Raw genomic sequence first — 1,153,433 nt, forward strand, 5'->3', positions numbered from 1 at the left:
AGGAAGAAATAGATCTCTATAGATTGTGAGCAAATGAAAATAGACAAAAGGGAATTACAATCTAGGAAGAATAAGTCCCATTTGAGCAGTGAAAGAAAATCTTCCTTCTTCAAAAGGTTTCCTTTCCTGAGGACAATCCCAAATGAAGACATATCACATAGTTTTCCTAACAGGCTGCAACTTTATTAATGATAAGAAAGCAAAACAAACCTAACATTTCCTACTCATTAATCTTTGCCGTTCTAAATAGGACCTTAAGTGCATCCTTACATTTGGATGACCACCTTAATGCCAATTGACTGTGCTTAATGCCAATTGCCAGTACTTGGTACTTAATGCCATGTACCTGGCTCATCCTTGCAGGGAAATTCTAGTGTTACTAGACGGTTGGGTTTTATCCATGGCCACCTAAGTTCAATATTTCTGCTGCCTGGTTTTAGAAGTTAAATACCTACCACCCAGTTATGTGTCCCCATAGAGAGTATATCTGCTTAACTTTATAATGAGGCCTACTTTTAGCTAGGAAACTGTTTTAATAACCCATGATCTTGTTTACAGAGAAAGAACACAGAGCCTGTCAGTGTATATACAGTAGCCAGTGCAGAAATGAAAGCAACAGTGAAAAAATTTAGACATCAAAATTGGGTGATGATTGAGAATCAACAGGGTCAGGAATCAAGCCAGTAAATACTCAAAAGCTTCCATGCGCTATTGCAGCTGTAGTTGGGTGATTTTCATGTCTACTTCGCTGGATCAATTGGCTGCAGTTATAGTGCCAGAAGGCCCCAACTATTGGCTGCATTCCAGAAGGGGGTGAGCTAAGGACCCAGTTCAGAGGTTTATTTAATCACGTAAACCCTGACAAATCTCTCCTGGATGTAGGGCCAGGACAAATTCTAAAAGATTGCTCTCCCTGTAGCGGGACCAGAAGAGGCAGGGGTAGCAAAGTTGTTTTGACATCAGCAGACCATTGGTTTGGGGAGGGGATTCAGTAACTGCTCATGGTCATTAATGAACCCCTGGCACTTCTTGGAGGCATTATGTTATCCCAGTTGTCCTGTCAAAATCCCTATTTCCTTTTTCCTGCCTAAACTTCCTTCTCAGTTTCAACTGCATACAGCAGTCTTCACTTTCCAGCATTGTTTTATGTTGTACGAAAGGGCTTTGCACTTGACTTCGGTGGGAACAAGCTCAGGCCATTTCAGGACTCATGTCCATTTCAGAGTTAATTCACGTTCTAGTTCAACTATTGCCCCCAAATTCAAATCCCAGCCAGACGCAAAATCCTTTAACTCAAGTGTGGTGGTGCTCTTAACTTAGGCAGGCTGGCTTGTCAGTATGTCGTATCAGCTGATTAGCTATATGCAGGTGGATGCACAGGCTCAGCTTCTGAAGCCCATCCCCCACCTCTCTATGCTTCAAATTCCAAGCGGGATATCTGCAGCAAAGTGCATGGAATATTTCCTCCAATGGCTGTAGCATATTTTCTAATGCCAATCATTCCGTTAGCTCAGGTGCAAGAGGGCAGCAGTGTAGCTATTGATGATCCTCGTGATAGAAAAAGTTGTACCTGCTCATGTAATTTAATGCAGATTTATAAGGAGGCAGCATTAAAGTAATATGTGTGGCCTGAATGTAGGCATTCTCTAATTTATGAAAATGCAAATTACAGTAAGATGGTATCAGGCTACAATCAACCTTACTGATTCAAGATTAAGTTAATATTCTTGTTGGAATATTAGTTGGAGTGAAATTGTTTTCATTACAAGAACAGTTCATATTTTACTACACCACAAATATGCTCTCTGATATTTTGTATGGCTAAAGTCTTGATTATCAATGAAAGTAGGTATGGAGAGAGGCTCAGTGACAGGAATTTAAAAAATTTGTCCCAATCTGCAAAGGTGATCTGGGAGGGATGGGTGTTTTCTTTTCTTTTTTTGTTGGTTTTTTGTTTGTTTGTTTGTTTTGGTTTGGGATGACCTAAATTGCTTTTGAACACAATAATTACTATGAATATTTACCCAATATTTAGAGGGTCTATTGTTTATCCATTGATCAAATATTATAATTGTGATCATCATAATAATAATACTACTAATAAATAATAATAATAGAAGAAGAACCTAGACCACACCACGTTATAGGCTTATGCAGAACTTTAGGATCACCCACTTGGTCTTTTATAATTCTCTCTGACTAGCACATCCTGCCATGTTGTTTAATGTTATGTCCAAGACACTAGTAAGGATGCACTGAAACAAAAAGAATAAGGATTTTCATTTTTACTAAGACAAGTCTAACTAGCCAAACAATTTCATATTTGTTCCATTTCTCCAAACCTTTTATTATTTTATTTCACATCAGAGGATATTTTGTCTTAAAATATTTTATGTTTCTCCACAATATGTATCCCTAAATATTTCAAAGATTCCATTATCCTTTTAAATATGTATCACAGACAACGCCTTGTTTTGATCTTCTTGGGAATATTAATTTCTAAAATTTCAAATGTATCAGTTTATTTTGAAGCCTGATACCTGCCCAAATTCCGTAGTCAATCATTCTATAATTTTTAACAAGGCTTCTGGATCCTGCTAGTAAAACAAGACATTATCAGCAGACAATGCTATTTCATGTTCTTATCCTGAAGGCATATTGGTGCCCTTTACCAAGGTTCTGTTTCTTACACTTATTGCATATGGTTCTATTGCCAAAGCAAACAATGGGGGCTTATAATGATCAGCCCTGTCTTGTAGCCCTGGATAAATTAAAATGTGGCAGTTGATGACCATTAACCAAAGCAGATGTGCAAGAACAAGAATAGAAGGCATATATGCCCCTATAAAACAGATTTCCAAAACTATACATTACCAAAAATCTCTGTGTGTTACTTCAAGTACAGCTGGTCAAAGGCTTTCATGGTATCCAGAGAAAGCAGTGCACAAGAATTGTTAGAATTAACAGTAAAGATCCAATTCATAGTTTTTCTAATACTATAAGAAAGCTGACTGCCATCAATGAAGCCAGAACAGTCAGAGTAAACCTATTTGAGCAAAATGACACAGTCTGTTTGCTAGCACCTTGGCATAAATTTTAGCAATCCATGTTAATTGAAGAAACAGGTCTTTATGAGACACAATTTCTAGGGTTTTTTTTTTTCTTTCTGGAGGCATGACTACAATTTTTGCCTCTTCGCATGACTTGGAATCTCATTCCCCTGCAAGACGCTGTTAACAATTCAGTTAAAAAAGGGACCAGCACTTACTTTGGCGTTCTGCAATACTCCCCAGAAAACCCAGAGGGACCTTAAGCGTTATTGGATTTTAAATTTTTAATTACAGTTTCAACTTCATCTGAAGCAATTTTCCTATCAAGAGCTGCCACATCATCCTCTGAGAGCTGAAATGGCTGCACACATCTCAAATATCTATTATTAAGTTCAGGATTCAGATTTTACAAAGGATGGAAAACATTAGCAAACATTTCAAAGATGTGTTCGATGCCCATACTAAACTTCCCTTCCTATTTCTTAGGGGGTTGGCTGATTTTATCCTGCTTCCTTTTAAATATTTTGATTAAAAGCCCTTCAGCTTTACTGACCTTTTCATAATATTTTTGTTTAATTTTGGTTGGTCTTACCTGTGTGTGACATTTTTATCTTTCTTCTCATTTCATTTATTTTCTTCAACACCCTTTGAATTCTGTAACTGTATGTCTACGTTCCAGAAGTAGAGCTAACCAAGTGCTCTCATCTTTGGTGTGATACTTTATTTATAAGGATCCTCCTTACTACTGCTTTTCCAGCATCTCAGAGAACATTTTAACAAAGGAGGGCTTTAAACTAGGTTCGACGGGGGCAGGTGAGCAAAGCCCAGAGGTAAGTGCTGCATGTGCGGGACTGGGAGATGGGTTGGAAATGGGGGGGACTACGGCCTATAATGGCAAGGAGAAAGGAGGGTCAGGGCACAACAGGGAGGCAAGATCAAATCAGTATCTTAGATGCCTATATACAAATGCGAGAAGGATGGGTAATAAGCAGGAAGAACTGGAATTGCTAACCAATAAATACAACTATGATATCCTTGGTATTACAGAAACCTGGTGGGATGGGACGCGTGATTGGAATGTTGGTATGGAAGGGTACGGCTTGCTCAGGAAGGACAGACAGGGAAAAAAGGGAGGAGGGGTTGCCTTGTATATTAAAAATGTACACACTTGGACTGAAGTGGAGATGAACGTAGGAGATAGCTGTGTAGAGAGTCTCTGGGTTAAGCTAAAAGGGGTAAAAAACGAGGGTGATATCATGCTAGGAGTCTACTACAGGCCACCTAGCCAGGTGGAAGAGGTGGATGAGGCCTTTTTTAAACAATTAACAAAACTATCCAAAGCCCAAGATTTGGTGGTGATGGGGGACTTCAACTATCCAGACATATGTTGGGAAACTAACACAGCGAGGCACAGGCTATCCAATAAGTTTCTGGACTGCATTGGAGACAACTTTCTGTTTCAGAAGGTTGAAAAAGCTACCAGAGGAGAAGCTGTTCTGGATTTGGTTTTAACAAATAGGGAGGAACTAGTTGAGAACTTGAAAGTGGAAGACAGTATAGGGGACAGTGATCACGAAATAATAGGGTTCATGATCTTAAGGAAAGGTAGAAGGGAGACCAGCACAATTGAGGTAATGGATTTCAGGAAGGCAGATTTTGATAAGCTCAGAGAACTTGTAGGTAAGGTCCCATGGGAAGCAAGACTGAAGGGAAAAACAACTGAGGAGAGTTGGAAGTATTTCAAAGGGACGTTGTTAAGGGCCCAAAAGCAAACAATACCGCTGTGTAGGAAAGACAGAAAATATGGCAAAAGACCAGATTGGCTTAACAAGGAGATCTTGCATGATCTCAAAATAAAAAAGGAGTCGTATAAAAAATGGAAACTAGGACAACTAACAAAGGATGAATATAGGCAAGCAACATGGGAATGCAGGGGCAAGATTAGAAAGGCAAAGGCACAAAATGAGATCAAACTAGCTACAGGCATAAAGGGAAACAAGAAGACCCTTTATAAATACATTAAAAGGAAGAGGAAGGCCAAGGACAGGATAGGCCCACTGCTTAGTGAGGAGGGAGAAGCAGTAACAAGGGAACTTGGAAATGGCGGAGATGCTCAATGACTTCTTTGTTTCGGTCTTCACCGAGAAGTCTGGAGGTGTGCCTAACGTAGTGAATACAAGCAGAGAGAGGGTAAGTTTAGAAGATAGGATACACAAAGAACAAGTTAAAAATCACTTAGGAAAGTTAGATGTCAGCAAGTCACCAGGTCCTGATGAAATGCATCCCAGGATACTCAAGGAGCTGATAGAGGAGGTATCTGAGCCTTTAGCTATGATCTTTGAAAAATCATGGCAGACAGGGGAGATTCCAGAAGACTGGAAAAGGGCAAATATTGTGCCCATCTATAAAAAGGGGAATAAGAACAACCCAGGAAACTACAGATCAGTCAGTTTAACGTCTGTCCCAGGGAAGATAATAGAGCAGGTAATTAAGGAAATCATATGCAAACACTTGGAAGGTAATAAAGTGATAGGGAATAGCCAGCATGGGTTTGTGAAGAACAAGTCATGCCAAACTAATCTGATAGCTTTCTTTGATAAGATAACGAGCCTTGTGGATAAGGTAGAAGCTGTGGATGTCATATACCTAGACTTTAGTAAGGCATTTGATACGGTCTCGCATGATATTCTTATTGATAAACTAAGCAAATATAACTTAGATAGGGCCACGATAAGGTGGATGCATAATTGGCTGGATAACCGTAGTCAGAGAGTTGTTGTTAACGGTTCTAAATCCTGCTGGAAAGGGATAACAAGTGGAGTTCCTCAAGGGTCTGTTTTGGGACCTGTACTGTTCAATATCTTCATCAATGATGTAGATATTGGGATAGAGAGTACGCTTATTAAGTTTGCAGATGATACCAAACTGGGTGGGGTTGCGACTTCTTTGGAGGATAGGGATAATTCAAAATGACCTTAGCAAGTTAGAGAAATGGTCAGAGGTAAACAGGATGAGGTTTAATAAAGAGAAATGCAAAGTGCTCCACTTAGGAAGGAACAATCAGTTCCATACATACAAGATGGAAAGCGACTGTCTAGGAAGGAGCATGGCGGAAAGGGATCTAGGGGTCATAGTGGACCACAAATTGAATATGAGTCAACAGTGTGATGCTGTTGCAAAAAAAGCAAATATGATTCTAGGTTGTATCAACAGGTGTGTTGTAAGCAAAACTCGTGAAGTCATTCTGCCGCTCTACTCTGCACTAGTTAGGCCTCAGCTGGAGTACTGTGTCCAGTTCTGGGCGCCACATTTCAAGAAAGATGTGGAGAAATTGGAAAGGGTGCAGAGAAGAGCGACAAGAATGATTAAAGGTTTAGACAACATGACCTATGAAGCCAGGCTTCATGAACTGGGCTTGTTTAGTTTGGAAAAAAGAAGATTAAGGGGGGACATGATAGCGGTTTTCAAATATCTAAAAGGGTGTCACAAGGAGGAAGGAGAAAAATTGTTCCTCTTGGTTTCTGAGGACAGGACAAGGAGTAATGGGCTTAAAGTGCAGCAGGGGAGGTTTAGATTGGACATTAGGAAAAAATTCCTAACTGTCAGGGTGGTCAAATATTGGAATAAATTGCCAAGGGAGGTGGTGGAATCTCCCTCTCTGGAGATATTTAAGAACAGGTTAGATAGACATCTGTCAGTGATGGTGTAGACGGAGCTTGGTCCTGCCTTGAGGGCGGGGGGCTGGACTCGATGACCTCTTGAGGTCCCTTCCAGTCCTATTATTCTATGATTCTATGAACCCCTTTCTTGTCATTTTCTTTTATGTATGTCTGAAAAATTCCATCAAGATCTTGGATTCCAAGGCAGGGTCTCTGACAGTACCCAGTTTACAATATGAACTGAAAGCTATCTGTGTCCTCCCAATTCTCCAACCAGGTGTGTCTTATCTTGTTTCACTGGGAAGACACCCACTCCTGGTCTACTCACACACAACCTCCAGCAGGCAAATCACTCCCAGCTATACTGTATGGCTATGTCTAGACTGGCATGATTTTCCGCAAATGCTTTTAACAGAAAAGTTTTCCGTTAAAAGCATTTGCGGAAAAGAGCGTCTAGATTGGCATGGATGCTTTTCCGCAAAAGCACTTTTTGTGGAAAAGCGTCAGTGCCAATCTAGACGCGCTTTTGTGAAAAAAAGCCCCGATCGCCATTTTCACCATTGGGGCTTTTTTGCGCAAAACAAATCTGAGCTGTCTACACTGGCCCACTTGCGCAAATGATTTGCACAAGAGGGCTTTTGCCCGAACAGGAGCAGCATAGTATTTCCACAAGAAGCACTGATTTCTTACAGTAGGAAGTCAGTGTTCTTGCGGAAATTCAAGCGGCCAGTGTAGACAGCTGGCAAGTTTTTCCGCAAAAGCAGATGATTTTGTGGAAAAACTTGCCAGTCTAGACGCAGCCTATGGCTATGTCTACACTGCAAGGTTTTTGCGCAAAAACCTGTGGAGCGTCCACACCTCAGATGAGGTTTTGCACAAGTAAATCAGCAGTTAAACTGCAGAACAGAGGGCTTTGGCTGGTGTAGGCAAACCTCCTTTTATGAGGCATAACTGCTTTTTGTGCTACAGCTATTGTGCAAGAAGGCATGTGTGGACGCTCCAAAGGGGTGTTTACTCAAGAATTGGCCTCCAGGGGGGGAAAAAATGGTGGCTACTGGGCCACTCCAGCCAACTCAGTCAGAACTCTATTGTTCCTGTCTGCTGGCAGCCTTTAAAGCCACAGGCACCCTGCACAAGCCTTGTGGCTGCAAGTTTGCAGGAAGAAGGAGTCTTCAACATGCCACTCTGCTGCAGCTACAAATGGCCTCCTGTCAAGCTCCCCGAGACCCTCCTGGCCCTTCCAGGGACCAACCACAGGGGTCACTCTGAGGTCACCCTGCCCACACCATGGAGCAAGTGAACTAAGTGAAGGAGCTCTGTCGGGGTACGTTAAGGCCAGGGAGTGGAGGGGGTGCTCAGGGACAGGACCCCAAGCCTGCCCTCACTACCAAGAGCTCGCCCACATGCTTGGGCGGGGGAGAACCCTCTTTCCCCTCCATCATGGTGGACTCCAGGCTGGAGCAGCCCATCCTCCAGCACCCAGAGCCTGTCCCTAAGCCAGAGGAGATGGTGGGGCAGGTCCAGCCATCAACGGAGGAGGAGGAGGACGATGACCAGGACAGTGTCCCAGGAGCCAGTCCCTGCCAGCCTGGATGCCTCCCAGGCCTCCAAGGAGGCTTGGGAGGGATCCTCAGGTACGTTGGCCCACGCAAACATACACAGGGTGGGGGAGGTGGGCACACAGAGGGTGGGGGGCATACTGTCATGTGGGCTGCTAGGCCAGCACATGCTGCTGCAGTCTGGGTTCATGCTACCACATGCAGTGGGAGGGTGCGGCATGCGGCCACAGCAGCCAGCCCTCTACATGCCTGGGAGCCCGCTGCCAGCCTGATGCCTGGCCACTCGAGTCTTGCCCCCAGGGAGGAGGGGGGAGCACAGTCAGCTGCAAACAGGCTAGCCGCAAGGGTGCAAGCACAGCCCCCCCACACACACCCTGGAGTACAGCTCACAGCACACAGGCCTGCCTGCATGTGAGAGGCAGCAGCCGCTCCCACTTGATAGCCCAGCGAACCGCAGGTGTGTGTGCAGACCTCATGGAGGGCCAGGCTGCTCATGGCTCCTCTGCCACCCATGAGGTGATCCACTGTGGCCGTACACTTCCCTTGCCTGCCTGGCCGTGGTGTGTGTATGTGGCGGGAGGGGGACCGGCAGCACAGTCCTCTGGCCACCTCAGGACCCGTGACACAGGGTGTGCAGTGAAGGCCACATAAGGCCTTGCACCTGGGACATCCCCCTCCTGCGGGCCGCAGACTGCTGCGGTCGCCACTCACACAGGAGGGCACAGCCTCAGGGAATGTGTGTGCAGGATGTACTGAGCGCCCCTCTTTCTTGTGTCTTCTCCACAGCTGGACCAGCCGGGACGGAGGGCCCAGCCACATCACCACCGCAGCCACCAGCCAGAGGCTGACTGAGCCACAGACAAGCCAGGCCTGGGGAGGAGCTGATGCGCCAGCACATCCGGGTGATGTGCAACATACACGCCACCCTGTCGCACCGGCTGAATACTGACCTGGAGTGGCAGCAGCAGGCATGGAGTGACCTCATGGCATGCTGCGACACCCTGGTCAACATCCTGTCCCGCCCGGGGGAACAGGCACCTGCTGCTGCTGCTCCCGCCTTCCACCCTCCTGCCCCCTCCTATACCCATGACCCACCCTGCCATGCCTCTCTCCCCTCCCCATGTCATGCCTCTGCTCCCTGCCTTCCCTGTGGCCATACCTCCTTCCCTAGTCATGCCTTCGGCCCCTCTTGTGACTCCTCCTGCCCCCTCTGGTCCCACTCTACCTGCCCCTCCTGCCCTCCACATTGGGGCCCCTAGAGCTGCCCAACCCCAACGATGTGCCTGCACCCAAGGGGGCTCAGCTATCCGCCCCAGTACTCCTCCCAGTCCTCATCCCCCCTCCCAGTGATGATCCTCCCTCCCATTTCACACAGCCCTCCTCCTCCTGACCAACCTCATTTCTTAATAAAAAAAAAAAAAGACTAATTTTGATTGAAAACCAAGCGGCTGTCTGGGGGCGTAGGTCCCTTTAAGCGCGTGTTTCTGGAGGGCTCTGGCAACAGTACTCAAGAGCAACTGGTGACCTCTAGCCCGGCTAGAACTCGTTCCAGGTGGCTTTTATATGCAGGAGAGCATCCCATGGTAGGGATGCTCTCTTGTGCAAAAGCACCTTGCAAAATCAGGTGCTTTGATGTGTGGACATGCTCTTGCACAAGAAGCTTTTGCATAATTATTCTTGTGCAAAAGGCTTCTTGTGCAAGAAGTCTGTAGTGTAGACGTAGCCTATGAGTGCTATGGCCAGCTATTTGTGAATTACATTACAGGGCAACACCAGCAAAGTCCCAGTCCCCGACTTTCCCCCAGAAATGTGTATTTTGTACTGTCCAGCACCCTCCTGGACAATACAAGCTTATGATGACTCTTGCATCTAGGGTACATCTAGACTACCGCATTTTGTCGACAGAAGTTTTGTCGACAGATACTGTCGACAAAACTTCCGTCGACAAAGAGCGTCCAGACACATTGAGTTCTGTCGACAAAGCAAGCTGCTTTGTCGACAGAACTCCGTAGTCTGGACGCAGTGTTACAGGCAATAACACCTTCTGTCGACAGAGTTCTGTCGACAGAAGGTGTTATGCCTCGTAAAATGAGGTATACCAGCGTCGACAAAACTGCTGAGTTCTGTCGACATTATGTCGACAGAACTCAGCGGTAGTGTGGATGCTGGTATAGTTTTGTCGACAAAAGTCCACTTTTGTCGACAAAACTAGGTAGTCTAGCCACACCCTAAAAGTATTTGCAAAAAATCTTGCCAATGTAGACGTAACCTAGTTTAGGTAAAACAATGAAACAAATGTATTGACTATAGATAGATAGATTTTTAGTGACTAAAAGTAATGAGGCAAATAAGTTAGAATTAGTTACAAGGAAATAAAAGGTAAAACGCTACTAACACCTAATTTAACAAGCTAAGTAAATACAAAACAGAAGTTTCTCTCACTTCATATTCCAACAGCCCTACTGGCAGAACCTCTATCAACCAGGACTTGCACCCCTGTCCAATGCTGCTTCCTTTTTTCTTCAGGTGTTGATGAAGCCACGGTGGAAAGCAGGAGAGAGATTATTTGGGATCTCTGCCCCTTCCTCCTATAGACATTTCTGTTGCATAAGAATCACCTCCAGCTGATGTTCAGGAGATAGAAAGTCTGTGAGACCAGGAACCTAAAGCAGTGTCCTTGTCAAAATGTAAATCTTTTGCTCACACCCTCTCTCTTGTTGAGGAGTAGCCACCCAATCAGGTAGTGGTCCATTTGAGCCCACTGACACCAGTCTAAGGTATAGGGTAGCCTTTTATCTTTGGGAACTTGTTAATCACTGCCCTCCAGAAAATGTTGGACTGTATCTTGATATTATCATGCAACAGAATTTGCTATCTTTACAAACAATGTTGCCACATGTATTTTACCAGGACAATAATGATCAGCAAATCATGAGTTTTCATGTGATACCTTAAACAAAGTGGCTACGTCTAGACTGGCAGGATTTTCCGCAAATGCTTTTAACAGAAAAGTTTTTCCGTTAAAAGCATTTGCAGAAAAGAGCGTCTAGATTGGCACAGACGCTTTTCCGCAAAAGCACTTTTTGCGGAAAAGCGTCCGTGCCAATCTAGACGCGGTTTTGCACAAGAAAGCCCCGATCGCCATTTCCGCGATCGGGGTTTTTTTGCGCAAAACAATACCGCATTGTCTACACTGGCCCTCTTGCGCAAAAGCATTTGCACAATAGGGCTTTTGCCTGAACTGGCGCAGCACAGCATTTCCGCAAGAACACTGACAATCTTACATGAGATCGTCAGTGTTCTTATGGAAATTCAAGTGGCCAGTGTAGACAGCTGGCAAGTTTTTCTGCAAAAACACCTGCGTTTGCGGAAAAACTTGCCAGTCTAGACGCAGCCAGTATGTTTTGTATAACATTTAACATAACCTTAGAAAAGGGGTGGGCAAAGGGGTGCAGACTGCCACAGGACGATACAAAAAAACCCCTCTCCTCAACTACCACAACCTTTATTTTTTTCCCTTAGTGCCAGTCTTTTAATCTAATATAGATGGGGCATGATCAAACCAGGTTATAAAGTCCCAGATTAGCCAAATTAGCCACAGGCCTAGAAATAAAAATTATATCGATTCTAGAATAGGACCATGAGTAACAGAATAATATGCAACTCCCACCCAGGCATCCACCATATCCTAATTTCCTATGTGATAGAATAAAATTTTTACTTTTGCCTCCTGAAAACTCTCAATATACATTTGCTCAATCCCAGGTAGGATTGAACCACCCCACTAAAATTTGCCCCCTAGAATAATACATCCTTCCCCAAAATCACCTAATTAAAAATAAGGTGTTTGCCCTTGATCAGGAGCATGCATATTGGTTAAGGTGACTAGCTTATCTGTCAAGATCCCCCAAACATACCGTCTGCATTGATAAGTTGTGCTGAAATAATAAGAGAAGTGTTTAGAGAAGAGTATTGCCACTCATCTTCTATTGGATTGCCTTAGAGAGACATATGGTGGCTGCGTCCAAGAAGTATTCAGGTATTTATCATAATTTTTCTTCCAGTAAATATATTACACTAAAAAAATCCTTTCTTAGTGAGCATAAAACCCGTTTTCCTTTTGTTAGGATGTGCTTCTCTTTAACATTATCAGGCATGACATTAATAATCTCGCCCATAAGTACCAAGTCTGCTTTTGCCATGTATATTACCCTTTATTTAAAGCATTGAGACCACCCAGCCAGATGTCAAGTCTCCATTATATTTGTTCCTCTTTTTCAAATAAGACATTTTTTATATAGTTCCCACCATATGAACAGTAATTTTAAAACTCTCACATATATTGTTTTTTCCATTCCTTAACACCTATATTATTGTACCTTGATCCTGAGTCCAATTTACTATAATATTTCTAATTTTGAGCCCCAACGTTTTTAAATTAATATCTTTTCCATTAAACGTATAACAATATTTAACATCTGTTTCTGTTCTCTTATTCCCTGTTTGCCTGCCTCCTTATGCATTCCATCATCGTCATATGGTAGCTTCTAGTTGTAGGAACTCAGGCTCTCCGTGGGCACATTATTTCCCTGATGAAGGGGTCTTTTCTTTTCTTTTCTTTTCTTTTCTTTTCTTTTCTTTTCTTTTCTTTTAAGCAAGTCTTATCAAATCTTCATATAATCTTAGTCATTAAGACATTAATATACCACCCTTTGGTTTACTACTTAAAATTTTCCACATTGCTGCAGTCCCTAGGTAACCATCTTCAAGGACTGGTGCAAGGTCTTTGCCTTCTTAGCCATTTTGTCCTTTCCTTCTTTTTTTTCTGAATTGTTTCATATGGTACTTTCTTGAAACAGATTTGCTGCCTCTCGCTGAAACATTTGGCCCAGCATTATTTTAATTACTTATCTGTTAAACCATTGCAGAAATACAAGACACAACCAAAGGGGTTTGTTTGGCATGGATGGTGAATAAAAGGTACCATCTGCAGCTCTACTGCTGTGCTCTTTTCCCTGTGGTAAGACTATTGTGATTGCATGATTCCATTAATAGTCACTCTCCTCTTTGCTGCTGCTTGCCTATCAGTGTCCACTCCTCTATTGCAAACACTTAGGCAAAGCAAGATTGAGGATCAAGAAGATGACTATGGCTTCATCTTCCTGGATTCCATTTTTCACTGTTACTGTTAAAATGTTTCAGGGGGTAGTCGAGTTAGTCTGTACAGGATAAACTTAAAAAACAACAAATAGTCTGGTAGCACTTTAAAGACTAACAAAATGTTAAAATGGTTATTGCTTTTGATCAAAACTGCTCCCATCTTCCCTCTAGCGTTACATAAGTAAAGAATAATGCAAGCCTCTTGGCGCATACAGTCATCATAAGACCTTTCATAAAGATGGAGTGTCCAACACCTTATATGGCAGGAAGGTATTTTTAGCTGCAAACTTTGTTCCAGTAGGACACAAATGCAAGTTGGGATGGAGTGAGGAATTGTACCTAGGAAACCTGTCTCCATTATAAGTGTGTCTTTAATGTAAAACTGGAACAGCCAATTTTAATTTCAGTGAAGTGATTTTACTGTTCTATCTTTGTAAGTGAAACCAACTTAATAGCTTTCTGTTGTGATGAGACTAAGTAGTTCCATTTGGAGCATTTATTGTCCCACACTGGCAAACGAAGAGCTTTCAACGCCCCATTGCTTTCTCCCTGACTCCTTTCTATTCTACAGAGAATAATGTGTCTCTCTGTTTTTATACTGATTTTATGCAAGGGAGGAGGGAGTTCAATTAATAAAAAGAATGAGGGCCAAGTTTCCAAACAAGTAAGGACCCATGATCAATAATTCAAAATGCACATACATAAAACACCCCTACCTTTGTATGCTAAGTGCAGTTAATCATTTGCTTACTTAGTCTTTTGTGCATGCAGTCATCCAACTTGACTATTCAGCCACTCATTGTGCATGCAACTTTAAATGAACAGCTATATTTATTTTATACATTGGCCTCTGTTGTCCTTTTAACAAACAAACAAACAAACAAAACAAAACAAATCAACCTAAATGACCCTGGATATCACCAAGTAGATGTCAGCCTCACCCAAATGACATTTTGGTTAAAAAAATAGTATTTTTTCCTAAAAATACATACGAAATTTCACTATGCTGCAGTGCAACTTTAGCAACATTTTCCCCAGATGTAATATTAATGATGACGTTCTGCGATATTTTTCAACCATTTGTGAAAACATTGTGCTCTATACCATGACCTTTTTACAGTAACTAACACATCAAAAATGTTTAAAACTATCGACATCAAAAAGCACAAAAAGGTGGCTGACGTACAGCCCAGACTGTACAAGACACAGATGAGAATGGGGTAGGATAGTTAACTGCAGCTCTTATCTTAGAGCAAAAGTGAATTTAGAATCCCTAGCTAATACATAGTGGAGGCAACACAGATTAGTAAAATTATACCATGAACTCTTAAGTGGCTGCCTTGTAAATCTCTAGAGTCAGAGCTGACCTGAGGCTGGATACTGTCAGTGCTGCAGCACTGGTTGAATGAGCTCCAATTTGACCCTCAAGTGACAACTCCACAGGGAGTACCACTGAGAAATGCATGAAGACAGCCATTTTAATGTCATTCTCTTGGACACAGGCAGACCTAATGTGTCGGTGTCACAAGAAATAAGAGCTGCATGGGCTTTCTTAAAAGGCTTTGTTTGTTCAAGATAAAAACCAAAGACCTGTTTAGATACACTTTGTGAAACAAGGAACAATGAGAGCTGCACGAAGATTGATGGATGAGGCTCCACTACTTGGGTGTATTTGCCTGGACCTGGCATATCTGTTGCAATATCACTTGCACACATAGTTCATATGTAATGTCATTTAAGCCAACGTACTCCCACCTCCACCTTTACATCAGAGTTCCCCTGATCTTTATACTAGACACCTGTTTTGCGGCAGCCCATTTCCTCTCTAAATCTGGTGCTGCAAACACTTCTACCATTGTATTATTCATCCACAGCCTCCTTTGAGACTGACTGGATTGTTAATATCTTTCCTGTTTCATGTGTCGTCTTCTTGATCAAACAGGGGAAGATGTCCTGAAGTTTCTACCATACTCAGATCTCCAACAGGCTAGCAATGCACCAAAGAGGTGGCTCTACAGTTTTGTTTGGTTATTCCTGTTGTTGAGTAGACCTGTTAAATAGGAGTTGCTGATTATTTCAGCCAAAATCACAGCCAGTGGTGAGCTAACTGTAATGTAACCAATTAAGGAGTCTGCTACCCTTACTTATGTTGAGTAGCACATCAGTGGAACTATGTGGCAGGTAAAGAACTGTTCAACAGACTTCATATAGTTAGCAGAATCTATCCTTCAGTACAGACCATGGAAGATTTAAATGCTAGGTAACATATTTTAAAAGTATAATGTCAAGTTCACAGAATACGGTATTCACTCTCTCTTTGAAAGCTGTTTCTTTTGTAGACCTGAAGATGTGAGTTCCCTTGTTATGCTTTTCCTCTTCACTGCATGGGGGAATTATTTCACATTTAAAATGGCCATGACTTCTTTTCTGGCCCAGATATAAACAATTCTGGGCATAAGTGCTATCTCCACAGATTTATTTGTGAGTGTAACAAAAGATGACAGTTGCACTATTTTTTAAAATACTTTTTTTTTTTACTTTAAACTATCAGGCCAGAGGAATTCTCACTTCCATGGCTGCAGAGAAGAAAGCTGTAGCCCCAAAATAAATCAATGATTTTTCAGTCATTGTTAAGTGCTATGCTGTGAAATATCTATCACAGGATGTAGGTGGAGGTGTTAGTCCTTTGTGACAATTTTACAATATGACTTAATATTTGGAAAATGTCTGTAAAATTTACAGGGAATGATACATTCACTAGGCATTTTAACAGATCTGAAGAATTCAATAGGGAATCATTTCTCTACTTCAGAGTTCAATAGCATGGTTTAAAACACTCCTAAAAAGGATATTGTGCTCTGTTAAAGTCTATAGGTATGCAAAGAAATTACATGTTGCCCTACTATTTTCATCTTTAATAAATTCTAGAGTAGTTTTCCATAAAGGTCTGCCTGCTCCCCTGCTCTCTACCAACTATTCCATCTACCCAGAGGCAGAAGAAATGGAGGGTGCCGAACAACCCTCAGCACGTCCCTTCCAGCACCTTCCCCCCTAGCAGCCAATCAGTGACTCCCCATCCCTGCACCTCCTGCCCACTGCAATCAGCTGGTCTGCAGCATGCAGGAGGCCCTCAAGGAAGGAGGTGGAATGTGGCTGGGGAGAGGGCAACAGGGAGGGAGTGTGAGTTGGACGAAGCAGGGTTTTGGGGGATGGGGTGAAATGAGGGCAGGGCCGGGCCTGGGACAGACCCCCACGCCACACTGAAAAGTTGGTGCCGGTGCATCTACCCCATAACTTATTATAGAACCCATATCCTAAGCCACTTCAAACAGCTTTCACATACACAAATAAGCAGGGCTCGACAATTAGTGTAATCTACTCGCCTGTGGTGAGTAGATTACAAGCTGGCACAGCCACGCAGCACGATTAGCGCATGTGCAGCGCGGTCTACACATGTGCAGCGTGCCGAACTGCGTGGCTGGCAAGCCCTGCAAATAAGCAAAGGTTTCCAAGAGAAAATTCCTCCTCCTGCCTCCAAATCATAGAAATGTAGGTCTGGGAGGTACCTCCAGAGGTCATCTAGTCCCCTTAGCCTTCCTGATTTTGTCTCTGCATGCTTGTACTATTCTTTTGAGGAAGGTCTCCCAAAGGGAACATGTGTCAAGAGCCCAACATGGTCCAAGTTTTGTTCTGGACTAGTAAGAGACTTCCTAAAGATTAAAGTATCTTGACTGTAAAGTCTGATACCATTATGGCCATCCAAGCATAGAAAGAGAGTTTATAAATGGGATATTCTCAGTGGAAAGCATTTACTTCTAGCCTTAGATGGCTATGAGATAAGATTTTTAGCATCTTGGAATGCAGAGTATTGAACATATATTCTAGATCACAGTGGTTAGAGATTTTTAATGTCTCCTTCTGGATCAGGAACAGGTGGACTCCTGGTAACTAAGGGTGTGTCTAAACTACATGGCTCCGTCAATGGAGCCATGTAGATTAGGCTGATCGGCAAAGGGAAATGAAGCTGTGATTTAAATAATCGCGGCTTCATTTAAATTTAAATGGCTGCCATGCTGAGCCGACAAACAGCTGATCAGCTGTTTGTCGGCTCAGCGCGCTAGTCTGGACACTTACGCGCCGACCTGAAAGCCCTTTATCGACCTCCCCGTTATGCCTTGTAGGATGAGGTTTAACGGGGAGGTCGATAAAGGGTTTTTATGTCGACAGGGGAGCATCCAGACTGCCCCGATCTGCTGACAAACAGCTGATCGGCAGAGCGGGGCAGCCATTTAAATTTAAATGAAGCCGTGATTATTTAAATCGTGGCTTCATTTCCCTTTGCCAAACAAACAAATCTACATGGCTCCGTCGACGGAGCCATGTAGTCTAGACGTACCCTAAGGCACCAGGGTTTTCAGCCAAAGGATATAAGAAATAATCCCATTTTAAAAATAAAAACTCCCTAAAATATTCCTTAATGCTGATTTATAATACAAGTGATGTGTGTGGGGTACATTGGGGCTACTATAAATGTTTTATTAGTATACACTTGGAATAGGAGAATCATCACAAGGAGCAACACTAGAAGTGAATTATGAAGAACATCCCAAATGATGGGATACTATTGGCTCACTATTGATTCAGAGAAGAGTGCCACCTACTAGTATCACTTCCTTTAGTCCCTAGGCATACTTTGGAAGACCCAGCCTGATACTAACTGGGGACACTGACAGGTTCATGATGCAAGGCAGAATGGATGTATACCTCACTAATTTATTATTGATTCTGAGTTAGTGCTGAAATAGTTTTGGTCCAAGAGTCCATTTCTAACTGCTTTTTTTCTTGCAAGGCTATTTTCTCATTTGAACACCCCCAATATATTCCTGTGTATTTTCTCTACTGATCCAAAGAAGGAAGTTTCTTTAGCCATATGTGTGAGTTGCACTAGAGTATGTTTTGACCAGAGCCTATGTGACTATGAGATATGGCAACATAATGCACCCGAGGTGAGACTCTGTAGTGCCCCGCAAAGAGACACAGTGTGCAACTCACAACCCAGGGAGAAGGGGGCAGAGGGTGGACTGGCCCAGCAGAATACCAGGAATTTCAGGGAGAAGGGCCAAAGGGATGGCTGGTGGCTGCTGGAGGAGGAGGGGGATTGTGACGGGGCACCGTAGGCCTGCACTTTAAATTCCCGGCACCAGCCATGTACGGGGCATGGTGGAGCCAAGGGAGTACATGCGTGGCCGTGCAACAGCTGAGAGGTGAGATGCCTGGGCGTGGTGTGATGTCACAGCCCAGGACTTTAAAACCGCCCAGCCCAGAGTTGCACCACACGACCCAGCTCCAGGCCCAGCAAGTGGTCAGGAGCCCCAGAAGCAGCTGGGGTCAGGGCTGCAGGGACTTCTGGGGCCCGATCGCAGACTCCAGTGCCACAAGCTGGAAGGCAGAAGTTTGGGGAGGGGGAAAAATAGGAGGAAGGGGTGGGAGAGGAAGGGGTTTGTGCTGAGGGGAGGGGAGGCAAGTCAGGGGAAGGCACCAAGGGACAGGGTGGAGGAGAGACAAATGTCAGGGGGGCCAAGTGGAGACAATGAGGAAAAGGGCAGGAGGGGAGGTGTCAGTGGGAGGAGGGACAGAGTTATGCTGGGAGAGGAGAGGATAAGAGCATTGGGAGCTAGAGGGGAGAGGGGGAGATGCTGAGCAAAGGCTTGAAAGACGGGGTGGGCATGAGGAAGGTGGAGATGGAGCAAGTCATGTGTGAGGGCACAGGGGCACGAGGGGAACGGGGGCAGAGGGTGGTGAGGTGGTGGGCATCAGGGAAAAAGAGGGCAGGGACAGTGAGGGAAGGGGGGCACCAGGAGGGTGCAGGGGTAAGGGAAGGTGCCAGGGGATTCTGGAGGTGAAGCAGAAGGGCAGGGCAGGTATGCAGAGGGAGGTGTTAGGACAGGGGATGAGGAGGGGTAGCTCACATGATCGAGTGGGGCTACTGGAGGAGTGGGCACAGGGGAGAGAGAAGGGCTGGTGGAGGGGGCAGGTTGCAGAAGGGCTGAGAGCAGTGAGAAGGGCAGGAGTCAGGACAGCAGAGGAGGGTGAGGGGTTGGGGGGCAGCAGGCACCAGGGGAGCTGATGGAGCAAGGAGAGGAGACATGGCAGCGGAGGAAAAAGGTAAAGGTTTATAAGATATTTATTAATAACTTGGGTGCCACAGTGGCACATCCAAACAAGCCACATGAACTCAGTACTGGTGCACAACACAAAATTCATTCTGCTTATGGGAGGAAATTCTTAGAGGGAACACTTCCCCCAGCCTCTCTGCCCCTGAGTTAATGTCACACACACATTGGGTTAATGCAATTGCAGGATAGTTGTATGAGGGAGGTTTGGTGGGGGCCAAACTAATCCCTATTGGTAGGACGATGGTGGGAAAAGTCCTTAAAGGGGTCACATGACACCTTTTACTTCTGGTCATGTGTCCATCTTTCCCTGAGGCCTGGCTAATGGGAGTCGGGGGGTGTGGCTAACAGGGGTCAAGGGTGTGGCTAATTGGGGGGGGGGGTCAAAGAATAATTTTTTTTTAAATTCTTTGATGTGAAAAAGTGGGCCTTTCTCAACCCATTTCCTGAGCCTATTTTGATTGCCAGTCCGCTGCTGGAAGGAGGCTTTTAAGACGACGTTGTGCCCTTCTGATCCTGGGCTGCTCCGGGAGCTGGAGAGGCCACTGGTACAACTTAAACATCGTTGTGGGACTAAGTTATTGAAGCCTGCCAGGGTAATCCTGTGGCTGCAGAGAAATCTGGAATCTCTGCATTGCTGTGTGATTCTGCAGTCCCGCCCCTGAAACACCCTTTCAGCCCCTCCTCCAGCATGACTGCTACACTGGGACTTGCAAGGGACTTACTGGATGAATAGTTTTTTGCTGTCTTGCATAATGCCTGTGTCAAGAATTGTCCACTTGGCTGGACATGGAGTTTTTAATGGTGTTCTAGCCTCCTTACACAATATATATTGTTAATGTACATTCATAACTGCGGTGCTCTAACTGTAGCTTCTTCTCACATGCTCATTGCCACTTGCCAAATATCCCCAATTCGCAGAAAATAATTGAAGAAAATTCAGAACTGATTGCATGTCCAGTATCAATAAATACATTACTTGAGCAACATATCGATACGGGAACTTAGAAGTCAGTTCAGATCCGTACTCCCCTTCTTGAGGAATTACTGTTTTTCTAAAAGCAGTGAAGAGAAAGGCAAATATTTGAGGTTTCCCCAAGCATGAAGCAAGGACCAGAATTTCATTAGTTAAAAGACTGAGAAACAGCTTTGCTGTAACAGGCATCTGTTCTGGCTTGGTAATAGTCTACATGGCTTGGTGGTGATCTAAGCACAAGGGTAATGAAAGATAGGTTGAAACATGGCATGTAAGCGTGGCACTATTGTGTCCTGAAGGTGTAGGGAATATGACTAAACAGTTCTTGTAACTCACAAATGCATTGGATCTAAGAGTGAGAGTTCAGAAAAGTCACCTTGAAAGACAACACAATCAAAACAGTTGTGCAAAGATGCAAAATGTACATTCCCTTACCTGTAGGTGACTTTGTTTACTTGCTGACCTTAAAGTTTACATTCCAAAATGAAGACTTGTAGTATAGAAGGGTATGTCTACACTAGCTCGTTAGTTAGAGCTAGGTAGGGTAATGAGGGCAAGTGGAGGTGCAAATGAAGCCTGGGATTTAAATATCCCAGGCTTCATTTGCCTGTTCCCGGACGCCGCCATTTTTAAATCCCCCCTTAAAGATCCTAATTTGAACTACCGTTACTCCTCATGGAATGAATGAATAAGTATGACTCCAGAAGAGTAGCTCTAGTCAATGGGAAAGCAGTCTTTGCTGACCTAACCATGTGGGAGATACGTGTAGCTGAAGTTGTGTGGGTTAGATCGAAGGAGGGTGTATTGTAAACTAGGCTTTAGAAGTTACAAATAAATTCACAGATATCAGGATTGGTTCCCACATGATTTGTCAACAGAAAATCCCTACATTTACTCAATGCTTTATTCACAATGAATACATAATGCATTGCTAATGTTAATCCCATCCTGAGGGATCTTCCTCAACAGCTTAGCTATACAGGGAAATGACAAGAACGATATTCCAAAGACAGAGGTGCTGTTATGTTTTCTTCTGAGGCAAAGAGCTTCACTTGCAAGGCAAAAAAAGACCTCCTCTAACCAATGAAGCTATTTGTTTTGTGAGCTATATTGCTGTCCAGCTAGACCAGGGCTACTCAACACGCGGCCCATGGGCCACATGTGGCCTGCAGCCTGGTTATTTGAGGCCTATGGTGCACTTTGGGTTTATACAGGGCTCAACACTTGGCTTGCGGGTGGGAGCCAAAAAAAAAAAGTAGTCAATATAATGATCTTCTGTTAAGATGCGTTTTAGTAGTTAAATTCCTGCACTGTCATTGCTCATTAAAAGTGCTGTCATATGGGTGGAAATTGAGTAAATACTACATTTTATGAATATCCGTAGAACTGACGTAAACGGGGACCTGTGTGTTGTGTAGTCTTGTCTTAATCTTTATGTTCATACCCGTCAGTGTGAAAAAAGCTATTTGCATATATATGCAACCACGCTTAAGTTGCGGCCCTCGGCACGTGCTCTATCATTGTGGCCGCCGGGGCTTCCAAAGTTGAGTAGCCCTGAGCTAGATGGACCTCTTGGTTACTTCATAAGAAATGGCTGCGATATGAAGATTGATTTCACCATTGAAAATAATGGGTTTTAGGCCAGCATCATAAATCAGCCTTTTATACACGACAGAAAATCACAGATTCTTGCTAATGAAATCATACATGTTGGGGAGGGGAGAGCATTTTTAGTAGGAGGATTGCAGCAAGCACCATATTTGCTAGCTATGAGTTATCAAACTTCTATGACTGAAGTGATTCAGTCAAGCATTGGAACCTTGACTAAGGAACCAAGGGTATGTCTACACTACCCCGCTAGTTCGAACTAGCGGGGTAATGTATGCATACCGAACTTGCTAATGAAGCCCGGGATTTGAATTTCCCGGGCTTCATTAGCATAAAGCCGGCGCCGCCATTTTTAAAAGCCGGCTAGTGCGAACCCCGTGCCGCGCGGCTACACGCGGCACAGGCTAGATAGTTCGAACTACGTAGCCATTCCGAACTATCTGTACTCCTCGTTCCACTCGTTCCACTAGATAGTTCGAACTACGTAGCCCGGCTACACGCAGCACGGGCTAGATAGTTCGAACTACGTAGCCATTCCGAACTATCTGTACTCCTCGTTCCACTCGTTCCACTAGATAGTTCGAACTACGTAGCCATTCCGAACTATCTGTACTCCTCGTTCCACTCGTTCCACTAGATAGTTCGAACTACGTAGCCATTCCGAACTATCTGTACTCCTAGTTCCACGAGGAGTACAGATAGTTTGGAATGGCTACGTAGTTCGAACTATCTAGCCCGTGCCGCGTGTAGCCGCGCGGCACGGGGTTCGCACTAGCCGGCTTTTAAAAATGGCGGCGCCGGCTTTATGCTAATGAAGCCCGGGAAATTCAAATCCCGGGCTTCATTAGCAAGTTCGGTATGCATACATTACCCCGCTAGTTCGAACTAGCGGGGTAGTGTAGACATACCCCAAGATACTAACTGGAGAGGCTAGCACAGAAAGTGTGACTGACCCATTTCAAAGTGAGTGAAAATTTTTTAGAAATATTTAGGCACCTAACTCCCATCAATTTCAACTGAGGGAGCCTACATGCCTTTGAAAAACTGGGCCTTAATTACTTAGCATAATCCTTTCTCTTTTTTTGCCCAGAACAAGCAGGCAGGAAAGCGAAATCATTGATGGGGTCTGCGGGTGAAAATATTTCAACAGAGGATGTTATAAATACTATAGCCAAAGCATTAGTGAGATCAGATTACATTTCTGTTGCAAATGCTCCCAAGTGCATGAACGAGGCATGAAATCAAATACTTTAGCTTAATAGTCTTCATTTTCATTGAAGGAAGAACTATATCCCTCCATTGTCATAGTTTCTTCGGGCTATTTTAAAGCTGAGAAGTTGGTTTCATAGTACTCAGAGGTAGGAATTCATTGCAAATTACTCCACACAAGCCATTTCTATCATGCATGGAAAAGATGCTTTTCAAAGTGTGTGTAGACCTCTGCTGTTTGCCAAGGTTGAACAAAGTCATTGTGCTGTGGCAGCAAAATAGTTTTATATATTTCCTATTCACAAATAAAAAATAGAAAAAATAAAGCTACATTATTACCTTGCTTTTCCTTCCTTTGACTTTAGCAAAAATGTATAAATCTCATTTTCAATGCACACAAAATCTGCTTTATTTGCCATTTTTGTGACCATAATTAGTTTTGCTGCGGTACCATAATTATTTTATGTACACAAAGGAAGAAGTGGGTTTTGCCCACAAAACCTCATGATACTGCATATCTATTTTTGTTAGTCTGTAAGGGTATGTCTACACAGCAGCATGTCTACACATCTACACTACAAGCCTTTATTTTGAAATAATGTCAAGCTGGAGGACTTCTTACTCCAACTCAGGGAAAACCTCATTTCATAAGGAGTAAGGGAAGTCGAAAAAAGAGTGTTCTTCCTTCGACTTCTTGCTGTGCACACAGTGCAAAAAGCTGAGTTAAGACATTTTGACTTACGCTATGCAATTGATGTAGCTGAAATTGCATATCTTAATTTGACTTTAGCCCTGCTGTGAAGATGTACCCCATGGTGCTATAGGACTACTCATTGTTTTTAAAGTTACTGACTAACATGGCTGTCCCTCTGAGGGTAGGTCTAGACTGCGGCGTTTTTGGAGAAAAAGCTATGCACAATGTGCGTTGCATTTTGCTTAGCTTTTACCACTTTTTTTTCCAGGAGAGGCTTTTCTGCCAAAACCGCCAAAACCCTGTAGTCTAGATGTAGCCCGAGACAAAGGAATTGGTTAGTAGTCTAATATGTGCTTTTGACAGGGAAAAGGCAGAATTAAACAGGATTATTATATTACGTATCTGAAAACTTACAGATGCTGTTTGCTACCTGGCACAGGAGGACATGTTTTTTAAAATGAAATTGAACTCTTCAGAGGAGACTTCCATTAGGGCGGGCAGTGTTTCTCAAAGTGGTTCACGAAACCACTTTGAGAAACCTGTTAACTGGCCGCTCTGGTTTGTTTATTTACTGTTGCTGCAGCCACAGAGCCTTGCGGATTCCATTGGCTCCATTTTGCTGTTTGCAGCCAAGGGGAGCTGTCAGAAGCAGCGTGGACTGGGCCGCTGCTTACCGCAGCTCCCCTGGGCTTCAAATGGCAAAACGAAGCCAATAGGAGCCGCAAGGCTCTGTGACCGCAGCACCAGTAAATAAACCAACCAGCACAGCCAATTAACAGGTTTCTCAAAGTGGTTTTATGGACCAATTTGAGAAACGCTGCATTAGGGAAATGCTGAAGATCCACCACATTAGTGATGTGGATGCGCCTATTGCTGGTACTGGATACCATTCCATGAAAATGCACCTATTTGATGAAAGTAATAGCATACTTCCCCGGGGCCATCTAAGTGCTGCTTATCTGGATTCATGCTCTAGATCACAGGGCCCTGAGTGGGGTAAGTCAGAAACAGTTGACCGCTGTCTTTGACAAGTGAATTCAAAGCACAGCTGACATTGGCTTTTTATTCAAAATGTAATTTTCTTGCATTATAATATTTTGCCCCTCTGTTTTGCATCTCTCTTTTTTCCTGTTTTTGCCTCTTTACCTCATCTTCCTCCTCACCTAATCTTAAAATGAAAACATATGAGTGCTGCCCAGCCCCTGTCCATTTACTCAGCTGCACCTACTTATTCAATTTAAATTGGAAGGAGAGTTTACTAACTTTTAAAAATAAATCCAGGATCAGGCAGAGTATTGTATAAACAAAAGTCTAATTTCATTTCTGCTTGGCTTTAAAGAATCTTTTTTTTTTGGGGGGGGGGGAGGGGGAATGGGGTGGAGGATGGAGGGAGAGTTACAAATGACCTTTCTGTTAGAAAAACCAGAACATGGCTGTTCTTTCCTTGAAATCTTCCCCTTGGAAGGCCAGGATAAAATTAACAGGCCCTGAAACAAAACTGAGAGTTTAAATTAATGGCTTCTGGCAAACTGTCAGCTGATATTAACTCTATCATTCAACACTATGTCAGTTTAAGAAGCTCCAGGATAGGGCATTTGAATGTTAGTCTCTTGATTAACAGATTAAATGAATTCTGCTTTATCTTTCAGTGCAGTGGTGTAAACCAGGAAACTTGACTGGCTAAGCCTCAATGACTTTTTGGTAACTACTGCTGGCTTTACCTTGGATTGTGAGTGCCAGAAAGACAAACACAGTAAGGCAGATAGTCACTAGAAAATAGTAGCTAAACATATTGTATTCCAACTGGCTTGTTTAGATTCCATTTATGATAATATTATAATAGGCTCATGTCACAGAATCTTGATTTGGCTTTCAATACAATCTACATTTTAGATGCAGTTATTATTATTTATATCATGGAAGCATCTAGAGGTCCAACTGAGATCAGGACCCCCCTTGTGCGAGCTACTGTACAAACATACAAACAGGGCCTTTTCCCCAAGAGTTTACAATCTAAATAAACAAGATAGGGGAAACAGCCATGAATAGAGAACATGAAACCTAGAATTTGGATGTGAGACTAGATCTGGGGTTTTAGTTCAGGTGTCTAATTCCTTGTACATCAGCACAAACATCATATTGGTACACTTTGATGTATATTGGAGGAGCAAACTATAAACCTTTCATGACTGAAATAACCAATTTTTAAAAATGTTTTCAGGGGACAGAAATTTAAATTATTCCCATGTCCAGAAATCCATGTTAGAAAACATATTTTAAAATCATTTGCTTTCATTTTCCTTTCCTTCTGCAGACTGAGATATCCTCCCAGATCACTTCATTTCTGTCTTTGGGTAATTTATCATGAACTTGCACAATGATTGTGGATCTTTCTCTAGAGGGGGAAACAAACATTTGCTCTCTGTGATTTATTTGATAGTTTCAAATGTACCACAGGCAACTTACCTTTCCCCTTCATCTTTTCTTTCTGGCTTGACCAGTTGCATGAGGCAATAGATGTATGCTTGCAGGTGTTAAATGTCAATTTGTTTTCTGCAAGTCTCGTGAGTGGGATCTTCCTTTTTGTCAGATACAATGTCAGTCTTTTGAGCTCTAGTTTCTACTGCAGAGCTCCTCTTTCAGTCACTCTTAAAGTATTTTTCTTTTCCTCCCAAGCAGACTAATTTGTGTTGGTGAGACAATGACAGTTCATTATCCCTTATCAAAAAAGTTATTCCTTTATTCCTCTTAAGACGTGTTCTAAATGGGAAGCAGATCACTTTGAAGAAAGTGCCATCTTACCTCACTGCTTAGATCTTGTGTCCGGCAATCATTAGAAAGTCATTTTCATGCATTCCCTAGGAAATGTTACTCTTTTGACCATTCTTTAAACCTGTAAAACACTGAATACTTTTAAGCCCCTTTTTGTTGAGTCAAAAGCATTGCGACTCACCTTACATTTAAGAATGTCAAGGCACTTTACAGATTTGAATGAGAATGGAAGAGAAGTTACCATATTCATCTGGAAGATGGGGCAGAGACAAAACCAAGCGTTTAAGGGAATTGCCAAAGGTCACAGCAAGTCAGTGGCAGTATAGCCAGAAAAAAAGAGAAAAATAGTGAATTGGATTATTCAAGGTACAAGAGTCGTATAAGAACAGATATTGTGCAATACCATAAGGCTTGATCCACATAGGGCCAGGTTCACAAAAGAATTTAGACACCTAGGGTATGTCTAGACTGCATCCCTCTGTCAAAGGAGGGATGCAGATTAGGCAAGTCAACATTGCAAATGAGGCAGGGATTTAAATATCCCATGCCTAATTTGCATTAAAATGGCCACCGCATTTTGCCGACTCAGCACTTTGTCGGCAAAAAGCGGCAGTCTAGAGGGGGATCTGTTGAGAGAGAACGCCTTTTTCAACAGATCCCGTATGCCGCCTACAAGAAGGTTTACAGGATCTGTCAAAAAAGACTTTCTTTCTCAACAGATCCCCCTCTAGACTGCCACTTTTTGCCGACAAAGAGCTGAGTCGGCAAAACGTGGTGGCCATTTTAATGCAAATTAGGCACGGGATATATAAATCTCTGCCTCATTTGCAATGTCGACTTGCCTAATCTGCATCCCTCTGCTGACAGAGGGATGCAGTCTAGACATACCTCTAGAGCCCACAAGTAGGCACATAAGTCTCAGGTCTCAGTGTCACTGTGATTCTCAAAACTTCTGCTCAGCTGCAACCTAACCGAGGAGATACCTGAGCACAACAAGCACCTACATTTCTGCTCTAAAAGCTTCCTAAGCACCGAAGTTTCTGCTGTTGGGCATGTCTCCTGCACCTCACGCATTCATCCAAACCTGTCTTATGGGCAAGCCTCAGCATGATCCTCAAAGGCAGGGCAACATCAGTCTTATCTGCAGAGAGGTGTGAAATCCTGATCCAAATCCCTTCTCATCAGGCAGGAGAAGGAAGGGAATCAAGGTTTTTTCCATACTCTGGCTGAGAAACCTTCCCACTGGGGTAAAGGGAAATGGCCTTCTCTGTCATTTTGTGAGCAGTTACAAACTGGGCTTATGTACCTAAGTTGCCTGACTTCAGGAGCTGGGTTCTCATCTCGGGCTTGGTAGCAGACATAGACACCTCCCTGCAGCCTGGGCTTAGGTGCTGAGATCCCTCAGGGTGTTGGGGCTTAGACCACACCCCTCTGATTAGTATTGCCCATTGCCTAGCTTAGATGGCTCCCCACCTAGCATGCTGGCTTTAGTAGAGCCTAGATTCCTATTTCTCCTCAGGTGCCTATTTGTCCTCATGAACTGTAAACGGAGCCTAGACACCTAAATCAGGCTTTGTGGACTACAGTAATTTTCTAGCTCTGCACTAAAACACCTAAATCCCTTTGTGGATCATATGGCTTAGTGAAGTGCTTTGAGATCTTTAGATTGAAGGCAACACTGAAGTGCAGTGTGATAGTTGCAAACTACTCAATACAGAGACCACCTCGGAATACTGCTGAGGAAAAGCTTAATTACTTATCAAAGGCAGTCTGAAAAATGCTAAGAGACATCACTGTAATTTGAAGGGCAGTCCATGGCAATAATGCAGTCCTATGGCTGCTGCCAGGCCCCTAATTCTGAATGTGCAAGCTCTTGTCTTTTGTGGAAACCAAACTGGGGTGCCTGTTATGGGTCCTAACCTTCCCTTAGCACAATAGCATGGCCCATGATACTCAAAATAGGTCAGTATTGTCTAGCAGCATTACCAACACGTCTATGGCTTACTGTGTTCTTAGAAGACATTGAGGGGTAAATTAGAACTAACTAACAGCACAGAACACCGAGAGCCAGGACTGGTGGCTGTAAACAAACTTCATGGGACAGCAAGAAACTTGGCCACACTCATGATAAGTGGAGCTCCTGCTGACTAAAATCATGCCAGACCGGGGATGTTGCCAAACCAGAGAGGTTCAACCTGTATCTCCTTCCGTTTTTCTTGATTTGTAGTTCTTGACAGGACTGTCCATTATGGATGCAATCAGCTCCAAGTTCACAGTTTGTGGTGCTTGGCGCTGACGGTGAGACGATACAGGTTAACATGCCATGTGTAGGTGGATGCCTTCCAGCTTTTCATCTCCGTTGCATCACAGGGAAATAGCACCCTCTCCAGCTCTCTCAGTTCTTAGTTGAAATCAGCACCAGGATGAAAGGCAGCTGGCTAAAGCTAACTCCCGATACATTCAGCTGATGCTGGTAGCGTGAGGGAAGCGCCTCCTCTGTAAAATCCCTTCTGTTGAAAGCCTCTACCCAAATAATCACAGTGTTAAGTAATGTCTATAGCCATCTGCGACCGGGCAGAAGATTGAGACTGTTCTATCAGACCCTGACCTGACCACAGTGTGATCCATACATTTATGACCTTCAGGCTGGTAACTATTCACTGTGCCTAGGAATGAAGGGAAAAAAAAACTCCACTTGACATAAAAATGAAGCAGCCTGTCTGCTTAGCAAACTACACTGCTGTCACCACAGCACTCTGGTGCTTTGTTCGCTGCACTGGCTCAGCTCAAGTGTCTGGCCTACACTCAAAGTCCTCCATTGGAATGATACTGGGTACTAGCTACCTGAGAGTTTGCCTCTCCCATAGCATTCTGGGGAGGCCCGTGTGTGAGCAGAGCTCTCTTTTTCTCTCACAGAGGCTAGACTTGGACTTCAGAAGACAATACTGCCTGATGCAGAGCCGAGCATGGACCGCACCATTCAGTACTAAATGCAAAATTCATTCCTTTGACCCTGCTCCTACTCTCCCATGTTAGGGAATTCCTGGCTCCTAAGGTTGTGCTTACTTTGCTGTAGGAGGAGGATCTGCTGACACTCGTTGAAAATTGGGGTGTTTCCCTATGAGGCAGTAGTTGCTTGCCCTTCCACCGTGTTTTGCCTCGGTTTCCCAGGAGGAGGGATTCTTGGTTGCTGTGGGTCATGCATTTGGGCCGATGGCCCTTTCCTTTTACCTGAGCTGAGCTCAGCACATTCTGCTTCTTGACATTATCCCCTGCTTCAGCCCTAAAACACTGAAGCTCTTGTGCCCCTATTAGGGTCGCCTGTAAAATAATGTTGCTTTTTCATGTAATCCACACCTTACATATAAGTGCACATTATGTTTTCTAGTATGCCAAGACCCACCATCTACTTCCAGCCTGAATAGTTTTTATTTAAAGCCCTGGCCCAGCACACACCTTTGTCCACGCACAAAAGAGTTTGCATGAGGGAAGAAGCATTATCAGCACTTTTGCAAAGGGACTTACTCAGAGAAGAGCTCACCCATGTAGTATGTGGCACTACATATTTCTGCCCCCCATGGTAGTGCTGGAAAAGCCTGAAAACACTAGCACTGTTGTTCCACCCTTGCTCTCGGGCCACCCTGCACAGTTGTATAATGCCCAAGCAGTCAGCCCTCCATATAATTGATCTTCTTCTACTGAGTGTGTATTTTATTTTGAAAAGCAGCTTATGTGATCCTTATGCACATGAGACTTGTTTTACAAGGTGCAATGCTTATAGATTTAAGGATTTTCTTGTTTATAAAAATGAATCAAAGCCATTTATTTGATAAAATCCATGGCATTTTATATAGTGACAAACACTATACTAGTTTATTGGGTTCACATTTAAGAAAGGGTTTGGTAACATATTTTTTCTCATTATGAATTTGCTAATCCAACAACTCCCTTGCTTCGGGTTCCCAATCAGAGAACAGTATGCATAATACAGAGGAACTTGAGGGTGTGATGTGTGGGAACACCTTACTGCAGCTGAAATGTTGTCATTTGCAATGGTCCAGTTCCCTAGTGTAGACAAGTCTAGTGTGGGCCTGTCTCAACTACAAGTTGCACTTCCTTGGTCTGGCACACTTGGGACCTGAGCGGTCCCAAACAAGGGAGTTTGCCAGACTAGTGGAGGTCAGGCTTGGGGCTCTCCTGGGACTTGCCTCTTGACTGCCAGCCAGCCAGTGTCCTTAGCCCTCCTCCAGCCAGCGGAGCACCACATTCCCAGTTGCCAGCCTGCTTCTGCTGCCATTCTGCTGGCCAGGCTCACTGTCCTCAGGCCGCTGGCCCTACTGGCTACCAGACTGCCTGAGCTCCCAGGTAGTGGCAACCTCTTTGGCTGGGGCTCTCTGGTTCAGCAACATCCGTGGTCCTGCTGGACCATGGCTGTTGCTGGATCAGAGAGTCCCACACCACAGGGATTCAACCTGTAGTAGTTAAATCATTCTCAGCAATGGATCAAGGGGGCCTGCTGCTGACAATCATTGTCAGAAATGTGTCTGCTCTCTCATGTCCCTGGCCATTATCAGCAACAGTATATCTAACATGGAGAGTATGAAAAGGCTTAAAAAGTTGGAGAGGTCAACAAATCTGCCAGTATGTGTACCAAAAAAAAAAAAAAAAAAAAGACGACATCCGCAAATCTGCACATGTACGTGCAAGTTTCAGATTTCAGTTATCTCCTCTTTAGATATGTAAACCCCAGATGTTTAATATAGAGAGCAGTTTTATCCTTTCATTGCTAGCCCTATTCCTCCCATACCATCAAATATGGTTTATTTTGGCTGGATCTTACCCTGTAGGACTGAACATTGTGGACTCCTAATAATTTGAGGAAAGATAGAAGGGGCATGTGTTCTGTTTGGGGGTTTTGTTTTTTGTTTTAAATGCTCTACGATAACATTGATAAGGCTACTTTCATCTTTAAGCGGTTGGACTGGATGAAAGAAATTCTGACAGGGTGTATGTCTGAAAAACTAGCATCAGATCATAAATCTGAATAATCTGCATCCTCTCCTACTGGTTTTATGATCACTTAAATTATATAGCCTCAAGTATTTTCCAAGTATTCCACTCTTCTAACCAGGTCTTTGGTGATGGAAAAATGTCCTGTTTTCATGACAAGGAGAGTCCAGGCAGCAGTCAATGGATTTTGCTTTCCTAGGCTTATATCAGTAAAGATGGTTTTCACACACTTTCTTCTAGGCCAATCCTTCTTCAGACTTACAGTAATGGATGCTTAGGATAAAATTCTCTGCTCCACAGAGACCTATCTTGCCTCTAATAAAGCAGGGAAGTATTACTTCAGCTCTCAAATACTGAAGTGGTACATAGACCTTTGGCAGTAGAGTTAATGGAGGATGACACTTTGGTTTGAAACATTTTTGAGGTTTCAGGATCAGTCTTTGTTCCCCATTGGCATGATGATAAAAATTTTCCAAATATTTTTGTGACAATTCCATCGTATCATTGTCCATTTTCAGATCAAAACCTCTGTGAATGCACATCTGGGCTCTGGCTTGGAATATGTAATGTCCAGATTTAAAGCTCTCATCTGCCTGAATCAGAGCAGGGTTTTTCTTCCCATCTTGCTCTGAATTAGGTAGAGTAGTAGTGTGAACTGAAGTTGCCTGTATCCCAAGCCAGGGCACGATCTAGCAGAAATTCCTTCTGTTGATGAAAATGTCACTAACATAGATATGAATAGATGAAACAGCATATTTCAGCAAAGAAATTTAAATTTACTAAAAGTGTTCTGATTAGCTTTATTTGGCAGATCCTCATCATAGGATGATCTCATCCACAGAGAGTAGTAGATTGTGCTTCCCCTCCCATAAATGATTGAGAAAATAATCGACTGGCATGTTCTGGGCACCACATTTACACTAATCTGAGGCAGAATAATTTCAAATTCAGTATTCCTTTTCCTTTAACTCCAAAATCAAGAACAGCTTTGTGAATTCCTCTCATTCAAGCCCAAACTTTTTTTTTTTTTTTTTTTTTTTTTTGGTGTCAGATATTCTCTTTGGTCAGGCTCTTTGTAGAGATTTTTTTATTATACTGTATATCACGGGATAAAATTGCCAAGTCAATCTGTCAGAATTTTATAATAACTAGTCTCGCTTTCTTCTCATCCAATTCCTTTGTGGCCATCAATGGAGTTCTGAAGCCGGAGGGAACTAAAAAGCCACTGCTTTCAGTGTACGCGCATGAGTGGGGATATATTGATAGTTTGTTGTGCTAGGAAGGAGAGCTTATGAGTGCCTCTGGCAACTGGCGGGGTGTCCTGAACTTATATAAATTTAAAGATAGCAATAGCAGACAAAGGATTTTGTTTAGCTAAGCCCTGTGGTAAGAGTAGAAAAAATAAACTGTGCTACTAATGTACAACCACAAAAGGAACCTTCATTCCTAAACAAACAAATGCTACAAAGCCACCAGCCCAAGCTATTTAATAAAATGCCAGTAGCAAAATTAGAGCTAACAGTACGAATTGTGATGCACTCTTCTTGGTCAACTTTCATACTAAGCACAACCATAAAGTGAGAGGATTAGGCTGTAAGCAATAAAAGACAGATCTTGTATTTTGATAATGCTTCCTGCTTTTACTCCTGTTAGTCCTGCAGCTAAGAGGGAGACAGCTGATGTCCGGCACAATAACTCATGTACATTAATTTTACAAAAAATAGATTGCATTTTAAAATAATATAAATATATGTTGAAGACATGAAAGTAGATTTCAATAGAAATAGTGTGGATTAAGAAATAGTGTGTCAGAGGAAAGACTCTGACCTAAGAAATTTAGCATCAGTCCTAACCAAAGGTAAAACCCCTAATAACTCTGTGGATACCTCACTAAATATTGGGTTGAATTCAGATAGTTTTGTAACTGTAACTCCCTACAGTCCAGTTTCTTTGCCCCCTCCCCCAACACTACAGTCTGATTGATGCAACAAATTAAATTAATATATTAAAAGATTTCTGTAAGAAAAATAATTGTTATAAAAGCACATTATATTTTGGAATGCTTTGGATTTCTCCAGCATGGGACCCACTTTATCTCTAAGGCTGAAATCTTGGAATGAGCTCTGCGTGGAAGGATTTGTAACAAAGATAGGTTATAAAACACACATTCTGTTGTATACCCTATTAATCAGTTATCTCTATTAGATGTCTTGCTGTTCTTTGGATTTATTTTCCCTCAGTAAATTATAGCCTGGAGAATTATTATAAAACTATGAGTTAGCCAAAACAGCTTTTAAAGTAGGAAAAAATTACAGGAAGCAAAATAAATAGAATTAGATTATAGTGTTCACACTGTCAAAAATGGAATTCAGCCTAGCATGTTATAATTTTGAAGACATACAGCAGTTCAATTAATTCAAGTTCTTACCACCATCTTGTTTTAAGGGCAAATTTTATCCTACTTCTATGCTGGTCTTTGTAGGTGATTTTTTTATATTAGTAAGGAATTATATTCCGTAAACGATGTTCACTAGTTATTTCTCATCAATGTTATGTGCCAATGGAATTATGGGAGTGCTCATAGTGGCTCAACCAAATTCTACAGCTTTGTTTAGGCAAGTTACTTAGTTTGACAATGGAGATTGCCTGTCTCCTAGAACTGGAAGGGACCTGAAAGATCACCAAGTCCAGTCCACTGCCTTCACTGCAGGACCAAGTACCATCCCTGACAAATTTTTGCCCCAAATGGCCTCCGCAAGGATTGAACTCACAACCCTGGTTTAACAAGCCAATGCACAAACCACTGAGCTATCCTTCAGTTAAGCTTTGCCACTTATACACACACAAGCCAAATCATAACAGTTAATTATTTTGAAGCTAGTCTAATTTCTCTGAAGTGTCAACCAGTACCATGAGCTCCTATCCCACTTAAATCACACATTCAAATAGTGGTAAAAATCTTTAGTTTATGGGTCAGTTCAAAGCTCGTTTGGTCATAAAAATGGCTGTGTTGGGTCAGCCCAATGGTTCATCTAGCCCAGTATCCTGCGTTCTGACTATGGCCAATGCTTCAGAGGGAATGAACAGAACAGGCAATCATCCCCTGTCATCCATCACCTCATCCATGTCAATCTTCTGGCAGTCCATGGCTAGGGACAACCAGAACCTGGGGTTGCATCCCTGACCACATTGGCTAATTGCCATTGACGGTCCTCCATATGTCTAAGGGTATGTCTACACAGCCTGTAAGAGTGAGCCACCCAGTCTCCTTGATAGACTAGGTGTAGCAAGGCTTGCACTAATGTGCTAAAAATGTCTGGCTAGACAATACTTTAAAGCTGTGGCTTGGGCGTCCAAGTTGCAGCTTCAAAGTGCTGGCTACATGGCTATTTTTAAAAAGCTAACTAGTAATTATACCTTATGAATCTGTACCAAATATTGTAGCTTGATCACCTGTATCTGTAACCCAAATGTATAGCCATAAAGTATATAAAACAGATGAAAAAAGTAAAAAGAGGACATTCCCCCCACACTCTTGCTGAATTGCAGTCTTGCCATTGTGCTGTTGGCTCTAGGTGTGAAGCACTGAAGCAGATGTTTGATATATTTGAAAGGTTTAGGCCTAAATTATGCCCAAGAGCCAGCCTATGTGTGGCTGTGGGTATTAATAAGCTCTACATTTGCTGTGTAATCACTACAGTCCATTTGCAGGAGCAGGGCTTTATTTAACTATGCCCTGCAGACTGGTGTGTTTGAATTTTGTAGAACGTTCTGTAAGTTGATGGGGTGCGGTCAGGAGAGTCTCTGTTTTACATGTAGCAACTGTTAATTCCATGCTGCAAGAGCCACATTATCAGGTCATTTCATAGTGCCCTCTGTTGTGTCATTATTTAACAAAGAATACATTATTTCAGGGCATAGAGGGATTTTATTTATAATCATTTACATGTGTTAGCATTTGATGCCAGGATCATGTTAAATTTGAACATTCCCAGAGCATGTGCAAAAGATCTCCTGTCTGCATGCATCATCCTTGGCACTTCAGAGACTCATTAGGCTGGAAAGTAGCCATTCTTTTTGGGGCAATGTGCATTCTATGCAGAATATTGTTGAATAGTTATCTGCTTGACATTCATAAGATTGCTTGTTTCATTTTCAGTGTTCTCCCCCTTGTTGCCTGCTTTCCAATCAGCCCAAATGTATGTTGCCTTTATTGTATGGTTTCTCTAACTTGTAAAATCACAACATTTTTTAAAGTACTATGTGTAGTCAGAGGTGCTTGAAAGTCCAGAGTCAGTATATCCCTTCGAGCCCTAATTAGCAAACTAAGCATGTCCATTCATAAAGCGAAAGCACATATTTTATGATTGAAGTACAGCGCATTGTCAAGGTTATTTGGGCTTGCGTGCCTGTTCTCTAGCTATTGTTTAAACATGTTATCTGCAATAAAGCCTGTAAGAACAATCATCAAATATTATTAAAGATGGATTTGGCTGTCATTTAAATCTTGGTTTAAACTTGGCTTACAATGGGACGTAGTAACTGGGACGTCATTCCATGAAGCACTTATAAAGGGAGCACATTTGGCCACAAAGTAGGAACACGGAAGTGTCCTCTTTATGATTCAGAGTGGAAGAGCATTTGTCTAGTTTCCCTTTAATTTGCAATTAGGAAGCTATCGTACTTTATTGCTTGCCCTTCAATCATGACTGTAAGTGGCTTCCAATCTATAATTTGGGTTTAATGTTCTCTGTTAGAGTTAAGATAGTGAGCACTTTTTAATTCTGAAATTTTCTACATTTCAGGGCATTCTTTCAAATTTCCACAATCTCCCAAGGCAACATGGGCTACATTCACAAAGGGTGTTGTAGTGATCAACGGGGAGCCATATAAACCATTTTGAAGTGCTGAGGAGTGGCTGAGGGGGCTAGCCCTCACCCCTCAAAGGCAGATAGGTACCTAAGCCCAGGTAAGAGGGAAGAGCCTATAATTGCTTTGGATTCACACCCAGGAACCAGGGTGGTCTCCCAGACTTAGGTGCTGTAGCCAGAGCAGCCTTCTGGAACAAAGAATGGAAGAAAGAGAGCTGTCACAAAAAAAACACCTTTAGTCAATTAAAATTACATTAAAACATAGTGAAATTAAAGTAGATATACAAAAAGATATGAATAAAATGAAAAAAAAAAGCCTCTAAACGAATACAGATTTCTAGGGCATCAGCTTCACCAGGTACACTCAAAATACTGTGAAAATACCAAGTCAACCAAAAAGTGTCCAGGTAACATGTCACTTTATAAAAGGTGTGATCGATCTTCAGCTGGACCACAATCTGTGCATGGAATCACACCACTCTATCCTGGCCACTCTGTTCTGGTCAGGCCTTAAGATGGGTACTTTTGCCTGACCCAGCATAAATGTGGCCAGGCAGGAAAGATGTTGAATGTGAACGAGGAATACTTCTCTAAGAACAAACAGGGGAAAACGAGTCCCAAGCTGAAGGTGTGGGGGGGAGGGGTAATAAAAAAGGACTCAAATGGGACCAATATAGAGAAAAAAGGAAACACTTTGTCTGAAGCTGAGCAGAAGGGGCTCTGTGCAGACATTTCAGAGCTGCCCACAACATTTGGTTGCGACAGTGCTATGCATTATCTTCCACTGAAAATCATGGGAGCATTTAGGAGAAGGTTTGTATCACATTCAGCGGCGGATATAGGGCAGGGTTGGTGGGACAGCTGCCCCAGGCCACATGCTTCAATAGCCCCGCACACACGCTACTACCTGTCGGCTGTGGCCGTGGCGCATGTGCGAAATTGTGCTGCCCCGGACCCCGCACTTCAATAGGCCCCACACCCTGGGCCCTGCAAAACTCTCATCTGCCCCTGATCACATTGGTCAAACTGGAGACATGCCCGCACCCAAGAACAGGAGCATCCTCTGGGCTGTGTCAGGGAGATCTGTGAGGGAGGCATAATGCTGCCATTTGACACACCTGCCACAGAGCTGCTTCTTCATTATGATGGCAAAAGGAAATCCTTCCAGGACAACAATCTGTCTGGCTGCACAAGGATCTTGTGGGAGATGAGAAGGGAAGTGAACACAGGGTCCCCCCTGGAAGAAAAATCTGGGCAGAGACTTTTTGGGATGAGGAGCTCACTGAGGGAACGTCGCCTGTAATTCTGACAGGACATTGCACAAAAAGTGCATCCATCAGACTCAGGTTTGAACAGAAAGAGCTGCCGCTGACATCCAGCTTGACCATCTAGGAACAATCAAGTGGGCCACCTTGGACAACCCAGTCAGCATAAAGGCAGGAAACAGGCTCCTGGAGAGGAGAGCTTCAGCTGGAAAATGGGTTCAAAACCAATGGCTCTTCCAAGAGTCGTGAATTGGAAAATGCCTCTTCTGGCATTTTAATGCTTGGCAGCAATCACCAGGCTTTACAATGACCATTACAGAAATGGAGGTGAATGTGGACTCTGCCACCAGCCAGGTGCCAACAAAAATAGGTGGGAGTCAAAGCTCATCTCCCCGTCCCCTTGCATAATTGAGAAAGAAAAAGCAAGGGACTTCCAGGCCCGCAAGGAGTCAGTACAGCAATTGCTGATCAGATTGGAGGCAAAATGCTGCCACCTGGCTGACTAAATCAATGCTCCCCTGATCCCCTTCACCTAATGGCAGGACCACCAAAGAAGGACACAACCAGTGATAACTGTTAATGTGCCTCTGAGCCCAGGCCAAAAAGCCTGTGGGAGGATCAGATACAGTAGCTGGTGCCACAACATTGGGGCTGTCAGATTGAGGATAGTCCAAGGCACCAGAGCCACTTCTGCAGGTGGCTTGTACCTCCTCTTCTGCCCCTTCGCAGTTCCTTAGCATATTTTGATCAACTCTGAAAAAAGCTTGCAGCACCTTAATCCCAGAGGTGTCCCACTGCAATTTTGGGGGCAACAAAGGGAGATTGCTACACTGTCAGCAGCCCAGGAAGTTCAAATTGCTCTTTGCCTAGTTAATGTGGGCAGCTCTTGCCCATGTATACACTTGTAAACATGTCTGCATGTCACTGTATGATTTGGTAAAAACTGGCCTATCATCAACATAGCCCAACAGATGTACCAGGGGAGAATTCAGCACCCCAACACAGAAAGGCCAATCAGACGGCCTTTGGGGAGGTGAAGGAATGGCTTTAAACTAAGAGCATACAGCATCCCAGACAGAGGACACCTCGATGATGCCTCTGAGAACTGAGAAGAAGCAGCTAAGCCCCCTCCTTTAAACGTAGGGACGCTAAGGATACGTCTACACTGTGGAGCTATTTAGGGACACTGGAAGTATCCTGAAATAGCTATTCTGCATCTATTGAAGCAGCCCGTTATTTCGAAATAGATTTTAAAATAACATGAAGCTTATTCCGAAGTCCTGGTAACCCTCATTCCAAGAGGGTTAAGGGGAATTTCGGAATAGTGAGTTATTTTGAAATTTGGTGCTGTAGTGACAGTACCAAATTGCAAAATAAGCTATTTCGAAATGCACTTGAAATAAGCTAAGTAATTTGCATCGCACAAATTGCATAGCTTATTTCAAGCGAAGAGTGCTGTGCAGAAGCACCCTAAAAGTGTTAAAGAAATATATGAAGACAACACTGGCCCAATCCTGAAAGCTTCCAACATTTGTAAAGCTATCAATGAAAGCTATCCACTGAGCTAGGGAGAGGAGGAAAGGTGCCCCTCTTAGCAGGGGAGGGGGGGAGAACTGAGATGGAGTACTCCCTCTGTACTTCCAACAGTATCGTGCAGGTCATCTGCATTCCTAATACTTTCAGATGCATTTCTTTTTTCTCAAAGTACATCTCTTGTGTGTTTCTAACCATGCTGATAACACCAGCAGTCGTTGCTCAGAACAATCTTTTGTGGAGTGGGCTTTTCTGTAAACCAGGCACAGGCTATAAAGCTTGATGGCTGTAGTTTGGGGAGGGACTTAGCAAAGTAGAATTTGGTCAGCTGTCAATGATCTTTTCCTTCTAGTTTTGGACAATGTTTTGTCTTCCCGTATATTCAGTTCCTTTTTTTCATGGCACTATTTTAGTAGCAGCTTTTGAGATAAGCAGGGTTTTAGTAGTAATAGAGGCACAATGGTATATTTCCCTACCTCACACAAGAACTGTGAGGCTTAAAATTCACTTGTGGAGAACTCAATGATCCTTACATGGAAAGTGCGCACATGTAACAGTAACCACTGGAGCGGATGAGTACTGACCTCTGTCATGTGACAGGGAACTTAAAGTACATAATTCTGATGAGGCCAGGTGACGGGGCAGGAAATGAAGTTGTCTGTTACCAGGGCTGTCTGTTCCTGTTTTTCCTATCACTGTATGATTTGAAAGTAAATTATTATAATGAAAATCTACTTTACTTCTTAATTTATTTCCATGCTGTCCTTACTCAAAAGACATTCTGCATTTCAATGTACCCCACTCTAATATGTATTTTTGCTTACCATTATGCAATTCCTTTTCACTTTTATATTGTTTGTTTTAAAACACCTGAAATCCCAAATCATTAGCATAACATGTCAATATGAAATCTGAACTGGAACACAACAGCTGTAAATAGTGACATCCTTGACTTATGTGCCAAGACCCATGTATTCAAGGCTTTCTGTTTCCCTGTAAGAGTTTATGCTGTGTAGCACAATGAAAGGTGGGGAAGGACAGTGGCTTTCTCCCTTTCCAGACAGCTGTACCCCTTTTCAGGAGTCAGATTTATCTTGGGAAGCCCTAAGTTTTACCTCAATTAAAAACTACTTGCTTAAAAAAATCAAACATAGAGGTACAAAAGTCTCACCAGCACACTATTATTGAAAAATCACTGCCTTTCTTGTTTTTTATCAATTATAAAATACATTAATTGGAATCTTCAGAAGGGTAGCCGAGTTAGTCTGTGACAGGAAAAACTTAAAAAACAACAAATAGTCCGGTAGCACTTTAAAGACTAACAAAACATGTAGATGGTATCATGAGCTTTCATGGGCACAACCCACTTCTTCAGATGACCGGAGTGTTGGATGTCCAGATCCAAGAATAAATAAGGGAAAGAAGGGGGAGAGAAAGAAAAAAAAATTGAAGGGGAGGAAGAAAAAAAGACAGTGAGCAGATAAGCTTCAGAGGGATAGCTGAGTGAATCTGTAACAGGAAAAACTTAAAAAACAACAATTAGTCTAGTAGCATCTCAAAGACTAAATAAGCGGCGAGGAGTCCTGTGGCATCTTATAGACTAACCGAAGTGTTGGAGCATAAGCTTTCGTGGGCAAAGACCCACTTCGTCAGATGCATGTAGTGGAAATTTCCAAGGCAGGTATAAATATTCAGGCCAGAATCAGGCTAGAGATGACGAGATGGATTTAATCAGGGAGGATGAGGCCCACTTCTAGTAGCTGATCTAGAGGTGTGAATACCAAGAGAGGAGAAGCTGCTTTTGTAGTTAACTAGCCATTCACAGTCTTTGTTTAATCCTGAGTTGATTGTGTCAAACTTGAAGATGAACCGTAGCTCAGCAGTTTCTCTTTGAAGTCTGGTCCTGAAGTTTTTTTGCTGCAGGATGGCTACCTTTAGATCTGCAATTGTGTGTCCAGGGAGATTGAAGACTATGCTAAAGACTAAATAGTTACAAGAGGCTGATAAGAACCATTAGTTAACACTTGGAAAGGAAGATGACCAACACCAGATTCTACACAGACATTGAGAACCATTAGCATCTTCATGGTTTGGTTGGTTGATAATGTGCGAGCCATCCCATATCCCATTTCAAACCATTAGCCTAAGAATTAAACTTGTGAATGAAGTTAAGCTCCAATCCTTCTCTGTGTATTGGCTTGTGGAATTGGTCTGAAACAAAACAGCAACTTGGAGCTCCATTAATGAGTGTCCAGGTTTTTGTGTGTTGCCTTTTCGGATATCTGATTTGTGTCTATTCATTCTTTCCTGTAGAGACTGCCCAGTTTGGCCGATACACATTGCAGTGGGGCATTGCTGGCATTTGAGGGCATGGATCACATTAGTAGATGTGCAGTTAAATGAACCTCTGATTTGTTGGCTGATGTGATTGGGTCCAGTGATGAAAACGCTTGTGTAGATGTGCAGGCAGACTTAGCACCAGGGCTGATTGCAGGGGTGGGTCCTTGATGCTTATGATGTAGCTGTGTTGCATGGTTACCGGAAAGAATTTGTTTCAGATTAAGCAGGTTATCTGTAAGTGAGAATTGGCCTTTCCCCCAAGGCCTCTGAGAGTGAGGGGTCATTTTCCAGGATAGGTTGTAGATTGCGTATAATGTGTTGGAGGGGTTTGAGTTATGAACTGTATGTAATGACGAGTGGAATTCTGTTATTTTCTCTTTTGGGTCTGTCTTGAAATAGTTCATGTCTGGGTACTTTTTTGGCTCTGTCGATCTGTTTTTTTCACTTCTTCAGGTGGGTATTTCAGTTTTAGGACTGCTATATATAGATCCTGTAGGTTTTTGTCTCTGTCTGTGGGATTGGAGTAAATCCGGTTGTATTTTAGGGCTTGGCTGTATACAATGGATTGAGAAATGTGTCTGGGATGGAAGATAGAGGCATGGAGGTAAGTGTAGAGGTCGGTAGATTTCCGGTATAGGGTGGTGGAAGTTTGTCCATCATTTAATTGTAGTGTAGTGTCAAAGAAGTGGATTTCTCATGTGGACTGATCCAGGCTGAGGTTGATAGTGGGATGGAAGTTGTTGAAATCCCTCTGAAATTCTTCAAGGGTCTCTTTCCAGGGGTCCATATGATGAGGATGTTATCGATGTAGCGTAAGTAGAGTAAAGGTGCTTGGGGGCTAGAATTGAGAAAACGTTGTTCAAGGTCAGCCATAAAGACATTGGCATATCGTGGTGTCATGAGGGTGCACATGACTGTGCCGCTGACTTGAAGATACAAATTGTCTCCGAATTGGCAGTAGTTGTGGGTGAGGACAAAGTCGCAGAGCTCTGTTACTAGGGCTATGTCTAGACTGCAAGCCTCTTTTGAAAGAGGCTCTTTCGAAAGATACTTTCGAAAGAGCCTCTTTCGAAAGAGAGCGTCTAGACTGCACGCGGAACTTTCGAAAGAGCAAGCCGCTTTTTCGAAAGAAAGCACCCAGTGAGTCTGGATGCTCTCTTTTGAAGAAGCCCTATTTACATTCAAGAACGCCTTCTTTCTAAAGAAGCACTTTCGAAAGAAGGCATTCTTCCTCGTGAAATGAGGTTTACCGCCGTCGAAAGAAAAGCCGCATTCTTTCGATTTAATTTCGAAAGAACGTGGCTGCAGTCTAGATGCAGGTGAAGTTTTTTCGGAAAAAGGCTACTTTTCCCGAAAAAACCCCTGAGTCTGGACACAGCCTAGGTGTGCAGTGCTGTCATCAGGGATGGTGTGCCTGGAATCTGCCTTCATGTGGAATGTTGATGTACATGAAGTCTCCTCCGGCCCTGAAAGGAGCTCAGCACTTAAAGTCAACTGCCAGTTGCTGGTGGTTGACTGTAAGCGCGGTGCTCCCTTGCAGAGCGGGGGCAGGGAGCAAGAGACTTCACGTGCTCCCCCTTCCCAGGCCCTGACTGACCTGGGGGCACCAGCGTGGAGCACACAAAGTCTCCTCCCACTGCCAGGGGCACGGGCACCTAGAGGGAAACACCAGCTATTGAGAACAGCTGTCAGTTCTCTCTTGGGGGGTGAGGGGGAGGGAAGCAAAGACTTTGTGCACTCCCTCAGCCCCAAACCAATCAGGGTCTGTGTGGGGGGAAGCACAGAAGTGTCCTGGCCTTGCCCCTTCCGCCTGAGGCCCCCACCCCTTCCAGGGCAGCCCAGGACATTTAAAAAATTTCTGAAGTGGCCCCCAGTCAAAAATTATTGCCCACCCCTGCTCTAGAATATCTCACTGAAGACTGAATGAAAAAATCTTGATTACAATGTTCCTTTTAAAAATACATTTGATTTCAGCCTAAAATGTATTGATGATTGTGAAATTCTTTTCTAGGACTATTTTAGTGCACATTTACTGGGTATCTTTCAGAGCAAAGATTACAATGTAGTTTACAGTCTATTCCTTAGTTTTCACAGGCTTTCATTTTTTGAATAATGCATGATTTTAGCTGAAGTTGGATTTTTATGAAAAGTTGAGAATGCCTTTCAGCCATGTGGAGGATGGCAAAGTGCATGTGGGGTCTGCAGGGGGATGAATCATTGAAAAGGACATTTAAAACACTTTTAAAATGGCCACAGCAAAAACAGAAGTTTCAAACTTGATTCAGACACATTCCCCAAGAAGGCCCAGGGTCCATTTCTACAAGGTCCTTTCACAGTTGTACAATTAGGCTAAGGAGATGTCCCACAGAAGTTGGTGGGACTTTACCCACTTAAGTACCTTGCTGATCTAGGTCCTCATGGCCTTTGGTAAATCAAAACAAATTCTTTCAGTGCAGCCTATCAGCCATACCATGGAATTGTGACATGACTGGTGGGGTGTAGCACTGAATGATCAACTACTGCAATTTCCTCTGTGTGGATGGGCTCCTCCACTGGGCAGAACCTCACTGTCACCAATGGGGCTCAGGATCTGTGTGCACAAGATTAGGACCACGATATGAAAGGATTTGGAGCTGCTCTATTTTGTTTCTGAGCATAGGGACCGGAAGACATTGCTCTACCAACATTCACTGCAAAGAAATGAAAAACTGAAATAAAATGAAGGAAATTGGTAAGAAATGCAGCTGGAGTGGTAGATTATATTATCAAGATACATAAGTTAATAAATAAGAATGAGGAATCCGGTGGCACCTTAAACAGTAACAAATTTATCTGGGCATAAACTTCCATGGACTGTAACCCACTGGGAAGATATAGTGGAAACTTCAGTTTGGGAGGAATATATACATACATACAAAGTTGAGAGTGTTACATTTCCATATGGACTAATGCTAATGAGGCCAATTCAATCATAAATGTGTGTGTTTTAGTGTAGCTAGCTAGCTAGTTTTCAATGTGTATTAATAACTGAATAATACTATCAGCAACTGTGCTACAATTAATGGATTGAAAAATCGTGGGTGTAAACCACATAGCAAGGTTGTTAATTAAAACTTGTGTGCATGAATCTCCTTTATGTTATTTATATGTATTAGGGTCTCTTGATGTGATCAAAAGTCAGCCCTTATCTTCATGTGTCTGTTCCAGATGCTATTATCCTTGGCTGTCCTAGGCTTGCTTCAAACACCCTGCTTTCTTGTCAGCAGTGCTGTAGTATATTATAACATGCATTCTCCATAACAACTGTTCACAGGCAGTGTTTTTGGCTTTACAGTCTGTGACAATCCCTGACAGCATAATGATTATTTGTCTAAAGTGTTTTCAATAAATTGGGTCTAACTAGTCTTTCCAAGGGTTAAAAAACGAGGTGTCTTCACTTTTTTCTTCCCTTACTGGCTTAAAGGAAAAGGTGTGCTTCTGTTACTGCCCCAGAAATGGTTGGATTTTGGACAAAGATCCTAATACTGATAGTTACTGAACGACTCACTAGCTACCATGGAATCTCTATAGATAATAATTCCATGTTCTAATAATAAGAATATAGGAGTATAGATATACCGCCGACTTCCTGACCAGGATGGTGATAGTGATTGTGAAACGCTCAGGGAGATTAGAGAGGCTATAAAAATTAAAAAAAAAAAAAAAAAACCTTAAAAAATAATGCGGAGTGTGACACAAAAGTCATATGTGGATCCAGCAGCTTAGCAGGCCTGGGATGGAAGTTTCCATCCTTGCTGTACCCAGCTTAGCATATACTGGGACCCTGCAAGCCCAAATAGCAGTTGGGCTTTATCAGCTTTAACCTATGCCTTGAGCTGGAAAACTACTAAGAGGTAAACAAGTTTGATCTCGGTATCAGCTCATAAGAGTGATAAGAAAGGCATTGAGCCAGGTACGTGCACACCCGGAAAATAACTGTAGTATATAACTAGTGTAGGGAGTCTCATGCACACTGAGTCTTACCAGGGACTTAGACCTCAAAGGGTGCCCTGGATCCCCCCCACGAGCTGGAGCCACATACACTATGGCCTGGTGTGAGGTGACTGGAACGGGACTCCCCACAGACTGAAGGGGCGTAAGCATTTCCAAGTGCCTGTTGCTCATTTTTATGCATTGCACTGCTGTGCTTATTGATGTATTATTTCACAGTAGCTGTGTAACATCTGGCAGTATTAAGCCTGTAATAGTAGTCACGCAGTGAGATTAATAAAAGCAACTATTCCTAATCGACTCTGTCTTGAAGCAAATCCACTACCCTGTTGGGCCCTGGCCCTGTGAGTTGACAGGGGGTTCGACAAGAGGAGAGGCAATTCTTGATTTAGTCCCAAGCAGCACACAGGACCTGGTTCAAGAGGTGACTATAGATGGACCAACTGGTAATAGTAGTATAATTCAATGCAACACCCCTATGGTGGCAATTACACTACAGCAGCACAACACTGTAGCATTTAATTTCAGAAAGGGGAAGTATATAAAAATGAGATGATTCATTAAACAGAAATTAAAAAGTACAATGTCAAATGTGAAATCTCTGCAAGCTGCATGGAACCATATTAATAACACAATCATAGAGGCTCAACTTAAATGTATATCCCAAATCTAAAAAACTCAACACAATACCATGATCAGGAAACAAAAAACAATTATAAAAAATGCCACCGTGGCCAAACAACAAAGTAAAAGAATCAGTGAAAGACAAAAAGGCCTCCTTTAAAAGTGGAAATTAAATCCTAGCGAGGAAAATAGAAAGAAACAAACTCTGGCAAATGAAATGTAAAAATATACTTAGTAAGGCCAAAAAAGAATGTGAAGAACAGCTAGTCAACAACTCAAGGTAATAGCAAAAAAATATTCCTGCTTACATCAGAAGCAGGAAAAGTGTTAACAACCAGTGGAGCCACTGGACAATTGAGATGCTAAAAGAGCACTCAGTATGAAAAGGCCATTGGGAAGACACTAAATGAATTCTTCACATCAGTCTTCACAGCTGAGGATGTGAGGGAGATTTCTAAGCCTAAGCCATTTTTAGGTCACATATTTGGGGAACTTTGTAAATGACAAATTTGAGGAATTGTGGTGTCATTAGAGAATGTGTTGGAATAAACTGATAAACTAAACTGTAATATGCCATCAAATCCAAATGATATTTACCCAAGAGTACTGAAGGAACTCAAATGCGAAATTGGAGATCTACTAAATGTAGTCTGTAACCTAACCTTTGAATCAGTTTCTGTACCAAATGACTGGAGAATGTGACACCAAATTTTAAACAGAGCTCTAGAGCAACTAGACATAAATAAGCTTGACTTAAATATGAGACAAATTGGTTGAAACTATAGTGAAGAACAAAATTGTCAGACATATAGATGAACATAATTTGTTAGAGAAGAGTAAACATTGTATTTGTAAAAGGAAATCATGCCTCACCAATCTACAAGAATTCTTTTGGTGGGTCAGCAAGCATATGGACAAGGGGGATCCATTAGATATAATGTATGTAGATTTTCCAAAATCCTTTAATAAGGTCTCTCACCAAATGCTTTGAAGCAAACTAAGCTGTCACAGAATAAGAGGGAAGGTCTTATAGCCTGGTAACTGGTGAAACAAAGGGTAAGAATGAATTCACAGTTTCAGAATGGAGAGAGGTAAATAGCAGAAAAAGGGGTAAACAGCGAGGTGAAAAAATTTGCAGAGAATACAAAACTATGTAAGACAGTAAAGTTCAATGCAGACTGCAAGAACTGCAAAAGGACCTCACAAAACTGGGCGACTGGGCAACAAAATGGCAGATGAAATTTAGTGTTGATAAATGCAAAGTAATGGTATTATGTTTTCCAATGTGCAACTGTACATATAAAATGGGGACCTTGGGGGAGGGGCTAAATTAGCTGTTACCACTTAAAAAGGAGATCTTGGCATCATGGTGGATAGTTCTCTGAAAAAAAGCCTCAATTTTTGTGCAATGTGCATCCAAGAAAGTGAACAGAATGGTGGGACACATTAAGAAAGGGATAGCAAATGAGACAGTAAATATCATATTGCCTCCATAAAAATGCACGGTAGGCCCACATCTTGAATACTGTATGCAGATGTCGTTGTCCCATTTCAAAAAATATCTTGGAATTGGAAAAGGTTCATAGAATCATAGAATACTAGGACTGGAAGGGACCTCGAGAGGTCATCGAGTCCAGCCCCCTGCCCTCATGGCAGGACCAAATACTGTCTAGACCATCCCTGATAGACATTTATCTAACCTACTCCTAAATATCTCCAGAGATGGGGTTTCCACAACCTCCCTGGGCAATTTATTCCAGTGTTTAACTACCCTGACAGTTAGGAACCTTTTCCTAATGTCCAACCTAAACCTCCCTTGCTGCAGTTTAAGCCCATTGCTTCTTGTTCTATCCTCAGAAGCCAAGATGAACAAGTTTTCTCTCTCCTCCTTATGACACCCTTTTAGATACCTGAAAACTGCTATCATGTCCCCCCTCAATCTTCTCTTTTCCAAACTAAACAAACCCAATTCTTTCAGCCTTTCTTCATAGGTCATGTTCTCTAGACCTTTAATCATTCTTGTTGCTCTTTTCTGGACCCTCTCCAATTTCTCCACATCCTTCTTGAAATGCTGTGCCCAGAACTGAACACAATACTCCAACTGAGGCCTAACCAGTGCAGAGTAGAGCGGAAGAATGACTTATTGTGTCTTGCTCACAACACACCTGCTAATGCATCCTAGAATCCTGTTTGCTTTTTTTTTGCAACAGCATCACACTGTTGACTCATATTCAGATTGTGGTCCACTATAACCGCTAGATACCTTTCTGCCATACTCCTTCCTACTTGTTCAGAAAGGGCAAGAAAATTATTAGGGGTATGGAAGTCCCCCCTGCACAGTGAAAATGCTAATAGCTGAGCTAAGTGGTGGCTTCTCAGAGTGGCAGTGAGTGGCAAGCAGTGGTGATTACAACAGCAGCGATAGTAACAGTAAAAGAGTTGCAGAGGCAGTGGCAGCATTGCTTGATGTGTCCTTCCCCCTTTCATAGCTGAGAGGTGATCCCACATGAACTCTCTTCTGAATTCTGGGTCCTTGCCAACCAAGAACCACCACCTCACTGGGGTGCAGAGGGAAAAGGAAGTGGGGTGTTAAAGGGACATTCTGACAATGCAGTGTAAAAGTCTAATGTGAGTCAGCAGAGAATGCTGCCCAATGTACTTGTGGAGTGAATATTTGCTTATGGTTACATGCTTTCAAATCATGATTGTGGTTATTCCCCAAATTAAGGATGGGCTCCCTTTCCTTTTAATAGAAGTTTTCCTTTGTTATACACTGACTCAGTGCTCATGAGTGGGACATTTTGCCTCTTAGAGGCACCCAGGAGTGGTGTTTAGTTTTCCCAGATTAGTGGGTGAGGTTCAAGCTGTTTTTGTTTTGTATCGTTAAGAGGAACCCCTAAATAAGGAACCGGGCCCTTATTGTTGCCAGCACCACGTTCCAGAAGGGTTACATGTTATAAAATGTGGGTATGTATTAAAAAAAGCAAAGCAACAGGAAGAGGGCAAGTCATCAATGACAAAAGAAGGCTTTTTAAGAAATGGAAAAAATAGAGAGAGGTTAAAAACCAAAGCAACACAATACATTGAATCAGAAATAATGTAATCTTGTAAATTTTCTTAGCATTACCCTTTTCCCACCTGTTTGTGAAACTCCTTTGTCTCTGGCCCCATTTGGATGGTCTTTCAGGATCCATACTTCCCTTCTAAATTAGTAGCATTTCTAGGCACTGCTGTAACAGTAATAGTTATTGTTGGATGGTCTTTTGTTTGATCAGTTTCCTCCCAATGACACATTCTGACTCTGACCATGAAAATGTTTTTATTATTTTAAATAGATCTCTCCTAATCCAACACTGACAGTCTTCATGTAGCAACATTAATAAGAAATCATTAAGTCAGAATGTCGAGTAGCTGTAAAGCTGAAGTATTTTCTAAGGACTCCTCTCAGTAAACAAAATATAAAAATGCAGATGACTTCTTTTATTTGATGGCAGGGACTGTGATTTTGAGCATTCTTTTGTGTTCATGTAACTACATGTTGAACCTCTCTAGTCCAACACTCTCTGGTCCCTCATGATTTTAGGTAACTGGATATCCACTTATCATGGGTGTAGCGAAGTTTTTCAGAGTCCCATAAAGTTTGTTGACAGCCACCAGTCCTGGCTTTCAGTCCTGTGCTGTTATTTAGTTCTAATTTACCCCTAAATGTCTTCTAAGAGCCCAGTAAGAGGTGAAAGTGTCGGTAATGCTGCTAGATAATACTGATCTCCCGTGGATTGGCAAATTCTATGGTTTGGTACTGGTGAGATCCTGAGGGTGGCCAGACTGGAGAGGTTAAACCTGTAGAAGGTTACCACAATTAAAAAAAAACCAGCCTTAGAAAGATCAAGCAACTTTTTAAAGCAGCGATATAGGACAACTTCCACAAACATACACTTTGTTTTATTAAGGTTTTTCACATGACTTTAGTTTACATAGATAATTCATTGAAAGATTTTGATGAAGGGAGATAGAGATATTGATGTACACTGAAATTATTGACCGTTACAGTTGTCTACTGCTTTTATGCAGCCAGTTATTGAGAGAGACCAACATGGCCTTGACTAGACCTAGACATCTGAGTAGAGGCCCATCGAACTGCATGGTAATTGCTCACAATAATCCAAATGACAGGAGATTTTTAATCAGACGTTTACTTTCTTCAAACACTTCTATTTTTCCCTTTTGCTGTTCAGAAAGATTTTAATATTTTCTCTTTATGCATTGGTAATCTAAAGGATTACAAATCAAACTGTGTATCTATAATTCTGACAAACACGTCAGAGAATGAGACCACAACCTCTAAGAGAACCACTTTTATACACATTGGTTATATTATAGAACATTTCTTAAAACTATTATTTATTCCCATGAATATGTGGATATTTTTGGTGAAAATTCAATTAAATAAAAAAACAAACAATCACTGAATTCTTTGCATATTTTATTTTTCTTTTTTGGATTTCCAACTCACACACATCTGGCATATTTTACATCTTTGCAATAAAACATGGTTACAATAGCTTAAGGAATTTATATATCCAAAATATTTCACCATGATCTCAAGATGAAATGAACTTGTCTTCCAGATGTTCAGTATTCTCCCAATTCTAAGCTACAAACTCAAGATATTGCTTACAGACTGGTGATGAATAACTTAATCATTACGTTGATTCCCCATGATTCCAGAATCTTATAAATACAAACAACAATGAAGAAGGAATTCAGTGCTAAAACTTACTAATACAAGGTGGAGAACAAATAAGTAATCACATCAATAAATAATGATATGTTTCTGGTGCAAAGTGCCAATACAAAGAATCCATTATCATTTTAAATAAATGACTGCAAGTGAGTGTAAATTCTGAGAAAATTACATTCCTGTTACATGCCTCATAGCCCTACCGACACAATATGTACATCTATGACAATACAGTCACCAAATATACAAAGAAGAAACATGAAGTAAAGTGTATATACCCCTGGGTGTATAATTTGATCAGTACAATGTGTGAAAAATTATTCTGATAGTCATCATTACAGTATTGTAAAATGTGAAGTGCCTTAGGCTGAGAATGTGACTTCCTGTGAGATTTTCAGAAGAAGCTAAAAGAATATAAAATAATAACTTATCTTTGCACTAAAGCTAAGGTTGTTAAACAAATCAAGCTATGCAGAGGAAAAATAAGAGAAAAATGTAACTGAGGCTCCTCTGTTACCTCAGTGGACCATATGCCAAATGTGGTGAATCCAGAAGTATAGCACTTTTGCTGTGTTGGGAGTCATTAAGCACTATAGGGCATTACAAGACTCTTGAGGATATAATGAAAATCAGAACCTTTCCACTACCCTCTCTTTCTGACTTGTCCATAAGTTTAAAAGTAAAGAATTTAACTTTAATTGTATAAGTATGGCAAATGATGGCTTCTTATCCAAATGCTTCATGAACTCCACTTGGAAGAGAATGAGTTTAGATTTAAAAAGTGAAAAACGTATTTTGGTGAAAATGTCAAAATTACCTATTGCACCCAAATTCAATCCTTTAACACAAGCTGTACCCTTAGACAGATCTCCAGTTTAATTGTGTGAATACCCCTGTTCCATCAAGACATCAGGTTTAAAGTACATGCAAGTTGTAACTCCACAATAAAATTAAGAAACATTTTTGTTCTTTATACAAGGTTTTACTTTTACAAAAGTATCCCTTCAAAGTTAAGATGTGCATCTGATGTACAAAGTATCAAACATATTTTTTCTCAGCTTGAAAAGAGACTGGAAATGGGATGCATGTTAGTTTCACAGACTAAACATCGTAACAACTGGACACAAGGTTCCTCAGAGTTTTCAAAAGTCTCTTGTGGCGCATCCTACTATCTTTTCTCAATAAACAAAGATATATGAAATAATTACCAAAACATCTCCTAATTCATATAATTTACATGATACGAGCTTGCTTCTCAGCAGCTGGTGTTCAGTTGTGAAAAAAACACACAAAATAAAATGGTTGCTGACTACAATGTACAGCTATTGCTGGGTGTAATGGAATGTACAACGGAGGTCAATGCAGACATGTTTTTCCACCAGATATTATGCCTTTCATTGTAGCACTTGTGCTCTCAGCTTTATCTTGGCTTTCAGTTCTTCATTCAGCTTCAGTATCTGTTCTGATGCTCATAATGCCACCGATTAAAATCTATATTAAAAGCTACAATGCTACCAGAAGCCATGCCAGTAATCAGAGTTCTGAAAAAGGTAAAAAGATGGACTGTAGGTGCTGGATTTGTTACATTTTTTTACCATTAGTCATCCTTTAACTTTCTAAAACTTCAGCTTATGCTTAATATTAAAGATAGTAACAGCACAGGGGTTTCTCTTTGAGAGTCATATATAAACATTGCACTAATTAGGTGTATTTAAACAATTTCATACTGAATATGCTCCTAGTTTCTTTCTTTAGAAGAAATAATGACAATGAATTTCTAGTTTCAATTGTGAGCCTGAGTTCTTCTTACATGCATCCTACAATTGGATCTTGGATGTTAACCAAATGATACTAAACACTACAAAATGCATTCTCTCAGTTCCCACTTAACTGAGAATAATCATGTAATGAAAGTAAGCATGAGCTTATGTTCATTGCTGAAATGGGGTATCAGAACCCAGTATTAGAACCAGAAGTTAGAGAAATTAATCTAGTAAACAAATCTATATTTGTTAATTGTAAAAGAGAGGTTTAGAACACTTTACAGTACTGCAATATAAAATGGCAGAATTCTAAGAGTAAATAAGTCTCATTCTGTAAGTTTGTTTGGATTTGACTAAATCTGAGGCTATGCCTACACAGGACACCTCACAATGCTGTGCTGTTGTAAGGTCTGCTTTGTGGCTGCACTTTATCATCGGGAGAGTAGCTTCAGGAGAGGGAGCACACCAGTACTTTTTGTTGCTAGAACTTTTGTCATTTGGGGGTTAGATTCACACTCCTGAGCAACAAAAGTTTTAGTGATGAAAGTACCTGTGTTGACATATCCTGAGACAGAAATCTTATTTCAGAACACCAAACGATATACAAACAAACTGAGTAGGCATTTGATGTATGGTTATTTTTGGTGCTGTATCAAACAGTGGTACACAGTTTACAAACTCTAAAAACAATAAGAAAAATATGCTGAAATGGTTTTAAAATGGGACTTTTCGTGTTTCATAAGTGTGAGTTTTGCTGACAAACACCATACTGACAAATGATGAAAACACTAAGCTCACTCACATGCCATCATAAATACATCATTAGGGCTTTACATTTTAATCACACTAAAATAGGAGATTCAGAGACCGGGCTCACATATTCTTGGACTGGCCCTGATCCTCACTCAGGCCCTGATCCTGTAAACACGCATGCATAGGCAATCAATCCAGATCCTTGACTTCCATAAATCAGTGCATTTCAGATGAAGTCAGAGTAACTGTCCTTATTTACAATAAGGGAGGAACAGGTGCATGAGACTGCATGTCTGCTTAAAGTTAATGCACATGTATAAGCACCTACAGGATCAGAGCCTAAAATGCCTAGTCAGCTAGATCAATAAGAAATAACTGAGAGCATATTTGTATCATTTATTTTAAATTAAATATATATCACTGCTTCAACACTCTAACAGCAAGGGAACAGTATTAATAGTTCTCTTTAACATTTACTGGGATCATTTTAATGCTCATGCTGCAACTTACCTCTGATCATGAGACAGGTCCATTGCTCTAATGCCAGCATCACAACCAGGGTAAATATAGAGCTGTTTAAAATCACAAGCCTGCCACACTTCCACAACTCCATTGTCCCCCCCAGTCACCAGATTCTGCCCGTCACTGCTCAGGAGGATGGCCTTCAAAAGGGACAAACAAAAGCAGTAGCCTCAGTTAGTACTGGGGAAAGCTAACAGAGTTCCACAAATAGCTTTCCCCTGTGGACTGATCTTTCATGTTGCTTCCTACAGTTAAAAGTGAAGATAAATACTTAAAAATAAAGAGTTTAAGGGCCCCAAATCTTCAACAAATTACGTGTGTGCTTTAAAATGATACATAAATAAATTTCACCTGTGACTTGCAAAGCTTTTACGTGCCAAAACGTGAGTTCAGCATGAAAAACTTGTGTCTGCCCTATAGTCTCTGAAGCCATCACCAACACCTAAGGCAGAGGAGAAAACTCCTTACACTGCTTCTAGTGCTAGGGGGAGAACAGGGCCTGAAGTCATACCTTGGCCAATCAGTGAAGGAGGAATTAGTTTCAAACAATTTCATTTTAAAGACATACTCCCCACTGAAATTTAAGTCTAAACTTAAATTCTAGGAATCCTCTGGTATCACAAGCTATTTGTCCTTATCTATTTTGTCCAGAAGGGGCAGGGCCTCAGGCAGAAGGGACAGGGCAGGGGGCAGCCAACCCACAGTACCGCCCAAAGCAGTAGTGGTGGCAACAAAGGGGAACCCTGAGCCCTTTTGAATTGTTGGGCCTCAGGGCAACCGCCTCCTTTGATCTCCCCCACCCCATGGTGGGCCAGGTTCACATCTAATTTGAGGTGGACATAAGAGGATTTCTATTTGAACATGACATCTTCTGAGAACAGCAATTTTGCATGTTATTTTCTCTGAATAACGTTACAAATACATTCCATTTGTTTTAAAAGGGAGTGCAGTGTCAAAGGGTTGTTTGCATTTTGATTTACCCTGGTTGAGTCATTGATCTCCATTTGAGCTAAGAGTTTGCCATTAATGCTGAAATTGCTGAATCGTCCTCGCTCATAGTAGATGATGCAGTGGCCTTCACTAGATACTGAAATTAAGCGTGGGTACAAGCAGTTTTCAGTCCCTTCCAGTGCTCTCAGCAAATCTCCAGTAATTGTGTGTACCAGACAAGGACCTTCTGTACATTGAAAACAATAAAATATAGTATACAGATGTTCATGTTGCAAACTATATATAGTATGCATACATGCAGTATATGTTACAGCACTACTATACAAACACTGGAAGACATAGTCCCTTACCTAAAGAGCTTACAGTCTGAAACTACTGCGACAACAACAAAGCAGATGGCAAATGAAGGAAAAGGGTACAGCATAAAAGCAGAATATTTTTTATTTACTCTGACCATTAATTGCTTTCATTTGTGAGTATTTTTTATCCCCTTTCTAAAAATTAATCTTTGCAAAGTCATCCCATCCTCTTCCCCCCAACTGTTCAGGAGTCTGTCAAGCTGCATCTCCCCCCCTTGTTAATGTGAATTCATCCCACTCCTCCGCCCCCCATCAGACAGCCAAACAGATGGGGCCCCTATCAGTATAAGGTACAGAAAGCTCTCTGGGGACAAGGGAGCCATGTCACCACATGTTTCTCTTGCAGTCACTGCCAGTTCCTGCAGGTCTTCTCCCCCCATGGATGTATAACATACTCAGTTTTTAATACTGAATGAGTGTTATAACACATGAAATTAAAAAGTCAACATTTGTGGCAAAAGTATAAAAGGAACAACATACTTTTCAAGTGCTGGGCTCATCAATAACCATTTAAGTAATTTTTTACCACGTCTGAGTGGTGGAAATTTCTTTGGGAATCTAGAAAAAGGTTCTGTGCTAAGAGCAATAGTCCTGTCTGTCACAAGTGTAACAAGCAGCACAATCTTTCTCTTATAGAGCGTGGGCCCAGATCCAGCAACTGGATTCAGGCACCTGCTTAGAGCCCCTAACTTCAGCCAACTTCAACACATGGGCCCACAGGTCTGCCCAGTTAGATGCTGTTGCAGAATCTGGGATACAGTTTATAAATTATTTGGGAAAAGGACTATGTTTTCCATATAGAGTCTAATAAAATTAAAGTTGAATCATTTCTAAGGCCATTGGACATTGCCTCCATAGAAAAAAATAATCATTTAAAACTGCCATTTGTCAACTTTGAAAACAGTAAATGAAATGCAGGAAAATTGTGAGACACAGATAGACCCAGTTTTAGAACAATTAAAAACTAATTAACTCAAAAGAGAAGTAGACTGACAAACTAGCTGTATTCTCAGCCCACATGAACCATCACGGACTGGAGAAGATAAATAAAGGAAATCATCTTATTTTGGATGCTGGCCTAAAAACATGCAGACACACCACTCATGTTTATGTTTGAACAAGAACATAAGTAGGCTTAGGGAAATATTCTCAATTTAATGCATAGAAACTCTGCCTCCTTGCCTAGTCATGTCCTCGTGCATTATTATCTGGAGTTGTATGTCTGTTACCACAGTGAAATGAAGTACTAGAAAAAGCATAATGTGTAAGGGAATGACAGGAAAGGTGCAGTCAGGGACATGTGAGGTTTCCCAAGAGAGCTGAGTCCATGCAGTGTTGTGGTAAAAACAGAAGTAGAGAAATTGAAAAGGAGGGAAACTGCAGGGGAAGCTTGAGAAGAGGAATCAGTGAGAAAACACAGACCAGAGAACTTGAATCTATGTACCATAGGGGCTGGCATAACTAAGGAAAAAGCATTGGCAGGACAGCTTAGGAGAGCAGAATTTGATGGTGCGTTTCTGGGACTAACAGTGTAGGTCCCAATTCCTTTTAATGAATCAGGGATGTACTCTTTATTTGATATGCAAGTCTTGAGTTATCTAGCACAATGCCTCTAAAAAGATCTGCATTACTAACACCTTACATTTCAACTAGCATCTAATGAAGCTGAGGATAGTCCACCCCAGTGGTCCCCAACCTTTTGGGGCTGCCAGGCACCCGGGGCCAGGGCCGCTCACATGGTGCACATCTGAGGCAGGGCTGCTCACGTGGCACATGTTTGGGGGCAGGGCTGCTCACACACCATGCATCTGGAGGCGGGGCTGAGCATGCGCCGCGTGCCCGGGGCAGGGCCACCCATGCACTGTGCGCTGGGGGCGGGGCTGGCCCAGATCATTCGGCGGGTGCACATAAATGCCCAGGCGGGCGCCATGGCTCCCGCAGGCACTGCATTGGGGACCATTGGTCTACCCTAACCATTATAATGGAAAATAGTTTGCAACAATACAATTCAAAAGGATACAGTCCTATTGCAATAAAATATTATGAAACTGGCTTATGGGCTAAGAATTAATATCAGAAGCCTTCTTATATGCCATTATTGGAATTAATGACCCAATAGTATTTCCTGTATTTAGGGTTTCAAAGTCAGCTATGAAAATAAACGGTGAGCTCAAAGTTGTCATAAAATTCATCAGTCCAACAAGCTTGACTGTGAATGTATGGGGCACAAAGATTAATCAACCTGGCCTTTTTATCCTCAGAAGCAACAACCCTTCAAAGGAATTAGCGGAAAGATAAATTCCTATGAGGAGACACAGACGAAATAGACATCATCTTGAGGAGATGAGGAAGAGGTTTGGATTTGGGGGAGAAGGTATATGAATAATCCAGGAGAAGGAGCTGGGATAGAAAAAAATGGGGCATGGGGACCCGTGAAGAGTGAATAGAATCATGTGGAGAGAAGAAGAAGAGAAGAAGGGAAGTAAGGGAGAAGACATAAAGTAACAGAGGTGAGTAGGAAAGGGTTATTTTGAGTACTTTTATTAATAATTGATGGGTACTCTAAATTCTACAGAGAAATAATTGGAGAAATAGGGAAACAAATAATAATTCAACGTAAGGCTCAACACTTTCTAATGGAAGATGGCATATCTATGTCCAGGCTTCTGCTTCTTTGGAGAACTGCTCACTAAAAACCCAACATTGTACATGTTTGTATCTATTCATGGGTCCAAGCACAATCCAACAATCTCTTGCCCAGGAGAATGGGGATAACCTAAATATGCCTAATTTTTATTTGAAATATCTCAGCTAACTTGGTGGCAGGGGCTTTCCTAGCTGGCTCTTCCCACTTTCCTATATTTCTACCTGCTGGTTTGTATCAGGCTACGAGTGTGTACAGTGTTATTATCTGAGTTTCCACCAAAGTCTGTGCACTGGAATAGATAGAAGGTAATGTTTTCTGATATACCAAGTGTGTTTGTGTCTGACAGTCATATGTATCAATAGAAAATGTAATGTTCAGCGTTAGCAGCTGCTGAAACTATTAAAGTATGTTTTGGTAGAGGAGACTTAGGATAATTAAATTAAACTTGGCTCAAAGGAACACTGACAAACAGTCACTGAAGGAGACTTTGAATTTTTGAAACTTCAAATGTAAAATGACTTCTGACCTTTAGCACCGCTGATAACAAGTCCCAGCTCTGCACAGACAGATACACAGACAACTTCATGGTCATGACCCGTTAGAACAGCCCTAGGAGCAGGATAATCACCTGTAAAAAAAAGCAATAGTAAGGAATTACAAATCAAACATTTTGCAGCAATAAAGGAGGAGGTTTGCTGCAATTTGTTTTAAATCATTAAGCATCAGAGGAAGGTGCAATCTGCTTAAATGTCTCATTCTTAGATTTTCTGTGCAGAACTGTATTTGAACCTCATCAGGGTTCTCATAAAGCAACACATCAATGCTCACTTGTTTACATAAATATACCTCTATTATTTAGTAACCATGGGAGATGTGCTGTGTATGTCTCATGGGATGACAGTAGGATACTGAAAATCTGTGGTGTGCATTCTAACTACACTGAAAAGAGAAATGCATTCCAGAGAACACATGGAATATGGCATTATTAAAGGTAATAGTAACACAATGATATGCAATGTAACATAACACATACTTCTAGGAAAAAGAAATAAGAAAAAATTATGGTGGATTTCTGAATTCCTTTGTGGAATCTATGTGTTTCTGAATGCATATTATATTGAGATTTAAAATACAGGAAACCAAACAGCAGGATATGAATTTATTTACAGGCATATGCATGTGTTTCTGTGTACGTGTATGACACAGGTACTCCACACGCTGACAGTTGGCTATACAACATATTTAAAAAGAGAGGTTTTGCAATCAGCCTGCTACAAGGTCATCAACACTGATGCTCCCCTTTAGGGTTAGGGTGACCATCTCCAGCATTTCACAAACCAAGGCTATTGGACTTCCTAATTGACATCACTTCACATAATCATTCTCTAACTCAGGGCAGTTTGTTATACTTGTGATCACTTCCTACCCAACATAAGCGGCCACTCAGTAAAAGTAATGTTGGGCAAGAGAGTGATGTGCTACATAAATAATCAAGGAAGAGGAAGATAGTAGTCTCTCTCTGCAGAGTTAATAAGGCAGTGGAACTGGTGTATGTCTCAGCGTATAAACGCCCAAATATTCTACCTGATGGGCCAGCAAAATGACTTGGCAGACTCTCCAGGCAAACACTTTTGCCATGACCATGAGTGGGAACTCAGCAATTTAGTTTTGGTACATCCCAGAATTAGCTCTCTTTATAATGCCATCCAACACATAGGGCCAGAGCTTCATCTTGAGGGAGGATTACAGTCTCAATCTGATGGGGGACAGCCTCCTCATTCCTTGATATCACACCCTGTAGTATGCTTACTTTCTTCATGGCTTTGAGCAAAGTAAAACAAGAGGAGCATTAACTACTCTACTAGCACAATCAAGGTTGAAGAAAGCGTGGTTCCTGTGTCTGTTTTGCCTCTTCACTTTCCTCTGACAGCAGATGTCCTGACACAGGAATCAAGCACTATACCCCACCCCAGCCTCTCATCACAGCACCTCAAGGTCTGTTAAGACTGCAGTCCCGAGCAATAGAAAAACCCACCATGAGGAAAAACTACCGGTAAAAGTGGAGGTGTTTCCAAACCCGATGTGCTAATTAAGCTATATCTCCTACCCAACTTTCTCCTCAGGAACATATTTCATTACCAACTGAAGTCAAAGGTTTTTGTACATCCTATCACTGACAGGTTCGGTTAGATTTTGTATAACCTTTTTCCCCCACCTCTTTTATGCTGGGACCTTAGCCTAGTCCTCAGTGCCTTAAGAAAATCTCTGTCTAACCTCCTGGGGAACAGTTCCTTCTATCATTTATCCTTCAAGATCTCATTACTCATGAGCACATAGAGCTAGATAAATTCCTGGAGAACAGATCAATCAACAATGTTTAACCAAGGTGGGCAGAGAAGATGTCTTTAGCCTCTGTTTGCCAGAGTCTGGGAATAGATGACAGAGGATGGATCACTTGATGATTACCTGTTCTGTTCATTCCCTCTGGGGCATCTGGCATTAGCCACTGTCGGAAGATGGGATTACAGCTAAATGGACCTTTGGTCTGATCCAGTATAGTTGTTCTTACGTTTTTACCCTCTGGGCCAAAATTATGGTTGAGAGAGCTTGGGGCATTCATAACTGACCCTCTTTGCAAACATTTCTATTGTAATAAAGCAACTCTTTAACCTCTATTCATTTCCTGCTAAAGGTCTCATCAGAATTTCACATCTGTCAGTACATTCAGTTGGCAGTGTTTTACTCCAAGCGTTACTCTTCAAGAAAGAAGGCTAGTCTACATATTCTGAGATGTGTGAAGGGCTCTTACTTTGATAGAATTAAATACTTCAGGGCCTGCCCAGACCTTTTTTGTCTCTTTCATAAAAAGAATGTTAGAACAGCCCATTTTTTACTCACAGACTATCAAAATGACCTCAGGGTGTATCTTAGATTGTTATGAAACTTCTGGAATGCATCCCCCCCTAGAGTGATTGCTCATTCCACAAGGTCTCAATCTATCTCCAGAGCCCTACTTCAGAATATAACTATCATGGATATTTGTACAGTCACTGTGCAGTTATCTGTTCTCATGTTTTCTCAGCACAACACTACAGTACTTGCTTGTGAGGGTCTTTCTAGCAGTTGAGAGACTTGAGAGCACTCGAAGATATAGTAACATGCCTAAAAAGAGTAAATGGATATGAGATCAAGAGTAATCCTTCATCTTCACAAATGTACAAGCTGTCATGTGGTTAGCAGTTGATGACAAGCTCGTACTGCAGACTGTAGGCTCTGCTGTATTGTGGAAATGAGGCTGTACATTGGAATGAACCTGTCCATTCGTAGGTATGCTCTGGTGGTTAAGAAGTCTAGGGTGGCTCCAGTGAAGTCTATGTGTTGTACAAGTATCGAGGAGATAATTTGGGGAATTGATATATGTACAATTCATGAATTCTTGAGATTATGAACTGTGACCCAGATTCTCAGGGTATTTAGGTTCCTAACCTCTACTGATTTCAATGGTTTCTAACTTCTATTGATTAATTTACATGACAATTAGAAGCATAAATATCTTTGACTTCTATATATATGTATCTGTGTCAGACTGCAAATGTTATTTTGAACTTGGGCTTTGTCTGTCTTCTGTCTTTGTACCTCCAAGTTGGACTGGACTTCTAGGGAGTGGTGACACAGGGTTAACCATAAAAAGTCACGTTAGTCTTCAATGGAAAAATTCAAAAAACAACGAAAGGTCTTGCAGCACCTTAGAGACTAACAAAAAAAGTAGAGGCTGTCATGAGCTCTCGTGGGCACAACCCACTTCTTCATATGAATGGAGCAAGGGGTGATGGAAAAGTGGGTTATGCCCACAAGAGCTCATGACACCATCTACATTTTTTGTTAGTCTCTAAAATGCTGCAGGATCTTCCGTTGTTTTTTGAGTTTTGTCATATAAAAAGTATTTAAATCTTGATAATCTTCTATTCCAGTGCAAGGACACACATACAAAGCCTTGCCAGGAAAATTGGTCCACCAGATAGACAGTAACTGAGCAACATATGAGCCGGTGGGCAGCTCTGATTGCCTTAAAAGATTGATTATTGCCCTGACAGTGGGCATTGGAACTGTATGCAAGGACGACTTTCTATGATTCTTTGATTCTTGCAAGCTGAGAGAAAGAGAGAGACAAAAGAACAAGCAAGTGTGTACATGTGCACAACCCAACCAATGATTCAGAAGAGAAATCAAGTGAAGGACAAGGGATCCAGGACACTCTACAGGACTCTGACCAAATCCCAAAGACCACCCAATAGTGGTGAGGAAATGAAAGGAGGCAAGGGTCCATAGTGTATTTATTTCTGGATCTGTACATCTCTTGTGCTCTTTAAAGAAAATAATAATTGTTTTAGAATCCTTTTAGCAAAGATGTTTATTATGTGCTTCAACCATCATGTGTCCACGGAGAAATCAAATGCTCACAACGATGGAACTCTAAGGAAAGGTGTGCTTAAGCCACTGGAGAGACTGAGAGATCAGCACTTGTCCCGAGTGCCCTGCAAGATCCCACACCTGTGAGGGTATAACAGACACAGTCTATGCCCATGAAGTGTGCCAAAAAGCTAAGACACAGTGACTTGAGCCTACCAAGATTAAGGAAAGTTTAAAAGCATGTGGGAACAGCATGTGGAAACCCTCTCCTTCCTCCCCAGCAACCTGATGAGTTCTCAACAAGGGATGCTTTCCCAGGGCTGTGTGTGATGGGGATTATCTAGACCCAAGTGTTTATATGGTTGAAAAATGACTGATTCATTATTGCCAACTCTAGTGATATTATCATTCATGCCTTTAGTGATGAGGGGGTGGTTTTTTTACTTCTCTCATGAAAATATGATGAAAAGAATGAATTTTCCATTATTCAAGAAGGCCATTATCTCCTATTACTGGCAATAGGGCTAAAGTCAGCAAGATGGCCACCATTTCCTCATAGTGCATGTGGGAGTCAAGCTGCTTTTCTTAAAGTTGGCTATCATGTCCTACTATTTTTAGTGAGATTGAAGACATGCCCACATGGCTTCATGATAGGACATGGACTATGAGGCACTGCAGAGACTCTATGAAAGGTGGATGGGGAGAGTGAAGGACAGCATGGCCCAGCGGGAGCAGGGGACAGATTCAGGAGATGCAAAAGGGACGCTGAGGATGGGGGTGAGGAGAGGAAGGAAAGAGGCTGAGGATGTGGGAGTCAGGAGGGAGACTGAGGAGGTGGGGTAGGAAATGGATGGGACAGGATGGTAGCTCCCCAATCCTGGCTGTAGTGGTGGGTTAAAGGAGTTCCCTCTGGGTAGCAATGGTACAGTGTTGCCAACTTTAGAACAGACTGCAAGTCACAGGATTTTACACCTAAGAGAGGAACTCTTGCAATAAAACAAGAAGCAGCTCTGAACCCACAATTTCTCCTCTACCTGGTAGAAATGAAGCTCCAAGGGGGCCATAAAGCAGGAGGAGGGGGGGGGGGAATGAGGGAGGTAGTGCTACTGGGTCGGGGGAAAGGGAGAAGCCCTGGAAGATGGGGCTCAAGACAGGAGATGGGAGAAGTCAAGACAGTAACAGGAAATGGATGGCAATTCCCCTGTCTTAGGGGTAAGGAGAAGATAAGTGGACACTCCATATTGAAGAACCAGGGAGAGGTATGCAGTTTGCCTGAATTAAAGGTTCAAACTGAAATTATTACACATACATAGCCAGAATAATAGAGGAAAGTTAAAAAGCCAAAAGACAGACTGAATCAGGGCTTGATACTGTTTTTAAAATGTTTTATGATCTCATGCTTTCTTGGGGGGTCTAATGATTTTTGTTCTCTTGAGGTTGGCAATACTGCTGATTGCATGAAGTATTAAAGGTAAGAGGAATGACACTATGATTAGACTGTCATCAAACTAATAAATGATTAAGTTAAATTATCTCATGTGCTTTTAAATTCTAAAAGGAAAGCAGAACATGATTTGTAACAAGATTTTTTTCCCCTCACAGTTTGGCAAAGAAATCAGCATATCATCTGTAACATGTTAGTCTGCAATAGCAAAACATAACACATTGAAGCTGCAAATATTTAACTTTAAATCAGCAAAACAGAGTTAATGTAGAAAAACATTTTTATAATTTAACTGGATGTGAACTATGAACCTTTTGATTTGCAAGAGATAAAGCCTATACAGACTGGAAGTGACCCTTAATGTAAATTTAAAAAAATCCTATTTTTTAATATTCTTTTGTAAGTCTGTAAAATATGGCCACAGAATTAGATTATTTGGACAGATAAATGGTTAAAGAAATCACAGTATTTCCCCTAAGGCCTGAAAGAAAGAAAATAAAATTGTAGTCAGTGATATTTTCTACTGGGAAAACTGCAGCATGGAGAAGAGAACCTCAGCCACATAACATTTCATTGGAAAGAACAGATGTCATGAACCTCAGCAATCATTCAAAATATAGCAAAATATTCTGTCACTGTCACATCACCACTGATAGATGCAGCTAGAGGTTAAAGGCTATGACACAGAGGGAGTTGTTGCAGGTGAAACTATCCCACTATGAATTGAAACACCATCACTATCAGCTTATAGTAATTTTCCCAACGTGGCATCTCTGCAAAAGAACCATTATGGGGTAACAAAAGATAAAATGCACATACAACTGAGTTCTCTCTTCAGGAAAATGAGTTCTTCTGCAAGGTTTAAAATAAAAGTTATTTTCTGTTTTTTATGACAAAAATGCAATGCATAATCTATCTCAAAAACTCTTCTGTGGAAGATGCCATGCTCTTAGAGTAAAAAAGAAATATGAATAATGTCATCATTTCTTCTGACACACTGGGTTTTCTCCCCAGTATAATGCCACTTACAGGAAGTAATATATATCTATTATTGCTACAGGGAAATGTCTCCTAGCCTTCTTTTGGAAGAAAGGCCAAATTAAGACAAAAAAATCAAATTCTGTTTCTGTTTAATCACTGAGTTTGATGGGATGAAGAACAGGCCTATAACTGAGCTATATATGTTAAGTTCAATAAATATGTGCATGATATAGAAACATCTTATTGCTGATTCCTTTGTAAAAACAAACCACACAAAGTAAATGCAACAAAGCCCTGTTTTTTATATTGAAAAAAATAATTTCTAATTTTTAGAGTCAAAAAATATGCACACAATTTGATAAAATTACCAGGCTACATCTGAAAATGATTCAGCTATCTAATTAGGGAAAGTTGCCGAATTATAAAGAGTTGATGTTTTACCAAGGCAGATTTTTGATAGTATTAAGTTCAAGATAAGCTTCACTACATATCATCCCTGGCAGAACTGTTCCATTATTTGTTAAGAAACATGAACACTGCAGAGCTTTATATATCCACAAAAATTACCATAGGAAGTAGGCTGTGAATACTGCATAAGTGGAAAAAAGCTAAAAAGAGGTATGTAAGTGTGCTCTAATACAAGAGCACAAGTCTGGGAGTCAGGACATCTGGCTGCTTACCCTGGCTGTGCCACTAACTTTATAGGTGAATTTGGGCAAATCACTTAACTTCATTTTGTTTTATTGGCCATCTTTAATGATATCTTGCTTAGAGAGTTATTGATGCAGATATTATATAAGTGTTAAGTACTTTTTATTGCATTACTTCTGATGTATGAGATAGAATGCTGAAATTAGTGTCTTATTTCAAAATGAGAACACCTAATGGGCTCACTTACCAAAATATACAGCACAATAGTGGATGCATAATTTGGTCACCACTCAAAAGATGAGAATAGTTAAGATGAGCAAATAGCTTCATGCCAACTTTCATTGGATTGAACGAGTGGAACAATGAAGGGGACTTATTTACAATATGGCTCTGAAGCCTAGTGCTATTTTAGCTACATTTTCTATGAACAGAAGCAAGAAGGCCAGTTCAAAAATTGGGATTTAAATTGCACTAACATGTAATAGTTCATGCAAAGTAAATATTTACAAATGCAAACATAATACATATGCAAACATATCTCTGAAGTCATCTATTTTTGTCCACATGGTGCAAGATGTTCTGGGGTATATTTTTAAAATTCAGCCTTTTCGAGGTTTTACATTGCAAACATAGGGTATTAAAAGAATCAAAATATAAAGGAAAGTGTTGGTGGCTCTTCTGAATCTAAAACAATTCTGCTTTCAGATATAAGTTCACAGAACCTTTTAAATCTGGAATGTTCACCTAAAAAGTTTAAATTTTCATTTGTGCATTAAATCAAATCAATTTGCTGCACAAATGGAAAATTAAAAATTCTGCAGTGTGTGACTGTGGTCACCCAGATCAGATCGTTGAACAGATAACAACTCAGTGCTCAATTCACAAATACAAATGAAGCATCACAGTGGCACACATTCCACTACTCCTGACACAATTATCTGGCTTAATGTGAAAATTAATCTAAATGTGAAACTAATGTTGCCTCTTTAGATCTACATCAGCCATATGAAGAAGTAGTTCAAAGTGTGTCAGAAAATCAAAGATTACAGTTTGAGGAATTCTTTATAGAGCTAAATAAAAATGCAGGATACTTTGACTGGGTTCCTTTATTGAAGTTCTCAGCATCACTTTCAAGCATATGTATAGATACAATATATACTTAGCACTTCTAAGAATTATACATTGTAAGAGGTGCACAAATTGAGCTCTGGGCTGATAGACACCATGTATTTATAATGGTCAGTGCAACCACAGTTAGAAAAGCAGTGTTAACTCACACTTCTTGTAGCTATCCTGTTGGAAGCTATGGTATGTAATGAGAAATGTCAAGTCCCAAGATCAATGAAATTTCAGGCTCTAGGGACAAAACAGGAATAGCATTGATCCTTTTAAAGAACACCAGTCAGAGGCCGAATGTAATATATTGCTCAGAGAGGCTCAAGAGGATAAGCAGCCAAGTCCAACATACCTACCTGACAAAAAATTCAATCAGCTTTTAGCACTAGCTGCCTGCTCTGCTCTCCTTTCATGCAGGAGGCTGGTTCCAATTAAAGTGTGCAAATTAATTTTTATCACTTCCAAATTAGTGTCTGAATTTGTGTCTGTTTCAGATGAAATAATCTGTTCCTCACTTTTCTGCAATTCTATCTACTAAGGTATCTATTCATAAACAAGAGATATTTTTCTATTTTCAAAATCACCTGTTTGAATGAGACATTCAGTAAAGCCATCATAAAATATACAATTAAAACAGCTATAACAATACATATTAAACTTTAGTGAATATCATTCAGTCTTTGGTATGCCTTTGATGAGGACTAATACAGTTATTGTGTCAGAAGAGCTCCTTATACAAATGAGCAACAAGCAAAAGAAAGTGCCCAAAAATCATGAAAGAGAAAAAAAGAACAAAGCGGTAACTGGATTTAATGATATTCTACAGTAACTCTGCAGTTATGGGAGACTAAACACAAGAGATTCATATTTGTCCTTTATATTTTTAAAACACGAATATCTCTGCTGTATTATGAATTGCATTTGTAAGAAAATCTTTACCATTTAATTACTGTACCTTCACAACTGAAAACTTAACTATTTTTTATTATAAATAGATTTGTCAACCTTAATACCAAATATTTCAAAAGCAATTAAGTGTCTGACTCACATCTGTGCCTTTGAAAATCTCCCCATAAACTATTTGACAAATATAGGGCCTGATCTCACAAATACTTACCACTCAGTTCAGTAATAGGAAATTTTAATGAGGTCATTGTAATAAAGATTCCCTTCCCTCTTTCCAAGTGAGCAAGTTCTTAACCACTGAGCTGGAGCAGCATGTTTCAAGACTCTTACCTAAACCAATTATTTCCCATTCCTCTGATTTAAACCAGAGCTGATCTACTAGTTCCCACACAGACAATCATGAACTGAGGTCATCTACTAAGCACAATATCTATAAGGATTGTTTAGTAAAGAGTTCTGCTGGAGTTTGATGGGTTTGAACATTGACATATGCAATGTTTAGTCAGGATTCCAACAAACACATTAGATTTTCATGAACTGTAGCTAAACCAGTAAGGAGTTTATCCTGACACATTGTTTCTCAAAATATTTTTGGAAATAATCTATTAATTGCCAGAGTGATGTTTTCTTTAAGTCAAAACCTGGTTTATATTTTATATATTAACACACATACCATGTTTTAAAATATATAATTAAAAATATTTAATGACGTTATGGTGCTTTAGAAAAACTATTTTCTGAAACAACTAACGTTCCTTTTGGTAATTGGATGCACTGAAGCTGAAATTGATAATTAACTGTCTTTCAGTTTAAAAGATCATTATAAAGTCAAGCACTTAGCCCACATAATTACTATAACCTGACATTTTTCTTTGAATTCTTCACCTCCACACAGTCTGTGATATAAAATATCTTATCTGTGTCTCCAGATGACAGCTTTTAAGAAACTAATCCTTTTCTGAAAGTATTATCTGCATCTTTCTAGGGAGCCATTCTAAAGATATTAACTAATTGGATATAACCTACACTGAACATCTTAATTTCATCTTTCCTACAAGACAAGTCCTAATCTACTAGCAATAAATGTATAAGAAATGTAGATGCAACGAAGAAATATTTTCTAATAGAACTATTTCATTAACTTAAGGCTTAAATCTTCAATAATAAAAATATTTGCAAGGATTGTAAAATGTGTATTATAGTGTGAATCAGTCACTTATTGGACAATTTGAAGTCATGGCTATAAATGATAAAATCTTTCTTGCTGAATATATGTTTGCACATGAAAGCACCCGGCATTCGCATCCTATGCACTATTGGTACAAATTACACCCTGAGAGGTACCATTTGAAAGCTAATACCTTGCTGGCCAATAATATCATGGTGAAACCCATGGAAGCCCTGCCTAGGCAAACATTAAACAGGTCTATCCTAGACAAAGCAATGTGTGTTTACCTCAATTTATTTAGAAGTAGTAAACAGGGACCTTGAGACAGTGAGAGGGGAAATTGGAAGCAGATAAAGCAAATGTGCATTTCAGCTGCAGGATTTGATATGTGAAATACATATTTTAGGTGTTGGGACATGTGAAAAGACTACCTGCTTGTCTGTCAGGGAAAAAACAGCCAGATAATCATCTTGGTCAGCAAGCTGTTCTGATAAACATTTTGGTCAGCAGTTCAATCAGGTAAACAACTGAGTTAACAAACTAATATTAGTGTTAGGCAGAAAAAGTGTTGATGCAGTATATAATCAATAACTTTGGAATGTATGTTAGGCACGCACCTGAATGTGGGAGCATGCTGCATTTAACCCTATGTTGTGCATTTAACCCTACAGGTGGACCAATCATTAACTGAAGCAGCAAACAAACAATATTTACTACTTCAGTTCAAGAGTCTGTCTTTGAACCTATATATTCTGGGTAGAGAGGAAAAGAGCTGGTCAATATCAACAGGCACAAGGGAAAACAAAAAGCCTGGAGACAACTTCACCACCAGACTCCATTCCAATCTGATGATATTGTGAACAAAAACTATTCTCATCTCAACCATACTTGCAGCTCTTTCCATCACTGCACAATAAGTCAACATTCTGTGTTTCAGGGTGACACAGAGTGACCATCCTCAAATGTTATTATATAAATTATGCCATAGGCTTCTTTTGTGAAATTCTGTAGAACTCTCACAAAGCTATTCTACAATTTTTCAAATTTCACCCTGGAGTCTGTTAGTTTTTAGCTGACAGAACTGTAAACATTTTTGCTCCAATATTGAAAAACAATAGCAAACATTTTGACTCAGCAAATGATTACTGAGCATTTATTCCTGTCTGATTTACTCTTTTACCAAGCTGTTGTGGTGTACTGTTAGAAAGCTGCCCTTTTTTACCACAGAGGAATGACATCATAATAATAAATTTAGCATTCCCTCACAAATGACATGGAACCCTTTATTATCATTTTATTTTCCCCCTGTTTTTATTCAAACACACCAGTCCTATATCAATATTTTACTCCTCTTTAAGACTGTTCCTCAGAGTTATGAATTTGACTCTAGGATATGTATGACACCTTTGTTTGTGAAGGTTAACATCTGCAGTACTGATTTAAAAGGAAAAAAGTGGGAGGGGAGAGAAAGACATTACAAAATAAATGTTAATTATTAAAATGGAATGGAAATACTTATGGGGAAGGAGAAAGCAAAACACGGAGATACATGTCCTGACTCCAGAGGACTTTTTTTATTACAGCATGTTGCAACAGGACGATACAGGTGAAAAGGATAATTATGAATTTAAGAAAAGGATACAGGTGAAAAGGATAATTATGAATTTAAGGCTCTCAGGTTACAACTGGGCCCCCCAAAATGATTTATCAAAAACATTTTACCAGAAAACTATTTAAAGATCTATATTCACTTTTTTCTGAACTAATTTCCCATCATTATTATACTGTACCTGCAATTCACAAGAATAACATATACATTTTATAATGGTTTGATGTTAATGGAGTAGATTTAAAAATCAAAATATGGATTATAAAATTATGCACTTAGCATGTATTTATCACAATATATACTTACTGCTATTTGGATTATCCCCTATAATGTGGTGTCGGCCACTCCAATACCAAAGAAGCAATGTAGCATCACGAGATCCAGAGACAATATAGCAGTCACCACCAATATAGGATTCTGATCTGGCAAGGCAAGTAACAACATCCCAGTGGCCAAAAACAATCTGAGTTAATTTTCCTGCATTAAAAGAAATTACAAATTTGGTTTCCATGTGCATTGGTTTTCTTTTTTATACAAGTGACAACAAGCAAATTTAACAGTGAAACCAAATATATTTAATTTGGTCATATTTTTGGTCCTTTTGGACATTTGTTGCCAGCATTAATGTAAGCATCCCAAAGCCTGCACTAACTTGATGTAGGATGGATAGCCCTATACAGCCCTGTATATTCCAGGATCAGGAAAGTACAAAGGTGAGGTTTAAACTGGATCTGTGCTCTGTGGAGATCAGCCACAACCCTATCCCCTGACCCTAAATGTTAAACAGTTATTGTTCCATGAGTTTTAACTTACTGCTGTTAAAAATGATTTTACACAATCTTGTAACAGATTAATCATTTGATTATATAAAATCAAAGGAACTGCTCCATAACAATATTACTTTATTATACTGAAAGAACCTATATTTGTCCAACATTAATATCATCTGCAGGTCTACAACCTTAGTCATCTTTTTTTTTCTAATACTCTAATCAGCTTTTAAGTAGGGTTGCCAGATAGTTTAACCAAAAATACCAAACACCCCCACCCCCAAAAAAAGAAGCGGGAGAGAGGGGGAAGACCAAAGTTGTTGAGCAAAATATATATATATATATAAACAGCATTAAAACAGCATGGGCCCTTTCAGAGTGTCTGCAGAGTCAGAATAGGGATAGGAACAGGGGAGAAGTTGAGCACTAAGACCCAGGGAAGGCATTGCTTCCCCTTGGTCTTTAGGCTTTTTTCTGGTGACCATTTTGTTTTCATGATCGAGCCAAAATGCAGCTTCCCTGCAGAACCAGGTAAGCAGGGAGTCCAGGGGCAGAGAGTTAGGGGTGTAGGAGGCTGGGGGAGGGAGGCTGGGGGCTGGGCCCAGTTGCCGAGTGTGTCGTAGGGTTGCCAGATGTCTGGTATTTTCGCCTCCTGTCCGGGAAAAAAAATCAGAAAATACTGGACATTTTAGGTGTCCGGTATTTTCTGAAATTTTTTTACTGGACCACGGGTGAAAATACCGGACTGTCCAGGTAAATACGGGGCACCTGGCAATCCTACTTTTAAGTTAAAAGGGCTCCAAATATCATACAGTGGAAATTTGATCAGAATATATATAAAACAAAAACAGAGCAATGGAAAATTCTAACAACTATGGGCAGTATAAATTTGCTTTCACATTAGGTCAACCAAACAAAAAAACACTCACTATTATTAATGGTGAACAACTGAATGTGAAGTACACATAAAAAAATCAACCCACCCAATTAAAAATATTATAATTTAATAGCTTTGGTTCACCTATTTACACAAGCAATCAATTCATTGATATCACAATGGTTTGTGTAGCTTTCATGAGCAAAACAGTACACTTTTTGGTATTTAATTTTCATCCATCATCTTCAAAATACCATCCATAAGCTGTTACAAGCAGATATTTATAAAGAAGAATTTTTTAATTTTTTTGGGTGGTAAGCACAATACATTAAATACTGTTAGTGTGACTAACAGTCTTTTAGTGAACTAAGAGCCCATAAGAAACAGGATATTGTGTTTATGATCACCTGTTTCTGTAGAATAAACCCGAAAGCTCTTGTCCCAGAAGCCACAGATAAGAATGTAGCGGTTATCTGCTGTGACCACGAAACAATGTGCATTGATCTGGATGCTCTGATCCACAAGGTCTGTGATCTGCCGTTTGTTCACACCAGAGTTATTGGCTGTAAAGAAATGCAAAACACATTTACAAATAAGCCACTCCAATACCTACCTGTCATGCACTTAAGGGAGAAAATGAATACATTTAACTTTCAATGAACTGTGAATTTGCTGTTCAGTAAGCATTTTGAATATAAACATTTAGAGCTGTCTATACTAGATGTCAGAAACATAAAATTATTGTGAGTCTTCAGTTTCCCTTGGAATAAGACAAAAGATTTTACATGCTGTGACAATTGTTGATAAAACTGCCTAACATATTGTATGATATGTGCTAATATTTTAAGTACTTTGCAGAAGTATTCTCTGATAAAACAACTACACATTGAAATATGGGAAAATGAATAAGGTCCATTTATAATTTAAATCCAAACATAAATAAACTTTATGGAGGCAACTTTTGGTGTTGTATCCTCTGCGGTGAAGCTCTCAGCTTGAGTTGTGTGGCCTTGATGTAATCCACACCTCTGGAGGCGTAATCGGATCATAGAGTTGACAGACCCAACCACATGCAGCTATTTATATCCCATGTGCATTCTTAAAATATGTCTGTTTATCAGGTATGGAGCCAAAGCACTGAAGGTGATGTCAGGAGAGGCAATAACAGCAGGAAAACCCGCCAGGTGGAAAAAGTCTGAATGGGCTATGGAGCCCAGATCCAACACTTCTAGTTGACAGCTCTGAAATGGAGCTGTTAGTCAGGAAGGATTGGAAGTAAGGGGGTAATATGCCCAGAACTTTGCCCAGAGTAAGAGATATGTTTCTCTTAACAATGGAGGAACTATGCAGATATTTCTCAATAACCCGAAAATTCCTGTTATCGCTAACTGGGGTTATTGTGTTTAAATCTTTCACTATTAGATGAGATAAAGGACCTTTAAAAACAATCTGTTTCAACCTTGGTTATAAAAATGAATATACAGAATGAGAAGGGAAGGACAAATCTCCTGACTTACTACTTGTATAGCAAGACTTCCAACATTGGATACATATAAGGAAAATGGAGCCTTTTACTGAGACACTTCATGTTACCATCTTGCTTTCACGTATGCTTCCAAAAAGTGCAGCAAGAAACATCCCGACTCAATTTCTATCTAAAAATCTCGCAGCAAATATTTACAGTTAAAGTAAAACAATAACAATTAAAAATATAGGCTCCCACAATCCACTCTGTGTTGAACCTCTCTACTCCAGCAGCCTCAGGACATGACCTGTGCCTAATAAGAGAATTTGCCAAACCATGGGAGGTCAATATTGTCTAGCAGCATTGCAACACTTCCACTGTCTGCTGGGCTTTTAGAAGACATTTAGGGGTAAATTAGAGCTAAATAAAGCACAGAACACTGAGATCCAGGACTGGTGAATGTAAACAAATTTTATGGGACTGGGAGAAACATAATAAGCAGACACACCTGGCTAACTAAAATCATACGAACCAGAGATGTTGCCAGACCAGAGTGCTGTATTAGAGAGGTTCAACCTGTACCAGAGTCATAAACTCACAGAATAAACATGTTTCTCAAAACATTTTCTAATTCTCAAAATATTTCATATAGCTCTTTTAAGTCTGTGTAATGTTGCACCTATTAAAAAACCAAATTCCCATACATTTTAACTCCTCGATAATAATTATTCTTATTAACTACCCATTTCAATTGTGACTCAAATATGAACAGTCTATGAAATAATTGCAAACATTTTCAATTAGGTACCAATCATTTATAAACAAAAACATTACAATATTTAAACTTAACCAGAATGGTTGTAGGGTGTATCCCACTTCTACAATGCTCAAGACCCAGGATCTGTAGTCATATGGGGCCAAACACTGAGGAAGTGGGAAAGGTGGTTTTCAAACAAAGGAAAAACAGACTGTTGGAGGACTGATTTACTGTTTCCATCTGTATGCCCAGATTTAAAGGCCACTCCCTTGAAAAATTCCTCATGAGCCGTATAGTGTCTAGGGTGAGGCAATATGCCTCCTTCTTAGACTGCCTTGTTAAGGAAGAAGGATAATGACTGCCTCTTGATGCTCTTCCTTCCTTTCTTGATATAGCATGCTATTATGCCTGCTCCTGAACTCTGCTAGCAGGCTCAGTACTGGAGTCGGGCATGGTTGCCCACCTGGTGGGAAGGTCCAGGACTCTTTTTCAAAGCCATTGAATAGGAACACCTGGAAACTGGGGAGGAGGGGGACACTATAAATTCCAAAAGGGTCACAGGACCAGTGTAAGACCTCAATAATTTCCTAGCCCACCACTTGACGCTACTCCTGTAAGTGGATCCATAGAAAGGTGGGAATGAGAGCAGCTTCAAGGACAGTAAGAGTAAGACTGAATCTTCTCCTCTGAAGAGGACGACTTTTGGTGACCATTGGGGTGAATCTGCTATGCAGCTGGCAACTGGTGCCTACGTGGAGAAGTCTGTATTGTGACCAGCGTCACAGGTTTCCCCTTTGATAGTACCACTGGATGAGCTGTCATGGATACATGAAATCTGTCTAGTACTGAGACCTGTAATGATCCAGCCAGTTCCCCTATGCCCACTGACGTCAAAAGCAACGTGTCTTTCACTGCCAGCAACACCAATACCAACAGCAAGAGGAAATTCTTGTCAGCAGCAAATACTTTGAGCGTGGTCAGTACTGAGATTGTGTTGGTACAATGCATTGCCACAAACATGGAAGCATCTTCTGGCTCTGGACTCAACAGTACCAACACAGATGCTGGAGTCAATGGTGCCACTGAGGCAGAGGAGTGCTGGAGACCAATCTCTTTTGAAAATTTGCTTTTTATGACTCTTCCCAGGCACTGGGGATGGTTATTACTACTGGGACTCTGACACAATAGAAAAAGCACTTCTAATGGATATTGGGGAACTTGGTGCCAACTCTGACCAGCCTGGGGTCTCAGTTCCAACCTCATGAGCAGAAATTTTACTCTGGTTTTCCCATCTTTTTTCATGTGAGACTTTAGTCCTTGCAAATTTGGTAAGAGTCCCCAGTATGAGCCTCCACAATGCACTCATGGTAACTCAGGGTCATAGCTTTATTAAAGGAAAGACAGGGCTTGCCATTGAACCAGGCATCCCTTGACACCAGGGATGGACAGAAAAGAAGATAAACACAGAAAATCTAACTAAATAAACACTAGCAATTTTACTATTACAGGTTGGACCTCCCTGTCCCAGCATCCTCGAGATCTTACTAGTCCCGGATAAGGGATTTTGCCAGACCAGGGGAGATCATTTTTGGATCCTTGCCACCAGTACCGCTGGCTGGCTGCTGACCTCACTGCCATGCACCTGGCAGACCTGCCAACAGCCTTCTGCGGACAGCCCACTGCCCTGCTGGCCCTGTAGGAAGCCTTGCCCCTGGGTTCCCACGGGGACTCTCTGATCCTGCAACATCCATGCCAGATCATGGATGTTGTGAACCAGAGAATTAAGGATGATAAATATTGACTGATTAATCAAATAGTCGATAGGGCGCCTCTGCCTTTGAAGTGTAGCAACAGCCCCAGGGAGTGATCCCAGGCTCTGCGCAACGCTGTCGCTTTGAAATGCTGTGTGCAGCTGGATGCTGGGCTCCCCGCAGCATTTCAAAGCAGCAGCGCCACACAGAGCCCAGAGTCATCAGGGGATTCCCCAGCTGATCTCAGGCTCCACCTAGTGCTGCCACTTTCAAATGCTGTGAGGAGCCTGACATTGGGCTCCCCGCGGTGTTTCAAAGCGGTAGCGCCGCACGGAGCCCGGAGTCAGCGGGGGAGTCCTCAGCTGATCTCAGGCTCCACATGGTGCTGCCGCTTTGAAACACTGCATGCAGCCTGGGGACATCCCAGCTGGCCCCAGGCTTCACGCAGCATTTCAAAGCGGCAGCGTTGCGTGGAGGCCGGGGTCTGGCCCCAGGCTTCAAGTAATGCTGCTGCTTTGAAGTACCCCCTTCACTTCCCTCCCCACTTGCTGCCTCTTTCTGATAGAGGGAGCAAGGGCAGAGGGTAAGCGACTAGCCTATCGACTATCCGATAAGCATTTGGTTATCGGACAGTCAACTCATTGTTCACATCCCTACAGAGAATCCTGATTAAGAGAGTTTCAACCTGCATTACCTACAATGTATAAGGAACAAAGTCCATTGAGACAACTTATGAATGCAAGATGAACTGTTCCAGAGACTGTCATAGGTGGTAAGGGTATGTCTACACTACAAAGTTAATTCGAACTAACGGATGTTAGTTCGAATTAACTTTGATAGGCGCTACACTAGCGCTCCGCTAGTTTGAACTTAATTCAAACTAGCAGAGCGCTTAGTTCGAACTAGGTAAACCTTATTTTACGAGGACTAACGCCTAGTTCGAACTTACTAGTTCGAATTAAGGGCTGTATAGCCCCTTAATTCGAACTAGTGGGAGGCTAGCCCTCCCCAGCTTTCCCTGGTGGCCACTGTGGGCACCACCAGGGAAACTCTATTTCCAGGGGCTGGCTGGCTACAGTGCCCGTGCCAGGTGCAAGCCTGCCAGCACCCAGCCAGCAGACCCTGCACCTGGCACGGCTCGAGCCAGCCACCCGATGCCCCCCAGCTCTCCCCCTCTTCCCGGGACCAGGCTGGCGACTCCCGGGAGCTTGCCCAGGACCGCAAGAAGCGGGCACCCGCCTGGTCTAGTGCGGACATCGTGGACCTCATCCATGACCTCCGCACTAGGCACAGGAAAGTGGCCGTCTAGGGCAGGAGAGCTGCCAGCCTGGCCACCCAGGAGCAGGTGTGCATGAAAATCAAGGTGGTCCACTGAGAACCCCGACCCTGAGCCCTGAGCTTACAATGGCCGTACTGGGTCAGACCAAAGGTCCATCTAGCCCAGTAGCCTGTCTGTTGACAGCGGCCAACACTAGGGACCCTGGAGGGGATGGACTGAAGACAGTGACCAAGCAATTTGTCTCGTGCCATCCCTCTCCAGCCTTCCACAAACTTTGGGCAGGGACACCACTCCTACCCCCTGGCTAATAGCACTCCATGGACCCAACCTCCATGACTTGATCTCACTTCTCTTTAAACTCTGTTCTAGTTCTAGCCTTCACAGGCTCCTGCAGCAAGGAGTTCCACAGGTTGACTCTTTGCTTTCTGAAGAACAACTTTCTGTTACTAGTTTGAAGCCTGCTACCCATTCCTTTCCTTTGGTGTCCTCTAGTCCTTCTATTATGGGAACTAATGAAGAACTTTTCTTGATGAACCCTCTCCACCCCACTCATGCTTTTATAGACCTCTATCCTATCCCCCCTCAGTCTCCTCTTTTCTAAACTGAAAAGTCCCAGTCTCTTTAGCCTCTCTTCATATGGGACCTGTTCCAAACCCCTGATCATTTTAGTTGCCCTCCCCTCTCCCACCCTCTCTCTTCCCCTCTCCCACCTCCTTTTCCCAGTCTCCCCCCGTTTTGTTCAATAAAGAGAGATTCTATTTTTGAACACAATTGTCCTTTATTTTGTACATCAGGAAGGGGGGCTAGGGAGGGGTAAGTGGAAGGAGGTGAGGGAGGAATGGGGTACGAGTCCCTGATGGGGAGGACTGGGCTGGCTCTGCGGGCTTCTGGGGGTGGAAGCTCTCCTGCAGCCCCCCAATTGCCCCCTCTCCCCAGATGGCAGCCTGCGGCAAGTGCCGCCGGGCTGATGGCCGAGTGCTGTGATGTGCCCAGTGTGGGTACTCCGGGCAATCCAAGCCATGACTGCTTTGCAAGCTGGGCACCCCTGAGAACTGTCTGTCCGGGGTGGGGGTTGGGTCCCTTTTAGCACAGCCCTCGGCTAGCCTGAGACAGCAGCTCCACGCTCTAAGTCCTCATCTGTTGCCCTGCCAGCACTGCTTCCGGCCACCTTTAACCCCGGTTCAGGGTCCACTTAATGTGGACATGCTAGTTTGAATTAGCAAAACGCTAATTCGAACTAGTTTTTTAGTCTGGATCCGTTAGTTCGAATTAGCTTAGTTCGAATTAACTAATTCGAACTAAGTTAGTTTGAATTAGCGCTGTAGTGTAGACATACCCTCAGAAGGAACTGACGGGACACAGGGTTGGCTGGATACTTTAGCAGTGCGCAGCATCAGAGTGTGCTCAATCTGCCCCAATGGGTACTACTGAGGGAAAAATTTCCAGTGACTATGCATGGGATGTCAGTTCTACCAACAGTAGAATGCACATGTGCAAGCCCTCAAAAATAATGAATATTTACTAAACATTGTTTTCAACTATATAATCACAATTTGATCCTTAACATACCAATTAATGGATCCATTTCTATGGGAAGATGATGGGCTTGATCCAAAGAATATCCTGGGGCTCCCCTGAGGCCTAGAGATGAAAGAAGGAATAAAAGAAATATGGAATTTGCTTTATGCAATGTTTACATTGTTTTTCCAGTGTTAGCATTGTAAAATGATTATACCCTATAAAATTCATAATATCTTACCATTTCTTGTTATATCAATTTTTAAGATTTCCTTTTTCATGTGAGAAAAGTTTTTTACTCAAATAAATAAAATTAAATTAAAATATGTATGTTTACTTTGAGCCAAATTAAGCTGTTGCTGATTTTAGTAAATCAACTCCTCATTTACAATGGTATTACAGACCATTAAGTTATATACAATTACTGGGACAGAGTCTCAGAGCTACTACAATGGTAAAAAAGGGGAGGGAAACTGCCTTAAACAGTCAATTGGGGATTCCTTTTCTGGAAAGAAATTGATGAGTGGTGTAAAATTGAGACCACAGCTCTAACCGAACCACTGCTATTATAATAGAAATGTAGCCGTGTAAGTCTGGTGTAGCTGAAGCAAAATGCAGGACTTGCTATTATAAGTGATATTTCAGGGGCCTTACTAAGGAACAATGCACATAGGAATCCTAGTCACACAAGCGTTATAATAGAGGCATTACTGTTGGTGCAATGCAGATCTATATTTTAAAAGTCAATATTTGCTAAGAGTCACCGTACAATGTATTGTACCAGAGATTCCGCCTATGTTTAGAAATATGTATCATGAATATCACTATGTGGTTAACTGTTGGTAGTTGTTGGCTTTTACAATGATGATCTTTACATATGTGTGATGAAGATAACATTTACACATTTATCAGAATGGAATGTTCAATAGTGAGTGATGGAGCTAATAATATGATACAGCCCATCTCCCATCACACATAAATAGTTTATGTTATTGTTCTATTCTGACAGAGTACAACTATCTTAAATCACCGTAAAAAAGGACAAGTGCATACATTCCATCAATTTGGAGAATAACATTCTAAACACACTTCGGGTGGAAATATTCTGCTCATTGAAACTGAATCATTATTTTTTTTGAAAAGAAAACTATACTTCAAAAGAAAATAATATCAAATTTGCTTTGTGCTGCAAACAGAAATTATGTAAAGCAAGAAGCACTTACTGCTTATAATCTGTGATGTTTTAATCAGAATTGATTTCAGAGTGTTCTCTGGTTGTGGCCAGTTTACTGAAAATACATTCAAATCCTCTAACAAGTACAACTCTGGACCCAGTGAATCAGTCATGTAGCAAGATCTCAAACTTGGTATGCATAACTGATTGGGAGAGGGGAGTTAGAGATTTAAATGGGGCTTAGGACATTGCAGGACAATCTTTTCCATGCTGGACTACAAGACTGTTTTTCTGGAAAGTGACATATATCTTTCCTTTTTTTCCAGGTCTCCATAAGAGGAAATGAAGACTACTGCAAAATATGAATATACACACATGTATGACCAAGGTGTATTTAATTCTGTTTTTAGGATGCGGATTTGAGTTACCTCTTAATGCCCCTTCCATTCCTATGTTTTTATTATTCTATGTATGACTCAGAAAGTTAGAATATTATGTTCCAAGCTCCTGAGAGTTTTAGTGTGGGTATCTGTAGATACATTATCCTTGTGAAGTGTATCTGCATTGAGGATTTTACATCTTGAGTTAGGTTCAGCAATAATGTACCAGTCATAACATTGCTGTGCAGTCTCTTAATATACAAGTAGACTACGTCTAGACTGCATCCCTCTGCCGACAGAGGGATGCCAATCAAGCACTTTGGAAATGCAAATGAGCGTGGGATTTAAATATCCAGGGCTTCATTTGCATACTGATGCTCGGGCGCTGTGCCAATCATGCGCCATTTCGAAAGTGAAAGTAAAGTGTAGCCACGGCTCTGCCAACAGCGGGGAGCTTTTTCGGCAGATCCTGTACTCCAAAATGTTGTGACATGTAAATCCAGGAGTGTGATATGTCAATGCCAAACAAATCATCAGCCTTTCTTGTACAGAAGTTTGTTGTACCAGGCTGCAAACATTAATGAGCACGGCTTTTAGGCACTATTTATCACTGGAAGTAGTCCTTGCAAAAGGGGCAGAATGGAAAGGCAAAATTGGGAGAGCAAGGCACTTGTGAGGGAGGTAGCACATGTTGGGTGTAGGATAGTTGGTAGAGGAAAAACAAATGATCATTTCTACAGGTCAAAAGGAGAACCCAATCTTGTGTGATGTCACCAGACATTTGAAATGTATTCTCACCATAACTTTTATATTAAGAATCTTTCACTGACAATATTTAGATTTAGTAATAATATAGTCAGTTTTTACTAATTAAATACATGTCTAGAATAGCATGTCATAAAAATAAAGAGGGTAATCAATTAACCTTGTAAAATTGATTTTACAAATTAGTAATTTAACAGCTCACCTTAGAAAGTCAGAGACCTAGTGTGCAAGTTCTGTGTATTTTTTTGATAGTAATGGAGTATCCCTGTGCACAGTTTCATGTTTATGAACCTACCCAAAATGCTAGATTATTGGATTATTATTGTTGGAATAATTAATTAAAAACAAGCACCGCAATTAAATAATGCCACAGTTTTAACAGACTAGACATCTTTAAAAGTTTTTATAATTTAAATCTAAGTAGGCAAGAGAGACCCTTTAAGATTGTAAACCAAACCAACAAAAATTAGAAGTGCAACATTAAGACTGATATTCCTGCCCTAAATTATGCTGTTCTGAAGTAACAGAAAATGGCACAAACAGTGTAAAAGCCAAGAAAAGTGTAGGAATTATTTTGAATTTCTTAACAATTTTGCTTATTTATCCAAAAATATTGTGGTTCCTGGGTTGCACAAACAATGCATGATTTAGTTGACATGATTTATGAACCTAATCCTGCATATTAGCAAACAGCTTCATGTTTTACATGGGTATATGTGAACAAAATAGTTACATGGACATCAAGGAAGAATCAAGGCCTATAAGGCTTTTCTTACATAAAGCATGGTTGCTAGGGAACACCTAAGATTTCCCTAGATGGCATACCTACTGTGTTGTGCCATCTATTGACCAGCTATTATTTACCTTTATCTCATTAAAGAGGTGGGAACATGTGCATTTCAGTATTCCCACTATTGTACTAAGGGGAGGGTGCAGTTTGCCCACTAAAGGACCCTTTTAAGAAATTGAGGAGACCATAACACATTCAAGGAGGTTCCTCAAATGGCCTGCTGAAGGGCAAGGATGATTAGCCAATGTCCCCAGAAGACTTGAAAAGCTTACAGAGGACTAACAGAACAATGTTAGTAAAATTAGTATTAAAGTACTGTAGGAGACTAACTTGTTTATGGTTTTTTACATTGGGTTCCTCAACTGCCAGTGTCACAAATAACCATAAACAAAAGAGTCTTTTAGCTACATGGCTGCCTCCTCTAGCAGGATCAGGTTCTAATCCTAATGCTAATTATGAACACAAGTCATATTTCAAATACATTGTCATTCCATGTTGATACCAGTGATTATTTCTTACCTTCAAATGTTCAGGCAATAGGAATTAGCAAAATTAAGATAATTCTCTTTTTTTAACTGTGAATAAAGTTTCGGTATCTCTGAATATGGAGGTACCTGACATAATATTCAAAAGATAATGGTAAGTCAGGTACCTCAAAAGACACTCTCTCTAATAGTGAACAGTGATACACATATACTAGCTAGTCTAGTGCTGAAAACTGGGGCATATTATACACGTGGTGTCAAGAATAGTAGTACCATACCAAACATATTATACTAAAGACTGATACTGATGTAGCAACATATCAATTGGTTGCAAATCTGATCTGAATTTAGGGAGCTTGCTTCTTGGAGTAACAAAAGACAGGACTATGCAGCACTTTAAAGACTAACAAGATGGTTTATTAGGTGATGAGCTTTCGTGGGCCAGACTCACTTCCTAAGATCAAATTGTGGAAGAAAATTGGCATGACCATATATACCAAAGGGATAAAATAAAAAAAAATACTGCTTCTTGGAGTGATATTACGGAAAATGGACACTATGAGTACTCAATATATACATTGATAAATGGGTAAAAATGTGTTGCCAATCTGTAGACAAGCACGATCAACCCAGCTACTCTACTTGAAACTTAAAAGATGCACTGCTTACATAATGTTTAAATAAGAGATCTGTGAACACATACCTACTGTGTTGTGCCATCTATTGACTGCAAAAAGTCTGCTGCAAGTCACAGTTACCACTGCAGGAATAGTAAGGTGGGGAAGCGTGTTGGCTGCCACATGTGTGACAGGAGAATTTGATGGAAATTTCAGCACCATTATAACATCCTGCTGCATCTGATCTTTAAACATGAGTGGACTCTGTGGAAGGAAACACTGTTGAGTAGAAAGGAGAAGAGAGCAGAAGAAAACAGAAGGGATAACACAATTAGTGAGGAGGTCTGAGGGAAAACAAGGTTAAAGTGAGTAGGCAAACATGCACATACAGGGAAAACAATGCTATCTGCACTAGCAATATAGGAGGGCAAACTATTACTGGATCATTACACGAGGACAAATAGAGAAGAGGTATGGTTAAGGTCCATTAGGTTATTACAGGGTATAAAAGATAAATCAGCATTCATTCAACAAAAATCAAAATATTAAATTATCAGAATAGTTAATATTAATACACTGTAGATAGGAATCAAATAGAAGATTAACCCATTATTACCTCATAAACATGAAATTGTATAAAGTCCAGTAGCTGAAACAAGAATTTTTAGAAGGAGGAACTCAGAAATCCCACAGATGACTGTTTTTCTAATGTACTTTAGACTAAAGTAAATCCTTTAGAGTATACTATATGAATTGACTTTACTTTTTATTTCTTACAAATCATATTAAAACTATATGAATTATTATAAAATCAAGGTGATTATTCTGTAAGTAAAATATAATTTTAACTCATGGCTAGTAACAGTTTTATTATCAATTAAAGTTTGTGAATCCCAATTTGCATGTATTGCATGTCTTCATAAACTTAACTGTTATATCAACTAAGATGAATTCTAGGAAGTTTAAGTAATCTTTTGCTCTGAATCTACAGATTTAAACTGCTGTCTAAATATATTACATACATTTTTAAGATATTGACTATCTAGATATGTGAATTTGCAGGTGATGTTTAATTTTTAAAAGAACAAAATTAAAACTTTAGGAAAATTGTCATTTGCACAATGTGATTTTCCTCATGGGTAATGGATATTATGAAAGCTAGTGAACATTATGATTTATTTACTAAAGTTCATAGAAAGTTTCTTGTCTTCAGAGGATACTAACTGGGACAGATACCACTACTTTTCACTTTTGCTACATAATATAGTACTTTGTAATGAGCATATAAAAGAGTGCATTGGTAATTAATGCTGAAGTTCAAATTGAAATTACAAGGACATATTGTATTCTTTCACAGGAATGGACAAAAGGGTTCCAAGCATGATTTGAATTACATTTTTTCATTCCTGACAAGCAGCCAATGTTCATAAATCACTCTGGAATGTTTCCCCCTTTTTTCTAAACAAAATGTTTAATATGAGAGAAGCATATACTCATTTTTATTTCATGCAGTTATACTCATCAAATACATATTTATAAGATATCCTTTTTTAATCCAAGATTGGACAACAGAAATAAATGGCTGTAGAAAGTGAGAGCTATTCCAACTTCCAACTTGCTGTTTAAGAGCCTGCATGCAATTTCTGCACAGACTAAAAGCTATGGTACTGTAGGCCACTCAGGGCAGGAAAAGAAAGTGTTACTTAAATAGGTATTTTATGACCTAGAAAGGATCCTCAGGTTGAAAGGAAATAAATTCCCAACCAGCAGTTATATCTCACCAGGTGCATGGCAGAGCTCCGAGGAGGATGTGGCTCAATAAGCAACTGAGATGGCGTCTGTCCAAAGTTCTGTATCTGTGCCTCCATGGCCTGCAGGGAAAGGAGAGTGATTGTCATAATCAATATGCATCAAAGAGATAGGTCAACACACTATTTGACAATGCAAGCAAATCCTAAGTCAGCCATGAAAAAAGTCCAGAAAATTCACCGGGTGCTCTTCTCTCAGGCTGCAGACTCATCCAAGTGTTAGTATTTTGTAGACAAGCTTTGCTTCTCCTTTCAAGCATGCTTCAGTTAACCAAATAACCATTCTTATTTCCAGTAGCTGGGGTTACATGTGAAAATGTTAACCTGTGAGGACATGCAGTTAAGGTCTTGAGAGATTTCTTTGAAAGAAATATACCACATATACCTTAATAAAGTCCTTTGTAAGAAGGAAAGTATGAGGATCTCTAATAAAATACGCCTCTGGGATCTTAAAGGAGGGGGGAAGCAAATTGAGAAATAAAATTCATGGATAATGTTTAGAAATCATAATTTCAATAACACAGCCATTAAAAATAAAAATACTGGAAATATACTATTATACAATACACTGTAGCTACAAGAATTACAAATAAAATCTTTAGGTAATGATCTAATTTTCTAGGTAGTATTCATTTACCAAAATAACACAATATTTATTTTTTGGGTGTGTTTATTTTGGATCCATTTTCATAACACCCTAATACTGACTATTGTAAAAACTATGAAATATATAATTAGTAATTTCAATTTTAAATTAACTCCACTGACAGTGGAATCTGGCCCACAGACTGAAACATTTCAAGCACCTACACAACCACTTAGAAAGAGAAATGTTTTTACACTACACTTTAAAAACAGCTGGCAATTTTTTTATTGATACCTCCACTAATGATACCATTTAAGAACTTTATGCATCTTTCAGATACACAGGCTTCATAGCAGTGGATTTCAGAAAATCAAGAACTACACTTTAAGGTAAGCAACTGATTTAAAAAAACAAAAACTAAGTACTATATAGATATACCGTATATACTCGAGTATAAGCCGACCCGAATATAAGCCGAGGCACCTAATTTTACCACAAAGAACTGGGAAAAAATATTGACTCGAGTATAAGCCTAGGGTAGGAAATGAGGCAGCTACTGGTAAATGTAAAAAATGAAGATAGATACCAATAAAATTACATGAATATTTATTTCAAAGAAAAACAATAACCTAGCTCTGTAAGTGGAAAAGGGGGTCAACAAAAACAATATGGTATCAAAAATACCGTAACTCCCGCTCAAAGTCCTCCCGCCAATCCAATGAGCCCCTGAAGGGCCGCCTGCAAGAAAGCGCCCAGCGCCAGCACCAGTCACACACGGGAACAGACGCTCGGACACTCGGCCCAACCAGCTCAGCCCCCGCCCGGACCTTTCCCAGGCCAGAGCCCCTCTCGGCTGCTCCCCGAGCCTCCCTGCCGGCGGCCCCGGGGCGAGGCCGCTGGCTCCGAGCAGCACCTGCGGGCGCACCCGCAACCCAAGCGGCCGGCAGAGGCTCCAAGCGCCCCGCGCAGCGACGGCCCCCGACACACGGAGCCCAGCCTGCTCCTGGCAGCGCCCCCCGCCCCGAGCGCCTCGGTTACCGGGGCCAGAGCTCCGGGCTCACGCGGCTAGACCCAGCCGGCGGCAGAGTCCGCCCGCGAGCAGGAGGCTGACTCGAGTATAAGCCGAGGGGGGCATTTTTCAGCACAAAAAATGTGCTGAAAAACTCGGCTTATACTCGAGTATATACGGTATATTAGAAAGGACTCTATCCTAAAAAAATTCTCTTGTTTGCATCAATAAGTTTCTCAACTTAGCATGCAAGGAAAACAATGCATGAAAAAGCCTCCTAAAATATAAAAACCATAAATATTAAATTGAAAGGATTCAAACAAACATTTTAAAAGGCAGTAGAACCTATTCAGTCTGCACTCTGATAAAATGTATGTATTATAATCCGCACAAAACAAATGTTGGTCTCTTCCAATATCTGAAGAAAGAAACTGTAATAGGTGCCACAGGGACATCTCCTAAAACCTTGGTAATATTTACAAAATATATTGCAATATAGTTGCTAATATTCAATGAATTATCATAAATAAATTACTGACAAAATAAGAATCTAAGACAAAGTCTAACTGAAATTGATAACTTTCCACTGACTTCAATGGGCTTTGAATCAGGCCTGAGTGAATAAAGTCCATTTTGTGATGTGTTATTCCTGTTTTTATAGTAATTGCTGATTTACTAATTCACAGAATGCACTAGTTTGCTCTTGGGGGCTTATCCTGCAAGTTGATGAGTATCACCTAGAAATTAGGGTACGTCTACACTACAACGTTAATTCGAACTAACTTAGTTCGAATTAGTTAATTCGAACTAAACTAATTCGAACTAACGGATCCAGACTAAAAAACTAGTTCGAATTAGCGTTTTGCTAATTCGAACTAGCATGTCCACATTAAGTGGACCCTGAACCGTGCTTAAGGATGGCCGGAAGCAGTGCCAGCAGGGCATCAGAGGAGGACTTAGAGCGTGGAGCTGCTGTCTCAGGCTAGCCGAGGGCTGTGCTTAAAGGGACCCGACCCCCACCCCGGACAGACAGTTCTCAGGGGTGCCCCACTTGCAAAGCAGTCATGGCTTGGAGTGCCCGGAGTGCCCACACTCAGCACATCACAGCACTCGGACATCAGCCCGGCTGCACTTGCCACAGGCTGCCATCTGGGAAGAGGGGGCAATCGGGGGGTTGCAGGAGAGCTTCCACCCCGAGGAGCCTGCAGAGCCAGCCCAGTCCTCCCCATTGGGGGCTCGTACCCCATTCCACCCTCACCTCCTTCCACTTACCCTTCCCTAGCCCCCCTTCCTGACGTACAAAATAAAGGACAATAGAAACTCTCTTTACTGAACAAAACTGGGGGAAACTGGGAAAAGGAGGTGGGAGAGGGGAAGAGAGAGGCTGGGAGAGGGGAGGGGGAAAACTGGGAGGAAGGAGCTGGAAGGGGGAAGCAAGGGAAAGGAGGGGGTGGGGAAACTCAAGGATCAGGGGTGGGGGTCTCGCCGGGCCAACCGCCTCCCAGCACGGCGAGGGAGGGGGCCTCGGCATCCCCGGGGGGATGGGGTGGAGGGTGTGGAGGTTGAGGTGGGGGGTGTGGACATTGAGGAAGAGGGTGTGGGGGTTGAGGAGTAAGAGGTGGGAGGGGGGGCAGGAGTGGGAAGAGGGACAGCAGTTGGGGGGGGCAGCAGGCGCAGGACCAGCACGGGGCACCATGCTCTGCAGCAGGAGCTGCAGGTTTGTGCTTAGCCCTCGGACCTGAGCCAGCAGCTCGTGGCGGAGCTGCAGGTCTTCCCACATCCAGGCCTGCAGTGTGCGGTGCACGGCTCGCAGGGCCACCAGGTGCTGGTCCCAATACTCCTGCTCCGTGTTGGTAGTCCGGAGCAGGCCACGGGTGCGGGAGCATGTCCCGGGCGGGGTGGTGCGCCCTGCACGAGCAGCTGGTGCAGCTGTAGAGAGAGAAGAGAAGTGGTCAGTTCTCCCTGGGGATGCAGAGGATGATGCCCAGCCCCCTCCCCCACCCCGCAACGTGAGGGTGACCATGTCCTGCACTGTCAGAGCCGCTGTGCTTGTACAGAGGCCATGGTCATGATGTCTGGCTCTCCCCGGGACTGGGAGCTGCCCCAAGACCACACCCATGTCCCTGTGCCATGTATAGTGTGGCCGGGGGGGAGGGGGACATCTCCCCGCCTCCGTGTAGAGGGGACATGTGAAGGGAAAGCATCCTGCTGGGTCCCGCCCCGGGGTCGGGAGCATGTCAGGTCTCTTTGCACAAGCATGTGCCTATTGGGCCATGGCCCCTGGGTGTCACGCAGCTGGAGCCACCTGCCCAAGGGTGGCATGGCACGTGCTCGCATGTGCACAGGTGTCTGCGTGATCCGTGGAAGGCATGGCCCACGTGTGTGGTCTCTGGTCTCCCTCCTGCCTCTCCCCCCGAACTACTTAATTCGAACTACTTACCCGGTACGGTCTCCCTGGACGCTGGGACATCCTGCGGTGGCCCCTCTGGTGTGCCCGGGTCAGGGCCCTTTGGTCCCGGCTCACTTCCTCCTGGGCTGGTGCGGACCGCCCTGCCCCCCAAGAGTTAGTGGAGGGCAGGGAAGTAGGGACAGGTGTCATCCCCTGCAGCAGCGCCGCCCCTGGTGGCCCTGGCGTACCCCTGCCGCAGCTGCTTAACTTTAATGCGCACCTGCTCCCGGGAGTGCCTGTGTCCTTTGCGGGCCATGGCAGTTGCTATGCGGCCGTAGACAGCCGCGTTCCTCCTCCTAGTGTGGAGATCTTGGAGATTGGGAGCCTGCCCCCAAATCTCAATGAGGTCCATGACCTCCGCACTAGTCCAGGGGGCCGCGCGCCATCTACGGCCCCTGGCTGGCCCCTGGGTGCTGGGGGACTGGGCAGGGGACGGCTCGCTGCCACTGGCTGCCTGGCTCATGGTGGGGCCACTCGGTCAGGGGCAGACACTGCTGGCAGGGCTGTCTGTCTCCAGTGCCATCTGGCCAGAGTCTACCCCTTTAAGGGCCTGGGGCTGGGGGAGAGGAGAAGAGTTTTCCTGGTTGTGCCCAGAGAGGCCACCAGGGGAAACCTGGGAAGGGCTAGCCTCCCACTAGTTCGTATTAAGGGTCTACACAGCCCTTAATTCGAACTAGTAAGTTCGAACTAGGCTTAATCCTCGTGGAATGAGGATTACCTAGTTTGAACTAAGCGCTCCGTTAGTTCGAATTAAATTCGAACTAACGGAGCGCTAGTGTAGCGCCTATGAAAGTTAGTTCGAACTAACGTCCGTTAGTTCGAACTAACTTTGTAGTGTAGACATAACCTTAGAGAGCACACTATTGACTTCATTCCCTAAGAGATGCTCTGCTTCTTGCAGGATCCAACATTAATACAAATTGCTAAGTTTTCATTGTAGTAGTATTTTAAATAACAAGAATAATGATTATATAAAACATACACAGACATACACAGAAATTTGATTTAAGTTAACATATAGTATTTTATATTATGCACTTTACTCTGTACTATATTACTATATCACTTTTTATTTTTTGCTTTAATTTGTGTGAATTTGGTGTTCATAACTTCAAACAAGGACCAAAAGCAACACTTAATACAGGCAGCTGTGTGAAATACAGTCTTCCATGCAGCTCTGGTAATAACTAGTTGAAGAAATAGCTCCCACTTGTCAGTGGTTCAGACAATTATCAAAGTTAGTACTACAATGCTTTTTAAGAATCATATTTTCAAGTACAAATGTGAGTTGTTATATTTGATATAAAAGTTGGTAAAGGAATGTGATCAATAATATCATAAAACACACATTTCTTTACCAACTTCTATTACATTTTGTAAAGCGATGCCCACTTTTCATTCATTCATTTGGTCTCATGTTGTCCAGTCTCTGGAACATTCTGACTTCAGCTATAAAGCCATATTTGCCTCACAGTTCAAGAAGATTCATGATTGCAAAAGATGGAAACAAAATACCACAGAAAAGCAGGATGACTTGTTCAGATGACAAGAGACGGACACTTAAAACTTTCCTGTCAAGAGTAACCATATTTTACAACTAAAAATGTCCTAATAAATGCTCACTTCCATTACTTTATGTGACTCCTGATCTTGAAAACAGTGAAGTTAATGGTAATCCTGGCAGTGATTTGAATATCAAAATAAAGACCTTACTCTGTAAGAGGCAGTCTTGTGTATTGTTGCCACTTCTATTCTTAAAGATATTCAGTTCAAAACCTAAACCAACCCTAAACCCACCTGAAAATACAAGTCTTATCCTTTTTTCTTGGGAAAAGGTATATTTTTATAAAAGTCAACAATTGGAATTTTTTTAGAAAAGGAAACCATACAAATAGTTTTTCTTAAAATGCACATGACATTACCAATGTTACTGCACAAGGGGCGCAATAATTAAGAAGAATTTTCACGTCTATAGTTCTTGCTCTTCTATACTGCTGAAAATACTTTAGAAAGGTAGTTGGTGTCATCTCCATTTTATATGAGAGATGAAAACTGAGGCACAGAGAAATTAAATGACTTGCCCAAGGGCACACAGCATGTCTGCAGCAAATCTGGGAATAGACCACATTTCTCCTGATTCCTAACCCTGGGTTCAATTTATTAGATCACAGTATACATAAATCCAAAGCAGTTTCACCTAGAACACCTCTAGTAATTCAATCATCAGGAAGGTATTGGAAACAGCTATTATAAATAATTTTTGTATAACTGGGGGTGCACTTACAGTATTTCAAATTAATCACACCTCTTGCTTTGTATAATGTTCCTTAAAATTCTATTCCAGTTCATCATTTTCCTTTCTCCTATCCACCAAGTCCTCACCAGCAACATGCAAAGCATTACCACCACTCACTGAAACACACAATCATTCTAGTTAATTTATTATTTTTATAGAACTACATTTACTTTTATTCCACCTTCAAAATGTCTTCAGTTTTGAAAGAGCATAAGCTCTAAAAGCACTAGCTTACCAAATTTACTCTTTGAATCAGCAGAACGGCAATTATGTTAGTGTTAGCTTACTTAATAAGGCATTGCAGGAAAGCAATTTGAGGAACTGAATTGAGACTCCCTGCTGTTTTACCACATAAAACAAGATTTGTACTCAAACACTTCAGGGAGCATTTGGTGGTGTATGGCCAAGCTTTTATATCACAGAAAGATAAAACACAGTCTTAAGGGAAAGAATTAGGGGATACCTGTCCCAAAGCTGTCACTTGCATTTCACTGGTCCAACTGAAAAAACAAAATCAATCTGCTAAATTGCTGCCACTTTGCAAGTTGAAAGAATATCCAACTCACACATCCTCATTTATGTAACCAGGAAAAATATAACTTTGAAATGTTCAAAATAAAAATACTGCTTCTCATGGAGTAGTTAATGAATAAATATGCTCTAGTTAGCCATGGATACACATCAATGTAGACACATCTTAGTTATAATTAGGGATGTAAGAGACTAGTCGACTGTCTGATAAGCATAAGCTTATCAGATAGTTGACTAGTGATGTGACTAGTCACTTCCCCCACTTGCTGCTTCTATCAGAGAGAGGCAGCGGGGGCGGGGGGAGGGGATAGGAGCTGGTGGGAGCCAGCTTAAAAGACCAGCACCATCTCTGTGGGGGGTAGGAGAAGTAAAGGCACAGTGGGAAACAGCACGAGCGGGGACTGAAGCAGTCACCACTTGCATTCTGCTGTGATTCTGCTTTTGAAATGTACAAGAGCCCTACTGGGGCTCTTGTACATTTCAAAAGCGGGAGGCCCTGCGCTCTCTGCCCGGCTTCCTTTTGAAATGTACAAGAGCCCTTTACATTTTGATACATTTGCTTTTGTACATTTCAAAGGCTCAGGCATCACAAGGAGCGTGGGGACAATCTCCCATTGGGCCCGCACTCCCTGTGAGGCTTCTGCTTTTGAAGGATAGCAAGAGCCCGGCAAGTCTCTTGCTACAGTTCAAAGGCAGCGGTGCCCTTATCAACTAATCAAATAGTTGATGGAAATCTTTAAAAATTATGTATTTTGCTTATGAGCAATAGATGCTTTATTTTCATATTTTTTTATTTACAGACAAACTGGACATACACCAAGGAACTGGAAAACTGAATGTACTCTGCACCTTTCAGGATCAGGTCTTATTGTTACCTTTCCAAAGAATGAACTTGTAACTATGTTTGTCTCTCTCTTAGGGAACATCAATTTTTACCAGATCTTCTGGAGGTTGATCTTCTGGTGTTTGATTTAGCAGGTCTAGTATAGACCTATAAATCAAATGCTGAGTGCAGCCCCTAACGGTAGCTGATATGCTTCCATTTGCGAGGAATAAGGGAAGCCAATGGGAATATTTGCTTCTGTCAGCCTCCCGAAGGAGTGGAAAGAAATGGCTACATTTTTTATTTATAAACAATAAAACAATGACTTTATTGGGAACAGAGCTACTTCATTTTCTTCCAATTTATTAATTATTCTAATATCTGAAAAGGCTACTATCATGTTCAGTTAAGCTTTTTAGGATATATTGTTTCATTACATTTCATGTAATTTTCCTGCACTTCTTTGTTAATTCCCACGATACTGGTGAGTCCACCACAATTTTGTCCTACACAATCCATCTGCTCCTGTTGCAAAATGCCTTCAGTTATGCCAAAATCCAATACCATGGTTTGCATGGATGGAGAGCCCAATTTGGTGAGCTGAGGGACAATTATTAAATATTATCGTTACTATTTTAATTGGTATCGCCACCTATTGCATAGAGAAAGAAAAGGAATTAGGGGATACCTGTCCTGCAGGTAACTTAAAAAGGCTACTTGTCCTTAGGCATTATGTGTTGGTTAATGCTATATGTTAATAAGTTGGCATCTTCTTCAATGATCGGACCTTCAGTTATAACATTTGAGCAAACTACTAATAATGCAGTAAAATCAATCTCTATTTCTTGTCATACATGTTTATTTTTGTATTCAGTGAATAGTGGCACAGTATTTCTTAATGTGTTCTCTTATACAGCCAACATGATTAACAGCCCCTAAGCACTCTGTTCTTCAGAGCAAACTTGATTGACAGCCCATTGGTGGATAGCATACAGAGCCTGAAAATGTTATTGTTTTGTACTAATGGTGTGAGATATTGCTTTTTTATTTGCGTCTACAGCTGTTAAATGGCATCAGTATCTTCAGGACGTTTGATAAATTAGGTTAAGAATATTGATTTCTGTTTTATTATTGCACATTTGGGAGGAAGACGACTTGTATTTTACAAACAAGCAGTGACTCAGCTAGTCTGGACTCATCAGTGCATTTGGTAATTTGATCAAGTGACTGAAACATGGGCACAGAGATGGATTTAAGTGACAGGCAGCAACATTAATAATTTCACAGAAGGGAGGTACATTATCTGATCCTCCACTCCCCTTCAAATCAGGTATTTATTTGGATATAGTGTGAAGTTAAAGGGTCTCAAAACAAATAACTGATACATTTGGAATTAAGCCTTTTCAGCCTAACCTTTAGGGCTCAGCCCAACACTGAATCCTCCTGCTATTCCTTTGTGAGTGGAAAATAGGGTACAAAGAGGGACCTGAGTTTGTGAAGATTAAAATCTCTCCTTCTGCTTAAAGGCAAATGGTCAACCAACCAATGCTTTTTGCCTCTGTCTTCACAGACAAGGTCAGCTCCCAGAATACTGCACTAGGCAACAAAGTATGGGAAAGAGGTGGGCAGCCCTTGATGGAGAAAGAACAGGTTAGGAAATATTTAGAAAAGTTGGATATATACAAATTCATGGGGCGAGATCTACTGCATCCGAGTGTGCTGAGGGAGTTAGCTGATGTAACTGAAGACATGCATGCCATTATCTTTGAAAACTCATGGTGACTGGGGAAGGTCCTGCATGACTGGAAAAAGGCAAATGTAGTACCCATTTTTAAAAAAGGGAAGAAGGACAATCCAGGCAACTACAGACTGGTCAGCTTCACTTCAGTCCCTAGAAAAAACATGGAGGGGATCCTCAAGGAATCCATTTTGGAGCACTTAGAAGAGAGGGAAATGATCAGGAACAGTTAACACGGATTCACTATGGGCAAGTCATGACTGATCAACCTGATTGCCTTCTATGGCACTGAACCGGCTCTGTGGATATGGGCAAGGTGGAAGACACGATATAGCTTGGCTTTATCAAAACTTTTGATATGGTCTCCCACAGGATTCTTGCCAGCAAATTTAAAAAGTATGGATTAGATAAATGGACTGTAAAGTGAATAGAAAGCTGGCTCAATTGTCAGGTTCAATGGATAGTGATCAATGGCTCGATGTCTGGTTGGCGGTCAGTGTCAAGTGGAGTGCCTCAGGGGTCGGTTCTGGGACTGGTTTTGTTCACCATCTTTATTAATGACCTGGATGAGGGGATGGATTGCACCCTCAGCAAGTCCGCAGATGATACTAAGCTAGGGGGAGTGGTAGATACAATGGAATTTAGGGTTAGGGTCCAGAGTAACCTAGACAAATTGGAGGATTGGGCCAAAAACATTTGATGAGGTTCAATAAGAAAGAACAAGTGCAGTGTTCTGCATTTGGGACAGAAAAATCCCAAACATTGTTATAGGCTGGGAACTGATGGCTGAGCAGTAGTTAGGCAGAAAAAGACCTGTTGATTACAGTGGATGAGAAGCTGGATATGCATCTCACTTACAGCCAAGAAGGCTAACAGCATGTTAGAGTGCATTAGGAGGAGCATTGCCAGCAAATCTAGATAAGTGATTATTTCCCTTTATTGGCGCTGGTGAGGCCACATCTGGAGTAGTATGTCCAATTCTCAGCCCCCCATTACAAAAGGGGGTGAACGTATTGGAGAAGGTCCAACAGATGACAACAAAAATTATTAGGGGGCTGGAGCACATGACTTATGAGGAAAAGCTGAGGGATTTGGGCTTATTTAGTCTTCAGAAGATAAGAGTGAGGGGGGATTTGATAGCAGGCTTTAATTACCTGAACGGGGTTTCCAAAGAGGATGTAGAGAGGCTGTTCTCAGTGGTGACAGATGACAAAATAAGGAGTAATGATCTTAAGTTACAGTGGGAGAGGTCTTGGTTGGATATTAGGAGAAACTATTTTATTAGGAGGGTGGTAAAGCACAGGATTGGGCTATGTAGGGAGGTCGTGCAATCTCCATCCCCAGAGGTTTTAAAACCCATCTTGATAGAGCCCTGGTTGGGATGATTTAGTAGGGATTGGTCCTGCTTTGGATAGGCGGTAGGACTCAATGACCTCCTCCAACTCCTCCAAACCTATGATTCTATGATCTTGAAGCTCTGTAAGGTGACCTTTACCATCTTTATCTGCACTGGGTATTCACATACGCAGTGGGTGGTTAAGATTATAGAGGGCTCAAACCGCCCATCTCAGAAACACAAAGCTGCTAAAGTGTTCTGGAGTGCCACACCTGCCTGCACCTGTAATCCAGGATGGCACTGTACACTGCCACTTCATAAAGTGTCCACTCAATACAACACACACTTGGACAGCCAACTCCAGAAATGCTTCTCCCTCCCTTCATGCTAATTTGCCAACAAGGTAAAAAGAAAGACTACAAGACACAGTGTAACTCTTCCTCCTCCTCCATGTGATGAGGCCAATAGGAGTGTGCTTAGCTCTGAGGTGAAAGTCACTAGCTGCCCCAATAGGATAGCCCTCTTCTTCCTGATTGCTCTACATAGAAGGAGGGCAATTTCATAAGACAGGGACTCATTTTGGAGGTGATAGTTTCATGCAGGTTCTCTTCTTCCCGACTACTCCAGGAGGGGCTCTCCTTTAGAAGTGGCATGTTCATACTCCAATAATAATCATGCCCCATGCTCTCCTCATTCCTCCCACCCCATCATCCCCCTACTTCCTCAATGCCTCACTATCCTGTCATGTCCTCTGCTCCAGAAGTGTTTCTGCTTCACCAACCATGTTCCCATCAGCCTTCTGCTCCCCCAACCTTTCTCAAGAAATGGGATTGGGTGGGATAGGGCATTAGACAAGGAGGGTGCTGCCTGCATGCCCATAGATGTCTCAAGTGATGCTGTGATGGGTTTTTTCAAATCTGCCTTTGGTCAGGGGCATCCTACCCATAACCACACAATACCAGCAAAAGTAATGCCTGCAAAAGGCTTCAATTAGACTTTGAAACTTTTCTCCCTCTGTTCTAATTAAAAATGTTTGTCAATGGCTGTGAAGTTTACCGGTACTTACTTACAGATGTATTAACTTTTTTTAAAAAAAAAATTAAAAGCTTAAATGGGAGCTTTAAAATTATTTTTCAAAAATTAAAAATAATATATGAAGAATTTCTACAGGACAAATTGGAGAGGCAGTAACATTCTTTTTTCAATTAAAGCAAATGTCTCTATTCCTTTGCCTCTTCTTTGATCTTATCTTTGTCAGCTTTGTTTCATTCTCCTTTTCCTCTTCCACTATATTTCCAATTGAATTTCCTCCATGCCATTACAATGTCCTATTTCTCTTCAAACCTTCCTATCCTATCCTGCCCATGCCCCACTTTTGAAAATGGCCATGAATCTGAGTTAATAAGCATTAATTAATATTTCCAAAAAGAGCACAAGAAAGGACAGGTGATATATGAAAAAAGACACAGGAGGCAGGTCAGTATTGCTACCATTAGCTGTTTAACATCTTTGACTAGCTTTACATTCCATGCAATCTGTTGTGGTAACAATAATGCAATCTGAGGCTCCTGATAATGATATATGAACAATGATTGCTGAGCATACCTATTAACAGCACCTGCATCATCTTTGTATGCGTTCTACTCCATTTAAATCAGTAAAGGAACAAGGATGTATCAGATTTTGCAGGCAGACTACAACAATGATCTTTTAAGGAACCAATCTGACCACAATGAACATTTTCCCCTGACAACGAATTCAGTTTTTTAGTGCAATCTTATGAATAAACCGCTAATTTAGGTTTACACACAAATAGTCATTAGCCTGAAAGCTAAGGACAAGCTAAAAAAAAGAAAAAAACAATTCTAAACATGCAATGGATCATGATGGTAGCCAATCTAATTACAACGGTAAACTCATCACACAGACTGACACAGTGACAGAGTTACTGCCAATACATTTGGATTCACACTATGGTCATTACTGGCTTGGCAATGGAACACAGAAGAATAGACATTACTGATGGAAAAGTTTTACATCATCCAGTCTATTTCCCTGCCAATGCAAGATTGTTCCTTATATTTTCTAGTGGCAGTTAATTCTAGTTGTAAAAGGCCTATATAATGGGGATTCCATAATTTTCTTTGGAAACTGTTTTACAGCCTAATTACATCTGTCAGGAAGTTTTTCCTGAAGTTCAGCCAACATTTTTCTTTTTTGAATTTCCTCCCATGACTGCTAATATAGATACAATCTGCTGGTGCCACACTCATTCCTCCACCTTGCTGGTTTATCGCCACCTTCAGATATTTTTAGATTTTTACTGTGTCCGTCTTTGCTCAGTCATCACTTGTCAAGCACTTTAAATCTTGCCCATAAATCTTTCCTGTCCTCTCATCATTGATGTCCATCAATGAATTCCCTCCAATCTTGATAATGAGATTACATTAAGAACTGAATAAAATATTATAGATGTCATTGCACCACAGCAGGAGTAAGATGGTCTAGAAAGGAATAGGGACTTATTCACCTTTATTAGCTAGGGCAGTTCGAGAGCGCACCAATACAGCAGCTCTCTTCAGAGGGCCTTGTTGATGGAGTATTCCTGGAGTCCCAGCAGAAAGTATAATAAAGTTGCAGTTGTGAATAAACTATAGGAAGTGATTTTTGTGCTAGTGCCTTTACTGTCTTTCTACAGGACGTGTTAAATAGGAGTAATATTTTACATAGTTTAATTTTATTTCAGGTGATCATTAGTCAATTACATCTTTGAATTAGTGGTATATTAAACAAATGAAGATATAATATTAAACCTAGAGAATGCTTCCTTATTGGATAAGTGATTAATCGAAAATCTAAACTAATGTGTACATATACTTCAGAAAGTTGCAATGTATGAGACATACAGGTTGAACTTCTCTATACTGGCACTCTGATCTGGCAACATCCATGGTTCAGCACAGAGATGACCAAGCCATCGGATCTAGCCTGCAGCTGCGTTGCCAAAGCCCTTAGGCAGAGAACAGATCACACTTTAAAAAGTTAGCCGTTCTCCATTCCAGATAGCTGGGAAGGGAGGAGGGAGACTTCTCATGCTGTCCCCTCTTCCACAGCAAAATATATCAGCTACCATTGGCCAATCTCTCAGTTTTTGGCCAATAGGAACTGAGAATTTTTGCTGGGAGAAGGGGCAATGTAGGAAGCCTTCTTCCGTCCTCCTCAGCCGCCTCCCCATCCCTCTCATGCCCTGAGTGGAGCAACATGAGGCAGCCTGAAGCAGACAGTCTGCTTCAGGTTTCTACTGGTAACCACTTCCCAAGCAGAGCCTGCCTCTAGCATCCCAGCTCCTCCCTTCCCCAACCCTCTGCCCCCCTCTACATACCCAAACCCTATGCCCCCTCCTGCACCCATACCTCCTACCATATCCGGCACCCAATCCCCTCCTACCCTAGGTCACATCCCAAAATCCTGCATCCCAGTCCCCTGCCCTAGGTTACAACTGCTTCCTTTACCCAAACTCCCTTCCAGACCCCATTCTCCCTCCTGAACTTCAATCCCCCTACCCCAAGCTCCCTTCTGCACCCAACCTCCATCTCAGACCCCAACATTCCTCCATTAATATCCTGGAAGAGTGTGGCCCTCAACCACTGTCCAAAATCTTGGAGCGGTCCCTGTCAAAAATTATTGCCCACCCCTGGTCCAGCATGATTTTAGGTAATTGGATATCCACTTATCATGGGTGTAGCTAATTTTCCCACAGTCCCATAAAATTTGCTTATAGTCACCAGCCCTGGCTCTCACTGTTCTGTGCTATTAGTTAGCTCTAATTCACCCCTAAATGTCTTCTAAGAGCCTAGTAAACAGTGGAAGTGTTTGTAATGTTGCTAAACAATACTGACCTTCCACAGTCTGGCAAATTCTCTGGTACGGCACCGGTCAGGTCCCGAGGGTGCCAGAAAAGAGAGGTTCAACCTGAACATACATTTTATTCTAATTGCTCAACAATTAAGAACATACTCTATGGGAAAAGACAAACAAGAAGTAAGAAAATAGAGAAGCAGATAACAGAGCAGACATTTTGAGAGTTTGCAGTAATACAAAAGAAATGGTACTTAATCATGAAGGAATGTATTTTAACTGTGATTTTTTTTCTTCTGGTTTATTATTGAAATAAAACATGATCACCATAAGGCATTATTTTTTAATGACTGGAATACAGAAACAGACAGGGTTAGCAAATCAAAGTATATAATAGCGATATTTTATTATTTCTTTGGTTTATAAAAATAAAACTGTATAAAAAATTAAAATGTGAATTCATGTTCAATTGCTTCTAGTTGTTGAAAAAACAGTAATAAAACTCATGACTGAAAACTTTTTCTTGCTAATGAAATCCAGTAAATCAAGATAAAAATGTGGCTCTTCTACTCTACAGTTTTGCTAATCTTTCCTCTGGATTTTGGTGACAGTAAACTAAAATGAATATATTCTATAGTTAACTTTTGGCATATCAATACTTGCTGTAGACATACTGTATAAACTGAAGGGAAGGAGAATATTAGGGCATTCTTGTGGGTTCAATGCTCTCACCAGTGTTTTCCTCCCACAAGTCACATCAATCTTTCCTAACACATACCCTAAATCTTAACTTCACAATGAAACAGTAGAATCTGATATTCTCTGAGCAGTTGTGTCAGAGAAAAACACCAAAAATCTGGTAGTGCTGGTAAGGCATGAGTCAGTCCTCAGCTTTCGACTCATGTGTCTTAGAAAATAGGCAAATCTTCAAAACAAAAAGCCAAAAAGGGACTAATTGGGAGCCTTACAAAGGAACAAATATTGAAAGGTCAGACTGAAATATATGATCTGAGAGACTATAATTGTAACTCTTCTGTATATTTGTTATAGTTTAGGGTTTCATTTTTAAAGTAGGCTATATGATTGCTTTAAAATTAAATGCACACAATAATTTTCAGAGAGTTTAAAGAAATAACTACATTTGAATTATTTCCAGCAAAACAGTCTTTAAAAATCCACTCTCTGTTTTTGGCATAAATTGTAAATTATAATGTAGATACACATTATCAATATGTTAAAAATGCTAAAAAGTACAGTTTTACAGCTCCGTATCTGAAATTGCTATACACTTAGACTGAGTAATATCTACATCAGCAAACTGATATATGTAAAATGTGTTGAATAATAGTTAATTTATGTTGTGGTAATGACTGTGTAATGTATCTGAAATCTGTGCTAATCAAGAAATCTAGCTATTTCCTTTACAATCATCAGCAAGTAATTTTCACCCTTCCCACCTTGAGTAAAATATGACTTGAAGTATATGGCAAAGTATTTGCTGTAATTTCTCAAATCAATAATTAGTACCTTTCAATAGCATGCAATAAAAAAAAGCTGAAAATGAAGATTTTTTTTATGAAAGATCTATATTGTTCATATTTTTGTAATAAAAGACAGACAGCAGCAGTGAAATTATCTGTTTCACTTCCAGAGAAGTATAAAAAATGCCAAATTAATGATGCTCTTAGAAGTGGTCATTTGTTACATGACTATTCATTTCAAATAATGAATAATTTCATTACAAATTAAGCCCCTTTTTTGCTTAGTGAATCATTCAAGAACTCTTCCTGTTTTTTGTCTCTGTTAATTCATCTGTAAATAATTGGGTGAATGACTGTTGGCTTAGGACATTTCTGTGTTATATGTGCTGTATGTTTGGTCCCTACATCAGAGGGCATTGCTCACTTTTCTCCTCTGTGTTGATGACAAACTTTTAATACTGGGGAATAATGAGTGGCAAATAAACACCATACTTTATGTCTGACTTTTTTGGAAAAGTCATTTGTGCTACAATTTGTGAAATCATTAGGAAACATGTTTCCATGACTGCCCTAATGAGCTGAAATTAATTGTATTGTTACTAGAATAGTATTTTGGTGTTAAGGTTATTTTGTTTTTTGAACTCTATGGATCAGAGTCTGTTCTCTGATTTACTGGAATAAATGGCTTGGGTTATACTTGATTCCCCATGAAATATAGAGACTATTCTGAGGACTCTGTTCTGAATTCAAAGTCCTCTATGAGACTGTGCCTAGCAACAAGAGCAAACGCCATGCCTTCTGAGACCAAAATATCTCTTCAATAAGGCTATGTCTATACTACAAGGTTTTTGGCCAAAACTAGCTATTCTTGCGCAAAAAACGGTGGAGCATCCATACCTCAAGCACATTATTGTGCAAGAAAATGGACAGAACAGAGAGCTTTTGCTGGTAGAGTTATTCCTCTCTCCATGAGGAATAACTCTTTTTTGCGCTACAGCTCTTGCGCAAAAAGGCAATGAATGGCAATCAGAGCTTTCTTGTGCAACATTGTCTATGCAGTGTGGATGCTCTCTTGTGAAAAAGCATATCGCTTTTGCGCATTGATATCTGGATGCGCTTTTGCGCAACAGGTTTTTGCACAAGAACTCTTCTGCAAAAGACTTCTTGTGCAAAAACACTGCAGTGTAGACAAAGCCTCAGGGAAGCTCCACCAGAATAATGTAACTGTTGATTGATAAGAGGAGAAAGCAGTTTTTTTCCCACTGGAGATGGATCTAAATGTTGGAACTCACGCCCTGAGGAGGTAAGAATGACCACAGACACATCCACTTTCATAACTAAATGCAAACTTATTTGCTCTATTTGACTTTCCTTGGATAAATACTTCATACTCACACACAAGCACACAGAAAACTCTCTGGACTACCAATGATATTTCTTTTACAATCAAGAGGTGCGTCTAGACTGGCAAGATTTTGCGCAAAAACTTGCCAGCTGTCTACACTGGCCGCTTGAATTTGCGCAAGAGCACTGACTTTGTAATGTACAAACTCAGTGCTTCTTGAGCAAATACTTTCACGCTCCCACTCAGAATACTTGCGCAAGAGGGCCAGTGTAGACAGGCACCTTAATTTTTTGCGCAAGAAAGCCCGATGGCTAAAATGGCCATCAGAGCTTTCTTGCGCAAAAGCGCGTCTATGCTGGGCATGGATGCTTTTGCGCAAAAGCATCCGTGCCAATCTAGGCGCTCTTTGCGGAAATACTTTTAACAGAAAAACTTTTCCATTAAAAGTATTTCCGCAAAATCATGCCAGTCTAGACGCAGCCTGGATGTATGGTGAAAGAAGGAAAGGTCTATTTTAGGTGCTGGGGAGTCTCAAAAATCCACAGTGATGGGGATGTGGAGCTCCTGCTAAAGTTAACAGGATCCATGTACACATTTCCCAAAACAGAGCTTAACCCTTAATGCATAAGAAAATACTTGCCATTATAATTAAGGAGTTTGCATGCAAAAGGGTTTTTGATGTACCTAATTTTCCTTCAATTAAGTTGGAAAAAAGTGGATACTGACACCACTAACAATATCTTAGTTATTTCACAACCATCCATAATCATTTCATACAAAGACTACTCCCAGAAAGGAAGCCAGGAGCATCCCTTGTATGGAGGCAATTAGGCAATGCTGAATATATAAGTGGCCAATACTGTGGGTACAATTCAAGCAGATCCAGAGGGGTGGTTTTGATATTCTGTCAGATCAAAGAAAGAGATCACAGAAGAATAGAGAAAAGAAATAAGAATAACTCAGAGCAAGAACAAGCACATGCTTGCAAGGGTTACCAGTGGGTGTCGTTATGTAAGTTTTACTGCACGATTAGAATGGAAAGTGTGTTAATTTTTCCTCATCATTTTTTTCTATCTTCAGCCAGCAGGCCTGGCTACCATTCCAACTCTTTGTTAAAGATATATCTATCTTGTAGGTTCTTGACAACCTATCATGTCAGCCCTCTGTAGTAGCAAAGAGTGTTTCAGTAAGAAAAAAAAAAAGGGAAAACTGACGTGCTCTACTCTGCTTCCTATGGGCATATTTCACTATAGCAGATCCAGAGGGATGCTTTGTTGTTCCTGTCAGATCAAAGAAAGAGATAAGAGACAAAAACACGATCTAAAAAATAAAGCCCTGAAAGTAGGGTAACTGAAATGCATTGCAAGACTACCACATCATTATGATTTTTAAAATCATTTAAATATGCTAACTATAAAGTCCACAATAAAAAAATAAATATTGTATAGACTGTATGCTCTACTAGCTGCCAGCAAACATATCCTTCTAGGGTTAGTACATGGACATGGAAACTGCCTGTCAAGCGCTAGTCATTTTAATTTTTCAATTTGCCTGTGTGGGCTGAAGGTATGCTCAGGTATTTTTACAGGTGACTGCTCAGAACAAATATCTGAACCCAATAACTTCTTCATATTCATTTGTTTTTTTTCCTGCAAACTACAATTCATCTTTTGCAGAACATGCTGTTCATTTAAAGGCTAGCAGTTGTACTGCCCTGCCTATCTACATTTATGACTATGAAAAAAATGGAAGAAAAGACAGCTAGAATGTGCATACAAACCAACAGTATAATGCTTCACTTGTTTTTTTAAACACTGCTAATGATGAACAAATTGTGTGCAATCAAAGTAGATGGAGATCTGGCAATAATTTTGAACAAAAAATAAACAATAAGCCAAAAATATTAACTTTCTATGAGTTTATGCAAAAAATGTGCTTTCAATATTACATGTGACTAGTTTAATTACATTTTAGTCATCAAAATGACTATCTCCACTTAATCATTTTCAATTTAATCCACAAGGCAGTACTGAAAAATCATTCACATGGTTATGTTCAGTGTTTTTATTTTTTTTAATGAAATGTATATTAGTGTGCTATTCATGCTTCAATCACACAATAATTTACTAAATGGAAGAATAAGGTCCCGTCTTTTCAAAAATAACTAGTGATTTTGAGTTCCCAGTGTCTGGATGCTGTACTTAAGACACATGTTTTCAAAATAGAAAATAGAACTTCTAAAAAATCATGTTCTTTCAAAGTTTCTTAAGTTGGGCACCCAAGATTACTAGCCACTTTTTAAAATATACACCAGGAGCTAAGATCCCTGTAAGCTGTATGCCTGCAGGGCCAAGCAGCTATTTTCTGAGGCCTTCTCAGAGGTTCAAGCTCCTGAGCAGGCAGTAAGCTCAGCTGACTGGAGGGTTGGGACATCTCTAAGCAGCAGTTAAACAGAGCTAACTGCATGCTTGAACTGAGCAGCTCCCCAGAGCAGGTATGCATGTGAGACAAGGAAAGAATAAGTGGCTGATGGGAGGGGGGAATTGTAATTAATTGGCAGGGGGGAGAGAGTCAAAGGGGAGGAGAGCTTGAAGAGTCCTGTGTGGGAGGGGAGAACGAGGCAGAGGCAGAAATGCAACAGTTACCGCAACCCTCCTGAACTGGGAAGGAGGGGGAGGGTAAAGGGTTGACTACATGAGATAGGTTGGGGAAAGAAAGGGTTCAGTGGGTGCTGGCATTGGGTTGAGGTGAAGGAGGATGGAGTTTGTGCTGTGTCCTTGGATGAGGTGGGGGAGGGTGTGGATAATTTGTGCTGATCCTGTCCTGACGCTCAGCTAGACTGCTGGTGCTGCTAGTCTGAGAAACAGGATTTTAACCCAGCTGGGCTCGGGGCGGAGAAGCAGATTGCACAGGGGTAAGTGGGGAAAGGAGGTGGGTGCTGGCATCTATGCCCTGAGGAGAAGGCAGGGGGAAGTTTGTTTGGGATGTGCTCCAAACTCACTTGCTGCAGTCCTCTGTCTGGGTTGGAGGGGTAAGCAGGTTGCATGGTGTGTGAGTGTACACACACAAAGTTTCAAACAAAGTTTACATAGGTGTTAATGGCTTAAGGTAAGAAAAAAAGATTCTTTTAACCGAAGTTGCTTGGAGTGTTGCAGATATCTAAAACTCTGATCTTAATGATTTTAAAAAAATCCTGTGTTCCTAATTAACACCTGGTATACTGTATTGTATTAAGGCCAGATCTTTGCTATGTAGTAGAGTTCTGGCTCTTCTGAGTCAGAAGTAGCAAGTACTAGATGTGATGCTAATTGTTTTGTAGGATGAAACCTTATCTGCAAGCTCTTTGAAACATACATTTGTCTACAAACCCTGAAGCCATTTGTTAATTTGTTCTGGAGCATCTACTCTTTGAGTCGGTGATGCACAAAAGTTTCGAACCAGGAGAACTGTTATCTGTTTTTACAGCATGGATACTAAAAATTCCTCAGAGAAACTGTATAAGCCTTTGTGAATGCCTTTTCCTCTGCTTTCCAGTGTCAGTAAATATTGTGTTAGTCATGCTCTCCTTGCAAACACTATTTCTAGTTGACTTATAGATTTGTTTAGCATCTAAAAGCTGAGCTATGTGAGGATAATTTGCATTTTGGTATGTTTATTAGCGTGAATTGTTAGAAAGGATGTTGATACATGTACACACACTACCTCAATATTGGTGTTGCACCTAAGAAAATTCAACCTGCTCAAGGATAGAAAAAGAGGGAACCCTGGCCAGGAGATTTATATTGATTAGTTAGTGGAAAGGTCATTCCTAGGAGAATATGGATGGACAAATAATACAGTAACAATTTTATCTTTAAATATCATTGTTTTATGCATTAACATTTTTAACAACAGCTCTTGGCAGTCAGCTGAACTTGTCCAGAAAAAAGGGTTTGGATTATGATGTAAACCAACAGTAAAGACTATTCCAAACGGCATCTAATGTCCAATATAACTACTGTTTACATATTAAAAAGAGATACAGACTTTGTACCAGAGATGTTCTGTCATGTTTCTCCACAGGAGAAGGCTGTCACAGTAAAGTTCATTATCAGTTACAGCTTTACATGTACAAGATGAGTTAAGCTGTCATAATTTTCTTAGCCAGAGATCCTGTGCTGTCAAAGAAGTCAATTTTTAATCTGACACAAGGAGGAAAATTATCTGTTATTCTGACCCCTAATTCCTTGACATTTTAATGCCATAATTGCCGTGGTTAGTGCTGCAACCATGATTTCACCTGTCAAGTAAGAATGAATCAATATCCTTAAGCTGTTCCTCCAATTTTAGCATTTATTTTGCAAGTTAAGGTTTTTTTTGTTAATACAATAGAGACCAGTGATATACAGGCATACCTGGAAATGAGAAATATTGAGATTACAACAACTAAAGATTTCCTCTTAATTTGGGGCCTGATAACTTTACTACACATTTCTTCTTTTTCTCAAGAGACTGGGGTTGGTATGGCCCTGGCCTCCCTGCTTGCTATGCTCGCCAACCCCCTGGTCTCTGGAGGCAGGCAGGCCTGGCTCTCCCCCTGGCTGCCAGGGGGGCCAGGGCCACACCAGCCCCAGCCTCTTGCAGCTCCCCCTACCACTGGCCACCGGGTAGAGAAGGGCTGGAGCCATGCCAGCCTTAGCCTCTTGAACCCCCTCCAGCCTCTTGCCCCGCTCCAGCCCTGCTTCCCAGGGAGCCCCAACACTCTGGGACCCAGTGGGAAAACACCACCTCTGCCTGGCCTGAACTCAGGCTGCTGTCTGCCTGGCACTCCAGTCTCGAAACACCGTCCGCCCCCTGCAAGATTACAGTGCCAGTGCCAACTTCCTGCATGGGAGGGGGAAAAGGAGGAAACCCCCCCCAGGCTCCACATTGGATTTGGCTTGCAGGGAAGTGCACACACTGTTGTGTGGAGGGGAAGAATGGGGTGGGGGGATGAGCCAGGGCCCAGAGCCCCATGGCCCACAGCACACCTCTCTCCTTCCATCCCTACCCCCCATCTCCATCCTTCATTCCTCCACCCCAACCCCTACCTTCATTCCTACACACCCACCCATCCTCCATAACCTTCCCCTCCCCACAGTGCCCATCCCCCTTCTTCCATCCCTACCTCCACCCGTCTGTCTCCATTCCTACATCCACCTATCCTCCCAAATTCTTCCCCCTGTCCACACTGCCTATCCCTATCCCCACCTCCTTCCTCCATTCCTACATCCCCCATCCTTGTCTAACTCTTCCCCCTCTGCACCCCACACTGCCCATCCCCTGTCCCCATTCTTATATCCCCTCACCTCCACAATCCCCCGTTACCATACCACCCATCCCCACATACATCCTATCCCTTTTCCTCCCTCCCTACGCACAGCCTGCTCCCTGCCATGAATGGAAACCTAACAAGCAAGAAAACAGCACCAGTGGGTGCTGACCCACCCCTTTGTGATGCCTCAAGGGATGGTGGATGGGGGAGAATTAGCCCCCCCACTCCGACTTGAGCTGTGTGGAGTCTGTTGGGGGATGTGTCATGTGGGGGAGGGGATTAACCACCAGCCCATATGGCGTGGAATCCGGGGGAGTAAAGGTCCAATGGGGATAGTGTAGTGGGGAGAAGGGGGCTAACAGAGAGAGGCGGAGGCCTCACTTTCCTCTGTTCTTCTCAAGCGGCTCTGGGTTGCTACCCAAGGAGCCCAGAATCATATGGGCAGAGACAGACAGCCCCACCCCCCGCAGCTCCACTGATCCATGGTGCCTGGGGGAGGCCGCATAGTTCGTGGTTCCACAGAGCATAGGGGAGGGTGAAGGGGGGGAACAAAAGGTGATGAATGATGCCATTTCTGTCATCCCAAAGGAATTTTTTTTTAATATACAAATACAATTTGAGAGATGACTACAACTTGCAATGTGCAGAATAAAAGAGAAGCTACTCAAATTGCTAAAAAGGCTCACTTTCAACAATTCTTAGATTTTAAATGAGGAAAACTTTCCACTGCAAATTGAACAGGGCCTAAGAAATTTGGGATCTGGATTCAAACTTTGAGGCATCCAGAAACAGAGTTTTAGTTTGGTCTAATTACCAGTTGTAATCCATTAGAGTAATTTCATATATATCACTATATATATAAAGAATAAGTTTCAGTAAATACAGCATGTATTATTATGCACCAATTAAGGGCATATCTCAAGTTCTCAAAACTTATTTCTTTAAAGAAGCTCATTTGACATACATAGTTATTATTCATTTACATTTTAAAAATCAGAGGCAGACCACTCCCATCATGATATAAGGGTGACCACCTTTTCAAAAGACAAAAGTGGGACACATTCAAGAGTCCGGTGACACCACCCCCTGCTACTCCTCTTGCTGTGTGGCCTATCTCCTGCTCCTTCTTTTCCACCCACAGTCTCTCCCCTGAGTTATGTTGGAAGCCAAAGCTGGGCTGTGGTAAGAGCCACCCAGGGAATCTGGGCTGATGTGTGAAGTCCCAGAGCCTCCACTTGCCTTGGTTGGGGTGCCAAGATGCTCAACAGTAGCTGTTGGCTCAGGTCCTAGCCCTCCCAGGGTATGCAGCCCAAGGTTTGTGAGGATCCAGGACTCCAGAGCTCTCTGGGTGTCTTTCACTACTTACATCTGGCTTCAGGTTTGGTCAGGAGTCTGGGCTTCATGGGGGAAGAGGAGGAAGTAGGGCTGGGCATCATGGCCAGGGGGGACCAAGGCCCACCTCAGTTCCTCCTACCAGAAAGCACTGAGCGGTGAAGCCAGGCCAAATGCTGTCCTGGGGTCATTTAGCCTGAGAATGGGCTGCAAACTCTGCATTTGAGGGTTGTCCTGCCCTATTCTCATTGTCACTCTACTTGATCTTTTCTAGATGTTTTTACTTAGAAGCTATATTTTTTTTCCTAAACAAAGGCAGGACCTGGGATGCAGGACAAATAATGATTTAACCCTCCATAAAAAATTTTAAATTAAATGAATGGAGATTGCCTATCTCCTAGAACTGGAAGGGACATTGAGTCCACTCCCCTGCTTTCACAGCAGGACCAGGTACCATCCCTGACAAATTTTTGCCCCAAATCCTTAAATGGCTTCTACAAGGATTGAACTCACAACCCTGCATTTAACAGGCCAATGCTCAAACCACTGAGCTATCCCTCTCCCCCTTTTTATTACTGGGAGATTTTTCTCTTATCCCACCAGTCAGCTGATTTTCTGTTCTCACCTTTTCTTTGTGACATGAGTGATAGGAAAGGCCTTCCTACACCAGGCAGTAACAAATGATCAGCCAACCTGTTTTGCTTACGTTGCTTTGTGGTCAGTGGCAGCCCCACTTGACAAAAGTTTCTCGTTGGTCTAAGGTGAAAGGCATCCACTAGGCATAGAATCATATAATCATATAATCATAGGACTGAAAGGGACCTCGAGAGGTCATCGAGTCCAGCCCCCCACCCTCAAGGCAGGACCAAGCTCCGTCTACACCATCCCTGACAGATGTCTATCTAACCTGTTCTTAAATATCTCCAGAGAGGGAGATTCCACCACCTCCCTTGGCAATTTATTCCAATATTTGACCACCCTGACAGTTAGGAATTTTTTCCTAATGTCCAATCTAAACCTCCCCTGCTGCACTTTAAGCCCATTACTCCTTGTCCTGTCCTCAGTAACCAAGAGGAACAAATTTTCTCCTTCCTCCTTGTGACACCCTTTTAGATATTTGAAAACCGCTATCATGTCCCCCCTTAATCTTCTTTTTTCCAAACTAAACAAGCCCAGTTCACGAAGCCTGGATTCATAGGTCATGTTCTCTAAACCTTTAATCATTCTTGTCGCTCTTCTCTGCACCCTTTCCAATTTCTCCACATCTTTCTTGAAATGTGGCACCCAGAACTGGACACAGTACTCCAGCTGAGGCCTAACTAGTGCAGAGTAGAGCGGCAGAATGACTTCACGAGTTTTGCTTACAACACACCTGTTGATACAACCTAGAATCATATTTGCTTTTTTTGCAACAGCATCACACTGTCGACTCATATTCAACTTGTGGTCCACTATGACCCCTAGATCCCTTTCCGCCATGCTCCTTCCTAGACAGTCGCTTCCCATCTTGTATGTATGGAACTGATTGTTCCTTCCTAAGTGGAGCACTTTGCATTTCTCTTTATTAAACCTCATCCTGTTTACCTCTGACCATTTCTCTAACTTGCTAAGGTCATTTTGAATTATGTCCCTATCCTCCAAAGAAGTTGCAACCCCACCCAGTTTGGTATCATCTGCAAACTTAATAAGTGTACTCTCTATCCCAATATCTACATCATTGATGAAGATATTGAACAGTACGGGTCCCAAAACAGACCCTTGCGGAACTCAACTTGTTATCCCTTTCCAGCAGGATTTAGCACCCTTAACAACAACTCTCTGACTACGGTTATCCAGCCAATTATGCACCCACCTTATCGTGGCCCTATCTAAGTTATATTTGCTTAGTTTATCAATAAGAATATCATGCGAGACCGTATCAAATGCCTTACTAAAGTCTAGGTATATGACATCCACCGCTTCTCCCTTATCCACAAGGCTCGTTATCCTATCAAAGAAAGCTATCAGATTAGTTTGGCATGACTTGTTCTTCACAAACCCATGCTGGCTATTCCCTATCACTTTATTACCTTCCAAGTGTTTGCATATGATTTCCTTAATTACCTGCTCCATTATCTTCCCTGGGACAGACGTTAAACTGACCGGTCTGTAGTTTCCTGGGTTGTTCTTATTCCCCTTTTTATAGATGGGCACAATATTTGCCCTTTTCCAGTCTTCTGAAATCTCCCCTGTCTGCCATGATTTTTCAAAAATCATAGCTAAAGGCTCAGATACCTTCTCTATCAGCTCCTTGAGTATCCTGGGATGCATTTCATCAGGACCTGGTGACTTGCTGACATCTAACTTTCCTAAGTGATTTTTAACTTGTTCTTTGCGTATCCTATCTTCTAAACTTACCCTCTCTCTGCTTGTATTCACTACGTTAGGCACACCTCCAGACTTCTCGGTAAAGACCGAAACAAAGAAGTCATTGAGCATCTCTGCCATTTCCAAGTTTCCTGTTACTGCTTCTCCCTCCTCACTGAGCAGTGGGCCTACCCTGTCCTTGGTCTTCCTCTTGCTTCTAATGTATTTATAAAAGGTCTTCTTGTTTCCCTTTATGCCTGTAGCTAATTTGATCTCATTTTGTGCCTTTGCCTTTCTAATCTTGCCCCTGCATTCCCGTGTTGCTTGCCTATATTCATCCTTTGTTATTTGTCCTAGTTTCCATTTTTTACATGACTCCTTTTTTATTTTGAGATCATGCAAGATCTCCTTGTTAAGCCAAGCTGGTCTTTTGCCATATTTTCTATCTTTCCTACACAGCGGAATTGTTTGCTTTTGGGCCCTTAACAACGTCCCTTTGAAATACTTCCAACTCTCCTCAGTTGTTTTTCCCTTCAGTCTTGCTTCCCATGGGACCTTACCTACAAGTTCTCTGAGCTTATCAAAATCTGCCTTCCTGAAATCCATTACCTCAAGTGTGCTGGTCTCCCTTCTACCTTTCCTTAAGATCATGAACTCTATTATTTCATGATCACTATCCCCTATACTGTCTTCCACTTTCAAGTTCTCAACTAGTTCCTCCCTATTTGTTAAAACCAAATCCAGAACAGCTTCTCCTCTGGTAGCTTTTTCAACCTTCTGAAACATGCTTTCATTTTCACTGATCACCATCTGGTGTGAGGAATTGTTTCTATGTGGTTTGATGAGGACCTGACTTTTACAATGATTAAGATTAAAGATTCATGCCCAATTCTTACCATAAGTCTAGGGGCTGGGTAAGGGACACTTATTTGAAGCCACATTTCACTGGCAAAAGACTGCTGGGTTTTTTGTGTTTTTAGACTTGTTATGGCTACCACTGAAGGAGGAAAGCACAATTATCTAGTCTGTTTCACTGATGACAGGGGACAATAGGCTAAAAGTAATGGCTATTTGCATAGCTTATGTTAAAGAATGTATACCAACATTTTATTTAAAGCAGAAAACTCAGAATTTCACTTATATAGAAAATGAAATAATGAGAATATCTCAGGAATTGTGGGATGGGAATTATTGTATATCTTGAGCTTTAACAGAAGATATTATATTGAGAAAATGTCCAATTTTTCTTTAAAAAAAATCAATGTATACAACAATTACCAAGTTAAAATATCAAGCATAGCAGCTCACAACCTGCTGCAATATAATACATATGACAAAAAGAAATTTGATATTCTAATGCTTGTGTGTGTGTTACCTTCTTGCCTATATATTGATCAATGGACTATCTACTAAATCAATTGTAAAAATAAGAAAAGAAGTACTCAAACATAAAAGCTCATTAGTTTTACAGAAAAATGCAAAACATAACTAATGTGTGCAGAGTAATAAAAACATATAATCCATGCCTGAATCACTAATAAACACTTATCCAGATATCAAATACCTTTTATTGTTCAGAAAACCTATATATAATTTACAATTATAGTTCAAATAAATCTCAAAAGACTCCAAATTTGCTTGTACAAATCCATATGATCCTATATGGGCAAAAAGTGAAGAAGGTGGTATTTTTACTTTGCAAGGAATACAGAATATGACTATTTTAAAAGAACTGAACAGGATTCAGATTTTTTTTCTATTTTAAATTGAATATTTTGCTTTCAGTATCACGAGAAAATAAACATTTTGCCTTTCATTTGCAAACTTTCTTCTTGCATGTGGAAGAAGAAGAAAATAGAACCATGCGAAGTGGTTTAGGCCAGGTCTACACTAGATCAGCTTGGCTTAAGATATGCAACTCCATCTATGAGCTCCGCGGCATCCTCACAGTGGGAGGCTGATGGGAGTAAACACTTCCGTCGGCTTGCCTTACTCCTCGTTAAAGGAGGCATAACAGATGCTGGCAGAGGTGCCCTCTGAGTTTGATTTAGACCGTCTTAACTAGACTCGTTAAATCTAATGTCAGAAGAATGTGGCAGCGGTGATCGTCCTTTTAGTGTAGACAATGTCTTGGGTGCAAAGGGAAACACAAGAAAGGAGATACATATATTGTAATGTCTAAGGGGGCATGGGTTAGATGTGCATGTAGGAGCAAAAAAATCTCCCGGATTAAACAAAAAATTCTTCACAAGTTGTGCATGTAAGGAAGCTCACAAGAGAGCTGAAGATGCTCATCATATTACAAAATATTAAGCAAAGCATGCAGGGTTCAATCCTACAAGCCACCTTGTGTGGGCAGGCCCTTGAACTCAGATACAGAGGTCTGTTCATGCAAATCAGGGCCTTAAGTATTGCATTAGTTCTATGGAGCTACTAAGTGCTGTACTCCTTTGCTTTCCTTGCATAAATACCTCATTGATACTTTCAAAATTATTGTTCTTTTGTGCATGCAGATCTGCTTTTTATTGCCTCTAATTATGCTCTGAGCCTCTGGAACCTGCAAACAATTATGTAGGTACTTAATTTTAAGCACTTGAGTAGTCCTATTGACTCTAATGGGTCTCATCACATGCTTAAAATGAGGTATTTGAATAAGTGTATGCAAGATCAGGTCCTTAAAATACACCTTCTGAAATTCTAGCTCTAAAAAAATCTAATGATCAGACGTTAGTGTCTATTCTTTTTAGCTATCTAAATGGTAAAAAAAAATTAAAATGCATTATTCCAAAAAATTAGCCTACCTGAATCCAAATGTTTCTTTGATGTCTGTTTCTGTTTCACAGTCTACTAGTTTTCTGTCTTCACCAAACTAAACACTCCTTCACACCCCCAATAAACAAACAGCCCTTCGCAACAAAACAACAAAACCACCCTCACCCGCCAGAAAAAAAAATTCCAAAGCCTGATAGTGTATCAGTTATTACTGTTTTGCATACAACAGATGGTAGATATCTGGGGGAATGGATGATTGTGTGTATAGCCATCACAGCAGCACTCATCTAACAGCTGTTATATCTTCACATTTTTCACCTATTATTTAATCATTTTACCCAATACATGAATTATATTTATAGCAATAATTCTTAATAATTTTACTAAAACCAAGCACATTGATTGGAAATAAAACATATGAGGTTATCAACATGATTCTGCTCAGATAACTAGTATAAATATATCTGAACAACACAACACCCACACAAAATACACCACAGAAAAACAACACAATAGAATATACACAGAAGATTAAACCAAAAAGCCTCTACCGGTAACAGTCGATTACTTTCATTTTTCTTTCTGTAATGTGCAATCTGAACTAATTCTATTTTGTCAGTAAAGTATAATTATATTGATGCAAATAATTTCTACTGCATTATCTTATTGGAAATATTAGGCATTTTCCTCTTATTCATGACCACACTGCAAAGTAATTTTTTTATTTCAATAATCCAGTTTTACTAAGTGGCTCTATCTGATGCTAATTGTAAAGGTGGTTCACTTTGTAGAGTATTCCTTGCACTGTAATAAATGGAGTGAATATTAATTCTACTATCTATGACAGCTTCCTAGCAAAGAAAATTCTGCCCAGCATCTATATACTGACATTTGAACATTCTTGACTTTCCTTTTTTGGAATCACTTAGGATTTCAAGTGCTGAATAAAGTCAATAAAATCAAACCAAAAGGGATTTTTTAAAACTAAAATAGAGATGTATTAATGACACGTGGGAGATGACAGCAGTTTTTAGAACAAAAAGCTAGTAAATGCTTACCTCCCTGAGGACAGGATCAGTGATACTATCCAGATTTACAGAGCCTTCATACGTTAGGTAGTGGAAAACATTGAGTGCACGCACTGCTTCTGGTCCTCGTTGCTTGTAGCCAAATATAAGGTCAATCCACTGATGAAGTTGGCATGATACAAACTCACTTTCCAGTGCCTGGAAATGAAATTCAAAGTTAGGGGGGAAATATTGTTTTTCACATTTAGACACTTAAATTCTATCTTCAATCTGCTTTTTGCCTGAAGAAATTGTACTGTATAGCAATACAGTCCTTGTTTGTACTTAAAGTATATATCAAGTTCTTCAAACAAACATCAAACCACCACGCAACTAATTATTCTGTGATTAAATTAAAATTAATCTTATTTTGTTCAGTTTTATATGAAGTTAATTTCTTTTGCAGTTACAGGGTTTGTCTAATTATGATTATTTTAATTAATTCCAAAGCTGTCCGATAACTTTCTTAGAACATCTAAAAAAATTGAGGGAAAATGGGGGAAATAAGCAAAGATATCTAGCTCTCCAGCTCATTTTCCAACCAGCTCTTATCAATTTCAAATTTAAAATGGAAAGTCAGAAATACAGTATTAGTTTTAACAGCTCTATAGACAAAATAGCAATAAAGCTTAAGCGTGGCCCCTCCATTATAGAGAAATGTCTATCTCTATTGGATATCATGGCCTGCATTGGGAGCTTTAAAAGGCTCAGAGAAGGCATAAGGTGTCCCTAACTTCATTCCACTAGCAAACCACAGGCAATTATATGGAAACATATACAGTTCTGCTCTACAAGTTCTTAGTGTGTATATACATAAGCATTCAATGTTACATAGATGGATTTGTTGTATCAGTTACTAGGGCTGGTCAAAAAAAATTTCAGCAAAATTTATTTTTGATGTAAAATTGTTTTCAACTAAACAAATGGTTTTGTAATTGAGGTTTCCTTTCTGTTGAAAATGCAGTGGGTAATTTTCGGTCAAAAACAGTTGAAAACCCCCCAAAAAATAAATTTGGATGTTCTGCTCTGGGGTCTCACTGGAATTATAATTTGATTTCCTCAATATTAATGTAACTGTTCTGAACTCTGACTTTGGAATAAAATGTTTAGTTGTCAAGGTCCAAAATAGGCATCTTGTCTTTTTTGGGAACCAAAAAGTGGGTGAATAAAAACATCTTTCTTGATATTGAGGTAGAATTCACTCTATTGCCTCTCATAGAAGGATTGAGTCTGCTCCTGGCAAAGAATGACCTCATAACAGCAATTTTGAACAGGTCCAGAAAGGAAGTTTGTGTACTGGAAGGGAGGGAAAGAAACTCTATGAAGTATCATTGATGGATAATTTAAAAGACCGAAGTGTCCCAATTGTGTGCATAACCTGCAAGGCATCCTCCAGAATAGCTGGATTGTGTAGACCTGGATTGCACCAATAATGATAGGTGGATCTTGACCGCAACATCAAAAAGCAGCCCTTATCAGGTGTCAGGGAATGACAGTGTTCATGGGATCAGAGGTAGCTGAAAACAGAGGCCTCTGAATCCTTTGTGTATTTATATTGAGGCTTGACGAAGCATTGATGGTAGAATGCTCAAGTCCCCCGGTATGGGGAGAAAAACTACATATATTAATTGTATTAAACTTTAACTATTCTAATATGCACTATAAACTATTTACAATGTTTTTTACTGAGTAGTAACAGTAAAAGAAATATGTGCATACAGGGATTCTGACTTGGGCCGTGTGGCGGTAAGAAGGAACTGAAGAGGCATCAAACTACACTGTTTCTTATGCCCGCAGTCTGGCATGTAAGGTGAACTATTGTCCATATGTGGGCCAACAGTCACTGCAAGCTAGAATTTCCAGAGTTGCACACATGGCATGTACACTCACTCATGTGTGGAATTCACATAAGGATCAGCAGTCAAAGAAAAATGTTAAGTTTGGATACAGATGCAAATTTTACATTAAAGGGAGTTCAGATCAAGCATTCTTGATCTGTGTCTTGAGTCTCGTGTCCATTTCTGGGCACCACACATTTCAAGAAAGATGTGGAAAAATTGGAGAAGGTCCAGAGAAGAGCATCAAAATTTTAAAGATCTAGAAAACATGAGCTATGAGGGAAGGCTGAAGGACTTGGGATTGTTTAGTTTAGAGAAGAGAAAACTGAGAGGGGATACAATAATGGTTTTCAGGAATCTAAAAGGGTGTCACAGGGATGGGGGAGGAGGGAATAGTACTTCTTGGCCTCTGATGATAGGACAAGAAGCAATGGGCTTAAACTGCAGCAAGGGAGTTTTAGGTTGATTGTTAGGAAAAACTTCCTATCAGGGTGGTTAAACACTGGAATAAATTGCTTAGGGAGGTTGTGGAATCTCCATCACTGGAGATATATCTAGAGCAGGTTAGACAGACATCTATCATGGATGATATAGACTGTGCTTGGTCCTGCTATGAGGGACTTGATGATCTCTCGAGGTCCCTTCCAGTTCTAGTATTCTATGATTCTGTTATTTATGTGATCTACATTCAATACTGTAGTTCTAGTAAAGTCCATTGGATTGTCCCTGCCAAGAATATTAATGGACATAGCCTTACATTGTTATCCATTAATAAAACTGCCAAAACATAGCTTAATTGCAAAAGGAAAGTTAAAGTTATACTAGAAAACTCAAAAGCCTATATAGAAACTAGTGGTTGATGCTAAAACGGGCCACAGGTGGTGAACACAGTTTCTGTCCTTTGGTTCTTGAGAACCTTTTGTGCAATAGCTTAGCCCTGGTCCAGGTCAAGCAATCCCATGCCAGAAACTGTACTTAGGTGTTGGAGATCCATTGATCTGAAGCAACTTCCTATTAGGCCTGGAGCTCAACAGAACATGGAAAACAACATTATTAGTAGTATGACAATGGTTGTGGCACTTTTATTCAAGCAAGCTCATCTGTTTCATGATTAATGTTGTACTATACATTGGAAATATACATTCTCTCTGTTTCTGCCAAACCTAGATATGGGGCTCTAACACAGTTAGAAATATAAAGAATTGTGATAAGGCTGTTGCCTACATTCAATGCTGCACTGATTTATGCTGATAATCTTTAAATTTTTATATTGAATTTGAAACAGCACTGATATTATCTAGTTATGAATATCAGCAGACAGAAATGAAGGTAGCTTGAAGATAGAATGTTTTTCACTGTATATTTTATTCCTGGTTCAGCCTTTTTGCTGAATATTTTGAACAATTTATTCATTATTCCATATACAGAATATGAATCTGAAAGATCTTCTGAAGAAGAAAATAATGTAGAGGACAAGAACATAATAGTTTTAAGTCCAGCTTTTCAAAATGCCACATTTTAGTATGGCCACATCAAACAAATTTTAATACATAGCTACAACTGAATATTTTGTCATAATTTGTCTGAATGTGTCTGGCTAGCTTTAAACATCAACATATTTACTTATCTGGAATTTAAAGTAAAGGAATTAGGCTCTTAAATTAGCACTTTCAAAAAACCTATAATCATCTTTAATTTATTGAAAATAAAATCAGCAACAACATACTAGTTGGCAGCAATCCCCTATATTTAGGTTGCTTAACATTTTCCTTTTTCTAGCTAGGCCAGAATAAGGACAGAAGCACCAGATGTGGTTTTAATTAGTCCACAACTTTATTCTTAAAAATCTGGGAGTACTCGGCAGATAAAATTATACAATGTAGGTAATTCCACATATATTTCCATATACTCAGGGGGCCAGCCCTCCCCCTTTTCAATGTTAGTCCCATCCAACCTACTCCTGGGACCCTGCTGGGCTATAAAAGAGGGGTGTTTGGATTTTTTAAGTATGTCAGAAGCAGGTTGCCTGTTATTCATTATGTGTGGGGCCACTGGATGATTGAGATGCTAAAGGAGCTCTCAAGGAACTCCTTGTGGAAAAGCTAAAAGAATTCTTTGTATCAGTTTTTACCGCAAAAGAGAAAGATTCCCACATCTAAGCTCCCCCTTTCAGGTGACAAATCTGAGGATGGGGTGTCAATAGAAGAAGTTTTGGAAGCAATGATAAATGAAATTCAGTCCTAAATTCGGGACTCTCTGGTCTGGCAACATCCGAGGGCTGGCAGGACCAAAGATCTTGCTGGACCAAAGAGCCTCAATTGCTAGGAATGTGAGCCAGTGGGGATCCCCACCATTGGGATCAGCACGCCCCATCTCTGAGGAGCCTTGGCCAGGTGGAGCAGCAGCGAGACCAGCAAGTCCCATTCCCAGGGAACCCTGGATAGGCATGGCAGCAGACAGGGAGCCCTGTCCCCAGGAAGTCCTTGTCAGGAATGGCAGCAGTGGGGCAGCCAAGGAGCCCCATCCCTGGAAAGCCCCGGCTGGGTGTGGCAGAAGCAGGGCTGCCAACAGGTAGCAAGCCCTGTCCCCCAGAGAGCCCAGAAGGCTGGCAGCAGTGTGCAGGAGCCCAAGCCCTGTAGCAGCAGAGCTGGAGCCCAGTGGCAGTGGAGTCAAAGTGGAGCCAGCTGGAGGAAGGGGCAGTGTCCCGGGATACCGGCAGCAGGGGACCTTCCTGGCCCAGCAAATTCCCTCATTCAGAATGGGTCAGGTCCCCAGGATGCTGGACCAGGGAGATCCAACCTGTAGTTGTAAGTCACTAGGGCCAGACTGTATTCACTCAAAAGTTCTGAATGAACTAAATATGTAATTGCAGAACTACTGACTGTAGTATGTAACCTATCACTTAAATCAGCTTCTGTACCAAATGATTGGAGGATAGTTAATGTGACACAGATTTTTCTAAAAAGGCCCCAGAAGTGATTACAGGCTAGTAAGCCTAACTTCAGTACCAGACATATGTGTTGAAAATATAGTAAAGAACAGAACAATCAGACATAAAGATGAATAGGATTTGCTGGAGAAGTATCAAGGGACTAAAGGCACATGATGACTCTCAAATTTACTAGACTTCCTTGAGGAGGATCAACAAGCATATGGATACAGTGTACTGTTATTTTCGCAAAGCCTTTGACAAGGTCCCCTACCAAAGGCTCTTAAGCAAAGTGGTTGTCAAGGGATAAGAACGACGGTCTTCTCTTGGATCAGTAACTGATAGAAAAATGATAGGAATAAATATACTTGAATCTCTTCTCCCAGGCATTGCCCCCCACCACTATGGGAGCACAGGGGAAAAGCCTCAAGAGAAGTATGTCACTGTACTGCCATTCCCCCAGCTGGGGGAGAAGGGAAACGTGCAGAGCTGCTTCCTCCTATCATTGCCAGGGTCCGTACTGCAGGTGTTCCCTGTATGGAGTGCAGAGGTTCAGGTGTAGTTTTCAGAATGGAGAGACATAAATAGTGATGAGTCCCAGAGACTGGTACTCAATGAGGTTCAACATATTCATAAATACTCTGAAAAAGAGGGTAAACAATGAGGTGGCAAAAATTGAAGCTATTACAAAATTACTCAAAATAGCCAAATCCAAATCAGATTAGAACGAATTACACAGGGATCTCACAAAACTTGGTGATTGGTGTAGAAAATAGCAGATGAAATGCAGTGTTGGTAAGTGCCAAGTCACACTGGAAAACATAACTCCAACTCTACCTACAAAATGATGGGCTCTAAATTAGCTGTTACCATTCAGGAAAGAGATCTTGGTGTCACTGTGGATAGTCCTCTAAATAAATCAACACAATATGCAGCAAAAATTAACAAACAAACTAAATAAAGGAATGTTAGGCACCATAAGGACAGGGATAAATAATATGGCAGAAAATATAAAGCCACTATAAATTCATGGTACACCTACACCTTGAATACTAAGTGCAATTCTGGTCACCCTACCTGAAAAAAAGCTATATTAAAATTGGAAAAGGTATACAGACTAAACATAGTAGGAACTTGTGAAAGATTTGTGAAGACTTGAATCTTTCATTATTTTGAATTAGAGACGTAAGAGTTTATAAAGGATTATAAATTGTCAACCAACTGCTCACATTGTTGTCACTGGATACATTTATATCCCTACATTACAGCACCTTATATTAATATAATTCTACAACTAATTAGAGAAGGGAAAAACACTGATTTTTTGTGGGGGTGGGGCGGGGAAGGTTTGGTGGCTAACCTGATAAATCAGAAAAATATTATGTTGATCCAAAATAGCTAATTTTTAAAAATGAAACATTGCTAGGTTTTTTCAGATTACCTCTCCTCCCCATTTTTTTTTTATTCAGATGAAACTATCTGCTGACTTGGAACCTGAGCTTTCAAACATTTTGACAACCTGAAAATGGAATTTCTGGGAAATTGATAAAAGTATATATAGTGATTAATTCAAATACAAGACATTATCAGTATGAAATATTTTAACACTTCAGTGCCCTAAGAATCAGCACTTGCATACAATAGCTCTTTTAGATATTTTTGAGATGGCATATTAAAAATTAATTTTTTAATGATTTTTGTGTAATGGGAACATAGCAATGATAAAAACTATTATAGATTTTTACTCTTAAATGACAATTAACTATTACTCAGAGTGTTCTCAGTCCATAATTCAAAAATACACAGAAGCAAACTCAGATTCCATTTGAGGGGGCCTTTCAATTAAATTTGTTTGGGGTATTACTACACCAGATGAAATCTTCATCTTCAAATCAAGGCATTCTATTTCCAAGTCACATTTTGTGTCATCATGTTCTGTTCTTTTTGGTAAAACATTTTTATTTTTTAAGGTGGCACAATCAAATGGCATACACATTGTGCTGATTCCTCCTTTTCATTATTTCTAAGATCCAAATTTTTCTCTGTGTCAAGACAGGCTCAGACCCTCTCCTCCCCTTCCCTCCCCCACCAACATTTTCTGTTTTGACTACACCGGACCACAGCTGTTCCAGGACTAGAAAGTCCTGGTAGAAGGCTGGTAGCTGGGCTCCATGTAGCTGGGCTGCCTGGAGCACTGCCTCTAGGCTGATAGATACAATCCAGTAGGTTGCCAGGTAAAATCCAGTGACCTGCTCTGTGCGGCCAGGAGCCCAGCATGCCGCAGCATTGCTGCCTGGCATGTCCAGGAGCCCGGCTCACTGCAGCAGGACTGCCCGGTGCATCCAGGAGCCCAGCACACTGCAGTGGAGCTGCCCGGTGGGGACCAGGAGCCTGGTGCACTGCAGTGGGGTGCCAGGTATGGCCAGGAGCCTGGTGCACAGGGTGCTGGGTTGCCTGGCTTAGCAGGGAAGGGCGGGCTGGCAGGACAGTCATGTTGGTGGGGGGTAGGAAGGCAGGAGGCCAGCAGCCAATCCAGGGCTGGGGTTGGGGGCCAGATATGACCTCTCGAGGTCCAGCAAAATCCCTCAACTGGGACTGGTCAGGTCCTGAGTGTGCCGGGCCAGGGAAGTCCAACCTGTACTACAGTAAACTCATATTCTATAACCTTAAAACAAAAAAAAATATTTTGAAAAGAACTATTTGTTTAAGGAAGGTGATTGTCCAATAATGAGCAGAATTGTATTTAATGTATTTGGAATATCTTGGGGTCATCACTTTCCTCAGGAGGATGTTTCCAAAATGGGTTTTTCTGTATATTAAGCTAATTAGGTTACTTTTGCTATGTTAAATATGTTCTCTCAATAGTAAGTTGTGCACGAATGTAGCAGTCAAATTTAGATTTAAATCACTCTAAATTAGAAGTGTTTATTTTCCGGTAAGTAAGAAACCTAACAATGAAAACAAATAAAATCAAACAAAAAATTGCCACTGACAATGTAAAATGAAATTTTTCATGTTCTATTTACGTAGTACAAAGTATAGTCAGCGCCTATCAATAAGTAAAAATAGGCATTGAAGTCCACTGTCTACCAAAACCTTAGTGCTCCAAGTTTTCAACTTATATATTAAATGTTTGTTAACCATGAAATAGTTCAGAAATGGAAATATTAGCCAAAAAGTGTGTATATAAATCATTCTACAAAGAGGATGAAAATTGATTATTCATAACAGGTACATAACAGTAACAAAATAGGACTTAGAAAAAACAGATACCAAGTGGTCTTTCTAAAAATGTCATTTATACTAAATGCATTGTATACAACATTATAATTTGTAATATCATACTTGCATGTTCACCTATCAAAATATCATTATAAGTGATGCAAATTACAGCAGATCTCATTTTTTAAACTATGAAATGGTTATTTTGCTTTGCTTCAATGTTTCACAGTAGAGTTCCTTGCCTCAATTTAACATGCCTGATTTACTAGCTGAATATATTCTATTTCTGGCTCTCAGAACCCTCATAAATCTGCTGGGACTGAGAGGCTGAGTAAGACTACAGATGCACATCTGTGGAAGTTTCTTTTTTTTTTTAAACTGGTAGATTATGATTGATGAACCCAGCATTAGGGTAATGTTATCAGGGACACTTACTGCTTCTGTCCTCTGTGACATCACTGAGGTCACACCATAATCATGTTAGCATTGAACACAATGCTTTATTAATGTTTCATGAGTAAGTCAGCAGTAATCAGTCTAGCTATGTATGGATAAATTAAACTGGTACAACAATCCCTGATGTATAAATTGAGTGCTTTTAGAGTGTACCATAACAGCTTTAAAAGTAACTTGACAATCACTTTTTCAAGCTTTCTAATAAGACCAATTTTAACAAGTTTAATGGCATTTGTTTCAATGGGAAGCCATTTCCACCACAGTTCATATTTGTATTAAGTATGAAAAAACTTCTCCAAACACTCCTCATTTCACAACTCTAAAAAGCCTATTAACCAATAGATTACATGGGAGCCGTAATTCTGTGTGTGATACAGAAACTCTTGATTTGTTTATTTTTATTAATTTTAATAATCTATGAATGCTTAAGCAGGTTATAGATAAATGTTCCTGTCCACATACATAGAATTATAATTTATATATAGGTATGGTGAGAAAGATGTGTATGAATATCTATAATACTGTTAACTAGAAAATACTGAATATCCACACTATGGTTTGTGGTATCACAATAAGGCTCAATCCCCTATAATGGAAAGACTCCAACTGACTTCAATGGGCTTTGGATCAGGTACATAGTGCCCTGAAATAGATTTCTGTGGCTTCCCTGTATATATGTACAGTACCTATTTTGCTAAGCCTGATGAATGAATTTCAGCTACTGGGGGCAAGTTCGCCTTATTTCAGTATCACCCTCATGCTACATTATTCATTAGACAGAATTTTGTGAGACAAGCAAAAAGGTTTGGGCTAGTGATGGGCAATTTGAATAAGAAATCTGCTGAAAGTCCAAATACATGTAGAATCAGACAATAAAGACGAGTAAGATCGTCTATTACAGCATCTTCTTCCATTCCTCTGATAAATCACAAATGTTTTCTACAGAACATTTTCTTGTATATTGTCTAATCTACTTTTAGAAGTGCCAAGTGACAGGGCATTAGAAATCTACTCCATAATCTGATAGATTTCAATATCAAGCATTTCTGATAAATCCATCTTTTTTCCCTTTTGAAAATCAACACCATTATTCCAAGTTCCCTGGGGGCAGGTTGTCTGGCCAGGGGAAAGGAGTAGGCAGGGGGTAGGTGTCTGGCCTGGGGGGAGGGGACAGGAATGGGCTGGGGATGTAGGGTCTCGGCAGAAGAGGTGAGGAGGTTGGGGGGGGAAGGATTGGGCTTGGACGGCAGAGTGGACCCAGTGTGGCTCAGGGGAGAAGGTTGGGCTCGGATGTTGGAGAGGACCTGGTGCAACCTGTGTGGAGAGAGGGATTGGGTTCGGATGGCAGAGGGGACCTGGTGAGGTCCAGAGGAGTGTGGGGTGGGCTCAGATGGTGGAGGGGACCTGGGAGGAAGGGTTGGGCTTGGATGGCGGAGGGGACCCGGCCCCAGCAGCTCCTCCCTGGCAGCGCATGAAGCCTATGTCCGGAGGGGATGGCACTGAGGCTGGCCACAGCAAGCAGCTGAGGATGGAGGTGGATGGCAGCGGTGATATGAGGACGCAGATGACGTGATGACGTCACTCTGTCCTGCAGGAAACTTTTTTTTATAGAGAGAGAGAAAGGGATGAAAAAGCACAAATACACATAGCAATACTACTAATCAAGACACTTTGTCACTTGCATAATATGACAGCCCACGAGAAGGTGACATGTCAAGGCTGAAAACAGCTAAGAATAAACAGTCTCCTCTTAAAAGCCCTATATTTTTTCTTGCAAATATGTTAATTTATTGAAAATACTTTATTTATGCAAAAAAGTATATATTATAGACTAAGGTGTTTCATAGGTACAATTCTGAACACTTGGTAATGATTTGTGATGGAAGGTTACTTTTGCAAAATCTGTTAAGCAAATACAATAGTTGGCATGGTTGTTCAGTATCCCTACACAAACAATTAATTCCTTTTGAATGGAAACCGAACAGCATCCAATCATACAAGGACCCGAGTCAAAGATGCCATTTATGGAGGGCTGGAGGGCAGTAGCCCTCTCCCAAGTTTGAACCCCCTGGATTTCATGCTTGAGATCTGCTTAAAGCTGCATATACTGGCTCCAAAGGCAGCTCTTAACTGCAACAGAGTTTGAGCTGTTTGCAACTTTGCCTTTGGGGCAGGAAGTTTGTTATAAACAGAGGGAGGCAGGGTGATTAAGAATAACAAAAGGCTGGGCATTCCAGTAACTGAAGGATCATTAGATCATCGTGAAAACATTGCATGGTATTTGAAAGATAGGGAGGGAAAAAAGTAGCAATGATTGTTGTGCTGCTGTTGTGCTCCACAGAGTTAGTAACACAGTAATAATGTACACTACATTTTTAAGGCTAACCAGTGTCCCTTAAGTGACTTGCAACAAAATGTCAGAATATGTTAATCTCAGAGGGGTAGCCATGTTAATCTGTAACTTAAAAAACAGTGAATGGTCCATTAGCCTCATTTAGCAAGGACACTCTAATTCCGTGGTCCCCAACACGGTGCCCGCGGGTGCCATGGCACCCGCGGGGGCATTTCCATGTGCTCGCCAGGTGCTCGGGGCTGGCCTGGCACCGGGCGCATGGCGGGGGGAGCATCGGCCACGGGCGCGCAGCGCATGGCGGGGGGAGCGCCGGCCCCGGGTGCGCGGCGCTGGGCGGGGGGAGCGCCGGCTCCGGGCGCGCGGCACATGGCGAGGGGAGTGCCGGCCCCGGGCGCGCGGTGCTGGCGGGGGGAGCGCGACCCTGGGCATGCAGCTATGGGGGGGGCCGCCCCCGGGCATGCGGCTATGGGGGGGGGCCGCCCCCGGGGCGCAAGTGTCCCCGCCCCCTGGCGCCCGGCGGGCGAACAGCCCCGCCCCCTGGCGCCCGGCAACCTTGAAAGGTTGGGGACCACTGCTCTAATTGACAAGATTTTTTTTCCTTCTCTTTCCCTCCCGATCCCCTCATTTTCTGCTCTTTATTTGTACCACTGGGCCCCTTGCTCCATTCATCTGAAGAAGTGGGTTGTGCCCATGAAAGTTCATGATACCACCTACATTCTTTGTTAGAATATATTAGTGTAGAGCTGTGCAGTCTAATCTCTCTCTAGAAAAAGCGTTTCCTGCCATGCAACAGAATGACATCATCAGGTTCTCTGGCCAAAGAGAGGGGATGGGTTTCGTGAGTGTAGCAAGTAGTGTGCATAGCCCTCTAGTACTGATTAAATTTTCTTTCTTTTAGATAGGAATTAGATACAGTGCTCCTGTCAGCTGACTGGTAAGTTGTCTGCCAAAAAAAGTAGAGTTTTCCAGTGTCTTAGTAGCCCTTGGATAGAGTTACTATCCAAGGGCTACTAAGGGAGGACGGATGGGGTTGGTTTCCCCTCCCCATTTGTTGCTTGGCTTGTACTGAGCATGTTCAGTAACACGATTGAAGCCTCTGTCCTCTTACTCTCTTCTTCCTCTCCTATCGCAGCATGCACAGGTTTGCCTCCCGACAAAAATCTCAAATAGCACCCCTGACATGAGTACTTCCTGCAAGATCCACCTTCAAATCCTTTTGTCATTATTTGCAGTAAACGCTAAGTATTTTGCAGGATTGGGATCTTATTTCTTCAAGATCTTTTACATTGGCCAACAGAGGCTCATCAAATTGCCTTCTCCAGAGGGAGCAAATAAACTAAATTTAAATTTTCATTATTGGTCCTTGATAAAGAAATACTGCACAGTAAACATTCCTGTTCAATAAGAGTTGAATGGAAACTCCCCATGGCCCTTTTTCTTTTTAACCTTAATTCTGCAGAAGTGAGAAGCCTTTCTCTCTATATTAGCTTGTTAAAACACTGAACTTGTTACTAAATCTTAACTAAAATTTCTCTTACCATCCTGTTGATCCGAACAAAGTCTTCAGGCTTCTTTGCCCAAGGGGGAAGCTCAACATCATTTACAACAACTTCATCCTCTCTGACTCCTAGATTATATCCGTTACTGTTGACAAACATCTCTGGTAGGTAGTAAAACTCTGGAATTAACTCCTGTCAGAAGGAAAGCATAGTGTGTTACTTGGATATGTACAAAACAGCTGCATTATAGTTTTCAGAATTTATCTCTCATACAATAACCTTACAAGAAAAATAATCATTTCCATTTGCATAAAATCTTTTTTGCATTGTTTAATTTATGTGAAAAATAAATGTTTAAGGAAGACTTTTTATAACCTTTTTCTTGTACTTAACTTTGAGCAGACATTTTGTTATATTATATTGAACAGCTTTTGTCTTTCTCAATCTTGTTTCAATAAATCATAGGACTTCGGAACAGCACTACCTTCTCACCCTTTGTTAAATTAAATATGTTTAAAAGTAATCAGAGATCTTCCATTATTGTTTAACAAAATTATTTGAAAAAGGAAAAAATCTGTGAAATCTTCATGGAAAAGGTTATATTTTAATCCTAATTTTTCTTTGCTTTTTTCATATTATGTACTGCGCGCGTGTGTGTGTGTGTGTGTGTGTGTATAATATTGCATTAGCAGACATAATATAAAATTTTATGAATAAAAAGATGGCATCACTATAGGAGGATAAACAAAAAATTTCAGGTGATAGTATTTTACTATACTCAGCAATGTTCAAATATGACAAAATATCTTTAAAATATTATTACATGCAACTTGCATTATGAAGTCTCAGTAATCAGGAAATAAATCTGAGCTGATAGTAATATTTAGGCAGTGCCCACTATGAAATTTATCACACTTCGAAGGAAGTCCTAGGCTGAAATTAGTGATTTTGATGCCAAAAAAAAAAAAAAAAAAGTCAGTGTGTAGGTGCCTATTTTTTAAACAGATGGAATTGAATTGCAGTACTAGAAAAAGCTACAGTTTTAAAGCCCATTGCTTTTTCTCTAATATGTAATTTAGTGAATTTAATCCCTATCTAGATTATTAAAAGCATTGGGATATTCATTTGTGTAACACGATCAAAACTGATGACACAGCACCTGAAACCTTAATCTCTTTATGGTCTTTTCAAAGGCTACAGGTAGAGATCATAAAAATAATCACTGCAGCCACTACAGTATCTAAATAAATCTGATCCACAACACTACAAAGAATAGAACAGTTAAAGTACAGAAGGCCATTTCAAGTTTTACCATTAAAAACAAATATATGAATATTTACATAAAATTTTTAAATATTTTTAATGGAACAATTTATTGGTTTTTTTTATGCCATTCATGCTGCATGACAAACACTGTGATTCAAATTACATTAAAAATACAACATTAATTAATATTTTGTCTATTATAAGACAGTAATTAAATGAGACATGCCTGAACATGTGTATTATATAGCTTGTAATTATATATAATAATAACATTTTAAAAATATTTCACACAGTAATGAGTAAAACAATATAACATAAAAAGGATAAAACCCCTGAATATCATATACTGTATTGGGTTAAACATAGTCTACTTGGCTGGGAATCCAAACTTGTTATATTACCATCTCTAGTTTTTTTACTAGAAGAGTTTTCTACAAATTCACTCTGATACAGCTGAAAACAAATTGTTCATCCTCCTTCTCACTCTCATTTTATGACTTCTTAGACTTTTGAAGAACCTCTTCTTGTCTATTCTCACAGGGGCAGCACTGGGCCTAATTATCTTTCCAGAGCTCAGCAAAACCACTCCTAACTGTGGACTAAGGAGTTACTGCAAAACAACACATGCTTCAGTGAAAATGATGGTCCTCCAGATGACTGCTGGCCTAAGAGTGGTGAAAGTATGTCATGTCAAAATAATTTTTATTTAAATTGAATAAAACAATGGAAAATCTGACTTCTAATTTACAAAAAATCGTTATTTAAATAACAAAATCCATGCATTGCATATTGCTGATTTTTTGACTGGCTATCAAACCTATCTAGCTGGCTGTTCTATTACCTTATGTGAGAAGACAGAGTCTCTGCAGCTTCTCAGCTCTTCAGTTGTAGGGCCTGACTATGAAACTCTTGCAGCTAATGTAACTGTACATTTTGCATTATCCAGATACATGTCCAATCTTTTATTTTTTTGAACTCTCCTCAATGATATCATGTGGCAAAGAGCTCTACAGAATTTTGTAATAAAAAATTACCAATTTAAAATGTGATCCCATTCACATTAATTCAATGTCTTCTTATTCTGGTAGTGTGAGAATGAATCAACAGGAGCACTTAATTTATCCTTTATGGCATTTCCTATTTTGTAGTAATTTAGCATTACCACTCTTATTTATTTTCTTTGGAAACTAAGCAATCCCAGTTTTTTTAATTCCTCATATGGCACTCTCTCCAGGCTGCTAATCCTTTTCTGTTGGTCTCTCCTGAACATCATGTATTCCTGATAAATCCTTTTTTAAAACAAAGTGAGCAGACTGATCACAATATTTCAGGTAAAGGAATAATATCCATTTACGTAAAAATCTGTTCTTTATTTAGCCTAACATTTTGTTTGCTTTCTTGACCACTTCATTGAAACAACCCACTCTTATCTTTCAGACATTCTGAAATCTGATATTTATTCCTACTCATGGGTTTTTGAATTCTTTGTCAGTTTCTAATTTAGGGCAGTATTTTTCTTCTCGGCATATGACTATTTACATTCCTTCAAAGCATCTTCTGAGGAACCTTATCAAAGATTCTTTAAAAGGCAAAATGAATGCTAGCTGGTATTCCTTTTTCACTATTTCTTGACATGGTTATAGAATTCTAGTAGATTATAGAGGTAAGATTTTTTCTTTACAGACGTCATGCTAGATTGTCCTCATGTTCATCTATGTTTTATAATTCCAGTTTAAAATGTTTTTCAACCAATTTTCCAAATATAAAAAGTTTCGTTGATAATTCCCAAAGTCACTCTAAACAACCACTAAACCCAAATCTTGCATGTGGTTGTCAATTTTTTTTAATGACAAATACAACATTTTTTACACTTGTGTCCAGTTCTTTGTTATTGGATAACAGATATATTCTAAAGTCTTCTATCCTTTGTAATAATTGCTTTCCATATTGTCTACCATAGCAGCTAAAGACAAAACCTAGCTTACCTTATCAAATGCTTCATTGCAAATTTTCAAATACTTTTCGTTTATTGATACGGGTAAAATTTGTAAGGACAGAACAATGTGGAACTCAGAGAAGCTTCTCAGTTCTGGCCCAATCATATGTTCCATTTTAATTCAATATTCTTCTGTTTTATATTGTATCCATTCAACATGAGGTTTTAATTGCCACACTTGTTTAAAAGCTTTAAATTGTCCTTCCCCATATGAGCTGAAAATTCTGCTTATTCAGATTATATAGAATTTCTATTTGGAGTCTTTCAAGATTAAAAAAGATCATGGTCAGAAAGCAAAATGAAATGTTACCATTCAATTAAGGTGAACACGTCACCATGAGGTAAATGCATTAATCTGCTAGGCTGGAGAGCAATTGATGAGTAACTAAACCCAAATCTTGCATGTGGTTGTACAGAGAACTATCTACATCAGTTAGTGTCAGACCAGGATATAGTCTTTTAGTTTATTACATGTGGATACATGATATTACATGTGAAGCAGTAATCAGATTATTTCAAAATGTGCACATCAAACTTTACAATCACATGGTTCAACCCTATTGAGAACTGATATATTTTGTCAAATATGTATCACCAAGAAAAAAAAGCAAAATACAACCATCTTCATCTTCACTTTAATGGGCTTAAGAAGAAATACTAAAACCTTAGCTATACCAATGTTGTTCTTGCTTCTCAGTCATTTGTATGGATGTTGTAAGTTCTCATCAAATAATGGAAAGCTACAAACCCCAATTTTTGCCTAGTGGAAAGGGAGCACTGGTGAAGAAGATCATCTTTAAGACATTTTGGAATACTAGCCAAAAGCATCTGGAAGATCAGTAATGGTATTTATACCAGTAATTGTCACCTACAGCTCTAGATACCTTACAACCTATTGTCTGTCAATGCCTTTTGTAAATAAGCTATTCAGTGCAACCTATGAAGTTTCTCACTGTTTGAAGGGGCCATGGTTTAAGAAGCTGATCTTTTCAAAAAAGCCTCCAGCACAGCATAAAAATGCTGATGAGAGCCAAATGTCAAAGTATTTTCTTCCAAAGTCACAACCACCTCAAACAGTCCATGAGGGTATGTCTACACTACCACCCTAGTTTGAACTAGGGTGGTTAATGTAGTCAATCAAAGTTGCAAATGAAGCCCGGGATTTAAATATCCCAGGCTTCATTTGCATCTTGCCGGGCGCCGCCATTTTTAAATCCCCGGTAGTTCGGACTCCGTGACCGCGGCTACACGCGGCATGGAGTAGGTAGTTCGAATTAGGCTAATTCGAACTACCGTTACACCTATACGAGGTATAACAGTAGTTCAAATTAGAAAGCCTAATTCGAACTACCTACTCCGTGACGCGTGTAGCCGCGGGCATGGAGTCCGAACTACCGGGGCTTTAAAAATGGCGGCACCCGGCAAGATGCAAATGAAGCCCGGGATATTTAGATCCCGGGCTTCATTTGCAACTTCGATTGACTACATTAACCACCCTAGTTCAAACTAGGGTGGTAGTGTAGACATACCCTCAGACTATATAGATTGGGATGAAATGGCCAACATGATCTATTATAACACAAAAAGCTCCCCTAAAACCTATGCCAGCTTGTCGCTATCAAATGGGGAAAGGGGAAGTTACTCACCTTGTGTAGTAACGATGGCTCTTTGAGATGTGCCCCATGGGTGCTCCACTCCAGGTGTCGGGTCCGTCCCGGCGCCACTGATCGGAAGATTTCATAGCCATACCGGGCCGGGCCGCGCATGCTCCCTGCGCCACTGGTCGTTCGCGCCCTTTCTAACGTGCGCGGCTCGGCCCCCCCCCCCCGCCAGTTCCTCTCACCGCTCGGTCTCTGGAAGGGAAAGAAAGAAAACTACCCGGAGCAGGGAGGAGGGCGGGACGTGGAACACCCACGGGGCACATCTCGAAGAACCATCGTTACTACACAAGGTGAGTAACTTCCCCTTCGTCTCCGAGTGGCCCCGTGGGTGCTCCACTCCAGGTGACTATATAGCAGTAGTCGGAACAAAGAGCGCTCTGGGTTAATTAGGTTTTACTGTCGAAAGGACTGCAGAAGCCACTGAATGGTCTGCCTCCCACTTCTGCACTATAGCGTAATGCTTCATAAATGTACAGCTGGAAGCCCAAGTGGCTGCCCTGCAAATATCAGCTAAAGGAACTCCTCTGGCAAAGGCGGTAGATGTCGCCACTGCTCTAGTCGAGTGCGCTCGCGGCTGAGAAGACAAGGGTCTATCCCGAATGGAATGGCATGTGGTAATGCATAAGGTGATAAGCTTGGCAATGCGCTGAGTGGCGAGTGCAGCACCCTTAGATCGGTTCACTGTCGATATCAGAAGTCTATCTGTTCGTCTCCACTGGCGGGTTCTGTCTATATAAAAGGAAAGAGCCCGCCTAACGTCCAGCGTATGTAGCAGGGCCTCCCTTGTTGAGGCGTGTGGCTTAGGGTAAAAGGAAGGAAGGATGATCGGTTCATTGATATGAAATGATGAAGATACTTTGGGTATGAACGCTGGGTGTAATCGTAACGTTACCAAGTCCTTCGAGAAAGAAGTAAAGGGGGGGTTTGCCATTATCGCCCCTAACTCGCTAACTCTACGAGCTGATGTAATTGCGAGCAAGAAGACGGTCTTCATGGTTACATCTGTAAAGGTACAGATGCTAGAGTCTCGAATGGGGGATGCATAATTGTATCGAGTACCAGGTCGAGGTTCCACGACGGAGGAGGCGGCCTTCGAGGTGGGCTCATATTGGTCAGACCTTTCAGGAATCGTTTCAACATCGGGTGAGAGAACACCGAATAACCCTGTATTGGGTAATGGAAGGCACTGATGGCTGCCAGGTGAACTCTGAGGGATGCCAGAGAAAGCTTCGCATTTCGCAGATGAAGAATGTAATCAAGAATTTGGTGTGCAGGAGAAGTCAACGGTTGAACGTTATTCTGGAGGCACCAGCAGGAGTATCTGCGCCATTTAGCCCGTTAAGTATTTCGCGTAGACGTCTTTCTACTATGTATCAATATGGACCTGACCTGACCTGACGTGAACAAAGCTTTTCATCTAGTGTAAGCCAGTCAGGAGCCACGCTGTCAAGTGCAATGCTTCTAGTTTGGGGTGAAGGAGAGACCCCCGGTCTTGAGAGAGGAGATCTCGATACAAGGGCAGAGGCCATGGTGGTCGAAGTGACATCTTGTGTAAGAACGGGTACCATGCTTGCCTCGGCCAAGCTGGTGCTATTAAAATTACTGTCGCTCTCTCCATCCTGATTTTCTCTATTATTCTGGGAATGAGGACTGTTGGTGGAAAAGCGTACAGTAGCGACTTTTTCCAATTGGTCAGGAGTGCATCGCCTAGAGATCCTTTGCCGATCCCTGCTCTGGAGCCAAAAAGGCAGCACTTTTTGTTGATGGACGTTGCAAAGAGGTCTACCAGGGGCGTTCCCCATCTACGGAAGATCCTCTGAAGTACGTCCAGCCTCACCACCCACTCGTGGTCCGTGGGGAAGCGTCTGCTGAGGGAATCGGCAATGACATTGGCTATGCCAGGTAAGTACGATGCTGTTATGATTATGTTGTTCTGTATGCACCAATTCTAGTACCGTACCGCTTCGGCGCATAGGGAGCGTGATCTTGCTCCTCCCTGCCTGTTTATATAATACATCGCCGCTACATTGTCTGTCAACACCCTGACTGTTTTGCCTCTCAGACTGGGGAGGAAGTGTTTGCATGCTAGAAAGATCGCTCGCAACTCTAGCTGGTTGATGTGAAGGCGTCTCTCGGTGTGAGACCATCGTCCCTGGATGCGCTCCCCACCCATGTGAGCACCCCATCCGATGAGTGAAGCGTCTGATGTTAATTGAACCGATGGCTGAGGTTGGTGAAACGGTACTCCCGTGAGAATATTTAATGGGTTCATCCACCACCGGAGGGACCTGTGCACATGGGATGGAGGAGTAACCAACTTGCGTATGTCGTGTCTCATGGGGACACACACCGTTGACAGCCAGTGCTGTAAATTTCTCAAATGGAGACGTGCGTGCGGGACAATAAAGGTGGCCGCCGCCATGTGGCTGAGCAATCGCAGGCAAGTATGTGCTGAGATTGTTGTGGTTTTTTGGAGAAATTTGACCAGGTCTTTTATTGCCTGGAATCTGTCCATGGGCAGATATGCTCTCGCCGTACAGGAGTCGAGAACCGCTCCTATGAACTTTATGTTTTGTGTTGGAATTAACGTGGACTTTTGTTCATTTACTATCAGCCCGAGTGAGTTGAAAGTCTCTCTGACTGTTTAAAGCATCCGAGTCAGCTCCTGTACTGTCCTTCCCTTTATGAGACAGTCGTCTAGATAAGGGAATATGATGACTCCGAGACGACGAAGGTGGGCGGCGACAACGGCAAGGGTCTTTGAAAAAACTCTTGGAGCTTAAGCCAGCCCGAACGGAAGGACGCAATATTGAAAGTGCTCGTTGTTTATAACAAATCGCAGGACGGAGCTTGGTCCTGCCTTGAGGGCGGGGGGCTGGACTCGATGACCTCTCGAGGTCCCTTCCAGTCCTATGATTCTATGAAACGTCTGTGTGCCGGATGTACAGCCACATGAAAGTAAGCATCTTGGAGGTCGAGGGCCGTGAACCAGTCGTCGGTGTCAAGAGAAGGGATTATCGTAGTCAGAGTCACCATCTTGAACCGCTGCTTTCGCAGATAACGGTTTAACTCCCTTAGATCGAGTATGGGTCTCCAACCCCCTGTTTTCTTTTGAGTCAGGAAGTACCTTGAATAAAATCCTTTTCCCCTGAAGCAGTCTGGGACCCTTTCTATCGCTCCGATTTCCAACAGGCGATAGGCCTCCTGTTTTAGGAGGGTCTCGTGAGAAGGGTCCCTGAAAAGGGACGGGGTGGGAGAGGTAGGGGGAGGAAGGGATGTGAATGGAATGGTGAGTCCAGATTTTATCACTTCCAACACCCATCTGTCTGATGATATGGCCAGCCACTGATGATAGTAGGGTCGCAACCGATGTTTGAAAATGGGAGTGGTGTCTCTGACTAATACCGGAATGTCCGGCGTGCCCTCGACCTGAAAGTCAAACTTGCTGCTTGGGTGCTACTGCGTTATTCGCCCTAGATGTCTGAGGGCGTCTGCACTGTGTCCTCTGCTTGGACCGGTTCTGATCATATGGACGGTTTTTTTGTCTGCGAAACTGGTAATCGTAATGTCTTTGGAATGGGAAATAACACTTACGACAGAAAGGCGGAACATACATCCCGAGGGTACGTAAGGTAGCCCGGGAATCTTTACCCGTGTGGAGCACCTCGTCCGTCTTCTCTGCAAACAACTTGATTCTGTCAAATGGAAGATCCTCTACCTTAGATTGCAACTCTTTCGGTACGGCAGCGGTCGCAAGCCATGAAGCTCTTCTCATGGAAACTGCTGTTGCAATTGTTCGAGCAGCTGTGTCTGCCACATCCATGGCGATTTGCAAACCTGCTCTGGCACATGCATAGCCCTCCTGCAGTATAGATCGGAGAAGTACTTTGTCAGTTTCGGAAATTCTCTGAGCAATTTCCGATAATTTCACAATGTTGTCAAAACTATGATTGGAAAGTAATGCTGAGTAATTTGCGATTCGGAGGAGAAGTGTTGAAGAGGAGTACACTTTCCTCCCGAATATGTCCAGTCTCTTTGCATCCTTGTCTGCTGCCGAGTTTCTTACTTGCGGGTTCTTTGCTCTTTCCAGAGCTGCATCCACAACCAACGAGTTTGGCTGAGGGTGAGTAAAAAGGAACTCAGCACCCTTTGAAGATATAAAGTATCTCTTCTCTGCTCGCTTGCACGATGGAGTAGTGGAAGCCGGCGTATTCCAAATTTCTGTGGCTGGCTCCAGGATCGCCTCATCCAGCGGTAGAGCCACCTTAGATTGCTGTCTAGGGTGTAAATTCTTCAGTAACTTATATTGCTTTGCTTTCACCTCCGCTAACTGAACCTCCTGTGATTGTGCTACCCTCTTAAAGAGGTCTTGAAATTCTCTGATGTCATCTGGTGGTGAGGAGCCCATTGCAAAAACTGCGTCATCGGGGGAAGATGATTGAGCATCCTGTGGGGAAGCTTGTGACGCCCGCTCATCTGTGTCCGATATCTTGCCCTCTTCAGGCTCCGACAGGACCGAAATTGAGGGGGCACTAGGAGGTGGTCTGGGTGACTGCAACAGTCGATGATCAGAGACTGCTGGTGAGTGGCGTCTGTAAGATGACTGACGGCAACAACACGAATACGAGTGGAACGGTGATCTGCCCTGCCTCCCCGTGTAATAACTCCTGTGGTAACGGTAGTCCGAATCAGGAGATGGTCTTCTGGACGCATATCTACTGCCATGTCTAGTATGGTGAGATCTTGGAGGAGAGTAACTCGGAGGGCGAGATGTGTGTCTGTAATAATGGCGAGATCTCCGTTGCGGGGAACGCGAAGACCTATGCCTTGGATAGTAAGGTTCCTTTCCCGATCCCGAATAATGGGGTGGGGAAGGGTATGTTGAAAGCACAGTAGAGGGAGACAGTGAATGATCCCTAGGGATCGACTTCCCAGATGCCTTTGTATGGGCTGATGATGAGTGCCCTTTAACACTTGAAGAGTGCCCTGCTGTGCTGCGATAAATCTCTTTGACAGATGGGGAGCCTGATTCATGGGAGGAGGGAGAGCCTGTTTGCAGTAGGGACGTAGGATGCTGAGCAGATTGCAAAGACTTTCTCGGTGCCGATGCAGATAATTCCCGTGGCACCGGGTGTGCTGCGGAACAGCCGATAGCTGCCGGCGCCGGCTGCATTGACGGTTCCGGGTCCTCGCTTTGCGGTGCCGGGCTCTCCCGGTGACGTCTGTCTGGTGCCAAAGGCGCCCTGTCTCGCGGAGCCGTAAGCGGCACCGCTTCCATGACTGCTTGGACAGCCGACTCTGGTGCTGACCCCTGCATGTCCCGCCGTTCCGGGGACGATGATTTCTCCAGCGGCGCCGTTAGCCGTGGCCGCTTGCTCCCTGAAGGGTTGGAGCCCACTCGTGCTCCCTATGGAGAGGGGAGGCTGGCGGTGGGGCAGAAGCAGTGTGTTGCTTGCCCGGTTTCGAGGATCGTGGCTGCGAAACTGACTTAGCCGCGGAGCAGCTGTTGTCCGATCCCCGGTCTCTCTGATTCACCGGAGGGAGAGGGACCGCTGGCAGGGAGTGGGTGGGGGAGGCTTTTTTCTTTTTAGCTCCGGCTGCTGCAGGGGATAATGCCCTTCTTTTCGGTGTTAGAGGGGACTCCTGCTGCAGAGGGTTTGATGGCTGAAGAGCCTTACCACAAAGCAGGAGTTTGAGGCGGAGGTCTCTGTCTCTTCTTGCCCTCGGAGTCAGTTTAGAGCAGTGGGCACATTTGCTTGTGACATGAGACTCCCCTAGGCAACGAATACATAGAGTATGCCCATCAGAAGCAGCATTGCATCTTTACATTGCCCGCACCGCTTAAAGCTGGGTGATCCAGACATGGCGGTGAAACTGACAAGGAAAGCACTCCCGCGTGTAACTGACTAAAATGATCTTCTTTAGTTTTCTTTTTTTTTAAAACTAATTAAACAAAGGCTAATAACTAACTAACTAACAGTAAAGGTCAACTATTTACACAACTAGCTTCTTTTTTTTTTTCCCAGAGAAAGGCAAGTAACCGAAGAGAAATCGCAGTTTCCGTCAGCAACCGAGGACTGTTGAGAGGAACTGGCGGGGGGGCCGAGCCGCGCACGTTAGAAAGGGCACGAACGACCAGTGGCGCAGGAAGCATGCGCAGCCCAGCCAGTTATGGCTATGAAATCTTCCGATCAGTGGCGCCGGGACGGACCCGACACCTGGAGTGGAGCACACACGGGGCCACTCGAAGAAGAATGGGAGGAAATATTCACCCAATCATGAATATTATATTAAAATTGACTTAAAATATCTCTACACTAATGGATTTAGTTTACAAATATGTTCTTTATTGTATTTTGTTCAACTGAAGTGTATTTTTACATAGACTAACACATGCAGGAGAGTTACCGGCTTCTTGATTATTGCCAAAATGTAACAAAGACTCCAAACAAATGTTTAGATGGCATATGTTGTCATGTATTACTTCTTACCAGAACTAAATATCTAGATTTCAAAGAGTTAATAAAACTAGGGATATTCCAGTGATCTAAATCTATCTCGTACACCTTGTCGTTTCAGAAACTGGCAACCTCCTGTGCTCCCTTTTCATTCACACACCTAATAAGGCAGGGTAGCTTTCTATCACTTAATAGCCAGCTACTTTTCAAACAGCTCTAGTAGCTTAGATTTTTTCAAATGAATAATGATGCAGTAAAACCATGAAGGAGTGTAAAAAATGGTAAAATGAATATTATTACAGACATTTTATGTCTGTAAATGTATTCTCTAGTTTATTTTAATAGCTATACTAAAACCTCAAGGTATATTTAATAGTATTATATGCCATGTGTCTTTGTATGAGAAAACATCCCCAAACACATTTTGTAATTTACTAGTTTGTGGCAAATCTGAGGTGCTTAGGAATTAAACTTCAAAGTATGTCTTGGGGTGATAGAAGACAACTATTAACACTATCATAATTGTATACCACATGCATCAAATGTAACATTTCAGTTTAATATACTTTTGCTAAGAGTATTCTATTTTATGGCCTACCAGTAAAATAAAATCCAACACAGACGTTTTCACTTTTCTAATATAATTCACTACAAGATTTTAAGCTGCCATTTCTTTCTCTTTCTTTCTCTCTTTTCTTTCCACCTAAACGGTTGATCCCATCATCCATTAATTCTACAACAGCCTCACACTGGGTGAATGAGTCAGTCAGGAATGCCTCCATTAACTGTGCTAATTTACACTATGTCACCTTAATGACATTTTGTCATAGCTACCTTTCCTGATATGTACATACTCTATTCCAAAGGAAATATAACAAGTTGAGACGTAGGAGGATATATTAGTGCTTGACCAGAAAGTTATTTGAATGTGAGTGTTACGAAAAACTGGAGTAGAGGAGGAGAAGAGGAAGAAAAAAAGCTGACTGGACAACTTATGGTCATTTCTGGGTGACTTGTTTGATGAAAGGTCATTCGACTAACATTCATTGTTCTTCCAGCTTGTACGGATTACCACAGGAGAAGGTCAACATTAATAAAGAGAGACACAATAAAACACACTCTTTAATCCAGGTTTTTCCCTTGTGTGTTGTTATGCTAATATAGCACATACTGTATTAATTCTGTTCTAGTCAAGTCAGGTAAATGAGTCTCATTGAAAATGAACCCAAATAGTGCAAATACATAGAGCAAAAATGTGTAAATAAATCTTTAATCCTGTATTTCACATAATTCTACAATATGATTTTTAAATAGGTTTTTAAAAGGTATTGCACCTAATTGATAAGGCAGTAATATGCACAAATTACGGTTTGCTTTTTACAAACTCATCAAACTACCACAGGCTTATTTTTATTATCTCAATGGGAAACAATTTAGCTCTTTAGGAAGCTGCCAGAAAGAAAGTGCATCATAACTGCAGATTTTAAAATAAATACACTGACAGGTAAATAAATGTCTGATGCCTATTTGCTGTGATTTAAGAACTATATTTTAAAAAAGAGATTAAAATTACTGAAGCTGAAGGTGGAAAAATAGAGCAGGCTAATCACAGAATCATAGAATATTAGAACTGGAAGGGACCTTGAGAGATCATCAAGTCCAGTGCCCTGCCCTCATGGCAGGATCAAGCACAGTCTGTATCATCCCTGAAAGATGTCTGTCTAACCTGTTCTTAAATATCTCCAGTGACATTAAAGAATAAAAATTCTGCAAGAGTACTTGACCAAAATGGGCCAAAAGTATGCACAGAGATCCAAACAGTAACTAACAGACCACAGGAAATGAGACATATCTAGAATTAAAAATGGTGCAGCTTCCTTTCCTTTCATAGTCCTCAGGAGAAATTCATCCTGATGTCACAACATTGAGAAATGCAGCTCATTAAGATCTTAAGCCATACACAATAGCAACAATTAGCTGCTAAATTCAGTTTTGATTTATGACTAAGAAACAGACTTCAGAGATGGAAAGGTCCTAGAGGGTCCACTCTCTTGCCAATTCATGATTGTTTTAGAATATATTTTCTAGTGCTTCCCCCAGTCTCTTGAGAGATAGGGCCTTGCACTTCTTCCACTGAGAGTCTGTGGCACAATAAAATAAATTTCACTGTCAGCAAGTTTTCGTATTATGTTGCCAAGTATTTCTTTTATAAATTTCATCCCATTGCTCTTTGTTATTTCTCTTTGTTGAAGAGATTTCATAATCCTTATCTTCTGCAAAGTTTCTACTCTTCAACTACAGTTTGATATCACTTATCCAAACCATATACATTTTTTAAAATTTTTCTCTATAACTTAATTTGTCTAGCTCCTTAATCATTTCACTGCTTTTCTTAGTACCCCCGTAAGTTTGTCTACATATTTAAAGAAATGAGTTGTCCAGCAATGCAAGCAGTAAACAGCTGCTTTACTTGGAATGCATAAAAAACCCTTTTCTCCAGAAACTCCAGGTCTATGTAACAGAACTGAAAGAAAAAACAACTACTTTAGATTGAACTCTGATACAGTAATTAGACTTATAACTTGGCTTCAGTGAAAGCCCTTCTACTGAACTGGACAAAGTCTTCAGATGAGGAAGGGCAATATCATATAACAAGGTATTCATACACATTGTTTTCCCTAAGAGCTCATTTAGACTATGCTAAAGTGTCGAAAGAGGATATGCAAATTCTACGGGAATTTGCATATCTTCTTCCAATCTCACTTTCAGAAGCGGAGCTTTCAAAAGTGAAAGTAGTCTGGACACTTTTTTTTGGCAACCCTCCTCCCCTTTTTTGAAAAGCCGCTTTTCCTCAAAAAATGAGGTTTACGCAGCTTTTTGAAAAAGGGGGAGGAGATGCCGAAAAAACCGCTTTCAACACTTTAGTAGTATATTGAATAGTGGTACCAAATATGATGGCAAGTTTGGCCCAAAGCATTTCTAATCTAACTGTAAAAGCATTTTATCACTACACTATCAAATTAGAGTATTGTTCATTACCAAATATGCTCCTTGCTAAAGAATCATCATATTCACAAACTACATGAAAAATACCTCATATCAATACGTACTTTTAATATAATTACTGGTCAATTCTACTTAAACTTAAGATAGGAAAAATCAGAATTCCAGATCTGAAAACCTGACTCCCAGGGCCTACTCTCTCCTCCTTCCCAAACTGTGCGAGAAATTTTATTTTGAGTCTAAATACAAACTTTGCAACTTACATGCCCACCTCTTCTTTGAAGTATATAAATAGGGTTCCCAAACTGTAGTTTGTGTGTGTAGGAAATAGTAGACATAAGTATTGATAGCATATTTTCTTAAGCATATGATAGCAGTAGTAGTTTAACCATAAAGTTACTAGAAACTACAGCAGATTCAGTAGAAAAAGAAAAAAGGGAATACTAAATATTAAATTTTCAAAGCATATTTATCTGTGCAGTATCTGTGGAGGAACCTGTGCTGAAACTGTAGATTCTTTGAAATGTGTCTCTTTATTTGAGCTCAACTTCAGGTGCAGATGCCCTTCTTGAGCCTTTGATCACAGATTTTTTGTTCAATGTGTACTGGGCCAGCACATGCATCCTATACACCAGGGATGGGCAATCATTTTTTACCGGAAGGGATGGGGCCAGGTTACTTCCCTGCTTTCCCCTCTCCCCACAGACCATGATTGGTCTGGCGGTGGAGGGAGTGAATGAAGTCTTTGCTCTGCCCCAGAGGTTCCCCCTAGGCACCCATGCCCCTGGTGGTGGGCAGAGACTTTGCATGCTCCCCTTTCTGCCCCCAGGCCAATCAGGGCTTGGGGGTGGTCGGAGCGTGCAAAATTTCCTCCCACCCGGCCAGGGGCGCATGGCACTTGTAAGCGCCGCGTGCTCCTGGCAGGGCAGGAGGAAACTTCATGCGCTTCCCCCAAAACCCTAATTGGCCTGGGGGTGGGGGAGCACGCAAAGTCTCCTCCCACCCTGCCAGGAGCATGTGGCACTTCTAAGCACTGCTCACTCCTGGCAGGAAGGGGCAGGGCAGAGGAAACTATGTGCATTTCACTCCACCCCCAAGCCCTGATTGGCCTGGAGGCAGAGGAGCACGGAAGTCTCCTCCTACCAGGAGCACATGGAGCTTCTAAGCGCAGCATATTCCTTGCACAGCGGGGGCAGGGAGGAGGAAACTTTGTGCGCTTTCCCCCACCCCCAGGCCCTGTTTGGCCTGGGAGCAGGGGAGCGGCAGGGCCTCCATGGGCTGGATCAACCCACTTGGCAGGCCAGATCCGGCCCGCAGAGGCCCTTTTTCCCTTTCCTGCTACCTTCACATGCTATACAGTGACATTATATAGGGCTGCAAAAGTGAACTGCCCTGAATGTTTTCTCTATCCAAACCTCCTACGGAGAACAGTCCAAACCAAAGGGAAAGGATGGCAGATAGAGGAGAGATACATCTTGAAGAAAAATAGTTACTACATGGGGGAAGAAGCTTTTATTCCTTGAGGGGTTTCCCTAATGAGCACTCTACTCCAGATGACTCCTAATCAATATCCTCACAGGGAGGTTGAGGAAGCTTCAGAATTCAGTACAGAACTGATAACAGGACCACATTACCTAGTGCCTCATAAGATCTAGAAACATGAATCAAGGCACAGTGCTTAGAAAAAGTATTTATTGAAGCTCATGTAGTGCCCTTACATATTATTCAAAAAATTCTAACATCTAAGATGCCATGGATGTTGCTTGCAAGCTGGTGTAGTACACTATCATCCTATTGGAGGGCTGAAAGCAACAACAGTCTAGATGACTTCCAAAATTGCTTAGTTATATCTAGACAGAAGACTGAGGAGCGTATGATTGCTAAGGTATGAAAAGAGGTCTCCTGTTGAGACTTATGTAGCTTTGGGAAAAACACTGGTGGATGAATGATTTGGCTAAGATGAAAGCCTGAGAATACCTTAGGCAAGCATTCAGGATGTGATTGTAAAGAAATGTTGTCTATGAAGAACGTCATTAAGATGATCTACCATTAACTGCACTTTCGCATCCTCCAAACTCATGACCCTTCTCACCCCTCATGCTTGCCTTGACTCCTATTTCCTAAACCCTGAGTCCTCCACACATCCCGACCCTCCGCCCTGACTCCTGCATTCCCCCAAACCCAAAACCCTGCCCTGACTGCCCTCAAACCCCCATGTACCCCAGCTGCCTGCCCTGAGTCACTTCATCCCATACTTAAATGTTTTTCAGGTACTGTCCTGTACCCCTGAGCCCCTGCTCTGACCCTTCCTCAAGGGGTGGGGGTTGTGATTGGACAGTTCCTGTAATAAATTTAGGTTATTTTCATTCATGCCGAGGATACCCTTCTGAACTATATTTTCTATACAGGACTTAACATGGATTTTTTTACTTTGAATTGAAAACCCAATTTCAGGAAAGGAGAAGGAGCCATATGAGCAGATGACCATATTCTTCATGTGATGGGCCCCTGATCAACCATTCATCAAAATATGAGAAAACAAAAATTGCCTCCTGACAAAGGAAAATAGCTACTACTGCTAGGACCTTTGACAATACCCCTGGAATTGAGGAAAAGCTGAAGCAAAGTATTCAATATTGAAAATAATCTTAACCTATAATGAATATGGAAACAGAGCCAACTTCTTGCCTCTAGTGAAGGGATTATAGGTGCCAAAGTTGCCATCCTGAACTGTTGAGACTTTATACATTTGTTTAATAGTCTTCAATTCAAAATTGGTCTTCTGTCATCTATTTTTTTTTTTTGGCAAAAAAAATACCTTGTATAGGATACCTAAAGCGCTGGGATTAGCTCTAATGGCCCTAATTGAAGGAGTCTATTTCTTGTCTCAGTAAAAGATCATGAGAAAGGTCCTCGAAGAGGAGTGGGGAGGACAGATGGAATGGAGAAAGGGACATAACGTGGATAGATTTGAACCCTTGAATGATAAAACTTTTTGATGATGAATGTGCACTTGCAGGAGGAGAATGGGCAGCTCTCTCTCTTTCCAACAAATGTCTCTTATTGAGGGATTGGGGTGGATGGGTATGTTTTTGGAAACTTGGAGAATTAAAAGAAGCAAAATATCTGGGCAGTTTGTGACCTACTAACTCTTTTATTCTTACATATGTAGATAACCAGAGATAGTAGCTTTTAATGTGCAAAACAGCTTCAGACCATCTAATGGGAGTGTTCTGAACTTCTCTCAGAAGCCCTGAAAGCTGGAGTCATGATTCACTGCATGTAACTAACACATAGAAATGGATCAGACTGCAATATATGTGGTATCTAAAGATGCCTGAAGAAATGACCTAGCTGGTAACTCAGTGATAATGGTCTGAAATTGTTCTCTCTGCTCTTGTGGAAGATGATCAGGAAAAGCAGTACATTTATAGTAGTTTATGAAATTATATTTAGCCAAGGTCACTTGATAGTTTGTGATCTACCATAATGCGTCATGGATGAGCAATCCAAAGAAGTCCAAGCACTATCAAATACTTTAGCGTTACTAAGATGATCTTATGAGAAGCATTCCTTCTACAGTGCTCTAGTGAGATGGATTCCTCCATAGCACAAAGAAAGCCAAATTGCTGGGGTCAAGACTGAATCATTTGTGCTGGCCAAACTCATTAGTTTAGGCTGACATGCTGAACTCTTGTAGGTAACCTGAATGTCATAGCAAAGCAAATGTTATTCCTTGCATTTCCTGAGACGAGAACTAATTAGAGTGCCCCAATGCATTGGTGTATGAAATTGGAAGTTCTATATACATTATGTACACTGTTTCTGCTCTTTTCAGGGATGAAAACATCCGTTTATTAATTTAAGTTACTATCAAAGCTAATCAAATATAAACTCATGCTTCAGGAAATTACTGTAAAAGATGTTTTGAAGTGTTTTTGACTTCAACATGTTTCAAATCTCTGTCACCAATCACAGACAGGAAAATGGAGACAGTGAAAATAACTTGCCCAAGATTGCACACAAAGAACAAGAAACATAACTGTGTGTAAAGTGAAATATTTGAGGACTTTATCAACTTAGGTTAGGCTTAGTTGAAAAGACAAAAGCAAAACACACTTGAAAACTGAAGAAACTACTGCACATTTTTTATACAGAAGGTGGTCATTGGCGATACCAACCCAACAGGCACTGTGTCCCTCGCTATGTACTATATGCATATGAATAGTATGTAAAACATCACCAATATGCAATGGAACATAGACAAATAAATTAAGCCTCTTACACCTCACTGTATATTTATTTTCTCCACTTAAGAGATAAATCAAATTAATAAAGAATGTTGTTGTACCCAGTTGTGCTAAACATTTGGTATACAAGATCACACTCTCATCTGAGACTCTTGTAATGTTCTCACAGAAGAGGTCCAAAATAAACAGAGAATAGCAACTCTATAGTTTTTTTCTTTGTTAGGTCAATTGAGACACTCAATGTTAATGTAATCTTGCTGTTTATACTTAATAATCTGATTGGCAGTAATGGAACAATAAAACCTCTTTAAAATTGCTTTAAAAAGAAAAGCATTTGCAATGAATATGGATACTCCAACCTTTCACTACAGCTTTATTAATTGAGAAAATGAGAATCAGGAAAAAATCTTATTGTTCAAAATATTGGAAGATATGGGCTTCTTTTTGACAAGGTTCCACACATATATACAATAAACCCTTTGTATTTAACAATAGGTAAGTAATAACAACAGTAAAATTACCCTGCTCTCCAGCTGTTTCTGTATATTGTGTAGATGTTGGTTTAATCTAATGTGTATTGTTGCATAATATCCCCAGGCACAGTCAAGTAAAAGCTAAAGCTGTACAAAAAAGCCTACATTTTAAATGGGTATTGTCATTAATGCTTTATTAATTGCCTCAGGCAATGCAACTCACAGCTAGGCAAGCTATAACAATATGACACTTTAAGGTCAAATCCAATTTCTGCTGCATTTTATGGACTGGGCCAAATATTGAGTTAACAGCAGGAAAGAACAATTTATTGGGCTTTTCTTCATCTTCTGATTAACTGATATAAATTAGATCAGATTTTTTTGCAGAAACAAAGCATGTTTTAAACCCTTAACATGCTAGAATCTGTTTTTATGTTTTCTGTTTTAGCAACAGTATTTTCTGAAAGTCATCTTCTATTTAAAGTGTGTCTGATATACTGGGTTTTTATGTCAGGGTACTAAATCCAAAAAGCCTCTGAGCCTACGTAAAATAAAATATCAGAAATGAAAATTTCATAAACTACAGCATCTTGTTATGTAACACAACACATTAAATTAATTAATATATGTTAAATTAAACCTACCTTCACATCTGAGGTGTCTCTTTGGCTATTTCTCCAAGATCTTGCCACTGAAGAGAAGGTTCGATCTGGATGGTCAAATTTTGCATCATTTGCATTAAGAAAGAATGTTGTGAAGGGCTCCTATGATCAAACAAATGAATATGCAAGTAAGAAGAATACAGCAGAACAGATCACACATCAGTTTCCTGATAAAATATGAGAAATGTTTAAGTTTAAAATGACTAGAATAAAGAACTATTTGGGATTTAATTTTACACACACGTGCATGTGCACACACCATACACACACAAACACTTTGATAATGAATTCTGTACCGTACAAAACGGACTGCTGCAAAGGAAGAATACAAAATTGCATCCTCTGTCATAAGACTAGTATTTCCATGATAATTGGTAAGCAGGCATACTCTGGCACTACTTCTATTGAAGTCATTATAAACACTCTCTTTCTTACATATAACACTATGCCTAGTCTGATCAGCACAAGACTGTGCATTCAAATTAGATCATGTGAAAGCACTTACAAAGTTTTTATTTTAATATAATGCTGCAGTCTAGTCCTGTTTTCTTCTTAGCTGATCGGATTGGGTTGAGATATGGTGACTGTTTTGACAGGTTACTAAAATGGGGGAGAGGAGGCTGACTTTATTGTTATTTTGGGGGCAGATGATAGAATGAGGTACAGATTTGATTTTGTTCTATGTAATATTGATTCTTTGTTCATGGTAATGAGTGAAATATAAAGATAAATAACTCAGAGTCTAGGAAAGACACTAAAAATCAAAATAAATAAAGGACATTTTATTTTATATTGTTCTATTCTGAATAGCTATGATATACTCTAAGGATGCATCTGTACTGCACCATAACTTAAAATAAGACACACAATTTGGGCTATGCACATTGTTTATCTTTTTTCGATATTATTTCAAAGTTGCTTATTTATAACAAATCAGGATTCTGTATCTTTAAGGGTTAATTGTATTTGTTTCAGCAAGCTATCTACGCTGTGTAACATACATCAGAACAAGACTTGTGTACAACCCAATCACTGTGTAACCTATATACACATCTCTCTAATTCCCTACTTATCGTTTGTGCCTCTGATTTGTATCATATCAACCATTAGATCAAATAGCAAGTATGTATTTAAACATTTTTACAAAAAAGTACTGTATCCCAGAAACCACTAATTCTCAAAAGATGTGACAGCAGATAAGTGATAGGGGTCACAACTGAACATGACAACCCAGTGCGATGCCACAACTAGAAAGGCAAAGATTTCCTTATTTGTTCTCAGCTTAGGAGCCTTGTCTTATTCCTCAGTGTCTGTTAAGATGAGTATGAAATTAACACATTCTATTATATAGGATATGATATTCTTGCTACTGTCTAGTACATAATTCCAAATGCTGGATCTTTTATTCTGCCTTTTTCTTTTTTTAATGCCTATGAAATTATGCACAACAAATATATATTAAAAATACATTTAAAATGCCAGTTACAAAATGAAGGCACTCTAAAACTTAGTAACAGCAAGTTTCCTCAAGCATCTTTGTCCATGCACCTTGATGCTCTCAGTAAATGTTGGATTAAAATAATTACATCCTGTTTTGTTTGCAGGACACTAATACATGTTGCACAGGAGTCCAGAAGATTCCCCACATGGTTGTTGTGGGAATCAGACAGCATGCAGCAAGTGAGGCAGAAATCCATATATTAAAGCAAGGGGAGTCAACAGGCAGACTGTGGGCCAAATACAGACTGTCAGATGGCTTTAAATGGATCCCAAAATCTTTTTATTTTAATATTTATCTAAAAAAACCTTTTCCTGCAGGATGACAGAGTGACATCATCACATCACTCTATGTCCCACCTGCCTCCTCCTACACCTCTCCCCTTTTACTAGTGCTGGGGGGGGGGGGGGGGGACTGCTGAGTCACGGCCTTGGCCCTGCTGGCAGTTGGAGGGAGAGAACTGGGGCTGCTAAGGCCTTGGCCTGGCCCCCCTCTTTCTGGCAGCTGGAGGGAGACAGCACGGGGCCTGGCAAAGCCTCAGCCCGCCCCTCACCTCCCCAGCCCCTGGTGGCTGGGGGGAGAAAGTACGGAGCCTGGTGAGGCCTTGGCCTGCTGCTCCTGCCAGCAGTGAGAGAGCACAGGACCTGGCGAGGCCTTGGCCTGGCCTCCCTACCTGTCTGGCACCCAGGGGGAGAGAGCACAGGGCCTGGCAAGGTGACCAGAAGGACAGTGCAGAGCCTGGCGAGGCCTTGGCGAGGCCCCCCTGCCGGTGGCCGGGGGAGAGCACAGGGGAAGAGAAAGCCAGTGCTGGCGCAGCTGGAGGGAGGAAGGGAGGAGAGCCATGGCTGGCATGGACTCATCCCTGCCTGGCAGCTGGGAGGGAGGGGAGAGACAGGGATGGCCTAGCCTTGGCCCTGCTAAACAGCTGGGGGTGGGGGCAGAGCCGGAGCTGGTGCAGCCTCAGTCCTCCTTGGTGGCCACAGGGATTGGGGAGAGCCAGGGCTGGCTCAGCCTTCACTTGGCTACCCTTGGCAGCCAGGGGAAAGATCCAGGACTGGCATGCATCAGTCCTTCCTGGTGGCTGGGGTGAGGGGAGGGACGGGGAGGGGAGAGCTGGGGCTGGGCCAGCCTCGGGGGAGGGGAAGGGAAGAGGGCAGGCCAGGGCTGTCATGCCTTGGCCTGCCCTCCCCAGTAGCTGGGGGGAGATCCGGGGCTGCCTATCTCAGGGGGTGGTGGTGGTGGTAGTAAGCATACTGAGCAGGTGGTGCAGCCCCATGGTTTACTTATCATGATTTTTGTGTTTTCTCTAGAGTCAGGATCTTGATTACATCTTGACCAAAAAGTCTAGACCACTGCAAAATTGACTCTATCATATTAAAGAGAGGATAAGAAATATTAATCATTGCTACACATTTGCTAAGCATTGTCATAACTCCACACTGAATTAGAATGCAGAAAGAAACATAGTTAAGTTTGGGAGGGCAACTTTAATTTTGATGTGTCCAATGCACCTTGGATTGCTTCACTTGGTGAACTTCATATATGAAATAAGTACCCAGTAGATTCACATTACATGTTTTAATTAAAGAAAATTCCTATCTCGGTTCACAATTGAAAAAGCATTCTATAATACTTAAAGTGGCAAGTTTTACAAACTATGCCACTTTCCATCCTATTGACCCTGTGAACTTTAGATCTTATTAGCTCTGCTTTCTAAAAGCCCCAGCCTATCATTTTTTTAACATTTATACTTTAATTTGATTTGAAGACCATTGAGGAATGGTTTACCGATGGATGTTGAAATCAGAAACAGTTGATGGATTAAAAAGAAAGCAGAAGCCAGAAATATGATGTAGTTACAGTAAATTATGTAAAAACATTAATCCAAAATTCCATGACAACATTATTTTAAGCATCTGAGACAAATATACAAAAGCAAGAAAATTCACAGTCAAGGATTAAACCTGTAATAGTTGAGCACTATAGGGTGCCCTATTATGTTATCCCGCTATGACCTGTTGTGCCTATTTTGGGGATTTTTAATTCTTAACTGGAATTCAGAGCTTTTCCTAGGTTTATCTCAGATACTTCATTTTATGTTAAGGTGATCTTTATTATCCGAAAATGTATGTGGTAACACAATATAATTAAATATAGTTCATATCTGTATAGAGTATGTTCATTTATATTTTGTTCTGTGCTATGTATTACTGCTATTTTATTTAAAGGTTTTCTGTCTGCAGAGCTACAAAATGTATTTCATTAAAAGCCCCTTTCAGTTGTTCATATATTCTGAATAAAATTCAGACCTTGTTTTCTGGCACTGGGATAAAAGACTTCTGAGGCATGGAGATTTCTGCCACCATGCAAACTACGCTCTTTTCCCTCCAGAAGTTCAAGGTGGAGTATTTTGAGCATGCCCATTCCCCTCCATTGGACAGATGTTGGGGTCTGGGTCATACAAGGGAAGGAAAGAGAAGGGAAAAGGTGCAATCTTGTCCCCCTGAAGTAATTGGGAGTTTTGTTGTTAACCTTAGGTGTTGACAGAATTTCACTCTGGACAAATTTAGTTTGGAAACAGGCCCAACATCATCACTAATTCCCAGCTCTCTTCCTAATGTATGTCATTGGATATCATCTGCTCCATTGCTCATTGGTGGTTTTGGGAAAAAAACTGGCCAGGCTTTGAGAGCCAATCAATGGATTACCTATGGGGGTTGAAAATAGATTTTTCCTTACTGCAGGTTGTCAGTGGCCACTGGGATTTATTGCTTTCCCAAAACAATCTAGAAAAGTGATTTTGGGTTAAGTCTGGTTGATTATAGCGATAGCTGTCAGCAACAATTATATTTTAGGCTGTTTAACATTTTCCATTAAAAAGTATTACAGAGACTTATTCATTTGAGAAATGTTAGCAACTCCATTGCTTGGAGATGGTCATTGATATTCAGTAGAGAGAACCACCTAGGGTTATTGGAGTGCCTTTTCTTTGTCCCATCAAAATCCAATCCAATTTAGCTGAGTTTTGAACTGTTACAAATCTCTATTTCCTCACTTGTGTTTCTCAGAACAATTTTGACAACCTGCCAAAATCACTGAACATTGCAATACTGCATATTGTATACCTTGGAGTTGTCTGAACAGCTGTGATATGGTGTTTTAGGGGAAAAAGAGTAAGGATGAGCTTCCTTCAATAATATCCCCACTTCCCTGGACCCAGTGCCCCATCCCATGTTGCATGTACTTGCACAATTTCCAGGGATGAAGAAACAAAGAAGAGAAAGAACTGGGGCAGGCTTTTTCATCATCCCACGGATACAGTCACTGCACCATGGTTAGTGCACCATTATGATGGAGAGAACACTGGAGAATATCTTGGCTGGAGCAGTCTGCACTGATAATAGTCCCCTGCAAAGGCAAACTGTAGGAATCTTCCGTACAATGGTTATATTGAGATAAGGAAGTAGATATCTTGTAGGTACAAGCCTGGAAATCAGTCTCTAAAGGTGGAATAATGGCTTCTAGCTTGACCATCTTGAGCATCTGCACCTTCCTGTATTTAATAATCTGAGATCCAGAATGGGCCTCCAAACTTCCTTCATCTTGGGGATTAGGAAATAATGGGAATAAGACCCTTATTCATGAGTTGAAACAGAATTGGTTCTATGGCCTAGGCATAACAAATGATCTATTTCCTGATGCAGTAGGTTCTTGTGAGAAGGATCCCTGAAGAGAGACAGGGAAGAAGCTTTGGGATGGGGAATAGACAAGGCTCTTCTGTGGCTCTCTCAATCTGAACTGGGGCTTCCTGAGCAGATATGCACAATCCTCATTCACAGTCGTAAAGATTCTATGCGCTCTTCCTACAAATATAAATGGAAACACTTTTCAGCATGGTGCACTTCCAAAGGACACGATCCAATATCAGTACCCTTGTTGCTCATCTTGTATTACCTGCTCATTCTGAAACAGCTATTGCTCTCGTTCAGCTCCATTAAAGCATACCTAGCAGCCATTATGGCCTTTCATCACAAAATTGAGGGGTGATTTGTCTTTACTCACCCCAGACTCAAGAGGTTCCTTAAAGGGCTACATCTCCTAGATATGCTGTTAGATGCAGTTTGTGTAGGTCTGGGCAGGTTTGTGTTTTCTGGCCCAGTGGGATGAGATTGCACTGGAGTGGGAGAATGATGGGAGAGCAAATTGACATCCTGAGCGGGAAGGGATACAAAGGCTGTCTCAGCCTTGAGGGGGTTATTAGTATGACTGTGGCCCCATCTGTCCTGATCTTGTGGAATAATTTGGCGCAGAGTGGTATGGGGGAAAAGCATAATAGAGGTCATGCTTCCATGGGATGAGAAAGGCGCCTCTGATGGATCCCTTCCTGATGTGAACTCTGGAGCAAAAGTGTGTGCAGTTGGTATTGTAAGGTGCAGCGAACAGATCTGTTGATGGGTGACCCCATTTGGAGAACAAAAGATGTAGTATGGAGGAATTGAGTACTCATTTGTGATGTTGAGGGTAATGTCTGCTGAGAGGTTCCATGGTTACATTGGTGACCCTAGTATGTGAACTGCAGAAAGGTGTATGTTGTGGTTGATGCAAAAATTCCACAACTTTATGGCCTTGGTGCATGGGGACTGGGACCTGGCATCCCCTTGTCTGTTGATGTAGAATACACAGGCAATGTTGTCCATAAGGATGCGTATGTGTCTGCCGGTGATGGAGGTCCAGAAATGTCTGCAGGTGTTCTGTACCATACGTAGTTCGACCAGGTTTATGTGCAAGATCATCTCTTGGATTGAACAGAGTCCTTGAGTGGTCTGGTCGCAGAAGAGGTCTCCTTTCCCTCCAACCCGTGTACGAAGTATCTGTGATAATTGTGTAGTGGGGGTGGAAGGCAACTGGATTCCCATGCAAAAATTGGACAGCTTGGTCCACCATAGAAGGGATGTCTTTACCTTGTGTGGTACTGTAAGCCGAAGTGACATGGAATGTTTTAGAGGCTTATATACTGCAGAAAACCAAATCTATATTCAGCACATGGGCAATCAGGCATGCGATACTAAAAAAGTTGTAGCCTCCATGTGCCCTAGAAGTTATAGGCTGCTTGGCTGTAGTGTTTGGAGAAAAGTACTGCATTGTGGCTAGAGACTGACTATATGTCAAGGAATCTGTCATGAGGCAGGCAGGCTCTTGCTGCCGTGGAATCTATGCAGGCTCCAATGAATTGAATGGTCTGGGAAGGGTGATATATGACTTTTCCCAATTTATGCAAAGGGCCAGCTTTTGAAAACAATGGATAGTTGTTGCTCTGACAAGGACTGCCTTGGGGTGTGATGTGGTTTGAGGAGGTAATTGTTGGGATAAGGAAATACGATTATTCGCAATGAGTGAAAGTGTGCTGTGGTGACATAGAGCACCTTGGAGAAAACCTGAGGGGCCGTAGACAGGCCAAATGGAAGGACCCGATATTGGTAGTGATGTGGGCCTACGGTGAACCTTAAGAACCTTCTGTAAGCCAGGGAATATGGAAATGTGTCATGGAGGTTGAGGGCTGAAAACCAGTCCCCTCGTTGCAGTGCCAGGATAATCATGGTTAGAGTGACCATGTAAGTGTTGCATCTTGACAAATTTGTTGAGGTTGCAGAGATCTAAGATTAGTAACCGCCCTAACTTCTTTTGAGTTAGGAAGTAACGGGAATCAAAACCTGGTCCACTGTGTTGTTCTGGGACCAGTTCTGTAACTCTGAGGTCTAGCAAATGTATCACCTCTTGATGTAAAAGATTCTCATGACAGGGGTCCATGAAGAGAGATGGGATGGGAAGGTGGGTAGGATGCTTGGAGAGGAAGGGAATGTTATATCCTGATAGGCTCATTGGTGACAGAATGGGTGGAAAGGGTTTTGGAATGTGTGCGTGGTCACTGGTGGCATTGAAACTTCTGGGAGGTCTTCGAGGCCTTCAATCAAGGCCTCAAATTTGCTTGTTGGCCGATGGCAGTTGAGGGGGCTGAACCTGATGACTGTCGGCATCTCTGGGGACAAGATCGGTTTCTATTCAGATTGAAGTGCGAATGTTGATTTAACTAAGCAGGGTACTGAGGTCATTAATAAGGTTGGCAGTGTTACTGCCTATGTCTGTCAGTGGGTGCATGAATGCCCAGGATGTGGAGGGTGGCATGTGTGTCCTTCATTGTATTAAGGACCTCATTGATTTTGCTGGCAAAGAGTTTTTGCCCGTCAAAGGACAAATCCTCAATGGTGGCTTGTATTTCACGAGGGAACATGGTGTGTGTGTGTGTGTGTGGGGGGGAACCGTGATACCCTGCGCATCACAACCGCAACGACAGTGGTTCTAGCTGCTGTGTGCGCCACATCAAGCACAGCCTGGAGGGCTGCCTGAGAAATAGTGTCCCCCTCAGTCCCAATGGCCATAAATTGGGGTCTCTTTGCCTCCAGAATGTTGTCTACAAAGTCCAACAGTTTAGAATAATTCCTAAAATCATACTTTGCCAGCATGGCTGAGTAATTTGAGATCCTAAACTGTAAAGTTGCAGGACCTGGTATGAGAGGATGTTGTACTGATGAGGTTGTGTGCAGTGTATAGGAAGTAGGAAGTTTGTAAGGGCTGGGCTGGATGCTGTGGTGTCTCCTATAGGAATCCCAAGGGCTCCAGTGAGGCCATTGAGAAGGGTGTGGCATCAGGAGAGGCATCCATTGGTGTCCATAGCACGAAGGAGCTGCATGTGAGTCATAATACAACTTGTAGGGAGCTGCATTGTGGCAAAAAGGATGCCTGTACTCCGTTGTCTTCATTGATGGGAAATTACAATGGTACCGGAGACAGTGTCTCAGGAATGGCTGGTCTTGGCGATGTATCTGTACTGAACAGAGGCGACTAAAGTGCAGATATGACTGCCAGATCCACATTGCACATATATGGGAGTGGCGCTGCCAGGATCGGTGCTTGAATCTGCAATGTCAGCTTGTGTGGTGCCAATGGCGTGGTCAGTGTGGATGATAGAGACCGTTGATATGTTGGCGGTACCAAGTATATAATTGGTGCTGCTAGTCTGGTTGGTGCTGGTGGTGCCGAAGTGTGGGCTGGTGCTGGCGGTATCGAGACAGATGCTGTTGGTGCCAAGATGGAAGATGGTGCTGTTGGTACTGAGGTCGCAGGCGACGCCATCAGTGCTGATGGTGGCAGTACCACGGTTTTCTGTATCGGTGCCGTAACTGACACCTGTGGCGTAGCCTACAGTGCTGGGCATTCATTGGTACCTCAGAGATTATCGGTATGGCACTAAGGCATCCTTTGTGTTTAGAGGTGGCAATGGCCAGCAGTACCACGATGCCTGAGGTGCCTGGGGCGTCATAGGTGCTGACATGAGACCTATGAAGAGACTGCCTGGAGGGGGACTGTTTCTTGCCACCAGTCTCCTGCTGAGGCACTGAGGAACTTCTCCACTTTGGTGCCTTCTTGCTGGGAGGGGAGCCTGGGATGATCGTGGTTGTACTCCCGGATCTGAGGCAGGATGGAGGCTCTTCTCCATTAAAATCAGCTTTAGTTGGAGAACTCTGTCTTTGCAGGTCCTAGCTGTAAGTTTGGTGCAGTGAGGGCAACTCTGAGTTAAGTGCTGTTCCCCAGGCATCTGAGGCATTGCGAGTATCTGTCAGAAATGGGCACTGCCTCTCTGTAGGAGGCACAGCATTTGAAGCCTGGCGAACCCCGCATGATATAATAAAAACGGGTTTTTTTAAAAACTATTAACAACTAATTCGCTAAATTACACTAACAATAACAAGACACTAACTATAAACTATCTAAACTATTGCAGAATCATCAAAAAAGCAGGGAACTGCAGAGCTCCATCTCAGGCCAAGGGCAGTTGAGAAGGAACTGGAGGGCGCTGGCTGCGCATGTGCGGTGCCTACTGGAAAGCATGTGCTGGTTGGTGCTGTGCATGCGCGGCCCCTTCAGAGACTGCTTCAAATCTCTGATCCAGCCGTCGGGACAGCACCAAGACCCAGCGCGGAGCATCCATGGGAACCTCTTGGAGAAAAATAATTTTAACTTTAGCTCTCAGTTTTTGAGAGAGCTCAGCTTTAGCTGGTGATAGTGGGATTGTGATCATCAAATACAGCAATATCAACACATTCTTTCCCTGAAGTTTGGGAAAACCACACCCTCAATTGGTAATGAGATGAACTCTCTGAACTAAAATATATTAGAATTTAAATTTAAGATATAGTAAAGAAATTATTTGGTAAAAATTCATTCAAGACTGGCAGGTACATTATTTTGCCCTAAGCAAAGATAGATTTTGGTATTTTTCTTACTAATGGCTCTCTGACCTCCTTTTCCAACCAACTCACTCAAACTCATGAAGTGCCCTCTCTTCATTTCCTTTTAAGAACAATATCTCAGTTTCTGATCATGTGTAAGAGGTACTCAAAGTTCTTGAACACACTTCAGAATACAAAAGATTCTTGGGCATATGAAAGGTGGGTACCCTTTGCTCATGACTAAGCAGAAACAGGGTAACACTTTTTAGAAGGGAGTTGGTGGAACAAAGAGTATTTTGGAGCTAGACTACTTGTGAATGCCCAATGTCTAGCACTATTCTAGTGATTCTTCCTCAGACATGTATCAGACTCATTAGCCTATGCTGAAGGCCACTCTTGATTATAATGATAAATGAAGAAAGAAATATTTTCAGAAAACCTTATCCTCACAAGCAAATGAAGAAAATATACAATAAAATATTTATTATTTTCTGATCACTGCATTTAATAATTATTTGCTCTCATTTTAACTCCCTATAGCACAAAAATGATGTTTTAAAAAAAAGTAGAAATATAAGGAGAAAGGTAATTTTTCAATGGTTGTATATTAAAAAAAAGTATGTTAGTATTCATCTTGAGAAAAATATAGCTTTCATTTTTCCCATTGTGGGCTGAGATTGTATGCTAAGAGTGTATATTAAAAGTTCTACAATTAATTAATAATTTAATGTTAAAATGGCACAGGAAAATGTGTGTTTGGTTTTACATAAAATAGTATATGTGCACTGGATGTTTATGACTGTGTGGATGTGTGCAGGAGTAACTGCATCAATTAAAACAGAACATAGAGCAGACATGCCAATGCAAGTTTCTCAGACAGCTTTGCCAATGCACCTCAGTCTTAACATGAAACACTGTTCTCATCTTCACACTCATTGGACAGAAGCTGTCAGACAAGCCAAGTCCTCATGTGATTGTTTGGAGATGATATAAAATTGACTACACATCTTAGGATCGTTGGTTGATCACATCCTATGTCCTGATTATGACAAAGAGATCCATGTAGCATCCAAAATTTCCGAACAAGGTGCAATTTCCCCACATGGCATCAAGTCAATTATGCTATATTATACATAGGGTAATGGAAGGGAAGGAATAATATATTTTCTGACCCCTTCAGAATTTGAATATTTTACATAATTACACGTTATACTCATAAAATTAACCAGGAAAAATTTCACTGAGAGGGGCATTTAATCTCACAGGCTAACTATGTGCTATGTCAAATAGCATTTATTTGTTCTAAATTTGCACGCTGTTAATTTCACTGAGTAATATGCTGATAATATCACTGGACTGGAGAACTAGAAAATTCTGGATTTAAAGCTGCCATATTTTATTCCTGATATACCCGTATTCAACATTTTACTTACGGAAGAGAGTTTTCTCTGGGCCAAACGACCAAAACTAGACAAGAGCTACTGAAAGCAGCATGCAATTATCTAGCAGAATTTCATGGTTCCCTTTTCTATTCACTGCCCATTCTATTTGCTTTATTCACTGCTAATGAACATTGGATACAGTGTTTCACTGAGTGATACCTATTGACTTCTATATTTTTTCCTTGGATGATCTCCATATATATGGAGGGAGAGAGAGGAAAAAAATAGAAAGTATTAAGTATTTTTGCTATAGAAAGTATTAAGTATTTTTACTAAAGTGCATTTCTTCACATTTATCTAATTTGAACTTCAGTCACTCTTATGCTGCCCAATCTCCCACAGCATTTACACCTATCTGGAATTCTTTAGACTCATACTTACAATACGAACAAGCCAGGATAGGGTAGAAGTAGATGTTGAATAATGGGTGTTATAATGATAAGGTGGCGTTTGATCATCTTCCCAAGTTTCATAGCGCTCAGCATAGAATACTGCTCTCTTTGGGTTCAAAGCACCAATGGGCTGCAAAAAAATGAAAAGATTAATAATTATAACAGATGACGGGTAATATGCTTTGGATCTCTGCGTCACTTTTATTCTGCATATATTAGCTAAGACTCACTAGATATGAAATTCAGCAGCCAACTGCAGATAACTTATTCCACATTGCGCTAATCCATTTGGATTACTGAGATGGATTTGAAATTTTATTTCAAAGACTGGATCTACTAAATCTCTCAACTTTTCTTTTCTTTTCCTTTCTTTAATTGACAAATATATGATATCCACATCTGCAAAATTTCAAAGACTTTCTTGAAGTCAAAGTTGTTTCCCAATTAATTCAGTAACATTGTTCTGGAAATACACTCCCAAACTGCATTTAAAATGCATTAAGACCAAACTAATATTTCTGTGGTTGTCATTCACCATAATGATACAGCTAATGAAAAGTGACTTTTGCTCACACAGGATACTTTGTAATGCACATTTCATGATGAAAAGATTTCACGCAGAACTGGTGGTGGTGTTTGGTGATCTTAAGCAGAAATACTTGAAAACATTCATAGCCTGCAAGACAGCATCTACAACACTGACTGAACAAAACCAGGTTTCACAGAAAGAAAGGAACAATCTTCTAACTTGAAAGAAATACCAGGAATGGAAAGTTATTCAATAATTCTCTATATAATCTGTGTCTCCCTTGCACACAGACCATAGAAGTTAAATATAAGTTCACTAGAAATTAAAGGGGCAGGTAGAAACTCTTAGTTGTATTGTATTTGCTTAGATCCGTATTACTACATTTCATATTAATACAATGTGAGTGTTAATTTCTGTCATAATCCTCTGTAAAAGGGTACTAGTTATGGCTTCCTGTCTACTATGAAGCTAACGTGGGAACATACAAAAACTGAGAGATAATACATGTAAAGTGATCTTAACTATGCATTTTCATGTAAGATGTTACTAAATTATTATTTGGTAATAACTGTAACAACAGAAGCAATAGTAATCTGCTAAAACCCAGCAAGGATGAATTTTTGTATTAAAATTGATAAAATGTGATTTCACAATCAGAGGAACACACATTACTCCATACTAGGATGAATAGTTCAAAAAAGTATTAATGTTTATTTATTAGAATTCCAAAAGACTACTTCTTATATATTATGATTATATAAATAGTTAAGGGTTGGGCATTTTTATAATAAATCCCTATTAATTAGGTATTTTAAGTTGAATGTATTTTGTAATATTTTCTCAAAATATTAGAAGTTGTTCAACAATATTTTGAACTAATCAGCACAGTTCAATATATACTACATATCCAATATAACTTCAAAAATATTTTACTTTATTATTACACTTGTATCTTTAATAGAAAATTGGTCTGTCCATTAGAAAAATTACAAGTATTTTCTACATATTTCATTCCGGAGCATATTTTTGAAGATTAGTTTAAACTCATTTTACATGAAACTAGAGGACTATCAATCCAATATGAATGCCATCATCATTATACTGTGTATATCACTAAAAGATATTACTAGAAGAGGCTTAATTAAGTATTGAATGTTTCTGGATTTCCCTGGGCTTTTGAGATGTCTGTGCATTAATAAAATTGAAGTACAGCACATTAATTTCACAATTTAAATAATGTATCTAACTTCTAAGATAGTTCATATTGTTTTATTCTGTGAATAATTATACTTTAAGTCAATGCTATACCAGAATTTTGGTTTACCCTAAACATTCTTAGTGCTTAATAACTTTGCTGTGTCATGGGTATGTGAACAGCTTTCTCATATGTGTAAAATGTCTGAGTAATCCCTAAGGATCAGCTTTATCTGATACAGATTGCACTGCAAGGCCTCACAAAACATTCTTGAAAGAGAAGCATGACCCATTCCCTAATCTCTTCCAGGCATCTTCTCAACTACTGAAAAAAGAATAAAATAAATATTTACATTTTTTATTTTACTCATGTGTCATCAGTTATTCAATCTCTTCAGTCTTTTACAGTTTAGATTTACTGGAAATGCTCATACATTGTACCAGTATATAATTTATACTTATAATTATAATTCAGTATATACTGATACAATGTATGAGCATTTCATAATAAGTGAGGATCATTTATTATGAAATGCTTATATATTGTAGCAGTAGAAATTTGTAAAAATATTTGCTGAAAAAACTTCTAGAAAGATTGACTTGTTAAATGACTATTTTCTTTTTCCTATTTATTTGACATACTATACAAATACACGTCCTCTTACAAAAGAACTTTACTAATTCACACTAATATCTGGGTTCTCTTTATGATTAACTGATATATTCTGCAAAACTTTAAATGAAAGAAAAATTAACTGACTGAGATTAGCAGCAATCTCACTGCTGTCATTTAGGGTTCACTTCCCAAGACCCAATGGCTATTTGAAAGTTTTAAAAGCTCTATTTTCAGTGACAACAGAATAGATGATTATGCTTGTTAACAAACAATGCTCACTCCTTCTGAGAAGCAAATCCAGAATGAGTTAGTGTAACATGATTTTGTATTTCCCACAATGTAAATGTCAGTGAGAGTTTAGTTCACTGTAATAGCAATGCAAAAACATTGGGAGCTGCAAATGACAAAGATGTGACCTATCAAAGTTTTATTATAAATACTTGCATGATGGCCTACTTGGGAGTGAATATGTCTCTAATGAACAGAGCAGGTTTGGAATCAAAACTCTAGAGCTGTAATCATGTATTTAAAAACTGATTTGCAGTTGCAAGGCCTTCAACAAAAGAATCACAATATTCAATTTCTCCCTCTGCAAGATGGGTGTAAACATAAGGATTTTTGTGAGGCTTAAGTGATGCTTGAAAAGTATTTTGAAATATTTTTAACTGAATAAGTTATATACTAGGAAGATGTTATTGCCTTTAATGATGATTTATAGCTATATATCAAAAATATATTTTTGATGTGAGGTTATCTATTTTTGCCACATTTAATGTAAAATATACTGATGCTTCCATTTCTCTCAGGTAGCTGACAATATAATTTCCAAGAATCATACAAAACATCGATGCAAACACCTCTGTGCTTCTGAGGTCTTCTGAGGATGAAGAAGTGAAATTTTAATTTAGCAGTCCGATATTAGATATAAGGTTATATACTATTTCTTTTATGTCATAAAGAGACAAGCTAATTTTTCTAGAAAATGCATGTTCAATTTACTTAAACTAAAAGCTGTGTTCTAAAGGCTATACTTATTCTCATTGATATTCTTTTTAGATTTAGATTTCAGTTTTCTTTCAATTAGCTTAGAATTCATCAGGGAGGGAGGATCGGAATCACACAATGTGCTTGCTGAATAAAATGGACAAAATGAGGAAAATGCCCCATCTAAATTGCCGGGTTTTTTTTTCAAAAAGCCCCGTTTCAAAAAAAGCAACAGCCGCCATTATGCAAATGAAGCACAGGATATTTAAAGCCCACGCTTCATTTGCACTTTCAATACGTCTAATTTACATCCCTCTGCCGACAAAGGAGTGTGGTTTGGAAGCAGCCGCAGGGTACCTCTAGACTACAGGCTTTTGTTGACAGAAGTTTTGTTGGCAGATACTGTTGACAAAGCTTCTGTCGACAAAGAGCATCTAGACTACAGCCACTTTGTCGACATGACAGTGTAGACGCAAAGGACAGTGTAGATGCAATAACGCCTTCTGTTGACAGAACTCTGTCAACAAAAGGCGTTATTCCTCGTAGAATGAGATTTACAGTTGTCGAAAAAACTGCTGAGTTCTGTCAATGTTATGATGACAGAATTCAGCGGCAGTGTAGATGCAAGTATAGTTTTGTCGACGAAAGTTCACTTTTGTCGATAAAACCCTGTAGTCTAGACACACCCTCAGTGTCTACCTTTGTCTCTATTCTCCATCTGTAAAATGGGGATAGTACTTTCCTACCTCAGGTGGTAGTGCAAAGTCAAGTGCATAAATACTTCGGAATTGTACCAATTTTGCAGCAATAGGGGCCAACTGATAGTTCACTTTGTATGTTTGCAATGTGTCCATAAGCTCTGGGGAATGTGGCCACATACCCCTATACACGTTGAATGAGTGTAGAATAAGCTTCTGACTCACTGGGCCACTCTGCTGACCAGTGGTGAAGGCACAGTGAGGGCATAGTCCTGCTCATACACCTCCCTGGGGGTGCTACCACTGCTGTGGACATTAGCCTAGAGATGTTCTAATGCTTGTTGAGTATAATTGGATAATTACTAGCCTAGATGATCTTTCCAAAGGGAACAATTTGGAATCATCTTGGAATTTGCTCGAGATTAAAAGATATCTGCCATTTATTTAAACAAAGTTTCTCTTGAAGAAAGAGTCTTGATTTTGCTAACACAAGTTAATATTTCCAGATGAATCTGCAGAACACTTAATAAAGCAATAAAAATATGATTTAACACCACTTCTATGCTTAGTCCCCTCCCTTCTCTGCCCCCATGTGTAAGAGATATGCAGAGCGAGATTACACCCACAGCTGTTTACGTGGAGAGGTCCTCCATTCTTGGATCTCCCCCTCCACACAAAAGAAAAACTGAATGGGCTCAAGAACTTCCTGCATATTGTTCTCATCCCAGATTTCATACAGAGTATCTGTTTCTCTGAGGTACTTATACAGCCCCCATTATCACAGCAGGTGAGTAGCTGGCAGCATTTAATGAATGTATCTGCAATACTGTCCCTGTAAGTCAGGGAAGTATTATCTCCCTTTCAAATACAGGTCACTGAGAAAAAAGGAATTAAGTGACTTTCCTAGTGAGAGGCAAAGCTTGTAAGTGAAGCCATATATCTTAAGTCCAAGTCCAGAGCCTTAGATGCAAGCCTAGACCAGCAGTCTAATATACCTGAGGCTAATTCATTGCTCTGGCACTTCATGTTAAAAATGTATCATAGAAGTTGTTACAAAACTATATCAATAAAGCCATTTGATTTAAATATACAGTTTCCTTTGTTTTATAAAAATACCATATTTATATTTCTTTAAACTTTGTATTGTTAAAACACCTCTTTCACATAGGTTCAGACGAATAATATCTAACTAGTCACTCTGCAGGAAGCATTTCTAAAAACTACCCACAAAGTAATCCACTATTTTACTACAGCTAAATGCTTCTCTTTGAAAGTTTATAAAATAACAGATGCTATATGCAACTGCTGTCTAACTGTTTTTCTTTTGAGGTACAATACTGCACAAAAAGCTGGTTGCTACAAGTACAACCTATTTTAGTCAACACAATATGTGCTGAATTTTTCCCCATGAAAAAGAAAGAATTTGATTTGATTGAACATCAGAAAATTGCTGCTATTTGCTCATTGGCATGTTACCTGGATAACTGGCTAATCTCTTTTTGGCTTCCAGTCTCTCAAACAGTGTATTGCTGATAAACTTAGTGCTTTTATCCACTGGACATGTTATGTTAGCTCATGTGGTGTTTGCCATTTTACTGGATGTATTTGTAGAAGTGCATTCCTCACTACAGTAGTGCCAACTTTGCCCTCCTATAGGTTTGTTCACTAAAATACTGCAATTAAATGGTCCTGACCAACACAATGTCTATCTTATTTATCTATCTGTAATGCTAATACATTCAACAATCTGATATTTGTTTGCAAGAAAATAATATTATGTGTAGATTTAATTTGGCTCTGTCTAAACAGTTGATTTTTTAATTGTTGTAAAACAATATTTTTAAACAGAAAATGTTAAAACTTAACTGAAGACCTGAAATGCTAAAAAATACTGTAAATTTATCCCAAAAATGTAAAAGTTTTATGTTTAGTAAATTAATGTGTACTTTTTCTTAGCATAAACAGCTAATTCAGATTCGGAAGTACTGGAGTTTTGTTCAATACATTAACTTTCCATATTAGAAAAAGAAATGTTTAATAACACCAGAATGAATGTAATTCATTTCCCTGATGGTAAAAGATTTACATTTTGTAAAGGGAAAGTTAAAAATAAACTGAAGAAATTTCTGTAGCTTAATTCTGGTTAGAGAGGCTTTTGCTAACCACATAAACTCCATTAAACATTATACAGACATTTGGCAGTATTAAGAGTGGTTTGTCTTGAAATACTCACACGTTGGTGTGTTCATTTGCATTATTACATTTAGAAGCCTTGAGGCACTATCACTTCCTTTTCTTAAAGTGGCACAATAATATGGGAAAGTGGTTATGCTTATCATCATCTGTCAATCAAATGCCTTCCGCATTAACAAAATTTAATTTTTCCACTCAATGAATGGGTGTGTGTGAAGGCTCATACACATGTCAATATTAGTAGGACTTTGCTTTACAAAGAAACTATTTGATTTAGCAGGATGCATGAGTGGAAGTAAATGAGGAAAAATTCCCATTTATACTTTAATAAGCAGGAACAATGTAGCATGTCAAACTAATGCAATCACTGTAATTTAGGAATAAACATCGTCTATAACAAATCACATTAAATTCTAAGTGCTATCCTTAAAGCATTCAGTGTACAATATGATAAACACATTTGTAATGTGAACACTCAACAACATCTGAATTTTTGTATGAAAAATATCAATAAAGCAGAGAATAAAGAGATCACTTGATGGTTCAGCAGTGAAAAGATAATCTATGTATCTATGACAGCCTCTTTCATTAACTTTTCATTCTGTCACACAATAAATATAACCTTTAACCTTTTATATGTAATGAATAAAATTTGAGCCTACAATGTCTATCCAAATGAGGGGTACATTATATCTTAAGCTACAGCACCTTGATTGGCCCCATGCCCATTTTTATAAATCTCCAATTAAATGTATAAGGAAAAAAACAAGGGCTAGAAATATTTGACAAAATACTATGAAGGAAGAATATGACTATTTTTTAACTAGTATTTAACTCTTCATGACTGGACAAACAGTTCTTTAAATGAATGAAGATGCTATAATATTAGCATTACTAAATATAGCGACCTGAGTAATGCAGAACTACTTCCAGAAGAAATTTTTGTGTACTTCTTTCTTTTTTTTCTTCTTTTATTAAGGATGAGGATTGGGGCAAGGGAGTTGAGGGCAGACCTGTGAGGAATAGAAATGCAGCAGCTGACAGAAGATTTTATTCATCAGTGGCTATGCAGGAAGTCCTTATGTGCCAGCAGCAATGCAGGAACACTTTTTGATTGTAGAGTAAAATCTGACAGAAAAGGATAGCTCCTGATGGAGAAGATTTTGTGTGTGCCCAGCTCCCCATCAATCTGATCTATGTGCACAGCACATAACCTTTCAGCTGTAATGTGAATAATGACTAAAAATCAGGAACTCTGTTTTTAAACCCTTCCCAATGAACTGACTAGACCTTCTCAGTATCCATCCAATTTTTTGGAGACAATGAAAGGAGGAATGTGAAGAAAAAATTTTAGCCACAGTTCAATTACAAAGACTTCCTATTGAAAATGTACAAAGAGTATCCAGACAAAAACTAAATAGAATATTCACATTGGCTAGTCAACAACTTTCAGCCCTGGTCTACACTAGGGAGTTATTTTGAAATAACATGCCTTATTTCGAAATAATAAGTGAAGCATCCACACTTCCAATCCCGTTATTTCAAAATAATGGAGTGGTTATTTTGGAATTTGTATTCCTGTTTTCCTCGGGGAACGATGGTTATTTCAAAATAGTTATTTTGAAATAGCATTAGTGTGGATGCTCTGCTACTGCTATTCCAAAATAACTACTCCCCAGAGTAATTCGAAGTAATTACTCCCTAGTGTTTCCTGGGGCTCTAAGCTGAGGTAGTGAGTCCACAAAAATGGAGCCTACCTCGGACTAATTTTGAGGTTTCTCTATAGTGGGGCACATGTTATTTTGATTTTGTTATTTCAGAAGTTATTATTTTGAATGTAGTTATTTCGAAATAATTTCCTAGTGTAGACATGCCCTCAGAGACAAACAAAAATCTGTGCGCCACTTTAAGATAATTTTGTAATGAAACCTCTGTAGCTGCTGCTAAGCACCACTAGATTACTGTATTAATTAAAGTTTATAATTATTTCCACTTTTCCAGAAGAACCCTGTGACGCAGCTGGCCAGCCCCACACTGAACAAGGGGACAGAGAGCCCGCCTTTTGGGTATGCCTCTCCCCCACAGCCCTGCTGGACATGCTCGCGGTGCAGCCCAGGTATAAAAGGCTACAGGTCTGCTCAGTTGGGGCTGGCCACCGGAGGGGAAGGAGCTCCCGTCCAGACACAGAAGCCACAGCTGGAACAAGAGGCACTGGACCAGTTACCCCTGCCGCTGTTGTCCCCGGGACAAGCCAGACCGCAACGCCGGCTGCGCTGTGCAGCCCCCCTAGAAGCTGTTGCTGCCCCAGCCACTGCTATCTTCAAGGCCACGCCTGCCAACATTGCTGCTGTAGCCAGACCCGCATCCACAGGTGGGACCGCTGTCGGCCAGGATGAGGGGGTAGGAAGCAACCCAGGGTGAGGACCAGGAAAGTATCTAGCAGGCTCAGCGAGTTTTGGGGAGAACTTCCCACTGAGCCAGTGGTGGGAACCACCTGCCACTGATAGGACCCTGGGTTGGGGCCCAGTGGAGAGGGAGGGCCTGGGTTCCCCTACCCCTTCCTCCCAGAGGGGATCCCATAAAGGACTAGGTTGCTGGGTCTGCATGTAAAGGACAAGGCCACTGGGCCTGCGTTTAAAGGACTGGGCAGCTGGGCCTGTGTTTAAAGGACCAGGCCTTGGAGATTGGAGGGGGCGGGGCCAGTGACCCCGCCACAAACCCCAACATAATTTGCAAATTACATATAGGGATGACTTATCCACCATTAAATGTACCCCACAATTTGATTGTAATGTAGCAGTCATTCTCCTTCAGCAACATTGCACACAATGGATTTCAAGAGAGGAACTGCTGAACACTCTTATCTTTTCCAGTTTGAACTATATGGTAATTTTAGATTAACAGGATATAATTACCCAATTCGGCAATATAGGATTCTGGGGTAAAGTATTATGAAAATTGTCTAATGCACAATTGGAATTAAAGCCAGCAAGGCATGTGAAGGGTAACAAGAAAGGTTTGTACAGGCATGTTAACAATAAGAGTGTGGCCAGGGAAGTTGTAGGACCCTTGCTGAAGGAAAGAAGCAACCTAGTGACAGATGATGTGGGAAAAAGCTGAAATACTCAATGCATTTTTGTCTGTTTTCACAGATAAAGTCAGCTCCCAGACGACTGCTCTAGGAGGCACAGTATGGGAAGCCCTCACTGCAGAAAGAACAGTTAAGAACTATTTAGAAAAGCGGGACATAACAAATCCATAGGACTGTATCTAATGCATCCGAGGGTGCTGAGGGAATTGGCTGATGTGATTGCAGAGCCAATGGCTATTATCTCTGAAAAATTGTAGAGATTGAGAGAGATGACTGGGAAATAATGGAAGGAGGACAATCCAGGGAACTAGAGACTGGTCAGCCTCACCTCAGTTCCCAAAAAAACCATGGAAAGGATCCTTAGGGAATCCATTTTGAAGCACTTGCAAGAGAGAAAAGTGATCAGGAATTGTCAACATGGATTCACCAAGAGCAAAGTCATGCCTGACTCACCTGACTGCCTTCTATGACAAGGAAACTGGCTCTGTGGATATGGGCAAGTTGGCGGACAAAATATAGCTTGACTTTAGTAAAGCTTTTGATACGGTCTCCCACAGTATTCTTGCCAGCAAGTTAAAGAAATATGAACTGGATAAATGGACTGTAAGGGGGATAGAAAGCTGGCTAAATTATTGGGTTCAATGGGTTGTGATCAATGGCTCGATGTCTGGTTGGTGATCCATATCAAGCAGAGTGCTCCAAGGGTCAGTTCTGGGGATGGATTTGTTCAACATCTTTATTAATAACCTGGATGAGGTGACTGACTGCACCTTCAGCAAGTTTTCAGATGACACTAAGCTAAGGGGAGAGGTAAATACGCTGGTGGGTAGGGATAGGGTCCAGAGTGACCTGGACAAATTAGAAGATTGGGGGAAAAAAAGGAACCTACTAAATCAGTAAGAGTATGTCTACAATACCACCCTAGTTCGAACTAGGGTGGTTAATGTAGGCAACCGAAGTTGCAAATGAAGCCCAGGATTTAAATATCCCGGGCTTCATTTGCATCTTGCCGGGCGCCGCCATTTTTAAAGCCCCGGTATTTCGGACTCTGTGCCCACGGCTACACGCGGCACGCAGTAGGTAGGAATGGATTAGGCTCGTTCCAGAGCCTAATTAGAGAGCCTAATCCAAACTACCTACTCCGTGCCGCATGTAGCTGCGGGCACGGAGTCCGAACTACCAGGGCTTTAAAAATGGCGGCGCCCGGCAAGATGCAAATGAAGCCCAGGATATTTAAATCCTGAGCTTCATTTGCAACTTTGGTTGCCTACATTAACCACCCTAGTTCGAACTAGGGTGGTACTGTAGACATACCCTAAGCTACTCCCTTTAGCACCTGTGTTCCTTGATGGAGTCCAAGTATGGCGTCAGTGAGACTGAAATTGCTTATAAAATCTCATGAAGCCACACTCTGGAGTAACCACAATACATTGTGCTATGCAAACTGCCCCATGCCACTGCAAATATTAGGAAAGCAAATCTTTGAGATTTTGAAGAGACAAAGATTCTTATTTATATATTTTATCATTATCATAAACAATACTGCGAAGTATTGCTTGAGAATTTCCTCATACTGTTACTAGCAATGTCAATAGCCTCCTATTGTGGATTTTGTTGTCACTTATGATATAGATTATAATCTCATTATATACCTGTAAAATATTACTTTCACAGAATCATAGAATCCTAGGGCTGGAAGAGACCTCAGGAGGTCGTCGAGTCCAACCCCGAACTTTGGAAAATGTTAAATAATATTGTGAAAGGGCAAAGTGCCCTGCATAACCTGAGACTAGGCCTCAACCAAAATGGGATGATATGTGTGTTTACCAGCCAGTCAGTCCTTCCAGCAGCTTTAACTATCCAAATATTATCCATATACGCCAAGTGCAAAATTAGTCTTCAAGTCTTGGCAGAGCAGGTTTTCAACATGATTACAGTACTTCTGGCTTCTATAGATACTGCAAGGAAAGCTCTTCCAGCACTTACGCTTCTAGTCCCCACCATATCAGGGAAATTCAGAGACACATAGAAATGAAATCTATGTAACTGCATGTGTCTAGCTATGTTTTGTAAAATTGCTAATAAAGTGTCTTTTGTTTACAAGTATTTGTATGAGATCTTGATATCAAGGAATATACAGAGCTACTCTCCTATAGCTAACCAATAAAGGACATAAACACTATAATAAAAATATTAAGTATAAAAGAAAAAAAGTCTTATCTAGGCGACATCCTAAACAAATAAAGTGCTCTCATGAAATATATCAGGCACCTTAAAGAAAATCCCTTTAAAACTTATTTGATATAACAAATCAAAACCAATCTTCCATATGAAAAATATAACCTCATAAGGCTTTGTAAAATAAAAATCTTTTCCTGCTAAACTTATTAATTCCATTCATTTAGTAATAAAAATTAAAAATACACTGTTTCATTAAGAAGGTTGGTTAGATTTCTGTAACATAAATGTCTGAAAAATACCTTTGAAAGATCCCTGAAGTTGCCTGGTAAGGTCAGATCCAACTCTTCTGATTCGTAGTTCGTTAATACCCACGGAAATACAGGGTATTGGTTTAGATCGTTGTACGTTCGTCCTAATGAAGAAAAACAATCTTATAAAATTTATGAAATATTGTCCATTTGTGCCACTGATAAGCAATTTATTAGCAACTTATCTTTATATTTGTTTTATCTTATGTTCTCATTTACCTGCTATTATACTAATGCATTTATCACCTGCAGACAAAAACATGCTCTGTTTCCATGTATCTGAATGAAAATTCAGAAGACAGTAGCAACATATGTTATGTGTAAGAAGAGGAGAATAATGTTTAGAGGTAGCAAAAGGACCAGAAACCATGTAATCCTATTTAATACCCTCTGTTAATGACACTAAAGAACATTCTTAAACATCTGTTATATTTTGAAGTTGGGAAAAATCATTTTTCTTTTCCTGTAAGTGTACCAGCTGTGACAACTCTGATACAGAAGGTAAGTAACAAATAAAAGAAAGGGATCCAAGTTACAAAGCTCAGAACCGGTTCTAGTCTCTTTCTAAATTTGGAAGCTTGAATCTGAGATTTGGGCCCATCTCTGCTAATACTGCATTATCCTAGAGTGAATTGCTTTCCATCTCCCATGATGATGGAGGATACCTTTCCAGAGGAAAAAGTGAAATTCCACTCAGTGGTGAGAATGGGACTCGAAGTAAGTGTGGCACACGCTGCCTACCCATCATGAAGCCCTGCTCCCCCCCCCCCTTTTTTTAAACATTGTAGCACAGAAGGAGTGGGAAATTTGCAAAAAGCCAGGAGGATCTGCTATTATGCAGACTCTCTCACCTCCCTGCTACAAAGTGTATATCTAAACCCCATAAAGATTTGTGCACCCAGCAGGCTGAAATAGCTGCTGCAAGGCAGCTCTGTACCTGTTTCTCAGGTCAGGGACAACGACACTCAACTCCTTGCCCTCAATACATTCAGCCCATCTACTCAGGCTCATGACCTGGGTCTTGTTAAAGTATGTATTACCTTCTATGCCATGGACTTAAAAACATGGAGGAACATTTTCGAGATCTATCTAGATTGCATAGACAAGACAATGCCAATATCACAAAGTGTAATTTAATCGCAAGTACTGAATGGAAGAAGGGAAGAAAGGAAAAAGAGAGGGTGTTTATGGGTGTGCAGCTATGTGTGTTCTAACCCAAGATATTGACCAAGTTCAATGTTGATAAAGGTGGGGTGGCAAATGTGGACACAGAAATGGACTTTATGTAGCAGAACAAAACTTCATTGAACATAAGGCGGGGAGGAGCCCTATCTGCCCTGTCACACGTACTCTCACATAATAAGGCACTTTAAATGGTTCCCGTGTAGGAGTCGTAGGGCTTTGTGATGGAGCATCTACCCCACACTGGTCCTTTAAGGCTAAAACCCAGCCCTGGGAAAGGGCTGAGAGCAAAGTCCACAGCTGAGGTTGATATTGTCAATTAGGGCTCAGCTGTGAGCTGTATAACTAAGGTCTCCAGAAGGGAAGAAGAGGGAGAACTCTTGCTCTAGCTGGGGAGCAGGAGAGACTTGGCTGCCAGGAAAGCTGGGGGCTTCCTGGAAAAGAGCAGTGCTGGGGAAAGGCAGACAGAGCTGGGGAGCTCTGGCTTGGCCTCACTCCAGGCTGCAGGGCCTGAGGCAAAGCCTCAGAGTGCTAGGGCTGTGGGGAGGCAGCTAATAGAGGCTAAGGCAGCAAGTCTACCCCTTTACCAATGATGAGTGGCCATTTCAGACTGCAGTTTGCCCCTGAGATAAGGGACTAGATGAAGACTGGCAGTGGGTCACTGAGGCAAGGTAGGTATAGAGGAATTGGGAGTTCCCTGGGAGGGGAGGACCCCAGAGTACAGAGACTGATAAGCAATCCCCCCCTGGGAAGAGGGCCAAGAGACACTGGCGTGGGCACTGCCAGTGGGCAGTATCCTGAAGAGGACACCGTAGTCTGCGAGCAAAACGGGTCCGGAACTAATGCGGAAGACACCAGCCAGAGGGAGGTGTCCGGTGGACAGATATGAGCTAATTCCCAGGAGGCATCATGGTGTGAACCCGCCCTGTGACAGGCTCCTATTGAATCACCCATAACTCAGAGTAGTTTCTCATCTGCCTATCCCAAGGCTCAGCTTGCTCAACTGTGTCCTCCCACCCTGATAAGTAGGACGAACTGCACTAAGTTGGGATCTAGGCTTGTGAATATCAAGGTTTTACCATGAGCACAGGGAATCATTCCTTTTAATCCTTTAAACCACATTGAAAACCAACCACAAACTGTGATGAAACATTGCTATACTGAATTACTAAATCTTTACACCTATTTAACTTAACTGTGCATTCAGGATGCTGGAGGCAAAGCAAAAAATTCCCTAGGCCTATGCCAAGTTAGCTCCTATGGGAAGAAAAACTCCTTTCTGACTCAAGCACAGGTGATTGGCATCCACAAAACACAGCTCAAAGCTAGCAATATAGGTTGGAGAAGCAGGGTTTCTGAAACAGCAAAAAGAAACTTCACATGACCAGGATTAGGGTTTAAATTACTGAAAGACGAAGGTGACAGGCCAGTCAATTCCCTTTCTCTCCCAGCTGCTCAATGAATAGCTAAAGCAGAAATGGACAGCCTAGGCTAATGAGTGGACCACAAGATTGTTGTGACCAAGATGGCCTCCTGGGATAGGGTAATTTTGCTAATTGCACTTGTATACTTACAATTTGTCAGGTGTGCCAATTGAACCATAGTAGTAGATGCAGATGGAGCATACAGTTTTTATAGTCAACATTGTGTGCAGTTAGAGTTGCCAGATGATTTAAACAAAAATACAGAACCCCTCCCCCCCCCCAAAAAAAAAACACCGGGAAAAAATTCTGTTGAAGGGGGAAAAAAAGGAGGGAGGAGGGAGGGACCAAAATTGTTGAGCAAAAAAAGAAAAAAAAAACGCAGCATGTCCCTTTTAAGAGTGAGTGCAGGGATAGGAACAGGGGAGCAGTTGCCTTGGTCGGCAGCCATTTTGTTCCAGCAGCCTGTAGCCAGACAGCAACCCCCCTATAACATCCATTTTTACTTGCCTGGAGCACACAGGGCACACAGAGCAGTAAGCCTTGAACAAAAGGCCCGGATATGCAGGCTGCTGTGACCCCAGATGGCTGTAAACAGAGATACGCCAATTGCTGATCTAGAGACTGCCGAGGAGTGCCCTTGACTGAAACCCATATTGATACGAACACACAGCCATCCGCGGGGGGAGGAATCTCTTGCCCAGTAAAAAATGTCCAGTACTCACAATTTAGTTATCTCTCTTGCAAGTATAAATTAAGTTGAAACTTGCTTGTAAGAACTGGCGTCACAAAGACGAACCAACACAATTTGGCATCTTAGATAAGAAAGAGGATACGGGCCCCTATGGGTATAAAGATGGGTCCAGCAGCACACTTACTCTGAGTGTCAATCTATCATCTATTTGCTGGTTGGGTTAGGTGTTTGACCTCCCAAGGTTCCACGGGGACGCCCACCTCGTATTCGTCTTTCCTAGGAATTGAGGGACTGGCCCTGGCTTGACACGCTGAGACCGAGAGGCACAGAAGGGGGTAAAAATTATACCTGGATGTGGTCCTTTGTCTTAAGTGTACACATAGATTTAGAGCTCTTTAAAGATTAAGCTGACACTTGGTACCATTATTTCTATTTTCTATCTTTATTTTCTTTGTAACCATTTTTAAGATTTATATTTGCTAGCAGTTAAGAAATAGAGCAATAGCCATTGTAACTATATGATTTATAAGCTTCTTTAATAAACCTGTAACTGTTTAAGCTTTAACCTGACTCCTTCAGTTGCTGTAACATAACCAAGCACAATTTAAAAGAACTTCAGCCGGTCATAAGGGACAGGTATAGGGAGAGCTTGGACATTTTGGATTGTGTCACTTCCAGAGGACAGATCCATTGGGGGCATCTCTCAGTCTTCCCTAGACTGCCCGCTGCAAAGAGATCCTGTATCCTAGAAGTTGAAATCTGAGATGTAATAAACTCTTCCTATAAACTCTGGGGCGTCTGTCAGCCTGTTGGCTGCCCGCTGCGACGGGACCCCGGTCCTAGTGGTAAAGACACGGACATTAAACTTCTCGGGGCGCCCTTCAGCCTCCCAGGCTGCCCGCTGCGATGGGGCCTTGTGTCCCAGCAGTTGAAGACTTGGGTGTAACATACACACACATACTGCCCTGACCGTTGGCTGACACAGCCTTGCGGAACCAGGTAAGCATGGGGGCTGGGGTTGGGAGCCGGAGGAGGTTGGGGGGGGGGGAGGCCAGGCACTGAGTGTTTGTAGGGTTGCCAGGTGCCCGGCATTTTCGCCTCCTGCCCGGAGAAAAAAAAAACAGAAATGCCGGACATTTTAGATGTCCGGTATTCTCTGAATTTTTTTACCGGACAGGAGGCAAAAATACCGGACTGAGTGAATATGGGACACACGACAATCCTACGTGCAGTCAGCATGCACCTGACTTCACAGGCCCTTGCTTTATGTGTGTGTCACTTTAGCAATACCAGTGTGGAAAAAAAATAACATGGCAGAAACCAGCGGAATCTGGCAACACTGTGCATGAGCAATAGTAAACAAAATATCTTGCGGGCCTGTACATTGAACCTTAATGGGCCACATGTGGCCCTCAGATTGCCATCCTCTGAGCTAGAGACTCTGGAGAAAGAGGGAATGCCCCTATATCTCCTCTGCATATATTTTCCTCTTCCCATCATCTGTGGCTGTCTCAGTCACCAGCCATAAATTTTGCCATCCATTGCGATAGGCAGGTGGTATTTGTTTTACTGTTACTTCCTAACTACACTCAAGATTAAAAGTCTCCTTAAAAAGACTGAAATTAATTCTAGCCCCAAGGTATTTCCCCCAAATGTAAGTAAACAGATCCCCATTACAATAAGTAAACAGTTCAAATGAGCAAAGCGAATTGCAGATCCAATTTATAAAAAAGAATTTGCAGTTGAAAATCAATCAACTGAAAATTCTGAAGGAACTGTCAACTAGTGGACAGTAAATAGGAAAGAACTTTATTGCAATGTCAACTAGAAGCTAGTAGTAGTAAAAAAACCCCTCAATTATATGATACATTAAAAAAACAAGTCCCTTAATCCTAAACCAGCCAGTATATTGACTTACTGAGAATCACATAATATGCAACATGATTCTTTTTTAAAAATCATGTAATAAATACATGTGTGTGTGTGTGTGTGTATTAAATTAACAGACTGAAATAACCTACTTTAACAATTCCCAGCCCTGCTGCAGATTTACAACCCTGTCGCAATAACTGCTTCCTTCCAGATTCTGGACAGATTCCTGGGGTACAAAACCTGGCAATGGGAAACACAGGCTTCCTTGTTCTGGGCAATTCCACACAAAAATCATGTCTGCGTTAGTGAAATATAAAACTTTCATTGCTCCACAAACACCCTATTTTTTCAATGAATGTTGATGAACAACAAGCACTTCTCTATTTTTACATACAGTCTCATTGATACTGGTGAAAGTAGGTATTATTAACACTTTTTGTGTTGTACTTTTAATAAGTCAGTGTTTTTTCAGAAAATATAAAATTAAATTGGCTACAAACAGAATTTGGAAGGGAAAATTGATCCAATACCAGTATACGTGTAATGTTCAAATAAAAAAAACAAGAAATAAATGCAAATATAATTCTCATGCGATCTCAACAATGACTGCAGGAGTGAATATATGCTATAAGACAAGATACCTAGAGCAGATGAACATTTATCAAAAATATTATTCAAAGAGCATACAAGAGTTTATCAACATAAAGTACAAAAGAAAAAATTGTTCAGTAGGCTAAAGTATAGGAGTGAATATTAATAGTTCTGTTTTTTATCCCTGCATTTGCCAAAGATTCGAAGCAACACCCTGGTATAGTTCCTTGACTTTACTATGCCATCATTTTCCCCATTTGTACACTGAGGATATTAATTTGCCCTCTCAAAAGGGTTTAATAAATATTTGTACAGATCTTGGAGATCCTCAAATGAGAACATAAGAACTTTCATACTGGGCCAGACCAATAGGCCAGCTAGCTCAGTATCCTTTCTTCCACAGGGGTCAATGCCAGGTGTTTCAGAGGAAATGGACTGAACAATCATTGAGAAATCTGTCCCTTGTTGTCCTCTCCCAGATATTGGCAAACAGAGGCTAGGGATGCTCAGAGCATGGAGTTGCTCCTGATGGACTTATCGGCAAGGAACTTTAGTTCTTTTTAAAAACCTGTTATAGTTTTAAATGAAAGGTGCTGTGGAATCTCAAAGAGTTTTACCATTATAAAATAAATGTGCCGATGATGTTCGCCCCTATCCGAATCTTGACTGAAACCCATGGGGCTACTTTTCATGAAAAAAGTTAGCAGTTTGAGCCTGATCTTGGGTTATCACAGAAATCTTTCTCCCTGATTTCCTCTGTACTTCAGTACTACTTTACAGGGGGTTTTTAACAAATGAAGAGAAGTAAAATAATACCATAACATAAAGCAACTCAAGGAGCAAGACAAAAATAAAGGGTAAAATATTTAAAATAAGAAAATAATTTAATTGTTGAATATATACATCACTCTTATAATTTATTCTAACATTTATTTATAAATGTTCGCTCAGAAGGGTCCAGTGGACTAAGCGAACAATTGTAAATCTGGAGACCTGAGTTGTGACATTTACTGTGTGGTTTTGGGTAGGCCACTTAACCTATTTTTGATTGTTTCTGATCTATAAAAACGGGAGGATAATATTTCTCTTCCCCTTCCCCGGTGTGTTGTATTAATTAGTTAATATTTGTAAAGTAGTTGAATATATAAAATACTATATACAGTAAACATTAATCATGGCTCGAATAAATGTTTATTAGAAAAGATTATTCACTATTTTACTTTATTCAACAATTTTGTTATCAAATATAAAATAAATTTGGTAAATGAATGTTAATGTGCATTGTGAATATAAATATACTATTCACAAGATGTTATAGGAGTAATGTGTTTATGGATATCTGGATGGACAACAGTAATTTACTGCATCCATAATTCTAAACATGCATAAATATCACTGTTTCAATGATAAGGAACAATCTTTGGATTGGTTTTGATCCTGCTCTGATTTTTACTGACTGTAAAGAGCAGACAGTATTTCATCATAATACCACTTGTTTGGTACTTGTATGCAAGAATTGCTACTGTTCCTTAGTTGAATAATTATAAAACATAAACCTGTAGTGCTGTTAGAAGACATTGTACCTTTTCAGTAGCTGAAGATTTTTCACCAGCTAAGATTATAGAGATTAATGTTAAAGGCTGAATATTAAATATTGTAAGCCTATGACACTAATCTACTAGAACAATAAAACTAAGGCACAGTAAAAGAGATCTCAGAAATACTGGCTATGTTTCTTCATTACAAAAAACTTTTTAATTAAACCATCCAATTTAATGTTTTTATATGGCACTTTAGTTTTGAAGGTAAAGTGATCTAGAGACAGCTGACAAAGAAATTATAACTGCAATTCCGTGGTGAAAATGTTAATGACAGCAAAATATTGTTTAATTAGATGATTGCAGCATCTGGATTAACACTCTTTAAGAGCGATGTTCCTGTGCTTGTCTGCTTCTTCACACTTTACAGACATTTTGTCATCTCTAGGTCATTAGGAAAGAATTTTTAATGATTTTTCTAGAAGCAAGCAGTTCGAGTTACATCTAATTAGATGACAATAATAAGCCCAACACATGCAGTAGCTAAATATATACATAATTAACCAGTGATGGCTTGTACATCACAGAATAGAAAAGTGGAAAATGCTAAACAGGAGAAAAAAAGAGGAAGGGAGTAGAAGTTGGTCTAGATTCATTACCTGAATGTATTATTCCCTCCCCCGCTGTCACACACACACACACACACACACACACACACACACACTGGAATTCATTTATAAGGAACTGGCAACACACACACACACGCACACACACGCGCGCGCACACACAGGAATTCACTTATAAGGAACTGGCAACATAATTACTCCTCATATTGTTAAAAGGGATTTTCTTTCTTTTATTTAATCTAAAGTAATTTGCATACCTTAAAAAAGCAATCAGTTAAAAGTCTGAGAATTAAATTTCAAAACTACCACTTTAAAGCCTGGCACCACAGAGAGACCTCAGCACAAATGTACAGATATCATATCCTCCCCTCTATTCTGAGTCTTGTATCTTACTGGGGGGGAGAGAGGGTTGGACGATTTTAAAGGTCCCCCCATTATACTTGATTTTTTAAAATCATCTAGGGTGTTTAATTTACACACATTCTGTTAATATACCATAAGGCCTTTTTCTGTGAGTCGGGAGAAAGAACACCAAGTCAATTAGTATAGTTACTACTCCTTCTACTGCTTCAAAACTAAGGAATTCTTCAGTAGGTGTGCGTGTGTAGAGGGGGGAGGTAGATTGTTTGGCCAGGAAGGCTTATGTCTACAAAATGAGGACAAAAACCAGGGGCAAAGCGAGAATAAAACTGAGACTGATTGATAAATAGCAGAGTGCAGTGTTTATCTTTGGGAAAAAATCCAAACTCCCACAAAAAAACAAAAACCAGAGCTGTAAGCATGATGAAATATGCTCAAGTCAGGAGAAAGGGCAGGAAAGAGGTGAAGATCTTAAAAATAGAATAAAAAGGCAGGAAAATAGGTGGCTTGGAGGTTATAAGGACAGGTTGAAACAAGACTTTGGTGATTTTAGAAAATCAACAGGGACATTTTGAATTGAATTTCCAGAGGGACAGGAAGCCCAGGAAAAGTTATGGAAATAACACGTCCTTGAATGCAAGTGTTCTGGACTGCTTAGAGAACAGTGATTTAGAAAGAGAGAACAAAATAGTTGATACAGTTATTAAAGTATGAGTAAAAACTGCAGCAGAAGCAGAGTTAAAGATGAAGTGGATAGTGTTTCAGAGAAGGTGATAGGCAGACTTTCAGGTAAGAAATAAAGTGACACAATGAAGACTTTTCAATGAAGAGTAATCAGTATATGAAGGATCAATCAGGAAATGATACAATACTTAGGAACTGAGAATGTGAAGACAGGCATATTGATATTGTTTTTCATCAGGGACAGAGTTGAGGATCAAGTTGTAGGTTTTGGTGTTTGCTTCAGTGGTTCTGTTACAGAGACAGCAACCAATTATCCAAAGCTAACAGTATTACAAGTGGGCAAAGGAGAGCTCATGTGAAAGAACAGAGTCACAGATGTCAAGAGAAAGGAAATGGGTTTATGTCAGAAATCCCATTGGTAAATGTGTCCAGCAGTTCCCAAGGCTACTGTGTTTGAATGACTGCAATGAAGGATAACATGAGAACATGTGGATGATTTTTTACTGTTTCATAAAGTGTGAGATGCCAAAATTGGCAGGAAGAAGAATAAGCTACAAAACAAAACAAAAACAAAAACAAACAAAAAAAACCAGACAAAAATAGTAACAAAAATATTTGCTAGTTGAAATCTGTGAGAAAAGGAAATATAACCAAAAGAACTGTGCACTGTTTACCAGGATACAATTTGGCAAACATCCATGCTACTTAAGTGGCTAAGTGTGACTCAGATTAAATGAACAGTCACAGAGAAAAAGAATTAACAGGGGGTATCTCGCTCAGTGGTTAAAGATGAGGCTATTAAACAGGATGGTGCCATTTAAACAAACAGCTAAATGTCTAAAACTAGCCCATCATTGTCTGCATGAACATTCTTGGTACAAAAGCATACACCTTTAAAGCAAATATTTCATACTTATTCCCACTGTGAAGCACTGTAAATCAAAAAGTAAAAGAGTGTGTAAGAAATCACACTTCCAGGAAGAAAGCAAATAAAATATGCAATGTCTCTATTTAGCAAGATATCATCTTTACCACCAGATTTTATAATTATATTAAATGTTCCAAAGTCGCCTATGAAATTGCACACGCCACATTTTGTTTCAATTGTCTCACTCACAGAGCATGTTGGCGACATTCTCCTGCCAGCATAGGATATACCTTGGCTTGAAACTTGTGCATTTGGACAGTTATCATCTCTGCTGTTTTCAATATAGGGGAAATGTTTTGTAGGCAAGGGCATTCCCATATGCTTTTAAATATATAGTTTCTTTTTGAAGTGAGCAGTTGGGTTGGACTGTCAAGGATAAATTTTATTTTCCCTTTCAAAAGAAAACTGAGACCATTCTATGAGCAACAGAAGAGAAAGCAGAGGATACAGCAGCTTTTGTAACTGAAATGTATTCTGTACACTAAGGGTGTGTCTACACAGCAGGGTTTAACTCAAAATAAGCTACACAAATTGAACTACATCAATTGTGTATCTTAGGCTATGTCTAGACTACATCCTTTCAAAAGTGCAAATGAAGTGGGGATTTAAATATCCCACACTTCATTTACATAATCGTGTCATGGCACTCTTTCCAAAAAGTGCCATTTCGAAAGTAAAATCGCGGACTAGACGCAGTTCTTTCGAAAACAACAGGTGTTTTTGAAAGATCCTGTAAACTTCATTTTTTGAGTACATGATCTTTCAAAAAAGCCTGCCATTTTTTAAAGAACTGAGTCTGGTCCGCGGTTTTACTTTCGAAATGGCGCTTTTTTGAAAAAGTGCCATGATGTGATTATGCAAATGAAGCATGGGATATTTAAATCCCCGCTTCATTTGCAATTTCGAAGTGTCTAATTTACATCCCTCTGTAGAAAGAGGGATGTAGTCTAGACACCACCTTATTTTGAAATAGCTTATTTCAAAATTGGGAGCCTCTACACAGCACTTATTTAGAAATAGAGTACTCTTCCTCCGACTTCCCTTACTCCTCATATAATGAGGGTTACAGGAGTCGGAGTAAGAAGTCCTCCAGCTTGACAGTATTTCAACATTATTTCAAAATAACTGCCGGCTGTGTAGACAAAGACTAGGTTATTTTGAAATAATGTTTTTTGTAGACATACCCTGTTTTGTTACTTTCTAAATGAACTTTCAAAATGTAAGAAAGCAAGATAAATATGATTTCACAATGATTCAGCTGCTTTTGTGTTTTTTCATATGCACTTTGCATGGAAAGCCACAACTGCTTCATAATAATATTGCACTATTTGACACCTGCTACAGAAGCAGATAAGATTTATCATGATGCAAGAATTATAGGATTGTTAAAAATGGTGATAGGCCTAAAATGTCTGAGGGCTGGAATAAGCCATTTTCAACAAAGAAAACCCTAGTGGTTTGCTCGCAGCCAAGGAGGGATCTGGCCTTTTTTTAGGTATCTTAGTATGGGGGGAGATTAGGAGACAGTATGGTAGTATCGCATTTCTAGTCCAACACAAAGGCTAACATTACCCATCTTGGAAAAGTGAAAAGTGATTAGAGAATTTGTAGATCATTAAGAAAGACTCTAGCAGTAGTTCCAAGCAATGAGACAGGTTTCAGACAAGGAGCTTCTTTAATTAATGTTCTGCATGATACAGGAAAGCTCCTCAAACATTAATTGCTTAACACTTTATTCACATCCTACTTTGGATAGCATGCACAGGAGCTAATGAAGGGAACTCACTTAACATAATATGCATTATAATCTTCTTTGAATCCTTTAATAATCAGCGCATCGTCTCCCCTCATAGAAAAGACAAATTATGTTAACATGTGTGGTGGCATGAAAGCATCATCAGTAAGAGTGAAAGAACTAAGAAAGACATTAGACTAAGACTGACCAAAACCAAAACATAGCTAATCTTCTTCTGAATAGCTAGATCTTTATCCAAGTTAGCAATATTACATGCAGATGAAACAACTCTTATCTAAATTTTGGCTTGAATGTGTCTTACAGAAAGGCTTCATTAAATCTAAATATTAATCATCAAAATGTGGGAAACATTTGGTTTAACAGGAGCACTGTGTGTATTACAATGTGAGACTCTGAGGCAGACAGAATTTGCAAGCTTTCAGAAATCAGATGAATTCACAGTTGGGTAAATACAGGTGTGTCAAGTCACTAAAAGCACCCTCAAGATACTGATCAATTCTGTAAAAAAAGGAAAGAAATAACAGAAGCACACAGACATGCAAGAATAAGAACAAACAAACCAGTATTACTTCAAACATTGCATTCAGTAGCATCTGTATATCCCAAGTGTAAATGTATGGCCGCCGCGTTACAAGAGAGTTCAACGGTGGGAAACCTGCCATAAGTCCCCACCCAAATAAATAACTAATCAAAAACCTTGTCTAGGAGACATCATTTTTTACTACAAGTTAAAAAAAATTACTGTATACCTTTTAAGTGGTCTTTGGGATATTTTAAGTGGTCTTTGAAGTTTGGAGCTCGTCTACTAAGGAATACCTCAGTGTACTGATTTTCTACATCACTTCAAACATAATCATGTCTTCCATGTCTGGATGTGTTGGAGATACCACTAGGCATAAATGAGTGGACCCTGTTGCTCTGCAAGACTATTCCAGGGGGTCTACCTCCTCCACTGATCAACTCCCCTCACCTCCCTCCCTCAACTTCTCTCCATCCTTCCCAGTGCCTCCTGTATGCTGGGGGACTGCTCCTCAGTGGCATGCAGCAGGAACTGGGAGGAAGGAGGAGGAGCGGGGACAGTACACACTGGGGGGAGAAAAGAAGCAGGAACGACAACGGGCAAGGGTGGAGCAGGGCTGGGAAGAGGTGGGGTGGAGGAGTTGGGACCGTAGAGGAAGAGGCAGCATGGGACGAGGTCTGGGGCTGAGCAGGGGAAGGGCTTGGAGGTCTCTGAAAAATTTTAAATCCAAATGGGGGTAATTGGTTGCTAAAGTTTGAGAAGCACTGATGTAATTTATCAAGAAGATGGTTTTAAAAGGAGCTTTGGATTGTGCCTACTAGCATTCAGGGGTGATTTAAAGAGTGATACTAAAACATAAGAAGGAAATTATGGAGGAAGGAAAGTTTTGTGGTTAATGTACTGGACTAGGACTCAGGAGATCTGGGTTAAATTCCCAGTTCTACAACAGACCTTCTTGTGTGACATAGAGCAAGTCGCACTGTGTCTCAATTTTCCAGCTATATCATGATAACACTTCAATAGCTCTCAGGGGCCTCTCAATCCCTTCTTCTGAAGTTATCTTACTTTCTATATATATTTAAAACATTACTGAATCATGGAAAAATGGAGGGTACGTCTGTACAACAGTGTTATTTCAAAATATCTTATTTCAAAATAGTTAATTCGAAATAAGATATTTTGAAATAACACATCTACACACAAAATGCATTTAGAAATAGCGCGTCTACACTGATTGGACGCTGAATCGCATTTAAGGCAAGCTGAAACCAGATGCAGCAGGGCATCAGGTCAGTAGTTGCTTTATGTGGCTGCTGCCTGAGGCTATCTGAGGCTCGTGCTTAAAGAGACACCCCCGCACCCCCCAGACAGCCGGTTCTCAGCTTTCCCTGCTTACTTGCCTACCTCGCTGAGGGACAGCAAAGCATTTTTTCCCCTCTGCTTGCTTTGGTTGCCCTGACTCGGGACATCACAGCACTCGGCACCATGGAGCCAGAACTGCCCCTGGGCACTCTGGTGCTCATTTTGGAGGTCTTGCTGCAAGCCTGGCAGCAATTGCTGGAGACTGCCTGGCAGTATCTGCTACAGCCCAAGCCCCAGGCCCTCTTCCGGACCTCCCTGGGGATGCCAGAGTGCCCCGCCGCATCTGGCATCTGGACACCAGCAGTGACTGGTGGGACCACATCATCCTCGAGCGCTGGGGAGACCAACAATAGACCCAGAACTTCAGGATGAAGAAGGACACCTTCCTCGACCTCTGAAAGTGGCTCGCCCCTGCTCTGCGGCGATGGGACAAGCACATGAGGCCAACCATTCCCCTCCACAAGCATGTGGCCATCACCCTCTGGAAGCTCTCCATGCCGGATACCTACCGATCCGTGGCAAACCAATTCGGCGTGGGGATATCCACCACTGGAGCAGTGCTTATGCAGGTATGGCAATCTCCGGCCACTGTGCCAGGAGGGGGGGTGCGAGGAGAGGATGGGCTGCCCTAGGGAAACTGGAGGCGTTCAAGTCCCCTCCATGGAAGGATTTGGTCTATCCCACCCGCACTATGGCGGGTGGCCAGGATTGCAGGGGGGGTTGCTCCTGGGAGTGGGGGCTCGGGGCAGTGGCGGGGGAGGAGCACTGTCAGCCATCCTGGCACCCCAATGACTCTTGATGGTTTTGTGTGTCCCTCTGCAGGTGGTCAAGGCCATCAACAGAGTACTGCTCTGCAGAGTCATCCATGTTACTGATGTGGACGCAGTGATCAAGGTGTTTGGGGCCCTGGGTTTCCCCAACTGAGGGGGGGGGGGCAATCAACGGGATGCACATCCCCATCTGTGCCCTGGAACACCAGGCCTCCCTCTACATCAACTGGAAGGGATACTTCTCAGTCATCAAGCAGGCTGTGTCTGACCACCGGGGCCATTTCATGGATATTAACGTGAGCTGGTCCGGCAAAGCACGCGACATGTGGGTTTACTTCAACTCCTCCATGTGCTAAAGGCTGCACACTGGGACTTTCTTCCCCGACCGTCACATCAGGGTCGGAGACGTGAACATGCTTGTGTGCCTGGTGTGGGATACGGCCTACCCACTACAACCCTGGCCCATGAAGCCCTACACGGAACACCTCAACCCCTCCCGGCAGGCCTTTAATGCCAAGCTCAGCAGGGCCCACATAGTGATTGGTCCCGCCTAAAGCAGGGGGTTGGACTTGATGACCTTCTGAGGTCTCTTCCAGCTCTACAGTTCTATGATTCTATGGTGGAGGGGGCATTTGGCCAGTTGAAGGGCCGTTTTAGATGCCTCCTCACCTGCCATCTATCCAAGTGGAATATTCTGCACATGGTGGCAGTGTGTTGTGTGCTGCATAATTTGTGAGAGAGGAAGGGGGAGGCTTTTCTGCCAGGTTGGATGGCAGAGGCCAACCACTTGGCTGGCCTTTACGTGCAGCCCTGCACGGCTGTCAGCTAGGAGGACCATCGGGGGGCTGTTCAGGCCTAGGAGGCCCTGCAGGAGAGCTTCCACCCAGAGGAGGAGTGAAGTCTCCCTGGCGTGGCCCACTGGGGCCTTGTGCCTTATTCCACCCTCATGTCCTTCCATTTTCCCCTCCCTAACCACCCTTCCTGATGTAAAATAAAAACACGTGTTGCCAAAAACAAACTCTCTTTATTGACCATAACTGGGGTAAGGGAGGAATGAGGATGGGAGGGGGAGGGGGAAACCTGGGAGGAGGGAGCTGGAAGGGGGAGGCAAGGAGAGGAAGGGGGAGGAGAAGCTCAGGGTTAGGGGTCTTGCTGGTCCACCTGATTCCCAGCACTGCAGGTGCAGGGTCCTTGGCATCTCCAGGGGGAGTGGGTATGGAGGGTGAGGTGAGGGGGGGAGAGAAAGAAGCAGGAGGGGGAGCAGGAGTGGGAGGAGGAGCGATAGCTGGGGTGGCTACAGAGGCTGGAGCGGCAGCAGGCAGCAATCTCTGCACCAGGGTATGCAGGTGGTCACGGATGGCACAGCCCTGATCAAGCAGCTCCCGCAAGCTCTCCCGCCGCAGCTGCAGGTCTTCATGCACCCAGTGCACCTGGCTGCGGATCTGCCTTCGCAGTAACCCCAGGTGCTGCCGCTGGTACTCCTCCTGGGTCTGGGTGAGCCTGCTGGCTTGGGTGCGGGAGGATGTCCCGGGCGGGGTGGTGCGCCCTGCACTCGCAGCTGGTGTGGCTGTGGAGAAACACGAGAAGAGGACAGTTATCCCTGGGAACAAAGCCCAGCCTCTCTCTGCAAGGCGAGGATGGCAGGTCTCTGCACCATCATGTCCTGCTATCCCTGGGAGTGAGAGCTGGGCCAGGAATGCACCCATGCCCCTGTGCTGTATATAGTATGGGTGTGTGGGGGGGAAAGGAAGATGTGCCCTGCCTCTGCATAGAGGGGGCTTCTGGAGGGAGGGCATTGTGCAGTGTCCCTCCCAGGGGTCAGGAGCATGTCATGTGCTTTCATACATACATGTGTGTGGATAACAGGCCAGGGTCCCTGTGTGGCTGCCAGCCGGAGCCACATGCCCCGGCTGGCGTGGCACATGCACAGGTTGCTGCGTGATCCATGGTCAGCAAGGCCCACATGCATGGTCCCTGGGTTCCCTCCCCCACCCCGCCCCGCATAAGGGGACAGTGATAGCACTCACATGTCGAGGCCTTCCTGGCCTCGGAAGACAGCGGTGACATGGCTGCTGTGACAGCTCAGGGGTCCTGGGTGAGTGCCATGCTCCCTCCAGGCTCCTGCGACTGCTGACTGTCGTCCTCCTCCTCCTCTGTGCCCCGGTCAGGGCCCTCTGTCCCAAAGTCGATGACCAACTGGGGGGCACGGACTGTCTGGTCCCCCAGGATGCGGTCCAGGGCGTCAAAATAGGGTAAGAGGTCTGGGTCTGTCCCTGGTTGGGAGCTGCCCCGTGGCCCTGGCATAGGCCTGCCTCAGCTTCTTTATTTTCATGCGCACCTATTCCTGGGTGTGCATGTGGCCTTTGGTGGCCAGGCTGTCAGCCATCTGCCTGTAGACAGCTGTATTCCTGCATCTAGTGCAGAGATCATTGACATTGGAGCAGGGGTTCCCAAACTTTTTGACATGGGGACCAGTAAATCAATTCACGAACTTTTGGAGGACCGGTAATGTTAATTTGCATATTCATTAATCAAATAATGAATATTAAAATAAGTTGTTTCTGGTCCTCCCAAAACTCCCAGTGCCAGCTTTAGCAAAGCTTTTGATATGGTCACCCACAATATTCTTGCCAGCAAGTTAAGGAATATGAATTGGATAAATGGACTGTAAGACAGACAGAAAGCTGGTTAGACCAGGGTTTCCCAAATTTTTTACTTTAGTTGGAACCCTTTTTTTTCCAATACTGCTTTTTGCAGCCCAAAAATATAAACACATAAAAACAAACTGAGAAAATACCAGACATATAACATGTCTGGTATTTTCTCATTAGGTAAGTTGTATTATTACTAGATGTATCAGTTTGTAGTTTCGATCTGCCTGGCTGGTAAATGTGCTCAGGCTGCATGAGTGTGTCTACCAGCCAGACAGTTCGCAATTACTCAAGGGGTGTATGTGTGGAGGGGGAACAATAGAATCCCCGGGCTGGACTAACTCATGCTTTGTGGTGGGGAGGAGGGAACTGGGGCAGCGTCCCAAGATCTACATATGGCCGGGTTAGTCCCACTCCCCGCAGGCCGATTCATTCCTCCCCCCTGCTCCCCCTGCTGCGCCTCTGGCCAGCCCCACTTCCCCCAACTCCCTCCTGGGCAGCCAGGTCCCCCCCGCTTCTCCTCCCAATCTCCCTTGGCCAGCCCCGCTGCCCGCATCCAGACCTCCTTCCGGCGGCCGCTTCTTCTCTCCCCCCATCTTCCCCGGCCAGCTCCCTGCCCCCAACCTTGCACCCCCCGGCAGCCCTGCTTCCACCGGCCCCCCAAACTCCCCAGGGGCTGCCCTGATTCCCCAGTCCAGTGCTGCTTCCAGTGGCCAGCTCTCCCCTCCTCCTCACCCCAGAATCCCTTGGCACCTGCACCTTCCCTTAGCCCTGCACCCTTCTGGTGCCTTCCCCTTCCCTTACTGCCCCTGCCCCCTTTGCCCTCTTTTTCCCTGATACCCACCCCCTCAGCACTCTCTGCCCCATCCCCTCCTGCCCCTCTGTGCCCTCACACATGACTTGCCCATCCCCACCTCTCTCATGCCCACCCCTTCTTTCAAGCTTTCTCCCACACCTCCTCCTCCAGCCCCCAATGCCCTTCCCCTCTCCTCTCCCAGCATCACCCTGTCCCCCCCTCCCACTGACACCTCCCCTCCTGTCCTTTCCCTCATTGTCTGCACTTGGCCCCCTGGCATTTGTCTCTCTCTCCTGCACCCTGTCCCTTGGTGCCTTCCCCTCCCCCCGCCCAAACCCCTTCTCCTTCCACTTCTCCCCCTCCATGCAAGCCACTGCCGCCTCCGCCCAAGTCCATTCCCTACCTTCTGCCTTCCACATTGCAGGGCTGGAGGCCGCCAGAGCCAGCGTGGACCTGCCAGGTGCTTCCGAAGATTTTAAAATCCTGGGCCATGATGTCACATCACGCCCGGGCGTCCTCCCTGCCTACATGCAATGCTGCACATGGGCAGCAGCAGGCGGTGAGGAGGAGCCGCGCACGGTGGGGATGCTCTGGGGGCGGGGTGGGAGGATGCGCGGGGTGGGGGACCGGCGCCCGGCAGAGCCAGGGGAGAGACCCAGCTCCACATATCGGTGGAGCAGGGGCCCTGGCTTTGTAACTCGCCGGCACTTCCGGGTTCAGAGGCACGGGGCCCGAATCGGCCTAAGGCTGGCCCTGCTGGCAGCCAACAGGCATGCTGAGGCCCGGTATTTTTTTCCCATGGCCCGGTACCAGGCTGCGGCCCATAGTTTGGGAAACACTGCATTGGAGGCCTCCCACCAAACCTCAATCAGGTTCATGATCTCCGCACTGGACCAGGAAGGCGCCCGCTTTTTGCAGCCCTTTTCAGGCTCCTGGGAGCTGCCAGACTGCTCCTTGGGAGCGGTGGAGGGCTGGCTGGCACTAGCTGGCTGGCTCATGCTGGCAACTGGGTCAGGGGTAGCGCCTGAAGGCTCTGGGCTGGCAGGCTTGGAGCTGGCACAGGCCCTGTGGCCAAACAGACTCTACCCCTTTAAGGGCTGAGGGGGAGGAGAGGAGTTTTCCTGGTTTGGCCCAGAGTGGCCACCAGGGCACCCTGGGAAGGGCTGGAGGCCCCCTAGTTCAAAATAAGAGTCTACACAGCGCTTATTTCGAATTAGCTATTTTGAATTTTGCATTATTCCTCGTAGAATGAGGTTTACCAAATTTGAAATAAGTGCTCCGCTATTTCAAGTTAATTTCGAAATAGCGATTTGGCTGTATAGACACTAGGAAAGTTATTTAGAAATAATGGTTGTTATTTCGAAATAACTTTGCTGTGTAGACATACCCTGAGAGAATAACTCTAAAGACTGGTAGTTAGGACACCTATGTCTGCTTGTGAATCTAGCTCTCCCCAATTTTGAACCAAAACTGGTGAATTAATGTTGGCTTTGTGAATAGTTTTGGTCTGCTTTCTTGGCATGAAAAAATTCACCCAGCTCTAGTCAGAATAAATGAAGAGATGAGTCATTAAATATGGTTTTAGATACAGGAGTTCCTTCCACTCTCTGGCCTAAGGAACATATTAGGAGGACCATTTCAACCATGAAAATGAAAGCCAAGTTAAGTGGTGTATCAACACTGGAATACAATGTCGATATGCTCAGTGGAGTTAATTTTATTCTGAATTAGAGCTCATTGGTGTGGGATACATGAGAAAGTTCTCCTAAGGTGAGATTCATTCATTTATATATTAGTTTATGTGCTATGCTGCTGGGAAAATAATAGCAACCACCACTAGATAAATGTTTTATACCTCATACTGAAAGATGCATCTTTTTACATTTCAACTCACTCTTATTATCAATACATAGAAAAAAGGAAAACAGAGGTACTATTACTAATAGCCACTATTACTATTTAATTAGTGACACCTGAAAAAAAACTCTTTATTTTACTAAGGCTTTGTCTACACCATGAATTAGTTTTGTCGACAAAACTTAGTAGTGTAGACATACTCTAATAAAGAATGGACATCTACGGAAGTTATTTCTCATTTGAAATATCTAATCTGATATTATATTTCAGTACAAAGAACTAAAAGAGAAAAGATGCTGTAATCTAATCATACCACAAACCAGGTGACATCTGTACTAGGCAGAATACTGTTGTTATTCTGCTGTCTAGTTGCTGTTGCTGAGAATGACGAAGTAGTGAAATTACATTTTCCCATTATTATTTCCAGACACTCTCTGGCAATGGTTTGTTGACTCTAATAAAGCTTCAGACAAAGCTGTCAGCAGAGGAAATGGCAGAAGCAGAGCCGGGAACAACCTTCATAACAATAAATGAATCTAAAGCCTCAGTGATAGCATGTGCATTTTCTGATAAAATTTAATGTGAGTATTTCAGAATCTATCATAAAACTGCAGCTGAATTCCAAAGGGATAAATGTATTCTACCAAGTCACGGTACTCAAGCTTTTGACAAACATAAACATATTATGAAGGATTAAAGAGTTAGAAGCCTTACCTGCTATAGTATTGAGGAACATCAAATATTCAAAGTTAGAAATCTCCCGTCGCTGCCAGCGCTGAGTCATATTGGAGGACTTATAAAGCTGTCTGGGAGTGGCCAGAGATATTCTCCTGGCAATTAAATTTAAAACATGTTTATTTTAAGAGCATTATTAAACTTTAAAATGCAGAGCAAACTTATTAGAATGATTTACATGACATTCTCTCAAAGCCTTTTTATTTTGTTTAATGAAATCAGCAAAATACTAATATTCTTTGAATAATTCTTATATAGAAATCTATCTATATATTTTATTTTATCAGTGCTATAGCATTGCTAAAAGTACTCTCCATCCTTTGTGCCGTAGTTTTCCAATTTTACAATAGGATAACACTATTTCTATTTCCATACATCACAGGGATATTTTGAGGATAAATGCATTAAGGGGAATGCAATATATTCCAGAATCACAGATGAAAGATATTTTATACATCAATGCAGTTAGTGAATCCTGTCCCTACAGCTTGCCCATCTCTGCTTTCAGCCCCACTGAGCTCCAACAACACTACAGACTTTATCTTCTATTTACTACAGTAATGGGGGCAGGGTTTGTTTGGAAAGAAAACAGGGGGCTGTGGAAGGGGGCAGGAATTATTCCCTTTAGTTACTGGAGTTAAATGAATTCAAATATAAGAGTGGTGTTTGCTTGCAAAGCCTGAGAACTGAACTTCAAAACAAGCATGTAATACTAATGCTAAAATTTTTATGCTGTGATAGCAATCATAATCCAATTCAGGATTAGGATCCTATTATACAATAAATTTTACAGAATTAGACACATTCACTGTCCCAAATAGAATTACCAAAGTAGACATTTTAGCTCCAATGCACAGCCATAATAACTCCCATACTTACGACTTCCAGACTTTATTACTGAGATTCCTATCTAATAATGAAGCTACACCTCATAAAGCTCTGTTGGTATGTCTACAGTTGGAAGTCTGGTGTGGTTCCCATCTTGAGGAGACACATGCTAGCTCTCACTGCCAAAAACTGCAGTGTAGCCATGGCAGCAAAGGCAGCAGCTTGGGCTAGCCATCCAAGTACATACCCACAGGGTCTGCACAGGTTTCTACTCCCTTCCACTGCTGTCTAAGTTACTGCACCCTCACCTCCAAGAGGAGACATACCCTAAATGGTATAAACCATAGCAGACCATGTGCTTAGCAACACTTACAGGTTGTCTAGTATAAAATCTCTGTCCTTCCCTAGGAATAACGTATTGTTCTCCATGTTCATCAACACCCACAACAGCTACATTTTAATGGAAAAGTAAAATTGTTGACTAATAAAGGGAGATTCGAGAGTGCAGGAAACAGAACTTTTGCAGCAGCTTGATCTAGTCTGTGGAACTTAATCCTACAAAAGCGAGACTGTTTACCTCACCATTTTCAAAATTAATTCAGTGCTCCTTTATTTCACTTAGTTTGTCCTGAATAAGTGCTTTACACACAGAGACACACTCTGTCTTACATACAGACACAAATAAATCCTATACATTAAGCCAGCTATGTCTCCTACAGGCTAGAAATAAAGAATGAGATTACTTCTGTTCTTAAATGCTTTGAAATGTTTGGCTATTGCAGTTCTAAGGCCCATACCAATACCTAGGCAGATGGACATATTATGTATATATATTTTACAAGTTACAATATATTTATTTATTTACAGCTCTCTAAAATGACAATACCTGCAATTTAACACAATATACCTTTTAGAGATACAGTATGATCACATTTATGATGGACCATTTTATGTTACTGACCTCAACCTTAACTATATTGGCCCCTGGCTTTATGGGTGTTTGTGTAAGTTTATACTTTGGGACTTTATTATCACAATTTGTGACATCTAGGCCTTTTTGGACACTGTTTGGTATATGTATTGTCAACTCAAACACTAATATCTCTGCCACTGTAGAGAGTCCTGCTTAGAGATTTCTCAGTCTATAGATAGCTGAAATAATAGTCCATAATGGCTTCAATGGAGCCAGTCAGGTCTAATGATGTTAATTTAGCTGCCATGTGTAGTCAGGCTTATGTGTATGTTGCCCATTTAAAGGAATAAAAGGAAAAAAATCAGTGGTGCATCAGCAAACCATCTATTCTTTGAATTTCTGTGGCTGAGGTTTCAGATCTCCCTTTCTGCCAAACAGTATTAAACTTCTGGTTTTTTTAGTGTCTACTATATGCCTTATTCTTCTCCAATCCACAAGTTTCTTAATCACATTTTATTAGTGAAAAATAACAAAATGTTGTAATAAAACTTAAAGTTACTATAAGTAAAATAAGCACTGTGCAGTTAAAATGGGGGGGGGGTCTGAAAACTTTGAGATGTGTACATTTTATTTCATTATTTACAACCTAAATTTTCAACAGCAACTACTCATCTGAGGTGACACAACTTCTGGGTGGCCACACTTAAAAGTGGATGGTTTACAAATGATAGGTGCTCTACACTTTCTAATATAGGCTCCCTTAAAAGTGTCAAGTTGAGCACACCCAAAAGCGTTAGCCATTATTGAAAATGTGAGGCACACATTTGCACACAGAGACATTGATATAATTGCATATATAGTTACAGCCTTACGAAATTTACAGTCCATTTTAGTCAATTTCATTGTCATAGGATTTTAAAAATCATAAATGCCATTATTTCAGCTATTTATATCTGAAATTTCATGGGGCTGTAATTGTAGGGAACCTGACTCCAAAAGAAGTTGGGGAGTCCCAAGGTAATTTTAGGGAGATTGTGGTACTGCCTCCCATTAATTCTGCACTGCTGCAGGTAGCAGCGCTGCCTTCAGAGCTGGGCATCTGGTGAGTGGTAGCTGCTGCGCAGGAGCCCAACTCTCAGAAGACAGAGCTGCTGCCAGCAGCATCAGAGCAGAAGTAACAGTGATATGGTATGGTATTGCCACCCTTACTACTGTACTGCTGCTGACAGGGCTGCCAATCCCTGGCTGCCCAGCTCTGAAGGTAGCACAGAAGTAAGGGAGGGGTAATACCATGACCCACCTAAAATAACCTCCCTGCAACTCCCATTTGGATCAGGACCCCCAATATGAGAAAAACTGATTTCCTTCATTGATTTCACAGGGGAAAACCAGATTTCATGATCCATGCTGCATTTTTCATGACTATGAATTGGACCATATATATAGCAGACCCAATTTACAAAGCAGAGAATCAACATTTGTATGCTTAATTTGAACATACAATTACCTTGATTGGTGGGTATAAATTAACTGTGACTTGTGAAAAATGGCGGTTCTTACACATACAAATTAGACATAAAAATGCCTGTCCGTAGTGCTGTTGACAGGGTTAGCAAGGGGGCAGCAGCCCTGGGACCTTGCAGTTTAAGTGCCTGAAGTGGCCAGCCTCTGTCACCACTACCTCAGCCCTTTAAATCGCTGATGGAGCCCCTGGGAGCATTCATGCTGTGGCTCCAGTAGCACTGAAGGCCTGGGGGAAAATAGCTCCCAGCCCCACCCCTTCTGCCTGATGCCCTGCCCTTTTGGGGGGCCTGAGCTGGCTCTCCAGAGAGCCTGGTGTAGATTCTCACCAGCCCTGCCTATGGAAGTACATGCACACTTATTTGAAAATCTTAACATCCATCTCTCTACAGTAGCTGCAAATGTTTTTTTGCCATTTTTTATCTTTGTATTTCTCTACAAAATCAAGGGACTCCAACGGGACAACAGATCTGACAAATATGCAGCACAGAACAGTCATGTTATTTTACAAGTGATTTCCATTCTGTTGTGTGTTCCCACACGCAGCCTTCTAAAACAATGTGAAGAATGTATTTAACATTTTAGTAACTTATATTAAGTTATAAATAGTTTAATAATTCATTTTAAAGTATACAGGAACCCATCTCTTGTAACTGTAAGACCCTAAGATGTTGAGAGTACTATCGGACACAAATACATAAATTCATTAATTAATCAAATAAATAAATAAAATGCTACTACTACTACAAAAGATTGGTATAATATACTAATTTATTTTAGGTTTGACCCAAATTCTCCAAAGGGAATCTCACAAATTTACAAAATGTCCGTAAATGCTACATTTGATTTAACTGAAACATGTAGGAAAGCAAATGTGCCCAGAAAGCTCTCTATTGACTATATATCTGAGGAATTTCAGCGTGCAAGTTATTTCAGCAGAGGCCAAAATAAATTATGCACAATAAATTGATTCCATACCTACTTATTTCAGGTAGCACAGGAAGAACCTACTGCTGTAGGTTTTGTTAATCCTGCAAGCTTTGATCAAACTACACCTCTTTTCAGACATGCTATCACAAACGTGGAGAAGTTTATATGGATCTGCTATACTGGCTTTTTGGAAGACAGTAAATTCCCAGCAGATCAAGACCTTAATGTGCAGAGTGCAGACAGACTATGGCTATAGTAAGATATTTGAAAATTTTAGAGAAGTATGAGATTTACTAAATATCCTTACAGAGTGTCTGCTTTTTAAATATTCCCAAGCTGGCAATATAACTGAGCCTAGATGCGAAGGCAAAAAACCCTGGTGTGAGAGTTGATGCATGAATGCAATCAGCACCACAAGATGATCTTCTCACAGAAGGTAAGAAGGCGGATAGGAGTGATGGGGAGCTTTGAAGGAGGGTATCTCAGGGGCTTATTGGAACTCTTCAGATAATGTTGGTAGTAAAAATGGAAGACTCCTCTGTGTATTTTGACAATGCTGTAAAGCTATGTGAAACCTGTTAATGCTTCAAGCTGATTTTACAATACATTTTTATATAGTATTTAGATTTGTAAACCTAAGCCTTGAGTTTGCATTTTTCAAATATATTCCCCTCTTAATCACAGAAGCAGGAGAAAAATAATTTAGTATAATCCGAATAAGATGGGGAAACTTGGAAAATGCAAAATATTTTCTATATTGATGGATGGTGAAACCAAAACCAAAAATCTTTGCAAAAATGGTACCTCAAAAACAAATACACACATAGTTATTTAACCATTGAAATTACAAACAACCTATCACTTAATTAAGTTAAAAATATTGCTGTTCAAGACACTAAAATGTTGGGAAATCTAGACCTCTGGTTGTAGTAATGCTTTAATTTTCACAAATATCAACCCTTCTGAGTTTGCAAGCATAAAAACACTATATAACATAAAATACTTTAATGACATTACCTTGCTTGTGGCAATCCATAGCTGGTCCCCACTCCAACCCGAGGTAAGCTGTATACAACTTTTTTTACTGTTGCTTGGTCCGGAAAATTAAACATAACTGAGGCTGTGGTAAAAAGAAAAAAATGTAACTTAAAAAACCATAAATAGTATAGAAATCTGTTTCACTAACAGATAATATATTTTCAAAAGGTTTCTCAGAATTTATTTGGAAAGGTAATCTAGCTACACATTTATCTTCCTGTGAAACAAGGGCCTTTAAAACTTTAATATTCTGAAGGCTGGAAAACAGTTACTTCTGAAAATATTCTGTGCTCAGAGTAAAACTAATTAACTTCTTTGGCATTAACGTGTGTCCCCATTTTGAAAGAAATATAGATTTTGTAGTCCAGGGGAAATGTGGTATGTCACACATTCAAGTCTTTTGTTAGGTTGTAGAGTCTCCCGATGTACTGTGTATAATTTAGTGCAGTGACTGGCGCATTCAGAACTTGCCAGGCCAGGGATCGACTGACTGCTTTCCCTTAACAATTGAAGAACAAAACTTACATTATTGCTCCCTCATCGGGACGAGAGAGTTGACACACCTCAACAACAATCTGTGATTGAGTCAGTTTCAAGGTAGCATTTACCACTGCTGGAAACTGGGCACATGTATGCTGTCTGTTGAAGAGGTACTCATGACATGCTTCTAACACACATTTTTATGTTTGGCAGAATTATATTTTTTTAATAATTTCAACAGATAATATTATGTTAATATTTCTTTTTTTTCAATTATCAATTTTTCACTACTTATTATTTTCACAATTATGCAAAATTAAATTAAGCATTTTTTTATTTTTATCTATTTAAATTTTCACAGCTGTGGTAAAGTATTGGGGGAGTGAGAAAATTACTTAATGACAGAAGAAACTGAAACTAAGAAAGTTAATCTTTGTAAATCATTAAAATACAAATTATCTACATCATATGTCAATATACAGAAAGTAAATATCCTTTAATCAAAGTCTAATAAATTCTCAAACTGAACTGTTCTTTCGTTGTCTATGTAAATTCTGATGATCACCTATGGAAATATTTTGTCATCAATTTGTGTGTGTATAGGGAAATTAATGTTTACCAATTATTGATAAAACACTAATCTTACCAAGCTTAGCTATGTACAGCATGAAGGAAACTCCCCCCTCAGACTAGTGGGACAGTAGTGTTTTAACACTTTCCAATAGATAATCTGGTACATGCCATTGATTATATGAAACTTTTGTGATAAAATCAGGGTATATGGTTGCTCCATGTGCATTTTGGGAATGTTTGGAGACTCACTTAAGGGAAAACATTGTTCTGGTTTTTCAAAATGGCAGAGGTCCATTGGAGGTACTGTGTCCCAAACATGAGCCCAGAAATGAAAATGAGATAGCAATAGTATGCAGTTAGTGTTAAGGTACAGATCAAGTTTACTATTGTGCACAATTCAAATCACTCCTAAATCTGAGTTTAGTTCTTCACATCAGAAATTGGTTGGTTAGGAGAGTTTGGTCCTTTTCTTTCCATTGAGCTGAATTCCATGTTGATTTCTATCAGTTTGGGCCTTGGGAGATCAATATACAGGCAGTCCCCGGGTTACATACAAGATAGGGACTGTAGGTTTGTTCTTAAGTCGAATCTGTATGTAAGTCGGAACTGGCATCAGCCGCTGCTGAAACTGATCAGTTTCAACAGCCGCTGAATCTGGACACCAGTTCCACTTACATACAGATTCAAGGTAAGAACCCCAGGTGTCCCCAAGTCAGCTGCTGCTGAAACTGATCAGCAGCTGATTCCAGGAAGCCCAGGACAGAGCAACTCTGCCTCGGGCTTCCTGTAGTCAGCCCCTGGTCAGTTTCAGCAGCGGCTGACTTTGGGACGCCTGGGGCAGAGCAGCTCGGGTGCTGCTGGCTTGGTCCAGTAGTGCGGCCGCTCCTCGGAGCTACTGGACCAACCCAGCAGCACCCCAGCTGCTCTGCCCCAGGCATCCTGATTCAGCCACTGCTGAAACTGATCAGCAGCTGAATCAGGACGCTTGGGGCAGAGCAGCTGGGGTGCTGCCGGGTTGGTCCAGTAGCGCCAAGGAGCGGTGCTGCGGGACCAACCGGCAGTGCCCCACCTGCTCTACCACAGGCCCCCAGCTTTGCTCCACGTCTCCCTGGTCTGCTGGGGGGGCACTAGCTGCGTCCTTCCCCCCCCCCCCCCAGCAGACCAGGGAGACGTGGAGCAAAGCTGCGGAGGACCCGGGCCGAACCGTGGCACTTCCAGATCAGCTGAAAGTGCTGCGGGTCCGGCCCGGGTCCTCTGCCGCTCTGCTCAGTGTCTCCCTGATCTGCAGACCAGGGAGACGCTGAACAAAGCGGCAGAGCACCCGGCTGGACCCGCGCCGCTTCCAGATCAGCTGATCTGGAAGCGGCCGCGGGTCCAGCCTCCGGTGCTCCGCCGCTTTGCTCCCGTCTCCCTCGTCTGTTGGCTCCGCCAGCAGACCAGGGAGACGGGGAGCAGCTTTTCTCGCCCCGGAGAAGGCGGGCGGCGGGACCAGGCGTCCCGCTGCTCTAGTTCTCCGGGGCAAGAAATCCCCGTTCGTAACTGCGGATCCGACATAAGTCGGATCCGCGTAACTCGGGGACTGCCTGTATGCAGTAGGGATGTCAGTAATAAACCAATCAACAGGTAGGCACCGCTCTTACTGGTTAATTGGTTAACCACTGACTTACCAGTTACCCATCGCTTATCATGTGATACTTAGCAGTTACTGGTTAACCAATGGCCTGGCTGGCCTGGAACAGCTTCCCACCCATGGGATCCTGTTTAAGCAGTTAACCAGTTAAACATAATGTTTTGACAGTTAACTGAATAAATGGGATTTTAAATCCCTGATGTGCAGCATCACAAAAATGGTATGAAAAGTGTTTTACTTCTAAATAATTTCTGAAATACAACACCATTACTTTTTTCAATAAAAGTTGTGGGTCAATCAGCAAGCTAGACACTGTGTGGAGCAAACCTAGCCAGATAATTCAAAACAAACAGTTGTTTGGAAGATGTCAGCTCTTGTATCACGTTTGAATTATTCATGAACAAGAACTACAAATTTCTTAAATTTATTCACTATTCAAGTTGTTTTCAACAAATAAGTTCTAACTCATTAGATCTTTCATTAACAGTTCACTGGTCAAAAATTGTGCTGTTATTGAATAGCTATATAAGCTATATTCAGTAAAACTCCAATAGTCCGGCATCCAATTGTACAGCACTCCCGATAGTCTGACATCAAAATGAAAAGAGCCTAGTGAGCGAGCTTCGGCAAAAAACAAGTCACAGGGCAGCAGTGGCAGCAGCTGAACCGAGTGAAAAGGGTAAAAAAGGGTTAAAAAACCTAAAACATTACTGTATACTGTATACAATATGTACAATAAAAAGGGTTAAAACACTTTATATACAGGGCTCAACAAATTATGGAAAACCCTACTGGCCAGACAAAAAAAGGGACTCGCCACTCTCCCCCCCAAAAAGTGTTTTTTAATGGCATAAATTCCTAATAAGAATAAGAACAGTAATTACTAATAAGTTATTAATAAATATCTTATAAACCTCTACCTTTTCCCTCTGCTGCCATGTCTCTTCCCCTTGCTCCATCAGCTCCCCTGGTGCCTGCTGCCCCCAACCCCTCACCCTGCTCTGCTTTCCTGACTCCTGCCCTTCTCACTGCCCTCAGCCTTCCTGAGACCTGCCCCCCTCTACCAGCCCTTCTCTCCCCGCTGTGCCCACTCCTCCAGAACCCCACTCTGATCATGTGAGCTACCCCTCCTCATCCCCTCTCCTAACACCTCCCTCTACACACTTGCCCTGCCTCTCTCCTCTGGTGATGGTCCCTCCGCTGCAGGTGTCTGCCCTTCTGCTTCACCCCCAGAATCCCCTGGCACTTGCACCCGCCTAGTGCCTCCCCCTTCCCTCACTGCCCCTGCCTCCTTTGCCCTCTTTTTCCCTGATACCCACCCCCTCACCACCCTCTGCCTCTGTTCCCCTCATGCCCCTGTGCCCTCACACATGCCTTGCTCCATCTCCTTCCTCATGCCCACCCCCTCTTTCAAGCCTTCTCCCAGCACCTCCCCCTCCAGTCCCCAGTGTCCTTATCCTCTCTTCTCCCAGCATCACCCTGTTCCCCCCTCCCACTGACACCTCCCCTCCTGCCCTTTTCCTCATTGTCTGCACTTGGACCCCTGGGATTTGTCTCTCCTGCACCTCTGTCCCTTGGTGTCTTCCCCTTTCTTCTTTGTCTTCTCCTGACCTCATCCCCTCCCCTCCCCTCAGCACAAGCCCCTTCCCCATATTTTTCCACTCCCCTCCCCTCCCCACAGCCCAGCCCAGCCCCTTCTCCTCCCTCAGGGCCAGCTCTAGGTTTTTTGCTGCCCCAAGCAAAACATTTTTTGCCCCCCCCTTTTTATTATCTTTTACATGTTTGCATTTTGCAATGGGTTTTTTTTTGTTTGTTTTTGTCCCAGCATTTTAGCCCTATAAATAGCAAATTGCATTTTCATTCGTTTTTTTCCATAAAAGGCAAAAGTGCTTCAAGTGAACTCCCCCTTTCACTCGCTGCTGGGTCACAGCAGCCTTTTCTCTGCCCTGTCCAGCCCCTCCCTATGGACAAGCACTCCTCACTCCCGACCCACAGGGGGAGCAGGGTGCAGGGACAGCACAGAGCACAGAAGGGAGATACAGGGGTGGTGCGGGGAATGGGAGGCACAGAGCCAGAGGGACGCAGGGATTGGGGGGAGCAGGGTGTGGTGGAGGCATGGGGAATGGGACGTGGGGAACAGGAGGGGCAGAGGGATCAGGGTCTAGAGGCAGTGCAGGAATCGGGGGGGGCAGGGTGCGGGGTGCAAGGGTGTCACAGCGCCAGAGAGTCACAGGGAAGAAGGAGAGCAGGAGGTCAGGGGAGCAGGGGAAGCGTGGGGAACAGGCAGCGCGAAGACAAAGGGGTGCAGGGCAGGCACAGCAAGCCGGGTGGTCGACAGAAAGCGGTCTCTCGCTGGCAAAGGGGTTGGGGCCCTGGCAGGACTGGAGCCGGAGGGGTGGGGCGGGGCCTGGCTACGCTGCACACCGCAGCCAGCTCCCGGGGACACCCGGCCAGAGCCAAGCTGCTGCGGCCCTTTAAAATCTGCGGGGCCACATCACGCCAGTGTCCTGGCATCTGCCGGCATCCCGCTCTCTGGCTCGCGCCCCGCCTTCTCGTGCCAGACCTGCACACAGGCAGCCCGGTGGCAAGAATCGCCGCACTTGCCCCTTCCTGGCGGCGCTCTGCTCCTCCGCCAGCCAGCGGATCAGATGGGGCCGCACCGCCCATAGTGCGGGTTTCGGCCAGCCTGTCACAACGGCCCACCGGGGCCCTGAATTCCAGTCCGCCCCTGCACTCGCCAGCTGGTAAAATCTACTCGCCACGGGCAAGCGTATTTGTCAAGTCCTGTATATATATAACTATCTTATAGTACCTCCTGATAGTCCAGCATATCCGATAATCCGGCACCACCTAGGTCCCAAAGGTTCCAGATTATCGGAAGTTTACTGTACTACTTTGTGAATGAAATGGGGAACTTGGACAAACAATCAACAACAACACAAATTTCAAATGATCTTTTAAGATAAAATTTGAAAATGTTATTATTGATTAATTAAGCATTCAGACAAAAAATTTTCCTCACCCCATTGCTGTTGAGTATTTACATTAGTAAAGCTGTTTTATTAGAATATTTTCAGAATATGAAAGCAAAAGCTATGAAGACATAGCAGAAGCAAATATGTTGAAAGTTTTAAACAAATAGGCATGTCTGGCAGAGTGCATGGAGTGAATAGGTGAACCGGCACTCTGATCACTTCGATGTTAATTAATTCCCCCACCAGAGGAAGGTGACTGGGGGTATGTCTACACTACCCCGCTAGTTCGAACTAGCGGGGTAATGTAGGCATACCGCACTTGCAAATGAAACCCGGGATTTGAATTTCCCGGGCTTCATTTGCATAAGCGGGGAGCCGCCATTTTTAAAACCCCGCTGGTTCGAACCCCGTGCAGCGCGGCTACACGGGGCACGAACTAGGTAGTTCGAACTAGGCTTCCTAGTTCGAACTACCGTTACTCCTCGTGAAATGAGGAGTAACGGTAGTTCGAACTAGGAAGCCTAGTTCGAACTACCTAGTTCGTGCCCCGTGTAGCCGCGCTGCACGGGGTTCGAACCAGCGGGGTTTTAAAAATGGCGGCTCCCCGCTTATGCAAATGAAGCCCGGGAAATTCAAATCCCGGGCTTCATTTGCAAGTGCGGTATGCCTACATTACCCTCCTAGTTCGAACTAGAAGGGTAGTGTAGACATACCCTGGGGTAATTATGTAATCAGACTGGCAGGCTATATGGGATAAATATTCAAGTGTGATAAAGTGGCACAGGAAGCAAGTGCCAGGGAGAGAGAGAGAGAGACAGACAGACAGAGACAGAGACAGAAAGGGGATAGAAGAAAGGAACAGGGCTAGTTAAACCCAGTCCAAAGAGCTTAGAGAAGGAAAACTTCTGTTCCTCTCAGATCCTGAGAAAGCCAAAAGCACTGTAGATATTGTACATAGATTGTTGTATATGGACTTAGCAATACTGAGTGCACACATGGGCAGCATGTGGTGATCCCCTTTGGGGATGCTATTTCTCAATGCCACCCCTTCTACCAATGCCCCAAAATGTCCCTGCACACCCATTATAGCCAGGGCCAGGAGTCCCCGCCTCCTGCCCAGATGAGTCCTGATTCACCCCTCCTGGATGAACCTTGGACCATCTAGAGCCCTGAGCCCCATTCCTCCAACAAAGTCATAGGAGTCCTGGGCCAGCTGAAGACCTAGGACTCCCTCCACAGCACGGTCAGAGAAGCCCTGAGCCCTCTACCCCTTCTCCACTGCACATGCAGCCAGGGGAACCACAGATTATTCAGAGATTCCCCCCTCCCCCCACCATGCACTGTTCCTCCCCAGAGCCTAAGCTATTTCACAGGAAAAGCTCTTGTTTCTTTTCTTTCCTAAGAAGAACCTGGGCTTTGTATATGCACCATGCAGGTTTCAGAGTGGCTGAGGCAGCGGTATATATTACTCAGCTTCCCAGACTTCTGTGGAGTCCAATGAGATTACTGATGAATCCAGGAAGCTGAGCAATACATATCACCTCCTTAGCCACTCCAGAACCTGCATGGAGCCTAATAAGCGAAAACTTTCCCTGCCAAGCCCACAGCTGGCATCTACAGCAGACTCTCAGCTATTAAACCCACCACCCATGAGCACACATTTCATGTGGACTGTGTAGTTTCTGTAGGGAAGAAGACAGGAATAGAACTGTGCTCTGTTACAGCATGGAAAATATTAGCAGCGTTTCCCAGCTTCATTGTGTTGTCTTTATTCAACAACCTTGCTGGCAGAGTGCCAAATTAAAATCCATATAAATGTCCCATTGGCAAATGCTTTCTATATTAGATGTAGTAAATACAAGTGTGAGGGATTACTGAAGGAAAATAGCACTTTTCACGACAACATACAGAGTTTTAATTTCTATCCATAAAAACTACCAGCAGATACCTTATACCAAATAAATGAACAACATACTTCTGTTTGCCATAAACACTTCCAAAGCAGTGTTCTGGAGAAGATAACGTCTTGAAAAAACAGCTCGAATCTCGCTGAACATCCATTTTCCATGAAGGCCTTCTGTGTAGGCAAGAACCTAAAATAAATAAGGAAAAACAGACACCTGTTAGAAGATGTTTTGACAGTACCGCAAGTTTTACACTTCAGCAAAGTCAGGATAAACATATCTTGTTGAACTTTATGGCACTCAAAAACATTAAGTTCAAAAGTGGACTGAAATGTTTAAAAAAGAAAATAAAGCCTGGTTGTAGTCTAAGATGTGGTTGTAAACATGGCACCTTCATAATGTGTATATATGTTTCTTGTGTGTCATATTTTATTTTACTTAGGCAAAAAACGTCCTGTATGTAAGGGGATGAATAAAGTTCACTTGCAGATAAACAAGGTGTAGTCTATTTCTCCGCATGTATAAAACAGAATTGTCTGTTAAGCTCTGAATCCACAGTTTTTATTGTTGATGATGTGTTGTATAAAGGAAAGAAATAATAAATGGATTTCAGAAAGAATAACAATTGTAAATTAACTACTGAAAGAGTCTCAGATATTAGCTGTTTCTTAGAAGAAAGCTGGAGAGGAAAAACAGTGATCCATGATGTTCTTTTATGGACTATGTGGGATTTATTTGGAGACCAGACCAACTAGTGATCTTTTAGTCTTCAGCTGATGGTATGTTTATTTTAACTCAGTTGTTGATTTGAGGGTTTTCCTGGATGGATGCCAGAGGCTCATTGGCCCTTCCAACTAGTAACTTGTTGGAGTCGGAGTCAGATTGTAAAGCCATTATATCCCATGGTAAACTTCCAATTGTTAATTATGCTCACTGTTAAAAATCTGCATTTATTTATACTTTGAACTTAAATTACTTCAACTTAGAGCTACTGGCTCTTCTAAATAGATTAAAGAGCACTCTAATGTCATATCTCCTTCCTGCATAGGTAGTTATAGACTGATCAAGTTGCCTCTTCACTGTATCTTTGACAAGCTATGCTGTGCTCTCCTATTGTCTCTCATTGAGATCAGATGCTAAAGTGGACTTGACATTATGCATGTGGAAGCTGAGGTCACCGCAAAGATTCCAGCACCACACTCATTTTCATTTACTGTACTTGCATCTACCATATTACAATGTACAATTTGCGTTAAAAATGTGAGTACTCAATCACAGAATCATAGAACCATAGAGCTGGAAGAGACCTCAGGAGGTCATCAAGTCCAGCCCCCTGCTCTAGGCAGGACCAATCCCAACTAAGACTCTGGGAAGAGATAAGGAGGTAAACTCTGAGTTTAAAAAGCTAAAAATAGTTAATGGACAATTGCTAATATAACTTAAAAAATCAGGTGTGTAAAATGTGTTCAGTTGTAATGATGGTCTTGTATATGCCACAGTTAGAGGCTTTGCCACAAAACTCATCTCTTGACACAGAATTGAGTGCCAGGACTTCAGCTTTCATTAAAAATATAAATTATATCTCTAGCCCTCAGATGTGATTTGGGGAGGCGGGAGGGAGGAAAATTTTATTCACTGGTATTACGAGTCATTTATAATTTTTTTTTCAGTTACAATGTCTGGCCACACATAAGTATTTAAAATTAACAGTGTTTAGCTGCATATTGTTTATTGACCTTACCTCTTTTTTTAAAAATTATTCAGACAACCACACATCTTGATATATGTATATTTAACCTTTCCTATTAATTTTTTTATTGGAAAACTGAATGTTCTCTTGAGGCAGAAGTGTTGAGTGTCAAGAGACAGAAAGCATGGGAAATTAGAGGAAAGCAGGATGTAATTCAATTATTGTCCTCTGTTTCCTTCCTGTATACTTTTAAACATAAGATTATTGTGTCCATATCAAAGCATCTGAATTATTTCAGTATTTTTGTCTTGTTTTCTTGTGCAAGATATATTGTTACTTTTATCCTTTTTTAATGAGTTTGTCTGGCACCAGTCTCTAAACTCCTTTATTAGCTATTTTATTAATAGTTTTCCCCCAGTAAACTATAGTAGGAGCTATTGTTGAGGAGGGTCTTTTATTTATTTATTTACTTGTTTCACACAAAAAAAGCAAGAATAAAAATAATTTCCTACTTCCTGGTTTGAATCTTTTTAATAGACCAAATCCCACTAAACAAATCATTAGCTATGTTTTAAGTCCTGGCTCTAGAATAGCAATGGGCAAAGTAGGCCACTGAATGGGCTGCATGAGTGGCCCTTCCTCATTTCAATGGACCACAAGGCTGTTGTAACTAAAACTAGTCTCTTGGGATAGGGTAGTTCTGTGCTGACACACGTAGAATTTGAGGAGTGTGCTGACTAAACTGTGGCAGTGCTTTGATTGGATGAAGAGGGAGCACATGGCTCTTACAGTCAATGCTCTGTGTAACTTCACATGCACTTGCTTTATGTACATGTCACTTTATTAATATCAGTAGGAAAAAAACGACACAGATGGCAACCAGTGGAATCTGGCAACCTAGCACGTGGGCAATCATAGAATACTAGGACTGGAAGGGACATCGAGAGGTCATCAAGTCGAGACCCCTGCCCTCATGGCAGGACCAAATACTGTCTAGACCATCCCTGATAGACATTTATCTAACCTACTCTTAAATATCTCCAGAGATGGGGATTCCACAACCTCCCTGGACAATTTATTCCAGTGTTTGACTACCCTGACAGTTAGGAACTTTTCCCTAATATCCAACCTAAATCTCCCTTGCTGCAGTTTAAGCCCATTGCGTCTTGTTCTATCCTCAGAGGCCAAGATGAACAAGTTTTCTCCCTCCTCCTTATGACACCTTTTTAGGTACCTGAAAACTGCTATCATGTCCCCTCTCAACCTTCTCTTTTCTAAACTAAACAAACCAAATACTTTCAGCCTTCCCTCATAGGTCATGTTCTCTAGACCTTTAATCATTGTTGTTGTTCTTCTCTGGACCTTCTCCCATTTCTCCAAATCTTTCTTGAAATGCGGTGCCCAGAACTCGACACAATACTCCAACTGAGGCCTAACCAGCGCAGAGTAGAGCGGAAGAATGACTTCTTGTGTCTTGCTCACAACACACCTGTTAATGCATCCCAGAATCATGTTTGCTTTTTTTGCAACAGCATCACACTGCTGACTCATATTCAGCTTGTGGTCCACTATAACCGCTAGATCCCTTTCTGCCATACTCCTTCCTAGACAGTCACTTCCCATTCTGTATGTGTGAAACTGATTGTTCCTTCCTAAGTGGAGCAGTTTGCATTTGTCTTTATTAAACTTCATCCTGTTTACCTCAGACCATTTCTCCAATTTGTCCAGATCATTTTGAATTATGACTGTATCCTCCAGAGCAGTCACAACCCCTCCCAGCTTGGTATCATCAGCAAACTTACTAAGCGTACTTTCTATGACAATATCTAAATCGTTGATGAAGAAATTGAAGAGAGCCGGTCCCAAAACAGACCCCTGCAGAACCCCACTTGTTATACCTTTCCAGCAGGATTGTGAAGCATTAATAACTACTCTCTGAGTACGGTTATCCAGCCAGTTATGCACCCACCTTATAGTAGCCCCATCAAAGTTGTATTTGCCTAGTTTATTGATAAGGATATCATGCGAGACCATATCAAACGCCTTACTAAAGTCTAGGTGTACCACATCCACCGCTTCTTCCTTATCCAGAAGACTCATTATCCTATCAAATAATGGTAAAGAAAATGTCTTGCAGACTACACACAGAACCTCACTGGGCTATATGCAGCTAGAATTTTATTTATTTATTTCAGGATGGATTTCCAAAGTATTTTTACCGTCTAGCATTCCCATATCATGGATGTTTTGCATTTCATAGAAACAACAGTGGTAATATGGTATATTTTAATTATAGACGTGGAAAAGCATAGATTTTGTGAATCAGACAGTACTGAACTTATACTTTTTGACTAGTGCTGGGTCCATGACTTGCTGTCCTCATTGTATCATTATAATCTTCTTTTTGTTATTTTGTGGATGCTCTCTATAACTTAACAGATTCAAGCAGTCTCCTAAAACACAGTAATAAAATTAGAGAGACAATGTTGGTGAGATAAAGACAAGTTACTCACTTTATGCAGTAATGCATGTTCATCGAGATGTGTCCCCCCCCGTGGGTGCTCCACTGTTGGTGTTGGGGCTCATCCTGGCACCATAAATCTGAGAATTTCAAGCAGTCAGCAGGCAGGCTGCTCATGCATGAGCAGAGAACGGCATTTGAAGAAGCGCGCACAGCCCAGTTTTCCCTCTGTTTCTTCGATGCCCTCGTGGGCTCTTATTGCCTGAAGGAGCGGAGAGGAGGGCAGGTCGTGGAGCACCCACAGGGACACACATCTCAAAGAACAATCTGCATGAAGTGAGTATCTTTTGTTTATCTCACCAAGATTGTCTCTCTAATTTTATTACTGTTACCATTTGTATAGGTAAGTTGCATGTCGTCTGCCGCCTGCTGTGCAGCAGTATATTTCTCACTTGCTGGAAACACTGCTGCTCCACTTCGAAGAACCAGATAGGTACCTTTCCATCAAGTGTAGTGTTCGCGGTTGGGGATGAAGTATTGAGCCCTTGTTCTAGAAGAAAAGTTCTAGGAGGTTCGGAAGTGGGTAGGGAGGTCGTAGAGACAGTTGATAAAGACATAGAAACCATTTCTGTCAAGGCCATTCTGGGACTATTAGAATCACTTGGGCCCGACTTCCTGTATCTTTCGGAGGACTCTGGGAATGAGGGGGATAGGAGGAAAGGTATATTGTAAATAGGTCCCCCAAGAAAAGAGCATTGCATCTCCCAGAAAGCTGTATCCTATACCCACTCTTGAACAGTACTGGGGGCATTTGGAGTTCTGTCTGGTCGCGACGAGGTCTATCTGCGGTACACCCAAATGTTAGAAGAGCTTGTGGGTGATGTGATCATGCAGCTCCCACTCATGCTCTTTGAGGAAGTTGCGGCTGAGGGTGTCTGCCATAATATTCTTGTCCCCAGGTCAGTATTCTGCTGTGATGATTATGTTATGGTGGATATACCAATTCCACAGCTTGATTGCCTCTGCACATAATGACTGGGATCTCGCACCCCCTTGGCGATTGATGTAGAACGTAGTAGTCATGTTGTCGGTGAGGATATGCACTGAATAGCCCTGGCTGTGTGGAGGAAGTGCTTGCATGTGTTATGAACTGCTCAAAGCTCAAGCAGATTTATGTGGAGTTTGAACTCATCTTTGGACCACTCCCCTTGTTCAACCTGTTGTTGGAAGTGTGCACCCCAGCCTGTCAGCAAGACATCCATAGTAATCTGTTTGGACGGCTGCTCATAATGGAAAGGCATAGGTTCTGTGCGGGGCCGGACTGAGGCAAGGGTGAGCCGGGCAGCTGCCCGGGGCGCCAACCAAAGGGGGGGGGGCACCTGATGGCAACTGTAAGGGGTGCGCAGCATCCTTTATAGCTGCCATCAGGCACCGTGCACCCGGATCCCGCAGTGCCACTCTCCCCCCATCCCCGCAGCGCCGGCCGTCAGCGCCCTTCCCCCCATGACCATGGGGCCCTGCATGGCCCGGCGTGTGTGCCACCAGCACAGGCCAGACCAGGCAGCGCATGTGCCGTGCGCCCAGGGGGGCGGGTCCCGGGCTTCACGCCAGCGACTGTGGCCGGCCTGCACATGTGTCGTGCGCCCCAGGGGTGGGTCCACGCTCCGTGGGGAGGTGGGCCCGCGCCCCATGAGCAGGCCCATCCATGCACCATGCACCCAGGGTCTGCACCCAGGCCCGGGGCGCCAAAAGGGCTCAGGCCGGCTCTCCTTCTGTGCCTGGGTCCATCACTGAAGGGAAGTAAAGACCCCTGGAGGAGGCAACACATGACTGTGGACATGGTGATTGGCTGATGTGTACACTAAAGAAATCCAGAGCTGGAAACATCAAAATCGCAGCCTGGCATGCGGAACTACATAAGTGGTGGCTGCCATGTGTCCCATAGCTTGGGGCAAGTTAGGATGGGTACAATTGGGCTGCTGGTAATGATAGTGATGAGGCTTTCTATGGTGTGGAAATCGTGATTGGGGAGATAGGCTCATGCTGTTATGGAATCTATGAGAACCTTTATGAACTCCAGCGACTGCATAGGGCATAGTGTGGATTTCTGCTTGTTGATATTGAAGAAAGGCCTTTGTAAACATGATCATGCCTCTTGTGGTGTGTTGTGAGGGGCCTTTGATAAGGCAGTTGGTCCAGAATATTGCAACGCCGTTGCATCTGAGATGTGCTGCTGCCCCCAGGAGGATCCTGGAAAAGACTCTGGGGGCAGAGGAGAGTCTGAACGGGAGGACTCTGTACTGGAATCGTAGGAAACACCTGTGTGTGGAATGTACTGTGATGTGAAAATATGCATCTTGAAAGTCAAAGATTGTGAACCAGTCCCCTCTGTCCAGTGCCGGAATTATAGTGGTGAGAGTGATCGTTTTGAATCACTGCTTGTAGAGGTACTTGTTTAATTGCCACAGGTCCAGATGGGCCTCCAATCCCCTGACCTCTTCTCGATGAGAAAGTAGTGTGGAAGCAGGCTCTTTGCTGGCCAGGCCTCTCGCGCGTATTGCCATCCAAGCAAAAGGTCAACTTCCCCTTGATGAAAAACCCTTACACTATGTAACTTAAAGGTCAGCGACGAACAGGAACCAAAACCAGACCTAAAAAGTTCATGTAAAGTTCATGATGGTGGTGCTGACTGTGCCATGCCCGATAAGGCAGAAAAGGAAAAACAGGAAACCATCTCACCCCCTTACCCCTGTCACTTAGCAGACAGGGTCTGCTAGCCTATCACAAAAAGTGCGCAAAAACTCTCTATAAAACAGCTACCCCTCCTATATCAAATTGAGGAATCCCGAATAAACATTGGATGGCAGAATACGAGCTAGGCCCAAGGACTGATCACCCGAAGGCCACCTCCCGCTCACTAAACCAGAGTTCCTGTAGAGCGTAACGTATACCAACTATGCTGTCGTTGCTGTTGTACTTTGTGTTTTTTTCTAAGTGTGAGTATTGCTATCTAAACTTAGTTAAAAGTTTTGTTAAGTAGTATTGTTAAGAGTTTTAGATAAGTAATTAGACTTATGAGTAAGATTAATGTAAACATAACTGTTGATAATCCCTGGTCCCTTATTGACAACTATTGGGACTTAGAAAAAGCTCAGGGAATTTTCATTTATTGTATTGCACTTTGCTTATTGCTCCTACTAATAGTTATTTGGCGGCCATGCATGTAAGAGACTAATAAAGAAAAACTATAATTGGAAGTATTCTAATAAAAGTTTAAAAGATATTTAGTAATAGTTTGCCTGTTTCTGCGCCTCCCTGGGACCAGCCACATTTCCGAACCTTTTATTTTTAACCACAAGTAGTTCAAATAAAAGCCTCTCCCTTCAAATTCTTTTGGGACTCATTCTACGGCTCCTATATTGAGGAGATGTTGCACCTCTTGGCGGAGCAGTGTGTCATGAGAGGAGTCCCTGAAGAGGGAGGCAGAGGGTATGAAGGTTGAGGGGATCGCTGTGAAGGGGGATAGAATGTCCACAGCTGATGATTTCTAGTACCCATGATCTGTGGTGATTGCTGTCCATTGATTGTAATAAGGATCAATTGATGGTGAAATAAGTTGGACTCGCCAGTTACTGGAGCAGAAGGGAGGTTGGGCAGACCCTTGACCAAATTCTCAAACTTGATGCCTATAGATGAGAGTTATGTAAGAGCAATTGGTAGAGGCTCTTCTACGGTGGTTTTGAGGTTGGAAGTGATTCTGTTCAAGAGGCCGGAACTGCTGTTGTCTAGTAAAGGCCATGTCCCTGTGTCTCTGGTAAGGTGTGTAGCGCTTCCTCCGGTAGGTGGAGTGTTCATCCCCAATGTGTGCAAAGTAGTGCATGAATCTTCGCTAGAGTGCAAGGCCTCATCAGTACCTGTAGCAAATAATTTGGTCTTATCAAATGACAGCTCCTCTACTTTGTCCTGGAGGTCCTTAGGGACTCCTGCTGCTTACAGCTTAGATCCACGTCTCATTACCACAGATATCGCAGTAGAACTAGCTGCAGTATCTGTGGCATCTAGGGCCATTTGTAGCTCTGTCCGGGATACAGTGTATCCCTCTTTAATGATTGCCTTAAGAATAGGTCTTTTGTCCTCTGTAATACTGTGCATAAGTTCTGTTAGTTTCGTGCAACTGTCAAAATCATGATTTGCAAGCAATGCTGTATAGTTGGCTATGCAAAGCTGCAGGGTTGAGGAAAAGTACATCTTCCTCCCAAAGACATTGAGGCATTTGTGGTCTTTGTCCTGTGTCTGAGCCTTGTGCTATGGGTTTTTGGCCCTTTGGTTTGCAGCATCAACCACCACGAGTTAGGTTGAGGGTGTAAGTATTGGAATTCCACGCCCTTTGATGGGACAAAATACTTTCTATGGGCCCTTTTTTTCGGGGGGACGATGGCTGGAGTTTGCCATTCTTCGTTGGCTGCCTCAAGAATAGCTTCATTTAGAGGCAGAGCAATCTTGGATTTTGCAGAGGGCTGCAGGTTCTTTAGGAGCTTATGGTGTTTTTCCTGCATCTTTGTTAAGACTAACTCCTGACTGATAGCTACTCTTTTAAATAGCTCCTGGAACAGCTTAAGATCATCACTAGGTGCTGGATCATTCGGGATAACCACTTAATCAGGAGCGGAGGAGGAGTTATCATTGGGTGGTATGTCTGATTGCTGGACCATTGGCTCATCTGCAATTTGTCCTTCTTCTAGGTCCATGCACTCAGATGGGAATGCAATGGGTCTGAATGTATAGAGGTCACAGATCTCTGTGCAGGTATAGGAGGGGCAATGGAGAGGTGACGTGGTGCCCCGTAGCGATAATAGGACCATCAGATATGGTGTCTGTCATAATAGTGCCATTCCAGATGCCAAGGAGGATATTGATAATGAGGTAAGCCGTATGCACCATAAGGTGCATATGCTCTCTTTGGGGAGGAATGGTGAGAGGAGAACCTACTCCTTTAAACCCCTTGGTAGGGACCGATTTGAGACAAGGCAGATGAACATGGCGAGCCCCGTATCGGTAATGGGGAGTGAGCATGGTGACATGTCAAAGGCCAAGCAGGGAGTTCAGTTCTGGGCCTTCTGTCCTGTCTCAGTGGTGCCTACTTTTGCACATTGGGGAACAGCTGTGGCATGATGCCCTGTGAGCCATTGCTTAGTCCAACAGTACATGAGATGGTGGCATGGGAGTGGTCACGACCCCGGGCGATGTGCGGTTAGCGTGAGGTACTGGAGGGCAGCTGGGATTAGCCTTGTCACTTCCCGGTGCCTCTGGTGAAGATTGCATACGGGGTTCACATTGTGCTGGGGTTACTGAGTGTGCTTGAGGCACTCCGCGGCTACGTCTACACTGCAGGCTTTCTGTGGAAGAGATCTTCCACAAAAACTTCTTGCTCCAAAGTGCATCCACACTACAAAAGCGCATGGCAAAAGCGATGCGCTTTGGCACAAGAGAGAGTCCACACTGCATGGATGCTCTTGCTCAAGAAAGCTCTGATTGCCATTAACAAAGTGGCCACCAGAACACCTGTGCTTTTTCTGATAGGCTCTTTTTGAGCAAGAAACCCCTGTTGAGCAAGAAAGAGTTATTCCTCGTAGAAAGAAGATTACCTATATTGCAAAAAGCCCTCTGTTCTGCTACTCTACTGTAAATTTTCTTGTGCAAAAACATGCTTGAAGTGTGGATGCTCCGTGGGTTTTTACACAAAACCCTGTAGTGCAGATGTAGCCCGGGTGTCCTTAATGCCATTCGTGCCTCTGTTACATCAGGACCCTTAGTAGGTGCCCTTTTTGATGCCTGGGCAGGTGATCTGAATGCCTGTTTAGAGTGCGCTCTTGAGCCTGTAATAGAGGTGGCTCGATTTTCCCATACCCAAGGTGCCCGGTTCATCCCCTTTACTGATTCCTGGGGGGAGAGAGTAGGCTGGTGAGGTCTGGTTTCTGATTATGCCTTATTGACCCCTTTATAGCTTGAGGGTCAAGGGCTTTGTTAATAGACAGCGTGCAGACTGAGAGTTCTCTTTCCTTGTGAGCCCACACTGTCAGACTGCAGCAGTGGGCATCAGAGGTTGGTATAGGCTCCCAGCAACTTCCATATTTCCCCAAGGCTGAGTATGCCACCTAAGTTGTATAAACCAAGCTGCCTGCTTGGGTTATTAGTTGGTTTATTCCTTAGGGGGGTTTTTTTGTTTTGGTTTCAGTTTGACTGGGCTGCCAGCGGCTTGTCCCTCAGAGCTTCTAGAAGCTTTTTTTGTTTGGTTGGTTTTTTGTTTGTTTGTTTAAATAAAGAGAGGAGTCTATCTAAAGTACTCAATTGTTTCTCTGACTATCTAAAGTACTCAATTGGTTGTCAATTGTTTCTCTTTGATATGCAGAGGAGGAGAGGGTTGAGCTCCCTCTGTAGCCAGGGGCCCCAAGAAGGAACTGAGGAAAAAGCAGGCTGTGCACACTACTTCAAAGGCGGGAATGCTGCTCTCCGTTCACGCATGTGCAGCCTGCCTGATGACTGCTTGAAAGTCTCTGATCTGTGGCACTGGGACAAGCCCAACACCAGCAATGGAGCAGCCACAGGGTATATCACTCAAAGAAGAATATCTTTTATTGGATCAACTCCTGCTGGTCAGAGAGACTGGCTTTAAAGCCACATAGTGCTTGTCTCTCTCACCCACAGAAGCTGGTCCAACAAAAGATTAAAGTTGCATGTTCCTTTGGTATATATGGTTGTGACTACTTTCTTCCACTATTTGATCTGAGGAAGTGGGTCTGGCCCACGAAAGTTCATCATCTAATAAACCATCTTGTTAGTCTTTAAAGTGCTACATTGTCCTGCATTTTGCTTGTTCTAGGCAGACATTTTGTTTACTGGAACTTAAAGCCTTTGTATGAAATTTTCCGATGCCGAACACTTTGTTTATTTATTTTCTGAAAATGTTTTAATAAGGTAAACAGTCAGTATACATTCATTGTTCTTTTAAAAAAAATCATAGAATCATAGATGATTAGGATTCACTCAACCTCCTGCTTGAAGCAGTATGAACTTCATCTAAATCATCCCAGCCAGAGTTCTCTCAAGCCTAGCCTTAAGAACTCATAAAGATGGAGGTCCCACCACCTCCCCAGGCATTACCCATTGAGCCCAATGATTTAGCCAGCTTTCTATCCACCTGATAGTCCATTCATCCAACCCATACTTCTTTAACTTGCTGTCAAGAATAGTGGGCAGACTAAAAAAAAGCTTTGCTAAAGTATATCACATTCACTATTTCCCCCATATCTACAGAGCCAGTTATTTCATTATAGAAAGCGATTAGGTTGGTCAGGCATGACATACACTTAGTGAATCCATGTTGACTGTTGTTGGACACTTTCCTCTATTCCAGGTGTTTCAAAATGGACTCCTTGGCCTGCTCCGTGATTTTTTCCAGGGACTGAGGTGAGGTTGATTGGTTTGTGGTTCCCCAGATTCTCTTTCTGCATTATGTAACCAAGATCAATTTGTTGTGTCCACCCTTACAGAAATCATAGACTGAAACTATAAGGTCAGAAGATTATTTAAATACTTTAAATTACAGATAATCCACCATTTACAGCAGTTTAAGTCGGTAAGTGACCCATGCTGCAGAGAGTGGCAAAACTCCTGTGGGAAGATTTGTGCTTAACCCCAAATAAGTCAATCAGTTAGACTGTGAACCTGTAGACAAGACCAACCAGTCAAACATTAGAGAAAGATTTCTCTGTAGTAACTCAGGGTATATCTGTACTGTATGCTTATTTCTAAATAAGATATTCCGGAATAGTTATTCCAAAATAGCTTATTTTGAAATAGCACGTCTACTCTGCAGGGAACCGTCAAAATTAGTCCAAGGCAGGCATCCCTAATGTAGCTGTGCTATCTTGATTTAGAGCCCTAGGATGTACTGGGGATGAATAACTTAGAATGGCCCTGGTGAGGAGCTATTTTGACATAGCAGCAGTAGAGCATCTACACATGCCTTATTTCGGAATAAGCATTATTCTTCATAGAATGATGTTTACAGATTTCGGAATAAGCCATCCATTATTTTGAAATTATTTCAAAACAACAGAATGGCTGTGTAGATGCTCGTGTTGTTATTTCAAAATAATGCTAGTTATCTCAAAATAATGGTGCAGTGTAGATGCACCCTCAGAGACCTCCACATCTAGTATCTCATTTCTCCTTTCATTTACCTCAATATTTAAGTAAGTCCTTATTTAGTCCATATTTGAAAGCACTATTTTTTATTTTAAATTTACTGAGATCTTCTCTTTTTAATCTGGTGAAGCATCTCACACATGCTTAAGCTTGGAAAGACGTTACTTTTATACCTGCATCAGATTCCACCTTTAATTTCCTACAACTGTGATAATGTAAAAGAAGAAGAAGAAAGGTTTAAAAATAAATTCAGTGTTACCTGTAGAAATTGACTAAATTTGATTTTTTAATTAATACCACATACATTCAATTTCTACTTACATTTTAAAGTTATAGGTATAGTTTTATGAGTGCTGGAATTTTGAACTATGGAAAAAATATATAATGAGACTGTGTTTGTCAGTTCTTACCCCCAATTAATTCAATGCTCTGATTTCAGCTGCCCATAGCATCCCTTGAAATTTGGTAGTGCCAGCCCCCTCCCCCCCCACTCATTTGGACATTCCAATAATTCCATTTTGATTCATAGTTTCTTGTCTATATATCACAATTTGTGAACAATTTTTAATTTGGGGGGACTTTTTAGGTTCGTGAAGGGAATAATGGAAAATGTATACAGGATCATAGGTAGGACATTAAGTATTTTAATTCTACCAATTAATGTCAATGGTAATCATGATCCCTTTTCCAGGTCATATTACATAATTTTCATTAATGGTTTAGTATTTAAATAGCTCCACCACTTTAAATGATACATTAAAAATGAAGACTGTCCACTGAAAGTTGTGGATAATAAAATTAGATATTTAGGCATTAATGTATCTTTTGCTAAGCCATAGTATCTCTGATTTAGAACAGTTTAGTCTATACCTAGATTCCTAGCCAAACACTTTATTTATTTCTAGTAATAATAGAAATTTATATCTTGTATGAAAAGCATAAGATTGTCAGCATGTAATGAAATTTAGTATTCTATTCCCAATACTCATATTAAGTGAATTTCTTCAGTGTCCCTGAACTTTTGTGCTAATGGTTCAATAATTAAGTGAAATAAGGTTGTTCAGGGATATCCTTGTCTTGTTCCCTGCGCAATGGTATCAGCTCAATCTTTGTAATACTTCCCCAAGTACATGCCATAGGATTTACAGACTACTTTAATGCACTCCTGAAATTACAAAACATTTCTCTAGAACTCTGAATAAAAATGGACATTCTACTATTAGTCACAAAATACCCTGGGAGCACCAGATTGTTTCTGATTCTATTTTACCAAATTTTCAGAATATTCAGTATTGTCTTTACCATGTTATATCTTCCCCATCTTCCTCCACTATAATCCCCGATACCTGTATCTATATAATATTCGTTTGTCAGTTGCATTCATTTACATTCAATACCACCCGTAATTATAACAACCTTAATTTATACATTTCTAACAATTTTACCCATTTTCTTTTTATATGTTATACTATATTTTCTAATATCCTTAATAATTACTAACATTAACTCCTATGCCATTATTTGTTGAGCATTCTTACATCCAATACTGTTAATATACTTAATGTAAAAATTATTCTATATGTAATAAAACAGGTCTTTGCTTACAATACATAAATCACTATTTTTTGCCATATTCAGAAATCATTCCAGTTCCCCTTTTGTTGTTTTTTAGTAAGCTCAGAGTTAGATATATTCATCTTGAATCTAATCAGTTCCCTCTACTACTAGGTCTACTACATTTGGTTCTGGTACAGAAGTAAGGAACTTTTGGGCTTCCTCTGTGTCTAGAAAATGTAGTTTTGACCCAGCTGAAATATTATTGAGATTGCTGAAAATATCAGTAAAAAATTAAGTTTTTCCCCAAGGAGCTCTTGGCAGACTTTTGTAAAGTTTTTCCCTAAGGAGCTCTTGGCAGAGCTATTTGGTTTTCAAATGATACCTAACGGCACATTTTAAGTAAAGATTATTACGAAGATATGCAGTTTTTGAATACTGGAATGCATTCTGTCACAGTGGTCCATCTTCCTCCTGTACCAAAAGATGGAAAACACAGCAAAGCTGCAGTTCTGGATCATCTCTCCCCCACTCCCTCTCTACACTTTTCCCCAACCAAGCATGCTGGTAACATGGCAGCAGGAAACAAGCTTTCCTCTTTTGCAGGAAGCTGTGAAGAGGAGTGAACTGGCACTGAGGGCTGTCTCTCTTCATCCTTCCTCCTAAATATGTAGTTAATGTGTATATCCTAGAAATTTGGGTGATGAGTAAGAGCTATGGAAGTAAAACACAAAAAAGGGAAAAAGAGAATAAAGGGAAAGGAGGCAACATGAAAGCAAAGAAACTGGAATCAGAAGAAAAGCAGTTGTGGGGATAGCTAATAAAATAGTAATACAGATTACTTCCAAATTAACTGCAGTGCTAGAAAACTGTTTCAACAAGTTCAAAGAATAGTTAAATGACAAAGTGGCCACAGTAGACAGTTAAATAAATGATCTCGTGGTAGCCACTACAGACTTGGATTACCAAATTATCAACATTGAGGAAAACATTTAAGGCTGAGTGGAGAGAACTGTGGAGTGTCAAGTTAAAATACTGAAAGAAAAAATTGATAATCTGGAAAGTAGGATTCTGGGACTGCCAGTGGAGACCAAAGGCACCATATGGTTCTTTGAAACATGGAACCTTTACACTTTGATTGAAAGGGTGCAACAGATCAATACAGCACACAACAGAAATTTAAACAGACTACATCCATTCATAGTTTTGCTACACAACTTCAAAAGACCTGGTTCTACATGCAGCTAGGAAGTTAACAGAAATAAGGATGGAGGGCAACCAATGATTCTTCTATCAAAATTACTATATAACATTATGTGTAAAGTTATGATTTCTCTTTGAATGATGATTGTTTCCCCTATTCAAACCTATGTACCCTGATTAGGGAGGACTTGTCAAGCAGGTCTTAAACAGTGTGTTAAAAAAGGGTCCTCACACAATGAAAGGGAGAAGACAGACAAGGAAAATCCAATTTCAGCAAACAGAGGTGAGATGAAACAACCTGCAGTTTTTCACCACCGGACACCATTGTCACCTTCTTTACTGTTTGAATGAACTTCAAACTAGAGCTAATCCCCAGGAAAATGCATTTCAAAGGGTTACTGAACTATAAAAGTGAGGGGACAGGAACACTCCAAATTATCTCTCCTTGTCCATCTCTCTCTCTTTCACCTAAAATGACAAAAGAAACAGACAATGGACTTTAGGAGCAGATTCTGATCTGGGAGAATATGATGTTATCTTGAACCAAGCCTACTTTGGTAAGTTTGACACTAGAAAGCATTCTACTTTTATTTCTCTAGTAATCATTTCTGACTTAAATGCCATATACTTGCATTCATTTAAATTTGTTTTAGTCTTTAATTAAAACTAATCCAGTTTCCTTAATTGTTTGGGTAACTCCATTTAGGAAATCAGACTGTTGTATATCGATTCCTTTAGAGGTTCAAGGGACCTAATATATTTAGACTGTCCAGGAAAGTATTGAACACTGCAGAACACATGTTTTGGGGGAAAATCTGGGACTGGAAGTAAGGTGAGGTCACCCTGAAAGTAGTGAGCAATGCTGCTGGCAGATAGTATGTAGCTGGTTTTTACTAACTGGTTGCGGGGGTCAGGGTTGCTGGACCAGAGCTGTGGTTTTACCCAGATACTCAGGGTGTGACACATGCTATGTGATTGTTTATGATGTGCCAAGCTGCTAACTATAGCAAAGCATTGTGAGGCACATCAGGCTGTTGGGCAGGGAGGAAACACCACTTCACTCAGGTCTGTTGATGGAGGGGGAGGGCAAAGGGAGCAATTGCCCCAGGGCCCGGTGATTCAAAGGGGCCTGGGGTTCCCAGATGCTATTGCTGCAACAGTGGTACTGGTGGCTGGTGGTTGGAGCCCTGAGCCCTTTAAATTGCCACCGGAGCGCTGCTCATCACAGCTCTAAGGGCTGAGGAGGGGGACGGCAACACCGGGATCTGGTCAGCACTGAGGGCTGGCTGTGCCCAGTCCCGCCTTTTCCTCACAAGGTCCCACCCCTTCTGGGAGCACAGAGCTTACCCATCTTGTCTGTGGGCCTCCAGAAGCCATCAGCCTCCCTCCTCTCACTGGTCTGGATGGCACCCATTCCTTTTCTTGGCTTCCCAGAAAATAAAAAGAGTTTGTCTCCAGCAACTGTGATGCTAGTAAGTTTGGGGGGAGAGAGGAGTGTGTGTGTGTATATGTAACCATGGACTTTCACTATGTGTACACATTCAGTCACTCAGCTCTCCAACAATACTGATGCCATTCCGCCACCAGGTGGGGCAACAACTCCCTCAGTCCACAATTATTGTCATCTCTGTGTTTGCCCTCTTCCGTCCTATCCTTCTGGATTCCCCTAAGCCTTAAGCTTAGGTATAGAGGTTAGGGGTGCTACTTTGATGAGAATGTTGCTGCTAATTAGGGAAAGGGAGAATAGGAGCTCACCAAGTATGCTTCCTTACTTGGCCATGACAGGCACATCACCTTCTAGCCCTCATGATTATGAAGATAACCTTGAATATATGAATGTGGTGTACACTAATACAGCAAAGTTTGCCTCATTTTAAAACAATAGCTTTGATAAGTGGGAACTACACTGTACATTTCAACTAGCTTTCATAGATTTCACAATTAAACAGTCAGTGAATTTGTCATTTTTCCAACTTGACGCACAGTTTAGTAATTTTGCTGTGGAATTTGCTATTTTTCTGTAGCCAAGTGGCTATCATTTTCTCCTACCTCTCTGCCTTGGTGAGATTTACTTGCAGTTGCTGCTTTCTCGTCTGCTTTGTCCTCAAAAGTGAGTTAATCTGACTACAGTGCCTGAAGCCAGGACCAGCATCCAAAATTCAAGACCGCCTTTTATGTGCATGCATAAGCAGAAAAGAAGGGGTGGCAACAAGAGGAAACCACTCACAATCACTCACCATCATGATCTCACTCCTATATTCTAGGTTTAATAGGAAACAATAAGTATCAATGCTTTTCAGTCTCAGACTTCTTAAAGTGATGGCAGACCTAGCAGGACCAAAATGGCCAGCTGACTCTAATCTAAAATCAGATGACCATTCAGAACCCTGGCAAATATGACCAATTCCAGGGAAGACTATAACCCAGACTGGAACCTACCTAATAAATCACTAATGATCTGGAATTGAATGCATCTGGACTTGAATAGTTACCGCCTCTCAAACTCCTGCTCCAGAAAAGTAGTTTTGTGACAATGCAATTGTCAAGCATGTTTTTTCTAAAAGATATGCTATGTCCAAGGAATTATTTTAGGGAAGTTCTCTAGCCTGTGTTACACATGAGCTATATGATCACAATGGTCTCTGTAGGCTTAAAAACTATTAATCATTCTAGAGTTATGAGCTTTTCTTGAAGATAAAGTATTTAAGGGCCAATGACATTCTCCACTTCTTGAGAGACATTAATAATGACTGTCAATAATGGCATCATATCTACACTAATGGCTTTCATATAACTATCTGAAATAATTGCATAGACTCTTTAAAATTAAAAACAAATGTAAGCAAAGTAACTGCAAATCATTTCTTCATCATCTGCCAGGACACAGAACAGGCTCAAGTCTATCGAAAAAAACACAAATACCATAACTAAACAGGTAAAATAACTATGCTAATATATGTAAACATATAGACATGCTGACTGTCTACACTGGCGGAGAGTTCTTCCACAAGAACACTGATGTTCTAATGTATGAAATCAGTGCTTCTTGCACAAGAACTACAATGCTCCCACTCAGGGATAAGCCCTCTTGTGCAACTGTTCTTGCGCAAGAGGCCAGTGTAGACAGGCAACATGAATTTCTTGCGAAAAAAAGCCCGATGGCTAAAATGGCCATCGGAGCTTTCTTGCGCAAGAGAGCATCTACACTGGCACAGATGCTTTTGCACAAAAGCACATCTCTTGTGCAAAGGCACATGCCAGTGTAGATGCTCTCTTGCGCAAATACTTTAACGCAAAAACTCTTGCGTTAAAAGTATTTGCGCAAAATCTTGCCAATGTAGACGTAGTCATAAGGAATACAAAACACATTTTTAAAAGAAAAAAATTGCTCAACAGATGAAAACATTATATGTAAAATGTACTGGAAAAGGGAAACTATGAATGCAAACAGCAAGAAACCACACATCTTAAATGAAACTAGTAAAACTACTCTTTATTATCCGGAATGTTTTTGTTGCCATTTCTGGATTTTCTAGGCTTATAAAATGTATTTGGGCCATTTTGGGATCATCCAATCTTTTTGCTTCAATTTCTCATGACAATAAATGTAACCACTTGTAAGATCTCACCCATTATATTGTTTTTATTTTCTGTATATTTTTCAGATCACAACTGTTTCATATCTAAATACATTTCTAAATTTCCATACGTTGACCTCACTTCCTTTTGCTTTTCTGAACTGCGTGGGTTTAAGACTTATTATTATCAGTAAACCTATTTTATAGCCTGACTCCAATATTCTTGGAGAACTGTGATCTCCAGGATTAGAATAGACTACTAGCTGCCATTGCAATTTCTCAGTCAACATCAATTTTTAAAACCTCTCTCAGAACTTTTTTAAACAAATATTGGCACTGTTGCTTCATTTTTCTTTTCCTCTTTGGGGTTTTCAAAAAATGCCGATATTATTGTGGTTTTGGTTCTCTATTTCCTTGCCAAATTTTCTCAGCTCTTGTTTCTCCATCCAATACTATGTTTTTAAACTTTCAAGAGGTCATCTCTCAATGTTAAAATAAGGCTCTGCTCATCCCATTCTTTTAGAAGATTATTTTATTGCCATGTTCAGAGTACTTATCCTTTTATGTCCACTAAAACAATGACCATTTATTGGATAAATTCAGTAATGACTGACTACTTTCTCTAATTCCCACATTCATTTTTCATTGAGATAAAAATGACCAATGTTATAGTAGCTCTCAGACCCAGACTTATTTCTTCCTTTTGTGAGCAAGGGTGGGGTTTTTGCTACACCTCGACTGTATGTTCTATGGAAGCTTTGGATAGGAAATGATTGGGAAGCAACAGCAAGTAGCTAAGTAGGTTGCCCTAATTTCAATTATTAAAATAAAAGGATATTTCTAGATGGGCAACAATCTTCTTGAACAATAAAATCCTGGTCAAAATAGCCCACTAAAAACAAATAGTATCACTAAAAAATGGATCTTAGTTATTCTAACATTATTTCTAATTTAGTTGCCATTGTGAAACATTGTTTTATGGTACAAAACAAGTGGATAACGATTATTGACATGGGTGTTATTGTCCTTTCAAATACTGTGGATTGTAAAGAATGAATTTTATAGTTTAATTAGTAAACATTACACATTTGTGTGCATGTGGAAATTTTCCCTTCCATGTGATCTACATACAGATCACCAGTGCAGATGATTCTTGGAATGCTGGGTATGGTATGAAATTCCTGGAAATTCTTAGTATCAACAGGGAAAGATGGAACAGTAGTAGACACCACCACCTAAGGGAAGAGAGACATGCATTGGTTTTGTCTCCTTTTCCGAATCAAATTCTAACAGTAAATCCTTCAGACAGATCTTTAGGAGGATCTGCAGTCTTAATAATTCTGGAGGAGACAATGTGATAACAGAACATGTGGAGAAGCAGAGCACAGCTGGACCCAGCTGATGGCATAAAAGGCTATAAGGGGCATGGCAATACTTGAAACACAGGGACTGAGAAAAAAGGATGTCACTGACAGACTGTAAAGCAGACAGGCTCAAGAAGGATTAGCTAAAACTGAAGCAAGTTGTATCCTCCTCCCAAAGATTTAAGAGGGTCTTGTACTGAGTTCAAGTGACAAATTAAGTTGGACTCATTCTCGTCAGAAATTTAATGTATCAGCAGCTGGTCCAAAATTTCAGTTGTGACTATATATGCAGTGAGGATGACTCAAGCAAGCAAGTGGTAAGTGCTAGCCTTGGTATCAATAAGGCTGTGGGTCTCTCAAGGAAGTCATGGATTTTTGTGACTTTCTACAACCTCTATGACTTTCGCAGCTCCAGTGGCCAGGGGACAGCCACGTCGACTGTTGCTGGAGCGGCCATGCGGCCAGCTACTGCTGGATCACCCCATGACCAACTGCACCAGCCATTGGTTGGGCGGCTCCAGGCAGCTGAGGCGAGCTGCTGAGGGCCGCATGAGCAGCAGCTAGAGCAGCTGTCCCCAGGGACCTCCTGATCTCTAAGAGTGGCTGAAGCAGCCATTGCCTGGGCAGCCTTGGACAGCTGGCCTAGTGACCCCTGAAGCAGCAGCCACGGTGCATGGCCCAGGAACCACCTGAGCAGCAGTTCTAGGGGTAGCTGGAGTAGCAGTCCAGGGATAGCAGCATGAGTCACTGCTCAGTGGCTCCCAACAGCTGGTCCAAGGGACCAGCCAAATAGCCACTGGTAGGACTGGCACTGGACTAGAGATGTTAAATATTGTTTAATTGAATAGTCATAAGAACATAAGAACGGCCTTACTGGGTCAGACCAAAGGTCCATTTAGCCCAGTATCCTGTCTGCCGACAGTGGCCAGCACCAGATGCCCCAGAGAAGGTGGACCGAAGACAATGATCAAGCGATTTGTCTCCTGCCATCCTTCTCCAGCCTCTGACAAACAGAGGCCAGGGACACCATTTCTATCACCTGGCTAATAGCCTTTTATGGACCTAACCTCCATGAAATTATCTAGCTTCTCTTTAAACTCTGTTATAGTCCTAGCCATCACAGCCTTCTCTGGCAAGGAGTTCCACAGGTTGACAACACACTGTGTGAAGAAGAACTTTCTTTTATTAGTTTTAAACCTGCTACCCATTAATTTCATTGGGCTGTGTCTACATTGGCATCCCTTTCCGGAAAAGGGATGCTAATGAGACACTTCGGGATTGCAAATTCATGGGGGATTTAAATATCCCCCGCGTCATTTGCATTTACATGGCTGCCGCTTTTTTCCGGCTCGGGGGTTTTGCTGGAGAAAAGCGCCAGTCTAGACGCGATTTTCCGGAAAATAAGCCCTTGAAAGTAGGAATAAGGGATCCTCTGGAAAAGGGCTTAGTTTCCGGAAAATCACGTCTAGACTGGCGCATTTCTCCGGCAAAAACCCCGAGCCGGAAAAAAGCGGCAGCCATATAAATGCAAATACCGCGGGGGATATTTAAATCCCCCGCGGATTTGCAATTCCGAAGTGTCTCATTAGCATCCCTTTTCCGGAAAGGGATGCCAATGTAGACACAGCCTTGGTGTCCTCTAGTTCTTCTATTATGGGAACTAATAAATAACTTTTCTTTATTTGCCCTCTCCACACCACTCATGATTTTATAGACCTCTATTATATCCCCCCTCGGTCTCCTCTTTTCTAAACTGAAAAGTTCCAGTTGCTTTAACCTCTCTTCATAAAGTCGATTAACCTCATGAATTCTTATCTGGTAGTCAACTATTCTATAGTCCCTGGGGGTGGGGGCGGCAGCAAGTGCACTCCAACCCCACTCTCAGGGAGCCTCCTGCCACCACCAGAGGCAGCAGCTTGGTCTGCCAGGTGGGAGCTGGTCCACAAGGGGGGCCAGTTTAAAAACCAGCTCTGCAGCAGCCCCCTGTCTAGGGGTGCAGTCTGAGCAGCCCCTGTTCAGCGGTGGGGTTAGACCCAGTGCGAGTTGGAACTGAGCTGGGCTGCTTGCCCTCCCACCACCTAATACACTTTAAATGCAGAGCTGAAGTGGGGGTAGGTCTTGGATCCCGGCACAAGCCAGGACTGAGCCGGGCTGCTGGCCACCCTGCTAAAAGAATTACTGTCAGGGGTTGGGGGGGAGGGGAGATGCGTGTAGTCTATAGCATTAACCTACAAGCTTTTGCTAATTGGTTAATCAAGTAGACTACCACATCCCTACACCGGACCCTCCTCTTCTCCCTCCCTGCCCCGGAGCTGTAGCACCCTAGGGAGTCCCCAGAGCAGAGGCACTCCTGAACAGCTAAGATTTAGTCTAGGGTATTTATAGTCTAGGTTATTCATGGACAAGTCACGGACTTGTGAAATTTTGTTATTGCTTGTGACCAGTCCATGACTTTCACTAAAAATACCCATGACTAAATCATAGTCTTAGGTATCAGTACTCACTGTGCAACTCAACTACACTGAATGCTTTTGCTTCAGCATCACATTTCATGAATCACATCGGGTATGTCTATACTACAACTCTAGTTCGAACTAGGGTGGTAATGTAGGCAACCGGAGTTGCAAATGAAGCCCGGGATTTGAATTTCCCGGGCTTCATTTGCATAAAGCCGGGCGCCGCCATTTTTAAATGTCCGCTAGTGTAGCATGGAGTCCGCACTAGCGGACATTTAAAAATGGCGGCGCCCGGCTTTATGCAAATGAAGCCCGGGAAATTCAAATCCCGGGCTTCATTTGCAACTCCGGTTGCCTACATTACCACCCTAGTTCGAACTAGGGTGGTAGTGTAGACATACCCATCCAAGGTTATTTTGCTCCTTCCCTCAGCTCCTTCCCAATTACAAGGATTTATTTTTCTTTTATTCCTTAGATAATACTGTGACCAAGAGGGAATTTGCAGTTCTATTTTGATGAAGGAGATGCACAGAAATGACTTACTTGCCTAGGAATTGGTACCCAGCAGATACAAAAACAAACAAAAAAAAGCAGGTTAAAAACAAACAAAAGGAAGTTTTTCCTCATGCAGCGCACAGTCAACCTGTGAAACTCCTTGCCAGAGGATGTTATGAAGACCAAGACTTAAACGGGGTTCAAAAATAACTTGATAAATTCATGGAGGGTAGGTCCATCAATATTTATTAGCCAAAATGGGTTGGAATGGTATTCCTAGCCTCTGTTTGTCGGGGGCTGGAAACGGATGACAGGAGAGGAATCACTTGATGATTACCTGTTCTGTTCACTCGCTGTGAAGCATCTGGCATTGGCCACTGTCAGAAGTCAGGCTACTGGACTAGATGGACCTTTGGTCTGACCCAGTATGGCCATTCTTATGTTCTGATGTACAAAAGAGTTAAAAAGTTGCTCTTGAGGCACGGCAGAATACGTGAGGCATAAGTGTCATGTAGCTAAAGTGGCTGGGTCACTGAAGGACTGGCTGAACTCAACCATATCAGTGAAGGATCCAGAAAGACAAGAGGAATCCTATGGACTGAACAACTGACACCTAATAACAGGAAATTTCAACAGGCCAAATTTGCAAACTCTGTAGGGATGCTGCAGGAGAACAATGAATTGAAGATGTCAGAGGACTTTGTTAAGCGGTGGCCTTTGGTTAGACACAGAAGCTGTCTCCTGGGTCTGTGAGAGAGTGATGGTGCATACTGGAATGGATCCCACTGCACTGTGACTGTGTAGAGCCCTGACACCTGATATCTCTTTTGAACTTTTGCTTCTTTCTCTCTGGTAACGTAAAGCACTGTCAATGCAGTATTCCACTGGACTAAGTCCAACGTAAGCCCAGACAGGCTCAGGTTGTAACCCATCTTTGGTGATAAATCTCTTGGACTCAAGTTTACGTCCATGTCCTAGGATGCTAACAGAGTGGAGGATCCAAGCGAAAGCCAAGGTGAGACTCAAGATTTGAGCCTGCAAAGTTTGAGCCCTATCCCTTAGCAGTATAGATACATCTCCCATGGACTTGAGTCCTGGGAGTCTGCCAGAAGTATCCCACAATGCTGTGGGCCAACTTTCTTGGGAGAGAGAGGATAAAGGATTACCGATACACTCCAGGGAAACAGAAGCACCCTCCATGGTCAGGGAGTGCAGCCAGGTTTTGATTAATGTCTGGTTCAAGGCCAGCTAAAAAATTGATTTTAGTAAGAGAACCAGCAGGAATGATCATGCACACCAGTAAACAGTGAAGAAGACAGTGTTGGAAATTTACTAGGCTGATGACTAGTGCAGGGAATGGATTAAATAATTCAAGGCTGAGTATCAGAAAACCAAGAACCAGAACCACACTTCTGGCAACTCACCAACATCATGCCCATTTTATGACACGGTGCCAGGAACTGTACCGAGAACTGAGCTAGTGCTGAACAATAGCTAGACTGGCAACCTGCTGGTCCTAACAGCCAGCATGGGAAACAATGGTAGCCAGCAGCAGACAATGAATGAGGTAAATGAAGTAACTCTGCTGATGAAAACAGCCCTAGAGGAGTCTTTGCCTCAGAAGTGTCTGTAGCACACCCTGGTGTACTACTTGAAGAAGCTTTTTGATGCATACCTGGAGGAACAGCTCACTGTGAAACAAGCAGCAGACATGGAAGAGGGAGAAGCTGCCCTGTACCTTGACAGGTTTCTGACTCCATTTCTGAGTTTAATAATAGTAACAGGAGGGATTTCCATGCTACAGTCCAATGCAAATGATCTTATAAACCTAAAACAGCAGTATGTATTTGCTAACAGATGCCAGGAAATGCAAGCAGTACAAGCAGCATGTAATAATGCACGTTTTTGCTACTAGATTCCAGTCTGTTAAAATAAAATTGGTGAATGGAATAAAATGGAGAATGGTGGACCAGAGGACATGCAATACTGTGTGGGGGGGAGAAGGGGTGTCATTGTACAGAGTTTCACAGTTCACACTTGTTTATGCACTTTGGTCTTGGTTATGTTTAAAGTTTTTGGAGTTGGTATGTTTTGGTGTGCTAATGGCAGCTAGCCTGATAGGCAATGGTTTTATATTATATTGTTGTATTATTTTTTTCCCAATAAACAAGTAAAAATAAATATTTTTATTTTATTAAGAAATATTACTGTCATCATTGTAACACATCATATAGTGTGTATTTCAGATAAAAACGGTAAATACTTGATCATGGAAAATTGGGAAGCTGTATACAAAATCCATGTCTCAATACAGCTGTATTTATCAATCAAAACATCAATTATTGATGTCAGTCAATAATGTTTCCACCACATACTACTTGTTTCATAAGCGGCCATGTCATTCATAAGTACAACGCACGACAATCAATCTCCAATTCTCTTCCTCCCCTGCAAGGAATCAATGCCCCCACCCAAACATACACATTCATAAAGCTACTATTCTCCCTCTTCCATTGGCCCATGCAAGTTCATAAGTTGGGCACACAAAGCATTCCTGATTTCTATTGCCTGGGGGTCATCCAGCTCCAGCTGTGGAAAGGTGCATTTTCCCTTCACTAACAGAGCCTTTCAAGGGGAAATGGTTCACTTTTGGCTTCACAAAGATTGCAAAGAGCACACAGTAATGCAGAGAGCATTAATGACAATGGAATCCAAAAGGGCCAATAGACATCACCAGTGGGATTTCAATCTGCCAAATTCTCATTCAACTACCATTGTATAGCTGCTGAGAGTGTAATTAATTCTTCTTTGCCAGGGCCTTTGAGGTCAGGGTACAGTTTCAGAAGCCCAGGCAAGAAGGTACATGTGATCCCTCAGAGTAACAGTAGGGACAGTAACTCAATTTACAACAAGGTTATGTGATGGGAATAGTGTCTCAGCCAGTCCTTGAATGTAGACATCTGATTGGCAGAAAACCTTGGCATCATGAACTTTTCCAGTGCACACAACCTCAATGTTCATAAATTGGCCTCTTAGCTCCGCAAGGGCTTGCCTAAGTATGGAGCAAAAACTGTGTTTTTTGTACTCATGTGCTCCTTGAGGAAGCCAAACTATCGACTCACGAGTCCCACTTATTGGCCCCAGAGCATTTTGGAAATCCTATTTGCTCAGCAATTATTTCAGGAATAATTTTATGGTCTGCCTCCTTGGGGCAAACCACATGCCTGACTGCCCCAAAAATCTCCACCACCACTTTACCCACAGTCAGCTTTCCAAAAACCAAACTGGCTGGCAATGGGCCTGTAGAAATCTGAGGTAGCCAGTTTCCAGATGGATATGATGGATATAGTAGTCTGCTTCTGGACCAGCATGGTCCCCTTCATACTGTGTCCTTACACTGCAGGATTGGAGCAAGCTGTTCGCAAAGTTCCAGAAATGTACCTTTCTTCATAGGTAGGTCTTGGACCCACCACTGGACATTGTAAGTCTGCTTGGGGCCCTGCTATAGGAGCACCAGTTCATAAAGAAGAGTATCATCTGCTATACCAAGTCTCATAAGCACCATCAGCCGTTCTGAGTCTTCAATGTCGGTCTCTTACTCCTCCTCTTCCTACGTCACCATTAGCTCTGTCAGTCAGATGCCTTTGGTGGGCCAGAGGACACAATCAATCTGTCTACCAGCATGTAACAGAAGTTCTGCTCATCTTCTGAAGGTGTGAAGGCTCAAGCAAGAGAAGTTCTTGAAATCGTGACTCCTCAACGTTGCTGGCTTCAGTTGCTGGAAGCATGCAGACCTAAATGTGTGTTGGCAGGCCAGTCAAACTTCTTGCAATGTGTAACATGGATAGTCAAGTTTTCACATTCTGCACCATGAACAAAGGGCTAACTCAAACACATTTCCGGAGGGTGCTAGAATGTTTCGGGTCTGTCTGTCTGGAGTCAAGTCTGTGTATTGCACTGTGAATACCAGAATCCTAGGTTTAGGATCAGGTAAAAAAATTCTTACCTTGGGGTTCGCAATAAATGTAGATGCTCAAATTCTGGATTTTCAAAGCCAGGGCTTGCTGACCCACATTGTACCAACCCTGGGTTTACACTGAAGTGTAGACATACCCTAATAAACCCAGTCTCTGTTTTGAAAGGCTGTCTGATATCACTGCATGTACTTGCTCAGATACATACATCTCTGAAGAGGGCAAAAAGTCTCTGGAAAGGAATCTACCTCATTTGAGCTGGTTGGGCAGAGCTCATGGTATCAAACAGAAGCATTGAAGCCCAGATGCTGTGTCTTGAAGTGTTGCAGCTGTATGGTCTACCTTTGAGTTTTCAAAATCATCTGAGAGTGAAGAAGTGAAGTAGGCATTTTTGCTTTACTACCATGAGCTGTTGAGAGGCCTGCTTGTATCCAGGGTAATTCAAGCCAAGTCTACATTAGGCCAGAAAGTTTACTCAAGATAACGCAACTCCAGATATGAGAATAGCGTCTCTGGAGTCAATGTACCTTAAGTTGAATTTCTGCGCTATCCCCATTGCAGGAGGTCAACAGGAGAAACTCTTCCATTGACTTCTCTTACTCTTTGTGACCCCATGTACCAGAGTTGACAGGGGTCAATCAGTGGTCAATTTAGTGGCTCCTTACTTGACAAGCTCCATTGAACCTTGAAAGATCAATCTCTGGAGTATCAATCTCAGGGCAAGCGTAGACCAGGCCTCAGAGCGATTTCAGGACAATTCTGAATTATACCAGCTTGTAATGTATCCCAACAAACCATTGTATTGACCACAAATCATTGGAATGAAGGGCATTCCAGCTATACCTTTTTCCTGACTCATCTTTTAGTTGCCCATTTTAAACAATTCCATAGCCTCTTTTGCACTGCTAGAGGAGTACAAAGAACATGTAGTATGGGAGGAAAGCTGGGCTATGGCTCCTACAGCAAAACTTCTGTTACTGTATATATTTAATTATTTTCATGTCTAATTAAATTGTGCATACAACGACAGAGAAATGGATATTTTGAGGGTCTGAGTACTTTTAACAAAAGTGCTAGTAAATTTCCAAACCATGAAAACCACAATTATATTTTGCATTTCATTTTCCCTGCTTTGCTTAAAAAGGAAATAAAAATATGAATATTCGTATACACATTTTAACACACACTTATCATATAAAGCACCCATCACACAGTAACTAAGCACTGCACAGTTAAATCAGTGTAAAATATTATAACCATAATATGCAAAAATCAATATAAAATCAAATGATTACATGTGGAAACACTACATGATTTTTTCAATGGTCTCAGTATGTAGTCAGACAAATAAATCACTCAAACACAGCAATATTTCTGTGTTTGTACAACAGGGTCCCAGGCATGATTAGGCACTATTGTAATATAAATAATAAATAGTATTTGTATGTACAGGTATCCAGAGATACTGTTGGTTTACTCAGATATTAATTTCGCAACAGTATGCTTAATCTAAATCACTGCAAAGGTCAGGCTCCTCCAACATTCTCTGAAGGTCCAAACCTGAACTAGACTTTACTCATCAAAACTACAAGGGTATGTCTACACTACCACCCTAGTTCGAACTAGGGTGGTTAATGTAGGCAACCGAAGTTGCAAATGAAGCCCGGGATTTGAATTTTCCGGGCTTCATTTGCATCTTGCCGGGCGCCGCCATTTTTAAATGTCCGCTAGTTCGGACTCCGTGCCCGCGGCTACACGCAGCACGGACTACGTAGTTCAGATTAGGCTTCCTATTCTGAACTACCGGTACACCTCGTTCCACAAGGAGTAACGGTAGTTCGGAATAGGCAGCCTAATCCAAACTACCTAGTCCGTGCCACATGTAGCCGCGGGCACGGAGTCCGAACTAGCGGACATTTAAAAATGGCGGCGCCCGGCAAGATGCAAATGAAGCCCGGGAAATTCAAATCCCGGGCTTCATTTGCAACTTCGGTTGCCTACATTAACCACCTTAGTTCAAACTAGGGTAGTGTAGACATACCCCAAGGGAGTGGTGGCAGACTGGTGAGAAAGGTGGAAGGAATCCTCAATCTTAAACCAGAAACTATTTCAGGGCATCCACCCAGCTAGGCCATGTTCAGCTATTCATAGGTATGGATGGAGAGTGGTACACATTACTTATTACTCTGTGAAGTACACATTTTAACTAAGTGAAAGTGTGCTATATGCAGACCTGCAAGTCACAACCTTTGACATACTCATGACCTACCCTGTGGTGAGCTGCCCAGCTCCAAATGTGCAGATTACTGCAGCACCTGCCAGGAGATAGAATTACTCTGCATGGTCTCTTCTCTGTTTATTCCCACACTTAACCCCTCCACCACAGCAGACATTCAGCTTTTTAGTACTTTTGGCTCTTGCGTGCCTGTGAGCAGATGCGCTGTTCCTCAGGGCCAGCCCACAACATTTTGGCACCTGAGGTGGGGAGCTCAAATGGTGCCCCCATGCACCCTTGCTTGGGCCAAAATTTTGAAAGGTCTCAATTCTGCCTTCTTCCTGTTCTACTCCTCTCATGGTACTGCTCGGCTACCTACCCCAATGAAGGAGAACTAACAACTTAAAATGCCGTGTTCACCAGCAGCAGACACAATTTTCTACACTCTGGGTCCTAGTGGCAACCCCTCCTCCCCCAGTCTGGCACCTGAGGCGGCCGCCTCAGTTCGCCTCATGGTAAGGCCAGCCCTGCTGTTCCCAGACTGCTCTCGCATAATCCCAACATAGTGTACAGTACAAATTTGCCCTTTCCCAGGGTTTAGTTTGATCAGAAATTAACAAAACAAAGTTCATCTTAAACCTTCTCCTGGGCTTAGCTATTCATAAGCACTCCGACCTTAGGACTGTTGAAACCCACAACCTAAATTTTGTCACTGGCTTAGATTCCCACCTTCCTTATACCCATGTGGATAACATGCCAGCTGGTTCAGTGAGTCCAAACAAAAACAAAAACAACCCAACAACAACAAACCTAACATGATATGGTAAAATATACCATATGTAGAAAGGTTCTATCTATTAAGTATCTGACTTTATGAGCTTTGCAGTCACTCTAAGAATGAAAAAAAAATTATGAAATAATTTCCATACTATAGACCCAATTCTGAAAGGTGCTGAGCATCATCAGTGTCTACTGACTTCAAAGAGAGCTGAGGGTGTTCAGCAATTTAGAGAAAGAACTCTGCATCTTGCAGGATTGAACACTGTATTACTGAACGACAAAGAAGTCTGAACACACCAAAAGCATTAAAGCATTTTGGTTATGTCAGAAATTAAAGGCAAGAGAATGTGACCTGTAGTAAAATATCTTAATGCCCTTCAAAATATGCGGGTATGCTTCTCTAAAATATTTGTGCCAACCTGCTTGAGAAAACATAGCATTTTAATTTTGTGATTGTCTTTCCTTTTTTATTACTGTAATGCTATTCTAAATTTTATTTGTATGCATGAATGTCATTATTACTAATGGAATACTTGAATATAGGTCAATTACATAAGGAAAATTTATCAATGATTTGAATCAATTATTTGAATGTTTACAATCTGTTCAAGAGCTTTTGTCTTTCCCGCCCCACACATGCACTTTTTAAACATACAATTCTAATTGCTATTGCCATTCTCATGTGACTATTCTCAACCACTATACCCTATACATAAAAGTCTTGCTGTTGCATGTGGCTCTGGGAGAAATATGTTTTTGTTCATAAAGTCTGTCTTCAAATAAATGCCTATCCACTCATGCATAAAAAGAAATCCATGATAAGTCCAAGCTAAAAATAATTACCACTTCCCCCTCAACATTTTAGCACCAGGACAGGTTACTTTCATAGCAGTCTTAAAAAGAAAATCCAACACATGCCAGCTGACAATTGCAAACTAATCCCTCGCCTGCTTTCTATTTCTTTTTATGAACTGCAAAGCAAGGTCCACAGACAGCCTCTGATGCATCTCAGGTCCAGTACATGCTTTTCAAACCTAATCAAGGGGGTATAAAAATGTATATAAAAAGATGAAAGTGCCTTTGCCGTTATACATATGGCAAAAAAAAAAAAAAAAAAACCACACAGGGAAAGGCTGAAAAAGAAGTGAGATGTTTCATAGGGGAAGGTTAAGTCTGATGCTAATGCTCATTTAAAATGGTGACAGTCTGGAGTAGTGAAGCCTTGCTGGGCTGCTTTAATTTCTCCCTGGAATAGCTCTCTCCCAACCTTCTGCAGCACATCAAAGTCTCTGGAGCTCAATTAAAATTGGATTATACTGAAATGCTCTATCTATGGGACTGTATGCTCACTAACACTTTTCTCTCAGTAATACTCCAGATGACAGTTGCCCATCCCAATTTAAACAGTTGTCATAGAGACCATGAACTAAAGCAGCAGTAACTAATGATACAAAGGAAAGGTAAGTAGTAGGATTTCTGTGAATGAAGGGCTTGATTTTCAGCAGCACTGTTTACAACATAAATGGCTAAATACATCAAATATAAAAGGCTGTAAATGCTCCAAACAGAGAAGCAAAGTAAAAGAAACAGCACAGATTTTCATTTGTTTTCCCCACAATAACTAGACAAGTGTCTAGCATGTGATCATGTTTTAACTACTTAAAATATCCTGAATTAAATGTCTCTCCCTAAGAAAAGCAGGTATGGTTGTAGGCTGACTATAAACAATGGTCTATAAATTAAAGATGTCAATAGCTACATTTTAACTACAGGTTAAAGAATAATTACCAGGTAAAGTATTTAGGTTTCTGCAGTAATAGATTATAAAATATTATTTGTTTTTTAAGAAGTACAAAGACTTCCATGACTAAGTATAAAATTGGTAAACCTTTGATACAAATATCTGAAAACTGTAAACACAGCCTGAATCCATTTAATTGTTAGTAACATACAAAATACAGCAATTACTTCAAATTACAGATCACAAAACAATGAAAACCAATTAGAAAGATAATATAGTTGAATTTTATTACCTTCTATCAAAGCCTGTCAATGCCAGCAAACTCTGGTATCTTCCAAAAAGCAAAATAATGAAGACAGTTTAAATTTCTGGCAGCACCAGAAAGCAATGTATTTAACAGAGTAGGTTGCTAGTATTTATACTATTTTCTCACGTATATGGTATATTTCTGGCACTATAAAAGCCTTAACCTTTCTTGTAATTAGTTTATTGAGAGTCCCACGGTTGGTTTTTTTTCTTCCATTGTTGTTGATCGCCATGGAAATGAACAATTATTGGTATTTTTCTGTATTGCTTTTTTTTTTCTCTTTCCTTTCAAGCCTTCAGTAAGTAAGCTTTTTGCTCTCTTGGGAAGACACTGTTAGGATTTTGAAGCAGCAACAAGGCAGAGTGCAAAGAGTGCAGGCCAAAGGGGACAAAAACAAAAAAATGTCAGAAAATATAAAACCTGTGCAGATCAAAATTTGTCAAAACAAGGCCTTAGTTTAAACCAACAAGAAGGGCCTCTTCAGCTTGGGCCTTGACAAACCGTGGCCTTTTTATTTTATTTTATTTTTATTATTATTTTTAGACCAGCTGCAGAAAACACCATCTAATGAACCTGTCTGGAGCTGCTGTCCCCATCCTGTCAGGCATGTCAGAAAATGACAAGCACTGGGGACAGGCCGCCGCCAGTCACAGACAGGCCTGCCAGCTGGAGAGTTCAGCCCCAATCTAATCACACCACCAGAAAATAACTTTCACGCTCTCAGCCTGACAAGATGGGCTCAAAAATAAAAAAAATTAGGCTAGAAATAATGTTTTTTGTTTCAGTTACATACCTTTTCCCACAAAGAAATTAAACAGAAGATACTAGAACAAGTATATATATGTTGTTATACTAGAACCAGCTAGTGTTCATACTGGTTCATATTAATGGAACTGTATGTTCATATCTTTGTTAAAAATAAAAGCACAGGTACAAAATTTAACCATAACTATCACAGAAGAAGACAAAATAAGACCATATAGACCGTACCTATACATTCAATTGCCTCACCCTCTCCCTATATGCGCATATGTGCTGTCACTGGTGAAGCTCAAGTTTTGAAAATCTGAGACTACTCATATTCTTATCATTTCACTTTCTACAAATAACATTTCTCCAGAAGAAAGGCTTGCTCACAAGAATGGGGTCTTGATGATTATATTGCCACTGCCAATTTACACTCTGGGATGCAAATGCCCACAATGCCACTGAGTCAAAACATTCTTGAAAATAATGAGCGGATGTGCTATTTAAACTCCCCAAGAGGAACTGAACATTTACACCTAATAGTAAAAATGGAAGTGGAGTCCCTATGCTGAACACTCTCAGTTCTTTCCCACTCATTCAAATACTCTGAAGAACTGAGGTATGAAGGTAGGGAATATCTCTTTAAGGCAATATACTCAAAGAAACACAGTTACAGGTAAGTAACATTTTTTCTATTTCAAAAATTGCCTCTACTGATCCCCACTTGGAAAGATTAATGAGCACTAAACCCCCAAAGAAGGAGAGCTGACAAATATTAATTTAATAAAAATTACAAACATGTTTTCCACAAACAAACCTTAGAAATAAAGAGTCTAGGGTCTTAAACTGGATGTACAGATTGACATGTAGCCATCTCTACTCAAATCTCTACTCAAGACACATTGCAGACATGACATAGAAGCTTGTCTTGGAGCTGGAGAAACTGGGGTCTCAAAGAAAGGGACTAGTTAAAAAGCAATAGATCCAAATAAAATAACAATCTATTTAGAAAATGTGAGATGGAGATAGCACCCAGTAATCATTAAACACAAAGAAAAATGTAGGGGTTTTATGAATGATCCCATCCCCCAACAGTAACTTTATGCTCATTTAACTTCTAATTCTATACATTTTAACATTTTCAATTTAGCAAGTTGGTTACATGGGTTTGAAAAGAGAACTGAGAGGAATTCACTGGTTCAAATGAAACTCAATAACTACATTAGAAAAACTGAGTGAGATGGTAGGCCCTCACTGCCTTTCATGTAGGGAGGAAAGAGAAAAATGATGCCTTTAAAACCTGTGACTCAGATTGTCTGTCAGACAAGTAATCTAAATAATTCCAGCATGACATCAATTTCCAAAAAGATGGAACACCAAAAAATCCAACTCAGACCATCCTCTATTTTTCTCATGAGAAAAACCTTAGTAAGAGATGTCATTTTGGTAAACTTGAGTGTGAGGTGGTTTGCCTTTCTTCTTCTCAGGAATATAAGATCAGAGTGCGTGTGCTTTTTAAATTGCTATGACTTTATCTGACCAGTTTTGCTATTCAGATATTTCGGGTATGCCCTCAGAACATTCAGTCCTGTTACTGATAGTCTAGATCTGTTGTCTCAGAATCATAGTAAGATTTCTATTTAGTCATGAGGCATGTTCATTCAGCAGCTTGGATTCTTGAACTTCTGAGGTATGGGTGATGACTGGTCTTCAGAGATACAGCAGATCCTTCTTCAGATATACAAACTGTCAAGAAGAAAGTCTTATACATTAGTGCAGGATATTATCAGACTTGTCTTCAAATGAAAATATTTGCCATTTCTAATTGGTTTCCTATAATTTTGAACTATCTCCTTTATTTAAGAGGGAAGTGTGCAGAATCAGGTGCTTTCAGTGCATATATGGCAGCTGATTCTATATTGATCTACCTTTCTTGAGTCATATTTTTTGTTGGAGGAGTTAAAGCATGTATCATAGAATCATAGGATTGGAAGAGACCTCAGGAGGTCATCATGACTTGCCTCTAATTTATTACTCTCTGTTCCAACTTGATAACTAAATTTAGGTTTAAGAAGATTATTAAAGCCTTTGTTTCAGTCCAGGAAACAAAACTGTTAAAGACAGCAAGCTTTAAAAGTGGTCTTTCTGCTACTTAGATAATTAAGAAAGTAAGTGAACTGCAGGCTCTGATGGTTAATCCTTGCCTTTCATTATTTTATGGATATGTCTGTCCTCAGAGTGTAGGTGATACTTACTCTTCCAATAAAACCTTTAAGAGTGATACAGGAGAACAAGCATGGAACCCTAAGGTCTGAGATTTTGCTTCCAAAGGAGACAAAACCCTGCCTGTACCAGGAAGCCACAGGCAGACAAAGTAAAAACTCAAATGGGAATGACTATCCTTAACTTAAAATATTGTAGCAGAAAGCTAAACCCATCTCCATTGAGTAAGAATGAAACTGCACGCCCCACGTTTAAGTCTGCAACTTCTGAGAATTGCTGTATCTGCAACTTCTGAGAATTGCTATATCTGTTGTATAAGCGCTATTGTATGCTGTACCAAGCCTTATTTGGTAATGAACCAAGCTTGAGAAGGAAGTTAAGAGCAAAGTTAAAATAGCCAATTATGTTTTAGCAAGCCATTTAAGACAGTTTTAAGAGTCTATATAAGAAGTTAACTAGCCAACGTCCGGGGTCGGCTTTGCTTTGAGCACTGAGCTCCTTAGACGAACTTTGTTTGCAAACAATAAAATCGAGTTGGACCCAGCCTGAAAGTGTGACTCTCTTCTGTGGGCAAATTAGACTAGCCTCCAGGGGACGAACCTTGCAATTTATGCAACAATATGAATCACTGTCTGTGAACAGTCTAGATGGAACTGTGGAATGACACTTCCTTTTGGGTGAAAGTGCCAACCACATCTGAGAACTCAGAGAAGGGACAACAGACATTTTTCAATATCTGGATGAATAAAGTCAGTTTCTGAAGATCCATATTGAGAAAAAAACTTCCTTTTGGAGATTAGGAAGTAAATAAAGCAGAAAGATAGATACTTTAAAGGAACCACTGTTCTATCACACCAAGTTGACAAGAAGAGCAGCTAAAAAGCTGTCTGCTTAATTTTCAGGAGATAAAATGATGCCATAGTAGACAGTATAATATAGAAACCAGATGACCTGCTGGCTGGTGCAGTGTAACATGCTGAGAGCTAGTAAAAATAAGTAGAGTTAAAAATTAACGTATACATGGATATTGCCCATGTCTGTGTAGAGTAATAATGTAACTTCACCTCAGTATTTAATCACTGATGAAATGCATTCAAGGCTGAGGTAGAACTCAGCAGCTGCTGGACAGTGCATTCCACCACTACACAACAGTGTGGGTCACAAAATAATGAAGACCATAATATTCTCTCGAAAAGGCAGAGTCTTAAGTAGGAAGAGTATAATTACTAAAACTGGAATTCAGTCAGAATAACAGAACTAACACCTCTGTAGTTATGAAGGGTACCATGAGAACTTTAATGTCTGTCACAGTGCTTAGAATATCAGATGGGACATAAAAAGGCAGTGGTTTGAAATAGCATTTATGACATAATATATTTTTCCAGTACACAGTATTTTTATCTAAAACTTCCATGTACTGTTTTCTCATTAGCTTCCATGCTGCTGCATTATGGTGGCATTATTTAATTCATTTCATTCATCTAGAAGAAAAGAGAGCTCTGGCCTTCTGACCCCAATTTTCACTTAAAGAAACAAATTTCTTTTTTGCAAACTAACTCAATTTTTCTCCTGTCAACCTTTAGCCTCACTTTAAAATATTAACCTTTTCTACCATGGTAAGCATTCAAGTTTCTACTATCCAAATTTAATGTTAATCACTAGTTTTTATTTTTGATAATGTTATTTTCAACTTCAGCTACCTCTTTCAAACACTCTGAAGTAATTTAAAAATACAAGTATCCTTTTGAAACTGAGGGAATATTTTGCCATTTTTGTACACACTTAATATATGTAAATCTAATTTAATGAATATTATTTCTTTTGGGCTTTATTGCCTTATTATATTTTGTACTCCAGAAAGTAAGCTAGAAGATATGCCATTGATATGAAAGAGGAAAACAGGCAAGCAGAGTCAAAGACTGAGCACATATTTCCAAACGGATTGTTCTGCAATGAAAACAACTCAAGAGTCTGGGAAAACCACATCCTCACTTTCTTGCCCTTATGCCCGCACTCATTAGCCAAAATAAGCAGGGAACTGTATATATGGGAGCAGGATCAGCTGGTGGAAGGCTGAAGAGGAAAAGCAGCCATTAAATCAGTGAACAAGATTTCTTCTCACTCTTTTCCTGGTACTGCCCTACTGATTCATTGGATGAGCATAAGCAGTGTAACTGAGAGGGGAATTCAGCCCATCTTATTGCTATGCATAAATTATTATATTTGTGCTCATTTAAGACACAGGTAACAGATATAATGGCAGTTTTCTCTAAATGTCTCATAAGTGAACATCTCCTTAATATGTCATATCAACCACTGCAAATATTAGTGCTGATTTAGGCTTGACTCTCTTGGCACTCTTAAATCCCATCGACTTTGGTGAAAGGAGAGAGTACCTGTCAGGGTCTATTCTGAATAAAACTAACAGGAACACTTTGATTTGGAGAAAATGGCAAGTGCTAGAAATATGAGAGAGGCAATTTTGTTTTGCTTTTTGACAATGCAGAGAAAACTACTGATTTACTCCAAAGGCAGCAATATGCAAATTTCTATTTATTGGCTCTAGTTTTTTACCCTTAAAAGCCAACTGTTAACATACATCTTGAAAATTATAGCCCATAATCAAAAAGGCGACCTAATAATTTATGAAATAGCTCACTGAGTCAAAATGGAGACCCACTGTTTGGACAGCTTAATCTTCTAATGTATGTGTACAAATGAAAAACACGTGTGCCACAACAATGATCTGAAATGCATTTATCAAGAAAAGGAAAAAACAGTGAGGAGCCCTGTGGCATCTTAAAGATTAACAGATTTATTTGGGCATAAGCTTTTGTGTGTAAAAACCACTTCGTCAGATGCATGGAGTGAAGAGAACTTGGGATACATATATGTACCAGCATATCAAATGAAGGGAGCTGCTTATCAAGTGAGGGACCAGTATTAAAGAGGCCAATTCAGTCAGGGTGGATATAGCTCACTCCCACCAGTTGATAGGAAAGTGTGAATATCAAGAGAAAGGAAACTGCTTTTGTAGTAAGATAACCATTCTAAGTCCTTAGTCAGTCCTAATTTCAGAGAATCATAGAATACTAGGACTGGAAGGGACTTCAAGAGGTCATCGAGTCCAGTCCCCTGCCCTCAGGGCAGGACCAAATACTGTCTAGACCATCCCTGATAGACATCTATCTAACCTACTCTTAAATATCTCCACAGATGGAGATTCCACAACCTCCCTGGGCAATTTATTCCAGTGTTTGACTACCCTGACAGTTAGGAACTTTTTCCTAATGTCCAACCTAAACCTCCCTTGCTGCAGTTTAAGTCCATTGCTTTTTGTTCTATCCTCAGAGGCCAAGATGAACAAGTTTTCTCCCTCCTCCTTTTGATACCATTTTAGGTACCTGAAAACTGCTATCATGTCCCCCGTCAATCTTATATTTTCAAAACTAAACAAACCCAATTCTTTCAGCCTTCCTTCATAGGTCATGTTCTCTAGACCTTTAATCATTCTTGTTGCTCTTCTCTGGACCCTCTCCAATTTCTCCACATCTTTCTTGAAATGCAATGCCCAGAACTGGACACAATACTCCAACTGAGGCCTAACCAGCGCAGAGTAGAGCGGAAGAATGACTTCTCCTGTCTTGTTCACAATACACCTGTTATATTTGATCATGTTACATTTGCAAATGAACTGCAGCTCTATTGATTCCCTTTGTTGTCTTGTTTTGAAGGGGCGCTTTTTTTTTGGCATAAGGATAGCTACTTTTAAATGGTACTTTTAAATGGATGGCTACTTTTAAATGTTACTGTAACAAAGCTAAAGGTAATTATATACTACAAAAGATGCTAGTGTGTGTGTATATCTATCTATCTATATCTATCTCCCATCCTCTCTGATTTTTACTCTATGGCTGCATCTAGACTGGCAAGTTTTTCCGCAAAAGCAGCTGTCTACATTGGCCGCTTGAATTTCCACAAGAACACTGACGATCTCATGTAAGATTGTCAGTGTTCTTGTGAAAATACTATGCCGCTCCCGTTCGGGCAAAAGCCCTCTTGCGCAAATGCTTTTGAGCAAGAGGGCCAGTGTAGACAACGCGGTATTGTTTTGCGCAAAAAAGGCCTGATCACAAAAAGTGCTTTTGCGGAAAAGTGTCCGTGTCAATCTAGACGCTCTTTTCCGCAAATGCCTTTAATGAAAAAACTTTTCCATTAAAAGCATTTGCGGAAAATCATGCCAGTCTAGACGTAGCCTATGCATCTGACAAAGTGGTTTTTACCCATGAAAGCTTATGTCCAAATAAAGAAATCTGTTAGTCTTTAAATTGCCACAGGACTCCTAGTTTTTGTGTGTGTTTCTTTTTTTGCACATATAGACTAACACAGCTAAACGTCTTGAGACAGGAAAAGTGGCAAACCATAATTTTAAAAAGAAATGACAAAAAAAAGTAATGCCATTACAGCTGCTTAAACAAATAGTAAAAAATGCAGGAGTGAATTTTAAAAAAGTTTAATGAAAAATGTTGTAGTTTTGTGCATGTGCTTTTAACCAGCTCAAGTAAAAAAACCTGGAAATTCTGATGAATTTTTTGTCAAATTTAGGGATATTTTTCATCACAAATTGAATCTTTGAAGGCAAAATTCATTCAAACTCAAAATAAAGGATGCTTCAGCATGGTTTATTTGCAATCTTTCTTAATGGTCTTGAGGAAGACAACATTCCCTGGATAGTTTCTCAACTTGTATGTTTCTGACACAAGATCCCACACATAGAGAGCTTTCTGCAGCAACAAAGGCAGGTAAATAAACCTACATGAATGTAAAGAATACCCTTACACTTATTATAAATGAAAACAATACTTCTCATTCTGTAAACATGATCATTGGGAATTCTTGTGGATGAGCTGTATTTTGACAGAAAGCTGAAATAACCCATATGTTGATTGGGACAGGATAGTGGTGCTCCTCTCATGGGAAAAATTATGAAGTGAAACATCTGCAATATACACACATTCTATTTTAAAAAAATAACACAAAATGTGAAAACTGAAATAAGACTAGGAGAAACCTGGCAGCAATATGATTGTGAAAAGGCTTTTGAAGTCAAATTCAATGGAAGGAGATGACAGGTATGGCAGACAATCAATATGCCCAAGGTGTGCAGCTAAAGGGTTTGTAGTCACAAAAAATGGGAACATTTCCTGTAATGAGTGACAACTGCTTGAATTAAAACAATGATACTCAGCTTATAGCTTCAGCTCCTGGGCATCACATATAGTTTTGCCCAAGTTTATGGTTTTGATCAGAATTCCTAGCCTACTTGATTTTTGTCATAAAGAACCTGATCCAAAGGCCATTTATGCCTGTGGGAGGATTTCCAATGACTTACATAAACTTTGCATTAGACCCAATGAGAAGAGCACTGATTAGAGAAATGATCCCTAACACAAATTATACAAAAGTGTAGAAAACAGCTCTAAGACCCCCTGCCTATCTTGCTAAGCAGAGACAAAGAAAATACACCAGCCATTCTGTTCAATAATCTGCTGGGATAGGAGGAGGAAAGGGACAGTTTTATAGTATTGCATGGAGACACCAAGAAATCTTACTATAATATCCTGACCAGGCCTCAGTGTTTCTTAAGTGATTTATATCAGATCAAATACCCTAGTTTACAAATAAAAAGATGTGCTTTTTCTAAAGACTTGCAAACTTTACCAGAAATCTTAGGTCTCATCTAAATTACACTAGAGTGTCGAAAGAGGATATGCAAATTCCATGAGAATTTGCATATCTTCTTCTGATCTCACTTTTGAAAGTGAAAGTAGTTTAGATGTGGCTTTTTTGGCGAGCCTCCCCTCCCCCCCATCAAAAAACTGCGTAAACCTCATTTTTTGAGGAAGAGTGGCTTTTCAACAAAGGGGGGAGGGGCTCACTGAAAAAGCCACATCTAAACTACTTTCACTTTTGAAAGTTCCACTTTCAAAAGTGAGATCGGAAGAAGATATGCAAATTCCCGTGGAATTTGCATATCCTCTTTCAACACTCTAGCATAGTTTAGATGAGCCCTAGAAGTCAACTGGATTCTTTCTTGTTTGCGCTTCACCATAAGCAACAGTGACCCAACTGATGTGCATGACGTGTATCTGTGGTTTGGTTGAAGTGAACAGAACGTACTGTAAATTTGTAGGGATGACAATTGAGGAAAATATTCGTGATGTTTTTTAGTTTGTTTGTAAGCTGAGTAAATCTCTCTGTGACTCCAGATCAAAGACTTCAGAGGGTAGCCAAGTTAGTACCCACAAAAGCTCATGATACCATCAACATGTTTTGTTAGTCTTTAAGCTACTACTAGACTATTAATTGTTTTTTAAGTTTTTCCAGGTCAAAGAGACAAACATGGAAAAGGAGGAGGAAAATCCTATCTGTAGAAGGAGGAGGAAAATCCCTTCTTCCCTACCAACTCATGGGCCTGGAGGATTTTCTTTTAAGTTAGACAGATGTGGTTCTGCTGGGTAGTGGGGGAGAGAATGAAGCAGGATTTGGAGAAACCATGCAGCAGGATCTCACTTTGTGCATGCTCTAGAGTTCACTATGCAGGGGTTCTCTGGAAGCCAATGTGCTGTAGGATTTTGAGGATGAGGTGAGCTAGATAATGGGAGGGACTAAGTGGTAAATCCATTGGCCTCTCTCTTTCCTGAAATGCTGGAGACATCTACTGGCCCCTCTCTTTCATAAGTGTTATGACTATGGAACAAGATTCCTTCCCATCCACTTCCAAGGAGATTTGCTGGGTACAACTAAATATTTAGGATGTGTGGTAGGGAAAATTTTTTGGTGATTTCTGCAGTCTAGTCTTTTTGCTAAAACTGGCAGTATTTGTTAGGTGGGGTTTGAAGTATTAATAAAAAAAGCACAGGAGACACATGAATTTGTCTTAAAAAAATCTAGCATGCAGCTCCAATTTGAATCTGTTTTTGTTATTCAGCTCCAGCGTAAAATGAATTCTTGCTAGGCTGGGAAGAGCTGTTTGTGCACTCAGGATGGACATAGTTTTCAGCCTTTCAAATGTGCAAACAGTATTACAAACTATGAGTAAGTAACTGAACATAAAGCTGAACATAATCTTAACTACTGAGCACAAAGAGACAACTTGCCTAGAGGGCCCACTTTCTAGAGGAAAGAATTTAGCAGCAAGATGTTTTGATTGATGTCTGAGCATGTGACCTTCTGGACTGCTAAGGAAACTTTAAGTGACTGAATTTGAGCCCTCTAGTCCAGTATGAAGTTATCTGGACCTTATTTGGTTCCTTGATTGAACAAAATATAGTGTGCTAAGACTACCTGTTCATAGATTCTTACTAGTTTAATTATATGGAATTTAATTATGGTTTTTGCCTAGTCTTTCCAACAGTGTTTGTCTTGTTCAAACATGTCTTCAGTGATATAATGTTAAATGAATCCAAGAGCTATTGTACTTCTCTTTTCAAATTATTTATTTATTAGTGTTTGCCCTAATTGCAGAAACTGTTTCTGAATAACAGCCTGCTGCCTCACCACACCTAAAAGCTTTTCCTAAAATCTCATTCAGTGAATGATCCTATGCTGTTGGATGCTGTGCATCACATATTTTGCCCTGATTCCTAGAATAGATGCAGTACTCTGGATTTGCCTATTGCTGCACATGAACAGAATGTTATTTGTAAAGGTGCATAACTTGATCAAATCAAAAACAGGTTTCATCAAAGAAACCCCATGAAAGGCACTTCTCATCAACATTCTATTCCACTATCAAATTTCAACTTTCCACTTTCAGCAATTCCAGCACTGAAGTTCATTGAAAAATGTTATTTTTTTTTAAAGAGGGGGGAAAATACATTTTCACGCCAGTCTCCTAATACTCCAAAATATCTGAAAAGGAAGTTATTCACCTTGTGCAGTAACGACGGTTCTTCAAGATGTGTGTCCCCGTAGGTGCTCCACTGTTGGTGTTGGGCTCGTCCCGGCACCGCAAATCAGAAATTTTTCCAAGCAGTATCTGGTCCGGCTGCACAAGCATGGCACGAAGGCACACGCTGTTTGTGCCTTTGGAGTTTGCACACGCGGGCTGACTCCACTCCATTTTCTTCCTGTACACCCAATTACATGGGATGAATCCAAAGAAGAGGGGAGGAAGGGTTGGTCATGGAGCATCCATGGGGACACACCTTGAAGAAGTGTTGTTACTGCACAAGGTGAGTAATTTCCTTTTCTTCTTTGAGTGATGTTCCTGTGGGTGCTCCACTGTTGGTGATTCTATAGCAGTACCCACAGTGCAGCAGGTGGGCTTTGGATTATGTGACATGCGTGGATGAAAGCACTGCCTCTGCTACAGCAGGACTTGTCTCCATTCGTGAGGATATCGTGTAATGTCTCATAAAGGTGCAGCTAGATGACCACGTTGCTGCTGCACAGATATCCTCAAGAGGGACTTCCTTTAGAAAGGCAGTTGAAGTAGCCACCGCCCATATAGAATGTACTTTCAGGAGTGTCGGAAGGGGTCTGTTTCACAGCAAATAGCATTGTGTGATACATGATGTAATTATTTTGGAAATACGCTGTGAAGACAATGGTGTGCCCCCAGACCTTTCCTCAAGGGAGAGAATCAGTGTTTGTGATTTGTGGATGGGCCATGTATAGTCCATAAAGAATGCCCTACAGACATCCAGAGTGTGTAACACCACCTCGTCAGGAGAAGTATGTGGCTTTGGATGAAAGGTCAGGAGGACATGGGCTCATTAATGTGAAATTCTGAGCAGGGCCAGATGAAGGGAGGGGAGCTAGCCGGGAAGCTGCCCGGGGCGCCAACCTATGGGGGGTGCCTGGGGTCAGGGGCTGCGTGGTGGTCTTAGAGCTGCTATCAGGTGCTGCTATCAGGTGCTGCGCGTGATTGCAACTGTAAGGTGCGCAGCGCACCAGGGGGCGGGGCCGTGCATGCAGCGTGTGCCCGCTGCCCAGGGCGCAGTAATGGCTTGAGCCAGCCCTTATTCTGGACATACTTTAGGTAGAAAAGAGAGGTAGGGTCAGAGGACCACTCTATCTTTATGAACCATGGTAATGATGCTGTGAGAGCAGTGATTTCACAAACCCGTCTCACCAATGTGATAGCTAATAGAAACACTGTCTTTGCTGTTAATAGGGCAGTAAGCATGTAGCCAATGGCTCAAACTGAGATCTAGTAAGTGTGTTAAGCACGAGGTCCAGATCTCACATAGGGGTTAAAGGTTTGCTCAGAGGGTTAAGGTTCTGCAGCCCTAAGGAATCTCTTTGCGATAGAGGGGTTCTCAGTATTTGCACATCCTATCGCGGGGTGGAAAGCTGCCAGTGTAGCAAGGTGAACTCAGAAAAGAGAGTAATAGACCTTGGTCTTTCAGATGCATAATATAATCCAGGATAGTATGAAGAAGAGTGGTAGTCAGTTTTACACCGATGTTGATGCACCACGCTGCAAAGCAGTTCCATTTCTGCAGGTAAGTATTGCATGTATGTGTATTGTACTGTGAATCAGGGCACTTCTCACTTGTTGCAGACATCTCTTTTCTGCCTCCAAGAGCCAGAGAGAAGTCACGCTGTCAGGTGTAGTGTTTCTGGCTGGGGGTGGAGAAGCTTGCCTGCATTCTGTGATAGGTGATCTTGCCGACTCGGAAGGGGATAAGGAGGTCAACGAGACATCTAATAAAGATAGGGAAACCATGTCTCTCTGGCCCGAGTAGGAGCTATAAGGATGAGTAGGATGCTGTCCACCTCAATCTTCCTGACCACTCTGGGTATAAGAGGAATTGGAGGGAATGTGTAACAGAGGTGAGCCTCCCATGTGAGAAGGAAAGCATCTCCCAGAGATCCCAGTCCTAGCCCCATCCTGGAACAATATTGGGAATACTTGGAGTTCTGGTATGTCCAAAGAGGTCTACTGTTGGAAATCCCCATCGATGAAACAGGGCATGCAAGACATCTGTATGAAGTTCCCATTCGTGGTCTATAGTGAAACGACAGCTTAGAGCATCCATAGTTGCGTTGTTGACTCCCAGGAGTATGATGCAGTGAGGTTGATATGGTTGCGGATGCACCAATTCCATAGGTGCACTGCCTCTGCACAGAGTGGGCACCACCTTAACGGTTGATATAGAACATGGTGACAATGTTGTCTGTGAGAATATGCACCATGGAGTTGCGAATGTGCTGGAGAAAACATTTGCAAGCATTGCTCACTGCGCAGAGTTCTAGGAGGTTGATGTGCCAGCAGGATTTGTGAGCTGACCATCTGCCCTGGGCAAAGTGATCTTGCATGTGTGCACGCCATCTGAGGGAAGCATCTGTAGTTACTTGGGTAGATGGTTGCATGGGGCAAAATGGGACACCCACAAGAAGGATTAGTTCACCATTTTAAGGAGGCACAAATGTTCATAGGGAGCATCACATGCTTGAGCAGGAAGTGCTTGGATGGGGTGTAAATTGAAGAAACGGGAGAGGTCAAGCAGGCCCTCAACCAAGACCTCAAACCTGTTGCCTGGAGGACTGCTGGTTGGGCACTCAGTTATTAGGGGAGCATTCCTTGCCCTGGAGTGAGCTTGGTCAAAGGGTCTCTGTTATTGTCTGGCATACATTAAGTCTTTGTGTCCCTGGTAGGGTGTATAGCATCTCCTGTGATACGGTGATGTGTACATTCCTAAAGTACACAGTGTAGTATGGGAGTCCTTCCTAGAGTGAAGGACTTCATCTATCCTTACGGCAAAGAGGTTCTGTTTATCAAATGACAAGTCCTCAGCTTTGGTTTGGAGGTTCTTTGGGACACCTGCCGCTTGTAGCCAAGAGATGCATCTCATAACTACTGATGTCGCTGTCACTCTTGCTGCTGCATCAACAGCATCCACTGCCATCTGCAAGGTGGTACAAGATGTTGTATACCCTTCCTGGACTATGGATTTGAGGATAGGTCTCTTATTGTCAGGGAGATGTTGGACTAGCTCAGTCAGCTTGGCATAATTATCAAAGTCATGATTGGCAAGTAATGCAGTGTAATTCACTATCTGAAGTTGTTGTGTGGATGAAGAATACATTTTCCTGCCCAACAAGTCCAGACATGTATCATGGCTTGATGCCTTGTACTGCGGGTTCTTAGACCTTTGGTTTGCAGCATTGACCACCAGAGAGTTGGGTAGTGGGCGGAGGAATAAAAAGTTCAGACCCTTTGATGGGATGAAATATTTTCTGTCTGCACACTTATTGGTGGGGGTAGATGAAGCTGGTGTTTGCCATACCACATCTGCCACCTCCCTAAAGGCTTCATCGATTGGGAGGGCAATCTTTGTTTTTGCAGATGGTTCTAAATTTTTCAAAAGCCTGTGCTGTTTTCCTTGCACTTCAAATAGGGTGACCTCTTAACTAGTGGCAACTCTCTTAAAGAACTCTTGGAATTGTTTTAAATCGTCGGTGGGTAATGTACTGTCTGGGATGACCACTTCATCTGGTGATGAATATGACTTATCGGCTGGGGAGGTTCCCAGTTGATCAGGATTGACATCATCAATGATCTGTCCTCCTTTAGTTTCCCAATCTTCTGTTAGAGGAGGGGCACTATGTGAGCAAGAGGTTGGCCGGGATCTGTGGCTAGGTATTGATGGTGGCAGCAAGTGATGTCTGGATGATACCCTGTGCTTATATGGAGACCACCGTGATCGGTAATGTGGGTGGTAGGGCCACACTGGGTACCAGGGAGCATGTGGGGGGCGGGAATACCGTGGTTGGTGACGTTCATGAGGTGTATTTGACCTAGCTAGGGAGGAGTGTTGGGAGGAGAATACACTCCTGAAGTCTTCATCGTAAACACTGAAGTGGAAGAGATCAGGTGATCTTGGAGAATGAGAGGCCCCACAAGTGGTGATGGAGATTGAGAAGGATGTCTGCAAGGAACACAGGGTCGTGCTATTGATCACGGTCTAGTCATCAGCACTGGAACACCATGACTATGTTTATAAATGGAACAGTGGCAATCAGAGAAATGCTCCAATGGTGCAGCTGAACGTGGTGCCAATGGAGGAGGCATTGGTACTGGTGGGGAAGGTACTGATTCTGGGCTGGCAGAGTGAGGTAAGGATCTGGTAAATTTTCCCTTGGCCTTTGCCGGTGCCGGTGTTTTACTCAGTACTTGTGGAGTGGCTGGTGCCTTATCCAGTTCCCGGACATCTGATATCCTTGGTGCTGGTTGCATTGGTGCCAAGGATTGTGGAGTTTGTGGTTTTGGATCCGCAACCAAGGTGGCACGGAGGTGCCCGATCCCAGAAGTGCTCGGCTTATCTCCCGTGCTAACTCTAGGAGGTAAGGAACAGGCTGGAGAGACTCTCTTCTTTGCAGGCAGCTTAGATAAAGGAAAGCCTGCACATTTCTTTTGTCAAATGGGAGTCTCTTGCTGAGTACACCCCTCCTTAGCTGTTTGAGGCTCTAGCGCCTTATCAAAAAGCAACACTCTGCCGGCAGTGCCTATGCAAATGAAGCACAGATTAGCATTTTTTGCAATGCTTCATTTGCATAATTTATTCACGCCGTTTTTGTGCAAACGGATTTTGCGAAAAACAAGGAGTGTGGACGGGGGGTTTTTTGGCACAAAAATCCTGTTTTGTGCAAGATACTTATACCCATAAACAGAACAGTAGCAATAAGATCCCATAAGGATCTTGAGCAAAACGGGGTTTGTGTGTAAACCCGCCTCGCGCACACTGCTTGATTTTGCGCAAAAACGGCTTGAATAAATTATGCTTATGAAGCATGACAAAATGCTAATCCACACTTCATTTGCATAGACACTGCTGGCAAAGCTGGCAGTGTAGACATAGCCTCTGAGTCTCAGCTCTGTGTCTTTTCGGGCTCAGGCTGTGTGCCTGCAACAATGCACACATTTCTGTGGAATGTGTGCTTCACCCAAGCAGTGAATACATGACTAATGACCACCCGAGACTGGCAGAGGGTTGCAACACTTGTCGCATTTTTCTAAAGCCAGGAGAACCAGGCATTTTGCTAGACTCTTTCCCTGGTTTCTCTTCTTCTTCTTTTCCTGTAATATTTGTGCTATTTTGTAGGCTTTTTTTTTTTTAAATCCTTGAGTTTCTCTTGAAAGGGCTGTTATCAGGCCTGGTTGTGTCTGTACTGTCTCTGATGCAGTAACTATTTACATAAGGTAGTCTGTAACGGGGCTTTAAAAAAAAACAAAACACAAGAAGCAGAAATAAGGAACAACCATAACTAGAACTTTAAACTAACTGCGAACTAAATTATTATTTACAGGTACACCAAAAAAAGGAGAGAATCTGACTCTGCTGCAACCAAGGATGGTACAAAGAAAACCGAGGAGAGTCGGGCTGCGCATGCCAACTCCAAAGGCATGAATGGCGCACAGCTTCATGTCACGCATGCGTGGCCTGACCTGATACTACTTGAAAAAAATCTCTAATCTACGGTGCTGGAACAAGCCCGACACCAACAGTGGTATAACCACAGGAACATCACTCAAAGAACTATTCTTAATCAAACTTCCCAGCCACTCCCCAAATTCACAATCTCTATGCTCCTGCCACAAAAATAGCATTCGATCAATTTAGGAAGACACCCAGTTTGTAAAATTTCAGATTGAAAGATATAAGTTTTGGAATGCTTAAAAATAGCACCATAGAATATAAACTGTTCCATAACCATAAAGTTGTCAATGCCATTCTAAAGAAAACTTTCCTAGGAAAAAAAAGTGCATTTGCATTAAGAAAAATTTAAAGTTTCATAATATACGCAAATATTTCAAATAGTAGCCTAAATATTCTGTGACAGAAATGGTTGCTACTTTGTTAGAGACATACATACTAATATTAAAAAGGATAATTGAATCTATTGGTCTAATACTTGCAACTCTTACTTAAAATTTTTTGTAGATCTCAGTGGAAATTTTAGCTAAGTAAGGACTTTGGACTAGTCTCTACAGCTGCAGAATCATTTTCTACTTCTTCATTTTACAGTGTATGTTTAAAATAACAAAATGTTTGGTACTTTTACACAATTTTGTCTTTCAGAGCACTACGATCCCTAACACTGCAGTTGGTCCCACACTACTTTTGTGTTCAAATGAAGGTCTTCTACACACAACTATTATACACCCCACTGTTAGAAGGATGCAAATGCAAACACTGTGTACAGGACAACCAACATATTTCCATAACATTAGCTAATAGAGGCTTCTGGGTTGAAAACATGAAAAATAAATTTAAAAAATAGCTCCAAAGAAGAAAGAATCTACCACTGGTTCATATTGTGTCTGCTGGAGCACTCAACGAGTAATAGCCATTGTGTGTTTATGGAAACTGGGAGGTGACTAAAAAGTGCCCTGTCAGTTTTCTGCTCATTCTTGCCAGCTGCATTAAAATGCAGCCCTGAGCAATTTTTTTTGTCTGGAATTTCAGGAGCATGGAGTACAAAAGAGCTGATGAGCAATGAATGCTTCACCCTTCCTCAATTAATCTTGTCTCCCTACCTTTGCTTTTGCTTTCCCTCTACATGAAGGTAATAATGACACCCTCATCCATTATCCTTTTATCCCTGTTATTCTCGTGAAATTGCTTAATAATATGTTACAGATTCGTCTTCACTCACATAATTCTTCCTGTCATTTGCAGTATATCATCCTGCAAACATACAGCCCACTTTCACTGGCCGTTCTTTGAAGATTATTGTCAGTGACATCTTCAGGATGCGTTTGGAATCTGGAGCATCATTTCCGTTGCGATGGGGAATTACACTGACTTATCTGTCATTGCCAAAAGCACAACAAGCAATTCAGTGTTAATGCAAAGGTAACACAGGTTTTTATCATGCCGCCAGAACAAGAGCGCTTGTAAATTTATGCTAATATGGCCCTTTTACAGTTTAATAACCTTCTTCTCTACTGGAAAAAGGCACACACGCACGTGCATGCATGCACACACACTGGTGGTTTAATAATCTGTGTCAGAGTGTAGTAGGTAATTTGTAGCTGATCCTCTTGTAATTATTTATTTTAAATCTTTTTATGAAGGCTAATCTCCTAGCACAGCAGATCCCCAGTTTTGTTAGATATAGAGAAGTAGTAAGAACCAACAGAACAGTCTCTCTTTCTAGTGGCAGAAATTAACTGTAAATTGTTCCTGGAGTATGAATTCTTTATCTCTTGATAAAATAATGACAGACCATGAAGAAAAAATAGTGACTATGGCTGCTGATTCAGTTTGCTTTCCTCATCAAAAGATCAGCAATACTACAAACGAGCAGTTTTCCCTGATCCAGGGTGGCATTCCAGTGGGACAGTGGCTATCCTGCACGCATGCCAAATCTGACAACACATGACAAGCCGGTCGGCGTGCAGTAATTTGACTAATTATACCGGATTAGAGCATATTAATGCAAGCTGTTTTCTCCAGAGTTAATGACCTGCTGACTGGGTTCTGTAAGGCCTCACTAGGTCTACAGACAGCTAAAAAACAAAACCCTGCTTTCTAAGCCCTCGTCATTTCACATCAGCAAATGAGTATATCAAACTACTGAGCAGCAAAATTCAAGCGACATTTTGTCTGCTACAGACCCATGCCGTCTTCCCTAACTTTCCACCTCAAGGGTTTCTTTGATATAAAATTAAAATCAGCTTCTTCAGTGTTGTTTTGTATTTTTGGGAGGTGGGACGGATCTGCAAAACAAAGTCCAGAAACTGAGTAAGATATGCCTTTCTAGATTTTTTTTTAAAAAGGAGCAGGAGTGGGCTCTGGATATAGAAAGATAAAAATAACTATTAGCCCATATTGCAAAGCCATGTGCTTGCCCTATGATGTCAGAGTCTACACTTTTCCTCACATACCTTGGTACCTCATAAAAATTTAACTGTAAAATATAGCACTCTCACTACAAAACATCAGGGATAGTTCTGGAGACACTTTCATTAAAAGTCACTTTTTTGCTTACACCTTTAGGAAAAAATAATTTTGGGGCTGACTTTTTAATTTACTTGGTTTTTCTGAGTACACAGCGCTTTTGTTTTATTTCTGTTAATTGCTTAGCCATTTTGAAGAATTGACTATGAATTAAATACATTTCCCTTGCTTCACTGGATCACTGAAAAGCAGCTCAGCTTCATTTTAAAATTTGAAACTTGCTATAAATTTAGATTTATTGGTGGTGAGAACTTTTGACATATCTAAAATAATATGGTTTAAATTTGTCAGTTTCTTCAAGAACCACATACTCTACATGTACACTAAGTGATTTTTCAAAAAAAACATTTAAGTGCAAAGCTCTAGGTATGTACATACAATATGGAGCATCACATACTGAAATAAATGTGTCTTTACAGTTTGCAGTTGCATGATTAGACTTAAACAAAAATTTGACTTGCTATCTTATTATGCATATATGTAAAAATCTCACAATGCACCATAAAAGGCTATTTATGTTTAAAGTTTTGACTATTTTAATTTTACATTGCATATTGAAAAGATGGATATACAATATGAGAGAGAAACTGGGCTTGCTGAGAGGATTTATGCCCATATTCCATACTAAAATAAATATATCTGTCATCATTCACTGTTTCATTTTCTTTACAGATAAATGCTATAACCTATTAAAATAGCATTGTACATTACATCATATATGCCCAATAATAAACTGAATTGCAGTTCAGGCATATTGAACATATATCCATGGCATAAATTTAACAGTATATGTATTTATACAAAATATGCCATGTACATGTGTGCAAAGAACCTTAACTACCACATTCCTGACTAACACATTCAGATTCACAACTCTCACATTGCATAATGAGTAATTAGTGTAAAGATAATTAAATGTTCAAAGGTAAGAAAATAGTAAACTAAATTTTGCTTTTATTTGCGCAGGTGTAAATTCACGGTAACCAAGTCACTAGCTACTCCAGTTTTATATTTGAATACATGAGATCAAAATTTATCTGATGATTTGAATTATTCTATTTAAAGCCTTTGAGCCAAAGTCTCTCCTGATTTAAACCTACTACAATTCCCACTAAAATTAGAAGAACTTTGCACTGCATAAGCTATAAGGGAAATTGTCCATTTGTGACTTCTACTTGGAAAAGGTATTGAATTATGCTCTGCTTTTAGTTAGAGACAGAAGAGGAGTCAAGGAACAACTGAAAAAAAATCTAAGAAAATTAGATAGATTAGGAGATTGATAGTAGGGTAGGAAACTTCTAGAGCCGCACAAATCCATGGATATCCACTTCATATCCACGGACCATTTATGAGGATAGTGGGGCAGATGCAGGCACAAACATACAAGGCTCTACTCACTAGTGATGGCCTGACCTGCAGCACAGGGGGGCACAGCACACTCAGTACCCATGGGGACGCAGAACACTCAATACTGGGTTTAGACAGCAGTCTGAGCCGTCCAGCACCCAACTGCTATGCAGCCTCCCATCCAGTGGCTTAGGCCCCTGGGCCAGCGCCAGCCTCCCCATAATGGCTCAGCCCAGCAGTTCTGGCTGTGATCCCAGACTGCTGACTCTTGTGCAGCAGTTAGCCTGTCACCAACCATGGGGATTGGAGCTGGTGGGTCCCCAGCATTCTACCCATAGTGATGCAACATGAGCTGCTGCTGCTGCCAGGTTCTGTCATGCGCAAGGCCCCAGGAGCAGCATGTGATGTGACCCCCCTCCTTCCTCCTAGCCTATCTGCTGCACCACCCCTTCTTCTTAAGACCCTGCTCCCACACTCACTTAACTGTGCTCTCATCTCCTCACCTGATACAGGATGCATATAAAGGTAAAAGCTGGCTAGCAGATTGAGGGTTAGATCCTGGAATAATCCTGGAGGCTGTAGATTGAATGCAGATTGACATTTTCACATCTGTGCAGGGTTCTAGAAATTTCACTTTTAACTTACTATAGATTGAACCTCTCTAGTTCAGCACTCTCAAGACCTGACTGGTGCCAAACCAAAGAATTTGCTGAACCATGGGAAGTCAATATTGTCTAGCAGCATTACTAACACTTCCACTGCTTGCTGGGCTCTTAGAAGACATTTGGGGTAAAGAGCTAAACAACAGCACAGAACACTGAGAGCCAGGACTGGTGGCTGTAAACAAACTTTATGGGACCACAGGAAACTTGGCCACACCCATGATAAGCAGACCTCCAACTAACTACAATCATGCCAGACCATGGATGTTGCCAGACTAGAGATGCTGGACTTGAGAAGTTCAACCTGTAGTTAATATACAGCAAGGGAGCCAAATCCTGATCTTGCCTTTCGCTACAATTATATCTATTAACATTGGTCTGTAATGACTGAAAATTATCACCATCTGATTTTTAATAGTATATTTCTAAAACAAGTTCATGATTACACTTCACTTTACAGTGGACAGATGCCCTCAACACCAAAAGTACTACCACAATTGGCACTCTTTGAACTCTTTGCAGAGAGCACAACAACTGAATAGGTATTAAGACTACCAAACTTTTACCGCACAAGGGATTCCTTCAGGTCAGTGGTAAAGCACACTGGCAGCACACTGTGGGAAAACTTGCTCTGCTGTTGTTCATGCATAAACAACAGACATTGGTCCTCAGGGCTGTCAATCCAGCACCTTTCAAGAGAACTAAATTAGCTGTATATGCAATGAATACATATTCCTTCTAGAAACACACTTCTACATATCTAGGTAATCCATTTTATAGTGAAGTAACTATGACAGAAATAAATTGTAATTACTTTTTAACATGTAATTCTGTATATTTACAAGAAGAAAAAAATACTGTAAAAGAACAACACACATGATGGCTAGAAATGAAAAAAAAATCTAAATTTCATATCTAAAAAGAATAAGTATAAACTTATAACAAAGTATCAGTATTATATACCATTAAACATGAGTAGAAAATCAGACATGGTAATACAGGATGAGTCCAATATACTGCAGGTAAGACAATCATTACTACTTTTGTGAGTTTATAAACAGCACAGACTTATGGGAAGTGACTGAAAATCATTAATAATTCATAAAGTTCTGAATCTGAAGGCACTGTTAATCCAAAATTTCAAGCTTTGTGACTAATAGAAATTTGATGACTGTACCCATGCAGCCTGATTACCATTGCTCTGTCACATTGGCCCCAAATGATCTTCCAGAAACTTGCACAGAGGCATAAATTATGTTGTCTTTCCTCCTGTGTTGTTATATAATTCTAGCAAAAGCCCAATGGCCGAGTCTAATTTACATATAAATTTCCACATGTTTTACATTACATATATTTGTATTTTCATCTTCCTTGATAAACAGAAATTACTTGCTGTTTTAGCTCACCAGCAATAAAGCAAGCAAGCAAGCAAACAAACAAACAAATGCTGGAGAGTAACACGGTTCTTTTTTTCTGCAAACCACATGTGGTCCATAGAGGACATGTTGCACAGACTAGAATGTAAAGATCTCTCTGGAAGTCAGTAATATGCACTGAGAATGTTCAGGAAATCCATTATTTCAACTGAGGATAAATTATTTTCATAAAAATACCATGATATCTTGAATTGATAAATGGCAGAAGGTTATACATTTTTTCCCTGTTAAAAAGGCTAACCTAAGTTTATTTTAGCAATTGGATTTATTGATATTTTGCCAGAAGCACAGCTAGCTCATAAGGTACTTGTCCTGAAATCTTAGATTTGGTTACCATTCTACATTTAGGAAAAGAGCCTCCATATCCAGAACATTTTGGGACATCATAAACATGGCAGAAGGTTCTTTTAATAGGCAAATATCTGGAACCAGTTAGCTCTGCATCAAGCTGACCAAAAAGAGATGCAGCAGCACAAAAGCTGCTACAGTAAAGCTGATTTTTTAAAAAAATTAACAGACATACTGAAACACTAAGATTTGTTAACTTTCTGAAACATCACATTATATGGAACCTTACTCGTTTTGGATGAACAAAGGTCATAATAATTTGAATATCCTAAGCAGGATGCTACCTACTAAATTTAAAATTTGCCACTAATTTACTTAAATATACTTCACTAGAAGCAACAATGTATACAAAAGTGTTAAGACAAGGTTAACTGGGAAAAGAAAACATGGTTCCTGTTGTAGCAATTCTAAGAGAGAATCTGTCAAAATGGACCATTAAAATGTCTGTAACAAAATAAAGTACATAAAAGTAAAGAGAGACCAAGAGGTTTTCCAGAACTTAATTTCAAAAGACATAAAAAATATAACAATCAAAACAGAAAATAGATTCCCTTTTTCAATAAGAAGTTGACAGATTGAATTTAAAATTATTTCTTGTCAGTTCAGATTAATACAGAATATATCCATACTTAACAGACAGTTGAGTATTTAAAAAAAAACTTTGTGGCTTATTTAAGGATGTTTAAGGCCCTGGAGCTAACCATGTCCAAATGTAAACAATGATCTGATTAACTGTACAAACAGCCAACATTAAAACACATTTACCATTTATGCAGAATTTAATACTGGAGCTAAATGCTCATTAAATTAAATTAATAAAACAGGTAAAGAATTTAAAAATTAGTATTCTGAATGGCATTTTCAAAAACACCAGTTCAATAGACAAGCGATCCATGTAAAGTTTTTTATCTGGCTTACGTATCACCTAATAACGTAAAATCACTAGAAAAAGTTACAGCATCTGATAGACAACAAAAAGGCTCACAGCAGAGACTCCATTAAACATTTAGCTGGTATTCTCCACACACTGATTCACTGAAAAAGGGTAAGCTATAAAAATGTGCTTCTGAGAGTTTCAAACCATATTGTACAGAAGTCACATCAAATTAATACTGAGGACCATTTAAAGCTTTTATTCTGAAAAGCTTTTGAAAAAGGATTAAACTATGAAAACTCGCATGATACTAAAGTACCTATTAATGGGTTTAGGAGGGAGGAACAATGAAAGTGTTATTTTTAGATAAATCGTTACTTTGTATGTTGCAGCACAAAGCATTTACTAGAGAGACACTGCAACAGCTCTCTAGCAATATCCCACACATCTAAATACTGGTTAGAAAGATTTTTTTGCTGTTATTAGGAACAATCTTAAATGGAGAACAGGGTCATATCTTTTTTTTTTAAAAAAAAAACCAATGACATAAAATACCCAATGGTTCATTTATTAATTTCACTAGCACTCATGCTGAAAACATGCATAAGCAAAACCAGCATAGTGTGACCTTTACACAATTACATATTTATATAGAAAATAGCACTGAATGTTTGTAGTCTTGAGTACACACATGATACTCTCAAGACTTCTAACAAACTACTCTTTTCTTAAAAAAAATTCACACTGTACAATACACTTAACATGCAGAAAACTGTTTTCAAAAATCCAAGAAGAAACAGCATGAGCAGTGAGAAGAAGGAGCGGGGTAGTTGTCATCTCATCAAAAATAATGAATGCTCAAGAGGTTTCTAACTTAATGTTTTCCCAGTGATTTGTCCAATAACAATGGGCTACGAGGAAAGAAAAAAGAGTAGGCGTAGAACACACATTTTCTTCGTGGGCTCTAGCTAGCACTTGTAACCTCGAAACAACTATGTATCAGCTGAAATCTACATAACGACAGCCCCAAAAGACAACTGGAAATGTTGTTCCTAGCCTGCTGTGCCTCCATTCAGTTAAGGGATACACCACATGGTGGATGACAGCTTTGTGTCTGCTCCCATCTTGCAACTTCCCCTCCTCTCTCCACACAAAGTCATGCACACACAAAACAGTCTTATGGCTAATGATGCAAACAAGGAGTATAAAGTCTCCTTAATTTGACCCTTGTTAAACTCCTAATTGGATTGAGGCGGGCTCTGAGTGGAAAGCAACCTAGGATTATTCAAGAAAGCTTTTACAAAATGAAGACCAAATTACAAAAGGCTTCCACTCTAGCTGCAGGACACCACAAAGAAGAGGCAATGAATTGCAGCTGTCACTTAAGTTAAAAATCTAATCAATTGCCTTTTTTAAACAGGTAACTTTTTGAACAGGTTCTTCATTGTGATACTCTTCAGAGTGTGCTTGACCCAAATTTAATAAGCTGCTATTAAAGCAGAAGAGCAGCTGTAGAGCAAATACTGTAGAGTGATACAGTGCATTCAGAGTCTTAATGATTTTAAAATGACTACAACTACTGCTTCATTCAAGAGAAACAAAGCTCAGGGCTCTTTGCTCAACAATGTCTTAACACAAACTGTCTGAACAGACAGCATTCATTTGTCCTTCATGAACCCAAAAGGTCAGCTGCATTGCTGAGAACATCTCAACAGTTTAATTGTTTCTTCTGTAGGAAGACTGTGAGGAGAAACTTGGGGATTCCTTATGTATGAAAACTAGCCTTTTTCCCCCAAGGAAATATACAGCTTAAGTACAGAGACAAGGGGTGCATGATATGCAGACAGGTGTAAAACATGAAGTAATTATAGAAGCTCAAATTAGTTCCTAGGCCTGAGGCAAAAAAAGAGAACAGTGCCTTGACAAAAGGGAATAGCAAATAAGGATAGCAAACAAAAAATGGCTTGAATGTGTAAATTAGCAAGAAAAATGAGACAGAAAAGCAGCTTTACTCTACTATTATTCACCACATGAGAACAGAGCAGCTGAACATGATCAAGAGGGCTTTAGAGGAGAGAGGCAGGCATCAACACTGAAACGAAGCCAAAGAGTGGCAGCCCCGCACTTTCTAGTCAGTCACTCATTATGTGGTGAAGTGCTCTTGAGAAGTGCCTCTTATACTTGACCTATCATATTACTTCTTCTGTAAACACATAATCCCTGCTTGTTAGGTGGTGTCAACACTAGCATTCATTCACTGTGGTAGTCCTTTTGTGTATAGACACTTTAGAAGTGCTGCCAAAACCAAAGAATTGACACCATAATAAAACAATTTGAATTTCAACCAGGTAAACAGATCCTATGCATTTCTATAAAAAAAAAAAGCAGTCTGTAGAGCAGTACATCCATTTTCCCTTATTTGAGACCAAGATGTTTTCTTTTTGCCCGGTTATTTTATCTGTGTGTCTTTTAGAAGTGATAATGAGTGCCTAGTAATTAAGATGATTTAATTAACAGATCTAAGGCCTAGGATAACGTCCAGTGCAAACTATGTAGTTTGTGTATGTAAACAAAATTAATTTAAATATTTTCAATGATGGAGAAATGTGGAACACCCAACAAAGAAATTCAATCAGTTCGTGCAGAACTTAATTTTGATAAAATGATGTTTGTGGCTGGCATGAAAATTATGAGAAAAGCAGAAAAGTAATAAAGATTTATTTTTACATTATAATTTCACCAGATAAGACATTTAAATTTAAACTCTTCTATGCAGTGAATGAATCATAAGTAGGTATGTAGGCCGTTAACAGTGCATGGTTGTGATTTTGTTTGTTACAGAACCAAATTCAGATTTAAATAGCAGTTCAGTTTCTTCTTACTTAACCAATTTAAAATGATAAATTATCAGTTCTGTGTTTCCATCACAGGATAGGATACTTTAGACTGGACAGTGTGTTATGATGAGTGAAGTGCCCAGAACACTTTTGGGTACCATGTGATTAAGTGTGTGAGCCTGTCATGGATGTCAGATTCTGAGACCTTTCAGGACCACCGAGACTTCTGCAGTACCAGTGCTCAGGCAGTCCCTGGCAACTAGATCCAAAGGATACTAGAGCAGAAGTGGTCCCAGAGAAGCCGTGAGAGTCCCTCTCAACTCAGGAGCATACGCGAGGCCAGAGGCAGCTCCCCTCCTGCCCAGAGCTGCCACAGGGCCTTGAGTAACTCCCCACTCCTTTCCTCCCCGAAAGGCCACAGGGCCCTGGGACATGCCCCTGCAGGAGCAGCAGTGGGAGCCTGGAGGCCCCCAGAGCACCTAAGATTTAGTCAGGGGTATTTATTATACAAGTCATGGACAGGTCATGGGGCTGCAAAATTTTGTTTATTGCCTATGACCTGTCCATGACTTTTACTAAAAATAAAATGAAGCTGTACATATGACTAATTCAATCATCACCACCTTTCACTCAACATATGATAAAAACAAGTAAACCCTTCCTTTGTGATAGAATTGCAATGAAAACCACTGTCACATAGAAGTATTTGGTTCTATACAGAGTATTTTACAAGAGATACCAAGAAGATTTATAAAAGGGTAATGTTTTTCTTCCAAGATAGTTCTGCCTATCCTCACCTCATCTAACATCTATTGTTACTACTTTCTACTGTCCACCTCAAAACCTAGGCCATTCTTATCTTGCAGCTACTTTTCATTTCTTCCTTGTTCTACCTATTTTCTTCGTTTCTGGAACTTCACAAAGCATCTTCACTTCCTCCTACTTTTTTGCTAGTTTTCTACTTCTGGCCTTTACTCCTTTAAAAAAAATCAGGAGGCACAAGTTTCATATATAACATAATACTAATTATATTTTCTTTAGCACTTTTCCCTTTCCCAACACCCCTTCGTTCATCTGTTGCCATGAGTTTTTGCATTAGTTTAAAATTTGACTGTAAATTCCTCAAGACTGGGATAGTGTCATTTTTATTCATTGAGACAATACAGAAAGATATCCACTCTATAAAATTAAAGAAGAACAATAATGAATAATGTGTGATTAAGAGTGGATGGCTTGCAAGCAGTATATTTAGTAACACTAACTTAATTACTTGATTCTGCCATGCAATACAGGCAAATACAACAGTTTATGGACTCAGCAATGGCTCACTCATTATTGGACATTAGAATCAATTTTAGTGAGGCAGGGAACATAGGCCAAGATTGTCAGTTTGATCCCCTACCTTTTGTGTTTCCTTTTAAGAAGTAATCTGACATTCTGCCTTCATTAAACTTGTCCCTTTCTCCCTGATCCTCATGTTAGCTCACTTTTTTCACCTCTCTCCACTTTCAAACACATTCTTTCACCCTATTCCGATAAAGTCTTCCCCTACAATTCCTGCTTTTCCATTTTTCTCTCATAACTCTTCCCTATAGCTCCTTTCCAGGTTTTATGCTTAGAGTGGAGTTTCATACATACTCTCCAACCTAAAATTGGAACAGTCATCTTTGTTCCCATCCTGCCAAATGCATTTTCCCCTTCAAACATATATATCTCATTAGGTGCTCCTATCTTTATTATACTGACAATGTTTCCATCATTTCTCACTCAGCAATTGTTATCTCATGTACCGTGTCTGATTTACCATGTAAACTTGTTGGGATATGAATCTTCTGTTTTAACAAGTTTAATAAAGTGCATTTTATACAATACCTCATAATTAACAACTGTTATTTAACTTCTACCTGCACAGTATCTAAATATGGACAGATGGGGGGGGGCGTCTTAGCTCAAAGTCTCGGAAATAATGGTCTCTGGCAAGCACCAGGCAAGCACTTGAATTTAAAATGGTTTACACAGATGCAACTTGCATGTGTGGATTTTTTGTATTGGTTTAAGACCACTTATATTGGTTTAATCTCTGCCTTTAAATTTACTGATCTAAGAGGATCCACACACAAAAGTTGCACCAGTTTAAACTAAATCTGTATAAAACCATATCTTTATGGTTATGTACACATCGGGCTTTAATACGTTATTGCAGAGTCAGTTCTAAATGGCAGTTCCAACTGCAGTATTCATTTTGAACTCACTCTTGACTCACGTTTAACTTGTGCACTATGACCCCTAAATCCCTTTCAGCAGTACTCCTTCCTGGACAGTCATTTCCATTCTGTATGTGTGAAACCGATATTTTTTCACTCCAAAAAATGAGCTTGTTATTGATCTTCCAGATCACTGAAACTGCCAGGTTCTGCATAACCAGAATAGGTGAATGACCATCAAACTATTTTTACATGTAGCTACTAGTATGTAAAAACTGTTACATGAAGGTAAGTTATACGGTAAATTATATGTACTGGCCCAAATGCAGCACAGGATAAGTGGTGCATCTCCCATGTGCATCTCCACAGGGGTCTGTTTTAGGACTGGTTCTGTTCAATATCTTCATCAATAATTTAGATGATGGCATAGAGCATACGATTATTAAGTTTGCAGATGATATGACTCTGGAAGGGCTTGCAACTGCTTTGGAGGACAGGGTCAAAATTAAAAATGATCTGGACAAACTAGAGAAATAGTCTGAGGTAAACAGGAAGAAGTTTAATAAGGACAAATGCAAGTACTCCACTTAGGAAGGAACAATCGGTTTCACACATACAGAATGGAAATGACTGTCCAGGAAGGAGTACTGCTGAAAGGGATTTAGGGGTCATAGTGCACAAGTTAAACGTGAGTCAAGAGTGTGACACTGTTGCAAAAAAAAAAAAAAGCACACAATTCTAGGATGCATTAACAGGAGTGTTGTGAGCAAGACACAAGAAGTTATTCTTCTACTCTACTCTGCGCTGATAAGGCCTCAGTTGGAGTACTGTGCTTAGTTTTGGGCACCACATTTCAAGAAAGATGTGGAGAAATTGGAGACGGTCCAACAAAAATGATTAAAGGTCTAGATAGGATGACCTATGAGAGAAGGCTGAAGGAACTGGACTTGTTTTGTTTAGAAAAGAAAAGACTGAGAGGGGACATGCTGGTGGTTTTCAAGAATCTAAAAGGGTGTTACAAGGAGGAGGGAGAAAAATTGTTCTCGTTAGCCTCTGAGGATAGAACAAGAAGCAATGGGCTTAAATTACAGAAAGGGAGATTTGGATTGGATATTAGGAAAAACTTCTGGAATAAATTGCCTAGGGGGTGGTAGACTCTCCATCTCTGGAGATATTTAAGAGCAGGTTAAACAGACACCTGTCAGGGATGACCTAGACAGTTCTTGGTCCTACCATGAGGGCAGGGGACTGGAATTGATCTCTTGAGGTCCCTTTTGATTTTGTAAACCTCTGGGTTAAATTAATCAGAGATATAAAAAAGGTTTAATAATATGTTAGGTGTATGTTCATCATAAAATAAATGTAAAGTGGTAAATTAGTGCAGGTGTACAAAACTTTTATTATTGGTACAAAATAAGAAAAACAGGGAAAGGACTCCAGAGGCAAACTCCCTCGTGTTTAAACACAAGGGAACAGCCACTGACAGAGAGAGAGAGAGAGAGAGAGAGAGAGAGAGAGAGAGAGGATGACTCTAAGTTCAGAGTTTGGAGCTTTCTCCGAGTTCTGAGAGGTGGGATCCTCCTGTTCAAATCTCTTTCCTCCAGCAGGGTAGGGAAGAGTTGAACCAGGGTCTCCCTTTCCCAGATAAAGGTTCAAACCACTATGCTAAGTGCTATAAAGTAGGAGATGGCTGCATCACCACCCATCTCTTTCTCTAGCCGTATTCTGAATGGTCCCCTATCTGGTACACAGTCTCTGAGAACCTCTCATTGATCAGAACCCATACGTAACTGAGGTGGAAACATGCTTATCTTCCCCAAGTTTGTGAATTGCTCTGGGGCTTACGTATGATTTAGGCATCCATATGCCTCTAGAATGAGGCAGCAGTGCACATGCCCAGAAGGTGAAACTTAGGGTATGTCTACACTGCTCGGCTATTTCAAAATAAGCTATTCCAGATTAGTTATTCCAAAACATCTTATTTCAAAATAGCACATCTACACTGCAGGGAAGCCTCAAAATTAGTCTGAGGCAGGCTTCCCTTATGTAGACGTGCTATCTCTATTTAGAGCCCCAGGAGGCATTGTGGGGAATAACTTAGAATGGCCCTGGTTAGGGGCTATTTCAAAATAGCAGCAGTGAAGCGTCTACACACGCCTTATTTCAAAATAACTACCGTATTTTAGCAACTATAACCCACGGGTTATATTTGTTTTTACAAACCACCCCACCCACAGCGGGGTATACTCGGGTGCAGGGTATACAACATTTTTTTACACACCAGCTTACCGCCCGGTTCCTCCGCAGCCGTAGGAAGGGGCAGGGGGAGTGCTCATCCGGCTGTGCAGGAACCGGGCGGTGAGCGCTCCCTTGTCTGGAGGCTGGCAGCTGCGCAGGAACCGGGTGGTGAGTGGCTGACTAATTTCTCCCCTCCCTCCCCCCTGCACAATAAATATACCCTCGGCACAGCCTTGTATACCCCGCAGGTTATATTTGTGCGCAGGGTATACAGGATTTTTTTAACTCAAAAAGCAAAAACAGTGGGGTATATTTGGGTGCGGGTATATTTGCTAAAAAACGAGTATTTCAGTATAAGCATTATTCCTCATAGAATGAGGTTTACGATTTTGGAATAAGCCATCCGTTATTTCAAAATTATTTTCAGATAATGGAATAACTGTGTAGACACTTGCATTCTTATTTTGAAATAACACTAGTTATCTCAAAATAACGGTGAAGTGTAGACGCATCCTTAGACACAAGTGAGTTTAGGCACTACAGTGACAGCCCTGTGGATTTCAGTCTAGCCTACAACTTGGATATAGGCACTTAAACATCTCTGTTAATCCTTTGCCTTAATCCTCATACTATTCCTAACATAGAGAAGGACCAAATTCAGCCTTGACATAAACAGGTGCAATTCCCACTAATTTTAATTGTACTGACTTCAATGAGAGTTTAATTCAATAGATTCAAATTTGGTCTGCACAAAACTTTCATTCATATAAATTGCACTGATCAATCTACATCTGAAATAAATTAATCATGCCATTTAAGATGCTACTAAATTTGGCCCTTTGACACTAGATATCACTTTTTATAATAAAATATTTGTAACTGCAGAAATAGTTTTATAGAATAGTTTAATCTCATTAAACAAATAAACAGATTATTAAACAAATAAAACCACATTACATTAATAAGGACCAGAATCTTTAGTTACAATTATTTTTAAATACACAAAGTTCTCTTTCTAACTTAGAAAATGCCCTAAGCATTTCTAATACACCCATTTTCCTAGTATACATGCCATGTTCTTTTAACACAGGAAAACAAAAATGTTAAGGAACTCTCTCTGTGGACCTTAAGAAATGTGAAAAACATTGGTTTTGTCTGTTAAATGAAATGACGTTCTTCTGAGGAATTCAGTGTCAACTATGTACTGCTATTTAATGAACCTCTTGTAATACAACCTACTTTACCTTTTAAACATTGTTCCAGGCATCAGTTTAAGAAAGTAATATGAGTCTGTTGCCCCAAAATAAAAACCTATTACACTTATTTTGCCAGTGAAGGTCAGATTTCACACCAATCATTGTACCAATGACCGAGAATGTATTCAGAATAGAGTTTTATAAATGGATGAAAACCAGTAAATGCCACCAGCCAAAATATCCCCTGCTACCGCAGGCAGCAAATAAAATTCTATTTATTGTAAAAATAATGTTAGTAGTCCTTTTAAATTATATTGGTGAGCTAATACAATAAATCAGTCAATCAGCCTTTACATTTAATTTTATACACATCTTACAACTTTGATTCCCATCTATCTAATTTACTTAAAGGTTTTATGCTACCTCTTAACCTCTTAGTATCCAAGCACCTTCCGCATATAATCAACAACAAAAGTGAAGTCTGGACTTTATGGAGTCTCTAACACTTCTCTCAGGTCAAAACTCTCTCGGGGTAGGGAAATTTCATTTGGTTTGGGAGCAAGGAATGAAATGGGATATTTATACTCTGAGCATCACCTATGGTGGAAAGGCAAGACCACAAGAAAACTGAAGATTTGTTAGAGAGCCTTGACTACTACCTGAGGGGTAGTTTAAGAAAGCTCTCGTCTATAATGCACTTGTGATCTAAAGATTTCTCTTTACCCGTGGTGAGCTAGCCTGGTTCTGTGACTATTCATGTGCTCAGAAAAATTTGGTTGAGGACCATTCTTAATATAGTTATACATGGAATACGAATATAAGTTACATTTCTTTAACAGCAGGTTTTTATTCTTGTACTAACAGTGTTTATGAAGTGCATACTGAAATTAATTTTGATTCACTTCTCCCCCCCCCACACACACCTTTTTCCTATATTCATAATTGCAGCTTTCAGGCTCATGTGACTCCTCTGCATCAGGTAAGCTTTAAGCACTGAGGTGGCAAGAGTTAATAGACTTGTCAATTATAAGACATCATACTGTAAAGATCTAGTCTGAGCCCCTATATAATACAAGCCACAGAATGTCCACGAATTAATTCCTGTTGAAACTACGATATATCTTTTAGAAAAAAAAACCACCCAATCTTTATTTAGAAATTACCAGTGATGAAAAAACCACCACAAGCCTTGGTAAAGTGTTCCAATTATTAATTATCCTCCCTGTTAACAATTTGGACCTTATTTCTACTCAGAATTTGTCTATCTTCAGTTTTTAAATATTTTCATGTGTGCCATGTTTATTTTGTATCATTACTATTTTTTTAATCAAAATATATGGTACCAACTCAACTTTTTTACAGAAACATATTACACAAACACTTATCTTTATCAACCTCAGCAAACATACTTTGATGTAAAACCACAAAAGTTAGTTTGACAGAGTCTGTTTCTAGAATTCTGCATTGACTGGCATAAATTATATTACCTTCTTTTAATTCTTTATTAATCAAGTCCCAAATCAACTGTTACATTATTTTGCCTGGGGATCAATGTCAAGCTGTCAGGCCTTAGTTATCCTCTTTATCCTTTTTAAATATTGGCATAATGTTAGTTTTCTTTCAGTGTTCTGGAACTTTCCTAGTTTTCCAAGAGTTACTGAAAATCAACACTGAAGGTCTAATGAATTCTTCAATCAGTTCTTTGAAAGTCGGATACAAATTATATAGAGCTGCTGATTTTAAAATATCTTACTTTGGTAACTGCTGTTTAATATCCTCTTGAGTTACAACGGGAACTGAAAGCATTTCATTTTCATCACTGTATGATGAGACTATATCATGTTTTCTCCCAAAATACAGAACAGAAATATTTAACACCACTCCTGCTTTTTCAGCCTTGTTGAAAATGCTACCATTTCCATGTAACAACACACCAATGGCATTGTTTTTGTTCCTAATATTGTTAACAAATTTGTATTGTCCTTAACTCTGCATACCTTTAGTTGGGGATGGCAGCAGAGTGGGACCCGAAGCTGGAAGTGGAGACAATGGGCATGGAACAGCAGAGCCACCAGCCCGAACCCTGGGTGGCAAGGACACAGGGCTGAGAACCTGGGCATTAAAGGAATTTGGCTGGGATGCCCAAAACCTGCATGCCCTGCATCCCTACAGCACCCCCTGGATCCCTATTTTCCAGACCCTTGCCTGGGTCTGCTGTTGATGCTGTGCTGCCTCTAACAGACAGATTGCTAATTTCATCTTTCCCCTTATTCCAGGTCAGACTAAAATCTAGCTTCTGTTACCAAGTGTCATTGTGTCATGCCCCTCCCCATTTCCAAAGTATGCATTTCCATACCTAATGTCTTACAAAGAGATTTATTTTCTTAATAGGGGTTAGCAAACAAACAATCTTAACTCCAGCCTCAGGGCCACCTCTTCCAGGGGACTCTGGTACTCCTGCTCCTGGCACCTTCCCAGTTTCAGTCAGCTCTCTCCCTTCCTGAAGCAACAGTTCCAGGGCTACTTCTCTGAGCTGTAGTCCCTTGCTCCAGGGACCTACCACAGGAGCTAGCTCCATTCCAGGGTGGCTTTCCCTCCCCAGGGCAGAACCTGTCTTATTCCGTACTAGCAGCCCTTTACAGGTCCCTGTGGAGCCTACCCTCTTTAACTGCATAGATTGGATTCATCTGCTCTGGCCCAGAGAACCCAGGCTTAATCTCTTTACAGGGGACAGATATCCTGTGACACACTAACAAATGTGGTTAATTGTGATCACTTGTACCCCCCAAAATGCCTCATTTTTAGTTTTGTGATCACTTCCTATTTATCCATTGAGGAAAGGTCTAATATAAAATTTGACTTTGTTACAGGAAACTCTTTTCAAGTTATAAAATTATCATCTAATAGTCAGAAATTTTCAGGAAGTTCTAATGCTAGCAGCACAAGGTCTTCAGCGTATGTCACTCATATTGAAGTTCCCCGTGATCATGTATACACAGGTGTTTCCCTATACAGTATACACAGGTGTTTCAGGAGCCAGGCACTCTGCTCCCTAGTACTGTCCATTAGAGTGACACATCCTGTGTCCTGGGAAGATGTCAGCCTGTTGTCCACCTGTTCATTTAGAATGTGTTTTCCATTCTTCTGAATACTGAATCTCTAACAATGATTGTCTGTCTTCCTTGGATAACTGGAGGTTTCTTTGTGGGCAATATTGATTTTCTTAGAGGCTGGGATGGGGAACACTCCAAACACCTTTCTGTTCCTTTAAAAAATGTGGCTCTTCGTATATGTATTCTGAAGTTCACATTGAGGCCCTGGTATTGATTGGACACTCATAGCTCTACAGAATTCCTCCTGGTCCAGTTTTTATTCATACTTATATCTTCATCTGCATTCATTCCTGTAAAATGCTCCTTTATACTCTTTTCTCTTGGTTATAAACTGCCAGGTCTCTTTCCTTTGATGGCCAGATCTTGCCTTTCTTGAATCTGAGATAGACCTGAGAAGCTTTGTTGACTGTCCTGGAACTCCTAAGGTTCTCTGGTGTTTTCAGTGTCTATACTTGCCCTTCCAAGCCAAGAACCTTTTTTAACAGAACAACCACACAGGAAATTCCTCCTTGCTTCAGTTAGGAACGAAAACATGGCACTTGGGTTGTAGGTCACAGCCACTGTTCCAACACTGGCTATCGCAGAATCAAGTGAAGTCCTGAAACTAAAAGGGAAACTTCTCACAGTCCCTCTCCAAACACTCTCTGAAATTCTCCAGTTTACTATCCCTCTTCACAGCTCCTGAATAAGCAGCTGAGCTAAGTTTATCAGTTGCTATCTTGGTTAGAACCATGTGGATCAGACCCTAAGACCTTTGATCAGCCCCACTGTTTGAAGTCTGAGTGGTTAATCTCTCCCTGATCAAGAAGGGCTAGAACTGAGCAGGGAGATTTAGAATAAAAAGTCAGATACTTGGTGACTCTGAGAACTGTAAAAAGGGCAGGCATCAAAGGACTCTGGAGAGAGTCAAAATCTTCCAAATCTGAGTACAGTTTTGAGGTAAAGAAAGGGAAAGCAAGCATTTAGTTCAACTACTGAGTACCAATGATAGAATTCCAGCAGAAGTGACTAGTGACAATAGAGTATGCAACTTATAAACTGCTTCAAGCACAGAAACAGTCCATAAAGCAACTGGTTTGTGTATTTCGATTCATGTGGTAACAACTCCTATTGCATAAACCAACAGATGACACAGATGCAGCAATAAATGGTGATTCAGGCCCTATGCCTACTGTATATTACAGTCTCGTGACTGTGGAAGTACGTTGGGGTCTCTGACAAGAGGCTTGGAACCATTTCTGCAAACTTACCTACATCTTACAGGAATAGTCCCAATGATGTCAGTGGAATTACTTGTATAGGAAATTGATGAAGGAAGATCTTAATTAGGATGGGTGTGGAACTGGATCAGTTTGGCACACCCTGGCTTCAAGAAATGGTTGGCTCCTTGGTTGCAAAGTTCCAGGGTATTTTTCTTCAAACCAATGGCTTTGTCCTCACTGACCAAGAGTCAGCTATTAAAACTTAAGACACACAGAAGAACTCATTTGACTAAAAGGGTTATAAAAGGCAATAAAACCAAACTGATGGAATTCAGAGCAACCTTGCCCTATTGAATCAGTAAAGACTACTGTACTACTGCAAAGCCCATGATAGTACTCAAGAAACACATTAAGAAAAATGTATCCCCATTAAACCAGTCTATTTGTAATTGAGATTTCATTTATTTTATACCAAGAGAAAACACACAAATTTATCCCTACTATTTACAAGTTGTACACAAGAATTTCTTCAACATTTTCAAGATGAATGGTACACATCTATTTCTTCCCAGAAGTTTACCAATATAAATTTCAGTTATTTACATACCATATCCTTAAAATGTGGCTTTCATGAATTCCTGCCAATTGTATTACAGTACACAGCTCTGGAGAATTAGTGCTGTAAAGTGACATTCCACTCCATTTTAGGAAATGGTAACAAATTTTACTTTCCTGGCTTTTTCCTTTTTTACAGACATGTCTACCCAGACTCTTCAGCCTCATAATTAGTTTATGATACACTGAAAATCAAGTTGACTTAATCTAAGAAAACTAAACTAACATGAGATGTCCCTGTACTTGTCCAAAATAGTATGCATCATATAATCGTTTTACAGAAATCTCAAGAATTAGACAGGAGCAGAATAAATCACATTGTGAACAAGCTGTGTTCCAGGCTTCATTAGTTATAATTACCCCCAAAATATGCTCAGCAGAATGCACACGTGTCATCTGGGAGTGACACACAATAGAGCGGGCAACTTATAAACTCCTCCAAGCACAGAAACAGTCCATAAAACAACTGGCTTGTGCATTTGGATTCATGTGATAACACCTCCTATTGCATAAGCCACCAGATGACACAGATGGGGCAAATCCAAACATGCAAACGTATCTTTTGTATTGGCACTGGATTTCATTTTAAATCCATTCAAGCACAAACTGAATAAAGCTGTGTCTGTCCTTTTTCTTCCCCATATTGTTCCAAAGTTACATAAAATATATGAATCATGTATGGTTACAGAATATTTCAAACATAATCATGCTTATAAGAAAAATTAAGAACTGCTAAACTTCCACATGTAGCAACAAATGCAGCCTAAAAAGGAAAATATTCTAGGATCTTTTAAACAGCATGAATATTTAATTTAAAAAATTACCAAAGCAGTAAATACTGACAATATTCATAAGCATTTATATTAACAAATCAGGCAGTATTCTTTTCTCCTGCCAGAAAAGAAATGGAAGTGAAGAAATATAGAATTGCTATAGAAGTTCACAATTAATTTCATTAGTATTATGGGGACAAATTTACAAAAAACATTGTAACAATTTCATTTTCAAATCACAGCATAATGGGCAGGGAAATTTGGTCTGGATTAATATATTTATCCATTGCCTTGTGCTCCATTCTATCTCAGAGAGCTCCCATTTCTTCTTATCATCTGGCGCACGCCTTTTCTTTCTACATACATTTTAGCCACTGTTTGTGTGAAAGCCTTCTCTACAACTTCTAACATTTACAGTATCCTTTCTCAATCTGCCCATCTCATTTACTTTTCAGGTCTATTCCCACTTCAGGCTGAACACACCTTTTCTTTCATGCTTATGTCTCCTATTATTTATGTTACTATTAAGTGCTTCAACATGACTGTTAATTTCTTAATTACATATATAGAGAGAGAGTGTCTCAATTTCAAAGTAAGGGTTTTCCTAAAATTGCTTCAATATTTTCACTATAGCAGTTTAATGCATTTTCAGAGTATTCAGGACAATTCAGAGGTAACTGAATATTCTTATGCAAATATAGTTCACAATACAACTTGATTTTGTTGCAAAAGGAATGTGCATGTTAGAGTTTTCCAATATACTTTTGTTTTAATAGAAATAAACTGGCAAAATACAAAATTTTATACATATGTGTGTGTGCACATACACATATGCACTCCTGTATACAAATACATACACACAAAACTATGCAAATATATGGATACGCATATACACACGCTCATATAAAGATGGGTGAATGTATGCGTGTGCGTGCGTGTGTGTGTGTATTACTATTGACAATAGTGTGTTATTCATTCACTGTATAGTACTGTGAACCAATTTCCTCTGTAACAAATTACAGAATTTCAAGACATTTTACAGATACTTAATTTCCATGAAGAACATTCAGGTTTACACTGGAAAATTAAGCTGTAATACTTCAATTCAACAATATACTTATACATATGCTTTACTTTAAGTATATGAGTAGTCCCACCGAATTCAAAAAGACTACTCAGGTACATAAAGTCAGGCACTTTCTTAAGTACCTTGGTGATCTGGGTCCTAAATCAGAATAATATGTTTAGAAATGGTCGCATTAGAGAAAAAAACCACTCCCATATTTTTTTAGAATATTTAAGTACAATCAAGGTTTATCTTAAATATTTGGGGCTAAATTCTGCCCTCAGTCACATCTGGGCACCAAAGGGGTTGTGCAGGTATAAAAAATGGCAGACTATTTGCTCTTTGTATCCATTTAACAGGACAACAGATGAGTCAGTTTAAGAACATAAGAACAGCCATACAGGGTCAGACCAAAGATCAATCTAGCCCAGTATCCTGTCTGCCTGACAGTGGGCAATACCAGATGCCCCAGAGGGAAGGAACACAACAGGTAAGCAAGACGTGATACCTTCCCTATCACTCACCTCCAGAGAAACAGAGGCTAGGGACACCATTCCTACCTATCCTGGCTAATAGCTATTGATGGATCTAACCTCCATGAATCTATCTAGCTCTTTTTTGAACGCTGTTAAAGTTCTAGCCTTCACCACATCCTCTGGCAAGGAGTTCCACAGGTTGACTCTGCACTGAGTGAAGAAAAACTTCCTTTTGTTTGTTTTAAACCTGCTGCCTATTGATTTCATTTGGTGACCCCTAGTTCTTATGTTATGAGAATAAGTAAATAACTTTTCCTTATTCACTTTTTCCATGGGAGTCATGATTATATAGACCTCTAGCATATCCCCCTTAGTCTCCTCTTTTCTAAGATGAAAAGTCCAAGTCTCTTTAATCTCTCTTAATACAGGACCAGTTCCAAACCCCTAATAATTTTTGTTGCCCTTTTCTGAACCTTTTCCAATGCCAATATATCTTTTTTGTGAGGAGGTGACCACATCTGTATGCAGTGTTCAAGATGTGGGCATACCATGGTTTTATATAGAGTTTAAGGACCCATTTATTCATTCTGGCAAACTGTATATAATTCTCACAAGCTGATTGACAATGGTGTCAATTTCCTATTTTTAAAGCAGCAGAAAAGCATGAACAATTTTGAATATGAGGTTCTATGGCACTACTTGAAGTTTTAATCCCCCCCCCCTTTTTGTATAAAAGGAATAGATATCGAAACTCTCCTACCTAATAATTTCATTCTGACACTTGAGTTTAAAAGGTTAAGTTACTATCTGAAGAAAGGTAATCTGGCTGCCTTCATAGCAGCCTACAAGAGCTGCAATCTGCATAGAGAGGGGCATTTGTCATCATTAGCTGAGCAGTGACAGCTGGCACCCAGGGTGTCCCAGATTCAAGAAGTGGCAAAGAAAAGGCACTCTCCTTGTTTAAGTTGCAATTAAGTATAGCATGCTTCATAAGAAGCAAGACTTTCTTTTTGTAATACAGCATGTTGTAACAACAGTGATACAGCTGCATTTTCTTCAACATAAAAACAACAGATGCCTTTAGACAATAAGATACAAGGTTTTAATATGAACAAACACGAAAATCTCTAAATATTATTTCAAAATTATGATAAACATCTTTTGAAGAAAAGCATGCTTAGAGTAACTGGTTTATAAATTCTATCTACAGGAATAATAAATTGTGACTAAAACCCAATTTTCAGAGACATGTATACAAATGTGTCTTGAAACCACTAATGGCCAGTCAATTATGTCAGACAGGTTATAAGGTATGAAACAAACAAACAAACTTGGTCTCACAGTTGGAATACAAATGAATGCAAAAGCTGAAAGCTTTTATGAATATTTAATCCAGCACCATTTTAATAGCATTATTAGAAACTAAAAACAGTGTCTTAGTGTCTATTTAACAATCTGCAACAAGATTTTTATCAAAACAGTTACATGAGATTTCGGAAATGTATGTACGTATAAGTTTGTTTTTTTATATAGCTAACAAATGTATGGATGTAAGCTCTAAAAAGAAGCCCTATTCATACAGCATAAATAATTAAGGTTATGAAAGCTTAGAGAAAAGGGTACCTAAACATTTAATGTTCCTGAACTGTTGATTTTTTTTAAAAAAGTTAAGCCATAAAAAGTAGAAGCTACACACTTAAATGTCTTAAACTTAAAAAATATCTTTACAAGAAAAAGGAAATTACAATGCTCCACAGTTTTCTAGGTCTGGCAACATAATCCATAATGCTAGTTTTTGCATTATTATGTAAACTGGGTTTTTTTTACAAATAAAACTAATTTTTGTGTTAATGTAAAATCTATGCAAATACATGCAGTCATTTATCAGAAAAGCTGACAAGCATTCCATATTGGAGAGGGAAAACGAAACAGCCTCAAGAATAGAGGCAATTAATTATTTCTGTATTTTCTCTTCCTCTGTCTTGAGGCACAAAAGTTATCCATCCAGTTAAAACAGCAAATGAAATAAAGAGGTTTTTTTTATTTAAAACACATATGGCTTTTGCCTGCAATACTGATCACCACAAGGTCTACAGATGCCCGTGGCTAAATTGTACACTGGCAGATGCACACAGGGGAGAACTGTGCTAATGCAGCGTGGTGAGCAAAACAAATGAAGTACTGAATTTTCTGGAAAAAAAATCTTTTTTCTCATTGAGATATGCAGTTTGCCTACCAAGTGCAGATTAAGTTAGCAATAAATTTAACCTGAAAAGTACTCCCTTAGTCTAGTACACCAAAATAGCTAAAGGAAACATAGCAAAACAGTGTGTGTGTGTGTGTGTGTGTGTGTGAAATGAAATTATATACACATACACACACCAGTTGTAAGGAAGGTACAGTCTCTATGTAATGGGTTTGCCAAGATAAATAGTTATACAGTTTTATTCTCACAATTAAAGACTAATAACACATAATGAACACACTCAATGAATACAATGAGACAACTGTTGTCCTACATATTTGCCGTTATTTTTACTTATTTGAGAAGCAATCTCTTGAGGTGCTGTTGAAAATTGCAAGCATTAAGGCACAATCTAGCTGATGTGATATTACTTACATACACTTCCTAGTGCCAATAAGAATTCTGTATTTATTAGCTGTTTCCTTTTACAAGTTTATTAAAAAAACATGCAGGGGTCATAGTTAGCCTTTCTATACCTGAGAAATTACTTGCATAAGTGAACAAAAGCATGAATGGTAAAACGTTTACTGGAAATTACATGGAATCATTTACTCTGCCATAACTTTTCTCCTAATAGGCCCATAAACAAGCATAACATTAGAATTACTATTGCAATTACCAAGCAAAAACTTCAGTAAAGTATTTTATTTACATTTTAATTTTGTTTAATGAGAAAAAATATGCATGGGTACCCATACCTAAGTACATAAAAGAAGTAAATTTGACCCCGAATCAGTTTTAAGACATAAGATTCAATTAACAAGTGTTTTCTTTAAATTTTTACAAATTATTTCAGATCAACTGAAAATATTCTTTCTGAAGAACATGGAAACAACATTCATATCAACAAAGGAAAAAATGCTTCACAGTGTGTCAGTATAAACAAAGAAGATAAAAAATTCCATAAAATATCCAACAAGAAAAGTAATATTCACAGCACCATTTGAACCTTAGTGAGATGGCAGTATCTTTTGTTTAGTTTATGAAGAAAACTTTGTCAGTACTCTCTCTGTCATATCAATTATGCCACAAATGCTTTTTCTTCCTTTTTGGAATATACTAATATATTATATTACTATTATACATTAAAGCTAATAGAGCCTATTTTTATAACAAAAAAGTGTAATTTCTGTGCCTGGGTAATACCACACACTTCAAGATCTATATGTTTGATTTCTGAATTAACAGCATACATATTATCTCCACATAAATTCACAACTTTGTTACTTTGGTGATTTAAAATCGTTCATACAGTGTGATGAAGTATCATGGATTGTACCTTGCCACAAAAGGCCTGATTGGGTAGATTCCACCCAATACTGTGCAGACAAATCGATATGGGTATTTCTAATACTCCAGTTAAAATTCCATTCCCAATTTTAAAAGGATGGTTGAAGTAATTTCACTGTTCCTAATAAAATTCACCTCGTCTCCAGACATAGGTGATTGGTGATAGCACATGTGAGGTGCACCACCCTCCTATGCACCCTCTGGGTGGCTCTGCCTACACCCTTCCCCCTACAGGCATCAGTCGCCTATCTCTCCAGCTAATGAATTATACCTTCCAGAGAGACTTTTATTTCACTAGTTCAGAAGTGGTCGTGACTTTGTTGTGATTTGGGGTTTCTTGTCTTCAGAATGCAGCTGTCAGGTATTTTCGAAAGAAATCTTTACCCTGATCGCTATTCAAATTACACACTGTTATACAACCAATATACTCAGCATATTTTTCAACAACAGAGTATAAATGTTTCCAATAATCACACCAACTTGTTCATATTTATATTTGTGAAGAGACACTGCTTCTTTTTAAATTATGGTTTCTGAGACCACATCCCTCAGTCCTATTAGTGATAACACATGCTTGTGCACGTATATGTCCCTTTATTGCACAGGGTTTATGACAGGCTAAAGAAGAATTTTGAGGAAGCACCTTGCTAAGACATAGACAACATGTCACTGCCTTTTTCAGGAAGATTCCTCAATGATATCATTAGAGCTTGCTTACATCAATGGGAGATTTTTTTTCCTAAGAAAGTAAAGGACGGGTCAAAACATAGCTTCTTCACAACAATGATCGCATATGAATGTAAAAACGCTTCAAGATAAATGTAAGACACACAAGTATCTTTTTAGATACAGCACATTTCATGGACATCTGTGCAGGATCAAGGCCTAACTAAATTTTAAGAAGGCCCACTGGATTTCAATGGAAATAATCACATGTTTACTAGTAAGCAAACGTGTGTGTGTGTGGAGAATCAGGATCTTCCTAAAGTTCAGTTAAAGGTATTTATCATTCATGACCAATTCACTTATCCATCTGCACTGGCATTATTCTGAGAGAAAAATTTGTGGACACTAGGCAGTAAATATTACAATTAATTACCAGTTTCTCAAGGCTATACTTAAATATGTAAAACATGTACTCTTATACCTAAGTTTAGATTGAGAACCACAGACCATAGTTGACCTATACATCACAAGGTGAAGAAGAACAAGTTGGTTCTCCAGGTAGAATGACTTGGTCTGCACATATTATTGACGGATAAAAATATCAATGAACACAGGCAATGACAAAATGTATGTGAAGAGATAAAATGACTGTTAATGCACTGTCTGATATTTAGAAATGTTGAGCACCTGCAGTTTCCATTGGCCTCTACAAGAGAGTTGCAGGTTCTTAGCACGTATGAAAATCAAATAATTCATTTTTGTTATCCAATGTAAAAATGATTTTGCAAAATACCAGTGACAAAGGTATTTATGTTCCTGTAACACTTAACCCAAATAAGCGAGCAACTAACAGATGATCAAATCACAGACTGTGAATACACAAGCAGAATAATGTCATAATTTACACAATTATACATTTTCAATGTTACTGCACTTTGATTTTGATTTATTTACATTACCTACTCTTTTGGTCCTTCAATCACACAGTAAATTTCAGAAATATAAATTATCAAGAGGAGAGGTTGTATTAAACATGCAGTCATTGGACACTGCTCATCCAACACATACAGCTTTATTCTCAAGGTCAGTGTTGAATTCTTTCAGTTGCTTAATCATATACGGCATGAAACAGTAATGAGAATTCTGCAGTGTTGGATGACCCTCTACAGATGTAGTAGATTAAAAGGCGCTAATCCCTACTGATTCCTCCCTGGGTTCAGCAGAAAAGAGCATTCTTAAAGTAGCAAACCTTTTAAAAATATCAGTGTTGGATTGCTTAAATAAAATCCTGAGTACTAAGAAATGTCTGGTTTTGATGAAGCTGATATAGTAGTGAACCAAATGAATAATGCAATGTATTTTTCCTGTATGAAAGTTTCTGCAGTTTCCAGTTAAAAATAAAACTTGCAGTGTGCAAAATGTATGTTTGCTCTTGAAATATGAAATGATAAACAAATTAACAGTTGTTTTTACATAATAGCATACAAAATAGGGAAATTTTTAACATTTTCTTCTGTAATTTGCAGGATGACAAAATCCAAAATTGGTATGATAATTTATATTAATTTTGAATATGTATTTTTAGTGAGGAAAATAACACATTAAATTGTGTTTTTAAGATTCTTTAGTGATCACAATTGTAATTAATAGCTTGTATTCAATTCTAATTATTTTTCATCTCAAATTATTATAAGACTCTGCACAAAACTGAAGACCATTTAATATAGTTGAAGAGAAAATATCTGTATTCAAACCTATATTATATAATAATTAGTTTTAATATCACTAACATGAAACTTATGGAAAATCATAACTTTTTTACTTTTTAAATTTACTTTTGTTTTATTTATTTCTGTGCTTGAAAAATAAGTTAACAGTACATAATCAAACAAAAAGCTGAGTAAACAGAGTTCCTTCAACTTCTATTACAAGAAAAGATTCTTCCTATCTGATTTTATATAAGGTGACACACCTAAAGCAAACATTCTAAAAATGTGGGTCTTTAATTTCGCTAGTGTAAAAAAATAAATTTATTGTGGCTGGCAGGATGATACTGATAAAACAGCCAGGGAATATAAAAATATTAAGAGCCAAGAAATCAGATACTTTCAATCAGCCTTCAAACCTACTCCAGCAGCATGGATAAATAATTTAATAAACTCAAATTCATAATCTTTCTCTTTCTCTAAAGCAATAAACAGATATTAAAAATAAAACTTTACATTCATGAACAGTTGTGAGTAGAATCACAACTACTATATAAAAAGAGATGCAAAGAAATATCAACATAAGCACTTAATATATGTGCTTGTATATTCTAGCTAACCAATACATTTTTTCCATATGAAAGAACACTATTGCTGAAATTTATGATCTGGCACCTGAAATTTTCAAATTAGCTTTACTGAAAAACAGAATTCCTGTATTCACACATTTTTCAACTCAGTTGAGCTTTTTTGACTAATAAGCGGATTGCTTAAAGCAATGCATTTTGAAATGTCTAAATGTAAAATGCAGATGTGCTAATTACTTAGGCCTACCTCCTCTTAGGAAAAAATAGCTAGAAAACAGTAATTTGGGAAAACTTACCTCTATTTCATAGGCCTCCAACTCCTAACATCAAAAAGATCAATCATTTTAATGAGATGATTTAATCTCACTCTTCCAGTATAAATTATTATCTATAAAAATGAAACTAAGTGACAGAAAAACCCACTCCATAGTTTTATTATTTACTAAAACCACCTCATTTTAAATATAGGATTGCAAAGTAAACAAATGGTAATAAATGTTCAGAAAATTTTCCTAATATGAAAAGATTTTACCATGCCAAAAATTAAAGGGCTCATTCCTTCATTAATGGATAAAATGTAAAACTGATGCGCTGAAATTAATGACAGACTTTAATAATAAATGAAACTTAAGTAATATGAAATTGTGTGTTTTTATATATTTGCAGTGATCACCAAAATATAACAACTAAACATAATTATCTAAATTGATCACTTGCTTTTAGGATAAACCTTTATATTATATTTTAAAATGTATCTTTACTGAATCTAATCGTAATTTTATTTTAATTACTGTACTAAACAATTAGAAAATTAGCAGATGGGCCTGAAAGTTCAAGAAATTATTTTGTTTTCCAAAATAGCAAAAATATTGCTCTATAATATAACTTTAATTAAATGGAATTAGTTGGCAAACAAACTAAATTAAAGGTAAGAACTTTGGAGCATGTGTCATCTCCCCAGAAAGCAGCAGTGACCAAGACCATCCCCTTAGTCTGAAGTGTTTAACTTTCGGTTTTAAACAATGATGACGACGTCTAGATTCCACGGACTAGATTTGTTTTTAATGGAGTGGACAGTGAAAAAACCCGAACTGAATTATTTTTACATTTCCCGTGTTTCAAATAAGTCACTCTGTGCCACGCTGCCCAGGACAAATATTTTTGGGGCAGTCACTTAGTAACAGTGGGGAACATATCTGCTTGTGTTCTTTTGCGCTAGTTATTGTTAGATCCAGATGCCCGTTGGGGGGACGAGATGGAGTATGAAACAATTCAGCAAGTTCATTTGTCTTACTAAATTCGCTGGGAGCTGACTTCACTTTGTCGGAGTAGGTCGGCCTGGCCTGTAAGTTTCCTTGCAGCTTAGCACCCGGGTATTTTCCCCCACCAGTACCAGAAACGGTTGAAAGGCGCTAAAAGGCACCACCTGCGTGCTAAAAGCCTGCCTACAGTTTCACACTTCAGACCCGCTCCCGGTCTGATTCAAGTCAGATTGGCCACTGTCCTCAACTTGGGCCTTCGGGGGAATTAGGCAGAATGGTGCATTTGGGCATCTCCCCCATCCCTAAGCGTGTCTGTGCCGGCTCCTGCAGCCCCTGGCTCGCGAGCTCTCCAGCAAACCGATGGGCCTTGGGGACTGACCTGAGCAAAGTGGGTCCTCGGTCCGTGCAGCCGGGGCCACTTGACCACCTGGGGATTTTATAGCGAATACCAGGGGTGGGGATTGCAGCATGTGCAGGGCCAACGACCCTCTCGGTAGTAGCGGCCCCGCCGAGCTAAGAGTTAGATTGGCTAATGAAAGTTGGCTCTGTCGGGACCAGTGCAGGCGGGGTCAGCGCTGCGGACAGAGGCTAATACAGAACCGGGGAAACTGAAGGGCAGGAGGAGAGCGCGAGGCTCGGAAAGCACCTCCTGCCCCCTGAACTAGACCGGGGCATGCCCAAGTAAGTGGGTAGGGCAGAGAGGCGACCGTGTGCCCGAAGACGAGAAGCGAGAACAGGGGGCGTGAGGGATGAACGGGGCACCTGATGACCCATTCCCTAGGCTGCAGCAGGCGGCAGCTCCACTCGCGGAACTAGCGGCGTCCCCGCCCCCCCCAGTCCAAAGAGCCGCGGCGTCAGGCCCCCGGGGGATTTCTTATTTTCAAAGCACAGTTGTCGAGAGAGCACCGGGGCAAAGCATTTTGCTCCCAAGCTAGATGGCTAAATCCGGCAAGAACGCCCAGCCGGCTGAGCAGAGTCCAGAGCCTGCCTCCTCACCAGCCCGGGTTTCGGCCCCTAGACGTGACACTTTGGATGAAGGGAAGAAAGTTGAGGAATATGGAAACGAGCTACTCCTTACACAAACAGCAGGAACTTGCTGCGGGCAGCCTTTCTTCGTCCTCGCTCCGTTATGACGCGATTGGGGGGGGGGGGGGGACTCTTGAAGGGTGAGCTGGTGCGGGTAGTAACTGGGCTAGGCGTCTGAAGACAATCCTAGTTTCATTTTAATCATGAATAGAAAGTTACAGACGCCCATGAAATTCTGCCTATGGATTAATAGTCATCGAAATACAGAGCCGTCTGTATTAACGCTACATCAAGACAGCAAAGCACAAAATAAACTGTACTATACCTTTGGTACAAACTTTGCCGCAGTAATACGCTTGTGACTTGAACACGTTAGTAGCACGTAAGGCATCTCTCTCTACCAGACCATAGAAGTTTCTTAGGAAATAATTTCAAGGGGCAGTACGTTTAAAAATTGGAGTCAAATTAAAATTTCTTAAAATGCGTGCTCTATAAATGCGAACTGTGTTTCTTCGTGAAGCAAAGCAGGGAAGATTCTGAGAAAGATGTTCCTTCCACTCTCTTTGCAAATAGGAGGACCGATTACTGACACTTAAGATACTGAAGGGGAAATTTGTTTAATTATATATCACACACACGAAAACCCAAACTGTCAGATTAGTTGTCTGCCAACATGTCTGCATTCGCTAATGTCCCTCCCGTGTGCACATTTATTAAAACAGCTTGCAAATAGAGTTCACAGTAAAATAAACTGTCCACATAAGGGAATTAATAGATATTTATTTTACAACGATGTTCAGAAAGGAATCTGAACATATATAGCTTTGCAATCTATTGGAGATATATACAGAATATAAAAATGAACTAAGCAGGAGCAAGTAAGATTTATACTAAGTATCTGCTACTTCTTAGACTGAATACGAAAATAAACTGTTATATGCATTTAGTAACTGGTATATCCTTCATACGTTTCATATACACACACAAATACATCAAAGAGAATGCAATATCTGCATAAACTTAAAATCGATTATACCCCGTCAGAATATCCTTAAAACCAATTTAATTAGGGGGTGTGTTGAAATATTTTGATCCTGCGAACGCTACATTGCCGAGAATCTATGGCCTTATACACTGGCCAATTCATGAGAGGAAAACTTCTGACCTGCAATTACAGACAACTATCAGGAGAAAAGAACATCATGATTTGATGCCAAGGACGAGGTAATGAATTTACGTCTCTGTTCTTTAAAGAGTAACCTCTTCCCCCTTCCCCCCGTAGCTCACTAGTTGAAGGATGTCCGTTAATACACCTGAATTCACATTTCAGCCTCAAGGAGACAAACAGGGATTCAGCGCAGAACATCGCACTTTTGCCAAGTCCTTTCAAAACATCAATACACCTCAAGTTACAGCAAAAGGCGAGAGATTCTTCTCAATTTCCAAATGCATAGGTGGCCTGGGTGGTTTTCTGCCAGCAGCCGCCTACCTTTAGTTTGTGTGTACATATATACAAGTATATATAGCCAAGAGACGGATTAATTAGCCGGGTTTGAGCTGAAGGAGGCTGCAGTGACGAGCCCAGTGGCGATTGGCCGCCCGCCTGCCTGGCCCTGCCTTTATAATTTCCACACGAGAGCATCTGGGCTCTTAGACTAACCAACAGCCAGCTTCTCCTGACACACACACACACACACACACACACACACACACACCCCGACACCCAGCACTTTTTCCACCATCTGATTAACAACCCTGCGCGCACACAGTGATTACTACAGGAAAACATAAACAAATACGGAGAGGGTTTATTGTTTTGACTACTGGAAGCCTTGCTGTGTCTCAGCTCAACTTTTGTTTTTATTGCTGCTCGGGAAGTGCCGATCTCAATGCTTTGCGCTCACTCAGTGATCATTTAAAAAAAAAGGAAAGAAAAATATCGCGCCCCACTTCGAGACTGCAGATCTAAAAAGGCAGGAAGAGAGCATCTGAGGAGCAGTAGCCACATCGTATTTTGAAAGACATTTATTACGTTTCAGAGCGCTGCAGCCTGTTTCTCCTCTGAAGTTGGCTCCAGCCTTAGCAGCCGCATTGGATCCCACAGCTTACTGCGAGACTCCGGTATATAATCCGGATCTCTGCCCCAATATGATCGCGGCCCAGGCCAAGCTGGTGTATCATCTGAATAAATATTACAACGAGAAATGCCAAGCCAGGAAAGCCGCCATCGCCAAAACTATCCGAGAAGTCTGCAAAGTGGTTTCGGACGTGCTAAAGGAAGTGGAGGTGCAGGAGCCCCGTTTCATCAGCTCTTTGAACGAGATGGACAACCGCTACGAGGGTTTGGAAGTCATTTCTCCCACAGAGTTTGAAGTGGTGCTTTATCTGAACCAAATGGGAGTTTTCAACTTCGTGGATGACGGCTCTTTGCCGGGCTGCGCCGTGTTAAAGTTAAGCGACGGGCGCAAGAGGAGCATGTCCCTTTGGGTGGAGTTCATCACGGCATCTGGTTACCTTTCCGCTCGCAAAATCCGGTCCAGATTTCAGACTCTGGTAGCCCAAGCCGTGGATAAATGCAGTTACAGAGACGTGGTAAAGATGGTGGCTGACACGAGTGAAGTGAAACTGAGAATCAGAGATAGATATGTCGTGCAAATCACCCCGGCTTTTAAATGCACAGGGATCTGGCCAAGGAGTGCTGCCCACTGGCCACTTCCCCACATCCCCTGGCCGGGACCCAACAGGGTAGCAGAAGTCAAAGCTGAAGGTTTCAACCTTTTATCTAAGGAGTGCCACTCGCTAGCAGGCAAGCAGAGTTCAGCCGAGAGTGATGCCTGGGTGCTGCAGTTCGCAGAAGCCGAGAACAGACTGCAGATGGGCGGTTGCAGAAAGAAATGCCTCTCTATCCTCAAAACCTTACGGGACCGTCATCTGGAACTGCCGGGACAACCCCTGAATAATTATCACATGAAGACTCTGGTTTCATACGAGTGTGAAAAGCATCCCCGGGAATCGGACTGGGACGAATCTTGCCTCGGCGACCGACTCAACGGGATTTTACTGCAACTCATCTCCTGTCTCCAATGCAGGAGGTGCCCACATTATTTCTTGCCTAATTTAGACCTGTTTCAAGGAAAACCTCATTCAGCCCTGGAAAACGCAGCCAAACAAACTTGGCGTCTGGCTAGGGAAATACTCACCAATCCGAAAAGTTTGGAAAAACTTTAGAGGACAGTTAAAATATGGGCCTAACTGATTAGTCTTCTGATTTTCAGATAAAGTTTAAACTTCCTGTTCAAAAAGTAAAATATTTCCACTCGAAAATGCTAATATTTTCTTTAAGAGGAATATTGCTTAGGCTTTTCTCTCTCTTACACACAAAGACACGCAGACACACAAAAGAGCAAACACTATGACATGTTTTCATCACAGTTTTGAAATTCCCTCTGAAAAAAATGTATGTTAACACCCGGAGACAAATTCGGCTGTAATTTAATATGATTGTGACAATTCTACGTAGAAACGGTACCAATGGATTATAAAAAAACCCGGTATTTTTATGTAAATTCTTCTGTGAGTAAAAGCTATTTGGATATGCCGTCTGAACAAAACCTTAATGTACATTTTAATTTGTATCAAATATTGTGATCTCACATTGTCTTTGAAATTGTGGATGTTGGTGTTTTGTGATTTGGTGAACAGAAGTTAAATTGCCATTTCGGATACTTCAGGACATTTTCTGCTAAAGAAGATACCATTTAAAAAGGTAGATTTTATCATGGTACTTTTGTTAATTGTCTTTTGAAGTGTCTGAACTTAAAAGTTTACATTTTCCGTTTCATATATATTGCTTGTTCTATTTCTAACATTCCATAAATATACTTGAAATGTTATTTAAATATATTCAAAAGAAATTTGGATTCTGCTTATATAATAACGCTTGAATATTGGAATTATATATTTGAAAAATGCACTTGAAATACACTGGATAATGACTTTTTGTGATTTAGATTATAATTTCTGTTGCTGATTTTATTTAATTACAAGCTAATAAATGAAGTAAAATAAATATTGTTAAGCGTTTCAAAACTGGATTAAGTTTTCTATTTGAAAATCACGCCAATGTTTTGCAAATCACATCCTTTTGTCGAACCCTGCTTAAATCCAGTGTGCAATGGCTAAAGGGAGCAGCCCTTTTCCTACTGATTAGTTTCGTGGGAAAAGAAAATATTGGTGTATCATATGCACCACAATTTAATGTGGTAATTAACAGAGTAACCAACACTTTCTATAGGTGTCAAAAATAAATTTACTTTTGAAAGATTCACTGTACTAGATTAATGTTTCTCCATGGTTTTTAGCTGTATTGAGGGAGAAAAATAGGACTGAAGCAAAGGAAACTGAATGAGCAATGAGTAATTCCTGACAAAAATCAATATTTTGGAGAAAGTAAGTAATAAAGAAAAAAGCAACATTTACAGGTGAAGGGGTCAAGCCAGTAGCAGCAAAATGAAGAACAATATAACTTCCGACCTACAAATCCACTATGGATGTAACAAGGTTGCAAGTTGCATATGTAGAAATCAACTCTGACGTTCCAAAGGCATCCGGGGAGAATAGCATGTGTACACTCATACAGTTGCAAGCTATTACAAACTGTCTATTCATACTCCAGCACGATTATTCAGAATGTATATTTCTTTGAAGTATTTTAAGATTTAAATGCATAACACAGATTCAAAATAGCAACGAACATAATTTAGTAAAAAACTTAATAGTCAACAAGTGCTGAACCAAGAAAATTATTGCCGGTGTGATGTCCCGTTATAAGAAGTCATAGTGGGTGGATGTTAGTGAAACTGTTATAATGGTTACTGTGTAATAATCTTTTATATTTATTCCGACGAGGACGTTCTCAATTTCAGACATTATTCCTCAACAGAAACCCCACTTTATTAAAACACACGTGCTTTCAAAAACGATAACTGCATTTTTAAAAAGTTATCTTTGAAACACATTTACAGTAAATGATTTTTTTTTTGCAAAAAAAATATAGGAATGACTTTTAGAAGCATCTCCTGTATTTTTCTCTCCTACACGAAGAAACTTGTAAAACTGTTTTGTGACTGTATAGAGAATAAAGCAATAATAATAAGCAGAAACCACATGGAAAAAAAGATGACATATATCCCTATAACAAATATCCCCACCACATGTATGCTCCATTTAAATTCATTTTTTTATTCTCAACAGTAAAACAGAAATGTATGTGAATAGCTCTTAACTTGGTTAGATCTGCTTCTCTTGCAGATGTCAAGGAGTTTTGTAATATTAATTTTTTTTTAAAAATAGAGATTTCCCAAGAATCAGCTGCTGTGTTCAGGCCCATATGATAGCCATTTTCCTTTTCAGACAGTGAACACTAAATTTCAGTATTCGAACAGACAACATTTATTAAAACGTGCAAGTATTTTCCTATTTGGAAACTCGTGTTCTTGGAATAAAGGGATTCTATAAAATCCACTTCAAGAGCAAAGCCCATCATTGTGTCTTAGAGGACCGCGGTCTGGGACCGCTGTTACCTCAAGGGATTTCAGAGCAATTGGCTTAACTCCTAAATCTGCCCGTGTTCATACAAAGGCATTCAGAGAAAGATTGTTAAAAATGTGCACGCTGTAATAGAGGATTTGCCATCATTAATACATTTCGCTTTTTAATAAAACACAGTGAAAGACCACAGGAGTAAGGCGTTTGGGGGAGGAGGGGACCTTTCGCATCGGAGGATGTTCTCCGGACAGTGTTTAACATACAAATCGCTTTCAGACCATGTCTAATGTAAACACACCCAGGCAACGAGGAAACGCACTCTACTCACTTTGGGGTCAATCTTCTTGAAGGCGGGATCATCCTCATCCACCTCAAAGTAGATTTCCGTGGTAGTGATGGAGAGAGTACCTTTGGCCACTACCACAGGGGCGATGAGCTGTGCCGGCGTGCTGAGAACCACCGGGCCTGCAAAGCAAGGGCAGAGGCGTCAGGCAGGCCGTAGTAACTTCAGCCTACCCTTCCCCATTCCTTACTGAATGCAGGCACCCAACTATCCGCCTAATAAAGTCCATTTGTAAGTTGCCTTATGTCTTTCTTGCGAGTGCTTACCACCCTGCTCCCTCATGAGTAGTCTGACAAGAGTTTCTGAGCTGTAGAGTGAGACTCCGAGATGAATCAATAACCAAAATTCACGGGGGCTAGAATGAAAAATTACTGCTCTTAGAAGCGGGTTCCTTCTCCCTTCCTGACCTTCTGATAATTAACACTACCACTGTTTAGATACAGAAGCCTGCAAGTAGCACTGACACGTTACTTATAGGTCTCAATAAACGGGGTCAGGAGGTTCATGCGAAGGGAGTCCCAAAAGCTAATAGTTTCCACAAAGTCTGGGGATTCATCTCTAGATATCTGCGCTTTCCTGGGAAAAGCAAATACAGCAGTCTGTACTTTTATAGACGCCTTTCATTAGCGTTAACTCCGAGCTACAGCTTAAATCAGAAGACATCACAAAAGAAAAAAAAAGTCACTTTAGTGAAGCCTCAAAAAGCAGCACTCAATGTGTTATGGGTTTCCAGCAAGATCATATTTATTTCAATGTCTTTTCACTAAGAACTTTAAAAATAATTGTACCATAACCTTTTGCACAAAATAGAATTCTTTGCGAGCCATATGTGTATTGAGGGATGGGGGTAGGGTCATTTGTAACTGCCAGCCTTTATGGCGCATTGTTTTAATTTTAGGAAATCATTCCTGCTTGAATACAAAGGGGCACTACAGATGACCATCCTCCCATCTGATCTTTCATCCGAATTCAATAAATCTGCCGTTAAACTGATAACTTGCTTAGAAAGATCCCTTATTCTAAACTAAAATAGATGAATTATAAAACTCTCTTGCAGACCACAGCTAACTTGCAAGGAAAATCTATATTTCTAGACACATGAAATATAAGTAATAAAGGAGTACTCGACATTTTGGAAATTCAGTGAAACCAAGCTATTTTACAGAAAGCTTTAAAAGGCTATTCACCCTAACTAATGTAAAAACGACCCTTGTTGTATTTATGTCGTTGGAATGTGCGGTCCACGAACCAGGGGCGCGTGCAGGTGACCGTCTGGCTGCTATATGCGCCTCTCCCCTTGCAATCCCCAGGCGCTGCCTAGACGCTCTAGGTGAGTGGGCTTGCGGCACACTGGCACGGCCATGGCAAGCTCTGGACTTATTCTGCACAACAGCACCAAGGCTAATAGGCACCGGTACAGCCTTCTCCTGCTCCCTCAATGCTACACACACACACACACACACACACACACACACACACACTTTACAATCAGAGCGTGTAGGCAACGCTTCACATTGCTCACTTAGTCCGACTTAATCGTCTATCAGCTCATCTGTCAGGCTGTTAATACTTTGAGAACCACCAAGTTTGAGACTCTACTGCACAACGTATTGTCATTTCCTTTGCAAAATAAATGAGCAGGCAGGCACGGATTATTGTGTGAACAAGAGGGAATCTAAAACTCAACTGTTTCACTGACAAGCTTTCAGCCGCCCAGTGTGGCAGGCGAGATAAGATTGATACAAACTCTAGTTTTCCTTCATTTTATTGTTTTCCATCTCCTAACAAACCAGTGTAGCAGCTTGACTCCTGTCAGCTGATCTGAATCACATGCCGCGGGTTTGCTTTGCTTCTGTCCCCTTTTAGCCTCCATCTTCTCTCCGTTATTCTGCTGTGCGAGCCAAGCCCAGCCGCGCCGCCCCGCGCCGCTAGGAAACCTGGCCTCTCTGCAAAGGGCAGGGTGATCGATCTGCAACGGCGCTTTAAAGGCTCATCAATCTTAATCTAGGTTGCTCAAGTAATTATGCCCGATTCTGTTGTACGATTACAAGTGGATTTGGGTTTCTATTCCCTAGGCCCCTCTTCTTTGTGTTTATAGAAGGAGGATCTATCTACGGCCAGCAGCTCCCTGCCCTGCAGAACCACTTGCCCTCTTAAGCAGACCATTCCAACCTCTCTTTTAACCTTTATCCAGCAGTGCCACCAGAGCAGCCGTCTGGCCCTCCCTACTCACTGTGCTGTACACACAGCAATGGCTTTCCGGGCTACAAGAAAACTGCGTTAAGATGATGCATACTGGAAACAACTTGATATTCTATCATTTTAAGGAGGCGTTAGAAGGCCTCACTGAATCCCAGAAGGAAGATCATCCGTTTAATCCAATTACCTCTCTTTCCCTTGTGTTATGGGAATAAAATAAAAACAAAGTTGCTGGTATTTAATGGTCAAAAGGCCAAAGCTTATAACCAGAAATCTACAAGGACAATAGGGGAACGCCATGAGTAGATTCGTACGGGTCCGTGTATGTGTAGAAACCGTCTCCCCCTCTCCGGCCCCCTCCCCCCGTTCTTCCCCTCTACAAACACAACCGTGCTATATAGCAGGAGGGGTTCACGTCCAAGACTGTGATCTAACTCAGGGTAGGATCAGTGAATTTCAGCAAAGATTGAAGTGATTTTGACCAGAAGACAGTGCAGCTGTATTCAAACGACATTCTACATTTGTAGAAACGTAGTACAAGTCAGAGCTCTGCAAATGCTTTCACAATGGCCCTCATCGTACTTTCCAAGGAAAAGGGATAATTTCTATGAACCGTATTTCCTTCCAAAGAGGGGATGAGGACTTTCTCTGAATTTCTACGGGATTTCTTATTTTGTTACAGGGGAAAACAGATTTTTTAATTCCTACAGCTGTCTCTCCTCCTCCCCGAAGAGGACGCAAAATGAAATATGCAGTCTTATTAGTATGTCATTTTTACACTAGTCCTTTGGAAATCTCCAATTACAACTTCCAATTCCATAGCATGTTTAAGGAGCACTGAGTCTTTTTGTTGTAGCCTTCAGGGAGCAAACCAGCCACTGAGAGAATACGAAATTAATCCACTACAGCTATAGAGAGAGAGGATTATGTTTTAATCCCCTTTGGGATAGTCGCTGGATTTTAAGGATCCGATATTAAAATGTTTACACAAGGCATAATCAAAATACTGCAGATTTTCCATATGGTGCCCAGTTATCTGGAAGCTCAGAGTTCTTTTCCACAGCACAGCCGACCATCTAGGGAAACAATAGCGCAACACACCTAACGCCAGAGTTTGATGGGCTCTTTCGTTTTTGGAAAAATACAGCTACAGCTGCCAATCAAACCCAGTAAACCTTGGTATTGGAGAACGGCGCTTTTGGTTTGGAAGCGAATATTCATTTCAAGCACAGTCACAGTAATAAAAAACATGCACAGGAATGAGCTCTCCCAGCACACACCAGTATGATATGTGGGGCATTAGGAATCAGTTACAAAAATGAATCTGCTCCTAATGCAGGTTAAATTGCAACTAAAAAGACAAAGCTCGCAAAGTCTGCAAAGAGAGGAAGTGTTCTCCTGCACTAATTTCACGATACAATTTGGGGTTTGTTTATGGGTTTAAGGTTACCACACCCTGTTATCTCTAGAAAAGCAGACCCCCCCCCCAACCGTTTGTCAGGAATCTGGATGCTTTAAAAGAAATTCTTTTCAAGCATAATTTAGTGAACGTTTTGAAGTGGGGGAGGGGAAAAGGGAGCAGCTGAACAGACGCAACACAAGGTACAGGTACAGTTAAGAACTCACTTTAGAGCCACAGCTTTTATAATTAGCTCACATGCAAGATTTTCCATCTTGTGTGTCACCTGTAGACTGGAAGCCAGATGTGATTTACATTTCTAAAACAACTGATGAAGGGAATATACATTTTAAAAAGTAATATTTGTTTTTTTTCAAAAGTAAATACTTGTGGGATTGGGCAGTTCCACTAAAAACACAGAAATCATTATCTGTTTTTCCTCTTTGTTAACATCTTGATATACAAGGAATTGGTTTCTTGTATTATAAGGCTAGCAAACAAGGTCAATGCAAATTAAAAGTTTTATGACCTGAAAGCTTGCAATTGACAAAAACAACATTGATAAAATTACTCCTCTGGAATATGGCCTTTTATGAAAGCTCAACAAATGTAACATTCTGAAATATTATCTTAAAGATTTCAACTCTCTCAAAAGTGCTTTTAGGTGGTTGTATTTAATGGTAAGAGCTAAATAGAAGTTGGTGTTTAAACTGCAGGTGTATTTGCTAAAATGAGTGTCCAATAATTCCTAAGTGGAAATATGTTTTAGTGCACCTGTTGAATTATGAAAAAAAATATTTGTATAGCTGGTACAGGTTTATAATATTAACCTGAGCAAGAACATTTGAGAGGTAACAACAGAAGATAAAGGAAATGTATTTTGTATATGGGTAGTATAAATGGAAAAACCTAGTTTTGTACAATTTCAAAAAGCACACCTTAGTATTCAATCTGTACCACTTTAATTTGATGACTTGTTGTCCTACAGATATGGTATATAATAAAAACAGTGTTGGTATCAACAACAGAGATGGATTTTATACATATTAATTAGATTTTGCTATTTTAAAATAAATTCAACTTTTAAAAAATAATTGTGTTCAGTTGAAAGATGGCATGAAAAACCATCTTTTATCTTAACTAGAACAGTCTATTATGCTGTTCATCATTTAATTTTTAAAAATCTAAATGTGCACTTGCTATAAACCTCAAATGTATTAATTTTTGAAATACAAATAATAATTTATGCTTTAACTCAAGTGCAAATAGAGCAAATTAACAATATCACAATTTAAAAATTCTAAAACAAGACTATCTGAAATGTTTCCATACTTTGAAACAAGTGGTTAAAAAGTTTCAATTAATATTTTAAATTTAAAAGATTATATAGATAGGTTTGATTTTTTTTATTATCACAGAATGAAGATAGAACTAGCTTTAGGCCCCAGATAAAAAGAACAAGGGAAAAGGATTTAAAGGCAAGGGAACCCAAAATAACGATAAAGATATAGATAGCTAAACTGTATCAATATAGGGAAACATATATTACTGATGTGCAGAATTCAAATAATTTAGCCCTCTTTTTTGCTAATATTTTTATAAATCAGTTAATATCCTGAAATTTCTCCCAATCAGGAGGTCGGACCCTATTTATTATATGGTCAAGAAGTGGTAGTTAACTTCCACTCAATGAGATACTATAATGCTAAGGTCATCTTATAGATAGGGCCCTACTAAATTCACATCCATGAGTAATAGGTCAAGGACTGTGAAATTTTGCCTCTCCCCATGAAATTTGGTCTTGTGTGCTTTTACCCTGTACTATCCAGATTTCACAGGGGACACCAGTGTTGTTCAAATTGTGAATCCTTACAAAAAAGGGAGTTACAAAGGATCACAAAGTTATTTTAGGGTGGTTGTAGTGTGGTGTCCTTAGTTCTGAACTGCCTTCAGAACTGTGTTCACAGAGAACAGTGGCTGTTCACAGGGCGTCAAGTTCTGAAGGCAGTGCCCCACAAGTAGAAGCACAAAAGGGAGGCAATACTGTACCATGTTATCCTTTCTTCTGGGCTGTTGCCTTCAAAGCTGGGCAGCCAGGGAATGGCAAGCTGCTGACTGAGGGCCCAATATTGCAGACATCAGCAAAGAAGGGTTAGAAATACCAGACAATCCTCACTTCTGTGCTGCTATTCGGTGGCAGCTCTGCCTTCAAAGCTGGGCTTCTGATCAGTAGAGCCCTGTGCAGATACAAAGTCTGAATCCCCATCTGCAAAAATGAACTGCAGATTTCCACTTCCACATAGTGAATGAAAGAGAGGCAACAGCCTCTGTGGGTCCCTGGGCAAGGTGTGTGGGAGCCTGGTTCCAGGCTCCCGTAAGGGGTGGGGTCTCAGGTGGAAGGGGCAGGGTGGAGGACAGCCAGTTCTCAGCACTGCCCATATGACAGCACCAGCACTCCAGCAGCAATTTCAATGGCCCAGGGTTCCAACCACTGCCACTGCTACAATTGCAGCAACGGCGGCCAGGAGCCCCGGGCCCCTTTGAATTGCTGGTTCCTGGGCCATCTGCCCTCTTTGCCTCTCCTGCTTTATCAGTGGGCCTGCATGGATGGCCTCATCAGTGGGCCTCCACAGATATAAAGCAGATATCCGCAAAATGGCAGGGTTCTTGATACAAACTTTATATCTGCATTTGCATGTGTATCCACACAAATGAGCTGTGGTTACCTGTGTTTATAAAGCAGATACCCACAGATTTGCAGGGCTCTGCAGGTCAGCAGCCACCATTCTACAGCTACCCAACTCTGAAAGCAGTGCTGCTGCATGTAGCAGCACAGAAAGAAGGGTCGCTCTTCTGAAAACCTTGCTCCTAATAAACTTGCAATCCCCTTTCCCCAATTCCTTGTTGGGTTAGAATCCTACAATTATGACACCATGAAATTTAGGTTTATGTAAGTGAAATAATAAAATTTACAATTTTCAAAATTCTATGACTGTGAAATGGAGCGACATCAATGGTGAATTTGGTAGGGCCTACTTGTAGGACAATGTAAATTCAGTATCCATTAATTAGTTTTAGTAATAGATTTCAACGTATCTTAAAAGTGACCAAATTGTTGATTGTAAAAATAACCAGATTCTAAATCTGACTACTGTGCTTTCTTATCTCTAAATCACCAGGAAACATCAACTTCATTCTCCTCCCCAGCTACAACTCACTATGTCTAATGTCTGTCCTTGCCTATTAACCCACATTTTTATATTGAGGATGAGGAACCTTATAGACTGTTTCTTTTTAATGGACATTATTAAGTTGAACAGATAGAGCCCCGATTCTTAAATTTGACCCAAGGTGTTGTGCTGTTGTTTTGCACAATTCAGATACTTAAAAAAAAATAAAGAACTGCTTTTATGATCTTTCCAAAAGCAATAATGAAAGAATTTCAACAGCTCAGCTCTCATGAGTAGCGTCATAACAATAAAAATGTATTTGCATGAAAGAGGAAATTGTAAAAAAAAAAAAAAAAAGTTTAAATATTTCAATAGTGAATGAAGTAAAAGCAAATATAAAAAAATACTTGGCATCTCCTTGAAACATAATGGGACATATTCTGACATATGGTATATATGGACGCAGCTCCCATTTCAATGAGGGCCATGTGTATATCCATAGGAAAATTTCTCTCTCAGCTCTTCTGTTCAAAATATGGTGCAAGGCATCCATAATATAAGGCTTCATCCGTCTTCCATTTAAGTCAATGGAAAAACTCCAAGATCTGATGGTACAGGATGAATTACATTGATGAATGAGTTCCTGGACAGGGGGAAAACCCATTATGAAAACATGCTGAACCATGCACCTGCTGCTAACTGTCCAGAGTTACATGATTCTGGCAAGCTTAGGCTGCAGACACAGGGATGAGCACTGATTGTCCATTACCCAAGGAAATATAAAAGACCAAGCAAAAGTTATGCAATGGACATTCTGCTGGACTTGATTTTTACTCCACCCAAGCAGCTCAAAGGTGCCTGAGAACCACTGAACATAAGCCTGCATCCTCGTGCACAAAGTGTTCTTAAAACTGTGGGCAACAGAAAGTACCAGCTGAAGGGAAAGACAGCATCCTAATATCCCTGTATAATGTCAAAGGATCTTGCACCAATTGGGGCAACTACAGGCTGATCTCATTATGAGTCCTTGGAAAGGTCTTCATTCCCCTTTTACTTGGTAGGATGCAACCAACTCTATTTGACTGTTGTGCAATCGACAATGGATGCTGACCTTTCCCTCCAGCTTCTGGATAAGTTGCACTATGAATTTAACTGCTGGTTTCATGTGGCATACATCAACAGGCTTCCGATTTGGTTGTTAGGCCAACATTTTGGGTTGCACTGAAAGGAACTGGCATTCCAAATTTTCTGCTAAATCTGGTGTATGATCTTCTGTTACCACTGCTAGAGGGTGCACTGGTTTGTAGCTTTTGAGGTGTTTCTACATTATCTCAGGTATGGCAGGGACGCGTTCTCTCCCTGGCAGTATTCTGTTGAGCTATCAATTGGATATTAGGACTTGCCACTTTTATATGTTAGAATCCAACACTGGCCAAGAAGTGTTCACCAACCAGGACTACATTGATGGCACTGCCCTGCTTGTGGAGACATAAGAGAATTTCTGCCTTGCCTTCCAACATTTCCAAGATGCCACCTGAACCACTGGAGTTAAACATCTCATGACAGAAGACCAAAGTTCAGAACCTTTGAGATGGGCCAGCAGATGGGCCAGCAGTACACTTAAGGATGAGTACCATGGAGAGCGTTGTTCAGTTAATCTATTAAGCTGCAAGCAGAGTGCAAATGGTCACAGCAAACCTGATGTTTTTCAACAAGTTTCATCACTTCCTGCATGAAGTTCATGCCTCACATATGGATGTACAAATATCTGTGTGGAGACCATGGCTGGTAGGTGAACCAGCTGCTGGGGAAGGCTAGCCTTGACCCCTCCCCTTCCACTGGAGGCCCCTCCATTTCTGCCCTCTTCCCCACTGGAGCCCAAAACACACACAGTGTGCCACTGACCCAGCTTTGGGCTACCTGAGTACCCCCAACTCCAGAGCACCAGAGGGATCCTAACTGCCCACAACCCTAGAGTGCAGGGTGGGTGGCACAACTGCAGCACCCCCACCTGATCCCTGGAGTAGGTGGCACAGTCAAAGTGCCCACAGTCTGAGCCCCAGAGTGCTGGGTGGCCGCACCCTGAGCCCTGGAGCAGTGGTCAGATGGCACATGGGCGGGGCCATACCAGGCTGTTTGTGGAGGTTCAGCCTCATCCAGCCTATGATAGGCTTAGGCCTATGGCTAAAAGAAAATTCAGGATATATCAAGTCTATGATTTGCATTGCTGTATGGGTAAGAACGTGGATCTTCTTATGGACAGACTTAGAGTGGCTAGCAATAGAGATTCCATGTATTCTGAGAGCACCAGATCCTGAGCATAATATGCTTTTGCAAAAATTTCATAATCTCACAGAGATCTGACCTTCTTTCAATCACTCATATTCAAAAGCAGCTTTGAATATCACCAGACTGGACAAATACACCTTAGCCATTCTCCAATAAATTGTGAAGGGTTAAATGCTCTGATCCCACATAGCTGTTTCCAAGATTCGTGGATTTGCATGATTGTGCCAGATCTGAGAACTTCACCGCTCAATGCCTGGTATGCCCCTTTCAATCCTGGTTACTTCGGTTGGTGAAATGGTCCAAAGTAGACTCTGTGTGTTTGATTATGATGATCAAGCCTGTAGCGTGCTCAGCCCACTGTAATCAAGCACTCCCCACCTCCTTCCCTTCATAGTGGAAACAACTAATGACCTGTCTAAAGGATCACTTAAACAATTTATGGAGCCCAGCTGAAGTATGTTTTGTCCCATTGATGCAGTTAAAGCATGGTTCCAATTTATAGGGTAGATGAGATCTCAACAATGTCCTTCAACTGAGTTGAAGCCTTGAACAATTCACATGGACTTAGAAGGTTTCAGAGACATGGTTAAGATTCCGTCTCAACTGCTGCCAGATGATTCTGTATCAGCGATTGCCAAGACTGCTTAATCAATTGCATCTGGCCAAGAGCTTGTAAATATTTAAGATTTGGAGCTCACTCTCAAGCTTCATGCATTTATTACCTCGAGATTAGACTAATACAAAGCACTCCGTATTAAACTTCTCCTTAAAACTCAGTATGTGAGGCTGGTACAAATGCTTGTTGAGTAGTATAATGCCAATATTCCATGATCTACATTGGCTGCCTGCTGGCTTCCTGATAGAACTCAGGATGTTGTTTGTGACCTATAAAACCCTAAATGGTATGGGAGGGACCTACCAATCTGAGAAACCACTTCTTTTCTCTTGTGATACTACTGCAGTTCTTTGTAAGGAACAATAAAAGATGATGCATTAAAAAGTGATAAGGAAAAACTTCACCTGATTCTGGGAAAAGGGAGCATGGTAGCAAGATGGCATCATGGCACAGAACAACCTGACTTGGATAAGAAACTAAGTCTAATAACAAATGGACACAGGGTCAAACACCTAACATACTATGTAGCAATAACTTTGATCAGTTGCACCTGCTTCTGAAAAGCTATCTGTAAGGTTCGTCTTTTCTTGAACTTTGGCAACACTAATATAGCTTGTCACAACAATAAACTCACTAAATTGAATCCATTTGTGAGAGCTTCAACTTTGGAATTCTGAAACAGCCCATTCCACTACATTCAAGCCATGTGCAAAACTCTTATTGTCTGTGGGGGGAAGATGGCAGAGGGATAGTATGCCAGGGAGGGTGCAGTAATTTGACTGTGTTCTTGCTGTTTGCACATTGGATTGTTGGGGGAAGGAATATGCTATTTAATTTGTGTATGTTATATATTATGTACACATTTGTAAAAGTTGCACAGGTGCAGCCAAGTCACTATTTCACTTTATTACTTTATTTTAAAATGAAGAAATTATAGAAGAGCACATAATTTCCACTTTAGAGACAAACTATAGGGGACTGTCCATGCAGCAGCTGAAACTGTACTGACAGCTGTTTTCGAACACAGTTGATGCTTGCGTGATTTCCTTGATCAGTGAGGACAGGGATTTTATCAGAGAATAGTGGCAAGCAGACTGCTGCTATCTCTGATTACTTTTATATAACTAGAGGATTTATCTGGCATTGCTCAAGTCCTTAATTCAATTAATTTTCGTTTTTAGAAAAATAAAATTAAAATGTACATGCTTCATTTAAATAATTGCTCTCGAGCAGGGTTGGGGACGAGCAGTTCAATATGCAGGCTACCCCAGGGAGAGGACTACCCCAACTTGCTCTCATCACAGCAACATGGGGCCAGGTAAGAAGTACCTGTCCATGGCTGCTGTAGCTCCAGTGGGTACAGCCGGAGTAGGAGTGCGTGTTCCCTGCTGGTGCAGGTCTAGGTTTATGTGTCTCCTCCACTCCTCAGGGAGAATGAGAAATGCAGCAAACTCTGCATTTTCCCTTCACTCCCTGACAAAAGGGAACAGCCAGCAGTGTTCCCTTATAAATCGGAGGGGGTATGAAGCCCCCACTTAACGGCACCTGAAGGATGGGAGGCTTGAGCAAGGGCAGTCTTGGATGGGAGGGGGGAGGGGTGAATCACCAGCCAGTTTCTTTCATCAGCTTGGTGAGTCTGTCTCTTTTCTATATAGTTTTATGAGAAACAATCCTATTCCAGGCACATATCATTTCCCTGGCACAACCAAACACATACCTTGCTTTAAGTTATGATAAGAGGAAGCTATATACTGAGTTTGGTGGTCCTAGCTTTTACTGTTTAGGAGGAGTTCTTGAATGGACAGACAGACACACAGACTCACATGTTCTCTCAAATATATAGTGGATGTTCAGAGAAAAAAATCCTGTCCATATTGGTCAGTAAAACTATACATACAAGGAACCATTGTGTAATTAAAATGGCTACTATCATAATTTCAGATTTAAGAGACAGTCCTGCAATCTAATCTGTGTAGGAAGATTTTTATACTTGCATAAAGCCCAATGAGGCTTTGTGAAGATCAGAAAGCACAAGCAAGGCTATAGTTTGGATAGGGCCTCACCCTAGACAATGCAATCATATAATGAGTGCTCTGAGACAGTGATTCTTGGGGAGCTGAGAGACTTTGCTTGCCTGCTCATTTGCAGAGACAGTATTAAAAACAACCATGCCCCCATCAGAAATAGGAGAATGGTGTCCCCTAGAATCCTGAAGACCAACAAAGACATGAAATTACAATACAAAATTAGGTTGATTTTATTTAATTCTACTTTGAGCAACCGATTTAACAAATGTTATTTTGCATGTCCCTAGTAGGTGGCTTTGGTTGACGGAACACATCCTCACTGTCAGAGGTTGCATAGACTCAAGAAGTGATGCACTGTGGGTAACTATCCCACAGTCCCTATAGATTAGAATTCTGAGTTAGGGTCCTAATGCCTCATGGGATGAAAACATTGTTATGGGTGGTTAGGAGTGCACGTTGTCAGCCTCCCATGTCAGTAGCTCAGAACCACCCTTATCACATGGTATGCTTGTTTAAGCTCCTTTATTTTCATACCGCATTGCTGTTTGTCCCTGGTGTAGCCCTTATCCACCATGCCCTGTGTAATTTTGGTATAGATATTAGCATTTCTTTTTCTAATTTGGAGCTCTGCCTTCCTTTCCTCCCCTAGCCCATCAGATCTACACTCTCCTGAATTCTCCATGCTGGAGGTGTCTGTGACTTTGGGAATACATGTCCAGCTGTGCTAGTAAGCTCTCCATACTGCTCCAACTGGAAATTAAAATTCAAAAGTTCAGCTCACCTGGCTGAACAGCATCGAAGTTCAAAGTGCTCACCAGAGTGTTCACGATGGAGAACTCCAGATCGTCACTGGAGACCAATAATTACAGTCGGCCTGAATTACAGTACAGACGTCTTAATTTATCTTAATTCAAAGAATGAATGTTGCCGTAGGCTTTATTCAGCTACTTCAGGTGGAGTACAGGGGTCGATTTTAAAAGTTCTCTCAGTTGATGGGAGGGACTGGGCAGCATAGACATGCCCATTCCAAGTTTGGCCTAATGCTGAATGTGTTGACTCAACTTATAGTGTAGACCAGCCTCAGCACTGCAACCCTGATAATAAGTCCACAGGAGTCAACTAGTCAGTTGGAAGGCAGGTACAGCAAGAAATTCTGCTGCCATGTTAGGAGTTAGGGAATCCAACTTCCCCAGACATCAGTCTACTAGGGAGCTCAGTATCCAAAATGGGTGAATAAGAACACACATTTTTATGCACTGGGTGGAGGAGAAAGGCATGGTAAGAGGAGCACTTCAAAGTTATGCTTGGGAGTTCAATCATATATAACTTTGATAGGACATTTTGAATGATGTGAAAGTAAATTGACTAAAATGCAGAAATGTCCCAAACCAGGATGTTTCTGAAATTGTTGCTTTTGATATTTTCAAGGTAGGAGATTATACAGCAGAAGTATAGTGTGTGTCTGGGTGGGGAGGGGGAAAGGGGGGGAGGGAGAGAGAGCGGAGGTTATGCCTGCATTTAAATTAAACTCATATGCAAAAGTGATTTCCTTCTTTACATGTTGATTTAAGGACCAACATTTGAATATACAGCAGCCACAGACTGAAAATCTGGCTCATTAAAAACTCCGTGTTTACAACCACAGGACTAAGATGGCTATATATCCCTACAATAAAATAAAGAGCCAGTGAAAACTCTGGAAGACTGGTATAAGGAATGAATGAAGTGATGTAACCTGGTCAGAGTGATGAAAGGGAAAATCAAAAGGTGTCCTATACAATCCTTTGAAAATGGTTAAGAGAAAGCCATATACATTGGCACAACCCACCAGAAGACCTATATAGTTGAAACCTAGGAAAGAAAATTCAATTGCACATTTTGGGCACAAGAGAGTCTACTAATACTGAATACATTTACAATGAATTTCCCTGTCCAAATTCAGTTTACAACTACAGCCAGTCCCCGACTTACGCGGATCTGACTTATGTCGGATCCGCACTTACGAAGGGGGCTTTCTCGCCCCGGAGGTCGAGGTGGCGGATTGCTGCCTGCGAGCTCCGGGGCGAGAAAGCCCCATTCGTAAGCTGCTACCGGTGCCCCTGGTCTGCTGGAGACGGTCCCCAGCAGACCACAGGCACCGGGAGCGAAGCCGCAGCAGCGGCGGGTTCCCGCGCTTCTGAGGCTTTGCCAGAGCAAAGCCTCAGAGGCGCGGCACCCTGCTGCCGCTGCGGCTCTGCTCCCTGTGTCCCTGGTCTGCGGGGGGGGGGGGGGTGCAGCTATTGTGCCCCTCCCCCCAGCAGACCAGGCTTTTGTTGTGGACCCTGGGGCAGAGCAGTTGGGGCGCTGCCGATTGGTCCTGCAGCGCCGCTCTGGGCACTACTGGACCAACCCGGCAGCACCCCAGCTGCTCTGCCCCAGGTCCTGATTCAGCAGCTGCTGGTCAGTTTCAGCAGTGGCTGAATCAGGACGCCTGGGGCAGAGCAGCTGGGGTGCTGCTGGGTTGGTCCAGTAGCGCCAAGGAGCGAGGAGCGGTGCTACTGGAGCAACCCAGCGGCACCCCAGCTGCTCTGCCCCAGGCTTCCCCGAGTCAGCCGCTGCTGAAACTGACCAGCGCTGACTACAGGAAGCCCGAGGCAGAGTTGCTCTGCCCCAGGCTTCCTGGAATCAGCCACTGATCAGTTTCAGCAGCAGCTGACTTGGGGACGCTTGGGGTTCTTAAGTTGAATCTGTATGTAAGTCAGAACTGGCGGTCAGTTTCAGCAGCGGCTGAATCTGGACGCCAGTTCCGACTTACATACAGATTCAACTTAAGAACAAACCTACAGTCCCTATCTTGTACGTAACCCGGGGACTGCCTGTATATAAAAGACAGATTCAGTAAAAATCCTATTCAGGTTCTCCATTACCAACACTTTTTTTTTTTAATGAGACTTAAGAACAGAAGAACAGCCATACTGGGTCAGACCAAAGGTCCATCCAGCCCAGTATCCTTTCTGACTGACAGTGGCCAATACCAGATGCCCCAGAGGGGGATCACAACAGATAATCCTCACGTGATCCCTCCCCCTGTCAATCACTTCCAGAGAAACAGAGGCTAGGAACAACATTGCTATCTATCCTGGCTAATAGCCATTGATGGACCTAACCTCCAGAGAAACAGAGGCTAGGGACAACATTCCTATATATCCTGGCTAATAGCCATTGATGGACCTAACCTCCACGAGTCTATCTAGGTCTTTTCTGAACCCTGTTAAATTTCTAGCCTTCACCGCTTCCTCTGGCAAGGAGTTCCACAGGTTGACTGTGTTCTGAGTAAAGAAAAACTTTCTTTTGTATGTTTTAAACTTGCTGCCTATAAATTTCATTTGGTGACCCCTAGTTCTTTTATTGTGGGAATAAGTAAATAACTTTTCCTTATTTACTTTTTCCATACCAGTCATGATTTTATAGACCTCTAGCATATCCCCCCCCCCCTTAGCCTCCTCTTTTCTAAGCTAAAAAGTCCAAGTCTTTTTAATCTCTCTTCATATGGGACCCGTTCCAAGCCCATAATAACTTTTGTTGATCTTTTCTGAACCTTTTCCAATGCCAATATATCTTTTTTTGAGATGAGGCAACCACATCTGTATGCAGTATTCAAAATGTGGGCGTACCATGGCTTTAGATAGATATTTTCTGTCTTATTCTCCATTCCTTTTTTAATGACTCCTAACATTCTATTTGCTTTTTTGACTACCACTGCACACTGAGACTATGTTTAAACTACCCCCCTGTCAGCATAGGGATGTAAATTAGACATATTGAAAGTGCAAATGAAGCCGGGATTTAAATAACCCATGCTTTATTTGCATAATGGCAGCTGCTGCTTTTTTTTTGAAACTGAGCTTTTTGAAAAAACCCGGCAGTTTAGACGGGGCATTTTCAACAGTAATGCCTTGTTTTGAAAGATTCTGTAGTCCTCATTTACACACTTTTAAGTTGGGCCTCTATTATGGTGTTTTTGAAAAGTTTCCATGCAGCTTGCAGAAATTTTACTTTTGTCACTGTACCTTTTAATTTCTGTTTACCTAGCTTCCTCATTTTTGTGTGGTTCCCTTTTCTGAAATTAAATGCCACAGTGTTGGGCTGCTGAGGTGGATTTCCCACCACAGGGATGTTAAATTTTATTATATTATAGTCACTATTTCCAAGCGGTTCAGTTATATTTACCTATGGAACCACATCCCATTCTCCACCTAGGACTAAATCAAGAAGAGCTGCTCCAAGAAGCAGTCATTTAAGATATCAAGAAATTTTATCTCTGCCTCCTGTCCTGAGGTGACGTGTACCCAATTTCAACAATATGGGGATAGCTGAAATCTCCCACTATTATAGAGTCTTTTAATTTGATAGCTCTCTAATCTCCCTTTGCATTTCATAGTCACTATCACTGTCCTGATCAGCTGGTCGATAATCTATCCCTATGGCTATATTCTTATTATTGGAGCATGGAATTACTATCCATAGAGATTCTATGAAACATTTGGCTCATTTATGATTTTTACTTCATTTAATTCTACATTTTCTTTCACGTATCGGGCCACTCCCCCACCAGCACAACCTATTTTGTCCTTCTGATATATTTTGTACCCTGGTATGACTGTGTCCCACTGATTGTCCTCATTCCATCAAGCTTCTGTGATGCCTATTATATCAATATCCTCCTTTAAAACTAGGCACTCTAGTTTACCCATTTTACTATTTAGACTTCTAGCATTTGTGTATAAGCACTTTAATAATCTGTCACTATTTGTCTGCAATTTCTTGATGTGTTAGACTCTTTTTCTGTTGATTGTATCTCATCTGATGTGACCCATACTTCCATCCTCTCCTCCTGACTAGAACATAGAGCATATCTATTAACAGAACCTCCCCCAATAGATGTGTCTGTCCGATCCATGTGCTCCTCGGCACCTGTCGGCTTTTCCCCAGCCGTTAGTATAAAAACTTGTTAATGTTAACTTTGTGATCTTGCAGTTGTATCCCTGATGTGCAAGATCGGCATCCAAGACAGTTTTTACAACAGAATCTGGCCCTATGTAAGGCTCCTAAGAGCTTGTCAGAAACAAATGAAGCTCTTGTTATAATTTGTAATTGAAAATATCCCTCAAGGGCTAAATGTGACTGAAATGAGAGAAACATGAAATTTTTCATGGGCCACTAAATAGATGTTGGTAACTTTTGCTTGCTATCAAGCTTACCTGGATTTGAACAGATGATCTGGAAATGAAAAGTCCTTTACCTCATTAAGAATATTTTAAGCAATTCCCATTATCCAACCTATTTTTCATAGCTTAGGGCAGGAAGTCAATGCATCCACGATGGTATGTTTACACAGTGAATAAAAAACCTGTGGCTAGCCCATCCTGGCTGACTCTTACTGCCTGAGGGCTCAAGGCTGGGGCTGTTTCATTGTAGTACAGACTTCCAGGCTTGGGTTGCAGTCTGAGCTCTGGGACCATTTCACCTGGCAGGGTCCTATAGCCCAAGTTCCAGCCCACCCACAGATGTCAACACCAGAGTTAATTGCCCTGATATCTGTTGGAAGATTAGCACAGCAAAACATAATATGTCATGCAAATTCTTAGCACACATAGGGGATAAATGTGATTCAGAAAGTTCAGGAAACAACTAAGAGGCCATCCATTTTGGATCTGGTTTTGATCAATGTTGATTAATTAGTTGCTAATGTGAAGTCAGCTGGAAAGTTGGGAGGAAGTGATTATGATCTGATAGAATTCAAAATTCTTTGGATAGACAGACATGAGAACAACAAAACAAGGATTCTGGATTTCAGAAATACAGATTTGAATTGACTCAGAGGAATAGGACGCAATGTCCCATGGAAAAGCCAATTAGGATGAAAAGCAGTTGAAGAGGGTTGGCAGTTCTTAAAAGATGCAATACTAAAGCTCAACATCAAGTTAGTCTGATGTAGAGGAAAGTTAAGAAATGCCACAAGATGCCAATAATGCAGTAGAAGGAGCTTTTTAGCTATCTGAAACTCAAAAGAGATACATACAGGAAATGGAAGGAAGGGCATGTCACCAAAGTAGTAGATATAGGACATAGCATTTAGGGAGCATCTAGGGACATAATCTGGAAAGCTAAGGCAAAGAATGAGTTACAGCTGAAAAGAAATGTTAGAGACACCAAGAATGCATTCTTCAAGTGTCAGGCAAAAAAGATAGATTAAGAATGGTATGGGTCCTCTGCTCAATGAAGTAGGTGAGGTGATAATTGAAGATGGTAGGAAGGCAGGGTTGTCCAATGCCTACTTTGCTTCAGTCTTCTCACAAAAAATAACATGTAACTGGATGACTAGCAAAGTTATCATAGACAATAAAGGAGAAGGAATGTGGGATAAGCAAAGAACACATCAGAGAACTTCTGAACAATCTGAATGAATTCAAATCAGCTGGGCACGATGTTACTCACCGAAAGGTTCTGAAGGAATTAGCTGAGGAAATCTCAAAGCCATTGGCAAAACAATTACAAACTCATGATGACAGGAGAGGTTCCAGAAGACTGGAGAAGGCTAATGCGGTGTCCATCTTTATAAACAAAAAGCTGGAGAACTATAAACCAGTCAGCTTGACTTTGATACCTTGGAAGCTACTAAACAATGTGTAAAACATTTGATTTGTGAATATCTAGAGGATAAATGAGTGATCACTACCAGCCAACATGGATTTACTAAGAACAAGCCATCTAAACCAGTTTAATTTCCTTCTTTGGCAGGGTAATTGCTTAGATGGATAGGGGGAATCAATAGACATAACATACCTAGACTTCACAAGGCTTTTGATACAGTCCCACTTGATATTCTGATAAGTAAGCAGGAGAAATGGCGGCTCAGCAGAATTATCATCAAGTCAATATATAATTGGTTAAATAACCACTAAAAAGTAACTAGTAATGGAATGATAGTAGATTGGAGTGAGATCTGAAGTGGAGTTTCAAAGGGATCTGTTCTGGTTCTGCTGCTTAATCTCTTTATTAAGTACCTATATATAGGAATAGAAAGCATACTGATCAAGTTTACAGATGACACAAAGCTGGGGGAGAGTCGGAGGGGCTTCCAATACTTTGGAAGATAGAGCTAGAATTTAGAGGGATCTTGATGAATTGGAGACTGGGCTATAGACAACAAAAAGAAACTCATTAAAAACAAAAGTAAGGTGCTACCCTCAGGGTCGAAACACCAAATGCACATATAATGAAGAAAATCTGGCTTGGCAGCAGAACTGCTAAAAAGGATCCTAGAGCTGTACTGAATCATAACTTCAAACTCAGTTAGCAATGGGATGCTGTTGCTGAAAAAAACCAAGCTCTCAACCTAAAACTGCATGCAAGTGGCACATAGGAGGTGAATGTACCACTCTACTTGGCACAGTACTCAGATGAAGTACTGTGTCCAATTTTGGTCACCAATATATAGAAAGGATGTAGAGAAACTGGAAAGGATCCAGAGGTGAGACACAAAGATGATCAAAGGGATGGAATGCAAGCCATAGGCACAAAGGCTGAAGAAAGTGGGCATGTTTAATTCAGAAAAAGAAGAGATTAAGGAGGGACAGGATAGCAGCCTTCATAGACTTGAGAGACTGCTATTAAAAAGATGGAGAAAAGTAGTTCTCTTTTGCCATAAAGGGCAAGACAAGAGACACTGAGTTCAAATTACAGCATAGCAGATTTAGATTAAATCTCAGGAAAAAACTCACTAACTGTAAGAACAATAGGCCAATGGAACAGACTGCCTAGGGAAGTTGTGGAATCTCCTTCGCTGGTAGTTTTCAAAATAAGGCTAGATAGCTATCTGTCTTGGATGGTTTAGACACAACAATTCATGCATATTGGCAGAGAGTTAAGACTAAACAATTCTTGAAGTCCTTTCTAAACCTATGATTCATGTGTCACGGCCCCCCCACATTTTATGAAAATTGTTTTAGGAATATATATAACTCAAAGGCTACGTCTAGACTGCATGCCTCTGTTGGCAGACATCTGTAAATGAAGCACTTCGAAAGTGCAAATGAAGTGGGGATTTAAATATCCTGCACTTCATTTGCATAATCACATAATGGCGCTCTTTCGAAAAAGTGCCATTTTGAAATTGAAACCGCGGTCTAGATGCAGTTCTTTCGAAAACAGGGCGCTTTTTTGAAAGATCCTGTAAACCTCATTTTTTTACTGTAAATGGGGTTTACGGGATCTTTCAAAAAAGCACCCCGTTTTTGAAAGAGCTGCGTCTAGACCGCAGTTTCAATTTTAAAATAGTGCTTTTTCGAAAGAGCGCCATTACATTATTATGCAAATGAAACACGAGATATTTAAATCCCCGCTTCACTTGCGCTTTCAAAGTGCTTCATTTATATCCCTCTGCCGACAGTGGGATGTAGTTTAGATGTAGCCAAAGATGCTTTACGCAAAACAGGTCATGCAACATACAATTTTTAAAGTTACTATCTGCTGCATATCCTATTTTTGTGCATGTATCATTCTTGTATGTGAAGTTAGAAATATGAAGTGTAACTCTGTTAACTCTAAATGTGCTAATGAGGACCATTAGTGGAATGTAATGGCTCAGTACTCAAATCAATGACCTGTGAATGGTTTTATTTTTTCTCTAAACCCAAACTGTGATTGGTCCTAGAAAGACATGTGGCCATGCCACTTGGCACTGGAATCCATCCTGAATTTGTTACTTTTCCATGGGTATGAGGAGACTGAACAAAGGGTTCCTGCCTTGGGGGAAAGTCTAATTAAAGAATAGAAAGCAATCAGATCTTGATCTTCAAGCTGACTTTTGAAATTGCCTCCTCACCCTAAGTGGATACACATGGAGAAATGTGGAAACAGAGAACTGTATTGGAAATGTGAAGGAAAAGCAGTTGGGCTCAGGTCAGAAAAAGATCAATTCTGGCCTGAGATAAGAAAAACTGTTTAGGGTAAGATTTTGCATGACACAAGTTTCTTAGTGTATTAGAAGTAGCTGTTGTCTTTTGTTTATTTTAGCCTAGTAACTTACTTTGATCTGTCTGTTTTCACTTTCAGTCACTTAAATCCTACTTTACATACTCAATAAAAACACTTTTGTTTATAATCAAACCCAGTGTAAATACTTGTTACTCAGGCTAGGGGGTGGGAGATCAACCATAGTGCATTTCTCTCTTTCATTGATAAAGGGAGTGGACATATTTATGAGCACTGTCTGTGTAAATCTTTTACACAGAGTAAGACAGATTTGTTTGGGGGTTTGGTCTCTTGAGGCTTGGTTGCTTGGATGCTTTCAGCTATCTTATAATAGAGTCCTCCAAGAGCTGAACTGGTTTAGTGTCTGTTACTCGGGGAGGGGGGGGGGGTAACTCCAACTCTGTGCCTTGGATAGGAGAGACCAAAGCTTCTGGCCCAGCAGGACAGGGTGATGAGGAGCCCCAGACGGCAGGAAGGCTGGCTGAGTGGCTTGATCAGCACACCAGGAGACAACTCCAGTGGGATTTCTGTGATCTAACCTGTCATATCATGGGACACAAAATCTTTCCAAAGGTCACCAAGGCCAAATTCTGCCCTCAAATGTGTTCACACAGCTCTTATTGGAATTACTGAGAGTTGTGTACATGCAGCAGAGGTCTGAATATATTCCTAAAGTGTTAAACTTGTGTAATCATAGTTTATCTTGATTTTTTTAAATTAAAAAAGCTTGTAAGGACAATATTAATGATCAATTAAATACATATTCCACATCGGAAGTATAAATTTATCATGAAATAAAGTATATTTTTCACTATGAAAAAATAATTTACAGAGAGTAGAACAAATTATTAGTACATTTGCATATTTAGGCTCCTAAATTAAATTACAACATTAGAAGATGAAAAAGAAAAAAAAAACACTACTAAGGATACAGACAAGTTAGGGATTATCACTTAACTACAAATAGTTTGATTGCAATACTATTGATTCACAATTTATTATTAGAAACTGGATACAATGGACTGGGCTTAGTCATTAGTTTTCACAAACATGTGACTTGCCTCTTGAAGTGAACAGCCTGGGAAGGAAAGGAGCTAAAACTGAAATAGAAAATGATAAAATATTTAATATGTAAATAATAAGAAAATAAAAACAACAGTTTTGGTAATTTACTTACACCAAACAATCCTGTTAAAATACTGCTGCAATTGAAAATATTGAGACTAACCACAAATTTTCTTTTAATCCATCACAAAGAAATAAAAAAAGACTTGTGTGAGTAATGAAATCCACTACAACACTCATATTAAAAAAGAAAAATCTTCTGAATGAGATTCACTTTGAGGTTATGTCTAGACTATATTCCTCTATCGAAAGAGGAATGTAAATTAAGCAAATTGAAAGTGCAAATGAAGCATGGATTTCAATATCCCATGCTTCATTTGCATTTTCACGTCTAAAGGCTTTTTTGAAAAAGGATTTTTCAACAGTGAAAGCACAGTCTAGATGGGGCTCTTTCGAAAAAACACCCCTTTTTCGAAAGAACTCGTATGCCTCATTTTTTCAGGATTATGGGTTCTTTCAAAAAATGTTGGGTTTTTTTTTGAAAGAACCCTGTCTAGACTGCATTTTCACGTTTGAAAAACTCTTTTCGAAAAAGTGCTCAGACACAAATATGCAAATGAAGTACGGGATATTTAAATACGTGCTTCATTTGCACTTTCGATTTGCTTCATTTACATTCCTCTTTCAACAGAGGAATGTAGTCTAGATATAGCCTAAGTTATCCTCATTGTGACATGGAATACTAGGATTATCCAAAGACTAAAAAGATCCAGAATGCAATTATCTTTTAAAAATCCAATGTGTCAAATGTAATGTACAGAAATATGTTTTACAATGATTTGTGCAGCATGGTTAATAAAAAGCTATGAACGCAAATCTCTGGAATTAATAGTACTTATGGACCACTATTGTGAATGTATGCAAGATTGGGCCCATAGTGTGTTTCAAATTTTTTTAGGATTTTTTAGTTTTGTTTTAACTTTGCAAATTGAACTATTACAATATTTATATTTTTGTAGTGAAAGGTTTTCTAATAACTAATGCCTCTCTATATTCAAAGTTGCACTGTTTTAATAAAATGTGGTTTTTTTAAATGGATTGAGTTAATGTGTCCAAACCCTTGTGTGGGCACTCTTAATTCTATTTTTACTTGGTTTATATTGATTTAGTTTAACTTGATTCTTTAGTGAGTCAAACTAAATCAATATAAGCCAGGTTTAAATTGAATTCAGAGTTTCCATGTAGGGCTATAGACCCATTTAAGTAATTCATTTTTTAAACTGACTCCAAGTTAAACCAGTACATTTTTTAATACAGACAAACCTATGTGTGGGTCTTGTCTGAAAAGCAGAAGTAAAAGGCATTGTGGAGTCCTATATTTATTGTGTTTCAACAACTTCCAGTTCATTTTATGAATAAAAATGTTATTTTTAGTGGCAAACCCTCAAAACTGAACCTGAGAACTGAAAGTCAAGATGAGTTCACTACCAGTTCTAAAGGATTAACAGTCCCAGTCTGGTCCTTAATGGCACCTTGTACAAAACCATGATCTCCAATGACTGCTTCATGGAGTTAAACTCTTCAGGGAAGGGTTTGCCAGTTTTTGTTCAGTATCGAGCACAATAGAGTTCCAGGGTTGCCAAACAGTCCCTTATTGCAAGGGACATCCCTTATTTTTTCATTTCTGTAAAATATTGGGAGTGGTTGAGGATGGTAAAAAGCAGCAAGAAATATTCCTGGTGAATATAGGTGACTGCTACTTATTATTACTTCTACTACTATTACTACTCAACTACTACCACCATCATTGAGAAGAGTACTGAACCATGGGTACTAAGAAAATAGCCCCTAATTTTAAAAATACATTGGCAACCTAGTTCTCATCATGGTAAGTCTCAAATATTTATGTAATATGAATAAAACATAATAAGGGACTATTCCTGTACTTGGAACTTTGTACAACTCTGCATAGTTAAGAGATAAGTGAATTTCAGAATTCCTATCCACTGGAAATTCCTATACTTCAGTATTAGATTTCATCCCAAATTGGGAAGAAAAAACCCCTCAATTTTTTTCATGGAATAGAACGCCAAAAAATTCCAATTTCTGAATGAAACATTTTGACATTTCCTAAGTCAGTATGTTTTGGGATTTTGAACCGATTTGAAATGATTCATTTTGAGTCAGTTCCACATTCATTTGCTCTTTTCCATGGTGACACATTACCTCATGATGCTTGTGGCTTTGAAGTCTAAGGTCCCCAGGATGCATCATGTAGCTTGATTAGAGGGAAATCTGAGAGATGATGTGGAGTGAGGGCTCTGAGAGGGGGTTCTGAGCTTAAGCAGGGGGTTGTGGAGTGCTGGAGGGAACTCAGTGCTGGGGCAGGAGTTTAGCGCGTGGGAGCAGCTGGGGCACTGGTTGGTGCTTACCTCAGGAAGCTCCCAGGAAGTGGCAACAAGTCCCTCCACATCTAGGTCTAGGGGCAGCTAAGGGGGTCTGTCCGCTGCCCCCATTTGCAGGCACCACCTTTGCAACTCCCACTAGCCATGGGTCCTGATCAATGAAAGCTACAGAGATGGCACTCGGTGGGAGCACTGTTCCTTCTAAGTTTGGTGGCAACACAGCTTCACAGGTGATTAATCAGCCCTGCCCCATCAGAGGCTCAGAGCTCCATGCAAAGAGCTGACTGGGTGGGGCTGATTACTCACCTGTGAAGATGTGCTGCCCTACAGCTTAGAGGAACACTGGATGGGAGCAGTACATGGATTCCCTTTGGTTGCTCCCAAACTGTATAGACATGGTGGCCATTTATTGGGAGCCATATGGAGCTGGGCAAGGAGCCTCTCATTCTGCTGTGTCTAATCAAACTTTTAACAGCCCAGACAGCACAACTGATCAGTGCCATCAGTGTCCGTTTTCAAACTGGTGTTCGGTCAAAAACTGGACACTTGGCAATCCTAGATCCTCTCCTCTGTGAGGGTCTCCAAACCCAGGCTCTCACCCAAGCATGAACATCTATGCTTCTATTTTATAGCCCTAAAGCCTGCAATCCCACGTTGCCTCCCCTGGGCCAATCATATGCATCTTCTTGCACTGCAGACATACCATAAGTCACTAAAGCCAGCAGATATGCTACTGGGTACACTTGGGTGACAAGTGTAGAAAAGTTGAATTTTTAGAAAAGAGAACCACATTTCTGTTTTTTCCCCCAAATAAAGAAAGAATGCCTGATCTTGCTTTTGTGAGGTCTGCTCTTGACTGGCCTGTGGGGTCTCATTTTTCTCATGCAGAAAAACAGCTAACAGTTGTCTTTCTTGATTTATGTTGCTAGGACTTGTGTTTTGGAATTGCCCCTGTGATCAGGAAGATCTCTGGAGAACAGTTTTCTTATCTAGTGCAAAATCATGCAGTAAATAATTCTAGAGATTAGTGGAGCTGACACAGCATCAGGGATATTTTGGGACAATTAACTCTTGCATTTGTTTTCTCTCTACTTGCATCTCCCTACTCTCAACTTAGCTTCAAGGATTTGAGTTAGTTTGAGGTTAAAAATGAAATGATGGGAGGTTTTTTATTGTTGGTGTGGGCACATGTGTATACTGCTGCTGCATTTCTTGTCACTACTTTAATATGGTCAGAAAGCTTCCCCTATATTATGTGGTACAGTGGCATTTGTCCAAGTAGGAGTGACAACTGCAGAAAGAAGACTAACCAGGAGGTAATAATACTGATGAAGTCCCTTGGTGATGCAGAAGACATTATCTGTTATTATATAACAGGTCAAAGATGATAGGATCCATTTAGAATAGTGGTCTCCAACTTTTTTAAACATGAGATCAATTTTTGAATTTAAGTGCAATCCAGGATCGACCTCAAACCCAAACACCCTTGCCCTGCCTCCTTCCCACCCCCTTTTCTGAGGCCCCACCCCTGCTCACTCTGTCCTCCTTCTCTCCCCCATCCTCATTCACATTCATTAGGCTGGGGGCAGAGGGCTGGGATGTGGGGGAAGGCGATGCAGACGCTGATCTTGGGCTAAAGGATTTGGAGTGCGAGAGGGGCTCTGAGCTGAGCCTGGGGCGGGGAGTTGAGGTGCAGGCAGGGCCGGCCCGAGCCCTTTTGGCGCCCTGGGCCCGAGCGTGCGGCACTGCCCCTGGGCGCAGGGCGCATACGCAGGCCCACCCATGGGGCGTGGGCCTGCCCCCCAGGGTGCACGGCGCATGCATGCGCTTGCCACGGCCACTGGTGCGAAGCCCAGGGCCTGCCCCAGGAAGCTCGGCGCATAATCGGGTCGGTCACGGCCGCTGGCGCACAGCCCTGGGCCTGCCCCCGGGGCTCACAGTGTATGCGCTGCCCAGCCCGGCCCAGCCAGCGCTGCTGGTGCACGTGCCACGCCGTGCAGGGCCCCACAGCCGTGGGGGCAAAAGCACTGCTGTCTGGTGCCACAGGGCTGGCGCTGCAGGAGCTGGGTGCGCGGCTCCTGATGGCAGCTGTAAGGGACGCTGCGTGCCCCTTACAGCTGCCATCAGGCGCCCCCTGTGGGTTGGCGCCCTGGGCAGCTGCCCGGCTTGCCCATGCCTCCGTCCGGCCCTGGGTGCAGGAGGAGATTCAGGGCACAGGTTCTGGGAGGGAGTTTGGGTACATGGGGACTCAAGGATAGAGCAGGGACTTGGGGTACAGGAGGGGTTCAGGACTAGGGCTGGAGTTCAGGATGTGGGGTCTGGCTAGGTATCGCTTACCACAGGTGGCTTCTGGGTGGTGGTATACGGGGCTAAGGCAGGCTCACCCCTCCTCTGGCGCTGCACCATTCTCAAAAGCAGCCAGCAAACTCCCTCCTTTCCTGCCCCTGCTCTGCGGAAATGGGGTACAGGGTGGGACACCCTGACATCAGCATCCCCTCCTTTCCTTTCTATGCCCTGCAGCAAGCAAGAGGCTCTCAGGAATGGGAGGCAGCTCCAAGGCAGAAGGCAGGAGCAGCGCTGAGTGTGGCAGACGAAGTGCCGGTACTTGACAGCCTCCTGACCAAACCTGTCAGGATCACCTGTCAAAGGCTCCAAGATTGACCAGTAGATCCCGATCTACTTGTTGGTGACTACTGACTTAGAAGATGGCCTGTGCTTATGACATTCAGATTTTTCTTGCAAGCATTCGGACAAATTGCTGACATTCCGAAGGCAGCTTTCCTGGCAGTATCTCAGACGTTAATTTTTACTAATATCCATAATATCCTCAACCCACAGTTGACTCCTGACAACAAAAATTACTAGATGACTCCAGGACTGGGGACTGAAGCCTGTGTCTGCTTGAGCCCCGCTGCTCTGGGGGCAAGAGGGGAAAAGCCAAAACCCAAGGGTTTCAGTCACAGGTAGGGGGTCTGTAACTTGAACCCAGGCTTTGGCTTCAGCCCCAAGTGGTGGCTCAGCAAGTCTAAGCCAGCCTCAGCAATCCTATTTTAATGGGGTCATGATTCACTTTGGGGTCCCAACCCATGGTTTGAGAACTGCTGATATAGGGAAAGAGCTAAAGTGTGTCTATCATCTGCATCTCCAAAACCATAGGACTCCGCCACAGAAGTGTCAATCTCTTAAAGAAGGGGCAGGCTTTGCATCTCAGTGTTTTGACTAGCAGGACAACGTCAAGTATGCACAAGAGTCTAAGGTTTGCAGAGGACTACAGAGAACTTTAAGATGCATAACAGCTTTGTCAGATCACCATGCAGGTTCAATAAACATTTCCATATAGTTGCATATTCTAGCCTTTAAACCATAGCAATTGCAAATAAGTATTTATTCGGGGTGAATGTCAAAGTTAACAGGGTGGAGCCTGGAAGAGATGCCTCTAACCTTTCTCTGTTATTAAAAAAAACCAACCCAAGGAATTTAGATTAAACTATCAAAGGTGTCTAAACTTACTATTTTAGCAAGATGAGACAACATGGTCGGTGTTCAGTGATGAGCACAAAAATGTACATTTCTAAACATAAATATTCAGTTGCCATACTGACTGCTGAGTATATTATTTATTAGTTGATCCCAACATGAGAGCTTTTTCATAATTTAATTTAAAACCACTATCCTAATTTCATTTTTTGTTATCATTCATGAACAATCTAATTTCTGACTTCAAATTTCCAGTGCCTGTGCAGGGTCAGATTAACTCTTCTGTGATCCCAGGGCTATTAACTCTTCTGTTTGGGGACCCTAGATGGGGCCAAAAAATGAGGGGTTCAGAGTGCAGAAAGGGGCTGTGGGTTGAGTCAGGGGATTGGATGTGGGAGGGGTGAGGGCGCCAACTGGGAGTGTCGATTCTGGGTTGGGTCTGGAGATGAGGTGTCTGGGATATAGGAAGGGGCTCCAGGCTGAGGCCAATGGGGTTTGGAGTAGGGATATGAAGGACTAGTCGCTCTCCCCTCCCCCCACAAACTGCCTCTGTCAGAAAGAGGCAGCAAGGGGGTGGTGGTGCAAAGAGGGGTTTCCTCAAAGTGGCAGTGCTGCTTGAAGCCTGGGGCCAGACCTCGGGCTCCACATGTCACTGCTGCTTTGAAACGCCGCATGCAGAACCAGGTCAGCTGGGGTGTCCCCAGGCTGCATGTGGCATTTCAAAGTGGCAGTGCCCTGTGGAGCTGGGGATCAGCTGGAGTTCCCAGCTGAACCTGGGCTCTACGCTGCACTTTGGCCTTTGAAGTGTAGCAACAGCTAGGGCTGTTGCTACACTTCAAAGGCAGAATCACCCTATTGACTAATCGAATAGTTGATGCAAAATGCATCGACTATCTGATTAGTCAATTTGTTGATATTTAACATCCTTAGTTTGGAGTGTGGAAGGGATCTCCGGGAAGGAGGCAGGAGTGCAGGTTCTGTAAAGGAGTTAGCATTCGGTAAGGGGCTCAGGGCAGAAGGTGGTGGCAGTACAGGATCTAGGAGGGAGTTAGAGTGCAAGAGGGGGCTGAGGTCAGGAGACTGGGGTGGGGGTACATGTTCTGGGCAGGATTTAGGGTACGGAAGGGGGATCAGGGAAGGAAGTTGGGGTGGGGGTGCAAGACAGAAGTTAGGTGTAGGACAGGCTCAGGTCTGGGGAACATGATTGAGATATGGGGCAGTTACTGGGACATCTCCCGTTTGGTGGCGCAGGCACCAGGGAAGGAAAGAAGGGCAGTGGGCAAATAGTTCTGTGCACTGCCCTGCACTTGTCTGCTGGCATTGGCCAATGTGAGTTGCAGGGGTGGAGCATGCTGGTCATGGAAGCACGTAAACAGAGATTCCATCGTTTGAAGCTCCTGCCCAGTGGGGTCAGTCAGAAGAATGACAGTGGCATCCCTCTTGCCACCCAGCCAGGGAGGGCTGGAACACAAGGGCATTAGCTGCCGCAGCCCAGGGCCCTGCAAAAAGATCTGCACATTTGGTGGCCTGGAGTTCTTTTTGCTGGAACTTCCTTGGGCCCTGGGCTGCAGTCCCTAAAGCCCCTTTCTTAATCTGGCCCTGTGCCTGAAACATCAGAGGAAAGTACTGGATTAAGGAGAAAATCTTAAACCCAATGATGTTTTAAGTTTTTCCTTCAATACATCACAAAATTCTCATTTCCCCAGGCACAATACACATCTTCCATAGTAAAATTTATCTTTTTAATACACACAACTCATTTCAGGCACAATTCTCTTATTTTCGTTTTGAGAGACAATGCACTGGAGAGTGTATTAACTCTCAAAGTGTCATTATTTCATGTATTTTCTCCAAAAAGTACCATGGTGCTTCAATGCAGAGCATGCAAGAACTCAATACCAGGAATAAATCTAAGACCTAACCACACTCCACCAATTGTATGGAAAGTGTTGGTAAGCACTCCTAACTTGTACTCTGACCAATAATGCTCATTCTTTAGTTGAAGCTTTAAACCTTTTCAATTCCTGCTTGCAGCCTCCCCTTTTCCAGACCACTTTATAGTCTCTCTAGCTTAACGGAGAGGTGGCTACAGAAAAGAGTGCAGGAACAGAGAGCCTTCAGCAATATCCTTTAACTTAGTGAGAGAAATGTCTGTAAAAATTGGGGAAATGGAAATACACTAAACAATCTCCTGACTTAAAAAAATAGTTCTAGAAATATTTTTCCTCGTTTCAACTGTCGTGGTCTTCTAGCAGTTCAATAAACTGTGTAAGGAAGAGTGTCCAGGGTTTTCCTTAACTCACACTAGGAGAGACCATTGTAGAAGGACTTATAACTTAGAACATCTACTGGGCCCAGAATATAAATAATTTGTTCTCACTATTAGAAGTCTGTTAAATAACTGTCAGTGTAGAACATTGGTTAGAAAGGTTAAATGTTTAGATTTTTACATAATCTATTTGTCAATGCCATGTCAATGAAAAAAAAATTACCTGCAAGGTTGTCAATCTCTTTCTCTTGGAGTAGACTGACAGCATCATCATCACCTTCCAACATGAGCTCAGTTTCTGCATTCTGATTTACCACAGCCTGACTTCTGAAAGTTTTCTTTGACTTTACTACATCTTCTTCAGTGCCTAAATAGAAGTTAAAATATTGTGAGCATGTTTATAACATCAAAATGTCAACTATTCTATTACCATAAAGTTCTGCCCAGTAAAAAGAAAAGAATCAAATTTTATACTTATTTTTAAAACAGAGGTACATTTGAAAGAGATGAATTGTATGAAACTTTTAGCAAGGATTATGGAATATGCAACCTCAGTCTGTCTTTCTGAATAATTTGTAGCTTGACATAGGGTTTGCTTCTTAAACACTCTTTCCTTATTTTCAATAATTCATATTTTGTTGTCTTCTCTATATCTCCTTCAGCTTCCTCAAGTGGGGGAGCATGTAGCAGGAGCTCCTTTTTTTCATTTCATTTTTGGAGTCCTGCCTCCCAGTAACTTCCCAGATACAGTCCTAACCAGTTGATCTCTAGGGTAGATCTACACTGCAAGGGTAGATCAATGTAAGCTACGCAATTTAAGTTATGCTGATAGTATAACTCAGATTGATGCAGTTTAGCTTACCATGGGGGTTCACACTACAAGAGGCTGACAGAAAAAAAAAACTCTCCTGTCATCTCCCCTTACTCATCTCATTCTGCTGGAATACCAGAGTCAACAGGAGAATGATTGGTGGTCGATTTAGTGGGTCTTTACTAGACTTGCTAAATTCACTGCTGATGGAATGCTCACTGCAGTGTTGATCCACCTCACAATGGAAAGCAGCCCAAAGTGAAGAGATGCTGTTAGACATTTGGAATTTCAAAGGTTTCTTCTGATTTTTCTTTAATTATTTCACTAAGTCATAAGCAAAGGAGTAGTGAGACACAAAGTGGATACGTTCAGTGTGGGATAGCAATGAGACGTGATCATTTCAGGCCCCCAGCAGTGAGAGAAAAAAAGGAAAGCTGAAAAGGGATAATTTTCTTAAAAGCCATGCAAAAATTTGGGTACCAAGATGACACATGCTAATTAAACATTGTATGTTGTATCCCTTCTTTCCCACCTAAATACATTTTTGTATACTTAAATTGGCAGCTATTCAGGGCATCTTGTTCTTTAGAGAGACATATAGTATTTTATATAGTCCTCAAAGGTGTGCTTATATTAGCTTGGTTTAAATGATTTATCTATATATTTTGGAAATGTGCATACGTGTCTGTGAATCTGTTCAAGAACTCCTCTTAAATGGTAAGAGCTAGGATCTTCAAATATGCTTTGTAGATTCCTCTTCTCCTAACTTAAAGCAAGGTCAGGGTTTGGTTGTGCCAGGAAAACAAGATCTGCCTAGAATAAGATTGTTTTCCATAACATGGAAACTGGGGGGGGGGGGGGGGGGGAAGAGGGCTAATAGGAGGGACAGCAATACTGCAGAGTAACCATCGGGGAGAGCTATACTGCAGTGTGACCACTTGGGGCAGCCGCACCACCAAGAGAGTGTCCAGTTGGGGCTAGGACTTGCCATCTTGCGAGCCACTAGACCTGGAAAATAGCCACTCTTCCCCAACCTCCTCCCCTTGGCTGCAGAGTTGCAGGGGAGGGGGAAGAGAGAAGAAACTTCCAGACATGGGGGGAGGAGAGGGAAAGAAGGTAGTCCTGCTGGACAGGGGTGGGGCGAGAAAGAAGGTAATCCTGCCATCCTCCAGAGGAGCCATAGTCCGTCCCCCAGCACCGCCAAGCTGCCCAGTATGACCGTCCTGTCCAGCCTATGCCCCCCCCCCCCCTTGCACACCTGAGCCCAACCTGGGGACTGCAAATGGGGCCAGCCTGTGCCATGTGGACTAGGATGGGGGAGTGCCAGTGGGGCTGGCCTATGTGCCTCCTTGGGTCTCCCCCATTCCTGCCCACATGGCCTCCCACACTCCAGCTCACCTGGTCCCCTGGGGACAAGCTGGTGGACAGGGTGCACACACACACACAAACACACCACCCCTGGACGGCCCTGGGAGAAGCTAGTGGGCAGAGTGTGTAGTCTCTGCTGTCCCAGACTGCCCACAGGGAGAAGCCAGTGGCTACCTCCATATGCTGCCTTGACCATCCCTCCCCGCCCCCCGCACCCCTCCTCTTCTTAATTCCATTCCTTGATTCCTGCATCCCCACCTGTTGCCCTGAGCCCTTCCTCATCCTTACCCTGACTCTGACAACTCCTCCTCTTACCCTGACCTTCTCCTCAGCTCCCCACCCTGACTCCTGCACCCCCACACTCCTAGCCTTCTGCTCTGAGTCCCCCACATCCCACTCTGACTCCTGCATACACACACCCTACCCCTCCAACTCCATTTCCTGAAGGACCCAGCAATGCTGGTAAGTCTTCTAGTAAACTTATAAAGGTGATTAACTCTCCTCTAAACAAATATAGAAATACTAATAAAATTTACCTGAAAGAACTGGAGATGGCGAGTCCAGACAAAGCATGCTGTACTCTGGTACCTCTACATAACTTTGTGAAGCTAGCAAAATAATTCTTTCACAATTTATGCTAATCTTAAGTCTCCCCCCCCCACCCGAGAATCCAGACTCTTAGCAGTTCCAACGCCAGTCTGCTTTCTGTTCCTATTCTCATTTTTCACAAGAAAATTAAGAAAAAGTTCTATATTATATGCCTCTTCACTTATCTTGATACTGTATATCTCCATCTTGGACTTCTAGATATTCGTTTTAGTAATGTACATGCTGCTGTTATTGATGGATACATGGAGTTACTAGCTTCCTTTTGACTGCATAGCTTTGCAAAATGGATCTACTTCTTCAGGATTTTCTATCTAAGGATTGTGCCACTCAAAACAGAGTGATTAATATTATACTGTATGATATAACGGCAAATTTAGCATTTCCTAATTTGATTGGCAGAATTAAGAGCCAACTCTAATTGTCTCTAGATGTAGTGTAATTCAGTAAAATTTGTTTCCTATTTGCCTGGCTCTTTGTATGCATGGCAAAACACCCATTGACTTCAGTGGGATCAGAATATCATCCTATAATAATTGTCATTATTTTAAAGTAAGTATAAGGTGACAGAATGAGAACCTGGAAGACTGAATTCTACTGTTTATCAACAGAACAGATACAGCCCTGGCACAGGGAGAATGTTGCCTCACCTTAGATTAGAAGGCCATGTTCTTTCAATTACTACCATTTCTGCTGAGACTGTCCAAAAGGGTCCCAATTAGCCTCTATTATCACTAACAGTGATGGTTCCTATGGTGTTGCTTAAGCATCTGGAGCAAGATCATCAACTTATTTTGCATAGGACACTTAACATCTACCAGACAGCAACAACTTGCTGTTACGGCTGACCTGGTTTAAATTTGAACCAATGATCAAGAGGTGAAAGGCTTCAAAATAGCCAGTCAAGTATAGCAATTTTAAAAATAAAAATCTACAAAAAATGACGAGACACAGAGTTTGGAAAGAGCGAGAAATGTAGTACAGCAGACTTTCACTCTAGTTTAGGCCACAAGGGCACTCAGTGTTAAAAGCCAAATTAAGAACTTTGTGTAGATTTAACCTTATCATTAGACACATACTTTAGCATAATTTTGCCACAAGCAGCCATTGCTTTGCATCTTGGTAATGGGGTAGTGACAGTGCTGTAGACTATACTTGAGATGAATAGACAGCTTGGCACAGATTGTTCCCCTCACTCTTCTAGACCTAATGTAGATTATAAAAGCTTCTCACTTTCATGAGAACTGAAATTCCCCAAAAGTTGGGTATAATTGCAGACTAATTCCAGTTCGCCAACATTTATTTATGCATGCAATTATCTTCTCAGAAATCAGCAAAAGTGTATTAATAGTAGCACGAGAATTTGAAGGCAAACCTCCGAAGCAGAAACTGAACTTCAGCTTATTTTAACTTGCCTGTCGCACTGCCGGCAGTTATCCTGTTACAGAAATACTACAATACATCAACATAAGAAATGTAGTGTACTAGAAGGCACTAAGTTAGTTTGGCAAATTTGGATCTCAGCAATTCAGACAAATCTTTCTAAAATCAATTTTGTTTTACAATATTAAACATACATTTATCTAAAAGAAATACAGCAAACTATGCTGCTTTGGTTTGATAGAAGCTGCTTTAGGTTGGCTGTTCTTTAAATTTATCACTCTGTTGAGTGCACCTTAGTTTTGCTGTACTGTACCAAACATTTATCTAAATGAAAGTGTATGAAACCCAAAGTTGCCCTTCAATCACTGTATCCTTTATGAATTAGAGTTCCATTTATCAAAATTACAGCAAGAAGAGGTAAGGTCTCCGAGGGCTGTCTCATTACAAGGCTTGTAAACACTGTCCTTACAAAGAAATGGTTTAACACCTAACAAATCAAAAACTGATTGGGAATAGAATTTATTTGAGATCATCTATCTTCAGAAGACTTGCCGTCTTGAGAGCACTTCTTGGCCTTTCTACCCATTCATCAAGAAATTAACAAGCAAATACCACAGACCACCAGATCTCGTTGGATCCTGAAATGTGAAATATGTTTAAAACAGATCTGTCACAGATGTTCTATTTTTATAATCGAGTGATGACTTCAAAAGGCCTTACAAATAAGAGAGTATTCAAACTAGGAGTAAGGAGGAAAACAGATTATCTCTAAAAACTGATAAACTGAATAAATTACTTGTCATGAAATTATGTTTTGTACTATTAACAAAGATATAAAAAAGCAAAAATTAAATGGATAGCATATAGTATAGCTCAGCATTTTAGTAAGAATTCTAAGTATCTTTATCATAACTTTTTTCAAGCCACAACAAAATTACTATGTAAAGAAACTAATTATAATATTCTCTTATAATAAGACAATTCTCAGGAGATAATTTGTGTTCTAAAGATACTATTTGAATGATTAGGTAGCTAGAATGAAGATGCTTTATATATTAAAGTAATTTTAATGAGGTTCCATTAGAAAATAAATAACAAAAATGAATAAAAGCAAATGTTAAGTATGGCAATTTTTAAAATATATGGATGCCCAGAATTGAAGTCAACAAAAGTTATGGTTGCTCAAAACCTTGGTTAATCAGATAGCTAATTAGGGGCTAAACATCAGTTTACATTGTAATTTTCAATGATGCCGAAGGAAATAAGGTACTCAACTCCCACTGAAGTTTAGTGAAAGTGGGATAAGGTATTTTCTTATGTCTGGTTTACATTTTATTGCATGGCAATCAGGCCATGCAATTAGAGTTCTGTGAATGTGTAGAGTACCAGATTACCACATTGTAACATTCCAGGTAGACACTAACACAGCAGTGAAAGTTTTGGCGTGCTACAGAAGATATTATTGCACAGTAAGTTATTGTGCTGTAGTTTCATTTGCTGGCTTGCTGGACAATAACTCACCATGTAGACAAGCCCTTGAATTCCTTTGAAAATTCTAACTATGGGATTCTGGATTCAGCAAAGCATGTATTATGATGTTTATCTTGAATCACTTTAGTACCCCCATCCCTATTCAGAAGAACACTTAGGCATGTCTTTAAGAATATGGTTAGATTCTATTGGCTGTATATGCCCAAATATTCTGTAGAATAACGATGGAATTACTTAATCAAGTTAGCCTTGTGCTTAAGTGCCGTGCTCAACAAGTAGTCCAACCTATCTAGGCACCCAAGTTTTAAAATTTTAGCCTAATTTGTGTGGAGGCAGGAAAAGGGAATAAGGGAATTTGTGTGCAGCCATCTTGGTCTTGTTAACAAGAGAGCAAGAGTCAGGCTAAGTCTGTGGCCTGACAACGCGAGATCTGTAATTAGACGCTGCCTTCGTCTCCATACGGAGGTTACTGCAGTTTCATGTCTGTAAGTTAAAGAGGATGTCTTAAGAATCATACCATTAAAAAAATTAAGAATTCATTTACGGGATCAGTTTTTCAGACTGCTATTATTTTAAAAAATCCATTTTTTCATCCCAGTTGAAATCCTGTCCACTGTTCATAAAAGTAGACAATTCACATTGTTATAGCAATAAAAGGCGGTTTCCTATAGAAGTTACATTATACTTAAAAACAAGTAGAAAGCTATTTAAAAAAAATCACAAATATGTAATCTTCCCCACTCAAATGAAAATATACGTCATATTTCTGAAAAACTGTGAAACAACATATTTCATCACGACTTTTTTTTTTTAAAAGAATGGGGAACAACTTGGGAATCCCCACAAAATAAACATCTAACAAATTTTAGTGAATGGAAAGACATACATGTCTTACAATGGATAAAGCTTCTATAAACATTTCATGTAAAATGAAATGTAAAAAAAAATCATATTGTTCCTCCTTTATTAAACCATCAGTTTGGTTTTGTTGCAAAAATGTTTGTTGCCATAACATCTGCATTTTCCTTCTCAATTTTCAATTAAACTAGAGAATTCCCAGCTGGGTTCTTCAGGTCATAGCAGACATTACATAGGAAGTTAACCTGCTGAGTTCCAAGTATACCAACAACATCTTTCTTGAATAAGTTTTAAACATGTACTGTGAACATAATTTATGGTTCATTACAAAGAGTATTGTACTGTTCAAGAAAAATGCAAAAGAAAAAAATTGAGTTTTAAACTATATATATAAAATCCACTGCTTAAAACACAGTACTTTTAAATATTTTCATTTCAATAGAAAGAGAAAATATTTATTAATTTTAAGAGAAGTTTGCTCAGTAATTACAGTACTAGAAAAAGAAATTACTGCTTTTTACAAAGTTGATTCCACAGTTTACTTCAGTGTATTACAGATAAGAAAATTTATGCAAAGAGCTCTCTTTCATCTTTGAAGAGGGTTGGCAGAATGGAAAGTTAACCCCATTTTAATGTTACCTAAATGTACTGACAGGAAATTCTAATGTTTCCAAACATCTGGAAATCAGCTTCATGGGATGGTGCTCTTCTTTTATTTAAGAATGTTTTTTTCATATATTGTCTTTTACAGCTTTATGTGGCTTCCAAAGAGCATTTTGACAGAAGTTGTCTGTCCACTTTACAACAAAATGCTGCATTTAATTAAAAAAAATCTTTTATAGAAGGTAAAGAAAAGTTCTGTGAAGTTCAGCTCCTTTGGGAAACTTTATTTAAAAAAAAGGTTGGTGTTCTTCCTTAAAGGGCATGGTTTTGTAAAACACTGCTTTTTGCTGTTGCATTTTAATTCTCTAACATGTTTTTAATTTCAATTAAACAGGGGAGCTAAGGAATTAATTCCTCTCATGATATTATGTCATATGCTACAATGTGAATCATGAAATGATACGAGTAAAATATAACGCATTTCATAAGTTTCAAAAACTTAAATAGGGAGAATGTAAGACGGTTTCAAAAGTAGATAGAATTAAAATGTTATCTACCATTTTTATGATAAACCATATTCTGCAAGATACTTAAAAATATTACAGCAAAAGCTTCAGAGTTTCAGTGTATAAGCAAATCTTTTTCCTGATTTATAATAGTAATAAGTCACCAGGACCAGATGGTAACTGTAGTCTGTAACCTATCATTTAAATCAACTTCTGTACCCAATGATTGGAGGATAGTTAATTGACACCAATTTTAAAAAAGGGCTCAAGGGTTGATACCAGCAATTACAGCAGTAAGCGTAGAATCAATACTGGCCAAAGTGGTTGAAAGTATATTAAAAAAGAGCACTATCAGACACTCAGATGAACATAATTTGTTGGGGGGAGTCAACAACGGTTTTTGTAAAGGGAAATCATGCCTCATCAAATTACTAGAATTCTTTGAGTGGGTCAACAAACATGTGGACAAGGGGGATACAGTGTACTTAAATTTCAGAAAACCTTTGACAAGGTGCCTCACCAAAGGCTCTTAAGCAAAGTAAGCGGCCATGGGATAAGAGAGAAGGTCCTCTAATGGATTGATAACTGGCTAAAAGACAGGAAAAAGAGGAAACAAATGGTCATTTTTCAGAATGGAAAGAGGTACAAAGTAGTGTTGCCCTCCAACGGTCTCTACTGGAATCAGTCCCGTTCAACATATTCATAAATGATCTGGAAAAAGGTGTAAACAATGAGATGGCAACATTTTCAGGTGATAAAAAACTATTCAAGATAGTTAAGTCCAAAGCAGACTGCAAAGAGCTACAGAAGGATCTGAGAAACCTGGGTAACTGGGCAACAAAATGGCAGACGATAAATGCACAGTAGTGCACACTGGAAAACAAAATCCCAACTATACATACAAAATGATGGTGACTAATTTTAGCTGTTACCACTCAAGAGAAAGATCTTGGAGTCATTGTGCATAGTTCTCTGAAAATATCTACTCAATGCGCAGTGGCAGTCAAAAAGCGAATAGAACGTTGGGAATCATTAAGAAAGGGATAGATAAGTCAGAAAATATCAGATTTTGTCTCTATATATCCACGGTATGACCACATCTTGATTACTGCATGCATTGCATATATTGGAGCGCATGCATTTTATATTGGAAATGGAAAAGATTCAGCAAAGGGCAACAAAAATGATTGGGGTAAGGAATGGTTGCCACATCAGGAGAGACTAACAAGACTGGGACTTTTCAGCTTGGAAAAGAGATGACTAAGGGGGAATATGATACAAGTCTATAAAATCATGACTGGTATGGAGAAAGTAGATAAGGAAATGTTATTTACTCCTTCACACAGCACAAGAACTAGGGGTCCCCAAAGGAAATTAATAGGCAACAGTTTTAAAAAAAGGGTATTTTTTCACATAATGCACGTTCAACCTGTAGAACCACTTGCCAAAGGATGTTGTGAAGGCCAAGACTATAAAAGAGTTCAAAAAAGAACTAGACATGTTTCAGTTAAAATTTGCAGTGACAGTTTCCCTAGTCTCTTTTTGCTAGAAACTGGGAATGAATGACAGAGGACGGACCACTTGATTATGCCCACATCTTGAATATTGCGTACAGATGTGGTCGCTTCATCTCAAAAAAAGATATACTTGCATTGGAAAAGATTCAGAAAAGGGCAACAAAATGATTAGGGGTTTGGAACGGGTCTCATATGAAGAGAGATTAAAAAGACCTGGACTTTTCAACTTAGAAAAGAGAAAACTAAGGTGGGATATGATAGAGGTCTATAAAATCATGACTGGTATGGAAAAAGTGAATAAGTTAATGTTATTTACTTATTCCCACAATATAAGAACTAGGGGGTCGTCAAATGAAATTAATAAGCAGCGGGTGTAAAACAAACAAAAGCAAGTTTTCCTTCACTCAGTGCAGAGTCAACCTGCGGAACTCCTTGCCAGAGGATGCAGTGAAGGCTGAAACTTTATCAGGGTTCAAAAAAGAGCTAGATAGATTCATAGAGGTTAGGTCCATCAATGGCCAGGATGGGTAGGAATGGTATCCCCAACCTCTGTTTCTCTGGAGGTGGGTGACAGGGGAGAGATCATGTGAGGATAACCTGTTGTGATCCCTTCCTCTGGGGTATCTGGTATTGGCCACTGTTGGCAGACAGGATACTGGCCTAGATGGACCTTTGGTCTGACCCAGTATGGCCGTTACGTTCTTATTACATGTGTTGTTCATTCCCTATGGGGCAACTAACATTGGCCACTGTCGGAAGACAGCACACTGAGCTAGATGAACTTTTGATCTGATGCAGTATGGCAGTTCTTATGGTCTTATAGTTGAGAATCCTGCCCTCAGTGACCATATTCAAGAGCTTAGCTAGCTGTTGGGAATCATTGTGGGGTCCAGGCGGTGGAGCATAGCTACTTGGTAGCCCATGTGCTTCCCTTTGACAAGACCACTAGGACTGGCTGAATCTCCATGATCACTATAACCCATAGGCATTAAAGTATGCTGGGCATTCATATGCCTACGTCTCATTGAAAGCTGGGCTGACTGCATACAAAGGTTGTAACATGCACTACCGTGCATGTTCATGAAACTTACCCTCCTTTTTTTCCTCAGCAGATCATCACTTCTTGTGCTACAATAGGACCCTCTGTACATGTAGAGAGGGTTGGGATTTGCCCATTAGAGTTATTATATTATCATAATGTGTTTCTGAAACTTAATAGCACTGACTGACATAGAATTATTTCCCGGGAAGACCATAATGGCAACTATTCTCAAGGGAACCCTGTATCTTAATAGGCTGAAGTTAAAGTATTAGCCCAGGAACTTAAATTATATTACATTTTAATTATTAAAAATCTCTGAAGAAATCAGGGAGAAAAACTATCTGGATATGAACAATTATTATGTACTTATAATGGATACTGCACTCTTAACAAAATGATAAATTTTAAAATATCAAATTGTTAAAAAAACGGGTTTTAGGATACCTCTATAGACATAACCAGAAAGTTTAAATAAAAAATGTTTTGTCCTGTTTTTTTTATAGCTAATAGCTTATGTTTTGCTCTTATCCTCTAACAATAACACTTTGCCACTGCATAGTTTGTAAATTATTATACTTATGTACCACTTTTTTTCTGTCAAACTCAAACCCTTTTACATTAGTGGGTATATATCGTCACTGTAATCGTTACTATTGGGAAACAGAATTGCAGAGGTGAAACAACTTGCCCAAGGTCAAAATCAATGTCCTGTGTACTCAATGTAGTAGATTATAATTTATGGTAAAAATTATCATCAGGAAACTCATAGTATTTGTATACAGTGTTGTTGTAGCTGTATTGTTCCCAAGATTTGAGACCCAAGGAGGCTGAGGTAATATCTTTTATTGGTTCAACTTTTGTTGGTGAGAATACAAGTATTCCAGTTCCACAGAGCTCTTCTTCAGTTCTCTGTGTAAGCCACTGGTGGGCAACCTGTGGCTAGCAGATTGCATGCAGTTTGTCAGGGTACAGCTGTCTATCTCCTATTGGCTGTAGTTCACTGTTCTTGGCCAATGGGAGCTTTAGGATGTGGTGGCCAACAAGTCCCTGTGACCCATGCCAATAGGAGCTGCAGACAGCCGTACCTGTGAATGCAAGGAAAGCAATATGACTGATGGCCCACCAGAGGCTTACCCTGTTGCCCATAGGTTGCAGGTTGCCCAAGCTTGCTTTTCCCACTAAGAGAAGATGTTTCACTAACTGATACATCCTCCCTCACCTTGTTTTAATAATATTTAGCCTTTACGTAGCACTTCTATCCACAGATGTAAAGCACTTTTCAAAGATGGGCAAACATTTTATCCCATTTGACAGATGGATATACTGAGGTATAGCTGAAGTAATGGACCTGATTTTACAAGTGATAAGAATTCATGGTTACCATTAACTTCTGTTGGGATTATAAGTATCTTGCACCTCTGAAAATAAAGCCCTCACTGACTTGTTCATGACTGCACAGCTGAGTAATGACAGAGCTGGAAATGTCCTATCCAGCACGTGCTTCAATGCACTCAGGAGGTAGTTTACACTGTAACACTATTTCAAAATAATTAGCGCTAATTCCAAAATAGCTTAGTCCACGTCTACACAGCAGGCAGTTATTTTGAAATAATGTCGAAATACTGTCAAGCTGGAGGACTTCTTACTCCAACTCCTGTAACCCTCATTGTACAAGGAAGAAGGGAAGTTGGAGGAAGTGTGTTCTATTTCAAAATAAGTGCTCTGTAGACACTCCCTATTTCAAAATAAGCTATTTCGAAATAAGATATGCAATTGACATAGTTCAGTTTGCATAGCTTATTTCGAGTAAAGCCCTGCAGTGTAGCTGCACTCAGGTATAAGAGAGCAGAGCTGAGCCTTTTATTCTACTTTCTGAATTTCTTTCAAGATCATCTCATATTTGGATTCAAGTATCAGAGGGGTAGCCGTGTTAGTCTGAAACAGCAAAAGCAGCGAGGAGTGCATCTGAAGAAGTGGGTCTTTGCCCACGAAAGCTTATGCTCCTACACTTCAGTTAGTCATATTTGGATTGGATATACAATATAATTTGCCACTGGTAATTTGTCACACACATGCTATGGTTGAGGACTAAGTCCATACTGTTCATAGCTCATGTAAGTTACACACTAATATAATGTTTTACATAAGAACAGCCATACTGGATCAGACAAAAGGTCCATCTAGCCCAGGACGCTGTCTGACAACAGTGGCCAATGCCTGGTGCCCCAGAGGGGATGAACAGAACAGGTAATCCATCCCCTGTCGCCCTCATTACCAGCTTTTGCCAGACAGAGGCTGAGGACACCATCCTCGTCAATAGCCATTGATGGACCTATCTTTCATGAATTTATCTAGCTCCTTTTTGAAGCCTGTTATAGTCTTAGTCTTCACAACATCCACTGGCAAAGAATTTCACAGGCTGACTGTGTTGTGTGAAAAAAAAATACTTCCTTTTGTTTTCTTTAAACCTGATGCCTATTAATTTCCTTTGGGGACTCTTAGTTTTTGTGTTATAAGAAGGAGCAAATAACATTTCTTAATTACTTTCTTCACACCCGTCATGATTTTACAGACCTCTATCATAACCCCTTAGTGGTCATCTCTATTCCAAGCATAAAATTCTCAATCTTATTAATCTCTCCTCCTATGGAAACTGTTCTCTAATCATTTTCGTTTTTGTCTTAAAAGGTAACCACTTTGTGTACAATGCGGTCTAGTAAATTACAGATAGTATTCAACTTTTCTGATATTTTATGGATTACTTAAGTCATTAAATATTATGCATAACAAAATTAATTTCAAGCAACAGAAACAATGTCCTTAATTGTGCTTGCAAACATTTTTCAAAAACTACAGTGATAATTAAGAGGAAAATAACTACATAACACCAACAGTTATTGCTCAGTGGAAAGGACACCAAGGACACTTGCAAGTAAGAGAATTGGATCAATATTAACACGATTTTCATTTCATGCTTCCCCAACTCCAGTAAGCTGACAATATACTCTGATTATGTGAACTGCCTGCAAGTAACATAGAAAAGGTTATTAGAGCAAGAGGTGGAAATGAAATGCACTTTTTATATTGACAGGTCTGCTAATAGAGTGTACTGATTTTCAAAGCCATGCAATGCATTTTCACAATTTGGTTTTGACAGACAAAAAGGAATTTCATTTATTCCTAATTCAAAATATTCATATGTAAGCAAAGATTGCTAAAGAAAGACCACCAAAGAAATATATTTTAAATTAAATACAATTAAAAGGGTAAGAGAAAATGCGATGGAATTTAAATGTGATACTACATAAGTATAAGAGATAAATGTAATAATCCTCTTAAAGTAAGTATTGAAGAATGCATTCCATACTTTTGAAATAGAATTTGATAAAACGAATTTTTAAGATTAAAGATGAGGTAGATGTGAACGCCTTCCAAAGTAAGCTTGGATTTTACCTTGATAGGCTTTATTTTTCAGTTTGGAATATTTAAAACAAGTACACCAGTACTTGTTATACAGAAGAATTGTGTGTTCTGTATCTTTATCTGTCTTTAAAATATAGGGATGCTAAGTCAAAATCACAAGAGTTGTAAGGGGCCAAAACTATAATGGAATTGTGTCTCTTTATGCCAGCAGTTAATGTGATCTGCTGCTAAAAAATAAACTAATAAAGGAAAAGGACAAGTTGTTGAATTTATAGATATAAAAGGAATAAAAATAAATCCCTCTTTAGAAATATCAACACTTAGTACCAACAAGTAACTTTGTGATAGTGCTATGCATAGGGTCTCCAGGTGTCCAGTTTTTGATTGGAAAGTCTTGTTGAAAAGGGAACCGGATACTGCGCTGAGCAGATACTGAAAATCCCTTCACCCACAGTAACAATTCTCCACCACTGAGGGTAAGAGCAGTAGCTTCTGCCTGAACCTGGAGGAGAACACCGGAATGCCTTTGATGGACAGCAGTAGTGGTGCTTTTCTGGACCTGCCCCACTCATTCCTCCATCCCATGAGCACAACTCTCCTGTCCCATCTTGCCTGTCACTCCCACCTTTGAAGTGTGTCTTTCCCTCCACTGCTCCACTCAACCCACATCCAGATGGCCCTGCTCAGGTGGCCAGGGGAGAGAGGTGGAATGAGCAGTGAATGACAGTGAAGGAGGAAGGGTATAAAAAGAAATGGGGAACAGGACCGTGGGGGAAGAAGAGGAACAGGAGGTGGAAGGGTTCTTGTCTTCAGTGTCCAGTTTTCAAACATTAAAAGACGGCCATCATAGCTGTGCAGTACTGTGTAAAACTGTTTCAGTCCTGGAATACCCCACTTTTCCAATATTGCCAATCCCTGAAGTTGAAGAATGACAAGCACTTCCAAAAATAACAATGTCCCCAAATAAAAAAAATTAAGATTCTACTTATTTTCCATGGATTTACATGGTTTTTGCCTAGTGCATGGGTGACAATTTAAGAGTATTGCCAGTTCTCACAAATGTAAAGTTTGGTAATTTTGTCCTTTACTATAGGAGATGTCACTAGGAGATCCCATCAAGATCAGGGCCCCATTGTGTAGTACAGAGTAAGGGACAATCCTCAAATGTATAATGCATTGAAAAAAATGCTAACGACTTGATGATGTGAGAGCAGGAACTGGAACTCCACCAACTCATCTCATATAGATACTAGCAAATATCCATGACATAGGAACAACTTTTAATCTCTGTTGGTGGAGTTCAAATTGGTGATTGGCAGGTGAAAGATGTGCTAGCTAGCTCAACAGCAAAGCCTATAAGCATTCAATAGTTGCAAATGTTGCACCTTTAGGAATGAGGTTTGCTTTTCTGGACAAGCTTACCCAACTGAGTTCTGACCTTTTTTGAAACTTACACTAGCAGAGTCTCTGCTCTTTGGATACACACAAAATCTCTCCTCAAAAACATATTGAGTCAGCTACACTTACCTAAAGAGACAGTTTCCATTAATCAAATGCAAATAATAAAATCAGAATAGTAAAACAAACATTAGCTCAACATCCAGATTCACCTCTAAATACCATGTTTTGTGATATCAAATCATTCCAACAATAACTTACATTAACTTTTATACATAGTTGCACGTTATTATTTTCACTCTCACATAGATCATCAGCACGGTTTGACTCCACAACCTTCAAAATCCACAGTACAGGCTATTGCTACTTCTGCTGCAATAGTAACTAATGAGAAAATGCCTGTTCTTATCCTCTAATACACAGAGAGGCACACACAGAGCCAACACTTTTGTGAGATGATAGAAGAATGCTGGGCACTAGGATTCTTGACTTCTATTTGGAGCTCTGAAAGCAGTTTTCTAGTAGTTACAGACAGCATGGACAAATATACCATTTTCTCTGACTGGGACTGAGGACCTCTAGGACCTTTGTAAAGGCATAGACTTCTAGCACTGGAGCTAAAGAGCCAGGGCTGAAATCTTTATCTCACTGCACTCAACAGGTATTTTGACATTTACTTCATTGGTCCGGGATTTTAATTCTGATGTCAGCACAGAAACAGTAGCAGAATCATAAACCTCCCTATGTGGTCTAGTTACTAATGGGTCACACTGTAGTGTAAATTATAAAAATCAGCTAATTTGTCTTGTTCTTTGAAATAATGTGTGGCGAGCACACAAGATTTGGCTTAGATGTACTATAGCCCTGGGTTCTACTCCCAACTCTGCCTGGAGCGACCTTTTGCATAGTCTCAGTTTCAGAATCACCTGTGAAACTGGTGAAGGGGAGTTACCTTACACAATATGAAACCTCAACTCATAGCAAAGATTGTTAACCACAAAAATCTTAACAGTATAGAAAAGCATCAGAGTTAGGATTATGAGTTTGATTTACGGTATCTTTTCCTAAACTACAGAACATTGTTTGTGGTAAAGTATCAGAGGGGAAGCCGTGTTAGTCTGAATCTGCAAAAGCAACGAGGAGTCCTATGGCATCTTATAGACTAACAGATTTATTGGCGCATAAGCTTTCGTGGGCAAAGACCCACTTTGTCAGATGCATTGTTTGTGAGAGTCCCTCTGTCTCTCTCTGGTTCTCTAGTCTTGCTTTCCAGAAACCACAAGATTCAAACTTTTCAAGTTATTGTGAAACAGCCTGCAAAATCTCATTAGTCATATTATATTCACAGTAGTTGGCAAGATCACTTTGCAGGCTGTCTGGAAGTGAGATGCTGTTGAGACAGCATGCTCAGCTGTTTGAAGAGAGGGACGGAGTGCCTTCCTGGATGGCAAAAGGAAAACCAATGAAAAACTCTTGAAGAGTTATTATAGAATCATAGAATCCTAGGGCTGGAAGAGACCTCAGGAGGTCATTGAGTCCAGCCCCCTGCCCAAAGCAGGAGCAATCCCAACTAAATCATCCCAGCCAGGGCTTTGTCAAGCTGAGACTTAAAAACCTCTAGGGATGGAGATTCCATCACCTCCCTAAGTAACCCATTCCAGTTTGTCACCATACTCCTGGTGAAATAGTCAGGGCTGGCCTTACCATGAGGTAAACTGAGGCGGTTGCCTCAGGTGCCAGACTGGGGAGGGAGGGGGAGCCACTAGGAACCAGAGTGTAGAAAACTGTGTCTGCTGCTGGTGCATATGTATTATCTCTGCTCTAGATAGGGGCGTCATTTGAGCTCCCCACCTCAGATGCCAAAATGTTGTGGGTCGGCCTTGGAAATAATTTTTCCTAATATCCAACCTAGACCTTCCCCACTGTAATAAGAACATAAGAATGACCATACTGGGTCAGACCAAAGGTCCATCTAGCCCATTATTCTGTCTGCAGACAGTGGCCAATGCCAGGTGTCCCAGAGGGAATGTACCAAACAGGTAATGATCAAGCAATCTCTCCCCTGCCATCCATCTCCACTCTCTGACAAACAGAGCCTAGGGACACCATTCCTTACCCATACTGGCAAAAGCCATTAATGGACTTAACCTCCATGAATTTATCTAGTTCTCTTTTAAATCTTGTTATAGTCCTAGCCTTCATAACCTCCTCAGGCAAGTAGTTCCACAAACTATGTGTTGTGTGAAGAAGAGCTTCTTTTTATTTGTTTTAAACCTACTTCCCATTAATTTAATGTGGTGGCCTCTCATATTATGGGAACAAGTAAATAACTTTTCCTTCTTTACCTTCTCCCCACCACTCATGATTTATATACCTCTATCATATCCCCCATTAGTCTCCTCTTTTCCAAGCTGAAAAGCCCTAGTCTCTTTAATCTCTCCTCATCTGGGACCCATTCCAAACCCCTAGTCATTTTAGTTGTCCTTCTCTGAACCTTTCCAAATGCCAGTATACCTTTTTTAAGATGAGGTCACATCTGTATGTAGAATTCGAGATGTGGGAATACCATGGATTTATATAAGAGCAATAATATATTCTGTCTTATTCTCGATCCCTTTTTTAAATGATTCCTAACATCCTGTTTGCTTTTTTGACTGACGTTGCACACGGCGTGGAGGTCTTCAGAAAACTATCCACAATGACTCCAAGATCTCTTTCCTGATTAGCTGTAGCTAAATTAGCCCCCATCATATTATATGTACAGTTGGGGTTATTTTTCCTCGATGTGCATTACCGTCTTTTAGCGAATATACCCCGCACCCGAGAATAACCTGCACCCAAACATATCCCGCAATTTTTTCAATTTGAGTAAAAAAAAATCTTGCATACCCCGCACACGAGTATAACCCGCAGGGTATACAAAACTTTTTTTCAAACTGTGTGGGGGAGGAGGGGCTTCTACGGGTGAAGAGGGGGAATTAGCCACCCTCTGGACAGAGGAGCACTCACCCCGCTTGGTTCCCATGCAGCCGCAAAACCTCTGGGTGAGGGAGCACTCACCCCCCTGGGTCCCGCGCAGTCTCACAATCTCCAGGTGGGGGAACGAGAGTGCTTCCCCGCCCCTTCCTGCAACTGCGCAGCTGCCATCCTCCAGCCTCCAGGCGGGGAGGCACTCATCTCCTGGTTCCTGCGCAGGAGCACTCCTCCCCTTGCTTCTTCCATTTCTGGACATCCGTCAGCCTCCGGGCGGGGGAGTGCTCATCTCCTGGTTCCTGTGCAGGAGTGCTCCCCCTGCCCCTTTCTGTGGCTGTGCAGGAACCCATTTAGTTTCTCCGCAATGACTTTATTTTCTTTAAGTGCTCCTTTTGTATCTCAATCATCCATTGGTTGTTTAGCAGGCTTCCTGCTTCTGATGTACTTAGAAAACATTTTGTTATTACTTTCTGAGTTTTTGGCTGGCTGTTCTTCAAACTGCTTTTTGGCTTTTCTTATTACATTTTTACACTTAATTTTGCAGTGTTTATGCTCCTTTCTATTTTCCTCACTAGGATTTGACTTCCACTTCTTAAAAGATGCCTTTTTATCTCACATTGCTCCTTGTTCTGCCAACCATCACTATTGAGAACAGCCTCTCTCCATCCTCTTTGGAACCTCCCTTCAGGAAGTTGAAGGCTGCTATCAAATCCCCCTCACTCTTCTCTTCTGTAGACTAAATAAGCACAAATCCCTCAGCCTCTCTTCGTAGGTCAAGTGCTTCAGCCCCCTAATCATTTTGGGTTGCCTTCCGCTGGACCCTTCCGCTGGACATGTGTCCATATTCTTTGTGTGTGTGTGGCGGGGGGGAGAACTCCAGCTAGAAAAGAATGACTATTATAAATGAAGTCCGGGCCCAATATAAATAATGGGATCCCTAGGTATATAAGAATAGAGTAGACCTGCTGTAAAAAAATTATAAGTGTAATGTGAATCATATGAAAGATAAACAATTAAATAATTTTAGATATGCATGCGATGTTAACTGATAGATCTGAGTAATAAAGTGTCTTTGATAACTTATTTGCTAGTGGCGTGTTTCAGAAAATTTCCTTGGAAATAGATATTCTTTTTATTGAGTACAGAACACTGATAACCCCTGGGTACTTCCACAGGTATATAATCTCAGCTGAAAAAAAGGTGAAACATATATAAGCATCTAATTTGCCCCACAATTCTGCTGTTTTTTTGTGAACTAAATATACTATTATAATAAAAATGATTCATATAGTATCATGCGGAGGGCAACCATCCAGCGGAGGGCAACCAAAATGATTAGGGGTCTGGAGCATATGACCTACGAGGAGAGGCTGAGGGACTTGGGTCTGTTTAGTCTGTTTAGTCTGCAGAAGCGAAGAGTGAGGGGGGACTTGATAGCAGCCTTCAACTTCCTGAAGGGAGGTTCCAAAGAGGATGGAGAGAGGCTGTTCTCAGTAGTGACAGATGGCAGAACAAGGAGCAATGGTCTCAAGTTGTGGTGGGAGAGGTCCAGATTGGATATTAGGAAAAACTATTTTACTAGGAGGGTAGTGAAGCATTGGAATGGGTTACCTAGGGAAGTAGTGGAGTCTCCATCCCTAGAGGTGTTTAAGTCTCGGCTTGACAAAGCCCTGGCCGGGTTGATTTAGATGGGATTGGTCCTGCCTAGAGCGGAGGGCTGGACTTGACGACCTTCTGAGGTCTCTTCCAGTTCTGATTCTATGATAAGGGGATGGTTGGATGAAATAACATGATCTTGGTAACTAATTGACCATTCATTTCCAGTTGGAAATAGGTCAATGGAGGGATGATAGGAGTTGCTATAGGGAACTTTCTGGGTGTCTGGCTGGTGAGTCTTGCCCACATGCTCAGGGTTTAGCTGATCGCCATATTTGGGGTCAGGAAGGAATTTTCCTCCAGGGTAGATTGGCAGAGGCCCTGGAGGTTTTTCGCCTTCCTCTGTAGCATTGGGCACAGATCACAGCTGAAGGACTCTCTGCATGTTGGGGCCTTCAAAGTATTGGAAGGCTTCAATATCTGAGACATAGGTGAGAGGATTATTCTAAGAGGGGTGGGCGAGATTCTGTGGCCTGCACTGTGCAGGGGGTCAGACTAGATGATCATAATGGTCCCTTCTGACCTTAAAGTCTATGAGTCTATGAGTCTATGCACTTGTAGCCCTTGTACAGACATGTGATATCCAATGGGCAGATAGGTGAGCATGTGTTCCAGACAGCAAGAAGGTATTTCTGCCCTATCTATTCATATGCTACCAATTTTAGCATTCCATGAATATAATTTTAACTGGTATTGGTTTTGACGAAACAGAATGAAAATACTGTGTGTGGGGGGAAGCAACAAAACGAAAGCTACTTTTTTGTTGCAAACAAATATATTATAATTATGCATTTCCCCGACTGTTACAGTCCACTTAAGGCATCTATGCTGTGCCTTTTAGAGGCAAAACTCAAAGCCCAAGAAAAGTGAGGAAGTGAGATATTTTAACCCATCACTATATGCCCTTTCTGATCCTAGTATCTGAGAGTTGCAGTCCCACCGTGGATATACTCCTCCCTCCCTTGCTCATCTTCTCTAAATCAAGGCTTGTGAGAATGTCCTCTGAGGACAGCCTCCTGCAGTCTTCCTCAGTTCCTGTGCCAGGGATATTCTCTCTGACTCAGATCCAGGGCTTGCAGGGTCCCTTTTCATCACTCTGGCTCTTTCACCTGGCATAAAAAGGCTAGAGTGAGGTGAATATCTCACTTATTTTGTCTCAATTTTTCTGGAATGCTTTATGTATCAAGAGCGTAGCAGAGGAAACAAGGACTAAAACTAGTAACCTTACATTTTTTTGTCTGTCAACAGTCTAGAAATACATTTATGAGCCCCCACGAGCTGCCTTTGATGCGAACTATGTTTGCTGGGCTTTGTTCTCTGTTATTAAAATCAAAATCTTTGGGGATGCTTTCGGTCCAGATGATGCTTTCTTAATCTTCCCCCACTCAATCCGAAAGCTCAGGCCTGTGTCATGTTAACACACCGTGATAGGGTGAACTAGGCTCAAAGGCTCACTGCTGGAGGCTTCAGGGTTCTGTCACACCTATCCTAGGAAAGGAACAGTGTTCTCCAAGTAGGCTAGAGTGGCTACATTTGAAGTAGCCAATGAAGGCCCAGGAGGGAAAAATAAAAGGAACTGTAGAACGGAGCAGCAGTTAATAGGTGCTTTGACCAGGAGAAGGAAGGTCAAAGGGGAAAAAATGGATCACAGACTACTATGTGGGGGCAGAGACTGGGGGAGTATTGAGGGAGCTACTGGCTGGCTGCAGGGACTGAGTCTGCGGAAATCTGCAGGAAAATAGTGTCTACCTCGAGAAAGTCCTGGGGATACAGTCTCTTACTAGGGCTGGTATAAAGACAGTGGACACTCCCAACCACATAGGTTTCTTGTGAGAGATGGGTGCCGACTCCATTAGGCAGACCCATTCAGATAAAGCACTTTGCTAAAGGAAAACCTCTCAATGTTGAGAATTTTCATCCTCCTACTAAGGCAACAGCAAAGCTAAAACCACAAACAAAACAAAAACCCACTTAAAGAGCAATTGAAACATTCCAGCCAAATTGCTACTAGAGTGGAAGAGACTCCTGTAACCAAGTGGATGAGATGAAGAAGAGATGGGTGTGGGGAAAGGAATTTTTAAAATATAATTGCTTTATGCTTTAAACTGGGTAGTGGTACTCTTATTCTACTGTCTTACATGTTTTTAAGCAGACATGTGGGAGGTGTGAAGGGCATACTGGAAATCAGACTTAGAAGTGCTACTCAAAGCCAGCTGTGAGCTTCTTGCAGGATGTCAAACTCCCACTTACCTAACACTCTCCCAAAGCATCTCTAAGGAGTGCTTTGCACACAGAACCTTTTCCCCATGCACAGTGACTTCTATATTAGTTACTCAGCAATACAACTGAAGCCAAAGAACAAGAATATGCTGTATGCAATTTTAAATACATTTAAATCACAATGCTTTGTTCTTTTTCTTGGATACAAACTGTCCACGTTGGTAAGAATGTAAGGTACATTGTATGTTTGTGCATATGTGTATACATAGTGGATAGGGAAGGGAAAAGATAAAGCAGCAGCTAGAAGAACTATGAGGCTCTTAATTTTTTGTGGTAATTTTTGGTAATTTAAGAAATTTCACAACCCATTATATTAGCTTTTATGTTATTTTTTGTTCCTTCTGCTCATTTTAGATTTGACTTCCTTCAGCTGAGGAAGTCTGAAGCAGAGGTGACCATATCATATGCTGGTGATAAGGATGAACAGTCTACAAAGAGGCATCTATTATCTAATCCTGCCAAAGGTATCAAAAGGTGTCAATTGCAGAAGATGTCAGAAGAAAGGTATTTGAAATATAAAATCAAGGTATTGCAAAATGGATTTTCAGTTTTCAAATATATTTTGGATATCTGACAAGACTTGAACTGTGGATAACACAGAGATTCTGATACAGTAAGCTTGGAAAAATCATTAAAGAAATGCACCTATTTCCTGGACAATTAATTACTAGCAGACATAAGCTCCTGATTCAAGGGGGTGCAGCATACTAAACTGCTGATGGGGCACTGGCTATCCCCACTAGCACCCTCTATCCTAGCATGGCAAATCTAATCCTTACCTGCTGAGGAAGGAAAAGCCTATCCCACACATACAGGGTTGACAGATACTTTCACAACAACTTGCGAACATGGCGGGGAAAAAAATTTGGCTGAGAAAAAAAAATGGGGGACCAAACTTGTCGAGAAAAAGTTGCTGAGCTCCCCCCCCCCTCCGCAATTACCAGACTGTCCGGAGGGAAAACTGGACACCTGGCAACCCTAGTGTCACACACATCCTGAATCAGTGGATCTTGTTCCACGGATCTGGGCTCCCAGCTACGATGTTGCAACCTAGTCTAGGGGGTCACAACACATTTCAGTTTTACCCTGAGGTCAATACATCAAAGTGAGGAGCCAAGCCCAGACCTGTAGGAAAAGATCCACTGATACAGGGCAAGTGTCAGAGAGACTCACTCCCCAAACCTCACCTCTCCCCAAATTTCCCATCCACCCTCAGCCAAAAGAAGTGAATGCATGCCTGATTTCACATCCATGGTTTCATGATTTCTTTGGAAACAACTGAACCCATGATCTCACACCAAAGTTATCCTTGGCAATTGCTGAGAACTAACCATAAAGTGACTAAGAAAATTCTTGTGCATGAAGTGTCTAATAATTTCTCAGGTAAACACAAGAAGTAGATTTTTACACTCTCCAATTATTGTAAAGTAATTTTTACAGAGCTACTGCAAATCAGACCCTCTTAGCTACTCAGAGTACAGGAACTTCCATAATGAGAAAAAATCAGAGTACTTTTGAATATTTTGTGTAATATATTAGAGTAGGTTATCATTCTAAAGGAGATCATTATGATGACAGATATGATTAATGAGAATATATTTAAGAGGTTTCTGGGAGTAAGAAATCACTAGGAAGAGGTTTGTGAGATGAGCCTGTGTATTTTATTCAATTATTATTACCACTAATATCTTGCATTGCAAACCTGTTTAATAGTTCCTCTTGAAAAACTTTAGACTATGACTGGATCTAGGAGTCTTAAAATAGCTATATGAGGCATCCACATATTTAAGATATTTTTAATGGAGCTCAATTACATTGTAGTATCTTTCTTAATATTATATTGGGAAGAAGTACTGGAAGATCATTAGAAAAGCAGTGGATGGCACTGTTGGGCTATAATATAAGGCTACAGATGAAAATCTCAAACCACAGTATTTCAAATATTGCACATATTTTATATGACCCTTTCAGTTTTAGATATAGCACAATCAGATAGAAAATGTAATTAACATGCTTAGGAGATGTTGGGTAATGAATAATTGTTGGGTGAAAATATGTGAGAATCAGCAAAATCTTGGATTCCAATATTTTGACCACTTCAGCTTTATTTATATTAAATGACATTTCTGTCATTGGGAACTGGCTGCAAACAATAAGACTTGGTTGATAACTGGACTACTGACAACAAAAAGTCAGACAGAAAATGGAAAGACAATGCTTCTCCAACTGAGCGGAATGGTTTGCATGCCTGTCTCACATGGCTTCCTCTGTAATGATCACATTTATATTGAAGAACAGAGGGGACTTATTTGATAACATCTGGAAACCTTTTATGGATTAGTACTACTACTACCACATACATGTTTTAAAATACTCTTCGTTGTAATATCTAGATTAGTATCTACATAACATATATCCATAAAGCAGATGCTACTCCTTAAAATTTCTTGTAATTGTCATCTTGTATATAGGTTAAAACTAAGCATGCACTGCAATAGGGATTTTCTTTGTAGTCATTAGCTTCTATTTTCCCCCTTTTCTTTTAGGCATGCATTTGTGCAATGCTTCTTAAATAATTAAATTGGGATTGGAACGCTCCTGGGCAATGGGTATGCATGGGTTGTGTATTTCTACTGGCTAACCTTTTCCGAATTGTGCCACTACTTATATTTTTCAGATACAGCACTAACCTGTTCTGAAAAGTGGCTACCTAGAACATTTCTGTTGCTTTACAATTAGAGGAAAGAGAAGCATGAATAATAAGAAATCTGATTGTAAAGAGAATGATATCAGTTGTTTTAGAAGTACCTTGAGTATATGAAAATGTGTTGTGTACACTACACCTAAAATAGCTCCCAACAAAGTTTTCAAGATGTTTGGATGGTGTTCTTCAAGGTATTTTTCTTCTAAGGATTACATTCTTAATCTCAGTCAATTGTTTCTTTATTTTGTTTTCAGTGTATAAAAAGTACTAGTATAAAAGTAAAGGACTGACCAAAAACCCAAATTAATTAGTATGAAATAAAAATGCTAAATTAAGCTGTCAGACTCATTTCATAAATCCATATTTACTAAAATGTTAATACATTTCAAAGTTTAAAATACATTATTAACCTTCTATTTTATCCTTAAAATAGACTCTGAAATGGTATTTTGGAGATCCGAATCCATAATAAATCTGCTCAGTTTACAAGTAAGTGTTTTTTTCCCCCCAATACTTGCAAACTTGATCAGGGATCTGACAAGTTGGGTTGCACAGGTATAATTCTGGAAGAAAATGGAGTTTCACAGCTATAACTGAAATCATAACATCTTTACTACTGGTAATAGATCACTCTCAATGTAAGATTATGTTTGCTTAATGTAACTAACTAGATTTTACCTAGTTTGTGATGTTGCTACTGAAACCATTAGCTAGAGAGGATTCTGTATCACCCACCTTTAATTTGCTTTTGATAGTATCCAATTTACCTAATAAACTGTTCTTTAATAAACATGGATTAAAGAAATATGAAATATGAGGTTGACAGTTTAATTTAGCGTTTATATTTCATACTAATTAATTTTTTGGTCAATCCTTTACTTTAATGCTAGTACTTTTCATAGACGGAAAACAAAACAAAAACAATTGACTAAGATTAAGAATGTAACCCTTAGAAGAAAAAGACCTTAAAGAACACCATCCATTTTTTTAAAATACTGTCATTGGGGCAACCTCTGTGGACTATTCTCAGACAACAAGAGGAAGAGACATCTGTTCCCTGAAGAGATACTGAAGGCAGGTAATATGGTACCAGATTTAGAACACTAAGCCCTGGTCTACACTAAGGCTATATTTTGAAATAACCCCCTTTCGGTTGAATTTATAAGTGGAACGTCCACACTACCAAGCCTGTTATTTTGAAATACATGGGGACTAATTTATCTATGACTACTCAAGAGAGAGATCTTGGAGTTATTGTGGATAGTTCTCTGAAAACATCCACTCAGTATGCAATGGCAATCAAAAAAGCGAATCATTAAAAAAAGGATAGAGAATAAGACAGATACTATCTTATTGCCTCTGTATAAAACTATTGTATGCCTACATCTTAAATACTCCATAAAGATGTGGCCACCTCATCTTAAGAAAGACTTCATTTTAGAAAAGAGAAGAATAAGAGAGGATATGATAGAGGTCTATAAAGTCATGAGTGGTGTGGAAAAAGTGAATAAGGAAAAGTTATTTACTTGTTCCAATAATATAAGAACTAGGGGTTACCAAATGAAATTAATAGGCAGTAGGTTTAAAACAAACAAAATGAAGTATTTCTTCACTCAGTGCACAGTCAACCTGTGGACTCCTTGCTAGAGGATTTTGTGAAGACTAGGACTTTAATAGAATTCAAAAAAGAGCTAGATAAATTCATGGAAGTTAGGTCCATCAATGGCTATTAGCCAGGATGGGTAGGAATGGTGTCCTTAGCCTCTGCTTATCATGGGCTGGAAACGGATAGGTATCACGTGATGATTACCTGTTGTGTTCAGTCCTTCTGGGGCATCTGGCATTGGCCACTGTCTGCAGACAGGATACTGGGCTAGATGGATCTTTGGTCTAATCCAGTATGGCCGTTTTTATGTAAATAATGGGCCATTTATTTCAAAATTTGTATTCCTGCTTTACTCAGGATATAACATTAATTCCGAAATAGTTATTTAAAAACAGAGTTAGTGTAGATGTGTCGGTGCCACTATTTCAAAATAAATAGTCCCCAGAGTAATTTGAACTAATTACTCCCCAGTGCTTGTGGGGCTGTAAGTCGAGGTGGAGTATCCTCGTTAACAGAACCTGCTTTGGACTAATTTCAGGGAAGCCTCATAGTGGGGACACTATTTCAGTAAAATAAGGAGTTAAGTCAAATTTAATTATTTCAAAATAGTTTCCTAGTTACAAATACCCTATGGCTACGTCTGCACTGGCCCCTTTTCCGGAAGGGGCATGTAAATTTCATGAGTCGTCGTAGGGAAATCCGCGGGGGATTTAAATATCCCCCGCGGCATTTAAATAAAAATGTCCGCCGCTTTTTTCCGGCTTTTAAAAAAGCCGGAAAAGAGCGTCTACACTGGCCCCGATCCTCCGGAAAAAGCACCCTTTTCCGGAGGCTCTTATTCCTACACATTTTTATTTAAATGCCGCGGGGGATATTTAAATCCCCCGCGGATTTCCCTACGACGACTCATGAAATTTACATGCCCCTTCCGGAAAAGGGGCCAGTGTAGACGTAGCCTATGTGAGGACGTGAGCCTGAAGGAGCCACATTACTAAGAAGTGCTTTCAATAGATTGCTGCAATCAGAAAGGCTCTTGAAGAAAGTATTATGATTGCTAGCAGTGACATGAGAGAAAGGCATCACATTACAATTTTTCTTAAGTAGCTGAGACAAGAAGCTATAGGAATGGACAATTTACACAGCAGTTTTCCATAGGTAGATTAGAAGTTGTTCTGAATAGTGATGGTATTTTACCAACAAGAGACATTTTTACAATGCTACAGCAGTGCAGAAATCTAGAAATGAAATTCTTGACACTTCCTGGTAAGCGAAGACAAATAAAATAATATTTAGTTACTCTGACAAGCTAACATGCAGGAGAGTGGAACCTCAATTGTGGAGTTCCAGAAACCAAGTGTGTGTGGGAGTGGGGGGGGGGGGGGGGGGGGAAGGGAGAGGGGAAGGGGGAGGGAGCCGGTGAGGTGGGAGTGGGGGGGACAGCTCTTAGAATCAATATTAGATATGGACTCAAAAGTCCAGGTATTTCTTTTAACGGAGGCATTCCTGAAGAAATAAAAGCAAACTGGTTTTCAAGTGTTGAACATACACTTGGTGATTGGTCCCTGAAAGAGCCATGTGTGCTAACTTCCTTCAGGTAGAACAGCTCTTGACATCAGATTGTTATTTAGATGCCTAGTATGAATTAGGAGCCTCACATTTGTCAGACAAGTTTAAAAGCTGCTGCCATACTGCTAATTTAAAATACAATAGTAGTTGCATTTCTAATGTTGGTTTTTCATTCTTGGGATTCATGGCTCATCAGCGTGATCACTATAATCAACTTAATTGGCCAAGTTTTCCTCAACACAGACAGTAACAGTGGTTCAACACATTCTATACAAATATTCAGATACGAGGGCACCAAACTATTGATGTTCACTTTCTATAGTAAAAGCTGCACATGTGGTCTCTGCTGGATCTAGTCTATTAATTTTGTACTGCGCAATACTACAAATTGTTTGTGGAATTTAAGCTTTTGGGGAAGCAGCCACAAAAGCTTGAATAAGTTTCCCTATTCTGCTCTTTAAGAGTATTGTCCAAAAAAGACTTGTTTCACAGTTCTACTCTGGTAGTGTGGTAACTCATGATATCCTGCACTGTTTGTAAGATATTAATTTATCTATATCAAAAGGGTAATTTCATGTATGCTTACCAGGTATCCATTCCACCATATCTGCACACTAAATAACAGAACTTAGAGTTCACTGCTTTTTACTCATGTTAGCACTGCAGAAAAGAAAAGTGTCAGGAAAGGAGATGGATTCTATTCTATTTTATGCATTATTTTTCTTTCTTTTTTTTTCTTTTAACCAAGACCCAATGTGAAACTCCTTTAGAGCTTCAATTTAAATAAAAAAAGCTTGCAAGTGTAAAACTAGAACTTCACACAACATTGCCAGCTATTTATTAATTCAAACATGGTCCACTATCTGGCTTGTCCTACTATGCTTAAATACACTGGGGTAAGAATGTATAACTGCAGTACCCCTGCAATGTTAACAAAAATGAGCTGTGACTCTATTTTATGTAGTTGATGTACTCCGCATTGCTTGGTTTCTAATTCAGTTTTTGGAAAATAAAACGTAAATGTACAGGCTTCATTTGAATCATTATTCTGGATTTGGAGAGGAGGTTTTCAGTATGCAGAGGAGAGGGGACTACCCAACCCTCACTGCAGCAGGGAAGAGAGGACTACCCCAGCCCTCACTGCAGCAGGTGGGGCCAGGTGAGAAGTAACTGTCCATGGCCACTGCAGCTCCAGAGGGCACAGTCAGGAGAGGGGTGAATGTCCCCTGCCTGGACCAGGTCTAGGTTTATCTGCCCCCTGTGCTCCCCTGCCACAGTGAGGAATGCAGCAAAGTATGCACTTTCCCCTCACTCTCTGACGAATCGGAACAGCCCTGTATGAACCAGGCTGGAGGGCAGCTTCAGTCCCCCGTCCTCTCTAATAAAGGGTACTTGGCAGAGGTGAGAGTCGGGGTTAGAGCAGTCCCAGATGGGAGGGGCACCTCCCAGTGAGCTCCTTTCATGTGCCTGGTGATTGACTCTTTTCTGTATAATTTTATGAGAAGCAATCCCATTCCAGCTATATCCCGTTGTCCTATTACAATCACACACTTACGTAACTTAAACTTACGTTGGTTTAAGTTATGATAAGAGGATGCTGTATACCAAATTTTGCAGTCTTCGCTCTTACTGTTGAGAAGTTATTGAACAGACAGACTGACACTCTCTCTTCTCCCCTTTGCCCCCGCCCTAATATATAGTGGCATAGAAGACTTATCAGGCACTGCCTAAGACTGGCCCAGTGGAAGGGGTCGGGGCTGCACAGGCCTCCTGCCAGGGCTCTCGATGCCTGGTCCAGAGCTCAAGGGTGGTGGTGGGGTAGGGTGAGGAGAGCTGGCCAGGGACTGGAGGAGGGGCCTGAGCTGGGGTATGTGTGGGAAGTGCACCCCAGAACTGGCCTGGGGGCAGAGGGGATAGAAGGGGCTGCACAGAGAAGCTGGTCATGCAGAGCAGCCCGGTGGTGCTGATGGAGAGGGCACTGGTGGATCCTGGAGGGGTGCACTGCCCAGCCCTGGTGATGCTCTTCAGGGGGCTGCATCAGTGGGGTTGGCGGGGCTTTGAGGGGGAGGAGTTTCGCCACAGGGGCTACTTACCTAGGTTGGTGGCAGGCAATATGGCAAGCTCCATCCCCAGCTGGCCACTCCCTTTATGGCGCGACTGTCCCCAGGGGTCACTCTGCAGTGTGGCGGTCTCCTGTTGCTTATTGCCTCCAATTTAAAAGACTGAGTATCGGGACCCTCCTCTCTCTGCCCCCTCCCTTTCCATATTATGGAAAAGAATTGAATTCCAGGTACATCCTATTTTTCTAGCACATCCAATCCCTGACCTTGCTTTAAGTTAGGATAAGAGGAAGCTGCATGCCAAATTTGGTGGCTCTAGCTCTTACCATTTAGAGGGAGTTCTTGAACAAATGGATTCCCAGACAGACGCACAAATCTCTAAAATATATACACAGATGCTAGTGAGAAAAGAACTAAAGAGGCCCACTGACTGAGGAGACAAAGGGAACAGTTGTCTAGGGGGATGGACAATTTAAAAGGATCAGCGGAACCTCAATTGTTGCTGACAGTAGCACAGCAGGGCTAAGCAGGCTTCTTCCTGCCCACCCTCACTCCCTGCCACTCCTGGATATGGCTTGGCCCATTCTTGTGACTCCTGGGTTGGGAGTAATCTAAATGCAGTGCCTCCCCAAGTGTCGACTTCACAGCTTCAAATGGCTAGGAACTGCAGCCAATGGCAGTGCCGGGGCGATGCCTGTGGAAACCTCCAGGCTTTCCCCCTCTTCTGGTGAGAAGCCACTGCCAGAGAGGTGTGCAATTTGCTTTCAGGAGTTGCCCAAGGTTAGCACCTCAACTCCTTCCACATTCCAAACACCTGACCCAGCCCAAAGCTAGCACCCAAATTGCCTCCCAGAGCCTGCACCCCACACACCTCCAAGCACACATACTCCCTCCCAGACCCCGCTCCAAAATTCCCTCCCAAGTCTACACCTACTCCAGCACTCCAGCCTCCTGTCCCAGCCTGGTCAAAGTGAATGAGGGTTGGGGGAGGGGGAGGAGGAGGAGTAGGGAAGTGAGCATGGGGCAGGGCCTCGGATAAGGGGTTGGATGCCGTATGGTGTCAGGGAAGAGGTGGTGCAGAGGTTAGGGCAAGGGTCTTTGGGTTTGTGCAATTAGACAGTTGGCAACCTTACTGGGCAGGCATGTGGAAGCCTTGGCCATGCCAGAACAGCATGCCCAGCAGTGAAGCTGGCAGCTTGTTAGGCACCAGCCAGTGTGCACACACCACCAAAATGTCAGGCAAATCATGTCTATGGTGATGCAGCTTGTGCATGCATGGTGGACCACTGACTGCTCTGCCCTGGGGCCCACAATTGCTATTGGGAGGCATGGAGCCAAACAAGCAACTTGGAGCAGTGTATAGGAGATAAGTATATTACAGAAAATACTTACTAAAAATCTTTCTAATTTTACACTCAGATGTGCAAGTAGTGTAATCGTAGTACACCTAGATAGGTGGATGAACATTAAAAAAGATGTTTCCTATAATAAGTAGCCACCTCCACCGTCTGAGAGTTTTACACCTCCCCTCCCCATTTTAGCTCTTTATGCAAGAAACAAATATGTTGATATTTTTCTGAAGCAGGTGTACAGACCACAGACATGTGCCATGGCCAAGACTTTTCCATTCCTTTATGACTGCAAGCATCATATTGTTACAGTATCTGTGCATCTACCATCAACACAATTTAATTCTAGACTAGTTGTAAAGCAGTCTTTTATTCATCAAGGTCATATCTTAATGGCAACACAAGCTTAGATAAATCAGGTGTTAAGCAGGCACATCTCCAAGGAACACAAATTCTCATCTGCAATCCTCAGCATCTCTTATTATTTATTGCCAAAGAAATGACTGATTAATTTTGTCATCTTTGCTGTGTGTTTTTTGCTCCGCTGACGCTGCCTGCTCTCTTCTGCAATGCCTGATCAGACCTATTTAAGTTGATGCCTTTGATCGTAGACACAGAGGAGCTTGCTAACTTAGGCTTTGACTAAGCATTCCTCCACTGCAATATTTATGCACAAAACCCTGTATAACTGACAGTCAATATAAGTAATAAAAACTTGTAAGATATTGTCCAAAATTATACTCATACCTAAATGCCATACTATTTATCAGTCTAGATTTAATGTTGCTATTGAAGTAACATAAACAAACCCCTCATTTTAAAAATCAATAATTCATTTTTCACAAAATTTTTGAGGTCAGGGAATAAACTGTTAGTTGAAAACTGCATAGTATGATTTTTAAAAAACTGCTTTCAAATTCTTGTATATAGTGACATTATTTTGAGTTTTTGTTGTTGACAAAATTTTTACTATTAGACTATTCCAACACAAAATTGTCAAAACAAAATGAATAAAAAACACAATGAAAGTAATATACCCTGGAAAATTTTTTATGCCTCCAGCTCTTTATTAATCACATTCGAACACCAGAGGCTGAAAGTACATCAAACTGCACCAAATCCTTTTCACATGACAACCTCATAAATTATTCAACTCATTAGTATCACCAAGAGGCATAAAAATAACATCAGTGTTAAGGATGTTTTCTCACAGAGAAAGGTCAAATAAAAGTTTCAATATTAAAATCCATACACGCAAGCCTCTGAAAAGTAAGTACATCAAGGTGGAATCTATGGATTTTAACTTCAGTGCATGCTGTTTAAAATTCTTGCAGAACACCACATCATACTTTTAATTTATTTATGGGAAAGCTGCATATCTGATACATTTATTATAAGGCTGCCAACAAGATAACTTCCATCTACTGTAATATGAAACATAAACCAATGAGAGTTTAACTTGCACGGCACCGGCAATACTTCAGCTTTATTCACTTATATATTAAATGCAATAACAGATAAACTGTATATAACTATATGAGGTTCTCCCCTTGCTGAAATGTTACAGAAGTGGCACATTAAGCTTTGGTGTGGAAGGGGGAAAAAAAGGGGACCTAATTTGCATAAGGGCACGAAACAAAGTCCAAAGAAGTAAAAGGCAAAACTTCCATTAACTTAAAAAATGGTGCCGAACAGGCCTTAAGAGGCCAATGTTTGGGACTGTAAACCCAGCTTCCCTCTTGATTTATAACTGGTTTTAAATATTGTTTTTACATATTTAAATATTAAATATTAACAACCTCCTCAAAATTGCAACTATGTATTAAAGAATAATGGATAGTAGGACTAAAATTAATATTTGTTTCTGAAAAGGAACTAAGTGCTTGTTACAGAAGTCAAAACCAAATATTTGATATTTGCCTCTGACAATGACTCTATATGGCATGCCTCAAAGGAAACTGGGGGTAAATAAATATACCTTTGTATCAAAATGTGCAAAACTATATGCCATAATGGAAAATTAGTCTTGACCCAAACTATTGATCAAATTATGTTCTGGAGTGATACAATTGGCAACTTTTGTATTTTAATAAATAATATACTAGCTGGTATAATTGTACATTCATTTAAATGTCTGATCTTTTCTGAAACTTACAAGCCATTTGCCTTAATAATATCCTGAAGTAGTGAGTTCCACAGATTAACTATACCGCGTGAATTAGATCTAAATCAAAACTTCCAGTGACATCAGGATTTAGCTCATCTATCCATAAAATTATTTTCTTTTCATCAGTTTTCAGTATGTGGCTTTTAAACTTATTTAAGAATAATCCTCTCAAGTTTATGTTTGCCCTTAGATATAGAGAAAATGAATAGTGGGGCCACTATTTTCAGTTAGAAATATAGTTTTAAAAGGATGGATAGGAACTTTCTAAGAAAATGCCTTTGAGGATATCTACAGAACTGCACAAGACCTAGATCTGAAAAATGTATCTCCTTGGAGATTCTTGCACCAGTAAGGTTCAGCCTGCTGTCAAGAAGCCAACCAAACACATGGAGAAAAAAAGTAAAGTAAAGTCTATTAGTCAAGATGGTCAGGGATGCAATCCCATGCTCCTGGTATCCCTCTACTGCTAGAAACTGGGGCTGGATGACTCGATAGCTGCCTTGTTCTGTGCATTCTTCCGAAGCATGTGGCACGTTGAAAGACAGGATAATGGGCTTGATGAACCACCGTCTGCTCTCATGTTCTTATAAACCACTAAAATCAATCTGTGGTGTGACATGGGCATCTTGTAAGCATGTCCCAACTAAAGCTGCCCAGAAAAGCCTAATATCCTTGCAAGTGTTTGGAGCTTAGTTGAAGTGCCTTTGTCCCATGGAGCAGTGGTTTTCAGCCAGAAGTCAGAGGCAAGCTTGAGTGGATCTGTCAAGCAGGGCTAGCATTACACTCACTGGGGCCTAGAGCAGAAAACCAAAGCCTCACTGCATGGGGCTTAAGTCGGGGCCACCTGGCATTGAAACCAAAGCCTCAGCAAGGTAGCTTCGTAGGAGAGGGGGACTGTGGCATGGAGTCCCAGGCAGTAGCCCTGCTTACCAGCTCTTAACTCCAGCCCCATCTTTTATTTGCAGAAAACCAGTTGTGGCTCAGGTGAGTCATGGAGGTTTCTATACTATGTTGGGTGGGCCTCAAAAAGAAAAAGGTTGTGAACCCTTGAAATAAAGTGCTTGGCCGATGACTGCCCAAAAAGCACTGAGCACAACTGCTAAGCAGCTTTGTTTAAAAAAGGGTTTGTTGATATATTTCACAATTTGCAGATAAACTTTACTCCTGGTTTAGATTATGTACACCAAGTTAATGCTTCCAATATTTTTATAGACAAATTATAAACCCCATTGATAAGGAGGTCTTATATGAAAATGTTATGCTATATCATCTCTCTGGCCTAAGAGTCATACTCTACCAAGCAGCAGAGTCAGGTTTGATTCTTAGTCCTATGACCAACCGAATCTGGGAAGCCTGAAAGAACAGTGGATGAATTAATGGGATATCAGGGGATAGGGGATGACCTTTATATATTTGTGTGACTTCTTCAAGCCAATAGGTATAATTAAAGGTGGCACCATCGATGACCCATCACTCCAGACCCTCAGCATTGCCATTGCTCTAAACCAGGTACTGCTACTGCTGAAAGAAATATTGCTAAGCCATTAGGAACAAGGAAGCATGAGTGCTTCATAACATCCAAGAGCAATTCCTCTGGACCATCAATAAGTGAGGCTGAAATAATTCCCATTCCAACTTCCTAACACCATGATGTGAGAAAACAGTGATATGAATGCCAACATTCTAATATGGACACACAAGACAACTGAAGAGATCCTTTATTTAAAAGCAGGTGAGTAGTACTGACCATATTCCACTGCAGCTTTGAGGAGGGCATCAGAATGAGTAGAACCAAAAGCATTGCGAACAAAACGCCTTCGCCGACGTAGATCATCCTCCCAATAATCCAAGCGCCAGAAGTCATGCAGTTGGCTACAAAACAGAGACATATGTCGGTACCTATCAGAACTTGCATTGTATTTATATATAGCATATACATGTACTTTAAATGTGGCTTTTATATTTCAGTGGCATTAAGGAAAATGTTCCAGAAAGAACACATATTTCAAAAATGTGCAATATTCTAACATTTTTACTAGTATTTAGGCATTAAAGAGCTCAGTCTTGCTTGTCTCAAAATGCTCTGACTACTGCTTAAAACATTAATCACAGTGAGCCCATTAACAAATGCAGCATCAAATTACAAGTATTAATGGCACAGCTTGCTTTCTTTTACAGTGTTTTTAACAAGGCTAGTAAATCATAGAATGGATCTCAGTGCAAATAGTTTGCAATTTAATGACTATGGTCCCTTAGCAGACTGAACTTAGAAGTATAAAATATTGCCCACTTGAATTTTGTGGAACTATGATTAAACTAATGTGCTGAAATATTCATTGAAATAATTCCCTACTGCCCCCAGCAACCTGAGAAAATTGCAATTTTATTCATTATTAATAACACTGAATTAGAACTGCAAAAAATTCCTCCATGTGGTAATTGTCTTGGTAAATTATTATTCCAACACTAACGGAGTCCTTGGATGATTTTATAGCCTCCAGCTAATACAAGCCATTAACAAGCATGACCATCTTCATGTTATGTTGCCTTTTTGCATTCAGAAGCAATATTAGAATTCCACAGAATGAGACAGAAACCACCGTTAATGTATATCCAACTGAAAATGCAAATTCATGTCATCATTTGCTGTTCAATTTAAGCTCATTACTAAATATGGGATTGGTCAGCTGCTTAGTAAACATCCAAACAATATCAGTAATAAGATCAGGACAAAACATTTCATCTACCTGTCCAATATTTTAAGTACTTTCTAGAATATTCTGCACAAAACTGTGCTTTAAATGACTGCTTGCCTTCATGAGGAGGATCTGTTGTACTGACAGCCACTATGAGAGGCATCATGACCATGTGCAAAGGCACAAGAGACCCCATCTGCAACCTTTAAAGGGAATGTACCATGTTTGCCCATTCTCTCGTCTAGTTGTACTGGATGGTGCAGTGGATCATGCTGTAGCACTTGCCATGTTACTCTGTGGTTGTTACTAGACTCAGATGGCTTTTATTTTCCAAGAGGGAAAGGCAGACAGTGCAACTGACCCTTGTATGGGACCCAAAGGCTCCTTGAGCAGAAAGAGGGGACATACAATCTAGCTTTCTATTTCTCTGTTTTTACACAAATTACCTTTATTTAGATTTATTAAACAAAATCAAGTCCACACACACCATTTTATATGATCTTTGTTAATAACCAATTAAAAGATGTATAACTACAGGCAGTCCCGGGTTACGTACAAGATAGGGACTGTAGGTTTGTTCTTAAGTTGAATCTGTATGTAACTGATCAGTTTCAACAGCGGCTGAATCTGGATGCCAGTTCTGACTTACATATGGATTCAACTTAAGAAACCCAGGCGTCCCCAAGTCAGCTGCTGCTGAAACTGATCAGTGGCTGATTCCAGGAAGCCCGGGGCAAAGCAACTCTGCCTCGGGCTTCCTGTAGTCAGCCCCTGGTCAGTTTCAGCAGCGGCTGACTTGGGGACGCCTGGGGCAGAGCAGCTGGGGTGCTGCTGGGTTGCTCCAGTAGCGCTGAGGAGCGGCGCTACTGGAGCAACCCAGCAGCACCCCAGCTGCTCTGCCCCAGGCGTCCTGATTCAGCCACTGCTGAAACTGACCAGCAGCGGCTGAATCAGGACGCCTGGGGCAGAGCAGCTGGGGTGCTGCCGGGTTGGTACAGTAGCGCCGAGGAGTGGCGCTGCGGGACCAACCCAGCAGTGCCCCAGCTGCTCTACCCCAGGCGTAGGCAATAAAAGCCTGGTCTGCTGAGGGTGGAGGGGGGGCACTAGCTGCACTCCCCCCCAGCAGACCAGGGAGACGCGGGTGGCAGGACCGCCCGCATACTCCACGGCTTCGCTCCGTCTCCCTGGTCTGCAGGGAGACGGGGAGCAAAGCCTTGGAGCACGCCCGCAGCGGGACAGCTCAGGCGCGCCCGGGCTGTCCCACTGCGGGCGTGCTCCGCAGCTTTGCTCCGCGTCTCCCTAGTCTGCTGGGGGGGGGGGGCTTCCCCCCCAGCAGACTAGGGAGACGTGGAGCAGCTTTTCTCGCCCCGGAGGACGGGGGCGGCGGGACTGCAGCGCATCTGGGTGTCCCGCCGCTCCAGTCCTCCGGGGCGAGAAAAGCCCTGTTCGTAACTGCGGATCCGACATAAGTTGGATCCGCGTAACTCGGGGACTGCCTGTATGTGGAAAGAAGAAAGAAAAATCTTTTGAAAGGTTAGCAACCAAAGTCCCTTTCTGACTCCTATTTAAAAATGTAATCATCACAGAAGAGGAGCAGGAAAAAGGCATCAGTGAGAAAACAATTATTTTTTAAAAGCACATAGATTTTGTGGCTTGTCTTTGTGAGAATGTTTTTTGCTAACATAAAGAAGCGCCTTCTTCTGAAAAGAATGGCATACAATTCTACAAATAAGAAATGCAAAGCAAAATTAGGAATATTTGACTTTGAAATCTATCTTGATATTAAATCATGTTCCATGGTGATAGAACATTAACCAGTTTGAACAAAGAAAAATACCGTATTGCCTTAACCAACAATAAGGAAAAATAGCTTTCAAAGGAAATAGTTTAACAAAGGGATAACAAAAGAGAGCTAAGATTGTCAGAGGAAAATATCCTATGTAAGGGCCTCATAACAGAATAAATTAACACAAGCTTGAAACCCTTAAAAGGGATATCAGGTTTGGTTTTACCTTGTTTTTGACCATAAACAGATTTTCACAGTGCAACTAATTTTTCTTCCCTACAATTTTTTTCCCTGTTAAGGTGCTTCAGTGTCACTAAGCTGAAGCTGCAGCAAGTCCGATCCTTCCAACAAGTAACCCTATACCTTGAATCTGTGCACATCTAGAATCAGTTCCATCCCACCACAGCACAATGGGACATGAAGATGCACAACACCTCATAGAAGTGAGCCTCAATGATCAGGACCCCAGTCATCAGAATATGGCTGGCAAGGTTCAACTGGGAATTCTGTTGCATCTTTATACAGGACGATGGATGATTTAGACAAGATTCCTCCTGCCTAACACTTTCCAAACAACTATTTGATTCAACAAACTAAGAAGCAGGTAGGGTTGCCAGGTGTCTGATTTTGAATCAGATAGTCTAGTATTTGAGCTTTCTATTCAGGAAACAAATTGAGAAAATATAAATGAGAAAATATAAATGTTTGGTATTTTCTAAGTAAGATGTAATGTAGATTGTAATGTAATGTCAAGTGTGTCCGGTATTTTTGTTGAAACCATCTGGAAACCCTAGAAACAGGTGACTCTTCATTTGAAAGATGAGAGCAGGGCTTTAATGAGGCTCCCACCCCTTTGACAATCCATGGAGAGAGACTAAGTTCATAATTACTTTGCTGTTGCTTATATGGTACTATGTAACATTAACACTGGCTTACTCATCATGGTCTATAGTGTAATTAAATTAAAACTATAGTGCAATGAAAAATTGTCTTGCATTTAGCAGTGTACTTCACCCAGTAGGATTTAAAGCACTTCACCAACAATATTACCTGTACAAAGTATTCCATCAAAGAGAGTATGTTAAGAAACTTAAGGTTGCATGGTGTATTCAAGTTAGAAAATGCTTGTGTTAAGGCTGCAAATGTGACCTCATCTCTGTCCACTGTGCACATGCTAAAGTGTCTAATTTTAACCTGACAACACATTATTTTTCAAATACAATACATTTACAGTCTTAAAAACACATTTAGCATCTTGCATTTTTTAAAAATGTGTATTTATACTGTTTTCATTGTCATAACATACATTTACATATTTAACTTCTATAAAACATTATATGGGGGAATTATTTCTTCTCTTATTCAACAGCTAGGGTATATCTAAACTACATGGCTCCGTCGACGGAGCCATGTAGATTTGTTTGTTTGGCAAAGGGAAATGAAGCCGTGATTTAAATAATCACAGCTTAATTTAAATGGCTGCCACGCTGAGCCGACAAACAGCTGATCATCTGTTTGTCGGCTCAGCGCACTAGTCTGAATGCTCCCGCACTGACATGAAAGCCCTTTATCGACCTCCCCGGTAAACCTCATCCTACAAGGCATAACGGGGAGGAGGTCGATAAAGGGCTTTCAGGTCGGTGCGGGAGCGTCCAGACTAGCGCGCTGAGCCGACAAACAGATGATCAGCTGTTTGTCGGCTCAGCGCGGCAGCCATTTAAATTTAAATGAAGCTGCGATTATTTAAATTGCGGCTTCATTTCCCTTTGCCGATCAGCCTAACCTACATGGCTCCATCGATGGAACCATGTAGTTTAGACACACCCTTGGTGTGCTTAGCTCATATTTTAGAGGGTAATATGGAAAATCACCTTCAAACTGAGTCTAATTCAGCCTGAAAGGTTAAAATTTGGGAAAGTTATAAACAACCGAGAATTGGGATAATTAGAGAAACATTAATTGTAGCAGTTATTATGCTGCCCACTACTTAAGGTTGCTAAAAACAGCAATGTATTCCCTATGACATGACAAATGAAAAGTGGGTGGAAAAGGAGCTTTTATTAAACGTATTATCTCTGAACATGGAATAAGTATTAGCTGGGGAGAGAAAACTGACTGAAAATCGAAATCCAGCTGGGGTGGAATTTCAAAGTTCACACACATGGAAACTGAACCAAGGAAGAGAAGAAACACTCTAGGGGAGAAGGCAGGAAACTACCACTTTGGCATTTTACTTTTCAAAAAATAAGTAACAGATAAGTGAGATAAAAAGAACACAGAACCAGGAAAGCAAATCCTGCAAAAGCAGATTTCTGATTACTTACACAACAAAGAGATCAAGTTCTGTTGGAGCCTTGTGGGAGATAAAATACTGTAAAATTAACTAAACTGCTAATTATTGCCATCTGATGCCAGGATGTTGTCACGGTCTCTCAGGTCAGATCACAGGGTGTACTACTGTGTTGGAGTAGTACAATGTTTGTGTGGAAATGGGTGACAAATGTAAACTAAGGGTTTCTGGATCTTAACCTGTTACGTTCCCAAACTATTGTCAACTTTCTAAGCAAAATCTCCAATAGATGATAGAACACCTCCTGGCCTTATTGCTGGAGACAAAAGAGGTATGAAAAATAAACGAGTTAACATACTGTAACTTCTGAGTTGTTGACTTTTACCATTGTAAAAATCATTGAGTCTTTTATTGACATGTGGGAGAGGGGCATTTCCTCACATTCAATTTTGCCATATCTTTCTTGAGATTAGAGTAAAGATATAAAGAAGAAAAAAAGCTATGAACATAACTACTAATTTATTGATTTCAAATTTATTTATTGATTTCAAATTGTTCTATAAATCTAGCACTAAAGAATGTATTGTTATTAGATTTGCCTAGCATCTGGATTACATACTTGCATGACATTGTGACAGTCACCTTTAGAAATACTTCAGATAGATAACATTGACCTATGAAAACATTTAAAGATTAAACAATCTTTAATTACCCTAGTTGTCCAATACTTTGGCTTAGGGATGTGACTAGTTAACTGGTTACAGTTAACCACGGTCCAGCTGGGCTGGAGCTGCTCCTCGGTTGCCCGCAGTGTGTCTAGCCTGGCCCTGCTGCAGCAGCCCCCGCCTATCCTGGGCCTGCCTGCTGGCAGGGGCTCTCTAGCCTGATTGGAGCAGCCCCTGCCCATCCTGTTTAAGTGGTTAACCAGTTAAACTTAATGTTTAATTAGTTAACTGATTAAACAGGATTTTACATTCCTACTTTGGGTTAGCTTATCCAAAACATGGCAGCATCTCAAACAGAATTATAGTTCCCTAAAACCCTAAGCACTGCTTCAGTCCTAACCTACGAAGAGTACCAAAGAACCATCAATAAGCCTTCCTGCAACAGCTAAATTTTTCCTAGAGGTTCTAATTATTGACCAGACTTTATTTCACAGTGCCTAAAAAGACAGCTTGAGGGGTATGCCAGCAGGATTCACTATCTGGATGGTGTATTTAATGTCCAATACATCCTGAATTATGTCTTATAAGACGACTCTATATTTTCCATGTTGAGTAAAGTGGCAAGACATATATACATCCCAGAGCTATACAATCTGTTTCTATCCAAAGATACTGAAGGTTGTTATCTGCTGCTCTTTTCTTTCTTTTCTGTAGGCATTCTTTCTTACTTGAAATTATTTATCTTTTGCTGATTACTAACAAGACTATCACAACTTTCTGATCTTTGCTGAACCAGAAAACAAACTCACAACTGAAAATGAATGTTTTACCTTTTCCAAAATCTTAAAGATAACAAATGTATTGACGAGAGGCAGAGCTAGCAAAATAGGGTCTCCCCTACTTCCTTATAACTCACACAATACCTAAAGTCAACAACTGCATTATTTACATAAACCAAAAAAAATTACTAACACATTAATACATACATTTAAAAGCCCACTTTAAATAAGACGAATGGTATTTTGGGGAGAATACTAAATTGGAGTTCCCTTGAGCTGCTTGAGGCCCATAACAATTGCTCAGTCCTCTTATACCTCGAGGCACTGCTGTTCTAGATGCTATCAAAGAATTGACAATGTAAAAACAGCTAAAATATAAATACACACACACACACACACACACACACACATACTAAATTAATTACAGTTACAATCATTCCATACATTTAGAAATGAAGAATTATATTTAAATTCTTGAACAATGGGCTTGAAAATGAGAGCATGTAACATGTTACCAGTATGTAACATTTTAATTTGAGACCACATGTTAATAGGATTAATGTATACATGATTCAAAGCTATGTTTACTTCTCCAAAATATTCAGAGCATAGAATCAAGTCACTCGATTAATTAATTTCAACAATCCTACTTTTATTAATAATATTTTTTTACCAAAGCTAACTAGATTACAGGCAGTCTCCGACTTACGTGGATCCGACTTATGACGGATCCACACTTACGAACGGGGCTTTTCTCGCCCCGGAGCTCGCGGGCGGCGGGACCTCCCAGAGCGCACCGGTCCCGCCACCGCGTCCTCCGGGGCGAGAAAAGCTGCTCCGGGTCTCCCTGGTGTGCTGGGGGGGACTCCCCAGCACACCAGGGAGACCCGAGCAAAGCCGCACAGGCGGCTGGACCCCGCTGCCCGTGCGGCTTTGCTCCTTTGCCCCGGAGCAAAGCCGCACAGGCGGCGGGGTCCCCCGCCTCTGCGGCTTTGCTCCTGTCTCCCTGCTGCGCTGGGGGGGAATCCCCCCCAGCGCAGCAGGGAGACCCGAGAAAAGCCGCACAGGCAGCAGGACCCCGCTGCCCGTGCGGCTTTGCTCCTTTGCCCCGGAGAAAAGCTGCAGAGGCGGGGGACCCCGTCGCCTGTGCGGCTTTGCTCGGGTCTCCCTGCTGTGCTGGGGGGGACTCCCCCAGCACAGCAGGGAGACAGGAGCAAAGCCGCAGAGGCGGCGGGATCTCTTCGCCTCTGCGGCTTTGCTCGGGTCTCCCTGGTCTGCTGGGGGGGAAGGGGGAGCAGCTAGTGCGCCCCCCGCCCAGCAGACCAGGCTTTTGTTGCGGGACGCCTGGGGTACAGCAGCTGGGGTGCTGCCGGGTTGGTCCTGCGGGGACCTACCCGGCAGCGCCCCAGCTGTTCTGTCCCAGGAGTCCCGATTCAGCCGCTGTTGAAACTGATCAGCGGCTGATTCCAGGAAGCCGGGGGCAGAGCAACTCTGCCTACGGCTTCCTGTAGTCAGTCGCTGATCAGTTTCAGCAGCGGCTAAATCTGGAGCCAGTTCCGACTTACGTACAAATTCAACTTAAGAACAAACCTATAGTCCCTATCTTGTACGTAACCCGGGAACTGCCTGTATATGCAATTTGTCAACCATTCCCCACTCTCCAATTACATATCAATTAAGTGGAATTCAACATCAGGTTTGTTTTAAGAAAAAAAACCTTCATAATTTTTATATATATATATATATATATATATATATATATATATATATATATAAAACAGAAAAATGCAGCATTGTAACAAAATATATAAATTTGCTATTTAATTTCTTATAGAACCAAGAGTTCATGGTCTCTGTCAATTCAACCAATTTCTGGTAGTTTGGCAGAGTACAACAGAGGCCAAATTTTACATACTTCAGAAAGGAATAGATTTTTAACTCTTTAGTTGGGTAAATAGTGTTTCAAAATTTAACTATTATAGATGAGCTGTAAAAGTCTTCATAAGATATTTAAATGTAAAAGTATTTTCTTTTCAGACAGCAAAATAATTTAACAATTCATATCTTCTGAAAGGAAATAAGGAACCCAGCAAAATGGTGACAATACAATTTTATGGGTAACTACAGAAAACCTGTAAAACATTTAATTTAGAATAGTTTGATACATTGCATGTTAAAACCAGGAAATTATAAACCTGTATATTGCTTTGGAGCTGATGATAATCACTGCTTAAAATCCACCAGGAGGGAAATTGCCACCCTGCTTCTTAAGTTTGCAGGACTGGCTGGAAGAAATGAGCAATTCTTGATGGCTTAAGTGAAGAAGGTAAAGATGTAAAACTGCTGGAGAAGGGGCCAGCATGGTGGCTGATTCCTCACCCAGGAATGAGGGGTTTTAAAAGATCAGCCTCTGATAGGGCCCTCCCTTCTGATTCACAGAGTAGATTTTCTCCTCATTTTGGTGGCAAATATACTGGGATTCTGTGAAGGAATTTTTCTCTATCATGTTATCGTAGGAGCAACCGGTTCTTTTCCTCACAGGCCCTGCTCATGCAGTACTTGGCAGGCAGTAAATAATGAGATGCAACATATGACCTATGTGCATTCTGGATGTTCAGAGCAGGTACTCCATAAAAGAAAACATATAGTAACGGATAGCTTGGGGAAAGAATTTAAGGAGAGCTGCTTGGTAAAGGAGCAAGCTAGGGGTTGTTGGGGACTTCTATGATTGGTACGGCATGGAGCCAACCCCCTCTCATTACAATTCACCTTCCCCCTCCTACAATGGGAGTGGTTGGTAAGGTCTCGGCAATAGATTTGCCGGAGTGATCTGGATGAAAAGGAGGGAGTGGGTTGAAACCTTCCCCCTGGGTATTGTAAGCTCCCAGTAATGGATCTGCTGGAGGGATATGAGTGGAAAAGGCGGGAGGGAAGGAGCTAGTGTAGGCACTCCTCTCTCCTCCCCACCCCCACGTTAATTATGGAAGAAAACAAGAGAGAGTTACTGCACCGTACATGTTATCTTCCAGGTAGTCCCAAACATTGCATAATAAAGTTGTGGCCTGATAAAACTCATATCAAACATCTCTTCTTGTTTTGGTATAGCCAGACAATCAACAGAGGTTTATTGAGAGCAGCCATTTCCTTTTAGGTGGAGGACTAGCAAGAGCAGTAGGTCTAACAGGTCCTCACTATAACAGTGATACTCCACATCAAAAAGACAACAGAATAGTCCCAGGTAATAAAATAAACACAACAGCCCTGTGTCAAGCCTACGTTCCACCAGGCATCTAATAGTCTATGGCTAAGTCCTTGGCACCAGTCAGGCCCTCCTTCAGAAAAGACCTGCTCTTCCTGTTAGCCGCTCCTCAACGGAGCTGGGCTAGCTTTCTTCTTTTAGCCACCTCCTTCAAGGCTTCTAGGAAATGACTGACCCCACATCAGTTTATGAACCCTTCCCTGACCAGTGTGCGGTTTTGTACGCTCCATCAAAGCCAAACTGAATTTTAGTTTTAAAGCTTTTATAAACACATTTTGGAATGATAGGAAAATTAAGCAAGCTTCTGTTCCTGTGCACACAGTACATGACACTGAAAAACAGACAGCCCTTTTCAGACTGAAGCAAACTTAAGCATGTAGCTCTGAAACTGCACTTAAGTACTGACCTGAACCCAACTGTCATGTAGCACTACTGGCCATCACTCAAAGATTTCTAAGCATTTCAAATTGAGTTGCACAAATGGGATGCATGCACGGTGATAAGGCAAAGTATAAAAACCTGGACAGATTAGATAGTTAAGAGGGATGTCCAATGAAAAGTAGATTGAAAATATGAAGGTTACTTTATCTGTAACTGGAGTTTGTCTCTGACATCTGTACATTACTCTTCAGGGATGCACTAATGGTGCAGCTTAGACCAATTCCCAGGTTGCAACACTGACACATCCCAAGATAATCATGAGCAGAAATTAGTAGAAACTACTCAAACACTACTCTCTCGCATCACCCGTGATGCAAGCTACAATTGAAAGTACATTTTCCCACTGTCTTCGTTTCACGCTTTCAAAAAAGGATACCCAGAATCTGTTTTTTTTTTTAAATTTTAGATTTGGGCCATTCAAAATGGATTTTTGTTGTGACTCAGAAATGTACATACTAAAATGGAAAATGTTCTACTTGTTTTTATTTCTTGAATAACTATTGTATTTTCTATTGAGTGTGTGTGTGTGTGTGTGTATGTGTGCGCACGCGCGCCTACATTTCCTGATATATACTTATTCCTACTTCAAACAGTTTTTCACCTTGGGGAAGTTCAGCACAGTGGGAGAGAGGTCAAAATGTGACTTAGCCACCTTACACCTTTGGACTGTTCTAGGGAATCAGTGTGGACTTTGATGTAAATTTATACTAGCCTTCCAAGATCTGTCTACTCTCTGCTTCAGAATCCCATGTGGTGCTTACCACAATATAGTACCCACTCCTACCATGTTCCCTAGGGGAAGGTTAATGGGATGCCTAACACTACTGAGAGAATGCTCCCATGTTACCTTGTGCTGTTTATGGTCCTGATGTGCCATTAAAACAGTACACAGATGACTGTATACAGAAATATCTAGTGGGTGAAGCAGAATCCCTCCTATTTTGAGCAATCATATATGCATAGTGGATTATTTGGGAAAGAAGTTATGAAAACATTTCTCATTCAATTAAGCCTCCAGCATAGCTCTGGCTCAGAAAGAGAACATGGTGTGTGTGGGGGGGGAGAGGAGGAGGGGGAGAAGGGTTCCTTTAAAAACACCCCAAAACCTTTGAATCACTCATAATTTGTAAGCAGAAGGAGAACAAGTCTCTATCCATCCTCCAGCCAATCAGTATGGTAGCTCAGGGTATGTCTACACTACCACCCTAGTTCGAACTAGGGTGGTAATGTAGGCAACCGGAGTTGCAAATGAAGCCCGGGATTTGAATTTCCTGGGCTTCATTTGCATCTTGCCGGGTGGCGCCATTTTTAAATGTCCGCTAGGGCAGACTCCGTGCCGTGCGGCTACACGCGGCACGGACTAGGTAGTTCGGACTAGGCTTCCTATTCCGAACTACCGTTACTCCTCGTTTCACGAGTAACGGTAGTTTGGAATAGGAAGCCTAGTCCCCGAACTACCTAGTCCGTGCCGCGTGTAGCCGCACGGCACGGAGTCCGCACTAGCGGACATTTAAAAATGGTGCCGCCCAGCAAGATGCAAATGAAGCCCGGGAAATTCAAATCCCGGGCTTCATTTGCAACTCCGGTTGCCTACCTTACCACCCTAGTTCGAACTGTTATCACTGAGGGTATGTCTACACTACCACCCTAGTTTGAACTAGGGTGGTAGTGTAGACATACCCTCAGTGATAACAGCTTCAGTGCTGTGCGTTGTGCTGCATGTCAGCTATAGCTAGTGCAACTGGATGCAGATGAGAATGGAGGACAGTGCCAGTGCACAAGTCCAAAGAGATTCCTGGGCAGGGATTTGCCTGCGAGATGGAACAGATTAGGTTTGGATATATTGTATTAAAGGGCATGTCTAGACTACATTGCTCTTTCGAAAGGGGGATGTAAATTAGGCAGATTGAAAGTGCAAATGAAGCAGGGATTTAAATATCCCATGCTTCATTTGCATAATCGTGTCACAGCGTTCTTTCGAAAAAGGGTATTTCGAAAGTGAAACCAGTCTAGACATGGCTCTTTCGAAAAAAATCCCCCTTTTTCGAACGATCCCATACTCCTCAAAAAATGAAAAGTATGGGATCTTTTGAAAAAGTTTTTTCCCCCCCGAAAGAACCAAGTCTAGACTGCAGTTTCACTTTTGAAAGAATGCTGTGATGCGATTATGCAAATGAAGCATGGGATATTTAATCCCCACTTCATTTGCATTTTCAATCTGCCTAATTTACATCCCTCTTTCAAAAGAGGTGTGTAGTCTAGCAAAGAAGAGGAACAAACCTGTAGGCAAGGGAGAACAGAGAAGGGAAATGTTTGGGGGAAAAGCGAGTCTCTGTATAGGAAGGAGGGGATCACAAAATCCTTTGTCTTTGTAACGTGGGGGGGAACAATGCAGAAAAGATGGAGAATTGCTGAACTGCAACAATTCTGAGAATCAAGCATATTTTCCCATAATATAAAAAGGGGAAAATTCAGTCAATCTTTGTGACTGCGTTTACATAAGATGTGTGAGATGAAAGAAAATTATACATTGAGCATAAACATTTGCTAATAGAAGAATGAAGAAAAGAAATATTTAACAGCCATTGCTAATACACAAAATCAACATGAATTGTTCCCTTCTGTTTCCTAACAAAAATACTTTAATATAAAAACTGCTAGTTAATTCTTACACTGCACACATTACTTTGGAGAGGTGTAAACTAAATTTAATTACATTGTTCAGAATACCTAAAAAAGCAAATGAAGTAGGTAAAAATGATACTATAGGTGGTAGTTTAGAAATAATATATCAGTAGATAATGTGATCATGTGAGAGGAAGTTTTTTCTGGTTGGTGCTTCATTAAAAAGCAATGATTGCTGCTCATGAAGTTGGTGTGACCATGTTACTCAAAATCACACATGTTGCAATGACTTAAAAAAATAAAGGATTATTGTACATAGAAAAGAGGTTAAGAGGCTGGTAATCCACTAACTGTGTAATTAAAAAAATTAGTTCATAAGGGAAGGCTTCCTCAGTCCTGACTCATTCCGGGTGTAGGAGCTATGGCTCTGCAGTTTAAATGTAGCAAAAGCCATGCACACATGCTACATTTCAAACATGCAAATCTCAAAAGGTGTGTTATGATTCTCCAAGAAATATGTAGAGAATGTCAAAAATATGTTCTTGGAGACTAGAAACATCAATACAGGGAATAAAGACATTTATTAATCTGATATGACTCCCAATTCAATGCAAGTTTGAAAAAAAAAATCAAGGAATAGAATACTAAAATGGTTTAAGAATAATTTGGGGCTGTTTTAGAACAGCACCTGTTTGTGGTTTTATTAAATAAGCACAAGTATATTAATTATTGATAAAGCACAAGTATATTAATTATTGATAAAGCACTAAGAGCACTTTTGGCATGATACAGCATACAAGAGAAACACAGCTCTATAAAAGAAGAGCTTACAAGAGTCAAATGTTTAATACACTGGGAAAACTAAGGGATGAGTCAGTTTAAAAAAATGTTATGACTATAAGAATTAGGTGACAATATTTTTAATTAAGAGGGCTAGAGACTGGGTGCTTTATAAAAGAGGCTTAGTGGAAGGATAAGAACAGCCATACTGGGTCAGACCAAAGGCCATCCAGGCCAGTATCCTATCTGCCAACAGTGGCCAATGCCAGATGCTCCAGAGGGAGGAAACAAAACAGGTAATCCTCATGTGATCCCTCCCCTGTCACCCACCTCCAGAGAAACAGAGGCTGGGGACACCATTCCTACCCATCCTCGCTAATAGCCATTGATTGACCTAATCTCCATGAATTTATCTAGCTCGTTTTTGAACCATGTTAAAGTCGTAGCCTTCATCACACCCTCTGGCAAGGAGTTCCACAGATTGACAGTGCACTAAGTGAAGAAAATCTTTTTGCTTGTTTTAAATCTGCTGCCTATTAATTTCATTCGGTGACCCCTAGTTCTTATATTATGGGAATAAGTAAATAATTTTTCCTTATTCACTTTTTCCACACCACTCATGAATTTACAGACCTTTATCATATCCCCCCTTCCTCTCCTCTTTTCTAAGTTGAAAAGTCCAAGACTTTTTAATCTCTCTTCATAAAGATTGGGATGCCAGAGGAAGGTGCATGGACGATGCAGGAAATTCTGGATTAGAGGGTAGAGCTAGCTGAGTATTGCTTGTTATATCTGAGGGTACACTGCGGGGTTTTTTTGGGATACTGGAGATATCCTAGAAAAACTCTGCTGCATCCAGGGAACGTTTGCTCTTCCGCTTTTTTTGGCAGAAGTGCAAACGTGCTCTTTCAGAAGCCCTGTCTTCCTCATTCCATGAGGAAGTAGGGATCTTCTGAAATAAGGGGATTTTCCAAAATTTGGCCCAGTGTAGATGGGTGAAATTTTGGAAAACCCTCTTCTGAAAAAAAAAATCAGAAAAAGCTGTAATGTAGACCTAGCCTGAGTGGTGAGCAACTAGCTGGATGAGGTTATATCAGGAATCCAAGAGGAGGGGGTTAAGAAGTACTTGGGGAACTTGGATGTCAGGGGACTAGCAGGAAATGTCTTGGGCAGGGATTGTTAATGGGGCAGCTAGGTGAGTAGGTAGGCTGCTGACATTGTGAGAGTTGGTGAATGGGACTCTGCAGCAGCTGGCTTGGATGGGAATCCCCTGTCTCCTATACAACCACCTCTCCCCCCACCCTGGCCCCTGACTCCCTCCTGGGATCCCTCACCTCCTATACACCCCCTTGTCCCCTGACTACCCTCCTATGACCGCCTATATGACTCTCCATCTCTCATACAACTCCCCTTATCTCCTTACTGGGCCCCCCTCCCCGGAACATCCTGCTCCCTATACAATGCTTGCCTTCCCCCACACTCTCCATCCATACTTCCCAGCACACCAGGTCTGGTGGTGCTACAGCAGCACCACCCAGTGGGAGCTGCAGCCATGCTGCCTGGAGCATCTGGGCTGGGGGTGCGGGGAGCTGAGGCTGCAGGAGAGAAGAGACAGAAGGGCAGGGGCAAGGGGCTAGCCTCCCCAGGCAGGCATTTAGGGACCAGACAGAAGAGTCCAGCAGGCTGGATATAGCCTGCAGACCATGGTTTGCCTTGTCTAACTGCCCATCATATTTGAGAGTCAAGAAAAATATCTTTTCCTGAGTCAAACTGGCAGAGATTGTTGAGGGCAGGAGGGGAGGGAAGGGAATTCACCTTTCTCTGCAGCACGGGGCCTGAGTCATTAGCAGGTTTAAACTACTGTAAATGATAGATTCTCTGAAACTTAAAGTCTTTAAATCATGATTTGAAGACTTCAGTAACTGTAGCAGAGGCTAGATGTATATTATAGAAATGGACACCTAAGGTTCTGTGGCAGGCAATGAGACTAGATTATTAGAATGGTCCCTTCTGACTTTTATAGTCCACAAACAGACAGCCACACGTCAAAGATCCTTGTGCATGGGGCATGCTTGGGACAGGAGAAGTGTGCCAGGTGAAGAGACATTTTTGCAGAGACTACAAACACTGATGTGACCTATACAATCATCTTAGGAGACTAACATGTCCTCAGTGAAGTCAAAATTACTCTGAGGGCTTCAGAGCAACCCATATTTGAAAGTTGTAAACACAGCCCCACTTCACCATGGGCACAGCACAGAGTCTCGCAAGTGTTTTGGGAAGAAAAGGGTCTGAGAAATTTATAAAGAGAATTGGTCAAATAGTTAAAAAAAAATCAGTTTCTCCCCTACATTGTTTAATTTTTTTTCATTGCAGTAGTGCCCAGTATACCAAGTGCTTTCTACAAGTGTAAGATATGGTGCATGAAATCAGGGCTGGGCAGCCAAGGGTTAGCACAACTGTTTCTGGCCCTGTTCCCCTCTATCAGGGCAGCAGGCATACCTGTTCCTGACTTTAAGCTGGGAATCTTCATCTTTCCACATGCATTTGGGCCTCAGCCCTTAAGACAGGGGTGGAGAACATTTTTACGGTGGGGCCATAGACCCACAGAAAAATCAGTTGGGGGCTGCACACAAAAGTGAGAAACAAACAAAAAAGTCCCACAATCATGAGCTCCAATGCTGGGGGGAGCAACAAGCCTCAGAGACCAGATCCAGGCAAGTTGGGGGCTGCATCCAGTCCCAGGCCTTAGGTTCCCCACCTCTTCCTTAGGAGGATGTGGTAGGAGGACCCTGGCCCTCCCTTTCCAATGGTTCCCAGCCCAGAGTACTGGGGGAAGCAACACCAGCAGGGTTCTCTCTGCAGAAAGTCTAAGTTTACTTCTCGGGGCTACTTCCTAACAATAGGTCTCTCCTGTTTCAGGTGTGGCCCTTATAATCTAAACAGTCAGTTGCTTAACAAGAAAAGAGTCCAAAGGAGCAGGACCCTGTAGGACCTGCTGGTTCTTAAAGGGTTGGTAATTAAAAATGCACTGATTGTGAGCCTTCCACATTCGGTGGCCCCTCTCAGCCTCAGCCTTCTGTCTCGCTTCCTGAGGATGAATTCCTCTTTCCTGCAGCCTGTCCACCATGATCTGAATGGGCTTCTGAGCTCCCTTTTAACCTGCTCCTCCAGTGGGAGCACGCCTAGAAGGCCTGAGGAGGCAGGGCTACCTATACCCCATATTGCCTTTTAACCGTGTCAGGTGCAGTGTGGGGTTTACATACCCCATCACTGTATGTGCCCCATAGAAACTGCACCCCAACAAGGAGTCAAAAGACAAGAAACTGAGAAAAAATGGAGAGGGCTACTACATGCTTTCAGACTGGCCAGGGTGATGACTAACATTCATAAATGATACAACAGGACAGTAAAGGCCACATCTTTCTTTGAACACTAACAAAAAATTAGCAAAAGGGCACCTGATTAATCCTTGGTCAAAGACAATATATAGACATCATAAATAGTACAACTAGAGCTAAGTACTATTTATTAATTATTATTAATACAAAACCAGATATGTGCAGTGTGCAGTTCTGATGCTCTAGGCACGATGGGTCTTGGAATAGTAAAAACTTGGCACACCTGAACTGAAGCTGGCTCCAGAGGGGGTATGGGTACCCAATGGCCATTTATTTGAACTGTTAAAGATGTAGGAGGTCCTGGTGGTGCCAGAGGCTCCCTCCTATTTTGGCTGTGATAGTGAGATGATGATAGGATCAGGTGTGTAAAAATAGGTCTCAAGAGTCAAAATAGTCTTCTCTTTGTTTACACAGATCCCCAGCTATGTCAGAAGGTTGAGTAAGACCTTCTGGCCACTGATGAGAGTCTCCTGACAATCTATTTGTTAGTAGCCATTTGTCCACAGATACTGGAAGACTGAAATAATTGGATTAATCTAGGCCAGTGAGAAAGCCCTTTGTAAGGGTGCTGTTGCCAGCCTCAACTGGGAAGTACTATGAAAAGGCAGGGCTCTTGTCATACCACAAATCTGAGAAACCTTCTGAATATCCACATGAAAGAAAAATGCAGGACTATGTAGCACTTTAAAGACTAACAAGATGGTTTATTAGATGATGAGCTTTCGTGGGCCAGACCCACTTCCTCAGATCAAAAGCTCATCATCTAATAAACCATCTGTTAGTCTTTAAAGTGCTACATTGTCCTGCATTTTGCTTCAGCTACCCCAGACTAACACGGCTACATTTCTATCACTATTCCACATGAAAGAAAGCATCTTTCATGCTGAGAACTGTGAACCAAGTTTTCTCCTTCAGGGAGGGTGTGACGGAGTGGGCCGCCTCCACCCCGTAGACGCGGACCCCCCCCCCCCGCACTAATCCCGCGGTCGCCCTGACACTCCTGGGAACGATCCGAGGAGTGGGAGCGAATTGCCGCGCTTGCTCTGCCGCCACCGCCCAGATGACGAGCGGCGCGCAAGGAACATGGCCAGCACAGGGGCGGGGACTGGGGGAAGGGGCGGAGCCAACCTGCGCGGCAACCGACATCGCGTCGGGACGCCGACACGGGATCTTTAAAACCCCCATTGGGCTGGGGACGGGGAGGAGGCAGGAGAGGCAGAGTGGGGAGAGAACAGAGGAGCGATACGGAACGGAGCGGGAGGAGGGCGCGATACGGGTGGAGCGGGGAGAAGTGAGGGACACACAGAGGGCTGAGTCCAATACGGGGAAGGTGGGAATAACTGGGGAGCTAGAGCCGGGGAGATAGGAAGTAGCCCAGGGCCGGGTAAACCCGGCATGCTGGTGAGTTTCGGGCAGGCGCCCCACCAGCAGGACAGGTCTCCGTGTACCTGTCCTTAGGGCCCTGGGGTGGGATCCGGGAGAGAGGGTGGGCCCGGATCCCCCTATCTCCTCCCATCCCCCCCCTTTGGTGGCCATAATCAAGAGGCCACAAATAGGAACTAGAGAGAGAACAGGGAGAGGGACTTGACTCACCTGTTACAGAGGGAATTATTAATACCTGGGTCACCATATGAAATTTTCATTTGTAAATAGGCACATTTAGTTGGTGTAGATCTAGCATTGGTCATTGTCTTCCATTTCTCTTGGGAATTATGAAATATGTGGAATAGACTCCCTTCCCTTCATATTAGGATAGCACTTACTCTGTGGAAAACAATCTCCTGACAAAGCATTTCCTTATGAGAATGGCCCATGAGAAAGCACAGGGAAAGGGGTTTCTGCTGGGTAGGTGAAATAACCTTGATTATGTAGTGGAATGGATGATCTCTAGTTTCCACTTGTCTGTTATTATTGCCATCCAAATGTGTAAAGTGGACAAGTTGGCCACCACTTTTAGGGAGCAGTCATGGGTGGTGGATGAAGCTGCTACTTGGGGAGGTAAACTCCCCATCCTGCTGTCCTACCTATACTCCACCCTGTTCCTTCCCCTACACTGCCCAGGTCCTGCCCCCTCCCTACTGAGTCTCTCTTCTCTTCCCTCCCTCTCTTTGCTCATCCCCTTCCAGCCAACTCTTTCAGCCCAAATGTAGCAAATGGCATTTGAAAAAAATGGCACTCTTCTAAAATTTCTTACTAAAGAAAATGGAGAATGTTTTCAACTGCATGGTGGATTGTGAAGATGGTATATGCAGAAGGTACCTAAATTTGAGAATAAAAATGTATTTCCAAAAATTCTGAAGAGCAAGTCAATTGTCTTACTGAATAAAACATTAAATATTATGCAATACATGATGCAGCTCTTCTCTGTTTTACATTTTCTTAATCAGTATTTGTAAGCTGATTTATATTTTAAATGTACTCTTAAGGCTTCATAAAGTAATCATTCCAGATTACTACATATTTAATGCCATGAAACAAAGACATTATTTTAAGTTAATCAGTCAGAGCGGTTTAGTGAGTTCATAGCAAAGTTCATTGCTTTAAGAAAAAGGAACCCTAATTAATTGATCTTCATAACAATAGACATGTTTATTAAATTTCACCATATGTTTCTGTTAAAATATATTTCCAAAGACTGTAGGCATAATAAAGATTTTATATCTTATTAAGGTACTGATTTTGGAGGTGGGTTCTCTTAAAACTAATTAATCAGAAGTAGTCAGAAGTAAAGAAAGGAAAATTCATTTGTCCAGGTCTCTGGAAGAAAAGGGATGTTATCCTTTTAAGAACTCTCTTCAACAGGGGGTGAAAGGAGAGCAAGGATGGACAGAAAAGACAGAAAGACTTTGGAAGCTATCATCTGTATTTCAGTAATTAAAATTGAAATATCTATTTTAGATAAGGTTTTTTAAAAAAATAAATAAAAATGTATATCTGATGATCCAAGCATTTAAGGCTAGCTGAATACTCAGACTGTGCAAATAAAAATCTATGCAAGGATTTTTAGAGATGTGATTTTATAATCTTCAGCAAGAAACTAATGATATGTTTAAAGCAAATTTCAAAGTAAGACATTGTGGACATATTACCGTAATGTGCAATTGTTTTTGTCAGTAAATTCAGAAACTGATAGTATATACCTCTGGGTTGGCACATGCTTGTTAAATGGCTTCATTGCCACTTAATGGATCTGTGGCCAGGTCTCCCTGGTGGCAGAGTGGTCTAGTAGTTAGGTCACCAGATTATCAAGCAGAAAATGGGTGCAGGACCTTGCCACTGGTGTCCCAGGCATAGGAACTCCAGCCCACTATATTATTATAGTCCTTAAATTTGGGGCGCAGCCCCAAGAGTCCATATCTATCCCTTAATTAGGGTTCTAACAGGTTCCCTCCTTTGACCCAGGGGGTGGGGTTAGAGGCCCTAACCTGTGACTGGCCCAGTGGACAGGCTTTGGTTCCTGTCCTGCAGACTGCAGAACCATGCTCCTGTCTCCTTGATGGTCAGCCCCTAACTGAGCCAGACTCCTTCCTTTTATCTCCCTCCAGGCCTGAGATTGGCTACAGGTAAAGTGGGGCAGGGCTAGCTGGGATGAAAGGCCTTGTTGAGCCCCTATAATGCCAGACCTTCCTCTCTTCATTCCCTCACAGGCTCTTTCACAGTTTCAATGTTATTCTAAAAGGTTCTAAAAGTATTAAGATCATAGATCCATTGGGGGGAGACTCTCACTCGGGTACAGTATAACATGGCATCAGTATAGTAGCATGGTTCTGAAGCAACGTATTAAAACAAACTCCTTTACAGTGGATGTAGGGATAAAACATCGGCAGGGGAGATCTGGGTATGTATGTTAGCTTGCTTGGCTTTCTCTTTGGGGCTGGTGTGTAAATGCCCAGAGAATGGAGGGCTGACTTTAGACTCCTAAGCAAATGCAGAGATTTGTTGGTCTGCTGAGGATATTAGACTCATTAAAGGGAAAGGCCCTGATGGTACTGTGGGCCTCACTCGGGAACCCCAAAGAGTAAAGCCACCATTTCATGGCTCCTGGCTATGGCTGTGGTGATACTCTAAACATAGTATCACTTGCATCTACTGCTGTCCGGAGTGACATCGCTGGAGCCACCTTCTTTCAGAGATGAGGACTTGGAACTGAGCCCTGTCTTTCAGGGGAAATTTGTCTCTGAAGTTCACAAGTTTGGAATAATTTGTGAAATTATACTTTGTTAACAGTGCCTGATGGTTACCAATTCCAATTCAGAGGCAGTTGATGAAAATACTTTCCTCCCAAGATGATCAAGGTCTCTAAGCTCCCTTGTCACTTGATGTTGTCTTGGGGTGCTGTACTCCTGGCCCAGCCTGTAGCCACCTGCACCAATAAAGAACTGGGCACTGGGCAGGTAAATAGGAACTCTGCCTCTTTGGCTGGTATAAAATAGCATTTTTAGCCCTTTTTGGGAGCAAGGAGGTATGCCTCAGTCTTGGTGGTTCCAAAACTGTCTTGTTCACGGGAAGTGCCATGTTACTAAGGCCATAAGGTTGCAAGAAGTCCAAGATACCACATTGAGCATCAAGTGTCTCTGCAAGAGGGATCTGGAGCTCAGCTACCACCTTTTCAAAAGCTCTTGTTACTGTCTATAGCCTTCAGGTGATGAAGGAAATGACAGAACAATTTACGTCAGAAGGTGAAGAGGAGAGAGGTATATCTGTGCAAATATTCAGGACTCAACTTCCTCCTCTGCAGACTAACAGAGCTGGCTGATATAGGCTGTAAGAAGAGGGCCAGTGTGATTCTTGCACCAACACAGGAATTCTAGTAAACTGATTCCATGGACGAAGGATCAAGGCACTGGATACCAGTGGGCTTTTGGATAGTCATAACCAGCAGGAGAGCAGCTCCAAGACTCTGGGCTTGTCTCCCACAAGGGGGAAAAGGCTTGTCTATGTGACAGGGCGCCTGCCCTGCACTGGCCCTTTAAGGCCAAGACTCAGGCCCTGAGCCAGGGCTGAGAACAGAGAGGGCAGCTGAGGCCGTTAGGGCTAGTGAGAGTCCAGCTGGCAGCTATCTAGTGAAGCACAGTTTGCTTAGGGGAGGGGAGCCAGTGAAGAGCTGACTGCAGAGGAAGCAAGGGCTCCCAGGAGGGAGAACAGCTGGGGATAGCCAGCTAGGGGTTCGGACGCAGATTACAAGGTAGCCTAGGTAAGCGGGGCAGTAGAGATAACCCCATGCCAATGATGAGCAACCCATACAGACTGTAACTTGCCCTGAGAGGGGCTAGATGAGGACAGTCAGGGGGCACTGAGGCACAGTGGGGAGCGCGCACCCTGACAGTCTAGAACATTGGATTTGTCTGATAAGAAGATAGGTTCCTGCTGTTCTGCTGATGGAAGAATGCCCAAACTTGTGGAGGATTTTTTTTTCTTAGAGGAAGATCTGGATGGGGATCTGTCCATATGCCTATGATCATGTCTCCTACTTTCATGAGAGAGTTTTTTAGACTAAACTTTTGGCATTTACTCTGAAGCTCGTGCTCAAAGGGGTGCTGCTCCAAGTCTGAGGCTGTACTACAAGGGGCATCATTCTGGCCTGGATCTTACAGGTGTCTCATTGCAGTCTCCATGAGATGTTTCCACAAATGAAGATTTTATCCCACTTAGGGGCAATGCGAATCTCCACAAGGCAGTTAAGGCAGCACAGTTGTTCATCAGTGAGAAAGGGGCCAGGAAGTACCAATTTTAAATTGCAGAACTCTGGGCATAGTCCTTCTTGCTGCGAAGATGCTTCCCAAGTTGGAGAGGAACTAGAGAAACTATGCTGCTTATAAAACATGATAACACTGCATCTCTGCTTACTAAAAACTATTTACGATATACATTCACAGATTCTGAAAGTAGGGGAAGGTCATAGTAGACACAGAGCATTCTGACTCCGGCAATACAGTGGTAAGAAGAAACTTGAGAGGCACCAGGCCATCCTTTAGTCCTCAGTTCAGAGCATGAGTAAAACTGTATAGGCATGGACCAATGACAGGCCCTGCATGGCTTGAAACCTTGGGATTGAAACATACCATAAACCCCAAGACTGGGGCACGGGGAACAATCTGCAGGAGCCCAAACACAAATGAACTAAACTACTACCACTAACACTAATACTATTGAACTATTTACAAATCGAAGAATTAGAAGGCACTCGGGGAGCACTTGCTTAAGCAAGAGAAGAGACATGCATCTCCAGTGACCATCACTGGCAGTACGAAGGAACTGAAGAGGTGGTAGGTTAGTGGGATCCAATATGTGACGCCATGAAGGTGCAATTCTAGAGGGCGCCTGAACTGACCTGATGGGTACCACCAGAGGAAATACCCTCAAAAATGACTGTGCACAGAGCACACACTCCCCTACTTGTAATCGACGTGTGCAATCGAAGAACTACTTGCTTCAAATCTGTTTTGCATTTCTATACAGCTTTCTATCTAAGAATTTCTAACTGCTTTTTAGATATTAATGCTGAGATTCACAAATTGGGTGTTGTGACCCTGGTTTGGAGAGTAAGGCAAGGAATGAGAAACTCTCTTCTACCCTCCTTTCTGTTGTAGTTGTATTCTACCCCCCAATCCAACTTCTTTAGGGAAAGTTAGTGAACACACTTGAAAATTTAGATCTAAGTGAATTGCTGACAGTCACAAAGTTAGTGGCACATAGAAACAAAGCCTGTGGCATCCTGGTCTTGTGCTTTACTCAGAAAAAAAATAAAGAAAAATACTTTACCTACATATTTAAATATTGCTATTCTAAAACTAATCACACTGCTTATCATTTCTGTCTTATGATGACAATTTTGGAAAATCCATAATGAATTACTCTTTCAAACCTCTATGAATTATTCAAGCTGCAACTGTTTAATAAATTAGCTGTCATAAGCTTGGCAATGTGGAGAAATAATTAGTCGCTTTGATGTTTACCTACTTACACCAATGATACACAAAATCTAATAAATAATAAATAACAATGGTTTGCATAAAAACTTATTTTAATTTCTACTGCATATAGTTCTTCATTACAGTTTGAATTCTATTACAATTCTGAAACTTAGCAATTTTTACAAATACTGCACACAGCCAGGAATCTATAGGATGGAACTTGCTGGCCAATTTTTTGTAGGATAGAATAATTTCTCTGTGTTTCTCTGCCAAAATATCATACTCAGATACAGCTTATTTAAACAATGTTGAAGTTAAGATAAATATTCAAAAGCAAACACATTTTGCATTAAACTTGGTATTGTTCTTAAGAACTGAAACAATAACATATTGTGCAACTCTTTGGATTGTTCTTCACTAATAAATTGTATTAACTGGTATGCAAACACTTATTTTTACCAGCAAAATGTAACCCAGGCTGATTAAATATTTCCTTCCTCACATGACACATTAAGCAGTGTGGTAGAATGTTCTGATAAAGACCATATTTATTTACTGCACTATAAAGTAAAAGATAAAGTAACTTTAATTCAGAATTTTCTTGTTATTGTGAAGTTTTTTGAAGCAGAGAAAGCAGCTTGGCAAGCAAATCAAAACTGTTCTATTTATACTTTACCATTGCTGACAGTCATGAGATTCTTTAGAAGTACAAAAACAGTCTTCTATAAAACATCCTGAAACATTATCAGCATGTCCTAAGGATTTATTTTTGGCTCTGAAAAATATTATGGGAAAAGGCGTAGACATGATATATTGGAAAATATATTAAACAGAGGAAAATTATTGCTTTCTTAGTTTCCATCTTGAAAACTCTTGGTATTTATTTCTAAAAAATAAACAAACACTATGAAATTATGTTTGTCTACAAGGTATTCTGTAATACTACACTATTCAGGATATATTTTTCAGCAGTGCTTTTTTCCCTTTTAGCCATTTAACCTAACCATCAGATAATCCCCTCTGTGTGACAATCATTAGGTATAATTGATTTTTCCCCTGACTTGTATAAATCAGTAACATATGAGCATCTGTATTCCCTTATATTTTCAATGGACTTTCAGAGTAAAAAATTCCTTTATAGCTGATATTGGATAGTATGAGTTCTTGCTAGGATATATTCTTATAAATATAATATAAAACATTTATTTAGTTTCATATCCTTAGATTATTTGAATACTGTATATGCATGTAGATAAATATCAAAAGGGACAATGAAATAAAAGAAAACAATGTTTTCATAAATTAGATCCTTTTCAAGGTCATTATTATAATGTTTTCTAATTTAGCTAAATTTGTTCCTTTAAATTTCATTGTATAATTTATTAAGGCTTTGATGTCAAAGTTCGAATGGCATCAGATTACTAATTGGGACAAAAATTTTAAAAGGCAAATTTGGTACATAATCACTGCTCCGACCCTTGAGTGGGGTGAGATTTGTCTGGCTGACCAGAAGAGAAGATGAACAATGCTTTATGGCTTAGAGGGTGGAGAGGGGATGTAAAAAAATGCTGCAAAAGACCCTGAGGAGTTTAGAAGGGTCAGCCGTGCCTGGACCCTCCTCTCTTCACACGGAGTAGGCTATGCAGCACCAATTCTGGAGATAAATATACCAGGCTATTGGCTATATCTGCTGTGGGCATTATGTTAGACATCCTTTTTATTATATATAATTCAGATTTTGAAAAAGAATCAAGTTATTTTAAACAATCTGTACTTTTTGTATAGTATGTTTTAAAGTACTATCACATTCAAGCCCTGATTTGCACAGATATACTCACCTTCTTGACCTTAAGCACATAAGTAACCCCATGAAAGTGAATCAAGCCACTTGCATGCTTAAAGTAAGCCATGTTCATAAATTTACAGTATCTGACACTATTTTCAATTGCCAGGCTTTAACATCATCACAATTTGAAATTTTAGAGAACATTGGTAATTTGGGATTTCAGTACATTTTCAGCGTCTTGTAATAATAGCCAACATTGAATAGAATAGGGAATTACCAATTAAAATTCCAGCCTCTTTTCCAATCTATAGTGAACATTATGTATTTTAAAAAGCCTCTAGCTTTCATGCCAGACACATTTCTCAATCTATTGTATACAGCCAAGCCCTAAGATACAACAACATTTTCTCTGATCCCACAGAAAGAGACAAACACCTACAGGATCTATATAGAGCAATCCTAAAACTGAAATACCCACCTGGAGAAATGAAAAAACAGATCGACAGAGCCAAAAATGTACCCAGACATGAACTACTTCAAGACAGATCCAAAAGAGAAAATAACAGAATTCCACTTGTCATTACCTACAGTCCACAACTTATTATCCACAATCCAACACATTATCCACAATCTAAAATCTAACCTGGAAAATTACCCCTCACTCTCAGAGGCCTTGGGGGTAAAGCCTATTCTTGCTTACAGACAACCCCCCCACCTGAAACAAATTCTCTCTGATAACCATGCTACACAGCTACATCATAAACATCCAGGAACCCAGCCCTGTAATCAGCCCTGATGCTAACTCTGTCCACATATCTATACAAGCGAATTCATTACTGGAGCCAACCACATAAGCCACCAAATCAGAGGTTCATTTAACTGCACATCAAAGAATGTAATCTATGCCATTAAATGCCAGCAATGCCCAACTGCAATATATATTGAACAAACTGGACAATCCCTATGGAAAAGAATTAATGGACACAAATCAGATATCCATAAAGGAAACATACAAAAACCTGCTGGGGAACACTTCAATCTACCTGGGCATTCATTAACAGATCTTCAAGTGGCTCTTTTATTACAGACCAATTCCACAAGCCAAATACACAGAGAAGGACTGGAACTACAATTAATTTACAAGTTTGATATTCATGCGAATGGCTTAAATCAAGATACCGGATGGCTGGGACATTATCAACCTACCAAACAATGAAGATAATATACAGACAGAGTCATTGGCATCTGGTGTTAGTATTCTTCTTCTCTATTGCCTACCAATGATTCTTATCTGCCTCTTTTGACTATCCAGTCTTTAGGTGCTTATAGGTTATTTGTTTTTCCTGTTACATTCCAGCTCTGCTTTCCACTTGATATTTTTATATCCACTGCCTCTTCTTGTTTCCACTCCCCTCCTATTTTTTCCTCCCCCCCTTCTCCCCTATTTATTTTAGTTCTGGACATCCAACACTTTGATCATCTGAAAAAGTGGGTTGTGCCCATGAAAGCTTATGATCCTATCTACATGTTTTGTTAGTCTTTAAAGTGCTACCAGACTATTATTTGTTTTTTAAGTTTATTATATATTTCCTATGACTTCCTATGTATTTCCTATGACTTGCCTTAAAACAAATGGCAGGAAACAGAATTATGGACTACAAAAAATATATTGCGTCACTGGATAGCAAAAACTGATAAGTAAGGATAATTATGGATATTATTACGTAAATGCAATCATTTAGTTCAATTTTTTTTCCAATATAAATAACCAACCTTTCCAAAAACCACAATCCAACCAAACAGAAATACATGTAACTATCAAAAGGCATCAAATAAACCAAATGGGCAGTTGGGGGAGCCAGAGACTTCATGGGTATGTCTACTCACAGCTGTCCCATGTCAGCTAAATTAGGCTCATGGGACTTGAGCTGTGGGGCAACAAATCTGCAGTGTAGAAATTTGGGCTCAGTCTGGAGCTGGGGCTCTGGAACTTTGAGAGGCCTGAACTTGAATATCTACACTGTAATTTTATAGCCCTGTAAGCCCAAGTCAGCTGACACAGGCCAGCCGTAGGTGTTTTATTGCCGTGTGGCAAAATCCCATGAAGTCTAATAAAAGTTTTGCTACTGCTAATTCATTTTACATGAAAGGTGCTCAGATACCATGACGACGAGCAGCAGTACCAAACTGAGATAAAAAGCAGATTGATATTTTGTCATTCATGGATTTCAGTCCATTTCATAGGCCCCTTTCCAACATCATGTCTCACCAAAATTGTTCTAAAATAGTACCCTTAAAACATCCAATCCTATGTGAGTAGTCCTAAATCAATAGGATTCGTGTAAGGAAGGATGGCATGTCACGCACGTATTTTATTCCACCGCCCAACTGCTTTGTTAATTTTTCCGAATGTCTAACTTTAACTAACTTAGCTTCAGGCTATAGCTTTTTACTCTATTAGCAACAGACTAAATAATTCAGTTCCTTCATTTTTACCATTTCTCTGAAGATATTTATAGACTATGATCATGACCGTGGGTTTTTCTTTTCCCAGACTATCTACATTTAGCTGATTTTTGTCATGCGTATATGTCATCCTCGAATTTTGTTGCCATATTTGTGTTTTCGTGATTTTCTACAGCCTTCCTCAACAGTGTCTCCATATTGCACACAACACTTGAAATACAATATCCAGCATATTTATTTACAGTTTTAAGTATGTTCTCTGATATACTAGTTAGAGTCTGTATTGGGAACAGGAGCACTGGGATTCCTGCACCAAAGTTAAATCTGTCACAAACATCCTGTGTGGCCTTGAAAAGAAAATTGCTCTATTTTGGTTTCTGCCTCCTGTAGAAAAGATATAACATTACCAGCAAGCAGCTCCAGGGATGTTTTGAGGGGAAGGGTTGGGAAAGTGCTTTGCATATGCACAATACTAGAGAAATATTATTGAGCCTCCAGCCATCATACTCTCAATGATATGTAGCAAATTCTTTGCTGAGAATATTGACAATCAACTTTCAAAAGCAGATAGGCTACCATACACTCTTGGTAATTCAATAGTCTGGCAAATCCTGGAAAGTCATACACTTCTCACTGACCTTGCCAACTATAGCACGTCTGCACCTTTCCTTTTCTTCCCTTCCCTTTTCTGATGAAGTGGGTTTTACCCATGAAAGCTCATGGTACCATACATCTTTCTTAGTCTCTACAGTACCGCAGGATTACTCATTGTTCCACTTTTCTTATTAGTCCAGGAAAGACAGTGTAGTTTAGGGAAATTCCAGTAACACCTTTTTCCCTGTCAATATCTGCATCCCTAGCACTCAGATTTCAGGCCAGGACATGACACAAAATAGCATTGTTGGTGCTGAGTGATGAATTTCTGCCCATAGCAGCAAACAAAGCTCTCTGCAGCCTTTAAACCTGTTAGAAATATGGCATGGTTAACACACAAAAGCAAAATGTGATTCACAAGTTAGATCCATGCATGAGTGAATGAACACTACAGTGTTCAGAGAGAAATCTAGACAGCCATTATGGTCATTCACTCATCAACAACCAGGCCTCTATAATACAAATAACTTCAAAGCTTAATACTCAATTCCATCTACAAGCAATTATATGAGCCCAGTTAGAGAAAACACCAGCCATTATAGTCTCATGAAACAATGGTAGGAACTCAACTATGTCTCTCCTTTTCTATAGCTATGTCTACACTTGCATTTGATTGACAAAACATTTGTCATTGACGGGGGCTTAACCCCTTGCTCATGAACAACAAAGTTTTGCCTGGGCAAGTGAAAGTGTGAACTCCTCCTTGTTGGCAGGAGTGCTCTGCTGCTGACAAAGCAAACCCTCCTCATTGGGGCTGGAAGTATTTTTTTGGCAAAAGTGCTGACAAACAGTGCTCACATATGATATCTTTTAGCAACTGGGCAGTACCCACACAGCCTACTTGCTAAAAGCTGAATAAGTATAGACAAACCCTAAGGTAGCTTTGACCATTAATAAGCTGTGCCATTGCCTGACAGAATTCAGTAGCAGGATTTCATATAGTTCAAGATAAATACAGGGAAGACACACGTAGAAAGAGTAATCACAGGGTGAGCTGGCAGCAACCTGTATTTTTATGACACTAGTACTTTCCATCATAAAGGTTTCTGAACTCTAACACTTCCATTGTTTGCAGCAGGCCCAGAAAGGCCTTTTCTTAGCTTTATGAAATTCCATTCAGTTTTGCTAAGATATAAACTGTTGAAATGCAGCATTTCCCTTCTCTTACTGGAGTTTCTCAGGAAAAATAATATTGGCAGTCTGACAAAACATCTACTCACCATGAACATTACAAGTATATATAGATAGATAGTCTCATGAGCTTTCGTGGACAATGAGATGATCTTGAGACCATGGTGACAGCACCAGGAAAGATTTCTTAGAAATGTTGGAAAGATGCTGTAGCTTGGGGGGGGGGGGGGGGGGGGAGGGGGGGGAGAGGTGAGAGAAAATTTAATGAAAAAGTCTTTAATTACTTGATCACATGCAGCTTTTGCCACCCGATTCCAAGCCTCATTCAGTGCACATGGTGTATGCAAAAGGAGCATAAGAAGCCACGAATCTGGCATTGCTCACTTTCAAGTGTTAGGCAACCTGCAACCTAATAATATTCTTGTAATACAGGCTGGGTTGGAGTGTGGGGTATATACAGGCAGTCCCCGGGTTACGTACAAAATAGGGACTGTAGGTTTGTTCTTAAGTTGAATCTGTATGTAAGTCGGAACTGGCGTCCAGATTCAGCCGCTGCTGAAACTGACCGCCAGTTCTGACTTACATACAGATTCAACTTAAGAACCCCAGGCGTCCCCAAGTCAGCTGCTGCTGAAACTGATCAGCGGCTGATTCCAGGAAGCCTGGGGCAGAGCAACTCTGCCTTGGGCTTCCTGTAGTCAGCGCTGGTCAGTTTCAGCAGCGGCTGACTTGGGGATGCCTGGGGCAGAGCAGCTGCGGTGCTGCTGGGTTGCTCCAGTAGCGCCGCTCCTCGGCGCTACTGGGCCAACCCAGCAGCACCCCAGCTGCTCTGCCCCAGGCGTCCTGATTCAGCCACTGCTGAAACTGACCAGCAGCGGCTGAATCAGGACGCCTGGGGCAGAGCAGCTGGGGTGCTGCCGGGTTGGTTCAGTAGTGCCCAGAGCGGCGCTGCGGGACCAACCGGCAGCGCCCCAGCTGCTCTGCCCCAGGGTCCACAACAAAAGCCTGGTCTGCTGGGGGGGGCACACTAGCTGTGCCCCCCCCCAACAGACCAGGGACACGGGGAGCAAAGCTGCAGCGGCAGTGGGGTGCCGTGCCTCTGAGGCTTTGCTCTGGCAAAGCCTCAGAGGCGCGGGACCCCGCCGCCGCTGCGGCTTTGCTCCCGGTGTCCCTGGTCTGCTGGAGACGTAAGTCGGGGACTGCCTGTATAATGCACTCTAACTTCATCACTGTTCAAAGAAATCAGACTACAGACCAACAAGATGGCATTAAGTATTGATATCACACTAGACTTCTCACCACACCTAGAAATTCATTTTGAGGTATGCTTTCTTTAATCTTTGATCTGCAAGAAAGCTGTTCCATTTTCTCTCAGTCTAGTACTTCACCACACTAATTCATGTTTTTAATCAGACCTAAGTTAGACCATTGTTCTAGGCACTACCGAGTCACTTTATCTGGAGCTGAATACAACCAATGCAAGAAAGCTGATGCTGGTGCAACGTGCAGCAACTTCTCTCAAACAGTAAAAGCCAGCACAAATATGCCTATTCTTCTCAATCTTTGTTGACTCCCCAGTCCTTTAAGAACTGAATTTAAAGCTCCTTTCCTTACCTACACAGCCCTTAACTATCTGGGGACCTCCCTCCCAAGACTCACTTCATATCCTCAAAACAACTACACTCTGCAGCAAGGTTGCAGCTGGAAAGATCCAGGTGTAGATTACTAGGCAGTATTTTATTTATTTCTTTACATTTAAAAATACAACTATAGGCACTCATTCACTAAAATAAAATCATAACATAGGAAGGCCCACAGATATATCCACCTCCATCCACATCCTCACAGTGTCCCTGAAAGGTTAACAAATCTGGGAAGACCAAAAGGTAGTACTGAGCTCAAAATCACAGAGAACATTCTACTAGCAGCTTCTTCGTGCTCCAGCACAAGCACTACTGTTGATCTCAATTGTGGCAGGACCCCATGGAGGGGAAGGAAATATTATAGGCAAACCAGGTCCCAAACTATTTATGGTTTTAAAGGTTAAAACCAACACCTTGAACATCACCTGGAAGCTTACTGGAAGCCAGGGCAGATCACTGGGCACTGGTTTCATGTGCTCCCACCTTTTGAGTCTGCTGAATAAGCAGCCTGCAAAACTCTGCATGAGCTTCAGCTTCTGAATGGTTTCAAGGTATAGGTCAAGTAGTGAAAATATAGCAATCTAATTTTGGAGAGAAAAAGGCATGGATCATTATGGGAAAGTTTGAATTGGAGAGAAAGGGTGCATGCGTCTTTCCAGGAGGAAATAGATATATTAAAAAAAAAAACCACTCTGGGCTAGGTAACATCCAGGAGCAGCTTACGTTCTAACACTATCATGCCGCTATTTTACAAATGGTGGTCACATTTCTCTATGAAGGGTACAGATATAAGTCCCTACACCTCTTTGCCTCCCCCAGGCCACCAACATTATTTCAGTCTTTTCTGATTGCAGTCAGCTAGCTCTCATCCAACCCCAAGTTCATCTAGACACTATAATTTGTTCATAGCTTGGTCAGACAGGGCAGTATTCTCAGTAGACACCACTGTATGGAGGATGAGGAAATCAACACAGCAGTGTGAATGGGTCATCCTGACTCTCAAGACAAAGACAGTGAACTTCGGAAACCAAAAGTTTATCTTCTTATCCATCATGGAGGATACAAAGAAGTCAGTGTTCTTTGCATCTTGGAATGGCGAATCACCAAATATGTGGATCAGTGATGCTGAAAAGCAGTTGTCAGTTTAAAAAAAAAAAGGTTTTGACAAAGCTTGGAGCCTACTATGGTTATACATCATATCTGAGAAGCATGTTATACTTTTATTTCATTTGTAACCATTTCTGTTCCTGCTTAATAGCACTTCAATTTCTGATCTTTATTGATAAACGTATTCTTGTTTCTATTATAAATTCATCTTAGTACTATTATATTGAAGTAAAGTAGATCTACAGTTGAGCCACTAGGCTGGTGGTACTCTGCCTCTTTGGAGATAACGGATGTGCCATTTCTGCGAAAGCTCCAAGGACGTGCAGCTGGAGAGTTCAAGAACTGAAGAAAACCCAGGGTTAGCCTACAACGCAAAATCAGGAATGGCAGAATCCTAAGGAATTTGGCTGGCTAACAGACTGGGGTGGCAGGAAACTGCCAGGCAGCAGAGCACTAACAAAATCCCTCTTTTGCTCAGGCACAGAGGTAACAGGATGATACACAGTCGTAGACAACAGCAAATGTCATTTTTCACAGAAACTCACTTTTACATCATAAATATTGCTCAATTGATTTAAGTAAATAATTACTGGTCTATTCCTAATTTTATATATTTAAACTGTATCGATGCAGTCAATAAAAATTCAGATTTGTAAACCTTAAACTCAAAATAAATGTTTAGACTGGCATTTTCTAAACTAATAACACCTATACCAAAACTTTAAAAAAAAAAAACTTCTACTGTGGAGAAAATTGTAACATCGAAATTCTAAAGCCTCAAAAATATGATTTTATAACAAAAGTACTGGGAAAATACCGATCAATTAATGTCAGCATAGTAGTAGAATTAAGCCACCTGATTTTTTTAATTAATCTGTGCTCAGACCACCAACTGTCCTGTTTTTGTCTTCCTATGAGTTACATTTATGTTGAAATCAGACAATAAAACAATTTCATGAATACTGGAAAAACCTATTTTATAACACTAAATAACCAAGGAAAAAAGTTGTGAGGCACAAACTTTAGAGAACCATTTTGATGCATCTGTATTGCTGCTGATCCAAATTCACGTACAGGCAGTCCCCGGGTTACGTACAAGATAGGGACTACAGGTTTGTTCTTAAGTTGAATTTGTACGTAACTCGGAACTGGCTCCAGATTCAGCCGCTGCTGCTGAAACTGACCAGGGGCTGACTACAGGAAGCCCGAGGCAGAGTTGCTCTGCCCCCAGCTTCCTGGAATCAGCCACTGATCAGTTTCAACAGCAGCTGAATCTGGACCCTGGGACAGAACAGCTGGGGTGCTGCTGGGTAAGTCCCCCCAGGAACAACCCGGCAGCACCCTAGCTGCTCTACCCCAGGCGTCCACAACAAAAGCCTGGTCTGCTGGGGGGGGGGGGGGACACACTAGCTGCGCCCCCCCCCCAGCAGATCAGGGAGACCCGGAGCAAAGCCGCAGAGGCGGCGGGGTCCCGCTCCTCTGCGGCTTTGCTCCTGTCTCCCTGCTGTGCTGGGGGGCATTCCCCCCAGCACAGCAGGGAGACCCGAGCAAAGCCGCACAGGCGGCGGGGTCCCCCGCCTCTGCGGCTTTGCTCCTGTCTCCCTGCTGTGCTCCGGGGCAAAGGAGCAAAGCTGCACGGGCAGCGGGGTCCGCTGCCTGTGCGGCTTTGCTCGGGTCTCCCTGCTGTGCTGGGGAGTCCCCCCCAGCACACCAGGGAGACCAGGAGCAGCTTTTCTCGCCCTGGAGGACGCGGTGGCGGGACCGTTGCGCTCTGGGCGGTCCTGCTGCCCACGAGCTCCGGGGCGAAAAAAGCCCCGTTCGTAAGTGCGGATCCGACGTAAGTCGGGGACTGCCTGTATATGCTTATCTACATTAAGAAGAGAACACACACAAAAACTGAGCAGACGGTATAATTAACTAGGAGTTTACACACAAAGTTAAGGAGTAAATTAAATGGAAAATTAATTATCACTAGTTATAAGGGAGTTATAAGCTTTTTCAGTATTATTGTTTCTTGCTTATTTAAAAAAGGGAAGTTTGAATAAGCCCTGGCTATGCTGCAACTGATGACAACAATAGAGCCTAATTATTAGGCTATTATTTCTAATCAGCAACTCATTGACTGAAAACTGAGTGCAAGTTTTGAAACAGGATTATTTTGCAGTACTAATTTCAAAACAAAAGGTAAAAGAAACCATAAACTGTTTATAATATATACATTTTAACACAAGATTTATGGAAGGAACAATCTTATTGCTATACTTAACATCTTGTTCAGCATTGTCTCTGAAGTGAAAAGGTAACTATATATTAAAATATTATAATCAATGAGTCTTTACTTTGTTTTCTTAAGATATGACCAACTCTTTTTTACAGTAACTAGAAACTATGGAAGAAAAAGAAGCGTGAGGTGAAACAACAGAAAAAAATTAGTATATTTAGGCAACAGTTTATCCATTTACAAATAACACCACTTTATCTGTTCTCTTTTCCTTTACAAAATCCAATAAACTGCCATTATATTCCTTTTAAATGGTTCCATTACAAGGATTCTGTAACAACAGACTAATCTCTTGATAATTATAATAAATGCCTGTAATCAAAGCAGGAACCATTTAAAATAGGGAGAAAGGCTGTTTTCCATCAAACTCATTGTAGTTCTGTGACCTTTTGGGCATTAAGCTACATCATACACAACTACCTATAACTGTAATGTAGCTTTCCAAGCAATCTTACTCAAATAAAACTAAAAGGGATGAGAGATCAATGGAAATGTGAATTGACACATGTTCAGAGTTTTTACTTTCCAACTTTGAACATTTAAAAAATATATATTCACTAGCTTTCAGCTGGCTCAAAATCTATAGAACTTAGATGGAAACCCTTGTGACTTGATTTGGAATGTAATGCTTCTTTTGAAAGAAGTAGCAGATGATATTTTAGAAAGCCATTCTACATCTGTATGTGCTGTATAACACTACTAAGCTTAAGAAAGTATTATTTTCCTAAAAGATAGCACATCTTAACACAAAACTTGGTATTGTATTCACATGAAAAACCAATGATTTCCAGAGATCATTTAAGTAACTGAAGGCTGATAAAATTACGGGAAATGACTATATATGATCAGAATGGCTTTCATCTGCATTTTGTTAGACCAAGCATTGATTTCACTTTTCAGCTGTGAACAGCAAGAGGCCAGCTGTGGCCAAGGGAGGGAGCAAGCAATGAACTAGGGTCACAATAGAGGCTGAGTTGTCAGAAAATTTAACACTTTTAATGATTAAATCTCTGCAAAAATCTTCAAGTTACAACCATTTGAAAATTATATCCAGCGGGTCCCACAAACTGTCACAGAATAGTGGATTTAATTTATGACAAAGTGAAACCTTTGAACTCTGGTTATGTGAATAAACAGAATTATAAGGAGAAAACAAACAAAGCAAAGAAAATATAAAATATACTGCCTTGAAGGCAGAAACAACTACATTTTACTTGGTATTCCCAGATGTGTTAACGGGAAATTTATGACAGAATACTGAAAAGCAAGATTCCCATTGTGAAACCTTTCACATTTATTTAGTTAAGCACAATCACTGAAAATGACCTTTATTCAAACCTTCACAGCTGTCTTAAAATGATCTAAAACTATTGCCAGATATTCTTTAAATAACATTATTTAACAAAAAAAGTAATTACCCAAAGGCCATATTACACTACTGGCAAGTAAATATGAATCCATTTTCAACAACATGCTACAAAGTTTTAATATTGATAATACACTGAACACCTCTTTATAAAGAGGTGCTAAACACCACAAATCACCACAGTTTTTCAGTTCTGGTAATAAATATGTTTTTCTTGATTTGTACATTGTAGCCACTTAATGAAGGTGAAAGGATACAAAATAATGGACTTTTTTTTCAGTTTTGCATCTAAAACTCTGTACATTAAACCAGATGTCTCAGTTATTACCAGTAAAGTTGTTCTTGCAACATAATTTGAAGAGGCATCCTCTACATTTTATTTCATGACAAAAACTGGTGCAGCACTCAAAGGACAGGATACTGGAAGGGATGCATAGTTTTAATTGGGGGGGGAGGGGCTGAAAGTATATTGGCATTGCTGTTTTTATTGCCATACTGTATTATTCTCTTAAATTCAAAATTAGACATAATGTTTGATTCTTAGGTTTATAAAATACTGTGTCAAAATGTTGAACATTTGAATCTTTTTCCTCTTTCACTTAGACACTGACAATTATGCTGAAAAGACTGCCTTAAGGGGGTGGCCTCTTGCAGCTCAAAATCAATTGACTACAGCTAGGGAAAAATTATATTTGTGGATCCAAAATAGAACAACACTGTTCACTTTTTAAATAGTAAAATTATACTGTAGTTAAACTGGGCATACACTGAAAAAAAGATTTTACTCTATTAAGAGGATGATTAGTTCAGTAAATCATGGTTTTCAGATAAAGATTATGGTAGTCCCTTGATGTGAGAGGAAGGAGAAGGGTACAGGAGGTTCATTTCACCACAAAGTAATTATGCTGACCCAGAATGTTACCATTTATCATGGCTGAAAGATGACACTCACTGTTAGCCAAGGGAAACTGCTACTCAAATGCTTCCATCTAAATCAATACACACCACATTTTCCTCCAGCAAAAAGTAATTATACAACAGAAAACTTCACAATCAATACCCACTCAAGCTAACTTATAGTCTGTGGTCAAGGCATGAAGGTATGGCACTGTCAACTGTCATTGAGGACTACAGCATTAGAAGCAGTTTAAGGCTGTTTTCTTTCTCCATCTGAAACTTTGCAGTCTATTTTCAGATATACTGCATGCTAGTACTCTTTCCTGAATAATAATAAAAAGATTACCCACATGACTCTTTATAAAAAACAAAGTACACACAAATCATTATTATGGGCTAATATTATAATCAGTAGCTAAAAACAAATGTACTTGTTACATGAGGCTTTTAACAAAAAGCTAACACAAAATAAAAGAAAATCAATCTGTTAGGCAAGAAATCAATCCCCCTACTCACTGAAAGCTAAAATACTTCCTGGAGCATTAGTTTCTAAAAGCTGCTGTTGGGAATCTGACCTTTACGAACTCCTGAGATCAGAAAATGGAGGAATATACCTACCTGAAATATTAAATTGATTTTTTTAGTTTAAACATTTATTAATATTTACACCAACACACAATCCTCCTACATTAACATACCGATAGTAAATAAAAGTATGTTTTAAGACTTCAGGAATTGTTTGAGAACACATCTAAATGTCAGTTTTGACAACTGCTTTCAGGAAAGTAGAGCTTAGTCTTATAAACCAATCTAATACATCAGGAGAGGTTAAAGGGCATGAAAAAAATCACTACTTCAGTGAAAAAAATTTGACATCCAATTTTCAAGCTGATTTATCAGTGGAAAGCTAGAATTGATAGTTTGCCATTACTCGGTAGCAGGCTGTCTAAGAAAGCTGTTATAAAGCCTTTCATTTTGATTTAGCCACATGGATCAATACAAACCTATACTGTTTCAATTTTAAAAATATTGATTTTCTAATATAACCTCAGTACGAGAGCATTTATCATCAGCCATACTGAAAATATTGAAATTTTATTTCATAAACTTTATTTTGTCAACACAATATACTGAGCATTCCAGTGAGATGCAGTTTTTACTTAAGACAGCATCTCATCATTGTTAAATGATACTCTAAGTAAAATAATTTTTGTTTGTTATCATTGAATTTTGTGTTGTGCTATAAATGTTTTGGGGGACAAATACAGGAAATGCTAACAAAACATGGTATTTTATTTTCTGGTCAATTGTTTATGTGCTAATCTTTTCTTAAAATTGTACTAATATAAGGGCAATACTGTCTCCAAAGCTTTAAACTAAAAGATGTTGGTATACTCAATATTTCATTCCTACACATCTTGAAGTCCTAGAAATAGAACAGCATTTTACACTTGCAAATTTTTTCCACATCACAAGATCAGAAAAAAAAAACCCAACCAAGGCTGTTTAATAAAATGTTGAGTCTCTAAGAGAGGTTATATTTTTCCGTGTTCAAGGCATCCTATCTTTTGTTTCTTTAGTTTTGTTCACATTTAATAGTTTTATTGGATAAAATTCCTTTCAAATTGGTAAAAATATTGAGTTCACAGGAATATCAGATGGACTCTTGGAAGAAGCAGGTATTAAATCTTTTGAGTTTTAGGAGTTATTTTAAAATTTATTTTTGGTTTCAAATCTCCGAAACAAGGTAACATTTGGGACAAGGTTAGATATAATTACCTTTTCAAACCTTTTCATTATTTTTATTATTTTATTATCTTAGTGAAAAGTACCTAAACATGAACATATAACTCTGAATCAGCAGCCTCTTTTTTTTCTGAGGGCTGCAAAGCCAAAGAACTCAGCAATTCAAAAACTGAAGGATACACACAGGCGTGCCACTCTCTCCCTTTTGAGTTTAAGTGCCAGGTCCTTGACGAAAACATTCGATAACCAGGATAACAACATGGTCATTAGGAAAAACTTCCTGACTGACAGGGTGGTTAAACACTGGAATAAATTGCCTAGAGAGGTTATGGAATCTTCATCACTGGAGATATTCAAAAGCAGATTAGATAGACATCTGTCATGGATGATCTAGTAGGTGTGTGGTCCTGCCATGAGGGCAGGGGACTGGACTTGATGACCTCTTGAGAATCCTTCCAATTCTAATATTCTATGATTAGTGACTGAATACTTTGCAGGAAGGAATAACCTCTCTGAATAAAAAAATCAAGGTATGTTTACCTAATGATAAAAATAAGAAACATAAGAATGGCCATACTGGGTCAGACAAATGGTCCATTTAGCCCAGTATCTTGTATTTTGACAGTGGCAAATGTCAGGTGCTGCAGAGGCAATGAACAGAACTGATAATCATCAGGTGACCCTTCCCTATTGCCATTGATAGACCTATTTTTCATGAACTTATCTAGTTCATTTTTGAACTGTATAGACTTGGCCTTCATAACATCCTCTGGAAAATGTTTGATATATTTGTCTAGTGTTGGAGTGCCATGACCTGATTATCAGTAAGAAATTGATCAGACCACTTGTTAGTGACAAAAAGCTATTCAGATTAGTAATGGCAAAACAAAATTATGAAAAACTCCAAAGTAATCAAGTTGAAAGGCAAATGTAAATTAATCAAATAAATGCAACAAAATATTCTAAATTTGTTGTGTAATGGTTTCTAAAACAATAGGGTCTTCTCAGGAGTACCAAGACTCATCATGGAAAACTTTTCCAGGGATGCTTAAAGTAGAACTTAAAAAAGAAAACAGGATTGCTGGATGTATTAGAAAATAAGAGAGGCATTATTAAGCTCTTATAAGATATACAATGGTGTACCCATACAATATGAGCACTTTGTTCAACCTCAGCTATTCACCTGAGAACCATAAGCACAGACACTGAGATGTCTGACAAGGCCCAAGAAAATTTTTGGCAATAAGGCTTTGTGTAGATAGGATGGATGACTATAGGGACTATAATAATTTAGCTTGGGAAGAAGGAATGAAAGAACAGAGGAAGAAATGAATAAGATAACTGAACAAATGAGAACCCACAACGTTGATCAGACTGCTTTTTGCTGTGTCCCATAAGCACTAGACATGGGCATTCCTGAAATGGATTTAAAGCAAAACCACAACCTCTCCACCACAAATTTCTTTGTAACAAGATAATCAATTAATACATCACTCTTCTCATCCATACAGTTCAAAACACTTTACAAAAGGAAAGAAGAATAATTTTCCTATTTTACAGATGATGGGGAAATTGAGGCACTTGCTAAGTATCAACGCAAGTGGTCAGTGGTAGAGCTGAGAATATAACCTCATTCTTTAGAGGCATACAACTGATCACTGGCAATGATAAAGAATGAATCTCTCAAATAGATTGTACAATCAGAGGTATTTTTGGCACTGCTTAGGAAAGGAAGGAGAGGATTTGATGGTCGAGAGTAGTTTGCCTTCCTCTGAAGCACCAAGAACACATCTTCTAATTTGTTACAGCACTGACTCTGCACATTGTTTCCATTTTTATATCTGTGTCTTAATATGGCCAAGTTACAAAAACTTTGACAAATGAGTTTAATTACTATTCTAGTCATAGCTGATTATGCAATCAGAGAAAAAATGTTTCAATGCTGTAGAAAATATAATTATGTAAAATAAATGCTGCACAAGTTCAGAAGCTATTCAAAATTTTGTGAAAAATATTTCCCAATAATCAGGTTACTTTTGTCTACTGTTTGGACTGATTTATCCACATCTCTAGATTTCTGTATGAAAACCAGAAATAAAAAATTACTGACCGACAACCTGTGTGCCAGTGATCACCAGGACATGATCAGCAATGGAAAACAACTTTAAAAAGGGTTTATAGTGATAATGTTAACAGATCCCTTTTCTTTTCAGACATACTTTGCCCTAAATATATTCAAAGTAAGGAGGAAACATCCTTCTAAAAAAGTAATGATGGTGGTTATTCTGTATAATGGTTGTAAGATGCAAATACAGCAGCCAGATCATGGAACAAAAATCAGATAGTAACTCTGTAATGCTTAAGGGCTTCATATTATACAGCACCAGCATTAATGGAAAAGTTAATGTAGCATTGAATAACAGTGAGCAGCTCAGCTGCTGCTGGAGAACATTTAAATCATGGAAATAATGTATCATTTTTTTCCTCCCCTATTGCTTTCTTGACCAGTTAAAAATACAAAGTATTTTCTACATTACCCAATTAATCTCTCAGAAAACATGTATCCAGACACACACATTACATTAGAGTCCTCTCAGGGGAGAAATAAGAATACTACTACAAAGAGTAAAATGTTTAAATAATTTCATCCCCAAAATTCAAGGAAATAAAGAGACAATGCTGAAGAAAATTTGGAAAACTACACATTGTGATTTAACTCATGTTGTTTACAAGTTTAATGTGTACAATAGCTCATCTAAACACTGATACAAAACTTGATATTTTATCTTAGCTTTGCCTCTGAAGTCCCTTGCTTTTGTGCACTGACATTTGACATTACTTAAATGTTTTGTAAATGTATCCCTATTATTTTATATATAGAATTTAAAAACAAAACCATGCTTTGCATTTTAAAACTATCTTAAGTGCATATGTGTGTGTAAATTAAGAACTTTAAAATGTGTCACAGTCATATGACTGAGTAAACGTTTAATTACAGAATTAATAAAACAGACAGATCCCAAACTGGTAATCTTAAACTGAGGGGAGTAGTGTACAACACTTGTACTTGCCTTGGAATCTATTTCTAGTCCTTGTATATTAGAGTGTAACAGAGTAATTACAAGTTTGAGAAAATGAGTAATTAAGAAAGCTAAGAAGCTTCAGTTTTGCACCTATCCATCAGTCCCAGGAGAGAGACACATTACTGAAAAGATAAACACTAAGTTATGCTGCTTTTTTACATGGTGTAAAAACTAATTAACAGTAAAATTCACTCAGTTCAAAGAGCCAACACAAGGTGCCCTGCACTACTTAAGGTCCTCAATGAGGTTGAGAGCGGGAAGAGTCTCTAAAATTCTGACATGCTGTGAAAGGGAGAATAAAATCAGCTCCAAGTTAGTTGGCTGGAAAAGCAGGCTTGGTGATAATCAAAGGAAGGAGATACAGAATTCAGGACTACACAGATCGTGTCTCATTCATACTTGGTATTCCATCCACCTCCCTTCCCCAAAACATTCTTCCCCACCCCCTTCTGCTGGCTGAGAGGTCAAGAAGAGAAAGTAGTATTTAGAAGTTGAAGAAAAATTGAAGCATGCTAGCATTCTTCCCTCTTGTCCAGTTCAACCAATGACCCTCAGAACTCTGCTTGGCACACATAACATTCATTAGAACTATTTGTCCAAATTTTGCATACTCTCAGGATTGCTGAGATAGAGCACAGTGATCTGTAAAAGCATGAACCAATTAACATGTTGCAGCTTTACAAACGTCCCTAAGAAGTACCTGAGCCAGGAAGTGGAAGAAGCTACCTTGGATCTTTTAGAACATGCTACTGCTCTGATTGATAGAGAATCTTTGTATATATTTCAGAGAGGTAGCTGTGTTAGTCTGTAACTTAAAAAACAATAGACATGTAACATCTTAGACAATATATGTCTATCAGTGTTTCTTAAACTGTGTTCCGTGACACACTGGTATGCCATGGAGAACAGAATTCAAAATGGTCACCCTTAAAGGGGCAGGTGATCTTTTTTCCCCCTCAATAACTTATCCCCCAACCCTTTTCCCCCCCGACCTCTTATTTTTTTAAAACTTCAACAAAAAATCCTTGGTGTTCCTCATAAAAAAAATATTGTTTGGTGTTTCTCTGACTTAAAAAGTTTAAGAAGCACTGATATAAATAGTATGGGCACAGCCCACTTCTTCAGATTACCTTGTTCCATATTTTTCATCTCAAAAAGTGGGTTGTGCCCATGAAAGCTCATGATGCTATTTGTGACGGCTCCCCCTCCATGCTTTATGAAATGGATTTATGAACACAAATATTCATAACTCAAAGATGTTTTGGACAAACTGCCTCATGTAACCTATCAATCTTAATGTCTTAATCCACTGGGTCTGTAGTTCTTCCTTTGGTGTATGTATCATTCTTGTGTGTAAAGTTAGATATATGGAGTATGAAATGGTTTATGGTTTTTAAATGTGCAAACGAAAGCCAACAAGGGTGTTTCCAATGCTGGGATGACTCAATGTCTGGGCAATCATATGTAAACACTCTCTTTTATCCTTTAAGTCTTAGTGGTTGGTCTTAGGAAGTCACATGACCTCCCTAACTGGTAGGCACTGGTTAGGTAATTTCCCCATGTAAAAGGAAATCCATAAACCAATGGCAAGCTTAGCAGTCTTGGTCTTTGGCTGGCACTCCCAAGAAAGTGTACCAGAGACCCCAGGGGAAGAGGAGACTTCCTTGGTTTTGGAGGCCTAGCTGGAACAAGAACAGTTTAGGGTGAGTTTATTTACTATCAAGCCCAGTGTAAATAGTTGTCACCGGGGGGAGCAATCAGTGTGTACATTCCCCCTTTCATTGTTAAATGGGGGCTTATCTAAATAGTTCATTTGGGATTCTCATCCCATTTGGAGGGTGGTATCCCGGGAAGCTAGGCCCAAAACTGTATTTTCCTCATACCTGAAGAGTTTCAGTGTCTGCACTGCTATGGGGCGGGGCGGGAGAGGGGAGAGAAGCGAGCCTGTGACACTGGTTCTGTACCTTGGCTGGGGGAGACCAAGGAGCTGGCCCAGCAGCACAGGGTGATAAGATGCCTCAGAGAACAAGAAGGCAAGTGGCAGTGTCTTTGTCAGCACCCCAGGAAACACCCCCAAGGAGTCTTCTGTGACCCCATCCCATCACACTATTTACATATTTTTATTAGTCTCTGAGGTGCTATAGGACCATTATTGTTTTTTAAGATTTTTGTAAATATTGTAACAGATTTATTCAGAATGAAATCCTTAACCTAGATACAGGAAGGCCATTCCTCCCATCTGCAACTGAAATAAATAGCTGAGATTATCTATATAATCTCATTCTATTTTAATAAAAAACAGTGCCCTTCTGACATTCACAATATGAAGCTTCTCTTTATTCTAGTAAGAATGGGACTTACGAAAGAATGTTGGTAAGAATACTGCTTGATTGAGACAGAATTCTGAGACAACCTTAATTAGGAATTTCAGATGAAGACAGGCGTACATCTGTTTTTATAAAATACTATGTGAGGATCCACATGCAACACACATAACTGACACCCTTTCTGGGGAGCTAAGGGCCACCAAAAAGCTATCTTCATAGGCAGATGAAGAAAAGAACAAGAAGCTATCAGTTCAAAAGAAGAACAACACTGCCCACCAAATTCAAGGCTCAAGGAGGAGTCAGACTGAGCCTGTTCAAACCCCTTAAGAATCTGATTGATATAACAGAGAAAATACCAATAGGCCACCAGGGAGATATATGTTAGGGTGAACTCTGAGGGAATGAACACAGAGGCTTTGTTACCTAAGAAAAACAAAAAGCATAAAACATGGTGGATTGAGGTCAAGACTGGTGAAAAACCATTCTGCTCATCCACAGTCCACACTCTGACTACAACATGTAAGAATACCTGTAGATAACTTCTTGTTGTGTACATCCACAGAACACAACTCTTGATCATGAAGCATACATGCCAGGAGATGGAGTATGGATGGGTTGGGATGTAGCCATCTGAACTTGTTCCTAGCAAATTACATCACGAACAGACACTGAAGTCTAGCCTGATAGTTTCAGAAAAATGGAAAACCAATGCTGGCAAGGGCAAGCTGGTGCTCTGAAGATCATGTGAACAAGATGCTGTTTCAACTTGTAGGCTATGTCTACTCTGGCACCCTTTTCTGGAAATGCTTTAAACAGAAAAGTTTTCCGTTATAAGTATTTCCGGAAAAAGCACGTCTACATTGGCAGGATGCTTTTCCGGAAAAGCACTTTTCCCGGAAAAGCGTCGGTGCCAATGTAGACTTGCTTTTCCGCAAAAAAGCCCCGATCGTCATTTTTGCGATCGGGGTTTTTTTGTGGAAAAGAAATCTGTGCTGTCTACACTGGCCCTTTTCCGGAACAGTTTTCCAGAAAAGGACTTTTGCCCAAATGGGAGCAGCATAGTTTTTCCGGAAAAGCACTGATGATTTTACAGTAGATCGTCAGTGCTTTTCCGGAAATTCAAGGGGCCAGTGTAGACAGCTGGCAAGTTATTCCGGAAAAGCGGCTGATTTTCCGGAATAAGTGGCCAGTGTAGACACAGCCGTAGAGTATAAAGGAGAGTTGAAAAATTGGAGTTGAACAGAGGTGGTTTTCTTTCCAAGGGTGTAGGAAAACATCTATTAGGGTATGTCTACACAGCAACGTTATTTTGAAATAATGTCAAAATACTGTCAAGCTGGAGGACTTTTCACTCTAACTCCTATAACCCTCATTGTACGAGGAGTAAGGGAAATTGGAAGAAGGGTGTTCTATTTCAAAATAAGTGCTGTGTAGAAGCTAGCAATTTTGAAATAAGCTATGCAATTGATGTAGCTCAATTTGCATAGCTCATTTTGAGTTAACACCTGCTGTGTAGATGCACCCTTAGAGAACAGAGAACATGACCTGCTCTGGGTCAAACCAGGCGGCATTTTCTGTTCAGTCTAGTAGTGCACAGATCTGTGTGTGGAATCCCGTCCCCATTCACAAAGATGAACTTGAAAACATCCAGCCTGAGAAACCATTAATGAAAATTTCTGAATAATCTACTTAGATGATCTACCAGGCTGTTCAGAATATCAGGAAGGTGGGAGGCTTTGAGAAGTATTGCATTCCTGATCTAAAACTCCCAAAGATCCATCATTTCCTGACAGAGGCAATCTGATTTGACCCCGACCTTTTTGTTCATATAGACTATAACCGCAGTGTTGTCTATTGACTTGTAACAGACATATATACTTTAATATGAGGTCAAAAAAACAACACACAAGCTGAACTGAATGCCTTACATGGAAAAGTAGCTCTTGATGCAACCAGTCCTTGATTCTTAGTTGACAAGGCTATGGCCTTCAATTTATAGTTCTTAGGTGAGCTCTCAAACTAAAGAAGTGTCAATAATGAGATTGTTTGTGGGCAGAGGCAGGGTGATGAGAACTCCCCTGGGATGGTAGGATCCATCCACCAGCGTAAGGAGGCTAAGATTCCTGTAAGTACGTGAGCCAGCATATCTAATGGATGATGAGACCGTGACTAAACCAACTTTAACCAGCACTGTAACTTCCTGAGATGAAGCCTGGCATGTCCAATCCTATATATGCAGAAGGTTGTGTGCTCTAGAGTGAGCGATAGTTTCTTTCTTTTGTGAGCAGATGGGCATTGAGACCTGCAAAAATATTTAGCATTTTTTGAAGCCTGGCTTTTGACAGGAATGCTTGGCCACTGTAGAGTCCAGGATTGCCCCATAAACTTTATTCTTTGTACTGGACAGAAGACTGGCATGTCCTTGTTGATTCACAGGCCCAGATATTTGAAAAGGAACTGGTTCTTGGTCATAATGATACTGGAGTTGGAGTTTAAATTGAATTCATACCAGCCACTCATCGAAGCAACGACATACTTGCATATCTGCTTTCCTTAGAAAAGGAGCTACCATCATTATGCATTATGTAAACATTCACTGAGCTAAAGGCAGGTAGGGTTGCCAGGTGTCCGGTTTTCACCCGGACAATCTGGCATTTGCAGGCTCCGTCCGGTAAAAAAAACCAGGAAATACCTGTGCAATGAAGAGGTGTTGGGCTGGGCTGGGCTGGGAATGGAGTGCACGCTGCTCTGGCCCACATGACCAGCAGAGAACAGGAGCTGGCCACATGATGCCGCCTTCTCTCTACAATGTGAGAGGAGGCAGCCGGGCCTGGCAATAGGAACAGCCACTTTAAAAGTCAGATTGTTCCTCCGTGTCTGGCTCTTCAGGAAGGGAAGGGGAGAGATTTGATTGGAGTGAGGGCTCTTGACACTGGGGATGTCTGCCTTAGGGGGAAGGAGGAGTGCACTGGGATGGGGGGACTCTGGGGAGGGGGGTCTGGTTCTGAGGCAGGGGTGAGTGCATTGGGATGGGAAGACTGGGGGGTCTGGTTCAGGGGGAGGGGTGGGTGCATTGGTGGTTAGTGTGTGGTCCCAAACTGGAGGGAGTGGTGCAACTTTTGCTTAACAACTTTGGTTTCCCCCTTCCCCCCTCCCCCTGACAATTTTTTCCCAATGCTTTTTTTTTTTTTTTTTAAGCAGGGTGGTGGTGTTCGGTATTTTTTGTTTAACAATCTGGTAACCCTAAAGGCAAGCCAAAAGACAGTACAATAAATTGATAATGAGTGTGACTGATCAGAAATCTTAGAATTTCCTATGTTTTTTATTGATAGCCAAATGAACATATGAATCCTTGAAGTCAAAGGTAGTCTAACAGCCATTTGAATTAACAGAGGAGACAAAAAAGGCCGGGGGGGACCATACACAACCTTATTTTCTTTTTATATATTTATATCAAATTGTCAGGTCCAGAATAAGCCTGAGACAAGCTTTTGTATTTAGCGTCAAAAAAATTGGGAATAGAAACCCTTCTATCAACGAAAAGGAAAATCTCTTCCATAGCTTCGAATTGTAAAAGAAACTATATCTGAGGAGACTCTTGTGAGAATGGTCCCTGAAAATACACAAGGAAATGGGGTGGAATGAAGGGATGGAAACAAATTGCAGGATGAAATCCTATTCCACAGTGCTTTCAACCCATTTATATATGGTGGTGTGGGCCCAAGCACATAGGAAGTGGAACAGTGGGTTGGAAAATAAAGAGAAGGGAAAAACTGGAATGCGGCCATCTGGTACTCTGTCCTCGATATGGAAGTCAAACAGACTTCTTGCAAATCCCAGTCTGTCTCAAAGAACACATCCAGAGAAGAAAACTACTGAAGCGCGTGTGGGGTCTCCCATGATTTTCCCTCCATTTTCTGTATTGATCAGGTTCCTTATGTAGGTAAAATGAGTATCTCTGGAGAGACTGACAGTGGAAATGTTCCTTTTTTAGGAAGAGGCTTGTAAATTCCCAATGACTTCAAGGAGGCCATTGAGTGTTTAAGACTGTACAGTATCTTATCAATCTTTTATGAATACTGGATCAGATTCTCAAAGGGAAACTCTGGATTGATGGCTGGAGCTTAGGATGGAGACTTGGCAACTGTAGCATGAAGATCTGTGCATAGTATTGCAAATGCTTGAACTCTGCTTCAGAGTCAACCCTCTGAACACTAGATGAAGAGAGGTCCTAGTTTCCAGTTTGCCTTCTAACATGCCCTGGAATTCCTTCCTGGTAATTTGTCAGAGCAAGAAATCTTATCCGGCAAAGAAGGCCTGTTGATTAGAAACTGTATTCCAGATGTACAAGAAACTTTTCTACCAAAAAGTCCAGTCTTTTTATCTCTCTGTCCAGTGGAGTAGAAGGAGAACACCCCTGACACATTCTCTCATTAAATACTGACACCACCAAGGATGCAAGTGAAAGGGAGGTATAAACATGATTCAGACCCCAAATACCACCTCTAAGTTCTTTTGAGGTCAGAGTCAGCAAGGATGGTGTTTGCAACAAAGACTTTGCAGGCTCCAGAATGGCTTAGTTTATGGATAGGACCACTCTGGCAGGTCTTGTTCAATTCAGTATGTCCACCAGGCTACAGGAAGTCTCTTGAACTACTTCTACTTGATTATCCAGAAGGCTGACCATGTCTAGCCAAGGTGGAAGTACTTGGCACCTGGACTGAGTAAGGAGACTCCACAAGTGGACACAAAGCTGCCTCCATAAGAATGTGAAGTAGTCTCTCCCCCTGTCCTTTTTAGTATATGGCTCAAAGTCTCTTTTGATAGTGGTTTTAAACATGGCCCTCTCTGAGGCACTTCAGCACCTGAAATAAGGGCCACTAAATGGCATACACTTCCTATACCTGGCAGGAGGCTTGAAGCCCATGGACTGAGGCATTCCCCAGTACCAAACATCAACACTTCTCCAGTATTAAACACTGGATGCCAGAAAATTGTGAAAAACAATTGAAAACAATTAACTATAAAAACAAATAAAACTAACCACATACAAAGAGAAGAATCCCACTCTTAGTGCAGAAAAAAAAATTGAAGAGCTTTCTGACTACCAATCACAGTGATAAGAAAAAGTAAGGTGGGGGAACAGGGTAGAGGTAGCCTTGCTTTTTATGTCCCTGGAAAACTGCAGAAGAGCACTAAGGGCACATTCGCCACTCTAACCATTAAGGGAAAAATCTCCAGTTCTGGTGTACTGGATGTATACACACACCCGAAGTGAAATGGATATGTACAATCACTTTAACAGAATTTACAGTTTTTTCTTCATCTGATAGATCCAGTTCAAATCTCTTGTACATTCTAACGTCAAACTAGACAGAGCCAGAATCTTCCTACAACTGGAAGGCATTTGTTTCCTCATTTAGATAGTTATTATGCAAATATCCTTATTCTGCTTAAGTCCATTTTCTCTGATGTCTTTCAGACTTATGCCCACTAATGTTGTGTCTAATTTTTTCCATCTATGTGAGGATTAAATTTTGTTGTGTGCCATTACATGTGCAGATGTGCACCACCAACAGAAACATATGTTGCTGGCTGTGGGTACTCTGTTAATCAGCTAGGAGACAGTTAAATCTCTCCTGGGTGGTCACCTAAGTGCTCAGCTTGCAGGGAACATTTATGTGCACAACAGTTATAGCCATGGCAACTTTTAATCTCTGATCACCCAGCTATCCCAGATAGTAAATGAAATATTATTTTTAAAAAGTCTCTATTATTAGGGGTTGGGAGCAGGCTTAGAAACAATTGTGGTGAAAAAGTTGGAACAAGATAGTGGCCACATATGTTGCAAGTATCTGGAAAGGAGGTCAGAGAGCACTCCAAAGGCCAGTATTCAAGCACAAGACAGAGCAAAGGACAAGGGTGAGACAACTGAGTCCATTTCATGCAGCTGGCCTAGGAGTCACCTCAGCAGCTTGGGCAGCCAATGGACCAGCTGCACTGGTCATTGCTGGGGCAGTCTTATGTCTTCACAACCCCCAGCAGCAGGAGCTCAGGGCCGGAGTACATGGTGGTATTTGCTTGGGGAGGACTTCCCAGAAGGGTGACAGGAACTCCCCTCCTTCAGCGCCCAGCTCCATGTTTTGCATTTGGCCAAAGGCACTGACTCCATAATTCACACTGGCCTTGGTTCCCAATCAATGGAAGCTGCAGATCTGGAAATTCCCCCAGATTGCGCAGGGCTGGGGGAATCCATTGCCATCCCTGAATATCAATACCAATGATAAAAAATTATTTACACACAGAAAGAAACAGTTTGTGTTTCATCTAGACAGCTTAATTTGAAACTTTCTGATTATTCAGAAAAGCTACCTTTTTACTATGCTTCTTAACTTGAAAGGATATAATAGAAGAAATTATTTTTCCTCAGTGTACAGTCTTCCACAGCTACAGTGGTTAGCTACATAGTATTTCAGAATAGCCATTACTTCACGGAAGGTTTTTCCTCCATCCATCTCAATGGTAGTCATCTGAGGTTAAATCAGTAAAGATAGCCAATTCAATTTTGTTCCCGATGGGCACACTTCACTACACTGCTAGCTGCTTTCTTTTTTTGGCAGTTTTCTGTCAATTTGTTTTCACAGATTTCTAGCTTAGTAGCTCAGCATGAAACTGTGCCATTGAAGATGCTGTTTGAGGTCCTTCAAATAAATTCCCTTCATCTCCAAAGGCCAGTATTCAAATTTAAAAATAAGACCTTTTTCTATACACAAAACTATAAAATGTAGAGGGATTTTGGGGTTTTTATGCATGTCAACATGTGTGATGCAGAAACACACTATAAAATACTGACATTATTCAATCTAAAGTCAAGTACTTGGCAAAAGTCCTTATAGTGATAAAAAAGATAGAAACCTGGCTAGCTCCACATTAAATTTTTTTCATGTCCACAATCATCATGAAGTAAATCAATTATATTTTAATTTATTTTTATTATTACTTATATTATGAACTGGATGAAACCTTTGCTAAAGGTTATGTTAAAATGTTATGGTATGTAAAATGTGCAGTGGTAGTTGACACGGATTCAAACATATTATTAGACCATATGTGCAAAAAAATGCTAGAGAACAGGGAATCCAAAACTGAACCACCTACATGGTCTCAAAGGGCAGAAGTGACCGGGTCAGGGCTCCCATACAAAAACCAGGAAAACTGGATTTGAAGATTAGACCTCTGGCATTAAAGCAGAATTAAAGCATAAAATTAAAGCATAAAGAGCAGCAGCCTTGGAACAAACTTGATTTTTGAAAAATCTTTAGAAGCGATTCCACTCATCCAAAATGATTTTTTTCTAGACATCAGGGTAAAGCAAGTAAACAAACACACACACAATACACCAAAACCATTTCTTCTCTGAATTTTGAGAGGTACAAAAAGAGGAAAAATAATTGCTAGAAATTTAAAATTAATAAATACACATGTGCGATATAATGAAAGAAAACAATGGAAGTGTTTACTATTGGAAATTTTCACTAAGAAAAAAAATGGACACCAGTATATTTCTATAATATACACAAAGTAGTCTTAAAACTGTTTATAGTCTCAAATTCATCAATGTGCGTATTCTTGGGTCTGTCTTTCTGGTTCTTCCAATAATGTAATCAATTACATAATTTGTTACATAGTAATGTTTTAGAATATCTCAGCAATACTGAATGTATAAGACAAATTTATGGCATAACGCAGTTTATTCCTGAAGCTGCAACAATCATTAGATTCTGATGTTCATCTATGTTATTGAACTACCCACAGGGAGCTTTATGGGAATACTATCATGTCAAGGTCACAGGATTAAGTGAGCAGTGATGACAGTAAACAAGCCTTTTCTGTATATTCTAAAGGGTTTTACTGAGTTACTTAAAATGCCATAAACATAAATAGTCTTCTAGCTTTACAATGAATCCATGACAGATGACTTCAAGATACAGTACTCTTGGGCAATGGAGCTTTACAACTTAAACAACAGCTTTTATTATTGACAAAAGGTATCAACGTACTCAAGATCACAAATATCAAGAGATGGCTGGATCTAAATCATCCTTAGACATTGTGTGTGTGCATACGCATGGTGCAAACAATTGTTTATATGATATGCCACTTTGTGAACAGATAATACTACAACATGTACAGTTTATATGAAATTCACATAGAAAAATAACTGCTCTAATTAAAGCTCAACCTGGACACAAATCTATACAAACCAATTAAAAGAAATAATCATTCTTATAGCTATTTGGTTGGAAGATGAAGTATGCAAGTGTCTTACAAAGGATTTAATGTCAATACCACGCTACTTGTGTAAAAGACAGTAGTATACCCATTTTATCCAAGAGGAAATTGGCACAAATGAATAAAATGGCTCGCTTAAAGTCATATGGAATCTGAGGCAGAGATGGGAATCTTCTGAATCCTAGTCCTACATTTAACTTCTAGAGACTATTTTACTTTCCTACCTAAAAATAATAAAAATGAACCTGGCTAAGCTTACCCTCTTCACTTTATTCCCATTCATAAAAATAAAACGCATAATAAGAGACCTTAAATTATTTTGGGAGAACCTAATTAGACAAAAATAATGGATTATAAAACTGTTTCAAATGAAGAAAGTACAATTGAAAGAAAAAATGCCTCAGTCGAGAGCAATTTCCTCACTAGTCTAATAATGTGGCATTTCCAATTATTCCAACACAAATGCTTAAGAAGCCTGCCAAAGAGCCTGATGTTACTGTTTGAAATATATTTTCTATAGTATGGTATTTGAATACTGTAATCAGCATCTAAATAAAGAATGATAGTGAGAGTGCTACTAAAACCCTAGACACCTCTTTCAAATTTCTGTGAAATTTCCTAAGCTTTATATATTTTTGTGAGATAAACAACAAAGAGGATAAAGCCGTGTTCAAATTAGTCCATGTGAAATCACAGAATAAATGAAAACCTTTGAATTTCTGCAGAAGTTGCCTTCGAATTGTAAAGACTCCGTTTATAGGATTTCCTCAATTTATGCTCCTTGTTTTTTTCATATTCCTTCCCTCAACTACTGAGCAGTACAAGGTATATGGAAATTTGTCTGTCTGTATCATACAAAGTGCTTACCAAGGTGGCAAATGATAAGGCAAAAGAGACAATGAAGAAATAGAGAAATGGTCTGGTATGTGTAGATATGTGAAGTTAATTTTTTAAGTCCTCTCAGACAGACATCTAATCATTCTTAACACCTTGGTCTGTTAAATTAAATCCTACCCTGGGTTAAAGCATTAAATTGCCCAAAGGGGATGCATCAGATGCCTTGCTTGCCTACCTAAGGAAAAACACGTTACTTCCAGGCCTTCTCACTGGCTTTCACCAAGGTCTGATGTGGGGAGAAAGAGCGGGGGGTCGAGGGTGAGGGGAGGGGAAGAAGGCGGCATCTGTGAGAAAAACAGATGCAAGATACTTGACTCCTGGTGCAAATGGCAGCAAATCACACTAAGTACCAGAGTGGAGAAGAACTAGGAGACAGCAATGGAAAGAAGCAGGTGGCTTTGATAAGTCCTAGTAATGGCAGAAGAGTTTCACTGATGTGATGATTTCTTGTTTAACTTCCTAATCTTGGCTTTTCTTTTGGCAAATACTGTATGAGGACCTAGCTTTTCCTGATATGTCAGAGGCTTTTACTGATTCAGAGTTGTCCAGAGCTAATATTTCTTTTCTTCATCTGTCACCTTCCACATGTTCAGGTAGGAAAAGAACCGCCACTGTAGCTAGCTAGCTTGCCAAAAGTAAATCTTGAGATTCCCAAATCAGTACTGCCATGAAAAATAGATAGTTGTATAAAGTCAATGATAGAAATATTTTGATTTTTTTTGGTGATTGTTGGTGAAGGCAGAGATATGAAGGTCTACTCTCTTCACAACTCCAAAGGAGAGAATATTGGAAGGTTGATCTCTTTATGTCAGTCTTGGAATAAAAGGACTGATCTGCTTCCAAATACCAGACATTGAAAGGAAATGCTTTAAAGATTGCATGATATGAAGATGACACTGTAAAGGAGTAAACAGAAATAAAAGAAAATAACCTAAGTGAAAGAATGGAGCAGCTAAAAGTTCCAACAAAACTTTAACTCTGTAAATAGGGAAGACAATGAAGAGATTTGAGCAGTGCTTCACTCAGTCTGCAAGCAATGGATGACAGTAAAAAGGAAGAAAATCATAAGTTACCTTATTTCTGCCAAGTTCTCAGTCTCATTAAAAGGGCACATCCTTTGCAGAGGTAGGAGACCAAAACACTGAAGGAGAGCTAGAGGACCTCTTCAGGAAAATTGCTAAGCAGAGTACAGGCAGTCCCCGGGTTACATACGAGATAGGGACTGTAGGTTTGTTCTTAAGTTGAATCTGTATGTAAGTCGGAACTGGCGTCCAGATTCAGCCGCTGCTGAAACTGACCGCCAGTTCTGACTTACATACAGATTCAACTTAAGAACCCCAAGCTTCCCCAAGTCAGCTGCTGCTGAAACTGATGAGCGCTGATTCCAGGAAGCCTGGGGCAGAGCAACTCTGCCTCGGGCTTCCTGTAGTCAGCGCTGGTCAGTTTCAGCAGCGGCTGACTTGGGGACGCCTGGGGCAGAGTAACTGGGGTGCTGCTGGGTTGCTCCAGTAGCACCCCTCGGCGCTACTGGACCAACCCAGCAGCACCCCAGCTGCTCTGCCCCAGGCGTCCTGATTCAGCCACTGCTGAAACTGACCAGCAGCGGCTGAATCAGGACCTGGGGCAGAGCAGCTGGGATGCTGCCGGGTTGGTCCAGTAGTGCCCAGAGCGGGTGCTGCAGGACCAATCCGCAGCGCCCCAGCTGCTCTGCTCCAGGGTCCAAAACAAAAGCCTGGTCTGCTGGGGGGGGGCACACTATCCGCGCTCCCCCCCAGCAGACCAGGGACACGGGGAGCAGAGCAGCAGCGGCAGCGGGGTGCCGCGCCTCTGAGGCTTTGCTCTGGCAAAGTCTCAGAGGCGCGGGACCCCTCCCCCCCGCGGCTGCGGCTTCAGTCCCGGTGCCTGTGGTCTGCTGGGGACCGTCCCCAGCAGACCACAGGCACTGGGACCCAAGCGGCAGCAGCGGGCGGGTTCCCGCGCTTCTGAGGCTTTGCTCTGGCAAAGCCTCAGAAGCGCGGGAACCCGCCCGGTGCCCCTGGTCTGCTGGAGACGGTCTCCAGCAGACCAGGGGCACCGGAGTAGCTTACGAACGGGGCTTTCTCACCCCGGAGCTCGCAGGTAGCAATCCGCTACCTCGACCTCCGGGGCGAGAAAGCCCCGTTCGTAAGTGCGGATCTGACATAAGTCGGATCCGCGTAAGTCGGGGACTGCCTGTACAGACTATAGCTCCAAGTACCCAACTGTTCCACAGCATATGCCCTGGGAAAGTTCCCTTCACTCTAAGGCAGAGGCTAAAACAGGAGCTGGATAGGCTCACTGCTGAAGACCCAACAAACTGGACACATTCACTTGTCAATATATAAAGAGAAACAAAACCCTTTATTTATGTGTATTCCTCAAATAATTAAATAAATGTGTAAAAAGGAATATTTTCCACTAGCTGTAAGGGGAGAAATTTGGAGAGATATGGCTGATGCTAAATAACATTCTACACTGAATACATCAGCAGGGGCACTTTGAAAAATAGTGCACATATGTGTGAACATTCAACACCCCTTTTGGGAGACACTGTTTCTGCAGGGCTGGGTCTGGCATTGGAAAATAAAACAAAGTTTTGATGATATACAGGGTACTAAGTTTTATATAGAAAATGTTTTGATCTGGGGAAAACAATAAGAAGTTTTGAAAAGACTGTGGGTAGTTTTGAAAAGAGCTGTAACTCTTTGGGTGTGTCTAGACTACAGAGTTTTGTCGACAAAAGTGGACTTTTGTCGACAAAATTATACCTGCGTCCACACTACCGCTGAGTTCTGTTGACATAACGTCGACAGAACTCAGCAGTTTTGTCGACGTATGTAAACCTCATTTTACGAGGAATAACACCTTCTGACGACAGAGTTTCTGTCGACAGAAGGTGTTATTGAATGGAAACTGTCCTTTGCGTCCAGACTACCATGTCGACAAAAGCAGCTTGCTTTGTCGACAGAACTCAATGTAGTCTGGACGCGCTTTGTCGACAGAAGTTTTGTCGACAGTATCTGTCGACAAAACTTCTGTCGACAGAAGCCTGTAGTCTAGACGTACCCTTAGGGAGTGAACATACTTCCCTCCCCCCCGCCCCCATACACAGGAAGTTATAGCTCTGTAAAGCACCAATCTGAACCAGGCTATAGTGTTATTCAGAGCTGTTAACTACTCCCCTCGTAGAACTAGTTTACATAGAATGTTGGGAGATCTCTCTCCCAGAGCTCATGTCATAGCCACACTTTCAGTCTAAAGTGCTGCTGCAGTTGGGCTTTAAACTTTTAAGTGTAGACAAACCTTTCACTAAAGCAAAACAAAGAAGAATGTGAATTGTGTGTAACAAAAATAATACACAGGTTGACCCTCTCCAGTCCAGCACCCTCTGATCTGGCAACATCTGAAGTCTGGCATGATTTTAGTTAGCCAGATGTTCACTTATCATGGGTGTGGCCAGTCCCATAAAGTTTGTTTGCAGCCATCAGTCCTGGCTCTCAGTGTTCTGTATTGTTATTTAGCCCCAATTTACCCCTAAATGTCTTCTGAGATCCCAGTAGGCAGTGGAAGTGTTAGTAATGCTGTTAGACAATATTAACTTGATTGTAAGCGACTACTCGAGTAGTCGACTACCCGATAAGTTTAGGATTATAGGGTAGTCAAGTTAAGTATTAAACTACTTGCTTCTCCCCCTCCTTGCTGCCTGTATATTAGAGGCAGCAAGAAGTGGGGGAAAGTAAGAGCTGGTGCTGAGGGGAGCTAGCTTAAAAGCTGGTTTCCTACTTCACTGTCTCCATGGTGCAGGAGGGAGAGCAGGGGAGGCAGAGCTGCAGTGATCTCAGAGCTGGTGTGAGCCAGGACTGCTTAGTCCCTGCTCACGCTGGCCTCAGGAGCTAACCCCTCTGTGGCTCTGCATTTTAAATGTACTAAGAGCTAGGCTGCCTGTGCTCCCGGCTCCTACTACATTTAAACTGCAGAACTGCAGCAGGGATAGCGAGCACCCCCCCCCCCCCATATCGACTAATCAACAAACTAGTTGATTGAAATTCCATTGACTACTTGATTAGCTGATACTAACATCCCTAATATTAACCTCCCATGGTTTGGCAAATTCTCTGGTTTGGCACCAGTTAGTTCCTGAGTGTGCCAGTCTAGAGAGGTTTAACCTATACCTGGAAGAAAAAAATAACACAGCAGGTAATACAGGTATCTCACAGTAAGGTTGAGACTATCATCAACATACATGCTTCAACAGATTAGTTAGGGATACAAAGATGGAATGGAGAACTATGTATGGAAATGTATGACTAACCTAGTTGCTTAAATCAGCAACTTAATGGATTTAGGATGACAACCTTAAAGATTTTGAGAAACTGAAGCAGATAAGCGGGCCAATATTGCAAAACTAAGTTGTTCACAGATGTCTCCAAGGTGGGTAGTAGTGCAGTCATCTTACAACTGTATGGTTAAGACAAGAGAACGGAGGCTTATGAGTCATGGATACTAACCAAAATAACTGAGTCTCAGTATATTCAAATAGAGGAGATGGCTTTGGCCTTATTCCATTAGCATAAAAGGTTTCATGTGTTTATTCATGAAGGCCAATATTAACTGAAATTGACCATAAACCACTTATGACCATTGCCAAAAGGGACCAACAACCATCCCCCGAGCATACAGAAAGTATTTTTTTCAATTACAAATATATGATTTGCAAATCTAATACAAACCTGAGATATATTTGGTGGCTGCGGACAACCTCTAAAGCATTTGACAAAAGTGCAGTAGAACAAAGTCCAGTGCTAGTCAGTATATATGTCAATTTGATTTAAAAACACCTATCCAGTATCAGGTGAACCGTGATTGCCAGAGCCACAGCTCAAGATGAAAACCTGCAGAAAATGATTAACAAAGAGTGACCAGCACAGCATATTCTTAGCCCAATTCAGGGGAGTATTCTCAAAAATAGATGGGATTTTGTTTAAAGGAACAAAGATTCCTAAGGTGTTACAGTGCAGAAAAAATATGCTGAAAAGAATTGACAAATGTCTGTCTTAATAATTTTCCCTCGGTTAGCAGCTTCCCTCAAAATTAACTACTCATAGAATAATGCCCCCCACCTGTATTTGAAGGCTACCTAATGCTTTGTCTGGAGCCTCCAAGACTTAAGATCCACCCTTCAGTTCAAGCCAACAGATGAGTACTTACATAGCTGAAGAAACACTCCAGCAACCAATTATCAGAGTTAAGATAACACGATATTACTAAATTAACCTTTAGACAATATGGCTACGTCTAGACTGGCCCCTTCTCCGGAAGAGGCATGCTAATTTCTAACTTTGGAATAGGGAAATCCGCAGGGGATTTAAATATCCCCCGCGGGGGATTTAAATAAACATGGCCGCCGCTTTTTTTCCGGCTTGGGGAAAAGCCGGAAAAGAGCGTCTAGACTGGCGCGATCCTCCGGAATAAAGCCCTTTTCCGGAGGATCTCTTATTCCTACTTGCAAGTAGGAATAAGAGATCCTCCGGAAAAGGGCTTTATTCCGGAGGATCGCGCCAGTCTAGACGCTCTTTTCCGGCTTTTCCCTGGGGAAAAGCCGGAAAAGAGCGTCTAGACTGGCGCGATCCTCCGGAATAAAGCCCTTTTCCGGAGGATCTCTTATTCCTACTTGCAAGTAGGAATAAGAGATCCTCCGGAAAAGGGCTTTATTCCGGAGGATCGCGCCAGTCTAGACGCTCTTTTCCGGCTTTTCCCCAAGCCGGAAAAAAGCGGCGGCCATGTTTATTTAAATCCCCCGCGGATTTCCCTATTCTGACTTGCCTGCTTTGCATGCCTCTTCCGGAGAAGGGGCCAGTCTAGATGTAGCCTATATGTCTACATCATATTTAATAAAAATTCAATTTATATTTTTGTTATCTGCTAAACTTCCACTGTGAGTTTAATTCAGAGAGAATATGCTAACAAAAGAAAATTATCAAGTAAGAAACTTCTCACTCCATTGCACTGCTTCTCTCCTCACTCATGGGAAGTATCGAGCAGTGAATCCCAGAAGTAGTGTACAGAGTTTAATTATTATAGTGGAATAATTGGGAGGTATAGAAGTCCCCCCCTCTCTCCTCACATACAAAGCAAGAGCTAAAACTAATGAATTATGTGGAAACCTACCCAGGAGCATCTTCATCCCAAAGGATGTCTTCACAGAGGAATGGTAACTCACTTCACAAATCTCTTTCAGATGACACTCCGATACTTTTCCTCTCTATGCCTCTAGGCACTTCTGTGAATAATTTCCCAGATGCATAGCATGACAGCTGATGCAGGATTTTCATGTCTTTCTTGTAGCAACTTTGAGGCCCTAAACCCTTGACATTCTGGATATGTGATGAACAAAGTACTATTGGCATATGTATTCCTCATGCTTGAGACAGATCTTTAGTACTCTAGGAATGCCCATTTATGCCACAACCTTCCAAAGGTTTGGAGAACTGTTTCTTTGGCATGGTAGAAAAGAAAACCAGCCTTGAACAGAAAAGGTTTCTTGAGTTAAAAGAATAATCTTTTCCTTGTGCCAAAAGCAGTGTGGTTCTTGTAAGGATATGGGAACTAAGTCCAAAACATGTGCACTAGAAATGAGTAGAAAGGTCTGGCTTGTCTGATTTGTCAATGTGATTAAAATTAGCACCTGATACTCAGATCAGAGGGTCCAATGTGCTGGGCTACAAAATGCTGCCTTTGCTGGTAACCACCTTTTTATAGTGCTGGGTTGTAGGATATCAGACAACCCTCGTGGAGGAACTCTAGTGTAGCGAAAGTCACTGGAATTTTAGAATTATTACAATATTGTATCATAATAGTATATAGAAGTTCAAACCCCATTGTGCTGAACACTGCACAAAGAGACAGTCTCTGCCTCATGCAGCTGTGTGTTTCTCCTCACACAATAATTGAAAATGTGGCCAAACCAATGAATGCAAAATTCTAGTTCAATTCTGTTTGGATGCTAAATGTTACCAGACATTAATGGAAAATCTACGCCAAACTAAATTTCTTCTTCCAATACCCAGGCTATTGACTATAGATATTCCAAGCCTGAACAAAGGAGTCCCTGATTCAAAAGGTCAGGTGTTTTCTGCAGGTACAGTGTTGGCTAGATAACAAGTCTAAAGAACTTTCTGGACCAAGGCAGGACTGGGAGAGAACTTTCTCTTTTCTAAATCCTTTAAGTAAACTTATGTGAACTCCCTTTTAAGGGAGTAGATTGTCCTATACTCCGGGCATTATTTCCATTGCCATGGAGAAGCTTTGACCTCTGGTTATAGAAAGAATATAAGCACTGATGCCTCAATAATAAGCCAACCCTAACAAGAAGCAAGAGAAAAATGCCTATGGACCATAATTGACCACTACATGGTTTCTTGCATCTTGCCACCGGCTGCTGCTACTACTGACAACGATGATAAGACAGGACACTGGTCTTTATGGACCTGTGATCCAACTCCATATAGCTATGTTTCAGGGGAGGGAGGAATCCAAGATGTTGAATGAACTGAAAGGATGTGTATGATGAAATTTTGGAAATCTGTCTTAAAAATATGCTTGCTTCCATAGTGAGTATGCAAGGATCTAGAGTGAAAGTTGGGTTTACTTTCAGCATGTTGACCATACAACAGTGGAGAAGTACTGCTACTCATACCTGGATCACAGAAGTAGCTTGCTAGATGTCACCAGGAGCCTAAAAGACTGCCTACGTGCTCTCTTATGCTGTCTAGGACTCAAGTGGGGCAGCCAAGTACCTCTCAGGGCTTAACTCCAGAAATTAGGATGATTTTAAACATGGAAAAGGATTTTTCACTTTCTGCCTCAGGATTCCATGAAGATGCAACTTCATGAAATCCTCAAGTGCCTCTGTTCTGGTTCAAGATTGCCTTTTGTTTTTCATGTGGAGCCAGCCTGTGGAGCCAGCCTGGGGATAGCTGGAGAGAGAGAGTCAGTTCCACCTTTCAGTGTTTGAGCCTCTTTCCCTGGCCAACAACTGGCAGAGATAGGGTCCTTGGTGTGAAAGTCAGACTCACTCAATTTTGAGTAGACAGCAGCCCAAAGTAGCAGCCAGAGGGCAGGTTGTGGAGGAGGAAAAGGTTTCCCTGCATACCCAGACATACTGCAGAGTCGGAGGAAAGGTGGTAAGCATGATATCAACCTCTGCAAAAGAAACCATATAGGAGAAAAGCCACAGCCAACACTTCTTTGAGGGACGTGGCAGGAAAGGCAAAGGAGAAGAAGTTTAATCTCTGATTTTCACCTCACTTGTTGATTAACAATATTCTTTGCTGCTTTGTGAAGGATACTCTTGCTTTTACCTTTGGGAGTCTCTGGGATTTGCAGAGTTTACTCCACGTATACCAGGCATGTCCAAAGTCCGGCCCGGGGGCCAATTGCGGCCCGTGTTCCGGTTTAATACGGCCCCACAGGTAATTTGGCAATATCTATCTTTTATGGCCCCCAACGAATCCATATGTATTGAGATGAATACATTGTAAAATCTCAGTTAATGTCAGTTGGTCTAAATCAGTTATAAATATATTTGGACACAACATGTATACTTGGTGTTATGTTCCTGTTCATATTTTTTGAACTTAAAAGTTGACAGACAACCTCTATTACCAATAATATGTAATGTACTTTACAATGTTCCTGACATATATTTCAGCTTTCTGGATTTTTTTTATCTGGCCTTCAGATATGAAAGGCAGAGTGATTTAACACCTGTTTAGATTTGTCATCCATGTGACGAAATGAAAAGTATGCTGTTTGCAATAAACTTTGCATAAAATAGTTAATTTGCATTTAATTTTAATGGTTCAAAGAATGTCAGGCAAAATGGTCGGCCCTCACGCATGTTCACTTCATCAAATCTGGCCCTCTTTGAAAAAAGTTTGGGCACCCCTGACGTATACAGTAATGAGAATCCTCTAATTCGTAATGAAAAGAAGGAGTTGCTCTGTAGGAAACTTGCTTATCAATCCAGGAAGCAGAGGGCTCACTTTTCAGTCCGGGGGTGTTGTAGAGGAGACTGAATTCTTTCAGGGTTTTTCCTCCTTCAGTGCACATTCGTTGTAGGGCATGCCATCTGAGCTGGCTGAATAGCTTCATCCTCAGACTCTCCTCAAAAGCTCATGACTGGGTGTTCTGGTGTTGGAGTCTCAGCTCCTCAGGGTAGGAGAAGACCCAACATGCCAGCCTGACTGAGTCTTGAGGGCTGGCTGGCTAGAAAACACTTGGCATAATACACCCTCTAGAGAGGCTATAAATGTTACTTCACATAAGGATCATCACTGATTTATGTCAGGTGTTTCCAGGAGAGCTTGAGGGGAGCAGTGTTGTCTGGCAGAGGCACTGCAGTAGAAGATCCAGGCAGTTTAAACCATCACACAGATATTTACCCAATCTAGGGATAAGGGGTGGAGGAGGTGGACGATTACATGACACAACTATATAAAACAATAAAAATAAAGGTTTTAAAAATAAAATGGTTGAGAGAAACCAAACTGCCAGTTTGTTCTGGTGCAGGAGGCAGAATATCTGATGACCTTGGCTGAAGGTCAGAGCTTAGTGTGGTGCCTCTAGCAACAACACTGGATCAGCTCTAAATTCCATGGGGGGTGAAGGGGCTTTAGTCCAGGAGTAACAAGGAAAGAGAAGAGAAGCTGTGCAACAGAAACATGTACGTTATTTAGGGGTTGAAAACTGAAGGACTGGATACGTTTGATACTGGCCTTAAATGAACAACATGGAGAAACCCCCCATATTGGTGGCATACAAAATATAACAAACCAACCCAAAATCCCAATCCTATGAACTAACTTCTCTGAGGCTGCCTTACTAAGAGATAATACAACCAACTAAAAGCGGCAGATATATTTTTGCCAGACATGATATACCTGACATATTGATGTCTGACAATAGGCTGCAGTCTGACAGGTATGAGTTGAAGCAGTTTGTAGTGATGTTTGGGTTTATACTTGTGACTGCTAGTCCCAACCAATGGGTTGGTAGAAAATGGGGTTAAAATAATAAGTACTGGAAACGATTGAAGAGACAGACTCTGACCTGTATATAGTACAGTTCAATTACAATGCAGCATGGTTTGTCACCTGAAGACATTTTTATCGGAAAACTAAAGAATTAGAATGACTGTAATGGTAGATGCTGATGCTAGCAGAAGCAGGGATTAGCAAAAGTATGAAGAAACAGATACAGCTAAAATAAAAAAGCATTGAGGTCCCATGATCTGCTCTCAGTTCATAAACATGATACAGTATACATCCTGGATGGAAATCAGTGGTTGCAAATAGTGGTGTCACATGAATTTGCCTCAGTCTTATGAGGTTGTCACCCCTAATGAAGATCTATCATGCAGAAAGAAATTATCCTTTTGGAAGTTTGAGAAAGTGAAGGCAGCAAGGGATGCTGAGTTTGCTATTCTGCTTGCAAAAGTTTTGGGCAACATCAAGAGGTTAAGACAACTGAGACCCAGGACACAACACTGCCAGAAAAAATAGATTCACCACTTCCTGACAACAGCAGTACTGATATTTCAGTGGAAACCATAAGTCCAAGTCACAGTATGAGGCATCTATGAGAATAATTTAACATTGTTAGTAAGTTGTTTATAAATACTTGGAATGATGTTTTATATTAATTTGATTGGTAAGTGTTGTTGTTACTAAGTTTTAGGCTGGAAAGGATGATGTGGTGTTGGAAGCTGTGTAATTAAACTGGTTAGCTTCCGAGACTAAGTCTTGGGAAGGGTTGCTGCTGAGGCCTTGAATTTAGAGATAACTGGGAAACTGTCACTGGATAAAGACAGTTTCTTTCAAACATCTTTAGGCCTACAGCTGAACCCTATAACACTGACAACAATGCTCTTCCACTACAACTAGCTTCCTACCCCTATCAAAGTAGTGAAAGAATATTCATGGTTTTGAATAACTTCAGTCAAAAAGATGAATGGTCTTTGGGCAAATATTGCAGAATAGAACATTCCTTTTTCAGATAAATTAACACCTACTAACTGCATTGTCTGTTACAGGACATCCCCGATATAAGTCACCCTGATATACATCCGTTCCACACTAAAGTCATTGATGCTTGTTGGAACTGATGTATTACAAGTCCTCCCATTCTCCATTCTTAATTCACCCCCCCCCAAAAAAGTGCAAATGGAAGTCAGTCACAGGAAAAATTCCCTACTTTAAGTTGTTTCACTCTAAGTCCAAGTTTTTTGGAATGTATCTTGGACTTATAGTGATGATGGCTCGTGCTTAAGAGGCAGGTGGTATACAATTTGTGTGGAAGAAGCAGTCAGTATACAACGTGACGGCATATAAATTAAGATTGTTGTTGCAAAGTTAATTATCTTGAAAAATATGCAATCTGAAGACTAGTCCTGAGATATCCATATTCATAGACTCATAGACTTTAAGGTCAGAAGGGACCATTTTGATCTAGTCTGAACCCCTGCACAATGCAGGCCACAGAATCTCACCCACCCACTGCTAAAATAATCCTCTCACCTATATCTCAGATATTGAAGTCCTTGAAACGATGGTTCAAAGACCCCAAGATGCAGAGAATCCTCCCGCTAGTGACCCGTGCCCCATGCTACAGAGGAAGGCAAAAAACCTCCAGGGCCTCTGCCAATCTACCCTGGAGGAAAATTCCTTCCCGACCCCAAATATGGTGATCAGCTGAACCCTGAGCATGCGGGCAAGACTCACGAGCCAGACACCCAGAAAAAAGTTCTCTATAGCAACTCCTATCTTCCCACCATTGGCCTATTTACCACTGATAGTAAAAGGTCAATTCATTTTGTGTGAGAGAGAGAGAGAGAGAGAGTGTGGCATGGTAGGGAGTTCTGGCACCTCTAGCCTGGAAGCAGCCCTGGAGCTCTGGCTGCAGGCAAACTCCATTTCCAGAAGCAGCAAGGGAGCTCTGGCCCCAGCCACAGAGCTTCGGCCCCGTTCTGGCTCCAGTGGCCAGGGAGCTCTGACTCCATCCCTACTCCCCGGCTGAAGCCACAGAGCTCCGTTCACCGCTGCAGAGCCAGGTGAATGCCGAGCTCTGCCCCTGTTGAGCAGCTTCGACTGTGGTTCTCCAACCCCAGGAATAGGGGAACTGGCGGCCTCTAGAGAGCTCCAGGGGCTCAGGCAGGAGTGGGGGCAGGCTGGAGACCTAGCCCAGGCCACAGGTGGTGGGACCTTCCCTGGTCTGGCAAATCCCCTCGCTCGGGACCAGTCGGGTCCCAAGGGTGCCAGTACAGCAAGGTCCAAACTGTACAAGAAGCAATGGGCTTAAATTGCAGCAAGGGAACTTTAGGCTACACATTAGGAAAAACTTCCTAACTATCAGAGTGTTTATCTCCTGTAAGAAATTTCCTATGGAAGCTGTGGAATCTCCATTATTGGAGATTTTTAAGAGCAGGTTAGGCAGACATCTATCAGGGATGGTCTAGTCCAAGGATGGGCAATAATTTTTAATGGGGGGCCATACCAAGATTTTGGAAAGTGGTCAAGGGCCGCACTCTTCCATGATATTAATGGAGGAGGTGTGTGGTCTGTGATGGAGGTTGGGTGCAGAAGGGAGCTTAGGGCAAGGGATTAGGGTAGGGTATAGGAGGGAGACTGAAGTCTGGGAGAAAGTTGGGATGAAGCAGGTAGTTGTGACCTAGAGCAGGGGAGTGGAGTGCAGGGGTTTGGGGCGTGACCTAGGGTAGGAGGGATTGTGATCTGGGGCAGGAGAATGGAGTGCCAGATCTGGGAGGGGGTATTGGGTGTAAGAGGGGGACAGATGGTTTAGGTATATTGAGTGGGGGGGGGGAGCAGAGGGTTGGGACAGGAAAGGGCTGGGGTGCCAGAAGCAGGCTGAGGCCAAGAGACTTACTTGCCAGCTGCCAAACTAGCCTGCCTGCCTGCAGAGGTTTCCGAGCCTGCCTGTCGGGCCATGTGCATCATGAATAACTGAGTCCAGGAGAGGGAGTGTGATTCTTCTTAGCTGCCTATTAGTTCAACAAGCAGCTCCCATTGGACGGTTTCTGCCAAAAACTGGCCAATGGGAATGCGCTGGGGGTGGGGTGGCTCCTAAAACTCCCCCCTAGGGCCCCCCACTGCTTCCATGGGCCTGATCTGGTGGCTTGGCGGGCCGTATTTTGCCCGGGCCTGGTCTAGATAATGCTTAGTTTTGCCATGAGTGCAGGGGACTGGACTAGATGACCTCTCAAGGTCCCTTCCAGTCCTACAAGTCTATGTATGATTTCCAAAAATATATTATTTATTTCCTATATGTAAAGCAGAGAGATACTGCAGAATAAAATAGCTCTCAAATCACTTCAAAGTTTATGTATTGGTTAGTACACATGCAATATGCTAGGTTTCCTAATCCTCACTCATGCTTGTGGGAATTTATTCACTCTAGCAGAGTAATCAAACAAATGCTTACTAATGTACATTGCCTACAGTAAGAGGCTATGCAAAAGGTAATCTGAATGGCAATTCAAGTCTGATTTTATGGTTACTTTTAATTGTCTACTCTTTGTAGAGTGCAATTAGCATAAATGAAATATTTCATGTGGCATATTACTGATTTTATCTGTATATATTCTTGTTTTTCAGACCTCTCAAAGAAAGATTATGTTAATATATTCAAACTTCACACTTTGTAAATATTGTAAAAGTTCATTCAATCTTGAACCATCAAACTTCAAAAGCAGTACGTCGAGATTTCCAAAGAATAAGTTAGGGACAGCTTAATCTGCCCTTTCTGAATCCTAAACAGTAATCATTTACTTTATAATAACACTGTTCACATTTTATTTTGATCCTCATGGTGCTTCCAATATTTAACTTAGCTCTGCATTCCATTATGAAATATCTGACTGCTAACTATGTGGTATGCGAAGAGTAAGCATATCAATTACTGGTGGCTGCTTTCTCCAAAGCAGCATATGCAAGGGTAAAAAAAAATTGGGAAGATGAAAAGTCAGAAGAATTTATTATATTGTATTCCAAACACAGAAAACCGTGTATCTATTCTACACCTTAACACACTCCATGAAACCTGATCTTGCTTTTTATACCAAAAACATTTTGCTGAAGACTTTTAAAATGGTCTTTGGACATGTATTATACATACTAAACACGAAGTTAATTTGGTTCTAGAGAATCCAAGCTTCTAGGAATCATAATTATTCCCTAAAGGTACTTTATCAATCTAGATGCTAAACCTCTTGGATCTTACATAAATTTTGTCATGGGGAACCGTGGTCTGGTTAGTTTCACATTCTCCTTCTTGGCCCAATTGGCTACTGCCCAAACTGTGCCAGAACCACTTTCAAATCCAGAAAATCTTCAGGAAATAAGTTTTTCATTGTTCATTGGGAACTGGGAAAAACTAAGCTAGAAATGCTACACTGACCACAGAAGTCTAGATATCCCATACAGCATATTATGGTACCTGAGGAGTCCCTAACAAATGTGTGTTATGAATTACTTGGCATGTCAGTTAGCCTCTGGCCTCTACGGTATATATTTGTGGATTCCCTTGCTACTATGAAAGGCCTATGTAGAGTTATATGCCCCTGTAGTCACTGTACTAAAACTGGAACATTTCCCCTTATCTCCTGTCACTCTGGGAAACATCAAAACCCTTTTGGTTCCCCAGTGGCTATTCTGGATTTGAGGAAGGGGCAGTGGCCCTTACCTGGTAAGCCTAAAGCTACAGATTAGGGGAGCAGCCACTTAACACCTTCCTCCCCAGATTGTGCCCAGGAGGAAATCACAGATCTCCAATCACTCCCCAGAAATTAGCTGAGCCTTGGCTTGTGGAGATGTTGGCCTACAGCTGCAAAATCATCATCAGTTCAGGTTTGTAACCATATCAGCTCAAGCTGGTGTTCTCACAACACAACGGAATTGCTACCCACTACATTTCGAAAGGATTTATGGTTCTAGGTAAATATTTCTCACAGACTTAGATTCAGCCTGGGATATTACATAAGAATGGCCATGCTGCATCAGACCAGTGATCCATCCAGCCACTCTCTGGCTACAGTGGCCAGTGCCAGAAACTACAGAGGAAATGAACAGAACAAGGCAAGTCCAGTCCAAGCTGCTAGAAATCTGAGGTTTAGAGACTCACAGCATAGTGCTGTGTCTCCAACCATCTTAGACAGCAGCCATTCATGATCTGTCCTCCATGAACGTATCTAATTCTTTTTCAAACCAAATCATACTTTTCACCTTCACAACATCCCAGGTAGTCTATATATTGTATGAAGAAGTACTTGCTGCTGTTTGTTTAAAACCTGCTGCTTAGTAATCACATTGTGTGAATCCTGGTTCTTCTGTTTTATGAGCGGGTAAATAACACTTTTCTACTTACTTTCTTCATACTATTCATGATTTTATCAACTTCCATCATATCCCCTTAGTTATTTTTTCCCCAAGATGAACAGTAGCAGTTGTTTTAATAATCTCACTGTAAAACGAAGTTGTTCCATACCTCTGATAATTTTTGTTGCCTTTCGTGGTATCGTTTCCAATTCTAAATATACATTTTTTATATGGGGCACCCAGAACTACAAGGTGTGAACGTATGATGAATTCATATAGTAACATTATGATAGTTTTAAAAAAACAAAGTTATCATAGTCTAGTGGTTCCTAACATACAGTTTGTTTGGGTTTTTTGGGAGGGGGGGTAAGTTCCACCACTGTGTATTCAGCAGATATTCTCAGAGAACTATCCTTGATGACTTCAAGATCTCTTTCTTGAGTGGTATCAGCTATTTAAACACCCATCATCTTGTATGTATAAGTGGCATCATTTTTCCTCATGTGATTTACTTTGCATTTGTGAACAGTGAATTTAATCCATCATTTTGTTGCCTAGCCACACTGTTCTGTGAAATCTTTTTGTAATTCTTGGCAGTCAGCTTTGGACTTAGTTTTCTTGAGTCACTTTGTATTATCTGCAACCTTTGCCACCTCTGTGTTTACTCCTTTTCCCAGATTATTTATGGATATTTTGAACAGCACTGGTCCCAATACAGATAGTTGGGGGACACTGCTATTTATCACACTCTACTATGAAAACTGACCATTTATTCCTACTATTGGCTTCCTGCCTTTTAACCAGTTATTGAGCCATGAGAAGACTTTTCTTCTTACATCTTACTTTGTTTAAAAGCCTTTGATGAGGGATCTTGTCAAAAGATTACCGAAAGTCTAAGAATAGTTTTAGTCCAATCACATCTGTAACTTTTAAATGCCGTTTTATAATTGCCACCAAAACATCTCTGTGATATTAACCTTGAAGATGGAATTTCTATTCTTTATATCACATTTGAAATTCTGCCACCTTCGAAAGTAAATAAATCTGAGTTCATCTGTGAAACAGGGATTTTAAAGAAAAACTCAAGGTAGAGAAGCCAAAAATTATTCCTAACTTAAGAAAAAATAAAGTGCTGTATGTTGTTCTAACTAAAATCTGCATTTTTAGGTAAATGGGAAGCACCTAATTCACAGACATATTAAGTCTAAATAGAAATATAAGATCTGTTTTTATATTTCTTACTTGCACTGGTTCGGTTGATTCCTCCATTACCTACTTGAAAATAAATGTTTACCAGTTTATTTTACCAAAGTATATATTGATGTTTTATATAGGTTATTAATTTATATGTTATTTATATAGTCTAGTGGATAAGGCACTAGACACTAGGAGTCAGGTGAGCTGGTGTCTATTCCTCGTTCTACCACTCACCTTCGGTGCAAACTTAAAAAAGTAATTGCCTCTCGGTGCCTTCCCTTTCATCCTTCATCACTGTAGTCTCTTTGGTACTGGGACTCTCACTAACTGTTTGTACAACATCTAGCCTAAAAGGGCCCTGACCTTGTTTTGGGCCTCTAGGTCCTACAGAAATACATATAATAGTTGTACATGACAAACAACCATAAGTACCCACAAATTATTTGAAACAAATTTTAATAAAAATACAGTGTTAATGGGCTACTGCATCCACAAATCATGTACTAGAAAGGGGGGAAACCCCAGATATAAAGAAGACAAATGTTCTCTTCAAATGAGTCTCACCATTAGCACATTCAACTTTCAAATGTACAGAAATGCCTGCTTCATTTTAAATTTTCAAACAAATGTTTATAAGTATGCATTTAATTATAGCTTACCTGTGAGAGACTGCTCCCCAAGCACCATGCTTGTTTGTTAGGATATTGAGTATCTTTTGTTTCAGCTGATTGGCTGTAACATGATCTCTATGTTTAGCAGCACTGATAAGGTGGTCACACATCTTTTCCTCCTCTCTTCTATCAGCAGCATATTGAGCACATTGTGACTAAAAAATAAAAATAAAAAAATAGTAGTAGTAGGAAGTGCCAACAATTTGCTTAGGAGTGTTTTCATTTCTCTAAATGCTCCTTTATACATATATCTTTCTCACTAAATTCAGCATTTAGAAGTAAATAAAAAAACAACTTGCCAGTCACAGAAATACGAAGTCTAAACAAAAACACATTGTGCAATTTTATACTAATTTTCACTGATTGTGTTGAAATCTCCCTTACATACTCCAGGAAAAAAAAAGAAACATTAATTCTATGTTAATGTTTAGAAAGTAAGCCATCAAAAGTGAGAAAATGCAGAATTATCATGAAAATACACTTATCTCTTCCTCTTTGTTTTTATAACATAAAATATGACCTCTTTTAGATTATTATAAATTGTTTGCCAATTAATATCTTATACAATATATTATACCCTGTAATTTCTTATACCAGTCAGACTTAGCTTGACTTTTAAGTCTCAGTGAGATCTACAAAATAATATCCTGATAGTTCAAAAATTCAGCACCTTTATAATTCTGGATCTTAATGTGATCTCCACTGAAATGAAATATATTTATTCTTTATCACCTGAATTCTTTACCCTTAATCTCCATGTTACTTGTATGAAATTGAAATCAAAGCTAGAAATAATTATTTGATCACGTTGTTCTCAAAATCCATCTCTCAAGGAATTTCAGCAAAAAGTTTGCCCATCTCTGGTCTACATCTATATCTATACAAAAACAATAGCGGTTTTCTTAGAGACATATCTTAGACACATTAATCTCAAATAATTTTGAATAAATTGTGTTGGTTAATTAATGTCTGAGTGTGCAATTATCATTTCCAAATAAAATGTTTCATTTTGAGTTAGGTGTTTTTAATTTATGCACTGCCTAATAATTTATCGTTTCCTATTTCAGAACAAATTCAATCAAGATTTAGTATTATCTAAACAAGATACCAAAATTAGAGTGAACCTCTCTAATCCAGCATTCTCTGGAATGGCCAAGAACTGTGGTCTGGCGTGATTTTAGTTAGCTGGATGTCCACTTATCAGGAGTGTGGTCAAGTTTCTCATGGTCCCATAAAGTTTGTTTATAGTCACCAGTCCTGGTTCTCAGTGTTCTGTGCTGTTGTTTAGCAATAATTTACCTCTAAATGTCTTCTATGAGCCCAGTAAGCAGTAGAAGTGTTGTTAATGCTGCCAGATAATATTCACTCATATGGTCCTAGCAAATTCTAATTTGGAACCCCTGAAACCTGACCGGTGCTAAACCAGAGAGAGGTTCAACTTGTATATAATATTTCTTATATCAGCTGTTGCAATTAAGCTAATACTGTACTAAAGACTTCTTCTTGCATTTCATGACGTTAGGTGTGCACACTCTTAATGTTTTTATTTTTTACAATGGCAGTACTTGTTGTAAGATTCTAACTATATATTCCATCTCAAGCACTGAAAACTACCACTGAAATGCATCTATTTGAGACAGCCCCTTAAAAATAATGTAATTCCTAATTCATTTTTTCAATTTATCTTCATGTACAGGGAAGCACCAATTAGTACAATGATCTGCCTGAGAAATGAGGTTAATATTTCACCAGCTCATTGGACAGTAAAATTAAATTTTCATTTTTCTTCCTGAACAATTACAGAGGCTAAAATGAATGTTATCTGTTAAGCAATCATTCTGGAAAAACTGGACTCTCTCATTAAGAGCCATAACCATAAGACAAAATTCACTAGTGTTAACTTTTCACACCTTTTCATTCACATCTGCATGCCCATATCATGTAACTATATAACTTTAGTCAAATTCTTGCATTAGTAATGATACAACTGAAGTTTGAAATGTAAAGGGAGATTACTTGACCAGTAACATACACATTCATTTTTCTTGTATCGAACAATGATTAACCCATTCAAAATAATCAAAATATCTACAATATAAATGCATTAAAATATTGTTTAATCAAATAAAACTGTTTTATAATTTAAATGCAGTAGATGGTAAAAAACAAACAAAAAAACCCCTTTCACACATCTTTTAACCAGGGTGCATGCCTATAATGGTTTGATGGCTAGGTAATTTTATTATAATATCAATATGCAAAAACTCTGTTTCCATCTCCAAGCATCATCTTGTTTTAGGTGTACTTAAAACTTATATGTGATACATAATTACATTTGATTTTTTTAAATTATAATTACTTACAGATTTTATCTTCTCCATTTCAAACATATTTTTGAGTTTTTTCACAAGACAGTAAATATAATAAAAAATAGAAATATCTTGGTTTTCTTACAACAAAATAAGATTGATTTAAGGCTTTTCCTTTAGGGAATTTAGTTAATATTCTAAATCTTATTTGCTAACAGAAGCTGCAAGTTAATTGAATTGTCTCATTTTGTCTAGAGTTCTGACAGATCTTATACCTCAACATATTCTTCAAAGAGCAGATAACTTAATCTTCTATTGTCATCTTAGGTTACTGTATGATGCCCTGATAAATATCAAATGTTATTTATTTTTGAGGCAATATGAAACTTCACTCTGACATACACTTAATTGTAAATGTGATTTTATCTAAGCTCAAAATATCCAGTATATGTTTGGTAATAAAGTTGTTGCAATCCCATCTGACAAGTGTCTGCTGTCTGGCCTGACAAAATGAAGTAAAGGTTATATGTATTCAAAATGACAACAAGATATCTCTGTGTCTTATATTTTTCCGCTAGGTCAAGGAGCACAAGAACTAGTACATCAAAGTGTAGGTTTTAGAGAGCTGCTTCGATGAGATAAAAACCTCATCAAAACCTAGATTACTTCTTTCTGTGTCTTGCCACAAGGTACTTGTTGGCATTCTCTGACTGATTAATATGTTCATATAGCTATTTGTTATCTTCAAGGCCACCAAACCTACCTATCTAATTCTAATGCCATACCACCCAAACACTAAAACATGTTTTGCATATTATTTTATATGCACACATATAGGTACAAAACATATACACTTAGACAAAAATAGGAATAATAAAATATTTATATTGAAATACTATATATAAGCTTAAGTTCTCAAATATGTCAAAAGATCTAACAGGACCATGGGAAATTCCAAGTAATCAAAAAGGAGAAAAAAGTTTACGTTAAACAGTAATTTAAATATGTTCTTAAAATAGCCTTTAGTATTTGCATTTTGCTACAAATTATTTTCAAACACAATAGGTGGAGTTATATGCTATAATCTTCTTGAAGAAATAAATGTTTAACTACATACTACTTCTGTTAGCAAAGATTATCCAGAATAGTAAGGGTTACAGGATCCAGCTCCTGCTTTTCACTTCCCAAATTTAAAGACAATAGAAATTTCAAATACTATCCTTTATTTGGTAGTTAATGATTCTTATTAGCTTAGCAAGTAATAAAATAAAGTAATGTCTTCTAGTATATATACCTATCAAATAAGATGCAAAAGTACTGGAAACCATTGATATTGAAAATACTATACTATTTACAGAATGCTAATATTTATTATTTTCCATAAAGCGCTTCCAGTGTGCTAGCCTATAGTTCTATTGATTATATACAAAACTCACATTCTGTTGATGAAATGCAGGAAAAATAATTACACTATTAAATGTTATTTGGGTTGCTATTAGCAATAAAAATCAGAAATGTTCTCCATTAACATTAAAAATCTTCCATATCAAGTTAGTAGGCATTCTGATTGAGGGGTCTCGTCAAGCTGTAAATATTTTCATACATTTAAGGGATGGGATGTAGCCTATAGGACTAACCTACTTGCTTGCATATAGATTTATAGATGTCTGATTTCCTTATAGTTTTGATTATATGTTTATTATCATAAAGTTATATTAGGTTTAAAACATAACAGACTTACAGGTCATATCTATATGTTGAGCTAAGGCAAAAGTAGCATGTACATGCCTGGGACCTGTCACCCACATAGCAAAGTCAGTATGCATATATTTGGAACCTTTCACTTAGACAAAGCAACCTTCAATGGCTTAGGGGTTTCCAAGAATACCCTAAAACTTAGGAGATACATCATTACTTAGTAAAACTTAAAATAACTGGTTAAGACCAGACTGAATAACCTGGTAGGACAGAAAGAACAAATGTGATAGACAACCATAAAAGGCCCATGGTAATTAACTGATGTGTATGATAAATTGAGATCAGTGATGTACTGATCTATAGGAAAGAGAAACGTCACCGTTAGTAAGGTGAGGGAATACAAATAAGGAGAAAAGGAAATATCCCCTACTGAATATGTAGCAAACATAACAACATTAGCCTAAAACATATAAGTGACATCCCAGCCTCGAAGCGGTAGGAGGAGATGATGTAGTTCTTGGGAGTTGCCAGAATGATGGCCACTGGTGACAACGTGAAAGGCAAAAGTCACAAAGAAGATGATGGCTAACATTTCAGGTTGTTCTAGAAGGAATGGTGTGAGTATACAGTATGGAAACATAGAGGTACATTCCTTATCTTATGAAACTGGGCTTTTTGTGCCTGTGCTAAATGTAATAATAAACTATATTTGTAAATATACAAGACTACCTATATGGTGAATGTTGCAACTATGCACATCAGGGTTCCCAGCCACAGAATAATTAAACAGTGGCCCTGACTCTGGGAGAAAGGATCTGCAGTCTTAAAGGCCGTAACTGAAAATTCATAAGTAATTGAAGATCAGGCAACAGTGATGAGAAGATAAACTAGTTCCTTGTGTTTTACATTTAAAGCTTTTAAAAAACTGGCTTTCAAATGCCTACAATGTACATTTCTCCCTCTCCTGGAAAAAAAATCTTTACTTTATGAGGTTACAGTCTAGGCGATGCTGAGTGAAAACAGAAAAAGCAGGAATTCATCAAGTCTTGAGCTTACCTCAAATTCGGCATGCTTGTGTACATCTTCAGCTCTCTGGCGGTTCAAAATAAACTCTGCCTCATTTGCAACACGCACTATGTGGTCTTTCATTGCATGACACAATAATCTAAAACAAAATAAAACACCACTTGACATTTATCTTCAAATTCCTTCAAATGAATTATTTCAATAATGGCCTTAAAATGGGAGAAGCTGAACATTAGCCAAATGTAATATATTTTTTCAATTGGTTCATGTTAATAATTTAACTATTTTAGAAAAAGTTCATTGTAATTTTACATATTTGTGAAAGCACAGAAAAAGCATTCTACAATGAAAGAGGTCTTATGCAGTGAGTTTAATATCAGCTATTTAAGTAAAGGAAACATTGATTTCAGAAATGTTATTTTGGATTTGCTTATAGTGAGACTGCAATCACAATGAATATAGGAACTTTATATATTGTTTATTGGAATAATTGCTTAATTGTTACAGGTATTTTACCTAGCTAATTAAAATTTGAATGCTTTCAGTGCATAAAAGATCAATGTCTTTTTATTTTTATGTATAAAGGAAAAATCAAAGAAATGCAAAAAATACAGATGATATGACTGGAATGATTTAAATTTACTATTATTAACAACTAGCCAATTAGCCCATCATAAGACGGGATTTTCAGGTCTTCTCTCCTGAGTGCTCTCTCTCTCTCTCTCTCTCTTTCCTACTGCCACCCCTCTTCTCTCTCAGCTCTCCTCCGCCTCCTGCCTCTCTCTCTGTCTCTTTCTTTCTCTTCTCCTCCTCCTACCTCTCTCTCACTCTTTCTCTTCTCCTCCTCCTCCTCCTGCCTCTCTCTCCCCTCCATCTCTCCCCACTCCCCTTCCCCTTCTCCTTCCCCCCCGCTTTGGTGCTTGGTTGAGTGCTGCCTGCTCAGCCGGGCTGCTGCGAGGGAGAGGGGTGGGACAGTGACGTACGCAGCTGGGGCCAGGGCCGTGTACATCACTGCCCTCCCTTCCCCTCCCATCCTGGGGGAGCCCAAACAGCCCCTTCTGCTGCTGGCTCCCCCAGCAACCCGGCTGAGGGGTGCAGAACTCAGTGCGACAGTGGAAGAAGGAAGGGGGGTGGTGGTGATGTACACAGCCCCTCCCCCGGCTGTGTACATCACCGCCCCGCCCTCCTGTGCCACTGGGCCCACCTGAGTGGCGCTCAGCTGGGCCCCAGTAGGGGAGCAAGTGGCAGCAAGTGGCCCTTTGGGGTCTGGCTGAGGCCAGTGGCTGCACTGCCCCCGCTGCCAGGTCTGCTTCCTGCCCCCCTCCTCCCGTCCAGCCCCACAGCCCCCGATCCCCTCCAGCTCTGCTTCCCACCCCCTCTTCCTGCCGACCAGCCCCATGGCCCCCCGGAACCCCTCCTGCCAGCGTTGCTTCCCTCCCCCCTTCCTCTGGGCCCCCCCATAATCCCCTACAGCCCCCAATCCCCTCCCAGCTCTGCTTGCCACCCCCCTTCTGGCCAGCCCTGCCCCCTTCCCCTCCCTGTGTGGCGCCCCGCCCCCCTTCCCCTCCCTCCGTGGCGGTTCGGCCAGCCCCATGGCCCCCCAGACACCCCAACCCACCAGCGTTGCTTCCCTTCCCCCTTCCACTGGCCCCCTCCAGCCCCACAGCCTCCAGTCCCCCCCCCCCAGCTCTGCTTTCCACCCCACTTCTGGCCAGCCCCAGCCCCTTCCCCTCCCTCCGTGTCCTGCTGAGCCGCTCCCAGCTGAGCAGCAAGCGGTGGCAAGCGGCCCTTTGGTGGGCCCGATGGGAGCGGCCCTCAGGAGGGCCCGGTGGGAGCGGTGCTCAGCTGGGCCCTGGGCAGCAAGTGGCTGTTTGGGGAGCACGGACCCCAAAGGGCTGTTTGCTCCCCCACCAGGGCCCGGCGGGAGCACCGCTCAGCTGGGAGCAGCGCAGTGCGCCATGCAGGGAGAGGAAGGGAGTGGAGCTGGAAAGCAGAGCTGGGGGGGGGATTAGGGGCTGTGGGGCTGCAGGGAAGGATGGGGGGAGCCGGTGGAAGGGGGGAGGAAAGCAGCGCTGGTGGGGGAGGATGTCCGGGGGGCCGAGGGGCTGGCCGAACCGCCACGGAGGGACGGGAAGAGGGGCGGGGCGCTGATGTACACAGCCAGGGGGCGTGGCTGTGTACATCAGCGTTACAGACACTGGGCTACTATATACACACACACACACACACACACACACACACACACACACACACACACGATACACCACTCTTGCATAAAATCAAATTACCCCAAATCATGAGACTCCTGCCATAAAATCATATTCTTAATAAACAGAAATTATTTTGAGTTTTTACAATTTGCTTTTGTGAACCTTTTGGGTGATCTGCGATCATATTTTTAAGTTTTTTTCTTCATCCAAGAAGGCTACACATTTTTTTTTTAAATATGAAAGTTGTGATTAAATGAAAACAGATTTTCCCATCATGAGAGGTTTCCATAAGTTGGAGATTTAAGAAAAAATATCATGCAACTCATGATACAACTGGAAGAACTGGTAGCACTATATAACATAATAATTGAAAAAAGAACTAGCTTGAGAGCTTTTTTCCAAATTGACTATGCCTTCTCTCCCCTTATTATTCTGAAAAAAAGTGCCCAATACTGTCCTAATTTTTCTCTCATTGCAAACAATAACTGTTTTGTATGTTTGACCCATGGAACTTAGGTGCCTTAACATTTTAAAAAATCTTATTAGGTGCCTATTTGCATCTTCAGATTCCTAAATATCTTAAAAATCTAGCTCTGAGTGAGTGAATGAAAAGCACTGAGATTTATAATGGTTATTACTACATTAGTATTCTTCAGTTAATGTGAAGGTGGCTGTGTCTTAGTTTTGTGAAACTCTTGGGCTATGTCTACACTCACGGCTTCTTGCACGAGTAATATGCAAATGAGGCTAAGCGTGGAATATCGCCAAGCCTCATTTGCATACCTAACGAGCCACCATTTCTTTCAGAAGAGGCTCTTGCGCAAGAAGGAGCGTCTACATTGCCCCTTCTTGCGCAAGAAAAACCCTCTTGTGCAATGCTGTTATGCCTATTACTTTTTAGGAAGAACGGCATTGCGCAAGAGGGTTTTTATTGCACAAGAAGGGGCAGTGTAGATACGCCTTCTTGCGCAAGAGCCTCTTCTGAAAAAAACGGTGGCTCATTAGGTATGCAAATGAGGCTCGGCAATATTCCACACTTAGCCTCATTTGCGTATAACTCGCGCAAGAAACTGCGAGTGTAGACATAGCCCTGGAGATGGAAAGAGGCTCAAGTAACTCTTTTAAGGAACAGGTGAGCAGTACTTTACCAGGGATTTCTGCAAAACAGAACTGTATTTGAACATTGTTACTATCTCTATTCATAGAAACAGAACTTTGTACTGTTAATAGATGAAATAAATAGTTTAAATAGCTTATGTCACTTATTTCTGCTTCAAAAGGAAACTGGCCTATTAAGCCCAAAATATGCTTCCATTCAACAAAGAAGTGTCAGCAACAACATTATTACTATCTTGCCTGAATTAAACCAGTTCTCTAGCTTTTATCCAATCCCATACTCATGCTGACACTGTGGATTTCATTCAGTTGTTCTAGATGAGTCAGATGTGAAGGACATGAGGCACGGTATGTCCTCATCATATTAAATATTCAGCAGCACTTAACGCCACACTAACCAAACTAACAGCCTCATGTAGGACTTGAACAAGAGAGGTGAAAGTGTATGGGATTCTTTTCATGTGCATCATTTGTTATGGAACACTGGGAGTAATTGCCCCCCACAACTCCAGACTTTTCATAGCTCTTTGGTAGCCAGAGCTGTGGTGTCTCCCCCAAAACTGCAGAGTGTTATTGAACAAGTTGGGGTAGGTCATCTTTAGAAAATGGACTTGAGGACACAGATATGCCTAACACAAAGGTGCTTTGGACAAATTGTCTCATGTAACCTATCAATCTTCATGTCATAATCTGCTGGATCGGTTTATCTTATTTTGGTGTAGGTGTCATTCTTATGTGTAAAAGTAGACATAGAATGCTTTATGGTTTTAAATGTGCAAAGGAAAGCCATCAAGGGTTTTTCCAATGCTGAGATTACATATTATTGCCTAGACATTAGGCAAAGAGCTTTTTGTCCTTAAGTCTTAGCAGCAGTTGGTCTTAGGAAGTCACATGACCTCCCTAACTGGTAGGGGCTGGCCAGGTAACTTCCCATGCAAAAGTGGGAATCTTTAAAACAACAGGAGATCTTTGTCTTTGGCTAGGGTACTTCCAAGAAAGGGACCCAAATACCATAGATTGAAGAACTGCCCTAGCTTGAAGGATTTTTTTTCTGGGGGGAGGAGTTGCTCAGTAGTTTGAGCATTGGCCTGCTAAACCCAGGCTTGTGAGTTCAATCCTTGCGGAGGCCATTTAGGGATTTGGGGCAAAATTTTGTCAGGGATGGTAGTTGGTCCTGCTGTGAAGGCAGGGGACTGGACTCAATGACCTTTCAAGGTCCCTTCCAGTTCTAGGAGATAGGGAATCTCCATTAAGTGGTTGGAAAAGGAAAAGTTTTAGGGTGAGTTTGTTTGTTAAGTCTGTACTGAGAGCTTGTTGCCAACTAGTCATCATAATCAGTATGAAATGTTTGTATGGATATTTAAGAAGTTATGTATCTATACTGAAAATTATGGTTCTAAAGGTCTTAGTGTTAAGGAAAGTCAACAGATGGTGTCATACCTCAGAGCTGTTCCTTTTAAGCAGGAGGTAACAAACACCTATCTTCATCCCTGGTCATTAATGTATTACATACCTCACCGTGCATGCCTATTTCCATACTGAACCATGTGCCAACTAAGTGACTGTGATATTTACAGCAGGCGGTTTCCAGTTTGTGAAGAATCTTGGAGTGCAAAGAGATACACTGGCTATTTCACCTAGAAAGCAAACTGACAGTGTATTTGTCTCATGACAGAAGAGTCACAGCTAGAGTAGCTGTAAACCATTGCAAGTATTTTGATGAGCAATACCCTACCCTATTTGACAGGAGAGGATCTGGTTAATTAAGACAAGGCTCTAAAATGTGTATTGTTTTATTTTACATATCACCATTTGTTTCCAATATTTCTATTTGCTACTATTTGAATCTCTATTATTTGTTAAATACACTTTATTTAACCATAAAAAAATCTAAGAGTTGTAAGTTAAGGAGAGTGGTGACCTGAGGTGGTAAACAGGTAGGAAACTGAATCTGTGAAAACAGCAGATTAGTGAATGCTGAGAATGTCCAGTGAAACAGGGACTAGACACTACAGTGAGAAGATCAGAGGGCACATGTGTTGGAGTGCACCTCTCACTGCGACACTGACACTGTGAGGCCTAGAGGTGAGTGCTTGTGCTGTCTGTGGCCGGTGGAATGAGGCAGGGACAGACAAGGGCCCAAAAGCAAACAATTCCGCTGTGTAGGAAAGATAGAAAATATGGCAAAAGACCAGCTTGGCTTAACAAGGAGATCTTGCATGATCTCAAAATAAAAAAGGAGTCATATAAAAAATGGAAACTAGGACAACTAACAAAGGATGAATATAGGCAAGCAACACGGGAATGCAGGGGCAAGATTAGAAAGGCAAAGGCACAAAATGAGATCAAACTAGCTACAGGCATAAAGGGAAACAAGAAGACCTTTTATAAATACATTAAAAGCAAGAGGAAGACCAAGGACAGGGTAGGCCCACTGCTTAGGGTGTGTCTAGACTACAGGGTTTTGTCGACAAAAGTGGACTTTTGTCGGCAAAACTATACCTGCGTCCACACTACCGCTGAGTTCTGTCGACATAACGTCGACAGAACTCAGCAGTTTTGTTGACGCTGGTAAACCTCATTTTACGAGGCATAACGCCTTCTGTCGACAGAGTTTCTGTCGACAGAAGGTGTTATTGCATGTAAACTGTCCTTTGCGTCTACACTACCATGTCGACAAAGCAGCTTGCTTTGTCAACAGAACTCAATGTAGTCTAGACGCTCTTTGTCGACAGAAGTTTTGTCGACAGTATCTGTCAACAAAACTTCTGTCGACAGAAGCCTGTAGTCTAGACGTACCCTTAGTGAGGAGGGAGAAGCAGTAACAGGGAACTTGGAAATGGCGGAGATGCTCAATGACTTCTTTGTTTCGGTCTTCACCGAGAAGTCTGGAGGTGTGCCTAACGTAGTGAATACAAGCAGAGAGAGGGTAAGTTTAGAAGATAGGATACACAAAGAACAAGTTAAAAATCACTTAGGAAAGTTAGATGTCAGCAAGTCACCAGGTCCTGATGAAATGCATCCCAGGATACTCAAGGAGCTGATAGAGGAGGTATCTGAGCCTTTAGCTATGATCTTTGAAAAATCATGGCAGACAGGGGAGATTCCAGAAGACTGGAAAAGGGCAAATATTGTGCCCATCTATAAAAAGGGGAATAAGAACAACCCAGGAAACTACAGACCGGTCAGTTTAACGTCTGTCCCAGGGAAGATAATGGAGCAGGTAATTAAGGAAATCATATGCAAACACTTGGAAGGTAATAAAGTGATAGGGAATAGCCAGCATGGGTTTGTGAAGAACAAGTCATGCCAAACTAATCTGATTGCTTTCTTTGATAAGATAACGAGCCTTGTGGATAAGGGAGAAGCGGTGGATGTCATATACCTAGACTTTAGTAAGGCATTTGATATGGTCTCGCATGATATTCTTATTGATAAACGAGGCAAATATAACTTAGATATGCACCCACCTTATCGTGGCCCTAATTGGCTGGATAACCGTAGTCAGAGAGTTGTTGTTAACGGTTCTAAATCCTGCTGGAAAGGGATAACAAGTGGAGTTCTTCAAGGGTCTGTTTTGGGACCCGTACTGTTCAATATCTTCATCAATGATGTAGATATTGGGATAGAGAGTACGCTTATTAAGTTTGCAGATGATACCAAACTGGGTGGGGTTGCAACTTCTTTGGAGGATAGGGACATAATTCAAAATGACCTTAGCAAGTTAGAGAAATGGTCAGAGGTAAACAGGATGAGGTTTAATAAAGAGAAATGCAAAGTGCTCCACATAGGAAGGAACAATCAGTTCCATACATACAAGATGGGAAGCGACTGTCTAGGAAGGAGCATGGCGGAAAGGGATCTAGGGGTCATAGTGGACCACAAGTTGAATATGAGTCAACAGTGTGATGCTGTTGCAAAAAAAGCAAATATGATTCTAGGTTGTATCAACAGGTGTGTTGTAAGCAAAACTTGTGAAGTCATTCTGCCGCTCTACTCTGCACTAGTTAGGCCTCAGCTGGAGTACTGTGTCCAGTTCTGGGCGCCACATTTCAAGAAAGATGTGGAGAAATTGGAAAGGGTACAGAGAAGAGCGACAAGAATGATTAAAGGTTTAGAGAACATGACCTATGAAGCCAGGCTTCATGAACTGGGCTTGTTTAGTTTGGAAAAAAGAAGATTAAGAGGGGACATGATAGTGGTTTTCAAATATCTAAAAGGGTGTCACAAGGAGGAAGGAGAAAATTTGTTCCTCTTGGTTTCTGAGGACAGGACAAGGAGTAATGGGCTTAAAGTGCAGCAGGGGAGGTTTAGATTGGACATTAGGAAAAAATTCCTAACTGTCAGGGTGGTCAAATATTGGAATAAATTGCCAAGGGAGGTGGTGGAATCTCCCTCTCTGGAGATATTTAAGAACAGGTTAGATAGACATCTGTCAGGGATGGTGTAGACGGAGCTTGGTCCTGCCTTGAGGGTGGGGGGCTGGACTCGATGACCTCTTGAGGTCCCTTCCAGTCCTATTATTCTATGATTCTATGATTCTAAGGCTCCCTCACGCTAAGGGGAAGCAGCAGTGAGGTACTTCACAAGTCTGGGTTGCCCCAGAAAGCATCACAGCAGGGTCCTGAGATTGTCCACAAATAGAAAAAAATAAAATTACATTCAGAACAGCATGAAAGCCTGCCAACAGATCAAAAGACATCAGCAAAAATATTTTGCTTTTGTCCATCGCTAGCACGAAATCATAATTAAGGCACGCATAGATAATACACAAATGCAAGCAATGCAGTTTATATGCCACGTGTAGACCTGTGAGCAGATTCACAAAAAGTCTTAAGAATAAAGTTACTGCCAGGAGTTGCCCCCAACATAATCTTTTTAGTGACTAACTGAAAATGGGAGATGGGATGCTTATCAGTAGTTATACAGATTGAGCATCAACAGTTAATTAAAACTGAAGGAAAAGTGCCCTCCTCCTCCTCTCCTCTTCCTTCTAGAAAAACTTATATTAACGCTTATAAGTGGGCCAGTAGTTTCTGGTGTCTTTTACAGTCCAGAAAGGACAATAATCAAACTCTCAAGTTGTAGCATGAAATTGCCCCAGCACCATTGCAGCCTCAATGAATAATACCATGTGAAATTAAAGTTGAGAAATTACCATGTTTGTATCACCAAGACTCTATTCTGCTTCTATGGAAACAAAACTCTAGGAGAGTTTGAGCACCTTGAAACCAGGTATCAATAGACAAAACCAAATTGGTCTTGAGATGCTTTAGCATCAGTGCTTCATAAGTTTATAGGCAGGGTTGTGTGATTTCCTTATGTACATCATAAATTGGAACATATTTTAAGGCTAGCAAATGCAGCATATGTCATGACCTCCCACAAAAAAGGCATGCCAGTTCCTACTAGAATCATAGAATATAAATCATAGGACTGGAAGGGACCTCACAAGGCCATCTACTCCAGTCCCTGGCACTTATGGCAGAACTAAGGATTCTAGACCATCCCTGATAGGTGTTTGTCTAACCTGAAAATCTCTAATAGAGACTCCACAACCTGCCTACGCAATTTCTTCCAGTGCTTAACTACTCTGAGAGGAAGTTTTCCCCCTAATGTCTAATCTAAACTGCTATTGCTGCAGTTTAAGACCATTTCTTCTTATTCTATCCTCAGAGGTGAAAGAGAACAATTTCTCTCTCTTCTCCTTCTAACAATCTTTTATGTACTTGAAAACAGTTATGCCTCCCCTCAGTCTTCCCTTTTCTAGACTTAAAAAACGCATTTTTTTTCATTCTTCCCTCATAGGTTATGTTTTCTAAACCTTTAATAATTTTTGTTCAAGTTCTTTTGGATTTTCTCCAATTTGTCCACATCTTTCCTGAAGTGTGGCTCCTAGAACTGGACCTAACTAGTGAAGAGTAGAGCAGAAGAACAACTTCTCGGGTCTTGCTTATGACATTCCTGCTAACACATCCTTGTTAGTCTTTAAAGTGCTACATAGTCCTGTATTTTGTTTCAGCTACACCAGACTAACACGGCTACATTTCTATCACTATTCTACATCCTAGAACGGTGTTTGCTATTTCTGCAACAGTGTCACCCTGCTGACTCATATTTAGCTTATGGTCTACCATGACCACCAAATCCCTTTCTGTTGTACTCCTTCTCAGGCAGTATTTCCCATTTTGTACGTCTGGAACTTACTGTTCCTTTCCAAGCAGAAGACTTTGTACTTGTGCTTATTGAATTTCATCCTATTTACTTCAGACAAACTTTTCTAGTTTGTCCAAACCATTTTGAATTGTAATCCTATCCTCCAAAGCACTTGCAGCCCCTTCTAATTTAGTATTGTTTGCAAATTTTATAAGTGTACTCTCTGCCATTACCTAAATAATTGATCAGAACTGGATTCAGAACTAATTGCTGTGGGACCCATCTTAAGTACCTTATCTAGGTTTTATTTAACTAGTTTGTTTATAAGAAGGTATAAGAGAGAGAGTTCTGAAAGCTTTACTGAAGTCAAGATACATCACATCTACCACTTCCCCCTTACGCACAAGACATGTTACCCTGTTAAAGAAAGCTATCAGATTGGTTTGACAACATTCATTCCTGATAAATCCTTCTTGTTACTTATCACCTTATTATCTTCTAGATCAGTGGTCCCCAACCTTTTTAGGTTGTCGGGCGCCAGGGGGCGTGGCCGTTTGCCCGCCGGGCGCCAGGGGGCGGGGCCCGGGGGCACCCCCCATCCGCGCGCCCGGGGGCGGGGCCCCCCCATAGCTGCGCGTCCGGGGGCAGGGCCCCCTCCAAGGGCCGCTCGCCCGGAGCCGGCGCCCCCGCCGAGTGCCGAGCGCCTGGAGCCGGCGCTCCCCCTCCCCCTCGCCGAGTGCCGAGCGCCCGGAGCCAGTGCTCCCCCCCTCCTGCCGAGTGCCGCGCGCCCGGAGCCGGCACTCCCCCCCGCCGCCTCCCGCCGAGTGCCGTGCGCCCGGGGCCGGCGCTCCCCCCCGCCGCCTCCCGCCGAGTGCCGGGCACCTGGCGCTCCCCCCGCCAAGCGCGCTCTCCCCGCAAGCGCTCATGCGCCATGTGCCCGGGGCCAGGCCAGCCCCGAGCACCTGGCGGGCGCATTGAAATGCCCCCGCGGGCACCATGGCGCCCGCGGGCACCGTGTTGGGGACCACAGTTCTAGATGTTTGTAAATGGATTCCTTAATTATTTGCTCTATTATCTTTCCCAGTAGAAAAGTTAAGCTGACTGATCTGTAATTCCCAAGGTTGTCCTTAAACCCCTTTTTATAGATTGGCACTACACTTGCTCTTTTCTAGTCTTCTGGAATCTCCCCAATATTTCACTTTTTAATGATAATTGCTAGTGGTTCTGCTATATCCTGAGGCAGCTCCTTGAGCATTTTAGGATGCAGTTCATCATGGCATGGTGACTTCAAGATATCTAATTTGTCTATATAACTTTTAACTTGGTCTCTTCCTATTTTAGTCTCTGGTCCAACCTCATTTTCATTGGCATTCACTATACTAGATGTCCAATCTCCACCATTCTTTGTAAAAACCAAAAGTCATAAAGCATCTCTGCCACTTCCATACTTTCTGATATTTGCCCCTTCTACTGAGTAATGGTCCTACCCTGTCCTTGTTCTTCCTCTTGCTTCTAACGTAGTTGTAAAATATTTTTTGTTATTGTTTACATCTCTGTCTAGTGTGATCTCATTTTATGTGTGGCCTAATTTTGTACCTACACACTTGTGTTACTTATTTATATCCATTCTTTGTAATTTGACTTAGTTTCCACTTTTTGTAGGACTCTTTTTGATTTTTAGATCATTCAAGATTTCCTGGTTATGACAGGGTTGTCTCTTACCACATTCCTATCTTTTTAATGCAGTGGGATAGTTTACGCTGGTTTTTGTAATAATTTCTCTTTGAAAAACTGCCAGCTCTCAAACTGTTTTTTCAAGTGTGGTAGTAAGAAATGCAATTAGATAGCTAGTTAGACATGATCATTTTTGTAACTATAGAGCCCAATGAGCAGATGTCAAATGAAAATAAAGAGAGTCTAGTAAACCTTTAAAGGACGTTAGTCTGCTCCAAGTAGAAATCAAAAGAACTTTCAACATTGAAAAATCTTATCACAAAGGGACTCTGAGCACAGGGAAATGGCAGAATGATAGGCTCATTAGGCTGAAAATATATCACCAACATATATCCACAGCTTGCTTGTAAAATTTAGTCTAAAGTGATTCATTCACTAGAGACAGTTACACGGCAAGCTAGACTCACTGTCACCAGGCAATTGACCTACCATTTAAGAAACCTGAGTTCATACCTTTCGCATCACAGAAAAAAAAATCAATTTTTTTTCCAGGACCAGGCTGTGCATACTGTCCAAAGCCAACACTTCTCACCTGTGTGTCACCAGGCTCAAAGATCACCTGTATCTGATGCCCTGCCAAGTCAATGTCTTGTATATCTCCCAACTCTTATCCTCGGGAAAGGATTCAGTCAAGGTATGAATCATCTTTTTAAACTTACCTATCCTAGCCATCTTCTCGAGCCAGTGTCTCAGCTGAGTTCTTCTCATTACCAGTGTGCAAACAGCTCTGATCTCAACAGGAGTGGAAGTAACTCCACAACCAGGGAATTTGCCAGACTAGAGAAGGTTCACTGCCACAGCCCCCAGCCAGCAACTCTGCCAGTTGTGGGTTGGGGAGATGAAGTGGGAGGGGGGATGCTATCTCCAGCCCCTGTCGGGCTGCCTGCTGGGTTTCTCCAGCAGCCCACGCTGCCAAGGGCAGTCACAGGCTCTGGCCCCAGGGGCTGCCAAGGTCTTGGGCTCCAGTCTCAGCCATGTGACAGCCCATGGGGGTTACTGCCAGCCATGGCCCCAGTCTAGCTGCCATAGGCTGCCAAGAGCTTGGGCTTCTGCCTCATGGCAGCTCACAAGCTCTGGCTCTATTTCTGCAGGCTGTCTGGGGCTTCGGTCCCAGCCCACACTTCCACAGACTGTTGCCAGCCTGATCCTCCGCTGCCAAGGGCTGACATGAACTGGCCCCAGTGCCACAGGCTGTTGGGGTCTGCTGGGGGCTACTGCCAGCTCCAGCCCCAACCCCTGCCCCCATCCAGCCGCTTCAGCCCGGCTCCTCCTGGATTGCCTTCCTGCCACTAGGCTAATGGGGTCCTCTAATCTGGGGACATCCATGGTCCAGTTTCCAGACTAGAGTATTCTGGTTTTAGGGAGTGCAACCTGTAGACTATCTTGGTAATAATCTCATGTTCTAAAACTGGAAAACAGTGCCAGAATGTCATGTAAATCATGACTACAGAAAAAGAAGAGATTCAGACATGTATAGAAGAATGCTATCTTGTGTAAGCAAAAATACAAATATACTAAAATACTATATATAAGAACAGGATGCTATTTATCAAAACACAAGCAATAGGAATGTGAGCAATCTACTTTTACTTTAGGAGTTAAAATGTAATATTGTAATGAAAAGTTGTGTTTCATTATATTTCAAGTTAATTAAAAAAAGATCACAACAGTGCACAAATTAATTGATGCAAAACAAAGAAACAGGAAATCAAAATTTAAGAACCCTTTTAATAACATCTATATTTTAAAAGCTGAAGGAGTAAGACTAAATTAATAAAATGATGTATTTTTATTTTTTTAATGAATTATGAAAATATTATGAATTTTTTTAAATACAAATTCTTGTATTTTTATTTTTTAATGATGAGTTAGGCAAGGTTTATTTTGATGAAACTGTTGATTAAATAGATCATTCAAATTCTAAGTCAGACTTTTTAAACTATTCTTAGTCTTCATTTTGAACTTTAATAATTTAAAATCCAGTTATTATTGCATAGTGATTATATGCAATTTTACATCCCATTAACCATGCATTGTTTTAATTATAAAGATCCTTTGTTAGATTCCTTTAAATGATTCAGTTTATAATTTCAGGCTGTCCTAGGGAACACTTTAATTCAGTTGCACATTCATCAACTGTTTATGTCTTGTTAATTGTTGACAACTGCACAATTGCATTCTCTAGCTATGATTGATGAATCACATTCACAAGTTTAGCTATTAAGTAGAATAAATATTTATAACAATTTCCACTTAAAGGATTGCTATCTTCCTACCCAAAAGGGTAAATTAAAACTGATGTACTAACTGTGGAGAACAAGTGTCCTAGAAAAATAAATAAATAAATAAATACTTGAAACATACCCTTGGAAAAAATGTGTAAAATGTATCTACAGATATTTTGGTTAGGCATTCATTTGATTAAACCTAAAGAGCAAGTTCTTGAATTCTGTTCCTTTTGCTTCAAAGGTTACTGCTAGATGGATATACACCATCCACCGATATTTCACTGTTATTTTATATGAATGTAAAAAAATTTAGTTTTGAAATTTGTTCAGCAGCATAACTTTATCAACAGATATTGTTGTAAACAAAAAAAAAGTGAGCGTTTTCCAGCTAAAGTGATTATGTTTAAAACAAGGGGAGACAAGGTACAAACTTTGGACAGGATTTTACAAGTCAAGTTTATCGTATAGCTTATTATTATGTAATAGATAAGCTACAATAGTGCTCAGTAAATGATTCAGGCAGGATCACTGCCCCATTGTGATACATGTTCTACAAACTCATGCAGAGACATGGGGCAATGATCCTGCCTGGATCATTTACTGTACACCATTGTAATATAAATATTAAAGAATAATAAACCGTATAGTAACCTTGGTTTCTGTAAAGCTACTTGCTGTATTATTTTTGGTATTTCATAGTCACCATATGATAAGAATATATGACTGATCCACGTATGACTTTATCATAGAATTACGCCAAAAAAATGTATGCTCCTTCAATAAAGACAACATTTCAACAAGGAAAGCTGTTTCTATTTTGTTAATTCCATACTACCAATAAATGAAACTATAAAAAAAACTGGCAAAAAGTCTTCAACAAATATATTATGATGAACATTTTTTGCTCAGCACCACATATCAGCACCAAAAACATTTAGGTTTGAAAGGCTTCTAGTTTCTGGACAATAGATGTTATACAGGTAATAGAAGTGATAGCTACATCTGTCTTGGAATATCTTCTGCCAGCTAAGCCAAAGAGTGCACTGCTATTGGCCAGATGACTGGTATGGAGTACTGGAAAAAGATGGCAAAGAATGAAAGATAAAATAAGACACAGACTAAAGTAATATTAAAATTACTCCAGTGTTAATGAAGTATCTAACTAGCAAAACCAGGTAGCTTACATATATTTGATGTTCAATGTGTTTTATGTAGTGTCTTAGACAGCACCAAGTAGACTAGAAAAAAATAATTTCTCATGAAATGAGTATAAGGAAGTGCATCTGTATAATGAATACTATACTCCTAAAACAGATGGTGTGGCAGATGGTTTTCAGATTGGGCTCCCTAGATCCTCCGTGTAAAACAACCTTGCTACTCAGTAAGATAGTGGCTCAAATCTCAAATAAACCTCAAATCCTTACATAGCACACAGGGTGTTTTCAGTAAATTAATATGAGTTTAACATTTTGTACCTTGTTATATTAAATATTCGTTATGCATTGTATTTGCACAATAAGTTTATCTTAATTAAAATGGCCTTTTCTCGAGTCTTTCTGGAGCAGCTGGTGAGAACGTAGTATCACCCAGTGGAATGAAATGTAAAATGACTACTTGTCCAAAAGCTTTAAAATTAATTACCTTCCTTCATTGATGAGCTCAATAAACGCAAGTCCTGCATTCTTCTGAATAGAATTCTGCCATTCCTAAAGGAGAAAAAATACCATGTTTAAAAAGCAGCAAGGGATTTTAACAGGAAGCCTAATTTGACCTTGATGAGTGTCTGAGGATTATCTGATCAAAATTTTGCATGGGCTTGTCTGCCCACCATATGCTTTGTCTTTTGAAATGCACCTTTTTAATTCTGTAACATAATAACTAAAATTCTATCAGTGATAGATGAACAGATCATATAGCAATAAATTGAAATACGATGCTAAATTATATAACAATTTAGAGACATGCAAGTTTCTAATGCCGGCAAATGGATGGGTTCAAAAGGATACCATAAATCTTGATCAAGAACACAAATGAACTCTCTTGGATAAGAGAGCAAGAGAAAAAGCATTTCTAAATTAGTCAACTCAGCTCATCCTACTGTCAAAACAGTGTTTTGCATACAACAAAAAGTCCCACATGTGCTATGATATAGCCTGCTTTGAAATGGGAATAGTTTAAAATGCTGTAGGGCAGGGGTTTTCCAACTTTGGGTCTTGGCTTGAAAGGGTAAGCCTGTAGCTGGCTATGAGATGCTTTGTTTACCTGAGGGTGTGTCTAGACTACATCCCTCTGTTGGCAGAAGGATGTAAATGAAGCACTTCGAAAGTGCAAATGAAGCCGGGATTTAAATATCCCTTGCTTCATTTGCATAATCATGGAGCTCTTTTGAAAAAGCGCTACAGTAGAGTCTGGATTATCTGACCTTCGGTAATCCGACATTCTGCTTTATCCGACCCTGCAGCTCCCGGGGACAAAGCGGTGCCTGCAGGAGCGGCATCAGTGGCTCCAAGAGAGTGACGGGGCAGCGAGCGAGGCCATTCACCCAGCCCGCGCCCTGGAGCTGCTGATGCCGCTCCTGACGGTGCCGCTTTGTCCCCTCCCTGCAGCACCCGGGGACAAAGCAGCGCCGGCAAGAGCAGCCTCAGCAGCGCCAGGAGAGTGACAGGGCAGCGAGAGGGGCCATTCTCCCGGCCCGCGCACAGGAGCTGCAGGAAGGGAAGGGACCAGGGCCAGGCAGGGATGGGGACCAAGCAGCGCCAGCTCTAGTAGAGTCCCGATCATCCGACATTTTCAGTAATCCAACCACCTGTCAGTCCCAATTAAGTCGGATAATCAGGACTCTACAATACTTTGAAATTGAAACTGCAGTCTAGAGACAGTTCTTTTGAAAACGGGGCACTTTTCCAAAAGATCCTGTAAACCTCAGTCTAGACCGCAGTTTCAATTTCAAAATAGCACTTTTTCAAAAGAGCGCCATTAGATGATTATGCAAATGAAGCTCACTTTCGAAGTGCTTCATTTACATCCCTCTGCCAACAGAGGGGTGTAGTGTAGATGTAGCTTGAGTGTCTAGAGGCATAGCCACTTGCAGCTCCCAGTGGCCACTATTCCTGGCTAATGGGAGCCGAGTGAAGGGGTGAAGGCTGGGCTAGCACTTCCCACAGCACCCGCTGGCTGGGAATTGTGTAATGTGGACACTGGGAGTGGCCATGCCTGCAGACACGCAAGTAAGCAATACATCTTGTGGCCAGCTACTGGCTTACCCTTACAAGCTGTGACCCAAAGTTTGAAACCCTTTCTTCATGGAAAACGTGCATGTGGCAGCAAAGTCCACCCAAACACAGTGTGCAGCAGGCTAGTGTGCACCCAAGCTCTCTTCAAACTAAATGTTTGTACAGATAAACCCCTTAGTTCCAGCATTTCTATATGTGGTGTTAATTCAGTCTTCTTTACTGGCCAAGACCTCACATCTCAGCCTTAGGAAGTAGGCAAATTTCATCCACTTATTGTCACAAATAAAGTAACAGAAGTTGCACAATGTCACTTCTGGTACAAATGATACTCACATAGGTCTTTAATATAACAAATCTTACCAACTCGACCACACTGTGTTCCAGAAGAAGCATAATTCTTTATGTCTAACTATTTGGGGGGGGGGGGGGGGAGGGAATGTCCAAAGAACTCTTAGTTCAAAGATCAAAGGTCATATAATCATAGAACCATAAGGTTAGAAGGGACCACAGTAGTCACCTAGTCTAACCCCATCCAGATGCAGGGTTTGTTGTGTCTAAACTACCCAAGACAGCAAAGCAGCTTCCATGACAGTTAAGGAAGTCTATCTTGAGATGCCACTTAAATCTGCTATCTTGAGATTTGAACCCATTGACCCCTTGCTCTGCCCTCTGTGGGAAAAAAACGATTCATCTACATTTATATAGCAGTCTTTCAAGTATTTGAAGACCACTATAATGTTCCCCCCTTAACTTCTTCATTTCCAAACTAAATATATCCAGTTCCTTCTGCTTTGCTCATATGACTTGCATTTCATCTCTTTGATCATCGCTATGGCTCACCTCTGGATCCTTTCCAGTTTCCCTACATCTTTTCTATACAATGGTGACCAAAACTGGATGCAATAGTATCGCTGAGGCCTAACCAGCAATGAGTAGAGCAATACTGTCACTTCCGTGACTCTATTAATGCAACCCAAAATTGCATTTGAATGTTTTCAACAGCACAACATTGAAGACTCATGTATCTATGCATTTGGTTTTACTACCACTGTAGATTTGTCTATGCTGAATTTCATTTTGCAGCCAGGAGTCCAGTTCTCCACTTTATCAAGACCCCTCTGAATTCTAGCTCTATCTTCCAAAGTGTCTGCATCCACCCACCTATGTCTCATCTGCAAATTAGATTAGTATAATTGCTAATCTTATACCCAGGTCATTAATAAAGAAGTTAAACACCACTGGACCCAGAACAAATCCAAGTGGTACCCCATTTGAGCCCTCTTCATGTTTCTGCTCCTGCTTGCCCACTCCAAGGTATGCAGTGGGAACAAGACACTGGGATGCAAGAACGTCTTAATGCATCTAATTCTGCATATAATGCCTAAACTTGAAGAACTACAAAGCTTTAACTCCTTTTGCTAAGAAAGAATGGAAAATAACTATTAAAGATAATTTAAATGACCATTAATAAATCAAATTCTATTAACATGAACAAATATTCCAAATAGTCTCTTCAGCTGCAAACAATCAGTGTCACATTAGAAATGGAATGTAGTCACTCTCCAGTTCCAAAATGCTTAAATATACAGGACAAACAATTTTCTATGTATTTGGGGCAAGCAAAGAGCTGGGAACAGTTGAGATGCTTTGAAGAAGTCAGATCGGACTGGCCTACCTACTCTCATCTGATAGGAAAGAAGTTACTCACTCTGTGCAGTAACGATGGTTCTTTGAGATGCGTGTCCCTGTGGATGCTCCACTCAGGACTTGGTGTGTCCTCGTGCCACCAATCAGAGATTTTTGGTGAGCAGTGGCACTTGCACTGCACACCCAGCATCTCGTGCCCCTGCCATTTGTTGCGTGCACGCGTGGCGTGAGACCCATCTGTTCCTTTTCCACCTGAAGTCCCCTAAGACTCCAAGCAGAAGGGAGGACAGTAAGGTAGTGGAGCACTCCCAGGGACACACATCTCGAAGAACCATCATTACTGCACTAGGTGAGTAACTACTACTTCTTCAAGTGGTGTCCCTATGGGTGCGTCACTCAGGTGACTCAGTAGCAGTATCCACCAGATGGTGGTGGGCACTGGAGTCATTTATGTAGAGGAAAGGAGGACCGCATCTGCCACACATGTGGAGGGTATTGGTCCCTTCTGCAGGGTGTAATGCTGTGCAAAAGTGTGATGGGAGGACCATGTGGCTACTCTACAAATGTCCACTAATGGTATGTTGGTTAGGCCATTGTTGTGGCCATCGTACACGTGGAGTGAGCCCTTATAATCTGATGGCTGCCTGCCACGAAGTTCATAAGCTGTATGTATGCAGCTGGCAATCCATTTGAATAGATGCTGTGCTGAGACAGCTGTTCCTGTATGTGGTCCAGACCATGCTACAAAGAGTCTATCTGATCTTCTGGTTCCCCTGGTATCCAGGTAGAACACAATCGCTCATTTTGCATCTAACGTGTGCAATATGGCCTCCTTGGAGGAGGTATGAGGTTTAGGAAAATAAGCGGGTAAGTAAATGGGTTCATTTAAGTGGAAGTTGGATATAACCTTAGGGAGGAACTTTGGGTGAGACCTGAGTATCACTTTATCCCTGGTAAAGGTAGTGAAAGGTGGGTTTGCCATGAGGGGCTGCAATTTCGCCTACCCATCTTGCTGATGCTATTGCCACTAAGAAGGCTACCTTCATGGATAGGTATTGTGGTGATGTAGTGGCTAGTGGCTCAATGAGTGGCCAGGTGAGCGTGTCAAGAACTGAGTTCAAGCCCCACAGTGGCAGGTTCTGGGGAGCGCAGGTTTGGGTGTGTTTTCTGCAGGCCTGTGAGAAATCGCTTCACCATGGGATGCACAAAGAGAGAAGTCATCCACAGGTTTGTGGAATGCCATGGCCACCTCCAGATGTACCGGGATAAAGCTGATGGAGAGACCTGTGTTGCTGAGGTCCATGAGATACTCCAGCACAGTAGGTATAGGGGCAGTATTGGGATATAAACTGCATGTCGTGTACCACTGTTGAAAGCGTGGCCATTTGTTTTGGTAGGTTCTCCTCGTGGAGGGCCATCGACTGTTCAGTGGGATCTGTTAGACTCTGTCCGAACAGGTAACTTCTTCATTCTGGAACCATGGAGAGCCATGCTGTGAATTTCAGAGTTTTGACTTTCAGATGGCATGTCCTGCCATGGTGCTGGGTAAAGAGGTTCGGTACCGCAGGGAGAGGAATGGGTTGATCTATCGATAGGTAGTGTAGGTAAGGGAACCAGAGTTGTCTTGGCTACGCGGGGGCCATTAAAATTATGGTGGCCTGGTTGGATCAGATCTTGTTGATCGGCCTGGCAAGAAGAGGAATTGGTGGAAAGAGTAGGGGAGCCATCCAGCAAATGATGAAGGCATCCCCCTCAGATCTCTTGCCCAGTCCTGCACGGGAGCAGAATTTGTGGCATTTACTGTTGAGTGGTGTTGTAGATAGGTCTATAGTTGGGAAACCCCATTTGCGAAAAACAGAGAGAAGAATATTGGTATTGAGCTCTGACTCGTATTGGTCTGAGAAGTGTCTGCTCAGTTTGTTGGCCTTCATGATCTGCTGCCCCGGCATATGTGTGTCGGTTGGAGTTATGTGGTTCCTGATACACCAGTTCCAAAATCTGATTGCTTCTGCACATAGTGAGTGTGATTGGGCACTCCTGTTGGTTGATGTAGAACAGAGGGTGTGTTGTTCGTGAGGACACGAATGGTTCTGCCCTTTACCAGGGGAAGGAAATGGGTACATGCATTGCGAATGATCCTGAACTCTAGAATGTTGATATGGAAGTGTTTTTCCCGCTGGGACCAAGTGCCCTGTATTGACCTTGCGCCACAATGGGCACCCCAGCCCATAAGTGATGCGTCCATCATAATAATTACTAAGATATCTGGGTGGTGGAAGGGTATGCCGACAAGTATGTTGGTTGGAGAGGTCCACCAGTTGAGAGACTGCAGTACTGGTGGAGGAAGAATGAGGTGCTTCATGAGGCTGTGTCGGGTTGGGATGTAGGAGACTGCGAGCCAATGCTGTAGGCAGCGCATGCGTAGTCTTGTGAATAGGACCACAAAGGTTGTGGCTGCCACATGCACCAATAATTGGAGGCATATCCGGACCATGGAAAAAGGAGTCTGCTTGACTCCCAGAATGAGGTCGCAGATTGCCTTGAATCTTTGTGGTAGGCTCTTGCTGTCGCCAAGTCTAGGAGTGCCCCCATAAATTTTGTGTGTGGGCTGTATGGTGGACTTTTGTATATTGATAAGCAGGCCAAGACAGGAAAAACATTCACTGGTAGCAGTTGTCATCATTACAGTTTGTTGATGAGTAGAGCCCTTGATAAGACAATCATCGAGGTAAGGGAAGATGACGACTTTCTGTCTTCCGAGGAAGACTGTGACTACAACTAGAGTATTTGAAAACACTCAAGGGACCATAGAAAGACCAAAGGGGAGGACCTTGTATTGGTAATGGTCTTGACCTACGACAATCTGAGAAATCTCCTGTGGGCCGGGTGGATGGTTACATGAAAATATGCATCTTGAAGGTCGAGGGCTGAGAACCAGTATCCTTAGTCCAGTGCAGGTATGACAGTTGCCAGGGTCACCATCCTGAATTTTGTGTTGAGCATGAACTTGCTCAGTTTCCTGAGATCCAGGATTGATCTCCATCTTCCTGGTTTTTTGACTCTTAGGAAACAGTTGGAGTAGAACCCTCTTCCTTGGTATTCTGTGGGAACAGGTTTTGTGCCCCTAGGGTGAGTAACGTTTGTACCTCTGCTCATAATAGGGGCTCATAAGATGGGTCCCCGAAGAGGAACAGGGTCGCGGGTTGGGTAGGAGGCATGGATGTGAAGGGGATTGTGTAACCTGAATTGATAATTTCTAGGATGCATTTGTCTGTAGTGATTTGGGCCCACTGTTGGTAGAAGGGTCTCAGATGGTGATGGAAAGTGGCATTGGAATGCACTGGAGCTCTGGGGTGATCACTCAGACACCAGACCAAAACTTCAAATTTGTTGTTTGTGTGAGGTCAAATGAGCGGTGGAGCACTGATTTTGCTGAGCCCTCCTCCTATTAGGGAGTTGCTTAGGCCTGTTGTCATATGGTCTTTGGCCTTTGGTAGGGGGTATACTTGTGTTTCTTATTAGGTGGGCTGTACATCCCCAGAGTGCGGAGTGTGGTGCGAGAGTCCTTCATTGAGTGTAGGAACTCATCTGTCTTAGTGACAAATAGCTGTTTTCTATCAAAGGGGTGGTCCTCCATCTTCGATTGCAATTATTTTGCCCCTGTGCCACCTGAATAGTGAATCATACCTGTGCAAATCATTTCAAATTTGGTAGCATTTTACACCCACTTGGCACAGGTGACTGCACAAAGTGAAAAGTCCTGGAGAATCACCACTATATTATTTTCCAAGTTAATATTTGACAATATCTTGGTTTTTGATATTACATGTGGATGCTCAGGGACAAGTTGGTTAAATTTTGTTAAAGTAATGAAAAGTAAAAGGTAATATTTTCAACAACAAGATTCTACAACAAAAATGCTCTGATTATAAAGATTAGAGATCCTTAAAGTCCTCCAATGTCTATATTATTCTCAGCAGACTCTAGCAAGTGAATAATTAGACTTTAGGAAGTCTAACAACCATCCTACAATTCTCATTTCACTGTAAAAGAGGATTGTAATCTCAATTAAAATTATCTTTAGTGTAGTCCTCTCTTTTCTGTCTCCCTGGTAACTTAATTGGTCTGAATATTTTATTTCCTCCTTTTTTATTGCAACATTGAATCTTAATTGAATATTGCACTCTAAAATTTTAATAACCTAGTTAATTCCTCAATTACAGTACCTTAATCATAATTTCTTTTCCGAGAAACAATTCAATTATAATGGTCCTTTTGTTTCTGTTCCTTGAATATGCCTAGAAAAATAAGTCGATCAGGTCAAGTCTATAGCTTTGACCCTCCTTTTCTTGGGAGCAGATTTTCTGGGTTTTACAAAATCTTCTCCAGTCTCCATGAAATCCATATGGCTTACTCTAGGATCATCCTTGATTTGAATTTCATGTTGCAAGATGTCTTACTAATGGGGTGGTCACGTCATATCTCCAAAGTCATGATCTAAACTATCATCAAAGGAAAGGCTCAGAGAAAATTTCATTTAAATTACAGAATTTAAATTATCCCTAAGGTAAAAAGAACAGCTCTGGAAAGGGAATGAAGCCTAAATAAACTTGCCAATACTGATCAGAGTGAGGACTGGGATCTAAGGACTCCATCTCTATCCCATTACTTTTATCCTTCTACATCCTGTCTCCCCTCCCCCCAGCTTCAAACGCACTCATTCCTGCTTTTTAGGGTACACAAAAGATTTTAAAAAAGCGGTCCTGAACACTGGCTCTGTAGCTGGCTGCTGCTAAGTGAGAATAGAAGAGATACAACATTACATATGGGCTAGTTCCCCATGTAAATTTTGAGCTAATTTTAGGACTTATCAAAGACACCTCTTTGTACTTTCCTATTCTCCTAACATATGAGCTCCAGAATGACTGGTAACATCCTCCTGGAAGGCAACCAGCTGGGTAAATCACAGCAATGAAAGAGGGATAGGAACTTTTGGAAAATGAGATTCATATAGATCTGCTTCAAATGAGGCTTTTCATAGATGGTACAAAGATACCTTTGTGATGGGCACTACAGATTGTGGAGACAAGGCCACAGCCTTCTATCTTTTTGACTTGCTAAGAAACTCATGTTCACACCTTTTTCTGTCTCCCTTTGAAGCATATAGAGCCATTTCTCATTGAGTCTGCAATTATATTCTGCAGAAATTGACAAATTTAAACGTTAGTTTATTAACCTTAATTTCCACTATAGAATGATTATTGCAGCTTGGCAGTTGCAAAATTTTATCTGATACACATGGCTGAAATAAATCATATTAACCTTTCTAAATCAGAATATTCAGAATGGAGCAGAAAACATTTGTGAGACTGAGGGTGAGAGCTGGTAGATTAATCTCCACACATTCTGTCCCCTTGGAACCAGCTAGCTCTTTCCATTCTCCAGGATATACCACATCACTGTTTCCTACCAGTAAGGTCTTTCCAGGTTATATCCAGTAGGGAGCCTTTTCCACTCTGGTATCTAATACCATTTACAAATAAAATATCTGATAGGGCAGTCAGTGAGAAATATATTGACAGACTGGGAAGTTAAGGGGTGGAAGGTACTGTAGTTTTCTCTTGCAGGACTGGTCCAGCAAGGGCACCGAGTACACCCAGATCAGAATGTCAATGAAACAGGCATAAAGGTATATCCCCTGGTCCTTTGGAACAACCAGGATCTTTACGAAGACCCAGGTATAAATGAGAGACTAAAGATGAGAGTGTGTTGATCACTGAGGGCACATCAGAGAAAGGGACAGTGCAGACCATTCTATATAGACTGTCCTTAGACTTTATGGGGCCTTATGCACCCCTCCAATATGTGCCCCCCATGTGACTTGTTCCTGCCCCCAACTGTGTTCCCTGTACTCTCACTGAATTTATCAGTAAGAGGACTAAATGCCTGGCTGCTGCAGAGACTGCCACTGGGCTCTGCTACTCACTGGGAGCCAGAGCTGCTCTAGCCTCCAGCAACTAGAGAGCCCAGCTCATGTGGCTTTTGACCAGGAGGAACTGGTGACAGCATCCATCAGGTAACTGTGCCCTTCCAATATTTGCATGCTCATGTCACCCAATTTGGGGCACCATTAGGATGGTGGCAGTTGGCCCTTCCTTACTTGTTGTCCAGGTGATGCCCCACATTTTTGGGTACACTGCACAGCCACATATTCTGCGTACACATAGGAATGGCCCTGATCAGAACTGTGCAGAGGCTGAAGTGGGTGGAGCTGACTTTGATCTTGTAGCAACCTGGTTCCGGTGTAGCCAGGCAGCACCTGTTAGTGAGGCCTTTGCTGAACTGCAGCAGTTAGGTTAAGAAAAGCCTCTTCCTACTTGGATTTTAACTGGATTCATGACAGAGGTTTAAACAGGTAGGAACTATTTTGTAAACAACCATTCTGGGCCTCAGTAAGCCAGACAGTTACTGTGATTTTGGAGTCAACCATCCCCTCCCCACAACACTGTTCGGGTTTTGTGAACTTCAGTGTCCTATGCAAATAGGTCTTCATAGTGCTTTTTCAAATAAAAAGTATACAGGGTTCCTATCCCCAAGGATTCCAGAGCTTTGGCAAGTAGGAAATAAACACCTCTAAAAGTGACCAAGAGATATACATGTTGAGATTCCTGAGAGTGGACAAGTTTTCAACAGTGGTTCGTGTATTTATTTTAAATGCATGACCTACACATTATTTGAATCTGGCCCATACACTCCTTTCCTTCTACTTACTTTCAAATGAGGTCCCAAAAAAGGTTCTTCCACTTCTCTTTTCCTCCAAGTCTTTCTGGTTTCATAAACCAGCCTCTTGCTTTACAGACTGTCATCCACTCTAGGGCTGATCCAGAACCTGAAGACTGAATACTACCATCTATCTCCCCTCTGCTCCTGTAAACCTGCTAACTACCCGACTTAAATGAGAAGAGTCCAGCATTTTTCCCATGGGGAACTTCACAGGATTTGAGCCACACCCTCTCAGGGCATGTAGGTGAGAGAAATTGTCTCAAAGACTTCCTACATTGGTTATCTTCCACACTCCACTCCAAGTGTAATCTCTCTGCCACGTATCATTTGCAGTAGTAAGGGCCAGGTTCAGGTGAAGGCTAACACTTCCATTTAAAATAAACAAAATGAGCTCCTATGTCAAACATTTTTAGACCCATAGCTCTCTGCTAAAGTAGTCTGGCTTTGGGGGTGAGTCCTTCACTATTTTATTCACGCCAAGCTTAATATTGCAGAGTGGGTTCCAGCTTCAGTCCCTGCCAGTTCTGGTTCACTGTAGTGATTGTCCCCTCTAACACACCCCTTCCAGGATCTTGTTACCCCATGGGGAAAAAAACTGAGTTTCGATTTTGCACTCTTCTTCCTTGGTGTTACAGTTCATTAGGTAAAAAGGCTTTGTAATGTGGGAACCATTCCTAAGGTACCCCTTGGAAAACCAAGTCCTACATCAGGTCTGGCTATGATTGGAAGGGTTGTGTGGTAATCATTCAGATTGTTTATGGTAACTGAAGATTACCAAATAATTCATGATGCGCAGCTATATCTTGATCTTTGGAAACAACAAAGATTCCATCACTGATCAAGAGCCATATTGAAAATTAGGTCTGTAACTGCCTGGCATATTCTACGTGTTCAACTGAATATTTAAAACGCCTCAAAGAGCAAAAAGAGAAAACGGCCAGCACAGCTTTGTACAGATCATAGAATAAACACATAAATAATAAAAATTGGCTGATTATTTTTGAAGAATACTACAATTTAACAAATCTTACTATAAGGAGAATTGACCTGATATACAGCAGCCTAAATTACTAGATTGTTAATTACAAATCATTAACCTCAATTATTTCTCCTTGTAGAATGCCAAACAAATTGCTTTCCCTTCCTTGATGTTTACATGCTTCAAATATTTGTAAATGATTTTCATGTTATGGTCAAATTATACACATTTAAATCTAATCCTGCAAACACTTAAGCATGTGCTTGATTTGAAGTCAATGGGATTACTCGCATTTAAAGTGAAGCACATGTCTAAATGTTTGCAGAATTGTCATGTGTTGTAATTAATCACGTGCTTAAATGTTTAAGGTCTGGAGTTTTACATCTTTTACTCTTATTAGGGTTTGTCTCAGAGAAAGTTGCACCAATTTAAATCTGTTTTTAAATTGACATAGAATGCAAACACCTGTGTGGGCACTGTAATTTTGCTTTAAGAGTGGCTTACCTAGATTTATTCTAAATCTGTTCCTAATTGACTAAGCTAAACCAAAATAAACCACTCTCAAACTGAAATAAGAGTACCCACACAAGGATTCATACCATTTAACAAAATTAATTTAACTGATACCTAAATAAAACCAATTCAACTTTTGTGAATAGCCAAAGCCCTTAATCATTCTTAATACAGAGAGGAACTATACATTCCTCAATACACTTTCCATACATTGCCCAATATTATCTTGATTTTTATACAATAATCAACTTCAAAGCTCAGATCTGCTTTACTGTGCATTCACTCAAATCTATGACAATTTGTTTACTAATGCTATAATTCTTTAAGGCTATCAACATTATCTGACAATTTCATTTATGTAAACCATTCAGTACCACAACTTCTCAAAGAAACTATATTCAAAACCTATTTACATCTGAATTGCAAGACTGAAATATTGAAAAAATCTTCATCTCTGTGCAAATCTCATAAGAAGTTTCATTTGTTAATGAAAAGTAAATCATTTTTGCTCATTATGTGTGAAAGTCCCCTCAATTCCCCAAATGGTATCCCTTGGGAGATCTTGTATGCAATGTGTAATGTCTAAAATCCAAATCTTTCCTTAAGGAAGGGAATCAGGAACAGATCTTTTCCTTGCAACTCTCTAGTCCCTCCTAAAATGCTTCCTTTGCAGACCCTTGGGTTATCATTTTGATTAAACATAAAGCACAGTGGGAAACATCCCTTTTAGTTAATCAGGAGAATAAATGAAACAACTTCAAAACTGTCAAATACTGAAGTCTGTTAGTTATTTAGAATTCAATTTGTTACACTGATTTATTGTAAAAAAATAGCAATTTTGTATTGTAATTTATAGTTTCAAACAGGTGAACAAGTAATGTATTTTAAATAGAAAAGAATGTCTTTAGTATTTAAGAAAATAAAGCTCTCTTGTTGACAGATAAGGTACAGAAAAATGTAATAGATATCTCATAAGGCTTTATTATAAAAACTTGAAGAATCCTATGGGATAAAATCACTCAATTTCTTCAGAAGCTGTACCTCTGAAGAGGGAAAACTTTAAAAGAAATCTGGAAATAATTAGAAGCTATTGTAGCATTTAAAAAAAGATTGAAAAATTATTAAAATCTAAATCTGCTACATATCAAAGAAGAAAATACAATAAAAAAACTAACGTGAAGCACTTTTTAAAAAAAATGCATGGTTTGAGAAATCTGCCACTCAAGGCAGCATCACAGCTGTGACACATAGAACTAGGCTATGGGGAACAAAGACTATAATCAAGCACAGATCTTGTCAAATATAACACATCTTCATCATTTTTATGGGAAAATATACTGCACCCAGCATGAAGAAGCCTGTTTTATTCAACATGCAAGTCATTACATATCAATTTTCCAGAAAAAAATATTTTAAGTACTTGAAGAACCATTTTTGTTCTATGAAAATATAAAAAGAAGAGACGTCTAAAATTATTTTAGTTTAATGAACTGAGTATTATTACAGCTAACTATGAGGAAAAATAGAGACATACACACTGAAAATACAGAGAAATCAATTCTTAAAACCAAATGATGCACTATACCTATAGAAGTTCCTTAAAGTTTAAAATGTATTTTTCACAGAGACTCAAAATTCCTTTGGGGGGAACGGACTTGATTGCATATCCTTCAGAGTCTAAAAGGCTGCCCATATGAAATGAATTATCCATGACATGTACCTTCAGACATCTGTAATGTGATATTTCATGTAAATTTAGACCATACCTTGGACTTGAGCCACTGGCAATGTTAAGTTTATTCAGGAGCTCAGATAAGAAAAAATATTCTGACATCCTCGCTAATCTGTAGTCGTTAACATGGAATTTCTAACATAAAGAGCATAAAAGCATCTAATTTGCTGTAGCAAATGAAAGGAAAACAAACTTTGCATTTCCCTTTCCTTTTTCAATGTCTAAAGTTACCTTGTTCTATGCAAACAAAATCTTACTTTTCAAAGGTTTCTAGATCATCATCTGTCTTTTGAAAGACAAAGATATACATAGCAAACTTTTTATAAGTAATCTGGAGAATGTAATACATTTTGAACACTCATTTTAAATAGAGATTTGCCTAGGTTATAAAAAAACACAACCTTAGTTTGACACACATTTTTAAAAAGCACACAAAACATGTAGTGCTTTCAATCCGTATTTCTCAGGTCATCTTATGGGGAATGGTAGGTATAATTATTTTCATTTTATATATAAATCAGTGGCAGTATTGAGAATGGAACCCAAATCTCCTGACTCCCAGTTCTGTGGTACACACAGAGAACCACGCTATCTCCCTACATGCAATTTCTCAACGTCTCTTTCCTCTTAGCCAGTATTTTCAACTATTCCATTCTTATTAATATTCTTTCATATTTATTTTGCATGCCCTGATAACTAATTTCAAAATTAAACAGAAAAGCAAATCTATAAAATTAGTTTATTTTTTAAAATATTGGGATTACAAGCCTGGTGCTTTGGTATTACTACCTGATGTCATACAACTTCCTGGGATCATGCTCGTTAGATTCTTTGTAGAAGTAATATACTCTACAATGATAAAGAAGTGGGGAGGAGAGTTACCCCACTACATTCAAACCCTATGATGATCAGTTCCTATAGGAACATTTCATGCCATTCCATTAGAAAGCAATATTACAAGGCAATTGTAATTTTGCCATTGGGAAACTTGCCATTCTGCTAGAAGGCAAGGCTTTTTAAAAATCTGTGCATAGGATCTAATAATTTCCTTAAAAACTGGACTGTTATATGTTTTGAATCACTAAATAACTATTCTAAAATTCATACAAATATCAAATTGATTTAGCTACATTTGTTACACAGCTTCACTGAGATGTCTAAAGAAAAAGCATTGTAGAAAGAGCTTAAATTTCTCATTCTTCCTTTCAATCAATATTTGAGGCAAAGTTTCATCTCTAGGGCCCTTAATGGCAGGAATTCCTGGAGCCAGCAAATGAGTAATGTTAAACCTATGATTAGATGATGAGGCCATCAAAGACACTAGACCCTAATGCTACATTCCACTTTATTCCTGTGAATTGCAGTAAAACCAAAGACCAAGGAGAAGGCATTGTAAGTTATTCCTTCCCTCAAGTAAAAAGCTTCAAAAGCTGTTTAAAAAAAAGCAGCATGACATGAAACTCAAAGGCCTTAATGGATCTTTTGGAATTTCCCTTGAACCCAGGACTTAACCATTAGGTAACAAATTTTTCAAGTGCCCTGCAGGAGAAGGTTTGAAGTTCAAACCCCACTGAGGATTCCTGCCAGTGATGTATTTTTCTTTAACTTCTCCCTAACCAATATCCATCTTGGCTAAAAGAAAAACAGGATCTAATGATTTCCTTATGGGTAAAGGCTGGAAGAAATGCAACCTATGGACTGGCAAACAGCAGGTAAGTTGAAAAAAAAGAAGATGCTATATTCAGTTGTAAATATTACTAATTCTCAGCTCTTTGTACTTTTGACTAATCTTCACTTAAGCTGCCACTAGAAACTCATTGTTTGGGCATATTTCAAAGTTCACAGTGGATTCTATGTTATAAACTAAGAGCAAGTATATGCTTAGTAACAGTGCTCTGTGTGTATAGATAGATAGAGATAGATAGAGAGAGCACAGAACCTCATTTTACACACTACTCTGTGTGCTTTTTAGGCATGTGTGTGAATCTGTTAAATAATATGAATCTTTGGAGAAAAATTAGAAGCTGTGTGGGACTGGGTATCTATTCAGGATCATACGTATTTGAGGTAGAAAACCAAATAATATTTATTGATTCTTTAGTACAACTATATTTTACAAGATGACAGGTATGTGTGAAATTCAACTAGTAACATATATTAAATTACAATTTAGAGGTGACTTGTCAAAAGCACCAGAATATTTCAGTTTCAAAATATTGTTCATGATTTTTATTAACAAAATTTTAATCTTTTTAGATTTATCACAGAAAAACTCAATTATGTTCAATAATTTGCATGTATGATACCGGATAATGGAAAATATAAAAAAAATCCAAACAGCTGACTATTTTACCCAGCTTTTAAAATACTGACTGAAAGCTTATATCAAATGTGCAATAACTTATGTAATGTATCCTAAAGGTGAAAGTTAATGTCACCACATAATAAAGTTTTCATTTCATTTCATAACTAATTCCGGAAGCTCAACATTTAATGTGAAATTATAACAAAAAATTCTGCATAACAGAATAAAATGCATAATATATATGCACATATCTTTTACAAGCAATTGCATACATTACTTTGCATGTCCATAAGAAGGTTGCTTAACAGCATTTACCAAGAAATTACCCTTTACAGAAAGGTGTGAGAAATAACATTTGTGTTTATATCATATTCAAGTAGAAAAAAGAAAACATAAGCAATAATCAATTCTCAAAATTTAGAAGTATGTCAGTGTGATGAAACTAATGCAATTAAAGAAAAAAATTCTTACCTGTGAACAAAGCAGCATAACAAGTTCAACAACAGAAGTACTTGACTTCATACAAACAAGGCCTGTAATAAACAATCAAATGTGAATTAAAAAGATTGCTTATATTAAGCTGTCATAACTCTGGTTTTATACGTTCTATAAACTTAAATTTGTTTTTTTTAAACCAATGTAACATGTATTTTCAATCATTTAAATTTACTGAAATATGTTTGGACTTCAAACACCTTTAAAAACTTTTGCTTCAGAAAAATATAAGTGTACAGAAAGCAACACAGAATTGTTTGGAATCATCATTATCATATGCAGCTCAGATTTTTTTATGTAGTCATATTTTATATTTCAAATAAGTCTTTTGAGGGTTAATGCAGCTAAATGACTAGGAGAAGGCAATCTTACCCAAGAAAACTTCATATAGAAGTACATTGCGATTATACCACAAAAATCTTTGAGGCCTGACCTACATAGACTTATCAATATGAATAACTTCAGTCATATACTGTAGTCTTTGAAGAATCAAATTCTTCTTTAGTAGCTAGTTAAATTTTCTTTTGGAAACTTCCCCTTTACATAGTTGAAAATATAAAAGGTTTAATAAAGGAAAATATAAATCGCCATAACAGCTGTCATTTATTCAATGTGCTTCTGAAATAATACTAACAACTACAGGCTTCCACTAAAATGTCTTACTGTAATTAAATATTATTTTGTTTCCCCAAAAATATGAGCTAAAGATGAAAACGAGAAATACAGTCTCTTAGTTATACTGTCAGTAAATAAAATCAACACTTAGAATGATGAATGAATTTGGTCATCTGTAATTCTTAGATCTATCATTTATAAATTAAAGCAACATGAGCATAGTTATATATACAGAACTTTATACTTTGAATAATTATTACAATATAATGTGTTCATATTTATTTGCAGCCTCTGAATTGTGGCTTTCCTTTAGGAGAAAATCAGTTTCACATCTCTGCATATAAAAGATACATTTTAAATAGTGGGTCAGTCCATCTGAAATACAACAGGCATTGGAGTACATTTATTTTGTTATTTTAAAGTATGGTACTTTCAAATTTTAAAATTAAATAGGGTATACATCAATTGTAATGGATTGGGTTATAAACACATGCTTCCTAGGATGTTGAATAAAAATATCAAATACATAAAAAGGTATTTTCTAGCACTAGCTAATAAACAGAAAGTTGAAAAACTAACGGATTTGTTTTTAAGTGTGTTTCAACAAACAGTGGTTAGAGACAAAAGTACTCCTACACAGTAGCATATATATTTATTGCAGGTAGTGGATAAATACTCTTTTGTGCCCACTTTGCTAACAACCCCATCTTTATTGTACTGTAAAACAGAACAAGCTGTAAGAATCCACTAGTATTCCATTCTATCAGTTCTAGGAGTAGGCAGTTAACTAATGAAATAAGATGTAGAAGTGAAAAGCTCCTTTAGGGAGACAATTGCTGTAATTGATCAGCTATTCTTATACTCAAGTGCTAGAGGATCAAAAAGATTAATGGGACACTTTTCACCTGCAGGCTACCTCAACTATTTAAAACCTGACAAAGAAAAACTAAGGAGAATAACCAAACTATACAGCTAAATCAACACACTTAGCATGGATATTCTGAAATATTTCAAGACAGAATTTATTGCTTGTGCCTATATCCACCTTAGGTTAATTGGAATTCAAAACTCTATTTCTGCCACAGATTCATATTCCCTTTCAAAATTAAAATATTTGTCTTACAGTGTGTGATTTAAGTAAAATATCTCTTAAAATCCTCCTAAAGTAATTCTCTCAAAAATTACTTCTTAAACTGTAAAATAACCTTTAAAAAAGAGAACACATTTCCAATCATCCCATACAACTGAGTAGAATAATGCTAAGATAGCAACATTAGATTAGTAATTACATCTTCTGCAGTGATTTCTCTGGTATAAATTGGATACATTTTCAAAAAATTAACTGAGTGAACAACATGGAAAATATTTTGTAGACGTAGGCCCAATGAATATTTTTCTGTTTCTTTAATTTCTAATGTAATGGTGTGAAGTCCAAAGTGATTGTAACGCAGCAAAGCCACGCACAGAGCTTTCACTGATATGGAGACGTTGGTGTGTTAAACAAAAACAGAATGAGACTCCAACTGATAGAAACAAAATTATTATTCATTATTTCCATTATGCTAGTAACTGGGGATCAGGATCACTGTGTTAGACACTGTGCACACAAAAATATATCTGCAATTTTATAATTCATGTTAATGCAAATGTAGCTATTTGATATATAAAAAGTTACCATAATTTAATCAAACTTCGAAAGATTCTCCTTGTATTATTATTAGCATAGTGAAGCAAGGCCCCACAGTGAACCTCGTAGCTTTTATTTATTTGTCTGGATATAATATAACAACTGGGGAAGAAGTGTGGAACACCACATCTGATCAATCTGAAAATTTGAGGCAGGCCCTATTGATTTGGGTGAAAAACAGAATGGGGAACTGAAGGACAGAGTCCCTGACATCCAGTTTGCACACAAATAAGGTCTGTGACCATCCTCAGATCAAAGGCCAAATTACAAATGATAAAATATTTAAGCAATAACACATGAAAACAGGTGAGGAAGGGAAGGCAGCCCTCAGGAAGCTTGGGGCTGAGGCGGGTAGTAGAGGGACAGAAGGAGCCTCTGACATACGCAATGGCTTTTGTCTACTGAATAGAAAAGCCACCTGTCTGTTTTTAACTGGACAGTCTTTATCAGATTTCTCCTCCCATGTGGTTCTAAAACACAACTTCACATGGATTTCTCCCATACGGGACAAAGGAATACCACTTCGAAGAGAGTGTTGTTCTATCCTCTGCACCCACTTTCAACATTCCCACTGAGAGGGTCATGCTGACTCAGGTGGGGTGGCACACTCTTCTATGTGGAACATGACTTCAGACATGCATTTACACCAACAGGGGTAGTCCAGGGTGACCAAAGTTGGCCCACATTCCCAGAATAATGGAATATCCAGCGTTCCAAGAATGTTTAATTGGCCACACCCATACCAAAGGAAATGAAGCATGCAGCCCTATAGACATGGGCGGGCTAAAACAGGAACAGTAAGAAAAGGAGGGGGAAGCACAGAGCTTCTAGCATACAGAACAAGGGGAACTGGTGAGATACTCAGGGCATGTCTACACAGCAGCGTTATTTCGAAATAACAGAGTGCGCATCTACACAGCAAGCCTGTTAATTCGAAAAAAATAACAGGCTCTTATTCCGAATTCTGTAACATTCATTTCACGAGGAGTAAGGGAAACTGAAAGAAGAGCGATCTTTCTTCGACTTCCAGAGGTGTAAACACCAACAAAAGCTGAGCTGAGGTACTTTGACTTCAGCTATGCAATTAACATAGCTGAAGTTGTGTATCTTAACTCGACTTTAGCCCACAGTGTAGATGTACCTTCAGAGACCCTGCCATGGGGGTAGGCAGAAAGGGGGAACGCGCAGCACTTGGCATTTGACAGAGAAGAGAGTGAGAGGTACGGAGAGCCACTGGCATGGATAGAAGAATAGGAAATCCTCATATGGAAGGTACAGGAGAATTATGCCATGGGCTCTTTATGTCCACAAGGGAGTAGAGTTTCAAGGAATCACTAAAAGAGGGGGATGGGAAGTTGGCGCACACGGAGCTTGTGAAGGGAAAATGAAGGATAAAAGGAGCCCCAAGTGTGTACAATAAATTTGGTCTACAGGAGCAATCAAGCATGCAACCACAGTTGTATATATGATAGCATCCAGAGGTCCATGCTGAGATCAGAGTCCTACTGTGGTAGACACTGTACAAACACACAGGTAGCAGACATTTCCTTCCTCAAAATGCTCTTAGTCTAAGTAGCCAGGCACAGTGTACGAGAAAGGCAATTTTATTCTCATTTTACAGATAGGAAAGTAAGGCAAAAAGTGGTGTAGTTACTTCCCCGAAGGTCACTCTGTGCCACAGACAGGAACAGAATCTATGTCCCCTTAATTGCATTATTGGGCCTGAATAGCTAGTTTATCCTTATTTAAATGAAATAAACATATTTCCATAGGAAATGCATGGGGGCCACACAAAATCCAGTGCACCTCTCCTCACCCCCGCTTACTACTTGGCTTATTCTCGGGGGAAGACAGGATCTGTGTCCTCCTGCTGTCTACACCCTCTGGTACATTTGACCCCTGTCCCCACAGCAGCCAAAACTGGGCAGGAAGCAGAAGTAGCAGGATCAGCCACTTCTCAGCTATCCACTAAGGGTCACTGCTCTGTGCAACGTAGCAGTTGCCTGAGAGTGTCTGGATGGGGAGGTGGTAGTTTCCACTCCCTGCATAGGCTTTGCTTCCAGGGACAAGGGACAAGTGATCTGCAGTCCCCTTTTTCCCCACCTGGTAGGTTTTGCAGCTCCCTCAGCACCTGCCCCCGGACCACCATTACCTCCCCAGCAGGCTCTCTCTCAGGCAGCTGCCAGACTGCATAGAGCAGCAACCTGGAGCAGCCAGCTTCAGTTGCATGAGCAGTGGGTCCATCCTGCTCCCTGCTTGGACCAGCCACCAGAGAGAGCAGCCAAATGTGCTGGGGAGCAGTAGCAGCGAGAGAAAGACAGAGCCCCATCCCCACCCACCGCAGATAATGTGTGCCGGGGGATGGGAGTGGGGGACATTGTGTGTCAGCCATGGGTTGGGTGCAGGGTATGGACAATCATTGGGAAGGAGATAAGTTGGGCAGTCTTGCTTTAGATTGTGTTCCCCAGTCTGGAAAGGCATAAGTTGTCTATGCATCATTCTTATTTCAAAGTGATTTTTAGAAATTATAGTTATTAAATTGAGTACAGATTGCTACAGCAAAATAGAGGTATACAGGCATTACAAAACTGTAGTTTTTGTGATGGTGGAAAATGCACAAACCAATCTCCTCCCCAACCCCATAGCTCAAGTGATACATTTTGTTATAATTTGAAAGAAATAACGGTTGCCTGTGTTTTTCTGCTTTAAATGGGTTGTCTCTACACAATCTGTATCAAATGCTATTAAAGAAGCTTAACATAATTACTAAAATACAAGTAGATACTTCCTGCATACATCAAGGTTAAAAAGATCACTGTTCAACTGAATGAACTACTAGCTATCTATATTTGCTCTTTCCTTCATGGTCTAGCCTCAGTTCATTAAATATAACCATCAAAATTCAGCAATTTGATGGCAACAATGACCACATGTATGGATGCAGTAACTGGGGGCACCAAGTGCATGACCTTAGCTAATCCGTAATAAATGATGTATGGCTGGTAATTAGTTGGAAATGCTCTGGTTTTTCAGTGCTCTTCAGTTGCCTCTTAATATACACCACTTATTTATTCTGCCATCATTGTGACTTCATGTATAAAAAAAGACTAATTTAAACTTTTCTATTTTAAGTTATGTCTGTAGCATTAATACAATGAAAGCTTGAAAACTTTAAACTTACTATGCTGAACTAGTTAATCTGTATGAATGTTTTTACTAAATAAATACAAAGGAGGCTGATAAGATCATTAAAAAAATCCTTATGAAATAAGATCATGGTTTTGAACTTCTTTTTATTATTATTAATACAATATGTGTAGGAGTCTAACTGAAATACCGGCACTATTTTGTCTGGTCTTTATCAAGGTTTGTCTGTTTTTTCTTTCAATGATTTTACTTCAGTTTAACTTAAATTCTTATTTAACTAAAATCATTTATAATATTAGCTTTAAAATGTCATATATATTTTAAGGTTAGAAAAAAACTATTGATAATTAATCCGATCATTGGAACCTGCAAATAACTAACTCAATAACAATTTCTAATTAACTGAACGAGTCTCAGGTATGACTATGCACAAAATGAGAAAGCATCTTACTTATTATTAGACTTAATTCACATCAAAAACTTGACACTAACCAACCAATAATATATACTCAAAATTTAAGGATCTCTATAATAGACTATAAGTACACGTGAACACACAAAACTATATTATTGGTATTGGCATTATTTTATAATCATGTGGAAAGTACATGAGACTAAGCATGTTTGGAAATAACACTGCTTACAATTCAAATATTAAAAAAGAACTTGAATGGGATACATCTCTTCCTTTCCTCTTCCAACTTCTTAAACATTGGCTATTTTCAATTTCTTTCCCACTTATATAGAGGTTTTGTCCCTGTAACAAACCTAAATTCCATTAGAGATTGTTATTGAGTATCACAAGACACTGCCTCTTCCACAAGAGTTGTGCACCTTCTCCACCATAAGTCCCACAGTCCCTCCTGGTCTGTATATCCAGGGATGGAATGGAAACCAAATATGGATATCTGTACCTGACAGTACGCATCATTACCACTGTCCAAATGTATTCAGCCTTTCAAGTGTAATTTATTAGTGTTTATTAGAGCTGGCTCACCAAAATGATGATAAAATCCAGATTAGGTTTAAAATGAGGGATTATATTGGTCATTGGATCAGAATTAGTTTCTCAAATCTATTAAAAATATATTGAGATTTTTTTAAGCAAAGTATGTCAAAATGTTTCAAAATTAGCTGTTTTAGTAAGATTTCCTCCATCTGGGGTCACAATCTTACAGCTGTTTCCTTGAGGGATTCTGACAATATTTCAAGTGGTGCTAGAAAATTGTATGTGTGGGGTAAATTCTATATCTGACCATTTCCCAGCCTCACCTGACATTCAAAAGAATTTGGATTTAATGCTCTGGCTCAGAGTCAGTGCTATGGTTAAGCCAAAGAGACACACAAAGGGTGAGCCAATTACTGAAGTGATAAGGGATGTATAATGGAAGACAAAGGGATCAAGAATGAGTGCAACAGAGATGGAAATGTTGGAAATGAGTGTTATATGTACAACATTAGTTATTACTTGAAATGAGACAGCTGAACTTTTAGATAGGAAAAAAGTGTGAAAGGCTATTGGAAGGATGAGGTAACATAAGTCAGCTCACAGAGAAGCACTGCAAGAGACACTCACCTGTGCCCAGCTATGGACAAACAATGAATTAAGCAGCACTTAATCAGTAGCCAGCATAGAGAAACCATTCCCTTTTCAACACAGAAGAGAGTTTCTTTATAGAAATCTTGTTAACTTGTTACTGGTAGCTCTGTGAATTGGGGGCAGAGGGAAGGGAGACTGTTTTCTCAAGGAAAAAGATGGAAGAGTATTGGGGAATATGATACAAAAGGAAGACGGCGCAGGATATAACTCTTTGCATTGAAAGCTGGATTCAGAATCAACACTATTGCATTGTTCACATATAATTAGGTTATGCTAATGGGCTAGATTTACCAACAGTGTAAATCAGGGGAACCAACAGGATTGCCCAGCCCTTAGGCAATTTGTGTGTGTGTGTGGGGGGGGGGGTGACTCCTTGCTCCCGTAAGGGGTGGGGTGTTGGGTAGAAGGGGCAGAGTAGGGGCAGCCAACCCCCAAGCACTGCCCAGATGGCCCAGCACTCACACATCAAAGCCAGACAGAGAATGCAGCGGCAGCTAGGATCTCCGGGCCCTTTAGAATCATCTGGCCCCAAAGCATTGCCCCCTTTGCTTCTCCACATCAGTGGACCTGATGAAAATCCTATCAAACATTCAGCTGTGGTGGAAAGACTGCTGGGAAAATGCCAGTAGTGCACAAAGTGGCCACCAGGCCCACTTATTGGGAGATGAGGAGAGTGCAAATGGGGAAACTGCCCCAATGTCTGGCAATTTAGACTACTACATGGTATGCTCTGGGCAGCGCTGGGAGGGGGAGAGGGCTGCAGCATGCTCCAGGCACCACTTCTTCCAACCCCACCTCTTCTACCTGAGCCTCTGTCCCTTCCAGGAGCATGGAGCTGCACACCCCACGAACTTTTGCAGGGGTCAAGCAAGTTGCCAGCCCCCCAGTGGTCACTCCTTACATATACCGGGGGCAGGGGGAGGGGTCACTGCAGTCAAAGAAGTGGGCACCAATAAAAAAATATGGCCTGGCAAGTAGTCAGTGTTACTGATTGAGCACTGATCCTCAGCACCTCTTGCTGGCAGAATTTCTATGGAGAGCCTCATGCAAATTAAAACTATCCCTATACTAGGTAACATGAGAGATGGCTGGGTAAGCACCAAAGGCTGTCCCCATGAGGGTAAATGCCTTGTGTGGTATAAGAGGCTGCTAATGCGAAGTGCCATTTAAGTGTATAAGAATTTGATCCAGTGTTTTTATAGTTAATAAAAACGGTTGTGTTCACATCTCAGTCTTGTCTGGTCCTGGTTCCACGTACTGTGCAACATGGATAACTGTTATTCTTTGAAACTGGTATCCTATATATAGAAAAGCGCACACCTTGTTTCTTAGACATGGGACAGATCACAGAGGATGCATCTCTCAAAGTTTGTGGGGATTTCTGGAACTCTTATGTGTACTATTGTGAGCATTGATAGGTCATGTAAACGACACAAATTGCCTCAAATTGTCAGTTCAATATGAGCTAAGATGTAAGATACAGATATTAATACTAGTCTGACAGGAAAAAAGTACAGTAAAACTCCATTGGTCCAGCATCCAATGCTCCAGCACTCCTGATGGTCCGGCACCATCAGGAACCCGGACGTGCTCCGTCTGCTGGACAATTGGAGCTGCTCTGCACCCGGCTTCCCCGATTCAGCCGCTGCTGAAACTGACCAGCAGCTGAATTGGAGAAGTCGGGGGCAGAGCCGCTGGGATGCTGCAGGGTTGGTCCCATAACGTTGCCCTTCGGGGCTGCAGGACCAACCCGGCAGCACCCCAGCTGCTCTGCTCCAGGTGTCCCTGATTCAGCCGCTGCTGAAACTGATCAGCAGCGGCTGAATCGGGGACACCTGGGGCAGAGCCAGACTATCAGAAGGGGGGGCTAAGAGGGGTCTGAGGGGCATCCCCCACCCCAGACCCCTCACAGCCCCCCCCCCCATCCAATAGTCCAGCATATCTAATAATCCTGCACCCCCTGGGTCCTAAAAGTGCCGGATTATCAGAAGTTTACTGTATGTGGATTTGTGCAAGATCTTTGATGATTAATAAATACTCTAAATGAAATAACACTTATATATCCTGAGCCACTCTGGTTACTAAAAGGAACATAAAGTAGAAATGTAAGATATATAGCTTGGGCTCCCAAACTCGGGGGTGTGTCTCCTGGGGGGGCATACCGCCTGGGGGAGCATGAAGAAATTCCAGGGGGGGCCCAAAGCAACCCAGCTGCCTCCTCCCTGCCCCATCAAGTTTTGCTGCCCTGGTCAGTTCCTTTTTTAGTTTTTTGTTCAACAAGTTTTTCTATTTTTTGTGTGGGAGGGACGTGAGGGTTTTTCAAAATTCAAAAAGGGGGTGTGATGCCAAAAAGTTTGGGAATCTCTGATATATAGGATAGTAAGAGAATGGCAACCTCACTCTCCCACTATTAAACATCGAATATAGGAAGGAGGTTTAGTACATTACAGTATATTAAAAATTTATTCTTCAAAACTACAGGCTTTTACATTATTTCATGAGCTATAATGAGGCAAATATTACTGAAATTGGTGCCACATTACTCTCAGAAAACCAGTCTTCCATTAAAATTTTTGTCCATTAATGTTCATGGAAGCCATATACATACACACATACACATATATCATACATCAAAATGGTGAAAAACACTTAATCCATTAGAAACACACCACAATTTAATTTATAACATTACAAAAAAGCTTTTCAAACATCATCCATTTTGTCATTCCCACATCTGGTAATTCTTCAGTAAGGCATCAGTTACTGATTTTCTTAATGTGCTTGTATTCGTGTTTCTCTTTTCTAGAGAAATACTTAACTCTGGGCACTTTTGAAAAATATTTTGCAGCAATAGACTGTATTAATTTGACTTCTCCAATGGACTTACAAGTCTGGTGGATAAGAGAGACGCAGTGGATGTGATATACCTAGACTTTACTAAGGAATCTGAGACGGTCTTGCATGATCGTCTTATCAATAAACAAGGCAAATAGGATGAATTTTAATAAGGACAAATGCAAAGTACTCCAGTTAGGAAGGAACAATCAGTCTCACACATACAGAATGTGAAGAGACTGTCTAGGAAGGAGTACTGCAGAAAGGGATTTAGAGGACATAGTGGACCACAAGCTAAATATGAGTCAACATTGTGACGCTGCTGCAAAAAAAGCAACATGATTCTAGGATGCATTAACAGGAGTGTTGTGAGCAAGACATGAGAAGTCAGTCTTCCGCTCTACTCTATGCTGATTAGACCTCAACTGGAATACTGTGCCCAGTTCTAGGAACCACATTTCACGAAAGATGTGGAGAAACTGAAGAAGGTCCAGCGAAGAGCAACAAGAATGATTAAAGGTCTAAAGAACATGTCCTATGAAGGAAGAACAAAAGAACTGGGCTTGTTTAGTTTGGAAAGGAGAAGACTGAAAGGGGACATGATAGCGGTTTTCAGGTATCTAAAAGGGAATCACAAGGAGAAGGGAGAAAAATTGTTCTCCTTGGCCTCTGAGGATAGGACAAGAAGCAACTGGCTTAAACCTCCCTTGTTTCAGTTTAAGTTGGACCTTAGGAAAAACTTCCTAACTGTTAGGGTGGTTAACACTGGAATAAGTTGCCTAGGGAGGTTGTGGAATCTCCATCTCTGCAGATATTTAAGAGCAGATTAGATACGCATCTATCAGGGATGGTTTAGACAGTACTGGGTTCTGCCATGAGGGCAGGGGACTGGACTTTATGACCTCTAAAGGTCCCTTCCAGTTCTAGTGTTCTATGATTCTATACAGGAGCTGATCATCAACTGATGTAAACTGATATGGTTCAACAAAGACTCTATTAATATGACACTAACAGCCAATGGTACAAAAAACAATCTCTCAACTTTTAAGGGAAAATAGCACCCTAAAATTGCAAGTTTTAAGAAACCAACTTTGGTATCAACTGAATTGAATAGAACCACTTTTAGAGCAAGCTGCTATTCAATATAAGTGAAAGCATCAGAATTTGGCCCTAAGTTATTAACAGCATACTAACTAAATTAATGTGTCTAAATCTACAAAAAAATTGGCCATACCGTGTCAGACCAAAGATCCGTCTAGCCCAGTATCCTGTCTTCTGACAGTATCCAATGCGACATGCCTCAGAGGGAATGAATAGAACAGGTAATCATCAAGTGATCCATCTCCTGCCAGCCATTCCCAGCTTCTGACAAACAAGGGCTGTGACACCACTCTGCGCATTTTTGCTAATAGTCATTGACAGATCAATTCTCCATGAATTTCTCCAGTTCTTTTTGAACCCTGATTAAGTCTTAACCTTCACAACATCCTCTGGCAAGGAGTTCCACAGATGGAAGTATTTCTTCACATAACACCCAGTCATTTATTTGTTTTAAATCTGCTACCTATTAATTTAATTTGGTGACGCCTAGTTCTTCTGTTATGGAAAGGAATAAATAAGTCTATTTTCTCCACCCCAATCATGGTTTTATAGATCTCTGTCATGTCCCCCTTCATTATCTCTTTTCCAAGATGAGAAGTTCAACTTTTATTAACCTCCTCTCATATGACAGCTACTCCATATCCCTAATCATTTTTGCCCTTTTCTGAATTTTTTCCAATTCCGATAATTTTTTTAAGATGATGGCAACCACATCTATGCACAGCATTCAAGCAGTGGATGTATCATGGATTTATGTAGAGTCAATAAGATATTCTCTGTCTCATTATCTACCTCTTTCCTTGATGATTTCCAATATTCTTTTTGCTTTTTTCACTGTGGCTGCACATTGAGTGGATGTTTGCTGAAAACTATCCACAATTACTCCAAGTTCTCTCTTGAATGATAACAGCTAATTTAGTCCCCATCATTTTATGTGTGTAGTTGGGATTACATTTTCCAATGTACGTGATCACACATCAATAACTTTCTTACATTCTAAATCCATGGACATTAAATGTACCAAGACCAAAGGAGTACAAATATTTCCTTCTTTGATAGAGTTACTGCCTTAGCAGACAGAGGGGGGAAGCAGTAGATGTGATATATCTTGATTTTAAGATAGACTTTTGACCCAGTCTCATATGACAGTCTTGTAAACAAACCCAATCAAATTATTTTGAAATATTTATTTCTTTTGTTTCAGTTTCCTTTATTTCAATGATAGTAACAGTCCTGCCATTTTTATCAGCTCTCCATAAACTGGCAATAACACCATTTGCCATCCTACAGTTGTCTCCATGGACGGACTATAATTCTTTTTAGCCTCTATTTTTTTTATTTGTGATTTCCCATTACAAAAACATCACCATAGATCAGAGGTTCCCAAAATGTTTTTTGCTGAACCTCCTTCAGAGATTCATCACATGCATGCCCCACTCGGCCTAGGACAAAGAGGAGAGCTAGATGGTAGAGAGTCCTGAGTCCATGAGAAGAGGAAGGGAAAATTCCCAAGCATGCAGCATGTGTGGGGAACAGGCTTATGTGCCCCATTCAAATCCTAGCTAGCCCAGAATGACAACTAACACATACTGGCTCTGCAGCCTTGGTGTCTGTATTTGTGTGTGCGTGCATGCATGCACACGCATGACAGGTTCAAGGCCTCCGCTGTGGGGCCAGGACGTATGCATGAGACCACGATCAGTGCAGGAGAGGAGAGGTGAGCATGAGATAAAGAGGGAAGACAAAAAGGGAGTGAATTCTCACAATGCTTGGGTTGTCATGAGAGCTGTCTGGCAGCAGGATGATGGCATAGTCTGGGTAACAGTAATATGGCACCAGAAGGCTGGAATCCTGGAACCAGCCTTCTCCCACTCACCCTGTCTCAGGGCACCCAGGGAGTAAGGTTGGACCTGCAATGGTTACCCTGAAGAAAGGGAAAACAAAATCTTTAAGAGGTCATCATTGTTTCCTCTAAGCTGCGCATCAGGACAGGTTCATGGGTGATTAATCAACCCCACCCAGTCATAGGCTCACTGACTGGGCAAGGATGATTAATCACCTGTGAAGCTGTGCTGCCGCGCAGCTTAGAGGAAACACTGGTCGTCATGTCTTCACGTTCCTCTGACAATCTTGTAGGCCACAAACACCACAATTAGCATAAAAGAATTTTCATCAAATGACTCACACCAACCAATGAAAAAATAAATAGGAAAAAAACCTACACAATGTACTGTATATGCTTAGTAGTTAATTTAAAAATATAAATGCTATTAACACCTAAAGTACAAAGCACAAGAGTGTATACCTTTGTTGGAGTTCATTTTTATTGTATAAAAATCTATCCAAATCTGTCAGTGGGCTTCTGTTTTAATTTCTAAAACAAAACAGGCTTAATAGCTTCCTAACATTTAGGCCCAAACATTGGCATGCATTGTACTTAGACAACTTGTTTACCAAGTTTAAAACTGGTACAATTTGAAACAACTAAGCTAACATATTACCCACAAAATTAAAATGGAAAAAATAGAATTTAGCTCAAAAGATGCATACAATTATTAAGTGTAAATAGGATACAGCAAGCTACTTGAAATCATGATTGACAGATTATGAAGTTAACTATGTATTACTACTTTTTAAAAACACCCTTTAAACAAACTTTGAGTTATCCTTCCAAACCTCTCTAATTCAGGATTTAACTACATCTTTCCTGATCAGTAAGTCACAATTTTCCATGAATGTGGTTTCTTGAATCTAGGCTTGGTCCAAATGTTGAGGCTTCTTTTTCCACACCATTTATAAAATCCAACTCTTGTCTGGATAGCAAAAGCTTGTATGACCAATCTTGATTACTGCAACTTCCATCTTTATAGTCTTCTTGCTACCCATTGGTTGATTGTACCTCAACTTCCTTGTAAAATACACATGCTAATATTTTCTCCCACATATCTTAATCCAGTCACTACACTGCAAATGATACTAGTTTCAATACTTTTTGTATACATCTTGCATAACTATTTCTTCAAGTATCAACTATTCTGTTCATAAACCTTTTGAACTCCTTACTGACAAATAAACCCAAACCCTATGGTTCTTTTCTAATTTCATCACCTTATTTTTTTACACCCCTCTTCTCTGCCTTGCATGAAAGTATTTTGTAAGCTCTTTTAGCCAGGCAACACAGTAAATGTATCTGTACTGTGAGGTGCCTAATAATTTTGGGGTGCTATAAAATAATAATGTTAATTCTCTTTAATGACATATTAATTAAATGAAAGATTTGAGCAAATCCATACACTGGTGAACCTGGGAATGTGTAGTTTTTCTGTGGAGCTATGTCTCCAGGACTCAAAGTACAGAAATACTAACATGGACTTCTTTAATATATTTTTAATCTATTTGTACAGGATAGCTTTGGCTCTGACTATTGTGAAATGGCCCTAAAATGTCCAACAGCTGTTAATATACACAAAATTCTTGATTCTTGGTAATGCAAAACTTTACTGTCCTCCCAGGAGTCCAGACAGTGAATTACCCTGTCATCTGAAGTGGTGGGGGGGAAGAGACACTTAATGCACAAAGGAAGGAACATAATTTAAGTCATCTTACTTTATAGAAGATATTATAGATTGTTAAGTGAGAACAACCATAGCATGTTACTAACTAAGCAATAGCTAAAACAAACAAAAAATCAATATATTGGTCAGAGCCAAAGGGAGACTTCTATAACATCTTTAAGTTTCAATTTAAACTATAAACTAAGACAAAGTGCCAAGACAGAAATCTGTCTCTTATATTAGAGCCCTTAAGAACCTATCCATCATCTTGATAAGCCAATGGAAAATCAACTACCCTACATCAGAGGCACAGAGGGCATACTCCCAACCTTTTGAAACACTTATAGTCAGGTAAATACCAAAACCTTCCTGCCAAAGGTCTAGAACTTTTTCCAAGGCACACACAGACCAGTCTCTTAGGAGAAAAAAAAACTTTTTTTCCAAATTATGTAATAAGTGCAGTGGAACGCCTTCCCCCAAGGTGCTTAACTCCTTGCACATAAAGTCATCAGAAATAGGATCCGGAGTGTAGTGGTGAAAAGTCTATCAGGCGACTGAGAATCTGGGCAAGGAGTCACTTTTGTACATGAATGGCTGGAATGTTGACAAACCAGGCTCTTCGTGGGCAAACTGGAATAATTACCACAGCATATGGCCCATCTGCCTTCATCTTTTCAGACAACCTTGACTAATGGGAAACTGGAGATAAAAGGGAGTCAGGTAAAGAAGACCCCTGGACCAAAGGATGAAAAGGTTCTATGGTGGGCTACAGTGTATCACATCTAGGTACCAACTGCAATTCTTTTGGAATTAAAAACAATGATATGTCCTGTTGCACCTTAGAGTGTAACCAAAATATATAGCATTAAGAGGTTTTGTGAGCAAAAGCCACTTCATCAGATGAACTGAAGTGGAAATAACAGAAATCATTATATGTGTGTGTGTGTGCCCGTCAATTATAGGATGTGTGTTAATAAGGCTAATTAAGTTTGCTACATTTGTCCCATTTATAGCTATTGATGTAAAATGCAAAATGTCAAAGGCATGGGAAATTGCCTTTGTAGTGCACTAATCAGTTAATATCTTTATTCAAGCTCAGGGAGACAGACAGTGACTAACAAATAGGTTACATACGGAGCTTCCATCTGGACCAAGGGGTTCATAATAATAAGGTGCAGCAACCATTCAATTTCAGCTTAGCCTGAATGAAAAGAAAGTCTGACCACTATGGAGGCTATTAGGTGGTTTTCTTGAATAGCAAGCTTTAATAGATGTATATGAATCTGGACGTGAACCTAAGGAATGGTTCCATTTCCACAACACAAGGAAGTAGATCTTCTGCTGGGTAACATCACCTAAAATTCACACACTCCTTTAAGTTTCATAGCTCTCCCCACTAAGTGGAAGACTTACTTATGTGCACTTCCAGAACAATTATAAGATTGGACAAGAAAGTGTGAGATTTAGGAGACAACATTAACCAGGTCAAAGAAGTCCTATTGTTTTTGTTTTTTTCCACAAATGACTGAGTCTCTGGAAGAAATGATTCCAGGGGTAAACACTTAACTCCCAACAGGAATACAAGATCTCTAAATCAGACATGGCTGACACTACAATGATATGGATGACACTAAAATGGACATAGTATTAAGGTGTGGCTTTTGTCTGGAAATGGGTGACAGGAGAGGGATCACATGAGGATTACATGTTGTGTTCCCTCCCTCTGTGGCATGTGGTTTTGGCCACTTTTAGCAGATAGGATACTGAGCTAGATGGACTGTTGGTCTGACCCCGTATGACCATTCTTATGTTCTTTCACGGTGAAGTAGTTTTAAGCCAAATGATTAGGAGGGCCTGACAGAATCTATACATGGAAGTTATAGCAATAGAAGTTGAAATGTACAGACAAATATAATTATACCAGTATAACTCTGCATATAGACACTTATTCTTGTAAAATAGTGTCCTTTTATTTTTGGTTGGATTTTCTTTTGTTTGCTTATGTCTTGTCTCTGTAGAAGGGGTTCAAGATTATTAAAAACAACACTCATTCGTAAATAAGGGTATGTCTACACAGCAACTTTATTTCAAAATAACTAGCATTATTTTGAAATAACTCAGTCCACGTCTACACAGCAGGCAGTTATTTAATAATAATGTCAAAATACTGTCAAGCTGGAAGATTTCTTATTCCCACTCCTGTAACCCTCATTGTAGGACGAGTAAGGGAAGTCAGAGGAAGAGAGCTCTATTTAAAAAAAATTCTGTGTAGATGCTCCCAATTTTGAAATAAGCTACACAATTGACTCTGAATTTGAGTAGCTTATTTCAAGTTAAGCCCTGCTGTGTAGACGCACCGTAAGTGTATCCCTCTGGGTAGTTGTACCAGTAAGGCTTTCCTATATAGACTAGCCTAGAGAATGGGAGGCAGTCAAAGATTATGAATTATCATTTAATGTTTCTTTCCACCATCTCTGAAGGCCCTACTGTTGTTTTTCAATTTTTGACCTCATCACTAAAACTTTGAATCAGTTTTCAACAATGAATTTTGTTTATATATTTATTGCATTTTGGACATAAACACAGCAAAATAAATTCGATATCAACACCACCTCCACTGTTCAAGGCTAGATAGTTCTCTGGGAGAAATTGCTTGTTGGGGACTGATTCTATTTTAAACCTCATGGGGGTGAGGAGTGGGGCAAATACCAGTCTAACCATTTCAAGTCCAAAATCAAGCAGAGTCCCCTGCTGGGTACTGGATGATGAATTAAGCAGGGTAAGAAGAACTAGAGAACCTCTGCCTGCAGGGAACAGCAATCACAGCATGAACATCCTTTAGATGCTGAATAAAATTTTGGCACAGTGCCTCATTTTTCTTTGGATCTGGACAGAGAAGGAGAAAATAATATAAGGAAAAAAGATGCTCCTCTTTAAATAAAAAATCTATGTAGTCTAGTGGGATCATGCAGCAGTTCCACTTGTCTGATGTGATGATTCCACCTACAGGTTATGTTACAGTAGTGCTTATTCTTTTCTAGGAGCAACATCCAATATGTCTCTGCAGGTTTTTTCCAGGATGAGACAAATTGGCAGAAAAAAAAATTAATTCTGCATAAAAGCAGAAGGTTAGCTAGGTGCAAGAGAAATGGATTGGGGACTAAAGATATCAGTTTGCTAGTGGGATCATTGGTCCGATTTAGAATGGCCTTTCTTAGGTTCTAAATCCATGGACACTAAATGTACCAAGACCAAAGGAGTACAAGTATTTCCTTCTTTGATAGAGTTACCGCCCTAACAGACAGAGGGGGGAAGCAGTAGATGTGATATACCTTGATTTTAAGATAGACTTTTGACACAGTCCCATATGACAGTCTTGTAAACAAACCAGGAAAATATAGTCTAGATTAAAATAATATAAAGTGGGTGCACAACTGGTCGAATGAAAGTATAAAAAAAGTTATACCATTTCAGTCTGACAACAATGCTATCTAGTCAGATTCCACAGGGATCTCTATTGGGTCTGGTACCATTCAATATTTTCATTAATGGATAAAGGAGTAGAAAGTATGCTTATAAAATTAGTGGATTATGTCAATCTGTGAGGAACTACACAGACTTTGGAGGACAGGATTAGAATTCAAAATGACCCTGACAAACTGAAGAATGAAATGAAATTAAATAAAGACAAGGGTAAAGTACAGTAAAAACTGAGTTATCCAGCACTTCACTAACTGGAAAGCTCTATACATCAGCATTTCTGTTCCTTCCTGAGGTCCCTTCCAGTCCAACATTTCTATGAAGTCCTCAAGGGCGTATTCTACTATAGTTTTGGACACAGATCTAGCATATCCAGGTTTTCCTCAATGGCTTGAGAACTGGTGAGTGAAAAACCTATCTGAGATGCACTGTCCAAGACTGCACAGGGCAAACAGAACTTGAGAAATGCAAAATATTCTCAGGTCCAAAGTCCTATATGTTCCAATTTTCCAAGTGGTTGATTTCTATCAAAAGTTATGTGTATGAAGTTTTCCTTGTTTCCTAATAATTTCCATTTTTACTAATGACTTTTCAAAAACAAATTTCAGCATTCAGCCATTTCTGAGTCATTTTATCACCTTTATGAAAAGATGGGTTTTAATACTTCTTCCTAACAACTCTTACTCATGACATTTCTTAATTTGTCAAAATTTACTTTGCTCAAATCAGCTGCCCTTTTAATACTCTCTTCTACTAATTCATTCCTTATTGTGCTGTATGAAAGTAATTGGTTTGAAGCTCACACATTATTCTCTGATTTTCAATCAAGTGTTTTCTGTTGGTAAGGTACAGATCTAGGATAGCTTCTTCTGTACTTTTAGTTTCGACATTTTGAATCATAAACATGTCTTGTATTGTTAATTAGTGTAACAGCGATTAGACAAAGTACCAATCGACAATCCCCATCCTCCTAAAGTTAGACTTGGACCACACAGGCTAATGACAAAAAACATATATAAATAATTAACCCTAACACAGTGAAAACATTTTTGTAACAATCCAAATCATGTATGATGGACTTTCTTCACTAGAAGTACACTTATATGTGAAATTACTATAGGTTCACTTTTCAAAAAAAGTGCCAGATTATATGTATTTTCCAGTAGCTAACTGGAACTCTGATCTGTTATATTTCCTGACATGTTAAACACGTGTTTGGATCACACATTTCTGGGATGGAATCTCAGCAATTCAGTAGTTAAACCTGAATGATCAGAACAGCCTTTTCCCCTGCCTCTCAGTTACTACAGCCTACTTAAACGGCTCATCAGGTTAACAGTATCCTTAAAGGCACAGAGCATACTTCTGGAACTGTCCTGTGACAGATGCTCAGTGAAGATTTTAGTTCTTCCTGTCTAAAGTAAGCAGAGGTTTCTGTTAGGACAGTTTTCAGCATCTCCAAAGATCTGTAAGCCTTCTGTCAAACAGTGTTTTCTGCCAAACAGAGTGGAAGCTGTTTAGTCTTGAATCTTGGTTCTGCTGGACATGAACCAAATACATAGACGAATGGCAAATTTGCAATGCGGTACCTCTTCATATATATCTGACTTGTCAAACTGTCCTTTTGTAAAAACGTTTCATGTTTTAGAAGCCTTTTAAAGTGGCATGACTGTATACAGAGAGGCTAGTTCAGTAACATCTCATATGGCAGTCTAATTATGGAAAGAATACTGCATAACTGATATATGAAATTTCACCAAGCTGTACACAACAGTTTAAGCTAATTCATCAGCAACTTTTTTCTGTTTGGGAAGGGATAGTAAAAATGCACAGTAGGATTCTACTCTGTAGTGATTCTTAGAATCAAGTTTCCGTCTGGAGCTTTTTAAGGGACTTTTTTGTCTTGTGTAATAAACACCTGCTGATTTTCATGTGGTTATAACCAATTCCTGCAAATTCCATCTTTTATTACAAAAACTCATGAAATGCCACATGAAAGTAATGTGCCAAACATTCCACATGAGTAAAGCCACCCTCATCAAATGTTCTAATAATATTCAGTTGTTCAATGCATTGGTTAGTGACACCGAACACTCTTCAGAAGTTCAGAAGAAAGTCAATTATCTATACCTCAAATTCTTGTTCCAATTTTAAGACATATGAAGCTCGTTAAAGTCTTTCAGAGACAGTAATGTTGTTTTGCAGATAGTTTGTTGCAAGTGTTTATAGTAGAGTCAGAAGACAAATGAAAACAGTAAGTAGTGAACTGAGTAAATAACTGGTTGTGTATATCAATGGTGAAACATACAATTCTTCTTGACCAGCTGCTAGGTACCTTAAAAGTGGCAAGTTGTCCAGGCCAATATATTTTGGGAATTTAATAATACTGTTCTAAGGATCTATGAACCAAATGAGCCAGAATTGGGCTCTGGTTGCTTTTCACACTACAGAAAATAGCAGAAGGCATAATCTCCATCTCTTCAATATTTTAGGGTGAAAGCTTCATTGTGAATTCTGAAAAAGTGTTTTCTCCATCCCTTTCTCAAAGTGTTTTTTTTAACATCATAAGCATATCCACCAAGAAAAATTTAGAACTTAAAGATGATCCCTAAACTTGGGTTTTGAACTTTGTGGATACAGATCACTGCAAGGTTTGTGAAGACAACAAAAAGATGACATGACACTGAGATGTCATTTTGGAGACCCACACTGAGTACATAGGCAGGATCTGGAAGGAAAAAGGATATGAATCCAAAAGGGCAGTGTTACTTGTACAGGGGATAGGTTTTTTTCTGTTGCATATTAGTTTTGATTTTTAATCACACTGGTGACTGCCTGGCCTGCTGGAAAGTGCCAAACAATTAGCAAAATAATTTATTTAGCTTAAAGAACTAGTTCCTGGTCATGTGAATAAAATTAAGGAGTATAGATGTGGAAGAAAGGGGTGGGGGAGAGAGCGAGCGCATAGCATGCGGCAGAGAGAAGCTGGGTGCTAAAGAGGACAATAAGCTTGATAGCATCTGCGCTCCAGACCACAGGAGTGAAAACAAAAAAAACAGCAATGAAAAAAGTCTCTGAGTCAAATCAGGAGAGAAATTTTGAGCACACAGGACTAGTAGTTTTTCATCAAAGTGTACCAAGGAATTCCCAGATGGTTAGCAATTTCTCTTAACAGGCTATGACAATGTATATAGAACCACAAAAGTGGCAAGTCATTCAGATTTTAGACCTGGAAATGGGACAAACCATGCAGACAGTATTGATAAGGGCAAGATATTCATGTGTGTATACTTTTGTTTTCAATACAGACCATGTTATAGTTATTTATACCATTGTCATCTCCAGGCTAGACTATTGTAATGTACTTTACATGAGCTGCATCTGGAAAACATCTGGAAATGTAAAATATCACACTAAGTGTCTATCCCACTGTTAAACAGTGCTTCACAATGAAAGCTCCTAATCCTAGACTTCTGTTATCTACCCAGGCTGTCTCTATGGTTCTGTGTTAACTATAAGCTGTTGGTTTTAAACGTTGTAACTCCTGATATACAAGATGACAGCCACCATGTCTGTTAGGCTCTGAATTTGTAAGTTGTGTTGCACTGATCTGGTGTGTGGTGTCAATTCTTTAAAGAAAATTTAATTTGACAATCAATTAGCAGCACTACTAACATAGTAGCTCCAACTTGCATGGAAATGTGAATACTTATCTCCATCCAAGAATAGTTTTAACGTACATAATGTTTTGAGAAGTCAGTGAACCTCCTCAAGATACAAACAATAAGAAGTACAAGACATTAGGAGAAAACAGTTTATTGGAAAAAGACACAAAATGGAAAAAAGTACCGTTTTATAAAGGAAGCAGCAAATCAGTATATCAAACAACTCCTGCATCATAAGTCGGCAACTACACAAAGTCCTTGTGACACCAGAGGTCTTACTAGAACATGTATGAACATGTGAGAGCTCTGGTCATCTCTGGTTCAGTCCTTACTACAGCAGCCAGTTCCCCCCCATCATTTCTCAAAATGTAAACCTCATTATACTTATCGTCAAAGCATGGACTAGAACTGTCCTTCAAGTTATTAGCTGAAGGAAATCTTATGGTCTTATTTAAACAGGTGGTCAGACTAGTTCATCAAAGGTCCCTTCTGGTTTTATAATCTATGGATCTATAAGCTTAAGACATAAATGACAAAGTCTTGTAGTAAACAGGTTTTATCATCCAGAGTTTGAGATTCATGGCTTTACTTTCGGTTAATGCAGCAATGAATTATGCAGGTCTTTTCAAAAGTGCATCAATAAAACTTATTTTACCACATGCAAAATATATCACAAAGTAATAGTTTTAAAATTGAAAGACTTATGCAGGTGTTGGAGGGAAAGAACTATTATAACTAAGATTTTAGGAAGTTCTATTACTTAAGATTGCCTTTCTAAGATTGTGAAATATGGTCTCATATCTCATGATCTATTGGGGATAAAATGTGTACCATGTATCAATGAATAGGGTTCTAATAATTTAAATGATGGGCTGCTTGATTTCAGTCCTTAAAATTGGCATGATCTTATGTACAGTACTAAATACTGGCAACTATGACACTAATAATGAAATTCTGATATTTGAGTAGGTAACACATAATTCTTTGTGAAGGGGGAGTATAAAGGGAAAGTTGTTAAGTTTGAAAGTAGTGGCTTTTTGAAGTTGCTCAAAGATAACTTAGTGCTAAATGGCGAGGAGTCCTGTGGCACCTTACATACTAACCGAAATGTTGGAGCATAAGCTTTCATGGGCAAAGACCCCCTTCGTCACATGTATCTGACGAAGTGGGTCTTTGCCCACGAAAGCTTATGCTCCAACATTTTGGTTAGTCTGTAAGGTGCCACAGGACTCTGCGCCACTTTTGCAGTTTCAGACTAACACGGCTACCCCTCTGATACTTAGTTTCTAGATGCTGTCTCAGTAGGCATATATTAATAAGTAGGTAAGTGGCTAAAAATGCACCTCTCATCATGTAATTTAGTACATGGTTTTTAACAACTGTGCATTTATAGATAAATGTAAACATATAAAGGAACCTAGATTCATCAGATATATTCTATTGCTATCAACAATAATTGTTGGTGTTCAGCACCTCACAGAATTAAGCTGTTTGTAGCTATGGTAGACACTTTAGAACAATGCAAAAACCAAAACCAACCAACCAATCATGCAGGTTTTGAAAGATGGCTAGAAGAGAAATGAAATATTTCTGCTTCAAACCTGAGTAATTAAAAGGAAATATACTTTACAACATACAATAAACAAACTTATGTTGTTCAATTTGAAAGAGGCAGCAACTCCAAACTAGATGAAATTAACTTTATTTACTACTTTATAATCTTCTTGTAATTAAAATCTTTAAACATACAAAACATATCAAATTCTCACAATGAGAACAGAAAAGCCAATTGCCATTTGCCAATAAAAGACTGAGCTAAATTATCAAGGCACTACACAAGAATTCTGTACACTCATCCTAGGGTGCATTCCATTAGTAAACTCGATTCAGTAGTGTCAGTGGAGTTGCCCTTGTAGGGTCAAGAGGATCACAATATTTTTAAAAGAAATGCTGAGAAATTATTCTGAATAGATTTTTTTCCATTTATACAATTACTCCTTTGGACCAGTGTGTAGGTATCAAGATAAGCACTGTATATGCATCAAGACAGACAAATTAATACATTTAGTTTCTTTTTCCTTTACAAATACGACTGAGTGAGCCTAAAATTGCTTGCTTGTCAAATGCCATTGTTTTTATTATCTTCATATCATAAGAATGAAATAGTACTCCTTGATAAACAAAAAAAATTACTAAGTAGACAAGAAATATCTGTTGCACTGAGTGAAACATATTCAAATATTGGTCCCTACAAATTGGGGACCTAAGTAACTAGCCTTATTTCAACATGAGCTATGTGTTCTAAGGATATCTGAAAATGAGGTTTCTTATGTAGGTGTTAAAATATCATTTAGGTACTTAACTCTTAATGTCCAATTTTGAAAATTTTGGACTGCCCAGCTAACAACTCATCTTTTCAAAAGGTAAATAAATGATGTATAGATGTGAATATGATATAGATGAGATATGCAACAGTATGTTACAAGATAAAATTAATTATTTTCCCTTGACTGAAAAGAATGATTATCCAAGAATTTCTTCTGCCATTCCATTAGTGCATATGGGTAACATGCACTCTTGGATGAAACCCCACCCCCCCAAACCCAAAACATTGTGTTCCATATACTTTTTAGAAGTAGTCTAAATAGCAATTTCTTTCTGCTGAATATAATTATATATTTTGATGAAAGTTCTGAAAATTAGAAGAAACCAGCCTTAAGAGAACTACAGAAATTGTAAGTAAATCAAATGGTGCAGTAGGTAAAAAATGAAATATTTTTTTTTAAATGAGATCAATACACTCCTGTTCAGGTAAGACACCAACAAGTGAAGTTTCAAAATTTGGTCTAATTTACAATTGATAAAAACTTATAGTAACATTTTGCTGGGTTCAATTATCTATTTATTAAAAACTCTGATCTTGTGTTATAAACACACAAAAGCTCCAGAAGATATTAGCTGTTGTATCAGACTATAAAAACATAAGAACATAACATAAGAACAGCCGTACTGGGTCAGACCAAAGGTCCTTCTAGCCCAGTATCCTGTCTACCGACAGTGGCCAGCACCAGGTGCCCCAGAGAGGGTGGACCGAAGACAATGATCAAGCGATTTGTCTCCTGCCATCTCTCTCCAGCCTCTGACAAACAGAGGCCAAGGACACCATTTTATCCCCTGGCTAATAGCCTTTTATGGACCTAACCTCCATGAAATTATCTAGCTTCTCTTTAAACTCTATTATAGTCCTAGCCTTCACAGCCTCCTCTGGCAAGGAGTTCCACAGGTTGACTACACACTGTGTGAAGAAGAACTTTCTTTTATTCGTTTTAAACCTGCTACCCATTAATTTCATTTGGTGACCTCTAGTTCTTCTATTTAGGGAACTAATAAATAAATTTTCTTTATCGGCCCTCTCCACACCACTCATGATTTTATAGACCTCTATCATATCCCCTCTGTCTCCTTTTTTCTAAACTGAAAAGTCCCAGTCGCTTTAACCTCTCCTCATATGGTTCCAAACCCCTAATCATTTTAGTTGCCCTTTTCTGAACCCTTTCCAAGGCCAAAATATCTTTTTTGAGGTGAGGAGACCACATCTGTACACAGTATTCAAGATGTGGGCGTACCATAGTTTTATACAGGGGCAGTAAGATATTCTGGGTCTTATTTTCTATCCCTTTCCTAATAATTCCTAGCATCCTATTTGCCTTTTTGACCGCTGCTGCACACTGCATGGAAGTTTTCAGAGAACTGTCCACGATAACTCCAAGATCTCTTTCCTGATTTGTCGTAGCCAAATTAGCCCCCATCATACTGTATGTATAGTTGGGGTTATTTTTCCCAATGTGCATTACTTTACACTTATACACATTAAATTTCATTTGCCATTTTGCTGCCCAATCACTGAGTTTGGTGAGATCATCTTGGAGTCCCTCACAGTCTGCTTTTGTCTTGACTATCCTAAACAGTTTTGTATCATCTGCAAACTTTACTACCTCAGGGTATGTCTACACTACCCCGCTAGTGCGAACTAGCGGGGTAATGTAGGCATACCGAACGTGCAAATGTTCGAACCCCGTGCCGCGCGGCTACACGCGGCACGGGCTAGATAGTTCGGAATAGCTTGTTAGTCCGAACTATCTAGCCCGTGCCGCGTGTAGCCGCGCGGCACGGGGTTCGAACAAGCCGGCATTTAAAAATGGCGCCGGCCGGCTTATGCAAATGAAGCCCGGGAAATTCAAATCCCGGGCTTCATTTGCACGTTCGGTATGCCTACATTACCCCGCTAGTTCGCACTAGCGGGGTAGTGTAGACATACCCTCACTGCTTACCCCTTTCTCCAGATCATTTATGAATAAGTTGAAAAGGATTGGTCCCAGGACTAACCCTTGGGGGACACCACTAGTTACCCCTCTCCAATCTGAAAATTTACCATTTATTCCTACCCTTTGTTTCCTGTCTTTTAACCAGTTCTCAATCCAAGAAAGGACCTTTCCTCTTATCCCATGGCCATGTAACTTACACAATAGACGAAACACAAAGCAACAAATATTCTCTTTGCCAGAGCTTTGTTGATCTCTTTAATGACAGTGATATATAGTTGTAACAGCTAAAATGAGAACCTTGTCTTAGTATAGCAAGATCTATCACCTTGAGATGACATTAAAATATTTGGTCTTTACTGCAACAAAATACATGTAATGACAAGATAAATGCTACCTTTTGGGGTTGCACTTTGTATCTATTATAAAGTACTGTAGAGAAAATTTCTGTAAGTGCTGACACTGATTCAGTTACAGTACTGGGAGTGCAACTACTGTCAGAACTCTGTGGCTTCTGACATTTAATCTCTGTAATTTATCAGAAGTGGCTCAAGTTCATGTTGGCGATCCCACTATTGCTAGCACCAAAACAGTTAAACCAGTGGTAATACCTGAAGGAATTTGTCTTAAGAACCTAAATGAAATGAAGCCAAACAGGTTTGCACTTAGTAAAGAAAGAGTGAAACTAAATAATATCTGTCAAACAGAAGTAGAATGCTGTGCTATGAAATGTGTGTTTTGGTTTTGCATTTTTAAGAGGTAAATTTAAATAACATTGTAACCAAAGTTGCAAAGATGTGCCACCAGTAATTTCACTGAAATAAAGTGTCTTAAGACAGGAACTCTGTGAAAGAGCTTAGAATCACTTGCAAATTCTGGGAAAATCCCTGCCCGATAGAAAATATGTGAACCAATGTGGGGAATTATTGCATTCAAAAGGCTTCCCTTATATAATAGAGCAACTAGGAAACTGGCTCTACACAGCACCTTTCAATAGGGAGAAGATTGTCCAATTGGCCAAGAGAAAAGCAACACTGTTTAAGGGGTGTCAGGGAGGGGGGAAAGATCAGATCTTCTGCAAAAGGGGGAATGGGTCAGAATGGTGATGCTGACTCATCCCCTGGGGCTGAAAGGGCTGAAAAGGGACAAGCATGGGTGGAGATGCAAAAGGGGAGGGTTGTGGAAGCCCCCTAAGTAGTTACTGAATGCACTGTACACTTGCTGGGTAGTCCCAAGCACATAGTAAGAAAGCTGCAGCCTGATTAAACCATAGCAAGTGTTTCCTTTTGGTATAGACAGACAACAAAGCCAATTGCCCAATAGTCAGAATCATCAGACTCAAATATACTGAGCATTAAGGATAGAAGAAGGGTATGGGATGTGGGATAGCGGCTCTGGGCAGTGGGAGAATTGCATATAGCATTTGGGTGACGTGTGTGCATGAGAGAAGGAGTTTTAGCTGGCAAATTTGAACAAAAATATATGCTTTTCACAATAGTCCTTATGTAGATCTTTATGTGTATAAACTATGCTGATTTGCAAGTATATATTTGTTCACAGTAACAGTAGCTATTTGCTTATTATAAATAAAAATAGTGGCAGTGTATTTCAAGGGTGACAGATGTGTGTAATTTTTGGTGGTTGGTCAAAGTCTCACTTACCTGCCTTATATATAAACATACACACACTAACATAAAAATGTGAGGAATTTGAGGTGAGGGCTGATGAGGAGGGATTTGGGGCTTAGGAAGGGCTTGGGCAAAGTGTTGGGTGGTGGTGGCAAGAACTCTAGGGTGAAGACATGCATGAGGAGTTCATGATGCAGGAGAGGACTCAGAGCTGAGGCAGAGGGTTGCAGTGCAGGGGGTGAGGGCTCTGGCTGGGGGTACAGGCTTTGGTGTAGACTGGGATAAAGGATGACCCTAACCCTAACCCACCTTGCCTCCCCAGTGATGGGTGCCGGGGGGAGGCTGCCATTACATGTACATCTCCTTCCCATCTGCTGCCCCTCACTGTGGCCTCTTTGGGGTTAGTTAAAGAGGCTGCCTCTTGCCCAGCATGAGGCAAGAGCCAAGACTACAGGTAGCTCCCTGTGCTTGTAGAGGGTCCCACTGGAAAAGGGAAAGCTCCATCTATCTGAGGTGGAAGGGCAGGTTCAGGATCAGCCTGTGGGCCCTACGTCCTAGGATCCTGCGGCGGCAGCTGGCAGAGTACAACAGGGATGCTCAGGAATGGCAGACGGTGTCACAGGAGAGGCTCACCCTGGAATACTGCTGAAGTGTAGGCACCATAGGCCCATATAACTTGCTGCTCCTAGTCTATTAATTTGTCTTTCCAAAACTTTATGACCACTCAGAAGCCAGGCCAACATGTAAACAAACTAAAAACCTTTAAAAGGTTCCAAGAATATCCCATTCAATAATTTCTCTTTAAGCCTTCCCACTCCAATCCCTATTATCACCTTATTTTATGTATTTTGTAATTTGCTTATGCAAATCCACATATAAGGAAGGTTACTTACCATGAAATCTTCCATTTCTAACTACATACACTATCTATTTTAGTACACAGTCCTCTTTCTTTTTTCTCACGGGTTATATTAATCCGCTCTTTCAATTTTCTAGTCTTTTAAAAATCAGACTGAGTGATACAGTACTCTGAGTATCTTAAAGAAATTAAAGTTAATTATGTTGTGTTTGCTTGGAAGCCAGGATGAACAGCTTGTGTACTGACTTGGGGTGTCACTGACAGTACAAATTAAGAAACTGGGAACAAGAATAGTAAATTTTCATGAATCCATGGCATTTCTCAAAAACAAAATAAGTGACAGGAAATGAAACCATATCTACCTAAATGTCTTAATGCCATCATTAAATAGTTATATAATCTCCTCTGAAAAAGAAAGAGTCATACAAAGTAATAATCAAAATACTAGTAATTTAATAATAGATTTGTACCTTCAATCAGTAGTTCTTGTCCGTGACTACCCAACAGCGTACGGGACAAAAAAGGGGCAAAGTCTACAAAAATTTCACGCAGGAGTGGAGCCACCTTTTCTAAAGCTCTTTCCAGCTTTGCTGTAATGCTGTTGAAAACAAAGCACGAGAGTTGAAGGCAAATACCAGCTGTTAAATGATATCACATCATGTCTATTTACTAATCAATGCTGTAAAAATCAGTGTCTTCTGATAATCACGACTGTGATTTGATTAACACGGACAACAAAAATATTTAAATGCAGTATTTAAGTTAGCAAAAAACTAACTCATATCCATCTTAGGAAATGACTGCCTCACTAAATTAGCAGAGCTAATTCATCAATACAAAATAGTAAGCATTTTAGTCTCTTTTTTAAAAGGGATTATGAAAGAACCTCAGGCATCCAAATGCAAGTCCTCTTCATCTATCATACCAACTAATGATGTATAGCAGCGTTTCCCAAACTATGGGTCGTGGTAAAAAAATACCGGGCCTCAGCGTGGCTGCTGGGAGGAGGGCGGGGTCGGCTGGACTGTGTGTGTGTGTGTTGGGGGGAGGGGAACTGGCCACTGGGAAACAGGGTTGGGGGCAGTGGGGCTGTCCAGCGGAGATCGGTGCGGTGGGGTGGGGTGGGGCGTGGCCGGCCGGCCGGTGAAAGCAGGGTTAGGGGCAGCGGAGCTATCCGCTGGAGATTGGGGATGTGCGGGCGGCAGAAGCAGGGCTGTATGAGGGGCGGGAGAGCTGACCAGGGGAGTTCGGAAGGAGAAGCGGGGGAGGGGAAGTGAATCAGCCGGCGGAAAGTGGGACTGACCCAGGCACATGCAGACCCAGGCACACAAGTGAGTCTGGCCCTGGGGATTCCATTTTGCCCTCCCCGCCCATAGCCTCCCTTGAGTAGCTGCAAACTGCCTGGCTGGTAGACACATTCATGCAGCATGAGCACATCTACCAGCCAGGCAGTTCACAGCTATGGACTGATACACCTAATTATAATAAAACTTACCTAATTAGAAATACCTGACATTTTATATGGGGGGGGGGGGGGAGGAAGAATAGCTCAGTGGTTTGAGCATTGGCCTGCTAAACCCAGGATTGTGAGTTCAATCCTTGCAGAGGCCAGTTAGGGATTTGGGGCAAAAATTTGTCAGGGATGGTACTTGGTCCTGCTGTGAAGGCAGGGGACTGGACTCAATGACCTTTCAAGGTCCCTTCCAGTTCTAGGAGATAGGCAATCTCCATTTATTTATTTATTTTATATGTCCGGTATTTTCTCAATTTGTTTCCTGGACAGAACCCTCAAATACCAGATTGTCTGGTACAAAACTGGACACCTAGCAACTCTACCCCCCCTTGCACCCACCCTCCTAGCCAGATATCCTGCTCCCACCTCCTGGAGTGCTCATGCAGTGTTGGGTCCCCCAAGTCCTGGCCCAGGCTGGTAGGACAATGCGGCTGGGTGAAACACTGAAAATTTATTCATTTTTAATTTTTTTTGTGTGTTTTATACTTTTGGGCTGCAAAAAAATACTGAAAAAAAACCTGGTTCCAACTAAAGTAAAAATTTTGGGAAACCCTGGTCTAGCCAGCTTTCTATCTTACAGTCCATTTATCCAATCTATATTCCCTTAACTTGCTGGCAAGAATATTGTGGGTGACTATCAAAAGCTTTGCTAAAGCTAGCACTGGGGGCTTTGGGAGGACCAGAAACAACTTATTTGAATATTCATCATTTGCTTAATGAATATGCAAATATGCAAATGAATGTTACCAGTCCTCCAAAAGCTCATGAGTGGATTTCCTGGTCCCTGTGTCAGAAAGTTTGGGAACCCCTGATGTATGGCAAGTCTCAGAGGGGTGACTGTGTTAGTCTGTATTTGCAGAAACAATGAGGTATCCCATGGCACCTTAGAGTCAGAGGATATGTCTACACTAGCCCCCTAGTTCGAAGTAGGGAGGCTAATGTAGGCAGTTGAAGTTGCAAATGAAGCCCGGGATTTAAATATCCCAGGCTTTATTTGCTTCTTCCTGTCCGGGCACCATTTCTAAATCCCCTTAGTCCGAACTAACTGCCCACGGCTACATGCGGCAGTCAAACGTTAACTCGAACTAAGTCCTTAGTTCAAATTAGTGTTTAACTGCTGAGTGTAGCCCCGATCAGTTAGTTCGGACTAAGGGGATTTAAAAATGGTGCGCGGACGGGAAGATGCAAATAAAGCCCGGGATATTTAAATCCCGGGCTTCATTTGGAACTTCCAATGCCTATATTAGTCTCCCTACTTCGAACTAGGGGGCTAGTGTAGACATATCCTCTGTCTCTAAGGTGCCATGGGATACCTCATTGTTTCTGCAGATACAGACTAGCACAGTCACCCCTCTGAGACTTGCCATACATCAGGGGTTCCCAAACTTTCTGACACAGGGACCAGGAAATCCATTCATGAGCTTTTGGAGATGGCTAGTGTAGACATACCCTAACAGCTTTATTTGGGCATAAGCTTTTGTGAGTAAAACCCATTTTGTCAGATGCATTGATGTATAAATTACAGAAGCAGGGATATTACATATAGATATATATAGAGAGAGATAGATAGATTGATAGATACACACACACACACACACACACATACACAGGTATAACAAAAGGAGGAAGGGAGTTATCAAGTGTAGGACTAGAGTTAAAGAGGTCATTCAGTCAGAGTGGATGTGACTCACTCCCAGCAGCAAATGGAGAGGTGTGAATCAGCTGCTGCAAGCGAGCCACATCCATCCTGTTTTTATATATCCCTGACTCTGTAATTTCTCCATGCATCACTCCACAAAAGCTTATGCCCAAATAAATCTGTTAGTCTTTAAGGTGCCACTGGACTCATTGTTTCTAATGATGTATGTTTCCTGTATTAAAAGACAATGATTTTACTGCAGAAACTTACAGTAGTGAGCTATAAACCTCAATGAGTTTACCCTTTAAGTACAGAAAATTCAATTAAAAAATGAAAATACTGCACTGTGGAAAAAGTCCAACTTTTAAGTGTTCTCACTGTATGCAATGTTTTTTCCCCCAAATGAGCTTTCATATCTGTGAGGCTAGAACTTTCAATATTGAAATAACTAAACTGGATGTGTCCAATTTCACCAGAACCTATTCCTCCTCTTTTACATCACCTTCCATAACGAAGAGTCTAACAACAAATCAAAATTAGATTGTTTATCCTGCTTGTGTTATACAAACAAACAGAATATCAAAAGTTGCATTTTAAATATCCCCAAAATAATAGGAATGTGCACCGGCAGTTGAACTGCAGCCACAACTTTGCACTCTCCTCAGAGATGCAATATTTCATCACTTTTCATAACACTTTAGAAGCATGAAAATCATATTTTAATGGCAAAGACCACCTTACAAAAATGTTCTTGCTTTCTTGATAAACTTTCAGATACTAAATCTATATTTGATGTGATAAGCAAAGTGGTCCACGTGATAGGGAACTGGAGTGAGAGTCAGAAGACCTGGATTCTCCTCCCTGGCGTTGCTACTTATAAGGTGTGTAACCCAGGGCAAGATGTTTCATCTTTGAACCAATGTTTTCAGATTCTCCCCCTCTGTCTTGTCAATTTAGATGGTAAGTCTTTTGGAGCAGAGACTATTTCTCAGTATTTGTACACCACCTACTTTTATGGATGCTTCCTTTGTCTAGAGCAGTGGTTTCCAAACTGTGGGATACATCCTCATAACAGGAATCTTCAGAGGGCATGCTGCCCGCAACCCAGCTCTGTCCTCATTCCCTCACCACCCACAAGCCAGCTCCACTTCTAGCCCTAGCTCCTCCCTCATCCCCTGTACTGCCTCCAGCTCTGCCTTTCAAACCAAGCTCCTCTGTTGAACCAACTGGAGAGAATCTAATGCTTGTTATGGGGGGGGAAGGAGGCACACCTCAGAAAAAATTTGGGTATCACTGGTACAGAGTTCCAAATTTCGCAGGTGCTATTAAATACTCAGCAAGTTCTACTCCATTGTGACTGTAATCACTTGATCTTCTCCATGCATGTAAATCTCCTCCCCATCATTGGCTTGGCAAGCCACTGCTGCCTTCTCTTTCAAATCTGTACTAAAGAGTCAAAATACTTTGTATTTCCCACAACAGATCAATAATTACTTTAAAAACACAAAAGGAAACTAGGTTTTTCCTTTTTTGGGCTTTTAGTAGACTCTGCCTTTGGACTGCCTGCCACTGGGGGCAAAAAAACTTTTTTTTTTTTTTTTTTTTTTTTTGCTTCTTTGCTTTTTTTTACAGCACTGAGAAATAGTTAAGAATAATAATGTTAAGTGCTGAGATTTTAAATACGGGCAGAAACTAAAATTATGATACCTTCCATGGTGATTTTTGAGTTTTCAAATATAGAAATATATATAAAGTTCATATGAAAGTCCTTAACTTATAATACAGAACAGATGCCATTAGAAGAGATCAGAAGCTCTCTTCCAACAACTCAAAATCACTTTGATTCTTTTCTTGCAGTGCATTGCACCACTCCTTGAACTAACAAATTCAGATACTTGATTTGCAGAGCTCCACAGCTGCTGCTAGAGATTAAGGAGGAAAAACACAACACTACAAATCCCACTAATATTTATTTGCTTCACTGCAGATATACTCATAACTCCTGAGTTTGGAGTTTACTTCACCTTGAAAACAAAGTGAAATTTAAGTGTACCATGCTGATGTCAGTGTATGCAGGATCTGAATGAATGCTTCACTGACACTAGTTGGGAAGAGACTCTGGGTGTGTTTATATACAGACAGTTCGCTTCTGTCTTGCTTAGATCTGTTAGATATTCAGATGATAGAGCAGTGTTTTGCAATTTGGCTGCTGTCACAAACCATGTTAATCCTAATTGCAGGAATTGTGAAATATGGTAACTAATGTTGGTAATTTTTGTGGGAAGACAGAAAAGACAGATTGTTCTTAACCTGTTTCAGAGGAGGGAACCACAGGAAGTTTAAAGAACCTTGGGTGGACAAGGGCTCTAATACCAGAGCTCTGTGGGGTTAAGCGGAGAGGTCAGAAACTCTCAACCTGTTTCCGTCCACTGTTCCAAGAGCGCTAAATAGGCCCCCTTAGGAGCAACTTTTTTTATTTTAAACTAGCACATTTATCCAACATTGCTCGGATCCTTAACTCAATTTCTGGGGGAGGAGAGAAAGGAAAATGTATATACAGGCAGTCCCCGAGTTACGCGGATCCGACTTATGTCGGATCTGCACTTACGAACGGGGCTCTCTCGGCCCGGAGCTCGCAGGCAGCGTGACTGCCCAGAGCGCAGCGGTCCCGCCACCTCGACCTCCGGGGCGAGAAAACCTGCTCCGGGTGCCCCTGGTCTGCTGGGGATGGTCCCCAGCAGACCAGAGGCACCGGGAGCAAAGCCGCAGCAGCGGCGGGGTCCCGTGCCTCCCCGGCTTTGCTCCGGGTGTCCCTGGTCTGCTGGGGACCGTCTCCAGCAGACCAGGGACACCAGGAGCAAAGCCGCAGTGGTGGTGGGGTCCCGTGCCTCTGAGGCTTTGCCAGAGCAAAGCCTCAGAGGCGCGGCACCCCGCCGCCGCTGCCGCTTTGCTCCCGGTGCCTCTGGTCTGCTGGAGACGGTCCCCAGCAGACCAGAGGCACCCGGAGCAAAGCCACAGCGGCGGCAGGGTCCCGTGCCTCTGAGGCTTTGCAGACCAGGCTTTTGTTGTGGACCCTGGGGTAGAGCAGCTGGGGTGCTGCCGGGTTAGTCCTACAGGGACCTACCTGGCAGCCCAGCTGTTCTGTCCCAGGCTCGAGATTCAGCCGCTGTTGAAACTGATCAGTGGCTGATTCCAGGAAGCTGGGGGCAGAGCAATTCTGCCTCCGGTTTCCTGTAGTCAGCCCCTGGTCAGTTTCAGCAGCAGCGGCTGAATCTGGAGCCAGTTCCGACTTACATACAAATTCAACTTAAGAACAAACCTATAGTCCCTATCTTGTACGTAACCCGGGGACTGCCTGTACTTTATTTGTGGGGGAGGGAGGTGTTTGCGCACGCCCAAAGTGCCTCATTACTCCTTTCCCGAGACCCATACCAGAACTGCTTGCTTTTCCCATTCCTGTCCCTATCAGGATGTAAAGCAAACTACACAGCTCATTTGACCCCTACTCTCCCTAGCCGCAGTGACGAATTAAGCAAAGTATCTACTTTCCCTTCACTTCCTTGATGAAGGGAGGAGAGAATTCAGCACCTGCCCCACTAAAGGATGCCTGGGGGTGGTGCTCAGGACTGGGACAGTTCTGGATTGGAGGGGGGACATGCCCCAGCTAGTCCTTTCCCCCTCCCTAGTGATTTTGTCTTTTTCCGGTCTGATTTTATGAGAAGTAATCCCATTCCAGGTACATCCCATTTTCCTGGCACAACCAAATCCTTACCTTGGCTTTAAGTCATAACAAGAGGAAGTTGTATACTGAATTTGGTGGTCCTAGCTCTTATTGTTTAAGAGGAATTCTTAGACAGACAGACATACTGTCAAATATATAGTAGATTACTCCACTGGATGCTGAAATTTCTTGGGGCTGGACTATGTTTCAGACCAATAGCTGAAATCAGTGGGAGCTGAAATAATTTCTGGCAGGACTGGAATTCTGCCCAAGCCCTAAACCACTCACAGCAGAGTGGCCAGACCCACTTCCTCAGATCAAAAACTATTTGATCTGAGGAAGTGGGTCTGGCCCACGAAAGCTCATCACCTAATAAACCATCTTGTTAGTCTTTAAAGTGCTACATAGTCTTGTTTTTTGTTTCAGCTAGACCAGACTAACACGGCTACATTTCTATCAGGGTGGCCAGTGAGTGAGGAAGCAGTCAGGTGGCATTGGTCCTTCCCATGCATAAGAGGAGAGACTTCATGCAGGCATACCTATGAACTCCAGGTCTGCACTGATGAGACAACTGAGTACAGCGTCAAGGAGGGAGGCACACCACAAGAATTGGAGTCTTGGACTCAAGAATTTGAAGTAAAGGACACTGCCCAGCTAACACTGGGAAGGGTGTCTTGTTTGTTGCTTTTTCTTTGTTTATGGATACTACATGTATTTTTTTCTTAGATGTATGCCATGTCACTTTTATTAAACTCTTTCCTTTCTGTGCTTGCCTGAAAATTGCCTTTAAAAGGCACAAAGTAAGTAGAATAGAACTTTCCCAGGTTACTGGATGGGGCTTGAGCCGGTTTCGTTACATTACTGAAAAGAACCCCTAAGATATTGAACCTGGCCCTTCTTGCTGTGCACTGCTGCTAGCAGAAGAGTTATATTTTGGGGGGTTGGGTTTGGGATCTAGCTGGGTTAGTACCCACCACAAGCACATCTTATGGCAGACCACTGATTTGTGGAAAACAGTCTTGTTACTTTTTGGATGAGTCAGAGATTGCATAACGGCTGTCCGCATAGTAGAGGATTCACGCAAGAGAATGAATATTGACATTAAGGAATGCCTATTGGTGTTAGGGATACTTGAGGCCTATGAGGGAAGCTTAAATGAATCTACTTTAAGAAAAGCCAGTGACTCTCTGAACAAGTGCTGTGTGTGTAGCTGCAGATTTCAAGAGGAGGAAAGGACTTTTGCAGCGCTATATGGGCTGCCAATGGCTGTGGAATCCCTACAGGTTCCAAGAGAAATAGCAACATCTAGCAACACATGGAAAACAGTAGTTGTCAGGGGCTGATCCCCAGTGACCCCTGAGACTCAGATGTTGAATTCTAAAAGAAAACGTCAGCATTCTTGGCAAAAGAAAGAATGGCTAATATGCCAAGTTTACTGGGTCTTGACCCATCGTCCCCATGCCAGGCGCTGACGCCTAACTTGATGCGTGGGCAAAGTTTTTAGGGCAAGCATTTGAAAAGGTTGTGCAACCCCATCCTGAGTCAAGTTAATACCAAAAGTTAAGATGATTTTCTGGGGGTGCAGTCTCAATATAGGGAGAAGAGGGGTTTTAACCCTGTTTAGTACATACCATTTGAAATGCTACAGGACTGTACAGTACCAGAAACTGAAAGGAAAAGATGACTGGTAGAGCATCTCAGGGGTCCAGCACTAGATATTATTTGTACTCTGAAGCTGGATAACTCTGGGGTTATTAGTAAAGTTGATTACACAGGAAGTATGTAATAAATTCACTTCTACAATTAATAATCAATTTCAATCATACAATCACAAAGAGGGACTTAGTACACTTTATTTAAATTATCTAGAAGGTAATATAACCCAAAGGGGAAGACAGGAAAACAAACTAAATGACTAACTGGCAAAAAGCCAGTTACAAATGTGACCCTTATTAAAGAATTTACTAGATGGAAAAGTAACCAGGGAGAAAATTAGGTATGCAATTAGTTCACTTCAAGCTAGACAACTACCAGGCTTAGATGGACTGCCTGTCGGATTTGATTAAACCTACCAAGAATGGCTATAGCAGCGTTTATTAAATATACTGTTATACAGAGTATTATATCTCAAGGGAAGCTAATCATCCAGCCTGGAATATCTCCTTTTCTTTTGAGCTAAATAAAAATCCAGATTCTTGAGATCTCTCTGTTTCCTTCACAATGACTCAAAAATTCTAATCTAAAATATTTTTTCAGTATGGATTTAGTAAATGGTAGATCCACCAGTTTATACTTGGAGAAAGCAGTTATATTAAATGACAGTACAGAGACTCTGATATTTTTACCAAAGCTACTCTGTCTAAAAAGTGTGCAACAACTCCCTAAAACGGAAGATTTGTCAAATACACAATGAAGGTGCCAGTTGCGTTTATATCCTCAGCAGGAATAAAGTTGTGTTTATAGACTCGGAGGTTAAAGTCACAACCTGGTGGACAGCTCATGATACCATCTATATTTTTTGCTAGTCTCTAAGGTGCTGCAGGACTATTCATTGGTTTTTAAGTTTTTTTCTATTACAGACTAATACGGATACCCCTATGAAACCTGGTGGATGTTCCACAGTTTTGTCTCTTCTCTGCACAGATATAATAGTCATAAATGTGCAACTTCTATTGGTAGTCATTCACTAGAATCAGTATTTTTTTTCTTTATCTGGCAATTCAATTATTCAGCTCTGAGGTACTGAACTTATTCCTTGTGACTTCTATAGATATTTAAGGACTCTAAACAAGAGCCAAAGATTTACAATAAGCTCCTTTATACATACTTTAAAGCAGTCTTCTATTCCAGTGCATTTTAGTTCAAATGGACAGAGCACTGAACTGGGAGTCAGGATGTCTAGGTTCTATTCTGATCTTTACTATAGACCAGTAGAGTGGCCTTGGGTTACTCACTTCACCCTGGTGTGCTTTTTTCCCCTCCCTCCCTCTCTAGCTCTATCTTTCCTATTTAGCTATAAACTCTTTGTGCAGAGACTTATTTCTATACATAGTCAGCTTCAAGCACAATGGGGTCTCAATTCCATTTGGGACTTCTAAATGCTGTTATCAAAGAGATGAATAATATTTTAGACAAAACCGAAGAGGTCGCAATAAATAAAATAAGGTAGAAGTTCCAGGACATACTATTTAAATAGGTTATTGTTTTAAATTTATACTTAAATTTAACAGATCCCTTGCACCTGTGTTATCACCTCTGCCCTTTGCATGGTAACAAGGGTACAACTACTGGCAGGTATCAGTTATCCAATCACAATTTATGTCAGTAGGCTTGCCTGCTGCACTGGCTCTCCCTCCACTCACTGCTTTGCACAATGATTTTGTCATGGCGAACCATATAAGTGGTGCAAAAAAGGACAATCTCAGAGGAGTCAATCATAGAATTGAAAGAAAATATGACTAAATCTCTACTAGGGATGTAAAATCCCATTTAATTAGTTAACCAGTTAAACTTCATCTTTTAACCAGTTAACTGATTAAATGGGGGTGGTTGGGGGCTGCTCTGGGCACTCCCTGACTTCAGTGGGCCCCATGAGGGTGAAGTAGCTCCTTGCTTGCAGCGGGCAGAGGGCTGGCTTCAGCTCCCACTGGTTAGTCATTCATATCTCTAATCTCTAATATTATCCAGAATGTTCATGTAGATGGAAGTAGGGCACATAGATCCAATAATTTGAAGTGGAATAAAAATGCTTATTTTCCCATTATACCTGTATATAAAGCTACAGCTTTAACACTGTAGCATTAGAATGAGAGCTGATCAAAACATGAATTCCAACATTTTGAAATTTATTTTCATACCAAATCAGCACAAAAAGTCAAAATTGTGAAATTTCTCAAAGGAAGAAAATTGCCAAAATCATAAAATAATTTTAAAAAAGGCTTTGTTTTAATAGCATCAGATTGTTTTGTTACAATAATGTTAAAACACTTTATTTTGATAAGGAAAAATATTTCATTTCAATGAGGAAAAATATATAATATTAAACATATTCAATAATCAATAGAATATATCCAAAGTATTAAAACTGATATTTTAATGTATCTTAAGTTGAAACACTATCAATCAAAACCAAAACATTTTGACATAACTGAAACAAAACATTGCATTATCACAATGAAACAAGAAATTCCATTAAAAAAATCTTAACTGTTGAAAATTACATTGAAATTGACATGTACTCATAGATTTCTATTATGATGAATCTGCATTTTCTGATGGGAATGTTTCAATGTGCTCTAATAAGAACATAGCTTCTTGAATGGAGTTCTAGTAAAAGTAGGGTTCTAGGATTTTTTTCATCCAAAGGGTTGTTTCTTAAGCATTGAAACATTATTGTTTCTAATGAGCTAATAGAAAATATTATGACTGTAGCACTGGTTACAGTGGTTAAAAAATAAACTCTATAGAAGACCAGCTTTGCCAATGTAGGCTCTTTTAGACGTTTTGTATGAAATTTTCTTATAACAATTAGGGCTGTCAAGAGATCAACAAAAATTTAAATGCACAATTAAATCACAATTATCATACCCTTGGAATAATATAATACTATATATTTAAATATTTTGGATGTTTGCTACCTTTTCAAAGATTTTTATTTCACAAAATACATATTACACAATGCTCACTTTATATTTGTTTTGATAGCAAATATTTGCACTGTAAAATACAAAAGAAATAGTATTTCAATTCACCCAGTATAAGTATTGTAGAGCAAACTTTATCATGCAAGTTGAACCTACAAATGTTGAATTATGCACAAAAAATAATTGCATTAAAAAACAGGGATGTCAACATTATTGCTCAATCCTTGGTTTATTGGTTTATCTTTTTAACCACACGCATTCCCCCACCCTTGCTGCCTCTGTATCAGAGGCAGCAAGGGGCAAGGGGCAAGGGGCAAGGAGGCAGGAGCCGGTTCCTGTGAGGAGCTCGCTTTAAGCACTGGTTCCACCTGCTTCTGCCCCCTCCCGCACATTGCTGCTCTGATAGAAAGGCAGCAGTGCTGACAGTGAGGGGAGCAGGCAGGAGCTGATGTGTGGGGAGCTGGCTTTTAAACTAGCTCTCCAAGTGTACTGCCTCAGGGGGATCAACCTGTACCTCCTTGCCACCTGCCTTCACCGCCGTGCTGTTGCCTCTTTCAGAGACAGGAGCACAGGGAAGACTGCCTTAAAGTAGCCTTTGTCCACAGTGGGCCTGGGCTTGCTGCAGACGGAGGCTGCTCTGTGGCAACAGTCCAAGTTCGGGGGGAGGGAGAAGGGAGGGGGAGAGAGTCCAAGTTCCCTGTGGACAGAGGCTGCTCCAGCATCCCACATAGCAGTTTCTATCTGGAGGGAGTACAGACCCCGATGAACAGGGGCTTCTGCCACCCCGCACTGCTGCCTCTGATACAGAAGCAGCAGTGTGGGGTGGCAGAGGGTTCCCTGGGAGTGGGGCTGGAAGTGTCAGCCCCACCTATAGGGACTATCGAATAATTCAATTACATTACTATTCAGTTACACTCTAACATCCCTATTCTAAAATAAAACAATTTTAAAACTTTGAAGTCTACAAGTCCCCTGACTCCCACTTCTTTATGCACTCAGACAAATAATTTCATTTACATCTATAGGTGATAATAGTGCCTGCTTCTTGTTTACAATGAAAACAGGAGTTTGAATGGCATAGCAAAATATTTATGTGCCAGACAGATTAAAGATTTGTATGTCCCTTTTCACTTCTACAAGTATTCCAGGGGGACATGCATCCATGCTGGTAACAGGTTCTATTCAATAATGATCCGAAGCAGTGTGGACCAGTGCATGTTTATTTTCAAAGCATGAAGACACAAACAAATGTTTAGATATCCAACATGTAAATACTTTGCAATGCCAGATACCCAAGTGCTATGTGAATGCCTATTCTCACTTTCAGATGACAATGTGTGCAGCATAATCTTCTGTAAATGTAAACTTATTTCTCTTTGTGAGTGATTGAACAAGAAGCTACATTGATTGGCCTTGTAGGCACTAAAGTTTTACAATGTTTTATTTCTGAATGCAATTATATAACACAAAACCTACATTTGTGAGTTGCACTTTCACAATAAAGCTATTGATTTATAGTACTTGTATGAAATGAACTGAAAAATTATATTTCTTTTGTTTGCAATTTTACAGTGCAAATATTTGTGGAAGTATAATTTTATTCTAGTCCATATAAGTGCCTATACTACTTTCATGTCCATAGTACCTGAGGGCTGTCCAGTAGTGCATTATGCCATATGACTAACATTATCACTTAAAACACTTGTGCAGTGTTGTGGTTATTAATCCACATATAGAAAATGAAATAAATAAACATTTAACTCATTACATGGACAGCAGTATTTTTCAGTTATTTTAAAAGCTATTTAGCATCCTCTCAGGATACTTTATATATTTCATTTTTATTTTTGCATTATTTTGATTAATTGCCTGTAATTGATTTTGTTGTGTCGTAAGAAAAGACAAATTAAAATAAAATTAGAATATGCACACCTCATGTTTTCAGCGGAGTCCTCTGGCATTGGAGCAACAGTTTGCACAGCTGGAAGGTTTTTACTGGTAGCACCATTCACAAAGCTAGAGGATGAAGAGGAGGAGGAAGATCCTGAATCCACTGCACCTGTCCCCAAGATAAATTAAGATCTTGTTTCAGTTTGAAAAAAGTTGTTTTTTAATATTTTAATACAATGGTATTTCCTGCCATGCCAGTCTATTTAAAAATAAATAAGTCATCTTATCCATTTCAAAACAATTAATAGTGTTTTAACATATAAGTAACAAAGTTTTACTAAACTAATATGGCTATAAGTGTGTGATACTGCTCTGCAGATTTATAATTAAAACTGATTTACTGCTAATCAGAATGCACGTTAACATGAAAATGAAGGGATCAACAGATCAAAACACACTAACATAAAATGAAATGGCCTGAAAATGAATAAGGATTTGGTCACTTATGTATATATAATTAAAAAAGGGGTTCAAACAAAAATATTCCTGCCTCTCAATTTCATTGCCTTTTTAATTATATTTACAGATCAATGATTAACTCTTTAAAAGTACAAACTAATATTCATATTTTGTATTTACATAGTACTTTTCATTCTCAAATTCCTTTTTCAAACATTAAATAGCAATTCTGGAGAAAAAGAAGCACAATTAAATGAGTCTTACCTCTTGTTCTCAATGATTCTAAAAATAAATTCATTCCGAGGTCTAAAATATTTTCATGCCATTATACGAAACAAGCCATTAGAATGATAGAACCATTTCCATTGTGAGTTTGTGTGGATAATAAGAGTGTATATATATCTATATATATCTATATCTATATCTATATCTATAGATAGATATTTTCTAATAAGTATTGTATATACTTCAGGTGACCAGACATCCTGATATTATGGGCTTTTTTTCTTAAATAGGACCCTATTACGTCCACCATGATGCTGCCCTGACTTTTTCACACTTGCTATCTGGTCATCTTATATGCATCTCAGTTTACCTGATTAGTATTTTTGCCTGTCTGTGGGACATAAATCAAATGACACTGTATAGTAGGAAACTTAATGGCAAAAGCAAGGTACAGTCTGACAGAATTCCTATGGTCCTTGAGGAAACAATAGGGAAGCTACTAATTAGGGTACACCCTTCCCTGACTTCTGTCAGGCTGGAAAGGCTTACTTTCCAGGCCTGAATTTAAGATCAAAGGGGATATTAAAATCCTAAAAGATGTTATCCTTAAAAAAGGAAAAAAGAGGAAAGAAAAAGAAAAAATGGAAAAAGAAAAAGAAAAGAGCTGTCCAGGAAGGAAATGTTAACACAAACTTCAGTAAACCTGCTGTCTCTCCCAACCCAGAAGGTAAGGTAACTGGGCTGAAAGGAACTTTAAAAAAGCTTTTAAGGAAACATTAGGATTTAGGTAAGGGAAAAATTGGCACAGGCCTTTTATTGCTTTTACGCTTTGCTCTGTGTGGTATATACTTTCGGAAAAATTAAAAAATAATGCTTTGAAGGATTCTCCCCTGCCCTATAATCAGTCATTGTCACAGGCTTCCAGAGGAAAATGGCTTGCAGATGTCAAACCCATTTGGGCATGTCCAGTTAAGACTACTGAGAAACAGGATAGCTGTGCCCAGAGATCCAGTCTAAGTGTAGAAGAACTGCATAGATATACTCAGAGAGGAGTCAAACTACTGAAACCTGTCCCCTAAAAGTGCACTTCAGAGGCACTAAAATGGGTTTAAAACCTAAGCTTGCTCTGGGACAGTGGTTATAACAATGGATGTTAATTTTGACAACTTATTTTTGTATTCTGTTTAAATAATTTGTCAAAATACCTTAGTGCAAAATGCTTGTCTAAGATGAAGTTACATACTGTATATGTGCCATTAGTAGCATATTTATTGTATGAGAAATAAAGGATTTGGGAGACATCTAGTGTCTCTAAATGACTAAAGAGCATTTTTCCCACACCAGTAAACTATTGCTTAGTTCACTTTACAATGTGGTATTTGTTTCACTTGCTTTTTATCAACAAAGTATTTTTAAACACCACAGCAAATACATAAATTGGACAGCATCTGGATATGTTAGGCAAAATGTGCCTTAAAACAGCACCATATCATTCATAACATTAATTAAGTTAATTATTTCAAGTAAAATATAACTGAATAATCTGAAATTGTAAATCCTACACTTTGGCTCATTCAATGACAAAAAGAAAGAAACCCTTCAACTCCAAAACTCAATGCAAACCAAAACAAGCAAACAAAAAACCTATCATGACCTAACTCACAATGTAAGCAATTCCATAATAAACATGTTTATCTTTTCAATACATCTTCTATATCCCACAGTTTCTGATTTGCAATTTATTGTTGACACATATGCACTTTTTAAAAACATAGACATTGCTATCTTTTGGAAATGAAGGGTGGAAAAGAACAGCTTTTAAACTGTATTTGCTGAGATCAGAGAGGGAGAATAAATGCTCATTCTGGTGAATTCAAGCATAAAAGCTTTACAAAACAGAACAAGCCTAAAACAGCCATGAACTTCCTTACCCAAAGGTCAGTTAAGAAGCTCAGTATATTTGTAGTTCTGAGGAATTAAACTGGCAAACACTGCTGAAATACTTTTCAGGCAATACTTTCCCATAAATCTGCTATCCATAGTCTGCTAGACAAAAATTGTTATGATAAAAAGAATACATAGGAGGTGCAGGGATAACTATGAAAAGCTAACATTTACCCACAGTCAACATATTGTGTCATCTGATACCGCAGTATTTCCCTGTACTGTACTTTGAAACATTTGGGATGAATTATTGCTTTTTTAACAGCAATCACTGTGAAGTAAGAGCTCCTCAATCGATGCAAGGTATGGAGTGTTTAAAGTTATGACGTGAAGATTGAGAAACTGAAGCCTATACAGTATCATTTGGAGAAAAGACTTCAATAATAGGACTCTCTTATGGTATTATATGGGTACCTAAAAAGGGGATTACAAACAGAATTTGAACTCAACAGAAACAGGTAAACAAATACAAATATTTACAAAAGTCTTCATTGAATTAATTTAATTGAACAGATATTTTCTCGAAAGAGTAATTAACATTTCTACTCACAAAGTACATTAGCAAGAGTTAAAGGAGACCCACAAAGGAAAAAAAATGAGTATGCTTCCTATTTTATTTTATGAAACAGACAGAAGGCTGCTGCCCCATTTCCCAGCCTGCTTCTCCCACAAAATAATTCATTTTCCTGAACCCCTGACTCAAGTCACCAAAAGTTATGTCACTGAACTAATTCTCAAGTGTTTAAGTGCATAGTTAAAAACTTAGTCCAATACCAGAAATGTATCTATTATGGCTGTCAAGCGATTAAAATTTTTAATCGCGATTAATCATGCAATTAATCGCGTTCAACTCCACTTTGAAATGCCGTGGTTGTTTCAACAGGGCAGCACTGCATAAAGCCTGGGATCAATTGGAGTTCCCAGCTGACCCTGGGCTCCATGCAGCGCTGCCCCTTTAAGGACTCCTGATGAACTCTGGCTCCACGTTGCAAAGCCCCTTGGAAGTGCCGGAACAACACTTCCAAGGGGCTTTGCAACAGTACAGCCGGGGTTTAGTCCCCAGCTGATCCCCAGCTCTGTGTTGCAAAGCCCTTAGCAACATGGAACCGGAGATCAGCTGAGGACTGGTTCCCAGATCCGTTGTTGCAAAGCCTCTTTGAAGCAGCACTTCAAAGAGGCTTTGCAACGCGGAGCCGGGGATGAGCTGGGCACTCCCACTGATCCCTGGCTCCGCTTGCGCTGCCCCTTAGACGTGCTAGAGCAGCACTTCTATGAAGCATGGCATCATTAATGCCTGCGATTAACACGTTAATTTTTTTAACCTGTTAATCCTGTCCTGCGTTAATTGCAGGTGTTCATGCAGGTCAATTGACAGCCCTAGAATCTATAAGTAAAAATAACCTCCTCTCACTCCTATTGCATTGCTCTGATATCTGTGATGCCATAATCCTACCCAGTCATCCACAGATTCTTCCAGGATAGGCAGACCCTGAATTTCTAATGTAACTACTAAAAATTGAACCCCCAAAAGGCCTTCCTTATAGAATCATAAGGAAACAAAGCAGCCACTACCTCTCTTTTTAAACCTTTACAGGTTAACCTGTAAGGTGAAGCTAAACTGTTACTTGAAGAATGAGTCATGTTAACAATGGTGAAAGGCCTCATGAAACAAAACCATCATGACTTTTATTCACAAATCCTAAAACAGATTTAGGGTAGGAATGTCCCTTTTCTACTCCTGTATATTAGTAGCAATTAGTAGTTTTTTTGCCTCCTTTGGGATATTAAATAAGTAATATCTATTAGCATTAAGTTTGCATACCCCTGCAAATATGCTACCACTGGAGAGAGGAGGCACCAGGGAAACTCACTCTCTTCTGTTGTAATTTTCTGTTTTTAAAATCAGCACTACGACTATATATTCACCTATATGAGGTTGCATAATTTCCACAAGTAATAATGGCAAGAATACATATATAGCAAGAGGAAATTGTGTCCTTCATAGAGGACGAGAGATATAATTGAGTTTTCCAAATTTCTTTAAAGGCACAATACTAATAGAAAGGAGACAACTGAAGAAAAAACACAAAGAAAAAGATGAGGGTCACAAAAATATTTAAGGACGATACCTGTTGTATTAATCATACTTTTTGGTGTAGCTCCTGTAGCAGCAAATATGTTTGGTGTAGTACCCGGTGGCAGTACACCTCCAGCAGTAGCAGCTCCAACTGTGGTAACAGCTAGACTACCTGGAGGTGGTTTCTTTACAGGTACAACAACACTCCTGCAGGGAAAGAAATGGCAAGTCAATTCACTACCACCAAGAAGTAACACTGGGGTTTGGTTTTGTATCTTAACCACTTTTGATAAGGAATAAACAAACAAAAAAAATCATACAAATGTAGGCCAGGAAGGGACTAGACAAGTCATAAATCCATGGCCCTTGGGATGAGGTAGGACCAGGTAAATTTAAACCTTTCCCAAGAGGTAATTGTCCAACCTGTTCTTAAACATTTCCAGGGATGAGAATTCCAAACCTTCCTTAGAAATCTATCCTTATAGTTAAAAAGCTTTTTCTAACATCTAAAGTAAATCACCCTTCCTGCAGATTAAGCCCATTGCTGCTACTCCTAAAGCCAGCACACAAGAAGAATGACTGATCAATAATTTAACAATTTTAGAGGATAGGTCCTCTTTTTTAAGAGTTATCAGATCCCCCCTCAGCCTTCTTTTCTCAGAACTAAGCATGCCCTAATTTTTGTTAAACTTTCTTTCTAGGCAGTGTTCCCTGTAAGATGGGCACTTACAACCAGCAGCATGTGTTACTATTGGTGGCAGACATCTGCACATGCCTTGGCCCACATAAAATGTATTCCACACAAAGGTGTAACATTGCTTCTAGGTCATTATTTTTAAACCTTTTATCATATTTGATCCTCTCTTCTGGGCTCTCTCCAATTTTTTCACATTTTTTTCTTAAGTGTGGCATCCAGAATGGGACATTCTGCTTTAGCTGAGTCCTCACCAAGGCCAAATACAGCAGAACTAATAACTACTGGGTCTTACATATGACCCTGCTGTTAATATGCCACAGAATATTACTAATCTTTCTTGCAACATCATCACATTGTTTACTCTTGACCAATCTGTCATCCACTACAAACCCCAGGTTTTCTTCAGGAGTAATATTACCTAGCTTGTTATGCCCCAATTTTTAGCTGTACATCTGATTTTTCCTCCCTAAAAGGAAGCACTTTGCACTTATCTTAATTGAATTGCATCTTGTTGTTTTCAGACCAATTTTCCAAGGGCATTTTGAATTTTAATCCTGCCCTCCAAAGTGACTATAACCCTCCACCTCAGTTTTTACCATCTGCACGTTATAAACATTCTGCACACTATCATTCAAGTCACTAATGAAAATACTGAATAGCATGCCCCCAATGGGACCTCTCTAGATACACTCTCCTGGTTTGACAGTAATAACTGTTCTTCAAGTAGATCTAAGAGTGGTTTTTACCCACAAAAGCTTATGCCCAAATAAATCTGTTAGTCTTTAATGTCGAAGAACTCCTCATTGTTTTGGCAGATACAGTCTAACACTACTATCCCTCAGACTCTGTGTAAAGTTTTAAAATCAGTTGTGCATCCATGTTATAGTAATTTCATCTAGAGGCATTTCCTAGTTGTCTTCTGAAACTATCACATGGAACGGTGTTAAAAGCCTTACTAAAGATCAAGAGTTATCACATTTACTGCTTCTCCCTTATTCATTAGGTCAGTAACTCTGCCAAAATAAGAAAATTTGGTTGGTTTGGCTTCATTTGATCTTGACAAATCCACACTGGCTATTTCTTATACTCGTATTGTCCTTTAGGTGCTTACAGACAGACTGATGTTCAGGTATTCAAGTTAACCTAAATGATCTATAAATTCCCGCAGTCCTTTTTATCCACCCTTTTAAAGCTAGGCATTAAGTTTGCCCTTGTAAAGTCCTCTAGGATCTGATCTATTCTCCACAAGCAGAACTCTGTGTGGATACTTGTATCCACATCTGCAAAAATTATATGTGGATATCTGCATCCACATCTATGGATATGTATACCCATGGATACTAAGTGGGCATCTGCAAATTTGTAGGATTCTAGATAGAAAATCTGTATCCACACCTGCAAAAATGATCTGCGGATATCTGCAGATTTGCAGGACTCTACTCAGCCATTCTCAAAGAAAATTATTAACGGTTCTGAGATTGCTTCAGCTAGTTCCTTCAGTACCTTAGGATGAATTTCATCAGGCCCTGATGAATTGAATACATCTAACTTTTCTAAATAGTCTCTACCCTGTTCTTTCCCTATTTTGGTTCCTTCTCTCTTGTTATTAACATTAATTGTTTGTGTTGCTTATGTGATCACCATTAACCTTTTTAGTGAAGAGTGATGCAAAATAGGCATAATTGTACCTAAATATTTCCTAAACTTTTATGGAATAGTGTGCTCTAGTACAGTGTTTCTGAAAGTGTTCCATAAAATCACTTTCAGAAACACATTAACTGACCGCCCTGGTTTGTTTATTTACTGGTGCCGTGGCCACAGAGCATCACGGCTCCCATTGGCTCAGTTTCATCCTTTGCAGCCAAAGGGGAGCTGCGGGAAGTGGTGGTGCCACTTCCCGCAGCTCCCCTTGGCTGCAAAGGACAAAACAGAGCCAATGGGAGCCGCGAGGCATCGTGGCTGCAGCGCCAATAAACAAACAAACCGAGGTGGCCAGTTACTGTGTTTCTGAAAGTGATTTCGCGGAACACTTTCAGAAACACTGCTCTAGTTGACCAAGCATGAAACTGATCTAGAAACTTCTAAATTCGAATCCAGGTCCTGCCTCTATGTGAGGTCATGAGAATTTCAATTACTCTGTTTCAATTGCAGTATCTCCTCTTTCACAAGGATAAACATTTAATAATTGTCATTAATGTCTGCATAGCACTTTGTATTTATAACCACTTTTTAAATGGAAATACTGCAAATATTTGGCAATGCAGTGTACACTGCTAGTGCACATCTGTACAATCTTACATGAAACTGAAATTGAGCAGATGTCATTGAATGATCTTATGAAAGGGTATGTCTACACTACCCCGCTAGTTTGAACTAGCGGGGTAATGTAGGCATACCGCACTTGCAAATGAAGCCCGGGATTTGAACACCTCGTGGTGTTCGGAATAGGAATCCTAGTCCGAACTACCTAGTTCGAGCCCCGTGTAGCCGCGCTGCACGGGGTTTGAACCAGCGGGGTTTTAAAAATGGCGGCTCCCCGCTTATGCAAATGAAGCCCGGGAAATTCAAATCCCGGGCTTCATTTGCAAGTGCGGTATGCCTACATTACCCTCCTAGTTCGAACTAGGAGGGTAGTGTAGACATACCCAAAGTGATCAAAATGACAATTATAAATGTCATCTGAACATAGGGCCCGATGCTGCTCTGCTTTGCACTTGGTGCAGTCAACTATAATTAGAAAAAACTGTGTATGATAGCTATCAGAGTCCTGCACTCTCACTCGACGTGATGTTTTATATCCATTTTGCTCTCAACAATGCCAAGAAGTAAACTGAAAACACAATGTACAAGATAGAGAAGGCTCAAGCCCACAGTGTATATCACACACTTTATTTTATGAATGAAATTAAATGTATAGTTTTAAAATGTATAATTCAAATTTTTTTGCAGTATTGAGACTATATAAACTTTCAGGAAAAGAAAAGTAGGGACCCCCTACAAACATTGATTATTGTACTGAGACAAGTACATGTTCATCGCATCTAAAGACAGAGTATTTTCCTTCAGCCTATTTGTGACTAAAAGGCCTGATATATGCAGCTGAAAATAATTTAAAAAAGGAAAATACCAAGAGACATTTAAATATCGGTCAAACCTCTAAAATTTGTGACTCTCTGGTCCAGCAACATCCATGGTGCAGCAGGACCACTGATATTGCTGGACCAGAGAGCACAGGCTGGCCAGGTTCATAAGCGCAGCAGAGGCTGGACTGACGCTGTGGAGTGTAGCCCCAACGTGGGCTGGAGGCAGTGGGGCCAGCAGCGAGGAGCAGAGCCCCAGCGAGGGCTGGCAAAGTGGAAAGCGCAGTCCTTAATAGGACTGGCAAAGTGTGAGGAGCGCAGCCCCAGTTGGGGCTGGACAAAGCAGGGCCAGCAGCTGGGAGCGTAGTCCCAGCCAGGGCTGAAATCAACAGGGCCAGCACCTGGGCACACAGTCTGGGCCGGCGCTGTTGATTGGGGGGCGGGGAGTGCAGCCTCAGCTAGCTGGAGGCAATGAGGTGACCACTTCTGAGGCTGGTGGGGACTCGAGGCACCAGGGCAGACAGAATGGAGTGCAGTCCCACCTGAGCGCAGAACCCTACACTTGGGTAGGGAGCCTTGACTTCCCCTCATCCGGCAAATTCTGTGGTTCAGGACCACTCAGGTCCAAAGGGTGCTGAACAAGGGAGGTTCGACCTGTAGCGTGGTTTTTTTTTCATAAACAAAAGGTCTCCTTCATTGTGCTGGCAGAAATGTCTATTTTTAATGTCTCTCTTTTTATTTTATAGAAAAAACTATTTCTGTGGCCCCTGATTCATAACAAAACTAGAAAGTGAAAAACAAATCTGAAGCAGAAGGGATTTTTAAATGCAACAAAAAAAGATGCTTATCATTTTCATTACACCCACATGCTGTTTTCTCTGAACACATGCACTTCATTTTTCAACCAAAGTTGGCATAATATTGTAGTACTGAAATAAAAGAACAAAAGAATCTTGCTATTTAGGGTAATATGTCAGCTTCCTGGCTACAGTTCTGCACTTCAGAAAGTGCTTTTCAAGTAAGCATCTCGGTATTGTTCTTAGCATACCCAAAAAAGTGTGTTTTAATAAGAAGGCATAGCTAAATCTCTGATTCTCTTTTATTAAATAAATGAAGTCCAAGCTAAACTTATAGACCAATATTTCACCTTCCCTTGCTAAAAATACTTTTAAATATTTCCCCTCTGAATTTATTTTTATTTGGGTCAGACCAACTTTCTGGTGAAGGCATCCACCTTCCTGTCTGCTGACTAAAAAGGAGATAGATTCATACCAAAAATCAAGTACTCTCAAAGTACTCTTTGGCCTGCTATGTTTTTAAAAAGCCCTGCTCCCAAAGGTTTGACTTAGAGGTTGAGAAGGAGACAGAAGAGTATAGAGCTTTAGGAAACTCCAGGTATAATAGGTTTAAATGCAAAGAGTTGAATAAAATTGGAGTAGATATTTGTCTACTGTCCATGTCCAGTAGAAGTTATTAAGCAGTGTGGCCTGTGTTCCTCATTTTAATCTAAAACTCAGCTGGATACTGACAGGTGTCAGGTGTACTTGAAGATAGTTACTTGCTAACTTCTCAGCCATCTTGCTGAGAAACAGAAGATTAGATACCAGGTTGTACTGGAGAGATAGGATGCATCAAGAGTTGGTTTCATTAGTATCAGCTTGAATAAATATGGGTGACAGACTGCTCTCTTTCAACATCACTGACCATAGGATCAATGCATCTGATAGTAGCAACCCGTTAGCCATATCCCTGGGGCTCTTTGCTCCCTCTGATATCCAAGGCCATCATGTGTCAGAGTTGTCAGTGGAGAGTGAGATTTCCTGTGCTATACTGTGCCTCATTCTGAGAAATGATGGTAGGTATCAGTTCTGAATGTGATTGCTGAAAGCTGGAGACTAGCCATCTCAGATGTGAATAGTTATTTCTATAAAAAATAAGCCAAGGTAGTTTCACAGAGAAGTCATATGAATTTAAAGTATTTGTCGTGCTTTCCCCCTCTACATATATGTAAGTTTTTGCTGCTCTTGGAGTTAAGAAAATATCATTCATGTTTCGTCTGTGACATGTAATCTGAGAACCTCTATAAGCTGAGATAGGGAAGGGTATTTCTACCTCACCTGCCTTTAGATCTCTGTGATTTAACTTTTTGTATTCCTTGCATTTTCCATTAGAATTTTTAAGAAGGAAGCTGGGAACATACAGTCTATGGAGGATAATCAAAGTTGTGCCTTTGGTTGCTAAGATGAAGGGAAGAGCTCAGATCAGCAAAGAGGAAGTGATTGTCTGATCATGATGAAGATACAATGCTCTACGCATCAACATTTCATAGGATGTCTCCTATGAAGGTAAGAGTAAAGATAGTCACATGGTTAACCGACTGATTGGCAACTCAGGAGATGTAGGTTCCCTGTCTCTGTAAAAAGATTTGCTACCCGATCTTTGAACCATCTTTCTGTGCCTCAGTAAACTGGAGGCCCTTCCCCAACTCACAAGGATATTATGCAGGTAGATCCTCAAAAGCTCAGATATTATGGTGGTGGGGGCATACAAGTACTAGAAACATAAATTTTAGTTAAGTGGCAAGGTGTCCCTCACTTAATGTTGGCCATTTAGGGCAGTCATCACTTTACAGAAGTGGTAGAATGAGTGTTCTTTAGTCTCCATTGCTTTGAATGGAGTTGAGTCCAAATTTAATTAAGTCAGAGGCTGTGGGTGGTGTTCTAAGAGCAGATGCCATTTCTTTCAATTTTCTTGAAGACGAATGCAACTGCAGTGTGCACGTTCCTCAAGTTTTGTCAGAAAAATGGCTGTTTTCTGACAAAACTCTGTAGTGTAGACATATCCAGACTGTGGGACCATTACAAACTTCAGCACCTGCTCCTGCAGTTATTCAATCTTGTCTTGTCTAAAAAACACTAAGCTGTATGGACAATTAAACAAACCTTCACCAAAAATCCTACCCATGATAACACATTAAAACGTATACAGAATTATTCCACTGGGGTGAGTATGAGAGAAGGAAAAAAAAAACCATGACAGGAAGGTACCCAGATACTATGGCAATGAGATCCATAAGAGAACCTATAGTCTAAAACAGGGCACTCTGTCAGCACTGTCAGAGGCCCAATTTCTTTTTGTCTCCTTCCAGGCCTGTTTTGTAATTAGCTACACTGGGAGCAGAGAGAGGCCAGCCTTACAAACTTTTCAAAATCACACTCAGAAACTGTATACAAAATACAGGACTATGTAGCCCTTTAAAGACTAACAAGATGGTTTATTAAATGATGAGCTTTCGTGGGCCAGACCCGCTTCCTCAGATCAAATAGTGGAAGAAAATAGTCACAACCATATATACCTGTATAGTGTATACCTATATAAACTGTACAGTGATGCAGTGAGTACAAAAAAGATATACCGTCATGTAATTTAACTGCTCCGTTCTGGTTACTGGATCATATGCTTCCAAGTGTTTCTTTCCTCCATATTGTCAATCATTTTTAATTTTTGAAGCACTTGGAACTGAGGAAAATGATCAGGAATAGTCAATATGGATTCTCCAAGAGCAAGCCATGCCTGACCAACCTGACTGCCAGATATGATGAGGTAACTGGCTCTGTGGATGTGGGGAGGGGACATGTTACAACTTGACTTTAGCAAAGCTTTTGATATGGTCTCCCACAGAATTCTTGCCAGCAAAAATTTAAAGAAGTATGGGTTGGATAAATGGACTGTACGGTGGATAGAAAGCTGGCTAGATCATTGGACTCAATAACTAGTGATCAACGGCTATATGTCTGCTTGGTGGTTGGTATAAAACAGAGTGCCCAAGGTTCAATTCTAAGACTGGTTTTGTTCAACATCTATATTAATGACCTGGATGAGGGGATGGATTGCACCCTCAGCAAGTTCACGGATAACACTAAGCTAGGGGGAGAGGTAGATACACTGGAGGGTAGGGACAGGGTCCAGTGTGACCTAAACATACTGGAGGATTGAGCCCAAATAAATCTGATGAAGTTCAACAAGAACAAGGGAAGAGTCCTGCACTTGGGATGAAAGAATCCCAAGCACTACTACAGGCTGGGGACCTACAGGCTAAGCAGCAGTTCTAAAGAAAAGGACCTGTGAATTATAGTGGATGAGAAGCTGGATATGGGTCAACAGTGTCTCCTTGTAGCCAAGAATGCTAACAACATATTGGGGTGCGTTAGGAGAAACATTGCCAGCAGATTTAGATAAGTGTTTAGTCCTGCATTGGTGAGGCCACATTTGGAATATTGCACCTCCCGTTACAGACAGGATGTGGACACATTGGAGAGAGTTGGAAGGCAACAAATATTATTAGGAGGCTGAAGCATATGACTTACAAGGAGAGGCTGAGGAATTTTGGCTTCATTAGTCTACAAAAGAGAAGAGAGAGGCTATGTCTATACAAGATTTTTGCGCAAAAAATGGAAAAGCGTCCACACCTCAAGCACATTTTTGTGCAAGAAAAATCGACAGAACAGAGGGCTTTTGCTAGTAGAGTTATTCCTCTCCCTATGAGGAATAACTCCTTTTTGTACTACAGCTCTTGCGCAAAAAGGCAGGTATGGATGCTTCGGAGGGTTTTTTGCACAAGAAACACCTGTTGGAAAAAGCACAGGTGCTTTGCTGGCTATTCTGTGAATGGTCATCAGAGCTTTCTTGTGCAGGAGTATCCATGCAGTGTAGACACTCTCATGAGCAAAAGCACATTGCTTTTGCGATGCGCTTTTGAGGTGTGGATGCACTTTTGAGCAAGAAGTTTTTGTGCAAGAATTCTTCCACAAAAAGCTTCTTGTGCAAAAACCCTGCAGCGTAGACAAAGCCTGAGGGGGGATTTCATAGCAGCCTTCAACTATCTGACCGGGTTGGGGGAAGTTTATAGAACTCATTGCACAGTTTAAAAATAAATGTATAAGGCACAAAAGCAAGATGACTTGAAACATCAGTAATTTCAGGTAAGGAACTTTTAGCAGGAAGACTAGTAATAGACCAAACAAATTGCAGAATAAGAGTACCATATAGATTCAATCCTAAAGTTTCATAATGCCCACTATCTTTGATTGATTATTTCTTGTGTGACAAACCACATTTAGAAAATATATTCTGATACTCAGTCATTACTAGATCTGAGCTTATGTTCTTTTGCCATCAAAAGATGAAAATGGAAGAAGGAATTACTGGCAAGTTATACTGCATTACATTTATAAGTCCAGGACAGATAGCACTCAGAGCTTGGTTCTAAATGTGTCACCCTGGGTGTTATTTTCAAGGAGTTCGGTTTGATGTTAAAAGACATGTCATAACTTTGAGAATCTAGGCTCCAAGTATCCAAGAAATCTGTTTATATAGCTCATAATGTAATTACAGCTATCTTAACACAGATGAGGCAGAAGGCAGCAATATATTGAAAACTAATTGAAAAATGCAGTTGTCCAGAAGCACTTGCAGGGAAAAGGTCTCTGAAAAGCTACACAAAGCTTCAGAGTTTGAAGTGAAATTTTTGATGTTGTCACTCTCAATCTATTGAATGGCTGACAGACAATCAAACCCGTCTGGCTGGCTGGCAGCTCATTTTGCTGGCAGGTGGCAAACAATTAGACACACCAATTTGTGCCTCCTGATGACATTAAAGCATGAAACTAAGTTGTATGCAGGGCCTAGTGATTTGTGTGAAAGCATTTCAAAAATAATACTCTTTGCCTTGGCAACTCATTTCAGACTGCCACCTCCCATTATAGCTTTGAGCAGTGAAGATGACAGGCTTGAGTTACGTGCAGCGCAAGGCCGCTTCTGTTCAATCCGTCATCAGCGCCCCTCGAGACCTCAATCCCCTCCTTTCATCAATATCACCTCATCATTTACATTCGATAGTACTTGACCTGCTGCATACATTAACTACACAGAAGTCCCATTTGATAAAATGTGCTGGAATATGTTTTGTGCTTTTACATTTCATTTACTGTTATACAAGTTCTAAGAAATGTGTTATTCTGAGCAAGGACCATTACTTAGTATCTCTTTTTGTATAAGAAAATTAGTATTGTAAATACATTTCAAACCAGTATTCATTTTTATTAACTAAAACAATATTTATATGAGTTTTGGCAAATTTTCATTTAATACCAATAATGTACAATAATAATGTACAATTTTTAAGAATATTTAAGATAAAAGCACACCACCCTTTAAAATAGTTTCTGTTCAGTATTTTACCATTGTTCCAGTGGTTTATTTTCTAAAAATTATCATAACCCCTGCTATAAGAAATATGTCCGTAGCACATGATAATGTACATCTACTTTAAGAGGAAAATACCCTGTAAAATATCAATTATTGCCAATAAAATGACAAAAATATATCTACAAATCTGTAACAGATTTTTCAACACATTATTGTTTTAATATTTTCATTTGCGATAAAAAAACGGGCTTTAGATATGTCCCAGAAACACCAAGACAGAGAACAACTAGGTTGCAACTTATGAGTACAATACAGGAATGACAGGAAAAAAACATTCTTAAGTCTGTAAGAGGCTCTCTTAGAGCATTTCTATGTCAATCTCTTATATATGCTTTTAAATCTATCAGATGTTTCTCAGACCATCTGTTATGACCCCCCTAAAACAAACTTAATTTTATAATCTTTTAAAAGAAAATAAAGGATGTTTCCATTGCTTACATCTCCTCATAGCTAGCTAGGAAGATAACCTTGAAAACATGAACTAAGTGCAAACTGATGTCATGATACCTGTCTAAACCCACAGGCAGCCCACATTAATGTTTTTAGGATGTGACTCTTCCATCCATATTTGCATATGTCCTGTGGATTTGGCATTTTTTCCAAATTGTCCTGGAATTCAGCATTTTTCTATTTGTCATATCCAACATTTTAGATTGTCTCTCTGTGCTGTTGGGACCCCTCTGCAGCTGTCTTTTGGTCTTCCAACTGTAAATTAGCTAGATTACAATGCATACACCCTGCTTCCTAGTTTTTTTTTCCTCTCCTAGGGATCTCTCTCTCTCTCTCTCTTGTGGCTTGTAGCCTGTGAACCTGTCTCTGGCAGATTTAGACCGAAGCATGCAACAGAATGCTTGTCAGCAACCTTAATATTTCAAAAGAGTCATTGCAGCAGTTGACAAGGGAACATGGACATGCATATAACTATGAAAAGGAGGGAGCACTGAGCTATTTGTGAATCAAGAAACCATCTTTAGAAAATAAAAACCTTTAGCATCTTCTAGTGAAAGTTGATGGGCTTACAAAATCAAAAGACAATTTTTGTAGCAATACCATAAATATGAAAACCTTCTGAGCATTCCCCAGTAAGACCAAGTGTAATAGCCAAAGCTGCTGAGCCTCACATAACTGGAGACTACATTGAATGTTCCCTGTGCTTCAGAATAGGGAAATCTGCTGCTGCCAGTCAAATCAAAACTATTCACTTTTTACTGTGGGTAATTTATAATCACTGCTGGATCAACTGTTTAGCAGACTAAGGATAAACAGTGCTACTTAGTACAAGTGAAGCAGGATATAGGTATATCCGTTTTGCCAACTTTTAATATTGTCTGGTATGACTGGGAAGAGCCAAACAACAACTTCCTGTTTCGTTGTCCATTGACAGGATATGCTACATTCCTCGTTAAACATACTGATTCTTTCCAGAGGTGGATCATGGTACGTGTCTTAAACTAAGACTTGTCAACATGCATCAGGAACGCAGGCCTGTTGCAATACCCTACCCTTCCCACATTAGGAAGTGGAAGGGAGGCACCAACTAAGGGGTATCCCAGGACATTCCTGATGAGGGAAAGGGGAAGGTCTTGGTATGGGAAAGATTGAGAAATATTGACCTACACTTGGACTAAATCATGAGATAATCTGCTTTGATTCGCAGGCATTGCATTCAAAGACTATGTCTCAGTCTTTTCAGTCACTAACTTCTCCTGGGCTCTCTTGTTGCCTAAGAAAGGGAGTAAATTGCATCATACAAACTTAGTGCAGCAGGTGCCATCAATTGCAGTGGTACAGCCATGTCACCCAGCACTATAAGAGGTCTGCCCATTTTCCCCACTCCACTGCATCCTCTTTCCCCCCATCTGCACTGAGTGATGAAGGTAGTCAGTGCAGGGACACCTCCCCACACATCTGTTCTACTGCACTACACAGGATACAGTTTGAACATGTAGTAATAATAAAACCTAATAACCTGAATGTCTACACAACATTAATGAAGTTATTAAAAAGCTAACAACTGCATATAACCTTAGGCCCAGAATCTGTACTGAAAATAATTAATGTAGGTGCACAAGTTTGCATGGAATCTCACTGAGATAGATGCATATTCTTATGAAGGCTTAGAGCTCTCACACAGTGCTATAATCAAAAAGGAAATTTAGCTTGTTAATGTTTGAGTGTACAGGGTTTGTTTGGTTTTTTTTTTAGGAAATTACCACGTACTTCGTAAATTCACAGCATACAACATGCTGTTCTGCTAAATATAAAAGGAATATATTTGAGAATATGATGGTTGCTCACAAAGAAAAACACTCAAATGATGCAAGATTTTTCCCATCTACATTGCCCCTTTGTAACCAAACCAAATTACCATCTGTAAGTTGATGAATAGGAAGGAAGAAAAAAAATCTTCTTCCTAATGAATTAGGCAATAAGTAGACTGTCTCTCTGAAAAAAAAAAAATCAAAATAATAATTTGGGAAGACCACATTTCCTTTTTGATATTCCAGTCTCAGGTATTCCCCGTGTCTCAATCTCATTATTTATTGAAATAGTCCAGTGACGGCACCTATAACATTATTTTCTTCTTAGTTGCACTATACTTACGTAATGAGAAGTGCTTCCCAACATAATATTTTAAGTTTTATTTGAATGGTAATGTTCATGTATCCCCCTTGTCATTGTTTAAATTCACCTAAACCATTTGACTGGATTTTGTTTTTGTTAATATTTTAATGGAGAAAATTTTCATCTTGTATTATGAAAATTTGTGTGCATTTCATATATCTGTGCAGGATTTAATCTGCCATATTTTAAGCCTGAAATGCTCATTTTTGAAGATGCTTCAGAATTTCATTTCAGAATGTGGCTATACAAATCTTAACTGATATATTTCCAAAGCTCTATTTTATAGTTTTGCCACATATCAGATTTCATGCTGGATTGTTTAACTGGTTCTTCTGATTATCTAAATACAGTAATTCCTCATTTAACATTATAGATGTGTTTCAGAAAATGATTGTGTTAAGTGAAAACGTGTTATGCGGGGTCAATTTTCCCATTGAAAATAATGGAAAAGGTGGGGGTTGCGTTTCAAGCGGTGGCGTCTGTTGGGACCGGGACATAAGGTTGGGGAAGAAAGAGGACTGGGTTACAGCAGGGAGGGGAAGTGTTTGGCTCTGGGGAAGAGGAAGGGAGGGGAGGGGAGGGGAGGAGAGGGGGACTGGGATGGGAGTATGGCCGTGACGGGTCTGCTGGGACCCGCACTGTGTCCGGCAAGGAGGGGGTTGCTGGGGAACGGCGCGGCGAGCGGTGAACCCTCCGCCACTTTGCAGGAAGGTGGGGGAAGCCCTGTGCAGCTGCTGGTGACAAGCTGTCTGGGGAAATCGTGTTATACTGGGGACAGTAGTGTAATTCAAAAAAACATTCCCCCCAAAAAAATCATGCTATCGTGAAAACGTGTTAAGGGGACACATGTTAAATGAGGAATTACTGTATTTTAGAGAACAGTCTACAACAACCACATCACACTGGAAAATTCAGTCATGTCAATGTACTTCAGAATTAGACTCGCATAGATTAAGGATGAACACCACCATACAAGTGTGGTGTCTTTTTTGTAGGATGTTGTCAGTTGCATCTCTCGAAATAACTCCTATATTAAGATTCAGGCTATCAGCATGGTTGCCTCTTATTAAGTTTCTTTAAGTAGTAATGCGAGCACTTTCAGTCAACCATGGAAAATAAAATATTTATGGTCCACAATGTAAAATACATCCCCTTCTAATGTAAAAAAATGTCCTTAAAACTTAAAAAATGAAATACAAGAGTCAGTCTCAATCTTATTCTGAGGGAAATATGCAGACAATCTGGCTCGACTAAAATGCTTCACTACTGGAAGAGGACTGGAATGACAAACATTTGGAAGCATTTTGTTGGGACTTCACCCAAACAGTCTGTTGTACATAAACTGACTTTTTCCTATTCAAATGATGGTTTTAAAAGAAAAAAAGTTTTATTACAATAACAGTTCTTTAAAGCAAGCTTGTTCTTCCAGCACCAATTACAATTTAATTGGTGCTTAGAGAGAAAATCAACATGACAAGCTTTTACAGATACTATATGGTCTGGATTTAGTATTGCTGTGAATAGTAAAGCAACTACATTTTTCTCAATATCATCGAATCTGAATTCACACTGGACTATCAACATGTTAACAAATAAATACTCTGAATCTCAGAATTAGAACAATATAAAATAATTAACTCAGCCATATACCTGTCAAAGGAGTGAAACTGCATGGGAAGAATTGCCTGAGCTTCCCTCTTCAATGAAGGATCTGGGTAGGGGATGGGATCAGGACCACATTCTGCAATTTCAATAGGGGCTGCCACAAGGCTTTTTAATATCTCCTTGACATTCATGCCTTTGCTTTGGCTGATGCTGGATATTGAAGGTGCAGGCTTCAAGATTTCACTGGGACTTTCTGTTAAGCTTTCCTGAGATTTCTTTACCTCCGAAGACAGAGTGGACAATAATTCACTCATAGCATCAGGGCCTGTGCTTGTCTCTAAGTCTGTCCCATTTAAGATGCTGGGCATCTGCTCCTCTCCAATACCAGAATCTGTATGAGGAATGGAGCTTTCCAGCTGAAGATCTTCAACTGGTGTTGGCGTTTCTTTTTCTTTGATATTCTCTGGAAATACAGCAGGAGTCTCTGCAGTGAAAAAAGGTTATAAACAATATTTAAGCTTAGTCTGGAGTTGTATACTGAAGCTTCACAACATAGAATCTATTGAGTCTTAGAAACCATATAAATCTTAGCAAATTAAAAACAGAGAACACAACCCTGCAGAAAGCCACAGTGCTCACAAGACTTTCATTTGTTTCTATGGACGTTTTCTGCACATGAAGGGCTGCATAATGGAGCCCAAAGCTGCGCTACATAATCTCAGTGACATTTTAAAAAAAATACAACCCACTCCTTATAAAGTTATTAAATGGCTAGACATTGCATGCTAGAACATAGCTTGACATGTTTATTGTGGCAGTCTAAACTCACTACTCAGATACTAATCTGATGTCAAAACATTAATTTACATATATTACCAGTAGGGACACTGGAAATATGTGCAAAAACTTACATTTATTTCACTGCTTTGGAATCTCTTCAAATGCTCAATATTTCTACTGTTTTCAGGCTAATACTAACTTCCTTTTAAGAGAAAATTAAGTGCCTTGCCTTTCTATTTGCCTAAATAAAATATATATGTGAACCAATGCTGTGAATACTTTCTGAGTTTCTTATCAAGACAGACAAATAAGAGCTCAAAAGTCCAGTATGGTTTTTGGCACCATTTGAGAGCAGAATGAACATAATTTTCAGCTGGCAGGTTGATTCAGATCCCAAGTACCAGCAGAAACTGAAGGAATGAAGCCAAGGAAATCAGTGGAGTTTTGCAAAATTTCTAAGGGCCCTATTAATAATGTCTTACTAATGTCTACTTTTATCAACTATATACAATGAAACACATAAACACCACCTTTGCTATTAAAGCACAGCAATCTGACAATCCAATTTAAATTTGGCTAAAGCTGTGAAGACATGCCTCAGACAGTCAATATTTTGAATTACTCTTCCGGGAGAGCCACATTGTGGTTATATTTTCAACTGCAAAAAGTCAGAACTCAAACTGAATTTGTATATTTAAAATATGAATTTATTTTTATTATGGTCACTTAGATAAAAACCATGATAGTAAAATCTGAATAGTTTTATATAAATTGCAGTCTCTTATGTATTTTTATTTTTCTCTTCGTGGTTCTAAAAAGTGGAAAATCTGGATACTTTTGAAGAAAATGTGCTGCAGCATATGTAAATGAAATTCTGTTTCAATAAGAGTTCTAAATAAAACTTTTTTTTAACATTCCAAAATTGTATGGCAACAGTTAATGATGAAATTGTAATATTTTATAAAGGTCTATTAGGTTCGAACTTATATACGAGAATAAATGTAAAGATAAATTATATAAGCGACGAGGAGTCCTGTGGCACCTTATAGACTAACTGAAGTGTAGGAGCATAAGCTTTCGTGAGCAAAGACCCACTTCGTCAGATGCATGACATGCATCTGACGAAGTGGGTCTTTGCCCACGAAAGCTTATGCTCCTACACTTCAGTTAGTCTATAAGGTGCCACAGGACTCCTCGTCGCTTTTGCAGATTCAGACTAACACGGCTACCCCTCTGATAAATTATATAAACACATATTTTCATTCATATATGTATTTACATTGTATATGTGAACATTGAGTACACCTAGACTACACGCTTCTTTCGAAAGATCGGCTACACAGCCACAACTTTTTCAAAAAAGCGATTCACTTTTTCGAAGGAGAGAACCCAGGCAATCTGGATGCTCTCTTTCGAAAAAGCCCTGTTTGAGGTCAAGAAAACCTTTTTTTTGCAAGAGATCTTTCGAAAAAAGGCATTTCTTCCTCATAAAATTCTGCATTCTTTCGATTTAATTTGGAAAGAACACAGCAGCAGTCTAGATGCAGGTGAAGTGTTTTCGAAAAAAGGCCACTTTTCTTCGAAAAAAGTCTAGACATAGCATATATGTTTACATACACATACACGCCTTTGACGTAACTTAGAACAATTCATATACAATTGTATACCAACAATGTTATACATCATACATTGGCAGAAATGCAAACCCTAAAGAAGATTTCTTGCCACTCATATATTCTTTCCCAAAGAGAATGACATGATGTTTCCAAAGTGGATACCTTACCAACTCCATTTTTTGAACTGGGAAGTAAAAGCTGTGTTTATGTTCTGCAAAGCTGACAAAGATAATAGTCCATTACAAACACATTGTCTACTAGCCCAGAGAGACAAGAATTTGAACCTATTTTTACAATATAGATACCTAGCAGGATAATAGTTTTGAAAAAGTAAGATCGTGTTACTGATCAGATTAATGCATTTTTTGAGACTAAACTTCCCCATACAAAAATAAGAAGGATAATTCTGAAGAGGAGGGAAGAAGAGGATTTTCACATTCACCCCAAGAATACTATTGCTCTGCTTAACCTTAAGCTGCTTTACTGGTTTATGAACATCTTCCTCCTTGGGAATGTGAGTGGGGTCAAATTGACATAATATAGTGCAGAGACTTACAGTAAATACGCTTATTGATTAAATTCTGCAAAGAGACTGTCACTATATACTGTATCATTCAAAGGTAGGCACACTAAAAGTGGTCCATAGTTAGAATTTTTATTGCGTTTACAATAAAAATTCATTGTCTTTCCGTATAAATGTAGGGGCTTTAGCATTATGATATATTGCTTCCTATATAAAGGAATTTCTCTGAAGTTGCAAAATCTCATACATACAATTTTTCAGCAATCACCAGCAGGATTAGTTTAAAACAAGTAAAAATACCTCTTTATTCTCTGTCTAAGCAAAAGCCAAGCCCCACTGCATGTGCACATTTTGAGGTTCAAACTGAAGGACGAATACTATTTTAATCTGTTTTACTAATAGCAAAGAATTTCTAGACAGATGCATAGAATTTTGATATGTAGCCATTACAACATATTTGATTAAATCACAAAATCATGTTATGATTCTAACTTGAATAAGTAAAATTTAAGGCTAAAATATACTACATTTCCTTCAGAACTCATGAACAAGAGAGAGCACTGAGAAAGTTAACTTGCCCTTCTGTCCCCATTTATTACAGACCGTTGATACTTTTCATCTCTAAAGCTTAAATTTGATTTACAGATACAGTCTAGATTCTGATCATGAAACTATAATAATTACTGATTGAAAAACTTTTCAATAAAACCACTGTACATACAATATTAAAAGGTACTGAATTTCCAGTGAGATCAGATTTGTATTCTCATTCTTTTATTGCAATCCAATATTAATTCCATAAAAAAAAAAACTGATTGCCTTAAGCCAACTGAGTAGAGTCTTTGATTTATTATGATGAACAATCATTTCTTCACAAGACTTACATTTTACAATATTTCTTACTGGGTGCATTAAAACTCTCTTCCAAAATATCAAACAGCTCCAATATGTAATTTAAGTTAAATACTCCAAGGTTGCTTTTTATTTACCAAGGGAAATATACACTAAGGAAATTAAATTATATTTTTACCTCTCTAAAATAAAAGATCTAATCCAAATCAATATTTCTGAAAATTTAAGAAAAAAACTGGAAAGAAACCTCATAATATTTTTAATACAGAAAGTTTTTAGATTAATTAGATTTTGTACACAGGACCTATAGCACTGCATGCCAACATTTTATTACATAATCACTGATTTTCTTTCATAATACTTTTGACTTCTATGGACTTTAGGACTGGAACAAAAAGTAGATCTTTTTTACAGAATGCAGTCATAAATTAAATTTACCCAATCCTCTTAAATTTATAGAGTGACATTCTTAGAACAGAAGAATCTTGAGTACTCAACCCACCTTAGCTAAATGAGAAGTTAAATATGAACAGCAGCAAAAATATAATTGATTACATCTGTCTATTGTTATAACATTCTGACAGTAGGCTTGTAAATTTTCAACAACCCTCATCATTTTTCTGTAGCACTAGGCCATGTCAGTAGTCAAAGCAGGAACATTACTAGATCTAGTGATCTTAACCCTGTCAGAAGTAGGCAGTTGGCTACCAGATGCCTCCTCCTTACTGTTTTTCATTGTAACTAATGAGTTCATCTACTACGTTATGGAAAAAATATTGGCTTAAGTTAAGTAAATGACATGATGTCTGTGTGGTGACCTCATCTGTCACATTCTTTCCCTAAAATATCTTGTTTTACTGTGATTTATGAAGTGCACTGCTTTTTCTTTTTGCCTATTAAGTTACCTAAGTACTCCTTACTGTTTAGGCACTTTAAAATATAGTGTAAGACATAAAGATACAGGTTTGCTAGTATCTCAGATATGAAAAGTATATTCTTTTAGGTAAATATACTGCAGACAGTATTGCTATCCAACAAAAGACCGTTAAACATTAAACAGACAGTCTGCTTTTATCTTTACCCCAGGCTTCCCAATTCTAAGTAATTAATCATGGAGTACATTATGGAAAACCATTTTGGATTTCTTTGCCACACTTATTTGGTATTTATTATTATATACAAAATAAATTTGAATGTTTACAAAAGTCACATAATTTGAAAGCAATCATTTTCAACTGCTTATGGTTATGGCCAAGTCAAAATAGATTTATGTGAAGCTAGCAAATGCAACTCTCCAATCTCTGGACAGTAAGTAGCATAGGCTGGGTTAACCTGTGCTTCCCCAAACAAGTAAATATGGTCCTGCCTATGCTGTACAGCTGTGTACTGTCCCTAGCTCAGGCCAAGGCCACACAGCGCATCTTTTGGAGCTGGGAGCTGGGACAGGAACTGGTGACTGTGGTGGGGTGGAGCTCTCTGGGTACAGCTAGACTACACAGTTTTTCTGGGATACCGGCGGTATCCTGGAAGAACTGTTCCGCATCCAGGGAACGTGTTTGCTCTTCTGCTTTTTTTTGTAGAAGAGCCCACACTCTCTTTTGGAAGTCCCTGTATTCCTCATTTCATAAGGAATACAGGGGCTCTCGAAACGGGGTTTTTTTTCCCCGACATTTGGCCCAGTCTAGACAGACCAAATGTCAGAAAAACCTCTTCTGACAAAAGAATCAGAAAAAACTACGCAAAATGCGGAAAGCATTTTGTGTAGCTTTTTCCGAAAAACCGATGTAGTCTAGACATAGCCTCTGGGTTCCAGTCCCACAACTATCCTGGTACTACATGTCAAAGTCCTGCTGCAAACCATGTAGGGGCCAGTGGTCTTTTAAAAAAGTCTCTTTTTTTATACAATGGAAAGTGATGGTCAAACTTAACAGGAGAGTTTTTGCCACTCTATCATAATTAAAAGCAACAATGACATTTTCTGTATTAACCTGCTCCCCTCTATCCAAGAACCTCATCTCTGCCAGCCACAAGGAAAGAACTCTAAACAAATCCTTTTCCTGTGCCCATCACCAGAAACTTTTCTGTATCTGTGGAAGAAACAAGATCACCACAAAATAACGGCACCTACCTACTTGGTTTTTAACCTCCAAGAGACACAAGTGGATGGATAAACAGGAAACATGTATGAAGGGGTTATAACAACATACATAGCAAGGGAACACAGAAGTAACAAAAATGACAATGGAACAACCATCTAACAGAGCTTTCATCCAACATAACTAACTAATTCAAGCCTACTCTTAATCCTCTCAGTTTCTGGTATGGAAAACTTCATTTTATATTACAATAGAGTATGGGGAGAAATCCTTGCTGCCTGGCCCTATTCTTAGCTAGTGCTAGTTGCTGCATCAGTTGATCAGTCTGCACAGTTCCTGGAAGATGGGAAGACTATTGGAGCTCAGAATTACTTATTGTGCATAGTGCACTATTTATTAGACAGGTTCAATCTTTACCTCCATTTATTGACACCGTGTTTGTTCACTCTCTCACTTAGGATTTTTGGATATTGCTATGCAACCCACTTTGCTTTTTACTTTAATTAGATTCATTTGTAGCTGGTCCTATTTAATTTTTTTTCTTTGCTAACTGAAGGACAAAATAGGGAAAGGGAGGAGGCAAGAAAGACCACTTGATTTTTTTGGCTACTTTATTTCTTCTGCCTCCTCCACAGGCTGAACATTTGGTTTTTCACAATCCTCTCTGGACTCAGTCAGACAAGAAAGGAGGCTCCATCTCTCCAAAGTTAAGAACAGCATTAACCAAGCCATGTCTGCATAATACAGCTTCTCACGCAATGTAGATGGGATCCTCAGTTTGTGATATCAAAAAATCTAAAACTTGACTTTGAGGGGGGGTATAATTTCAAACAAATATATACAAGTTGAAACCCTTAAAGGTGGTGTTCAAGGGAGTATTTTCCAGTTGTTAACGGCTACTGAAAAAATTTTTTTACTATCATTTCCTCCCTGAGCATGCCTCTCCCTGCCTCCATTCTCTGTAGCAATGCCAAGTCTTTTTTCCACCAACATCATCTGCTAAGACATCTATGTTCCAATTGTGAGCACCTATTCCTTGTTGCCAAATTAAACATCAAAAGGTCTCAAAATTCTTCAAGGCCTACAGGTCAGTAAGCCAAGTGTATACTAGAACTGGTTCCATCTTTATCCTTGCAACTGAGAGGCTCCTCAACATCAAAGTCAGAATCTTCTTCTGTTTGAGCTCCATCATCCAACCAACATCAAGAATAATTTACAGAGAATTTTAGGCACTAGGATTGCACTCATTCTGCAGTTGGGACATTAGATCTTGACCCAAAGCCTCCTAGTCACCAGTGGCCTTAACTTAATCTGTGGGACACTTCTAGGTCATGTTGGTCATACTCCTTGGCCCTCCAGGGTAAAGTTCAGTGAAATTTATTGCGTCTGATCTAGATTTGAATTTCAGGGAGGAACAGTGAAAGCTACTCTTAGCTCTCCAAAAGTATTAGAAAGGTTTTTACATCTCCAAAAGAGAGGCCATCATCTGTGTCCTGTTATGCTTTACCCAGCGCATTCCATATTTTACCAGGGCCATTTCCAGACATGGTGAACCGCAGCCATGGTACCTGTGAGTGGCTGAACCTGCGGATGCTCAGGTAAACAAAGTGTCTTGCGGCCCGCCAGAGGCTTACCCTTACAAGCCGCAACCCAAAGTCTGAAAACTCCAGCACTAGAGACATCTTCAAACTGCACTAGAGCCTCTCAACTGCTCAAATATATCTAATACATACTTAAAACATAACCTAAGAACAATACACATACTAAGCTTAAAGGAACCAATATAATTAAACAATTTGTAATTTTTCCAAAGTGCTTTCTGGCTAAATACAAACATGACCTAAGGAGATTCTGCCTTATTAAAGGGATAATTTATTATGCAAATGTGAACTGATGTACCAGTACAAATGGTGAAAGACAAAATCATGGGAGAAAAGTCAAAACATGTACTATCACCTGAGTCTCAGTTGATGTTTCATACAGTGAATGGACAAAGTTTAGTGGTTATAACAATAGTAAAGGTGGACTGCTTATAAGCAGCATTTCTTCCTGAATTAATAGTGTTCTAGCCCTGACATAATTCCAAGAATAGTGATAAAACATGCTGTTGCTATCTCACCAAACTTTTAACACAATTATCAGAATAGGTTGGCAAAGAATGAACTCTTAATACGACAGTATAAGGCCTTATTAAATACAACACATATCTTCAATAAACTTACTTTTTAAAACAGTAAGACAAATGTATAGATTTTTGAAGGCAAAATTCTTGAAATATACAGTACAGGAGACATGAATGGTATAAAAAAGCCTTGTCTTAAATATTTTTATGTACGCTGTATGCCTGCCCTGCTTCTATATTTTAAGAATCTATACCCCCCCCCCCACACACAATTTTGCTACTTACATTTTATCTAAAGATCTATACTGCAGATAAATGGCAAAACTAATCTTTTCTACAGTTGCTACCTGTCTTTACTTCTAGTTCCATATTTTGTATAAACAACAATATTAATCTTGTTTATATATTCTTTTTATTGCACAAAATTTAATAAAATGATTTTAAAATTGTATCTGGATTGCTCGGTGTGTTTTGATTTGCAAGCAGATGTGGCTAAAAATGAAATATCCTAATGCTTGCCATATAAAAAGGTGCTATAAATGCAGAACAAAAAGATAATGAGGTAACGGGATTAAAATATATTTGAGGGTTTATTTTGAAGCACTTCTGAATTAACAGCAAGCAATTCCTTTCATCAAGGGTAGATAAGTATGCCAGTTCTGTCATCACTAAGAATATTAAATTAGCAAACTGAAGTGGCAAAATGCACATTGAATGTAAAAGACTGATTTATACATATAATTATTTTTTGCAAGAATGGAGAAACTTTATGGGAGGAGAAATATAAAAATGCTTCAGGTAAAAAACATTTTAAGTTGAAATTAATTGAGAAACTCAGTAAGTTATAAACATTCATAAATAAGGAACTGAGACATATGGGATTGTATCTAATAAAAATCAGTATCTCTCAAATACAACCACCAAGGCTGAATGTGACCTCCAGCAGTTTTTCTTGCAGCCGCAGGCTCCCAGATGGTGATGGTGGAGGGCAAAGCAATGGCTCCTTCCCTGTGGCTCCTTCCCATTGTGGAGCCACAAATGCAAAAGAAACAGGCAGCCAGGGTAAGTCCATGAGCTTCCTAAGGCCAATGGGGCAGAAGGTTACTGGCACATGGAAGTGGATTCCGGGTTCAGGTGCTGACTCCAAACTCATTGCCCCAGTCCCTGTTGCCTTTCCCAGTCTCTCCCCCTCTCCCTTCCCCCCACCACGCACCTACTGCCCCCAACCTCCATTGCACGTACAGGGTTTAATTTGTCCCCTGGTTTACTGGGGCAGTGTACATCTCTGCTGTAAAAAGGGATACAGTATTTGTATGATTATTAATATTACTTTTCAGTTGTCTCCCAGTTAGCTAGCAGGTTTACTAGCTAGCATACCTTTAAAAAAAAATCACAAGAGGAATAAGAAAAAAAAAGGCAGAGCACTTTATTATTGTTACTAATTTGTTTTGGTATAGTAAAGAATAGATATAACTGTACATTATTTTTGTACATTGAGTTTGCAAACAAAACTCTACATAAATTACAATGATTTGGACAAGTGTATGTGCGTATTTATTTGTTTTTGGTAAAACTAATGGAGTATTTTAGGAAAAATTGCCAGAGCAGCCACAAGAGTTGGTGACCACTCTGAGGCCACCAACATTTTCTGTGAAAACCTTTAGCTGAAGGGTTTAACATTTTAACATATATGGTGCTTTTCAAGTTCCAGGTAAGTGCTAAATATTCTTAGTAAACTAGGAAGTCAACCTATATTTTCATATTTTATCAAAAGTAGTCACAAAATTAATTACTAGGTTTTTATTTGCATTTATTTTTTTTAATCTGTGGGTTTTTATCGAAGTGACACAGAGAGCATGATTATCAGAAAAACTCTGGTTGCACCCATTCATTTTTTAAAACTTCCATCATAACATGTGCACACAAGTGGGGAAATTTACATGCATCCATTTAAATTTGTACACATGCAAATCTCTGACATTTGAAGAAATGTAGCGTGGGCACATGCATATTTTTTATCTGAAAAAATAGGCCTGCATGGCAAAACATTTCCTGTGAATGCAGAAGCTCTCTTCCTCCAGAATAGCGCAGCACAGCAATCAACACCACATAAAATAAAACTTTATATTATATAAAATATAAAGGTTTACATACAAACAAAAAGTGAAAGAAAAAAGGAAAGGGAAAGGAAGAGAGAAAACTAGGAAGAAGCATGAGGAAAGAGAACACTATAAAGTTATACTAAAGGTTTAATTTATTCCTAGGTTGCAGTATTTTAAAAATAGGTCTGATTTGTTTTCATAACTAAAGGAGGCATTATTACAGGTAGAAGAAGTGGGAAAGATACTGCCTAAGATAAAAGTAGTCAAGAAGAAAACCTTGTCTTAAGGGTATCCTCTTTAGGTGACAGTGATCTCCATGTAACCTGAGGCGTATACTTATTTATCAACAATTACATCATGGCTAGTTATTTAATTACATTACATTAAATAAGGACACCCAAACAGGTTAGGAGATGTTAATATTACCTTTGTAAAATGAGTGGGCAAAGCTCTGCTCAGGAATTAACTTGGCAAGGAATCCATGGTTCAAACTTGGGTGAGGGATAGAAGGTATGACCACAACTGTGGAGAAAATCATGGAATCAAATGTGAGCCAGCTAGTAATCGCCTGTCACGTGGTCCACTATGGATCCTTGACAGAAATCCTCTCTCACTGAAACATGCAAATATGGCACTATTAACAAAAATGCATTTCTGGAGGAAAGAAACAAGTTACGTCTCAAGAGATAGGAAACATCAGACCAATCAGTAGGGAATCATAAGAACAACATTTATAGGGAGAAGACATATAAAAGACAAGCATGACTGGAACAGTTAATTGAAACAAGCAGTTTCCTACTCCAGCACCACAACATATGACCAAGGAGGACACGTTAAATGTAACATAAAATTATGGTTCCTCATAGCTGACCTCTTAAATATGTTTATTAAATGAAAACAGCCAATGAGGACATTGATTTTTTTTAAAACTTAAAGTACAGGGTAGAAAAAGCAAGCAAGCTAAGATATAACAATGATTTATATAAAAATAAATAAATATAGGGCTGTCAATTAATTTAATTTAATCTCAAGGTTTAATGTAAAACCAAATGAAAAGAGTCATGATTAAATGCGATTTTAATCACACTGTTAAACCATAAGAGAATATTCTTTTAAAATTATAAATATTTTGAATGTTTTTCTACATCTTCAAATATAGTGATTTCAGTTACAATAGGGTGCGTCTAGATTGGCATGATTTTCCGGAAATGCTTTTAACGGAAAAGTTTTCCGTTAAAAGCATTTTCGGAACAGAGCGTCTAGATTGGCACGGACGCTTTTCCGCAAAAGCACTTTTTGCGGAAAAGCGTCCGTGCCAATCAAGATGAGCTTTTCCGCAAAAAAGCCACGATCTCCATTTTCGCAATCAGGGCTTTTTTGCAGAAAACAAATCTGAGCTGTCTACACTGGCCCTTTTGTGCAAAAGCTTTGCGCAAAAGGGACTTTTGCCTGAACTGGAGCAGAATAGTATTTCCGCAAGAAGCACTGATTTCTTACAGTAGGAAGTCAGTGCTTTTGCAGAAATTCAAGCGGCCAGTGTAGACAGCTGGCAAGTTTTTCCGGAAAAGCGGCTGATTTTCCGGAAAAACTGGCCAGTCTAGACACAGTACATAGAGTATAAAGTGTACAGTGCTCACTTTATATGATATTATTATAAATATATGCTCTTTGGTAAATGCAAACAAACTAGGAATGTAAGCGACTAGTTGAGTAGTGGACTACCTGATAAGCCTATGCTTATCACTACTTGACTAGTCACTACTTGCAAGTCACTACTTGACTAGTCACTTCTCCCTGCCCTTGCTGCCTCTATCAGAGGCAGCACGGTGGGGGGAGCAGGAGACAGTGCTAGGGGCTTGGGGGGAGTCAGCTTAAAAGTCAGCTCCCCCCAGCACTGACTCCATGGGGGGAGGGTAGCAGAAACGCAGTGGGGTACTGGTCAGAAGCTGGGACTCGGCTGTCCCGGCTCACGCCCAGTCTTTCACCGCGTCTCTTTCTTTTAAATAGTAAGGCTAGCTCTTACTACATTTATAAGGCAGAGCTGCAGCAGGGTTAACCCCACAGCAGATAACCCCACAGCAGCTCTGCAGTTTCCCCCTTTATTGGCTAGTCAAGTAGTCGATGGAAATTCCATCGCCTACCTGATTAGCTGATTAAACGCAATTTAACATCCTTAAAGCAAATTTGTTTGTTTTAGCAATTGGCGGAACAAGAATGAGAGCTGAGTGGACTAGTAACTTCTAAAGCTTTACATTTTGTTTTTGAGCGCAGCTTTTCTACATTTGCAAGTTGCACTATCATGTTAGAGAGATTGCACTATAGTACTTGTCTGAGGTGAACTGAAAATACTATTTCTTCTGTTTATCTTTTTACAGCGCAAATATTTGTAATAAATGTGAGCACTGTACACTTTGCATTCTGTGTTCTAACAGAAATCATATCTGAAATTGCAGAAAAACATCAATATAATTATAATACATTTAAATTTTAACTTTGTAATCTCATGCAATTATTTTTATTGTTTGTCAGCCCCCAAATAAAAGGAAATAGGACATGACTTTAAATTTCATCATATGTGATGTGAAAATCAGCAATTCCAAAAAGTAAAATAGCAAATCAAATTCAGCATAATCAGCAAAATGTTCATGAAAAACAACATGGAGAGATTTGGCCACAGATTTCTAATCACCCCTTTTCAATATATTTACATGTCTCTCCTGAGAAGAAAAAAAATAGCAGTGTTATAAGCCAATCCGTAATCCATCTCGATGGCTTAAACTATTGGACTGGCAGACTTTACATTATAAACAGTGGAAGAATGTACTTGGATTAAAAAAAATCTGTGCAGGTTCTGTAGCTCACAGATAGTGCCCCCAAACACTGGAATATCACTTGCTGGGGATCCGGGGGGGGGGGGGGGATCTGAATTCACACACTAATCAGGTGAAGAATGCAATAAAGGCAACAATTCTAGTATTTTCAACTTTCAGGGACTTCTCAATGCAGACCCAAGCTAGAAAGACAGCAGGACTCAAGAGAGTTAATAGTTCTTGAAATATTAGCTTTTAAAGGATTTTGAGTTTAAAACAAAAAGTAGCTTTCCCTAGGGAATAATGAGCTGTCCCATTGCACTTTAGAGACTAACAAATAGATTAGATTATATTTATTAGTCTCTAACGTGCCAAAGGCTTGCTTATTGTTTTTAAAGTTACAGACTAACATGGCCTCTGAGACTTTCAACTAGGGAGTTAACTTTGTTTGTTAAATATAAGCTTCAGACATTTAGAGCCGGAGATAGTTGCTCACAGTACACGGATGGCAGTTTTACATTATTTTAACAGTTTAATAAAAATATTAAGTTGTACAAGGACAAGGTAAGGCCTCTCCTCCTTTGAATGTTCATATACATTAAAAAATGGATGTATAAAAACAGAATAAGCAAATGAAAATAAGTTAAATCCTGTACTCAGAAGTATGTAATTTAAATCTAACTTATTAACAACCAACATGTGTTAAAGAAGCCTGGAGAAACTAAACAATAGCATCCATACATTCCAGACAATTTATTTATTTTTCCAGTCAAATATTTACTATTTCAAGGAAATTGTGAACAAAATAAAAAAGAAGGAGGATAAATAGAAGTACCTGTGCTTGTTGGTGAGTTTATTTCTTGTCTGATATTTCTACCTGCTTGGCTCCCACATCTTGCAGTCTCTCGTTGCGGTTCCAATATATCACGGTACTTGGAGACCATCAGCACAGAGATAAAGTAAACTACTGCCAAAGCCAAAAATTGAGCCTGTTTGCTATCATCCTGTGAGAGAGGAAAAGGAACATGTCTGTAATACTTGACACACAGAACTTTTAAATCAAGATAATATGGTTTAGAAATATGAACCCTTTTAAGTTTATACCTGATTACTTGCTTATAATTCAATTCTTTAATTACCTTCATACCAACTGGAATGCTAAAATCAGAAGTTATAATCTATTTAGGAAGGATGGTGTGGTCGAAAGAGGAGTGGGGAAAGCCCTCTCTACATTATCTGAAGCACTGATATCTCACAATAAAATTATCTGAAATATTTACGGATTAGTGTATTGCCCCATATTGTACTTTGTGTCGGCTACTGACCACCAAATCACAACAGGGAACAGGATGATCATCGCCTTACTCACCCATATGCAACATAGGAAAAAATTGTAAGCATAGAAGACTTCAATTTGAGTGCCATATCCTGGCAATCTCATACTCCCAATACTAGAGCTTCCTTGAAATCTGAAAACATTATTGATGTCAATTTCCTAACTTGAAACATGTTGCCGCCAATGCAGGAAACCTTTATTAGACCTTGTTCTAACAGGTAAATAAGGACTGATCACAGAACAAACAAATAATGTTAGCTTAGGTACAAGTGATCATGAGGTGATCACATTTACTATATGAAAGAATACAGTCCTGATCAGTAACATAATGCACTTAGTGCATTAACAAGGCCAGATTAACAAAGTTGAACAGAATTCTGAGTCAAATCAGCTAGGAGTGTTTCCTCATCACTGACCATTTTTAATTCAAGATTAGATATTTATTAAAAGATATACTGTAGCAATTTTTCTGGAGATTTTTATGGTGTGTGGCATACAGGAGGTCAGGCTAGATGATGAGAATGGTTCCTTCCAACCTTGGAAATCTATGAGAAAGTAAGCCTGTGCACAGAAAGATTAAGTGATTTGCCCAAGGTCTCACAACAAACAACTGGCAAAGTCAGAAACAGAAATGAAGAGTCAGAATTCCCAGTCACTCGCACTGACTTCCAGACCACACTATAACTTTGTACTTTAAAACTGGTAGCAGAAAACAAGTGAAGATGTATTTATTTTTGTGCCATCCATTGATTTCAGCAAATATTCTGAGAAGTCCATATCAGCATTTTTAGGCAATTTTTTCCAATGGTTAACCACCCTGAAGTTAAAAAGTTTTTCCTAACTTCTAACCTAAACCTCCCTTTCTGAAATTGCCCCCTTGCCCGTTGGTCCTTGTCCTATCACCAGAGGCCAAAGAGACCCTTTTAGATACAGGCAGTCCCCGGGTTACGTACAAGATAGGGACTGTAGGTTTGTTCTTAAGTTGAATCTGTATGTAAGTCGGAACTGGCGTCCAGATTCAGCCGCTGCTGAAACTGACCGCCAGTTCTGACTTACATACAGATTCAACTTAAGAACCCCAAGCGTCCCCAAGTCAGCTGCTGCTGAAACTGATCAGCGGCTGATTCCAGGAAGCCTAGGGCAGAGCAACTCTGCCTCAGGCTTCCTGTAGTCAGCGCTGGTCAGTTTCAGCAGCGGCTGACTTGGGGACGCCTGGGGCAGAGCAGCTGGGGTGCTGCTGGGTTGCTCCAGTAGCACCGCTCCTCGGCGGTATTGGACCAACCCAGCAGCACCCCAGCTGCTCTGCCCCAGGCGTCCTGATTCAGCCACTGCTGAAACTGACCAGCAGCGGCTGAATCAGGACCTGGGGCAGAGCAGCTGGGGTGCTGCCGGGTTGGTCCAGTAGTGCCCAGAGCGGCGCTGCAAGACCAATCGGCAGCGCCCCAGCTGCTCTGCTCCAGGGTCCAAAACAAAAGCCTGGTCTGCTGGGGGGGGGGCACACTAGCCGCGCCCCCCCCCCCCCAGCAGACCAGGGACACGGGGAGCAGAGCCGCAGCGGCAGCGGGGTACCGCGCCTCTGAGGCTTTGCTCTGGCAAAGCCTCAGAGGCGCGGGACCCCCCCGCGGCTGCTGCTTCAGTCCCGGTGCCTGTGGTCTGCTGGGGACCGTCCCCAGCAGACCACAGGCACCGCAACTGAAGCGGCAGCAGCGGGCGGGTTCCCGCGCTTCTGAGGCTTTGCGAGAGCAAAGCCTCAGAAGCGCGGGAACCCGCCCGGTGCCCCTGGTCTGCTGGAGACGGTCTCCAGCAGACCAGGGGCACCGGAGCAGCTTACGAACGGGGCTCTCTCGCCCCGGAGCTCGCAGGTAGCAATCCGCTACCTCGACCTCCGGGGCGAGAAAGCCCCGTTCATAAGTGCGGATCCGACGTAAGTCGGATCCGCGTAAGTCGGGGACTGCCTGTACTTGAAAACCCCCTCTTGTCTTCTCCTTTCCAAGCTAAACAAGCCCAATTTTTTCAGTCTTCCGTCTTAGCTCATGTTTTCTAGGCATTTAATCATTTTTTGTTGCTCTTCTCTGGACCTTCTCCAATTTCTCCACATCTTTCTTGAAGTGCAGTGCCCAGAACTGGACACTATACTCCAACTGAGGCCTAATCAGTGCAGAGTAGAGTGGAAGAATGACTTCTCGTGTCTTGTTCACAACACTCCTGCTAATGGATCCCAGCATCATGTTTGCTTTTTTTGCAACAGTGTCACACTGTTGACTCATATTTAGTTTGTGGTCCACTATGACCCCTGGATCCCTGTCTGCAGTACTCCTTCCTAGAGAGTCACTTCCCATTATGAAGCTGTAGAGGGGTAGCCTGTTAGTCTGTAACAGGAAAAAACTTAAAAAATTCTGTATATGTGAAACTGATTGTTTCTTCCTAAGAGGAGCACTTTGCATTTGTCCTTAGTAAACTTCATCCTTTTTACCATTTCTCCAGATCATTTTGAATTATGACCCTATCCTCCCAAAGCAGTTGGAACCCCTCCCAGCTTGGAATCACCTGCAAACTTAATAATTGTACTCTATGCCGTCATCTAAATTGTTGAAGAAGATATTGAACAGAACAGGTCCCAAAACATACCTCTGCGGAATCCCACTTATTATTCCTTTCCAGTATGATTGTGAACCATTAACTAGTCTCTGAGAAAGGTTATCCATCCAGTTATGCACCCAGTTATCCACCTTATAGTAGCCCCATCTAGGTTGTATTTCCCTAGTTTATTGTTAAGAAGGTCACTTAAGACCGTATCAAATGCTTTACTAAAGTCTAGATATACCACATCCACTGCTACTCCCTTATCCACAAGACTTGTTATCCTATCAAAAAAAGCTATCAGATTGGTTTGATGTGATTTGTTCTTTACAAATCCATGCTGGCTGTTACCTATCACTTAAATATCTTCCAGTTTGCAGACGAATTCCTTAATTACTTATTCCATTATCTTTCCTGGCACAGAAGTTAAACTGACTGATTTATACTGACTTACACGTTAAAGTCAACTAGCATAGATGAATTATGTAAACCTACTAAGCACCATCACACTGGGTCTTATATGCCTGGAAATGTTGCATGAATAAGCAGGTGCAATATTTCACTGCAGAGGTGGCTGCATTTCAGATGTTAAGTTTTCCTTCTTTGTAGTTTGTAAAATGCAATGAAATTATGTAGTACATGTTTCTTCCCACATAAGATTATTACTATTAAACACTTGTTTTTGTAAGAAACAGGAAATAGATTACGTAGAATTTGACAGATTTCTTTCTCCCACCCCCTGAAAATAGGAAATCAAAACTTTTTTTTTTTTGCAGGTAAACACGTATAGATTTTACGTCTTCCTCCCCAGCCTCCAAAGCTGTCCTGTTTTAAAATGCAAGTTTTTTCCTAACATTAAACTTTCTTTTAAACATTAGTGATTATACTGTAAAAAAAAAAATACATCCCGTATTACTCACCACATCACGAAAAACAACTGCTCGTAGACGATTAATGTCAACATCCTGAAGAAGTCTATCAGGATCCTTTATAGGGGAAAGGTTCCCAGGAACATTTTCCAATGGTGTCTAAAAATGTAAAATAATTTTTCTGAAGCAGGGATTTTCATTAAAAACATTTCTTTAATCCACAATAAACAACTAAATACAGTAGTGCTAACCTGAAGACTAAAAAGTTAACATTCAGACATCAGATCTTCATACACAGTGATGCTTTACTTATTTTAACGCATTTGCACTGAATAGTCAGATACAGAATTGTGAAACAATGCTTTAATCCTTTTGGGCAAATGCACCAATCTCTAACAATTATAATAACTGTAGCAAAAGGAGACAGTATTTTTTTTTATTATGAATGCCAAGTATTTTCAATGTATGTGGTAGGCTGAAAATTGGTTCATATAAGTGAAATAACTTTAAAAAATTTATCCTCATTCTGTTTTATGCAGAGAAGTATTATTCCAGATCCATGCAGACCATGCATGTTTAGTATTTACTACAATAATGTGACTTGTTTTCTTTAAACAAACACTGCAATCCAAACAATAATTAACACATGAAAGCATTCGATTTGTTTTCTACTGTCCAATGCTTGTCTTTTGTTGAGTTTGGCAAAACTGCTAGACTACATTTTGGTATACTTTTATAAAATAATGTGGTAATATTAGGTGGAATATATTTGTGGTTATAAATCTTATCTGAAACAGGCATTTTGTGGGAAGAGACAATTTTGAAAACATCAATGAGATTATCATGTTGAGTGCCTTTGGGCAACATTTACCAAAGTATCATCTTTGAGACCCGGAGGTGCTAATTTCTCTGTGCATTTAAGGGCCCTTCAATCCGCAAAACAATGAACACATTGGAAAAGAGTCCGAAACAAGCAACTTAAATAATAAGGAAACCAAAGTGACTGAAACATAAGTGACAATTAAACAAATTCGGACTTCACTCTTGGAGTCTTATATCATAAAGACAGTCACCAATTTAAACACAGAGTCCTACTGAAGTTTATAGGATTCTATAAGGATGCAAGAACCCAGCCACAAAGATCTGATTGCAGGTATTGGCCATGAAGCTCAAGAGGCTTCAGAAATCAAAGATATATGAATAGATAGGTCAAGTTACAATAAGACGGGGGAACAGATGTGCTCCTTGGAACAGAAGAAGTAGGAATACAGTATTGGAAAACAGTTACAATCATACCATTACATTAATTATTTTCATCCTTTTAATTGTTTTTTCTTATTTTAATGAAAAAACACTTTCTCTTGTGAGGCAGGAAACGGGTGACAATTCAGCTTCTGTTGTAACAGAAACTAGAAATTAATTACAAACCTCTCCTGCTCATTTTAAGCACTGGTACAACCTACTTAAACATCAGATTACCTTGGTCATTCCCGTTGCAGTCATGCCCTGGAGAGTCTCCTGAGTTTTACTGCTGATTAATGAAGATTTGTTCACCCTCTCTCTCTGTCTTTGTCGACATTCTAAGCAGTTTCTTACAGCAACACAACAAACTTAAAAAAAAAGATACAGGTGAACATTATCACTAGGTGATTGCATGGGTACCAATTAATGAAGAGCCTGTAACTCCAAAGAATTATTATGTCTCAGTAACTATTGTATAAATAGGCATCACAAATCTCTTAAATTATACTCCGGAGATACTAGGAAAATATAATGGTGAGTTTTTCCAATTTCACTCTGTTTTTAGTTAAAGGGGCCTTAATTTTATGACTATGCCAAACGAAGCTCATATATAAGACTATAAGAAGTTTGAAAATGCAAATTATTCCCCTGTAACTGGAATTGTTATGATTATATTGTCCCTGTTGATCCACTACTTTTGGGAGCATACTCTTTAGTATTGTCAAAGCCAACAAACTTTTTTGTGCAGCTAGAAGACAGAAAACAAAAAGAGAGGAACCACTTATTACTTTCCATCACATCAGAGATTAACATCAAAATGCCACAAGGCTCCACATGAGGATTGTTAATAGTAATTTATTAGTAATCTGAAAAGGAGGGTGAAGTGTTATGGCAAAAATTGCAGCTGTCAAAAATTATTCAGTTTAGTCAAGAACTTTGAAGGATTTAAGAAAAACTAGAGAGAGAGAGAGAAAGAGTGTACGCGTGCATAGTAAACTGCTACTTGCAGCTCCAATACTTATTTTGGGAACTAGTTGTCACTAGAATCAGGTGCACTTTTTCTCACAGATCTTAGCCTTTGGGACAGCATCTTGTAAAACACCATAGGAAAATTGCCTCAGTAACCTCCAACTCAAAATACAGTCTGAGGAATCTGACGCATTGTGGGCAGATTTGACTCTCCATTAGTAATGGGAACTCTGAATAAACCTTGTCAAAAATTCCCTCTTAGGGATCCCTATACTAGAGGAAATTACAGGATGAACCTCTCTAGTCTGGCAACCTCTGGACCTGACAGGCACTGAAGCAGAGAATTTGCTGAACTATGGGTATGTCTACACTTACACCCTCTTTTGAGAGAGGGATGCAAATGTAGCCATTCGAAATTGCAAATGAAGCCAGGATTTAAATATCCCATGCTTCCTTTGCATATTCGCTATTTTGAAAAAAGAAATGCTGTCTAGATGCGGTTATTTTGAAAGAAAACCCTTCTTCCGAATAACTGGTAAACCTCTTTGTAGGAGAAATAAGGGTTATTTCGGAAGAAGAGTTTTCTTTCGAAATAACCACATCTAGACAGCGTTTCTTTTTTCAAAATAGCGCTATTTTGAAATAGCACCATAATGCAAATATGCAAATGAAGCACGGGATATTGACATACCTTATGGGAGGTCAATATTGTCTAGTAGCATTGCCAGTACTTGAACGGCTTTCTGGGCTCTTACAAGACATTGAGGGGTAAATTAGAGCTAAATAAGAACATAGAACATAGAGCCAGGACTGGTCGCTGTAAACCAACTTTATGAGACTACAGAAAACTTGTACATGCACATAAGTGTACATCTGGCTAACTAAATTCATGTTGGATCACGGCTGTTTCTGTGTTAGGCATATTGCGTATTAGAAATGATGAAACACTGAAGGACAGAGGAGGAATAATTAATTGAAAACTGAGGAACTGCTCTCCCGAAATGAAAATCAGATATCTCCAAAATCAGAAAGATATGTTTCAATGAAATAAAATGAAGCTCCTGGAGCTAGTTTTATAGATTTCAGAGCTGGAAATAGTAATCCATCTTGCTATGGATTTACAACCACTTTGAAACATAGATGTGTTCTTATATGAGGCTTTACTGAATCCTGAGTCTGTTTTAACAATAAAACCACAGGACATCAGTGCATCAGAACACTGTCTTAAAAACAGGGCTCTTTGTTCCACTGAGTTTCTGCGGCTCACTCCATGCCACTGAGTCTGGATCCATCAAGGTCACTTACATTTAAAAAAAAAAAAAAAAAAAAGTTATTTTCACACTATCTAGCAGCTTGTGAATAAAACTTTACAGTGTTTCTTATAGAGAGCAGGAAACTAATGAAACAGAAAAGGTAGGACACAAATGATGTAATTCATTTGAAAAGACAATATTTCCAAGACATGCTGCCATTGCCAATAAGAATAACGAAGACACATGCGGTCACAGTTCTTCACATACCGTTCCAATTAATGTTTCTGTTTGGGATATGTATATACAGGTTTGCAAACTATTACTGTTTGTTGTATGTTTTACAGGTGCATGACTGAGGTGTATTCTCCCAAAAGAGGAGATCTGCAGAGGCAGTTTTCAGAGAAGCAAAGACCATGCTGACAAATCTTACAAAAGAAGAGCAGCATAGCAGATCAGTGTTTTAGGAGAACAGTAATTCTCTTCCTTCCACTAGTATTAATATTTTACTATCTTACAACATAATTTACAACTAAAATTTAATCACAAATCTGAACATGTCATGCTCATCTATTTTTGTGCTTCAACAGACCCATCATAACAAGTCAGTAAAAACTCTGTGATATTTTAGTTTATTACATCATGGTCAGATCCAGGTTAATTTCTACATTTATTCATTGTAGACTTAGCTCATTGATCTGTAAGTAATTATCTTATGCACACTGTCTGTGTTGTTCTTTACAGACTTACCCAGCCTAAGGCACTGTCGCATTAAGCCTCCAGAAGACATGTTTTTTTCAGCTTCAATCTCACTGAAGTTTAGAGAACTAGCAAATACCAGTACATCAACCATAGCCATCAGACGGCTCAGGAAAGTCACTGCTGTCTCTGCTGACATTCCTTGTGTCACTTCTATATTTTCCAATTCAGTCTAAGAGAGAATAATTATATTAGACTTACCAGTTTCAAAAACAAACATAGCATACCCACTTCTCAATTTTAACGGTTAACAATAAATAACTAAATGAGAAATATTACAAAAAAAGCTATTCCCTATATATAGGATTGGCAGAATTCTTTTTTTTTTTTAATTTGATGGTTAATATTGATTTTTTTCCTCACTCTGTTTTCCACTAGTTTTAGTATGTCAGTTTAAATTAACATTTTTATCAAAATCTACTGATTGAAACTGAATCCTGCCAAACCTATCTATATTTTTCATCAATGTAAAGTACTTATGAGTGAAACTTAAAAACAATGGCGCGGGAAGATGAAGTCACATTTGCATGCTGTAATACATATTATGAAGTCTAATATCTATGAGAAAATCATTATTTACATGGGACCAAAATATGGCTCAGCTACAACAGTTCAAGGCATGTATGTCCCTGAGCAGGGTAACTGTGACAGTAAAGAAAGGAAAACAAGTTCTGCAGAACTGCTGTGTCCATCCATCCCTATTCCTACAGATGGATGGAAGTGGAATGGGGTAGGTATTGAGCAGTCTTGGCTCCAATACATGTTAGAGATACCCAATTCAGTGTACATTCCCTGGTGTATCAATCTAGCATAGTATACTCCCTCCCTAGATCAGCAAGGGAAGCAGTTTAGTTCCTCCCAGATGCTCCAGTGAGGGAGTACATCATTCCCTGTTGATAAATGGTGATTCCGCATGGAATGTACCATCTCTGTCTTGGGCTGTTTTCTTAGCCTAGGCTAATGGCAAAGCCACTCCCGAATCTGCAATTGTTTTATAAATGTAAAATGGATTATGAATTTAGGGTAACATTTTCAAAAGCCTTAGCCCCATTTTCAAAAGCTCTCGGGGCAGATTTTTAAACATATTTTGCTCCTTACGTGATTTTGAAAATCCCATGAGGTGCTAACTGCATCCTCAGGCACCTAAATACCTTGGCTTTAAAGCGTAAGTCTCACTCACAGTCAATTAAGTTCCTGAGTCTTTTTTTTTTTTAAATGGAACTCAGAGGCATGTGTTAAAATTTTAGCCTTTTGGTTTCAGTTTCAGGTATTCTGTAAGATAAATAGGGAGCTTAAAATATATTATTCTGTACTTTAAAAAATGAGTAGTCATGTGGCAACTTAAAAACTAATATAGCATATAGCATCACAAGCTTTTGTGGGCAAAACCCACTTCCTCAGATGAGCAGATGATTATTTTGTACTGTTACACAAATTTATTTTCATTACTAAGACTACAGAAAATTATTTTAAAACCCTTTATTTCCTTTCTGCTGAGAATTCAGCGCCCTCTGTGAACAGTAACTTGTTGAAATAGTTGTTTCGGCTATACCAACAGTGCAGATAATACCAAGCAATATTAAAAAAAAACAATTGTTCTGACACATGCACAGTATAATGCGTCTTTCTGTCATCAGAATGATAGATAACATGGCATTTTATATTTCTTAAAAGCAAGACATGTCAGTTACATGGGTAGTCTGGGAAGGACTGTCACCATTTAAAATCTGTCCAACAACACAAAACAAATTATATTATGACAATTAGACCTTTGAAACACTATTTCCCTGTGAAGAACTGCCACTAGCATTCCTCTAGCAGTTCTTCCCTGCTATTTTATGTTATTTTTCTACTGTCACTCCCCCTTGTCATAGTGAATTATGAATATATTTTTCTACTAAGGAAAAGTAGCAAACTGTTGAAAAAAACCCACAAATAAAATTAAACTGAAGACGCCACATCTGAATAGCAAGAATCCATGCTTGGGTATGTATTAGTAGGCTGCTGGTACAATTCTCAGGTGGAGAAACAAGGCTTTGGACTCACCTCAACATGCACCATAAATATTCACCAGTGGCCTATTAATGGACTCCCAGTTCTGGATTGTTGCTGTAATACAGTTAACTATATTATACTACGTACGTTTTCTTAAGGAAATTTATTTCCTTTTCATTCCCAATGTGATATGTCCAGCTTTATGTTCACATGAAATAGTAAAATCCATGTAAAAAGCATGCTTTTTAATACAGTTTTACATGATTTTTACTAGCATTACACAAAAGAAAAATTAGAATTTTATTTAGGAAATTGCCCTAAATGCTGCCAATTCACTAGGACAATAAACAGCCTTCTATTAGGCCTAAGTACTATAATGAAATCCATCCCTTAAAAGTAACACACTGGTATGTACTCTAACAACATTTAAGAGACATTTTCTTGTTTAGCATACTACTTTTCAGAGGCTAGAATAATTTAGCATAGTATGGGGAAACACTTTTCAAAAGTAAACTCATGCTTACTACATAAACTTTAAAAGAAAAAGCTAAATTTCCAGATGGCTATATGTCCAGATCTTGAACTAAATCAGATTTTCACAGAAGATTAACCTCTGCAATTTAAATTAGATCATAGGCCTGTCTAACTTTGATTTGGTAGTTTAAAATCACTAACTAATGCTTTAGATTAAACTAAGAGAAATATTTCAAGAAAAGTCCCTAAATACACCTAATTTACTCTAGACCATATCCTCATATATGGCGTGAAAAATTAAAAAAAACAAAAACAAAATGTCAAATTATCAAAAACAACAAAGTTTGAAAAACAAACTGAAACTTACAGCAGTAATACTAACCTTAGAACCCTGGACATGCAATAGACAAAACAGACAACAGATCACAAGAATAAAAGAAAAAGAAAATTATTAAAGTTAACTGAAAATACAATGTAAAATTGAAACAAAGTAATATATTGGAATCAGACCTTTATTGTATTAATTTATCATTGGAATAAACACTGTAGCTTAGAAAGCGAACATTTTAAAACAGATTTAAAATAACTGAATTGCAAACAGTGTGGTTATAAATCTAACCATTTAATGTTGTTATACAGCTCCATTCAAATTGATCCATCCAAACTGAAATACATATTTTAAATAATAGATGCAGAAATGTATAGGATGTTAGAAATATATACCCATAGCAGAATTTTATTTATTATACAAACCACAGCAGTAAAATCTGACATAATTGAGCCACTCTGTATTCAATTGAGACTGACAAGTAAATCAAGCTTTAGTATTTATGATTTGTGAGATGAAATCATATCTATAAAATTAATTGACAAAATATACCTATAAATGAGAGGGTATAATATTTTGCTCATTGGCCATAAAGCTCTTTGGACTGGATCACCACAACATAACTTTTACATATGTAACTGCCACCAGGTGGATTTGAACCTGGGACCTCTAGAGCTTAGATAGGAGCCTCTACAGCTTGAGCTATAAAACCGCCTTTAAGCTGAGGAGCTCCCTCATTCTTATCTCTCACAGGAAGTGATCTAAGTGCCACTACATGGGACAGTGAACCACACCTACAAGTAGATATAGGTTACAAATACACCAAAGCTGTGCACAATTATCAAACCTAATCCCAAACTCTACTAAAAAGATGACATTCTGAGCCACCAGTGGAAGTTTGGAAATATTTCAGAGTTTGGAGCTAGTCCCAGCACACCAACCTTAGCTGTTCTGAATGTTTCCTGTTTTACTTTTGGTCAGAGCCCTTTACTCTTAAGTACCTTCTCTCCACAACAGGTCTGTCATTTAGTTCTCAAGAGTCATTTTTTTCAAATAATCAGTCATTTTGTGGGCCTTTAAAATTTTGAATCCCCAACCTGTTACACCTTAAAGGGTTGGTATTGAATAAATGTGACTACAAAAGGGGGAAATAAATGGTCAATTTTTAGAATCGACAACTCAAGGGTCCATAGTGGGACCTATCCTATTCAACATATTCATAAATGATCTGAAGAAAGGGATAAACAGCAAGGTAGCAGCATTTGCAGATGATACAAAACTGCTCAAGACATAGTTAAGTCCAAAGCAGACTATGAATCACTTCGAAAGATTCTCACAAAATTAGGTGACTAGGCCACAAAATGGCAGATAAAATTCAGTGTTGATAAATACAAAGTAATGCATATTAGAAAACATAATCCAACTACACACATAAAATGATGAGGGCTAAATTAGCTGTTACCACTCAAGAGAGATCTTGGAGTCATTGTGGATAGTTATCAGAAAGCATCCACACAATGTGTAGTAACAGTCCAAAAAGCAAACAGAATATTGGCAATTTTTAAGAAAGGGATAGATAAAACAGAAAATTCATATTGCCTCTATAAAATCCATGGTACGCCCACTTCTTCAATATTGCATGTAGACGTCACTGCCTTATCTCAAAGATAGATATCTTGGCATTGGAAAGGGTTCAGAAAACAACAAAAATTATGAGGGTTGGAACAGCTGCCAGATGAGGTGAGATTAATAAGAGTGGGATTTTTCAGGTGGGAAAATAGTCAACTAAAGGGAGATATGATCAGTGTTCCCTCTAAGCTGCATAGCAACACAGCTTCACAGCAGATTAATCAGCCCCGCCCAGTCAGAGGCTCAGGGCTCCTTGCAGGGCACTGACTCACTGGGCAAAGCTGATTAATCACCTGTGAGGCTCTGCTGTGCAACTTAGAGGGAACACTGGATATGATAGAGGTCTATAAAGTCATGATTGGTGTGGAGAAAATGAATAGAGAGTTTTCTCCCTCTCTCTCTAAACACAAGAGCTAGCAGTTACCAAATGAAATTAATAGGTTTTAAATAGTAATAGTAATTAATAGTAGCAGGTTTTAACACAAACAAAAGGAAGTACTTCTTCACATAATATACAGTCAGTCTGTAGTTCTCCTTGCCAGAGGATGTTGTGAACGTCAAAACTATAACAGGGTTAAAAAAGAGCCAGATAAATTAATGGAGGATAGGTCCATCAATGGCTATTAGCCAGGATAGGCAGGGATGGTGGTCTCTAGCCCCTGTTTGTCAGAAGCTGGGAATGGAAAACTTTATTGTCTGCTCTGTTCATTGCCTCTGGGGCACCTGGCACTGGCCACTGTCAGAAGACAGAATAAACTTAAAAAAACAACAGATAGTCTGATAGCACTTTAAAGACTAACAAAACATGTAGATGCTATCATGTGCTTTTGTGGGCACAGCCCACTTCCTCAGATGACTTCAGAATGTCAGGATAGATGGACTTTTGGACTAATCTGTTATGGTTGTCCTTATATTCTTGGAACATCTAAAAATTGAGGAATCCACAATCACAAGCCATTTTTGGAAACCTAGGATCCATCTACAGTAAAACTCCGATAGTCCGGCATCCAATTGTTCGGCACTCCTGATATTCCAGCATCAAAATGCCAAGCACTCCTGACCAGCTGATTAAAAAGCCTGCCACTCAGCACATGTGCTGGCTGTAACCGGAAGGAGCATAAGGTTGGGGGAGGGGGGAAATCATGTTACGGAGTATGGAGAAGAGCGTTTTGCTTCAGCGAAGGGAAAAGGGGAGGGTAAGGGAGGGGGAAGAGAATCAGGTTACAGCACGGAGGAGACACGAAGAGGAAAAGGGAGGCGAGAGGGAGGGAGATTGTGTCCGGGCCAGCTGTTAAGCTGTACCAGGACCTCCAAATTCTCTGGCAAATCTGATAATCCGGTACCACCTAGGTCCAAAAGGTGCCAGATTACTGGAAGTCTACTGTACTTTGGTGGAAATTGGAAGCGGAAAAATAGAAGACTATTGCACCTTCAATGTGGAAACAATTTATGGCATATATTAAAATGTATACTGCTAACAATTAGCAAACTTTGATATCTGTTCTTTCCTTGTACAAAGGAGAAAAAACTTTGGTAACTCAGACACTGCAATATAGTATACATTTGCAGAACAGGAGTCTCCATGCATGAAACTAAAAAACTAGTTTTTAAGAGTGTTTTAATGTTTTCATAATTTAGACAGCACATTTGGAAACCAAAAGTATTTCAACTAGGTTACACTACTATTAATGATGCCATCACAATATTGACTTCAGCAAAATGAGAAGGAAGATTTCTTTTTTGGTATAAAACTGTCTCTCTAGACATTCTTTCACATGTGGATGCTCAGGTCTTGGTCTGGATTCTGAAGCTGAGATCCATCTTTGGGACTCAGACACATTTTTTCTTTAGATTCTGCAACAGGTGAAACCCGGATCCCATTACATCAATGGCATAACTCCAACTGATTTCATTGGGACAAGGATTTGATACTAGGTTCACTGCAGTCCTGACTGATCCCCACATATTCAATTTTCTTTTTAATGCCATACCCTTAAGTCCCTGGATATGGCTGCTATTTTATAGTAGCTAATGAGTAGATGGAATTGTCAATCTTTTCATACTATGCTTTAACTGGCAACAGGGTGTTGCTGTTAAAAAAAAAAATCATTTTCCATAATCCTTCCTCACTTTCCTGAATGACCTTTGTCTCATTTTGTATTTTGTCTTATATAACTGCAAAATTTTGGTGGTACTAAGAGACTCTTATTTGTATGTATAAAGTATCACAAATTGAAAACATCTAAATAGTTTAAGTACTAAAAAAGATATATATTATCTCCACATGTGACGTTCCTGAAGGATTTACCCCATCCCTGCTAGCCCAATGAGCAGTAAACAAGGGTTATGAAATTAACTTGTTCTGGCATATCATCACAAATCAATATCATTAGATCAAAATATATGCCTACCATTTTTATTTATTTTCATTTATTATTTTATACATTCTATTGAAAATTAAAAAGGTACGTATCCTTAGCTCTAGGCAATTGTTATATTAAATCACAGGTACTCTCCCCCAAACCTTCCCCCCACTAATTACATTAAAAGCAAACTGTTAATGTTGCAACCCAAAAGTTAAGCAACACCAGAACATTTTGCCAGTGTGCCCTTATTTCGTTTTTCTAGTGTATGCATTATGATACAATCTTTAACTACATGATCATCTACTATGTTTTACACAGGTGCCCTGCCTCATTCAATGCTCAGAACAGATGGTGGTCACAAGCAGAAATTCAAGTTATTTTTTGTAATCTCAATTGCTCAGTGCGTATCCCCGGACCTTATTTACTGCATATTGTCCAAAAGTTGCGCTGAAGACAGCTCTAAATTTTTCATGGGATTTCTATGGCAATCATCACTACAATTCTTCAGAAACATTAATGAATTTATTTTCTTAACTACTCTGTGATATGAAGGTTATCATCATGCACATTTTACAAAGAGAGAGGTCAGTCACAAGAGATATTAAGTTCCGCAAGCAGGAGCAGCTCGAGGAGAGATGCTGGCAACTGGCGTCCTAGGCGGAATGCGCAATTGGCGCCCCCGCCTCCATAGCTCTCAATGGCGTGATGTCATCATTGGGTGCCGTGTTAAACGCGGCGCCCTCGGCAACTGCCGAGGTTGCCTACATCCACGGACCACCCCTGTCCACAAGTATCTACTAACTTTGGGTGCTCAATTTGAGGCATCTAGAACCTTGTTTTTCAGAACATTTAGCACTGTATAGCACTTCATATGTTTAAAGCGCAGCTTCCATTAAGTTCAGTTTCAGTTCAAAGTGCTTAGCTCTTTACAAATCAGACCCCAGGGCTTCTAGCCAGGCACTCAGACAATGAGGTACACCCATTTAGTGATCCCTTGTGAAAAGCGGGGTTAGCAACTTGCCTAGCATCACACAGAATCCAATCCTCCAGGGCAGAATATAACTGCTTTAACAAAGAGATTATCTATTCTATTCCTATAATCCCCGTGCCTCATTCACAAAACACCTTCCAACTTCTGAAACAAATGGAACAGGGATCCTACAAACAACAGTTTTCTTTTGCTACACAATCCTGATTTATCCCCAGAGCATGACCATCCTCTGAACTGAATGAGGCATGGACCCTGTGGGGGAAAGAAAAACACTATATAGTCACGTAATTAGAAACTATCATAAAGCATCTACACAAGAGGACTGAATTAAAGTAACAGGGGTATCCTTAATTCTGGAATCTCCCTACTTTTGGATGCTTGACTTTGTAACCTTAATAATGATCTTTTAATTAAGGAAGGGTTTGGGTGTGTATAATTTCCCAGGCTAAAAAAACCAAAACAAACAAACAAACAAGAAAACTACACACCTCTCCCTCCCCCAATCAGTGCTCCCTGTAAACTGTGTGCTTGTGCTGCCACTCAGGAGAGATTCAAATGCTGCCCAGCTGATTAGCAGAACACCCAGAATTAGGTTTTGTTTGTACTTGTGGTACACATTCCCAAATGCCTCAGCACAAATAAAATTATTCCGACATGGATGGAAAAGAACATGGATGGAAAAGATTAGAGGGAAAATTGCCCCCAATTCCATCATGTCATCATATTGACAACCATAGGGAAAAGGTGAAGAGAAGGGCAATAAAATGACTAAGGGTATAGAACAGCTTCCATATGAAGGAAGCTTACAAAGACTGGAACTATTCAGTTTAGACAGGAGGTGACTGAAGGATATGATTGATGTTTATAAAATTATGAAGGGTGTGAAGAAAGTGAATAAGGAAGTGCTCTTTAATCCTTCATATAAAACCAAAAATAGGGCTCACCCTGTGAAATTAATAGGCAGCAGATGTCAAGTAGTTCTTTACACAACATACAATCTGTGGAACTTGTTCCAAGAGAATGCTGTAAAGCCCAAAACTGTAACTAGGCTCAAAAAAGAACTAGACAGGTTAATGGAGGATCCATCAATGGCTATTAACCAAGATGGTCAGGGATACAAGTCTCACACTCTGGGTGTCCTTAAGCCTCTGACTGCCAGAGCAGCATAGAACTGCTTTAACAGTTGGGAGCAGGACTGCAGGGGGAGGTTCACTAGATGATTGCCCTGTTCTGCTCATTCCCCTTGAACCATCTTGCATTTGCCACAGTTGTAAGACTGGATACTGGGCTAAATGGACCACTGCTCTGATCTAAAAATGGCCATTTTTATGGTTCATCAACAGGGTAGGGGCCATTCAGTCCAATGCACAGAACTCTGCTACTTTAACCTGTGTAATAAATGATTTCAGTAGTCAATTGCCATCTGCTGGTTGGACCAGAACTAGAGGAAGATGAACACTGACTATGTACACAGAGACAAATAGCAGAGGACTGATGGAGACTCAGGAATTGCAGGTCCCATTCCAAGTGCTGGAGAAAAATGCATTCTGATGGGTACAGAATCTTTTGTTTATTCCCTGCATGACCCATTTGGCTCCCTCCCTCCAATCTGTTCCTTTCTTACTCCTGACTCTTTACCACTCCTCATCTCAGTCTCATTCTGCACATTTCAGGTTCCTCATCCCAATCCCCATCTCCTTGCCCAACAAGTCAGTTTCTCCTCCACCATCTTAATTGCCTTTTGCCCAGTCTCTTTGCCAAGACATTATATTTCCCTCCTCTTCCAACCTCTCCCCCCAATCCTGGCCCCCAGTTGTGCATCCTCCATCCTCCCTGTCCTCACTGGTTTCCAAATCCTAACCTTCATTCTTGGGCTCCTTGACTAATCTCATTCTACTCCCTTCATCTCCTTGCCCAATTTCTCTGCCCAGAGAGTCTCAGTTCTTTCCCTGCACCCCAGTTCCTTCTCAGATTTGCTTCCTTTCCTTTTAAACATCTTCTCCCAGACCCACTGTTTTTCAGTCCTACTCTCCCTGCCCCAATCCCCTCATTCAATTTTAATCTCCCCATCCACTTAAATTTCCCAGGAACGGCTTCCCTCCACGACCCCATGTGTAACCACTGAAATTTTAAGCAGTAACACATTTATCTGAGTAAACACATTACCATTGAGTGCAACAATTTAACCAGCTCTTGACCCACCTAACAGAATTCCTTATACTGGGATTTTTCCCTTAGATTAGCCAGGCTGGAAGGATGCTATGGTTCTCTTTTTCCTCTTTCTTTTAAACTTTTCTCTTTGAATTTCTACTTTCCCTTCTTCTGAATACAGGCAGTCCCCGGGTTACGTACAAGATAGGGACTGTAGGTTTGTTCTTAAGTTGAATCTGTATGTAAGTCGGAACTGGCGTCCAGATTCAGCCGCTGCTGAAACTGACCGCCAGTTCCGACTTACATACAGAATCAACTTAAGAACCCCAAGCGTCCCCAAGTCAGCTGCTGCTGAAACTGATCAGCAGCTGATTCCAGGAAGCCCGGGGCAGAGTAACTCTGCCTCGGGCTTCCTGTAGTCAGCGCTGGTCAGTTTCAGCAGCAGCTGACTTGGGGACTCCTGGGGCAGAGCAGCTGGGGTGCTGCTGGGTTGCTCCACTAGCGCCGCTCCTCGGCGCTACTGGACCAACCCAGCAGCACCCCATTACTAGCTGCGCCCCCGCCACCCCAGCAGACCAGGAAGACGCAGGCGGCGGCCAGAGAGGCACCGCGGTCCCACCGCCTGGGTCCTCCGCGGCTTTGCTCCCAGTCTCCCTGGTCTGCTGAAGACGGGGAGCAAAGCCTCTGAGGACGCCAGCAGCGGGACAGCCGCGGGGCGTCTGGGCTGTCCCGCTGCCGGCTTCCCCCGAGGCTTTCTGCAGACCAGGGAGACGCGGAGAAAGCCCCGGAATACACGGGCAGTAGGACCGCGAGGTCCCGCAGTCCGTGTCCTCCAGGGCAGCCCCGTTCGTAACTGCGGATCCGACGTAAGTCGGGGACTGCCTGTATACTGCAATGAGAGCTTTACACAGGGCTTTGCTGGGATGTTTTTAACTTAAAACTGCTGATATCAGCTGCTGTGCACATCATCTTAACATATGTTTATTGCAATAAAAAGTCCACAATTATACCTGGTCAAATCTGAGCCTGTTCTCAGGCATTAGGTTGCGTTTTCCTGTCTACTGGTTCTATACATATTAAAGGAAAAAGTTTCTAACTTGGATTCCTGAAATTGTTGACCATGTTATTCTTTGACTGAAATCAATAGCATTTGTACATACTCAGCTCCTCTAAAAAAACATCAGGCCATTTAACATGGAGTTAGGTGCCCAACTTGAAGCGATAAAGTTTGAAAACGCTTGCCATACAGATGTTAGGCATCTGAGATTATTCCAGGGCTCTTTCAGCAATGTGAACTATATTAAGCCATCTAAAGGAATACTTTTGTTAATATGCTATGCCAGTGTTCCCTCTAAGCTGCATGCCTGCGCGGCCATGCACTAAAAATTTTAAAATGACGTGGGCAGACCTAAGAACCGGGCAGCAGAATTCACCGATCACCTTCCTGCTGGAATGATGGCCTCATGCGTTCCTGGTGGCATGTGACTGGCTTATTGCTCCACCTGGAGCTAGGGCATGTGAGAGGAGGCTGTTCCGGTAAGTCTATCCCAGGTGGAACGGGCCTTGTGCAGCTGCTGCTTTACTACAGCTGGAGCTGGGGGCACCTACGGTGCTATTTTTAGTACCATGGTCCTACAGGGACGGGACTGCAGGAGCTTCTGGGGCCAGGGCCACAGCACTAAAAATAACACCACGGTGCCAGCTCTAGTCCCCACAAACTGCTTTCCACATCAAAGGTAGAAAGTTAGGGAACGGGCAAGGAAAGAACTAAGGGGAAGGTGGAGGTGAAGAGAAGAAGGGTCTTGTGCTGAAGGGAGAAGGGGGGACAAGGAAGAAGAAGAAAAGGGAAGGCACCAAAGAGCCAGGTGGAGGAGAGATAAATGCCAGAGGGCCATGAGGAGACAATGAGCAAAAGGGCAGAATAGGAGAAGTGAGGGAAGGTGTAAGTGGGGATGTGAGAAGGGAGGGGACAAGGTGATGCTGGGAGAGGAGAAGGGAGGGGCAATGGGGCAAGAGAAAGGAAGAGGAGAGGGGAGGAGTGGCTGTCAGGAGAAGAGGGTTTGAAAGGAGGAGTAGGCATGCAGCAAGTCATCTGTGAGGGCATAGAGGGCATGAGGAAAATTGTGGCAGAGTGAGGTGAGGGGGTGGGCACCAGGGAGAAAGAGGGCAAGGAGGGCAGAGGCAGTGAGGGAAAGGGGAGGCACCAGGGAGGTGCAAGTGTAAGGGAAGGTGCAGGTTCCAGGGGGATTGTGGGAGTGAAGCAGAAGGGCAGACACATGGAGGGGAGGGACTGGCACCACAGGACAGAGGAGAGAGAGGCAGGGTGGGTGAGTAGAGGGAGGTGTTAGGAGAGGGGTTGGGGCGGGTAGCTACAGATGACCAGAGGGGGGCTAGAGGAGGGGTGGGTACAGGGGGAAGAGAAAGGCGGGTACAGAGGTCAAGGAGGATGGGGAGGGGGACATGTTCCCAAAGGGCTGAGGGGAGTGAGAGGGTAAGGAGCTAGAACAGCAGAGGAGGATGAGGGGTGGCGGGTGGGGGTGACAGCCAGCTCAGGGGAGCAGACAGGGCAAGGCAAGGGTGGGAAACAGGGCAGCAGAGGGAAAAGGAAGAGGTTTATCTGATATTTATTTATAATTTGGGTGCCACAGTGGCAAATATTCCAACAAGCGCTCATGAACTCAATACTAGTGCACAAGACAAAACTCACTCCTCTCGGAGGTGGAAAACATTAGAAGGAACACTGTTACACACCGTGTTGTGTACTGAAGAATAGCTGTGGTTACTTTTTTATGCTAAATTAATAGGCTTTTGTTACACCAATTAACTGCATGATAGAGAATTGGTGATTTGGAGTTTTCCAACAAAAGAGTGTTTGGTATACTGACAATCTGCTGACCCCAAAATTGTTCCCGGAACATAAGGATGGCCATACTCTGTCAGACCAAAAGCCCATCTAGCCCAATACTTTGCCTTCTAACTGAGTCCAATGCCAGGTACTTCAAAGAAAATTAACAAAACCGGTTATCGTCAAGTGATCCATCCCATCACCCATTCTCAGTTTCTGGTAAATAGAGGCTAGTGACACTGCCCCACCCAATCCTCACTAATAGCCACTGATTGGCCTATCCCCCATTAATTTATCTAGTTTATATTTTTAACTCGTATAGTCTTAACCTTCACAACCACCTCTGGCAAAGTTTCATAGGCTGACTGCACGTTGTGTGAAGAAACACTTCCTTTATTTTAAACCTGCTGCTTATTAATTTCATTTGGTGACTACTAGGGTATGTCTAAACTATATGGCTCCATTAATGGAGCCATGTAGATTAGGCTGATCGGCAAAGGGAAATGAAGCCGCGATTTAAATAATTGCGGCTTCATTTAAATTTAAATGGCTGCCGCGCTGAGCCGACAAACAGCTGATCAGCGCGCTAGTCTGGATGCTCCCACGCCAACCTGAAAGCCCTTTATCGACCTCTCCATTATGCCTCGTAGGATGAGGTTTACCGGGGAAGTCGATAAAGGGCTTTCATGTTGGCAGGGGAGCGTTCAGACTAGCACATGGAGCTGACAAACAGCTGATCAGCAGTTTGTCGGCTCAGCGCAGCAGCCATTTAAATTTAAATGAAGCTGCGATTATTTAAATTGCGGCTTCATTTCCCTTTGCCAATCAAACAAATCTACATGGCTCCGTCGATGGAGCCATGTAGTTTAGACGTACCCCTAGTTCTTGTGTTATGAGGACAATGTAACACTTCCCTATGTACTTTCTTCATACCAGTCATTAATTTATAGAGTTCTATCATATCTCCCCTAAGCTGTCTCTCTTCCAAGCTGAAGAGTCTCCCCTCTCAGATAGAACAGGTTGCATGACCCTAATAATTTTGTTGCCCTTTTCTGAACCTTTTCCTATTCCAATATATCATTTGGGAGATGGGAGGACAACATCTGAATACAGTATTCAAAATATGGGTGGACCACAGATTTATACAGAGGCAATACAATATTTTCTGATATAATCCATTCCTGTTTTTAATGATTCCCAGTATTCTGTTAGCTTTTTGACTGCTGCTGCAAATTGAGTACATGTTGTCAGACAACCATCCACAGTGACTTCAAGATCCCTTTCTTGAATGGTAACAGCTAATTTAGACTCTCATCAAGATATATGTATACTGTAGTTGGGATTAAGTTTTCCAAACTATATTACTTTGAATTTCAGCTGCCATTTTGTTGCCCAGTCACCCAGGTTTGTGAGATGCCTTTGTAATTCTACATCATCAACTTCATATTTAATTACCTTGAATAATTTTCTATCATCTTTTGCCACCTCACCTTACCTCTTTTTCAGATCATTTATGAATTTGTTGAATAATACTTGTGCCAGTGTTGACATCTAGGGCTATGTCTAGACTGCAAGCCTCTTTCGAAAGAGAGCGTCTAGACTGCACGTTGAACTTTCGAAAAAGCGGCTTGCTTTTTCGAAAGAAAGCATCCAGTGAGTCTGGATTCTCTCTTTCGAAGAAGCCCTATTTACACTGAAGAACGCCTTCTTTCGAAAGAAGAACTTTTGAAAGAAGGCGTTCTTCCTCGTGAAATGAGGTTTACCACCATCGAAAGAAAAGCCGCGTTCTTTCGATTTAATTTCGAAAGAACGCGGCTTGAGTCTGGACGCAGGGGAAGTTTTTTCGGAAAAAGGCTACTTTTCCCGAAAAAACCCCTGAGTCTGGACACAGCCTAGGAGACACCACTACTTACCTCTCTCCATTCTGAGAACTGGCTATTCCTACCTTGTGTGTCCTATCTGTTAACCAGCTACTGAACCATGAGACTCTCTTTCCTCTTATCCCATGAAAGCTTACTTTGTTTAAGAGCATTTGGTGAGATCATATCAAAGGCTTCCTGAAATCTAAATACACTATGTCCACTAGATCACCCTTTTCTACATGCTTGTGGAGACCCTCAAAGAATTCTAACAGATTTGAGGAGGCATGATTTCCCTTTACAAAAACCATATTCATCTAAGATAATGCTATTTTAAAATTTAGTTTCAACCAGTTTGGCCAGTACTGAAGCTAGGCTTTCTGGGCTGTAATTGCTGGGATCATCTCTGGAGCCCTATTTAAAAATTGTCACCACATTAGGTATTTTCCAGTCATCTGTTACAGAAGACAATTTACATGATAGCTTACATACCACAGTTAGTAGTTCTGCAATTTCACATTTGAGTTCCTTCAGAACTCTTGGGTGAATACCATTTAAGTCATCTTTTCAGCTCTTTTCTTTGCTCCTTCCTGCTCAGGACCTAAATGAAATTCAAGCTTTAAATGCTTAACTCCTGCATTGCTAATGGGAAACAGTTGAGTGAAAGATATCCTTTTTGCCCTTTTATAAATAGTAGCTAAACTCAAGGGAAGAATAATTTGTAGAGCGCCAGGATACAATCAAGAGATCAGGTTCTTGACAACTGATTTTTGTAACAGGCACAATATTCATGATTGTAAGGGAGCTAAGAAACTCAAGTCACATTCATCATATAAATCAAATCAAAGAGAAACATGAATCTACAAAAGGACTGAAATGTTTGTGAGTTCAATAAATGAACTACATGCAAACACCATCCACTCTCTCTTTTTGAGACTGGGTAAGTGTTGTATTAAACACAGCTAAATTTTAAAAAAAAAGCCTACATCACTGCTATGAAGCTAGAAAAGCAACTAACTACCTTTCTTTCCATCATAAGCTAATGATCAGATAGGATGACAAGTATTACATTTTCTTTTTTTGCCCAATGACTCTTGTTTCTCTTTACATTGGTCAAATGATAAAATACGCTGGGAGTCAGATTCACTAGCAGTGTTCAAGGAATGTGTAAATTAAAAGTACCACACCAGAGGGTTAAATCACTTGAAGGAAGTCATGTGATATTAATATTTAAAGTTGAAAACTGTGCACCCATTTTGAAATGAGTACTATGCATGTCTTGATGTGTGTCAAAAATATGGTTGAAAAATAGAGTTACGAACAATGAAGTAAAATACATATAGCATATAAGTTCATTCTTTTTGATAAACTGAATAAGCACATATCTTAAGTGTGATCTACAATGTATGTACATGCTAACAGAGGGAAGCAAGTTTCACATCCATGTCTACCCAGATTCTGCTATGTTTTTACACCTATTTGTTTGTGAAGCTCTCAACTTCATGGTAAGTTCTCTATTATTCATTGCCACTCCCCAACTTTTCACTCAGTGCCACCTGATCAACTTTTATTTTGGATAGCATTTCAGCAGTAGGGTTTGTTTGGATTTCCTAGTGTCACAAAGTGTGAAGCTATCCTAATGAATCACAAGCTTGGTTTCCTTCCCAGTCCTCACCATGAAATGCATTTTAATTCCTGTATTGCAGTCCCCAAATATTTCCTTTAAAGTTATAACCTTAGTTTTAAATCCATTTCATTGTGTAGTAACTTGAAATATAGAAAGATATCACAACTGAGAAATGAATATACTCATATGTATAATAAGGATGTATTATAAAGGATTTTCTTTAATTAAAAAAAACAAAAAACCTCCAGCTCAAGAGAAAAGCTTGAGCCACTTACAAGAGCCAAGTCCAGGGGTTAAATATACATCATGCATGTATCATCTAGATGCTTTTCAATTTTAGAATTATCATATACAAACCAAAAAGAAGAAACCACAGTAGTACATGTAGTAGTACTAGTTTTTCATCCACAATACACAATTATATCAAAATTGGACATCAGTTACTTACATTTTAATTACAAAAGTGTGTTGCACAATTTTTTTTGCCTCTTACTATCCTGACAAGATGACAAAATTGAATGTTTTGTAAGTGCACTCCCTATAATCTAACTGAAGAAAATGATTTCTTTTTAAATATTCAACCATTTAATTTTGAAATCTTGTGGAACCTAGAGCAAAATCACCATAAGAACATCTTATTATTGCAAACTAGGGTATTACAATATAAGCACACAATAATATACAAAAGATAAGGACAATTTCTAAAGCTTTATCAGGTGTTCATGTATTATATACAATAAATAAAGGGCAACTCTGAATTACAAGGCTCAAGATTTATCAACTGGTTTGCAGTAACCTAAATAATTATAGCAAAGCTAGAGTCACAAACATCCACAGATGGAAATATAGACAAGTAATTCAAATGATGCCTGATTTATTTTATACAATATGAGTATATCAAATAAAACACCTTCACTTTCCAATAAAGCCCTCATTGCTTGTTTTGAAAAATATATTTTAGTGTTGAGGGTCTGCTTATCCACTGTCTAAATCAGTATCACATGATTCTATTTAGCCAGTTGTTATCCTATTAACATGTTTGAATGCCGAGTACTATTAGTCCAGCTAATAGAACAATAGTACAAAACTATTTTTAGTTACATAAGTACTGGTGACAAAGAATCTAGGTAAAGAAGTGAGAGTTGTCCAGAGGCCAAGTGAGAGATTGCAGTCCGGACCCTCTACACACTATTAATTGCACTGCATTACTTTAGGGAAGTCACAACTCATTTGCATCTCATTTTCCACACCTTAAAATGTCAATACTCTCAGTTCCTTACATGAGAATTTGAGGTATAACTTATTTAATTTTTTAGATCCTCAGAAGAAATAATCAGAGCAAAATATTGCTGTTATTACTTTAATTGAATTTTGCATTTCCTTCCTCCTTTGCAATGTAGCCCCTTAAAATATTGACCCTTAAAAAGTTTGGCTGATATTGATAAAACTTTTGGAAGAAATCAATTCTGTATTCTGCTCTTTGAAACATGTGCAATCATAGACAACACTGTTACTGTTCTTAACAGCATTTTTTAACATGACCACTAGATGGAAATATTGTACTTACTGTTGGAGATGTGGCTGCAGACAACAATGGTAAAATCCCTCCACAAGCAATGATAATATTGTCTACCATCTGGGAAATGAGGTGGATCGTGTTGTGTACAAATATAATATTTTCATTGCTATTGACAAAGTCCATTACAGATTTTGTAGAATGACTACAAAAATAGAAAAATAGATATATTAAAACAGCAACATTTAGAAAAGTTTAGATGATCTGCTTTTTGAAACCAGAACTTGAATGTTTTTCCTACTTTTATAGTATTATCTTTGTAATAACAAAAGGATAAAATGAAAAAATATTTTAAAATACGGACAGGAGCTATCCTAATATAACAACTTGGTAGTATTTTATTTCATACAAGACTATAACTATTTCTATATTATTCATTATAGAGCCAGGACTCTACCAACCTAATTCACACTGTTTAGTGCCTTACTTCACAAACAATTCTGTTGGAACCAATGGGACTGCTCATGGAGTAAGGTACCATTCATCATGAATAAGAGTGGCAGAATTTGGCACTTAATGATACCTTTTAATGCAACTCAGAGTAACAAATGACCAGACTGTCTACAAGAGAGGTCCCCAGGCTGATCTGTAGACCACGAGTGGTGCACAAAGCACCTTCTTTGGAGAGCAGATTGGTGACAAGTATCAACTTCTCTATTTCTACTTGCCATATTCCTCTAAAAGATAGCTAAAATATAGAATTGTGTGCCTAATATTAATTTTCCATGTTAGCAATAGCTATAGATGCCAAATGATCAACATGAGGCATGGCTGTCCCCATGACTGCAAATAGGTGGAAAAGTGTCCATAGAGCAATCACTTTCAAGATGTACTTCACATTATTTTAGAATTTTTTTGTCTATTGATGTTATGTGCTTGTCCAATTCACAGCATGATTAATTAAATTACCCAGTTCATGAAATTAGTGGCCAATACAGAGTACTGGCCTTAATTGGAGAAGCAATTACAATCTAAACTTCTAGTGTGCCTCTGAATGTCAGGTAAAGGAGCAAACATAAGCTGATCTGGATTTTAATAAAACCTATTACTATTACTACTACCACTTTATAGTAAGGTCATACGAAACTGGAAATTAAAATTAAATTGAATTGGTACTCACATTTAATTAACTTAATTCTCAGCTACTGATAATTCACAATTAAAGCCATTGCAGAATGAATTATGTCATTCTGGGAAATATAGATGAAGAAGTGCCTGATGTACTCTGGACTTTCACTACAGGTAATAATTATTAAAGACGTTACTTGTCTTAACTGAAAGGTATCATAACAGAAAGCCAGTAACATGAACAGTATGTATTTAAACAATATACAGGCAGTCCCCGGGTTACGTACAAGATAGGGACTGTAGGTTTGTTCTTAAGTTGAATCTGTATGTAAGTCGGAACTGGCGTCCAGATTCAGCCGCTGCTGACACTGACCGCCAGTTCTGACTTACATACAGAATCAACTTAAGAACCCCAAGCGTCCCGAAGTCAGCTGCTGCTGAAACTGATCAGCAGCTGATTCCAGGAAGCCCGAGGCAGAGCAACTCTGCCTCGGGCTTCCTGTAGTCAGCGCTGGTCAGTTTCAGCAGCGGCTAAATCAGGACGCCTGGGGCAGAGCAACTGGGGTGCTGCTGGGTTGCTTCAGTAGCGCCGCTCCTCGGCGCTACTGGACCAACCCAGCAGCACCCCATCTGCTCTGCCTCAGGCGTCCTGATTCAGCCGCTGCTGAAACTGACCAGCAGCGGCTAAATCAGGACCAGAGCAGCTGGGGTGCTGCTGGGTTGGTCCAGTAGCACCCAGAGCGGCGCTGCGGGACCAACCGGCAGTGCCCCAGCTGCTCTGCCACAGGCGTCCGGAGAAAAGCCTAGTCTGCTGGGGGGAGGGGGTGGGCGTACTAGCTGCGCCCCCGCCACCCCAGCAGACCAGGAAGACGCGGGCGGCGGACCAAGGCGCACCGCGGTCCCGCCGCCTTGGTCCTCCGCGGCTTTGCTCCCCGTCTCCCTGGTCTGCTGGAGACCAGCAGACCAGGGAGACGGGGAGCAAAGCCTCTGAGGACGCCGGCAGCGGGACAGCCATGGGGCGTCTGGGCTGTCCCGCTGCCGGCTTTCCCCGCGGCTTTGCAAAGCCTTGGGGAAGCCAGCAGAGGAGCAGCCCAGGCAGCCTGGGCTGCCTTGCTGCCCGAGCCCCTCCGCGGCTTTGCAAAGCCTCAGGGAAGCCAGCAGAGGAGCAGCCCAGGCAGCCTGGGCTGCCTCGCTGCCCAAGCCCTCCCGCGGCTTTCCAAAGCCTCGGGGAAGCCGGCAGCAATGCAAAGCCGCCGGGGGGAGGGGGGGCGGGCAGCGGCTTTGCTCCGCGTCTTCCTGGCCTGCAGACCAGGGAGACGCGGAGCAGCTTTTCTCGCCCGGAGTGCATTCGTTATTATATTTTAAAAATCTGTTAAATACATTTATGAATTAGGATGCTATGTCCAAAATATACACTTAATAGTAACGTAGCCATCAAGGCTAATCAAGACAAAGTAAATCTGTATTGTTTTACAGTTCAAAATCTTTACTGAAATGAAAACCTCTATAAATTAGACATGAAAGCCTAGTAAATTCTCCTGGGGGAGTTTCTGTATCAAGTCATGAGGTAGATAAATGATTCCAACATACATGCCCCTTAGGAAGAAGGTTGTTGTGTAGAACAAACATTTTCTGACTTAAAAATGCAAATGCCTCCAAATGTTAGTAGTGGCTATTTAAAATAGCGTCGGATATTTGTCATCCACATATTAGAATGTAGTGGTTTCCAATAACAAGTCCATTAAAATATAGTAAAATTCAAAAGGGATAGGTAAGATACTGAAATTTTTATCCCTCACAGACAATAGGAATTAAAAACAATGGCACCTGGGGCACCTTAGACACTAACCAAAATATACAGGCAGTCCCCGACTTACGCGGATCCAACTTATGTCGGATCCGCAATTACGAACGGGGCTTTTCTCGCCCCGGAGCTCACGGCCGGCGGGTAGCCACCAGTGTCCTCCGGGGCGAGAAAAGCTTCTCCTGGTCTCCCTAGTCTGCTGGGGGGGTCCAGCAAAGCGGCTTTGCTCTCCGTCTCCCTGGTCTGCAGGGAGACGGGGAGCAAAGCCTTGGAGCACGCCCCCAGCGGGACAGCCCAGGCGCGCTCTGCGGCTTTGCTCCTGTCCCCCTGGTCTGCTGGGGGGGGGGGGGGCAGCTAGTGCCCCCCCCCCCCAGCAGACCAGGCTTTTCTTGTCTACCTCTGGGGTAGAGCAGCTGGGGGCTGCCGGGTTGGTCCCGCAGCACCGCTCCGGACCAACCCAGCAGCACCCCAGCTGCTCTGCCCCAGGCGTCCCCAAGTCAGCCGCTGCTGAAACTGACCAGCGGCTGACTACAGGGAGCCCGAGGCAGAGTTGCTCTGCCCCAGGCTTCCTGGAATCAGCCGCTGATCAGTTTCAGCAGCAGCTGACTTGGGGACGCCTGGGTTTCTTAAGTTGAATCTGTATGTAAGTCAGAACTGGCATCCAGATTCAGCCGCGGTTGAAACTGATCAGTTTCAGCAGTGGCTGACGCCAGTTCCGACTTACATACAGATTCAACTTAAGAACAAACCTACAGTCCCTATCTTGTACGTAACCCAGGGACTGCCTGTATAGAATCATGAGCTTTCGTGGGTACATAAGAACATAAGAACGGCCGTACTGGGTGAGACCAAAGGTCCATCTAGCCCAGTATCCTGTCTGCCGACAGTGGTCAGCACCAGGTGCCCCAGAGAGGGTGGACCGAAGACAACGATCAAGCGATTTGTCTTCTGCCATCCCTCTCCAGCCTCTGACAAACAGAGGCCAAGGACACCATTTTATCCCCTGGCTAATAGCCTTTTATGGACCTAACCTCCATGAAATTATCTAGCTTCTCTTTAAACTCTATTATAGTCCTAGCCTTCACAGCCTCCTCTGACAAGGAGTTCCACAGGTTGACTGCACGCTATGCGAAGAAGAACTTTCTTTTATTAGTTTTAAACCTGCTATCCATTAATTTCATTTGGTGTCCTCTAGTTCTTCTATTTAGGGAACTAATAAATAACTTTTCTTTATCGGCCCTCTCCACACCACTCATGATTTTATATACCTCTATCATATCCCCCCTCAGTCTCCTTTTTTCTAAACTGAAAAGTCCCAATGAAGGGATGATAGGAGTTACTGTAGAGAACTTTCTGGGTGTCTGGCTGGTGAGTCTCACCCACATGCTCAGGGGTTAGCTGATTGCCATATTTGGGGTCAGGAAGGAATTTTCCTCCAGGGTAGATTGGCAGAGGCCCTGAAGGTTTTTCGCCTTCCTCTGCATCTTGGGGTCTTCAAAGTATTTGAAGGCTTCAATATCTGAGATATAGGTGAGAGGATTATTCTAGGAGGGGTGGGTGAGATTCTGTGGCCTGCACTGTGCAGGGGGTCAGACTAGATGATCATAATGGTCCCTTCTGACCTGAAAGTCTATGAGTCTATGAGTCCCAGTCGCTTTAACCTCTCCTCAGATGAGTTTTTCTGTAAGTTTTCTGTAAAGGGAAATCATGTCTTACTAATCTGTTAGTATGTTTTTCTATTTGTTCCAAAACTTCCTATAATGACACTTCAATCCGGGACAGTTCCTCAGATTCACCACCCACAAAGGACGGTGCAGATTTGGGAATCTCCCCAATGACCTCAGCCGTGAAGACTGAAGCAAAGGATTGGCCCAGCGTGATTTGTGGGTAAGGTCCAAAGGATAAATTGGCCAGAGATCTGTGGCTGGTTTCCTGGAACCGGACAGAACTTGTTCGGGGTAGGTGGGATTGGGTGCTAGGACCCCCCCACCTGTGTATGAGGTCTGGGGCCATCTGGGGCACGGTTATTGCTGGGGTGTCGGAGGGGTTTTGCTCGTGAGGCTTCAGGCAGGCTGCTGAAGCATTCTGTGGGACTGGTTTGTGGCCTGTGTGGAGAGGTCACCAGTCTGGGGGCTGTAAGGAGCCCCGGATTTGAGCAATTCGCCCTGAGCAGACGCCCTCAGCTGTGCCCAGACACGGTCCGGTCCGTCACACATGAGCTTTCAGGGATTTGTCTCTAGTCACTGTGCCTTTTAATTTCTGTTTAACTAACCTCTTCATTTTTGCGTAATTCCCCTTTTTGAAATTAAATGCCAGGGTGCTGGACTGCTGAGGTGTTCTTTCCACCACAGGAATGTTGAATGTTATTATATTATGGTCACTATTCCCAAGCGGTCCGGTAACGGTTATTTCCTGGACCTGATCCTGCACTCTACTCAGGACTAAATCAAGAATTGCCTCTCCCCTTGTGGGTTCCTGCACCAGCGATGCCTATTATGTCAATCTCCTCATTTAATACGAGGTACTCTAGTTCACCCATCTTATTAGTCAGACTCCTAGCATTTGTGTAGAAGCTCTTTAAAAATTTGCCACTGCTTATTTGTCTGCCCTTCCCTGATGCATTGGATTCCTTTGTATGAGGTTGTTTGTCTGCTCTGGCCCATGGTTTGCCCTCTCCCCTCCTCTCTTTCCGACTACAGCTTAGAGAATCTCTATCAACGGATTTTCCCCTAAGAGAAGTCTCCCTCCGATTTACGTGCATCTTCTCATCAATTGGCTTTCCCCCCTTCTCTTAGTTTAAAAACTGCTCTACATCCTTTTTAATGTTTAGTGCCAGCAGTCTGGTTCCACCCTGGATTAGGTGGAGCCCATCCTTCCTGTATAGGCTCCCCCTCTCCCAAAAGTATCCCCAGTTCCTAATAAATCTAAACTCCTCTTCCCTACACCATCGTCTCATCCACGCATTGAGACTCTGAAGCTCTGCCTGCCTACCTGGCCCTGTGCGTGGAACTGGAAGCATTTCCGAGAATGCCACCATAGAGGTCCTGGATTTCAGTCTCTTTCCTAGCAGCCTAAATTTGGCCTCCAGGACATCTCTCCTACCCTTCCCTATGTCATTGGTACCTACATGTACCATGACCACCGGCTCCTCCCCAGCACTACACATAAGTCTATCTAGATGCCTCAAGAGATCCGCAACCTTCCCACCAGGCAGGCAAGTAACCATACGGTTCTCCCAGTCATCACAAACCCAACTATCTATGTTTCTAACCATCGAATCACCCACTAGTAACACCTGCCTCTTCCTAACTGGCATTCCCTTCCCCTCAGAGGTATCCACATAAGCCACAACATCAGGGATCCATATAACTGCACTCCACTAATGCGATATGAGCCATTAAGTGCTAGCAATGCCCGTCATGTATACTGGCCAAACTGGACACAAATCAGACATCAGAAATGGCAACACACAAACCCAGAGGGGAACATTTTAACTTGCCTAGTCACTCAATCATGGATTTTCTATTAGCCATTCTTCTACAAAGGCATTTTACTAACCAGTTACAGAGAGTGTCTGCAGATCTAGAATTCATCTACAGATTTGACATCATTACCCTGGGCTTGAACAAAAACATTAACTGGTTGGTGCATAACCAAGTCAATTTCTCCTGCCTTTAACATCCACATTTCCCCCTCATAGACTCATAGACTCATAGACTTTAAGGTCAGAAAGGACCATTATGATCATCTAGTCTGACCCCCTGCACAGTGCAGGCCACAGAATCTCGCCCACCCCTCTTAGAATAATCCTCTCACCTATGTCTCAGATATTGAAGCCTTCCAATACTTTGAAGGCCCCAACATGCAGAGAGTCCTTCAGCTGTGATCTGTGCCCAATGCTACAGAGGAAGGCGAAAAACCTCCAGGGCCTCTGCCAATCTACCCTGGAGGAAAATTCCTTCCTGACCCCAAATATGGCGATCAGCTAAACCCTGAGCATGTGGGCAAGACTCACCAGCCAGACACCCAGAAAGTTCCCTATAGCAACTCCTATCATCCCTCCATTGACCTATTTCCAACTGGAAATGAATGGTCAATTAGTTACCAAGATCATGTTATTTCATCCAACCATCCCCTTATCATAGAATCAGAACTGGAAGAGACCTCAGAAGGTCATCAAGTCCAGCCCTCCGCTCTAGGCAGGACCAATCCCATCTAAATCAACCCGGCCAGGGCTTTGTCAAGCCGAGACTTAAATACCTCTAGGGATGGAGACTCCCTCAAAAGCTATGTATGGGACACAGCTAGCCCACTTAATTACCTCATTAACATGGGTCCTACAATTGACAATTACTACTTCTGCTGTTTAAAAATTTATTTAGAGAGAGAGGTACTTAAGAACATAACATAAGAACATATTGTCTGTTATTTCCAGTTTTACTCATGAAAGCTCATGATTCTATACATTTTGGTTAGCCTCGAAGGTGCCGCACGAGTACTCACTGTTTTTAAATTTACAGACTAACATGGCTATACCTCTGAGATTTTTTTAATAGGGATTAACTGAGGCATGTCAGATACTACAGTAAGGTAAGTCTAGTGAAGATGACTTTTTACCTTCAAGAAAAAGGCGTTATCAATACATGTCTTGTATCTAATAACGTATTTATTTTACTGACAAACACATACACAATAAAATTAAAAATAAGAAAGATAGCTTTTCTACCTTCTCCAAACATGTACATCTGTTTCTAATGCAAACAGCAAATCTGTCAGCAGCCTCTGGTGCATTGGAGACCATTTAAACTCTGGAATACGAAACATAGTTGTGCGTGGACCTGGACTAAATTGGCGTCGTTGTTCCTCTGTCATAGGCATTCCTCGAAATCCCAAGTCAACCCGCAAGTCTCTGTCTTGCTGGGTAACAGATCGACCTTGCACAGCCTACATTAAGAAAAAGTTCAGGGTTGGTGTTAAACAAATGCCACAAATTCTAACACTACACATAGATCATTGGATTTGGAGAAGGAGAAGCTAAAATTGGAACTGAAAATTTAAAAAGCCATCCAGATATAGCAGGTATAATTTGATAAACACTCACTGGAACTACTCTGATCTACACCATCTTACAATTTGGTCTCACATTACAGTGGGTTTTCATTTTAGTGACATTTTCCATTTCAGATTCTCAATGTGCTGTCTCAAGAGATTTTGTTTATAGTGTGTTTATTTTTGGCAAGTTAATCCTGTTTAGATATTTTGATAGAGATATTTATTACTTTTTATGGGGCATATCAGAATAGTTTGCCCCCCTCAAAATAAAAATGTACCTTTCTAAGTATCTTGTATGTGACTGTGTTTTAAATTAGAAGTTTTCTATCCATCCCTCCCTCCCGCCACCCAAATACAGTCTTCAGCATCTCCTGGCATTATTACTGTGTGGAAAATTTAAGGGAGAAAGAATTTTAACTCAATGTCATAAAAATCTCCCAAGAAATAGTCTCCCAAAAAGAAATTGTAGAAGCCATATTGTTTGGGATTATTGAAAAACCAGATTAGACAATACAAAAGTGTTATTGTAAGTAATAATACTGCATTATCTGAAGATAGATTGGGTGATTTAGAACAAGATGCCTTAAATGGCAAGAGACTTTTTAATCACACTCAATTGCAAATTCCTTGAACACTGCATGTTGATTGTCAGCAAAAGACATCTATAGTATATTTATTTTTGCATTGTAAAAAAGCAGACTACTACAGGAACCCAGCTCTTAAGCTCACTTGATCTTTAGTCTGCAATTTGTAACCTCCATTTTAAAAGTAGTAGAGGGGCATATTGTATTTAACTGGCCTGTTAAGATCTGAATTTCTTCTGCTACTTTTGCTTGTCTATTTTATATCTCCTGAGAACTATTTTTATAGATTTGATCCTACACCTGTGAAGTCATGGGATTTTTACCATTGATTTGAATGAGATCAGTTTCAGCTCCTAAAACCTGACAACAGTAATCAAAAGAAAGATGGAAATATCATTGACAAATGGGAGCAAAAGATGGAAATATCATTGACAAATGAAATCGGGTATTATCAAGAATATGTTTACAATATGGAGAGATCTTTCAGTCTAATTTGGTGACCACAATTTTTCTAGTGATTTTATAAATATCTGTAATGTGGCTTAGTCTTTTTCTGAATCACATCCATCTGAAACAAGCATTTACAATAAAAGACTTTTAATTTAAGTAGTGTTTAGGAGACTAAGTCAGGATAACAGGGTCATTGTGCTGGGGACAACTAATACCAACATAAATTAAAGAGATGGTTCCTGGCCTGATGAATTTACAATCTAAACAAAAGGCAAAAAGTAAATGTATCCAAGGGGGGAGAGGGAGTCAGGAGAAAACGCTGACAAGATAAAATAGCAAAATGCTACCTATTTTATTTTATAGGCGTATTATATAAATATTAGTTAAAATAGGACAAAAGGGGAATACCTTCCCACATACCTCTCCCTTTGATATTTTAACCAAAAACCTACACTCCACAATAGTAGCCATCTGTTTCCCATTACTTCTCTATTTCTCAGTCCATTTCCTGATTTTCCCGGAATCAGTAGTCTGTGTTTGATGATTTGGACTAAAAATAAAAAAAAAACTGGCAACAGAAAAAAAAAAAAGTTTGAACAGCTTTGACAACTTCTTCTGAAGGTTTGGACGGCTTATTCTCTATTATGCAGAGTGCCTTAAAATGTGGGAGATCCTATTCCCTGCTTGTGTTACTGTACTAATTTTGAGAAGTTTTTCACAAATTTGAGAGTTTGCATGCAGAAGAGCCCATGGCTTCCTCTCACGGCATGCCAAATATAGGAAGCAAAGGAAGAAGCTCACTGAAGGTTAACGTTTCTCTTTTTTAGTCTTCTTAAAGGAACTGCTCTTCTCTCGGAACGGTAGGGGTAGATACGGGGAAGCTAGAATCTGTTACTTTGAGAGTGCTTCAGTTTTGTGGGGGAAGGAGCTTCCTTCTGGAAACTCTGGCTTTCTTACATCTAAGAAAGACCACTACAAATTTTGGAGGTCTTCATGTAGCAGTGTACTACTGAAGGACAAGGCAGACGAGCTAACCTTAGATATCTGATCAGATAATGACTTTTCCTGCTACAGATGTCAGTATTCCTCTCAGGGGGTTCCTGATGTTATGTTAAATGGTGTCTGCTGCAAACACCACATGCCTACTATCTATATCAGTATCTATATCAATTCTGTCTGAAACAGATAGTTTCAATAAACTTGGTTGACTTCTAAATCCATCTGACCATTTCCTTAGAAGAGTAACCTGTTCACAGTTGCTTGTAGGAAGTTGTTGGATCATTTTAAAGCTGTTGCTAAATCAGACTCGCTTTGTGCCAAGTATGTCTATAACAAGGGTGGAAGAACCTTTTTTGGGTCAAGAGTCACTGACCCACAGAAAAATCAGTCAGGGGCTGTACACAAGTGAGAAGCAAAAAAACAAAAACAAAACAAAACTACACCCCTCACTGATGTAGCCCTCAACTGAAGAGAAAGATACTTCCCACATTCCCCTTGCACACCAGAGCCTGGGGGGGAGAGGAGGGGAAGGAAGAGCCTAGCAGATTTTGTGTACTTCAGCCCCACAGTGGGGCAGTAGGGGACCCTGAGCCTCAGGGGCCACATTTAAGCAAGCAGAAAGGCTGCATCTGGCCCCTGGGTTTGAGATTCCCCACCCCTGGTCTATACTACAAATCCTGTGGTGGATGTGGCAATATCCTGTGGTGGAGAGTGGCAAGGTAATGTCATGTATTTCTGCACTCTGGAAAATCTCAGCAAAGATCTCAGTGTCTTCCTGTAATACCAGAAACAAGAATCTCCATGGTGCTAACAATATATGCACAATTCAGGAAACAAAGTCAAGCTTGTCCTCCTGCTTGACCAGCTTGCGATCTTTTTCCTGTACCTGAGGATCAGGCAATTCTTGGGCTGTCAGCACTCCTGTAATGAGATAGGGAACTGGATAGAATTGCTTTCTGCTGAGGCACAGCCTCAGGATGGTGGAGTGAGACCAGTGTTGTAAAACCTAGCCATAAGAGGGGCTGGAAGGTGGGCAACAGTAAGGCAATTCAAACTGAAACGTGAGTTCTTGTTTCCCATACATGTGTGCATTATTGGTCTAAGCTGGTGATATTTGCTAGAGCTATGCAATGGGCACAGGAATGTACACCTGTGTGCAGTAGGTAAGAGGAGCAGTAGTGGTAGAGGGTAGAACGAAAGTGAGTAAATACATTTGTTCTAATCTGGAAGCTCTTAGAACATCGAGGCCAGCCTTGAATCTAAGAGAATTCCAAGTCTGCTGACCTCCTTGATCTTACTGTGAGATCCCCAGAAGAGGTGGAGAATTTCCAAAACCTGAGGCACTCCTGACCTGCCCATCTGAACACGGACTGTGTATCACAAAAAAGAGACTGATCTGTTTTCTGCCTAGAATCCATAGCCATTAACAGTGCTTGGGAAGAGATATCTTGTCCACTACCTTGCCCCTTGTTCCTGAGCATGATCCGTTAAGACCCCATGGATCCCTTTTCTACCCCAAGACCCCATGTGCCTCTCATGCACTAGAGCACTGAAGGCCAGCACATCCTTGCTCCTCCCTCTCCATTCCTGCACTTTTGCAGTGTCACAAATCTGCTTATTTTTGCTCCATCGTAACTTCCTCCCTCTTCCTCCCAGAGCTGGAAAGCCGCACAACAGCTGTTCACAGCATTCCAGCTCTGGGGACGAGTGGGGATGGAGCATAACTCAGTAGATTCATGGCACTTCAAAAATGCTGGGAGGGCAGGGGAAAAGTGGTAGGAGGTAAGTGTGGGGCTCCAGTGCCCCAGTGCATGAGAGGAACATAGGGGAGGGAAGCACAGAGGGATGTGCAAGCCGCACATGGGCCACTGAGATGGAGGACCACTCATGCAGCCACTTACTAATCATGGTTGCCCATTGCTGCATTATACTGTATGAAGGAAAAATAGGATTTCCAGTATAGCCAGGTAAAGCTTTCCCAGTGCAGTTCCCTGGAGGCCTGAGAGAATCAGACATGATGAACCCCTTAGCAAAGACCCCAAGATAGAAACATGGATACAAACTAAGGATATAAATAATTCTCTTTGGGCAGAGTCAGGGCAAGTCAGATGCCAGTGATGGCAACCTAGGCTAGTGAGTAGGCTGCATGAGTGCCCTTCCTTCATCACAGTGCCTGCAAAATTGCTATAACCAAGATACTCTCTCAGGATAGGGCAATTCTGTCAACTGTGCTTGCATACCTAGAATTTGCCAACTGAACTGGAGCAGCACTTTCATTGGATTCAGAGAGCACACGCCTTTCACAGTCACTGTTTTGTGCAATCAGCACACATCTCACTTCATGTGCCCTTGTTTTGTCATTCACTTGATGCCTTTGCTTTGTGGATCACTCGATGATTACCAGTTCTAGTCACTCCCTCTAGGGCATCTGGTATTAGCCATTGCCAGCAGACAGGATACTAGGCTAGATGGACCTTTGGTCCAAATCAATACGGCCGTTCTTATGTTCATGTGTCACTTTAATAATACTGATAAGAAAAAACTACACAGCCATAAATCAGCAGAATATGGCAATGGTGCCCACAGACAACAGGAAACAAAAATGTGTCCCTTTTTCTGACAATTGGCCCATCTACATGGGACCAAATGCTGGAAAAATCTCCTCTTTCGAAACATCCCTTATTCCTCATAAAATGAGGAATACAGGGATGCCGAAAGAATGCACCCACTTTTTCGGAAACTATTCTAGACATAGCCGTTGTGTTGGTCTCTGGATATTGAGACAAGGTGGGTAAGGTAATCTTTTACTGGATCAACTTCTATTGGTGAAAGAGGAGATGGTCCCATAAAACAGATTACTTTACCCAGCTTGCTTACATAAATTACAAACATTTGTAGCCTTAAAAACAGAAAAAATAATTCAGATGCATACACTAAACCCTTATTAGTCAGACTGACCAGAAGAAATAAATCATGTGGGCTAATATATTTTTCCAGCAGTTTTTAAATTTATTCTAAAATTGCAATGAGATTGTATTGTAAAATAATGTATTAAACATGTAACATTCATTTTGAAAATAAAACGTTTGCACGGCATATTTCTGTTATAATGATATAAGTTCGCCATAGCCCTGATTAGATGTACTTTTGTGAATGGATTAATGATCCCATAATCAAATACATATATGCCACATATACTTATGCACTTACTTGGGTTGTAGTAGTTGTCTGGATCTTCCTTATCTCCTTTCCTGCTTCTTTACCATCATCAGATCTCTCTGTATCTGATATTATACTTCCTGCATCAACATTAGGTAGACTTTTGCTACCCGAAGACTCTATCTCCAGGGTTGTAGCAGTCATCTCAGCATATTCTAATCCTTTGGATGATGATGCTAACTCCCTTTCAGAAAGGTTGCTCATTCCATCTGAAGTTGTATGAATCTTGAACTCCTTATCCTCTATTATACTTGAACTACATGTTATATCTACACTACCAGTCATGTGAGCAAGCAATCCAAGATCACCACTTACACCAAGATGCATCTGAGTCTCTTGTACATTTGGAATAGTAATGTGGTTACTAGAAAGTTCTGGGAGAAGCTTCTCTTCTTGGTTGGGTATTTTATCAAAAAGAAATGAGGTACTATTAGTAGAAGGCTCATCTTTCTCATCAGCCAGTGTTATCAAAGGCCCATTATCCTTCTCTTCACTTTTCTTAATGATACCCACACTACCATGGACGTTATTTTGGAGTTTCTCAACAGCAGCACTATATACATTATCTAAAAGGGATTCAACTTCCACAAGGGCACCATTTTCTCCAGTTACCAGAGTCTCTGGTGACAAATCCATATCATCAAGCTTTACTTCTGTGGCTTCTACCTTTTCAGCTTTTATATCAACTAACAGGTCATGAACCTCAACATGCACACCTCCTCCTGGTCTATCTGAACTTCCAAGCACATCATCTGACACCTTTGTAGCCATGAGCAAGTCCCTGGTATCTGTGCTGACAGGGTAATCTGTTTCACTTTCTGGGCTTTGGCTTTGTGAAAGGTCCTCTATCTCTCGAATTTCCATTCCACCTTTTGCTCCTGTTGTCTGAGATGAAAGGCCTGAGATAGTGCTCACATTCCCCTTTTTTCCCTTTTTTATGTTCTCTTCCTCTTGCCTTTGATATTCTTCATACATTTTTGCTAGATACTCCTTGTGAGCTTCATAGGTGACCTTAAATGGAACACAAAAATAATAATTTTAGAGTATATATATACACTTTATAAATTTATGTAAAAAAATTAATAGTACAATTAATTTATATTTCATTAAACATTTCACAGCAAAGAACTCTAAAAAACAAAGAAAAATGCTAACCTATCATGCCACATGATATCCACAAGATGGCACTAAATTACATTACATTGTATCTACTGTATTACTGGTTCCTGTGACTTAAGAAGGTACTGGGATCAACAGAAAGTTCAGAAATTAATCCTTACCTTGGAATGTGCTATAGAAAGAGTATCCACCCAGACCCTCCAGCCTCCCCATTCATATTTTATTGCATGATACAAAAGAATACGAAAGATGTTGTACACCATCTCTGTAATTTTCTGTTCTTCAGAGTTCTTAGGGTTAATATATCCCAGAGAAAACATCCAGTCTTGCCACACAGAACACTGAAGTAAACATCTAAAGTAAAATAATTAGGTCAAAATGTATCCAAATGAAATTCAATTCTTTTAAAATTTGAATGATTAAAACAGGATTTTTAAAAATACCCTCTCTCCTCTGAACTTTGATGTAAAATTAATAAACCACCTTTGTTTTAAATTTGGGATGCTGTTAAATAAAGCATATTGTGAACCAAAAAAAAAACCTATCGCTGATTTAAAACTAACTATAGGATGTCATACCATTTGTTTTAACCACATATTTATTGAACTGCAGGCAACAATGAACTTATACGACAAAAGACTATTCTCCAAAATTTCTTTCATGTTAAAAATATTGCGTGTAGCAATGTGTGACCTATTTGTGTTATTGGGAAAACTAATATTTGATTTACATACCTTCTGTTTTCACGACTATTACTGAAAAGTTTTATCATATCAGATAAAAACAAACGTCGAACTTCCATCAGTTCTGCACTTGGTGTGGAATTTTTTAACAATGTTGCTACCACCTTAAGAATCACTGTAAAAGAGCAAATATGTTACCTAACACATTTTTAAATCTCATCCACAAACCAGCTGTTACAATCATAAAATAAAATCATTTAATAAAAGCCAGTTTTTCTTGAAGTACTGAACTTACTAACTTTTCTTTGCAAACTGAAATATTACATTCTTTAAAAAACAAAAACAAACAATCTCTAGGCATGAATGTGAAAGATAATAAACTTCTTACTTGGATTTTGAATTTTCACTGTAGAATCTGGTTCAGGATGTGGTTTATGAACAACTTGAGTGCATACTTGTTCTGTCAAAATCTAAAACAAATCAATTATTTTAAAAATCTATTAATTGTATATCAAGCTACACTTTTTTTGACCCAGTTGTGCCTCTGATTAGTATGCTAGGCCTTGATACAAAAAACTATTTAGTTAAATAGTAATACTGATGCAACAATCCAAAAATAAGTAATTACAAACCAACACTGAATCAAGTTTTAAAATATTAAATTTATACTGACAAAGCTATGAAGATTTTAAAATAGTTTTTAAATATCAAAGCACTCCTCCTTCCAGAGTTCCAATCTGCCTTAATAGCTAGATTACTGAACCCCAGTAAAAAATACAGTATCATCTCTCAACATTTTGCATATAAAACTGTCAAAATTTCACAGAATTCCATTAAAGACAGGTTTCTCAAATGTGAACATTTTGTAAATGAATTCTTGGAAGACTTTTGTGAAATAGTATTGTTTTGAATATATATAGATCTGTTCAAGCCACATAATACTAAAAAGTGTATGATTTTGTATTCTGATTCTAACCCTTATATCATGAAGAATGTTAAGATTGGCCCATGACTAGGCAGGTAGTGACCCAGTACCATCTTGTACCTTTCATATTCAGCACATAACCAAAATTTATGCTAGTTCCCACTGAAGTAACAATTATCTGCTATCTTCTGAGGAAGGCTGAGGGAACCAACTTCAGTAGGAACAAGGGATGCTCAACACTTTTAAAAATCAGGCCACTTAATGAAATGCCTAAATATAGACTCAAGAGCATGCCTTTGGACAGCTATTTATAAAAATCTTGGCTTGTGTTCTTCTTATGCCTGGGAGTTAGAGGATATGGTGGTAGAAATGTTTGCACCCAGTTTGCCCTAGAGAATATACTGTTCAAACTTCTTCTAAGGTGGGCAAGAAATTTCCTACCATTGACAAAGTTGAGAAGTAGCCCATGACCAATAGCAGTTTCTCCCAGAAGACACCTAAGTATAAACTAGCAGATTGCACCCTGGGTGGCCAAGGTGGTATTTAGGTACATCAGGTGGTGTCAACCTAATACATTTAAGGGTGGCACCTTGATATGTAAGAAGTGATGTGTAACCTGTTTGTATCTGTGTATAAAAGTGTATCTCAGAGAGGCTGTCTTGGTCCAGCTGAGGGGATAGCAGAAACTCCTGACCACTAACTGACATGAGTCCATTGCCATATGTACTAGTGTAAACTGTTGACATCTGGTCTAGACACCCAGGGTGCTAGAGACCATATGTTGTTTAACAATAAACCTGGTTCCAGTGCCTTCACACCTTGTCTGATTTGTGGTCACTGGGGGCTCTCAGAAGTCTGCGCTGGTGGTTACCTGCACAGAGCATGCACAGCATTCAGAGAGAGCACATGTATAAACGTAGCCAAATGGTTATCAACACTGAAGGGAGAAGAACAGATGCCAGAGCACCACGCCAGTGGCAGCGTCTGACTACAAGTTGTAGTTGATAGTGTTTAAGAATAACATTATGCATTTTCTTAATCTAACAAAAGGTCTCTCTGGAACTATATTCATGTCAGGAAAAATGTTCTGTATTGTACCAAAGCTTGAAGATATTGGCAACTAAAATGGTTATTTGGCATGTAGGGTATACATTTTACTTTTGCTCTTAAGTGTTATTGATATGTAAACTACAACATAGTCTTACTATGCACAGTTCAAACTTTCTGAATCTGTGTTAAGTGACTTTAAAATTTAAATGATGTAAAACACTTTGAGGTCATTCATAAGCTTAATATATGGCAAAAGTGAAAGAAAACCTAAATATACAAAAGTTTTACAGAAATGAAACATTGTTCAAGCTTTTGAAAACTTATTTCGGGCAGATCTTTCTAAAAATATCTGGATTGAGCGATTAAAAAAAAATCAGACGTGCATTACAGCCCATATGAGGGTATGCGCATAAGTGCATGTATAATTAAGATTCAGCATATAATCACAGTTATTGTGTACACAAATGAAAAGTGAGCTGTGCAGCTGGTCATTTGTATGCAGTTACTTTGAGTATGTATTTGAGTATGTAATTGAAGTAATCACACAAATTAAAGCCTAGTCCAGCAAAGACAAATATAAGTAACTTTAAAAGATATATTTTTACCAAAACCATCCTTTATTCATAATATTCATAGTGATAGTGATACAGTACTCACAAATAACCATTTACCTATATCAAAAATGAAATAAAATTTCTCCCCCCACCTATATAGCATCTGAAACTGAAGAGAAATGAAATACTACTGAGCTTAAATAAGCTGTCAACTAATTTTTTCTCTTAACTAGAATACTAAAAATACTGTCATGATGTCAAAACTTTTTCTGTAGCTATCCAGTTGGCTCTTTCCCTCCTGTCAGTCAAACTACTGGTCCTGAATCCATGCTGCATCATTTGCTCAAAGACAAACACCCCCACACAAAGTAATATTAATCTCAATTTCTGATACAAAAAAAAAAGTCTTCCAGCCTTGTCAAAGTTGTTCTCCTCTAATATTTAAATCATATCCACAAACTATTCTGCGAGTTTCTTAAAAACACTTTATATCCTAGACCAGGAGAAAGGAAAAATCACATGCTTTAGATTATATCTACATTGGGCTTAAAATCTTGCTTCTCAGCTTGCGAGACACTAAAAATATTAGCATAGACAGAAGTGGCATGGGTGGAAGCTAGGGTAATACAAGCCCACATGGACCCTTAGATACCTATATGGATGACTATCCTCAGCCACTGCCCATGCTACCCTGGCTATACTACTATTATTGAAGGCAGTGGCAATCAGAGTCTCAAAGACAAATGCATTTTCCAAGAGCACTCACAGACTGCAAAACTGTTTTATAAAGGATTTTTTAAAATAAACTACATAAAAAGGCCATAAGTGTACGTAAAACATGTGGACAGATTACTGTCATTGCTCTGCAGATGTCCACAAAAGGGAAACGTCTCAAATGCTGCAGAAGTTGAATGCACGGTCTGGTTGATTACACTGTCAGCTTCTCAGGAGGCTCTGTGCTTTTGGCTGTGTAACACAATGATTCAGTTGGTAATCCATTTTGAAATTCGCTGTGCTATAATCAGGTGACCTCTAGCTCATTCCACATAAGAAACAAAGAGCTGGGAAGATACCCGGAAAGACTTCGTCCTGATCAGGTAAAAAGCCAAAGCTCACCACAAATCCCAAAGTGTGCAGGTTTTATACACACCTGCTCATCTTTTGGAAGTAACTTAGCCAGGGCCACAGAGAGAGGGCAAAGGGAGTCCCAGTGGGAGCATGTCAAAGCGGCAGCGCTGCCCTTTTGAAATGCCATGTGGAGCTGGGGTCAGCTGTGGACTCCCCAGCTGATCCTGGGCTCTGCGCGGCATTTCAGCGGAACCCAGGATATGCTGGGGACTCCCCAGTTAACTGCGGCATTTGCCAGAACTGGAAATGCTGCACTGGAGCCAGGGATCAGCTGGGGAGTCCCAATTGACCCCAGGCTCAGCTGTCCGATGCTGCCCCTTTGAAATGCGGAGGCGGCATTTCAAAGGGGCAGCACCGAACAGCTGAGCTGGGGATCAGCTGTGCAATGCTGACTCTTTGAAAATCACCTCAGAGTTTCAAAGGGGCAGCCACACAGCTGATCTCTGGCTCAGCTATGTGGTGCTGTCCCTTTCAAACGCAAAGGCGGAGTTTCAAAGCAGTAGCAGGCACAGCTGATCCCACTGCCGCTTTGAAGAACTGCTTCTTCCCTCACTTTGCTGCCTCTATCTGATAGTCGATTTTCCCCCTCTCTATCTGATAGAGGCAGCAATGGGGGAGGGGGAGGGAGAAATCAACTAGTCGACTGACTATCCGATAAGCATTTGCTCATCGGATAGTCAACTAGTCCTTAACATCCCTATCAGGTGGCTGTCCCTGTACCACTCAAAGACTGCTCCAAACTTCAAAATCAAACATTATTGGAAGTAAACTTTTTGCAGACTTGTGAAAATTCTTGAGATTAAATTGAAGTGCAGCTTTAAGTGGAATACAGATAGGCACTTGAACTCCTCGTTCCCACCTTTGTGCTCATTCCTCCAAACCCCTTTGCCTGACTGCCAAAGGAGCTGAGCATCTACTGCTCCGAGTTCAACTGCAGCTGTGACCATTCTGCACTTCTGTGAAAAAACGCACGGTGTTTGAAACTGGACACTCCAAAATTAGAAACACAGTTTGTCAAAATTTGGTTCAACTGGATTGCTCAACATCACACACAAAACCTGTGATACAGGCAAGTATACAAGTGAGCCCTCTTAAGTCAGTCAAGCCTCTGTAACCACAATGCGACCGTTCCCTTTCTGCAATTCTTTTGTCTCATCCTGTACATACAATTTCTAAAGCAAGACAGACAGCAGTCCCACACACACACTAATTCATTATCCAACTGCAGTGTACCATATAGTTTGTTCCATAACATTGAGGATCTGGACGTGAGAGGCTCTTACCCTATGCACTGGCACCAGCAAAAGGTATGGGCCATAAGTGTTATTTGGTGCGTCGCTGAAGGCTGTCTGGAGAAAACAGTCCCCCCTCTCTCTCAGCTGTCCTGGTATGCCCAAGCTATCTACTCCTGGGGTTCCCATTGTAGTATATGCTGATGCTCTTTTGGCAACAACATGGACCCAGCCTTAAGGTGCTCATATTCAGTTATTTTGGACCATTGCCAACAACATAAGATAGAGAAGGAACATGGTCATTTTCAACAACTTACAATTAAACTAAACTCAATTTGCCTTCACAATTAAAAAGAAAAGAAGAAGGCATTTCTATGGTCCCAGAGATTTCTCCCATTGAATTTCAAAAGCCTGCTACAAACACAAGTGTTAGAACATTCAAAGTTTGTATGCAAGACCATTTTATAAAGGATTTTTTTTTAAACAAACTACATACTAAGGTCATAGGTGTATGTAAAACTTTACAGACAAGTTGCTAAAATTGTAACAGAGCTTGTGAAAACATCTGAACAAGCAAAATAAATCCTCTGAATTCAGCAAGTATCAGACCTTTTCAGATTTTATAATCTAGTCCCAGTGACTTGAATATTGAGATTTTTTTAAATACAGATTCATATAAACATATTTTTCTAATCATACACATTTTTTGCAACAAAGTATATTTGTACATTTAAGTAATTTGTACCTCATAAAGTGTGTTATATGTTGTAACGGTCACAGTATTTGTATGCAGCATCAATCTCTCTCCGAGAAGAGTGAAAAGACTATGAGTATGCATGATTTCAACCTTTCGTCTGGAGAAAAGAACACAAAAATATAAATCATAAGATATGTTGAACATTTTAAATAGATGCAATCCAGAGATAAAATATTTTTGATTGCAAGAAAAAATAGATTACAAGTCAAACTTGGACTTAATAATATTTATGTTTTGAAATGTTTATTTTATTATCATGTAACACTAAAAATTACTTTAAGTTATTTCTGAAAATTAAGCTGTTTTGGCCATATTGAATGGTAGTCAGAATGCAGTTTTATATATAAGATGGGCTTCTATATGTAACAACCCATAAACCTTCTTTCCCTCAAAATTTTGTTTGTCACGGACACCTTCCTTTGGTAGAGCCCAGCCAGAGTAGGCTGTAACCCTCCCCTGCCAAATCTGTCAAAGATATCTCAACATTGGGCAGATCGGTGACTGATACGCAAGATGAAGTTCTGCTTTTCCCTCCCAAAGCTCAGGGTTATTCTTCCCTGTGTCTTCCAGGAAAGGTACTTTATCATGTATGGGTTTTATCACCATTGTCAGTCTCTGCACAGCTTCTTTCATACAGACAATAAAACACTCCTAAAATATTATTATTAAAAATCTAGTATGAGCCATACAAAATTCTGAAGAATTGTGAAATTCGAGCTGAGCGGAATACAGTTTTAGAGTATTGTAATGCAAGTCACACAGTATACCTTAAAAGCAGAGAAAGAAGTAGCCCTGGTTCACAAATAAAACAGAGAAATTCAGGCAATCCCCCAAACAGTATTCTGTTTAAACATGTACAGTAAACTTCCGATAATACGGCACCTTTAGCACCCAGGGAGTGCCAGATTATCAGATATGCTGGACTATTGGATGGGGGGCTATGAGGGATCTGGGGTGGGGTGGGGAGGGATGCCATCCCAGACCCCTCATAGCCCCCCCTGCCCCAGGCATCCCCGATTCAGCTGCTGCTGGTCAGTTCCAGCAGCAGATGAATCGGGGACGCCTGCGGCAGAGTAGCAGGGGTGCTGCCGGGTTGATCCCGCAGTGCCGAAGGCCGGCGCTACAGGACCAACCCAGCAGCACCCCAGCTGCTCTGCCCCTAGCTTTCCCGATTCATCTGCTGGTCAGTTTCAGCAGCGGCTGAATCGGGGAAGCCAGGCTCAGAGCAGCTCCAATTGTCTGGCTGCCCGGAGCACTTCCGGGTTCCCGATGGTGCCAGACCACCAGGAGTCCCGGAGCATTGGATGCTGGACCAACAGAGTTTTAATGTATATAGCAACATAAATATATGCAGTATTTATTGTGTATTGCCTACAATGTGTTTTAAGAAGTGAGGGAAATTAACTAATTCTCTATCCAGAAACATTTACAATCTATATGGGAAAAACAGGTACAATATAAATTAAAATAATGAATAATAAAGCGTGTTAGCGGTCATATCTGAAATTCTTAGAAGAAAAGTTTTCATAGTTTTCCTCTACGGAAATACAAAGGTAGTGGGACAATGTAGTCTGGTAGTATGTAGCCACATATCTCCAATTTATTAAATTCACAAATATTTGTCAATTTTTTTAAAGAGACAATAGAAAATAACTCCTTAAAACTTTTCTTTATGTTATGCAAATGGAAATCTAAAGCATTATTGTCCTTCATACATGACTCTCAATAAGATTATACAAATAACTCTTGTATACAGAGATTTTACTTGCTTGGTGCTGTTGTGTCATACAATTGTCAATCTTCTTTGATGCTACTCTACCATACCCTACCACATGTTCCCATCAATATGGTTCTAACTATGTGATCAAAAGTCAAGAGGAAAAGTAGCCTAGAGGACTGAGAGGGATTGCTACCAGATAATCTGAGTTCTCATGCTGGCTCTGTCACTGATGCACATGTGCAATTTCATGAAAGTCTTTTAAGATGTCTGGTTCAGTATCATCATTTGTTAAAATGGATTAATAATTCATTCAAACTCATGGGATATTAACAAGATTACTGATTAAGTGTATGGACATCATTTTGAAAATGAAAATGACCATGTAATAGCACATTAATAATAATTTGGGGCTAGTCAAAACAGCATTTGAGGAACTATACAAAACAGGTCTACATGGCACTGACTCAAATCTAAATTTCACATTTCCACATCTTGCTACACCTTATTTCTGCATTTTTATAACCATTTACATAGATCATTTTCTGTTCAGTTTGTATTTGTATAGCACTGTAATAGTTACATTTTCATATGAAAATGTTTTTATTATTATTCCTCAATTTTATTTATTCCCATCATTTGAAAATGTTTTTTTATGTATTTAAAAGACTCAAGAATCATGGAAGGGACATTAGGTGGTCGTCTAGTCCAATCCCCTGCTCAGAGTAGGACAAACCTCAACTAAATCACCCCAGCCAAGGTGTTGCCAAGCCTGGCCTTTAAAAACATCAGGATGGAGATTCCACCATCTCCCTAGGTAAGTAACCATTTCAGAGCTTCACGACCCTCCTAGTTTTTCCTAATATTCAGTCTAGACCTCCCGCATTGCAACTTGACACTATTGATTCTTGTCTGTCACCACTGAGAACAGCCTAGCTCCATCTTATTTGGAAGCCCACTTCAGATATTTGAAGGCTTCTATCAACCCCCCTCCCCCATTCTTCTCTTCTGCATGCTAAATAAGCTCAGTTCCCTCAGAGTCCCCTTGTAAGTCATGCGTTTCAGGTCCCAAATTATTCTTGTTGCCCTCCTCTGCACTCTCTCCCATTTGTCCCCATCTTTTCTGTAGTCAGGAGCCCAAAACTGGGGTAGCCTCACTAGTACCTAATAGAGGGGAATGTAGCCTCACTAGTACCTAATAGAGGGGAAATAAAAACTTCCCTCTATCTGCTGGCAATGCTCCTACTAGTGCTCCTCAATATGCTGTTAGCCTTCTTGGCAACAAGGGCACAATGTTAACTCATAGCCAACTTCTCATCCACTGTAATCCCAAGGTCCTTTCCTGCAGAACTGATGCTTAGCCAGTTGGTTCAGGATTATTCTGGGAGGGGTGGGTGAGATTCTGTGGCCTGCACTGTGCAGGGGATCAGACTAGATGATCATAATGGTCCCTTCTGACCTTAAAGTCTATGAGGTTCCTAGCCTGTAGCAGAGCATGAGATTCTTCCGTCCTAAGTGTAGGTCTCTGCACTTGTCCTTGTTGAACCTCCTCAGATTTCTTTCGGCCCAATCCTCCAATTTATCTAGGTCAGCCTGAACCCTATCTTCCACTCAAGCTCTACCTCTCCCCTCAACTACTTTTTAAATGTATTAGGAGTTGCCAGGCAGGTGGGGTGCAGAAGGGAGGTACTGGGCATGAGCTGCTCCTCAGCCTCCCCTTCACTGTCCCACACTGCGCCTCTGCCTCCCCATGGTGCTCGGGGGAGCTGGCTTTTAAGCCAACTTCACCCAGCACCAGCTCCTGCTCCCCACCGCCTTGCTTTCCTCACTGACAGAGGCAGCAAGGGGGGAGGTGAAGTGACTAGTCGAATAGCAACTACTCAACTAATTGCTTACATCCCTAATGTTTACTGCTATTGCAACTGAAAATGCAAATCACGGACCAACCATTTTCAATGGTCTATAAAACACTGAGTTACTTATGTACTGCACTTTCAGAGATACATCGCCATACATAAACAGATTACCGGGTTTTGTGGGGGCTTTTAAACCAAATTTGATATAACACTCATTTTTATAATCATTTAAAAGTTACCAATTATTTTATTTTTGAAATTACTATTGTAAGAAATTAATTTGAAAATTAGGAATTTCCACACTACATAGCTATAAAAGAATTTGCAAGTTACTCATATAGTCACTGTAGTTTATGCATTTTAAGCACTTTCTAAGATGTCATGTTTTGTATTTTAAACAACGTTACAAACAAGAACACACAATGATTATAATTTATACGACTACAACTACTTCAGAAAGTACACTTACTTGTGACCCAAGTGTTTGAGAAAATATCCCAGTACCTTCAGTGCCTGCACCCAGATACTTTCACTTTTGGAAGCCAGTAATTTATAAATGACTCTACAATGAAAAGAAATTCAGTCAGTATATTCTCTGAGTTTACCACAAAACACCATTCCACAGAATCATTTAGATATGTGAAATTAAACAATAAAATTGTAAGTAAGTTAAGAAAGGAAAAGCAATCTATATATTTTAGAAATATGTCTGTCTGAGTTCATTTGTTCAAGGACTTCCCCTAAACAGTAAGAGCTAGGGCCACCAAATTTGTTACGCAACTTCCTCTCTCCTAACTTAAAGCAAGGTAACAGTTTGGTTTTGCCAGCACAAACAGGAAAACTACAGTTTTCCATAACATGGGGGTTACTTTTTGGAGAGATGCAATATGAGAGTGGTCACTGGGGGCAGCGAGACCACAGGAGAGAGCTATCATGCAGTGTCTACCTAGGAAGTGGCCAGCAGAGCTGGGACTCTACCATCTTGACTGCCACCAGATAAAGAAAGGAGCCCTCCCTCCCCAAACCGTTGGACCCCCAACTCCTTGGCTGTAACACCGAGTGTTGTGGGGGGGAGAAAAGAGGCCCCTGGCAGCTGAGGGTCCCCTCGGTAAAAAGAAAACTCCCCTGGCATCTGGAAGAGAGAAGGTTTAGGGCATAGAAGAGGCCTGTGTCAGACTGGATCCCATGCCCTGAGCCCTTTTTCACCCCCCAACCTTCACTCTCACTCCCCAGCAGTACTCCCTCCACATCTCCAAAACCCTGTCCTACAACAACAGCACTAGCCTGCTGCCTTGAAGGACCCAGACAACACTGGGTAAGTTTGCTGGTAGTAAATAACAGAAATGCTAGACACACAGATGAACAGAGTTTGTTGGGAAAGTGTCAGCATGTTTTTTTATAAAAAGAAATCATGCCAAATCTACTAGAATTCTTTGGGGGGCAGGGGGAGGAGTTAAACATGTGGACAAGGGGGATCCAGTGGATATAGCGTACTTTGATTTCCAGAAAGCTTTTGACAAAGTCCCTCACCAAATGCTTTTAAGTAAACTAAACTGACATGGGATAAGAGAGAAGGTCCTCTCGTGGGTTGGAAACTGGTTAAAAGATCGGAAACCAAGGTTAAGAATAAATGGACAGTTCTCAGAAAGGAGAGATGTAAACAATGGCACTCCATGGTTGTCTGTAGAATAATCTGGTGAAAGGGTTTAACGACGAGGTGGGAAAATTGCATATAATACAAAATTCCTCAAATAGTTAAATCCACAGGAAACTGCCAAGAGCTTCAAAAGAAATTCGCAAAACTGGATGACTGGGCAACAAAATGGCAGAAGAAATTTGAGGTTGATAAATGCTAAGTAAAGCACACTGGAAAATAATCACAACACACAGCATAGCATGATAGCATCTAAATTGCCACTCAAGACAGACATCTTGGAGTCTTGTGGATAATTGTTTGAAAATATCCAATGTGTAGTGGCAATCAAAAAAAAGCAAACAGAATGTTGGGATTCATTAAGAAAGGGCTAGATAAGATGACAGAAAATACATTGACTCTGTATAAGTTCATGGTACATCCACATATGTTCAGATGTGGTCATCTCATCTCAAAAGATTATATTGGAAGGAGAAAAGTTTCAGAAAAGGCAACCAAAAGGATTTGGGGGGTGGGGAGTATAGAAAGGCTGCCATATGAGGAGAAATTAATAAAGCTTACGTTTCAGCTTGTAAAAGAGATAACTAGGGGGGGATATGAAAGATCTATAAATTCATGACTAGTGTAGAGAAAGTCAATAAATTTACTCCTTCCCATAACACAAGAACTAGCGGGCACAAAATGAAATTAATAGGCAGCAGGTTTAAAACAAAACAAAAAAAGGAGGTATTTCTTCACACAACCAGTATTCCCTGTAAGCCGGGCACCCATGAAAGATTGCTGCCCAGCTGACTGGCAGAGTGCCCGCAGCCTCCTACAGCCAAGCAGCATATATTTTTATTGGTGGTACACATCTGCATATGCTATACTGCACATAATGAAATTTATTCCTCACATGGATGGAAACAATTAAAGGGAAGAGAAGAGACTGTTAACCTCTGGAAATTATGCCCTGAAGATGTTGTGAAGATTAAGGCTGTAACAGGGTTCAAAAAAGAACTAGATTGTTCCCTCTTTCTTTCTTCACATTTCTCTTTTCCTAGTCACTATAGGCATGTCTACACTAGGAAATTATTTCAAACTAAATGATTTTGAAATAACTATTTCAAAATAGCATGCACACACTACACAGAAGTCTCAAAATTAGTCAAAATTAGGCTCCCTTAATGTGGACATGCTACTTCAACTTAGAGCCCCAGGAAGCACCGGGGAGTAATTACTCTGAAGAGTAGTTATTTCAAAATAGCAGCAGTGCAGCATTCACACTACCGCTATTTCAAAATAAATATAGCTAAATAATTGTTATTCCTCATGGAAAGCAGGAATTATTATTTTGAAATAACCAGACCATTATTTCGAAATAACGGGCTTGCTTAATAGTGTGGATGCTCCACTTGTTATTTTGAAATAAGGGGAGTTATTTCGAAATAACACTTTAGTGTAGACCAGGGCTATGTTAACTCCTCCAGCTTAGCTGTTAGACTTTCAGCATAAAAATGTTGGAACTGAGCCAAAAACAAATGATGAACAAATCACAGCTGAACAAAAGAACATCAAAAAACTAAATTCTGCTAGTAAGAACTAGATGGATCCCATCTTTATTTCAACTGGCATAGTTAATTAAATAGTTTCAAATAAAGACTTCCATGAAAATTTTAATATTTTAAGACAGTTGATTAAATCATCATAAAAACAGATATTGAACAAATAAGCCGCAGGTTTTTACACAATAGCTTAGTAATAGTGGAGGGTTTTTTTTTTTTCAGACTATCACACGAAGAATCATAGTAAATCATGGTTATTGTTTTAAAATTATCATTTTGTTAGTATACTTGATAAGAAAATGCCAAGAGCACCGTCCTTTTTACTCTATTCATCTATAAATTACTGATAAACATTTACTAGAGACAATTTTCACTTTCTGGCAAGAATATAAGTTTAAACCCTAGAATGTTTATAAAACTGACTAAAACAGTCTCCCTTAATAGTTAAAAGAAAAGGGAATCTCCATACTCATATCTGAATTTTGAAATGTACTTTATGACAAATACAGGGCAGCTGGGTACAGTATCCTGGTGGAGGGCAAATATACAGGAAACTGGGCGAATAATTTTCTGTTTCCTGAAGGAACTGGCCAGGCACAGCTATCACAACCAAGGCAGGCAGGCACCTAGAGCCTATTAAGAGCTTGCCTGAAGCAGCAGGATAGTCAGAGCACCTGCAGCTAATTAAGGCCTGGTAGGCCCAGTTTAAAAACCTTCCCAAGGTAGGGCAAAGGGAAGGCCAATGACAGCATGAGGAGTTATACTGAAAGCTAAGAACTAGGGCTATGTCTACACTTGCGGCTTCTTGCGCGAGTAATATGCAAATGAGGCTAAGGGTGGAATATTGCCGAGCCTCATTTGCATACCCAATGAGCCACCATTTTTCTTCCTGTCAAGTAATAGGTGTAACGGCATTGTGCAAGAGGGGTTTTTTTGCGCAAGAAGGAATAGTGAAGATGCTCCTTGTGCAAGAGCCTCTTCTGAAAAAAATGGTGGTTCATTAGGTATGCAAATGAGGCACAGCGATATTCCACGCTTAGCCTCATTTGCATGTTACTCGCACAAGAAGCCATGATTGTAGACATAGCCCTCGAGTGTGGCAGAGTGCTGCTGAGGAGTAGGAGGAAGGATTGCTCAAGTACTAAGAAGGACTGTTTGGCAAAGTGTCCCAAGGAAAGGATGCAAGGCTGGGAGTGGAGGAAATGCCTTACCTGCCTTAGGGTCTGCAATCTCAAGTAGTGAGTGGGCCTAGGTTTTCCCAACCCTCCCCATGCAACTACAGAGCCTGCCTCTGATGGGGGTTTCACCCCAAACTATGGCCTAGCCTATGATGACAATGGCTCAGTAGGCTGTGACCTTTGCCTCTAGTAAAAGGCCTAGGGTTGCTAGATACTTTCACAAAAATCTCGAACATGGCAGGGAAAAAAATTGGTTGAGCAAAAAACAACAACAGGGGACCAAAGTTGTTGAGAGAAAAAAAAAAAGTTACCATGCTCCCTGCTCCCCCCACCAGACGCATCAGGGGAAGAAGAATGTCCCCACTGGCCTTCCATCTGAGAAAAACAGAATATACATATCCGGTATTTTCTGTCTGTTTTTTTAAACCAGACAGGGGCCACAAATATCGGACTGTCCGGGTGAAAACAGAACACCTGACAACCCTAAAGAGGCAACAGGCTGTGTGGAGGATCACAGAGAGTCTCAGACAAACACTAGTTGCCAGAAAGTGCAGGACCCTTGGGGAATAGTCAGAAGGTTTCCACATTTGTGAGCAGCACATTCTATTCCAGACTGAATTGCAAATAAAAATATTTTATCACCTAACATGTCTAGTTTTTATAAAAAAAGACCCCAACTGTAAGATTTTCACTTAACTCTCCACATGACAAGTTATAAAACTTTCATGTTTTGAAAGAATAAAATGCTAGATTTAGTAGATTCCATAAATGTATTTGTACTCCAAAAGCAAGCAATTGCACTTTTTATGTATGTGGTTAGAAGGAAGGTTAGTTTCAAAAGCATGTTTTCATTTCTCCATCTTACCGTATTCCGTTTCTTTGATCAAATGCAGGTATCATAGATGCTGGATGTTCTGACATTAGAGCCACTAGCAACTGCAGCACATCATGAATATTTTCATCCTGTGTGACAAGTATCAAAATCTTTACAAAATATTCCTAATTGAATGCTTTCCATAAAGTTGGTACAATTTATTACAGTAACAGATAAGTAATTATAGATACCTACCTCATGCATTGTTAATAAGTAATTTAAGATACTCTGCAGTTCATCTTCCTTGACTCCTCTATCCTAAAAAAGAATGGATATTTTTTCATAGAGCTAAAATTCTTCACATAGTGCCCAAGAAAACTATTGACTGCAAAGTCTCTCTAAAATAGGATACTTTTAAAAACTAGGGCTTTGCATTATCTTATGAATGAAATACCAAATAAAGCCAGAGGGTTAGATTCTCTCCCTTACTTTACACCATCTACCATGTTGGCAATGCAAAAGAAATGGACCTGTACCTGTCCTCACTGAAAAGGATTTTTCTAGTGCGGGTGGGAGTCTGTAGCAGACAAAGTTAGCATTGCCAGCTATAGCACATTCCCATAGATCTGGGGCATATCTCTGGAAAGAAAAAATGAGAGCAGAGACATGGGAAGAATACACAAAACCCTGCATACTGGCTATTCTCAAATGACAGATGAAATCTCAGAGACTGTTGTCATTTGGGACATATAAGAGCAGCTCAAAGGTTGTTCTAACATACACGAGGGTCAGAAAGAAAAAAAAAATCAAGAAACTATTATCTTTCTGACTGCCCTTTTCCCTTCTCATATGATTAGATCCTCTACAACAGTGTGGTAAAGTAGGGCATCTTCTATAGCAGCAGGTTAGAAGTGTGCACCCTTTTGGGGCTAAATTCTTGAAAGAGATAAACAGTGTAGTATGGCTGATATGAAATATCCTAAAACTCAATTGCATTCAGGGAAGATTTGAGGAGAGGGAGTACCTTTTTTTTTAAAAAACACAGACCAATATTAACATTAATCAGATGTAGACAAACTAATTGCCAGGAATTATGTATCTAGTCAATGTCTACCTTGGGCCTTCAAGTTTGCTACATTTATCAAATTGCTAATATTCTGCAATAAGATTATTTTACCTTCAATATAAGCTGTTTCAAAAACAGAAGCATAAATGCTCGTAGTGATATGATTTCTTTCTGTGATGGCCGAGGACCTTCTGGAAGACACAAAAAAACACCACCTTTTAAATGCACAGTATGTGCCTGTCATTAGTGACAGCACCATTTTCAAGGGATTGCATCTCTTGCAGTAGACTTACTACCATACTACAGTACATGAAAGTTAGTATCTGCAAATGATAACGTAAGTTTTTCAGAATTATATTATATAGTACTAAAATATCTTATGAAATTTATTTTTCAATGAAAAACTAATGACAGTTTTTCCAGAGACACAGGACCATACAAGTTAGATGGAACACTATACAGGAGGAATTTTTTAAAATTCTAACTGGATTATGTAAGATAAGTTTTTCATGCAAGTGAGGCCATATTCAATGAGAAATTGCCAGCTCAATAAAATAAACATGCCAGCTACAAATACATTGTCTACAATGCTTTATCATCAGTATCTCTCAAAACTGTTAATGAAAACACTATAAAAATCTAAAAATCTTAGTGAAAGTTAACGATATGATGAAATTATCATCACTACTTATTCATTTGTTCTTTCTTCTTTTGATTTCCCATTATTTTCCTATGCTAGAATTTTGTCTACTAAACTGGAAAACTACCATGCATCTTTCCTGTTTTTGTGGTGATGCCTAGAACACAATTTGAGTGGTATAAATAAAAAAAAGCCTAGTTTATTTTTTCAGGGACAACTGAAACTTTCACGAAAGCCTGTATTTCAGTGGCTATATTTATATCCCATTTCATGGATGAAATATTAAGAAACACTCTGAAGCATATATTCTTAGTCTATGAGGTCTTTGTCTGAAATGTAGTCTCTGCTAGGGTTGCCAGATGGTTTAACAAAAAATACCAAACATCCTCCCTGCCCCACCCCCCAGCATGAGAGTATCATTGTGGCCCTCGGAGCTTCCAAAGTTCAGTAGCCCTCATCTAGACTAAGGCACTGAACCTCCCGGAGAGATTATAATGAAGGAAACTCAAACCAAAACATAAATCATTGGAGACAGGGCACAGGTGCAACACTTATAAGAGGATAATACAAGAAGAATTTCTAGGAGAAGTAGGTTTTAAGGAGTGATTTGCAGAAAGGTATCCCAAACTAGCAGATACTCGGAAGCTACTCGTAAAAAGGTTAGTTTCATGTGGATGTTCCAGTACCTGTTAACACATCTAGAGATGTGGGTGAGCCATTCAATATTTTAGTAGATGGAGACAACAGAATGATCACAAATCTTCTGTCAGTTTGTAGTCCAAACCATAGGTGCATAACTCTGTGGGTGCTCCAGAGCTGGAACACTCCTAAGGTATAATTAGCAGGTACTAAGCAGGGTTCCCTCAATTTTTTTCCATCCAATGGCAGAATACATTTTGTCATGTGCGCTGAGGCAATTGTGGATGTGCACTACCAGTTGAAACACATACTGCCAGCTGTAAGTGCTGTGGGAGCTCTGCTAAATCAGATGGGTGATACCTGAATCTCTCCTGGGTGGCCACCCAAGCACAGAGTTTGCAGGGAACACTGCATCTACTGGCAGCCAAACTCCTCTCCCCCCCAGCTCTCCTGCCCACCAGCTGCCCCAAACTTATCTCCCCCTCCATTTCCCTCCCAGCACCTCCTGCATGATGCAAGTAGTTGTTTAGTAGCATTAGGAGAGAGGGATAGAAGTAAGGATGCAGCATGCTCAGGGAAGGAGTGGAAAGATGCTAAGTGGCAGAGGCTTGAGGGAAGGTAGAGGGGGATGAGCAATGCCTGGCTAGAGCAGTACCTATGGTTCAAACTCAGAAAAACTATATTGTCTCCTTCCTCATAAGAGCATAAGAATGGCCATACTGGGTCAGACGAATGGTCCATCTAGCCCAGTATCCTGTCTGCTCTCAGTGGCCAATACCAGATACCCCAGAGGGAGGGAATACAACAGATAATCCGCATGTGATCCCTCCAGTCACTCATTTCCAGAAAAACTGAAGCTAGGGACACCATTCCTACCCATCCTGGCTAATAGCCATTGATGGACCTCAACTCCATCAATGAATCTAGCTCTTTTTGTGAACCCTGTTAAAGTCCTAGCCTTCACCATATCCTCTGGCAAGGAGTTCCAGAGGTTGACTGTGCTGAGTGAAGAAAAGCTTCCTTTTGTTTATTTTAAAACTGCTGCTTATTAATTTCATTTGGTGACCCCTAGTTTTTATATTGTGGGAATAAGTAAATAATTTTTACTTATTCATTTTTTCCACACCAGTCATGATTTTATAGATCTCTATCATATCCCCTATTTTCTAAGCTGAAATGTCCAAGTCTTTTTCATCTCTTTAAATGGGAGCCACTCCAAACCCCTAATAATTTTTGTTGGCCTTTTCTGAACCTTTTCCAATACCAATATATCTTTTTAAAGATGAAGTGACCACATCTATACGCAGCATTCAAGATGTGGACGTACCATGTTGTTATATAGAAGCAATAAGATATTTTCAGTCTTATTCTCCATCCTCTTTTTAATGATTCCTAACATTCTATTTGCTTTTTTGAACTGCTGCTGCACAGTGAGCGTATGTTTTCAGAGAACTATCCTCAATGACTCCAAGATCTCTCTCTTGAGTAACTGTAGCCAAATTAGTCCCCATCATACTACAAACCAGTCAGTTTAACTTCTGTGCCAGGAAAGATATGGAGCAAGTAATTAAAGAATTCATCTTCAATCATCTGGAAGAAAATAAGGTGATAGGTAACAGCCAGCATGGATTTGTGAAGAACAAATCACGTCAAACCAATCTTTGACATGATAACTTTGATAGAACAACAAGTCTTGTGGATAAGGGAGAAGCAGTGGATGTGGTATACCTAGACTTTCGTAAGGCATTTGATATGGTCTTGCATGATCTTCTTATCAATAAACTAGACAAATACAACTTAGATGGGGCTAATGTAAGGTGGGCACATAGCTGACTGGATAACCATTCTCAGAGAGTAGTTATTAACGGTCAACAATCATGCTGGAAGGGTATAACAAGTGGGGTTCCGCAGGGGTTTATTTTGGGACCAGTTCTGTTCAATATTTAAACACCTTTAAAAACCCCTACTCCAGGGAGAGGGAAGAGACACACGCTGCTTCAGGGCTGGTGGCATCACAGAGATAGGCTTCTCCAGTGTGAGAGGCAGTTCTAGCTATAGGAGAAACAACCAAAGCTGAGTGTCCAGTGAGGGGGCAGGGAAAGTATCTCCCCATGTCCCTCTGTTTTGTGCTTGAAAACTGGTTTCTTTTTATTTGCCAGAGGAACACACCTTCCGTAAGCCTACGGAAGAGAATACAGAGAATACAGAGAGAATACAGAGAGAGGAGTGAAGGGCACTCACTATTCAGAGTGGGATTGATTTACCACAGCCCGCAGCATTGTCAGAGGGGTAAAAGATAAGTCTGTGCTGTGCCACAAGATGATCACACTCTAAATTTAAAACAAGACTCAACAAGAAGATAAAACAAACAGATGGGAGGAGCACAAGGGAACAGCAAGAGAGTCATGAACAGCAGAATAAGCAATGATCACAGCAGTTACAGTACACCAGCTGCCTAATACCAGACTGGGTAGAACAATACTGGAAAGGAGGGAAGCTAAGTAAATTCAATTCTGCTGCTGTAAATTTGCCACTAGTATAAGTCTCATTTGCCTTTGATGCTAGTAGAGGATCTAATGCAGACAGTTATTTTCTGGAATGTATTACTGCAAACCCCAGAGTTCAAAAGTAATGTCAGACCTAGACTACGAGGGAACAAAAACAGAACACTACCACAATCTCAATTTTTGAGGAAAAAGTTTAAATCCTTAGTTTGCTGGTTTATTTTCTGATTTCTTTAAAAAAATCATTCTGCCTGCCTCCAATGTGAGAGGCAATTACAGTGGTGTCATCTTTTACAAGTTTATCAAGAGAAATTCAATTTTGGCCTCCTATTGCAGGACCTCTCAGTAGAAGATGCAAACAAAACCAGGACACAATTGCGCTGCAGCCTGCAGAACACATAGCAATACACCTGCCCAGAAGAACATGCAATTTAGTTCAAAGCATGGTGATGAATTTGTCAGTGCACTAGGACAAGGCAATTCAAATTATTTAGTGACTATACAGATTCCATTAGATGGGAGTAATTGTTAATCTCTGTTATGCTGAGCCTGATTCAAACTTGTGATCAAAATTAAAAAGCTCTATGTCTCATTAGCAAAGTCTTGAGGCATCCAGTGCCCAGTAAAGTGATAATGTAACACCTTGGAGAACGAGGCTTGCTTTTCAGTAAGATAAGCTTATTAAATAACATGCTGACCTTTTTGGAGCTTACACAGGCAATTTCTTCCAATCTCTAGAGACTGAAAATCTCTCCCTTACATTGCTCTCAGTATCAAATACACGGCAATAAAGTGTCACCTCTGGTCTTAAAGGAACAGCTCCCATGAACCAAAACAGAAATATTAAAAATAAAAATATTAACACAGCACCCAAATTCACTTCTAAATATATTTTGTATTATGAAATCATTCCAATAATTATTCTAGACTCCTACGATTAAACATTTATACCCACACGTGTGTATATTTTTTCATCCTCTCCACGAGTCACCAGCAGGGTTTGAGAAATAGAAAAAAACCCACAAGACTACATCCCTCACACACATCCACAGAACCTCTGCTACCCTGCTTAAAACAACGAATACTCATCCTATCCATCTCTACAACAAATATAGAGATTGATTCACAAAGAAATGAACACAAGAAAACTTCCCTAAGATTTCAACATTAATTATAAGAGAAAGTTATACAGGCAGTCCCCGGGTTACATGGATCCGACTTACATCGGATCCCTACTTACAAACGGGGTGAGGCAACCCCACACTAGCTGCTTCCCCCCAGCAGACCAGGGAGACGCGAAACTAGCGCCCCACCCCCTCCAGCAGACCAGGGAGACGCGGAGCAGCTTTTCTCAGCAGACACCTCAGCTTGAGAATAAAGGACTGAGGGAAGTGAGGTGTGGGACAATAAAACTGAGCTCTGGAGAAATGTTTGGCTAGAGTTTCCCCTACAATATGTACCAGTTCCGACTTACATACAAATTCAACTTAAGAACAAACCTACAGTCCCTATCTTGTACGTAACCCGGGGACTGCCTGTATATGACAACACCAAGGGATAAGATTTAAAATTCTTATAATAGATTTTATTGAAATATGAAATAGGGCGATCAGGTGCATGGCTCTCGACTGGAACACCCAGTCAGAAAGGGACCTTTGTGGTTCCGGTCAGTGCTGCCAATTGGCAGTGCTGCAAGTAAAGGCGTTCAAGTCTTTACCTGTCCTGGCACCAAGCTGTGCCTTGGAAGTGGCCATCAGATCTGTCTCAGAGGTGGAAGGCCACAGAGCTCTGCATACTGGCCTCATACTCAGAGCATTGGCTCTGCACTCCCATGGTTTTCCAGCCAATGGAAGTGGGAGCATGAGGGCGTCACCTGTGGCTCACAGCAGCACAAAGTGTGTCCTGCCTCCCTCCCATCTAGGCATCAGATCTGCTTATGGGACATGGTGGAGCCAGGACAAGCAGGTAGCCTGCCGTAGCCTCACTGTGCCACTGACCAGGAGCCACCCGAGTAAGTCCATGCCCTAACCCTGAGCCACAACCTCCTGCCCCAGCAAGAGTCCTTCCCCAAACCCAGAATCATCTCCTGAACCCCAAACTCCTCATCCCCAACCCCACCCTAGATCCCCCATCTTTAGCACATAATTCCCTTCTACATTTTGAAGCCCTCATCCCTTCCTGAACCTCAGTTCCCTGTCTCAACTTGCAATCTGGCTCCTGCACTCAGAATTTCTTGGTTCCACCCCCAGCCTGGAGTCCTGGCTGCACCCAAGACCCCTCATCCCCAGCTCCACCACAGAGCCAGCACTCCAGTTAGAGTCCTCCCCCCCACCCCGTAACCAAACTCACTGCCCCAGGCCACTGAAAGCGAGTGAGGGGGAATGCAGGGAGTGGGAAGCAGAGGCTCAGGGATGGGGCAAGGGAATGGGAGCCAACTTGAGGAATGCGAGAGACTAGAGTGTTCAGTTTTGTGCAATTAGAAAGTTGGCAACCCTAGTAGGAAAATACTGTTGCAACTTAAAACACTGATAGTTTATCCAGTTATTCAGAAGGGTCTAGAAACTTAAGCACAGAGACACCTATTGTTTCAGTGTCTAGAAAAATCATTGGGTTACCCAAAACCTGAACTTGGCAGCTAGGCTCTTTATACAAGGAATGGAAGTACAGGTTGAACTTCTCTACTTCAGTACCCTAGGGACTTTACCAGTGCCAAACCATAGCAAGTCAGTATTGTCTAGCAACGTTACTAGCACTTTCCCTGCTTACTGGGCTCTTAGAAGACATTTGGGGATAGATTAGGGCTAAATAACAGGACAGAACACAGAACCAGGACTTGTGGATGAAAAACTTTGTGGGACCACGGGAAAATTGGCTACACCTATTATAAGTGGACATCCGGCTATCTAAAACCAAGCCAGATCACAGATGTTGCTGGACCAGAGAGGTTCAACTTACAGATAGTGGACTAAGCTAGAGCAGCCAATGGAAGAGGTCAATCCTGGTATTTGTCCCAAGTCTCCTCTCTGTTTTGGACATAGGCGCCTGAGTCCAGCCTGCATGGCTGCACCTTCTCCTCACTTGGGAGTGTCAGCTACATACTTTCTCTTTGTGCAATACCTATGCATGTTTAGAAAGAAACCGGGTATCTAATCCATAAAACTTTTAGCCCAGTGTTAAATGTTTTCATGAGGCATAAGGGAGAGGTCGACAAAGGCTTCCCTTGTCAACCGATCCGCGTCTAGACTGCCGCTCTGTGCCGGATCTGCTGACTGTCAGCATAGCGTGGTGGCCATTTTTATTTTAATGAAGCGGGGATTATTTAAATCCCTGCTTCGTTGACTATGTCAGGTAAACTACTTTACATGGCTTCATCAACAGAGCCATGTAGTCTAGACACACCCCAAGAGAAAAGTGACCCAACAAAAGTGGGGCCCATGCTTGGAAGTGTAGTCTCTGTTTTAAACTCTCCACAGAGAGAAATGGATAAGTAACTAATCCCAAAACTGAGTCATTTTCAGGGGACAAAGCTGAGGAATTGTCCCAGATCATTACAGGTGTTTTTGGAATGAATTGATAAACTAAATAATAAGAAGTCACCAGGACCAAATGACATTCACCCAAGATTTCTGAAAGAAATCAATTGTAGAATTGCAGAACTACTAATTGTAGAATATCATCATCATCGTCAACAACCATGGGCTCAACTCCTGTTCGTGTCCGATGCCTCCCTCACTATTTCCTTCCATCTTTCCCTGTCCAGTGCAGAGTGGCTTAGTTTCTGTAGACTAGCTCCTCACTAATCTACTAAATCTTCTATCCATTCTCTGTGGGGTCTGCCTCTCCTATTTGGACCATCCATTATGCCGAATATCAGGGGCGTAAATTTTTGCTCATCATTCATTCTGCAGATATGCCCAAATAGCTGTAACTTCCATTGTCTAACCTTCTGCAGTAAGTTCTCTTTCAGCTGTATCTTCCTATATAATTCCTCATTGGTGACCTTCTGCATCCATCCTATTCTCAGGATCTTTCTATAACAACTCCTCTCAAACGCCAATATCCTTCTCTTGGAATCTTTCGTTAGAACCCATGTCTCATCCGTACAACATGCTGCTAAATACATGTTTTCAAGATGCTCAGCTTCGTTCCTAAGCTAATAGCTTTACTTTTCTAGATCTTATCCATCACCTTCAAACTCACTCTTGCTTTCGCTATTCTAGTCGCTATCATTTAAATCAGCTTCTGTGCCAGATGACTGGGAGATCCCTAATGCGATGCCAATTTAAAAAAAGTTCCAGAGGCATTCCTGAAAATTGAGCAAATAAGCCTAACTGCAGTACTAGGCAAACTGGTTGAAACTGTGCCATCCACTGTTGCCTATTCCCAGCTTCTGACAAACAAGGGCTAGGAACAGGATGGGTAGGGCTGCACTACCAAATCAACATATTGCTGTTGTAGCCATTACTTGTTAAGAGTGACCTACAGAGGAAAATAAAAAGAAGGCTTAAGCTTTTATTTGCAGGTTTTCTAATTAAAAATTAAGGGTATTACTCTGTTTTTCTTGAATGGCACTATGGAGAACTAATAAGCTGATGACATCACAATTACCTATTTTCCCTTTCCATGTCATGTTTCAGATTTTTCAATTTCAAACTGCAACATTTACTGATTCACTTTTAATAAGTTCTTACCTTGGTTTTGTTTTAAATATACATATAAACACATTTTGAAATGGTGCAACTTCAGAGAAAAATGTAAACAGCAGTGACACAGCACTGAGATTTTCTGGGCAACTTGAGAAACACTCAGTTGTAATACCATCATTAAAGTGCATCATCCATCATCAAGAAATAGAAAAGCATTAACTTATTTTCTGCAATTTTCACAGAGAAACCTGTTAGGAATCTTACTCTCAATTGACTCCTACTAAATGTCTTTATACTATGGCTATAAACATGAAACCTTGTGAAAATCTTGTGTCTTGACATTTTATCACTAAGTGATTGAACAGAACGGAGTATGATTATAGCAGGATGGCAGTTCTATAGTTTAACCTTAAAGACAAGCTTTCTGTTTAAATTTCGACTGTTGTAAGTGCTCTAGGATCTGTAATGTTACTTGGATTGCCTTGAAATTTGGTGTGCTTCATTGGAGTTCAGGGTTCGGTCAGTGAGGAGGTTTCTGAGATGCAACGGACTCATCCCATGTTCTCTCTACCTATTCTGGCAATGTTTTGTTTTGGCACAGAGAGTTAAAGATCAAACCAGGACTCAGATCATTGCACTAGAGTCTCCAAAGTTCACAAGTTAGCCCAACACAGTGCATGGTCCAACAAGCCCTTTAGGGGAAACCAAATTAAAATGTTGTTTGAAAAATAATTTGCTTCTCCAGTGAAGCATGCACCAAGCAGAACTAAGGTTCATGCATCAGACAGATTACACTGAGCATGCATGAACAGAGGAGTTAACAGAACATTTAGCCTTTGAGTTTCAGACAAGAAGGACTTATCCAGCCAGTATCAGTTCAAGTGTCACCCAGAGCAGGAATTTGGAAACATTCAGAAGGCATATTGCTAAAATCTGACTAGCAGATATTTTGTTTTTGCTGTGGTGGAGGAATTTAATCAAAGTATTTTTATAAAAAAAGTTGTGAATGCTTGCTTGGCAGGAGAAGGAATGTAGGGAATAAGGTTGAAAGGGTGTGGAGCTGCATAAAGGGGAAGGGATTTTACACTAAGAGAGATATGCAGAGATGACAAGCAAATAGAATTTCTTTATTGAGACTTATTACATTAAGTTATTAATATATTGGCTCTAGACAATATTTGTTTAACCTGCAGGTAACAAAATACACACATCTTTTGCTTCTTAAGATGCTACATAAGAATAAAGCCTTAAAACAGGTTTTGTCTATAGATTATTTTAAATCAAGCTATTGTACTACTATTAAAAGAAAACACATTTCCTTACCTCTCTAAGTAGTAAGAAAAGTTACATGCCCATAAAAAAAAAAATACGTTTTTGAATATATTTTGAATACTGAAAAGGAATAAGTTTACATTTCAGTTACATGTTAGCTTTTCTTTGGAAGCATGAAATATATTTGAAAGCACTGTAACATCCACAATACATTTTTTGAAATTGGCAACTTTTTCATTAAAAGTTTCCTCCAAATCTAAAAAGCCCTATTCGAAATTAACTCAGTGCTTCAGTTGTCTGACAATGAACCGTCTTATGCCTTTTTCCCCATACTGTGACATTTTTCAGCTTCTTACAGTAAAATTACCAATCACTAACAAGAGGCCTCGTTCTTTCATCCTGAAATGCCAAATGCCACTTAAAATGTATTGATAGCAACATTGCAGTACTTGAATTCTTATAATAAAGAGTATGAACTTCTGCTCTTCGTACATTGCTTTGTATTTTGGTTATACAAAGCTATCCACCCATTTCCCTGGATGTGAAACTTGATCAGAACCCCAGTGTGGTGGACAGCCCCAGATCACATGCCTGGGAACATGGGTGGGAGCTCCCCCCTACTCCTTCAGAGATTCTCTGCCTCCTATTGGCCAGGCAAAGGGAGATGAGAGCTGACAGACCCCTCACTACTTCCCTCCACCCATTAATTTATACATCTAATCCAGACTTTTTAAGCATTTTGCTCCCTTTAGCTACCTCAACCTCCTTACCTATAGTTATAAGAGGGGTGTTTTTCTGTCCTTTTCCATGTGGAGGAGGAGACAGAGTACTCATAAGTGTGAGCCCTTATTTAAACAGTTACAAATCTTAATGAGAAGGACTCAAATTCATCTTGGGCAGCAAGTTGGAAAGAACTGAATGACAAACACTGTGGTGCCCCTTTTTATAGCCCCATTCTGAGAACATACTGGAGTGCTGAGAACAGGAGAGAGAGAAAGATGCACAAAATTTGCTCTAACAAGCACTACTAGTAGAAGGCTGCACTGTTCATTAGCACTGCTGATATTCCAAAAGTGGGAATATGTAGAGAATACTCAAATAAGAAATAGAAGTTTTATTATATGGAGCATATTGCCTGTCCCCTGATGGGTCATCAGAAAAAAATAGAACCGTAAATCTATAGCATAGACTTATATCACTTGAGGGAATAAAGTAACTCATAGCAGCAATAGGTTGTTATACTCTACGTAAACAAGCCACTAGAGAGGATGATAAAGTGTCCTTAGCATGAGAGGTTCATCAGCCAACTGGTAGCACAGAGATACATGTCATCCTTTTCCATGGCCTCTTATGAAACCCTCTGGAAGAGCCAGCTACAAACACAAATAGGTGCAAGGATAATCTGAAAGATTTGGCCCTGTTGATGTAATACAGAAGCACTCTGGATACATCCAGGATTTAGAATGGAGCACTAGGAAGAATACAAATAAACTTTTTGGTTGCTTTAAGTGGAATTTAGAAACAACATCTGGGGATGAAATTTTCTTGAGGCTTCAGGACCACTTTGTCCCTATGGAACAAGCTATAAAGAAGTTCCACCATGAGTGCCTGAAGCTCATTCACTCCTTTGGGCAAGGAGTGAACACCATTTCAAAATAATATGGTGAAGGGAGCACCCTGAGAAAAGTCTGATGGTGATCCATAAGCTTCAACAGGACAATGCTGAAGTCTATTCTGAAGTAGCTTCTGACACCAATGAGTAAGCATGCATTAGGCTCTAAGGAGTTCGGATACCACTGAATGAGAAAAGACTAAAAGAGGCTACATCAGTGGATGATATGGCTTCTAGTTTAACTCTGAACTAAACTAAATCCCAATATACTTTAAATGCAACAACAGTCCAGAATCCCTAACATCAGAGCATGTGCCATTTCTGGGCTGTGTTGGGCCTCCTATATTGAGAACCTTTTCTATTTGAAGGTGTTTTCCTCATGGGAAGTTCCCTGGCTCTGTGCTATGATTTTCTCACTTTGTGTGGGGCCACCACCTTCAGGACAGTCAAAATCCTAGTCACTGGTTTCAGCAACTTTAGGTCTGAATAAAATGCTTTATCTTGATTTTGTGACACAAGAGCTGTGAGACCAGTGAACCTGATCAGGGGTTGTGTGGACAAACCCCCCCCATAGGGGTTGTGTGGACAAGAACCCCCTAAGCCATGCTTAGGAAATCTATCAAGATGTTTCTAGTTCCAGAAGGCAGAGAGCTCTCGGGATTATGCCATACAGGTAGCAACACTATGAGAGTTTGACTGCCTTCCTGAATGGTGGGGGAGGGGAGGCGGGAACTGGCACTCGTTTGCTTACATATCATATTGCTCAGGTACTAGTCCCAGAGGGGTAGCCCTGTTTGTTGTTTTTGCAGATACAGACTAAGGAGTCCTATGGCACCTTAGACATGAACAGAGAGAACTTTCTGGGTGTCTGGCTGATGAGTCTTGCCCACATGCTCAGGGCGTAGCTGATCACCATATTTGGGGTCGGGAAGGAATTTTCTTCCAGGGTAGATTGGCAGAGACCCTGGAGGATTTTCGCCTTCCTCTGTAGCATGGGGTACAGATCACAGCTAGAGGATTCTCTGCATCTTGGGGTCTTCGAAGTATTTGAAGACTTCAATTTCTGAGATATAGGTGAGAGTATTATTCTAGGAGCGGTGGGTGAGATTCTGTGGCCTGCGCTGTGCAGGGGTCAGACTAGATGACCATAATGGTCCCTTCTGACCTTAAAGTCTATGAGATTTATTAGGGCATAAGCCTGAAGTGGGTTTTTCCCACAAAAGCTTATGCCCTGATAAATCTGTTAGGTTACATCTAAACTATGATCCTCTTGCAGAAGAGGAAATGCAAATGGAGTGCTCATTTGAATATGCCGTGCTCTCATTTGCATTTTCTCTTCCTTTTCCTTTTGCGCAAAAAAGCACTATGTAAACGATGCCTTTTTGCACAAAAACCCCTTGTGCAAAAAGGAAAGGAAGAGGAAATGCAAATGAGAGCGTGACATATGCAAATGAGCTCCATTTGCATTTGTTCTTCCACAAGAAGATCATAGTTTAGACGTAGCCTTAGTGTCTAAGGTGACACAGGATTCCTCATTGTTTTTGCTTAAGTGCTGTTTGTATCTGCTATACAGAATGATACAAGATCAAAAAAATGCCTTGCATGTGAACCTGAAAACTCTGAGCTCTAAGACTTTCATGTGCAGTGTCATGTCCTCTGGGTTCCAAGTTCCTGTATCTGCAGGGTGGTCCAGGTGAGATCCCTAGACTCATACGTGACTTGCAAACTGGATGACAATGGGTCATTTGGGCATTGTCTAGATGCAGCCACCAGGTCAGCACTGTGAAGGCATAATACCAAATTAAATTTGTTGCACTCAGTTAATGCTCTGTGGGTGAGCTTACTTGCCTGAACCACAGTTGTAAGCACCATGGGAAAACTCTGGCAAGAAACATCACATACGTACATTGGACATATGGACTACCAACATGAGATAAGTACATACTATACTGGCTGGATGCAATACCATAGTATTCAGTTATGACTGAAGTGCAAGGAATCTGTCATGTAGTAAGAGAGACTTTGCTGTTGTGAAATATATCCAGGCCCTTATGAACTGCCATAGGGTGACTTTTTTCTTTTTCATATAAGCATATAATTAAGGCCAGGGAGAGTCAGATAAATGATCCACCTAGACCAGTATTCTGTCTGTTGGTAATAGCCAACATCAGAACCTTTGCAGGGACCAAACAGGATAATTATCAAGCAATCAATACCCTGACTCAATTTTGGACAGTTCCTTAGGTTTGTCATCTAAAAAGAATGACTCGTGGGTGAGAATCTCCTATCTACTTCAGTTGAGACCAATGCAAAGAATTAATTTAGCATGTCTGCAACAATCTTGTCTTCCTTATGCCCTCAATTACCCAGTGGCTCTGCAGATTTTTTGGCAGGCTGCCTGCTTCTGATGTACCTACCAAGAGGTTCAGATAGGCAAACAGAGTACAGGCAGTCCCTGGGTTACATGGATCCAACTTACATCGGATCCCTACTTACAAACGGGGTGAGGCAAGCCCACACTAGCTGCTTCCCCTCAGCAGACCAGGGAGACGCGAAGCTAGCGCCCCTCCCAGCAGACCAGGGAGATGCGGAGCGGCTTTTCTCAGCAGACACCTCAGCTTGAGAATAAAGGACTGAGGGAAGTGAGGTATGGGACAATAAAACTGAGCTCTGGAGAAATGTTTGGCTAGAGTTTCCCCTACAATATGTACCAGTTCCGACTTACATACAAATTCAACTTAAGAACAAACCTACAGTCCCTATCTTGTATGTAACCCGGGGACTGCCTGTATAGGTGCACCTAAGCCTTGTTGGAGTTTTTCAATGTGTCACCTAGTCACCAGGGCCTGATGAAATGCATCCTAGAATATTTAAGGAGCTGACTGAGTATGTATCTGAGCCATTAGTGGTTATCTTTCAAAAATAATGGACTACAGGAGAGATACCAGAAGAATAGAAAAGAGCAAATATAGTGCTCATCCATGAAAAGGGAAATAAGGGCAACCTAGAAAATTAGAGACATGTCAGCATAACTTCTCTACCAGGAAAGATAACGGAGAAAATATTTAAGGAATCTATTTGCAAACGCCTAGAAGATAAAATGGTGATATATAATAGCATGGATTTCTCAAGAACAAATCATGTCAAAGAAACCTGATAGCTTTCTTTGAAAGCTAAATAAGCCTTATGGGTAAGGGGGAAGCAGTAGATGTGGTCTACCTAGATTTAGTAAGGCATTTGATAGTCACAGACGGGTGGGTGCATAACTAGTTGCATAACTGTTCCAAGAGAGTAGTTATCAGTGTTTCACAGTCCTGTTGTAAGAGCATAATGAGTAGGGTTCCACTGGGATCAGTTTTGATAATGGTATATTCAATATCTTCATTGATGATTTCAATAATGTCATAGATAGTACACTGGTAAAGTTTGTGTATGACACCAAGCTGGGAGGTGTTGCAAGTGCTTTGGAGGATAGCATTATATTTCAAAATGATCTAGACAAACTAGAGAAATGGTCTGAGGTAAACAGGATGAAATCCTACATGTACAAATGCAAAGTACTCCACTTTGCACACATACATAATGGGAAGTGACTGCCTAGGAAGCAGTACTATAGAAAGGGATATAAGGCTCTTAGTGAGCCAAGAGCTAAATATGAGTCAACAATATGACTGGGGAACAATATATTAGAAATTCAGTGTTGATAAATTCAAAGTAATGCACGTTGGAAACAATCGTGGCCATTTATATAACACAATGGGGGTCTAAAATAGCTGTTACAGCTCAAGAAAGATCTTGGAGTCATTGCAGATTATTATCTGAAAACAGCCACTTGAGGTACATGGCAGTGAAAAAAATCTAACCATGTTACAAACCATTAGCTGCTCTGCCCCAGGCGTCCCCAAGTCAGCCGCTGCTGAAACTGACCAGCGGCTGAATTAGGGAAGCCAGGGGCAGAGCAGCTGGGGTGCTGCCGGGTTGGTCCCGCAGCATTATGGGACCAACCCGGCAGCACCCCAGCTGCTCTGCCCCTGGCTTCCCTGATTCAGCTGCTGGTCAGTTTCAGCAGTGGCTGAATCGGGGAAGCCGGGTGCAGAGCAGCTCCAATTGTCTGGCAGCCGGAACACTTCCGGGTTCCTGAAGGTGCGGCCCATAAGGAGTGCCGGAGCATTGGATGCCGGATCAATGGAGTTTTATTGTATATAGATATAAATATGGGTGGAAAAAAAACCATTCCACAAATGCATTAGAAGCAAGAGGAAGACCAACGACTGGGTAGGTCCATTACTAAATGAAGAGGGGGAAAAATAACAGAAAATGTAGAAATGACAGAGATGCTGAATGATGTCCTTGTTTCTGTTTTCATCAACAAGGTTGGTGGTGAATGGATGCCTAATAGTGAATGCAAGTGAAAATGCGGAAGGCTCAGAAGTTAGGTTCTCTGTTCACCTATGTCTTGTTGGAATTTTCCAATGTGCCAACCAATCAATCATCTTTTTTTTTTAAACGTGCACCACCTCCAAAGTGAGGCATCTTCTATAGAATCTCACTGGCATGAAGAGTTCAAAAGGTGTTTATAATATTGATGATTTGGTCATACAATAATTCCAAATACTTCCTAAGGAATCAAATATTCCAGGAGCCACAAACCAATCCTGAACCTGAAGTAATGGAATAATGAGGCAAGCATTACTGTCTTGAACCCAAGGCAGCATATATTTTGTTCAGTCACCTGAAATCTAGGCTCAAATTAGCATGTTTCTTTTTCTTTGGAATAAGGAAAATGACAGAAGCCTCTTCCACGTACTACTAATCCTCTTCTATGAATTCTATACGAAGCAACAAGACCGATTCTTTTTACAACATGATAGAGATAGTAAAATAAGGAAGGAATTGGATAGGGTAGCCCTGGGTGAAGACATCTAGTATCCACTTATCAGCTATAATCTACAAGCGTGTGCAATAGTAGAAGACAAGGCAATTTCCAAAGACTGGCCATGGGAAGGTGTTAGTGTAGCTCTCTACCATCTAATCAAACCTTCAGTCTCTGGGATGGAGCGTGGCACATGATGGGGAAGATGATGGGTGCCTCCTGGGCAGATATTCTAATTGTGGGAATAAGATGCTGGTCTCTATTTACTGAAACTCTTTTTAGTCTTATGTTGAAAATGCTTTCTTGTTAATATATTTGATATTAGTGTTCTAAATAGACTAAGTAGTACAAGTATACCTATGTCTTATGAAAAAGTTAACATTAATTGTACAAACTTAATGTAGTTGAGAAGCTTCAAGGGGTAGCCGAGTTAGTCTGTACAGGAATAAACAACAAATGGTCTGGTAGCACTTTATAGACTAATGAAACATGTAGATGGTATCATGACCTTTCATGGGACTTCAAAACTCTGGTCATCTGAAGAAGTGGGCTGTGCCCACGAAAGCTCATGATACCATCTACATATTTTGTTAGTCTATAAAGTTCTACCAAACCATTTGTTGTTTTAATGTAGTTGGTTATTACTCAAAAAAGCATGCTACTGAATGCTGAGCTCTTAACACAATGAGAATATGGAACATTAGGTGGTAAAAATTTTTAATTTTAATATAATGAAAAACCTAACTCTTTGAACAGACTCCCAACTAAGATGCAGGTTTTCTTTCAAATATTTGGAACATTTACATATAAAATTGTAATAACAACAGAGAGGAAGATGTGATAGGTTAAAACAATGTATAACATCAAATTACTTTTTTTAATAATGGCTCCTATAACAGATTTCAGCTGACATCTCAACAATAAACTATACAAAATCCATTCACTACTATTACATTGCTGAAACACATTTGCACAGAATGTGGAAAAGCATTGATTTCAGAATCACCATAGTCAGTCTGTGAAATCTGCACAATTCCCATAAATAATTCTTCCAGTGGTCCATGTAACAGAACAGGCCCATCAGTAAAGTACTTAAATGCACTTTTTCATTCAAAGTGGTGTGGAGATTTGTTTTATAAGAGAGACAGTTGAGTTTAGCCTGTCAAAGATATTAGCCACATAAAATACAGAAGCGTACTTATAGCCATTTTACTGACAGAAAGAATTTAGGTTATGGCTAGAAGCTTTACTAAATGACAAAAAATAGTTTGAATCTATAAAGCAAAGCAAAACTAGAATTCTGACACAAATAAGCACTTAGTTGTAATTATATTTTTAAGTTCAAATTTATCTTGCCATTACATGTGTAATTTACAATTTTGCAGAATGAAAATGTGTGTCATACAGGTCACTTTCTCCCCTTGTTTAAAACTGAGTCATCCTTAAGTAACTTTTTTTTTAAATTATACTGTTCTACTTAGCTGCCTATTGCTAAAAACAGCCAATTTCTGAGGATATCGTAACTAAAATTAAGGATTTATTTCATCATAATATTAACTATTTTTCTTTACTTTATCAATCACTACTTAATCCATTAGTACATCTATTCAATCTACTGATGTAACAAAACAATTGCATAATTTTAAAAGTGCACAAAGAAGTATAAGGAACCTTAAATATGCATTATTTTGATTTGATTAGCTCACCTACTCGACCAACTGCAAAACTGTAGCTATCAAAAATGCTTTAAGCAACCTCCCCGCCCAACCGCCCCCCACAAAAACCCCTATTTCTTATACCAAAATACAATGCATTACTTTCATAACAGAGCCTCTAGTGATTGAAGTTGTCCTTCAAAGCTGGATCAGGACATTGATTGGAACAAACTAACTGAATGGGATAATCTAGATAAGCAAAAAATGTTGAAATGTGGTCTATATAATTTAAAATCTACATAGTATTTCTGAATTATAGAAAAAGCAGGCCTCAACACAGAGTAAACTTTTAAATAAGTGAGTAGCCAGTCAGCACGTTATTGCTTGATACTATATACTAAAATACACTTGGATTGACATTTGTTGAGTCAAAAAAGCATGACAGAAACACAAAGCAAGAATGATACAATTCAAGAGCTCTTTCTATAGGAATTATCTTGTGCCTGAAGCATAAATCCAACACTACCGAATAAAAAGAATGATTTTTTAAATAATTAGAATTTAAGTTAACACAATGCCTTGAAAAAACTCAATGAATGGAATAATTAACATTCAAGGAGCAATTCAAGTGAAAAAAATTAACCAAATCCATCCCAATATTTCTATTTTTTTTTCAAATTATCATCAGATAAGCTATTTTTAAAACTGTAAATAAAATTGAAAATTTAAAAATTCTTGCATTCCTTTTCATTGCTTCACAAGCTATTTGAAGCATGTCACATTTATTTTTTAATTTTAAACAGAAAATTAAACATATTTACTCTAAGGTCTCAAAAAAATTCCAACATATTCATTGGCAAACAGGCTTTAAAAGCATCTTCATTATAGTGCTCCCAATTTGCATCCAATTATTTCTCATTACTTGCTTTGGAAAGGCAGATGCTTATGAAAATATAATTCCTGATAGCTCATACTGTAGGCATTCTGAAAATACTGAAGTACTGTTAGTGTCCCATAGCTTTGAACTCAAAATTGCTAAGAAATCTACAGACTGAAGCAGCTGCATATTATCTGAGCTTGACTGGCATGTTCTGAAAACCCTATCACAGAATCAGCAATTTGAAGCAGATTCAAAAAAGTTAGTTACATTATGGATAATAGGCCAATAACAAGTCATCATGTGAATAGCAGGTGGATTTTCTGAAGAGAAACACACACCTTTGATATTAACAAATGTAAAGTCCTGAATTAATTTCACACATTTTCAGGGTTTAGGCCTCGTACACACTAATTATTGGATGGTGTTCCACCTAAAATAGATGGTTTCCCACTACTAGTGGCATTGAATTTATAGTGTAAGCAAAGTTCAGTTTGAGGTTTGGCTGGACAGCTTTACCACTCAGTCATCTCACCATGGCTTAGAACAGAAAATATGATTTATGGTAAAAATTCCTGAACCTGGTGTACTCTGCAGCCTCTGCCTCTCTGGTACTATCAAGTTTCTGCATTCTAAGTACCTGTCTCTCTCAATCAAGAGGCATCTCTATCAGTGCATCAAAATTTCTGAATGTGTTCAATTACTGAAGTCACAACTTAGTCTTATGTTGGAAGCACGCCAAGACAGGGAATCCAATGAGGTTTCTATGGAAAAGTTATTTCTGTAATGATCAGTTACCAGAAATAATTTTCATAATTTAACATGATATAAACTTCTCATTCACTTTAATGGAAAATGTAAGGACAAAAAAAGACCTTTGCAGTGTATTTAAAATATCATAGAAAGAAAGCTAAGTATCATGTAGTGGAATAAATAGAGGACTGAACAAAAATCCTGAAGTGTAATCCCAACTCTGATAGTGACTCCTTTTGGTTTCTAACATGGGTATACTTCTCTATGGAGTGCTCTATCATTACAATGTGTTATTATTCATAAACAACTAATGGAAGAAACCTTTTTCACCACCAGTTGCCTGTCAATTTGTGGTTATTCCCAACTATTAAAATTCTTCATATTCTTCCTTAATTTCTGCAATCTCCAACTAAAATATGTCAATGTTCTAACGGTATAGCACAGTAATAAAGTTTTCCTTAAATTTTCAGTTTGTCAGTAGGAGAGAAAAGATTAGAAGATGAGGAGCTTCCAGTGGCTCTAGGGACTTTGTATATTGGCCAAATTGGATAGTCTGTGACAAAGGATAAATTAACACAAATCAGACATCAGAAGTGGTAACACACATTGAACTATAAGTGGAACATTTTAACTGTGCTGAACACTCAATCATGGATTTAAAAGAAGCCATTCTTCTACAAAGGAGTTTCACTACCCAATTAGAGAGAGACTCTGCTAAGCTGGAATTCATTTGCAAATTTGACACTGTTACCCTGAGCTTGAATAAAGACATTAACTAGTTAACATACTACAAAAGCCAATTTCTCCTGCCTTTGACATTAGCATTTTCACATCAAAATCTACGATTGGGACACATCCAGCCCACTTAATTAGCTTAATTAACATGGGTCCTACAATTGATGGGTAAATGCTTTTGCTTTATTAATTATTATTATTATTGTTATTATAAATAATGATAATACATCTTAGACTGTTATTTCCACTCAAACTCATCTGATGAAGTGGTTTTTACCCACAAAAGCACATGCTAGATACACACACACACACACACACAGATAGATAATGTAAGGTGCCACAGTCCACACCTTTAAAAACAAGTAGTCTTAAAAGATTTTGAGCCACATGTTTGCTTAATAGAAGAGTATTCTACTAACCGCAACAGCAATACATAGAAGCTGGATCTAATATTCTGTTTACGCACATGTGCCATCGATTCAATCTAAGCCCTTAACACACTATTGGGCTCATCTAGACTACGCTAAAGTGTCGAAAGAGGATATGCAAATTGAGGAAATTTGCATATTTTCTTCTGATCTCAGCCCATTGTGATATTTGCATTTAATTACTTACTATCATTTGAAGAAGTGGGCTGTGCCCATGAAAGCTCATATCACCATCTACATGTTTTGTTAGTCTTTAAAGTGCTGCCAGACTATTTGTTGTTTAAGTTTTTCCTGTTACAGACTAACTCGGCTACCCCTCTGAATTTTTTTGCAGTAAATAAGTAACTTTAAATGATGTTTAATTAATCTCTTCATTTTGATAATAGCAGCAGGAAAATATTATTGAGTTTAAAATACAGTATTAGAAATCTCAGACAAAAATCAGAACTGTCCATACATTCTTAAGGGTCACCAATGACAGTGGTCAATCAGTAGGAAAAAGTCAAATCTTGTATAGGGAAGTTTCCTTTTTCTATGTAAAATATTTCTTCTGAGCGTACTGTGAAAATACTACAAACTACAGCAAATAAGATAGAAATTGTCAAAATACAGAGCTACAGTATTCTTACGTGAAGGATGACAAGTGAGGATCAGAAAAATAATTTCTCTATGGTTTTTTTTTAAAATGTAGCACAGGAACCTATGAAGATACGTAAAAATTGATTATTTTCAAAAGCACCCCCAAAAAAAGTACACAAAGTGCAATAAACTATGATTTAATACATTATTTAAGCTGTCAGCCAGTTCCACTCACTGGCACCTATTATCAAGTGTCATCAAACTCCTTGTCTACTGGCAACACAAGATCTCACATAATTCTATTACAGTTACTGTAGTTTATAAGGAGAAAGTTGTATAATCAGTTTGTTATAAAAATGAATGTTATTGTATTGGACTTACCTAGTCCTTTAGGAGTAATGCCACTGCTATCAGCAGGATTAACTACCCAGTAGTAGTATTTCAGTGTGTGCATTAGCTGTAGTACTGTTCCTACTCTGCGTATGGTGGTGTAGATAGTAGCAGTGCCAATAAATTCAGCAGATAAGTAGGTATACAGTGAAAGCTGTACCTGAAATATAAAATTATAGCCCACAGATAAAACATTTTATTTTATTTTCATATAAATAAAAAGTTAAACATAAATGAATTAAAATAAATTCTATAATGTTTAATTTGTTTTTTCCACTGGCTCATATTTTGCCTGCTTAAAGTAGGATTTTTCAAATTTTAAAGCTGTATTGCATTTTGCTTTCATTCAAAGCCTTAAATCACAGTGAATGAAAACAACTACAGGTTGATTACTATTGGAGATGATCAATCATTTCTATCACATTTCTTAACACAGAAAAGATGAATAACTAGAAATTCAGTATAAAGAATACGTTATATTTACAGGATTTTTTGCCTTTGGCTTACAATTAGGGTACATCTAAACTACACACCTCTGTCAGCAGAGGGCTGTAAATTAGATGTATCAAAAGTGCAAATGAAGCCAGGATTTAAATATTCTGTGCTTCATTTGCATAATGGAAGCCGCTTCTTTTTTCTGAAACGGCTTTTTGAAAAAACCCGGCAGTTTAGACAGGGCATTTTCAACAGAAATGCCCCGTTTCGAAAGAGCTTGTACTCATGGTATTTGCATATCCTTTTTCGGAACTTCAGCGTATTCTAGATATAGCCTTACTCTGCACACATACCTTTGCTGGTGTATGTATCCAAATAGCAGGATTAAAAAGGATGTGATCACACAATTGTTTCAGTAATGGTGCTCCATGTGACAATCCATCAAGATATTTTGCAAATGACAAAAATTGTTCCAGAACTGCCCTGGTTATATGAACTCTAGATGACTGAACAAAAAAAAAAAAATCAGAAAAAAGATAACTCTGTACTGGGGTAATATTTAATAAGCACAAATAAAAATGATGCATTATCCATACAGACAAGAATAAAAGCAGAGAAATGCATGTACATTTTTATAACTCATACTATTGGTCTCACACAGAGAAGAAAACTATGCTTTGATCCATACGGTTTCCATTTTCATACGAGGAATACTGTGTTCATTACTGTGTGGGAGTGGGGAGGAGAACAGAAGTTTCAAACTGTTCTATAATTAAAATATCCTCATGGAAATTGATTACAGAATAAAGATAAAAATGGCAAACACAAAGGTGGGTATTGGATCATTCATTAAAGTGTTTGCAAATTGCCAAAAGTATTTTAGATTAAGTTTAAATTTTCATATTTATAAAAAGGCAGTTCTATTAAAAAACACTTGCACTGTGCTGAAAATAAGATTTTTTTTAGAATTAATGTTAAATTAAAACAAAGAAATATAGAACAGATAATGGTACTTTTTATAAGAGTTGTGGAACAATCTTTTAGAATTAAAAAGCTATTTTAATTCCTCTATTCCATTTTAATAGAAAAATCCTAACCAAATTTCATCTCCAAATAAAGAAGATCAAATCGAGGAAAAATTGGATTAATATTAATGGTATATGATGTCTGGTATTTTCATGTGGAATTTGTGGCCTGGCAGGAATAATAAGAACATCCCTCCATATTACTGGCCAACACAGAGAAAAATAGTGACAATTCTTGATGGTGGCTCTTGCAGTCCTCTGGGGTGATGGGGGGGGGGGGGGGGATTTGTTTATAACCTCATAACTTAATGATTTGCAAATGCTCTAAATCATAAGGATTTGTAGTCATTTTTTTAAAGAGCTATCCTATCTAAAATAAATTATGTATGTGGCCATCCTGACAATGATAGCACTAGCCCAGATGCTTGCCAGCTCAACTCATGCAACTGGTCAAAACTGATGTGTTGCTCAGAACAGAAAAGGTGGAAATGATCAGTCAATGCCTTCTTTGAATTTCTGATTGGAACTCACTTCTCCCATGGTGATGAACCATTTGTGATGGGTCCATCCTCAGAAAGCAATGTAATCGGTAAAATTTCAGGAGTCTTTATATGAAAATACGGTTATATTAACAGACCCACATTTATGAATTGGTGGAATTTCATAATGCATTTTATCCCCAGCCATCAACAAAATGCCCCTAAGTTTCCTCTTTCACATCTTCATCTTTATAGGTTATATAAGTTTACAACAATGGGATTAGGTAGCAGTGTGACTAGAATGTAGATGCTGTCATGGAGCAAAATTAATGTTCTTTTCCTTGAACTGCCAGGACAAAATACTTTAAAATTACCTTGACGAGCCCAAGATTTTGAACTAATAAAGTTTCGGTCAGTGAATTCATTTCAAGTGATAGTTTGGTTATTCGAAACAGTCTTCATGTAACTGCTGATACAAGCACTTTTCATTACGGGGAAAATAATGGACAAAAAAAATCACAAGAATTTTGTCTGTACTACTACAAGGGCAAGATAAGCTTTTAATGGTAAGCATGCTACATCTCTGCTTGGAGATGTTGACATTGTATGTTCCAACAGCATTGATTGGGATGATATATTCTCCTTGGTTGGCAAATACATGTAGACAAGTGCTGGTAAGAATGTCCATTCCTTCCTGAGTCAAGGAGGCAGGTAATGGATCACACTTTACATGAAATCAAGTTTTGGATTCACTCCTCAATCACTCATAAATAACCCAAGCTTAGCAGACTTTAGAATATACTGTAATGCAAGACTCATTTCCTTCCCTAGATATGAAGAAATGTAAAGACTTTGGAAGGGGACTGTTCCTAATGGAAGTCGATTCATTATTATTTTTGTTTTGTTATAGGTTGAAGGGACCTTACATTTGTTTATTCAAAATTGTATATTTAAGGAATTTTCAAGGTTGTCTAAAAGAAGAAATAATTACTGATTTCTGCTGTACATTGCATAAAATAAACAAAAAGGGATCTGAAGAGAACTTTTAAAGGGCGCTCATTATGTTTAAACTTGGTTTTCTATTTTTGCACAACATATGAGGAGTAAGACTGATCTGAGCTTAAATGGAAGTTACTAATACTTTTGAGAAAAGAAAAAAAGAATTTCTGAACATTAGTACAAGACGTGAAATACCAGTGCAGAAAAGAAAAACATCCTTTATGTAAACAGCATAAAAATATTTAAATTACAGAACTTCCTATATACTTACTAATGCACAGGACTAAATTCTAGGAGCAGAAAAATACATGACTGAAAATATTCAGCCAGGTTTTCAAAATGATGGTGGAAATACTAAGAGTAATATTAGTAACACTCACCTTTTCAAGGAGGTAGCCAATGACTAAAAAGCCTTTCCCTCCCAGCATTTGCTCTTGCATGGCTACTGAACTCTTAAGAAGTTCGACCAGGAAAGCCAAAAGGGTGGCACTGCATGTAAAGTACAAGCGTTTATTAGATTTAAAATGTTCTAAAAGCAATCTATTTTGTTTTTACTAGTTATCAGTTAAGTGAATAGAAAGAAAAATAAAAATAACTTGAAGCCTAAGTATGACATTAAAAATTTCACATTTTATGTTGTACACTTTTAGTTTATTATTCACATATTACAATATTTTTGCAATAATATTCAAACTAGGAGCGGTGAACGTATATGTCAGCTCTCCTAATTTAGCCCGGACTGCCCCATATTTTAGGACCTTGTTATCAACTTCCAGAACTGTTATCAAACTCTTGGGCAGTTGGATGAGGCAAAAACTAATGAGTGAAATCCAGGTGATAGAACTGGATTGGTGAAGACATGGGGCTGTGTCAGCAATCTTTTAAATCAGTGGTTCTCAACCAAGGGTATGGGGGCCCCCTGAGGAGTTGTGAGCAGGTTTCAAGGGGTCCACCAAAGTAAGCTAGAACACAAGGCTGGTGTTTGACTTATTGGGCCCGAGAGCAGAAAGCTGAAGTCTGAGCCCTGCTGCACGGTGGTTGAAGCCACAGCCTGAGCAAAGCTTTCAGGGGCCCTGAGCAGTTGCCCTGCTTTTGTCCCCTGATGTTGGTCCTGACTTTTAAGCTATTGAATATGCAGATAAACAGTTGTGGTATGGTCAGGGAAAAGATTTTTATAGCATGTTGGAGGCCTCAGGAAGACAATGGTTGAGAACCCCCCTTTTAAATTTTCAAGTCAAGAAGAATCTTGTAAATGTCAGAAAAACCTGTGGCTATTATCATTTCAGACTCTAGTTACTACTAAAGCTGATATGGATTCATGCAGACAACAAAATCCATAACAGAGAACGATGGAGCATTGGTGTTGAGTGTTTCCTTCATACTTCCACCCCAAACAATCATGAGGACAAAGCCCAGGCATCAATACTTGGTCCCACAACATGGTCCAATATGTACCTCCGTATGGGCTAAAGATTCATTTAGGAAAAGCATAGAGAGACTAAAAAAAGAGTCACGAAAAGACTGTTAAGGAACAGAAGAAAATATGGGAGACAATACAGAAGACAGACTGGCCAAAAAATGCGAAAATATATATTGTGAGGACACAGAGTGATTGACAGAGAGATGTGAGAAACTAATTAATTGAGAGTGAGAAAAATCAATTAACAAAGCTTGATCTGAGCAATGTACCAAGAGAAAGAAACGCATTAATGAGGTGGAGCCACAGGAAGGAAAAGAAATGTATCCGCATGTTTCCCATAATAGGGGAAAATAGGAACTCTTGGTGTAGATAAAGAGGAACAATTTTTTTCCCCCACTGGACGATTTTTCAAATAAGCCAGAGAACTGCTGGAGAGTTGCAAATTAATTGTATTGAATTAAAGGCAGGGCCTTAAGTATAACTATTAACCTTCTGAAAAGAAAGTAATACAAAATTAATCCAAATGTACAGGTAAATATCTGTCTCCATATATTTGGTTTGTTATAAGAATTCTCCATGGAAAATTAATTTGCATACTGGCAACTGTGGAAGAATGAATTAAAGAAAATATTAAATCTACACTTTACAAATGTAAATGTTAAAGAACCTAACCAGACAAAGGTTCTATGCTATTCAAACCCAAATTTTTTATTTTTGAATGCATTTGAGACCAGTCAATCCATGCCAACCCTAAAAAAATTATCAGCATGATGAGGGGAACAGGAATCAGTATTCCTGGTGAGCAGTGCTGGTATGTGAAAGTACATAGTGTAGTCAGAATGCATGCTGTGAACAGGATAGAATGTCTTGTCTTGCTTCATTATTTTATGGTCACAATAATCAGTATAAAGCCACATACAGTATTCTCCACAAATTGTCCGCAGTAAAGAATACAGACAATATCCAATTACAGTATACACAAGCTTTTAATAAAATCAGTCTTTCAAATGGTCATTCATTTCAAATGAAGCTAAATTCATCAGCTTTATTTTTTATCTTGCTAGAAAAATACTGTAATTTAGTAAGTATATCTATAGTGAACAACTTTCTTCACTACAAGCTCAGGAGAGGCAACATTTGTTTTACAAAGCTAACATACAACATTTCAGATCAAACAATTTTATTTCTAAATATAGGTCAAACTATTCACAATCTAAGATACCAATCCTGCATCGATGTTATACCCCTTCTTAATACTATGCATTGTGGACAGTCCCCTTGACTTCACAGGACCACTCACTATATGTAAAGTTCAAGAAAAAAACATAAATCATAGAAAAATTAAGCCCTAGTGTTATAATCATGAATGGAATTGACATAAAATCAGAAGTTATTATTAGAAATTATAATGATTGATGGACTGTTTACTAAGGGAAAATTGGGACTCAGAATACCTGGGTCCCCCAGCTCTACTAGTGATCTACTATGTGATCCTGGGCAAGGTACTTGGCCTTTCTGTACCTCTAACCATTTGTCTGTCTTGTTTATTTTGATTGTAAAATCATTGATAAAGGACTTACACTCATCATATATTCATACTGTCTTTAGAGCTATGGGTCCCTAGTTTCACATGGAGCCTCTGCACACTACTGCTGTATAAATATATATACACCATAACCACAATCACAACAAACAAAAACTTGGTATTTTATCAGTGGAAACCATTAGTACCACACAGAATCAAATCTTGGTGAGAGAACAGAGTAATGGGCTGCTGCAAACCTCAAATATGAAAATTACAAGCACCAGAAAAATTAGATGTTAAATAGAGGCACCTCACATTCACCTAAAGATACAAACAACAGCGAGTTTGGGGCAATTACTGTGTAAGACAACAGAATTGATCACATTTAGCCTCACAGTTAAACATAACTAATGAGAAATGGTTTATATATATTTCTAAACAGAACACAGAGCTATTACAGAGGATAACATCTCAAATGGCACAAAAGTTCTGTTAAAGTCACTCCACAAATGTTTTTCAAATGCCACTGCACATACAGCATAGAAATGACATGATTAAAGGAAAGGACAGAAAACTACATGCTTGGTCTAAGTTTGTTGTGGAAGTCTTGTGAGCATGTTTCAGTCATTAGCTAGTGAAAGGGACAGATTAATATTTTGTACAGGAACCATTATTTAAGGTAAAGAGGACAGATACAGGCCTATCCTCTTTTATGCTCTGTACATTATCTAACATGTATGTTTCATACAATAGGAAGTTTTATCTGCCTACCTGAAGGAACTAACAGTTACACATTAGATGCTTCCTCCTTTTAACCACCCATATAAGATACACTTTAACATCTGTCCAGCCTGACTTCCCAACCAATTATACAGATAGCCCTAGAATAAATAAGTGATATTCTCTCTGACACTAAATTCTAAGCATTGCGTTCAAGAAAGTGAGGATCATTTCATCAGAGGATTAGGCTTCTAGTTTTAAAATACTGCATATTTCTAAAGCTAATCAAATTTAATTATATTAAGTCGGCCATTCAAAATGTTAGCAAATGAGCTACAAGTGAAAACTTTAAAGAATTCATCAGCAGAACCATGAAGCCAAAAAGAAGCTTTAAAAATGGTTTCTGTTGACATAATGGAAGTAATATTGTTTAGAAGGCCATCTTCCAAGATGAACATTTTTCAAACAGAATTTAACAAACTTACCAGAAACTAAAATGCATCGGATTGCTTCAGGGTCACATTAAACTTGCAAAATTCTGTTCACTGCCATACAAAATTTCTCTCCATTCTTGCCTATTTCCAACTCCCCTAGATACAAAGGCAAATATAAAGGATACTTCAGCCCATTCCTACATCTCCTCTATACCATGTCCCATCTAGAACACATCAGGTTGTCTGCACAACAGCTAAAATATACAATATACACAATGGCAAGTATACATGTAAACTAATACAGAAGAAAACAGATTCTGTGATTTAAAAAAATCTGGTGATCTCAGAATATCAGCAATATTTTCAATCCACATATGGAAATTGCCACACTTTTCAATGGATGATACTACATCTCTTATTTTAGATTTAGTAAGTATTGGAGATGATAGTCTCTGGAGGATTATATGTACTTTATCATAATTAGTAATTTAGTACACCTTTTTTTCCAAAAGTATGTCAACAAGTGTACTCTTGGAAGGATAAGTAAGGTTTTAACCAAAAAGACTGAGATATTTCTCAGAAAATGTATGCACTATGGGAATAAATTTTGGGCTCAATATGGAGACAAAGATGCCCTTTATATTTGCACTTGTTAATTATTCTTCCTATATAATTTAGGCACAACAAAATTTGTTTTGACATATTTATTATACAGTTGGTATATTTATTATTTAGCTTTTCTATAAACTGATTCCCCACATTTAGAAACACTGATTCAATATGAATGCCTTGTGTGTGTGTAAATCATCTTCTGTTGAAATAGTTTCCAAAAATCTACTTAGCAATGCTATCCTTTAAACAGAAGGCTGATAGCGTGACAACTTACAGTCAAACAGATCTGGGATAAGGGATTTCATAATGCTATAATCCTCATTCCTTAAAACAAAACAAAAAAAAGTAACTTTTGCTTATGGCAAGTAATGCAATCAACATAGCTTCTTGTAAAGTTCATTCAAGTTGCCTATTCAGACATGTAAACATTTTCAAGTAATAAAGACAATTCATTCTTAGCAGTTGAAGATCCCACCTCTGTGGACTATACTGAATGAATCAATGAACAATAAACAATTTTCTTTAATAAATCCTACATTAAATATTGTTTCCCCCCTCTTAGATCAATTAATTATCAGATCATCAAACAGGCCTATCCATTATCCATATCAAACAAAAATGCTTCAATAGACCTCCACGGGGGGAGGAGGGGAGTAGAGAAGAAACTTGTAAAGATGATAATATGCTTTGGAGATAATGAACATAAGAACAGTCATAGTGAGTCAGACCAAAGGACCATCTAGCCCAGAATTCTATTTTTCAATGGTGGCCAATTCCATGTAGCTGAGAGTGAACAGAATAGGTAATCATCAAGTGATCCCTCCCTTAATGCCCACTCCCAGAGGCTAGGACATCATCATTGTCCATTGATAGACATATCCTCTGTGAATTGATCTAGCTCTTTTGAACCCTGTTAAAGACCTGGTCTTTGCAAAACCCACTGACAAGGAGTTCCACAGATTGACTGTGCATTGTGTGAAGAAATGCTTTATTTTGTTTATTTTAAACCTAGTACCTATTAATTTCATTTGATGACACCTAGATCTTGTGTTATGTGAACAAATATTTTTTCTTATTTACTTTCTCCACATCAGTCATAATTCTGCTGACCTCTATCATATCTCTCTTAGTCTTCTCTTCTCTAAGCTGAAAAGTCCTAGTCTTATTACTCTCTCCTCACACGACAGCTGTTCCATACCCCTAATGATTTCTGTTGCCCTTTTTTGAACTTTTTCTAACGCCAAGATATAAATTCCACTTTTTAAACAATGCCTTTTTCATCTCACTGCTTCTTTTACCTGGGTAAGCCAATCCATGATGGCACTTTTTTGGTTCTCTTACTATGTTTTTTTAATTTGGGGTATACATTTAAGTTGAGCCTCCGTCACTGTGAGCTTGAAAAATTTCCATGCAGATTGCAATGTTTTTACTTTTGGCACTGTACCTTTTAATTTCTGTTTAAATAACCTCAGTTTTATGTAGTTCTCCCTTCTGAAATTAAATGCCAGTATTGGCAATGAATAAACATGGCATGGTCTAACTCTACAAATAAACCAAAGATAGTAAAAGAAACTTCAGCCTCTGTTACCTTCTGGCATTCTATGGAAACTGATTCTATTGCAGCTTGAAAGAATGAACCTTTGTGACAACAGAAAATATCCCTTAATTGAGGAGAGTCATATTGTGCCTAAATTCTTGTACTTTTCCCATGCCCACCAGCATTTCCTTCATAAATGTAACATTACCTAGCTGTCCATTTGGACTTCACATTATTTAGGAAGGTGGATGCAAGATTATTGTAGAAGCTAAGTTTGATTAAAACATAATTAAGTGCTATTGCAAACATCTTACAGTCTCCAACAACAGTATGACGTACATTTAACAGCAGACGTGAAAGGATGGAAAACTGCAACATTCTACTTCTTGTTAACTTTGGAGAGGATACGTTATAAACTGATCCCATTCACATTTCATAGTTCCCAAAGAGAAAACAAAGATACCAATTGATCAATTGTATCAAAAGCTGTTAATATGTTGACAGACATTTAATAGACAAAGAAAATTAATCTAAAAGATAGAGATATGGAGAGAGAGATCGTCATATACCTAAAGACTGATTCAGTTGTTTTGACAGAAATTTACTCATCTATCTGGAGTTAGCTATTCCAGTCCATTGACAAATACAATATTGATGAAGGTTTTTGATTTGGGGATAATTCTCAAGATGATAAACTTTTCAACAAGAGTTAATAAGATCAAACCACAGGAAGTCATGTTTGGACCTTACATAGTGTGCTGATTGTATTATTAATGCACACTGGGAAAGTTACTTATTTTGAGACTACAAAATAGAAATTGTATGTAGTCATCCTGCTGTGAATATCTGGAAGCATCCCTTTCTTCAGCTAATTAAATAGACTTGTTCAGATTTAATCATAACTTCTAAAACATATTAGGATGGGTCCCAATGCTTCCTATTATTACTCAGTCGTGGAGCAGTAGAGACATTCTGGTCTGTGCAATGTGCAAATAAGATTTTAACCAGGAGCAGCTAGGCTAGTCTCCATGTTTTCCCTCATTTGCCTTTTTAAGTTTGTGGTCCCTCTTCCACTTTCCTTCTGCATGTATGGAGGAAAGTGAGGAAGGGGGAATGCTTCTTCCTCTTACCCGTCTCCCTGGCCTGTAGCACAAAGGAAGAGGAGTGGGAAGGGAAACATACTGAATCCACAAAAGCGGCAAGGAGTCCTGTGGCACCTTATAGACAACTGAAGTGTTGGAGCATAAGCTTTCGTGGGTAAAGACCCACTTCGTCAGATGCATGTGGTGGAAATTTCCAGAGGCAGGTATAAATATGCAGGCCAGAATCAGGTTGGAGATGATGAGGTTGATCCAATCAGGGAGGATGAGGCCCACTTCTAGTAACTGATCTGGAGGTGTGAATACCAAGAGAGGAGAAGCTGCTTTTGTAGTTAGCTAGCCATTTACAGTCTTTGTTTAATCCTGAGTTGATTGTGTCAAACTTGAAGATGAACTGTAGCTCAGCAGTTTCTCTTTGAAGTCTGGTCCTGAAGCTTTTTTGCTGCAGGATGGCTACCTTTAGATCTGCAATTGTGTGTCCAGGGAGATTGAAGTGTTCCCCTAAATGTTTTTGTATGTTGCCATCCCTAATATCTGATTTGTGTCCATTTATTCTTTTACATAGAGACTGTCCAGTTTGGCCAATGTATATAGCAGAGGGACATTGGTGGCACATGATGGCATATATTACGTTAGTAGATGTGCAGGAGAATGAACCAGTGACGGTTTGGCTGACCTGGTTAGGTCCTGTGATGGTGTAAGCTGGTATGTGGGTAGAGTTGGCGCCGAGGTTTGTTACATGGATTGGTTCCTGAATTAGAATTATTATGGTGCGGTGCATAGTTGCTGGTGAGAATATGTTTCAGGTTGGCAGGTTGTCTGTGGGCGAGGACTGGCCTGCCTCCCAAGACCTGTGAAAGCAAGGGATCATTGTGCAAGATGGGTTGTAGATCATTAATGATGCTTTAGAGAGGTTTTAGCTGAGGACTGTAGGTGATGGACAGTGGTGTTCTGTTGGTTTCTTTCTTGGGCTTGTCCCATAGCAGAAGGTAGTTTACAGAATGCTTATTGAAGATCTTGTAGGTGTAGGTCTCTGTCTGAGGGGTTGGAGCATATGCGGTTGTACCTCAGTGCTTGGCTGCAAACAATGCAGATTCAGACTAACATGGCTACCCCTCTGATACTGAATCTAGCCATCAAAGCCTGCCTGACTGCCCTCCACTGTTACCACTAACTGTAAAAGTGGTAATGGGGCCAAAGCGAATAGCTCCCACCTGGAGGAGATTAAGTGGGAGGGACATTGTTACTATCTGCAGGGATTCATTGAGGGGGCAGTGATAGCTCAGTGGTTTGAGCATTGGCCTGCTTAAACCCAGGGTTGTGAGTTCAATCCTTGAGGAGGCCATTTAGGGATTTGGGGCAAAAATGGTCAGGGAAGGAAAGGAAAAAAGAAAAAACTAGCAGAGAAAGGTGAGAAAAATCACTGATACTGCAAGATAGTGATAGAAATGTAGCCGTGTTAGTCTGGTGTAGCTGAAACAAAAAACAGGACTATGTAGCACTTTAAAGACTAACAGAAAGCTCATCACCTAATAAACCACCTTGTTAGTCTTTAACATGCTACATAGTCCTGTTTTTTTGTTTCTGATACTGCAAGGTATTTGACGAAAGCATGACAGACACTGGAAACTAAGTCAGAGGAGGAGATGAAGAAAGGGCAGAAACACGCATGCATGGCTTTTTTCCCCACTAACACTTTTTACTTAGAGAGGCAAACAGCATCCTTTCAATCTGGACTGATTGAAAGATACAGAAGAATGTTGTTAGAGATGTTTGAAAAAAGGGGATGAATTTAAACTGTCACATTCATCCCCACTTTGTCAAAAATCAGTATTTAGAAAATTTTAACAGCTTCAGTCATTGTATTTACTTCTTACATATGTGATATCTTTATGATTCTTCTTGTTTTCTTCTGCCTAAAGTATGTAGTCTGCAATCATGGATTGTCATTTCTAAAGATTGAATCCAAACCTTATTTTGCCCCAAGTGCTTTAACACTAATACAATCTACCAACCAAATTAAATCCTCCTACATCTTTCAGAATTTTTCTTTAGATATACTGAATCATTATTGCCAAAAGCAGCAACACTATCTGAATTAGCACTTGTCACCTACGATTTGTAGAAGAACTGAGTTAGCATTGAAGATTACACTTCACACACTGTCAAATTCAGTATTAATGTCAATGCTGAGAAGTACGTCTGAATTAACACCAATAGCAACACCAATATAAGGCAGGCAGTAATGTTGATCATTTGATTTTGATATTACAGTCCCAATATACATTACAGGTTGAAATTCCATAATCCAAAGTTCCCTGGCCCAGCATCATCAGGTGATCCCCGTGAGAGCACTCATAAGGACTTTCGGGCTAGGGCAGGGAGCGTTGCCAAACTAGGGGGTCAAGATGTAGCCACAGGGCAGCAGAGCCACCGGGAGGAACATAGAGCAGCATGGCTGGGCAATAGTGGAGGGCAGCAGCATGGCTGGGCCATAGTGGCATGCTTGGGGGGGGGGGCAGATTGAAGGGGGAGGTTAAAGTGCAGAAATGCTTAGAGGAGCACAGAGCCCTTCAAGTGGCAGCAGAGCCGCCTGGTTGAGCATTGAGCCACTGGATGGCAGCAGGGCTGCTGAGAGGAGTGGGGAGCACCAGGGCAGTAGTGAATCCCCTGGCCACCAGTGGGAGCACAGACCCCTAGTTGGCAGCAAGTCCTGGGTGGTAGTGGAGCTGCCTAGGGAAAAGCAGAATTCTTGGGGAGGGGACAGGAGAAAGCAGACACTGAATTGACCTTCCCTGGTCTGGCAAATTCCCTGATTCAGGACTAGGCAGTTCCTGAGGGTGCCGGACTAGGGAGGTACAACCTGTATCAAAAGGATCTGCAGCTGTACCACAACATACGCAGGAATACCACCTCCCATGCTGGTAGATTAATATCTAATTGAAACTGCACACACTTTTCTACTATAACCATTATCTTCTAGAGCCAAGAGGAAAAGAAAAAAGTATTAGCATCCAAGCTGGGCATTCCCCCTTCTGAAAGGGACAACGAATGATGGATGGGTGGTATAAAGTTAGACCAACAACTGAGTTTAGCGTACACTGCAGATCATGTAGTACTGCTGCTATCTTCTCTAAGCATATAAGTACAAGAATTTCTATAGTGTTTAGACATTAATATTGTTGGATATTTCAGTATTTGGCCCACTCAAGAACTGAACAGGCAGAGTTACGGAACAGTAACAAACTCAACAAGCATGTGAGAATGCAATTTAGTTGCTCTGATATGAATTCCCAATACAGTAATTTAAAATTTTATTTATTCTAAATATATCATTTTTGGGGAAGTAAATGTATCAGCATTTCAGAGGGAATAAAATTTAATGAAGGAAACTTGTTGGCACCATAAATCTTTATAGAGACCTTTGACTGGTAACATGCTATAGCATTTTTTCTATAGCAAAAGTACTTGAATTTATTAAACTTATTTTCTCAAAGAATAAAAAACTAAGGTAAAAAAGATTGGAAGTCTACAATATTTATTTTGGAGCATCAGGTCTCCTTGAAGGCTCCCAGTAAAACACAAAGCAAGAGACTTTCCAGTTACTCTAATGGACCTCTTACAAAAGCATCACTCAATTTGCCCCACAGAGACTGTAGCCAGTCTTCCCATACCAAATGGTCAGGTGACAGCAAAAGTCATTTGGACTTACCTTCTGCAGGGAGATTACACATATTCGGTTTTGGGCTTATTGCCAGTTGAAAATGGTGTTCAATTTTTGTTAAAGAGAAATGACCTGCTATTTTCATAAGTATACTGTAATAATCTCTCTCTAAATTTTCACAAAATAGGAAAGCGGCTGTTGCTACACTTCAAAGGCAGAAGCACCCTTATCAACTTAGCCAAATAATCAAAATTTTACATCCCTAATCCTGCCATAATCCACATCCCAACTTCATCTTCCAAAAAAAAGTAAATTAAAAAGATAATGGATTTACAACATGTACCTATCAACCTGATCATTTTTGTTACACTTCTTTCCTAATCTGTCACCTACCTGTGGTCTTTTATTATTTGTTCTTCGGAAAAGAAACTTGGTACAGTATGTTAACATAGTATTTACTGCAACAGATTCCAGATTCTGATTAGAAATTAAATCTGATTCTTTACGAAAGTCAATGTCTTTAAAAATGAATGATTGCCCGAATCATGTAAAGCTAGTATCTTTATAGTTACAGTTTCACTAACTCCATAAATAGATATATGCATTTGAAATTGAATTTTTGTTTTCACTAGGGATACCACACAGAGAGAGGTTTTCTAAGACATGCATTATAATTTCACTGAGCTGCTTCAAACAAAAGAATTGGGGCAATTTATTATTTTATTCTCTACAAAATAAGTTTAATAAATTGGCTATAAAATAGGCCATGCCATATAAAGCTTCCTAAAACTAGAATGGTTCATTTTGTTTCTCTCTATGGGTATGTCTACACTAGCCACCCGAGTTCAAACTAGGGTGGCTACTGTAGTCATTCGAACTTGCAAATGAAGCCCGGGATTAAAATATCCCAGGCTTTATTTGCATGTTCCCAGGTGCTGCCATTTTTAAATGCCCAGTAGTTCGAACTCCCTGCCTCATTGCAGGAGGAGTAAAGGTAGTTCGAATTAGGAGCTTTAATTCAAACTACCTAGCCTGTGCCGCATGTAGCTGCGGGCAGAGAGTTCGAACTACCGGGCATTTAAAGATGGCGGCGCCCAGGAACATGCAAATAAAGCCCAGGATATTTTAATCCCAGGCTTCATTTGCAAGTTCGAATGACTACATTAGCCACCCTAGCTTGAACTAGGGTCGCAGTGTATACATACCCTATGCTATTAAGTTAATAGATAAATGCATATTCCCTTCAGTTACTTAAAATAGAAAATTTTTTCACTTCTGCATTCACAAACAGCAAAGTAAGATACATAATGTGTAAAGCACATAATTAAAACCATGTTAGCAATAAGTGAGTGAGTATCCCACCTACTGAAGTATACAACTACCCTGTCTGAGTAAAAGATGGAGAGATTGAAGTATGGTGGGAAGAAATCAATATCGCTGGGTACAAGCTGAATATAGGTATTTCAGGGAAACTGCAGTGATTAGTCATACCTATATACACTGAAAAACAGACATTGCATATATGAATATATTTCAATTTTGTTTTTGGAAATAATAATTTCTATTTCAGTACCACATTTCAGTGAAAGGTGCTCAAGTCACCATAAAAGGAACACATCATTTGCCACTATACCATCACACTGAATTTGTTGCTAAAAATACAATGAAATACATATATTTTATCTTACAATGAAATGGAAAAAAAATAAACATTTTCCACTCTTTATCTGTCAAAATTTGGGGTTACTTTAATACTAGTTTAACAATTACTCTATTGACCACTCTTTCGAAAATACCTTTGAACTTGCAAAAAACTGAAAATCCCCAATTTCTCATTTATTCTAATCTTGAAATGCATTTACTGTATTTAAGAATTAAAACCATACAACAGAACAGAAAATTTAATGTATACACTTCCTACAGAGCTAAAATGTCTAGACATTATTCACAGTTATTAATTACAATAAAATACAGAAAGGTTTAAATTAAAACAAAATCTAGCCAATGCTCTGGGCAGGGTAAGACGACCCCTGTGCCTATGTCTAGTCTTGGAAAGAGGTTTGAGTTGAACAGCATTTGTGTAGACACTAAACATTCAAATCAATAAGGGAGAATGCTCCTACCAATCCAGCAAGACCTTGTTTTCTATAGGATTCTTGACGAGCCCCATCCCCATTGTGTATGTGCTACACATTAGAACATGCAGAGGCAATTCTCAAAGTGCACTCGCTCAGATCTCTGCAATCAAACAGCTCAAGCCTTTCAATATCAACGATATGCACGAAGCCACAGCCATCATTCTGGATAACTCAGAGCAGTGTTCTCATCTCTATCCTGATGCAGCATGTGGCAGTCTTCTCCAACTGATTTGCTCACTAGAGCTATGTTCTTTGTTAATTTGGGATAGGACAACTAAAGGGGAATTTTAATTAAGCAAGATCTATGGCATTAACAAAATATACATATTTTATAAATACTCCTGTGGTAGACTTAACTTAAATTTTATCAGGCTACATCAATTTCATTTTCCTATGGAATTTCTTTTAGTTTAAAAAGCATTCTTCAGCTGGATATTATGTAATACCATGGTTGATTTGAGGCACATCAAAAAAAAATAAAAACAAGAGGTGCCCAGCACCCACCAGTCACAGCTGTTTAGCAGGGTTGCCAATCATCTATTCAGTGGTTGTAGGAGGAATTTGAGAAGGGTGGAGAGCAGCAAGTGGTAGGGCAGAGTAAGGGTAGGAAGAGAGAGCAAAGAAGAGTCTTAGGGAAAGGGCAACCCCAGAGAAGAATAAGTCAGTGCCATTTTAAACGTTAATGTTTTCATGCCAGAAACAGAAAGAAGAGAGCACATATATTGCATAATTTATATTAACCAAATTACCAAAAGAAAAATGTTTCTAGCATACTTTCAAACAATTTACAGAAAGAAGCTTACCAGACTGTTGTTTCCACTTGGCTATCATTTAACTGTCGATTGTCTAACTGGGCAAAGAGAGGAAAAAGAACCTGAATCCCTCCAATCGAATGAATTGCACTGTGAATTGAGTGGGTTACTATAGCTTTCACATCCTATATTAAAAAACAAAAAAAGTTTCTCAATTTTAGTTTATATTTGCCATTATCACCTTTACCATACATGGCTAATAATTAAAAACTACAGGTTGAACCTCTAATCTAGCAGCATCTGTGGTTCGACACAAATTTACAATGGGTGTGGACAAGTTTCCTGAAGTTTCATAAAGTTTGCTTATAGACACCAATCCTGGCTCTCAGTGTTCTGTGCTGTTATTCAGCTCTAGTTTACCCCTAAATGTCTTCTAAGAGCCCAGTAAGCAGTGAAAGTGTTGGTAATGCTGCTAGAAAACACCGACCTCCTGTGGTTGAGAAAATTCTCTAGTTTGGCACCAATCAGGTCCCGAGGGTGCCAGACTAGAGAGGTTCAACCTGTAGTTGAAGTAGTGCTTGAAATACAAAATGTGGCAACTCATGATTTAGTGTGCATTATTTTCTGCCAATTTAGTCTAAATGCTATCAAGATAATCTCTTCAAAATTTTAAGCCATCCACGGATGTAAAATATACCTGTAAGGTACCTGTAGTCATTTTGCCACAAAAGGTATTAAAAAAACTAACAATACTGTAGATTGCTTTAGTTTGCTCAATTTTCATGTTAAACTGGACCTAGTCAAATTTCTTGGTTAAATGACCTGTGTGATATGCTCAAAATCACTAGACTGGAAAATAAAGTAAGCATGAAACCCATAGCCCTATACATGTACTTTGACAAACTACTGTTCACCATGTAAGTTACACATTTATTCAATGCATTGTTAATAATTTTGGCTCATGAAAAAGGTAAAAAAAATAGCTACCTGAGAATGACAGCTATTCATATTTAAGAGCACATAAATGTTAATCTAGCGCTAAAGCAATGCTAAATGAAAATTGCAATTGAAGCCGCACACCATATTATCTCTACGTAGATTACGCAGAGATTACAATTTGTGTGACAGGAAAGTCTGGCCTACACACGAGGTACTTCTGAAGAAGTACAGTTATACACATATTGCTAAACAACATGTAACAAATCAGAAACAGACCCTCAAAAAAACTGGCTGCCTGAATTTGCTGTAAGTTCCATTAAGAAAAACATGAAAATAAAGACAATATAAACAAACCTGAAGCATAAGAGCATGTGGAGAGTGTACAAAAATTGAAGGGTTTTCCTTTGGTGAGGATTCAAGGCATAGTTGAGCATCAGTAGCCTTAGCATTGTAAGTAAAGGCAATACTACTTGCAAGTTTCCCATCATACAAAACTTGTTTGTGGTGTTCAGCCAGATGAATGTCACTCTCCGATTTAAATTTGAAAGTACTCTGGAAAAAAAGTGATTTGAAAAGTATTTATTTTAAATGACTAATAACAATTGCTTGTCACAAGGTCTGTTTATATCATAAATATTATTAGCATTGGCAATGTGAAAATGTGATAGGGCGGGTACCATTTTTTCACCCTAAAAGAAAAATAAATCAAAGTATTTACTACATACTAATATTATTATGCCATTTTGTTCTTATATGGTATGATTTTTTTTTTTGGCAGCAGCATTAATGTTATAACAAGTTGCAGTTAATCTACGGTTCAGAAGATACACCACAAATATACATAGATCTATTTATATTAACAATAATCAACTAGGCAGCAACTTCCAAAGTACAGGACATTTCAAGTTTTCTTCATTTTGTTTAGAATAATTGAAGGATAATTCAATCTTAGTAATCCATAAATTATTTGTATTACTTGTCTTTTATTTGTGAATCTTTTTATTAAACTATATTCTTAATTTGTTAGACTGGCAATCCATGTTAATAAGAGAATTTTCAGTGTCACCAATCAGAACTGTCAAAGACATTAGAAACATCTTACAAGCTGCATTGGTTCTTGTAGTAAATTTTCATATGTTCTTAATTCTGCTTCTTTGTTTTTTATACCTATTATATTACATATCTATCAAGTCCAAAGAAAATATTTTAATGGAAGAACTTAAACATGCATACTTCCCATGGCTTCTACCAATACCATTTTTATTTTAATGCAAGGGGGGGAGGTTATAAAAGAGCGTGCATCCCATGGTTCATTAGCTAATAGACAGTAACACATTCCAAAGAGCTACTGATGTGAAAAACTACTTACAACAGTGAAAAAAAAAAAAATCAAAACAATTTTCCAAATGCCAGATTTCAAGAGTAATGATTTTCAAAGTTAAACCCCTTTTAAAGGGAAGACTGAAAATCTGTATTAGTCTTAAATACATTGTGATTTTTATTTGATTCAAAACCATGGTTTCTGGCAACACTGTCAAACTGACCAAGCATGAAAAGATACGTTCATTTCCTTCTGCAAGAAGCTGTCAGATTTACTGGACTTACTACTTTAGCATGCTATAACCATTTGACAGCTACATGAAGGCAAACAATGGTAAAATATAGTAGCCATAAAAATAAATGAAAATTGTTAGAAAATATTATTTTTACACAGTTACAATTTTAATTTAATGATTTAAAAAATATTTTAAATAATTGGTTCCAAAAGCTTAACAAAATTCACAATGCTTGAACTGCATGCAACCCAACCATACATGATATTTCAAAATGTGCAACTTTTTACCCCTTTCTGTCATTCTCAATTTCTCCCATTCAACCTCCACACACACAAACACACACTCAGCCAATCAGGCATGTAATAATTACATTGGAGTGACTGTGGAAAACCATCCAAGTCCACTAATGTCCAGGCTAGTAGCAATCAAAGATAATTTGTAGAAGGCTCATCAATGCTTCCCCACAAATTGAATTTTCTTACCAATATACAGCTTTTTTTGTAATGCAGTTAGCTTTGCTAATAATTCTACTTACACCTCATCAGTTAATATACACAGTTACATTACCACACAAACATTTGCCTGAAAAAATGTCTTTTTTTAAAAATGGAACAATTTCTTTAAATATACAGATAATAAAGTATTGTATTAATTCCCACTTTCCTAATATCAAAAACAGTGTTCTATATACAGTATTGAGCAAAAGTAGATTTCCTAAAATATCTGAATTCCAGTTTTAAATATATGACCACCACATGAAATCTCTTCTTACACAGGGGAAAAAAAAAGCGAAAACTTTGTGTTTTGTAAAAATACATGTTCATGTAGCAAAAACTAATTTGGGGTTTTTTTTAAATAATTTGCAAGTGTCTAGGTTTTGCAACTATAAGCATGACAGACAGCTTCATATTATTTGACCCTTACATCTTGGTAGCACTTAAAGTAGTTTCTCTCAAAGTGGTCCACGGATCCACTCTGAGAAACCTGTTAACTGGCTGCTCCAGTTTATTTACTGGCTCCACACCCGCAAAGCCAAAGGAAGCTGTGGGAAGCAAAATGGGTTAGGTTGCTGCTTCCCATGACTCCCCTTGGCTGCAAACAGCAAGCCAGAGCCAATGGGAGCCATGAGACTCTGTGGCTGCTGAGCCAGTAAACAAACAAACCAGAGTGGCCAGTTAGTAGGTTTCTCGGAGTGGAACCACAGACCACTTTGAGAAACACTGACTTAAGAGGCCTAAATCAGGTGGATTAAGATTCAGAGAAATAGCAAAACTGTACACCGTTGTCACTGTAAATTATTATAGATTTGAACATAACTCTTGCAAGTAGTTTCAGGAGATTTTTATTATAATATTTCATAGATTCATAGAATCATAGGACTGGAAGGGACCTCAAGAGGTCATCGAGGCCAGCCCCCCGCCCTCAAGGCAGGACCAAGCTCCATCTACACCATCCCTGACAGATGTCTATCTAACCTGTTCTTAAATATCTCCAGAGAGGGAGATTCCACCACCTCCCTTGGCAATTTATTCCAATATTTGACCACCCTGACAGTTAGGAATTTTTTCCTAATGTCCAATCTAAACCTCCCCTGCTGCACTTTAAGCCCATTACTTCTTGTCCTGTCCTCAGAAACCAAGAGGAACAAATTTTCTCCTTCCTCCTTGTGACACCCTTTTAGATATTTGAAAACCGCTATCATGTCCCCCCTTAATCTTCTTTTTTCCAAACTAAACAAGCCCAGTTCACGAAGCCTGGCTTCATAGGTCATAGTCTCTAGACCTACTTCTGTGATTAGCACTAGGAAACTTCTTACCCAGTTTAAAATGCACCATAAATCTAGACTAACCACTTCAATCTGATGATACTGAATAATGGAAACACAAATGCAATTTAAACTGAAATTACAATAAACATTTTTACTTACTACTTTAGGAGAAAGTTCAACCAGGGAGAAGTAGGAAAAGATACAGATAATTGATCAAAAAAGATAGCTCTGCATTAACACAGCTAGTAACAGACCCTCTGATTCCTTTTTCAATTAGTTGTTTAACAAGCTTGAGGCATTTTTTGTTTTTGAAATTAAATACTTACCTGTTTAGAAAGAAATGACAAGGAATGATATAGGTTGAGTAGAGAGGAAAACCATGAGTCCCCAACAATATTTTAGACTCTTCCAAGCTATTTGGACTTCATTATATTGTATCCAGAGACCAAAAGGGGCAGAAGAATAGCTAGTTTTAAATCCATGACTGAGCAGCCAGGCAGGGTAAAAATGCTCCCCAACAGGTTACAAGATCTTTATCAGGCATTCTTAAAACTTAAATACACATCTGCGGAAATGAGGAAACAGATTGACAGAGCCAAACAAGTACCCAGAAGTCAACTACGTCAAGACAGGTCCAACAAGGAAAACAACAAAACACAACAGGTCATCACCTACAGCCCCTATCTTAAATCCCTCCAGTGCATAATTGACAATCTACAACCTATCTTGGAAAAAGATCACTCTCTCACAGGCCAATCCTCAATTACAAACAACCCTACCAACCCAAAGCAAATCTTTTCCAGCAGTCACAGCACACCTCAGATACACTCACCCAGAACCTTCCCCTGCAACAAATCCCGTTGTCAACCCTTTCACACATATATACAAGCAACACCATCACAGGAACTAATTACATAAGCCACAACAGAGGCTCATACAACTGCACATCCTCTAATGTGATATGTGCAAACAAGTTCCAGCAATGCCCCTCTGCCATGTATATTGGCCAAAACGTGCAATCTCTACAACAAAGGATAAATGGACACAAATAAGACATCAGATATGTTCCTCTAAGGGAACGTTTCAACTTGCCTGGTCTCAATTATGGACTTAAAAGTAGCCATTCTTCTACAAAGGAATGTCAATATCCAATTACAGACAAACTGCAGAAAAAACGGTTACTTACCTGTAACTGTTGTTCTTTGAGATGTGTTGCTCATGTACATTTGAATTAGGCACATGCAGGCCACATGGACGGATTCCAGAACCCTTTTCTCCCAGCGGTATCTGTCAGGCCAGTAGGTAATCCCCTAGAGTGGCACCAACATAACAGTGCACAAGTACCCCTGCTGGCCCTCCCCTCACTCAGTTCCTTCTTGCCGGAGACGCTGACGAAGGGGAGGTGGGACAGGGAGTGCCAAGTGGATATGAGCAACACATCTCAAAGAACAACAGTTACATGTAAGTAACCATTTTTTCTTCAAGTGCTTGCTCATGTGCATTCGAATTAGATGACTCCCTAGCCAAGCATCTAGAGGTGGTGTCAGAGAACGTCACTTGCTATTATAAGACCGAGTGCTATACTGCAGCTCCCAGAGCAGCATCCTCTCTAGCCTGCTAAGTGAATGCATAGTGTGCTATGAATGTATGAACTGATGACCACGTGGCAGCTCTGCATATATCCACTATAGGAACCTGCGCAAGGAAAGCAGCTGAAGATGCCTGAGTTCTGGTGGAATGGGCCATAGTGTGGGGTGGCTCTTTTCCTGTCAACTCATAACTTTCCCTGATGCAGAAGGAAATCCAGGAAGATAATCTCTGCACTGACATAGGCAAACCTCTCCTGCTCTCTGGTATAGAAACAAAGAGTTAAGATGACCTCCGAAACACCCTTGCTCTATAGACAAAAAAGGCCAGTGCTATCTTCACACCTAGTGTGTGCAAAGCCCCCTCCCTAGGGGACACATGAGGTTTTAGAAAGAACATAGGTAGGTAGATATCCTGTGACATATGAAGTGCAGACACCACCATACAGAGGAAGGTCGGGTGAGGGTGCAGCCTTATCCTGCTGGCAGAAAACACGATGTATGGAGGGTCTACTGTCAGAGCCCTGAGCTCAGAAACTCTTCTTGCTGACATAATGGCCACAATAAAAGCCACTTTGAAAGAGAGATACCTGAGAGAGCAAGTGCCTAATGGCTCAAATGGCAGGGATATCAGTCTAGTAAGCACCAAGCTGAGGTCCTGCTGGGGCACCGGGGCTCAAAAAGGTGGAAATAGCTGGTCCACTTCTTTAAGAAATTTCGTAACCATCTGATTCGCCAACACTGACCTTCCCCCTTCTCCCAGGTGGAAGGCTGTTATGGCCACCAGGTGAACCCTCAGGGAGGAAGTGGAAAGCCCTGACTGATGCAACTGCAAAAGAAAGTCAAGTACCATCAGGATAGGAGTTTTGAGCAGCTTCACCTTTCCCAGGACCATTCGGAAAAATATTTCCATTTAGCCGAGTAGGCGGCTCTAGTAGCCGGCTTCCCGCTCCCTAGCAAGACTGCTCTTACCACATCCGAGTACGCCTGCTCTGCCTCTGTTAGCCATGGATATACCACACCGTCAGGTGGAGGGACTGGATGTTTGGATGGCAAAAGGAGTCCTCGCAGTCCTGGGTAATCACATCTGGACTCAATGGCAGGGTCAGGGGTCATCCTAGAGCATGTCTAGGAGAATGGGGAACCAGAACTGCCTGGGCCAATCCAGTGCTATTAGTATGACTGAGGCTTTGTGCCATCTCACCCTGATGAGCACCTTGTGAATCGGGGGAAACGGGGGGAAGGCACAGAGGAGTACCCTGGGCCAATCGTTTACCAGGGCATCTCCCCTGGATCCCAGCCTCTGCCCCAGGAATGATTAGTAAACCGGGCATTTCCTGTTCAAGTGTGTGGCAAATGGGTCTACCCGGGGATGACCCCGCCTCTGGAATATTATTTCTAACACTTTCCCTATGAGGGACCATTTGTGGGTTGCAAAGGAGCGGCTGAGAGTATTTGCTAGGGCTCCCAGCAGGTAAGCTGCTTCCAGGTGAATGCTCTGTAGTATACAAAAATCACAGATGAGTAGGGCTTCTCGACAGAGGAGAGAGGAACGAGCTCCACCCTGTTTGTTGATATAAAACATCACCGCTGTGTTGTCTGTTAACACGAAGACAGTCTTGTTGGTCAGGTGGGGCACAAACACGTAGCAGGCTAGCCTGACAGCCCTCAGCTCCCTGACATTTATGTGGAGTTCGCGCTCTAGGGAAGGGACCACATACCTTGAGTTCAATGTTCTGCCATGTGCACTCCCCAGCCCGTGTCCGAGGCATTGGTGATCAGTCTCATAATTGGCCCTTTGGTCACAAAGAGGACTCCCGCACATACCACTTCCTTCTGCATCCACCAACACAAGGATTGGATAATGTTCCTCAGGAATGTGAAGATGGAGTTCCAGGGTGCTCGCACTTGGTTGAATGACTGGGCTAACCAAGCCTGCAGTGGCCGGAGCTTCATCCTGGCATGGCAAACTACGCATGTGCATGTCCCCATATGGCCCAACAATCTCATGCAGTTTCTTGCAGTCATGATAGGAGACAGGTTGAGGCCCTTTATGATGTGGCCCATAGCCATAAATCTGCCTTTGGGAAGAGAGGCCCTGCCCATGGCTAAGTTCTATGTTGGCTCCCACAAATTCTATTGATTGAGTGGGGACCAACATGGATTTCTCCTTGTTTATCACAAGGCCTAGTTCTCTGAATAACGTTCTTATAAAGGCTGTGTTCCCTCACCTGATACTTTGACCAGCCCCTGATGAGCCAGTCATCTAGGTAAGGGAAAAACCTGTATTCTGTGCCTCTTGAGGAAGGCAGCCACCACTGCCATGCACTTGGTGAACACTCTGGGTGCCGTAGATAGCCCAAAAGGAGGACTGAAAACTGAAAGTGCACTTGTCCCACCATGAACCTGAAGAATCTCCAGTACACGGACCTGATCATGAAGTGAAAGTAAGCATCCTTTAAAGTCAAGGGCAGCGTACCAGTCCCCCAGTTCCATGGAAGGGATAATGGACGAGAGAGTGACCATCTTGAACTCTGACTTTTTCATAAAGGTGTTCAGGTCCCACAAGTCCAAAATAGGTTTGAGGCCTCCCTTCGCCTTGGGGATAAGGAAGTAATGAGAGTAGAACCCTTTGCCCTGAACTCTAGTGGGACTCTTTCTATCGCTCCCTTGTTGAGAAGTGAAAACACCTCGGCTACGTCTACACTGGCATGATTTTCCGAAAATGCTTTTAACGGAAAACTTTTCCGTTAAAAGCAGTTTCGGAAAAGCGCATCTAGATTGGCAGGATGCTTTTCTGCAAAAGCACTTTTTGCAGAAAAGCGTCCGTGGCCAATCTAGACGTGGTTTTCCGCAAAAAAGCCCCAATCGCCATTTTCGCGATTGGGGCTTTTTTGCGGAAAACAGTACTGTGCTGTCTACACTGGTCCTTTTGCGCAAAAGTCTTTCAGAAAAAGACTTTTGCCCAAACGGAAGCAGCATAGTATTTCTGGAAAAGCACTGATGATCTTACATGAGATCGTCAGTGCTTTTCCAGAAATTCAAGCGGCCAGTGTAAACAGCTGGCAAGTTTTTCCAGAAAAGCGGCTGATTTTCCGGAAAAACTTGCCAGTCTAGACACAGCCCTCTTGTATTAAAAGAAGCTCATGAGAGGGGTCCCTGAAGAGGGATGGGGAAGAGGGGTAGGAAGGGGGCAAGCTGTGGAAAGGCATAGAGTATCCCATTGATACCAGGTCTAGAACCCACCTGTCAGACATAATGCGGGCCAACGCATGGTAAAAATAGGCTAGCCTGTCCCCAAAAGGGGGATCTAGTTCTGGGACTGGTAAGAAGCCCTGATGTGCACTCTCGAAATGAGGCCTTGGGCTGTTGGGGAGGAGGTGGGCCAGCATTTCTTTCCATATCGGTTCGCAGCCTTCGTCTCCTATTTCGGCCATTGCCAGCAACCCTGCTCTGGAGATGGTCCTATCTTCCTCCAGCAGAGCAGTGAATTCCTGTCTAGCATACTGTGGCAAGCGATCTCTAAATTTGTCCATTGCTAACCAGGTGTTGTACAAGTACCTGCTTAGCATTGCTTGCTGGCTAGCAATGCATAATTGCAGGCCTCCTGTCACATATACCTTTCTACCCATTAAGTCCAACCTTTTGAGCTCTCTGCTCTTGGGGGTAGACCCCAGTTGTCCTTGCCTCTCTTTTTGGGCTGCCGTCTGCACTACCAGGGAGCCCGGTGTGGGGTGAGTGTACAGGTGTTCATGCATGGACTGCGGGACAAAGTAGCATCTCTCCATCCCTTTCTGGGTTGGTGGGATAGACACTGGAATCTGCCATAAGTTGGTGGTGATTTTCAAAGGCAGTGCCAGCTTCGCCAATGCATTTTCTGGAAGAATGTGTCCTCTTCCACCGCCTCAGCCTGCACTCCCAAATTTGCTGCCAGATGACGGAGCAGCTCCTGATGTGCCCTGGCATCCATAGGATGGCATGGCAGGCACAGGATCCACCAAAGCCTCATCAGGGGAAGAGGATGACGATTCTCTCAAGGGTGACTGATCTGTGACCAGCTCTGCTGGTTGAGGTCTTGGCTAGTCCTGGACAGTGGGGCCCACACCTTCTGCCTCTGGGCGCAACTCCTGTCTCTGTGGGCTACCCCTGTGCTCAGCTACAGGAGCTCCTGACATACGAGGGCTGATGGGGTCTCCCTGGACCGTGGAATGCTTGAGCCTTGCAAGGGTGGCATAAGACTCTGCATCTGATGGTAGGCCCACAGGGTCCAAAAAGGCCACTGCGGTTGCACCTGGGGAGACCACGTCTGCTGGGCCTGATATTCCCAGTGCCAGGAGCAGAAGCGGTATCATGATCTATGGGAGGACACACCTGACCGGACCCATTCAGCATCAGATTCCAAAGAGTACTACAACACTGACCAGGTGGGGCTGATGGTGTCGTGTGCCAAGACCAGTGCTGCTCCATGGATTAGGGCTTTCCCCAGTGAGCTTGCTGAGGCGGTTCCACAAGTTGCGACACCGCCATACCACACCAGTCCCAACAGCTCCCTGCACCGTCCAAGCCAGTGCTGTCATAGATCCATATGTCAGAGGGATTCAGCAGGATTACTGGTGGGGTTTGTGGTACTGACAGGGTCTGTGGTGTCAAGGAGGGGGTCAAGGTCATCTCCGCACCCTTTACCGGACGAACCCCCGGTGCTGGCAACACACCCGACAATAGCACCCCCGGTGCCGACCAGGCCACCGGTGCCGTGGCTGCTACTGGTGCCGCCAAGGCCCTGGTGCCACTATTATTTGGGCCTGCATAGATGGGCCAGGCGAGGCTGCCTCAAAGGTTTCCGGCATAGACAGCCTCCCCATGTGTATGGGAGCACCCCGTCCTGGGCTCCTTACTTGTGTGGAGCTTCCCCGGTGCCTTGGTTGAATTGTCTCATCCAAGCGTCGCGGCGGGGAGTCTTTTAACAGGGTGTGGGCGCAGTGCCGGCTCCTGTGCCCTTGCTTCCCCAGACATCTACCCATAGGCTGCTTCCTTTTCTTCGGCACCAGAGATTGCAATCAGTTCCAAGGAAGTCTTTGGTGCCATAAAACGAGTAGGCACCATTGACACCTTGAGCACTGGCGCTGCTTGGAGAGTGGACTCACTAAGTAAGAGTTTTAAATGGGAATCCCTTTCCCTATTCGTCCTCGGCTTAAAAGTCTTGCAGATTTTGCAGGAATAAGGGAGATGGCCCTCTCCCAGACAAGAGTCATGGGGCTCTGAACAGGACTCACAAGGTTTAAACCCCTGCAGTCCTAGCATCACCCTCCCCCTAAAGGGAGAGGATTAACAACTAAGAACTACCTAACAGCTAATAACTATTTACACATTAAAAGAACAATTAGCAATGCTAAGTATCTAGACATTGGGTCATAAAGACGAATAGATAAGTGTTCCAGCTACCATCATGGGCGGTAAGGAGGGGAAGGCCTGCAGAGGTACGTATGCACCATTATGTCAGCACCACTCTAGGGGGCTACCTGCTGTCCCGACAGATACCGCTGGGGGGAAAAGACTTCGGAATCCATGCATGCGGCGTGCAAGCACCTAATTTAAATGCACATGAGCAAGCACTCCAAGAAGAACTTGGAATTCATCTGCTAATTTGACAGTTACTCTGGGCTTGAACAAAGACATTAACTGTTCGGTGTGTTACAAAGCCATTTCCCCTGCCTTTAACAGCCACATTTTCACATAAAAAGCTATGAAAGGGACACATCCAGCCCAGTTAATTAGCTTCATTAACATGGGTACAACTGAGAGGTACATCTTTTTGCTGTTATATGTATGTTGGTTTCTGTTATTTCCACTCAAACTCATCTGATGAAGTGGTTTCTAGCAGAAAAGTTCATGATTCTATATTTTTTTGTTAGTCTCTAAGATGCCACGGGACTACTCATTCTCAGGCGAATCTACTTAGATCCAGAGTGAGCATGCCATATTGCAGTTTCCAGTGGGTTCTATATATATATATATATATATTTTTTTTTCCAGAATTCTACATCCTGGATTTCTACAAATAGGTTTAAGATCTGTGTTGCCTAGTGGTTTACAAAGCTTACACTGGTTCAAAAGAGAATTAGTGTTCTATATTAGACACAAATTAGACATCACTCTTGCACTTTGTCAGGCTTCTGAAAACAACAGACAACAAGTTTCTGCCTGAAAGACATGACCATAATCATGATGTACACTCTTGGAATCATCATGAAGGGAGGGAAAGAGATGCAATAAATGCTAATGCATAACAATACATTATCTATAGTGATTCTTCATATGAGGAGGAAGGAGACTCATATGCAAACAGAGAACATGTACTACTTATATTAACTACTGAGCAAACAAAATTGAAAATTCTACACTAAAATATTAATTTTGTGCATAGTATTTTAATATTCTACAAAACTGTCATAACTATATCATCATGTCAGTTTCAATTATTTTTGTAATATATAGAATCATAGAATTCTCAGTCTGGAAGAGACCTCAGAAAGACAGATTCCAACTCCCTGCCCAAAGCAGGATCACCCCAACTGTGTCAACAACTATGTAACAATATAGCCAGACACACAAATTCCCCAAGGAGGAAAACACTCCCCCCTTCCTAGATTCCAGATGTGTAGCTCTCTCCATCGCCGCCCAACTCACAAACCCTATATCCCCTAAAGGCTAGTTGCAGTGCCACTCCAAAACACAAGCCAGCTGCAGCTTCCACCCTCCACCATAGACACTCACATCTCCTACCCTCTTACGAGTCCAGGAATCCAGAAGAGGGAAAAGGCTGATGCTGGCAACGCTACAGTTCCCTCCTCCTCACCCCAACCTTGACTTCTATTTGTAAGCTAAGCTCTGCTGAGTCCACTGGCCCCTTAGTTACAGCCAACATCTCTGGCAGCCCATTTTTTGCACAACATTAATTTCTGGAAAATTCTGAATTGTGCAGTGGTGCAGAATTCCCCCAGAAATATTATATTGCACTAGGAAAAGGCATAAATGTGTGATAGCTCATGGCGAATTTTCATGTCTTCACAAGGTGTGGCTTTTTCTCCATGATACTTGTAGAGATAGTTGTTGTCATGTTAGTTTCTATCCATGTTATTTAACTGGGTTTTTAAAAAGCAGACACAAGGAGCCTCACAAATTTTAAAAGGTAAATTCCCTAGAATATCATTTTTTTTTCCTGAAATAGTCCATCCTGTAGCAAGGGTTGATCTTGCTTAGGAAAGGTTAAATGGTGACTCACGGAAACCAATGGGAACAAGAGGTGGGGATGCTCTATGAGAAAATAAAATGGTGGGTGTGGGCAGAGGACTCCTAAGGGTACAACTCTACACAACCTTCTTTACAGAATTCACTGCTTCTAATCTAGGTTCTCTTAACTATGTTTTCTTTATTAATGAAGACAGCACCAAGAATAGGGTACATTTGCAATTTAAATAATATTCATACACAGTATTTGCATAGCCGTTTGGGAGGCAACAGATCACACTGCACTGCAAAGAGGTGAAATTTGTTTGTGCTGACTAATGATGTATAATGAAAGTCTGAAAGATTTAAGAGATTTTGTGGAGCTGGGCATTTTTTTTAATAATAAATTGCCAAGAAAGATGATTTTCCAGGACACAAGCTATTCACAAATGTTGGTCAAGTTCAGTAAATAATTTGTATTTTATTTGAAACGTAACACTGCAGTGCAGTGTAATCTGTTGCCTCTCCCAACATTTAATCAAAATAGACAAATCCATGAAACCAGCCGCAATGTATCCTAGGCTGCTGAGGGAGTTGGGTGTGTTTGCAGAACCATAGGCCATTATCTCTGAAAACTTTCAGCAAACAGAAGTGGTCCTGGATGATAGGTAAAAAAGCAAATGTAGTGCCCATCTTTATTTAAAAAAAAAAAAAAAAAAAAAAAAAAAGAAGAGGTGATTTCAGGGAACTACAGGCCAGACTACTTCATCTCAGATCCCAGAAAAAAATCATGAAGCAAATCCTTAAGAAATCAATTTTGAAGCACTAGGAGAGAAAAGCGATCAGGAACATCAAGCATGGAGCGAGTGACCAAGCGCAAGTCATGTCTGATCAACCTGATTGCCTTCTATGATGGCATAACTGGCTATGTGGACATGGGGAAAACTGTTGACATGATAAACCTTGACTGCAGCAAAGCTTTTGATATGGACTCTCAAAGTATTTTTGATAGCAAGCTAAAGAATTATGGCTTGGATGAATGGACTATAAGATGGATGGATAGCTGCCTAAATCACCAGGCTCATCAGATGGCCATAAGTGGCTCGATGTATAGTCAAGCAGAGTGTCTCAGGAGTCGGTTTTGTTCAACATCTTCATGAATGATCTAGATAATGGACTGGATTTCACTCATAGCAAGTTCACAGATGACACTAAGCTCGTGTGGGGAGGGGAGAAGTAAATATGTTGGAGGGTATGGATAGAGTCCAGATAAACAGAGAGGAAAGACTTGATTTTCCAACAATATTTTAGGATTTTTTAAGCCTTTTGGAGTTCATATTTTATTGAAAAACTGAAGACCTAGATATATTGGAGGACTGGGCCAAAATAAATCTGATGAGGTTCAAGAAGGGAAAAGCACAGAGTTCTGCACTTACAACAGAAAAAGCCCATGCACTTCTACAGGCGAGGAACCAATTGACTAAGCAGCAGTTTTGCAGAAAAGGTCCTGGTCACCACAGTGTCATTAGTAGTTTTTGGCACACAAGAATACCCTGTCATAGGGGTGCCAAAACAAACCACTTTAGCAATTATAGATTAAAGGACCAAACCAGGATACAAACGAGGGGAGACCTCTGCAGCAAGAAAGACGGAGATACCATAAAGAGGAGACGACAATAAGAAAAAGCAAGAGCTAGGATGTAACTGGAAACCTACAACCCATGAAGACAGGCACTCATGTGATGAGTCAGCCATTAGAAAGACACCAGAAGTGGACTAATCAAGAAGGCAACAGTGGATCTAGTTCACACACACTGATTACAAAAAAGGACAAGTAATGTAAAGAAACAGAAGGCATGTTTGTTTTTTTAAACACACATACAACAATTTATTTTCCCTAACCACACTATGAGGAAGGCAGAACTATTTGCATAAATTACCCAACAAAATTCAACCTAAATAGTTATAAGCAGCTGAAAACAGGGTCTTATCAAAAGCAACCTATTTGTTTTGCTTTTTTTCCATACATACTGCTAGGTTTCACTTCAGGACTGTGGAAAAAGGTTTGGTTATATAGTGTAATCACATTAATTCTGTTTATAATCATCTAGATCAGCTGCGTGTGCTGGGACACTTCTAATTTCTGAAGAAATATATTTCTACAACAGACTATAATATTCAGGCCATGATGAAAAGAAATGTTTTAAATTAAACCATCATACTACACTATTAATTTGCCACACATACAAGGACTAGCATTATGTCAACATATACACAGACTAAGTTCAAAAGAATATCAAAGTAAATCAATTGGGATATTATTTCAACAGGTAGCACAAATCACTACTTTAGTTGAGATTTGATGTTCACCTCACCAGACTTATGAAACATTATGACTGACAGTTTTAATATATTGGGTTTTTATTTCTCATGTGCAATATGTTATTATGATTTCTGCAAAACTAAAATAAAAGTGATTTTATTGGATTTTTTTTTACTGGAACATTACCTACAAATTCTTAGCTTGTAGGCATAGACTAATTTTATCATTCAGTAATGACATATAAGATCACACATTGTACATTTGTTGACTGTATGTTATCAATGAATAAAGAATATCATTTAATCAAGCTAAGTACTCCATATTCTCTCAATATTGCTGTCTGATTCAGTCAGTAATGTTTTCAACCAACCAAAATAAAAATAGGAACTTAAAAGAAAAATATCATTAACATAAAATGTAAAAAGTGATCCAAAGTAATTTAACCTACTTTCTACAGAGTTCTTTATTTAAATTAAATATTAAAAAAGGAGCCTTACCAGTAAATGTAAAACCATATATTTGCCTATGCAGACCCACAGTGTAGGGATTTTGTGGCATGCCTAACAAGCCATAGAGTAAAAACTAATTCAGCTACTCCTCTGAAGCCAGGAGTAAAACCATTAGGGGAGGTCTACACAGTCTATAATCTGACCATTCCACAACCAAATATTTTAAGAAGCCTCATTCCTCGTCTAACTCTTCAGAATGAAACAGAGCTGGTTAGTGTGGATTTGCACATACACTACTGCATTTAAACATAACCTTCTTTTCTTTATCATGAACTGCCTCTATAGACCTTCCCTATGCATAAAACTTTGCAGCACTATCACAATCCCAGAATTAGGGACAGAGGACTAGCAAAATCAGGCAAGTTACTTTGGAATAGGAATCTTCATTTCTTGGGAGTCTTACTGTATGAAGCATAATCCCCTCCTCCCCTCCCCACCACTTCCTGTCTTGAAAGAGTGAGAAATGAGGACTTGCTAACAAAGAGCTCAGCTGTGTTAAACTAAATTTTAAGATAGAGATTAATCTATATTTCTCACAAAATATTATTCTTTGTATAAACACAGAATAGACAAACAAAAGATATAGAGAAAAGGAAGATTAAAGTGGAAAATTCTGTGGAGATGCTATTTCTAAGGAAATACAGAACACAGGAACTGCTATACTGGATCAGGTTATAATACTTGTAATGCAGTAACCCATCACCCAAACAGTCAATTACAGATGATTCAGAATAAGGTGAAAGAAAACCCCAGATAGATTATGGCATCTTGCCCCATCCACAGGAAAATTTCTTCCTAGGCCTAGATAGTTAGCAATTGGCTTGTAACTTGAAGAATGAGGGATTATGCCCTTTACAACATTTTATACCTTCTCATATAGCTATCAATATTTTTATTATTCATAAACACTGATTTTCATATAACTAAACTATAAGCATATTTTTGGCTTTAATATAGAAATCGCAAGAGAAAGTGTTTCTAAGCCTAATTATCTGCACTAGTCATAAGAAGCAGAATTAATGGATTAGTCTCATTCCATAAGGATTGAAAATAATATGTTTTTCAGAGCCAATTAGAGTTGACCAAGGAGATATCAGCCATTAGCTACTATCTGTGAAACATCATGGAAGACCAGAGAGATTCTAGAAGATTGAAAAAAGGAAAATATAATGCCCATCTATAAAAAAAGGAAAATAAGGACAATTAGGGAATTATAGATCGGTCAGCTCATCTTCTGTACTTGGAGAAATAATGAAGAAAATTAAAGAATCCATTTGCAAACACCTAGATGATAGTAAGGCAGAGGTGGGCAAGAGGCTGCCAGTGGGCCAGATGCAATCTGCCAAGCCACCACACCCAGCCCACGACCACCTTGCTGGAACCTTTAAGTAGAGAGCAGCTCACATGTTTTAAAAAGCCAGCTGCTCTCTTCTCTGGTCAACTGGGAAGGGAAAAGGGAGTCTTTGCATGCTGCCTCTGCGACCCCCTCTCCTCTCCCCCCCCCCAGCCAAATCTTTCAGCTCCCATTGGCCAGTTTCCAGCCAATAGGATCTGATAAATTTTCCTGGGTAGCAGGGGTAATGTGAAAATCCTTCGCTCTCTTCCCCACCTCCCCATGCCTGGACAGAAGCCATGTAGAGCAGCGAGCAGCCTGCAGCAGAGAGTCTGCCTAAGATTCCTGCAGGGTTGCCAGATGGGAGCTGCCTAGGTAAGTACCTCTCAGCCAGAGCTTGCCTCTGGTACCCCATCCCTTTTCTCCGCCCCAGGCCACCACCAAATCCCTCTGTACCCCTTTCTCCTGCATTTCCCAGATCACAACTCCCTCTCAAACCCTGCATCCCCTTCTACACCACTCCTACAGGCCAGAACCCTCTCCAGCACCTATACCCACTCCTGGACCATACACCTTAAGCTCTTGCCCCCAGATCACAACCCCCTCCTGCACCCAAACTCCCCCTCAGACACCTCACCACCTCCTTCACCCCCGTCCATACCCCAACCTCCATCCCAGACCGCATGCCCCCTCCATAGAAGTTCAGCCCTTGACCACTTGCCAAAATCTTGGAGTTCCTCCCCGTTAAAAATTATTGCCCACTGCTGTAGTAAGATGATAAACAACAGTCAAAATGGATTTGCCAAGAACAAATTATGTCAAATCAACCTGATAGCTTTCTTTGACAGGATAATAAGTCTTGTGGATAAGGGGGAAAACAGTACTAGAACCGAATAAGGCATGAGATATAGTCTTGCATGACCGTCTAACGAACTAGGGAAACAGAACCAAGATGAAGCTACTATAAATTGGATGGTTGGATAACAGTTCCAAGAGATTAATCATGAATGATTCACAGTCACACTGGAAGGGTATACCAAGTAGGGTTTGGCAGGGGTCAATTTTGGGACCAGTTCTGTTCAATATCTTCATCAGTGATTAAGATAATGGCATAGTGTGTGCACTTATGGAATCTGTGGATGATAGTACAATGGGAGAGGATACAAGTGCTTTGGACGACAGGATTATGATTCAAAATAATCTGGACAAATTGGAGAAACGGTCTGAGGTAAACAGGATGAAATTCAATAAGGACAAATGCAAAATACTCCACTTAGGAAGGAATAATCAGCTGCACATATACAAAATGGAAAATGACCTCCTAGGAAGGAGAACTGCAGAAAGGGATCTAGGGTTCACAAGGTACATATGAGTCAACAAGGTCACTGTTAAAAAAACAAAAAACAAAAACAAGTGTCAATGTGGGATGTATTAACAGGAACATTGTAAGACAGAAAAAGTAATTATTTCATTCTACTTTGTACTGATTATGCCTCAACTAAAGAATTGTGTCCAGGTCTGCTCACCACATTTCAGGAAAATGTGGAAGTTTCCAGAGAAGAGCAAATGATGAAGACCTATGAGGAAAGACTGAAAAACTCTGCTTTTAGTCTGGAATAGAGACGATTGAAAGGGGACATAACAGTTTTGAGAACATAAAAGGTTGTTACAAGAAAGAAAAATGATTCTCCTTCAACTCTATTGATAGGATAAGGCGCAATGGACTTAAGCTGCAGCCAAGGAGGTTTAGGTTGGTCATTAAGAAAAAAAACCTTCCTGTTAGGGTGGTTAACCATTGGAATTAATTGCCTAGGGAGGATGCAGAACCTCTATCACAGTCTAATCTTCTCAAAAATCTGCAAAACCTTTCAAGGCTGGTCTCAATGGTGCTTTGTCATACCATAAGTGCAGGGGACTGGACTTGATGACCTCTTGAAGTTCCTTCAAGTTCTATTATTATATGATTAAAATGTAAAAATTGTTCAGAATTAAGCAGCAGTTTCATTGAGCTTCATGAGAACTTAAGAACATATGAATAGCCATACTGGATCAAACCAAATGTCCATCTAGCCTAGCAGCCATTATCCTGACAGTGGTCAATGCCCAGTGCCAAAGAGAGAGAGTGAACAGAACAGGTAATCATAAAGTGATCTGTCCCCTGCTGCCTATTTCCAGCTTCTGACAAACAGAGGCAAGGGATACCATTGTTGCCCATCCTGGCTAACAGCCAGTGATGGACCTAGTCTCCATGAATTTATCTAGTTCTTTTTTGAATCCTGGTTTTCACAACATCCTCTGGCAAGGAGTTCTACAGGTTGACTATGCACTGTGTAAAGAAATACTTTTGTTTATTTTAAACCTGCTTCTGAGCATCCTCATCACTTTTTTGAAAACTTGCCTTAATTATGAATCTTAAGTGTATTTTTTACTTTGGCATACATCTTGTCTGGTATAATTTGATAGAAAAAAATGTCTGCTTTCAGTTCTGTTTTTGTTCCTATCTATCCGAATTGTACTCGGTGTGTGCACTCATGCATGCTAAAATGATTCTTCCTATTAGACTTTTTGAGTACAGTATCGTTTCAGAGCAGTAAACAAATCTATCATAATCCTGCTCAAAAAGGAAAGGTTAAAATGTTTTTAAATCAAGTGTAAGAGAAAAGACTTGTACATATAGCTCATGAGATATTTTAAAGTCTCACTGTATATACCAGGACTACTCTTTGGAAGCTCCAGTGGCCGCAATGATACATGAAGCACATGCCAAGAACCACAACTTTAGTGTGATTGCATATACATATGCAAATATATGCAAACAGCTTCTTTCACACTGATAGGCATAAATACAAAGCACTTCCCACAACACCCTGGCACTCCTGGCACCTCCTCCCTGGAGGCTAGAAATGCTGACACCCCGTACCCATTGGTTCCAGCCAGCTTGTCCTCTTGAGTCTTTCAATGCTCACCTATCTATGAAACGCCTTGCCATTGTGGAGCATGTTCCCTGTGGAGGCCATTTTAAAAGGATCCCACCAGCAGGCCACGTTGAGGATCATTGTTTTTACACAATCATTTTACAAATGTCACACCAACTGTTAGAGTTTAATTGCATCTTAGTTTATTTTAATCTGTTAATTTAAATTCTATATTTTGTATGTACATAGTACCTGACTTCTAAGGGACAGAACATAATTGCAATTTCTATGGTGAGTTTTTTCCTGACCCAAACACACATTATACACTCAAGAATACTTCCAAAGAAACCATAATTTAGTAAAACTTTCAAAAAGCTGGATGTGGTTTATATTTCATCAAGAACATTTCACAAGGCTCTATTCAAGCAATCACAAAACAGATGCATTAAAACATAATTGGAAAGTTTTTTTTTAAATTTGAAAAACAAGTTAAATTATTACCTTATAGCCAGGTCCTAACTGATGTATTGCAAATATCTGTGCTGGATTAAGTGCTTCGGTGAACACATATACTGCTCCAAGTTGACCACAAAACACTCTATTTGCATCAGCTGTCTCTGAAGACCCAAGAAAACATTTATCATAGCTCTGTATTTAAAAAAAAAAGAAAATGTAATGAATTTAAAATACACAGTAGTTATTCAAAGAAACAGTCCTTGTTTCTTTTCACCAACAAAAACTACCTTATTATTGAATAAAGTAATATCAAGAAAAGAAAATAACTAATTAGTGAAACCCTCTCTGGAGCTGGTAGTTCCTGTCATATTACTCTAAGTCCCAAAGAGACTCCCCTCCTTATTACAGCAGCAGCTCACTAACTGTTTGGCAAGCTTTTGGAAGGGAGCAGGGAGGTTTGGGCCCATTGTAAACATGGGAGGAGAAGGGTTTAAAATATTGTTGCTATTTTATTTATTCTAGTTACTTTTTTTCTTTATCCCTTCTCCTTTGTTCCCTTGTTGTTGTATTGTTAATTTGGGAATTCTAAGTATTTTATTCTTTGCATATTGGATTATTTTATATAGTATAGTCCTGGTACAGTACACTTCCGATAATCCGGCACCTTTGGGACCCAGGGCGTGCCGGATTATCCAATATGCCGGACTATCGGAAGGGGGGGCTATGAGGGGTCTGGGGTCGGGGTGGTGAAGCCACCCTAGACCCCTCATAGCCCCCCCTTCCGATAGTCCAGCTCTGCCCCAGGCGCCCCTGATTCAGCTGCTGCTGAAACTGACCACCAGCGACTGAATCGGAGACGCCTGGGGCAGAGCAGCTGGAGTGCTGCCGGGTTGGTCCGGTAGCACCAACCCTTGGCACGGCGGGGCCAACCCAGCAGCACCCCAGCCGCTCCTCAGCGCTACTGGACTAACCCGGCAGCACCCCAGCTGCTGGGTTGGTCCCGCAGCGCCGCTCCTCGGCGCTACTGGACTAACCCGGCAGCACCCCAGCTGCTCTACCCAAGGTGTCCCCAAGTCAGCTGCTGCTGAAACTGATCAGCAGCTGATTCCAGGAAGCCCGGGGCAGAGCAGCTCTGCCTCGGGCTTCCTGGAGTCAGCCGCTGGTCAGTTTCAGCAGCGGCTGAATCGGGGACACCTGGGGTGCTGCCTGGTTGGTCCTGCAGCCCCTAGGGGCAGCGCTAGGGGACCTACCAGGCAGCGTCCCAGCTGCTCTGCCTCCGGCTTCCCCAATTCAGCCGCTGGTCAGTTTTAGCAGCGGCTGAATAGGGGAAGCTGGGGGCAGAGAAGCTCCAATGGCCCGGCTGCCCGGAGCACTTCCGGGTTCCTGATGGTGCCGGACTGTCAGATGCCGGACCATTGGAGTTTTACTGTATATTATTTGCTAGCAAACATTTTCCCAAAGAAAACCCTGCTTGTATTCCACACACAAGGGGCACCTTTGATTTGATGCACCAAGTACCATGATTGAGAACTCAAGATTATGGGTCCTGATTTAAAAGGAGAAAAGTAAATCTAAGCAGCAGGGAGAAGGCTTAAGTCATCCCTCAGGGCTGGGATTTAATTAGTAATTACAAGTATATTTAATGACGACTGCCATGGCTGGTTTTCATTCATATGAAAACCATATTTAGGTTGAACATTAGGAAAAACTTCCTAACTGTCAGGGTGGTTAAACACTGGATTAAATTGCCTAGGGAGGCTGTGAAATCTCCATCTCTGGAGATATTTAAGAGCAGGTTAGACAGACATCTATCAGAGATGGTTCAGATGATACTTGGTCCTGCTGTGAGGGCAGGGGACTGGACTCTATGACCTCTCGAGGTCCACTTCTAGTGTTCTATGGCTCTATGATTCTATATTCTTCTTTCAGCAGTAAAATCAAATGGTTAGTTCAGCAAATATCAAGCTTTTCATACATGGACCCAGAACACATGAAAGATTAAAAGTTGTCTCCTCATATCCCATACATTTAAATATGTATTCAGTCACAACACTGGTGGACAATGAACTAAGCACCTTCTTCCTTGCATACTTTGCATTGGAGTTAGCAAGGAACATATTTGTGTATTTATCATACTAAATGTGAAATTGAAGAACTGCTAATGATAGTATGTAACCTATCTTTTAAACTAGGTTCTGTACCAGATTACTGAAGAATAGCTCATGTGACCCCAATTTAAAAAAAAAAAAAAGAAAAGAAAAAAAAAGGCTACAGAGGTAGTTCCAAAAATTATACGGAGGCATTTGGGGAGCAACATGACGTATGATCTAGACCAGTGGTCCCCAACCTTTTGAGGTTGTTGGGCGCCCGGGGGCGGGGCCCCCCCCCAACCGTGCGCCCGGGGGCAGGGCCCCCCCTCTAGCCGCGCGCCCGGGGGCGGGGCCCCCTCCCGGGGCCGGCGCTCCCCCCGCCGAGTGCCGCGCTCCCCCCCTCCCGCCGCGCGCCCCGCGCCCGGGGCCGGCACTCCCCCCCCCCCCGCCGAGTGCCCGGGGCCGGCGCTCCCCCCCCCCCCCACCAAGTGCCGCTCACCCAGCACTCCCCCCGACAAGCGCGCTCCCCCCGCAAGCGCCCGTGCACCATGTGCCCGGGGCCAGGCCAGCCCCGGGCACATGGCGGGCGCATTGAAATGCCCCTGTGGGCGCCATGGCGCCCGCGGGCACCGTGTTGGGGACCACGGATCTAGACTGTCAGAAGGAAATAGTGACTAGAATAGTGAAACCAAGAGTGAGTTTGAAGGTGATGGATAAGATTTGGAAAAGCAAAGCAATTAGCTTAGGAATGAAGCTGAGCATCTTGAAAATGAGCGCATTTAGCAGCATGTTGTACAGATGTGAGACATGGGTGATAATGAAAGATTCAAAGAGAAGGATATTGGCATTCGAGAAGAGTTGTTATAGAAAGATCCTGAGAATAGGATGGATGCAGAAAGTCACCAACAAGGAATTATATAGGAAGATACAGCCTGAAAGAGAACCTACTGCAGAAGGATATACAGTGGAAGTTACAGCTATTCGGGCATATCTGCAAAATGAACAATGAGCGAAAGTTAAGACCCTGATATTCGGCATAATGGATGGTCCAAATAGGAGAGGCAGGCCCCACAGAGAATGGGTAGATGATACGGTAGATTAGCTTAGTTTCTGTAGACTAGCTCCACACCACTCCGCACTGGATAGGGAAAGATGGAAGTAAACAGTGAGGGAGGCATTGGACACCAATGTGGGTTGAACCCACGGTTGTTGATAATGATGATGAATCTTAACTTAAGTACTGGGAAAACTGCTTGAAACTATAGTAAAGAACAGAACCGACAGACACAAAAATGAACATGATTTGTTAGGAAAGAATCAACATGGTTTTCGGAAAGGGAAATCATGCCTACTAATTTACTAGAATTTTTGAAGGGGTCAACAAGCACGTGGACAAGAGGGAATGAGTGGATGAAGAGTCCTTGATTTTCAGAGAGACTTTGAAAAATTCCCTCACCAACGTAAGCTGTCATGGTTAAAGAGAGAAGGTCCTGGTTAAAAGATAGGAAACAGAGGGTAGGAATAAATGGTAAGTTTTCAGAATGGAGAGAAGTAAATAGTAGTATTCTCCCAGGGGGTCTTTACAGGGACGAGTACTATTCAACATATTAATAAATGATCCAGAAAAGGGATCAACAGAATAATGGCAAAATTTGCAGATTATACAAACTAAACAAGACTTCAGTCTTTTGGGGACGAAGATTTAGTAAGAGATCTCACAAAACTGGGTGACAGGACAACAAAATGTCAGATGAAATTCAATGTTTAGAAATGCAAAGTAATGCAGATTGGAAAACATAATCCCAACTACACATAAAATGTTTTCCAGAAGTTATGAATGGGTATGAGTATGGGATGGATCACTTCATGATCATCTGTTCTGTTCTTTCCCTTTGAAGCACCTGACATTGGCCACTATCAGAAGACAGGAGACTGAGCAAGATAAATCTTTCTTGGATCCAGTATGGTTGTGATTATGTTCATGAAATGTGCTCTTTCCTTTTTCCTTTTCTCTGTCTACTTATATGTAAGCAAGTGACCACTGCTACTTACCAGGTAAGAACTAAACATATTCTATTACACTTATCTCCCCATCTTTTTTGCCTCCATTTGTTTTAGTTTTCAGTCTTTAAAATAGGAGATGTTTGGGTAAGGGACTATCATTTATATTTTATGACTTTTCAGGATTTAATAATTTCATTTTTGGTTGTTTATTTTGAGCTATTTTTTAGTTTTATTTCGCTGTTCAAAAATTACACTGCTACACACTGTAATGAGTAATATATTTGTAATTTTTCAGGAAGGCTTTCCCTAGAATGCTACAACTCTGTTTCAGACAGCATTACATTATAAAATACTATAGAACATTTAGAACATACAAGCTGTCTATACAGACCAAATTAGTGTGCAATACACATACTAGTGAACTTTGGAAATAATCCCTGTAGCATCCACTTTACTGTTCCATGTCAACAAGCCTTTCGATACAAATAACCCTTTCCAGTGTTTTTCTGGTGTTTACTGGGTGAACACCAATTTCATTTAAAAAAATCAATGGCGTTTTATCAGAATTTAAACCAAAAAATCAGAAGCTCTGTATGCCTTGTATAGCACCTAAAACAATGGAGATACAACTTGGTTGTGCCCACAGATGATACCACAATATGAATAACATTATTTGATAACAGATGTATAAAATAATAGTTTAAATTAAAAATGCTTTATTTATACTATATTTCTATTTAAATCAAATAAGTTTACTTTTAAATGTAAACCCATTTAAAATTAAGTATAAAATTATGACAACATATGTTAAGGCATAAACTAACTATATAATTTATTAAATCATTTAAATTAAATTTTCAACTATTAACGTAACATATGTTTGCTATTGCTATTGAAGTTTTAAAGAATGTTGAATCACTGAACTTGCGGAACTCACTGGCTAAGTGCCCGGAACCAACCTGCACTGAAGTGCTACATTAGCTTTTGATATCAATAGTCTCTTCTAACTGATTTTTTTTTCATTTCTCTTTATTCAACTAGTTCAGTTAAATGAGTAATTCATCAAAAGCTGAGAGTTGAAAAAAAACACAGAAAAGTATTTTCTCCCCCTCTCCCAATCTAAGAAAAACTACATATGAGAGAAAGAGATCTACTTGTTCAAAAATGTTGTAGGACATGCTAACCAGAATATCGGCTCATTTCACTAGCTTACAGATATTTGCTTTGTTTAATAAGCCAATTAGGTTTAAATACAAACATGTTTTGATGCAGAAGAAAAGTGTCCAGAACATTTAAGGTAGTGTTATGTAACTAATAAAAGCAATTTTAAAATACTTTTTCCTTCTGTATTCTTAACTGAAATCCAATTTCCATCTGAATAGAGGTGGAAACAAATGACTAGATAATATTATCATTTAGTAAATAAGAAAACATTCTAATATAATAAATATTTGTCTAATATATGTAAAAACAAAAACTCTGCATAAATGCATAATAAGCTGTAAAATTGTTTATTCCCTGTTCAGCAAAAAGATGTACCCAGTTCAGTGTAAAGGATAGATTTAGCTGAAAATCAACAAATATTATGGGTACCAAATACTAAGAACCTTCCTTTCTTTGGAAAAATAACTAAAAAAAAATGCAAAGCAAGAGTAAAAAAAAAAAAATCAGTGATTTAAATCTATCCACCCTGTTTCATCAAATCAGTCAATAGTTGGCACTAAAGACAATGTGTCTTCAGAAGAGATGGTCTGTGAAGCACTAAGCTACTAGCCCTCTCCATAGGAAAAGCAAAGCTGTTAGGGTAAATAAGCATAACATTTACGTATAAATTTAAAGTTTTCCACAAAAATTATGCTACTAGCCTTTGATTCACACTGAAACACCTTCCAGACTCTCAATCCTACTGCATTCAAACTACTATATTCTACTGGTAGCTCCTCTATAACAAACAACTAGAAAAAAACAACATAAAAACTGGAAAATAAAATAACTTTTCTACTTTTGTCTGGTTTTTTGCATCAGATCTGACCGTATCTGCTCTTTGGAGTAGATGCTAAAACTGGAAATAACTTAAGTTTTACTTTTCATACAACTCAAACTCACAAGATTGCCTCTAATTAAAAATACATTAAAAGGTCACTATTTGTGAATGAAATCTAGCTAAAACAACTCACCATTATTGACATCACACTTATTAAATAGATGCTGTCGAGAACCTAACGAAAGATCAGGGCCCCATTATATTTGGCACTGTACCTTCAATACGGCAATTCAGTGGAAGGTCTCTTGAAATTTACATTTTCAGAACAATATTTAATTTAGAAAAACTGAGTTCTCATATTACAATAACAGATATTTTCTAAGACATGTTATCCATATGTATTCCATTTATAGCTTTGCTCACCCACTAGTACCAGAGATCAGAACTTTTTTTTTCTTGCTATAGTCCTCTATTCATCCACACAAGCCTACAGAATCCCTCCCCTGCTCCTACTGGACAGCCTAAAAAGGGGGATGGATCAATAGCCACCAGACAAAATCCTGTAAGGATGTAAAAGAGTACATTTAGAGCTTATCTATATAAGCAATTTGTGGCAAGCTAGGGTGTGAATCTACCTAACAGTAGAATAACCAACTTGCTATGTGGACTCTATTGACAGAAAGTAGCAGTTTATTAATGAATTCTGATCTAGTTCTCTTTGAAAGGGGATTAATATATACCAGGAGGGTCCACAAGAACAGTGAGGGCATGTCTATACTACAAAATTAGAATAATAGGATTAGAAGAGACCATAAGGATTATCTAATCTAGTCCTCTGCCAAGACACAGGATTTCTTGTTTCTAAACCAGGAGTGGGCAAACTAAGGCCCACAGGCCGTCTCTGACCCATCACCAGGGTTTGTTCTACTCCACCTGCTGCTCCAGCCAGAGAGCTTACCCTGTTCTGCCCACCACTCCCTGGCTGGAACCACGGAGAGAGGGTATGGAACTGGTGGAGGCATATGGGGTGCATAATTTGTTTATGGTGAATCCATGCTAGTTGTTAGCAGTTCTCTCTTCATCCTCCAAATATTTGCAAACAATGTTTCATAACTTGCTCTAGTAGCTTCCCACGTATCAAAGTCAGGCTTACAGATCCATATGGTCCTCCTTTTAAAGATGAGCAGTACATTAATCCTTCTCCAGACTTTTGGGACCTCTCCTAGGTCAGGTCAACCTAAAGCCACTGCAGTAATTACATTGGTTCTTCATGTATGCACTATGCTCTGTTGGTGGTGCATGTCCTCACCAGGAATGCTTGCACTGATACCCTCAGCCCTATACAACAGGCAATGTAAGCAATGCAGTGTCTACACAGACACTACATAAACCTACCTATATCAATTTAAGTATGGCACCGCTCATGAAGATGGAGTTACGATTTCAGAATAGTGAGTAACTTACATGGGCAGGAGAGATGTTTTAGTGTAGACATTTACAGAGTTAGGTCAACATAAGCTGCCTTATGTCAACCTAACTCTGCAGTGTAAACCAGGCTTAAGTCCGCAGCAGACTACTGCTGCACAGATTCACATCTTAGCTTGCCATGAACTAAAAAGTTTGTGTAGAGAGACCTCAAGGAATGTTACTGTAATATAAGTAACCTCTTTTTCTTCAGAGTGATTGTCTATGTCTTCTACTGATGGAGGTGAGTATTGAAGTCTTACGTAAGACTGATCCAAGTTCCACTCTACCAATGGCTTCATCTTTGAGTCACCTGTCCAATTATATAATATGTGCGGAAAGTATGAACAAAAGTCCATGTGGCTGCTGTACAATGGAGGTATTATTAAAGGAAGCCACAGAAGTATCTTACACTCTTGTAAAATGGGCCCAGTTAGTAACATTCATTGTGTTATCTAAAAGAGAGGAAATCTGCAGGAAGAAACAAATAACCAGGTACGTCCTGATTATGAATACAGACAAAGGACTGATGTGGTATGACTTGGGGTGCAAAGAGATTAACACAATTCTTTATTTAGGTGGCAAACTGTCAGCACATGGGTTGAGTTACAGAGAACTTCACTCAAAAGCGCTATAGGGATTTCTGAAATATATTTCCCATGTTCCCATTATGTTTTATCTATCTTTTCATCAGTGAACTATTATCTATATATAGAAACACTTTATTGTTTAAAAACCAATAAGGAGTCTTTTGTCACCTTAAGGGCATAAGTTTAGGTGCCAGAAGCTGAGCTTTGGTGCCATAACTGGCATCTCTTTAATATGATGCCAACAGATCCTAAGCATGAAAGACAGGCTTGTTATTAAAAAACAGGACTCAGAGTAGCACGATTTCAGTTACAGGACTTGTCACACACCTCTTAACATGACTAGAGACACGTAATTTAATTTCTCTTTGCTTCTATTTTCCATCTCTCAAATAAGGATATTTAATCTTTAAAACATATTAAAAACATTTCAAATCAGGATTGCATATAAGAACTCCAGTTATACAACAAACATGAAGGCATTTCTAATATGAGATGTAAGTGTGATAATTTAGCTGAAATAGACAACTTCTTTTGTTACTTAGATTTCATGTTTAGAATGAATTTTAGCTATTTAATTAAAAAGCTATTGAAAAAGTCAATGTCTCAAATGTAAAAAGACAAATTAACAATCCATTGTGTTATCATATTTAAAATAATTTCTATAATCTGAAATATACTGGTCTGAATTTCATAATCTCTTTAAAACAGTCTCAAGATATTTTAGGCTAATAAAGAATAAAATCAATACTAACTCCACAATGATGATGTTCTATGAAAATATATAAGAAATAAATAACTAGAGTGCAATCCAATTCTTGATTTTTTAAAGAAATGAAAACATTTTAAGAAAATAAGCATGCTTAATATTTATTCTATTTTTTTAACTCAAATTGGAACGTACAAATGAATTATGTGTCTATGCATGCACTTAAGATAGCAATCACTAAAGTAGAGGAAAGAAAAATCTCTTACATCATTCGTGTTAACATGCCAAGCCATATCACCATAGGATACCAGTTGACCATTAACGTAACACCGAATTTCACTGTTTCTCCAACGATTGTATATGTGCACAATGCTGATCATGTACCACTAAAAATAATTTGAAAAGATATTGTTATATAGCATTATTAAAAATGACAAACAATGTATCTTGTTTGGCTTCAATCCTGCAAAGTAATATAGGAGTATAAATCTTTGCCTACCCAAAGAGCTATATTTTAAATCAGAAAGACTCAACATGAGTTTAAATGCCTGCCCATTGGAATCTTTTTGCAGAATGAGGACCAAAAATTGTTCACTGTTTAGGAGATATGCTTTTTGAAACACAATTTAACTAACTTTTATTCTACACAAAAAACATTAACAAGGAGGTTCACATACAGAAAATTAAGTTATAAAATAAATGGTTTAGATTATAAGCACTGCATGTCTAAATGCCACTGATTATTGTATTAAAACATATCGTGTTTGAATTGGCCCCACTTACCAGGTGATCCAGTTTGTTCTGTGCGACTGCCCTGTTCTCAGCCTTATTAACCACTTGTCTAATATGTGTCATCCACTAATTTTATCAACAATGATTTTATTTTCTAGAGCACTCAAAAATATTGACTACCATTGGGCCTAGAACCAATCTTTGAATAGTTTCCAGTAGAGTTCCACAATGATGATTACCCATTAACAGTTATTTTTTGATATCTGTCAGCCTAAAGGAGGAGAAATTACAGAAGTCTCAAACATCTTACTCAGCAATTCATACCTGTGAGTCCATGGTAAACAGTATACACATTTTTAAAAGATCTAAATCTGTCCTTCAAAATAAACATAAAACCAGACATCTGGAATATAATGTAAAGCTTCAACTGTTCAGTTTGGAACTCAATGCAGACACACGTAAGTCAATACGGCAGAATTGGCTTGTCTTGAAAGTAGCACTCCATAATATCAAATGTATTCACTAAATAAACCCTGAGACCTAGGAACTGGGTCAGAGTGGACACCTTTTGCCCAGAGTTCTAAGAACTTGGAAAGGGTTGGGGTGTTCATATTAACTGGTTTATACAGTGAGCCCTAGGATCTGGGTAAAGGTGGGTACATCTAGGGTGTGCTGTTAACATATTTGGTGGAGAATGCCTGGGCGATCTAAAGTTAATTTACTTACTAAATGGGTAAAGCATTCACTAGAAGAGAGATCAAGCTATTCTGTTATACAAAAGGGCAACTGACACTAAAGTATTTTTTGGATAAGTTACTCCTTATTTTGCAAATATTGGATTTAATTTTCCATACTGGGGGGAAAGGCAGGAGGAGCTGGAAATGGTTTAGTACTAGCTGTGAAGGAAGCAGCTTTGCACCCTTCACACTGTATTAGTGCCAGTATCTAGTGTTTCAGGAACAAATATTCCATGACTGTATTAAGGGTCCCCTCTTATTTAGAATATTTTGCATATCTATCAAATGCCATTGACTGAGCTTATAGCGTTAACTATCAAGATTACTTGCTCTCTCTGATAGCTCTGTTCAGTGAATATCTTTCAATTACTACACAATGCTCTTGGCTTTCCCTTGGAGTTAAGTTTTTCTGCATATCTGTGGACATGCTAGGCTCTACCTTTTATGAGTAGAAATAGTATGCTAGAGGAATGCTTAGCACAGTATCCCAAGGCCCTCATGAAAACAAAGGTATGCAGCCAATGAGGGTTAGTCTGGTTAGCAAAAGACTTCAAATTAAAAATGTTTTAACAGGCAGAATAATTACTGTTAATATCTAAGGCTATATCTTCATTGGAGAGTTAACGCAAGTTATCTACACTTGAACTAAGTTAATTCAAGAGGATTTTGCTCAAGTGAAAATGGCCACACTGCACAAAATAGTTGCGTCCTCTCTACGTAAATAGCTCAAGTATTCACTTGAACTTCAACCCACATCTTCTGACAGGACTGCTAGTTTAAGTTTAAAGCATCACCTTAAACAGAGGTTTTGGTGTGTGGATAGAAATCAGGTTAGATGCAACAGTAACGTTTACCTTACGTTAGCACTGTAATAAAGAAAATCCCTAAACTAAAAGGTTCCTTAAATGTTCCCCTCTTTGCCGTTGTCCAGAATATGTCCATCCAGATTAGAACTTTTTTGTAACTGAAGTCAATTTAAAGTTTACTTCCTTTTTACTGAAAGCCTTAAGTTATTTCATAATAATTCATCAAAAAACATGTTAAAGCGTTTTTCTTTTTCAGACCCAGCCTTAAAATGTGGAGTCAAACGATAAACCTGAAAATATTATAAAAGAATTAAAGCAAGTTTTATTACTGGGCATACTTCAGATCAATTACATTATATAGCCATGCAATATGGACTTTTCCAGGTTGACCCAATTTCATGGGTTCCAGTGGATCTTCACACCAGCTACTAACCTTTTGATTTACATAATAGTCAGTGGATGATTTTCTGATGAATGAGTCAGTGTCTCAACTCTAAAGATAATCTCTTAATATCCTACACAAGTAATTCCAGTGTCTCTGGTCTAATTGCATCTGTAAGTCTCTGTCATATTCCCTAAGATCATTTAAATTAGGTTATTTCTTAGACTTGGGCACAGACCAATAACCACAGTAAATGTCTACAATCCAGAACCAGTATTAATTTAATCCATTAATAGGATGCTTCTAAGGCATTCAAATGCCAAACAGAGAAGACAAAATACAAAACTGTATATTTATGAAGTAAATAATATGAGTATTGTACATTTATTGATATCAATTTTTAAATTTCAAAAACTAGTTGATAATATTGTCAAATTAACCAAAAAAAGATACACTGGGTAAAGATCATTTCCCATGTAACCTTCCCTTTTGTATTTCTGTTCAAATTGATCTATTGCCTTTTATTAACCCTGACTTTCTCTAAGAAAATGGGGGGGAGGGAGACTTCCCAGGTGAAGTGTGAACTGTCGCCCCACATCCCTACCTCCATTGCTACCAAACATCCTTCTCAAGTACAAGGTTTAAATGGAATTATTTCTGAAACTATAGAACAGTGCTTAACTGACTAGAAGGGTTACTCTTTATTAAGTCCCACTTCTTCCTCCATGTCCACATAAACTACAATGATCAGTAAGTATTCGCAGGATGTGTAAATATTCAGTTTCCAGTCATACAAAAATAAATCATTTTAATTTGTTATAATTTTCTGAATGTGTATCAAAAAAGTCTTTCAAAAGTTGTCTAAATTAGAAAATGCCTAACAAGTGTCTAATTTATTTTTTTATAAAAATACTTTTTCTCTTAAAGTCACCTGAGTCGCAAAAGTTTGTCTGTTTTTTCCCTTATGCTTTAAGCATGAAATATTTCAGTCCACACTTCATAAGATAGCACTCATGGATATAGTTCAAAATTTCACAGGCAGCAGTTCTTGTATTTTTTTTTTTTTATAGACTTTTCCTTCTTGAAGAAAAAAAAAATCAAATGAAAAAATGTGCTTCCCTCCCCCCAGCTGAATAGACAAGTTTGGATTGTTCCATATATCTTAATGAGAGAAGTGGTCTTTTGGATAAGGCAGGCCTGATCAGTTATGACCATTGAACATCCAATAGTGCTGCATACAAGAGCAGGGCTAATCAATGCTATGCATCTTGGACAGTTTACAACTTGTGTAATTAATTTCTATTGAATTCTCCCCTGAAGTTTAAATCTGCACATTTCTTTTTTTAAAATATTAAATTATCCTTCACTTTCTGTTCTAAACTGTCATGTTGCTGTGCACTGTTAAATTTTCTCCTTTGATAAGTGGCTATATTTAAGTGGTTATTGATCATATAGTTCGTAAATAACTAAATCTTTCTGAATTAAAATAGTTACATCATTTGAAGAAGAAATATTAAATTTAAAATCAGTTACATGGTGAATGCCCTGCACATACTTGCCAATTGAAGTTTTTGATTTATAAGCCTAAAACTGATGGAACTTTAATAATTCTATTTATGGTCCACCTTTAACCATTTTTTCTCCTGAGTCTGTTGGAAGCACTCGTTCCGCTAGAGTAGCAAATTACAGACATGCAATAAATTAAATAGACCAAGAACCACACGCAGACATTGTGGAGTCTAGATGTGACAATGATATTCCTTTTATGGAAAACACCATACAATGGTATGTATTAAAATGTCTTACGAGTATTTAAAAAATTGCAAACATGTTTTCTGCCCTCCCTTGCTCTGCCAAAGGTGATTTTGTTAATAAAAAAACAAACAAAAAATAAGCATTCAGTTGATATTCATTTTGGCAAGAAAACTAAAAATATGCCAAATAAAACTAACCGCATATTGATTGTTGGAAGTTTTTTCCTCAACATTTTACATTTACAAAAATAATTCCTCAGTGAGGATTAGTGCAATTGGTTTATTTACTTGAATGAGAAAGAAATATTTCAAATAAGTTATGGGCAAGTGAAAACTCAGCACTCATTCAGTGGACATTATTTACATGCAGCAAACTAATTAGAGCCCTACTGCTCTACAATTTCACACCAGATATGTCTGCATAGCTTTGTAAATCCATGCACAGAAATCTACACAACCTGAGCTGAGGTCTGCAGACATATGGGGTATAACTAAGAAAATCTGCCTGAGAAATTATTTTTACCATGCTATCTTAAAATCAGGAATAGGATAAAGTTACAAATGCATAATTAAAAAAAAATCAAAACTAGTAGATCCCATAATTTGCCAAGTGTCACTGAAAATTGTCGCTTTCCATTATAGCTTCAAAAGGAAGATTTTATTTTAAAATAATCTATGTTCTAATTTGCTGTGAATATACAGCCATCACAATAAATCTGACAAGGTTGACAAGGAAGCAGCAGAATTTGCAGAAAAACATCTCCCAGTCATACAGAAGCAGCACCGCTACCTTACCTCAAACAAAAAAAATTATTCAACCTAAAACTCCAATGGGGGCAATTTAAATGTTAAAAATATTGAACATGGGAATATTTTTCTTTCAAAGAATCAAGCAATTTAGTATAAAGAGTTATGTTTAATACACAATAGTATTCCACAGTTAATTTTAAACCTCAAGAAATGCAGTAGTAAGGGTTCCAAAAACTAAATTAAGCCACATTGCTTATATATAGTAAAACTTAACATAAGTATTTATGCAGTAAAATACGCACCATAAAAGCAAAAAACCGAGCAGCCCTGTGGCATCTTAAAGCAGTGTTTCTTAAACTTTGAGACCACGGAACACTAAACAATAATATTTTGTATGTAGAACACTTATGAAAATTCTCTTTAAAAAACTGTCAGACAAAAACAAAGACTACCACCAGTGTTCCGCGGAAAATAGTTTAAGAAACACTGCATTTCTCTTTCAAGAGAGGAATGCAAATGCAGCTGAGCGAAATTGCAAATGAAGCACGGATTTTAATTTCCCATACTTCATTTGCATAATTGCATCCAGGCACTATTTTGAAATACTTCTATTTCGAAAAAAGAAACCCTGTCTAGACGTGGTTATTTCAAAAGAAAACCCTTCTCTCGAAATAACCTTTATTCCTCATACAATGAACTTTACCAGTCATTTCAAGGGAAGGGTTTTCTCTCAAAATAACCGTGTCTTAACAGCGTCTTATTTTAAAATAGCGCTATTTCAAAATGGCACCATAATATGAATATGAAAATGAAGCATGGGATATTTAAATCCCAGCTTCATTTGCAATTTCAAATGTCTTCATTTGCCTCTGTCATGATTATGAGGGTTAGCCAGCAGCCTGGGGATTAAGGGGTTAACTACACCTAGCCAGGTGGAGTGACCAATAGGAATGTAGGTGGGACTTTTCAAACTGGGACAAAGGAATTTGGGTTTTTTTCTTTTCTCCCTTTTGTCTCTCTGAGAGTTCTCTGCAGCTACAGAGAGGGACAAGCATGTCTCTCTCTCTCCAAGACACCATTCTTCATTTTCTGTAAGTAGGGTAAAGTTTAGGTAGTTTCGTTAGGTTTTATTGTGTTATGGATTGGGTATGGGATCTGAGATCTGGCACTGCCTAAAAGATGTTTTGGCTTTTCTTTGTAACTAAGTTCTAGGCCCATGGAGTTTCTCCATGAGTATATTTTGTTACCTTCCTCTCTAGTCATTATACTTGCAACCAGAATATTGTTGTAATAATAAAAGTTCTTTCTTTTCTTTTATTAACCTGGAAGTGATTAATTGTGTGCCTTGATTTTTATTTTAGGGGTAAGATTTCCCAAATGATCTTTCCCCTGATTTCTTTATCAACATTTGGGTGGTGGCAGCGGAAGTTTTATTCCCAAGATCTAGGTTTTTAAGATCTTGGGGGGAATTTTTATACCAAAGCCTGGTAGATAAGGCTTTGGGGTACACTTGCTGGCCCCCACTTCTGCATTTATCATGCCAGAGTGGGAAGGAGCCATGACAGCCTCTCCCGCTCAAAAGAGGGTTCAAGTATAGACATACCCCAAGAGAACAACAAATATATCATGAGCCTTCCCGGGTAAAATCCACTACATCAGATGAGTCAGTTTTACACGAAAGCTCATGATGTATTTGTTAATCACTAAGGGTATGTCTATACTGCACACTTATTTTGAAATAAACTATTCTGGAATAGAAGTTTCATGGGTAGCCAAGTTAATCTGAACAGGATAAACTTAAAACACAACAAATGGTCTGGTAGCACTGAAGAAATGGTCTGTGTCCACAAAAACTCATACCACCACCTATATGTTTTGTTGGTCTATAAACTGCTATCAGACCATTTGTTGTTTAAATTTATTCTGGAATAGTTATTCCAAAATAGCTTATTTCGAAATAGCATGTCTACACTGCAGGGAAGCCTCACAATTAGTTTGAAGCAGGCTTCCCTAATGTAGATGTGCTATCAATCTAGAGCCCCAGAAGGCACTGGGGAGGAATAACTTAACCCCTTGTCAGGGCCATTCTATTTCAAAATTGCAGAAGTGGAGCATTTTACACTTGCCTTATTTCAAAATGGCTATTTCAGAACAGGCATTGTTCCTCATCGAATGACGTTTACAGATTTCTGAATAAACTGTCCATTATTTCAAAATTATTTCGAAATAACGGAATGGCTATGTACACGCTCATGTTGTTATTTTGAAAGAAAGCTAGTTATCTCAAAATAATGGTGCAGTGTAGACACCCTAAGTTTCCACAGGACTGTGCATTTTAAAACTACAGACTAACATGGCTACTCCTCTGAACCAAAACGTGCTGCATTTTGACTGATTTTAACTGTGCAATTATAAGTTTACATTAGTATTTAATTATATGTTTATATTATCCAGTTTTGCACTGGCTGCATATACAGAGCATATATTGCAAACCATGGAGGAAATAGGCCTCTGATCTCCAGACATCTCCGATAAAGCCACACCTGGAATATCGTGGTAATTTCTATGCCCTTCTTTACCTAAGGAAACTAGAGAACTAAAGCTAGTTCAGAGTCAAATAAGAATGATAAAGGACCGGAATGATTACTTTGCCAGGAAATATTTTAAAAGACTAAATATAGATAATTTAAGTAACAGCCAGGACTCAAACTGAAAAACAAAACTGGTCATATTCCCTCAAATTCCACTTACAAACCCACACCAATGGATAGACAGAAGTGAAACATTACTCACACAGGATTGTTTGGGCATTCAAAATGTGATTATACTTCCCTACTGATGTCCTTTGAGTTCCTCAAATTTTAGCTCCCCAACTCATTAATTTGCATATTCAAGCAGAGCTGAAGCTGAATGTATATGCTTTGAGCTTTGGTTTCCAGTCATGTGATATCTGTTTAAGCTTTTATTTACTTTAAAAAAAATGTCAAGCTTTTCTTTATAAAAATGAGTTGTAGAAGTGAGTCAAGTGCAACTCATGGAGGGATGGTCTGCCTGCATCTGTAGACATCTTCCAGTAATAGGAGTCCACCATATATACAAACCAGGCCTTTGCTGTTCAGTGTGAAAGTTATATTGGTGAGGAGTGCTTACATGGTTCATTGGGCTCTGCTAAATTAGGTTTCGCTTGTCTCAAAATGTTCTTTCAGGTTTCCATCACCCATTCTGCCCCACTGACTTCATAGGTTAATTAAGGATTACAAAATCTGGTAATTTCCCAAATGCCACTCATTTGTGGAACCACAAGGAAAAGGCTCTCATAGTAGATTGTACAGATCTTAAAAATATGATTATCCCGCTCCTTTTGTATATGCTGTGATTGGCAAATAAATAGTTATGGACAGGAAAATAGTTTGCATTTTAATTATTCAAATTGAAAATTGAACTAAATAACCCTGTGAGGTGAATACAGTCAGACCCTTTGCAGACTCCAGCACCAATTAATCTGTTTGCATTCAGATTTCATTTTAACAGTGTTCTCCGTTAAACCCATCAGACAAAGGTTAACTAAAATAAATTAAAATCAAGCTGTTTGAGAATCTGATGGCAACCTTAAAAAAAATCCCAAACCACAGTACCAGCCCAATTCAAATCTTGTTGGTTAAAAAAAGGAGAGATATTTATAGATGCTTATTTGAAGGATAGAAACACTAGAGGAAGACAAATAGCCATACGAGAGGATTAACCAGGAGCCTTGGAACAAAGTTAAGAAAGAAAATTTAAGGCTGGATGTCAATGGAGAGATCTATTGCTCTTTAGAATAATTTCCCAAAAGCTCAATCACTTGGCATATTTAAAACGCGACAGGGCAAAATTCTCATAACAAACAATAGAGAGAGAGAGTGCAATGTTCATACAGAGAATGGATAAACAACCTACCGAATCTTTTCTGTTTCTAGTGTGACGTGGAACCTTAAAAAGGCTTTCCATTTACCCCCTTTCCCGGTTCTTGTCACACGAACAAAAAGCAATAAAACCAGAAGTCCAAAAGTGCAGACTATGCAACCTTTATTGGCGTTAGTTCCAAGCAAGTATATTCATAGCTCTACACCTGGGCAGAGTGTTATCCCATGTCCCTATTCCCAGCTCTGATGGCACAGACTTTACCCCAAATTCTATTCCTAATTCCAATGTTGTAAGGTCTTTTACTCCGTTTCCCAGTCCTCCATTCCCACCACCTTCTCGTTAGCAGGCCCTAATATAACTGCAGTGTGCACTCATAGACATACCCCTTAAAACTTATGGTCAAATTTTGTTTCAGAAGGTCATAGAACTGGGATTTTCATTCCTCTCATTTTGTATCCCATAAAAGGGGTTAAACATTTTTTGTTGCTCTTCTCTGGACCCTCTCCAATTTCTTCACATCTTTCCTGTCTAGATGTGGAAGAAGTGCCTAGATCTGAACCCAATACTCCACTTGAGCCCTAATCAATGTAGAGTAGAGAAGAATTATGTATCATGTCTTGCTTACAATACTCCTGCTAATTCATCCCCAAATGATGTTTGATTTTGTTTTGTTTTTTTGCCACAGTGTCACATTGTTGACTCATATTTAGCTTGTGGTCCTCTATGACCCCTAGATTCCTTTCTGCAGTACTCTTTCCTGGATAGTCATTTCCTAACTGTCTATATGTGTATGTTCCCCTTCTCAATATTTTTTAGCAGGTTTTATGTTCTTTTGAGGTCTAGTATTTTAAATTTTATATATATTTGTATTTCATTTAAAAAATGTTGTAAACTGTGTCGAATATTATAATAGAGAGTTGGGGTAAAAATATTTAAATACATAAATAAATGTGAAACTGATTGTTCCTTCCTGAGTGGAGTACTTTGTTTTTGTCCTATTTACCACAGCTCATGGTTCCAGCCCCTGCCAGGGTAGCGCTGCGACCATGAGCCATGATCTATTTAAATAGGATCCTGCTGTCTTAGCTACCACCTGGGAATTTGGTGTCATGAGCATCAGGATATAAATACGTGGCCAGATGAAGTTTGCAGGCCAGATCAAAGAGTTAGGCAGGCAGAATCCGGCCCCCAGGTTGCATCTTGCCCTGCCCAGACTTAGAATCACTTAAAATCTATCTTTCTATAAGTAATACATTTACTTTATGATTAATTTTAACCAGTTTGCCTTTAAGTGAAGAATCTAGAAAAATCTCAGCTTAGCCAACGCAGGGTTAATATAGGTTCCCCATATTAAGGGGAAGCAAACTATATTAATGAGCTTGCATTGTACAGACCCCTGTGCGGTGCGAGATAGTACAGTTCTGGGTATAGACTCCAACAAGGAGGCTAGGGATGTTAGAGCGCATGTAACTGAATAGTTATATAAATGCATCAAATTTTAGCAGTTACATGACTATTCAATAGTCCCTGGAGGCAACTAGCGCACTCCCAAGGAGCCCTCAATCAGCCTGGATCGCTGCCTCTATCAGAGGTTAAGTGGTGGCCTTCCTGGCAAAAAATCTGATCCTCAAAATAGAGGAAAGTACTTGGAGCACTGCTAGAGGTTCTATTTCTATTCTTTCTGGAGGGGGGATTTCCATAATTTATAGTCAACCTGTGGAACTCTTTGCCAGATGATGTTGTGAAGACCATGTCTTTAATAGGGTTTAAAAAAAACTAGATAAATTCATGGAGGTTAGGTCAATGGCTATTAGCCAAGATGAGGAGGAATGGTGTCCCTAGCCTCAGTTTGTCAGAGGATAGAAATGGATGATTAGAGAAGGATCACTTGTTCTGTTCACTCCCTCTGGGGCATATGGCATTGGCCATTGTTGGAAGACAGGATACTGGGCTAGATGGACCTTTGGTCTGACCCAGTATGGCCATTCTTATGTAATTCTGCAGGTATTCCTTCCCTGTGTTGCAGCAGGGAGAAGTCCCAGGAGTGACTCTTATTGGTTATTTGCTTTGATATAAATATATCTTCACATTATGGTATCGGCTGTTAAGACAAGTCTTCTCTCCCCAGATTACAGGAAAATCCTATACTTCTGCATGGCTCCATGCTGCTGTAATGATCCAGAAGGACGCAATCACAAATGGGGTATTCCTGGCTAGTGCTGAAATCTAAACAACATGACCTCAGAGAAGTAGAGAGGACCAAGTTAAGCACTTTGTAGTTTAGTGTCATACTATGCCAGCAATGTAGTGTTATTTGATAGTGGGAGGATTGAAAAATTAATCAGAGATATAGATGCAGCCAGGAAAATTGAATTTAATCTCCTTTCAAAGTGCTCGGATTGGCCATTTAATTTGAAAGAAACTTCTGTCATGAGTACACAGGGAATTTTAGGTTTTTTTAAATATGTGAAATGCCCAACCCAACAATGTGTTGGAGTCCTGAATTTTAATAAAAGGCATGGCTTGATGCAGATATTACTGGGTTAGGTTCTATAATCTGTGTAACACATGAGGTCAGAAAAGATTATCACAATGTTCCCTTCTGGCCTTAAAATCTATGCAATTACAATTTGTAAGACAGAGTACCACAGTCTGATTACTGCCAATGGATCCAGACAGAATCCACTAGGGCTTATTAGTTTGTGTACGTGCCACAGAGTAATACGCTAGACAAATGAGCTACTCACACAGGAAAAAAATCTAACAGATTTATACCCAGGATTTTGGTTCACAAATACATAGCAGTAGAAGCAATGAGTTTGCCAGTATGCATGCTAAAAATAAAGATTTTACTTTGAAGAACATCTGAGTACCCAAGCAAATAGCAATGCTACCTATATCACTGGAAGAAAGGCAAAAAAAAAAAAGTTTACAGTACTGCAAAATCTATGCAGCTATGTGCAAACTGACAACTGGATAACCAGTCCATTTCAGAATCAAGGTTAAAAAAGCCAGAAGCCAACAGAATCACTATATGCATAGAAACATCAGGATTACATACTGTAGATATGAACAGGGGAAGGTGGTAGAGAAATGTTCATGATTTACCAGGAATAAGAGACATCCCAAATTAATACTGATTTAGGAGTAAGGTGAAAGCTTATTTCTCCATGGAACAAATAAGGGAACAAAAAGTCTGTATCACTGCCAGCAGACCCATTACTATCATGACAAAGTCACCAAGAGCAAGGTAAATTCAGTAAAATAAATTTCAGTATTTTATTCAGAAATTTAATCACTTATGTAATAAAAAAATTTGTTATATTAAAATACAGGCAGTCCCCGGGTTACGTGGATCCGACTTATGTCGGATCCCTACTTACGAACGGGGTGACTCACCACGCACTAGCTGCGCCCCTCCCAGCAGACCGCCGAGATGCGCCGCGGTCCCGCCGCCCGCGTCCTCCGCAGCGAGAAAAGCCGCTCCGCGTCTCCCTGGTCTGCTGGGGGGTGGGGGGGCACACTCTGCCCCGGGCTTCCTGGAATGGTCAGCAGCAGCTGACTTGGGGACACCTGGGGTAATGTAGCTGGGGTGCTGCCGGGTTGGTCCCCGCAGTGCCGAGGTGCGGGGACCTACCCAGCAGCGCCCCAGCTGCTCTGTCCCAGGCATCCAGATTCAGCCGCTGTTGAAACTGATCAGCAGCTGATTCCAGGAAGCCCGGAGCAGAGAAACTCTGCCTCGGGCTTCCTGTAGTCAGCCACTGGTCAGTTTCAGCAGCGGCTCAATCTGGACGCCAGTTCCGACTTACATACAAATTCAACTTAAGAACAAACCTACAGTCCCTATCTTGTACGTAACCCGAGGACTGCCTGTATTAACAAATCCAAAACAAGTTGGGCCCAGAGCAAGAAACAAACAGTACAAATTTGAAAAATACTATTGCTGGACAGGAGCAGATCTTTTTTCTCCCCAGCATCTTTCCATCAGTCAGCTTTCCAAAATTTAACTGTATGAAAGCTATATCAGGAGATCAGACCTCTGAAGATGCAGATGACCAAGTGTGCCACTCCCTTACAAGAGTAACCAAGAACTCTCAGAATAGAAGGCTTTGATAATCCAAATACATTTAAATATCTCTTTAAAACAAGATGAAAAATGTGTTCATTTGCTAAACAAAATTCCTTATAACAGTTCAAGCAGTATTTAAATGTGTCAAACATCATTTTTACTGAAAAGTGATATTAAACTTAATCCATACTTCATATCACTGTGGCTTGCACAGTAGTAATTTAACTTCCAGGAACCTTAGAAATGCATTCATCTACCACTAAGTTCCATTTCATTACTCACTATAGGTTGGATCTCCCTAGTCTGATACCCTTGGAACCTGACTGTTCCCAAACAATTGAGTTTGCTGGATCAGGGGAGGTCAACTGAGGCCTGCCCGCCTGGCTCCACTGCTGACCCCAGCTGTCCTCTTCCCCCTCACCCTGGCCCTGGCCACCAGCCTTGCTCAGGCCGCCCTCCTACCTCTGCCAGCCCCAGTCAGGTGGCCAGCCTTGGGCTGCTCACCCCAGCCAGGCTCTCAGCCAACCCTCAGCAGCTGCTGGTCCTCACCAGGATGCCAGTCCCACTATAGCCGCCGGCTCCACTTCTGATGGCCGTAGCCAGACTTCCAGCTATAAACCCTTTTGCTGCGTGACTCCCGGCTAATAGGGCTCTCTGGCCCAGAGACACCTGTGGTCCTGCCGGACCATGGAAGTCACCAGGCCAGAGTGCCCTGGATTTTAGAGGTTCAACCTATGTTCCATTGCAAAATTGGATGAGGTGACTGTCATTATGGTTGGCTTGATATTTTAATTCAGGTCTCAATGTACAGTTTGGTAACAGATTTAAAATGAAGGGCCAAATATTTAGAAGAATGCTGAAGCATACTAGAGAGAAATGTAACCGCCACCAGGCGGATTTGAACCTGGGACCGCTGGAGCTGAGTATGGGAGCCTCTATTCTCTGAGCTAAAAGCCAGCTGGCTCCCAGCCCATGCTGTAGAGGTCTCTTGGTCTTAATTGCTGCTGTGGTCTAGGTGCCACTGCATGGTATCCACATGAGGTGTGTGGGTTACATAGACATATATAGCTTTTAAAAACAAAACTAAATCAATTCATCAGAATTATAAAAATACTCTGGGAATCCTTCTCTGTTTGTAACTCTAATTGTTACAACAGTATTCAAGCCCTGGAGCGGCCACTGTCTTTTCACTTTGTACAATACCTAGCACAATGAAGTCCTGCTCCATTAGTAGGGTGCCTGTATGCTATGGCAAATAAATAATAAAAAAGAGTCCATGTTTCTTGTGCTGATGCCCTGTACTGACATATAATGTGTATGACAGAATCACAGAAACTAGTTATAAATAAGTGAGAAATTATCACTTTTACTGACACTAGCGAGCCTCACTACTTCCTCAGAGGCATTTGATCACAATTTCATAAGCATTCTTCATTGTGAACACTGTTTTGCTTACCTTGCGTGGCTGAAAATCATACTTCACACAATGCTGAAAACCTTTTCCTTTTGATTTCAATGATGTAACTATTAAGCAGTTGCCAACGAAATGAGCAGAGTACCCAACTCCTTTGCTAGTGCGAAAACTGAAAAGAAAGAATAATTAAGGACAAAAACATAAAATTTTCTGCGGACAAAGGGAAATTTTGACAAAAAAATTAAATATTTACAAACACCACAACTTTTGAAGCACAGAGCAAAATATTTTCTCTTTTAGATAATTACCTGATGTATCAGGGAACAGATTTAATACTGCTACACACATTAATCTAGCTATGTAGGCAATAATAAACATCAGTGTCTCATGATACCACCTATATGTTTTGTTAGACTATAAAGTGCTACCAGACCATTTGTTGTTTTTTTGTAATTTATCCTGTACAGACTAACTTGGCTATCCCCCAGAGCTTCAAAAATACTATTCTCATAAAACTCTTGGGAGGTAGCAAATATCTTTGATTTACAAAGAGAGATATGTAGTACAAAGACATTTGAAGGCCAGATTTTTAAAAGAATTTAGGCACCTAAAACTGCAGATAGCTGCCTACAGGTAATTTGAACAGAACCTAGGCAGATATCTTCCATTTTGGGAATCAAGTAACTTAGTGCTTTGAAAATCCCATTAGGTGCCTAAATTCTTCTAAAAATATGTCCCCAAGTAACAATCAGAAAATGAAGCTATGTATTTTAAGTACCTGTACAATGCCACAATCATATGATCATCCTTCCTCTCTTACGCTGGCTACTTCTCTGAAACTTCCTCTCTTATGTTACGTATTACGTATATCATATATATTCAGCATAATTAGGTGCCTGAAATTCAGTTCCTAATCCAAATTATGACATCTAAACATAAGTGACCTGATTTTCAAAAGTGCTAAATATCTATTAATCCAGTGGTCCCCAATCTTTCAGGGCTGCCTGGCGCCCAAAGGCAGGGCCACTCACGCACCACGCGCCTGGGGCAGGGACCGCCCATGCGCCACGCACCCGGGGCCAGCACCCCACATGCGCAGCATGCCGGGGCCAGCCCAGATCATTTGGCGGGTGCACATAAATGCTCTGGTGGGGGCCATGGCACCCGCAGGCACCGTGTTGGGGACCAATGTTAGTGTGATAAGTTCAGTCACATTATCTTCTTGCAATTCTGATTTCTCTGATTCCATGTATCATCCAGTTCCCTACCCTCTATTCAATTTCTTTTCCCCTTTAATTTCTAACAATTGAATTACCCAGTCTGAAAAAAAGGCTCTTTTTATCCCATCTGTCACTCCATCTACCATCCTTTTTCCCTTCGCTTTAAATCCAGGTGCTTTGACAATGATGCTTGTTTCCTTTGCCTTGATTTATCCCTCACTTAAATCCCCACCATATAGTCTTATCATAAGAATACAAGTGTCAGTGCTTTTTAGTCATTTCTATCTTCATCTTACATTCATCCCTCTGCTCTGAATTGTCATTTTCTCCATCTTTGGGCTTTTTTGCTTCTGTATTCAGGTGATTGTTCTACTTTCCACACCTTAGTCAGGAGTTTTCCTTTTTTCCCTTCAGTGTCCAAATGAATTTTGTCCTTCATACACTCTTGACATTCTACAATTTATTCCTTGGGAACCTTAACCATCAGACCCACATATGCAATACTGTCAACTACCAACGACAGACTTTACTCAGTGGAAAAAAACCCATTTCCTGTTATCCAAACTTTCTGCCTCTCATCTGTATTATCAATAGCTCAATTATCCTGTCACTCACCAAAGCTCACAACACTGTGTGTTTGGTTTTTGTCTTGGAATATGTCACCTATATTGAAATGCAGTTAAGGTTGAAATTTCATCTTACATACTTATTTTACAAGGAAAAACACAATACAGAGTTTAATCAAACCAAATACAAACACTAAAAACCAAATAAATTCATTGCTCTGCTGTGCTTAAAAAAAAATCCAAACGTGTTAATATACAGAAATACACAGTTAAGGGAACAAAATAACCTTATCTCATCCTTGCAATCATGCCATGACAGCAATACAATTATGAAAAAAGTCATAGCTGTTTTGTCATCTTTTACTGTGCACAAATACATTCAGTTTTCCTCATATGGCTGACTCATTAAAACTAATAAAATTGCATGCAAACTAATTTCTGACCTGTTAATTGTATCATAATAATTAGTCATTAATAAATGAGCTTAATTATAATCTACTTTAATTAAATACAGCCTAAACACAAATTTTCAATTAACTTGTTTTGTGGAAGTTTGAAGAGTTTGTTAATCTGTTAAGAAAATTTGAGATGACAAAAAGTCTCAGATTCTAAATTTCTTAAAGGAAGCCATTTTTAACAAGTTTTTAACAAACAGCTTTGTTTTTCAGTTCTCAGAAAATTGACTCTTTACTCAAAGAGTAAGTGTTGTAAGTGGAGGGAGGATATACTACATTTCCATGCATAAAAATTATAATGAATTCCTGCTTTAAAGCTTCAAAAGCAAATGAAATAAGAGAAGAGAGGTAAGTAGGCATTTTACTGTCCAGAAAAGATGAGGCAGCTGTGGAAGTTTCACACACATTCCCACAGCAGCCAACTGAAAATGCTCCCATTTGGGATGGGGAATTAACAACATTTAGGAACTATTGCATCACTAAGTAACATCTGACATCTAAATTATACCAGTTCTAATTTCAAGCACACCTAGGAGAAGAGTAAATAAGTATGTCAGAGCTAAGGAAAAAAACAGGAATTTGAGAATCTTGAAAATGACATGCTTAGAGACAGAATTGGATTCAGTGACACTGATAAAAGGAGAAAAGTAAAGGCTGAAGCAGCTCATTTGGGCTAAAAGTAAGATTTGCAGAGCCTCAAGTTATTTAAAAAAAAAAAAGATCGTATCTGGGCCACACACTGACAAGTTGATGTAGGCTCTTCCACAAAAGGGTACTCAGTGCAGTATAGTCAAGGCCTAGCACACCAAAGCTTATCCAAAGAAACTGAACACTTTTGTGGAAATATTGGGGGGTGGGGGAAGAGATTATAAGGTCGACAGACTTGCCTGGTCCCTGGGCAAGGTGGAGGGGGGGGGGAGGGGGAGGTGAATAACTTCACACTTCCAGAAGGGGAAGGGCCTCAGGTGGAATGGGCAGGGCTGGGGGCAAAAAGATACCAAGTCTCATCGAAATAAATGCTACACTTACAAACACGTGGGAATTCCAGAACAGACTTTGAATAAATCACCCTAACCACAGCAACAGATAAGAATAAGATCAGTCCTCAAGTTCATCATTACGAAAGCTACCTCTGCATAGCAAGGGATATGATTCCCAGCTCTCACATGTTGTTCATGAGCTGAGATTCAATGAACTAGCACAAACATAAATAGTAACGTAACTATGGCAGCATGGGATAGCTGCAAGCACATATTAGTACTTGCACTATGGATGTTTAGGTGGCAGTCTACGCAGAATGCCTAAGCTGTGCTACTACTGCTCATGCTATTGTGGCTATGCTACTGTTTATACTCACACAAATTCTCACTAAGTTAGCATAAGTATGCATACGTGAGCTAGAAATCACACCCCAGTACATAGTGCAGAAATAGCATCACACACCTATAATACCACTTGTGGAAAGTACACAACTTGTACACAACTACATCTAATATATGGAATACACATGCTGTTCATGAAGGCACCCAGGACCTGAGCAATATCCAGCAGTATTGATGGAACAAGATAATTCTATGGAAAGCATCTCAAATACAAATCCATCAGAAACCTCTCATGCCCAGCTGCAGATATATATCTTCTGTAGTGACACACTCAAAGATGCACTCAGGCAGTTAGAAAAGGAAAGGGTCATAGCCAAAAGGAATGCACCCACTTCATGAGTTAACAATGTGGTAATAACTGAAGAAAAATAAAAAGATTAGGCTTTGTTGGCATACCAAAGATCTTAAGGCTATACTGGGACAGTATTGATCCACCCCACAGTGGAAGATGTTCAGTGTCAAGAAGCTCGTAAAAAGCATATTCACTATACAAGATAAAAAAGATGGATATAGGGAAGTTACATTAGCTAAGAGTCATCTGAATGATTCACTTTCAGTACACTGTGGCACAGATACAAGTTTCTTCATCTACCTTTTGGAAGAATAGGTAACCAGTAAAGTATTTCTACAAAGAAATAGTGATACATATGGAGTTATTTCAGGAATCCATAACACAGAATATGACATGATAATAGCAGTATCAACTCAGGCAGAACATGAACAGATACTGAAGAAAATGAAGGCAACTCTCAGAGGGTTCACAGATCATTAAAGCAACTACAGGAGGGTAAATCCACTATCTGTGTTTCAGAGTATAACAGACCTCAATGATAGAGCAACACAAGGTTGGCAATCAGCAAGGATGGTAGCTACAAGTTCAGAGCTATTATGATAACATACTAAGATATTACAGGAGAAATGTACAGCTGTAACAAGAAGGAACTAAGACACATGATTGTACCATACCAGAAACAGATAAATACAGACTTCTAAATCAGAAAAGTCATACAAGCAGCAGTTGGCAGCTGTACCGGAAAACTAATAATCAGAGTTGAAACCAACATCTTCTCAGACACTGATTGCATCAGAATCATTAGAAAATAAATTCACAAGAAGTGGACATTAGGTGTGCATGCCAGTGCAATATTGAGATGTGTGAATTATTTATAAGAACTATGCAAGCACAATAAGCCAATTGTAAATCATAGATATCAGACTGGGAAAGGACCTCTAAAGGTCATTGAGTCCAGTTCCCTGCACTCATGGCAGGAACCAAGCACTGTCTAGACCATCCCTGATAGAGTCTAATCTACTCTTAATATCTAATGATAGAAACTCCATAAACTCCCTAGGCAATTTATTCCAGATCTTAACTATCCTAACAGGGAGTTTTTCCTAATGTCCAACCTAAACCTCCCTTGCTGAAATTAAACCCATTGCTTCTTGTCCTATCATCAGAGGCTAAGGAGCATAATTTTTCACCCTCTTCCTTGTAAGAACCTTTTATGTCCCCTGTCACACTTTTCTTTTCCAGGCTAAAAAAATCCAGTTCTTTCACTCTTCCTTCATAGATAAGATGACCATATATCCCTATGCTGAATATGGGACACCTGGTAAAATTACTCTTACTCAAGTGAGTTCAATGGCAATTAATGAGAACTGCCTAGGGGACAGAGTAGCCTTGTAGGCCGGGGGTGGCCAACCTATTCTGGGCAAAGAGCCAAGATATCAGTGGATCCAGCGCAAACAGCCAGGGCAAAGTTGGCAAGAAAAAAAAAAAACAAAAAGAGTGCCCCTTTAAGAAAACACATTTAGAGGCTTTTTGGCCACATCAGGCTCCCGCTGGCTGACACCATCTTTAATAGCCACTCCGGATGGCTCCCTTGCCCCAATGAGCACAGGGAGCAGAGAAGAGAGGGACGTTTTCAGGGGCAGCTTTCTGAGCCGCAGGGAGGGCTTCCCGAGCTGTTCCGCGGAAGGAAGAGCCACATGTGGCTCGCAAGCCGCAGGTTGGCCACAGCTGTAGGCCCTGGGGGCAGAATGTAGGGTGTGAAGAGGGTGCTATGCTCCTGCCTGGGGAACTGCTGTGGAGCCTTCGAGGTCAGGGCACAACCAGGCTGGAAATAGCTTCCTCTCTGCCACTGAAGTGCTTAGCTGAGGGGCAGAGATCTTCCCCATGCCAAATTGTATGAGAATTTGGCACATGCAGGGCTTGGCTCCTCCTAGACAGCACCCTGAGACACAGAGTCTTGAGCTTTATTTGGGTGCCAGCCTAGGCAGAGGGAGTGGGGGGAAGGAAGGAGCCTGCCAGCCAGGGTATTAGTGAGCTGAATGATCTGACTGGGGTTTATTGTCCACACAGTGCTGGGAGCAAGATACATCCACTGGTGGGGGTATGGAACAGCAGCAGAATTAGAGTAGTAGGGGCATTGCAGGGAGGGAACAGTGAGAGGGTAAGTATGTAAAGGTGGGCCACAGAGATGACACATAATTGACTACCATGAGGACACACTCACCAACCTCCACAGCAAATAGCCAGTGCTAATTGGAAATGGAAAGGATGGTGAAAGGGGCAAACAGAAAGCATGAGCCACTGGATCCCCACAAATTCACCCCTGGTGGGTATACAGTTGGTGACCAAATACCTGTCCAAAACCAGGATCCACCAGTACTGATGGGAGGGGGAAAAAAAGAGGAAAAATGGGACAACTGTCCTACTTTTTTTTTTTTAAAGGGGGGGGGAGGGAACCTTCAGGAGGGCTTAAATACAGGACACGCCCTTTAAAAATTGGACATGTGGTCATTACTCATAGGTCCTGTTTTCTAGACCTTTCATCATTTTTGTTGCGCCTTTCTGGACCTTCTCCAGATTATTCACATATTACCTGAATTGTGGAGTCCAGAACTGGACCCAATACACTAGTTGAGGCCTAATCAGCACAGAGTAGAAGAATGACTTTTTATGTCTGTCTTCCAACACTCCTAGCTAATGCATCCCAGAATAATTTTTGGTTTTGATTTTTTTTTTTTGGCCACAGTATCACACTGACTGATATTTAGTTTGTGGTCCACTAGGAAGTCGTTTCCCATTTGTATGAGTAATGGATCCTTCCTTCCCAATTGGATTACCTTGCATTTATCCTTACTGAAAACCATCCTAAAGGAAACAAAAAGATACTAGATCTTTGTATTAATGAAGACTGGGGGATATGTGCGTGCTTTGAAATTATTTTCAAATTAAGAACATAACGGCCATACTGGGTCAAACCAAAGGTCCATCTATCTAGCCCATTATCCTGTCTGCCGACAGTGGCCATTACCAGATGCCCCAAAAGGAGGGATCACAGCAGGTAATCCTCATGTGATCCCTCCCCCATCACCCACCTCCAGAGAAACAGAGGTTAGAGATAGCCATGATGGGTAGGAATGGTAATTCCTGTTGATGGACCTAACCTCCATGAATCTATTTATCTCTTTTTTGAGCTCTGTTAAAGTTCTAGCCTTCACCACATCCCCTGGCAAGGAGTTCCACAGGTTGACTCTGCACTGAGTGAAGAAAAACTTGCTTTTGTTTGTTTTACACATGCTGCCTATTAATTATATTGTGGGAATAAGTAAATAACTTGTCATTCACTTTCTCCATACCTGTCATGATTTTATAGACCTCCATCATATCCTCCATTAGTCTCCTCCTTTCTAAGATGAAAAGTCCAAGTCTCTTTAATCTCTCTTCATATGGGACCCATTACAAATCCCTAATAATTTTTGTTGCCCTTTTCTGAACCTTATCCAATGTCAATATATCGTTTTTGAAACGCGGCAACCACGTCTGCATGCAGTATTCAAAATGTGGGCGTACCATGGTTTTATATAGAGGCAAGAAGATATTTTCTGTCATTCTCTCTTTAATGCCTTCTATCATTCTATTTGCATTTTCTCCTACACTGCACACTGAGTGGATGTTTTCAGAGAACTCTTCACAATGACTCCAAGATCTCTCTCTTGAGTAGTTGTAGCCAAATTAGTGCCCATCATATTGTATATATAGTTGGGATTATTTTTCCAACATGCATTATGATACATTTATCAACATTAAATTTCATTTGCCATTTTATTGCCCAATCACTTAGTTTGGTGAGATCTGTTTGAAGCTATCTTGAGCAGTTTAGTATCATCTGCTAATTGTGTCACCTCACTGTTTACCCCTTTCTTTAGAACATTTATAATAAGTTGAATAAGATGGGTCCCAGGATAGACCCTTGGGGGACCTCACTAGTTACCTCTCTCCACTCCGAAAACTTACATTTATTCCTACCCTTTGTTTCCTGTCTTTTAACCAGTTATCAATCATGAAAGGAGCTTCCCCTTATCCAATGAAAACTTACTTTACATAAGAGGGTCTGGTGAGGGACCATGTCAAAGGCTTTCTGGAAATCTAAGTATACTATATCCACTGGACCACCTTGTCCTCACGTTTGTTGACTCCCTCAAACAACTAACAGATTAGTAAGGCATGATTTCCCTTTACAGAAACCATGTTAACTTTTGCTCAACAAATTATGTTCTTCTATGTTTGACAATTTTATTCTTTACTATAATTTCAAATAATTTGCCCAGTACTGATGTTAGACTTACTGATCTGTAATTGCCAGGATCACCTCCAGAGCCCTTTTTAAATATTGGTGTCACATTAGTTATCTTCCAATCATTAGGTACGGAATCCAATTTAATGGATAGGTTACAAACCAGTTTTTAGTTCCACAATTTGCCATTTGAGTTATTTCAGAACCCATCTGGTCCTGGTGACTTATTACTGTTAAGTTTATCCAAAACCTCCTCTAATGATACCCCAATCTGGGACAATTCCTCAGATGAGTCACCTAAAAAGAATGGTCCAGGTTTGGGAATCTCCCCAATATCCTCAGCTGTGAAGACTGAAGTAAAGAATTTATTTAGCTTCTCTGCTATGACTATCATCTCTGAGTGCTCCTTTTGCATCTCGATCGTCCAAAGGCCCCACTAGTTATTTAACCAGCTTCCAGCTTCTGATGTACTTAAAGTAATAGTAAAATGTTTTAAGTTTCTGGCTAGCTGTTCTTCAAACTCCTTTTTGGCTTTTCTTATATTTTTACACTTAATTTGACAAAGTTTATGGTCCTTCTATTTTCCTCACTAGGATACGACTTTCACTTTATCTTTCACTGCTTCTTTTACTTGTTAAACCACAGTGGCACTTTTCTGGTTTTCTTACTGTGTTTTTAAATTTGGGGTATACATTTAAGTTGGGCCTCTATTATGCTGTTTTTGAAAAGTTTCCATGCAGTTTGAAGAGATTTTACTTTTGTCACTGTACCTTTTAATTTGTTGACCTAACTTCCTCATTTTTGTGTAGTTCCCCTTTCTGAAATTAAATGCCACAGTTTTGGGGAAAACAACTCAGCAGCACATCACAGAGATGTTAAATTTTATTATATTATGTTCACTATTTCCAAGTGGTCCAATTATATTTACCTCTTGAACCAGATTCTGCGCTCCAGTTAGGACTAAATCAAGAATAGCCTCTCCCCTTGTGGGTTCCAGAACTAGCTGCTCCAAGAAGAAGTCATTTAAGGCATAAAGAAATCGTATCCTGCATCCTGTCCTGAGGTGACATGTACCCAGTCAATATGGGGATAGTTGAATCCCCCACTATTACCATGTCTTTTTAATTTGATAGCCTCTCTAATCTCCCTTAGCATTTCATAGTCACTATCAATGTCCTGATCGGGCGGTCAATAATATATCCTTACTGCTATATTCTTATTATTGGAGCATGGAATTACTATCCATAGAGATTCTATGGAACATTTTGGCTCATTTAAAATGTTTACTTTCTATATTTTTTATTCTACATTTTCTTTCCTGTATAGTGCCACTCCTCCACCAGCATGACCTGTTCTGTCCTTCCGATATATTTTGTACCCTGGTATGACTGTGTCCTATTGATTGTCCTCATTCTACCAAGTTTCCGTGATGCCTATTCTATCAATATCTCCTTTAAAACTAGGCACTCTTGTTCACCCATTTTACTATTTAGACTATTTTTAATTGTGCCACTTCTCCATAGCAAAGCCATTAGCATGCTGTATATTTGAGAATGAGACCTAAGGCAATATATTTTAAGACTGAAATTAAAAGTATAATAAAAATAGTTAAGACAAAATAATAATTCATTTAGTAAGGAAATATTAAAGAAAATACATTTTCAGATTGCATGCCAAGGTTTTAAGCTTTTCCAAAGCAAAAATGGGCAGAAACTAGTTTAAGAGTTGTCCTGGATATATAGGCATTGCAGTCACACAAAATTTTAATAGATCATTTTAATTAAACACTGAAAGTACATAATAGTAATAAAATGCAAAACAATCTAATCCCATAATTCCAATTTAACTTTGAACATATACCTATAAAATATTTTTTCTCCACAGAAAGTATTGTATTCCCAGAGCACACTGGTCAGCTGAAAGATTCTTCAACTTTGAGGTATTTGATGCCTCTCAATGCTACATCTGAATAAGTTACTTAGCATTCTTACACAGTCAAAAACTAAGGCCAGGTCCACACTACAGGGGAAGGTCGGCTTAAGATACACAGTTCCAGCAACAGACAAAAAAAAATAGAAAGTCAATGCAAGAAACACTCCCATCTACTTCCCTTACTCTTCGCAAGGAGTTCGAGTACTAGTGCTGACAGGGGCAACCTGCAGTGTTAAATTTAGCAGGTCTTTACTAGACCTGCTAAATCGAATGCAGAAGATCAACTGCCATAGCACTGATCTTCCAGGAAGTCAAGATGTGGCTTAATTCTCTAATTAGACTACTTAACCCTAGTCTATTCTCAAGAGTGGAATCTGACAGGGATACAAGAAACATGTTAAGTGTTCCCACTCATGCTTATTAGTGTTGAATGTGGGTTTATCCCTCGCTGATAGAACAAAATAAAAATCAGGTTGATAAGCTCTCTCCGTGGTGTACAGTTTAAAAAAAAAAAAAAAAGACAGGTAGCTGCATTAGTCTCAGTCTGTAAAAACGGGTCCTGCGGCACCTTAAAGATTAACAAATTTATTTGGGCATAAACTATCAAGGGTAAAGAACACTTTGTCAGGTGTATTTTTACCCACAAAAGTTTATGCCCAAATAAATCTGATTGTCCTTAAGGTGCCACAGGCCTCCTCATTGCTTTTTTAGTTCAAAAAGAGTTCAGCTGAGTAGAAGTCATGAGTCCCTATGTTAAATTGAGCCTAACAATGAACCAGAAAGGCAAGCAGATAGATAAATGAGCATAAGCAACATTGTTATGCATAAGGGCATAGCTAGTAAAACTACATGAAAATTATTTGGGGAACAAATGCTTGTACAAGTGCTCAAGTTCAGACAAGATGACTAGTCCTTTCTTTGAGAGACAGTAGGATGGATGGGAATAGCTTGATCTTAAGGAAAAGATTAGGGTATATGCCAATCACATTCTGGATGAGAAAATTAATTTTATCTATCTATTGTGCCCTCTTCTATATCTGATTTATCAAATATTACATTTTTCTGATATTTTATAAACCTATGCAAAGTGAGGATAGATAGGAAACAACATTAGAACTTCCCTTTTATAGTTATCTGTAATATGCAGAAAAATTAAGCATGTAGTAATATTTGATCGATTGATCAGTAAGGAAAAAAACATTTGTAGGAGCCGCCTTCTTGTGGGTTTGTGTGGTGAGTGTACATATGGCAGGGGGAGACCTACATACTGAATGAGATGTGTAATATTTCTGACCATTCTAACACTTAAATAAGCAATCTTTGTGGTTTAAATACAATAGTAGCAGAAAGTAGAAGGGAAAGATAGAACATACAATGAAATATGTAATGCAGAGAATTTGGTCATGCTGTAGATCTTTCAAAGAAACCAAGGCTGTTTCTCTCATTCATAGATTTAACCTGTTTCTTATAGTTGATATAAAAAGAATATTGCTTGCGTTGTTGCATTTCAAATATTAGGAAATAAATAGCACAGGCAATCTTAGAGAAGTTTCTAACAAAGTAAAAATTATTAAAATGTGGAAATGCTGGCAAAAAGAGCTTCATCTACTATTTTTAAATTAACTTTTTAATAAGGAAAACAAATATGTATAAGTTACTTACCAATAGAGATAGGGCTTATCCTTATCTACATTAATATTGTTTAATGGATCCATACGAAACCAGGTGTTAAGAGTAAACCCATTTTGGTAAGGCCACTTAGCAATAGGAGGTAACGCAATTGCCTACATAAAAGGAAAAAGTAAAAGTACTAGTGTATGTAATGTGGATTTGCATTGTTTTAATCAAACATTACTATTATGAAAGGCCCAAAATATTTTAGTTACTGTACTATAAATGCTTTATTGTTAAACTACTCTTGAAATTTTCTTGTTTTAAATTCACCAACTACATAAATTATGTCAATTGAGGACTTAAGATATTAATAAACACAAATTATATTCTGACTACATTACAAAAGAGATAACATTCTGAGGAGAAAACAGAATACATTATTTTAATAGGTGTTAAAATTTTAATTCTGAAAACTGTAAAAATCAAATCAATTTAATTTAATATCAGGAGCAAATTATTCATGGTAGATGACAAGACAAAAGATGCAACAAATTGTAATTTTTTAAAATATGCCCTGTAAGGATTTGAAAACTATACTGCTATTTTCATGGCCTTTGACCTGATGTTACATACTGAAGTGGAGAAGTTTAGTAACTGGCCATGAGGATAAAACTAAACAAATGTTAGAGATTGGCCTGTGTGGAACTCAAAGGATGTGATTTAATCAGTGCCATGGCTGCTGGCATTTTTGAAAAAATGTTTGATTTTTCAAGGCTGTCATTGGCTGAAGAGTTGGCCTGCTGTATAGCGATAAATAATACATAGAATCATAGGACTGGAAGGGACCTCAAGAGGTCATCGAGTCCAGCCCCCCGCCCTCAAGGCAGGACCAAGCTCCGTCTACACCATCCCTGACAGATGTCTATCTAACCTGTTCTTAAATCTCTCCAGAGAGGGAGATTCCACCACCTCCCTTGGCAATTTATTCCAATATTTGACCACCCTGACAGTTAGGAATTTTTTCCTAATGTCCAATCTAAACCTCCCTTGCTGAACTTTAAGCCCATTACTCCTTGTCCTGTCCTCAGAAACCAAGAGGAACAAATTTTCTCCTTCCTCCTTGTGACACCCTTTTAGATATTTGAAAACCGCTATCATGTCCCCCCTTAATCTTCTTTTTTCCAAACTAAACAAGCCCAGTTCATGAAGCCTGGCTTCATAGGTCATATTCTCTAGACCTTTAATCATTCTTGTAGCTCTTCTCTATACCCTTTCCAATTTCTCCACATCTTTCTTGAAATGTGGCGCCCAGAACTGGACACAGTACTCCAGCTGAGGCCTAACTAGTGCAGAATAGTGCGGCAGAATGACTTCACGAGTTTTGCTTACAACACACCTGTTGATACAACCTAGAATCATATTTGCTTTTTTTGCAACAGCATCACACTGTTGACTCATATTCAACTTGTGGTCCACTATGACCCCTAGATCCCTTTCCGCCATGCTCCTTCCTAGACAGTCGCTTCCCATCTTGTATGTATGGAACTGATTGTTCCTTCCTAAGTGGAGCACTTTGCATTTCTCTTTATTAAACTTCATCCTGTTTACCTCTGACCATTTCTCTAACTTGCTACGGTCATTTTGAATTATGTCCCTATCCTCCAAAGAAGTTGCAACCCCACCCAGTTTGGTATCATCTGCAAACTTAATAAGCGTACTCTCTATCCCAATATCTACATCATTGATGAAGATATTTAACAGTACAGGTCCCAAAACTGACCCTTGCGGAACTCCACTTGTTATCCCTTTCCAGCAGGATTTAGCACCGTTAACAACAACTCTCTGACTACGGTTATCCAGCCAATTATGCACCCACCTTATCGTGGCCCTATCTAAGTTATATTTGCCTAGTTTATCAATAAGAATATCATGCGAGACCATATCAAATGCCTTACTAAAGTCTAGGTATATGACATCCACCGCTTCTCCCTTATCCACAAGACTCGTTATCCTATCAAAGAAAGCTATCAGATCAGTTTGGCATGACTGATTCTTCACAAACCCATGCTGGCTATTCCCTATCACTTTATTATCTTCCAAGTGTTTGCATATGATTTCATTAATTACCTGCTCCATTATCTTCCCTGGGACAGACGTTAAACTGACCGGTCTGTAGTTTCCTGGGTTGTTCTTATTCCCCTTTTTATAGAGGGGCACAATATTTGCCCTTTTCCAGTCTTCTGGTATCTCCCCTGTCTTCCATGATTTTTCAAAGATCATACCTAAAGGCTCAGATACCTCCTCTATCAGCTCCTTGAGTATCCTGGGATGCATTTCATCAGGACCTGGTGACTTGCTGACATCTAACTTTCCTAAGTGATTTTTTTCCTAACTTGTTCTTTGTGTATCCTATCTTCTAAAATTACCCTCTCTCTCCTTGTATTCACTACGTTAGGCACACCTCCAGACTTCTCGGTGAAGACCGAAACAAAGAAGTCATTGAGCATCTCCGTCATTTCCAAGTTTCCTGTTACTGCTTCTCCCTCCTCACTGAGCAGTGGGCCTACCTACTAATACAAGTTAGATACCCTTTCTTTTCTCATTATGGTACTTATAACTAAAGTGCCACACTTTCATGGGGTTTTTTTGGAATTAAATGTTTATGATACCACAGAGTATTATGGCAAAGTCCCAAATATGAGAGAGTTGTTCAAAACAAAATATAGCATATTTTTAGATAACTGAAATTAGGGAACAGCCTTCTGTATGACTATCTGCAAACAATGTTGTCTCACCTTTTTGTACATGACACAAAAAAGTACATGGAAATATTCTTCTAGGTAATAGGTCCATTTAATTCTAAAACTGAATAACCTATCTTCTTCAAGCGAGGCAAGATCGTTTTAAGTAGTATCTCAGACAAACATTTTACACTGGTTTTATTTAGTTTTTTGCCAAAGTTATCACTTATTCTAGGCTTTCTCTCTGCCCACCCCAAAGCAGTCCCACATCAGTGCATTTTTCAAAGGGACAGAAGAGTGTGTGAAGAGGGAATGAACAACGATGAACAAATAGGTATTATAGAACAAACTAGAGTAACTTGGATTCCTTGAGCAGGGAAAGATTAATACATTTCAGTTATCTAGTAGAGGAAGTTAACATTTGTGCTATCCTGATTAGGAAGTATGGAAAGGGTATTAACTTTGTGGACTACTTAAAAGCCGAATAGGTTAATCACACAACCACCCACCTAGAAAAGATTTAGAACAACTGCCACAACTCCAAGCATAAGCTAGTATGTAATAAACTTGCTTGCTTGGGGAATAGTAAGTTATTTGCCTGTTTTGAGGGGAGAGAGGAAAAACATTTCATACTAACAATAAAAAAGTGTTATAATTGGACACAGCATGATGTGAAACTGTATTAAGTACTTTGGGGAGGGCAGTGTTTCTTTTTGTTTATCCCAAAAAGCACCACCAAGAATAGAGTAATACCTGTTATTTCCATAACACAAAAAAAAGAAGAAAAAGAAAAAGTATGCTATTTGCACAGCTCTCAAATTTTCTCTATTTTGAAGAGTGTCAGGTTTTTTAGCCCCTAATATGCCATAAAAGTTTAATTCTATTGTTAAAAATTCACAAATTCATAGAAATATAGGGGACCTCAAGAATTCATAAACCCGGCCCCTCATGCTGAGGTATGATCAAAAATATACCTAGACCATCCCTGACAGATGTCTGCTAGACACTTCTTAGAAACTTCCAATTCCACAATCCCTATGGGAAGCCTATACCAAAGCTTAACTATTCTTGCAGAGTTGGGGGGGAAATTAATACTTAAGGGTGTATCTAGACTACAGGGTTTTTTTTTTTGTTTTTTGTTTTTTTGTTTTTTTGTTTTTTAAGAAAAGTGGCCTTTTTTCAAAAAAACTTGCCCTGTGTCTAGACTGCTGCCATGTACTTTCGAAAGTAAATCGAAAGAACACGGCAGTTTTTTTTCAACCACAGAAAACCTCATTTTACAAGGAAAAGCTCCTTTTTCAAAAGTGCTCTTTCAAAAAAAGGCGCTATGTAATGCAAACTATGCTTTTTTCAAAAGAAAGCTTCCAGACTGCCTGGGTGCTCTCTTTCGATAAAGCAGCTTGCTTTTTCGAAAGTACTGGTTGTAGTCCTAAGACGCTCTTTTTTGAAAGAGGCTTTTTCAAAAGTATCTTCCGAAAAAGCCTCTTTCGAAAGATGCTTGCAGTCTAGACAGCCTAACTTAAATCTCCTTTGCTGCAGACCATGGCCACTGCTTCTTGTCCTACTTCATTAGATATGGGGAACAAATGTTCACCATCTTCTTTATAAAAAGCTCATAATACATCTGAAGACTTATCACTATGGTGCACATGCATAACCCCACAGTTGAAAACAGGGACACATCACTGAGGGACAAACTAGCCTTTTTCCAAATTATTTCCACATTAGATAATTAGTATCAAAAGAATATATCACACATAGTATAAAGGTTCCCAATATGAATACTTCAAGTCTGTCATATATGGTGTCCCACTTTTGAGCCTTGACAAGCTGAGAGTCAATTATATGTGTTTCACATTTATATAACAAGATAGATTGTAAATTCTTCAGGACAGAAACCTAAGATATCCTTCAAATAATCCCATGTATTGTGCTTACTCTCAAGTAAACCACTGACACTTTTATAAATTGTCCCCAGGACAGAATCCTAAGATATCCTTCAAATAATCCCATGTATTGTGCTTACTCTCAAGTAAACCACTGACACTTTTATAAATTGTCCCCAGGACAGAATCCTAAAATATCCTTCAAATAATCCCATGTATTGTGCTTACTCTCAAGTAAACCACTGACACTTTTATAAATTGTCCCCAAGTAAGAACCTGAATATATAACTACAAGATTTTAATTTTTTACATTTTCAAGATATTTTTTAATTCTAGCCTTTTATTTTGTATATTAGGTAGCAGAATATATATACTTATATACACATACACACAGGGCTCGACAAATTGCTATATCTACTCACCCATGGCGAGTAGATCTCAGCTGGTCGCCCGATCACTGGTGCTGCACTCATGTGCAGTGCCAGTCTGGCGCATGCGCGATGCGGGGCTGGCGAGTAGATCTCACCATGGTTCATCAAGCCGTGTGTGTGTGCGCGCGCACATGCGCACGAGTGTAAGACACACACAATCTTGCCTAATTCTTCCATTATTCATATTTGCCATTCTTTTATGCTCCTTTCGTCTTATTCTACATATTACTCAAAATTCATCAAGAGACCTCATCAATAAAAATAAACACAGAGAAAAACCCATTGGCAAAGGTGTCTTATTTCCCTCTAGAGAAAGTCCAGAGAAGAGCCAAACAATAATTAAAGGTCTAGAAAACATGAGCTATGAGAGAAGACTGAAAAAACTTAGTTTCTTTAGTTTGGAAAAGGGAAGACTGGAAGGGGACATGGCAGCAGCTTTCAAGTACCTAAAGGCGGTGTTAGAAGGAGGAAAGTGAAAAATTATTCTCCTTATCCTCTGATGATAGGACAAGCAGCAATGGGCTCAAATTGCAGCAAAGGAGGTTTAGATTGGACATTAGGAAAAACTCCATTAGGATGCTTAGGCACTGGAATAGGGTATAGATATCTCCAGTGACGGAGATTCCAAGAGCAGGTTAGACAGACATTGGTCAGAAATTATCTAGATGGTGCTTGTTCCAGCCGAGAGGGCAGGGGACTGGATTTGATGACCTCTCAAGGTCCCTTCCAATATTCTCTGATTCTACAATTCTATAAGAATGGCCACACTGATCCAGACCAAAGGCCCATCTACCTAAGTATCCTGTCTTCCGACAGTGCCCAATGTCAGGTGCCTCAGAGGAACCAACAGAAGATCCATCACGTGACCCATCCCTTTCTCCTATTCCCAGCTTCTGACAAACAGAGGCTAGGGACACCATTTCTGTCTATCCTGGCTAATAGACATTGATTAACTAATTCTCTATAAATTCATCAAGGCCAAAATTTCACTTAAGTTCTAGTGTTATGGGAACAAATAAGTAACTCTTCCTTATTTACTTTCTCTGCATCAGCCATGATTTTCTAGACCTTTACCCTATCCCCCCCTTAATCTTCTCTTTTCTAAGCTAAAAGTCCCAGTTTTATTAATCTCTCCGCATACGACAGCTGTTCCATACGACTAATCATTTTTGTTTCTCTTTTCTGAACTTCCCCAAATGCCAATATAGCTTTTTTATAGATGGGGCGGTCATATCTGCACACAGTATACAAGATGTGGGCATATGATTGATTTATATAGGGGCAATAAGATATTCTGTGCCTCATTCTCTATCCTTTCTTTAAATCATGCCCAACATTGTTTACTTTTTTTGACCAGTGCTGCACATTGAGTTTTCAGAGAACTATCCACAATGATGCCAAGATCGCTTTCTTGAAGGGTAAACAGCCAAATTAGTTCCCATCATTTTATACACAACTGGGATTGTGTTTTCCAATATGCATTACTTTGCATTTATCAACACTGAAATTCATCATCCATTTTGTTGCCCAGACAACTAGTTTTCAGATCCTTTTGAAGTTCTTCACAGTCTGCTTTGGTCTGACCTATTTTAAGGGGATAACCATCTGCAAATGAATGACCTAAACATACTGAATTGTCTAACAACATTTAAGTAAAATATATAGAATCCATGATTGAGCCTGTATCAAAAATTGAGTTAAAGTTTGCTTTTCTGTATAACAATTCATAAGAACATAAGAATGGCTGTACTGGGTCAGACCAAAGGTCCATCTAGCCCAGTAGCCTGTCTGTCGACAGTGGCCAGCACCAGGTGCCCAAGAGAGGGTGGACTGAAGACAATGATCAAGCGATTTGTCTCCTGCCATCCCTCTCCAGCCTCTGACAAACAGAGGCCAAGGACACCAATTCTATCCCCTGGCTAATAGCCTTTTATGGACCTAATCTCCACGAAATTATCTAGCTTCTCTTTAAACTCTGTTATAGTCCTAGCCTTCACACTGTGTGAAGAAGAACTTTCTTTTATTAGTTTTAAACCTGCTACCCATTAATTTCATTTGGTGTCCTCTAGTTCTTCTATTATGGGAACTAATAAATAACTTTTCTTTATCGGCCCTCTCCACACCACTCATGATTTTATAGACCTCTATCATATCCCCCCTCAGTCTCCTCTTTTCTAAACTGACAAGCCCCAGTCGCTTTAACCTCTCTTCATATGGGACTCATTCCAAACCCCTAATCATTTTAGTTGCCTTTTTCTGAACCCTTTCCAAGGCCAAAATATCTTTTTTGAGGTGAGGAGACCACATCTGTATACAGTATTCAACATGTGGGCGTACCATAGTTTTATACAGGGGCAGTAAGATATTCTGGGTCTTATTTTCTATCCCTTTCCTAATAATTCCTAGCATCCTATTTGCCTTTTTGACCGCCGCTGCACACTGCGTGGAAGTTTTCAGAAAAAAGGGAGTTACTCACCTCATGCAATAACGAGTGTTCTTCGAGATGTGTCCCCATGGGTGCTCCACTCTAGGTGAAGGGTCACCCTGAGCCACAGATCGGAGCTTTGTATAGCTGTTTCCCCTGTTGAGCCACGCATGCCCAGGAGGCGTCTCGAGCCCTTCCCGCCTCCTGAGGAGCACGGCTCAACCCCCTCCCTTTCAGTTCGTCTCCTCTCGAGAATTTTGACTCCGAGCAGAGGGGAGGTAGGAAGGGTCGTGAAGCACCCATGGGGACACACATCTCGAAGAACACTCATTACTGCACGAGGTGAGTAACTCCCTTTTCTTCTTCGAGTAGTGTCCCCATGGGTGCTCCACTCTAGGTGACTACAAAGCAGTATTCAACGTAAGGCTGGAGGGAGCCAGAGTCATTGTTTGGCAGTGGTAGAGAGCACTGCTGTGGCAACTGCTGAATCACTTTTGAGTTGTGGAAGAATAGCATAGTGTTTAGCAAAAGTATGGTCTGAAGACCATGTTGCTGCCCGGTAAATGTCTTTTAAGGGAACATTGCCCAGAAAGGCTGTAGAGGCAGCCATGGCTCGGGTGGAATGCGCTCGTGGTCTGCGCTGTAGCGGTCTATTGCCTAGAGAGTGGCACTTAATTATACATGTCAAAATCCACTTTGAGATTCGTTGCGATGATATTGGTGCCCCTTTTGATCATTCAGCGATGGAAATAAAAAGTCTTTCAGATTTACGAAATGGTTTTGTTCTTTCTAGGAAGAAGGCCAGAGCCCTCCAGATGTCCAGAGTATGCAGGGTGACATCTCTCTGTGAAGAGTGTGGTTTCGGGAAAAAGGTAGGTAATACGATTGGTTCGTTGACGTGAAATTCTGTACAGACCTTAGGCAGGAACGTCGGGTGGGGTCTAAGTATGACCGTATCCTTTGTGAAAACTGTGTAAGGGGGTTCCGACATTAGTGCTGCAAGTTCACTCACCTTTCTGACTGAGGTGATGGCTAAGAGGAAGCAGACTTCCATAAAAAGGAAGTGAAGTGGTATTGTTGCCAACAGTTCAAAGGGAGGTCTGGTCAGGTAGTCCAAAACAAGATTTAGGTCCCACAAGGGGGGGGTGAGGCCTTGTATGGTGGGTACACATTTTGGAGTCCTTTGAGGAACCTCTTCGTGATAGGATGGTTAAAAATGGAGAAGCCGTCCACCGAGGTATGAAATGCTGCTATTGCTGAGAGATGTACTCAGAGAGGAAATTGACAGTCCTGATGTTTTAAGGTCCATAATAGAGGTTGGACCGCTAGCTTGTGAAGGTATGGGTACCAGGTTTGGCGAGACCATGATGGGGCAATCAGGATGACTAGGGCATTGTCTCGCAGGATTTTGCGTAGGACTCTTGGGATGAGAGGTATGGGGGGAAGGCGTAATGTAGGGGGGGCTGCCCATTTGATTAGAAAGGCATCCCCCAGAGAATGCTTGCCAAGTCCCGCACGTGAGCGGAATTGGGGACATTTGGAATTCTGGGCCGAAGCGAAGAGGTCTATAGATGGCTGTGCCCACTGGTGGAAAACTGAGTTTAGGACCTCTGTATGTAATTCCCATTCATGGTCTAAGGTGAAGTTTCGACTGAGGGAATCCTCTCTGGTATTGTTCACCCCTGGCAGATAGGATGCTATGAGAGTGACCTGGTTGCGGATGCACGAGTTCCAAAGGCGAATAGCTTCCGCGCATAGGGAGCGGGCTCCGCCCTGTCGGTTTAGGTAGAACATCGTGCAAATATTGCCTGTTAGGATGCGAACTGTATGATTGGCGATGTCGGAAGCAAAGTGTGCGCAAGCGTTCTTTACTGCTCTTAATTCGAGAATGTTGATGTTCAAGAGTGTCTCGTTTGGGGACCACTTGCCCTGAACTTTGCGGCTATCCATATGTGCACCCCTGCCAAGGAGGGAGGCATCCGTGGTAATTTGGATAGTGGGTTCGGTTTGTTGGAATGGAACCCCTGCCAGAAGATTGTTTGGCATGGTCCAACATGGTAGGGATGCAAGCACGTTTGGTGGGATAGTAATTCTCTTGCTTCGAGGGTGTCGTGATGGGATGTAAACGGTCGCCATCCAGAACTGGAAGCATCGAAAGTGTAGGCGAGCATGGTGGACTACGTAGGTGGTGGAAGCCATGTGTCCCATTAGTCGGAGGCATGCAAGTACTGTGGTAGTAGGCATTGTGAGCATCCCGGTTATAATTTCCTGTATAGTTGCAAAACGTTGCCAAGGTAGGTATGCTCGGGCTGTAACGGAGTCCAGTCGTGCGCCAATGAACTCTATATCTTGGACCGGGTGCAGCGTTGATTTGTCTTTGTTGATCAGGAGGCCTAGACAATTGAGGAGGGCCGTGGTCGTATGAATCATAGAGGTGGTTTCGGCGTATGAGGATCCCTTTGGAAGGCAGTCATCCAGGTAGGGGAATAGGATAACGTTCTGCTGTCTGAGGTACGCAGCTACAACAGCTAGTACTTTCGAGAACACCCTCGGAGCTGATGAGAGGCCGAAGGAAAGAACGTTGTATTGGAAGTGGTCTGGACCGAGCGCAAAGCGTAGGTATCATCTGTGGGAGGGGTGGATGGTTATATGGAAATAGGCATCTTGGAGGTCGAGGGCTGCGAACCAGTCCCCTTGATCTAGCGCAGGAATGATTGCGGAGAGAGTGACCATCTTGAAACGCTGTTTCTTGAGACATTTGTTCAGTTTGCGGAGATCCAATATAGGTCTCCAACCCCGTTCTTTTCTCGGTCAAGAAATAGTTCGAGTAAAACCCTCTCTCGTGGAACTCTCGGGGAACCCTTTCTATAGCTCTGATGATGAGGAGCCAATTGATTTCTTATTTAGAAGGGTTTCGTGAGAGTGGTCCCTGAAAAGGGACGGGGTAGGGGGTAGGGTAGGGGGATAGAAATAAAAGGGATGGTATAGCCCACTTGAATTATCTCTAGGACCCAGAGGTCCACTGTTATGGATTCCCACTGTGGGAGGAAAGCGCACAAGCGGTGGTTGAATAGATGGCCGTATTGAGGTGGTGCTAGATCGTGAGGGAGGTCTTGCAGGCCCTCGACCAAATGTTCAAATTTGCTGCTTAGATGGTTGGGTAGCCAGTGGGCAGGCTTAGTTGGGTCGCCTTCTGGGACCTCGCAGTCTTGGTCTGGTGTCTTCATAAGGCCTCTGTGGTCGATTGTATTGTCCATACCGGTATCGATTATATGAATTATATGGGGTGTATCGCCTGCGTTTATAGGGTGGTGTGCACATACCTAACGTGCAAGTGTGGACTTAGAATTTTTCCTGTTGTGGAGCATTTCGTCCGTAGTGCCTGCCAATAACTTTTGCTTGTCGAATGGCAAGTCTTCCACTTTGGGCTGGAGTTAGTGGGGAACTCCAGACGACTGGAGCCAAGAAGCTCTATGCATCACCACCGCTGTAGCTGTAACTCAGGCTGCAGTGTCAGCTACATCCATTGCCGTTTGGAAAGCGGTGCGGGCAATCATATGGCCCTCATGAACTATTGATTTTAAGATGGGTCTTTTGGAGTCGGGGAGATGTGCCATTAGTTCTCCCAGTTTTGAGTAGTTGCCAAAGTCGTGATTTGCTAAGAGAGCAGAGTAGTTTGATATTCTGAGTTGTAGAGTGGAAGAGGAGTATATTTTCTTGCCAAAGGAGTCCAACTTTTTGTGGTCCTTGTCTGCATTGCCTGTCCTATATTGTGGAAGCTTCGCTCGTTGTTGTGCTGAGTCCACGACTAGTGAGTTAGGTTGTGGGTGAGTGAAGAGAAAGTCGTTGTCTTTTGAGGAGACAAAGTACTTTGCCAATTTTCCTGTTAGTTGGTTGGATGGATGCAGGCGTCTTCCACAGATCTTCTGAGGTCTCCATGATTGCCTCGTCTATGGGTAGGGCAATCTTGCCATGTAGTGTCCGATGTAGATTCTTTAGCAATTGGTATTGTTTCTTCTGCACCTCTTGCAGGGAGACATTCTGGCTTGTCGCTACTCTCTTGAATAGTTCTTGGAACTGTTTTAGATCATCAATTGTTCCAGTGTTTGATGGTACTACGGCGTCCTCTGGTTGTGCATCAAGGGCATCAGAGTGTGTGACTTTTACTGACTGAGTATCTGAGTCATTGTCAGATTCGTTCCGCCTCGTCCTCCGAAAAACTTGATGGAGGTAGGGGCTGGGGCCGGGGCAAACTTCTCTGGGATGCGGTGGAGCCAGGTGGGGAGCAGTGTCCATATGGCTCCCAGTGTTCCCACGGTCCCCATTGCGGTGGATAAGGTGGAGGTGGGTAAAGCCAGTATGGGTGCCATGGGCCATGTTGTGGCAGAGCCCTATATTGGTGGGAGCGAGCCTTCCCAGGTGACGGATGTCGCGAGGAATAGACCGTGCGGTGGTCATCATCAGGAAGGGGAGTGTCGTGAAGAGACAACGGTGATATCAACCTGGGAGGGGATTGCCTTGATGGAGACCTCCCAGGAGAGTAAGAAGTAGAGGGCAGGCACAGATAATGATGCCTGCTGTATGGATCAGTCTCTTGTTGGGGCTGATCCCTAGCAGCCTCATCTGGCTGCTTGTCTGGCTGTGGCAGGACCAGCGGAGCATCATCTGGTGCCAGTGGCTTCGGAAGCTGCCCATCCTTTTGCTGCGGTGCCGTGACTTTAAGAGGCACCGCAGTTTTAAGCCGTGGTGTAGCTTTCGGCGCCGCAGAGGCTTGAAGCGGCACCGGGGCTGGAAGCGGTGCCGCAGTTTCAAACGGCACCGCGGTTTGAAGTGGCGCCGGCTTTTCATGCCATGCCGGCTGCTTAGAGCGCTCCCAGGGCCGCTCAGCTGTTGAGCGCCCCGATGCCAGCACGGAGTGGGAGGATCACCCCGAAGCCTTAGTGGCAGGGGACTTCCCAGCCTGGTGTGCCTCTCTTCTGTGACTGGGAGAGGAAGAGGCTGGAAGGGAGCGGGATGGAGAGGGTCTCGCTCTCGGAATGTTTCTGGAAGGCGGCGGAGGCTCTTGCCGCGCTATAGATTGTTCCCCTGCAGGCTGTAAAGCTTTTTCAAATAAAATCATTCTGAGGTGGAGCTCACGGTCTTTTCTAGCTCTCGCCGTTAGGTAATTGCAGTGGGTACAGTTGTGGGGAGAGTGGGTCTCCCCCAAACAACGTCTGAAGCTGGCATTGGGTCCCGGCATTGACTGCACATTTAAAAACTTGAGGAGCCGGACATTGCGGGCTTTCTCCTTCTTGAAATTAATATATTTATATTTATTGTTATAGTTTATGTGGTTTTGCTTCTTTTTTTTAATGTCTTTATGTCTCTCTTGTTTTGACAAGCGGGAGAACGCCAGTTCACCGGAGTCCCGATCTGAGGTAAGTTCAAGCCCCCTGAAGGGGGGGATTTAATTAAGTCTATTTTTCCTATTTCTAGTTTTTTTTTTTAAACAAGGAAAGAGTAACTTGGATAAAACAGAGGAAGCTAACTATGCCTAAATAACTAAGAGGAAAGAATTCAGTCTGACAGAGAGCTCCTGGCTGCTCCATCCGCTGACAAGGACGGTTAAAGAGGAACTGAAAGGGAGAGGGTTGAGCCGCGCTCCTCAGGAGGCAGGAAGGGCTCGAGACACCTCCTGGGCATGCGTGGCTCAACAGGGGAAACTGCTATTACAAAGCTCCGATCTGTGGCTCAGGGCGACCCTTCACCTACAGTGGAGCACCCACAGGGACACTACTCGAAGAAGAACTGTCCATAATAACTCCAAGATCTCTTTCCTGATTTGTTGTAGCCAAATTAGCCCCCATCATACTGTGCATATAGTTGGAGTTATTTTTCCCGATGTGCATTACTTTACACTTATCCACATTAAATTTCATTTGCCATTTTGTTGCCCAGTCACTCAGTTTGGTGAGATCTTTTTGGAGTCCCTCACAGCCTGCTTCTGTCTTGACTATCCTAAACAGTTTGGTATCATCTGCAAATTTTACCACCTCACTGCTTACCCCATTCTCCAGATCATTTATGAATAAGTTGAAAAGAACTGGTCCCAGGACTGACCCTTGGGGGACACCACTAGTTACCCCTTTCCATTCTGAAAATTTATCATTTATTCCTACCCTTTGTTTCCTGTCTTTTAACCAGTTCTCAATCCAAGAAAGAACCTTCCCTCTTATCCCATGGCTATGTAATTTACACAAGAGCCTTTGGTGAGGGACCTTGTCAAAGGCTTTCTGAAAATCTAAGTATACTATATCTACTGGATTCCCCTTGTCGGCATGTTTGTTAACCCCTTCAAAGAACTCTAATAGATTAGTAAAACAAGATTTCCTTTTACAGAAACCATGCTGACTTTTGTCCAACAAATTATGTTCTTCTACATGCCTCAATTTTATTCTTTACTATTGTTTCAACTAATTTTCCCGGTACTGAAGTTAGACTTACCTGTCTGTAATTGCCAGGATCGCTCTAGAGCCCTTTTTAAATATTGGTGTCACATTGGCTACCTTCCAGTCATTAGGTACAGAAGCCGATTTAAAGGATAGGTTTAAAGGGTAGTTTCTCCGCAATGGCTTTATCGTCCTTGATTGCTCCTTTTATAGCTCAATCACATAGGGGACCCACAGGTTTTTTAGCAGGCTTCCTGCTTCTAATGTACTTAACAAAATGTTTTTTATTTCTTTTTGAGTTTTTGGCTAGCTGTTCCTCAATCTTTTTTTGCTTTTCTGATTACATTTTTACACTTGATTTGACAGTGTTTATGTTCCTTTCTATTTATCTCACTAGGACTGGACTTCCACTTCTTAAAAAGATATCTTTTTGTCCCTCACTGCTTCTTTTACATGGTGGTTAAGACACGGTGACTCTTTTTTAGGTCTCTTGCTATGTTTTTTAATTTGGGGTATACATTTAAGTTGGGCCTCTATTACGGTGTCTTTAAAAAGTTTCCAAACAGCTTGCAGGGATTTGGCTCTAGTCATTGTGCCTTTTAATTTCTGTTTAACTAACGTCCTCATTTTTGTGTAATTCTCCTTTATGAAATTACATGCCAGGGTGCTGGACTACTGAGGTGTTCTTCCCACCACAGGAATGTTAAATGTTATTATGGTCACTATTCCCAAGCGGTCCGGTAACAGTTATTTCCTGGACCTGATCCTGCACTCCACTCAGGACTAAATCGAGAATTGCCTCTCCCCTTCTGGGTTCCTGCACCAGCTGCTCCAAGAAGCAGTCATTTAAGCCATTGAGAAATTTTCTCCCCGCTTCTCTTCCTGAGGTGACATGTATCCAGTCAATATGGGGATAATTAAAATCCCCCATTATTATAGAATTCTTTATTTTGGTAGCCCCTCTAATCTCCCTCAGTATTTCAATGTCAGTATCGCTGTCCTGATCAGGTGGTCGGTAATATATCCCTACTGCTAATTTCTTATTATTGGAGCATGTAATTACTATCCATAGTGATTCTATGCAACATGTTGATTCATTTAATATTTTTATTTAATATTAATTCAGAAAAAATACAACTAACTTTTGAGGTCAAGCTTTAATAATGTGTCACAAGAGGTCATATACTATATATGAAGGGCTCCTTTTGCTTAATAAAAATGTTCATGTTATTTTGTGTCTTTAATTAAATTACAGTTAATATCTTAATGGAGTGCGACACAAATGACGACCAAAGGGTACTTCTCATATACAAGCAATATATTGTTCACCATATAATTCATCATTTTATAACATACTAATGAAGTACAATTAATAAGAACGTGGAAATATTAAGTACTCATTGCTTGAATAAAAGCATATAGTTATAGTGCTTTACTATCCAAAATAACAAAAGATGTACAAAATCTAGTGTGAAGGCTCTATTTAGTTAAAAATCACAAAAATATGGTGATTTACATCACCCAATGAGAAAACCCTTCTCTTTAGAAACTGAGTTCAAATAAAAAAGTTTATTAAAATTTATTTAAAGTGAAGTTTTTTACATAGGGTACATCTAGACTACATTTTAATTTCGAAAGAGGATCTTTTTTTAAAGAATTTTTTGGAAGCAGATTGTTCAAAAGCGAAAGGAGTCTGGACGCTTTTTTTCAGAAAAACATTTTTTGAAAAAACGCGTAAACCTTTTTTAGGAAGAGCAGTTTTTCAAAAAAGTGGGGGAGAGGGGGGTAGGTCTGAACAAACTGCATCCAGACGACTTTTGCTTTCAAGAGACCCACTTTCAAAAAAGTGATCGGAATTCCCTGGGAATTTGAATATCCTCTTTCAAAATTAAAATGTAGTCTAGATGTGCCCTATTATAGTGATTTTAATCAACTCACCCTTGGTTCTAACCCTGATTGTTAACAATGAGGGTGTTAATATCATCCCCTCTGAAGATATGTGCATGTGTTTTCATTTTGCTTTTTTTAAAATCTGCTCATGTGGTTATCAAACTGGATCTACTCTAGGGACGAATCATGGTTCTTCAGTGAAAGATGCTGCTGAGCGCAGGACTGCTGTTTTATTCAATTTCTGTTGCAAAAATTGGAAGGTATATTGTATGTGTAGAGAGGTAAAGATTTGCAAAAAGAGAAAGGATGTTTGGGACAGTTAAATGCTGCTCTGGTGAACTAGATTCTTTCCCTGCTCTCTGTTATGAAGCTCCTCTGAGCCAGTTCCTAAGCAACTCCATTAAATCAAATGTTTCATTGATGGTCACTTATTATGTGATCCTAATTTTCTGGGTGCAGAGCTTGAGACTTTGGAGCCTAATTTAGGCAAGTGCTGAGCTCTTAGAGCTGCAATTAAAGTCAGCATGAAACATGGTTTGGACACACAAAAGATTATATAATGCTGAACATACTGAAAAATCAGTTCTTAGACATCTCAAACGAGGCTCCCAGTATCAGTGCATATTTCTGAACTTCATCTCTCTCACCTCATCATCTATGAAATCAGGATATCATCTCAACTCAGAGGTTTTGTGAAATGTTTGTGAACCACTTAGACATCATATGGATGAGCACCATAGCCAAGCCCAAGAGCAAATTAATACATACTTAAATTTAGAGCAGCTGAATAATGTAGGCTTCGGACAGTAAGGGCATGGCTAAACTCGAAATAAACTACGCAACTTGAGCTACATTAATTGCATAGCTTGATTCAAAATAGCTTATTTCATTTTTTGGTGCTGTCTACACAGCAGTTATTTCAAACTAGAGCACTCCCCCCCCCCCCAACTTCCTTTACTCCTTGTACAATGAGGGTTAGAGAGTAAGAGTAAGCAGTCCTCCAGCTCAACATTATTTAGACACTATGTTGAAATAACTATGTGTGTGTAGACGTGGACTATGTTATTTCGAAATAACATCAATTATTCCAAAATAGTACTGCTGTGTCGACATAGCCATACTGAATAAGGAGCATAAAACAATATTTAATAGCTGGCTGCTCATTTATTGAGTAGCATCCACTTTGTGCATTGAATGAGAAAGGGCCCTTGTGGAGAAAAAGTATATAATCATCAAGTAAGTAAAGACTATCCAGAAGGCATATACAGTGAAACCTTTGTTATCCGGCACTCTGTTAACCAGAAAACTTTGTTAACTGGCATTGCCCTCAGTCACAATACTGTCACATCTTCAGGCGCACAGGCCTGGCTTGGTTTACCACAATTGACTTAATTTTTTATTGAAGTAGTACTAATCATCTTTAACTCAAAATAGAAATGTGAGACTAACTGCCTCATGCTACAAAACTACCAATATTAAAAACTTGAGTTTTACTATTATTGTCCATTGTTTTTTTCCTAGATTGACGGAACCCTCAGATAACTGGAATTTTTAGATAACCGGAAAGCCCTAATCCCCAAGCATGCCAGATAACACAGGTTTTATTGTACACATATATGCTACCTTAATTCTTGAATTTCCTAATTTGAGTGCTCAACTTTACAAATGTTCTTTTAATCTATTTTTGTGGGTAATATTACATATACAGCATTTATATATATCTAAAATGTGTAATGCTATATGTACAAATATATAGAGAGAATAAGTATACACAACTGCATGGAGTAAAGTGTTTATCATTAGGGATTTGGTTTGGGCATCACTCAGAATCACAAATGAGTTACACTGATCATCTTATACAAAAAAATTTTATACTCTACACCATAATGTTTATTTTTTCTGTATTATACATAGCATACTAATGTTAAGAGTTTATGAAAAATATTATTGGCATCATTATTCCTATTCTTTTGCCTATCAAGTTATATATCTAAGTTACATTTAGTCCAACTTAAACATCTCAGAGTGCCATAAAGCCTGTATAAACTACTTTACTTGAATAAAAGTACCACATTTTTATAGTTAGAAGTGAGTGCTTAATCCTGCTGGTTACTGAGAATTCTCTCTTTCCACTCACATGCAACTTCCAGTTTAAGCCATGATGGTGCGTGGGATTTTCCACTTTGACCCTGTCCAAAGCTAAAAATTGCTTGTCCAGGGAGTCAGGCAGATGTATTTTAAAGAGTGTTGGAAAAGCAGAGTACACAGTTTAGGGTGGGGGGAAATGAGCATTTGTCTAGCAAGCTGTTTTTTAAAAATATTAGCGGTAGTCTCAAGTAAGATGAATCAGTGGACACTATTTCTGGTGAGGCAATTAAAGGCACATGATAAAATTTAGAACTAGGGAATCACTATCATAAATGTATATGAATGTTTACATACCCCACACACACATGTTTAAACTGACTGTAGTATCAGCCTCGTTTTAGTCATTTACTATTATTGTAAACTTTCTAGTTAAAAAAAAAGTTTCCCCACATACCTCTCCTCTTCCAATACATCTCATGTAAGAAATAATCTCCTTTTACTTTTGACATTAAGTGCCTTGGGATCTGGTGTCACCTCAGTGCTATTCCAGTTCTGACAAGCTTGCTAAACATTAAGGCCTAGCCTTATTCTGGGAAAATTATACTGAGTAATATGTTCCACATTTCATTATTAAGAAAGATTTCCAATCCTGATAAAGTAAAGCATGTAATAAAGCAATTTTATTGTTCCCAAAAATAGAAGTGTTTTGGTTAAAAACTTACTGCAGCACTACAGCCAGGGAAGTTGAAAAAGGTATCAGGACCATGTCTCTGTGGCATCTGATTAAGGACCGACAATAGCTTAACTGCATGTCTTGGCTGTTAAAGAAGAATTGTAGAAATGTCAAGGCAACCAGTTAGTAATGATATTATGTAGCTATATTAACCATTCAGAGAAACCAGTAAATTAATCCTAAAACTTAAAAAAAAAAACACCACAACTTTTAAACAATTCAATTAACATAAAAATTCAATTTCATATGCCTCTAGAGACAAGTTACTTTAACCTCAAGCACTAATGCACTGACACTTAATATTTTATCTGGCCGCAGCTTACCCAGATTCCATTTTCGCCTCGAAGCATGCTGAACAAAAGCTTCAACTCCTTTACAGTGATGCTGTAGCTGGCAAGAACCCCCAACATATCAACTAGAAGATCTTCAAAGGAAAATAAAGTTATTCTGAACTTTGAATTACACTGTTTGTCAAAGAAATTATTTGCAAGTACAAGCAGGACATGAATATTTAATTAAAAGTAAGCTTTATTCAGACTGGTTCCTTAACTATTGTATAACAAAATATGATTTCAAGGTGGTCTATCTTTACACATAAATGATTGTATAGGAAACACATGATCACATAATACTTTAACAAAACAGTAAATAAGTACACAAAAACAATCTTTTATGTTTGCAGTTTTATCACAATAGGCTAGGAACCTATTGTTGAATGTTTATCATCTTTGTCTTGCACATTTTAGGGTGCTACCTCATTCATCTTGTAGTATGATTTAGTATGTGTGAGATGTACATATAATCTTGCATTTTTATTTCTCTGAATTCTTCTTTTAATTTGGTACCCAAAAATGAAAGTTTTAGATTCAATGCCAAACAATGAGGTTAAAAGAGGCACTGCTAAAGTTCATCACTACAAATGATGAAGATTGCTATATAATGACTAATAGATGACACATCCTCCATTAGAGCATTTCAAAAACCAAGAAACCTGTATAGGTTATAGGAAAAAAAAATTCACTTTTCAGAGAAGTAACATTCAAGATTAATAAACAGTTTTTAGACTTATGTAAAAATGAAATATTTACACTAATTTTAAATATTTGGATGGTTTGGGGAATCTTGGTTCTTTCCATGCTCTCTTTGCTTTTCCCTCAAAAACCCATATTTCTAAGAATTGCTATTAGTGTCCACAGAGATCACTATAGCAGGAGGAAGGCGCTGTAAGCTATGGCCTTCAGAGAGAAAATACAAAAAGTTACTTTAATTTCAAGGAACATATTCCAATATACAGAGGATTCAGACCAAACAGATTAAGGTAAACTAGGATCCTTCTCCGCCAACGTTTTAGACATGCTTCTTCCCTAACCCTAATTTACCAGACAGATATCTCCTTCGCCATAACCTTCTTTGTTCTAAAAAAATTCAAAATTGTCCTTTATCTCCAAAAAACAACGGTCCTGATTCCATGGCTGGTCTGGGGACAGAAAGCAGCCTGGGATATAGCTTCTGAGATGCTAAGAAAGTTAACCGTATTTCCCTGTTAGTTTACCAGAACATTTTTCATTACAGACATAGGATATAGAACCAGTTACAGCTAAGAGACACCTAAACATTTTCTCTAGCTAGCCTTTTTTCGTTGTTACTAAATACCAAAGTCACTTTCTAAGCTGAAATTTTTCATATCTTGTGTCCAGGAATTATTTTTTTCTGAAAATGTGACTAAACATTTTTTAGTCATGTGTTAGTTTGAGGGCAGTTAAAAATACTCTTACTGTGGTATGTACTTAAAAACCTGCTCTTATACTTCAGAAGGAAGGTACAGAAACTTGAAATAGTATTTGAAATACCGTATGAGCAATGAGAATATCCACTGAATCCAATGGATTTGCTCTGAATTTGTACCACTGAAAGAGCAGATGATAGCTCTGCTTGAATAAACTGGAGAATACAGTGAATAAGACCTCATTTAGTGCACAGGTTGCATGTGGACTGTTCATGAAGTACAAGTTTAGTCACTGAATACATATAAAAATTTTAAAAAAATCCATCTAGGAACTCATGGCTACTTTCACTATAGGATCTGAATGCTCCCAGGTTATTAAAAATAATAATAATAATAATGATGTCTCTACTTTTCCTGCCTATAGATTCAATTTAAATTAGCTAAGAGGGTTTTAAAAAAATGTTTATTGCAAGAGTGCCAGGGGGAGAGGTAGATATGTTGGAGGGTAGGTATAAGATCCAGAGTGGCCTAGACAAATTGGAAGATTGGGCCAAAAGAAACCTGATGAGGTTCAACAAGGACAAATGCAGAGTCCTACACATGGGACAGAAGAATCCCAAGCACTGTTATAGGCTGGGGACCAGCTGTCTAAGCAGCAGTTCAGCAGAAAAGGACCTCAGGATTACACTGGATGAGAAGTTGGATGTGAGTCAACTGTGTGCCCTTGTAGCCAAGGCTAATGGCATATTAAGGTGTATTAGGAGGAGCACTACCAGCAGATATAGAGAAGTAATTATTCCCCCTTATTCCAAACTGGTGAGGCAACACATGGAGTACTGCATCTCATTCTGCTCCCCACCCCCATTACAGAAATGATGTGGATAAACTCGAGGAAGTCCAGATGAAGACAACCAAAATGATTAGGGGGCTGGAGCACATGACTCATGAGGAGAGGCTGAGGGCTTGGGCTTGGTTTAGTCTACAGAAGAGTGAGGGGGGTTTTGATAGCAGCCTTTATCTACCTGAAGACAGATTCCAAAGAGGATGGAGAGAGGATGTTCTCAGTAGTGACAAATGGCAGAACAAAGAGGTAGGGATTAGGGGGAAGAAAAAAAAATTTTCACTAGGAGGGTGGTGAAGCACTAGAACGGGTTACCTAAGGAGGTGGTAGAATCTCCATCCCTAGAGGAGTTTAAATCCAAGCTTGACAAAGTCTTGCCTGGAATGATTTAGTTAGGGTTGGTCCTGCTTTGGGGAGGGGGTTGGACTAGACCTCCAGAGGTCTCTTCCAAACCTATGATTCTGAGAGTGGGTATCCAGGATATCTCTGTGAAGCGAGTATTATGGGAAAACAAAAAAATATTTTAGTTTGTAAGCAATGTATACAGTCTCTTCATCTTATGGGATTCCACATATATGTCCAATCAATGTTCAGCCTCATTCACTGCATACCATCTAGCCTGAACCCTGATTATGACCGAAGTCCTGAGGAAACAACAATATTTGAGCTGGTAATTAAGAACCCCTTGTGTCTGAATTATACAGAAAGAGGCAGAGTTGACACTGAGATCAATTTTGGCCTTTATTTTTGAGTACTCAACTTTGCAACCTTAACCACCTTCTAAGTTTTTTTTAATTGTGCAATTGTATTTGTAGAGGGCAGAATATACCTCAAAATTTATTACTATTTGATGCATATGATATTACAGTGCCAACAGAACAGATAAAATTTTAAAATTCTTTGCCATTCAAGTTACTACAAGTGTGCAGAGTATTTTTTTTAAATCCTTATGGTTACAAAATTAACACAGATATTCACTGGACCATCAAATACATATATAGCCAGGTACACTCTCCATGGCAAATTGCACATTTCTGTTCAAACTGCCAATACAGAGCTTTTCAAAAAAGCTGGTTTTATTACAAAATCAAAATTATTTTCCTCACTCCTCTTTTACTCGAGCTTAGCTGCAGCGTTTTTATTCAAATTTAAAGACGCTTTGTCACCACATACATTGGAGCAGAATCTCCTGAATATTCAAGCCCAGAAATGTGTAAGTGATAAATAAAAGAAGAATGCCCTTAAAATACAAAAACTCTTGGGCCACCTTTCTTTTGGTATTACTACAAACTCCCGTTACAAGGAATTAGATTAACTTCTTTGTTTTTCAACCTTTTTCTTTTGTGGTTTTTGATTAATAAATCTTGGGACTTACATACCACAAGTATTATCTGAAAAAATTGATCCATACTTGGTAAATATACCGTACGAATCCACTCACTAGAGAGAATGACAAAGTCAAAAAATCATGGTTTTTCCAAGGTTCTTGTCATTTTCTGTCATACTAATATAACCCACACACCTAGTGTGATTCACTGTCCCATGTAGTGGCACTTAGACCACTTAGAGATATAAGAACAAGGGAGCTCTACAATCTAAACTGAGAACCACCTGGCTTCATAGCTTAAGTTGTAGAAGCTCTAAAACTAAGCTTCAAGAGGTCCCAGATTCAAATCTCCCCAGCAGTGGTTACAGTAAGTCATAAGAATACCACACCGGTTTAGCCTGTATCTAGTCTCATTTTGTAAATAAGACATTAAAAATGAACTTACAGAGGGAAGACAGAAGCCTTTTCTCCTTATTTTAATGCATTTAATAAAAACTAATTTAACAGGTTTTACATACAGTAACTCCTACTACACATGCATTTATCAAACTACTTAGGGCTGCCAATTTTAGAAGGGTGTATTGCTATAGATTTCACCACATTGCGTATTTTTAATCAAAGAATGAATTTTTAATTCCTGGTAATTCTAGGGCAATCCTGGAGGGTTGGCAACCATAACTGCATTTAATATTTTATATTTACTCTATAAGAACAACTGAAAGAACCCCAATTTAGCCATGTATGGAGAAGCTTCAACTTTAAAATAGCTCAGTTGTCTCTGAAGTAACATTGAGCAAAGCATCTGGACAAGAGAGATAACATGGCACTTCTCTTCTTAGTTCATTTGCATGAAAGGCATTGGCAACTTCAGAAGGAACTATGTGGGGCATCTTTAAGCTTAGGAACCAAGCTTTGCCAACTAGGTACGAAGTTTAACTTTAATTTGATAAGGCAATCAGGTTCTAAACTTTGGCCAAGGAATTGGGAAGGAACCAAATGTTTCCATTGTTTTCAGAATGATATATTTCCGGAGGGTGGAGGGAATTGTTAGCAGCCCAGCTGCCCCTATAGCTGTACTGGTGGGAACAGCTTTAGTTTAACTTTTGCTTAAAAATAGTAATATCATCAGTGTTCAAAATTCATTTCAAGCAACTTTTGAACAACCTAGCAACCTGCAGCATAACACCTGAGCTCCTGGAGATGAAATGGGTCTTGATGGAAAAATGGCAACTGTAAACTGTAGTTTGCATGATAAATTAGGCTAGAAAACACCAATTAACTTAAACAAAATCTTGTTACAGGATGCACCATTAAAAACTGGTACTCTCTGGTTCAGAAACATCTGTGGTTCAGCATGAATGCTCCTGGACCAGAAGCCTAATGTCAGGAGTGCCAGGAGCCTATCCAGGGCCAGTGGCAGTGCAGACAGAGCCCAAAAGCAGTGCTGGGACCAGCTCGGAGAACCCTAGCAGCCCATTACAGTGCAAAGCCAGGGAACCTTGGCCACCCATGGCAGCATGGAGCCAGAGTTAAAGAAGCCGGCTACCCACAATAGCATGGCGTCGGGGACTGGAGAATGTTAGCTGCCCAAAGCAGCACGGAGCCAGGAAAACCTGGCCAACTGTGACAACGTGGGGTTAGAGAACCCCAGAAGCCTAAGGCAGTGCAGGATTGGGAGCTGAAGAAGCCCAGCCACCTGCAGCAGTGCCGAGTCGGGGGCTGGAGAATGTCAGCCACTCGCAGCAGCACAGAGCTGGGGAAGCACAAAAGTGCAGGGCTAGAAAATCACGGCTGCCGATAGCAGCCCAGGGTACGGGGTAGAGAAGACCAGAGGCAAGGGCCAGCTGACTCAGGACCGGTGGCAGGGGACACCTCATGTTCCATCAAATTCTCTCATTTGGGATTATACTACCTATGGAAACTGCTGGATCATAAGACTTGTTTCATTAGTTCTTACCCTAAAATTTGAGGATCTCTATTTCCAGAGTGCTCTGAAGTTTATAGCTATTAAACTATCTTCCAGTAATCTATCTAATTGTTATAGTAATTTTTTGCCCTCAACCACTGATAAAATGGCTCAACATCCTTTTCTGTAGTATAATCCTCAAACTAATTCAGAATTCTATACAAAGTTTCCAGGAAGGAGACATATACCAATGGCAGTTGTCCCACATTTGAATGCAACTGATGGCAGAGAAATGTTTTCCCATTCAGAAGCTGTCAAAGATTAAGATATTATTTCCTCTTCCATAGCATCTGTAAAATGAAATGCTTCAAATAGATGGCTGTCTCAGGTATCTGAACTGCCTCCACTCAGATGCAGTCAGCTTTTCCTCTGTGTATTGAGCATGTGAACTGGGACTTACTGTAGATTATCTACATTATGCCATGTTCAGACAGTAATGTTTTCTACTTGATTTACACCTAACTTTGATCACAGCATTTCAGGAAGTACTGAGATAGTGCCATAGTTAAAAAGCTGCAAAGATACATGTACTTTATAGACGATAAAATACCAGCTAGGAAATATTAGGCCCATCACTGGCAAATGTGACTTTTTCGAAGAGAGCTGTATCAGCTTCCTAGAACTAAGCAGTGGCTTGGTCCTAGTTCAAAAGATCCTTACTGCATGCTTGGAAACAAACAATTACTACACCATCACATTTTTCACCTGACTAGTTTGGAAAGCAGATAGGAATGGTGGTAGCAATGCACCTCTGGCACCATCTTGAGTCATCCTGTCATCCTTGATCCCTACATCAGTCAAGTTAGCTTTGGGCCTGAGTAAAGCACAGGGCATTAGTTATTGTAAGGCAGTATTCTTGTGGTGATGATCAGCTGTAAGGTACCCATTTTAATTAACTTGGTGGGTGTTAGTAGTCAATGCCATCACTGATCATGAAGTGGTAGTGGTATATCTGCAAAAGCTGGAGAGGAAGCAAAGAAATTAATTGTGGTCTCTATTCCTCCCTTTCCGAGGTCTGAAAGGTGTCTCATCCATGCATACATCTCTCTCAAATTCTGTTGAACAGCACATATGCAGAGGTTTTATTAGTGACTGGTACATTCCAAACTGCAGTGACATCAAAACTGTGATACTCTTGTCTTTTAATCAGATCTGTAGTTTTCTCTCTCCTACTTTCATAGGAACAGAGTGAAAAAAACTTGCCTGAGTCCTCTCTCAAAAACTCTGAGATGATGCTAATAAGAAGGAAAATGCATTCTTAGAAAAATTGAGTAGAAGTTCACTCCCTTTATTGATGAAGGATGCCAGCCTTTCATTAGCATTTACAACCTCATGAGTCTTTTGACTCCCATCTGTTTCTAGATCCAAAACATTGCATTGACTTTTGCCATCAGCAGTTATTCTTAGGCAATTTCCATTCTTTCCCTATGATGTTGGCATCACCATAGTTTAATGTGCTTCAGAGTTACCCTTGAGACCATTTGGAACATGGTGAACTTAATGGCTTTTTGCTTTCTTACTGGAGCAGGGTTTTTTAACATATGTTACACTTTTTGCACTGTTTTTTCCCAATGTTTCAGGCTAGAAATAAAAAATTGAGTTTTTACTATATAATGCCCTTTACAGGTGGAACTTGATTGCCCTTTTCCTTATGTACCCTTTTAACTCTTTGAAAGGTTGGTCACAGGGTATATTTAATGGCTGCGTGACTGTATTGATAAGTCACATCTTTGGTTGTGTGACTATATTGATAAGCTACTGCTTGAGTTTGTGGTTCTTCACACCACACAGTACAAGGGTCATCAACGGATTGAAAAAAAGCAAGTGATTTACTATTTTAAAACATACTTACAAGTACCCAAAATGTGCTAAGCACCTCCCAAAACCATTTACTTGGAACAGGCTGAATCGGATGATTTATAAAAATATAGTATTACATATAATTTTATATTTACAAACCCCCCACCCAAGATGCACAACTCTCAATAAACACATTTGGACACTACTGTAACCATCATACTTTCCCTAATTTCTCTCTTGATTATAGCTTTCTTGCTTATGAACTCCCATCTAAATTTAGACTCAAATTTCCTGTTCACTTGTACCATACTTTTACTTCTCTGTAAAGCAGCCAACATAAACTTGGGTATTAAAAATAACAATGTATATGTGTAACAGCTAGAATTAATGGAAAGAAGAACTCTTCAATCCTTCAAAAATTCACTTTTTTGGTCAGGTGCACCACTCTAACGTACTTAGATCAAAACCTTCCTCTGATGAAAATGGCGCTCTGAATTTCTCCTGAACTTCCCCAACAACTGTAGTGAGTGAAAAATTAGTTCTGCAAATCATACTAATCACATTCTAAAAGTATAAACTTATCCTACCCCTTCTAACCAATGATTGCTTTCAACTAAGAAAACAGAATTATCTCCAGATACTGAGGGTATGAATAAACTGGAAGCCTCACACAGGCAACCTCTTCTGTAATCCAAGACTCACAAGTTCTCATATATATGCCAATAAAGCATGCTATATTTTAGTAGAAGGAAACATAGGGAATACTCAAAGAAAAGATTAAAAACGGATGAGACACCTGACAAAGTTTCAAAAGAGGCTATAAAGACCAGATATTTTAAAAGGAAAGGAAAGACTGAAGTACAAAAATGCTCAATACAGCTTAATGCAATATTCAATGAATATGAACATTTCTAGTGTTCTTGGGTTTATCATAAAGAATAATGTATTCTTTACTATTTAAGATGGTCATAATAATGGTTCAATTTGTATAATTCATAGCAATTAATTTTTTGAGAAACTGAGAATAAGTGTCAGATGCTCTTATGAGACGTTGAAAGTGGTCTTATTTTAATCACTAAGATCAGGCTGTAATCTATTTTCATTTTAAAAAGACCGGGCATGCTAAATGAACTATTTCAACATTCATTCTAAGAAACAGAGTATTTTACAATCTTTGCCCATAAAAGTTGATTTAGAACTTGACTACGTATCAATACTAATCAAATAATTTACTGCTTGTGAAATATAAATAATTACTATGCTTGCAATACTTGAATGTCCAAAAACAGTACCGTTATACATGACAGTCAGTAATTTATACCTGCAATCATGTCGTCCACCGTACTCATCTTCAGCAGTACCTGTTCAATTAAGCCAACTTCCGTGCTGGTCTGTAAATTACGGACACTTTTACGCAGAATGGCTGTGAACATACTCCAGATTTCTGCTTGGCATGTTACATCACAGTGTTCTAAAAGCTCCGACATGCACGTTATGCTCTCCGCATCCTGGATTATAAAGTTCATCTCTAGATCAAACTCTCCACCAACCAGCTAAAAAGAAGAAAAAACAAAAGTTAGTATGTGTGACGTATAATTTGAGCATTACTGAGTTGACCAATGTGTCCGAAAAGACTGTCATCATTTCAGATCCTTATTTCAAGCAATGTTGATCATAAAAGAAATTAACAATTCTCCTCTTAGTACTGGATAACACACTTTCAGCAGTCAAATCTCTCTGCTGTCCTCCTTTGGCCAATTAATTCAAAGGGCAGATTGACTGCAATGGAAAGCACAAGAACAGCAGCATCAAAATTGGCTCAAATAAAAATATCTTTGTAGCCCTCTTTAGACCAAGTCACTCAAAGAGCAGACTGACCCCCCAAAACAAGTGCACAACTAGCAGCATTAGAACTGGTTCAAATAATAGCACACACCTGACCTTCAGCTCTTACAAAAGAAAGTTGCTACTAAAAAGATAAAGCTGGAGATACGTCAACTCAATATTACTTCTGAGACTCCCTTAAGTAGAAAACTCCAATTCAATGAGCTTTCTTTCTGAGCAGATCCCAAAATTACTTGGCATATAGGTAAATCTAAATAAAAATGGACAGAGCCTGTTGCGCGCCAAATATAGCCAGAATGAATTGCATTCACAAATATCCCCACCTGCAAATACCTGCCTACAGAACTCAAAAAAGCAATCTATGAAATGAGAAAACTTGTCATTATTTCTCCTTATTTCTTGCAGCAGAAAACATCATTCAATCCATGAATAAAACTACTAGAGATCAAAATATTGGACATATTATTACTGTGTAAAAGGTAAAGATTTCAAAAGGAAACCTTTGGAGTCTTCTGAAAATACTATAGTCTATGATTTGCTAAAAAAAGAAAAAAATGAAGAAAAATCTTAAGGCACTACACTACATGTTATATAAAAGATATTTAAATTATGTAATGTGTATACTTCAAGTGATTATATGTCATAGGGTATAATTTAATGACAGTAATTTTTCAAGATTGGAGAAGAGTCTACACTTCCACAGACATACAATCAAAGTGGTGAATATGAAACAATAGGTAAACCTTTTTCATATAGGTAGACCAGCTTACACACTCCTTTACTTTTGGTCCCTCTGTCACTAATTAGTAATCCTCAAACTTGACTAATACTGCTGAAACTCGGATTTCCACTAACACAAGGACTCATCCCACCTTAGTGATTAATTGCTAACAACAAATTTAAAATATTCTAATCATATAGCTCAGAATTGTTCAGGTTCAAATCAGTTGACCATCAATTTGGACTACAGAGATATCCAAGCTGCATTTAAATCTAATCTATTGCTCTGATTAATATTAATATTTGAATTTTAGGTTTATTATGAGATTTAAATGAATGTGCAAAATGTAATTACTTAGAATTTAAGCAATCATTTCTAATGGATGCCAAAGATACTGTAGTTTTCAAAGTTAAAAAAAAAAAACTAGAGCACTTTTCTGGAAAAAAATTTTAGAATCATGAAATAATTATGCGAAAGGCTAAAGCATGCTTCTCAAAAACTGTGGGTTTGTTTTACTATTTCTGACTAATAGTACATATGCCTATTCTACATGGACTTTTTTTCCCACTAAATTAGTGATGTGTATAAAGTAACTTCAATTATGAATCAGTGTCATTAACTTTTCTTTGAACAAATAGCTTTGTACTGTTTACATCAATCAAATTCCTCAGCATGATAATTGACTGGTTCCAAATCACAGAATTTTCCATACCTCGGGAAGTCAATATTATATAGCACAGGGGCGGCCGGATCCGGTCCACCAAGCCACTGGATCTGGCCCGTGGCTGCCTCGCTGGGACCTTTAAGTGCAGTGCAGTGGCAGCCACTTTGAACGTGGCTACTTTATTCTGGGAGCAAGAAGGGAGGCTTTGTACTTTGTCCTGCCCCTCAGCAAAATCTCTCAGCACCTACTGGCCAGTTTCTGACCAATAGCAGCTGAGATATTTTGCTGGTGGCAGGCCGATGAAGCCTCCTCCCTCACTGTCCTCCCTTACTCCTTCACCCAGCCTAAAGCAGAGCCAGGTGGTCTACAGCCTTCAGGATCCTGCAGGGCTGCTGACTGGCAGCTGCCTCGGTAAGTGCCTCCCAGCCAGAGCCAGCCTCTGGCACCTCCGCTCTCTTCCCTCTGCCTGTCCCCCCCACAACTACCTGCCCCAGGCCACCACCCAAACTCTCTGTACCCCTTTCCCCCAGGTCACAACTTCCTCCCAGACCCTGCACCCCCTCGTACAGACCTCCCCCAGGCCAGAATCCTCTCCTGGACTCTGCACCAGATCACAACCCCCTCCTTCACCCAAACTCCACACCCTCTCCTGCACCCAGTCTCCTACCCCAAGATCCCTTATGCACCCAACCTCAGTCCAAGATCCCAAACCCCCTCAGTAGAAATGTGGCCTTTGGCCACTTGCCAAAATCTTGGAGGGCTCTTCCTCCCTTCCTCCCCCCCCCCCCCCAAGCCATTAAAAATTATTGCCCACCCTTGGTCTAGCAGCATTACCAAAATGTCCCCGGCTTACTGGGCTGTTAGAGGACATGTAGGGGTAAATTAGAGCTAAACAACAGCATAGAACACTGGGAGCCAGGACTGGTGGCTGTAAACAAGCTTTATGGGATCGCACTAAACTTGGCCACTCCCATGAATAGTGGACATCTGGCTCACTAAAAATCATTCTGGACAGTGGATGTTTCCGGATCAGAGAGTTCTGGACTAGAGGGGTGCAGCTTGTACGGGCATTTTATAATAGTAATAGGAACACAGTAGATAAAAATTCAGAAGAAAAATGTTTTACAAAAATCTCAGTTTAGAATTATTTCATTTGACAATTTATACTAAGGCTTAAGTTTAACTATTAAAATACTTTAAATTACATAAATATTAAGCTCAGTCTGAGCAGCCTGGCTCAGTCCCAGCTCACACTGGGTCCTAGGAGCTATCCCCACTGCAGGCTCTGCACTAAAAGTCATTTAGGAGCTGGGCTGGCACGGGGTCCCAGGAGCTACCCATGCTGCGGCAGTGCTAACTCTTATAATTAATTGTGCAGATGACACGATTAACCAGTTATACAATTTTTAAACATCCCTAGTACTCTGGTCATATAACATTCAGAATATGTTTTGCAGTTAATTAAACCTGGTAGTTCTTTTTATAATTTGATGAATGCTGATTATTATTATTAAGCATTTTCTCTATTTCTATGTAAATTTTCATAACCCAAAACATATGGGTTTTAAGCATGTTTCAATTTTTATTTATTTATTTAAATTCACAGTTGTAGGAGGGGCTCAGAAAATTTCAAGACAGATCTGAGATTCAAGAATTCTCAATTTATAACCATTTAAAACACAACCTGTCAACACCACATGTCAAAATATACAAAATAAATATCCTTAAATCAAACATTAAGTTCTCAAGCAGAATTTCTCTTATTTTATCCATGGAGTCTGATTATTTTAGATGGAATTCCCCCTCTCCCCCAACAGCTTATGGGTGAAGTGAAATCAATACTTACTGACATTTGCCAATAAAAAAAACTCTAATTCTTCCAAGACAACATATAAGCACTTCAGTAATCGCCTAAACGCCTAAAAGTTAACCAAAAAGGCAATAATTTCTACCTTCGCACACCACCTAGAAGAGTGATGTCCAAACTTTTCCACTTGCAACCCCCTCTTGTGAGTAAAAGAACGTATCCAATTCCTACCTCCAATCTGGAATCAGTCGCAACTGCATCAGGACCAGGAATGAAGCAAGGGCCAAGAGTGGGGCAGGAGCCACAGCTATGCCCACATAGCACTCCCTTCCTACCTCCTTGTGGGAACTGGACTAGGCCCAGCCACAGACACTCCTTCATGCATCCCTGGAGGGGCACACCTCACAATTTGGAAACCACTAACCTAGAACCTCAGACACATAATAGCTGCCTTCAATCTGAGATAAACTAGGATGTAGATCATCTCAAAAGAAGCAATACTATGTATATAAGTTACAATGCCCTATGCTACCTTAATATATAGGACTGATGACAACACCTATTATGGTTGCCTGACCCTTCTCATGAAACCCTGTTTACCAGTTTATAACTTTTTGTCTAATTAACCACATATACTGAAATGTTCTTCCATGCTGAGTGTCTGCCTCGACAACACATTTTTGGAAGGTTTTATCTAAAATTGTTCAGCTTTTTCTGAGATGGCAGCAGGGGGAAAGTAGTTTTACCCATATTTTAAAATCTTTAATATTTGTGCTTTCTTTTTAGATTAATGCCCTTGTGCTTTGGAGCAGGAATATAAAATTGACAAGTGTTGGCCTTTTTGTGAAGGGCCTTTTTTCATCCCATGAGAATCCAAGTATAAGCTTTTGAGAAATCACAGTCCACACATGCTGAGTATGGCCTTGATAGCATGTATCATCTAAAATCTCTAAAATGTTTGTTCTCACTGAGCACATTTAAGTCTCCCAATTCGTACTTGTGACCAGACTGTGCACACCCTCCCTCATTAGAGAAACTGAAGATGATTTATCTTTTATCATCACTCCTATTTCTCACTGGACTATGCATACACCATCTCCAGACTACAAGTGAGCATGCTCCAGTCCAAGACAGACATACAACTTCAATATTTACTTCTTAACTTTCGTACCTTTGATTTTCCAACTATAATAAAGTTCTTTTAATATAGGCTGGGTTTCTTGAGAGCATTATTTAAAGTAATGTAATTTTCTCACATACAGTTAATGCTGCAGATTTTACTGAATACTATGACCTTTGAATTTAGTATTTAGTAATTGCAGTAAAAAAACTAACTACAAAGGTCATCTGATAAGGTAGGTTTTACCTATGAACACTCACAATGTATTTGTTAGTCTAAGGCAACGTCTAAACTGCACCCCTCTGTCAGCAGAGGGATGTAAACAAAGCACTTCAAAAGTGCAAATGAAGCAGGGATTTAAATACCCTGCACTTCATTTGCATAACCGCATCGTCGTGCTGTTTCAAACAAGCACCATTTCGAAACTGAAATCGCAGTTTAGATGTGGTTTTTTCAACAACAGGGTGATTTTTTGAAAGATCCTGTACTCATTTTTTAGAGTACAGGATCTTTTGAAAAAATCGCCCCGTTGTTGAAAAAACCACATCTAAACTGCGATTTCAGTTTCAAAATGGTGATTGTTTGAAACAGCGCCATGATGCGATTATTCAAATGAAGTGCAGGGTATTTAAATCCCTGCTTCATTTGCACTTTCGAAGTGCTTCGTTTACATCCCTCTGTCGACTGAGGGGTGCAGTTTAGACTTAGCCTAAGGTGCTACAGGACTGCTCATTATTTTTAAAGTTACAGACGAACACAGCTAACCCTCAGACTTTTTACAAAGATTATGTCTTTGAATAAACTACTTAATTTTCCTGCAATTAAAATTCAGGTCTTCAAACAAATCCACTTATAAAAGTTTATAGGGATTTGTACAGTTTTTCAAAATAATATTTAAACCTTTTGTTATTTATCTCTTTCAAACATATGCAATATGTCACTTGAATCATTTTTAATGACAAAGCAGGTCTCTGTGCAACCAAATTCAGTTTAATATGATTAAGATATTATTGATGATGTCATGCATTCTCAAGAGCTTTGCAAAAAACATTAGTCTATTGACCTGACTCTCATATTAGGCCACTGAATAAGATTCAGAGATATAGGAGGACTGATGAAAAAGAAACATTTAATTATCGAATTGGGAAGGACACAAGCATTTGAATACAAACAATAAGATGTTTAGCCAACACAGTTTTTACATTAAAGTTAAGAAAAATTATTCAACTCCCTTGCTTGATATTAGGTCTGTCTATCACAAGCAGAGGAAAGTATTACTTAAGTATATAATGTGCCTCTTCTGAAGTTTGGCTTTCAATATGATGCCTTCTAATCATAGGTACATATGAAGTTAGTTATTAGAACATAAGATTAGATGGCTGTATTCCTCTGACTTTTATTCCTGTTAGCAAATACATGATCCTGGATGGCTTCTTTACTTTTCTGTTTGTGGAGTAATCTAGGAAATCCATGCTTAATAGTGCTTGACATGCAGCAATATCTAGGTTGTTAAATATAGTTTGTCTTTTGTTTATAATAGATCCAGAAATTGTGTGTGTCTGATCTCATTCTAGGCCAGATGAGCTTGCTTTGCTTTTGTTCTCTATTACTGAGCCAATATATTTCCATGCTTTTCTTCATTATCAGATTTTATATTACTTGCTGTGTAAATTCTTGCCCTGTTCTTCCAATCCTATATAGTATATACAGCTCAGTGTAAACATTTCTGGCTTCAGTCATCCCACCATACGTCAGTTACACTCAGTGATATTGCTTTCTATCCTCATCACTTCTAGTTTGTCCTGCTTACTTTCTGTATCCATGAACTGATGTTATGTAGTAAAAGGAATTGTCCATGCAGGTCTCAATATTAAAGTTACATGTTGTGTGTACATACATTAATAATCAGTATGCATCTGTACCTATATACTCATTTTTATACAGTTTCTACAGTAGTCCTCAACTCTCCCCCCCACACACACACACACTGTTTAAAAGGTCATATACGGTAATAACCTCTACCACATTTGAAACCTAAAAATCGAAAGCCTCAACTTAAGTAGATTTACGTTAATTAAACAGATCTCACCAAACAATATATTCCAGTGCTCTAATGAATTGTAGAAGCTGCAAGAGATGCATATGCAACACTTAAAAAGATTAAATCCCTAAAAGAAGTATATAAATAGTATAGTTGAAGAGTTCTGCTTTCACTGATGCAAACAGCTGTAATATTGTAATGGCTTGGCCAAAATTATATTCAAATGTGGACAGGCTTATAGATTCGCCTCCCTAATATATGTTTGGGCAAGCAAAAGAAATGGAAGCACTCAGTGATGGTAGCATGCTAGGCAGCTTGCAGGAAGCAGCAGCTGCCATTTGGAACTCCTAAACCTCAGTGGTTTATTGCCCTACTATTGAAAGACCTGAATATCTCAAATCTAGATAGATTGCACAGAAGAAAGCACTTGTCACATGTGACATCTCCTGTGCAGTTTAGAAGTTATAAATGCCAATCACCTTCACAAAAGCCTCTGTTTCAACCAAGGCATACACTTCTCATATTCCTGCAATTCTCCTAGGGGTCACTCGTTACTCCTAAAGAATTCCTAAGAGAAAAGTGGACAAGCTCAAATATTGGAAGATGACTTTCTATACTACACAGAGTGAGCTGTGTAGCCTACTGGCAAAACACTATATTATGCATTTTCACAACTGCACAATCACATTATATAGAAGACTTTAGGGATACACCTCATCCATGCTTTTTATTCAGTTTTTCACTCTTGCCCACACTCAAGAAGTGAGGAATAGCAGCCCAGGCACTAAAAGTGCAGAACTCTGAGTGTATGAAAGTTAAACAGCAGCAGTCACTTGTCACTAAAGTACAGCAATACTTAGTTTGGTGTTTAGCATTTGGGAAATCAGTTGGAATTTGTTGATGGAGAAGAATTTAGGAGTGGAGTAACGTGGAGCCTGATTACTGAGAAATACGAGGAACTGGGAGCTAATCAGAAATTGTTCTCTTCAGAAAAGCAGTACATTACAGTGGGGGGAAAGGGGGAACAGAGGAAAGTAGAAATATTTGGCAGCTGGAATGGGGTAGTTTGGGTTTATTTGTAATGAGGAGAGAGAAATGGAGCTATTTCAATAACTGATGGACTCTAAAGTTTGATCTATTATCTTCCAGTGCTATGGAGATGAACATTCCAGACAGAGGCTTTTGTGCACAGATTATTTTCATGAAGTTACCTCTGATATGCTGATATAGAAGGGAAAACTGCATCAAAACTTGTACAGCATGGGAAAAACCCTGTTCCATCTCAATTTAGCCACTTTAGGGATTACAAATAAAATGTTGGCCTATGAAACAATTCTACTTAATTCTCTGCAGCTGACTTCATTAAGCAGTAGCCAGTTACTGGATGATAAGAATTTAATCAGCATTCCTTCTATCACAAAGCTTTTATGAGAACTCCAACAAGCACCACAATTTCTGTAACTGATCTTAAGTCACATGAAGCTTTCAGAAAAGACTTAGAGCAGAACCTTGCTAATTCTATTGGAATTGTATATTTCTCAATTTGTGTGAATTAGCAAAAACAATATACAAAAGAGTATAATGCATCGAAGTTAACTTTGTTCAGCCAATGAGTGTGTTTTAATACAGTAGCCTACTAAGTAAATATGATATATTTGAAGACTAAGGTAACTATCTTAGCAATACATCACTACACTAACTCTATGTAGTCTCTATTATACACAAAATCTGTTGATTTCTTTAAGTGAATTACAGAAGGTGAAGTTTAGGAAAACAAATTAAAATTAGCAAGGCTCTGCTACAACTGTATTGTAACTTCTCAGTTAAGGTATTCTCTGTAAATAACAGTAACATGTTTCCGGTAATTATCATTAAACAAAATTCAAATTTTCATACATTTCATACATTTTCTTTCCAAGAAGAGTAAAAATATACAGTTCATTTTTTTTTTTTTTACCTGAAGTCTGAATAGGACTTCAGCAGAGAAGTTAACACGTTGAAGGAGAACAAATTTTTCATACCTGCTCAATGGAAGTAGAGGCACTTCTTGAAGCAATACCATGTTTCACTTGTACACGTGTTACCTCGTAGGGCAAATTTAATAAAAATAATTTTTGAAGATTGTTAAAATTAATTAATTACAAGTCAAAGATATCTCATCATGGACTAGGTATTATAAATTCTAACTTTGTAGTAGGAGAACATATCCACGTACTGTTTAAGAAAAGTTTTGTAAATGAGTTCTAATTCACGGATTAGAGACTCGATGTTATGGGGTTCCAGAGGCATTTATATAGATTAAGTTAATCTTTCTATCTAGTCAATGGGACTCATTGCTCCTTGTTCTGCCATCTGTCACTACTGAGAACAGCCTTTCTCCATCCTCTTTGGAACCTCGCTTCAGGAAGTTGAAGGCTGTTATCAAATCCCACCTCACTCTTCACTTCTGTAGACTAAACAGACCCAACTCCTTCAGCCTCTCCTCATAGGTCACATGCTCCAGCCCCCTAATCATTTTGGTTGCCCTCCGCTGGACCCTCTCCAATGCGTCCACATGCTTTCTGTAGTGGGGGGCCCAGAACTGGACACAATACTCCAGATGTGGCCTAACCAGAGCTAAATAAAGGAGAATAATTACATCTCTGGATCTGCTGGCAATGCTCCTCTTAATGCAACCTAATATGCTATTTGCAGAAAGGATAGTTCAGTGGTTTGAGCATTGGCCTGCTAAAGCTAGGGTTGTGAGTTCAATCCTTGAGAAGGCCATTTGGGGCAAAAATCTGTCAGGGATGGTAGTGGTCCTGCTTTGAGGGCAGGGGACTAGACTCAATGACTTTTCAAGGTCCCTTCCAGTTCTAGGAGACAGGCAATCTGTTCATTTTTCACCTCAAAAAAGATATTTTGGCCTTGGAAAGGCTTCAGAAAAGGGCAACTAAAATGACTAGGGGTTTGGAACGGGTCCCATATGAAGAGAGGTTAAAGTGACTGGGACTTTTCAGTTTAGAAAAAAGGAGACTGAGGGGGAATATGATAGAGGTATATAAAATCATGAGTGGTGTGGAGAGGGCCGATAAAGAAAAGTTATTTATTAGTTCTCATAATAGAAGAACTAGAGAACACCAAATGAAATTAATGGGTAGCAGGTTTAAAACTAATAAAAGGAAGTTCTTCTTCACAAGCGTGTAGTCAACCTGTGCAATTCCTTGCCAGAGGAGGCTGTGAAGGCTAGGACTATAACAGAGTTTAAAGAAAAGCTAGATAATTTCATGGAGGTTAGGACCATAAAAGGCTATTATCCAGGGGATAAAAATGGTGACCCTGGCCTTTGTTTGTCAGAGGCTGGAGAGGGATAGCAGGAGAAAAATCGCTTGATCATTGTCTTTGGTCCACCCTTTCTGGGGCAGCGGGTGCTGGCCACTGTCGGCAGAGAGGCTACTGGGCTAGATGGACCTTTGGTCTGACCCAGTAAGGCCGTTCTTATGTAGCCTTCTTGGCTACAAGGGCACACTGTTGACTCATATCCAGCTTCTCATCCACTGTAACTCATCCCAGGTCCTTTTCTGCAGAACTACTACTTAGCTGGTTGGTCCCCAGCCTGAACAATGCTTGGGATTCTTCCGTCCCAAGTGCAGGACTCTGTACTTGTCCTTGTTGAACCTCATCAGATTTCTTGTGACCCAATCCTCCAATTTGTTTAAGTCACTCTGGACCCTATCTCTGCCCTCAAGCATATCAACCTCTCCCCCTACCTTAGTGTCATCCACAAACTTGCTGAGGGTGCAATCCATCCCCTCATCCAGGTCATTAATAAAGATACTGAACAAAACCTGTCCTAGAACCGAACCTTGGGACACTCCACTAGAAACCGACCGCCATCCTGACATCGAGCCGTTGATCACTACCCGCTGGGCCCGGCCTTCTAGCCAGCTTTCTATCCACCTTACCGTCCATTTATCCAATCCACATTCCCTTAACTTGCTGGCAAGAATATTGTGGGAGACCGTATCAAAAGCCTTGCTAAAGTCAAGGTATATCACATCTACTGACTTTCCCATGTCCACAGAGCCAGTTACCTCATCATAGAAGCTAATCAGATTGGTCAGGCACGACTTGCCCTTTGTGAATCCATGCTGACTATTCCGAATCACTTTCCCCTCTTCCAAGTGCCTCAAAATGGATTCCTTAAGGATCCCTTCCATGATTTTTCCAGGAACCGAGGTAAGACTGACCAGCCTATAGTTCCCTGGATCGTCATGCTTCCTTTTTTTGAAGATGGGCACTACATTTGCCTTTTTCCAATCATCCGGGATCTCTCCCGATCTCCATGACTTTTCAAAGATAATGACCAAAGGCTGCTCAATGACATTTGCCAACTCACTCAGTACCCTCGGATGCATTAAGTCCAGACCCATGGATTTGTGTATGTTTAGCTTTTCTAAATAGTTCCTAACCTGTTCTTTACCCACCAAGGGCTGTCCATCTTCATCCCATCTTGCATCACTTAGCGCATTTAGTCTGGGAGCCGACCTCGTCCATGAATACAGAGGCAAAGAAAGCATTGAGTACTTGAGTTTTCCCCACATCATCTGTCACTAGGTTACCTCCTTCATACAGTAGGGGCCCCACACCCTCTCTGATCACCTTCTTCTTGTTAACATGCCTGTAGAAACCTCTCTTGTTATCCTTCACATCCTTTGCCAGTCGCAATTCCAATTGTGCTTTCTCCTTTCCGATAACCCCCCGGCATTCTTGAGCTATACATTTAAACCCCTCCCTGGTCATTTGTCCAAGTTTCCACTTTTTGTAAGCTTCCTTTTTGTACTTAAGTTCACCAAGGATTTCCTCTGTAAGCCAATCCGGTCTCCTACCATGTTTGCCTCTCTTGCTACGCATCAGGATGGTTTCTTTCTGTGCCTTCAATAAGTCGTCTTTAAAATACTGCCAGCTGTCCTGGACTCCTTTCCTCTTCACGTTAGCATCCCAGGGGATTCTACCCATCAGGTCTCTGAGGGAGTCAAAATTTGCTTTTCTGAAGTCCAAGGTGTGTATTTTACTACTCTTTTCTTCCTTTGGTCAGGATCCTGAAATCTACCATCTCATTATCACTGCTTCCCAGGTTGTCACCCACCTCTACTGGCAACCTCTAATGACAAGAATTCCCACCTTAGAAGACTGTTCCATGACTTATCTCTCTATAGCTAGCAAGTAGAAAGTTTTTCCCATGTGGTACTGCTTCCATCCTACCTACCAGGCTAATACCCCTGTCAAAGAAGGAAATTGGATTGCAAATTGCAACTGAAGACAAGATAGATGAGGCACACGTGCTGGCAAGCTCTGGTATAGCAAAGATGTCTCAATAAGTGTACTATTAGTTTTAGTACTTAATTAGCCCCAATACTATTCCTTACAAAAAGGCACACAATACTCCATGAAAAAAGTCTTAGTCCATACAACAAGCACCTTGCCCACAAAGATATTCTCTCACCAGACCCTCCCACATTCTACTATGCATGTCTGGCATCCCAGTATTGTAGTTTATATGGGTCTTTCACATGGTGCAAGAGAAATGGCCTGTATTAGAATGTAGTTATATTATCAACTTCAAATATTTCTACTTTAAATGGAACTTGTGTTGAAGTTTTAATACAGCTTTGTGCTTCTAAAAAGGGAAAAGAAACCGTGATCTGTGACAATTACAGCTTTCTAAACCTTCGCAGAGACAGACAGTTCCTTAATTCCTGGGGAAACTTCCGTTAGACATCGTGTGGATTTATTTCAAGAACTATACAGAAAGTATGTGAAATGTTGTTAAGTTAATAGTTTCACTGGGTAATAAAATATTTAGGGATTTGTGGAAGTCTACACCAGACACTAACACTGCTGTACAAGCTGGTCCTCTTCCCCAGAGGGATGAACTGAGGTTATTTTTTCCTAAAGTTTGCCTCATCATTTCCCCCCACCTTTGGAGGCTCACTTTGCATGCAGTTGTAGCAAAAGAAATCTAAAGGGAACTGCTGGCTAAAGAGGAACTTTCTAACTTATTACAGGCCTGAATTAGGTCACTGTGGTGGGATTAGATCAAGTCATCTGTATCCAAGCCATTTCATGCCACTAATTTGCCCACAACTCTGGAGAGTTACTACAAGAAGTAGTAAGAATTATCCAGTGTAAGACAAAAACCAAGATTCATGGAAAGAACAGTGTGCCTTTCAGATAACCAGCTATCACAGGATGACTGACCTTTCAAGACCCTGAAATTGATCCTCCAAGCGATATAAGTCATCACCAGTATAGCTTCTCTATTAACTTGGAATATATGGGCACAAAGAATTCAAGTGTTAATCTGACCCTGTCACTGTCCAGTACTAAACAGTATTAAACAAAGTTTGGGATGTGATATACAGATAACTCAGCTTGCTTTGTAACATGGGGTCATCAAAACTTTGTATAACCTTTTGTTAAAAGTGCAGAAATACATGAAGACTTTCATTTTAAAAGCTTTTTTCCCCCTTGGAGAGTTTTATAAGGAACCCCTGCCTCATCTAACAGTTTAAGTGATAAAAACGGCCTTATTTTGGGCGGGGGAGGAAGGGGGCGTGGGAAGAAAAGAAAAGTTATAAGAATCCAATCCAGTTTCCTAGAAAACAAAACTAACACAATACAAGAGAGAAAAGAACAGCTTAGAGAAAAAATTCAACTTGCCCCTGGTGTTGACTCTGACTTGCAAGCTCATTCCTGGAAAATACAGTTATGGCACTTGACCTTATTAACCATTTAAAGACCTGGCAAACCCGTATAAGCATCAGAATCTTTAAGGAATTGCTATTATTTGCCTGTCTGGCACAGACTTACACCAGTGTTGCAAAACATATAGACTCTGCAAAACACAGCAGAGTCATTCTCATTACACAGGAGTTAAAAACAAGAGAGGTAAGAAAGAAAATGAATACAATGGGGAAGAAAAAAGACAAAGGCTTGAAGGACAGAATTCAGCCAGAGCCAGTAGAGATAGCAATATTATCTCTCTGGCCCAATCTGATCAGGCCTTCTCTCAAGATCGGGACAACAAAGACTCAACAATATTATGGTAGATTCTGGAGTTCCAGAAGATACCGGTGGCAGCAATGATACTCCCCTTCATCTTTTTTCATTCAGCAAATGTCCACCTTTGCTTCACCTCATCCAACTTTCTCATTAAAAAAATATTTTATTTTTACTAACCCCAAAACTGAGTGTTCAATGGAAAAGCGCATCCTCTTAGTCTGTTTGATCCACCAATGAGCCCTTATATGCACTAGTTTTGATTCATTGACTTCTGGTTCCACACTTTCCCAGATTACCAGACAACAGAGACCCTGAATTATATCAGCAGGTATTTTGCACTAATTTGATGGGTCTATATCCCTTTTTGCTTTGCCCATCAACATTTGTTTTTATGGGTTATGATGCTATATGAACTTTCAGTCACTTTTTAGTGACCATAAAATTCAGGTAATTTGTAGGCCCAAATGGAACAGAACAGGATGAATAACTGATTTTTTGCAGGTTGGGTTCACTGACAGTTCTGAGGGAAAGTCTGGAAAACTATTAAAGAACAACCAAAATAGTGTTCAATCCAAAACAAAATGTTATTTTAATAAAAATTATGAAAAATGCATATTGAATAATTTTTTGTTCAATGAGCAACTGGGATCAAAACCCAGAGTAGATCAGTTGATCAACCTCAGCAGAGATAGCTCCCCCCTTAAATTAACACTTCAGCTCTCACGAGCTCTCCACACAGTAGTCTTCAAGCACCTTACTTCAGTGTGTTAAACAATGTTGTCTGTGGACATTAAATTCACACTATTCTGTAACCAAGGTACTTGGTTTCAACAAAAATACATAACACCCCCCTCCTTTGACCCCCCCCCCAAAAAAAAAATCACCGGGGAAAAAGTTCTGTTGAGGGGGGGGAAGGGGGGAGAGAAGAGACCAAAATTGCTGAGAAAGAAAAAGGACCCTGAGAATTAAGCAAAATAAACAAACAAAACAAACAACAAAACAAAACAGCATTAAAATAGCATGGCCCCTTTAATTGTGTACAGTCAGAATAGGGATAGGAAGAGAAGGGGTTGAGCACTTAGACCCAGGGAAGGCATTGCTTCCCCTTGCTCAGGTCTTTAGGTTTTTTTGCCAGTGGTCATCTTGTTTTCTTGGTCTAGCCAGAAGGGAGCTTCCCTGCAGAACCAGGTAAGAAGGGGATCCACGGGCAGGGGGGCTCAGGGGCAGGGCTGGGCCCAGTTGCTGACTGTCATAGGGTTGCGAGGTGTCCGGTATTTTCACCTCCTGGCATGGAAAAAAAAAACAGAAAATACCAGACATTTTTGGTGTCCAGTATTTTCTGAATTTTTTTTTTTTTTAAACCAGACAGGAGGTGAAAATACCGGGCTGTCCAGGTCAATACAGGACACCTGGCAACCCTCGTTTCAACAGCTCCCTCCCACTCATTTGTCCTCTTCAATAGATGGAGCATTAAGGTGACACCTTTGTTTTCCTCTACTTTAGTGACTGACTTTCTAATATTAAAGTTTGCTTCCATATGAAATGAAATGACAGAAGCTTAAGAAAGATGTATTTGTTACAAACATTATTTTGCAACTCCTGTTTCCAACATTCAGCATTCACGGAGAGGAAATACCATCACATTTATCATATACAATTTGTCAACCTAGTCTTTAATTAGCTAGAATGTGTGAGTGTGGGGGGGAGGTATGTCACACCCAAGTACAGTACGTACATAGGTTTACCGGAGGGCATAACTTAAGGATTTGTCTTTGCTACCGCAGAGCATAACTAATAAAAATATTGTGGTAGTGTTCCCCAAACATGGGTTCAACCTCTCAAATCCAGGAGACACTGATCCAGCAACATCCATGGTCTGGCAGAAATCCCCAGATGTGGGGATATCTAGCGGGGACAACAAAAACACTGAAATACATTCCTAAGTAAGAGGATTGTAAATCAGTTTCTGATATAGTGGGAGACATTTTCATGTAAAATGGTATTCCTACAAAAACAATAAAGGATATTTTTGAGCCCTGTTGGTTTTCTTCTCCTTTAAGAATTAGAAAAAAGAAAGAACAACCAATTACTTTCCCGAAATACACCAATCACACAAGTTATAAAATCCACAGAGCCTTCAGCACAGTCTTCAGCCTATTCTTGGTTTGCAGCAAAGAGTTATCATTCATTGAATATATAAAGATGTTGGAGTTTAATGCCAGAAGGGACCACTGGATTATCCAGTCTGACCTCCCTACATAACTCAATTATCCCTATATTGAGCCAAATAAGCAGTTTTGAATAAAGCTCTCTTCTAGAATAGCAGGCAGTCTTCAGTGAAGACACCATAGGCCAGCTTCTGATCACCTTTTTTTCCTAAAAACTTCTGCCAAATCTATCATTTCAATTGTAGGGCTTCAGCTTTCCAAACATTGGCTCTACTTGTTATTTATTTTTAGAATTCTGTAATAATTTGCTTCACTGCAAATAAAATAATTATACCAAAGAACACCTTGCTGAATGTACAGTAATTTAATACTTAGATACAAACTAGAAATTTTTAAATCTGTGTCAATATTGGTTTTTAAATGTTCTGACTTCAGTTTCTCAATGTAGATTATCCCTTTCAAATATGCACTATAATTCCATGGCCACCATTCAAGACTCCTAAGACCACACACAATATTTAATTCTCATAATATTTTGCCAAACCATGAAAAATAAAAGACAAGAGATTCAGAAGGTTTCAACTACTATCTTCAAATTTTTCCTTTCCATGCCTTATTGGCTACAGTTAGTTTACAAACTTGTATTGTGCAGAAGTAGTCAAAATTATTCCTTCCAGTGTGAACTAACTTATCATTCTCAACACTGAATTTCATTTTCCATGACGCTGCAAAATTAGTTTTATTAGGTCCCCTTCTGTCCTATTTTTGAGAAGGAAGATTTTGTAACATTACTTAGCAAGTTTTTCCCCCCTATTGTTCCTTTTCTAGATCATTTTGCATTAGAGCCTGGTGCTCCTATGACTCTCTGTAGCCTTTTCCTGTTATTCTTTCTCCATATTAAAAATTAATTATTTTAGCCAAATAGCTTGCCAAAGCGTGGGAGCCCGGTGAGACCGCTTGGCGCTTATCCCCTCTAGCTGAGTCCAACGTGACGGGAAAGGCTCCATTTGAGAAGGCTGCAGTGCTTTGTCAAAAAAGCATTCTGAGCCTCATTTCTCTGTCTATAAGCTCGTGCCATTAAATTTAGCACTTCTGGGGAATGTGCCCTTCACAGAGATATCTTATGCAATGGGAGTGCCCATCTGACGCAGGCATGGGCTGCCAGTAGGCTTCATCTTTTTTTAAACCAGGTGAGCACGGCATGGTGGTTGTTCTTTTCTTCTCTTTTTTTTTTTTTTAAACTAAATATTCTTATTTTTTTAAAAAAACAACTGGATAACTGTGACCTACTGCTAAAGGTTATCTAACTAGAGCTATTAAGAGAACAATAACTATCTAAAAGCTAACAATTAATTTAACATTGACAGGATCTGAGGAGAAGGAGCTCACTCCATCTGCAACCAAAGGATGGTTAGTAGGAACTGGTGGGAGTTGGACTGCATGCCTCAAGAAACCACGTGAAAGGCACAAGGTGCCTAACTCTCATGCGCGGTCTGGCAGACCACTGCTGACAACTCTCCAATCTGTGGCACCAGAACAAGCCTAACAACTACAGTGGAGCACCCCCGGGGGCATCACTTGAACAGTTCTATTTCTCACCACTTCCTGTTTTCCTGGCACAAGCAAACCCTGACCCTGCTTTAAGTTGGGTAAGGGGAAGCTACATACCAAATTTGATGTCCCCACCTTTTACCATTTTGGAGGAGTCCTTGAAGAAACTGCCTGACTGTCCATCCATCCGTCTGACAGACAGACGGACACACTTTGAAATAGAGAGATTTCTAGGAATAGCCAGCAATAAGTGTACAGTGCAGCAAATTCCATTGTTATTTCAATATTTATCTAGGCAGCTTCCATCAGCCTTCTTCACTACCTATCCTAATCCTCAGACAACCCACCACTGGGACTTCAGCACATCCCCTCCTTGACTGTGGATTAAAGTAGAGCTATAAAGGAAGGGAGTTTGGCTGCCTGCCAGACCACTCATAAGAGCCCTGAACTACTGTTTCCACTCCTTTTAATTCTTTACCATTGCATTTTGTCTGACCACCATATCTTTCCCTACAGAGAACTAGGGATGTAAATGTTAAATGTAAAATGTAAAAAAAAGTGTTTTAAAAAATTAACCACGTAACCAACGGAATTTCCATCAGGCACACAGGCCACCAGCTCCTGGCACCTGCCACCACTGCCAGCCCTGGTGGCTCCCAACAGCCCACCCACGCTCCCTAACAGAATTTAAACGGTTACATCTCTACAGAGTACCCACACTGGACATCAGTCCCACATTTACCATTTACATAATAAGTTGCAACATCGTAACCTAACTCCAATTTCACATTCACCTCCATTAAGCCCCCCAGTTCTTCAAAACCTGCTGCCGTAAAAGTGAAAAACCCCATGTTTCACTTTGGCCACTCTATTGGCAAGGGAAAAATTATTTTCTAGCTCTCGAGAAAGGAGTGACTAATGCAATGCATTACAGAACAGCCTGAAAAATCCCAGTATTTCACCAATTCCATGGATGGAACAGTGCCATCTGACGTGTGTAAAAGTAGGATTTTCCAGCACAGGCATGGACTGACATAATCCCCACTCTCATAAATACCTGCAAAGAATGGTCTGCAACAGAAAGTCACTCCCTGCCTCTCCAGTTCTTAAAAAAGCACACACTTTTCCAACAAGCCAGACAACAGCCCTTGCCATCTAATGTACGGTGACATGAATTTGCCACTTTTCAATTTCATTTTATGAATGAAACATCTACTTTCTCTATATCATTGGTTATCTCATGTGATACCTTTCTTGTTCATCATCTCCCTAGAGTAAACAATCCCAGTCTTTCCACTATCTTCTGAAGAGAGTTGTTTCATGACCTTATTTATTTTTTTCACCTATTGCCAAACCCCATTCTCTGTATACAATATTCTTTTAGATGTGAGGTGTCTAGTACTGCCTAATAGTATTCCAGATGAGTTCTTTACAACTGATTTATATAATAAGCTTTTTCATTTCCGTTCTGTTCCTTATGCTTTCTAACATTTGTTAGATTTCTGACAGCAGCTGTGCACTGTACAGACAAAAGGAACAAGAAAACATTTTATAAATATATTACAAAAGAAAGGCCAAGGATAGGGTAAACCCATTGCCCTACGTGGGGGAGGAAGAGGGGAGACAATTACAGAAAGTGCTTCAATGGTTGATGTGTTGAATGGTGTTTCATTTTACACCAAAAATGTTAGCGATTGAAACACTAACAGTGTATATCAATGTAAATGGAATATGTCGTCAGGCTAAAACAAAAGAACAACAAGTTAAGAACTATTCAGACAAGTCAATCATCATCAAGCCAGCAGAGCTGGATGAAATATGTCTGGAATGTTTAAGGAGTTGACTGAAGAGATCTTTGATCAGGGATCACGTCTGAACTCATGGAGCTCGGAAGACATGCCCAAAGAGGGAACTAGGACAAATCAGGGAATTGTGGACCAATCTGTTTAACTTTGGTTTGTGGAAAGATAATGGGGAAAATAGCTGATCAATTTGTAAACAGCAGAAATTAAGGTAATTAAAATTCAACATGGATTTTCAAAATTAAATCATGTTTAACCAACCTAGTTGTTTGACAAGGTAACAAGGTTTATGAGGAGAGGTGAAACACTAGATATGATATATCTAGACTTCACATGACCTTCTTGTGAAATAGAGACGAGGAGTCCTGTGGCACCTTATAGACTAACCGAAGTGTAGGAGCATAAGCTTTCGTGGGCAAAGACCCACTTCGTCAGATGCATGTTCGTGGGTCTTTGCCCACGAAAGCTTATGCTCCTACACTTCAGTTAGTCTATAACGTGCCACAGGACTCCTCGTCGCTTTTGCAGATTCAGACTAACACGGCTACCCCTCTGATACTTGTGAAATAGAGAAATACAACCTAAGCTTAGCCTACCTTAAAGTGGGTGCACAGCTGTCTGGAAAAAAGACTCTCAATTAAGCTGTAAGAGCATACCAAGTGAAATCGTGCAGGGATCGATCCAGTTCTGTTCATTTTTTTCATAAGTGATTTGAATATTGTAACCAGTTGAACATGACCCTTCTCTCCTCCTCCCCCCGTCCACTGAAGTCTAGCTAACTAGACACACTCCTCTGCTTTTCTCTTCTTCTCTGACTTTGGCTTTCTTAGTTATAATTTATGTTAAGCTTTTTATCATGCCTTTGATATATTATCTTTAGTATGTCAAACAATGTAATTTCTTTTTCTTGCACTCAAGGCCATGATGCCCAACTTTGCTTAGAAACCATGTTGCTTATGAATATCTATGTAACCTGTGGAATGTGAGAGGTATGAATGAGAAATGCCCAACCAAAAAGGCAGTTTAGGATTTGTGACCTTTTAAGGCAAAGACCCTGCAACCAGATAAATTAACTGAGAAGTGCCAGAAAATCTCTCTCTAGGACAAAATGTAATATCACAGCAGAAACCTGGGACCAGTTCAGAGAAGTGAAGCATGCTGCAGATCTGAAGGGCTCTCCCAAGGAACACCATGGTCAGGTTTCCCGGAAGCCGACGCCTGGCCAGCACTCCAGCTGCCAGTAAAATCAAAAGTAATCTATACCACACTGTAGCCTGCCTCCAAACTTCCAGCATGAATGTGATGTATATGCATAAGTATCACTTAACTCTTAAGAATCAGTAACAATAAACAACCCCAGAGGAATACTGCTCCAGCCCACCCTTTGCCCAGGTTTATTCCTCAGCAGGTCTGAGGAAATGCAACAGATATTGGCATAAAAAGTTCACTTATAAAGATGGTGGTCAACACCAAGCTGGAAGGGATTGAAAGCACTTTGGAGAAAGGAATACAATTCACAATGATCTTCACGAACTAAATAAATAGTCCAAATAAAAATGAAGGTTGAACCTCTCTAATCCAGAACTCTCTCATCCAGAAAGAATTTAGACAGATGTCCACTTTTCATGGGTGTGGCCAAGTTTCCCATGGTCCTATAAAGTTTGTTTACAGCCTCCAGTCCTACATCTCAGTGTTCTGTGCTCTTTTTTTTAAGCTCTAATTTACCCCTAAATGCCCTCTAACAGCACAGTAAGCAGTAGAAGTTTGGTAATGCTACTAGACAATATTGACCTCCCATGGTCCAGAAAATTCTCTCATTCAGAACCAGTCAGATCCCGAGGGTTCTGGACAAGAGAAGTTCAACCTGTAGTAGGAATGTCAGTAAGGATAAATGCAAAGTACTTAGGAAGGAATAAACAATTCTACAACTACAAAATGAGAAATTACTCTCTAGGAAGGACTACTGACATATAGAATCTGGATGTGGTAGTGGATTACAAACTAAATCTGAGTCAACAAAGTAATACTGTTGCTTACAACACTCCTGCCATTACATTCAGAAAACTTGCTTTTTTTGCAACAAATAATCCTTCCATAATGCTCAGAAAAGAGAAGGCTTCAACTGGAATACTGTTTCCAGTTCTAGGCACAATTCTTCAGGAAAGGTGATCAAGATGGAGAAAACCCAGAGGACAGAGAAACAAAAATATCCAGAAGAACACGACCTAAAAGGAAAGATTTAAAAAATAGATTTATGTATTTAGTCTGGAGAAAAGACAACTGAAAGGAAACATGACAGTCTTCAAATATGGGAAATGTTGCTATAAAGGGGAAAGTGATAAATTGTTCTCTTTATCCATGGAGAACAGTGCAAGAAATAACAGACTTAAATTGTAGCATAAAAAATTTAATTTATACATAAGAAAGAACTTCTTAATTGTAAGGGTAGCTAAGCACTGGAACATATTGCCTATAGTGAGTACAGAATTTCCATTAAATCATACAATCATAGAATCCTAGAACAGTCCCCTGCCCTCACGGCAGGAAAGCACGGTCTAGATCATCTCTGACAGGTGTCTAACCTGCTGTTAAATATCTCCAGTGGGAGATTCCACAGCCTCCCTGGGCAATTTATTCCAGTGTTTAACCAGCCTGACAGGCAGGAAGTTTTTCCTGATGTCCAACCTAAATCTCCTTTGCTGCAATTTAAGCCCCATTGCTTCTTGTCCTACCCTCAGAGGCCAAGGAGAACAATTTTTCTCCCTCTTCCTTATAACTCCCTTTTAGATTATTTAAGGTTTTTAAGAAAAGGCTAAACAAACACCTGTCACAGATGATCACAAAGTTTCTAAATAAAGTCTGCAGCATTATAGTTCAGAATGTACATTTCACTGGCATTTTGGGTTTATCTATTAAGTACCCACCCTGTGACAAAGTGGGAATGTTTTCTCTAAATATTGCGTGAGTTCCTCAGTTTCTCCTTGGTTATTCAAGTATTCAGATGGTGGGATAAAAATGTGTGATCACTGAAGCAACCTTAAAGGGCATCTGTAACTGCTGACTGGATGGCGGGGACAGAGGATGCCTGATATTCTATAGCCTGGCAACTGATGGCCAGGCCCCTCTTCTAAGAATCAGCCAAGGTGTTCATGAAAACCAGGTGACCTACTAGCCCAGCAAATATACAGAGGGAAGAGAAAGGGGCAACAGGTATGATGGTAGACAGCTGGAACTGTTTTGATCCAGGTTTTGAGTATCGGGGGAAGAGCCCAGGATTAAGACTGCAGAATTTCTTCTCTCCTCTCCCTTTCCTCCCCCCCGCCATGGACTTTAAGCAAAGTTCCTGATGTTTGGACTAGCAAGTCTGCCCTACACTAGGTTTAAAAAAAAAAAATCCCTTCTGTTTTACATCACTAGCTGAAAAAAATCACTGCTGCCTGCAATAGTGGGGTGCACGGTCCTTTTGGGGCATGTACCAGATGCCCCTGCCAGACAGAATTGCAGCTGGGACCTCGCAGCATGAACAGGAATGCTGAACTCTCTGAGGTCAGATCCAGGAAGTCTGAAGCCAAGCAGGCTCCTTGAACTGGTAAAAGAATCCTGAAAAGAGAAGTCATTTCACCAGTGTTCTAGGGCTTGGAATGATTAGATTATTTTCTAATGAGTAGACTGCAGGTAACATCACTTTCTATGAATACAAGTTAACAACTGAAAAGAGATTTCCACTGATGATAATCAAAATTTACAGAAAGACAAGAACATTTAAGGATGTTATTTTTACTGGTCTCAGAATAATAAATTGCATGTCAATAAAACAGTAAATATTTAAATATCAGTGTATGAATTTAACATCACTTAATGTCTACTGACATTAAATAACTGATCTCCATTTTGACAACATAATTTCCCAACAACAGTGAACATTCAAAGTTAAATATATTTTAAAACAAACATTGATATTGTCCACATTTTTTTAAAAAGTCCAATTCTGACAAGCCTAATTATATTGATTAAAAACATCTTGGATTGCCCTTTTCAGCTAAATATAGTAGTGTGAATTATCTTTCCATGAAAATGTTTAATTTCTTGATCTTTCAAAATGAAAGAGCAATTGACCAGGAATCAGAAGTTCTGAGTTCTACTCCCAGTCCTATTGCTCTCCTGCTGTAGGGGTCCACTGAAAGTCCTCTTGCTAAGCTTGTTTTACCCCCTGCCAATGCTTTATCAATATTGCATATTTGGACTTAACCTTTTTAGGACAGGAACTGTATGTTTTTACAGCCCTAGCATAGTGAAGCTCTGTTCTAATTTGGGACCTCTCAGTACTCCTGGAATACAAATACTAACAGCACTTTTGAACACTTGTTCCTCCATGTTTGTTTTTTCAAATTCATTCAATAAAGCTGAGATTACAAGACATTTGTAACAACTATTCAGTTTAAAATTCAAATTTAGGTCTATACTTCCCACAACTAATTCTCAAAGTTACAGTTGAATTAAGATAGTGATAGAAATGTAGCCGTGTTAGTCTGGGGTAGTTGAAGCAAAATGCAGGACAATGTAGCACTTTAAAGACTAACAAGATGGTTTATTAGATGATGAGCTTTCGTGGGCCAGACCCACTTCCTCAGATCAAATAGTGGAAGAAAGTAGTCACAACCATATATACCAAAGGATACAATTTAAAAAAAATGAACAAATATGAAAAGGACAAATCACATTGCAGAACAGAAGGGGGATGCGGGGGGGTGGGAAGGGGGAGGAAGGAAGGTAAGTGTCTGTGAATTGCTGATATTAAAGGTAGGGAGAGTGGGATGTTTGTGAGTTAATGGTATTACAGGTGATAATTGGGGAAACTGTCTTGGTAATGGGTGAGAAAGTTCAAAGACTTGTTAAGTCCTTGTTGGTAAGTGTCGAATTTTAACATGAATGACAGTTCAGAGGATTCCCTTTCAAGTGCAGATGTAAAAGGTCTTTGTAGCAGAATGCAGGTGGCTAAGTCATTTAGAGAGTGTCCTTTCTGGTTAAAGTGGCAAGAAACTGTTTTCTCTTTGTGATCTTGTCTGATATCTGTTTTGTGGGCATTAATCCTTTGGCGAAGTGTCTGAGATGTTTGTCCAATGTACATAGCAGACGGACACTTTCGGCACATGAAATATAATCTACGCTATCATGTGCCGAAAGTGTCCGTCTGCTATGTACATTGGACAAACATCTCAGACACTTCGCCAAAGGATTAATGCCCACAAAACAGATATCAGACAAGATCACAAAGAGAAAACAGTTTCTTGCCACTTTAACCAGAAAGGACACTCTCTAAATGACTTAGCCACCTGCATTCTGCTACAAAGACCTTTTACATCTGCACTTGAAAGGGAATCCTCTGAACTGTCATTCATGTTAAAATTCGACACTTACCAACAAGGACTTAACAAGTCTTTGAACTTTCTCACCCATTACCAAGACAGTTTCCCCAATTATCACCTGTAATACCATTAACTCACAAACATCCCACTCTCCCTACCTTTAATATCAGCAATTCACAGACACTTACCTTCCTTCCTCCCCCTTCCCACCCCCCCGCATCCCCCTTCTGTTCTGCAATGTGATTTGTCCTTTTCATATTTGTTCATTTTTTTTAAATTGTATCCTTTGGTATATATGGTTGTGACTACTTTCTTCCACTATTTGATCTGAGGAAGTGGGTCTGGCCCACGAAAGCTCATCATCTAATAAACCATCTTGTTAGTCTTTAAAGTGCTACATTGTCCTGCATTTTGCTTGAATTAAGATGACCTTCTAGCCCTTGATCTTAGCATTTTTCTGAATGTTTGGCTCTTAAGTTCAGTCGTATCATTATATTGTCACTTACAATTTCAAATAAATTGTGAATTACCACATGACACTAAATTATGCCCTCAGTAACCATGATGCTATTAAACTAGTTATGATTGCCTTTAATACAGGTGCGGCTCAGCCAATTAAAATTCCTGCAGTTAGGTCAGACCATAGCATTAGAAAGCAGTGTTTTACTGGGGCTTCAGCAAGTACATGCATTTTATATTCCTCCTTTAAGAGGATTAAACAATTCAATAGCTCTTATTAAAACAGACTGTTAAAGACAGCAACCTAACAGGAAAAAAAAAAAAAAGAGAAAAATATATGCCTTCCAAATTTAGAGTTAAGTAAAAACATTTAAATGGTCAAACTGAACTCAAATTACTTCCCTTAAATTGTTTATTTTGCACAGACTCCAAAAAGGCTAGAAGCCACTTTGGCTCAAGATGAAAGAAATGGAGAAACAGCTTGCTTAGTCTCCAGGGCGAGTAACTGACTTGGCCAACAGTACTCCTTTATCTGTTAAAGAATTTAATCCTATCTCTATACAGTCTTGGAAAGAAAACTAGTGGTTGACATGCAGGCAGAGGAGACAATATATTTTAGTGAATTAACATCTGTTAACAGTTGGTTTAATACTAGATTTGTCACCCACTTTATTTCTCTCATACCTTGGGACCAACACAGCTAGAACACTGAATGCATTTGATATCCATGCAGCAAGTGTACTGCTCAAATGCTACAGTGAGGAATACAGCACAAAAGCCTAGAGTATTGGACAGTGCTCTGTTTTTACATAACTACAATAGGAAAATGAGTAACAGGATGTCATAAGGAAGTAAATGTTACTTTTCTGGTAAATTGTGAAAAATGAAAAAGGGTGTTGTGTCTAAACATTTTAAATCCATTTTAATTTGCCCCCCAAAAAGATAATATATGTGTATTGATAAGGCACTTCAGAGGTAGGTTACATACACCGTTGAAAACTGTTGTCCAGTTTTAACAAAAGGTTTGAGAGAAATTAAGTTGTTACGTCAATTAAATGCACTTCTCAAATGTGATGTAATGAAGTCACACTGTACAAAATCTTTTCTATTTACCTTACTAAAAATTTACCTGGCATTCCTTTTCATCATTCAAATCATTGTTCTGAGGTGGGGCTAAATGGGGAAGATTCAGTATGCAGGTTGTCCCTGGGAGAGATGACAACCCAACCAGTTTGGAGCAAAGTGAGAAGTGCTAGTCCATGGCCACTGCAGCAGGCACAGGTGAGGGAAGACATGGATGTCCACAATTTATTCCAGTGTTTAACCACCCTGAGAGTTAGGAAGTTTATCCTAATGTCCAACCTAAACTTCCCTTCCTGCCGTTTAAGCCTATTGCTTCTTGTCCTATAATCAGAGGCCAAGGAGAACAATTTTTCTCCCTCCTACTTGTGACACCCTTTTAGATACTTGAAAACTGCTATCACGCCCCCTTCTCAGTCTTCTCCTTTACAAACTAAACAAGCCCAAATTTTTCTGTCTACCCTCATCTCTCACGTTCTCTAGACTTTTAATAATTCTTGTTGCTTTCTCTGGCCCCTCTCCAATTTCTCCACATCTTTTTTGAAATTCGGTGCCCAGAACTGGACACAATACTCCAATTGAGGCCTAATCAGAGCAGAGCAGAAGAATGACTTTTTGTGTGTTGCTTACAACTCTCCTGTTAATGCATCCCAGAATCATGCTTGCTTTTTTTACAGCAGTGTCACACTGACTCTCATTTAGCTTGTGGTCCACTATGACCCCTAGATCCATTTCTGCAGTACTCCTTCCTAGACAGTCACTTCCCATTATGTATGTGTGAAAGGTTAAAATAGAATTATGAAAGGTTACAATAGAATTCTGCCAATCCTATATGCTTAAGAATATGCTTCTAGTTTAGTCATTAGCTAAATCCCTCAGGAAACACTACAATGACAGTTGAAACTAAACAATTACAAACTAAACTATGCAATCACAAACATGATGAAGTAGGCAACTCTTCAGATACAGATTGAACAATGCGACTGAAAAATAAGCACAAAACAGTTTCTTACAATTATTTCACAGATATTTATATAAAAGACATACCATATTTAAAAGGAGGAACATAGCTTTGACACACAAAAAGTAACATCAATGTAAGAAGATTAATTCTACTATAATTCAGGCAAAACTAAGATTTTTAGTCCCATATAATTATTGAATAAATGAAGCTCCTCTCAGAGTGTATGAAGTCACTCATCTTGTATGGCTTCTAAGAAAAAATTATAGCCTCCATTACATGATAAATGTATGTAAATAGTGTATGCTATCTGATAAAGCCTTGAATTTGATGCCAGACTTTAACTGATGTGGCCTTTTAACTAAACTTTTGTAATTTAGAGTAGCATTGACCCCTGATGTTAATAGTGGCAATTAACACAAAAAAAATTCAGAACAAATCTGAAAATAGTAAAATCACGCATGTGTCTAAGATAGCTACTTTTGTTTGTTTTTGAAAAGCAGTAAGGTAAACAAACAGCTGTAAAGCATAAACTTAAAAATAACACTTTAATTCAATACATAGAGCAATAGAAAGTGAGAAACAAGACAAGTTTTTTATATGCCACAAACAAAGGTTCAGATAATACAAAGTATAGTAGATGCCATAGAATAATCTCCATCCTAGTAGCTTTGTGCCTCAGCCTTCAGTATGAAAAACCAAGTGAAGATTACTTGGATAAAATCAGTGCCAAAAACTGATAAAAAACAAACTTAGAATTTTTCCTGATATAAGTGGAATTTTCCACTTTTGCATACAAGGTAAAATTTTGGATAATTAACTCCACAACTTGGGTCAACCTGTTTATCTAAGAATAACACAACCTGAGGGTTGCAATTTCTAACAAAAGATATAATAAACAGATCATTTGGATCATCCAGTTAGACAATCTTCATTTTAAGCATTCTTTCATCTATAATGAACGTGATTTAATCAGTTTTTAACATGGATTCCAAAAATACAGACTAGATCACTGGCACCTGCTCTGAATTGTTTGCACCACTATAATCACAAAATGTTAAATTTCGAGTAATCTACTAGTTGAGGGCATTTCCACTGATTACTCAACTAGTCAATATGCACTTCTGCATTCTTCCTTTGAAAGGCACAAGAGCCCTCGGTGGGGCTCTTGTACCTTTCAAAGGAGGAATGCTGAACTCCGCCTGCAGCCTAGAGCCAGTGGGAAGTCCCAGTGATTCCGGGCTGCACGCAGGTGTGCCAGCTTTGAAATGTACAAGAGTCCCTGGAGGGGACCTCTTGTGCATTTCAAAGCAGAAGCACCCGCATGGAACCTGGGATCTGCGAGGGACTCAGGGCTCATCTAGACTACACTCAAGTGTCAAATGAGGATGTACAAATTCCATGGAATTTGCATATCTTCTTCTGATCTCACTTTTGAAACTGGAACTTTCGAAAGTGAAAGTAGTTTGAACGTTGCTTTTTCGGCGACCTCCCTCCCACCCCTATCGAAAAGCCATGTAAACCTAATTTTTGCAATTACACATAGTCTAAATTAGCCCTCAGAGTCCTCCACTGACCCCGGAATCCATGCTGTGCTGCCCCCTTAAAATGCCATGCGGAGCCCAGAGTTAGATGGGGACTCTCCAGCTGATCCCGGGCTCCACATGGCATTTCCCCAGAACCTGAGGTCAGCTGGGGACTCCACAGCTGACCCTAGGCTCTGCACCTTTTGAAATGCCACACTGGAATCTGGGATCAGCTGATCTCCAGCTGACCCTGGGCTCCACACAGCTGCTGCTTTGAAATGCTGTGGCAGCATATCAAAGGGGCAGTGTCACACAGCTGACCCCAAAGGGACATTTCAAAGGGGCAGCACCGCATGGTGCTCGGTACAGATTCTGTACTGAGAACTGCCGCTTTGATGTACACATTCTCCCCCGCCCTTTGCTACCTCTCAGAAGCAGCAAGAAGGGGGGGAAATAGACTAGTCGACTAATCCTTAACATCCATAATAATCATCACAAAGAAGTCAAATAACTATCTTTAAAAAGCTGGTGGGAATTTGCTTTGTGTAGAAGATTTTCAAACAGTGTGAAACTAAGTATCAGTGTTTTATGTCACCTTCTTCACCACTGTAAGTGGCAAACTGAAGGTGTAAGCAACAAAAAAAAACACTTTTAAAGCCACAGTATTGATCTCATACATCAAGCAGAGATCTGAGGCACAAAAGGATCTCTGCCTAAATAACAGTGACAAGTTAATTTGATTCTGGAGAATCTGAACCAAAATGTGAATCTAAATAAATTGTTTCAGTTGTGTTGATATCTGTAGAGTAAATTGTTCAGATTCATTCTGTAGCAGCAAATTCATTTTAATAGGAACAAACATTTAGTGTTCTTTGTACAATGCTTCATTTAAACATGCTTACTAACAGTAGCTATTTGTATATTGCATACCAAAACAATGTTGTTAGGAATACAAAAGAAAAACACAACCCAGAAGTTAGAAAGTACTAGAATTAAGGTTCCTTTTACAATTTTAATTTGGCCCCATTCAGTCTACATGTTAAGACACTTTTCAACTGGGTGATCTAATGCTATTTTTTCAAAAAGGACCACTGTTTTGTTCAAATAAGTTGTGTGTTCAAATCCTAGTTCCAAATTATTTCAGGTGCAGTGGTATGTGTTCTGTATTTCTGCAAATATGGACCTGTATGTCTCAGTTTAAGTAGCCAGAAAATGCACACACAGAAAACATCCACCTGTCAAGAGCTATGTTTAAGTGCCTCTCAGCGCATTGGAACTTTCTACCTTTTGCCCTCCTATAACACTCTAGAGTGACATTCTACTGTCTTAATTATACAAGACATCACACTCTTCAGGCTTGCCTATACATAGATGTCCACAAAAATGAATATATATATGTGAATTTGAAGTGGATTAGTAAGCCACACAGGCACTATTATTTAGATTTGGAGTGGTTTAATTGGATTAATCTTAATTCAATCAACTGAAATAAGCCCACTTTAACATACTCATTAAGAATTCATGTGCCTTAGCTGATCTACTTCAAATTCATATAATTATTTAATTCAGATTAACTTTTCTAGATATCTCCATGTAGATGGTCCCTTCCTGCAGCCTGATCCCTCCCCCCCCACTTAGATCTGCCTCATCTGTATACACCACCTTCCTCCAACTTTTACCACACACAGTGCAGGGGTTCTATAGGCAATATCTTGAATCACTTAAACCAACCTGATTCGTTCCCTGAGCTTCACCTATTCTGTGTACAGCGAGACATGGGTCCTATGGAACGGACTATGCAACAAAAGGAAAAATTAAATTTAATATTAATAAATATAAAGTGGTATATACTGGAAAAATAATCTCAACTATACAATACGATGGGGACTAATTTAGCTATTACTACTCAAGAAAGATCTTGGAGTCATTGTGGATAATTTAAAACGGGATAGAGAAGAAGAAAGAGAATATCTTATTGCCTCTGTATGAAACCATGGTACACCCACATCTTAAATACTGCACACAGATGTGGTTGCTTCATTTCAAAAAAGATACATGGCTTTGGAAAAGGTTCAGAAAAGGAGCAACAAAAATGATTAAAAGGAACAGGTCTCATATGAAGAGAGATTGAAGAGACTTGGACTTTTCATCTTAGAAAAGAGGAGGCTAAGGGGCATGCAGAGATCAATTTCTCAATACCTTAAAAGGCCCCTTCCTGAAACAGCTGGTTCTGGAACCCACAAGGGGAGAGGGAATTCTTGATTTAGTTCTAAGCAAAGCACAGGATTTGGTCCAAGAGGTAAATATAACTGGACTGCTTGGAAAGAGTGACCATAACGTAATAAAATATAACATCCCTCTGGTGGGAAAAACCCCTCAGCAGCCCAACACTGTGGCATTTAATTTTAGAAAGGGAAACTACACAAAAATAGGGATGTGAATGACTAGTCAACTATCTAATAAGCAAATGTTTATTGGATAGTCGACATACATACCAGAAAGAGGCAGCAAGGAAGGAGTGAGTAGAGCCTGGGGTCTTGCTTACAGTCCCCAGCTGTTACCAGGCTACACTCAGCATTTCAAAGTGGCACTGCACATACGTGGAGCCCGGGGTTAGCTGGGGACTCTCTGCTGACCCCGGGCTCAATGCAGTACTGAAGCTTTGAAATGCCGCAGGGAGCATGGGGACAGCAGGGGACTGCTTGAATCCTCTGAGGGCCCCATGATACCTGCAGCACTTCCACCTTTGAAGTATAGCATCAGCCTTGTGGCTGTTGCTACACTTCAAATGCGGAAGCACCCTTATCAACTAATCAAATAGTCAATGCAAACTGCATCGAATATTTGATTAGCCAATTAATCAAAAGTTTGCATCTCTACATGAAAATAAGAAGGTTAAACAGAAATTAAGAAGTACAGCAACAAAAGTAAATTCTCTGCCGACTGTATGGAAGCTTTTCAAAGACACCATAATGGAGCTCAAACTTAAATGTATACCCCCCAAATTAAAAGACACAGTAAGAGAACCAAAAAATGTGCTACCATGGCTCAACAACCAAGTAAAAAGCAGTCAGATAAAAATTTGCCGTGCAGCAGGGAAGGCAGCTCCATAGGAGCGGATACACACGGGAAGCTGGCTTAAAAACTGGCTCCCCATTCGCATTGGCTCCCATGAACCCATCTCCCTCCCCCCCCCTCCCCCCAGCATGTAAACATGTACCTGCTGAAAATTTCAGCTGGCATACATTTACCCAAATAAACAAATTTTAGAAATGTTGACATCCTAGTATTTTGGCAAGTGAGTGAGTTAATTAGTTTAGCAAATTATGAACATTATGTGAGATGTTGTTATAGCAAATGATATCAGAATCATAGCTCGGAATTATGTTGTACGCCTATACTCAACTGCAAAACATAAATCAGTAAAACAGGTACATATTACCTCATCACTAAATCTTAATAAAAGGTACTAATTTGTAGTGGATAAAGATTTGTTTTGGTTTTACTTTCATTTTCTTTACTTAAGAGATATATTGACATTACATTTGTTAACGATAAAATGTGCTGGGAATCATCTCTATGTTCTCAGTGATAGTAGCTGTCTTATGATAACAGCTCTCAAATCTGTGTTCATTGCTCGTAATTACTACTAGCATTTCCACCTGCTTCCACCATTAGCTGCCCTCACATTACACTTAAGCACCAACAAAAGGATCTCAACTATTTTATATGCCTTTGTATTTCACTGCTCAGCAATTGTTCCAAATGACCCTGATGTAATAAAACTAGAAAGATATACAATGGTGTCTTTTGCATAGGGCCAGCTGGCTTGGTTTTTACTCCATTTTGTGCATACTTCTAGCATCAAGCTTTGAGAAAACTAAAGGATCAGTATCTGAACATTTGATGGATACTCATAGTTAACAAAACAGTTTCTATACATACTACCATACTTTACTAGATTAATATATAAATGTTCATTCTAACAAAAAAATTTAAAGAATCCAAATAGAAATATAAAATTCAGTCTACACATAGCCCTTCATAAAGATTTCTTTATATTAAATATTTGTTTTATCATAAAAATACACAAGTTGATTTACTGGAATTACAGGGTGCTATTTTATAGAAAAATGCAGTAATAAAATTCTCAGATATTTTAAAATTTACTGAATAATATATTTAAAAGTTCCTTTTCCTAGCAGGTTTTAGAGGAGCCATTTGTTTCACACTGTCTGTAAGGGAGATATAAGCACACTAAAAAGCTGCTGCTTCACTCATACTTTCACTTATTAAAAAAGAGATTACCCCAACTATTCAGAAGATTGCTTTAAAAAAACATGCAAAAGAAAGTGGTTAAGGAGAACTGCAAATACCCATGAAGCATTTGGAGAGTGGAGAGTAGTGATTTTTCTTTAAACACACAAACTTTATGGGGCACCTGGGTTTAGGGTTGTCAGATGGTTGAAACAAAAATACTGAACACCCCCCCCCGCCACCCTCCACCTCCCCAAAAAAGGGAAAAAAAATTCTGTTGAAGGGGAAAAGAGTGGGGGGGGGGGGGGAGACCAAAGTTGTTGAGGGGAAAAAAATGGATTCCAAGGATTTAAGCCAAAACAGGAACAGAGGAGCGGTTGAGCACTAAGACCCAGGGGAAGCATTGCTTCCCCTAGGTCTTTTGGCCGGCAGCCATTTTGTGCCAGCAGCCTTGGGGAATCAGGTAAGCAGAGGGGCTGAGGGTGTTGGGGCCGGAAAGGGGGGGGCGGGTTGGGGGATGAGAGGGAGGCCAGGCGTTGAGTATTTGTAGGGCTGCCAGGTGCCCGGCATTTTCGCCTCCTGGACAGGGAAAAAATTCAGAGAATACCGGACATCTCAGGTGTCTGGTATTCTCTGCATTTTTTATTTTTTACCAGACAGGAGGCGAAAATACCTGACACCTGGCAACTCTACCTGGGTTCAAAGACTTCATAAGCATATTTTGGAAGTAAACAAAATAAATCTATTTTGCAATTTCACTAAGATAGTTCTTACTGGAAAAAGGCTATGGAATGGACAACAAATGCATCAGGACTGGAGAAACATTTGAAGAGTTATATAGAAAACTTGCTCACCAGTTCACCAGTGTCATTTATAAATATAGGAGTCTCAATAGAAAGACGTTTGAAATGAAATTACATATACAAGAATACAAGCCAAAAAAAGCAAAGCCACATACTGTGCTTCTAATGATCATAAACAGCATTCCCTAGGCAGTTAGATTTGAAGAGAGGAAAATAGAAAAACAATTATAATTTCCTTATACTTATTTTATCTTCCCATAGTTTTAGTGGTGCCAGATGAGCAGTAGTTTAAGTAGGACTGATCTTCAGCTGCATATAAAATCACGTACAAACACAAAAATAGAAAAGAGTTTGAAATCAGTGAAGTTTAGATTAAATGAGTTATGCCTGAAATCCCTCAGCATGCTGATGCAATTCCCAAAGAAGTATGAGATCTGAAGATATGAATGTGCAAGCAGGAACTATTTGTATATGCAAAATTAGAATTTTAAAACTGGCATTAAATACTTTACACTTGTAATGGAAATAAAGGTGTTAAATTGTCATTACATACATCAGTACTTTGGTTATATAATTTGAATTATAAAGTCTGGGGTTTCAAAACTGCAATAATTAAGATCTACATTCTTGAAACAAATTGATCCCTCAACTTCCTGTTTATCAAGTTAACAATTTTGAATCTGAGAATTTTTGCTTCTTCAAAATTGCTACAAGATAAGTATCTGTGCACTCAAGTAATGGGAAACTCACTGAACACAAATAAAACAGTCTGGAAGTCATGCTACTGTAGACAACAATGATCACTTGCACTGAATAGTAAAAACAGTCTAATACCCAAGGCTATGGTCCCAGAGTCCCTTAACAGCAACAGAAATTATATACAAGAATGTAAGTGCAGGAGGAAGGCAGACCTGAAAATACAAATACCAACTCAGCAGACCATTTAAGATTACAAAGCAATTACCAGTAGAATGACCTACAGATGACTACACTGTAAAAGGAACTTACTTTCATCAAAATAACAAAAGAATAAATATAAAGCAGAGTATATATGTTGTGAAACTATACCAGACAAATACAACTCTGGAGATATTTACAAATATTCCCAATTCATCCCTGCCTGAAATAAGGTTGCAAGTTCTGAACAAATATGCAACAACTCACTAATTCCATTACATTTCTTTGAGACTATCTTCTCGTATATAATTACACATACACACGTTAAAATTGTGCACCTGTAAACAGAAGTAGCCATTTCATCTCTGTAAATTATATAAGGTCCTCCACTTGTGAAGAGGGAACTACCATGTGAGACAAGAATACCTTTTGAATTTTCAATATACACAGAATTGTTTTTAAAATGGTCACTCTTAGGATTCAAGAATAACCGGCGTATTTAAGATACAAAATATTAATCAAGTCAAAGATGAAAAATGTACTTTTTTAAAAACAGATACATTGTGTAAGTATTGACAAGGAAATAACTGAATACTTTGAAAAACAGATGGGCCAGATACCGTACACAGATAAACCTGCAATACTGATGGCACAGTAGTAAGGCAGCTTGAATGGAAGATGACAGGGAAGTAAATAGTGCATAGCTTGAATCTTCCAAGCCCAGCACCTACCAGACTTGGCCAGAGCTGAACTACATAATTTGCCAACCATGGAGGTCAATATTATCTGGAAGCATTAACAAAACTACCAGTGCTTACTGGGCTCTTGGAAGACATTTAGGAGTAAATTAGAGCTAAATAACAGTACAGAACACTGACACACAGGACTGATGGCTGTAAACAAACTTTATGGGACCGCAGGAAATGAGGCCACACTCATGATAAATTGACATCCAGCTAATTAAAATATCATGCTGGACTACTAGCCGGACCAAAGATTGCTGGACTAGAGAGGTTCGACCTGTAGCAGTTATTTACAGTTAGAGATTAATATCTGGGCAAAGGGAATAAGAAAAATATATAGTGAAAACAAATTTAGCTGCTGCAGAATATAGGTAGAAAAGACGAGACAAAATACGAGGACTAGGATCATGAATGAAGAAGAGAGCAGAAATGCCTACACAACAGAATATATGTAAGAAGTGAGTGAAAGCCGTAATAAACTGAACAAAAATTCAACTGTCACCTGTGTAGTTTTGTCACAGACAACGCTGCAAAGATGAGAAGATAGACCAAAAAATGGAAGGATGCTCCTTAATACGTAGCTCCAATGCCCATTTAGTGCACCTGTAAGCCAAAGATCTATGTACATCATCTCTATGAATAAAAGCAAATGCTGAAGTCACAAAATACTTCAGTCATTTCACTCCAGTTAAACTGAAAAGGGCAGGAGGATCCAAACTAATTCTTCCTCAAAATGTCTGATGGAATTCTGTGGGTGATTGTTTTGAACAATTTGTTACAAATTGGCCTCTCGTAAAATGTTGTGAAGAAAAGAGTGATGAAATAGATGAAAGTATCTCATCCAAAGTATCCAATATTGGATTAAAGAGGAACGTAAAGGGTATGCTCACTATACAAAAACCTATTATCCGTAGCCTTAAACAATGTTAGAAAAATTGCTGCTGCATTGCCGGTACTGTAAAAATTTGAAAGGCACTTCAAGAGATATTGATGAAAGAAATGCCTCACCATAAAGCTAAACTAAAGGCAGTAACGAAGCAAACGGATCAAACACTAACTCCACCTCATTTTGTCCTGAATATTCTTAAACCCGGATATAAAGGCAGATGCCTAACTTCTGAAGATGCTGTTGCTGCCATGGGATGGGCATTTCAAAATCACTCGCTGATTATGTCCTAATAAATGCCATATACTGAAGTGAAACCATATACAGGCAGTCCCCAGGTTACGTACAAGATAGGGACTGTAGGTTTGTTCTTAAGTTGAATTTGTATGTAAGTCGGAACTGGTACATATTGTAGGGGAAACTCTAGCCAAACATTTCTCCAGAGCTCAGTTTTATTCTCCCACACCTCTCTTCCCTCAGTCCTTTATTCTCAAGCTGAGATGTCTGCTGAGAAAAGCCGCTCCGCGTCTCCCTAGTCTGCTGGGGGAGGCGCTAGCTTCGCGTCTCCCTGGTCTGCTGTGGGGAAGCAGCTAGTGCAGGGTTACCTTACCCCGTTTGTAAGTAGGGATCCGATGTAAGTCGGATCCATGTAACCCGGGGACTGCCTGTAATCAATCATTTTTTAGTGGTGACGTTCTGAACAAAGTCACTACCCTAAATTGGTGAGAATCATTAGCCAGGGATCTTGAAACAGAGTTCCTTCAATTGCTACGCCAAATTTCCACAGCAGTAGCCTCCTCTGCAAGGCACAGTGAGAACATTGTAATAATTTAATTATTCACACAAATCTAAGAAATAGATGTAAAAAAGCAGGAAAACTCATTTTATCATCAATCCATGAATCAAAATGATAGGGAGTGTGGGGAGATGAGAACTAGTTGTACACATTTTAAGGCAATACCACATTTATGTGCTGAGGACTTGTCTGTTGGATTTAATAAAATTTGAAAATTAAAAAAAGAGTAAGAATAGCTGTCAGCTAGAGATGTAAAGTAGAAGTTAATTAGCTAATCGAGTAGTCAATGGAATTTCTATCAACTATTCAATTAATCCATTTGCTACCCCTACTGCAGTTGTGCAGTTTAATGTAGCAGGAGCTGGTGTGCAGACAGCCTGACTCCTACTACATTTAAACTGCAGAGCTGCAGTGGGGTTAGCTCCCAGGGACCATGCGAGCTGGGACGTAGCAGTCCCAGCTCACACCAGCTCTCAGATCGCTGCAGCTCTGCATTTTAAATGTAGTAAGAGCGCAGTGGGGTAAGCTGCAGTGGGGTGAGCTCCTGTGGCCAGTGCGAGCTGAGTGTGACAGACCCTCCCCCCATGCTTTATGAAATGGTCTTATGGATGTAAATATACATAACTCAAAGAAGCTTTGGACAAATTGCCCCTTGTTACCTATCAATCTTGTCATAAGCGGCTGGACCTGTATCTTATTTTGGTGTAAGTATTGTTGTATATAAAATTAGACATATGGAGTATGGAATGCTTCATGGCCTTAAATGTGCAAAGGAAAGCCATCAAGAGTGTTTCCAATGTTGGGATGACTCCATGTCTAGGCAATCATATTTAAATAGCCTTTTGTCCTTAAGCCTTAGCAGTGATTAGTCTTAGTAAGTCACATGACCTCCCTAACTGGCAGGGACTGGCCAGGTAATGTCCCATGCAAAAGTGGGGAATCTTTAAAACTATATGAAACTTTGTCTTTGGCTAGCTGCCATGTCACCCATGGGAATGAACCAAAGACCCCAGGGAAAGGGAGTCCCTGGTTTGAAGGCTTATCTAGGAAAGCAACAGTTTTAGGGTGAGTTTGTAATAAGTTTGTACGGAAGTTTTCGTATTAGAATTAGCTAAGCATTTTCTGTTGTTTGAAGTTTGTAATCTACTCTGCTCTGCTTGTTCTCACTTATTACAACTCAAATCCTACCGCTTGTACTTAATAAAATCACTTTTATTTACTGTCGAGCCCAGTGTAAATAATTGTTACCTGGGGGAGCAACCAGTGTGTACATTCTTCCTTTCATTGTTAAAGAGGGTTTACCTAAATAATTGATTTGGGATTATGATCCCATTTGGGGAGTGGTGCCCCGGGAAGCATCCCTATGGAGTCTTCTGTGGCTGCACCCCATCATACTGGGATTGAACAATACAGGCTTGCGCTGGCTTTAGGACCACTGTGGCTCTGCCTCTCTCCCACCACGTCCCAGCAATGGAAAAGCAGCAAGGGACGAGGGGGGGGGGGGAGGGGAGAGGAGCAAGTAGTTGGGTAGTGACTCAACTACCAGTTAAGCCTAAGCTTATCAGGAAGTTGACTGCTCAAATAGTCGCTTACATCCCTACTGTCAGCCACCAACTCAGGAGACTGCTGCAACTGAAAATGTCAAACATTCTTGTAAAATTTAAGATTTGGTTTAATAAAAGTACTATTGTGTTTGTGTGTGTAATTTAGTTCTCACCATTTCTAATATACTGCTGCTGCATCTGCAGCTTAACATAGGTAATGAGTATTATGTAATATTTCCTAAATTGATAAAATTCAAGTCATCTAAAAAATTCACTGAGTATAATCTATTAGATGTTTTAAAATGCTGTACTAAGCTTAAAATTAACATGTTTTTATTGATCAAATCTGAACTATAGTTTAAGAAATAAATGAAGTATAGTATCAGTGGGAAATGTGATTTAAATCAATTATATTTTTTATGTTTTAAACAGATTTAAATCAATGTTTTAAATCACCTTGATTTAAATCAAACCACCCTGAACTAATGTACTCAAATTTAAATTTTGTGAACTTGTTTAGCTACATGCAAAGGTCACTATGGCAAATTAATTTCATTTATATTCAAATAGCCAAGAAACTGACACTTTCACTGGTCTTAATTTTACTATCATTTGGAATTTATGATTTAAAAAAATTAGAGCAAGGTAATTTTTAGAGAATGCGGTTAGTTTTCCCAGGCTCCAGTTCCTGATTCAAACACATATTTGATGATTATATGAGGGCAGAAGCAAATTTATCATAATATTTTACTTGGAGGTATTTATCAAACTTAAATACAAAGTCTGGGTATAGCACTGCAGCATTCATTCCAGTATCCTGTTTAACAGAGGCCAGCAGCATATGGTTTAGAGAAAAGCAGAAATACATCCCAACAAACCAATTGTGCAATATTATAAACAGAAGTTTCTTCCTGAAACAAGCTAATGATCATATTGGGCCTTAGAGGGAAAACAAAGCCCTCACTTTTATTCATAAGAACGTAATGGCCATACTGGATCAGACCAAAGGTCCAACTAGCCCAGCACCTGTCTTCCAACTGTGGCCAATGTCAGATGCCCCAGAGAGAGTAAACAGAAATAGGTAATCATCAAGTGATCCTTTTCCTGTCCCTGACAAATAAGAGGCTAGGGACACCATTCCTCCCCATTCTGATTAATACGTACTGGTGGACCTAACCTCCATGAATGTATCTAGCTCTCTTTTGAACCCTGTTAAAATCCTGGACTTCACAACATCCTATGGCAAAGAATTCCACAGGTTGATTGTGTGCTGCATGGAGAAAAATTTTTGTTTTAAATCTGCATTAATTTCATTTGGTGACCCATAGTCTTGTTATGGGAACAGGTAAATAACTTTTCCTTAGTCACTTTCTCTATACCTGTCATGATTTTATAGACCTCTATCATATCCCCCCCATCCCCACCACCACCGTCTCCTCTTTGCTAAGCTGAAAAGTCCCAGTCTTTTAAATCTCTCTTTATATAGGACCCGTTCCAACCCCCTAATAATTTTTGTTGCCCTTTTCTGAAACTTTTCCAAACCCAATATATCTTAAGATGAGGTGACCACATCTATATGCAGAAATCAAGATGTGGGCATGCCATGGATTTATAATAAAGGCAATAAGATATTTACTGTCTTATTCACTATCCTTTTAAATTATTCCTAAAATTGTTTGTTTGCTTGCTTTTTACTGCTGCTGCAAACTGAGTGGATGTTTTCTAACCACAATGACTCCAAGATCTCTCTTGAGTGGTTACAGCTAAATTAGTTCCCATCATTTTGTACGTATATTGGGGATTATTTTTTCCAACATGCATTACTTTGCATTTATTAACATTAAAAATCATTTGCCATTTTGTTGCCCAGTCACCTAGTTTCATGAGATCTTTCTGAAGCTCTTCACAGTTCGCTTTTTTCTTAACTATCTTAAGCAGCTTAGTATCTTCTGCAAATTTTGCCACCTCACTGTTTATCCCTTTCTCCAGATCATTTATAAATAAACTGAATAGGATTGGTCCCAGGACAGACCCGTGGGGGACCCCACTAGTTACCTCTCAATTCTGAAAACTGGCCATTTATTCCTACCACTTCTTCCTGTCTTATAACCAGTTAACAGTCCACGAAAGGACCTTCCTTCTTATCCCATGACAACTTACTTCCCTTAAGAGCCTTTGGTGAGGGACCATGTAAAAAGCTTTCTAGAAATCTAAGTACACTATAGCCACTGGATCCCATGTCATCCACATGCTTGTTGACCCCCTCAAAGAACTGAAGAATTAGTATGGCATGATTTCCTTTTATAGAAACCATGTTGACTTTTCCCCAAAATGATGTTCATCTATCTGACAATTTTATTCTTAACTATAGTTTCAACTAACGTGCCTGGTACTGATGTTAGATTTATCGGTCTGTAATTGCCAGAATCATCTCTAGAACCCTTTTCAAATATTGGCATCACATTAGCTATTCTCAGTCATTAGATACAGAAGATGGTTTGAAGGATAGGTTAGAAGCCACAGTTAATAGTTCCACAATATCACATTTGAGTTTTCAGAACTCTTGTGTGAATGCCATCTGGTCCCAGTGACTTGTTACTGTTCAGTTAATCAATTTGTTCCAAAACTTCCTATGGTGATACCTCAATCTGGAGCAACTCCTCAGATTTGTCACCAAAAAGAATGGCCTGGTTTGGGAATCTCCCACCTCAGCCATGAAGACCGAAGGAAATAATTCATTTAGTTTCTCTGCAATGACTTTATCTTTGAGTGCCTCTTTAGCACCTCGATAATCCACTGGTTGTTTAGCAGGCTTCTTGATTCTGGTGTACTTAAACATTTTGCTATTGCTTTTTGAGTTTTTTAACTAACTGTTCTTCAAGCTCCTTTTTGGTTTTCCTTATACGTTTACACACAATTTGACAGAGTTTATGCTCCTTTCTATTTTCCTCACTAGGATTTGACTTCCACTTTTAAAAAGATGTCTTTTCATCTCTCAGTGTTTCTTTTACTTGGTTAAGCCAAGCAACGGTGACACGTTTTTGGTTCTCTTACTGTGTTTTTTAATTTGGGGTATATATTTAAGTTGGGACTCTATTATGGTGTCTTTCCTCCCACTTATATTAAATACAGATTCATTTCTTATTCCCATTTAATCATTTTGAAATGTATTAAAATAACAATTTGTTCAATATCCCATGGTAGAGTTTTGAATAAATTATGTACAACAAAAATAATTCTTTCCCCATTCATTACTGTTACATGTGGTTGTGCCCCACGACATCATCAGCACAGGTTATATGATAAGCGTGTGTGGGGATAGGACTGCACACCAAAACATACACTTCCATCTCAACCTAATGGAAACTAACTGGACACGGACCCCTCTGCCCAACTGGAATGCGGCTGGCTGGACATATTCTTATTTCTTTCCCCTTTTCTTCTATTTCTAGTTCTCCCAGCCAGCGTTTGGCTAGTTCCTGTTAAGCAAATGCGGTTTAAGTAGCTTCCTGTTATATCAAAACCCTCCAGACTCTTGCTTAGATGCTACGTTGCTTAAATAGAATTATGTCCACCCTTATGAATATGTATGCAATTCATAAAATGAGTAAGGAAGTGTGAATGAGAAACATCCAATTGTAAGGCAGACCAGCATTTGTAACCCTTTAAGGCAGAAAAGAACGCTGCAAAGCACATAAATTAACGTGACAAGCGGTCAGGTGGAAATCTTTTGTCTCAGACAAGATATAACATCGCACCAAGCTCGGGGATGGCCCAGAAGTAGAAAAACGCTTCCACAGATCCAAAGACACCTCTGGGGACTCTCACCTTCATGGCTGGTCTCTGGAGAGCTGTCACCTGGCCAGCATACCAGCCACCCACAAGATCGAAAATAATCTTTGCCCACAGCCTGCCTGTGTCAGAATGAATGTGACAAGAGAGAGAGTATTCCCGTACCATTAAGAATCTGTACTAATAAACAAAGCTCAGTGCTGCTCGAGTTCACCCTTTGTCAGAGTGTAAACCTTGGCTGGACTAAAGGGGAGTAAATCACATCTACCAGTATCAGTTATTTGCTGGTCTACGATGAAACATTTGTCTTTTATAAATACACATAGTTCTTCAAGTAACTGATATCAAAACATGAACTGTTTTAAGAGCTGTGTATTAGAGGAGGGCAGAGTATGGGGGGAGGGGGCGGTTTACTACAATTTCTTACCTGGAAAAGCTTATATATCAAATTTCTCTATGCTAGCCTAAAAATGGGACCAACAGCAGCACCCAACACAAGAACCCACATAGGACAAGACTACTTAATGAAGGATCCACCTCTCAAAATGGTTAGATATGCATGCAGCTCCATTAAATCTAACATGACTTTGTTCACAAAGATTCCCAGGTTTCGTCCTAGCACAAGCCTTAAGTAACTATGGGCTTCTAAACTGCTTATTAATTGTTTGTATTGAAGTAGCAGTAGTCAAGTGCCCAGACCATGTTGCACAAAACACAGTTTATCACCTACTACCCCACTCTAGAGTCCATATAGGGCATTAAACAGCCATAAACCAGACTCAATGGGAATCCCATTGTGAAATAAATCTTTCCTGAACCACCTCATCAGCCTTCAAACAATGCCCCAACCTCTCCAAGCTCATCACCAGAAGCCAACTGCCCATAGACCAGGAGACACCAATTCAAAGCAGCAACAGAACCCATCAGAACAAATCAAAATATGCAGATATATCTCCACTGATATGGATGCCGACCCTGTGGGTGCTCTACCCCAGAGCTCAACATCCACTGGTGGGCCCATTCAGCCAGTATGAAGTTGGCTGGGGTGAAGGTTTAGGGGAAGGAATAGAATGGGTGAGGATCCCGGGACTTAGCAGTAGCCAAAGCACCTCCCAGGGAATTAGCACCTGCAAAAGCTACAGTGATCAACAACCCTTCCCCCCTGCCACAACATATCTTTCAAGATCCATGGGTCCTATACATGCCTATCACAACATGTGATGTACCTTTACCAGTACACTAAATACCCCAATACAAGTATGTACATGAAGCCAACAATCGCTATGCTTGTGAATGAACTCACAAGAAAGTGTGAAAAGACAACCACATCACTTGTGAGTGCACACTTTTCACAAAGCAATCACTTTATATCTGAGTTATCAGTCTTCATCCTCAGAGGAAACCTGCACACCTCCAGTTTCAGAAGACAAGCCTGTAAGCTTAAATTATAAACTTTTCTAGGCATTAAAAATTGTGGATCTAGAGACACTGAATATTACAAACATCTGTAACTCCTATCAACTGTCCGAGCTGCCTTCTCTCCCCACCCTTCTTTCCTCTCCAGGACTGGAGAGATGTTAAATAGGGATGTTAAAATGTGTTTATTTTTGTATGCAGTTACACATTTTGTATTTTTCAGCAGTTACACATTTACATGTTGGGAGGGAGGGGAAGCAGCAGTATGTGGGGGGCTAGGTGGCTTTCCCACACACACAGTGCTGCCTCTGATATAGTGCGGGGGGGACTGCATGTGACCATGAGGCTCATCAGTTAACCATGTACATGGGTGCACGTTCACATCCCTAGTGTTAACAGGCCATAGAAGGTGGACTAACCAGGAAGTCACGGGAACAAAAGTATAGCAAAATCAGTTAATTCTGGATACTAAATTATGATTAGAAATAGCATGCTTTTCCAAAGCAAATCATCAATAAATAGGAAAAGAAAGCACACAGAGTTGCAAATTGCAGTCTTGCAACATTCTGTGGTTAAAACAATGTATTGGCACACTATGGAAGTAAGGACATCTCAAGGTGGGGATGTGGGGAAGCCCCAAGCTTGCTCCTTGGCAGGAGTGAAGGGATTGGGGGATGGCAGAGAAAAGGCAGGACGGAGCACCCAGTTGCTTGAGCATAGGGCCCACAAAACCATAGACCATCTCTGTGCCAAGAAGATACCTATGCCAGCAACACAACTAAAAGACAAACAAAGAAACCAATAAGGGAAGCACTGAAGTTTGTCCATCTTAGTCAGATTAAAAAAAAACTGGAGAGCAGCTGGGGCCACCTCCCAGCCCTTTTATACCCTTGGAACACTATGTAAGAAAAGGGATTGCAATACAAGCATACAAATGGGAATGTGCAACCTGAGGCAAATACTCACCACCAACTTCACACCCCGCAAAAGAAACATTATTCCAGGAACCTATCCCTGCAATAAACCCCAGTGTCAACTCTGTCCACACCCCTACCCTACTGACACCATCACAGGATCCAACCACATCAGCTATACCATTAAAGGCTCATTCACGTGCACATCTACTAATGTAATGTGTGCCATCACGTACAACAATGCCCCTATACCACATACATCAAATTAACTGGACGGTCCAGTTGCAAAAGAATAAATGGGCACAAATCAAACATTAAGATTGGCAACATCTAAAAAGCCAGTGGGGGAGCACTTAAACTTCCCTGTGAACAGTTTTTGACCTGCAAGTTGTCACTTAGACAGAAAACCTTCAAAAACTGATTTCAGAGAAAAACTGCTGAGCTGGAACTGATATGCAAATTTGACACTTTGAACTTAGGTTCAAACAAATATATGGAATCCCTCTGCTGATGGGACTCCGCAAGAGCCCATCAGCAGACCCAGTGGAGCTCCCTTATCCCTAGCTTCCAGTTCCACTGGCCAGTCCCCGCTGCCACAGAGGGGGCAATAGGGCTGTGATAGCTCCAACACCCAGGTACTGCTGGGACTCCACTGTCCCAAGGCCACCATGGCTGGGCAGCTGCAGCTCTCAGGCACCGACTCTGCCACAGCTCCAGAATGATGGGACTGCTATGGCTCTCCTCCCCAGGCTTCTGGACTCCATTATCCCAGGGCAGCCACAGCTTCCCAGCTCCAATGTTACCAGCGCTTGGGGCATCAGGGCTGCCATGGCTCCACACCCAAGAGCCACCAGGGCTCCGCTCCATGGGGGTGCCAGGGCTTCCAGAGCTTCGCTACACCAGGACTGCCAGAGCTGCTGTGGATCCACTGCTCTGGCGCTACCATGGCCCCGCTCCTCAGGGCCGCAAGGGCTGCTTCAGCTCTGCTATCCCAGGGCTACCATAGGCAATCCCATGGCCACCCAACCCTCTGGCCCAGAAGCTCTCTGGTCCAGCAACATCCATGGTCCAATGTTGCCGGACCAGAGAGTCCCTGATAAGAGAGGTTCAACCTGTACATTTGAAATGCAGAGCTGCAGTGTGGGTGGCTCCTGGTGCCAGCTCAAGACTGCTCCTAGAGCTAACCCCACTGCGGCTCTGCAAAAAAATTTTATTGACTATACAATTAGCTAGGTAACTGCAATTTAACACCCTTACAGACAACAAAGTTTCCCTTTGTATCTTCCAAGAACATTGTTGTTCATTTTACACCTTTGATTTTGTTTATAAAAAGGATCTTTTTAAGGTTTATAACTTAGACATCTCAACTCCAACCTGATAACAAAATGTTAATATATATATTTTTTCCTAGAAGTGTCTAAGTTGTGATGTATGATGTTTAAAAAAATCTAACACCTATTTAATTTTATTCTTTTCCATCTACCCCACATTTGCACACCCCACTATGACTAAATATTATTCTACAAAATTGTTCATAAGGACTTGTAGTAGCCTCAAGAGAATGAAAATTTTGAAACTGACTCTACAATATAGAATTTTGAGAACATATGTAAAATATCAATTTATTGTTGAGTCAGGTATAATGTGTGATTCCATACTTGTGAAACTAAAAATGTCCAGCCCCATACCAGTATGTAAGTATACAGCTTTTTAGTCATACAAAATTCATGTACAGGCAGTCCCCGGGTTACGTACAAGATAGGGACTGTAGGTTTGTTCTTAAGTTGAATCTGTATGCAAGTCGGAACTGGCGTCCAGATTCAGACACTGCTGAAACTGACCGCCAGTTCTGACTTACATACAGAATCAACTTAAGAACCCCAGGCGTCCCCAAGTCAGCTGCTGCTGAAACTGATCAGCAACTGATTCCAGGAAGCCCGGGGCAGAGCAACTCTGCCTGGGGCTTCCTGTAGTCAGTGCTGGTCAGTTTCAGCAGAAGCTGACTTGGGGACGCCTGGGGCAGAGCAGCTGGGGTGCTGCTGGGTTGCTCCAGTAGCGCCGCTCCTCAGCACTACTGGAGCAACCCAGCAGCACCCCATCTGCTCTGCCCCAGGTGTCCTGATTCAGCCGCTGCTGAAACTGACCAGCAGCGGCTGAATCAGGACCTGGGGCAGAGCAGCTGGGGTGCTGCCGGGTTGGTCCAGTAGTGTCCAGAGCGGGCGCTACAGGACCAATCGGCAGCGCCCCAGCTGCTCTGCCCCAGAGTCCAAAACAAAAGCCTGGTCTGCTGGGGGGGGGGGGAGCACACTAGCTGCGCTCTCCCCCCCCCCCCAGCAGACCAGGGACACGGGGAGCAGAGCCGCAGCAGCAGCGGGGTGCTGCGCCTCTGAGGCTTTGCTCTGGCAAAGCCTCAGAGGCACGGGACCCCCCCCGCGGCTGCCGCTTCAATCTGGGTGCCTGTGGTCTGCTGGGGACCGTCCCCAGCAGACCACAGGCTCCCGGACTGAAGTGGCAGCAGCGGCGGTTCCCCGCGCCTCTGAGGCTTTGCTCTGGCAAAGCCTCAGAAGCGCGGGAACCCGCCCGGTGCCCCTGGTCTGCTGGAGACGGTCTCCAGCAGACCAGGGGCACCGGAGCAGCTTACGAACGGGGCTCTCTCGCCCCGACTTTCGGGGTGAGAAAGCCCCGTTCGTAAGTGCGGATCCAACGTAAGTCGGATCCGCGTAAGTCGGGGACTGCCTGTACTGGCTGAAATAAATTAAAGTAAGTCTCCTTGCTGTAACAAAACATGTTATTTGTGTCTGTAAAGTGATAAAAAATTAGTCATAATTAACTGCACTGCTATAACCAATATCATTTAAGTTTTTGGGGTGTTTCCTACATTTTCAAATATATTGAAATTACAACAGCATACAATGTATGCAATGTTCACTTTATATTAATAAGTAAAAGCAGCTTCATGCAAAAATAAAACAAACTTCAGCGCCTACAAATCCACTTAGTTCTGCCTCTAAGACAAATGATCAGAACAAGCTTGTTTAAATTTAAGGAGGTAACACACCTAGCTTAGTGTGATACCTGTAAAGTGAGAATAGGTATTCATATGCTATTGTTGCAGTTTGGTATTTACGTTTGCTAAAGAGTCCTGCTTCAACTACCATTCTAGGATGACATGGGTACATGCTGATGATGGTTCTGCTAGATAACAACCCAAAGCTGTATGAACTGACATGTTCATTTTTCATCATGAGTTTGAGACCACTAGCGGAAGCTTGATTTTTTTTTTTGGTGGCTCAGGTTCTGTAGTTTCTGTATCACAGTATTGCTCTTAAGGACTTCTAAATGCATGCTCCACATGTTCCTCTCAAATTTTGGAAGGCACTTCAGATTCTTAAACCTTGGGTCAAGTGCCGTAGATATCTTTGCAAAGAAGGTTGGTAGAATGTGAGAATTCTATTTTGCCAAATCTGCAGTGAAAGTATTCTCAAAGTGAACAAGATGTGCTGGGACACCATCGAAGACTATTATAACATTACATACATGGGAGAAGGAGGGTAAAACAGTGCAGGAAATACACAATTCCTTTACATGGATTTCAGTCACAAATTTAATTAACATGTTTTAACAAGTATAATCATCACAGAAGCATGTCCTGCGGAATCGTCATCAAAGCATGAAGAATATAACATTTGCATGAGCATATGAACATTTAGCACAACTAGCATATAAATACCTCACAATGCTGGCTACAAAAGAGCCATGAACATGCCTATTCTCACTTTCCGATGAAGTTGTAAATAAGGCATAGGCAGCAATACCTACTGTAAGTGTAAACAAACTTTTGTCTTACTGACTGGCTGAATTAGGAGAATTGAATGGACTTGTAGGCTCTAAAGTTTTACCTTGTTTTGTTTAAGTGCAGTTCTGTTAAAAAAAAAAGTAGTAGAATCATAGAACACAAACTGGCATCTAGATGACTGGATATACTTCTCTGCTTTCCCCTTTTCCCTTGACCCCACCTGTCTTAGCTACAATTTATGTTAAGTTCTTATCATGCCTTTGGTAAGTTAACCCATAGTATTTACATGAGGTCCTTTTAGTATGTCAAGTAATCCAATTTATGGTAGGCTTCTGGTTACTTACCTAGAAACCATTTTGCTTATGAATATGTATGTAACCTGTGGAATGTGTGTGAGAGGTGTGAATGAGAAATACCCAACCAAAAAGGCAGTTTGGGATCTGTGACTTTGTCTACCTTAAAGACCCTACAAGTAGATAAATTAACTGAGAAGCATCCAGAAAAATCTCTCTTGGACAAAATGTAACATCACAGCAGAAACCTGGCACCGGCCCAGAGAAGTGAAGCCTGCTGCAGATCCGAAGGGATCTACCAAGGAACACTATGGCAGAGACTCCAGGAAGCTGATGTCGGGGGGGGGGGGGGGGGAGAGGTGTCAGGCTCTGGGGAAGGGGAGGGGGGCTGTACCTGGCTCTGGGGAAGGGGATTGGGTTAGAGTAGGGGGTGCCTGGAGTGGGGGGGGAGGAGAAGGAAGATGGGGGGGAGGAGAGGGAAAGAGCAGCCATCACACTTCCTGAGACCCAGGATCCCCAGCTACTGGCCCCAGCTGCCTCTGTCCCCTCCCCAGCACCCTCCCCAGCGTACTCTACACCCCACCAGCACAGTTGGGGCCACATTAGTGAGACTTGGGGGGGTTGTTTTTTTCATCTCACTTGTGTGGCCCCAACTGACTTTTCTATGGATCAGTGATCCCTCACTCAAAACAGGTTCCCCGCCCTTCTCAAATAAAAACAACGCTGAAACATTGTGTGTTGACATAATATTTTATTTAAAAATGAAGCCGGGCCAAGCCCTCATCTGGCCAAAGCATCATAACACTCCAGCACCCCCACACCTCAAACCTGAGCCTATCATACACTGGAACCCCCTGTCCTGAGCTGCTCACATTCCCAAACTCCTGCACCCCCACATCCCTAGTCTTCTGCCACAACACTCCTGCACCATGCACACACTGCAAATCTGTGTCCTGAGCCCATCATACTCCCAGCCTCCCTGCCTAGAGCCCCTCAAGCACCTCAGCCCAAACTCCTGCACCCTTACAGCCACAAGCCTGTGGATTGCTCAGCATCCCAACCCTGCCCAACCCCAACGCTCTCCAGCATCAAGCCCCCTCTCTGAGCCAGCATCCTCTTCCCTACTTCTTCCTGCACCCAAATTCCCTCCCAGAGCTTGCACCTCTCACCCCTTCCCAGTGCTTTTTTTGTGAAGCTATGCCCGGGACTGTGTACTAGCACCTATTTTTCCCTGGTGCCGTGTGGTGGTTTTTTGGGCTCGACAACTCCCCTCCCGCCCGGTACAGGGTTCTATCCATCGCTATTTTGGCTCTTCGTCTCTAATGGGTTGGCCATCCTTGCCCTAGGCTATTTATTCCAGTGTTTAACACCCTGCCAGTCAGGAAGTTTTTCCTAATAATGCAATCTAAAGCTCCCTTCCTGCAATCTAAGTCCATTACATCTTGCCCTATTAGAGGTGAAGAAAAACAATTTTTTCCCTCCTTGTAACAACTTTGTAGGTTGTTGAAACTGCTATCATGGCCCTTCCTCAACCTTCTGTTTTCTAAACTAGATAAACCCAATTCTTCCAGTCTTCCCTCATAGATCATGCCTTCTGGGCCTTTAATCATTCTTGTTACTCTTCTCTAGACCTTCTCCAATTTCTCCACATCTTCTTGAATTGTGGCACCCAGAACAATAGTCCAATTAAGGCCTAATCAGCACAAAGTAGAGTGAGATAATTATTTTTTGTGTCACATTCACAAAACTCCTGTTAATACATCCCAGAATCATAGTTTTTTTTTTTTTTTTTTTTTTGCAACAGTGTCACACTGTTGACTCACATTCAGCTTACGGTGAGCCATGACCCTTAAATCCCTTTCAGCAAAACTCCTTCCTAGATAGTCACTTCCCATTCTGTACATGTGAGATGACTGTTGCGTAGTTTGCATTTGTCCTCATTAAAATTCATCCTGTTTACCTCAGACCATTTCTCCCGTTTGTCCAGATCATCTTGAATTATCCTCTAAAGCACCTGCAACTCTTCCAAGCTTGGTATCATCTGCAAACTTAATAAGCATGCCATCATCAAAATCACTGATGAGGATATCTAATGGAACAGGTCCCAAAACTGACCCCCTGAGGAACCCCACTTGTTATGCCTTTTCAGCACGACTGAACTATTAACTACTCCTCTCTGGCTTTGTCTACACTACAAGGTTTTTGTGCAAAAACTGGCAGAGGGTCCACACCTCAAGTGCGTTTTTCAGAAAAAAAAACCCCACAGTAAATCGACAGGACAGAGGGCTTTTTCCAGTAGAGCTATTCCTCTCCCCACGAATAACTCCTTTTTGTGCTACAGCTCTCGCACAAAAAGGCACATGTGGACCCTGCACAGGGGTTTCTTGTGCAAAAAGGGTCTATCAGAAAAAGCACAAGTGCTCTGATGGCCATTCTGTTAATGACTATCAGAGCTTTCTTTCACAAGAGCGTCCATGAAGTGTTTTCTCTTGCGCAAAAACACGTCGCTTTTGCAATGCGCTCTTGAGTTTTGGATGCACTTTTGAGCAAGAAGATTTTGCAGAAGATCTCTTCCACAAAAAGCTTCTTGCACAAAAACCTTGCAGTGTAGACAAAGCCTTGAGAATGGTTATCCAGCCACTTATGTACTCACCTTTTAGTAGTCCCATCTAGTTTGTGTTTCCAAAGTTTATTGATTAAAAAGGTCATGCGAGACCATATCAAACGCTTTCCTGAAGTCTAGGTACACTGCATCTACCACTTCCCCCTTATCCACAAGACTTGTTATCCTATCAAAGAAAACAATCAGACTGATTTGATGTGATATGTTCGTTACAAATCCATGCTGGCTGTTACCTTATTATATTCCAGATGTTTATCTTTCTTAGCACAGAAAAAAACTGTATTTATAAGTTGAATGTTATGATAGAGAGAGGTCCTGCAGCACCTTATAGACCCATGGTCGCCAACTGGTCAATCGCGAGCCATTCGCCCCTCCCCCATTTTCCCCCGTCCCCCCAAGAAGCCCCACTACCTACCTCCAGCGACAATGGAGGTAGTGCGGCTCCCTGCAGGATGGACAAAAGTCCTGTAGCTTCGCGTCACTTCTGGGGGTTCCGGAAGTGCGCTGGCTGCTCCCCTCCCACAGGTCTGTGGCATGCCAGGAGCACTGTGGGAGGGGGTGTTGGCCCCGGAGGAGGAGCGCAGTGGCTTCCCTGCGCCAGAGGAGGGGTGACTCAGCCCCGGGACAGGCACGTGCAGAGGTTTCCCCATGCCACGGGAGAGGGGAGTTGGGCCCAGAGGAGGCAAGCGCCAGCTTCCTTCTGGGAGGTGGGGGGAAATCCTGGGAGGGGGCAGGTGCAGGAGACTCCCTGCCCCCACTGGCACCCTGCCACCCCCATTCCCTGCACCCCCTGTTCCTACTCCCCAGCCACAGAACTCTGTCCCCAGCGGCACCTTGTCCCCAGCCTCAGAAACCTGTCCCCACTAGCACCCTGTCTCCTGCCAAAGCACCCACTAGCACCCTTCCCCAGTACTAAGTCCCCTGTTCCCACCAACACAGTTGGGGCCACATTAGTGAAGCTTGGGGGGAGGGCGGGGTGTTGGAGGAGGGGTTTTTTGCATCTCACTTGTGTGGCCCCAACTGACTTTTCTGTGGGTCAGTAACCCCTCCCTCAGAACAGGTTCCCTGCCCTTCTCAGAAATAAAGACAATGAAGAAATGTTTTGTGTTTGACATATTATTTTATTTAAAAATGAAGGCTGGCCAACAAACCCCCAATTGGGGCAAAGCCCCCATCTGGCCACAGCATCATAACTCTCCTGGATTCCCCTTTCCCCCAGATCCTACATCTGAGCCTATCATACACTGGAACCCCCTGCCCTGAGCCCCTCACATACCTCAACCCAAATTCCTGAACCCTCACATCCAGAAGTCTGCGGCTTGCTTAGTAACCTAACCCTACATCTGAACCCAACACTGCCCAGCCTGGAGCCCCCTCCCTGAGCATCCTCCTCCTGCATGCAGATTTCCACCCAGAGCTTGCACCTCTCACCCCTTATCACACCCAAATCCCTCATTCCCACCCCAGAACCTACACATCCTCTTTCAACCCAGCGAGGCCATGGCTAGACTGCAGGAGTTTTTCAGGATTCCAGAGACCCCAGAAAAACTCTTCTGCATCCTGGGATGCATTTGTTCTTCTGCTTCTTTTAGTGGAAGAACAAATATGATCTTTCGGTCACCTCTATATTCCTCTTTCGATGAGGAATAAAGGGGCTTCCAAAAGAAGGGGGTTTTCTAATATTTGGTCCAGTCTAGACAGGCCAAACATTGGTAAAACCTGTTCCTGCAGAAGAATTGGGAAAAAAGCAGTAGTATAAGGGTTGGGGATAACAAGTAATGGAGAGGAGGAGAATAGAGAAGACAGGGCTTCAAGGAAAGGGTGGGGCAGTAGATCTTGGCTTGTTCTGTCATTTAAAAAGTGACCTTGGGTGTAAAAATGTTGGAGTCCATTGTTATAGACTGTGAGTATATACAGGCTGTGAGTGTCCACTTTATCAGCCTCATTTAGCACAGACACTATAATTGACAGATTTTTTTTCTCATCCCCCCCTCCCCACTTCCTTCTCTTTCTGCTTTACATTTTGGGGGTTTCTATGCCCCTCATGCATCTGACGAAGTGGGTCTTTGCCCACGAAAGCTTATGCTCCTACACTTCAGTTAGTCTATAAGGTGCCACAGGACTCCTCGTCGCTTATGCCCCTCTGTGCCTCTTGCTCCACTCATCTGAAGTAAAGTATTGTGCCCACGAAAGCTCATGATACTATGTATGCTTTTTGTTAGTCTCTAAGGTGCTACAGAACCACTTGTTTTTTAAGTAACATACTAACACCAACTACCCCTTTGAGATTATGATAGAGATTGCACTACAGTACTTGTTTGAAGTGAACTGAAAAATACTATTTCTTGTATCTTTTTCCTCTGCAAATATTTGCAATCATAGTAATAAAGTATTTTTTTTACTCTGTTGTAATTGAAATCAATGTATTTGAAAATGTAGAAATACATGCAAATACATCCAAAAATTACATAAATTTCAATTACATTTCATTAACACTGATTATATTTTAATCATGATTGTTAATCATGCAAATTAATTAATTACAATCCTAATTTCATTTTCTTGAACCTCAGATTTCCTTGTTCACTGTCAATCTGACTTTTACATTAGCTATCACAAGGGGAAACTCATTGTTATAATATAATTATGCTGGGCAACCACAAAGTTGTAGGTAGATGTTATTTTGCTAGTAATGGGTAGACATAAAAGATAAGCCATTCACAACTGTGTTTCACCTATACTTTTTCTCCTCCTGTATCTTCTCTGAGGAATTCTGAGTGGGAAGGTGACAAAATATTTTAAAATCACCAAATGGAAATAATTGATTTAAATCAGCAATTGTAATTAATGTTACACCTTTCTTTAAACTCAGACTACAAGAAGGTAGAGAGGGGGAGCAGTGCGGGGGAGGGGGCAGGTGGCACAGCTGAGAGTCTTTTAAGCTGGCTCCCTCCTGCACCAGCTTCTGCCTCTCCCTCCCCCTTACTACTACTGATACAGAAGCAGCAAGTGGTGGGGGAAGCAAATGTGAATAGTCGTATTGGTTAGTAAACTAGTCGACTACTCTTTTATAGCCCTACTTTGCAGGGGATAACATGATTCATCATCAACCATTACAAGATGTTTTTCATATACCTCTCGAGGAAAGCCTACATCCCCAGTTTCAAAACCACTGTGCTATATACAATGCAGTTAGCATTTTAGACTTGAGACTGGTACACAGATGTGATAATTGACCACACTCTGCCTCTTATGGCCATGCTGGAGTCCTACAGTCCCCTAGAAAACCTCTAACAGCATAAATATCACTGAGTGAAAAAGCATAATCATCAAATTAATGTGCTTGTCCACAGTCAGATGCAATTCCTTGTAAAAAAAAAATATATATATTTTTCAAACACTGACTTCACATGCTAAAGCCTAGAGGGTTGAAGGTTGAATCTGACACTGCCTGTAGGAGAGTCTATTGCTCTAAACTACCATGGGTAACAAATGTGAAACCAATGGAAAAAATCACCACTTTTAAAATTCATGTCTGTATACAGCCATACCGTACAGTATACCATATACAGTTTATAGGAGTCTAACTGGTTTATATGGTTTGTTTTAAGAAAAGTAAGGATAATATCAGAACTTAGGAAAGCGGTACATCACTCACTGCAGGGGGAAAAAAGGTTATGTTAGCTTAGTTTAATGATTTTTGTCGTTTGTGTAAACCACAGGTTTTGTTAGCAGTCATTGAAAGGCTGTGAAAGAATATGGCTTAATTGGAGAAGCTGGACACGAAAGGTAACTGATGAAATAGAAGGAAGAAGCAATCCCAATTATCAGGAATTGATTAAAAAAGAGAACTGTGAACACTGACCCAATGACACCCTCCCACACGAAAAAAAAATCAAAGCTTTTTTAAATTTATTTATTTATTAGAAAAGTTAGCAAGCAAAAACATTACTCATAAAAAAAAGGAGTAAATTCGTCAAAGGTCCATGGCTGACCAAGTTGGAGTCAAAGATGCATTTCAACACCCATTTTATAAATATTTGAATCAAATGCTTATAAAATGTTTTGAATGGGGTAAAAACAACCAGATGTGGAGGATCGTATCACCTTATTTTTAATTCAGTGGTTAACACAATTGCACAGGATGTGGGAGAGCCCCACTCAAACCTTTTCTTCCTCTCTGTGTAAGGCACAAATTGAACCTAAGTCTTGCACATCCCAGGCAAGTGCACCAATCACGAGCTAGAGGGTATCAATTACTTACTATTTAGGCTTTGGGGCATGTTTAGAGTAACTGTACAAATATCATTTACCCTTTCAATTTAAAAAAGGAATTTAATGTTAATTAGTGTTGTGGTAATACTAGGCAAAACTAATAAATTCCAACACTCAGTTTAATCTAATTCAGGACACTTTTCAGTCTTCTGATGTTTCTTTTCCACAAAACAAACCTGAGAGTCTTCAGGAAAATTAGATAAAAGTAGGAAGGTCATTCCTTTAATAAACGTTTTCTATTGCTATTATGCCTTTATTACATACTACATATCATGTTGCAATAGCTTTTAGATTTATATGCCCTTAGGAAAATATTGAATGAGAGCACAGCCATTTTTCAGTAAGACTGTAGATGAACTGTTATGTTTCCTTGATGTAAACAAGAACACAGGATAGAATATAGAACTCTAATAAAATGTAAAGTCTTTTATGCAAGAGTAAGTATATTACCAACTACAAAATTCAAACTGAAAATAAAGTGCAATTTTTTACAGTAATTAACCGTTAGAACTTACTAAACTAATTGATCATTTAAAGATGCCAAATGATGGCTTTGTAGTTTGGTTGCCTCACACACTTTTGAAAATTTTGCCTTGTATTTCAAAAGTATCTAAGTCTGATTTTCAAATGGGACTTAGTCATATAAAATATTTTGCCAACATAGCTAGCTCAGCAGAGCGTGGAAAAAAATTATCATAGACCCACATCCGAACAGAACTATATTACCACAGCCAGCAATGTTGATATAACAACAGAAGAGAGACTGACAGCATAGCTGCTGTTTGTGAAGGTGGTGTAACGCCTCGTTCTGCAGGCTTCTAGAATCATAGAACTGGAAGGGACCTCAAGAGATCATCAAGTCAAGTCCTCCACCCTCAAAGCACAAGACCATCTAGATCATCCCTGATAGATGTCTGTCTAACCTGCTCTTAAATATCTCCAGTGATGGAGATTCCACAACTTCCCCAGGCAATTTATTCCAGTGTTTAACTACTCAGACAGTTTGGATGTTTTTCTTAATGTCCAACCTAACCCTCCTTTGCTGAAATTTAAGCCCATTGCTTCTTATCCTATCATCAGAGGCCAAGGAGAACAAATTTTCCCCCTTGCTTCCTGTGACACCCTTTTAGATACCTGAAAACCACTATCATGTCCCCTTCTCAGTTTTCTCCTTTCTAAACTAAACAAGCCTAATTCCTTCGGCCTTCCCTCATAGGTCATGTTCTCTAGACCTTGAATCATTTTTTTTTTTTGCTCTTTTCTAGACCTTCTCCAATTTCTCCACACCTTTCTTGAAATGTGGTGCCCAGAACTGGACACAATTCTCCAGTTGAAGCCTAATCAGTGCAGAGTAGAGCGGAAGAATGACTTCTCGTTGTATTATAACACTCCTGTTAATGCATCCCAGAATCATGCTTACTTTTTTTGCAGTGTGACACTGTTCGCTCACATTCAGCTTGTGGTGTACTATGACCACTAAATACCTTTCTGCAGTTCTTCTTCCTAAACAGTCACTTCCCATTCTGTGTGAGAGAAATGGATTGTTCCTTCCTAAGTGGAGTACTTTGCATTTGTCCTTAATAAACTTCACCCTATGTACCTCAGACCATTTCTCTAGTTTGCCCAGATCATTTTTAATTTTGACTCTATCCTCCAAAGCACCTGCAATTCCTCTCAATTTGATATCATCTGCAAACTTAATAAGCATACTCTGTGCCATAGTTAAAACTGTTAAAGATATTCAACAGAACTGGTCCCAAAACAGACCCCTGTGGAACCCCATTTGTTCAGTTATGTTGTATCTACATTGGAAGGAGATCTGCTGATATAGCTATGCCACCCATGATTCTGTGAGGCAGACAAGCCCTTAGGTTCCAAAGCACGTAAGTGACTTTTAAAAGTTAGGCTACACTGCTTTTTAAAATGTTACTAATGATCAAGTTCTACTACAAAATTATTGGGTTTAACAGTATTCACTAAATATATGGAAAGATTTATGCCTTGTTATGCAGATGGTTAGACATCATGAACAAAACAGACCCGACAATCAGGAATATATTTAGTTACATTTTAAAAATATGAGTTAGCTGTATTTCAGGTACTACATGTTCCTGAGTATCCCTGCCTGTTTTTATTCATTTTCAATTATATCTTCTCAATTTATGTATTTTTCTTCCGCATGTTGCTTTACTGAAGATGCACATTAAATCAAGACAAGATATAGTGCAGTACTGAACTAAGGATGCTCCATCCTTTACCAGCTGCAGGACATGTCAAGCAGTAATTTAAAAGGCTTTTGGTAGCCCGGGATGAGAGAAGGACACTTTTCTTCTTATATTGTGGAAATAAGTAAATAACTTTTCCTTAGTCACTTCCAGGTGCCACTGCTGTGGCTATGCAGCTTGGAGCAGGCCCGGGAGGCATGCGGCCCAAGGCTACTCTGGAGGCACCATGGCCCGGGGCCAGCCCCAGAAGTGCCGCTACCATGCCCAAGTGGCTTCCGACTGCCCCGGAGGTGCTGCAGCCACATGGCCCCAGGCTGCTCCAGAGGCACCACGGTATGGGGCCAGCCCCGGGACTGCCACTACCATGTCCAGGCACCCTGGGGCCAGTCCTGGAGGCAGCGTAGGGTGTGGAATGGCTGAGCTCCCCCCTCTCTCCCCCACTCCCTGTAATTAGGGGGCAGGGCATATAATTGCCTCCCAGGCCAGATCAAAGCCCAAGCTTTTGCCCACCCCTGCTATAGCCAATGGATCCCCCTCGTCCTCATGTTTTTTGACCCCCTCAAAGAGCTCTAGTATATTAGTAAGACATGATTTCCCTTACAGAAATCATGGTGACTTTCCCCCAACAAATTATGTCTGTGGGTTTCAGCCTTTCTTCCTGGTGGGTTTCAGCCTTCTTATTCCCACAATATAAAAAGTGACTAAGGAAAAGTTATTTACTTATTCCCACAATATAAGAACTAGGGGTCAACAAATGAAATTAATAGGCAGCTGGTTTAAAACAAACAAAAGGAGGTTTTTCTTCACGCAGTGTACAGTCAATCTGTGGAACTCCTTGCCAGAGGATGTGGTGAAGACTAAGACTTCAACAGGGTTCAAAAAAGAGCTAGATAGATTAATGGAGGTTAGGTTCATCAATGGCTATTAGCTAGGATGGATAGGAATGGTGTCCTTAGCCTTTGTTTGTCTAGAAATGGGTGACAGGAGAGGAACCCGTGAGCATTACCTGTTACGTTCCCTCCCTCTGGAGCATCTGGTATTGGCCACTGTTGGCAGACAAGATACTGGGCTCGAGGGACCTTTGGTCCCTTTGGTCACTATGGCCACTTATGTACACAATCATATAGCCATCTACGCAATGACATTACTCAGTATACAGCAGTATACACAAGTCTATACTATATGAAATTTCATAATTTTCTGTAAAACTAGGCATATCTAGATTAGCTGAAGTATTCCCTGGAAAACCTTAGCATACCCCCAGGGATGTGTGTTGTCCTGGGTTGAGAACCAGAGTTCTAGGATAAGTCAATATATTCCCATATACATTATAAAGAATGCCTTAAATATACAATACAGTATACAAAAAATCTGCTATGCACTTGACCTCTAAGTAGCACCCTGTAACTCCCATATTCATCATTTGTATATTATTGTGATATTTCACACAAAGTATGCTATATGATATGAAAGGTATGTGCTGAAATTAATTTTTCTGTCAAAATATATACATTGTGTATTAAGTTATGAAATGTTGCAATATGATTGTTACTGAAATATGTTGTGAGTCTGGAAAACACTCCCTGCTATGCTAGATCTCCAGTGACTTAACGGGTTGATCCACACAGGCAGGTGTTAAATGACCATTCATCAGCCGGGGGCGGGGGGGGAAGGGAGGTCATAAACAGAAGATGTACAAGTCTGATTGAATGAGATAGTTGGATAAGCACCATACAATGAGGAGTGCTCATTTCTGTGACTCAGTAAGGCCCACCCCAGATATGCCTGGGGCAGTATCTTCCCAGAGTCAGGAATTGAGAGTATAAAATAAGAGACAGTGGCATCATGAGACCATATCACCTCTCCCACCTTCTCTGAAGACAACAAGAACACTGGGAAGAGAGACTTGGAACTGAGCAGATTGGTCCCACTCTGAGAAGGAAATTCAGTCTGTGTATTAGGAACTAGAACCTACCTGCAACATGAAGTGGGGGTGAGGAAATCAGTATGATTTTAATCTTGCTTAATATGAAAATTGAGGATTCTGTATGAGCATTTTTTATTTTCTCACGTAAATCTCTGACCTTTGCACCTACTACTTAAAAACCTATCTTTCTGTTGTCACATTTATTTTAATGTTCTTTCCTTGTCATGGAGGCAGTCTAACGTACTTGGGAACTTTGCTCAGATTACAAAGGCAGGTGCAAGGCCCACCCTTGTTTGATGAAGTGGCAAGCTAATTAACAAGCTTGCACTGTTCAAAAGAATAGTGATAGAAATGTAGCCGTGTTAAGTCTGGCATAGCTGAAACAAAAACAGGACTATGTAGCACTTTAAAGACTAACAAGATGGTTTATTAGGTGATGAGATTTCGTGGGCCAGACCCACTTCCTTAGATCAAATAGTGGAAGAAAATTGTCACAACCATATATACCAAAGGATACAATTTAAAAAAATGAACACATATGAAAAGGACAAATCAAATTTCAGAACAGAAGGGAGTAGGGAGAGGGAGGTAAATGTCTGAGAGCTAATGATATTAGAGGTGATAATTGGGGAAGCTATCTTTGTAATGGGTAAGATAATTGATGTCTTTGTTTAAGCTTAGGTGTAAAGTGTCGAATTTAAGTATGAATGACAGTTCAGAAGATTCTCTTTCAAGTGTAGTCTTAAAAGGTCTTTGAAGCACGATGCAGGTAATCAAGTCGTTGAGACAATGTCCTTTCTGGTTGAAATGGCAAGAAACTGTTTTTTCTTTGTGATCCTGTCTAATATCTGTTTTGTGGGCATTGATTCTTTGGCCTTGAGCAGCTAATGTATACAATAGGATACATTTATTGAGTGCAAGGCTGGAGGCTCAGGGGATTTGCTGGTATTTTCTTGCATATAGCTTGAAAAGCATTCAAGCAACTTAGTTAGGTGCAAGACTGCATGCTGGTAACTGACTGATAACAGCACTTGGCATGGTTTGTTGCTTGTCGCGAACAAATCATCATGAGAGCCCAGCTTGGAAAATTTAGGGGGCACAGTGATCCCACAGTTACAGGCTGTATCACAGGAATCCCACCACACTGTCAACCTTAGTCAAATTATGAACCCACAGAACATTTGAGGGTAGAATTTGTGCAGGAAGCTAACTTCACAGACCTCAAGGGAGGAAGGTCTAGGTTGGATATTAGGAAAAACTATTTCACTGGGAGGGTGGTGAAGTACTGGACTGGGTTACCTAGGGAGGTATTGGAATCCTCCATCCCTAGAGATTTTTAAGTCCTGGCTTGACAAAACCCCGGCTGGGATGGTTTAGTAGAGGTTGGTCCTGCTTTGGGCAGGGGGCTGGACTCAATGACCTCCTGAGGTCTCTTCCAGCCATAAGATTCTATGATTCTCAGAAAGAGGGTTACAGACTAGGAATGTAATAGTATAGTCAATTAACCAATAAGCAAAAGCGTATTGGTTAATGGGATTGACCATAAGCATTTAAATGCAGAGCCACAGCGGGGGACCTACTTTCACTGCATCTCTGCATATAGAAAAAGTAGTAGGAGCCAGGCAAGCAGGCAGCTTGGATCAGTCCCAGCTCACACCAGGTCCAGGACCAAGTCCTACTACAGCTCTGCATTTAAAAGGTAGTGGAGCTGGGCAGGCAGCTCAGCTCAATCCCAGCTCTGACTACCTTCTAAATGCAGATCCACAGCAGGGTTTGGTCTCAGACCCGGCACAAGCCAGGGCTGAGCCTGGCTGCCTTCCCTTATCAACTAACCATGTAGGTAATAAAAATTCTACCTACTACATGATTAGCCAGCTCCCCGCTTCTTAACTTCCCTATTACACACTTAAAAACTTACAAAACATTTGTAGCTACAATACATGGAAATTCTGCTCTTTAAGAATAGGAGGAAAGATTGAACAATGACAAGGGGAAAAGATGAAATTTCAGCAAGTTTATATTAGAGCAAACTAGAGGGAAAGGTCAGTACAAAAAAACCTAATCATTTTATTTGTCGTCACCAGCACCACTTACTCAGCACTTTACAAATACATCAATTTGAAATATTCATATTTTAGTAGAGGTCCTCCCTCAGACTCTGCTATCAAAGGGCAGCCACAGTCCTGTGTTTGAGACCATTTTAATACAGTGTCACAAGTTTATCACCACTGCAAGATAAAATAGATTGGCTATGGGGAAAAATATCTTGTTTATGATCATTAGCAAAGGTAGTACAAAATAGACACACTGTACCCAGGTAAATGGATTTTAGGATACAAGTCATTTTACCTCTGAATATCCATCCTTCAGTAAAATGAAGTTAAGCCAATTTTGCAATATGTAAATACTTTTTTCCGTTAGTCACCCGTTTGCTAATATAAACTCATATGGGACTACAAATTCATAGTGGAGCTCTTTAGAATGGAGTATGTAAAAATGGCTCCTGGCTACTCAGCACATATGCTTCTGTGTATAGTCATATTTACTTAATTTTTACTGAAGTGTACATTTTAAAAAAATTTTAGTACAGTCAACACTGTAAAGTCAGCATTTCTCAAAAGGTGAATTAAGTTCATTTCTAAATCATGCATCATCACAAACACTGATTACTGAAATTATAGTGTTAGCCTAGTGGTTGGAAATTTAGTTACGGCAACAGAGTTGCACAGGTCTCAGCTGCACAGAAACCACCAGGAGAATTTAGAAAAACTTCAAAGATTTGTTAGGTACTACACCTACACCCACACACCCCCACCCCCACCCCCCCCTTCACTTCTACCTTTGTATTATGCAGGCAACTAAAATTAAAATATTACCTGAAACACACCAAGATTTCATCTTCAACTCTAGAGGTATTCTTCAGTACCCAAGCTTATTGGTCCCTCCCTTTCTCCCTATATTTGCATTCTTTATGTGAATTAGTGGTAATTCCATTTGAAGATGAAATGCAAGATGCATATGAAAGACAAGTTTCCCATGAGCAGCTAGCTTCCATGTTCCCTCAGCTCCTCATGCACCAAAGTACTACTGTAGATTTCCTTAAGATTAAGCAAGTTAGGAAGCTTTTATTGAGAAATGGTTTCTTTTCTTCTTGTTAGGGTTGCCAGATGGTTTCAACAAAAATACCGGACACACTTGACATTACATCACAATCTACATTACATCTTATTTAGAAAATACCTGACATTTATATTTTCTCAATTTCCCAAACAGAAAGCTCAAATACTGGACTGTCCGGTTCAAAACTAGACACCTGGCAACCCTACTTCATGCAGAGTGTGTGGTTCCATAATTATAAGAGATGTTAGACTCTGTTCAAGGTAACCATCACCATCTTTTGCAAGCATCACCATTTGTTATACAAGTTTTCAAATGTGAGAAACATATTTAAGGAAAAATGAAAAATTATGTACAGGGATGAAAACTTTAGGTTTGCTTTTGTCTTTAAATCAGGGTGGGGAGCTTTTCTTTTTTGGGTTGGGGGCTGCTGAGACACATAAAAATCAGTTGGGACCACGCAAGTGAGAAGCAAATCAAAAAGAGAAGGCTTAGGGGTGTGATTGTGTGCTCGAGCCCTGGGGGCTTGATCCAGGCTAGCCAGGGGCTGCATACGCCCCATGAGCCTTAGGTTCCTCACCACTACTGTAAATCATGAGTGAATTACTGTGTGTAGGTGAGAGAAAACTTGGGCCATAGCATTAAGAAGTGCTACAATGCAAAAGCTCAAGACAGTTTATAAACACATAGTAATGACTGGAGTTAACATTTGTTGCAAAATGCTAAGTTATTCTGTAATGCAACTGTAAGCAGTAATTTTCAACAATGTCTCAACATCTTTTTATTATACAGAAGTGCTAAAAACGCATCTCACTAAGATATTTACACACTATATAACTAGAATTTCAATTTTCAGATTAAACAAAAATACTAGCTGTAATTTTTCGAGACACGACTTTTAGTTTTGAAAGCACAAGCAAGTCTCCAGAAAACATCAAGATTCTTTAAACAGATTTTCAATCAAATTCATGTCTTAATCCTACCGTCCTCTGTAAAAGAGCCTGCATCACTTTCTGTTCATCCTCTATTATTCACTTCTTGGTCATATAACAGGAAGTTAAATTACACTGAATACATAGTTACACAGAGAACTTTGTATACAAACAAAGGAAACAGGAAATTCTCAACAAGGTTTTTAAAAACTTTCAAAAACTGATTTCCTCAAATACATACAGCTGGTTTAAATAAACCTAGAAAAACCATGTTTCTAGGACAGCAGTTTTCAAACTGTGGGTCAAGATCCAAACTGGATGGAGACACTATTTTACTGGAGTCACTAAGGGCTGTCATTAGTGGCTGAAGCCAAAGGGCAAAGCTGAACTCTGAGCCCCACTGCTCACAGCCAAAGCCTGAGAGCTTCAACCCTGGGTAGCAAGGATCATGTTAGAGGCCTTCCACATGGGGTGGAAGTCCTTGGGCTTGGGCTTTGCACGCAGGGCGGGTAAGAGAGGCAGACACAGGCAGTGGAGCTCAGATGGGAGGGCTCACATTCTGTTCATCCTCTATTATTCACTTCTTGGTCATATAACAGGAGTCATGTAGTAATTTGTGTCCTCAAAAGGGGGCATGGTGCAACGAAGTTTGAGAACCCCTGTGCTCTAGGAAGTTACAAAGATCTAAAGTAGAGAAAACTATATACAAATCTATAGGCCTACTTAGATTACCCTGATAATTGTAGTTCCTCTTGGGACACAGAATAAAGTGGTCAAAATCTTGGGATCCGCATGATCACATATTTAAGTCCTCTAGAAAAAAAATGACCCAATATTGATATTTTATACCCTTATACATCCTCTGCCAATGACTCTCTCCAATCTCATACTCCCTATTCAGGACATCTCAACTAGAGTCTAGCATTCATTGCCACTTTAGTGAAATTAGGTTTCATAAGAGTAGTGATAGAAATGTAGCCGTGTTAGTCTGGTATAGCTGAAACAAAAAACAGGACTATGTAGCACTTTAAAGACTAACAAGATGGTTTATTAGGTGATGAGCTTTCGTGGGCCAGACCCACTTCCTCAGATCAAATAATGGAAAAAATTTTGACAATTTTCTTCCACTATTTGATCTCAGGAAGTGGGTCTGGCCCACAAAAGCTCATCACCTAATAAACCATCTTGTTAGTCTTTAAAGTGCTACATAGTCCTGTTTTTTGTTTTAGGTTTAACAAGTTACTCATGCTGTAAGCTGAATCTGCCATGTGCTTTGAGCCAAGCTGATAAGTTAGTCATTTGCACATATACATCAGCACCAGAGCTCTGTTGTAAGCCTGAGTTTATGCAGGCAGCTTGATGTCAATGAGTGTGTCAACGATGCTACAATGTAGCCATCAAACCTAAACAGCATCCAGCTACTGCAAGTTTGAATTCTGCCTTTTGTATCTTTGAGCATGTATGATGTGAACATTAGCTACTCTCTGCCAGCCTATTGAAGGGGCTCCTTCTAGAAGTTTAATCTTGAGAGCAAAGCTTCTGATTTTAGAGCTAATATTTCAAAGATCTCAAACTCACAGAGACAAATTTTACTTTAGAAGCATTATCAAGGAAAACATTAAACAAATAGAAGGAAGATGAAACAGTCAAGCAAGTACATGGGTAATTTAATTGTGTCACATGTTTCTTGCCCATCTCCTCAATAATGAGTCCAGTGTGTGATCCAAGAAAAAGAAGCAGCTGCAAATAACATCAACATGTTCTAAAAGCAGGGAGAGTCAATAAGCTAACAGGGGTCAAATTTAGACCACATGACACTTTTGAATGAATTCTGAAATCTTTTTCTTGTCATTATTGTTATTTTATTATTCTCTAGAGTCTGGACCTTAAAAAAATAGACCACCCCTGTTCTATGTAGCTGCTGAACATCAGTAGATCTCTATTCTCAGGACAGGTGTAAGGTACATAAGAACGGCCGTACTGGGTCAGACCAAAGGTCCATCTAGCCCAGTATCCTGTCTACCGACAGTGGCCAACACCAGGTGCCCCAGAGAGGGTGGACCGAAGACAATGATCAAGCGATTTGTCTCCTGCCATACCTCTCCAGCCTCTGACAAACAGAGGCCAAGGACATCATTTTATCCCCTGGCTAATAGCCTTTTATGGACCTAACCTCCATGAATTTATCCAGATTCTCTTTAAACTCTATTATAGTCCTAGCCTTCACAGCCTCCTCTGGCAAGGAGTTCCACAGGATGACTACACGCTGTGTGAAGAAGAACTTTCTTTTATTAGTTTTAAACCTGCTACCCATTAATTTCATTTGGTGTCCTCTAGTTCTTCTATTATGGGAAATAATAAATAATTCTTTATCAGCCCTCTCCACACCACTCATGATTTTATAGACCTCTATCATATCCCCCCTCGGTCTCCTCTTTTCTAAACTGACAAGCCCCAGTCTCTTTAACCTCTCCTCATATGGGACCCGTTCCAAACCCCTAATCATTTTAGTTGCCCTTTTCTGAACCCTTTCCAAGGCCAAAATATCATTTTTGAGGCGAGGAGACCACATCTGTACACAGTATTCAAGATGTGGGCGTACCATAGTTTTATACAGGGCAGTAAGATGTTCTGGGTCTTATTTTCTATCCCCTTCCTAATAATTCCTAGCATCCTATTTGCCTTTTTGACCGCCACTGCACACTGCGTGAAAATTTTCAGAGAACTGTCCACGATAACTCCAAGATCCCTTTCCTGATTTGTCGTAGCCAAATTAGCCCCCATCATACTGTACGTATAGTTGGGGTTATTTTTCCCAATGTGCATTACTTTACACTTATCCACATTAAATTTCATTTGCCATTTTGTTGCCCAATCACTCAGTTTGGTGAGATCTTCTTGGAGTCCCTCACAGTCTGCTTCTGTCTTGACTATCCTAAACAGTTTTGTATCATCTGCAAACTTTACTACGTCACTGCTTACCACTTTCTCCAGATCATTTATGAATAAGTTGAAAAGGATTGGTCCCAGGACTGACCCTTGGGATACACCACTAGTTACCCCTCTCCAATCTGAAAATTTACCATTTATTCCTACCCTTTGTTTCCTGTCTTTTAACCAGTTCTCAATCCAAGAAAGGACCTTCCCTTTTATCCCATGGCCATGTAATTTACACAAGAGCCTTTGGTGAGGGGCCTTGTCAAAGGCTTTCTGAAAATCCAAGTATACTATATCTACTGGATCCCCCTTGTCCGCATGTCTGTTAACCCCTTCAAAGAACTCTAACAGATTAGTAAAACAGGATTTCCCTTTACAGAAACCACCTTGACTTTTGTCCAACAAATTATGTTCTTCTACATGCTTCACAATTTTATTCTTTACTATTGTTTCGACTAATTTGCCCGGTACTGAAGTTAGACTTACCGGTCTGTAATTGCCAGGATCGCCTCTAGAGCCCTTTTTAAATATTGGTGTCACGTTGGCTACCTTCCAGTCATTAGGTATGGAAGCCGATTTAAAGGATAGGTTACAAGCCACAGATAATAGCTCAGCAATTTCCCATTTAAGTTCTTTTAGAACCCTTGGATGAATGCCATCCGGTCCCAGAGATTTGTTAACATTAAGTTTTTCTATTTGTTCCAAAACCTCCTCTAATGACACTTCAATCCGGGACAGTTCCTCAGATTCATCACCCACAAAGGATGGTGCAGATTCAGGAATCTCCCCAACGTCCTCAGCCGTGAAGACTGAAGCAAAGAAATCATTTAGTTTCTCCGCAATGGCTTTATCGTCCTTGATTGCTCCTTTTATAGCTCGATCATCTAGGGGACCCACAGGCTTTATAGCAGGCTTCCTGCTTCTAATGTACTTAAAAACATTTTGTTATTTCTTTTTGAGTTTTTGGCTAGCTGTTCCTCAAAATCTTTTTTTGCTTTTCTTATTACATGTTTACACTTGATTTGACAGTGTTTATTTTCCTTTCTATTTATCTCACTAGGATTGGACTTCCACTTCTTAAAAGATACCTTTTTGTCCCTCACTGCTTCTTTTACATGGTGGTTAAGCCACAGTGACTCTTTTTTAGGTCTCTTGCTATGTTTTTTAATTTGGGGTATACATTTAAATTGGGCCTCTATTATGGTGTCTTTAAAAAGTTTCCATGCAGCTTTCAGGGATTTGGCTCTAGTCACTGTGCCTTTTAATTTCTGTTTAACTAACCTCCTCATTTTTGCGTAATTCCCCTTTTTGAAATTAAATGCCAGGGTGCTGGACTGCTGAGGTATTCTTCCCACCACAGGAATGTTGAATGTTATTATATTATGGTCACTATTCCCAAGCGGTCCTGTAACGGTTATATCCTGGACCTGATCCTGCACTCCACTCAGGACTAAATCGAGAATTGCCTCTCCCCTTGTGGGTTCCTGCACTAACTGCTCCAAGAAGCAGTCATTTAAGCCATTGAGAAATTTTATCTCCGCTTCTCTTCCTGAGGTGACATGTATCCAGTCAATATGGGGGTAATTAAAATCCTCCATTATTATAGAATTCTCTATTTTAGTAGCCTCTCTAATCTCCCTCATCATTTCTATGTCAGTATCACTGTCCTGGTCAGGTGGTCGGTAATATATCCCTACTCCTAATTTCTTATTGGAGCATGGAATTTCTATCCATAGCGATTCTATGGAACATGTTGATTCACTTAATATTTTTATGTCATTTGATTCTACATTATCTTTCACATACAGTGCCACTCCGCCACCCACCCGGCCTGCTCTATCCTTTCTATATATTTTATATCCCGGTATGATTGTGTCCCACAGATTTTCCTCATTCCACCAGGTTTCAGCGATGCCTATTATGTCTATCTCCTCATTTAATACGAGGTACTCTAGTTCACCCATCTTATTAGTCAGACTCCTAGCACTTGTGTACAAGCACTTTAAAAATTTGCCACTGGTTATTTGTCTGCCCTTCCCTGATGCATTGGATTCCTTTGTGTGCGGTTGTTTGTCAGCTCTGGCCCATGGTTTGCCCTCTCCCCTCCTCTCTTTCCGACTACAGCTTAGAGAATCTCTATCAACGGATTCTCCTCTAAGAGAACTCTCTCCGATTTACGTGCATCTCCGCACCAATCGGCTTTCCCCCCTTCTCTTAGTTTAAAAACTGCTCTACGGCCTTATTAATGTTTAGTGCCAGCAGTCTGGTTCCACCCTGGTTTAGGTGGAGCCCATCCTTCCTGTATAGGCTCCCCCTCTCCCAAAAGTGTCCCCAGTTCCTAGTAAATCTAAACCCTCTTCCCTACACCATCGTCTTATCCACGCATTGAGACTCTGAAGCTCTGCCTGCCTACCTGGCCCTGCGCGTGGAACTGGAAGCATTTCCGAGAACGCCACCATAGAGGTCCTGGATTTCAGTCTCTTTCCTAGCAGCCTAAATTTGGCCTCCTGGACATCTCTCCTACCCTTCCCTAAGTCATTGGTACCTACACGTACCACGACCACCGGCTCCTCCCCAGCACTACACATAAGTCTATCTAGATGCCTCGAGAGATCCGCAACCTTCGCACCAGGCAGGCAAGTGACCATACGGTTCTCCCGGTCATCACAAACCCAACTATCTATGTTTCTAACGATCGAATCACCCACTACTAACACCTGCCTCTTCCTAACATCTGGCATTCCCTCCCCATCAGAGGTATCCTCAGTGCGAGAGGATACCGCAACATCCTCTGGGAGGAGGGTCCCAACTACAGGATGGTTTCCCTCTGCTCCCATTAAATGCTCTGTTCCCTTGAGACTTTCATCCTCCTTAAGAACACTGGGGCTCTCAGACTGGAGGTGGGACAGTACTACAGTGTCCCAGAAAGTCTCATCAACATAGCTCTCTACCTCCCTTAGTTCCTCCAGTTCAGCCACCCTGTTCCCCAAAGCCTGAACTCAGTCTCTGAGGATCAGGAGCTCCTTGCAACGGGTGCACACATACGCCACCCGCCCACAGGGCAGGTAATCATACATGTTACACTCGACGCAATAAACAGGATAGCCCCCACTCTGCTGCTGGGCTTCTGTCTCCATGTTTGTAATGAATAAGTTTAAGTACAAACTGGGATTCTTTTTAAACTTCTGGAGTATAGATTAGTCTAAGAGTTAGGTTTTAAAGAAGGACACAAGTCACTAGTGACCTCTAAACTCCCTCTCCAAACTCTCCTGTTCCTGGTCGCGCTCTCCCTGGTCGCTGAGTCACAGGCTTATATAGCTCTGGTAGCCCCTCCCCCTGACTGAGGCTCAGCCAATTAACAGAGGCTTCTAGATTTCAAACCTTTTAGAAGCTCCTTCAAACAAACAAACAAACAAACCAAACAAACACAAGCTCAGCACACTGCAAATAACTCCCCCACACACAAACACACACTCCAGACAGCCGTTTACCACAAGGGTCCCGTTTTTACTCCTCTTTTACCTGGAGAACTCCCTCTCCAAACTCTCCTGTTACCTGTTCCTGGTCACGCTCTCCATGGTCGCTGAGTCACAGGCTTATATAGCTCTAGTAGCCCCTCCCCCTGACTGAGGCTCAGCAAATTAACAGAGGCTTCTAGATTTCAAACCTTTTAGAAGCTCCTTCAAACAAACAAATACAAACAATGTCAGGTAATACACTGACATTGACTAAAAGTGATCAGGTCACGGTCAGTATGTTTATGTTCATCATGGAAACTGAACAAAAATCCACCTATCAATTTTACCTATTAGAAGTGCTGCAGAGTCAGTAAGAAAGAAACAAAATAGACACTAGAAAGTATTAGGCATATGGTTAACAGTCATCCCAAACTTCAAGTTATGCAACTACTCTGTTCAATGGCTAGTTTAGTCAAGGTTGGAACAAACTGGGTATTAAAAAACTAGGGAAGCTTGTTTTCCAATCACTGAATAAAAATTCAAGTTTATACTGAGATCTAACAAAATACAGGACTATGGAGCACTTTAAAGACTAACAAGATGGTTTATTAGATGATGAGCTTTCGTGGGCCAGACCCACTTCGAAGTGGGTCTGGCCCACGAAAGCTCATCATCTAATAAACCATCTTGTTAGTCTTTAAAGTGCTCCATAGTCCTGTATTTTGTTTCAGCTACACCAGACTAACACGGCTACATCTCTACCACTATTCTACTGAGATCTACTAATTCTAAAATTTTGAAGGGCATGATGATGAGATCAGTTTACTTCACTAAAGATAATACTTTTAATAAACCTATTTTAACAACTGTATTTTGGTCATTTTAATGTGTCCAGCACATTTAAGGGAGTTTCATTTAACTATTAAATCTCATTGTAAAATGTCTTCTGCATTTTAACTTCTATCCAAACACAGCTTCTCAGAAATAGTTTTAAAAAAACCAATCCAGGGAATTAGAAATGTAAAATTCATCATATTCTGACAAAAATAGAAACATTAATATCTGAATAAATGTAAGTCAAATTATGTAGTACCTTAAAATGTGTGTAGATGGGAGCATACCTCCTGGTTAGTAAAAGCAGCACCAAACAGTATAAAGGCTATATTTAGGTGCAAATCAGTGTTTAATTCATTACCAGTGACAATCAACCCTTCTTTAGGCAAATAATTGATAATACAAATCCAAAACAAGATTAAAATCAATTATTTAAATCAAGTTTTCCTACATGCTGATTTAAATAATGATTAAAACTGGTGATTAAATCAAGCCACCCTAAAACATTATATTGCAATACTACTACCTTGTATACCAAGCTCCAGTTACAGATCAGAACCCAATTTTTGCTTGGCACTGTACAAACAGTAAACAAAAAGACGATCTATTATAGCGATCTACAAACTGCCAACTCTTCCCTTGTATACGGACTTCAATTGTAAGCTGTCACATTTGTTCATACAAATTATTTTAGATAGTATAGATACATAAAACACTTCAACGAAAGAAAAACATAAACATGGTTATTGAATAGTGAGTCTTTTTGTTACAAATGATATAGAGGTGCAATATTTTGAAGTCACTGCATGCATACCTAGCAGGTCTTAAATACACTGAGCTTTTTTTAAAAAAATTGACAAAGTAAAGTAGTTTCAGATACTACCTCAATCAAGACAATGAAGATTGTTTTATAAAATCTTAAAATAGATTTTCCTCTATCGTTCATTTTCTGTGATTTTTTAAATTTTATTACTGGTGTGAAAGCACGAAAATCAACCAACTTTAGTGAAAAACCTATATACAAAAACTAAAAACAGAAGAGCCCCCTTGTTCTTAAATATTAAGTTTAAAGTAGAATTAAGTACAACTTGTAACATTAGAAAAGCTTTTAACTGTGCCACTTCAGTTTTTTCAGAAAACCAGGACATAAATCCAAGGCCTGTAATCTGTTCTCTCACTTAAGTATATTTTAGTATGTCACAGTTTTAACCTTTTCTGAGAATACATTAGTTCACCCAATTTTAATTCCCTTACATTAACCTGAGTATAGCTAGAAGCCTTTGAGCTAACATGATGCAACCACCTCAGGAAAGAATGGTAGTGAGTGCAAGTTTTGTACCCCCTCAGTTATGCACTAACAGAGTATCAACCTTATGTACATTCTGGATTGAAAGGTACAAAAAACACTTGAGTAATAAAGTGACATGAGTAAAAACTTACACACAGTTAATAAATTTTACATTTAGAGTTCCCACTTCCATATTAGCATATTGCTCCTATGCAGCATTTCAAATAGTCTGGTGCGTTATGATTTTTATAAAAATGCAAGAGACCAATATGAAATATTCAAAGATTACCTGAACACTTCACAAATATTAATTATATCTATGAGAACATTAATCTTGCACCTCAATATCTACATGTAAAATAGGTGTAAGCAACTTTGCTCAATCTGGAATATAACTTTGGAAGTCTTAGTTTACTGTCCTGAGTCCTGACCTTCCCAGGTATGGCTCAAATTGGACAGTCATAGCAGTTCAGTGACCTGCCACTGTTATCTTGTTGCCCAGATTATCAGGACCAAAAAAGTTGGAGCAACACACATTTATAGTGTGAATAGAGCACTTTTTAAATCATGTAGTGATATTTCATTGGGTTTGCAGAGAGTCTGAGACCTCAGTGGAATGAAAAGCTCTATTCGTTTCCTGAAGTATTTACTCAAATGCCCAGTGATGAGGAATTTTAATGTTATCATTGTGAACTTTCAACTGCTAATCAAAGCACGTAAGGAAGGAAAAGGAAGATCATATTATGAACATCTAAATAATCTTCTACACATGAAATTCCATTTTGAGTAGATGGTGCTTGGGGAAATACCATTATTTTCCCCCCTTCCAATAACCTGACTTGCAGAGCCACAGGGGAGGAGAGAGCTGGAGTGACATCTCAAGCCTTGTCTACACTATATGGTAGATCAATTGTGTTATTCCACCTAGACATGAAAAATAGCCAGTCAATGGGAGAACTTGTCCTGCCGAACTTATCACACTCAAGATGCCACAGTATGTTGACTTCAGCTACACTATTTATGTAACTGAAGCAGATCTACGGTGTCAGTAAGTGTAGACAAGACCTCAGTCCTACTAAAGGGGGAAGCCAAATCTGAAAAGACAAGTAGTACATCTTAGCCTGAGCACGTGCCACATTCAAAAAGAGTATAGGTAAAGTTTTCAAAAAGCACACCAGTGACCTCATTTTCAAAAATGACTCTGGCATTAAAAATCTTAAATGAAAGTCAATAGGATTTAGGCTCCTAAGTCAGAGTGGTGCTTTGGAAATTTTTACTCTAGGTCTCCCCCAGAGAAGCAAGGGTCCTTATCTATTTTTATCCAGTGGAATTTCTCTGCAAAGCAAGGCAAACATCACTGAGCCAGTTAAATGTCTGTCTTCTATCTTAATTTGAAACCCTCTAATGATGGGGAAAGGCCAGAAAACCCAAAAGAGCATTTATAATCATTGTTTGAGTGTTTTTATTATTTTAAATGGGCAAAAGTATAATTTAGAATACAAAACTAACACAGGATATTATAAAAACCACTAACTTTTAAAAAAGATAAAGTAGTCAGCAAATGGATCCCTCTGACAGGAATCAGCCTATTAAAATGTACACTCCATTTAACAGCATGTAATGATACAGTCCAGCCAGTATTGCTACCCTCCATGTTTTGTCACAAAATTCCACCTCACCACAGCCCTCACCCTTGAAAAGGATAAATCTTAAGAGATGAACTTGTTATAACTTGGTCAAGTATGGAAGTGGTTCCTTCTTTACTTAAAAAAAAAAAAAAAAAAAAAAAAAGTCTTTGATACCAGGTTCTATTTGTCTGAGGTGTTAGCTCTGCTCTATCCCATGGACTCCCTAAACATTCCAGCTCCTCCCCAGTTCAACCCTCGGACTACAGCTACCTCACCCCACTCTTCAGATCTCATTTCCCCCACAACACAAAACAGATTATTGCTGCCTTTGATGTCTCCCAGTATGCCTCGAAATAATCCAGTTCTCCCACGCAACTCTTTAAGTCACATTTATGATCTCTGCTCCACCTAGGTTTGCTACCTTTCAATTTACTTGTAGTTGGACCCTGAGACTTCATCCCCACTCCACCTCTTCCCCTGAAAACCCTACCCATCACTTACTCCTCTCCTTGACATGCCTGCCATTCACTGGATTGTCTCTTATCTCCCTAGACTACCTCTGCTCTGGAGCTGGGTCGGGAACTGCTGCAGCCTTACAAAGAGACTGCCTGCAGATAGGAGATGACCCCAGCTGAGCAGGGTCTAGAGCAGTTCAATGACACAGTTAACTGAGCTTTTGGAATTTATGGTTGAAAACTCATCATCTGGCAACCCTAAATGGTACCCAGACTCAGAAACCAAAAATCGGACTACCCGGGTAAAGACTGGAGGGTTAGCAATTCTAGATCCACATCACCACAGATTTTGAGTACTTTGCTAGGGGCCACCAAGAGGCAGACTATCCCCTAAGCCGGGGTGGGCGAAAGCCACTCAGCGGGCTGGATCCAGTCCACCGAGGGCTATGATCTGGCCCGCATAGCTGTTCCAGGCCACGCCCCCTAGCACATTGCCTGGGAGACAGAGCCACATGAGCCCTTTTAACTTCTTCTATTTAAAGGGCTCATGCCTTCCATGTCGCTGCCAGACAACACATTGCCTGATAGGCACAGGGAAGGCATAAGTCCTTTGAATAGAAGCAGCTGAAAGGCATCAAGCTGCCGGCCCTCCCAGGCAATGCGCTAGCAGTGCCAGAGCTGTGAGCTTTTTTACTGTTTCTATTTGCATTTAAAGGGTTTGGCAGCTCCTGCTCACCTGCTAGCACATTCCCTGGGAGCCACACATATACCCTTTTAACTGTTTCTATTTAAAGGTCTCACGCCTCCCAGATGGCAGCACTGGCTGGCAGCCACTGGACAGGCGCAGGCCCTTTAAATAGAAGCAACTGAAAGGGCTCGCAGCTCTTGGGCCCACACTAGTCCATTGCCTGGGAGCCAGAGACACGAGTCCTTTCAACTGCTTCTATTTAAAGGACTCAATGCCTTCCCTGAAGCAGTCAGGCAACAGCTCTGAGGAAGGTGTGAGCCCTTTAAATAGAAGCAGTTGAAAGGGCTCTAGCATCCCCATCTCCCAAGCTAGCAATGAGGACAGAAGCAGTGAGCCCTTTAAGTAGCAGGAATTGAAAGGGCTCACGACTCCTATCTCCGGCTTATGTGAGGCCTGGGAGCCACGGGGGAGGCACAAGCCCTTCCTACTGCTGCTATTTAAAGAATCCACCCTTCTGCCAGAGGCTCCACCCTTCCACTACGCCCCTTCCAGGCCGGCTTGCAACCACTTTAAAAAATTTTGAAGTAGTCCCCACTCAAAAATCATTGCTCATCCCTGGCCTAAGCAGTTTAAATGAGGCTTGGGTGCAGACCTTAGAAGATCTTCTACCATGTGGATCCAGCTTTACTTTTCCCAATGGTCCCATCACCACAACATCTACCATGTATACATACTACAGACAAAGATATACACGAGGAGAAATGGAGAGAAAACCACACAGAATTATTTGAGAGGGATCAACAACCACGTGGACAAGAATAATCCAGTTGTTGCAGTGTACTTTGATTTCCAGAAAACCTTTGACAAAGTCCCTCACCAAAGGCTCTAAAGTAGAGTAAGCTGTTGTGGGATAAGAGGGAAGGTTCTCTCATGGATTGATAACTGGTTAAAATACAGGAAAAGGATAGGAATAAATGATCAGTTTTCAGAATGGAGAGAGGTAACTAATGGTGTCCAAGGATCTGTATTGGATCAATCCGATTTAACATTCATAAATGATCTGGAGGTGGCAGCGAGGTGGCAAAATTTGCAGATTATACTAAACTGCTAAAGATAGTTGAGAACAAAGCAAACTGAAGAGCTTCAAAAGGATCTCACAAAACTAAGTGATTGGGCAACAAAATGGCAAATGAATTTTAGTGTTGATAAATGCACATTGGAAAACAATTCCAACTATACCTACAAAATGATGAGGGCTAAATTAGCTATTGTCACTCAAGAAAGATCTGAAAACATCCACTCGCCATGCAACAGCAGTCAAATAAGCAATGTTAGGAAACATTTAAAAAAGGATAAAGACAGAATATCTTTGCGCCTCTATATAAATCTATGGTATGCCCACATCTTGAATACTGCATGCAGATATGGTCACCTCATATCAAAAAAGATATATTGTACCAGGGAAAATTCAGAAAAGGGCAACAAAAATTATTAGATGTTTGGTGCAGCTGCCATATGAAGAGAGATTAAAAGGACTTCAAAAAGAGGAAATTATGAAGGGATATGATAGAGGTCTATAAAATCATGACTGGTGGGGAGAAAGTGAATAAGTAAAAGTTATTTACTTAATCCCATCACACAAGGAGTCACCAAATGAAATTAATAGGTAGCAAGTTTAAAAACAGAGTATTTTTTCATACAATGCAGTCAGTCTGTGGAACTCCTTGCCAGAGGATGTTGCTAAGACCTGGACTTTAACAAAGTTCAAAAAACTGCATTCATTCATAGAGGATAGATCTCTCAATGGCTATTAGCCAAGATGCATAAGAAGGGTGTTCCTTGCCTCTGTTTGTCAGAAGCTGGGAATAGGTGACATGGGAAGGATCACTTGATTACCTGTTCTATTCATTCCCTCTGGGGCACCTGGCATTGGTGAAGACAGGATACTGGGCTAGATGGACGTTTGGTATGACCCATTATGACTATTCTTATGTTATATTATACGTTTTATTTCCAGCTCCATAATTAAGATTGGAGGTACCTTTATAAACCATATTTTGATGTACAGCCTCACGTACATGAAGAAGTTAATCACCTTTTCCCTTTTCTATGTAAAATTATATGTTGATATAAAAATGTAACTTCATTTTGTTATTTTCATGTTTGTTCTGGTCAAAGGATGGTACATCTTCTCTTCAACTATACTAAGTAACATTAAAGCTTTTTTTTAATCTTTGAGGCTATTTAAAGGTTGCTTTGAAAACTAACGTGTATTTTTTGGCCTGTTTTGATTCAGTACTAAAGTATATTCATTTGGATATTGTATTAAAAACTCCATATGAGTCAATAAAGACCTACGATTAGAAATTCATCCTCTGTATAGAATGACTATTCATTTTGAAAAAAATTGAACAAATATTCTTGAAGCACTTTAATGACTAACAAAGCATGCAGACGGTATCATGAGCTTTTGTGGGCACAACCCACTTCTTTGACTAGCCTTCTAAATTTGTATTCATTTTGAAACAGACATTAACTTAGATTTAATTTAAGCAAATGCATCTGTGCTTTAAAAAAAGTGCACTTTCAGAGATACATATGAAATAATCATCTATTTGGAATGCCACACACTTCCTTTAAAAAAAAATATGTACACAAGCATACTAAGAAGTATATCATGACTTGCAACAATTATTTTCAATCTTAAGAGCACATTCCAGAAGTTGCTGTACTCATGCCAAGGTTTTTAATGCAGATATGTAAACACAACATTTGTTATAGAGCACTACAAACTTTCTGGAAAATATTTTACAGCGTATTTCTAATGCTTGAATACAACTGAAAAATTAACTAGATCTAACTTTTTATGGGATGATCCAGAAGAACTTTCGATAGAAAAGGAAACAAAAAAATTCATTAAAAATCTGAGTTTAACCCTTAAGTATGCCATCAATAACAATGCTATAATTGTTATATAGTTTTTAGTGTCCTCTTAGATTTATAAAGAAGTTTCTTTCCAAATTCACTGTAGCAAAAGAACTGTCAGTGTCAAATGAGATAAAAAGCGTATTCTGTACATTAGGATATCAAGGAGAATCGTAACACAGTTTAAGGCTTGACAAAAACACTCAAAGAGGAGAGAAAACTTCCACTAGTGGAAAAACTTCCACTACCTACTTGCTACACAAATTAAGCTTTTATTTTTTAAGAACATATGCATCCTAGACTTTAGTGTTAGCACTTCCAAGTACCAACAAAAATGTAAAATAATGCACCACTGACTTCTAAAATCTAGAAAAAACACATCCCGAAACAACTTTATACCTTTGGCCCTATTTCATTCTCCACAAACTCCCAGGGCAGATGTGCTGCACTGCTTCAGTCTAAGACATAACTGTAAATAGCAATACCCATTCTATGTTAGTGCTGTGTACCTACATTGAAGGGCTGCATGCCAACTACACAGATATGGTTATACCTGTGCAAATTTCTCCTTAAACACTAAGGCTATGTCTACACTAGCAGGTTCTTGCGCAAGAACTGTTTTGCGGAAGAGTTCTTGTACAAAAAAAATCTTCCACAAGAGCGTGTCCACACTGCCATGCGCTTTTGCGCAAGAGCATCCATGGCAGTGTGGACGCTCTCTTCCACAAGAAAGCTCTGATGGCCATTTTAATCATAGGGGCTTCTTGCGCAAGAAATTCATGTTGCCTGTCTACACTGCCCTCTTGTGGAAGAGCTATTGCGCAAGAGGGCTTATTCCTTGTGGGGAGAGGAATAACTCTTCCAGAAGAAGCCCCGTTTTCCGACACTATACTGTAAATTTACTTGCACAAGAACATGCGTGCAGTGTAGACAGCCAGCAAGTTTTTGCGCAAGAACACCTGTTCTTGCACAAGAAACATGCAATGTAGACAGCCTAATTCTAGCTCCAGCACACAAACAGTTCTTATGTAGGGAGAATTCCTCCAAGGATTCTTCCTCACAAACCTTAGAGCTCCAATTTTACTGCCCACTAAATATTAGAGGAGAAATTGAATACCCAAGAGATTCCCCAGTCTTAGCCACCAAAATTGATCCTGCTCATTCCCCCCCCCCCCCACATTTTATGAGAGAGAAAAGCAATAGTTTCGTTACAGAAGGCCCATGCACCACCATGAAGGGGATAAATAAGACTGCCCCCAAGAGATCTAGGAACCGCATCCAACTGGATATTACAAAGCCTCTCTCGAAATCCATCTTAGCCCTCTGCAGGTTGAACCTCTCTAGTCCAGCACCTTCTCTGGTGTCGAACCAGAGAATGTGTTGAATTATGGAAGGCCAATATTGTCCAGCAGCATTACCAAGACATTTAGGGATAAATTAGAGCTAAATAACAGCACAGAAAACTGAGAGCCAAGTCTTCTGGCTGTAAACAAACTGTATGGGATCATGGGAAACTTGGCCACACCCATGGTAAGTGGACAACTGGCTAACTAAAATCAAGCTGGACCACAGATTTGCCAGACCAGAGAGAGGTTCACCCTGCAATTCAAAAATTCAGTATATCCAGAACTTTTGTCAGGCTTCAGTCCCCCTCTTTCTAACCTGCCTAAAATTTTAAAAACTTAAAAAAAAAAAAAAAAAAAATCAACAAATAGTCTGGTAGCACTTTAAAAACTAACTCAGCTACCCCCCTGAAGCTTTTAAATTTTTAAACTTATTTTGAGCACTGACAGCAGACATGTGCGCTCTGGTTAGTAACCTAATAGATGTTCTATTGACAATCAACACAGTATCTTCTGTAATGACCATTAGCTAGCTATCCTTTAGCTTCAAAATGACTTTCATAACAAGTAGGGGAATGGAATAGATTTGGTGTTAAACCACATAACTGACAGTTCGGAATTAACCTATATCAACACATATGGTTGGTAATAAAAGCCTTGGACAGTTTAACTCCACAAGACAAAATCTTCAAAGGAAATCAGCAATAATCTTTATAGTAAATCTTTGAATAATGAATAGATAAATGGTTAAAATACCAGCTTTTTATTTCAGAAACATTCAAACTGGTGCTAGGATATCAATAAATATAATTGAGGGCCGTATTCTACCATGACATATGTGAGACGGTATGAATAAAAGTGATGGTAGAGTTTAGCCTGAGTGTGCTGTTTTGTTGCTACAGAGGGCACCATTACACACCCAATATTCTCACTCCAGAAGTACCTGCAGTTGTCACAATAGATTTCTGTTCCACAATAGTATTATGTCAATGCAGTATGTCAAAAGTTGACTTTTAAATGGTACACACCTACTACTTACATAGGATAGGTTAAAATAAAGAAATTCAGTACAATATTGGAATACTCAAACATTTTTCAAAATTAATTTAAGATAAGTTTAGTAAATTGATTACATGTAGACAATTTATTTTTAAATACACCTGTGAACAGCAACAACATTTAAAGTTCAGTCTTCGTACCTTATAGATGATCAAAATTTCTCCATCAAAACTTAGCCCCTTTGAGACAAATACAGCATAAGAATTTATTCAAGGGAAGTCTTAAATAGTTTATTCACTTGCAGTTAAATTTAGTGATTAGAATATTTTATGGTTACAGTGTACTTTTACTTTTATGCTCTCACATCAGGATTTTCCAACATTACTGCCAACTAGGCATTAATTCAGGGACTTCAATTTTTTAAATCTATGTTATGTTTGGCTATTCTGTATCGTAGATGTCATATCTCAAGAATCAGAAGTTACTGTGACAGACACCTATTAGGTAATAAGAGAAGCCCAACCTACTGTAGACTCCCTTAAACAAAACTAGACATCTCCAAACGGCTCATGTACATGCTACAGAATAGTTAAAGACAATTACTGTCAGACTGGCACACCATGTTATCTAATCCAAGAAGTCATTGAAGATAGCACTTTAAACAATGCCCATTCACATTAATACACATACTGAAAGAACACTCATTCATAAACAGTATGGTATAGCAACTAAGGGAACCTCAAGTTGTTCCTTAAAAAAAGTCTAAAAATAAAGAAATGCATTTCATTTTAAATACTGGGAACTAAAAACCAATAATGCAGCAGCAGGGGAACACTGGTAGTTTATAGGATATACCATTATAATTTTGCTTTCTAGATTCCAGTCTCATTCTGTTTGTTTTACTTGTGAGTAAATGAACTTTCAAAATATAAGCATAAATGCATTCTAGTTGTTCACTGAACTGGAGAGCGTTAGATTATATTTCCACATCAAAGAAAGAGGATATTCTTTCCATGCTATTGTATGTTTTAGTCCATCTGGTTAGAAGCAGAGGACTATCCAGAATGCATAGCTACTGCAGTAGCTTTCCAACTGGTTTTATGATCACATGAATCCCCTGATGTTGAAAGCATTACTACAACCTTTATTCATATTTCTTGTAACCAAATGGTTTAAACACTTTATGACTTTCCAACCAATATAACCAAAAATAAAAATTGTTAGCCTAAATGCTGATACAATCAGATTTAGCTTCTTCCCTTTTGGTTAGCAATACCAGCAAAGGATGATAGACACAGGAAAACGATTAAACCATTCTACACTTATCTAGCTTAAGCTACTAAACAAAATCACTGTGTTATTTCCTTATTCCAAGTGTTACTGTGAAATAAATGGGTAATATCCAGTAAAGTTCGAACAACTTGTACCATAACTTGTTTATCTGAAAGGTTACTTGTAAAGGAAATTTTAAGATTACAAAATAGCTTGAAAAGAGAATAGAGAAACTATCAGTTTTCTGTTTGGCTTGACACATTCACAAAACAAGAGTCTTAACTCTTGTGCATCCATCTAAGCCATAAAGATTAAAATGATCTAACCAACCCACATCTTTCCTTGAATGCTGCAGCTCTTCCACTCAGCCAGCACTAGGTCAAATACAAATAACTGTCAAACACTAAAAGAATACATGGTTTTAAGTGCCAGATAAAAATTATCTGTACGTATTTGTTCCAAAATGAACGTAAATTTAACATTGTAAACTTGTTTTGTTAGAAAGCTGGTTTAAATTAAATTCCCTTCAGACTTAAGCTGTTGCTTTTATCATACTTTAAGCAAAAGAGGATATATTTCGTTGACTGAACTGCTTCAAAAGCTTTGCTGCAGTGAATCTTACATTCAGGAGCAGCACCAAATTACACATAATTGAAAGTGATTCATTTTTAGATCCATTCCCCCCCCCCCCCCTTAGGCTTATGTATGTTTCCCAGGCTTTGGTGTAGGTAGCGCAAAAACATTAAGTCATACAATCTTGCAGTAACTCTTTCATACCATGAAGAGAGTGAATGGCCAAGGAGGTAAACTGTAATGTCCTTTTCCTGTTTTGTGCTTTTATCCACCACATCACATGTAATGATTTTTAACACAGAGACCATTTTGGCACCCTTAATTCTAGAGGCAAGAATGTGGTTTGGTACACTAGAACAGGGGATTAAGATATGACCAAACTAATCCCTTACAAATTGCAGCAATAAAACACTTAACACAATATAGCAACTCTCCTCCTCCACACACCAAACCCAATTACCTCCAAACTAACACGGTTAAATCTCTCTCATATTTGTGTTTCCAAGGAAATATACCAGCTCAGGTTGCTCTTCATTCTTAGACAATTAAAAACAAATTCAACATCAAATGCTCCTTTTCTTCAGTGGAATAAGTGGGCAGGCTCTCTACCAGTTTGCAAGCACCTGAAGTTGTCAATTACTGGTTCTCATACTTATGTTTAATAAATACACATATAAAATGAACCCATTCCACTTTCATAGCAGAGGACAGCACAAGGGAAGGAGGGGAAATGGATTGGAAAGAGTGCGTGTTTCTTTCACCACCTGAGGTCCTGTGTGGAGTTTAGGCTGAGCAGAAGGGTCTTTCGCACAAGGTGAGGAGAGCCATTAGGTACACAGTAGAGCGAATGGGTTACATGCGGATGAGTGTGCGTCTCACGCACGGGGATTGTGGGGAAGGGTGGAACATGAGAGGAGAGGGTCTCTCCCAGGGCCAGGAAGGGAGCAATGGACATGCGGGGAAGAGAAAGGGGAAATCAATGGATGTGCTTGGTTTGGGAATTAGGGAGGAGGCAGTGGTGGAAACTGGCCTGGAAGGAACGGGCGGGATGCGTATAGGAGGAGGGGGGAGAAGAGTCGCTGGTGGTTGGGGAGGGTGCCGGGTCCCTAGGGGAGGCTCAGCAGGGGGCGCGGACCCTGCGCGCAGGGATGCGGATGAATGAGAAGAGGGTGCCGGACACTTACCAGATTGAGCACGGTCTCTACGATGTCCCGGTTGCTGACCTCCCCGACCTGGATGAGTCCGATGAGGACGGCGAATTTCATGCGGATGTTGCGGATCGGCACCGACGGGTTAATCATCCCCGCGGGGAGCACCACGGCCCCGGAGCCCGACGCTCGCAGCTCCCCCATCACCGCCGCGCTGCCGCCGCCGCCTCCAGCCCCCACAGGGATGAGCCCAGCGGGCTGCGGGTCCGGCCCCGACACCGGCTTCTCACTCGCCATCTACCCCCCGCGCCCGCCGCCACCTGCCCCCGGCCGAGCCCAGCCCAGCATCCACCGCAGCAGCGCCCGGCGGGGCCGCAGGGAGCCGGCCCGAAGCGCAAGCACCGTCCCGGCAGCCGCTCCGCTATTATGAGGGATTATTATGGGCGCCGCTGCCCCGTTAGCCGGAGCCCGCCCGGCCACCCGGGGCCGCTCCCCGCAGCGGGGCCGGAGGAGCAGACGCCGCGCCCGGACCGGAGGCGGCGCTGGGAAGCGGGCTGGGGACGGGTCCGCGAGCCGCAGGCGCTGCCACCGCTGTTGTTGTGGAGCCAGAGCCGCCGCCGCTCACTCCGCCATGTTGCCGCCCCCTGCCTGCGGTAGCTGCCAGGGCGCCTGCGCTGAGCCCGTGGGGGGCGTGGCCGGGCTGCGCGGCCCCCTCCCGCCTCCCCCCTGGCTGGAGACAGGTGAGCAGGTGCCTCGGGCTGCGCGAGACCCTGAGCGGCCGGGATCCGGCGCCGCCGCCGCAGGATGCGCCGCGCGCGGGTTACACCACTGAGGCCGCGGCTAGAAACACCGCCTCTCCCTGCCCCGCTTTGTCCGCCTGCCCTGCTGGCCCCACAGCTCCCTGCGGGCGGGGCACGGCGGGTACAGAGCCCCCTCAGGGCAAGCCGTGCGCACCCCCCCCGGCAGCGCTGAGGAGAGCCCGCGCCCTGCCTGCCGAGCCTGTGTTCTCACCGCCCGCCTCAGGGGCTGTGGTCACCGCCTTGACTGGAGTCCCTGAACCACTGCTAATGACCCATCTGCTGCGAAGTCATTTGCACCTCCCTCCCCCACAGCTGCTGGGACCGTTTTTATTGGAGGAGGGGTTGCGGGGAACCAGAGAACTAAACCCTGAATTTGAGGGATACCTCTTGAAGCCAGGGGGTGCTGCCACACCCCCAGCGCTCCTAATTCCAGCTCTTACGTGGGCTAGGCGCCGAGTAGGAACTACAGACCCGTAATAAACCCTGCTGCTCATCCCTGCTTGAAGTTTTAAAAATCTGATTTTGAAAAGCCACCCCCTCTACTATTGTTGTGCCAGGACTGAAAGTTTAGAACAAATCACACCAGCAGTTGGAGATGTGCAGGTTTAAAGCTCAGTGAATGGAGTAATAAAGGTTTTTTTTAATATGAGCATATCATGTTTCTTTGACAAGCTTGTTTGTTTTACTTTACCGGTTCAAAGTGTTTTTCCAGTATGTCTGTTATCTTGCAAAATGTAATCTTACCCTAGAATGTTATGCTTTTTCAAAAAACTACATTTCCTAAGGGTTTTTTAATCTACTTCTTTAGGGAGAAAGGTATAAGTAAGGAATAGAGTCTTTCAGCTTTCTATACCACCACACTTCCCACCTATTTCAGAGACCATAACTATTCACCATATTTAATAGCTTCCTTTAAAAACAACATATTTTGACTCTTATTGCATAAACTTTCTAACTGCAGGCTGTTCTTCAAAAATTGTTCTTTAATTTACACTTTTCAGCTATAGATTATAAAAAAGTGAGGTGTGTTCTGCACTGAATTTGTGATAAAGTTAATTATCCTATTCCTAGGATTTAGAGTAGGAAAAAAGGGTATTTGTGAAACACTACATATTATAAGTATGATTTTTAATTGAGATCTTGAACTGAGGTAGAATAAGTTTTGACTCTGTTAATGTAAATATGAAGTACAGACTATAAGGAAATAATGTGAGAAGGGTAAATATTAAGTACAGAGTATAAGGAAATAATGTGAGAGTATTCCCCACATCAGCTGTTAATTACCGGCCTTTTTTAATTCTGAAGATCACATTCATTTTTCAAAAATAAGTTTATGAAATGAGGTGTTTTTAGCTGGATAAGTATATAAAATTTCCATCTTTTCTAATCAATTCCATTTGCTTGTTGATAAGCAATCTTGAACTTGGTGACTGTTCATCAGCTATTGTGAATATTATTGTAGCATTGAGCTTCTGGAAAAGTGGGTTGCACCCACGAAAGCTCATGATATCTTTATTTTTTTGTTAGTCTCCAGGGTGCTGCAGGACTATTTGTTTTAAGTTTTTTTTTCCCCCGAACAAAAGCTCACCAATCTCAGCTTATTTGCTTCTTCCTTTGCACTTCATCATATTGAAAACTAGGGGGCTATGTCTAGACTGGCATGATTTTCCGCAAATGCTTTTAACGGAAAAGTTTTCCATTAAAAACATTTGCGGAAATGCGCGTCTAGATTGGCACGGACGCTTTTCCGCAAAAAAGCCCCGATCGCCATTTTCACGATCGGGGCCTTTTTGTGGAAAACAAATCTGGACTGTCTACACTGGCCCTTTTGCACAAAAGCTTTGCGCAAAGAGACTTTTGCCCGAACGGGAGCAGCATAGTATTTCCGCAAGAAGCACTGATTTCAGACAGTAGGAAGTCAGTGTTCTTGCGGAAATTCAAGCGGCCAGTGTAGACAGCTGGCAAGTTTTTCCGCAAAAGCAGGTGCTTTTGCGGGAAAACTTGCCAGTCTAGACACAGCCGGGATGTAAAATCCCATGTAATTGGTTAACCAGTTAACCTTTACATATAACTGGTTAATCCATTAAGGGGGGGGGCACTCCACTCCAGCTGGATCAGCACCTGCCTGCAGGCCCACCCTGGGTCACTGAAGGCAGGGGCTGCTCTGGATGTTCAGACAACCCCTGTCCATGGCAGGCCCCACAGGGTTCGGGCAGCCCCCTACCCATGCTGGGTGGAGAGCTGCTCTAGACACACCAGTTAACCAAAACTGGTAAGCATCATCTCTAAAGGGTGATGCTTACCAGTTAACCTTTCACATCCTTATTGAAAACTAGATGAACACTATAATACCACCAACATTTTTCTAATGCACACTCTGATTTTGGAATAGGCTGTACACCCAGCTCTCATTGAAAGCAATAAATGTTCCATTCATAAATCAGGCACCGGCACCTAGGTGTTGGGGTGCTCAGCATCACATTTAACTTTTAGGCTACTAGAAAAAAATCTGGCACAATGCTGTGATTCACAAAGCCTGAGTTAGTCTGATGATCAAGGAGCAGGGCTAGCGACAGACTTTCCTGGGCCTTGGGCAATTTGGGGAGGGGAGTTGGCTATGGGACCACTGACAGCTGGAGTGGGTTGAAGAACAGGGGCTCTGATGGTGATTTAAAAAGCCTGGGGGCTCTATTCACCACAGCAGTAGACTCTCTTCAATTGCTGGGTCCTGGGGCATTTGACCCCTTCTCCACCTCTCCTTCGCGCCCCCCCCCTTGTTGATTTTGTCTCACAAAGCCAGAACCCTAGGCAAGTAGCCTGATGTTAATCCACAGGAGATGCTGATGAGATGGGTGTAAGCTAAGCTTCAGCTCTCTCATGGGCTGTGTCTAGACTGGCCAGTTTTTCCCAGAAAATCAGCCACTTTTCTGGAAAAACTTGCCAGCTGTCTACACTGGCCGCTTGAATTTCCGCAAAAGCACAGACTTCCTACTGTAAGAAATCAGTGCTTCTTGCGGAAATACTATTCTGCTCCCATTCAGGCAAAAGTCCCTTTTGCGCAAAGCTTTTGCGCAAAAGGGCCAGTGTAGACAGCTCTGATTTGTTTTCCGCAAAAAGCCCCGATCGCGAAAATGGCGATCGGAGCTTTTTTGCGGAAAAGTGCATCTAGATTGGCATGGACGCTTTTCCGCAAAAAGTGCTTTTGCGGAAAAGCATCCGTGCCAATCTAGATGCTCTGTTCCGAAAATGCTTTTAACGGAAAACTTTTCCGTTAAAAGCATTTCCGGAAAATCATGCCAATCTAGACGCAGCCATGGAGTTTGGCACCTTAGGGTGTGCTGCAACAAGGCAAGTGATCCATAAAGGGAGGAAGATAGGCACTCCTCCATGTAAGTTGAGTATGGGACCTGATCCAGTAGTTGTGCTCAGAGGGGGCTTCTCTACACACAGAACAGCCCAGGAGGTACTCCTTTATAATGTTTAGCCCAGTGGTTTGAAAGCTTACCTGCTGAGAGAGACCAGTGGTTCAAGTTTTCCCTCTACTTAAGGGAGATGAGATTTGAAAAAGGAACTGCTACCTCTCATGCAAGTGGTCTAATAGCTAGGTTTGAAGCTAGTCTATTATGAATTCCTCCCCCCCCCCCCAATCGCCTATGGAAGTTGTTCCACTTAACTCAGTAATTGAATGATTAGCTATTCATTGAGTCACAGAGAGTGACTCTATAGCCCAGGGGTTAGGGCATTCACTTGAGAGGAGACAGATTCCTGTTCTAATCTCTTCACCTCATGAGGTGAGGGAAGGGTGACTTGAACAGGTGGTCATCCACCTGCCAGACGAGTGCTTTCACTCCTGGGCTACATATTATAAGGGAAATTCTTGTCATTCCTGGTATTGCGTGTGATGTATTAAGAGGTCTCTGAGTATGCAAACTGGGTAAGGCCATACATGTAACTTCATTGGAGGAGTGGTTTCTTCCTCGTGTTCATCCTTTGCTGTAGGACTTAGGGAGGAGATAAGTACCCATATTCCAGGAGTGAGGCCACAGTGCACATGCTCAGAGGCCAAAACTTAGGGACCTAGAGAACTTTTATAGCAAAAACTTAAGTTCCAAGCAACTTTAGGTGGGAGCTGAGTGGCAGTTTGGGGGCTTGCAGTGGCATCTAAAAATAGGACTTATGTGCTAAATTAAGTTTATGGTTTCAGGGCCTAACCTGCATTCTTGTAAGATGTTCTGTGCAGGCAGATCCTTACACTTGCACAGAGCCCCAGAGTTTTCAATGTGCAAGATCAGTGCCATAGTCATTGGATATAGTAGGATGTGATACTACCCTGGAAAATCTCTGTAGTACATCTGCTGAAACAAACTGGTAGGCAAGGAAAGTGCACTCAGTGCTCACCCCTTAAGGTGTGCAGTGTACTTGTCCATAATGGAGTGTAAAGAAACAGGAACATGGCCCTACTCCCTTTCTGTGTTCTGGCAATGCACTCTACACTGACATATGATAAAAACAAAGTCTGCATTCCTTGAACATGCCTTTTGCTCAGGGGCGGCCCGTGGATGTTGGCAACCTCGGCAGTTGCCTAGGGTGCCACATTTAATGCGGCGCCCAATGATGATGTCACAACATTGAGGGCTATGGAGGCGGGGGCACCAATCGCAACTTGCAATTCCAAATGTCCTGGGGCTCCCAGCTGCAACCACTGTTACTGCGGTGGATGTTGGTGTTCTGCGTCTTTTAAATTGGCACAGGTGTCTCGGGTGGTGCTGAGGGCTTCCTCAGTGAAGCTCTGCCCCTTCCCCCACTTTGCTAGGGACCTGGTGAGTCTGTCAGCCTCACTGCCCTATAGAACATTAGGGGTTTTTTTCCCAATCTTTTCTCATGTGTCAATTTTTCTAGACCCTAAATCATTTTTGTTGCTCTTTCTCTGTTCTTTCTCCAATTTCTCCACATCTTTTCTGAAATGTGGCATTCAGAACTGGACCCAATATTCCCGCTGAGGCCTTATCAGCACAGAGTGGATTGAAATAATTACTTCTCACATCTTGCTTATAATATTCCTGCTAATATCCCAGAACGATGTTTGTATATTCTTATACTGCTGACAAATATTTAATTTGTGATCGCCTGTAGCCCTAAGATCCTTTTCTTCAGTATTTTTTTCCCATTATGTGGATATGCAACTGATTGTTCCTTCCTAAATGGAGTACTTTGCATTCGTCCTTATTGGATTTCATCTTATTTACTCCAGTTTGTCCAGGTCATTTGAATCTGTGCTATCATCTGCAGACTTTTCTATAATAGCATAGAAAGAACATTTATAATTACAGAACTGGAAGCAACCTGAAGAGGTAAACTAGTCCAGGCCCCTTCACTCATGGCAGGACTTTCTTTTTATCTAGATCATTGATGTGGATATTGACCAGAACTTGGTCCAGAACAAATCTGTGTGGGACCCAACTCTGTATGCCCTTCTAACTTGACTGTGTACCACTGATAACTAACTAGTTATGTGTTCACCTTATAGTAGCTCCTTTGAAGCTATAATTCCTTAATTCGTTTATGAGAGGGTCATGTGACACAGTATAAAACCCTTACTAAAGTCAAGATATTCCACATATACTGCTTCTCTCATCAACTAGGCTTGTTACCCTGTCAAAGAAAGCTGCTAGTTTAGTTTGACATGATTTATTACTGACAAATTCATGCTGACCTATCTTATTACCTTCTAGGTCTCTGCAAATTGAGTGCTTAATTATTTGCTCCATTATCTTTTCAGATACTGAAATTAAACTGACTGGTCTGTAATTCTCCATGTTGTACTTAGTCCCTGTTGTACTTAGTCCCTGTTTTATAGATGGGCACTGTATATGCCCCTTCCAGTCCTTTTGAATCTTCCATGAGTTTTCAAAGATCAGTGCTAATGGCTCAGATAGCTACTTGAGATTTCTAGAATGCATTTCATCAGGCCCTAGTGATTTGAATACATCTAGATAAGTAATTTTAACTTGTTCTTTCCCTATTTTAGCCTTCTGAACCTATCCCATTTCTACTGGCATTCATCATGTTAGATATCCAGTCACCACCAACTTTCTTGGTGTAAACTGAAAGAAAGAAGTCAGTAAACACCTCTCCTATTTCCATATTATCTGTTACTGTTTCCCTCTCTTCTTTGAGTAACGTGTCTACCCCCATCCTTAGTCTTCCTCTTGCTTCTAATATTTTTGTAGAATGTTTTTATCTTTATGTCTCTAGCTAGATTGAGCTCATTTTGTGCCTTTGTTTTATCTCTACATACTTGTGTTATTTGCTTATATTCGTCCTTTGTAATTTAACCTAGTTGCCACTTTTTGGAGGACTCTTTTTAGATCATTCAGGATCTCCTGTTTAAGCCAGGGTGATCTCTTGCCATATGCAGAGGAAAAGATTGCTCTTATGCCCTTAATAATGTCTTTGAAAAATTGCCTACTGTCTTAAGTTGTTTTTCCTCTTAGACTTACTTCCCACCTTTGTTAAAGTCTGCCTTGAAATCTAATGTCTTTGCTGTTTTCTTTCCTACAGTTTCTTAAAATAATGAATTCATCATTTCATGATCATTTTAATCCAGCCTACTTTCCACTTTTTAATTCTCAATCGGTTCTTCCCTATTTGTCAAAATAAAATCTAGAAGAGCCTATCCACTTGTAGCATTCTTCAAATTCTGAAATAAAAATTATTTCCAATACATTCCAGGAACTTGTTGGATAAACTGTTCCTTGCTGTGTTATTTTCCAAACATAACTCCCCAGACATAAGTCGCCCATATCACCATCAATTCATGTGCTTTATATGGTTTTGTTTAAAGAAAGCCTCATCCACCTCTTCTTCCTGGTTAGGCAGTCTGTAGTATATCCTTACTATGAAATCTCCCTTATTTTTTTACCCCTTTTATCCTTATCCAGAGACTTTCAATAAGTCTGTCTTCTATTTCCATCTCAATCTCAGTCCATGTCTATACATTCTTAATATATGAGGCAATACCTCCTCCCTTTTTCCCTTGCTTGTCCTTCCTGAGAAAGCTACATGCTTCTGACCCTTTTTCCAGGAGAAACAGGTTGAAACAGTCTTAAACCAGACACCTGAGGGCATGTAGCCTGCTGGTTGAGGGTCCTGCTTTCACCACACTCTCACAAAACTGACATGCGAGTACGTGTCCATCCAAGGTTCTTTAAATCAGCACTTCTCAAACTTTTTGGCCTGTGGCCCACACTGCTCAATGCAGACCTATCCACAGACCACCAGCCAACCACCCATGATGACAAAATGGATACAGGAGGGGATGGATGTGTGGGGTCTGGCTGGAAGGGAGGGTGCACAAGCAGACTGAGGGTGGGGGTCTGGATGAGAGGTAAGGTGCAGAAACAGATTGAGGATGGAGAAATCTGAGAGGGAGGGGTAGTGGTGTGGGGTCTCAGTGGGAAGGGAGTGCATGAGGGTGCTTATCGGCTCTGTGCCCTTTGCTACTCCCATTGGCCACGATTCCAGCCAATGGGAACAGCAGGGAAAGCCTCCAAGCAAGTGGTTTCTTGCATTGCCATTTCCCCAGCCAGAGGGAGGGGGAGCAGCAGCATGTGGAGCTGCTTCCTTCCCCTGAAAACCAGATACTGCCCAAGAGGCTCTCTCTTGCCGCAGGAAGCTAGCGCTGGCACTCCAACCTTGTGGCAGGAGGGCACTAGGATGAAACACCAGTGCAGGCTCTGCTACAGGGGAAGGGCGAGCGCCAATCCCATAACCCATCTGCAAGATGGTCACAGATCACAAATATTCCACAGACCACACTTGGAGAACCACTGATTTAAACTGATGTTATCTTCCTTCTATGGGACAAGTTAAGCATAGTCTGTGGGAACACAGAGAACATAATAGTTACAAGCATTGGTGACCATGTTTAACAATATCATTATTTGTGACTAAACACCAGCCACATTAATTAAAAAGCAAAACACCCTTTCATCAGCTGAATATCTAACAAATCTAAGTAAACCAGGAGCAACTGTATTTACACAAACACACCCCGTGTCTCTTCCCAGCTAGCTGTCAGGGAAGTATTCATTCAGATCTACTTACAACTCTTACCTGAAGCTCTGCAGAGTTTAGGATTGTTAATAAAGTAAGTTTACAGTAATACTCTTCCCACTGATAATAATGTGATACAGGGAGAGTTTCTTTGGATCCAGACAAGTTGATTTGGAATTATGTTTTACTGAACTTCCACCACTTCTTGAAAATCTTTGTAATCAGAATCTTATATTCTTGGCTGTCATGTTTTTCTAGGTGTTTAGTTGGTATTGGCCCACAGACCATGCTTTGAAACCATTCAGCTGAGATAGAAAATGTCAAAGTATGTCCTTTTTTTATTTTCTACTTCATCTTCTCCAGTATCAATAGAAATAACTCTACTATTTGTTTTGATATTCATAGCTAGGATTATTTATCATATCTCTTCATAATTTAAATGTTTCTTTCATTTTTAATGACATCATGTCAGCTGTAACTATGAGGTCCTCAAACTCAGATTGTTTGTATAGGTGGATTGTTTGTATAGTCGGAAAGAATGTATGAAGCCCTAGGAGAATCTGCACTTTTCTTTTTGGGAGGAAAGGCTTTAGACAATTCATTCTTGTCCCTCCTGCCAGCCACAATGTTCCAGCAAATCAGGAAACTCCAACATTCAGCTTCTACAGGTGTTTTAATTTTTATTTTGTTCTTTTAAAACTTTTAAAATAACCAGAGCATCAGGATTCCACATACACTCAGACTGACTGCAATGGTCAATTTTAATATTTTTAAAATAAAATAATTATGTCATTTTTGGTCAAAATTATTTTTTGTTTCTAAACCAAATTATGCACAAGGTAAAGAGTGTATTAATTAGAATATGAACTCAGCCTTATCTATTAATATGCTACAATAAAAAGACATTATTTTCCCCTAGAATCTGAAAGTTATTGTTTTTAAATTATTTTTATGTCTACATGGAGATTAAGTATAAAATCAGTATGCTGAGTATTACTCTATTATGAAACATTCTTTATAACGTCATTGCAAGTTACTAATTACAATTAAATCAGTTGCAGAAGAGAGAAATCTGGTATGAAAATACCACTGCATCTCTTAAGGTAATTTCAATTAGAAGACAGAGTTTATGCTGTGTTGGATTTTTAATATTTCAGCTACCTAGAAGAGAATAAAATGTTTAGACAAATGATCTCTGCTGGCCATTGTTCTCTGACTAGGCTTCACAGCATTGCCAACAGCAGGAGACACAAGTATAGCAAACTATCACACCTCATTGCAAGCATTTCCCCAAACAATTATCGTTAAAATTACAACTCTGTAGAAATAGCATTTACAATGTGCCAAGATGGGAGTGGAAAGTTTAAAAGTATGAATAGTCTTGTTTGTGTGAATAGTTGATAGATATTTTAGTGCCTCGTATCATTTTGGATAAATTGCTGGTGTTTTTGAATTTCATTGAAATTGGCATTTTGTGCCAACAGTAGCTGAGTGAAAATGTTGGGGCTGTGTATGCTCATAAAACACCTGATCTTGCATTCACTGAGATCAATGACAAAGTTCCCTTCAGTGGTACACAATTAGAGCTAAACAGGATACTTTTTTTAAACCATCAAAACCAGCTTAAAATTGTCAATATAGGTACTTGGCTCTTGGTTTGTATAAATATTTCGAAAGTTTCTCTTTGATGTGTATTCAGCCATTGATTCTGTGACTTCATAAAATATGGCTTAAGTTTTTATCCTGCATCATGATTCAGTAATGTAGCTCCATACTGACTTCAGTGGGACTCCAAGTAGACATATACAAGTCCATGCAAGCAGATCCGGTGCCTAATTAAGGGTCTTCATTAGTAGCCAAACTAATCTTAAAAGGAAGATTATTATTATCCTGAAGTGGAAAATCATCAGAAAGACGACAAGAGCCACTTTCTATTTTTCATTTATACCCATGCAAACCTATTGATCTCATTCATGTTTCATGGGTGAAAATAAAAATATATAAGAACAGCCAGTCTTGGTCAGATCAATAATTCATCTACCCGAGTATGTTTGACTTCTGACAAAGACCAAAAAATATTAATCTTAAGGCATTAGGTCACTACATCTACATAACAGTAACATAACAATAATATTCTCACACATAGTTCAAGAAATAGTACCATATTCAGTGCATTCATGAAAATCTACACAAACCTTAATTCCAATCTTTCAATGTTACATTTTAATAAGAATCTACTACTGATGCATCTATCCTTATTTAATAAGAAGCAGCTGTCTGCAATGCGATGAAGAGAAAACTGAGTACCGAAAAGGAGAGATCCTCTGAAAGAGGTAACTTTCTGTGAGTAGATGGTAGTACAGATAGTAATTCATAGTACAATTATAGTGACCCAGAGCAGACCAGAAAGCACACCTCCCTGGGATGTATCAGCTTTGCTACAGAAACCCTTGGAAAAATGATCTGTTTATTATGAGAAGCAAAAGTCTGATCATTGGTGCAAACCTTTTACAGATGTAGCCCTCTGTGTTTGAGAGCAAACCATTCTCTTTCTAATAATAAGTTCCAATAAACATAGAAGGGCAGCAGTCACTTCAAACAAGCTTATTTGCACCAAGCTCTACAGTGTACAACTAATGAGCTGAGTTTATCTAATGCTTCCTAAATACCAGTGATGACAAAGCTATAGGCAAAAAAAGTGATATGTAATAACTGAAGGGCAATCTTACAAGATTAAATCAGCTGCAGCTCTGCTTCTCTGTGTGAAATACAAAAAGCTACACTCTAGATGTCCTGGCTGTGCTGACATCAGCTCCCCAAGCTTGATTTTATTTGCAAAGAAAGTAATCAGAGATTATAATAAAAGATGAAGAACCTTCAAAGTTAAAAACAATATCTAGAAGAAGAAAATAATGGAATAAGATACTAACTAGATTTACTAGAGTATGACCTCTGACTCTGTTAAACAACAGAGAAAGTCTGCATGCAATGAAAGATTATTTGATGAAATTGGAGTTGATGGATCTATCCTATATCCAACACTTTAGTTAAAGGTGGAAGTCAAGATTGTCTTCTGTTTGCAGGACCATCAAAACTGAACACATTCCAAGCCATCTGTAAAGAAATTAAAGATGGCATTGATGGGCCTAACCTGCTGCCTGAAGTAGAAAAAAAGCACATAACTGAACTCGATGGAAGCTAATCATCCAAGAAAATAAATCAGAAATGTGGGTTTTGAAAAGCGTTATCAAGCTTTTTTTTTTTTAATACCAAACCTTGAGGGATTCTGTGTACTAGAGTGAGAAATTGATAATGCTGAACAATCAAATATAGAGTTGTGTCAAATAGAGTGGGATGGAGGCAGTTGGGTCTAATAGTCAGAGCTATGAGGGTGACCACTGCCGGATCTGGTGGTTAAAACGGAACTGAGTTGGAGTATACAATCAGGAGAAAGGGATATTGAAGAGCAAAGGGCAATATCAAGAATCAGAAACTGAATGCTTGAGCCAGTGAATGTGCTGGAGATGTGGTCGGGAAGCAGAGCCAGGGATCAGAGCCACAGTGTCAAGCATGAAGGGCAGGAACAGGAGTGAACACAAACCTGGGCACCAGGATGGCATACAATTTGGTGGTGCCCAGAATGGGTCCAAGCAAAGCCATTCTGTCCATAGGATGAACTGGGGCAACCTCCTTGAGCCCTGCACTTCAGGGGCACACAGTGTCCAGGGCGGCAAGGAGGATTAGCAAGAGGCCTGGTGCTGGCAGCAGCAAGCAGCTTGGCCCTAGACTGCTGCATTCCATCCCACTCTGCTAGCTACCAGCAACGCTCCAGGCAGAAAGCTGGAAAGCAGCGGGGAAAGGTCAAAGCAGGGGCAGAGAGAAGAAGGGTGGGAGCAGAGCAGCGGCTGGGTCACTCGCTTTTGCTGGCACCAAACCTGCCACTCCCTCCTCCCCCAATACTCCTGAAGTGCAGGGTCCCCCAAAGCATGGGTACCAGGATGGTTGCCTTGGTTGGTCCTATGATCAGGGCAGCTCTGAAAATATAAGACCAAACATTGCTGGAGCTGGGACCACGTTCCAGAATATTGGAGCACGGGCACCACTGGCTCCTCTGATTCGCTGCCAATGAGCACAAGAGCATGCTGGACTGGGTAGGCATAGAAGCAGGATCAAGCACAGGTTCAGCATGAAATGCATTGAGCACCCACAAAACTCTGGCGACTGTTGGGTTAAGTAGTGGCTTACCTCCACCCCTCCAGCAGTCAGGAGGTACAGTGAATCAGGCGACTACTACCAGAGGCACCTATGCTCAGGATGTTGCTAAGAGACTGAATCTGCTGCAGCTGGTTCCCTGACATGATGACATTGTGCAGATAGTGTGACTCAGTTATTAGTTGAGATGTCCTGCAAACTGTAGGGAGACTAGAACATGCTACAGTGCTGCCCATATTACTGTAAACAGAAACAGGCTGAGGTTATTTCAGTGTAAATAAACTTGAAATTAAACAGAAGCCAATGGAAGATTATCATATCTTGAATAAGTTGGATGAGCTGATTAATGGAATATTAAATGCTTTCATTTATTCCAGAAAGCTACATTAGAAAAATATTAAGATTGTAAAGTACTCTGTATTCCAGAAATACCAAAGTTAAGGTTTCATAAGAGAACATAACTAGTCCTTTATGCCTACATATTCTGATCTAATTGCATGGTAATTATAATAATTGGTATACAGGAGGCCCCCAACTTGCAAGCAATTGGTTCCAGAGGAAGCATCGCAAGTTGGACCTGCATTTACGGTAGGCACCATAGTATACGCGGGCTGAGTTCGCATCTCGGGGGCCTCCTTTATTTTGCAATTTTTATAATCTTGTAGGGCACATTTTGTGAAGTACAGAGCAAAGGAGGTAGGACTCTGCTGAGGACCTTGCTTCGTTCACTAGATATTGTCATACATAATTGCCTTTCTTATGGACTCTTGATTTGCATAGTAGCAGATTATGCAACAGATGTGTAAATAGCGTATAGAAAAAAAATCATATTATTTGAGAAATATTATAGATGAATCAATGGTTTGTGCATACATGCTAAACTCACTTTTCAACACTGGGAGCGGTCTCCTCCAGGTCACAGATGAGTCTCATTGCTAGGGTAGCGTGGGGAAATTTTCACTGCTTCTGTCTCTTTTTTATACCTGTTTTCTGGACAAATAAAGGTTTTTATTTCCAGAGGTGTCAGTTTGTCCCTTCACCCAAGCATAGGATTGATTTAAGAAAGGAACAAGATCTTAAAATATAAGGATACTAGAAGATTTACCTGGGACTGCTCAGGTCCTTAACTCAATTATTTTTTGTATTTTGGAAAATAAAATGAAATTGTACATGCTTCATTTGAATCCCTGCTCTGAGGTGGGGCTTGGGATAAGGGATTCAGTGTGCAGGCTACCATGGGAAAAGATGAGTACCACATTCTTCTCTCACTGCAGCAGCTTGGGACCAAGTAAGAAGCTCCTCTCTATGCCCATTGCAGCTCCAGCAAGCACAGTAAGGGAGGGGTGCATGCAGGAGCAGGACCAGGACCAGGTTTGTCAGCACCCTGTGCACCCCAGCCAGAGTGAGGAATCCAGAAAAGTGTGCACTTTCCCCTCACTTCCTGATGAAGGGGAACAACCAGTAAAGTTACCATAAAAGCTGAGAGGGTACCGTCACCCCACTAGCCCTCCTTAAAGAGTGTGTTGTGCGTGGGAGGCTTGGGACTGTGCCAGTCCTAGAAGGGGGAGCATGCCCCCAAGCCAGCCCCTTTTATCTGGCTGGTGATTCTCTCTTTTTGGTAGAGGTTTATGGGAAGCAATCCCATTCCAGGCACATCCCATTTTTCTGGCACAACCAAATTTTTATCTTGCTTCCCTTTGTTGCACACTTGTGGTCATTATATGGTATAACTGTCCCTGCTTTCCATCCCATATCCCCTGCTGCCTCCAAAATGTCATTATATAGCAGAGCCTTCCCTCTCTGTTTGATAAAAAGCAATCCTATTCTAGGTACATCCCGTTTCCCTGATGCAACCCAATCCTTACCTTGCTTTTAAAGATATAATAAGAGGAAGCTGCATACTGTATTTGGCGGTCCTAGCTCTTACCATTTAGGAGTTCTTGAACAGACAAGCTCTCAAATATATAGTAGATTATAGAATTAAACCAATACTTTTTTTGAACTTTTAGAATCTTCTGTATAACATATCATGGACACTTGTGATGGTGATGAGCTGGTTTAAAGCATGACTGGGCTTTCATGGGTTATGGATTAATCTTTTAGGCCCCATTCCTGCATCTGATAGTGTGTGAATGGATTCTAGCACTGCAGCAGGCCAGCACTCACCTCTCGCAAGAAACCCCTTCTGACTGTTTGGAAACTCAGCCCTCTGGTCAAGTCACACCACTTGTGTGAAGTACAGAAACCCCTTCCAGGGTACACTTTTAGCAGGGGCCCACCCATATCAACAACAGAATCAAAGTAATACAGATACATACATCTAGGTAATATAAAGATGCACATAGTAAGGCCAGTCCCTGCATTAAAACACCAACACCACCACAAAACTTACAAGGGCTTGATCCTGTGAACACCTACTATCTGTAAGAAATAGTGTGATAACATGATTGATCCTAAGTAGACAATATATCTATAGATATAGATAGATATGGGAGGAAATGCAACATGACAGTTTTTGGGAGTAGAATGGATGAGGTAGATAAGAAAAATTAAAAATATAAACACATCAGCTTTTTTTAGTTTGAAACTGATCATTTTCATTCATTTGTAGGCTATTTTGATACTTTTCTCTTTTGTCGTCATCTGATTGTAAATAAGATGACAATCAGTTTTCTACAGTTTTCACATCTGCCCTTATTTTGTACAACCATACAAAAGTCTCCACCCCATTTTAAGTAATTTATTGTGGAATTCAAGGGAAGCAATTGTATTCTTAATGTATTCTGTCCATCAACTCAAAGTTATGACAATAATTCATTGCCTGAGGTCCCAGTTGTGCAGTTGAATGCATATACATGCACTCCCAGAGAGTCCCACTGACTTCAATAAGGGTGTGGCCCTGTGCAATGAGTGGAAAGATCAAATCCTTAAATATTAAACCCCTTCTGACTGTGACAGTTTAGCACTGACCCAGTTTCCTTGAGCAACAGAAGGCAGACTCTTCACTCTGACCTACGCTACACTTTTTCCTTTGCGGTCACAAAGCCAATGACCAAAATCAATTCAGCATCATGAAACATGGTGCAGACATTAATAAGTAAATGAGTAATTCCTCATATGGAATTTAGAATGGGAAATGCATTTATATACTATAGCTCCCAGGTTTTCTATGGATTTTTTATCTTATTTTTGTGAAGGCAAAGGGAGGGGAGAAGAAACATCCTGAAATAAAAAGTATGCTGTTTGTCATACTACTAAAAGAAACAAAAACCAATCATTTTAGACAAATTCTCTATTAATTTAATTGTAATTCAAAATCTCCAGCCACCCTCAGTTACAAGTTGGTAGGCCCTAACTTCAGCACCAGGAATACTGGTTGAAAGTATAGTAAAGAATTATATCAGATAGATAGACGTATGTTGAGGAAGAGTGAACACAGATTTTGTAATAGGAAATCATGCTTTACCAAACTACTAAAATTCTTTGAGGGTTTCTAGAAGCAAGTGGACAAGGCTGAGCCAGTAAATAATCTGCTTGGACTTTCAGAAAGTTTCCCTTGCCAAAGGCTCTTAAGGCAGCAAACTAAGCCTCATGGGATAAGACAGACAGTTTTCTTAGAGATCAGTAATTGCTTAAAAGATGGGAAACAAAGTGTAGGAATAAACGTTGTGTTTTTACAATGGAAAGAAGATAAATAGCAGGGTCCCCAAGGATATACTGATTTACAAATATTCCTGCATTAGTTTTGATAATGTAGGCTAAGTGTTATGAAGTTGGCCAACACAGCAACAACCATGCTTACTGCTGTCAGTCATTGTCAGGCTCTGGGTTATGCATGGAGGGAGGATTTCCCCAGTTATGCTCTGCAGGTTCCACTGGAGAGGTGAGTAATTGTACCAATTGCACAGCACTAGGCTGGCTGCAGATTTTCCTCTTGGTCATTAGGGGTACATTGTATTTATGTAAATTCTCACCTATACCCCTAACACACATAGACTGCTCTTGTTATTTTAAAGTATTAATGTAAGGCTAACTCATAACATTACAACCTGCCCATTGTCAGGGACATTATGGCAGTATGCGGCTGATGGAGCAGCCAGGGTTCCCAACTTCTCCTCAATCTGTTGTGCCACGAAAATCATCTCTCACACACACACCCCCGATGGCCTGGAAGCCAGTTCAGGCAGTAGTTATTCATTACGGGGAAGAAGGCTGTTTAGTAGGATCTAGACAAGGGCCCTGCAATGGAGAGGAAGGCAATCCCTCTGCAGTTTTCACACAAAGATTTGCCCCCTTTTTTTGAATATTATAACAATGTATGCATGCCTGGCACTTGCTTCCTGAAGCAAGTACTCTTCTTTCAGTTAAGCCAGGGAAGAAGGGCTCATGGAGGGTAGCAGCAGCCCTTCAAAAGCATACTAAAAGGACACCTTTCAAAGGGAGACACAACCCAAGAAACTGGGAGGACTTGGCAAAGAACATAACACAATGGCTCCATACTACACACCCAGCCACAGCTCACTTTGATGAGACATGCTCATGGGACAGAGAAGCAACAAACGAAGGAAGAAAAGGGCACAACAGTCCAGCCAACAATTATGTCTCCTCCAGGAATACATCTGTCACTTCTATGGGAAAATCTGCAGAGCATGAACTGGGCTTTTCTGACTGAGTGCGCCAACCCTGTACTGGTAATGAAGGAGTTAACCAGGCTTGCTGGGCTGAGAAGGCCCCTTCCACGCAGCCCTGCTGGGAATGCGCTAGCTGCAGGATCAATATAAAGGCCAGCAGAGCAGCTTAGTCAGGGCTGACCACTGAAGGAGAAGGAGTTCCTGCCAGAGCTGAAAAGCAACCACACCTGCAGGATCAGCCAGAGTGGCTATGCCAGCTGGACCTGCGGTAGCCACCAGAGCTGCCACCTCAGCCGGAGCAGCGGCTACCACCACAGCCACAGCCACCTCCAGGGTCCCTGTGTCGGCCAGAGCCACAGCCACCACAGCCACCACGCCTGTCACGAGTCATCGCCACAGCTGCAACGTCTATTGCTTCAGTGCCGTTGCCGATGCCGGGCCAAGCGCAGCCACTGGCGTGTTCGCCAGCCCAGGTGGGAACAGGGCCAGCCAGCAGGCGGGGGTAGGAAGCAGCCCAGGGCATGGGGCAGGAGATATCCCTGAAGCATGCCATGCACTCTGGGTTGACTCCCTGCCGAGCCAGTGGTGGGAGCCATCCACCACTGATAGGGTCCTGGGATGGAACCCAGTGGAGATGGAGGACCCAGGCCCCCCTACTCGTCAACCCTGATACCCCATCCAGGGGGCAGCACAGACTCGGCTGCTAGGCCAGATTGACCCCCGGACAGGGTGCAGTACAGAATAGGCCGCTAGGTCATATTCCCCCCTCCTGAAGGGGCACAGGGCATGCGACCCCATGACAGCTCCCATACAGGAGGTGGCTTAGGGCAGGAGGTTGAGATGGTGGTGTGGCAAAGGGCTGAAGGCTGGAGAGTTGGGGTGCAGGCAGTTACTATAACTCGTCAAACAAGACCCCCCTCCCTCTTCTTCATGGATGTCTAGCTGACTAGACATAGTCCTCTGCTTTTCCCTTCTTCCCTGACCTTGGCTTCCTCAGTTATAATTTGTGAAGTTTTTTATCATGCCTTTGGCATGTTATTTTTAGTACAATGCAATTTTTTGTACTCAAGGCTATGAGGCCCCACTTTGCTTAGAAACCATATTGCTTATGAATATGTATGTAACCGGTGGAATGTGTAGGTGTGGTGAATCAGAAATACCCAACGAAAAAGGCAGTTTAGGATCTGTGACCTTTTAAGGCAGACAAAGACCCTGCAAACAGATAAATGAACAGAGAAGCAACCAGAAAATCTCTCTCTTGGACAAGATGTAACATCACTGCAGAAATCTGGGACCAGCCCAGAGAAAGTCAAGCCTCCTGCAGATCTGAAGGGATTTCCCAAGGAACATCATGGTCAAGCCTCCAGGAAGCTGATGCCTGGCCAGTACTCCAGCCAGCAGCGAAATCAAAAGTAATTTATACTATACTTGCAGGCTGCCTCCAAACTGCCAGTATGAATGCGATGTATGTGTGTGAATATCACTTTACTCTTAAGAATCTGTGCCACTAAACAACCCCCAAAGCAATACTGCTCCAGCCCACCCTTTGTCCAGGTTTGTTCCTTAACAGGTCTGAGGAAGTGCAACACTTTCCTGGGTTAACTCTCAATTGGTAGTATAGCAAGGCTGAGGCACAATTACATAGCCACTCTCTATCCATTGTTCAGGGGAAAAAAAGCAGGTAAAGTATTTGCTAATTTCAAAAGAAACATCCTTATATGGTACTTTTGTACTGTAATTTTCATTGTATTAAGTGCCAGATTCTCAACTGGGCATAACTCCTCTGAAATTAGGAAAGCAAACCTACTTACACTGGCTAAGAATCCGGACAAAGCCTTTTCCCACAGTGAACATATAATTAGCACTTAGCTACATTTGTACTAAGAGAAACATTTAGAGTGCAAACATTACAAATGATCACCTTCTGTGTGGAACATGATTTCTAATCATTCACGTATAAGTGTATGTCTTGACACTTATCTTGAATACTTTTTAGCATAATGAGGGGAAGGGGATTACTGAGCTATTAATAAATGTATTTATTACAAGTAATGCTAGTGTGGAAAGCTTAAGACTAGATCATCAATAACAATTTTACCCACAAGAGCTGTGGTACAGTAGTTCCCTTTTTCTCCCGCACTTTTCCCGTTCACTGCCAATACATATTTCTCATTATTTGTATTGGTTCTACTGTGACAGTTTTGGGCAAAATGGAAGACCTGATAGGTCATGAAGTGACAGTAGTAGCTTTCTTTTGCCATTGGCATAATAATATTGAATGAATACATTTACTTATTGAATTTTCAGCTTGTTCAATATGGTGTAGCAGAGTACGTATGTTGATAGAGAAACAATAAATTAAACAGACACTTAGGCAAGAACTGCTATAAATTCCACCAAGTTAATTATTGTCTTGATCATGGGTTTATGGGTATAAAGAGCGCGTGTCCACTTTGCTCCTATCCCAAAGAACAAATGTTATTTTTAGAAGTAATTGCCTTCACAACTGTCTTTTAAACATAGACATTAGGATTGTAAAGGGTAAACCAGTTAACCCAGGGCTGGGCAATAATTTTTAATAGAGGGACACTCCAAGATTTTGGTAAGTGGTCAAGGGCCATGGGGTCTGGGATGGTGAGTGGGGTGCAGAAGGGACCTTGGGATAGAGGACTGCGGTGCAGGAAGGGGTGTGGGTCTGAGAGGGAGTTTTGGTGAAGGAGGGAGTTATGATCTAGAGCAGGGGCTTGGGATGCAGGAGAGGATTCTAGTTTGGGGAGGAGAGTAAGAGGGGGTGCAGGTAATGGGAGGAAGTTGTGACCTAGAGGAGGTGGAGAGAGGGGATACAGAGGGTTTAGGTGGTGACCAAGGGAAGGTAGCTGGGACAGGAGGGGGGAGGGGGGTGCCAGAGGCAGGTTCTGGCTGGGAGGTGCTTACCTAGGCGACTCCCAGCCAGCAGCTCTGCAGGAACCTGAGACAGGCTCCATGTCTGGCTGCTGGGCAGGCTGCTCCATGTGGCTCTGCTCCAGCACAGGGAGGTGGGAGGGAAGGAAGGAAGGAGGTTCATTGTGCCCCTGCCTCCAGAAAAATTTCTCAGCTCCTAATGGCCAGAAATTGCACAAATTCTCTTGTCCCTTCCCAGCTTGCAAAGTAATTAGCAGCCAGCCATTTAGCACAGTGTAAGCTGCTCAGTAGTAAGGGTGCCAGTCAGGTGGCTACGAGCTGGATCCAGCAGCTTGGCAAGACGAATCCAGCCTGCTAGCCAACTCTTGCCCACCCCTGGGTTAACCAGTTGCCTGGTAAGCATTAACCTTACCAGCATGCTTACTGGGGTAACTGGTTACTAGGTGACCCAGCCTGACCAGAGCAGACCCCACATGCAGTGCAGTGCAGCTCAGCGCAGCCGGCCCTGCCCACCGCAGCCGGAGCAGCCCCCCGCCCATGGCAGAGTGTGGTGGGCTCGTCACAGCCTGGCCAGAGCAGCCCCTGTGCACAGTGGGCTCAGCCTGGCCTGGTTAGAGGAGCCAGCGGCATGGTGGGCCTGGCATGGCTGGGCTGGAGCTGCCCACCATGGTGTGCTGTGGCAAGCCTGGTCCAACAAACAGTTCCCGCTCTTGGTACAACAGGCTCAGCCCAGCTTGGACAGAGCAGCTTGTCCGAATGGACCGAAGCAGACCCACGCAGCATGACTCAGTGGGCCCAGCTAGGCTGGAGCAGCCCACTGCTTTAGGGTCCCGGTTAACCAGTTAAAACATGCCAGTTAACTTTTAAAATGGGATTTTACTTCCCTAATAGAAATAATGCCACACAAGAGAATTTCCTGACAATGAAAATACAAAAACAAGGAAATGAGAATTAAGGTGACATTCATACCCGTTAATCTTCAAAGATTAGCCCACTGGTCTTATGATAATTAATTTAATACACACACACACACACACACACACACACTTCAAATAGTAGTATCCTATTCTATCCATGCATGAAAACCCATACAACTTTAATTACCAACCTTCCAATGTTATAATTTAAAGTAATTTTTCATAATTTAAGATTACAATTTTAACATCTCCATATATAATACAAAGGAAGTATACAAAGTTGACATTCAAAATTTTCTCTTTTTAAAACTAAAGGCTTTCATTATTATGTTTACACTCAAAGTTTAATCAGTGACCATATTTACATTTTAACTTTTTGAAAACAATCTCCTTAACCCTATATTTTGGTATAATTATTACTAAGTGTACATTTAAAATGATCTTAAATTATATGTACCAATTATATGTACTACATAAATTATATGTACCAATTAAAGGGATTTGAACCCAGCCTCCACAAGTGACTATAGATGCAGATAGGGATTTGCAAAATTGCATACAAAATAAGAAACCCATTTATAGATTTGACGGTATTTTACATAAGAACAATATTGGGTCAGACCAAAGGTCCATCTAGCCCAGTATCTGGTCTGCTGATAGTTGCCAATACCGAAGCCCCAGAGGGAGGGAACACAACAGGTAATCATTACATGATCCCTCTCCTGCCATCCATTTCCAGACAAAGTTTGTGCGGTAACTTTGTCTTAATTAGTCTGTAATTTAGAATTCCTTACTAAAGGATTTCTAGTGAACACTTGTAGTTATATATTCAATAGAGAATGAAAAATAGATGGCAAAGTAACTGTGGCATTTACTAACTAGAAATGACCCTGTTTGAGGATTCCTGAACTATTTCTAGGTTGTTTGTCAAATTTCTATGCAAACTCATTTTGCTACTAGAGTTACAAAGTTTTCTAAGAATGAGGCAAGAGTCTTGAAAGATCATATTTTTCTAATGGTATGCTGATTTTTGTCAACAAAAATCATGCTGCAATTGCTCTAGATACAGTATGTAATTTTGCACAACTTCTGCTGAGAATCCAATTCAATTAAAAAAAAAAACTTAGCTTAGAATTGGTTAAATCCGAAAACAATATTTATGGGATGAAAAGATTTACAGACTTCAGATTTTACTTTTGTCTTTATCCAGAAGTTATAAAATAGTAAAGAAAAACATAATAATCAAGCATTACAATGAAATAATCAAACATTTTGAATGTAAAATGATCACCTCTAATTATCTAAGCCAACATTTTAAAATGTGTGTAACTAAAGTGTGGCACCTAAATCCATATTTAGGTATATAAGGGTACATCTACACTGCAGAGGAAGATCAAAGCTGCCATTGTGAATCTCCCAGGATTTGAATTAGTGGTCTAGTTAAGAACGCTAATTCGAAGTGAGAGGGGCACGCCAGTTGATGTCAGTAACCCTGCTTTCACGAGGAGTAAGGGAAGTCGAAAGAACAGTGTTCTTTATTTTCCTGCAGTGTACGCAGTGCCAAAAGCTGAGTTAAGCTACTTCGACTTCAGCTATGCAATTAGCAAAGCTGAAGTTGTGTATCTTAATTCGATTTTTTTCTGTAGTGTATACATTCCCTAAAGAAGTGGCCTGGCTCTAGCAGTTTGAAGCACTCAAAGCTTCTGCTGACTTCAGTGTAAGCTGAAAGTGTTCAGCATCTTTGGAGAAAGTCAGGTTACTTACAAGTTTGGGTGCCTAATTTCAGGAACGGAGTTCAAATATTTTGACCTTAATCATTTCCTGCTAATGCAGGATTATTCCTTACATTGTACTCACTAATGTGATTATGTAACATGGTAGAGTTTCCACCCGTAACCTTAGAAACTATGCCATGGTTTAAGGATCTCATTTTATTAAGAAATTCAAAATAGAAGAAAACCTCTCTTTTGCTGTTACTCCAAGTTATAGTGATCGGGTCCAATTTAAACAATTCCTCTCATCCATTGCGTGTAGACCTTACAATTTTCTGCTAATGTTATTATATTCCCCCTTATTTATCTTTTCCTATCACACTGGTCTCTTAATTTGTGAGTCAGCTCTGGATTCCCTACAGTTTATTAAAGTCTTTCTGGCATTGTGGTGTTGAGATCTGAAGAGACTTTTCTAGATGCTGTCTTGGCAGTGCCAAATGAAGGGGAAAAAATCACCTCCCTCTTTGTGATCTGATATCTCTATTCACTAAAAAACTAAAACTATGTTTTAATATTGCCTGATGATGTCTCATGCTCTTTTCTAGGATACTAGGTTCAGCAAAACTTGAACCTCTGAAAACCAGGAAATACCAAGGTGGAGTATATGCCAAAGCAAACTTAACTTTGCCCAATGATCCTGAATACCCATAGAAACTACTCTCACACTACCTTTGTAGATCATACACGCCACTCAGGAAATGGGACACAAGGCTACTGTAATACAGAGCTTAACACCTCTTTGATACAATAAACTTTGTGTGGAGGTGAACTGTACAGAACAGGAGTTACAAATACCTGATCTACATGCTAACACTGACTCTGTTCTCCAGAAAAAAGTTGCAAAGACCCTAGTTCACTTCAGATCATAATCACAGTTCTGCCAAGTTTTGCCAACTAATCCATCCCTGCGGGGTCAGTGAAACACACAATCAGGTGGATCTCCACAAAATTTGGGGCACCAAATTGTCCCAAATTTCATGGTATCCTATGAAGCTGGGTGCTGTGTATGAGCTCCAATAACCCCTAACTCATCCCCCCAGCTGCCACCACCTGCCGCCCAAGTGCTCCGTGCCAGCTCCAGCTCCCAGTCCTATTCTCCTGCTGGGCTCCCCCACAGGCTGCATCATCCATCATCTCAATGAGCAGCTCAAGCATGAGCTAGAGGACTCAGGAAGAACAGGGGGCAGCCACACAGCCAGCAGCTGTAGAGAAGTGGTGGTTTCCTCTTCAAAGTGCTGTTTCTTGCCAGCCAGCTGCATGGCCACCCTCTGCGCCTTCTGAGTTCTCCAGACTGTTCTCATTCTACTTGCTGCTGCTGCACTTGCTGAGGCTGCAGGTCAGACTCCCTCCCTGCCCTGCTCCAGGGTTGCCAGTTTTCCCAGACTGGATACCATGGCAGCAAGTTGTGTCTTGTCCATCCAGTCCAGGAGAGTTGGCAACCCTAGTTCTTCCCTGCCACAGCTTCTGCCCCTGTACCCATCCTGCAGAGTGGCTGCTTCCCACAGTACCTGTGGGAGGTAGGGTGCCTGTGCTGGGCAGCATATGGCACCAGCATTGGTAGGTACTACCTTGCCTGCTTGATTTTACAACTACACCTAACACAATCAAAAAGTCAGGAGCATGTGCCAGTAATTCACAGTGACTATTGCCAGCTCTAGGGGGCACAAAGTTAAGATAGCAGTAGCTTATACTGTGATTCTGTATTTCCTGGATTCCAGAGGTTTGAGTTTTGCCGAACAAAGGCCTTATTCAGCAAATTGTCTTGCTGCTTATTCACATTTCAGCAGCAGACAATTTAATTCCATGTTGCTTACAATAGGGTATGGGAAGGGGTACAGGCTCTGGGCTGGTGATGTGGGCTTGAAGGTGAAACCAGGGATGAGGTTGTGCAGGAGATAGCTGCAGGTGCAGGGAGCTCAGGGTGGGGTGAGGGTTAGGACTTAGGCTCACTTGGGCAGCTCCTAGGCAGTGGTACTAACATAGACCGCTTGGTGCTTGCCACTTGTGGGGCACCCTGTTGCACCCCAGAAGCAGCCTGTAGGTATCCTGGGGTTGGGGCATGAGGCTCTGTGGCATGTTGTATTCACAGCTCTAACCCACAGGGCAGAGGCAGCACATGAAGCACTGTGGTCCCCTTACCCCCACTCAGCAGCCAGACCTGCTGCACTGGCTGCTTTTCCATTGGCCCCAGCACAGAACTACCCTGGCTGCAGCAGTTTTGTGCCATGGATGGTGAGGAGAGGCAACCCTGGCCTCAGCAGCTTCAGAGCTTGTAGAGAGGCATCTCTTCCTGCTGCAGCCTCAGGCCCCTGCCTGCATCTTAATAGCCCCTGCACAGGGGTGAATGGGAAGCTACATGATCATGTAGAGTAGCATAAACATAGGCTAGTAGCAGGCATCTCACAGAGCTAAATGCACAGAGCCCCCAAGATCCTGGCACACACATGGAGGCAGGATGAGTAATTCAGGCACCCAGAATTCCTAGCTCCAGTTTTTAGCAAGGAGTTGGGCTCAAACAATAGGCAATCTTGCATACTTGTGTAGAGCATGTGTAATTAGTATCTTTCAGAAAATAGTTAGAAGTGATTCTAAATTATCTGGCAGGCAAATTAGCAGGCATATTTCCCAAAACTCTTTGAGAGAGAGAGAGATAGTAACAACATGCCTATATACCAGTCTCAATTTTTTAACAATGTTAGAGTTCACATTTACAGTGCATGGATAAAGTTCATGTTCAATGCCTACAGCATGACCCCTTGCACCACCAAATTACTTGTGACAATTGGCTGTCTATTAATGCTCTTCACTGGTTTTGCTTCACATGCACTTTCCAATCTCTTTGCTTTCACTGCTATTTAGCATGTGCACAAATAACTTAACTCTTCTTTCAATAATATTTCTAACAATGCTTTTCCAAGGGGGCCACAAGTGTTGTGCACAACAGGAGATAGATGGGAAGCAACTTAGGTCAATGGGGGAAGGGGGGGTGATCAGAACCATGGTTTGAGTCCTAAGTGAGTGGAATAATTTGTTATTCTAAAGAACCAGTTGATTTTTTTAAATGCTGTTTTTTGTCACAGGGCTGTCTCTTGGGAACCCCTTGCTTATTTTATCCCTAATTTGGACAACTAATTTGACCCAGCACCCCCAGAAAGCCCAGCAAATTTCAAGACCATCAGAGTAGTTGTGCAGATTTTAATGCTCTTAAGAGTCATCTTTTAAACAGAAAGTGTTTCTCAACCTTATATTTATAGCAGAGCTGTGCCCCCACAATACATTACCTTAAATTAATAATCAATTACTAATTTTCTATATCAAGATCCCCAGCACAAGATAATCAAAGAAAGGGGTATGTTTTAGGAAGAGTCTCTACTTATTTTTCCACAGCACAGGAGGCTCAGAGAGGTGTGAAATTGCCCAGTAATTTCATTCATCTGAGAACATCTAATTGAAAGTACCCCGTGGAGAAGAATACAGCCTGAAACAAGCATTCCGAAATGAGTGAACTACTCCATTCATCTCAGTAGGTGTTCTCATCTCTCATCCCACCTTTTTTCCTTCTGTCCTCCCCCCCCATCCACTCACTTTTATCAGTGGGTTTTGAGCCTGGTCGTTTACACCAACCACGTTTATCTTGAGTCCCTCAACCCAGTTTCATCAATCACTCTCCAATTATGTATGTTCTCAGCTCCCTCTTTGGGCATATAAAGGAGGGGATGGGGGGCATATAGCATAGCTCAGAAGACCCCCCTCAAATTTTTAATTTATTTTCATTTCTGAAATTATTTGATTCCCTTCTGACTGATCTGACAAACTTTTTTCCTCTTGATCCAGTTGAAGAAAATTGTTGATTCCCACAAACCAGCATAATTTGACTAGTGTGTGGACTCCAGGGTGGGTCTGAGGATGAGACCTTTGGGGTGTGGGAGGAGACTGTGGCTATAGGGGGCAGAGCTGCAGCAGGAGAGGCTTACCTTGAGCAGATCCTGGTCAGCAGTGCAGCAGGGGTGCTAAGGCAGCTTCTTGTCTCTCCTGGCACCACAGACCATGCTGCACCCCAGCAGCAGGTTCCCACCCAATGGGAGTACAGAGCTCGTGCTCAGGGCTGGGGCAGCGCAAGGAGCCCTGTGTGCTCTCCCCTCCAAACACACACACACACACACCTCGGAGCCGGGCCCGCTGCCAGCTTCTTCTGGGGCACAGTGCAGTCTACAGTGCCAGGTCTGGCAGGTAGCCTGCCTCAGCATCCCTACTGGTCATTTGATCACCCTGCAGCAACGAGACCCAGCACATGACATTCCATGACCCAGTACTGGGTTGCGACCTATAGTTTGAAAATGGCTGTTTATGGAGTACTCAGATTACATATCCCACAAGTAAAAAGCCCCTTGACAGAAGCAGATAGCAGCAAAATGTCTACAGTTCAGTCTCAGATTTTTGCCAACGGTACAGCTCAAATTTATGGTCCTTGGGTGCAACTCAGATTGAGTGACTGCAGCATGTTCCCTTGAGCCATCAAGGTCTCATGTAAATGCTGTGACTGGATGCACTTATTGCTATTGGTTTGGAGTACAAACATATAATGCGTGCAAAGCCAAAGAGCCTAATTCTTCCTTTAGTGGCATTTTCAGTCATGCTTCCCCAATGAGGCAGTGGTTGCCATACTCTGGGTGAGATAATTGTCTAGCAGCTGAGATCTATTAGGGAACAGAGCAATGGATGGATGGATCTTCCCTGTCCAATAAGCTGGACCAGTTTTGGTCAGGACCTACTTCTCATTGCTCTGGGAGAGACTTTTGATTGGCTATGTGAATGCAAGGCCCCATGATCCAGCTGAATTAGAGATCGGTGACAGTACTGAAAGCAGTTGAGCCCACTTCATGAGACAGCCTCCTGACTCAAGCAAGCTGCTGACAGGCAAGTTGGGGATGATGAAACTACAGTTATATGGGTGAGATTCTGATCTCATTTAAACCTTTTTAAATCTACTGCAGTGCTTATGATTTTTTTTACCCAGTATGCTGTGTTTCTAGCAAGATCGCTGTGAAGGAACTGCTTTATCTTGTACCCACTTTCACTGGCATACCAATTCCTTTAGTTTTCCTTGGAATGTAAGTTACATTATTTTTACTCACCTGCTGAATATCGAGTCAATGCAATATAAACCAATTGGCCACTTACACCCTCCTATTCACCAATCAACATCTCATACATAAAGTTACACCATCATTTACACAATGGCTCAATTTGGCCCAGAAGTTTCCCATATGCTGGATCAATTTATTTGTGTCTATTTGGGCTATGTTGTTTATTAATCAGGGTATTGTTATCCTTTGAATAATAGATAGTTTTTAAATATATAATGCAGTAAGGAGTGACTATCTGAAGTTAGTACTCATGTCAGATTCTGCATCAATATGTCTGGAGTAAAGGACAGCCAAACGTATGATAAGTACATCACACTAGAGGTACCTCTACACTGCACCTATAGCTCAAAATAAGCTATGCAAATTGCGTAGCTTATTTCAGGTTAATTTTTAAATAGAGTGCTATTCTGAAACATCCCTTACTCCTCATGAAATATGGTTCACAAAGATGTCAGAATAGCGAGCCCCTTATATTTTGAAATAACAGGCTTGCTCAAAAGACACAGAATAGCTATTTCAGGATACTTCTGGTATCCCAAAATAGTGCCACAGTGTAGATGTAGCCTAACAGTACAAGCTTCCTCCCATGCCTCTCCAATCCACCTCAGCTCTGACTAAGGATGAGAGTATACTTCTCCATCCATACTTACTCAAATCTTATGCTTAGAGAGAAAAATCAAGACCTGAAAAAGTATGAATTGTGATTCAAGGCACATTACAAACTAGATGGACCCAACAAAATCAGTTTCACATTGTTCACTTCCAACTGTTAGTAACAACTGACTTGTCCTTTTGAGCTATTGTTAGATCTGCTAAATGCTCATTTCCAAGAAATATTTTTTCCTCTTTAAAAAAAACCCCAACAGAATCATATTTGTTCTTTCTTCCCTTCCTTTTTTCATGACTTTTTAAGATGAAATGGCAGTAGTTCAATAAGTTTGTTAGCCAGTTCACGTTAGATCATTGTTTGCATATTGGGATAGATGCTTGGTACAAATCCATAGAACCACCAATGAAGTCTGCAGAGTTACTGAGGAGTTACACAAGCACAACCAAGAACAGAATCTGAACCATCAGAACCTGCTACATTTATTCAGGAATTTACATAATCAGAATGGTGTGAACTAGTCAAAGTGTGCAAACTAGTCAGTGTAACTGGTGAACGTGGCCCTTACTTCTCTCATTTATTCTTTTATCTTCTTTTTAATCAACTACTATATTTATTCTAATTGTCTTTATAGCTCCCTTTTTTGCTTCAGAAAAAATGGTCAGTAGCCCAGCAATTTTATAATACTCATTAATTTTCCTCCATTCTCATTCATTAATGGGTCTTTTTTGCTCTATTGCTTCTTTTTTCACCCCCTACTTGCAGAAGTCATCCACATGCCCTTATCTCTTTGGCTAATGATACTGTTTTTAATAGCGCTCAGAATATGCAATATGCTCAGAAGACCATGGAGCCAGATTCTGCTCTCCTTTACGCACGAATAAATCCAGTGAAGTTAATGGAATGTAGTGGAATAATTTAAACCCCAAATGTGAGGAAAACAGGCTCCAGTTTGGTCACCTTCCCCCTCACCCAAATCCCTCCAATAGTAACATCTTACTACAGTCAAATTGATTTACAGATCCAGATATATACACACACACGTACATTTGTGTGTTGTACAGTATATCTGTGGTAAAGCTGTGGATTTAGAATCCAAAAAATAGATGCTTACAGAAGCTCTGGGCACCCTGTTATCTGGCTTTATGGAACTCAAGAGAGAGCTGAGGTGGATTTAGACTCCCTGCTTCAAGTGCCCTCAATGGAGTGAGGGGACCTAGGTCTCCCTACACCCTGGACTGAAAGACTGAGGCACCTTGATCAGGGAAACAAAGGTCCAGAAGTCAGTTATGCATCCAAGTGTGCTGTTACACAGTCCCACGTAAAACTACTTCACTTAGAGCTGCAGAGAATTCAACTGCCTGCCCCACTGTACATGAAGTTCAGCTGGGACACAGTTAAACTCCTAGGGTAGATTGTTTCCCCTAAGGGACAACAATGGACTCCTGTGAGGTGGCAGCTGTACCTGCCTGCAGGGCTGCAAAGGACTTATGAGGCATACACTAATTTTTGTATTTCCACAGATTTCTACTTGTTTCCATCAACGGATTTTCTATTCTCGTCACCTGTATAATGGTGTTCTTGCAAAAAGGAGTGCAAACCATCTGGTTTTCAGTAACTTGGTCTGTTTTGATCAGCTGAAGAGGGCATTCACCATAGCATCTCTCCTTATCCACCCAGACTCCAGAACCAGCAGACCATTTTTCCTGGAAACTAATGTGTCAAACTTTGCCAGAGGTATAGCATATTCCCAGATAGTCTTCTACTATAATAAGCTTTATCCGGGGCCTATTACTGCTGCAAACTTTCCCAGCAGAAGAGAATCATAATTTAAGATGTGTGTCTGGTATGGAGGTCACAGAAGTTAGATTCTGTGACATCTGTGATTTATGCAGCCTCTACTATGAGCAGATCTGTTCCCCTCCGGGGCTGATGGATCAACCAATGGGAATTGCAGAACCAATACTCATGCCTGGGATAGTGGGGAGAGGAACTTCCTGGCCTGCAGGGACATGCTAGTTACTTCTAGGGAGCTGCACGGAACCAGGTAGGGAGCCTGCCAGCCCCACAAACCCTTCCTTCCAGCACCAGTGTGGGCTGTTGCCTGGCCCCCACAGCACTGACAAGTGTCCCACACCACTACCAGCACTTGCAGCACACCCCGTTGTCTCCCACACCCCCCAGAGCAGCCATGGCCCTCAGCAGTGTTCCCTGTAAGCTGAGTACTTGGGCGGCCACCAGGAGAGATTCAGATTCCACACAGCTGATTAGCAGAGCACCCACAGCGTGCAGATATGTTTCTGGGGGATTTTGGTGTTGTGGTGGTGCACATCTGTACATGCACATAAAATTTATTCTGCAGATGGATGGAAAAATTGAGAGAACATGGCCTCTCAGTCCAAGTTTTAGTCAGGGGTACGTAGTACAAGTCAGGTCACAGGCTTTGTTTTGTCCACTGACTCCAAGAGCTCAAAAAGCAATTGAGGTCTGTGAAGGAAACCTACAGACACCATGCAGACCAGGGCCACCTGACTTCCGCTAACCAGCTGTGGGGATCTAGGTATCTGGCACCTTAAGTCAGTCCATTTGTTAGACAAACCTGATCACCAGTATTGGGTCCATTCATGTTTATGAACAGGTTCATTCCTTTAACCTCCAAGCTGCAACTTCCTTTGATCAAGGTCCATTCAGTATGTCACACTTCCCTCTTTAAGCCCCAATAAGAAGCAGTTCTTGAATTGCTCCAGCTGATCACTATTGGTATACCTGTTTGCGATCATGAAGAATACTTAGTCCAACAAATTCTTGAGTCCTGGTGAGTTAGAAAATTCCAGTACCTGATGGGATGGGGAGAGCTATGGCCCAGATGACTGACCTTGGGAATTTATTGAAATTATTCACACCTCCGACTTGCTACGGGATTTCCAGTAGGCACCTCCTGAAGTTCTATGGTCCCTGGAACCATCTTCAAAGTAGGAAAGGTGCTGTCAGGATTGGGGGCTATGGATGAGCTGGGGATCAGCTAACTAACTACAGCTGAAACCTGTAATCAGCCAGATCACCTGACTGGGTGGCATTGCCAGGACTGCTCGTCAGCCCCATAATAGGACTTCACAAGTGGCTGTTCAAGGCTTATGCCTGCAATCAGTCCCATGCCTGCCTCATGCCCAGCTTTGCTCCAGTCCTGTTCCTATGTTGTTCCAGCCTGGCTTGGCTTCTAACTGTTGGTTCTTGACCACTATGCTTGACTATCCACACCCATCCATGACTGCCACCTTGCTCTGCTTCCCCCTGCCGTCCTCATCAGCCTTGGGCTATTTTTCCTCAATCTTCTCAATCACAGCAGAGATTCCTTACCTCTCAGTGAAGCCTACTAATAGAGGGCTTTCCCTTCACCCTCTCTCCTAATTCTTGTCTCGCAAATAGAGAGGAAAAAAAACCAAACAAAACAAACACAGAACTCTGGAGTGCAATGTGATCTTTATTGGGGTTAGTTTCTATAAACATAATTCCAGTTTCCTTCTTCCTCCTTCCTTGAGTTCTGCTTAGCTATACCTTAACCAGTAATTTTACTAACATTGTATTAATCAATCTTTATATTGTAACAATTCTCTAAACAATTATATCCCACTACAGTTATTGATTCACACCTAACAAAATTATACAGCGGACAAACTATTAAAGAAGCAAACTGAGACCATACAGATTAACAGCAGCAGAGCGGGGACCGTAAAGACAAAATAAACTGAGATTTTCACCACCACAACTATTGATAAGTGAGTTCTTGCCAGACAGAAAGCTGCAGTCTGAATTTCCTTTAACCATTCTAGGATCTTTCCTTTACTGGGATGTGTTAGATTGGATTGGCTTCTTAACAGCCTAATGGCTAAGATCAAGTGTATTACCTTATTTCAATGTGATTTGGAATGTATGTGACTGTACAAGTCCAGGCTTATGGCTGCCCCAATACTTAATCAAAAAACAAGGCTTTACACCAGGGAGCCTAAGGCTTATGGGCCAGACCTAGACCCTGAGGCTTGGGGCTCTCCCCCAGCATTGGGGAGCCCATGCTGGTGAGGAGTGGGGTTTTTTTTTTTTTATTTCTTACTTGTGTGCAGCCCCCGACTGATTTTTCTGCAGGGCAGTGGCCCCAAACCAAGAAAGGTTCCCCACCCTTGCTTTATTCCATCACAGTGAGAGAAAGTCCATATATTGGCAGACCTTTGTGATTTTGATTCTTTGTTTTATCTCTGTATCTAGCTAAGTGATAAGAATACATATCTAAATTCATCTTAAATTCTTAGGCTATGTCTACACTGTCATGATCTTGCGCAAGAACTCTTTTGCAGAAGAGTTCATGTGCAAAAACTTTTCCAGAAGAGAGCACCTATACTGGCATGTGTGTTTGCGCAAGAGATGTGCTTTTGTGCAAGAGCATCCATGCCAGTGTAGACGCTCTCATGTGCAAGAAAGCTTTGATGGCCATTTTAACCATAGGGCTTTCTGTGCAAGAAATTCATGTTGCCTGTCTACACTGGCCTCTTGCACAAGAACAGTTGAGCAAGAGGGCTTATTCCTGAGCAGGAGCATCAGAGTTCTTGTGCAAGAAGCCCTGATTTCATACATTAGAACATCAGTGTACTTGCGCAAGAACTCACGGCCAGTGTAGACAGGCAGCAAGTTTTTGCACAAAAGCAGCTGCTTTTGTGCAAGATCGCACCAATGTAGACACAGCCTTAAAGTATTGGCCTTTAGGGTATGTTTACACTACAGAAGATGATTGAAGCTGCTGATCTTCCAGGATTCGAATTAGCGGGTCTAGTTTAAGACAGCTTATTTGAAGTGAGAAATGCTCCGGTCAATGCTGGTGAACCTGCTTTCACAAGGAGTAAGGGAAGTCAAAGGAAGAGTGTTCTTCCTTCGACTGCCTGCAGCATAGACAGTGCCAAAAGTGGAGTTAAACTACTTCGACTTCAGCTACTGTGGCAAGGTCCTTTCCCAGGCCCCTTACCCTAGGGCAGTGGTCCCCAACCATTTGGGGTTGCCGGGCGCCAGGGGGCGTGGCCGTTCGCCCGCCAGGCGCCGGGGCCCCCCCATAGCCGCATTCCGGGGCCGGCGCTCTCCCCTCAAGCACCGCGCGCCCGGGGCCGGCGCTCTCTCCCCCCCCTTCCCCAAGCGCCGCGCGCCCGGGGCCGGCGCTGGCGCTCTTCTCCCCCCCCTTCTCCAAGCGCCGCGCGCCCGGGGCCGGCGCTGGCGCTCTTCCCTCCCCCCTTCTCCAAGCGCCGCGCGCCCGGGGCCAGCGCTGGCGCTCTCTCCCCCCCCTCTTCCCCAAGCGCCGCGCGCCCGGGCTGGCACTCTCTCCCCTCCCCCTCCTTCCCCAAGCGCCGCGCGCCCGGGCTGGCACTCTCTCCCCTCCCCCTCCTCCCCCAAGCGCCGCGCGCCCGGGCTGGCACTCTCTCCCCTCCCCCTCCTCCCCCAAGCGCTTTCTCCCCCCCCCCCCATGCACCGTGGGGCGTGAATCTACGGCGCCCCCGGGGCCGGCTCCGGCACCGCGCATGCGCCACGTGCCCGGGGCCAGGCCAGCCCTGAGCACTTGGCGGGCGCCGAGAAATGCCCCCGCGGGCGCCATGTCTTTTTATTGCTTGTGCCAGCTTCCCACCACCTTCTATTTGTGGAGCTTGATTTTCCCTAGGAACTAGTTCAGCTACCTTCTCCTTCTGACTGGGGGAGGGGGCTGAGGGAGGATGCACACACACACACACACACACACACACACACACACAGAGCGCCTCTGGCTCCTACTCCTCTGCTTCCCCTCTGGTTGCTTTGTATAGCCCTCTGACTACTGAGGCCCGCAGCTGCTTCCATTAGCCATTCAGGCCTGGGCTTGCTCAACTGGATGTAATTGGCCTTTTCAGCTAGGCTATAGTGGCAGCTCTGGCTTATCCAGCAGTCTGTCACATACCTCCCCCATTATGAGTCAGCAGGTATGGGCCTGACTCTCTTGGAGGCCCCTACCCTGATGCCTCAGTGCCTCCCACAGCTGAGTGCATAGGGCAGCCTGCCAGTCCTTAAAACTCTCTACCTCTGAGGGTGGCTTGCCCCCTTTTTCTTGGGGTTCTTGTGGAGCTGTCCCTTGCTCTTGGGTGGGCGATCCTTGGGGACCCTGCTCTAGGGTTCCACCCTCCATGGGCCATTCTGGTCCTTGCGAAGGGGGTCCCTTCAAATCCAATCCTCACTTGTGCCCAAGCACTCCCTCAGGGCTTCTTCAGGAGGCTCCTTTGTTCCCTCTCCTCAAAAATTACAGTGGAAGGGACCTGGCCCATAAAAATTCAGTCCTTGCCCACAAGTCTTCACACCAAACGTACCCCCATTGAGGCCCTTTCTGTGCTACCACTTCAACCTGCACTGGGGTGTCAGAATCCCCTCTCTCCCTTCATGCAATACCATCTGTGCCTCAGTTTCCATCATCTCCCCAACCGGGGTTGATGTCTTCTTTTCTAGGGGCTGCTCTGGGGAGCAATCCAGTCATTCATCCTCTTCTTAGGAGGGTTTAGGGCTTCCCATCACCCCGACATGTTTCACATCTTTCTGTCCCCATGGGGTTAAGTCACCGCCCTGCTACGTGCCCTAGTTCCTCACACCCGTAGCACCAACGGCCATGCTTCTGTCTCTCTTGGGGGGGGGGGGGGCGCGCGGGGAAATCTCTTGCCTTTCCCTGAGGCTGCTCTCTCTCTGTGGTGGGCTAATCCCAGTCCTGACTTATCACCACTGGGTATGGCATCCAGTCCACTACCCCCACCCACTTCCACCAGAATATGCCCCTCACTTACAGCAGCACCTGGGCTACTGGGTAGGACCTCTTGTCCCCATGAATGACTTCTAGCATCACTTGTGCTCATGGGACTATACAACGTGGCCTCACCAGCCCCTTCCACACTACCACTCACATTGGTGAGACTCTGACTCTTGTCAGGTCCTCCCGCCTGAGTCAACCCACAGGACCATGTGTACCCACAGTCTATACCGTCTGGGAAATCTTGCTTCCTGTGCCCTTGCCCTCCCACATTGCCAGCAGATCATTTTGCCAGCCCCCAAAGGTGCTGCTCGAGGTGCCTCCTCCCTCTCAGAAAGGGGCTCCTCCAGCTTCTTCCCTGGTTCCTTGTCCCTGAAGGGTCAGCTTTCTCTTCAGGGAATCTCCACCTTGGTATAGTCCTCCACCAGCCTTACTACTGCATCCACTGTTGCAGGCTGGTGCCTGACCCACACGGGATAGTCTCGGGCAGGGCTTGCAACAACTGCTCGAGCTAGTCCATTATTTCCTGAACTGTCCATGTCTCTGGCTTAAGCCAGTCAGTTGACCAGTCTACTAACTTTTGGGCAAAAACCTGCTGCTGTCCATCAAGCTGACGGAAACTTCTGCTGGTACTTTTCTGTGGACAGACCCACCCAGTCCAAAATGGCTGTTCTCACTGTGGCAGGCTCGATCATCCCCCAAAGCCATATAGGCCGCTTGACCCTCTCTTGCCAGGTAGGGAGCCAGATGCAGGGTCTAGATAGCCTTCTCCTGCCCATGGATACCTGGTGAAACATCCCCCAAAAAAGCATCTAGGTCATCTGCTGGCCCCATTTTACAGAGTCCAAGACCTGGTGATGGTGTGCTATCCCCTCCCCAAGAACTCACTACTTGTTGCAGGAGTTGCTGCTGCACCTTGCTCTGTTCCTTAATAAAGTCCTTCAGGCTTCGCTGCTGCTTTGCCTGTGAGGTTAGCAAGGCCTGTCTCTTTGCCTGGTGGGACTGCTGGAAACTTTTGCAGGATCTTCTGCACCTGTTCTTGCCACTTGATGAGTTACTGAAGAGTTTCCTCCATCTCTGGGCCACCAACCACATTCACTGGATCTCACTTATCACACCATGTGTGGCAAGGCCCTTGCCCAGACCCCTTGCCCTGGTACCATTTCTTCAGCTGCAATTCACCAGCAGAACTTCTCTTGTGCAATCACCTGTCTTTTTATTGCTTGTGCCAACTTTCCGCCACCTTCTATTTAAAGAGCTTGTTCCCCCCAGCTTCCCCTTCTGGCTTGTAACACACACTTAGCCACTCCCTCTGGCTCCTCCACAGCCTCTTTGGCTGCCTTATATAGCCCTCCGGATAATGAGGCCCACAGCTGCTTCCATTAGCCCTTCAGGCCTAGGCTTGCTCAGCTGGCTGTAATTGGCCTTTTCAGTCAGGCTATAGTGGCAGCTCTGGCTTAGCCAGCAGTCTGTCACACTGAGGCTATGTCTACACTGGCGGCTTCTTGTGAAAGAATATCTTGCACAAGGGTTCTTGTGCAAGAAGTCTTGCACAAGAAAACTTCCACACTGCCACGTGTGGGCTGTGCTTTTGCCTAAGAGCATCCATGGCAGTGTGGACGCTCTTTTGCGCAAGAAAGCTCCGATGGCCATTTTAGCCATAGTGCTTTCTTGTGCAAGAAACCCCTGCCAAGCATCCATGCTACCCTCTTGCGCAAGAGCCCCTGCACAAGAGGGCTTACACCTTTTAAAAAAGAGCGTAGCTCTTGTGCAAGAAGCCCTCTCTTACCATGCCATACTGTAAATCTTCTTGCGCAAGAGCAGGTGGGCAGTGTGGACGCTCTGCGGATTCTTGCGCAAGAACAGCTGTTCTAGTGCAAGAACCCGCCAGTGTAGACATAGCCTATGCAATTAATGTAGCTGAAGTTGCATATCTTAATTCAACTTTGTCCTGTACCCCTACAGGCAAGCCTGAATATCTATATTCAAACACCTACAACCACCCTTATCTCACATTGCTCCTTACATTCTCAGTCACTGGAATGGGCACACCCATTAGTTCTGTGTTTCCTCCTCATGTCTGCCTCTCCTCTTTTCCCTACTCATATCCACTCAGACCTTCGGGTCCCTGTGTTTCCTCCTCTCTGTTGCCGCTCTCCAAACAAATATTGGGTATGTCCACCAAATGCTGTGCCATCTCTCCCACTGGTGATGTTCCCTATTGTATCCCTGCTTTTGAGTCCAGTCTCAATTATAGGCAGTTCCCTTCCCTTTCACCCTGAGTATCTTTTCTTTCTCCATTTTGTTTAGATATTCTCTCTCCCTCTCCATATCCTCTCAGTTGCTCCTCCCTGCCAGCACAGCTACGTGGACCGAAACTGGATGCTCAGCAATATGCATTGGCTCACCAGCTCATCTGCGGCCCCCTGGGAAAAGGGAGAAGTGCTGACCATTGCTGCTGCAGATAACAGCAATGTCTGGACCTGGATTAGCCTCACAGGTTGTCAAGTGCTGTGCATCTGACATGTATGGCAGCCCCTCTGGGAGGCTATGCATTGAGCAGGACTGCAGGTAGTGCTCACATGACTGGTACTGTTTTTACTGCCTCCCCTCTCATTGATCTTTCAGACAGAAAGCGTGGGGATCCGGCTCACAGCATGATGACAACAAAGAAAGAGAAGAGAGAGCACTGGCCTCATCAATACCAGGCATTCTTCCCTCATATCCAGCTGCCCTAAGCACCCTCAGGCATCCCTCAGCCCAATCTCCCAGCTGTCCTAAGCATCCTTTCCCAGTCCCTGACACACCTCCCTAACCCTCTAACCAGCCAGCCAGTTGGTCCTGGTACCTCTCATAACCCAATACCCACCTTTCCCATCTTTTTTTACCATCAAACCCTATCCACCCAGCTGCTGTGGTATCTCCCACACCTTTTATTCCTTTATGGACCTATGCTTCAAACATATTATCCCCAACTACCTCCTCCACACCCTCGCTAAGAGATTTTGGCACACTGTCTCAGTCATTCTGTCATCTGTTTTTGTGGCATGTGCAGATGAAAGTAAGCCACATCCCACTTTTCTCTTCTGTCACTATTATAAGATAGAGGAATCAGTGACTTCCAAATATCAGAAGATCAGACATGGACCGCCACAAAACCTGACAGCTCTCTTCTCTGGCGTCATACCGTTTTCCATGGGCTGCTGAAAACTTGAGGGGTAATTTGTTATCCACTCTGGCTCAGCCCTTTCTATAATCAAGATAGAGTTACATCAGTATAAAAACAAGGTAAATGAGACCAGAATCAGATCCTCTCTCTGCCAGGAAGAGCCTACATTGTGGACTTGACCCATTTTGTGTGACTAGAGCCAGGAAAAAGACCAATTTCCTGCCTGCAGTTAGTATCACTGTAATAAATCTGTGACACATGCTCATGGTTCTCATAAATGTGACATGTTGCTTTAATAATCTTTGGAAAGAGCCTTTTCAAACCCATGAAGACAATTAACACGCTGCTGTTGTTTTGCACTGCTGCACCTGTGGTTTTCCAAAAAAGCAAATATTCGGTAATAAATAAATAAAACCAGTTATAATCACTGCTTAATCCTAATTCACAGTGGCAATCTAAAAAAAAAAAAAAAAAAAAGAAAGAAAGAAAGAAGCAAGCAGCACTGCCACCTTATACACACATTCACACTATTTACTAAATGGGAATTGACTGACATTACCATTTCATGTAAACAAATGGGCAGGGGGAAGGGTGCATTTATTTGGCTGGGAAATAACCAATCCTTGTTTTGGGTCTGCAGAATTAGATGATAGCATTACTGTTCACAGTGTAGTATCCTGAGGATTTTCTGTGTAGTGACTGAGTAAATGTTCCATTTTTTTTTTTTTTTTTTTGTGAGAAACCATATGTCTGCGCTGAACTGTTGGGATTTTTTGTTTAATGAAATATTTGTGTCTCTTCTTTGTAAGCATCTTGCTATTTAGATCACACAGAAACTATTTTCTCACATCTGTATATACATATGTGGTTTAAATATTCATTGATTTCTCAAAAATTAAGTCATTTTTTCAGATTGTTTCTGTGTGTGAGAGAATAGATACAGGGCTTTCCCTGAGTCAGTACGTTAAACTGCAGATTTTGGTTTATTGAAATTAATTACCATCAGTGTAAATACAGTCTCTTATTTCCATAATAACAGGTCAGAACTGGAGCATTAGGGTTTGTCTTCTCCACACAATGGATCAGTGCTGGGCAACTTGTGGCCTATAGGCCACGTGCGGCCCATCAGAGTTCTCTGTGTGTCTATGAGACATTTTGTTTACTGTTGCCCATGTGCTGCTTTCCATGAGCATAGCGCCCCCCCCATATTACAAAACAATATGCACATAGAACAAGGACACGAAGTATATTGACTGTGAGAGCTGTAGCATTGTTACAGTTCAATCAGCACATCCCACAAATTCTAGGTGTGCAAGCACAGTTAGCATAATTACCCTAGCCCAAGAGATTGTCTCAGTTATGACTATCTTGCAGCCCACTGAGATGAAGAAGGGCCACTCACTAGCCTAGGTTGCTCATCACCATGATTGATCAATGTTGCAGTAATCAATCTACCAGCAGTCAATTTATCGTTTTTGCTACTGGGGGGTATTGGGTGGACTAGGCCTTAGAAACAACCTATGCATTGATTGTTGTCACTAAGGGTTCTTATTCACACCCACTGAAGACATTACTTCATTGGGAGCACCATGTAGTACTGAGCTACCAGGGCCTCATTTCAATTTAGTGAGAACCTTTCCGTTTACTTTAATGGGTCAGCCTCTCAGTGAGATTCATAGAGTTTAAGGCCAGAAGGGACCATCAGACCATGTAGACTGATGTCCTGCATGAACTAGTCTTTTAATTTTCACAGTTATCTCTGAACTGAACCAAATAAGCTAGGTTTGACTAAAGCATATTTTACAGAAAGGCATCCAGTCTTGATGTGAAGACATCAAGAAATGGCCATTTGTTCCAGTGGTTAATTGTCCTCTCTGAAATATGTGTGCCTCATTTTTAATTTGAACTTGTCTGGCTTCAGTTTCCAGATACAGTTTTTTGTTTTGAATCTCTCAGATACATCAATCAGCCCTTTAGTACCCAATATTTTCTCCTTGTGGGGGTAATTATATACTGTAATCATATCACACCTCTAATTTATTTCTGATAAACTAAGCAGATTGAGGTTTTCAAGTGACCTATAAAGGCATTTTCTTCAGCCTTTGAATCACTTATATGATTCTTTTCTACACCCAACCTTTTAAAATACGGAGACAAGAACCGATGTGGTTTTCCAGTATCAGTCTCAACAAAGCAGTATACAAAGGCAAAATCACCTCTCTAGTCCTGCTCACTTGTCTCCTGTTTATACATCTAAGGATTGTATGAACCTGTTTTTGATATAGCATTGTACTCAGTTGCTTGTCCACTATGATCCCTAAAATCCTTTTCAGAATCAGTGATTTCCAGGCAACAGTCTTTCACTCTGTAAATATGACCAGCATTGTGTGATATATGCCTTGCATTAGCTTTATTTAAAAACAAAACAAACATGTTCTGAATGTGTCCAGTTTTCTAGAGATCCCAAACACACTCTATGACTGCCATGTCCTCTCACTGTTTACCACTTTGCCAATCTTTGTGTAATCCACAAATTGTACAAACAGTGATTTTCTATTTACTTCCAGCTCATAATAAAAATGTGGACTGGTTTTGGGGCTAATATCAGTCCCTGAGATAGATCCAGTCTCCCAATCTGATGATTCCCAATTGATGATTATTTGTTGGAATCTGTCAGTTAGCCAGTACTTAATCAGTTTATTTTATGCTTTGACATTATATAGTACTATTTTTAATCAATATGCCATGTGGTACTAAGTCAAACACCTTGCAAAAGTCTGTTACAACTAGTTATTTTCATCAATCATCAAAGAATGAAACCAGATTTACTTTGGAAGATCCATCATTGTGTTGGAACACCACAGAAAAAAAGTATGAGGACAGAAAAATATTTTTTCTTGATTGTTTTCAAATGACTTCTGAGGGGCAAGTGCTCCCTCCAAAGCCCGGATGGTGGTGAGTCCTGCGAGGCCATATGTGGGTGTGGGTGACACAACAAGGTTTTCAAGGATTTGACTTCCACAAAAAAAGCACAATTCACTTAGTTTGAAGGAGAAATTAGTTTCTTGATTTGTTAATATTTTTCACAGAAATCCCACACAAAAGAAGAACATCAAGAGCTGTAGAGCTGTTGCTGTAATTTTTACAGAGCACAGAGGAACACCTTCTGGGTACCTGGTTACATAGTTGACCCCCACTGTGGGTGCTGTGTTCGTGCCTAATGCCCAGTTTCCTCTTGACTACCCCAATCCAAGGGCTAGTCTGACCATCTGGGGGAGTCCTTTCTGGTGTCAAGCCCTCAGAGGGATTGTTACTGATTCTGGTTCACCCTCCCAGGTCTCTTGCCTTTTCACCCCTCCCCCTCCTCACACCCACCTGTTGCCTTCCGTGATTCTATCTCAAGTGATTGTTCAGCTTCTACAAAGTCTGATACTATCCATGAGTGGTGCTGTAGTATCCAGTCCCTGCCTTTCATGTGTAATTGTGTGTAAATTGTTCTGTCATAATGGCCTCAGCCCCTTGAACTCCTGATTGTTCTTCCAAGTCGAGCCACTTCCAGTAGTGTTCTTGCAACCATCATGCTGCTGTCCAGGATCTCTCTCCCTTGGGATAGTTTTTTATTCTAATTTGTTGATGGTAGATTTCTTTGGAGATAACCAGAGTCCAAAATAGCTAACTTTACTTGTTTGTAATCTTTTGCCCGCTCAAAATCCAGATTACAATAAACTGCCTGTATTGGACCTCTCAGATATGAGGTAAAAATCAAGCTCACTGTTCTGTGGACCACAAGGCTGCTAGTGCCACCCTGTGGAGTGCAACTAAGAATACTTAAGGGTCATCATCTGGCCCTCTTTTATTTTTGTTCACTGGTCCTGGCAGGGGACTCCCTTGAGTGGAAGAATGACCCACTGGGACTCTGTGGGAGCATAGGGCTGGCACTGTCTGCTGTATTATTTCTTTTTTGAAACGCCTGCTGCTGGGACATCAAATCCCTCAGCAGCTGTTGCTACTGTGAGGTCTGAACTTGCTGCTGGGTGCTCCACTGCTGCAGTAATTACTGTTAGAACTGCTATACCTGAGCAGCTTGCTGCTGCATCTCCATTAATCATTTATATTGGAGCTTTTCAACCTATTTTTCTGTGGACCCCTGGGGCTCTGCAGACCACAGGTTGAAAACCACTGCTTTATACCATCACACAGGCGTGGAACAGCTGAGCTCTGTCTCTTCTATGTTTTTAAAAATAACCCCTTACATCAGGCAGGGCTATGTGTGCATTCTCCCTCAAGTTCTCTCCAGTCCCCACTTTGAGGGGTTCTCTGAGTAAAACAAACACATAAAAGGTCACCTCCCTGTTCTCTCCCTTAGGAGAGAGGGGAATCTGAATGAAAGCAAAGGTAGCCTGTCTCTCAGCCAGTCTTTCCAGACTCTTTGGGCTGGATTTATAGTGGGTCCATCGTCTTTAATGAGGCCTACCTCTTGGGGCATATTGCTTTAAGGCTGGTCCATACAGCTTTTGCAGCAGAGAGACCTGCGATTGTCTCTCTCTCTCTTGGCAGACCTGTCTCTGCTGTCATCAGTCTCAGCGATGGAACAGCCCTTTTCCTGTGTCACCTTTTCCCTTGCTAAGCTCCTTCCCTCCTCTTTCCTTCAAAAAGAACAAGCCTTGCAGATACATCCCATTAGGGCTGAACAGGCCTAGAGGAACTTGTTAGTCACACCTATGTCAGACTGAGGGCATGTCCTATCACATCCCTCTAAAGCCTAGTTACGTAGATCCACACTGTCATTCTGAATTAGGATCTTGATTCTGCTCTCATTTACACCATTGTATCCAGAAGTAATTCAACTGAACTCAACTGAGCTGCACCAGTGTGAAAATGATATAATAAAAGGAAAGTTGGGCATAGTGGGCTGCTTTTTCTGTCAATATAAGAATCACATACTACACTAAGAATAAAATGTACATTGATTTGGACTAGATTGGAAATAGGATTAAGACTTTCCCCTCTAGGTTACTGTTTGCATTTCAATTTATGGCGGTGGTGAGCAAAAATCATTACCATCTAATTGTTAGTCAGTTGGTTATGGGGAACTGGTGATCTTGAATCAGTTCCCAGCAGACATGTGGCCTATAACAGAAACCACAGTAATTAGTACTAAACGGTAGCTTTATTGGTAGTTTCAATAGAAAGGCTAAGGAATGTGTCATAGAAACAAGTATCTTTCCATGCCAAGAAAAGGTTGCTCCAAGTCAGTTAAGGCGCCTTGACTAAACAGTATGGAGAAGCATGCACGTCAGTGCCTATGCTTTATCAGCCATGTACCTAAATAGAGGAATGTTATAAATTTAGTTCCTTTCCTATACTGAAACTTTTTTATATCATAAAATACCTATAAAAACAACATGAAAAGTTTCAATTTTTGAAGGTTTCATATGCAAAAAGCCAAACAACAACATTATGGATTATTAGGACATTTCATGTTTCAGATAATGTGTTAAAGATTTTCTAGTAACACAAGTATTACTAGGTACAGTAAATAATGCAGAACTCAGTTCACTGCAATCAGCAACTATTCAACTTCTGAGAAAGTTAAAATTCATGAATGCTTAATTCAAATATCTGAATGCTATTTCATTTATTTCTGTTCCTTGTTAGCAGAACACTAAATAATTTTGAACCTACTTTTATGATGTTAACATCCTCAATGTTAAATGATGTGTACTAAAACGGAACTAAGGATACATCTACACTGCAGCACTATTTCAGGATACTTCCGGTATCCCAAAATAGCTATTCTGCATCTTTGAAAAAAGCTCATTATTTTGAAATACAACAGGCTCGCTATTCCGATGTCCTGTAAACCTTGTTCCAGGAGGAGTAAGGGTAGTTTTGGAATAGCAGTTTATTTTGAAATTTGGTGCTGTGTAGATAGCGCCAAATTACAAAATAAGATATTTTGAAATTAACTTGAATGAAAGAGTGAAGCAATTAAAACCCCCAACCAGAACTGAAAAATCTCTGGAAAAGTGGGAGACAACTGGAGAAAATATGAACAGCACATCACTCTGTATCATCAAACAATGGATGCCTGCAAAAAGGAAGCCAGTCAGAAGGTATCCTGATTTCTGACAGTATGTAATCCTAAAGTACTTGATGGGTTCAACATTTTAGTTAACTCCATGAAATTGTATTACAGAAATATCAGGATACTACATTTATGTAACAATGAACCATAGGAAAGATTTTTTTTGTTTTTGTTTTTTAAAGCAGAGTATAAACCAAAGGTTAAGCCACAGAAGAGTCTGTGTCTGATCTAAGTGCAAAGAGCCAAGCTTGCAATTTTGGGAGGCTAACTAGCTCCTTATAAGAAACCAAATTATGATTATAATCCAGAACAAAAAGATCAGAGAGGTTACTGGAAGACCCAGAATTAACCCTTGACAAAGCAATTAGAATTTGCCAAGCTCCCCTCCCCCCGCCAAAAAAAATCAACAGAATGATCCTTATGGAGGGGTTTGACACTTTCGATATGACTGAGCATCAAGAATTTACAAGTAAAGAGACCTGAGATGAAAAAGCATGCAGAGCTCAAAGTCTAAGTCCAGCAAAAACAGCACATGGGCCTGCACACACTGTATGAATCAGTGCAAACAAAAACAATGCCTAGCATATGGGAAAAGATGCAAGAAATGCAACGGGATACATCATTTTTGCAAGAGTTTGCAAGCACAAGCAAAACATGCAAAGCCTGGCCAATGAGGACTATGACAGCCCATATTAATCCTTCATAGGAATAATGGACAATGATTGGACTATCAACATGTAAGAAAATGGGACATTTTGTAATTTTAAATTGGATGCTGGTGTGCGAGCCAAGGTGTGACCAGAAGCAGTGTCCATAACACTAACAGAAAAGTACTGGAGAGTAAAATGGGAAAACTTAGGGCTTATAGCTGTGAACTTATCTCAGCTGAACACATAAGCGAACTAGATGTATGGGTGAACAACAAACTGAAAAGGTATCATTTGCAGTAGTACTGGGGAAATACCACCCATTATTGTGTGAAAGTGCGTAAAGCTCTTGGTCTTATCAGTAAGGTCAAAACAATTGAGGAAGAGTTTGAGGGATAAGAAAGCCCTCAACAGAAAACAGAATAGAGTAGAAAGAGCCCAACTGCCCCACAATTCATTCCCCAGCATAGAAAACTCCCCTTGCCCTAAGACAGCTGGTAAAAGTGCAGCTGGTAGGGTTATTGCTCTGGGAAGAAGAGCCAAGAGAGTAGGTACCCTTAGTCATTGAGAAGAAATAAAAATGATAATAAAACACACACACACACACACACACATCCCCTTTTGCTTATGTATAGTGTCCAAAGAATTAAATAATATGTAAAAAGAAAATATTTCCCACTGCCTACAAGGGGAGAAGTGTTTGGGAGATAGCTGAAGCCAAATATGTTTCTACACTTCATAGGTCAGCAAGGTACTTGCAGGTTCCTCTCCCCCCTCCCACTTTAAAATATGTATTTCTGTGCATTTAGCACACCATTTGGGAAATGGCATGCTGTCCTTTGGGTTGTGTTAACTATGGGTACGTCTAGACTACAAGCCTCTTTCGAAAGAGAGCCTCTAGACTGCAACCTCTTCTTTCGAAAAAGTGAGCCACTTTTTCGAAAGAGAGCACCCGGGCAGTCTGGATGCTCTCTTTCAAAAAAGTCTTGTTTGCATTCAAGAACGCCTTTTTTCGAAAGAGCACTTTCGAAAAAAGGCGTTCTTCCTCGTGAAATGAGGAGTACCACCATCGAAAGAAAAGCCGCGTTCTTTTGATTTAATTTCGAAAGAACGTGGCTGTAGTCTAGACGCAGATGACGTTTTTTTTAAAAAAGGCTACTTTTTTCGAAAAAACCCTACAGCCTATCTGTTGGAGTTAATTGAAAACTAAAAACAAACAAACAAAAATAAATTGTAGTGATTCAGGAGTGGGTACTAAGTTTTACATAGATGGCGTCTAGATCTTAGGAAAACCAGTGGAAGAGCATGACCAAAGGCTACAGGCAGCTTTGGAAAGAACTCAAATGTGAATAATGTGCACACCGGGGAGAGAACACAACAGGAGTATTGGCAGATCACAGTAAAGCTGAAGCCATTATTAGTGTGCCTGCCTGAACAGAAAAGGGAGACCTTGGAATGGTGACCTGTATAGGGAAATGTATGCCTTAAGCAGCAGCTTGAACTAGCAAGCTGAGACCTTTCCTGTGGAAATACAGCAAAAGCTCTTTTATCTGGCATGCTAGAGGTACCAGGAAATTGAAAATGCCCATTAACTAAGAGGGCGGGGGTTGGAGTGCGCAGGCTGCAGGGCAAGGTTGTAGGAGCAGCTGTGGGGCACAGGCTCTGGGAGGGGGCTTGGGTCTAGCAGAGGTTCAAGGTGCAAGAGGGGCTCAGGGTGCCAGATGCGGGGGGGTGCACTTCTGGTGAATCCCATGCATGGCTCCCTGTCCCTGCTGCTCCTGGTGGAGGCGCTGCCATACGACTCTGCTGCAAGGAGATCCGCTGTTTCCATCAGCAGCCATCACTTCTCGCAGCTCCCATTGGTTGTGTTTCCTGGCCAATGAGCTGGGAGACACAGTGTCAGTGCTCAGAGAGGGAGGATAGAGTCAGCATGCCTGCAGAGGACCCTGGGCCACACCTCTACCAGAAACAACAGGGACAGGGAGCTATGTGCAGGGGTTGCCGGAGGTGAGTGACATTCCCATCAGCACCCTGATCACTTCCTGTGCTCCTGTGGTACTTTTTGCGGAAAAGCATCCGTGCCAATCTAGACGCGCTTTTGTGCAAAAAAGCCCTGATCACCATTTTAGCCATCGGGGCTTTTTTGCGCAAAACAGTACTGTGCTGTCTACACTGGCCCTCTTGCTCCGAACGGGAGCAGCACAGTATTTCCGCAAGAACACTGACAATCTTACATAAGATCATCAGTGTTCTTGTGGAAATTCAAGTGGCCAGTGTAGACAGTTGGCAAGTTTTTCTGTAAAAGCAGATGATTTTGCGGAAAAACTTGCCAGTCTAGACACAGCCTATCAGAGGAATAGAATGACAATTTTACTTTTTCATGCAGTAAAATGTAACTGAACTATAAAATTAAAGTGAAAAATATTTGTGTGGGAGTTGAGTTTGGTTAAGGAAGCTGAAAATATTTTGTCTTCTGTATGTTTATTAAGTTATTTCTCAGAAAGACATAATTATTCACAACAAATAATTTGATTGCTCTACTACAGAATTTTCTTCTGAATAAAGTAGTGATTGTGTTTGTATATGCAGTCTGTCAAAGCATGCTGCACTTTTATATTAGGAGGGACTTAATTTTCTGTTTCAAATGTTCTTCATTAATTTTTCAACACCACCAGAAGCCATTTTCTTCTGTTGACGATTATGCTCAGTCAAGCATTTCTTCCGGTGTCAGTATTATCTAGATCAGGCCACAAATTCAATATTGTTGTGTGAGCTGATTACACTTTATCTACACTTTTGCCTGTTACTCTCCATTTGATGTTGAAACCTTTGTGGAGGTGTCAGGACAAATTCTGGCACCTAGAAAAGGGCTAACTATACAAGATAATCACGGGTCATTAACAGAGTTCACTGGAAGTGGCAAGTATACCCCATCTCCCTTTGGGTGCAGTAAGGGCATTTCAGCCCTGCAGTTAAGCCTGCATGACTATTTTTTGCCTCAGGGCAGTAGGGCCCAGTGGCCAGCATCAATATGTTCGCACTTGCCTTCAGGGTAATATGCTCAGTGCCAGTGTCATTCTCCACAGTGGGTGCATGGCTTGATGGCCAATGAGGGAATGGGCTACTACTTCAAGACAGACCCAAGAAAACCAACAATAGAACACCACTTGTCATCACCTATAGCCCCCAACTTAAACCCATCCAAAGAATTATCAATAAACTACAGCCTATACTGGAACAGGATGCTACAGTCTGAGAGGCTCTGGGAGACAGACCCATAGTCTTCTATAGACAACCACCCAACCTTAGGATGATTCTCACCAATAACAACAGGACATACCACGCTAATACCAATTCTGGAACTTTCCCTTGCAACAAACCCCATTGCCAGCTTTGTCCACATATTTACACTGCTGACACCATCATTGGACCTAACCACGTCAGTTACGAGATCAAGAACACATATTCCTGTTCATCTAGAAATATAATTTATGCCGTCATGTGCCAACAGTGTCCGTCTGCTATGTATATTGGACAAACTTCTCAGACACTTCACCAAAGAATCAATGCACACAAATAAGACATCAGACAGTTTCACAAAGAAAAAACAGTTTCTTGTCATTTCAACCAGACTGGGCATTGTCTCAATGACCTAATTACGTGTATTCTGCTTCAAAGAGACTTTAACACCAGACTACAAAGGGAAACCTCAGACCTGCCATTCATGCTTAAATTTGACACTTTACAAATGGGCCTTAACAGAGATGCCAACTACCTTACCCATTACAAAGATAGCTTCCCCAATTATCACCCCTAATATCATTATCTCATAGACACTAACCTCCCCCCTCATATTTTCCCCCTCTGTTCTAAAATCTGATTTGTCAATTGTACATGTGTTCACTTTTTTTGATTGTATCCCTTTGGTATATATAGTCATAACAATTTTCTTTCACAATTTGATCTGAGGAAGTGGGTCTGGCCCATGAAAGCTCATCACCTATTAAATCATCTTGTTAGTCTTTAAAGTGCTGCATAGTCCTCTTTTGTTTCAGCAAGACCAGACTAACATGGCTACATCTCTATTATTATGAAGTAACAAGATTTTGTGAGTTTATTCAGTGGTTGGTATGGATACTTCTGCAGTACTGTTCACGAAAGATGATAGTTATGTAACTCAGTATAGTATCATCAGGTCCAGATCCTCAAAGGTGTAAAAGCATTTAACTCCCTTTGATTCCAAGGGGAGTTAGGTATCTAAATATACTTGAGGAACTGGGCCTCAGTGTACAGAAGTCCATGCAATTCATTTTCATTCCTATCAAACCCTTGGGAAGGGTTCTTCTTTCCTGCATCCACTATTTGTCCTTTTGAAAAAGAATGACAGGCAGAGGCAAGGCAAATAGAATTTGACAGATTTGCAATTGTTGTTTTTCAAGAAAAAAAGGGGGGAAATATTCCAAGATGTTTTACTAGTGCACTAATAATTTCCTTCTGTCATTAGGGCTTTTTCTAGGTATATGCATGTGGACAAAACTAGATCTAAGCACAAATATCCTATCTTTCAATATGAAATTGGACATGCAAAGGCTTGCAAAAACAACTGTGGATGCTAAAAGCTTTTCTATCAGAAAAATCTTGGACTGGTATATGCAAATTGTTTATTTAATCCCTAAAGGATTCTAAAACTTTTTTTGATATTGAAGTTATTTCATTACCTTAGAATTCACAATTATAGGTGGGAAAATTAACATTTAGGTTCAGATTTGAGTTTGTCATATGAACTTAATCACGTTCCATTTTTCACTTCATAAAATGGCCAAATGTTTTAATCAGTAGGGGTTAAATACACTCGCTCTCCTCTCCAAGACGCTGCAGCACCACTTCTTTGGCTGGCCAGTGAGAGTCATAGGGCATGTCTACACTTGCAGCCTATTTTGGAATAGGTCTGCAAATGTAGGCATTCGGAATTGCAAATCAAGCCTGGGATTTAAATATCCCATGCTTGATTTGCATCTTCCTGGCAGGGCTCCATTTTTTGAAATTTACAAGCCCAGAATAACTGCCCGCGTCTACACGCGGCAGTGAAACGGGCGTTTAAAACAAAGCCCTATTTCGAACTACCTGTTAAACCTCATTGCAGGAGGAATAACAGGTAGTTCGAAATAGGGCTTTATTCACTGCCGCGTGTAGACACGGGCAGTTATTCTGGGCTTGTAAATTTAAAAAATGGTGCCCGGCCGGGAAGATGCAAATCAAGCGTGGGATATTTAAATCCCAGGCTTGATTTGCAATTCTGAATGCCTACATTTGCAGCCCTATTCCGAAATAGGCTGCAAGTGTATACATACCCATAAGGAACAGCTTCAAACTGAGTTGTGGGCTGAACCTCATTCCTGAATCATTAGGTATGGAAGTGGTTGAAGAGGCATAAGGAGGGATTACTATACTAAATGTGTGATGGACAGAGCATATAGGAAATGTAGAGAAAATTGTTATGATACTGCTGTGTTGTGAAGCCTGGAGGACCTCTCAGGAAAAACAGATCAATGGGTATATTTTATACTACACACAAACAGACATTTATATATAGCTAAACACACACACACACGTGCGCAGATGCACACACACACAGACACACACACAGACACACACACACACACACACATGTTCCTGAGGCCACTGCTGGCTGTGGCCATGAGTTGTTATCTTTGCAGATAGGAAAGCCGGAAGTGTAAATGATAATCATGGCAGTAACAGCTCTTCTGACTGTTAGAGTAACAATTTATGACTGCTGTAAATGGAAACACCACAGTCGGCAGCCAACTGAAAACATGTGGCATCAAGGATAGAATTCGTAATGTTTGCTTCCAAGCTTATAAGTCTCAGTTCACTGATATAAAGGTGAAAGTTATGGCAAATAATACCATCTGTGTTTTGATAACAGTTGTGTGTCCATAATATTTTAAAATTAAGTTGTAGTAAATGCATCAGATTTTGGGTGCTGTTTCTCAAAACAATACAAAAATTTATATTACAGTATATTGTGCTTTTCATTATACAGAATATTCATGGAGGTAAAGATATTACAGATCTGAGAGTACCAGGTAACATATTGCTTCCAGCAGAATATCAACATCTCTATAAATAAAAAAGAACAACATCAACTGCACTGGAATCTAGGTCTGACAGTTTATATAATCTAAATAATTGTGTTATACAGAGATCTGCTTCTCCTTTCCTATTTAGGTTCAGATTTAATTCATGAAAATTTAATCTTTTCTAGTATTCTTTTCTTGGTATTCCTCGTTCTTCCTTTTCCCGTCCAAGTTACTTTTTTATGGAAGGTGCGAGTGAGATGAGTATGTGCGTCAAAAGGATGTCTTGTGTTTTAACTTGATGGTTGCTTTATTATCAGCTTCAGTTCATCTGGTAGGCACACTAGTAGCTAAGTGAAAAAGGCTCCTGTCTTCTGCTTGTACCAGTTGTACTCTGTGGCCAGTCCATTCTCCTTTCAGACAGATCTTCTCTGATAAATCAAGGTTCTAATGAACTGAAAGATGGTTAGAAAGCTAGCTAGACTGTCGGGCCCAACGGGTAGTGATCAATGGCTTGATGTCAGGTTGGCGGTCAGTTTCTAGCATAGTGCCCCAAGGATCTATTCTAGGACCAGTTTTGTTCAACATTTTTATTGATGACCTGGATGAGGGGATGGATTGCACCATCAGCAAGTTTGCAGATGCCACTAAGCTAGGGGGAGAGGTAGATACACTGGAGGGCAGGGATAGGGTCCAGAGTGACCTAGACAGATTAGAGGACTGGGCCAGAAAAAATCTGATGAGGGTCAACAAGGACAAGTGCAGAGTCCTGCACATGGGATGAAAGAATCCCAAGCATTGTTACAGGCTGGGGACCAAATGGCTAAGTAGCAGTTCTGCAGAAAAGGACCTAGGGATTACAGTGGATGAGAAGCTGGATATGAGTCAACAGTTTGCCCTTGTAGCCAAGAAGGCTAATGGCATGTTAGGGTGCATTAGGAGGAGCATTGCCAGCAGATCTAGAGAAATTATTATTCCCCTTTATTCAGTTTTGGTGAGGCCACACCTGGAGTATTGTGTCCAGTTCTGGGGCCCCCACTATAGAAAGGATGTGGACTCATTGGAGAGGGTTCAGCAGAGGGAGACCAAAGTGATTAGGGGGCTGGAGCGCAGGACCTATGAGGAGAGACTGAGGGATCTGGGTTTGTTTAGTCTGCAGAAGAGAAGAGTGAGGGGGGATTTGATAGCAACCTTCAATTTCCTGAAGTGAGGTTCCAAAGTTCACGGTAGCGACGGATTGCAGAACAAGGAGCAATCGTCTCAAGTTACAGTGGGAGAGGTCTAGGTTGGACATTAGGAAAAACTATTTCACTAGGAGGGTGGTGAAGTACTGGATTGGGTTATCTAGGGAGGTGGTGGAATCTCCATCCCTAGAGGTTTTTAAGTCTCGGCTTGACGAAGCCCTGGCTGGATTGATTTAGTTGGGATTGGTCCTGCCTTGATGACCTCCTGTGGTCTTTTCTAGCTCTATGATTCTATGATTCTAAGACTACATTAAGTATGGCTTCACTGTCATGGAAAAAAATGGGATCGATCATCCTCAATGCATAGTATGACACAATTCTTAACAATGACTCCTTGAGACCTAGTTGTCTTGAGCAACACTTGACAAAGGACCACAGCACTTTGATAGAGAAACCAAAAGAGTTTTTTGCTGCTAAACTTCAAAATTTGAAATGCATGAATCTGGACACTACTGGAGCTTTTCATCAAGTGTCAGCCAAAGCAGTAGAAGCATCTTATGAACTGTCATTGCTCATTACTAAAGCCAAGAAAATGCACATAATCAGAGAAACTCTTGTGAAGCCTTTCTTGTTGAAAGCTGCTGATATTGTGTTTGGTGTCGAAAGCAAGAAAAATCTATCAGAAATTTTGCTTTCTGACCATTCTGTGAAATGTCACATCAACGAGCTGGCGAAAGATCTTGAACTTCAAGTTGTGGAGGCAGTGTTGGCTTCTCCTTTTTTCTCAATTCAGTGCGATGATACCACTGATGTAGCACAATGCTGTCAATTGCTTGTCTTCGTTCGATTAACTAACAATGGAACTGTGAAAGAAGAGCTACTTTTTTCTAAGGAATTGATGACCACATCAAAGGCTTCTGATTTTATGAAAAAGACTTCTGACATTTTTGAAAAAAATAGACTTTTATGGGGAAAACTGGCTGGTGTATGCACAGACGGTGCTCCAGCAATGCCTGGCTCTTGCTCTGGATTTGTGACATTGGGGAAAGAAAAAAATCTAGCCGTAACTTACTGTGTCATACAGAGACAATCGTTGGCTGCTAAAACCCTTCCAGATGACCTCTGTGACTCACTGAATTTGGCCATTATAGTTGTCAATTTGTGAAGAACAGTGCTTTAAATATGAGACTTTTTGATGCTCTTTGCATGGATTTGGGAGTGGATCAGAAAACTCTTCTGTTTCACCCGGAGGTACGATGGCTTTCCAAAGGTAACATGCCTTCGAGATTGTTTGAACTGAAAGATGAAGTGGAAGTTTTCCTTAAGCAACAGAAGAAAGAACAGTTATATCATGCATTTACAGACCAAACGTTTCAACTTTCACTGGCATACCTCGTGGTCATTTTTAAATCTTTGAACAACCTCAGTTTGAAGCTGCAAGGAAACAATGCTGCAAACATTATAGCGCACCACGCTGCCATCAAAGCATTTATGGAAAAAAGTCCAGCTTTGAAAACATTGAACACAAGCTCAGACAACTAACTTTTCGTCTTTTCTGACATTTTAATCACTCGCTGAAAATGAAGGTTTCCAAGAAGTTTATAAAGAGGATGTGAAGAACAAAATTGTGTTTCATCTGGATTGCCTTTCTGACGAATTCATCCGCTATTTTCCAGACAACTTTTCTGGCAAGCCCATTCATAAATTAGTACGCAATCCATTCAACACTGATGTCGATTCATTGCCAGAAGTATTACAAGAACAAGCATTCGAAATAAAATAGTATTCAAGTGCGAAAGATAATTTAGAAAACACAAGCTTGGAGGAATTTTGGATAAAATATTTCTCAATTTACTCAAAAGTTGGAGAAGAAGCACTACATATTATTCTTCCATTTTCATCAATGTACCTCTGTGAAAAAAGCTTTTCAAGTTTAATCACATTAAAAATAAAACAAATAAATCGACTGGATGTCGAAAAGATTTGCATTGCGCACTTGCAACTATCAAACCTAGGATTTCTCAACTTGTGAAGAAAATGCAGCATCATCCCTCACATTAAATTCGATTTGTTTCTGCTATTTCTTATGTTAAATTACATTTTTATTAAATTTTGTGCCAAGAAAAACTATTTGTGCATATTTTTAATTTTAAATAATGTTTATACCAAATTTTGCTGTTTATTTTTTATTTTAAATTACAAATTGAATTTTTTGTTAAAAGGGAGGTTGGATGATAGTAAAGGAGAGAGGGAGGAGTGTGAGGGTTTCTAAAAATCAAAAGAGGGGCCTGATGCTATTTGGGAACCACTGTTCTATAGGGAGGGAGAGAGAATCCTTGAGATAGGTTGGGACCAACATATTAAAAAAAAACCCTGAAGATCAAGACTAAGTTTTTGGATTTGATCATATGTCACCCCGTGCAGAGATGTGAGTGCTCAAGTGCTATGATCCTGTGGCATGGCATGTGGTTACCAGTAGCTGCAGCTTTTTTAGAGTTGATGAATTCAATCCCTACTGATGCGCATTACAAGAGCTGAGGCCTAGAGCCCATGTCTGTATAACAGAAGTTTCTCAAAACATTTATCACTTCACTTTCCAAGCAAAATACAAGTAACATTCAGCATAATCTTGTTTGATATGGTGCCATGAATTTCAACTCTAAACCCCCCTTTTCTTTTTTCTTCCTCATTTTCTCTCTCTTTCCCTCCCTATCCCAGTCACACTCTGAGGCTAGCCAAGGGAAGAGGTCATTGCTGGGGACGGCTTTGCAAAAGAGATGGGTTAAAAGCTTGATCTGAACCACACTGATCAAGGACTCCCATGGGCACATCTACACAGCAGGGCTAAAGCCAAAACAAGCTATACAACTTGAGCTATGTCAACTGCATAGCTTAAGTTGAAATAGCTTATTTCGGCTTTTCGTGCTGTCTACATAGCAGGAAGTCTGAGAAAGAGCGCTCTTCCTCCAACTTCCCTTACTCCTCATACAATGAGGGTTACAGGAGTCAGAGTAAGAAGTCATCCAGCTCAACAGTATTTTCACATTATGTTAAAATAACTTCTTGTAGTGTAGATGCAGACTATGATTTTTCTGAATAACGCCAGTTATTTCAAAATAACACTGCTGTGTAGATGTACCCGATCTGATTTCTTCTTGCAAGTACTTCAACAATCTGAGTTCTGGGAATATCCTGCTCCTACTATCTCTGGAGTCTAAACCCAGGTTTTCTAGGGTCAGTATTCCTATGGAGCATAGTAACATGGTGGTTTGTGAGAAGATTTCATACTCTTGAAGACTAACCAATTGAACATTTTGCAAATTAGGGACAGTACATTCAAAATAACTTTTCAGATCTGTTCCCCATTTGTTGGAAATGGGAAGAGCATTTTTATTTCCAACACTTACCATGCTTTAACATAGGGTACAAACACATGTTTAAGAAGAAAAACCCTTATGACTACCAATACAGCTAAGCAACACAAAAATAGCCTTTCCAACTTTGTCTTGAAAATGCACTCTGTGGAATTCAGATTCATAACCCCATCTCTACAGATTATTTTCCTGGGGTGGGCTAGTGAGGGGAGAAGGGAAAGCCAAGAATCAAGCTTGCTACTCACTTCTGTTCTGTGCTTGCTGCTGCAGCTGTTCTTGCCAAGATAGAACCAGAATCTCTGTGGCTCTGATCCTAACCCAGCTGCTTCTGATTTCAGCCAGGTCCTTTGGTGCTGCTTGATGGGTTTGCATTTCTCTCATTCCAGGGAGCAAAGGGGGTAGGGGAGTAATCAAAGAAAACTTCTCTTGCTCCTAGCTAGAGAGGGGAGGCAAGAGCCAGTATCCTGCTATAGTAGGAAATTTAGGGGGGGCTTCAGCCCCTGGCCCCTCCTAACTGGTACCCATGGTGTTAGCTTCCCTCCACCCCCGCCCATAACAACTTTGCTTTGGGACAAATCCTGCAGCCTTTACTCAGGCAAAGTGCCCCTGGGGAAGGGGAGAGGGAGAAAAAAGAGAGTGGAGAGAGAGAGAGAGGACTGCAGTGCAAGGTAGATAGCTTTCTGGGTACAACAAAGCTGCAGGGATGTTTGGTCTTTAAGATATTTCTATGCTACGGTTACCTTGATTATACTTAACTTCATGTACTTACTTTGATTGTACATTTCCTGTGTCACTGTGCACCCACACATGGTATTCACATGTAATGGTGACTGCACTAAATATACCTTTCATCTATACTAGCATTCAGTTCAATTGTTTTAAAAGTAAACTTTCCAAGTGCACATCCTAGGGTTTCAGGCACAACTCCCAAATGCCATGTATTGGGTGCCTGCATTTTCGAAATCTCAGAGACCTCCAGAGGTCTTACAATAGGAAAGATCAAACTCTTAAACCTCCCACAGTCCCTATTGGGGAAAAGTGCCATAATTTAGCTAGTGTTTACAAAGAGTGGGAAGCTAAATGGGTACTTTGCAAGTTGCTCTGTGACTCACCAGCTTCTTTTGAAATATTAGTTTCTGATCTCCTCTACCATGGATTCCTGACTGACAAGTCAGGTTTACCTTTTCCTGGGTGTCATGAAACTGTGCAACAGATCAAGTCAGCTGAAGTGGCAGATCAGCAGTGTGTGCGTGCATGTTCTAGCTTTATTATTGAAAAAAGTGACTGCAAGAAAGCTCACAAATGTAAGATGAGCAAGGGGCTGCACGATCTCCTGCAAGATACAATATGCAGAGCCAAGCAGCCGTTATGTGCACAGCCCAGACCCTCAGACTGCAGTACAGCAGAGCTTTTCATTGTTTTGCAGAGCTGGGATGATGAGTGTGCTTACAGAATTTTCAGATTAGGATTTCCACTTCCTTGAAATTCTTTGAGAAGTTATATTGGGCCTGCACACTCATAGTAGGATGGGAGTCCCAATATCTGTGCTGAAATATGTGGCAATGGCCTTATGTGTATTGGCTGCCCTTAAGTGGTATAAGTCTATTGGGAACTAGTGCAGTGTTGGCTTGTGCACTCTGCAGTGAGGGCAGTAAAGGTCTGTGACACCACAAATGTTGAGTTCTATGGGTATAAGTTAAAATTGGCCAATGTCTCAAAACTGAGGTATTTTTGGCCCTTATAATATTTTGGCAGTTTGACTGTGACTTCTGCCTCATGCTGGTGACATCAATGCTAACTACAATCTGTTCCTCACCCCCATATTTCCTCCCTTTAATAGGTAATCGTCAACAGAATGTAGGCCTTGATGGACCACCATGGATATTCATGGACATCTGTTAGATGCACAGGTAAAGTGTATGGCATGAAGATTTGGACCCTTTGAGACTAGGTGCATAGGAACTTTTTTCCAAACAGAACAATGAGTGCCTGACGCACTCTTAACTCTTGGGAAAGCAAAGCAAAGGCTTTTTAAGTTTGGGTGGACTTTGAGGACAAGTCACATCTGCCTGAAGGCAGAGACCAACTAGAGATGCATAACTTCAGATCAGGAACAGAGCTGCTAACAGGCATGCAGAAGAGATGATTTGTGCTCTCCCCTGTGGTGATTTTGTGTGGGCATACACTGGGGATTTGTCATTCCCTTCTTCTACACTAATTTTATCAAGTGTAGGAGCCATTATTATAAGTGATTCTTGTTTTCTGATTCTTGAAAATTTCGGTGCCATAAAATGTAATATACTTAAAACATCTTATTTTGATTTTTGCTTAGCTTTTAGGGGAAAATTGAATGACAATGAAAAGATGATTTTGGCCTGGCTAATGGGGGTATGGAAAGATTTATGCTGGAGATAACAATACTTGGATTTTGGGAATGCAGAGTTTCTCTTTATTGCTTATTCTCCTTCTATTGTGGGCTCTAACAACATTGAGACCACTGCTTATTGTGAGAGTCAGTAAACAGTAGTTCCTGGTTCAAAACACATCCTATTGCCTGCTGCCAGGACATAACAGTACAATGTTGTAAAGCAACAGCCAGTGTACGAGTCCTTCAATGAACCACACAGCAGTGTTCTCAGAACTATGTAAACCCACCGCAGATGCGAAACGCCTACTGGTGTAACATAACAATACAGTGATAAAATTTTGTAGATACACAGCAGGTTTTCCCAACTACATACACTCAGTTCAGCTTTGCATGGTGTGTTAGCTTAACGGCAACACACATCTGGCAAATAAGAGTCAGAAAGTCCCCAGGAATGCAAGACCTGAGAGGTAGCAGAATTGTATTTCCACTGGGTACAAGCTCTGCGTTTCTCTTCTCTGAATTGAAGTGGGGTGTACAGGACAAAATTGTGAGAGATTGCTACTGTAAAAGTGCCCACCTCAAACAGCAGGGTTCTCCACTGAATATGAGAGAACATTCAATGTTTTGGAAGGTGTGGCAGCAGGGAGGTGTTGGGCCTAGACAACAGGTTGAAGATTGATATGCAATTACTTCACTTATGCTGCCAGAATCACATTTTCTGTCTGGCATGGATGGCCCACTGTCCATTCATGCTATGTGTTAAAATGCTTGTGGTAGGCTCAGAATCCATTGTCATGCCTGGCATACGGAAACAGCCATTTGAGGCTCCCTGAGATACTGCTTCCTTGCTTGCTTTTACAGACAGCATGTAGAATTGGGGTTAGAAATGAAGCTTGTTTTTCCAGAACACTCTGCAGATGTAGGATCAAATTTTCAAGAGCTTATTACCTGCTATTGTGGACAGATTTTTCTTCAAACAGAGCTCAGCTCCCATTTAGGAACATAATGAGGGGTGGGGTGAAAAATGTGAGAGGAAGAGGAGCATGTGAGATGTAGACACTTCCATCCTCAAATGAGACCCTATTCACCCCTACAAAAAAATCACTGATGGTAACCTCCATAAAACCATGGAAAAATGTACTCTGGAACCCACAACAATGAAATTTAAGAAAGAAAAGGGACTTGCTAGCTTGTGATGGCAACTTGTCCAATGATGCCTTTCCCTCTCTATATCTAGGAACAGTGGGCTTGATATTTGTGTTTTCAGGTTGAATGAGTCACGCTAAATTAAGGGGATCACAAAAATAAAAATAGTCTCCAACAAAGAACTCAATGAACTCAATATGGCCTGAACTCAATATGGCCTGGGTTCAGACTCCACATGTGTAACTTGCTGCATAAAAGATCTACTGGTGAATACATTAGGCACGATATGATATTCCACTGCCTATAGCTGGTGTAGTCTTTGCAAAGTGGGCGCAAAACACCATTCTGGTTAGACAATGACTTGCATAGTTGTATGTGATGAGTGTATGTGACATGGTGAAAGACAGTGAAGAATCATACCTAATAATACAAGTCCTGTAAAGGTATATTACATGGCACACAAAAATCATAAGTTATATAGCTGTTCATACTACAGAGGTTCATTCCTTGGTGACGTTCTTGAAACTCCTACTAGATGTACAGCAGTAATATCCTTTTGGTTCCTGGTCAGAGAGAAAGAGAGAAAGAATGTGGTAGTTTTAACCTTTGCCAGCAGAAGATAATTCTAGAGAGGCCTGGGTGTCTAAATGTCAACTATCTTTGATGAATTACACCCCATTTCATAGGTTGGCCATCAGTTTAGCACAATATATTAGGCTAGATTTGGCAGGAACTGGTGTCTTTTTCTGGGTTGTTCCTTACAGGAATCAGCATTATTTGGATATATGCCCTATACAGTGCATCAGTATATAGAAGCTCCACAAGCTATGATTTATAGGTTAAATCACAAGCACATAGATACCAAAATGTAATGCTCTGTGTGCACTTGGGATTCTCATCCTGCTGAGTCACCATGCTAGCTCCAAGAGGCTTTCTTTTTTTAAACAGTGATTATTTATGTACAAGATTGTAGGATCTCATGTTATTTTTATTATAGCTCAAGCCAGTTTGTGCTTATATTACAATTAACAGGGGATGCAAAAAGCAGTCAAGTCATTAGAGCAAATTAAAAAGTCTAAGAAAATGTTAATTTTCAAGAAAAATTGTCCTGAAGTGTGTTCCTTTACATTTGAATCAAAGTTGGGAGACACCAAGAGCTTAACCACTTAACCACCAGGAGAGGCATTTAAAAGAAATTTTAGTTTATATATATATAAAGGATTTAAAATGGTCACACCAGTACTTGCTTGGGATTTAGTTTCTGTATGACAGGTAAAGTAATGCAATGAAAACACATTGCAAATGGGTTACTATAAAACTGAAAATTGCCATTTTGTTGGTTGAATCAAAGAGCTTATATAATACTTAATAAATACAGCATCCAGGAGAATATCTGTATCTTTCTGTATGCACGTACAAGCACATATAAATGAATTTAAAAATTAGATTTAATTAACTGTTTTCACTTCATTTTCCTGAAGTAAATCTACTTGTTCAGTCAAATTTCCTGCCTTTTCATATACTATTTCATGATGAAGAAATGTGTATTTAAGTTTTATAAGAAGGTATATGATACTGACTGTGTATATACACTCAGTATCATATACTTTCTTTTAGAACTTAACTTACTTCACAGGTAATAATTTTGCTTCAGGAAAATCAAGGGAAAAAATCTAGTTACTCACATCAACATATGTGCTAATCTCTACAATTTAGTGTAGTTATCATAAGAGAAATATGCCTTCAAATTTATAGGATTAGAGTCTCTTCAGGTAGTTAATTTTAACATCTCTTAAATCTGTGTTTCTGACTCACAGAGCTATGACTCAATATTGACAGGTAGGAATCTTGCACAAGCATAATTTTTGATAGAGCAGCCAGAGGACAACTAAGGGACATCATACGAAAAAGATCACTAATGTTTTTTTCTCTAATCCTGTGAATATTCTTAATGCTTCTCTTTAGTTTCACAGTGCTTAACACATCATGGTTACTTTACTAAGCTCTCATTTTGAATTTTATATGGAATGCATTTTACTTGCTAGATTTCTCTGTTGACTTGTACTTACAATCTTTTTAATTAGTAGATAAGAGAAATATTTTAAATTCTTCTGTTGATGCTTTAAGGACAGAGATTTTGAATCAAAAGTTTTACTTTAAATGAATTAAAGCTGAACAAGATTTGATCTTAAAATATTCTGATACATTGCAGCTTTGGGAGGGAAACAATAAAATTATGAAAACCCTGAGTGTGTTCTATTTGCTCCATCTGAAAGACAGAATGGTAGAACAACAGAGCTGAAATAAACTGTAGAGATTAGCACATATGTTAAAAAGTGGGGATAGCTGGTTTCACCTTGGGATTCATTGGCTCGCTTATGAGATTTTTTTTCTCATTCACGGGAAGTAACTTCTGAAGTTATGACTGCTCTGTGCTGTGTTTACAAACTCATTCAAAAAGTGTGCCTATTCCAAAGTTGCCTGGACAACTGCAAATTTTACAATCAGTTCTTTAAGGATGTTCAGCAAAGCAAAGAACCACTAATGTGCAATGGAAAATCTAAATCCAGTCCATGTTTCAAAATAGATATGCAGAATGGGTCAATGTTTCACAGTCTAGAGTAAACAGAAAAGAAACCAATATCAAATATCAATGTTGTGAATCGCCATCTTCACTGCAAGGCTGAGGCCAGGTCCACAGAGGTACTTAGCTGCTTACAATCCAGATTTAGCTGCTTCAGTGCCAATTTTAGGCACCGTTGCAATCCACAAAATTCCTGCTTGGCTGCCACATTACTGTGTAGGTGCCTAATTTTGGGGGGTAAGAGTCCCTGAGTACCTAAATTTCAACCTCTGGGCATATGACCTGCTCATTCACCATGGGTGTCTAGCTGCCTGTTTCCCACTTAAGCCCCAGTGAGATCCACAAACCAGAAGAAGATAGGTGGAGAAGCTCTTAGCATACCTATCACATCATGTTCAAATTGGAAGCTGATGGAGCCCATCTCATAACTTTTGCCCTAAAAGCTAGAGTACTCATCTAGGAGGTGGGAAACTTGATTCAATTACACACCTAATCATGAGAGCTAGTGCACTAGAGATTCTTGTACTCCCACTTTGCAAGTGGGTGCCCTAAATGCTGGACTACAGAATTATTCTCAGACATAAACAATAAGGAGTCCAGTGGCCCTTTAAAGACTAACAAATTTATTAGGGCACTAGAGCTCAATGACTCTTTAAGAATTTATATATTATAGAAGAGAACAGACTGGGGGAGGTTCATATTAGAATATCTGTTCCCTCCATCTGGGGCCTCTGTCATTGGCTGCTGTCAGAAGACAGGATACCAGGCTAGATGAACCTTTGGTATGAGCCAGTAGGCCCCTTCTTATGTTCTTTTCCACCTGCCACCTTGTTAGCCATCTGCATCACTTTTGCTGGCCACCTGATCACTATTTCCACTGGCCGCGACTGCCGGCCATGCCCTCTGACAGCACTCACTGACTGACTGTTCACCTGCTTCTTCTCCGTGAACTCTGCCAGTCAGTCTATTAGTGATTATTAGTTGTTAGCAGGCTGGGCAGAGACCCAGTCCTATCACAAATATTTGAGTTCTTAGTGATTTTCAGCTCTGGACAGAAACACGGTCCCATCCCAACTGACTTCAGCTCTTACTGAGCACTTAAAATAACAAAGAGTCTCCCAATGAAGCATATTTAGCTCTTTCTTCGAACCGTAGGGAAGAACAGGATAAACCAGACCAGGAGAACAAGGAAGGGAACACAACATCCTGTCTGGGGTCCTTGTCCTATCTCTTCACCCCCTTACTTTCACTAGTCTGGCATTCAAACCTATGGCTTAACAAGGTCCTTTCAGCTGAGGTGACCTCTTCATTTGGGACAGGTTAAGTACAGTCCTGCTTCCCCGTATTTTTTTCAATAATACCAACGTATTGGTAACAGCATTTCACTACTCCTGCATTCAGTACTAAAGTGATTTGTAAACCAATACTAGCCAAAGTTGGTTATTTTGAGTAGCACGGCTTTGTCTGCTGGATGTCAAGGCAGAATAGGTGCATTCATGCAAATGCAATCTGCTCCAGAAGTTTCTCTCCCACCCAGCTACCTATCAGGGGAGAATCCATTCAATTCATTTAGACCCTTACACGTATTACTGTCTAGATAGCATTTGGTCCTGCCATGAGGGCAGGGGACTGGACTCGATGACCTCTCGAGGTCCCTTCCAGTCCTAGTATTCTATGATTCTATGTATCACCTCTCCCTATGTGAACCATAAAGCCTCAAAGATAAGAAGGTAAATAAAAAGACTCTGAGTACATAGTATTTCTTTTTAATGGGGACTCAGTCAACTTGGTGTTAATTTGAACATTTGTAGTGAAAGTTCTGACTGATTGCTGTTGAATTTGCTTGAGTATGAATAATTTTATCAGGTGTCCCATATTCAGCATAGGGAAATACGATTACCCTAGGAATATATTGTGGATGAAATGGCTCACCACACCAGTTTATATTGCGCAAATCCCTGAGGTTGTCCTACACTGAGCCTCCTTAGCATGCAAAGGAGTGTTAGCTGGCAATAAAATTGCCCTTTCCATCAGAGAATTTCAGCTAGCACAAAATCAGTTCTGTAATGTGTCTCAAGCTAAGCATGCCATGTAGCAGAGTACTGTAGATTGCCTATAACAACACATTGCTGAGGATAGTCATTAACAAACAGATGCCGAACCTTTCCCTCTTTCAAAAATTGTGGTTTATTAATTATTTTTAAAAATAGAGAACTTTGCATTTGTGCACAAAACCTACAAACTGCAGTCTGCTGGTCCCCACTTCAGGAATCATACTGTTAGTTGTCAACAGTTTGAGCTTCTTGGCACATCCCAACATTGAACTTATTTACTGCCAAAAAGAAAAGAAAAATATCATACCTGTAAAGATATAAAGGACCCCAACCATGGAGGAGTGGCTTTTATCTTTTTGCTTCCTCTAGTAAATCCAAGGAAGAAAGGCATCAATTGCCATTGCAAAAGAAGCCAGAAGTTAAAGAAAAGCAAAAGTCTCATTACAAACAGAACTGCAAGCAGCTGCAGCTTGTAAACAGTGTGTAACTTTAAGATACAAATTTTCTCCTGGTCATTTGGTTCAGTAATGAAGAGGAAAAGGAAAACAAAGCATAAATCCTCCCTCAGTGTTTTGGTCCCTATTGTGTATACCTCTCTCCAGTGCCAATGGACTGAAGAAATTCTTGTTACTATACTCAAAGGAGCAATGATAAATAATTAAGTATTTCCAGGGCAGCACGAGCATTACCCAGCCATATGTGGCAAGTCAACCCTGACTGATGCATATTACATCCCATTTTAGAGTTTATGAGCTTGGCATACAAAGAAAACCAAACCAATCCACAATAAAACAAACAAACAAAGAAATCTTGTGGCTGATGCCGAAGCTTCCAAAATGTTCAAATCAGAGTTCCAATAGCTTTAATGCATTTGATTTCTTTCCTTACCATAATGGTCTCTTTGGGCACATCTACACAGCTGAGCAAAAGTTGAATTAAGATACGTAACTTCAACTACATCAATTGTGGATCTGAAGTTGAAATAGCTTAATTTGGCTTTTGGTGCTTTCTATACAGCAGGAAGTTGAAGGAAGAATACTCTTCCTTCAACTTCCCTTACTCCTCGTGAACTCAGGGTTACCAGAACTCAGAGTAAGAAGTCCTCCAGCTCGACATTATTTTGAAATAATGGTTTGCTGTGTAGACGCACATTTTGTTTTATATCGAAATAACGTCAGTTATTCTGAAATAATGTTGCTATGTAGACATAGCCCTTAAAAGTGCTTCCCTACACTTCGGTCAAATTGTATCCAACTCTGCATAAATGCATGAAGAAAGGAGGTATCTTTGTGCAAGACCCTAGCACCAGGACTACTCCCACTTAATTGCTGCCAGAGGCATCAGTCACCTCAAAGGGAGTAAGGAGGTGTTGTCAATGTCTACACCTCCTCTTCATCAGTCAGGGAGGGTGTGAAGTGGGAGGCTGGAGCACATCTCGTAGCCTCTAGAGGCCCTGCAGAGCCCCTCCTGAGCTACCCAGAATACCTGCTGCTGTCATATGGGCCACCACATCTTCTTGGCTTTAAGCCAAATCCTACCCCAACATGGATAAAGTGAAGCATCAAGACCACCAGGGCACAAATCTAACACAGGAAAATGTACTAGCCTTGTACTAGTGTGGCCTACTGGATGGGTAATCAAGTTCTAGTCCCAGCTCTACTACTAACCTAGTATCTGACCTTAAGCAAATCACTTTGCTTCTCTTTGCAGTGAAGTTTAGTCACAGTGCTGCATCCTGCAGAAAATCATTTTACTTTTGGAGCAACAAGTTCCAGCCATTTATGGGTTTGGATGCGGAAGGAAGAGTTTTGGACTTAGCTGGTGATTTTACAAACCAATTAGGAAAAAACACTCCTGCTGTAGGCAGCTCATTACACTAAGGATCCAAACTGTAAAAAACCAAAGATATGCACCCAGATAGGTAATTGTAGCATGAGTGGGTAATTGCATGTGTACATAGATGAAGAAGAGCAATTGTCTCCATTTAACGAATATGGTTACTTGCATGGTCATGGTTACTTTTAAGAACCTATTTTGAAAATATGGCCTCAAAATGTTCAATGCATGAATGATAGTCTTGCTAAACAAAATAATTTACAAGTGCTTAAAGGAATGCTTAAATAGTACAGCTTTACTGATCTATGGCTTCCTGAGACTGACATTGGATTGTTCAGATATTTTGTTAAAGTCAGAGAACCACAAATCCTGATTTGACAGGTTTCTGATATTGCAAACTATTCACATGGATTTGAAATACTGGACTGAAGATTCTTGAAGTATTGGAATTTACCATTCATCTCATTCATGCTCATCATTGTGTTTATTTATCCCTGTTGGTGTTACTAAAATATAGAATAGGTTCATGTTATGTGTTAAACTGGATACAATGTCATAGCCTTAGTCCCACTGGAAATATTTGCTATTTATAAACCATTGCCTAAAATGAATGGTTAAAAATACAGACCTGCTCCCATTTAAATCAAGAGCAGAGCTCCTACTGACAAGAATGGAAACAGGAATCTTTTGTGTTTTATAGTCAGTTGTGGCCTGAATAAAAAAATTGCTTGAGCTTAATTCTTTTAAAAACACAATTTTGTGCAAAACATTGAACAAAGAGGCAATTATGTATTGTACAGCTACTCTTTTGTGGGATGAGAACACTTTACCTTAATATATATTAAGGTATTAGCTCTGGAACCCTGTCAACAAATTACCTTCAAGTCAGTTTCTAAGATACTGACAAAGAGACAGCACAGCACAGTCAGATTACATGTACTGACCATATCTCCCATATGACAGAATGCATAATAGAGTTTACAAATTATAGTAGTGCAGGACTGCATTTCAGAGAACTTTTACCGCATAGGGACTGAGTTCTGGAAATAAAATAGGATCAGAGCCAAAATAGGATTTTCATTTATACTCACTGCTTCTCCCTGTCCTGCGTCTATTCTATGGATAATGACAAGATTTAAGTCTCAAACATTGTCAGGTAGCATATTCAATGGACACTAAATTTAAAAAACAAAGCACTGAACAGTAGGAAAAATTTGATAGGTTTTTGTTACATTGTTAATGATATCTCATTATGTTGAGCACATGGGGTAAGACTTCACAGTTTCCTCCTCACTGTAGGGATTTTTTTGGAGGGCTTCCAAATTTAACAAAGAACTCACAATAAAAATCTATGGACATTTTGTTGTTTCTATAGTATTCTTTTAGCTTCATGTTAAGGACCATTGTCTGGCCAGAAGGTCACTAATAAAAACAATTAGTAAGTTTCCCTGTAACCTTGTGTTATGCCAAAGCATAGCTGCTCTTTATGAAAGAAACTAATACAGGTCTGTTGCACCAACACAGTTTAAACAATGCTAGTGCTTTAAGGAGAGAAACTTCTCAAAAGCACTAGGCTTTTATAGAAGAAATTGATTGAAATATTAGCAACTCTCCTGATCTCTCCACAGTCCCTTGACTTTAAGACTTTACACTATGAGGAACAATACAACTGCAAAGGGATTCATAGGTAGATGGAGTGATTGTGGTGAGAACATAAGAATACCTTGGTTTCATCATCCTTTGGCACTACTAACTAGTAATGCCTTTTCACCAATTGATCTCATTGAAATCGGGTAAGTACAGATATTCAAATAGGTTTTTGCCTGCACATAACCTAGTTTTAAATGCATTTTCTTGTGGAGTTGTGTATATGAGGTACTTTGATGACCTAGAGTTCTAAAGAAAGGAACTTGTATCCAGAAATATTTTCACTTTGTTTCCAGGACCAGCATAGGTAAGCGATAGCTGTGGCTAGACAAGCATCCGGGTTAGTGTGTGGCTAAGCAAGGCAGAAGATGCAAGCAAAATATGATGCATGTGGCCTTTTGCATCTTTATGATACATAGTATGTTTTTGGTGTTCTCAGCCATTTCATAGCTGTTCTTGTTCCTAAACTGTGTGTGTTTTCAAGGATATAAGTTCTTTTTTGTATCCTTTGTAGGGTAGATTGATTTAGACTTCAAGCCTCCAAAGCTTTATTATCCATTTCCTGTATGCATATGTTATTTCAGTCTTCCTGTCTCTTTCTACAGACACTGATTTCACTAACAATTACCTTCCTTATTGCTTCCATGTTTCCAAGTGATACTATGGTTCTCCAAAGAGGCATTTAGTTCAAACCAAATTTACATCTATTTCAATACACGATTTCTTATAAATAGTCAACATAACAGGAAAGTAATAAACCAATATTCTGTCAAGACCTTCCTCCTATCACTGGCAGAGATACAGGCTTTCCAAAATTCCTCTCTGCTACTGTCATCCATCCTAGTCCTTTTGGAAACACATAAGGGCATGTCAATACTATGGAGAAGATCAAGCCTTCAGAGGTCAATTTAGTCTTTGATTTAGTGGGTCCAATGTAGACCCCTAAATCGAATTTTGATGGCAGTCCCCTCCAGCATCGGGTACTCCCCACTCTGCAAGAAATAAGGAAAGCCAGTGGGAGCATGTGCCCCTGTCACCCTCCTGCTGTCTAGTATAGACCAGGCCTAAATTCCTAATGGGCTAGAGAAGAACTCCATAGTATCCTTTTGGCCAACTGCCATTTTCTTCAAGGATGAGACTGTCTCCTGTGTTTAGTTTGCTGTAACATGTCTGTAAGCAGGCGATTGGGCCATATCAAGTACCTGATCACTTGTCAAGCCACAGAAATAATACAGCATCAATCAACCTAGAGAATGAAAGGAGCCCTTTACTGTCAGGTCCCAAGAAAAAATTAAAGTTGGCAAATTTCCTTTGTCTGCACAGTACATTGAATATTAAACATTTCTGCTTGTTCTCAGAGGAATGGGTAAGAATGCCACATCTCCTGAAGAAGAGCTCTATGTGGCTCAAAGGTTTGTCTCTCTCACCATCAGATGTTCCAATACAGATTTTATCTCCCCATCTTGTCTCTCTACATCTCCTTAAGGCAGTCTTATCTTCAGCCAGTGCCACCAGTGAGCTCTTTCTGATAGATTCTACTAAAGGGGAAGCAGTTCTAGATCTGATTTTAACAAACAGGGAAAAACTGGTTGAAAATGTGAAAGTGGAAGGCAGCTTGGGAAAAAGTGACCATGACATCATAGAGTTCATGGTTCTAAGGAAGGGTAGAAGGGAGAACAGCAAAGTAGAGAGAAGGGATTTCAGGAAGGCAGATTTTAGTAAACTCAGAGAGCTGGTGGGCAAGGTCCCATGGGAAGCAAGGCTAAGAATAAAAACAACTGAAGAGAGTTGGTAGTTTTTTAAAGGGACATTATTAAGGGCTCCAACTATTCCACTGTGTAAGAAAGATAGAAAGTCTGACAACAGACCACCTTGGCTTAACCAGGAGATCTTACATGATCTAAAAATAAAAAAGGAGTCATATAAAAAGTGTAAACTAGGACAAATTACAAAGAATGAATATAAGCAAACAGTACAGGTAAGCAGGAGCAAGATTAGAAAGGCAAAGACACAAAACAAGCTCAAACTAGCTACAGACATAAAGGAAAACTAGGAGCAAGAGGAAGACCAAGGACAGGGTAGGTCCATTGCTCAGTGAGGAGGGAGAAACAGTAACAGGAAACTTGGAAATGGCAGAGGTGCTTAATGACTTCTTTGTTTCAGTCTTCACCAAGAGGTCTGATGATGAAGGAATGCCTAACATAGCGAATGCTAGTGGGAATGGGGAAGGTTTAGAAGATAAAATAAAAAAAGAACAAGTTAAAAAATCACTTAGAAAAGTTAGATGCCTGCAAATCACCAGGGCCTGATGGAATGCATCACAGAATACTCAAAGAGCTGACAGAGGTGGTATCTGAGCCTTTAGCTATCATCTTTGAAAAATCATGGAAGACAGGAGTGATTCCAGAAGACGGGAAAAGGGCAAATATAGTGCCCATCTATAAAAAGGGAAATAAGAACAACCCAGGAAACTACAGACCAGTCAGTTTAACTTCTATGTCAGGGAAGATAATGGAGCAAGTAATTAAGAAATTCATCTGCAAAGAACTGGAAGATAAGAAGTTGATAGGGAACAGCCGGCATGGATTTGTAAAGAACAAAACATGTCAAACCAATCTGATAGCTTTCTTTGATAGGATAACCAGGGGCGGCCTGTGACTATAGGCGGACTTGGCCGCTGCTTAGGGTGCCGCTGCCGCCTGGGGCGCCCGATGATGACATCACGGGGTGGCCGGGGTGCCTGATGATGACATCAGTCCATTGACGGCCCTGAAGGTGTTCCACCTGGGGCACCAGCTGCCGCAGCCGGCCTCGGACCGCCCCTGAGGATAACAAGTCTTTTGGATAAGGGAGAAGCAGTGAATGTGGTATTGTAACAGAGTCCAGGGACCAACTCCGGGGTCCACCCCGCGCTGTATTCCCTGCTCTGTCCCTTCTATGGTTCTTATCTCTCTATGGCCTCCCTTCCCCCAATGTCTATGTCCCAGAGTTCCAGCTGTTCCCATCGCTCAATGTCCGAGCGGGGCTCTCCTCTGGGGTTCCGGTCTCTCTGCTCTGCTCTGGATGGGGCTGGGTGCTCTGGGTTGGGGTCGGGGTCCTCTCGGCTCACCAATGCCCCTCCGGTCTCCTGCTGGGGAGAACACAGCCAGCCTCCACTCTGCTCCTTCCGGCTCTCCCACTCTCCCCCTCTTCCACTTCCTGGCCTCCCTTTAAACTTCCCGTGCTCAGCGGAGCGTCAGGACGACGCTGCAGCTTCCCCCGCCTTCCCTCTCCTCTGGGTCCCAAGCCCTGCCAGTTCTGGGCGCGCAGCCACACATGCGCGGCAGACCCAGTGTGGCTCGGAGCCTGCTCCCCAGAGCATTGAAGCGGCGCTGATCTTAGTGCAGGATCTCCAGCCCCCATCACACCACTCTCCCTCTACAGCTATTCCCTCTTCCGAGTTTCCTTCCTCGGTTAGGCACCTTGAAAAGAAATCTGCATTGCTGTGGGCTTTGCCCGCTCTGTGCAACACCTGGAACTTATAGGATTGTAGAAACAAATACCACCACATAATGTGGGGGTTAGTCTCCTTCATTGACTATAACCACCGCAGGGGCGCGTGGTTGGTTACCAGCTGGAATGGGTTTCCTAATAAGAAATACTGGAGCATCTCTACTGCCCACTTAGCAGCCAAAGCTTCTCTTTCAATGGTTGCGTACTGTTGCTCCCACGGTATCAATTTCTGACTAATATACAAAATGGGGTGTTCCGTTCCTTCTTGCTCCTGAGAAAGTACTGCCCCCAGTCCTATGTCCGATACATCCATCTGTACGATGAATGGTCTTGCAAAGTCCAGCTGTGCTAACACCAGTGCCTGGGTCAACCAGCATTTCAATGTCCAGAAGGCATGTTCACACTGCTCATTCCAGCATATCTTCTGCGGTTGCCTCCCCCCCGCGAGATCAGTCAATGGTGCGGCTATCGTGGCAAAGTGAGGATGAACCATCTGTAATACCCTGATAACCCCAAAAACTGTCTCACCTGTTTCTTAGTGGTGGGCGCCCTGTAGGCTTTCACGGCCTCTAACTTGTCCACTTGTGGCCTCACCTTCTCTGTCCCCTACTATGTACCCCAAGTACACTACCTTCTTCTTTCTAAAAGTGCATTTATGGGGGTTTGCCATCAGCTGCACTTCTGCTAGGGCTTTTACCTAATATTCTGTACATGCCCCTCCCAAGAGGTGCTATAAATAATAATATCATCTATATATGCAGCCGCGTATTCTCGGTGGACCTGCAATATCCTATCCATCAGCTGCTGGAACGCAGCTGCTGCCCCATTCAGTCCAAACAGCATGGTTATAAAATGATGCAGTCCGAATGGGGTAGCAAAGGCTGTCTTCTCTTGTGATGCCGGAATGAGGAGGATCTGCCAGAAGTCATTCTTCTGCTCTACTTTGCAGTGATTGGGCCTCAGTTAGAGTATTGTGTCCAGTTCTGGGTACCACATTTCAAGAAAGTTGTGGAGAAATTGGAGACAGTCCAGAGAAGAGCAACAAGAATTATTAAAGGTCTAGAGAACATGACCTACATGGGAAGACTGAAAGAATTGTGCTTGTTTAGTTTTAAAAAAGAGAAGACTGAGAGGGGACATGATAGCGGTTTTCAAGTGTCTAAAAGGGTATTATAAGAAAGAGGGAGAAAAATTGTTCTCTTTGAATTCTGAGGATAGGACAAGAAGCAATGGGCTTAAATTGCAGCAAGGGAGGTTTAGGTTGGGCATTAGGAAAAACATCCTAACTGTCAGGATGGTTAAACACTGGAATAAATTGCCTAGGGAAGTTGTGGAATCATCATCACTGGAGATATTTAAGAGCAGGTTAGATAGACATCTAGCCGAGATGATCTAGATGGTGCTTGGTCCTGTCATGAGGGCAGGGGACTGGACTTGATGATCTCTTAAGAGCCCTTCCAGTTCTAGCATTCTATGATTCTACAATTCTGCTTGGTTCCTACAGCTAGTATTTGCTCTTCTTGGAGACTACAACCAGGCTCTTCCAGATGTGTTTACCTCCATGCCTGGTTGAAAAGCTTTCTTTATCAGTTTAAAATCACTTCCCTCTGATGTGAAGATTTTGAAAGGAACATAAGCACTGCTGATGTTGCTTACCATTTAAAATAAATATCTAGAGAACAGTGAATCTAATTATTACCTCAATTGTGTTATATAGATGGGGAAATGTGGGATTTAATGTGAATGAGAGCATTATGAAGTATTTTTCCATAACACATTAGGATCCACACACAACATACATTTCAATCTGTACTTTATTTAGAGAACATAAACCGAGTAACCTTCAAAATCTGTTTATTGTATGTATGTTATTAGTTGTTTGTGGGAATGGTTTTTAAGGATAATTGCACTGTAATTTTTTTTAAACCCTATTATTTAAAAAGAAGCAGCATTCTGAATAATGAGAAAAATAATTCACTGATTTCTCAGTGACTTCTGAACAGACTTTAAATTGATTTCTGTTTCATCCATTTTTTGCTCTTTTCATAAATCACAGTTCTGTACAGATGAAATTTCACTGAAAGCTACATTTTGAGCCTGTAGCCAAGAGTCACATAAGTACAGAACAAAACTTGTGTTGGATAGAAATTGTGGCAGTTTTCTTTCCCCCACCAAAATGCAAACATTTTCAAATAGTGAATGAGGCCTAATCCTGAAAATATTTTGTGCTTGTGCTGAAGTGTTTGGAAGATCTGGATCAAAATTTGCAAAGTTCAGTCAAATCATGGAAAACTCAAGAGCACAAAACAGGATTGAATTCACTGAACAAATATTTCACTGCAAATTGCCCAAATCTACTCAAATAGATTATTTGAAAGTCTAACTATTGCTGAATTTGTAGGTGATTTCAGTATTATTTTGCGTTTATGGTTTCTTTCAATGTCCAATTGTTTTGTTATGTTACTTTAAGAGTGAAATAGATAACAATAATAAAAACACAGATTCTCAAATACATTAAGGCCTCAACAAAGCTTTGGCAGAGGGAAGGGACTTTAAGACAGATGTAAATGTCACTTAGGCTCCTTTACATGTGAGAATTCTTAAGGGCCTATGGAAGGTTAACATCTTGCAGTCGTCCCCTTTAGGGTGGAAGCAGGTACACCACTTTCCTCCTGTTTCATTCTCAGGGCAGCTGCAATCCTGTGATCTGGTTCTGAAACACAGCCCTGCAGCTGTGGCTTTTAGTAAGCCGGCCCTATTTGAGGGCTATAAAACAGTCAAAACAAAAGGAAAATTGTTCCTTCATCCTATTCTTTGTGCTAAGGAGAAGAAAGCAGTCTTTCAGGCCGTACAGGTGGCATCAGTTCCTGCTCCTTAGAGAATAAATATTGGAGCTGAATCATGGAGGAATTTGTAAAAAGAAAACCAGCTGGGCCCATCTTCTTCTGTGGAGAGCTTGGCCAGGCAGTTTCTGCAAACCACAGCTTCATTAATGCCATTGGGCTGATAGTCTGGATGCTTTTTGAGCCCTGGCTTTGCTTGCTTCTGCAAGCCATTTCTGCTGCATGGAACTTACAAGTGTGGCAGAGTGGGGCTGATTGTGACCATATGAGTTCCTTAACACTTGCCCATCTGACCTGCCATCAGGCTCTTAGTATAAAGAAGTACCATGACCCACAAAGTCCTCATTTGCTTCTACAAACAACTTTGCTACTGTTATTGTTTACTGCTGAGGGTTTCATATTTTTTGTTGTATGCATCTGAAAGGCTTCAGTAGAATTATTTGTCTTGGTTCATCTGTTAGGTTCAAGGGTTCAACTAATTGTCTAGCAATCATAGTTAAGTAATATACTCATTCATATACAGTCGTTGGAAGCCTAGCACTTGGCGTTTTCCAGGGAAACCAAGGTAGAGTAATTTTATAACTGAGTGCTATGAGAAGCTTCAAGAAGGTGTATAAAAAGGGCAGGATGTAAGATTGGCAGTACTCTCTCCCTTGACATATCTTTTCCCTGTTTGCATGGGCTCACCTGACTTTAATATGAGGAATCTGCAGTTTTAAAAGAGAGAATTCGTTGTAAGTGGATGGCATTGTCCAATATGCAAAACAGGTATGTCCGTCAAAGATACAGATGAACTTTTCAGCAAAAGAGGTCATCTGAGTTAATTACATTTTTTTCCTCTACCATTTAATAAGAAACAAAGTTACCATGGAGACTGACTGGATAAGGCATTCTATTTTTGGTACAAAACACCTACTGGAAGGAACACACTTAGGCATTTTCAAAGGCAGTGAAATGAGTGCTCTGTGGAAGAAAAGATTTTGGTTGCTCTTTGCCATTCTCTTCATTTGCGTGTTCAGGACAGTGGATTTTCAAACAGAGCTCATCTGACCTGAAAGTCATACCCATGCAGAGAGGATGTAAGAAGCTCACACTAAAGTGGGAAAATACAGCAGAAAAGGCCATCAGTGCAAAGGACACACCCTCTTATTAGAAGGGAAGAATACACTTAGCAAATGTACATAGTACATACAGCACAGTGGAGATCCCTGACACAAAGAGCACTAACGTTGCTCACAGGTACTGTTCTGTCTCCTGCTCCACAAAGCAGAGACATGTTGTCTCCTCTGCCTTCATGAGTTGGAGACAAGGGTAACTGGTACCTGCAGGGAGAGGAAATGCAGAAAAGGCCACCCAGAGAGGCAGGGAGGAGTCCAGGGTTTCACGAGGCATTTCGAAGCGGCCGACAAAGGTTTCCCTTGTTGACCGTGCCGTGTCTAGACTGCTGTGCTGTCCCAAATCAGCTGATCGTTGGCACAGCGCTGCAGCCATTTTTATTTTAATGAAGCGGGGATTATTTAAATCCCCGCTTCTTTGACTATGCCGAGTAAACTATTTTACATGGCTCCGTTAACGGAGCCATGAAGTCTAGACATACACCAGGAGCATGGTTAATCTCTCAAGGGCTATCGTGAGATACCTATAGTCAGAGAACAAGAGAACATTGGAATTACAGAGTTCGCCTGAGGTAGCTTAGCTCTGCAAGGGGTGGCAGTATGAGCACCGTTAGCATGCTCTCTGGTACAATGGATCTTGGTCACTGGCTGTGCCCTGGGACAATAGCCAGCATCGCTTTGACAGAGCAGGGAAAACCATATGGGGCTGAGCATTACAGAGAATTCTGCATTTTTCAGAAGAAACTGTACTAGTCACTAGAGAGGCTTAACATCCTAAAGCCATGTTTGCATTGGCCCCTTCTCTGTTCATCCAGCCCAACTTGAGTCACTACTTAGTCTCAATTCTTAGATTTAAAATGCCATAATTTAGGTCTATGTAGAAAAATATTCAAAAAAGTCACACCAAAAATATAAACAACATTACATAAACCAAGGGAGGGGAAGAGTGATTTCCAATCATGCAATCCAATCTCTGGTGCTGAGCATGGAGCCCCTAGAACAACTTTGAGGAGGAGGAAAAGACAAACAGCAACCTAAAAAAGCCACAATAATGTTTCAAGTGGCATGGAGTAAGTGGTAGGGTACAAGGAATTTTGGTACTTATAGTAGGGAAAATTGTATCAGTTTTGTGAAAATAATAAGCATCCATTTAAAAGGCATGATATTATTGATTCACCAATACGTGGTCCAGAATACCACCACCAGTTATGGAAGAAAAGCATTTTTTCACTAACTTTGCCATTCTGAGAAACCCAGTGAATGTTCTTCCTGGACCTTCTCTGCTGTAATACGCTTTTTGTCTCAGCCTAGAAAAAGGGTGGGTAATAATTTTTGATGAGGGGCCACTCCAAGAATCTGGAAAGTGGTAGAGGGCTGCATTCTTCCAGGATATTAATGGAGGAGGTGTAGGCTTTGGGATGGAGGTTGGGTGCAGAAGGAAGCTTGGGGTAAGGGAGGGAGTTTGGGTGAAGGATGTAGTTGTGATCTGGGGCACTGGATTGGGATGCCAGGGGTTGGATTGTGATCTAGGACAGGGAATGGAGGTACAAGAGCGGGTGCAGGGATTTGGGTTGTGTGCTAAGGCAGGAAAGGATTGTGATCTGGGGCAGGGGATTGGGGTAGCAGATCTGGGAGGGGATATGGGTACAGGAGGGGACAGAGGATTTTGGTATGTTTCAGAGCACTAGACAGAAAAAAGCACTCCAGTAAACTTCCCCAACCAAGGTCTCCAATACCAAGAAGTATTTTTTTCTTTTTAATTATTTTGCTAATCTATATGCTTTCCATCCTGTTCCGCAATTCTTTTTATCCATGTTATGAAAATGCTTCTGAATGCTAATACAGTATTTAATGCAAACTACGACTATTTATTTTTAGTAATTATATAGGGCCAAATTCTGTGTTCCTTTTCCATTCTGAGTGGCACCTTCCCATGCCAGAATTCTCATTGATTTCTACTTTACAAGAGTGAGCTTGGTAGAATATGGGCCACTGTTTGTGTACCAAGTACATGACTGAAAACGTATCAGCTGTTTTCCAGGTTAAAGGAACACTTGTCAACTGCACACATTTAGACTTAAGAGCATCTCTCTTTGCATGTGCCATTCATGGATAAGATGCTGTTTTAACCAAAGAGAGATGACTCATCCCTCAAAATGTATGAAAAAATACACAAGACAAAATAATTTTCTCTAGATTCATATGCTTTACTGGAACAACATTTTGTTTGACTGTAGCAAATGAACAGAGGTCTTATAAGTGCTACTGCGTTACAAAAAGAACTAAGCTCATTTAACCCCAAGCATGTAACAATAATACAGTTGAAATCATTTTAATTATTTCCATTGGAGAAGGAATCAATTTTTTTTTTTTTACTAAAATCTGTGGTTTGTTACATTGACTAATCTAGGCATTTTAAAATCAAATTAGTTACTGGTTTGCTGCTGATCTTTGTGAAAACTTAATATGAATATTTGGTATCAGGATAATGCAACACAGCCTAGATGTATATGTTTATTACATTTATCTATATATGCAAAGAGACAAGTCCTGGTTCCTGTGAGGCCTACACAAGCTTCGGTGTCAGAGGCAATACCTGAATGGCAGTTCTGATATGATGCTTTCTAGATATGTGGGAGAGAGGCTGAAAGGCACCAGATGAAACCCCTGCAAAGAGTGTTGCCAGTGCTACCCCCGTTCCTCCCCAAGGCAGCCATGACCATTTATTAACTAAAAGTTGGTTCCTAAACTAATATAAATATAGCCTGATTTTCAGGGAGCCTCTGCTTGCATTGCTTCTGAAAATCAGGCCACTTTCACTCAGGTGCCTACTTAAAGGTTTACATACTTTGCTTTAGGTTCCCATGTTTTGGCCACAGCCCCTGTATGTGTACAGCATTTATAAGGCACGTATCTCCTTCCAATCTAATTCATTTAAGATCTGTTATCATACCAGGTGTGCATAGTAATATTTTCTTCTCCATGTACATGCATCATTTCCATTGCTATTGAGAATTCTATACCTCTCTTAGCAGCTTCAATTAAAACTTATTTTAATGCATCATATTCAGGTTTTAAAAACAAAAACCTTCTCCGTTTTTTAAAAGCATCATTATACTTGTTTATAGCTAGAAACCGAACATAAGATATTCTTGTTCTATAATTGGCTCCCTGTCCTAGCATTTATTTTTCAGAGAGATTTTTGTTTTCTTTGACTTTTTGTTCTGTTCTTGAAAGCATATGATAATCTAACTTTGTTCTCCTATTGATAGTGTTTTCAAGTGGCTGCAGTTATAAGTAGCATACCTGCTGAGATGTTGTTTACTTATAACTGAAGTTCTGTTATAGGCAGTTAGACTTTCAGAGACAATACAAACAATTATGGATGGGCAAATGGATTTAGAGGAAATAAAGACAGATCTAAACTTGAAGATAGTCTTCTGGGTAAGGCCTATCAAGGATTAAGTTAATGCCTATTACCAGAGCTCGACAAACTGCGGCGAGAGCTACTTGCCTGCCCCACCCCGTGCATGCGCGCAGCGCCGGTGAATGAGGCGCATGTAGCGACCGGCTGAAATCTACTCACCACGGGTGAGTAGAAACAGCTGTTTGTCAAGCCCTGCCTATTACACCTGCTGGTGTGAAGGGCAGCAATGAAGGTTCTCTGTTTTTTTTTTGTCTTTGGCCATTTTCTCCAGTGTGTCCCAGTTGTAGTTTATTCTCTTCATATCTGCCTCAACAGTCTTGAGCCTCCCATGTTTTCGTCGTCTTTCAGGCGTACAGTGAAGAGCTACCTTTACAGTGGCATCTGCTTTCCTTCTCATCATGTGCCCTATCCATCTCCAGCATCTTCTCATAATGATAGTGCTCATGTCCTCTTGGTGGCATCGCAGGAGCAGGTTGTGGTTGGAGATTGTTTTCGGCCAAAAGATGTGAAGTATCTTACAAAGGCTGGTGGTCTGAAAGGATGAGAGCTTGGCACGGTCGCACTCTGTCATCTGCCAGCACTCCGAGTCCTGTAGTAGTGTTGCTATGACACAGCTCTAATACAGCTTAAGCTTGATGTGGACACTGTACTGTATAGATCTCCATACATTGTTCATACTCCTGAGGATGTAGATTGTATCATCTCATTTCGGCGACTATTTGTGCTAACTTGCCAATATCGTACATGATTTGTACATTCCAGATTCCAATTCTGGTCTTTGTATTGGTGTCCATCATTGTGGCAGTAGCTTCCTCATAGGTGTCACTACTGTCAGTCATACAGGTCCTCAGAAAGGACTTAGGAAGGCCATCGCACAAAGTTGTAGGAGAATTCTTCGTTGCTGTCTTCATTGCTCCATAACAATTTTTTTTTCCTGTCAGGGTTGTTAGCCCTAAGCCGAACCACCAACCTGGAGGACCAGTGAATTACACTTAGTCTGGTCTCTACCCTTTGACCTGTCCGGCATGGATGATCATACCAGGAGCACTAGGCTCCCACCGACATAGCTCTAGGGGTCACTGAGACGCACAAGTCCCCCAACCGTGACAAGGTAGTGATCCATTGGGGGACTATCAAGGATTGAGCATCAGAAATCTGACCAGATGGTGTGTGACCTTGGAAAAAATCACTTTTGGAGGAATTTTCAATGGCTACTTTTGAGTACTCCTCAGGGACCTGACTACCCAGTTTAGGATACACAGAAAACAAAGCAGATCGTAGACACCCATTATCATGGAAAATAAGATGTATTTTTGGGGTGCCTAACCTGTCTGGATGCTCAGGCCTCAACTAGCTGCTTAGCTACTGGAATCATATATATAGTAGCCCAATGTCTGTGACTCTGTAACTCTGTAGCATTATGAGTCACCTCTGGGGGGGGCGCTATTGCCGAGTACCATGGCGGGAGGCGAAGGGGAGCGGGGTGGTGATGTACACAGCCAGGGGGCGGGGCCATGTATGTCACCACCCTGCCCCCTTCTGCCGTGGTGCTTGGCTGAGTTCTGCGCCGCTCAGCAGGGCCACTGCGGGGCAGCAAGCAGAGCAAGCGGCCATTTGTGCTCCCCCGCAGCAGTCCAGCTGAGCAGCGCAGAACTCAGCCGAGCACCACGGTGGGAGGGGAAGAGGGTGGGGAGGTGATGTATACGGCCAGGGGGTGGGGCCGTGTATGTCACCGCCCTGCCCCGCCCCCTTCCCCTCCTGCCATGGCACTCGGATGAGTTCTGTGCCGCTCAGCCAGGCTGCCGTGGGGGAGCACAAATGGCCACTTGCTCCCCCGCAGTGGCAGGAGGGGAAAGGGGGCGGGCAGTGGCGTACACGGCCCTGCCCCCTGGCCGTGTACATCACTAGGGTAGGGTAAAAAAAAACGGACACACTTGATCAGAGGTGGAAGGGGGGAGGAACAGGCTGGGAGAGGAGCGGGGCTGGCTGGGGGGAGAGGGGTGGAAAGCAGAGCTGGGGGGTCAGAGGCAGCATAGCTGGCCAGGGGAGAATGGGGGAGGGGCGATCAGAAAAGCTGGTTGAGATAGGGGTTGAGGCCACGGGGTTGGCCGGTGGGAAGCAAAGCTGGTTGGGGGTGGGAGTCGAAGGCCGCGGGGGTTGGCTGGCAGAAAGCAAAGCTGGTCGGGGGTGGAAGTTGAGGGCAGCTAGGCTGGCCGTGGGAAATCGGGGAGAGTAAATCGGCCGGTAGGGAGCCAGACTCACAAGAGTGTGTGCAGATCCCAGGGTGCTGCCAGCCCCGTTCATGGTCCCAGTGAAGCAAGTTCAGCTGCGGCTCCAGCACGTGCCGGAACAGCGCTCAAGAGCAGGGACAGAGCTTCCCCTGCTTCCCAGAGGCAACTAGAGGCTCCCAGTGCCGATTGCGACCTGCCTCCCAGCCACACCCCCGCCCCCACCAGGCTTCCGTCTGTCACCCAGCCGGAAAACCAGAAAATACTGGACATTGTACATATCCGGTATTTTCTGATTTGTTTTACCGGACAGAGGGCCCGAAAACTGGACACCTGGCAGAACTCTATAAGTCACTGCCCTGCCCTCCTTTACCTCCCGCTGTGGTACTCGGCTGAGTTCTGCGCCACTCAGCTGGGCCCCCGCGGGGAGCCCAAACGGCCGCTTGCTCTGCTTGCTCCCCCACGGCGGCCCGGCTGAGCGGAGCAGAACTCAGCCAAGCGCCACGGCGGGAGGCGAAGGGTGGCGGGGTGGTGACATACATGCCCAGGGGGCAGGGCCTGGATGAGCGTGCATCCCCGAAGGAGACAGACGGAGAGAAGAAAGATTTTCTTCATTGGCTCTTCTTCACGTAGAAGAATTTAATTGCAAAGCTGATGCCTTAGAATGTTATGGATATTTATGCTAACTGAAGGGGAAAACGATTGCATCTACTTTAAAGTAAATACAATATTTCTATATTAAGATAATGTTTATATATCTCTAAAGCTAGGGAGATGTGATTCAAGTCTATGAAAGAGCTTGATTCTGTTTAGGGGTAGCTAGTAAACATGTCAAATAATTAAATTAAAGCCAAAAGAAAGGGCAATTAAATAATCAATTGTATTTGTGATTTCTAGTACACAATAATTTAAGTATAATTAATAATGAGTATATTCAAAAGTCAGCTCTCTACTTGTTAAGCCCCCCTGCTCTCCCACCCCAACACAGAAATCAACACTCTGCTTATGTTGAGGACTGAACAAAAAACCTTACAGTGAGACTTGAAGAGCTCAATCTGCTTAGTTTATCAAAAAGAAGATTGAGAAGTGATTCATTATTGGGTACTAAATGAATTTTTCATCTTGAAAGAAAGGCATAACAAGAACCACTGGCTGGGAGCCGAAGCTAGAGAAATTCAAATTAGAAATTTAGCAGAAATATTAACATTGAGGGGGATTAACCATGAGAACAAATTACCAAGGAAAGTGGTTGACCAAACACAAGTTATGGGGCTCCCTATAGGAGTAATTGAGTGAAATTCTGGGGTTTTATATACACAAGTCAGACTATGTGGTCTAATAGCCTTAAAAATCAATGAATCTATGTCTGGAAAGTGCACATTGTCTACTCCAGAGATTGCTTTATCTGTGGCATTATGGAAATAAGCCATCCAGGTAGATTTCCAGTGTAGATGACTCTGAGTGGGTATTTTACCTCACTATCATACACTCATATAATGTCCAGAGGCATTGAAACAAACTGGAGTATCAAACCACTTTTCAGACCCCCATCTAGAACAGGCAATGAACTGTACCAACATAATCGCCTGTCACTCATCCGCCTCTGCCCCTTTAGTTTCTTAGAACTTTAACCGTCTCACACAACATGCATGTACTTTTGTTTTTAACTTCCAGCCACACAGAGAAAACAATTTTGGTTAAATCACAGCACCAACTTCAAAAGAGCAGCCTCAGGAAAAATAAATGATAGTGTGTCGAATGAATATCCCTAGTTCCATAATACAGATCCAGTAAATGCTCTGTGACATCTTTATATGATGGGCTCATACTAAACACATTGCTAGCCAATGAATGTGGGACTGAGTGCATAGGAGTTAAAGTATCGTGTATTCAGAAGGGGCAAGGCAGAAATGCCCAGTCTGTGCACAAAAGCATATGTAAATTATTTAAGTTAATTAGGCATAGACTAGAAGTGTAAAAGCAGGCTGTTGTTATGTTTGGCCTCAACCAACCAATATTGGTGTCCAATTGCACTAGATGTTCATACTGTCAACCACAGGTATCAAAAATTATTAGTCAGATGCCCAAAAAATCATATCAGCTTAAAAATCTCCCTATCTAGACATCACAGACATGAACATCAACTTTGCACTACATAAAGCCATTACAATCACATAATATCTTGCTATAGGCTGCATCTCTTGTCCTTATTTTCCTCTAAGAGGACTCATTTTGTAGTATGTTGAGTCCCTGTGTGCATCTGGAATTTCTGTTTCAATACTCCACAAGAACAGAATATTTCTCCTCCTTGAATCTCTCTAGAAACATGGGAATGCCCAGGTGCAAACTGAACATCCCCATGGCACCCAACTCCCATTTGGATAATGTTTCCTCAATATTTTCCATACATCAAGAGCAAATTTTCCTTTTGAATGACCCTTACTCTTGTGCGATCATTTGGGAGATCTGTTATGAATTGTGGCTGATATTTTGATCTTATTCCCATGAAAACTACAGTATCACCGCTACGTGAATGTGGAATCCACCACAGAGCTATGTGTTTCTTATGTAATTAAGTAAAGAGCAATGAACTTTTAGAATCCTGTGCAAAGTCTATGGGCATATTAGACCTATAATTTGCTCCTGAAAAGGTTAACTGTAAATCCAGGGCACCCTCAGAACTGCAGTTCTGGAAGAGGGGGTGTTCGAGCTCTGGAGAGCAGGAGTCTGGGTGGGTTAGCACTGGTGCCAGAATCAGGGCAGTTGCACTATGAGCTTTTAGTTCTCAGAGGGTTAGAGAGACGATCTGCACCTTGAGAATGTAGCTGAAGAAAGCCCCCATTCAACAGCCATGTTTATATTCTGTTCAGTGTATGGAGGCTTAACACACATAGTGGCTTGGTGTTTTGATCCCTTCACAACAATCTGATGAGTGTCCAATGGGAGAGCTAAAATGAAATCTGTGACCATTTGTTCTCTTTATCTACCAGTCTCCAAGAGACAGCACAGTGTGAGTGTGCCCTCTGACTATTGCCCTATGCTCTAAATGTCACACCAGTCAGGAAAATATTTGTATATGAAGTTGTCTGAAACTTGAAAACTTTAAGAGCAGAATACTTCGAATATTTCATGTCTTCATCTTATCATTTGATCAAAATGCACGTAAACAGGTTCTTAAGATTCTGAGATATGACATTAGTACCCCTGTACCTTTATTCTGCTAGCCGAAGTTCAGGACATTACTCGATGCGGTGGTATTTGTGATATTCCCCATTTAATCTATAGGCAATCTCCCTCAGACCAGTAGCAGTTTCAAAATACAGGTTTAGACCTCCCTAGTCCAGCACAGTCAGGAGCTGACCGTTCCTGAACAGAATTTTCTGGACCAGGGTAGGTGTCCCCTGCCAGTGGCCCCAAGCCAATTGGCCCCCGGTCTCTGGCCTCCTCTAACCCTCTTCTCTGCTCTACTGCCGCTGGTCCTGGCCTGGTACTGTCTTTGGCAGCTGGGGTTAGAACATAAGAACGGCCGTACTGGGTCAGACCAAAGGTCCATCTAGCCCAGTAGCCTGTCTGCCGACAGTGGCCAGTACCAGGTGCTCCAGAGAGGGTGAACCAAAGACAATGATCAAGCGATTTGTCTCCTGCCATCCTTCTCCAGTCTCTGACGAACAGAGGCCAGGGACACCATTTCTATCCCCTGGCTAATAGCCTTTTATGGACCTAACCTCCATGAAATTATCTAGCTTCTCTTTAAACTCTGTTATAGTCCTAGCCTTCACAGCCTCCTCTGGCAAGGAGTTCCACAGGTTGACTACACGCTGTGTGAAGAAGAACTTTCTTTTATTAGTTTTAAACCTGCTACCCATTAATTTCATTTGGTGTCCTCTAGTTCTCCTATTATGGGAACTAATAAATAACTTTTCTTTATCGGCCCTCTCCACACCACTCATGATTTTATATACCTCTATCATATCCCCCCTCGATCTCCTCCCCCCCTCAGATTCTCCAGCCCTGGCCCACGCTGCTGCTTGCGGCCAGATTTCTCCATCCCTGTGCTGCTGCAGGTGGCCACAGTTCTTCATCCCCCAACCCTGCACTGCCTCTGGATGTCGGGGTTCTCCAGCTCTGCGCCACCATGGACACCCATGTTTCTAAAGCTCCTGGCCCTGTACTGCCACAGGTGCTTGGGGTTCCACAGCCATGGCTCAGCACTGCTGCAGGATGCTGGAATTCTCCTGTTCCTGGGACCAGCACTACTGTGGGACACCTGGCTGTGCCCAGCCCTGCCCGGGCTGCTGACCCTCCTGTCATTAGGCTTCGGGGTTCTCTGGTCCAGGAGCATCCGTGGTCTGGTTGTCAGACTAGAGAGTACCAGTTTTCAGAGGTTCAACCTGTAGAAGAAGTTTTTGAAGACCAACTGCTGTCTTCCAAAACTGTTATTATGCATTGCAAGAAGCTTCCCTCCATTGTGCTAAAACTCATCCTGGTGTCTCCTGCAGCTGCAATGCTACATGGCAAGGTACACAGGCCAGAACCATGGTAAATTACCTTTAGTTATCACCAAAATAAATATACTAATCCCTCTCCCCCCCCAACAAAACATATCTATTCTATAGTGCTAGCCAATGGTGTGGAACGCACAATTAAAAGCAGGCATCCTAAACCTTCATAAGAACTCTGATTCATACAGTGTAAGAAATAAAATATTGCTACAAGTTGAACCTCTCTAGTCTGGCACTCTGGTCCGGCAACATCTGTGGTCCGGCATGATTTTAGTTAGCAGGATGTCCACTTATCATGGGAGTGGCCAAGTTTCCTGCAGTTCCCTAAAGTTTGTTTACAGCCACCAGCCAAGGCTGTCAGTGTTCTGTGTTATTTAGCTCTAATTTACCCCTACATGTCTTCTGAGAGCCTAGTAAGCAGGAGAAATGTTGGAAATGCTGCAAGACAAAATTGACTTCCTGTGGCTCAGCATATTCTCTGGTTTGGCACCAATCAGGTCCCGATGGTGCTGGACTAGAAAGGTTCGACCTGTGTTAGCAAAAATTCCTGTTTTCAGTAAAACTTCCATACAATTGGAATTCACTCCATAGTTACCAAACTTAACCAGATACATGATACAAGTAACTGCTTTTTTAAATTGTTGTTCAAACCTCACTTTCATTAATTGAATTTCATACCAGAAGCAGCATTGATCTCAATACATTTTCTGATTTAATCTAGCATTTTTCATGAGAGACTAAGGGCTCAATTCATCTTAATTTTACTTCTTTTGTGTGGGAGTATCATCATTTTTCTACTTATTTCTAGGAGATTTGTCAGATGGATGGACACATCAATGTGTGGGTGGTGTTTCCACAAACACATACTTGTGGGTAGGTTTCTAACTTACTAATGGATAGAAAAGATGGGCAGGACATTTTGGTGCTAATTTTTAGTGACATTAATCAGTAACTGCCCTGTAACTGTCAATTCGGTGTGAGGATGTTAATTAAGGGCAGTGGGTAAAGTTCAATCAACCCAATCTTCCAAATTGCATTTCCTTTATCAATTTAATATTAAAAAAGATCTTTTCAGTGCTTTTGTTAGCATGAATGTGAAATACAAGTCAGGAGAAACCCGACATTAATTCAGGAGAATTTCTGGTATTCAGCTTCCAGAGGAAAACAATGTCACAGCTCAGCCCCTGTAAGCTTTTATTTTCTTTACTAAATAGGGGACTGATTTCAGGGGTGTTGAACACCTACACATGCAAAGGACTAAATCAGAGCTGAAACTGCTGAGTGCCTCTGAAATGTTCTAGTTGTATAAAATTAACAGCAAGTAGCAGCAAGAAACAGTTCAGCACCATGATAAGAAAATCTCACCCGGGAAACCACTTCAACAGATCCAGATGTTGACTTACGTTATTTTTGAGGACTCTCTCTCTCAGTGAAAGTGCTACCTCTGCATTTTCTTAACTCATGAGTTGTACTTTGGGACCCCAGTCATAGAGTATCTTCCCACTGTGTCAATGCAAGTGTCTGTTGGCTTGTGCAATGAGTCAAAGTGCAGCCTCCAGGTCTCTAGGTATGTAATGAAAAAGTATAATTTCAGCTCTTAAGAACAGGAAAGAATAGGATAGTGGTTCTGTGAATGCTTTTAGATAAGGTGGTTAGAAGGGAGGCCTTTTGGGCATCTCAGCAGCTATGTGTATTTAACTTTATAAGAGCTGCAGTGAATGAGTGTGCACAGCTCCATCTCATAAGGTCCGTGGCTCGTTCTCTGCATGCCTTAAGTGTGCAGGAAAGTTAGGTCTACATCCATGTACACAGAGCATGCCCTTCCTTAGATGTAGATATGGGACCAGATCCAAATCTTGTTGACATCAGTGGGAGTCTTTCCATTCACTTCAAAGGGTGTTGGATCAGGCCAATTCTGAGCATATGGGCACTATCTATGTTACAGATTTACTGGGCATACTCACTGTGCAATTTTCAAATGTTCATGAGTCAGTCAAAGCAAAACTAATCTTCAGTTGAACAGAAAAATACACTTCTCAATGGAAGGCAATTCCCATACCCTGTTTCACCTTTCTACCCCTAGATACTAGTGCTGTTAAGAACATTCTTATTATTAATCAAAAGAAAAATATATCTTCTCTCTCCTAGATCTTACAAATAACAGGTTTATTTTGGCATTAACTTTCCAAAACACTTTCCTGTTGAACAGAAACCAGGCCTGAAAAGCCTAGTAGGAGACAATTTCTGAAAATTATTAGGGACTGAAATTAGACAGTTTGAATGGGAACTCTTACCTGGCAGCAAGCAGAAATTTCAGTCCCACTCTTGCTAGGATAGAAATATTGTTTTGTAGGTGATTCAGAGACCTTCACTTCTTCCAATCTTAGGCACACTTTTATTACTGTACTCCAGCTTCTGCCCAATCAATGTGTTGTCTTGCTGGGTGCAATATTTGTATTGTCCCCTCTTGGAGACATCTGAAAATGCCTCCTTTTCCCCAGTCAGATATCTTATTCCAAGGGATGAGGTGAGGGCGATTTATAAAGCATCAAAAAGGAGAGTCCCCTGTGAAAGTGGGGATTGTATTCTCTGTTCACTTTGCTATGTTGCATGTGATTTCTATTGTACTGTAAAAACCCCATGTGTGTGTGTCAGTTTCTCAGGGCACTGAACCAATACCTAGATGGTGATGGGAATTTCAGTGTGATAGTCTCTCTCATGTACACAATGGCTGATGCTTTCTGTAACCTGAGCCTGGGAGAGGAATGTAACCAGATGAAACCTTTCGCCTGGGAAGCTGGACAAAGGCCTCTGGAGGCAGGGCTGGCTGAAGGGGGAGATGGACTGCTAGGTGTCTGAGTGACTCTTGCTTGCTTGGAGTTCAAAGATGTGGCGGCAGGGCCCTAGACTTTGAGCCGCCTCTTCCCAAGATGGGTTGTACTGACTGCTTCTGGTTTCTGTGCTGACAATTCTGTTCTACGCTGTATCCCTGTCAACTAATAAACCTTCTGTTCTACCTGCTGGCTGAGAGAAAGTGGTGCAGGGTCCAGCAACTCCCCATGCCTGGGTGATATCCCAGTATGCTGGAGGAATCCCACAGAAATTGGTTCATCTGGCTTCATCGTCTCTTTTCTTCACTGTTGCAGTGCAAAGTGGCTATAGTGGAGCCTACAATCTTTCCAACTATTTTTAAGAGAAGAAAAAAAAAGACTTCCCTTTATTTTTTAAAAAAGAAACATTGCAGGTCTTGCTTACGTGTCATAAACAAGGAAAAAATTGTGTTCTTCTTAAATTTCCTTTCAGCTCTCAATTTAAATAACTTTTAGCTCAGTTTATCTGAATTAAAAGAAGAGACTATGCTTATACTAACACTTTGAAAAATGTATAAGTACTGTATACTTTGCAGTTGTTTATAAATGCTTGGCATTGTTCCTCAAAAAAAGACGAATGCCATGAAATCTAACGAGCTAACTGGATTTACCAGTCACATCCTCACCTGTGAGACCTGAGTTCACTTAATTATTCCTGCAGTTCCTCTTTTCTTCTCTATCTTTCTTTCCTTTCATTTTCCCTTATTTTATTTGGGTCTTGTTCTTGAATCAATTGTTGTAATGGACTGAATGAAGAAGGCTTTTACTGCCATTAAGTTGAGAAGGATTCTATACTTGTATTTTCAATCTCTATTGCTGAATAAAAAAATCAAAGCTGTGATATCAAAATTACCTTGTGTTTAAAGCGCCTATAGAATCAAAATTGTTAGCTAGCATGGTGCCAGAAATCAACGTGACATACAAGCTGAGTATAGTCAATAGATTTGTGGGCTTGAAAGAACAAATCCAGAAATTGTTTAAAACCTTACTGCTGTTCATTTCAATGCAGCACCACACTGGAACAAATCCAGTAAAAATGCCAGCAGTTCACCTTCATCCCCCTTCTCCCTTCAGGATTTCCTGCACCTGAAATCTACTATGTTCACAAGTGCGCATATTATTTTGCCGCAGTTGTTCCTTTTCTTTAACTCCTGTTGCCTGCTAGAAATAGTCTGCTATCTACTAGGGACACTTCCCTCCTATAGATCTGCAAGAATGTTGTCAACGAAAATTCCACACAGATCTTATCTTTCAAAACACTGCCCTTTACTGGCATTTTTCACATAGGGCCAAAGCTTGAGGTTCCCACTTACATAAGGTTTTCCTATGGGTTCCATGTCACCTCCCACATCTATAGGTGACAAGGAGACTGGGTCAATGGAAGGGGAATTCTGCCTCTGTGATATACTCACCCTCTTTTTTTAACCTTTCAAAAAGTCCTCTGAAGCTGGCTCAGCATCCAGGGGAACTGGCTTCTGTTCTCAGGATTCTTACAACCATACAACCTTCACAGGAGAGGACTATGTTAATTAGCATATGCTGTTTTCCTTTCCACCTCATTATGCCATAGAATCTCCTTTTAAGGGAGTCTTATGGACAGATGGGGTATGGAAAAACCATAGCGAGCATGTTTCTGGCAAGGACTGTGCTTTTGGGTGGCTGGCTTGAGCAAGCTGGGCTTGATAGAGAAGATGCATGGGGGCATCTACGTGGTTATTGTAGTAAGATGAGGACCTGCAACATAAACCCACATATCACAGGCCAGGTATGAGGCCTGAGGCCTAGACAGCAATTGTCAAGACTTTGCTAATATTAAACAGAGTTAAGCTGTGAGCAAGAGGCAGGCCCTGCTTGCAGAAGTTGGCAAGAACAGGGCTGATATTACAGAAACACTCATACCTAAGAGGTACTAAGCACAGGCTGGAAGCATATTCCAGAGGGATCATAACAGAACACCTCCTTAAGAAACATCCTGGTACCAGCACACACCCCACAGATAACATGGACATACTAACCCAGGTTCAGGACAGAGTCTAAACTGACAGCATGACAGATAGTGATTGATCCCCTTTACAAGGTAATGGGCAGAGCTAGGTAACATCAGAGGGTGGCAAGCTGATGTGTCAGAAGTGATGTGTAACTTGTTTGCACCTGTGTATAAAAGTGCACCCCAAAGAACTGTCTTTGTCTAGCCAAGGGGGCAATGCTAGATCCATAGTATTGACTGAGCTATTCCAATGTCACGGGTACATATGCATAGTGGCTCAGCAGCTAGTCGGTTTGTTGACACCTATTACTCTATTTTGTTTGGCAATAAACCTGGCTGGGTGCTTTTGATCCTTATCTGATTTGTGATCTCTGGGGGCTCTCTCAGTATCTGCTATGTTGACTAATTATGCATGGTTAACATGGTAGACAGGGGAGCACACATACTCACTCAGCCGAAAGTTTATCAGCATTGACAGAGTAGAAGTCCTGTCAGGAACCCATCGGGAACAGCTGACTGATGACAGTTGTTCGATTGATCTTGGAGAATTCTTTGTTAGAGGGAATGGATACTCTCCCTCTCCCTCCTAGCTTCTTCTGTGGTAGAAGCCAGGCCCTTGCTCTCGTGGTCTTCTTCCCAGAGAGAAGATTGAATAGCCAACTCCATGAGTTGAAAATGTGTTCTCTCGTTTATGTGGATTACTCTTGCACATGAGGATATGAAGTCTTCTGTTTGAAATCTGTCTTTGTTCAGGCAAACTCTTGTTCATTTCAATGGGAATTTTCCTGAGTAAGAACTTCAAGATTCAGATTATAGTTTTGGGGCAAAAATTAAATCCAAAATCCAATATAAATTCATCCATTCTTCTTAGTTTGCAAGCCACCTGCTCAAAATGTTAAACCGATCTTCCAGGGTTCTTGATTGGTGCTACTTTTCATGAGAGTTTCCATTTCGCCCATTTTAGAGTCTGTACTCTATCCCTCAATATTTTTAGGGCAGGTGTGACCTAATACTATTTATGAGGGGTTTTCTTTTCTTGAGCTGTTGTCAAATTTTGCTGTGAATTCACTATTTTGTTTTTCACATTCTGCAAACCAGAGTCTCTTTAATGCTGTTTACTCCAAATTTAAACAAGAATTGTGAAGTCTCTCTAGGTTAATCCAAGCCTTTTCAGTTAATTTCTTAGACTGGGTTGGAGGCTATCATTATGCACATGTGATCACAGTTGGACAAATATAACAAAAATGCATTAGTAAATATTCTTGAAAATACCAAAAACAGTTACAATAGAACCACAGAGTTATGAACATTTTGGGAATGGAGACAAAAAATTCTGCTATTAATCATCTTCATTGAAATGAAACAAGCACAGAAACTGTTTTTATCTTGTCAAATCTTTTTAAAACTTTTTTGTAGTTTACCTTCAACACAGTACTGTGCTGTATTTGCCTTTTTTGGCCTGCTGCTGCTGCTTGATTGCTGCTTGACCTCATATTTTTGGTTCCAATGGAAGTGTATGGTTGAACATCCATTCATAACTTTGATGTCCACAGTTCTGAGATTCTACTCTTCTGCTTTGGAATTTACAATCCTTTATATTACTTTACTGGTAAACATCCCCATAGGTGACCTTTTATCCACAAAACAAAAACACCATGAATACTAGTACTTTATGAATATTGTTGCCAGGAATGGCTAATCATTTGAAGCGTTTTTCTACTGCTGAATGCATTTTCAGTTTTCAGCCAACTTTCAAGCCTCTGAACAGGTTTGAAGAAAGGCAGATTTGGTGGCAAAGAAAAGATACAGTTATCTGACACAAAGGAAAATCAGGCACACTATACATTTGTTACCATGCATTATATACACTACCATTGAACAAAATAAACTGTATGCCATGCAAATTGTAATTGAAACGTTCCCTTTTATGTACTTTTTATTGTTCTATGAGCATCTCAATCTCCAATTAGCTAGCACAACAGGGGTTCTACTATGCCAATAAATATTTATGAGAGTGAATGCATTGGAAGAGCTCCTGTGGCCATTTTGGAAACCTCATTTTATTCTCCTCAGAATAGATTAATTTTACAGTATTGGTGGTTAATTTACAAATGGGGAAGGGGCTCTGTTTAAATAATTTTATTTAAAATAAATTAATAACTTGACTTAAATATCACATAAATAATGTAATCATGAAACAGAAACACCCTGGAATTTACCATTGATGGCCAATTACATGGTGTGAAAACTTATGGGGCTCTGTTTACAAACTGTAATTTTTACAGGCTATGTTTTTTTCTCACATAGCAATTATACGTAGTGACAAATTATTAACAACGATAACATCTTTGTGAATAAATTAAAACCAGAAGGAAGGGCTCAATTCATTCTGTTAATTATTTACAACAAATGATTCAAAAGGGCCAACTTGTTATGTCTTTCCTGATATCCCTTTACTTCACATCACACTTCTTTCTTTCTTCCTTCCTTAAGGCCAGTCAATTTTTAACAGTATGTGTACTTAAGAGAACAGAGTCCCTTGTTTGTATTGACTAAAATGGTCAAACCTTAGTGCCTAAAATTAATCTCTGAAATCCACATTTACACCTCTAAATAGAAGTGATATCATTCTACAAAGTCATAAGTACCATCAGCTCCATTGACTTCAATGGGATTTTACATTGACTTGCAATGAGACACAAGTGGCTAAATTTTCCTCTCAACTGTAAATCCAAAATAATTCCACTGCTGGTTTGCAAAAGATAAAACAGATAAACCCATACAACCCCATTCTGACACACAAGCCCTACACACATACTAGCAAAGACTTCAGTGGAGTTACACAATGTAACTGGCACGAGAATTTGGCCTGACATGTTCTAGCTGTCTGCCCATTCTGTTGCATACCCTAATGCAAAATTACAAAAATAAAAATGTTGTGGTACCTTTTAATGGTGAGTACACGATTCCCCTTTACACACAAAATTGTGTGTAAACAATGATCCCTTGTAGTTTACTGTCACACAGAAAAATCTTGTTTTAGACTCAATATTGCTTTATAAAAGGCACATAGCCTCTTTAAACATCCCTCTTTGCCCAGTGTATTTCCTGTCTCAGGACAAGGATTACATGTTTCAATATTAACCCTGATCAAAACAAAATAGCAAAAAAATCTCCTGCCTAATAAAGGCAAGAAGTAAATCCCATAAATCCATCCATACACATAAGCTGTACAAAGATACTGGCTGTGATTTGTGCTTCCTGTCACATGCATCTGGTCGAAGCAGTAACAGGATTCAGTATAGCAAGTTATTAAATCCCAACTAAAGAACACCAAGCTATAGTAGTTAGAGGTTCACATACTGCTAATGCTGCTCTGATCTCCTTTTGGCCACGTTCCATGCTATCTTTTAATTCCTTTTGTGAAACATGAATGTCAGCTTTCAATTGATTTGGACAAGGATCTTGGCTAGATTTTAGTTCTTTTAGGATGACAGCTTCAGTTTCTATTTGAATAGGAACTATTCACCATCCTCCTTCTCGTCATCATGTCAATTTCCTTCCCTGGAAATATTCCACATTGCTGATGCTAGGGTCATAAGCTTCTGAGTACTCAGTTTGGACTCTTGGAGTGATCTATTTCCTCACTGGGACAAAGTGAATGGAAACACACACTGTTTTACTTGTATGTTAAAATTGTAAGTGATCATTTACGTTGTATTGTTATTCCTAATGTTTTACTGCTAAGAAATCTAACCAAATATGTGAATGAGAAGGATCCCTTCATGCTTTTAGTGCTGAGCTCTCTATTAACCTTTGTCACTCAATCACAAACTTTTGGATATGTTATTTACTGTGCCTGATATATTGTGGGAGTTATTGAACAGACTGGAACTGAGGTCGCTGCATGATATCCTACCGGATTCTGCCAATAATTGTTTTAAATGATGTGTGCTTTATTGGCAGATAAAGGATCTGATTCAACTCCCACTGCGATCAGTCAGAATCCTTTCACTGACTTCAAAGGCAAATTAATCAGACCAGAACTGAGGACCAGAGTAGTCTGGGACAGTATTTTGTTCTTGAAGTCAATATTCAGTACCCATTATGAGCACTATAGTTATATATGGCTACTTTTCCTGCAGCTAGCTTTCTGTCAGTAATGGGGAAGTGGGCAGTCATGCCTACTCATTAGAGTTGGACTCGGCCCCAGTGATTAAGAGCCAGAGTCCAGAGTCGGGAGCCAGGATTTGGAGCCGGGGATTAGAGTCAAAGTCAGAAGTGAAAAATCTGAGCCAAAGTCTCAAAGCCAGAGGCCAAAGCCAAGATTTCAGGAATTGGAGCCAAGGGGTAAGGCAAGGTTACCTGGAGCAAGGTAAGGCAGGAACAGGGCTGGGAACAACAGATACAGAAATTATCACAGCTGTGGATGAATGCTGTTGCTTCTGGGCTTAAGAGTCAGTCTGCTGTCTCTTCCAAACAATCAGGCAGTGTAGTCAATCAAGCAGCCTACTAAATGTAATATCCTGTGCTCATTAGGTTGCCCTGTGACTGGCTCTGCTACAGTCCCTGATTCCTGGCACTTTTTTCTATTACTGTATTTGGACTCAGCTGTAATGACATCTCTATAATCCAAATATTTTTATGTAACTATACAAATATACTAAGAACTGCAATACTATTCTGATTGAACTAGCACTACTTCTGGTGTCCAAAAATAAAAGTTTCTTTAAAATTCACTCTTGTTTCTTTAATATGTTTATTATTACATAACACTTGGCTGCTTCTTTGGCAACACTTCAGAAGGATGGTTCAGTAAAACTAAATGGAAATGACCAAACTATTTCTGTAGAAGAAACATTTGTGTCATTTATGTTGTTGCCAAATTCTGCACATTCGTCATTAGTGTTATTTTAATACATAATTAATTGTCTTGTTATTTAAAGAGGTACTGGAACTTATGTGAATGAGCACTTCTTAATCCCCTTTCTCTATATATAAAACATTTTTTCCTGCAGGATGACAGAATGACGTCATCATGTCATCAGTGTCCACATGCCACTCCTGCTGCTGCCGCCACCTCTGTCCTCAGCCACTTGCTGTGGCCAGCCTCGGTGCTGTCCCCTCCAGGCATGGGCTGCTCCAGCTCCAGCTTCTGCTTCATGCCCTGGGGGGCTGTGCTTCCAGGGAGAAGCTACTGGGGCTGGGTCCCCTCTGCCATCCAAGCCTTATCCTGCTTTGGGCCATGCCCAATCCCCTCTGCCATTTGAGCCCGACCCCTCCCCCCGGGCCACCTCACAACCCCTCCACCATCTGAACCTGAGCTTCCCCCCAAATCCCATCAGCCTTTCTGCCGAGACCCTGCACCCCCAGCCTGCTCTTGCACCCTTCCCCCGGCTAGACACCTACCCAAGCTTGCTCCTGCCCCCTCCTCCTTGGCCAGACACCTACCTCCAGAGAGAGGGGGGTTAGCAAGCATAGCTAGCAGGGGGCACAGCCCCCTAATAGTTCTAAAATATCGTATTCTGAATAGATCAATATCATTCCCCTGGGTACTTAATCGTAATCACAGTGCATATGCACATATACAACCAGATGTTCTGTTTTTAAAGGGACAAGCTCATAGGGTATGTCTAGACTTGCACCCTAGTTCAAACTGAAAAATGAGGAGTAACGTTAGTTCGAACCAAGGATGTTGGTTCGAACTAACGCGTCCCGACGTGCACTTCCTGGTTTGAATCAGCTGTGATTCAAACAAGCGTACGGGCGAGATCATGCTAATAAAGTGCGGGATATTTAAATCCCCCCGTTATTAGCAATTTTGAATGCCTGCATTTGCATCCCTAGTTCAAACTAGGGTGCAAGTGTAGACATACCCATAAGTAAGTCCTGCTACAAGTGTTTTGGCTTTCTTTAAAATGGACATATTGTCCCATATTTTATGTCTCCCTCACATCAGTACTGGTAGGTCCTGATTCTAGCCAGATCCCTGCTCACCAGGCACAGGCCCATCAGCAGTGATTGGCGGTGGGGAGCATCCCATGGCATGCTGGGAAAGCACAAGACCCTCTTCACCAGGGTGCCTGCCAGGAGGACCCAAGCCCTGCATGTACCAAAGCCCTGCATAACTCTGGTATAGGGAAGCATCTCTGCCCCTCATATAAGCTGTGGAGTGGGGAACAGAACAGGTCTCCAGCCTATTAGTTCCCCAATCCTGCAGCCTCCACAACAGCTCTCCTTCCCCCCCCCCCCCCCCACACACACATGCCAAGGCAAAGGCTTAACACCCTCTTAAATTGTGCCCTCCATCCTACCCCTCGGCTGCTTGGGGTTCTTCTATCCCCTAGGCACCTTCTGCTGCTGAGCTACCTCTCTGGAATAGTTTGCTGAACGAGCCCCCCATGGTCAGATTCCCTGGTGCCAAATGCATCATTAAGACTTAACCCCTTCCTGCCTGTGCTGTAGCTAGAGCACTGGAGATGGCTGGGCTATGCCGGTGGCCAGCAGCAGCCAGGAGCTGCTTCCAGCCACAGGGGAGGAAGCACTGGGGAAAACAGATGACCTCTTGGAAGACATGGGTCAGGTCACCACCCCCCATTCCTCTGTAGCTGCCAGGAGCTCCCATTCTTTCCCTCTCACACAGTGCCAAAAGGCTGCTGCTGGCCTCATTCCACTATGAACCCTGGCAGAAATCTCTGGAAGGTGTATGTGACATTCTGCACATAAAATTATAAGAATTGTGTTGTCTGGTTTTCACTAAAATATGCTGTGGCTTTGGGAAGAGCCCAGATACTAGGTCTACAAAGGCAATGACAGGGGAGTTAACCAGCATCCGGATGGTGCTGAACAGCCATTGTCCAGCAGGAGTTATGATTCAATGACTCACTTGCCAGAGACACTCTGGGGGAGGGGTATTGTTTCACCTAGTGACTCAGCAATTCCCACCAGACACGCCCAGACTTTTGTTCTCCAAGCACAGGGACTGAGAGTATAAAACAGACTACAGGGACCCCATCCTGGGCCTTCCTTCTTCCTCCCCACGCCCCCACTCCCATCTATGCTGCTACAAGGATTCTCTGAAGACTGAAGACTCCACAGAGGAGGGTGGCCCAGGTTTCAAGGGGAAAACCTGTGTACTATAAACTGCATTATCTAGTGAGGTTAGAAAAACTGCTTAATCTAGAAGTTCATAAACTCATAGAATCCTAGGATTGGAAGAGACCTCAGGAGGTCATCAAGTCCAACCCCCTGCCTAAAGCAGGACCAACCCCAACTAAATTATCCCAGCCAGGGCTTTGTCAAGCAGGGACTTAAAAACCTCTACGGATGGAGATTCCACCATGTTTATAGGTAACCTATTCCAGTGCTTCACCACCCTCCTAGTGAAATAATTTTTCCTAATATCCAAACTTGAGCTCCCCCACTGTAACTTGAGACTATTGCTCCTTGTTCTGCCATCTGTCACTACTGAGAACAGCCTCTCTATCCACTTTGGACCCCCCCAGGGTGTGTGTGCATGGGGGGGGGGGGGGAGTAGGTATGTGTGTTGCCCATGTGAAAACTAAAGCCTTAAAGATAAGGTAAATAAAAAGAATCAAACGATACAGCAGGGGTGTCCAAACTTTTTTCAAAGAGGGCCAGATTTGATGAAGTGAACATGCGTGAGGGCCGACCATTTTGCCTGACATTCTTTGAACCATTAAAATTAAATGCAAATTAACTATTTTATGCAAAGTTTATTGCAAACGGCATACTTTTCATTTCGTCACATGGATGACAAATCTAAACAGGTGTTAAATCACTCTGCCTTTCATATCTGAAGGCCAGATGAAAAAAAAAATCCAGGAAGCTGAAATATATGTCAGGAACATTGTAAAGTACATTACATATTATTGGTAATAAAGGTTGTCTGTCAACTTTTAAGTTCAAAAAATATGAACAAGAACATAACACCAAGTATATATGTTGTGTCCAAATATATTTATAACTGATTTAGACCAACTGACATTAACTGAGATTTTACAATATATTCATCTCAATACATATGGATTCGTTGGGGGCCATAAAAGATAGATATTGCCAAATTACCTGGGGGGCTGTATTAAACCAGAACACGGGCCACAATTGGCCCACGGGCCGGACTTTGGACATGCCTGCGATACAGTATTTATTTTTAAAAGGGACTCAGTCAACTTAACTTGAACAATTTTACTGCACAGTTCTAATTGATTGCTGTTGAACTCACTTGAATGCAAGTAATTTTACTGTGTCCAGTATTTAGAATAGGGAAACATGATAATCCATCACAATGTATCTTTTAAAGGGTAAAATGATTTTATACTGAGAAAAAGCATTCATTAAGTTAGACTCTGCAGTGGTAGCCAGATTATATGCTGGATGGGTAAAATTTTGTTATGGATGATACTCCTGTTTTAGAGTTTCTTAGAACATTGCTTGTCAGGGCAGAGTTCAGGATCACTGGGATTCTTAAGAGCAACTTTAATCTTTTTCAAATGTTTAGTTTTATTTTAATTTAACCTTAATTCTGAATTTCCTAACATTTAAAAACAATAAATAAAGTGTTCTTGTAAGTGTTTTTACTTCTTAAATGCCAGCGTCATGAAGTTTATTTTTCTATGAATAATATGTAGTTTCTGAAAACAGTAGCCAGGGTGTAGCAGGGTTGACTCACGGACACAGCATCTCCTGCTGGTCTCCTCAGGAATTTGCTCTTATAGCCCTGGAGCACCCCCTGTTGATCAGCATCTTGCCCTCAGTTACCTGTCTTTTGTGCTGCTTCAGGCCCTGGGTCCTTTTTGGCCCACAGTGCCCTTTCCTCATGGTACTGCCTCACAGCAGTGCTCCCACACTACAGCACCCACCCCTACTAGGGAATCCCAACCCCCCATACCCACCTGACCTCAATGACCCACTGCCAGTTGTCTTCTAGCCCCTACCTCAGGGAAAAGCTGCAGTCTGAACTGGTCACTCATCATCGGCAAGAGGGTGTGGGCCTGCTCCCTTCTCCTGCCCTGGCTGCCTTCCTGCACCTCTAGTATCCCTCAGGCCCCTCTATCAGGGCTGTAGCCTGAGAGTTGGGTCAGGCCAGACCCAGCTCTGCCTACCTTTCCCCAGCACTGCTCTGTCTCAGGTGCCCTCTGTAGCTTCTTCATTGCCAGATCCTACCTGCTCCACAGCTGAAGCAACAGTGAGCACCTCTCAGCTCTTGCAGCCCTTTGTAAGATGCAGCCTGGCCCTAACTGGCTGACTGCTCCCTGCCCTAATTGGCCAGGGCTGCGCAAGCCTCCTTTGGTGTCTCTGTAACCCTCTCCTGCTGGAGTGTGCTACAGCACCACTACACAAGGTATTGCAAGATGCATGGTACAGCCTCCTGCTACCCTCATGCTTTGTTTTCTCTTTATATTTTTCTTCATACAAATTTAGTGGTATATTTGTCAACAAACTAATGAACCAAATAAGTGAAATAAACAGTGAAACTTTTCAACCAAGATTCCCAGATGTGATTGAGGAGTACAAAGAATAAGAATGATAAATGGCCATATTAGGTCAGGGTAAAGGTCCAGGTAGCCCTGTGTCTGTCTTTCTGACAATGGCATTCTCAGGACGATGTGTAGAATTATGAAGTGCCTTGAAACTAGCAAATCTCTAATGGCTAATTCATCAACGTCACCAAATATTCTGGAATGAAAGATGCTCATTTTCCATATTCTCTATGTATGTTACTATAGACACTTCTCTGTCCACACTCCTTGTCTTATTGCACCTGAATGCATCAAGATTTGCTTTCACATTTGTGAATGAACTGGTCAGAGCTTGATGAAGAACTGGAGATGTCAGTTTAACTGTGATCCCCATGTCTTAAGGAACTATATTTTTCTGAATAAGACTTTATTTGGGGTACTTCAGATGGGGCATTAAGGCTGGGGTTCACAAAGATAGTTAGCTGCTTAGCCTCCATTGATTTCAGTGGGAATTATGTACCTAAATACTTTGTGACTCTCATCCTATGTGCCTGATCCAAAACCCTTTGAAATAAGTGGTAGTCTTTCCAATGAATTCAGTAGGCTTTGGATCATTGGGAAATATTACATGATGCTTGTTACTTGAAAGGAAAATATTGACAAAGCCATCACCAACAGGCCAAAGGCAGATCAACACCTAACCATCTTCCTCTTGGGTGCATGTATTTCTTCCACAATAAAAATTCCAGTCCCTGTTATAACCTAGCTCTAGTTCATATTTCAGTAGATATTTAAAATCATGTAAATAAATTCTGGTTCCCTGATTAATTAAATGTTGCACATTTCTCTTGATTTAGAAGAAAAAGGACAATCTTGCCTTTTTGAATCTAAATGAACCATTTTTAAAAACATTTTCAAAAGCATGTTAATCTCTTCATCAGATTCATCTGGAAAACAGTTTATAAAGATATCATTCCACTATGAAAAATACCTTGCCTTTTGCATCCCACTGACTCAGTCTCAATCACAGAGCTATTAGTATTTTCTCTGAGCTCATAATATGGTGAATAAAACAGAACGAATTGATTAAAGTAACACGGGTGGCATTTAAAACCGAAGTACAAATGCTTCAGAGAAAAGTGACACCAGTACAACTGACTTCCATTTTATTAAAAGCGACGAGGAGTCCTGTGGCACCTTATAGACTAACTGAAGTGTAGGAGCATAAGCTTTCGTGGGCAAAGACCCACTTCGTCAGATGCATGCATCTGACGAAGTGGGTCTTTGCCCACGAAAGCTTATGCTCCTACACTTCAGTTAGTCTATAAGGTGCCACAGGACTCCTCGTCGCTTTTGCAGATTCAGACTAACACGGCTACCCCTCTGATACTTGACTTCCATTTTATTGAATCATTATAAATAAGGTATAAAGCTGTGGAAAAGCTTTCCCCCAAGAGATTTGAACTAAGCAGTCCAGAATCTGTAAGAATAGCTCCATCAAGAGTTAAAGAAGACTCTCCATTAGCTATCACTAGATCTAACTAATTCACAACAAAGATAGGTGGGTGAGGTAATATCTTTTAATGGACCAATTTCTGTTGATGAAGGGGCAGGCAGGCTTTCGATCTTCACAGACCTAAGTTTTGCTCTGATATCCTGGGAGCAACACAGTTACACCCAGAGTGCAAATATTATCTCATAACAAACACTGAGTCATAACAAGCCTAATGGATTAAGCTAGCCTCTCCTTCTGATCATGGAATATTAGGAAGTACATAATTTTTTCAGAATTAATTATTACAAAAGTTTATAGTGAATATTGTTATTAGAACTGATCAGAAAAGATTCAACAACATTTCTTTTCATTAAAGCCAAAATGTTTCATGGAGAGGTCAGTTTTGTTGAAGTTCTCTTAAGAGAGTAAATGACTGTCTCTTGTGCCTGGTGGGATATATGAAAGCCAGGCTCAAGTCCCTGCTGTGCCTGATTTAAAGTGATATGGGGTAAAAATGCTGGATCAGCAGGCTCAGGGACTCGATTAGGGCATGGGCTTAGAATTACAGACCTAGGTTCATCCCACTAATCAAATCAAGTGGTCAGAGTCCAAATGCAAAAGCAGAGCCAGAACCAAGATCACAATCATACTCAGTGTTCACATGCCAGACCCCAGGTTCAAGAAAGACTTGGAGACAGGAACTAAAGCAAAGGGTCAGAACCAGATTATCTGAATTCAGGGAAAGCAGCAGCAGAGTTGGTTACAAGGAACAAGGTTAGGAGAGGGCAGAAACAAGCTAGTTACAGAGAAGAGTCTAGGCTCAGGTGAGGTTGAGTGCAGGGCAGGACATGGGGAGGAGCAAAAGGAGGGAATCCATGATGGGTGGGTGCATTGAGCAGCCACCAGGTTTAAGAACAAGCCAGCTAACTTCCTTAGCCAATCATGTGGTTCTATTGTAGCCCAGCTGTGCTCAGACTGGCTAATAACTGGACAGCTGCAGACTCTTCTTCCTGATAGCTACCCGGACACTTTCCTAGTAATAAAAACTCAGCCTTGAAACATGGCCCTTTTGACACAATTTTGTCTTTGTGTTTCATTGCAACACAGAAGTAACCCTCAAAATGTGCCATGAAATATAATTGTTGTCCTACAGTCAGCTCTCATTATTTTTTCATATAGAATCATAGAATAATAGGACTGGAAGGGACCTCAAGAGGTCATCGAGTCCAGCCCCCCGCCCTCAAGGCAGGACCAAGCTCCATCTACACCATCCCTGACAGATGTCTATCTAACCTGTTCTTAAATATCTCCAGAGAGGGAGATTCCACCACCTCCCTTGGCAATTTATTCCAATATTTGACCAATGTCCCCCCTTAATCTTCTTTTTTCCAAACTAAACAAGCCCAGTTCCTAATATCTAGTGTTATTATTGATTGCGAACAGTTCTCTGCAAAAACAATAAGTCCTTTGGCACCCTAGGGCATGTCTCCACTGCAGCATTATTTCGAAATAACAAGGTGTCTATACAGCAAGCCTGTTATTTTGAATTTTTTTTGTAATAATGGGCTTCTTATTCTGAAATCTGTAACCCCCATTTCATGAGGAATAACACCTATTTCAAAATAGTTATTTGAAAATAGGGTGTGTGTAGACAGCACAGCTGTCATTTTTTTTGAAATAAGAGTCCTCCTGGGCTTCTCACAGCTGCTCTGGAGGCCACTCTGTCCACACTAATCAGAACTCTATAGTTCCCCTCCCACTGCAGCCCTTAAAGATGCAGCCACAAGGGAAACAGTTTGTAGCATGACATGAGCCCTGCTAGTATCGTGCTACACAACAGTGCCCTGCTCTGCCTTCCCTGCTGCCATGGCAGAGCCCAGTGCTCCATCTGAGCCTGTTCCCCCCCCCCCCCAGGCTGCCAGCACAGCTGCAGCCAGCTCCCAAGCCCTGGCCTGGGGGCAAAAAAGGGGGCACCATCCTGGTCTGGTGCAAAGATCCTGGAGCTCATTGAGGTCTGGGGAGACAAGGTGAACCTCTAGGCTCTCCACACCAGGTGCACAAAAGCCAACATCTATGGCAGGATGGCTGACAGCCTGGACAGAAGGTCAAGGACCTGAGTCAGGATTACACCAAGGCCATGGAGTGCAGTTTCCGCTAAGGGGTGGCACCCTACTACTGCCCCCATTTTGACCAGCACCATCGCATCCTGGGAGGGTGGTCAGTCCTCTCTCCCCCTTGTTATGGACTCTAGGATGGAGATGCCCACCGTCAGCTTCCTGGAGGTTGTGACTGTGGACGAGGAGCAGAACAAGGAAGTTCAGGAGAAGGAAGACAAGGAGACCAGCCTGACATGATGCCCACCAGCCAGGCACTCATACTGGCCCTGGAGTGGGTATCCCCTTCCCAGGATATCACCCAGGGATTGGATGAAGCTGGGGAAGGCCAATCAGGTAAGCTCCATTACTTTCCCTAAACACACACAGTGAGAAGTGGCAGGTAGCGAGGGGCTGTGTGCTCCTCATTTGGCCTTCTCAGCCTGGACATCACACAGCAGCCTGTGCACATGGAGCACCAGTCTGGAGCAGACAGTCCCAGGAAGCTGGCACAGAGGAACCTTGACCTCCTACTCACAGGATTTCTGCACAGGCCTGCCTTCCTCCTGCCCCCCACCTGCAGGAATGTCTCCCCTGATTACACTTATTACATTTTGAGAGACTAGAAGTCAATATATGGCTCTTGTCCTAAAGAAGCACATGATGTACATTAAACAGGCACAGCAAGTGGAAGGGGAAAGAGAGAGCAGGAAGAAAGATGATAACAATAAGATCAAGTGGCTAGTTGGGAAGGCATGTCTGCATCTTGATAGTTGGGATTTAATGTTTTACATATTTAAACAAGTTAAATTGTTTTATTTAAAAATGTTTTTTATTTTGTAGGCAAGATGTCAGAAATGGATTTTAATAAAGGTGAGGAAGTTGACTTGATGAACAAACTAGGATAGCATGTTTCAAGTTTAAGGGGCAGTGCAAAATAAAGCATATAGGGCCATTTTGGAACATCAGCTATGTTATCCTTATAGGCATATAAGAAAGTATTATGGTCTCCTGTCCCCTTATTTACTACTGTGAGTCTCAGAGCCCCTATTAAGTCCCCATTCTGCTCATGGGCAGCTTAGTTATGTGCTACTCCTTATTCAGAATAGACTGCAACATTCTCATCCATCCTGTATAGACATTTGTAAAAGGAGGAGGTAAAGAGGGGATCAGGGTTAGCATAAATTGCCAAGGGAGGTGGTGGAATCTCCCTCTCTGGAGATATTTAAGAACAGGTTAGATAGACATCTGTCAGGGATGGTGTAGACAGAGCTTGGTCCTGCCTTGAGGGCGGGGGGCTGGACTCTATGACCTCTTGAGGTCCCTTCCAGTCCTATTATTCTATGATTCGTGGTGCAGCTGGTTCAGACTAGTCACATGTAATTACATTCCTTCTGAAGTGCCTGTAGCAATGGGTCATTTAAAAATAATACTGAATAATTTAGTTACTTTTCATGTCCAAAGTACCAGGGATTAACTTCAGTTACTCTTATGTGTAATGCTGTCATTCCAATTCTTAGCAATAATGACTGTTGATATCCAATCTGTCCACAGCACCAGGATACAATTCACATACATGATCCAGGAAAAATGAGAAGTCTCTTACTTCTCCGGGGAAGTAATCAGTAATGTGTCAGATTAAGAAGCAACAGATTAGTACCAGTAATCAGATAGATGACAAAGATATAATGGCCTACACCTTATTTTGCAATGTACACCTAGAATCATAAAACCAGATGGTTAGAAGGGACTGCAAGGCTCATCTAATCTAACCCCTGCCAAGATGCGGGACTTGTATCCAAACCATGCAAGATAGTTGGCCATCCAGCCATCTTTAAAAGCCTCCAGTGAAGGAACTTTCACCACCTTCATGGGCAGCCTGTTCTTGGGAAATTTATCCTAAGATTCGATCTAAATCTGCTGTGCTGTGGTTTGAACCCATTGCCTCTGTGGCAAGAGAGAACAACTTTTCTTCTCTTTATGGCAACCTTTCCCATATTTGAAGATCACTATTAGTCTCCCCTCAGTGTCCTATTTTCCAAATTAAACATGGTGGCTGTGTCTAGACTGGCCAGTTTTTCCGGAAAATCAGCCGCTTTTCCGGTAAAACTTGCCAGCTGTCTACATTGGCCGCTTGAATTGCCACAAAAGCACTGACGATCTCATGTAAGATTGTCAGTGTTCTTGCGGAAATACTATGCTGCTCCCATTCGGGCAAAAGTCCTTTTGTGCAAAACTTTTGCGTAAAAGGGCCAGTGTAGACAGCTCAGATTTGTTTTCCGCAAAAAAGCCCCGATTGCGAAAATGGTGATCGGGGCTTTTTTGCAGAAAAGCGCGTCTAGATTGGCACGGACGCTTTTCTGCAAAAAGTGCTTTTCTGTGCCAATCTAGACGCTCTGTTCTGAAAATGCTTTTAACGGAAAAGTTTTCCGTTAAAAGCATTTGTGAAAAATCATGCCAGTCTAGACACAGCCACTTAGTTCCTTCAATCTTTGTGTGTAGGGCTTGCATTCCATCCTTTTTGATCCCCTCTGAATCCTCTACAGTTTCTTCATATTTTTTTCTGCACATTGGTACCCAACATTTGACAGTACTTTATGCGAGGCCTTACCAGTACCAAGTAGAGTAGCACTATAACCTCCCGTGACTTACATGCTTTCTGTTAATAGAACCTGAAATTGCATTTGCTTTTTTTGCAACAGTATTGTATTGGTTGGTGGTGTGATCCACCACAACCCTCAGATTTTTGTCAGCAGTGCAGCTGCCAAGACAGTTATCTCTCATTCTGTACTTCTGCTCTGTAACATACATAAACCTGTAAGGGACAGTCTCTATGCCAAACAATAAAGGGACACAAATCAGACATCAAGAAAGGTAACACACATAAGCCTGTAGGGGAACACTTTAACTTCCTTGTACATTCAGTAATGGATTTAAAAGTAGCCATCCTTCTACAAAAGAATTTCAAAACCTGATTACAAAGGGAGACAGCTGATGTGAAGTTCATTTGTAAATTCAATACCATCAATTTAGGATTGAATAAGGCTCTTACCTGGTTAATGCATTACAAAGGCAATTTCCCTTCTTTTGATTTCCACATCAACTACTATGAATGAGCCTCTTCCACCCTGACTTGATTAGCCTTATTTACACAAGTATCCTCTTCCTTTTGTTCTTGTACACCCCTGCCTCTGTAAATTCTACTCCAATTCATCTGATGAAGTAGGTTTTACCCAAGAAAGCTTATGTCCTAATAAATCTGTTAGTCTATGGTGCCACAGGACTCCTTGTTGTTTTGGCAGAGGCTACCCCTCTAAGACTTTTCACCATGACTTGCAGTTCATTTTTCTTGGTCCCCATACTCTTTGCACTTGCTTATAGGCATCACAATCTTTTGCCGACTGTCTTGGTCAAGAAGACTGTAAATTGTTACCAAATTAGAATAGCAGCATTTTACACTCCCTTTGCACAGTGGTAAACGCAAACACAAGGTATTGGGCAGTAGAGGATAAAACCCACTATTACTAGTCAACAAACAGGAGAGAGAGTCAGTTTTAGTGCCCTGACCAACCTTATGGGACATTTCCACCACAGATTCAGTGGTAATAAATGAAAGTTCTTACAGCAATGTGTGAAAGGAGCCTGGCATGACAGCTGCTTTATTTGCTTCCATATAAATAATCAGAGACTTCAAAACACTTGGGTTCATATGATTAAAAATGAATGGAAGTAAAAACAGAAGTTCTTAATATTTTATGGTAACAGATCCTTGGCTGTTTACATATTAGTTCTAAAACACAATGGCAATTATCAGGGTATTGTAATGCCAACATGTTAATTCATTTATTTTTACCACAGTGTTTTGATCTTCATTTTTATCCCTTTTGCTTTTTCCAATTTATGTTCTGCCAATTGCATATATGTCTCTTAATGATCCTTTTCCCTTCTTCCTTCTTTTTAATGCATCCTATTTCTTTCATTGTGTTTCGATCTCTTCTCTCTTGTAAATGTTCCTTCTGGATCTTTCCCCCAACCTCTTCTGCCTCTTATCTCATTAGTCTCTTTACCTTTCTTCCTCTAAATCCACTTAAAATCAACAGTAATTGAGCACACTCAGCACCTTGCAGGATCATTTTGAAGTCAATTGAATTAATTCAGAGCACACATGACTGCAGGATTGGGGTCTCGTATTGAAAATATAGCAATTCATTTGAATGACAACAAATTAGAAGTTTAAATATAACCAGTTACAAGAGTTAAACTCTATCTTTAAAATGGTGATGATAATACATATGTGCTCACAGACCTCTGGTCACATACAGGAGACTATTGACTTGTAAATTAGTGTCATGGAGGCTGCTTTTCTCCTACACTAATGAATAAGGGAAAGAACTATTATATTAACAATAAATAATCTGGAGGAGGAGAGAGGAAGAAAAAGTATTTTAAAACTACAGAGTTTAGACAAAGAGTATTACTGTATCTAATTTTGATCTGAATTTATTTTCATGAAAACTAGAGTTTGTCTGCTTCTTCAGGAAAAAATCAAGGGAAAAGAATTACTAAGGAAGTTCTATATTTTAGCTCCAAATGTACCCATAAATAAGTTACTTGTTGCCATGTTTTGTTTGGCATGTGATGTTAGAATGATTAGGTCTATGTGCTCCTGAAATAGACTGTTGATTATTGTTAGCACAATTCCCAGATACGCATAATAGTCATTCCTATATATAGTAAGCATGGTGCCATATTTCTATTGTAGCTTTTGTCACTGCCATGACTTACAGTATCTATCCACTGAGATAAGAATATGCTCCTTTGCATTTGATAAACCATCATGGAATTTTTTTACTTGCTTCTGTTGTTGGACTGTCTTTGGGGTTTATTTTGCCGAGGGGTAAATTTTGGCTTATACTTCACTGACGTGCTCTGAGGTGGAGGAGGACATGGTAATTCTTTTTCCAGCTCATCATGGCCATATAGGACTCAGAGTGCTGGCATTAGTGTCTCCTGAATGTCCATGGAGAAGTTAGATATAATTATACTCTGCTATATATTTCACTTACTTCAAATGCAAACTATGCCATTCCCCAGCTAATATAATATTTGCACAAGATCACTTCCTGCATGAAAACCAGATGTATAGAGTTCAGTAAGGAAAGACAGAAGTAATGCTACTGCATAAACATTTGGAGAACCTTTCAGCACTGTCCCATTGGTTTTATAATGGGTAGCTGCTCCACCATCACCAAAACAGCTTTGCAGTATTGTGCTCCTGGATATCCACATTGCAAAATCAGCAAGAAAAGCCTTCTCCTACTAGAATATGGATGGAGTGCCATCCTGTCAGATGCAGACCTGGGTCTGATTATGAACATAACACAAGAACGACCATACTGGTTCAGACCAAAGATCCATCTAGCCCAGTATCCTGTTTGCCGACAGAGGCCAATGCCAGATGCCCCAGAGGGAGGGAACACAACAGGTAATCATCACATTATCCCTCTCCAGTCATCCATTTCCAGAGAAACAGAGGCTAAGGACACCATTCTTACCCATCCTGGCTAATAGCCACTCCTGGACATAACCTCAATGAATTTATCTAGCTTTTTTTTTTTTTTTTTGAAACCTGTTAAAGTCCTAGTCTTCACAACATCCTCTGGCAAGGAGTTCCATGGGTTGACTTTCTTTTGTTTGTTTTTAAAACTGCTGCTTATTAATTTAATTTGGTGACCCCTTGTTCGTATACTATAGAAACAAGTAAATAACTTTTTCTTATTCACTTTTTCCACACCAGTCATGATTTCATAGACTTCTATCTTACCCCCCCTTAGTCTTCTCTTTTCAAAGCTGAAAAGTCCAAGTGTTTTTAATCTCTCTTCATATGGGACTTGTGCCAAACCCCTAATAATTTTTGTTTCCCTTCTCTGAATCTTTTCCAATGCCCATATGTGTGTGTTTTTTTTTTTTTTTTTTAAGATGAGGCGACCACATCTATATGCAGTATTCAAGATGTGGGTGTACCATGGTATTATATAGAGGCAAGATAGTATCTGTCTTACTTTCTATCCCTTTTTAAATGATTCCTAACATTCTGTTTGCTTTTTTTGACTGCTGCTGCACACCGAGTGGATGTTTTCAGAGAACTATCCACAATGACGCCAAGATCTCTCTCTTGAATAGTTGCAGCTAAATTAGTCCCCATCATATTTTATGTATAAATTGGGATTATTTTTTCCAATGTGCATTACTTTACATTTATCAACATTAAATTTCATTTGCCATTTTGTTGCCCAATCACTGAGTTTGGTGAAATCTTTTTTTGAAGCTCTTCAAAGTCTGCTTTGGTCTCAATTATCTTAAGCAGTTTAGTGTCATCTGCATTTATTAGTGACCTTCAGACCTTAGTGTAGCACACTATGCACTGTCCAGACACGTTAAAGGAAAACCAGGTGCTGTAAAGGCCAATAGCTTCCCTTACGACAAGCATAGGTTAATAGGAGCACTTAGAACAGTAACCAGTTGGATTTCCCCTCCCCTCTTTCCCCCCCGCCCCCCGCCTCTACTGGAGTCTAGCTAACTGGATGCCTTTGCTTTCCCCTTTTTCCTTGACCCTCTCTCTTAGTTAAAATTTATGTTAAACTCTGAATCATGCCTTTGGTATTTTAACCTATGTTATTTACATTAGGTCCTTTTAGTATGTCAAATAATCCAAATTATGGTAGGATTATGGTTACTTAAGGCCATAAAGCTGAATTTTACCTAGAAACCATATTGTTCATGAATATGTATGTAACCTGTGAAATGTATGTGAGGTGTGAATGAGAAATACCCAACCGAAAAGGCAGCTTAGGATCTGTGATATTTAAGGCAGACAAAGACCGTGCAAGCAGATAAATTAACTGAGAAGCTGCCAGAAAATCCTCTCTTGGACAAAATGTAACATCATAGCAGAAATCTGGCACCGGCACAGAAAGTAAATCCTCCTGCAGATCCAAAGGGATCTCCCAAGGAACATCAAGGTCGAATTTCCGGGAAGCTGATGTGTGGTCAGCACTCCAACTACCAGCAAAATCGAAAGTAATCTACACTGCATTTGTAGCCTGCCTCCAAACTGCCAGCATGAATGTGATGTATATGTGTGAATATCCCTTTACTCTTAAGAATCAGTACCAATAAACAACCCCAAAAGCAATACTGCTTCAGCCCACCTTTTGTCCGGATTTGTTCCTCAGTAAGTCTTAGGAAGTGCAACAAGAACAGCACTGGCAGCTCCTTGAATAGTCTTAGCCTTCAGGCTATGGACAAGCTGTCGAAAATACTGCATCTCCTCCCATGATCATGACTTCCAGAGGAAAAAGGGAGAACAGGAATACAAACTCAATGGGAAATATATCCTAAAGAAACCTTCCTCCCTCTGGATAGGGCCAGAAAAGATGAAATGGAGGCCTTTGTGGTCATTATTCCACAATGAAGGGTGTGGTATAAAAATGCTTTAGATCAGTGGTTTCCAAACTTTTCGGCATCACGCTCCCTTTTTGATTTTTGGAAAAACCCTCACCCTTGCCCCCACCCCCAAAAAATAGCAGCAAAATTTGTTGAGCAAAAGGAAAAAAAACCTGACTAGGGCAGCAAAACTTGATGGAGAGGGAGGCTGGGTCGCCTCGTGTCCCCCTGGAATTTCTTCATGCCCCGCTGGGGGGCACACCTCCAAGTTTGGGAACCAATGCTTTAGATGGACAAATGGATAAAGAGCTCCCAATGTTATTTACAGCATGCTTTTTATACATGCAGGCTGTCTACACTGCTCTCTCTTGCGCAAAAAAATGCAAATGAGGCAAAGCATGGAATATCGCTGTCTCATCTGCATAATTAATGAGGCTCCATTTTTGTGCAAGAGGCTTTTGCGCAAGAGCCATTCTTCCTGAAAAAATGAGAAAGAACAACTCTTGCGCAAGAGGAGTATTTTGCGCAAAAGCCTCTCGCACAAAAATGGAGCCTCATTAATTATACAAATGAGATGTGGCGCTATTCCACGGTTTGCCTCATTTGCATATTTTTTGTGCACGGGGGGGCGGTGTATACATAGCAGTAGAGTTTTATTATGAAAGGGAAAATCCTTTTAGTAGTCACATGCATCATATCATGTAGGTCACAGCAGAGTTTGGCCTTCCTCGTATAAACAATCTATGTTGATAGTGAAAACTTTAACCCAAAATGAAAAATGCCCTAGACAAAACTTGCAAACAGAGTTATAGGGAAACAGTTGAAAGACATTTTGTCATAACAGCTATTCTGGGGAAATAATGATTGATGTTCTGTGTAATTAGAATACAAATCTCATACTAAATAATATGTATGCAGTCACCAGCTGATTAATTACTCAAACTTCATTATAAAGAACACCAGGACCACAATCAGCTATTGTATAGTCACCCCTTCTTCAAATTACATATTTTTAGACAAAAAGCTATGTATTTATTTATTTTGATTTACAATATTTTATAGTCACATCCTGCCATAGGCTTTAGGGCCTTTAACTTCTAATAAAAAGGCAATTAATGTATATAATAGAAACACCATAAGGATGTGATGCTGGTGTTCGATTCTGCCTTTAGTTACACTAATGGAACTAGGAATGGCATTCGTTCCAGAGAGTTTCACCAGTGGCTTCCAGGGATCCAACGGAATTCCATAGCTCTAAATGAAGGCACAAGTTGGTCCTGAAAAATTAAAACTATACTAGCAGTGCAGCTTATCTTCTTTCAAAAACTTTCAGGAAAAAAACCCAACTTCCTTAGAAAGCTGCACAGGGACACCTTGACTGATACAAATCCGGTAGCAGTCTTGTACTTCCTTTAACAAAGGCAGAATGTACAGTCCTTAATGGTCTCCTGGATGCATATATAGGCCTAAAAATATTGTGTATTATCAAATAGATGGGAGGGATATCAGTGGATGGCAAAATTGGCGAGAATAACTGGTGCAGAATGAGTTGTTTTGCAATAACTATACTGGCATAGGTCCCCATGTGGACACTATTTTGGATTAAAAAATCATTGGATTCTAGAACTATTACTGCATTTTAGAAGTGCATTAATTATTCTGGAATAAAGAGACTTTTGTTCTGAAACAGAGCGTCTACACAGGGAACTAGTCTGCAATAGGAGTTCTGATTTCCACATGTAGACAAGCCCTGAAAAAGACAAGCGAGACAGTGGTATGGTTGGGAAGTACTGTAGTTTCCTTCTTGTCCATTCCATCCATACTGTTCAGATATGTCAGAATGTGTGGTGCCTGAGAACACACCAGGGGAATTTCCATTCATTCACCACATCTCATTCTTAAATAAAAAATTCATAAATGAACCAGAAATCTGTGCAACGTCTTATGCATAAAGGGATCACAGTTTGTAGGGTTAAAAGAAATAATGGAGTGACAGTTTCCTTTTTTGCCAACAAGGCCAGTTGCTGGCCTGCCGACGGGGGAGGAGGTGAAGCAAAGGGGACAGTTGCCCTGGGGCCAGTGATTCAGAGGTGCCCAGGTCTCCCAGTCGCTGCTGCATCGAGCCCTGGGCTCTTTAACTCACCACTGAGCCCTTCACCACATGGTCTGGGTGGCTCTGAGAGCTGGGGGGCAAGAGGAGGAGCCATGCTGTGGATTGGACAATGCTGAGGGCTGCCTGCCTCTGGCCCACTCCTTCCACTTGAGATCCCGCCCCTTCTGGGAGTGTGGAGCCGGGCCCCCTCCCACACCTTGACCAAGGGCCTGTGGAGGCTGTTAGCTCCTCTGGCCAGTTGATACTGAACTCTGGGGCTTCCATGTAATTGAAACACTAAGTATTGATTACAAAATGGTGTTACAATGGTCCTCATCTAAGCAATGAAAGATCCAGGAAGATTTTACTCTGGAAATCATTTTTATTGGAGTTGTAATTTGGCAGCCCAAATGTTTCTGGCAATCACATACTCAGTGGTCCTCCGATATTACAAAAGAAATCTTGATGTTTACTGACAAGGAGGATTGTCTGTGAAAAGTAGCCTGGGTATTCAGTGAAACTATGGTTACTTAGTGGTGTCACCTTTTGAGCCTACTTCTTGCTTTTATTAGCTGTGACCATATGGAGCTCACAGATGGCAAACAAAACAGTTACATCTTGTTCAGATAAGCGGGGGTTAGAACAGTAAATAAATTGCTGACAAAAATCAAGAGCAGCAATACATGTGATATGTGTCAGTGAGGACTCACTGTCAGACAGATCGTGGCACTCCTGTCCCTTAGGGAGTTTTTAATCTTAAAATTCAAATCTACTGGACTTTGACATAAGATAGGAGATTAAACTAATATCATAGGAGGGCACTAAAAAGAGGAGAAAGCTTGCTCCCTCCCTTCCAACCTTCAGGTATTTCCTTGCTTCCCATTCCTAATGAGAGGCTTCTTCTCTGAAGATTACCCATGTAATTGTGTCTCTTCACTCTTTCATTCCTCCACCCACTGTGAAAATCTTTGCTCAGTGTTCCTCATTCTATCTGACTGATCAAGGATTGTTTTTATGATTCATGTGCTATATTGCCTTTGCCTGAGCCCAGGGACAGAGTGAAGCACCGACTGGTATGGTCCATTTGCAATCACAGTGATGCAAAAGTTTGCACGACCAGAGTGAATAGGATATGAGGAGCAGGCCGCAATGGTAGCCCCACTGGTTAAAGCTTTGGTGGGCCCCCTTTCCCAGCAGTACCTAGCTAGTTGTTGAACATTGATGACTAAAGGCATTCTCTTAGTGGGAGAGTTTAGCATCAATAATGTAACAAACATGTGGGTGCTTGATGGTGAATTTGGACCCCCCCCAAAATGTATAAGATTCTTTAGGCAGAGTGTTGGAATTTCAGGGGAGCAGGCAGTTTCAGCAGTCTCCCCCACAAGCCAAGACCTGTGATTACAAGCCAGTAAGACTGAATAAGCCTAGCCATCAAACAATGCAGCAGCCATCATAGAGGCCACATCTCTTACATGACTGGGTTGGCAAGCTGGGGAAACCAAAACAGCCGGGCTACGTCTACACTGGCATGATTTTCCGAAAATGCTTTTAACGGAAAAGTTTTCCGTTAAAAGCATTTTCGGAACAGAGCGTCTAGATTGGCAAGGACGCTCTTCCGCAAAAGCACTTTTTGCGGAAAAGCGTCCGTGCCAATCTAGATGCGCGTTTCCGCAAAAAAGCCCCGATTGCCATTTTTGCAATCAGGGCTTTTTTGAGGAAAACAAATCTGAGCTGTCTACACTGGCCCTTTTGCGCAAAAGTTTTGCGCAAAAAGGACTTTTGCCCGAACGGGAACAGCATAGTATTTCCGCAAGAACACTGACAATCTTACATGAGATCGTCAGTGCTTTTGCGGAAATTCAAGTGGCCAGTGTAGACAGCTGGCAAGTTTTTCTGGAAAAGTGACCAGTCTAGACACAGCCTCAGTGTATGTCTTGACTACACTTTTAACCTGTGCTCTTATCGGAGTTTTAGCCCCAACTGCCCTCTCATCTGCACACAAACTTCTGACCCAAATGTGGAGGTGCTTTAAATCTGGGCTAGCTTACCTACCAGGTGAATAGGTCAGAAGCTGGGTGATACTTTCACTCCGGCAGGACCGTATGTACTTGTGGTCCTCCAATGCCCTTCCTAAAGTTTCCCCCAAAGGACAGGTCAGTTCTCCCACTATTAATACAATTAACTGTGAAAGAATCTCAGCATCTCAGAATCATGAGCTGTGCCACTCAATCATACATGGGTAACTGAAGAAACAGGACAGTAACATGGATATGCAGTGGGGATACTCAAAGCTGGTCTAGACTACAGAGGACACTCAGATCTAGGTGCTAGATACAGTAGTTAACTGCACAGTTAAGACATGCCTTCAAGCAAATGAAGGCTTCATACCTAGGCCTGTAACAAAAGCCATTGAGATACAGGATATGGAGCTCAGGTGCACAAAGAGAAGGTGAGGCTTGGAGAATACTTGACCGAGGTGATGGGAGGAAATGGGGAACATACTTTCTTGAAGGCAAACTGAGATCAGGCTGGGTCCTACAAGCTTCTGGGCTTGCTAAAAGAACACTTGATGGCTCTGTTCCCATTACTCAAGAGGGAATTCTTTCTATTTTAGCTGGGAGTGAAGTGTAAGATTATTGTTTTGAAATAATTTTCTCTAATGCTCTGTTCCATTTATTAATCAAACTTACCGGTCACAAGCTCTGGAAGCATTCTCAGTGTCCAGTTAGTTCTGCACGGTAATACGAAGTTATCATAGAGTGAAAGTTGTACTGAGATCTGGGTCAAAGAGTGGGAGAATTGCAAAAATACCTTCTCACAGAGGAAGGAAGTGCACTGAGGCTACATCTAGACTACAAGCCTCTTTCGAAAGAGAGCATCTAGACTGCAACCACTTCTTTCAAAAAAGTGAGCCACTTCTTTTGAAAGAGAGCACCTAGGCAATCTGGATGCTCTCTTTTGAAAAAGCCCAGTTTGCATTCAAGAATGCCTTTTTTTGAAAGAGCACTTCCGAAAAAAGGTGTTCTTCCTCGTAAAATGAGGTCTACCCCGGTTGAAAAAAACGCCGCATTCTTTCGACTTAATTTAGAAAAAATAAGGCAGCAGTCTAGATGCAGGAGAAGTTTTTTTGAAAAAAAAAGGCCACTTTTTTTCCAAAAATCCCGGTAGTCTAGACACACCCTGAGGGAGCACAAAGGAGACAGTTTTGAACAGTCCTGGTTACCATGACAAATAGAAAATACAATAAAGATACAATAGCTTTTAAAAAAAACACTCAGCATCAATTGATAGGCCAGTTGGCCCTGGTCTACACTAGCAGAGCATCCACACTGGTTATTTTGAAATAAGGGGCTGATTATTTTGAAATAACAACTTCTGCTTTCCATGAGAAATAATGCTTATTTTGAAATAGCAGTAGTATGGCCTCTCCACTGCTGCTATTTCAAAGTAACTATTCCCCAGAGTCATTCTGACAACCCAGCCCTTTCCTGCCCCAACTAGCTGCCCCCCCCCAGTATACCTAAACCCTCTGTCCCCCTCTTACACCTAAGCTATACTCCCTCCCAGATCTGGCACCCCAATCTCCTGCCCCAGATCACAATCTCCTCCTATCTTAGGTCATGTCCCAAACCCTTGCACTCCAGTCACCTGCCATAGATCACAACTGCCTGCTTCATCCCAACTCCTTCCCAGACTCCAGTCTCCCTCCTGCACCCCAGTCCCTTACCCCAAGCTCCCTTCTGCATCCAACCTCCATTCCAGACCTCGCATCTCCTCCACTAATGTCATGCAAGAGTGTGACCTCAACCACTCCAAAATCTTGGCATGGCCCCCCATCAAAAATTGTTGCCTCTCCCTGAGTTAGACAGATGAGTTAGAGACAGGATATGTGCAAAGAGATGCAGCATTTAGTAACAATGTCTAGAAAAAGGAGTGTTCAATATTTGGATATGTGTGTAGGAATGGCCGTCTTGTTAATTGGTAGATTATGTTTATATCTGTGGCTGTATGCAGTGTTTTGCATACTCTTTTCTCCCCCTAAGAGAGAAATATAAAACAATATCACTGAGATCTGGAATAAGCACAGAGAATACAGAGAACTGTTGAAAACTAGGAGTTCTAGTGTTTATTCTTACGCAATCTCCTGCTATCGGTAAATCATACTTCATATACCACATGTCCTTTTCTACAGATTGGAGGCAGCAGTGGTACAACAACAGTAATTGCTTATTACCAGTTTCTGAACAGGGGCTGTTCCTGCCCATGGATAAATGAAAACCCTTACGGAAGTGTCTAATGGCCAGATTTTTAAAGAAATGTAGCTCCCTAAAGATCCAATACCCACCTAGTAGTGTTTACAGAAGCCCTAAAGTGCCCAGCTGTGAATTTTTAGGTGGCTAAATACTTTAAAAATGAAAAGAGGACTTAGTCTCACTTTCATACTTTTGAAAATTTTACCCAAAGCCTTATCTAGATTGGGAAATCCCATTTGACTGAAATATTTCCTTGAGAACTGAATTAAGCCTAATGATACATTTTAATATGCCAGAATACTGCTTACTTGAGAGATGGCTATTTTGATTAGTTAGGACACCTGAAAATGACACAGTGAGAAGTTGTTGGTATTTTCTCTATGAAAATAAAATCTACAGCAAATATGTTTTAATGTTTCTTTCAGGACATTTCAAATGTTCCTCTTCAGGCTGCTAGGAGCAGCAGATTATTCAGAAACTTGGTTCCATTCTATATCTGTAGTTCAAGTGCACTAGTGTGTGGGCCTTTTGTTGGAAGCAGGCCTCTGCTGCCACTGAAGTCTTTGTTACTGGTTTATTTCAATGGATAATCTCATGAATATACATGCCCATACAGGTTATTGCAGGAGTGTTTAGGAGAGCTGCCATTTAAAACTTCATAATATCCACTAAAATTGCTTCATGTCATAAGGTCCATTCACCGCTACTGGCACCTTCTGCCGGTCATTCTGGGGTTTGGGCTCTTTCCAGGTGGTCTCTACTCCCATCTTCTACTCTCACCTCTCACTCCAAGGGTATGTCTACACTACAGTGCTAATTTGAACTAACTTAATTCGAATTAGTTAATTCGAAATAAGCTAATTCGAATTAGTTTTTAGGTCTAGCTGCACTAATTCAAATTAGCGTTTTGCTAATTCGAAATAGCACATCCACATTGAGTGGACCCTGAATTGAAGGTAAGGCTGGCCAGAACCAGTGCCGGCAGGGCATCAGGGTCGGACTTAGTGTGTGGGGCTGCTGCCTCAGGCTAGCCGAGGGCTATACTTAAAGGGACCCAACCCTTTAAAACATCTCAGACAGACAGTTCTCAGGTTTCTCTGCTTGCTGGTCTACCTCGCTGAGGGACAGCAAAGCATTTGTGTCTCGGAGTGCTCTGCTTACCCTCACTCGGGGCACCACGGCACTCCGCAACATGGAACCAGACCTGCCCCTGGGGACTCTGCTGCATCTCGTGGACATGTTGCCGGCAGCCTGGCTGCACTGTCTGCAGGCTGCCATCCGGGAGGACCATCGAGAGGCTGTCAGGATCCAGGGGGCCCTGTGGGAGAGCTTCCACCCTGAGGAGCGCTAACAGTCTCCCCAGTCTGCCCCACTGGGGGCTTGTGCCCCATTCCTCCCTCTCATCCTTCCACTTACCCTTCCCTAGCTCCCCTTCCTGATGTCAAATAAAAGACACGTATTTTCAAAAATAACAATTCTCTTTATTTAACACAACTGGGGAGGGGGAACGAAACTCTGGGGAAATGGGGGGGGGAAGGGAGCAGGAGAAAGGGTGGGATAGGGGAGGGGGAAACCTGGGAGGAGGGAGCTGGAAGGGGCAGAAGGGAAGGGAAATCTCAGGGTTCAGGGTCTTGCTGGCTCTCCCATCTCGTAGCACTGCGGGTGCAGGGGCATCGGAGGGCAGTGGGTGTGGAGGGTGGGGCAGGAAGGGCAGGGGGGTGCAGAGGAAGCAGGAAGGGGAGCAGGGGTGGGAGGAGGAGCGAGAGCTGGGGCGGCTGCATGGGCTGGAGCAGGAGGAGGCAGAAACCTGTCCACCAGGGTCTGCAGGTGACCTCAGAGGGCATGGCTGTGATCCTCCAGTGCCTGCAAGCTCCGCTGCCGCAGCCGCAGGTCCTCATGGACCCGGTGCTCCTGGGTGCAGAGGTGCTGCTCCAGTAGCCGCAGGTGCTCCTGGCTGTGCATGTGGCCTCTGGCGGCCAGGCTGGCAGCCATGCGGCTGTAGACGTCCGTGTTCCTGTGCCTAGTGTGGAGAACATGGGCATTGGAGACCTCCCCGGAGACCTCAATGAGGTCCACGATCTCTGCACTAGACCAGGCGGGCCCCCGCCTCTTGCGGCCACGGGCAGGCTCCTGGGAGCCGCCAGCCTGGCCTTGGAAGAGGTGGAGGTCTGGGTGGCAGCGGGTGGCTGGCTCATCTTGTGCCAGGTGCAGGGTCTGCTGGCTGGATGCTGGAAGGCTTGCAACTGGCACAAGCACTGTGGGCAGATTGTGCCCCTTTAAGGGCTCCGGGGCTGAGAGGGGGGCAGAAGAGTTTTCCTGGTTTGGCCCAAAGTGGCCACCAGGGCAAGCTGGGAAGGGCTAGCCTCCAGCTAGTTCGAATTAAGTGGCTACACAGCTCTTAATTCAAACTAGGTAAACCTCATTCTATGAGGAGTAATGCCTAGTTCGAATTAAGTAGTTCGAATTAAGCGCTCCGCTAGTTCGAATTAAATTTGAAATAGCGGTTTGCATGTGTAGCCGCTATTAAAGTTAACTTTGTAGTGTAGACATACCCCAAGAGTGCAGTTCCTAGTTTGTGACTTGGCCCTCTGGCCAGATTACTATGGTCCTCCTCTCCTCTGGAGTATCAAAGTCTTCCAAAATAAATGGGACCAGGCAGTCTGCTTTCTACCATCTGCTCTGTGTCACTTCCCCTGTGACTGGCAGGGGAACCCAGGACTGTTCTTTATTCTGGGGGCAAGCTCAGGGGCCCTCTTAGCAGCAGCAAGTCCTGGAAAGAAAGATTCATTACCATTCTTTCAAGAAAATCTAATACAAAAGATAACATGGAGTTTAGGCTCTGTTAGAAAATATTTAAGGTAGCCATCATGTATGGTGCCTAGTTAGAAGCTAGAGTATACCAGAACATGCAGTAGTTGAGAAGGAAAACTGAAAAATAATTAAGGAATTCCTCAAGTTAATCTATTACTATAAATAAGAGAGAACTACTAAGATCTTATTCCAAGTTTTTGAGCCAAAATTTACACTAATTTGGATTGGAGAAATGTCTCAAGCCTGTGACATGATCTTTATGGAGAAATTTTACAATGTATGTCAGAGGAAAATAGAAATAACTGATTTGGGGTAGGTAAATTTAGTTTTCTCTAACTTTGTGAAGACTTTTCACAGCTTTCATAAACTGTCATAAGGATATTCCCAGACTCCATTGTAATTTGAAGGGTAAGATTATGTTTTTAAAGATTGTAGTTTTATATTTTATTTCCCGAACTCTGGAAACAAAATACAAATACAATGTTCCTTAAGCAATATCTCAGTAGCAGTTTCCAAGCTGGGTTTATGTTTTTGTGACCCAAAATTCTGATTATAGGAACAGTACTGTGGGAGCGTAGCTGTCCTTCATTAGTGAAACCCTCTAAAAAACCTGTTCCGCAACAAAAACTTCATCCATCCTTAAATGTCACTGTCCAGATAACTTAGTTTAGGTGAAATGAGTGGGGTGTGATATCTGGGAAGATTTGCTATTCTTTTGAGAACCCTGGTAGTCTTTCTCTGAGACTCAGGGAAGTTGGCTTTGAGGGAAGGCTCATATACATACAATTCTTCTTGTAGCAGTGGCTCCAGAACATTCTCCTCCTCCAAAATCATGTGATTTGGAACAGTTTGTGGCTCTACTTTCCTATATTATTGAGTCACCCTCTTCAAAAAAACAGACAGGACAAGAGAGGCTGCAAAAGGTCACTAGGGATGTTTTGAATTATTTAAAAACCAGGGACTTTCTCCCAAGGGAAGGGGAAGGTGATAAGGTAGGAGAAATAGGAAAATCCAGAGTCAAGGAGGACTCAGGGTAATTAAAGGCTCAGGAGGAGCTTGCGTCTTACTGCAAACTCCCAATTCTGTTGCTGGTACAGGAGAGCCAACAACACACATACCCACCTGTTCTGATTCAAGGGGATCTCTAAAATTCAAAAGGAGACATTCCCCTTCTTAGGAGAGAGGTATGAAACTTGAGGACCTGCAGATCTCCGCTCCTGGTTCTCACCCTCTCCAGGCTAACTGAGAGTTGTGCTCTTGAGACTCAAGTGTTTTTAGCCACAGGGTACTCCGCATTCTTTGCTATCTCTTCAGAGGAATTGGGAATTGCTCTTTAGGTGTGTCCAGTCAATAGAGAGTGTGAATTCGAAGCTTTATCATCAATTTACTTATAATAAAGTGGTTTAGCCACCCCTTTTTTGTTGCAACTTTCTATTATTTTCAGTTGCTTGTTAGTTTACATAAATCATTCAAGGTTGGATGTCTCTTTCTGTGTTTTCTTTCTTATTTGTGTGTTGGTCTGTTGATTCCTTAAATTGTAAGATTGCTCTCCTTTATGTGAGTGTGGCTGAACTAAAAATGTGAAGGTAATTTCAGGTGACAGGGCTGTTACCTCAGGTGGTCATACCATATGTTCAGTCTGGTGCCAGAGATCCTATTGGGGAGTCCCCACAAGACAGATGCATATTTCCCACTTAAATCCCAAAGACTTTTGCCCAGAAACCAGATCCCTTTCTGAGGCTACGTCTAGACTGCAAGCTTCTTTTAAAAGACTTTTTTTTTCTAAAGAGATCTTCCGAAAGAGAGTGTCTACATGCAAAAGCACATCGAAAAAGCGAGCTTTAGGTCATCAATTGTTTCCGAGTGCTGGAGCCGGAGCCTTGAAGAGACACACGCTTAAAGGGACCCCCCTAGACAGCTATTTCTATGCTTCTGCTGCTTACTTGCCACCTCTTTGAGGGATAGCAAAGCTCTTGCAGTGCCTGCTGTGGTTGCCCTGGTTTTTTTTGGATGCCACAGCTTTTTCCTTTATGCCATGTAGCTGGAGTTGCCCCTGGGCATGCGATGGCCCCACACAGCCATGTTGCAGTTTCTGCAGCACTTTGTGCCAGCTTCCTTCCTGGTCCTGACCAAGCTTGACCCTGAGCTCATTCTTGGGACCCTCTCCCTTGGGTGCAGGAGCTACCCACAGGCAAGCGCACCCCATAGTGGAGAGACGTTTTTGGAGTATATTAATAGGAAGGGCTATTTCTCGATGGTGATACAGCTCTTGGTCAACCACCATGGACACTTCATGGACATTTTTATTAGGTGGTTGGGCAGGGCACATGATGCCCACATGTTTCGGTACTCTAGCCTGTATGGGAAGCTGGAGGTGGGCACATTCTTCACCTGCCGAGACTTTGCGGTTGGAGACATGCCAATGCCATTGTGCATCGTGGGTGATGCGAACTACCCCCTCATGCAGTGGCTCATGAAGCCTTATACCTAACACCTGGACCGTAGCAGGGACCGAGTCAATGCCCGCCTGGGAACCAGGCCAGGATCCAGGTCGAATGTTCCTTCGGCTGCCTCAAGGCACATTTCAGGTGTCTGCTGACTCCCCTCGAGGTAGGGGAACACAACCTCCCCGAGGTGGTCATGGCATGTTGTGTCCTCCACAACATTGTGGAAAGGAAGGGTCCTCTTTGACCTTACTCCGGACCTGTTCTAAGGTCCGGGGTGGGTGTCTGCACTCTGCCAGGGACTCAGCCATGTGCTCAAAGATCTTGGTGTTGTGGTGCTTGGAGCAGAGATCCTGCAAATATCTCCTCCTTGTCCCACAGCTCAAGGAGAGACAGGATCTTCGCCCTGGAACAGGAGGGTGCTTGTCTCTTGGTCCCCTTGGGTGGGTCCTGGGATCCCCGGAGCTGTTCCCTGTGAGGGTCAGGGAGCTTTCAGGGGGCTTGTGGCTCCACCATGGCTGGCAAGGCCTGTGGCAGGGAGAGACGCACGGTCAGGGTGCTGTTCTCAGGCCAGCTTCCTGCCACAAGGCTTGTTCAGGGTGCCTGCAGCTTTAAGAGGGGCCAGGTGACAGGAACTATAGAGTTGTGATTACTTCGGACAGAGTGTCCGCCAGATCACCTGTATTATTTCCTGGAGGCCTCTTCTTTTGAAAGAAAACCCTCCTCCCCATCCACACACGCCTTTTTCCGAAAGAGCTCTTTTGGAAAAGGCATTCTTTCTCATAGAAAGAGGAGTACTGCTATTGGAAAAACCCCTCTGTTTTTTTATTTACTTTTGAAAGAACGGGATTGCAATGTGTACGTAACTCAAGTTTTGTCAGAAAAATGGATGTTTTTCTGACAAAACTCTGTAGTGTAGACATACCCTTAGAGGCAAGTGGATGGGGTCCCTGTGAGCATGGTATTGCCGAATGTGTGTTAATGGTGAGAGAAAAGGCAAATTAATAATGTAGTGGGATGGATTTTAACAGCACTCCTATTCTCATTGTTTTTCTCTCAGTGGATAATAAAGGTGATTCAGAGATGACTTTTTAAAAACAAATCTGTTCAGCTCCTGACCTTCACTGCTCTTGAACAATTTTCACCTGGCATAAGCAGCCCTTTCTCACTTGCTGAGAGATGAATAAAAAATGTGTCTCTCAAGTTGGGAGGGGGGGGGAGTGTGGGTTTTTCTGAAGGAGACATATGTCCTTTTTTGACATTCATTGCTGACCTTGAAGCAGATGGTACAGGACAACTGTAGCTGCAGGGAAGCTCATAGCTAGTCCAGTCTCAGTCATTGTCAGCAAGAGTCATGTTGGAATGCCTTCCAAGGCACTGCTTGGCTTAAAATAGACACAGATTTTAGAACTTTAGACTTTGTTAGTTGTTTTTCCAAAGTACAGCATGTTCATACAAATATTTTCATGCCCTTCTTCCCTGTTCTATTTCCATCTCATCTCACCTCTCAGCTCTTTTCTTCTCTTCTCCCCTCCCTTTCCTACCTCTTGTTTATTGCAATACCACGGTACTCTTTGAAAAAAGCATGTGTCTCATTCAGCAGAGCTGTACTATTTTCCATTAATAGAATGTTTAAAGCCACTATCAGTCATGACAGAATGGTAGGGGAAGAGGTTATCTTATAGTCCTTTTGTGCAGCTTGAGATAGTACATTCAAACCCTGTAGATAGCAGCTCCCATACAGGATTACATATATCATAAAAAGGCCTGGGAATGCTAAATAAATAATCAAACAGGTCACCATGTGAAATGTGAAGGAAAATATCTGATTAAACTTCTGTCTGCCACATTTCTTTTCACTACAAATAAGAAGTTTGCCTGAAATAACATAGAAACCTTTCATTCCAAATACTGCCTGGCACAATATAGGGGTTTCCAACCTCCCTTTCCTTAACTCAGAATGTTTTTAATGCAAGCTTTGAAAATCACTATAAAAATGGATTGCAACAAAATTCATGCATACATTTTTAATATATAAAAATATATAGTTCAATTGTTTTGGAATCACCTACATGTAAGGATACTTAATTACAGGCTCAAGTCTGAGGATCTGTAGTCCACATTCTTTCTCACACCCCAGTTCCCTCCTTGGGATTTATAATGGCCTTATTTTTCCTGTTCATCATACAGGCTCTGATTCTGCAAACAGTCACTCAACTACTACAATTTACATGAGTGTGAGGTTAAAATATATACTTTTTGGGGGGTAATTTGAGACCTCAGATTTGTGGGTTTCTTGTGGCACAGACCTGTAAGTACCACAAGAAACCTATGTATTACCTATAAAACTGGAAATAAAATAATATAAAAGATGGTGTTAAAAGCCTACAGTTTTATTCCTTTTTATAATAGAACTGTTAATTGGGGGTGGCATAGAGCCTGTGTGCCCTGCACTTCAGTGTAGGAAAATGGGATTTTATCCTTAAACAGGGATGATCTAAACTGGAAAAGCTGCTGAGTCAGTCCCTGGGGTGGGAACATGTTGCATCACTCAGCAACCATTCATTTATTCCACACAACACCATTCTCTCATACAGAGCTGAACAATGAGCAGTAATAAAATGATCTGAAGCAAGTCCTGTCCAGTCTCCCTTGGTTAAAGAAACAGAATCAGAAAACTAGTGATGCGATGGCAGGATCCCAGGTACTGAGAAACTTGCTTCACCTGAGGATGTGGAGTCAAGACTGGATGAGGCTTTAAACTTACTGTGGAAACGGCACTCCCAGAAGTGTGAGATGCAGAAGAGATTGCCAGAGGGCAACACAACAGGGCAACAGGCAGTAAAATACCTACACAGCACTTACCATGATTAAAAAATGAGAATGCTGAAGAAAATATTAAAATCCAGTCCAATAATTGAGCATTAGACTGTTAAATATTGTAGTCCAGACAGATAAATATTACAAAAAATAAACCTTTTCAGAATGAATATTCTTTATCACTGCAGTAAATTGATGTTGGAAATTGATTTTTTGTTATATCTCTAAGCACTTTTCTACCCAATTCCCAAGGTAAGATAGATCGAACTGACTGTGATTTTCTCTGTTATCTAAGCAAATGGACACCTGATTGAATCCTGAAACGACAATATTAAGGGCTCCTCCATCAACTTGAAGTGACATATGTAAGTTGCCTCTGCTGCACTGTATATGAATGTTGATAGTGACAAAAACTTGAGCTGTAGAGTTGCAAACTAGGGCTTCATATACATACTTTCAAAGGGAATTAAACCAAATAAATTATATAAGCTAAATTCTGATACTTGAGATGCATTTTAAATGTAAACAAATAGATCTGGATTTGCTGAATGAACAGCTTATTTGCTGGGCAAATAATGTTTTCCTTCTTCACGATATGCAGGCCAGTATGAATGAGTTAACTAAAACAAGCTATTTGGAAAGTCCTTTTATATTGTGTTATTGATTGCCATAATCTTTTGGTATATGTAGTTGAAAAGGAATTCCTTTTGTAGTTAAATAAAAGACTGATTTATTAAGGTTTTGCGGTGAGTTTATGGTAGGCAATTAGTTCTGTTGCTAGGCAGCGCTAATAACAGTTTTGAAGTACAATTTGCTTAAATGTATTAAAATGGCTTTGCTGTAGGCTTGGAACAGTTTGAATTACATTCATGGAGTTTCAGGCATTGCTATTTTAATGAATTTGAACTTTGCAAACTATCTGGATAGTTTAATACCACATTGAATGAACCTAATTCTTTTTTGCATCTAAAGAACTGTGAAATTTAAAGATGATAGAAAAGGTTATGGTGATGTATAATACCTCTTCATCTCTAGCCGCTTAACCTTTGCTCCTGGGTAGTTTCTCTGGTACCCTCAGGAATGCCAACACCACTCCTCAAAATCCTCCCCACCTAGACTCTGTTTATTTCTATGTAGGCTATCTCTTTCTTAAACATTTTTTATAGAAAAAACGTGTTTCACATATATGAACTCTTTTCCCTGTTACCCCTCATCTTTCTTTGTCCCTTGGATACACCTGATAGCTTGCCATCCTTCTCAGTTACTTGTCAAAGTTTATTGGAGTATCAGGCATCTCCATTTCTTGGTTTTACACTTATCTAGCCATACATCCATTTCCTTTTTTGTGGCTGATAACAGACATTCCTCTACCTCTAAGGGTGCGTCTACACTGAACTGTTATTTCAAGATAACTAATGTTATTTTGAAATAACAATGTGAGTGTTTACACAGACATTCCATTATTTTGAAACAATTTTGAAATAACAGAGAGAGCAATGGACAAGATCAAAGGAAGAGGTAGAAGTGATATCGGTGCACAGGATGAGAATTAACAACTTGAGGTTCGCGGATGCAATAGTTATCATAGAGGAGGATTAGGAGAAGCTAGCGAGACAGGTGCAGATGCTAAATGAGGAAGGGAAGCGGTATGGACTGATTATGAATATTGATAAAATGAAGACAATGTTATTTGGAGATAAGGAAATAGTAAGGAAGATCAGTGTAGATGGGATCGAACTAGAGAACGTAGAGAGGTTCATGTATTTAGGGAGCAACATGATGTATGATTTAGACAGTAAGAAGGAAATAGCGACTAGAATAGCGAAAGCAAGAGTGAGTTTGAAGGTAATGGATAAGATCAGGAAATGTAAAGCAATTAGCTTAGGAACTAAGCTGAACAATTTGAAAACATGTGCATTTAGCAGCATGTTGTATGGATGTGAGACATGGGTGATAACAAAAGATTAGAAGAGAAGGATATCGGCATTCGAGAGGAAATGTTATAGAAAGATCCTGAGAATAAGATGGATGCAGAAGGTCACCAACGAGGAATTATATAGGAAGATACAGCTGAAAGAGAGCCTACTGCAGAAGGTTATAAATGGAAGTTACAGCTATCTGAGCATATCTGCAGAATGAATGACAAGTGAAAAGTTAAGACCCTGGTATTCGGCATAATGGTCTGAATAGGAGAGGCAGACCTCACAGAGAATGGGTGGATGATATAGTAGATTTGTGTGGAGTTAGTCTACACAAACTAAGCCACTCTGCACTGGACAGAGAAAGATGGAAGGAAATAGTGAGGGAGGCATTGGACACCAACAGCCGTTGAGCCCATGGTTGTTGTTGATGATGATGATGATTATTCTGAAATCTGCAAACCTCATTCTATGAGGAATAATGCCTATTCCAAAATAGCTAGTTCAAAATAAGGTGCATGTAAACACTACACTGCTGCTGTTTTGAAATAGCTCCTCACCAGGGCCATTCTAAGTTATTCCTCCCCAGTGCCTCCTGGGGCGCTAAATCAAGATAGCATGATTAAATTAGGGAAGCCTGCCTAGGACTAATTTTGAGGCTTCCCTGCAGTGTAGACGTGCTATTTTGAAATAAGCTATTTTGAAATAACTATTCCAGAATAGCTTACTTTGAAATAGCTGTGCAGTGGAGATGTACCCTCATTGCCTCTAGCCTATTCTATTTCAACCATCTTGGTCACCTTTTTTACTGAGGGTACATCTACACTAAATGCTTATTTTGGAATAAGCTATCCTGGAAGATAGCTTATTTTGAAATAGAGCATCCACACTACAGGGAAGCCTCAAAATTAGTCTGAGACAGGTTCCTCTAATGTGGATGTGCAATCTCAGTTTAGAGCCCCAGGAAGTACTGGGGAGAAATTACTTAGAATGACCTTGGGGAGGAGCTTCCTGGGTAGCCGAGTTAGTCTGTTATAAAAAAAACAACAAATGGTCTGGTAGTACTTTATAGACTAACAAAACATGTAGATGGTATCATGAGCTTTCGTGGGCACACGAAAGCTCATGATACCATCTACATGTTTTGTTAGTATAAAGTGCTACCAGACCATTTGTTGTTTTTTTTCTTGGGGAGGAGCTCTTTCAAAATAGGAGCAGCAGACCGTCCATACTGCAGCTATTTTGAAATAGCTATTTTGGAAGAGGAAATGAGGTTTACAGAAGTCAGAATAATCTGCCCATTATTTTGATATTATTTTGAAGTAACGGAATTGCTGTGTAGATGCTCACATTGTTATTTCAGAATAGCGCTAGTTATTCCAAAATAACGGTGCAGTGTAGATGCACCGTGAGTGTTTTGAAGTGTAACAATAGAAGATGCATTGGTGTATAATATAAAGAAAACAATTTCATGTCAGGATTATAGATGGATACATATCATGAGAAGTGCCACATTGCTGACTGTCTTTCACAAGTTTACAAAAAGAAGACAATTAGAAAAATAGTGTCCAATTCTACCATCCTTATTCAAGTTGAGCAGCGATTTACTCTAATTTCAATTTTGATGCTGGTATGAGTATAGATAGCAGAATCTGGTCTTTCATTAAAATGTTGTTCATTACATTCCGTCATAAAGCCTATTATATAAGAATGTAAAGATATGTGGGGGAGAAGAAAGCAGAACACAATGAGAAATGTGTAGTTAAGATATGCTTATCTTATACTTTTAGTAAGGGGGTGATCATACAATACTGATATTGAAGAGTGGGCCGTATCTTTAGCTGATGTCAGTTTCCATAGCTCATCATCAATGGAACTATGGAGGGATACCTATCTCATAGAACTGGAAGGGACCTTGAGAGGTCATCGAGTCCAGTCCCCTGCCCTCATGGCAGGACCAAGTACCATCCCTGTGATGCAAACTATGATGGTTTGCATCAGCTAAGGACCTGTCCTATTGTTTTAAAAACTGTTTAGAGTAAAAAATCTGAAGACCCAATAATTAATTTTAAAGAAAAATTCCTTACAAATTTGTACTTGATCCAAACCCCATTGAAGTCTGTGAAAAATACTCCCACGCCTCCTGCAAAGCACAGATTTGCCAATGACATTCACCTTCATAAATGAGGGCCAAGCAAGGAAAACTAAGATTATGAATCAGTATAAAATAATGTTCTAATGATAACAAAATAATTAAGTTAAACTTTGCTCTGGCAGCCTCAGTATCATTAAGTCAGACTCATACAAGATGATTAGACAAAAGACTCTGTATCACAAAATATGCAGGTTTATAAAGAAATAATTAGGTTCAAAACATAGTAATTTTCTTTATAATAAAAGTAGAAATTCTGCATAGAAAAAACATGAGATGGTACAAACAAGGCAATGTGAAGCAAAGAGTTTATCAGGATTACACATAAAAATGAGCCTTGAAAAGAAAAATCTTGAACTAAGGAGTCTAGGCATTCTGAGACCTCTCACTTCCTTTGTTGCATCTAAGTTTCAATGTTCTCTGGGTTGTGAAAAACTAATGTCTGGTTCCCAAAGGTCAAATAAAATGTCCCTGGGACTAACAACGCATTAAAGTTTCACATTTGTTTTTTTTCTTTGATGACTCTTCCCAAGACAAGAAGAGTAATCTGAAGAAACCCCAATTTTAGAATTAACAAGCATCAAAGGAGGAGTCCTGCTTGCACAAGATAGAATTTTTTTTATCTTAGTGCAAAGAGCTCCTGAGCTATAGAATAGTCTTAGGATTTTTACAATCTGACTACTTTCTGCTCAGAAATCTCATGACAGAAGTCAGAGCATCAGTCTCTATGTTTCTTGCCATTTGAAAAGATATTGAAGCTGCTGAATAAGAAAAACTAGCTTGTCACATGCATCCTTTTCATAGTGCATCATTTTGTTTTCTGTTTACTAAATATTCCATTATACCAATGCAGTGAGTTTGGTAATCAGCTATCAGGTGCATCTCCTTGTGAACTCTTGGGAAGAGACTCTGCTCGACGTTTTTACCTAGGACGGTGACAGAAATGTACATTAGTTCCGCTCTTTTATAGAGTAAATTCATACTCATCATTATGGTGGATGAGGCCTTTTTTAAACAATTAACAAAACTATCCAAAGCCCAAGATTTGGTGGTGATGGGGGACTTCAACTATCCAGACATATGTTGGGAAACTAACACAGCGAGGCACAGGCTATCCAATAAGTTTCTGGACTGCATTGGAGACAACTTTCTGTTTCAGAAGGTTGAAAAAGCTACCAGAGGAGAAGCTGTTCTGGATTTGGTTTTAACAAATAGGGAGGAACTAATTGAGAACTTGAAAGTGGAAGACAGTATAGGGGACAGTGATCACGAAATAATAGAGTTCATGATCTTAAGGAAAGGTAGAAGGGAGACCAGCACAATTGAGGTAATGGATTTCAGGAAGGCAGATTTTGATAAGCTCAGAGAACTTGTAGGTAAGGTCCCATGGGAAGCAAGATTGAAGGGAAAAACAACTGAGGAGAGTTGGAAGTATTTCAAAGGGACGTTGTTAAGGGCCCAAAAGCAAACAATTCCGCTGTGTAGGAAAGATAGAAAATATGGCAAAAGACCAGCTTGGCTTAACAAGGAGATCTTGCACGATCTCAAAATAAAAAAGGAGTCATATAAAAAATGGAAACTAGGACAACTAACAAAGGATGAATATAGGCAAGCAATACGGGAATGCAGGGGCAAGATTAGAAAGGCAAAGGCACAAAATGAGATCAAACTAGCTACAGGCATAAAGGGAAACAAGAAGACCTTTTATAAATACATTAAAAGCAAGAGGAAGACCAAGGACAGGGTAGGCCCACTGCTTAGTGAGGAGGGAGAAGCAGTAACAGGGAACTTGGAAATGGCGGAGATGCTCAATGACTTCTTTGTTTCGGTCTTCACCGAGAAGTCTGGAGGTGTGCCTAACGTAGTGAATACAAGCAGAGAGAGGGTAGGTTTAGAAGATAGGATACACAAAGAACAAGTTAAAAGTCACTTAGGAAAGTTAGATGTCAGCAAGTCACCAGGTCCTGATGAAATGCATCCCAGGATACTCAAGGAGCTGATAGAGGAGGTATCTGAGCCTTTAGCTATGATCTTTGAAAAATCATGGCAGACAGGGGAGATTCCAGAAGACTGGAAAAGGGCAAATATTGTGCCCATCTATAAAAAGGGGAATAAGAACAACCCAGGAAACTATAGACCGGTCAGTTTAACGTCTGTCCCAGGGAAGATAATGGAGCAGGTAATTAAGGAAATCCTATGCAAACACTTGGAAGGTAATAAAGTGATAGGGAATAGCCAGCATGGGTTTGTGAAGAACAAGTCATGCCAAACTAATCTGATAGCTTTCTTTGATAAGATAACGAGCCTTGTGGATAAGGGAGAAGCGGTGGATGTCATATACCTAGACTTTAGTAAGGCATTTGATACGGTCTCGCATGATATTCTTATTGATAAACTAGGCAAATATAACTTAGATAGGGCCACAATAAGGTGGGTGCATAATTGGCTGGATAACCGTAGTCAGAGAGTTGTTGTTAACGGTGCTAAATCCTGCTGGAAAGGGATAACAAGTGGAGTTCCTCAAGGGTCTGTTTTGGGACCCGTACTGTTCAATATCTTCATCAATGATGTAGATATTGGGATAGAGAGTATGCTTATTAAGTTTGCAGATGATACCAAACTGGGTGGGGTTGCGACTTCTTTGGAGGATAGGGACATAATTCAAAATGACCTTAGCAAGTTAGAGAAATGGTCAGAGGTAAACAGGATGAGGTTTAATAAAGAGAAATGCAAAGTGCTCCACTTAGGAAGGAACAATCAGTTCCATACATACAAGATGGGAAGCGACTGTCTAGGAAGGAGCATGGCAGAAAGGGATCTAGGGGTCATAGTGGACCACAAGTTGAATATGAGTCAACAGTGTGATGCTGTTGCAAAAAAAGCAAATATGATTCTAGGTTGTATCAACAGGTGTGTTGTAAGCAAAACTCGTGAAGTCATTCTGCCGCTCTACTCTGCACTAGTTAGGCCTCAGCTGGAGTACTGTGTCCAGTTCTGGGCGCCACATTTCAAGAAAGATGTGGAGAAATTGGAAAGGGTACAGAGAAGAGCGACAAGAATGATTAAAGGTTTAGAGAACATGACCTATGAAGCCAGGCTTCATGAACTGGGCTTGTTTAGTTTGGAAAAAAGAAGATTAAGGGGGGACATGATAGCGGTTTTCAAATATCTAAAAGGGTGTCACAAGGAGGAAGGAGAAAATTTGTTCCTCTTGGTTTCTGAGGACAGGACAAGGAGTAATGGGCTTAAAGTGCAGCAGGGGAGGTTTAGATTGGACATTAGGAAAAAATTCCTAACTGTCAGGGTGGTCAAATATTGGAATAAATTGCCAAGGGAGGTGGTGGAATCTCCCTCTCTGGAGATATTTAAGAACAGGTTAGATAGACATCTGTCAGGGATGGTGTAGGTGGAGCTTGGTCCTGCCTTGAGGGCGGGGGGCTGGACTCGATGACCTCTTGAGGTCCCTTCCAGTCCTATTATTCTATGATTCTATGATTCTATGGTTGGCTTTAAACCAAGCAATTCCATAGTCCAGCCTGAAGGTATGTCAATACCTCTAGCTGAAACCTCTGTAGGCTGACATGTTTTGTGGCATTTTCTGCACCTTAGTCTAAATGCTCGTTTCTTTTGGCTTCAGTGGAACCCAAATTTCTCCACTGCTCTCTTCATCATCTCTTTTCAACAAGAAAGACTAGGCTCAGCATGCCAGGTAAAGTTAAAGCAGAAAAACAAAACAGAAAGAGCTGGAGTGGAGTAGCTTGGAAATGCATCTCTTTTCTGTGGTGCATATGCATCCCTAATTTTTCTTTCATTTAGCCTAAGGGGATAGCTTCCTTTGTATACTAGTCAGTTTGAGCTCATTCATCTCTTTCTATCTCCATCCACCTCACCAGCTTCAGCTTCTGCCATAGTTTTGAACGACTTTCATCATAACACAACCAAACTGACACTTCATTCCATGGCTCTGGATTGATTCTAGGCATGTTCCTTCCTCGTTATTGAGAAGGATGTGCATTGTCACACCACATATCATTTAAGGATCCCCCTGCTGCAGCTTATGTTGGCAAGTGGTTGTACTTTTCTTATGGAAGGAGCTATGCCTGCCACTGCTTGTGACTTTTTTCCAGCAGCCTGCTTTGGGACATTGTTGATCATTTTAAATTGTCCAGAAAGTCACAGCCAATGCTCATTTTGGCCCTCATGAGCTCTCAAGTGTGGGATTCCAAATACAATAGAAGGGAGAGAAGGAGAGGAAAAGAGAAGTTAGGTCTAATTGTATCTTTTTCGCTTGACATTTAAACATATAATCTGTGATTTGATTCCTTCTGGAATTATCATTCCTTTCTAATTCTGACAACCTCCCCTTCCCCCCGCCCCTGCCAATGCCACATCCTCCCCTTGGCTTCTCATACATGTCACTTTGGCCTATGTGCACCCACAGAATAAGGCATAGTATTCCATCTTGTACATGATAGGGTTGTTCTGCTATCAAGCATTTCTGACACCCTGAATACAAATGTCTGGTGGTTAATTAATTGGCATATTCTGTCTTTGGCATATTCTGTCTTTGGCATATTTTGTTGCATTTGAGTCATCAAAGCCTTTTCACTCATATTCAAGGGCTTGACAGTTTCATGGTGAGAGCTGTTTACATTCCCAAAAGTGTATAATAAAATATTTTATTTTGTTCTTTGGTATCACTTTATCATTGTGTACTCTCCTGACATTACTTTGCTGTTATGACATAATGAAGAGTAATAACAAAGTAAATATCAGGTTCTATATTGCATCTTTCTAAACTTTTATAACTGTTCAGTGCTGACATGAACACTGAACATTTAATAAGAATGTGAAATTTCACAGTTTTAGAATCTTCTGTGTGTTATATTAAAAAAAACAGCTTCTGTTTTTTCTGTCTCAAAGTAATTCAGGCTCCCAGCCTTTTGTTATCAAACAATTCTCTAGGGCTGTATCATTTTAAATTGCTTTTTGGCCTTGAATTTCTTTCTCTGCTCCTAAGCATCTTCTGCTAGTGCATGAAGTTGGAACACCCTATGAGTGAGATCCAGCTCTTCCTGTACCAGACACCAGCTATCGCTCTGCTAGTACGTCAATGTAATATCTTGGAGAGGCTAAGATAAAGTACTGCAGAACATAAGTGCTTTCTTCTCTATTTCTTATGCACTGGCTAGTGTTACAGTTTGTTTGCATCTTGGAGAGTGATTTACTTAGCTCCCTCTGAAGCTATTTTCAATGTAATTTAATGAAGTGGTTACTTGGGGCATAATGACTTGGCTATGTCTAGCAGCTCGATCAAGAAGGAAAGTGCTGAGTCTCTGAAGAAGGATGAAGGTACCTGCTTATTTTAATGATGGTGACAAATACCTCTTCACGTTTTCATTGTATTATATTATAGTAAGCACGAAATGTTACATAAAGGGCAGTGGAGTGGTTGTCACCTCTAATAAAGATGCCTGACACTTTCCATTGCAATTCCATTTTCCCTTGCCTTGACAAACTTTACCTTCATAGGCTAGAATTTGCCACATTTTAAATAAGATACAGAAAAAACAGTTTTCAGCCATTTAAAAAAACATTTTGATGAATACTAAGTAGTGGTGTGTCCCACCATCTGTTCTTTGAACTCAAGCACTTTTATGGTTTGAAGTACATTCATGATATGTGGCAGAGAGTAGTCCTGAGTTCAGATAGCTGCCTTTTGCTATCCTTGGAAACTCTAGCTAAATCTGTCCAAAACAAATCTCAGTTTGCACATGCACAATAGATTTTGCAACAAAAATATGTCACTCTTTCAGGCTACATCTACACTGCTCGCAGGGGGCTGTGATTCCCATCTTACATACACCTACTTGCGCTAGTTTGGTTCATGTAAATATAAATAGTAGTGCAGCTGCAGTAGCATGGGCAGAGGTGGCACAGTTGAGGTATGTACTCAATCTGCCTCAGCTGTGTGGTATTAAACTTAAATAATTCCTCTCCCTCCCTTTGGCGCATCTGGCATTGGCCACTGTTGGCAGACAGGATACTGGGCTAGATGGACCTTTGGTCTGACCTAGTATGGCCATTCTTATGTTCTTATGTTATCGAGGAGCAACAAATGGTGTGAAAAATGGACAGTGTGGGAAGAAGGACCAACATTCTTCAGAGTTCAGCCTCTAGTTTTGATTTCTATACCTGGAAAATGGAGTTTAAAAAAAAAAAAAAGCTGACACAGTTACAGGATGTATAAAAGTCCCTGTTTAGAAACATTTAAAAAAGAAATTCTCATACCCCTGGGTAAAAAATGAACTTATGCCAAATGTAACCAAGGCATCACAGAGATGCAAGGCCAGAATGAAGCAACTTTATGAAAAGTGCTCCTCAGAAGACAATAATTTTGATGATGATGATGATGATGAAGATGATATGAAGGTGGCTGAACAATCTTGATCACCTGTCTGGAAATTTAATTTTGTGCCATTCTTATGTATTACTCCTTGCTATTTTATGCTACTAAGACTTCATAGATTATTGTCATACATTTTTGTTTTGGGTGCATTTATGAATTTCAAAATGTTTGTGTTCAAAATATAACTGATATCTTTGTGGGAGTATTAATCAATTATGTTTTCACCATGGGTGTGTCTAAACTACATGGCTCCGCCGATGGAGCCATGTAGATTAGGCTGATCGGCAGAGGGAAATGAAGCCACGATTTAAATAATCGTAGCTTCATTTAAATTTAAATGGTTGCTGCGCTGTGCCGACAAACAGCTGATCAGCTGTTTGTCGGATCAGCGCGCTAGTCTGGACGCTCCCGTGCCAACCTGAAAGCGCTTTATCGACCTCCCTGTTATGCCTCATAGGATGAGGTTTACCGCAAAGGTCGATAAAGGGCTTTCATGTCAACAGGGGAGCATCCAGACTGCCCCAATCTGCTGACAAACAGCTGATCAGCAGAGCGGGGCAACCATTTAAATTTAAATGAAGCTGCGATTATTTAAATCGTGGCTTCATTTCCCTTTGCCGAACAAACAAATCTAGACATGTAGTCTAGACATACCCTATTACTCCTGAACTTCTGAAATATTTTTTTTATTGCTAAGTATAGTCAAACATCCAAGGTGAAGATTTCCTGTTTAGTTTTATTAGGGATTTCACATTGAAAAATATTTTTTTCAATTGCTTCGGTATGGTGCTAGAGATAAGCATCATCTAAATCTATTTAAACCGTTATGATTTATTAATGTTTCCTATATAACTGGGTTTAGAATAAATTATGTTATTTAAACAATGGTACAAACAACTGCAGTAGGAGGACTCTTTCATTTGCAACCTACATTTTTTTTGAAGTGGTGCACTGAAAAATAGTGAGTGACAGTCACATTTTACCATTTGGTTTTAGGGTTCAGCTGAGACATTAGGGATTGTGAATGTGCATTATGTGCAATATCTACAACTTCAAAGTCTTCTCTGCTGGTACCGTCTGTAGTGTTGCAAATAAACATGTCAGGTAGAAAAATACCTGTATCCAAAACAACAGCAACCCTGCCTTTTGTTTTGTTCGAAACAAACCTTTCATTGATGTGGTTCAATCAGTAGCACCAGGCTACAGTACATATATTGCTGGAAGATTGTGGGATGCTCTGTCTGAGAAGGAAACTCAAAAGTGAACAAAGAACAGGAAATTTGTTAATCTGAGTTTTGATGGGTAGAGCAATGCACACAATGTTCTAATAACATATGCTTGTGTGACAACAGAAGATGGGGTTGTTTATCTTACAGAAACCATTAGATACATCAGAAAATGCTTCTGCATTAGAATACTTAAAGGACTTAGTGGTGAAAGCTACAACAAACTGTGAACAAAAATTCAAATGTCAAGCAAATAGCTTTGCCACAGACAATGCTGCAAATTGCCAAAGATGAGAACAAAGAAATCTAGAGAAAGATAATAAAGGGAACCTGAAACTTATAACATATGGATGCAATGCTCATTTCATGCATCTTTTAACCAAAGACTTAAGTATGGCTTGAGGAATAAAGGAAAATTGTTGTTGAAATCTTCACTGAAAAGAACAGGGGGCCCCAAACTACACTAGTCTACACTAGCACTTACGTTGGCAAATCTTTTGTTACTTGGGGGTGTGGAAAAACACAGTGCTTTGTTGGTGGGTGAGGTCTCCAATCAACATAGATGTCACCACTCATGAAGTTACTTTTATTATGTTTATGAGAGAACTTTCTCCTGTCCACTTAATGCGACGACACAAAGATCTTACAGTGGTTCAATTGTATTGGTACAGCTGTGTCACTGTAAGCTCCTAAGTGCAGACACAGACTAATTCCCTCCCCCCCCCCCCAGGATGTACAATGGAAATCAGTGATTGAGTGTTTTGAATTATTTCTTCAGAACTGTCCTATTCTGATTCGAATTTGAGAAATAAATTGTGACAAAAATTGCAAGAAGTATCACAGCCTAAATAGTTGACATTGGACTAAAGAGAAATTACTTGAAATGTATGCTGAAAGTTATTTACATGGCCTTCAACAAACTGAAGAATTATTGGTGCTGTATTGCTGATGCTTCTGAAATTTGGAATGAATTTCAAGAGACACTGAAGAAAGAAATACCTAAGAATTTTAAATGGCAGGCATCAAACATGTGGATGAATCATGGCACATATGCCACCATCATTTTCTTCCCACTATTATCAATCCAGAGTGCCAGAGTAGATGCCTAACTGCTGAAGAAGAAGATGCTGCTATGATAGGGACATCTAATAATCACCCACCAGTCATGCTGACTGTCAAAAGTGTCAAGGCTAAAGGTGAACTGTTCAATCAGTGCACATTTGTTGATGATGTTTTAAAGACAGTGGCAGCATTGAATTGCTGACAGTCACTAGCTAAGCACTTGGAACCAGATTTTGTTGATGTGCTCTAAAATGCTGTTGTCAGGGACAGACTGGAATAGTTTGTTCAATTGTTAATTCATTCAAATTTGAAAAAAAAATCTATTGAGAGTTGCAAAAGCTGGAAAATCTATGCTAGGAAAATGTCTTAGCACACTAACAGCCTAACTCTTGTGAAGTTTTTTGTAGACATCACAGCAAAGGAAAGTTGTGAGGAAAGTTTTGATGGCAGATCACAAGGTAGCTTTGGAAATATTTACAGGAAGCTTCTCCCAAATGGAAAGGGCAGGACTGGAGGAGGAAAGGCGCTTTGAAAATTTAGTAAGTGGATGATGGAGGTTGGCCTCATGAGCTGATCAGAGGTAAGCATTTGCAATGGGAGACGACAGATTGAGAGGGGGTCTCTCATGAAAGGCTTTGAAAGTGAAGACAAGACTTTATATTTGAAGATCTAGAGACTGGCTGCTGCCCATCTGGTTTCCAAAATCTCAGTTTGATTCCAGAATTCCTCTTTCGGGTACCGTTATTTGGAATGTAGCAACCCTTTGCCAAAGCTGACCATTCTCAAATTCAGGGGGTAGATGTATAGTGCATCATAAATCCAGCATTATACAGCAAAACTTTTCTTTATATACAGACTTACTAACACCTGCATTCCTGACTACAGACTGCATCATATACTGCATGACTGGTTTACTTTTCAGGAACTAGTCCTTATGGTACATGCTTTGTCCATGTATAGCCAGATCCCTACATTCAAGGATTATGTTTTCCATTGACCTAGTGCCATAATGTTCCTGCCTGTCTTAACTAGACTGATTCATACTTAATGGGTATTATGCCCTTATTTACAACTTATTTTCCATACACCTTTTCAGTCATGCCTACTGAAAAATGAGGTATTACTTACATCAGGTTATTTGTGTCAAGTTAGGCTTACAAGGGGAAGCCGGTGGAGGGAAGCAAAAACAGGGATGACGTGGTCAAAACAATATGCTAAACCAGTCTTTGCCAGCATAAGACTCTTCTGCAGCTACAGAATTTTTTCTTCTTCTTTTAAACTAATTCATTCAAGGTTGAGAACTCTAATGAGAGGCTAAAAAGGAAAACTTCTCTCTCTTCTACTCTATGAATGCAAATGAAGAGGGAAGGAATGAGATCTACTAGTTTTAAAAGTTTGAAGGGCAGCCAATCACACCGTGGACAAGATGATCACACTTTGGACAAGTGTTTAAACTAACTTCATGATTGTCTTAGAGATATTTTGAAGAAGCAATCTGATTTAGACATGGCCTGATTATTAGGATCTAAAGAAGAGTCCACAGGTGTGTCTACACTGCACTGTTATTCCAGAATAACAGCCATTATTCTGGAATAAAAAACAGCTGTTATTCTGGAATAACGATGTTAGCATCTACACAGCAATTGCGTTATTTCAAAAGAAAATCAAAATAACAGACGGCTTTTTCCGACATTTGTAAACCTCATTCCATGAGGAATAACACCTCTTCCAAAATAGCTATTTTAGAAGAGGACATGTGTGGATGTGGCACAGGGACATTTTTCCAAAAAAAGGGGCCTCCAGGAAATCCCACAGGTGTTCTGCTGGCCACTTCATCCACACTCCTCGGGGCTCTGTAGTTCCTGTTCCCCTACAGCTCTTAAAGCCTCAGACACAGGGAGCCCCTCACAGACTCCAGCCACACCATAGCTGCCACTGCACGTCATCTGGCCAGCATGTCATACCCTAAAGCCGCTCCCCACCCTAAGAGCCCCTTGCCCATCCCAGGAAGCACTCAGAGGGTATGTCTACACTACCCCGCTAGTTTGAACTAGTGGGGGTAATGTAGTCATCCGCAATTGCAAATGAAGCCCGGGATTTGAATTTCCCGGGCTTCATTTGCATGAAGCCGGCCGACGCCATTTTTAAATGCCGGCTAGTTCGAACCCCGTGCCGCGCGGCTACACGCGGCACGGAGTAGCTAGTTCAGATTAGGCTTCTAATCCGAACTAGCTGTACTCCTTGTGGAGTACATGCCAAACTGGTTCCCAATGGATTGGTAACTGTCCGGTGTGAAGAGCTTCCAAATTGCAATGGAGACCCGCAATGTATGAGGGCAGGGGCGATCCAGGCACACAGCTCCAGGAACACCTCCTTTATCATACAGAAGTTCTGGAGCCACTGCTGGTCGTTCCACTGCTCCATGACGAGCCAGTCCCACCAGTCAGAACTGGTGTCTAGCTGCCAGAAACAGCGCTCCACAGTGGGGTACATCTGAAAGAGCTGCGCTCCCAGACACATGTTGAGGGTTTCTTCAAGCAGCTTGGGGTCATGTTCCTCAAGGGAGGACAGCCTGCTGAAACTCCTACAGAAACTGAAGTACAACAGTCAGGGGCTGACGCATTCCCAGAGGCAGCTCCGTCTCCATAGCAGGGAGTGCTGTAGTGTCCACTAACGGGCCACCAAAGCACTCAGTGGAAATGCTTTACTTTCCCTCAGAGAGGTAGGCAAGTAAGCAGGAGAAGAACCTGAGAAGAGACTCTCCGGGGGAAGAGGGAGTCCCTTTAAGCACGCACCTCAGATAGCCTCAGGCAGCAGCTCCAGGAAGTCACTGCTGACCTAATGCCCTGCCTGAAATGGTTCCGGGTGGCCTTAAATATGAGATAGTGTCCAATCAGTGTGGACACTCTATTTTGAAATAGCAAATCACTATTTTGCTGCACTTTTTGTGTGTAGACACGCTATTTCAAAAAAAGCTATTCTGGAAGGTATGTTCAGGAATAGCTTATTCTGAAAGAAATGTGCAGTGTAGATGTACCCTAAGTCAGAGATGATGCCAAGTTACAGGTCTGAGAGACAGGTAGGTTGTCACCATTGAGAAAGGTGACAGCAGGGACATCTTGGACTCTGCTGGAAGATTACTTGCTCTGTTTTAGCCATATTGATTGCTGTACTGATTGCTACACATCCCACGAGGAGGTGTTAGGTTGAGATTTTAGTTTAGACAGAAGAGACACTTTTAGAGTAGGCAGACACACCTTTCAGCCTTCAGCATAGAGAGGACGACCAAATTTATGTTTTGAGGATGAGAATGTTACACACAGATGACCTGAATTCAGAGGGTTTAATTGTGATTTCAGCCTAAAGATAGGCACATGCATAGGCCATTGTGGCAGGATCAGTCCTTAATGCTTACGTCTAGCCAAGTGCTGTATTTGGGGTGAAATTCTTAAGCTTTTATGCATCCAATTAGCCCATCACATAGGAGCTGATTGTCAGCTGGTGCAAACTGTCATAGCTCAAGGGAGCATCTAATGATTGTCCCCAAGGGATTAATAAGGATTTAAGCAGTGTCTCTGGATAGGTCTCTGTGCAGGTTGTCTGCAGGATAGGTAAATTCCAACCTAACTGAATATTGCTTTATCTTTGCTGCTCTTACAGAAATACTGTTCTTTGTGTTTTGTGTGTTCATTGAAATATCAGTTTTAAAAAATCACTGTCACTGGAGAGTTTAAAGAAGAGTATGGATAAACATTTGTTTTGGACGGTGTATGTGTACTCAATCCTGCCTCAGTGTGCGGGGGTGGACTGGGTGGCCTCTCAAGTTCCCACCCAGCCCTACTGTTGCACCCTACTGAAAAATAAAAGCACACCTAACAGCAACTTAAGGCTTCAGTCACCAGCTACTATAATTTAATGTTCTATATCTGTCCTCTCAGCTCTTGCTTATCATGCTAACCTGCTGTACATTGGAGCCTGAAGGCGGGAGAAGCAGCTTTCACTCACCCCTCCTACGCTGTGTTGGACTGTCAACTGCCAGCCCTTGAGAGTAATCATTATTATGACATGACAGAAAGACATTTGCAGCTTGCTCAGGTGGGTATTTGTGCTGTTTACATAAGAATACTGCTTGCAATGTAGCAAATATCAGAATCTCAAACCAAAAGAGTGTCTGTAAAGTGCAAGTTTCACACCAAACTAACTTTTATTCACTTAATTTTTTTCCCAGTTGCTGTGAAGCAAAAATGAGCTGGTGTAACTGTCTAGTCAAGTGTATCTATGAGCCCTGTACCAGCTCCATTTCTAACCTGTACTTGTCCTTCAAGGGTTAGAGGGTTTTGATGTGTGGGCACAGGAAAACCTACACAGCTGGCTTCTTGTTGCAGTGATGGTATAAACCCCATCTCTGAACTCCCCAAACTTAACTGTTGCTACCACAGACAGAGAAACCACACTGATTCTGCTGCATTTGGGGTCAAGAGGCTAAATTGAGACCCAGACCTCAACTAGAGGTGAGCCAAATTCTGCAACTGAGCAAAACCTCCTTTAATTTTGAGGACTACAGAGTGTGGCTCACTCACTGTCAAGCATGGGCGGTGGGTGCAGGTAGGGCTGGGGGAAGCAAGCCGCCAGTCCACCCCCAACCCTTCTGCCCAGGCCTCATCCCCCAGCACCACAGGAAGGACAGGTGGCATGTGGCCCCAGCCCCTCTGGCGCTGGAGCACAGGGAGGGCGGGTGCTTGAGGAAGGCATTCTGAGGGTGGAGTGTGGGTGGGGCCATGCCTGGTGCTTTGGGAAGGCAATACCTTCCTCCATCTATGATACCTGCTGCCGCTGCTGTCAGGAATCAGGACCTGCAGCAGAGCTAGTTTCCAGGCAGCCTCATCAGTACAGCTGGCCTGTAGCAGGGTTCCTGGATGGTCGTACCACCCAAATGGCTGGCTGTGGGGTAGGCAGGCCAGCTCTTAAGCCAGTGGCAGCAACAGCAGCAGCTCACTGGCTGCTCAGTGCTCATGCCCTCCACTGCATCTGCTCTGTTTACTTTGTTCCTGCCTTGCACCTGGCCTGGTCTGGTCTCTGCCATGTCCCTGCCTTGAACCCCTCCTTGCTTGCTTGCTCCAGTGCCTTCTATCTAGTTTGACCTTTGGCCCTGACTACTGACTCTGGCTTGACCTTTGAACCTGGCTTTCAGCTACATGACTCTGGCCCTGACTTCAGTCCCTGGCTCCTGAACCCTGCTCTGACCACTATGGCTGATGCCCTTGTCCCAATTGGCTGACACTCACTGATAGTTTGATCCTGCAAGGTGCTGAATACTCCAGGTCAGATTCAATAATGGACTTAAGTAAAAGCTTCACTGGAAGCATGCGAGGAGCCCCATTTACTTCAATGGGATTACATTCATGCTTAAGCACTTTGCTAGATCACGACCAGAACTCAGCATTTTTCAAAATTAGCCCTGTCACATTGGTATAGGTTTGTATAGCTACTGCAATAGTTAGAAATTGCAAGTGCTGCCTCGCAGACACTGATTTCAGGACAGTTATCAGTTTCATATCTCTCCCTCCCTTTTGCTATAGTATTTTTGGTCCTTTTTTCTTATATTCCTGACTCTCAACTGAAATCAATATTCAGGTGTCCACCAGAATCAATACAAGCAAAATAGAAGAAATACTCATTTTTTGTCTTCTTTGTTCCTTAGATTCATCACAAGAAAATTATATTTAGTTAAAAATAAATTACAACGCAGTCATTTAAATGTTCTAATACTTTCACACACATTCTTTATTTTCAAGAAATACAATATAGACATACACTCATGTAATTCATTATTTGTGTACAAATGACTGTGCCTCAGTAAATGAGCATGTTGGTGAGAACAAAATGTGCACAGCCTCTGCCTTTTGAGATCTCACGCTCAGTAATCCTTTTCTTCCTGCATCTCATGGATTAAGTCTTCTCCTCTAGTGTGACAGACTTTAAATAACCTAATGACTAGGTGCCTGCAAAATCCTTTTGCCTGTGTTATAAATAACAATATGTAGTCCTCAGTGAATACTAAGAATGTAAATCAGCACTGCTCTTGCTGTTTATAGTTTCGGAATAAAACCACAATTGAATTATAGCCTTATGTTCAACCATGGACCATGAAATTAGTAGGTAATACCATTGTACTGAAACTCATACCCTTAAAAAAGGATCAGAATGAAAAAATTGTTGAAAACAGGATTTTTTTAAAAAACGATTCTTTGTCTCCCATTTGGATCGTCACTGCATCAGTTGTGACAGCAAAGGGTGAAAAATCTAATCTGCATTTGATTAGCAACTGGTTATTAATTACTGGAAATGCTCTAAAATTTGTCAAAAGTAAACCCTACTGTATAATTTCACTTGAAAATATTCCTTTCTTCCTTTTTGTGACTTTTATAACACATGTACTGTTCAATATTAGTGGTATATCTTTTAGATAGTAACTTCTAGGGACAAGGAGTAAGCTTAAATTCTGCTTAGTTACATGGGTATAAATCTCAAATAACTATTAACTTCACAATGTTACTCTAGATTTACACCCATGAGGTGTATCTGGGGAAATCTGCCTATGCAATTTACAGATTCTGTGTGTCAGATTATGAACTTTCTGCACGTGCCTTTACCAAACTGCACACTCCATTTTGAAAATGCAGCCTTTTGTCTTCTCTGCTTTGTCAGGGAAGAGGTCACCTTGGCAACAGAGGCACCTAGCAGAGGATCACCTGAAAGGATTGAGCAGGACATTACCTGACAAAGGGGATAAAAGTTATAAACGGGCATGAGCTACTTTACTCACAGGGCTGAGGGAGTAACAACCCAAGAAGTAAGAGCCTGATGAGAAAGAGCACCCTGCCTGTCTTCCTGAACACAGATGATCCCCCACCAACTCCCAAGGGAAGAGTGAGCTAATGAGCAGCATGTTAAGAATATGTATTGTTTTCTGATCTGTAGTGTCTTGTGCTTTATTGGTCATGTAAAAAGCCATGGTATTTGAACACAGTGCAAACTCTCCAAGTGGGTTAGATGCTTTATAACAGGGATGGGGAACCTAAGGCTTGGCAGCTGGATGCAGCCCACAGCTTGCCTAGATCTGGCCCCCAAGGTTCAGGCCTGCCCCCCCCCCACTCCAGGATTGGGCAGCCCACGCTGGTACTCCAGCCTCCCCTCCCCCACTGTGGGGCTGGAGCACACAAAGTCTACTAGCCTGGGGCCCCCTAGACTCTGGTGTGTGAGAGGAATATGGGGAGTGGCTTTCTCCTCAGTCAGGGCCACGTTAATGAGGATTTGTTAGGGGTTGTTTTTGTTTGCTTCCCACTTGTATGCAGCCCCCAACTGATTTTTCTGTGGGTCAGCAGCCCCCAACACAAAAAAGGTTCCCTACCCCCGCTTTATAACCACTATCTGCCTACTGAGAGAATTAAATAGCAGCCCCAAAGCTCACACCTTGGGGAGCAGTTCTGTGTTTTAAGTAACAGGGGAGTCAGGAGGGTCAACAATAAGCTCAGGAGATGGGCAGCTGGCCTGTGGGTTCCATCAGTCACAGTAGAGGGTCTGTGCTCTGAGAGTGTGCCTCGACACCCTAAGCCTAGGACAAATGCTGGAGGCTTAAAACACCTCATGATTCCACCAGAGGATCTCCTCACTGCAATCTAGTGAGTATCCAAGGCAGGGTGCTCAGCTGGGATTTGAGACGATCAGTAGAACACTGAGCAGAATTTGGCCAGTTATTATTTTTTGTGTTTTATCTTGTTCAGAATACACTTGTCATTTAAATAGTAATACATAATAATACCTTGTCATCTGTTGACCTATAATCCTGTCTTGATTTCAGAAAAAAGGATTTAACAAGCTTCCTTTTATATTATGGGCTATATTGCTGACAAGATATACTTAATCCTGCTAAGGGTTACAATACTGACAAATTATATTAAAATGCTTTGTAAAATAATATAAGCCGACATGCAAGTAAGGGAATGCAAATAATGAACTGTAGTGGGCTTTGCTATAGCAGAAAGTAATGCTTATTTAGTGTGAGGCCTAGTGAAGTAGGCTAGGTAACAGGTTAGCTGAAGCAGGCCTAAGTGTTTGACATATGGTCATAAACTGTGCACTCTCATGCTGTGTGACAAATAAGTTCACTATAATAAAAATAGATAACTGCATAGTTGTATAAAAATAGATAACTGCATAGTTGTATAAGTATGCTTGAAATAGGGTGTTTTTAGGTATTTTTGCAAGCACTATTTCAGGTTTCAAAGCAGAGGAACTGGAGCACAGGTAGTTTCAGTAAGTAACCTTCACTTCTTGGAGGGTTGGTCCATATGTTCATTCCACATGTGGGTGATAGGCAAGCAGTATTCAAACTGGAAGGGGGAGAGGGAGCAAGGTAGCCTGTAACAAAGATGCTTGCAATATTGCTGCTGTCACTGCTGCATTCGCAACTAAGGCATGAACTAGAGTGTACTGTGTCACAAACATGTGGCTAGAACTCCAAGTGGCCACCCTGCAGCTATCTTGCAGCAGAAGGTCAGATAAGGATGCTTGGAAGCAGTTTGTGCTTGTGTGGAATGAGCTGTGAGGCCCCCAAGAAGTAGGACACTTTGCTCTCTCATAGCACTTTAAGATGCATCCCCCCAAAATACTTAGAAATCCTCTGGGAAGATAGGGCTAGCCCACACGATCTCTCTGGCAATAAATAGTTTCCATTATGGGTATGTTTAAGCACTAGTGGGAGACTCCACATATGACATTTCACAAATCATATAGTAGCATTGTGAGTAAAGATGGAGCAGTCTTCCATAAGGATGAGGAAGGCACTTAGGGGCTACGTCTAGACTGGCCACAAATTCCGGAAAAGGGATGCAAATCAGGTAAGTCAGCATAGGGAAATCTGCGGGGGATTTAAATATCCCCCGCGGATTTAAATAAACATGTCCGCCGCTTTTTTCCGGCTACTTGAAAGGAGGAATAAGAGATCCTCCGGAAAAGGGCTTTATTCCGGAGGATCGCGCCAGTCTAGACGCTTTTTTCTGGCTTTTCCCCAAGCCGGAAAAAAAGCGGCGGACATGTTTATTTAAATCCGCGGGGGATATTTAAATATCCCCCGTGGATTTCCCTATGCTGACTTACCTGATTTGCATCCCTTTTCCGGAATTTGTGGCCAGTCTAGACATAGCCACGGTGTGTCTAGACTACAGGGCTTTGTCGACAAAAGTGGACTTTTTCATCTACAAAAAAGATACATGCATACAAACAGGATAATCATATTCAGTAAATCATAATTTTTCCAATGATATCTTACATGAGCCATCTTGCATAAAGCATATCTCAGTTATGTCATATTTTATCGTAAGGATATTTTCCTAAAACATAAGGAATATCAAAAGGAGAATCCTGACTGGTGGGCACGCAGATAACTTTAGAAGTTCCATGAGGCAAAACTGTCTTGACTAGTAGGGTGCTAGGAGAAGGATGTTGGCTCTGTTGCTGTGTATCTTCCCCATGATTTATGAAAGTAGATGAATGGGTGGAAAGACGTCACTGTGGTGACATTGTTTGACATTATCTGTACATGGAATGAGCATGTAAGTGGAAGGAAGCTTTGTGTCTTAGTTCCAGTATGTTTACATGTAGCCTGGCCTCTAATAGGGGCCAGGTAGCTTTAGCAGTGTGATTGTCCAGGTGAGGATCCCACCATAGAAGGGAGGTATCTACCACTGTGGTAGCCCTGAGCAAGGGGGCTGAAGGGAACTCCCTTCCCCTTGATCCTTTCTGGGTTCCACCACAAAGCAAGGAAGGAGATAACTCTGGTGGGAACTCATGCTTTTTAATTGATGTGGTTCTTGTTCATTTCACAATTGATTGGAGCCAAGCTTGCAGACACTGAAATGGTGTCTAGCAAACAGCGTCACATATGCGCATGTGGCCATGTTGCTTTACAGTGAAAGACATCTCTGGTCGACAGCTGCCTGTGAGTAATGCATGAAATCAGGTTGCTCATTGTATATCACTCATATACAGAGAAGACTGCTCTCACAGAAACCAAGTCTAACATCACCAGGACCAACTGTGTATAGAAACAAAGTTCCTGTGTTTTATGATTGGCCAAGAACATTTCCAATTTCAGGTCCCCTTTGGGCTCTCTACAGCACTCAGAGCATCCAAGGTTTCTCTGTGTTAGCAGCCCAGATGAAGTGTCAGGGGTATGCCAACATAATCATCTGGAGTTTCAATTGTCAAATAATGGCACTGAGTTGTCAAATGTCCAGCTCTCCTTGTATCAATAATGGTCATTCAGGGAACAAAGAAAGAATAACTGCAACAGCTGGGAATGATGAAGAGAGATACCTGGTGCATGTGACTCTGGGTCTAGCTATTCCTCCTTGAATACCAACAGAACTAGTTGTTGAGAGAAGTACAGCTCCTGAGAAGAGCCCAGCCTACTTCCATAAGAATCCCATGGTCCCCCAATCAGGCCAGAAAGATGGACTGATTGGTTGCTGAGGACCTCCAGGGAATCAGTACTCACAGTCCCTGGGGCTGATCCCCTGAGAAAAGGCAATCCTAATCCCTTGGCTGTCTGTTACAGTCCACATTGATACTGGTGTGGTTGTCTCCTCTAACTCATCTGAGTCCGAAAACTGTTCCAATGGTAGCAGCGTTGCCACTGGTACAGGGACACTCCTGAGAGATGGCTGGAGAAAGGCTTGCTCCTGGACATTGATATAAAACCTATGTCCCTCAGGAAGGCAGGCCTGGAAAGAAGTGGAGACTGAAGATAAAGAAGGAATATATCCTTTGGTGTTATTACATTTCTTTATGTCCTGTTGACTCAGGGGTTCCAGCAGTCAAGTGTGAAGAACTTAGCACATCTGTGTCAGCCAGACAGTCTTTAACTGAATGAGGTGGTGCCTATAATGAGCGTGGACCAGCATCTATAGGGTATGTCTAGACTACAAGTCTCTTTTGAAAGAGATTGTGTAGACAGCCACAAGACTTTTGAAAAAGCAATCTGCTTTTTCGAAAAAAAAAAACCCCCGGGCAATCTGGATGCTGTCCTTTGAAAAAGCCCTGTTTGCATTCAAGAATGCCTTTTTTCGAAAGAGCTCTATCAAAAAAAGTGTTCTTCCTCGTAAAAGCAGGTTTATCGGTGTCAAAAAAACTGCTGCGTTCTTTCGATTTAATTTCAAAAGAATGTGACGGCTGTCTAGACGCAGGTGAAGGGTTGTTTTTTTTTTAAGGCCTTTTTTTTCTGAAAAAAACCCAAAACCCTCTGTAGTCTAGACATAGCCACAGAGGGAACCACTGAATGTCTGTCCTTATACTTCATTCCTGAGGTGACTGATACACCTAGCAGATATTTCTTTTAATATGCCTTACCCTATAGTCTGGAGATCTTCAGCAGAGCTGGCCCCTTAGGTTCTATAGGCAATGTTTCACCCGACCTAGGTGGGCTCAGGAGGAAGCACATTTCTTATGGATAGTTACTAAAAGAGACCCGTTCTGGCACCCATGAGAGTACCCTCTATTTTCAGAGGGAGCCTTAGAAGAAGAATATTTGGGTTTAGATGTAAGTCTCTGTTCCAAGGCATGTGCTTGAAGTGGTACTGCTGCTCAGTTGTGGCTGATGAACAGGGAGGTCTCCTGAGCCTGGCTCATAGAGGAGCCTCATAGGGTCCTTTCATAGGTGAACCTTCTGGGCTGATTGAGTTCTGGTTGGAAGGAGTGACATATCTGCAAAGTGCTGGATCTATGTGACCGCTCCCAGACAACATGGGCACTGTTGATGTTTATTACTGATGGAGGAGAAGTAAGAGCAGGAGATCCAGTCCTTGAATCCTGACACTCTGGGCATAGTTGGGAGCTGGGGAGGAGTTCCCCAACTGGTGGAAAGAAATATTCGGTGCTAACGGAAGCTTTAATTACTAAGCTACAAAATAGATAATTCTTTACAAGTATTTTCTTTCTTTGCAGTTTATGTAACAGAGTGGCAGAAGACGTGATTCTCGTTTGGGCTATTCAGCAGTAAGAAAGAACTGGAGATGCATCACCTCTCACTGTTTCTTATAGCCTTGGTTCATAGACGGAGAGTTCTATGGGCCTGTGGTGCCCAAGCACCAGGAATATTCCTGGCCCGGAGGTCCTGCTGCATTAAATTTTGGGACCAGGTCTCTGCCCCAACCCAGCCTGCTGCCTCTGTGTGTTCACCTTCCCGTGTATTTCCTGGCCTCACCTGCTGCCTCCAAGTGATTTAGAGCACCCCGGGAGCTCCCAGTGTCACCTCCGGCCGTAGGGTTAGAGCCGCTTCTTGCCACTAGCTTTGTGCTTCCTGCATGTGCTGTCCCTGCTGCCCCTGGGCACGGCAGGAAGAGTGTCTCCTTGCTCTGCTCCCAAGTTCCAGAGTTATTATCAAATTGTTATAATTTTACTTTTCATACATTCTGTTTCATGATCAGCTTATGTTTTCAATCATCAATGGCACTTTAAACCACTAACACAAATAAATCAAGCAACGACATCATTCCAAAACATTTAATAGCAAAAAAGTCTTGAATTGATTTTTCAAACCATCCCAAACATTTGCTGCTTGAATATTATGAGGTAGAGAGTTTCAGCAAGCTTGGGCTAGAAAAACTGAGGAAATGTAAACTGAAAATTAGTAAAGTAGGGTTAAGCATAAGGAAACGTGCATAAATGTGAGACAGCTTCCTGAATATATGTATAGAGGACATCATTAAACTTCAAAGGTTAATAATAATATGTTGGTATTTGACGCTTCTGTAGCACTTTTCATCTAAGTCTCTCAAAGCACCTTCTAAATATTCACTTAACTTCAGTGCTCTGTGAAGTAGATGAATAATCTGTGTTCAGCCTGGATAAACTGAGGCTGTGAGAAGTCAAGTGACTTGTCCATGTTCAAATACTGAGTTATTGGTAGCATAGATGAAGTCTAAAAGATGAATCCACAAAATTAAAACCCAGGCAGATTTTGAGTGCATTTCCTTTGTGAATGTACATCTCTCACAGACCTGTTCTTAGAACCTAATTCAGAAGTTACACACAATTTATTTTTCAGGTCTGAATTTGGCCCTTGCAATTTGGAGGAAAATATTTGCAAATATTGCTAGAGAAAGCACTGGGGAAATTGATAATATTCTGTTTTGAGAGAGACAAGGTGGGTGCGGTAATCTCTTTTATTGGAAGAACTTCTGTTTGTGAAAGAGACAAGCTTTGGAGCTTACACAGAGCTTCTTCTTGACCCAAAGAATTGCTCTGTGTAAACTCAAAAGCTTGTCTCTCTGGTCAACAGAAGTTCATCCAATAAAAGAGATTACCTCATCCACCTTGTCTCTCTAATACCCTGGGCCTGACATAGGTACAACAACACCTGTGTACAATGTTTTGCTATGTCAATGGTTCACCTTAGCTGAAACCACTAGTCTGAAATGAGGATATTGACACACACTATTTAAATGGAACAATCAACCCATTAAACTGTAACATAATGAAATGGGCTGTCTCAAGCACTTGCACTGAGATCTCAATAGAAGAACTGTAGCATGACAAAGTGTCTTATACACTAAGAAGCAGAATGAATTATGAGGGACTGACTCATATGCTTCAGAAAGAGTGATATTTGCATTGTTCTTTTAAGTGCAGATCAAAGAACCACAAACATCTATCACAAAGCAAGGGTAATGGTCTTCTCTTAAGTCAAACATTGAAAGAAAAAATATGCTACTACTTTTGCCAGACAAAAACAGATTGTGTATTTGGCCTTAATTAGTGCCTTACAATTCACCCATTTCAGCTAAGGCTTAAGAGGACACGCACATTTCAGTCTTACATTAGAGTTTTAAAGGGACATTGGCAATATTTACAAATGTTCTCTCTGGAAAATGTTCTACTTGTAATTATTCCAAGTAACAATTAACTTGCTATAACTGAAAGACACTTATGGAAAAAGGAGGTTTTTTCAGTTTGTTTACTTTGTACATTTGAGAGAAAAACACCTTTCCCCAACTTTCTGCTGCTAGTGATGGAGCGGTAGGGGTGTGTGTCAAGCATCCACTCCCATAGCCATTTGTTTGGGACTTGGAAAAATGTCAGATCACCTCCCTCAGAGTGGGAGGGCCCACATGGTGGTGGAGCCATTTCATGGCAGCATAGCTACTTGCTTCCATCCCTCGCTTTGGAGGGGAGGTAACCCCTCCCTCGTTAGCTACAGCAGGGGTTGGTTCTGCTGGGGGAAGGAGGTGCACAGAAGTGGACATGGATTGTAGAAGGGCCTGTTGCACCCTTGATGCCCCAGTGCAGCCAGTATAGATGCATTATGAAAGGTGGCCTCAGAGACAGGTGAGGTTTCCTTTATACATCAGAGTTACCTAGTGAGGAGAGAGAGTTGTCGTTTCCAAAGGGCGTTACAACAGAGGGGAACTGCTGGCAAGGCAATGATGCTTAAGAGGGGAGCTAGAAAATTACTGGCCCATCCCAGGCTGGGGAACATATGACCAGGAGATCTTAGTGAATAGAAACCAGGACCTCAGTGGGAACCGTTCACCTTGTGTCTGGCAGACAGTTGATTCTGGGAGTTCACCTCATTCACCATTAAAGATTCACAGGTGCTGACCAACCAGCTGTGGAACCTTAGCTTTTGACAGACATAGGATGAGTCACGAATGTGGTTGCCCCAAAGATATTCAAGGCCTATTAAGCCCGTCTTATTGAGATTGTGGAATTTAGAGCTCAGCAAAGTTCTGGCATCTGTGGCCCATCTGTAAGCATCAGGTGGTGAGATATTCAGTGTCATTGGGGTACCATCGGTTAGCTCACTCCACTATACTCGGTTGACTATTTGGCTTGTTCATTGGGTGTAAGCTAGTAGATTTCTCAGGCCCATGTACAGATATCATATTGTAGAAGCTCTTGATCCAAAGATCAAGGGCACAGGAAGGACAACATGAACTCCAAAACCACAGAAATTCTTTCAGAGTTATCAAATGTTCTGCCCATGATATTCAATTGTGGACCGGAGGCCATTTTATTGAAGGCCGCATTTATTAGGGCTTTCTTTGGCACTTTCAGGGTAAGTAAGCTGATATCGCAAGCAGCCATGAATAGGTCGAAGAGGCAGTTGAATTACTGGTTGTACAATTGTCACCTGGTGCAATATGTCCACATTTAAAATACTCTAAGACAGATGAACTCCTGTGCCCTGAAAGGATAGTCAAAGCTTTCCTAACCATATGGAACCAGGAGCTGCACCCATTTGTTTATACATTGGGCTGGCAGATTCCTGACAAGATACCAGGTTGCAGCAGTATGGAAAAAAGCTTTAGCCTTCTACAGTCTCAACCTAGCTAACTCTTATACATATTCTTGCTGGATTTGGACAGAGGCATCCACAACATTGCAGGCTGTTGAATCTCACAAAGTTCAGAGCTAGAAATTAGATTGTTACAGATTTATGTTTTCCCTGGGGGAAAGGTTTCTATGAGTAGCAATAAGTGTAACCAAATCTGTCTGCTTCTGATTCCAGGGAATATCCAAAACCTAGTTAATCTTGGGATTTGTGGGCACTCAGTAGTACATCTGACCCACAAGAAGGTGTCCAGGTCTTCTTCTTAGCATATGTGCAACATGCAGCAGATGGCAGGTGACCAGGATTCATCACCAAATTTAATCCTGTGGTTGGCTCATTAGCTTCCCCAGTGTGGGCTTGCTACTGATGAGGAGCATGACATGAATGCTGAGCCATGCCCCCATGGTCAGTGGTAGCTGGTTCATGGTTGAGCATCAAGGCCAAAGTTTTATACATTCAGGCATTCAGTAGAAGAGATGTTATGGGACCAGCTCTTGGCATAGCAGATGGGTTGTGAGCTGGTCTCAGTGCTCACTGATGGTGCGTGCTGATGCTAGGATGATTGAATGATTAATTGTGGCTAGCCAAGGCCAGGTAATAGATTGATGCCATTTGCCTTCAGTGGTATGGCAGACTGGACACAAGCCAGTCCCAGCACTCACTCATGACTGAGCTGCAGCCCCCTGAGGTCCTAACCATTCACCTGTGCTAAAATGAGTCCAGGGACTACAGGCACCAACCTAGATTAAATTTAGGGACGAGGGATACACAGGGAGGTGAAACCAGTTACAGAGCTATGGTCTTGCCTTCAATTGGTTTACTCAGAGATGCTTGTGAAAAGGTTTGATGGAGGGGTGTTGACCTACCCTGCCCCAGCAAGGCAAGAAATAGTGTAAAATATGAAGGAGGCAGGATAATTTTGAGCTTTGACTGAGGGGGGGAGGGGTGGAGGTGATAGCTCATAGACATACTATGGCCCTGTACCCTATAAGGAGGATGGAGTTTATCTGGCAAATGTTAGGGCCTATATTTGGTTCTGTGACCTTTGGGATTGGATCAGGCAGGAGATGGGCTCCAGACATGGTTGGTGGGCATTCCTGCTAATCACTGGCACAGCATGCAGTGAGGGTAAAGGCTCAAAGAGCCAGCTCCCAGAGATAAATGAGACCGGGATTGTGCAGTTGGACCTTGTGATAATGGGAGTGGGGAGTGTGAAGTCTTTGTAGACTGAGACTCTCTTCACCCACCCTTGGGGCTGCTGTCACTCCAACATTTGGACTGCGGCCATGCTGCTTGCCTACCTGCCCACCAGGCACTATGGGACTGGGAGGGGTGCTTGAGTAGCCTAGAGCTGGAGGGGCTTTGGCTCCAGTGGGAGGGACCAAATATGGGGGCAGGTCGGCTGGAGGCTGACCGTGCCAAGCCCTTAGTTCATCCGTCACTTATGCCCGTTATGGTCGCTGTCACCATCTTTAACACCTACATATCATGCTTATGGCATGTATTAATCATTTATAAATAGAACCTTAATGGAAAGTGTGACCAAGTAATACAATATATGATTTTGGGAGGGGCTATAGAGTTTTGTTTGTTTGTTCAAAAGACTGATAATTTAGGAGCAGGCAACTGGTACACCTGAAAATCCTGGGAAGATCATAGAATCATAGAATCATAGGCCTGGAAAAGACCTCAGGAGATCATCAAGTCCAGCCTGCTGCCCAAAGCAGGACCAATCCCAACTAAATCAACCCAGCCAGCCTCTTGAAATACAGCCTCTTGTTTAACCTAAAGGACATGCAGAAAGGAATGTTAGAGTAGAGTTTCTCTCTATTTTTCCTCATGTCCTTTAGATTAATCAAGAGGCTGCATCGTCCCAGGATTTTCAGGAGTGTGCCAGTTGCCTGCTCCTAAATTATCAGTCTTTTGAAGGCTTCCTGATGCGTCTGCTGTCTTGCTGATCCTGAAAATGGCTTCGCGGATGGGTGTCTTGCTGTCCCTCAATCTTCTTGCATTTGACATCAGTGAGGCAGAAAATCTTCCTGCTCCCCGTTGCTACTGCTGTAGTGCTCAGCTGGGGCCCCAGAGATTGGATGTATCCTTAAATTACAGCGAGTTGGCAAACTCTCCAGCTGTCAGGTGCAGGCTGGTGTTTACTGTAGAGCATATTTGAAAAGCTGGGATTTCTGTGTGCTGCTCAGACAGCCACTTCAGCAGGTGCAGAGTAGAATTCAAGTGAATCAGTACCTCTTGCTTTTCCTGGTGGCAGGGAAGGGAACGATTCTACATCTGCAATACTTTCAGATATGTGCCAGGAACAACTAAAGTGGTTGCAGAGCTTATATCCCACTGTGCGTACCCTAACTGTATTGTTGGGTACTCCCCCACCGTTAAGATCAGCTAGTGTGAGAGACGGAGAAGATGAACAAACCTTATTGGCATCCTTCTGAACCCAGAAAGAAGCTTTTCCGTCAATCAGCTTCTTCAGCAGATTGTGTACTGTACAATAAACCAAATCCCACATTCACAGAGAGGCATCCTGCCAGGAGTTGTTAGTTATCTTCTGCAAAGCAGATCAAATAGTCACTTAGTTGTTTTCATCTTTAAATTGTAGACCCTCTTGTCAGAAATATGCGGAAAAGCTTTAGCAGAACTCTTAGCTGGCTTTGGCAGTTGCTGCTTAGGAAATGGAACCAATATCCACATGCAGAAGCATCTTTTCTTCTATACATGAAAATAGAAGAACATCAACATTCTCGCAAACATGTAACAGAGTAGCAAAAGTGTGTGTGGGGGGGGATCTGATGGTACTTAGTGCAGCATTGTCTTCCTGAGTGGCTGAGTCATGTACTTGGTCCCCCTTCCTATTCCTGGATTTTTGGCCCTTTTCAGTGACATACAGAAAGATAATAGAAAGACAACAAAAAATCAACATACTAGACAAAGTCAATAGAAGGTCTGATTCTCTACTCACGACTACTGGGGTGAAACTCTGACTTCCCTGGATTATTACCAAGTGTCACAGAAGCACGTGACAATGTTGTCTAAAGTCCCTGCTTTGAAGATCTAACAATCTAATTTTAGTGGAGACATGATGAGTGGGGCTAACAGATAGGGAAAGAATGAGGACATAGATTCTGCATGGGCACTGGAGGGTTCCATTACAGGTCACAGGCTGAGGTGTCATTAGAGGAGATTTTGGAACAAATTGATAAAACTTAACAGTAACAAGTCATTGGGAACAGATGGCATTCACCCAAGAGTTCTGAAATAACTCAAACATGAAATTGCAGAACTATTAACTGAGGTTTGCAACCTATCCTTTAAATCTGCTTCTGTACCTAAGGACTGAAAGATAGCTAACGTGATGCCAATATTTATTGATCCTGACAATTACAGAACGGGAAATCTAACGTCAATACCAGGCAAATTAACTGAATCTATAGTAAAGAATAAAATGGTCAGACACATAGATTAACATAATTTGTTGGGGAAAAGTCAACAAGGTTTCTGTAAAGGGAAATCATGCTTTACTAAGCTACTAGGGTTCTTTGAGGGGATCAACAAACATGTGGACAAGGGGGATCCAGTAGAGATAGGCTGTGTCTAGACAGGCCAGTTTTTCTGGAAAATCAGCCACTTTTCTGGTAAAATTGCCAGCTGTCTACACTGGCTGCTTGAATTTCCGCAAAAGCACTGACGATATCCTGTAAGATTATCAGTGTTCTTGCGGAAATACTATGCTGCTCCCATTCGGGCAAAAGTCCTTTAGCGCAAAATTTTTGCTCAAAAGGGCCAGTGTAGACAGCCCAGATTTGTTTTCTGCAAAAAAGCCCCGATCGCGAAAATGGTGATTGGGGCTTTTTTGCGGAAAAGCGCGTCTAGATTGGCACGGACGCTTTTCCGCAAAAAGTGCTTTTGCAGAAAAGCGTCCATGCCAATCTAGATGCTCTGTTCTGAAAATGCTTTTAACGGAAAACTTTTCCGTTAAAAGCATTTCCGGAATATCATGTCAGTCTAGTCATAGCCATAGTGTACTTAGATTTCCAGAAAGCCTTTGACAAGGTCTCTCACCAAAGGCTCTCAAGAAAAGTAAGTTGTCATGGGATAAAAGGGAAGGTCTTCTCTTGGACTGATAAATGGTTAAGAGACAGGAAACAAAGGGTAGGAAAGGTAGATGGTAAGTTTTCAGAATGGAGAGAGGTAACTAGTGGGGTCTCCCAAGGGTCCATATAATTTATAAATGATCTGAAGAAAGGGGTAAACAGTGAAGTAGCAAAATTTGCAGATGATATTAAACTGCTCAAGATAGTTAAGACCAAAGCAGAATGTGAAGAGCTTCAAAAAGCTCTCACAAAATTAAATGACTAGGCAACAAAATGGCAGCTGAAATTTAATGTTGATAAATGTAAAGTATTGCACACTTGAAAAAATAATCCCAACTATACATACAATACCATCGGGACTAATTTAGCTATAACTACTCAAGAGAGAGATCTTGGAATCATTGTTAATAGTTCTCTAAAAACATCCACTCAGTGTGCAGTGGCAGTCAACAGAAAAGCAAATAGAATGTTAGGAATCATTAAAAAAGAGATAGAGAATAAAGACAGAGAACATCTTATTGCTTGCCTGCATCTTGAATACTGCGTACAGATGTGGTTGTCTCATTTCAAAATTGGAATTGGAAAAGGTTCAGAAAAGGGCAATAAAATGATTAGGGGTTTGAAATGGGTTCTCTATGAAGAGAGATTTAAAAGACTGGGACTTTTCATCTTAGAAAAGAGGAGACTCAGGGGAGATATGATAGAGGTCTATAAAATCATGACCACTGTGGAAAAAGTGAATAAAGAAATGTTAATTTACTTGTTCTCATAACATAAGAACTAGGGGTCACCAAATGAAATTAATAGGTAGCAGGTTTAAAACAAACAAAAGGAAATTTTTCTTCACCCAGCACACAGTCAGCCTGTGGAACTCCTTGCCAGAGGATGTTGTGAAGACCAGGACTTTAACAGGGTTCAAGAAACAACTAGATAAATTCATGGAGGTTAGGTCCATCAGTGGCTATTAGCCAGAATGGGTAGGAATGGTGCCCCTAGCCTCTGTCAGAGGCTGGGAATGGGTTACAAAAGAGAGATCACTTGATGATTCTCTGTTCTGTTCACTCCTTCTGGGACATCTGGCATTAGCCACTGTTGGAAGACAGAATACTTAGCTAGATGAACCTGTGGTATGAATCAGTATTGCTGTTCTTATGTTCCTATGGTCTTATGTCGTTAATGTAATTTATAACTAGTGACAAACTATTCATGGGCATCATGAATATAGCTAAGCCTGTGTGCTCACTGAGTGCTAGTAAAGATGAGGTGCCCTGACATTTTTGCATCAATTCCCTGCCAACATATGACACAAACCATGTTGGTGACATCATTGGTGTCAGCTACAGAAACTCCCAAGAGTAATGGTTTGCTGTCTTTGCCAAGCTAAACAACGTATTGCTGGTGGGATGCAGCCATGCACTACCTACCCTCACAGCACACGCGTCTGCTGCTACCAGCTGCCTAAGAGAAGGATGTGAGGGGTCAGTAACAGCATCACTCCCCCTCTCTTCACCCACTACTCTGGGCTATCTGCCAGCAGCTGCTACTTGACTGTCCCCCAGCTCATACAGTTCTGTTATGCTGCAAGAGGAAATGGACACTAATTTGGTATCTCCTCTTGCTCTGCCACTGTTCAACCTCACTTAGCCCTGGCACTGCCTGAATACAAGAATTACAAAGCAAAAATGAATTTTGTTTGTGCCTTTTACACCCTACTTTCTCATGGTGTTTAATGATCGACCAAGAGTACTTCATATAAGGTCTTGTTCTCACCGTTTGGCCTAAAGTCTTTACCTATCGGCATTTGTGTGGAATTATTTTAAAAAATCTTGGAGGATCTGTCAATTTACTTTTCTACCCAATGCTATGGAAACACAGAAGCCCTTCTAACCTGCCAGAAGAGAAAAGTGTGAGGCATACATTATCTGACTCATAGCTGGTAGCTAAGTGGGTAGTAAAATAATGGATTCGGGCAACTGCCAAAACCAGACACAAACTCAGGTTACATCTATTTAATGGGATGCATGGCGTGTTTCCTCCACACTAGCTTGGATTGATAGTGCAGCTGCATAGGACCATTAACCTTTGTTTTCTTTTGAGTGTCTGTCACCACTGCTAGTGCTGCCCTTGAGCTCAGTTTTGTTTCTGCTAAGAATGAGCCATATGAAGGCTCCTGGTTGTGTCCTGCAACCAAGATAGTGCAAATGGGGAAAGGATCTCTGGCATCCTCTCCAGTTCTGTGGTGCCTGATGCAGACAGACTTGATCTATTTTTCTGGCCTTGCTGGAGCAGAGAGATTCTGCTAAAATGACCTTTTTGATCACATGCATGAGCGGTGGGTATAAGAGGCAAGGGAAGGCATTGCTTACCATGGGTCTTAATGTACAACCTCTCAGCTCTTTCTGTCCCTATTCTAACTCTTCCTGCAGGCTACTGCAGCAGGCTGTTGCAGCCTGGTGTGTCTTCCTCTGGAGCGGTTCTAGTAAATGAAAAGTGAAAAGCCTTCTAGCTTGCCAGACCTTGCCAGCCTAACAATGAAACTGTGAAAGAGTCATTAAGTGGCAACCACAGGGATTTGCCAACCTCGAGGTATATACTGTCAGTTTCTGAATTCACTGACAAAAATGGTTTGTTGCTGAAGATTATAAAATCACATCTCTAGAAATCCTTGCATAGATTTTTAGATGCACAATCTGAGTATTCATCTTAAGCCTTAAATGTTTGGATATTCAGACATACAGGGTTTTAAATAAGTTCTTCAAATGAGCACCCTTGTCTAAAACACACATTTTAGTTTTAATTATTGTAAGTCATAAAATCTTGCTTCCAAAGTCTTCCTGTTCTTTCTGTCCATCCATTCTGTAATCTTTCTCCCTTCACTCCCCTGTGGAAGAAGTTCCTTAAAGGGACAACACCTCTTTTATTCCTGATAGTTGGACAAATGAGTTTCCCATTCTTTATGTCTATTTGATGAACTAGTGTTAACAGAATCCTTCACCAAAATCAGTACCTTAGTAAGATATAAAATTCTCTGTTATGCCTAAAATCTTTGGAAACATAACTTTTAGACAAACATATGGTGCAATTTCATAAACTCGTCTATTGTTATGGAGATCACACAAAATATATTAGTGTTCCCTTTTTCTAAAAGCAATGTACATTGTTATGAACACAGTAAACTGCTCTGACATCATTTAAAATGGTTTTGTTCAGAGTGTTAAATATGTAGTATAATGGGTGTTATAAAAAAATACTCTTAAGCCTTTATGAAGCCTTAAGAGTACATTTAAAATATAAAATAACCTTAGAAATACTAATTAAGAAAATGTAAAACAGAGAAGAGCTGCATCATGTACTGTATAATATTTAATGTTGTATTCGGCAGGACAACTGACTTGTTCTTATTACAAAGTTTTTGCAAATAAATCTAACTAACTTCAGGGTATATTGAAAAACTTGTGACTGACATTTTTTATTCCCAAATTTAGTGTTTTTAATTGGGTACCTTCTGCATGTTCAGTCTTAACAATCTGGCATGTAATGGAAAAGATCTCCATTTTCTTTAGAAAGAAACTATAGAAGAGTGTTTTTTAAATGTACATTTGGTTGAGTGAGCAGAGATGGGAAGGAAAGAGAGGAGAAGAAGAGGACAGTGGGGCCTGGGCAGAGTTGGTGCGGGGCCGGGGTGGAGCAGGATTGGAGTATTGGTGGGGCCACAGACCGGGGAGCTAACCTCCACAAGCGGCAGCTTCACCTTCCACCTATGATCATAATGGTTAGATTCAGCCAATCAGGGATTCAAAGAACATGTGATTTACCTTTGGCAATGGTTCCCAATGAAGGCAGGCTGGGCCTGACACACAGATTACCTTCTGTTTCATTTGCAAAGAGTAAGGCTGAATACAGATTAAGAGGAAGAAACAAAATTTTATTAAACCCAGTGCTCTCCTCTGTACTTACGGTTATTTGCTTCCAGCCTAACTCCCTGCGTTCCCTGTTTTCCTGGCATCCTTCCACAGAACATGGGCCCCAGTTCCACTGATCAGGATACATCGTCCCTATTTTACAAATGTTTAAATGTCAACATTTTAAATCAAATAATTGATGTCCAAACATCCACCCTATGTTGTGTTGGACATGTTAGCCTATAGATGAGTCTTTCCTTTACTATAGATTCAGCTGATTACTTCGCTTTTGGGATAATTTGATCTCCTCAAAAAATGATCACCCCTCTGTCACCCACCTCAGAGTCTTGCAAACTATCTTTTTGTGGAGTCTCTTCCCACCCTTTTGGGCTGGCCTCCGGATAGTTCTGTCTCTCTAGTCCATAATGAACTCTCTAGCTCTATAGTCTTTGTTGTTGTGGATTCTGCCTTCTGTCTCCTGTTACTTTGGATCACTTGTCTCTCTTGTGTAGTGAATTCGTGTAATGTGGATGCTTCTGCACCTCTCATAACGCTACTCCTTTTGGTGTGTGTCTAATGGCTGGATCTTCACTGGAATGCCTGCCTCCAGAGCCAGTACATCTTTGGCTGACATGTTTGTTGGCCTTTTCCTCTCAGGGATATCTTCATCTTTCTGGGTGCAAAAGGTCTCGCTTCATAGCCACAGTATTTTGGTCTGTTGTCCCATCAGCACCTGAGCTAGACTGGTTTGGCACTACTGGGATGGGGGTATTCCCATGTACCAAAATGCTAACAAGGGGTCAGAACCAGAAGAAACAGTCTGATGTGTCTTAGCTGTTCTCACAGCTGATTTACCTCACCATTACTTTGTGGCTATGTTGTGGAGAGCTGATGGATAAATTCCCATTTGCATGCAAATTTCCTGAATTCTTCCCAGGAAAACTGGGGTCCATTGTTACTAAACACAATGCCTGGAATGGCATATCTTCAGCAGTAAGGATCATTCACTTTCTTTTTGTATTACAGGCAGTCCCTGACTTACGCAGATCCGACTTATGTCGGATCCGCACTTACGAACGGGGCTTTTCTCACCCCATGTTCTCCGGGGCAAGAAAAGCTTCTCCCGGTCCCCCCCAGCAGACCAGGGACACCCGATCAAAGCCGCCACCTGGGCGGCTTTGCTCATTTGCCCGGGAGCAAAGCCACCCAGGCAGCGGGACCCCCACCGCCTGGGCGGCTTTGCTCCTGTCCCCCTGGTCTGCTGGGGGGGAGGGGGTGCAGATAGTGTGCCACCCCCAGCAGACCAGGCTTTTGTTGTGGGACGCCTCGGATAGAGCAGCTGGGGTGCTGCCGGGTTGGTCCTGTGAGAACCTACCAGGCAGCACCCCAGCTGTTCTGTCCCAGGCTCCAGATTCAGCAGCTGTTGAAACTGATCAGGCTGATTCCAGGAAGCTGGGGGCAGAGCAACTCTGCCTCCGGCTTCCTGTAGTCAGCCCCTGGTCAGTTTCAGTGGCAGCAGCTGAATCTGGAGCCAGTTCCGACTTACATACAAATTCAACTTAAGAACAAACCTATAGTCCCTATCTTGTACATAACCCGGGGACTTCCTGTACATAGGTCACTGACCACACACTGTAATCAAGTAGTTCTTTTTATTTGTAGCCCAAGCTCCCAGTGGGCTTCAACAGCAACTTTGGGAACTACAAGTTGTGGACTACAAACTGCAGTATGTTGGGAGAACTTCCTGGTTCCTGCCAGGATGTGCCCTCTGCCTCCAGCAGGATCTCAGCAGGGACTGAGCTGGAAGCAGCATGCAGGTGCATGCAGGGAGGAGAGGCTGCTGAACTGTGATCCTTTTCTATGTTTTTTTTACAGGTAGGATCAAAAAGGGCTATAGAGGCCCTGAGAGGATTTTAAGTGACACAAAGGGAGAACGTGGATTTGATTGTTGTGGGGCTTAGTTACTGTGGGAGTTAGAACATGTTGCAAGCGGGCTGTGTTGTGTGCTGTAACCTCTGCCCCCAGCAGGCTCTCAGCAGGGACTGAGTTGGAAGCAGCATGCAGTCTTCTGGGCTGCTGGACTGTGATCCTGGTCTATGTTTTTTACAGAATAAAGACTGTTCCTGGTGGTTTGTCTGAGTGGGTCTGGTCTGAGGTGCACACACACTAATACACAACGCAGAGCACCCAAGGAGCCTCAGGCCTAGTCTCCACAGTTGTGTAAGGCTTCCCCTATCCTGAATAACCTCATACTGGGCTAGTGAGCAGGAGGGGTTACACATTGAAGATAAATAAATCTGTTCTTGCATTTTCCCATGGATGGTAGCCCACTCATGAGGTAATAATGTCTTTCTTGCTGGCAGTTACATATGCCTGGCAGGTGTCCTGCCCTTCTGTCACGGAGCAGAGTTGGATATTTGTTCCCAGCCAGTAAACACACCCTTGGACCCACAAATTAAAAAAAAACAACAACCACCTATTTTATTATTGCACACATTACTCTTCATTTTAGTTACCTATTCAGATTTTGGTTCCATGTGGTAATAGATTCATAAATTAATTTCAGATTGTATAAATACAAAGCAAACCTGCACCAGTTATGTTTTAGGGTCATTATAATATTGATTGTCCACATATATTTTTGGTTCAGTATTTTCTCAAGGAAGATGGACGTGTTACAACATATTTCAATTTTTAATATCATACAAACAACAGTAAAAAAATCCCATTCAATTATATGAAAATGAGAATAATGCATAGTAGGCAACTTGAAGCAATCAGTTGCCAAATACCATACCAGGCCTCTTTACTCATGCAACATTCTGTAGCAGAAGATAAACTTTCATCTATTGGATAGACAGAGTATTCCTGTTTTGAATGGATATATCCAGCATTTGAAAAGACTTGTTCAATGCTTGCTGGACACTGATGAAAGATTTGCAATTCCTTGTAGGTTTATTTCGTAGCCTTCATTAAAATGTTGGCTTTTGACATAATATTTTGTATTGAAAGGTACCTAAATCAAAAATATTTCTGAATATTCAATTACATATGTGTGTGATTAAGAGAACTCTGAATTTGTTCAGTATATATTTATTTGTCCTAGAGCTTGTCAAGGCCTCTGGACTGAATCTGGTCTGTCACAAATATTGAGAAAAGCATTTTTTCTGTATAGTACATACCTTCAAAATAACTAGAATGCATCTATTTAACTAACACAGCAAAACAGTTTTATTCAGTTGATTTACACAATGGGCCAAATGGGTCATAAATATTAATACAATGTACCAAATTGTGTTGTGTTGCAGCTATGCAATTCCATTTAAATCAGTGCATTTTGCTAAATGTTCTTAGACTATGTATTAGAGATTTGTTATAGTGTCGCTCCAGGTTTAGTATCCTATTCATCTGAAATACAGACTACTGAAAGATTATGAATGATGTGTAAATCAATGTAAAATAACTAAATTCAAGAATGTGCCAGTACCAAATGAAACATTGCAGATGGGGAAACATAGGATTGTTTTAATTAGGTAGATCAGGAAAGTTTAAGAAATTATGAGGTCAAAGATAGGTTCATAAATAAGGGATCAATTGTGGCTTTTTACACAGCCCTGTGAAAGGGACACTGTGTAGCAGAGCAAGATTCAGTGGGTGACTCAGAGGTTTTGCTCACAAACTATATATTTTTCATTTATGCATCTGTCTTGTCTATTTAGTTTGTAAGCTCTTCAGGACAAAGACTGTCTACTCTTGTATTTGTACAGTGCCTAGCACAAGGGGGCCTGATCTTGGTTGCTCCCTAGGAACCACCTTAATAAAAATGGCTAATAATTGATGGTTCCTCTCCTTTGCTTCAGTGGGAGGAAATTAATCTGCACCAGACCTGTATTCAGTGCAGTTTTGTTGTTCTTGCATACATGTAGCCTAATCCGAAGTCTATGGAAGGACTTTGAATAGACCCAAATCTCCATACTCAATCCACCAGCCAGTTTGTCTCGGGTAAGGGCTGGTCCAACCCTCCCCCCCACCTCCCTATTTGGGAAGTGCAGAAGAGTAAGGGAACTTATTTTAACTCTCAAAACCCTCAAACATTTTTCCATTGCCCTCAGTGTTTCAAGGAGTTCATATTTGACACCAGTAGTACACTGGTCCTCTTCAGTGAATGCAGAATCATGCGCTGCAGGTTTTGATTAGTTTAACTCGATGGTGGGCAACTTGTGGCCTGCATGTGGCTCACCGGGGCTCCACCTGTGGTCCTGCAGCCCCATTTGTCCCACGAACCTCTCACACACTGGGAAACCAGAGCCTTGCACTTACCTGCTCCTCCCCCTCCCTCCCTGAACTTTCAGGTGACTCACAGGCTCGGATTCATGCTCTGTCCCTGCTCCTGCCCCTCCCAGAGTTAGAACACCATGGTCAGCTGATTCATGGTGTTCCAGCTCTGGAAGGGAGAGGAAGGAGCAGAGAAGGAGAGCTAATCAGCAGATTCATGACTTCTCCAAAAGTGCTGGGAGGGAGAGGGGAGGCGGAGGAAAGTGCGGAGCTTAGATGCCCCAGAGTGTGAGGTGTGTGGGGGAGGGAAATAGCCAAAGCGTCCACAGGCTGCAGGTGGAGCCCCAATGGGCCATATGCAGGCTGCAGGTTACCTACCACTGAGTTAAATTAATCAAAACTGCAGATCGTGATTCTGTATTCACTGAAGAGGACCAATATTCTATGGGGTGGCAAATATGAAGCACAACTAGATAAAAATCCTTCCATATTATTCTGAATAGAAAGTAACATGAGAAATAATGATATATCCCTTCATGTCTGGCAACCTTAAATAAAAGTATTGTGGTGATTTTTTTAAAGAGGTTACTTCCAGCACTTTAAAGCTAACTACTAATTAATACAATGAGATGGGTGAAGAAAATCCATTCTATACCAGAGGTTGACAGCACATTTCATCTCTCTCATGGTCAGCAGTGCCTATCTCAGTAGCTGTTTGTCAAGGAAGGGTAGGCATCTGTAAAGTTCCTGCAAGCTGGTACTGATCTCAGACAGAGAAATGACAATGCCAGAAGCATCCATCTCTGAAAAATCATTTTAAAGTGGCACATATATCATCTAGGTTCTGTTTCCCATAGAAACACAGTGGAATTTGTATCTGTAGTAACAGTGACTGTACGAATAGCAATGTTTGACCAGTTAACTCTTTGTAGCCTTGTCTTTCTCTTGTATCCAGGTTAGAAATCAAATAACTTCACAAAAGTCTGAATACTTCCCAACAGAACGTGCATGCTGGTACAAGCCTGCAGCTCGGATCTCTTTTTTAGACAATGCATTGACTAGCAGACTTAAAGAACAGCTATGTGGCTTTGAAAGCTTGTCTCTCTCAGCAACAGAAGTTGGTCCTATAAAAGATATTGCCTCCCCTGCCTTGCCTCACCAATGCACTAACAGCACCATCTGCATAACAATACTTCCCCGCAACTATCATCTTCTGTGATAGAGAGATTCTTGCTACATTTAAGAGAAACAAACGTCATCTACATATAAGTATAGATGAATTGTTAAAAAAGCCAACTAAGTAACTATATTAGAAAAAAAATCACCTCATGGCAGGGGTTACAAGTTTTGGTTACTTCACTTTGAGGGTTTCTGTGTACATGACACAATTCGTCACTGTAGCACAGAAGAGGCATGACTGGGGTTTTGAAGGTCAGCGTAGTGGTGCATTAGCAGTTTTATGTGAAAAAGAAATGTGACAGCTGACCACACTCCCTGCTGCCTAACTGTAGCCATTACATCTAGTTCATCATATTCCTGGGCGGTACAATCATACAAAAAAAACCCCTAAAAACAAAAGCACATGGCTAGAGCAAACTTTATGTTAATAAAATCTTTGTGTTGCTCAGAAACATAATACTGAGAGGCAAAAAAAGGTTATTTAAACAAACAAAGGGAGAAGTGTAATAAAAGGGTTGAAACCAAAATTAATTTTTCTTTTTCAATAAGGAGAAACTATCAAAAATTACTAATACAGAGGAGAGGATGTGTCAGGAAAATCTTTTGGAAATGAAGTTTTTAAAAAACCTAAGCCATTGCAATGCAAATAACCAACCTTGTAAAAATGAGAACAAAGATTTCCTTAAGACCTATGGGTTGTAGAGATGGTAATGTGTAGGTCATAGATGATTCTCTGTGCCCTCCTAGCATAATTTCAATATCTTGTTAGGCTCCAACACAATTGCTGCCAGGCAACCTAGCCTGTGGGTCCCGATAGTACTGAAATGTTCTATTATGTGTGTCTCAGACTATGCTAACCACACTGATCTTCCCAAAGGGATACTTCATCAGATATGTATCATGACTGGTGTTATAACTGATTAATCTTCCAATTTTATAGCCTAAAATAGGATGATAAAATATTTATAGATGTTGTTGCATTGTGCACAATTCTCACGTCCATAATTTCCATCTGGTGTGAAGAAAAATAATTTGTTTTCCTGTAAATATGTCAGGGAGCCAAATGCATGTTGCTTATGGTCTTGAAACTTTGAGGCACATCTAACAGTGCTAAGAGGAACATTACTACACCAAGGTTTTTTGTTTCCATGGAAATTGATTTGGGCTGGGCTGGCCTGGGAGCTAGACCTTTATGTCTTGGTTAGGTAGTTTGTCTTGATTGGTTAGTATTCTTATGCTAGGATAGTAATTTCAAGTAGCACTGTAGATGCAGAGAGAAACCTGATCACTAGAATTACCATGGTGTATTAATTTTTGGAGACAGGTTCCAGACACAGAGCTGGGATCCAGAAAGTGATGAATTTTCCCAAAGTCATGGAATGAAAACCTGGCCCTGTTAAGATCAATGGCAAAACTCCCATTGGGACAGTACTTCATCACAGGTTTTTAGATGAGGCATTTTGGTTCAGTCCATTAAACAGATGGGAGGCACCAGTGTAACCCACACGCCACTGGATGTGGTGCACTGTCCCATCTAGTGGCACCAAAACCACTTACAGAGAGATAATGAGTTTGCTCTACAGCCTTAGCTAATAGACAGCTGGCTTTTAGCTTCTGCAGCAGAGGCTCATGCACTAAGCTTCTGAGGTCTCAGCTTCAGTTCCACCTGCAGATGACCAGGGTCTGTCTATATTTTGAAGCTAAAAGCCTCTACCACATGAGCTAAAAGCCAGCTGCTGTTAGCTAAGGCTGCAGAGCAGACTCATTATTATCTCTGTAAATAGTCTCAATGATGCTACATGGGGCAGTACATCGCCCTCAGCAGGTGCATGGGTTACACCAGCAGTTAGGATCAGGAGCTGAATCTGGACCCAACTCTCACTTAATTGTCAGTGTTTTCTCATCCTAGGCTTTGGTTCTGGCCCATGTGTATTAGTTTTCTTCGGGAAAGAGAAGCATAATTTGTGTACAGTGCTTTCTGTACTGTGCTCATGCAAATCTCATTTCTTCTGGGAGCCAGGAACTAACAAAGTAAAACAATCCTGATCAAAAAAAGGCTTTCAGATGTTCCTGACAGCTATTGTCCTTTCATTTATATTCTAAACTACAGAAAAGAACATTTCTTAATGCATTTTTTTCATTTCATTTCTTAATGCATGCTCTTTCATTTCATGTACATTGGTTAACAGAGCATCTCTGATACAGGAGAACAATTAAAAGCATATTAGCCACAATTAGGCATTCAGCTTTTTATAGTAGCACAGGCATAAAAATACATCAGAGCTATGGAAGTGTACAGGGAGGAATAATTCTATCTGCATTATCATTTTTCAGACTGTCCTGAAGGCAGACTCTGTCCTGGTATACACAAGTGCCTGGATTTTAACAGGTTGATTTTCCTCAACAGTTGTGCAAAATACAGGTTAAAAAAATAAAAAGGCAGATTGCTTGTGCCTTACAGTGCTGAAAGATGGTATATGAAATCTCCCTTCTTCCTCATGAGCGAGAAGATACAAGTGCTGTGTTTTAAGGAGTGTACCATTAGCTCTCTTCTTCCTTTCTTCAGAGAGCATGGCATCCCATGGGATCAGGAGGAGGCTGAGCCATGAAGGGAGAGACACACCCCGGAGTAGAACAAAAGAGGAAGAAGGTGCTAAAACCATACCTCTCTTCCCCAGCACTGGCATTTGCAGAAGGGTTAGACTGCCTCCTCCAATTGGGAGTTGCAGTGGATTCCGACTGGTTGGCAGCTCCAGGAGCAGACCCATTCCCATGAATCAGATTCACGAGTTAATTGTATTTGGTAAGCTGAAAGGAATTGTAAAATATCTGCCCTTTAAAATGCTGTTTCATAGGGGTTAGACTGTGTTCTCTGCTCATGGTGCTTGGTGAGAGGCTCTGCAGAGCTGCAGTAGCTCTCTGTCTGCCTGCTATGACATTGCCTCCCATGACCATCCATCCATCCGACAAGCACACTGGCTGCTTGCCCTCTAGGTAATGCATCCTAGGTGTCTGCCGGCATTCTCCTGCTGCACCAGACATTCTTTGATCTTTGCCATGAAAAGAACACTCTGTGCAGCATGTTCCACCAAGTAGATTTTATGAGCTCTTGTCAATGTTACAATTTTAACTAGCTACAGGCGTTTTATGCAAACAGACTGCCATCGTTAGACACCTAGTACATAATGGTCAGTGAGGGAAGAGATAAGCATCTCCTATTCCTTGCCTGAACAGAACTGGTGTATCTCCTTCATGTGACCTGTCTTAATATACATACCTGACTTAAGAACACAGTTTTCAGCATGGGTACATATCATCCCTTCTAATCATTGCCTAATGTACATATGACTGGTGCATTACTGGCTGTTGGTAGAGACCTCACATGCTGTGCTTAGGTGCACTGTTCTATATGTGTCAGACCCTGTAAGCCCCTATAAACTCATGTTGCCCTCTGCCATTTAGTATCAAGGGTTCCTAGGTCAAAGTGGAATGCAAGTGGGCCTCTTGTGCCCTCTTGCCTTGCATATTCTTAGAACTGCTGGGCATAATCTCACCCAGAGATATTACAGGGACTCTGTCACAGAGACATAATCAATGTTTTTTAAAAAAGAATTAAGGTACTGCACATACGCCTGTGAGTTGTGTGCCTTTCTAGACAGTTCCTTATTAGTATAGGTTTCCTGTACTAACAACCCACATGAAGAAGAGGGAAACTCTACCCTGCCTGGTCCCCGTGAGCTGATCTTTAGGCCCATGTGGAATTCCATCAAAGTCAATGGGTCTCCATGCAAACCGAAAGGGTCACCAGCAAAGAATATGACAATACGTGGCACAGCAGCAAGCCGCCCAGACTGGGTCAACAGATTTGGGCTTGTGGGATTCGTACTAGAACTCAGAGCTTTGCAGACACTACTTTGAAGTTGCAGCTTCAATTTTCTTCCACTATTTGATCTGAGGAAGTGGGTCTGACCCATGAAAGCTCATCACCTAATAAACCATCTTGTTAGTCTTTAAAGTGTTACATAGTCCTGTTTTTTGTTTCAGTTATACCAGACTAACACGGCTACATTTCTATCACTATTCAACAAAAGGGGAAAAACTGTGGTTCTGTATCCCCGGGAAGTGGAGATAGAGGGTGTGTCTAGACTACAGAATTTTGTCGACAAAAGTGGACTTTTGTCGACAAAACTATACCTGCGTCTACACTACCGCTGAGTTCTGTCGACATAACGTCGACAGAACTCAGCAGTTTTGTCGACGCTGGTAAACCTCATTTTACGAGGCATAACACCTTCTGTCGACAGAGTTTCTGTCGACAGAAGGTGTTATTGAATGTAAACTGTCCTTTGCGTCTACACTACCATGTCGACAAAGCAGCTTGCTTTGTCGACAGAACTCAATGTAGTCTAGACGCTCTTTGTCGACAAAACTTCTGTCGACAGAAGCCTGTAGTCTAGACGTACCCAGAGAGACAGCCAAAGGCCCACCCTCCTGTGGCTGACAGCCAGAAACCCACCACAGACATGGAGGCAGCTACACTGCATATTCCTATCAGGTCTGTTTCTCCACCTTTAGTTTCTGTCCCATCTTGCCATTGACTGTTCTCTTTCAAAAGCAGTTGTGTGGTCACGAATATCAAAATCATGCCAGCATGCATCAAAGAATTAAATGTGTGAATAAGCACTATTTTTATTTTTAATATACTTTCCAATTTATTCATTCTTTTTCTACCTCTATTTCATAGATAGCAAAATAATTCAAACGGCCACTTAGGAAAATAATTGGTGGAACACGTGTTTTATTTTTTGATTATCCACAGTGAGATAGTAGAAGTCAGCAAGAGAATGTGTGTTACCCAACACATTATTGCATTCACAGTAGTAAAACATCCTTATAATTTAGAATGTGGCCTGTCTATTGAGGAGGATATGGCAATGCAATATGACTAACAAGAGGAAATGATGATGCAGTGATAAGAACTGCAGGAAATCCTAAAATCTAGCTAGATATTCCTGCAATGGATGCTAAGGTAACTTGAAAGTGACTAGGCAAAACTGACAGAGACAGTTTGCAACTCAGGTAAAATTCCTTGTTTGATTCAAAATGGGGTAGGCAACAACTATGCACATTATCATGGAGAACTGCCACTAAAATAATTAATAGTTGAGGCAATTTAGCCTGCTACAGCACTAGGAGTGGAATGATGCAGTCCAATAGTAATAAAGGAATAGAACTAACAGCATTAGGAGATGGCAGTGCTAAAGAACCAGGACAGGGAATATAAGCAAATTGAAATGGGCAAATGTCCGTTGTATGGTTTTCCTCTTATAGAAAAACTATTGGGAGGGTTTTGCAGAGCAGGGCAATTCCCAGTGCCCAGGAATAGCAGGACTGTTCCTCCCTTCCACAAATGAAAGTAATTTGAGGAGCAGAGGAACCGGCTGTTGCTTCGTAGTACTGAGGGAATTGAATATCAATTGCATCATTTGGTGTTTGTCTCATCTGATGGTATTTATCTGCCTTGCTAGTGTTTGTGTTGGCTCTCTGAACACTTTGGCACCAATTTATCTTTTCAGGCAGCTGCTTCTTTTGTGCTGCAGGTTTTAGAGTGTTCATTTTGAGGCTGGCCATGAGGACGTTGGTTAGACACTGACCTGTCAGCATCGTTCTATTCTTACTAAGAAGAAATGAGCTGAGGGCTTGAGAGAAGAGTAGGGGTAATTCCAGCCGTGCTCAGAAGCCCTGCAATTTGTGCACTGTGTGGTTGTTATAGGTCTTCTTTGGTCCTAATATGCATTGCTGCCAGTTATTAAAGCCTTTGATAGTTGTTCTCTTGCTTAATTTTGTTTTAATGTTCTGTTAACTTCCATTCTCAATAGCTGTGGGATTCTTTATGCTTTTCCAGAGGTGTTATTTGCTCTCAGGCCTTTGTTTGACCCCTTCTTTATTTTTCATAGCTCCTTACTAGCCAGCATTGTGTTGTCCCCCCGGGTGTGCAGAGGTTGCTGGCCAGGCCAAACTGGGGCTCCTACTTTCTGTGTTGTCAGTGCCACCCTTTTCTTCCCACTGGCCAGGGAGCAAGCACCATCTGCAGCATCATGAGCCAGAGCTCAATGTAGAGTAAGTCAGGCTCCAATCCCTGACCTGGGGCTGGCAACTCGTGTGACTACCCTGGGCTTCTTCCCCTCACCTCCGCACTCCTTGAGATAGGAGCAGAAAGCCACCTCTCTTCCCCCCTCTCCTATGGAACCAGCCCACTAACCCCCCTTTGCCGTGAGGATGCAAGTGCGGACATGCTGACACAAGTTTTACCCCTCTGAAATTATGCCCCTGTACTTTTCCCTCTTAAATTGTTGACTAATCAGTTCTCCGAGCTCTTCTCCTCTGTATCCTTTACATATCTGCCCAGTGTATGTAGATCATGAGATGTTGTCCCAATTACTTTCATGTATTGCTTACTGAGCATGGCTGTTCCCTAATGTGGTATACATTGCCGAAAATAAATACATCCACACTGCCCATGCATACAGCTCAGTAGCGCTGGTGCACGCAGTCAGACACTTGAGATGTCGTGAAACTCTTTTAAGAAAAACGGCATTGTTTGACTTTGTAACAAACAAGGCAAAATGTCAGGACAGGAGGTGCTGAATGCCATGGGGATTAGTTAGCTTGGAGTTCACATTAGTCTTCTCTGTCAGTGATTGCTGGGGAAGCTCTTGCCTTTCATTTACTCCCAGCTCTGGGAACCCTAGTAGAATGGTAGAGCAGAAAGATGACTGGCAATTAAAGCATGGCAAATTGAGGGCAAATAAGGAAAGTAGAAGTTGATTTTGTTAGTGACTTTAGCAAAGCTGTTTGGCTATTAGTTGGCTAGGTCTGTCCCTTTCATACGATAGGGAGCTTTAGACTATAACTGGGACAAAGAGTAAAATATAGCCAAAGAGCTGGTATAAAAAACAAAGGCTGATCTTTCACATGCAGTTAAATTGCCTGCCTTGAACTGGCATCCAGTGAAGAGTAGAGCCAGACAAAGGCAATTAAATCAACAAGGTAGAATTTTTTAGAGTAGATAAGAGAAACAAGCTAAATGCGGAATAATAGACTTATTTAGAGAGTCACTTCATTCCTCAGATCCACTAGAACTTAGGCTTGGGTGGGACACTGGTAAACTTTGCTTTATGCATTTGAATGATCATTGAACAGTGGCAGAGCTGGAATGCCACCAAAGCTCCCTTGTTTTCAGTCAGACACACTCACTTCCTCATCAAAAGCCTTCTCCATAATGAAACCTGAGATTCAGCCAAACATGTAAGGCCTTTCTGAGAAAGGAGCAAGGGCCATTTCAATATCACTGAAATCTTTCATGTGGAATTGTGAAAAACCCGGGCTCTTTAGTTTCTGTCCTTGACAATGGATGGTAAAGGTGTGGAACTGTTATTTTATCTGTACCTCAAGTATGATGACAGTACATCCAGAGTGGTATTGCAGAGAGTTCATCTAATACAAACCTCCAAGTGAACCTGAAGGAATTGATTCATGTACAAGCCTTGTGAACCACACTGCAGGGTTCAATGTGCATTCAAAGCCCCCAGGAATTTTGCATAAATTTCTAACTCAGTTACTTGGAGAATGTGAAACAGAAAAGTTAACAATTCTGTTCTGTGAGCTTGTCTTCTGTGGGACTGATAAAACTACACGGAGGCGTGTACAGTTCTGCACCCTTAAAATCCACTGTTAAGAATAGAAATGAAAAGAACTTGTGCTTTTCACAATTCCCAGGTTATATAGATGTATATCACGGTCCGTGTATTTCAAACTGTCAGTATACTGGGATGCACAGAAAACATGTGAAGTTACTGAACAAAGAAACATTTTTTTCTGATACATTAAATAAGTGTTTGGAAACTGGATGCATTTTATCTAGGGGAAATTTGACAAAGTGAGAACAGTTTTAGTTCAACTGTGTTCCTGAGTTTTATACTCACGAAGATCAGCAATCCATTATCAGTTCTGCAAAAGCACCCACAGGACTTAATCTAACAATAAGACAATGTTTAAAAATCTAGTTAAGATTAGTAGGCAAGTACATCACTGTCACTTATTACATCATTTCCAAAGCCCAAACATTTAAAAACAAGGAAATGAACAATTGAGGATATCTTATACCCTCCACATAAATGTTAATATGCTACGCTTTTCAAACACAGAGAAATGCATTTTTGAGCACAAGATGACACCCTGGACTTTAACACATCGAGGGTTTCTTCATAACAATTTATTTTCTACATCAGTGGTGGGTAGCCTGTGGCCTGTGAGCCATATGTAGCCCATTGGGGTTTTGTGTGTGGCCACAAGATGTTTTGTTTACCGTTGCCCATGCACAAGGTTGCCAGAGTCCATTTGTTTTCATCTGGGTAGCTTTTTCCTACCTGTATTACTAGAGTAATACACACCTAAAAAAAGGGCACATGAAGTGAGGTGCATGCTGATTGCACATGTAAGGGGACTGTTAGCCCCTTACTAAAACTCGGTGGGAGTTTTTGGTTTGCTAGCTCCCAGTATCAAAAGGGGAAGTGTCCATGAGACTGACAGATCCCAGAGGCAATGGAAAGCAGCCAACACTCCAGCTCAGCCTGATTGACAGGTTGGACAGGCCAATGAGGCAAGTAAGTGGCCAGGCCCCATCCTCCCTGTGAGCTGGGATTTTTCTGGGTCTCTCTGAGCAAGGAGAGATCTGAGAGACAGCTAAGAGGGGCAAGCTGTGTGGAGAGGCAGTTTTGCAGCAACAGAGCCAGGCACACACAGTCCAAGGAGCGCAGACCCTGTGTTGAGCAGCAGACTGGCAGTGCTCAGAGAGCCAAAAGGGACAGAGAAGCAACGCAAGGAGCTGGAGGCTGACAAAGCAGCACAGCCTGCAGCTGGGTGTGGTGAGCACCTGGGACCAGCAAAGTGCTGGGAGAAGCTCTGGGCAGGGAGATATCACCAGCTAAGAGGCCCAGCAGGCCAGACTGGGAGAGGGGTCTGGCCACTTAGGCTGTGTCTAGACTAATGGGCATGCTCAAAAGATGTGGAATAGCTATTTTGGGATACTTCGGTATCCCAAAATAGTGCTGCAGTGTAGACATAGCCTTGAGGAGCAGTGTTCTATTGTGGATCCTATCTCTGGCAGTCACTGTGTGAGGACTAGTACACTCCTCACAACAGGAGTGGCCTGAGGCTGACTGTGGCAGCTGGCGCCCCAGGCGAGCAGCACAATTGGCGCCCCCTCCCCCCCCCGGCACGGCCATCAATGGCCATGATGTCATCATCAGGCTCCAGGGCCATGGGTGTGATGACATAGGGCGCTCTAGGCAACTGCCTAGTTCGCCTAGGATCACGAGCCGCCCCTGCCTCACAGCATGCAAGTGGGATCCGTATACCCTGTCACAGCTTCTCACTTTGAATTGCATACACAGGGCCCCAAACTGCAAGTCCTTGATATGCAGCACTCCCATTGAATTAAACAGCCATTTTGCTTCCAGAATAGGCACTGAAATACAGTAGCACCATGCGGGGAGACAGATTATAGGGTGTAGCTTCCTTGTAACATTACTGCCTGACCTAGGCTTCCTAGTTCGAACTACCTAGTTCGTGCCGCGTGTAGCTGCGTGGCACGGGGTTCAAACCAGCCGGGATTTAAAAATGGCGGCGCCCGGCTTATGCAAATGAAGCCCGGGAAATTCAAATCCCGGGCTTCATTTGCAATTGCGGTATGCCTACATTACCCTCCTATTTCGAAATAGGAGGGTAGTGTAGACATACCCCTATTCCCTTTAGAATCTGAATACTTTTGTTTTCTTGGATTGAAGCTAGTGGAAATGAAACTACTAATTAAAATGTTTTGGGTTTTGGCATGAGATCTTGGTTTTCCTTGGTCTGACATCATCATCTTCCTTAATTGAAGTACATTCAGCCTTATCACTACTTTTATGGGGGTAGAATAAGGCATCCAATTGCAGGCAATACCTCACTCTGTTCTGTTCTATTTCTGTTCCTGGTCCATTCTTATCAGGGTCAAAGAGTGTACCAGGAGGTGCTCATTACTCTCTTTTCATAATCTCATGCCAATTAGTCCTTGTCATAGTATTTTGTTCTCTTTAAAAGACCACAATTTTGTTGCAATTGTTTTTCCCCTCTAATCTTCAGAGTTCGTCTGCATCAGAAATCATTATACAGAGTTGTAGCTCTTATATATAATGATTGATGGGAATGTTTCTGTTATGAAATTTTTGGCTAAGGAAAATTTATTCAAATTCTAATTAAACATTGTTTTCCTATAATAAATGGGAGGCTTTTGTTAGCATGAAATAGACTTCTGTGTAAATTCTAAGTTATGTGGATGAATTTATTAAGGTGGGATTTTCTAATTATTAATTTTTATCAAGTTTGCAGAGTTCATTTAGGTATGATTGCTATAGATCAAGAGCACTGAATAGTAACAGCTTTGCTTCTAGGACCTCCTCAAAGGTTTCACTGTTTTCCTTTCTCTTCTTTCTATTCAAACATGTGCTGGCAATTTTGACTCCCTTGGGCTCATTTAAAGCACTGCTGTCCCCTCTGGCTCTGTGTAGAGAAGTCTAAGATGGTTAAACAAACTCACTGAAGGTGGATCTACACTGAACCAGTATGTCGAAATAAGATAGGCAATTTGAGAAATTGCAAATCTTATTTCAATCTAATTTTGAAACAGCTTATTTCAAAATTTGGCACTGCCTACATAGCACCAAATTTTGAAATAAATCATTATTCCAAAATGTCCCTTAACCCTAGTGGAACAAGGATTATAGGGACTTTGGAATAGCTAGCCCATTATTTCAAAATCTATTTTAAAGTAACAGGCTGGTTAAAAAGATGCAGTATAGCTATTTCAAGATACCTCCAGTATCCCAAAATAGCACCGCAGTCTAGACAAACCCTGAGAAGCTAAAAGTTGTAAGAAAAGAGAAGGTGGTTACACTCATTTCCTTAGAGCAGATGTACACTGATCAGGAATTCATAGTGCCTAAATGCTGGAAGGTATGAGTTATTATAAGGAGTCCTATCCTTACATATCACCTCTGAATTTGGCCCCTTGAATTTTATCTGGGTTTCAACTACATTTCCCTTGAGAAAATAATGAACATCTACTATCTCCTACTTTGGTTGTAAAAGCACAGTTCCTGAATATTTAAAAAGAAAATCACAGCTACAGTCAGAATTGCTATTGAAAGATCATTAGATCTGTAACCTCAGGCTACTACCTATTGTGAGGATTTGCTCTCAACTCAGAGGAGCAATCCTTTATTCATTTAAAGAAACTGAAGGGTTAGAAATGCCTCCATGCTTGGGTACCATTTATAAGGACACAGTTTCTTAAGTTTTTTGTGCTTGAATGGGTATTTCTTAAATTCTCTGAGCAACTTGGCAGTCTGCTCACCCTACAGAAATTCATGGAACCATTTATTGCGCATCTAAAAGTACAGAGCCAAATTCTAGGTTATATTATTTTAAACTTGTATAAAATCCATTGACATCATGGGAGTGACTCGATTTACATTAGTGTAAATGAGATTAGAATCTAACCCAGGATTTCTCTATTTGTAGAAAGTGTCATCTTTATACTATTCATCTTTTCGTACATGGTATAGAATGAAGAAATAAGTATGGTTTATAAAGATCATCTTAGAGATCATTGCTTACAAATGATAATTCAGAGATATTCCTGTTATAAAAATAATATGCAAGAACACGAACACACAAACTCTGTTCTTTTTTTCTTTCAGAAAATTATATGCTGTAGGATGGGCATTCTAAAAACAGAAGTGGAAATGGTATTGTAAAGGTAAATATCTCAAAAGTGAGCAATTTACAGTACCTAGTCTTCTCTGACAACGAACATAATAAAAGACCCTCGAGCGACATTAACTTATGTCTTAGCCTTTCAGTCTTACTCATCTCTTCAATTTGACCTAATCATAACCCCATGATCACTGAATGCATATATACAATCACAGGAATCTCTTGACATTAAAATTGTGTTCTCTAAATAAAGGTACATATTAATTTGCAAGGGTAACTCATGCCTTATTAGCCTAACCAGGCATTAATCTTTAACAGAAATAAAAAATTGGAAAACCCCATATATAGCAAAAATCAATGGCATTCACATTATTACCTAGTTACATTGTGAGTGAAAGAAGAGAGTGATCAAGCTATTGTTGATGTGCACTTTGGCTAACCTTAACAGGAGCAGAAAGGGAATAGACAGGGTATGTTTTATATAGAACTCCAGTGTATGGATTTGGAATGATGGATGAGTACAATGTGTACTTCTAAAAAATAGTGCCATCTTCAGTTTTTGAAATTTGCTCTGAGAAGATTATGTTCTAATTAAGGGAATGCTATCCCTTTTATTCTTTCTAGAAAGTATCTCTGCTCTTCTGTATTAGGCATAGTGTTTTTCAAAAGGAAAGGAAATGAAGGAAATCTTATGTGACTACAGGTTTCCCTGGGGTGTTTGTGGGTGATGGTTTAAGCCAACAGACAGTACAGAGGGCATAGGAATAAAAAGAACTTCTGTATTATGCAGCAACTCAGATTATCAATGTACTAACCAGATATCTTGACTCCAAAATACTGCTGTGTAAAAGTTCCTCATGTCATAGTCCTCCAGAGCTGGCTGGCAATTGATACACAAGTACCATATCACCCGTATGAGTTCATTAAACTTGTCACAAATAAATTAAGATAGAAAAAAATTAAGATAGAGATTTCCATGTAGGCAAATGGATTTCAATTTAAACCTTCTTTGCTGATGCCTTATGGGAATAATGAGATGAAGGGCAACAAAGACATAATGAAATGCATAAAATAATTTATGGTATCAATAAAAACCCCCTTGGAATCCTTCAGATTTGTTTCAGAAGCATATCCAATCTTATCAAAGTTTTACAATTCCTTCCTAAGAGAGAATGCCAAGCATTTGGAGTCACATACCAGCTACATGGTATGTCAGAACCTCTTCTGTTGAAACAGTCTGTTCATTCATGAAGAGGAAACAGGTATTGAAAGTGGAGCAAAATGTAAGAGAGAGAGAGAGCTAAGTGAGAGGTAAAGAAGAGCTATATATATAGGAAAAGTAGAGCTGACATTCTTTTATTTCGGGTGGGGATGTATTCAAATTCATATTTCTGGTTAGTCATTGTTCAGATTAAAAAATCATATTACCATTGTCAAACTGTCTGAAGTGGCTAATGTCTATGGGTGCCAACCACAAGGCAGATTGTTACAAGCCAGGGCACACATCTCAAATGGGCTGTGTGTTCTATAATTAGATTTTACCAGCCAAGTATCAAGTGTGAACTCCTCAATCACTATAACAATCTTACCATGGAGTCACAGACTCCCTTAGGCACTTCAGCCTTTCTTGCCAGCAAGGCCTTTGTGATAAATGATCCCTTGCTCCCAAAATCACAACAATATTCAGGTTACTCCCAGTCCCAAAGAAGCAAACACTTACCCCAGATCAATTATACCTCAGATAAACCAAAGAGAACACTTGTAGCCAATCCCATAATAAACTCTCTACGGATTTATTAAGAACTAGCAGATATACCCAGCGTCGCCCGGGGAAAATATAGTAAAAGGTGTGATGAATGAACTACATCAATGACATTAACATAGTATATTTTATTGGAAATACTTTTCTCATATATATTACTTTAAGAAATTAACATAGCTAGGACTTTTTCTGTTATCATAGGGAAAGGATCTCGTAGTTGCAGTTTGTGTGACACACTTAACAGAAGAATCCAGCAAATGCCTATGATGAGGCAGTACTAAAAGCTAATTTGTGGCCCAACTGGGGCTCTGGGGACCCAATCTGGGCTGTTGAGGAACCGATTTCAAGATATAACTAATCCAGTGTTATATCTCTAAGTTAGGAAATCAGGAGTATCCATGAAAAATGTTGTGTTTCTATTATCAGGCGCTACTGAAAGCTAATTATCAGTGGGCCCAATTGGGGCTCTGGGGGAACTGGGGGAACCAATTTCAAGATATAACCAATCCAGTTATTTAAATTAAAAAATCAGTAGTATCCATGCAAAATTTGCTGTTTCTAGCTCTTACCATTTCAGAGAGCTTTCAGGACAAACAAACAAACAAACAAACTTTCAGAAATATTTACAAGAAGATAAGAAATGAGGGTTATTTCCAAGGTTGAACCAGGTACATAGACACACAAATGAGTTACAGTCTTAGGTTTCAAAAAGTAATATAAGCTCCTGTAGTGTGCGAGCCCTGTATTTCCATGCCAGAGGATGTTGTGAGGTCCAAGATTATAACAGGGTTCAAAAAAGAGCTAGATAAATTCATGGAAGCTAGGTCCATCAATGGCTATTAGCCAGGGTGGGCAGGAAGGGTGCCCTTAGTCTCTTTTTGTCACAAGCTGGGCATAGGCGAAAGGGGATGGTCTGACCCAGCATGACCATTCTTATATTATGGTCTTTAGGGCTAACCCATGCAAAGCAGTTTGGGTTCCCTTGCTTATGATTTGTGCCCGAGAGGGAATGAGAAGAACAGGTAATCAAATGATCCATCCTCTGTTGCCATTTGATCACTTAACAAACAGAGGCCAAGGACACCACCTGTGCCCATCCTGACTAATAGCCATTGATGGAGTTACTTCCATGAATTTATCTAGCTCTTTTTGAACCCTGTTATAATCTTGGACTTCACAACATCCTCTGGCATGGAATGTTCCACAGGTTGACAGCGTATTGTGTGAAGAAACACTTCCTTTTGTTTGTTTTAAACCTGCTGCCTATTCATTACATTTGGTGACCCCAAGTTCCTGTGTTATGGGAACAAGTAAATAACTTTTCCTTATCCACGTTCTACACACCAGTCATGATTTTATAGGTCTCTATCATATCCCCCATGTGGTGGTATATGGCATATACCATGCTCTGGTCACTGAGGCATGTAGATATCGCCATTACCAATCCCTGCCTTTACAGCCCTTGCTTGCAGGGAAGTGTGGCCTAATGGCCATAGTCTATAGAGTAGCCCTTGGATGAAGGGCAGCATGACCTAAGGGCCAGAGTCTGTGGGACAGTCCTTGGCTGCAGGGCAGCGTGGCCTAATGGCCAGAGTCTATATAAAGTAGCCTCTTGGTTTCAGGGCAGCAGTGGGGCAACAGCCCCAATAAAGGGGCTGAGTCCACCCAACTGCATATAGTAACATTGTATTACACCACCGTGGGTTTGGCTCCGATGGCTACAGTTTCAAGTATAACAGTGAAAATCACCTCTGCAAATTGCTTCAGATTTAGAGCATCTAGAAACACATGAAGACCAAGATCGTGACCACACATACATCCACAAGTACTAGATCTAATCTGTTTCAAAGTATACTGTGGTCATTTTTTCACAACATCACCTGTTGGCACATTACTCTTGTGATCTTGTCTCATAGATTCCCTCTTCGGTCACTTATGTCAAGCATTTTTAAGCCTGTTGCCTAGTGTGGCTAAGATGACATCTTACAGGTCTCAGCCTGTAGGCTTTGTATTTCAGCCCTGATTTACTTAGCTACATAATGCACACACCACTTCTAAACACTTAGCACTCTTATCACTTCTGTGATCCTACGACTTAAATCTATTTAGCATACAATGATTATATATGACATAGCATGTGAGTTTCTCATAACAATGCACCACACACAATGAATGAATGATGAAATGAACTAATTGGCCACTTTTATAGTTACAGAGCAAATGCTTCAATATTATTACAACACGGGATATGTATCTTACAAGTGAGATTAATGCATGCAACAGCTCACAAACATTTTATAAAGTCCAAACATTAAATACATCTCTATAAATGCCTCTAGTGCCTATTTTAACAATACTAACACACAGGCAGACTAGTTTCCAACTGTGCATGTGTCAGTGTTCAGTGAGGCCTGGAGGCCTTGGCACGAGCTGGAATTTTGTCAGCCAGTGTCACAACCATTGTATAAACTAATAAAAAGAAATGGGAAAACTCAGAAGAAATGTAATTAATGGCAATCGTCTTATTTTCCTGATCTTTTTCTTCTTTCTTTGGATTATTTTTTCTTTGGTTCTCTTCTTTCTTTTTGCCCTTTCCTTGACCTTTGCTGAACCAGAAAGCAAAGTGCTCAATTGCTGATAAAATGGGAAACGGAAACTTCCTTTGGCCTTTTTGCTTCTTTTCTTTTTTCTGAGCAAGTACAAATTGGCTGAGAAATATCAGTGCTGTCTCTTTCCTCCTGTTCTGTATTAAGAGGCTTCTTCTGAATGAGTCAGAGAAAAAGAGAGAAACCAGATAAGTATTGATGTCAGGAGGTGGTTCAAGTAGAGATCTACCCTACGCACACTTGTTATCTATTGTGTCCCTTCTCTTTATTTACTAAATGTTCAACCAACCCACAGTGTTCAAGACACTAATGCCTCATTCTTTGTTTAAATGCATACTGCCCAATGTGAAACATTTAGACTCCCAAATCACTGGGGGGAGAGATGTCAATATTTCTGTATATGGATTCGATATTACAGACTGAGACCAACCTAGTGAGCAGCAAAACCACACAGGAGATGGCCTGTCTACTCACTATACCTGTGTGCACTAGGCAGGTGTGAATTCTAAAGAGCACCACATGTTGGACACTCACTGTCACATAGAGATCCTTTTGGTGCACACTAAAAAATTCCCAGTCCATAATTCACACCCTTCTAGCATGTTTGCATGGCACACTAACACAAGCCCAGACTATCACAGAAGAGACTAAACTTACTGTTTTCCCTCCATAATCAAGGTGCTTATTTAGAGTGTTTCAACTTCACAAAGCAGAAATATTGCATGGTATAATAGTCTCAGAGAGAGTCTGTAATCTGTTTATCAGCTCTTCACTTACTAATAAGAACATACATAAGAACAATGTGCATGTTAATAAAATAACCTTGGGAAATGATGTATAAGCTAATTGTGCTATATAATGCATGAAGTAAAATTCAATGCATATTAAGCCTTCTCCTGCATGTTATTTAAAAAGGATTAATACAACCTAAGCCTCATCCATTTTCTTCTCTTCCCTGCATGCCTTGAGTGGCCAATATCCATAAACCTCACCTGGATTCAAAGGTGAAAGTAGCACAGTGTGCCCTAGTGTGGTGCACCAGTAAGAGTGTAGCCAATGTACCCAGGTCTCTGCTCCCTACGACCTCTGGCTCTAGCACTGGATAGCCAGGGTTTAACCGCATGGGCTTAAACCAGCACACACAGTCCCTGCGTGGCACAGCCACTGCGTGGCACAGCCACAGTGCCACAGGCTCCAGCCATAGTGCACAGGCGGCTGGGCAGAGTGGTCTCAGGCTCCTGCAACCTCAGGGATCTGGCAGCCAGATAGCATGGTCGCCACGCTCCCAGGACTGCGCTCTCCCCACACACCCCAACCTTTTGCCTTGAGCCCCCCCATAACTCAATCCCCTGTCCTGAGGACCCCACAGTCCTCAACCTCCTGTCCTGACTCCTGCACCCCATACAACCCAGTCCCCTGCTCTGAGCTCCCCTCTTGCAGAGGAAGTATGATATGACAGTACCTGTAAGAAATTGAAGGTACTTTCACCCCTGCCTGGAGTGAAGATAGGGTTAAAGCTATCATAATTCCCTTTGATTTCCTCGCTTTAATCCACGCCTCTCCTCTCCATTTTCTAGGCTGCATTATGTCCATATTGCAATAAAAAGCATGCAGCCTGCATACAAGCAGAATGTTGTATGCACATACTTGCTTAACTGGATTGCCCATGACTTTAGCACTGTACAGAACACTATGGTGCTGACTGTGACAGAGTGGGATAGGACTGTATCAAATTATGAACTCTATTTTATGTGTTGAACACATCTCAATTTGCCCAAGGCAAACCTATTGGATTGCAATCCTGACAGCTTGACGTCTCACTGAGAGGCTATCACTAAAAACCCATCAAGATGGCAAGTTGGAACCATGGGATTTGATTCTCTCTCAATTACTGGTCCACCCACGGTAACACTGTTTTTTCTACACAGTAGCCCATGGAGTGAATGCACTGGAGTTTTCCAATTGAGCATTAGACATACTTTTATTCTGACATATTTATATTGCTGTTTGGACTAGAGTTCTTGTGGATTATACATGTCTAGAATAAAGAGACAAACTATGTGGTGCTGTAGTTCTCTCTCCCAGCAGTTATAAAGATATATTTTCTAGCCTCCTAACAGCTTTGAGACTCCTTGTTACTGGAGTCTTCTTAGCTTATGAGGCATGACGAGCAGAATTTACAGCATATTTGGGTGTATAGGTCAATTCATCTCCGATGTTTGAAGAACATGTAGAAACTGTTATTAAGGTCACTAATCAGAAATTGAAGTCTCCCTACTGAAAAAGAAAGTATGAATTATAGCCTGGAATTAAAACTTGTCAAATTACTTACCAGTATTATATGGTGATATAATAAATCAAATGACTATATGTAGGATGTTGGATATACTACACATATTTTACCATAAATTATATGTATTTATTCTCTTTTGAAGCGGTAAGGAACACTTCAACAACATGCAGACATCCTACACATTAAATTTATTATCTATGCAGAAAAGAAGTGACTGCAGGTTTAGTACAGTACAGAAATGTATAAATGAACAAGCTACAAGTATATCTGATGTAACTATGTGGTAATGAATAGTAGTTCTGGTCACTTAATTTCATGAACAGACATTTAGGGGTAAAATTTTATGGAAGAGGTCATTTAGATACATGACTATTATCATTTGAAAATAATTAGGTTGGGGCCTCTTTCTGATCTCATACCAGTTTAAGACAAAAGACATCAAAATAATTAATGCTAATACCAATGTAAGATATCAAACCTAGACCATAAGAAAAGAAAACTGGAATGGTTATTTTAAAAATACTTGTGACATGATTGCTAACATGATGTACCACAGTGGACCATACTTCTAGAAAGTCACACATTTGCAATAGGAAAACCTTAAACAGAAAAACAAATGCGTTTTTTAAAAAGTTATCATAAGCTACACAATCTAACATCAGATTTTTCAGAGAAGAAGTAAACATGATTCTAGAATGTGTTCTGCTTGAGTAAGATAGGGTTAAAACTATCATGGTTCCCTCTGATTTCCTAGCTTTAATTGCTGGCTAGTTGTAAAAATTATTTTTTCTGGCTTTATTGTCCAAAATAAAACATTATCTTCCTAACAATTCCAAGCCACTGACCATCACCTTTAATTCCTCAAATGTCCATTTGCAAGCATATATACCTTGAAGCCTTCACTGTCTTCTCCCTTGCATTGCCAACAGCATTCAACTAATTTGATCAAAATTAATACACTCTAGTTCAAACATAAAATATGGGCTTGATACAGGAATTATTAAGTGAAATTATTTGGCCTATGTTATACAGGAAATTAGATTATTCTAATGGTTCCTTCTGGCCTTAAAATCTATGGCTCCATGAATTAACTTTCTATTAGAAGCTACAAAAAACATAGGTAAACGTTGCACTAACTACTATATTCAGGTGACTATAATTAAAACTAGCTACCATGCATCTATTCAGTATGATATATTTGGGTGTGTCTACACTACCCCCCTAGTTCGAACTAGGGGGGTAATGTATGCATACCGAACTTGCTAATGAAGCCCGGGATTTGAATTTCCCAGGCTTCATTAGCATAAAGCCGGCGCCGTCATTTTTAAAAGCCGGCTAGTGCAAACCCCGTGCCGCGCGGCTACACGCGGCACGGACTAGATAGTTCGGATTAGGCTTCCTAATCCGAACTATCTGTACACCTCGTTCCCCGCGCGGCACGGGGTTCGCACTAGCCGGCTTTTAAAAATGGCGGCGTTGGCTTTATGCTAATGAAGCCCGGGAAATTCAAATCCCGGGCTTCATTAGCAAGTACGGTATGCATACATTACCCCCCTAGTTCAAACTAGGGGGGTAGTGTAGACATACCCTTTGTCTCCAAGAGAGATACTCTTGAACATCTTTCATTTAACAAACTGGGGAAAGCTTGATTGAAGATTTTGGTGGACCTGGGAAGGTGTGGGGGGAGAGGGAACATTTACCTGGCACCCTGATCATGGAGGCATGTGTGGCTTCATGTCACTCGTTGCTCCCAGACACTGCCCCTAGCTGCTATTGGGAAAAAGCCTCCAGTGCAGCACGTCACTGTGCTGCCATTCCCCCAGTTGGGCAGATGGAGGAGGAGGAGACAGTGGTGTGCAGAGCTGCTTCCTCCACCCCTGCCAGAGTCTGTGCCATGGATGTTCTGGAATTAGGCACACCTGAAGTACAGAGGTTACAGTGTATAAAAGCTACAAAAACGGTCACCCTCTGCATAGAGATGCACAAAGATTCTTCATTCACTGAGTAAATGAGTCAGTGAACATGTATTAATATGGGGTCAAGAGAGGCATAACTGGTGGGGATTTAAGATTTTGATTATAGAATCATAGAATCATAGGACTGGAAGGGACCTCGAGAGGTCATCGAGTCCAGCCCCCCGCCCTCAAGGCAGGACCAAGCTCCGTCTACACCATCCCTGACAGATGTCTATCTAACCTGTTCTTAAATCTCTCCAGAGAGGGAGATTCCACCACCTCCCTTGGCAATTTATTCCAATATTTGACCACCCTGAAAGTTAGGAATTTTTTCCTAATGTCCAATCTAAACCTCCCCTGCTGCACTTTAAGCCCATTACTACTTGTCCTGTCCTCAGAAACCAAGAGGAACAAATTTTCTCCTTCCTCCTTGTGACACCCTTTTAGATATTTGAAAACCGCTATCATGTTCCCCCTTAATCTTCTTTTTTCCAAACTAAACAAGCCCAGTTCATGAAGCCTGGCTTCATAGGTCATGTTCTCTAGACCTTTAATCATTCTTGTCGCTCTTCTCTGTACCCTTTCCAAAATCTCCACATCTTTCTTGAAATGTGGCGCCCAGAACTGGACACAGTACTCCAGCTGAGGCCTAACTAGTGCAGAGTAGAGTGGCAGAATGACTTCACGAGTTTTGCTTACAACACACCTGTTGATACAACCTAGAATCATATTTGCTTTTTTTGCAACAGCATCACACTGTTGACTCATATTCAACTTGTGGTCCACTATGACCCCTAGATCCCTTTCCGCCATGCTCCTTCCTAGACAGTCGCTTCCCATCTTGTATGTATGGAACTGATTGTTCCTTTCTAAGTGGAGCACTTTGCATTTCTCTTTATTAAACCTCATCCTGTTTACCTCTGACCATTTCTCTAACTTGCTAAGGTCATTTTGAATTATGTCCCTATCCTCCAAAGAAGTTGCAATCCCACCCAGTTTGGTATCATCTGCAAACTTAATAAGCGTACTCTCTATCCCAATATCTACATCATTGATGAAGATATTGAACAGTACGGGTCCCAAAACAGACCCTTGCGGAACTCCACTTGTTATCCCTTTCCAGCAGGATTTAGCACCGTTAACAACAACTCTCTGACTACGGTTATCCAGCCAATTATGCACCCACCTTATCGTGGCCCTATCTAAGTTATATTTGCCTAGTTTATCAATAAGAATATCATGCAAGACCGTATCAAATGCCTTACTAAAGTCTAGGTATATGACATCCACCGCTTCTTCCTTATCCACAAGGCTCGTTATCCTATCAAAGAAAGCTATCAGATCAGTTTGGCATGACTTGTTCTTCACAAACCCATGCTGGCTATTCCCTATCACTTTATTACCTTCCAAGTGTTTGCATATGATTTCCTTAATTACCTGCTCCATTATCTTCCCTGGGACAGACGTTAAACTGACCGGTCTGTAGTTTCCTGGGTTGTTCGTATTCCCCTTTTTATATTACGTTTCGCTCTTGTTGTCAATGAGTCAATAATCATATGGAGATATATGATTCTGATATGGCAGGATGCAATGTTATTTACTTCGCCTTGCAGATGAGCCAGAATGCTTATATGTCTTATCAATTACACTGATTAGGAGACATGGATCAGAATTTAGTCCATAGACCTTAAATATCAAAAGGAAACATACATGATACATAATAAAACATCATAATCAACATGGAATATATGTTGTAGTAGTCAAGAGTCACCGGTGTGATATCTTGACAGGTCTCCTGCTCCCTCAGCGATTATACCATTCGGCTGTGTGTGTGTGTGTATGTGTGTGTGTGGTGTGGGTGGGTGGGTGTGTGGGATCTTGGCTTGCACAAATAACCAACACACCAGACTCAGACAGCCCACAAATAGCACAAAATCAAATAAGGATTGAAGGATCCCAGCCAGGTTCATAGTCAAACGAAGCACAGTAATTACTGTCAATATATTCTACCAAGCCACTATGCTTACGTACCCCCTCCCAATACACACAGCTTAGTCCGTACCATGAATGACACTGCCCCCTCGGTTGGGCAACTCTTTGAGGTGCACTTTTATACACAAGTACAAACAAGTTACACTTCCCTCCAGGTGTATCAGAGGGCCACACTCTGACATTACCTAGATACACCCATTACTTTGTACGTAGGGGTTCAATCACTATCTATCATGCTGTCAGATTAGACCCTGTCCTGAACTTTGGTCAGTAAGTCTCTGTTATCTGTGGGGTGTGTGCTGGTACCAAGATGTTTCCTCATGAGGTGTTCTGTCATGACCCCTCTGGAATGTGCCTACAGCCTGTGCCTAGAACCCCTTAGGTATGAGTGTTTCTGCAATATCAGCCCTATTCTTGCCAAACTACACGAGTAAATGACAAATGAATAATGTCAACGTGTAGTGAGCTTCTTGGAAAGTCCAGAATAACTATCAATCAACCAATTGTCTTGTATGACTTAAGTAAATGTATGAACTTTATTCTACAGAAGAGTAAGGTTAGTGCGCTAACACAGGAATTGCCAAACCAGATCAAACCTGTGATCTCTGTATCAGCCAGTATCTTTGTTTACAATGGCCAGACACTTCAGAGAAGGGTATAAGAAAACCCAGTAGTGGATAACTATGGCATAATCTGCCTACAAGCAGAGAGTCTCCCGAATTGCCGTAAATTAATGATTGGCTTGTACTCTGTAGGAGAAGACATTGTATCTCAGGTGTCTCAAATACCCATCCCCAGGCAATCTCCCACCAGAGCAGTTGTGCAATCCAGCTCAAAAGCACTTGTGGGCTGGGAGGGGGTCTGTCTGCTTCCACTCCCCAAGCCCCAACCCTTCCTGCCATTCTCTCACCTCATGGCATTCTGTGCCCCAAAGGACACAGTATTGGGAATCACTGAGTAGGGGTCGGGCTCCCGATGTGCCCTGTGGCAGCAGAGCCACAGGGAAGGGGAGTGCACTCAGCAGAGAGGATCACTCCACTGTGTTCTGCTTCCATGCAGCTCCTGCCTCCCCTGGTGATCCACAAAGCCGTGTCCTGAGGAACAGGATGCCATAAAGGGGCAAGGGTGGGGTGATAGCAGGAAGAGTGTGGGGCTTGGAAAATGGTAGCAGACAGCCCCTACCCAGCCAGCCACCCACTGAGACTCCTAGGCTGGATTGTACAATTGCTCCAGCTAGGGATGGCCTTGGAGCTAGGAGTCAGACCTCTGTAAATGTATCTCTTCTAAAATATGTATGAATCCTAATGAATGCAACTGTGGTTATTCTCCTTATACATGTAAATGTCTAATCCTTGTTTTGATCCTACTCCAGACTGACCTTAATGATAACATGTGGAAATGAGTTACAGGGATTAATGATGTGTAGTTTAAAAACAGTATCAATTTTATTATTTTTCTTTTTCAATTTCACAGAATGTCTCTTTCTTCTTATATTAACTGCCAGTAAATTGGAATGCCTTCTTTACCTTCTTTATGCCTGGAACTATTTTGTTTCATGGCTATTATGTCCTTCTTCTCTAAACCGTCTTCATCTTTCTCTAAACAATCTTCATATGAAGGTGTTTTGCCTTTGTTAATTTTCATTGCCAATCTCTGAATGCCTTTTTAATTTCTACAGTATCCATTGTAATACATAGAATTCTAGATGAAGCTGTCCCAATTAGCTCCCCTCCTCTGGAAACCAGAGCCAAAGCTAACAGAGATTTTGTGTTAATTTTTACAGATCACCAAAGACAAAAGGATTCAGAAAGAAGCTCACTGAAATCTTGTTAGTGAAGGTGCTGAGATACTTCAGGCTTGTGATCCTGGAAGTTTTCAACATGCATAATGAGAAGACTGCAGATGCAAAAGCCCCAAAATTCACCTCCTCACTTGCCACCATAGGATTTTCACTGGTCATCTGCGATCCAACCAACAAAGCCAGTCACAGCCTGGGCTTGACTAGATGTCAAGATAGATGACATCACAACCTGCATCTGAGCAGCAAGCACTGAGATGATCACACACATTCAGAAAGGTTTCTCATACAGCATGGATCTGCTGTGATGCGCACAGTATACACATCTACACCGAATAGAATACATAGGGATGTATTTAAAGAGCAGTGGGCGAGGCTTACTTGAACTGTTGATTCCTACATCAACTTCAGTGACACACCAGCTCACATATTTTAAACAGGAAGGCTGTGTCTAGACTGGCAAGTTTTTCCGGAAAATCAGCAGCTTTTCCGGAAAAACTTGCCAGCTGTCTACACTGGCCGCTTGAATTTCCGGAAAAGCACTGACGATCTCATGTAAGATCGTCAGTGCTTTTCCGGAAATACCATGCTGCTCCCGTTTGGGCAAAAGTCTTTTTCCAAAATACTTTTGCACAAAAGGGCCAGTGTAGACAGCACAGTACTGTTTTCCGCAAAAAAGCCCCTTATTGCGAAAATGGCGATCAGGGCTTTTTTGCAGAAAAGCGCGTCTAGATTGGCCACGGACGCTTTTCCGCAAAAAGTGCTTTTGCGGAAAAGCATCCTGCCAATCTAGACGCGCTTTTCCGAAAATGCTTTTAACAGAAAACTTTTCCATTAAAAGCATTTTCGGAAAATCATGCCAGTGTAGATATAGCCAAAATGCTATATTTGTACGAAAGCATCACTATTTTTCTTATGTGCTCAGGCACTGTGATTTTTGCTAGATCTAGTAGAAGCCAGAACTCTTCAGCACATAGAAAAAATAACTAGAAAGTTAGTCTGAGTTTAGTTTACAAAACAACCAAAGAGAGTAATATTATTACCACATATCTTTAGAACATATCTATTGCAAAAGATTAGTGCCCCGTAACTAAACTGCTCTGTCCCTACTATATGCCTCCTTAGGTACTAACCCATATTGTTGGCGTGAGGATTTCTGCAGTTTCTAATGTGAAATAATATAAACTTATTAAGCACAAAAAAGTGAAATGAATTTCAAGCCACGCGAATGATTTGAAATTTGGGCAAAGGCTCTGGATGGCAGGTGTTTGCCCATCAGGTCAGCAAAGAGCTGGCAGAATGAAAAATAACTGAGCAGGTTAGAGATCAGGTAAATGAAAGACAAAAAACTTCCTGCAGCCAAGGTTTCTCAGAATGCAACACTCCTCTGATTTCCCCACTAAAGTCCAGCTCCAACATTAATGCAAAATCCAGTGAGAAGAAGAAGAAAAGACTCACTCCCTTTTTGAGAGAATATTTCAGCTCAGTCACACTCCCATCAGGTTCAGGTTCCTTGGCAATCCCTGTAATCAGTGCAGACATCTGTGATAGATACGCATTCAATGAGAGGTTAACTTTTTCACTGCCAGCCACTTTTTGAACTCTAGAAATCTCCATTCAACGAGTGATAGCCTAAGAGCCCCAGGAGGAGTAGGGGCCATCTGAGGCCACTACGAGCCTGAGGCTGCAGTGGCTTACTGAGTAGCTTGTGTTGCTCACTTGATACAGGAAGTTTTTACTTTCTTCCATGCTTCATACCTACAGAGAACACCTGTGGAGAGCTCCTTAACATGAACTGGGCACCCAAGTCCAGGATTTGGCCTAAGAATAAAAACATTAATAAGAGAAACAGTTCCACATCCACCCATGATGTTAGTGATGATACATTCAGTACTGGGCAGCAGAGGAGAGAAGGTTCTAGAGATTGGGGGATGGAATTAAAGGATGGGTGAACTTTTGAAACTACTTTTTGTATTTTTACAACTAAAACTTTGTGCTTGTAACTGAACTCCATCTCCCACTCCATCCCTGAGAGTGATTTGGTTAAAACAATAGTCTTGCTAAAGGGAAACCTGCTATTCAGACAGCAGCCTCTCCCCCAATAAACCCAGGCTGGCACCAGTGGTTGTTCTACATGTAGCATTTTGTCATCTACACACATTTGGTCCCGTTTCTGTCTTCATGTTTTTGCCTTGCATATTTTTGCCTCAAGACCTCTCTTTTCACTGTAATCATGCCTCATGCCCCTTGAGCAATTTAGTTCTCCCCATAACCACATTGGCCTACTCCAGCTTCCTGGTAAAGCCATTTGGGGACAGCAATAGCAGTTCCCTCATCTTTTACTCATATTTATTATGCTCTAGCATGGCACAGAGACCCAACAGGGATCAGGGGTCCCATCATGCTAGACATGGTACAAAGACATAGTAAGATGAAGCGCCTGCCACCAAAGCGCTTACAAAGCGAGGGAGCACTTTTATCTTCATTTTATAAACAGGGAGCTGAGGCCCAGAGGGTGGAATACTCAAAGAATTTAGGCTCCTAGCAACCATTGATTTCAAAGGAAGCTAGGAACCTAAATAGAATTTATGACACAAACTCCTTTGAGCCTTCCACTCAGAGGGTATGTCTACACTAGCCCCCTAGTTCGAACTAGGGAGGCTAATGTAGGCATTCGAAGTTGCAAATCAAGCCGGGGATTTAAATATCCCATGCTTGAATTGCATCTTCCTGGCCGGTCGCCATTTTTGAAATTTACAAGTCCGGACTAACTGCCCGCGTCTACACGTGGCAGGGACCTGGTAGTTCGAAATAAAGCCTTAGTTCGAACTACCTGTTATTCCTCCTGGAATGAGGCTTAACAGGTAGTTCGAACCAGGGCTTTATTTCGAACTACCGGGTCCCTGCTGTGTGTAGACATGGGCAGTTACTCCGGACTTGTACATTTAAAAAAATGTCGACCGGCCGGGAAGATGCAAATCAAGCATGGGATATTTAAATCCCGGGCTTGATTTGCAACTTCGAATGCCTACATTAGCCTCCCTAGTTCGAACGAGGGGGCTAGTGTAGACATACCCAGAGAGACTGAGAGTACGTCTAGACTGCAAGGCTATTTTGGGATACCAGAGTTAGTTACCCTGCATCCAAGGAACACATCCACTATTTTGAAATAATTTTCCAAAAAACGGATGCGTTGTTTCAATATCCCTGTAAACCTCATTCCACGAGGAATAAGGGATGTCTCAAAATAGTGCTTTATTTTGAAATTTGGCACCATGTAGACACGCTAAATTTTGAAATAGCCTATTTTGAAATAAAATCAAAATAAGATATGCAATTTGTGTAGCGTAAATTGCATATCTTATTTCGATTTTAGAGTGCAGTCTAGACGTCCCCTAAGGGACAGATTTTTGAAGATATTTTTAGCTGTTTTTAAAAAATTTCATTAGACACCTCTGCATCTTTAGATGCTTACCTAAATACTGTTAAAATTCTGGACTTAAGTGACTTGTTCAAGGTCACATAACAAGCTTCTAGGAAAAGTGGAATTTGAATCCAGATCTTCTAAATCCTTCTTAGTCCACATTCTTAAACGCATGCCTATAATATTCCTCTTTTTAGTGTTCTCCTTTCCACCTTCATTGAGTTCAAAAATCAATTTCCTTCTCTTCGGTTCATTCCCACAAATAGTCTCCACAAGTAACCATAAATATTAAGTAGAATATGAACACAGCATGACTAAACACTTTGAAAAACCCAGAGCTTGCTGAGTTCTTAACTTACCTGTAGAGAATACTGGTTATGCACAACAAAATCCTGGCATAAAGACTTATTTTGAGAGCCAGCCTGGCTGCTTGCCTAACAGTCTGTTGGTGTCTCAAAGAGGAGTGTCTTACCATGCAGAAAGCCTGTTTCTCTGTGTCATTCCAGAGCTATTACATACAGTCCGTGGGACTGTCAGCACAGGACTCCCATTAGTATGCTGGCAATACACCTACAGCTGGGTTAAACTTTTTGGATTATCCATTTATTTGCTAAAAAAAAAAATGCAGCTTGGTGTTGACCCAAACTATTTGTGAATTTGCCCAATTGTTTCATCCCATCCCCCACCTCCAAAATTCAAACTATTCACAAGAAGAGGTAGGTTCACAAAACCGCTGGTAGGACACAGTGCATCCCTTTTATCTAATAACTCAGGCATTAGGGCACTCACCAAGGATACAGGAGAGCCAGGTTCAAGTCTCCACTCTTCCTGATTCAAAGCCAGGTGTTGAACTTGTATCTCCTTCATGGCAGTCTTTAAGAACTGGTTTACAGCAGTGATTCTCAACAGGTGTCCCATGGGCTGGATGCAGTCTGCTAAAGTAACCCACACACACTTAGACCACTTACAGTGAGAGACAAGAAAGAGTAAGCTCTCCAGCCTAAGCCGTGAGCCACCTGGCTTTATAGTTCAAACTGTAGAAGCTCCTAGACTAGGTTCCTGAGGTCCCCAACTTTGAATGCCTCTGGTGGCGGTTACACTAAGGCTGCGTCTACATTGCACTCTCTTGTGCAAGAACATATGCAAATGAGGCACAGCAATGAATATTGCCGCATCTCATTTGCATACTTAATGAGCCACCATTTTTGCACAAGGGGCTTTTGCTCAAGAAGGAGCAGTCTATATTGCTCCTTCTTGTGCAAAACCCCCCTCTTGCACAAGAGCCGTTCTGCCACTCATTTGCATATGTTCTTGCACAAGAGAGCACAATGTAGACATATCTTAAGGCTCCCTGCCTGGCCCATCAGTTCACCTTAAAAATGTTTATAATGAACTTCATGAGCATTGATCCACTGCCTATCATTTGCCTATGACTTCCGTAGTGAGTAACTTACTGGCAGTGCTTATTTTGTAATGAGAGGTGCTGGCACTCAGCCCCAGCAAGCTTTGGGACAAATTAAGCACTGGCTGGCAAGCTGGAGAGCTGTGACTGCTGGCTGTACTGCCACCTGAAGTAGCATAGGACTGGGTGGCTGGGGAGTGGTGACTGGCCCAGGAGATGTGTTGTGGCTCATCCCTCACAAGTCCAGGAACAAATTAAGCACTGGTTGCTGAATCTTAGCTATGATTGAGCTTGGACGTTGCCCTTTTTTTTTTTTTTTTTTTGGATAGTGATGGAAATGGAGCTCAAAATTAATGCAACTGGGAGTAAACATCATAAAGTCAGCAGTGAAAATCAAGCTGTTAAGCCTAACTGGATAGTGGATTTTCTTTTTATTATGGCACCTCATTTAAACACAAAACCCTTGTATTTAATATGCCAAACTATTGAATCTGTCTTTAAGGTCATCAGTGTGAGGTACCACGTTGAATCAAATCACAATATCTTCAATATGCCCTTTCTTACTGACAGTAAGTTGCAATACAGGACAGAACTGAAAATCTGAAGTCTTCATATCACACTTCAAATGTCATTCTCACAATATCAGCTACCGTGAACAGGAAAAGTAACAGCTGCTACTCTTTGGCTAACATTAGTACTAGTGAAGGAGAAAAAAACCTTTCCTGGATGCTGAACTTGTGAAGGAGTATATGTTGAAAATGCTAGAGGACCATTTTGCTGGAGATAAAAACAAAGATGATCTTGGGAATCATTTAAAAAAAGTTCCCCTGTCTGAATCTTTGGCAGCATGAAGATGTTTGTCAGCACTTCTTTCCAATTTAAAAAATACCAAATACACATCTCTTGCAGTGGATAAATCAAGTGATTTAAGTGATGCTGCCCAGCTATCACTTTTAGTTAGATTTTCTGATGGTGAAATCTTCAAAGAAGAATTTTTATGCTTAACATTCGAAACACCACAAGAGAGATCATTTTGGAACAGATAAAAGACTTTTGGGGGGAAAAATTGTTCAGAACTGCAGAAAGTAAACTTTTTTTTTTGATTCAGAGATCTCTCCATGACAGGGAAAGAGAGATGCTTCACATTTGACAGCATATACCGTTTAATACATTCACTTCACTGAATCATTCGCCAGACTGTTCTGTGCAGTAAGTTTCTGGGGAAAAAAACCATTGGGTATTGTGATGAGATCAGTGAACTACGTACACTCATCTTCTAACTTGCAGTGTCAACTTTTTAAAGCTCCTTTACAAGATGCTTCAGTCAAAGACAGTGACATGTTGCAGCACAACGTCTGCTGATAAGTCAAGGACGTATGTTAGCGAGATTATGTGTGCTTCAAAAGGAAATAATAGAATGTCTTTCAAACCACAAGACCTATAAGGCTTGTGAGTTCCTGGAATTTATGAATTATGTTTTCCCTTCTATGTTATAGGTAGCTTTTCTATGTGAATTCCCTCAAGTGTAGCTCCAACGATGTGTCCAAGCAGTGTCAGGGATATGTGTGAAAATGTCTGTGTCTTTCAAAGGAATCTTGAAAACTCTCAGGCAGACTTAACAGGAAAGATGTTTCACTTTCCCACATGCAAGAATTCCTAACCAATCCGAATGAAAATTTTAAGATGGAATTTGAGAATTTGAAAATTCCAAAGGATTTTCTATTATTAATTTGTGATCCAGTTGTTGTCTCTGCTGATGGACCTTGCTCTTCTGAAGCAAACAAGATTCTTGATTAAATAGATGAAATTTTTACACTCCTGTGTGATATCAATTATACCAGTAAAAGCACAAGTGTAGACATAGCCTTAGTGGTTGTGCTGTCAGCCAGCAACTAGTCCCTGGGGCTGGGACACTTGCTTTCCCCTAGTGGTCATTCATGAGTATAACTGTCTCTCCTATCACGCTGTTCCCTTTCAGTTTGATGTAGGACAATGACATTCCACACACATCCCATTGTCCTGGTATAACACCAACAGGCAGAAGCAAACCTAGAATCTCTGGAGCTTAGTGCACGAGCCTCTATAGCTTGAGCTACAAAGCCAGCTCGCTCTCAGTTAAGGCTATGGAGCACACTCATTCTTTCTCTATGTAAATGGTCTAAGTGCCACTATATGGTTAACTATGTTCGGAGGGTGAGGGGGTTACACTGGCACAACCAACCCCTCGCCTTGCTTTAAGTTATGATAAGAGGAATCTGAATACCTAATTTGATGGTCCTAGCTCTTGCAATTTAGGAGGAGTTCTTGAACAGACTCGCAGGTGGATGGATCTCAGACACACAGACAGATGCACAAACTCTCTTAAATATAGTAGACTAGATGATTTATTTGGTGTTGCTTAGGTCTGGTGTGGTGGGGGCACACAGGTTGCCCACCAGTTTCTCATGAGGCCAGCCCAGAGCCAGAGGGGGGGAGCGCCATGGCCCACCCATTAGCATTCCCCAGGCCTATCCTGGGGCAGTGGGTTCTGAACAGCATGGTCAATGGCTGCACCCCAGGGATAGTCTGGGCAGCATTGGCCGAGCAGCGCAGTGGCCAATCGGGTGGCCCGTGGCAGTGAGGGCCAGCAGCTGTTCCCTGAGTCAGGATGACATGGTGGAGCCTGAAGTGGTGGTGGCTGTGCTGCCAGCCAGCAGCTTTTCTCCAGGACGGGGGCGCTTGCTGCCCTTCTGTTGTTATTCGTGATTATAACTGTCCCCCATGTTTGCTGCCCCAGGGCGCACGAATGGCTCGGGTCGGCCCTGCCTTGCTTCAAGTTATGATAAAAGGAAGCTGCATACTGAATTTAGTGGTCCTAGCTCTTCAGTTTAGGAGGAGTTTACGGACCCACAGACAGACCCCGACACACACACACAGGATATGTCTACACTACAGCACTAATTCGAACTAACTTAATTCGAATTAGTTAATTCGAACTAAGCTAATTCGAACTAACGCATCTAGACCTAAAAACTAGTTAGAATTAGCGTTTTGCTAATTCGAACTAGCATGTCCACATTGAGTGGACACTGAACCAAGGTTATGGATGGCCGGAAGCAGTGCCGGCAGGGCATCAGATTAGGACTTAGAGCGTGGAGCTGCTGCCTCAGGCTAGCCGAGGGCTGTGCTTAAAGGGACCCGACCCTCACCCCAGACAGACAGTTCTCAGGGTTCCCCACTTGCAAAGAAGTCCTGGCTTGGAGTGCCCTGAATGCCCACACTGGGCACATCACAGCACTCGGCCATCAGCCCGGCTGCACTTGCCGCAGGCTGCCATCCGGGGAGAGGGGGCAATTGGGGGGCTGCAGGAGAGCTTCCACCCCGAGGAGCCTGCAGAGCCACCCCAGTCCTCCCCATTGGGAGCTCGAACCCCATTCCTCCCTCACCTCCTTCCACTTTCCCCTCCCTAGGCCCCCTTCCTGATATACAAAATAAAGGACACGTGTGTTCAAATATAGAAACTCTCTTTATTGAACAAAAGTTGGGGAGACTGGGAAAAGGACCTGGGAGAGGGGAAGAGAGAGGGTGGGAGAGGGGAGGGCAACTAAAATGATCAGGGGTTTGGAACAGGTCCCATATGAAGAGAGGCTAAAGAGACTGGGACTTCTCAGCTTAGAAAAGAGGAGACGGAGGGGGGATATGATAGAGGTCTCTAAAAGCACGAGTGGTATGGAGAGGGTGCATAAAGAAAAGTTCTTCATTAGTTCCCATAAAGAAGGACTAGAGGACACCAAAGGAAAGGAATGGGTAGCAGGCTTCAAACTAATAACAGAAAGTTCTTCTTCACAAAGCAAATAGTCAACCTGTGGAACTCCTTACTGCAGGAGGCTGTGAAGGCTAGAACTAGAACAGAGTTTAAAGAGAAGTTAGATAAATTCATGGAGGCTGGGTCCATGGAGTGGTATTAGCCAGGGGATAGAAATGGTGTCCCTGGGCTCTGTTTTGGAAGGCTGGAGATGGATGGCATGAGACAAATGGCTTGGTCATTGTCTTCGGTCCATCCCCTCCAGGGTACCTAGTGTTGGCCGCTGTCGGCAGACAGGCTACTGGGCTAGATGGACCTTTGGTCTGACCCAGGACGGCCATTCTAAGCTTAGGGCTCAGGGTCGGGGGTCTCAGTGACCACCTTGATTTTCATGCAAACCTGCTCCTGGGTGGCTAGGCTGGCAGCTATCCTGCCTTAGACGGCCACTTTCCTGTGCCTAGTGCGGAGGTCGTGGATGAGGTCCATGATCTCCACACTAGACCAGGTGGGCGCCCGCCTCTTGCAGCCCCGGGCAGGCTCCTGGGATCCGCCAGCCTGGTCCTGGGAAGAGGCGGAGGGCTGGGTGGCTGGTTTGTGACGTGCCAGGTGCAGGGTCTGCTGGCTGGGTGCTGGCAGGCTTGCATCTGGCACGGGCACCATAGCCAGCCCGTGCCCCTTTAAGGGTTCCGGGGCCGGGAGGGGGGCATACGAGTTTCCCTGGTGGTGCCCAGAGTGGCCACCAGGGAAAGCTGGGGAGGGCTAGCCTCCCACTAGTTCGAATTAAGTGGCTACACAGCCCTTAATTCGAACTACTTAATTTTAACTAGGCGTTAGTCCTCGTAGAATGAGGCTTACCTAGTTCGAATTAAGTTCGAACTAGCGGTTTGTATGTGTAGCGCCTATCAAAGTTACTTCGAACTAACGTCTGTTTGTTCGAATTAACTTTGTAGTGTAGACATACCCACACACACACAGAGGGACAGATGCACAAAGTCTTTCAAATATATAACAGAGGATGAGAAATTGTTTTTTATTATTAGATCCCTGAAGCACAGGGAGCACTGTGAGATCTACTGATGAAAAATACAATATGAGAGTTAGATACTATAAGTATTTTATCTTGCAAAAATGTGATCTATATTTCCAGCTTTCATGCAATGAAAAGTCAAATCTATTCCAACAGAAGTTCAGCTAATAACCTGTAATTTTATTTATGAGGGAATTCAAATTCAGTTCCCTTTATGATTACTGTATTTATTTTTCTAAAATCTCAGTGAATACTTCTGGGCAATCTGTTTCTGTTTTCCATTGTTGGATCAAGCTATTGTAGAATAGCAGAAACTCTTTTCCATATTCTAAATCTCTAAAACAATCAAACTGTTTCACTGATTTAGGGATAACTCTAATAACTACTTTCAAGAACACAGCTTATTACATTCAGAGCTGTCTGAATTAATCTCAAAGGCCCCCTAGGAATTTGGTGCTTAAATGCCTTTGAGGACTAGGTGAAAGTCAATAGGGAAAGAAAAGCCTCAGCCAAAGGGGCTTCTCTTTTTCTATTTAAGTGAATGCCAGTTTTGCCTTTGACTTCAGTAGTATTAGGATTGGGCCCATAGCTTTCTCCATAAAACTACTTTTGAAAGACTTCATAAGCCAATAAAAAACATTAAGGATTTGCTCTAGTGAATTCATAATCACCAGCAAGAATTTGTTACTATTACAATGATAGCTATGTCATATGAACTGTATAATTTGCTAATGAAATACTTTCTCCTTGTGACTTTATTGCCCTCTCCTAATAATTAATCTTCTGCATAGGTTACAAAGTGACAGGCTGTAATTTTTATGTAATATTTAGAAGCTGATCACCCACATTTTGACATTTTGATAAGGTTATAGCACAGCTTCCTAATATTAATTTTGACCAAAGAGGAGTTACCTCCTCGTTGCACTTTAATCCACCATTTCCTTTATTGTCTTGGATTATGTAGTATATTTATTGTCATACTGTGCCAAATTGGCCATGACAGGGAAATTTTCTGAGCAATCACATGTAGAAGTTTCTCTCTGATTAAGTCTCATGATTTAAGGTACAATGACTCATTCACCCTTTAAACAGGATATACAGCAGGGCCCAATTTGGTCATGAAAATCATGACAGTGGTGGCGTCTAAGGGTGTGCAGGCTAGCTTATTCCTAGTGATAGCAGCCATACTGCAAAGCTTGACCTGAGTTACTGTCTCCTCCTTGGTGCTGCAGTCACTGGGGCACATCCCATGATTCTTTCTGTGTCACTGCATTGTGGAAGAATTTGTCTGTCCTGGGCACACAGGTTTGATTGTGAGAAGGCACTGGAAGACTATTCACATCTGAGCTATTTAGCCTTGTTTTAACTGGAAAGTGGGTGGGTTACTTGCTCAAGTAAAGGTAGAACCTGAGATCTAGCCCTCACTCATAAGTGGTCCAGTAGTTGGAGTTGAGAGCATTATTAAACTTGGATCAGAAGTTATTTGGTTTGGAGCAGAGGCAGGTTAGAGGCAACACACAAGGGGGAGCTTGAATAGTGATAGAGGGGAGCTTGAGTTAACTCTGTAATGAAGACATACCCTGGTTTTTCAGAAATTATCCACTCCACATTACTTTCAGTAGTTTGCCAGGAATAAACACAAGTCTTCAATCCCTACCAGGCTGTGACTCCCCATAATCCTATGCAGGCTTCAGTTGTCTTGCTCTTGATGGAGGGAAGTAGGGCTGGGCAGGGGCAGGAAATGGAAAGGGCTCAGTTTCTGCTTGATTACTCAATATGCCCTATCTGGTAGATGTTGTGTACAATAGGCATTACAGGCCTCACAAGTTACTCCACACACTGGTTTTGAGCAGTGGAGACTTCATAGCAAGATATTTTGTTGCAGAATTGCTGTTAGTACTGAATACTAAATCAGAGATTATTTCATTTGACTAGTTCTGCTCTAAATTGCAGGGCAGCAATACCACTCGTGTGTTTCTAAAAAAAACTATTAGTCTGTATTTAATACACTTCAGGTATAGCCAAGAAAGCACCTGTAGCAATAAGAAGTTAGGATTAGGGTTAGGGTTAGGGTTGGAGGACAGATACTAACATGCATGATTTACGTTACAATATGTCATACCTCTTAAAAAAAACGAATAATGACATGACCCCTCCTGGTGCCCCATAGTCTCCCTCCCTATCACAGGAAGATTTAGGAGAAACAGATATCATTAGACTGACAAATCCTAGCTCAGATCTTTAGTGGTTTCTCCTCTATAAGAACGTGTTTTGTGAAAGGATCTGCAATGATATAGAGCACCAGACTTGTTAAAATATGCAGAGTTGCCAACCATTCCTGGATATAAATGCTACCAGCTACATGATGAGATACATAGTTCAATAGCATACCTGCATGCACCCATTATATTCTGCCAAGAGATGTACAGACTTAATTATTTGCTCTTATATCACATCAGATCCTGTGACAATTTGCTACTCCAATAGCAACAAGACTTTCTCACTACTGCTCTTTGCTTTCATCTATACTGGGTTACTTGCCTTCCTGAGTCACTCAGAAGACTAACTTCTATGCCTCTGCCTACCTGGAGCTCTGACAACACAGCTAGATCCACAGTTGCATTCCTTATTCATACAAACCTTTTGCATATGTAATGACTGCTAAGTTAGGTCCTTCCCCCTTTCTGCACAGGAATACAGAATTAGACCTCTGATTGTATAAACTGTAATACAGCCACATTCTCCTAGTTATTAAAATCTGTAAAAATAACCTATTTCATAGTCTTCTGCCTTTCTGTATTTCTCCATAAGATACTCTATTATTATTAACACAACTAAGCATTCTAAATGCAGTAATTTTTTTTCTGCCTAAATCCAGCAGCAGGGTCTTTGAGACCACAGGAGAGACAGGCCTCCTGTTCTCAGTTCAGGTACTCAGACCCACCATGGCCAGCAGCAGTGCAGGGAAAGTCCTGCTCAATGGCCAGCTGGAATATCCCAGGGTGGCTGGAATCTCTGGAGAATTTAGCTGCTAAAATCTAACAAGTTTCTACTGAACATCTGTACCTTAGAATAATAATACCCCTTCATCTTATAGGGAGGCATGTTGTGAAAATAAAGGAATGTTTGTGAAACTCTCAGCTACTGTACTGATGAGTGTCAGAGAAAATCGCATGAGAAAATTAATAATTCTGTTTTCAGGGTAGAGTTTGAATAGTGTGCAGTAAATAAGGCCTGGGGCTATACACGAAGCAATGTGGATAAAAAATATTGAATAACTGCTCATCAAATGCTTTGAATGAGGCAGGGGTCCTGTGGAAAAAATAGTAAGTGTTCACAGAATTATAGATCGTATCATAATATATGAATACAAGGCAGCTAAATTAAGGTTGCACAGGCATTTCCTAACTTTTGAGTCCTTGACTTTGCAACTTCAATAAATATTCTTTTATTATATAAGAAAGAAAGAAAGAAAGAAAGAAAGAAAGAAAGAAAGAAAGAAAGAAAGAAAGAAAGAAAGAAAGAAAGAAAGAAAGAAAGAAAGAAAGAATTATGTTCACTTGTCTAGAGATTTAATGTGTATCTTTTATATCTAAGCATAGGAGCTGAAGTCGTCACTGTGAGCCAAAGAGATTTCAATCAGAAGCCTGGCAGACAGAAAGGTTGTAGGTTTAAATTCAGGATGAGCTATCTCTCCCACTCTGTGACTTCAGACAAGTAACTGTGCATGACTTCCAGGGCCTCAGTGAACTTCTAGCTGTGAAATTGGATTTTTAAAAAATACAGGTTTCCACTGAAAACCACAAATAGAATCTGAGTTGAACTTTCAAAGGTAAATAAATCAGAAAAAAAGTGATATGCCTAAAACATCATTGTAATTACAGGCCAATTTGTATTTCTATTATAAACTGTGCTTCTATAATCCAACCACAAAGAAATCACTGCTAGTTATAATTTACCATACAGTCCCCAGCCTCTAAGCAATCCACCCTCTCTGCCTCACAAAAAAGATAAGGAAATCTTCTAAAATACTTCTAGAATTTAGGAATGTCAAAGTAAAAGCAATCATATTTCCCTAAACTGAGTGTCTTTTGTTCTGCAGCTACTCAAAAAAATTTTTTAAGTTGCAATCAAACCTTATAGACCCTTAGAGCCATGACTTGGAAGGTGCTCAGTCCTGCTGGAGTTGAAGTCACTCATTATATCACAAGAAGCATCCAGGCTCCCAGACCATGAATTTCAAAGCTATCCTGTTGATAGCTGTTATATTATCGCTTTGGTTCTTGAAAGCTAATCTGGCTTCTCATGTGGCAATTTGGTTCCTTTTCCATAACATTTTATTCTATGAACATTGCTTGTAACAATGTCATACCATTACATTCAATACAATATCCTGTGGAGAATCCTGTTAAAGAAGTCAGGCAGTTTTTTCTCTATTGTGCCTTTAGGGTGAGGTCAGAACATCAGTCCTACTCAGATGTAATTCTGATGTTTCAACACGTATTTCAGGTACCCATGACTGGTGAAAGAGGTGTAGAAATGGCTCTGGGATATTGCATAGTGCAGGGGGAAGGATGCATTCCTTCCTTGAAAAAGTAACATAACATGCAAATGTGAACACACTCTCAAATGGCAGAATCCAAATCTGTCTAACCTGGTATCCTGTCTTCTGACAGTTTCTGGTGCCAGATGCTTCAGAGGAAATGAACAGAACAAGGCAAATTATTGAGTGATCCATCTTCTGTCATCCACTCCCAGATTCTGGCAGTCAGGGATATAAGGACACTCACAATCTGTGTGTAAAGCAAACATAAAACAATCCCCTTCTCAGGTGAAATGGTTGGCCCTTCCCCAAATTCCTTGGCCCTGTCTCTGGGTCTGATGAAGCATGTGCCCCCTTCTTGGGAGCCAAAAGAAATGTGTTGCTTCCTCTGTCTATGGCCACTTTTCCTGCAGCTAATAACGGGGGTGGAGGTAGCGGAGGACCTGAGCCCATCCACTACTCTAGGTCCCAGCAAAAGTCTCTCCCACCTGCTGTTGCCTTTACAGTGTCTCTAACTGCATTCCCTAGGCTTCTTCCCACTGTGTCCCATCAGCTTTCTGGTTCCCTGGTCTGTTCTCTGTTTAAGCAGGGTCTCTATTAGGCCTCCTTGCCTAGAGATTCTATAAAAGTCCCTACCCTGTACTCTCAGGGTGCATTCTCACAGGCCCTGTCACCTAGGGTATGTCTACACTACAGCGCTAATTCGAACTAACTTAGTTAGAACTAACTTAATTAGTTAATTCGAACTAAGCTAATTTGAACTAACGCGTCTAGAACTAAAAACTAGTTCGAATTAGCGTTTTGCTAATTCGAATTAGCATGTCCACATTAAGTGGACCCTGAACAGGGCTTAAGGATGGCCGGAAGCAGTGCCGGCAGGGCATCAGAGGAGGACTTAGAGCGTGGAGCTGCTGTCTCAGGCTAGCCGAGGGCTGTGCTTAAAGGGTCCCGACCCCCACCCCGGACAGACAGTTCTCAGGGGTGCCCTGCTTGAAAACCAGTCCTGGCTTGGATTGCCCGGAGTGCCCACACTGGGCACATCACAGCACTCGGCCATCAGCCCGGCTGCACTTGCCGCAGGCTGCCATCTGGGGAGAAGAGGCAATTGGGGGGCTGCAGGAGAGCTTCCACCCCCAGAAGCCCACAGAGCCAGCCCAGTACTCGCCAACGGGGCTCGTGCCCCATTCCTCCCTCACCTCCTTCCACTTACCCTTCCCTAGCCCCTTTTCTTGATGTACAAAATAAAGGACAATTGTGTTCAAAAATGGAATCTGTCTTTATTGAACAAAACTGGGGGAGACTGGGAAAAGGAGGTGGGAGAGGGGAAGAGAGAGGCTGGGAGAGGGGAGGGCAACTAAAATGATCAGGGGTTTGGAACAGGTCCCATATGAAGAGAGGCTAAAGAGACTGGGACTTCTCAGCTTAGAAAAGAGGAGACGGAGGGGGGACAGGATAGAGGTCTCTAAAAGCAGGAGTTGGGTGGAGAGGGTGCATACAGAAAAGTTCTTCATTAGTTCCCATAAAGAAGGACTAGAGGACACCAAAGGAAAGGAATGGGTAGCAGGCTTCAAACTAGTAACAGAAAGTTGTTCTTCACAAAGCAAAGAGTCAACCTGTGGAACTCCTTACTGCAGGAGGCTGTGAAGGCTAGAACTAGAACCGAGTTTAAAGGGAAGTGAGATCAAGTGATGGAGGTTGGGTCCATGGAGTGGTATTAGCCAGGGGGTAGGAGTGGTGTCCCTGCCCAAAGTTTGTGGAAGGCTGGAGAGGGATGGCACGAGACAAATGGCTTGGTCACTGTCTCCGGTCCATCCCCTCCAGGGTTCCTAGGGTTGGCCGCTGTCGGCAGACAGGCTACTGGGCTAGATGGACCTTTGGTCTGACCCAGTACGGCCATTGTAAGCTCAGGGCTCAGGGTCGGGGGTCTCAGTGGACCACCTGATTTTCATGCACTCCTGCTCCTGGGTGGCCAGGCTGGCAACTCTCCTGCCCTAGACGGCCACCTTCCTGTGCCTAGTGCAGAGATCGTGGACGAGGTCCACGATGTCCACACTAGCCCAGGCGGGTGCCCGCCTCTTGCGGTCCCGGGCAAGCTCCCGGGAGCCGCCAGCCTGGTCCCGGGAAGAGGGGGAGGGCTGGGTGGTATCGGGTGGCTGGCTCGATCCGTGCCAGGTGCAGGGTCTGCTGGCTGGGTGCTGGCAGGCTTGCACCTGGCACGGGCACCGTAGCCAGCCCGTGCCCCTTTAAGGGCTCCGGGGCCGGGAGGGGGGCATAGAGTTTCCCTGGTGTTGGCCAGAGTGGCCACCAGGGAAACCTGGGAAGCCTTAGCCTCCCACTAGTTCGAATTAAGGGTCTACATAGCCCTTAATTCGAACTAGCTAGTTCGAACTAGGCTTAATCCTCGTAAAATGAGGTTTACCTAGTTCGAATTAAGCACTCCGCTAGTTCGAATTAAATTCGAACTAGCGGAGCGCTAGTGTAGCGCCTATTAAAGTTAGTTCGAACTAACGTCCGTTAGTTCGAACTAACTCTGTAGTGTAGACATACCCCTAGAGAGTTAATAACAATCTTTGGCCCTTCTTGTCAAGACTCTCTCTCTGCCAGGTGTCTGTGCTTGGAGGATTCTCAGAGCTACCTTAGACAGGATTCTGCTCTAGTCTCTGTACCGGTGGAGCAGTGTTCCCTCTAATTTTTTTGTCCATGGGCAGAATGAATTTTTTTTTGTACGTGCACCAAGTATGTATAGGACATGGAATGTTTATATTGGTGTACATCACAAAACGTATTCCACACATCAGTGGTGTATTACAGGGGTGAGCCATGGGGTTCAGTGTATGCGAGGGAGCTTCCAGCAACCTAGCAATCCCCTCTTGGGCAGAAGGATTAACTGTAGTGATGGCGTTCATGCAATGCCTTGGCACAGCTGAGCACTCTGTTTGCAAAGGTAAGTAAGAGGAAGTAGAGTAATAGAAACAACTGGAAAAATAACTATTATATAAGTATCAATACATGAGAAAAATGGAAACAGCAAATTGTTATACAGATGAAAATTACATTTATCCTTTGGGGCAGACAAGGTATAAGATATTTTACTGGATCAACTTCTGTGGGGGGAAAATACTAACTTTTGAGTTACATAGGGCTTCAGGTCTGGGGAAGGAGGTAAAATATCTGAATTAACTACAAGGTGAGGCAGATCAGTTAATCACTTGAAATGAAGTGGGCAATTGATGAAGATTTGAAGTGGGCAAGTAAGCAAGTCTTGGGGTTGTTATAAATTGCTATCACAATACATAAAATAAATGACCCTGTTAAGTCATTGACTTCTGATGTCTCGTGACTTATGCATTTAAGTTCCTAGGGTTGCCTTTTGAAGGTGTTGTGGTGATTTTTTGGAGGGGGGGAAAGGGAGAGGGACGACAAATATTGAAAGATCAGATAAAAAGCAATCTTTTTGTGACAAGTGTTGGCCCATGGATTATATGGTGTTTTTGTCTCTTACCATTTTTCTGGGTGAATTCATTTGAGAGTGCAGTGATTGTCTGGGTTCACCAATTTAATTGGTAATGGGGGTTTTGATGCACTGAATGAGGTGTACCACATGTTGTGAAAAGGATGTGAAGGTCCTATGAATTTTGAAAGGTGTGTTTTGAGGGATATGCATCATTCTACCAGTAGAGATATGTCTCCAGGTTAGATATCAGGAGTTCTGGCAGGGCCTGCTGTCACTTTGCTTCCTTCCAGAGATGAAGAAGAGCTTTATGAAGTTTGAAAGCTTGTATCCTCCACCAACTGAAGTTAATCCAATAAGATATATTATTTCACCTACCTTGTCTTTCTCAAACATCCTGGAACAAACACAACTATGAAAACTCTGCAATCAAACCTTTGGTCCTATATTTTTTCACATACTTCCCAAAAGCAATACCAGGCTTCAAAATCATGACAATCTCTTCTTTCATTTATCTGAAATAGTGTCTGTCTTATTTTCAGTAAAGTATAAATATTTGTTGAGGAGTAAAAAAACTATCCACAGAATATTGGAAACCCATATAAGAAACAATGACTTGGCAGAAACTGGTAATAGTAACAGGAAAGGGTTACTGAACCAAACATTGCTGATCCTATTAGTAACAGTTAGAGGGAGGATATTATAAAATGGGGCCTTACCCCCATCCTAAGTTATCTCAGTGGGACAAGAAGCAACCTGTTTTTCACCTTCCATAGCATGACCCAAATGAACAGACTGGACATTGTTTTCTACTGGTGGAAAAGGGTTCTACACTAGTAACTCCCAGGAACTTCCCTCCCCCTCCCATTTATCTATGGAGGCTACATCAGCCAGGCATTGCCTACTCGGTCCCCAGAACACTTGAGGATTGGATTTAAAGTCACAACCCAAAACAAAACAAAAAACAATGAGGAGTCCCATAGCACCTTAAAGGCTAAGGGTATGTCTACACTGCCACCCTAGTTCGAACTAGGGAGGCTAATGTAGGCATTCGAACTTGCAAATGAAGCCCAGGATTAAAATATCCCGGGCTTTATTTGCATGTTCCTGGGCGCTGCCATTTTTAAATGCCCCGTAGTTCGAACTCCCTGCCCACAGCTACTCGTGGCATGGAGTAGGTAGTTCGAATTAAAGCTCCTAATTCGAACTACCGTTATTCCTCATTGCAGCCACGGGCAGGGAGTTTGAACTATGGGGCATTTAAAAATAGCAGCGCCTGGAAACATGCAAATAAAGCCCGGGATATTTAAATCCCGGGCTTTATTTGCAAGTTCAAATGCCACATTAGCCACCCTAGTTCGAACTATTTGGGCAGAAGCTTTTGTGAGTAAAACCACTTTGTCACATGCATCTGATGAAGCGAGGTTTTGCCCACAAAAGTTTCCTCCACAAAAGGACTCCTCATTGTTTTTGTGGATACAGACTACCACAGCTACCTCGCTGATATTCATACCCTAACTGGGGCAGTCATTTTATCTTAAAGTAAATTGTTAAAAAAACACACAAAACCCACCAAATAAAAACAATCAGCTTTATCTTTTCCAGGAACAGCCTAAAAAGGGAAGAAAACTTATTACTGTAGCAGGTTTCAAAAGATTTTAAAATATACTAAAGCAATTCTTACACTGTTTCCCAGATGAAAAGACGTACTAAATGTCTGACTCTATATGTTGTGATGAAGCTCCTAATTTCACACAGTGGGACCTTCACTTCTGGGTAGTAGTAGCTTGAGTATTATCTCTCTCCCCATCTGAGGGAAAATGACAACTCCCTGTCTAATTACTTGCATTGGTGGCTCACTACAGCTTTCACTCTAACTCCTTTACTTCAGGAACAAGCTGTACTCTAATTTAACAACTCTCATTATTGACATAGCTGCAGACAAAGGAAATGGAAAAATCCAGTCTGTAGTGGCTGCTCCGGATGTGGAGGCAACAGACTAGATTTCTTATTTCAGTCTCTCCCCATCTAGAGAGAGAAATATAGCAAGAGAACTAACAAACTATCCCATATAATTTTAGTAGGGGGCCAACTGTACTCTTACATATGTCTCTAATGCTTATTCTGAGGCCTGTTTCCCCTAATAAAAATTAAAATATTCTAGCATGACCAACAAACGCTGTCATACTGAAAATGAAATGGAATTTTTAGTTACTCTCCTTACTACTAATGGCAGTAGATCAAGTGGTGGGAACATGAAAATGGATTAACAGACACTTGGGCTTGTAGACACTGTTGCAAACCCATAAGCAACAAAAAATAAACTGTTTTACTTCCTGTTTTACTGTAGTGTCACAGAGAAACTACTTATTAATAAAAGTCCAGTCCAGAAAAAGTCATGACCCAAAAGAAAAAGAAGGAGGATAAGGAAGGAGAAGAACAGAAGATATATATGAGTGATTAAGAATTTCAATCACAGTAGCATCAACAATGAGCTTTGGCTCACTGGCAATAAAAATAGTTGACTTCACAGATGTTAGGCAGCTCTTGTCAGAGAAAACAGTTCTAAGCATGAGCCTAATTGAGTATTTCAGATCTGTATAAATTAAATCTTTTTAAAAGCTTTGGATATTCTCAGGTGATTTTTTGAGTAAACATTTACATTTTTCCAGGTCTTTCAGCAAAACATTTATTATCAAAGGTTAATTCCTCTATTGCAGAAATTATACACTGGAAAATGGAATGTGCAATAATCTGTCTTCAGAAATGAGACAAAATCTTGATAATTAACACAGTACTCTATTTTGGGTGCGCAGGATGTTAAGTGTACTTCTTATATAAGTTCTGTTGTTTGAACAATTCCTAGGGGCAAACATCTGGCTATGTGAAATTTTATTAAGAAAATAGCTTAATTTAAATCTTCAATCATAGCCTGCTCATGCAAATGTGAGTATAAAGTGAAACAGTCAGGGGAAAAATCTAATCAACTAGGTGGCTCTAAATTCACCTATTTTTTTACTTTTCTGTCTACCCAGGAGTAGCAGTAACACACAACTGGATATCAACGCAAGTACAGTCATTTTCCTTTTTAAGAAGAAGTATTAGACACATCCCGATAACTGAAAGCCTGCGCAGTGCTCTGCCTCAGCATGATTGTTCATAGGAGCTGCAAAAACAGATGCTGCACATTAAACTGATATTTGTAATTGGAATGAAAGAAGGGAGTTTCCATATCTTACAAAGTAGATGGAGTGCTTTGTCTGGGATATAAAATGAAGAGAATCCAGTAAAGGTACAAGAACATGGATGAGGCTTCTTAGCAAATCTTAGCAAATCTAATCTAGAGAATGAAGTGGATCTTCTTGACTCATCAGGTTAAGAGCAAAGTTTCCTCTAATTCTTCCCGCCCCTGAATGGAAGGAATTTTGTTGCAGGCATCAATAGGGAGGTGATGTGTGACACATCACCTTCATATTGATGCACATAAGAAAATTCATATGGTAGAGATGGAGCCAAAAGGGCCTGAGTGTGGGAGAGGACTCAAGCCTGAGGTAGAGGGTTCGGGTACAGGAGTGTGAGTGCTTTGGCTGGGGGTGCGGGCACTGGAGTAGGACTAGGATCGAGAGGCTCAGGGCTGGGACAGAGGGTTGGGGTTCAGGGGTATGAGGCCTTTGTTGGGGGCGTGGGCTCTGGGATAGGGCCAGGAATGAAGGGTTTAGGGCTGAGACAGAAGGTTGCAGTGCAAAGGCTCTGTCTGGGCATGTAGGCTCTGGGGTACAAGAATGTGAGGGGAGGACTCAGGGCTGGGCTGCTCTGGCCATGACAGGAAGGTCCCGGCCACCTGGGCTGCAGAAGGATCTCCAGGGCCGAGCCACAGTGGGAGGCTCTGACTGGGCCACCTGGGCCGCAGCAGAGGGAGTCTGGGGCCCAGCTTCTCCAGCCATGGTGATGAGGGAGGAGGCAGCTCTGGGCCATTCCGGCCACAGCAAGGGAGCAATCAAGTGACCTATCCCCTGTCATCCACACCCAGCAAACAGATGCTAAGGACACTCAGGGCATGGTGTTACATCCCTGACTGTTCTAGCTAATAGTCATCGATGGACCTAACCTACACATATCTGGTTCTTTTTTAAACCCTGTTAAAGTCTGGGCCATCCCCTGGCAACAATCCATGGCACAGAGTTGGATTTTACCACTTGTGAACAGTTTTGTGAACTTTATTCCATTTTCCAATCAGCTGTAGTAGTCATTTACACATGTGCACAATGCCAAATTAGAAAAGGTCCCATTTTCCACTCCCTTTCCCCCGAGGGAGCTAGCTAAATAGTGCAACAGACAAGTCAGTCACTTCAGCTGTACTTTGAGGACAAAGAACTTTCCTAAATATCAGAAAGTTTAGGTTTTTTTAAAGGAAGTAGCTTTTACTGTGGATGATGAGAAAAATCTCTAGGTGTAAGTGTCTGCAACTCTGTCAGCTTTAAAGAAGTTGCATCTGATGGAAAGTGAGCCTATACCTTCAGATAGAATTTGCACTTTTTACTCATTCATGTGGAAGCAACTGATACAACATAAGCGACGAAGAGTCCTGTGGCACCTTATAGACTAACTGAAGTGTAGGAGCATAAGCTTTCGTGGGCAAAGACCCACTTCGTCAGATGCATGTAGTGGAAATTTCCAGAGGCAGGAATAAATATGCAGGCCAGGATCAGGCTGGAGATGACCAGGTGGATCCAATCAAGGAGGATGAGGCCCACTTCTAGCAGCTGATCTGGAGGTGTGAATTCCAAGAGAATAGAAGCTGCTTTTGTAGTTAGCAAGCCATTCACAGTCTTTGTTTAATCCAGAGTTGATTGTGTCAAACTTAAAGATGAACTGTAGCTCAGCAGTTTCTCTTTGAAGTCTGGTCCTGAAGTTTTTTTGCTGCAGGATGGCTACTTTTAGATCTGCAATTGTGTGTCCAGGAAGATTGAAGTGTTCCCCTACAGGTTTTTGTATGTTGCCATTCCTAATATCAGATTTGTGTCCATTGATTCTTTTACGTAGGGACTGTCCTGTTTGGCCGATGTATATAGCAGTGGGGCATTGTTGGCACATGATGGCATATATTACGTTGGTGGATGTGCAGGAGAATGTACCAGTGACAGTATGGCTGATCTGGTTAGGTCCTGTGATGGTGTTGCTGGTGTATATATGTGGGCAGAGTTGGCACCGAGGTTTGTTGCAAGGATTGGTTCCTGAGTTCGAGTTATTATGGTGCGGTGTGTAGTTGCTGGTGAGAATATGCTTCAGGTTGGCGGGTTGTCTGTGGGCAAGGACCGGCCTACCTCCCAAGGCCTGTGAGAGCGAGGGATCATTGTCCAGGATGGGTTGAAGATCACTAATGATGCGTTGGAGAGGTTTTAGCTGGGGACTATAGGTGATGGCCAGTGGTGTTCTGTTGGTTTCTTTCTTGGGCTTGTCCCGTAGCAGGAGGCTTCTGGGTACACGTCTGGCTCTGTCAATCTGTCTCCTCACTTCCTCGTGTGGGTATCGCAGTTTACAGAATGCTTGTTGAAGGTCTTGTAGGTGTAGGTCTCTGTCTGAGGGGTTGGAGCATATGCAGTTGTACCTCAGTGCTTGGCTGTAAACAATGGATCGTGTGGTGTGTCCGGGATGGAAACTGGAGGCATGCAGGTAAGTATAGCGGTCGGTAGGTTTTCTGTATAGGGTGGTATTGATATGACCGTCACTTATTTGTATCGTGGTGTCCAGGAAATGGACCTCCCGTGTAGATTGGTCCATGCTGAGGTTGATGGTGGGGTGGAAGCTGTTGACTCTGGAAGAATTTCACCATGATTTCAACAGCTTCCACCCCACCATCAACCTCAGCATGGACCAATCTACACGGGAGGTCCATTTCCTGGACACCACGATACAAATAAGTGACGGTCATATCAATACCACCCTATACAGAAAACCTACCGACCGCTATACTTACCTGCATGCCTCCAGTTTCCATCCCGGACACACCACACGATCCATTGTTTACAGCCAAGCACTGAGGTACAACCGCATATGCTCCAACCCCTCAGACAGAGATCTACACCTACAAGACCTTCAACAAGCATTCTGTAAACTGCGATACCCACACGAGGAAGTGAGGAGACAGATTGACAGAGCCAGACGTGTACCCAGAAGCCTCCTGCTACGGGACAAGCCCAAGAAAGAAACCAACAGAACACCACTGGCCATCACCTATAGTCCCCAGCTAAAACCTCTCCAACGCATCATTAGTGATCTTCAACCCATCCTGGACAATGATCCCTCGCTCTCACAGGCCTTGGGAGGTAGGCCGGTCCTTGCCCACAGACAACCCGCCAACCTGAAGCATATTCTCACCAGCAACTACACACCGCACCATAATAACTCGAACTCAGGAACCAATCCTTGCAACAAACCTCGGTGCCAACTCTGCCCACATATATACACCAGCAACACCATCACAGGACCTAACCAGATCAGCCATACTGTCACTGGTACATTCTCCTGCACATCCACCAACGTAATATATGCCATCATGTGCCAACAATGCCCCACTGCTATATACATCGGCCAAACAGGACAGTCCCTACGTAAAAGAATCAATGGACACAAATCTGATATTAGGAATGGCAACATACAAAAACCTGTAGGGGAACACTTCAATCTTCCTGGACACACAATTGCAGATCTAAAAGTAGCCATCCTGCAGCAAAAAAACTTCAGGACCAGACTTCAAAGAGAAACTGCTGAGCTACAGTTCATCTTTAAGTTTGACACAATCAACTCTGGATTAAACAAAGACTGTGAATGGCTTGCTAACTACAAAAGCAGCTTCTATTCTCTTGGAATTCACACCTCCAGATCAGCTGCTAGAAGTGGGCCTCATCCTCCTTGATTGGATCCACCTGGTCATCTCCAGCCTGATCCTGGCCTGCATATTTATTCCTGCCTCTGGAAATTTCCACTACATGCATCTGACGAAGTGGGTCTTTGCCCACGAAAGCTATGCTCCTACACTTCAGTTAGTCTATAAGGTGCCACAGGACTCTTCGTCGCTTTTGCAGATTCAGACTAACACGGCTACCCCTCTGATACTTGATACAACATAGAATCATAGCTATATAGGACTCAGAGGAGAAGTCATCAAGTCCATCCGCCCCTGTGCTGAGGCAGGATTAAGAAAGATTTAGGCTGTCCCTGACCTCTTCTTAAAATCTCCAGAGATGGAGTTTCCACATCTTCCCTTGGAAGCCTACCCCAGAGCTTAATTACCTTTCTAGTTAGAAAGTTTTTCCTAATATCAAATCTAAATCTCCCTTGCTGCAGATTAAGCCCAATACTTTTTGTCCTAATATCAGTGGACATAGAGCACAAATGAGCCCCATCCTCTTCATAACAGCCATTAACATATTTAAAGACAATTACCAGGTCCCCCTTCGATCGTCTTTTCTTAAGATTAAACATGCTCAGTGTTTTCAACTGTTTCCCATAGGTCAGGTTTTTTAAACTCTTTATCATTTTTGTTGCTGTCTTCTGGACTTTCTCCAACTTGTCTACATCTTTCCGAAAGTGTGGCTCCTAAAATTGGACACATTGCAGTTACACAGGACATTTTTATAAGTAAACTGGAGAAATGTGGTCTAGATGAAACTATTATAAGGAGAGTGCTGATTGAAAAAACTACACTCAAAGAATAGTTACCAGTCATTTGTTGTCAAAATATCTAGCGGGGTCCAGGAGAGGTCAATACTGGATCCAGTTCTATTCAATATTTTCATTAATGATTTGACTAATAGAATGAAGAATGTGCTTATAAAATGTACAGATTACAAGATGGGTGGGGTCAAAAGCAGGATTAGAATTTAAAATAGCCCTAACAAATTGCCAAATTGCGACTGAATTCAACAAGATGAAATTTAATACGAATAAGTGAGAATTACTACACCCGGGAAGGAAAAATCAAATGCACAGCTACAAAATGGGAAATAACTGGCTAGGTCAGAAATAGGCAAAATATGGCCTGCAGGCTGGATCTGGCCTTCCAAACCTTGGATCCATCCTGCTATGCTCCTCTAGGCTGCCAATGTCATGCGGCCCAGTGGGACTTTCAAACAGGCTCTCAGGCTGCTACACCCTGCACACCACTCAAAGCAATGGGTTGCTGGGGACATGTGCATCTCTTTGCTGCATGCCCCATGAAGGGGGAAGTCTCTGCATGCTGCGCCAAACACCAAGACAATCTTTGCAGCTCCCATTGGCCAGAAACTAGCCAATGGGAGCTGCCTGGGCTGTGGTTGTGGGCACTTGCAACATGCAAAGTGCCCCCTCAAGTGACACGCAGTGCACAGATGCACATGGACCCAGCAGATGCCCACTTTGAGCAATGTATATAGGTGCGGTGTCCAGGGGTGACCCTAGACTAGCTGCCAGCAACCCTCGCCCTAGGCAAACCATGCAATCGGCGCCTCCCACCCCACCCCCCCGCGCCCAGCCCCAAGAGCAGATATAGGCTGAGGTTTTTGGTAAACTGGGAAACATTTTGCCCCTATTTTCCATTTAATGTTTTTTAAGCATATTTATTTAAACAGGCATAATTATTCGGTTTGTCCATCCAATCAATGTTTCTGAGATCAGATTAAAATAGAGACACGAAATTTTCAGAATAGATTTGTACACGACAGTTAGACGATATTTCAGTACGATTTCAAATAAAAATGCATTAAAGATGTTAATTATAATTTTTATTATTACAAATCCAAAATAGTCCATTACGCTATCCTGCTTTAACTGCCATTACCACCACATGGATAAGGAGAGGGGCTGGGGATAGAGTTCTGTGGCTGGAGACAGGGGGGCTGGGGATGGAGTTCTGTGGCTGGGGACAGGGGGGCTAGGGGTGGAGTTCTGTGGCTGGGGTGGGGGGCTGGGGATAGAGTTCTGTGGCTGGGGACAAGGGGGCTGGGGATGGAGTTCTGTGGCTGGGGACAGGGGGGCTGGGGATGGAGTTCTGTGGCTGGGGACAGGGGAGTGGGGACAGGGGAGAGGGAACAGGGTGCCAATGGGGGGAGAGAGTCCCCTGCACCCACCTCCTCCCAGGATTCCCCTCCCTCCCCCCCCAGAGGGAAGCCGGTGCGTGACTCTCCTGGGGCCGACCCCCCCTCCCGCGGTGCAGGGGAAGCCGGCGCATGCCCCCCCAAGGCCAACTCCCCGCGCTCCTCATCCGGGGCCAACTCACTCCTCTTGCGGCTCAGGGAAGCCTTCCTCTGGGGCCGACACCAGGAAGGGGAAGTGTCAGGGAATTGAATTTGGCACTTCATTTAACTTGGCGCCCTAGGCGGCTGCCGAGTTTGCCTATAGGCACGGGTCAGCAAGCCTGTCAAAGAAATTGGTTTGGTTTAGCATGGTTTGTTCTTGATAAATCCATTCTGGCTATTTCTTGTAACCCTATTATCTTGTAAGTGGCTACAAATTGATTATTTCATCATTTGTTTCCAGTATTTTCCCAGATACCAAAGTGAGAGTGATTGGTGTCTAATTCCCATGGACCCCTTTTATAAAGCTGGTTTAGTAATTCCTTGTTCTTGATTAGGGATAAAGGCCATTCCACCTCTCTATAGGCAGACAACAAATAACAGTCTATGTGAGAAACTCTGGCCCTCCGGATAGTGCAGAGCCACAGTCGTTAGCCCACAGCTGCAAGGCTGGGTCAAACAGTAATTAACAGCCTATAAGAGAGCTCTGTGCCTCTGGGTGGAGCAGAGCACAAACAGTCTACGGCTCCACAGCTGTCTGGGTTGGGGATGAACCGACAACATATCCCAGGATTTCTGGCCAAAAAGAGGAGGTTAGCCCCATCCCAGGGTGAAGTCAGTGGCAGAGCAGACAGGGGGACCTGCGCCCACTCTGTTCTACCAGGTCTCAGCCTAGGGCTCTAACAGTGGCATATGGGTCTGTAATTAGGTCAATGGGATCCTCTCAAAACACACTGACTCACTCTCCAGCAGCAGAAGTGGACTAAAGTCTAGTTCCTCTTGGTGACTTCCTGCCCGAGTTCAAAGTTCTTCAGTTTCTTGAGGATATTTAACCTCTGGCAGTACCCAGAGCTCCTCAGGGCATTCATCTGACAGTGGTACTGGCAGCTCCTCAGGATACTCATCCATCTCCTATGACCACATGGCATGGCTCCTCTTGAGTATTAGTCTGGGATCCTGCAAAGAGCTCCACTCCCTGGAAGAGATATTTGCTCCATCTGGTGATCCAGCCCCAGCTGTGCCACCTTTTATACTTCTCTTCCCAGTCCAGAACTTCCAATGTGGAGGGTAGGGTTGATTAGGCTCTGCCCACCAAGAGGAGTGTAGTAGTGCCTCACTCTCCAGTTCCAAGGGAGGACATTGCCTTGTTACCGATGGGTTCTATGTTTGTCTTTTTCCAGTCCTCAGAAAACTTACCCCTCCTCCGTGAGTGCTCAAAGATAATTGCTAACAGCTTCAAGGTTGCTTCAGCAATTTCCTTCAGTCCCATAAGATGATTTTCAACAGGCCCTGCCCTGCTGAATATATCTGGTATGACCATTGCTGGGATCCTGTGTCCAGTTCTACTTTCCATGACTCAGAAGGGATGTTGATAAACTGGAGAGGATTCAGAAAAGATCCATATGAATCATTAAAACATTAGAAAATGTGCCTGATGGTGATGGACTCAAAGAGCTCAATTTATTTAGCTTAACAAAGAGAAGGTTCAAGGGCGAGTTGATTATCTACATGGGAAACAAATGTTTAATAATTGGCATGATCTTCAACCTAGCAGAGAAAATTACAACATGATCCACTAGCTACAAGCTGAAGCTTGGAGAAATTCAGGTTGGCCATAAGGCACACATTTTCACTGGTGAGAATAATTAACCACCAGATCTATTTATCAGGGATCGTGGTGGATTCTTCATCACTGATCATTTTTTAAACAAAACTTGGATGGTTTTCTAAAAGATCTATTTTGGGCATCATATGGCCTGTATTATACAGGAGGTTAGAGGACATGATCATAGTTGACCTTTCTGGACTTAGAATCTATGGGTACGTCTAGACTACAGGCTTTGTTGACAGAAGTTTTGTCGACAGATACTGTTGATAAAGCTTCTGTCGACAAAGAGCATCTAGACTACATCCAGTTCTGTTGACAAAGCAAGCCGCTTTGTCGACATGACAGTGTAGACGCAAAGGACAGTGTAGATGCAATAACGCCTTCTGTCGACAGAACTCTGTTGACAAAAGGCGTTATTCCTCTTAGAATGAGGTTTATAGCCGTCGATAAAACTGCTGAGTTCTGTTGACGTTATGGCTACAGAACTCAGCGGCAGTGTAGACACAGGTATAGTGGACTTTTGTCGACAAAACCCTGTAGTCTAGACACACCCTATGAACACACAACAAGTATGGCTAAAAAGCACATTGTGTCAGACCAGTAGCTAAAGTTGTGCCACTTAGGTCGATGGGAGGGTAGACAAGACCTAAGATTCCTCATCTTTAAAATGGAGTAAAAACTTACTCTCCTTTATAAAGTATTTTGAGATTGAAGAAAGCCACTGTAAGTTCAAAATAGCCATTATAGCTATCACCTTGCATGAAATACTCTATTGAAAAAACTAAATTCTTTCAATGGTGCATTTTATTTTTTTGGAGAAGAAAGAATTTTAGTGAGGCAGTAGAGAAAATAAATGATTAACAGAATATGTAACAATTGTATAATGGTCTATATATTCCACAGGAGATGGTGACGTCTTGATAAAACATCCTCAGTCACACTCCACATGAAGTCAATAGCAAAACTGCTATTGATTTATGTGGCACCAGAACCAAGCCCACAATGAGGCATACAGCCTGCTTTTTGCAAGTTAATGCTGCCAAGCATAGCAGTAATTTGCAATGTGTTTTTCAATAGAATAGAGACATCTGATATGTGGGTAGCAAGAAAATGAACTACATTTGGCCTCGACTTCTCCCACATTCTGCCTTCAGCATCATCTAAGCTTCCCGTGATTGTTTTCTACACAGGCTCACTGCCATAGGTTGACTGATAGCAGCACATCATTTAGGTGTTTTCATTCTTACAGTGGGTGTGCTTAAGCAGTTGCTTTTGCCCTTAATTTGTTTACCATTTACTCATTTTTCATCCAACCAAGTCTATTTCTGTGCTAACTCACTACAAGACATCTGGCCCTTTCTGGTCCGATGGAAGTCAACAGGAGTTTTGCCATTAAAGTCAGCGGAACCAAGATTTTACCCTCTTTCTTTATCTCAGCCTCTATCACCCCACACTATTTTCAGACCCTCCTGCAACACCCAGGTGCATTTTTACATATTCTATGTACAGCCAGAATACTGTTGGGTGACTTGCAGAGTCCTTTTCTGTTGATTAAGACAAGCAGGCAGAGTCCCTGGAATGAAGTTGCAGGCACAAGCTCTGTAACAACAGCACACGGCTGTTTATGTCTCTAAGGATACGTCTAGACTGCAAGCCTCTTTCGAAAAAGAGCGTCTAGACTGCAAGCAGTACTTTCGAAAAATCAAGCCGCTTTTCCAAAAGAAAGCACCCAGGCAGTCTGGATGCTCTCTTTCGAAAAAGCCCTGTTTGCATTCAAGAACGCCTTTTTTTGAAAGAGCACTTTCGAAAGAAGGCGTTCTTCCTCGTGAAATGAGGTTTTCCGCCGTCGAAAGAAAAGCCGCCTTCTTTCGATTTAATTTCGAAAGAACGCGGCTGTAGTCTAGACGCAGGTGAAGTTTTTTCGAGAAAAGGCTACTTTTGTCGAAAAAACTCTTGAGTCTGGACACAGCCTAAGGGTATGTCTCACTGCAGAAGGAGTAACGGTAGTCCGAATTAGGGGCTTTAGTTCAAACTACCTAGCCCATGCCACGTGTAGCTGTGGGCAGGGAGTTCAAACTACCGGACATTTAAAAATGGCGGTGCCCAGGAACATGCAAATAAAGCCCGGGATATTTTAATCCTGGGCTTCATTTGCAAGTTCGAATGACTACATTAGCCACCCTAGTTCGAACTAGTGTGGCTAGTGTAGACATACCCTCAGAAGGACAAGAAAGATCTTTCCTCTGACTCCAAACCCTTTGCCTTGTCCCATAAGCAGGAAGTATACCCCTCCCCTGAATTTTACTCTCAGGCTTACTTTCTGGGCTAGTGGTCCTTCTCTTCTGAGACTAGCCGCTCCCTGAAAGGCTCTCTGTGAATGTCCCACACACACAGCCTCCAGCTAGCACAATAACTTGATTACAGTATTAAGTTTAGTTTTTTAAAAGGCAGCTGCCATGGTCACTGAGCATGTGGTGCTTTAAATTTCCTTGGTATTCTATCTTGACTGTATCCCTCAGGTGATACTCAGGTTTCTTTCACCTCTCTAAAGGGTGGAACCCTGCAGTTCAGTCATTAGTAGACCAGTTCTCTAGGTTGCCTTGCAGTCCCACAGTCTGATAACCACAGCATCTCTACCAAGTCTGGTTGGACTTGGAGATAGTTTTTCTTTGTCATTGTTTTGTTTCTTGTTTGCTCTTCCTAACAGTCTTTTTCGATTTAAATCCATGCTGGCAGATGCAAAATTATTGAGGAAATAAGTTGAGGTACATATTTTCATAACTAATACAGATATCTTCCTCATTCTGCACAATTGTTTCCTGCTCTAACGCTGAACATGATATACAGGCAATCCCCGGGTTACATGGATCCGACTTACATCAGATCCCTACTTACAAACGGGGTGAGGCAACCCCGCACTAGCTGCTTCCCCCCAGCAGACCAGGGAGACGCGAAGCTAGCGTGCCCCCCGCCCCCCAGCAGACCAGGGAGACGCGGAGCGGCTTTTCTCAGCAGACACCTCAGCTTGAGAATAAAGGACTGAGGGAAGTGAGGTGTGGGAGAATAAAACTGAGCTCTGGAGAAATGTTTGGCTAGAGTTTCCCCTACAATATGTACCAGTTCCGACTTACATACAAATTCAACTTAAGAACAAACCTACAGTCCCTATCTTGTACGTAACCCGGGGACTGCCTGTAGTAGCACACCAGTGATTCCTAAATTCACAGCGCAAGGTGTTAGAGCCTCTGAGATGTTTGCCATAGCTAGCTGATGGATCCATAGCCACCATCCAGTGTAATATGTGAGAAAGAAACCACATTGATGGATGACCTAAAAGGTCATCAGTGAGTCTAGGAAGATGGTAAAATATAAATAAGAACCCACACTAGTCAGATAGTCATAAACAACATGCATTCTGCACGTCTTTGTTGAAGACTCCCAGGAGAGTCAGCCCTCTACTTCCCCTCATCTTGCAGGCAACAGAGCATAACCACTAAACCAGGGCTACTCAACGTGCGGCCCACAGTGCGGTTTGGGTTTACACCAAGCTCCAGAAGCAGCCTGCGAGTGGAATCCTTTGAACATGGCCTCCACTGGGAAAACACTCCACAATGGCAAGACGTCTCCCAGGTGCGGTGAGCATTGAGAGACGTAAGCAGACGGGCTGACTGGAACAGACGGGTGCAGGGTGTCAGCATTTCTAGCTCCCAGGGAGGAGATGCCAGGAGTACTAGGGCATTGTGGGAAGTGCTTTGTATTCATGCCCGTCAGTGTGAAAGAAGCTATTTGCATATATATATATTTGCATAGATATGCAACCACACTTAAGTTGTGGCCCTTGGTGTTGTGGCCCCCAGGGCTTCCAAAGTTGAGTAGCCTGGCACTTAACTGTCCCTTATGCTTGTATTACTATTGGTAAAAATTTCAGCATTTGTTTGAGTTACTTTGAATTATTGAATAGATTACTCTGTCATACTGTTTGTAATATGTTCCTATATATAATGTGACATATCCGGCCTACTGCACTTGCTTGTGTATTTCCATTTTGCACTATTTGGAATCAGTACATTCTACTGTTGCAATGAAGTTAGTTAAGCCCTCTTATTGATTTATGTCCATTTACTACAATCCTGAACTTTTATAAACCCTGTGATAATAATTATATTCCTCTGTGGCTTTTGCAATCAACCATTGATGAGGGGGGAAACGTTTAGCCACAATAACATACTTTGGTTGCCTGCCATCAGTAGCAAGCCAAGAATGAGAACAAATATGGTTACACAACACTCCTTTATACGCGATACTTTGCAATCACCTTTTGCCAATGGGAATGAACAAGACTGTATTTGCATGCCCCTATTTATATTATTAGATTGTTATACAAATTTTAGTTCTGAATAAGTAGTTATCCTTAGATCAAGTAAACCACAGACTCATGCCGCTAGGTTTGCTTCCTCCTGGATGCTGCAGGAAGGTCAGTCTTATGACATTTCAAATTGTTTTACAGATGACCTTTCAAGTGCTAGCAGCCAAATGTGGAGAGATTCTGAGCAGCACAGTCAACTTCCATTGACTTCAAAGTTTGAGAACATTTAAATATGAAATAACTTTGCAGAGTTATTTTTAGCAAAGGTTTAAATATTTCCTAGCATATTCTATAGCACAGACACACATAACCAATAGACAGTATGCTGTAGTTGTTACCACATGAAATCTGTGTACTGTTGATTGCATAAATTAAATTACTGAAACTAAGATGATTAGCATTGCTGTGAAGTCTCCATATGAGACACACATCCATCCATAGAGAATGTTATGTGAACACAAACCACTGTAAGGTTATGTCTACACTACCCTCCTAGTTCAAACTAGCGGGGTAATGTAGGCATACCGCACTTGCAAATGAAGCCCGGGATTTGAATTTCCCGGGCTTCATTTGCATAAGCGGGGAGCCGCCATTTTTAAAACCCCGCTGGTTCGAACCCCGTGCAGCGCGGCTACACGGGGCACGAACTAGGTAGTTCGAACTAGGCTTCCTAGTTCGAACTACCGTTACTCCTCATGAAATGAGGACCAGCGGGGTTTTAAAAATGGCGGCTCCCCGCTTATGCAAATGAAGCCCGGGAAATTCAATCCTGGGCTTCATTTGCAAGTGCGGTTGCCTACATTACCCTCCTAGTTCAAACTAGGAGGGTAGTGTAGACATACCCTGCGATAATAACTCTTATCTAACAGAAGCAATGGGTCAGCTGTAATCAAAACAATTGTAGCAAAAGGATGCTGTTGTAGCTCAAGGGGATCACTAGGAAAGCAATTCCTTTAGAAATTAAAGGCAAATGAGGGAGCCATGACATTCTGGGGAGTTTCCTGAATCTGAGGGGTTAACTTCACTAAGCTCCTATTTAAACAAAAGACAGCTTTGCTGAAAGCCTGGTGGTTAAGATTTCAGGACTCTAGATTACTAGGTAAGGGACAGAGTTACTGTGAACACGTTAGTAAAAGGAATTTTGAATTTCAAGCATCCCAACCAGAACTAAAATTGGCTATTTGTTTGTGGCCTTAGTACTTGCGATTTTTAAAAAGTTGTGCCTGTTGAGTGTTCCCTAAATCTACCTCAGTAACTGATCTGTCAGTTTCAATAACTATCAACAAGCCAATTAAGGTACCTCTGTTCTGTTCACTATAGTACCAATGCCTTGCCTTCCAAATGGTGTCAGATAACACGGTCATTTTTATAAATGAGCTCCACATTCTGAATAGCATGGAAACTCAAAATACATCTCTGGCGTCAGTAATGTTTTGGAAATGACAGCCCAGATTTTCAAATTCAGGTGCCTCATGTGAACACCTTTGAAAAGATGGTTATTTATATTTAAAAAGCTAAATTTGGATTTAGATGCTTAACACTAAGAACCTATTTTTTAACATTTCAGCCTAAATGATATCTGCAAAAACACCAGTGTGTCCGACTGTTAAATTTAACTTAGTTTATGCCTCTTGCTCTGCTCAGTTGCAATGCAGACTGAGATCACAATATTTTTGCATTCGATATCCCTATTTCTCCATACAATTATATTGACTTCAGTGCTAGTACCCCTAATTTACATCACTGTGCATGAGAGGAAAATGAAGTCAAGGGACTAAAAGAAAAAGCACGTGTTATTTCATTTCTATGCGGCAGACATCATAATAGACATTCCCGTGACTTAAAGATTCCAATCCTGTCAGTGACTGGCATATTACTATACAGCAATGAATTTTCTAGGCTTCCACTTAAATGACCAGTGTTTGCGTACTAGAGCAAATTCATGCCTGCTGTAAACACCCTGAAACCAGTGGCATTACACTAGATCTGGATTTGGTTCATTACATACAGCTCTGTTTTCAGTTCTTATATAATGTCATTGTATTCTAAGCTAAAAGTCACTGATCATAACTTCTTCAACAGCACTGCTTCTACCAGTATTTGGGGGTGGTGGGGCAGTGCAATTGGATAGTGTTTAATCATGTTTTTCCCTTATAGAAATAAAAAAAATCAGTGATTAAAGTTATCACATTCCTTTCAGTGACACGAATAGATTTAGTGAGCCAGAAGAAACAATATTTTTATTAACGAGCATTCTCAGTCTTCCAAGTTTTCTGGAAATATTTACTTTTCATTGTGCATATTTTGTTTACCACCGGTATTAAGGTAGCACTCCCTTACTAGTAATGTGATAGCTATGGTTACATAAAGCTTTTAAGCTCCCTTAGGCTCCACTTAAAGTCCTATCCTTAATTGATGTCATTATTGAGCTTATTAACAGTGCCATACTCTGTACTTATTTTCCGTTATAAAGCATACACATTATGAAGTGACATGTGTAATATCTGTGCAACTGTCACAGCATAACATATCTGCCACATCTACCAAAATACAGTCTTTTGAGGTGCATTGGCCTTTGCAGACAATACAGTCACTGTGAAACACGCCTTAGCAAGTTAGGGCACTCAAAGCACCTCATAAAGAAGGATATGGGTGCTGAAGTCATATTGAAATAAATCTGCTGGTACTTTTATTCCACATCCAGCCAGCCAAGGGCTCCATAGGTCTCCCAGCACAGGAAAGGGAAGTACAACTGAAGATCTGATGGGACTGGGCTCTGGAGGGTCTCACTGGCTGCAAGTGAGCGGGAGCCATAGGCTACAGGCAGCAGTCTAGGGTATAGGGACCGGGGCTTTTGCTGGAGGGCCTGCAAGCTGTATAGAGACATGCACTGTTGTGGGCAGGTGGACACTAGGGGTACGTCTAAACTACATGCCTCCGTCGACGGAGGCATGTAGATTAGACAGATCGGCAGAGGGAAATGAAGCCGTGATTAAAATAATCGCGGCTTCATTTAAATTTAAATGGCTACCCCGCTCTACCGATCAGCTGTTTGTCGGCAGATCGGGGCAGTCTGGACGCGCCGCGTCGACAAAGAAGCCTTTCTTGATCGGCACAGGTAAACCTGGTTTCATGAGGCATACCTGTGCCGATCAAGAAAGGCTTCTTTGTCGACGTGGCGCGTCCAGACTGCCCCGATCTGCCGACAAACAGCTGATCGGCAGAGCGAGGCAGCCATTTAAATTTAAATGAAGCCGTGATTATTTTAATCGTGGCTTCATTTCCCTCTGCCGATCTGTCTAATCTACATGCCTCCGTCGACGGAGGCATGTAGTCTAGACACACCCTAGGAGATGCAACAACAGGACACATGGAAGGGAGAAAACAGCATGGAGTAGTTACAATGGGATGTTGTTACCTTCATGTGCCTGGATGGGACTGCTTCCAGGGGTGGGTTGCACTCCTCATATTTGAGCAAGGCAGCTGCTATGAACTGCTGGCCTGCATTTCTTTTCTCACCAGTAGGGCTAATATACTGTATAATGTCTGTATGGTACAAGGATTGCCTGTGTGGTCTCCAGTTACATAGTTTACAGTAGGAAAGTACAAGGATCTATCTTACATTTTAAGAAAATTCTGTAGAGGATTTCCATCATCAGAACCTGTCTAAACGAATGATGCACACTTAGGGCACATCTTCACTCGCCATGCCGCAGAGTGACATTCTGGCGGTCAATTTGGCAGGCCTAGAATATACCCGTTAATCGAATGTTGAGGGCAACTCTGGCCAGCAATCGCAAGGAGTAAGGGAAGCTTCTGGGAGTGTTTGTTCCCGTCAGCTTCCAAACTTAGCTTAAGATAAGCTGACTCCGGCTATGCATTCTATGTAACTAGAGCTGCATACCTTAAGCTGACCTTCCAGGTTTAGTGTAGACCTGGCCTTATACTCTGAACTTTGGCCCACTAAGCTTTTCCCCATGCAACATCCAGTCTGGACTATTGATCATATCAGTGTGAATGTGAAGTCTGTGTAGGTCTCCATATCTAATGTATACCCGTGTATAGTAGCTTGATGTCTCCTGGTACATTTGTTCCCACATAATGCTGTTTAAATGTTTGATCGTGTGTTTCAAGAAGAGTAATAATGAGAGTTCAGTATTTAGAGAGTGTTGCTTTAGCTTCATTAATATGCTCCCTTTCAGTTCATTTGATTCAATATTTGCTTGCAATGTTTGCAGTATTCTCTCTCTCCCTGTGAGGCAGTGAATTTGGCTTTCAAACTGTGTTCTTTTTCCTTTTATTTTGTTGACTCACTACCACAGCACCTCCTACTGGTCACACCAGGAATTAGCTCTCTCTATTGGAGTGTGCTGCCTTTTGGTAAGTGCCTCATACATAGTCACTCCACTCTGCTGTCTCTGCTGTCTGGTTCTGGACCCGCATCGCTCCTTGGACTGTGGTGTCCTCTTCAGGACACTGTGCTCTGGCAGGGCCCACTACTGCATTCTGCCCCCTTCTGAGGGTATCATCAGCCCTAAGTCTTCACACCTGCCACTGTGGTCAATTGCAGCCCTGTAGTCTATCCCTTCGCCTCAGAGGCAAGCCACAGTCTATATAGGCCGCACTCAAGTGTGACAAGGTTCAATGCAAGAGGGAACCCACACTACCCTGGGTCAGGACTCTCTGGCAGCAGCCTTGTTCTTCTCTCCTTCACTCCCCTCTACTGCCTCTTGCACCCTGGGCCACTTTCCCCGTGACCCTCACACAACTTCCTGGCCCTTGTATCAAGGCCTACAGTCTGACAAGTGTCAGGCAAGAGCTTCTCTCAGGCTTCCTTGATCCTGCCCAGCACTGCATCACCCAGGTGCTTTTCTCAGGGAACCAGTCCTTCCTCTTCACTGGTTGGGATCCAACTGCCCTCTCTGTTGAGCAGCTTGTAATAATAGGGCTGTCCCAGTAAGTCACTCTTTGATTGGCTCCATATGAGCCTCTCCTTGATTAGAAGGGTTTCTACAGACTCTCTTTGGCCTGCTTTAACCCCTCCTTTGCCACAATGGGGCATCTGCCCACTACAGTTACCTATACTATATAGCTTGCTAGCCTTGTTCTATAACAACATCATTTTAGAACATTAGAACATAAGAACTTAAGAAGGGCCAAATGTCCATCTAGCTCAGTATCCTGCCTTCCCAACAGTGGCCAATGTCAGATGCCCTAGAGGGAGTGAACAGAAGAGGTAATCATGAAGTGATCCCTTATCTGGCACCCATTTCCAGCTTCTGACAAACAGAAGCTAGGGACACTATTCCTACCCATCCTGGCTAATAGCCATTGATGGATCTAACATCCATGAATTTATCTAGTTCTTTTTTTAACCTTGTTAAATTCCTGGTCTTCACAACATCCTCTGTCAAAGAGTTCCACAGGTTGATTGTGCGCTGCATGAAGATTGGTTTTTGAGGAAAGATTTTTATTGTAAATGCGTTAGATCCCTAATGTTTTCATTACAATTGTTTTATCCAATCTCTGATTAAACCAAATTCCATCCCTTATCTGGGAGCATACCCAGAAGGAGTGGGATGAATGATGGTGCAGTAGTATCTGAAAATATGGGAATATTGCTGAGATTTGCATTGGGGCCTACTGGCAATGATTCTGTCCACTGTAATTTTAATACAAGCATATGTACTTGAGACCTAGAGATAATTTCAGTTTAATGTAAATGTCTTAGATGGTTGTAAAGTCTTTATTACAGCAGGGATTTCAATCTCTGGCTGCAATGACTGTAAAAGCCATTTCACTATATTTATTACTGGTTCCAAATGCATTAACTGACCTCTGAAACTGTATTGATGGTCTCGGTTGCCTAGAGTCAACAAATTACCATGGCTCATTGTTTAGTATCCCCAAATAGTTATATGCTATATAATCCCAATAACACTTGGCCTTTTGCTCCAGTTTCATGAACTATAACTCCATCAACATTCCACGGTGATGAGGTCACAGTTAACAGTGTGTTGGTGGTAAAAAGAGTTAATCTCCTTTAAATGATTTTAAAGTATGAAGAACACTATCAGTTTTAGATAATGATGGAGATAAATGTGTTTCATAATGAAAAGCTGTACTGGTTTTATTCAAAACATTGGGAGAATAAGATGTGAAACATTTTTTCTAGCTATTTGGAACTATATAATATTTCTGAGGGTCCCAGTATTTGGATATTGGAATTTTCATCCTGTGATCCAAGAGTGAAATCCTGGACCCATTAAATTCAATAGCCATTGATTCTGAATTAAAGTTTCACGGTCTTTTATATATGCCTGATAGCATAAGACGCTGGGGACAAAATCATGTTCCTCATTGGAGATGATTTGGTCTGGCTCCTATTGAAGTTAATTGCTTCCAGCTCCATGCTGCCCGTGTCATTGAAGGACCCTTGTTCCTAACCTTCTAATGATTTTAAAAGTATTTATAGCAATGTATCTAGCAGACCATATATCAATTATACATCCAAGCGATAATACAGCGTTGTTAGAAGAGAAAAAGAATAGTGTATTCTTGAAAATAATCTGAAAGTCATGAGATGCAAATTAGTCACTAAAATGTGTTTTTCACTTTTGATTTTGTTTTGTTTTTCTCCTAATGGCAATGGATGAATCACCAGGCAGCACAATTTCAAGACTTGCTAAAGGTTTGACTTAGCAAGAAGGGATTCTGTCCTTTGCATCCCATCTGACAGCTCCAAGAAGTGACTGCTATCCTGATGCCCTGTCTGAAGTGCTTCCAGGGAGCCTTAAATACAATTCAGTGACCAATGACTGTGGATGCTCTTTTTTGAAACAGTTCAGCACTATTTCAATTGGCATTTGCTGTGTAGACATGCTATTTGGAAATACGCTATTTTGGAGTATTTCTTCCAAAAGATCTTACACCAAAAAAAGCATGCAGTGTAGTCGTAGGCTCAGGCACATTATGCCAAGTAAAATGATAAACCGCTTACATTCAGATGAGGGGAGGAATTAAGGACTGAGGTCTTCATCTGGCAATGCAACACACAGATAGGCTGCTGGTGTGCCTATCATTCTGAGCAAGATTGTCTCATTGCTTCCCTGTCCTCCCCTGTCAGCCTGTCGGTGTCCAGTTGCTATCTCTTCACTTGGACTATAAGCTTCTGGAAGCAGGGCTATCTATTTGTTTTGTGTTTGTACACAGCAACAGTGTGCAGTCCCGTGACTGGGATGTGTAGGGACTATGATTATACAAACATAGATGCTAGAATTAAGAATGCAGAGGAAGCTGCTGCACCTCCTGGCTTGGCATGGCTTCCATATACACAGGTTTCATTGGTCTCAGAACCCCCTTGTAAACAAATCTTTCTTATACATATTTCCGAAAGTTTGTTTGTTTGTTTGTTTGTTTGTTTGTCCCGATAGATCTCCGAAACAGTAAGAGCTAGAAACACCAAATTTGGCATGGATACTACTGATTTCGTAACTTAAATAACTGGATTGGTTATATCTCAAAATCAGTTCCACTGGTTCCCCCGATCCCCAATTGGGCCTACTGATAATTCCGAAAGATCTCCAAAATGGTAAGAGCTAGAAACACCAAATTTTGAACGGAGACTACTGATTTCCCAACTTAAATAACTGGATTGGTTATATCTCAAAATTGGTTCCCCTGGTTTCCCCAGAGCCCCAATTGGGCCCACTGATAATTAACTTTTAGTAGCACCTGATCATAGAAACACAACATTTTGCACAGATACTACTGATTTCCTAACTTAAATAACTGGATTGGTTATATCTCAAAATCGGTTCCCCCAGAGCCCCTATTGGACCCCCAGAGTCCCAATTGGGCCACTAATTAGCTTTTAGTAGTGCCTGATCATAGGCATTCGCTGGACTCTTCTAAGCATGTCACATAAACTGCAACTACGAGATCCTTTCCCTATGATAACAGAAAAAGTCCTAGATATGTTAATTTCTTAAAGTAATATATAAGAGAAAAGTATTTTTCCAATAAAATATGCTGTGTTAATGTCATTCATTCATCACACCTTTTACTATATTTTCCCTGGGCGATGCCAGGCATTTCTGCTAGTAAATAATAATAACAATTTATAGCAGCTCATTGGGGCTAACTATTGGTTGAATACTGCCCGTGTGCCGGTGTTGTGCAGGTCTGGAAAGCTTCCAGACACAGACCCTCAGAACCAGACCTACCACAGCCAGGCCTGCCTGACAGTAAGGGGGTCTATTAGGATCCCTTCTTGCATACAGTTGTGATCATGCGCCTTACAGTTGCGCAATAAATCTGTGCAATGTACCTTGGATCACCCCAACAGGAGCTAGAACAGCACACCCTCAACTACACTGTCCTCAACAGCATTACACCGAATAATAATATTTGGAATATCTATAGAACCTTCTCCCCAATGATCTCAAAGCTCTTACTATTCATTCACAAATTTAGCTCACTAATCCCAGTCTGATGAATAATATTAGTCCTATTTTTACAGAGACACACACATATAAAAAGCTACAATGCAGTCCAGTTCAAATTATATCAGTGGGCTTTGTATTTGTTATCTGTCCAATTATTCCATAGCAAATGTTCTCAATTTAAAAATAAAAACTACCATGTCTAACTACCACACCTGCAAATTCAACCAGAGACTTGAGAGTCATGTTTGATGCTTTCCTTTTAGTATATTAGAAACAACAGTATAAGCCCTGAGAACCTTATGAGGCCCTTCATATTCAAAGACCAGTGAGCCCTGTACAGCCTCATATTTTCCCTCCACTGGAATTGTTGGAATATAGTAAATATAGTAAATACAAAGAGGAACAAAATCCAGTTCACAGTCTTATATCTGGGCTGCCTGAATTGTATTTAAAAAGAATAAAAACATATTTTTGTTCCAAACTGAGATAAAATTCTGCATACACAATGAGCAGGTCTGTGAGTAAGAAGGTGCCATTCTTACATATCTGCTTTTCAAGACCAAGTACTGTTTTAAGTAGGTTGTGCAAAGTTCCACACAAAGTGGGGGTCTCCAGACACCCAGTCCTGCACTTGCACCCTATGATTGTCTGTGCTTTCTAAAAGAAAGAATATATAACTAAAGAAAGCATATACTTAAGACACACTGTTGGTGCTTACTTACAAAGAAGTACCTTGGTTTTCCAGTTACCTTTGGGATCTCTGAGTAGCAGAGTCGCTTTACAAACCAGCTTGAACAAAGCAATGTATAAAACAGGATGGGATGCATATACAGGTCTGAGTAGAGAGAGTGTTTTACCTCGGTACTTGGCTCTTGTGTGACCACTGCTGAAACACTAGATCAAGTTCTGGTGCCCACAAATCAAGAGGATGTTGGTATATTGGAGAGAAAAGAGACATGGGAATCATTAAAGGGTTATAAACTGTGCCCTATAGTGATAGACTCAAAGACCTCAATCTATTTAGCTTAACAAAGAGAAAGTGAAGTGGTGATTTGAGTACAATATGTTTGTATCTACATGGGGAACAAATACGATAGAGCCTTGTTTAACGGAACCTCCATTATCCGGCTCTCCATATTAACTGAACCACCAGATAGTGACAGGGCTCCCTCTGACAACCCCAGCTGACAACTAGAGCCTCGGCCACCTATTTCCCAGTTTATCTAGATTTTTGGTTATCCGAGCTTGTCCCAATCCCAGCTGGATCAGGTAAGGGGAGTTCTGCTGTATTTAACAGTGGGCTCTTCCGTCTATCTGAGAAAGGTATAACATGATCCAATAATTAGAATCTGAAGCTAGGCAAATTCAGACAGGAAATAAGATGTAATTTTTTTTCCAATGAGAGTCGACGTCCTTCCTGTCCTTGGAATCTACGAATCGACGTGCATGGGGTTGGGAGCTGGTCAGAGATCTAAAAGAGACAAAATCAGCCTATTTTTTTTTAAAAAAAGGCTCTGAGGATCTGGGACAAGCCATCTCTACAAAATTATAGCCTTTTATAATCCTATTTCTGCAAAGAATAGCCTCTGCTCTTTTTCTATTTATAAACTACATTTTCTTGGCTAGAAAATAAGAAAAGTTATTGAAATGTACATGGAGTGGCTATTTTGTCTCGTGAGCACAGTTCTAATGCATTGATATAAATCATTTACAATTTCTGCAGAAATGTGTGAAGCCTTGTCTAGTGTTCATTGATTAAAGGGATTTAATATAAGAAACCTTTCCTTAAGTGCTTTCCAAAATTATTTTGATAGCAATCTGCTGTTGTTACATCAATCACATATCCACATGATGTGGCATACGAATTTGAGGCATTAATCTCCAAGATTAAGATGCTTGGTTTAATGGAAGGAATTTTATATTCTTAATGCTATGCTTAACAATCTAGCCCAGTGTTTTTAGTGAGCTGGCTGATCTTTACTTAGTTTTGCAAAACTTGCAGTCCATTGTAGTGTCATTACACACCACTGGTTCTGAATAATCAAGTTGAGCAACCTTCCTCCTAAACTGAGTGGTTTTCAGAAGTGAGTTAATTCTTAGCACTAGAATCAAGTTTTGTTATGAATATGAGGTAAGGTTCCTGGCAGCTCTGTAGCCTAGTGGCTAGGTTGCGGAGTAAGCTGGTGAAAAGAGGGGTTCTGGACCCCTTGATGCTGGTGCTGCTGACCCAAGAACTCCAAACCACTGCTAGTCATGTCCTTGGCTGCGTCTAGAATGGCATGATTTTGCGGAAATACTTTTAACGGAAAAGCTTTTCTGTTAAAAGTATTTCCGCAAAAGAGCATCTACATTGGCGCAGATGCTTTTGCACAAGAAGTGCTTTGCGCAAGAAGCCAGCATGCCCAGTATAGACGCATTTTTGCACAAGTAAGCTCCAATGGCCATTTTAGCCATCGGGCTTTCTTGCACAAAGAATTAAGGTGCCCTACACTGGCCCTCTTGTGCAAGTATTCTTGCGCAAGAGGGCTTATCCCTGAGCGGGAGCGTCAAAGTATTTGCGCAAGAAGCACTGAATTCTTACATTAGAACGTCAGTGCTCTTGCGCAAATTCAAGCGGCCAGTGTAGACAGCTGGCAAGTTTTAGTGCAAAAGCAGATGCTTTTGCACAAAATCTTGCCAGTCTAGATGCTCCCCTTAAGTTTGGCTTGTGGCCCCAAATGTCCAGATTCCCCTTAGTTGGGGCTTCTCAGTAGGTTCCTCCCTTCTCCCAGAAGGGGGAGGGTACTTAATTGCTCCCCTGGCTGCAAAGCAGACAGGCTCTGCTTTATGTCCTGAAGACTGCTGAACCAGGCTCCCACCTCCCTGCTAGTCATCCCCAAACAGAGCCAGGCTCCTTCCTTTTCTCCTCTCCCCAAGCCTGGGATTGGCTGCAAGTAAAGCAGGGCGGGGCTAGCTGGGCCCCAAAACTTTCTTTAACCCCAGTCCCTCCTTTCTCCACTCCCTCGCAGAGTGTTATTTTAAAAGTGTTCAGATTAAATAAGCCATCTAATAGCTGCTACATCTGGGTGTCACTGGGCCCAGGTTCATTCCTATACCAACACATATCATCCCATGGACAGATGTGTTTTGTGCCTCCTCTATGAAAAGACTACCAGGACAGCGGTGAAGTGAGGAGGGGCAGGCAGGGCAGTTGTCCCCGGGCGCCATGCTAGGGGGGCACCAATTTAGTCCCTCTCTGCTCCCTCAGTCATCCCTCAGCTCACCCGCTCCTCCTCCGCCCACCACCACTGGCTGGAGCTTCTTCCCCACCTCTCCACCCCCAGCCCAACCCTCCTCCATCTCCACCAGTGGGTTAGTGTGTGCGGGGGCCTGGCCCCAAACTGGAGGGGGTGGGGGAAGACATGGTACAAGCTCCACCTTCCTCCCTGGGTCAGGCTGAGAGGTGCACCAGGTTTGGTGCCCCACCGCACAGCGGCGATGGGAGGGGGGTGCAAATTTTTCCTTTGGCCCGGGCACATGACAGTCTCGCTACACCTCTGTACCAGGAGCCAGCGTGTCCCACAAAGATAGACTTGAGGGCTTTCCTAACTTGTGTTCCCGTTTCACTGAGCCCAGTATTTATGATAAGCCCACCTTCTTCTCACCCTGTCTCTCTGCTGCTCACAGCCTTTGCAGGGGAAAAGACAGAGTCCTCTGGGTCTAGGGGCATTCTCAGGGGCGAGCTATCTCTAGAAGGGCTACTGAATAGTACTAAATCAGGCCCTAGGTGTTTTAATAGAAACTTGCAAGTCCCTGTACAAAGTGTGACCTTTGAAAACTCCCCTTGATCACAATTTGGTATAAGAAGCCACCTTTTTGGCTTCTTCAAAATACAGATCTGAGTATTTTGATTGGCTTCACCAGCAGTGCAATTTTCTTTTTTCAAACACAATAATAATAGTGACTCATACTGCAGCATTCCAAGTTACATGCTTTTACAGCATATCCATAAACCAATAAAAGTGTGTGAGTGTGACCGAATGTAGGAACATTATGATTTCCCTCTTTGTTGTTGCTTTTACAAGTGAAGATTACAGTAATATGCCTAACTTGAGGCTGCTTGGTGAGATATACAGTAGCCATTTGCTTTTAGCTCTTGTGTCATCTCATGCCAATAACCCTGGTCCACACCTCATCCCTCCAAGCTTGGCCTAACTGTCACGTTCCAGTACATTTCTGTGATCGGCAGGTAATTCTGAACCTTAATTTTTATTAAAAGAAATCAATAGTATTCGGTATTCTCAATCTGTGCTTTTTAAAGTAGACACCGAATGCTCACAAAGACCTGGTTACAAAAGCAAGTTGGAAAGAAGAGGCAGCTGAGCTGAAAATCCTGAAGGGTGGGGAGAGGTGGCAGAAAGAAAAACCTCTTGAGCGAGTATGTTTTTAAAAAAAGAGTCTGTCAACCCAGATATAGCTGCTCTCAGGTGGCCGGGTCACTTAGAAATTTCATTTTCTATCAGATGAGAATTGAAAATACCTCCCTAATGGAAAATGAAATCCCGAAATGGTCTGGCTGCTGGAGAAATGTACAATGAATAGAGAGGCCAAGGCCCGCGAGAAATGCGAGGAACCTTGGGCTGGGCCAGACTCTGTAAAGACTAAGTATTAAAACTCTCACCATTGCCCTGAATCATTTGGCACATACTTCCTCTGCTGCTCTTAGTGTCTCTTTATAAAGTTTCCCAAAGCAGGATTCTCCCAGCCACCAAATAGATCATACTCAAAATGATTGTCCCAACATCGCAGAACAAAACAGAGTTCCATTGAAAGAGCTAGCCCGAATCCAGAAAAGATTCACGGCATTAACTCACGGTTTGGAGGCCACGTGTAGAGACTCTTCATGCCAGAACTAAGTCAGATTTACAGCTCCAAACAAAGATAAAAAATACCTATCATAGGTGGGGAGCTAAGCTCTCTACTCACCTTTACTAAATCATAACACTTACCACACACCCTGCACAATCACACAAGAAAGTCCCTTTGCACAGCTGTGCTAAGGTAGGTTGTGGCTAGACTACACCTCTCTGTCGACAGAGAGATGTAGATTAGGCACGTCGAAATTGCTAATGAAGCAAGGATTTAAACATCCCGCACTTCATTAGCATAAACATGGCCGCCGCTTTTTTTCAAAATGGAGCTTTTTTTTTAAAAAAAAAAAAGGCAGTCTAGACCCTTTTTCGACAGATCCTGTAAACCTCGTTTTTTGAGGAATACAGGATCTGTCAAAAAAGGGTTTATTTTCAACAGATCCACATCTAGACTGCTGTTATTTTCGAAAAAGCTCTGTTTCGAAAAAAAGCAGTGGCCATGTTTATGCTAATGAAGTTCAGAATATTTAAATCCCTGCATCATTAGCAATTTCGACGTGCTTGATTTGCATCCCTCTGTCAACAAAGGGATGCAGTCTAGACATAGCCATGGACAACGACAGTAGTCCCTATGCTCCCCCAGGGAACAAGCCAATGAGAAGAGATTGGGGAGAAGTGAGAGTCATGCCCAGTGTTCCCTGTAAGCTGAGCACTTGCGTGGCTACCCAGAAGAGATTCAGATGCCACCCAGCTGTTTAGCAGAGCAACCACATTGCACACAGCCAGCAGCATGTGTTTCTAAAGGTGGTGCACATCTGCACACTCTTCAGTGCACATAACAAAACTGATCTGCAAAAAGATGGAAAAACTTAGAGGGAACATTGATCATGTCTAGTCCCATAAAGGTGAAAAAAATCTGCTTCATTTTAATAATGGAAAGATTGCACATCCCCCATGTCCAACCACAACACACAACCTGTCTGGTGATCGTTCAAGCACAGTGTGGCTGTACTATGTCTGGTCTGGGGTTAGGGTGGGGAGCGAGGGAAGCAGTTGTTTTGATCATGACAGGACAACAGGACTTTTTTTCTTTGTGACTAATCAAGGTGACACTAAAATCACAGATGACTCATAGTCTGGATTTCTCACCCAAACAAGGTGACATTGAATTAGATAAATTCATAGAAGTTAGGTCTAATACTTATTAACCAGGATGGGTAGGAATGGTGTCCCTCGCCTCTGATTGTCAGAGGCTGGAAATGGATGACAGGAGAGGGATCACCTGTTCTGTTCACTCCCGCTGGGGCATTTGATACTGGCCACTGTCAGAAGATAGGATACTGGGCTAGATGGATGTTTGGTCTGACCCAGTATGGCCCTTCTTATGTTCTAACAAGGATCCAAATCTGAGCTAAAAACTGAGTTCAGTATAGTTAATGACAGACCATGCCCTAAAGAGCTTATGCTCTAAAAGGGGGATAAAACCAAAAAGTGTGTAGTTGGGGGACCCAGGGTGCATGCAGCAGCCAGAGGGAGGGAAAGATCAAGATAATAAGCGCTATAACATGATGTGCAGCACAGGCTACCTGCCAGAGCCACTCTTGTGAGACTAAGAGGGATAGGCTAGGCCCCACAAGAGCTAAGAGTTTCATAAAGCTCTAGCAGTTAATTGTGGTCCATAGCTGTGTTGAGTAATCTGTGGCTTGCTCCCATTGTAGCCACCATTCATTTTTTTATCCCCTCATCACACACAAGAGAACACAGCTGAAGCATTTAAAACTTACCAATTAAGTGAGGCTTCTCTTGCAACAGTTTCCCTGCACCTAAATGGTATGAACTGTGCTGACAAGAAAACATTCATTTAGATGGCCTAAGCTGTTGTAGTTGTTGAAATCCAGTGCAGCTTCCTTTAAGACAAACCAGCATAGAAAGGGGAGTGAAGATCATGGCACAGCTAGAATGTGCAACTTCTGTCTCAGGTGCTGACTACCCCATGCAAATCAGCCAGGGTACGTCTACACTGCCACCCTAGTTCAAACTAGGGTGGCTAATGTAGGCATTCGAACTTGCAAATGAAGCCTGGGATATAATATCCCAGGCTTTATTTGCATGTTTCCGGGCACCGCTACTTTTAAATGCCCCGTAGACATACCCCCCACTTGGGAAACACAGAGTGCAGCACACGATCTTATTAGCCAGCCTAGGTATGTCTACACGGCAGTTGAAAACCTGTGGCTGGCCTATGCCAGGTGACTCTCACTCATGGGGCTTGGGGCTGTGGGGCTGTTTAATTGTGATGTAGGCTGGGAACCTCCCCTCTCACAGGGTCCTATAGACCAGGCTGCATTCCTAGCCCAGATATCTACACTCTATACAGCCCCAGAGCCCAAGCACCACAAGACCACATCAGCTGACATGGACCAGCCATGGGCTTTTAATTTCAGTGTAGAGATACCCACTAAGGCTGACAAACTCTTACCAGAGTCAAGCTGTCTAAACATTATTTTGCCTGGTCTCTCTGGTTACAGGCCTGCTCTGTCCCAGGCGTCCCCAAGAGCAACTGCGGTGCTGCTGGGTTGGTCTCGCAGCGCTGAAAGGCGGCACTACTGGACCAACCCGGTAGCACCCCAGCTGCTCTGCCCCAGGCGTCCACGATTCAGCTGCTGCTGAAACTGACCAGCAGTGGCTGAATTGGGGACGTCTGGGGCAGAGCCGGACTATCGGAATGGGGGGCTATGAGGGATCTGGGGTGGCATCCCCTCCACCCCACCCCAGACACCTCATAGCCCCCCCTTCACATCGGCATATATGATAATCCGGCATCTCCTGGGTCCTAAAGGTGCCGGATTATCAGAAGTTTACTGTACTGCTTATCTGTACGTAGCACATAAAAGAGGCAATGGGATTGTTCTTGTGTGTGTTCTTACAACATAGCCCATGTGTGTGCTGCACATGTACATGACTAGAATTATTGATGGACATCTAGTGTAGTTTAGTGATAATCATATGCGTCTTCATAACTCCTGTTGATACTGCTGAAGGGAGCCACACAAAATTGCTGTTCATGGACTGACAGATCATTTTAGTGGGCTTGCAAATGTAGTGCCTGCAGGTCTGAATGTTCCCTTAGAATGAACATCACCTCAAGTACATTTGAAAGCCATTTATACCTGCAAGAGTTGACTTTTGTTGTCATTATCCTGTATATTCTTGTCTCCACTAAATGTTATTGCTCTCAAAGCAAGAGTCATGAACTCTGCGGTAAAACAAATGACAAAAGAGATTCAGCACTATCACTGCCATTACCTTTCATGACAACAGCCAAATGATGCTACATATGAATATTGCTGAGGCTACGTCTACACTGCACAGTTATTTCGGAATAAGCTATTCCGGAAGAGTTTTTCTGGAATAGCTCTTCATCCCTCCCCACCCCTTCTCTCCCCGTGAGGATGATAACAGGCATCTTGAGCCCGGAGTCTAGAACCAGGGTGGGGGAAGGGACTTCCCCACCCCCAAGGATGGGGTCAAGGACTTTAAAATAAGGGCAGCTGTGGGGCTCTGCTCTGGAACAGGAGTTGCCCTCCATGGCCCTGGCATATATTTGGTGGAGCTCTTTTACCTTCATCTGCACCTGCTCTTGGGTGCGAATGTGTCCTTTTGTGACAACGCTATCAGCCATCCACCCTTAGATGTCACTTCTGCACCTCCATTTCCCCTTCCAAGTTAGTACACTATCTTTCCCTGGTGGAGGTGTGATATGGACATTGGGGATTTGGTCCTCTGGCAGAGGCACTACAGAAGTCAAGCCCTGTTTGAGAATCAGTTAAAACAAAAACCCTAATGTAAGAATTCACATATACCCCAGCAGGCTCAATAAGTCCTTCAGCCCTAAACAATCTGTTAACTGCCCTCACCAGCCAATTCAGCACCTTGCAAGACTCAGCTCCCTATCTCATGTTGCAGCAGAAGGCATGGGGGATTCTTCTCCTTCATCTCTAGGAGGCTCTTTCTACTCTGGGCTCTAGCTCTGAGACGCTACACAACAGAGAGGCTGCCCAGCGTCAAACTCTGGTTCATTCCTCACAAAGTCTCTTCCTGCCTTGCTTCCCTCTTAGGGCCTATTAAATGACTCCAGTTTACAAACTACTCCCCAGGTCTTTCTGAGGCTTCAATCATGGGTTTTAGTTCATGTAGCTCTCACAACAACCCACCTCCTTTGGTATGATTATTTTTATTGATTTTCACAAAGTACAAAACCCATACATGACCTCTGGCTTGTACTCTGTCTGAAGGTGACACACTTTGTAGGCTCACCAGCAGGATAGACAATGCAAAAGCAGATTGCACTACAAGGACATAACCTACTGGGGGAGGGTAACAGTAATAAAATAGGAATAGACATACATGAATATGGAGAGGACCAGGAGAAGAAGGGGGAAAGAGGAGGGGTTTGATGTAATGGAGGGCTGGTATTCTTTGAGCCATCTCAATACTTATCCAAACAGATCTAGAAACAGGGTCCAAACATTTCTTCAGATTCATATAATTAACCTTTCATCCTGAGTACTGGTTGTTCCTTATAATTTCTAGGAAGCCTTCTGTCAATCACATGATCTAGGACTCTCACTGCCCTTAGCCATGTAGCTAAAATGTAGCATCCTAGGGTATGTCTACACTGCCACCCTAGTTTGAACTAGAGTGGCTAATGTAGGCATTCGAACTTGCAAATGAAGCCCGAGATTTAAATATCCTGGGCTTCATTTGCATGTTCCTGGGCGCTACCATTTTTAAAAGCCCCGTAGTTCGAACTACCTGCCCGTGGCTACACGCGGCATGGACTAGGTAGTTCGAATTAAAGCTCCTAATTCGAACTACCGTTATTCCTCCTGCAAGGAATAAATGCAGCACATTGCCTTTTCCCCTCAAAAAATCCCATGTGCTTCTTATAGGCATAACACCCTCCTCAAAATAGTAGACCAACCAGGCCAGGAGAGGCTGAACCTAACTCTCTCAGGTTATGTCTACACTGCAGAGCTTTTCCAGGATATCTCCATCTTTGCCACATCCAAGGAATGCATCTGCTTTTCCAAAAAAAATTTCAGAAAATCAGACGCGATTTTTTTGGTATCCTTTTAAACCTCGTTCTACAAGGAAGAAGGGATGTTCTGAAAGAGGGTTTTTTTCTGACATTTGGCCCCATGTAGATGGGCCAAATGTCGGAGAAGCCCCTTTTGGAAGTAAAGTGGAAAAAGGTACACAAAGTGCAGTTCACAATTTACTTATCTTTTTCCGACTTTCCCCTGCTGTGTAGACATAGCCTCACAAAGCTTGCTTCCATTGTGGAAGTGGTGTTATGGATTCAGGAGCTGCTGGGTCTCACAGTTGTATAACTTACGCTATGTGAGCACAGTTTGACACCTACTTGACTTCTCTAGACTTTTTCTTTCTTTTTTTCTTTTAATCATCCTTTGTGGCTATTCAGTGGTACCAAAAGAGGCTTTATCAGTAAGCTGACTTTCCAGTGATATCACACTGTCCTTGATTAAACTCAGTCTGTATCTGAGACTCTTATCCTAGGGGATTACTCGAAAAATGATAGCTGTGTTGTCTCCCTTCTGCAGAAATTCCTTCAAAAGTCCATAGGATTTAGATGCAAAATTCAAACAACGATGCACTGCAGTGTATTCTCAGCACTTTTGTTCAACATGTGCACCACTCTGTGGCTCTTTTTTTCTCCAGTCATTGAAGACTGTACTTTTACCTTTTGATATCATCCTGATTTGCTAGTATACAAGCAGATTGCATTTCCCCTGTATGTTATATAAATGTTGTTATGCCTGAAATGTGCACATATTTTTAGCTATGCAAGTGAAAGATTTGATTTACATTGTATTCGTCAATGAAAGGGAGTACAAAAACCAAATTCAAGCAGCAGGTAAAACGACATCTATGCACAAAGTCCCTGTGCTTCCCTGCCTTCTCTAGGTTGGAATGGTTGTCAGCTACAATAAAACCAATGGACAGATTCTACAAAACAAGCCAATAATGTCTCTTTCTGTTCAGCTCATCCAGGATTTAGTCTGAGGTGTGATCCAAGAGAAGTGCTACATTTGGAGAAGAGCCAGTGTCTGGGGATTTTATTTTTTATTTCCATCTGATGTAAAAGAGACCCAGTGTGCTGCCAAAACAAGTATAGGTTCTGGCTGACAGCTACCCCAGATGTCTGAGGTTGCACATACTATACCACCAACTGTATCTTTGAAGGAAATGTTCATTCTGGGAGCCAATGCTTCATATGTTGCAGAAACACTTATACATGAAAAATATTCTCTGGATGCCATAAGGTGCTTTGGTGCCAAATAGTTTCAAAGCCTCTAAAACATATGTGTGCTCCTTTGCTCTGAGGCCCCAGGTCCAGTATAATCATCTCGGTATAATGTTACCACTGCAACTGCTTCAGAGTGATTGAAACTCTTTTCCTTTCTCATATGTCTGTGGAATGGCATGTTGCTGTCTGCCAAATGATTTTGATCTCTCAAAGCTTGAAGGAAAGGTGAGTGACACAGACAGCGGAGGGGGACTTGTGACTAGAAAGCTGCTAAGATTAGGAGAAGCTGGTCACTAGCGGAGATGCAGCAACACGTCTGCAGTCACTCCTTTTCACAGTTCTTAATTCTTTCTTCCAAAAATATCCCTTTTGTAGATATATATTGGTTGATTATAATTCTGGTGTTTTAATGCTGCAGAATAAAAAAGCAAGAGCCTCCTTCTTTACTTTTCTATTGATCCATTTTTTATATATATAAATGGGACATTTGACTCAGTCACAGTGTGTTACGTGTATTGTCACATGTAGCACGTTGTTTTTTCTGTGCATCTTAAGTACTCGCACTAATGCTGATGTGCTGTTTTCTTATCGCCTTTCAAATGTCACACTTCACTTAGATAGAGCTACCTACGTATCTCAGCTCTGTTCTTCCTCTGCACGGCTGTCCTCTTTATTTCCCTTCTCTAATTCTGAATGGTTCTTCTGTGCTGTCACCTTAGTCAAATCATCATCAAGGACTGTGAGCTGTCAGCCAAATATGCCATATTAGGCTTTGTCACTCTGTGTAATGGCCTTATGTTCCTTTTAATTGAACAAACAATTAAAATGTTCAGATTATTAAAAAAGAACTCTTGTATTTCAGTTTGTTCTTTCCATACTAACATGTTTGTTTTCTCTCTCTTTCTCTCCCATTTACATATTAGTTGGGCTGGTAGTACCAATACCAATGATTTTATGTTTTGGACAGCTGTGAGTACTTGCACACTAGATGATATGCCTCTAGCAGCAGCATCCTGTATTCCACTAGAGAGCTTTTGGATGCTGTGTGACCATGGAAGGAATGTCTTTTTTTTACCCTTTTTTCTTTCTCCCTCCCTCTCTCTTCACCTGATCTTATTAGGCTCACTTGGGGACAACATGAGTAGCTGTAATTCTTTAAAACACATACACACCCCACAGCTGTTGGCCAGTATCTTAATACCTTAGGCTATTATGAAGAAAATTTATTTGAGACAATATTTAATGTGATTGTGTGTCTTATATTTTTATTTTTTTTAAAAAAGGCCTTTCAATTAACTCCCTTTTCTAGATAGGCTGTGACCTCTTTCTATTGCTTTCATGTTCATTTGGACCTTTTCAAAGACTGCTTTTTGAGCAAGAACTTTTTAAAAGATGCTTTAATTTTTCCCCTGTCAGCAATGTTGCTGCCTGTAGCCAGCTCCTGGATGTCCCTCTCTCTGCTGGCCTCAGGCACCTCACTGTTATGACGGGTGTATCTATCTTCAGCCTTCAAAATGAGAGTGTTGCTATTCTGTTGTTAATGCATTGACAACATTCACTGTTACTGCTACTTTTCTGCATTTTAAGGGCTATTTTTAAAATAATAACTTTCAAAAGCAAGTCTTCTCATTTTATCCCACCAGGTCTCTCAGGGCTTAAATTATTCTCTGTATGCTGGGATCTACAAAATGCTGCGTCTATCTTCCTCTCTCAAATGCACATACATTGCACACATATATATACAGCTGCTAAGTGGCTGCATGAATAAGAAAGAGAAAGTGTAGATGATGCCGAAGAAATATTGCTGCATCAGGAAATTTAGCATGAGTGATTTGTGAGTGGTACAAGAATTCATACTAAACATGCTTTATTTTTTATTATTAGCTGTTAGTTATCCTCCCTTTTAAAAAAAAATTGTCCTCCAGTCTGAGAGCAGAAACAATATAATGTAAAGTAGGTGACCAATATACCAGTGTGAAAAACAAACAGCTAAATTAAAATGTTTCTGACAACCCATAGCTGACACTTCTTCATATAAACTGTACAGCAAATGCTCATGGCACATTAATATATTCTTGGACGTCACAGTCATCTTGCAAACAGTAAACAGAGCTAAATTCCTCTAATTTATCTGAGTGAATAATTTGACCAATTTTAGGAAAAGGCCTGATTATGATACAATATTAATTGTGTTATAATGCACGGAGAGGCCTATCTCCTAGAACTGGAAGGGATCTTGAAAGGTCATTGAGTCCAGTCTGCTGCCTTCACAGCAGGACCAAGTACCATCCCTGACAGATTTTGCCCCAGATTCCTAAATGGTCTCCTCAAAGATTGAACTCACAACTCTGGGTGTAGCAGACCAATGCTCAAACCACTGAGCTATCTTTCCTGGAAGTAGGAAAATAGGCATTTATTCCACATATTTTATGAGGGAGCCTTATAAATCCCCACAATTTCCCACCGGCTTCAATTTATAAACCCACCTTTCACCCAGCTTTACAACTGCTTCTTTACATCATAGTAGGATTGGATACAATTATGTTGGCCATGCTTGATGCTTTAAGGATTCCTATCACAGTCCTTTAAAATTTGTTTTCTCTTTTTTGATATTCCACTTCAAGCTTCACTTGGTCTTTTTATCAAAATGTATGATTTTTCTGTTTTTGTTGACAGGAAGTTTCAGCTTCACCATCTCCCATTACAAAGATTTTTTATCTAAGCTTTGAAATTGTTATGCAGTGAAGTGAAGTGGTAAATCTGTCCTTGTCCATGGTGTGTTCAGACTACTGACTGGAACGTTTTGGCTGACATTATTAAAAAGAAATCTAACCCCAATCTATTTTATTTTCAGTTTTCCTTATCTCCACTGATGTATGAAATTTCTTTTAGGTTATTACAAATCTTCATCAGGATTTTTTTACCTTGTCATGCCGAGGCAGACCTCTGTTATGTTGCTATTTTCACTGCTGCAAGATCATGACTTGAAGCTTGATTCAGAGAAAACATTTGCCTGGCGTTAGAGCTGGGCTCATAGTTTGCTCCAATGAACCCGTAACAATACAGTGCTAAATCTTGGTCCCACTGAAGTAAATGGGAGTTTTGTCTGGTTCAGAAATTGACTCGTGGGGTATGTCTAAACTACATGGCTCCGTCGACGGAGCCATGTAGATTTGTTTGTTTCGCAAAGGGAAATGAAGCCGCGATTTAAATAATCGCGGCTTCATTTAAATTTAAATGGCTGCCACACTGAGCCTGACAAACAGCTGATCAGCTGTTTGTCAGCTCAGCGCGCTAGTCTGGATGCTCCCGCGCCGACATGAAAGCCCTTTATCGACCTCCCCAGTAAACCTCATCATACAAGGCATAACGGGGAGGTCGATAAAGGGCTTTCAGGTCGGCGCGGGAGCGTCCAGACTAGCGCGCTGAGCCAACAAACAGCTGATCAGCTGTTTGTCGGCTCAGCGCGGCAGCCATTTAAATTTAAATGAAGCCGCAATTATTTAAATCGCGGCTTCATTTCCCTTTGCCGATCAGCCTAATCTACATGGCTCCATCGATGGAGCCATGTAGTTTAGACACACCCGAGGTCTTGTTGAGACAGAGGGTAAGATACAGAAATCATGTAAAATAACTTTGATGGAGCTGCGTTGATTGCTGTCATCTGAAGTGTTTGGAGATTTGTGCTAAACTATCCGTACACAAGGTCTCTGCTGTGTTTTTCAGACAATGCCACACATTTGGGGCAGTTAGGAGGCAGTAGCTCAAGAATGCGGGTTCTCTTCCTGGGGGCAAACTCTACCAGCCCTTGGCATACTGCTAAGCGAGGAGGTCCCAACTAGTTTGTGGCGGAATGAACTATAAACCCTCAGGTGGGGTATGATATGGAAATGGAGACTATGGTGTGGTAAAGTATGAGAACCACTGCTCTCGGGGGCATTGAGCATATTGTCATCTTCCCTCTATGCCTCATCACTGGTCACTGTAGGGAGGGAGCTGGACCAAAGCCCCTCTCCTCCCTGTCCAACTAGTATTAGCAGTAGCCTTAGGCTTGTATAGTCTTTATGTAACCACCCATGGAGTTTTGGTTCCTGGGTGTCTGTGCTAATAATACAGGGAGAGGTATGATGTCCCTGGGAGGGAGAAGGCTAAAGGTAGACTCAGGGCCCTCAGAGGCAACTGAGAGGGAAAGAAGGAAGACATTAATTTGAGTGAGAGAGGTCTCTGCCAGGTCAGAAGAGTTACAACAGCATGTCCCTGGAAGGTCACCAGTGCACCTGCTCAAAGGAGAAAGATGAGAGAGAAAAGGATTAAAGGGAGAATGATTGATAGGTTAAGCTAAGAGAAATGAGTTAGCCTAGGCAGTGAGTTAACCAGTGATGAAGGCTGTCCAGAGAGCAGCTCCTGAGGAGCCGTGCTGTAAGGAGAGAAGGGACCAGCACTGAGGGGAGGACATGCTTTTTAGTGACCTTGGAAGTCCTTTGCCTGTATGCAGGATCATCCTTGAAAACTGGCTCTGGGTACTTGGCAGCAATAGTCTGCAACTTTTTCTAGTCCCTGTTCATGGAAGCTCTTTGTTTATATGGGAAAGTTCACATGGGAAAGTTCCCAATTAGTTTAGGATATTTTTTCCCTTTGCTTGCCAGCTAAAGAAGTTACCATGTGGCAAGAAATGTTTCTTATTGCTAGATCAGGAGTTCCTGCTACATCAGGAGTCCCTGCTCACTTTAACCTACAGTTAGTTTTACAGAATAAGAAATTAGGATTTGATCAATTATTTGTATATAGTCTGCACCTGTTCCCTGAGCCCCTCTATGGGGAGAATGACCTCAAAGGCAGAACCAGTAAATGTTAGATAGTGAAAATTCTACATGACCGGGATAAGATATTGTGGGCCTCAACTAAGACCCCCTCCTACAGATGCTAAGGGAACCAAGCCAGGATCTGAACCTGAGGCTCATTCACTTCATGGAGACTGTGAGTGCATCAACCCTTAAGTAGTCGGGGCCATAGTGGATACGTATCTTCTAAACAGACTATGCCCTAAATCAGGGGGGAGGAACCTTTTTTGAGGCTGGGGCTGCTGATCCACAGAAAAATCAGTCGGGGGCTGCATACAAGGAAGAAACAATCTCCCTCCCCTCCGAAAAAACCCCAAACAACCCCCTCCACATTGATGTGGCTCCTGACTGAGAAGGAGAAAGACAGTCCCCACATTTCCCTCACACATCCAAGCCTAGGGGAGGCACAGGCTAGTAGATTTTGTGTGCTCCTTCCCTGTGGTGGGAGGGACCCCTGAGCCTCAGGGACTGGATCCAGGCAAGCTGGGGGCCACATCCGGCCCCTGGGCCTGAGGTAGCCCACCACTGTACTAAATCATTAGTATAACTTGCTCTCTGCTACTACTGAACACACCCTCACCAGCCATCCAGAGGCCCAGCCTAGCCCATGTTTCAACAGGACATTTTTCTTCCCTGGCGTTCAAGCACGGGATTGAGCACTGATGACCAATCTTCCCTCTAATATTTTTCCATCCACATGTGAAGTATATTTTGTTATGTGCACCACCACTAGAAACACAAAACCTATCTGTGGGCATTCGGCCAATCAGCTGAGCAACATTTGAATCTCTCCTGGGCAGCCACCCAACTGCACACCTTACAGGGAACACTGCTGATGACTCTCATAGTATGTGTTTATATTGCTAATTAATGTTCACCTTTTCTTTAATACAATTACCTTGTTTGATATACTTAATATGTATCTAGTCTGTAACTTTAAAATCAATGAGCAGTCTTAGAACCTGAGACTACGTCTACACTGCACTATTATTTCGGAATAAGCTATTCCGGAATAGCTTATTCTGAAATAGCTTATTTCAAAATAGAACATCTACACTGCAAGGAAGCCTCAAAATTAGTTGGAGGCAGGCTTCCCTAATGTAGAAGCACTATCTCGATTTAGAGCCCCAAGAGGAATAACTTAGAATGGCCTGGTGAGGGGCTATTTTGAAATAGCAGCAGTGGAACATCCACACACGCCGTATTTTGAAATAGCTATTTCGGAATAGCCATTATTTTTTGTAGAATGAGGTTTACAGAAGTTGGAATAAGCCATCCATTATTTCTAAATTATTTTGAAATAACAGAATTGCTGTGTAGACACTCACATAGTTATTCCGAAATAACTTTGCTGTGTAGACACGCCCTTAGAGACTAACAACGAGCCACAGGACTGCTCTTTGTTTTTAATATGTCTCTGCTATTACTTGGGAGTTCCCGTTTATCAAATGGCTAGTCTGGGGTAGACAGGACTTAGAACCATGGTTCTCCCATTTCCTCCACCCCCAAGAAGCCCCACTACCTACCTCGAGCAACAGTGGAGGTAGTGGCAGCTTCCCGTGGGGTGGACGGAAGTCCTTCAGCTGTGCGTCACTTCCGGGGGTTCTAGAAATGTGCTAGCTGCTTCCTTGCCCCAGCTCCCTGGCGTTCCGGGAACTTACCCGGTAAGTCCCCAGAGGCGCGTGCTGGGACTTCCCTTCTCTGCAGGAGGGGGAGTCAGGCCTGGAGGGGGCGCGCAATGGTGGCTTCCCTGCTCTGTGGTGGGGGGGGTTGGCCCTGAGGGATTGCGTGCGTGGGCTTCCCTGCCCTGCAGGAGCCGGGGGAGTCAGGTCCAGCGGAGGCGCGCGATGGGGCTTCCTTCCTCCGCGGGGGTCGGGGGTCGGCCCCAGCGGGAGCACGCAATGGAGGCTTCCCTCCAAGGCTGGTATAGGGGACTCCCTGCCCCCACTGGCACTCTGCCCCCAAACCCTGTTCCCTCTCCCCTGCTCCTGAACCTTGTCCCCTGCTGCAAAACCTTGTCCCCACTCTCCTACCTCCCTGTTCCCTCTCCCCTGCCCCCAGCCACAGAACTCTGTCCCCCTGCCCCTCCTGCTGCAGAAACCTGCCCCCCTGGCAGCCTGCCCCCTGCTGCAGAAACCAGTCCCCACTGGCACCCTGCCCCCCACTGCAGAAACCTGTCCTCCCTCTGCAGAAACCTGCCCCCCCAGCACCCTGTCCCCCATGCAGAAACCTGTCCCCCACTGCAGAAAACTGTCCCCCGCTGGCACCCTGTTCCCTCTCCCCTGCCCCGAGTTGCAGAACCCTGCCCCCACTGGCACCCTGTTCCCTGCCACAGTACCCACTAGCACCCTTCCCCAGTATCATGTTCCCTGCTCCCCCCAACTGATTTTTCTGTGGGTCAATGACCCCTGACTCAAGATAGGTTCCCTGCCCTTCTCATAAATAAAGACAATGCAGAAACATTGTGTTTGACATAATATTTTATTTAAAAATGAATCCTGGCCAACAAACCCCCAATTGGGGCCAAGCCCACATCTGGCCACAACCACTCCTGCACTCCCCCTTCCCCAGACCCTAGATCTGAACCTATCATACACTGCAACCCCCTGCCCTGAGCCCCTCACATACCCCAACCAAAATTCCTGCACCCTCACATCCACAAGCCTCAACACTGCCCGGCCTGGAGCCCCCTCCCCAAGCCAGCATCCCCTTCTCCACCTCCTCCAGTATCCAGAATTCTTCCCAGAGCTTGCACCTCTCACCCCTTCCCACACCCAAATCCCTCATTCCCACCCTGGAGCCTACACCTGTCTCAATCCAGCGAGGGTAGGGCTAGACTGCAGGAGTTTCTCAGGATTCTGGAGATATCCCAGAAACACTGTTCTGCATCCAGGGATGCGTTTGTTCTTCCACTTCTTTTAGTGGAAGAGCAAACATGATCTTTTGGTCACCCCTATAATCCTCTTCCATGAGGAATAAGGGGGCTTCCAAAAGAAGGGGTTTTCTAATATTTGGTCCAGTCCAGAGAGGCCAAATGTTGGAAAAACCTGTTCCTGCAGAAGAATTGAAAAAAAAAAAGCAGCAGTATAAGGATTGGGGATAGCAAGTGATGGAGAGGAGAAGAATAGAGAGGGCGGGGCTTCACGGAAGGGGCGGGGCTTCTTGTCTTGGTCTGTCATTTAAAAAGTGATCTTGGGTTGGAGACCACTGACTTAGAACATTTTCCTATCCCGCAGAACCTTCTCGTATTATTGTTGAGAAAGAGTATGTGTGTGATTATTTGGACAAGATGAAGAAAATTCTTACCCAAGGCTAGAGGAAGTACCCAGAAGAATCCAAGCCTGCCCATCAAACCTACAAGTGTGGTCACAGAGGAGGTAACTGGGTAGGATAAGGGCATTACTTTTATGCTCAGGGGACAGGTCACCTCACAGTTTAGAAAAATCCAATTTTCTCACTTTCCCAAATACATAGATGGTGAAATCAGTAAAAAGGAGAAAGGAAAAAACTCTCTGTCTCTTCCGAAATATTTCTAGATTCACCCTCTACACATACATCTTTCTGTAACAAAGCTCTCTATAGCTCAAACACTGCATGCAATGTGGCAACTAATTAGGTAATTATAGGTATTGTCAAGAATCAAACCTGTTATTGTTGAGTGACTGTGATGATGACACTCAAGTGTATGTTGTTGACTCAAAAATGAAGATGCAAATGAAGGAAGCTTGTCTGATTCAGTTGAAGATGTATTAGTGAATTACTTTCATCTCTCATTTTGGATTATTTTAATTCTTTTTCCTTGCTGCTGTATTTAGCCAGACATTTTTCTTTCCTTTTTACTTTGAGAGTATAAATGTAAGACTTGAATGTCATTTAACAATAGAGGAGTTTCTGCTGTCAATCGCTTTGTGTCAAAGATTTTTAATATCTTGCTAATCTTCCTAAAACTATTACTTTAGACATTATCATTTAGATTTAATTAGGACTTTATGTGGGATTGTAGCATGGTATCCATTTTTAAACAGAATTCCTTACTGAGTTCAATGGCTGATGCAAAATAGCGCTTGTAGTCTGGCCAGCGGTAAGAGGTAACAATTGCAACACACAGGAGGCTCCACAGCATCATAAGCAACTGCACTGTTTTGACATCAAACAAAGTATATGAAAACGAATAGTTTCTGAAGGCATTTGAAGTGGATGGTATTTGAAAACATATCATTCCTCTCAATATTTTGATATTTCAACTTTTTATCCTGCTTTAGAATAAAACTAAGTGTTAAAATATCGGAATTTCTCACAGGCTGGAAATTCTGGTTTTTGCTCAATCCTGTCCCACAATTCCAGTCCTTGCATTCTCTACAGAACAGCGAGGAATATCCCACACCAAACCCTTACCTTCAGCACCAGCCTGCAAGGCCTGGCTTGCCATGGGCAGGAACACATTTCACCTATCACAGGGTATACCAGTGACTATGTTTCCTTGGAAATCTTGGAGGCACAGTGAGTGCATCAGTCACGGTACTTCTGTGAATTTCCTCTAGGCTGGTGCATCTCTGTGCTCCCTGCTATGAGGTGCTCTAGTTTAATAGCACTGGTAAGTGAGCTGGAATGTCACTGAAAGTGAAGCCTTGAAAGTCTCTGCAATACAGCTCTAAGGCTACAGCTCTAAGGCTACTGTGCATTTTTGCGCAAGAAGATATGCAAATGAGGCACAGCAATGAATATTGCCGTGCCTCATTTGCATACATAATGAGCTGCCATTTTGCGGAAGGGGCTTTTGCGCAAGAAGGAGCTGTCTACACTACTCCTTCTTGCACAAAAAAACCCTCTTGTGCAGGAGCCGTTCTGCCGCTTATTTTCAGGAAGCCCCTTCTGCAAAATGGCGGCTCATTAGGTATGCAAATAAGGTGCGGCGATATTGATCACCGCACCTCATTTGAATATCTTCTTGCGCAACCATGCACAGTGTAGCCGTAGCCTAACAGATTGTATCTACTAAGGGACAACTCATCCTAAATGCTCAGGTATTGAGGGACAATCTACATTCATTGCTACATTTGCTTGCCATAACCAACTCCTAGTGTATGTTTTTACCAATTATGTACATGAATATTTGGGTGATAGTATCTAAACTGTATTGTTCATTTTATTAACCTGAATTTGAGTTATTGCAGATTATGTATTATGTGTATTTTTGACTCTACTAATGTTTGCACTTTTGGATAATTTAAGCACTATACCCAGATGCACAGACACACTTTCCTTAACCTGTGTATTACAGAATTGTAACATGAGCTTTATTACATCTGCTAGGGAAATACAGGCAGTGTTTTTAAATCTTAAAGATTGACACCATGGGATAATCTAACCATAAACGCTGACAAGGAAAAAATGTATTCAGTAAGGACATAGAGCCAGATATGATTTACCTCACATAAATAGCTCTGTGACACTGGCAGACCAGGTGGCAGCTCATGCCAAGGCCCCTAGGCCTCACTGAACATTGACAAATGGATAGCCGGAAACCAGTCTGGCTCACTTATAAGAATGTGTTTAGTGTTTGGACTTTATGAAAAGCTTATGTGCTGTTGCATGCATTAATCTCACTTAGACTATCATGTGAAAAGGTAATATTTAAGTGTTTGTTTGTAATTATAACAGTGTTTGCTATGGAACTACAGTAAAGTCTCGGTTATCCGACTTTCACTAATCCGACCTTCTGTTTTATCCAACGGTGCCGCCTGTCACGTGATGGCACGGGGCTCCAGGGACATTTCATACCACAATGGCATGCAGTGCGGGCTCAGCAACCTTACCTCCCCACACCACGCCTGGGGCAGCTTACGCCCATGCTGTGGACTCACCCGGCGCTCAGGTATGTTGGGCCCGTGTCCTGCTCGGGGCCCAATCCTGGCCGTCCTGCTGCGTTAGCAGCTCTGCTTTTAGGAGCAGGCCTGGACACGGCTGGAGCAACCAGGGAGTCCGGCCCAAGGCAGGAAGGGAAGGAAAGGGGGGGTGGCGAGGGGAGGCAGGAGCGCCGGGGCCTTGGGCATGTCCGGGTGGCCCGGGGGAGGAGGGAAGAAGAGGAAGGGAGAGGACGCAGTGTCCAGAATCTGCCAGGGAGGGGGCAGTGCACACGCCAACTCCCCCCAAGACAAAGAATGGAGCCCACTTGGGAGGCTCCCCCCCTCAGCTGCTGCTGCTGCCATCCCTATTATTCGACATTACTATTCGACATTGTTATCTGACCATCCTCTGGTCCCATTTAGGTCGGATAACCAAGACTTTACTGTAGAACCTTCCCCTCCAGAAGGAAGCATTAGCAAGTGTGAAATACCAGTTTACCAAAAGAGGTGTCATCTCCTGCCCAACAAAAGAAGGCCTGTAGACAACAGACAAGCCACTATGGAACATCTGTGGACAAAAGACTGTTTATTACTCTCCACGTGCCAATGGGAGAGGGGCTGTGCACAAACTTTCATCCCATTATAGTTTGAACTGAAGGGGTGAGAATAAAAATGGTGGACCTGAAGGAACTGTATCACTATGCTGCTTAGAATGTGAAGAGGGTAATATTTCTAAGCTTAAGCAAGGGATCCCCAAGCTGCTTAGTCGGAGTTAGCCCTTCAGGGCATATAGAGCTCACACAATATAGAGGCTTCTGTTACTTTTTGAAACCTAAGACTGTAACTTATTTTTGCACCTATGTTTACCTGCTTGAACCTTGTAATAAACTCTCATTTCTTAGAATTGGCTACAAGTGTTGTCTCTGGTGAGAGATCAGAGGCACGGTTGACCTGGGGTAAGCGACTGGTCCTTCTGGACTGGAAATAACCTGAATATGGTGATTTTTGGTCTAAGGAGCCATCTATCTCAAAGGCAGGCTTGCCTGGGTAGCAGGATAAACCCAAAAACCCAAGGGGATTGTGAGTCACTGGTAAGGCTGTTACAGTGTCTGAGGAGTTCACGTTACACGTAGTAGGTGAAATCAAATTATAAATCACACAGCCAGTTTGGGAATTATGCCCTTGTTTGTAACCGTCTGCCCTGAGGTTTGTACCCACATTCGTGAGCCATTCCAGACAGCTTGATAAGCCCCACTGCTGTCAGGAATCCATCAGTCACTGTACCTCTGTCGCATGAAGAACGCAAGCAGAATTTGGCCTACAATTTCAACTAGCAGAAATACTTGGCATTGCCCGGGGAAAATATAGGATAAGGTGTGATGAATGAACTACTTCAATGACATTAACATAGTATATTTTATTGGAAATACTTTTATCTTATATATTACTTTAAGGAATTAACATAGTCAGTGATGTGCTTACAAAATGACAAATCCCATAGGGTGTCTTATCGCAATCCCCACAAATCAGGAAGGCCCATCATCCCTTTAAAACTATGCAAACCAAGGCCTGCAGCCTCCTTGCCAGAAGCCCTGAGAAATGGAAGGGATGTCTCCTGGGTTCTGCAGCAGCAAGTAAATCACTGCTTCCCAAGTAGCCATTCCCCGAGTGCCTTCAGTGCATGCTCCATGGGGCAACCTGACTGGACTTCCGTTTTTCCGTTAAAAGTATTTGCGCAAGAGAGCGTCTATACTGGCAAGTGCCTTTGCGCAAAAGATTTGCTTTTGTGCAAAAGCATCTGTGCCAGTGTAGACGCTCTCTTGAGCAAGAAAGCTCTGATGGCCACAAGAGGGCTTATCCCTGAGTGGGAGCATCAAAGTATTTGCACAAGAACCACTGATTTTGTACAGTATAAAGTCAGTGCTCTTGCACAAATACTCGCGGCCAGTGTAGACAGGTGGCAAGTTTTTGCGCAAAAGCACTTGCTTTTGCGCAAAATCTTGCCAGTCTAGACGCTCCCATGGTGTAAGACAGCAGAAGATCAGGTCTTCTGTAGCTATAGCTCTGATACTCTCGAATTAACCTGGAGACCCTGCAGAATTGTGCTTAGACTCTTGCAGTTTATTACTGTAACTTCCAGGCGTGTACCCTGAAATTTCTATTTGCATACTAATATATACCTTCAGGCAATATAATTTATTTATGACTTTTTGCATAGAAACATTCAGAAAGTTCATACATAGTAATTCTGCATTTAAGGATACACCACTGAACTTCTAATTAGGGCAGTGATATTTTCCCAAAAGAATATAAAAAAACCCTACGGGTAGAAGAAGCCTATACGCTTGTGTTTTCCAGAACATAAATATGCCATGAGGGTTCCATATAAAAGTGGAAAATGGGGAATAAAATGGATGAAAGAAAATGAATTAGAAGAACTTTCCTTGCAATACTATCCACTTACATGACAAGAGCAATAGAAGATGGCAGGGAAAAAGGTCATCACTGATTTAGCGGCTAGATGCATCAATGCAGAAAAAGATCACAGTGATGCAAATGACACTGTGCGACAAACTTCCATCTATGCATCAGGACTTGAAGGGAAACAGCAAATACTGCCTGGAGCCTGCTAACTATAAAAATTGAAACAGACAACACAAGAACATCATGACCAGAAAGCCTTGGGAGGTTATCTGCAAATATAATCCATGAAGATTTAAGGGGGGAGGGAGCATTCGGAGACAAACCTCCAACATAGGTGGGGGTTTGAGGCAATTGCAAAAGATTTCTCAAGATTTTAAAAGTTCCTCATATCCAGTAAGCTACTGAATTATTACCATGACATGGTAAAAGGTGTATTGTTTATTTATCAGAAGACATCCATCTATGCTCCACCAATATTTCCAGTAGTTGGCTATACTGTTAAGGATACTGAGGGGGCTGAATAAATATATGGGCTTAGATTTTCAAAGGGGTCTAAGAGAACTAGTCTCCCAACTCCAGTTGAAAATGGGGCACAGATAATTGTCTTGACACTTTCCATTGCACATATTAACTTTCCCATATTGCCTTAAGCTTTGCGCACATATATACAAAGAGTCAGGGTGACTGGAAGCAGTGACACAACAGAGCACAAGAATCAGAAACTGAGACAAAATGTCACCAAATAGCACATTTGGGGATCTCATTTTATGCATGTTATCAACACGCTAGGAAGAAAACTCACGTGGACTATTATTTCAGTTCATATTTATAGCTTACTGAGGTAACATTATGTTTACACTGTGGCTTTAAATGTAAGAAATCTGTCTGCTAGAGGGCAGGAAAAATTCAAGAGGAAGGATCACTCCACTTTCTATTTCATAGTGTTTTTTTGTTTTCCTTAAGGATAAATAAAAGTCAAAGACAGAAAGTATAGGTTTTGATCTTTGTGTATGTAAAATATAACAAATATAATAACGTACCCAGCAAATCTACTCGTGAGACATTTCACCATCTCCGCCTTCTCTTCCTTCTGATCAGGCTTTAAGAATATATTTGTGTTAACTACAATGTATAAAATAAAGGACATAGTCACTTTTTCTTTCTTTACATTATTTAAGAAAAATATAAACCTTTTCCTTTTGAAAAACCAAATAGAGTCATCTAGGTAAAGCTAGCAGTGTTCTCAATCAACAGTTTCTGGAACACTGGGATTTCAGAAAAGTCTTTAGATTGCCACACAAGATGCTGCTTTTTAGCTTTGCTCTCTGGAGGAAGGTGTTGCGCCTTTATCCTGAAGCAGCACCCTTCCTCCCAACTGATCATATACAGAAAACATCTGAGTGGAAGTGAGGTGATATACACTGGTGGCCAGGACTAGCTCTGAGGACAACAGCACTCATATCCATAGCTGCTGTTTTCCCTGCCACAAAAACATCTCCAGGGATGTTTGGAGGGTCATCTGCTTCTGTTTCCCTCCTGACTTCTCTGGGTAAGTGGAACCAGAAGGAGACTTTATTTTGTTTTGCCTTTAAGTCGATTCAGTAATATGATCTATGACTTGAACTTTTTTTCCTTCAATTTTTACAAGAATAACCCTTCAGGCACAACATCAAAGTGGGCTAGGTGCCTACAAAATACTTCTCAAGCATGAATTAAAATATTACCACATGTGAAGATGCATTCAAGTTTAAAAGTTCCCCATCTGTGGTGGAAGATGTACAACATGGAGGAAAGATGTACTTTGCATATAGTACAGAAGGGTGGATATCCAGGTCCCAGATTCTTATTGGGCAATATCATCTATATATCAAAGGTGAGTGCACAAACAATTGCACCACTGTATTCAGTGATTCACTGTGGCCTGGCCTACGCTAGGACCTATCTGAAATTAGCCCCTGCAGGTTGATTAACCAAGTGATGCATCAACTCTACCAAGCCTGTTAGTCTGGAAGAAGGGGCTGCAGAATTCAAACTCTGTAGTCCTTCTTTTCATGACGAGTAATGCTATTCCCAAACTTGTAAGTCCGAAATAATGTTAGTGTAGACACTCCGGTGCCGCTAATTCAAACTAATTGGGCTCTGAGAGGCCTCCCGTAGCTGTCAACTCTGACTGCTCTGGCCACACCTGGTGTCTCCACTGCTCCCCAGTCCCTACTCCTGTGGAGCTCTACAAGTCCTGGGAATTGGGAAAGTGCCTATCCCACATGACCAGCTTCGAGTGCCCCATATGAGCGATCAGTACACCATGACATGAGTGCCCCAGTGTCCCCTCGGACACTCCAACGGCTGCCAGCACTTCTTCTCCCACAGTCTCTACTGCCCAAGGACGCAGAAGAGCTCCAGCCTGGAGTGCTAGGGAGATCTTGGATCTCACTGAAGTGTGGGGGGAGCCTTGCAGAGAAAGGCCATACCAGGAACCTAGAGCTGTGCAGGTTCAAAGTCAAAGAGCTGTGCCAGTCCTACCACAAGGCTAGGGAGCAGAGCGGATGCTCTGGGGCGGCACCTTACATAGTATCCATAGTAGTGTTCTGAATTCCACACAGGGTACATCTGGACTGCATGCTTCTTTCGGAATAAGCTTTTCTGGAAGAGATCTCCTGAAAAACCTTCTTCCAAAAGAGCACGTCTACACAGCAAAAGCGCATCGAAAAAGCAATCTGCTTTTTTGAAAGATAGCTTCTGCACTGAATGGTCGCTACCTCACATTTAAGCTATGATTACTATGGATGGAGAGGCCACCAGAGCACCTGTGCTTTTTCCTTTCTCCCTCATAGAAAGAGGTTTATCAATGTCGGGAAAACCCATCTGTTCTTTCAATTTTTTGTCGAAAGAACGTGATTGCAATGTGGACGTAAGTGAAGGTATTTTGGAAAAAACACCGTTTTTCCAAAAAAAACTCTGTAGTGTAGACATAGCCCCAGTGAGGTATCATTTGTGAGTTTAATTAATGTGCTGTTAATTGTCCTTTCCATATTATTATTGAACAATATTAAGTTTGAGCCTAAAACAAATTCCTATTACCCTACTTGAGAATTAGTTTATTTTAAAAAACTGCTGCTGTCACATCTCCTTTCTTTTTTTTTCAGCTAGTTTTTCAGCTAGTTTTTAGTCTACATGACAGCTAAGTCAATTTGAATTAATTTTGAGTAATATTTAATGAAATACAGTATGAAGGGGTTGACCAAAATCCATATATATGTGTATAAATATCCACTGCTTTATCTCACCTGCTGCTTCAACAGCGCTATCAAAAGAATCAATCATCTCTGCCTGGTAGATCTATTTTTTTAAATTGACATTACTTCTCGTTCGTGGTTCCATTATCACTAGAAGCTTAATGCTTTTGGGGCCTGAATCACCATTTACTCCAGTTTTATGACTGTGGAACTCCACTGAAATAAGATAGAGAAGAATCGGGCCCTTTTGTTATAGGATTTGTTCCACTATTTTGGTAGGTTTTTTTTTTTCTGTTTTATAATATCAGTCAAATATCTTGGACCTCACTCTTAGGGCATTTCTGCACAGCAGGGCTCTACTCAAAATAAGCTACACGACTTGAGCTATGTCAATTGCACATCTACACAGAACTTCTTTCGAAATAGAGCACTCTTCACCCGACTTCCCTTACTCCTCATACAATGAGGTTTAGAGAAGTTGGAGTAAGAAGCTCGTTATTTTGAATTTATTTTGAAATAATAGGCTTGTTGTGTAGATACGCACTGCCATTATTCCAAAATAATGCTGCTGTGTAGACATGCCCTTAGAGATGCTGAGCACAGCTTCAAATGAAAGCAACAGATTCTGCACGTATTTGGCACTTTGAACATCAGATCCTAGTTTATGTATCCTGAGCTGATGGAAGTTGGTGTTGCTCCAATGAAGTGAGGATTTGCACCTGTCCTTGAAGCACAGATTTACAATTATTGAATCCCTCAGATGGTTGAAACCATTTGACATGAAGCCTTTTACCCCACAGGAGGTGTAAGGTATGCAATAAACAATGTCTGAGAAAAGCACTATCTACCATGTGTTGAATTATAGGGTCAAACAGGGCTATTGCATGAAAAAAAGGCAAACCAGATTTCTCCCTATGGATATCTATTGGTAATTCTGAACTTCAGTGCCTTCAGCTACCTATGTGACAGTTACATAACCAGTGTGCAGCACGGCATGATACTCTTGCCTGTGTTATTTTTGCTTGTGAATTGCTCAACAATTTTATTTTTTAATTTGTTTACTTTTAGTTAAATTTAACCTTATTGTTCTCAGTGTTAAGGCATGACATAACACAATCATTTCCTTAAGAAAGATGGATCTTTTTACCTACTGAAAACTTACAATTCCACCCTCACCTTCCTATCTATTTAATGTGATTTTAAATATTCATGTAGTTTTAATGCTTTATTTCAGTGACTTTCACTGTGACCTTCAATTCTCTTCTCTGTTTGAATATTAAGTGGGTACACATGTTACTTTATCTATGGGAAAACATGTTTAACAGATGGGATGCCTATTTAAAAATTACAATGGAAGATCTGAAATAATAGCATGTAATCACCTCCAATTTTGTGAATCTATTCCTAGTAAGCATGGAATTAGAGATATGATTTAATTTGATCCCAGACCAAAACTGCTTTAATTCAGAACCATGCAATTCTTACTTATTTTAATTTTTTAGACATATGAAAAGGCCAAAGCATTGGGGGAGGATTTTCTAAGGTAGAAAAGAATGGTGAGGTGTCCAATTCTCATTGAAAAAAATCAATGACCTACTTGCCATTTATGAATTACCGTATATACTAATTCATAAGATGACTATTTTTGGAAAAAAATCCCTCTGTGAAGAGTGGGGGTTGGTTTATGAACGGGTTCTTCCAGAGACCCGTGAAGCAACACATGCTGAAGGACTTGCTAGCTGTTAGCTCAGAGCAGGGCCGAGCAATATTTTTTGCCCAGGGGCCACTTCAAAAAATTTTGAAGTAACTCTGGGCCACCCTGGAAGGGGCAGGGCCTAAACAGGAAGGGGTGGGGACCCCTTTTGCCCCCCCTTCCAATTAGGCACCAATGCCCTGGAAGAGGCTTGGCACACTCCCCCACCCCCAGGCCAATCGGGGCCTGGGTGCGGGGGAGCGTGGAAAGCCTCCTCCTGCCCTGCAAGGAGCACATGGCACTTTGAAGTGCTATGGGCTTCTCGCAGGGCCAGGGCAAGGCAAAGGAAGCTTCATGCAGCTCACCCGCCCCCAGGTCCAGATTGGCCTGGGGGCAGGGGAGCATGCAAAGCCTCCTGCGCTCTCCCTCCCTCCCCCGCCCTGTGAGCAGCATGCAGCACCTCAAAGTGCCACATGCTCCTGGCAGGGCAGGAGGAGGCCTCGCGCGCTCCCCTGGCCCCGGGCCAATTAGGGTCTGGGGGTGAGGGAGTGTGTGAAGCCTTCTCCACTCTGCCCCCACCCTGTGAGCAGCGCACGGCGCTTTGAAGTGCTGCATCCTCCAGACAGGGGGGGAGGAGGCTTCAGGTGCTCTTCCCCGCCCCCGGGCCAATTAAGGCCTGGGGGCAGGAGAGCAATCCGCTCTGTCCCCACCCTGCGAGCACTTCACACTTTAACAATGAGCTGTTAACATTTCCCCACAACCAGCAAATCCTTCAGCCAGAGTTGTTTCCCCAGACTAGGGAAGTGTTAAAAGCTCAGTGTTAAAGTGTGAAGTCTTAAAAGCTCAGCTGAGAGCCTCCATGGTGACCCTGAGGAGCTGGGACTGGATTCGGTTTATGAACGAGTCAGTGACTTTTTACAATTTTTTTTTAAGTTTGAAGGGAGTCAGCTTATAAATGAACAGGATGTTCGAGTATACACAGTAACATCCCCCAGTTGTCTTGCCATCTCTTAAAATCTATAACAAAATTATACAGCTATGCATCCAAGTACCCTCACCCCTTCACAGAAAAACAACTGTCATCAAATACCAACAAGCCTCCAGTACTTCACAATCCTTCAGACTGCCCCATCTCTTCAGTACCTCACCTGATTAAAACTACCCCATCTCTTCAGTACCTCATCCAGCCTCAAAGCCTAAAACAACCCTTGCAGCAGGGACATCTCCCCTCCCACAACCCAAATACTAATAAACTGGTGTTTCCATGCCCAACAGCAGCCTGGGAGGTGGGGACAGGGAGATGAAGATTTTTTAAAGATGTTGATTTTTATAATCTTCAGCAACACAGTAGTGAAATATTTTAAAACAAATTTTAAACTAAGGACTTGTCAACTAACACAGTACATTCAGAAACTGACAGGCTGTGTCTAGACTGCATCCCTTTTCAGTAAAAGGGATGCAAATTAGACACATCGCAATTGCAAATGAAGCGGGGATTTAAATCCCCCCCGCTTCATTTGCATAAACATAGCTGCCGCTCTAGACGCTCTAGACGCGGATCTTTCGGAAAATAAAGCCTTTTCCGAAAGATCCCTTATTCCTTTTTTTAAGAGGAATAAGGGATCTTTCGGAAAAGGCTTTATTTTCCGAAAAGATCTGCGTCTAGACTGGTGCTTTTTTCCGGCAAAGCTCCAAGCCGGAAAAAAGCAGCAGCCATGTTTATGCAAATGAAGCGGGGGGGATTTAAATCCCCGCTTCATTTGCAATTGCGATGTGTCTAATTTGCATCCCTTTTACGGAAAAGGGATGCAGTCTAGACACAGCCACAGTGTATACTGAGATTAGAAAATGCCTGTTAAATGGCTTCATAACCATTTCACATTTTAACCTGCCTGGTCACTCAATCATGGATTTAAAAGTAGCCACTCTTCTACAAAGGAATTTCACTAACAAGTTTAGGGCACTTCTACACAGCAAGGCAAAGGTCGAAATAAGCTATAGAACCATAGAACCATAGAGCTGGAAGAGACCTTAGAAGGTCATCACGTCCAACCCCGTGCCCTAGGCAGAACCAATCCCAACTAAATCAAACCACCCAGGGCTTTGTCCAAGTTTCCACTTTTTGTAAGCTCTCTTTGTGTGCTTAAGTTCACCAAGGATTTCCCCTGTAAGCCAGTCCTACCATATTTGCTTCTCTTGCTATGCATCGGGATGGTTTCTTCCTGTGCCTTCAATAAGGCTTCTTTAAAATACTGCCAGTTCTCCTGGACTCCTTTCCCCTTCATGTAAGTATCCCAGGGAATCCTGCCCATCAGGTCTCTGAAGGAGTCAAAGTCTGCTTTTCTGAAGTCCAAGGTGTATATTTTACTACTTTCTTTTCTTCCTTTGGTCAGGATCCTGAAATCTACCATCTCATGATCACTGCTTCCGAGGTTGTCACCTACCTCTACTTCCCCTATTTCCCCTAGTTCCTCCCTGTTTGTGAGCAGAAGGTCAAGCTGTACACAGCCCCTGGTCGGATCCTTCAGCCCTTGTACCAAGAAGTTATCCCCAACATTCTCCAAAAACTTCCTGGATTGCCTGTGTACTGCCGTATTGGTTTCCCAACAGATGTCAGGGTGATTAAAGTGATAGAAATGTAGCCGTATTAGTCTGGTGTAGCTGAAACAAAATACAGGACTGTGTAGCACTTTAAAGACTAACAAGATGGTTTATTAGATGATGAGCTTTTGTGGGCCAGACCCACTTCCTCAGATCAAATAGTGGAAGAAAATAGTCACAACCATATATACCAAAGGATACAATTAAAAAAAATGAACACATATGAAAAGGACAAATCACATTTCAGAACAGAAGGGGGATGCAGGGCGGGGGGAAGGAAGGTAAGTCCTGTATTTTGTTTCAGCTAACACCAGACTAACACGGCTACATTTCTATCACTATTCTACATGCAAGGCACTACATTTAGCCGTTTGGAATGGAAATCCATAAACCATATGAAGAAACTTGCACAGATAGGGTACATCTAAACTACATGGCTCCGTCGACGGAACCATGTAGATTTGTTGTTTTCGCAAAGGCAAATGAAGCCGCGATTTAAATGATTGTGGCTTCATTTACATTTACATGGCTGCCACGCTGAGCCAACAAACAGCTGATCAGCTGTTTGTCCGCTCAGCGCACTAGTCTGGATGCTCCCCTGCCGACATCAAAGCCCTTTGTCGGCAGCCCTGGTAAACCTCATCCCACAAGGAATAAAGGGGCTGCCGACAAAGGGCTTTGATGTCGGCAGGGGAGCATCCAGAGTAGCGCGCTGAGCGGACAGACAGTTGATCAGCTGTTTGTCGGCTCAGCGCGGCAGCCATGTAAATGTAAATGAAGCCGCGAACATTTAAATTGCGGCTTCATTTGCCTTTGCCTATGTGTCTAGACTACATGCCTCTGACGTCAGAGGCATGTAGTCTAGACACAGCCATACAGACAGACATCATCTTTCTATCCAAGTGCAAGAAGATGGACATCGTACCCAAAGGACTGAAAGTGAACAATCCATTAAGATCAACATACTATACTGACTACAGTGAAAGACTCTGCCTCACACTATCCAAGAAATTAAGGAATCACCTGCTAAGTATTTTATACAAGAAACAGAAAAACATCAAGAATGACATTTCTAACTTAGAGAGTCTCATCTCAAGACAAACATCCACACCGACTGACACCTTGCAAGACTTTTGTTCCACCAGACAAGAAATCTACTATACACACTTCTATTCCCTACAACAAAGAAAAGACAATAAATTTTCCAAACTGCTCCACACCACAGGCTACAACAGCAACAACCTCAACCCACTGGATAATATTGTTAACCTCTCCAGCTACAAACTCAATCCAGCAGAAGAGTCTGTCTTGTCCAGGGGTCTCTCTTTCTGCCCAATGTCTCCCACAAACTGGATACAATTTTGTGGTGACCTTGAAGCTTTTTTTCGCCGCCTCCGCCTCCGAGAATATTTCCAAACCATCAATGAACACCAATCTGACCTACCAGATCCCCCCTATCAACACAAAAGGAAGAATAATTCTATATGGACTCCCCCTGACGGTCGGAATTACAATCTGGATTTCTATATACAAAGCTTCTGCAACAACGCACAGACTGACATTGTTCGCAAACAACAACAAGCGACACACAATCTCAGCCACGCTGAACAACATGCCATCCAGAGTCTCAAAAACAACCTGGACATTATAATCAAACCAACTGACAAAGGTGGTGCTGTGGTCATTATGAATAAGGCCGACTATAACCAAGAGGCAACCAGACAACTCTCCAACACCACATTTTACAAACCTCTCTCCTCTGATCCTACCTCGGAATACCAAAAGAAATTACTCTGTCTCCTTAAAAGCCTCCCTACAGCTACTCGGGAACAAATCCACACAGAAACACCTTCTGACCCCCGACCAGGATTTTTCTATCTGCTTCCCAAGATCCATAAACCTGGATACTCCAGACGCCCCATCATCTCTGGTATTGGCACACTCACTACTGGTCTATCCAGCTATGTAGACTCTCTCCTCAAACCCTACACAACCAACACCCCCAGCTATCTCCGAGACACTACTGACTTCCTAAGGAAACTACAAAACATCGATAACCTCCCCAATAACACCATCCTTGTCACCATGGATGTAGAAGCACTATACACCAACATCCCACATGAAGATGGATTACAAGCTATTAGAAACACTATCCCAGAGGACACCACTGCCAACCTGATAGCAGACCTATGTAACTTTGTTCTCACCCACAATTATTTCCAGTTTGAGAACAACTTATACCTCCAGATCAGCGGCACAGCCATGGGTACATGCATGGCCCCACAGTATGCTAATATCTTTATGGCTGACCTAGAACAACGTTTCGTCAACTCCCGCCCCCTTCTACCCCTTCTCTACTTACACTACATGGATGACATCTTTATGATCTGGACACATGGCCAAGAAACACTGGAGACATTCCACAGAGATTTCAACAACCTACACCCCACCATTAACCTCAGACTGGACCATTCCACAAGAGAGATCCATTTCCTAGACACCACAGTACAAATCAACAATGGAAAATTAGACACGACCCTCTACAGAAAACACACTGACTCATACAGAAAACACACTGACTCATACAGTTACCTACATGCTTCCAGCTCCCATCCAGCATACACCATACGATCCATCATCTATAGCCAAGCCCTTTGATACAACCGCATCTGCTCTAATCCCACTGACAGAGACCAGAAACTTCAGGATCTCTACCAAGCATTTATAAACCTCAACTACCCACCCGGAGAAATAAAAAAGCAAATTGAAAGAGCCAAATGAATACCTAGAAACTGTCTACTACAAGACAGACCCAAGAAAACCAACAATAGAATACCACTAGTCATCACCTACAACCCCCAACTTAAACCTGTCCAACACATTATCAATAAATTACAGCCTATACTAGAACAGGACACTAAACTCCAAGAAACTCTGGGAGACAGACCCATAGTCTCCTAAAGACAACCACCTAACCTCAAGATGATTCTTACCAACAACCACAGGACATACCACACTAATACCAACCCTGGTACTTTCCCTTGCAACAAACCCCGTTGCCAGCTTTGTCCACATATTCACTCTGCTGACACCATTATTGGGCCTAACCAAGTGAGTTATAAGATCAAGAATACATATTTCTGAAATATAATCTATGCTATCATGTGCCGAAAGTGTCTGTCTGCTATGTACATTGGACAAACGTCTCAGACACTTTGCCAAAGAATCAATGCCCACAAAACAGACATTAGACAGGATCACAAATAAAAAACAGTTTCTTGCCATTTCAACCAGAAAGGACACTGTCTCAATGCATGTGATTAGGTCATCTTACTTCAGAAGACATTCAAATCTGCACTTGAAAGGAAATCCTCTGAACTGTCATTCATGCTAAAATTTGACACTCTCCACGGGGGGGGGGGGGGGGGGGGGGGCGCTGAACAAAGACCCCAACTACCTTACCCATTACAAAGATAGCTTCCCCAATTATCACATCTACCCTTCCCCACCTCTAATATCATTAACTCACAGGCATTTACCTTCCTCCCCCCCCCCCGCATCTCCCTTCTGTTCTGAAATGTGATTTGTCCTTTTCATATGTGTTCGTTTTTTTAAATTGTATCCTTTGGTATATATGTGTCACGGGGCGCACGCCCCCCAGTAGCCTCAGTGCCCCCTGACTGTCTTCACATGGCCCATCCCAGGGCCAGTTACAGTCTGTATGGGTTGCTCATCATCGGCTTCACAGCAGTTTATACTGGCCCTTTAAACAGGCCGAGTCCACACACAGATTCTCATCGTAGCTGGGCACCCCCCCCCCCCGGTAGGGGGACCCAGGCCCACCCTACTCCACCGGGTCCCGGCCCAGGGCCCTGTGAGCGACCGGGTATAGGGTCACTCACTCGGTGGGGCTAGCTAGCCGAAACCCACCGAGGCTCTCGGGCCAAGAGGGGCGCCTCCCGCTCCTGCCCTGGGCCACTTCCTACCTGGCCTTGCCCAGCTGGCTGCGATCTCCAGGCCGGCGTCCCCTCGGCAGGCAGTCTCCAGGTGACGCCAACTCACCTCTGCCTTCCTCCAGGCCTCTCCTGGCGTCCCCGGCAACTGCTGAGGGAGAGCTTCCCTCTCCAGTCTGTCTCCTGCAGCTGTACCCCTCCCAGGAGCTCTTGCTGCCTCTGCAGTCAGCCCTGCCCTTCCCTTCCAGCAACTGGGCCTCTCCTTTTATAGCTGGCAGCTGGGCTCATTAGCCTAACCATCTCAGCTGGTCTTCCAGCTTCCCTCAGGCTCGGGGCCTGAGCCTGGGGCTTAAAGGCCCAGTGCAGGGCAGGCGCCCTGTCGCAATATGGTTGTGACTATTTTCTTCCACTATTTGATCTGAGGAAGTGGGTCTGGCCCACGAAAGCTCATCATCCAATAAACCATCTTGTTAGTCTAAAGTGCTACATAGTCCTGTATTTTGTTTCAGGGTGATTAAAGTCCCCCACGAGAACCAGGGCCTGCAATCTGGAAGCTTCTCTCAGTTGTCCGAAGAAAGTCTCATCTACCTCATCCACCTGATTCGGTGGCCTGTAGTAGACACCAACCACAACATCACTGCTGTTGTTTGCACCTCTAAACTTAACCCACAGACTCTCAATTGTGTAGATGAAGTCGAAATAGCTTAACTCAGCTTTTAGTGCTGTCTACAAAGCAAGAAGTCGAAGAAAGTACACTCTTCCTTTGATTTCCCTTACTCCTCATGAAATGAGGGTTACAGGAGTTGGAGTAAGAAGTCCTCCATCGCAACATTATTTCGAAATAAAGGCTTGTAGTATAGACGCACACTATGTTATTTCTGAATAACGTCAGTTATTCCAAAATAATGCTGCCATGTAGATGTACCCTTACAGAGAGAGTCTGCAGAACTGGAATTTATCCACAGATTTGCACTGTTACCTTGGGCCTAAAAAAGACATTAACTAGCTGGTCAATTTCTCCTGTCATTAACATCTGCATAGCCACATTAAAAGCTATTTGTGGGGTACAACTAGCCCACTTAATTAGCCTAATTAACATGGGTCTTACAATTGACAGATACTACTTCTGCTGTTATGTATCTCTCTTGGTTTTTGTTATTTCCACTCCAATTCATCTGATCGAGTGGGCTTTGTCCACAAAAGTTCATGAATCTATTTTGGATAGTCTCTAAGGTGTCACAGGACTACTTGTTTTCTAAGTACCTTTGAGTATGTCTACACTGCCACCCTAGTTTGAAGTAAGGTGGCTAATGTAGGCATTTGAACTTGCAAATGAAGCCTGGGATTTAAATATCCCGGGTTTCATTAGCATGTTCCCAGGCAGGCGCTATTTTTAAATGCCCGTAGTTCAAACTACCTGCCCGTGGCTACACGCGGCACAGAGTAGGTAGTTTGAATTAACATTCCTAATTTGAACTACCGTTAAACCTCCTTGCAGGAGGAATAATGGTAGTTCAAATTAGGAGCATTAATTCGAACTACCTAGTCCGTGCCGCGTGTAGCCGCGGGCAAGTAGTTTGAACTATGGGCATTTAAAAATGGCACCCGCCTGGGAACATGTGAATGAAACCCAGGATATTTAAATCCCAGGCTTCATTTGCAAGTTCGAATGCCTACATTAGCCACCCTAGTTCGAACTAGGGAGGCAGTGTAGACATACCCTTTGGCTACGTCTAAACTGGCATGATTTTCCGTTAAAAGTTTTCCGTTAAAAGCATTTTCGGAACAGAGCGTCTAGATTGGCACGGATGGTTTTCCGCAAAAGCACTTTTTGCGGAAAAGCGTCTGTGGCCAATCTAGACGCGCTTTCCGCAAAAAAGCCCCGATTGCCATTTTCGCGATCAGGGCTTTTTTGCGGAAAACAAATCTGAGCTGTCTACACTGGCCCTTTTGTGCAAAAGTTTTGCGCAAAAGGGACTTTTGCCCGAATGGGAGCAGCATAGTATTTCCTCAAAAACACTGATTTCTTACAGTAGGAAGTCAGTGCTTTTGCGGAAATTCAAGCGGCCAGTGTAGACAGCTGGCAAGTTTTTCCAGAAAAGCGGCTGATTTTCCGGAAAAACGGGCCAGTCTAGACACAGCCTTTGAGTGTAACTTCAGCTCCAGCCCTAATATTGAGTATATTTGGCATTGTTATTTGATTTGAACCTAAAGAATTCATGCTTATTTAGTCAGCACATTTTGGTTTATTTACTAACTACAGTATGCACCAGGGGTCAGCAACCTACAAGGTGATTTTGTGTGGTATATGGGGAGCTCCACCTCCTTCCCCCCACACGCACACAGTAAGGAGCCTGCGATGCTGCTGGAGCCCTCTCCCTTCCCCAGCAGCAAGTTAGGCTGCACCAGGCTTGGCGGAGGTGGAAGCAGGTAGCACTGGGACTGAGGCAGCAGTTCCTCAGTGATTCCTCTAGCATCTGGGGCCATCCCGGGACCATGTGGCCACAGCAGCAGCTCCTCCATTCTCCAGGGCCAGCCTGGGACCACACGGCTGTGGCAGCAGCTTCTCCAGTCTCCAGCAGCAGAGCCTCTGGGGATGGCCCAGGACTGCATGGCCATGGCAGCGGCACCTCCAGCCCAGCCTGAGACCATGTGGCCACGACAGCAGCACTTCCGGCGTCTGGGGCTGGCCTGGGACTGCGTGGCACGACAGCTGTGCCTCTGGTGTCTGTGGCCAGCCTGGGACTGTGTGGCCATGGCAGCAGCTCTTCTGGTGGCCGGGGCTGCCACCCAGGACAGATGGGAAGTCACCATATGGCCATGACCCCAGCTTCAGCCCTGGGGAAGGGCAGGAGCTGGGTTAGGGCTGCTTGGTAGCTATTCCTGGGGCAGGCACCGGGGTGGCTGCCGGGGTTGGACCTGGATCTGCAGTGTGGCATGGGAGTGCCAGGGAGCTGCTGTGGTGGTGGCTGCTGCTGTGGCGGGGAATCAGGCTGCCGTTCTTCTGCCATCATCACTAGCAGGGCGGCACTGGAGACAGAGGTTTGTGTGCTGCTTAAAATATCAAACTATAGGCCCGAGATCGGCAAACTCAGCAAGCGAAAGCAAGGCCAAGGATCTCACTAAACAGTAAGATCTGAATCTTCATTTATTTCTTAATGACGCTGCTACAATGTAAGTAGGACTATTATTTACTTTGAAAAGTATCAATGGCACACAGAGCCGTAAATAGAAGTGAATAAGTTAAATCTTAGCATGCCACTTCTGAAAGGTTGCCGACCTTGTTAAACACAATACATCTTTCATTCTTAAGGAAGCAAATAACATTTAGTTTTTGATAAGCAAGTAAATATTGCCGGTATTTTAGATTTTTCCCCAAAATTCTGTTTTTTTCCCCAGAAACAAAATTCTTCCTCCCCTCCCCATGACTTAAAAATTTCTGGGAATTTTGCATCTCTTCCCCCACATGAGGCATAAGGTATGCAATAAATAATGTCTGTGCAGAGAAGGGCTGCAGCATGCCCCATTCAGAATTATGGACAACTATTCTAATTCTGCCACTGTGTTCAACCAACTAAAGCTATTTGTCACTTGTGTGTATATTTTTTTGCATTTGTAAAGGCTTTCAGATCAATGACGTTGCACTGTGATGATGGACTATTATGCTCTTGGAAGGAATATTGTATCTATCAGCATATTTGAAGCCAAACTGATGCCTTCGTTTTTAATGTTATGTTTTTAAGTGCAGTTCTGTCCTGATAAAGTGACTATATAAAACTTGAGAAAGACAAGGAGAGGTGCAACTTCAATTGGTGAGTGAAACAAGCTTTGGAATTTACACAGAATTCTTCTTCAGGGCTGAGAAGCTTAATTCAGAGCAAATCTACATTACAAAATTAAGTCAAATTAACTTATGTCAGTGTACAGGCACTGCAGTAATAAAATTATGTTTTCATGGCCAACTCTGTTGGGGTATGTCTACACTACCCTCCTAGTTCGAACTAGGAGGGTAATGTATGCATACCGCACTTGCTAATGAAGCCCGGGATTTGAATTTCCCGGGCTTCATTAGCATAAGCGGGGAGCCGCCATTTTTAAATCCCCGCTGCTTCGAACCCCGTGAAGCGCGGCTACACGGAGCTCGAACTAGGTAGTTCGGACTAGGGTGCCTATTCCAAACTACCGGTACACCTCGTTTCACGAGGAGTAACGGTAGTTCGGAATAGGAACCTAGTCCGAACTACCTAGTTCGAGCCCCGTGTAGCCGCGCTGCACGGGGTTCGAAGCAGCGGGGATTTAAAAATGGCGGCTCCCCGCTTATGCTAATGAAGCCCGGGAAATTCAAATCCTGGGCTTCATTAGCAAGTGCGGTATGCATACATTACCCCGCTAGTTCGAACTAGCGGGGTAGTGTAGACATACCCTTGGTGTGTATCCTCACTAGCAGTCCCAATTTAATAGACACTGTGGGGACTGACAGGCTGGGACCACAGTGGTCTGGCAGAACCCCAACAGGCTGATCCCCCAAAGCCCCACTAGCCTGTAATGGGCAACTTACATCAGTGTGAGGGGGGACATTTAGATTCTCACAGAGTTAGGTCAATGGCTAAATACAAGATGGAACAGATTGTTTAGCATAAGTAGTTGCAGTGCAGCTGTATGTACGTAATGCAGTACTGGATGCTGAACTATGTTGTGCCTTTTTAAGTGGATTTAAGCAAGACATTTAATACTGTTTTTGTTAAATAAATTAATCAGAGTCCACAATACCTCAATTCTACCTTCACTCATATTCCTACTGGAGACTCACTTCTACCATTGGGCATCAGCTTACCAGTCTAGTTGATTTGAGGGTACTTGGGAATGATCTAAATATATATTTTTACATGTTCTCTAACCACGGTTCCAACAACCCAATAACAAGCCTACTTATTTTTTTCTAGTTTTCATATGTCTGTATAGACAAGCAGAGACTATGCCTCCATTCTGTGTTTGCACATCTCCTAGAATATTATAGTTATTAACTAAAACAAGTAAGTAATAATAAATAGCTTTCTGTGGGGCTATTAACTATAAACATTTTGACACAAAAATAGAAATGCCATTAAATATCTCTTGTTATGATGACTATAGGTATATAGGAAGGTGTGGGCATGAATCCCTATTAGTATCACCTATCTGTAATACAAAAGAATCCAGTCTACAATGTAGATTGGGGACTGTTGTGAGTCAGTATGGCTGCCCGATGACCCAGAAGGGGAAGGTCTCCATAAGACCCCTTGGTGGGCAGAACCAGAGCAACCCAGCCCCTCCCACAAGAAGTGGAAGGGCGGGGCTGGGACTATAAGAACAGAGCTTGAGAGCTCAGTGAGAGCCCAGAGGGTGAGCAAGCCAGACGCTCTCCCTGGTCTTTCCAGGAAGGAGGCCCGATGGGCCTGACATGTGAGGGATGACTGAATAGGGACCCCAGGACCACTGCCTGACCCCGGAGATGGGCCAAGGACACTGTGAACCCCACCAGGCAAGGTGGGTCAAGGGGACCAGAGCCCACACCAGACCCTGGAGACTGGGCTACATCGCCAAGACCAGGGAGGGACCCAGACCCCAAGCCCATGGACATTCTGCCAATGCTGGCACTTCTAGAGGACCCCAAGAAGCAGCAGTCATGACAAGTAGGCCCACAGGGGGAACTCGGAAACAGCACAGGGATAGTTGATACCATACTGGCTGAGGAAATGGAGGTCGGGTGGGGCTGTGTGTTGCAGCCTGGACCCCGCTGACACCCCCCTCTCCCTCTGACCTGCTCAGTGTGTTGCAGGCAGGATCCCCGCTGACCCAGTGGTAGCCTGCACTGTCATTGTTAGGGCACTGGGCTGGGATACAGTGGAGTGGGCAGGCCTGTGTCCCCTCTGCCAGCCCTCCACCTTGGGTGGCAGGTTCCCCCCTGTAGGGGAAAAACCCCTGCACTTGTCAGCTCCCAACCAGAGCGAGGAGAGCTGACCCGCTGCTCAGTCAGCAGAAAGGCCTGAACCTGGACCTATAGATTTACTTGTTTGTTCGCTACCCCGCCCTGATGCAGGGCTGTGGCAACTGAACTATATAGCTGCCTGACTGTTGGTTTTCCCGTCCTGGCCCGGGAATGGGAGATTCCTCTTGTGCCTTGCACGTGTGGTGGGCCGATGAGTCCACCCACTGACACGGACTGCTACAGGGACACATTGGGCCTAGCATAGTACAAGCACACAGGAAGAATCCCTTCCCTGAAGGTTTTACAGTCTAACAGCTCTGAGCCTTAACAGACTTATGCATTGTGACCAGTCTCACTGACAGCAACAGGACAACTCACAAAGCCCAAGTTAAGTACAGGACATAAAGGGCATTTAGTCTTAGCAAAACTGAGCCTCTGATAGCCAAAATGTATGAATCGTGAGCAAGGGAGATGATCAAATCCTTGCATTGCATTTGGAACTCTCAGGCTACATCTACACAGCCATTTTTTTTGGCAGCAGCTATGCAAATTGTGCTCTCATTTGCATATCTTCTGCCAATCCTTTTTGCAGAAGAGGTTTTGCCAATAAAAAGCCCTGTGTAGTTGGGGCCATTTGTCAGAAACAAACCTTTTTTGCAAGATCCCTTATTCCTCAAAAAATGAGGTTTACAGGATCTTGCAAAAAAGGGGGGGGTTCCAACAAATGGCCCCGTCTACACAGGGCTTTTTATCGGCAAAACCTCTTCTGCAAAAAGGATCTGCATAAGATATGCAAATGAGAGCATGATTTGCATATCTTCTTCCCCAAAAAGGCTGTGTAGACATAGCCTTACTTCCTTGCTAGCACAAAGTCTTACCCTATAATATTTCCCTAACCCTACAATGAACCACTAAAGAGAAAACAAAGGGTGGCCTTCTGAAAATCCAAGGGAATGTCTAGACTACAGGCCTCTGCCGGATAGGATAACCACCATAGTCAATGAAGCGGGGATTTAAATATCCCCAGCTTCATTAAAAGAAAAAAAAGCCACCACGCTATGCTGGCTCAGCTGATTGTCGGCACAGCGTGCGAATCAAGACACAGATTGGTCAACCAGGGAAGCCTTTGCCGACGGCTCCCTTATGCCTCGTGAAACGAGGTTTACAGGAGTGGTGGATAAAGGCTTCCCCTGTTGACTGATCCGTGTCTTGACTCACTCACTGTGCTGACGATCAGCTGAGCCAGCACAGCGCGGCAGCCATTTTTATTTTAATGAAGCCGGGGATATTTAAATCCCCGCTTCACTGACTACATCGGGTAGCCTATTTTACATGCCTCTGTCGGCAGAGGCATATAGTCTAGACATACCCCAATTGACATCATGGGAAGCAGTTAGACTAGTTGTGAAGGGTGAAACCCCATCATACGATAGAAAGGTTCAAGGCCAATTAGTTACATCCATTGCTCCTGTGCCATAATTAGTTGGTTTGCAGCCAGATGTGTGGAACGAAGAGGAGTCAGGAGATAACTTAATGAACATTTGCGAGAGAGTTCAGTCTGAGGCAGGAACCCGAGGTATTGCTGTGATGGGATCTGGGCAGCAGAAGCTGGGGAACAGACACTTCAAGAAAACAGCCTGAGGGGCTGGTGCTCAGTATCATAGCTGGGGAAAATACTCCCAAATGACTGAGTTTGAAGACAGAGTCCAGAGGAAGGTCTGCGTTGTTGAGCCTTTGAGCTTGTTACTCCAACAGGGTGCTGACCTTGATATTTCTCAGCCAGGAAGCTGAATTGCACATGGAGACAGGCTGTCTATAGAGAATGCTGGAGGTATAGACCTCCACAATATTGTGGCTTGACAAAAGGCGGTGCTCTAGGGGCAAATGCCCACCACAACATAATGCAGTTATTTTGTGATTTTTGAAAATACTTCACACTCATTTTGGAATCAATTGGAACAATGATAGAAAATAAATGTATTGTTTTTAAGTAGTTTCTTAATGAGAGTTGACAACTAATATTCGAGGGTCAGGGACAGCATTCCTATTCCAAGCTCTGAGGGTATTTAGGTATGAGCTGCTGCAAGGCAGACAGAAGAGAAGCTTAATTTCCTGTAGACATGACTGGGCTTGCAAGGCTGAACAGCCAATGGCTTTCATTGTTACTAGATGCTGATTGGACCTGAGATGGAATCACACTAGAGGTTTCTTCAGTGTATGTACACAACCATGGGTGGGAGGGGAGGTGTATTTACATAGTGACCGTAGGAAGAACTAAAGCACATTAGAAGGGCTAAAGATATTTTGTCTTTGTTTAGTAGGTGGAAGGAACCCTTATTATGGTTATTAATTTCAATAATTGTACTAACTTTAATGGGAGCTGGTGGAAGCTCAGCACCTTTTAAAATTATTTATTCAGGTGCCTAAATATGGACTTTTTGAGCTTTGCTTTAAACATCCTCTTTTGGAAATCTTGGCCAGAATACATTCCTAATATCTTGCCCACAGAAACAATTGCCAGTGCTATGACTCAGCTGTTCTAGGATGACAAGTGGGAGACAGTGATGTTCTCCACAATCATAGGCCTGAGCAGAGCTGGTCATAAGAAGAGTCCTGTTTTGATTAAAAAAATGTATATCTGCATCCAATCCATGATCCACAAAAACTGTCTGAGGTTCCCCCCAGAAAGGCGGTGCTGCACATGAAGGCCCAGGATTGTAGTTTTTCTACCTGCATAGAGGAAGGAGGTATGATTTGGGTGGAGCAGGTGATGGGGCAGGAGGTCAAAAACAGCCATGGATGCAGAAAGCCACAGATATCCGTGGATTTGCAGGGTTCTAAATGACTCCATAGGTCACTATTATGTAGTGATGCAGGGCTGTGTTGAGTCCCTGACTCACCCACCCCAATCACCTCGGGTATGTCTACACTACCCCGCTAGTTCGAACTAGCGGGGTAATGTATGCATACCGCACTTGCTAATGAAGCCCGGGATTTGAATTTCCCGGGCTTCATTAGCATAAGCGGGGAGCCGCCATTTTTAAATCCCCGCTGCTTCGAACCCCGTGTAGCGCGGCTACACGGGGCTCGAACTAGGTAGTTCGGACTAGGGTCCTATTCCGAACTACCGGTACTCCTCGTGAAACGAGGTGTACCGGTAGTTCGGAATAGGCACCCTAGTCCGAACTACCTAGTTCGAGCCCCGTGTAGCCGCGCTACACGGGGTTCGAAGCAGCGGGGATTTAAAAATGGCGGCTCCCCGCTTATGCTAATGAAGCCCGGGAAATTCAAATCCCGGGCTTCATTAGCAAGTGCGGTATGCATACATTACCCCGCTAGTTCGAACTAGCGGGGTAGTGTAGACATACCCCTCCTAATTGTCCCTAGAGACTTCCTGCTCCACCACCTGCTCCCAGACCATACTGCTAGAGATGAGATGCTAGAGATGAGATGGTGTAGCTAGAAATCTTTAGCCTGGTTAAAATCAATGTTGTGAAAGGTATCAAACTGACAGAGCTGAAAACTGCAGTCCTCTCATTAGTCCATGGGTACAACACATGTAACCCTCTTCCCACCAGACATGCCTCTACCTTTTTCTTGATCTGCCATCTCTAGTAGTGAGAAGATAATTCAGCAATCATGTTCACTTAGCTCTTGGCATCTGTGCTCTGACTATGACTAAAGGTACAAATTAGTGCTGATAGTATTTTCCATCACAGGACACCTGTCCTCTTGAAACTGGGCAGTCATCAGCAGAATGAATCCCAATCACTTCTGACCTGGAAAATGTTCAAGTAACGAACTAAAGATGAAGGACTCGGTCAGCCATTACGAATCCCCTAAACTCGGCAGTCTCTCTGGATCTATTTAACATTTCCGAATTCACTAAAGGTACGTCTATACAGCAGTGTTATTTCAGAATAATTGACGATATTCCGAAATAACATAGTGCACATCTACATTACAAACCTTTATTTCAAAATAATGTTGAGATGGAGGACTTCTTACTCCAACTCCTGTAACCCTCATTCCATGAAGAATAAGGGAAGCCAAAGGACGAGTGTTCTTCCTTCGACTTCTTGCTGTCTAGACAGCGCCAAAAGCCAAATTAAACTACTTCAAAAATAGCTGGAATACATTTTTTTAAAATTGAAGAGCACTGCAGTTTTATACTCTCTGATGCTTTATATGTAGGCCAAAGAGTGCTTTTCTGCAGGCTTGAAGAGGAAGTTAATCAGCAAAGTTGGCTGCATCCACCCTCAGAAACAGAATGTTGATTTTTTTAACATATTTTTATGTTAAGAACTGATTTAGTGCCTTTCAGCATGTGACTCACATTCCCCTGTAACTTTATATTGCAGAGTTGATCTTGCCTCTTTTGATTTTAGTTGTTGCTCATGAAAAGCTCTGTCACTCTTGAGTAAAGTCCCAGCCTTGTTAATGGGAAAAATCCATCAGGCAGACATGCCACACTCAGGTGTTTGGCAGTCCTGTCAGGCCTGCCCACCTCTCAGATACAATCTCACACAGACAGGTCCTCCTTCACAATGCATATTTTAACTCAGGGGAAAGTGCACCCAGCTGGGAATCATGAGACCATGGATTCTGATCTCTTCTTATTATTGAGCAACACCCTTCACTTCGCCCCTCCGAAGTGACCAGTGCCATCCAGCATTTTACAAACAATACAAATCTTGTTTGTACAAGATCACTTCAGGCAGAACTGAGAATAGAACTAAAGAGTGAAATATGAGAAATCTGATCCATAAAGCATGCAGCCTTTCAGAATTAGTGTGCCAAATCTATGGCCTTTAGTGGGCCATCTCTATCCCAGCTTCCCAGCTTTATCCAGCAGACCATATTGTGCTCCCAGCACCAGCAATAGATAGGCAGGGGCTCCATTTCAGATTCTGATGGGGTGGGGGGGAACCTGTGCACCACAATGGGGGTGGGGGGTGGGGAGAGTGAAAGCATAGGGGGATGGACTGAAGACAGAGATTTCAGAAGTATACTGAAATGGGGAAAGGGGGAACCAATCCCATCTGCCCTCCTCCCCCTATATGCATTATCTTTATCCAGGGGCTACTAAGGCAGACAACTGAGCAGTTAGCTGACAGGAGCACTGTATCTTATTCCTATATAAAAGAAAGAAAATTAAATAAATATTAGACCCACTCAGCTCTAACACTAACATATTCTAACATCTTGTGGAAAGTCACTTAAGGGACATTGGTTAGCCTTAAAATTTTAATGTACATTCTACTTTTCTACTAACTCTGCGGAGAGCAAGAGACCCCATCAGGACTCCTGGGCTCTATCTCAGCTCTGGAAGGAGAATGGGGTCTAGTGGACTACAGCAAGGAGGTAAATACATTTCAGTTCTATAAAATAACTTTCAGTTCTATATCAGAATGGCCCTACTGGGTCAGATCAAAGGTCCTTCTAGTCCAGTATCCTGTCTTCCAACCGTGGCCAATGCCAGGTGCCTCAGAAGGAATAAACAGAAGAGACAATCATCATGATCCATTCCCTGTCACCCATTCCCAGCATCTGGCAAACAGAAGCTAGGGACGCCATCCCTTTCCCATTCTGGCTAGTAGCCATGGATGGACCTGTCCTCCTTGAACTTATTTTGTTCTTATTGGAACCCTGTTATAGTTTAGGCCTTTCCACCATCCCCTGGCAAAGAGTTCCAAAAGTTGATTGTGAAAAAATAATTTATTTTGTTTGTTTTAAATTTGCTGCCTATAAATTTAATTGGGTGGGCTTCTTGTGTTATGTTAGTGACAGAATAAATAACATTTCCTTATTCTATTTTTCCACACCATTCATGATTTTCTAGACACCTAACATATCCGCTACCCTTTAATAATTTCTTTTCCAAGCTGAAACGTCTCCGTCTTGTTAATCTCTCCTCATATGGAAGCTATTCCTTACCCCTAATCATTTCTGTTGCCCTTTCTGTACCTTTCCCAAATACAATAGATCTTTTTAGATGGGCTGACCAGATCTGCATACATTAGTCAAGATGTGGGCATACAATGACCTTATGTAGAGGCAATATGGTATTTTGTCTTATTCTCTATTCCTTTCCTAATGATTCCCAATATTATCTTAGCTTTTTAGTTTTTAGACTGCTACTGAACATTGAACAGATGTTTTCAGGGAACTATCCACAAAGATCTCTTTCTTGAATGGTAACAGCTATTTTGTATTTATAGTTAGGATTATATTTTCCATGTTCATTACTTTGCACTTATCAACACTGAATTCCATCTGCCTTTGTGTTGCCCAATCACTCAATTTTGTGAAATCCCTTTGTAACTCTTTGCAGTTAGATTTGGATTAGTCCCTGTTTACCCCTTTTGCAAGAACTTTTATAAGTTTAACACAGTAATCCAAATGGAAATCCCAGGAGCACAACATTCATTCCTCCCCTCCTGCCTTATCTTTTAAGTGGACTACCTGGCAATGTTTTCATGATTATCTAACAATCCTTCAATTACTGGAATGCCCAGTCTTTTGTTATTCTTAATCACCCTGCCTTCCTCTTTTTATAACAAACTCCTAGGCTGAAAGGCAAATCTGCAAGCAGCTCAAACTCTGTTACATTTAAGAATGGCCTCTAGAGTCAGGGCATGCAGCTTTAAGCAGACCTCAAGTATGAAATGCAGGGGCTTCAACCTTGGGAGAGGGAGCTAATAAATGTCAGCCTTGTAGATAAGGCTGATGAAAATTTAATTTTCATTAGTAGTTTTGAAAGAACCAGATTTAAAATATGGGCAAATTTTCATTTTGTTTTGAAAAAGTAAAAATGTTTGGCAAAAATCCTCCTCCTCCCTCTCCTCCCCCCTCCACCTATGTAGGCCATTGCCTGAGCACAAAATTGCCGGGGCATAAGAGCCCCTGACATTTTACCCCTGACATCTTCTACCCCAGCCCACCCCTGAATGTTTCTGCACCAGGGCTTTCTGCAAGGGATTGGATACAGATTGACTTTGCAGCTCCTACTGAGTGCGCCTTCCACAGGAGTACTTTCCAGAGGCCCTATGGAATTGTTTTGCACCTGCTTTGTGCTGTCACGCCTGGTGCAAAAGGCCAGCAGGGCAACCATGCATGAGGCTGAGAAAGCCCCACTGAATGTAGGTCTCAAGAGATAAATGGATCCTATATTTATTTTGATTTCTGCTGCCTAACCTCTTCCCATTCCCTGCTATTCTTAGATCACATTGCTTTTAATATTAACTCCTTACAGGGCAAAGAAAGGTAAATGCCATTCTGCTCCTCCTTTACAGTTATTATTCTCTATTTTATTCTAGACCAGTCTCATTCTGGCAGAATCCTCTGTCTTTCCCAAAGCAAACAACCACATTCACTTGACGAATACAAATCTTCAATTATGGCAACAAGGTATTTCTTAGATAGGGCCACGATAAGGTGGGTGCATAATTGGCTGGATAACCGTAGTCAGAGAGTTGTTGTTAACGGTTCTAAATCCTGCTGGAAAGGGATAACAAGTGGAGTTCCGCAAGGGTCTGTTTTGGGACCCGTACTGTTCAATATCTTCATCAGTGATGTAGATATTGGGATAGAGAGTACGCTTATTAAGTTTGCAGATGATACCAAACTGGGTGGGGTTGCGACTTCTTTGGAGGGTAGAGACATAATTCAAAATGACCTTAGCAAGTTAGAGAAATGGTCAGAGGTAAACAGGATGAGGTTTAATAAAGAGAAATGCAAAGTGCTCCACTTAGGAAGGAACAATCAGTTCCATACATACAAGATGGGAAGCGACTGTCTAGGAAGGAGCATGGCGGAAAGAGATCTAGGGGTCATAGTGGACCACAAGTTGAATATGAGTCAACAGTGTGATGCTGTTGCAAAAAAAGCAAATATGATTCTAGGTTGTATCAACAGGTGTGTTGTAAGCAAAACTCGTGAAGTCATTCTGCCACTCTACTCTGCGCTAGTTAGGCCTCAGCTGGAGTACTGTGTCCAGTTCTGGGCGCCTCATTTCAAGAAAGATGTGGAGAAATTGGAAAGGGTACAGAGAAGAGCGACAAGAATGATTAAAGGTTTAGAGAACATGACCTATGAAGCCAGGCTTCATGAACTGGGCTTGTTTAGTTTGGAAAAAAGAAGATTAAGGGGGGACATGATAGCGGTTTTCAAATATCTAAAAGGGTGTCACAAGGAGGAAGGAGAAAATTTGTTCCTCTTGGTTTCTGAGGACAGGACAAGGAGTAATAGGCTTAAAGTGCAGCAGGGGAGGTTTAGATTGGACATTAGGAAAAAATTCCTAACTGTCAGGGTGGTCAAATATTGGAATAAATTGCCAAGGGAGGTGGTGGAATCTCCCTCTCTGGAGATATTTAAGAACAGGTTAGATAGACATCTGTCAGGGATGGTGTAGACGGAGCTCGGTCCTGCCTTGAGGGCGGGGGGCTGGACTCGATGACCTCTTGAGGTCCCTTCCAGTCCTATTATTCTATGATTCTATGATTCTATGATTCCACCAGCAAGACTTTATGGCTTGTAGAAGCAGGGAATGTAATGCCATACTACTAGAATGCATCAGTAACGCCAAATGCCAGCTGTGGCTGTACTAGCAGGCTAGACTAATCTTAGACAAAACAGCTAGTAAACTATACAAACTTTTTTTCTAAATGCTTGGAAAAAGTCCATGAAAACTTCCAACAACAACAACAACTTCCATTTTTCTTTTCTTTCACATTTTTAATTGGGATGAGTAAGGGTAGATGCTGTATTTTAAAGTGCGTTATTATACACTGTAAATATGAGCTATTTATAAGTTCACCTTGTTTTATAGCCTCGGACAAGGTGAAATTCCATTGGAATGTTTGACCATTCTGCTTTATTGCCTTAAAGTTTTCATGTGTTCATTAAATACCGAATCATTAACTATGTTTGTATAAATAAATGTGTCATAGCCCTGTTTAAGTCCCCACTGCAGTAGGATATTCACCAGGCTGCTGTGTTTGGATCCTACAGTTGGGCCTGTGTTCTCTTAAGCTTCCCTTGGTCCATGCAGGCAGTCTCTTTCCTTGACCTCTGCAGCATACCCACTGGGCACAAGCTCTCTACAGCCACCCTTCATGGACCGTTCAACTGCTCAAAACTCCCAGGAACAGAGATCACGCACACCTCCAAACACCCCAATAACTGAAGCAATTCCTTTCCCAGAGCTCCACACTTGGGGGCATTCTGGTTTACAATTCACCTCTCTAGGAACAGAGGATAATTGGAGCACATGATACAGAGATGTTGCTAATGGTTCCAAATCCTATTGTTCCAGAATTACAGATTCAAAAAAACAATAATAAATCTGTAATGCCCAAAGAGCTTACCTAGATTCCTGGGGCTCTGTGTTCTAGTAGCTCAGGGAGACGCACTGGTTTCAGCATAAAAGTTGCCTAGACACCGCTATGTTTCTGCCTTTGAGCATGTGCATGCAGCTTCCTCCTTCCAGGTATCCAGATGTCCAGATGCCTATTTCTTGCCAAAGTCTCAAAGCAAATCTCAAAGTCTGCCTGGAGCAGACACGCCTTTGGCCACCTATCTTCTGCGTGAGGCCTTATCCGGGAGGCAGCCTCTGAGCACGGTTACTGGATTGAGTGCAGGGCACTAGACCAGATGACCTCCTGGTCCCTTCCAGTTCTATGCCTCTATGTGCTTCAGAACGTAGAACAGGCCCAGTGACAGGGGGAGCAAAGGGGCAGTTGTTCAGGGGCCCAGTGATTCAAAGAGGCCTGGAGCTCCGGCTGATGCACCGGGCTCTTTAAATTGCTGCCAGAGTGGCCCTGAGACCTGGGGGAGCATGCTGCACTCCAGGTGGCAATAAGGACTGACTATCCCTGGTCCCACTCCTTCCACCCAAGGCCCCGACCCTTCCGGGGTAGCAAAGCCAGGCCCCTCCACACCTTGCCCAGGGGCCTGTGGTGGCTGTTGGCCCCACTGGAGTAGAACTATCTAAAGCAGCAATGGAATAAAAGCCATATTATAAAGCAGGGGTGATAGGGTTGCCAGATGGTTTCAACAAAAATATCGGACACACTTGACATTACATCACAATCTACATTACATCTTATTTGGAAAATGCTGGACATTTATATTTTCTCATTTATATTTCCTCAATTTGTTTCCTGAACAGAAAGCTCAAATACTGGACTGTCCAGTTCAAAACCAGTCACCTGGCAACACTAAGGGGTGGGGGACCTCAGGCCTGGGGGCTGGATGTGGGCCCCAGCTTTCCTGGATCTGGACCCCAAGGCTTACGGCCTCCCCCAGCATTGGAACTCCAGCCACACTGCCATCTCCCTGCAGCTCCTGGCCCCTGACTGATTTTTCTGTGGGTCAACGGCCTCCAACCCCAAAAAGGTTCCCCACCCCTGCTATAAAGCCTGATTTAAAGTGAAAGAGGCCCCTGCATACATAAGCCCTTATCTATGATTAGAATCAAGACAGAACTAGGGCAAGGAAAAGAGAAAAACACTGACACTTGTTCTACTGTCTCAGTGTGCCATGCATGCTACGTGTTGCTATAGTGTTTATTGTTTTCCTCAACACACACTGTGTTCCTGAGGAATTCCTGGGGAAATGCAAATTCCACAGACAGATGGATACTACAGGCAATTGTTTTTATGTCATCATTTTGTTGCTTCAGAGCACAGCAAAATGCCGACTGATTTTCAATGAGCGAGAAAATCACAGGAGTCAAGATCCTGAACCAATGCTGATTCCAGAGAGAAAAGAATATTTCCCTATGTTCGTATTTAATCTCAGCAAGAAGAAACTGACCCCTTATGCAGAAAAGTCCTCCTACATGCCAAACTTAGCCTGTATTAATCGGATGTTTTTGTGAACTAGTATCTGCTTCAAGTAGTGCTTCAATAATCATGGAAGGAATGTGACCCAATTTTAGAATTTAATCCTCACCAAAAAATGCAGGTGCACATAATACTCTTGTGGAGGGTTTTAAGCATATCCTTCCCATGATCTCTTCTCTTTAGCCCAATTTCATATAATTGATCCCCTAAGTTATCTGTTATATAAAATTTTCAACAAATTAACTCCTTGATTCTCGGGGTCCTGAATTCCTGGGGAAATAAACAAAGCCTATGTTTTATTTAATTCTGATGAGAAAGAATTCTGGAGATTTTTACAAGGCATAACTGAAAACAAAAGGTGGCCAGGTTGTGACATTATGTTTAATGCAGATACCAATGGATGGTGCAGGTCATATGGGTCAAGACGGGGCATAACATGCTAGGTCCTGTTGCCACACCTACATCTTCTCCCTTTTGTACAAATTCTTGACTGGTTACCTGAACAGTACTGCAGTATGGCACAAAAGCCTTTTTGAGAGTAAGTGGAGGAGATGTCAGTTTGCTTCCTCTCCTAATATGGAAACACTCAGTTTCTCCAAGATTGCTATAATTTTGCCCCACTTCTAACTATTGTCTGGCTATCACTGCAGCAATTTAACCCCACTCATGAAAAAAAGGAGAGCAGGAAAGTTACCATTAAGCTAAGTAGATTGCCTGGGTGGGGGGGGGGATTCTTGGAGGGATTATACTCCGCACATTTCTCCTGTCTAGCAACCCCATTTCCCTTCAAAATGCTTTAGTCCATTGTCACAGCGAAAAGGAATAAAGGAATCCTGCTGCTGCTTCTGAGCAATTCTATATAACGAGGTACCATCAGGCCAGTTTGCTGTCAAGCTTAATAGACCACTTTAGGACAAAGGATCCAAAGGTACTGTATCTGCCAGCATACTGAGAGATTTATTTAGAAGCCTGCACCTTTGTTCATTACAGATGGCGAGTGTGTCTAGTTAGCCAAACCTGTATCTCCATTGATCATGGCACCATACTAAAGCCTGGCAGGGTTATCATCCCTACTGGCTTTCCTTCAAAGTATCTGTATCAGATATAGTGCTTCTGATCTATCAAATGTGTCAGCATTTGGTATTACAAGCTCAGGTCCTCGACCAACAGATGTGAAACTTTAATGGGACTAGCCAGAGATTGAAAGTCAATAGCACTACCCACCTGCTTCGAGTTAATCATGTTCATGGCCACTTTATGGAGCAGGGTGTCAGTGATATTTTGACCCTTGATTCAGCTACAATCTAATTCTTTTAAAGGTGCATACAAGGAGTCACTCCAGTGATATCCTCCATTTCCTTAGTCCTCAAGCAAGTGGAATGTTAATGCATTGCCGAGTTGTCAGTCTGGCTCCTGAAGTGGATGAATCCTTTTCCAGAACTTCCTAAAGATCAGCATAGATAGCAGTCTGGCATCATACTCCTCAGACAAGGCAAGAGACCCTGATGGCTACCTAATGGAGACCAGACACCATAAGAGGGAAGAAAAGAGATTAATAGGAATCTTGGGAAAAACTTAAGGTCTATCTTACGATCTGGCCTTTGGATCATAACCCAGCATACCAGCTTCACATTAAACCCCCCCCAGAAATGGAAAAAGGATTGTAAGGGTATGTCTACACTAGCCCCCTAGTTCGAACTAGGGAGGCTAATGCAGGCATTCGAACTTGCAAATGAAGCCCGGGATTTAAATATCCCGGGCTTTATTTGCATGTTCCTGTCCGGTCGCCATTTTTAAATGCCACTAGTCCGGACTAACTGCCCGCGGCTACATACAGCTGTAAAACGGTAATTCGAACTAAGTCCTTAGTTCGAATTACCTGTTACACCTCATTCTAGGAGGAGTAACAGGTAATTCGAACTAAGGACTTAGTTCAAATTACCACATGTAGCCGCAGGCAGTTAGTCTGGACTAGTGGCATTTAAAAATGGCGACTGGACAGGAACATGCAAATAAAGCCCAGGATATTTAAATCCCGGGCTTCATTTGCAAGTTTGAATGCCTGCATTAGCCTCCCTAGTTCGAACTAGAAGGCTAGTGTAGACATACCCATATTCTGTCTATTGAAGTAAACACTTGGAACAATGCAACTGAAAATGCCTGATCTGTTCACTGTACTAATTTCATATGCAAAGTAAAATTTTAAGTTGGTTTCTGATGAAAGAATAAAATGGCAATCAATAAATCCTGGGACCACATGATTTATTACAGAGATCTATTGAATGAAAGAATCTGCTCAATACATTATTAATCAGCCTGTTGCAGAAACTGATTTAGACTGACTCTATGAATTTAAAAGGCCTTCATTAGAAAATTACAATTCCAGAAGTGGGTTGATCTAGCAGGCCAAATACAAGGAACAGAAGCCTGTTGATGCTGGCCTCGTTAGCTACATTTTCCCCTTTTGTCTCTGGTAAAAGAGGACAATTTAAGCAAGGCAATCAGCATAATTTTTATAAATTATTACAGAGATTCATCAGACCTTTTCCCAGAAGGAAAGAAACCCGAGATGCCACCCTTTTAACAAATTTCTGAAGGACATATGTTCCTGTCAGGGACAGAGGTGCTTGTAAAATCTTCAGAGGTGGGAAGATATACATTCCCAGCATATTTTCCCTGTTTGTAGGCACCATGGATGCATCTACACTGCACTGTAAGTCGAAATAAGATATGCAATTTTAACCACGCAAATTCTATGTCTTATTTTGATGTTATTTCAAATAGCTTATTTTGAAGTTTGGCACTGTCTACACAGCACTTATTTCAAACTAAATCATTCTTCCAAAATGTCCCTTACTACTCATGGAATGAAGTGTTCAGGGATGTTGGAATAGCGAGTCTGTCATATTTCAAAATAATAGGTGTGCTGAAAAGACATCCCGAAATAGTGCAGCAGGCCTACCAAGCCTGTTATTTCGAAATAATAACTCCTGCTTGTGAAGAGGAATAAGCTTATTTCAAAATAGTTATTTCGGGAGTTATTATTTCAAAATAACTTATTTCAAAATAACCTGGTAGTGTAGACATAGCCCAACTGAGAGTTAGGATTCTTCTTACCTAATGTGGGGTGTCCACTCTAGTGCTGCTCCATTCAAACAACTAGGAGCATATCAGTTTCAAAGCAGGCTCAGGCTATGTCTACACTACGTTGTTTTTCGGAAGAGGTAATGCAAATGAAGCACTCATTAGCATTTTCTTATTCTTCATTTTACAAGCATAAGGATCTTGTGCAAAAAGGGGTTTTGGAACAAAACAGACAAGTCCACACTACTTGTTTTTGCGCAAAAACATCTTGCGCAAAATGGATCGGAAGAGATTATGCAAATTAAGCATGATAAAATGCTAATGAGCACTTCATTTGCATTGCCTCTTCCGCAAAAAGTATGTAGTGTAGACATAACCTCAGTGTCTTTCATTAGGGCTCTTTGCCCTGTCTCCCGGCCCAGTTGCTGCTGCTCCCCCAGGAGTTCCACAGCGACCTGCCCCACCTATAGTCTCCAGCAGTCACAGCCTGTTCCACACATTCTGGCTGCATCTAGACTGGCAAGTTTTTCCGCAAAAGCACTTGCTTTTGCGGAAAAACTTGCCAGCTGTCTACACTGGCCGCTTGAATTTGCGCAAAAGCACTGACATTCTACTGTCCGAAATCAGTGCTTCTTGCGCAAATGCTTTGACATTCCCGTTCGGGCAAAAGCCCTTTTCCAGAAACACAAAAGGGCCAGTGTAGACAACGCGGTATTGTTTTGCGCAAAAAAGCCCCAATGGCGAAAATGGCGATCAGGGTTTTCTTGCGCAAAACCGCATCTAGATTGGCACAGACGCTTTTCCGCAAAAAGTGCTTTTGCTCAAAAGCGTCTGTACCAATCTAGACGCTCTTTTCCACAAATGCTTTTAACGGAAAAACTTTTCCGTTAAAAGCATTTGCGGAAAATCATGCCAGTTCCTGGGTGTTTCTCTCTGTATGCACCTCCTTTGCAGCTCCCTATTGGCTGTGCAGCTGCTGTTTTCCCACTTCCTGGTTCAAGACCCTACTTCTCTCCTGCTCAGAGGAAAGGGGAATGCCACGGAGAGGGAGCTGATGGATTGGTAGACCCCTGTTTAGCAGGACTCTCACAACTAGAAAGGGGGAAAATGATATTTACTCCTTCTACCATCTTTCGTGCCCAACTCCCCACTGAGCCCAGAAACACTCAAGCAACAGACTAATGGCTCTCTGCCCATTGTGGGTTGTCATTTTATGTGCAATAGGAGTATTAGATGTGCTTAACTTTACTACTCTGAGTAACCCCACTGACTTCCACAAGGCTGCTTGCAGTTGTAAAGGTGAGCACATGAGCAAGCATTTTCAAGATCAGGGCCTAAATTCAGAGCCATTCAATATTCCCAGTTTTTATTATAGCAAATATGTTGAAATGACCACAGGGCCACCAGCTGCTGATGAAAAATTCAGGGGTCTCCTGGGGGAACAAGAACATATCCTATATATGTTAAGGAACTTTCAAAAACATTACATTCAAATTACAGGTTGCACCTCCTTTAACTGGGATTCTCTGGTAGCTCTTGGACCACGGAATCCAGGTGTAAGGAGGTTGGGCCACAGGGCAGGAGTGGTGGGAGGGAGGGGGGCAACTCAGCCAGGAACCCCATATTCAGAGAGGGGTGGGCAGTACAGCAGGGAGTTCTGTCTCTGCTGCCAGGTGGTAGTGGGGGCTGGCAGTGGCCACAGAGTCCCAACAGCCGCAGAAGCCATGGAGCCCCGGCACCACAGCAGCCACAAAGCCCCAATAGCCATGGAGCCCCAGTCACCCTGGCAGCTGTGGAGCCCAGCCCCGGCAGCCACGGAGCCCCAGCAGCCTCAATATCTGCGGAGCCCCGGCATCCGCATCCACGAAGCTCCAGCCTGGGACTCAGCTAGAGTCCTAGTCAGGGGCAGCACAGGTCATGTTGGAAAGGATCTCCCCTCATGTCCCAAGGGTGCCGGACAAGGGAGGTCCAACCTGTAGCACAGAACAAGGTATATCAAATCTTTTCCATTCTTTTTCCATGTGTCTTTTGGATTGGAATTATTCTAAAGTGCATAAACCTCTGACAAGTTTCTACATACACACAATACATATTAATACAAATGAGCTATGCCCAGGTATGTAGCAATATGTTAGTGAGCCAGTTGGGTATTACAGTATCACAAAGCACTCAGGAAAGCTCTTGATGAATTTAATAACATGTGTCTTGGGGTATCGAATATCTATAACAAACTATGTTTTACAGCGATCTGAATTCTCTAGAGTAGGAAGCAGCTGCTTCTTAAGGTTTTGAAAGGGACAGTTTGCTCTTCTCCTTTCTAAAGACAGAGTATAGAGTTATCCAGCGATTAGACAGTTACTGATACTCACTGATATTCTTAAGAACCTCACTTGGAGTTCCAGAAACCATAATCACAAACATGGGACTACAATATTGATTTGGCAGTATGCCGTTCTTTTTGCTAGCAACATGACAAACAAGTAGGTAGGCAGTCCTTTTGTTTCCTTTGTCAGTTCTTTTTACACAGTCGTGGTACATTCTAACCATTTGTTGGATAAATCTAGTAGCTAGAAGGGCCAGAAGTCAAAGCCTGGATGTGACTATTGTTTTCCAGCACTGACATTTGCTACGCCACTGTCTTATTTCTGGATAATGCATTAGTTATTTTGTAACAAGTTGATCACTGAAGCCTCAGCCATCTAGCCAGTTATTCACTGGGTGGGCTTCCTAACAAAGAACTACATGACCGCCATTAAAGAGTCAACATTTTACAACATTCTACTCTGTCCTTCTATTTAGTCTAGGAAATAACTGTGATATCTTGACAATGTGGTTTGGTAACTCCTTATTAATGTTTAGTTGCTACTGCTAACATTGAGTCTGAACATCCCAAACTGTAGAGTATTCAATGCATATACCTGAGTCTGAATCTGTGTTGTAGATTCACTCGATACCCATAAATAATATAGAAATGTCAGATGCAAAACGTAATACCATTAGCTTGAGTTAAAGATTAGTTTGTATTTAAAAAACAGTGGAGTCATATAAATCTGCTTCTGCGGGTTTTTTTTAATAAATGTAAAGCACTGCAGAGAAATACTACTGAAACTGACAACAACAGATATACAGCCAATTTTGCAATCCTTCCTCATGAAGACTGGAGCTCCACTACTCACTGCAGTGATTTTTCAGCATGAATTAGGAATTCAGAATTGGGCCCCTAGTAAAGCATTTTAAAGGTTGAGCAAGAAACATCTGTTTATAAAAGATGGATTATGCCTATTAGAATCATAGAATCAAAGAGCTGGAAGAGACCTCAGGAGGTCATCATGTCCAGCCCCCTGCCCAAGGCAGGACCAATACCAACTAAATCAACCCAACCAGGGCTTTGTCAAGCCGAGACTTAAGCACCTCTAGGGATGGAGATTCCACCATCTCCATAGGTAACCCATTCCAGTGCTTCACCACCCTCCTAGAGAAATAGTTTTTCCTAACATCCAACCTTGACTTCCCCCACTGTAACTTGAGACCATTGCTCCTTGTTCTGCCATCCATCACTACAGTGAGCAGCCTTTTTCCATCCTCTTTGGAACCTACCTTCAGGAAGTTGAAGGCTGCTATCAAATCCCCCTCACTCTTCTCTTCTGCAAACTAAACAAACCCAAATCCCTCAGTTTCTCCTCATAGGTCATGCGCTCCAGCCACCTAATCATTTTGGTTGCCCTCCGCTGGACCCTCTTCAATGTGTCCACATCCTTTCTACAGAGGAGGGCCCAGAACTGGACACAATATTCCAGATGTGGCCTCACCAGTGTCAAATAAGGGGAATAATCACTTCTCTAGATCTGCTGGCAATGCTCCTCCTAATGCACCCTAATATGCCATTAACCTTCTTGGCTACAAGGGCACATTGTTGATTCATATCCAGCTTCTCATCCACTGTAATCCCCAGGTCCTTTTCTGCAGAACTGCTACTTAGCCATTCAGTCCCCAGCCTGTAACAATGCTTGGGATTCTTCCATCCCAAGTGCAGGACTCTGCACTTGTCCTTTTTGAACCTCATCAGATTTCTTTTGGCCCAATCCTCTAATCTGTCCAGGTCACTCTGGACCCTATCTCTTCCCTCCAGCATATCTACCTCTCCCTCTAGTTTAGTGTTATGTTGTGTTGAATTGGGTAAGGGTTAGTGAATAAGATATCAAAGTAGGAGATGCACTTTTCCCACAATTCTAATTTTCATTGGTAAATATGAGAGGAATGTTTTCTGATGAAATGTGTACTCACCACACAGAAGAATGAGGCCTTTGTATACCCTGTCAGATGTGGATTAGTCTCAAGAGGTAGCCATGTTAGACTGAAAAATGCAGGTTAGGTTAATATTCCCAGGCTGAGTCTAAACTACATCCCTTCCTTGAAAATGGGATTTAAATTAGACACTTCGAAATTGCAAATGAAGCTGGGATTTAAATTTCCCATGATTCATTTGCATAATGGCAGCTGTGGTTTTTTTTTTTAAAAGGAGCTTTTCGAAAGAAAAACAGCTGTTTAGATGGGGATTATTCGAAAATAAAACCCTTTCTCGAAAGACCCTGTACTCCTGAAAAAATGCCCTCTTTGTCTGCCTGAGGTGTCTACTTGCTTACCACCTGTGCAATCCCTCCCTTCCTGTCTTTTGATCTCTTCCCAACCACTTCTCCTGCCATGCTGTCTTCAGCAAGTCCTCTTCATTCATCCTCTGCCTGTGTCAGAATCAGCAAAGGTGCACTGCCTGGATTTTTCCAGCCACATCACAGACTTAGACTTTTATCGTGAAACTTTAATTTCAAAATCTTTCTCTTTGTGTAACTCCTGTCATGGTGTAAAGGCGTCTCATCCCAAACAGCTGTTGGTGATAAACTTGTCAGTTCTTTATTGCCTATTCCTCTGTGCAATACGGCATTGTAATACAGTTGTTCTACCCAGCGGGGCTTTCAGTCTCATGGGCATTCACAACACATGCAAGGTTGTTCCATTCTTTCAGCATTCCCCAGTCTGGACTATATCTCACATACAAACATGCCATCTGCCATGAACAAGTCACCAAGGGACGGCCACTGCTCGGTCAGGTTTAGTCTTGTTCCATTAATGTCTATGTCCACTTTCCCTCTAGCACCTCCAGTGACCCACATGACATCAGTCTTAATAATTTAATTTTCATTCCATGCCCACTTAAATGGTCATACCACAGCAAATCTCACTCTTCCTGCACGTTTCCTTTTCTCCCCTTGGGGCTTTGTTGCTACAGAGTGTGTGAGGGGTGCAAGATAGGGAGACCCAGGGTCCCAACTCAGAGGCCTAAAGGAAGGGTTGTAGTGTTTGGATCCCTTGCTGGTCCACCTAGGGTTGCCAGGTGTCCGGTTTTGAACGGGACAGTCCAGTATTTGAGCTTTCTGTTCGGGAAACAAATTGAGAAAATATAAATGAGAAAATGTAAATGTCCGGTATTTTCTAAATAAGATGTAATGTAGATTGTGATGTAATGTCAAGTGTGTCCAGTATTTTTGTCCATCTGGCAACCCTAGGTCCACCCCAAGATATGCTCCCCATAGATCTCTTCATATTGGACAGGCTGGAGCTTTTCCTTTTGGGAGGTAGTCACAGTCTCAGTAGAAGCAGTTTAGTCTGCCTTGCAGAGAGGGGAAAATATTCCACTCTTTGGGACCTCTCATGAGTTCTCACCTCTGAAGTGTGGGGAAGGGGGACAGGAAAATCGCTGCTCTTGAAATGGTCTTACCAGTGCTGTAATCATTCTGCCTACAGCACCAGCCTCATTTCTTGGCACAGCCCATAGCTCTTACCACCATCTTCTGACTTCCAGTGCCCTTCTAAATTTGTTCATATACACTGCATGTACCTCTGATGGCCGAGGCCTCTTTAGACAAATATTGCTCCATGTCTTGTTCAGGTTTAGTGTGATGCTTGTAAATCCCATCACATCGCTGCATACCAGCTTTCTGATATATGTATGCAGTTACATATTGATGCCAGTGTTGTACCAAATAAAAGCAAGCAGGATCTTATGAGGGGGATAAGGCAAAAAGCCACATTTATTGTAAAGATAATAATAAAAAAATAAAGAAAAGATAGAAGCAAACAATGTTGTTTAACTACTTATTCCTATCACTACTTAACCCTTATACACACACACACACACACACATATATATATATATATATATATATATATATATATATATATATATATATATATATATATATATATATATATTCATTCATACATCCATTCATTCAAGTTCTGTGTATAGTTACCAGCCTGGAAGTTGCTTGTGACAGAATACTGGCCAGGTATTCTGTACACAAGTGATGGTAGTGGGGAGCGAAGTCCTGATCAGATGCGCATCTGAAGCTCCTGGTGGGCTGGCAGCAGAATCTTGGACTCCGATTCCATAGTTTTTTAGTCCAGTTCTTATAGGAATTTCTTCCTATGCCAGTTCATGGAAATTGCTGCATCATGCTGATGTCTCCAGGGTGGCTGCCAGGTGCTCGTCAGTGATCTCATCGGGTGGACCTCCAGTACTTGGTTTTCTCCACTTGACACCTTTTGGTTGCACTGGCACCTGACGCCTTCTTCAGCCCTTTGTTGCTGTATTCTCAGGCTGGCACCTCTCAGAACCATTCATTCATCGTCCAAGCACTCTCTCTCTTACACACATTCCCTAATTAATGTTTCCCATACAGTATTTCGTATAATAACAACTTTACATATTCAAGAGTTGTATTTACAAAAGTTTCTGGGTGGTATTGCTTAAAAGATTCTCTGAGTGCTGAGTAAAGTTACAATGTTTTAAAGAGAACAGGCGTCAATTATGTAACAATGCCCTTAGTCAATTACAGGGCTTGGCTCCCATAGCAGAGTTAGTGGCTTGACAATGCATTGTTACAATGTATCTCTGCAATGTCAATTTCAAGCAGCCCCTTGCACAAGCTTGAGCGTGCCCTGGGACACAGAGGGGGGGCTGTTTCTGGCTACATAGGATTATATTCTTAACAGTTCTAAGTTACATGACCTAATACATTATATTCTAAAGGGGCAATAATAATAATAAATCTAAACATTTAACAATCTTAACAAATAATAATAGTAATAATAAGAATTAATAATAAATCTAAACACTTTAAGTTGTGGGGAACAAATTATGGGGAGTCACTTCCATTTGGGGGAATCATTTTCAATACATTAATATGTTATCCCTACACCAGGATATCAGGAGAGGGAACCAGAACAGATGTGTCATCACTGCAGTCTCTAAAAAAAGAAGAATGAAAGCTATTAATCGGGAAAATAATTCCATTACTACTAAGAAGAAGAATGAAGATTGCAGGGGAAAAGCAATTGAAAGCAAACGTATTACTGTGCATTTTGAAATATTCATTTCAAGGAACTAAAGCTGCTGTTCATTTATATCGACTAAAGGTGCTTTCATTTAATAGTGGAAACATCTCTATGAAATTGTTTTAATTGTTTCTTGCCTTGCCTCATATATGAATGTTGTGATTACCCTTGAAAGGATATTACCATGGGTGAGTTATGCAAAACTTAGTCAGCTTTATGACTCTATCAGTTTCAGTTAAAACAAGCAATGCAGGAAGTATGCTGCTATCATGTAAGCTGTAGATCATCATTATTTTCAATAGTTAGTACGGTCAGTTTACTTAACACATTACTTTTAGTCAGTGTTCTGGAACGTTCCTTTCATGGAGCAACAAATCACTGAGGGAGAAAAAAATTAGAAATTTGGCACCATGGCCTTAGATTTAGGACTATAATAATGCCATAGAGTAATGTGTTTCATCTGCTCTGCTTTGTTTAGCTTCAGCATATTTTGGCCCATGCTTTTATAGTTTGACTGTTAATGGCTGAGCTGGCCAAGAAAGTGTATTTAGTAGATACAATTTTCTGATTGTGTTAAGCTCTGTATGGTCCATCTCCTGGAACTGAGGGCATTTGGATTTAATCATAAAGCATTTGTACTCAATGAAACCGAGTTAGTGAAGATCCTCAATAGGCTCATTTATCTCAATGACTTAAGATATCTGGAGGTCAGAGGTTTTTGTGGTGAATCCCAAGTATCCTGTTTCTCTAATTACTAATTTGGCTATGGTCATTTTAAATCTCATCTAGAGTTGGCAGCTCTTTCCTAAATCTAATCCAAAGCCTGTCAGAGTTTGCTTTCCTGGTCTGTGAGGAGCTGTTCTGTGATTTCCTGTACAATGAAAGGACAGGCATTAAAACCTGCTTTTATTGGCAGCTTCATTTTAACCCCTATTTAGAAAATTCTCAACTACAACATTCCCTTGCTACTTTGATGTCTTAAACCAGGGCCATCCAATCTTAGCTCAACCTTGATTAACCCGCTAGGAGTCGGTGGGTACCATTTAATCTGTGCAATGATGCAGAATACAGGAATCTTCTTTTATATGGTGGTGGAGGCAGCAGAGGCAACTGATCCTAGGAAATGACGCCTTATTTGGATGTCAAAGAATATCCACAACATGCTGGCCTCCACATTCCTAATGGTGGCTGGATGCTTTGTAGAACGCAATAGAAACAGTGCTGCATTGAGCCAACTGCAAGTGTTAGGATTATGCCTGGCTGTCAGAACTAGAGTTGAGGAAGAGGACGTGATGCGTTTTGGATGACATTTTATACCCTTTCATGTCGCTGATGTTTTTCTTAACTGTATCTCCCCTGCTGAATTTGGGCAAACAAGGTTGATCCAGAGGGTCAAACACAGTGGAACTATCCCGCATGCAGAGTCTAGTCCTTTCAAACTGCCCTCCATGGAGGAGTAGACAAAGGCCAGCACGAGTCCAGCTGATTGCTGTTGATAACTGTAAAGGGTCCACGTCAGCAGGAGGCCACGCTGACTCCCTCTACTGCCCCGTTAAAGGGCAATAGCAATGTTACAGTCTATAAACAATTTGTCTGGCACGTCTTGGGCCTAGCCACAGGCCGAACAACAAGCAGTTTATAAGGCCCAGCCTTGGCTCAGGGCAGAGCGGAAAGAGAACAGTTTACCAAAAGTGGTTTGATAATAGCTTAAAGCACCGGCCGGGTCCCAGCCAGGCGGAGGTCAGCTCTCCTCGCTGGTGGAGATCCAACAAGCGCAGGGGTTTTGCCCCCATAGGAGGAAGCCTGCCATCTGAGGAAAGGGGAGAAGGGGGGAAATCAAGCCCACCCTCCTCACTGCATCCCAGCTCAGGGCCCTGACAGTGGCAATGTGGCAGCCACTGGGTCAGAGGGGATCTATACCACAATGCACCGACCAGGTCTGTGGGTCAGCGGGGATCCAAGCCACAACATTTCCTCATCCACCCCAGGGTCAGCTGTCCCTGGGCCGCTTCCCAGTTACCCCTGGGGGCCTACCTGGCTCGGGTGCTGCTCCTCAGGGTCAGCTGCGGGCGGAGGTGCTGGCAGTGTGTCCATCAGTTCTGGCTTGGGCAGGGGTGCGGGTGGACCAGTCCAGTCATTGGGGTCCAGCAGGGAGCCTGGAGGCCTCTGTGAGTCTTCGGGCCATGGCAGTGGTCTCAGCAGCCCGGGCCAGTTGTCGGGGTCCAGCAGGGGTCCTGGCAGCCCAACCCAGTCCTCCATCAGGCACAGTGTTGTTGGGCCCTTCACTTCTGGGGCCAGGCATCTGGCCTGTTTGGCCGTCCAGCTCCAACTGAGCTCTGAACTCTTATACCCCTGGTTCTGCCTTCCTGCTTCCAGTGGGTCTTAGAGGGCCCATCCTCTTCCAGGTCAGAGGGAGGCCATGTTGCTGTCCTAGACTCCTTACAATAACCCTATACCCAGCAGTGGATCTCCCTCAAAATCTCTCCTTCTTTGGTTCCTCTTGGCAGCCATACTGAGTGTTGGCCTTTTATATTAGGTATTATAGGTACAGCTAACATGAGAGAGACTGCTCAAGCAGCTGTAAGGGCTAAGATAGGCATTGGGCAGGTAAGCATTTGGACCTTACTAAAAATAGAGAGATTGGAAGGGACACAATTTGGTGGTGCAGAAAGGAAGGAACTTGACTGAGAAATTAAGAGACAAGATCTGACCACAATAGGCTGCTTGAATTTAGCTGGAAGTCTGAGTAGGATGAGAGTCTGAGCATTTGCACACACATACTTCTCCCTCCCTCCATCCCTTTCTCTCTCTCTCTCTATTTCACCTGGAAGATAATGTTGGGCTGGGAGGACAGGTCTGTTTGTAGTGGAGACTGAGCTCCTGACATTTTGAGGGACCCAGTTTAGACCCTATTTTATCTTAAACTGCCTCTGCTTAAACAATATTCTTTAGAGAGATGCAATTTTTGGTTATGCTACTAGTGTGACTCAGTAAAAGTTGGCTGCTGACATATTTGTATTTTACATCTGTCTGTAATGTGTATTTCTGTGTAGCTGGTATTAGTGGCACAGAGCGAATCACTTTGCAGAAACATTTTCTTTCAATATGCCATGCAAAGTGAGGGGCATGTTGCGGTTGAGTCGTGCAAATGGGATTGGAGTGGGGGGGGGGGGTATCTTTGGCCAGGTACGAGAGATATGGGCAGGAAAGACAAATGGAAATGTGCCCACTCTCCATTAATTTTCAGAGTGTCATCTTGAGTTAGAGACAGATCACTGGCCCTGTCATCCTTTTGACAATGTGTTCAAGGAGGCTGGAAGGGAGGAGGACTGCATGGGGCAAAGGAGAGAAGGAGGGGAAGACTCGCTCCAAGCTCACATCCACCAAAGATGGCTACTGCCATTGGGCACCCATGATAGAAATGAGAACAGTTGTGCAGCATAACAATAAAGTGTCAACATAGATACTTATATTCCAAGTCCCCCTCAACAGAATCTACATCCTATGTCGTAGGCTGGGATTGAGGGTCAATTTCCTATATGGTTGCCCTCAGGATCTTGAGCAGAGACAACAACCTGACCATTTGGAACGATCTCCTCTTCAGTGATGTTCTTGTCCCCCAAGTCCTAATTGTCCTTGGGATGCACAGTTGTTGTTGGCAGTGGTGAGACCATTACCCAGAAGGGCTTTGGGGTTGGTAGAAGCAGAAAATGTTTTCCAACTCCTAAAAAAAATGGACAGGTTGCAGAGTTGTTTTTATCATCTTGGTGACCCTGTACATTTTTCTGACCCTGGTGCTTTTCACATGGCACTGAATAGCATCCCAGCTGTGCCACTTTAGGGCCATCTCTTTAGCAATGCTCTTGAATATAGTCTCATTGTGGAGGTTGCTGGTAAAAGCTTGCTGCAACATCATTTCTCCCTAGATGGCAAGAATAGCAAGGATCTCTGCCTGGCTCCAAATGGATGCACAAGGTATGGTGTAATGGTGCTGGAATTATTTTGCTGTGATGCTAATAGTCAAATTCAGGCACAAATAGGCTGAACCTGGCTCCAGACCTGATTCTGAAAGGGGGCATGAATATCGGGTCAATTTGACCCCAGATCATTAGTGTTTAACAGGCAGATAGGTCAGTCCTGGCTGTCCACAAAATAGTGTGAGAGAGCAGCTAGAGGATTACCAAAGCTGTATGAAGAAGAGCTGAGTGCATATAAACACTAGTTCACACTAAGGTTGTGGCAAACTTATTACGCTTTGAAACCGTGTACAGACTACACAGCCAGGAAGGAGTTAATGTGCTTTAAGAGTTTGCATTGTGTGTACACAGGCGTTTCCACTGTATGCTAGCCCAGGTCAGTATAGCCTAGCCCTCAGGCAGGAGGCGCCACTAAGCATTCACCATTGCTCTCCACCTTCCACTCATTTACAGTTGGATCCCAGTTTGATACCATTCCATTCTTGGTAAAGTTAAGTTCTGTTCCAGAACATTTCATCAGCACACAGAGACCCAAGTTACAGAGAGAACTGTTCAGAAATGCAGCGGTTGTTGCTAATAAAGCACCCATATTATACAAAAATAGAGACATTTAAGTGATCAAGATGAATAACAATTAAAATCAAGTTGGTCTGCTTCTTATTGGTCATAATTATGGGTTGATGAACCAGTTTGAGCAAAATAAAAATAAAGTCGAGTTTTTATCAGTCCCTCTGCAAGGGACCTCTTGTTCCACTCAGTAAGTATTCTCATCCTTTCACTTACTTCTACTTCTATATCGGCATTAGCAACAGCTAGTAGCTTCTTTCCCACTTACAGCTCCCTTTTCATTGGTGGCAGGTACCCTCGAAGAGGTGTCTGAAAGAGTCTTATCTCATTCAGCATCAGGACAGCCACTGCCTCAGTATCCCCACATTGGTCAACTCTTCTGGTTCTTAGTGATTTAGCCAAATCACAGGTTCTATATCCTCTCAGGAAAGAGTATTAAAGAATCCCAGTAAAACAAAGAGAGACATGTAGAAATCTCACATAGGGTCTTCCCCTGTTCAGTCACCCAAAGGTCACATGAGGTTTTTACTCTCCGACTGTGTCTAGACTACAAAGAAAAGTTGGAAAAAGATACACAAATTGCGACTCACAATTTGCATATCTTTTTCAGCTTTTCTTCCGAAAGAGGCTTTTCCAACATTTGGCCTGCCTACACTGTCCCAAATGTCAGAGGAAAAAAGCCTCTTTCGGAAATCCCTTCTTCCTCGTAGAATGAGGTTTACAGGGATGCTGACATTTTTTTCGAAAAAGCAAACGCATTCCTTGGATGCAGCAGAACTTTTCTGGAATACTTCCTTTATTCCAGAAAAGCTCTGTATTCTAGATGTACCCTCACTAGACTATATAACTCTTCTCCTAATTTCCTTAATTCATTTGCCCTCTTGGGATAGAACACTAGAAGGACTTATCTCCCTCACTATAAGTCCTAGCTGGGACCTTTGAGCAAATGTGTCAACTCCCTCCAGCACTACACTGCATTATCTAGAAATACCTTTTTGTGGGATCTCTTCCCTATCAAGGCTACAAGTTCCTGGCTCTCTAGTTCCCTCTGAAAAAGAAAACTAAAGCTAGACACACACCAAATTCCAGGTCTCGCTGGAAATACATCCAAGGTTTTTTCCTACCCCAACATCTCCCATAAGAACCTACCTGCAGGATCCTCTTCAACTAAGCAGGCTCCCTGCTACAGAAGCACCATGTCATGCAATAATTATGATCACTACCCACCCACCAGCCTTGTAATGGACAGGAGTGCTGACTAATTGAGATAGAGGGTTGAAATTTGAATTGGATATAGATTTCTTGCCTGCTTTCTTTGACTACGTCTATGCTGCAGCCTTCTTCCACAAAAGCTTATGCAAATGAAGCACAGAGAAGAATATCGCTGCTCTTAATTTGCATAATTAATTAGCAGCCATTTTTGCGCAAGAGTCTTTTTCACAAAAAGGAGTTTTGTAGATGGCTCCTTTTTGCACAAAAACTGCCTCTTGTGCAAGAGCCGTTTGTCCTCATTTTTTAAGGAAGAATGGCTCTTGTGCAAGAGGAGGTTTTTTGCACAAAAAGGAGCCATCTACACAGCTCCTTTTTGCGCTAAAGCCTCTTGCACAAAAACGGCTGCTAATTAATCATGCAAATGAAGCGTGGCAATATTCTACTCCATGCTTCATTTGCATAAGCTTTTGCAGAAGAAGGCTGCAGTATAGACATAGCCTTTGTGTGGGAGAGAAAAGACCAGGAGTTGAGAGAAACAGGATGTTTTAAACCCAATCAGGACTACCATGCCTCCACGAAACTTAGGGCATGGGAGTGGTCTGGACAAAGAGAAAATTAGAAGTAAGTAAAAGGAAAAGTGAATCCAGTCATGTTCAGGGTATTTTTCTTTATTTTGTAGTTGCGTTTAAACTGCTCTATGTGATTCTGTGCCTCTCCTCCCCCATTACCATCTAAGTATTGTTCCTAGAGATTTTCTCTGTTTTTTAAATTTGTTTTCCTTAGTGCTCTGTACCATCTAGCAACCAAGTATGCTTTATCAAGTTTAGCTTTTGTTTTGTAATAAAAAATACTTTTTTAAAGGTGAGGATTTGATTCTTATGTCCTGGAAAGTCTGTCCGTGTGCATCTGCATGAGTCTGACTGAGGGGTCAGCTACCAGAGACTGCATCTTGTTTTTCTTTTTTCAAGCTCTTCTGCAGCAAAAAAACTGCATACCCTTGAGGATGATTTCAAGTGTTCACCCCCTGGTTTTTAGGGATAAAAAGCACTTGATGGTGGCAGCAATTCCCCAAAATCTGTGGATTATGATTCTGGGGGGAAGTTTTTGTAACCAGTGCCTGTAGAGGCAAGGTTTTGAAACTCTCTTGTGGGCCCTCATCTTCTGCACTTGGAGTGCCAGAATGGGGAGCACTCCTGACAAGCCTAAACACATCACTTGGGTGACAGATAACTAAGCACAGATAGGCTGGGCCCAACTCCTCTTAAAAGGTCAGCCCATCCTGAGATAAAGAGGAAGACCTCCAAAGGACTAGTATCTCCAACTGGGGTGCAGAATCCAATAGTTTTTCCACTGAGCCCTCATATTTTTCAAAGCTAGTGCTACTTCGAGTTTTTCAGAACTTGAAACTCAAAGGTCACTGCTCCAGTATGAGTAAAACATTTCCTCCTCCCTGCTCCAGAAAATGAGCAGGTCATGCAGAAAAGTATCTTCAAGTGTTTGGTGCACTTTCCAATGGCATGATAAGATTTTCCTCACAATTTATCAGAAAACCAAAATCCCCTTCCCAAACTGAGACTGCTCTTGGCAAATGTTAGCCAGAGTGATTTTTTTTTACAGCCAAGTACATAGACACCTCTGAAAACAAAGAGTGTATAGTGCCAGAGCCAGACAGACTTTGATAACAGCACTTAACAGTCTATTAATAACTGAGGCTGTGTCCAGACTCAGGGGTTTTTTCGAAAAAAGTAGCCTTTTTTCGAAAAAACTTCCCCTGCGTCCAGACTCAAGCCGCGTTCTTTCGAAATTAATTCAAAAGAACGCGGCTTTTCTTTCGATGGCGGTAAACCTCATTTCACGAGGAAGAACGCCTTCTTTCGAAAGTTCCTCTTTCGAAAGAAGGCGTTCTTCAATGTAAATAGGGCTTCTTCAAAAGAGAGCAACCAGACTCACTGGATGCTTTCTTTCGAAAAAGCAAGCTGCTTTTTCAAAATTTCTCCGTGCAGTCTAGACGCTCTCTTTCGAAAGAGGTTCTTTCGAAAGATGCTTTCGAAAGAGCCTCTTTCGAAAGAAGCCTGCAGTCTAGACATAGCCTAACTTAATGAAACCAATAGTAACATAGCAAGTCTCAGAGGGGCAGTTGTGTTACTCTGTATCTTCAAAAACAACAAGGAGTCTGTGTCACCTTAAAAACTGACATTTACTTGGGCATAAACTTTTGTGGTAAAAAACACTTCATCAGATGCAACATATAATATATAGCATAATGTATAATAATATAGAAGTAATGTTAAACATATGCAACCCACAGACACTGAGTTTACACAGTCCTACTAATTGAGCATATTTGTCTTTCACTTGGGCTTTGGTATCTTGCTTGCTAAGAGAATCCAGTTCATAGATTATATAATTCATTTCTGACCACTTCACTTGAAAACCTTTCCCCACATCTTTCTGAGGATGTATGCTGCCTTCCATGACCAAGCTGTCCATGTCTATAAATACATAAAAACCAACATTCAAGTGGTTGAACAGCAAACACTGTGGTTTTTTGAGGATGAGAGTCAGGCTGACACATTATATTCTGTAAAGCAAACAAAAGAATTAATTGAAGAGCTGGCAGCTATCAAAAGAGCTATTTAACAAATAAAACACAAGACTGAATGAGAACAGTACCATCAAGATTCTTAAAGGCAAATGCACCTCCACACAGCTTCACCACCCACACAGTTAGAAACCTTCTTTATACCAACAGCATGCCCAGTGGAAGCACATACTAATTCGCCAAGGCCCTAGAAAGAAGAGAGAGGCTACATTCATAAAAGGACTTAATGAGGCACCCAACTGTTTAGGAACCAAGATGTAAGTGCCATTGATATTAGAGATGTGAATGACTAGTCGAGAGTCTAGTCAACTAGTTGCTCCCCCACTCCCCCACCCCCTGCTCTCTTGCTGCCTCTATCAGAAAGAGACAGCAAGTGGGGAAGAAGTAGAGGTGCTTCAAAGCAGCAGCACTGAATGGAGCCTGGGGCCAGACCCTGGGCTCCACATGGCGCTGGTGCTTTAAAATGCTGCATGCAGCCTGGCAACGGCTGGGAGTCCCCTGCTGGCCTGGGTTGCACTCGGTGTTACAAAGCTGCAGTGCCACATGGAGCCTGGGGTCAGCGGGGGACTCCCCCGCTGACCCCAGGCTCCATACAGCCCATTTTGAAATGCTACAGGGAGCATGGGGCCAGCAGGGAACTGCTTAAGTCCCCCTCTGGCCCTGTACTCCCATCAGTGCTTTTGCCTTTGAAGTATAGCAGCAGCCCTGGGACTGTCGCTACACTTCAAAGGCGGAAGCACCCTTTTCGACTAATCAAATAGTCGATGCAAATTCCATTGACTATTCGATTAGCCAAATAATAGAAATTTTACATCCCTAATTGATATTTACAAAGCCATCCTCTCTGCAAGTTTCTACAAGTGAGCATGTGCAAAGCCACTTAAGTTCTGACCCTGCTGTGTTGCTCAGCAGCCTCGCTCATGCCTAAGCCCAAGTGAGGTTCACAAAGTAGGCAATCCCCATGTATCTTCCTTGCAGGGCCTCATCTAGTAGGTGGCTCAGTGCACCAGCTCACTGCATAGAAGACAGCCAAGGCCAAGCAGTTTAGGAATTTTAGGGGGCACACAAGGTATGTATGTGTTCAATAGTCCAGTGCTTAGGGCACTGACAATAATCCCCCCTTCTCTCAACGCCTGAGTTTTGGTAGTGAAAGTTTCACCTATGGGCCTGCCTTTGGCATGCAGCCTGCAGCCTCCTTTCAGGGGTCCAGATGTTTATCATTCTCCTAGCCCCCCACACAATACAAGGGAAAGACAGACAGCACTGCAACATTTTGGCTTCAAAGTGAATTCAAAGTCTTAGCTTTTGGGCCCATGGTTAGAGAGTTCATTGGGGATGGGGAGTTTCAATTTGCCCTTCCTCCTACTAGGCAGGGAGGAAGGATTTGAATGTGTCTTTTAGCTTATAGCAGGGCTACTCAACTTTGGAAGCCCTGGGGGCCACAATGATACTCACAGCACATACCGAGAGCCACAACTTATGGGTGGCTGCATATACATGCAAATATATATGCAAATATATGCAAATAGCTTCGTTCACACCGACGGGCATGAATACAAAGATTATGGCAAGACTACACAATACGCAGGCCCCATTTAAGTCAGTTCTGCTAATATTAATAAAATGCAGTATTTACCCGATTTCTACCCATGTGACAGCACTTTTAATGAGCAATGACAGTCCAGGAATTTAACTATTAAAACACATTTCAACAGAAGACCATTTATATTGACTACTTTTTTGTTTCAGCTCCCATCCTCAGGCCGTGTGTTGAGCTCTGCATAAACCCAAACCGCACCATGGGGCACAAACAAACGGGCGATGGGCCACATACAGACCGCGGGCTGCATGTTGAGTAGCTCTGGCTTATAGGCACCTCCCTGGCAGTACGTCTACACAGCAGGGATAAACTCAAAATTAGCTACGCAACTTGAGCTACATCAATTGCGTAGTTTAAGTCGAAATAGCTTATTTCGAATTTGGGCACATCTACATAGCACTTATTACAAAATAGAGCACTCTTCATCAACTTCCCTTACTCCTTGTACAATGAGGTTTACAGAAGTCAGAGTAAGAAGCTTGTTATTTTGCTTCTTTGATGCATAATGCTTTACTTAGGAATAACACCAGTGATTTCAAAAGAACACTGTTGTGTAAACGTACCCTCAGCCAGTAAGGTAGGGCTAGTCTGCCGGAGAATTGCCCCTCAGTCTCTCCTGTTGCATTTCTCTAATTTTGGATAAAGAGTGTCATTGAGCAGAGCACTGAATGCTGGGTCTCCCAAATAGATGCCCTAACCAGGCTAGAAAGTCTCTCGCTTGCTCTGGCCCAATGATTCAGTCGTTGTACACAGTAGAACAGCTTTGCCAAAGTGAAAGAGAACCACATGGTGACAACCTTTTGCTCGGTGGTTCAAATACTTACCCCAGAGATGTAGCTGAGCCCTGTTCCAAGTCTGTCTCCCCTCTTGGCGAAGGAGGAATTGAACATGGGTCTCTCTGGGAGTGCTCTCCCTGCAAGGCTAAAATTAATGCATTGGACACCACCTCCTTCTCCAGCCCTTTTTAGGTGGTGTGAGGCAGGCTCCTAACCCATTCTCCCAAGAAAAGACGTATGTGCATAAGATTTCTGACTCCTAGAAAACAGGCTGGCTTTTGTGGATTGCATTGTTAGGTGCCTGTTTCTCAGTTCACTGTACTGGAGCCCATGTACCCAACTCAGGCTCTGTAGATGGCCATGTTATTCCTCTGATTTTCTAGGTAGCTAACAGTAAAGTATTGCAAGGATGAGTGTCACAATGCCCAAATTCCTTTGTGGGTCCAAATCTAAATCTCTTTGGGGGGCAGGATTTAGACTACACCCTTCTCCTTGCCATTTCTCACTGGGAAGTTTTGGCAGCTCCCTGCTCAGCGTGCTGACTTTTCTGAATTCCATGGTTAGGGGCTTGAGTCTCCTTGCAGTGCATAGGGATCCTCATTTAGGTCTCTGGATTCCACTAGGCTCTAGAGCCCCTAAATGTCGAGCACTGCAATGCTGAGCCCAGTTCCCCTTTGTGGACCTAGCACTGGTGCATTGTCCCTTCCTAAGCAGCTAACTGGCCCTCCATGTGTAATAGATGCCAGTCTCTGTGTAAGCCCAGGACAAGCATCCTTGGGCATACACGAGGGCTCTCTGAGGGTGCATCTACACCGCACCTAGAGCTCGAAATAAGCTACACAATTTGAAGTACGCAAATTGCGTAGCTTATTTTGAGTTAATTTCAAAATAGCTTATTTTTAAATCTGGCGCTGTTTGCACAGCACTTATTTCAAAATGAATTGCAACGTCCCTTACTCCTCATGGAATGAAGTTTATAGGGACATCAGAATAGCAAGCCTGTTATATTTTGAAATAATGGGCGTGCTCAAAAGACGCGAAATAGCTATTTTGGGATACCTTTGGTATCCAGAAATAGTGCTGCAGTGTAGACATAGCGTGAATGAATTGTGCCTGCCTCTAGAACTCACTCCCCTCCCCATGGATCTGAGCCAGGCAGCACTGCTTTGAGTTGGGCTCTTTTGTTGGGACGTGCATTTGGTGGATCGATTTTTGTTTTGTCTTGTCTTGTCTGTTTTATCTTCGAGAATGTATTTAATCAGTTACCATGGTTTAGTAGACACATTGTGGAAAATGTTATAAGGGTTGGGTCAAGATCATCCTTGGCACAATGGGCTGAAATCCAGATACTTACAACAGGGATGAACTCAGCCAGGTGTGATTTTAATGTGTGTAAATGCCACTTGTCACGTTTAGTGCTTTAGCAACTCAAAATAAACATAGTGACAAAGTGGGGGAGGTAATATCTTTTACCAAACCAACTTCTCTTGATGAGAAAGACAAGGTGCTGGTCTTTCTCACCAATGGAAGTTGGTCTGGTAAAAAATATTACCTCATCCACCTTGTCTCTAATATCCTGAGAGGAACAAGGCTACACCTACACTGCAAATAAAAATCGGGATTCAGGGCCAGATCCTCGTGTGTTATGAATCAGCATAGCTCCACTGGCATGACATTGATTTACCCCAGTTGAGGATCTGGCCCACAATAGCTGGGTAGGATGGCAAGACACTAATTTTTGTCCGTTTGCCCAGTGTGCCCCCTTTAGTACTATCCACATCCTGGATTGTTCCTTCCTATGCCTTAAGGAAATTTTAAAATTGCTAGCAGCTCCCACTCTTGTCTTTCAGTACAAATGGGTACTTAACAGTTTGCAGGATCACACAGTATTAGAAAAGTGACATTTTCATTTTGCCTCAAGTTCCATAAAATGCTTATAAAATATGCCAATCATTGTTCTCTGGGTTGCTGATTGACAGATAATTTATACTAACTGAAAGGAAATGGTGCAGGTTAGATAACTATTTCTACAAAACCTTCTTTTTCCCCTGTAGCATTTTGTAGCAGAAGCTTGTCTTTTATTTATCATATCATTGGAAAGTTTGGGACCTTCACTCTTCTTTCACCCTTTGCATCACTAAAGGAGGAATGGCATCTAGATGGCAAACATACTTCTCTCTCTATATATAAAAAAATGTTTCCTGCAGGATGACAGAGTGATGTCATCACTCCATCTGTGCCCTCATGCCACCATCCACCTCTGCCTCCGTCCTCAGCCGTTTGCTGTGGCCAGCCTCAGTGCCATTCCCTCCAGGCATGGGCTGCTCCAGTTCTGGCTCCTGCTTCATGCCCCAGGGGGCTGTGCCGCCAGGAAGGAGCTGCTGCTGCTGGGTCTGGGTCCCCTCCACCATCTGAGCCTGACACCCCAGGCACCCTGTGTCCCTTGGGGGAGCCACACATGGGCGAGAGCCAAACACGGGTGCTCCAGGGAGGCAAGAGCTACACAGGCTCCTCCCTCTCTCCTCCCCATGCTCCAGGGGCCAGGAAGTGGGAGTTGCACAGCCTTCTATCTCCCCCCTCCCATGCAACCCCCTCCCATCTCTGCCAGTGAGTGGGATAGGGATGGGGGTGCAGGATCTGGGTGGGAGGTGGGGTGCAGGAAGGGGTAAGGGTGCAGGAGCAAGGTGGGAGTAGGATGTCTGGCCAAGGGAGAGGGTGCAGGAGCAGGCTGGTGGTAGGGCATAGCAGCCAGAGTGGGGGATTGGCACACGTAGCAGCCAGGAGGGTGTTGGTGCAAGTAGTGGCCAAGGGAGCGGGTTTGGTGTGAGTAGATACCGGGGGAGGAGAGAGGGTTGGTGCATGTAATTGCCAGAGGTGGGGTTGGCCCATATAGCGGCTAGGGGGTGGGGGTTAGCGAGCATAGCAAGCATGGGGCGCAGCCCCCTAGTAATTTTATAAAACAATAAACTTTCATGAGATTTGGCATAATAATTCTCATTTAACACCCGTGTCGCAATCCTGGCCTTTTGTGACTGTTCATCAGGCAGCTGTAATTGGACCAACACACTAGATTGGAGTGCTCCTGGACTCTCCAGATGTGGGCACTGTCTCCAGCCTTTAGGGCACACTTCCTGGGCACAGGTGGCCTGGTTTTTAGGAAATGGGGCCCTACTGTCCTGCTAACCTTTGTTCCAGGACCAGTGCTGAATGATGCTCTTCCCTGAGTCCCGCCAGTAGCTTAAGCACATCCTCCACAAAGATCTGCTTCCTGGGTATTCCAGTTTATAGTTTAACCCTTCAGGAACATGTGGTTGTTGAAGCAACTAAAAGATTTTTCAGAGGGAATTGCAAACTAAACAAACTATACTCAGACAAGTCACACGATAAGTCACCAATTTAATAAACAACCATGCAAAAAACCTGCCTCAGTTTCCTCATCATTCTTGAGCATTCTTTGGGATTTGGTCTATGTCTTTTCAGGGTCCCAGGACCCTCCTCATTCCTGCCCAGTCTTGCATTTTTGTTCTGCATGGTGAAGGTGTGTGACTGAAATCAGATCTTGTCCTTATATAACCTCCAATTCCCTCAGTCATGTGCCCCCTCCTGGTCAGCCTCCAAGCCCCCATCAGGCAACCAAAGTCCCCTGACAGATGGTCAGTTGCTTGTTACTTGGTAAGGTAAGGTAAAGTAAGGGTAAGAAATGGTGTCCCTAGTCTCTGTTTGTCAGAGGCTGGAGATGGATGGCAGGAGAGAGATCGCTTGATCATTTCCTGTTAGGTTCACTCCCTCTGGGGCATCTGGGATTGGCCACCGTCGGCAGACAGGATACTGGGCTGGATGGACCTTTGGTCTGACCCAGTACAGCTGTTCTTATGTTCTTATGTTCTTATGTTACTGCTTACCAGAAGTCTTGACTGGAAAAACTGGTTTCTTGCCACACCGGCAACACTCTTTAGCATCTGGCAACATTCTTTAGCATTTGGCAACACTCTTCAGCATACCCATTATACTTCCAGGCTAACAACATTCAGTGATAATAAGCCTTCAGTGTTTCACTGCTCAGCATTGTTCATTTTGTATTAACACCCTTGGAATTTCGAGTCTAAGCTGTTGGCAAAAAGACAACAAGGAAGGTACAGTTTTGCAATCAGAAGTCTTGCGAAATAAAATGGAATTTGTCATTCAATATAGGTCCAGATAGACAAACTGAATTGTTGTAACTAGGGGTGTGTCTAAACTACATGGCTCCATCGATGGAGCCATGTGGATTTGTTTGTTTGGCAAAGAGAAATGAAGCCGCGATTTAAATAATCGCGGCTTCATTTAAATTTACATGGCTGCCGTGCTGAGCCGACAAACAGCTGATCAGCTGTTTGTCAGCTCAGCAAGCTAGTCTGGACGCTCCCACGCCGATCTGAAAGCCCTTTATCAACCTCTCCATTATGTCTCATAGGATGAGGTTTACCGGGGAGGTCAATAAAGGGCTTTCATGTTGGCAGGAGAGCATTCAGACTAGCGTGCTGAGCCGACAAACAGCTGATTAGCTGTTTGTCGGCTCAGCATGGCAGCCATGTAAATTTAAATGAAGCCGCGATTATTTAAATCGCAGCTTCATTTCCCTTTGCAGAACAAACAAATCTACATGGCTCCATCGACGGAGCCATGTAGTTTAGACGTACCCTAGTTTACTAGTTCAGCAGAATGAAAATAGCACCATCAACTTATCCACCTTATTTCTTCCTCCAAGCCCCAAGCCTCCAAAGTGTTGTGCAGCTCCCATCGGAGACGGAATATCTACATCTTCTAAGGCCACAACTCCATGTGGATCCCAGCAATATTTTCATAGAAGCCCCAATCCTTCCAAGAGGCACTCAGCACCACAGCACTGAGACAATGAATACTTTCTTTGTCAGAACCACAAATCACTTATCATCTACTATAAAGTAATCTTTTGGCTCGTTCTTCTCTCAACACCACCACCTCAGCTCTTTGTCTTCATCTAGGAAGATCCATTGGCCTCAAGATATTTTTTCTTGAGTGCACTGTGTTTTCCTGGCTTCCCTGGGATGTGGAAGTGCTTACCGTGTGGGAAGAAAAAAATACATTAAAATAAGGAGTAATAGGACAGGAATGTGTTTTGGAGAAGAATTAGGGGTAAGATTTTGCTGTGAGCTGTGGCATGCTATGATCTGAGCACTGCACCAATCACTGGAGTAAAAGAAGCAGTCAACCAAGTAAAAGAAGCAGTGACAGATAAAAAGACATCTTTTAAAAAGTGGAAGTCAAATCCTAGTGTGGAAAATAGAAAGGAACACAAAATTTGTCAAATTAAGTGTAAAAATATAATAAGAAAAGCCAAAAAGGAGTTTGAAGAACAGTTAGCTAAAAACTCAAAAAGTAATAGTAACATGTTTTTAAGTACATCAGTAGCAGGAAGCTGGCTAAACAATTAGTGGGGCCCTTGGACAATTGAGATGCTAAAGGAGCACTCAAAGATGATAAAGTCATTGTGGAGAAGCTAAATGAATTATTTGCTTCAGTCTTCATGGCTGAGGATATTGGGGAGATTCCCAAACCTGAGCCACTCTTTTTAGGTGACAAATCTGAGGAATTGTCCCAGATTGAGGTGTCATTAGAGGAGATTTTGGAACAAATTGATGAACTTAACAGTAACAAGTCACCGGGACCAAATGGTATTCACCCAAGGGTCCAGAAAGAACTCAAATGGGAAACTGCAGAACTATTAACTGTGGTTTGTAAACTATCCTTTAAATCAGCTTTCGTTCGTAATGATTAGAAGATAGCTAACATAACGCCAATATTTAAAAAGGGCTCTAGAGGTGATCCTGGCAATTACAGACTGGTAAATATAATGTCAGTACTGGGCAAATTAGTTGAAATTATATTGAAGGATAAAATTGTTGGACAAATAGATTAGCATAATTTGTTGGGGGAAAGTCAGCATGGTCTCTGTAAAGGGAAATCATGGCTTACTAATCTACTAGAGTTCTTTATGGGGTCAACAAACACGTGGACAAGGGAGATCCAGTAGATATAGTATACTTAGATTTCCAGAAAGCCTTTGACAAGGTCCCTCACCAAAGACTGTTCAGTTAAGTAAGTTGTCATGGGATAAGAGGGAAGGTTCTTTCATGGATTGCCAACTGGATAAAAGACAGGAAACAGAGAGTAGGAATAAATGGTCAGTTTTCTGAATGGAGAGAGGTAACTAGTAGGGTCTCCCAAGGGTCTGTCCTGGGACCAAGCCTATTCAACCTATTTGTAAATAATCTAGAGAAAGGGGTAAACAGTGAGGTGACAAAATTTAAAGATGATACCAAACTGCTCAAGATAGTTAAGACTAAAGCAGACTATGAAGAGCTTCAAAAAGATCTCACCAAACTAAGAGACTGGGCAACAAAATGGCAAATGAAATTTAATGTTGATAAATGCAAAGTAATGAGCATTGGAAAAAATAAACCCAACTATACGTACAATATGATGGGAATAATTTAGCTACAACTACTCGAGAGAGATCTTGGAGTCATATTGGATAGTTCTTTTAAAACAGCCACTCAATGTGCAGTGGTAGTGAAAAAGGCAAATAGAATGTTAGGAATCATTTAAAAAGGGATCGAGAATAAGACAGAAAATATCTTATTGCCACTATATAAAACCATGGTAGGCCTACATCTTGAATACTGCATACAGATGTGGTCACCTCATCTCAAAAAAGATATATTGGCATTAGATAAGGTTCAGAAAAGGGCAACAAAAATTATTAGGGTTTTGGAATGGGTCCCATAAAGAGAGATTTAAAAGACTTGGAATGGTGTCCCTAGCCTCTGTTTCTCTGGAGGTGGGTGACAAGGGAAGGATCACATGAGGATTACCTGTTGTATTCCCTCCCTCAGGGGCATCTGGTATTGGCCACTGTCTGCAGACAGGATACTGGGCTGGATGGACCATTGGTCTGACCCAGTATGGCTGTTCTTTTGTTCTTATGAGTACATCCTTTGGAGCACCTATTTTTAGAACAGTAAGACACTGAAGCACAGAGGGATGAAAGTTTCTTTCTTAATGTAAGTCTTATTACTACCCAAAATATAATCTTACAAAATGTGGTTTATAATCACTCGTGTTTGTAAAATTTTCTTGAAATGTTAGCACACCAGTGCTACAGTGCCTTAGTTACCTTACTTTTCAAAGAACGCACTTCAGGGAGAAATGCTCTTACTTCAGGAATTGGATCACAGTCCTTTTAGTTACTACAAACAGAATGTCCTAAATCACAAACTGAATGGTATTCTTTGTTCAGCTACAGCAGGCTGGTTGGTGAAACACCCACTCCAGAAGTTCTAGCAATAAGAACAGAGGGTGTGATACTGGATGGGCTACATATAGCCTTGTGATATTTTCAGAAAACTGTTTTTCTATGGCTAATTAAAAAATACACCCAGTTCTCCTTTCAAGAGTGACTCAAGATGTTACTTTATTCTTGTTAATTTTAATTTGCTCTCTGTTTTTATTTGTATTACAGTCACACGCAAAAGAAGAGGAAAATGTAACATTAGACAATGGCAACTTATGTTCCAGGAGTACTAATCTCTTTTAATCCTCACATATATTAAAAGATTTGGGTAAGAAACAACAATCACTCTCTTAGTAACCCTCTGCGTGTTGCTCATTTATTACAAATTATATTGTATTATTTCTCAAGAAGCTGCTGACATATTTATTAAATGAAGACTTTTTGCGTGTTAAAGGAAACCTGAGTTTTCTATTATGACCTTTTTCTATTTTAGGTCCAATTTTTTAACACAGGAAATGTTTTTCAATAAGATATCGTACTTTTGTTAGAACACTCAATAATAACATTAATTATTGCCATTAAAATTAGCTGTTTGAAACACAAATGTTGCTTCCTCTTTTGCAATAGAGTTTGTTAGTTAACTTTAAAAAATGCTTCAGTATAGTTTGATTTGTAGGAGTCATGCTTTATTAATTAAAGAGGAATAACAAGTTGATAAAATACCAGTTGGAGAAGAAGAAAAGTGTTTTTCATTAATGAAAGCAATTAGTGATTTATCCAGCTGTGTGACCAGTCTGATTCTTCTAGGAGAACCCCTGGCATGTAAATATAGCCTGCTAATTGAGATACTCAGCGCAGGAGACTAAACTCTATATTCTTTTAAATTGTTTTCTGTTCATAATTACATATCAATTTAAGGTACACTTTGAAAGAAAATAAAAGCTTGATTTATCCCGTGTCTGGATTTAAACATTTCTAAAAGACGATGTTAGGGAAAGCCTGGGAATGAAAACAGAGTGATGGGACAAAACTCTTCCTAGAATTTGTGTTTCTTTAGTTTCCAGTGTGAGCTCCCACCCCCTCTCAGCTTCAGCTTTTGTGAAGAGACAGACCGATGCTATCCTGTACATTAGCAGACTTCAGCAACTATTATAGCCACATGACCAGACTGTCAGGGTCAGATATTCAGTTCTGGTGTGTCCCTTTACAGCCAGATAAGCTACAGAATGAACTCCCACTCAGCTCTTATTCAGGAATTCTATTCCCATTGGTCCAAAAAGCCCAGCTAGAATTTGGTTCCGGCTTCACTATGAAACATTCAAATTCCCTGCTGCAAGCAGTTGTTGTTCCTTGGGTCACTATACATGGCCTATGTACAGTCTATTTTTAAGTACGGGTTGAAGCTCTCTTAACTGAGATTCTCTGGTCCGGCAACATTCATGGTCCAGCATACATGTTGCAGGACCAGAGAGTCCCAGTGGAGGGCCAGCAATAAGGATCCCTGAAGGGCCGGCAGGGCAGTGGGCTGCCCACAGGGAGCTGATGGTGGGGCCTCCCAGCACATGGCAAAGGGACTGTCCAGTGGGGATGGGAGACTCAACATGTGGCTGCCCAGTAGGGCTGAGAGCGCCAGCGCGCAGCACACAGGGCTGCCCAATGAGCCCTGGTGCACACGGCTGCATAGAGCCCCAGCACCATGCTGCCCGGTACAGCCACAGCAGTGATGGCTGCCCAGCGGGTTGGCAGGGCAGCGGGGTCAGAAGGAGAATTGGATGGCAGGCCGGGGAGGGGAGCAGGGCAGGGGTCCAAAAAAATGACTTACCCTGATCTAGCAAAGTCCCACATCCAAGACCAGTCAGGTCCTGAGAGTGCTGGACCAGGGAGGTTCAACCTGTACAATATGGTTTGTCCTAGGCTAAAAATCGAGACCAGATAAAACAGTGAAACCTCTTGTGCTATAATGATGTGTTGATCCCCACAAGAATTTCTATCACATCATTCATTTGCACACTCATTTTGTTGTATGGAGTATTGTTGTCACTAAGTTGATCCCACTATATTAGACAGATAACGTAAGTCTATTAAAATGTGTGTTAGATAATTGTTCTAAACAATCTGTTCCACTTTGTATTAGCTGTCACACTCTGATTAAGATTCCCAGATCTGAAAAGGAACTCTGTTTAAGCTCAAAAGCTTGTCTCTCAGTAAGGGCTAGTTGCAGGGCTAGTATAGCATGAAACCTCCACTTAGGAAGGAATAATCAGTTTCACACATACAAAATGGGAAATGACTGTCTAGGAAGAAGTACTGAAGAAAGGCATGTAGGGGTCACAGTGGACCATAAGCTAAATATGAGTCAATAGTGTGATACTTTTATTTTAAAAAAACATGTCATTCTGGCATGCATTAACAGGAGTATTGTAAGAGAGATACGAGAAGTAATTCTTCCCCTCTGCTCTGCACTGGGTTGAGTACTCCAGGCTCAACTGGAGTACTGTGTCCAGTTCTGGGCACCACATTTCAAGAAAGACGTGGACAAGTTGGAGAAAGTCCAGAGAAAAGCAATGGAAGTATAAAAAACATGACCTATGAAGAAAAAATGAAAGAATTGGGTTTGTTTGGTCTGGAAAAGAGAAGACTGAGAGGGGACATCATAACAGCTTTCAAATACCTAAAAGGTTGTACAAGGAGGAGGAGAAAAAATGTCCTCCTTACCTTCTGAGGATAGGACAAAAAGCAATGGGCTTAAATTGCAATGAAGGAGGTCTAGGTTGGACAATAGGAAAAAATTCGTGTCAGGGTAAACACTAGAATAAATTGCTTGCAGGGAGAGGGGGAGGTTGTGGAATCTCTATCACTGGAAAAAACAACAAGGAGTTTGGTGGCAGTGCCACCGGACTCCCTGTTGTTTATGCTGAAACAGACTGCCACGGCTACCCCTCTGACATCTATCATTGGAGATTTTTAAGAGCAGGTTAGACAAATGCCTGTTAAGGATGGTTTGAATGATGCTTGGTCCTGCCATGAGTGCAGGGACTGAACTTGATTACTCTTGAGGATCCTTACAGTTCTATGATTCTATGTACTAGAAGAACTATGCTGGCACCGCTGCACCATGTCTGGTGTAGACTTCAAAAGCAGGGGTGGCTGGGATGTTTTAGTTGGGATTGGTCCTGCTTTGGACTGGGGACTGGACTCCTGAGGTCTCTTCCAGCCCTATGATTCTAAGAGGCAGACCTTGGGTCTATTTGGACCACCAGATGCTTTTCGACAGACTCTGAATTTTTTTTATTTACTTATTACCATCATCATTATTGTTAACTCTGGAGTCTGGATCTTGACTATACCTTGACCAAGAAATTTGTACCTTGACAAAAAATAATTGACTACCCCTACTCTAAGCCAATTGGAGAGAGCTTTTCTGTGGACTTAATTCCTCCATTTCCTCAAGAGCTTGTATAGTGATGGAAGAAGCATTCTCACCAAAATAGAGGTGTCTACACTTGCCAGGTTGGCCACAGACTTTTCTGAGCCCTGGACAAGTGGGGAGGGCTTGGCTCTGGGCTCCCCTGTAAGGGGTGGGGCCTCTGGCAGAAGGGGCGGGGCTGGGGCAATCAGACCTTAGTGCTGGTCAGATTGTACCACACCTTCCCCAGCCAGCCCTCAGTGCCACCTGGACTGCACCTCCTGGGGTTCCAGCAGCAATTAAAATTGTTTGGGCCCCTGGACTCTTTTAAAATCACCAGAATCAGGGGCAGCTGCCCTCTTCCTCCTCACCCCGCTCCCATGTCAGCAGCCCAGGCACTGGTGTTTAGATTGGTGTAACATACATTGCTTGGGGTTAGTTTATTCACACTCCAAGCAACTTACATTTTACCAAAGTAAGCAGTAGTGTAGGTAAGCCCTGTGTTTCATAGTGGAATGCATGTAAACTAAAGAAGAGTGGCAGCATTTATTAGTACAGAACCCACAGTATATTTATGTTTTAATGCCCCTTCTTCAAGGAGCATTTGCAAATTACAGGCCACATTCTATGCTGATTTGTGGTAGGTGCATCCCCATCATAGTCTACTGCATGGGGTGCAAGTCATCATAGAATCTGGCTCTATACCTTTGACTCAGGCAGACTTCTCCTGAAAGTCACAACCTGTACTTCTGAATACCGGTCCTTCCTACCTGTATTATACTTAAAGCAGAGGTATCTTCCAGCTCTAGGCCAGACAGCATTAATTTAATTAACATCTTCAGACAGTAGCTATACCAAATACTATACAAAGTTAGGCTCTATCACTATATATCTGTTAAATATTCTTTTATATGCAAATATCTTAGAAGAACAAGGTTAAAATGGAGGGCAGGAAATAAATTGATAAGAGCTATGTGTATATATATGAGAGAGAGAAAGAGAGACTAAATATTTTATAATACTTTTTACTGGTTTTTCTACTGGAGGAACTAAAAGAGCTTCTCAATAAATTCTCCCATTCATCCTTAACAAATGAAAGCTCAAAGGGCTAGATTTTAGTAGTAATTAAGCTCCTGGAGATGAAGGTATGTGCTTCTATTTGCAGGGGTAATTTTCTCATAGTCAATGGAGTTACAGTGGAGTTAGTGAGATGACAAACTAGTCCATAACATCAGCATTAATACCAATTTGTCAGTTCTCCTGATCTCATTTGGAAATTCTCTCTCTTACAGTGCTTCCCTCTTCACATTAGCCATCCCTTTCACTGGCAAAGAGGAATCAGCTTGAGGCAAACAGAGAAAACTCCCTATTTGATTAAATAATATTTTCTGAACCACACACCTGAGTAAACAGCAATGAGGAAAGTTATTTGTCATTACTAAACATATCGCAATCTAAACATTAGATATTGAATATAAAGATCCTTTGAATGCACCCTTGTAAATAACATTCTAACAAACGTAAAATATGTTTGTTTGCATATTACTTGTATGTGGAAATCATAATCAATGTGAAAATCATAATCAATCCATGCAGGTCATATATAGGCAAACATCAAAGCCATAGATCAAGTCTCAGACTGTAAATAGAGGGGAAATTGCCTTTCAAATTATATACTGTACAGCATCAAAATTGACTCTGGACAAGCAAGGAGGACTTCAAGACTGATCATTCATTAAGGATGTCCACATTACTTGTAGGATTTTTAAAGATTATATTTGGCATATTTTTCACCATGGTTAGGCCTCTATTTCAGGTCCCAAACTCTCTCCCTATGGTATTTTCCCTTAGCATGCATAACCTTGCATAAACTGCTTCTGCAACTCCTTCCTTAAACTAGTGAATATCTTTTATGCCATACTTCTCACTGTTCTGGAGTGTCTCTTTATTTTACTATAAAATCTATTATTCTCCAGCTGGTGAAATACATAGATTAATCTGAAATCACTAAAGGATTAGCTCTGACCTTCATAGATACAGGTCAAAACTACCCATGAAAGCAAACAACTTACATGTCTGACGAAAAAAGCATAAACCCATTAAAGAATAAATTGAATGTGCCCAGACTGAGTATTTTAGAGCTCTCTTGCATCAAATTGGATTACAATCAGAGCAAAACATTTTAAAGCACTGCAGCTGCTGGGGAAAGAACAGTTGTGCTTTGGTTGTAGCGTGGGGCAGAAATGCTTATTATACTATTCCACAGTAAGACTATTTACTCACTTTCACCTACTGAACCACAACCTGGACAAAGATAACATTTGCCTATTGCGATGGTTTGGGTGACCTATGTACAACATATGAATCCCAGGATGATGTTAAGCCCTTTTACGTGTACGCCTTTATATTGGCATTACACTGCTTATGCTAAAAAGAGGGGGATTGGGGCCCATGTGTCTGCTTCTTAAAGGAAGACTTCTTAAGGACCATCAGTAAGGCAATGTCAACACAGCCCTATTATTTAGGAATAACTGATGTTATTTTAAAATAACGAAGTGTGCGTCTACACTGCAAGCCATTATTTTGAAATAATATCGAGATGGAAGCCTTTTTACTCTGTCTCCTGTAACCCTCATTTCACAAGGAGCAAGGGAAGTCGAAAGAAGACTGTTCTTCCTTCGACTTCTGGCTGTGTAGACAGTGCCAAAAGTCAGATTAAGCTATTTCGACTTCAGCTATGCAATTGACGTAGCTGAAGTTGCGTAGCTTAATTCGACTTTTGCCCTGCTGTGTAGACGTGTCCTAAATGAATATACCCTTGCTCAAGCAGAAAGCCACTTCTCGTGAGAAGAGTGGAAAATCCCTAAAACGGGAACAAAGAGCCAGAAGTGTCAGTGCAAGACTTTAAAATCAGAGAATGAAGTTCAAGAAAAGGAATACAAAGATGCCCACTTGCTGAAGGACAGGAACCTTTTGATTTCTGGGCCACCCAAAGTAGAAGGAAATTAGCTGTACGGGAGCATGTTCCGGAGGAGAATTCATAATGTGGAGGAGTGAAGTCCAGCAGACTTAACTGGAAACTCTGAAAGAACAATGACTCATATCTCATAGAACAGTCAAGCCTAAGGAGGAAACAGTCAGGAAATGGCATACAAATCTGTAGAAAAGAATATACATATGTATCTGTCGGGTGCTGTCTAAAGTAAAGAGTGATTGTTTTACAAATCCTTCTGCAATGTCTGTGTGTCTATTTGCTTCTGCTGTCATGTGTCCAACAGGGTAGATCTCTGGCAAGAGTATGCTTAAGACACTGGGGAGTCTTGGGTAGGGAGGCCACACCCAAAAATAAACTAGACTCTCCTCTTTTTTAGAAGTGTGTCCCCCGATCTGATCCTGGGACCAGACAGGATATGGTTTTGTCTGGTATCAGATGGCGTATGCCACTCTGCCTCTTAAAAATGTCAAACACACTGCTGTGAGGCATGCTCTGGTATGCATCATGCATATGAGGTCATGCCACCAGGAGTGGCTCATGACATTTCCAAAATGTCAGTATTCCAGCAACATATTAGTGGCCACTTAAGTCTGGGGAGGGGGACAAAATTATGGGAAGCTGGACTGTTGGGATGCAAATTCTAAAAGGGAGTCTAGAAAGAGAAACTATGGCCTGAGTGAACCTAAAGACCAAAGGAAGACAATCCAGACAAAAGGAGAATTTTTAAGCTAATGGATCCAGCATTGCGAACCAATCACAGCAGAGAGTATCCAGTGGGGTGAACTAAGCCAAGGGTTAATAGCTTATAAGATATCTCAGGCTATGTCTACACTACCAGGTTATTTTCAAACAAATTATTTTGAAATAACTCACAAAACAGTTATTTTGAAATAAGCTTATTCCTCTCACAAGCGGGAGTTGTTATTTCAAAATTACAAGCCCATTATTCTGAAATAACAGGCTTGGTAGTCTGGACACTCACCTTGTTATTTCAAAATAAGTTATTTTGAAATAATTTCCCAGTATAGACATGACCTTAGGGATCTACTATAGGCCAAAAAATATTGACGTTTGGCCCATAATATTTAGTGTGTATTTTCAGTCTGGCCTATGCTAGAAGATGAAGTGAACTCCTCTGGAAGCATAATCCTGCCTAAAATCTCTGATACTCAGTGAAATGAACTTACTGTACTAGTCTTTAGGGTGCCTTCTTGTGTACTCACAGCCAGTCAACTCTGAGGACTAGTGTGATAGAGAAATCTGAGACCATGCTGTCTCCTTCCCCAAAAACATCCTCTCTGTCTTTTAGAGACAATTTATGCTTCCCCGTAAATACAGAGGGCTCAGAATCTATGATTTTCATAGTGCAGGTCCTGCAGTTGACACTTGCCTTTGTGCAAGCTGCATAGTCAGGCTCCTTGTGCTTCTTCTCTGATATGCAAGGGCTCATCTAGACTATGCGGAAGATTCAAAAGAGGATATGCAAATTCTACAAGAATTTGCATATCTTCTTCCGATCTCACTTTCGAGAGCGGATGATTCAGTTCTGTGGAGATGTGGAAGCCTATTTTTGCCACCTCCACCTACAGAAATATTTCCAACACATTGATGTACAGCATACTGACCTTGCTGCTTCCCCCTGCCAATCCCACAAGAGGAAGGCTTCTATGTGGACCCCCACTAATGGTCGTAACAAGAGTCTTGACTGCTACATTGACTGCTTCTGCAAACGTGCTCGAGCTGACATTGTCAACAAACAACATCATATAACATATAACCTCAGTCATGCAGAACGCAATGCTATACACAGCCTCAAAAACAATTCTAACACCATAATCAAAGAGGTTGACAAAGGGGCGCTGTAGTCATTGTGACTAGAACAGATTATGAACAGGAGGCAACCAGACAACTCACCAATACTAGATTCTACAAGCCTCTCTCCTGTGATTCCACTAAAGAATACAAAAAAAAAAGCCCTTGAAACAACTGCTGAAGCTCCCTGATGCTACTCAGGACCAAATTTACACTAGCACCACCCTTAATCCCCAACCAGAAGTTTTCTATCTTCTACCCAAGATATCTTCTACCCAAGATACACAAAGCTGGAAATCTCAGATGACCCATCATCTCAAGCATTGGCACACTTACAACAAGATTTGGCTATATTGACTCTCTCCTCAGACCCTATGCTACCAGCACTCCTAGCTATTTTTGAGACACCACCGACTTCCTGATGAAACTACAAAACATCAGTCATCTTCCTGAAAACACCATCCTGGCCACTATGGACATAGAAGTTCTTTACATCAACATTCCACATGAAGATGGATTACAAGCTATCAGGAAAACCATCCCCAATGACAGCACTGCACATATGGTTACAGAGCTCTATGACTTTGTCCTCACCTACAACTACTTCCGATTCGGAGATAATTTGTTTCTTCAAATTAGCAGCACAGCTATGTGCACCTGCATGGCACCACAATATGACAATGTCTTTATGGTTGATCTTGAACAACACTTCCTCAGCTCTTGCCCCCTAGCACTGTTACTCTACTTTATGATACATTGATGACATCTTCATCATATGGACCCAGGGGAAAGAGACCCTTGAAGATTTTCATAGGGATTTCGACAACTTCCATCCCACCATCAACCTCAGCCTGGATCAGTCCACACAAGAGATCCACTTGATATATAGTACAATTAAATGATGGACAAATTTCCACCACCCTATACCGGAAACCTAATGACCACTACACTTACCTTCATGCCTCTAGCTTCCATCCCAGACACATTTCTCAATCTGGTGTATACAGCCAATCCCTAAGATACAACTCGATTTGCTCCAATCCCACAGAGACAAACAACTACAGGATCTATGTAGAGCATTTATAAAACTGAAATACCCATCCAGAGAAGTGAAAAAGCAGATTGACAAAGCAAAAAGGGTATCCAGACATGAAATGCTTCAAGATAGGCCCAAAAGAGAAAACAACAGAATTCTACCTGTCATCACCTACTAAGGTGTGTCTAAACTACATCCCTCTGCCGACAGAGGGATGTAGATTAGGCACATTGCTATTGCAAATGAAACAGGGATTTAAATATCCAGCACTTCATTTGAATAAAAATGGCCGCCGCTTTTTGCCGCTGCAGCAATTTGCTGGCAAAAAGCGGCAGTCTAGATGGGGATCGGTTGACAAGGAAAGCCTTTTCCGACCAATCCTGTAAACCTCGTTGCATGAGGCATAAGGGATCCAGCAGAAAAGGTTTTCCTTGTCTACCGATCCCCATCTAGATTGCCACGTTTTGCCGGCAAAGTGCCGCAGTGGCAAAAAGTGGTGGCCATTTTTATTCAAATGAACTGCGGGATATTTAAACCCCTGCTTCATTTGCAATAGCAATGTGCCTAATCTACATCCCTCTGTCAGCAGAGAGATGTAGTTTAGACACACCCTTACAGTCCATAACTTAAACCCCTTCAATGCATTATCCACAATCTAAAACCTATCCTAGAAAATTACCCCTCACTCTCAGAGGCCTTGGGGGAAAAGGCCTATTCTTGCTTACAGACAACCTCCTAACTTCAAACAAATTCTTTCCAATAACCACGCAACACGCCTCCATCATAAACATCCAGGAACCTAGCCCTGCAATCAGCCCCAGTGCCAACTCTGCCCACACATCTACACCAGTGATTTCATCACTGGACACAACCACATCAGCCACCAAATCAGAGGCGAATATAACTGCACATCCACTAATAAGATCCAGGCCATCAAATATCAACAATGCCCCACTGCCATGTATATTGGCCAAACTGGACAGTCTCTATGGGAAGGAATTAATGGACACAAATCAGATATCCGAAAAGGCATTATGCTAATGACTTAACCAACCAACCCAACAATGGAAGTGCTAATTGTTCTTATCAGCCTCTAGTAACTATTTGAACCATCTACTCGCTGTCTCTCTTTTTTCTTTCCCCCTCCTTTTTTCTCTTTTTCTCTTTTTTTCCTCTTCTCTCCTCACATCCCTTATTTATTCTTGGATCTGGACTTCTAACACTTCAGTCAACTGAAGAAGTGGATTGTGCCCACAAAAGCTACATGTTTTGTTAGCCTTTAAGGTGCTACTAGTCTATTTGTTGTTTAAGTTTTTCCTGTTACAGAGTAACTTGGCTACCCCTCTGAGTCTTTTTCTTATCGATTTAATAATGCATTCTATGTCATATTTATATCATTTCAATACTAAAGGGGAAAATGATGAATCAGCAGTTATTTTACAGCTGATAGACATCGATCATATATAATTAAAAACATTTTCTCCAAATGAAATGGACCTGAAAGAAGTGCAAGAGGATGTTGGCATCTTTTCACATGAGGCAGTGTTATCATAATTTTGTTAAATTGCAATGCAAGTTACAGAATTAAATGTTAAAGTTACACAGACCAGTGGATAAAGCATTTACCACAAATATATCTGGCAAAGTGGACATGATTCATTTAAAACATTGTTTGAACAGACAGGATAAACAAAAAAGATTTATCTTCAACTTAACTTCAGTAATTTTTTCTCTCTTCTTAACTTTTCCTTTAGTGAAATTTAGTGCACAAAAAGAAATGGATTAGCAATCCTGTAGAATGAAATACTGTATATACTATGGCACACAGTACATTAAACACAGCAACACTTCAATTTTTGCTATGCTGTTACTCTAACATGATTCCAACCTTTCCCCCCTACCCCCCGACACACAGAGCCAGATTCTGAGTTTCTCATTTGGCAGGAATGAGGGGATCAAGGGGGATATGAATGGGACAGGCAAATATGACTTTAAGTTCCACTAATTCTAAGGCTGTTCTAGATGTTTTCTGATGTAAATAAGAGCCATATGAGGCTGACCCTAAGTTCTGCTCATCTTCTGATAACCTAACATAGCCCAAGCAAGTAGAGAATAGCCTTAGTTTAGGGTCTGCTGGCCACACAGCTTTCCTGCCCTTAATCACCAACAGAGGTGATGTATTAAAGCAGGACTGGTGTAGAGCTCTTACCACAGCTGTAAGGAGCTCCCTCCCGCTCCATGTTCCCCCACCCCACCCCCATCCCCTCCTGGTGCAGTGGTTATTCTAAGGGGACTGGTTTTGGTCCCTTTAAGGCCTCTTATGTTGGCCAGAGTGGCATAAGCAGGTCTTATTATAAGAGAATCAAGCCCATAGACTAGAAAGGGAAAAGCTCTATTAGCTCTACTGTTCCCTAATGTCTGTAGTCCTTCTGCCAGCTCTTGTAGGCAGCAACAAAGATGAGTTTGGTATCTAAGAGCTCCTCTTTAACAACACAGGTCAGTTTAATTTCAGTACCCAGAAAGATAATGCAACTAATTTCAGTTTGCAAACACCTCGAAGATACAAAGTGATAAGCAACAGTGTAGATTTGTCAAGGACAAATCATGTCAAAGCAACCTATCAGCTTTCTTTGACGGAGTGACCGTCCTTATGAGGGCAGGCGGGAAGCAATAGATGTTGTGTATCTTGACTTTAGTAAGGCTTTTGAAACAGTCGTACATGACCATCTCTCAAACAAACTAGAGAAATAAAACCTAGATGGAACAACTATAAGGTGGATGAATAATAGCTTGGAAAACTGTTCCCAGAAAGTAGTTATCAGCACTTCACAGTGAAGCTGGAAGGTATATCAAGTGGGGCCCCACAGGGCAGTGTTCTCTTTAATTCTTCCCACACTTGAATGAAATGAATTTTGTTATGTGCAGCATGTTACTTTCATATGGGCGTGCATAACAAAGTTCATATGGGGGGCCAAGAGGTTCTGAAGGCGAGTGGGGGGAGGTGCGTGAGGAGTCTGGCGGGGGTGGCGGTGCAAGCTGTGTGGTGGGGTCAGAGATGAGGGGCTCAGGGCTAGGACAGAAGGTTGAGGTACAAGGGTATGAGGACTCTACCCAGGGGTGCAGGTGGATGCTCTAGGTCTAGGCCTCCCCCCTTCTCTCTCTCCTCACTGCAGCACCTAGGCTGGGGGTGAGTGGGGGAAAATGCACCTCTCTCTGCAGTTCCAGAGCTAGGGCTCAAGGACAGGTGATCTTCCCCCCGGCCAGTTCCAACCAGGATTGGGCTGGAGCTGGGTGAGGGCTGCCCCAGCCACAGCAGATGCTGGCACTGTGGCAGGGGCCCTCCAGGCTGCAGCAGGTCTAAACCACCCTGGCCATGGCTGGGTTCAATCCAGGAAAGAGGAACCAGGCTTCGGGTATCCCTTACCCAACCACAGAAGGACCCCACCTTGGGCGGGCTCCTTGAGTGCCTACATGGTGCTAAATAAGAAGCTGTGTGGCCATGTGGATTACAGGGAACTTAGCTACAGGGATTCGTTTTGCACCCTATTCTGTCCAATCTTTTCATCGGTGATTTAGAGATTGGCATAGATATTACACTTTAAAGTTTAAAGACCATGTAAAGTTAGAGGAATACAAGTGCTTTAGCAGATAGGATTACAATTCAAAATGATCTGGAGAAATGACCTGAAGTAAACAGGATGGAATTCAATAAGGAGAAATGCAAAGTATGCTACTTCAAAAGGAACAATCAGTTGTATACATACGGAATGGGAAATGAGTGCCGCTGCTGAAACTGATGAGCAGCAGACTTGGGGAAGCAGCACGGAGCAGAGCAGCTGGGGTGCTGCCCGATTGGTCCTGCAGCCCTGCCCCTCACCCCCTTGCTCGGCACCCAGCAGCACCCCAGCTGCTCTGCTCCGCAGCTTCCCCAAGTCCGCCACAGGTCAGTTTCAGTAGCGGCAGCGACGGACTTGGGGAAGCGGCGCAGAGCAGCTCCAATTGTCCAGCTGGCCGGAGCACTTCTGGGTTCTAGTTGGTGCTGGATTATCGGGAGTGCCAGACCACTGGATGCTAGACAATTGGGCTATGTCTACACTGGCGTGATTTTCTGGAAATGCTTTTAACAGAAAAGTTTTCCGTTAAAAGCATTTTCGGAAAAGCGTGTCTGGATTGGCAGGATGCTTTTCCGCAAAAGCACTTTTGCGGAAAAGCATCTGTGGCCAATCTAGACGCGCTTTTCTGCAAAAAAGCTCCAATCGCCATTTTTGCGATCGGGGCTTTTTTGCGGAAAACAAATCTCTGCTGTCTACACTGGCCCTTTTGCGCAAAAGTTTTTCGGAAAAATACTTTTGCCCGAACGGGAGCAGCATAATATTTCCGCAAAAGCACTGACAATCTTACATGAGATCGTCAGTGCTTTTGCGGAAATTCAAGCAGCCAGTGTAGACAGCTGGCACATTTTTCCGGAAAAGCGCCTGCTTTTCCGGAAAAAGTGGCCAGTCTAGACACAGCCTTGGTGTTTTACTGTATTATGTCCAGTTCTGGGTGCCATATTTCAGGAAATATGAGGACAAATTGGAGAGAGTCTAGAGGTAAGCAACCAAAATTAATAAAGGTTCATAAAACTCGACCTACAAGAGAACACTGAAAAAAATGAGTTTGTTTAATCTGGAGAAGAGAAAACTGAGAGGAGACATGTTAAGTTTTTAAGCACATAAAAGACTGTTACAAGCAGGAGGAAGAAAAATTGTTCTAGTTAACCTCTCAGGATAGGACAAGAACTAATGGGCATAAATTGTAACAAGGAATGTTTCGGTAGGACATTGAGAAAACCTTTCAATCTCACAGGATAGTTAAAGACTGGAATAAATTGCCTAAAAAGTTAGTGGAATCTCCATTACTGGAGATTTTTAAGACCCAAGTAGACAAACCTGTCAGGAATAGCCTAGATAATACTTAATCCTTCCTTGAATGCAGGGAACTGGATTAGATGGCCTCTTCAGATCCTTTCCAGTACAACACTTCTGTGAAAACAGAGCTGTCAACAGTCACTTCACACAACTCACAGAACAGCTTGTGATAGAAACAATTTGTAGTCACTACTGGCCTGAGTTGGATTTAAACAGATAATTGAGAATTAGAAGCCCCCATTTTCCATTGCAAAATTCTTCAGCCATCTAGTCCCCCAGTATATGCAAGTTCAGGTTAAATTATACAACTCAATAGGAACATTTCTGGTATCAAGTACAGACAGCAATCTGTTGATCATATGTACCCACCATGAAACTTAACTCTGAAATAGTGATAGACCCAATGCAACACCATTCACCAAATTCCTTCCCAAACTTCACAAGTTTGATTTATACCTATTCCAACCTTTTTGGTGTTGAGTTTTTCAGCTTTTAACAGAACACTTACCTGTGAGAGCACCTCTGAGCAGCAGGGTTGTCACAATCATTTTCTCACCTCTAGTGCCCACTGCAGGCCAGTCCTCTTGGGTCTTCGGTGGGTTGACCCTCTGGCCAAAGTCACAAAGTACAAATGAAGCCCTTCTGGGGGTATTAAATTAATACCCTAACTGCCTACTCACTAGGGTTTTCAGCTCCTGCTCTGGGCACTTTAAATTCAGCCCTCGGTTCAGGTTCCCAAACACACCCTGTTCCTTCTTGGGGTTTATGCATTTTCACCTGTGGCACTGTGAGAATTCAGACCCACCTACTTCTCTGGGTTCCAAACCCAGGCACTGCTGTCTGGGCCATTAAAAGTCTGGTTGGTAGAGGTGGTAGGCTTCTTACCTGGCTCCACCTGGCTCCCAGAAACCATATCATGTCCCTCTGGCTCTTAGGTGCAGGGATAGCTGTGTGTGTGGGAGGAGTGCACTCTGCTCTGCCCCTGCTCTGTGCGCCAGCTCTGCCAATCTCATTGGCTGGGAAGTACAGTGAATGGGAACTGTGGGCAGGGCATCTCCACACCAAGGCAGCACACACTGTGCAGTCGCCTGGCTGTGCCTCCACCTAAGAGCCAAGGGACATGTTGCTGCTTCCGGGGAGCCCCCTGAGGTAAGTGCTCTCCAGAGCATGCATCACACACCCTTCCCACACTCCACACCCTTCCCCAACCTGGAGCACCACCCCACACCCAAACTGCTTTCCAGATCCTGCACCCCACTTACCCTACCATATTTCTGACCTAGCCCTGAGACCTCTCCCATGCCCAGCTCCCTCCTGGAGCCTGAACCCTACACCTCCTTCACACCTGAATGCCTGTTTTCTGGTTCCCCACCAGAGCCTGCATCCCCAGAGAAGCACCTCTCCTGCACCCTAACTCCCAGCCCAGTAAAAATGATCAAGTGAGTAAGTGTGTGGGAGAGTGAGAGACAGAGAGAAGGAGGATGGAGTGATCATTATTCTACCCCTTTCCAAAATCAAAATGTTATCATGAAAATAATTTTTTTCTAGGCACCCACTGCTATATCACTACGCTTCAGTGCATATCAGTACACAAATCTTATTAATGAAGAAAAATTTAGAACGGATTGGGTGTGTGGCCTACAATGCATAGCTATGAACTACAATTGCCTATATCTCTAAAAAGCCCAAACAATATATTTTCTCTGCCACATATACTTGATGAAGAGATCCCTAGAGAATAGTGTAAGATTTTTCTCTGCATCTCATTCTTATTATAAACAATTTCCCCTGGTGTTGATGGATGTTTGTAGTATACTACATTCCATGTCTCCATAACCAATAGATCTCTAGCAAATTTCTGGGTCAGTATTTTCCCTTCTCTTGTCTTTTCTTAAAGGAGCTAAAGCAAAATTAATCTTGCACGTTGTGGTGAAATGTACAGAAACATAAATATTCAAGACTCATTTGTTTTGAGGAAAAGGTCTCTCATACTCACAGTAAGATTCTGTTTTGAGGCAAAATATGAGAAGCACAAAACTGCTTGCAGATAAATATATATATTTGATCACACGCTTCATACAAAATTAGGGATTAAGCGTACATTCGCTGTAACTGTTAATTAAGAATGAAACACAGATGTCTTTCCAGGCATGAATTTCTATGTGAAAGGAATGTGTGAATCTAATATGCAAGCTATGGTCTTGTGCCTAACAAAAGCTAGTACAGACTTAATTAGCCTTGTTAAAAAACAGTTATATAAGATCCATTATTATTACTCATGATTATTCTGCTACTTATCAGGCCTATACTTAGATACAGAACTGTGTAATGGCATACAAATTTGTTTTCCTGCTCTATTTTGTGTGTATTCTGTGTACAGAATTCTGCAAAGTTACTGTGCAAGAGAATCATTGCCTAGAGTCAGACAAAGAGACAGACAGACAGACAGACAGAGAGGAATGGCAGAGTTGTTTATACCTTCTTCACAAGGTCAATCCCAAAGTCTTGTCTCCCCGTTGGGGATAGAGATAAGTTAAATGGAAGAAAAAAGTCAACAAGGAATAGAGAACTCTTTCACTGACAGCTAAAGCAATGTCACTGATCAACAATTCGGAACAATGATCTATGTTAACCATCAATTGATGTAATATAACTGAACAAATTGAGAGAGATTTCCAAAGGCACAGAGAGGAGCTAGCCAGCATGCAGGTCCCATGGGCTTTCACAAGAGGATCCCAAATTTCCTTTTGTACCTTTGAAAATTTCCCATTAAGTTCAGGGGGCAGTTTTCACTACAGAATTTTAGGAAAAAAATTGCAAGAATTAAAGTTACGATTCAGACTCCTAAGATCTAGAAAGTGTATAATGTGCTATTAAAAAACAGGAAAGCAAAAAACCCTTCCACAACATATAAAATAATTTATCACCACATCTTAAGTTCCTCATTCTCCAGTCATTTAGAATGGAAGTACAGGTTGGACCTCCCTTGGGACCTGACAGGTCCTGAACAAGAGTATTTGCTGGACATGGGAAGGTTCCCTGTCACTGACCTCCAGCCCCCACCCTCCCACCCTCTTTACTGCCAGCTGCGTCCAGCCTATGCCTGGCCCCGCTCCTCAGGCTCAGGCTCCAGTCCTAGACCAACTGCCAATGGGTTCTAGCACCAGCCCCTTGCTGCTAGCCTGGCTGGGGCTCCCTGGAGCTGGAGCTCCCCACAGCTAGCCAGGGCTGGAGCTCCCCACTGTGTGGTTGGAGCCAGAGCTTCCTGGCAGCTGGAGCCGAAGCTCCCCACTGCACCGCCAGCTGCCTCTGGGGGCACAGCTCTCCAGCACCAGAGCCGGAGCTCCCCACTGTGCTGCCAGCCCCCTGGCCATGCTTCCAGCCTTTTCACCAGACCTCCCTAGCACAGGACTGTGGCCCATCAACACCCATGTTCCTGTCGGATCACAGATGTTGCTGGACCACAGAATTCCAGTTTAGGGAGGTACAACTTGTACCTAACAAAACCAACCAGCTGTTGTCTGATCCATTTGTGAGAGATGCATCTGAATGCCAGATAGTAGTGAACTGAAAACACAAGGCTTCACAACCGAAGGGAGAGGTAAGCCTCCTAAACAAAATGGAGTCCTCCATCAGTACAGTCATAAGGATGTCAGAGAACCAGATTCAGAACCCAGTGAAAATAAGACAGAGGCTCCCATTAATTTTAGGGGGGGTTGGATCAGGCCCTATTACTTAGAATCATAAATCCAGGTCATGATTGTGAAGACCAGGTGAAAAAATTCATAACTGACAGGGCTCAGTCAGAGAAACAATAGTGAAAAATTCATTGTCACTCATAACATTCTGAGCAGTCCCAGAAACAATTGTACTTGTTTCCAAACAAGCAACTGTTCCCACCCATTCACAGTTTACTTTCTTATCTCTATGTGACTGATAACTTTGTCAGTGTATAATATTCCTCGTTTACCTAATACTATTACTGTGTCCATTTAAGGGCTAAAGAATCCTTAAGTAATCAAATTATCTGTCTAGGCTGATGGTAACATACTATAGGTTGATTAATACATTCTCAAATTAATTTGGAAGTCTCTTAAACAGCCTAAAAATGTAAGCTTTTTGCAACCACTTAGTACCTTTTTGAGGCCCAGAGCTGTCAGAGGATTGAGTGTAATTGATACCTCATAAAGTTAATTGTTCCCATATGATTGGTGATCAACCACAACTTGAGTGCATAAGAGCATAGTAATGGATGTTTTGATGGATTTTTGTGCAAAGTGCAATTTGCGTTGAACAAGCCAACTCCTCTCTTTTGTCCGATAGTAAATACAGACTTCATCTCTCTCCTAAAGTTTCACCTAGAAAGGGAGAGAATGTTTTATATTCCATGTTTAGATAAAAACCTAGCTTTAACAAAATTCATATTGAAGTGCACAAATTATAACTAAATAATAGTACTTCTTCAAACTTAGATAACATTCTCCATATCAAAGAGCCGTACAAACCTTTCAGCCTTGGAACACTGCTTTGAGATAAGTAATTGCTACAGGATGAACCTCTGAAATCCAGGACTCTCTAGTTTGGCAACACCTGTGGTCCAGCAGGGAGTGTCTGGGAGTGGGAGTCGTCCAGAAGTTCAGCAGCAGGGTGGGGCTGGCCAGAGTCAGTAGTGCAGCCGGGCAGGTGACAGGGGCTGGCGGGTGGAAGCCCTTGATGAGCCAGGAGTCTAGCCACTTGGTCTAGCAGACTGGCTAAAGCCAGGAGTGTAGATGGGCCAGCTGCAGTGGGAACAATGGCTGGGAACCCTGGCTAGGACTGAAAGCACAGCTGGGCCAGTGGTGGGTGGCTGGCAGCTGGGAGTGGGGCCAGTGACTGGAAAAGACGTCCTGGAGTGGGGGTTGGCAGCCTGCAGTGGAGCATTGATCTTTCTTGGTCTAGCAAACTGCCTGGTTTGGACCCATTCAGGTCTCAAGGGTGTCAGACCAGTGGGAGGGGTCCAACCTGTATATACAATTGTACCATACCCAGGTGCTCAAAAATCAAGAGATTCACTTAGAAATATAGAGATATTTTGAAAAGACCTCAGCATTTAATATTTATTTGCCTTTTATTTAATCATCCTTTCTGATGAATTTGGGGCACATTTTCAAGCTTTACTTCACAACCATTAGAGCAAGAAACACACAAAGCACAATAATGCTCCCTTAGAAGTACAGTTCCAGGAACTGGGGCTTTAAGAAAAAACAAATATAATGAGACTCATAATAAAATTGTGAGGTTTGACAAAAGGAAGCCCGGAGAGGTTTAGGTCAAGATTTATATATTTATTTAGGCACCTAACTTCCATTGATTTCAACTATAGATAGGCACTAAGGCTGTGTCTAGACTGGCCAGTTTTTCCGGAAAATCAGCCGCTTTTCCGGAAAAACTTGCCAGCTATCTACACTGGCCACTTGAATTTCCGCAAAAGCACTGACTTCCTACTGTAAGAAGTCAGTGCTTCTTGTGGAAATACTATTTGCTCCCGTTCAGGCAAAAGTCCCTTTTGCGCAAAGCTTTTGCGCAAAAGGGCCAGTGTAGACAGCTCTGATTTGTTTTCTGCAAAAAAGCCCCAATCATGAAAATGGCCATCGGCGCTTTTTTGAGGAAAAGCGCGTCTAGATTGGCACGGACGCTTTTCCACAAAAAGCGCTTTTGCAGAAAAGCATCCATGCCAGTCTAGACGCTCTGTTCCGAAAATGCTTTTAACGGAAAACTTTTCCGTTAAAAGCATTTCCGGAAAATCATGCCAATCTAGACGCAGCCTAACAGTTTTAGAAATCTGGACCGACAAGACTTGCCTAAGTCATTCAGTCTATCTATAGGAAAGTGCAGAAGTTAGACCTCCCAGCTTCCAGATACAAGACCATCCTTCAGATAGCTTTTTGAAGATAGATTAGAACATAGATTGCTATCTACATCAGCCTCACAGTGCTTAATTTCTGAGGTTAAAAAACACTAACATTTCAAATGTAAAATTCATCAAGCACATGTGATTACCTATTACAAAGTTATCAAATCTATGTCCTTTCTATGGGTACGTCTAGACTACCGGGTTTTGTCGACAGAAGTTTTGCCGACAGTATCTGTCGACAAAACTTCTGTCAACAAAGAGCGTCCAGACACACTGAGTTCTGTCGACAAAGCAAGCTGCTTTGTCGACAGAACCCTGTAGTCTAGACGCAACCCTACAGGCAATAACACCTTCTGTCGACAGAACTCTGTCGACAGAAGGTGTTATGCCTCGTAAAATGAGGTTTACCAGCGTTGACAAAACTGCTGAGTTCTGTCGACGTTATGTCGACAGAACTCAGCGGTAGTGTAGACGCTGGTATAGTTTTGTCGACAAAAGTCCACTTTTGTCAACAAAACTCAGTAGTCTAGACACACCCTGGCTACGTCTACACTGGCCCCTTTTCCGGAAGGGGCATGTAAATTTCACCAGTCGTCGTAGGGAAATCCGCAGGGGATTTAAATATCCCCCGCGGCATTTAAATAAATTCAAAGTAGGAATAAGACCCTCCGGAAAAGGGCACTTTTTCCGGAGGATCGGGGCCAGTGTAGACGCTTTTTTAAAAGCCGGAAAAAAGCGGCGGACATTTTTATTTAAATGCCGCGGGGGATATTTAAATCCCCCGCGGATTTCCTTACGACGACTGGTGAAATTTACATGCCCCTTCCGGAAAAGGGGCCAGTGTAGACGAGCCCCCTATGTCTTTACATAGGTCCTACTTCCAGCTCTAATTCTTTGTATTTAGACACTCATTAGTCTTACTGGGTCACATTGCTTTCAGGAGCTTTTTCAGGAGCTTCTTTGATGCCTGAGCTGTTGCTAGCAATTCTCAGAGGGTATATCTACACTTGCACTCTCTTTCGATAGAGGGATGCAAATGAAGATATTCGAAATTGCAAATGAAGCCAGGATTTAAATATCCCATGCTTTATTTGCATAATCGCATTATGGTGCTATTTTGAAATAGCGCTATTTCGAAATACAAAAGGCGGTGTAGATGCGGTTATTTTGGGAGAACACCCTTGTTCCGAAATAACTGTTAAATCTCATTTTATGAGGAATAAGGGTTATTTTGGAAGAAGGGTGTTCTCCCGAAATAACCGCTTCTACACCGCGTTTTGTATTTTGAAATAGTGCTATTTCGAAATAGCGCCATAATGCGATTATGCAAATAAAGCATGGGATATTTAAATCCCGGCTTCATTTGCAATTTCAAATGTCTTCATTTGCATCCCTCTCTCGAAAGAGGGTGCAAGTGTAGACATACCCTATCCTGTAGTGAATCTATCAGAGCTATTCAGGAATCAGAAGGCCACATAAGAAGGTGGCATTTGAATCAGGAATTGAACTCAGGTCTCTAACATGAAAAATACTGTCCATTAAGCCACCCTTCCCACATGCTTCCCCATTCCACTTGTAACCATTAGAGCTTTACTCTGAGCCTCCTCCCAAGTCTAGATAGCTTGGAAAAGGAATGGGGTACTTCAGAATGCAGAATTTTTCTGTCAATCCCTAAAATAGGAGGACAATAATCTTACTGCATAATAAAAGATAGAAATATTTGAAGGGCACTTCCTTATCTCTACCAGTATGCACTATGGGGCTGATTTCCACAGGCAGGGAACACTCACAACTCCGCTGATTCAGTAGGAGCTGCTAATATTGAGCACATCTGGATATCAGGCCCTAGTGTGTCCCTACTCCTTGATAAAGAATCTGCAGATTGTCAGTGCGGAGCAGGTCATTATATCACTTGTGGATTAGAATGCAGATATTCCTCAAAAAGCACTTAATCAAATCTATTGTCACAAATTAACCTTTAGAAAAGGAGTCGTTTTATTGTACAGAACAAAACCCTTCATGAAAGTGGGGAAGAAAGTCTGAACCATGACGTTCTAAATCTCAGGCTAAGATTGTGACCTTTAGGTTCTAATTACATGAGAACTTAATATGACGTATGGCATTTTTTAACCTTTGGGGTTTTATAAAAATAAAATTCCTGCAATATGTTACAGATACAGGATTTTACAGGTTAAAAAGCTTTACTGGGAAATTGTATATCCTGCATATAACTGTCTGCAAGCACCAAAGTATGGAATAGGGAATTACTTTAGAATCAGTCAGCCACATAACTATTACCTCTGGGTTATGCAATTTGAGATTGGAGTTTATTACCACCATAAAATTGTTCGGACATTTTTAGTTAAGACTGTACCTATCTTTTATAAAGCCTGTTTTTAAAGTCTGAATTATTTCATTTCATTGTAGCATGTTGGTTAAGGAGGGGAAATGGGCAGGTAAGGTCTTAACCTGAAAGATAATTTTTGTTTCAATATGTAACCCAGAAGATGACTGATTTATGACTGAATGTTGTATATGCAAACTTCAAAGACCTGGCTGAGGACTTCCTTTGGAGCCTGTCCACACAGTTCATCAATAAGACAGTTATCCTAGGAAATGAATTCTCCCACAGGTCATCATCAAACTGAGACAACCCGGATTTTTAATGAACTACTTCTTGTAATATATTTAGAAATTCTGTGGAATTTAAAGATGTGGTTTTATGCCAAAATTAAGAGAATTCTATAGTATGTTTAAGTGTTCTGCAGAAATGAAAAGGTTCCATATTTTAGCAGAGCTCACTATTAGCGGCAGAATGCTAGGATCCCTGGCTTTTCAAAGTTTCACGGCTCTTAAAAGATCCTATTAAATTTTTAACACCACAGCTGAAAGAGCTTCTTCCTTTCTGCCAAAAACATACTGATTAAAATAAACGGTGAGGGACTGTTCTTGAAAAAAAGTGTCTAAATTACGTAGCCAATACATTTTTGTACACTGTCATTTCATAGCTCTTTTCTGAAGGGCAGTTCCTTCCAGTACTCTCATGGCAGACACCTTTGAGGAATGAAGTCTGATCTTTAGAGAACTTTCAATTGTGTTATTAATAAATATGGCCATAAGACACAATGTGTATGTTAGTGATCCTTCAAATATGCTCCTTGGGAGAATTGCCAGGCTTCGGGACTAACTTTATCAAGAATGTCCTAGAGCATAAGAGGAATATGAATAAGGAGCCTTGTTCTCTATGAGATCAGTGCCTGGCACAATGGCACTCTTGTCTATTTTTCATCCTATAATTTGCGGAACACAGAGTATTTGTTCAGTTTCATCACTGCTTTCCTCCTGCTCCTGGGGCGGCCCTAAAACCACCTGGCAAAGATGCTAAATGAGCCTAACTCCACTGATGATGCTGATGTCTGGGAAAACAACCTAAAGCATACATAATAAAGCAGCCTCAACAGCACACTGCAAGCATGGGAAAAGTTGAAGTCAAGTAATTACCTCCAAACTAAACATTGCTTGCATCTGAAGTTCTATCCTATAGACAACTTCGTTTAATTAGAGAAATATTCCGATAGTCACCAATAGCTATGATGAGCGCTAGGATATTCTGCACAGACAGAAGTTTAAAAGTGAAAAGGCTGCAAGCAATTAGTAAAACTCATTATGATCCAGTCAGTCAAATTTCATTTAAACTGTCAAAGAACAAAGGAGAGGAGAAGAACAAATGGATCAGCAGCCCACAGGTAAGTATAAAAAATGGTTTCCTCAGCAAAGGATTAGATGTTGGAGGTGAGGGGGACATGTAAATTACTATAGGGATCAAAGGAGCCACAAGAAGGAAGTTAGTGGGAGGGATCAGATCAACATTTTACAAGCCTGCCCACATTCACAAGGAGTGTGGGAAATAAATAGTAAGAACTAGAAGTATTTGAACATACACTAAAAAATATTATTTAACTGGCATCATAGAGACTTGCTGAGATAAATCTGAAGACTGGAATATTGGTATAGAGTGGTACAACTTGTTCAGAAAGGGTAGGCAAGATTAAAAAGGGAAGAGGAGTTACATTATACATAAAGGAAATACACACTTGTTTTCAGAAAAAAGTGGCAGAAAAAAGTGGCAGACAGACTATTTGAGAGTCTCTGGATAAAGATAAAAGGGATAAAAATAGGGATAATGTCATGGTGGAGTCTACAATAGACCACCAAATCAGGAAAGGGGGCTAGATGAGGTATTTCTTTTTTTTAAAAAGTAACAGAAATATTCAAAATACAGAACCTGGTAGTAAAAGGGGACTCTAACCAGACAGCTGTGGAAAATAATATAGCAAAATACAAAACTGACAGTGCCTTCTTGGAATCTATTGGGGACAACTTTTTGTTCCACAAAGCGAAAGACATCACCAGCGGGACAGCCATTTTAGACTTCATTCTGACTAACAGAAAAAATGTAATAGCAAATCTGAAAGTGAAAGGCAATTTGAGTGACAATGATCATAAAATGCTCTTACTCCTTCATTTTTAGGATCATGAAATGAAGGAAAGGAAGGAATGAGAGCAACAGAACAAGGAAAACAGACTTTTAAAAAAGCAAATTTTAACAATTTCAGAGATAGTAGAGATACAGAGATGGGAGCGTTACATCAGACTAATTCAATCAGGGTAGATGTAGATAAGAAGACGAAAATTACCTAGAGTGAAAAATTACTTGTAATGAGAACACCATTCCCAGTCCCTATTCAGACCCATTCTGATGGTGTCTAATTTGCATATGAATTCTAGCGCAGCAGTTTCACCTCACAGCCTGTTTTAATTTTTTTTTTCTTCAGGATGGCAACTTTTAAGTCTGTAAGGGTGTGCCTAGACTACACTTTAAAAAAAAAAAAAAAAAAGGCCTTTTTTCGAAAAAACTTCCTGTGTCTAGACTGCCGCCGCGTTCTTTCTAAATTAATTCGAAAGAACGCAGCGGTTTTTTCGACTGTGGTAAACCTCATTTTACGAGGAAGAATGCCTTTTTTCAAAGTGCTCTTTGAAAAAAGGCATTCTTGAATGCAAACAGGGCTTTTTCGAAAGAGAGCATCCAGACTGCCTGGGTGCTTTCTTTCAAATAAGCATCTCGCTTTTTTGAAAGAAGTGGTTGCAATTTAGATGCTCTTTTGAAAGAGGCTTGTAGTCTAGATGTAGCCTAACTGTGTCCAGGGAGGTTCTCCCACTGTTTTAATGTTACCATTCTTGATGTATTATTTGCGTCCATTTATTCTGTTGCGTAGACACAATCTGGTTTGTACAATGTACATGGCAGAAGGGCATTGCTGAGCAAATGCTGAAAATTTCTATTGTAAATATGGCAAATATTGCAAAAAGGGAAACAAATGAAAGTGAGCAAGTTATATTCTATATATGGTGAAAATAACAAAGGATCAAATAAACACCACATGCTTATAGGTTTAAAAATAAAACTTGTGAATGTGCATTGCAACTTCATATCTGTTCCGTGAGCTCCTTAAAGTCAGATATTTAAAGTGATTAAAACAAACACCCTAGGTTAAATATGGCTCCACTGAAGTCAATGGCAAAATTTCCACTGATTTCAGTGTGAACAGGATTTCACCCAAGTGCTCCAAAAAACAAGCAGAGTTTGCACATTACGTTGGAAGTATATTATCTAGAAGCTCTACTGAATCAATCTATTATGACATTTATTCAGGTGCTGACTTCTTATTTGTGATATGTTCATATAACCAGCATCACATACTGCTTTGTGCTTAAATTGTGGACCACCCAGGACTCCTACAGTTGTCTTATCAACAGCCTGATGCCTAAACATCATTTTGTACTTGGTCCTGCATGATATACTGACAATGATTTACAGCAATAAATACTAATAATGAATAAGGCTACGTCTTAGTGACAGGTATTTTTAATAAAAATCATGGACAGGTCTGTTCACTGGTAGTAAACAAAAATTCACAGCCTGTGACCTGGCCCAGGACCCCTACTGATACCAGGGGGACTGGGTGGTGCATGGCCCAGGACCACTGCTGGTGCCTAAGGGGGCTGATGATGGCGCATAGACTGGTATTCCCAGAGGTGCTGTAGCAGGGAGGACTGGTAGAACTGGCTGGCTCCCTACTTGGCTCTGTGCAGCTCCATTAAAGTGACCAGAATGTCTCGATAGCTCCTAGGGGGAGAGATAGGAGGGGCTGGGGTGCTCCACTGCATGCTGCCCCTGCCACAAGCTCTGGCTCTGCAGCTCCCATTGGCCGGGATCTGCAGCCAATGGGAGCTGCAAGGTCCAAACTCATGGTGGGGTCAGCACAGCCTCCCTGGCCTTTCCTCCCCCTGTAAGCTGCAGGGACATGCCATTTGCTTCCAGGGAGTGCCCCCAAGATAAGTGATACCCTGCACCCCAGCTTTCTGACCCAGCCCTGATTCCCCTCCCACTTCCCAGCAGCAGCCAATGAAGCTCTCCCAGAGGCTGGCTGATCTTCTTGGGCAGCCCCAGAGTCAGCCACACCAGCTACTATAGAAGTCACAGGGGTCACAGAAAGTCACAGACTCTATGACCTCCATGACAGATATGCAGCCTTAATAGTAGTAGTTAATGAGATGTTATTATTATTATTATTTTATTAAAACACTGGGGGTCTCTGTGCTATGTAGATATGTTTCAGATCATTGACACTAGTAGCCTGGTAACAAGCATAAGGTCTCATCCTGGCTCTTGCTAGCTTACTTGCACTTTGTAGAGTGACAGACTTTCCAGTTCTGGCTCTCTCCAAATATGTCTTCCCTAAGTTCCTAATTAGCAGGTATTCAGACTGTTCACTGTTCACACTGTACCCCCCAAAGGTATGAAACGAATCCCCCAGCTATCAGATCACTTTGGCATGCACAACAGAGACCAGCTTGGGATAAAATTAAACAAAAAGTGCATTTAACAGAAAAATCTCAGATTCACATATGCAATAGTAAGAGAAAACAAATACATTCAAATTGCACAGAAAACAAACTTAAAGATGCAACCGCAAACTTTACATGTTCATATTAGATCAAATCTCTTTTCTCATAATAGTTTGCTATTATAATTATATTCCAGTTTACTCCTTATCTTTAGGAGGGATCCTGCATTCTCAGACAGCCTCCTGCCTGGAGATCATCCCCTCGAGTTCTTGATGCTTTTCAGTTCAAACACCTTTTATTTTAAAAGGGCTTGCTTTTTTCCCCCTCACTTACCATAATATTCAAAGTGGAGAAAGCTTCTTTCTTTGCTTAGTTTTAGAAGTCATAGTTCTTTTCAGTTTCAAGTTGTTCCCATTTTCTTTGATGGTTCCTCATTCTGTTTTCTTGGACTGGATAATAACTAGAGGCTTGAAGCCAGTTTTGTCTGGTTGAAGAAATAGCTCCTATGGCCAGATTTAGGGGCAGATGACCTATGTTGCTGCCTGAGGAGCTGGGCATGGGGTGTACTGGGCTTGAGGTGCAGTTTTAAATTAGAGACAAAAGGGAAAATAGAATGTTTGAAGTAAAATGATTGAGTTATTTCATATATGTATTCATTTTCACTAAGCTCCTAGAATGTTCTGGACCTTTGTAGAATCGTGTGGAACATTCTAGACGGTCTGAGAACCACATTTTCCTCAAACCTTCTAGAATGTTGTCCGTCATGCCTTTGTATATAAGAGGCACTTACATATAAAGTCCAGTCTGCCGGGGGAGAGCAAGGCAGGGGCAGAGACCCAGCAGTCTCTTCAATCTTCCTGAGGTGGGCAGGGGGAAGTAAAGGGGCTCACTATATGGGGTAGGTGGGAGAAAAGGGGAATGATTGAGTGCTAGCATCTGTGCATTGAGGTAGAGTCGGAGGCAATTTGTTTGCGGGGGTCTTACTCACTGCAGTCCTCTGTTAGGCTATGTCTATACTATAGGGTTTTGTCGAAAAAACGGCCAGTTTTCCAATAAAACTCGTGAAGCGGCCAGATCCTGCACCCCCATCCCTATCACGATCACTGGCAACCCTGTTTCACACACTGAACCCCTCATTTTGTCCCCACCCCAGAGCCTAAGGGGGGCCAATAAAATCCACTAACTCTGGAACTCCAGAAAAGTAAATCTGGCTTATGGGAAGCTCTGAACCTCAGCCCTCCCTGTCCTTTTCCTTCCCCTCACTCTGTGGGGCCACATCAGTAAGGGTTGGGGGGTTTTGGAGGAGTTCTTTTACTTCTCACTTGTGTGGTTCCCAACTGATTTTTCTGTGTCAGTGACCCTCACACGAAAAAGTTTCCCCATACCTGCCATAAATAAAGAAAATATTGAAACCTTTTGTGTTGGACATAAATTAATATTTCATTTTATTTAAAATGAAGTTTGATTAACTAACACGAGAAAGTTAAAATGCTTAGTTTTAGTCTGTTTAATAATTTAAATTAAACCAGTCTCCCTAGCTCCAGTACATTTGCAAAATGGCTCCGGCATAATTATGTAATTAATGGTGAGTTTCCATTAGCAACTGGTGGTCCACGGAAAGTTTTCCATTGAGCCAGGTGGTCCACGGACCAAAAAGTTTGAGAATCACTGAATTAATCTCATAGAACTGCAAAATGGAGCTCATCTAGTTAAGTCTAAGCCTAAGGCCAAATAGGAGAAACTCAGTTGTTGAGGTCAAAAAAATTACTTGCAAGCCATATCTGAATTTTCAAGAGCCACCTGGACAACATACAGGCTGCTGGACCTGGTTTAAAATTATTGTCAATTTATTGAGCACCTCAGATTTGGTGTTACACAAAATGTAAAGGAAAACTATCCCTTCCCCAATGATCTTAGGACCTGCATTTTACTCCCACTTTTAGGCTCTTTACACTGGCTGCGTCTAGATTGGCATGATTTTCTGGAAATGCTTTTAATGGAAAAGTTTTCCGTTAAAAGCATTTTCGGAACAGTGTCTAGATTGGCACGGACGCTTTTCCGCAAAAAAGCCCCAATCGCCATTTTCATGATCGGGGCTTTTTGGAGGAAAACAAATCAGAACTGTCTACACTGGCCCTTTTGCGCAAAAGCTTTGCGCAAAAGGGACTTTTGCCTGAACGGGAGCAGAATAGTATTTCCACAAGAAGCACTGATTTCTTACAGTAGGAAGTCAGTGCTTTTGCGGAAATTCAAGTGGCCAGTGTAGACAGCTGGCAAGTTTTTCCGGAAAAGCGGCTGATTTTCCAGAAAAACTGGCCAGTCTAGACACAGTCATGGATTGATGTAAAAAAGTGTAAGTGAGAATCTGGCTGTAACATTTTAAATGAGACATAATATTTCAGCCAGGCAATAAAATGGATGACCATGGTGCTATAAGTGATGAGTATATTCAATATATTTGGGCACTATTCACTACAATGGAATTACACCATCATAAGTTTCCCATTGCAATCAGGCCCCTTATATTTGCATTTACTTGTTACTTATACTGGTACTACTGTAGAGTAACTCCACCAAAGTCAGTGAAATTATACCAGGATAAAACTGGAATGAGTGTAGCAGCATGGGACCAATAATTCTTCAGCAAATGTATAAATGAAACACTTTATTGCATAATACTTATTTTTACTATTCTGGTCAAGGAATTTTTAACCAAACATTTACTTAGAAATCTAACTTTAATATTGGGTTTATATTATAAGATTACAAAATGACATTAAGTGGAATCCTATCAAATAAATGGAGATAATGTACTCAAATTTCACACATTTAGGATTAAATACAGTACTAAATTTTCCAATATATAAATGCATATTGTGAGTCTCTCGTAAAAATTCTACAGTACAGTTATACAAAAGGAGAATTCTTTTGTGAGTTTATTCATAGCCTAAGAAACTAGTGCTACGTATAGACTACCTCCCTTTTTCATAAAAGAGATGTAAATTAGACGTATCACAATTGCTAATGAAGCAGGGATTTAAATCTCCCTTCATTAGCATAAAAATGGCTGCCGCTTTTTTTCAGCATGGAGCTTTGCCGGAAAAAAGCGCCAGTCTAGACGCTGATCTTGCGGAAAATAAAGTCTTTTCCGAAAGATCCCTTATCCCTTATTTCATAGAGGGATAAGGGATCTTTCGGAAAAGGCTTTATTTTCCTTATTTCATAGAGGGATAAGGGATCTTTCGGAAAAGGCTTTATCTTCCGCAAGATCAGCGTCTAGACTGGCGCTTTTTTCCGTCAAAGCTTTGTGCCGAAAAAAAGCAGCAGCCATTTTTATGCTAATGAAGCGGGGGAGATTTAAATCCCCGCTTCATTAGCAATTGCGATACGTCTAATTTATATCCCTTTTACGAAAAGGGGATGTAGTCTAGATGTAGCCTAGGAGTTTATATAAAACAGAATTAATGCAACCTTGTTACTTGGCGTGGGCAGGGAGAGCGGCTGGGAGTCCCAGCTGGGAGATGGGGCCATGATTGCTGCCGGGAGCCCTCAATTGGTTGAGTGTGAGGAGGAGGGGAAACCTCCTCGCTCGTGCATTGCCGGGAGCCTGCACGGGACAGGCAGCAAGTGCCCAGGTCAGTCCCACTCCCCGCCAGCCAATTTGCTCTCCCCCCCTTCCCGGCTGTCCGGTTCTCCCCCACTTCCCCTCCTGATCTTTCCCGGCCAGCCCACTTGCACCACCCCCCAGCTCTGCTTCCTGCTGGCCCGTTCCTCTTCCTGATCTCCCCGACCAGCGCCCCGCTCCTCCCAACCAGTTCTGCTTCCTGCCCCCCCCTTCCTCCCGGCCACCCTCCCAGCCCTCGATCCCCCCCAGCTGTTCTTCCCGCCCTCCCTTACTCCCGGCCAGCCCCACCCCCTCCCAGCCGGCCCCCTTCCCCCGATATCCCACAGCCAGCCCCGTTCCACCCAACACCCTCTCCCCCACAACCAGGCCTGCTTCCTATTGGCCCCCCCATCTCCCCCGGCCAGCCCCGTTGCCCCTCCTCCCCCCGGTTAGCTGGGCAACTTTTTTTTTGCTCAACAACTTTAGTCCCCCCCTCTTTTTTCCTTCAACAAAATTTTTTCCCGGTGTTTTTTTTTTTTGGTGGTGGGGGGGGAGTGTTCGGTATTTTTGTTTCAGCCATCTGGCAACCCTAGTGCAGGGGGCCCAGCTCATTCTTTGGAGCCTGGTCTGGGGGTCCAGGGTAAGCCTCAGGCCTTAGCAGGGGTCTCTGCAGCCTTTTGTAGTTATGGTGCTCCCACAGGGGTTGCAGCGGCCTGGAACAGTCCCCGGGGCATGGCAGTGGTCCCTGCAGCCCAACCCAGTCATCCTGCTGGGGTTGGCAGAGTAAGGTCTCTGTTGCCTCTGGAGCTTCAGCCTAGCCTGCTCAGCTGCTGGGCTCCAACTGAACAGGGAGCTCCCTCTCTTATACTTCAGGCCTCCTGCTTCTGCTTCCTGGGGGTGGGGCTAGGGTGTTCTGGCACCGCCCACCAAGGGGTCTTGAGGTGAATTTCCTCCTCTGGGTCATCAGGAGGCTATGCTGCCTCCTTACACAAGGCATAGGGGCACAACTTGGGTGGAACAAGGGAAACCACCTCTACTCAGATCTTAAGTACTTTGGGGCAAGGGCTTATATTTATGTATCTTCTGAGAAATGGATCTTAAAATGCCCATAAACTAACAGCATATTTTAATGTCTTAAAAGTAATTGTAGAATGTTTGGGGCACTTTTATTTCAAACAAACACCTTTGTCCTGGGAACAGGCATGGAAAATTTTAGTCCAAAAGGAATTTGTTAGAGGAAATTGGGAGCAATTAAACCAGGGAGGTTAGACTGGAAGCTGGAACTCAGCCTGCGCCTACAGCATGTGTTCAGCAAAGCGTGTTATAATCACCATTAAAATACTGAAGTCAGCATTGCCTCAACACCACCATAACACCCCATGTAAACTATCAATGCACAGTGATGCCAGAAGTCACTGAGTGAAGCAAAATACCTCAGCATGGGGTTGTTTTAATTAAACTTGTAAGCAGAAAAGATCATACTCAAGAGGCTCATTAAATGACAAGGAAGGTTCTAGACAGACAGATTTTTATGTCAAGATACTTTCATGTTTTGCTTGGCATTTTACATATCAAAACATTTTTCCCTTTCTAGGCTTTAAGCACTAATTCTGCCTATATTTCTATGAAGCTTGCAAAAAAGACAGGCCATTGTAGTTAAGGTGCAGTTTCAGGACTCTAATGTGCTGTGATGGGTAACACATTTCTGCTGTTTTACTGCAGGAGACATTTATTAATGGATGGGCTGATAGTGCTTATTATGTGCCTCAGATAATCTCAGAAGACCCAGAAAATACAACTCTAGTTGAACAACGTCTGTTCTTGTGAGGGTTTCTAGCTATAAATTGGATTTTTCAATGCAAAATATCTCATTTTATGGAGAAAAAGCAATCAACCCTTTGAGAGTCTACTAGCAGTAGGAAGAATTAGGAAAATAAGCAAAGACAGACAGCATGTTTTCAAAGTCAGAATCTCACTGAGCCACAGCCTTTTGTATCTTTCAGTTCTGCTTCATCTGAGGAGAGCTATGCTAGTTTTCTAGTATTAAGTGCTATGGTAACTGGGACTGAAAAAAATATATAGTAAAATCGTAGGTTAGGTACAGATGACATATTGCACTTTTATTTACCTCCGTACTAAGACATGTATTCCATTAAATACACTTAAGAATATTCTAGAATCTTAAGAATGAAAGTACCAGCTACTGTCTATGTTAAAACTCGTTAAGCTATATCTAAATGGATGCATGTAAACAAAATTATACTTCAGGGCTTAGTTCTCAGATAACTACTATTTCTCCTGTATGAAAACTACTCCCTAAGGAGATGCAAATTATTTGGCGGTACTTGATGGCCTTGTGATAATCACTCTGCCATTTGAGTTCTCGAAATTACAATATCTAGTATATAGCTGTGGCATCAAAATTCCATATGGTTGCATCTGAAATAAGACGCTTAGACAGGGAGGTTGTAAAATGGCATAATTTGCTATATATAATTATAGCATGAATTCAGCTACAGGCCTTAGGCCACCATCAGTTCAATGAGGGATCAGACACAGGTCAGTTAGATGCTCTGAAAATTGTATTAGTAGAGAGCTACAAGTCTTCAGTTCAGTTTAGAGGAGTACTGATGCTCACTGTTATAAATAATGTACCAGTAATAAAGTGAAAATAATTTCTTAGCTCAGATAAAGACAAAAGGAAACAATTTAAACAAGGTAAAATCAGATGCTCTAAATCCTACTTATGCTGATAATATTTTATTTACAGGTAGTCCTGTAAGTAGAACCCTGCATGGATACAAAATTTGTATCGCTGTCCACATCCCAATCCACAAAAAATGAACCGTGGCTATTAAGTGGGTAGCTGCAAATTTGCAGGGTTCTAGATACAAAATTTGTATCTGCAACTGCAGCTGCAAAAATGAGTTGTGGGTATCCACTGCTATGAATCAGATATCCACGGATTTGAAGGGCTCTACCTATAAGGTCACTTATATGAGTAAATATCATTTGGTATGATTAAGTGATGTAGATTCTGGCCTTAAATAAAGAGGAAATAGAGATCAAACCAGTATACAGTAAAACTCCATTGGTCCGGCATCCAATGCTCCGGCACTCCTGATGGTTGGTCCTGCACCATTGGGAACCCGGAAGTGCTCCAGGCAGCCGGACAATTGGAGCTGCTTTGCGCCTGGCTTCCCCGATTCAGCTGCTGCTGAAACTGCCAGCAGCACCCCAGGTGCTCTGCCCCAGGCGTCCCCGATTCAGCCACTGCTGAAACTGACTAGTGGCTGATTGCCTGGGGCAGAGCCTAAAGGTGCTGGATTATCGGAAGTTTACTGTATATTACAGAGTTATTTTGACCAGTCCTTCATTCTGGCATGGATAAGGAGCAATCCAAAGACCTGATTCAACAAAACACATACTGAACTCTAAGCACTTGCTAAAGTCCTATTGACTTAAAATTTAAGCACAAGCCAAAGTGCTTTGCTGAATGAGGACCCAAATAGTCCAACTGTGTTTCTCTTTGCTGAATATAAAGTCCTGTTCCATCTCCCACTGAAGTCATTTAAGAGTTTTGCCATTGACCCCTGTGGGAGCAAGATTTGACTCCTAATTCTTAACACTATATGTAAGTTTACCTGTATTTTACTACATCTGTAAGAATAAAAAAAATAGGGTTTACTCCTTGGATTATTCCAATGATATCTTAAAGGTGGTGGTGGGATATTAAGTTTCTTAAACTCCTCACACCAGCACTTTTAAGATAGCACTGGAAGGGGCCCAGCAAATATATTGGCCCTCCTCAGCCATCTCTTCTCTAAACTAAATATAGCCAGTTCTTTCAGCTTTTCCTCATACGTCAGGTTTTCTAACTCTCTTATCAGGTTTTGCAATTGTGGCGGGGGTCATGCTCGGGCACTCCCATCAGTCTAAAGTAGAGCTAGTCTCAAGTAATGCAGGGACTCTGCAGGTCAAACAATCCTACAGTCTGTGGATTCACATCCTCCTCGCTGTGGCAACAAAACAATCCCACAGTCCTGTGACCCTGTAGCCTACCCATGGGCCAGTCAATTGGACTGCGGAATTAGCCCTCTAGGTGGGGCAAACCAGTCTAATGACCCTACAGCCACCAAACTGGGGCTGATAATTGAACTGGGGAAATTAGCCCTCTGGGTAGGGCAAAATGTTAGTAAATCTTACTTCCTTACTGTCTTACTTCCCTCTGGGTGGGGCTGTGAAATATTCAGCAGCTTCCTCAGTGGTTGGTGGATTGGCTCCTCCAGCCTGCCATTCTGCCAGTCTGCCATTTGCACGTCACCTGAAGCATAATCCAGGCCCTCAGGCTCCACCGCCAGAAGTGTTCCAGAGACCAACAGGGTACATCCTTCCCCCTCTGGCACCTCTCTTAACTGAGCTGGGCTGCCTCCTTTTATCTGTGTTCTGCACCTGGAGCATGAGCCTCAGGGAAAAGGGGACATGGCCTGCTGGGCCCACAATGATTGGTCTGCCACAAGTGACACAGTGCAGGGTTGATACATCTCATCACAGTGCTCTCCTCCAGACTCTCTCCATTTCCCCCCACATTTATCTTAAAATATGGTGCTCAGAACTGGAAACTGTAGTGTAGCTGGGGCCCCACTAGTGTGGAGCTGTGCAGAACAGTTACCTGCTGTATCTTACATATGGCATTCCTATTAATGTATTCCACTATGATATTTACATTTTTTGCAACAGCACCACAGTGGTCTCGTATTCAATTTGTCCCCATTTTTTAATTGTACACTTGATCTTTTTTCCTTCCTGAGTGTAGCACTTTGCTTTTGTCTTTATTAAATTTCATCTTGTTGATTTCAGACCACTTTTCCAACGTATCAAGACCATTTTAAATTCTAAACCTGTCCTTCAAATTGTTTGCAACCCCACCCTGCTTGGTGTCATCAACAAATGTTATGGAATAGTACCAGAACTACAACAGACCCCTGCAGGACTCCACTTATGTGCTCACAATTTGACAACAAGCCATTAATAACTAGTGTTTGAAAATGGTCTTTCAACCAGTTATGCACCCTTCTTAAAATATAATCCATCTGCACTACATTTCCCTAGTTTGCATATAAGAATGTCATGTGGAACAGTCTCAAAAGCCTTACTAAAGTCCAGGTATATCATCTTCTACTGTTCCCTCTTATCCACTAAGCTAGTAGTTCTAGCAAGGAAAATTATGCAGCATTCGTGTTTTCCTTCCATCCCGTCTTTTCTTTTCTCCCATTTTTAGTGCTTTAAAAAGGAAATTCAATGAAAAGCCATAAAAAAACCCCACATTTCAGAACAAAATTAATGCAAATTGAGAATTAAAATTCACAAAAGCCAAGTTTATTATTTTTGAAAGCTCTTGAATGTGATAGGTGTCTCACAAAAGCAATTATGGACCTAGACCCTGAAGAATATACCGTCAAAATTATGGTTCCCCCCAGCAACAGTGGCTTAGCCACTCAGTCATTGTAGTGTTGCACACATAATATACAGTTCTTAGTATAAATAAGTCAGTTTTATCACCAACCACATTTCAGAGCTGAAAACCAGAAGTTTGGCTTTGCAGGAATAAAAAGAGTCTGATATCTCATCACTTGAAGTCTTATAATAGATTTTTATTTCTGCTCTTCGAAGGCGCAATGCTTTGCAGCTAGTGTTACTTCCCACTGTTGTAGAAGAGATAGAGGAAGGATTACTAAAATAAAATAAAACCAGCATTTTTGAAAGAGGACAAACTCAATTCATTCGTTAAGAAGATTTAAGGAAAGGAAGTCCTGAAAATAGGTCATGAGTTTTCTCAGTTTGATCAGAGATATAGCATAGTCCAACACAGCACTACTGAAGCTTCTACATATACATGACTACTGGCTCCTGCCCTCAGGATTTTGAGCCATTTCATCCTGAAGATGTGAAGGAAGAGAACGTAAAAGGTCATCATGGCTGCAATCATCTTGCTGAATAAACAGGATCTGATGCACAAATTACAAAACAAACTATATATTAATAGGCCAAATTTTCAAATCTGATGCAATAGAGTGCTACCTCAGCTCCCTCGTGGTTCTTGCAATTATTTACTCACAGGCCAGAATACTTAAGTAAGGATCCCTTTTGTGGGACCATATTTACTAAGTATTTTTCAGAACAAGCACTTTGGTCCTTCAATCTCAAACCTTTCTTCTCTTTGGTTCAGGAGTCCCACAGCCTTCTTCCCTGAGACCCTCACTGGCAGCGTATTCTCTACAAACTATCCACTCTTGCTCCTGCTCTAAGGCTCTCAGCTGTCTCTCATATCTCCACCTCTTACCTTGATTTAGCCACATGACTTGCCTGCCAGGTGCCTGTGATATTTTTCTGCACATGAGGGAGAGAGATGTGTGAGTCACTGGTTGGGCTGGACCTACTACCTCTTAAAGGGGTCAGTCATCCTGTGATACCTGTGTGCTCAAAGTTAGGTTCTTAGAGTCTATATATTTATAGAGAATTAACAAATTATAAACATTTAGGGCTGGAAGGGACCTCCAAAGGTCATAAAGTCCAGTTGTCTGTAATGAGGCAGGACCAAATAAACCTAGACCATCCCATCAGTGGACATGTATAATAATCAGTCACCATCCTCTTTATCACACTTGAAGACATTTAGCAATTCCATGCTCAGTCATCTTTTCTCAAGACTAAACATTCCCAATTTTTAATCTTTCCTGATGGAAATTTTTTTTTAAATGTTAATTAAATCTGACCTTTGTCTCCTCTGGACTCTCTGCCCATTGCCAAATATTTCCCGGCAGTGCGGCACCCCGAATTGAACACAGTATTCATAAGAACGGACATACTAAGTCAGACCAAAGTTTCATCTAGCCCAGTATCCTGACTTCCGACAGTGGCCAATGCCAGATGCCCCAGAGTGAGTGAACAGAACAGGTAATCATCATGTGATCCCCCTCCTGTCATCCATTTCCACCTTCTGACATACAGAGGTTAGGGATGCCATGTCTACCCATCCTGGCTAATAGCCATTGATGGACCAAACCTCCACAAATTTATCTAGTTATAGTCCTGGTCTTCACAACCTCCTCTGGCAAGGAGTTCCATAGGTTGACTGTGCACTGTGTGAAGAAAATCTTTATTTTGTTTGTTTTAAACCTGCTACCTATTAATTTCATTCGGTGACCCCTAATACTTATGTTACAAGAACAAGTAAATCACTTTTCCTTATTCACTTTTTCCACACCAGTCATGATTTCATAAACTTCTATCATATCCCCCCTTTAGTCTCCTCTTTTCTAAACTGAAAGGTCCCAATCTTTTTAATCTCTTTTCACACGGGACCTGTTTGTTGCCCTTTTCTGAACCTTTTCCAATGCTGATATATCTTTTTTGAGATGAAGTGACCACATCTGTACATATGGTTTTATATATAGGTGTCAGGCCCCCCTCCCCATTGAGGCAATAGGGGAAATACGGCCTCCCGGCCTAGTCCACAGCTCGCAGGCCCAGAGGCCTAATCCAAAGTTCTTTATCCCAGCCCCCACTCGCCGGGGTCTTGGGCAGCAGGGGTAGGGGGGCCCGGGCCCTCCCTCTCCACCGGGCCCCGACCCAGGGCCCTAGTAGTGGCGGGTGGTTCCCACCACTGGCTCGCCGGGGGCTCCTCCCCGCAACGCCCCGAGCCCTCTGGTGCTTCTACAGCTCCCTGCCCTGGGTCGCTTCCTACTCCCTGCCCCCGGCCCGTCGCGGTCCCACCTGTCAGCGTTGGTCGGGTGGCTGTACCGGTACTTCCCCAGTCACCGTCGGAGTTGGCAGGGTCCGATCCGGTGCTCGGGTGCCGGGGGGTCGGTCGGCTGGGTAGAGAACTACCCACAATGACTCCAAGATCCCTCTCTTGAGTAGTTGTAGCTAAATTAGTTCCCATCAGATTGTATGTAATAGTTGGGATTATTTTTTCCAACGTGCATTACTTTACATTTATCAACATTAAATTTCATTTGCCATTTTGTTGCCCAATCACTTAGTTTGGTGAGATCTTTTTGAAGCTCTTCACAGTCTGCTTTGGTCTTAACTCTCTTGAACAGTTTGGTATCATTCCAGCTGAGGCCTCGTCAGTGTCAAGAAGAGCAGGATAATTACCTCTCATGTCTCACACACAACACTTCTGTTAATACATCCCAGAATGATATTAGCTTTTTTAGTTACTGCATCACATGTTGTCTCAGATTCAGACTATGATCAACTATGATCCCCAGATCCTGTCCTTCAGTACAAAGATCACGTATCTGGAACCTGATCCTGTATGGTACTGAGCACTTCCAGAGAGGATTTGAATGTCCTCAACTGCCATTAATTTGAGTGGGAGTTGACGGTACTCAGCATCTCAGGATGAAGCCCTAACACACTAGCCCTTAGTCAATCAAAGATTTCCGGTTGAATCTGTAACCTTATATACACTCAGGAATGTGGCATGCCAACCACAAAAGGTATGTATACACAACAGAGTTTTTTTGGAAAAATGGCCATTTTTCCAAAAAAAACTTCAATTACGTCCACACAGCAATTGTGTTCTTCCAAAAAAAATCGAAAGAACAGAGGGGTTTTTCTGACATTGGTAAACCTCCTTCTATAAAGAAGAAGCCTGTTTCCAAAAGAGCTCTTTCAGAAAAAGGTGCATGTGGACAGGGAAGAGGGAGTTCTTTCGAAAGAAAAGGAAAGAGGAAAAAGCACAGGTGCCCTGGTGGCCACTCCATCCATAGTAATCATAGCTGAAATGCGAAATAGCATCCATTCAGTGTGGATGCTATCTTTCGAAAAAGCACATCGCTTTTTCAATGTGCTTTTGCAGTGTGAACACTGTCTTTTGGAAGACATTTTTCTGAAAGATCTCTTCCAGAAAAGCTTCTTCAGAAAGAAGCCTGCAGTCTAGACATAGCCAAACTTATTACACACCTCATATCCACATACAAAAATGTTTCCAGTGGAGCACTGGAATCGCTACTAGACCTGTACAAGTCATTGCTTTTTGGTTTGCTGTCCAAATAGCCAGTAAAATAAAAAAAGAAATTAAAACAGAGAACAATAAGGGTTTAAGAACAATACGGCTGAAAAAGAAAGAAAAAGAGAAAGCCATCAGTTGTAAGAAATGAAAGGCTGAATAAGGATGGAGTGGGAGACAATTAGAACAATCACAGAGAATTAATAATAAACCCCACCAACTTTTCATGTCAAAAGCCCATAACTAACAAGCTGATTAATATCTAACAGCTTTTCCAGAGTATTATAAAAAGAGCATTTGATGTTACCATCATGTATTATGCATTCAGTAATCACATTTTTAATTGGAAGTTGCATAATTTAATATGTACTAAGGTCTACTACTTTACCACTAGAGCCTAATTAGTAAATCTTGGAAAGGAAGGAATGCAAGTTGATGCTTTGCTCAACAAGCTTGTAACAGTGCTGGAAGAATATCCCTAGGATTAAATGCCAACTAAAACTAAAGCTTTATTAATTTTCAGTTAACTCTGCCACAACATATTAACCATGCAATTATTTTAAAAGCTGAATGGCATTAAACTCCCCATTAAACTCCCTCCATCACCACCTTTTTCCCTCTCCCCCACTTCTCCTCTCACTCAAAGTAATAGAGGGAACCTCATCCCATTAATCAACAACATCCTCTGTTCACAAATTCCTTGAGAAGGAGCTCTGCTTAAACTTAACAAAATAAATGAGATAAGTCTGAAATTAATAAAATAGGCCATACTAATTGTTTAGTGTTACAACCTGAATTCATCCCATCAAGGGAAGAATAAGAAATTCCCTTCTAGTTAAATTGACTGAAATGCTGTTCAACGCTGGAAAATAATAAAGCACAATTAAAAGTGAAAGTGACCTGGGGCTTTAAGTACCCATGTACTGTTTTAATGGAACATGAAGACCATTTAAAGGTCAACGCCTTGGGAACAATCTCTTCAGCACAATTTCTAAAAGGAAAATCTCTGATAGCTTTAAATAGACCTACTTTGTAGAGTATAGAAGACAAGCATTCACTTTTCTGAAGGAAATAAAGCAAATAAATGCAGTGCTGAATAGCCCAGTTTTCATAGGACACCCTCAGGAATTTGAGTTACAAGTCTTTAGTTCAAGAAGAGTAGCTAACTATTCTACATGCCATGACAGACAAGAGAGGTCTAAGTGTACTGTGCCTGCCAGCTAACATAGTTTCCTTTTTCCTTTGTGGCAAATTGATGACTGGCCCAGTACAGATGGGCTACAGAGCACAAGGACCCTGTACTTCTCAGTACCCCTACACACAAGGCAGTAATTAGCTGGCTGGTTCCCCTCCCTACCTGTGAGGGGGAAGAAAACTATTGATGCTGGCAATATTCAGGGGGTATTTCTAGGTGAGACTAAGAAGTAGCCACTACCTGTTCCTTTTGTCCTCTCTGCCTCTGACAATACAAAGGAGCACTCATAGCCCTGGTCTTGATATAATAAATAAATATAATAAATATTTCACTTATTATTTGAAATAATAAGTGAAGTGTCCACAGTATCAAGCTCCTGATTTCGAAATAACAGACTGGTTATTTTGAAATCTGTACTCTCTCTTTCCTCAGGGAATAGCACTTATTTTGAAATAGCGTTAGTGTGGACGTTCGGCTACTGCTATTTTGAAATAACTACTCCCCAGAGTAATTTGAGGTAATTACTCCCCAGTGTTTCCTAGAG

At 41.2% G+C, this 1,153,433-nt stretch overlaps 3 protein-coding genes across 18 annotated transcripts; 2 read left to right on the top strand and 1 right to left on the bottom strand.

Moving 5' to 3' along the window:
• Nucleotides 1–50,959: 50,959 nt before the first annotated feature.
• NBEA (neurobeachin) lies at nucleotides 50,960–799,821 on the bottom strand. Of its 16 annotated transcripts, XM_075919172.2 has the most exons (61): nucleotides 798,436–799,821; nucleotides 714,782–715,013; nucleotides 706,124–706,224; nucleotides 705,790–705,885; nucleotides 687,227–687,348; nucleotides 675,469–675,595; nucleotides 661,146–661,265; nucleotides 652,087–652,233; nucleotides 632,723–632,920; nucleotides 631,481–631,614; nucleotides 617,908–618,016; nucleotides 615,378–615,530; nucleotides 614,581–614,749; nucleotides 593,098–593,177; nucleotides 592,176–592,238; nucleotides 591,972–592,069; nucleotides 587,200–587,292; nucleotides 583,146–583,254; nucleotides 577,900–577,981; nucleotides 577,563–577,686; nucleotides 576,990–577,182; nucleotides 575,701–576,720; nucleotides 570,132–570,349; nucleotides 562,525–562,678; nucleotides 547,529–547,552; nucleotides 544,684–544,864; nucleotides 541,952–542,082; nucleotides 540,524–540,631; nucleotides 536,523–536,691; nucleotides 533,304–533,399; nucleotides 522,832–523,270; nucleotides 508,565–508,719; nucleotides 503,850–503,976; nucleotides 490,872–490,999; nucleotides 461,885–461,946; nucleotides 445,863–445,927; nucleotides 430,808–430,916; nucleotides 425,733–425,899; nucleotides 379,470–379,568; nucleotides 354,905–355,029; nucleotides 320,014–320,157; nucleotides 289,845–289,981; nucleotides 203,899–204,016; nucleotides 196,245–196,347; nucleotides 191,015–191,130; nucleotides 170,684–170,796; nucleotides 158,888–159,028; nucleotides 147,261–147,380; nucleotides 127,549–127,701; nucleotides 115,204–115,371; nucleotides 85,336–85,398; nucleotides 84,924–85,013; nucleotides 83,759–83,791; nucleotides 83,229–83,406; nucleotides 78,983–79,054; nucleotides 72,569–72,724; nucleotides 70,821–70,991; nucleotides 58,756–58,857; nucleotides 55,253–55,449; nucleotides 54,261–54,412; nucleotides 50,960–52,775 (listed from the first exon to the last, which is right to left on the bottom strand). In XM_075919172.2, exons 1-61 carry the CDS (start codon nucleotides 798,694–798,696, stop codon nucleotides 52,685–52,687), a joined length of 9,006 nt encoding a protein of 3,001 aa, XP_075775287.2. In that variant the 5' UTR covers nucleotides 798,697–799,821; the 3' UTR covers nucleotides 50,960–52,684. The 16 variants fall into 16 exon arrangements, with proteins under 16 accessions (XP_075775287.2, XP_075775293.2, XP_075775289.2 ...); XM_075919178.2 differs by lacking the exon at nucleotides 533,304–533,399; XM_075919174.2 differs by lacking the exon at nucleotides 83,759–83,791.
• On the top strand, nucleotides 285,542–287,789 carry MAB21L1 (mab-21 like 1). Its single transcript, XM_006134219.5, has one exon. It carries the CDS (start codon nucleotides 286,118–286,120, stop codon nucleotides 287,195–287,197), a length of 1,080 nt encoding a protein of 359 aa, XP_006134281.1. The 5' UTR covers nucleotides 285,542–286,117; the 3' UTR covers nucleotides 287,198–287,789.
• Nucleotides 799,822–851,919: 52,098 nt separating the features above from the next.
• Nucleotides 851,920–852,965, top strand: LOC102445112 (protein ZBED8-like). Its single transcript, XM_089777419.1, has 2 exons — nucleotides 851,920–852,455; nucleotides 852,557–852,965. Exons 1-2 carry the CDS (start codon nucleotides 851,920–851,922, stop codon nucleotides 852,963–852,965), a joined length of 945 nt encoding a protein of 314 aa, XP_089633545.1.
• The last annotated feature ends 300,468 nt before the right edge of the window (nucleotides 852,966–1,153,433 follow it).

The sequence above is a fragment of the Pelodiscus sinensis genome, chromosome 1 (genome assembly GCF_052426305.1).
Source record: "Pelodiscus sinensis isolate ZL-2025 chromosome 1, ASM5242630v1, whole genome shotgun sequence".
NCBI classification, from domain to species: Eukaryota; Metazoa; Chordata; order Testudines; family Trionychidae; genus Pelodiscus; species Pelodiscus sinensis.

Coding starts and splice junctions, on each gene's coding strand:
- MAB21L1 (XM_006134219.5), top strand. CDS start 286,118: ATGATCGCGGCCCAGGCCAAGCTGGTGTATCATCTGAATAAATATTAC.
- LOC102445112 (XM_089777419.1), top strand. CDS start 851,920: ATGAATCTGGACACTACTGGAGCTTTTCATCAAGTGTCAGCCAAAGCA. Junction 852,456..852,556: donor CCTGGCTCTTGCTCTGGATT/TGTGACATTGGG, acceptor TCTGTGACTCAC/TGAATTTGGCCATTATAGTT.
- NBEA (XM_075919172.2), bottom strand. CDS start 798,696: ATGGCGAGTGAGAAGCCGGTGTCGGGGCCGGACCCGCAGCCCGCTGGG. Junction 631,615..632,722: donor CACATGCTCTTATGCTTCAG/GTTTGTTTATAT, acceptor TTTTTAATATAG/GATGTGAAAGCTATAGTAAC. Junction 618,017..631,480: donor CAAGTGGAAACAACAGTCTG/GTAAGCTTCTTT, acceptor CTTTACATGCAG/TGCCACCCTTTTGGCTTTCC.